This window comes from Pristiophorus japonicus, chromosome 6, assembly GCF_044704955.1.
Source record: "Pristiophorus japonicus isolate sPriJap1 chromosome 6, sPriJap1.hap1, whole genome shotgun sequence".
NCBI classification, from domain to species: Eukaryota; Metazoa; Chordata; class Chondrichthyes; family Pristiophoridae; genus Pristiophorus; species Pristiophorus japonicus.
Window position 1 is genome coordinate 56393794 of NC_091982.1, and position 1153433 is coordinate 57547226.

A 1153433-nucleotide genomic window follows, 5' to 3' on the forward strand; every position below is an offset into this window, starting at 1 on the left:
CAACTCGCCGAACGCCCTACTCACCGACTCGCCAATTCACTGACCTCCCGACTCACCGACTCACCGACTCACCAAACTCCCGACCCACCGAACAGCCAACTCACCGACCACCCGACTCACCGACCTCCCGACTCACCGACCTCCCGACTCACCGACCTCCTGTCCCACTGACCTCCCGACTCACCGACCTCCCGACCCACCGACTCACCAACTCACCAACCCACTGACCTCCTGACTCACCGACTCACCGACTCACCGACTCACCGACCTCCCGACTCACCGACCTCCCGACTCACCAGCCTCCCGACTCACCGACTCACCAACCCACTGACCTCCTGACTCACCGACTCACCGACTCACCGACTCACCGACCCACTGACCTCCCGGCTCACCGACTCACCGACTCACCGACCTCCTGACTCACCGACCTCCCGACTCACCAGCCTCCCGACTCACCGACTCACCGACTCACCGACCTCCCGACTCACTGACATCCCGACTCACCAACTCGCCGAACGCCTGACTCACCGACTCGCCAATTCACTGACCTCCCGACTCACTGACTCACCGACGCACCAAACTCCCGACCCACTGAACAGCCAACTCACCGACCACCTAACTCACCAACCTCCCGACTCACCGACCTCCCGACCCACCAAACTCCCGACCCACCGAACTGCCAACTCACCGACCACCCGACTCACCAACCTCCCGACTCACCAACCTCCCGACTCACCGACCTCCCAACCCACCGACCTCCCGACTCACCGACCTCCCGACCCACCGACCTCCCGACCCACCGACTCACCGACTCACCGACTCACCGACCCACTGACCTCCCGACTCACCGACTCACCGACCTCCCGACTTACAGACCTCCCGACTCACCGACTCACCGACCCACTGACCTCCCGACTCACCGACTCACCGACCTCCCGACTCACTGACCTCCCGACTCACAAGCCTCCCGACTCACCGACTCACCAACCCACTGACCTCCCGACTCACCGACTCACCGACTCACCGACTCACCGACCTTCCGACTCACCGACCTCCCGACTCACCAGCCTCCCGACTCACCTACTCAACAACCCACTGACCTCCTGACTCACCGACTCACCGACTCACCGACCTCCCGACTCACTGACCTCCCGACTCACCAACTCGCCGAACGCCCTACTCACCGACTCGCCAATTCACTGACCTCCCGACTCACCGACTCACCGACTCACCAAACTCCCGACCCACCGAACAGCCAACTCACCGACCACCCGACTCACCAACCTCCCGACTCACCGACCTCCCGACCCACCAGACTCCCGACCCACCGAACTGCCAACTCACCGACCACCCGACTCACCAACCTCCCGAATCACCGAACTCCCGACTCACCGACCTCCCGACCCACCGAACTGCCAACTCACAGAACTGCCAACAAACTGACCTCCCGACTTACCGACCTCCCGACCCACCGATCTCCTGACTCACCAACCTCCCGACTGACCGACCTCCTGACCTCCCGACCCACCGACCTCCCGACTCACCGACTCCCGACTCACCGACTCACCGACCTCCCAACTCACCGACCTCCCGACCCACTGACCTCTCGACTCACCGACCTCCCGACTCACCGACCTCCCAATCTCTCAAGCCACCGACCTCCCGACTCACCGACCCACCTTCCTCCCAACTCACCGACTCACCGACCTACTGACCCACTGACCTCCCGACCCACCGACCTCCCAACCCACCGACTTCCCAACTCACCGACATCCCGACTCACCAACCTGCCGACTCAATGACCTCCCGACTCACCGACCCAACGACCTTCCGACCCACCGACCTCCCGACACACCGACCTCCCGACTCACCGACATCCCGACTCACTGACCTCCCGACCCACCGAACTCCCGACCTCTCAACCTTCCGAATCACTGGCCTCCCGACCCACCGTCCACCCGACTCACCGACCTCCCGACTCACCGACTCACCGACCTCCCAACTCACCGACCTCCCGACCCACTGACCTCTCGACTCACCGACCTCCCGACTCACCGACCTCCCAATCTCTCAAGCCACCGACCTCCCGACTCACCGACCCACCTTCCTCCCAACTCACCGACTCACCGACCTACTGACCCACTGACCTCCCGACCCACCGACCTCCCAACCCACCGACTTCCCAACTCACCGACATCCCGACTCACCAACCTGCCGACTCAATGACCTCCCGACTCACCGACCCAACGACCTTCCGACCCACCGACCTCCCGACACACCGACCTCCCGACTCACCGACATCCCGACTCACTGACCTCCCGACCCACCGAACTCCCGACCTCTCTACCTTCCGAATCACTGGCCTCCCGACCCACCGTCCACCCGACTCACCGACCTCCCGACTCACCGACTCACCGACCTCCCGACTCACCGACCTCCCGACCCACTGACCTCTCGACTCACCGACCTCCCTACTCACCGACCTCCCAACCTCCCAACTCACCGACGTCCCGACCCACCGACCTTCCGACCCACCAACCTCGCAACTCACCGACCTCCCAACCTCCCGACTGACCGACCTCCTGACCTCCCGACACACCGACCTCCCGACTCACCGTCCTCCCGACTCACCGACCTCCCGACTCACCGAACTCCTGACCCACCGACCTCCCGACCCACCGACCTCCCAACTCACCGACCTCCCAACCTCCCGACCCACCGATCTCCTGACTCAACGTCCTCCCGACTGACCGACCTCCTGACCTCCCGACACACCGACCTCCCGACTCACCGACCTCCAGACCTCCCGACTCACTGACCTCCCGACCTCCCGACCCACCGATCTCCTGACTCACCAACCTCCCAACTGACCGACCTCCCGACCTCCCGACCCACCGTCCACCCGACTCACCGACCTCCCGACTCACCGACTCACCGACCTCCCGACTCACCGACCTCCCGACCCACTGACCTCTCGACTCACCGACCTCCCTACTCACCGACCTCCCAACCTCCCAACTCACCGACGTCCCGATCCACCGACCTCCCGACCCACCAACCTCGCAACTCACCGACCTCCCAACCTCCCGACCCACCGATCTCCTGACTCAACGACCTCCCGACTGACCGACCTCCTGACCTCCCGACACACCGACCTCCCGACTCACCGACCTCCCGACTCACCGACCTCCCGACTCACCAACCTCCCGACCCACCGACCTCCCGACTCACCGACCTCCCGACCCACCGACCTCCCGACCCACCGACTCACCGACTCACCGACTCACCGACCCACTGACCTCCCGACTCACCGACTCACCGACTCACCGACCTCCCGACTTACAGACCGCACGACTCACCGACTCACCGACCCACTGACCTCCCGACTCACCGACTCACCGACTCAGCGACCTCCCGACTCACTGACCTCCCGACTCACAAGCCTCCCGAATCACCGACTCACCAACCCACTGACCTCCCGACTCACCGACTCACCGACTCACCGACTCACCGACCTCCCGACTCACCGACCTCCCGACTCACCAGCCTCCCGACTCACCGACTCACCAACCCACTGACCTCCTGACTCACCGACTCACCGACTCACCGACCTCCCGACTCACTGACCTCCCGACTCACCAACTCGCCGAACGCCCGACTCACCGACTCGCCAATTCACTGACCTCCCGACTCACCGACTCACCGACTCACCAAACTCCCGACCCACCGAACAGCCAACTCACCGACCACCCGACTCACCAACCTCCCGACTCACCGACCTCCCGACCCACCAGACACCCGACCCACCGACTTCCCAACTCACCGACATCCCGACTCACCAACCTCCCGACTCAATGACCTCCCGACTCACTGACCCACCGACCTCCTGACCCACTGACCTCCCGACTCACCGACCTCCCGACTCACCGACTCACCGACCTCCCGACTCACCAACCTCCCGACCCACCGACCTCCCGACTCACCGACCTCCCGACCCACCGACCTCCCGACCCACCGACTCACCGACTCACCGACTCACCGACCCACTGACCTCCCGACTCACCGACTCACCGACCTCCCGACTTACAGACCTCCCGACTCACCGACTCACCGACCCACTGACCTCCCGACTCACCGACTCACCGACCTCCCGACTCACTGACCTCCCGACTCACAAGCCTCCCGACTCACCGACTCACCAACCCACTGACCTCCCGACTCACCGACTCACCGACTCACCGACTCACCGACCTCCCGACTAACCGACCTCCCGACTCACCAGCCTCCCGACTCACCGACTCAACAACCCACTGACCTCCTGACTCACCGACTCACCGACTCACCGACCTCCCGACTCACTGACCTCCCGACTCACCAACTCGCCGAACGCCCTACTCATCGACTCGCCAATTCACTGATCTCCCGACTCACCGACTCACCGACTCACCAAACTCCCGACCCACCGAACAGCCAACTCACCGACCACCCGACTCACCAACCTCCCGACTCACCGACCTCCCGACCCACCAGACTCCCAACCCACCGAACTGCCAACTCACCGACCACCCGACTCACCAACCTCCCGAATCACCGAACTCCCGACTCACCGACCTCCCGACCCACCGAACTGCCAACTCACAGAACTGCCAACAAACTGACCTCCCGACTTACCGACCTCCCGACCCACCGATCTCCTGACTCACCAACCTCCCGACTGACCGACCTCCTGACCTCCCGACCCACTGACCTCCCGACTCACCGACTCCCGACTCACCGACTCACCGACCTCCCAACTCACCGACCTCCCGACCCACTGACCTCTCGACTCACCGACCTCCCGACTCACCGACCTCCCAACCTCCCGACCCACCGATCTCCTGACTCAACGTCCTCCCGACTGACCGACCTCCTGACCTCCCGACACACCGACCTCCCGACTCACCGACCTCCAGACCTCCCGACTCACTGACCTCCCGACCTCCCGACCCACCGATCTCCTGACTCACCAACCTCCCAACTGACCGACCTCCCGACCTCCCGACCCACCGTCCACCCGACTCACCGACCTCCCGACTCACCGACTCACCGACCTCCCGACTCACCGACCTCCCGACCCACTGACCTCTCGACTCACCGACCTCCCTACTCACCGACCTCCCAACCTCCCAACTCACCGACGTCCCGACCCACCGACCTCCCGACCCACCAACCTCGCAACTCACCGACCTCCCAACCTCCCGACCCACCGATCTCCTGACTCAACGACCTCCCGACTGACCGACCTCCTGACCTCCCGACACACCGACCTCCCGACTCACCGACCTCCCGACTCACCGACCTCCCGACTCACCAACCTCCCGACCCACCGACCTCCCGACTCACCGACCTCCCGACCCACCGACCTCCCGACCCACCGACTCACCGACTCACCGACTCACCGACCCACTGACCTCCCGACTCACCGACTCACCGACTCACCGACCTCCCGACTTACAGACCGCACGACTCACCGACTCACCGACCCACTGACCTCCCGACTCACCGACTCACCGACTCAGCGACCTCCCGACTCACTGACCTCCCGACTCACAAGCCTCCCGAATCACCGACTCACCAACCCACTGACCTCCCGACTCACCGACTCACCGACTCACCGACTCACCGACCTCCCGACTCACCGACCTCCCGACTCACCAGCCTCCCGACTCACCGACTCACCAACCCACTGACCTCCTGACTCACCGACTCACCGACTCACCGACCTCCCGACTCACTGACCTCCCGACTCACCAACTCGCCGAACGCCCGACTCACCGACTCGCCAATTCACTGACCTCCCGACTCACCGACTCACCGACTCACCAAACTCCCGACCCACCGAACAGCCAACTCACCGACCACCCGACTCACCAACCTCCCGACTCACCGACCTCCCGACCCACCAGACACCCGACCCACCGACTTCCCAACTCACCGACATCCCGACTCACCAACCTCCCGACTCAATGACCTCCCGACTCACTGACCCACCGACCTCCTGACCCACTGACCTCCCGACTCACCGACCTCCCGACTCACCGACTCACCGACCTCCCGACTCACCAACCTCCCGACCCACCGACCTCCCGACTCACCGACCTCCCGACCCACCGACCTCCCGACCCACCGACTCACCGACTCACCGACTCACCGACCCACTGACCTCCCGACTCACCGACTCACCGACCTCCCGACTTACAGACCTCCCGACTCACCGACTCACCGACCCACTGACCTCCCGACTCACCGACTCACCGACCTCCCGACTCACTGACCTCCCGACTCACAAGCCTCCCGACTCACCGACTCACCAACCCACTGACCTCCCGACTCACCGACTCACCGACTCACCGACTCACCGACCTCCCGACTAACCGACCTCCCGACTCACCAGCCTCCCGACTCACCGACTCAACAACCCACTGACCTCCTGACTCACCGACTCACCGACTCACCGACCTCCCGACTCACTGACCTCCCGACTCACCAACTCGCCGAACGCCCTACTCACCGACTCGCCAATTCACTGATCTCCCGACTCACCGACTCACCGACTCACCAAACTCCCGACCCACCGAACAGCCAACTCACCGACCACCCGACTCACCAACCTCCCGACTCACCGACCTCCCGACCCACCAGACTCCCAACCCACCGAACTGCCAACTCACCGACCACCCGACTCACCAACCTCCCGAATCACCGAACTCCCGACTCACCGACCTCCCGACCCACCGAACTGCCAACTCACAGAACTGCCAACAAACTGACCTCCCGACTTACCGACCTCCCGACCCACCGATCTCCTGACTCACCAACCTCCCGACTGACCGACCTCCTGACCTCCCGACCCACTGACCTCCCGACTCACCGACTCCCGACTCACCGACTCACCGACCTCCCAACTCACCGACCTCCCGACCCACTGACCTCTCGACTCACCGACCTCCCGACTCACCGACCTCCCAATCTCTCAAGCCACCGACCTCCCGACTTACCGACCCACCTTCCTCCCAACTCACCGACTCACCGACCTACTGACCCACTGACCTCCCGACCCACCAACCTCCCAACCCACCGACTTCCCAACTCACCGACATCCCGACTCACCAACCTGCCGACTCAATGACCTCCCGACTCACCGACCCAACGACCTTCCGACCCACCGACCTCCCGACACACCGACCTCCCGACTCACCGACATCCCGACTCACTGACCTCCCGACCCACCAAACTCCCGACCTCTCAACCTTCCGAATCACTGGCCTCCCGACCCACCGTCCACCCGACTCACCGACCTCCCGACTCACCGACTCACCGACCTCCCGACTCACCGACCTCCCGACCCACTGACCTCTCGACTCACCGACCTCCCTACTCACCGACCTTCCAACCTCCCAACTCACCGACGTCCCGACCCACCGACCTCCCGACCCACCAACCTCGCAACTCACCGACCTCCCAACCTCCCGACCCACCGATCTCCTGACTAAACGACCTCCCGACTGACCGATCTCCTGACCTCCCGACACACCGACCTCCCGACTCACCGTCCTCCCGACTCACCGACCTCCCGACTCACCGAACTCCTGACCCACCGACCTCCCGACCCACCGACCTCCCAACTCACCGACCTCCCAACCTCCCGACCCACCGATCTCCTGACTCAACGTCCTCCCGACTGACCGACCTCCTGACCTCCCGACACACCGACCTCCCGACTCACCGACCTCCAGACCTCCCGACTCACTGACCTCCCGACCTCCCGACCCACCGATCTCCTGACTCACCAACCTCCCAACTGACCGACCTCCCGACCTCCCGACCCACCGTCCACCCGACTCACCGACCTCCCGACTCACCGACTCACCGACCTCCCGACTCACCGACCTCCCGACCCACTGACCTCTCGACTCACCGACCTCCCTACTCACCGACCTCCCAACCTCCCAACTCACCGACGTCCCGACCCACCGACCTCCCGACCCACCAACCTCGCAACTCACCGACCTCCCAACCTCCCGACCCACCGATCCCCTGACTCAACGACCTCCCGACTAACCGACCTCCTAACCTCCCGACACACCGACCTCCCGACTCACCGACCTCCCGACTCACCGACCTCCCGACTCACCGACCTCCTGTCCCACCGACCTCCCGACTCACCGACCTCCCGACCCACCGACCTCCCGACTCACCGACCTCCCGACCCACCGACCTCCCGACCCACCGACTCACCGACTCACCGACTCACCGACCCACTGACCGCCCGACTCACCGACTCACCGACTCACCGACCTCCCGACTTACAGACCGCACGACTCACCGACTCACCGACCCACTGACCTCCCGACTCACCGACTCACCGACTCAGCGACCTCCCGACTCACTGACCTCCCGACTCACAAGCCTCCCGAATCACCGACTCACCAACCCACTGACCTCCCGACTCACCGACTCACCGACTCACCGACTCACCGACCTCCCGACTCACCGACCTCCCGACTCACCAGCCACCCGACTCACCGACTCACCAACCCACTGACCTCCTGACTCACCGACTCACCGACTCACCGACCTCCCGACTCACTGACCTCCCGACTCACCAACTCGCCGAACGCCCGACTCACCGACTCGGCAATTCACTGACCTCCCGACTCACCGACTCACCGACTCACCAAACTCCCGACCCACCGAACAGCCAACTCACCGACCACCCGACTCACCAACCTCCCGACTCACCGACCTCCCGACCCACCAGACTCCCGACCCACCGACTTCCCAACTCACCGACATCCCGACTCACCAACCTCCCGACTCAATGACCTCCCGACTCACTGACCCACCGACCTCCTGACCCACTGACCTCCCGACTCACCGACCTCCCGACTCACCGACTCACCGACCTCCCGACTCACCAACCTCCCGACCCACCGACCTCCCGACTCACCGACCTCCCGACCCACCGACCTCCCGACCCACCGACTCACCGACTCACCGACTCACCGACCCACTGACCTCCCGACTCACCGACTCACCGACCTCCCGACTTACAGACCTCCCGACTCACCGACTCACCGACCCACTGACCTCCCGACTCACCGACTCACCGACCTCCCGACTCACTGACCTCCCGACTCACAAGCCTCCCGACTCACCGACTCACCAACCCACTGACCTCCCGACTCACCGACTCACCGACTCACCGACTCACCGACCTCCCGACTAACCGTCCTCCCGACTCACCAGCCTCCCGACTCACCGACTCAACAGCCCACTGACCTCCTGACTCACCGACTCACCGACTCACCGACCTCCCGACTCACTGACCTCCCGACTCACCAACTCGCCGAACGCCCTACTCACCGACTCGCCAATTCACTGACCTCCCGACTCACCGACTCACCGACTCACCAAACTCCCGACCCACCGAACAGCCAACTCACCGACCACCCGACTCACCAACCTCCCGACTCACCGACCTCCCGACCCACCAGACTCCCGACCCACCGAACTGCCAACTCACCGACCACCCGACTCACCAACCTCCCGAATCACCGAACTCCCGACTCACCGACCTCCCGACCTACCGAACTGCCAACTCACAGAACTGCCAACAAACTGACCTCCCGACTTACCGACCTCCCAACCCACCGATCTCCTGACTCACCAACCTCCCGACTGACCGACCTCCTGACCTCCCGACCCACCGACCTCCCGACTCACCGACTCCCGACTCACCGACTCACTGACCTCCCAACTCACCGACCTCCCGACCCACTGACCTCTCGACTCACCGACCTCCCGACTCACCGACCTCCCAATCTCTCAAGCCACCGACCTCCCGACTCACCGACCCACCTTCCTCCCAACTCACCGACTCACCGACCTCCTGACCCACTGACCTCCCGACCCACCGACCTCCCAACCCACCGACTTCCCAACTCACCGACATCCCGACTCACCAACCTGCCGACTCAATGACCTCCCGACTCACCGACCCAACGACCTTCCGACCCACTGACCTCCCGACACACCGACCTCCCGACTCACCGACATCCCGACTCACTGACCTCCCGACCCACCGAACTCCCGACCTCTCGACCTTCCGAATCACTGGCCTCCTGACCCACCGTCCACCCGACTCACCGACCTCCCGACTCACCGACAAACCGACTCACCGACCTCCCGACTCACCGACCTCCCGACCCACTGACCTCTCTACTCACCGACCTCCCTACTCACCGACCTCCCAACCTCCCAACTCACCGACGTCCCGACCCACCGACCTTCCGACCCACCAACCTCGCAACTCACCGACCTCCCAACCTCCCGACCCACCGATCTCCTAACTAAACGACCTCCCGACTGACCGACCTCCTGACCTCCCGACACACCGACCTCCCGACTCACCGACCTCCCGACTCACCGACCTCACGACTCACCGACCTCCCGACTCACCGAACTCCTGACCCACCGACCTCCCGACCCACCGACCTCCCAACTCACCGACCTCCCAACCTCCCGACCCACCGATCTCCTGACTCAACGTCCTCCCGACTGACCGACCTCCTGACCTCCCGACACACCGACCTCCCGACTCACCGATCTCCAGACCTCCCGACTCACTGACCTCCCGACCTCCCGACCCACCGATCTCCTGACTCACCAACCTCCCAACTGACCGACCTCCCGACCTCCCGACCCACCGTCCACCCGACTCACCGACCTCCCGACTCACCGACTCACCGACCTCCCGACTCACCGACCTCCCGACCCACTGACCTCTCGACTCACCGACCTCCCTACTCACCGACCTCCCAACCTCCCAACTCACCGACGTCCCGACCCACCGACCTCCCGACCCACCAACCTCGCAACTCACCGACCTCCCAACCTCCCGACCCACCGATCTCCTGACTCAACGACCACCCGACTGACCGACCTCCTGACCTCCGGACACACCGACCTCCCGACTCACCGACCTCCCGACTCACCGACCTCCCGAATCACCGACCTCCCGACTCACCGACCTCCTGTCCCACCGACCTCCCGACTCACCGACCTCCCGACCCACCGACCTCCCGACCCACCGACTCACCGACTCACCGACTCACCGACCCACTGACCTCCCGACTCACCGACTCACCGACTCACCGACCTCCCGACTTACAGACCGCCCGACTCACCGACTCACCGACCCACTGACTTCCCGACTCACCGACTCACCGACTCAGCGACCTCCCGACTCACTGACCTCCCGACTCACAAGCCTCCCGAATCACCGACTCAACAACCCACTGACCTCCCGACTCACCGACTCACCGACTCACCGACCTCCCGACTCACCGACCTCCCGACTCACCAGCCTCCCGACTCACCGACTCACCAACCCACTGACCTCCTGACTCACCGACTCACCGACTCACCGACCTCCCGACTCACTGACCTCCCGACTCACCAACTCGCCGAACGCCCGACTCACCGACTCGCCAATTCACTGACCTCCCGACTCACCGACTCACCGACTCACCAAACTCCCGACCCACCGAACAGCCAACTCACCGACCACCCGACTCACCAACCTCCCGACTCACCGAACTCCCGACTCACAGAACTGCCAACAAACTGACCTCCCGACTTACCGACCTCCCGACCCACCGATCTCCTGACTCACCAACCTCCCGACTGACCGACCTCCTGACCTCCCGACCCACCGACCTCCCGACTCACCGACTCCCGACTCACCGACTCACCGACCTCGCGACTCACCGACCTCCCGACCCACCGAACAGCCAACTCACCGACCACCCGACTCACCAACCTCCCGACTCACCGAACTCCCGACTCACAGAACTGCCAACAAACTGACCTCCCGACTTACCGACCTCCCGACCCACCGATCTCCTGACTCACCAACCTCCCGACTGACCGACCTCCTGACCTCCCGACCCACCGACCTCCCGACTCACCGACTCCCGACTCACCGACTCACCGACCTCGCGACTCACCGACCTCCCGACCCACTGACCTCTCGACTCACCGACCTCCCGACTCACCGACCTCCCAATCTCTCAACCCACCGACCTCCCGACTCACCGACCCACCTTCCTCCTAACTCACCGACTCACCGACCTCCTGACCCACTGACCTCCCGACCCACCGACCTCCCAACTCACCGACTTCCCAACTCACCGACATCCCGACTCACCAACCTGCCGACTCAATGACCTCCCGACTCACCGACCCACCGACCTTCCGACCCACTGACCTCCCGACACACCGACCTCCCGACTCACCGACATCCCGACTCACTGACCTCCCGACCCACCGAACTCCCGACCTCCCGACCTTCCGAATCACTGGCCTCCCGACTCACCGACGTCCCGACTCACCGACCTCCCGACTCACCGACCTCCAGACCTCCCGACTCACTGACCTCCCGACCTCCCGACCCACCGATCTCCTGACTCACCGACCTCCCAACTGACCGACCTCCCGACCTCCCGGCCCACCGTCCACCCGACTCACCGACCTCCCGACTCACCGACCTCCCAACCTCCCAACTCACCGACGTCCCGACCCACCGACCTCCCGACCCACCGACCTCGCAACTCACCGACCTCCCAACCTCCCGACCCACCGATCTCCTGACTCAACGACCTCCCGACTGACCGACCTCCTGACCTCCCGACTCACCGACCTCCCGACTCACCGACCTCCCGACTCACCGACCTCCCGACTCACCGACCTCCTGACCCACCGACCTCCCGACCCACCGACCTCCCAACTCACCGACCTCCCGACTCACCGACCTCCCAACTCACCGATCTCCTGACTCAACGTCCTCCCGACTGACCGACCTCCTGACCTCCCGACTCACCGACCTCCCGACTCACCGACCTCCCGAATCACCGACCTCCCGACTCACCGACCTCCTGTCCCACCGACCTCCCGACCCAACGACCTCCGACCCACCGACCTCCAGACTCACCGACCTCCTGACTCACCGACCTCCTGACTCACCGACCTCCTGACCCACCGACCTCCCGACCCACTGACCTCCCGACCCACCGACCTCCCGACTCACCGAACTCCCGACCTCCCGAACTCCCGACCTCCCGAACTCCCGACCCACCGATCTCCTGACTCACCGACCTCCCAACTGACCGACCTCCCGACCTCCCGACCCACCGGCCTCCCGACTCACCGACCTCCCGACCCACAGACCTCTCGACTCACTGACCTCCCGACTCACCGACCTCCCAACCTCCTGACCCACCTACCTCCCGACTCACCGACCTCCCAACCTCCCAACCCACTGACCTCCCAACTCACCGACCTCCCAATCTACCGACCTCGCGACTCACCGACCTGCCGACCCACCGACCTCCCGACTCACCAACCTCCCGACCCACTGACCTTCCGACTCAGCGACGTCCCGACTCACCGACCTCCTGACTCACCGACCTCCCGACTCACCGACTCACCGACCTCCTGACTCACCGACCTCCCGACTCACCGACTCACCGACCTCCCGACTCACCAACCTCCCGACCCACCGACCTCCCGACCTCCCAACCCACCGACCTCCCGACTCACCGACCTCCCGACTCACAGATCTCCCGACTCACCGACCTCTCGACCTCCCGACCCACCGATCTCTCGACCCACCGACCTCCCGACTCACCGACCTCCCGACTCACCGACCTCCCGACCTCCCGACTCACCGACCTCCCGACTCACAGATCTCCCGAATCACCGACCTCCCGACCTCCCGACTCACCGACCTCCCGACCTCCCGACCTCCCGACCTCCCGACTCACCGACCTCCCGACTCACAGATCTCCTGACTCACCGACCTCCCATATACCGACCTCCCGACTCACCAACCTCCCGCCTCACCGACTCACCGACCTCCCGACTCACCGGCTCACCGACTCACCGACCTCCCGACCTCCCGACTCACCGACCTCCCGACTCACCGACCTCCCGACCTCCCGACTCACCGACCTCCTGACTCACCGACCTTCCGACTCACCGATCTCCCGACCTCCCGACCTCCTGACTCATCCATTCACTGACAGCCCAACCTCCCAACTCACCGACCTCCCACCTCACCGACTCAATGACTTCCCGACTCACCAACTCCCGACTCACCGACCTCCCGACTCCCCGACCTCCAGACTCACCGATCCACTGACCTCCCGACTCACCGACTCGCCAAACTCCCGACTCACCGACCTCCCGACTCACCAACTCACCGACCACCTGACTCACCGAACTCCCGACTCACCAACTCGCCAATACGACAATACTTTGAGCCTCCACCCTCCTTCGCTCTCTATCACATCCCCATCCTACTCGGCACCCCTCACACTCACCCTCATCCTTGTCCAATCATACCAACTAACAACACACAAGGGTAGGCACTTAGCATTCTTGGGCAGATTTGTGTGAACCTTAGTGAGTTGCAGTGAATGTGAGACAAAACGGTGCCCCCCCTGCAATGGGGTTGATCATCGTGGGATTCTGAGGACCAAGTTGAGATAGTTTCAAAGGCACCGATGCTAATGTAATAAATGGCAGGTGAACTTGAGATGATAGAAGCGATCTGTTAATGGTGAGAGTGGGTTCCCAACCGGCTGTCAAACATTTAAAATTTAACAGCTGACCCACCTCCAATCCCGACCTCGGACGCCGGAAAAATTATCGCCCATGTTCTTTCTTTGTAGCTTTTCTTCAAGTCAGTGCATTGACGTCTATCAAGAACAAGCTCCCAAGGCCCTCCCCCTTATTGCGCTGTGATCCACATGGTATCGTGCTCCTCTCGATATCAAGCATTCCCATCTTTTGACTTACTGTGAGCAGGAGAGCGCCTGTGTTACATGAACACACGTTTAAAGTATTAAAGTGTCGAGCATGTCCATCTCATTTCAGCTGTTCGCCTTTGAAGTTATCTTTTATATCTTTGTTCACAGGATGTGGGTGTTGCTGGGAAGACTCTTTGCAATGCCTATTCCTTGTTGTCCTGAGAAGGAAATTGAAAGTGTGTAGTTGGCCTGTTTAAGAAAGAAGAAAGAATGAAAGACTTGCATTTATATAGCACCTTTCTCGACCACCCGACATCCCGAAGCATTCTACAACCAATGAAGTACTTTTAAAAAAAAGTGTAGCCACTGATGTTTTGTAGGAAACGCGGCAACCAATTTGCGCACAGCAAGCTCCCACAAACAGCAACGTGATAATGACCAGATAATCTGTTTTTACTGATGTTGAGAGAGCGATAAATATTGGCCAGGAAACCTCCATTGCTCTTCTTCAAAATAGCACCATGGGATCTTGTGCTTCCACCTAAGAGAGCAGCTAGAGCCTCGGTTTAATGGCTCATCTAAAAGATGGCACCTCCAACAGTGCAGCACTCCCTTGGAGTGTCAGCCTAGACTTTTATACTCAAGTCCCCAGAGGAAGACTAAGGATTTAATTAAGAGGAGGAAAATAGAGTACGAGAGGAAGCTTGCAGGGAACATAAAAACTGACTGCAAAAGCTTCTATAAATATGGAAAGAGAAAAAGATTAGTGAAGACAAATGTAGGTCCCTTGCAGTCGGATTCAGGTGAATTTATAATGGGGAACAAAGAAATAGCAGACCAATTTAACAAATACTTTGGTTCTGTCTTCATGAAGGAAGACACAAATAATCTTCCGATTTTACTAGGGGACAGTAGGTCTAGTGAGAAGGAGGAACTGAAGGATATCCTTATTAGGCAGGAAATTGTGTTAGGGAAATTGATGGGATTGAAAGCCGATAAATCTCCGGGGCCTGATAGTCTGCATCCCAGAGTACTTCAGGAAGTGGCCCTAGAAATAGTGGATGCATTGGTGATCATTTACCAACACTCTATCGATGCTGGATCAGTTCCGATGGACTGGAGGGTAGCTAATGTAACACCATTTTTTAAAAAAGGAGGGAGAGAGAAAATGGGTAATTATAGACCGGTTAGCCTAACATCAGTAGTGGGGAAAGTGTTGGAATCAATCATTAAGGATGAAATAGCAGCACATTTGGAAAGCAGTGAAAGGGTCGGACCAAGTCAGCATGGATTTATGAAAGGGAAATCATGCTTGACAAATCTCTGGATTTTTTTGAGGATGGAACTAGCAGAGTGGACAAGGGAGAACTAGTGGATATGGTGTATTTGGACTTTCAAAAGGCTTTTGACAAGGTCCTGCACAAGAGATTGGTGTGCAAAATCAAAGCACACGGTATTGTTGGTAATGTACTGATGTGGATAGAGAACTGGTTGGCAGACAGGAAGCAGAGAGTCGGGATAAACGGGTCCTTTTCAGAATGGCAGGCAGTGACTAGTGGAGTGCCGCAGGGCTCAGTGCTGGGACCCTAGCTCTTTACAATATACATTAACGATTTTGATGAAGGAATTGAGTGTAATATCTCCAAGTTTGCAGATGACACTAAACTGGGTGGTGGTGTGAGCTGTGAGGTGGTCGTTAAGAGGCTGAAGGGTGACTTGGACAGGTTAGGTGAGTGGGCAAATGCATGGTAGATGCAGTATAATGTGGATAAATGTGAGGTTACCCATTTTGGGAGCAAAAACACAAAGGCAGAATATTATCTGGATGGCGGCAGATTAGGAAAAGGCGAGGTGCAATGAGACCTGGGTGCCATGGTTCATCAGTCATTGAAAGTGGGCATGCAGGTACAGCAGGCGGTGAAGAAGAAAATGGTATGTTGGCCTTCATAGTTAGGGGATTTGAGTATAGGAGCAGGGAGGTCTTACTGCAGTTGTACAGGGCCTTAGTGAGGCCTCACCTGGAATATTGTGTACAGTTTTGGTCTCCTAATCTGAGGGAATGCTATTGAGGGAGTGCAGTGAAGGTTCACCAGACTGATTCCAGGGATGGCTGGACTGACATATGAGGAGAGACTGGATCAACTGGGCCTTTATTCACTGGAGTTTAGAAAGATGAGAGGGGATCTCCTAGAAACGTATAAGATTCTGACGGGACGGAACAGGTTAGATGCGGGAAGAATGTTCCCGATGTTGGGGAAATCCAGAACCAGGGGGCACTGTCTTAGGAAAAGTGGTAGGACATTTAGGACTGAGATGAGGAGAAACTTCTTCACTCAGAGAGTTGTTAACCTATAGAATTCCCTGCCACAGAGATTTGTTGATGCCAATTCATTGGATATATTCAAGAGGGAGTTAGATATGGCCCTTACGGCTAAGGAGATCAAGGGGTATGGAGAGAAAGCAGGAAAGGGGTACTGAGGGAATGATCAGCCATAATCTTATTGAATGGCGGTGCAGGCTCAAAGGGCCGAATGGCCTACTCCTGCACCTATTTTCTATGTTTCTATGAGTGGGACTTGAACCCACAAGTTTCTGACTCAGAAGGAAAGTTTGCTACCCACTGAGCCACAGCTGACACTTTACAGCTGTTGGGCTTTGTGGCCTTAAAGAGACAGGCCACTCATCCTCAGTACAGAAGCAAGATCATACCTTGTGCATTGTATGTTATAACATCCGTGTCCCTAACAAGCAATGCTACATGAGATCCAAAGCACTCATAGTACCTTACAGTTGATAAGCTCCCCACTGGAGTGAAGCTAAACTACAGAACCAGTGGGAAGCTGTTCAACATTCGCCATCTCCAGGCCAGGTCCAAGACCACTCCAACCTCTGTTGTCGAGCTACAATATGCGGATGCCACCTGCTTCTGTGCACACACAGGCTGAACTCCGGGACATAATCAATGTATTTATCGAGGCGTATGAAAGCATGGGCCTTACGCTAAACATTAGTAAGACAAAGGACCTACACCAGCCTGTCCTCGCCGCACAGCACTGCCCCCCAGACATCAAGATCCATGGCGTGGCCCTGGACAACGTGGACCACTTCACCTATCTCGGGAGCCTGCTATCAACAAGAGTAGGCATTGATGATGAGATCCAACACCGCCTCCAGTGCACCCTTTGGCCACCTGAAGAAAAGAGTGTTTGAAGATCAGTCCCTCAAAACTGTCACCAAGCTCATGGGCTACAGGGCTGTAGTAATACCCGCCCTCCTGTATGGCTCAGAGACATGGACCATGTACAGTAGACACCTCAAGTCGCTGGAGAAATACCACCAGCGATGTCTCCGCAAGATCCTGCAAATCCCCTGGGAGGACAGACGCACCAACATTAGCGTCCTGGTCCAGGCCAACATCCCCAGCATTGAAGCACTGACCACACTTAATCAGCTCCGCTGGGCAGGCCACATAGTTCGCATGCCAGACACGAGACTCCCAAAGCAAGCGCTCTACTCGGAACTTGTCCACGGCAAACGAGCCAAAGGCTGGCAGAGGAAACATTAAAAGGACACCCTCAAAGCCTCCCTGATAAAGTGCGACATCCCCACTGACACCTGGGAGTCCTTGGCCATAGACCGCCCTAAGTGGAGGAAGTTCATTCGGGAGGGCGCTGAGCTCCTCGAGTATCGTCGCCGAGAGAATGCAGAAATCAAGCGGAGGCAGCGGAAGGAGCGTGCGGCAAACCAGGCTCCTTGCCCACCCTTTCCCTCAACCACTGTCTGTCCCACCTGTGACAGGGACTGTGGTTCTCGTATTGGACTGTACAGCCACCTAAGAACTCATGCTAAAAGTGGAAGCAAGTCTTCCTCGATCCCGAGCGACTGCCTATGATGATGAGTATGAGCTGTATAAATAATTATGACGCAGTAGATTTATATTTTTCACACTTTATAGCAGTGAAAAATTTCAATCTATACAGTTAGGATGGACAGAGATGTTCTCCCTGGTGTCCGGGTCAAGATTTGTCCCTCAACCCGCATCACTAACAAGAGATTATCTGGTCATTTACTTCTTTGCTGTTTGTGGGAGCTTGCTGTGCGCAAATTGAGTGCCGCGTTTCCCTGCGTTAAATCAGTGACTACACTTCAAGAGTACTTCATTGGCTGTAAAGCACTTTGGGACATCCTGAGGTCGCAAAAGGTGCACGTCTTTTCTTTGCTTCTTTTAACATGCATCAGTCACGAGTCAATAACTAGAGGTCATAGATTTAAAATCAGATCTAGAGGGGAGATGGGCAGAAACTGTTTTCCTCAGAGAGCTGTGGGGATCTGGAACGCTCGACCTGAAAAGGTGGCGGAAGCTGAATCCATAATTAATTTTCAAAGGGAGTTGGACAGGTACCGGAGGTGAGGCCTTTGGCCGCCTGAGGAAAAGAGTATTTGAAAACCAGGTCCTCAAATCTACCACCATGGCTCATGGTCTACAGGGCTTTAGTAATACCTGCCCTGCTGTATGGATCAGAGGCATGGACCATGTATAGAAGGCACCTCAAGTCGCTGGAGATATATCACCAATGATGTCTCCGCAAGATCTTGCAAATCCCCTGGGAAGACAGGTGCACCAACATCAGTGTCCTCGTCCAGGCTAACATCCCCAGTATTGAAGCACTGACCACGCTCGATCAGCTTCTCTGGGCAGGCCACATAGTCTGCATGCCAGATTTGAGACTCCCTAAGCAAATGCTTTATGCGGAGCTCCTTCACGGCAAACGAGCCAAAGGTGGGCAGTGGAAACGTTACAAGGACACCCACAAAGCCTCCCTGGTAAAGTGCGACATCACCACTGACACCTGGGAGACCCTGGCCGAAGACCGCCCGAGGTGGAAAAAGTGCATCCGGGAGGGTGTTGAGCTCTTCGAGTCTCAACGCAAAGAGCGTGAAGAGGTCAAGCGCAGGCAGCGGAAGGAGAGTGCGGCAAACCAGCTCCACTGACCCCTTCCCTCGATGAATGTCTGTCCCTCCTGTAACAGAGTCTGTGGCTCTCGTATTGGACTGTTCAGCCACCAAAGAACTCACTTTGGGAATGGAAGCAAGTCTTCCTCGATTCCGAGGGACTGCCTATGATGATGATGGTGGAGAATGAGGAACTGACAGGGAAACGGACAGAAAGCCAGGATGTGCGACTAAGCGTGACTGCTCTTTCCAAGAGCCACCACAGCCACCGAATGGCCTCCTTTGATGATTCTACAAAGTTTTTTCCCACACATTCACTCACAGTTCACCAAGTGATGATTCTTCTTTCACAAAATTTGGAGGGAATGATCTTCCTATTCAGGTGGATTGCTAATTAGGTTAATTAGCAAATGCATTTTCCAGCACAACTGAAGATACAAAATATAAATCTTTCTCTGCAAAATTTGGAAAGTGTTATTGTTATGTTATTAGGAAAAGCAAATGAATGGTTTATGGCAATTAGGCCTAATTTGCATATACAAATTAGATCAGTTACAGAAAGACTATGGAGCGTGGTACCGAGAGGCAGTACTACTGCTTGACAATGTCACACTGTCACCTTAATGTGCTGCGACGCATTTTACTTTTTAAGTTACCACCTCAGAGGAAGGTTAAGATTAGCTTCGTAGCTGTGGATTTGCCAGCACAGTTTGGGAATTAATATTTCCACACGGAGAGACATTACTTCTACAAAAATATTTCTGCATACACTAATGTATTTGGCACACCTGCTCCCGGCATTGATGCAAAGGAGTCTCGTAAACTCGTGTAGGGGAAATGCAGAGGCAAAGCCAGATATGAACTCCAAAGTAAAGTGGAATGAGGTGCCAGCCGTGGCTCAGTGGGCAGCGCTCTCGACCCGAGTCAAAAGGTTGTGGGCTCAAACCGCATGCCGGAGATTTGAGCGTGGAGTCCAGGCTGACACTTCAGTGTAGCGCTGAGGGAGTGCTGCAATGTCGGAGGTGCCGTCTGTAACATAGTTTCAGCTAGGGGACTACTGCTCCACCTAATGGACTACTGTGGTAATGCAACTAATGTTGTATATTGTAAAGAAGTCAGGTCACCTGACAAGTTCCTGAGTTAACAAGCCATCTTTGGAGTTTGTGTGTGTTGTGAGGTTGTAAGAAAATATAACATTGGCGATGAAAGATGGGATGATCGGATATCCTAGCTGAATTTTTTATTGGTGGATGATTCCAGCCAAATAATAGAGAAACTAGAGAGGTCCTTTGTTTGCAGAACAGCTAAAAATCGAAGGTAAATTACAAGCACGCTTGGCTGAACTGTCAGAGTCCAGATACCCATGCCTATGGGAATAATAGGGCATTTGGGGGAGTTTGAACATGACCGTAAGTCTTTCGGAGCATATGTGGAGAGGCTAGAAATGTTTTTCACCGCAAATAGCATCATCGAAGTCCCCAATGATGAAAACAGTAACCGGGTGGTGTTAGAAAGAAAAATGGGTTATTTTCCTGACTGAATCAGGCCCCGAGGTGTATGAAACCCTGAAAAATGTGCTTGTTCCCATCAAACCAAAGGACACATCACTTATGGAGATTCTAAGCCAGTTAAAACTGCACTACAGTCCTGAGCCCCTGGAAATTGCTGAAAGTTATCATCTCGGAATATGAGGTCAGTTAACTGATGAAAGTATCCGTGAGTACATTAAAGAAGCTATTTATTCTCTGTCATTTTGGAAATTTTCAGGACCGAGTAATGCGTGACTGCTTTGTTTATGGGTTAGAAAATGAAGCGATCAGAAGAATGCTATTGACAACTCCTAACTTGACTTTTGACTTAGCTTGTCAGACAGCTATGTCAATTGATATGGCCGACCAATATTCCAGAGAATTTCGTACCATTTCCAGCTATCAGACAACTGAGGTGAATCGCCTGCAGGTTAAAAGTAATAGGCAGTCGGGCCCCAAGGCTGCAGCAATTGGCCAAAGTAACAGAGCATTGAAGTCATGCTATTGGTGCCTGGGACAACACATTGCTCAAAGTTGTCCCTATAGGAAGGCAGAGTGTTTCTTCTGCAGTAAAACTGGGCATCTTGCGAAGGCATGCCGACTGAAGAGTAAACCAACTTTCAAGGCTATAAGTAGAAATCCCAAGAGACTACATAGCATGGAAGAAATGCAACAGGATGATGAGATACATGTCATCAGGAGCACAAAGATATCTAACAGCTATTCAAAAAGTATCATCATCCATGTAGATGTTGCAGGAACCAAGATACCCATGGAAATTGACACTGGTGCATCCGTGAGAGTAGTTCCGGAACTGCAATATGTCAACGAATTGTATGACTTTCCATTGGAGAAATACAAGATAGAGCTGCGAGGCTACTCAGGAGAGAACATTCCTGTGGTAGGTCATTATCACCGGTGAAATACAAGGATCAATTTCAGAGCTTACCTCTGAGTAATGGCAGGAGACAAGCCTGCCTTACTAGGAAGAAATTGTTTGGGTTCACTCAAGCTGGATTGGAGTGAGATTTTTCATGTTGAAACGAGATTTGCAACAAAGGATGATGTCATCAAGAAGTATCCGAACATGTTTTGCGAAACAGGCAGTCCGATCCAAGGCTTCAAGGCGAGTGTCAGGTACAGAAGGACACTAGATCGGTTTACTGCAAACCACGTCCCATATGCACTCAAGGAGAATGTTGAGCAAGAACTCAAAAGACTAGAGACTGAGAATATTATCTTTAAGCTAGATCTATGCAATTGGTCTACATCCATTGTTGTTGTATCTAAATCAGATGGTAAGGTAAGATTGTGTGGTGATTATAAAATAACCGTAAACCAACTTTTAGAGGGCAATCTCCCCAATACATTGCCAAATGTAGAAGATTTGTTTACAATGCTGACAGGTGGTCAGATCTTCTCAAAATTAGATCTTACAAATGCCTACTTACAACTTGAACTAGATGAGGAGTCCAAGTCATGCTTGACTATAAATACTCATCTAATTTAATAGGCTACAATTTGGAGTGTCTTCCACTCCCGCCATATTCCAAGGGGTGATGAATCAGATTTTGCAAGGCATTGAATTTGGTATTTAGATGACATACTCATTTCAGCACCAAACAGGCAAATCTATAATAACGTGTTGAATGAAGTGCTCAAACGGCTAGAGAAGCACAGAGTACGAGTGACTACCCACAAGTGTGAGTTATTTCAAAACTCCATGGAGTACTTAGGACACAGAGTAGACAAAGATGGTTTACATCCAACCAAGGGAAAGCTGGATGCAATTAGAAATGCACCCAATCCCCAAGAATGTCATTTTTGGGTCTTTTGAACTATTATGGGAAGTTCCTACCAAATTTGGCTACAGTGAATGAGTTGCTGAATGAGCTGTTGAAAAAACAGGGCCAGTGGAAGTGGTCAGAAGAATGCGATGCAGCATTCAAGGAGTGTAAAAGCCAATTGATAGAGAGCACCATATTAGTTCACTATGATGTATCTAAAGAGAATCATGATAGAGGTAGAGTAGGAGAGAGAAGTGTGAAATTAAATCAGAAGGTGAGAGTGAAGAACCATCACCATAATGGTTAAAGTGGTTACCAGGAAGATTGGTGAAGATATGTGGTCTCGCACATATTTGATCAAGGTGTTTGATCATGGACAGGTTTGTTTACATTGATCATATTTTACCTACAGATGTGGAAGGAGTTGATAGTTGGAATGATTCAATTATTTCTAACTCACCAGATAGTCTTATTACAAGAACAGTATCAGTAGCATATTCTGCATCAAATGTACTAGAAACAAATCCAAGAGAAAGTCAGCATTTAAGTCTGAGTCTGAGTCAGGCAGACAAACAGTCTGAAGTTGTAGAGAGCCCAAATGTAAATCAAGGGTATCCCTTGGAGGAAAACTTCCCTCAGGATCAGCCTAGAATGAGTCTAAGTTTGACACCATGTTTGGAAGGTTTTGTTCAAGAACGAAGGTATCCTCTTCGAAACAGAAAACCAGTAGTTAAGTTTGATTTGTAAATATGGCAAAATAAGTCCATATCTTTTGTTATGTATAACCATGCAAGTTATGTATGATGATTGTTTGTTATAATTACTTCTTCATTAAGGAGGGAGAAGTGTAATATAGTTCCAGCTAGCGGACTACTGCTCCACAATGTGGACTACTGTAGTAATGCAACTAATGCTGGATATAATAAAGAAGTCAGGTTACCTGAAAAGTTCCTGAGTTAACAGCCATCTTTGGACTCTGTGTGTGTTGTGAGGTCATAAGAAAATATAACACCGTCCTTTGGTTGAGACGTGAAACCGAGGTCCCATGTGCCCTCTCAGATGGACGTAAATGACCCCATGGCACTATTTCGAAGAAGAGCAGGGGAGTTATCCCCGGTCACCTGGCCAATAGTTATCCCTCAACCAACATCACTAAAACAGGTTATCTGCTCATTATCACATTGCTGTTTGTGGGATCGTGCTGTGCGCAAATTAGCTGCTGTGTTTCCAGCATTACAACAGTGACTGCATTCCAAAAGTGCATCAATGGCTGTAAAGCACGTTGGAACTTTGGGACGTCCAGTGGTCGTGAAATCCTCTATATAAACAGAATTTATTTCTTTCCTTCTGCAGGGAGCCTCGTGGAGGGTGATTTTGCCGACAGGAACCCAGCAGAGAATGCCACAAAATTCAGGCAGTGAGGCTGACCACTGCCTGAGGCAAGAGCGGTGGTGACGGTGAGCGGGGGGTTTGCCTTGTTGGCCAAGTGCCTCAGTGATTTTTCTTCTTTTCTCACCCCCCCCCCCCCACCGTCCCCGATCTAAAACCACTTCCTGGGGTCATCATGGGCAATGTGGCAGTCAGCCCTGGGAAGCAGTAGGAGAGGCTTAGAGCTTCCCCTGTGGCGGGATGAGAGTCCTGCAGCAGCCTTCTCTACCTCTAGTTATCCCTCAAACCCTACTAACGAGACTAACCGATTACTTGAATACACTTCAATTTCTGGGGTACTTGTTATGTATGCACCTGTGAAGTCCACTGTAAAGTTTTATTTGTTAATTTGTGTGTTCTAGTGTCCCTTTAATAAGGGGCCACTTGGCTTTAGGTTCTATAAAATAGTTATAGAGCTGTTGTACCGGAGGGACTGGAGTACATCATCACCCCCGGCAACCAAATTTTAAGTTGATTTATTCGGTTTGCTAGCTGCTGTGCCCCTTTAACAAGGCAGGGGGGGGGGGTGTGGGTGGGTGCGGGGGCACTCGTATGTTTAAAATAGCTGTAGAGCTGTTGAGTTGGGAGTGGCTTAGCCAGTCACGTGATGACACAAGAACGCCAGTTGATTCAGGGGATCCAGGATGAGGTAAGTGGTTGTGAGCCTGATGGATGAACTGGTAATGTGTGTAGTGTGATTGCTAAACCTTTGCTAATAAGCCAACTACTTCTTAATAGCAACGTATTGCTCTGAATTCTTAAGCAAAGAACCCATGAAGCAAATACATGACAGTACTGATAACTTGTAAGCAGTTACAAGAGTATGGACAACCCATATGAACATACGAACATCTGGTCCATCCAGCCTGTCCCACACAATTGTGATACCTTGTGTATCACAACATATACATTCCACCCCACCCAAAACCATGTGATCTCCTAGGAGAGGCAAAAAAAATTTAAAAACCCAGGCCAATTTGGGAAAAAGAAATCTGGGAAATTCCTCTCTGACCCATCCAGGCGATCGAAACTAGTCCAGGAGATCACTCTGCTCCTGAAATTCCCTGCAGTACCTACCTTCTGTAAGAGGTGATCTCTGCCGCAGTCAGAAACAAATCCAGCTCTCGCTCGAAGGAATTCAGTGAGTTTGCATCCACCACATGGAACGGCAGCTTGTTTCAGAGGTCCACTATTCTCTGGGAACAGAACCAGCTCCTGACATCTAACCTCGATCTAGCCCTATACACCTTAAATTTGTGCCCCCTGACCCTGCCGAACCTATTTAATTGAAATAAACTGTCAGCTGGAACACGGTCTATTCCATTCATTATCTTATGAACCTCAATCATATCCCCCCCTAAGTCTATGCTGCGCTAAGGTATAGAATCCCAACTCTTTTAGCCCAACTTGATAACGAAGATGCTTTAGACTTGAATTAGTCTAGTGGCCCTCTCTTGCATCCTTTCCAGAGCCTCAATAACACAGACAGGCATTTTTAAGAAAAAATGGTTTTATTGTAGTTCTTTATTATTCAATGCTCTGGTAATATAATTAAGCCCTCTTTGAGAGAAGCAACCATACCAGTTCATACAATTATTATTTATACCGAGACATTACATTTAAAAAGAACAAAAATACCAATAACAGTTTAATGTTTGTACATTTAGTATGAATGTTTTCAAATGAACATACTAGTAACAAAAATGCATTAACTGTGCAACACAGCTGAAGTACAAAGCGAAACAGGCAGATTATATTTCATATTTAAGCCAAAGAAATCAACCTCCCACAGCTATACAGAGATTAATCAATAGCTTAACTTAATTACAGTTCAGCTCTCTGTACAAAAAATTCATAACTTACCCAAAAAAAATTTTTTTTTTATACAAGGATAGACAACAGCATGCCTGTCAAACAAAGTCAACTCGTGACGTCGGGGCTGAATATGTTAGCACGAGTCTTTCGTTTCCTTAACCTTTACATTGGACGAGTTCTCCTCACCTGCTCCCCGCCCCCCCACCACCCACCCATTCACCTTACCCAGTGGCAGCCCGGCAGAAAACCAATGGTACAGTGGTGCTCCAGTTTTCGGCAGGCCGCATATGCTGAAGTAACTGACAGGCAACGAGCCGGATACGGCGAGACATAAGCTTGAATGATGGCGCAAAGAGAGAGAGAGAGAGAGAGAACCAAGCTCGTTGGGATGTCCTTGAGAAAATCTCTTTGAATCGGCAGTGCATTTGTCAACATTTGGCAGTAACAAATCGGAAGGTCTGGGAATTTATTTTCTCAGAATGGAGTTTTGATTAGGAAAATAAAGAGAGTTATAAAGGGAAGGTGTTATTTACAGTGACTTGAGTGGAGATGCTTGATGCAATGAGACTCCGTCAATGCAGAAAAGGAATAATTTAACAATGGTAAGACTAATAGCCTCAATAATTCATGCACTTGTCAAAAATAATCAAAATCTGACAAAACATGGCTTCGCGTCAGAAATTATCTGCACATCCAACACACCACTTCATTTCTGTAATAAATAAATTTCCAAATTGCTTTATTATATAAAATGTCTTCAGTTTGTTTTAAAAATGTAAGAAACACTCGTGATCCAATGTACCTCGAACATCAAAATGAATGGAAACGTGTTTTTTTTCCCAGTAAGATTTCCTTGTGCCACATCTTGCTATGTTTTGTTATCTACAATATGGTATTATTAAAAAATGACCGTGTCCTTGACTATAACGCAAAGCCCGCACTGGCACAGGATCGCTGAAGAGCTTGCACACTTGGCCGTAGAATCAGAGAAATTTACAGCACGGAAGGAGGCTATTTCAACCCAGCATGTCCGTGCCGGCCAACCAAGTGCTATCCAGCCTAATCCCACTTTCCAGCTCTCGGTCAGTAGCCTTGTAGGTTACGGCACTTTAAGTGCACATCCACATACTTTTTAAATGTGGTGAAGGTTTCTGCCTCTACCACCCTTTCAGGCAGTGAGTTCCAGACCCCCACCACCCTCTGGGTGAAGAAATTTCCCCTCAAATCCCCTCTAAACCTCTCCCCAATTACTTTAAATCCATGCCCCCTGGTTGTTGACCCCTCTGCCATGAACTCCTCCATTCCACGCAACATGATTTTATAAAACCAGCTTTAGAAAGCATTCCTGTCCTTGTTCATGAAGAGGTGACCTGTAATTCTCATAGGTACAATGGCGGGGCAGCGGACATGTGAGGCGTTAGTGTGCGTCTCACAGAGGCACGTTCAGGGATCTCGCTATGCAATCGCCCCCTATCTACTTTATATTACTGCTGCCTCGGTGACAGGCACTTACAGTAGGCCAACCCTTTCAATGGACAAACTCTTTCAAATTGCACTGCAGACAGCGTTGAAGATTGGCTTACGTTTTTTTGAAGAAAAAAAATAGACTATTGCTTTTCTCATTGGAAGCCATTTCACTTTTGGGTTGGTCTTAAGGACTTGTTAAATATCTAATCTATATAATCATTATGCTAAATATAAATACCCTGTGCTATATTCTTTTTTTGTCCTTCTGTAATCTATCAAAAAGAGTGCACCTTTTTATGTTCATGGTTTAATGTGCAATTCTGGCAACAGTGAATGATTGCAATTTGATCGTAACATTAAGCACCTGCTTCTGAATAAATTTCTACCAGTTGAGCTGGGAATTTGAATAATGCCGTTACCCAATACTTTGAAAAATTAAGATGTTACTTTTAGGATATGTAATTCCACTGATTTTAACGTCACGTTCGTATGATTAGTTTTGAACTGTATTTGAGACATTCTCATTTTTGGCTCCATTAGTTCAGCTCTAGAACTCAATAGAATACCAATCGAAAGAACGAGGTGATCGGACAATAGATCGTAAATGATCGACACAAACCCGGGCCATTATAGCCACTTTCACCATCCTGCACACCACCTGCAATAGTTATCTGAGCAGCATGTCTGATCATACCTTCCAGCCACAGCCACATACTGACAGCTGTAACAATATTCCGTATCTTTAAAAATGTCTTTATTTGTTTTTAACCTGCAACAATTGTCTCGAAACCTGGCCAATTAAAGTGGAACTCAGGCTTGCTCTTGCTTTTTGCCCCGGTGGCCAATAAGAGTTCCAAAGAGAAGTCCCGTTCACCCATCACCACTGTGCGTGAATGCCCTACATTGCCTCCCGGTCCGACAACACCTCCATTTTAAAACTTTCGTGCTTTCGTTTAAAATCGCTCCCCCTCCCTATCTCTGTAACCTCCTCCAGTCCTACAACCCACCATGAGTTTTGCGCACTTACAATTCTGGCCTCTTGTACATCCCCGATTTTAATTGCTCCACCATTGGCAGCCGTGCCTTTAGCTGCCTGAGCTCCAAGCTCCAGAATTCCCTCCCTAAACCTCGCCGCCTCTCTCTCCCTTTAAGATGCTCCCTAAAACCTACCTCATTTGGTCACCTGTCCTAATGTCACCTTCTTTGGCTCGCTGTCAAATTTTGTCTGATCACGTTCCTGTGAAGCGCCTTGGGATGATTTACTACAATAAAGGTGCTATATAAATGTAAGTTATTTTATTCTGGTGTGTGCTAACTCCTGACTGGCAATGTTAGATGATGAACAGATGACAATTAGTTCCCTGGAGGCTTTGAAGTTAGAGTTCACTCTGCATAGCAGTAGTGGGGCGTAGAAATTCTGATCCATTTTTAAACCCACATGCAAGATAAATGTGGAAATAAAATCTGTAAAAAAATGGATGTGTACTTTGTAGGAGTGATTACTGTGAAAGTGATTTAATATTGGGTGTTGAATGTCATCAAACAACTTGCATTTATACAGTATTAACATAGCGAAACATCCCAAGAGTATTCAATGCTTTGGACCAGATCCAAACAGTATTTGTGGCACATTAGAGGGGAATGATAAAAACTTTATCACAGCAGTAAGTTTTAAGGAGGCGTTTGAGGGATGAAAAACATGGAAGGGTTTAGGGAAAGGTAACTGAATGCTCTGACATCAGTGGTAGAATGTAGGGAGGGGGGAAGCACACAGTGGAACCAGGATTGGAACAATGGAAGATGGAAGAGGGTGCAGAGGTAAGGCCGTGGAGCCATCCGGGTATGAGGGATGAGGAATCGAAGGCGGGGGGGGTGGGGGGGGACCGGGGCGATAGGCATGCATAACGTTTATGGAAGGAAATCTGCCGTCTATACCCAGTCTAGCCTGTATATGACTCCTGACCCACATCAATGTGGTTAACTCTTAACTGCCCTTTGAAATGGTGCAGCGAGCCACTCAGTTGGATAAGGCGGCTCACCACCACCTTCTCAAAGGCAATTAGGGATGGGCAATAAATACTGGCGATGCCGGTTACACCCACATCCTGTGAACGAATAAATTAAAAAAAATGTGTTAATGATAATCTAATAAGAGGGATGTTGTGGATAAGGGATGACTGCTTGGTTTTGGCTTTCAAGCGTTATGGGGAGTGGGCAAGGAAGTGGAGTTGAGGCCAAATGGCCTACTCCTATTCCTTATGTTCTTTTGATTGGTAGCTTTGGAAATTTGTGGGATAGGATGTGGAATTCTCTGCCCCAGAAAGCTGTGGAGGCTGGGCCATTGAATATATTTAAGGCAGAGATAGACAGCTTTTTGAGTGATAAGGGAGTAAAGGGTTATGGGGGCAGGTGGGCTGGGAAGTGGATTTGAGTCCATGATCAGATCAGCCATGATCTTATTGAATGGCAGAGCAGGCTCGAGGGGCCAAATGGCCTCCTCCTATTTCTTATGTTCTTATGATTGGTAGCTTTGGAAATTTGTGGGGTAGGATGTGGGAAATGTAACTCTGAATGACTTGGGAGTTTATGCAGGAGCCCAATGAGGAGAGCAGTATTCAAGGCGAGTCCGGAGGTGCCATTGGCACAAATGAGAGTTTCAGCAGCTGTAGGGGGTGAGGTAGAGGTGAAGAGGAGCAATATTTTGGAGATGAAAGTAGGCAGTGTTGGCAATGGATTGGATGTGGGGTTTGGGGCTTGGCTCCGGGTCGAACAGGGCACTGAGGTCATTCATTGTCTTGTTGAGCTTCTTCGTACAAGGCGGGGGGAGGGGGTAGAATTGAAGCCTAGGGCACAGTTTCTGGCGGGGGTTGAACAAGGTGATCTTGGCCTTGTCAATGTTGAGCTGCATACAGTTCATTTACACCATGAAATCAGACATGCTGCCAATATGTACAGTAAAGGTCATGAAGCCAAGGATGGTAGTGGAGTGAGTAAAACAGGAGTCATCAGCATACATATGGAAGCTGACCCATGTTCATGGATAAAGTTCGTGAAACTTCTTTACCCACAGAATGGTTAGAATATGGAACTCGCTACCACAGGGAGTGGTTGAGGCGAATAACATAGATAGATGTAAGGGGAAGCTGGATAAACACATGAGGGAGAAAGGAATAGAAGGATATGCTGATAGAGTTAGATGTAGTAGGGTGGGAGGAGGTTCATGTGGAGCATAAATGCCGGCACGGATCAGTTGGGCTGAATGGCCTGTTTCTGTGCTGTAAAATTCTGTGTAATGTTGCCGAGAGATAGCATATAGATGAGAAATAGGACGCGACTCAGGATGGATGGAATAGCAGCCAGAACAAAGGAGCAGTTGGCAGTGTTGGTGACCGCGGGCAATGAGTCAGGAGGGAGAGACGGAAGCGATGGGTGGGTGACAGCATTGGAGTTTCATTCTCTCAGATTCTTTTATCTGTCTATGAGATTATTTACTTTTGATCATTCCCACTCACTTATTATTCTCTTTGTTAACACATAATCAGTCAATGGGATATGTAATATCAGCTTAGAGTGGTTCAAACAGCTCCCTCATGATACTACAAAGTTATCTTCATTACACGATAAAGCTTGTTTAACTGTTTTTGTTTCATTCGAGGTAAATGCAACTTTTAAGTACATTAAAGCTGGTTTTTGTGATGGCTTTAAAAAAAATGTGTATGGTGCACGAAAGGGAAGTAGAGGGATACTGATACTATCTCACTTGTGAGCAGGATCATCCTCAATGGAATATTCTATTTCACCCACGCTGTGTCTCCACTATTTACTACATCGTGTCCTTCTCAGTGGGTCAAGTCTATGCATGGTACAGAGCAAGTAAGAAGCTTCTTCCAAAAGCTATTAACTGCTGGATTTGGTGACCTCCCTTTGCGATGACCATTCTCACAGGTCCCGCAGCAAGATATCCACTGGACAGCTCTCTATCAGAGCTCGGTCAGAATTTGTAGCCAAGCCTCGACTGTTCACTAGTTAAGTGCATGGGGATTTAGTTAAGCGCACCTAGTGACACGTCATGCGGTGACCATGATTTCTGGGAAAGCTCGCTTGATTGCTTGAGGGAATCCGGAGGAATTCACGAGAGTTTTTCCTGAAAGTTGATACGGGAGATAGCGATACTTAGTGCTTGGGCAGGGTACAGCATGAGGTGGCACTGTCTAACAGACAGAGGTGGTGGGCCTTCATGGTCTTTCCTCACCCTTCTTTTTACATGTTGATAATACTAACACTGTAAACAGAGCTATTGTCAGTCCCTTACTTAACAAGATCAAGCAACTCAAGCCCTCAGTTCCTCTTCCCCTATGTAAACCTATGTAACTGTGCCTTATTAAGACACGCAGTAGAATATAAATCTGCAGTCCAACTCTATGCCAGTTGAGATCATTCTGAAGCGGTCCGTAAAACAATTTATTTCATAGAATAATACAGCACAGAAAAAGGCCATTTGGCCCATCGTGCCTGTGACAGCTCTTTGCAAGAGCTATCCAATTAGTCTCATCCTCCCCCTGCTCTTTCCCCGTAGCTCTGCAAATGTTTCCTTTTTAAGTGTATATCCACTTCACTGAACTGGATCTTTAACTCTCTGCCATAGAGGTTAAGACAACAGCTTCTACAGTTAGCATCAGAAGAAATGAGCCAAGCTTTTTCACTGTGCACCATGCAACATACTTCAACAGCTGACCCAGACTGGGGTCATTTCTCATACGTCATTTGGTGCAGTGTTTTTATTTCCCCCACCAACATATTCACATACATAAAGATAAATTAGATTTGCCTTTTTCAGCCAAAGAGGCCCAAATTTGGAAATAAAATCGATTGCACGATGAGTGGAAATGGCGAGGAGCTTTGCAGGTTCAACACTGCGACTTTTTAAAACAGCAATCATATCCGGGGACTGAAAGATACCAATATATTGCGACTCGCGGCTGCTGGTTCCATTGTTTCTTCCCCCGTAAACTAGCCACCTCCTATTAAACTTGGCTGTGCTTTCAAAAGGTAATAAGGCACAGACAGCTTTGTGTAACCTAATCTTTTCTTTGTCTGCATTTGTAAATGTGTGTACTATTAAAACATCTAGCATGAGTTTTCCGTTAAGATTTTGCTGCGTTGCATTTATCTTTTGAAGCTCAACCAATATTGACATGTGATGGACATTACTTTAATGGTAATTGTACCTTTTACCAGAGACAGGCTAAGGAATGCTTCAAGAACTAAATGGCACTTATTTCATAAGAACTGATATTGCATGTCATGTTTCCACCAATAACCACCCATAATCGCCTGCAGCTGGCTGCATAAGAACCTTCAGATGAGATTCTCATTAAGTGAAGAGGATTCCTTGCGCCGTTTATTTCTGTTATTTTAAGTCAGGACTCATTGTGATGTAACTTGACATCGCGGATACTTGTCAGATTGGAGCAGTCAGCCAGCGCTCAGAGAGAATGTCTCGATCCTGAACTTGCGCTGCGAGGTTTCTGCATACCAACACTTGGCGCTTCCTTCTGAAATTCCTCGCTCCGTCATTTAAGGGGAGGCGCCAGCCCATGTATTAGAAACAAATTAACTTCCCACCTCCCACTAGTAGGAAACAGTGAGGAACTTCAGCTGAGCCTGTACGTTAGTATCCACAATGTTGTCAGGCCCTTGTTTTTTTAAAACCCTTTCATCCATCTTGGGCAAAACCTTTGATCTTTGAACCCTCCCCCACTCCGTTCTTTCTGTCCTCCTTAAATTTAAAATTCACAAATGATTGCAGTCAATTTTGTATGTGGTCAGTTTTCTGTTCCAAATGTAGGTGTGCGTTAGTTAATATGTTGCATAAGATAACTCCAAAAAAAAAGATTGTGAGATTATGAAAGAAAAGAACAAAGCTCTTCAGGTACAGAAGTAGAAGACAGATGGATGTATTTGATGATATCGCCATGTAAGTTTGAAGGGTTGAAAACCACCTTTGAAGATAAAATGGCCTCACCTTTTTGAGCCACCCTAATAATTGCCGAGGCTCTGACCATGGAATTCTTCCTTCACACACCACCTAGGTGTTAGGACTTACATCCTAATAAATATTCTCAAAAAAAAGTGCTTGTGATCACAAATCTCTAAGGCATACCAAACAGCACGGAGAATGATGTGTTTTCACTCAACGGCAAGCAAACACACAGCACTTCAATTTAATGCACAAATTTCCATTTCTACCTGTCTACCTTTTCTTTCAGCTTCAAAGAAAAAAAAAGATATAAAATAAAGAGTCAAATGACTCAACCATTTACATGTCAGGCTCTCGGCTTTGACCTTTCACCTCAGTATCGCTCCTTCTGCAGTCTGTCCAGAGGCAGCGCGTTCCACACACGGTCTGGGCTTATCCAAAGTGCGAGGGAGCGCGACAACAAATTCTCTTCGGGAGCAATTCTTTTTTGGGGTTTTCCATCGGTAACTCAACACACTCACTTTCTTGTGAGGCATTTTTATATTTTCTCAGGCACTCTTTTATTCCATCTTGGACGTGGTTCTACTTGTCTTGGCCTTTCAGGCAGCATATAACGTGGTGAAATGCCTCAAGGGACACTGTCAATCCAAAGACTGGAGAAGTCAATGAAAAGTACTATGAAAATAGACGAGCACAAAACGTGTGATGTTGCCGCTTTTCTTGTTGAAGTACAAGGTCCTCTGGTGGGGGGTGTGGGCAGGAGGGGTGGAGTGGGGGTGTGGGGTGTGGTGCAGGGAGAGTCACCCAGCTGCATAACATCGCCGCGAGTCCTGAAGTACAGTGAGAGGAGATGTGTCGTCGGTGACTCGATCCGGAGCCTCGGGTCAGCAGGGATCCCGCCAGTCAGGGTCCTGGCAGAGGTAGAGATGGAAATGCAAAAAAAACAGAGCGCGCAGCACAGTCACTATAATAAATGAGCTTCGACCCTCAGCCAATGCAGTCCTTGTCGCGTGTACCGAACCAAGGTGGTCATGCTGCTGTGCTGCGTCAATGGTCCCATCAGTGTGTCCAGCTCGTGAAAGAATTCTGCAGCGAAGGAAAACATGAAAAAATGGGACTTTTACATCGGATTGCAGAGCATATGCAGCACTGAAACAGGCCATTCGGCCCAACCAGTCCATGCCGGCGTTTATGCTCCACTCGAGCCTCCTCCCGTCTTTCTCATCTGACTCCATCCACATAACCCTCTATTCCCTTCTCCCTCATATGCTTGTCTAGCCTCCCCTTAAATGCATCGATACTATTCACCTCAACTGCTCCCTGTGCTGGAGAGTTCCACATTCTCACCACTCTCTGGGTAAAGAAGTTTCTTCTGAATTCCCTATTTGATTTCTTGGTGACTATCTTGTATTAATGACACAAGTGGAAACATTCTCTCTGTACTTACTCTATCAAAACCTTTCATGATTTTAAAGACCTAAGAACATAAGAAATAGGAGCAGGAGTAGGCCATTTAGCCCTTCGAGCCTGCTCCGCCATTCAATAAGATCATGGCTAATCTGATCATGGACTCAGCTCCACTTCCCTGCCCGCTTCCCATAAACCTTCACTCCCTTATCACTCATAAATCTGTCCATCTCAACTTTAAATATATTCAATGAGCAGCCTCCACAGCTCTCTGGGGCAGAGAATTCCCCAGATTTACGACCCTCTGAGAGAAGAAATTCCTCCTCATCTTAGTTTTAAATGGGTGACCCCATATTCTGAAACTATGCCCCCGAGTTCTAGATTCCCTCACAAGGGGAAACATCCTCTCTGCATCTACCCTGTCGAGCCCCCTCAGTATTTTATATGTTTCAATAAGATCACCTCTCATTCTTCTAAGCTCCAATTAGTATAGGCCTAACCTGCTCAACCTTTCTTCATAAGTCAACCCTTTCATCTCTGCAATCAACCTAGTGAACCTTCTCTGAACTGCCTCCAATACACTATATCCTTCCTTAAATACAGAGACCAAAACTGTACACAGTACTCTAGGTGTGGCCTCACCAATATCCTGTACAGATGTATCAGGACTTCCTTGCTTTTATACTCTATCCCCCTTGCAATAAAGGCCAACATTCCATTTGCCTCCCTGATTACTTGCTGTACCTGCATACCAATTTTTTGTATTTCATGCACAATGACCCCAAGGTTGTCTGTACTGCAGCATTTTGTAATTTCTCTCCATTTAAATAATAAATTGCTTTTTTATTTTACCTGCCAAAGTGGATAACCTCACACTTTCCCACATTATAAACCCTCTCTCAAATGTTTGCCCACTCACTTAGCCTGTTTATATCCCTTTGCAGATTTTTTGTGTCCTCCTCATAATTTGCTTTCCCACCCATTTTTGTGTCCGTTCATCCAAGTCATTAATATAGATTGTAAATAGTTGAGAACCCAGCACTAATCTCTGTGGTACCCCACTAGTTACCATTTGCCAACTGGAAAATGATCCATTTATCCCGGCTCTCTGTTTTCTGTTAATTAGCCAATCCGTTATCCATGCTAATATATTACCCCAACCCCATAAGCTTTTATCTTGTGCAGTATCGAATGCTTTTATCCAATGCTTTCTGGAGATCTAAATATACCATATCCACTGGTTCCCCCTTATCCACCCTACTCGTTACATCCTCAAAGAACTCCAGTAAATTTGTCAAACATGATTTCCCTTTCATAAAACCATGCTGACTCTGCTTGACTGCATTATGTTTTTTCAAATGTCTTGCTATTGCTTCCTTAATAATGGACTCCAGCATTTTCCCAACGACAGATGTTAGGCTAACTGGCTTATCGTTTCCTGCTTTCGGTCTGCTTCCTTTTTAAAATAAAGGCATTACATTTGTGGTTTTCCAATCCGCTGTGACCTCTCCAGAATCCAGGGAATTTTGGTAGATTACAACTAATGCATCCACTATCTTTGCAGCCACTTCTTTTAAGACCCTGGGATGCAAGGCATCAGGTCCAGAGGACTTGTCCATCTTTAGTCCCATTATTTTACAGAGTACTTTTACTTTAGTGATAGTGATTGTTTTAAGTTTCTCCCACCCTATAGCCACTTGATTATCTATTATTGGATGTTTTTAGTGTCCTCTCCTGTGAAGACCGATGAAAAATATTTGTTCAAAGTCTCTGCCATTTCCCTGTTCCCCATTATTAATTCCGCAGTCTCATCCTCTAAGGGACCAATGTTTACTTTAGCTATCCTCTTCCTTTTCATATCCCTGTAGAAGCTCTTACTATCTGTTTTAATATTTCTTGCTCGTTTACTCTCATAATCTATCGTCCCTCTATTATTTTTTTAGTTGTCCTTTGTTGGCTTTTAAAAATGTCCCAATCCTCTGGCCTCCCACTAAACTTTGTAAGCCATTGTTTTCAATTTGATACTCTCCTTTACTTCCTTAGTTAGCCACGGATGGTTTTCCCTTTTCTTAATGTATTTCCTTTTCACTGGAATATATTTTTATTGAGAGTTATAAAATATCTCCTTAAATGTCTGCCACTGCTTATCAACCATCTTACACTTTAATCTATTTTCCCAGTCCACTTTAGCCAACTCTGCTTTCATACCTTTGTAATTGTCTCTATTTAGAATCAGAACACTCGTTTGAGATCCGAATTTCTCACCCTCCAACTAAATTTGAAATTCAACCATGCTATGATCACTCTTTCCTAGAGGATCCTTTATCTCTATTAGGTCATCGCTTGACCTTCTCTTTTCAAAAGAAAGGAGACTCAGCCTGTTGATCGTTTCCTGATACGTATACCCTCGCATTTCTGGTATCATCCTTGTAAATTTTCTCTGCACCCTCTCCAGTACCTTTATATCCTTTTTATAATACGGCGACCAGAATTGTATGCAGTACTCCAAGTGTGATCTAACCAAGGTTCTAAGTCAAGGGACATGACTCTAACATATGTTTAGAACGAATTGCAATGTAAAATATCTTGAAATTGCATATTTGATGCTGTTAAACACCATTAATGTAATATAATTTTACCATTCTTATATTATAGCTTCATTACCTGATAAGCTGCTCTATTTTAAGATCCCTCCCTAAGACATACCATGTTTGCACATCGTGGCTCTCTTTGATGTTCGCCTTTATGGCTAATTTGCAATTATCTGTATCTAATGAAATACATTCGGTCGATATTATCCCTTGTTAATTCTCAAAGCAAAACACATGAAGTAGATATTGTTCCGTCTTAACTACTGTGCAAACAACATTACTCATCTGTTATACGCCTTGATGGAAAACCTCTTAACCGTAAACTTTTAATTAAATATCACGAACAACCGTTGAAGTGCTTTACATGATCGGGCATAATTTGGTTGGAAGTCATTTTTTTTAAAATTGAGATTTAATATCCCATTTCACTTGCTGTGCTAGGACACTGGTGATTCTCAGCAATAGAATTTAGGTGACCTGTTGGAAGCAGAACTGAAAAGGGAGATAGCCAATCAGTTCTAAATAAATAATGAGAGGGGGATTCACATCCTTGTTATCATCAGCTGTGGCTCAGTGGGTAGCACTCTCGCCTCTGAGTCAAAAGGTTGTGACTCCAGGGACTTGAGCACAAAAATCTAGGCTGACACTCCCAGTGCAGTGCTGAGGGAGTGCTGCACTGTCAGAGGTGCCGTCTTTCAGATGAGACGTTAAACCGAGGCCTCTGTCTGCTCGCTCAGGTGGATGTGAAAGATCCCATGGCACTATTTCGAAGAAGAGTTATCCCTGGTGTCCTGGCCAATATTTATCCCTCGCTCAACATTACTGAAACAGATTATCTGGTCATTATCACATTGCTGATGGTGGGAGCTTGCTGTGCACAAATTAGCTGCCACGTTTCCCACATTGCAACAGTGACTACACTCCAAAAAGTACTTCATTGGCTGTAAAGCGCTTTGAGACCTCCGGTGGTCGTGAAAGGTGCTACATAAATCCAAGTCTTTCTTTCTTTCAAATCCCTCCATGGCCTCACCCCTCCCTCTCTCTGCAATCTCCTCCAGCCTCACAACCTTTCGAGATCTCTGCGCTCCTCTAATTCTGGCCTCCTGAGCATCCCCGATTTTAATCATTCTACCATTGGCGGCTGTGCCTTCAGCTGCCTGGGCTCTAATCTCTGAAATTCCTTCCCTAAACCTCTCTACCTCTCTCTCCTCCTTTAAGACACTCCTTAAAACCTATCTCTTTGACCAAGCTTTTGGTCATCTGACTTGATTTCTTCTTATGTGGCTTGGTGTCAAATTTTGTTTAACTATGTTAAAGGTGCTATATAAATACAAGTTGTTGTTATATTTGTGCACACCTATGATATTCCAAGTAACTTATTTTAGAGCAAAACATTTTTCTTTTTAGAAAATACGGATCAGAAGCTCTAATAGAAAAGCAAAATATTGCAGATGTTCTGACGAAGGATCACCGACCTGAAACATTAACTCTATTTCTCTTTGCACAGATGCTGCCTGACCCACTGAGTGTTTCTAGAATTTTTGTTTCTCGATCAGAAGCTCTACTATTTTTATATTTTTTTATTTGGTTTAAGAAGTAGAGACAAGAACAACATTAAAATCAAGGTTAAATCTGATTTGGAGTGCCAGCTAGTCAAAAAGGTACCAGCCTCCTTTGAAGCACCCTGTTTCAAGTGGGCTCGAAGCACCTGCAGAATTTTTCAGCTGCTCCCGCAGAATTGTGGGGAACCCCCTTAATTTGCACGGACTTCTTAATGAGACTTATGTAAGTCGGGCAGTGTTGATGGCCCCATAATATTCAAAGCGACTCTGTAGCAACATAGGGAACATAGGAACAGGAGGAATCCATTCAGCCCCTCGAGCCTGTTATATAGGAATAGGAGGTGGCCATTCAGCCCCTCGAGCCTGTTACATAGGAACAGGAGGAGGCCATTCAGCACCTCAAGCCTGTTACGCAGGAACAGGAGGAGACCATTCAACCCCTCGAGTCTGTTACACAGAAACAGGAGGAGATCATTCAACCCCTTGAGCCTGTTACACAGGAACAGGAGGTGGCCATTCAGCCCCTCGAGCATGTTGCATAGGGACAAGAGGAGGCCAATCAGACCCTCGATCCTACATAGGAACAGGAGGGGGCCATTCATTACCCCGAGCCTGTTACACAGGAACAGGAAGGGGCCTTTCAGCCCCTTGAGTGTTTTACATAGGAACAGGAGGAGGCCATTCATTACCTTGAGCCTGTTACACAGGAATAGGAGGGGGCCACTCAGCCCCTCGAGCCTGTTACACAGCAACAGGAGGGAGCCATTCAGCTCCTCGAGCCTGTTACACAGGAGCAGGAGAGGGCCAATCAGCCCCTTGAGTGTGTTACATGGGAACAGAAGGGGGCCATTCAGCCCCTCGAGTGTGTTACATAGAAACAGGAGGAGGCCATTCATTACCTCGAGCCTGTTATACAGGAACAGGAGGGGGCCAATCAGCCCCTCGTGCCTATTACACAGGAACAGGAGGGGGACATTCAGCCCCTCGAGCCTGTTACACAGGAACAGGAGGAGGCCATTCATTACCTCGGGCCTGTTATACAGGAACAGGAGGGGGCCATTCAGCCCCTCAAGTGTGTTACATAGGAACAGGATGGGCCATTCATTACCTCGAGCCTGTTACGCATTAAGATGATATCCCTTTGTCCTTGACTCTACCGCCAGAGGAAGTACTATCTCTGGATATACTCTATAAAATCCGTTTAACAATTAAAAGACTTTGATCAGATCGCCCCTCAATCTTCTAGACTCAGCGGGATACAAGCCAAATTTATGCAACCGCTCCTCATGATTTAACTTTTTAGCTCCAGTATCATTCTGCTGAATCTGTGCTGCCCCACCAACCCCCCCACTCCGAGACCAATATAATCCTCCTGAGGTGCGGGGCCCAAGACTGAATGCCGCACTCTATGGTATATAACGGGAAGCACGGATATCGCTTCAGCAACAACACACTCCTGAATGGCACTGACCTTTGTTCTCTCGGGCCAACTTGTCGGCAGTGTCCCAGTGTTCGTAACTTCTGAGGATGTTGTTGGTGATGTTGACGTGGCTGGCAGCCATGTGGTGGATCCGTTGAGGAATACTGATGGTTGCTGAGGGCGACGACCCTGTGGTGCTTGTGCTGCTCCCGTGAGACCCGACGGAGCTGACTGGAGATGGACTGGGCGACAAAGGGGAGGCTGTCCCTGTGGTTCTGCACGGATGGAAATGGGAAATATGTCGTAACCTGAGAATGGCAAGCATTAGAACCCAAGAAAGCAAAAAAAAGGCGTAATATTCGGCTGCATAGAGTGACAGCACAAGTCCCGGCCAGAATGGAAATGATTGGGTAATTCCCCCGTCAATCACCCCTGGACACCACACATTGAAGCACTGACCACACTTGATCAGCTCCACTGGGCGGGCCACATTGTTCGCATGCCAAACTCCCAAAGCAAGCGCTGTACTCGGAACTCCTTCACGGCAAGCGAGCCAAAGGTGGGCAGAGGAAATGTCACAGGGATACCCTCAAAGCCTCCCTGATAAAGTGCAACATCCCCTGGGAGTCCCTGGCCAAAGACCTCCCTAAGTGGAGGAAGTGCATCCAGGAGGGTGCTGAGTACCTCGAGTCTCGTCGCCGAGAACATACAGAAACCAAGCGCAGGCAGCGGAAGGAGCGTGTGGCAAACCAGTCCCACCCACCCTTTCCCTCAACGACTATCTGTCCCACCTGTGACAGAGACTGTGGTTCTCGTATTGGACTATTCAGCCACCTAAGGACTCATTTTTAGAGTGGAAGCAAGTCTTCCTCAATTCCAAGGGATTACCTATGATGATGATGATGATGATGTAAGTAACTGGGATTGATTTTATGCACATAATTTGTATTGTGTAACCATCCTCCACTCACTACATTGTGCTGGAGAAATAACCCTGCTATTATCAGGAGAGGTTGCTGCAGTTTTGTTCATGAGTTCAGTTTGCTGTAGTTGGTACAGGGTCTTTTTAAATAGACACTATAGACTGTTTGCTGTAGTGCGCTGTTTAAACAGACTCTGTTTGCTGAGTCAATAGAATTTGTTTGCTGTAAATAAACTGTTTACTGCAAGGCCTGCCATAAGTCTCGCCCTGCCTCCAACTCACTGGCTGACACAATGGTGTTAATAGACATTCTGGTATTATTCTAGCATAAATATTTCGCACAGAATAGTCTTCGATGGGCCAGTAGGGGTGATTCCACTATCGACTGGGCCGAGCGAGAGCACTGCTCACAGTGCTGTGCTGAAGTGTCAGTCTAAATTATCTGCTCAAATCCCAGAGTAGGGCTCGAACGCATAAACTTCTAATTTGAGTTGGGGCGGGGGGGGGGGGGGGGTGAAATAAGAGCGCAATCATTGAGTCAAACTAACACTTAACAGGATGTGTGCCCCGTAGATCGTGAATCAGCCCTCGTGAATCACATAGTTGAACAGGATGGTCTCAGGCTAGATCCCTGGTCTGTGCTGAGGTAGCTGATTAAATGGTGGGCTTGGAACTATCCTTAACAACCCAAGCTGGAGAGGCAAAAATGTCAGGTTCAAGTCCCACTCCAGAGACTTGAGCACATAATCCAGGCTGACAGTCCAGCACAGTGCTGAGGGAGTGCTGCACTGTCGGAGGTGCCGTCTTTCAGATGAGACATTAAACCGAGGCCCTTACTGCCTTCTAGTTGGACGTAAAAGATCCCACAGCACTATTTCTAAGGAGTGCAGGGGAGTTCTCCACGGTGTACTGGTGAATATTTATTCCTCAATCAACATCAATAGAACAGATTATCTGGTCATTATCACATTGCTGTTTGAGGGACCTTGCTGTGTACAAATTGGCTGCTGCGTTTCCTACATTACAACAGTGACTACACTTCAAAATATGTCGTAACCTGAAAACGGCAAGCATTAGAACCCAAGAAAACGAAAAAGGCGTAATATTTGGCTGCATAGCGCTTTGGGAGGTCCTGTGGTCGTGAAAGTCGTGGTAGAAATGTAAGTCTTTCTTACTTATGTGGCTTCATAAAGACAAAAAAAGCGAATGTGATGTTGCTCAATCACGAATAAAATTTTGGTTGGCTGAGCAGTTTTGAGCAGCAGCAGCTGTTGTCACATGGTGACCTGTGTTGGTCAACTGACCTGGGCCTTGTAGGTCACGGGGTCAAAGCTGAGGAGGAAGGACAGAGGCGGGGGACCCATGGAGAAAGAAGCCTACTGACTGGCTTAAGTCCAGCTTGTTTATCTCCTTGAAAACTCTTCATATAATTAGGTGAGAAGCAGCCATATAGGAGGAAGCAGATGTTGCTGAACCTGTAGGCAGTCCCTGTGTTCATTATGACAGAGGGTTGCTTCCGTGATCAATACATTAAGCAGCTTGGGAGCACCAGAGGAACTTGATTAACACTGTGATGCATGATTTTATTTTATGAATCAATCAGAGCTCTGTTATTTCATTCATAATAATTACACTCAGTTCTTTCTTATTGGTTCTGACAGGAGACAGGGATAAATGTTGTATTGAAAAAACATTCAGGCCAGATTAAATCCAGCTAAATTCTCACTCATAATCACAATCAACAAGCATTGTAAATGTGACTGCTATTGGGCGATCAACCGTGACTTTGATTACTTTTAAACCAGATCTTAACATCTATCAATGAAATATTCATCAGTCTTTCAGCAAACGTAAACATTGTAACTCTGAGTCTAAAGGTCGATATTAAATTGAAAGATGGCAGCTCGGGAGTCGAGTAAATCACATTAACTGTTGACAATTCCTCTTTATTGGAGGCAGCCTGTGTATGGCAAGGTTATATAAAGTCCCTGGACAGGACGGGGGGAAAGAAATGAAATGATTGCACGCTAAATATAAAAGTGGCAAGGCGCAAGAATGCTGCCCCCCATTGCACCCCGACTGCTCTGGTGACAGAGGCCGTAACTCCCGTCAATCTGAAGCAGGTAGCTGAGGACGGTTGCTAACCTCATCGGGCTCAGAATTTGCTCAAATAATGGCGCCTGAGTGATGCGTGCCGGTATCGATGCGAAAACCGGCCAGCAACTTGTGTCGGGGAAGAGAAACCCCGTGAATTGTGAATTGCCTCAAGTTGCTGGATGATTTGCACTGCTCAGCTGTTAGCCTCGGGATAATGGCATCTCGCCCTCAACCTCCCCAGGAGTTTCATGAAGTTGCTGCTTTTGCCTGTTAAATCTGCCGCAGAAAGTTAAGTCTGGTAATTAATAGCGTAAGTACCCTTTTAACAACGTGATAATTGTTAATGACAGCCAATCAAACTCGCTTGCCCATAAAGTGAACACTTAAAAGTGTGGAGTCTCATTCCTTTCTGAATAGTTTCAAAAGATTTAAAAAATGGCAAATTATTCATTCAATTTTTTAAAATTATTTTTCCTTCCTGTCCCTTTTTTATTTCTCTCTATTAATCCAATCTGTCTTTCCTTCTCTTTATTTCTCTTTCTGTACCGGATTTCACTCTAATTCACCCTCCTCCTCAGTCCTTCCTCGGTTTAGTTCTCAAATCTTTAATTGGATTGGTTAAGGAGATAGACGGTTGGTCCCGTCGCTCACCGAGGTCCCAGACGTTGCCCTCGCCGCACCGTTATCAGCTCGCACGTCCAGCAACTTTGTGGGCAAATACATTTACACCAGCTAATCATGCACAAGGAACTCAAAGTAACAGGGCACGTTGCTGAGACGTCCCGCTCCAGAAAAACCTGGCTTGTAAGAATGATGAAGGAAGACTTACTTTCCATTCGTTCCCCACGGAGAAGGAGCTTGCGAGGCTTTCGAGGAACTCTGCAACACAGAAAGTCGCACGTGAAAATACGATCGGCCCTTGATGGCTTTCCAAGGACAAGCTAAACACATAGGGGCCGAAACTGTCCCCCTCTTTAAGGTCCATTATCGTCTCTAAGAGGCGGTAATGGCGCGGTAAGGCCTTTCCAACCGGGGACAGGTGGATGGTCTGACCCATCCGCAATTGCCCCCGGGTCGAGGGCGGCAGGAACGGGTTTTCGCCGCACCCTGTGTTCCCGCCCCGTCAGGCACGTGCTGACCCAACCCCTTACCGCCCGGTGGCGACCCACTTCCGCCCCGCGAGGGAAATTGCCCCGCGGGAACAGAGCCACCGCAGATTGGTGCCCTCGACAGCTTTTCCCAGCGGGACGCTGCCAGTGGCTGGGCGGCACGTCCGCCCTTAAAGGGGAGGGCGCTCCACCATGGCCGCCATTTTATTTTAATTATCGGCCGACTCTGAAGTCGGCCCGACAATGGCAGCCACAGGTTCGGCCGGGCCTCCAACAGGCAGCCTGGCACCCCGTCTCAGTGGGCACCAATAAAGTGGCTGCAGAGCTCGCAGTAGCCCTCCCCTTTAACTGCAGGAGGGGGACATTGCTATACGTCAGCGCGATGTGGCACGTCTGCGACGCGCTGACCTCATCACATCGTGCTGACGTGCTCAGCGTGGCGCTGATGGCACCACCCGCCTTCTGCCCCGCTCCCAACGCACTTCCACCCCAAACTCTGCCGCAACGATTAAAAAAGTTAAAGAGGACAATTTTGCTCTATTCTCCGCTCCATGGATTCTGGCGGTGAATATTCATTTCATTCGAATTATCCGCCCCCTTTGGGGTGGAGGGCAATTTCTAGGCCATAGTTTTTTAAAAAAAGGCACCATTCATTTAAAACGGAGATGAGGAGGAATTTCTTCTCTCAGAGGGTCATAAATCTGTGGAATTCTCTGCCCCAGAAAGCTGTGGAGACTGGGTCATTGAATATATTTAAGGTGGAGATAGACAGATTTTTGAGCGATAAGGGAGTCATGGGTTATGGGGAGCGGGCTGGAAAGTGGAGTAGAGGCCAAGATCAGATCAGCCATGATCTTGTTGAATGGCGGAGCAGAGGTGAGGATGTCGTATGGCCGACTCCTGCTCCTATTTCTTATGTTCTTATGTTAACTAGTTTAATTGGAAACATTCTGTTTGGTTCAGGACATCAAACAAACTGCAGTTCATAGAAACATAGAAACACAGAAAATAGGTGCAGGAGTAGGCCATTCGGCCCTTCGAACATGCAACTTCAGTACCCCATTCCTGCTTTTTCTCCATACCCCTTGATCCCTTTAGCTGTAAGGGCCACATCTAACTCCCTTTTGAATATATCTAACGAACTGGCCTCAACAACTTTCTGTGGTAGAGAATTCCACTGGTTCACAATTCTCTGATTGAAGAAGTTTCTCCTCATCTCGGTCCTAAATAGCTTACCCCTTATCCTTAGACTGTGACCCCTGGTTCTGGACTTACCCAACATCGGAAACATTCTTCCTGCAACTAACCTGTCCAATCCCATCAGAATTTTATATGTTTCTATGAGATCCCTTCTCATTCTTCTAAATTCCAGTGAATATGAGCCTAGTCGATCCAGTCTTTTTTCATATGTCAGTCCTTCCATCCCAGGAATCAGTCTGGTGAACCTTCGCTGCATTCCCTCAATAGTAAGAATGTCCTTCCTCAAGTTAGGAGACCAAAACTGTACACAATATTCAAGGTGTGGCCTCACCAAGGCCCTGTATAACTGCAGTAAGACCTCCCTGCTCCTATACTCAAATCCTCTCGCTATGAAGGCCAACATTCCATTTGCCTTCTTCACCACCTGCTGTACCTGCATGCCAACTTTCAATGACTGATGTACCATGACACCCAGGTCTCGTTGCACCTCCCTTTTTCCTAATCTGTCACCATTCAGATAATATTCTGCCTTCCGGTTTTTGCCTCACATTTATGCACATTATACTGCATCTGCCATGCATTTGCCCACTCACCTAACCTGTCCATGTCACCCTGCAGCCTCTTAGCATCCTCCTCACAGCTCAGGTCAGACAATTGGCCAATCCTGGCTACTTAAATATTCATTCTGTAATTCACTCTAAACACAACGAGCAGAAGGTGATTAAACGTCTAAAATGGACAGCTGCGTTTGGGAAAACCGCATCAGATTGAATTTAATGTACTGACCATTAAAAGATAGAGTCAATGAGATCATTTAGTCCACTATATTCAGGTAAGGTACCCTAAACTCTAGAAGTGAATGGGCAGCTGAATTCTCTACTGGGATCAAGTAGATGTTAAACTATAGCAAAGCCATAGAAGTTTATAGCAGAGAAAACGGCCATTCAGCAACAATTTACATTTATATAGTTGCACCTTTAATGTAATAAAACGTTCCAAGGCGCTTCACAGGAGCGTTATCAGACAAAATTTGACACTGAGCCACATATGGAGATATTAGGACAGGTGACCAAAAGCTTGGTCAAAGGGGTAGGTTTTAAGGAGCATCTTAAAGGAGGAGAGAGAAAGATAGAGAGGCGAAGAGGTTTAGGGAGGGAATTCCAGAGCTTAGGGCCCAGGCACTGCCACCAATAGTGGAGCGATTATAATCAGGGATGTTCCAGAGGGCAGAATTAGAGGAGCGCAGACATCTCAAAGGCTTGTAGGGTTAGAGGAGGTTACAGAGATAGGGAGGGGTGAGGCCATGGAAGGAGTTGAATACGAGGATGAGAATTTTAAAACTGAGGCATTGCCGGACTGGGAGCCAAGGTAGGTCAGCGAGCACAGGGGTGATGGTGAGCGGAACTTGGTGCGAGTTAGGACACGGGCAGCAGAGGTTTGGATGATCTCAAGTTTTTGACTGTGCCAACTCTTTGCTAGTGCAATTCAACACTAATGCCACTGCCCCACTCTCTCCTCATTGCCTTGTATATTCTGCTCCAAATGTCCATCTACTTTTCCCTTAAAAAATGCAACTGTCTCTGTCTCAACTTTTCCCTGTGGCAAAGTATTGCACGCTCCAACAAGTCTACGTGTAAACAAGATTCTCCCAGCTCTCTTCTCAGTCTCTCAGTGATAATTTTAAAATGATGACTCCTTGTCACTGATTCCCCCCAACCAGAGGCAATAGTTTTTCGCTGTTAAATCTATCAAAAGTCCTTCAGCTTTTTAAAACCTTTCAATGGAAATAGTCCCAGCACTTTAAATCTATACCGACACTCCTTTAGGTGAGAATCTGGGAGATTCTCTGTCAATTAACTGGTTTCTGGCATTAGGAGCATGGGGCCATTCAGCCCCCCGAGCCTGTTCCGACGTTCAATTAGATCGTGGCTGACCTGTACCTCAACCCCATTTGCCTTGCTTTGCTCCCAATCCCTTGATTCCCTTACCCAACAAAAATCTATCAATCTCAGCCTTGAAAGCTCCAATTATCCCTCAGCATCCACAACCTTTTGGGGAAGATTGTTTGAGATTTCTGTTATGTATGCAACCCTAGGTAACCTGTATCATACCACCACCAGAGGGCCTACCTGTTGGAGTCCCAAGGGATCCCAGCATCCCTTGGGAGCACTGTATATAAGCAGGCCTCCCATGATGTACCAGCACTCCGGAGTTTGAATAAAGGAGCTACGGTCACACTTACTCATGTCTACAGTACTCAGTTACATTACTTTATTATGAACATAACAATTTCCACTACTCTTTGTGTGAAAAACCACTTCCTGATTTCCCCCCTGAATGGCCTGGCTCTAATTTTAAGAGCATAAAAAGAAGCATGACGTGCATTTATATGGCACCTTTCACGACCACCGGATGTCTCAAGGCACTTTGCAGCCAATGAAATTCTTTTGGCGTGTAGTAATGTGGGAAAGGCGGCAGGCAATTTGCACACAGCAAGCTCTCACAAACAGCAATGTGATAATGACCAGATAATCTGTTTTTGTTATGTTGACTGATGAATAAATGTTAGCCAGGACACCAGGGATAACTCCCCCACTCTTCTTCGAAATAGTGGCATGGGATCTTTTACGTCCACCTGCGAGAGCAGACGGGGTTTCAGTTTAACATCTCATCCGAAAGACAGCACCTCTGACAGGGCATCACTCCCTCAGCACTGCACTGGGAGTGTCAGCCTAGATTATGTGCTCAAGTCTCTGGAGTGGGATTTGAACCCACAACTTTCTGACTCAGAGGATTGTGAGCTACCCACTGAGCCACAGTTGACACTTGCCCTTTTGTTCTCGGTATTCCGCACTTCCTTCAGAGAAAATACATTCTTACTTGTACATCCAGCTGCATTATCCCAGTGGCATCCCTGGGAAACCAGGACCTAGCACTGGGAGAAATGAGCTGGTTGTACCAGCGTAATCCGCCTCCTCTCTGCTCACCGTCTGAAATCGGACCCAAGCAAACAGCGGTGTAAAAGCAATTGATATAGACCACCATCGTAATAGCCTGTTTCATAAATACTGCAGCGCCCCACAAAATCAGTAAAATACCTTAAAATATTCCATCAAAGATCGGGAGTACTTCATGGCATGGTCTTTCTTAAGTCTGAACATTCTCAAGTAGAGAAGTGACAAGCATCGGTAACTAGATTTAATTAGAGGAAGACTGGGTTAGGTTCTCTTTCTAATGTTGAGCACTCAATAAAACAGCACAATTTATGTAAATGAGGCTTCTCATATTGGATTCTTGAGGAACACACTGAAGATAGATGTGAGACAAAGTCAAAACTGCACGCTTTATCTGGTGAAGCACAGTATGAGATCAAGGTAATGAATAAATGTCACAAAATAGCACAGCCTGAATCATGGATACACATATAGAAAAACACTATTTGAGGATGTAAGAAGAGATAATACCTTCCCCTATTCATTTATTTTTCTTCATTATCTAATTGCACCAAAGACACACATATAATATTATGACGCAGTTGATTGGAAGTTCGACAACCTGATAATTAACTGGCTGAAACTCACCATAAAACTGCCAATTTTTTTTCAGCTATTGTGGCCATGGAGCCAGTGAAATTCTTTAACCTCATGGCATACCTTGGGAAAGAATCAGGGAACAATCAATAATCCTGACTAGTCAACAATGTGTAAGTGGCTTTTATTAGTTGCTCAGACACGGGAAGGAAATGAGCAAGGTTTTTTTTTTGCATGAGTGACCTGTCACATCCTAAAGCAAGTACAACAGTCGTGATTTTCCAATCGGATTTGAGCCACCTTTTCACGGGTGGGGGTCATTTTGACTCTTGTACGACAATTTGAAATGGGCAATATTGGATCAGTCAGTCAGACATACAGGGTCAGACATCTCTCCCCATTTTCCTTTCCGCTAACTTCACGGGAAATAAAAAGCCGGAGAGATGTATAAATGGTGGCCAATCCAATATCGCCCGTTTCTCACTATTGTCTAAGAGTCGAAATTACCCCGTACTGTGCTCCCTGCATACTTCCAAACCTGCACTTGCACAAACGCAATGCTGGGCTGACCCCGGAAAATTGAGTGCAACTACCACGCTGCCGCTGTTTAGCGCACAGTGCAAAACCCATTCGGTGGAGAAAGCAGCCATGTCGGGAAATCTAAGCTCTCGTCTCCAAGTTCATTTACATGGCATTTGGAGCGATATTTGCACTCCGAGCAATACACGTGCTCAGTGAAGGGACTGCATAATAGCTGAATTGAGTTGTTAGGCTTGATTCTTTAGTATGTAGCTCTTTGAAAAGCAGGATGATATTCTACAGCCTCAGGATGTGGAGTCATCAGACACCCAGCGATTGTAACATCCCAACTTAATATAAAATTATAGCTTGGGGAAGTGAAAGGGAAGAGTCTGCATCAACAAGTCTGATCTCTCAATTCGAGACTTTTCACAGTCACAGCGAATGAAGGATGGGACCATATATATTATCATGTAGCAGATAAATGTATAACATATGTGTTAACATATTCATTAATATATATCTATACACTTTTGGATACACATATAGAAAAACGCTATGCACATTTCAGAATGATTTATTGGCTTCTATCTGTACATTCCCAATTGTCTTTCTATTTTGCTAATAGATTTTTGTTGGGTAAGGTTATTAAGGGATATGGAACCAAGGCGGGTGAATGGAATTAAGATACAGATCAGCTGTAATCTAAAATGAAGAAAGACTTGCATTTCTATAGCGCCTTTCACAACCTCAGGACGTCCCAAAGCACTTTACAGCCAATGAAGTACTTTTGAAGTGTAGTTACTGTTATAATGTAGGAAACACGGCAGCCAATTTGCGCACAGCAAGCTCCCACATACAGCAATGTGATAATGACTGGATAATCTGTTTTAGGTGTTGGCTGCGGGATAACTATTGGCCAGGACACTGGGGTGAACTCCCCTGCTCTTCTTTGAATAGTGTGATGGAATCTTTCGCATCCACCTGAGAGAGCAGACAGGTCCACGATTTAACATCTCTTCCAAAAGACATCACATCTGACAGTCCAGCACTCCCTCAATACTGCACTGGATTATGTCCACAAGTCTCACGAGTGGGACTTAAACCCACAACCTTCGGATTCAGAGGTGAGAGTGCTGCCCACTGAGCCACAGCTGACACTAACTGAATGGTGGGATCGGCTCGAGGAGCTGAATGGCCTACTCCTGTTCCCTTGTTACTCTCTCCTCAATGAAGCCCATCTGAACTTCACCTTATTCTTCAGGTCAGGTTAAGAACATGACCCACTGCGACTCTGCAGGTTTCAGCACGAGTTCTGCTACCAACACTTTGTTACTGTATGAAATAAAGTGATAGACATAAGTTCTGGCTTGGGGTTCAGATTCACTTAAACTTGGATATTTGGCAGAACTGGTTCAGCTCAGGATCCCCGTCGCCCTCTTCAGTGACAACTTGAAACTCACCCACGCTACTCAAATAAAGGAGCCGTAGTTTCACTCCCTGAAATGATAGACGTTTACAGCACAGAAGGCAGGCTACTCTGCTCATCATTTCTGTGCCGGTTCTCCAAAGCTCCAAAGCTCTGCTCTCTCTTCTCCGACAAGCCTGTATCTTCCTCTGCTTCAAATGTTTGACCATATTATACCCTTAAAAGATGCCGTAGTCTCTGCCTCAACGAGGCGGTACAGGTACAACGCCTGAAACCCAGAATCCTCAAAGCTGAGACCATGCCGGTTTTTGGGTTTTACCGGATTTCAGACAAGAAAATCAGTGTTCTGAAATTCGGAATCCTCGGGACCGAATCCGTGCTGGATTTTGCCTGATTTCGAACCTCGCTGTGGACCAAATCTGTGCCGGATTTCAGGTTTGCTGGATTTCGGACATCGCCGCCCTCCGATCCTCTGTTCCTTGCCGAAATGTCTGGTTTTCAGATAATTCCAGTTTTCGGAATTCCGGATTCGGGACGTTTCACCTGTACAGCAAAGCATTCCAGGCTCCAACAACTCTCTGCGTAATTCAATTTACCCAACTTCTCTTCGTAACCATTTCAAATTGGTGGCCCCCTCACCACCAAGTGGTAGGCTTGTTCGAAATTTCTATTGGATTATATAGCAGCTCGCAGCGCAATCCCAGATTGTAATCAAGTCACCATTTGTTGATGGCTGCTCCCATTCTGACTGTTATCGTGGATAGATTCAGGTTTTCATACAATCATACAGCACAGAAAGCCCATTCGGCCCATCGTGTCTGTGCTGACTTTATGAAAGAGCTATCCAATTAATCCGACTCCCCCCTGCTCTTTCCCCATTCCCAGGCAAATTTGTCCCTTCAAGTATTTATCCAATTCCCTTTTGAAAGTTACTATTGAATCTGCTTCCAACACCTTTCAGACAGCGCATTCCGGATCACAACAAGTCGCTGCGTAAAACAATTTATCCTCTTCTCCCCTCTGGTCCTTTTGCCAATTATCTTAAATCTGTGTCCTCTGGTTACTGACCTTTCTGCCAATGGAAACAGCTTCTCCTTACTTCTTCTATATTTATCCTGCATACTTTTAAACACCTCTATTAAATCTTCCCTTAGCCTTCTCTGCTCTAAGGAGAACAACCCCAGCTTCTCCAGTCTACCCACGCAACTGAAGTTCCTCATCCCTGGTACCATTCGAGTAGATCTCCTATACGCCCTCTCAAAAGCCTTGATATCCTCCAGTGAGGCCTAACCAGTAATTAATGGATAACTTCCTTGCTTTTGTACTCTATGCCTCTATTTATAAAGCCCAGGATCCCATATGTTTTTTCAACAGCCTTGTCCTGGCACCTTCAAAGATTTGTGTACCTACACACCCAGGTCTCCCTGTTCCTGCACCCCCTTTAAAATGGTACTATTTAGTTTATATTGCCTCTCCTCATTTAATTTGCCTCTGTAACATTTTCCATCTCCGCCCCTGCCTCAGCTCATCTGCTGCTGAAACCCTCACTCGTGCTTTTGTTACCTCTAGACTTGACTACTCCAACGCACACCTGGCTGGCCTCCCACATTCTACCCTACTAAACTTGAAGTCATCCAAAACTCGGCTGCCCTTGTCCTAACTCGCACCTGGTTCCATTCACCCATCACCCCTGTGCTCACTGACTTACATTGGCTTCCGGTTAAGCAATGCCTCGATTTCAAAATTCTCATCTTTGTTTGCAAATCCCTCCATGGTCTCACCCTTCCCTATCCCTGTAATCTCCTTCAGCCTCACAACCCCTGCCGAGATATCTGCGCTCCTCAAATTCTGCCCTCTTGAGCATCCCTGATTATAATCGCTCAACCATCGGTGGTCGTGCCTTCAGCTGCCTGGCCCCCAAGCTCTGGAACTCCCTCCATAAACCTCTCCGTCTCTCTACCTCTCTTTCCTCCTTCAAGACGCTCCTTAAAACATACCTCTTTGACCAAGCTTTGGTCATCTACCGCAATTTCTTCTTATGTGACTGGGATAAGGCGCCACTGGGATAAGTCTCATAACACTCCTGTGAAATACCTTGGGACGTTTTACTACGTTAAAGGCGCTATATAAATACAAGTTGTTTTTGTGTCTGCCCATTTTAGCAGTCTGTTTATGTCCTCCTGAAGTCCCCCTTAGCTTTTGTGCAAGTTGACTACTTTATTTGCCCAAGTATTTGCTGAGCAGACTCCAAGCATCATAAATTAATAAAATATATAAATGATGAGCAAACAAACACAATGGCATGTGTTACAAGTCATTTTAAGTATTAAGTTCTGAAAGATGACATCTCCATATAGATCTTAATCTTCTATCTTGAATTCCTCACAGCAGGGTATTAATTAGCATCTAAAAATGATTAGTAAAATTATCTTCAAAAAGACATTAACCTGATGAGCTCCACTGTCTCCGAATACATGGTATATGGGGATTTCGCCTCTAATGGATCGCGCTCCATCGCGTTTCCACAGCCAATGAATGATAGTGCTGCATCTGCATAATTAACTGCTTTTCCAAACTTATCAAGCTGAAAATTAAAAAAGAAAAGAACTTTAGTGATGTGAATCTCAACAACAGGCAACATTATTTCACTTCTCACCCACGATACAGCAACAGCCCCCTCTTGTAACTATTAATTTATGTCATTCCAGTGATACACACACACACAAAAAACATTAAGAAGAAGAATGAATATATTACCAGCGCATCAGCTCTGTGTTTCAGCTTCTTGGCCTCTTGCATGTAATAATCAGCATTATGAGACCTGCAAAATAGTATCATCAGTCACAACGTCGCTGTGTCCAAATCCTGGAATTCCCTCCCCAACAACACTGTGGGAGCACCTTCACCACATGGACTGCAGCGGTTCAAGATGGCGGCTCACCACCACTTTCTCAAGGGCAAACAGGGATGGGCAATAAACGCTGGCCTTGCCAGCGACGCCCACATCCCGCGAACGTATGTTTAAAAAACCAAACAACTGGGCATCTGTGGTGTTGGAGGGCGGAACAGTCGCCCTCTGTTGCACCCGGGGAAGGTAATGTATTCTCGATGGTCACCGGAGTGGGCCAGTCACTGGATCGAATGGCACTTGTTATAAAGTCGCCATTTCCTGTTCCGAAATGCAAGGCAGACAGCTGTGCCAACACGCTGTCCTATCTCATTCCAAAACACAATCGCCTAGTTTAAAAAAACCCTCTGTGTGGTATCATCGTGCATGCAGTTGTTTGTTAGTTAGCATCTTTTTGCAATCTACACTGTTACTGCTGCAGGCCTGTCTGAACAGAAGGAAATAAATGTACCAGCTGTGCAGCACGAGGGCTCGACGTGTTGCGATCTGTGCTTGTACTGTAGGGTAAACATTAGCTTACAGTCAGCACCATTACCCACTGCTATTAATTACTATCCATTAATACTAATAATATTTGTGCCATTGTTAATATATGCACTACGATTATTAATATGTATACCACTATTGATAAATATCCCACTATTATTAATATATGCAAAATTATTATATGTCTCACTATTCTTAATATATGTACCACAATTAATATATGCACCACAATTAATATATGCACTATTCTCAATATATGAATCACTATTAATATATGCACCACTATTAATATATGCACCATTCTTAATATATGCAACACTGTATTAATTATATGCACCACTATTAATATATGCACCATTCTTAATATATGCACCACTTTATTAATATATGCACCACTAATAATATATGCACCAAATTCATTTATGTATTATTATTCATACATGCACCACTATTAATACATGCACCACTATTAATATATGCACTATTATTAATATATGCACCATTCTTAATATATGCATCACTATTAATACATGCACCACAATTAATATGTGCACCACTATTAATATATGGACTGATATTATTAATATATGCAGCATAGTTATTAATAAATGCATCACTTTTATTTATATATATATCTGGGATTTCAAAGCAAAGGAAGTTAAAACCCTAGAATCATGTAAGAAATAATTGGATGCCTTACGGGGGAGATTTTAGGGTTTTTCTGAAGGTTGGAAGTAAGATGGGCTGAATGGCCTTCCTTGTTTATCTTGTGGCCTGCGTTTTCTGTACAGCAACACTATCTTCAATGAAAATGTCAAACATTTTTTAGCAGGTGATAAAGAAGACCCTGCAGCTTCGTTTTCATTTCTTTGTGATAATATTACACACAAATTTTGTTTTTTATTCAATGTCAGCATTGCTGGCAAGGCTAGCATTTATTACCCATCCCCAGTTGCTCTTGACTGAATTACGTGTTAGACCAGTTAAGAGTCAACCACATCGGTGTGGGACAGGAGTCACATATAGGTCAGACAGGGTAAGGACAGCATGTTTCATTCCCTAAAGGACATTATAGAACCAGTTGGGATTTTACGACAATCAAACACTTTTTAATTTTTAAACTGAATTCAAATTCTCAAGATGCCATGATGGAATTTGAATCCACATCCTCTACCTTGTAAGCACTTTGGATCACTAGTCCACTTACATAACCACTACACTACCGCACTCACCCAAGGGTGACATGCTTAAAATCACCACCCATCACCCCTGTGCTCGCAAATCTGCATTGTTTCCCGGGTAAGAAACGCCTCGATTTAAAAATTCTCATCCTTATTTTCAAATCCCTCCATGGCCTCACTCTTCCCTATCTCCGTAATCTCCTCCAGCCCCACAACCCTCCCCCCACTAAGATGTCTGCTCTCCTCCAGTTCTGGCCTCTTGAGCATCCCTGATTTCCATCGCTCCATCATTGGCAGCCGTGCCTTCAGCTGCCTGGGCCCTAAGCTCTGGAACACCCTCCCTAAACCTCTTCGCCTCTCTACCTCTCCTCCTATAAAACCTACCTCTCCAACTGGCCTAACAATCTCCTTATGTGTCTCAGTGTCAATTTTTGTTTGATAATGTCCCTGTGGAGCGCCTTGGGACATTTTAGAGGTGCTATATAAATGCAAATTATTGTTGTCACTGTGTTGAATCTGTGGGCAACCAAAATAAGGTTTGCCACTTGCTTCTTTGTGAAGATGGTTTCCCTATTAGAAATAAAAGCGCAAAAGTGAAAAGCAAGTCACCCTGGACTCCTGGAGATGGGAGGCCATGCAGTGTTTATATATTTTTAATTCTATTTTTCAGTCATTGCATTCCTCTCACATTGAGTCATCTAACCTTTAAGGACTGAACATCTCTCCCGAGCTTTCCTCTCCTCCCCTCGCATAACAGCTAGCCCCCTACTGTGGCTGCTAATAGGCAGGCAAAAGGACCAACTCGACCTGAACTGAAGCAAACCTCGCCTCTGTTCCAGCCCCGAGCTCCAAAACATGTTAGTCTTGGCAAAGACAGCACTGATACCACTTCATCAAGATGGAAAAAGCACTCGGTGTTTAGTGTCCCGCTGCTTTCAATAAGCACTGTTCTTGCAGCAGGTTCCCGCTTCTTTATTGAGCATGGTGTAATGCAGTCCAAATTAACTCCAGTTACAGGAGAAATTAATGGCCGTAGGTGAACCCATCCAATGGGAATAATCTGGTATGGTGCTGTTGAACTGAAATTTAAGCGACAGTTCAAAACATTGCCAAATCAGTAGAGTTCAAGAAAAAAGAAGTTATGCTCAAACTGTGCAGAGCACTGGTCAAAACACAGTCTGAGAACTGGGTCCAGTTTTGGTTACCAGGACACGATAGAAATGTTGAAACCTTTTCGGCAGCTTACGAGGAGGGCCTCGAAATGACGGGCACAGCGCAGGCACCCAAGGTTTGCGCCATCTTTGCGAGAGTATTCCATGGCTCTTCTGTTGAAGTTACGACAAACGTACAGGAGAACCCCAACCGGAAATTTCCTCCCCCCCACCTCTCCGGTTGTGCTCGAGTGGGGCTTGAACCCACAACCTTCTGACTTTGAGGTAAGGCTCCGGTCAACCGAGGTAAGCTAACACATACATTAATGTTTCAGCCTTTATGTATTAACAAGAACGACGCTCAAACTAACACTTACATGTCATCAAAAGTTAATTTAGGTCTTCTCGGTTCTGAATGCCCATTGGATATTGATGTCCAGGGATCTGTCTGTGATTGGCCGTTTTCATGGCTGACGCTTGACGAGCTAGGATGTAACTCAATCTCCTGCGGTAAAGAGGTGTTTGTTATTGCAAGAATTATGGGATTTTCTGTGGACAGCAAGCTTAACGCTCGAGTTACTCAATACCTTTACCTGTCAGGACCAACCAGCAACCTTGGGGCAGTGATATTCTGACTGACACTAAACCCCTGCTAATGGTTAATCAGGTGGGACAGACAAATTACAGACTCACTTCTCAATGTTTGACTTTTGAATGCCAATGGAGAAAATATCACCATTAACTGCGTGGAATTAAATAAAGACTAACTGATCTTGGCATTGGAGAGGCTGTAACAAGAGCCCCATTAAATAGTTCAGCTGGACTTACCAGACATTGTTTAGTGCCAATTTCTAGTCTAAATCATTCCAGGATGCCCAGTCACATTTATTGCTCTGCCTCGCCAAGTCAAAGAACATTCTAGACCATTGTAATATATCAAATATTCCAGCCTGCCAATATTTATGTACATTCGAAAAAAACACAAGGGAGTGGGGGGAATCAGCGAGATAAAACTGAATATATTTAAGAGGTAGATAGATTCTAGAAACAAAAGGCATCAAGGGGTATGGGGAAAAAATGGGAATATGGTGTTGAGATAGAAGATTAGCCATGATCATATTGAATGGCGGTGCAGACTCGAAAGGCCGAATGGCCTACTACTGCTCCTAATTTCTATATTTCTATGTTTAACTTGGCTGTGTTACTCAGCAAGCCTGTGAGTGATTGGTGTGAGTAAATGGTCTGACCAGGTTCGACATATGGAGTGTAAAATTCAACTTTGGTGGGGGCGCAAAAGGTTGGCTGGTGGGAGGGTATCGGATCAGACATCTATTGTACACTTTTCTTTTTCACTGACTTCAATTCCAACCCACATTGTTTGACAAACAGAGAGCAGAGGGAGCAGGGTGCTGCATGTAAAACAGCCCTGTGCCTGACCTGGGAGTGCTTGGTATGCTGACACCAGGGCACCTGAGATGGAAATGTTCTCCCATTCCCCAACACTGACATCCCTTACCCTGATGAGCTCTGAAATATATATGTATATATGTAAAGATGAGTGACATAAGGCGAGTGATGACAGCAAGTAATAAGGAAGGCCAATGGAATGTTGGCCTTCATTGTAAGGGGGATGGAGTATAAAAGTAAGGAAGTCCTGCTACAACTGTACAGGGTATTGGTGAGACCACATCTGGAGTACTGCGTACAGTTCTGGTCTCCTTATTTAAGGAGGGATATACTTGCATTGGAGACAGTTCAGAGAAGGTTCACTAGATTGATTCCTGAGATGAATGGGTTCGTCTTATGAGGAAAGGTTAAGCAGGTTGGGCCTATACTCACTGGAGTTTAGAAGACTGAGAGGTAATCTTATTGAAACGTATAAGATTCTGCGGGGGCTTGACAGGGTAGATGCAGAGAGGATGTTTCCCCTCGTGGGGGAATCTAGGACTAGAGGGCATCGTTTCAGAATAAGTGGTCGCCCATTTTAAAATGGAAATAAGGAGGAATTTCTTCTCTCAGTGGGTCGTGAATCTTTGGAATTCTCTACGGCATCGTTTCAGAATAAGTGGTCGCCCATTTTAAAATGGAAATAAGGAGGAATTTCTTCTCTCAGTGGGTCGTGAATCTTTGGAATTCTCTACCCCAGAGAGCTGTAGAGGTTGGGTCACTGAATGTATTTAAGGTGGAGATAGACAGATTTTGAACAATAAGGGAGTCAAGGGTTGTGGGGAGTGGGCAGGAAGTTGCGTTGAGGCCAGGATCAGATCTTCCATGATCTTATTGAATGGCGGAGCAGGCTCAAGGGGCCAAATGGTCTAATCCTGCTCCTATTTCTTATGTTCTTACGTAAGTGTGCACAATAAAAAGATCAGTTCTGCAAGACGTCACAAGAAGTTAGTCCAATAGGCCTACTGTGCCTCGTGATGTAAGAGAGGTCCTTCTGGAGCAGCTAATGTTTGGTAGCTCTGCCTACAGGTGAACCAAAGAATTGTATAAGTGCCTGAAATGATACCGTGGGGTATGAAGTTATGAGCACATTCATTTGAAATTTCTCTCTCTGCCATTCTGTTAGAGGCATTAATCTCTTGATCATAGAATCCTAGAACGATACAGCACAGTAGGAGATTATTCGGCTCATCATGCCTGTGCCGGCTCTTTGAAAGAGCTATCCAATTAGTCCCACTTTCCCCATAGCCTTGCAATTTTCTCCCCTTCAAGTATTTATCCAATTCCTTTTTGAGAGTTACGAATGCATCCACCACACTTTTAAGCAGTGCAATATTGTAAAATAAATTGGTTTAACAGCTTTATCAAAATAGTATGAGATGGGAATTTGAGACAAACATATATATGGACCCGTATCCCATGGGGCATTTTCAGGGTCTAAAAACATATAGTCAATTTCTATTATAGGATATCTTAAGGATTCACAAGTGACAGCTGTCAAACTAACGTATCCTTGCTTAATAAAGGTTACTGTGGTCTTGGTTTAGTTGTGAATAAATTGCTGGATTTTGACAAAATCTCTCGCTAACTTGAATTAATTTCACTCCAAGATTGACGACAGCCCACAATTTCCTAATGTAAGAGAATACCAGGTTTGAGGAATTTTTGTTTTGTGGAGAGTCTGGAGAAGCTGGGGTTGTTCTCCTCAGAGCAGAGAAGGCGAAGAGGAGATTTAATAGAGGTGTTCAAGATCATGAGGGGCTTTGAGAGGAAATAAGGAGAAACTGTTTCCAGTGCCAAGTGGGCCAGTCACAGATTATTGGCAAAAGAACCAGAGGGGAGATGAGAAGAATTTTTTATAACACAGTTTTGATCTGGCTCAAATAATGGAGGAAGCAGCTTCTATATTCCCTTTTGAAAGTTACTTTGATACATAAGAACATAAGAAATAGAAGCAGGAATAAGCCATCTGGACCCTCAAGCCTTCTCTGCCATTTAATAAGATCATGGCTGATCTAATCATGGGCTCAGCTCCACTTCCCTGCCCGCTCCCCATAACCCCTTATCATTCAAAAATCTGTCTATCTCTGCCTTAAATATATTCAATGACCCAGCCTCCACAGCTCTCTGGGGCAGATAAATCCATAGGTTTACAACCCTCTGAGAGAAGAAATTCCTCCTCATCTCAGTTTTAAATAGGCGGCCCCTTATTCTGAGACTATGTCTCCTAGTTTTAGTTTCCCCTATGAGTGGAAATATCCTCTCTGCATCTATCTTGTCTAGCCCCCTCATTATCGTATATGTTTCAATAAGATCACCTCTCATTCTTCTGAACTCCAATAAGTATCGGCCCAACCTACTCAATCTATAAGTCAACCCCCTCATCTCCGGACTCAACCCAGTGAGCCTTTTCTGAACAGTCTGCAATGCAAGTATATCCTTCCTTAAACATGGAGGCAAAACTGCACGTAGTACTCCAGATTTGGCCTCACCAATACCTTGTACAGGTGCAGCAGGACGTCTCTGCTTTTATACCCCCTTGCAATAAAGTCCAACATTCCATTTGCCTTCCTGATTACTTGCAGTACATACTTGAAGAAGAAAAATATGTATAGGGCTGTGGGACGAATTGGATAGCTCTTTCGAAGAGATGCAACAAATGGCCTCCTTCTATGCCATATGATTCTATGATATTTGCTTCTGTATAGCTGTAGACCGTGTCTAGTGTGACCTCCATCGACTTGTCTTATCTCACTCATCCAAAGGTAAGTCATTATTTAAATTATACAAGCGTGAATTCAAAACTATAGTAATTTAAATTTGAAACATATCAGATTCTGAGGGGGATTGACAGGGTAGATGCAGGGAGGTTGTTTCCCCTGGCTGGGGAGTCTAAGACTAAGGGGCATAGTCTCAGGATAAGGGGGCATTTAAGACTGAGATGAGGAGGAATTTCTTCACTCAGAGGGTTGTGAATCTTTGGAATTCTCTGCCCGAGAGACCTGTGGATGCTGATTGGTTGAGTATTTTCAAAGCTGCGGTTGATAGATTTTTGGATTTTAGGGGAATCAAGGGATATGGGGATTGGGCGGGGAAGTGGCGTTGAGTTCGGGGATGAGCCACGATCTTATTGAATGGCGGAGCAGGCCTCGAGGAGCCAAATGGCGCCTGCTCTTAATTCTTATGTTATTAAGTAAAACATGTAAAGGGGTTGGCACAAAATAAACAGAGTTTGTGATTTTAAAGTAATGTCATGAAATAAAAGAGGGGCCTTTCTGCAAACACACACTACCAGCTGGGAGCCACGCTCTAAGGCGGCACGGTTCAGAGAAAGAGATTTAACAATGTAGCACTAATTTCCCAACTAGCATTGTTCTTCTAGTGCAACCTCCTGCAGGGACTCGGTCAATTTAGCCTTAAAAGAAAATGATAAGATGTCCTATCCTTGAAAATCTCTACTTCAACAACTGGTGTAAGCTATGGCTCAGTGGGTAGCACACTTGCCTTGGAATCAGAAAGTTGTGGGTTTAAGTCCCACTCCAGGGTAGGTGCTCTAGTGTGGTACTAAGGGAGTGCTGCACTGTTGGAGGTGCTGTCTTTTGGATGAGACATTAAACCGAGGCCCCGTCTGCTCTCTCAGATGGATATAAAAGATCACATGGCGCTATTTTGAAGAACAGGGGAGTTATCCTCGGTGTCCTGGGGCCAATATTTATTTCTCAATCAACATAACAAAAGCAGATTATCTGGTCATTATCACATCACTGTTTGCAGAAGCTTGCTGTGCGCAAATTGGCTGCCTCATTTCCGACTGCACTCCAAAAGTACTTCATTGGCTGTAAAGAGCTTTGAGACTTCCGGTGGTCGTGAAAGGCGCTATATAAATGCAAGTCTACCTTTCTCTTTTTCCCCTCCAGTTAAGTGAACCCGTTTATTTTAGAGGTCAATGATTCCATTAAAATGGCAGGAGTCTTTGTTTCTGACGTATGGTTGTGAGCTAGAATCCCGCGGCGTCATTATAAGACTCAGGAACAAGCAAACGTTTTTTTTGCCAGAGTTTTCTCTTGTAACTCTGATTTCAACCCCTCACCCGCCCCTCCTATTTTCACCAGAAAATATTGATTTCACACCCCCTGGACCCCATGCAAAATATAAAATTCAGCTGAATTAAATTTTACCTAAAAAAAAATTAAATTCCTGAGAAATTTAGAAAAAAAACCTAAGCAGCCTCGTCTCATCTTGTGAAGAGACACAACAGGCCAGGGTTATTATGGTAATAGAGGAGACTTAACTGAGCTGTTACCATAGCAACAGAATCGATTCAGGTTACGTCCAGGATGATAGCAGGAATTTGGTCCAGTGCAGTCTTCCTAATAGCGCTATGTATGAATAGTTCAAAGGTATAATCTTAATGTGAAAAATTCTGTATGAAGGTGCACACAGTTTATCAAAAAAGCATTGCTGGCTTCTCTCTAATCAAATCAGGTCTGCTTCATGCTAGGCCCTTCCTGTGGGAAACACCATTATCGTCCCTCTTATTTTAAGAGTTTCAGCAAGAATAATTCATAACAAAAAAAAAACATTTATTCCATTTGGTTACGGGTGTGTAACTACAGCTACTGGGAGCAGATTGATCAATAAAAAAATACTGGAAATGCAGAGAATCTGAAATGAAAATAAAAAACAGGGGAAAATTTCCCCGTGCCCCGATTGGGGGCAGTAATCTTCCGGCGCAGAGACTTTTATTGCCTGGCCTGGAAGTCGCCCCCTCCCTCCTGCACCCCGTCGCGGAATTGGGCCTTCCGTCCCTCACAGGAAGCGGAGCGCTGTCTCCCGGGGCGGCAGCGTGGCGCTCTGCTGACCTCTGCTGGGCCACCAGGTACCCAATACGGAGCGCCGGGCTGCACGATGGTGACCCGGTCTACACGAGGGCCGCCGTGGTCCAGCTGACCCGAGGGTCGGCCCACCAATAAAGATGCCGGCTCGATGTGCTGGCGCCCTCCCCTTTAAGCAGCGCCCCGGGAGTGGATGTCCACCAGCCTTACGGCCCGTGGGGCAATTTTCCCCCGCGGGGTGTTAAGGGGTCAGCGCCGGTTGCGCAATTTTGCTCCCAGATTGTTTTAGGTGTGGGTCAGAGATAGCTGCTAAATTTTATGCAATGAACACTTGCATTTATATAGCGCCTTTCACAACATTCCAAAGCAATTTACAGCCATTGAAGTACTTTTGAAGTTTAGTCACTGTTCTAAACTGTGGGAAACGCGGCAGCCAATATTGTGCACAGCAAGCTCCCACAAGCAGCAACGTGATAATGACCAGATAATGTGTATTTTTTTAGTGTTGTTGACTGAGGGTTAAATATTGGCCAGGAAACCAGCGATAACTCCTTGCTCTTCTTCAAAATAGTGCCTTGGGATCTTTTATGTCCACCCGAGAGAGCAGACAGGGCCTCGGTTTTAATATCCCATTCGACAGACGGCACCTCCATCAGTGCAGCGCTCCCTCCGCACAGCACTGGGAGTGACAGCCGGGATTATGTGTTCCAGGTCTCTGGAGTGGGGGCTTCAACCCACCGCCTTCTGACTCAGAGGCGAGAGTGCTGCCCACCGAGCTACGGCTGACCCCCGGAAACGCTTGACCTGTCTTTTCTCTTTTCAGGTGGACTGGCTGTGCATTATCCCCCATTGTTCCTTTCCTGGCAACAGAAGATTAATCGCAAGAACTCACAATGGGGTTTTTTGCATGGGAAGAGGGCTTGATGTCGGATTTGCGGTGCTTGTATTGTGTGGAGCACTGTGAGGCACTGGTTGGTACAGAGTTGCTGTTGCTCTCCTGGCCGAGAGAGACACCCTCGATGTTCCGCCGTTTGGTTTCGGGATCGTCCGGGAGTGGCGACAATGGAGGTGGGAATTTCCTCTCCCTTTTCGTCAACTGTTTTGACAACCTACAGAGAAGAAAGAATGAATGTCCCAGGGTCGGAAGTTAGAGGCTGGGAAAAGCACGGAATGTTTCAGCAGGAAAACAGGGCCATCAAGTAAATCCCAGTGATTTTGTCCGCATGATCCCGCTCTCCTGATTGCCCCCTGTATCCTTTAATATCCCTCCTTTCTGATGGTACGGAGACAGGCCTCTCATCACAACACAGCTTATAAGGAACTAATGTTACTAAGAATTATTGCTGCATTAGAATAATTGCAAAACATCTCAATTCTATAATACTTTCTGAATGCACCAGCTCATTTGTAAATAACTTCCTGATGCTAATAATGATTTTTGGTCATTTTCTGCGCAAAATGTTAATTTTAATATCATTGTCCAATGTAATACAACCATTGGTAGTAAATCTGATTAGAATGTAAAACATCTCTTCGCATATAATTACATCGAAGTTGACAGCAGAGTAACAGACCATTCGGCCCAACAGGTCTATGACGGTGTTTATGCTCCACAAGGGCCTCCTCCCATCCCCTCTTATAGAAACATAGAAAATAGGTGCAGGAGTAGGCCATTTGGCCCTTCGAGTCTGCACCACCATTCAATATGATCATAGCTGATCATGCAACTTCAGTACCCCATTCCTGCTTTCTCCCCATACCCCTTGATCCTTTTAGCTGTAAGGGCCACATCTATCCAATAAATATATCCAACAAACTGGACTCAACAACTTTCTGTGGCAGAGAATTCCACAGGTTCACAATTCTCTGAGTGAAGAAGTTTCTCCTCATCTCGGTCCTAAATGGCTTACCCCTTATCCTTAGACTGTGACCCCTGGTTCTGGACTTCCCCCAATATCAGGAACATTCTTCCTGCATCTAACCTGTCCAGTCCCATCAGAATTTTATATGCTTCTATGAAATCCCCTCTCATTCTTCTAAATTCCAGTGAATATAAGCTTAATCGATCCCGTCTTTCTTCATATGTCAGCCCTGCCATCCTGGGAATCAGTCTATCCTATCAGCATATCTTTCTATTCTTTTCTCCCTCATGTGCTCATCCTGCCTCCCCTGAATGCATCTATGCTAATCGCCTCAACACTCCATGTCTATCTTAAATTTCAGGCCCCTCGTTTATGTCTCCCCCACGAGTGGAAACATGGGGCCGAAATTGCCCCCCGATCAAACAGTAGGCGCACTCACCGACTCAGTAGTGCTTTCTTCGCCCTGATCCATGGGGTGGGGATTCAACCGATATTTAGCTCCTTGGCTTTTATTTCTGGTTGGGGTGGTGTTGAGGAGCGGAAGGTGCCCTTAGAGTGGGGCGACTGTCGCTGCGAGTCATCAACACTGCACTGATGCATCACAACATCCCTCCCCTTCAGTTAAAGGGGAGGGTTGCTGCGAGCTCTGCAGCCACTTTAGTGATGCCCACTGGGCCACCAGGGAGGATATTGGAGTCAGCCGACAGTGTAAGTAACATGGCAACCGCGGCAGTGCGCCCTCCCTTTAAGGGCAGATGTGCCGCCCAGCCACACACAGCTTCCCGCTCGGGGAAAGCTGTTGGGGGCACTGACCGGTGGCACTGGCACTCCCGCGGGGCAATTTCCCACTGGGTTCGGAAATGGGATCGCCACTGGTTAGTGTGGGGTTGGCGCGCGCCCGATGGGTTGGCACGTGGGCGGCGCGGAAACCCGTTCCCGACGCTCCCGGCATGGCGCCAATTTCAGACGGATTGGCCCATCCATCTGCCCCCGGTCGGTGAGGCCTCTCCGTCCATTACTATGGGCCTTAAGGAGGCCCCACCCTCTCTGTGTCTACCTTATCAAACCTTAACATAATTGTAAGTCTTTTACCAATTGGAAGTACTTTGTTGTATAATATATTATTTTCAAACAGGAAGGTAAGTAACATTTCACAGTGTGTAAAATGACTTCTACGATGTTTAGTTGACAAAAAGACAGGAACAGGTTATGAACTTGAAGGGTGCTTACTCTTTGCTACTCAGGATCTTGTGACTGGAGTTGACCGGGCAGCTGACAGGTAACAGCGTGGGGGCAGTGGTCTCCTTCTCCACACGCTGCTTCTTGCTATCACAGAGAGTGTCTGTACTTTCCACCTGCTGGGAAGGAAAATGCTGTTTGCGAAGGACAATAACTGCAAGGTCAGAGGAGAAGATGAGGAAATATCATTCCACAATATGGTGTAAGTCGTGGAATAATAGAATGTTTCTATGGGCCCACCTAAATCTGTCCCAGTGTCTGTCACCACAGGGCCCACCTAGAATCATAGAAATTTACAGCACTGAAGGAGGCTATTTCGGCCCATCGTGTTCGCGCCAGCCAACAAAGAGCTATCCAGCCTAATCCCACTTTCCAGCTCTTGGTCCATAGCCCTGTAGGCTACGGCACTTCAAATGCACATCCAAGTACTTTTTAATTGTGGTGAGGGTTTCTACCTCTACCACCTTTCAGGCAGTGAGTTCCGGACCCCCACCACCCTCTCGGTGAAAACATTTCCTCTCATATCTCCTCTAAACCTTCTCCCAATTACTTTAAATCTATGCCCCCTGGTTGTTGACCTCTCTGCCAAGGGAAATAGGTCCATCCCATCCAGGCCCCTCATAATTTTATACGCCTCAATGAGGTTTCCCCTCAGCCTCCTTTGTTCCAAAGAACACAAACCCAGCCAATCTTTCCTCATAGCTAAAATTCTCCAGTCCATGAAACATCCTCGAAAATCTCCTCTGCACCCTCTCTAGTGCAATCACATCTTTCCTGTAATGTGGTGACCAGAACTGCATGCAGTACTCGAACTGTGGCCTAACTAGTGTTTGATACAGTTCAAGCATAGCCTCCCCACTCTTGTATTCTATGCCTCGGCTAATAAAGGCAAGTATTCTGTATGCCTTCTTAACCACCTTATCTACCTAGCCTGCTACCTTCAGGGATCTGTGACATGCACTCCAAGGTCCCTTTGTTCCTTTACACTTCTCAGTGTCATCTGCAAACTTCTTAATCATACTCCCTAAATTCAAATTTAAATCATTGATATATACCACAAAAAGCAAGGGACCTAGTACTGAGCCCTGCGGAACCCCACGGGAAACAGCCTTCCAGTCACAAAACACCCATCAATCTTTACACTTTGCTTCCTGCCTCTGAGCCAATTTTGGATCCAACTTGCCACTTTGCCCTGGATCCCATGGGCTTTTACTTTCGTTACCAGTCTGCCATGTGGGACCTTATCAAAAGCCTTGCTCTAAAATCCATATACACTACATCAAACGCACTACTCTCATCAACCCTCTTTGTTACCTCCTCAAAAAAAGCAATCAAGTTATTCAGACACAACCTTCCCTTAACAAATCCATGCAGACTGTCCTTGATTAATCCGTGTCTTTCTAAATGAAGATTTATCCTGTCCCTCAGAATTTTCTCCAATAATTTTGGCTGATTGGCCTGTAATTACTTGGTCTATCCCTTTCTTCCTTCTTAAACAAGTCCCCCGGAACCACACCTGTAGCTGGAGAGGATTGGAGCCTCTGCTATTTCCTCTTTTGCTTCTCTTAACAGCCTGGGATACATTTCATCTGGGCCTGGAGATTTATCCACTTTTACATAGAAACATAGAAAATAGGTCCAGGAGCAGGCCATTTGGCCCTTCGAGCCTGCACCACCATTCAATATGACCCCTCAATTCTTCCTCTCTCACTATGTTTATTTCATCTAATATTTCACACTCCTCCTTCCTGATTGCAATGTCTGTATTGCCCCTCTCTTTTGTGAAAACATACGCAAAGTATTCATTAAAACCATAGCCACATCTTCCGCCTCCACACACAGATTACCTTATGGTCTCTAATAGGCCCCACTCTTTCTTTAGTTATCCTTCTGCGCTTAATGTATTTATAGATCATCTTTGGGTTTTCCTTGATTTTACTTGCCAATATTTTTTTCATGCTCTCTCTTTGCTTTCCAAATTTCCCTTTTAATTTCACCCCTGGACTTTCTATACTCCTCTAGGCTTTCTGCAATATTGAGACCTCGGTGTCTGTCATAAGCCTCCCTTTTATTTCATTATCTTACATTGTATGTCCCATGACATCCAGGGGGCTCTAGATTTGTTAGTCCCATCCTTTTTTTTAAGGGTACATACTTGCTCTGAATCCTCAGGATTTCCTCCTTGAATGCCTCCCACTGCTCTGATAGTGATTTATCTTCAAGTAGCTGTTTCCAGTCCACCTTGGCTAAATCACCTCTCAGCTTAGCAAAATTGGCTTTTCCCCAATTGAGAACTTTTATTCCTGGTCTATCTTTGTCTTTTTCCATAACTACCCTAAATCTAACTGAATTATGATTACGAGCACCAAAATGCTCTCCCACTGATACCCCTTACACCTGCCCAGCGTTATTCCCTAAAACTAAGTCCAGAACCGTCCCTTCCCTTATTGGGCTTGCCAAATACTGGCTAAAAAAGTTCTCCTGAATGCATTTTAGGAATTCAGCACCCTAGGCCAAGCTAGCTTAAACCCTCCCCAACAGCACCAGCAAACCCCACCCGTGAGGATATTGGTCCCGCTCTGTTGAGGTGCAACCCATCTGGCTTGTACAGGTCCCACCTCCCCCAGAAACGATCCCAATGCCTCAGAAATCTAAATCCTTCCCTCCTGCACCAGCCTTCCAGCCATGCGTTCATCTGTACTCACTAGCACATGCCACTCACCTGTTCACCCCCATAACCTTTAACTATCCTCCTTTTAAAGTGACTGTCTCAGCTCATTTTTAAAGAATTATGTAGGGTGGGGGTGCTTAAAATTGGCAAGCTGGGGTGATCTAGGCACAGGGAATGGCCCTTGCACCAGAACAGGTAGGCCCGGGACTCAACTGATATAAGAACATAAGAAATAGGAGCAGGAGTAGGCCATACGGCCCCTCGAGCCTGCTCCGCCATTTAATACGATCATGGCTGATCCGATCATGGACTCAGGTCCACTTCCCTCCCGTTCCCCATAACCCCCTATTCCCTTATCAGTTAAGAAACTGTCTATATCTGTCTTAAATTTATTCAATGTCCCAGCTTCCACAGCTCTCCGAGGTGGCGAATTCCACAGATTTACAGCCCTCTGAGAGAAGAAGTTCCTCCTGATCTCAGTTTTAAATGGGCGGCCCCTTATTCTAAGATTATATCCCCGAGTTCTAGTCTCCCCCATCAGTGTAAACATCTCTCTGTATCCATCCTGTCAAGCCCCCTCATAATCTTATACGTTTTGATAAGATCACCTCTCATTCTTCTGAATTCCAATGAGTAGAGGCCCAACCTACTCAATCTTTCCTCATAAGTCAACCCCTTCATCTCCGGAATCAATCAAGTGAACCTTCTCTGAACTGACTCCAATGCAAGTATATCCTTCCTTAAAAACGGAAAGCAAAACTGCACACAGTATTCCAGGTGTGGCCTCACCAATACCCTGTGCAACTGCAGCAAGACTTTCCTGCTTTTATACTCCATCAATAAAGGCCAAGATACCATTGGCCTTCCTGATCACTTGCTGTACTTGCATACTAAGCTTTTGTGTTTCATGCACCAGGAACCCAGGTCTTTTAAAATTATTGATTGGATATGGGTGGGAGTATCATGAACGCTGTTGAGGACTGCCGTGGAACAGGGAGAAACAGAATCCACATTCAGGGAAGGATTTTTTAAGGAAGTTACCTTTTTGGTGGTGGCCTCCAGCTTTAAAGAATAGTCCTGGTTATCCTGAACACAGCAGGCCAGTCCAATTTTGGCAACCGGTGCTACAACAGGCATTAAGCCCCTACATTAACATATGTGAGGGGTCTAACCATGGCATTAAACTGTTTACAGGAACTTCATATGAGCATGATCAGTGTTTGTACAGGAGCAGCATGGACCAGAAAAATAACCCTATGTAAGTGCTGCACTGGCACAACAACAACTTGTATTTATATAGCGCCTTTAACGTAGTGAAATGTCCCAAGGCGCTTCACAGGAATATTATAAGACAAAAAATTTGACATCGAGCTGCATAAGGAGAAATTAGGGCAGGTGACCAAAAGTTTGGTCAAAGAGGAAGATTTTAAGGAGAATCTTAAAAAAGGAAGGAGAGACAGAGAGGCGGAGAGGTTTAGGGAGGGAATTCCAGAGCTTAGGGCCTAGGCAACTGAAGGCACGGCCGCCAATGGTTGAGTGATTATAATTAGGGATGCTGAAGGGGGCAGAATTAGAGGAGCGCAGATATCTCAGGGGGTTGTAGGGCTGGAGGAGATTACAGAGATAGGGAGGGGCGAAAACAGGGAGAGATTTGAAAACGAGAATTTCCTAAATTAGTAGCAGTCAAGCTTCGAGGAGATCAAGGAATGACAGCTTTTTCAGTTTCCATTCTTTGATTGGAAAAATATAATGTCCACGCCTCAGAATGGATTGGCTGAGATTATGCAGGATAATTCAATGACAGTAAATATATTATTGCCACTGGATAGGAACAGGAGGCTATTCAGCCCCTCAAGCCTGTTCCGCCATTTAGTTGGATCAGGGCTGATCTGCAACTCAATTCAATTTTCCCAACTTTGCTCCATATCTCTTGACACCCTTATCTAATAAAATTCCATCAATCTCGGTCTTGAAAGCTCCAATCGACCCCCAGCATCCACAGCCTTTTGGGGGACAGAGGTCCAGATTTCTCCTACCCTTTGTTTGATAAAGTGCTTTGTGATTTTCCTCCTGAATAGCCTCCCTCTCATTTTAAGTTTATGCCCAATTACATAAGAACATAAGAAATAGGAGCAGGAGTAGGCCATACGGCCCCTCGAGCCTGCTCCGCCATTTAATATGATCATGGCTGATCTGATCATGGACTCAGCTCCACTTCCCCGCCCGCTCCCCATAATCCCTTATTCCCTTATCGTTTAAGAAACTGTCTATTTCTGTCATAAATTATTCAATGTCCCAGCTTCCACAGCTCTCTGAGGTAGTGAATTCCACAAATTTACAACCCTCTGAGAGAAGAAATTTCTCCTCATCTCAGTTTTAAATGGGCGGTCCCTTATTCTAAGATTATGCCCCCTAGTTCTAGTCTCCCCCATCAGTGGAAACATCCTCTCTGCATCCACCTTGTCAAGCTCCCACATAATTTTATACATTTCGATAAGATCGCCTCTCATTCTTCTGAATTCCAATGAATAGAGGCCCAACCTGCTCAACCTTTCCTCATGTCAACCCTTTCATCTCTGGAATCAACCGAGTGAACCTTCTCTGAACTGCCTCCAAAGCAAGTATATCCTTTCGTAAATATGGAAACCAAAACTGCATGCAGTATTCCAGGTGTGGCCTCATCAATACCCTGTATAGCTGTAGCAAGACTTCCCTGCTTTTATACTCCATCCCCTTTGCAATAAAGGCCAAGATTACATTGGTCTTCCTGATCACTTGCTGTACCTGCATACTATCCTTTTGTGTTTCCTGTACAAGTACCCCCAGGTCCCGCTGTGCTGTGGCACTTTGCAATCTTTCTCCATTGTTTTGGATTCCACCACCAGAGTAAATAGTTTCTCCAGATCTACCCAACTACTTAACATTTAAAAACACCTCTTTCCTTTAAATATTATTGTTCGAATGATTCTTAATTGTACTACTCCACTTTCAATTTCGGTGTTCCTTGATAATGCCCATTCTGGAAAGGTCACTCACCTTGTGTTTCCGTTTAGTTTTGATGGCGTCTTTGTCTGTCACAGGGGTAGGGGACTGATAATTGTGTTTGCTGTTGGACTGTCTGACCTCTGCCTTGATTGGGACTGTTTCTGCTGCTGCTTGCCCAGGGATCCTGCACAAGAGACTCAGATCTAATTTCACCCAAAGCGATTTAATCTCCTCGTAGTCTCTCAGAGGGGAAAGCAGTTCATTTTGTGGGAGTGGGAGAGGTGAGAATGATTGTTCTTCCAAGTCGAGGGTGGCTTGGTCGACTGAAGTGCTGCTGATACAGGTACTTGCACAGTTGTTGGTGCTCGCGCATTCCTTCGGTTTGAGCGAGTTCGTCGTCACGGCAGAAGTGGCAGCGATTTTCACCGGCACGAGCTCCTCTTGGTCTGTGTGGGAGTCAGACGAATCTGTCTCCACAAACTCTCGCGATTTAGGCACAATCTTACCAGGCACTCTGTGCTTCTTCTTGTCAACAGCAGGCCCGGTGCTAGTCCTGGGCTCTTTCCTAGCCCCTATTTTGCTAATGGTAGCCCTGGCCTTTGCTTTGGGTTGTTCCGTTGAGGCTCCTCGACTGTCTCTTTCTTTGGGAGTGCTGCTGGGGTTATTTGGCTTGGGCCAGCTGGGTTCCTCCGAGCTGGGAGTCCGCTCCACCCGCCTGGGCTGCTTTTTGCCCGTGGTCCTCCTTGGGGGAGCTGCCTCATTTTGCACGGGGGACTTCTGTTTCACACTTTTGCCCTCGGGCGTTTTCTGAGCAGTCCTCGGTTTGGCTTTCTCCCTGATGGGGCTCAGTATGACCCTATCTTTGGAATCGGGCTGAGGCAGCGAAATGGTCTGTTTCCCTTTGAGCTGCCCATCGTTCTCTTGGATGCTTTGAGACTGCAAATCAGTCAGTCCATCACAATCGGTCTGGTGGTTAATAATGGTCTTGTTGTGTGAGGTGACTTTATTCATCCATTTATCCAACTGCCACTTGTTGGTCGACGGTGGTTCAGGCTGGGAACAGCAAGAGAAAGGGTTACTTCAAAGCATTCCAATAACCAACAGCAATCAAACTCAATTGTTACGTCCCGATTCTTAGTTATCTATTAAATAGTAGGGGTGAAATTCAACTTCGGATGGGCGCAAATTGGGAAGTACACGATCGGCCGCCCGTTATACACCCTCCCGATCCCACACTGCCCATTATACACACGCCCAACCCCATAGAGCCCGTTATACACCCTCCCAATACCAAACTGCCTGTTATACACCCACCCAATACGACACTGCCCGTTACACACCCCGCCCGATTACATAGAGCCCGTTATACACCCACCCAATACAAAACTGCCTGTTATAGACCCACCCAATACGACACTGCCCGTTACACACCCCGCCCGATCACATAGAGCCCGTTATACACCCTCCCGATCCCACACTGCCCATTATACACACGCCCAACCCCATAGAGCCCGTTATACACCCACCCAATACCAAACTGCCTGTTATACACCCACCCAATACGACACTGCCCGTTATACACCCACCCAATACCACAGTGCCCATTATACACCCTCCCGATCCCACACTGCCCGTTATACACCCACCCCATCCCACACTACCCATTATACAACCTCCCAATACCACACTGCCCGTTATACACCAGCCCCATCCCACACTGCCCGTTATACACCCACCCCATCCCACACTACCCGTTATACACCCACCCAATACCACACTACCCGTTATACACCCTTCCAATACCACACTGCCCGTTATACACCCTCCCCATCCCACACTGCCTGTTATACACCCACCCAATATCACACTACCCGTTATACAACCTCCCAATACCACACTATCCGTTATACAACCTCCCAATACCACACTGCCCGTTATACATCCTCCCCATCCCACACTGCCCGTTATACACCAGCCCCATCCCACACTGCCCATTATACACCCTCCCCATCCCACACTGCCCATTATACACCAGCCCCATCCCACACTGCCCGTTATACACCCTCCCCATCCCACACTGCCCGTTATACACCCTCCCCATCCCACACTGCCCGTTATACACCAGCCCCATCCCACACTGCCCATTATATACCCTCCCCATCCCACACTGCCCGTTATACACCAGCCCCATCCCACACTGCCCGTTATACACCCTCCCCATCCCACACTGCCCGTTATACACCCTCCCCATCCCACACTGCCCGTTATACACCAGCCCCATCCCACACTGCCCATTATACACCCTCCCCATCCCACACTGCCCGTTATACACCCTGCCCAATACCACACTGCCCATTATACACCAGCCCCATCCCACACTGCCCACAGAGGAAGCTCAGACGTGAAGGAGTGCACATCCGAAAGAAAACCTGCCTGATTTTCATCTGATGTAGGAACAGGAAAATCTGCCCCATTGTATCTAGCCAAGTGCGAAATAACATCCGTGAATTTCCTCCGAGCTGCTCTCGCTCCGATGGCGTAAACTCCGTTGGAAGTGTGGCGGAAACAGGGCAGTTCACTCAGGTCAGCTGATCCAAGCAGCCTCCTCCCATTCGCTGACAACTGAATTCATTGGTCGGGATAAAGCGACTGAGAAGCTGGTCAACCAGCAACCATTCCCACTGGACCAACTGCCCCGTCCGTGTCCCCAACCCATCGTCGAGTCCTTGCATCAATAACCCAGATCCCTGCCGCTACATTGCGGACACATGTCACAGGGGCATCTAGTGGACGCAGACAGGAATCGATCCTTCAGGGCCATAAAATCCACTGGAGAGTTTCCTTACAAAACATATCCACAATTACCTGATAGGAGCAACTGGTGGATGAGGCTTCCCAGTCAGCAAAGCGAACACATAAAATTACCCTCTAAATGAAAGTCTCCCTGTCGAGGGGAATATCTCGCCCAAAGTGTGTCTATTGTCAGTCGGCAGTCAAATTTAACCATTCAGGCTAAGACCATTTGACTCCTAAAACATTTTCACTGACAAACTAATAATTATCACGCGCAAACTAGGTTGCATTGAATATTACAGCACGGAAACAGGCCATTCGATCCAACTGATCTATGTCAGCTTTTATGCTCCACACGAGCCTCCTCCCACCCTACTTCATCTCACTGTATCAGCATAGCCTTCCATTTCTTTCTCCACCGTGTTTGTGGGAGCTTGCTGTGCGCAAGTTGGCTGCCGTTTTTCCTGCATTACACCAATGACTACACTTCAAAAAGTACCTCGTTGGCTGGAAAACGTATTCCATTATGTAGGTCAAGCACTGTGATATCAAAAACATCAACTTGTATTTATATAGCGCCTTTAACATAGTAAAATGTTCCAAGGCACTTCACAGGAGTTTTATAAGACAAAAAATTTGACACCGAGCCACATAAGGAGAAATTGGGGCAGATGACCAAAAACTTGGTCAAAGAGGTAGGTTTTAAGGAGCGTCTTAAAGGAGGAGAGAGATAAAGAGGCGGAGAGGTTTAGGCAAGGAATTCCAGAGCTTGGGGCCCAGGCAACAGAAGGCACGGCCACCAATGGTTGAGCGATTATAATCAGGGATGCTCAAGAGGGCAGAATTAGAGGAGCATAAAGATCTCGGGGGGGGGGGTTGGAGAGTTGAAGGCGATTACAGAGATAGGGAGGGGTGAGGGATTTGAAAACAAGGATGAGAATTTTGAAATCAAGGCATTGCTTAACCGGGCGCCAATATAGGTCAGCAAGCACAGGGGTGATGGGTGAGTGGGACTTGGTGCGAGTTAGGACATGAGCAGCCGAGTTTTGAATGGCCTCAAGTATACATAGGGTAGAACATGGGAAACCAGCCAGGGGTGCATTGGATTCTATTTCTGAAATTGTACCGAACAGTGGATAGCAAAAGATGCCGATAATACCACTGATGAGAGAAAGGAGACTCGTCACACGGTGCTTGCAAGTTGCCAGCAGACCTGTTGAGCACCCTGAAATGTTCATTGGCTACATAAGAACATAAGAACATAAGAATTAGGAGCAGGAGTAGGCCATTCGGCCCCACGAGCCTGCTCTGCCATTCAATAAGATCATGGCTGATCTTCAATCTCAACTCCACTTTCCTGCCCTATCCCCATATACCTTGATTCCCTAATATTCAAAAATCTATTGATCTCTGTCTTGAATATGCTCAAAAACTGAGCCTCCACTGTCCTCTGGGGTAGAGAATTCCAAAGATTCACCACCCTTTGAGTGAAGAAGTTTCTCCTCATCTCTGTCCTAAATGGCCGACCCCTTATTCATTGAATATATTTAAGTTGAAGATAGACAGATTTTTGAAAGATAAGGGAGTCAAGGGTCATGGGGAGTGGGCAGGGCAGGCTTGCATCAGCCATGATCTCACTGAATGGCAGAGCAGGCTCAAGGGGCCAAACAACCCACTCCCGCTCCCACTTCCCACGCTCTTCTGTTTTTATTCTGAGACTGTGACTATTCTGAGTCTGGTTCCAGACTCCCCAACCAGAGAAAACATCCTCCCTGAGAAAACATACAGCACCTGGAGGAGCAGTTAAGCTATACAGTCTGGGACGGTCTTAGTTTTATGCTGAATTAGCTGATCTTAGTTGAGGGATATGATAACTAGCCTCAGCTTTTCCGGACTTGGTGGAAGAATTGGCCAAGGTTTCCACTTCTGATCGTCATCCAGTGCCCCCCCCCCCCCCCCGCCCCCAGAGTAGTGATTACAGTGAGAAGCAATGGGGCTCTTGAATTATGGTCACCCTGCTTAAATGAAGCTGCTGCCATCCATGCTCAGGCTCACTGAGCAAGAATGGCAACTGGGCATTAGCATGAGAGGCCAGTGCTGTCCCCACTGGAACTGTACCCCAGCAGGTAAGGAGTGGTAACAGGAGAAGATACATCCGAGGGGAAAGTGGAGGAAGTGGGGAATAGGTGACGATATTGTCAGCGTTGACCCTTGCTAGTTATCACGAGGCTATTTACCTCGACAGCACACGTCAGACCTGCAACCTCTTACTACCAAGAAGGAGAAATGCGGCAAGATTGTGGGAACACCAAATCAATCCTGACTTGGACATATAGCGCCGTTCCTTCACTGTCGCTGCGTCAAATATCCTGGAACTCTTCAATTGGCCTGGGAGAGCCATCGGTACGAGGTCTGCAGCGGTCCAAGAAGGAGGCCCATCAACACCTTATGAGGACAACAAGGGATGCACATGTTGCCCGAAGAAAAATTCTAAAAAGGTTCAACTGAATAGACTTTAAAAACAAATAATTCTCGGGATGTGGGCGTCGCTGACAAGCTCGGCGTTTTTTGTCCCAACCCTAATTGCCCTTGAGAAGGTGGTGGTGAGCCGCCTTCTTGAACCGCTGCAGTCCGTGTGGTGAATGTACTCGCACAGCGCTGTTAGGGAGAGAGTTGCAGGATTTTGACCCAGCAACAATGAAGGAACGGCTGCTATATGGCCAAGTCTGGATGATGCGTGTGAGAAGGAGGGGGACTTGGAGGGGGAGGTGTTCCCATGCGCCTGCTGCCCTCGTCCTTCTGGATGGTGGAGGCAATCAAATAGGTTGGGATGTATTGAAGAATGAGTCATTGTTACACGTAGCTGCTAATTAGAGAGTAGCTTCCCGTACCTCTGGTGTTGCACTGCGCGAAGCCTCATTGCACCCACTGTCACTGGAGCTGCTCTCGCTGTCCGAGTCAGATTCTGAGCTGCTCCCGGACTCACTGGAGCTGCTGCACCCACCGCTGGAATGGCCAGAGCCAGCGTTGTGGGAATTCTGCAAGGCAATGCTGCTGGGAGAAGAAAGAGGAGAGTTAACCAGGTAATTTACACAAAACAGCAAGGGGTGGACTTGGGATTTGTCCGGATGTTCCGCTGTAACTTCGACGGAGGATCTACGGCGAAACGGCGGGGGGGGTGGGGGGGGCCACGGACCTTTGGTTGAAGTTACGGTGGGGGTGAGGGAAACAGTTGGGAAAGCCCCCCCCCCCCCGCGGAGATTCAACCCCGAAGCACTTTACAGGGTTTTGCACCCTGGAGCTATACATTCTCGTGCCAATTCCACAAATGGTAACATCGTCGATTCTCTTCAAATCTTAGCGCAACTGAACTGATTCCAAGAAATGTGATAAGACTCCTGATTATTGGCCCAATGGGTAGCACACTTGCCTCTGAGTCAGAAGGTTGTGGGTTCAAGTCCCTACTCCAGAGTCTTGAGCACAAAAAATCTAGGCTGACACTCCCAGTGCAGTTCTGAGGGAGTGCTGCACTGTCAGAGGTGCCGTCTTTCTGTTGAGACGTTAAACCAAGACTCCGCCTGCTCTCTCAGATGGACATAAAAGATTCCATGCCACTAGTTCAAAGAAGAACAGGAGAATTATCCCCGGTGTCCTGGCCAATATTTATCCTTCACTCAATATAACAAAAACAGATGATCTGGTCATTATCGCACTACTGTTTGTGGGAGCTTGCTGTGTCAAATTGGCTGCTGCGGTTCCCACATTAGAACAGTGACTACACTCCAAAAGTACTTAATTGGCTGTAAAGTGCTTTGAGACATCTGGTGGTCGTGAAAGGCGCTATAGAAATCCAGGTCTTTTTCTTTTTATGTTTTAAGATACTTTGACAGTAATCATAAACGGAGTAAAATGCTGCCTCATTCTTTCAACTCGGCCTTCTGATTTTATATTGTTGAATGAATTTTTAAGAGTTTTAGGTAACATCAGCAAACAAATGTGAAGCACCATTGGGTTTTGAGCTCAAATTTCATTACGGCTTTAGTTGCTGTCTAGAAATTCAATACTTCAGCTCAAAGTACCGTTTGGTCTCTCCTCAGATCAAATCATTTGACTACTCTATCGACACAGTTCCTTAAGTGCCAGGGATTATTCATTCTCCACTTCAGTAACTGACGCTTTTTTTAACCAAACCATTCTGTAAACTCATCATTTGGTGTTGTGTGGAACCTCCGAAAGAAGCGCCCAGTGGGGTCGAGTTTCCGCTTGTTTCTGTTAATTATATCAGTGGATCTTTGGCCCCGCGTGGCCCAAAAACCATTTACGGTGAACATTGTGGGACACCCTTCTTAGAAATGCTTATTTTTTGGGGCATAAACCCATTTTCAGCTGTATTAATAAAACTGCACCAGGTTACCACTCTTAAAATACATCACAGAATATTTTTAATGTAAAGAAGAATAAAATAAACCATTACGTTCTACTACATATATGCAAAAGCTAAATACTGCGGATGCAGGAATTTGAAATAAAAACAGAAAATGCTGGAAATCTCAGCGGGTCAAGTAGCATCTGTGGAGAGAGAAACAGTGTTAACGTTTCAGGTCGATGACAGGACTGGCGAATGTTAGAAATGTAACAGATTCTTAAGGAGCGCTGCAAGGGGGAGGGGAGGAAAGAATAAAAGGGAAGGTTTGTGTTAGGGTGGAAGACAAGAGCGATTAGAGAGACAAAAGGGATGATTAGCCGACTTGAGATGGTAATGTCAGAAGTTAGAAAAAGATTAGTCTGAATAGGGTGTGAACAGTGGAATAATTACCAGCTGCCATGGGAGACAGAGAGAAAAAAATTACATAGGTTGGGGGGGGTTAAAAAAAAGGAGGAAAGGAAGCCAAATATGGGCAGAGGTTATGGTCTGAAATTGTTGAATTCGATGTTGTGTCCAGAAGGCTACTACGTTCTATTATGCTTCCCGATTGCGCTAGTTAATGGAAGATTTTACGTTTGTGATTATGCGAATTAATTTGAGTGGAAACACGAAGCCTAAGCTCAACCAGCGCAATTTCAAGCGCCATTTTGAGTGCAATTTCCCAATGGCGCACCAAGCAGAAACTCTACCCATTCCTGCCCGTGCTGTGCAGCTCACTGAGGTTGGAAAAACACTTATTGAGTTGTGTAGCTCAGAGATGTTCCATCTGCCTGATTTGTGGATTGGAACCGATAATGTGCAATAGCAGAATATTGCGAGATCAGGCTTCGGTCTGGCAGGACGACTCAGTTCTGGACCCATGTTAAACTCTCTCCCAGATTTATTTTTAGGATTTTATTTCACGTGGTGCCAGTTGCCAGCCAGATGTGCAACGAACCCTGGATGTTACACCCAAATAAATGGTCATTATTCTGCCATTCACACCCTATCTAGACTAACCTTTTTCTAACTTCTGCCATTACCATCTCAAGTCAGCCCATCATACCTTTTGTCTCTCTAATCTGTTTTCCACCCTATCACAGACCAACCCTTTTGTTCTTTCTTCCCCTCCCCCTTTCAGTGCTTATTAAGAATCTAAACAGTCACCATAAAGAGTTGCAATACCATCGGAAATCTAAATGGGTGATCCATAATGTCCATGTTTTCTGTACAACCATTCCAGCACAACTATGCTGTTATTAAATGATCTTCAACACATCATTTACTATAATCTTGTGATAAATTGCCTTGAAGAATAATTTCAGCACTTTCAGAGATCATAATGTGCAATGACTTGCCTTAAAAATCATTAAAGTTCTTAATATATTAAATTATTGCTTTCATGCACTGTAATTGAGTAAAATCAACTGTTATGACTATGCTATAATGTCATGATATTCCTCAGAGGGGCAGATTCGTCAGCTAAATCAAACGCATCGTCAGGAAATTACGACCAATTAAATTTAGTGAAACCAATTAAAGTGGTCGGAATGTATTTGATCGATTACTCTGGTTTAAAACCATTCTAATTCACTTAAGACCTTTCTCCTTTCTTAAACCTGCTGGTAAGATGGATCCAATAATCACCCCACTCTGCAGAAACTAAACCTTGTGACAGAATCTGGAAACAAAACATTTGTCAAAATCATCTCCCGGGCGCTGGGTGAAATCATTCACTGTCGCGCCTCTGAGGGTCTCCGGAATTAGCAAGCGCAATGTTTTGTTACTGTATCCTGTCAGCACGCTAACTTTCAGGCACATTATGGTGTGGCTGCATATTCATGCGTCTAACTAAAAGAGAAGAAAGAAAAAACTCGCATTTACGTATCATCCTTCACGAGCTCAGGGTGTCCCAAAGCGTTTACAGCCAATTAGGTGTTTCTGACGCGAGGACACTGAAGTAATGTAAGAAACATGGCAGCCAATTTTCGCACAGCAAGCTCCCACAAACAGCAATGCATTAAGACTAGATGACCTGTTTCCTTAGTGATGTTGGTTGAGGGATAAATGTCGATCGGATCACCGGGGGAGAATGCCCCTGATCTTCTGTGAAATAGTGGCCGTGGGGCATTTATGTCGACCTGAGAGGGCGGACAGGGCCTCGGTTTAATGTCTCATACAATCCTTAGACAGTTGTAGAATCCAAAATGAATCTCATTGCTGAGTAAGAGAATTAAAGCCTAGAAATTGGCCTCGTTAGCGCCTCCCATTATCACCTATGGTATTGTGATAAACGGGCGTGCGATAACATCGACTCCCGCCATATTCGGTGATGGCAGTTCTTGCCTGCGATCGATCAGCGCGACACTGGAGTGCCGGGTTGATGGGCAGGATTGCGGCTGCCCTCGTGGTCCAGGTAAGTTTCTTTTCCTTTGCCGATCCTGCAGCGATGGCTCTTCTCTTTAAGGGAGGGAAGCGCATTTCAACACGGCAACACCGCTCCATTCACTGCCCCATCTGATGCCCAATGCGCTCCAGCCTGATTTAGCCGCTCCACTTCCGTCCTGGAGCGCAACCGACAATTTTTAAAAAAGTTTGTAAACATTAACGCCTGGAGTTAATTTTTCAAACTGTTAAACGTTAACGCCCCAAACGGGACACTCTCGCACTTCTCCCCCTGTGAATTACGTGTCTTACTTCACAAGATTGGTTGAAATTTTACAAAGGTATGTTGGAATTGTCTGAATGATATTGTCTTTGCTGAACTCGTTGAATGCAATTATAGTTTTAGTGCCCTGGGCATAGAACAGGCTGCCTCCACCGCCTCTGTCTCGTGTAAACAGCTTGATGACAGTTTCTATAAGTTGGCAAATGGGCTGATTTTGACTTTGTGAAGAAGAGGACGTGGTGTAAAACAGGCAGCCAAATCTGCTACTGCCCATTTCTCTGCCACCTCCGAATGTTAAAATGTGTCCTCAATTCTCCTATGGTCTAAAACCGGAATCCTGGGTGCAGCGTAACCCAGGATTCAATGGGTCACCCATTTGAAAGTCCTGCTACAACTGTACAAGATATTGATGAGGCCGCACTATACTGCGTACAGTTTTGGTCTCCGTATTTAAGAAAGGATATACTTGCATTGGAGGCTGTTCAGAGAAGGTTCACTAGGTTGATTCCGGAGATGAGGGGGTTGACTTATGAAGATAGGTTGAGTAGGTTAAGCCTATGTTCATTGGAGTTCAGAAGAATGAGAGGTGATCTTATCGAAACTTATAAGATAATGAGGGGGCTTGACAAGGTAGATGCAGAGAGGATATTTCCACTCATAGGGGAACCTAAAACAAGGGGGCATGGTCTCAGAAAAAGGGGCTGCCCATTTAGAACTGAGATGAGGAGAAATTTATTCTCTCAGAGGGTGGTGAATCTTTGGGATTCTCTGCCCCAGAGAACTGTAGAGGCTGGGTCATTGAATATATTTAAGGTGGAGATAGACAGATTTTTGAATGATAAGGGAGTCAAGGGTTATGGAGAGCAGGTGGGGAAGTGGAGTTGAGGCCAGGATCAGATCAGCCATGATCTTATTGAATGCTGGAACAGGCTCGAGGGGCCAAATGGCCAACTCCTGCTCCTATTTCTGATGTAAAGTGTCAGTCTTGGCTCAGTGCCACTGATGTTGAGACAACCCAGCCCTAGCAGCATGACTGAAAGCTGTCAGTACAGCACAGGGCTCAAACTGGCATGAAGGCCTGAAATGTGAGCCTTAACTGAACCATCAGCACAAGAGGTGTGAAGGGATTGCCTTCAATGCTACCCTTCCAGAATGCCTGCACACAACATATGTATTCAGTCAAGGAACAGCTGTTTCTCAATTCCACCCTTTGGATTGATGTGTGTAACTGCGTCAAGTTGTATCTTTGTGGAAACACGTTCGAAAGGGCGATTGTCGCGAGGAAGGAAGAAAACGTTCCATGCAACACTCAAGCTCTATGAGCGGCCTCTTCACAAACGAGGATAGCGAAGAGACAGGGGGCCCCTCCCCAAGCTGCGTGCTTGAAAAAAATACATAAACACTATTTTCCACCAATTCTATCGGCACAAAGGAAAGAGTGATGGTGCGATGTCCTGGGAGACCGAGAAGCAGAATCCGAGTTTGAGCTGGGTTGATTGACAGGTGCAATGCTTGTAATGAGCAGGGCTGGGAATTGAATTGAAGGGTGAAGGGCAGGGTCGGAACCTCAGACTAAAGACTGTTTTTGCAGAATCTCTCAGACCCCATTTGAATGCAGCATCATTAAGTGAGTTGTATTCCCCGGCTTCGCAAGCCCCATACCGGCGTCTGCCCCTCCTGGATCACTGGAAATATTGTCAGATTTAATCTTCTGCCGCAGGAGCCCGCCATCATCAATTCCTGTCTGGATTCCTGTCTGGAATTTTTTGCTGTTGCAGTACTCACCTTGCCGTGCATCTGTTTGCGGCTCGCAAGGTGGACCAAAACTGGCACTCTGTCCATCTCCAGGCAGGGTTTTCTTTCTGAGGCTACGAGGATTTAGTATCGGAGGACTAATCTGCGGTGTATGGCACTGGGATGGGAGGAAGTGACCCCAGTGAAGATTACGTAATGGTGCACAGCATTTCACTAGCTGTGTCTTGTAAGGCGGAAAATCACCATTGAGGCCACAAGCAGCGAAACAATGGGGGGGGGGGGGCAGTTTAACCCCCCCCCTACCTCAAAAATGGGTGAGTTTGCTTCAGGTGGGAGGTTAAAAAGCAAAGAATCTGAAACAGGAGCCCAAGCCAACTCGAATCCAGACACTTCCGGTTTTAACGGAGGTGGGACGAGGGGCGGGTGACCAATCTGCTCGCAGGGACGAGGGGCGGTTGACCAATCCGCTCACAGGGACGAGGGGCAGATGACCAATTCGCTCGCAGGAATGAGGGCGGGTGAGCAATCCGCTCGCAGGGACGAGGGGCGGGTGACCAATCCACTCACAGGGACGAGGGGCAGGTGACCAATTCGCTCACAGGAATGAGGGCGGGTGACCAATCCACTTGCAGGGACGAGGGGCGGGTGACCAATCCGTTCACAGTGACAAGGGACGAGTGACCAATCCGCTCACGGGGACGAGGGGCGGGTGACCAATCCACTCACAGAGACGAGGGGCAGGTGACCAATCCGCTCGCAGGGACGAGGGGCAGGTGACCAATCCGCTTGCAGTGATGAGGGATGAGTGACCAATCCATTCGCAGGGATGAAGGGCGGGTGACCAATCCGCTCGCAGGAGGCGGGTTGGTCATTTGTTTTAACAATTATTTTATTTTTAACCACAGGCGGGCGGGTTTCCCAGGCCTCGGGAAACCCGGCAGGTGAAAGGGGACGAGAAGAGCTGAATCCATGAAGTTAGTGCCTTTACAGTACTGATGGTGGGCCAGGAGGAGCAGCAGTGTTTCCTCCAGGCCCCACACACTACCCTATAAGCATCCCGCCACCCCGTCCCTGCTCTATGTGTTCATGCAGGAACTTGAGCACAAAAATCTAGGCTGACACTCCAGTGCAGTGCTGAGGGAGTGCTGCACTGTCGGAGGTGCTTTCTTTCAGATGAAACATTAAACCGAGTTCCCGTCTGCTCTCTCAGGTGGACGTAAAAGATCCCACGGCACTATTTCGCAGAAGAGCGGGGGAGTTATCCCTGGTGTCCAGGCCAATATTTATCCCTTAATCAACATCGCTAAAACAGATTATCTGGTTATTATCACGTTGCTGTTGTGGGAATTTAGAGTAAGTTGGCTGCCGTGTATTCTACTTTACATAAGAATATAAGAAATCAGAGCAGGAGTAAGCCACTTGGCCTGTCGAACCAATCAATGGCTGATCTTCTACCTCAACATTTGCCTGCATTATCCTCGTGCCCCTTGATTCCCTTAATATCCAAAATTCTATCGATCTCCGTCTTGAATATGAAAAAAAGAAATATATTCAAAGACTGAACATCCACAGCCCTCTGGGGTAGAGAACTACAAAGATTCACAACCCTCTGGGTGAAGACGTTTCTCCTTATCTCGGTCCTAAATGGCTGACCCCTTTTTTTTAAATAAGCACAGTACAGCAAAATACAACAGTGACTGCATTTCAAAAGTACTTCATTGGCTGCAAAACGCATTGGGATTTCAGGTGATCATGAAAGGCGCTATATAAACGCAAGTCTTTTTTTTATTATCATTTGAACCAAGCAACATAAACAATAGAGGGCAGTGGGAATTTAGTGCACAAAGATTGAATTATCAGATCATTTGAATGAAGAGTCTTTGAATTAGAATTTGGCTGAAAATCTTCAGCACTGAAATCGTCAGAAAATTACCCCAGTGAAAGACATCCGTACAGTAATGGTGAATGCACCTTTATAAGATCTTCATGGCACTGTGAACATCAACCACATTGTCTGTCCACTTGAATCCTCACACCCAGCCCTGGATCCCCAGGTCCCTCACTACTACACACTGATGTTCACCTAGACGTGGTTGAAAGTGACTGAACACAAGTGACAGCACCAATGGTACCAGGGCAACACGAACGCTATATCCTCTATTCACACCACCAATCACCATCATTCTCACTGACTTAATGACTTGAGTTCCAATTAACTCCATGGTCCACAAACATTCCTAATGCACTTGCAATTTGTCACAAATTCCCAGTGGGAGGAGGCCAGTGCAAATAAAACCCGATATGGTGACAAGCTTAATAAATGAAAAAGATGCAATTTATTTTCAACAGACACGGCTATTTTAACACTTTGATTACTGCGTTCATGTATATCTATTAATGTAATGATTGAATTTTACAACTGGAACCATTTTTGGGCTGGTTTGCAGTGAACACTGAGGTCGGTGCCTGTATCTGGTGCAATTCAGTAAATATAATGTTTTAAGACGTAAGCCCGGGCACAGTCATAAGAACATAAGAATTAGGAGCAGGCCCCTCGAGACTGCTCTACCATTCAATAAGATCATAGCTGATCTTCGACCATAACTCCACTTTCCCGCCCGATCCCCATATCCTTTAGTGTCCAAAAAGCGATCGATCTCTGCCGTGGATATACTCATCGACTGAGCCTCCAAAGCTCTCTGGGGCAGAGAATGCCAAAGATTCAGAAATCCAGTCATGGGGCTGGATTTTTGGTTCGTTGCCCCCTCTGTTTTCGCCCCGGAGGGGCAGCAATGGCGGTGGCCAGCTTCCAGTGCCCTGCTGGGGTTTTCGGGGCCGGTTTCGGCGGGGCATGGAGCATTACCGCCCGGGAGAGGTGAGCTGATGTGCAACGCCGCCTGTTTGCGGCACCGCCTCGATTTTTGCCTCCCGCCCGATCCATAGAGCTCGGTAGAGCGCCCCCTGCTGGGACTGCCTGGGAAAGCGGGCATTCCAAGCTATAGCGGCTGCAGTGAGGGAAGTAATGTCGACCTCAGGTAAGTGTGAGTGTTTCTTATTTTATTTTTTTTGCGATTTATGTTGTGGTGGCGCGCACTACGTATTGGGAAAGTTTTTGGTGGGTTTTTTCACGTTTTTCTTTTCTCCCCAGGCCTCTCTTCAAGCAGTCCCAGGCTGGCTGTTTAGCTCGGGATTTTCGCTTGCTCAGCCGGCCCAGCGCCCTAAGAGAGGTGTGCAACGCCTCCGCCCCACACTCAGGGCCCAGCTGCCCAATTTTGCTGACTGAGGCGCAAACTTTTTCCAGGTGGTACCAGGACTGCCCCATCGCCATTAATGGCCTGAAATCCTAAAAGCCAAAATTCCAGCCCTAGCTGTTTAACGGGAAATTACACGCATGCGCAGAATTTTGAATGGGGCCGTGCAGCCCCCAAAAAACTCAGAGGGAACAGTGGTGCCTGCTGCTGGCAGGAAAACAAGTCTGAAACATCTCCAGCTAGACTCTGCCAAATGCCACAACAATAGCAGCTTTAGCAAAATGCTGAGAAGACCGACACTTAGGATCGGGGTCGGCAGTGTAGCAGTTATGTTTACTGAACTAGCTAATCTTAGGGAGTGGAGGGAGGAGAGGTCAGGGTGTTCAGAGTGGAGGGAGGAGAGGTCAGGGTGTTCAGAGTGGAGGGAGGAGAGGTCAGGGTGTTCAGAGTTGAAGGAGGAGAGGTCAGGGTGTTCAGAGTGGAGGGAGGAGAGGTCAGGGTGCTCAGAGTGGAGGGAGGAGAGGTCAGGATGCGAAGAGTGGAGGGAGGAGAGGTCAGGGTGCTCAGAGTGGAGGGAGGAAAGGTCAGGGTGTTCAAAGTGGAGGGAGGAGAGGTCAGGGTGCTCAGAGTGGAGGGAGGAGAGGTCAGGGTGTTCAAAGTGGAGGGAGGAGAGGTCAGGGTGTTCAGAGTGGAGGGAGGAGAGGTCAGGGTATTCAGAGTGGAGGGAGGAGAGGTCAGGGTGTTCAGAGTGGAGGGAGGAGAGGTCAAGGTGCTCAGAGTGGAGGGAGGAGAGGTCAGGATGCGAAGAGTGGAGGGAGGAGAGGTCAGGGTGGTCACAGCCATTGTGTTCACCACGTGCTGGAGGAGAAGAGGCCAGGTCGTCGCTTGAGGAGGAGAGGTCCGAACGCCGCTGACCTCTGACCTTCCCAATGCCTGCCCCCAGCCAAACCTTGGATCACCTACCACCTCACCGAAGGGCGCTATTCAGCACCGAACTTACGGCCCGCATCTTGCCGTAGGCAACTAGACTCATACAGCAGTGCCTGGTCTCCAGTTGTCTTGGACCCACTTGCCACTGGACCAAGACCTTGCTCAGCTAAGCCCGTGTGATAGCCAGTGTGCAACGGCCACCCCACGTTAAAAGAACTCACGCACACAGGCATCTTCCACTCCCCTTAGAGACTGTAATTCCCATATTGGATTGTTCAGTGACCTAAGGACTCACTTTTAGAGTGGAAGCACATCTTCCTCAATTCCGAGGGACTGCCTATGATGATGATAATGAGCTAATCTTAGTAGAACCATGAGTTCAAATCCCGGCCATGGCAGTATATGAATTTGAATTCAGTTTTTATAAATTCTGGAAATAAAAAGCTGCTATCAGTAAAAGTGAGGCTGTTGGATTATTGTCAAAGGGTTCACTGATGTGCTTTGGGAAGGAAACCTGCCGTCCTTACCCGGCCTGGGCCGATACATGACTCCAGTCTCGCACTTACGTGGTCGACTCTGAACCGTCCTCTGAAGTGATCGGGCAAGTCACTCAGTTGTATAAAGGGGCTCCAGGAGGGCAACTAGGGATGGGCAATAAATGCTGGCCTTGCCAGCAATGCCCACATTCAAAGAATTTCTCTCTTCTTTTAGGCCATCCCCAAGTCGAGAATGACTTGCTTCCACATTAAAATGGGTTCTAAGGTAAGTGACGAGACCAAATGAGTGTCCTGATGTTCCAGGTCCCAAACCTCATTTTAAAGGTTGGAAGATGCCTGTGCGTGAATTCTTTTAACGTGGGGTGGCCATTGCACACCAGCCACCACACGGACTTGACAGAGCAAGGTCTTGGTCCAATAGCAAGGGGATCCAAGACGATTGGAGACCAGTCTCCGCTACATGGGCCTAACACACACACACACACACACACACACACACATATTCCTATTGACCTCTCTCCCTGGAAGTTCAGAGATCGTAGTGTAGGTGAGCACATTAATCTGCACTCATAGTGTCACCCTCCAGCCTAAATTTAGATGACAAGCTCTTGATTTTGAGTAGTGACTACTCAAATGTAAGGGCCAAAGAATTTATAATACTCGTGAGTCACCTCGAGATTCCAAAGAGTACCGCTTTCCCCAAACCCTCCATCCAACATTGGGACACAACACACAAGCCCTGCACGAGGTTTGGCTGGTGTGAGTTGTAGCCAATCGAAGGTCCTTACTCAGATGGTTACATCCAGTCAGATAAGCCCCCACTCTCTCTCAGAAAGCTCTCCCATCCACATCAGGTCTTTCTTGAAGAAACCAAACTGATTCCAGTCCGGGCTCAATCGTTTTCAGCAGAGAAAGTCTCCCAAAAGGCATGTGCACCCGTCACACGCAAGCCACATCGAATTTCCTCACACCTCTCCCTGTTTTGGATGCTGTAACTTCACCGGAAGTGCGGCAGAAACCCAGTTAATGCACAAGTTAGCAAGAGCAGGCGATCCAGAGGAAATCGGAAACGATCACGTCGGTGGAACAGATGTGGCATCCATAAAATGTTGCTCACCTTTCCCTCTTACACTTCCAAATGTATCATAAACATTGAAAAGTACAAGAAAATATACTTGAATCTGTCAAAAATTACGAAGTTCAGATTGCACCATTAAACTGCCCAAGCTTCAAAGTTTCACAGCTCAAAACATCATCTGAGCTGTTCGACGTGTGATTGCCTTGTAAGAAAGAAAGACTTGCATTTCTATAGCGCCCTTCACGAACTCAGGGCATCCAAAAACGCTTTACAGCCAATGAAGTACTTTTGCAGTGTAGTCACTGTTTTAATGTAGGGAAACATGGCAGCCAATTTGCGCACAACAAGCTCCCACAAACAGCAACGTAACAATGACCAGATAATCTGTTTTTGTTATAGAAACATAGAAATCTACAGTGCCCCCAGAAGGAGACCATTTCGGCCCATTGTGTATGCACCGGTCGACAAAAAGCCACACAGCCCTCGGTCAGTAGCCCTGAAGTTTACATATAAACATATGAACAATGAACAATGTTATGTAGGTTGTAGAATAAATATTGGCCAGGACACCAGGGATACCTCCCCTGCTCTTCTTCGAAATAATGCCGCGACATCTTTTTCGTCCACTTAAGGGAGTAGGCGGGGCCTCGGTTTAATGATCATCCGAAAGATGGCACCTCTGACAGGGCGGCACTCCCTCAGGACTGCACTGGAGTGTCAACCTGGATTTTTGTGCTCACGTTCCCGCAGTGGGACTTGGAACCCACAACCTTCTGACTCAGAGGCAAAAAAGTGCTACCCACTGAGCCATGGCTAGACCTCCGTTCTTCCATATTTGTACAGCATCTGAATTATCTGAGGATCCAGTGCTTGGGTTTTGGTATCACTTTTAAAAAGAACTCCCAACTCTCTTCTCCAACACTTTGTGTTTTGTGGCTGGTGAAGCAGTGAGCTGGAAAAAACTAGTAACAGATGTTTGCCTGGGATCTCTCCCATTCTGATTCATTGACTCTGGATAACTCTGGCTATTCTATATTAACATTATGAACACAGCTTGCACACATTAGGTACTGTGACATATATAATGACATAATTATTTCTTTTTTTAATCCCATAAAGTTGTCATGGTGTCGTGGTGGCCACTGAAAAATGTTAATGGCCCCAATTAAAAGGAGAGATGTGGTTTGTACGCTCAGAATTTTTTTCATCTATTTGTTGTAGCAACTCGTTTCCTAATTTTCTTTTTGTTGACTTTTCCATCATACCATAAGGGGATAAGGAGTATGGGGAGCAGGCAGGGAAGTGGAGCTGAGTCCATAATCAGATCAGCCATGATCTTATTGAATGGTGGAGCAGGCTCGAGGGGCCGTATGGCCTACTCCTGTTCCTATTTATTTTATGTTCTTATGCTCTTATTCTTCTCAAAATTTACAATCGCTTAGAATTATTCTTTCTCTATTCTTCTACTTTTATTGTCCCTATTTCATCTTCCAACGTAGTTCTTATAAAAATGACCTGGACAATGGGGCAGAAATCCCGGCCTTCCCGGGTCGGTACGGAGTGTGTACGGATCCGGGAAGGCATCGCAAAAGCCGGTTTTCAGCACACAATGCGCATGCGCTGAAAACCGGCTTTTCCGATCTGTCAAGCTGGAATTTTATAGATCATCGCAGATCAGGAGCGAGGACATTTGCACGGGCAAGATTGCAGGATTTACCCATATCTTGGCCAGCAAATGTCCTCAAAACTCTTGCACCTGGTAAAAGCAGGCGCATAGTCCATTTTTGCAGGCGCAAGTGTTTTAAAACATACATAAACACAATAAAATTAAATTAAATAAACACATACGTTGTTAAAAACTCTGCCCACTACGGTAAGTTTATTTAAAACCATAATTAAAAGAATTTTTTTTTAAATCGGATAAATTTTTTAATATAAGATATTAATGACTTTAATTTAAATGAATCTTAAATATGTAGTGTATATTTCCTATTTTTTATTTGTGTTTTGGGTGTTTTGGGGGTTTCTCATTCATAATAATGGGAATTCCAACTTACGGAGTTCCCATTATTATGAATGAGAAAATACTGTATCTTGATTGGATGCCCAGAGCCATGTGACTCCAGCTCCAGCTTACGGACGTCCCAACGTGCACGCGCTGCGACGCGCAGGGAGTGAAGGCCTCAGGACCAGGATCTCGAGCGGGTGCAGCAGGAACAGGTAAGTGCGCATTTTTTTCCCCTTCTTTCAGTCATTTGCCCATGGGAAGACCTCGCCCGGGATTTCTAGGCCAATATATATCGGTTTTAAAATGTTACCTGGGTAGAGCGGTAATGGTACTGTGTGTCAGTCGTGGCTCAGTGGGTAGCACTCTGAGTCAGAGGTTTGTGGGTTCATAAGAACATAAGAAATATGATTAGGAGTTGGCAATTCGGCCCCTCGAACCTGCTCCACCATTCAATAAGATCATGGTTGATCTTCTACTTCAACTCCACTCTCCATATCCCTTGATTCCCTTAACATCCAAAAATCTATCGATCTCAGTCTTGAATATACTCAATGACTGAGCACCCCTCTGAGGTAGAGAATTCCAAAGATTCACAACCCTCTGAGTGAAGCAATTTCTCCTCATCTCAGTCCCCTTATCCTGACATTGTGACCCCTAATTCTAGACTCTCCAGCTAGGGGAAACATCCTCCCAACATCTACCCTGTCAAGACCTTTAAGAAATGTTTATGTTTCAATCTCTCATTCTTCTAAACTCCGGAGAATATAGGCCCATTCTACTCAATCTCTCCTCATAGGACAATCTCCCATCCCAGGAATCAGTCTGATGAACCTTCGTTGCACTCCCTCTAAGGTAAGTATACCCTTCCTTAGGTAAGGAGACCAGAACTCAGAGAACTGTGGAAGCTGCGATATTGAATAAATTTAAGACAGAAATAGACAGTTTCTTAAACGATAAGGGGTTACGGGGAGCGGGCAGGGAATTGGAGCTGAGTCCATGATCAGATAAGCTATGATCTTAATGAATGGCGGAACAGGCTCGAGGGGCCATATGGCCTACTCCTGCTCCTATCTCTTATGTTCTTATGTTCTTAACTATACACAGTACTCCAGGTGTGGTCTCACCAAGACCCTATATAATTGCAGTAAGACTTATTTACTCTTATACTCTATTTCCTTTGTAATAACGGCTAACATAGCATCTGCTTTCCGAATTACCTAAGGGGTACCTGCATTTTAACTTTCCGTGATTAGTGTACAAGGACACCCAGGTCCCTCTGAATCCAACATTTCCCAGTCTCTCCCCTTGTAAAAAATATTCTGCTTTTTTATTTTTCATACCAAATAACTTCGCATTTCTCCACATTATTTCCCATCTGCCATGTTCTTCCCCACTCGCTTAGCCTGTCTATATCCCCTTGCAACCTCTTTGCATCCTCTTCACAGCTGACATTCCCACCTAGCTTTGTATGGTCAGTAAACGTGGATATATTACACTCGCTCTTCTCATCAAAGTTGTTGATATAGATTGTGAATAGCTGAGGCCCAAGCACTGATCCTTGCAGCACCCCACTAGTTACAGCCTGCCAACCGGAAAAATGACCCGTTTATTCCTACTCTCTGTTTTCTGTCCATTAACCTCAATCCATGCTAGTATATTACCCCCAATCCCATGTGCCCTCATTTTGTTTAATAACCTCTTGTGTGGCATCTTATTGAATACTTTTTTGAAATCCAAATATACTACATCCACTGGTTCCTCCATTTCTACCCTGCTAGTTGCATCCTCGAAAAATTCCCAACAGTTTTGCGACAACACGTTTGATTCTCAAGCATATTTGTTTTCGAAAGGAATCCAGTGACTGCCTAGGGAAAATAAGATGGTTAAAATTTAATGAAGCATTTTTAAGTTGCTGAGTTAACAAGTTCATGTTCAAGGGGCTGAACAGATTTGCAAAGCCATAACATAAATCTTTCTCCCTCCAGCAGTGAAAATGGAAATTGAAAATCACATTAAAGATGATGTAATCCATAATTCTCTTGCAACTTTATGTTACGTTTCATGTATCCATTACTACTTTTTCCTAATCGTAGGTTTTGATATACACGTCAATATATCATCAGGGGGTAGTGTGTGAGTCAAAAGCTCCCTGTAGAGACCAGCACTTTCAGGGAGCACATTTTAGGAAATTACATGCATGCATTCAGCCCTTCATTTTCCACCCATTCATTGTAGTGGATGGCTAATCAAAAGCAATTTTCCAAGATACTGCAGTGCCCGATCACCAACTCACTCTTTCTGAGCGTTAAAACTGGAAGTTCATAAGAACGTAAGAATTAGGAGCAGGAGTAGGTCTTATGGCCCCTTAAGCCTGCTGATCTTCGATCTCAACTCAACTTTCCTGTCCAACCTCCATACCCGAGATTTCTTGAGAGTCCAAAACTATACTTATCTCAGCCTCGAATATACTCACCGACTGAGCATTCACAGCCCCTTTGGGGCAGAGAATTCCAAAGATTCACAACCCACTGAGTGAAGAAATTCCTCCTCATCTCAATCTTAATTGGTCGACCCCTTATCCTGAGACTGTGGCCCCTAGTTCTAGACTCGCCAGCCCAGGGAAACAAACACTCAGCATCTACCCTGTCAATCCCCCTCAGAACCTTATGGGGTCAAAATTACTTCCCGACCAGAAAGTAGATGCATTCGCCGATCTGTTCCATTAGGAGGGCAATTTTGGCCCCTATATGTTTCAATCCATGGGGCGGAGATTGGACCGATATTCACCTCTTTATTTTCTGTTTCCAGTCGGGGCAGGGCAGTGTTGAGGGGCGGAAGTGCCGTTGAAGTGGGGTGGCCGACGCGACGAGTCATCAGCGGCGTGCTGATGTCATCACGCTGACGCAACACAAAGGGGAGGGTTGCTGTGAACTCTGCATGGGGTTTAGCTTGGCCCACTGGGCCATCAGGGAGGGTTTCGGCTGGGCCAGTGCCCTGGCACCCAAGAGAGGGTGCCGGGCTGCCTGTTGGCGGCCCGGCCGAACCCCCGTGGCCACCGTTGGTGGCTCGACCTCGGAGTCGGCCGACAATTAAAATAAAATGGAGGCGATGGTTCCCCTTTCAGGGCGGACACGCCGCCCAGCCACAGGCAGCTTCCCACAGGGGAATTGCCGTTGGTCGGAAGGGGCTAGGCGCGCGGGCGGCGTGGAAACCCATTCCCACCACTTCCGGCCAGGGGGCAGTTTAGGACGGGTCGGCCTATCAGTCTGCCCCCGGTCAGTGAGGCCTATCCATTCCATTAGGGGGGTAATTTCAGCCCCTATATGTTTCAATGAGATCACCTCTCATTCTTCTAAACTCCAGAGAGTATAGGCCCAACCTACTCAATCTCTCCTCATAGGACAACCCTCTCCTCCCAGGGATCAATCTAGTGAACTTTTGTTGCACCGCCCAAAGGCAAGTACATCCTTCCTCAGATAAGGAGACCAAAACTGTACACAGTACTCCAGGTGTGGTCTCACCACAGCCCTGTACAATCAAAGCAAGAGTTCCCAACCGTCTTGCAATAAATGTCAGCATGCTATTTGCTTGCTGTACCTACATGCTAACTCTGTGTTTCCTGTAAAAGGACACCCAAATCTCTTTGAACACCATAGTTTCACACCATTTAAAAAATATTTTGTTTTTCTATCAGCCCCACCCCTCCCCGCCGGCATATTAATAAAAATATGGAAAATGGATCCAGTCCATATTACAGACTTGTCCTTACAATCGGGTGAGAATCGGATGATCCAAAATCACCCGTTTTATTTTATGGCCAACATTTAAAATATCCCCAATGGCACTCCTGATTTGGGAGTCCTCGACACTGAATGTTAAGGTGAAAAAAAGTGTGAAAATTTCCCAGCCTATATTTACATTTTGACTAACATAATAAATCTCTTCCCTCCCCCCCGCCCCCCACAAAACAAATGGAAAAAGACAGCAATGGAGAATGGAAGTCCTGCGCTTCGCACGCTGTTTTCTGAACGTGCTGCTGTGTTTTGTCTGTACAAATCAAACTCGGACTAATTTAGAACATAAGAACATAAGAATTAGGAACAGGAGTAGGCCATCTAGCCCCTCGAGCCTGCTCCGCCATTCAATAAGATCATGGCTGATCTGGTCGTGGACTCAGCTCCACTTACCCGCCCTCTCCCCGTAACCCTTAATTCCCTTATTGCTTAAAAATCTATCTATCTGTGACTTGAATACATTCAATGAGCCAGCCTCAACTGCTTCCTTGGGCAGAGAATTCCACAGATTCACAACCCTCTGGGAGAAGAAATTCTTTCTCAACTCGGTTTTAAATTGGCTCCTCCATATTTTGAGGCTGTGCCCCCTAGTTCTAGTCTCCCCCACCAATTGAAACAACCTCTCTGCCTCTATCTTGTCTATCCCTTTCATTATTTTAAATGTTTCTATAAGATCAACCCTCATCCTTCTGAACTCCAAGGAGTAAAGACCCAGTCTACTCAATCTATCATCATAAGGTAACCCCCTCATTTCTCGAATCAGCCTAGTGAATCGTCTCTGTACCCCTTCCAAAGCTAGTATATTCTTCCTTAAGTAAGGTGACCAAAACTGCACGCAGTACTCCAGGTGCGGCCTTACCAATACCTTATACAGTTGCAGCAACACCTCCCTGCTTTTGTACTCCATCCCTTTCGCAATGAAGGCCAACATTCCATTTGCCTTCCTGATTACCTGCTGCACCTGCAAACTAACCTTTTGGGATTCATGCACAAGGACCCCCAGGTCCCTCTGCACCACAGCATGTTGTAATTTCTCCCCATTCAAATAATATTCCCTTTTACTGTTTTTTTTCCCAAGGTGGATGACCTCACACTTTCCGACATTGTATTCCATCTGCCAAACCTTAGCCCATTCGCTTAACCTATCCAAATCTCCTTGCAGCCTCTTTGAGTCCTCTACACAACCCGCTTTCCCACTAATCTTAGTGTCATCTGCAAATTTTGTTGCACTACACTCTGTCCCCTCTTCTAGGTCATCTATGTATATTGTAAACAGTTGTGGTCCCAGTACTGATCCCTGTGGCACACCACTAACCACTGATTTCCAACCGGAAAAGGACCCATTTATCCCGACTCTCTGCTTTCTGTTCGCCAGCCAATTCTCTATCCATGCTAATACATTTCCTCTGACTCCGCGTACCTTTATCTTCTGCAGTAACCTTTTGTGTGGCACCTTATCGAATGCCTTTTGGAAATCTAAATACACCACATCCATCGGTACACCTCTATCCACCATGCTCGTTATATCCTCAAAGAATTCCAATAAGTTAGTTAAACATGATTTCCCCTTCATGAATCCATGCTGCGTCTGCTTGATTGCACTATTCCTTTCCAGATGTCCCGCTATTTCTTCCTTAATGATAGTTTCAAGCATTTTCCCCACTACAGATGTTAAACTAACCGGCCTATAGTTACCTGCCTTTTGCCTGCCCCCTTTTTTAAACAGAGGCATTAAATTAGCTGCTCTCCAATCCGCTGGTACCTCCTCAGAGTCCAGAGAATTTTGGTGGATTATAACAAATGCATCTGTTATAACTTCCGCCATCTCTTTTAATACCCTGGGATGCATTTCATCAGGACCAGGGGACTTGTCTACCTTCAGTCCCATTAGTCTGTCCAGCACTACCTCCCTAGTGATAGTGATCATCTCAAGGTCCTCCCTTCCCACATTCCTGTGACCAGCAATTTTTGGCATGGTTTTTGTGTCTTCCACTGTGAAGACGGAAGCAAAATAATTGTTTCAGGTCTCAGCCATTTCCACCTTTCCAATTATTAAATCCCCCTTTTCATCTTCTAAGGGACCAACATTTACTTTAGTCACTCTTTTCCGTTTTATATATCTGTAAAAGCTTTTACTATCTGTTTTTATGTTTTGCGCAAGTTTACCTTCGTAATCTATCTTCCCTTTCTTTATTGCTTTTATAGTCATTCTTTGCTGTTGCTTAAAATTTTCCCAATCCTCTAGTTTCCCACTAACCTTGGCCACCTTATACGCATTGGTCTTTGATTTGATACTTTCCTTTATTTCCTTGGTTATCCACGGCTGGTTATCTCTTCTCTTGCCGCCCTTCTTTTTCACTGGAATATATTTTTGTTGCGCATTATGAAAGAGCTCCTTAAAAGTCCTCCACTGTTCCTCAATTGTGCCACCAATTAGTCCTTGTTTCCCATCTACTTTAGCCAACTCTGCCCTCATCCCACTGTAGTCCCCTTTGTTTAAGCATCGTTTCTGACACAACTTCCTCATCCTCAATCTGTATTACAAATTCAACCATATTGTGATCACTCATTCCGAGAGGATCTTTTACGAGGAAATCATTTATTTTTCCTGTCTCGTTACACAGGACCAGATCCAAAATGGCTTGCTCCCTTGTAGGCTCTGTTACATACTGTTCTAAGAAACAATCCCGTATGCATTCTATGAATTCCTCCTCCAGGCTACCCCCTGCGATTTGATTTGACCAATCGATATGTAGGTTAAAATCCCCCATAGCTACTGCTGTTTCTTATTCACATGCCTCCATTATTCCCTTGATTATTGCCCGCCCCACCATGAAGTTATTGATTGGCTGGTGATTGATGAGTAGCTTTTCTTTTTCTTTTTATATCAGTAAGTAAACTGTAACATTGTTATTACCAATTTAAGGGTATCTAAGGGTTAAGGCATGGCAGGAGAGCTCGGTCACGTGATATGCTCCTCCTGTGCCATGTGGGAACTCAGGGACGCTTCCGGTGTCCCTGACGACTATGTGTGTAAGAAGTGTATCCGCCTCCATCTCCTGATGGACCGCGTTGCGGAATTGGAGCTGAGGGTGGATTCACTCTGGAGCATCTACGATGCTGAGAATGACATAAGTGGCACGTGTAGTGAGTTGGTCTTACCGCATGAGAAGGATCCACAGCCAGCTAGGGAATGGAAGACCAGCAGGAAGAGTAGTACAAAGAAGGTAGTGCAGGGGTCCCATCTGGTCATCCCCCTGCAAAACAGATACACTGTTTTGAGTGCTGTTGAGGGAGATGACTCATTAGGGGAGAGCAACAGCAGCCAAGTTCATGGCACCATGGCTGGCTCTGTTGTACAGGAGGGCATAAAAAAGAGTGGGAGAGCGATAGTGATAGGGGATTCAATCATAAGGGGAATAGATAGGCGTTTCTGCGGCCGCAATCGAGACTCTTAGGATGGTATGTTGCCTCCCTGGTGCAAGGGTCAAGGATGTCTCCGAGCGAGTGCAGGACATTCTGAAATGGGAGGGAGAACAGCCAGTTGTCGTGGTGCACATTGGTACCAACGACATAGGTAAAAAAAGGGATAAGGTCCTACAAGACGAATTTAAGGAGCTAGGAGTTAAATTAAAAAGTAGGACCTCAAAAGTAGTAATCTCGGGATTGCTACCAGTACCACGTGCTAGTCAGAGTAGGAATCGCAGGATAGCACAGATAAATATGTGGCTTGAGCAGTGGTGCAGCAGGGAGGGATTCAAATTCGTGGGGCATTGGAACAGGTTCTGGGGGAGGTGGGACCAGTACAAACCGGACGGTCTGCACTTGGGCAGGAACGGAACCAACGTCCTAGGGGCAGTGTTTGCTAGTGCTGTTGGTGAGGAGTTAAACTAATATGGCAGGGGGATGGGAACCAATACAGGGAGACAGAGGGAAACAAAAAGGAGACAAAAACAAAAGACAGAAAAGAGATGAGTAAAAGTGGAGGGCAGAGAAACCAAAGGCAAGAAACAGAAAGGGCCACTGAATATAAAAGGGCTGCAGGAGGGGTAAAAACTAAAAATCATGGTTTAAAAACTAGGATGAAAACACTCTACCTAAATGCACGTAGCATTAGAAATAAAGTAAATGAGTTGATGGCACAAATCATTACAAATGGGTATGATTTGGTGGCCATTACAGAAACATGGTTGCAAGTTGGCCAAGACTGGGAATTAAACATACAGGGGTATCTGATGATTCAGAAAGATAGGCAAGAAGGGAAAAGAGGTGGGGCAGCTCTGTTAATAAAGGATGATATCAGGGCAGTTGTGAGGGATGATATTGGCTCCAATGAACAAAATGTTGAATCTGGTTCAGTTGCTTGCACTAAGTCTGATGGTTGTGGATAAAAGTCCTGCTGCAGGGGTTGGGAGCATGATGGACACTTCAGTGCAGGACCGAGGGAGTGCTGCTTTGTCAGTGGTGTTATCATTCAAACAGGATATCAAACGGAGGCCCTCTCTGCTGTGGATGCCAAGAAAAATCCCATCGCACTATTTGAGAAAGAGCGAGAATTTCTTGCCAACAGTTCTACCTCAACCAACACCAACATTTATCTTCATACAAAAGCAAAATACTGCGGATGCTGCATTCTGAAATAAAAATTTATCATTTATCTTATTTGGTACCTTGCTATGTGCAAATTGGCTGCTGTTTTTGCCTGCTTAACAAATGACTGTACCTCAAAAGTAATTAACTGGTTGAGACACGCTTTGGGACGATGTGATATGCAGCATATAAATGCAAGTTCTTTCTTTCTAACTGCGTGTGCAGTAACAATTAAGTTTGAAATGATGGGATACTGCGTTGCCAACCATTTAACAATACCAGGCATCAAGGATTGTCTGGTTAATAGGCAAGTCAAATATAGAATCTGGCCATGTATTTTCTCTTTATAAATTATGTGTGTGTGTGTGTGTGTGTGAGTGTGACCTCCAGAAGGATGGTTTAGGCTTATGACTTTGAAATGATTCCCAATGTAATTGCAATGACTCCACGAAGCCTACTTCACATGACACTTGATTAAAACAAATGCTACAGAGTATGAGCAAAGGACGATGAGAGCGAACTTATCGAACACCATTCCATTTGTGACACAGGCCTTGTCAGCACTGAGTAGAGTACAACGTCACTCATTGAGACAGTTTTCATCAAACAATGCTCCCTTGTTCCACTTACACAAGGCCCTGAAATTACACCAGTATGGAAGCACTTAGCCCATTCATCAGAAACTCCACTCCTCACAATTTTAGCAGAGGTGGTTAACCCCTGTATTTCGAATGAGTTACAGCCTCTGCTAAATTAGCAGCAAGACGAATTTCAGATAAATGTCTTTTTTTCTTAAGCGCCTGTTTAATTTCAGCACCTTTGCAGAGTCAGCAGACACCGGGAATGAATTTCCAGGTATATGGAATACTGAAAATGTACTATCAATGGGCTCAATTTTCCCCAACCCCTTTTTTCGGCACACTTACCCGAGATGTGCCGACTTTGTGCGCTGGAAACAGTGCGGAAAAAATGTGCCCCCATCCTGGCCGCGCTGCCAAGTGTCACGGGTCCTGGTGCAGCGTATATAGTGCAGTGGGGGGCGGAGCTACAGCCCTGCGCCGAAAACAGTGCTGGCAGCTACCCGCATGCACAGTCGTGTCGGGTCCGATGTGCGCGCACGCGCAGTAGCGCCGAAACTTGGCACTTGGGCAGCATCTCTCTCTCTCCCCACCCCCCCATGCCACGTCCAGTCGCTCTACTTCCACACACCCCCTCCCCGCTGTTGATATCGAGGCCAGCATCTCTTGTTCTCTCTCCGCACCCCCCCCACCCCCAACCGATGCTGCGCGCGTTCGGACGCTCTGCTTCCGCACCCCCCCACCCCCCGGTGATATCGAGGCCAGCATCGCTCGCTCTCTCTCCCCGCTTCCCCCACTGATACCGCGTTCGGTCGTTCTGCTTCCACAACCCCACCCACCCCCCCGTTCATTTGCAGCCACCCCTAGCCCTGGCCAACTGTTCTCCCGGTGCGTGTTGTGCTGCCCCTATCCCAGGCCGAATGGCCTCACGCACAGGTCGGCCTGCTGCCTTCCCGGACCGACTTTAAAGATTAAGGTAAGATTTACTTGATTTCTATTAGTATTTTAATTGTTTGAGCTTTTCCTTGTAATGTTTGGTGCTTGGTTGTTTCGTTTCAGGTCCTCTCCGGTTCCCTTCCATCCCCTATCCCAGGCCAAATGACAGCCGATGTACTAATATGCGCTGCTTTCTTGACTGCCGGCAAGGTTTTTCAGAGCTGGCCACATACGCTGACCTAAGTCGATTTTGAGTAAGTTTCAGCTGGCCAAAGTGGCATAAATGGCCAAAACTGGCGTAAGTGGCTGGGAACGCCCCCTTTTGAAAAAAAATGTAGCTAAAAAAAATCGTACCTAACTCTGGAGCAAGTTGATTGGGGAAAGTGCCGTTTTTTAACTTACGCCAGAAAAACCAACTTACTCCAAAAAAATTGGAGCAAGTCATGGCCAAAACTGAGCCCATAGTGAGAAGGTGATAACTGGGGCAACTCAAGTGTACCAGGAATTCTACAGTGGCGTTCCATGTTGTTCCCTTGATAGTCCGTGTAATAGGAATGAAAAGCAAATCCCTAAATCTGCTATTATGATCATGAACACATTGCCTGCAAGGATGGTAGCAGCAGATTCAATGGTAAGTTTCAAAAGGGAATTAGATAAATACTTGAAACGGAATAATTTACAGGGCTGTGGGGAAAGAGCGGGGTGAGTGGGACTAATTGGATAGCTTTTTCAAAGAGCCGGCACAGGCATGATGGGCCGAATGGCCTCCTTCTGTGCTGGAAGATTGTGTGGGCAGAAATTTTCCCCTTTGCACCACCCGTTAGCACCTCCGGGGGGCGCTACCGGCTCTGCGACCAGGCGTGGCAAGAGTGCCAATGCCCACAAACTTGCCATGGAGGTTTGTGGCGACGGTAACTCCTAGCGCCATGATCTCCAGCACCCTGGAGATCGTGACGTCATCCGGCTGTGCAGCGCCCCGGATGTAAACTTCGGTTCCACCCCTTGCAGCAACGCCGGGCGTCAACACTGACAGCTGCAGGAGGCGTTGTGAGGGAGGCTGGCCAGTTGGGTTGGGTGGGGGGGGGGGGCGCTATTTAAAGGTAAGGCCGCTCTAGTAACTTAAAAATTTGTTTGCCGCCCTTAGGTAATTATTTTTTCCATTTTGCTCTGTCGTGACCGATCAGCCCTGTCTCTGTTCCAGTGCTTGGGGCTGATCGTGGCAAATCGCGGTTGTCGTTGGCGACGAGGGACCTAGTTTCCATGCGGAGCCTGCAGCGATGGGCCTTCCCTTTAGAGGAGGGAAGGAGCGTCTGATCCCGGCAGGGCTTCCCTCAACATTGGGTAGCACTGCGACCGCCCCTCCTGCCGGCTTTAGCGCGCCAAGGGAAGTGATAGCGCTTGATGTAGCGCTCCACCTCCTTCCTGCAGCGCTAAACCGGAAATTGCATAGCGCCCGGCGATATTTTTGCGCTCCCGCTAAAGTCATCACCCCGAAACAGGGCGCCGCGCAATCTCTAGGCCCGGAATCTTGTCTCAGCATTACACCAAAATTAATGTTAAAGATGTACACATCTGTTGAACATTTTCCAGTGCCTGCTGTGTTATTTGTCACTTTGGTTTTACTTGCAACAGGCCCCACATCTGGCGCAACATCTGGATAAGATTGATTCGTGTCAGCTGTCTGCGGGGAAGTACATCAGCTTGGAATCGCATTTTCTGATCAGCCTCGTATCCCAGTGCCAGGCGACAAATCCATCTTCACCCACCCAGGATATGACAACAGCCAGTGCTACAATTGGTGGGTGCATTTCATTTTTTTTCCATTTAAACCCGAAACACTGCAGCAACATATGATTTGCAGCCCAGCCAACGACAGCGCGCCTTTCGTCAGTCCCGAGGAGAATTGCTGCGGAGACCGTGTCAGCTTCAGATACAATGGGCAGCATTGTTGGTCCCAGCGGCTCATTACGGACTGCACAGTCTGAGAGCGGTGTGAATATATACTGAGGGAGCAAAGAAAAAGCCTTCTGACAAGTGAGGGCATTCACTTTGCTCCTTCTGATAGTTCAGAAAAAATGTGCGGGATAATTAGACGGTAAAAGCAGAAACACGCTCAGTCTTTAAAAAAAAATTGCATTTAAAAAAGAATAAAATCACAACCCTCCCCCCAGGAATGAGCTGTAAACTGCACACACACAACAGGATCTGGTAGGAATGCTGGACTGGGCATTCTATGTAAATCAGCGGGGAAACAACATCAAACAGCACACAATTAATTAGCGGCAGCAGCGAAGCGATGGCAGGGAGCGGGGCAAAGTGCCATGAGGAATAAACCCGAGGAGAGACCATGTACTGAACTCCCTGCTCCTCTTACAAACTGCACCGCACCGGTGTGCAGTAACCAAAGATGCGCTTGTCCTTTGCATTGGGTGTAGTACGGGTCAAACACACACACACACACCGCCTGTAAATGCTGACTCTCACTACCAAAATTGCTGAGGGGGGGGGCGATTTTAACCCGACTCTCTCAGCAGAAACCTGGTTGGTGGGCAGTTAAAATCCCCCCTGCTCTTACCTGTTCCAAAGCCACCACGATCCCGACATCTGCAATTTTAACCCGCTCTCCCGAGTCGGCAGGGAGGACAGGCGCCTGGAGCCAACAGGATCCTTCTTTACATAGGCATGTTGTGGCCCAGTGACATCATTGAGACCCGACTGTAATTTTATCTCGGGCTTGAGCGGGGTATCCATCTGGAGTTAAAATCGGGCCGGGGAGCAGGTTTATATGAATCGTTGCTCGATCCGCGTTAATGGGATTTGAATGCCCAGCACGGATTGTATTTCCAGAGCTTCCATACCTTTCACAGCATTTCAGGAAATAAATAGTGGAAAGCATTGCAGGGATCTAAATAGTTTAGGCTATGTGTGAAAATTCTATTTCATCTTGGTCCTAATTTGCACTTTAAAAAAGTTGCCCTATGGATATGATGCCCTGCTAAGAAACATCTTAAAATTGTGTGGGGGTGAGGTCCTGACAAAGTGTACATTTTTAATGCTGGAACACCTTCAAGCTAGAGCATGTGAAGAACTGGAGCCTATACCAGATGCACTGCTGTCATGATCCATTTTAGTCTTTTGGGTGTGAAAATATCTTCAAGGATAATACTTGCACAGTAAAGTTCCTCTGTAAATATAAGTGATATTAGATCCATAACTTCAAAGCACATGTACATCAGCAGCCTACAGCATTCCCACTATATTCCTGATATATTCATTGCTTCGCTGGATGATGACTGTGCTGTAACATTTTGAATAAGGTAATTTTGCAGTAGCATCAAATGTCCCCAGTCAGGTGCCGTACACATACTTGACAAACAGGACACTTTCTTTTGAAAGGAGGATAACAACACCTTATATTTATATAGTGTCTCTAATGTCCCACGCTGCTTCGCAGGAGCGATTATCAGACAGAAATTTGACACCGAGTCACATAAAGAGATATTAGGCAGGTGACCAAAAGTGTGGTCAAAGAGGTAGGTTTTAAGGAGCATCTTAAGGGAGGGGACAGAGGTAGGGAGGTGGAAAGGTTTAGGGAGGAGTTCCAGAGCTCAGGGCCTTGGCAGCTGAAGGCACGGCTGTCAATAGTGGAGCGATTAAAATCAGGGATGCCTTAATGTAGTACCTTATCAAACTCTAAACAGTACTCTGCATACAATAATTTACTTTGGAGCACAATGTATGTGAACACGGTGGCCAATCAGCACTCCGTGGAACACGACTGTAATATATGCACCTGTGAGTATGCTCACAGGTTTGTAGAGCTGTTGCCAGTCACGTGATGTTCACAAGACTCAATAAAACCCCAACCAGATGGGTCAAGGTCATCCACAATGAGGTATGCAGTTGTGAGCCTAGTGGATGAACTGGCAATGTGTAGTGTGATTGTTAAACTTTGCTAATAAACCAACTAGTTCTCAATAACAATGTGTTGCTATGAATTCTGAAGCTAAGAATCCACAAAGCAAATACATTACATCGACAAATAGCAACTGGATGAAAGATCAATTAATCTATTTTTCCACAAGATAATTGTGGAAGAGGAAGACCATTCAGCCCAACTTAATTAATCTAGCCAGACATTGAGTCACTACATTTTCTAAATTCTTCCTTAAATAATTCAAGCGTTTTCACTTCCCCTACTCTAATGGGATTCTATGCCATATGTTGATCACTGTCAAAAGAAAATCAAGCGAGGTGTGTCACGGGCCACCGATTCACTGTCACCCGTTTTTTTGCCAAGTGACTAAAGTCAAAGTGACCCCCTTTGTGTGAAGAACACCCTAACAAAATTTTTAACTTTGTCTTATACTTGTTGAACCCGTGTCCCTTTGTCCTACTCTCCCAATTTAATGGGCCAGATTTTGCTGCAGCAGGGCTTCAAATATTTATCCCTCAACCAACATAACAAAAAACAGATAATCTGGTTATTGTCACGTTGCTCTTTGTGGGAGCTTGCTGTGCGCAAATTGACTGCTGCGTTTCCCACAGTACAACAGTGACTACACTCCAAAAGTACTTCATTGGCTGTAAAGCGTTTTGAGACACCCAGTGGTCATGAAAGGCGCTATTTAAATGCAAGTCTTTCTTTCTTCTTTATTTAATCAGTTCAGACTTGCCCATGCACATTCAGGTTTTTGAATGTTTTGTGTGGCAATGTACTAAAGAGATTGAAGGAAAGATTGGATTAGGAGAGAGAGGAAATAAAGAGACAGGACGGAAAATATTTTTCTTAAATGTTAAGTTTGACATTTTCAAAATCTAACAACAGCAATTATTACCTGAGACTCCACATTTAAATAGCTAGTTATCAGTGCCAGAGAGGATGGTTGCAGTAATGAACAGCGATCAGATTGTAAAAAGGCTTCTTGTGCTTGTAATGACAGGACTTAACTTTCTGCGGCGAGTTTAGTTCGTATCTGCCGCGTAAGTACAACAACTTCGCCTCGTTCAATGCATTTCAATAGTGAGGCAGACGTCGAGACGGTGTTTTCGCCAATCTAATGACGGAACGCCGCAACTCGGACAGCAGCTTCTGGGTATTCGTGTTTGGCCGCATATCTGCCCCTCACCTGTAGTTGTTGTGCCATTTATGCTTAAATAACGGCGAGTGCCATTAGCCTCACCGTAGACGGGCCTGCCCGCACTGCGATCTATGGATAGTAGGAGCATGTGTGCGCACTAGGTCCATGCAGCAGAGCTTGGTCTCCAGTCGTCTTGGTTAACCCTTGCCACTGGATCAAGACCTAGCTCTGTCAAGCCCGTGTGGTGGCTGGTGTGTAACAGCCATCCCACGTTAAAAAATCCACGCACAGGCATCTTCCACCCTTTAGTATGCAGTTCGAGACCTAGAATGTCAGGTTCCTCATTGAAACACCTGTGAACTTATCCCTTTTTTGCATGGAAGCGGGTCATGATCGATACGAGGGACTGTAGGTCTTGGTCATTTACAAAGTAAAAATCGTTTGGACCAGATTGAACGAGTAGTTTTCAACTCTCCTACCAAAGGTTTCAGTGCCTTAAAACAGAGAGCCGTAAATGAACGGGGTGAGCATAACACACATACATATTTATTTTTCTATTCATTCCTGGGATATGGGCGTCGCTGGCAAGGCCAGCATTTATTGCCCATCCCTATTTGCCACCTTCTTGAACCGCTGCAGTCCCATGTGGTGAAGGTGCTCCCACAGTGCTGTTAGGGAGGGAGTTCCAAGATTTTGACCCAGCGACAAAGAAGGAACGGCGATATATTTCCAAGTCAGGATGGTGTGTGACTTGGAGGGGAACTTGGAGGTGATGGTGCTCCCATGCGCCTGCTGCCTTTGTCCTTCTAGGCGGTAGAGGTCGTGGGTTAGGGAGGTGCTGCCGAAGAAGCCTTGGCGAGTTGCTGCAGTGCATCTTGTAGATGGTACACACTGCAGCCACGGTGCGCCGGTGGTGGAGGGGGTGAATGATGTATAAAAATAAACCACTGTGGAAACTTATGCCATTTGGAAATAAGATAAAACTATTAGATGCTCTCTGTGGCTTAGAACTGTTAATTAAATCTGCCCCCATTAAATAATTTATTGCAAAAGAAGCTGAACAGGAATGAAAACTGCTTATAATTTCTATTGAGTGATGACCTTCCATGGATTCTGGTAGTTCCAGGAAAACATCAATTGCAAGAATATATTTCAGGTGCATGCAAATACAGCCAATAATATTTAAAGGGGAAATTATTATTTTAGGACACAGCTGTTCAGTTGCTCCAGGTTGTGCATGTTAATAGTGTGCATATATTGCCTTAGAACGGGAGAAATATATTTTGATCTCTGTGTTTCCTAATGATACGAAAACAGCCATTAATTTAAAATATATACTGTGAGCATGTGCTATTTGCAAGGCTGGCAGAGACATATGAATATTAACTCCACTTGTGAGTTCAGGATAACTGACATGGGAATTATTTGCTGACGACATTCAGCTCAGCCTCATTTCTGGAGACACTTATCATAGCTTACTGCCAGCTACTGAAACACAGGCTTCACATCACCTGACCACTTGGCTTGCCTACAACAACAACAACTTGCATTGATATAGCGCCTTTAACGTAGTAAAATGCTCCAATTGCGCTTCACAGGAGTGACTACCAAACTAAATTTGACACCGAGCCACATAAAGAAATACTAGGGCAAGTGTCCAAAAGCTTGGTCAGAGAGGTAGGTTTTAAGGAGCATATTAAAGGAGGAAAGAGAGATAGAGAGAGCGGAGAGTTTTAGGGAACGAATTCCAGAACATAGAGCCCATGCAGCTGAAAGCATGGCCGCCAATGGTGGAGCGATTAAAATCAGGGATCGGCAACAGGCTGGAGGGAAGAGATCTGGGAGAGCTGTAGGAGGTTACAGAGATAGGGGGGGCGAGGCCATGGAGGGGTTTTGAACACAGGGATGAGAAGTCTAGTTTTCTCTCGCATTCCCTGCAACCTTTACTGTGGCTGCTGGGCCTCCATTCATGTTTCTTCAATTCAAAATCTAGGACTGAGCCCGTACAGATAATGTGGCAGGTCCAGCATCGGCTGATAAGGCCCGAAGCTCTGAAATTCGCTCCCTAAATCTTTCTGCCTCTCTCTCCTCCTTTAAAATACTTCTTAAAACCTACCTCCCCTGTCCTAATGTCGTCTTATGTGGCCTGGTGTCAAACTTTGATTTAATAATGCTCCTATGAAGTGCCTTGGGATGTTTTACTATGTTAAAGGCGCTATATAAATGCAAGTTTCTGATACCTGCATTGACGATTTTATCGTATGCATGACGAATAGTAGCCGGCAAATAACATTTGCAGGGATTGCCAGAGGAGGTTTTCCCCTTTGGTGCTACCAAGGCTGATTATAACTGAACCATATCGGTGTTAATAAGGTGTTAATGAGGCGCTGATGGCCTCAAGATGGAGTCGAACTGAAGCACTAAAACATGGCGGAGAAGCATTATTGTCATCTCTCTTCTCTGGAAGGAGGAGAGCATGCCGAGAGATCTCAAAGATGCCGTAATCGTGACCATCTTCAAAAAAGGGGACAAGTCCAACTGCGGTAACTACAGAGGAATCTCCCTGCCAGTTGGGCACAGGGAAAGTCATCGCAAGAATCCTCCTCAATCGCCTTCTCCCTGTGGCTGAAGAGCTCCTCCCAGAGTCACAATGCGGATTCCATCCACTAAGGAGTACAACAGACATGATCTTCACTGCGCGACAACTACAAGAGAAATTCAGGGAACAGCCCAACCCTTGTACATGGCCTTCTTTGATCTCACAAAGGCCTTTGACACTGTCAACCATGAGGGACTATGGAGCGTCCTCCTCCGTTTTGGCTGCCCCCAAAAGTTGGTTACCATCCTCCGCCTGCACCACGACAACATTCAAGCCGTGATCCTGACCAACGGATCCACCACAGACCCAATCCACGTCCAGACCGGGGTCAAGCAGGGCTGCGTTATCGCACCAACGCTCTTCTCGATCTTCCTCGCTGCAATGCTCCAACTCACTATCAACAAGCTCCCCGCTGGAGTGGAACTAAACTATAGAACCAATGGGAACCTGTTCAACCTACGTCGCCTCCAGGCTAGATCCATGGTCGTCCCATTCTCTGTCATCGAATTACAGTATGCAGACGATGCTTGCATCTGCGCACACTCAAGAGGCCAAATTCCAAGCCATTGTCAACACCTTCACCGAGGCATAGGAAAGCATGGGCCTTACGCTAAACATCCGTAAGACAAAGGTCCTCCACCAACCTGACCCCCCACACAGCACTGCCCCCCAGTCATCAAAATCCACGGCTTGGCCTTGGACAACGTGGACCATTTTCCATACCGCGGGAGCCTACTATCAGCAAGGGCAGACATTGATGACGAGGTCCAACACTCACTCCAGTGCATCAGTGCAGCCTTCGGTCACCTGAGGAAGAGTGTGTTTGAAGACCAGGACCAAGCTTACAGTCTTCAGGGCAGTAGTGATACCTGCCCTCCTATATGGCTCAGAGACGTGGACTATAGACAGCAGACACCTCAAAGCGCTGGAGAAATACCACCAACGATGTCTCCTCAAGATCCTGCAAATCCATTGGGAGGATAGAGGCACCAACATCAGTGTCCTCGCTCAGGCCAACATCCCCAGCATCGAAGAACTGACCATATTTGACCTGCTCCGTTGAGCAGGCCACATCGTCCGCATGCCTGACACGAGACTCCCGAAGCAAGTGCTCTATTCGGAACTCCTACACGTCAGGCGAACCCCAGGTCGGCAGAGAAAACGTTTCAAGGACACCCTCAAAGCCTCCTTGATAAAGTGCAACATCCTCACCGACACCTGGGAATTCCTGGCCCAAGACTGCCCAAAGTGGAGGAAGTGCATCTGGGAGGGCGCTGAGCACCTCGAGTCTCGTCGCGGAGAGCATGCAGAAAACAAGTGCAAGCAGCGGAAGGAACGTGCGACAAACCAGACTCCCCACCCACCCTTTCCTTCAATCACCGTCTGTCCCACCTGTGACAGAGACTGTAGGTCCCTCAGTGGACTGTTCAGCCACCTGAGAACTCACTTTTAGAGTGGAAGCCAATCATCTTCGACTCCGAGGGACTGCCTATGATGATGATGATGGAGTTGGTAGACTTAACGCCTCGTTAACGCCCGATCACCGACATTTTTAGAGAGGGCGAATTGCCCGCCCATTTCAGGCAGTGTACTTGTTTTAATATGCAAGGGTACTGAGCTTCGATATCTAGATGTTCATCCTCATTCCTATATTACAACAGCGACTACACTTGAAAAGTACTTCATTGGAAGGATAGTGCTTTGGGACATCCAGAGGTCATGAAAGGCGCTGTACGAATGAATTCCCTTCCTTCCTTCGTAATGTAGGAAATGCGTCAGCCAATCTGCGCACAGCAAGCTCCCATGAACAGCAATATGATAATGGTCAGATTGGTGATGTTTGATTGAGGGATAAATAGTAGCCCACGACACCGGGGATAACTCCCTTGCTCTTCTTCGATATAGCGCCACGGGATCTTTTACGCCCACCCGAGAGAGCAGATGGGGCCTCAGTTTAACGTCTCATCTGAAAGGCGGCACTTCTGACAGGGCAGCGATCCCTCGGCACTGTGCTGGAAGTGTCAGCCTGGTTTGTGTGTGCTCACGTCTCTAAAGAGTGAAACACTGGCCAAAGTGCTTGTCTGAAATTTTTCGCTCCATTACTTCAGCACAGGTTGTACGCTTTTCCAAAGCACACCTCTGATCAAACAGCAGTGGCCTTGCGTCGAAAGCAGTTGTACAACTGTCATCCCACAGCGCGATTTCAAGCCTCATATTGTTTTTTCCCCCGAGACTGTGATGATGTTCAAACAATTTTTTATTGATCCTTGGAGGTAATTGCCTCAGCTTCATGAGTTAGGGGCCTTCAGTCCCTCCAGCCCTGCACAGCAGTGTTGGCTAATGTTTCATCCTTCTGTTGCTTGACAGAACACCTTGAGGCACCACTCAGATTGGTAGCAAGCTCCTGCGATACATACACTAGGAATACCAAAGAAAAGTTTCCAACCATGAAAATAGTGCCAACATGTTAGTAATCTTCACTTGTACGTCTCCAGTCACTTTTCCCAGGTTGCATTTGTTGAAAGTAGTCAAAATATGTCTGGCTGCTAGAATTGCTCGAATACAGCCCCTCTGTGCTGGGTTTTTTGTTTGCAATTTCTTTCAATTCAATTTTTATAATTTTTCCCTTCTTTCCGCCTCACTCTATCATCCTCACTTAGGCGATGGGGTCGTCTTGCTCCAACAGGTCAACACAGCTCCTTGCATCGCTCCTTCACAAAGCACTGAGCTGTGCAGGGAACATTCCTTCATGTTATTTTCCTCTCTCTTGCAGTAAATAGGGAGAACCCTTTCCCATTTTTAGAAGGGTCGGTAAGTGCAAGACACAGAATTAAGGTGATTGGCTAAAAAAGCCAGAGGCGACAGGAGGAGACATTTTTTTTTACACGACAAGTTCCGATAGAAACATAGAAATTTACAGCGCAGAAGGAGGCCATTTCGGCCCATCATGTCCACGCCGGCCGACAAAGAGCTGCACGGCCCTCAGTCAGCAGCCCTGAAGGTTACATATAAACCTATGAACAATGAACAATGGCGGAAAGGCAAAGAGCACCCAGCCCAACCAGTCCGCCCCGCACAACTGCGACACCCCTTATACGATGATCTGGAATTTACAACTTGAAAGGGTGATGGCAGCAGAATCAATAGTAACATCCAAAAAGAGAATTGGATAAATCCTTAACAGGCAAAAAATTACAGGGCTATGGGGAAAGAGCCGGGGGAGTAGGAACAAATAGATAGCTCCAGTAATGAGCCGGCACAGGTGCGATGGGCCAAATAGCCTCTTTCTGTACTGTATCATATTATGATTCTATGATCACTATAAAACTAAACCCTTTCTTGAAAAGGTAGTGGAAGTGGGATACTAAAATTGTCATTTCGTACCTTTCTGTGCATTAAAACATAAGAATTAGGAGCAGGAGTAGGCCACACGGCCCCTCGAGCCTGCTCCACCATTCAACAAGATCATGGCTGATCTTCTACTTCAACTCCAGCTTCCCACACTATCCCCATATCCCTTCATTCCATTAGTTGCGAAAAAAAGTATCGACCTCTGTCTTGAATATACTCAATGACTCAGCATCCACAATCCTCTGGGGTAGAGAATTCCAAAGATTCGCAACCCTTTAAGTGAAGAAATTTCTCCTCATCTCAGTCCTAAATGGCCGACCCCTTAATCTGAGATAGTGACCCATGTTCTAGATTCCCCAGCCAAGGGAAACATTAATCCTGTCAAACCCCTTAAGAATTTTATATGTTTCAGTTAGATCACCACTCATTTTTCTAAACTCTTAATGAATGTAGGCCTAGTCTACTCAATCTCCCCTCATAGGGCAATACCCTCAACCCAAGAACCGGTCGAGTGAACCTTCGTTGCACTTCCTCTAAGCTAGCATGTCTTGCCTTGGGTAAGGAGACCAGAACTATACACAGTACTCCAGGTGTGGCCTCAACAATGCCCTGTATAATTGTAGTAAGGCTTCTTTGCTCTTATACCCTTTGTAACAAAAGCTAACATACAATTTGCTTTTCTAATTGCTTGCTGTATCTGCATGTTAACTTTCTGTGATTCATGCACAAGGACACCCAGGTCCTTCTGAATGTAAACATTTCCCAGTCTCTCAACATTCAAAAAATATTCTGCTTTTTTGTTTTCCCTACAAACATGGATAACTTCACACTTCCCCACATTGTATTCCATTTGCCATGTTCTTGCCCACTCAGTCAACCTGTCTATATCTCTCTGCAGCCTCTTTGCGTCCTCCTCGAAAGTTCCGATCAAGTGAAGCTCATTGCTGGCAGAACTAAATTGTAAAACTTGCCCCGGTTAAATATGATTCGGTAGAAGGGCAGCATAAACAGGAACCAGCTACTTGCACCAAAGTTGTCAGGCAGATTTTCCTGGTTCTGCGCTTTGGGGCCACTGGGTGCAGTTAATCCGCAAAAATCAGGCAGGGAGATTGAGCGAGTTGGTCTAATTTTCCATCAGTTTTATCAGGCGGGCTTCCTCGTAGGCATACGCTCCCCCCCAACAATTTTCCTGTATTAACAGGTATAGTGCATTTGCTTCCTGGGTTCTTTGCTGAAGAATTAATAGCAACACATTGCTATTAAGAACTAGCTGGTTTATTAGCAAAGGTTTAACAATCACACTGCACATTACCAGTTCATCCACCAGGCTCACAACTGCACACCTCATCGTGGATCCCCTGAACCCAGCGGGCTGGGGTTTTATTGAGTCTTGTGAACATCACATGACTGGCTAAGCCACTCCCAACTCAACAGCTCTGCAACTATTTTTAGTTGAAACTATAAATCAAGTGCCCTCTGAATAAAGGGGGTCACTAAAACCGACAAAATAAACCAAATAAACTTTTGACGCTAATGGATCAAATTAAAATTTGGATGCCGGGGGTGATGATGCACTCCAGTCCCTCCGGCGCCCACCTCTTGTGGAAGGCTGCGAGCATACCGGTGGACACGTGTGCTCCATCTCCAGGGGCACCCTGGCAGGGATGTAACCGCGGGAGAGAGGCAGGCAGTCGAGCTGAACAACCCCCTCGACCGCCCACTGCCTGGACCGGCTGATGGCCCCCTTGGCCATGCCCAGGAGCAGTCCTACGAGGCGGCCTTCCGACCTGCCTGCTCCCCTCCGCACAGGGTGCCCAAAGATCAGGAGCATGGGACAGAAGTGCAACCAGAATTTGAGGAGCAGCCCCTTCAAATATTGGAAGAGGGGCTGCAACCTCACACACTCAACATAAATATGGAACACGGACTCCTCCAGACTGCAGAAATTGCAGGCGGCCTGGGTGTCCTTGAACCGATTTTAAAATTTATTGCGCAGGACTACTCCATGCAACACCCTCCAGGCCAAGTCCTCAATAAATCAACAACTTTACAACTATTTTAGTTGTGATTAATTAATCAAGTGTCAACAGCTTTGTAAACCTATGAGCATACTCACAGGTGCACACATTACAACAGGCGACCCAAGTGTAGGAGCAAGGACCGGAAATATCTAGCCCTAGGTTGTTCTATAGAGTTGCCCACCATCCTGGGTTGTCCTGGAGCCTTCCTGGAATTGAGCATTTATCCCCCAGATGCTCCCAGCGAGCAACCCGGGAGGAAAGAAAATCACAAGGACCTTTGTTTTCTTCTCCTCTTGCGCTCCTGCTGGACACTTGACAACTAGCCAGGGCCGCAACACTCCCATGATGCAATGGGGTCCTGGCAGACCTGCGCTCAGGTAAAAGCCCGGCGATGGATAGAGCGGTTTATGGAACGTAGAGGATTGTGGATATTGTCACCACCATTGCTGGGTGACCCATAGTGGGACTGTGGTGGGAGGGCGGTTTGAGGCAGGAATTCATGTGATGGGGAAACAAGAGATATGGGGATCAGGAGGGAAAGTGGAGTTGGGGTCGTAGATCAACCATGATTTTATTGAATGGCGGAGCAGGCTCCTATTTCTTATGTTGTTATGTTCTTATGAAAGCTGCCGGAACAAGGTCCAATCAGAGTTGGCAGACACCAAAGGATATTGATAAGGTCTCTATTCTTCATTATATGACTGCTGGCGATAACGATGAATGCCCGTTTAATGCATTCAGGGGACTTTCCACTGCCTGCTGCTTTAAACAACAAAAACCTGCCTTTATATAGCACCTTTAACACAATAAAGCGTCCCAAGGCGCCTCACAGGAGCGATTATCAAACAAAATTTGACACTGAGCCACAGAAGGAGATATTAGGAAGGTGACCGAAAGCTTGGTCAAAGAAGTAAGACTAGCTGAGTCTTGAGGTAACAAAGGCGTGAACGAGGGTTTCAGCAGCAAGGTGATCTGAGGCAGGGCGGAGACGAGCAATGTTAGGCGATCTCAGTGCTGGCGTGAATATGGCGTCGTAGCTCGTCTCGGGGTCCATTAGCAATCCAAGGGTGCAGCCGCAGACAGCGAGCAGGAAGAAGGATGAAGTCAGTGGCTAAGGTGCGGAGGTTGTGGCGGGAGGTGTTAAGCCATTTAATATAAGCTGGTTGATGCCGGCATAAAACAGCAGAAAGCAGAACGTCAGCTCAACGGGTTGTGCTCCTTTGCTAGTGTTGCCAAGGCTCGTCCAGCCACATTAATGACAAATGAATGCCTCTTACCTTGAAGAATATACGTAACCTTTTTAGCAACCTTTCCAGCTGGTCATATTATATGGACGTATAGGGGGCAAGTTTTACAATTAAGCACCCCCAACACAAAGCTTCGAGCAACAGGAGCTTTCGTTTTAATAAACTGAAGCCGGCTCGTGTGGCCAAATTCTCGATCTGCACTCCCGTCAGACGAAGCCCTGAGCCGGGAATGGTAACTCCAAACATTTACCCCGTGCAACAACAACTTGTGTTGATATAGTGATTTTAACATCCCAAGGCGCTTCTCAGGAGCGATTATCAACCAAAGTCTTGGCACCGAGCCCAAATATGGAGATATTAGGGCAGGTGACCAAAAGCTTGGTTTTTAAGGAGCGTCTTAAAGGAGGAGAGAGGGGTAGAGAGGCGGAGAGGTTTAGACACGACCGCCAATGGTGGGGCGAAGGGAGTGGGGGCAGGGTGGGGGGGTGGCGGTGGGGGACGCACAAGAGGTCAGAATTGGAGCAGAGACCTCAGAGGGTTGCGTGGCGTCTTGCTTCCATCCCACAAATCCTGCCCTCGAGCCAAAAACCATACAGGCAGAGCAGAACTGAAAGAATTGCACTCACTAATAAACCACAGAATATCAGAATGTCCGATCCACAACACAAGACAGGCTGTCTCCACTTTAACTGTCAGCTTCAAGTGACTTGTAAAGAAACATTTGACAGGGATTCAATCCAATTAGATTTTCTTAGTGCGAGTACCACTTGTGTCCCAAATGCAAATGCTTTCTGATTCATTGGCCCCAAGTTTCCACACGATAAAAAACGGGCGCCCCTCCGAGCTGGGCGCCCGTTTTTCGCGCCGCAAAAGGCGCCGGAAAAAAAACGCGCGATTCTGGAGCGCCCTGCAGCTCCATGTCTGCTTGGCGCGGCGCCCGGGGGGGGGCGGATCCTACCACTCACGCAGATTTTGTAAGTGGGAGGGGACGGGTACCATTTAAATTAGTTTTTTTCCTGCTGGCAACCCTGCGCGTGCGCATTGGAACGTTCGCGCACGTGCCGTGTGAAGGAAACATTGGCACTCGGCCATTTTTGTAGTTCTTTGTAGCTGTTTAATTTTTGAACATTTTTTAATAAAAGCACATTGCCCTTCCATGATCAGCACTGAGGCTTCTTGCAGCAGTGAGAAGGCTGCAGGAAGCCTCAAAAGTTGAGGCAGCCGTTTCCCGACGGCCTCACCCCGCTGCCGTCGGGAATGGCTGCTCAACTTGTGAGGCTTCCTGCAGCCTTCTCACCTTCTCCTTCCCCCACCGCCCGCCGTCTGGAACGGCTTCCTCCCCCCCCCCGCCCGTGTTCGGTCGGTCGGGCCCGCACTCCCTCACTCCCTCCCTCCCCCCCTGCCCGCTCGCCCGCCGTCTGGAACGGCTTCCTCCCCCCCACATCCCGCTGCGTTCGGTCGGTCGGTCGGGCCCGCACTCCCTCCCTCCCCCGCCCGCCATCGAACGAACGGCTGCCTCAACTTGTGAGGCTTCCTGCAGCATTCTCCCTGGCTGAAGCACTTTCACACAGGTAGGAAGATGGTTTATTTAATCTTTGCTTTGCTTATAAATTTTTATTCAGGTTGGATTTATTTGTATAATATTTGTATAAGTATAAATAAGGATTTATTATAGAATTTAATGACTTCCCTTCCCCCCCCCCACCTCCCCCCCCACCTCGTTCTGGACGCCTAATTTGTAACCTGCGCCTGATTTTTTAATGTGTAGACAAGGTTTTTTCAGTTCCACAAAAATCTTCACTTGCTCCATTCTAAGTTAGTTTGGAGTACGTTTTCACTGTGGAAACTTTGAAATGAGGCGTCAGTGGCCGGACACGCCCCCTTTTGAAGAAAAAATTCTGTTCCAAAGTGAAACTGTTCTAACTGACTAGAACTGCAGAAAAAAAAATGTGGAGAATTGCGATTTCTAAGATAGTCCGTTCTCCACCAGTTGCTCCTAAAAATCAGGCGCAAATCATGTGGAAACTTGGGCCCTTTATCTTTGACTAAGCACAGTATAGAAACTGCCAAAATACCAATCTTCTTTTTCTCTGTTGTTGTTAACACTGTAATCACACTCGAAATGGTAGTTATTGTACAAGAGATAAAATGGGTCATTTGCAATTCCGAAAAGGTTATCTGTGTTTCTACCAATACTGTAAATCATTGTTCATTAGTTCAGCTAAAAAAAGGTCAGATTTTTACATGCAATTTGTAAAACACGACATTACCTCACTAATTAGAAAATGATAAGCTATGAACATTTGGTAAATGTAATGATACCTTCAACTTCCAATAGTAATAATTTCAGCTGAAATTGCCTCTTAATTCTACCTTTTCCACACTTGTACAACGCAGATCCAGAGAGTCGCTCTTACACTGTGCGGTTTTGTGAGTTCCCCGGATATGTGGGTTTTGCACGGCAGGTGAAAGCACCAAAATAAACGGTCGTCGGAATATAACACCTAAGAGCCCTCACTGTCCCTTACATTCCTCAGTACATCTTAGAGCTGAGACTAGGTCTTACAGTCCTCAATTCAAGTTACAGCCCGACATGGATCTTAGAACCCTCACTGCATCTTACAGCAATCTGCAACTTACAGCAATCTGCATCTTACAGCACACACTACATCTTACAGCAATCTGCATCTTACAGCGCTCATTGCATCTTACAGCAATCTGCATCTTACATTAATCTGCATCTTACAGCGCTCACTACATCTTACAGCAATCTGCATCTTACAGCGCTCATTGCATCTTACAGAAATCTGCATCTTACATTAATCTGCATCTTACATTAATCTGCATCTTACAGCGCTCACTGCATCTTACAGCAATCTGCATCTTACAGCAATCATTACATCTTACAGCAATCTGCATCTTACAGCAATCTGCATCTTACAGCAGTCACTGCATCTTACAGCGCTCACTGCATCTTACAGCAATCTGCATCTTACAGCAATCTGCATCTTACAGCATTCACTGCATCTTACACGCCCCCATGCAGCCTACAGCGCTCCCTGCACCATGTGAATTTAGTCAACCCTCTTCTGATCTGGATTCTTTTCCCAACCACACTTTTGTTTTACATTTTGGCTCCACATTTACATGACAACAGTTCTTTGCAGCAAAACCATTAAATAAACATGGTAAGTCATTAAAAAAATTAATTGACGTGCATTTTAAAAATAATATTTACAATTAGACACAGCGAAGATGTTTCCACTAGGGGAGTCCAAAACTAGAGACCATAAATATAAGATAGTGACTAATAAGTCCCGTTGAGAATTCAGGAGAAACTTCTTTACCTAGAATGTGTCTAGAATACGGAGTTTGCATGAATAGCAGAGATGCATTTAAGGGGAAGCTGGATAGGCACACGAGGGAGAAAGGAATAGAAGGATATGATGATAAGGCAAGATGATGTAGGCGGGAGGAGACTCGTGTGGAGCATAAACACTGGCACAAGTTGGGTTGAGTGGCCTGTTTCTGTGCTGTCGATTCTATGTAATTCTATGCAGTTCCAGGTAAATAACTGCATAAATAATCAGATTTATCACTCCTGTCTTTAGACTGTGAGCAATGTGTCACTCAGCTGTCTTCATGCAGTTATTTATCTCCAATGCACTGTCTGAACCCAATGGTAGAACCAGTATCAGTGCCTGTCTTAATAGACTCTTTGAATTACCAGTGTTCGGCTGTAATGAAAGTTGTGATGGGGATTATGAAAGGTTGAACATTATCCCATTGAGATGAAATTTATGGCAGATGTTTATCAGTCAAAGTGATCTTGTAAAAACAAAGCAAGCGGAGAGAGAGAGAGAGAGAGAGAGAGAGAGAGAGAGAGGGAATAGTGGAATTCAAAAAGAAGCCTTTGAAATGCCGAGAGATCATAGGCGGTCTCTCGAAACGAGGATGACTTGCTTCCACGCCAAAAACGGATGAGTTCACAGGTGTTTCAATGATATTCCGGATCCCAAACTACATCCTCACGGGAAGATGCCTGTGCGTGGATTTTTTTTAATGTGTCGTGGCCGTTGCACATCAGCCACCACACGGGCTTGACAGAGCTCGGTCTTGGTCCAGTGGCAAGGATTAACCAAGACGACTGGAGACCAGCTCTGCTGCATGGACCTAGTGCACACACATATCGCAGTGTGGGCTGGCCCGTGCTGCCCCTGGGCCCTTGCATCTTCTGGGCCCCGAACTCACGCCTCTCCTGGGCCCGGATCACATCCCTCTACGAACTCTTGCCGCTCCTTCATCCCGACCTCGCCACTCCTGCTGTACCTGCCCACACTGTAATAAGCCAGCGCCCTCCTGCAGCAGCACGCGCTGCTCCCTGCAGTGGAATGCCACCGCACGCTGCTCCCTCTAATGGCCCTGGCCTGCTGATGGTCTTGCAGGCTGGGACCGCGTCGCTTTCTGGGCCGGGCTGCCGCACAATGCCGAGAGAGGCCCACTGTTCGAAGGCACTGATTGGGTGTTTGTGCAAAGTCCTCCAATTCGGAGCCTTGCTAGACGGCAGCCCATCTCATGGGATCTGATATGTCCTTACTATACAGTATAAATGCACTCAAGGCCCATACTTGAGAGAAAGTCACTCTGTGACCAGTTACCTTTATTACCAAGACCTCAAGAGGCAGACGGTGGGTGGAGCTTCCCCTTTTATACCAGAAGGTCCAGGTTAGGAGAGTTTCCCACAAGTTCGCCCCCTGTGGTCAGTGTTCTCAAGGTGTACAACTTAGGTCAGCTTATACATGGGTTAGAATGACAGTTGAATACATGACATCACCTCCCCCCAAACGTCTTATTGGGATCACAGGTTAAGTCTCTCTGATGGTTTACGCTCCCTTGTAGAGCGCCTGAGCTGGGACTCTCGTTGTTTGGCACTAGCCTGAGTGTTTGCTGTTTGCGGTGCCTCGGGCCTGTCCGGACTGCCCACAGTGACTGGGCTCTCCTCTGCTTGGTTCCGGTGTTCGGTCACCTGTGGTGGAGTAAACTCTACGTCATGTTCTTCCTCTGCTTCTTCTATGGGGTTGCTGAACTTCCTTTTAGTTTGATCCACGTGTTTGCGGCAGATTTGTCCATTTGTAAGTTTAACTACCCAAAACCCTATTCCCCTCTTTCGCAATCACAGTGCTTGCAAGCCATTTGGGCCCTGCAGCGTTATTAAGGACAAAAACAGGGTCATTGACATCAATACATCGCGCCCTCGCATTCCTGTCATGGTAGTCATATTGTGACTGACGCCTGATCTCGACAATTTCTTTCATAATAGGGTGTAGAAGGGATAACCTGGTTTTGAGTGTCCTTTTCATTAGCAGCTCTGCGGCTGGAAGCCCTGTGAGAGAGTGTGGTCGGGATCTATTGGCCAACAGGAGGCGTGATAAGCGGCTTTGTAGGGAACCCCCTTGGATTCTGAGCATCCCCGTTTGATTATCTGCACTGCTCGTTCCGCCTGGCCGTTTGAGGCCGGCTTGAACAGCGCCGTTCTGACATGGTTGATTCCATTGCCTGCCATGAAGTCTTGGAATTCAGTGCTTGTGAAGCACGGGCCATTGTCGCTGACCAAGACGTCCGGTAGACCATGGGCGGCGAACATTGCCCATAGACTTTCTACCGTGGCAGAGGATGTGCTTGAACTTAAAATGGCACACTCAATCCATTTGAAGTGAGAGTCTACTACAACCAAAATCATTTTTCCCATGAAAGGATCTGCCGAGTCCACATAGATGCGTGACCAAGGTTTGGCGGGCCAGGACTAGGGGCGTTGTCCAGCTGAGCACACGTGTTGTATCTGCGAATACAAAGTTCCAGGTCGACATCTATCCCTGGCCACTAAACGTGTGACCTGGCAATTGCCTTCATCATGACAATGCCGAGTGCTCATTGTGAAATTCTCTGATAAACACCTCTCTGGCCTTCTGGGGCATGACTACTCGGTTTCCCCACAGTAGGCAATCGGCCTGAATCGAGAGTTCATCCTTGCACCTATGAAATGGTTTAAACTCCTCAGGGCATGCCCCGTACGTGGCTGCCCAGACCCATTCCTTAACTAAAGACAGTAGTGGGTCTTTATTTGTCCAGACTTTAATCTGACGGGCTGTCACAGGTGAGCCTTCGCTTTCGAAAGCTTCAACAGCCATAACCATCTCAGTATCATGCTCAGCTGCCCCCTCAGTGGTGGCTAGTGGGAGCCTGCTGAGTGCATCGGCACAGTTTTCAATGCCCGGTCTGTGCAAAATTGTGTAGTCATAGGCGGCTAACGTAAGTGCCCACCTCTGTATGCGGACCGATGCATTCGCATTTATGGCCTTGTTGTCGGCCAAAAGGGACGTTAGGGGTTTGTGATCTGTCTCCAGCTCAAATTTCCTGCCAAACAGGTACTGGTGCATTTTTTTTACTGCATATACACATGCTAGCACTTCTTTTTCTACCATCCCGTAGCCCCTTTCTGCATGGGACAGATTTCTAGAGGCATAAGCTACCGGCTGGAACTGACCATTGGCATTCACATGCTGCAACACACACCCGAACCCATAGCACGTTAAAACTAGTTTCTTACACGGGTCATATAATGGTAACAGTTTGTTGGAGCATAACAAATTGCGTGGTCTATCAAAAGCCCTTTCCTGGCTGTCCCAACCAGACCCAATCGCGACCTTTGCGTAGGAGCACGTGTAGCGGCTCTAACAGTGTGCTCAATTTGGGAAGAAAGTTACCAAAATAATTCAGGAGCCCCAGGAATGAACGCAGCTCCGTCGTGTTACGGGGTCTGGGTGCTCTCTGGATCACTTCCATTTTGGATACAGTCGGTCTGATCCCGTCTGCTGCTACCCTCCTCCCCGGGAATTCTACCTCTGGAGCTAAGAAGACGCACTTCGCCTTTTTCAGTCGCAGCCCTACCCGGTCCAATCTGCGTAGCACCTCCTCCAGGTTGTGGAGGTGTTCTTCAGTATCGCGACCCGTGATGAGGATGTCATCTTGAAAAACCACCGTCCTTGGTATCGACTTGAGGTGGCTTTTCGCTGAAAGATCGCAGCGGTCAAACATGTGTTCTACTCAAACAACCCCTTGTGTGTCGTGATGGTGGTCAGCTTCTTCGACCCACTCGCCAGCTCCTGGGTCATGTAAGCTGAGGTCAGGTCCAATTTTGAAAAAAGTTTGCCACCGGATAGCGTCGCAAAGAGGTCCTCCGCTCTCGGTAGCGGGTACTGGTCTTGGAGTGACATCCGATTGATGGTGGCCTTGTAATCGCCACATATCCTGACCGACCCATCCGCCTTGAGCACCGGCACGATCGGGCTTGCCCAGTCACTGAATTTGACTGGCGAGATGATGCTTCCCTCAGCAGGCAGTCCAATTCGCATTCTATCTTTTCCCGCACCACATAGGGCACCGCTCTGGCCTTGTGGTGTACTGATCTGACGTCCGGGTTTATGTGAATCACTACCTTGGTCCCCGGGTTGAAATAATGAGTCAAATTTGTCAAGGACCTGTGAGCATGATACTCGCTCCCCAGAAGAAATTGCATTGACATCACCCCATTTCAAGTTCATGACAGCAAGCCAACTCCTCCCCAGTAGTGCGGGACTGTCCCCTGGGACAATCCAGAGTGGCAACCTGTTCTCCGAATCTTTGTGGGTCACGACTACCGTGGTGCTGCCTAGCACCAGAATGATCTCCTTTGTATATGTCCGTAGCAATGCGTCAATCGGCAATAATTTTGGCCTCGTGGCCTTGGACACCCACAACCTTTCGAACTGTTTGATACTCATCTGGGACTGGCTGGCCCCCGTGTCCAGCTCCATTAATACTGGGATGCCATTGAGGAGCACTTTCATCATTATCGGTGGCGTCTTGGTGTATGAACTATATATGTGCTCCACATGAACTCGCTGAACTGCAGCTTCCAGCAATTTCCCCCAGTATTCATTTGGCCTCGTATGGCTTACATTGGGCCCGTCCTCCTCGTACATCAACCTGGTTGCAGGCTTCCTGCACATACGCGCCAAGTGATCGCTGACGTTGCAGTTTCTGCAGGTATATTGCTGATACCTGCAAGCTCTGGCTGGATGTTTGCCTCCACACCTCCAGCATGAGCTGGAGGCCCCATTGTTGGAAACAAAAGGTCCATTACCAGTCGATCGTCTCTGACTGTCTCTGCAACTGTCCTTAAGTGCACCATTAACAGGTGTTGATGGCCCCATTACTGGCCGCATTGTCCATTGCGATGGCATGAATCGCCGTTCAGCTAGCCATTGTCTCTGTTGAATTCCCCCTTTGGGTTCGACTGCATGCTGGGGCAGGTCCGATAGCCCTTGTCTGCCTAGAGAACTGTGTGCTGCGTTAACAATGTTGACTCCCTGGTCGTTTGCCGCATTTGAGCCAAGATTTATGCCATAAATCATTCTGGTCTCTTCCTCCCCTGAGATAATTGTCTGGGCTATCAGAGCCACCACTTCCAAGGTCAAGTCTTTGGTCTTAATCAGTTTCCTGAAAACCCCAGCGTGCCCGATGCTCTCAATAAAAAAGTCTCGCAGCATCTCTGCTCTGCATGCATCTGGGAACTTACATAGGCTCGCCAGTCGCCGGAGATCTGCCACAAAGTCTGGAATGTTTTGCCCTTCTCGCCGCCGGTGCGTGTAAAACCGGTGTCTCGCCATGTGCATGCTGCTCGCCGGTTTAAGGTGTTCCCCGATCAACTTACTGAGCTCTTCGAAAGTCTTGTCCGCCGGCTTCTCTGGTGCTAGAAGGTCCTTCATCAGGGAGTATGTTCTGGATCCACAAACTGTCAGGAGATGAGCCCTGTGTTTGTCGGACGAATTCTGTCCCAACCATTCCTTAGTGACAAAACTTTGCTGTAGTCTCTCAATCAAGTTGTCCCAATCATACAAACATAGAAACAAAGAAAATAGGTGTAGGAGTAGGCCATTCGGCCCTTCTAGCCTGCACCACCATTCAATGAGTTCATGGCTGAACATGCAACTTCAGTGCCCCATTCCTGCTTTCTCGCCATACCCCTTGATCACCCTAGTAGTAAGGACTTCATCTAACTCCTTTTTGAATATATTTAGTGTATTGGCCTCAACAACTTTCTGTCGTAGAGAATTCCACAGGTTCACCACTCTCTGGGTGAAGAAATTCCTCCTCATATTGGTCCTAAATGGCTTACCCCTTATCCTTAGACTGTGTCCCCTGGTTCTGGACTTCCCCAACATTGGGAACATTCTTCCTGCATCTAACCTGTCTAAACCCATCAGAATTTTAAACGTTTCTATGAGGTCCCCTCTCATTCTTCTGAACTCCAGTGAATACAAGCCCAGTTGATCCAGTCTTTCTTGATAGGTCAGTCCCGCCATCCCGGGAATCAGTCTGGTGAACCTTCGCTGCACTCCCTCAATAGCAAGAATGTCCTTCCTCAGGTTAGGAGACCAAAACTGTACACAATACTCCAGATGTGGCCTCACCAAGGCCCTGTACAACTGTAGCAACACCTCCCTGCCCCTGTACTCAAATCCCCTCGCTATGAAGGCCAACATGCCATTTGCTTTCTTAACCGCCTGCTGTACCTGCATGCCAACATTCAATGACTAATGTACCATGACACCCAGGTCTCTTTGCACCTCCCCTTTTCCTAATCTGTCACCATTCAGATAATAGTCTGTCTCTCTGTTTTTACCACCAAAGTGGATAACCTCACATTTATCCACATTATACTTCATCTGCCATGCATTTGCCCACTCACCTAACCTATCCAAGTCGATCTGCAGCCTCATAGCATCCTCCTCGCAGCTCACACTGCCACCCAACTTAGTGTCATCCGCAAATTTGGAGATACTACATTTAATCCCCTCATCTAAATCATTAATGTACAGTGTAAACAGCTGGGGCCCCAGCACAGAACCTTGCGGTACCCCACTAATCACTGCCTGCCATTCTGAAAAGTCCCCATTTACTCCTACTCTTTGCTTCCTGTCTGACAACCAGTTCTCAATCCATGTCAGCACACTACCCCCAATCCCATGTGCTTTAATTTTGCACATTAATCTCTTGTGTGGGACCTTGTCGAAAGCCTTCTGAAAGTCCAAATATACCACATCAACTGGTTCTCCCTTGTCCACTCTACTGGAAACATCCTCAAAAAATTCCAGAAGATTTGTCAAGCATGATTTCCCTTTCACAAATCCATGCTGACTTGGACCTATCATGTCACCTCTTTCCAAATGCACTGCTATGACATCCTTAATAATTGATTCCATCATTTTACCCACTACCGATGTCAGGCTGACCGGTCTATAATTCCCTGTTTTCTCTCTCCCTCCTTTTTTAAAAAGTGGGGTTACATTGGCTACCCTCCACTCCATAGGAACTGATCCAGAGTCAATGGAATGTTGGAAAATGACTGTCAACGCATCCACTATTTCCAAGGCCACCTCCTTAAGTACTCTGGGATGCAGTCCATCAGGCCCTGGGGATTTATCGGCCTTCAATCCCATCAATTTCCCCAACACAATTTCCCGACTAATAAGGATTTCCCTCAGTTCCTCCTCCTTACTAGACCCTCTGACCCCTTTTATATCCGGAAGGTTGTTGGTGTCCTCCTTAGTGAATACCGAACCAAAGTACTTGTTCAATTGGTCTGCCATTTCTTTGTTCCCCGTTATGACTTCCCCTGATTCTGACTGCAGGGGACCTACGTTTGTCTTTACTAACCTTTTCTCTTTACATATCTATAGAAACTTTTGCAATCCGTCTTAATGTTCCCTGCAAGCTTCTTCTCGTACTCCATTTTCCCTGCCCTAATCAAACCCTTTGTCCTCCTCTGCTGAGTTCTAAATTTCTCCCAGTCCCCGGGTTCGCTGCTATTTCTGGCCAATTTGTATGCCACTTCCTTGGCTTTAATACTATCCCTGATTTCCCTTGATAGCCATGGTTGAGCCACCTTCCCTTTTTTATTTTTACGCCAGACAGGAATGTACAATTGTTGTAGTTCATCCATGTGGTCTCTAAATGTCTGCCATTGCCCATCCACAGTCAACCCCTTCAGTATCATTCGCCAATCTATCCTAGCCAATTCACGCCTCATACCTTCAAAGTTAGCCTTCTTTAAGTTCTGGACCATGGTCTCTGAATTAACTGTTTCATTCTCCATCCTAATGCAGAATTCCACCATATTATGGTCACTCTTCCCCAAGGGGCCTCGCACAACGAGATTGTTAATTAATCCTCTCTCATTACACAACACCCAGTCTAAGATGGCCTCCCCCCTAGTTGGTTCCTCGACATATTGGTCTAAAAAACCATCCCTTATGCACTCCAGGAAATCCTCCTCCACTGTATTGCTTCCAGTTTGGTTTGCCCAGTCTATGTGCATATTAAAGTCACCCATTATAACTGCTGCACCTTTATTGCACGCACCCCTAATTTCATGTTTGATGCCCTCCCCAACATCACTACTACTGTTTGGAGGTCTGTACACAACTCCCACTAACGTTTTTTGCCCTTTGGTGTTCTGCAGCTCTACCCATATAGATTCCACATCATCCAAGCTAATGTCCTTCCGAACTATTGCCTTAGTTTCCTCCTTAACCAGCAATGCTACCCCACCTCCTTTTCCCTTTATTCTATCTTTCCTGAATGTTGAATACCCCTGGATGTTGAGCTCCCAGCCCTGATCATCCTGGAGCCACGTCTCCGTAATCCCAATCATATCGTATTTGTTAACATCTATTTGCACAGTTAATTCATCCACCTTATTGCGGATACTCCTTGCATTAAGACACAAAGCCTTCAGGCTTGTTTTTTTAACACCCTTTGTCCTTTTAGAATTTTGCTGTACAATGGCCCTTTTTGTTCTTTGCCTTGGGTATCTCTGCCCTTCACTTTTCCTCATCTCCTTTCTGTCTTTTGCTTTTGCCTCCTTTTTGTTTCCCTCTGTCTCCCTGCATTGGTTCCCATCCCCCTGCCATATTCGTTTAACTCCTCCCCAACAGCACTAGCATCCGGTCCTGCCCAGGTGCAGACCGTCCAGTTTGTACTGGTCCCACCTCCCCCAGAACCGGTTCCAATGCACCAGGAATTTGAATCCCTCCCTGCTGCACCACTGCTCAAGCCACGTATTCATCTGCGCTATCCTGCGATTCCTACTCTGACTATCACGTGGCACTGGTAGCAATCCTGAGATTACTACTTTTGAGGTCCTACTTTTTAATTTAACTCCTAGCTCCTTAAATTCGTTTCGTAGGACCTCATCCCTTTTTTTACCTATGTCGTTGGTACCAATGTGCACCACGACAACTGGCTGATCTCCCTCCCTTTTTAGAATGTCCTGCACCCGCTCCGAGACATCCTTGACCCTTGCACCAGGGAGGCAACATACCATCCTGGAGTCTCGGTTGCGGCCGCAGAAACGCCTATCTATTCCCCTTACAATTGAATCCCCTATCACTATCGCTCTCCCACTCTTTTTCCTGCCCTCCTGTGCAACAGAGCCAGCCACGGTGCCATGAACTTGGCTGCTGCTGCCCTCCCCTGATGAGTCATCCCCCTCAACAGTACCCAAAGCAGTGTATCTGTTTTGCAGGGAGATGACCACAGGGGACTCCTGCACTACCTTCCTTGCACTGCTCTTCCTGTTGGTCTTCCATTCCCTATCTGGCTGTGGACCCTTTCCCTGCGGTACGACCAACTCGCTACACGTGATACTCATCACCAACACAGTATTTCTCTTCTGTGCTGCTAGTGGCCATGCTCACGTGGTTTAAATCCCAGTTTCTCGTCGCCAATGATATGTCCTTACTAGACAGTATAAATCCACACGAGGCCCATACTTGAGAGAAAGTCACGCTGTGACCAGTTAGCTTTATTACAAAGACCTCAAGAGGCAGACCGTGGGTGGGGCTTCCCCTTTTATACCGGAAAGTCCAGGTTCGGAGTGTCCCCCACAAGTTCGCCCCCTGTGGTCAGTGTTCTCATGGTGTACAACTTCGGTCAGCTTATACATGGATTACAATGATAGTTGACTACATGACAGGATCGATCTCACAGGCCCTGTCTCTAAACTCCATTCGCGAGGAGTGAAGCCTCTCAGGACAACACCTTTAGAGCAAGGGATCTCTTCTTGAGACAAGCTTTCTTGCCAGTAAATTGCTGTGGCTCAATGAATAGCACACTCGCTTCTGGGTCAGAAGGTTGTGGGTTCAAATCCTACTCCAGAGACGTGAGCACAAAAATATAGGCTGATGCTCCCAATGCAGTGCTGAGGGAGTGCTGCACTGTCGCAGGTGCTGTCTCTCAGTTGCAACTTTAAAATGTGATCCCATCTGCTCTCTCAAGTGGGAATAAAAGGTCCCATAGCACTATTTTGAAAAAGAGCAGGGGGAGTTCTCCCTGATGCCCTAGCCAATATTTATCCCTCAATTAACATAATAAAAATTGATCATCAGGTCATTGTCAACCTGCTGTTTGTGGGAGCTTGCTGTGCACAAATTGGCTGCTGCGTTTCCCACTTCACAACAATGACTCCAAAAGTACTTCATTGGCTGTAAAGCACTTTGAGCCATCCAGTGGTCATGAAAGGCGCTATATAAATGCAAGTCTTTCTTTTTAAATCTCGCAAGCACATAAACTGAGGCACACCCACCCGCCGGCTCTTAAAGCAAATGTATGCCTTCATTTCGACAAGGAGCAGGCAGAGACTGCAGGCAAATCCAAGAGTGGGAAGTGAGCCGATCTGTACCATGCTGGTGCTTGTGTGTCAGCCGTGGCTCAGTGGGTAGCACCCTTACCTCTCAGTCAGAAGGTTGTGGGTTTAAGCCCCACTCCAGAGACACGAGCACAAGCATCTAGGCTGACACCCCAGCGCAGTACCGAGTGCGTGTTGCACTGTTGGAGGCACCATCTTTCGGATAAGACATTAAACCGAGGACTCTCAGGTAGACGTAGAAAGATAGAAACATAGAAATTAGGTGCAGGAGCAGGCCATTCGGCCCTTCGAGCCTGTCGCCATTCAGTAAGATCATGGCTGATCATTCAACCTCAGTACCCCTTTCCTGCTTTCTCTCCATACCTCTTGATCACTTTGGCCGTAAGGGCCGTTTGGACGTTAAAGATCCCATGGCTCTAACCTCGATCAATATTTCCTCAACCAATATCACTAAGAAAAAACAGATTAGCTGGTCATTATCACATTTCTATGTGGTCACATTTTGCTTTATAACACTCCTGTGATGTGCCTTGGGTCATTTTAGTACGTTAAAGGTGCTATATAAATACCAGTTGTTGTTGTTGTATTGCTGTTTGTGGGAGCTTGCTGTGCCCAAATTGGCTGCTGTGTTTGCGACAGAGCAACAGGAACTACACTTCGAAAGTAAAGCTCTTTGGGAACGTCTTGAGATCGTGAAAGGCACTATAGAAATGCAAAGCATCCTTTTCTTTCTAGTGCATTATCAGAAAGGCTTTGTGAATGCTGGTTAACCCTCCCAACAAACAGAGGGAGTGCGTCTGATAAGCATTTTCGTGCTCAAGCACCATTGATAGTCTACACGCAGTTCATCAGTTTTCAGGCGCAATCACAGCAGATCACCATTCAGGTGTAAAATAAGTTGCACAGCCTTAATGGCTTCTTGAATTCAACTGCAAACAAAAGCCTACTGGTTGGGCCTTACTGGGCCCTGTAATTAGTATTTGTTTAGCAACCAACTGCTCAATTAATTACTTATTGATGTGCGTTAATGGCTGACATAGTCTCCGTGCATGTAGGTCGTACCGTTATTATCTTCTGACTTAAGCAGAGCAAGATAAGAGACGGAGGAAAGATGAGGAACTGTAGGATCTGTGATAAGATAGACTAATAAAGCATCAGTGTGATAAAACGATCGCTGCTTCGAGCCATCGCGTGTCGGGGTTTGGTGCTGCTTCGGTGAGAGCAGCCAGAATCAGGTTGCCAATGGTACAGTAGCCTCGTGGTTGGTGGGTGCTGGAATGGCAATCCAGAGGTCATCGAATCATAGAAATTTATGGCACAGAAGGAGGCCATTTAACCCATCGTGGCTGTGCCGGTCGAAAAAGAGCTCTGCGGCCTCGTCTGAGGTTGTGAGTTTAAATCCCACCACAGCAGTGTCCTAGGCCCAACCATCTTCAGCTACTTCATCAATGACCTTCCCTCCATCATAAGGTCAGAAGTGGGAATGTCCGCTGATGACTGCACTGTGTTCAGTTCCATTCGCATCTCCTCAGACAATGAAGTGGTCCATGCCCGCATGCAGCAAGACCTGGACCAACATTCAGGCTTGGGCTGATAAGTGGCAAGTTACATTCACGCCACACAAGTGGTTTGCTAATGCCCTTTGCCCGAAGGAATTCCGCCACCCTCACCCGGTCTGGCCTACACGTGACCCCAGTTCCACACTATGGGGTTGACTCTTACTGCCCCACTGGCGATGGGCAATAAATACTGGCTGGCCAGTGTCACTCACATCCCTAGGACAAATAAATATTAAAAATATTCTAATGATCCACAAACCAGCTACTTGAATGCCAAGGACTTCATTGGCTGGAAAGTGCTTTGGGATGGTAGCCCAGAGGTCACAGATTCAAATTTACAGCACAGAAGGAGGAATAGAGGGAAGATGAGGAAAAAAAAGATTACCCAGAGGGTGGTGGGGGTCTGGAACTCACTGCCTGAAAGGGTGGTAGAGGTAGAAACCCTCACCACATTTAAAAAGTACTTGGATGTGCACTTAAAGAGCCGGGACCTATCGGGCTACAGACCTAATTGTTGAAAGTGGGATTAAGCTTGGTAGCTCTTTTTTGACCGACATGGACACGATGGGCCGAATAGCCTCCTTCGGTGGTCGTAATTTTTCTATGATTTCTATGATATCCTGAGATCATGAAAAGCATGGTATAAATGCAAGTTCTGTCTTTCTTTCTTATACAGGTTGTACAGTCGCTATCGTGAGTCAGTGTTGAGCAATCACTGTGCTGGTTGGTGTGTGGGCATGTTACAAGGTTGGGTTCTGGTGTCTGATACGCCCCAATGGTGAGCAGCCACCAATTCCCAAGGACCATTCCTCACGGGAGGAGCTCGCTCACAATTCATCCCCAGTGAGTATCAAGAATCATTGCAGTTTACGGCAGGGAAGGAGGCCATTTGGCCCATCGTGTTTGTGCCGGCCGACAAAGAGCTATCCGGCCTAGTCCCACTTTCCAGCTCTGGGTCCATAGCCCTGTGGGTTACGACACTTCAGGTGCACATCCAAGTACTTTTTAAATGTGGTGAGGGTTTCTGCCTTGACCACCCTTTCAGGTAGTGAGTTCCAGACCCCCACCACCCTCTGGGTGAAGAAAGTTCTCTCAACTCCCCTCTAAACCTCCTTCCAACTACTTTAAATCTATGCCCCCTGGTTGTTGACCCCTCTGCAATAGAGATTCTCAGAATAGCTGCAATAACACTGATGTGCTGGTGTTGCTGGGAGTCAGAAGCACAGTATCCGCAGTGGAGCTCAGCTCAAGGGTAAGAGTGTCTGTCGGGTTAACGTGCAACCGGATGCTTAGCGATGACCATATTGCAAATAAAGGAGCTTGAAGAAGAGCCGAAAGGCAGCCCAGTAAAGGGTGGAATGTTTCAGTGAGTTACAAATGTATTGAAGCAATTTTAAGACTGTGTCAGCTGTGGCTCAGTGGGTAGCACTCTTGCCTCTGAGTCACCAGATCATGGGTTCATAGTCCCACTCCAGAGACTTAAGCACAAAAATCTAGGCTTACACTTCAGTGGAGTGTAGGGGGAGTGCTGTGCTGTCGGAGGTTGCCGTCTTTCAGATGGGACTTTAAACCAAGGCCCTGTCTGCCCTTGCATTTAGACATAAAAGATCTCATGGTGCTATTTTGAAGAGCAGGGGAGTTATCCCCAGTGTCCTGGGGCCAATATTTATCCCTCAATCAACATAACAAAAAACGAATTATTTGATCTGGTAATTATCAGATTGTTGTTTGTGAGAGCTTGCTGTGTGCAAATTGGCTGCTGCGCTTCCCAAAGTGCTACATTGGCTGTAAAACGCTTTTGGAAATCCAGTGGTTGCGAAAGGTGCTAGATAAATGCAAACCATATCCTTCTACTCCTTTCTCCCTCATGTGTTTATCTAGTTTCCCCTTAAATGCATCCATGCTATTCGCCAGACCTACGCCCTGTGGCAGCGAGTTCCACATGCTCACCACTCTCTGGGTAAAGAAGTTTCTCCTGAAATCCTTGTTTGATTTATCAGTGACTATCTTATATTTATAACCCCTGGCTTTTGACTCCCACCAACAAGTGAAATCTGTTCGTGCATCGCAGCTTTAGCTGTGGCAGACCCTGGAGAAACTAGCCCGTGGGCCCACAGTCGGGGTGACACGATCTTAACGCTGGGGGGGGGCAGGAGGGGTAACGCTGGGGGGGGCATGGGGGGGGGGGGCGAGGCGCGAGTGTAGTGTAATCAAAACTACAACACAACGGCACACAAAGCAGCATGTTGCCAAATTGGCATCCATCCAATTCAAAGCATGCTACATTGACAACAGTTTGGTCTTTAAATAGGAATATGACAGTAATTACTCAATGCTCAGAAGGTCGTTGGAACATAAAAGTAAGACCGCTGAGCCAAGACACGGTATTTTATGTGCAGGTGGAAATAAAAATAATTTTCAGTGTTTTTAAACACATTAATTTATGGTGCCAAAGTTGTGTAAAGGGTGAAATTGATTTCCACTCTGTTAACCATAACAATTGCAGAACAAAATATTTGCATTGGAGGTTGTTTCAGAGAAGGTTCACTGGGTTGATTCTGGAGATGAGGGGGTTGACTTATGAGGATAGGTTGAGTAGGTTGGGCCTCTACAGATTGGAGTTCAGAAGAATGAGAGATGATCTTATTGAAACTTATAAGATAATGAGGAGGCTCAACAAGTTGGATGCAGAGAGGATATTTCCACTCATAGGGGAGACTAGAACTAGGGGGCATAGTCTTAGAATAAGGGGCCGCCCATTTAAAATTGAGGTGAGGAGAAATTTCTTCTCTCAGAGGGTTGTAAATCTGTGGAATTCTCTGCCCCAGAGAGCTGTGAAGGCTGGGTCATTGAATATATTTAAGGCAGAGATAGACAGATTTTTGAATGATAAGAGAATAAAGGATTATGGGGAACGGGCGGGGAAGTGGAGCTGAGTCCATGATCGGATCAGCCATGATCTTATTAAATGGCGGAGCAGGCTCGAGGGGCTAAATGGCCTACTCCTGCTCCTAATTCTTATGTTCTTACGTTCTTAATTAATACTACTGGGAAGGGAGGTCGATACTCTCTGGTGTAATTAGGCAACAGGGAGAAAACATATCTCAATTGCACTGTGGGCTACTGCCTGAGCAAATAGTATTCCTGGTTGTCTTCGTGCCTATGGCATAGAATACTCCAATGTTTATTTGGAAAAGTAAGTAAACATGCTTTGCTCTTATCCATCCTTCTGAGCTTGGGAAGGTCATTGTGTAGATTGGGCCTATACACTCTGGAGTTGAAGAATGAGAGGTGACCTCATTAAAATATAGAAGATTCTGAAGGGAGATTGCCAGGGTAGATGCTAAGAGGATGTTTTCCCTGGCTGGAGAGTCTAGAACCAGGGGGCACAGTCTTAGGATAAGAGGTCAGCCATTTAGGACTGAGATGAGGAAGAATTTCTTCACTCAGAGGGTGGTGAATCTTTGGAATTCTCTAGCCCAGAGGGCTGTGGATGTTGAACCGTTGAGTATATTCAAAGCTGAGATCGATAGATATTGGACTCTAGGGGAATCAAGAGATATGAGGATCAGGAGGGAAAATGTTGAGGTCAAAGATCAGCCATAATCTTATTGAATGGTGGAGCAGGCTTGAGGGGCAATATGGTCGACTCCTGCTCCTAATTCTTATGTTCTTTCTTGTATCTGGGTCTGTTCTACACTAATTGAGAGAGAGATTTGATTGCCACGATTGGTCAACAACTCCATTATTGAGCACTTTCTTCATCTGGAAATTCCTACACTCCTATTTCTCACTCAAGGAAAAAAAACATTTTGGTCTCAGAATTACTTTCTTTCCCTTTGCTGTGGGTCTCCACCCATTCCAGTACACATTGATGCCCAGCCAGGAATACAGGCAAGCTGCCCCACTGCTAGGCTTCTGCTAGGCCCACTCGAGAACTAGGCCTCAGTGTTAGGGTGCCTATTCAGGTCAAAAGAATTATGTGAAGCTTATGCAGGTCATGGATAAAAGAATATTTGTAATGAGAAAAAGGGAAGAGTTTAATTGGCAGAGCACTTGTGGAAGGAACAATATCAGACCAAAAGCAGCTGATGTACATCATTAACTGCATCACCAGAATAATACCAAGGCTTAGCATGTTCAATTATGAGGACAGGTTGATAAAAATGTCTTGTGTTCCCTTGAATATAAGAGATTGAGGGGGTGATCTGATTGAGGGGTTTAAAATGTTAAAGGGCTTCAATATGGTTGATGCAGAGAAACTGCTGAAAATTCCGGCCTTGCCGTGTCCATACGAAGTGCCCGGCGAGGCCTCACAAAAGCCGGTTCTCGGGACGAGATGCGCATGCGCTGAAAACCGGCTTTTCTGATCTGTCAAAATTTATCTTGACAGATCCTCCGCATCGCCGGGAGAAGGACATCCGTGCGGGAGAGATTGGGCTAGTTGCCCAACTCATGCCCAGCGAACCTCCTTCAAACTTTTACGCCTGGTAAAAGCAGGTGTATGAGTTTTAAAACCTATAAAAATGTAATTTACTCGTTCATTTTTATGTTAAAAATCCTGTCCATTAAGGTAAGTTTACTTTTAACCCTATTAAAACATATTAAAAAAATTTCCCCAAAATATATATTTTTTCTAAAACATTTAATTTCAATTAATTTTAAATATGTGAGGTGTTTTAAAAAAAATTATGTTGTGTTTCTTGTTTTAGGAGGGTTTTCTCATTGATCGTAATGGGATCTCGTACAAACGGATTTCCCATTATTATCAGTGAGAATACTGCCAAGTGATTGGGGGTCCAGGCCCACGTGACTCCAGCGTGTCCGTACATACGAGGAAGTCCTGTCCCCTAACGCTGCATGGCGACTGAAGGCCTCCAACCGCAATCGAAGCTGCCTCCGTGACGACCAGGTATTTTCATTAAAAAATTTCGGGTCAGAGGCATTTGTCCGAAGGTAGCCGCCGACCGGACTTTTCCCCCCACTATTTCCTCTGGTAGCCAGGGGAATCCGGAAAAAGGGGGCATACCCTTAAAATTATAGCCAGGCCTAGGCAGCTGAAGGCGTGGCCACCAATAGTGGACCGATTAAAACCCGGGATTCGCAAGAGCCCAGAATTGGAAGAGCGCAGGGTTACCACAATGGGCTCCATGTATTATTGTGCTGCTAAGGAGGAGTTACTTTATAAGCATTACACTATAACACACTCAATGTATTATTCTGCTGCTACAGGTGAGATAGTTCATTAAACTAGACGAGGCTCGCAGTATTATTCTGCTGCTACAGGTGAGATAGTACATTAAACTAGACGAGGCTCGCAGTATTATTCTGCTGCGAACGGGAGCTGTGTCTGATCTGGTCTGTTCCTTTACAGCTGCAAAGTCCGACTGCTGCCAATAATCACATTCTGAGGTCAACTGGATTTCTGGTGCCAGGGAACTTTGTCTGCTGCCAACAGGAAATCACTCCTTTTTATTTTCTCTTGTTTTTAATATAAGTGTCACAGAAGTTTTTCATATGTGGCAAAATGTAACACCTGAAACCTAACAGTTCCATCGCGAAACCCGTACCTACAGATATAAAGGTACCTTTCATAAATCTGCTCGCCCGGCATGGAACTTTGAACCACTGGGACCTCTCCCTATCCCCGTAACCTCCTCCAGCCCTCTGAGATCTCTGCGCTCCTCCAATTCTGGCCTCTTGCACATCCCCACTTCCTTCGCTCCACCATTGGCGGCTGTGCCTTCAGTTGCCGAGGCCCTAAGCTCTGGAATTCCTTCCCTAACCCTCTCCATCTATCTCTCCTCCTTTACGACACTCCTTAAAACCTAGCTCTTTCACCTGTCCTAATATCTCCTTATGTGGCTCGGTGTCAAATTTTTGTCTGATTATGTTCCTGTCAAGCGCCTTGGGTTGTGTTCCCTACGTTAAAGGCGCTATATAAATGCATTTTGTTGTTGTTTTTGTTTCAGGCCCAAGGCTGCTTAGCAGATAACATGAACAGATGGAAACTGGTGCCAGATGCGAGCCCCAAGTTTCCAATGGGTACTTAGGTAGATGGGACTCCAGGACTGGGGTGCCATTTGCAAAATTACTCCTGTAGTTTGTTACATAGCTCTACATTGAATTTACAGCACAGAAAACAGGCCAAACGACCCAACTGGTCTATACCGCCATTTATGCTCCACACGAGCCTCCTCCTACCCTACCTCACCTTAGAATAAGGGGCCGCCCATTTAAAACTGAGATGAGGAGGAATTTCTTCTCTCAGAGGGTTGTAAATCTGTGGAATTCGCTGCCTCAGAGAGCTGTGGAAGCCGGGACATTGAGTAAATTTAAGACAGAAATGATAAGGGAATAAGAGGTTATGGGGAGCGGGCAGGGAAGTGGACCTGAGTCCATGATCGGATCAGCCATGATCGTATTAAATGGCAGAGCAGGCTCGAGGGGCTGTATGGCCTACTCCTGCTCCTATTTCTTATGTTCTTATGTTCTTATTACCTCGTCTAACCCCATCAACATATCCTTCCATTGAGCAGGCATTCTAACCTTTTCTTTTCGTGAAAACAGAGAGCAACTGTGTGGCGCAGCCGAAATCTGCACCTCGCCCAGAATCACTGTTTACCGTCCCCCCACCGAACACCTCACTCATCGAGCTTTTTGAGATACGAACTTCCGTGAGGAAAGGACCATGCAAAACAAGCGCTAATTATGAGACAAATGGGGAAAGACTTGTAGTATGAGTGTTGTACTCCAGGGTAATCATAGTGGATTATCATTTTTTATGTGGCTTTACTTTTAAGTCCATGTTGAATAAGTGCTTCATATATAACTGCCATTCTTTACATATGCTCTGTTGCCAAGCCCTAAAATACCAACACCCACAAGTGCGACAGCTGTGCTCGAGAACCCCTGCCAAATTCCGGGCCGCATTTCCTTCGCCTGCCAAATCCCTGTCTGTCTGTCAGATTAATGGGCATCAGTAAAGTAACATATGACTCTTTCCTTTAAAAAAATAAATCTTTACTGCCCTTTACCTTTCGCTCCGTTGCAACGTCCCCCACCTCAAAAACCAATGCTTCCTTTGCTTGAATATGCTGCATTTGGAAGAATTTGGGTTCCTTTTCATTCTTCACATTGTATCATAACTCAGTAAATTCCACTCTACAATATCACAGCGATAAATGGTTCGTGCTTCAGATGTAGGACAGAGAGCAGGAGAAACCTTCTCACACAGAAGGCTGTGAGGCCTTTGCTACCTCTACACTTGACTACTCCAACGCACTCCTGGCTGGCCTCCCACATTCTACCCTAAGTAAACTAGAGCTCATCCAAAACTCGGCTGCCCGTGTCCTAACTCACACAAAGTCCCGCTCACCCATCACCCCTGTGCTCGCTGACCTACATTGGCTTCCGGTTAAGCACTCCTCAATTTTAAAATTCTCATCCATGTTTTCAAATCCCTCCATGGCTTCGCCCACCTCCCTATCTCTGTAATCTCCTGCAGCCCCACAACCCCTGAGAAATCTGCGCTCCTCGAATTCTGTCCTCTTGAGCATCCCTGATTATAATCACTCAACCCTTGGCGGCCTTGCCTTCTGTTGCCTAGGCCCCAAGCTCTGGAACTCCCTGCCTAGACCTCTCTGCCTCTCTAACTCTCTTTCCTACTTTAAGACGCTCCTTAAAACCTACCTCTTTGACCAAGCTTTTGGTCACCTGTGCTAATTTCTACTTATGCGGCTTGGGGTCAAATGTTTTGTCTCATAATACTGCTGTGAAGCACCTTGGGATATTTCACTACATTAAAGGTGCTGTATAAGTTGTTGTTGTGTGTTGTTGAATGCATCGCCTGAGTTACAGATTAAAGCAGAGACGGTTAACATTTAATGTTAGGGTAAATATATAAAATTCTTACAGAAACATACAAAATTCTTATAGGGCTTGACAGGGTAGATGCAGGGAGGATGTTTCCCCTGGCTTGGGAGTCTAGAACCAGGGGTCACAGTCTCAGAATAAGGGGTTGGCCATTTAGGACTGAGATGAGGAGAAATTTCTTCACTCAGAGGGTGGTGAATCTTTGAAATTCTCTGTCCCAGAGGGCTGTGGAGGCTCAGTCTTTGAGCATATTCAAGACAGAAATTGACAGATTTTTGGATATTAAGGGATTTGGGGGTAGTGCAGGAAAGTGGAGCTAAAGTAAATGATCAGCTGTGATCTCATTGAATGGCGGAGCAGGCTCGGGGGGCCGAGTGGCTGACTCCTGCTCCTGATTCTCATGAAAATGCTGTGCATGTTCATTTGCGATGTTCAACGGAACCAGATCAGAACATCGTGGGGTCAGTGTGTCCAATTCGCTCCACTCCCACTTTTCCGGCGGGTAAAAGGTATCACTGGAGAAGCATCAGTTCTGTGAATCGCGCTGACCTCCACAGCTGATTGTGCAGTGGTCAGGATACCTCCCTGCACGGTGAAGATGCCTCACTGCAACTAAGATGCTGAGGGGCTGAGCAACATGATTCCCGAATGACCAAAGACTTATGTCGAGATCAGTTTTACTGCAGTGTTCAGGTGCTTTACATTTTGCATCAAATTCAATTTAGCCGTGTAGTAAGAGGGGAGCTTTCAGCACCTGTTAACATTATGTCATCATGGGCACATACAGAGGCTGAACTCCAGGACATAGTCGACGTATTTACTGAGGCATACGAAAGCATGGGCCTATCATTAGGTATTGTGGTTTTATCGGACTCAGTATGGTGAAGAAGTACATTTTAATTCATCAAGTCACCTTCACTGAGGGACAAGGAGCTTGTGATCAATGTTCCTACTAATCTTTTTATGGGGGTGCACCGTGCCTTTAATGGGCTGCGCAGCCTATCGTATGCACAAAATGCCCCATTGAAAAGCCAGGAATCAGCCTGTTCAGGACCTCCAGACAGCTGCCTGGCCGCACCTTAGAGCAAACATTGCTTGTGACGCTTCTGGATTGAATCTTTCCATCCTCCTACCTAAAATCCTGACCGTGGGAATGTCCGGCGACATTGATGTAAGGAACCAGCTTCTTGAGTTTGTGAGTCAAAGTGCAGATGGATGTCCAATCTGAGTTTCACAATGAGAAGGCCCAAATCTAAGATTGGGGATTCTTATTTATTCATTCATTGGATGCGGCTGGCATTTATTGTCCATCCCTAATTGCCCGCGAGAAGGTGGCGGTGAGCTGCCTTATACAACTGAGTGACTTGCTGGGCCATTTAAGACCCAACCACATTGCTGTGGGGTCTGGAGTCACATAGGCCAGACGAAGACAGCAGATTTCCTTCATCATTAGTGAACCAGATGAGTTTTTAATGACAATCCAGTAGTTTCATGGTCACCATAGTAGCTTTTTCATGTCATATTATATATATATATATTTAAAAAAAAAATTTTATTAACTGAATTTAAATTCCCCAGCTGCCGTGATGGGGTTTGAACTCATACTCCTCACCTCATTAGTGCAAGATTACTAGTCTAGTAACATAACCACTATGCCACTGTGCCCTACAGTCAGCACACCTGTCGAGTTGGCCTGTAATCTAGGAGCAGACCCTCACTAAATTTTCCCCGACACCTCCCTATTCGTTGACAGTCTCCGAATTAATTTATTGTTTGCCTCTCCTAGCTTTGGGACTTCTCAGGAAGGCCGTGCTTTTGAAAGCATCACAAATGTTAAAGTTCCTGTAGTGGACTGGCTCAGGCTTATCACATTGGAGCAGTAACACAGTTCCAGAGCCATGTTAGAGCAACAAAAGCAAAGGTGCTGTAATTATTGGAGAAACACTTGGATGACGCAATGAGTGGTTGGGGTCCTTCAGAATGGAGCAACTAAGATTGAGCTAAATGACATTCTGCATCTGTATTAATCTTGTGGTGATTGCATGTGTTACCCTAAAGGGGCAGAGGGCAATTCTTACTACACCCAATACTGTACAACAACAACAACAACAACAACTTGCATTAATATAGCGCCTTTAATGTCACAGGAGTGTTATGAGACACAAAATTTGACAAAAAAAGTCAGTAAATAAAACTAATCATAAAATAGCCACCGAAAATGTTGCCGCTTATTTTTTGAACCTCACACTTGACATGCTCACTTCCTCTGTAGCAGACCATCTTGTTGTATTTAATCGCGTATAAGCAGCTATTCCCATGCACTCATTCGATGCCTGTGGTCAAACTGGTCTCAAAATCAGCCGATGAAAGATGGTATTAGTTATAATCAAGTGCGGTTGAGATAAACAAAACCTCCCCCTCGATAATGATTAAGATTCGCATGTGGTTCTCGGTAAAGAAGACACGAGTTACACTGGCTAATCTGTCCCTTGGCCACAACAAAGGTCCTTTTGAGCATCTGTTGTGGCCTCCCGGCTGGCGGCGATCCAACCTGACCAATCCTGTCCCCACAGATGGTTGAAGTACAGGTTGTACCTCACCAATCCGGTACCCTTGGGACCTGACCGATGCCGGACAAGAGAATTTTCCGGACCACGGGAGGTCCCACCGACCCACGACCTACCGGGTCCTGATGACAGCTCTCAGGTTCCTGAACACCTCTGCCACGCTCGGGCCTCGCTCCCTCTTATGCCGACCTGACTGAGGAGGCAACTCCGGAGGCAGCGGGGAGAAGAGGAGCAGCCTTACAACACGCTGAAATCTCAGGCCTCCCTCTCTCGCGGTGCTGGTTTGGCACTCTATTTCTGGAGGCAACTGCTAACAATGTTGCTGACAACGCTGCTGACAACGACCCGGCCTTGTTCTGCGCATGCGCTGCCCAGAAGCCTACTGCGCAGCATTTCATCGCTGAGAATCTCCGTTTTTTTTTTCAATCCTCACGTCTCAGTCAGCCACTAGCCCTTCCCTTCCCTTTCCTTGCCCAGCCCGCTTACCTCCATGAACAGCGCGCGAACCTCCATGAACAGTGCGGCATGCCATCCCCGCCAGGAATGAAGCCGGACCAGGGATGTTTCTGGACTAAAGAGTCCGGTACTAAAGAGGTACAACCGGTACTGTAACTGCCTCTCACCATCCCCAGCTTCCCAACAGCCCCTCGCCCTCAGGAGATTTAGCCAATTACGGGTGCGGTAGCATCATGGTTATGTTACTGGACTAGTAATCCAGAAGCCTGGACTAATGATCTCGAGATGTGAGTTCGAATCCCACCATGGCAGCTGGGGAATTTAAATTCAGTTAAATAAATAAATCTGGAATAAAAATTGAGTGTCAGTAATGGTGACCATGAAACGAACGGATTGTCGGAAAAATCCATCTGGTTCACTAATGTACTTCGGGAAGGAAATCTGCTGCCCTTAACTGGTCTGGGCTTACATGTGACTTCAGACCCACAGTAATGTGGTTGTCTCTTAAATGTCTCCGAAATGGCCCAGCGAGACACTCAGTTGTACCAAACTGCTACAAAGAACCCCACATGGAGTTCAGCGGCTCACCACCATCTTCTCAAAAGCAATTTGGGATGGGCAGTAAATGCCAGCCTTGTCTGCGATGTCCCAAATCCTGGAAGTCTGACACAGAAGATTGCAAAACCTCCTGACCCAACAATGACTATCTTGCTTCCTACACCTTGCTGCAAAATCTAGGCTTTGTGGATTTCTTCTGCTTTGTGTAGCTGGGGAGCGTGAGAAAGATAAACTGTTAGGGAGGTGAGGTGCTGCTGCTCAAACACATTGGGGTTGAAATTCGGTTTTTAACAACGGTGTTAGGTGTTAACTGGGAGTTAGGCGGTTGGGAGTGGCGCTGGGTGCTGTTCATGCCTGACGCGAAATTCGGTGGTCATTTATTAAGCGCATTAAAACATTACGTCCCGCTGGCTGTCGCCTTGGAAATCATGATGTCAGTACGCGTGCAACGCCTCCTTGGCGCCTCTATCGCGATACTTGCTTTGTACGGCTGCAGTACAGCCTGAAAAACAATGGTGGTTAAACAGCGGAACTCGGGCAGAATTGGCCAGAGAGCAAGGTCGGTTGTTTTTCTTTATTCATTTCTTCATTAGCTGTAACAGTGAGGAAGTTTGTGTGTGTGGGTCGGAGAAGGTTGAGGGTTTTATTCCTTTCTTCCTTTTTCTTCTGGTTTTCTAGCGAGCATGGCAGAATCCTCCCGATGGGAAATTCAGTCGACCTCCTGAGCTCCTGCCCTAAGCCTAACACTAACCCTAAAAACTGAATTTGGCAGTTGGAGCCTGCATCTAAAGCCCGGCGGTAAAATCAGCACGCGGGGGGTGACTCCGCCTCAGAAACAGCGGTACCCAATTTGGACCCCATTGAATAGAGATCTTTCACTAACTCCGTGGAACACTGCGTAAGCCGCCCCTGCGTGTCATTCTTTTACCTTTAACTTGCTGCCTGGCGAGGGGAACAAAAGAGGCAGGTGAGCCGTGAACGCCAAGATAAAGGGAGGAAAAGAAAAGAGAAACACTAAATAGCGACGAAAGGGAACAAGGGAGAGAGAGAGAGAAAGAGATGAGAAACACCAGAGAGCTACGGAAAAAACACAAAGATACTGAATGTGTATCAATCATGATAGTGTGTCGAACTGACATAAGAACACAAGGAATAGGAGCAGGAGTCGGTCACTCAGCCCCTCGAGCCTGCTTCGCCAGTTAATAAGATCATGGCTGATCTTCTACCTCAACTCCACTTTCCCGCAATATCCCGCCCTGACCAATTGCCTCCCCAGGGTCACCTGACTGTTATTTGCCATTCACAGGCCCCCATTAATGAAATGGTCCCCAGTCAATGTTATATGATTGAGTCTGTTTATGACATTGCAGGATAGATCTTCTTATCAGTGAATAAACACGCGCACACTCTAGATCTAGTTGCACTATGGGTACGGTAGCATAGTAATTATGTTTGTGGACTGAAAATCCAGAGACCTTGGACTAATAATCCAGAGACATGAGTTCAAATCCCACCACGGCAGCTGGGGAATTTAAATTCAGTTAATTAAATAAGTCTGAAATAAAGCTAGTATCAGTAATGGTGGCCAAGAAACTGCTGGATTGTCATAAAAAAAACATTTGTCTCACGAATTCTTTAGGGAAGGAAATCTGACGCCCTTACCCGGTCTGGCCTATATATGACTCCAGACCCACAGCAATGTGATTGATTCTTAACTGCCCTCTATGGGTAAAGAAGGCAGCTCACCACTACCTTCTCGCAGGGCAATTAGGAACGGGCAATAAATGCTGGCAAGGCCAGCGACGCCCACATCCAATGAACGAATAAAAAGACTATCCTTACACAGAGGTTAACCCGCACATAGAAACAATGCCCGCGGGAATGGAGCAGCATGCGTGCGTGAATCTTGTCGTTCATAATTTCTATCCTCAGAAAGCCAATTGTTCTGTTTTCAAGAGGGAGCACTGATTAAAGCAGCCTGGCTCACTGAGAGAGCCTAGTGGGAATTTCCGCGACACCATTTTATAACCCGCGTGTGTCTGCGTTTGCAGCTTTGGCAGGCGAGGGGACATAATGGCAGGGTCAAGTTTGGAAAAGCTTCCTTAAACCTGAACAAGTTTTTTTTTTAAAGGGCCCACATTTAATTGAGGCATGGATCCCTTGGCCTATAAACAATTCTGCTGCATCCTTCCCGTCTAAATGATGCATCGCTATATTTTTTCTGTCACTTTTAAGATAATTGGCAAAAGAACCAGGGGTGGGGGTGAGGGTAGGGGGAGAGATGAGGGGTATTGCTTTTTAACACAGCGAGTTGCTATGATCTGGAACCCGCTGCCTGAAAGGGCTGCGGCAACAGATTTAATAGCAAATTTCAAAGGGGAAGTAGATATAAAGTTGAAAAGGAAAAATGTTCTGGGCTACGGAGAAAGAGTGGAGAAGTGGGACTAATTGGATAGTCCTTTCAGAGAGCCAACACAGGCACGATGGACCAAATGGCCTCCTTCTGTGCAGTAACATTCTATGATTTGTTTTGCTCCATTGTTCATTGCTAATTGTTTGGGGAATTTTAAAGTTCTCCTTTCTCCTCTTTGTCTCCCTGCTATCGAACTTGTCTCTCCTGAACTTTATTCATTATTTAACTTTTATGCTTACTGATTGTAAAGGCCTCCAAATACGATCTAGTTGACTAGCACAGATGTACAATACAGGGGAGTTAACTGTGTATCGTGTCTCGCTTCAAGGTCTGAGATTAGCATCGTTACACAAACCAAAACACGAAGGAAAATATTATCTTGCACTTTAGCTCAAAGTCAATGAATCTGTTTATTAAACATTATATCAAGAGTTGTAGTACGTTATTATGGATGTGACCAATGTTGGAATCTCACACGTACATATGTGAATGTGAATGCAAAAAGTCTGGCAATTATATGCTTGGAAGGAAATCTCCCTAAGACCCACTTCAGTAGGTGTATAAATAATTGATCTTGCATTGTCTGTGATGCACAGATGCTTTGGAACATCATATCTATACCGCAATTCACCCCGTGTAAGGCCAAGTCGCTGAAATGCTCATTTACTTGAAAGTGATGATCTTGGGGCACGGATATCTTGCGATATGGAAATGTGTGTGACTAAGCTATCAAATGATAATTTGGCGTGCAATCTTCACTGTCACTGCTAATCACATTCTTACAGCCCGTGTTACGAGGTACAATTTGATTCCTGACCTGCCATTTCACAACTCTGCAAACAATTTGAAGTAAATTTCCTTAATACAGTACATCCAGTTTTTTGCAGGGCGCTGCTAAGTTGCGGAACAAGTGTTTGACTGGGCAGCCAGAATGCAATCGATAACTCTTGCACTGCCACAAAGAGCACGTTTTTAAAAAATAATATTCATTCTCAGGATGTGGGTATCGCTGGCAAGGCCAGCATTGATTAGCCATCCCTTGTTCCCCTGGACTGTTTGAGAGTTAACCCCACTGGTGTGGAACAGGTGGGCAGAGGAAACGTTACAAGGACACCCTCAAAGCCTCCTTGATAAAATGAAACATCCACACCGGCACCTGGGAGTCCCTGGCCAAAGACCGCCCTAAGTGGAGGAAGTGCACCCGGGAGGGCGCTGAGCACCTCGAGTCTCGTCGCCGAGAGCATGCAGAAACCAAGCGCAGGCAGCGGAAAGAGCATGCGGCAAACCAGACTCCCCACCCACCTTTTCCTTCAGCCACTGTCTGTCCCACCTGCGACAGAGACTGCAATTCTCGTATTGGATTGTTCAGTCACCTGAGAACTCATTTTTAGAGTGGAAGCAAGTCTTCCTCGATTTCAAGGGACTGCCTATGATGATGATGTGGGACTACATGGAATGATACAGAAGGTACAGCAAAAAGAGGCCATTCGGCCCAACTGGTCCGTGCTGGTGTTTATGCTCCACACGAGCCTCCTCCCACCCCTCTTCATCTCATCCCATCAGCATAACCTATTTTTTTCTCCCTCATGTCTTTATCTAACTTCCCCTGAAATGCATCCATTCCATTCGCCACGAGTTCCACAGTCCCACCACTTTCTGAGTAAAGAGGTTTCTCCTGAATTCCCGACTGGATTTATTAGTCACTATCTTATAGTGATGGCCCCTCATTTTGGTCTCCCCGACAAGTGGGAACATTTTGCTCGACATCTACCCTATCGAACCCATTCGTAATCTTAAAGGCCTCTATCAGGTCATTCCTCAAGCCGCTTCTTTCCAGAAAGAAGAGCCCCATCCTGGTCAGTCTTTCTCAATAGGTGTTATCTCTCAGTTCTGGACAGGTGCCATATATAGGCCAAACTGGGTGAGGACGGTCGGGTTCCTTCCCTGAGGGACAATAATGTGCCAGTTCAGTTTTTATGGCAATCCAACAGCTTCATGGCCACTTTTACCAGCGAGATTAACATTCAGACAACTCTCTGGGAAGCAGCTACATGAGGGAGCAAGGAATAGAAGGGTATGTCGAGATGAAGTAAATGGAGTGGGAGGAGGCTCGTGTGGAGTATAAACATTGGCATAGACCTGTTGTTCCGAATGGCCTGTTCGTCAGCTGTGGCTCAGTGGGTAGCACTCTCGCCTCTGAGTCAGAAGGTTGTTGGTTCAAGCCCCACTCCAGGAACTTGAGCACAAACATCTAGGCCGTCACTCCCAGTGCAGTGCAAAGGGAGTGCTACACTGTTGGATGAGATGTTAAACCGAGGCCCCGTCTGCTCTCAGGTGGACGTAAAAGATCCCATGCACTATTTTGAAGAAGAGCAGGGGAGTTGTCCCCGGTGTCCTGGCCAATATTTATCCCTCAATCAACGTAACAAAAAAACTGATTATCTGGTCATTATCACATTGCTGTCTGTGGAAGATGCCTGTGCGTGGAATATTTTAACGTGTGGTGACCGTTGTACATCAGCCACCACACGGGCTTGACAGAGCTAGGCCTTCATCCAGTGGCAAAGGTTAACCAGGACAACTGGAGACCTGCTCTGCTGCACGGACCAAGTTCATTGAAACATCTGTGAACCCATGTGGAAGCAAGTCATCCTTGTTCGAGCGACCGCCTATGATAATTGTGATGCTGTTTGTGGGAGCTTGCTGTGTGCAAATTGGCTGCCACGTTTCCCAAACAGTGGCTACACTCCAGAAGTACTTTATTGACTGTAAAGCACTTTGGAACATCCGGTAATCGTGAAAGGCGCTATATAAATGCAAGTATTTTTTTTGTGTGTTGTAAATTCTATGCAATTCTATGTAATCAGCTCATGATTTTCGTTTGAATGGATGGAGTGCGGTCAGTATGTACGACTGAGGCAAGATAGCTAAGGTTGTCAACCCTCCAGGATTAGCCTGGAATTAGTCCCCAGGAATTGACGATTAATCTGCAGGACATTGCTACCAGCAAACCCAGGAGAAAAATCATAGGGTTATTAAAAACATGTTTTTTTTTCCATTGTGAACACTTTATTAGTTATAAAAAATATTGAAGATGGAGAAAAAGGCTGTTTGACTTGACAGTCAAGGGTGATCTGATCAGGTAACGAAGAGTCTGATTCGTTGCCAATTAGCGTGGGAAGACAGGGCGCCACGGGGTTGTACGTGTCGGGCAACCCTTGGCAGGAGTGTGGGGGCGGGGCTGTTTAGACAGTAGGTCATGTGATGAAACCTCCAGGAATACGTCTAACCAGAGCTGGCGACCCTTGAGCTAGCTGAGCCAAAGCTGACTGCTTGTACCTGTCTGCCTCAGTAATGGCACGTTCTAATCATCGAACCTGCACGTATTCGGATTACGAGTCAAGAGGCTGCTATTTGTTCTGAGGTTAACGGATCCAGAAACAAGGCATTTTTCACAATACATTTCCAGCCATAAATTCTCCTTCACATCGTCGCTTATCAAAATATATTACAAAACATAGAACAAACCAGAGTAAAAGTGGGAATTAATTTAATCTGTAGGAGGATATTTGAGAGCTCCTTTTGTTAATAAATTGACTACATCCAAGTTCAGTTGTCAGAACAACAGTAATTGACACCACAATATCAAGGGCCTTTAATAGCGCGCATACATCTAAATCAAGAAATCTGCCCGAGGAAATTGCAGAATTAATTATTTTATGCTCTCTGCAGAATGAGTGAAGCTTCTGCTCCAACCACAGTGACATCATCTTTGGTGGGTATCAAGCACCTGGCTGCAGGTGTGAGATTGAATGGGTGACCCCCAGCATTACCCTTTCCAATCAAATACAGGATTATTTTCAATGGTTCCTAACTATTGTACCTCATCAGATTAGGGTTGTAGCAGATACATGTCCCTGTACTCTTCAGGAAGCGTGACGCAATCCTGTGCTGCTCATTTAACATGGGGGAAATGAGCGGGGTTGGTGGGGTGGTGGAATGAGTTAAAGCTGATTTGCAAAGTTATGCCTTCAGCTGAAACAACATAGAGTTGAAGGTAAGAGTGTCGCCGACTGGATGATCCACTTGTATTAATAGGCTGAATACAAATGGATACAGTTAACCCTTAAGGTAACTGCCACGTCACCGTGGGCAGGTAGAGACCAGGCAGTGGAGGTCGAGGTAAATCCAATGGCAGAGACATCAAAAGATTCCTTCTGTGCATCTCTTAGTGGTGTTGGTGGTTTTCTCCAGCGACTTGAGGTGTCTACTGTACATGGTCCATGTCTCTGAGCCATACAGGAGGGCGGGTATTCCTACAGCCCTGTAGACCATGACCTTGGTGGCAGTTTTGAGGGCCTGGTCTTCAAACACTCTTTTCCTCAGGTGGCCGAAGGCTGCACTGGTGCACTGGAGGTGGTGTTGAATCTCGTTGTCAATGTCTGCTCTTGTTGATAAGAGGCTCCCGAGCTATGGGAAATGGTCCAGTGCCACACCATGGATCTTGATGACTGGGGGGCAGTGCTGTGCAGCAGGGGCAGGTTGGTCGAGGACCTTTGTTTTATGGGTGTTTAGTGTAAGGCCCATGCTTTTGTATGCCTCAGTGAATGCGTTGACTATGACTTGGAGTTCAGCCTCTGTATGTGCGCAGACGTAGGCGTCGTCCACGTACTGTAGCTCGATGTCTCCGCAAGATCCTGCAAATCCCCTGGGAGGACAGACGCATCAACATTAACGTCCTCGACCAGGCCAACATCCCTAGCATTGAAGCACTGACCACACTCGACCAGCTCCACTGGGTAGGCCACATTGTTCGTATGCCAGACATGAGACTCCCAAAGCAAGCGCTCTACTCGGAACTCCTTCACGGCAAATGAGCCAAAGGTGGGCAGAGGAAATGTTACCGGAACACCCTCAAAGCCTCACTGATAAAATGCAACAACCCACTGACATCTGGAAGTCCCTGGCCAAAGACCGTCCTAAGTGGAGGAAGTGCATCTGGGAGGGCGCTGAGCACCTTGAGTCTCATCGCTGAGAGCATGCAGAAATCAAGCACAGACAGCGGAAAGAGCGTGCGGCAAATCAGTCCCATCCACCCCTTCCCTCAACGACTATCTGTCCCGCCAGGGACTGTGGTTCTCGTATTGGACTGTTCAGTCACCTAAGGACTCACTTTTAGAGTGGAAGTAAGTCTTCCTCGAGTCCAAGGGTCTGCCTATGATGATGATGAAGAGTGGCGTTGGCAAAGGCCTGGATGCTGCTGCTTGCCTGCACAAAGTCCCAGTCCTTCCATGGCCTCTCCCCCACCCACCACCGCCCCTCCCAACCCCCTCGTCCCTCTCTTCCTTCTGCAATCTCCTCAAGCTCAGTGTCCCAGTCTGTTGTTCTCCACTCTTCTGATTCTGGCTTCCTTAGCATCCTCCCTCTCCTCTCTGCTTTAATGTCAGCAGCAGAGCCTCCACTCCAGGGCCTTCTACGGCTCAGGATACCAGGGCGTAGGCAATGAATACAGCTGTGCCGACATTGGCCACTACCCAGGAATGAATCAAAAAGAAACTGAGGCTGGACCAAGTTCATAGAATTATAGACGTTTATGGCACAGAAGAAGGCCATTCAACCATTGTGCCGGCCGAAAAGGAGCTATCCAAGCTAATCCCACTTTTCAGGTCTTGGTCCGTAGCTTTGTAGGTTATTGGACTTCAGGTGCATATCCAAGTACTTTGTAAATGTGATGAGAGTTTCTGCCTCTACCACCTTTCAGGCAGTGAGTTACAAACCCCCACCATCCTCTGGGTGAAAATAGTTCTCTTCAACTCCCCTTTAATCCTTCTACCAATTACTTTAAATCTATATCCCCGGTTATTGTCCTCTCTACGAGGGAAATAGATCCTTCCTATCCAGGCCCCTCATCATTTTAAAAAGCTCAATCAAGTCTCCTCTCAGCCTCCTCTGTTCCAAAGAAAACAACCAAAGCCTATCCAATCTTTCCTCATAGCTAAAATTCTCCAGTTCTGGCAGCGTCCTGGTAAATCGCTCATGTACCCTCTCTAGCCCATATGATAGTCTCCTCTCAGCAATTTTATCGAAGGGGGTTAGCCTGGTTTAAATGAACATGTCAGTATCTCTGTTAAACTGTCAGACAGAGGAATATAGCACGACCATATTAAATGTTTATTCGCTAATATCACCATCTGTAATTTCTAGCCGTCCTCCTCTGCTTTATAGAGGCACACATAAATATCTTCTGTACCCTCTCTAATACAATCACATCTTTCCTGTAATGTGGTGACCAGAACTGCACACAGTACTCCAGCTGTGGCCTAACTAGTGTTTTATATAGTTCAAATATAACCTCCCTGCTCTTACTGAAAGATTGATTGAGGTAAGAACGCTGGACTGATTGAAGAAACTACTCGATGCTGTAATGGGAAGATGGTGTGGTCGGTTATTCTGGAAGTGTGAGATCAAACAGGTTGAAGGGCCTTTATTACCCAAGCTCCCAGAGGCAGCAGGAGATTTCCACAATGGTAGGTAAATTTTAATTTTCAGCACAAAGCAAGACTTTGATCAATGGATACATCAATTTAACAGGACATTCGCCCAGTCACTGATTCATTCCATCTGCCTCCTAATGGAAGGACTGATAGTTTGCAGGATCAGTTTCCCTTGGTCTTGCTGCTTTATGGGCAGTGATTGCTCACCAGTGGAGCCGGCCATTCATCATATGGACCTACAGATACGAGTCCTTTGAGGAGCAGCAACAGTCAAGAGTTTATTTGCATGCGGTTAACCGGGTGACCCTTTTGCGAGCAGGGACAATTAGTTTTTCACAAATAGATGAGGTATGGCTGTTATGATTGTTTGAAGGATTGACATCATTTCTGTGATTGCCATACAATTGACATGATCCCAATGGGTCGGCTGGGCTATTTGAATCCCCATTTATCAAGTAATGAAAACCTGCTGTTAGAGAAAGGTTGTGACTTCAGTTTTTAAAATTTACAGCTCCGATCACGACTAGCCACACTGAGTACATGAACTTTTAATGCCATTTACTTAACAGATATAATTGCATAATAGCCACATTTTTCTTGCCAGTTCTGTCCGACTGCCAGTTGTGAAGAGGAATGCAAAGCTAACGAACTGAAATTTAATCGTCAAAAGTATATTTCTATTGCTTAGGAGTTTAGAATTTCCCTTAAAATAAACATTCGTGGTAAAGAGTGTTCTGACAGTGGGACAGATCTCACACGTCTTTGTGTGGCAGGCTGTATAGGTTTCGCTAATGTGAGCACTTCTGTCTTTCAACAGCCATGACTTCATTGTTGGCGATGCGCAGCGAAAAGCAAACCAAAGCCTTGAAACAGCAAGCCAAACGTCATCACTGGTGTAAACACAAGTGGTAACATGGGAGGAACAGACCATAGTGCACTTCCGCGTCAAAGGATCTTCCGGCATTTTCCAGAAATCAGTGGAAGAATGAGCTTGTGTCGCACGCTGAGAAACACTGCCCATCGTTGGACGTCAGCCATGGCTCAGTGGGTATATATGCCCCTGTGAGTACGCTCACAGGTTTGTAGAGCTGTTACAAACGGCACTGGGCCCTGACTCCGTTAGGCATATCGAGGATGCTCAAGCACGAGGGGCGATCCCGTCCGAACTGATCCCCGTCCAGAAGGAATTCCTCATCGGCGCCAAGCCCCGAAACCTCCCTTAGGAGCCGGCGCATCACAACTTGAGCCTCCACCCAGGATAATCCCCTCCGTGCCTTTCAGTTCTGCGTGGAGGGGATTCCTGTAAGGGCTGCCCTTGCACACTCTCCACCTTGCCATCCTCGTCTGCCGTTCAGACATGCCATGGCGCACCATCTTGCCGTCCGGAGGAGGCGGGGGTCCCCAATGGAGTGCTCTCTACATGGGAGTCCTCCCTTTATTTATTGGGGACTTGGCCTGAAGGTTGTTGCATGGAGCATTCCCGTGCAATCGGTTTTTAAGTCGGTTCACGGACTCCCAGGCCGCCTGCAACTTCTGCGGTCTGGAGGAGTCTGTGTTCCACATCTATGTTGTATGTGTGAGGTTGCAGCCCCTCTTCCAATATTTGAAGGGCTGCTCCTCAAATTCTAGTTGCACTTGAGTCCCACACTCCTGATCTTTGGGCACCCTGTGCAGAGGGGAGCAGGCAGGTCGGAAGGCCTCCTCATGCTCCTGGGCACGGCCAAGGTGGCCACCAACCGGTCCAGGCAGTGGGCGGTCGAGGGGGTCATTCAGCCGGACTGCCTGCCTCTCTTCCGCGGTTACATCCGAGCCAGGGTGTCCCTGGAGATGGAGCACGCGGTATCTACCGGTACGCTCGCGGCCTTCCACGAGAGGTGGGCGCCGGAGGGACTGGAGTGCATCATCATCCCCGACAACCAAATTTAAATTTGACCATTTAAAGTTTAAAGTTTAATTTGTTTAAATTGTCGGTTTTAGTGCCCCTTTACTAAGGAGGCATTTGATTTACATTTGTTTTACAGATGCAACTAAAATAGTTGTCGAGCTATTGCATTGTGAGTGGCTTAGCCGGTCATGTGATGTTCACAAGACTGAATAAAACCCCAGTCAGTTGGGTCTAGGTCACCCACGATGAGGTATGCAATTGTGAGCCTAGTGGATGAACTAGTAATGTGCAGTGTGATTGTTAAACCTTTGTTAATAAACCAACTAGTTCTTAATAGCTCTTAATAACTCTTCTCACAAAGGGTTATCGACCTGAAACGATAACTGTGTTTCTCTCCACAGATGCTGCCTGATCTGCTGAGATTTCCAGCATTTTCTGTTTTTATTTCCGATTACAGCATCCGCAGTATTTTGCTTTTGTATTAGTTCTTAGTCGCAATGTGTTGCTATGAACTCTTAAGCAAAGGACCCAGGAAGCAAAAAAGATTTCACTCGCTTCTACGTCAGAAGCTTGTGGGTTCAAACCCCAGTCCAGAGACTTGAGCCCATAATCAAAGCTGACACTCCAGTGCGGTACTGAGGGAGTGCTACACTGTCAGTAGTGTTGTCTTTCAGATGAGACATTAAACCCAAGGCCCCGTCTGCCCTCTCAGGTGGATGTAAACGATCCCATGGCCACTATTTCCGAGAAGAGCAAGGGAGTTATCGCCGGTGTCCTGGCCAATATTTATCCCTCAAACAGCACCTAAAACAGATGATTTATTTAATTGTTGCTTGTGGGAGCTTGCTGTGCTCAAATTGGCTGCCACGTTTCCTACATTACAACAGCGGCTACACTTCAAAAGTACCTCATTGGCTGTAGAGCGCTCTGGGATGTCCTGAGGGCATGAAAGGCGCTATATAAATGTAAGTCTTTCTTGTTGCTATCCAACGGTGTGAAAACTGAGACCTCATTTCTCAGCAACAGAAGTGACTATTTACTTGGTTCTCGCAAATGTCAAAAGTGCAGTAGTTTTCAATGAATTTTTATTAGCACATATGGCTGATGGCAAATTACATTTATAAAAATTTAATATCACATATGGCATAATAACAATTTTTCTTCATTAATATGTGTGTGATATTACACATATGGTTAGTACTGAAAAACCTGAAGCATCAGTTTTAATACATCTCCGGCGGCAAGTCTATCAAGTGTTTTCACTACAGCGTTTACTGCTAATGATATTTTTCCACGATTCCTTTCAGATTAACCTTCAATATTCATAGTTCACTCAGATATCAGAACATAAACTGAAGACAGCACCGGATGACATGATGGATAATGTACAAGTACAGCGCGTCTTCTTCAGTTAGTTCGGAGATCATACACAGGGCTCTGCCAAAGCTCTCCTGGCCAACTTCCCATCCTCTCCACGTGCCTGAACTCCATCTTACCCCATCCTGCACCAAGTCTCACTCGCCCGTCACCCTTGCTGACCTACGCTGGCTCCCAATTCCCCGCAACACCTCCAATTTAAAATTCTCTTCCTCACGTTTCAAATCCCTCCGTGGTCTCTCACCGCCCCCCCCCCAGCCCGCCGCTCCACCCTCCCCCCCCCCCCATCCCCATCTCGGTAACCTTCTTCAGCCCTCAAACTCCTTAAGAGCTGCCAATCTAGATCTTTGGGCCTCCGCCCCCGCCCTTTCACTCTTTCACTGATGGTCGTACATTCAGCCATTGAGGCCCCAAGCCTAGAATTCCCTCCCTAAACCCCTCCACCTCCCTCTCTTTCTTTAAGACACTCCTTCAAAACCACCTCTCTGACCAAGCATGTGGACACCTTTCATTATTGACTCAGTGTTCATTTTTTGCCGATCATGTCTCTGTGAAGCATCTTGGGGGGGGGTGGGGGCGGGGGGGGGCGAGGGGGTGCGGTAACACTGTTCCACACTAAAGGTGCTACATAAATGCAAGTTGGTACTGTTGGTGTTATTTCAAAAAATGAAATGATTGGCTGATTCGGAAGATGTGCTGGCGTGAGATTTGTAACTGGAGTATTTATGGATGTAAAGATTTTGGGGGCAATGAGGGAAAAGGAGCAGAGATACAAGGACACGATGCTGGGGGAGTGCCGTGGCGTATCGAAGGGTCATCGACCCGAAACATTAACTCTGTTTCTCTCTCCACAGATGCTGCCTGACCCGCTGAGATTTCCAGCATTTTCTGTTTTGATTCCAGATTCCAGCATGCGTAGTATTTTGCTTTTGTCTTAATGTGTTTGTCTGGACTTCCTCTCTTCACCATTTTAGTGGAGGGGTTAACCCATGCAAAAGGGTTTTAAATAAAGTCCAAGGCTGGAATTTTCTCAAGGTAGGCGTGTTCGGGCCTGGATGCTTTTGAGGCGGACGGTAAACCTGGGAGGCTGGGTTTCCTGCAGGCCCTGCCGACCATAACAGCAGGGCCGAATTTGAATGCGAGACCTTGGATTCCCGCCCGCCGCCAGCCAGATTGAGAGGCTGGCTGGCTGCGGGCGGGTAGGCCTCAGATATGAGGGGTCGGTCCGGGGGGAGGGATCACGGGCTCCGGCATGGTCGGGGATCGCACGGGGGAGAGTTGGAGGGCAACAGGGGTAGGGAGTGAGGGCATCTGTGGTCGGCGGGCGTTGGTGGGTCGGCTGGGGATCGGCATGGGGAGTTGGGGTTCGGCGTGGGCTAGATCGGGGATTGGAAGGGGGGGGAGGGGATCAGCCCAAGCATTGGCGGGGGTGGGGGTGGGGAGGAGGGGGGGAGTGGGGAGGATCGGGGCTGGCCTTGGCATCATTGGTGGGGTGGGGCTGGGTTCAAGGCCTCATGGTGGGGATTGGAGGCTCAGGGAGGAGATCGGAGGCCTTGTTGGGGGGGTCTCTGATCATGGAGGGTGGGTTAGTTAAGGACCCTGGATCCAGGGGCTAGGTATAAAGCCACTTACCTCCTGGATACAGCAGTCCCCGCCTCAGTTTAACCGGCAGGTTTCACAAATTGTGCAAAACCCATCCACAGGCAGTTCAATTCAAAATTGAGGTTAAATAAGAGGCCTCCAGCCTCATTACAATATTTGAATTAAGCTAACAACCCCTGGGAGTGGGTTGTTCGCCCCCCATTTTAAAACCGGAAGTGGGCGGGTTGGAGGCAGGATACGTTCGGGAATCCCATTTTCTTTACAATTTAACTGGCCCCCACGCTCCAACCCCACCCATTTTTCAGGGGAGAATTCCAACCCCTAATATTAAGTCCCATGGCAGCATTTCAAGATTGATAAGTTGTGTCTCAAAATGTGGAGGGGAGCACCAAATAATAGACAGCTCCAATGATGGTCACAATGCTCATTCTTATTTGCTATTATTTTTGTAGCCTGGCGTTTACCAAAGATTGGTCTCTGCTAAATGCTTTTGTACCAGACACACTTACATAATGAAATCCCAGTCCTTGATTTGGTTGCTGCTTTGCTGAGCAAGCATTTGACTTATTTCCACTGGCTAGTGAAGTATATCAGTATAATAAGAACATAAGAAATCGGAGCAGGAGTAGGCCATTCGGCCCCTCGAGCCTGCTCCTCCATTCAATAAGATCATGGCTGATCTTTGACCTCAACTCGACTTTCCTGCACTATCCCCATATCCCTTGATTCCCTTAGAGTTCAAAAATCTATCGATCTCAGCCTTGAATATACTCGATGATTCAGCATCCACAGCTGTTTGGGGGAAGAGAATTCCAAAGATTCACCACCCTCTGAGGGAAGAAATTCCTGCTTATCTCAGTCCTAAAAGGCCAGCCCCTTATCCTGAGACTGTGCCCCCTAGTTCTAGACTCTTCAGCCAGGGGACATAGTCTTAGAATAAGGGACCGCCCATTTAAAACTGAGATGAGGAGGAATATCTTCTCTCAGAGGGTTATAAATCTGTGGAATTCTCTGCCCCAGAGAGCTATGGAGGCTGAGTCATTGAATATATTTAAGGCGGAGATAGACAGATTTTTGAGCGAAAAGGGAATAAAGGGTTATGGGGAGCGGGCAGGGAAGTGGAGCTGAGTCCATGATCAGATCAGCCATGATCTTATTGAATGGTGGAGCAGGCTCGAGGGGCCAAATGGCCTACTCCTGCTCCTATTTCTTATGTTCTTATGGTAAACAATCTCTCAGCCTCTACCCTGTCAATCCCTCTCAGAATCTTAAATGTTTCAATGAGATCACCTCATTCTACTAAACTCCAGAACGTATAGGCCTAATATGCAAAGCAGGCTCAAGAGGCTGAATGGCCTACTCCTGCTCCTAATTCTTATAAAATCTACTCAATCTCTCCTCTAGGAGAACCCTCTCATTCCGGGGATCAATCTAGCAATGGCTGTGCTTTCACAGTTGCCATTTTCTGGCTAGCTTGCATAGCATGACTGCAGGGAGGGTTGATCCCTGGAACAATATAATCTGACAATCAAAGATTGTGTGATTCAGCTTCACACCTTATTAACATAACCATTAACGGAATATTTAATCATATTTATGTAGCAATAAACTTAAGTGTTCGTATTTCTTGAAGTGTGCAAGGTGTTTGACAGTGTGAAATTAGTATTGTTAATTTTAATGCCTTTAATACTGAATTACCATGTTCTTTATGTGATTATTATCCTCAATGTTTTGATATATTCTCAACCTTCCTCCAGCCACCAGAAATCATTCCTCAACCAAGAGAGTGAACTCTGACCTCACCCCAGATGACATCCTCTCTTTCCTCGATTCCGAGCAAGTGCGAAAGAGGATGGGAGTGGGGGGCTACCATTGAGTTTCCCTCTGACTTTCCCTTCCTTTCTCTCTTTGTGGAAATAACCTCCCTCCACTCAGTCATGCCGAAGACTGTGGTTTGAATCTATGTCTCGGCACTTCACAGTGCTGTGCATGTTTGGTGCAACATAATGATCAATAATTCCATGTTTTTTTTCCATCTTATTATTGCAAATGCTTTTAGAATCTCTCTCTTCCCTCCGCAGCCCACTCTCTTGGCTGAGGAATAGTTTCTGGTGGCTGGAGGAAGGTTGAAAATATATCAAAATGCGCTAGATAAAATGGCAGGCAGGTGATTTTTGTCTGACACAGTTGACCACTCTATCTTTCTCCAACGCCTCTCCACTGTCGTCCAGCTGGGTGGGACTGCACTCGCCTGGTTCCATTCTTATCTGTCTAATCATAGCCAGAGAATCACCTGCAACGACTTCTCTTCTTGTCCCCGCATCGTTACCTCTGGTGTCCCCCAAGGATCTATCCTTGGCCCCCTCCTATTTCTCATCCACATGTTGCCCCTTGGCGACATCATCCGAAAACACAGCGTCAGTTTCCACATGTATGCTGATGACACCCAGCTCGACCTCACCACCATTTCTCACAACCCCTCCATGGTCTCTAAATTGTCAGACTGCTTGTCTGACATTCAGTTCTGGATAAGCAGAAATTTTCTCCAATTGAACATTGGGAAGACCGAAGCCATTGTTTTCGGTCCCCGCCACGAACTACATTCCTTAGCCACTGACTCCATCCCTCTCTCCAACTTCTATCTGAGGCTGAAGAACACTGTTCGCAACCTTGGTGTCATAGTTGACCCTGAAATGAGCTTTCGAGTCTGACCGAATAACTAAGACCGCCTATTTCCACCTCCGTAAACTTTGCTCGTCTCCACTCCGGCCTCAGCTCATCCGCTGCTGAAACCGTCATCCATGCCTTCGATACCTCTAGACTTGAGTATTCCAACGCACTCCTGGCTGGCCTCCCACATTCTACCCTACGTAAACTAGAGGTGATCTAAACTCGGCTGCCTGTGTCCCGTTCACCCATGACATCTGTGCTCCCTGACCTACATTGGCTCCCGGTTAAGCAACGCTTCGATTTCAAAATTCTCATCCTTGATTTCAAATCCCTCCATGGCCTCGCCCCTCCCTATCTCTGTAATCTCCTTCAGCCACACAACCCCCCCCCCCCCCCAAGATATCTGCACTCCTCTAATTCTACCCTCTTGAGCATCCCTGATAATAATCACTCACCCATTGTTGGCCATGTCTTCTCTTGCCTAGACCCTAAGCTCTTGAACTCCCTGCCTAAACCTCTCCGCCTCTCTTTCCTCCTTCAAGACACTCCTTAAAACCTACCTCTCACCTGCCCTAATTTCTCCTTTTGCGGCTTGGTGTCAAATTTTTAAAAAAATGATCTCATAATATTCTTGTGAAGCGCCTTGGGATGTTTTACTACATTAAAGACGCAATATAAATACAAGTTGTTGTTAGGATATCCCAAGGTGCTCCACACACAATGAATAATCGCGCTATTTTGAAGAAGAGCAGGGGAGCAAGGGACAATATTTATTCCTTAACCAACATTAATAAAACAGATTATCTGGTCATTATCACATTGCTGATTGTGGGAGCTTGCTGTGCACAAAATGGCCGCAGCATTTCCTACATCACTCCAGTGACTATACTTTAAAAGCATTTCTTTGCCTGCAAAGCACTTTAGGACCTCCTGAGATCGTGGAAGTTGGTGATATAAATGCAAGTTATTTTATTCTTCCTTTTTAGATCAGGGACTCACAAGTTGTGAATCCTCAACCTATAGCAGAAAAAGCATTGCAGAATTCCTAACCTGATCTCATTAAAATCTTCAATAAGTATATTGGGCAGGGGCAGTGAAAGCTTTAAGAGATGTTTTCTCATATACTCTCATAAGAACATAAGAATATAAGAAATAGGAACAGGAGTAGGCCATATAGCCCCTCGAGCCTGCTCTGCCGTTCAATAAGATCATGGCTGATCTGATCATGGACTCAGCTCCACTTCCCCGCCCGCTTCCCATAACCTCTTATTCCCTTATCATTTCTGTCTTAAATTTACTCAATGTCCCAGCATCCACAGCTCTCTGAGGCAGCGAATTCCACAGATTTACAACCCTCTGGGAGAAGAAATTTCTCCTCATCTCTGTTTTAAATGGGCGGCCCCTTATGCTAAGATCGTGCCCTCTAGTTCTAGTCTCTCCCATCAGTGGAAACATCCTCTCTGCATCCACCTTGTCAAGCCCCCTCATAATCTTATACGTTTCAATAAGATCATCTTTCATTCTTCTGAATTCCAATGAGTAAAAGCCCAACCTACTCAACCTTTTCTCATAAGTCAACCCCCTCATCCCGGAATCAACCGAGTGAACCTTTTCTGAACTGTCTCCAAAGCAAGTATATCCTTTCGTAAATATGGAAACCAAAACTGCACGCAGTATTCCAGGTGTGGCCTCACCAATATCTTATATAGCTGCAGCAAGGCTTCCCTGTTTTTATATTCCATCCCCTTTGCAATAAAGGCCAAGATACCATTGGACTTCCTGATTACTTGCTGTACCTGCATACTATCCTTTTGTGATTCATGCACAAGTACCCCCAGGTCCCACTGTACTGCAGCACTTTGCAATCTTTCTCCATTTAAATAATAACTTGCTCTTTGATTTTTTTCTGCCGAAGTGCATGACCTCACACTTTCTGACATTATACTTCATCTGCCAAATTTTTGCCCACTCATTTTGCAGATTTTTTGTGTCCTCCTCACACATTGCTTTTCCTCCCATCTTTGTATCGTCAGCAAACTTGGCTAGGTTACACTCAGTGCCTTTTTCTAAGTCATTAATATAAATTATAAATAGTTGGGGTCCCAGCACTGATCCCTGCGGCACCCTACTAGTTACTGGTTGCCAACCAGAGCATGAACCATTTATCCTGACTCTCTATTCTCTGTCAGTTAGCCAATCCTCTATCCATGCTAATATATTACCCCCAACCCCGTGAACTTTTATCTTGTGCCGTAACTTTTTATGTGGCACCTTGTCAAATGCCTTCTGGAAGTCCAAATACACCACATCCACTGGTTCTCCTTTATCCACCCTGTTCGTTACATCCTCAAAGAATTCCAGCAAATTTGTCAAACATGACTTTCCCTTCATAGATCCATGCTGACTCTGCCTGACCGAATTTTGCTTTTCCAAATGTCCTGCTACTGCTTCTTTAATAATGGACTCCAAACATTTTCCAACCACAGATGTTAGGCTAACTGGTCTATAGTTTCCTGCTTTTTGTCTGTCTCCTTTTTTAAATCGGGGCGTTACATTTGCAGTTTTCCAATCTGCTGGGATCTCCCCAGAACCCAGGGAATTTTGGTAAATTACAACCACTGCATCCACAATCCCTGCCGCGACTTCTCTTAAGTATTGTTTGAAGTTGTGAACTGGAATTATTTCATTGGCTCGTCATTATGTCAGTTGCGACCAATCAGGAATAGCTAGGTCTTTTGCATGAGATGTTAAACCGACGCCCCGACTGCTCTCACAGGTGAATGTAAAGGATCTCACAGCACTATTTTGAAGAAGAGCAGGGGAGTTATCCCCGGTGTCCTGGGCCAATATTTATTCCTCAATTGACATAACAAAAAAATAGATTAACTGGTCATTATCACATTGCTGTTTGTGGGAGCTTGCTGTGCACAAATTGGCTGCCACGTTTTCTACAATATAACAGTCACTACACTCCACAAGTACTTCATTGGTTGTAAAGCGCTTGGAGATGTCTGGTGATCATGAAAGGCGCTATATAAATGCAAGTCTTTTTCTTTCTCAAATAACTGAAACTCTGTGAAATCAATATTCTGCAAATGTAGAATGTGTCTATTCTGTAAGCTGGCAACCACGCACATGTCATTATATCTTCAAAACTGAGCTCAGGTTTAAAGTTTAATTAACCCAGGAATAGCCCCTGGACATTGGGAATCAGCCAAACTTTATTGGGAAACTTTATTAACTATTTATGTAGTTAATAAATCAGCAATGCTGGAATTATAACCTCGTTAGAGGAAGTTCCATTTCATGCTAACAGTTCAGTCCCTCAGCTCTGTTGATCTTATGCTGCTTGGCTAATCCCTTTATGGACTGGATTCTCTCTAACAATCTCATCCTGTATAATAGAGTAATGAAAGGTTACAGTGTAGAATCAGGCCATTCAGCCCATCGTGTCTTTGCTAAAGCAATGTAAAACTATTCCCATTGCCCCACTCACTCACCATAGCCCTGTGCTTCAAATATTTATCCATTTTTTCCTTAAAAGGTGCCATAGTTACTCACTGTGCCACAGTATTCCTCTGACTTTCCTCTGCCTAAAGAAATTTCTCCTGAACAATGCCTTCACACTACTAGTGACAACTTTAAATTGACGACCCCCTCCTCACTGACTCCCCAACCGGAGAAATTAGTCTTTCCCTACTCACGCTATCAAAACACTTCATAATTTTAAAAACCTTTGGTAAACCTCGGGGCCAAAATTGCCCCCCTCTTTAAGGCCCACTACTGCCTCTAGGAGGCAGTAATGGGGGGGGTAAGGCCTTTCCGATCGGGAGCAGGCAGATGGGCTGACATGTCTGAAATTGCCCCTGGGCCAGGGGCGGCAGAATCGTGTTTCTTTCACGCTCCATGTTCCCGCCCTGTCGGCACGCGCTGACCCCTTAGCGCCCGGCGCCGACCCCTTTGTCTTTTGCACTCAGGATTTCACACTCCTGATGGAATAAAACACCGATCAATCTCGACTGAACAACCTTAGCAAAAAATGTAGACAAAAGGAGGAGGGAACCCGGTCAGTCCTGGTTGTTTTTTCCGACCTTGAGATATCCTGGGAAGGAGCCAAGTGGCTGCCAATCTAAAGAAACCTCCAACAACAACAATAATCGGCCTTTAATTGACCTTGAGACCTATTTCCACTATTTCCCTCAGGGAGTAACCAGACCCAGTAAAAGGATGGGCCAGCTTAACACTTTGACATTCCCACAGTACTAACTACTGACGAATCTCCAGCAATGGCACGAGAGACCAGCTAATCCATATTAATATCTAATATATGAAATCGCCCGAGAACAATGGACCCTTTCATTTTTAGGGGGGCCGGCATGGCCCCTTTAACGGGCTGCGCGGACCATTCAAATTTCCTTGCATGCACGTTTTTTTCTATATATAAGCCAGTTCACCGGCTGCGCAGGACCCCAAGAGTACTGGCGGCTGTGGAGCTTAAAGTGAATGTTGCCTGTGAAGCCCCTCCCAGCAGCTCTCGAATACCAAGCACCAACTTGGATCTGTTTAAATATATTTGGAGTGTGGGCGTCGCTGGCAAGGCCAGCATTTATTGCCCATCCCTAATTGCCCCTTAAGAAGGGGATGGTGAGCCGCCTTCTTGAACCGCTGCAGTCCGTGTGGTGAAGGTGCTCCCACAGTGCTGTTAGGGAGGGAGTTCCAGGATTCTGACCCAGTGACGATGAAGGAACGGCCGATATATTTCCAAGTCAGGATGGTGTGTGACTTGGAGGGGAACTGAGAGGTGATGGTGGTGTCCCCATGCGCCTGCTGCCCTTGTCCTTCTCGGTGGTAGAGGTGCTGTTGAAGAAGCCTTGGCGAGTTGCTGCAGTGCATCTTGTAGATGGTACACACTGCAGCCACGGTGCGCCAGTGATGGAGGGAGTGAATGTTGAAGGTGATGGACGGGTTGCCAATCAAACAGTGCAATTCATGTGTATAGTGTGGAGACTAACTTCAGTACTAGGGCGGTGAGTTTCTGGTTCATTAATCACACATCACCATCACTTATTAGAAACATAGAAATTTACAGCGCAGAAGGAGGCCATTTCGGCCCATCGTGTCCATGCCGTCCGACAAAGAGCCGCACGGCCCTCAGTCAGCAGCCCTAAAGGTTAGATATAAATCTATGAACAATGAACAATGGCGGAAAGGTAACGAGCATCTGGCTCAACCAGTCCGCCTCACACAACTGCGACATCCCTTACCCTGAACATAAGAACATAAGAACATAAGAATTAGGAACAGGAGTAGGCCATCTAGCCCCTCAAGCCTGCTCCGCCATTCAACAAGATCATGGCTGATCTGGCCGTGGACTCAGCTCCACTTACCCGCCCGCTCCCCATAACACTTAATTCCCTTATTGGTTAAAAATCTATCTATCTGTGATTTGAATACATTCAATGAGCTAGCCTCAACTGCTTCCTTGGGCAGAGAATTCCACAGATTCACAACCCTCTGGGAGAAGAAATTCCTTCTCAACTCAGTTTTAAATTGGCTCTCCCGTATTTTGAGGATGTGCCCCCTAGTTCTAGTCTCCCCGACCAGTGGAAACAACCTCTCTGCCTCTATCTTGTCTATCCCTTTCATTATTTTAAATGTTTCTATAAGATCACCCCTCATCTCCGGAATCAGCCAAGTGAATCGTCTCTGTACCCCCTCCAAAGCTAGTATATCCTTCCTTAAGAAAGGTGACCAAAACTGCACGCAGTACTCCAGGTGCGGCCTCACCAATACCCTATAAAGTTGCAGCAGGACCTCCCTGCTTTTGTACTCCATCCCTCTCGCAATGAAGGCCAACATTCCATTCGCCCTCCTGATTACCTGCTGCACCTGCAAACTAACTTTTTGGGATTCATGCACAAGGGCCCCCAGGTCCCTCTGCACCACAGCATGTTGTAATTTCTCCCCATTAAAATAATATTCCATTTTACTGGTTTTTTTTCCAAGGTGGATGACATCACATTTTCCGACATTGTATTCCATCTGCCAAACCTTAGCCCATTCGCTTAACCTATCTAAATCTCTTTGCAGCCTCTCTGTGACCTCGACACAACCCACTTTCCCACTAACATTCTACACTCCACCCCAACCGGAGCCATGTGATCTCCTGGGAGAGGCAAAAGCCAGATAAAAACCCAGGCCAATTTAGGGAAAAACAATCTGTGAAAATTATTAAAGTTATTAACAAAGAGGTGTAAGTGAAGGAGGTCCATTGGTCATTTTATCTCATCCTTTTATGGTGCCAAACCTGCCCCCTTCTCTCTGTGGCATCCAGTATCTCACATGAGCGTGGGCAAGTGCTGGGGTATCAACAGTTTGAATTTCTACTAAGATTATCGCAATTTACTGGCTATTTAAAGTCTTGTCACATTAACACTGAGCCACTGACACATACATGTGCTTACTCATAGGGGCTCTGAAGATGATTATTTTTGTACTCGTTACAGCTTGTTTAAAGAGAACAACACAATCGCTTTCAGATTTGCTGCGGTCGGTGAATAAATTTGCTGAAACAGTATTACTTGGAACAAAGCACAAATTGTATTGAATCGAATTGGGTAATTTACGACTAGCACAAAACATTTGCCCTCCAGGTATTAATGGGTGGATTGCAATGTCATGCTTGTGTAATCACTTACCGGAATAGCTTAAGGAACATAAATATTCCCCGCCCTCAACAACATAACAAATATTTCAGTGCTCGTTTATTGATCACAAATGGAAAATACAGCGACGTTAATAAGAAGTTTGCAACAGAAAAAAAACTTACTTTACAGCAATGGGTCGAATCTTGGTTTTCTCTGCCTGCAAGTACAAATAGAAACATGAGCTGGAGAAAAATAGATACAAATCAGCATTTGTTGAGACTGCTTTAGTAATTTAGTGCTTCAATATTTAGCAGCTCCCAAGCACAGGATAAGTAGAAGAAGTGTGACATTTAGGCCCCGAAATTGCCCCCCCACTGGAAAAGGGGCACATGCACCCGGTTTCTGTTGTTTTCATCGTCTCGGTGGATGAGAACATACATAACAAATAGGAGCAGGAGTAGGCCATTTGGCCCCTCAAGCCTGCTCCACCATTCTATAAGATCATGGCCTCAGCTCCACTTCCCCGCCCACTCCCCATAACCATTCACTCCCTTATCGCTCAAAAATCTGTCTATCTCCGCCTTAAATATATTCAATGGCCCATCCTCCACAGCTCTCTGGGGCAGAGAATTCCATAGATTTACAATCCCCTGAGAGAAGAAATTTCTCCTCATCTCAGTTTTAAATGGGTGGCCCTTTATTCTGAGACTATGTCCTCTAGTGGGGTGGCCTCTTGAGTGAAATTCCGCTCTTTCGCTTTTTTTTGGCGGACCAGAAGTCGCTCATAATGAGGGCGGTAGTGCAGCGGTGAGCACACTTGAGGGGCGGAAAATGAGGCGAGGGTGTAGTGTCCGGAGGCAGCGGGTCACCGCCGGGATACCGCAGGAGTGAAATTTTGATAATGGCGGCCATTACACAATCGGCGGCCATTGCACTCTGCAGCATGGCCACCGATTTCCAGTGTTAACAGGCCTTAAGGGAAAGGGCAATTTCGGCCCCTGAACCTCTTGCAAAGCCAACTTAGGTGTCAGCTGTGGCTCAGTGCGTACCATACTCGCCTCTGAGTCAGAAGGTTGTGGGATCCCCCACCCCAGAGATTGAGCACAAAAATCTAGGCTGACAATCCAGTGCAGTTCTGAGGGAGTGCTGCACTGTCGGAGGTGCCGTCTTTTGAGTGAGACGTTAAACTGAGACCCAGTCTGCCCTCTCAGGTGGAAGTAAAAGATCCCCTGGCATTATTTCGAAGAAGACCAGAGTCGTTATCCCCAGTGTACTGGCCAATATTTATCCCTCAATCAACGTAACAAAAAAACAGATTATCTGGTCATTATCACATTGCTGTTTGTGGGAGCTTGCTGTGCGCAAATTGGCTGCCGCGTTTCCTACATTACAACAATGACTACACTCGAAGAAGTACTTAATTGGCTGTAAAGCGCTTTGGGATGTCCGGTGGTTGTGAAAGGCACTATATAAATGCAAGTCTTTCTTTTAACTGAACATCGCAGTCGGTGATGCGGTTTTCTCATTGCAAGAGGCGGACTTACTGGAAATGTGGGGGCGAACTGGCTTTCGTTCTACCATGTAACGAGTTCCAATCAGAGTAATGGACTCAAAATTCGGATCTGCAATCTGATATAACTGCAATAGCTGAAGCGTAAATTAGGTCAGCACTACAGCAGGAGAGAAGTGCTACTTATCCGGGAGGAGGGAGGGTAGCGGGAACCATTGTCGGAATTCACAGAAACAATAATCCTTACTGTATTGATACGGAGTTACCAGGCACGAGTTTACGGGTGGGGTGCATCTCAAAGGCTCAATTCATTAGGAAGCTCACTCGCTGCTTAATGTTCACTGCACAGCTCACGACAATATCTAATCATTGTACAGTAATTAGCCAGTGATGAAGCTGACCGTTTGGAACTGCTCTGCTATTATCTCTCGCATCACCACAGTCACTTCACAAGTGGGACAAGAATGGCCAAAAAGGAATTAAAACGTCTCAGACTGAAGAGCAGAAATTACCCAATTATAGTTGCAGTAATAGCCTCGGACTCTGCGTTCTGTGTGTCGCATTCTGGTGATCTTATTCATGGAAGATCGGCACAGCAGTTGGCAGTCTCTTAATCAAAGATGCCTCTGCCCTCACACTGTTTGGACTGTGCATAGGTTCTGCTTGAGAGCACACCTGCCAGGCTTAGCCACCCCTTCCCCCTCCCAACTGATATCTCACTGCTGTAGCAGGGGCTAGCTGGAATTGTGGGTTAGGTAAATAGGGACGGGTGTGGGCCATTCGGCCCCTCAAGCCGGTTCCATCGTTCATTCAAATCTGCTGGTTAGGCTGCTTTTAGATTTGGCTTTCCTAAAGGCAGCAGGCACAGCAGGGGCTGTGTTCATGGCAGCCCAATTTCGGAAAGTGGTCCTGAAGCAGCCATTAGGCCCTCTTTCTTGTTCGCCTGTTTCAGGCACAGGCCGTGGACGCCTATATTTTTAGCCTTTACCAACATGGTGGGCGACGGTGTGGAATGCGCGTGCGTGCGGGCACACCACCCGCCGTATTGCATAATTAGGTGCCCACTTCACGTGCTTGTAAAGCAGGCGAGGAGTCAACGAATGTCTAGGCCCGTAGAGTCTTTACGTCAGATGCCGCCAGCAGTGTTGCCATGGGCTCCCGGAGTGAGGGTCCAGGACAGGTGGCAACATGCCAACTGTAAGGCCGCTAAGTCTTGGTGAACCCTGGCATCCAGCCTGAGCAAGAGGACTCGTTCGTCAGTGGGACAGTGCAAAAGTGCTTCAAAAGGATCTGATACAGCGCTTTGCTTGTACGGGTGCCTAACAACACAAACAGATGAATACTGTTGGCTAGCAATTATTTCAGCTATAATATTGCCAATTGTAATTTCCAAACTCATATTTAGGTGTCAGCTGTGGCTCAGTGGGCAGCACCCACGCCTCTGAGTCAGATAGGTGGTGGGTTCAAGTCCCATTCCAGGGACATCAGCATTTAAATCTAGGCTCACACTTCAATGCAGTACTGAGAGAGTGCTGCACTGTCGGAGGTGCTGTCTTTTGGATGAGACAACAACAACTTGTATTTTTATAGCATCGTTAACGTAGTGAAACGTCCCACGGCACTTCACAGGAGAATTATGAGATAAAACTTTTGACACTGAGCCGCATAAGTAGAAATTAGCGCAGCTTGGTCAGAGAGGTAGGTTTTAAGGAGTGTCTTGAAGGAGGAAAGAAAGGTAGAGAGGCGGAGAGGTTTAGGCAGGGAGTTCCACAGCTTGGGGTCTAGTCAACAGAAGGCACGGCCACCAAAGGTTGAGCGATTATAATCAGGTATGTTCAAGAGGGTAGAATTAGAGGCGCACAGAACATCTTGGGGCTGGGGGAGATTAGAGAGATAAAGAGAGAAGTTAAACCGAGGCCCCGTCTGCTCTCTCAGGTGGAATTAAAAGATCCTACGGCACTATTTTGAAGAAGAGCAGGGCAGTCCTGGCAAATATTTATCTCTCAAGCAAAATATCTTTAAAAAAAAAACAGATTATCTGATCATTATCACATTGCTGTTTGTGGGAGCTTGCTGTGCACAAATTGGCTGACGCATTTCCCACATTACAACAGTGACTACACTTTGCAAGAAAGTACTTTGTTGGCTGAAAGGCGCTTTGGGAAGTATGAGGTCGTGACAGGCACTATATAAATGCAAGTTCTTTATTTCATTTTAAGAACATAAGAATTAGGAGCAGGAGTCGGCCATTCAGCCCCTCGCACCTGCTTCGCCATTCCAGATGATCACGGCTGGTCTTCTGCCTCCACTCCACCTGCCCGCACTATCCCCATATCCCTTAATATCCAAACATCTATCGATCTCTGGTTTGAAGATAACATTTTATGTCGAACTTTGTGGGACCTTGTTTTCAAAACAACTGCGGAAACATAAATTATAGTTGGTGCTTTCCTTCTGCAGCTGGACTTTGGAGCAGTGGGTTACTTCCAGATGCTTCATTAATAATGACGCACGCGATATATCACAGCTCCAAACTGCCAGTGAAGAAGAGGCATTCTGGCACGAAAATAACTCATTAATGTATTTCAAGGGGGAGCGGTGGAAATGAGTATTGCTGCAAATAAACCTCTTCCACTGTTTTTGTCACACCTGCTGAAAGCAGCTGCAAATATGCAGTCATTAACAATCATATCATTCAAATTAAATCTGTCAGAAAATAAATGCAGACACCAACCTCTCTCAGTTTTGCTCTTGTGCAACAAAATCTAGACTAACAGTCCAGTGCAGTACTGAGGGAGCGCTGCACTGTCGGAGGGGCAGTACTGAGGGAGTGCTGCACTGTCGGAGGGGCAGTACTGAGGGAGTGCTGCATTGTTGGAGGGGCAGTACTGAGGGAGCGCTGCATTGTCAGAGAGGCAGTACTGAGGGAGCGCTGCACTGTCAGAGGGGCAATACTGAGGGAGTGCTGCACTGTCGGAGGGGCAGTACTGAGGGAGTGCTGCACTGTCGGAGGTGCCATCTTTCGTATGAGACATTAAACCAAGGCCTCGTTTGCTCTCTCAGGTGGACGTAAAAGATCCCATGGCACTATTTCGAAGAAGAGCAGGGGAGTTATTGCCTGGGCCAATATTTATCCCTCAATCAACATAACAAAAAAACAGATTATCTGGTCATTATCACATTGCTGTTTGTGGGAGCTTGCTGTGTGCAAATTGGCTGCCACGTTTCCCACATTACAACAGTGACTACACTCCAAACGTGCTTCATTGGCTGTAAAGCGCTTTGAGATGTCCGGTAGTCGTGAAAGGCGCTATATAAATGCTAGACTTTCTTATTAAGTGTTTAATTCACTGGCGCTTCTCCTCCTGGAATGCCCACCTTGAAGAAATTCTGCTCTTCTCTCCGATGAGATTTCCGTTTGACTCTTTTACCTTCATTACATCTCTAACTTTTGCCAGTTCTGACGAAAGAGTCATCCGCCTGAAACGTTAACTCTCCACTCCCTCTCCATGGATGCTGCCTGACCTGCCGACTATTTCCAGCATTTGCTGTTCTCTTCCAGAAGCTATTGCCCTGGCCTCAGTTTTGACTATGTATTGATTGATTTTCGAGTGTTGATTTAACACTAACCCCTTTGGTACGATGTACAGCAAGCAGAAAACGAGCCTGACCAAGTATTTGCAATTCACAATGTTCATGTTCTAAACCCTTGTAAATTTAAAGTTAACGTTTCCACAAATACAAATGAAGAAAGAACCTCCATTGATAGCTGTGCCTTTCGCCACTTCAGGGCGCCCCAAAGCCACTGCCAATCAGCTACTTTTTGAAGTGGCGTCACATTGATATGCAAACAAATTCATGCATCAGGAGCTCAGCATAGTGTCCAGACCAAGCGCCTGTCTGAATGACTGATAGCAAAGTGGTGCTCAGACGGCAGAATATTTAAATTACAGTAATTAAGCCTGGTTGCTACTGGCACATATTATTAGTCAGTTTTGAAGTCAGCAAGGTAAATATTTTCATAAAATTACACTGAATTTACAGCACAGAATCAGGCCATTCGGTCCAACAGGTCCGTGCCGGTGTTTATGCTCCACACGAGCCTCCTCCCCCCCCCCCTCTTCATCTTACCCAGTCAGCAAATCCTTCTATTCCTTTCTCCCTTGTGTGTTTATCTAGTCTCCCCTTAAATTCATCTATACTATTTGCCTCAACTTGTGATAGTGAGTTTCACATTCTATCCACTCCCTGTGATAGCGAGTTCCACATTCTATCCACTCCCTGTGATAGTGAGTTACACATTCTATCCACTCCCTGTGATAGTGAGTTACACATTCTATCCACTCCCTGTGATAGTGAGTTACACATTCTATCCACTCCCTGTGATAGTGAGTTACACATTCTATCCACTCCCTGTGATAGTGAGTTCCACATTCTATCCACTCCCTGTGATAGTGAGTTACACATTCTATCCACTCCCTGTGATAGTGAGTTACATATTCTATCCACTCCCTGTGATAGTGAGTTCCACATTCTATCCACTCCCTGTGATAGTGAGTTACACATTCTATCCACTCTCTGTGATAGTGAGTTCCAAATTCTATCCACTTTCTGTGATAGTGAGTTACACATTCTATCCACTCCCTGTGATAGTGAGTTACACAATTCTATTCACTATCTGGAGAAATAAGTTTCTCCTGAATTCCTTATTTGATTTATTAGTGACTATCTTATAGTATGTCCAATTATGCAAGGAGTTAAATGAAAAACATACATCAATTAAAAATATTGAATTTTGATTTTTTTTGTGTGGGGTAATTACAGGCATAAACCATGAAAGAATGACTTTGCATCCCAATCGAAGATCACTCCCAGTGAATCAGTAACCCCACGCTCTGTTTGGGTGCGTGTGTCACAGGTTGCACGGGAAGCTCTCTCGGATTTAACTTGGTGCCTTGATCCTTCGAGTTCCCATACGGGACAAGAGGATGCCTTTTCTCCCACACACACAGACATGAGAGGGATTATCTCGAGGGTCCAGAAGCTGGTGGGAGTATAACTCAGTGTTCACCCGCTCGCCGAAGTTATTTGGTTAAAACGCCGCAGTTTGAGGCGAGAATGGGTTACGGCGCGGAGTCCGATTCTCCAGGAATTGACGGATGATTTACGCCGCTCCACCGTGAGCCTCGACAAAACCCCCAAAAACAGCAACTTCACCATGAGCCTCACCATTGCGAGTCAAGAATTTTGACAGATTTATACCATTAATCCAAATTAATCTTATATTTATGATCCCTCATAGTGACCATTGGTGACTTTAATGTATTTGCTTTGTGGGTTCTTTGCTGAAGATTCCACAGCTACACGTTAGCTGTAAGAACTAGCTGGTTTATTAGCACAGGTTTAACAAATCAAACTGAACACAACCAGTTCATCCACCAGGCTCGTAACAGCCCGCCTCATCGTGGGGAGCCTGAGCTGAACTGACTGGGGTTTTATTGAGTCTTGTGAACATCACATGACTGGCTAAGCCACTCACAGTGCAACAGCTCCACAAACCTAAGATTATGAGGAGACTTGACAAGGTGGATGCAGAGAGGATGTTTCCACTGTTAGGGGAGACTAGAACTAGAGGGCATAATCTTAGAATAAGGGGCCGCCCATTTAAAACTGAGATGAGGAGAAATTTCTTCTCTCAGAGGGTTGTAAATATGTGGAATTCGCTGCCTCAGCGAGCTGTGGAAGCTGGGACATTGAATAAATTTAAGACAGAGATAGACAGTTTCTTAACCGATAAGGGAATAAGGGGTTATGGGGAGCGGGCAGGGAAGTGGACCTGAGTCCATGATCAGATCAGCCATGATCTTATTAAATGGCGGAGCAGGCTCAAGGGGCCGTATGGCCTACTTGCTCCTATTTCTTATGTTATTATTGTGTTCTAGCATGCTCACAGTTGCATACATTGCAGTGACCAATTATGCAAATGTAAAATGAAAAAAATCTAGCAATTAAAAATATTAAATTCTGAATTTTTTTGGGGGGGGCAAAAACCCATTTCGAGCTGGTAATTCATGTCGCGAGCACCCTGTTAATGACGTGATTTGTGGTCCTGACATGACACTCAACCTTGGAGGAAAGTCATGGAGTCCCACTTCCACAGGTTGTGAATTGTTCCTTGAGGTATTTAGAAATGTAAAATGTAATTTTTTTCTGACTTTTTCTTTTCTGTCTATTTTCTCTCTCTTAATCCACTCTTTCCTTCCCGCTCTTTATTTCTCTAATTTGACTTGCTCGGTTTCTCTCTCTATCCTTTTGTTTCATTGGTTGAGGAGATGGACCAATGGGCAACGATGTTCACCAAGGTCCCAGATGCCCCCTGACCGTGCTGCTATCCGCTCGCACCACCAGCAATTCGCGCCACAAATATCGGGTATGGTGACATAGTGGTTATGTTACTGGACCAATAATCCAGACGCCTGGCAATAATAATCCAAAGACCTGAGTTCAAATCCCACCATGGCAGCTGGGGAATTTAAATTCAGTTAATGAAATAAATTTGTAGTAAAATGCTAGTGTGAAGTAATTGTGACCATAAAACTACTGGATTGTCAAAAAACCCCATCTAATGCCCTTTGTGGAATGAAATCTTCAGTGCTTACCTGGTCTGTCCTTTATATGACTCGAGACCCACAGTGGCATTATTTGGACTTCTTTCCTCGCACTATATATGTTTATTTATTTATTCATTCGTGGGATGTGGGAATGTGGCTGACGATTAACCACCCTCAGAAATGGCCCAGCAAGCCACTCAGTTGTACCACCACCACCTTCTCGAGGGCTGTTAGGGATGGGCAATAAATGCTGGCCTTGCCAGCGACGCCCACATCCCATGAACGAATGAATTAAAATAAAATATACATAGTGCAGTCTGAAGGTGAGGTAAGAAGTCCAAATAATGCCCCACTCCAGCACTTTCTGGGACGAAGAATGCCAGACACCTGATATTGCTCCAGTTGCTTTTATCACCGCAATATAATTTTTTTAAAAACTAAAACAAGATGATTCTCGGTGAGTCTGAATTCCAGGCTTTTGGATTTGTTTTAGGAAAGCCAAAAAAAAAACACAATTTCTAGTGCCATATTGTTGATGTGAGCTTGCTTTGAAGGCACACCACACGTTTGCTGCGATATTTTCACCAAGAGGCTCGTGGCCGTTTCGAAATGAAAGGTTGAATTCTATCAACTTGTGAAAAAGTGACTGAGCGGTTAGATCTGCTTTTCAGTAGATCGCTATTAAAAAAGGAAACAGTCAGGAGACAGCCAAACGTTAGCAGTGATTTCTTCTCACACTGCGTTACGATGAAACAAACACAGATTATCTCAACAACTAATTCTGCTCGTGCCTTTCCTGCATTACAACAGGGACCACACTTCAAAAAATACTTCACTGGCTGCATAGCGCATTGGAACGTCCGGTGGTCGTGATAGGCGCTATATAAATGCTAGTCCTTCTTTCTTTTTTAACTATGCAACCTGTGCAGCCTCAGATATGGACCGTGGTTCCAGTTTATTGCAGAGCCCATTGATCTGTGTATAGTCCATTTATCATTCATGAAAGAACTCAGTGATCTTCACAGTATATTATATGAAACAACTCATATCATCTGTCAACTGCAGTCTTATTTCTGTTTTCAACTCCGTAGGGATTTTGTCTTTTTGATCCTTCTTGAATTAAAATGTTGCTAAGCAACGCTGCCGGGAGGCATGCTGGCTCAATGCCTCCAAAAATGTAGTCTATCAAATCATTTTAACAGCCTGAAATCCTTACTGCAATTTAGAAAGCACTGTTTATTTCATGAAACTGCCAGACTGGGAGATAGATTTTAGACAGTAGTTTAACTAAGTACAATTAACCTGTCACATTTTAGATTTTTTTGGAGGACGAATATCAAGGGACATCCTTCTGCTAAATCAGAATCAAGGTTGCTTAACTATCTCCTTTATTCAATCTTCACTTAGTTTGTACTGTAATGATTATCCTTTGATCACTAAATCTAACCCATCAGATATAAAGGGCCCTCCCCAGTCGTCTTCACCGTTATCCTGCAGCCCAAAGTCAAATCTCAAATCAAGGCGCACATGCAGCGAAGATCTCCTTTATGGCATGCCAAAAACTCTTGTGCCTTTTTTAGTCTTTTTTTTTAACATGAGCCATGATTTCTCACCGCTGAGTCCTTGCAGGCCTAAAGTCACACTGTTGGAATTCGCTCTGGCGGGGGGGGGGGGGGGGGGGAAGGGGGACGGGGGGGTTTACGGACCCCCGAGGATGAGCATGTCGTGGAAACCAAGGAAGGAGTGAATCCGAGTCTCCTCGCTCCCAGCATTATTCTGAGCCACGGGAGAACTGCAGAGCTTTGATCCGTTGACCTTTCTTTTCCCATTTATATTCATGCGATTGTTGAAGAGCAGCTCGTGTATCTTTACAAGGATAACAAAAAAAAAATAGAGGAAAGTGGAAATGGAGGAGAAGCAGTAGGGAGTTAATACCTTGATATATTGAAGGATATTGAGCGAGAGGGGCGCAGGGGGGGCCTACAAGTGAAAAGCAGCAACAAATTACTGCACAAGGAAAATATTCTACCATGCAATCACCTCAGCATGCCTGAAATGTAGGCCTAGTAGATGATTCCAAAACTTATTAGTAAAGCTAAAATAGAGATAAATTGTTAATTGCTGGCAAACGTTTCCGATTGATAATCGTCACTGCCAATCTGGGGTTGTGCCATGATTTGAGTTTGATCTTTTCTTTCAATCGCTAAGATTGAGAAATGTTATTGCTACATGGGTCAGAGTCGAGCAAACGGAAGATAAAGTTAGCCTGTGTTCTACAGCAGTTTAATTTCTCACAAACTGCACCGGACTGGCTTGATTTGAAAGGTTCTCATTGCCTATGTTTCATCTACACACTGCCCCTCGGCATCGTCATCTGAAAACACGACGTCAGATTCCATATGCATGTTGGCGACACCCAGCTCTACCTCACCACCACCTCTCTCCACCCCTCCACTGCCTCGAATTGGCCACACTGCTTGTCCAACACCCGGTATTGGATTGGCAGACATTTCCTTCAATTAAGTCATCATTATCATAGGCAGTCCCTCAGAATCGAGGAGGACTTGCTTCCACTCCAAAAGTGAGTTCTCAGGTGACTGAACAATCCAATACGGGAACCACAGTCCCCGTCACAGGTGGGATAGATAGTCGTTGAGGGAAAAGGAGGGTGGGACTGGTTTGCCGCACGTTCCTTCTGCTGCCTGCGCTTGGTTTCTGCATGCTCTCGGCGACGAGACTTGAAGTGCTCAGTGCCCTTCCAGATGAACTTCCTCCACTTAGGGTGGTCTTTGGCCAGGGACTCTCAGAAGTCGGTGGGGATGTTGCACTTTATCAGGGAGACTTTGAGGGTGCCCTTGAAATGTTTCCTCTGCCCACCTTTGGTTCGTTTGCCGTGAAGGAGTTCCGAGTAGAGCACTTGCTTTGGCAGCCTCGTGTCTGGCATGCGGACAATGTGGCCTGCCCAGCGGAGCTGATCAAGTGTGGTCAGCGCTTCAATGCTGGGGATGTTGGCCTGATCGAGGATGCTAACGTTGGTGCATCTGTCCTCCCAGGGGATTTGCAGGATCTTGCGTTGACATTGTTGGTGGTACTTCTCCAGCGATTTGAGGTGTCTGCTGTATATGGGCCACGTCTGAGCCATACATAAATATTGGGAAGATCGGAGCCATTGTCTTCAGCCCCTGCCACAGACTCCGTTCCCTAGCCAATGACTCCATCCCCCTCCCTGGCCACTGTCTGAGGCTGAACTGGTCTGTTCGCAACCTTGCCATACTATTTGACCCAGAGCTGAGCTTTGATCCCATATCCTCTCCATCACATGGACCGTCTACTTCCTATGGCCTGTCTCCGCCCCTGCCTCAGCTCATCAGCAGCTGAAACACTCATCCATACCTTTGTTACCTCCAGACTCTATTCCAAAGCTCTCCTGGCTGGCCTCCCATCCTCTGTAAATTAAGCTCATCCAAAATTCTGCTGCCCGTATCCTAACCCACTCACCCCTGTGCTTGCTGACCTACATAAGCTCCCGGTCCGGCAATGGCTCGATTTTAAAATTATCATCTTTGTGATCAAATCCCTCCATAGCCTCGCCCCTCCCTAACTCTGTAAACTCCTCCAGCCACCCTGAGATCTCTGCGCTCTTCCAATTCAGGCCTCCTGCACATCCTCTCCACTTCTCTCACTCCACCATTGGCAGCCGTGCCTTCCGCTTCCCTCCCTGAAGCTCTCCGCCTCTCTACTTTTATCTCCTCGTTTAAGACGCTACTTAAAACCTACCACTTTGAGCAAGCTTTTACGACACCTGTCCTACTATCTCCTTATGTGCTTCAGTGACATATTTTGTTTGATAATCGCTCCTGTGAAGCACCTTGGGATGTTAAGGTGCTGTATAAATGCAAGTGTTCTTGACTAGCTCCCCTGGCCATTTCAGACTTTTGCAACAATTTGATTAAAGTCATTAATGCTCTCGTTTCCTTCGTTATTTTTGTGTCGAGATGAGAATCAACTTCCTGCAATCACTTGCTTGTCTGAAGTGTCGATAAAATAGGAAATAGGAGCAGGAGTAGGCCATTCGGCCCCTCGAGCCTGCTCTGCCATTCAATACGATCATGGCTGATCCGATCTTGGCCTCAACTCCACTTCCCTGCCCGCTCCCCATAACCCTTGGCTCCCTTATCGCTCAAAAATCTGCCAATCTCCACCTTAAATATATTCACCATAATCATAGGCAGTCCCTAGAAATCGAGGAAGACTTGTTTCCACTCTAAAAGTGAGTTCTCAGGTGGCTGAACAGTCCAATACGGGAATTACGGTCTCTGTCACAGGTGGAGCAGTGGTTGAAGGAAGGGGTGGGTGGCGTGTTTCAGAAAGTCTGGACTGCACTATGTCTTCAGTCACAAACTTATTGGAATTTTGAAACATCGTAACAAAAAAAGTATCATCATGTTTTTGCCACATGCTCCGGGGCATCTTGCAATTTTGTCCCTTCCTACTAAATGCTAATTCAGAATTGATTTCATCAGTCTTGTATAAAAGTGGCAATAAATAGAGCTGGAGCGCCGGGCCCTGGAACATCATGGGCCGCCCCGACCTGTGTGAGAACACCCCGCAGGTCGGGGCTATCAATAGAGCTGGAACGCCGGACCCGGGAACATCGTGGCGGAGGTGCGGCGAATGAGGGTACGGGGCTCAGAAGAGCCGAGGGCCCAGGGGCAGCACGGGCCTGCCCACACTGCGATATGTGTGTGCACTAGGTCCGTGCAGCAGAGCTGGTCTCCAGACATCCTGGTTAACCCTTGTCACTGGATAAAGGCCTAGCTCTGTCAAGCCCATGTGGTGGCTGATGTGTGACGGTCACCACACGTTAAAAAACATCCATGCACAGGCATCTTCCACCCTCTCAATTGGAGTTCAGGGCTGGAACATCGGGTCCTTCATTGAAACATCTGTGAACTCTCGTGGAAGCAAGTCATCCTCGTTCGAGGGACCGCATATGATGATGGGTGGGGTATCTAATTTGCCGCACGGTCTTCCCTGTGTCTGCGCTTGATTTCTGCATGTTCTCAACGACGAGACTCGAAGTGCTCCACGCCCTCCAAGATGCACTTCCTCCACTAAGGGCAGTCTTGGGCCAGGGATTCCCAGGTGCTAGTGGGGATGCTGCGCTTTATCAAGGAGACTTTGAGGGTGTTCTTGAAGCATTTCCTCTGCCCATCTGGGGCTCACTTGCCGTGTAGGAGTTCCGAGTAGAGCGCTTGCTTTGGGAGTCTCGTGTCGGGCATGCGAATGATGTGGCTGGTCGAGTGTGGTCAGTGCTTCGATGCCGGAGATGTTGGCCTGAGCGAGAATACTGACGTTGATGCATCTATCCTCCTAGTGGATTTGCAGGATCTTGCGGAGGCAGCGTTGATGGTATTTCTCCAGTGCTTTGAGGTGTAATTGTATATGATCCATGTCTCTGAGCCATACAGGAGAGCGGGTATGACTACTTGCCTGTAGACCATAAGCTTGGTGCCAGATTTGAGGTCCTGCTCTTCAAACACTCTCTTCCTCAGGTGACCAAAGACTCCACTAGCACACTGGAGGCGGTATTGGACCTCGTCATCAATGTCTGTCCTCGCTGATAGTAGGCTCCCGAGGTATGGAAAGTGGTCCACGTTGTCCAAGGCGCCTTGGACAATATATTCAATGGCCCAGCACTCTGGGGTAGAAAATTTAAAGGTTCCCGACCCTCTAAGAGAAGCAATTCCTCCTCATTTCTGTTTTAAATGGGCAACCCCTTATTCTGAGGATATGCCCCCTCGTTCTACATTCCCCCACGAGGGGAAACATCCTCTCTGCATCTACCCTGTCAAGCCCCATCAGAATCTTACATGTTTCAATAAGATCACCTCTCATTCTTCTAAACTCTAGTGATAAAAACTGTTCCTTGTCTTGTGTAGAACTGAGGTGGAGCCTCGACTAGAACTCACTCTGTGAAAGCAACCTGACCCCAAAACCGAGCACTTAAGAGTGGGGCACTTTCTTTCTTAGGCATTCTATTGATTAACACTCACCCTCAATTAACTCTGAGGATGTAAATTGCGACAATGACACTGCACCCAATCAATATTTCATTAATCAAATACATTTGTCTCTTCATTTGTTTGCTGTGATGAACAATTTCCTGGTACAGGTACAACGTCTCAAATCCTAGCTGTCCGAAAACCGGAATTGTCCAAAAACCACACATTTTTGAGGCAGCCAAGATGGCTGAGGTAACCTGTAAAAATCGCAGCGCCGGGGGGGCCGTGAGAATCGGCGGGTGGCAAGGAGCAGAGGAGCGGTGGGCGGTGAGGATCGGCGGGCGGTGAGGAGCGGAGGATCAGCGGGCAGCGAGAAGCGCTAACAGCGAGGTTCGAAATTCAGAAAAATCCAAAAACTGGCACGGTCTCGGTCCCGAGGTTGCCTAATTTCAGACGTTGTACCTGTAGCAGTTGATTTATTTTCCACCTGGATCATCACTTTGACCACTTATTATTGGTCAGTTACTCTGGCCGGTTGTACAGCATCACACTGCATCCCTCTGTGAAGTCAGACACAGCAGAGTGCCACAAATGTTCCAACATATTGATGGGGTGTGAAGTGCGTTGGTCCATTCTCAGCTTTCATCAAACCTTTGCAACCTGTGGCGTAACCTGCCTCTATTCTGCATCTCAGGGAAGACTCCTTTTGGAGTCAACAACTTACATCAACATTGCAGAACATGACAATAAATTGATTCTCAGGATGTGGGCGTCGCTGGTATAAGCGGAATTTATTGCCCATCCCTACAAATTGAGTAACTTGCTAGTCAATCCAGTTAAATATTGGGACGACCGAAGCCATTGTCTTCAGCCCCCGCCACAAACTTCGTTCCCTAGCCATCGACTCAGTCACTTTCAGCTTTTTTATTTCCAGTTTCCTTTTTAAACTGAATAGAAATTCTCAAACTGTCACGGTGGGATATGAACTCAAGTTCTACTGGATCATTCAGACAGACCTCTGGATAACCAGTCCAGTGACATAAACGCTGCATCACCTGTAATATAGCTCCACATCGTGGACTACTGTGGTAATGCAACTGCTGCTGTAAATGCAATAAAAGTCACAGGATGTATTGGAGCCATCTTGTAGACTGTGTGTGCTAGTGATGTTGTAAAGAATATATCCCACCACCGTACTCAAAGGGCTTCATAGAGGGCGGATTGGACACTGAGCCACAGATGGTTGGGAGAGGCGTACAAAGGTTCAGAAGAGGCTTGTGAAGATGGGGAGAGATGTTGCAAGGTGGAGGGCTTTGGCTGAACCAGAGAACAGGTCTAATGATGATAACGGAGGGATGAGATTGGTCCAGACTCAAGAGAGCAGAGGGTGCAAGCTGAGATGTAGAGGTGGGGGCAGTTGCTATGGAGGGATTTGTAAAACTGGGTGAATTATAGGGCTGATTCCCTTACTGGGCGTTTCTATCAAGGCCCGAGCAAGGAGTGCTAGCCAGAGAACGATGGGCCTGCAGTGCTTGATTTCCTGTCTGCTAACTTCAATGAATGAGGCGATGGCTGGGAATGATGACAAATTGGAACATTTATATCATCAGCTGTGCCTCAGTGGGTCGCACTCTTACCTCTGGGTTAGAAGGTTGTGGGTTCAAGGCCCACTCCAGTGACTTGAGCACAAAAATCTAGGCCGCGTTTCCCTCATTACAAAAGTGACTCCATGCCAAAAGTCATCATCATCATCATAGATGGTCCCTCGGAGTCGAGAATGACTTGATTCCACTCTAAAAGTGAGTTCTCAGGTGACTGAAGAGTCCAATGCGGGAATTACAGTCCCTGTCACAGGTGGGACAGACAGTGGTTGAAGGAAAGGGTAGGTGGGGAGTCCGGTTTGCCGCACGCTCCTTCCACTGCCTGCGCTTGTTTTCTGCATGCTCTCGGCGACTAGACTCGAGGTGCTCAGCGCCCTCCACTTAGGGCGGTCTTGCTCCAAACTTCAATGGCTGTAAAGCACTTTGAGACATCCGGATGTCGTGAAAGGTGCTATATAAATCCAAGTCTTTCTTTCTTTTTTCTTAAAACTGCTTTGCATCATCTGCATAAATTTGATATATCACAATTTGATCATAATATGTGAGTATGACCAAGTACTTATGATAGCTTAAGTGTTGAGGATGGCAATAAAGCCCTCCACCACTGCGGGATTTCCTCGCCTCAGGTCTGGCTCTGTTGTACACTAATTGATAGAGATTGATCGTTATGATTAATTAACAACTCCGTTATCGTTGTATCATGTGACTACCAGGATGGGGAAGGCGAACTACCATGGACCTTGATGTTTATTCCTATGTTCTTACATTGAGGAAGCCACTCGCTTTTCACACTAAATTGACCATAAAATAAACCGACAATGCGTAAACACAAACACACACCCACGCACCCACCCGTGCACCCACGCACCCACCCACCCACGCACCCACCCGTGCACCCACGCACCCACGCACCCACCCACCCATGCACCCACACACCCACCCACCCAGTCACACACGCACCCACCCACCCACGCACCCACCCACCCACGCACACACGCACCCACCCACGCACCCACCCACACACACAGCCACCCACCCACGCACGGTCTCACCCGCAGGAACATAGGAAGAGGAAAAGGCCATTCAGCCTCTCACGTTTCTTCCGCCATGGCTGATCTGTATCTTAACTCCATTTACCTGCCTCAGTTCCCTGGACCTTAATACCCTTACCTAACAAAAATCTATCAATCTCAGTTTTGAAATTTTCAATTGACCCCCCAGCCTCAACAGCTTATTTGGGGAGAGAGTACCAGATTCCCACTGCCGTTTGTGTGAAGAAATGCTTCCTGACATCGCCTGGCTCTAATTTTAAGGTTATGCCCCCTTGTTCTGGACTTCCCGCTGCCCCCCAAGCAGAGGAAATAGTTTCCCTCTATCTACCCCATCAACTCCTTTAATCATCTTAGAAACACCTCGACTAATCTTCTATACTCGAGGGAATACACGCCTAGTCTGTGCAACCTGTCCTCACAATTTAACCCGGTATCGCCCTGGTGAATCAGTGCTGCTCCCCCTCTATCTCTCGCGTAGCGGTGGTGCCCTGCAATGTTCCCCGTTAGCTGTGCAGTTGTGCGGCTGAGCAGCACCAATTGGGCCCCGCGCAGCCGGCGTTTCAATATGAAAAAAAAAACGTATATTTTGACTGGGCCGCGCAGCCTCTTAAAGGGGTCACGTGACCCGAAAATAAATCACAGGGGAAACTGGTGCCCAGAACTGAACGCGGTATGGGTTAATCACGGGGCCAGTGTGTGCCGAAGTGTCACCATGTTGATGGCCTTGCGGCAAGATGAATGCGTCTTTTGTGCTGCAATTTCACTTTCAGATGATCTTGTCCCATAGGGTCCTATAACCGATAAGGGAATAAGGGGTTATGGGGAGTGGGCAGGGAAGTGGACCTGATTGGATCAGCCATGATCGTATTAAATGGCGGAACAGGCTCGAGGGGCTGTATGGCCTACTCCTGCTCCTATTTCTTATGTTCTTGTCATGTAAATGAGATGACCTGACATTGTCAAACACATCAACACATAACCAGCATGGATATCTACAAGGAGGTGCCTCATAACGTTACAGTGGACTCACCTCTAATGGGGGGTCAATAATGACATGTACAAACACTGGAGTTAAAATCTCAGGGACAAAATGAACGTGCAGTAACCACGGTCAACATGGAGTAGAGATCAGCTCCTGGCATCTTGTTGAGGCGTGACCCATTATTGCCAGAGGCCTAACCAGAGCCCTCCTTTCCACAACTTGAGTCAGAACGCAAACTGTGAAATCCCGTCGGAGAACCCAAAAGGTTATCGGCAGCTGTGGCATTAGATCAAATCGATCAACGATAACTTAGGGTGTCAGAGTAGCAGAGGTCAGGTTCCACACTGGTGATCCAAAACCTAGCTGCCCCGTTTCCTAACTCGCACCAAGTCCCACTCACCCATTCCCCCTGTGCTCGCTGGCCTATACTGGCTTCCGGTTAAGCAGTGCCTTGATTTCAACTCATCCTTATTTACAAATCCCTCCATGGCCTCGCCCCTCCCTATCTCTGTAATCTCCTCCAGATCCACAAGCAGCCCCGAGATGTTTGCACTCCTCTAATTCTGCCCTCTTGAACATCCCTGATTATAATCGCTCAACCATTGGTGTTGCCTAGGCCCCAAGCTCTGTAGCTCATTGCCTAAAACTCTCCGCCTCTTTACCTCTCTTTCTTCCTTCAAGATGCTCCTTAAAACCTACCTCTTTGACCAAGCTTTTGGTCACCTGTCCTAATTTCTACTTATGCGGCTCGGTGTCAAATTTGTAATCTCATAATACTCCTGTGAAGCGCCCTGGGACATTACAGGCGCTATATAAATACAAGTTACATAAGAACATGTAACAAATAGGAGCAGGAGTAGGCCATACGGCCCCTCGAGCCTGCTCCGCCATTTTATCATAGGCAGTCCTCGGAATCAATGAAGACTTGCTTCCACTCCTGAAGTGAGTTCTTTGGTGGCTGAACAGTCCAATACGAGAGCCACGGGCTCTGTCACAGGTGGAACAGATAGTCATTGAGGGAAAGGGTGGGTGGGACTGATTTGCTGCACGCTCTTTCCGCTGTCTGCGCTTGATTTCTGCATGCTCTCGGCGATGAGACTTGAGGTGCTCAGCGCCCTCCTGGATGCACTTCCTCCACTTAGGGCGGTCTTGGGCCAGGGACTCCCAGGTATCAGTGGGGTTGTTGCACTTTATCAGGGACTTAATACGATCATGGCTCATTCGATCATGGATCAGTTCCACTTCCCTGCCCGCTCCCCGTAACCCCTTATTCCCTTATCGGTTAAGAAACTGTCTATCTCTGTCTTAAATGTATTCAATGTCCTGGCTTCCACAGCTCTCTGAGGCAGCGAATTCCACAGATTTACAACCCTCTGAGATGTTGTTGTTTTTGTTTGGATATTAATTTCCTATTTCTTTTAACTCAAATTTCATATAAACGGGGGAAAATAAACATGTCACAATGCTCATTAAATGGTGAATAAAACCTCCATGTGTATGGATCTTATGTTGATGTCAAGTCCAATCATTTTCCAGTGAGGAGATTAGCTGAGGACGCTTTTTCCGTGCGCGTCCACCCACACACACTCGTGCTTCTGCGCACAGCTTTTTTCTGTTAGGTTAACGACACGGCACATATACATTGAGAAAGGAAGCGCTTGACGTTTTCCTTCAGTTTCCACAATCATTAAAGAGAGATGGAGCCACAAGAGCGACGAGGATTACAGTAAATTGTAAGAGCAGATGCTGACTGTAATTAAACTGATTTATAGCCCTCCACAGATCTTCAAAGCTGTCAGTTATCGACAATTTACCTTGGGAATGGTATCTCTTTTCAAACCCGGAAGTATCCGAGGTCCTCCAAGTGAGATATATGTGACCCTCAAATATGTATCCGATTGATATTTATTGGACATTCTCTCGAGATGATGCATTGCGGGCCAGTGGTGTGGGGCACAGTCATGCGTCTCTGTGTTCATTTGTATTAAGGTCACTGGACAAAGCTTTTCACCCAGACAACAGTTACAAAGCAGCAAGCATCAATAACAGCTTCCAAGTAATAAATGAAAATTGATTCCAGACCTACGCTTTGATTTCCTATCATTTGGGGCTCTACACTAACTCGCAAATAAATAAAAGAGGAATGTGCATTTAATAGGGTTCCTGAAGCCGTTGTAAATGTCATGTGCAATAAAACCTCACGTTGCAGCATGTGCATAGATAACAAGGCATACCTTCGCTGCTTTGCTCCTCTTAATCAGATGTAGTTAAGCCACTGGATGACATTTCCCCTCTTTTTATGACGAGAAAGGTTAAGTGCCTTTATTTTTGTAGAATTTAACGACCGCCAATTAAAATGGAAGATTCTGTAAAACCAGGAATCATCACCAGGAATCATTGAAAAGCCGGGAAATACCTGGAACACTGCCTGCTCTCACACTTCTCAAGCAGCTACAACTCCAACTGAGGAGGTGAGGGAGGGCGCCGGGGGTTACAATCTTACGTTGTCCGAGGCCAGATCTAGGTTCGATGTCAGGAGGTGGTCCTTTTTCCCACATCTCCTTACGTGGCACGGTGTCCAATTTCTGTCTGATAATCGTCGCCGTGAAGCACCTTGAGACATTTTTTATCCACGTTATAGGCGCGGTATCAATGAGAGTTGTTGCAGTGTTTACCTGTTCGCTGTCATCCTCATCACTGCTGAGCTTCAGGTCGTCCTCCAGCATCCTGCAAGACAGAAATGATCGATGGTGGTTAAAATTGCTGCTCAGACTACAGCTCAGGAGGAGGCCATTCGGCCCATCGTGCCTTTGCCCAATTAGTCCCCTCTCCCTTGCTCTTTCCTCACAGCGCTGCCATCGTTTTCCCTTCCAGTATTTATCAAATTCCCTATTGAAAGTTACTATTAAATTCACACTTTCAGACAGCGCAATCCAGATCATAACAACTCGCTGCGTTAAAAAAAATCTTCCCTCTGGCTCTTTTGCCAATTACCTTAAATCTTAAAACCAAGTCACTGGGCCCCAAACGCACAGAGGTTGACAAGTCATTTATTCCTGATCCGTTGTCTACGGTTAATTGTTTTCATTCCTGGGATATGGGTGGCACTGGCAAGACCAGTATTTATTGCCCATGAGAAGGTGGCAGTGAGCCACATTCTTGAACTGCTGCAACAGCTTGTTTTTGTTGCAACAGAGTGACTTGCTAGTGGCCATTTCAGAGGGCAGTTAAGAGTCAACCCCACATTGCTGTGGGCCTGGAGTCACATATAGACCAGACCAGGTAAGAATGGCAGATTTCCTGCTAAAGGACAGAAGTGAACCAGAGAGGTTTTTAACAACAACCCTGTAATAGTCACCATTATTGATACTAACTTTTATTCCAGATATTTAATTAACTGAATTTTAATTCCAAGTTGCCATGGTGGGATTTGAACTCATGTTTCTGGATCATTAGTCCAGGCCTCTGGATTATTAGCCCAGTTACATAACCACTGTGCTACCAGTCTCACATACACAGTCAATGAATTTAATTCAGTGAAATCTGTAACAGTCGGAGCCTGGTTCAATCAGCTCAAAGTATATCGGGCCCATCGTGACCTTCTGCACCAAAACTCAGAATCCCAGGTTGCAGTAACCCCATTGTTCGTAACGACAGTGCAAGGGGAGAATCCTTGAGTGAAAAAGATTTAGGGTGATCTAATTGAGGTATTTAAGATGATTAAAGAAGTTGATAAGGTAGATAGAGACAACATAAGAACATAAAAATAAGAGCAGGAGTAGGCCATTTTGCCCCTTGAGCCAGCTCTGCCATTCAATAAGATCATGGCTGATCTGATCTTGGCCTCACCTCCACTTCCCCGCCCACTCCCCATAACCCTGGACTCCCTTATCATTAAAAAATCTGTCTATCTCCAGCTTAAATATATTCAATGACCCAGCCTCCACATCTCTCTGGGGCAGAGAATTGCAAAGATTCACAACCCTCTGAGAGAAGAAATTCCTCCTCATTTCCGTTTTAAATGAGCGACCCCTTAATCTGAAACTATGCCCCCTAGTCCTAGATTCTCCATGGAGAAACATCCTCTCTGCAACTACTCTGTCAGAATCTTATACATTTCAATAAGGTTACCTCTCATTCTTCTAAACCCCAACCCACTCAAACTTTCTTCACAAGACAACCCCTTCATCTCAGGAATCAACTTTGTGAACTTTCTCTGAACTGCCTCCAATGCAAGTATATCCCTCCTTAAATAAGACCAAAACTGTACGCAGTACTCTAGATGTGGCCTCATCAATACCCTCTACAGTTGTAGCAGGACTTCTCTGCTTTTATACTCCATCCCCCCTTACAATAAATGCCAACATTCCATTTGCCTTCCGATTACTTGCTGTACCTGCATGCTAACATTTTGCAGTAAATAAAAATAATGTAGAGAATAAAATGTAGGGAATAAAATATTAATGTGTTCCTCAGCTATTTACTGACCATTTGCAGTCATTAAATATATAGTTGTATGAGGAGTCTGGCCAAACAGGTACTGCAAACAGGTCCCAGTACAGTACAACAGCCAAGGCCATCACTAGAACCTTTATAATGTGCTGACACAGATCAGGTCATGGCAATTATAGTAAGAACATAAGAAATAGGAGCAGGAGTAGGCTATACGGCCCCTCAAGCCTGCTCCACCATTCAATGTGATCATGGCTGATCTTTGACTTCAACTCCACTTTCCTGCCAATCTCTATATCCCTTGATTCCCCTAGAGTCCAAACATTTATCAATCTCAGCCTTGAATATACTCAACTACTCAGCATCCACAGCCCTTTGGGGAAGAGAATTCCAAAGATTTACAATCCTCTGAGTGAAGATATTCCTCCTCATCTCAGGCTTAAATTGCTGGCCCCTTAACCTGAGACACTCCAGCCAGGGGAAACAACCTCTCAGCAGCTACCCTGTCAACCCCCCTCAGAATCTTACATGTTTTAATAAGATCACCTCTCATTCTTCTAAACTCCAGAGAGTGTAGGCCCAATCTACTCAATCTCTCATCATAGGACAGCCCTCTCATCCCAGGAATCAATCTAGTGAACCTTCGCTGCACCGATTCTAATGCAAATATATCCTTCCTCAGATAAGGAGACTGAAACTGTGCACAGTACTGCAGGTGTGGTCTCACCAAAGCTCTGTACAATTGTAGCAAGACTTCCTTACTCTTGAACTCCAACTCTCTTGCAATATAGGACAACGTGCCATTTCCCTTTCCAATTACTTGCTAACCCTTTGAGTTTTTTGTACTAGGACACCCAAATCGTCTCTGATCACAATAATTGTATAGTATTAACTCCGCACCAAACATTCGCCGAACCTTGGCAAATTCAACGAATGTTTGGTGCGGAATTGCGGCGGGAGATCATGGCGGAGGTGCGGCGAGTGTTTGTGGCGGAGGAGCGGCAAGAGATCGTGGCAGAGGTGCGGTGAATGAGGGTATGGGGCCCAGAAGAGCTGAGAGCCCAGGGGCAGCACGGGCCAGCCCACACTGCGATATGTGTGCGCACTAGGTCCGTGCAGCAGAGCAGGTCTCCAGTCGTCCTGGTTAACCCTTGCCACTGGATAAAGGCCTAGCTCTGTCAAGCCCGTGTGGTGGCTGGTGTGCAACGGTCACCACATGATAAAAAAATCCACGCACAGGCATCTTCCACCCCCTCAATTGGAGTTCAGGACTGGAACATCAGCTCTTTCATTGAAACATCTGTGAACTCATGTGGAAGCAAGTCATCCTCGTTGTGTGTGTGCTGCAAGTGACTTGTTTTAATGTGCCAGCTGTGGTTCAGTGAGTATCACTCCCATCTGTGAGTCAGAAGGTTGTGGGTTCAAGTCTCACTATAGAGACTTGAGCACAAAAAAATCCAGGCTGACACTGCAGGGCAGTGCTGAGGGAGTGCTGCACTATCGGAAGTGCCGTCTTTTGGATGAGACATTAAACCGAGGCCCCGTCTGCTCCCTCAGGTGGATGTAAAAGATCCCACGGCATTATTTCAAAGAAGAACGGGGGAGTTATCCCCGATGTCCTGGCTAATATTTATCCCTCAATCAACACCACTAAAAACAGATTATCTGGTCATTATCAGATTGCTGTTTGTGGGAGCTTGCTGTGCGCAAATTGGCTGCCGTGTTTCCCACAATACAACAGTGACTACACTTCAAAAAGTACTCCATTGGCTGTAAAATGCTTTGGGATGCCCGTGGCCGTGAAAGGCGCCACATAAATGCAAATCTTTCTTTCTTTCATCAACTGGGTATGAGCAAATCTGGCAAATGTACAACAAGATTGCAGCTGGGTGAGTGAGACCCACACGCCAGACACGAGGGGTGCCAGTCTGTCCTTAAGGCTAATGTCAATGGAGCTTCATCATCGCTGGGTCAAAATCCTGGAACTCCCTCCCTAACAGCACTGTGGGAGCACCTTCACCCTATGGACTACAGCGGTTCAAGAAGGCGGTTCATCACCACCTTCTCAAGGGCAACTAGGGATGGGCAATAAATACTGGCCTTGCCAGTGACGCTCACATCCCGAGAATGAGTTCTGTAAAATCCCACTGCTGCAAATATTGATGCACTGTTCCGTTGAAAGTTGCAATGGTCTGTGCCTCAAATACCCATGTCACAGTACTCCACACTCCAATAACTCTTTCTGTGAGGAATCTCCGATCGATTTACCTGCAGTTCACAGGTCATTCACCTTATCAATCACCGTGATTGGAGGAGCTGTTTTTGCTTATTTCTCGGTTTCACCCTTTTGTCCCCGATTCTAATAAATAAAATCCAATCAGATTTCCGTTTTATAACCCCACCTGATTTGATTCTCCATTGACAGTAAAACAGGGGCTGACCCCATGCCCCCAGCTTCCAGCTGGGATAGTTCAGTTAAAATTCCCTCCCCAATCCTGTGGCTCAGTGGGTAGCACCCTTACCACTAAGTCTGAAAGTTGTGGGTTCAAGTCCCACTCCAAAGACTCGAGCACTCCAGTGCAGTGGTGAGGGAGACCTGCACTACCAGAGAGGCAGCACTGAGGGAGTGCTGCACTGTCAGAGGTGCCGTTGTTTGGATGAGACGTTAAACCGAAGCTCCGTTAACTCTCTCGGGTGGATGTAAAAGATCCTGTGGCACTATTTTCAAAGAAGAACAGGGGAGTTACCTGTTGTGTATCTGTAAAGCATGCACTCCCATGTTCCGCTACCAGGGAGCGCATCCCCTGAAGTCCCAAGGGATCCCAGCAATCCTTGGGAGCACTGTATATAAGCCGGCCCCTCAGGCCTGTTATTCACTATGGAGTGTCTTAATAAAGACTGAGGTCACTGGTACTTTAACCTCCCTGTGTGCAGTCTCATCTGTCTTCGGAACACAATAACTGGCCACGAATCCAACGCAAAGATGCAGCAAGCTGTGGGCATCCTGGAGAAGTTCTCGGAGGGTGAGGACTGGGAAGCCTATATCGAACGGTTAGACCAGTACTTTGTAGCCAACGAGCTGGACGGAGAAGGAAGCGCTGCAAAAAGGAGAGCGGTCCTCCTCATGGTCTGTGGGGCACTGACCAACAGCCTCATGAAGAATCTTCTGGCTCTGGTGAAACCCACAAATAAGTCGTATGAGGAGCTGTATACACTGGTTTGGGAGCATCTTAACCCGAGGGAGAGTGTGCTGATGGCGAGGTATCGGTTCTATACGTACCAGCGATCTGAAGGTCAGGAAGTGACGAGCTACGTCACCGAGCTAAGGCGACTTGCAGGACAATGTGAGTTTGGTCGCTACCAGGAGCAAATGCTCAGACTTATTTGTATTGGGCATTGGCCACGAGACCATCCTACGAAAACTTTTGACTGTAGAGTCACCGACCCTCAGTAAGGCCATTGCGATAGCACAGGCGTTTATGTCCACCAGTGATAACACCAAACAAATCTCTCAGCACACAAGTACTAGCAATGTTCATAAATAAACTGGAACTGTGTTTGCGAGCAGAAATGTACAGGGCAGAAACCGCGAGTCTGCAACTGCCAGCAGGCCTCAGGTGACCCAGATGACTCAGAGTCCGCAACAAAATATGAATGCAAGGCAATTCACACCTTGTTGGCGTTGTGGATGAGCTGCAAGCTCTGCAAAACCTGCTAACCACCACGTGGCAGAGGAAGATCGGTCCATGGTAGACCAAAGCAATTTCGAGCCTCAGAGTGAGGAGGCAGATACTGAAGTACACGGGGTGCACACATTTTTGACGAAATGTCCACCTATTATGCTAAATGTAAAATTGAATGGCTTACCCGTAGCCATAGAACTGGACACTGGCGCGAGCCAATCCATCATGAGTAAAAAGATGTTTGAGAGACTGTGGTGCAACAAGGCACTCAGACCAGCCCTGAGCCCTATCCATACGAAACTGAGAATGTACACCAAAGAGCTCATCACTGTCCTGGACAGCGCCATGGTCAAGGTCACCTACGAGGGCACGGTGCACGAACTGCCACTCTGGATTGTCCCGGCTATGGCCCCACACTGCTTGGAAGAAGCTGGCTGGGCAAAATCCGCTGGAACCGGGATGGCATCCGAGCGCTATCACATGTCAATGAGGCCTCATGAACCTAGGTCTCAACAAATTTCCTTCCCTTTTTGAGCCAGGCATTGGGAACTTTTCCGGGGCGAAGGTGCGGATCCACTTGGTCTCAGAGGCATGACCCATTCACCACAAGGCGCGAGCGGTCCCTCACATGATGAGGGAGAGAGTGGAAATCGAGCTGGACAGGCTGCAATGCGAGGGCATCATCTCCCCAGTGGAATTCAGCGAGTGGGCAAGCCCAATTATTCCAGTACTCAAAAGTGATGGCACGGTCAGGATTTGCGGCAATTATAAAGTAACTATTAATCGTTTCTCGCTACAGGACCAATACCCGCTACCTAAGGCAGACGACATATTTGCGACGCTGGCAGGAGGCAAGACATTCACCAAGATCGACCTGGCTTCGGCCTACATGACGCAGGAGCTGGAGGAGTCTTCGAAGGGCCTCACTTGCATCAACACGCACAAGGGACTGTTCATCTACAACAGATGCCCGTTTCGAATTCGGTCGGCTGCAGCGATCTTCCAGAGAAACATGGAGAGCCGACTCAAGTTAGTACCATGCATGGTGGTTTTTCAGGACGACATATTGGTCACGGGTCGGGACACCGTCGAGCACCTACAAAACCTGGAGGAGGTCCTCCAGTGACTGGATTGCATAGGGCTGCGGCTGAAGAGGTCAAAATGCATCTTCATGGCAACAGAAGTGGAGTTTTTGGGGACAAAGTTTGCGGTGGACGGCATTCGGCCCACAGATGCCAAGACAGAGGCTTACCATTCGCCACAGGCCAGGCACCGAGAACTGTGCGGATGCTCTCAGTCGGCTACCATTGCCCACCACGGGGGTGGAAATCAGGAACGTGCCCAGGCTACAGAACGTCACGGAGCTATGGTCGTTCCTGGGACTCCTCAACTATTTTAGTAATTCCTACCGGGGTAAAGCACCCTCTTAGAGCCCCTACATGTGTTATTGAATAAAGGTGAGAACTGGGTATGGGAAAAAAAAACAAGTAATTGCTTTTGAGAAAGCCAGAAACATTTTATGCTCCAACAAGCTGCTTGTATTGTATAACCCGCGTAAAAGACTTGTGCTAGCATGTGATGCCGTCGTACAGAATCGGGTGTGTATTACAACAAGCTAATGTTGCGGGAAAGATGCAACCTGTTGCCTATGCTTCCAGGAGCTTGTCTAAGGCCGAGAGGGCCGACAGCATGATTGAGAAAAAGGCATTAGCATGCGTGTTCCGTGCAAAGAAAATGCATCAGTACCTGTTTGGCCTCAAATTTGAGCTGGAAACCGATCACAAGCCCCTCAAATCCCTGTTCGCTGAAAACAAGGGGATAAATACTAATGCCTCAGCCCGCATACAAAGGTGGGCACTCGCGCTATCAGTGTATAACTATACCATCCGCCACAGGGCAGGCACCGAGAACTGTGTGGATGCTCTCAGTTGGCTAACATTGCCTACCACAGGGGTGGAAATGGCGCAGCCTGCAAAATGGTTGATGGTGGCGCAGCCCGCAGACATGTTGATGGTCATGGAAGTGTTTGAAAATTATAAATCACCTGTCACGGCCCGCCAGATTAGGACTTGGACGAGCCAAGATCCTCTGCTGTCCCTAGTAAAAAACTGTGTGCTGCATGGGAGATGGGCCAGCATCCCCATTGAAATGCAAGAGCTAATCAAGCCGTTCCAGCGGCGAAAGGACAAGCTGTCCATTCTGGCAGACTGTCTGTTGTTGGGTAACCGCGTAGTGCTACCCAAAAAGGGCAGGGAGACGTTCATCTTGGATCTCCGCAGCGCACACCCGGGTATAGTAATGATGAAAGCGATAGCCAGATCCCACGTGTGGTGGCCCGGTATCGACATCTGACTTAGAGTCCTGTGTAAGGCAATGCAGCGTGTGTGCTCAGTTGAGCAACACGCCCAGAGAGGCACCACTAAGTTTGTGGTCCTGGCCCTCCAGACCATGGTCGAGGATCCATGTCGTCTATGTGGGCTCGTTTCTCAGTAAAATGTTCCTGGTGGTGGTGGATGCTTTTTCAAAATGGATTGAATGTGAAATAATGTCGGGAAGCACCACCACCGCCACCATTGAAAGCCTGAGGGCCATGTTTGCCACCCACGGCCTGCCTGACATACTGGTCAGTGCCAACGGGCCATGTTTCAGCAGTGCCGAATTTAAAGAATTCATGACCCGCAATGGGATCAAACATGTCAACTCGGCCCCGTTTAAACCAGCCTCCAATGGGCAGGCAGAGCGGGCAGTACAAACAATCAAACAGAGCCTCAAACGAGTCACAGAAGGCTCACTCCAAACCCGCCTGTCCCGAGTACTGCTCAGCTACCGCACAAGACCCCACTCGCTCACAGGGGTGCCCCCGGCTGAGCTACTCATGAAAAGGACACGTAAAACCAGACTCTCGCTGGTTCACCCCAACCTGCATGATCAGGTAGAGAGCAGGCGGCAGCAACAAAATGTAAATGATGGTCGCGCCACTGTGTCACGGGAAATTGATCTGAATGACCCTGAGTATGTGCTAAACTATGGACGTGGTCCCAAGTGGATCGCGGGCACGGTGATAGCTAAAGAAGGGAGGAGGGTGTTTGTAGTCAAACTAGACAATGGGCAAATTTGCAGAAAGTACCTGGACCAAATGAGGCTGCGGTTCACAGACTGCCCTGAACAACCCACAGCAGATACCACCTTTTTCGAGCCCACAACACACACCCAAAGGATCAACAACACCATGCCGGACCAGGAAATCGAACCCATCACACCCAACAGCCCAGCAAGGCCAGGCGCACCCAGCAGCACTGCAGGGCCAACAACACGCCAGCCCAGCGAGGGCACAGCCAACACACCAGAACAGACATTTATACTGAGGCGGTCCACCAGGGAAAGAAAGGCTCCCGACCACCTCATGCTGTTAATAGTTTCCACTTTGACTTTGGGGGGGGGGAGTGATGTTGTGTATCTGTAAAAGCATGCACTCCCATGTTCCGCCATCAGGGAGCGCATCCCCTGAAGTCCCAAGGGATCCCAGCATCCCTTGGGAGCACTATACATAAGCCAGCCCCTAAGGCCTGTTACTCACTCTGGAGTGTCTTAATAAAGACTGAGGTCACTGTTACTTTAACCTCCCTGTGTGCAGTCACATCTGTGTTAGGAACACAACATTATCTCTGGTGCACTGGCCAATATTTATCCCTCAACCAACATCATTATATGAGCAGATTATCTGGTCATTATTGTTATATATGTATACTTGTATTTACTCTGTACTGCCACCAGAGGGCTCATCCCCTGGAGTCCAAAGGGATCCCATAATCCATTGGGAGCACAGGTATTTAAGGAGGCTTCACAGGTTGGAGAGGCACTCTGGAGACCTGTAATAAAAGACTAAGGTAACACTTTACTTTGAGCTCACAGTGTTCAGTCTGACTCTTTCTCCATACACAACAATTGGCGATGAAATACAGATAGTGAACCCAAAGATGCAGAGAACAGTGGGCATCCTGGAAAAATTCTCGGAGGGAGATGATTGGGAAACTTCTGTGAAGCGACTCGACCAATACTTCAAGGCCAACGATCTAGATGGGCAAGAGAGTGCTGCCAAACGAAGGGTGATCCTCCTCACTGTTTGTGGGGCACCAGCGTATGGCCTCATGAAGAATCTGCTCACTCCAGCGCAACCCACGGAGAAACCATACGACGATTTGTGCACACTGGTCCGAACCCGAAGGAAAGAGTCCTGATGCCGAGGTACCGGTTCTACACCTAAAAAAGGTCTGAAGGCCAGGAAGTGGCGAGTTATGTCGCCAAGCTAAGATGCCTTGCAGAACATTAGAAATTGGTGGACATTTGGATCATATGTTCAGAGACTTTTTCGTACTTGGCATTGGCCACGAAACCATATTTCGCAAACTTTTGACTGTAGAGACCCCAACCTTGAGTAAGGCCACAGCGATAGCCCAGGCGTTCATTGCCGCCAGTGACAATACGAAGCAAATCTCTCAGCACACAAGTGCTGCTACAAGTACTGTGAACAAAGTGATGCTTTTGAATCGTAACGTATAGGGCAGGGGTCACACATACCTGCAGCTACACGTCCGCAGATGTCTCAGAGTCCACCATCAAAGGTGATGAATGCAAGGCCATTAACACCTTGTCGGCGCTGCGGGGGTGATCATCGTTTCCATTCATGCCGATTCAAAGAGTACGTTTGCAACGGTTGTGGAACAATGGGACACCTGCAACAAGTATGTAGGCGAGCTGCAAAACCTGTTAAACCTGCAAGCCACCATGTTGCAGAGGAGGACAGATCCACGGAGGATCACGATGAACCAGAACCTCAGATAGAGGGGGCAGAGGTACATGGGGTGCACACATACACCACGAATTGTCCCCCCGATAATGCTGAATGTTGAACTAAATGGACTCCCAGTGTCAATAGAGCTGGACACGGGCACGAGCCAGTGCATCATGGGCAAAAAGACTTTCGATAGGTTGTGATGCAACAAGGCCTCAAGGCCAGTCTTATCTCCAGTTCGCACAAAACTAAGAACTTACACGAAAGAACTGATTCCTATAATCGACAGTGCTACCGTAAAGGTCTCCTACGATGGAGCGGTGCACAAGCTACCACTCTGGGTGGTACCGGGCAATGGTCCCACGCTGCTCAGCAGGAGCTTTCTGGTAAAGATACGCTGGAACTGGGATGATGTCCGAAAGCTATCGCCTGCTGACGACACTTCGTGTGCCCAGGTCTTAAACAAATTTCCTTCGCTGTTCGAACCAGGCATCGGGAAATTCCAAGGAGCAAAAGTGCAGATCCACCTAATTCCGGGGGCGCAACCCATCCATTACAAGGCGAGAGCAGTACCGTACATGATGAGAGAAAGGGTAGAGATCGAGTTCGACCAGCTGCAAAGAGAGGGCATCATTTCCTCGATTGAGTTCAACGAGTGGGCCAGTCCTATCGTCCCAGTCCTCAAGGGAGACGCCACCATCAGAATCTGTGGCGATTACAAAGTAACTATCAATCGTTTCTCCCTGCAGGACCAATATCCACTACCAAAGGCCGACGACCTCTTTGCAACGCTGGCGGAGGAAAGACGTTCATGAAGCTAGATCTGACTTCAGCCTACATGAGGCAGGAACTGCAGGAATCATCGAAAGCCCTCATCTGCATCAACACGCACAAAGGTATTTTTGTTTATAACAGATGCCCATTTGGAATCCGATCGGTGGTGAGAAACATGGAAAGCTTACTGAAGTTGGTCCCGCACACTGTGATCTTCCAGGACGACATTTTGGTCACAGGTCGGAACACAGTCGAGCATCTGTAGAACCTGGGGGAGGTTCTTAGTCGACTCAACCGCGTGGGGTCTGGTTAAAATGCTCGAAGTGCGTTTTCCTGGCGCCTGAAGTGGAGTTCCTGGGAAGGAGGATTGCGGCAGATGGCATCAGGCCCACCAACACGAAGATGGAGGCAATGATGAACGCACCGAGGCCATAGAACGTGACGGAGCTGTGGTCATTTCTGGGACTTCTGAATTACTTTGGTAACTTCTTACCGGGTCTCAGTATACTGTTAAAATCACTGCGTGTCTTACTACGAAAAGGGGACGAATGGGTTTGGGGCAAAAGCCAAGAAAATGCCTTTGTAAAAGCGAGAAAATTGTTATGCTCAAACAAATTGCTTGTGTTGTATGATCCATGTACGCGTTTGGTACTAACATGTGATGCGCCGTCATATGGCATCGGGCGTGTATCGCAACAAGCTAATAATTTCGGGAAACTGCAACCGGTTGCTTATGCATCCAGGAGTCTGTCTAAGGCTGAGAGAGCCGACAGCATGATTGAGAAAGAAGCATTAGCGTGTGTCTATGGGGTAAAGAAAATGCATCAATACCTGTTTGGGCTAAAATTCGAATTGGAAACTGACCATAAGCCACTTATATACCTGTTCTTCAAGAGTAAAGGGATAAATACCAACACATCGGCCCGCATCCAGAGATGAGTGCTCGCGCTATCCACATACAACTATGCCATCCGCCACAGGCCAGGCACAGAAAACTGCGCCGATGCTCTCAGTAGGCTGCCATTGCCCACCATGGGAGTGGAAATGGCGCAGCCCGCAGATCTAGCCTTGGTTATGGAAGCAGTTGAGAGTGAGCAATCACCCGTCACTGCCCGGCAGATCAAAACTTGGACAAGCCAGGATCCCTTATTATCTCTAGTCAAAAGCTGTGTGCTTCACGGGAGCTGGTCCAGTGTCCCATTGGAAATGCAGGAAGAGATAAAGCCGTTCCAGCAGCGCAAAGATGAAATGTCCAGACAGGCAGACTGCCTTCTGTGGGGCAATTGAGTAGTGGTCCCCAAGAAGGGCAGAGACACCTTAATCAATGACCTTCACAATACCCACCCAGGCATCGTAATGATGAAAGCGATAGCCAGATCCCACGTGTGGTGGCCCGGTATCAATGCGGACTTAAGAGTCCTGCGTTCACAGATGTAATACATGCTCACAGTTAAGCAATGTACCCAGGGAGGCGCCGCTAAGTTTATCGTCTTGGCCCTCCAAACCGTGGTCTAGGCTATATGTCGACTATGCAGGCCGTACTTGGGTAAAATATTCCTTGTGGTTGTAGACGCGTACTCCAAGTGGATTGAATGTGAGATCATTTCGGTTAGCACATACGCAGCCACGACTGAAAGCCTGCGGGCCATGTTCGCCACAACAGCCTACCCGATGTCCTGGTGAGTGACAACGGGCCATGTTTTACCAGTGCTGAGTTCAAAGAATTCATGACCCATAATGGGATCAAACATGTCACATCTGCCCCATTTAAACCAGCATCCAATGGTCAGGCAGAGAAAGTAGTGCAAACCATCACGCAAGGCTTGACGAGGGTAACTGAAGGCTCACTGCAGACTCACTTATCCCGAGTCCTGCTTAGCTACTGCACGAGACCCCACTCACTCACTGGGATCCCACCTGCTGAACTATTCATGAAAAGAGCACTTAAGACAAGGCTCTCGTTAGTTCACCCTGATCGTCATGAACAGGTAGAGAGCAGGCGGCTTCAACCAAGTGCATACCATGAAAGCGCAAATGTGTCACGTGAGATCAAAACCAATGATCCTGTATTTGTATTAAGTTATGGACAAGGTCCCAAGTAGTTTCCCGGCACTGTCATGGCCAAAGACTGGAGCAGGGTGTTTCGAGTCAAACTTTCACATGGACTCATTCACCGGAAACACTTGGACCAAATCAAACTCAGATTCACGGACTATCCTGAGCAACCCACCTTGCATCCTACCTTTTTTGATCCCCCAACATAAACACCAATATGCCGGCACTACGGTTGACCACGAAGCAGAACCCATCATCTACAGCAGCCAACAGGGCCCAACACACCAGACAGCCCAGCAAGGCCAGCAGCACAGCAGCCCAGCGAGGGCCCAACAAATGATTCAATAACACCAGCTTTCACACCGGGACAATCAACCAGGGCAAGAAGGGTCCCAGATCGACTCACATTGTAAATAGTTACACTATTGACTTTCGGGGGGTGGGGGGGGCGTTGTTATATATGTATACTTGTATTTACTCTGCACAGCCACGAGAGGGCTCATCCCCTGGATTCTCAAGGAATCCCATAATCCCTTGGGAGCACAGGTATTTAAGGAGGCTTCACAGGTTTGAGAGGCACTCTGGAGACCTGCAATAAAAGACTAGGGTCACATTTTACTTTGAGCTCACAGTGTTCAGTCTGAATCTTTCTCCAGACGCAACAATTATCACATTTTTGGTTGTGGGAGCTTGCTGTGCGCACATTGTCTGCTGTGTTTCCTAGATAGGTGGTACCTCAAATGAGGATGACTTGCTTCCACATGAGTTCACAGATGTTTCGATGAAGGACCCGATGTTCCAGTCCTGAACTCCAATTGAGTGGGGTGGAAGATGCCTGTGCATGGATTTTTTTAACGTGTGGTGACCGTTGGCACACCAGCCACCACACGGGCTTGACAGAGCTAGGCCTTTATCCAATGGCAAGGGTTAACCAAGATGACTGGAGACCTGCTCTGCTGCATGGACCGAGTGCGCACACATATCGCAGTGTGGGCTGGCCCGTGCGGCCCCTGGGCCCTCGGCTCTTCTGGGCCCCATACCCTCATTCACCACACCTCCGCCATGATCTCTTGCCGCTCCTCCGCCACAAACACTCGCCACACCTCCGCTTCGATCTCTCGCTGCTCCTCCGCCACAAACATTTCCGACAGTACAACAGTGACTGCACTCCAAAAAATACTTCATTGGCTGGAAAGCGCTTTGGGACGTCCTGAGGTTGTGAAAGACAAGTCTTTCTGCCTTTCTTTCTAGTGTTAAGCGCTGTTACAAATCTAACCCTCCGTAATAAAGCCCGGCCATTTTATCTGGCCTTGTTTCTGATTTCAAGCACACAGACTGCTTGCTATTTACATAAAGAAAAACACACACACAATTTCACAATGAATCTGCCAGCAAATAAAGCGAGCGGCGGAGAAGCACGAATTGTTTCAAGGCTAGTCAAATGTTAGCACAGGCTTTACACAGCAGGGTAAAGGATTGGATTAAAGGGGGCGGGGAGGTGGGGTGGGAATTCTAATTCAATTACACAAGGTAGGATTTGAGGCTGAAGTGCCACTCGTTACGAAACAATTAACAGGAGATTAAGGTTACAACAATCAGCTGAACTGCAGTCACTTCCGATCACAGGCTGGCTGCACGCTTTCATCCTGCAGGCCGCTAATTGCTGCCTTCGCTGGGACTGAAGAGGCGCCGGAACGAGGACTTGGAACGGTCTCTCTCTGCGCTTCCTGTGTCACCGCAAACTCTCGCCAAGAATCCCAGCAGCTCTACCTCTGCCGCTGGAATAACTTGCCTGCTGTTGCGCCAAAGCAATTAGTGTAATTATAGCTAAAACAGCTAAGGTGGCGATTTATCCACGACTCCCGATCAGCAAGAACATAATGTGGAGAGATGTGAAGTTTGGTAGGAAAAATAGAAAAGCAGAGTATTTTTTAAATGATGAGAGATTGTGAAATGTTGGTGTTCAGAGGGACCTGGGTGTCTTTGTACACGAATCACAGAAAGTTAACATGCAGGTACAGCAAGCAATTAAGAAAGGAAATGGTATGTTGGCCTTTAATACAAGAGGATTTGAGTACAAGAGTAAAGACATCTTACTGCAATCATACAGGGCCCTGGTGAGACTGCACCTGGAGTACTGTGTACAGTTTTGGTCTCCTTACCTAAGGAAGGATAGACTTGCCATAGAGGGAGTTCAACAAAGGTTCACCAGACTGATTCCTGGGATGGGGGGATTGTCCGATGAGGAGAGATTGAGTAGACTCGACCCATATTCTCTAGAGTTTAGAAGAATAAGAGGCGGTCTCATTTAAACATACTACATTCTTACAGGGCTTGACAGAGTAGATGCAGGGAGAATGTTTCCCCTGGCTGGGGAGTCCAGAACCAGGGGTCATAGTCTCAGAATAAGGGGTAGGCCATTTAGGACTGAGATGAGGAGAAATTTATTCACTCAGAGGATGGTGAATCTTTGGAATTCCCTACCCCAGAGGGCTGTGGAGGCTCAATCTTTGAGTATATTCAAGACAGAGATCGATATATTTTTGGATATTAAGGGAATCAAGGGATATGGGGATCGGGCAGGAAAGTGGAGTTGAGGTGGAAGATCAGCCATGATGTTATTGAATAGCGGAGCAGGCTCGAGGGGCCGAATGGCTTACTCCTGCTCCTAATTCTTATGTCTTATGTCTGAAAACACAATGAGATGCCTCTTTCTTACTAGTCGCTAATTTATTTTCTCCGCTCAGGATGATAGGCCAAAAATAATTAAACATTGTCCTTTAACGCGCAGCGAATGAAAAGAAATGATCCTCAGAAGCACCTTTGCCGAAATCTATATTTTATCTTGATTATCTTTTCTAAATCACAAGGCAGAGAACAGATGGGACAAAGTCTGCTCGTATCCATCTGTCTGCTTCTGTCCATACCGCCGACCTACGACAACTTGCATTTATATAGTGCCTTTAGATTAGTGAACTGTCCCAAGGCGCTTCACAGCTCAAATTAAATTTGACACCGAGCCACATAAGGAGATAATGGGACAGATGACCAAAAGCTTGGTCAAAGAGGTAGGCTTTAAGGAGCGTTTTAAAGGAGGAGAGAGAGGTAGAAAAGTGGAGAGGTTTAGGGAGGGAATTCCAGAGCTTAGAGCCTAGGCAACAAAAGGCACGATTAAAATCGGGTGATGTGCACGAGACCAGAACTGGAGGAAGAGATCTCGGAAGGTTGTAGAGCTGGAGGAGGTTGAAGAGCTGGGATGGGGTGAGGCCACGGAGGGATGTGACAACAAGGAATACAGAGGGGGAAATTCGGTCGCGCCTCCATTGTGCCGTTAATTCAGGCACATTGGTACTTTTAGCGCTTGGAAAAAGTTTGTGCCTCCTGCCCAGAAATTTATCGGAATCGGTCGAAGAGCTGACAGAGGCGATAAATCAGCCATTGCACACCAGCACTGGGGTGGGGCAGGGGAGATAACGAAAGTTTAGTCGGCACATTTTTGCGTGCACATTGCAAATTCACAGAACTCCGAATCGGATCCCGGGAAATGCTGAGTCTCAAAGGCACAGCATAGTACTGCACCCATTAAAGTTTTCAAAATCACTTGTTTCCAACCTGTGCTGTTATGTGTGTCTGCCCCAGCAAACTGGGAGGCTCACGCACCGCGCTGTGTGTAAACGTTGCACTGACTGTGACCTCCGAGGGAAGCGCTTCCTCATCCCTTTCAGTCGCCACCAGTTAACGACTCTGCAAGCTGCACCCACTGCTTTCCCAGACGTTGTTCTTGGCGGGCGCTCAATGAGGCGCACGCATCGAATTTACCGACCGGGACACAGGAATATCCCAGGATCGCACTGATCGTCAGCAGCCAGGCGCTAATGGTTTGCACCCTCTGTGAGCCTCGAATGAATTTTCTGTCGGGGCGCTAAAAGCTGCGTGCACGGTTGCTAAGCTCTAACGCTCATATTAACGCCTCCCGCAGCCGCTAACTGAGGCGTTAGACAACCGAAAATCTAGCCCAGTTTCTCGAATTCGGAGGAGCTGACAATTGACGGGGAATTTTAACGCGTTACAGCAATGCGTGTGTTGTATTCGGGGCCTCCCTGAATATTCCAACTGTCCTGCTCTCTACCCTTTCGGCGTTTATGCCTGATTATCGTTCCAATTCATGGGGCAGCCTCTCACCGCCCCCTCCCCCCCACCTCCACCTCGTGTAATAGGCCAGCCTGCTGCGAGAGATAAAGGAAGAGGGGTGGGCGGAGGAAATTAGCGATAGCTGGAAAGGCAGAAAGAAGGGGGCTTTCCCTCTATACACCCTGCCAATGTTAACATTGTGTAGTAGAACACAACCGCTCGGGACCTCCCAGGGGCACCTGCCCTCATTGTACTTACAAGGAGAAATTATTCTATTCTTTCTGCTTGTAGAGGTCATACTCAAAGAAGCCCTGTCAATCTTTTTTTTAAAAGGGGAGGGGCCCCAGGTTCTTTCCGTTCAATTGCGGATGGCAGAACTGTCACCCCCTTTATTTCTTGTTCTTTTCTTGTGCGTTTAAAATCGACCACCCATCAGAGCCAAATTGCCTTTTAACTGTCCTCCACTGGCTCTTTGTGTGCCTGGAGATGAGTGGCGAGTGTTAACATGAGCTATCACTTCAGCCCATTTAACTCGCCTCGGCTTGACAGCTTCACAATGGCCCCTCTCCCACTTCACTCAGCCCCTGTGATTTACCAGTGGGGAATGTGCGAAGAGATCAGCTCGGCCCATGTGGGCTAGCCGCTCCGGCCATGGCTGCTCCAGTTTAAAAGTGGGCTCGAAGTAACAGACCAGGGAGGGATGGAAAAAAAATAAAACCCCCAACGGCCCACTTAGAAAAAAATAAGTATCTGCAGAATGTTTCCATTGCCAAAAAAATGAGATGTGAAATTAACCCAAAGTCCGAGAGTTGATTGCTTCTTGTTAAAGCAACGCTTAGCTCACATGGGACTGCTAAACTTGACTGTCAGTCAGAAGGATTCAATAAACAGTGTTGCACACCTGTTTTCTGTACAACTCCTGCTTTGTATTAATTCCCACACAAGGGCTGTGGGAGAACAATATACAAAAAGTCCAGATACTGTTACAGCAATTTACTTCTCAGACGTCATAAACTATATTATTTTTCTTCTGTTCAAATAAGCAGGCGACATTTTTCTTTTCTTCAAACAAGAAGAAATAAAACTGGGCACAATGCGTGGGAAGGCGAGGGTTTGTTTGGGAGAATCCTGGAAATTATGAGGGGACTTTCGACTCACAGCCATCGGGGATGGGGGGGGGGATGGGGGGAGTGCGGGGGAGGGAGGGGGAGGCCGACAATTTAAAATGGCTGTCACTTTGGCCCTCCTCCATTGACCTGACGCAATTTTCATAGAAGCATAGAAACATAGAAAATAGGTGCAGGAGTAGGCCATTCAGCCCTTCTAGCCTGCACCGCCATTCAATGAGTTCATGGGTGAACATGCACTTCAGTACCCCCTTCCTGCTTTCTCGCCATACCCCTTGATCCCCCGAGTAGTAAGGACTTCATCTAACTCCCTTTTGAATATATTTAGTGATTTGGCCTCAACTACTTTCTGTGGTAGAGAATTCCACAGGTTCACCACTCTCTGGGTGAAGAAGTTTCTCCTCATCTCGGTCCTAAATGGCTTACCCCTTATCCTTAGACTGTGACCCCTGGTTCTGGACTTCCCCAACATTGGGAACACTCTTCCTGCATCTAACCTGTCTAAACCCGTCAGAATTTTAAACGTTTCTATGAGGTCCCCTCTCATTCTTCTGAACTCCAGTGAATACAAGCCCAGTTGATCCAGTCTTTCTTGATAGGTCAGTCCCACCATCCCGGGAATCAGTCTGGTGAATCTTCGCTGCACTCCCTCAATAGCAAGAATGTCCTTCCTCAAGTTAGGAGACCAAAACTGTACACAATACTCCAGGTGTGGCCTCACCAAGGCCCTGCACAACTGTAGCAACACCTCCCTGCTCCTGTACTCAAATCCCCTCACTATGAAGGCCAACATGCCATTTGCTTTCTTAACCGCCTGCTGTACCTGCATGCCAACCTTCAATTACTGATGTACCATGACACCCAGGTCTCGTTGCACCTCCTCTTTTCCTAATCTGTCACCATTCAGATAATAGTCTGTCTCTCTGTTTTTACCACCAAAGTGGATAACCTCACATTTATCCACATTATACTTCATCTGCCATGCATTTGCCCACTCACCTAACCTATCCAAGTCACTCTGCAGCCTCATAGCATCCTCCTCGCAGCTCACACTGCCACCCAACTTAGTGTCATCCGCAAATTTGGAGATACTACATTTAATCCCCTCGTCTAAATCATTAATGTACAATGTAAACAGCTGGGGCCCCAGCACAGAACCCTGCGGTACCCCACTAGTCACTGCCTGCCACTCTGAAAAGTACCCATTTACGCCTACTCTTTGCTTCCTGTCTGACAACCAGTTCTCAATCCACGTCAGCACACGACCCCCAATCCCATGTGCTTTAACTTTGCACATTAATCTCTTGTATGGGACCTTGTCGAAAGCCTTCTGAAAGTCCAAATACACCACATCAACTGGTTCTCCCTTGTCCACTTTACTGTAAACATCCTCAAAAAATTCCAGAAGGTTTGTCAAGCATGATTTCCCTTTCACAAATCCATGCTGACTTGGACCTATCATGTCACCATTTTCAGGCAGGCCTGTGAAAGGGTGAGCAGCCTGCCGGCCTAAAACTGGCTGCCTGAATAATCGGGGACCCCCCCGCCACAGACCACCCACACCCCACCCCTGCCAACGCAGTTGTCAGTTACCAATAGTTGGAGCTACGTCTAGTGGTAACAGGCATTAAGCGGCCTAGCCAGTAGCCTTTCAAAGGGAGCGCTCAAAGGAGGGCCCTCCAATAAGGGCCCAGGAATTCAGTTTTTCTTTTTGCGGGCCCAGGACTGTGGCCTTTTGCTGGCCCTTGCAGTGCCGTCGCTCTCCTGCCTCGGATCACCACCCTTCCTCTTCCCCTCCCCCGCGCCCCAGGTCTGACTGCCAACCGCCTAAGCCTGGCTCGATTTCCCGCCCCATCCAGAACCAGTGAGGATCCTGCAGCTCACCAGCAGCATTTAAACGAGGTCTGGCATTGGGCTGGGGGGAACGGGAGGTGGGCGGGGAATAGACCTGCTCCCCGGACTATGACCCGTTGCAGACTCTCTCCACCGATGGCACCGACACAGGCCACTCAGCCCACTGCAGCTTGCTTGTCTGTAACTGGCACGATCTGTAAAGTCCTGACCCTGCAGTACAGACTTACACGAGGCACATGCTGAAGTCAAGGTCACTCTGGATCTGCACCTTTATTTCACAGCTCTCGAGTGCCATACTTGCCTGAGACCTGCCTTTATATACCTGTGTGGAACAGGTATGCAGTGTCTCCTGCAAGTGCACCCCTGGTGATAAAGTATGCTTGTGGTTACAGGTCATATCTAGTCATGTATAGCATGGCAAGATACAGTTATATACAGTAGTGTGAGATACATGACATCACCCTCCCCCAAGGTCTTATTGTCTTTATAGATTCAGTCTCTCAGGTGGTCTACACTCTCGTGTGGAGCGTCTTAGTTGTGGTTCAGTTGTTGCCTTGGTGCCTGTTTTTCTTTCGGTGTGATTGCTGGTATCTCGCCTGGGCTGTCTGTTTCATTCAGTATGATTGCTGGTATCTCACCTGGGCTGTCTGTTGAGACTGCCCTTTCCTCAGGTTGTTCCCTCTGTTTGTCCACCAGGTGTGGTGTGAGTTCCACATTGTAGTCTGCCTCTCGTTCTGCAGTGTTGTTGGTGAATCTACTTTTTACTTCGTCTACATGCCTCCGGCAGGTTTGGCCATTGTCCATTTGTACAACCAGTAGCCTGTTTCCTTCCTTGCCTGTTACTGTCCCTGCAAGCCATTTGGGATCCCTGCCATAGTTTAGCACAAACACTTTGTCCCCTATCTCATTCCACCTCCCCCTCGAATTTCGTTCATGATACTCAGTTAGCTTCCGGCGCTTTGCCTCAACAATTTCATGCATGTCTGGGAGCATTAACGAGAGCCTAGTCTTTAAGGTCCGTTTCATCAATAGTTGCGCGGGGGGAACCCCAGTCAACGAATGCGGACGAGATCTGTATGCCAGCAGCAGTCGCGACAGGCGGCTCTGCAGCGTGGGACCTTGGATTTTTAGCATGCCTTGTTTAACGATTTGCACTGCTCGCTCCGCCTGGCCATTGGAGGCCGGCTTGAACAATGCCGTCTTAACGTGATTTATGCCGTGGTCAACGATAAAATCTTGAAATTCTGCGCTGGTGAAGCACGGACCATTATCACTGACCAATATGTCAGGAATTCCGTGCGTTGCAAACATGGTTCTAAGGCTCTCCACAGTGGTGGAGATGGTGCTCGAGTTTAAAATGGTGCGTTCGATCCACTTTGAAAATGCATCGACGACTACGAGGAACATATTGCCCATGAATGGGCCCACATAGTCTACATGCACCCACGACCAGGGTTTGGTGGGCCAGGGCCAGGGGCTTAGGGGGGCCTCCCTGGGGGCATTATTGAGTTGGGCACAAATGGTGCACCACCGGACGCAGAGCTCCAAGTCCGCGTCAATGCCAGGCCACCAGACGTGGGATCTGGCTATGGCCTTCATAAGGACGATCCCCAGGTGCTCGCGGTGGAGCTCCCAGACAAACGCCTCTCTGCCTCACAAGGGCATAACTACTCAGCTGCCCCACATCAGGCAGTCTGCCTGTAGTGATAGTTCATGCATGCGCCTATGGAAAGGTTTGATCTCCTCGGGGCAGGCATCGCGAGCCTCTGCCCAGTCACCAGTTAAAATACATCTTTTGACTAAGGATAACGTGGGGTCGCTGGTTGTCCAGACTCTGATTTGGTGAGCCGTCATGGGCGAACCTGTGGATTCAAAGGCATTGATTGCCATGACCATCTCACAGTCCTGTTCGTCAGACCCTTCCGTGGTCGCCAGGGGTAGCCTGCTAAGCGCGTTGGCACAGTTGTCTGTGCCTGGTCTGTGCCTTATCGTAAGATGCCAGCATGAGTGCTCACCACTGAATGCGTGCCGAGGCGTTGCGGTTTATTGCCTTGCACTCGGATAGCAGGGATGTGAGGGGTTTGTGGTCGGTTTCTAACGTGAACTTGTGCATCTTTTTGACACCATACATGCACGCGAGCGCCTCCTTCTCAACCATACCGTACCTGCGCTCCGCCCGCGAAAGTGACCTGGAGGCATAAGCAATAGGTTGTAATTTACCCGCATCATTGACATACTGTAAAACGCACCCGACCCCGTACGCTGACGCATCACATGTAAGAACTAGCTTTTTACCTGAGTCAAAAAAGGCTAAAACACTGTTGGAACATAGAAGGTTGCGTGCCTTATTGAAGGAGCGTTCTTGGGCGTCCCCCCAAAACCAATCGCACCCCTTTCTGAGTAGCACGTGGAGAGGCTCCAGCAGCGTGCTCAAGTTCTGCATAAAGTTCCCAAAGTAATTGAGTAGCCCGAGAAATGCGCACAGTTCCGAGACATTCCGGGGCCTGGGTGCCAGACGAATTGCTTCGGTTTTGGATTCTGCTGGGCGGATTCCATCAGCGGCAATCCTTCTGCCCAAAAATTCAACCTCAGACGCGAGAAACAGACACTTGGATTTCTTAACTCTGAGGCCTACCCGATCCAATCGACTTAGTACTTCCTCCAAATTGCAGAGATGAGAGTCGGTGTCCCTGCACGTGATGAGTATGTCATCTTGAAACACAACCGTCCCTGGTATGTACTTGAGCAGACTGTCCATGTTGCGCTGGAATATAGCAGCTGCCGACCTGATGCCAAATGGGCATCGATTGTACATAAAAAGGCCTCGATGTGTGTTGATGGTGGTGAGTAGCTTAGATTCTTCGGTCAGTTCTTGCGTCATATACGCAGATGTGAGATCTAGTTTCGAGAAAAGTTTTCCTCCAGCCAATGTGGCAAATAGGTCCTCCGCTCTGGGCAGCGGGTATTGGTCCTGTAGGGAGACTCTGTTTATGGTGGACTTGTAATCCCCACAGATTCGTACGGATCCATCAGGCTTCATGACGGGGAGGATGGGACTTGCCCAGTCGCTAAATTCCACGGGTGAGATAATGCCTTGCCGCAGAAGCCGGTCCAGTTCGTGTTCAATCTTTTCCCTCATCACATAAGGCACAGCTCTAGCCTTGCGATGGACCGGTCTGGCATCCTGTGTGATGTAGATTTTAACTTTAGCCCCTTTGAAGGTGCCCACACCTGGCTGAAAGAGATGTTCAAAATGACTTAGAACCATTGAGCAGGAGGTCCGTTCCTCTGACGACATGGCATGAACACCATCCCATTTCCAATTTAGTTTTGCCAGCCAGCTTCTCCCCAACAGTGCTGGAGATTTCCGGGGACAATCCACAATGGGAAGTCGGTTCACCGTCCCTTTGTGTGTGACTGAGAGCATGGCGCTGTCAAGGACTGGGACGATTTCTTTGGTATAGGTCCTTAGTTTGGTGTCGATCCTTGTGAGTTTTGGTCTGTTGCTTTTGTGCGGCCACAGCTGTTCAAATTGTTGGATGCTCATGAGGGATTGACTCGCTCCCGTGTCCAGTTCCATGTTGACGGGTATCCCGTTGAGTAGGACCCTCATCATTATTGGAGGCAACTTGTTGTAAGAATAGTGGACATTGATCGTGTTGGCCCGCTGTACCTCGATGTCCCAGACACTGTCCCCACCATCTTCTGGTTCGCTTTCCGACCCTTCCGATTCGTATACCAGCCGAGTTTTTCTGCACATGCGAGCCAGATGCCCTGTATAGTTGCAATTTCTGCAAACAGCATGCTGAAATCGACACCCCCTTGTTGAGTGCCTTCCCCCACATCTCCAGCTAGACCGCTTCTATTGTTTCCGAAGGATGAACTGCGTCTGGCTGATCTCTCTTGAGCTTCTCTCAATCTGTAGTTGATTGCTTGCATTGTGGGTTGATGAGGTGTGAATGGCCGTTCATGTGGCCCTTGATGGCTTCTGGCGCCACTGCCTGCTGTTGAAGGCCTGCTCTCCTGCCTTTGTCTGTGTGTGGGAGTAGCGGCTCGTTTCACGCTGTAAACCCCTTGTTCCGCTGTCGTTAGTTGTCGTACCCGCAGTATAGATCAACCTCGTTTCTTCTTCTCCTGCCAAGAATGTCTGTGCGACCAGTGCTGCTGCCTCTCGGGTCAAGTTCTTGGTCTCTATAAGCTTTCGGAATATGCCTGCGTGGCCTATTCCTTCAATAAAAAAGTCTCTCAGTACTTCTCTCCTTAGTTCATCGGAGAACTCATATAAACTAGCCAGCCTCCGAAGTTCCGCCACAAAGTCGGGTATGCTCTGGCCCACACAGCGTCTGTAGTTGTAGAACCTGTGTCTGGCCATGTGTAGGCTGCTCGCTGGCTTCAGGTGGTCTCTCATCAGTGTGCTCAACTCCTCAAATGACTTGCTTGCTGTTTCTCGGGTGCCAGCAGGTCCTTCATTAAGGCGTATGTTTTCGAGCCACAGCTGGTCAAGAGATGGGCTCTTCTCTTGTCTGCCTTATCGTCGCCCAACCAGTCTTTGGTTACAAAGCTTTGCTGGAGCCTTTCTAAAGTCCTCCCAATTGTCTCCAGCATTGTATTTCTCATCTGAGCCGTTGGTAGCCATTCTGTGAATTCTGTGATCCTGTAACTCGTCGCCACTGTAAAGTCCTGACCCTGCAGTACAGACTTACACGGGGCACATGCTGAAGTCAAGGTCACTCTGGACCTGCACCTTTATCTCACAGCTCTCGAGTGCCACACTTGCCTGAGACCTGCCTTTATATACCTGTGTGGAACAGGTATGCAGTGTCTCCTGCAAGTGCACCCCTGGTGGTAAAGTATGCTGGTGGTTACAGGTCATATCTAGTTACAGTCATGTATAGCATGGTAAGATACAGTTATATACAGTAGTGTGAGATACATGACACTATCAACTTCCTAAATCCTGTTTCCCTGTGGCTCAGTGGAGCACTCTTGCCTCCTAGTCAGGAAAGATGTGGATTCAAGTCCCACTCCAAAGACATGAGCACATAAATCTTGGCAGACACTCCGAGTGCTGCGTTGTTGGAGGTGCTGTCTTTTGGATGAGACGTTAAACCGAGGCCCCGTCTGCCCTCTCAGGTGGGTGTAAAAGATCCCATGGCACTATTTCAAAGAACAGCAGGGGAGTTATCCCCGGAGTCCTGGCCAATATTTATCCCTCAATCAGCATAACAAAAACAAATCGTCTGATTGCTGTTTGTGGAAACTTGCTGTGCCCAAATTAGCTGCCGCGTTTCCCACATTGGAACTGTGGCTACACTTCAAAAAGTACAGTGAAGCACTTTGCGATATCCTTTCATCTTCTCCCTCTTCAAATACCTATCCAATTCCCTTTTTAAATGATGTTGTCAATAGATATTGAGACATTTGTAAGTGTTTACCCTGTTGAGGCACTTTCAGAGAGATGGTATTATGTTGTCTGGCCTTCATGCAAGTACTTATAAATCCTTGACAAATAATACTAAAAGTAGGCCTTGGCAGCCGTGCGGGGAGAGTGTGCCAACATCCTGTGGCACAATGCAGTGCCGGCCATTACTGCTCCCTTTCCCATAAGATAGCTTCCCATTGCTAGCTGAGGCTGTGAGGATTGCCACTATTTGAGAGGACACGTACCTCCCCGCTTGTCGGCAGTCAAACCGAGCCAGCCTTTCAGTATCCCACTCACTTGGCTGACAGAGAATTGGACAATGGCACTGAGGAAGGAGCAGAGCAGGGTGCGGAAGTTCAAAATCACTAAAAGCGGGGACAGTAAACTCAGCCAAGATGCTTAAATAACAATAACAAAAACCAAGATTACAGTTGCATGCAGTGTTTTTTTTTCTCTCTCGAATACACGCTGGTATCTATCTTATTAGTCCTTGGCCTTAGTCATGAAAATACCAGGCAACTGGGAACGCTTTCAAAACTGTCCTCATGAAATGTGTGTTTTTTTGCATATTTGGGAGGAAATCAGTTCGCGAAGTGACTGGCCAAAGGTCCACAGCAAAGCAGATGGGTTAAAAAAAAACAAGTGGGGTAACTTTTTTCCAAAACTCCTCTCTCAGCCCAGAACCTCGGTGGGCAGGAGTACCGATCGGAGAATTGGAACTGCACTGCTCCCGATTTTCAAGCAGAAACGCCACAGATCACAAGCACCGACCTCGCCCTACCTTACGATCCGCAGCCTTCCTCTCAAGCAAGCCCCCAACTCAAAAAACAACTTGCATTTATATAGCGCCTTTAACATAGTGAAACGTCCCAAGGCGCTTCACAGGAGTATAATGAGATGTTTTTTAAATTGACACCGAGCCACATAAGGAGAAATTAGCACAGGTGACCAAAAGCTTGGTCGAAGAGGTAGGTTTTAAGGAGCGTCTTGAAACATAGAAACATAGAAAATAGGTGCAGGAGTAGGCCATTCAACCCTTCGAGCCTGCACCACCATTCAATAAGATCATGGCTGATCATTCACCTCAGTACCCCTTTCCTGCTTTCTCTCCATACCCCTTAATCCCCTTAACCGTAAGGGCCACATCTAACTCCCTCTTGAATATATGCAATGAACTGGCATCAACAACTCGCTGCAGTAGGGAATTCCACAGGTTAACAACTCTCTGAGTGAAGAAGTTTCTCCTCATCTCAGTCCTAAATGGCTTACCCCTTATCCTTAGACTGTGTCTCCTGGTTCTGGACTTCCCCAACATCGGGGACATTCTTCCTGTATCGAACCTGTCCAGTCCCGTCAGAATTTTATATGTTTCTATGAGATCCCCTCTTATCCTTCTAAACTCCAGTGAATACAGGCCCAATCGATCCAGTCTCTCCTCATATGTCAGTCCTGCCATCCCGGGAATCAGTCTGGTGAAAATTTGCTGTACTCCCTCAATAGCAAGAACGTCCTTCCTCAGATTAGGAGACCAAAACTGAACACAATATTTCAGGTGAGACCTCACCAGGGCCCTGTACAACTGCAGTAAGACCTCCTTGCTCCGATACTCAAATCCCCTAGCTATGAAGACCAATATACCATTTGCCTTCTTCACCGTCTGCTAACTGTTTGCCAACTTTCAATGACTGATGTACCATGACACCCAGGTCTCGTTGCACCTCCACTTTTCCACTTTGCCCACTCACCAAACCTGTCCAGGTCACCCTGTACCCCATTAGCATCCTCCTCACAGCTCACACCACCACCCAGTTTAGTGTCATCTGCAAACTTGGAGATATTACACTCTATTCCTTCATCTAAATCATTAATGCATATTGTAAAGAGCTGAGGTCCCAGCACAGAGCCCTGCTAGTCACTGCCTGTCATTATGAAAAGGACCCGTTTATCCCGACTCTCTGCTTCCTGTCTGCCAACCAGTTCTCTATCCACGTCAGTACATTACCCCCAATACCATGTGCTTTAATTTTGCACACTAATCTCTTGTGTGGGATCTTGTCAAAAGCCTTTTGAAACTCCAAATACACCACATACACTGGTTCTCCCTTGTCCACACTACTAGTTACATCCTCAAAAAATTCCAGAAGATTTGTCAAGCATGATTTCCCTTTCATAAATCCATTATAACTTGGACCGATCTGTCACTGCTTTCCAAATGCGCTGCTATTTTATCTTTAACAATTGATTCCAACATTTTCCCGACTACTGATGTCAGGCTAACCAGTCTATAATTACCCGTTTTCTTTCTCTCTCCTTTTTTAAAAAGTGGTGTTACATTAGCTGCCCTCCACTCCAAAGGAACTGATCTGGAGTTGATAGATGTTGGAAAATGATCACCAATGCATCCACTATTTCTGGGGCCACTTCCTTAAGTACTCTGGGATGCAGACTATCAGGCCCTGGGGATTTATCGGCCTTCAATCCCATCAATTTCCCTAACACAATTTCCCGCCTAATAAGGATTTCCTTCAGTTCCTCGTTCTCACTAGACTCTCGGTCCCCTAGTATCCGGAAGGTTATTTGTGCCTTCCTTCGTGAAGACAGAACCAAAGTATTTGTTCAACTGGTCTGCCATTTCTTTGTTCCCATTATAAATTCACCTGAATCTGACTGCAAGGGACCTACGTTTGTCTTCACTAATTTTTTTCTCTTCACATATCTATAAAAGCTTTTGCAGTCAGTTTTTATGTTCCGGGCAAGCTTCCTCTCATACTCTATTTTTCCCCTCCTAATTAAACTCTTTGTCCTCCTCTGCTGAATTCTAAATTTCTCCCAGTCCTCAGGTTTGCTGCTTTTTCTGGCCACTTCATATGCCTCTTCCTTGGATTTAACACAATCCTTAATTTCCCTTGTTTGCCAGGTTGAGTCACCTTCCCATTTTATTTTTACTCCAGACAGAGATGTACAATTGTTGAAGTTCATCCATGTGATCTTTAAATGTTTGCCATTGCCTATCTACCGTTAACCCTTTAATATCATTTGCCAGTCTATTCTAGCCAATTCATGTTTCATACCATCGAAGTTACCTTTCCTTAAGTTTAGGACTCTAGTTTCTGAATTAACTGTGTCACTCTCCATCTTAATAAAGAATTCTACCATATTATGGTCACTCTTCCCCAAGGGGCCTCGCACAACAAGATTGCTAATTAGTCCTTTCTCATTACACATCACCCAGTCTAGGATGGCCAGCCCTCTAATTGGTTCCTCGACATATTGGTCTAGAAAACCATCCCGAATACACTCCAGGAAATCCTCCTCCACCGTATTGCTACCAGTTTGGTTAGCCCAATCTATATGTAGATTAAAGTCGCCCATGATAACTGCTGTACCTTTACTGCACGCATCCCTAATTTCTTGTTTGATGCTGTTCCCAACCTCACTACTACTGTTTGGTGGTCCTTACACAACTCTCACTAGCGTTTTCTGCCCTTTGGTATTCCACAGCTCCACCCATACAGATTCCACATCATCCAAGCTAATCTCCTTCCTTGCTATTGCGTTAATTTCCTCTTTAACCAGCACCGCTACCCCTGGATGTTGAGTTCCCAGCCTTGGTCACCCTGGAGCCATGTCTCCGTGATGCCAATTATATCATATTCATTAATTGCTGCCTGTGCAGTTAATTCATCCACCTTATTCCGAATACTTCTCACATTGAGGCACAGAGCCTTCAGGCTTGTCTTTTTAACACACTTTGCCCCTTTAGAATTTTGCTGTAATGTGGCCCTTTTTGATTTTTGCCTTGGGTTTCTCTGTCCTCCACTTTTACTTTTCTTCTGTCTATCTTTTGCTTCTGCCCCCATTCTACTTCCCTCTGTTTCCCTGCATAGGTTCCCATCCCCCTGCCATATTAGTTTAACCCCTCCCCAACAGCACTAGCAAACATTCCTCCGAGGACATTAGTTCCGGTCCTGCCCAGGTGCAGGCCGTCCGGTTTGTACTGGTCTCACCTCCCCCAGAACAGGTTCCAATGTCCCAGGAATTTGAATCCCTCCCTTCTGCACCACTCTTCAATCCATGTATCTGAGATATCCTGCGATTCCTACTCTGACTAGCACGTGGCACTGGTAGCAATCCTGAAATTACTACCTTTGAGGTCCTTCTTTTTAATTTAACTCCTAGCTCCCTAAATTCAGCTTATAGGACCTCATCCCGTTTTTATCCATATCATTGATACCTAAAAGCATCACGACAACTGGCTGTTCACCCTCCCCCTCCAAAATGTCCTGCAGCCGCTCTGAGACATCCTTGACCCTTGCACTAGGGAGGCAACATATCATCCTGGAGTCTCGATTGTGGCCGCAGAAACGTCTATCTATTCCCCTTACAATTGAATCCCCTACCACTATAGCTCTCCCACACTTTATCCCGCCCTCCTGTGCAGCAGAGCCACCCACGGTGCCATGGACTTGGCTGCTGCTGCCCTCCCCTGATGAGTCATCCCCTCCAACAGTACCCAAAACGGTGTATCTGTTTTGGAGGGGGATGACCGCAGGGGACCTCTGCACTACCGTCCTTCCACTGCTCTTCCTGTTGGTCACCCATTCCCTATCTGTCTGTGTAACCCTTACCTGCGGCATGACCAACTCACTAAACATGCTATCACGGCATCCTCAGCATCGCGGATGCTCCAGAGTGAATCCACCCGCAGGTCCTGTGCCGCAATGTGGTCTGTCAGGAGCTGCAGCAGGATACACTTGCAGCACATGTAGTCATCTGGGACACTGGAAGCGTCCCTGAGTTCCCACACAGCACAGGAGGAGCTTGACAAGTGTCCGAGCTCTCCTGCCATGACTTAACTCCTAGATGAACTTAATTTGGCAACAATAATGATAAAGGTTACCCACTGATAAAGGAAATGAAAAAGAAAAATTACTCACCAATCACCAGCCAATCACTTACCCTCTTGGCTGTGACGTCACCCTTCGATTTCTTTCTTCTTCTTTTTTGCCTTCTCTCCCTGCAGCTGCACCGGTTGGCCCCCTCCTCTGGCCTCCCGCTCCTTCTCGACGCTGCCACACCGCTCCGACTGCTAGGTCTTTTAAAAGCCTCCCTCCGACCTCCCGCTCCTCCTTGACGAACTCCTGCCGCTCCGACTGCTAGGTCTTTTATAAGCCTCCCTCCGACCTCCCGCTCCTCCGTGACGAACTCCCGCCGCTCCGACTGCTGGGCCTTTTATAGGCCTCCCTCCGACCTCCCGCTCCTCCTCGACGACGAAGGAATGTGAGATAGAGAGGTTTAGGCAGGGAGTTCCAGAGCTTAGGGCTGAGGCAACAGAAGGCATGGCCACTGATGGTTGAGCGGTTATAATCAGGGTTGTTCAAAAGGGCAGAATTTGAGGAGCGCAGACATATTGGGGGGGTTGTTGGACTGGAGGAGGTTACAGAGCTAGGGATGGGTGAGGCCATGGAAGGATTTGAAAACAAGGATGAGAATTTTGAAATCGAGGCGTTGCTTAACCGGAAGCCAATGTAGGTCACGAGCACAGGGGATGATGGGTGAGTGGGATTTGGTGCGAGTTAGGACACAGGCAGCCAAATTTTGGATCATCTCTAGTTTATGTAGTGTAGAATGTGGGAGAGAAGTCTCACACAGTTACCCGTGGATTTAGCACTCTCACCTCTGAATCTCACTCCAGAGACTTGAGCACATAATCCAGGCTGACACTCCCAGTGCAGTGCTGAGAGGGCCCCGCACTGCCGGAGGTGCCGTCTTTTGGATGAGATGCTAAACTGAGGCCCTATCTGCTCTCTCAGGTGGACGTAAAAGATCCCATGACACTATTCAGAGAAGAACAGGTGCGTTCTCACTCAACCAGCAGATTATGTGGCCAGGATCTCATTGCTGTTTGCGAGACCTTGCTGTGCGTAAATTGGCTGCTAAGTTGAATACATATAAAAAGTACTTAATTGATTGTGAAGCTCTTTGGGACGTCCTGGAGTGGTGAAAGGGGCTATATAAATGCAACACCTTTCCTTTTTCATTTTTAGAAGCATAGCATGAAATTAGTAGCAATTAGTAGAGATGGTATTATCTGGGCATTCTCATTGGTGCAAGACAAATGATGTCACAGTGATGTGGTCGGGGGCAGTCATCTAAGATTAGGCTTGAGGCGTACGGCTGGCAGTGCCCATTCTGCACCTTACTTGTACTAAGTGGTGAACTACCGGAGACCTTGCACAGCTACAACACTGGCATCTACCCGACAATGTGGAAAACTGCCCGGATATATCCTATCCAAAAAAAGCAGGACAAATCCAATCCGGCCAATTACCGCCCCATCAGTCTACTCTCAATCATCAGCAAAGTGATGGAAGGTGACGTCGAAAGTGCTATCAAACGGCACTTACTCACCAATAACCTGCTCACTGATGCCCCCAGTTTGGGTTCTGCCAGGATCAATCGGCTCCAGACCTCATTACAGCCTTGGTCCAAACATGGACAGAAGAGCTGAATTCCAGAGGTGAGGTGAGAGTGACTGCCCTTGACATCAAGGCAGCAGTTGACTGAGTGTGGCATCAAGGAGCCCGAGTAAAACTGAAGTCAATGGAAATCAGGGTGAAAACTCTTCCACTGGCTGGAGTCACACCTAGCACAAAGGAAGATGGTTGTGGTGGTTGAAGGTCAATCTTCACAACCCCAGGACATTGCTGCAGGAGTTCCTGAGGGCAGTGTCCTCGGCCCAACCATCTTCAGCTGATTCATCAATGACCTTCCCTCCATCATAAGGTCAGAAGTGGAGATGTTCGCTGATGACTGCACACTCGCAACTCCTCAGATAATGGAGCAGCCCATGTTCACATGCAGCAAGACATGGACAACATTCAGGCTCGGGCTGATAAGTGACAAGTAACATTCACGCCACACAAGTGACAGGCAATGACTATCTCTAACAAGCGAGAGTCTAAACACTGCCCCTTGACATTCAACAGCATTACCATTGCCGAATCCTCCGCCATCAACAACCATTGACCAGAAACCTAACTGGACTAGCCACATAAATACTGTGGCTACAAGAGCAGGTCAGAGGCTGGGTATTCTGCAGCAAGTGTCTCACCTCCTGACTCCCCAAAGCTTTTCCACCATCTACAAGGCACAAGTCAGGAGTGTGATGGTATACTCACCACTGAAGAAGCTCAACACCATCCAGGACAAAGCAGCCCACTTGATTGGTACCCCATTCACCACCTTAAACATTCACTCCCTCTATCACCAATGTACCATGGCTGCAGTGTGTAACATTGACAAGATGCACTGCAGCAACTCACCAAGGCTTCTTTGACAGCACCTCTCAAACATAGAAACATAGAAAATAGAAGCAGTAGTAGGCCATTCGGCTCTTCGAGCCTGCACCGCCATTCATTATGATCATGGCTGATCCTCTATCTCAACACCATATTCCCACTTTTTCCCCATACGCCTTGATGCCTTTTGTGTCTAGACCCCACGACCTCTACCACTTAGAAGGACAAGGGCAGCAGGTGCATGGGAGCACCACCACCTCCACCTTCCCCTCCAAGTCACACACCATCCTGACTTGGAAATATATCGCCGTTCCTTCATCGTTGATGGGTCAAAATCCTAGAACTCCCTCCCTAACAGCACTGTGGGAGTACCTTCACCACACGGACTGCAGCTGTTTAAGAAGGCGGCCCACCACCACCTTCTCAAGGACAATTAGGGATGGGCAATAAATGCCTTGCCAGTGATGCCCAAATCCCATGAATGAATAAAAAAAAACAATTTTGAATAAGAAGCCACGACTGCTGAGAGAAAGCAGACTTCGATTTCCCAACCACTCTCGTTCATCACCATGAAGACCACCCAACCCAGAAGAGCAGAGACGTCAAACAAGAATACCAAAGACACACGATAATGAAAGGAAAGTAAAAACTAGCAAAAAGAACTGGAATTCAGGCAAAGGCAGATTTACTATCTGGCCTCGTACCACAATGAGCCTGCATCTGAGTCAAAACACAAGCACATAGAGGAATTTAAGAGGTGATTGTCTGAGCCCGAGGAGAAGTCTTGCTCGCAGGAAGTGTGGACCGAAGCTATGATATTGCAGCCTTGATTCTGCAATCCGCAATCCCCGTGTTGAGAGTTGAGGATTAGGGATTTATCCATACACGAACGTTCGAACAAGGCAATGCCGGTCAGAAAGTCTCCTCCATAAACTCTGTCAGGGTGTCCATCTTTCCACCCTGCACCCATTCATCATTATCCCAAAGCTATAAAAGGTACCCACAAACCTTGATACCCATTATAGAATCAGAGAAGTTTACAGCACGGAAGGAGGCCATTTCGGCCCATCGTGTCCATTCCGGCCAACAAGAGGCTATCCAGCCTAATCCCACTTTCCAGCTCTAGATCCGTAACCCTGCAAGTTACAGCACTTTAAGTGCACATCCAAGTACTTTTTAAATGTGGTGAGGGTTTCTGCCTCTACCACCCTTTCATGCAGTGAGTTCCAGACCCCCACAACCCTCTGCGTGAAGAAATTTCCCCTCAAATCCCCTCGAAGCCTTCTACCAATATGTTAAATTTATGCCCCCTGATTGTTGACTCCTCTGCTAAGTGAAATAAACCCTTTCTATCCACTATCTCTAGACCCCTCATAATTTTATACATCTCAATGAGGTCTCCCTTCAGCCTCCTCTGTTCCAAGGAAAACCAACCTAGCCTATCCAATCTGTCCTCATAGCTAAGATTCTCCACTCCCAGCAACATTGTCGTAAATCTGCTCTGTACCCTCTCGAGTGCAATCTCGCCCTTCCTGTAATGTGGTGACCAGAACTGCACACAGTACTCTAGCTGTGGCCTAACTAGTGTTTTATACAGTTCAAGCATAATTCCCCGTTCTTGTATTCTATGCCTCGGCTAATAAAGGCAACCATTCCTTATGCCTTCTTAATCACCTTATCTACCTGGATAGCCTCTGCTATTTCCTTTTTTACTTCGCTCAATAGCCTGAGATATATTTCATCCTGGCCTGGGGATTTATCCACTTTTAAAGTTGCTAAACCCCTTAAGAACTCCTCTCACACTATGTTTAGTTCATCTAATATTTCACACTCCTCCTTCTCGATAGCAGTGTCTGCATCGCCCCTTTCTTTTGTGAAAACAGACGCAAAGTATTCATTAAGAACCATACCCATGTCTTCCACCTCCACACATAGATTACTCTCATGGTCTCTAATAGGCCCTACCCTTTCTTTAGTTATCCTCTTGCATTTAATATATTTATAAAACATCTTTGGGTTTTCCTTGACTTTACTTGCCTTTAATTTTTCATGCTCTCTCTTTGCTTTCCTGCAGCAAGACAGGAAATTCTGGGATACAGAGGCACTGGGGAGGGCGCAGAGAAGATTTACAAGGATGATACCAGAAATGCAAGGGTATACATATCAGGAAAGGATGAACGGGCCGGGTCTCTTTTCTCTTTAAAAAAGGCTCAGTTGTGACCGAATAGAGATGCTTAAAATTATGAAAGGTTTTGATAGAGTGGATACAGAGAGAGAACTTTTCCACTTGTGGGATCGAGGTCATAGATATAAGATAATCACCAAGAAATCAAACGGAATTCAGAAGAAACTTCTTTATCCAAAGAGTGGTGAGAATGTGGAACTCTCCACCACAGGGAGTGGTTGAAGCGAATAGTATAGATGCATTTAAGGGGAGGCTGGATAAGCATACGAGGGAGAAGGGAATTTAGGGTTATGCTGATAGATTTAGATGAGGAAAGACAGGAGGAGGCTCGGATGGAGCATAAACGCCAGCATGGACTGGTTGGGCCGAATGGCCTGTTTCTGTGCCATATATCCTGTGTAATCCGATGTAAAAATAATTACTGGCATGAACAGAAAAATTATATAACATTGTTTGAAATGTGGAAATGTCCAGATGACTATTTTCCAGTCTTATAATAACAATTGTAGAGCTTCAAAAATTCATTAAAAAAATCTCCTGTTTAAAAAATACTAAAGCATTGCATCCCCCATAATTACCTATCGTACCTGACTGAAAAGCACTCAACTGTACCTCTGGTCCTTCCAGCCACTCTTCCCTATATTTAATACCTAAATATTATCCTTCAAAGTTGTTGAATACAACGTCTAATTAGCTGTGAATTTTTACCAGCTGGGACTTGAGTCAATTTATTACTTGAGGTGACTGCCTACGTCTATCTTGTTCCTTCCGATGACGCCTCACTTATTTACCTCTAGCCGAACACACGCAATCCTTTCCCAGGAGTCTTGTGCTGATGCTCTGGTCATGTTCTGCCAACCCCTGACATATCTCTGCTTCAGTCAGGCGGCAGTGCAGACATGGCTGCCTCAGAGATCGGCTTGCCGATCTGAATAGGCTTGAAATCATTACGCCTACTACCCTCTGAGTGAAAAAGTGCTTCCTGATTTTGTTCCTGGCTCTAACTTTAACATTGTGTCGCGTTATTAACACATCAGGGTCGCATTTACCCTCCGGCGGTGGTGGGAGACGGGTGTCCAGCGGATCGAACGACCGCTGTAACGCTCCGCCCAATTGCCAAGAAAATGGAGAGGTTAAATTGCGCAGAGTGTGCCACAATGATCCGATCCTCCACTGCCCATTCCCTGCCACCACTGAAGGTTAAAATCAGCTCTGTCGCATCTGCTGCTCACCAGCAAAATACACGTAGTACAATGATCGTACTTTGGGCCGCTGACGGTGCTCTTTCAGTGTCACCAGTCACAAGTCTCGGCTAGAATGGAGATGAATGGGCTCCTCAAATTCTACTCACTTGAGCATCCCTGATTATAATCGCTCAACCATTGGTGGTCGTGCCTTCTGTTGCCTGGGCCCTAAGCTTTGGAACTCCCTGCCTAAGCCTCTCCGCCTCTCTTTCCTCCTTTAAGACATTCCTTAAAACCTACCTCTTTGACCAAGCTTTTGGTCATCTGCCGTAATTTCTTCTTATGTGGCTCAGTGTCAAATGTATTTGTTTTGTCTTTTTACACTCCTGTGAAGCGCCTTGGATCATTTTACTATGTTAACAAATGACCTTGTGACATGATTCTTTTATAGCAGTAGATGCATTACCACAGTAGGCCACTATCTGCAGCAGTAGTCTACTAGGCGGAGCTATATTACAGGAACAAAGTTGGATCCGTATGTTGATAAGACTATGGAAATGTCATTGGTGAAATGCAGCAGAGTCGGGTTGAATATTACAAGTGGTAATATTAGACTCATGTCCTGAATTTTCACTTCATTACCTCAAGGGTCAGCAAAATTTTTTTTGCTCAGCTCTTACCTTCATGGAAACTTGATTTGTAGCTACTCATCTCCCTCCGGAGATTAAATACACTGAGTTTGATCCACAACAGTGCAATTGTGCCTTGTTTAGAGAAGAGAAGGTTGAGGGTTTTTTCGGATTATTTCTCTTTTATTCGTTCACGGGATGTGGGCAGCGCTGGCAAGGACAGCATTTATTGCCCATCCATAATTGCCCTTGAGAAGGTGGTGGTGAGCCACCATTTTAGAGGGCAGTTAAGAGTCAACTAAATTGCTGTGGGTCTGGAGTCACATATAGGCCCAGACGGGATAAGGACGGTAGTTTTCCTTCCCTAAAGGACATCAGTGAACCAAAATGGGTTTTTACGACAATCCGGTAGTTTTATGGTCGCCATTACTGATACTAGCTTTTTATTCCAGATTTATTTAATTAACTGAATTTAAATTCTCCATTTATGGGGAGTGGGCAGGGAAGTGGAGTTGAAGCCAAGATCAGATCAGCCATGATCTTATTGAATGGCGGGGCAGGCTCGAGGGGCCAGATGTCCTACTCCTGTTTCTTATGTTCTTATGTTCTCAGCTGTGGTGAGATTTAAAGTCATGTCACCAGATCATTAGCCCAGGCGTTTGGATTACTAGTCCAATAACATAACCACTATGCTACTGCACCACATATGAAAGTATTCGATAGGGTCGACATGGAGAAAATGGTTCCACTTGCGAGGGAGTCTAAAACTAGGGACCTTCAATACAAGATAATCATGAATAAATCCAACAGGGAATTCAGGAGAAACTTCTTTACCCAGAGCTTAATTAGAATATGGAACTCGCTACCACAGGAAGTAGTTGAGGCGAATAGTATAGATGTATTTAAGGTGAAGCTAGATAAGACCATGAGGGAGAAAGGAATAGAAGGTACTGTTGATAGGGTTAGATGAAGAAAGATGGGAGGAGGCTAATGTGAAGTATTAGTATTAGGCAGTCCCTCGTATCGAGGATGACCCGTTTCCACACCAAAAAGGGATGAGTTCACAGGTGTTTCAATGAGGGACCTGACATTCTAGGTCCCAAACTACATATTGAAGGGTGGAAGATGCCTGTGCATGGATTCTTTTAATGTGTGGTGACCATTGCACACCAGCCACCACATGGGCTTGACAGAGCTAGGTCTTGATCCAGTGGCAAGGGTTAACCAAGATGACTGGTGACCAAGCTCTGTTGCACAGACCTAGTGCGCACGCATGCTCCTACTATCCATAGATCGCAGTGTGGGCTGGCCCGTGCTGCCCCTGGGTCCTCGCCTCTCCTGGGCCCCGAACACTCGCTCCTAGGGCCCGATCTCTCACTGCTCCTCCACCCCGATCAAAAATGGAGCAGTCAGAAACAGGATATCAATTAATCTCCTCTTATCTTGGAGACATTAAATATCGACAAAATAATGTGAAGTACACACCTTCTGAGGGGCCTTTCTCTATTACAAAGTATTTACAGCACTTAAACAGTCCACTCATTAAATGTATTCATGTGGTGTCACTGGCAAACATTTATTGCCCATGAGAAGGTGGTGGTGAGCCATTTACACAACTGAGTGTCTTGCTCAGTCATTTCAGAGGGCCATTAAGTGTCAACCATATTGTGTGGGTCTGGATATAGGCCAGAGCAGGTAAGGGTGGCAGATAAAGGACATTAGTGAATCTGATGGGTTTTTAACCACAATCCAGTAGCTTTATAGTCACCATTACTGATACTAGCTTTCTATTCCAGATTTATTTAATTAACTGAATTTAAATTCAACCAGCTGCTGTGGTGGGATTTGAACTCAGGCCTCTGAATTACTGGTCCAGCAACATAACCACTATGCCACCGTATCCACCCCAGTGATTATGCTCTACACAAACCTCCTCTCACCCTGCTTCAATGCCTGTCACGACCTCAGGACGACCCAAAGTAATGTCGGACACGCGGCCGCCAATTTGCACACAGCAAGCTCCCAAAAAAACAGTAAAGTGATAATGACCAGAACATCTGTTTTAAGGTGTTGTTTGAGAATTAAATATTGCCCAGGATATTCTAGGTTATTATTGGCACATTGTGGCCTAACTACATGTTGCTGTTGGTTTCATTTCAACACTCTTCTAAAACCAGAGTCTGCAACTCCTTAGGATTAATGTGTAACATGTTTTTAGTTGAGTGGGTAACTGGCATCTTATTTAAGTTGATCAGAGTGCTTTTTGTGCACTCAACCTGGCTTTAAGCTACATGTACCGATCTTGGATTGAAGATGTTTTGATAAGCAACTCACTGAAAACCCTAAAATTGGGTAGGTGGTAGGAAATGCGTTAAATCTACAAGCAGATTATTGCTAAAAGCCAACGAGACATCCAATTGAGTTAAGCAAGTTTTCTTCACTGTATTTGGAGAATAAGCCTGGCTAATTACATTCACTTGCCCTCAATGAACTTTACTGGCACAAGTGCAAGGCAGCTCTGGGAGATGAGGTGAAGGTTAGACATAAGTACAGATTGAAATCATCAAGTATTCCATGAAACACAAGAGGTTATTAGGCTAGAAATTGCCCTTCGCCCTGATTGGGAACAGTAACCTTCCAGGGTCGGGACCTCCTGCGCCCTCCGGAAGTCCCGCCCCCGACGTGGAATTGGCCCGTGCCCCGCTCAAAGGGAGGGAAGCGCTATCTCCGGCGCTCCACATCCTTGGAGAGGCGTTCCCGGGGCGGCAGTGCAGTGCTGAGCCCAGCGCCGAGCAGAGCAGGCCGGCGCTATACGGGTGCCCCGCGTATATTGCTGACGCGCTACAACGTCCCTCCCCTTCCATTAAAGGGGAGGGGCCACTGCGCACTCCACAGGGTCACTAGACCAACCAGGGACGTGATCGACCGGGTCAGCAGCTCGGCGCCCAAAAACGGAGCGCCGGGCCGCACGAGGACGGCCGGGTCGACACGAGAGCCGTCATTGTCGGGCCGACCCAAGAGTCGGTCGACAAGTAAAGATGACAGGCCTGGGGCACTGCAGGCTTCCCCTTTAATGGACGCCCCGACAGCGGATTTCCACCAGCCTCATGACCCGCATTGTCATCTGTCCGCACCAGTCTCGCGGCTCGGGGGGCGATGAGGGCCGGCGCGGGGCAGTGAGGGTTTGGTGCGGGGCGCTGAGGGCCGTCGCGGGGCGGTGAGGGTTTGGCGCGGGGCGGTGAGGGTTTGGTGTGGAACGGTGAGGGTTTTGCGCGGAGCGGTGAGGGTTTGGCATGGGGCGGTGAGGGCCGTCGCGGGGTGGTGAGGGTTTGGCGCGGGGCGGTGGGGGCCGTCGCGGGGTGGTGAGGGTTTGGCACGGGGCGGTGAGGGCCGGCGCGGAGCGGTGAGGGGCGGTGAGGGTTTGGCGCGGGGCGGTGAGGATTTGGCGCGGGGCGGTGAGGGCCGGCGCGGGGCGGTGAGGGGCGGTGAGGGTTTGGCGCGGGGCGGTGAGGGGCAGGCGCGGAGCAATGAGGGTTTGGCGCGGGACTGTGAGGGCCGTTGCGGGGCGGTAAGGGCCGGCGCAGGACACCTCCCCCCCCCACCAAACCTCAGGGGCAATTTCCCAGGTGTTGGTAGCGCCCCCCCTCTCCCCGGGCGGAAACGCCATTGCGCCTTGTTAGCGCCCCCTGGAGGCGCTAATGGGGCTATAGACAGGGACAATTTCACCCCCATTGTTTTGCTGGGCAGGGGTGGAAATTCATCAGAGTTGACTAGTGGAGATGTGAATAAGGAGATACTTTGGAGTTTTTGTTGGTTATACAACTTTCGCTCAGATGATTAAATAGGTAGGATGGAGTGCCGGCTAAAGCAGATTCTACATGGTACAGGGGCTGAATGACAACGCTGTCATTTTCACTCTGAGATGTAACATAGACTTATGTCCCTGGTCTGCTTCTTCTGAACTTTGGTAAATTAACATCTTAAAGACACGGAAGTGACGGCACTTCGGGAGGCCACTCGATCTATTGGGTCCACATAGGTGAGCGTTTCCCTCAGCTATTTTCTCTTGTAAAACCATGACCAGGAAAGCATTGGACTGATGGTGCCGTCAATGAGGTGCTTTAGAAGACTTTCCTCCTTGGACACCTAATGGGGCCCAATAGGCACAACACTCCTTCCCCACACTAACTGCATGACTCCAGGCGGACTCCAGGCACGGGCCTTGCCCCTCAGTGTTACAGTGAGTAGGGGAGCAGAGCTCCAGGTCGCTGCACCCTGACTGTCATTATCGGGACCTTCCGGCTGCCACTGGGGAAACAGCGGCCAGGGGGCCCAGACAACACAGTTCATCCTGGGGGAGAGCTCCGTTTACTATTCCGGGGAGCCTGGGCCACCCTGTATACCGAGTGCCATGGGCTGCAGAGACACAGGTTTAGCGTGCTCCATTTCCATTCCGAACCGGGTTTGTGGCACGCTCCCTCATCCACACTTTTGTTACCCAGTGTCAGCTGTGGCTCAGTGGGTAGCACTCTCGGCTCTAAGTCAGAGGTTGTGGGTTCAACGCCTTGACCAGGCCAACATCCCCAGCATTGAAGCACTGACCACACTTTATCAGCTCCGCTGGGCAACATCTCCACTGACACCTGGGAATCCCTGGTCAAAGACCGCCCTAAGTGGAGGAAGTGCATCCGGGAGGGCGTCGAGCACCTCGAGTCTCATCGCTGAGAGAGTGCAGAAATCAAGCGCAGGCAGCGGAATGAGCGTGCGGCAAACCTGTCCCACCCACCCTTTTCCACCACGACGATCTGTCCCACTGTGGCAGGGACTGTGGCTCTCGTATTGGACTGTTCAGCCACCTAAGTACTCATTTTTAGAGTGGAGGCAAGTCTTCCTCGATTTTGAGGGTTCAAGTTCCACTCCAGGGACTTGAGCACGAAAAATCTAGGCTGACGCTCCAGTGCAGTAGTGAGGGAGCACTGCATTGTCGGAGGTGTTGTCTTTCGGATGAGACGTTAAACCGAGGCCCCGTCTGCTCTCTCAGGGGAATTCAGGCGCGAGGCTCCCCTAAGATTTTCCGTCCAATAAAATTAATGGGCATAAACTCACGGAGAGCATGGGCCGACATCCAGCCCTGCACCGGACAAGCAACGTCGTTAGTTATTCCCCATGATTCCAGCATTTATGGGTACCTAAAGGTAAAAGGTCGCGTGTTTATTCTTAATATCTGGCGTAACTGTGCACTGAGGGCCACTTTAAGAAAGGTTGCAGTGGCTGTTTTAAGTCACCGTGGCTAATACCCATCGTAATTCACGAGCGTAATTCAATTCATTTCGCAGGAGATCGCATCTGAAGTTATAAAAATGAAGAGTGCGAGTTTGTAAGTCCGTTCAAACGCAAAGCAGAGACTACAATCTGGGCTACACGCAGAACTCCATTTCAAACTCGTCAACTCCCAGCATAGGTTACAAGATATTCCACCCTGGCCGCTTATGAAAGACATGTGTTAGTTTAGCATTGCTCAGCGAGAGGCTCCTGATCGGGTTAAGCAAAGAATTGCTGCAACAACCCGGTAGTTCTGGTAGTTCTTTAAAAAAAAATCCCTTTGTGCAGGCTCCGACGGGGTTTGTAATGAGTAGTCTGTGATTTAAAGCTAGCCACCATTCGGACCCTGGTACCAATGTGATTGTACGTTTAGCCGGGAGGCATCAGTCTTCGGAGTTTCGTCTCCAAATGCTTGGCTTGGCATGTTGCCCCCTCATATCTCAGTCAGCACATCAGTGCTTCAGATTGCATGCCTAAGCTGATTTAAAATTCATGGCATAAAATGTGCGTTAGTTCTAATCAAGGGCGATCGGTTACTGTTTCTTAAAAAAAACATCGCAGCGAGAAAGAAAAAAGGTCTCTCTCAGGCAAAGAACCAGATTATTTCAATTAGGCAGATGTCATTGCCAATTGAAAAGAACCCCTCTTGCAGAGTTCATTGCTGCGCGTAGAGTTTTAGGTTTCCTCCTGCCTCTCTTCAAAGATCACATTTTCTAGATACTGTTACCATGGAAACAACTGGGAATTTTAATCCAGTACTAAAGGTCAACCTGGGCCATCGGCTTCAGTTGTTCCTCAGTCCCTCTGACATTGCCAGGCACAGAAGGGAGGCGCAAATTAGTCCAAGTGCAAAATAGCCACCCATATTGCTCCAAGAAAGACTAAGGAAGGAGATCAATTTTCAAGTTGGTTTGCGACGATTGAATGAGGTGCTGAACCAACATACTTTCTGGTCTTGCAGAGTCCAGGGACGTGTCTGGAGTGACGAGACTACTACAGGCTACAATTTGGTTTGGCGTACTGCCACCTCATATCTCAGTCTCTGCATCACTGACGGAGAAGAACGTACTTGCATCTATAGAAGCGCCTTTCATGACCTCAGAACATCCCAAAGTGCAGCAAAGGTTCACCAGACTGATTCCTGGGATGGCAGGACTATCATATGAGGAGAGATTGGGTCGACTAGGCCTGCATTCACTGGAGTTTAGAAGAATGAGAGGGGATCTAATTGAAACGTATAAAATTCTGACGGGGTTGGATAGACTGGATGCGAGGAGGATGTTTCCTCTGGCTGGGAAGTCTAGAACAAGGGGTCACAGTCTCAGGATACGGGGTAGGAAATTTAGGACCGGGATAAGGAGAAATGTTTTCACTCAGAGGGTGGTGAACCTGTGGAATTCTCTACCACAGAAGGCTGTGGAGGCCAAGTCGCTGAATATATTTAAGAGGGAGATAGATAGATTTCTAGAAACAAAAGGCATCAAGGGATATGGGGAAAAAGTGGAAATATGGTGTTGAGATAGAGGATCAGCCATGATCATATTGAACGGCGGTGCAGACTCGAAGGGCCGAATGGCCTACTACTGCTCCTATTTTCTATGTTTCTATCTATGTTTACAGCCAAAGAACTACTTTTGAAGTAGTGTTACACTATACTGTTGTACTATAGGAAATGCGTCAGCCAATTTGTGCACAGCAGGCTCCCACAAACAACAATGTGAGAATGTCCAGATAATCTGTTTTAGAGATACTGGTTAAGAGAGAAACAGTGGCCCAGAACACCAAGGAAAACTGCTTTGCTCTTCTTCTCATCTGAAGCTCGGCACAGCTCCGACAATGCAGCACTTCCTCAGTGCTGCACTGGGAGTGTCAGCCTAGATTTTTGTGCTCAGGTCTCTGGAGTGGGACTTGAACCCGTAACCTTCTGACTCCAGAGGCGAGGGTGCTGCAGCTGACAACACCTAGTGCTCCCCTAGCTGACCCTGGACAATAGTCTGGCCATTTCAATGATTGTGGCAAGCTCCTTGGCCTCTGTTGATGGGTTCGGCAGGAGAATGGGCAGAGGTTGGCTGCAGTAGGACTCAGAAGCCTGTCGTAGCGCAGAGTGGCCGACAGCCTATGAACTTCCGATCCAGGTTTTTTTAACACAAATAATTTTTGTTTTCAAAATCGGCACCAAGACTATGCAATTGATGACTTTGGGATCAGGTATACACCAACTTTGGTCCTTAAAGTTGAAATATCCCCCAACCATCATTACAATTCCAAACACCAGTGACGATCAGATACATCCAAAGTTGCGCAAGTGACAGAAAATATGTCAGCTGATATAAGACATTTTGTTTTTATTCGCTCCTGGGATGTGGGCGTCGCCGGTAAGGCCGGCATTTATTGCCCATCCCTAATTACCCCTTGAGAAGGTGGTGGTGAGCTGCCTTCTTGAAGCGCTGCAGTCCGTGTGGTGAAGGTGCTCCCACAGTGCTGTTAGGGAGTGAGTTCCAGGATTTTGACCCAGCGACGATGAAGGAACGGCCGATATATCTCCCAGTCAGGGTGGTGTGTGACTTAGAGGGAAAAGCAAGTAGTTACCATGAGAATGAAGTGGGGTATGAGCATTTAACTTAAACTCCGTGTGTACCGAAAATTACTTTAAGTAGATGAATACATAAAAGACAATAAAAGTGTTCAAGGCATAGGACATCATTTCTAGAGTGAGTGGGCCGTAGGAATATCTCGATGGAAATTTTGAGTTTTTACGGTTTATTTAGTATATTGTTCCAGTATCTTGGAATCTACAATGGACATGCCCACTGCATTTTATTACATCTTAACAAGGAAAGCACTTTTGCTCAATGTTACTGAAAACTATCCCGATTTACCATCTTTGGGAATGAATTCCTGGGATCAGAAAACACATCATTCATTCCTAGGATCAAATAGTGTGCTTGATCAGTAAATACATTGATGATTCCTGGATCAGAAACTGTGCTGTTGATTCCTGGGATCTGCAAATGACTGTTTAATAATATAGGGCTGATCCTATGACTGACTCTCCTATTGAGTGAAGCCTCACACTAGCAGTGCATTATTACTGAATTCACCCTCCTATGTTACAACAGTGCCTACACTTCAAAAGGACTTTATTGGCTGTAAAGCGCTTTGGGATGTCCCAAGGCCAAAAAAGGCGCTATATGAATGCAGGATCTTTCTATTCACATGCGGTGAATCCCAATGGACGCCTCGTGGACCCATTTCCATAGCGTCATGGCACTAGTACTTTTCATGTCTGAAATAGTAAGGGAGCCATAAGTGGATGGATGCACCTAGATTTCTCTCCAGAAACCCATGCTGCAATGGAAAAGCAGCTCAATATAGCGTCATAGAATCACAGAATAGTAGAGAACAGACGGCCATTCGGCCCATCGAGTCTGCGCTGGATCTTTCGAAGAGCAATCCAGTTAGTCCTACTCCCCCGCTCTTTCCCCAAATCACTTCAATTTTTTCGCCTTCAAGTATTTATCCGATTCCCTGTCGAAGGCTACAATTGAAACTATATCCACCACCTGATCAGGTAGTGCATTCCAAATCCTAACCACTCGTTGCGTAAAAAAGCTTTCCCTCATGTCGCCTCTGGTTCTTTTGCCAATCACCTTAAATCTGTGCCCTTTGGTTATCAATCCTTCTGCCATCGGAAACTGTTTCTCTTTATTTACTCAATCTAAACCCTTCGGGATTTTAAACACCTCTATCAAATCTCCTCTTAGCCTTCTCTGCTCTAAGGAACAACAACACCATGCTTCTCCAGTCTATCCACGTAGTTGTAATCCCTCATCCCTGGAACCATTCTAGTAAAAATCGTTTCCGTACCCGCTCCAAAGCCTTGATGTCCTTCCTAAAGTGTGGTGCCCAGAACTGGACACAGTAATCCAGCTGGTGTGAGTAAGATATTGCAGAGTGTCTATTGACATCACTGTTTTTTCAATGAGTTGCAGGTGGGCGGGACTTATGGAAGGACTCACAGCAAACAGAATCTATTTACAGAGTCTATTTAAACAGTGCACTACAGCAGATCCTCCAAATCCCCTGGGAGAACAGACGCACCAACATTAGTGTCCTCGACCAGGCCAACATCCCCAGCATTGAAGCACTGACCACACTTGATCAGCTTCGCTGGGCGGGCCACATTGTCCACATGCCAGACATGAGACTCCTAAAGCAAGCGCTCTACTCGGAACTCCTTCAAGGCCAACGAGCCAAAGGTGGGCAGCAGAAACGTTACAAGGACACCCTCAAAGCCTCCTTGATAAAGTGCAACATCCCCACCGACACCTGGGAGTCCCTGGCCAAAGACCGCCCTAAGTGGAGGAAGTGCATCCGGGAGGGCGCTGAGCACCTCAAGTCTCATCGCCGAGAGCATGCAGAAATCAAGCGCATGCAGTGGAAAGAGCGTGCCGCAAACCAGTCCCACCCACCCCTTCCCTCAACGACTATCTGTCCCACCTGTGACAGGGACTGTGGTTCCCATATTGGACTGTTCAGCCACCTAAGGACTCATGTTAAGAACGGAAGCAAGTCTTCCTCGATTCCGAGGGATGCCTATGATGATGGCAGTCTACTTACAGAGTCTATTTAAACAGAGTCTCTACAAACTACAGCAAACAGAACACCTGATGGAAATTGCAGCAAAGTCTCTCGATAAAAGCAGGGTAATTTGTCCCGCACAATGCAGTGAGTGTAGGATAGTTACACAACACAAATTATCGGCATAAAATCAATCCCAGTCACTTACAGTGGTGTGGTCTCCAGGCGCGATTGACGGTGGTGGGGGAATTACCCAATCATCTCCATTCCAGTGGCATAACACGATACGCTGCCAAAATATTGCTGTTAACAATCCCGGCACTGTCAGGTCCCAGTGTAATTAGAATAACACTGGTGGTGGCAGATGGAATAAGTCTGCCAGGAATTTTTAGAAGCTTTGTTCTGAATGGTCTCAATAGCCAATACAGATCTTCATTTAAAAAAAATTCTCATTATCAAAGCCATTCAAATCAAAGTTTATTGTTACAGTCTCTCGCGCTCTATTCACTGTCGTCAGAGCTATTCTGGGCTCAGATTAGTTTATAAAAAGACAAGTAATCATGTGTGTAGTGATTCTGTTTGAAAAAAGAAATTACTGATTACACTCTGGTTTTCATGCTAATGTTGTACTTAATGTTCTATTTAATGTTTGATTCCATCACAACTACAAAGTGAAAACTGCATTGGCATCTCAGAGCTGACAAGTCATGCTCTAACCTGCAACAGCAACTGGCATCTGCATAGCGCCTTTCTCCCAGAACAAAATCCCAAGGCATAATCAGACAAAAATGGATGCTGAGCCAAAGGAGGCGATATTGGGAGGACTTGGTCACAGAGGTGGGTTTTAAGCAGGCACTTAAAATAGGAGAGGGAGGCGGAGAGGGTTCAGGGAGGGAATTTCAGAGCTTGGGTCTAGATGGCTGAAGGCACGGCCCCGCCAATGTTGGGGCGTATGGGCAGGGGGTGTTTGCGGGTGGGGGGGTACACAAGAGGCCAGTGCCTGAGAAACAGTGCCTTCAGGGGGAGATGCAGGTCTAGGGGAGGTTACAGAGATAAAGGAGGGTGCGAGGTCACAAAGAGATTTTTAAGGATGAGAATTTTAAATCGGAGGCACAGTGGGACCCGGGAGCCAATGTAGGACAGCGGGGAAAGGGGTAAGGGGTGAGCGGGACCTGGTGCGAGACTGGAGATGACAGAGGCATGGACAAGGGACTCAGTGGCAGAAGTTCTGGAGCAGATATGCTGGAACGTTGGACGGAGCCAATAATCGAGCGATTTCGACAACGGGCGGCTGATCTGCAATGCCAGTTTGAAGCCCGGGCCGCAAGTTGAAAATCCACCCCATATAATCTCTGTTAAAGAAAGACTTTCAAGTTTCTACATTATAACAGGGATTACACTCCAAAAGTACTTCATTGGCTGTAAAGCAATTTGAGACATCTGGTGGTTGTGAAAGGTGCTATATAAATGCAAGTCTTTCTTTATGTGGGAAATACAGCAGCCAATTTGTGCATAGCCAACTCTCACAAACAGCAATGTGATCATGACCAATTAATCTGTTTTTTTGTTATGTTAATTGAGGGTTAAATATTGGGCATGTCATTAGTGATAACTCTCCTGCTCTTCTTCAAAATGATGCCATGGGATCTTTTACAGCTACCTGAGGATGGCTTAACCTCTCACCTGAACGACGGCACCTCCAACAGTGCAGCACTCCCTCCGCACTGCATTGGGAGTGTCAGCCTATATTTTTGTGCTCAAGTCTCTGGAGTGGAACTTGAACTCATAACCTTCTGACTTTTTGAGGTAAGAGTGCTACGCACTGAGCCACTGGGGTTTGGCACATCAGTTGTTTTAATGAGTGCATGACACTGATTACACTGCTGACTTTGTATTATTAACAATGCACAATTATTTTCCAAGACTCCAGTGTGACGTCTCCTGATTAAACTATATTGATGCAAAACATCAGCACTCTGGAGCCTGGTTGTACATCAGCTTTGTACTCGATACATCTATAAAATAACGACATGTACTGAAACATCATGGAAATGGATTTAGTGTACCTCTTTCCACTTCCTGTCGCTCAGGTTTAATTTGCTGGAGCTTGTTCTAATTCCAGCGGATCAACATCAGTTGTTGATATAAATTGGGTTAAGTTAAGAACACAATAACATCAGAAATAGGAGCAGGAGTCGGCCATACAGCCCCTTGAGCCTGCTCCACCATTCAATACGATCATGGCTGATCTTCTACCTCAACTCCACTTTCCTGCCCGATCCCCTTATCCCTTGATTCTCCTAGTGTCCAAAAATCTACCTATCTCATTATTGAATATACTCAACACCTCAGCATCCACAGCCCTGTGGGGCAGGGAATTCCAAAGATTCACAGCCCTTTGAGTGAAGAAATTCCTCCTCATCTCAGTCTTAAATGGCCAACCCCTTATGCCCAGACTGTGACTCTGTGTTCTAGACTTCCAACCAGGGGAAACAATCTCTCACCATCTACCCTGTCAAGCCACTTAAGAATTTTATATATATTTATAAATTGGTTGGATTAGTTGGTGTTTATTGGGGTGTCAGCTCTTTCACCTCTGAGTCAGAAGGTTGTGGGTTCAAGACCCATTCCAGAGAATTAAGCACAAAATCTAGGCTGACGCTCCAATCAGCACTGATGGAGTGCTGCATGGTTGAAGGTGCCGTCGTTCATCCTGTCTGCTCTCTTTGGTGGACAAAGAAGAGCAGGGGAGCTCTTCTTGGTGACCTGGCCATTATTTATCCCTCAACCAACATCAGTGAAGAAAAAAAAAGATTATCTGGTCATTATCACATTGTTTTTTTGTGGGAGCTTGCTGTGCGCACATTGGCTATCACATTACAACAGCGACTACACTTCAAAAGTACATTATTAGCTGAAAAGCGCTCGGAGGTTGTGAAAGGCGCTATAGAAATGCAAGTCTTTCTTTCTCAATAATTAGCCGATCTTTTGTACAATGTAAATCTTTTGTTCTTTTCTTTTTCATGAACATAATGTAACATTGAAAATGGTGGCTGCAGCAAATAGATGTACAAGTAATAAAAATATAGTGAGCATTACTGTGTATTAAATTTACTCAATATACCACTGATACTCCGACGACCAGTGTACCAGAGCAGCTTCACAAAGGCTTTTGCCGATGTGCCAACATAAGTTCCAGATATTTTTTCCACGTTTGGCAAAAATTCCCCACATAGCAATTTGAGGAAAAGATGTAGAAAGTTATTGGGAAAAAAAAGGCCACATTTTTTCCAAATCTGCTATTCCTGTGTGAAAAAAAAAAGAAAAGAACAAAAAGGAAAGGACTTGCATTTATCTGGCACCTTTATCAACCTGCGGACGATAATTTTCCGGCCGTTGAATCGACAGATGGAAAGTCAGGCCCTGCGATTTCTGGCCTGGTGCCCCCGGTGGGTGAGGCTCCTCGTCAGGAACACTCCCCACCGGGAATCGGCCCTACAGCGGGATGGTCAGGAAGAGTGGCCTTGACGTGAAATGGTGGGACACGAAGACGTTCATCTGAAATTATATAGAAACTATTCCTGCATCACAACGGTGCGGCAGCCCCAGCCTGCAAGGACCATCAGCAGGTCAGGGCCTTCAAAGGAGCAGACCACTTCTGTACCGCTTCAAAGGAGCATACGGCTGTGAAGTGGGCGACTGGATTGGGCGTCACCAAGGTCCAGGTCGGTGATTGGAGCGTGGGCAGGTACAGCAGGAGCGGTGAGGTCGGGGCGCAGGAGCGGTGAGTGATCATGGAGGGACGTGATCGGGGCCCAGGAGAGGCTTGAGTTCGGGGACCAGAAGAGGCGAGGGTCCAGGGGCAGCACGGGCCTGCCCACACTGCGATATGTGTGCGCACTAGGTCCGTGCAGCAGAGCTGGTCTCCAGTCGTCCTGGTTAATCCTTGCCACTGGACCAAGACCGAGCTCTGTCAAGCCCGTGTGGTGGCTGGTGTGCAACAGCCACCACACGTTAAAAAAATCCACGCACAGGCATCTTCCACCCTTCAATATGTAGTTCGGGACCTGAAATATTAGGTCCTTCATTGAAACACCTGTGAACCCATCCCTTTCTGGTGTGGAAGCAAGTCATCCTAGATACAAGGGACTGCCTATGATGATGACACTTCAAAAGTACTTCATTTGCTGGAAAGCGCTTTGAGGCGCCTTGAGGTCATGAAAGGCGCTATAGAAATGCAAGTTCTTTCTTTTATTTTTTCTGGTGGAGGGTGGTGGCAGGGGGGAGTGAGTCCAGAACAAGAGGGCATAACCTTAAAATTAGAGCCAGGCTGTTCAGGGGGTGATGTCAGGAAGCACTTCTTCACACAAAGGGTGGTGGGAATCTGCAACTCTCTCCCAAAAAGCTGTTGAGGCTGGGGGTCAATTGAAAATTTCAAAACTGAGATTGCTAGATTTTTGTTATGTAAGGGTAATTAAGGAATAGGGAACCAAGGCAGATGGATGGAGTTAAGATACAGATCAGCCATGGTCTCACTAAATGGTGGAATAGGCTTGAGGGGCTGAATGGCCTCCTCCTGTTCCTATGTTCTACTTATTCCAAAAGTACTTCATTGGCTGTAAAGCACTTAGAGACTTCCAGTGGTCATGAAAGGCGCTATAGAAATGCTCGTCTTGCTTTCTATTCTGGGTTGTGTTTAGGACACTAATTTGGACCTGTTTAAACTAGGTGACAATAGGCAGGGTGCAAGAGATTCTGGATGAATTTCTGCATTCAAAGGATAGAATAGCAGGATGGTAAACAATTGGGGGTGACCTTCAGATTGCCAACCAGCAGATTGGAATGCTTTGCTCACTTGCAAAGAAAGGTTCATGGTGCCAACTTCTATTTGTCTATCTGAGGTGATTTTGATAATGACAAGTAACTGTTTAGTTTGAAGTTAAAGCACCTTAGCATTGATATGTAAACTTCGCACTTGTGTGAAAGACTTCGTTGTTTAATCCAATTAATGCAATAGCTCATGAATAATTCGAACCTTCATGTTCATCCCATGATCGCACCTCACTTCATTTTCATGTCTATTTATCTCATTACTATGCATCCCGCTTCCTTTTTAAGCAACTTTAATTGCTTCCTTTTCAATATCATTTTCATTTTCAGCTTGCACTATTTGTGTGTGTGTGTGTTTGAAGCTGCTTAACACCGTAACTCAAAAGGAGCTCAAAAGAGGACTTTAAGATTATGAAAGGGTTTGATAGGGTAGACGTAGAGAAGGTGTTTCCACTTGTGGGGGCGGGGGGGGTGAGGCGGGAACCAGAATTAGGGGCCATAAATATAAGATAGTCACTTATAAATCCAATAGGGATTTCCAGAGAAGCTTCTTTACCCAGAGAGCGATTCGAATGCACGCGGAAGCCAAGCACAAACAGCGGAAGAAGTGTGCGACAATTCAAGCACCCCACCCACCCGGCCCTCCAACCACCTGTGACAGAGACTGTAGGTCCCACATTGGTCTCATCAGTCACCTTAGTACTTATTTTAGTGTGGAAGCAAGTCATCCTCGACTTCGGGGGTCTGCCTAAGAAGAAGAGAAGAGAATGTGGAACTCGTTACCACAGGGAGTAGTTGAGGCGAATAGCATGGACACATTTAAGGGGAAACTGGATAAACACATGCGGGAGAAAAGAATAGAGTGCTATGTTGATGGGGTGAGATGAAGAGGGGTGGGAGGAGGCTTGTGTGGAGCATAAACACCGGCACTGTGCTGTAAAAACGTTGTAATACTTTGATTTGTGGCTTGTAGCTTGGGCATCCGGACAGCAGGATTGAGAACATAATAACATAAGTAATAGGAGCAGGAATAAGCCATACGGCCCCTCGAGCCTGCTCCACCATTTAATACGATCATGGCTGATCCGATCATGGGGTCAGGTCCGCTTCCCCGCCCGCTCCCCAAAACCCCTTATTCCCTGCGATGGTCTTACCAAATTGAGAACAATAAACTGATTTCTTCAACAGGACCATAAGCCCTAGTCAATCTTTGATACCTCTCTGATGTACTGACGAGACCAGCTTCATTTCCCAGCATAGAGAGAGAGTGTGAGTTTTTGTTAAAGTTCAAACCAATGGTACTCACGATTTCTGTGGTGCTGACTTGGTTGGAGGTTTTCCTTGAACATCACAACGCTCTGAAAAGAAGCATGCATTTGGAGTGTCAAGTCTTTGTATTTTTTCCTCACCCAGAACCTATCTACAGCTGTTGCCGCTCCCATTGAAATTCTACTATTAACGTGCCACAACGCATAATACTTGATCATCGGGAAATGATTCTTCCATCTTCTATCTGTCGGCACCATGTAATTAACATTCCAATATTAACTTTAATTACAGACAGCGCACTAAATTGCCTTTAAAGACAAGAGTAGAAGGTAACCTACTTTGCCCATTGTACCCGGAGGTGAGATGCTGCGAGTCCTACAAAAAGAGAACATGAGACACATCAGAGCACGTTTGCTAACCGCACAATGCAAGCCAAGAGAGGTATGAATTTATTCATTAAGCTGCAACACGTAGCCATTGCAGAAATTAATGGTTGATAATACAAGAGTAATTAAGCCCCACACAATAGCACTGTTTCGCCGTGTTTGTGTCAGCTAATTACCTGGTCGAGTTAGAACTAAACCCAATTCTAACAGGATGAATATCAGATCAGGATGACAGTACTGCTGATGAAAGAATATCACATTTTGTGTCATCCTAACAATATCTCTTTGAAATGTTCAGTGCATTGCCTCTTTCTATAAAGGGCAGGCATCATATGCATTATGCAGGGAATTTCCAAGTTCCTTTTTATTGCGAGAAATGGAGGTCTCATTTATCCTGAAACTGGCTGCAAAAAATAGCCAAATTATGCTTAGCAACACAGCATTGGCTTAAATCATTGGCTGAGTCCATGGGCGGATTCCATGCCAGTAACAATTCGGGCACATGCCAGCATGATATGACAAAGGGCCCTGTACTTAAGACAATTCTCGGCCTGCAATCTGCTGTACGCTGTGAACACTGCTCCTACTACCGCTTGAACACATGTAGATCTCTGTGTGCTGCTGTTAAAAGAATAAAAGATTATGTTCCTGGAACTGCCCAACCGGGGGGGGGGGAGGATGACGATATTGTTGGCCTGAGCCACTGATTGGCTGAGCCCAAATCCACGGCCATCAGGTTTCAGTACCAGCAAGACAAAACCTGATGGCCCGGAAATGGCGATCAGCGTCGAAGCAAAGCTATTTTGCCGCTGGCCCCCGGAGTAAGCCCCGCACAAAGATCTCGAGCTCTCGGTGTTGAGAAGTTCGGCTTTTCCCGACGTGTCATTCAAATCAACGGAGTATAGTGGGGATCCCCCAGTGCGAGCCGCTGCATCGTCAACACGCTGCCTGAGCTGCCAATCAAAGGGCAGAATTCTCACACTGAGTAAGCTCTTAAAATTTTCACGTTTTAAAAATGTTTGAGAGAACAAAACAAAGACTGGGGCTCTCACATGGGGCAAACCTGAAATAACGATGAACAAACTTTAAAAAATAAATATATATATTTTACATTTCTTTTAAAAATTTATTTTTTTATTAAAATGAGTAAGTTTCACACTGCACAAAATTAAATTCGCTTCACAGGCCCTTAACCTTTGTTGAGCAGTCAATACGGTGTTAAAACCCCAGTTATACCTAATCCTTTTGGGTCTAACTTTTAGTGGGGAATTTAACAACGTAATTACAGCAGAAGAGCCAAAGTTTTCGACAGTTTCCCTATCTTGGAGGATTTCACTGAACGCCGGCTCTGTGGGGAGGAGGGAGGGTGAGGTTCGGGGTTGGGGGGGTGGGGGGGAGAGGCACACAGCGCAACCTGTGGAGGAGCAATGAATGACAGACCGCAACTTCTGGATTTCCGCACAGATGCCGAAGTTACGGTCAGTTTCAAAGACGGAATGGTAGTGAACGATGCTAGTTCACCGTCATCCCGACCACAAATTCCGGTACTGGAGTACACAGTGACTTAAGAGGTGGAATTTTGAAATATAGAAATAAAGATATGTTTATATTGCACCTTATGACATCTCAGAAACATCTCGGCCGTGAGGTATCAGCTTTAGCTCAGTGGGTAGCACTACCACCTCACAGTAAATGCAGGACTTAAGAACAAAATCTAGGCTGACACTCCAGTGCAGTGCTGGCTTTAGGATGAGACCTTAAAACAAGGACCCGCCTGCTCTCTCAGGTGGATGTAAAAGATCCCATGGCACTATTTCAAAGAGCTGGTGCGTTTTCCCTGGTGTCCTGGCCAATATTTATCCCTCAACCAACATCACTAAAAAGATTATCTGGTCATTATCTCATTGCAGTTTGTGGGAGCTTGCTGTGCGCTAATTGGCTATCGTATTGCCCACATTACAACAGTGACTACATTTCAAAAGTACTGTACTTAATTAGCTGTAAAGTGCTTTGGGACATCCTGAAGTCATGAAAGATGCTATATAAATGCAAATCTTCCTTTTTTTTAGTCGCACAGCATTCCTTATACAATGATTTTTTTAAAAATTCATTTTCGGGATGTGGACGTAACTGGCAAGGCCGGCATTTATTGCCCATCCCTAACTGCACACGGGAACGTGATCGTGAGTCGCCTTCTTGAACCCGCTGCGGCCTGTGTGGTATCTGGCGGTACAGTGACTGTTGTTATTTAGGTATCACCAGCCAAGATATCACAAACTGCGATGAGATAGGAATATAGGAACAGGAGTGGGCCATTCAGCCCCTCATTCAATTCGATCATGGCTGATCGGCGCGAACACTTAATTTTCCCGCCTCTGCTCCATATCCCTTGATACCCTTACCTAACAAAAAATTGATCGATCTCAGGCTTGATAGCTCCAATTAACGCCCAGCATCCACAGCTTTTTGGTGGAGGGAGTTCCAAATTTCTACCACGCTTTGTGTGAAAAAAGTGACTTCTGATTTTGATCATGAATAGTCCACCTCTTGTTCTTGATTCGCCCACCAGAGGAAAGAAATAATTTCTCCATATCTGCTCTATCAAATCCATTTAACATTTTTAACAACTCAATCAGATCACCCCTCAATCTCCTACGCTTAAGGGAATACAAGACAACTTTATGCAATCTGTACTCATAATTTAACCCTCCAAGCCCCGGTATCATTCCGCGATTAAGAGTTAATCTGCTTTGAAAGGAGTTGACCGAGGTATGTTGACGAGGACTCAAGGAGAACTCCCTACTCTGCTTTGGAGAATCCTTGACATCAACGTGAACAGGCAGACAGGCCCTCTGACAATGCAGCACTCAGCACTGCAGTCACGGTTAATGGTAATGTCAATCAGTCCTACTTCAGATAAGACATGATTCAGTTGCTTGTTGAAAAGATTCTATCTGTACACAGTTTCAACTTCAGAAGAATTCTTCAAACTAGTCAGTGGGACAATTTAGTTTCTCCTTGGTTTCTCAACTCAACTTTACCAAATTCATGCCAGTTAGTGGGGGCATAGTTTCAGAATAAGGGGTCGCCCATTTAGAACTAAGATGAGGAGAAATTTCTTCTCTCAGGGGGTCGTAAATCTGGGGAATTCTCTACCCCAGAGAGCTGTGGAGGCTGGGTCACTGAATATATTTAAGGCAGAGATAGACAGATTTTTGAGTGATAAGGGAGTGAAGGGTTATGGGGAGCGGGCAGGGAAGTGGAGCTGAGCCCAAGAACAGATCAGCCATGATCTTATTGAATGGCGGAGCAGGCTCGAGGGGGCCAGGTGGCCTACTCCTGCTCCTATTTCTTATGTTCTTATGTAGTGGAGTGATACACATTGACTAAGACTGTCCGCCTAGATCACGTGCTCATCTTCTGGAACAAAAAAAACTTATATTTATATAGCGCCATTAAGGTGCTTCACAGGAGCGTTATCAGACAACATTTGACACAGAGTCTAAAGCTTCGCCAAAGAGGTAGATTTTAAGGAGTTTCTTAAAGCAGGTGAGAGAAGTATTATAAAAAGGATATCGAGGCACTGGAGAGGGAGCAGAGAAGATTTACAAGGACAATACCAGAAATGCGAGGGTATACGTATCAGGAAAGGATGAACGGACTGGGTCTCCTTTCTCTAGAAAAAAGGAGGCTGAGGAGTGACCAAATAGAGGTCTTTAAAATTATGAAAGGTTTTGAGGGAGTGGATACAGAGAGAGTGTTTCCACTTATGGGGAAGAGCATAACTAGAGGCCATCAATATAAGATAGTCATCAAGAAATCCAATAGGGAATTCAGAAGAAACTTCTTTACCCAAAGAGTGGTGAGAATGTGGAACTCGCTACCACAGGGAGTGGTTGAAGCGAATAGTATCGATGCATTTAAGGAGCGGCTGGACAAGCATATGAGGGAGAAGGGAATAGAGGGTTATGTTGATAGATATAGATGAGAAAAGACAGGAGGAGGCTCAAGTGGAGTATAAACTGGAGCATAAAGTGGAGCATGGACTGGTTGGGCCAAATGGCCTGTTCCGTATATCTATGTAATTCTATGATTATTTTATTCATTCACAGGATATGGGTATTGATAGCTTTTATTGCCCATCTCTAATTGCCCTTGGGAAGGTGGTGGTGAGCTATCTTATACAACTGAGTGGCTTGTTCAGCCATTTCTAATAGTTACATGGTCACCATTATTGATACTAACTTTATATTCCAGATTAATTTAATGAACTGAATTTAAATTCACCAGCTGCCATGGTGGGATGGGAACTCACATCTCTGCATCATTAGTCCAGGCCTTTGGATTACTAGTCTAGTAACATAGCCATCATCATCATAGACAGTCCCTCGAATCGAGGATGACTTGCTTCATAACCACTATGCTACTGTACCTCCTGAGGATGAGGAGGAGGAGAAATTTCGGGAGGGAATTCCAGAGCTTCGGATCCTTATAGCTGAAGGCACCGACACCAATGGTGAGGTGATGCAAGAGGCCAGAATTGGAGGAGTGCAGAGATCTTGAGGAGTTGTAGGGCTGGAGGCGGGTACCGAGATAGAGTGGGGTGAGGCCATGGAGGGACTTGAACATGAGGATGTAAATTTAAAAATCGAGATCTTGAAACCATAACCATGTGAGCCAACCTGACATGCTAAAGACTAAAATATAACTTTGAGAAAGGTGGGGTGGGATGAAGGTCTATCTCACAACTCTTGAGGGTCTTACTAGTAAAGTGAACTGCGACAGTCTCAGTCAATCTGTCATCCTCATAGGCAGTCCCTCGTTTTGAGGGTAACTTGCTGCCATGCCAAGAAGGGATGAGTTCACAGGTGTTTCAATGAAGGACCTAATATTCCAGTTCCCGAACTACATGTTGAAGGGTGGAAGATGCCTGTGCGTGGATTTTTTTAACGTGGGGTGGCCGTTGCACAACAGCCACCACACGGGCTTGACAGAGCTAGGTCTTGGTCCAGTGGCAAGGATTAACCAAGACGACTGGAGACCAGCTCTGCTGCATGGACCTAGTACGCACACATATCGCAGTGTGGGCTGGCCCGTGCTGACCCTGGGCCCTCGCCTCTTCTGGGCCCCGAACTCACGCCTCTCCTGGGCCCCGATCACGTCGCTCTGCAATCTCTCGCCGCTCCTTCACCCCGACCTCGCCGCTCCTGCTGTAGTTGCCCACGCTCCAATCACCGACCTGGGTTATGGTGACGCCCAATCCAGTCGCCCTCTTCACAGCCGTCGCCTGAGCCGACTGTAGCTCTGCACGAACTGGCAATAATGTGACAACACTGCATTGTATTCACATCATTTTGAGATGTTAGGATAAATCTTCAGAGAGTCTTACTCAACAGGAGCATTGGAGAACTCACCGAGGTAGTTAGTGCGCCTGATTTGTGGCGCTCATAATTATATTTCTGGTCGTTAAAAAGAGTGGCCAGAAAATGGGAAGCACAGAGAATGGGCCAAATTCTCAGATCTATACTCTTGTCCAGCAAAGCTCTGCACTAGGATCGGAATCTCGAAAAACTTAACCTAATGTGCCAAATATAACCACACAGCCTATTTCATGCAGAAATACCCCCAATGTTTTATCTGCATCGCTCGTGCCTATGTCCTATCTCTGTTGCTAATGTAACCCCACTTTTTAAAAAAAGGAGGGAGAGAGAAAACGGGGAATTATAGACCAGTTAGCCTGACATCAGTAGCAGCGCATGTGGAAAGCAGTGACAGGATTGGTCCAAGTCAGCATAGATTTATGAAAGGGAAATCATGCTTGTCAAATCTTCTAGAATTTTTTGAGGATGTAACCAGTAGAGTGGACAAGGGAGAACCAGTGGATGTGGTGTATTTGGACTTTCAAAAGGCTTTTGACAGGGTCCCACACAAGAGATTGGTATGCAAAATTAAAGCACATGGTATTGAGGGTAATATATTGACGTGGATAGAGAACTGGTTGGCAGACAGGAAGCAGAGAGTCGGGATAAACGGGTCCTTTTCAGAATGGCAGGCAGTAACTAGTGGGGTGCGCAGGGCTCAGTGCTGGGACCCCAGCTATTTACAATATATATCAATGATTTAGATGAAGGAATTGAGAGTAATATCTCCAAGTTTGCAGATGACACTAAGCTGGGTGGCAGTGTGAGCTGTGAGGAGGATGCTAAGAGGCTGCAGGGTGACTTGGACAGGTTAGGTGAGTGGGCAAATGCATGGCAGATGCAGTATAATGTGGATAAATGTGAGGTTATCCACTTTGGTGGCAAAAACATGAAGGCAGAATATTATCTGAATGGCGGCAGATTAGGAAAAGGGGAGGTGCAACGAGATCTGGGAGTCATGGTACATCATTCATTGAAAGTTGGCATGCAGGTGCAGCAGGCGATGAAGAAGGCAAATGGCATGTTGGCCTTCATAGCTAGGGGATTTGAGTATAGGAGCAGGGAGGTCTTACTGCAGTTGTACAGGGCCTTGGTGAGGCCTCACCTGGAATATTATGTTCAGTTTTGGTCTCCTAATCTGAGGAAGGACATTCTTGTTATTGAGGGAGTGCAGCGAAGGTTCACCAGACTGAATCCCGGGATGGCAGGACTAACATATGAGGAGAGACTGGAGCGACTGGGTCTGTATTCACTGGAGTTTAGAAGAATGAGAGGGGATCTCACAGAAACATATAAAATTCTGACGGGACTGGACAGGTTAGATGCAGGAAGAATGTTCCAGATGTTGAGGGAGTCCAGAACCAGGGGTCACAGTCTAAGGATAAGGGGTAAGCCATTTAGGACTGAGATGAGGAGAAATTTCTTCACTCAGAGTTGTGAACCTGTGGAATTCTCTTCTGCAGAGAGTTGTTGATGCCAGTTCGGTAGATATATTCAAGGGGAGTTGGATATGGCCCTTATGGCTAAAAGGTTCAAAGGGTATGGAGAGAAAACAGGAAAGGGGTATTGAGGTGAATGATCAGCCATGATCATATTGAATGGTGGTGCAGGCTCGAAGGGCCGAATGGCCTACTCCTGCACCTATTTTCTATGTCTCTATGTCTCTATGTATCCTCCTGTTAGAGGGATGCGCAGACAGGATGCGATGAAGAGGGGTGGGAGGAGACTCGTGTGGAGCATAAAGACCGGCACGGACCCGTTTGGCCGAATGGCTTGTTTCTGTGCTGTACATTTTGTGTAAGTCTATGTAACTCTACGAATTCCTTTGGTACACATTGCATTAGTCATTACGAGATACTAAAAAGGGTTGAAAACAAGGATCCTCAGTGACTTCCACCAGTTATTATAAAAAACCCGCCATCTTTTGACTCGCTGTGAAGCTCGACCTAATTATTTTTTTTTGTTCAATTTCAAAATTATGAAACGTTTTGATAGAGCGGATAGAGAGAGAATGTTTCCACTTGTGGGGAAGAGCATAACTAGAGGCCATCAATCTAAGATAGTCACCAAGAAATCCAATAACGAATTCAGAAGAAACCTTTTTACCCAGAGAGTGGTGAGAATGTGGAACTTGGTACCACATGGAGTGGCTGAAGTGAATAGTATCGATGCATTTAAGGGGAGACTAGATAAGAACATAAGAACATAAGAACATAAGAATTAGGAACAGGAGTAGGCCATCGAGCCCCTCGAGCCTGCTCCGCCATTCAACAAGATCATGGCTGATCTGGCCGCGGACTCAGCTCCACTTACCCGCCCGCTCCCCATAACCCTTAATTCCCTCATTGGTTAAAAATCTATCTATGATTTGAATACATTCAATGAGCTAGCCTCAACTGCTTCCTTGGGCAGAGAATTCAACAGATTCACAACCCTCTGGGAGAAGAAATTCCTTCTCAACTTGGTTTTAAATTGTCTCCCCCGTATTTTGAGGCTGTGCCCTCTAGTTCGAGTCTCCCCGACCAGTGGAAACAACCTCGCTGCCTCTATCTTGTCTATCCCTTTCATTACTTTAAATGTTTCTATAAGATCACACCTCATCCTTCTGAACTCCAACGAGTAAAGACCCAGTCTACTCAATCTATCATCATAAGGTAAGCCCCTCATCTCCGGAATCAGCCTAGTGAATTGTCTCTGTACCCCCTCCAAGTCTAGTATATCCTTCCTTAAGTAAGGTGACCAAAACTGCACGCAGTACTCCAGGTGCGGCCTCACCAATACCCTGTACAGTTGCAGCAGGACCTCCCTGCTTTTGTACCCCATCCCTTTTGCAATGAAGGCCAACATTCCATTTGCCTTCCTGATTACCTGCTGCACCTGCAAACTAACTTTTTGGGATTCATGCACAAGGACCCCCAGGTCCCTCTGCACCGCAGCATGTTGTAATTTCTCCCCATTCAAATAGTATTCTCTTTTACTGGTTTTTTTCCAAGGTGGATGACCTCACATTTTCCGACATTGTATTCTATCTGCCAAACCTTAGCCCATTCGCTTAACCTATCTAAATCTCTTTGCAGCTTCTCTGTATCCTCTACACAACCCGCTTTCCCACTAATCTTTGTGTCATCTACACTCTGTCCCCTCTTCCAGTTCATCTATGTATATTGTAAACAGTTGTGGTCCCAGCACCGATCCCTGTGAAACACCACTAACCACCGATTTCCAACCGGAAAAGGACCCATTTATCCCGACTCTCTGCTTTCTGTTAGCCAGCCAATTCTCGATCCATGCTAATACATTTCCTCTGACTCTGCGTACCTTTATCTTCTGCAGTAACCTTTTGTGTGGCACCTTATCGAATGCCTTTTGGAAATCCAAATACACCACATCCATCGGTACACCTCTATCCACCATGCTCGTTATATCCTCAAAGAGTTCCAGTAAATTAGTTAAACATGATTTCCCCTTCATGAATCCATGTTGCGTCTGCTTGATTGCACTATTCCTATCTAGATGTCCCGCTATTTCTTCCTTAATGATAGCTTCAAGCATTTTCCCCACTACATATGTTAAACTAACTGGCCTATCGTTACCTGCCTTTTGTCTGTCCCCTTTTTTCAACAGAGGCGTTACATTAGCTGCTTTCCAATCCACTGGTACCTCCCCAGAGTCCAGAGAATTTTGGTAGATTATAACGAATGCATCTGCTATAACTTCCGCCATCTCTTTTAATACCCTGGGATGCATTTCATCAGGACCAGGGAACTTGTCTACCTTGAGTCCCATTAACCTGTCCAGCACTACCTCCCTAGTGATAGTGATTGTCTCAAGGTCCTCCCTTCTCACAGTCCCGTGACCAGCAATTTTTGGCATGGTATTTGGGTCTTCCACTGTGAAGACCGAAGTAAAATAATTATTTAAGGTCTCAGCCATTTCCACATTTCCCATTACTAAATCCCCCTTCTTATCTTCTAAAGGACCAACATTTACTTTCGTCACTCTTTTCCATTTTATATATCGGTAAAAGCTTTTACTATCTGTTTTTATGTTTTGCGCAAGTTTACTTTCGTAATCTATCTTTCCTTTCTTTATCGCTTTCTTAGTCATTCTTTGCTGTCGTTTAAAATTTTCCCAATCTTCTAGTTTCCCACTAACCTTGGCCACCTTATACGCATTGGTTTTTAATTTGATACTCTCCTTTATTTCCTTGGTTATCCATGGCTGGTTATCCCTTCTCTTACCGCCCTTCTTTTTCACTGGAATATATTTTTGTTGAGCACTATGAAAGAGCTCCTTAAAGGTCCTCCTCTGCTCCTCAATTGTGCCACCATTTAGTCTGTGTTCCCAGTCTACTTTAGCTAACTCTGCCCTCATCCCACTGTAGTCCCCTTTGTTTAAGCATAGTATGCTCGTTTGAGACACTACTTCCTCACCCTCATTCTGTATTACAAATTCAACCATACTGCGATCACTCATTCCGAGAGGATCTTTTACTCGGAGATTGTTTATTATTCCTGTCTCATTACACAGGACCAGATCTAAGATAGCTTGCTCCCTTGTAGGTTCTGTAACATACTGTTCTAAGAAACAATCCCGTATGCATTCGATGAATTCCTCCTCCAGGCTACCCCGTGCGATTTGATTTTACCAATCGATATGTAGGTTAAAATCACCCATGATTACTGCCATTCCTTTTTCACATGCCTCTATTATTCCCTTGATTATTGTCCGCCCCACCGTGAAGTTATTATTTGGGGGCCTATAAACTACGCCCACCAGTAACTTTTTCCCCTTACTATCTCTAATCTCCACCCACAACGATTCAACATTTTTCTCATTTGAGCCAATATCATCTCTCACAACTGCCCTGATATCATCCTTTATTAACAGAGCTACCCCACCTCCTTTCCCTTCTTGTCTATCCTTTCGAATTGTCAGATACCCCTGTAAATTTAATTCCCAGTCTTGGCCACCCTGCAACCACGTTTCTGTAATGGCCACCAAATCATACCCATTTGTAATGATTTGTGCCGTCAACTCATTTACTTTATTTCGAATGCTGCGTGCGTTTAGGTAAAGTGTTTTAATACTAGCTTTTAAACCATGATTTTTAGTTTTGAACCCTCCTGCAGCCCCTTTATATTCATACATATTGTCCCTTCCTATCACCTTGTGGTTTACACTTACCCCAGTGCTACTCTGCTCTGTTGCCTCCTGCCTTTTGCATTCTTTCTTGGGGTCCTGTTCATCTGCGCTCTCACCCACTCTAACTAGCTCAGAGCCCTCTCCTGGGTTCCGAATACTCCTCGCATTGAGGCACCGAGCTTTCAGGCTTGCCTTTTTATTACACTTTGACCCTTTAGAATTTTGCTGTACAGTGGCCCTTTTTGTTTTTTGCCTTGGGTTTCTCTGCCCTCCACTTTTACTCATCTCCTTTCTGTCTTTTGCTTCTGTCTTCATTTTGTTTCCCTCTGTCTCCCTGCATTGGTTCCCATCCCCCTGCCATATTAGTTTAACTCCTCCCCAACAGCACTTGCAAACACTCTCCCTAGGACATATGAGGGAGAAGGGAATAGAAACATAGAAACATAGAAAATAGGTGCCGGAGTAGGCCATTCAGCCCTTCTAGCCTGCACCGCCATTCAATGAGTTCATGGCTGAACATGAAACTTCAGTACCCCCTTCCTGCTTTCTCGCCATAACCCTTGATCCCCCGAGTAGTAAGGACTTCATCTAACTCCCTTTTGAATATATTTAGTGAATTGGCCTCAACTACTTTCTGTGGTAGAGAATTCCACAGGTTCACCACTCTCTGGGTGAAGAAGTTTCTCCTCATCTCGGTCCTAAATGGCTTCCCCCTTATCCTCAGACTGTGACCCCTGGTTCTGGACTTCCCCAACATTGGGAACATTCTTCCTGCATCTAACCTGTCTAAACCCGTCAGAATTTTAAACGTTTCTATGAGGTCCCCTCTCATTCTTCTGAACTCCAGTGAATACAAGCCCAGTTGATCCAGTCTTTCTTGATAGGTCAGTCCCGCCATCCCGGGAATCAGTCTGGTGAATCTTCGCTGCACTCCCTCAATAGCAAGAATGTCCTTCCTCAAGTTAGGAGACCAAAACTGTACACAATACTCCAGATGTGGCCTCACCAAGGCCCTGTGCAACTGTAGCAACACCTCCCTGCCCCTGTATTCAAATCCCCTCGCTATGAAGGCCAACATGCCATTTGCTTTCTTAACCGCCTGCTGTACCTGCATGCTAACCTTCAATGACTGATGTACCATGACACCCAGGTCTCGTTGCACTTTCCCTTTTCCTAATCTGTCACCATTCAGATAATAGTCTGTCTCTCTGTTTTTACCACCAAAGTGGATAACCTCACATTTATCCATATTATACTTCATCTGCCATGCATTTGCCCACTCACCTAACCTATCCAAGTCACTCTGCAGCCTAATAGCATCCTCCTCGCAGCTCACACTGCCACCCAACTTAGTGTCATCCGCAAATTTGGAGATACTGCATTTAATCCCCTCGTCTAAATCATTAATGTACAGTGTAAACAGCTGGGGCCCCAGCACAGAACCTTGCGGTACCCCACTAGTCACTGCCTGCCATTCTGATAAGTACCCGTTTACTCCTACTCTTTGCTTCCTGTCTGACAACCAGTTCTCTATCCACGTCAGCACACTACCCCCAATCCCATGTGCTTTAACTTTGCACATTAATCTCTTGTGTGGGACCTTGTCGAAAGCCTTCTGAAAGTCCAAATATACCACATCAACTGGTTCTCCTTTGTCCACTTTACTGGAAACATCCTCAAAAAATTCCAGAAGATTTGTCAAGCATGATTTCCCTTTCACAAATCCATGCTGACTTGGACCTATCATGTCACCATTTTCCAGATGCACTGCTATGACATCCTTAATAATTGATTCCATCATTTTACCCACTACTGAGGTCAGGCTGACCGGTCTATAATTCCCTGTTTTCTCTCTCCCTCCTTTTTTAAAAATGGGGTTACATTGGCTACCCTCCACTCCATAGGAACTGATCCAGAGTCAATGGAATGTTGGAAAATGACTGTCAATGCATCCGCTATTTCCAAGGCCACCTCCTTAAGTACTCTGGGATGCAGTCCATCAGGCCCTGGGGATTTATCGGCCTTCAATCCCATCAATTTCCCCAACACAATTTCCCGACTAATAAAGATTTCCTTCAGTTCCCCCTCCTTACTAGACCCTCTGACCCCTTTTATATCCGGAAGGTTGTTTGTATCCTCCTTAGTGAATACCGAACCAAAGTACTTGTTCAATTGGTCTGCCATTTCTTTGTTCCCCGTTATGACTTCCCCTGATTCTGACGGCAGGGGACCTACGTTTGTCTTTACTAACCTTTTTGTCTTTACATACCTATAGAAACTTTTGCAATCCACCTTAATGTTCCCTGCAAGCTTCTTCTCGTACTCCATTTTCCCTGCCCTAATCAAACCCTTTGTCCTCCTTTGCTGAGTTCTAAATTTCTCCCAGTCCCCAGGTTCGCTGCTATTTCTGGCCAATTTGTATGCCACTTCCTTGGCTTTAATACTATCCCTGATTTCCCTAGATAGCCACGGTTGAGCCACCTTCCCTTTTTTATTTTTACGCCAGACAGGAATGTACAATTGTTGTAATTCATCCATGCAGTCTCTAAATGTCTGCCATTGCCCATCCACAGTCAACCCCCTAAGTATCATTCGCCAATCTATCCTAGCCAATTCACGCCTCATACCTTCAAAGTTACCCTTCTTTAAGTTCTGGACCATGGTCTCTGAATTTACTGTTTAATTCTCCATCCTAATGCAGAATTCCACCATATTATGGTCACTCTTCCCCAAGGGGCCTCGCACAATGAGATTGCTAATTAATCCTCTCTCATTACACAACACCCAGTCTAAGATGGCCTCCCCCCTAGTTGGTTCCTCAACATATTGGTCTAGAAAACCATCCCTTATGCACTCCAGGAAATCCTCCTCCACCGTATTGCTTCCAGTTTGGCTAGCCCAATCTATGTGCATATTAAAGTCACCCATTATAACTGCTACACCTTTATTGCATGCACCCCTAATTTCCTGTTTGATGCCCTCCCCAACATCCCTATTACTGTTTGGAGGTCTGTACACAACTCCTACTAACGTTTTTTGCCCTTTGGTGTTCTGCAGCTCTCCCCATATAGATTCCACATCATCCAAGCTAATGTCTTTCCTAACTATTGCATTAATCTCCTCTTTAACCAACAATGCTACCCCACCTCCTTTTCCTTTTATTCTATCCTTCCTGAATGTTGAATACCCCTGAATGTTGAGTTCCCAGCCCTGATCATCCTGGAGCCACGTCTCCGTAATCCCAATCACATCATATTTATTAACATCTATTTGCACAATTAATTCATCCACCTTATTGCGGATACTCCTTGCATTAAGACACAAAGCCTTCAGGCTTGTTTTTTTTAACACCCGTTGTCCTTTTAGAATTTTGCTGTACAGTGGCCCTTTTTGTTCTTTGCCTTGGGTTTCTCCGCCCTCCACTTTTCCTCATCTCCTTTCTGTCTTTTGCTTTTGCCTCCTTTTTGTTTCCCTCTGTCTCCCTGCATTGGTTCCCATCCCCCTGCCATATTAGTTTAAATCCTTCCCAACAGCACTAGCAAACACTCCCCCTAGGACATTGGTTACGGTCCTGCCCAGGTGCAGACCGTCCGGTTTGTACTGGTCCCACCTCCCCCAGAACCGGTCCCAATGCCCCAGGAATTTGAATCCCTCCCTGCTGCACCACTGCTCAAGCCACCTGCGATTCCTACTCTGACTATCACGTGGCACTGGTAGCAATCCCGAGATTACTACTTTTGAGGTCCTACTTTTTAATTTAGCTCCTAGCTCCTTAAATTCGTTTCGTAGGACCTCATCCCTTTTTTTACTTATGTCGTTGGTACCAATGTGCACCACGACAACTGACTGTTCTCCCTCCCATTTCAGAATGTCCTGCACCCGCTCCGAGACATCCTTGACCCTTGCACCAGGGAGGCAACATACCATCCTGGAGAGGGTTATGCTGATAGATTTAGATCAGGAAAGACGGGAGGAGGTTCAAGTGGAGCATAAATGCCAGCATGGACGGGTTGGGCCGAATGGCCTGTTTCTGTGCCGTATATCCTGTGCAAAACCTAGGTGCTGCCAAAAGATGTTTCCTTTCAAACGCTTCCCACGTCTGGTAAAATCCAGTTGATTAGGTCTAGTTTCAATAGCAGGTCCCTACCTTGTTGGGGATCGGGAACTTGGTTGGTTCGGCCTTGCCAGGCGTGTGTATCGCTGTTAGTGGAGGCGGCCACGAATGTGTCATCTCCTGCAGCAAAATAAAAAAAACAATTTCACAAATCGATTTGTGACCCATTTCTCAGCGTGTCAACCGCGCATTGCTGTAACCATTCTAGCAGTCTCCAGTAAACATGCTCAAAGCAACCCTTCACAACATTACACAACAGTGCAAGGACATAAAATGAAATGGAAAGCCAGAACTTACCGTTACATTTTTGCAATTTGCACTTTGTTCATTTTTGCATGTGCGGGGCGCGAGCGATGAGTTATTCCTCGTTACAGTGCTAACTCCTGTACTTTAAAAGTACAGCATGATCACAACAGCAATTAAAAAAAAGATTTAACTAAGAGCTATATCCCATTTCTTATAAATGTGCTGATGATATGGGACACTAAGCTGTCACAGGCATTTTGCATAAATGAGATACTCTATACTCAATGCTCCATTAGATGTGTGGGCGAGAAACACACAGTCCGCTGCTGTGTGAAGCTGCAGGCTAATGATATACGGTCTCAGAAATCCAAAATCGCTTTGTTCTTAGAAGACAGTTTTTCCTGAGCTCAGTCAGAGCCTTTGTTTGGTGTTATTAAACATGTTTCTGACTATTTGATCACCTCACCTAACACCGAATGAAGCCTGGCTTAAAGGCACTGCATTTCTGTGCTAAGCTGCGTATTGGTAAGATTTGGCAGGTACCCCGCGAAAACCATAACAGTGATTGCTGCCGTAATGGCTTCAGTCTAAAATCAGATTCAGCCGTGTGAAGATAAACAGAGAGCTGGAAATGAATTTAGACTAGCTGCATTACTCTCAGCGCTTTCTGACTTTTTCCACTTGCAGTTTTGAAAGCACCGTTCACAAGTTCAATTACTTGACATATTGTAATGACGCACTCCTGTCAGCATAACAAAACTGATGATCTGGTCATTATCACATTGCTGTTTGTGGGAGCTTGCTGTGTGCAAATTGGCTGCCGCATTTACAACAGTGATGGCACTTCAAAAAGTACTTCATTGGCTGTAAAGCGATTTGGGATGTCCGGTGGTTGTGAAAGGCGCTATATAAATGCAAGTCTTTCTTTACTTCAGTGGGGTGCCAAAGCATTCTGTAGACCTGTGGTGTAACATGCCACAGAGCAACTCAACATTCAGTGCAGGCAGCACCCGGGAGGACAGACCAACGTTAGCATCCTCGACCAGGCAAACATCCCCAGCATTGAAGCACTGACCACACTTGACCAGCTCCGCTGGGCAGGCCACATTGTTCACATGCTAGACACGAGACTCCCAAAGCAAGCGCTCTATTCGGAACTCCTTCATGGCAAATGAGCCAAAGGACACCCTCAAAGCCTCCCTAATAAAGTGCAACATACCCACCGACACCTGGGAGACCCTGGCCAAAGACCACCCTAAGTGGAAGAAGTGCATCCGGGAGGGCGCTGACCACCTCTAGGCTCATCGCCGAGATAATGCAGAAAACAAGCGCAGGCTGCGGAATGAGCATGCCACAAACCAGTCCCATCCTTCCTTACCCTCAACGACTACCTGTCCCACCTGTGACAGGGACTGTGGTTCTCGTATTGGACTGTTCAGCCACCTCAGGACACAGGTGTGGAAACAGGTCTTCCTCGATTCCGAGGGATTGCCTATGATGACAGTGATAAATATTGGAAGGTCCTGCTACTTAGATGTAGTGTGTGGTCGTCTGTTTGGTCTTTTGCCAAGATTGGTCTTCTTGATCCCAGCCTGGCTGTGCAACCAGGTGAAGAGCAGAGGCGCGACACGGCAGCGATACTCAAGAGGCAATTTGGCTCAGTTGCCCCTGAGTAAGTTTTGTGAGTTCAAGGCCCACTCCAGGACCCGAGCATACAATCCAGGCTGACTCTTCTGTGCAGTGCTGAGGAAGGGCTGCTTTGTTGGAGGTGGCTTCTTTCAGATGAGACATGAAACATCTGCCTGTTCAGGTGGCTGTCAAAGATCCCATGGAATAATGTGAAGTAAAGAAAGACTTGGATTTATCTAGCGCCTTTCACGGCTCAACACACTTTACAGCCAATGAAGTACTTTTGGAGTGTAGTCACTGTTGTAATGTGGGAAACGTGGCAGCCAATCTGTTTTTGTTATGTTGATTGAGGGATAAATATTGGCCAGGACACCAGGGATAACTCCCTTGCTCTTCTTCGAAATAGTGCCATTGAATCTTTTACATCCACTTGAGGGCAGACGGGGCCTCAGTTTAACATCTCATCTGAAAGATGGCACCACCGACAGTGCAGCCCTCCCTCAGCACTGCAGTGTCAGCTTAAATTTGTTGTGCTCAAGTCTCTAGAGTGGGACTTGAGCCCACAACCTTCTGACTCAGAGGCAAGTGTGCTACCCACTGAGCCACAGTTGACACTAGAGTAGAGCAAGCGAGTGATCTGACCAACATTCATCTCTTAACCCAGGCCCCCAAAATGGATTCAGCGATTATTTAATCTCATTTTCTGTTGGTGAGACCTTGCTTGACACCAATGGGTTGCTATGTATCTCCACAAAACAAGAGTGACCACACTTCACCCAAGTAATTTATTGGCTGCGAAGCTTTTTGGGAGACATCCTGTGGATATGAAGCATGCTACACAAATCAACGTCCTGTCCTTTCCTTGAGTCAGTGGAAGACCAGATCGGCCGTGATCTTATTGAATGCCGGAGCAGGCTCAAGGGGCCAAATGACCAACTCCTGCTCCTATTTCTTATGTTCTTATGTAAGACTGACTCAATTCAGTGTTGTCAATGGTCCTCCTCACCACCCAGTTCAGAGGGAGAAAGACCCGATATCAATTTACCTGGTTACTCTCTCACATCTGGTGACTGCTTAATGCCACTAAGCTTCACGTTAAAAGCCAATGGAGTCACTTTGTTCAGTCCTGGAAACTCACTGACCAGAGCCGGTGAAGTCGCGGAGAATTACAGTGAGTCGCCAAATCATAAAATCCAATTTTAAAATGAACAAGGTTGTACACACCAACAAACTAATGGGCAACAGCCCACTCGAAGATGTGCCTTTGCCTAGCTTGGGGTTCTGCTTCTTTTCTTCATGCCAAAATGTTCCCTCGTGGGCTAACATCTACAATAAACACAGACCCTCCTATCCATTATTGTCGCAGTCAAAGATAACTAAACTCGGCTGAACTCAAATCTGTCCTGAAAGTGTCGACATAAATCACGGTGGGTCTGTGAAGGGGTTAAACAAAGAGCCTTTGCGATTGAAGAAAAACAGGCTCTGTTAAGAACCCAGCTCTGAGAAAACAAAGACAGTGGCCACACTGGGCGACTGTAATCCATCTCGCACTGCTACAGACAGATCTCTGAGAAAACAGTCACCATACTGTATATCACTGAAGGTCAGGCTGGCCCATTGGAACATCCATTTCAATGTCCTGGCCCTACTTTGTAATATTAATTAGCCACAACACAGTGAATAAACTTGAGGCCATACAATTAGCGTAACAAATCTGACATATTATTTTATAGTGGCAAACGGAGGTTAACTTTTGTTCTGAAATCACCCCACAGCTGACCTCCATTTACTGGTATCAATCACCTGAATTGGGTAGCTTGAATCATTACCATTGTAAAGCACATCTCATGCCTATGTTGATTTGGATGGCTGCCAACGTCAAATGGCGTGACGCATTTGATCTGAATCTCCCCTCACCACCAAATGTGATCTAAAGCATACCACACTTCTTGCTCACCTTATCTCTCCACTGCATCACGCACTCGCCACCCTCCTTTTATATATATAATCTAAAAGTCTTCGCACAACCAAGAATTCAGTTTGAACATGATCGGGCATTGTTGTTTGTGCATGCCCAAGGAACACACTCTGTGCCTGCCCAAGGAACACACTCTGTGATGCCCAAGGAACATACCTTGTGTCTGCCCAAGGAACACACTCTGTGCCTGCCCAAGGAACACACTCTGTGCCTGCCCAAGGAACACACTCTGTGCCTGCCCAAGGAACACACTCTGTGCATGCCAAAAGGAACACTCTCTGTGCCTGCCCAAGGAACACACCCTGTGTATGCCAAAGGAACATACCTTGTGTCTGCCCAAGGAACACACCCTGTGTATGCCCAAGGAACACACTCTGTGCCTGCCCAAGGAACACACTCTGTGTATGCCCAAGGAACACACTCTGTGCATGCCCAAGGGACATACTCTTTGCATGCCCAAGGAACACACCCTGTGATGCCCAAGGGACAAACTCTTTGCATGCCCAAGGAACACACCCTGTGTATGCCAAAGGAACACACCTTGTGTCTGCCCAAGGAACACACCCTGTGCCTGCCAAAGGAACACACTCTGTGCATGCCCAATGAACACACTCTGTGCATGCCCAATGAACACACTCTGTGCATGCCCAAGGAACATACTGTGTGATGCCCAAGGGACACCCAAGGAACACACTCTGTGCCTGCCCAAGGATCACACTCTGTGCATGCCCAAGGAACACACTCTGTGCATGCCCAAGGAACACACTGTGTGATGCCCAAGGGACACCCAAGGATCACACTCTGTGTATGCCCAAGGGGCACACCCTGTGTATGCCCAAGGAACACACTCTGTGCATGCCCAAGGAACACACTCTGTGCATGCCCAAGGAACACCCTGGGGTAGATTGACTTTGTGCCATGGTGTATAACAATAATGATAGTGAGTTGGCAGCCGATATTACAGCTTTCCCGTGTGAAGTTAATGGAAATCAAAATCGGGAGAGAGGCAAAAGGGGCTGCCTTGCTATCGCCTGTTTCACACCATTGCACAAAGTCACGATCTGCCCCACTGTGTGTGTGCTCAGAAACACAGCTTGTATATGCCTGGGAACAAAGTTGATGCCTACCCAAGAATGCACTTCGCAATGTGCATCAGCACGTCATGCGTGTGTGCCCGCAGCACGCAGAAACGCTAACCGCCAAAGTAAATTGAAAATGAAAGGAATTGAACAGTGGTACAACAAGTCTCCCCTCAATCCAACGCCACACGTTCGACTGAGCCTGGGTCAGGGCGGACTTCAACACAGAATCATTTTTAAGGAGAAAATAAGGAAAACTATTTCCCTCTGCATGACCATTTCGCATGCAGCACCTCGGATATTAAACAATTTCGAAAGTAGCAGATGATGAAATGACTTGTCCTTTCTCCTCTCGGGGCAGCAAGGAATAACAAGCCATTTATTTACAGTAGTTTATCAAGGGTCAGACACAAGGGAGAAGTTTTCCAAGGACCACCCAGTGGGACCAGGATTACGTGCTTGCTGTTCACTGGCCTCAATCAGCCTTCAGTCTCATTTCTTTTACACTCGAGTTGCCAAACAGAGATGCTTACTGGTTTGGACATAAATCAGCGTTTGAATACTGCTGCACGAACAGAAGGCTCACCACCGAGTTGGGCATCTTAATTAGTTCTACAATACAGTCGCTGCTTCATCGCATAATAGCCCATCATAATACTGGTGCACTTTTATGCATTTGTCCTGATCAACAACAAAAACTTGCATTTATATAGCGCCTTTAACATAGTAAAACATCCAAAGGCACTTCACAGGAGCGTTATCAAACAAAATTTGACACCAAGCCGCATAAGTAGATATTAGGACAGGTGACCAAAAGCTTGGTCAAAAAGGTAGGTTTTTAGGAGTGCCTTAAAGGAGGAAGGGAGAGAGCTGGACGGGCGGAGAGGTTGAGGGAGGGAAAATTTCAGAGCTTAGGGCCAAGTCAGCCGAAGGAACGGCCGCGAATGGTGGAGCGATTAAAATCGGGGATGCACAAGAGCCCAGAATTGGAGGAGGAGTGCAGAGATCGCGAAGGGTTGTGGGGCTGGAGGGGATTATAGAGAAAGGGAGGGGCGAGGCTGCGGAGGGATTTGAAAGCAAGGATGAGAATTTTAAAATCGAGGCATTGTCGGACCGGGAGGCAATGTAGGTCAGCGAGCGCAGTGGGTGATATTAGGATACCTCCCAAACATGGACCCTCACTACCCCTGCCTCAGCTCATCTGCATGAAACCCTCATCCATGCCTTTGTTACCTCCTTGACTATTTCAATGCTCTCCTGACCGGCCTTCCACCTTCCATGTGCGCACTGCCTCTTTGTTACATCTATTACATTTAAATGGTTCTCCAGCCCTGCACCGCTCCAGATTTTGCCTCCGTTCTTGTTGGTGCTGCTTTTACTCTGCTGACAAATACCATTCTTCCAAATGGAATCCAGACATTACAGGCCCCACTACAGGCCTTCTATTTAAATGTGTACAAATGCAGCCTCAAATTAAATTTAACTCTGCTCCAGTGTTTCCTGGTCGCAGATAACCTCCAGACCCAGCACCTCCAGATCACTCGTGCAGCACACCATCCTGAATCAGGCATCTATATATTAGTTCCTTCATTGCTGCCGCGTCAAAATCCTGGACCTCCCTCCCTAATCATCATCATAGGCAGTCCCTCGTATTGGGGATATAAACATAGAAACATAGAAACACAGAAACATAGAAAGTTGGTGCAGGAGTAGGCCATTCAGCCCTTCGAGCCTGCACCACCATTCAATATGATCATGACTGATCATGCAACTTCAGTACCCCACTTCTGCTTTCTCTCTATACCCCTTGATCCCTTTAGCTGTAAGGGCCACATCTAACTCCCTTTTGAATATGTCTAACAAACTGGCCTCAACAACTTTCTGTGGTAGAGAATTCCACAAGTTCACAATTCTCTGCGTGAAGAAGTTTCTCCTCATCTCAGTCCTAAATGGCTTACCCCTTATCCTTAGTCCCTGTTGGGATTTCCCCAACATCGGAACCACTCTTCCTGCATCTACTTGTCCAATCCCGTCAGAATTTTATATGTTTCTGTGAGATCCCCTCTCATTCTTCTAAATTCCAGTGAATATAAGCCTAGTCGATCCAATCTTTCTTCATATGTCAGTCTTGCCATCCCGGAATCAGTCTGGTGAACCTTCGCTGCACTCGCTCAATAGCAAGAATGTCCTTCTTCAGATTAGGAGAACAAAACTTCACACAATACTCAAGGTGTGGTCTCACCAAGGCCCTGTACAATCACAGTAAGACCTCCCTGCTCCTATACTCAATTCCTCTCACTATGAAGGCCAGCATGCCATTTGCTTTCTTTACTTGCATCCACTTCAAAAAGGGATGAGTTCACAGGTGTTTCAATGAAGAACCTAATATTCCAGGTCCCGAACTACATGTTGAAGGGTGGAAGATGCTTGTGGGTGGATTTTTTCAATGTGTGGTGGCCGTTGTACACCAGCCACCACACGGGCTTGACAGAGCTAGGTCTTGGTCCAGTGGCAAGGATTACCCAAGATGACTGGAGACCAGCACTGCTGCACGGACCTAGTGTGCACACATATCGCAGTGTGGGCTGGCCCGTGCTGCCCCTGGGCCCTCGCCTCTTCTGGGCCCCGAACGGTGGCCCGGCCCGGAAATCAGTGCAGTCCCAGCCTGCAAGACCATCAGCGGCCAGGGCCATTAGAGGGAGCAACTTGTGACAGCCTGACCTCCCTAATAGCACTGTGGAAGTACCACACGGACTGCAATGGTTCAAGAAGGTGGCTCACCACCACCTTCTCATGGGTATCTAGGAACGGTCAATGAATTATGGCCTTGCCAGCGATGCCCACATTTTATGACTGAATATTTTCAAAAAATAAATACCCCACTTCCTTTAGACCCTCTGTGCCTGCTCTTCTATTAGTTCCCTTCCACACCCCCATTCCCCCCGCAGTATTCAGCTCCACTCCCCTCCACAGCTCTATATCTATCATGCACCCATTATATTTCTTAGCACGTCTTTCCCCAGTCCCGCTTGCCTACCTCTTTCTTTCTTAGAAGAATGTGAGGTGATCTCAGTGAAACATACAAAATTCTTACAGGGCTTGACATGGAGGATGTTTCCTCTGGCTGGGGAGTCTAGAACCAGTGGTCACAGTCTCAGAATAAGGGGTCGGCCATTTAGGACTGAAATGAGGAGAAATGTCTTCACTCAGAGGGTGGTGAATCTTTGGAATTCTCTGCCCCAGAGGGCTGTGGAAGCTCAGTCGTTGAAGGCTGAGATCGATAGATTTTGGGATATTAAGGGATATGGAGATCGGATGGGAAAGTGGAGTTGAGGTAGAAGGTCAGCCATGATCTTATTGAATGGCAGAGCAGGCTCGAGGGGCCGAATGGCCGACTCCTGCTCCTATTTCTTATGTTCTCACAACCCCTCCGTGACCCTCTCTGTTCGTCGGGCCACGCGACACAGCTTCAGCTTGGTGGCAGAACAATCCACTTGGCGTCACACCATCCCGATAAAACAGCTCATACCGTGCTACTCTCCGTAAACCGGACATCTTTGAGAAAATCGCATTTCAGATCAGTGCGACCGATCTGAAATCCGGAAAAATCCGTAAACCGAAGTTGCCGGATTTGAGACTATGTACCTTCATATATTTATTTAAACATTAGTGGGGCTGCTTCAGGGTGGCCAGAAGTAGATTTATTACGAGCAATTGCAGGAAAAGAAGTAGATCCAGCTGAAAGCTGCAGCTCTGGCCCCTTGAGTCAAATATCTGCTGACGGCACTTAACTCACTGTGCCAGCTAGTAGTGTGTGAGGGGTAACCCTTCCCCCGAGTGCGAAGCAATGTTCCCTGTGGGCTGCACTTTGTTCTGCGTGGCCTGTTTCTTTTAAATGCCTGCGCGGTGCGTACAATGGAAAAGCCAGTGAGCGGTGTGTGTGGGACCTTTCCCATCACTGCGCGGTTTAGAGGGAATGTTGGTGTCAAGCACTTGTTCTTCTTTTCGGGCCTTCCCAAAATTAGACTTCAGCGCAGTGCTGAGAGAGCGCTGCACTGTCGGAGGTGCCATCTTTCGGATGAGACGTTGAACCGAGACCCCAACCTCTCTCTCAGGTAGACTAAAATATCCCATTGCATTATTTCTTAGTAGAACAGGGAGGTTCTCCCTGGTGCCCTCAACAATGTTTATTTACTGATTTATTCCTCAACCAATGGCCTTAAAACAGATTATCAGATCATTATCTACATTTCCTACATTGCAACAGTGACTACATTTCAAAAGTACTGCATTTGCTGTAAAAACACCTTGGGACGTCCTGAGGTCATGAAAGGCGCTATATAAATGCAAGTCTTTCTTCTTTCTATTTTACTGAGGTACTGGGGATAATTTATCAATTGTGTTATGCAAATCACACCATAACATATGGAAATTATATCAATTAGAAAATATACTTTTCCTATAACTCAAAAATTGTAAATCATGTCTTTGCACATCCAAAACTACACTGTGATTAGGAATAACAAACGAGTTATGCTAATTTCTCCTAATTTAAAATGCAAATTGAATTTATTGCAAAATAGATTTATGCTCTTTCAATATCCATATGGCTTGATTTAATTAATACAAAAGTTGGTAAGTTTAAAGTGAAAGCCATTTGACCTAACCCTGGAGGAAAGTCACTGTACGTTATTTAAAAGACTAGCTGAGGTCCCGTGATGTTGATCACGAGTAGTCTGGGAGCTGCAGCACAGTTGTGTGACCCACCCTTTAAGGGCACAGCTGAGGCAGCCTTGGAGGCAAGGAGAGGAGGTGGTCTAAATAAACACATCCTCCAGCTAATTGAAATCTAATTGCTGTGGGATGTTTCTTAAACTGATCTGCAGTACCGTAACCATCTTGAATTTCTGCAGTTTCAGGAATCAGTTTGCAATCTCATTAAGCAGAATCAACTCGTCATTCTGGAGTCTACAAAAGGCCTGGAGTAGAAACATGCTCTATCCTGATCAGGGTGTACATAAGGACATAAGAATTAGGAGCAGTAGGCTGTACGGCCCCTTGAGCCTGTTCCGCCATTCAATGAGATCACGGTTGATCTTCAACCTCAACTCCACTTTCCCGCCCAATCTCCATAGCTCTTGATTCTCTTAGTGTCCAAAAATCTATCGATCTCAGCCTTGAATATACTCAATGAATGAACATCCACAGCCCTCTGGGGTAGAGAATTCCTGAGATTCACAACCCTCTGACTGATGAAATTCCTCCTCATCTCTGTCTGAAATGTCCGACCCCTTATCCTGAGACTATGCCCCCTAGTTCTAGACTCTCCAGCCAGGGGAAACAACCTCTCAGTATCTACCATGTCAATTTCCTTCAGAATCTTATATGTTTCAATGAGATAGGTGAACTCTTTCTATCACATCTAATTCTAGTAATTTTTCATTCGTAACTGACATTGTTACAACCAGGGTAGGATTCCATTATTTGTGGTGTGTAGGAAACTCCCTCTGGCAAACCATTATATGCTCTAACAACTACAGAACCAAACACCTTTACAAGAGGCTATTCGGGCCATCACATCTATGCATGCTATTTGTAGAGCTAACTAACCCCACTGCCCCGTGCTCTTCCTATTGTCTTTAATCTTCCTCTGTTTCAAACTGTTATCTACTGCCTCAACCACTCTTGGTGTCAAAGGGACCTTGATGCACAAATTGGCTGCCGTATTTCTGTCTGCTTAACTACAGTCACTACACTTCAAAAGTACGAGAACATACGAACATACGAAAAATGACAGACAGGTAAAGACCCTCTGGTCTATCAAGCCTGTCCCACACAATTGCGATACCTTGTGTATCAAAACATATACACTGCGCCCCACCCTACCCGAAACCAGGTTATCTCCTGGGAGAGGCAAAAAAGCATAAACAACCCAGACAAATTTGGGGGGAAAAAATCTGGGAAATTCCTCTCTGACCCATCTAGGTGATTATTCATTGTGCGTGGAGCACTTTGGGATGTCCTCGCAACAACAATTTATATTTATATAGCGCCTTTAATGTAGTGAAATGTCCCAAGGTGCCTCACAAGACTATTATGAGATAATTTCTTTTTAAATTTGACACCGAGCCGCAAAAGGAGAAATTAGGGCAGTTGAGAGGTAGGATTTAAGGAGCATCTTAAGGAGGAAAGAGAGGGAGAGAGGCAGAAAGGTTTATGCAGGGAATTCCAGAGCTTAGGGCCTAAGCAACAGAAGGCATGGCCACCAATGGTTGAGCGATTCAATCAGGGCAGATTTAGAGGAGTGCAGACATCTCGGGGGGTTGTGGGGCTGGAGGAGATTACAGAGATAGGGAGGGGCGAGGCCATGGAGGGATTTAAAAACAAGGATGAGAATTTTGAAATCAAGGCGTCGCTTAACTGGGAGCCAATGTAGGTCAGCGAGCACAGGGGGATGGGTGATCGTGACTTGATACGAGTTAGGACACGGGCTGTCGAGTTTTGGATCACCTCTAATTTACGCAGGGTAGAATGTGGGAGGCCAGCCAGGAGTGCGTTGGAATAGTCAAGTCTAGAGGTAACAAAAGCATGGATGGGGGTTTCAGCAGCGGATGAGCTGAGGCAAGGGCGGAGACGGGAAATGTTGTGGAATGGAAATAGACGGTCTTAGTTATGCTGTGGATATGTGGCCAAGAGCTTATTTTAGGGTCAAATATGACACTAAGGTTGCGAACAGTGTGGTTCAGCCTCAGTCAGAAGTTGGGGAGATGGATGGAGTCAGTGGCTAGAGAACGCAGTTTGTGGCGGGGACTGAAAACAATGGCTTTGGTCTTCCCAATATTCAATTGGAGAAAATTTCTGCTCATCCAGAACTGAATGTCGGATAAGCAGTCTGACAATTTGGAGACCGTGGACGGGTCGAGAGTAGTAGTGGTGAGATAGAGCTGGATGTCATCAGTGTACATGTGGAAACTGGCGCTGTGTTTTCAGATGATGTCACCAAGGAGCAACATGTAGATGAGAAATAGGAGGGGGCAAAGGCTAGATCCTTGGGGGACACCAGAGGTAATGATGCGGGGGCAGGAATAGAAGCCGTTGCAGGTGATTCTCTGGCTACAATTTGACAGATAAGAATGGAACCAGGCGAGTGCAGTCCCACCCAGCTGGACGATGGTGGAGAGGTGTTGGAGAAGGTTAGAGTGGTCAACCGTGTCAAAGGAAGTGGTAAAGAGCTTGGGTCTTGGGTGTTGCTTGCAAAGCTGGCCTTTCATTGTCCGTCCCTTGGACAAAGGCCAACTTTGTATTCTGGTATTTTCCTGGCTTCAATAAGCTGAATGAGGAAGCCTGGCATGGCTGGAGACCAGAATATATCAACACTCTAAGGTTTACTTAATTAAAGCTTCTTGTGCAGAAAGAACAAAGGCTTTTCCAGTTTTACCGTGGCGTCATTCTACACGAAGAGAAACAGACACAACATTGATCTGGGGGAAACATAAACTGGTGTGTCATGTGACTTTGCATGGCAAGAGAGTGGGAGACCATTTTGTTGCGCTATTTATCTGCATCAACATGTGAATGAACACCATGTGCTTCCAAAACCAATCAAGCTCGGCGGATGCTTCAAGAAAGAACTTGCATTTATGTAGCGCCTATCATAATGTCCCAAAGCACTTCACATTCATTGTTGTAATGTAGCAGAAACTCAACAGTAAGCTCCCATAAAAAGCAGTGTTATAATGGCCAGATAATCTGTTTCAGTGATGTTACTTGAGGGATGAATATTGGCCCGGACATCGGGGATAACTTCATAACTTCCCGCCGCATCCCCCCCCGACCGCCTGCCCGTCCACTCTTCTTCAAAATAGTGCCGTGGGATTTTTTACTTCCAGCTGAGAGAGCAGGTTTAACATCTCATCCGAAAGAAGGCACCTCCCTCAGTGCTCACATTGGAGTGTCGGCCTGGATTATGTGCTGACGTCTCTGGAGAGGGACTGTGAACCCACGACCTTCTGACTCAGAGGCGAGCGTGCTACCAACTAAGCCACAGCAGACACCTTGTAAAACAGCAAGAACCTGCCTTGACTGCTTGTTTCATCCGCAGTTTGGTCTAGCATAGCATTTCTGTTTATCTAAGAATGTTACCTCCAATGCAACAGGCCACTGACATCCAGACAGATGGTTGGAATATACAGGATTAAAAAAAGCAATTTCAAAGTCAATTGACTTATTTACCATTTTTATATCTCAAACCTAAATGGTTTTAAATGTAGTATTTTTTTCCTCCCCAGAGCAATTCTGTACATGGTAGGGGTCATGTAGCTTTGAACTTTGCAGACACACATTCAGCAGACACAAGATAACGCCTCCCTCCTTCTGTCCCATCTCTCACTGGGTAAATGCAGTGCGGTCACATGAAAAGAAAGAAAGAAAGAGAGAGAGCAAGAAACAGAGTGAAAGAAATAAAGAGAGAAAGAAAGAAAAAGGGAAAGAAAGGAGAGAAAGAAAGATTGAAAGAGAGAACAAATGAAAGAGGAAAAGAAAGAACGAAAGAAAAGAGAGAAAGCGAGAATAAAAGAGGGAAAGAAAGAGAGAATGAAAGAGAGAGAGAAAGAGAGAAAGAAAAGAAGTGAGAGAACGGGAGAGAAAGAAAGAGGGAGAGAAAGAAAGAGGGAAAGAAAGAAAGAGAGAAAGAAAGAGGGAAAGAGAGTGAAAGAGAGAAAGGAAGAGAGAAAGAAAGGGAGACAGAGAGAAAGAGAAAGAGAAAAAGAGAAATAAAGGGAGAGAGGGAAAGAAAGAGAGAAAGAGAAAGAAATAGTGAGAAAGAGAGAAAAAAGAAAGGAAGAAAGAGGGAAAGAAAAAAAGCAGAGAGGAAGAGAGAAAGAAAATGGGAAATAGAGAGAAAGAGGGAAGAGAGAAAGAACAAAAACGAACCTGCATTTATATAGCGCCTTTCACATCCTCAAAACATCCCACAGTTCTTTACAGCCAATGAGATACTTTTGAAGTGTAGTCACTGTTGTAATGTGGGAAACACAGCAGCCAAGTTGTGCACAGCAAGCTCCCACAAGTAACAATGAGATAATGACCAGATCATCTGTTTTTAGATGTTGGTTGAGGATAAATAACCTGCAATTCTGGCCTCCTTTCCCCGCCCGCGATTCTCTTCACCCCACCACCTCAATGGGTGGAGCGGTCAGAGGTCAAACCTCCAGGAATACGTCCAACCACAGTTGGGGTAACCCTCCCCGCCCCCCAATACTCCCTGACCCAGCGCAGAGCCCAGAGGTACTCCCATTGCCACAGGTCACTGCCCCACCACAAACTTGGCATCACTCACCTGGTCAGTTCAGGTGACTGTGACTATCGGCCGCGGAAGGTTGAAGCCGGCAAGCCATGAGACTCGGGGGCTGGTAACCCTCCCACACCATTTCTGAACTGTTTTGTTAAAAATCTGGCAGCAAGTTTCAGTCTGCATTTCTTTCAATTTGGCTGACTTCCAGTTGGGCTGTAAGAACCCCACGCTACATTAAGCAGCGTCGGGCTGGGGGAGGGTTAGATAGAAATCAGGCAAACCTGAATATGTATCTGATAGAATTCACTGCAGCTTCTTTCTCTTTTGCAAAAGGTATGAGAGATGTGACTGCGCTCCAAGTGCTGACAGACTTCAAAAGCTAACAGCTGGAGTGGTTAACGTATCTGCAGTGTTGTGCTTTCAAAGTGCTGCTTTTTTTATTATCGGTCTTTAGCTCACGAGTTGTCACGGCAAGAACATGCTGTTCATTGCTCGAAACTACAATCTGCTTTTCTCAGCGATGTCCTTGTGTTTTCTCCAGCTGGCTCCTGCTAGTCTGCTCCGACACAAGACTGGCTCTCAGAGCCGGAAGCATTGTAGCGAGTATGAAATTCCATGAAAGCAACCCGATTCCAGTCAGGAATTTCCGAGGTACCCAGCAGCATGTGTTATCTGGCTTACACAAAATAAAAATCAACAAGGCAGGACCGAAGGCTAATTAATACAACTGTGACATGTTCTTAAAGCCTCAAGCATCTCTCTCCCCATGTACTGTAACTGCTGCAATGGGACAAAAAAAATACAGGCGTCTATTCATAAAATAATATAAATACTAGATATAGATATATATATATCTATATCTATATATAGGACTCATTCATTTAGGCAGCTATTCAAGATGCACTTAGTCATTTCTGATGACTAAATGCTATGTTGCTGGGATACAGTTATTTTACATCACATCTTCCTACAGCTGTCTGCACGATTGACAGGCCTGCATGATGGACTGTGCCAGTGAACACGTTACTCGCTTTCCGATGACGTCTGTATAATCATTTGAAATGCACAACATGTACTCCCACGCTGCTAATGCAAGCCCTGCTTTATGGCTGCACCAGAAAGCAATCGCCAATACAGCACCTGAGCTATTTTCAACCTGATTTTAATGGAACGCTTAGTCTGAGTTGAGTCATGAAGAGCGGATTGATAAGGGGCCTGCTTTTCCATTTTGAAATACCAAAGGGTTTTTTTTTAAGCTATTATTTAAGGCCCTGGAAATAGCATTATTTTGCCACAGATTTCCACAGGCCTAAATATTGCATATAAGAGTCATCAGTACTTATCAACATGTTTTGTATAATTCGTCCTATTATATTCAAAGTGCACCACTGTGGTTGGTGTCTCTATATTCAGTATGAAATGTCCTACACCCCTCACTGTATCACAAACAGGACCAGGGTTAGTGCGCGGAGGTGACATTCATCAGAGGAAAATAAGTACTGTACTACAAGGAGCCATCTTTCCTTCGTCAATTTCGGTCTTTTGCATATACCATGGGCCACCAATTACAGATGTCCTAAAGGAGGTCAGAGCTTCTGTTCCCTATTCCTAACCCCCCCATCCCCGAACTCAAAGGGCCTGCATTAGGCTTCAACTAGAGGACCAATTATCCAATTACCTGTGAGTTGAGTAACTACAGTGTGCAATATTTTGTGATAAATATGACTGCACACGACTGTCTCGCAATTACATTCTCTCCAAGACGTTGAAGGTCCCTTGGCAGAATGACATCACAACCGCACCTAAAGGGGATCTGCCAAGCTCATTGTAACCCTTTGAAGTGTTTCATTGCCCATTTTTGAACAGTTGTCATCTAAGATGGTGACCCAAACTATGTTCCCCATCAGGCACAAACTGTTGGTCCACAGAATCACATCAATATCTGCTTAATTACACAGTGCATTAGCCTGGACATCACTCTTGGTGAGATTAGCGACAAATGTTTAACATGCTTGCCCATTGAAATAGCAGATAGAGGAAAGCATTCACTCACTAGCATCAGCAACAGTAACTTCGATAGACTGGAAGAACTCCCGTGCCACTGCTCATGATGGGGTTTAAGTTCGTCTGTGTGTGGGCAATAGCGAATTTATACCCTAGTGAGTCTGAGGACAGGCTAAAGTGTGACAAATAAAGCGGCTTTTCAAACGAGAATTGGCTACGAGGAAAGGGCGGGGGAGTGGGACTGGCTGAAGTGCTCTTGCAGAGAGGCAGCACAGGCTTGATAGGCCGAATGGCTTCCTTCTGTGCTGTAACCATTCTATGATTCCATGATTCTAAGAAATATGATGCATATTGGAGGCTCTACCCAAGGCTTTTAATGGATTAGTATTCACCATCATAGGCGGTCCCTCGAAACGAGGATGACTTGCTTCCACGCCAAAAAAAGGATGAGTTCACAGGTGTTTCAATGAAGGCCACGAACTACATCCTGAAGGGTGTAAGATGCCTGTGTGTGCATTTTTTTAATGTGGGGTGGCCGTTGCACACCAGCCACCCCACGGGCTTGACAGAGTCCAGTGGCATATTGGCCCCAAGTTTCCACATGATTTGCTCCTGATTTTTAGGAGCAACTGGTGTAGAACGGAGTATCTTAGAAATCGGAATTCTCCACATTTAGTTTGCTCCAGTTCTAGTCAGTTAGAACAGTTTCACTTTGGAACAAAATGTTTTTTTCAAAAGGGGGTGTGTCCGGCCACTTACGCCTGATTCCAAAGTTTCATGAGTGAAAACTTACTCCAAACTAACTTAGAATGGAGTAAGTGAAGATTTTTGTATGCTCGAAAAAACCTTGTCTACACTTTAGAAAATCAGGCGTAGGTTACAAATTAGGCGTAGGGAACAAGGTGGGGGGGGAGGGGGGGGAAGGGATGTCATTAAATTCTACAATCAATCCTTAGTTATACTTATACAAATATTATACAAATAAATCCAACCTGAATAAAAATTTATAAGCAAAGAAAAGATTAAATAAACCATGTTCCTACCTGTGTGAAAGTGCTTCAGGCAGGCCTTTCATGTTGGAGACAGGCAGCGGTGTGGCGTCAGTGTCTCGACGGCAGCGGCAGCAAGCTTCGAGCTGAGCTGCAGTGCTTGAGGCAGGCCTTCATTTTCTTCGTGGCTGGCCGCGAAGAAGCAACACCGTACGGACCCGAGGCCATTCGGCCATGAGATATCAGCGGCGTCAGTGGCTGGCCGGCAGCCGAAGAATCAGCGGACCGATGTGAGGCCATTCGGCCATGAGATAGCAGCGGCGTCAGTGGCTGGCCGGCAGCCGAAGAATCAACACAGGACACACGCAGCTCATTAAGGTTCTTGAGGCCATTCGGCCACGCTTTAGGGGCGGCATCAGTGGCTGGCCAGCAGCCGAAGAATCAACACAGGACACACGCAGCTCATTAAGGTTCTTGAGGCCATTCGGCCACGCTTTAGGGGCGGCGTCAGTGGCTGGCCGGCAGCCAAAGAATCAGCAGCGGACGGACGTGAGGCCATTCGGCCATAGGATATCAGCGACGTCAGTGGCTGGCCGGCAGCCGAAGATACAGCAGCAGCCTTCGAGCTGTGAGGGGGACTGAGGTCATTTGGACAGGGAGAGGCAGCCACATCGACAGTTTTATATTTAAATTTGCAGAATGGGTGCTGCATTGTCAACACCACGTATTATTGCAAAGTTGAATTGGCACTCTTATTTCTCCAAACACACAGTCCTTAATTTGCATGCACCAATGCAGCACCGGTTCTGCAAGTTTAGCAGTGAAAAGCTGAACTCACTGATTTCAGCAGGTGATTTATTCAGCAGTACTGCTAAAAGCACTCCCTCACACACAGAAATATCAAAAAAAATTAAATTACAAGCCTTTGCAGGGGTCCAAGAAACAAATCTTCACTTTTTCTGCATTATTTTTAAAAATGGCCGAGTGCCAATGTTTGTGTGAGACTCCGCGTGCGCGCACGCTCCAACGCGCACGCGCAGGGTTGCCGGCACCGCGAAGGCTAATTTAAATTGTACCCGCCCCCTGCTGCTTAGAAAATCGGCGCGAGTGTTAGGCTCCGCCCCTGCTGCGAAGAGCGCGCTGCGCCAAGCAGACATCGAGAGAATATCGGACTTTTTTTTAGGCGCAGTTTTCGGCGCGGAAAACAGGCGCCCAGCTCGGAGGTGCGCCGTTTTCGCCGCGGCACGAAACTTGGGGCCATTATCCCTCAACCAACATCACTAAACAGATTATCTGGTCATTATCATATTGTTGTTTGTGGGAGCTAGCCATGCACAAATTGGCTGCTGCGTTTCCTTCATTACAACGCTGACTACATTTCTAAAAATAAATATTCCTTAATTGGCTGTAAAGTGTTTTGGGACATCCTGGGGTTGTGAAAGGCGCTATATAAATCTTTCTGTTTTGTTTAACTCAATGAGAGGGAAATAGGGCCCTTTACATCTGAGTAATAAACTCCTAGTGTTGCAAGTGGTGAGAGGGCAGATTGACACCACTGCTCCACCAATTGCGTGGTGCCAGGAAGTCTCAGGCCTAACAACCCAATTGGTTATATTGCCCTGTCACTACCTGTGTGGGCTGCACCTGTCACAGGGAGGCAAATCAAAAGCTACGGTTATTTTTTAATGTAATCCAAACAACATACATTCTTAAGAACAATAACTAGCTGTCAGTGACTCTAAATTCAATCTCAGGCCTGCACAGAGATTCACAAACTGCCTGGGCTCTGCTTTTCAATGCTACAAGGCTCAAATAAACGACTGAACTCGGCTCTGATGCAGATTGAAAGCATCAGTGGCAACCATTTAATTGTCTATCAACGTTTGGGCTTTCAATGTCGGGCTGATCCTCAGAAAGGGCAACGGCCGTCTCCTCACCAGCCCCACCTCACCCCCATCGCCACCTCCCCCGCCCCCCAGCCCCCAGCAATCTCCGCCCCCACCACTGCCACTTCCCCCCCTCCCATAGCCACAACCCTCCCCAGCACCCCCGCAATCTCCCCCCCCACCACCACCTACCCCCCCATCGCCACCTCCCCCCCCCATCGTCACCTCTCCCCAAGCCCCCCACAATCTCACCCCCACCATCGCCACCTCCCCCCCCATCGCCACCTCCCCCCCCCCCCATCGTCACCTCCCCCCAAGCCCCCCACAATCTCCCCCCCACCACCGCCACCTCCCCCCCCATTGCCACCTCCCCCCCAAGCTCCCCATCCCCCTTGCCACCACACCCCTCCCCCATCATCACCTCTCCCCCCAGCCCCCCTGCAATCCCCCCCCCCACCGCCACCTCCTCCCCCATCGCCACCCACACCCGCACCCCTCAGCCAACCCACAATTTCCACCCCACCCCTCTCCCGCGGAAAGATGTGCGCTCACAATGGAGATGCAGACCCTGAGATTCCATCCATTGCAACTGGCGGATGCCCACGACTTCTCAACCAGCGTTCTCCACGCGCGCCGATGAAGCAGCTCTTGTACAGATTGTCCGAGCCTCTGTGCTTTTTTATCCCAAGAGAAATCTAATGCACAGAATTATATAGAACTTTACAGTACCAAAACAGGCCATTCGGTCCAACTGGTAAGTGCCGGTGTTTATGCTCCACATGAGTCTCCTCCCACTCCTACTTCATCTCACGCCATCAACATATCCTTCTATTCTCTTCTCCCTCATGTGTTTATCCAACTTCCCCTTAAATACATCGATACTATTCGCCTCAACCACTCACTGTGGTAGTGAGTTCCACATTCTCACCATGCTCTGGGTAAAGATGTTTCTCCTTAAAATTCTTTCTTGGATTTATTATTGACTATCATATATTTATGGCCCCCAGTTTTGGACTCCTTCATCAGCAGATGTGTTTTATCTACGTCCATCCTATTGAACAACAACAACTTGCATTTATATAGTGCTTATAACCTAGTAAAGCACCCCAAGGCACTTCACAGGAGTGTTGTAAGGTAAAAATTTGACACCGAGGGCAGATGACCAAGAGCTTGGTCAAAGAGGTAAGTTTTAAGGAGCGTCTTAAAGGAGGAAAGAGCGATAGAGAGGCGGGGAGGTTTAGGGAGGGAGTTCCAGTGCTTGGGGCCCAGGCAGCTGAAGGCACGGCCACCGATGGTTGCGCGATTATAACCAGGGATGCTCAAGAGGTCAGAACTAAAGGAGCTCAGAGATCTTCATAACCCCTTCATAATTTTAAAGCACCCTATGGATCACCCCTCAGCCTTCTCTTTTCCAGAGAAAAGAGACCCAGCCTGTTCGGTCTTTCTCGATAGTCTTTCCAAATAATAATAAACAGCCAGGTTTAAGACCATCTGAGTCAAGGTGACTAGTCCTCCTCTGAGATTGCTACATTCCCATTTTTCATTCCTTGCACCATCGCTCACCAGTCTCTATAATTTCTCTCTGTAGAGGCAGAGTGTTATAGTCCAGCTGTTCACACAGTCCCCTGTCAGTCCTCAACAACACAGTCCTAAAAATATTCATTGGTAAAGTACTTTGCTGAGCCTAATGGTTCATTCTGTTGCAGCCTCACCATAACCAAATTGCGTTTTGCTTGGGATTCAGCTGCCCATTAAAATAGAGCTACTTAGAGATTCTTAAGGGACAGCAAGAGCGGTTCGAAATCAGAACCTGCAATACTAGAATGACACGAGGCGAGCTTTTCTGCTTTTTTTTATTAAATCGCCTTGATCAACAAACAATAATTGTAGCTTTGCTCCAAATGATCCAGTGAGGTTGACCGTCCGGCAAGGTGTCATCACGTTAAACATAAATAGCATTTGGTAGAAAATAACTTGCGTTCCAGTGACATTTGCTACAAAGGAAATGCGAACAATAGTTGGAGAGAGTGGAAGGCTGACACTAAGTAAAGACACAGGGATTGCACCGTGGGACACTGGCAAACAGATGCTTGACATGTTTGCCTCACATTCCTGTCCCAGCCATTTTAGTCAGGACATTAACCCAAAATGAGATTAACACCTCCGTTAAGTTAGCGGAGAGAGGAATTTCATACAGTCGCGTTAAAGCGTTCGTAGGTTAGGAAATCCGCAGCGACATTTTGCTGCCTTAGAAATCAAAATGTGTATGGGGGTGGGGGCGACAAATCTTAATTTTCAAAGCCAGAGCTGACGGTGATGAAGAGTGACTGCCGCTGTTATCTGGTAAACCCTACAGAATGTCTGATACCATCTGCCAATGTGCAAGGTCTGAAGGCCGAATTGTTGGGAGGCATCAAAAATGCAGCAGGATTTTTCTTACTGAAGATTTTCCACCGCCTCCGAATTCCCTCTCGCAATGTCCTTCTTTCTTTTCACCCTTTCGTTCTTTCTGACTGGAATGTTATTTTGAACTGAGGCAGCTTCACTGACAAGCCTACCTATCAATGTCTGCTGCAAGAAATGTCTTGTCAGGAAAGCGTAAAGGATCACAAAATTGATGAGCGGTGTGAGAAGCACTGGAAAGGAATGGCTTTGAAAGAAATCAGTTGGCAGTGTTTAGCAGGGTGGTTTACATGGGCTGCGATAGGGTTGCTCAGTAAAGTGCCTGTGTTTCTGATACTTCTCTTCAACAGCAGCTTCTCCCAGCCTCCACTCAATTTCCTGTTGATTTTAATTTGCACTATTGCTTCGTGACATGAGAGATTCAGAACTCAGGCAAAAGATTGCAAATCAGTCATGAACCGTGCACAAACTGCGTCTTCATAAGCTGTGAGCGTGACTCAAATTCAGAGGCTCATTACTCTGTGATTGGCTGCTCACTTCAAGATAATAATCTCTGATTTTTCTGTGTGATGTGCAGCCAAAGACAAATACTTAATTCTGAATTTTCCAAAGAAAAGCAGATACAAGTGAAATCTATATTCTCAGATTATTAAGATAATTACAGATGAGGAGGGCCTTTCATTCCATCTAAACTCATCCATCCAGAGAGACCCTAAAATTCCCACCTTGTAACATCCAATTGTTTCTTAAAGATATTCCAGTTCCAATATCTGGAAGTCTATCCCATACTTTGATCAGTCTTTGTGTGGGAAGGAAAGCCTTGATATCAGTCCTAAATTTACCTTGAAACAATTTGTCCTCTTGTCCGACTCTGCTAATTTGATTTAAAGAAAGACTTGCATTTATATAGTGCCTTTCACAACCACCTGATGCCTCAAAGCGCTTTACAGCCAATGAAGTACTTTTACAGTGTAGTCACTGCTGTAATGTGGGAAACGCGGCAGCCAAATTGCACAGAGCAAGCTCCCACAAACAGCAATGTGACAATGACCAGACAATCTGTTTTAGTGATGTTGATTGAGGGATAAATATTGGCCAAGTCAACAGGGATAACTCCCCCTGCTCATATTGAAAATAGTACTAAGGGATCTTTTACATCCACCTGAGAGAAAGCAGATGGGGCCTTGGTTTAATGTCTCAACCAAAGATGAGACATTCAACCAAGGCACCTCTGACAGTGTAGCACTCCCTCAGCACTGCACTGGGAGTGTCAGCCTGGACTTTTTTATGTGCTCAAGTTCTTGGAGTAGGACTCGAACCCACAACCTTGTGGCTCAGAGGTAAGTGTGCTACTCAGTGAGTCACACCTGACACTTGAGTACTATTCTGGATCGAGCTTTTCTAGTCACTTAGCTATCTTACATTTCTCTCCAAAGTCATATCTCATGACGCCTTCTTTCCAGGCACAAAAGCCCAATCTCCCCAGTCTTTCCTCATAACACACATCTTTCTCACTTGGGTAAGCCCTGTAGCTCTTAGAATAATAGAATCATAGAAATTTACAGCATGGAAGGAGGCCATTTCGGCCCATTGTGTCCGCGCCGGCCAACCAAGAGCTATCGAGCCTAATCCCACTTTCCAGCTCTTGGTCCGTAGCCCTGTAAGTTACGGCATTTTAAGTGCACATCCAAGTATTTTTTTAAAATGTGATGAGGGTCTCTGCCTCGACCATACTTTCATGGAGTGTTGTTGTCTCACATATCTCTTTCTTCCGACGTGCATAAGTTAGTTTACTGATAGAAAGCTTCCCTGGATTTTGGTTTGTTCAGCAACAATCACAAAAGTACATTGAGACACAGTTTAGGTGTGCAACGATAAAATAACATATACATTTCCTGACAAGATCTGCATGTCCATTTTGCAAATCTATTGAAATTGCCGATTTTGTGATTTAATTTTTCACCCTCTGGGAGAAGAAATTTCCCCTCATATCTCCTCTAAACCTCATACCAATTACTTTAAATTCTCTGCACTGTCTCTGGTAGTTTGATTAAGACTCCCAGTGCCTTATATTCTGCTTCTTTTAGCAATGTAGTTAGAATCAGGTCATCATCATCACAGGCGGTCCCTCGAAACGAGGATGACTTGCTTCCACGCCAAAAAAGGACGAGTTCACAGGTGTTTCGAATGAAGGACCCGAACTACATCCTCAAGGGTGGAAGATGCCTGTACGTGGATTTTTTTAACGTGTGGTGGCCGTTGCACACCAGCCACCACACGGGCTTGACAGAGCTAGGTCTTGGTCCAATGGCAAGGATTACCCAAGACGACTGGAGACCAGCTCTGCTGCACGGACCTAGTGCGCATATATAATCGCAGTGTGGGCTGGCCTGTGCTGCCCCTGGGCCCCTGGCCCCGAACTCACACCTCCCCTGGGCCCCGATCACATCCCTCCACAGTCTCTCGCCGCTCTATCACCCAGACCTCGCCGCTTCTGCTGCATCTGCCCACGCTCCAATCACTGACCTGGACCTTGATGATGTCACGCTTCGTTTTCAGCCCCCCACCATCTTGATTTAATGAGTAGCAAAGCGCAAGCGCGGCCATCTTGGTGATGTCAGTGTATGTGTAGAAGAGAAAGGATCATGTAGCACACAGGAGGCCATTCGGCCCATCGTTACTGTGCCGGCTCGTTGAAAGTACTCTCCGATTAGTCCCACTCATTGCTGTTTCTCCCAATCCTTGCAATTGTTTCCTTTTTTTTAGTATGCATCCGATTTCTTTTGAAAGTTATTATTGAATCTGCTTCCACTGCCCTTTCAGAGTGTAATGTCTGTAAGCTTGTAATGTTTGTAGCTCCACATTGTGGATGTGGACGTATTGTGTACTGCAAGTGCAGGGTTAATAATAAACACAACCAGGCAGATTTCCGGAGATTTCCGAGAGAGCTGCCTACCATGTTAGGAGCTGTGTGTGCTGTGCTCTGTGAATATATTACATTTGGCGATGAGGATGGGATTTTTCGGATGATTTAAAGCTTAAATTTTGTTGGTGAAGGATTCAGCCAGCCGACAGAGAGACTTTGGAAGTTTCTGTCTTTGGAAAAAAGCTACAAAATCCGAGGTAAAATACAGCACAAGGTGTGAACAGCTAGAGATTAAAATGGCAGCACCCGCAAGTGCATTGGGATATTTGGGTGAATATAGACATGACCAGGAACGTTTTAAAGCCTATGTGGATCGGCTAGAAATGTATTTCACTGCAAATAACATAATCGAAATTCCAGACAATGCAGTCCAGAACCGGGCTGTGTTGGAACGTAAGAAAGCAATCTTCTTATCGGAGGCAGGTCCGGAATTATATCAAACCCTTGTAAATCTGCTTGTGCCTGATGAGCCAAAGGACACAATGCTTAAAGAGATTTTAATGAAGCTGGAGCAGCACTATAACCCCAGACCGTTAGAAATTGCTGAAAGCTATCGTTTCGGGATACGGAATCAAAATATCAGTGATTACACGTAGCATTAAAAAAGCTATCGATGCACTGCAATTTTGGAAACTTTCAAAACCGTGCATTACGGGATCGTTTTGTTTGTGGGGTGAAAAATGATGCAATCAGAAGGAAGTTATTGACGACGGATGACTTGACTTTTGAGATTGCTTGTCAGACAGCGAGGTCGATGGGCATGGCCAAACAATATTCCCGAGAATTAAATAATGATTACGGTCGTCAGTCAACCGAGGTAAATCACCTGCAGGTTCAAAGTAAAAGATGGTGGGGGCCCAAAGTCTCAGAAACTGGAAATTCTAACAGAGCGTCGAAGTCGTGCTATAGGTGCCTGGGACAACACATTGCTCAAAGTTGTCCATACGTGAAGGCAGAGTGTTTCTTCTGCAGAAAGACTGGGCATTTTGCGAAGGCATGCCGACTGAAGGGTAAAACAGTTTTTAAAGCTATGAGTCCAGCGTTCAAAGCTATGAGTCGAAATCCCAAGAAACTACATAGCATGGAAGAACAACAACAGGACGAGGAGATGTTAGAGTTACATGTCATCAGGAGCACGAGGTTAACGGACAGCGATTCAGAAAGCATCAAAATCCACATAGATGTTGCAGGATTCAAGATACCAATGGAAATTGACACAGGTGCATCCATGAGTGTAGTACCGGAGTCATTATATCGCGACAAATTGCGTGATTTCCAACTAGAGAAATCCAAGATAGAGCTGCGAGGATACTCGAGAGAGAAAATTCCTGTGGTAGGTCGTATCACCGTACCAGTGAAATATAAAGATCAATCTCAGAACTTGCCTCTAATAGTAGTGAAAGGAGACAAGTCTGCCTTACTAGGAATAAATTGGTTTAGCTCACTGAAGCTGACTTGGAGTAAGATTTTCTGAGTGGAAGCGAGATTTTCATCAACGGATGAGGTTATCAAGAAGTATCCGAAGGTGTTCTGTGAATCGGGCAGTCCGATTCAAGGCTTCAAGGCGAGTGTCAGGTTACAGAAGAACGCTAGATCAGTTTACTACAAGCCACGTTCCGTACCATATGCACTCAAGGAGAAAGCTGAGCAAGAACTCAAAAGACTAGAGACTTAGAACATTATTTGTAAGATAGATCGATGTAATTGGGCTACACCCATTGTTGTTGTATCTAAATCCGATGGTAAGGTAAGATTGTGTGGTGACTATAACGTAACCGTAAACCAGGTTCTAGAGGGTAATGTCCCAAATACATTGTCGAATATAGAAGATTTGTTCACAACACCGACAGGTGGTCAGGTCTTCTCAAAACTAGATCTTACGAATGCCTACTTACAGCTTGAACTAGATGAGGAGTCCAAGTCATGTTTGACTATAAATACTCATCTAGGCCTATATCAATTTAATAGGCTACCGTTTGGAGTGTCTTCCACCCCTGCCATATTCCAAGGGGTGTTGAACCAGATTTTGCAAGGTATTGAAGGGATAGTATGTTATTTGGATGACATACTAATTTCAGCACCAAATAGGCAAATTCATAACAACATTTTGAATGAAGTCCTCAAACGGCTAGAGAAGCACAGAGTACGAGTGTCTGCTCGTAAGTGTGAGTTATTTAAAAACTCAGTGGAGTACTTAGGGTACAGAGTAGACAAAGATGGTTTACATCCAACCATGGAAAAATTGGATGCAATTAGAAATGCACCCACTCCCAGGAATGTCACTGAACTTCGTTCATTCTTGGGTCTTTTGAACTACTTTGGGAAGTTCCTACCAAATTTGGCTACAGTATTACATCCACTGAATTAACTTTTGAAAAAACAGGTCCATTGGAAGTGGTCAAAAGAATGCGATACAGCATTCAAGGAGTGTAAAAGCAAATTGGTAGAGAGCACCATGTTAGTTCACTATGACATATCAAAGGAGATTAAGCTAGCATGTGATGCCTCTCCGTATGGAGTTGAGGCAGTGATCTCTCATGTATTAAGTAGTGGGGAGGAGAGACCAATTGCTTTTGCTTCACGCACTCTCAGTGCCAGTGAGAGTAATTATGCACAAATTGAAAGGGAAGCTTTGGCATTAATTTTTGGGGTCAAGAAGTTTCACAAATACTTGTATGGTCGTAAGTTAACCATCGTTATGGACCATATGCCCCTAACAGCAATCCTCCATCCAAAGTCCCCAGTTCCAACATTAGCTGCAGCCCGAATGCAGAGATGGGCTTTGATTTTGTCAGCATATACATATGATATTGAATACAGATCACAGTAACGCTGATGCAATGTCTAGATTGCCTTCCCCATCACAAGTTACACCCGATAGGGAAAAAGTGTTTTATTTTTCATACATTGATGAACTGCCAGTCGCAGCTGAAGAGATTGGTAGAGCAACCAAACGTGACCCAGTGATGTCAAAGGTGTATGAGTATATTGCAAATGGATGGCCAAACCAGGTACCAGACAAAGATACACATTCATTCTTCATTCGTAGGAATGAATTATCAGTCGATAAAGATTGTATCATGTGGGGCGCAAGAGTGGTTATACCAAATAAATTCAGATCCAAATTATTAGGAGACCTCCATGACCAGCACCTGGTAATGTGCTTGACAAGAGTTTTGCACGCAGTTACTTATGGTGGCCAGGTCTTGATAAAGATATAGAGTACATCATCAGTCAGTGTACGACATGTCAATCGGTAAGCAAGAAACCACCATTACAGCCATGGAAATGGCCTCCCAGCGTGTGGCAAAGGCTACATATCGATTTTGCTGAGCTAGAAGGACAACAATTATTCATTGTGATTGGTAGCCATTTGAAGTGGGTCAAGGTGTTTCCAATGGAGAAATTAGCAACAAGTAAAATATTAGACATTTTACAAGATTATTTTCTTCATTTGGCCTCCCAGGAGAAATTGTTTCTGATCATAGACCACAATCTCATTCAGAAGAATTTGCACAGTTCATGAGCAAAAATTGTGTGAAACATACCAAGGTTCCACCATACCACCCTGCTTTGAATGGTGCAGCAGAGCGCACTGTACAAATTGTAAAACGTGCCCTCATAAAACAAATGTTCGATCCAAATCCAAGGAAACGACAGTTGTCATTGGATCACAAATTGGCTAATTTTTTGATTACATATCGAAATACTCCTCATACTATTACTGGTAGAACACCAGCAGAGTTGTTTCTCAAACGACAGCCACGAACCAGATTCTCGTTGTTAAAGCCAAATTTGGCACAGTCCATAGAAGAGACACAATTAAGACAGAAAGAGAACCATGATAGAGGTAAAGTAAAAGAGAGAAGTGTGAAATTAAACCAGAAGGTGAGAATGAAGAACCATCACCATAAATGGTTTCAGAAGGCTTTCGACAAGGTCCCACACAAGAGATTAATGTGCAAAGTTAAAGCACATGGGATTAGAGGTAGTGTGCTGACGTGGATTGAGAACTGGTTGGCAGACAGGAAGCAAAGAGTAGGAGTAAATGGGTACTTTTCAGAATGGCAGGCAGTGACTAGTCGGGCACCGCAAGGTTCTGTGCTGGGGCCCCAGCTGTTTACATTGTACATGAATGATTTAGACAAGGGGATTAAATGTAGTATCTCCAAGTTTGCAGATGACACTAAGTTGGGTGGCAGTGTGAGCTGCGAGGAGGATGCTATGAGGCTGCAGAGTGACTTGGATAGGTTAGGTGAGTGGGCAAATGCATGGCAGATGAAGTATAATGTGGATAAATGTGACGTTATCCACTTTGGTTGCAAAAACAGAGAGACAGACTTTTATCTGAATGGTGGCAGATTAGGAAAAGGGGAGGTGCAACGAGACCTGGGTGTCATGGTACATCAGTCATTGAAGGTTGGCATGCAGGTACAGCAGGTGGTGAAGAAAGCAAATGGCATGTTGGCCTTCATAGCGAGGAGATTTGAATACAGGGGCAGGGAGGTGTTACTACAGTTGTACAGGGCCTTGGTGAGGCCACACCTGGAGTATTGTGTACAGTTTTGGTCTCCTAACTTGAGGAAGGACATTCTTGCTATTGAGGGAGTGCAGCGAAGGTTCACCAGACTGATTCCTGGGATGGCAGGACTGACATATCAAGAAAGACTGGATCAACTGGGCTTGTATTCACTGGAGTTCAGAAGAATGAGAGGGGATCTCATCGAAACGTTTAAAATTCTGATGGGTTTAGACAGGTTAGATGCAGGAAGAATGTTCCCAATGTTGGGGAAGTCCAGAACCAGGGGTCACAGTCTAAGGATAAGGGGTAAGCCATTTAGGACCGAGATGAAGAGAAACTTCTTCACCCAGAGAGTGGTGAACCTGTGGAATTCTCTACCATAGAAAGTTGTTGAGGCTAATTCACTAAATATATTCAAAAATGAGTTAGATGTAGTTCTTACTACTAGGGGAATCAAGGGGTATGGCGAGAAAGCAGGAATGGGGTACTGAAGTTGCAGGTTCAGCCAAGAACTCATTAAATGACAGTGCAGGCTCGAAGGGCCGAATGGCCTACTCCTGCACCTATTTTCTATGTTTCTATGGTTAAAGTGGTTACCAGGAAGAGTGGTGAAGATATGTGGTCCTCGCACATATTTGGTAAAGATATTTGATAATGAACAGGTTAGGTTTGTTCATATTGATCATATTTTACCTACAGACATGGAAGGAGTTGAAGGTGGGAATGATTCAATTATTTCTGACTCATCCGATAGTTTTGATACACCAGTAGCAAATCCTAAATCCAATGTACTGGAAACAAATCCAGGAGAGAATAAGAATGAAAGTCTGAGTCTGAGTCAGGAAAACAAAGAGCCTGAAGTTAGAGTGAGTTCAAATGATAATCAAGGAAATCTCGTGGAGGAAAACATTCCTCAGGATGAGCCTCGAATGAGTTTAGATTCGACACCATGTTTGGAAGCTTCTGTTCAAGAGTGAAGGTATCCTCTTCGAAACAGAAAACAAGTGGTAAAGTTAAATTTGTAAATATGGAAAAAAATAAGTTTATATCCTGTGTTATGTATGATGTTTGTTATGATGGCTTCTTCATTAAGGAGGGAGAAGTGTAATGTCTGTAAGCTTGTAATGTTTGTAGCTCCACACTGTGGATGTGGACGTATTGTGTACTGCAAGTGCAGGGTTAATAATAAACAGAACCAGGCAGATTTCTGGAGACTTCCGAGAGAGCTGCCTGCCATGTTAGGAGCTCTGTGTACTGTGTTCTGTGAATATATCACACAGGCAGTGGATTCCAGGTCATAAGAATTCTCTGCATAAAAAAATGACTCCTCATCTCTCCTCTGCCACGGGTTCATTTGCTATTATCTTTAAAACAATCTACTGGCTTTGTGAATTGCTGTTCTATGCTGATTGGACACGTTAAACGTCAAGGTTAAAAAAACTCCTTAAATTTCATCCTTGGCTATTACAGCACCATTCATAGAGTGTTGTTGTCTTACATATCTCTTTCTTCCTACGTGCATAAGTTCGTTTACTGATAGAAAGCTTCCCTGGATTATGGTTCGTTCAGCAACAATCACAAAAATACATTGAGACACAGTTTAGGTGTATGACGATACAATAACAGATACATTTCCCAACAAGATCTGCATGTCCATTTTACAAATCTATTGAAATTGCCGATTTTGTTGTTTAATTTTACATCTATAGAATTTCTTTGTGTTTGTTAATACAACATATATCCCATCACACTTATGATCGTTGACTTACATTGGCTCCTGGTTTGGCAACTCCTAGAGTTTAAAATTCTCATCCTTGTTTACAAATCCCTCCATGGCCTCGCCCCCTCCCCATCTCTGTAGCCTCCACCAGCCCTACAACCCTCCGAGATCTCTGCGCTCCTTCAATTCTGGCCTTTTACATTTCCGTGATTTCCTTCACTCCACCATTGGCGGCCGTGCCTTCAATTGCAAGGGCCCGAAGCTCTGGAATTCCTTCCGCCTCTCTCTCCTCCTTTAAGTCGCTCCTTAAAACCTACCTCTTTGAGCAAGCTTTTGGTCACTTGTCCAAAAATCTCTTTATGTTGCTCGGTGACAAACTTGGTCTGTTAACGCTCCTGTGAAGTGCCTTGGGAGGTTTTACTACATTAAAGGCCCTGTATAAATGTGAGCAGTTCTGGGCACCACACCTCAAGAAGGATACATTGGCCTTGGAGGGAGTGTAGTATAGATTAACTAGAATTATACCTGGACTCCAAGGGTTAAACTACGAGGAGAGATTACACAAACTAGGCTTGTATTTGCTGGAATATAGAAGATTAAGAGGTGATTTGATCAAAGTTTTCAAGATATTAAAGGAAACAGATAGGGTAGATCGAGAGAAACCATTTCCGCTGGTTGGGGAGTCTAGGACTACAGGGCATAGTCTAAAAATTAAAGCCAGACCTTTCAGGAATGAAGTTAGTAAACACTTCTACATACAAAGGGCGGTAGAAGTTTGGAACTCAAATGGCTGTTGATGCTAGATCAACTGTTAATTTTGAATCTGAGATTGATAGATTTTTGTTAACCAAAGATATGAAGGGATGTGAGGCAAAGGCGGGTATGTCGAGTTAGGTTGCAGATCAGCCATGGTCTCATTGAATGGCGGAGCAGGCTCGAGGAGCTCAATGGCCTCCTCCCGTTCCTATGTTTCTATAAACTGAATGCACCAATATGTTATATATCACTAACACCGTGTTAATAGTATTATTCTTTAATGCTGAGAATCTGAACTTTCACATGTGATTTATATCTTCACTGTTGTGATGTTGAGAGCGATTGGGATTGGGGCTAATTTCCGATTAATCTGTCAATCCTCACAACCACCATCGGCACTGCAGCCTCTCTCACCAGTGACATAGTGAGTGATGCTATGATTTAAAAATTCTCATCCTTGTTTACAAATCCCCCCATGGCCTCGGCTCTCCCTATCTCTGTAACCTCCTCCAGCCACACAACCCCCAAGATGACTGCGCTCCTCTAATTCTGGCCTCTTGAGCATCCCTGATTTCAATTAGCGGCTGTGACTTCAGCTAAGTTCTGGAGTTCCCTCCCTAAACCTCACCGCCTCTCCACCTCTCTCTCCTCCTTTAAGGCGCTCCTAAAAACCTACCTCTTTGACCAAGCTGTCCTGGAATCTCCTTATGTGGTTCGGTGTCAAATTGTGTTTGATAATCGCTCCTGTGAAGCACCATTGGGACATTTGACTACGTTAATGGTGCTATATAAATGCAAGTTATTATTGTTGTCAGTGGATGACCAACCTGTCTCCTCAACCCTTCCCTATAACAAAAGCCACTGTACAACCCTGCTGCTTTGATTTTGTGTTTGATTTTGTTTCGAACGTTCCTCTACTTATTCCCACAATTCCCTATGGTAGAGTTAGGATATAAAACATAAACACCAACCCGGAGTATCTCTTCCACACAGCTGGTCTCACTGGACAGGCTGACCTGTGTAGGAGAAGAAGAAAAAGACTGTTACTCAAACATCTGACTGGCTCGAGCAGTAAATCACCAATTTTTATTTCGCAGAAAGTAATTCAAATGCAAATAGCGCCAACCAAAAATAAGCTGGGCCCACTGTTTAATACCACCCATCACATTACTGATTTCACACTTGTCCAATGTTAGCAGGTAGCGTTTAGGAGGAGCTTTGTGCTTTAGTTAATGGCACCTAAAGCCCCTCTTTCAATGGGTGTAGCATTTGGTTTGTGCAGGTTTAACATGACGTCATTACATTCATAAGGCCTTGATGATGCTGTGACTTCTTTCCTTGAAAAATATGGACTGCCAATCCTTGTGGAATCAGGAAGGAGACATCGCGTGTCTTTCACCCTCTGATGGTTGGCTCTTTCAAAAGAAAAATGTTTTCCTCCTCTTCTGAGGGTGCTACCTCACACCAAAGGGATGCTTCCCATGGTGGGTGGCAACCCTACCTTGCCTCAGTCGCCCTTATTTATGTGGTTCTAAATTACTATTCATTCTCGGGTTGTGCGCACCATTGGCAACGTCGGTATTTATTGCCCATAATTGCCCTGAGAAGGTGCTGATACAACCGAGTGGCTTAGTAGGCCACTTTAGAGGACAACTAAGTGTCAACCACATTGCTGTGGGACTGGATTCACATACAGGCCAGACTGCGTAAAGACAGCAAGTTTCCTTCCTTAAAACACATTCATGAAACAGATGGGGGGTTTTTTGCGGCAAACCAACAGCTTCATGGTCACATTTACTGATACTAGCTTCTTATATACAGATTTCAAATTCTCACAGTGGGATCTGAACTCATGCTCTCCTAGATTACGAGTTCAGTAACATAACCACTATGCTACCAAGCCTCACCACTAAATGTTGACAGCCTGTTCAAATGTGAGAGGGCATCATAGCCAACAGCAATCCTGTTCTCACCGACACACACACACACACACTTTTCATCGGGAGTTCATTGGAGAGCAACCAGGGAGAACCCTGAATAATGTTTTCCCTTTCCCAAAACCAGGGATGTTAAGCCAATAGTAGTAACCTCTACCACCATCTCCACCAAGATCAATGAAATTAGCATAGACAGGAGGCTAAACATGGGACCTCCTGGTTCGTGTGGCTCAGTTGAAACAGAGAGGGGAGGAAATTGTGTGTTGGTGTTTGTCAAAGATATTATTGACATGAGGAATAAGGCAAATGCAGTGGATATTATATACTTGATTTGCAAAAAAGGCTTGGGCAAGATTCCACATTCGTGATTAATGATGATGGCAAGAGGGTAAAACAAGGCCCTTGATTGAAAATGTACTTTAAAATTGAAACAGGATAACTATGAATGGAAATTTTTCACGCTGGGAAAAGGTTACATGCAGAGAACTCAGGGGTCAGTCTTGGGATGTTTACTGGTTTACAGATATGCAAGCGACCGGGGAAAGCATAAAATAAACATAACCTTCAAGCTCTCTGTAGATACAAAAGTATCAGGGAGTGAAACTAATGGGAACAATGCAGCCAGATTCGGAAAGATTTCGATCTTTTAGGTAACTGGGCCAGTAGGCGGCTGATGCAGTTCAATCGGGATAAGTGTAAAATAATTGGTACGGGGGTGAAACAACCAAAAGAAGGAGCAAGTGCTAATTAATTAATAGATTGCAAAACATCCTGACCACAAGTTGGACTTAATATCCCCAAGTGCCATACATTCCTGTCATGTAAAGCCAGGCACTAGGAGTGCAAACCCAGAAAACTATGCCAAAAGAGAATAGAAAGTCCTGCATTTCTATAGCGCCTTTCATGACCTCAGGATGTCCTAAAGCACTTTACAGCCAATGAAGTACTTTTGAAGTGTAGTCACTGTTGTAATGTAGGAAACGCGGCAGCCAATTTGCACACAGCAAGCTCCAACAAACAGCAATGAGATAATGCCCCTATAGTCTGTTTACAGTGATGTTGGTTGGGGGATAAATATTGAACCAGGACACCGGGGAGAACTCCCCTGCTTTCCTTTGAAATAATGCTGTTGGATCTTTTACATCCACCTGGGAAGGCAGATAGGGGTCTCAGTTTAACGTCTCATCTAATCGACAGCAGCACATCATGGAAGTCAAGCATTTCATCTTTCCAGCAGGGAAAGTCATCAGGAAAATCAAAGATACTTCTTAGCAAATCATTCAAATGATATTGGTATGAAGTCACCACACAGCAACTAATTCTCAAACTTTCTAGTTCGTCTGTCACCAAGTTTCTAATGACTAGAAATTAGCTGCCAAACTTTTGTAACATGACAATGAAACAAGCAAGGGCCATTGCCTCAAGATTATCCCCGAGGAACAAAGGGACGGGTTTGTGAAAATGTTTACACACAGAGGGTGATTAGAACATGGCGTCTTTTACTACAAATGGCTACTGAGGCACAAGCTACAATGGGTTTTTAAAAGTGAACTGGATAGGCATTTGTAAAGTCGACAAAGAAGTGTCAGGGAAATTGGATGAGAGCAGACAGCTTCAGTTTTGAAGGCTTGTCACCAGCATAGACCACAAAATGATCAGACGAACATAAGAACAGGAGTGGGCCATTCAGCCCCTCAAGCCTACTCTGCTATTCAGTGAGACCATGGCTGATCTGCGACCTAACTCCATATACCCGCCTTTGGCCCATATCCCTTAATACCTTTGGTTAACATGCTGTCTTATTTACAATAACAATAACAACAGCTTGTATTTATATGGCTCCTTTAACGTAGTGAAGGCGCTTCACAGGAGTATTATGAGATTTTAAAAAATTGACACCGAGCCGCATAAGTAGAAATTACCGCAGGTGAACAAAAGCTTGGTCAAAGAGGTAGGTTTTAAGAAGCGTCTTGAAGGAGGAAAGAGAGGTAGAGAGGCGGCGAGGTTTAGAAAGGGAGTTCCACAGCTTGGGGCCGAGGCAACAGAAGGCACGGCCACCAATGGTTGAGCGATTATAATCAGGGATGCTCAAGAGGGCAGAATTAGAGGAGCGCAGACATCTCGGGGGGGGGGGGGGCCGAGGGGGGTTGTGGGGTTGGAGGAGATTACAGAGATAGGGAGGGGGGCGAGGCAATGGAGGGATTTGAAAATGAGGAGTATTTGAAATGAGGGCGTTGCTGAATGGGGAGCCAATGTATGTCAGCGAGCACAAGGGTGCTGGGCGAGTTAGTTTATTTACTATAAACTCTATGATAATTTGTTAACTAGTTGCAACAGTACCGAAATTAGGCAACACCTTTCCAAAATTATCCGCTGAATTTCTTCTTATGTGGCTCGGTGCCAAATATATCTGTTTTTTCTTCTAACACTGCTGTGAGGCGCCTTGAGACGTTTTACTACGTTATAGGTGCTATATAAATAAAAGGGTTGCTGTTGAAATAGGTGACAGAATTAAATTCTTCACAAGTTGATGTTCCCACATACTGGGAATGAATGCACCTTCCAGTGATGCCCACGTCCTGTGAATAAATTGAACAAAGTACATGGAGTTGTCTAATGGTGAAGTACATTTATTATGGAAAGTACACTGCAGTCAATGCTCATTCATTTGACTTCAAACAAAGCTACTTCTGTTGTGTTCTTTTGAGCTCCTTGACATCTGTACAAAGCAAGTTATGAGTAATCCGTCTGTCCTTTATGAGAGTTACGCGTGTGCCGTAAATAACAAAGATTAACGGATGCGTTAGGTGGAAAGTTTAATATATGTGGGAAGTTGTCTGATAATGTCAATCGTGGCCTTAGGGATCAATGATGTGGCTGTCTCCTAGTTTGAGGCTCAGTTAAGTGAAGGAATTGTGGTTTCATACGGGCATTGGAGTTTGAAGAATTACCAGAGAGACAGATCAGTTCCCATCCTCTGACAAAGAAAGATGGCTGTTAAGAATTAGTCAATATGCTGGGTGACACGTGTAACCATAACAGACCAGTGAATAATTCACTTCAGTTGATTAGGTTCATGCTAGTCAATAAATTAAGCAACGCGAATGTTTTCATATACATAAAGCTACCTACTGCAGCCAAAAAGGTCAGAGCAGATACCCTTGCTTCCCCAGCTAAGGAGAACCACTGAGTCAGCAAGGCGAGTAAGGGAAGAATAGCGAGAGAAAACGTTCTTAAAAATAATACAAATAATAATATTTATTACATCACCATCCAGGGGTAATGTCAGGAAGCATTTCTTCACACAAAGGGTAGTTGTTGTTTTGTATAAGGGGAAAAGCTTATTATGGGATGTCTAGTTTGGCTCTCCATTCGGTGGCTCTTTGAGATGCCGAGTGGAGAAATGAGGTGACTCCCACAGCAGATCTCAGTGGGCATGTCGATGTGACGTGTTCCAGGGTCTGGGACTCAAGGCCACAGTCGCACTTCGGGTCGTCCTTCACCTTCCACATGTGGAGCAGGTGGTCACAGCGTCCGTGCCCTGTGCGGATTGGGTCGGGCACTGCCCACTGTCCTCGAGGGAGGTGGAAGGCAGGGACCTCTGCTGTTGGGTCCGTGATGATCTACACGCGGCCTCCCTTGTGTGCTCGTTCACCGAGAACTTGCAAGCTAATGTCATCAACAAGATGAGCGAATGCTCGAAAGCGGCCTCCCGGTCCGAAAATTACAAAAGGTAGCAGAAATCTGAAACCTTTCCCCCCAAAAAGCTGTTTAGGCTGTGGGACGGGGTTGGGACGGGGTGTGGGACACGGTGTGGGACAGGGTGTGGGGGGGGCGGTCAAATGAAAATTTTAAAACTAAGATTGATAGAATTTTTGGCAAGGGTGTTAAGGGTTAGGGAACCAATGCGGGAGATTGGAGAGGAGATGCAGATCAGCCATGATCTAATTGAATGGCGGAGGAGGCTCGAGGGGCCGAATGGCCTCCTCCTGTTCCTATATCATTACAAACCTAAAAAACAATGTCAAATGCCATTATGTTCCATCAAACTTTTGAGCTGACTATAATCGGGGCTGGTTGCACAATCGGCTGCTCCAGCACAGGGTGGTACTCACAGTGAGGCCTGGGCAGGACTGTCGCTCCTGATCTACTGCAGGTATTCATTTAAATAGATGGAGTATTGGGACCGGTGAACGGGTGATTTCCTGACGAGCGCTGCTCGCTTGGAGAGGCTGATTGGAGGGGGAAATCAGCCCTAGTATTCCGTCTTTTACAAGAATTGCTTTCCATTCACTCCATGCAAACTGGAAGTAATTGTCAGGCGAAACAAATTAAATCCCAACCTCCTAAAAGGTGTCAATTTTCACGCGTGCTGTCACACTGATGCAGCATGGCGACCAATCAGCAACTGATTACAATGAATATCCCAGATAATGTACACAACAATAAAGACTGACACGTAAGAAAGAAAAAACTTGCATTTATATAGCGCCTTTTGTGTCCTTCGGTCGTCCCCAAAGCTGTTTGCAACCAACAAAGAACCTTTAAAGTGTAGTCACTGTTGTAACATGAGGAAATGAGCCTCAAAATTGACAATAAATGGTTTCAAACCCGGATCTCAGGATAGATATTGGCCTGGTTTTCCTCCCCTACCCTGCTTTGCTTTCGAGTGGATCTTTTACATCCACTCGAGAAGGCAGGCGGGGCCTCGGTTTAATGTCTCAAAGGTAAGATGGGACCTCCGACAGTGCGGCACTCCTTCGGCACTGCACTGGGCAGTGTCGGCCTAGATTACAGGGCTCAAGTCTCTGGAATGGGACTTGAACTCACGACCTTCGAACTCAATGGCGTGAGTGCTACCCACTGAGACAAGTATAATGTGGATAAATGTGAGGTTATCCACTTTGGTGGCAAAAAACAGGAAGGCAGAATATTATCTAAATGGCGGCAGATTAGGAAAAGGGGAGATACAACGAGACCTGGATATCATAGTCTATCAGTCATTGAAAGTTGGCATGCAAGTACAGCAGGCGGTGAAGAAGGCAAATAGCATGTTGGCCTTCATAGCGAGAAGATTTGAGTATAGGAGCAGGGAGGTCTTACTGCAGTTGTACAGGGCCTTGGTGAGGCCTCACCTGGAATATTGTGTTCAGTTTTGGTCTCCTAATCTGAGGAAGGACGTTTTTGCTATTGAGGGAGTGCAGCAAAGGTTCACCAAACTGATTCCCGGGATGGCAGGATTGACATATGAGGAGAGACTGGATTGACTGGGCCTGTATTCACTGGAGTTTAGAAGAATGAGAGGGGATCTCATAGAAACATATAAAATTCTGGACGGACTGGACAGGTTAGATTCAGGAAGCATGTTCCCGATGTTGGGGAAGTCCAGAACCAGGGGTCACAGTCTAAGGATAAGGGGTAAGGGACCGAGATGAAGAGAAACTTCTTCACTCAGAGAGTTGTGAACCTGTGGAATTCTCTACCGCAGAGAGTTGTTGATGCCAGTTCGTTAGATATATTCAAGAGGGAGTTAGAAATTACCCTTACGGCTAAAGGGATCAAGGGGTATGGAAAGAAAGCAGGAAAGGGGTATTGAGGTGAATGATCAGCCATGATCATATTGAATGGTGGTGCAGGCTCGAAGGGCCGAATGGCCTACTCCTGCACCTTTTTTCTATGTTTCGATGTTTTTATGACACAGCCACCTGGGTGGAACATCCCCCAGTTTGATAGCATTTCATGTATTATGCTACTTTATGATGTTATGGGAAAGTTCTGATCAACCTCTCTATTGATTCATGATAAATGCTGATCAGAAAATTTATTTCAGATTAAATTCCTCTTATGGATACTCCCGAGATAACCGTTTTGAGGTTAATGCATTTTGTTACCAGACAACCTGACTGTGGTCTCCAAATCAAAGTCGATCCCTGCCGATACCAGATTATGATCAGCATTTAAGATTGCAGAGCTCAATATAGCTTCCTGAAAAGTTTTAACTGGAGCATCAAAAATCACCACATGTGGCTATAGGGTCATGACAGTGGCATTGCAAACCGCTGAACAAAAGCACTCATAAGAGCCCCCCCAACAAATGACGCAAATGTTGCACCCAAAAAGAAATAAATTAAATAACTTGTACTTCTTTGGCGCCTTTCACTTCCTCAGGACATCCCAAAGCACTTCACAACCGATCAAGTAATTTTGAAGTGTTATCACTATTGTAATGTAGGATATGCAGCAGCCGATTTGCGCACAGCAAGCTCCCACAAACAGCAAGGTGATAATGACCAGATAATCTGTTTTTAATGACGTTGATTGACGGATAAGTATTGGCCAGAACTACGGGGAGAACGCCACTGATCTTGTACATCTAGCCGAGAGGGCAGACTGGGCCCTTTGATTGTATACGACATCCGAAAGACGGCAGCACTCCCTCGGTACTGCTCCGGGAGTGTCAGCCTAGATTATTTACTCAAAGGGGCTGAAGTGGAATTGGAAACCCACAACCTTCTGGCTGAGAGGTGAGAGTGCGACCCACTGAGCCACAGAACCCACACCTCTCAGATAGCCTAGAAGACCAAGTGCCAGCTATGGCTCAGTTGGTAGCATGCTTGCCTCTGCATCAGAAGGTTGTGGGTCCAGATCCCACTACACAGAGTTGAACACTTCAATGCAGTGCTGAGAAAGCCCTGCACTGTCAGAGGTGCAGTCTTTTGGGTGAGTTATTAAACTGAGGTCTTGTCTGCCCTCTCAGGTAGGTGTAAACGATCCCATGATGCTAGTTCAAAGAAGAGCAGCGGAGTGTGCCCTGGCTGATATTTTCCTCTTAATCGTCAAAACAGATAATCTGACCATTATCTCATTGCTGTTTCCCACATTACACCAGTGACAACACTTCGAAAGTATTTGATCGGTTGTGAAGTGCTTTGGGATGTCCTGAGGTGGTGAAAGGCATGATATAAATGCAAGTTCTTTCCTTCTTAATAGAACACAGGATATTATCAATTCTACAGTTTTACAACCCTCTGAGAGAAGAAATTCCACCTCATCTCAGTTCTAAATGGGCGGCCCCTTATTCTAATTTAAGAATAAGGGATCACCCATTTAGAACGGAAATGAGGAGGAATTTCTTCTTCCAGAGGGTGGTAAATCTGTGGAATTCTCTGCCCCAGAGAGCTGTGGAGGCTGGGTCATTGAATATATTTAAGGCGGAGATAGACAGATTTTTGAACGATAAGGGAATAAAGGGTTATGGGGAGTGGGCAGGAAAGTGGAGTTAAGGCCAGGATCAGATCAGCCATGATCTTATTGAACGGTGGAGCAGGCTCGAGGGGCCAAATGGCCTACTTCTGCTCCTATTTCTTATGTTCTTATGTAAGCGGGTTGCTATCGCAGTCGCCCAAAGAGATCTTCACAAATCCCGTCCTTCATGCTATTATCTGTTAGCTTCAAAGTCTTACAGAGCATTTGCTCACAGCAATCAAAGGCAGAGGTTCAAGTCGCTCCAAGGAACAGCCTTCGCCCAGTACTCTGTCAGAGTTCTCTCAGCGGCTGACGAGAAGCACCCGAGTTAGACTGATGGCCTTGGCTTCGTAGCCCCATGGACTCCATTCACATATTGCCCAACGCGAAGATGTGAAGCACTTGTAGTGCTTTATCTGTGAGCTGCACAGTGTCAGTTAGTGGCTCAGTGGGTAGCAGTGAGTCAGAAGGTTGTGGGTTCATGTTAAACTTCAGAGTACTTGGCACAAAAAATCTAGGCTGAAACTTCAGTGCCAGTATTGCACTGCACTGTTGGAAGTGCCATCTTTAGAATGAGAAGTCAATCTGAGGCCCTGTCTGCCGTCAGGTGGATGTAAAAGATCCCCTGGCATTATTTTGAAGAAGAGCAGGGGAGTCCTGGGGCCAATATTTATCCCTCAATCAACATAACAAAAACAGATTATCTGATCATTATCACATTGCTGATTATGGGAGCTTGCTGTGCACAAATTGGCTGCAGCGTTTCCCACATTGCAACAGTGACTACACTCCAAAAGTTCTTCATTGGCTGTAAAGAGCTTTGAGACGTCCGGTGCTGTATAAATGCAAGTCTTTCTTGCACTGTCAGCGCAAGTGGCTTGTGCCAGACCTATAAAACCTTCACCAGTGGGATACGCAGTGAATGACTGGATAACTGAAATTATCCCACCATCCCACAATGGTTGTCACAAGGGCTTAAGCCAGAGAGAATCATTATGGAGAAAACACATTTACTGAACTAATATTTTTGTACTGATCTTTTGATTTTTGACTCTCCAGCCTAGGGCAGACATAAGTGAAGATCCATACCTTTTGGTAGTGTACATCACTTAAAATGAACTGGAGCCTGACTTGGCTCATTGTTTTGAAGGCTGCAGACAGATCAAGCTGAGCTGAATAGTCAATCATGAAAGGCGATATTGGCCTCTGTATACTTAACACATTTATATCATAGAATCATAGAAATTTACGGCACAGAAAGAGCTATCCTGTCGAATCCCATTTTCCAGCTCTCGCTCCGTTACGGCACTTCAGGTGCACATCCAAGTACTTTTTAAATGTGATGAGCGTTTCTGCCTCTACCACCCTTTCAGGCAGTGAGTTTCAGACCCCCACAACCCACTGGGTGAAAAAGTTCCCCTCAACTCCCCTCTAATCCTTCCACCAATTACTTTAAATCTCTGCCCTCTAGTTATTGACCTCTCTGCCAAGGGAAATAGGTCCTTCCTATCTACGCTATCTATGCCCCTCATAATATTATACACCTCAATTAGGTCTCTGCTCAGCCCCTTCTGTTCCAAAGAAATCAAACCCAGCCTATCCAATCTTTCCTTATAGCTAAAATTCTCAAGTCTTAGCAATATCCTCGTAAATCACTTCTGTACCGTCTCTAGTCTATATGATGGTCTTCAGTCAACAATTTTATTGGAGGGGATAAGCCTGGTTTAAATAAACATGTCAGTATCTCTGTTAAATTGTCAGACAGAGGAATACAGCATGAACATATTAAATGTTTATTCGCTAATATCACGACCTGTAATTTCTAGCCTACCATCCTCCTCTGCTTTATACAGGCTCACAAATAAACGTACTAAAATGCACTCCTATAGTGGAGCACAGTGCGCTCCATAAATGTTTCAGCCGTGGCTCAGTGGGTAGCACCCCTATCTCTGAGCCATAAAGGTTCAAGTCCCACTCCAGAAACTGGAGCACAAAAATCCAGACTGACACTCCAGTGCAGTGCTGAGGAGGTGTTACATGGTCAGAGGGTATGTCTTTCAGATGAGACGATAAACCGTGACCCTCACAGTTGGACATAAAGGATTCCGTGGCATTATTTTGAAAAAGAGCAGGTGAGTTGGGACCAATATGTCTCCCTCAATCAACATCACTAAAAAAAAGACGATCTGATTCATTATCACATTGTTGTTTGTGGGAGCTTGCTGTGCGCAAATTGGCTGCCGTGTTTCCTGCATTATAACAGTGATTACATTTCAAAAAGTACTGAATTGGCTGTAAAGTGCTTTGGGACGTCCGGAGTTCAGAAAAGCTTTATATAAATGCACGTCTTTGAATCACTGGGTACGTTACTCACAATATCCTGTTACGTGCTTCCTGAGACCGAGGCGTGACCCCTACAGATTTAGCTATATCTGATTCATATTTACAGCTCGTAATATAGAACAAAAGCTCAATTTATTTCTTACATAGCCTCTTCCACCACTGTGACAGGGTTGTTATTGGAATTGTGCTGATGCAAGAAAAGATAGACTATAATTAGCTCCAACTTGTATCATCATCATCATAGGCAGTCCTTCGAAATGGAGGAAGACTTGCTTCCACTCTAAAAATGAGTTCTTAGGTGGCTGAACAGTCCAATATGGGAATTACAGTCTCTGTCACAGGTGGGACAGACAATGGTTGAAGGAAAGGGTGGGTGGGGAGTCTGGTTTGCCGCATGCTCCTTCCGCTGTCTGCGCTTTCTTTCTGCATTCTTTCGGCAACAAGACTCGGCTCAGCGCTCTCCCAGATGCTCTTCCTCTACTTAGGGTGGTCTTTGGCCAGGGACTCCCAGGTGTCGGTGGGAATGTTGCATTTTATCAAGGAGGCTTTGAGGGTGTCCTTGGGATGTTTCCTCTGCCCACCTGAGGCTCGCTTGCCGTGTAGGAGTTCCGAGTAGAGCGCTTGCTTTGGGAGTCTTGTGTCGGGCATGCGAACAATGTGGCCTGCCCAGCGGAGCTGGTCATGTATGGTCAGTTCTTCATGGGACGTTGGCCTGATCGCGGACACCAACATTGGTGCATCTGTCCTCCCAACGGATTTGTACCATATACCGAATGTGGTAGCGTATAAATGCAACATGCTTCTCTCATACTACAAATCCCAGAGTTTCCTGCCTCTAGTGTGCCAAGATCACACTGCACAATCATTCATAAATACAAGTCTTAGTCTAAAAATATTAGCCATGGCAAAATGCTGATCAATCCACGTTTTCAAATCCCTCCATGGTCTCGTCCCTCCCCTATCTCTGTAACCTCTTCCGGCCCTACAACCCTTCGAGAACTCTGCGCTCCTCCAATTTTGGCATCCTGTGCATCCCTGATGTTAATCACTCCACCATCGATGGCCATGCCTTCAGCTGCCTGGGCCCTAAGCTCTGAATTCACTTCCTAAACCTCTCCGTCTCTCTTTCCTCCTTTAAGATGCTCCTGAAAACCTATCTCTTTGAACAAGCCTTTGGTCACCTGTCCTAATATCTCCTTATGAGGCTCGGTGTCAAAGTTCACTTGATACTCCTATGAGGTGCCTTTTGACATTTTACTATGTTAAAGGTACTATATAAATGGGATATAGGGATAGGGCGGGATAGTGAAGTTGAGGTAGAAGATCAGCCATGATCTTATTGAATGGGGAAGCAGGCTTGAGGGGCCAAATGGCCTACTCCTGCTCCTAATTTGTATGTTCTTAAATGCAAGTTGTTGTTGTTGTTGTACTTGCCTTGAATTTGAATTGATTCCTGTTCATTTTATGTGACGTTCTGTAATCAAAATGATCACACAAATGGTAAGAAACAATAAAAGGTGTAAAATGCCAGATACCAATATGCGCTGTGCAATGGGACAGTCCCAATATACTCCACCCCACTATCTGATGTTTTTGCTGCCCTCCTCATCATACTGGTTGGGCTCCACATACACCCAGGAGTCCCCCACTGCCCCGTGCAAATGGTCATTCTTCACCTGTGAGCCTAGACGGCATTGGCAGGCTGTTCCACTGCAGTGAGCATCATGTGAAGAGATGGTCCGGTTCTCAGCCAATGTACAGGCATATTTTCCAGCAGGAAAGAGTGGACAGTGATCGGGAGTGGGGATCCAGGCTCGCTATTCCAACCCTCTGGAAGTTGAGCCAATCGTAAGGCTTCTACCGCTCAGACGAGACAACCCAGCATGTACCATCCTTGTTTGTACATGTGGCTCAGGGTCTGGATATACCTCATTGCATTATTAAACATCTTGTGTAAGGTAAGCAGCTGTCCACAAACCTGTTGTCACAATGTTTGGCCATGGTTTTCTGTCAACCTTTTTCATCGCAAGTTTTTACGTCAAAAATTCTGACAGGATTTTACAGGTTAGAGGCAGGAAAAATATTCCTGATACTGGGGAAGTCCAAAACCAGGGGCTCACAGTCTAAGGATAAGGGGTAAGCCATTTAGGACTGAGATGAAGAGAAACTTCTTCACTCAGAGAGTTGTTAACCTGTGGAATTCGCTGCCGCAGAGAGTTGTTGAGGCCAGTTCGTTGGATATATTCAAGAGGGAGTTGGATATGGCCCTTACGGCTAAAGGGATCAAGGGTATGGAGAGAAAGCAGGAAAGGGGTACTGAGATGAAAGATCAGCCATGATCTTATTGAATGGTGGTGCAGGCTTGAAGGGCCAAATGGCCTACTTCTGCACCTATTTTCTATGTTTCTGTTAACATTTCCCATTCAATTTTGCTATGTCAACTGTCACGGTGTAGTTGCAGCCTCTGACCACTCGGTGGTGCTGACAAGTGAGTTTCTGAAGTTTCTCTCCCAACTCAGTCACCATCTTATATATATATAAATATATATATGTAAAGCTCATATTCACCAACTGACGGTGGGCAAGTCAATTTACTAGTGTATCGTTGTGTACTCCATGAGACAGTGTAGGTTACAGTGGCAATCAGAATGCGAGGGGTGTAGAAAGGGTTTGACACAATTGTGGGGTCACACAGTCTGGATTTGAACATGACTAAACTCTCACCCTGAAGAAGTTCACTTATCCCTGGCTGTAACCTCCCAATGGGAGGCGATGCGTACGTAGTCACACAGAGATACACATCAGTACCATATTCAGCTGAGATGTCGGGACTGTTGCTGTTTGCAGATTACGCAGCTTTGCTTCCGCTTATGGAGGTGAAATTCTAAACAAGGTCGCTCCGAGTCTAGAGGCAGGGCACCACTTGGAACAGAACGAGCTAGTCTGTTTGCATCCCGTCGAAACTGCAAGGCACTTTTGATCGTGGTGCAGTTCAGTTAAAAAAAGAAACCTTAATTCCCGTGAAATTGAAATGAAGGGACCCGTGAGTAAATATGGTCTTAGGCAAGATTCCCGCCTACCCATGACCAGAACTGTGTTAGTCAGCAAGGTTATCAGTCGTTAGCTGCCTAGGGAAAGAGATAATTACTTCCAGCTTTAGACAGACTGACAACACAGAGACTTTATAAACATTCATCACTGACAAGGCTTTGAAATCCTGTAAACTTCCTGTTTGCTTGAGGGTGGCAGCTTAATGCCTTGTCTCCATGGGAACAGGCTGTGCGGTTTTTGAAGAAGGGAGAAGGCCATGTTAATGGTAAAGATGAGAAAGCCATTTCCAGCCAACTGTGCTCCTTTCTACCTGTCTGTGATACTGTACAATAATGAACACAAGGCAGCAAAGGCCATCGGGGGGTCTGGAGCTGACATTATAAAACACATGAGAGAACTTGGAGTGGCTCATTGATGTAATCAAAGCCCGCAGATTGCGTTACAGCTTAAAATTTCCATCTTTTGTATCTTTAGTTTGGTATAACAAACACCATCGGTGTATCTCTTGTTGAATTGTAAATGTCCTAAATTAAGCGTCATCTGTTTACCTCAGCCTGAACAGAGCTTATAGCTGCCTGGTAAGTGCTTCGTGCTGAGGGGCCTCACTGAAGAGGTCTTGGCCCAGAAATATCGGTCGGCTGCTTCCCGCGGGCGATCGGCTAAAAAAGATTAAAAAAAGGATGCGCACCTGCCCATTCCTGCTGCGCCCGCGCGAGTTCCCGGTCCTGAGGCCTCCACTGACTGCGCGTCGCAGCGCGTGCACGTCAGGACATGCGCAGGGCTGGAGCTGCAGTCACATGGCTCTGAGCAGCCAATCAGGTAAAGTATGTCTCATTCATAAGTTGGCGTTCCCATTATTATGAATGAGAAACTCCCCCTCAAACACACAAAACATTAAGAAAAAATAGAAAAAATACACTCCACATTTAACATTAATTTAAATTAAAATTATTTATGTATTATTAACAAAAAATGTTCTCCGATTTTTAAAAAAGTTTTTTAAATTATGCTTTAAAATAACTTAAATGTAGTGGGCAGGGTTTTTAAAAATAAAATGCATTTTAACATTTTTATTTTTTATGTTTTAATTCTGTCTTAAAACTCTTATGCTAGCAAAAATAGGCTATGCGCCTGCTTTTATCAGGCACAAGAGTTTTCAGGATATTTGCTGGGCAAGATATGGGCAAATCCCACAATCTTGCTCAAGCAAATGTCATCGCTCCTGAGGAGCGTTGGAGTATAACCTCCCTGCTCTTTTATTCTATGCCTCAGCCAATAAAGGCAAGCATTCCGCATGCTTTCTTAACCACCTTATCCACCTGGCCTGCTACTTTCAGGGATCTGTGGACAAACATTCCAAGGTCCCTTTGTTCATCTACACTATTAATGTGTATACCCTTTACTAATTAGCCCTCCCAAAGTGCATCACCTCACACTTCTCTGAATTAAATTTCATTTGCCATTGCTCTGCCCACCTGACCAGTAGATTGATATCCTCCTGCAGCCCATGACTTTCCTCTTCATTATGAATCACACAGCCAATTTTAGTGTTGTCTGCAATCTTCTTAATCATACTCCCTATATTCAAATCTAAATCGTTGATATATATCACAAAAAGCAAGGGACCCAGTACTGAGCCCTGCGGAACCCCACTGGAAACATCCTTCTAGTCATAAAAACATCCATCAACCATTACACTTTGCTTCCTACCTCCAAGCCAATTTTGGATCCAACTTGCCACTTTGCCCTGGATCCCATGGGCTTTAACCTTCATGACCAATCTACCATTTGTGACCTTATCAAAAGCTTTGCTAAAATCCATATAGATTACATCGTACGCACTACCCTCATCGACCCTCTTGGTTACCTCCTCAAAAAAACGAAAGATGTTAAAGGATATGGGTCAAAGGCGGGTATATGGAGTTAGGTCGCTGATCTGCCATGATCTCATTGAATGGCAGAACAGGCTCGAGATACTGAATGGCCTGCTCCTGTTTCTATGTTCCAGTTGAGCAGTACTGAGAATGTTGTAAAATGCATGAAGCACTTGCATCAATGAAACTATGGGCTGGATATACTGCTTCTGTCCACCTCTGTTTTCACCCCGTGAGCTATTCCGGTTGGGCGACCAGATTCCAGTGCCCCGCCAGGGTTTTTGGTGCCAGTTTCAGCGGGGCACGGAAAATTACCGCCCGCAAGAGGCAAGCTGGTGTGCAACGCCCCTGGTTGCGACACCGGTTTGATTTTTTGTGTCCCGTAGCGCTGCATAGCGCTCCCTAGTGGGACTGTCTGGGAAAGCGGCCGGTCTGAGCTGTAGCGGCCACAGTGAGGTAAGTAACGTCCACCTCAGGTAAGTGTGATTGGATTTTATTTTATCTTTTTTGCGATTTATGTTGTGGTGGCGTGGGCTATGTATTGGGTTTGTTTTTGGTGGGTTTTTCTCAGCTTTAGTTTTTTCTCCGCAAGCCTCTCTCGGAGCGCTCCCTGTCTGGGTCTTTAGCTCGGGATTTGCGCATGCTCAGCCGGCCTAGTGCCCTAAGAGGGATGTGCAACGACTCCCTTAGCGCTCCGCCCCACACTCAGGCCCAGCTGCCCAATTTTGCTGACTGAGGCGCAAACTGTTTCCAGGTGGTATCAGGACTGCCCCACCGTTATTATTGCCCCCAAATCCTATAAATCCAGCCCTATGTGTTTGGATAATCACTTTAAACTCACTGCCCAGATTTATTTTTTCTTTTCTTTTCTTTTTTCTTTGGATTTAGTTTGTAGTTTCGCGTTTTCATAGCATTACGTGGCTAAGATTTATTTGGTGTTATTCTTTTATAGATTTCTACTGTCTTTTCTCTTTAAGTGTCTACCTTGGCTCAGTGGTTCCAGTCCTATGCCAGAGATTGAGCCCATAATCTAGGTTGACACTTATTGCCGTGCGGAGGGATCCTATTGGCCAACTGCAGCTAAAAGGATCTTTGCCATTCGCAACATGCTATCCCCAGCTCAACAACTGCTATGAACGTAAATTCAGAAAGATTACTAAAACTCTGTAAAGAAGTATTTCAAAACCTCCGATCTGCTTTCACCCTTGGCTCAGTGGGTGACGCTTTTGCCCCTGAGTCAGAAGTTCAAGTCCCACTCCAGACTTGAGTATATCATCTAAGCTGACATTCAAGTGCAGTGCTGAGGGAGTGCTGCACTGTTGGAGGTGCCGTTTTTCAGATGAGACATTAAACCGAGGCCCCGTCTGCTCTCTCGGGTGGATGTAATAGTTTAATAGAGTTCTCCCCAGTGTCCTGATCAATATTTATCCCTCAACCAACATCACTAAGACAGGTTATCTGGTCATGGACCTCATTGCTGTTAGTGGGAACTTGCTGTGCGCAAATTGGCTGCCACGTTTGTCACAATACAACAGTGACTACACTTCAAAAGTACTTCATTGGCTGTAAAGCTCTTTGGGACGTCCTGAGGTTGTGAAAAGTGCTATATAAATGCAACTCTTTATTTCCTAAGCTACATCTGTTTTTTCTGGGGCTGATTCTTTGAAGAGCTCTGTGGCTCGCTCTCGGGCTCCTCAATTCGAGATCTGTATCCTGCTGTCTGATAAACCTTTTACAGCCTGCTCTACGATAAACTTTTTACAGCCTGCTCTTTAGCTCCCCAGTGTTTAATACTTAGGCCAGGCGTTTCCATCGGGTGTCCACCCAGATAGCAGCACAGTCTGGGTTCAAACGAACGCAAGAACCCAAAAGATTGCGGAATTTAACTGGTAACCAAGTTACGCCCACAACCTTCAACGCTTGAGATTCCACAGCCTTTTACGCTGGTTCAAAAACCAGTTCACCCGAAGCAGACCCTGCCCACCAAACTGGCCACGCCCCCTAGTCGGCATAGCGACTGTCTGCTGATTTGCACCAGTTCGGGGGAGGGGGGCACACCACATTGCGCCCAGATATTTGGTCGCACAGACCCCCGTGATCTCACAAATCCATTGTCAATGAACTGCCGATGCAGTGACGAGTGGTCAACTGAAGCCTCACTCAGGTTCATTTCTCGTACTAATGCCACAATTACTTTAAGTGACTTCGAAGTCAGTTTAGTTGAGTTCAAATTCAATCAAATGATATGCCCTTGGTGCATGAGCCCTGTGCGTCGCAGACAATTGAAACCATCAATTGGCCTATTCCTTCAACTGTGACAATTACTTGAATTCTTCAAATCGAAATTGACCCGGGTTCGATTCCCAGCCATCACATCTCTGACGATTCACAATAATGGTTTCAGGGATGAGGGACTCCAGTTTGATGGATAGACTGGAGAAGCTGGGGTTGTTCTCCTTTGAGCAGAGAAGGTTGAAAGAAGAGTCAATCGAGGTGTTCAAAATCACAAGGGGTTTGGACAGAGTAGATAGAGAGAAACTGTTCCCATTGGCGGAAGGGTCGAGAAGCAGAGGACACAGATTTATGGTGATTGGCAGATGAACCAAAGGCAACATGAGGAAAAACTTTTTTACACAGCGAGTGGTTAGGATCTGGAATGCACTGCCTGAGAGGGTGGTGGAGGCAGATTTGATTGTGGAAAAGGGAATTGGATAAGTACCTGAAGGAAAGTAAATGTATAGGGCTACAGGAAAAGGGTGGGGGGGTGGGACTTGCTGAAGTGCTTTTGCAGAGAGCCGGCATGGGCTCGACGGGCCGAATGGCCTCTTTCTGTGCTGTAACCATTCTATGATTCTGTGATTCTAACACATTTTTAGTATAAATTAGTTAAATTCAGGAATCAGGAGCCCCCATTGACCCTGTCCCAATCAATAATCAATTATGCTGCTGATTCACGGGAGGTTTTACGTTCGGGCTTATGAAAATAAGTTTGAGCGGAAACTTGGGCGTAACTGCACCTCAGCAAAACCACGGCAATTTCCAGAGCATTTTGAGCGCATTTTCCCCATTGCTGCACTGGTGGATTCTCCAGGCACTGATATTTAAAATTTGCAAATTAATCAATCGGGGACTCGTTCATGTTGAAGGGAATCACTGAATCAAGGGACTCAAATCATCCAGAACCAACATGAATTTTCTTAAATGGACTTCAATGCTCTGTAGTGTCAGTCGTGGCTCAGTGGGGAGCACCCTTGCCTCTGAGTCAGAAGGTCGTGGGTTCACAGTCCCACTCCAAAGACTTGAGGAGGCTGTAAGCTGATGTGATTTCAAGGGCCATTGTTGAACTGCTCCAAAACACTTGGAGTTTCTGGAGTAATGAGTGGTGCTCAGCTATTCCACAACATGGGTCGTCACCTCTGACCTTGCACCTGTCCTCACCCAATGCATGCTCTGGAAGGGTCATTGGGTAGTAATCAGGAGCAGCCTGATTTTATTCTTCTTGCTAGCCCAGAGGTGCTGAGGCCAACTGTGACACTACCTATTCCATCCCAGCCAAGATCATAGAAGCATAGGAGTAGGCGATTTAGACCCTCGAGGTTATAATCGCTCCACCATTGGTGACCGTGCCTTCTGCTGCCTTAAGCACTGGAACTCCCTGCCTAAATATCTCCGCTTCTCTACCTCTCTTTCCTTCTTTAAGATGCTCCTTAATACCTACCTCTTTGACCAAGCTTTTGGTCACCTGCCCTAATTTCTCCTTATGGGGCTTGGTGTCAAATATTTTGTCTCATCGTACACCTGTGAAGCACCTTGGGATGTTTTACTACGTTAAAGGTGCTATATAAATATAAGTTGTTGTTGTTAAAGGCGCTATATAAATACAAGTTGTTATTGTTGATGAACTCATTGTCGCCCGTTTTACACTATCGCACAATATCAAAATTGCCCCATCTTGTTTGATAAGTAGATATGATAGTTAGATAGACAGACAAATGGATAAATAGATAGATATCAGCTCAGAATGAGTTTCTATTTGCATGATTTAGTTCCAAAGGCATGTAAAACATCATTAGGCCTCACTGTTCAATCATGACACGCCACACGATCTAACAAATGTTTAGTAGAGTCTTGAATGAATGATTTTCCAAACAGTCCATTTCGGCGGGGCCCTTGCCACTTCAAGTCACTGATATGGAGATCCGTAAATAACAGTGCTGAGTTTCTGTTGGTGTGAGCGCGAATGGTGAGGTGGGAATAGCTGCGAAAACAATCATTTTATTGCCTTCCAAACAACTGCTTATCGCAATGACATTCCCAAGGCCTTGCCAAATCTGCTTACTTCAATCCATGCTACAATCCATGTGACCCCCCCCCCACTCCCAACCCCGCTCCCCCACCCCCCCACCCCGCCCAATCCTCCGCACTGCAGGTAATGCATCTCTATCTCAGGACGCGACCCATCACTGGTCCCCATTAGACACAGACCAGAAGAGACACTGATATAGTAAGAGAGTGGAGATGCTCCAGGGGAAATTACACACAGCAACATTGGCAGCCTGCCTTCCCTCCATGTATTCTGGACACGTGCTTAAGAAAACAGGGTTCATAAGCGGAAAAAAAAGTCCAAGATAAATAAAGCAAAACGATATGTATTCAACAGCCAAGGGGCATCTTGCATGATGCTCAGATCAATTAAACTAATTTTAAGGGCCTTCTTGAAAGAAAAGACGATAAACTGAGTGTCAAAGTGGGAGGCCTGAGTTACTGAATAGTTTTAACAAATAGGCATTATTCAGAGTTGACAACAGCTAGTGTGCTTTTCATTAAAGTTCAATAATGCATGTTATTTTCCCCATTATAAAGTCTTGTCATCGTCAGCCCTTCTGAGATCTTGTTTTAGGCTTTTATTTCATTTCAAAACCTCAATCGCTTTTTTTTTCTCCCCACAAATATTATTTTACACCATTCGGTCCATCATGTCCGTGCCGGCTCTATGAAAGAGCAATCCAATTAGTTCCACCACCCCGCCCTCGGCTCTTCCCCTATAGCCATGCAAATTTTCTCCCCTTCGAGTATTTATCCAATTCCATTTTGAAAGTTACGATCGATTCCACCAACCTTTCAGGCAGTGCATTCCAAACCATAACCACTCGTAGCGTAAAAAACATTTTCCTATTCCTGCCTTTGGTTCTTGTACCAATTAACTTAAATCTCTATCCTCTGGTTACTGACCCTCCTGCCAGTGGAAACAGTTTCTGCTTATTTATTCTATCAAAACACTACATGATTTTTTGTTGTTGATAATTCCAGAGGAATGTTTTCCCTTAGCCGATTCCGTAATAGAAACAATGTCAGCACACAGCAAAGAAAGCCTTGCATTTATATAGCGCCTTTCACAACCGCAGGACATCCCAAAGCGCTTTGCAGCCAATTGAGTAGTTTTTGGAGTGTAGTCGCTGTTGTAATGTAGGAAACGTGGCAGTTAATTTGCGCACAGCAAGCTCCCACAAACAGCAACGTGATAATGACCAGATAATCTGTTTTAGCGATGTTGGTTGAGGGGTAAATATTGGCCCAGGACACCGGGAATAACTCTCTTCTTCGAAATAGGGATCTTTTACATCCACCTGAGAGGGCAGGCAGAGCCGGTTAAAAGGGGCTAAAAATAAACAAACCTTATTGTACAGGTCTTTTACGGTATAAATGATGGATACCTGCATGTTTTCCAGGACCGCGGCCTATGATAGAAAAACCAGGACAATCTCAATAACATGCCTTCAATTCAGGGACTATCATCGACAGAAAAAACATGCATTGCTCTGGTAGTTACAGGACACACGTAGAGACCCATCATAGCCACCTTGAGTCCCCAGAAAAATGGAACTCAGAATTGTACATAATGTGTGTTGGATACAATGAGCAATTGGCTGTAGTAATGCTTGACATTTTCCTACGACTTCACCAACTGTTACCAATACATTCTACTGCTCGCTGTGAACACCTGTCAAGGAGTTGGGTAAAGGGTACGATGATAAAATGCTGTGATACATGTGCCTAATGTGTACCAATAGAATCTTCACCCATTTACGTAAGAACATAAGAAATAGGAGCAGGAGTAGGCCATACGGCCCCTCGAGCCTGCTCCACCATTTACTACGATCATGGCTGATCCGATCATGGACTCAGCTTCACTTCCCTGCCCGCTCCCTATAACCGCTTAATCCCTTATAGGTTAAGAAACTGTCTATCTCTGTCTTAAATTTATTCAATGTCCCAGCTTCCACAGCTTTCTGAGGCAGCGAATTCCACAGATTTACAACCCTCTGAGAGAAGAAATTCCTCCTCATCTCAGTTTTAAATGGGCGGCCCCTTTTTTTAAGATTATGCCCCCTAGTTCTAGTCTTCCCTATCAGTGGAAACATCTTCTTTGTATCCATCTTGACAAGCCCCCTCATAATTATACGTTTCGATAAGATTACCTCTCATTCTTTGGAATTCCAATGAGTAGAGGCCCAACCTATTCAACCTTTCCTCATAAGTCAACCTCCTCATCTCTGGAATCAACCTAGTGAACTTTTTCTGAACTGCCTCCAAAGCAAATATATCCTTTCGTAAATATGGAAAGCAAAACTGTACGCAGTATTCCAGGTATGGCCTTCTCTTCACCAGTGGTTACACGCAAGTGTTCATGCACTCTGCACGTTTCTCTTATTCAAGCAAGGACCAACAGACTGAGCTGAAAGAGAGATGGAAGGCTTGGCAGCAATTGGCCGATGTAGACGACCAGGGCACAGAGTGCTTTCAACAGTCACCCATGGAGAGCTGTCCCGTATGTGCAGGAACACGCAAGACTAAACAATCATCACCGACCCAAACAACTGCCGACTTCCAACACGTAACACGAACGAAACGACATGGCCCAACATTACATAAGATGGAAGGCGCTGAGCGAATTCACTGCCTTTGCTTGGGGCAAACATCACGCTTTGACCGATCCAGTCAACACTTTGAAGTCCCGCGGCCCACAAACTTCCATGTGTGGCGATTAAAAGCCGGTTGGTTTCCGCTGCATTCTTCTCTCGGCATTGAGCCTTTTTCAGTACACCTGCCAAGTTCCACAGGTGTTGGATGTGCCTTTGACCTTCCCTGCAATCTCTCTGCGGGGCTGCGTCTTGGCAATTGTGTCGGAGGATTTTTGCCACCTCATCCAAAACTAAAAATAAGCGATTCTCCAGATTATAAACCCTGTGATTTCCAAGTCAGAAAAAGCACTTTTCTGAGAGAATGTTTTGTGACAATACTACAAAGTCTCCATTCAATAGGTCTGAATTGGTTGAGGATTCATTTTCTCGATGGATCATGAGGCTTTTTTCCTTCTTGTTCAGGTGCTAAACAGTCACAATCTGGTCTGATGGGTTGAATAAACTTCACAACTTTAATACACAAGGACCAGCTGGGGGGAAATTACAGCATTCCCATGTGTTTTATACATTCTTTGCTTTACTGTGCTTAATTACTCGATTCAAAACACGAATGACCTGCACCTGGAAACCTGATCTCTGAGTGTCATCACCTGGGTAGTTTTTGAAATGCGTCTTTTCATATTTTTTATACATAAGTTATTACTGATGGAAACCATTTTTGATTTTCACTGGACATCTCCTTCTTATCAGCTTGAACATTTATGGCACAAGGAGTCCCCCGTTGTTCACGCACACTCCTGCCCTAAATCTGGCCGAGTGTGAGGGAGAACTTGGGAAATAGGCAAGAAACTGGATGCACTGTGAGCTTCCATGGGGCGCCTCTGTCCAACCTTCACGATGTTAGTGACGCTGAGGGGATGCGGCTTAAAGGGCTATAGACATCTCAGTTTTGGAGGCCTTTCTCAGAGATGTGATGGATCTTCAGAGACTGGAGCGGCGGGAAGGAGGATCTCTTCAATGGCGGCCCACCTTGTACGCTCATGAGCTGGACTCATGATGAATGAGGAAGATTACAAGATAACGTTTGCCTCGTTGATGACACCTTCCTTCTTTCAGGGCGGGGAGGAGGGGCGAGTGCGGGAAGGGTACCGCGAAGGCCTGCCCCAATCTCCACCTGTTCACTGACTCATTGGATTGGCGGCTGACCACAATGTATCCGTATGTCTACATGAAATTAAATGAGCTCCACATAACCTTGCAAACTTTGGTGGAGTGAATGGCAAAGGTCACCGGTAGGCTTGACCTCAGCATAAGGACTGGGATCGTTGTCCCTCGGGATTTATAGGTCATCATGTGGTAGAGTTAGACGTACTTTTAGTATTCAAACAAGATCGAAATAAGGGATGTTCACAGCAAACAACAAAGGAGTAAAGTTGATCAATTCTCCAGAGTATTTTCCCTTATTGGACCTGGGTTTTTATTTGTTTTTTTCTTTGCTTTTCCCAGGAGATTGCACGGCTGCGGGCAGGGGGCGGGGGGGCGGGGGGAGGTGTGAGGAGAGGGGCAATATTTAGTTATGATGCTCCGGCCATCATGGTGTGGCGAAGACTTGATGGGCGAGCTGTTGTCGTACTGCCCATCAGCTTCGTATGTCCGTAACTTACGTAGTTGGTCCTTATCTTTGTTTTGATACTGGTATGTCCAGTAACGTGCTTGGATGGTTAGCATTGCTGAGAAGGCAAGTCAATTGTTCACATCCCTGACTACAAGAAATTCTCTGGAAACTATGAGTTTCCTTTCATTGCCATAACCTGCTGACTGAACACTGAGGGAGGAAATTGGTCAAGACCTCCTGATGAGTATCACTAGAGATGCGATGGGAGATCTTAGCGGAGATGCGGCGAATGTTTGTGGCAGAGGAGCGACGAGAGATCGTGGCGGAGGTGCAGCAAATGAGGCTACGGGGCCCAGAAGAGCCAAGGGCCCAGGAGCAGCACAGGTAAGCCACACTGCGTGCGTGCTAGGTCCGTACAGCAGAGCAGGTTTCCAGTCGTCCTGGTTCAACCCTTGCCACTGGATAAAGGCCTAGCTCTGTCAAGCCCGTGTGGTGGCTGATATGCAACGGTCACCACACGTTAAAAAAATCCACGCACAGTCTTCTTCCATCACTTCATTTGGAGTTCAGGACTGGCACATCGGGTCCTTCATTGAAACACCTGTGAACTCGTGTAGAAGCAAGTCATCCTCGTTCGAGGGACTGCCGATGATGATGAAAGCTTCTCTACGTGTTTCTATTCCCCATTAACAGGCCAGCATCAACCAAGGATGCATAGCGACTACCCTCGTGAGCTTGCTCTCGATTATACGGAATTACTAATAACTGCACTAAAGATGATTGTCTCTTCAGAATTGAATTCGGAGCATACATTAAATGGACTTGCCAAAACAGAGCAGTTTAATTGAAATATGAGCCCTCCCATTTCCCCACCACTATCTCTCCTCTTTCCATTGTCTCTCTCAATATCAAACAAAAGCAAGGTGCAACTGGGAGAAATATGGGACCATGTAATTAGCTTTAACAAGAGGCAAATTTATACGAATATTAAATTTAAACCTAATTTAAATGACATTAATGAACATTTTATTTTACGTCTTTATGACACTTGTTTGAGCTACCAAAGCAGCTCCGAAATGGAATTTGGCTCACAGTCGCAAAGCAAAGAAGCTTGCCTGTCTGTTGTCCTGTGCCTAGAATCACACAGAATTTATAGAGCACAAACAGACCATTCGGCCCGACTAGTCAACGCTACCATTTCATCATCATGATAGGCAGTTCCTCGGAATCAAGGAAGACTTGCTTCCACTCTAAAAATGATTCCTTAGGTGGCTGAACAGTCCAATACGAGAGCCACAGTCCCTGTCACAGGTGGGACAGATAGTCGTTGAGGGTAAGTGGAGGGTGGGACAGGTTTGCCGCACGCTCCTTCCGCTGCCTGCGCTTGGTTTCTGCACGCTCTCAGCGATGAGACTCGAGGTGCTCAGCGCCTTCCCGGATGCACTTCCTCCACTTCGGGCAGTCTTTGGCCAGGGACTCTCAGGTGTCTGTGGGGATGTTGCACAATATCAGGGAGACTTTGAGGGTGTCCCTTTAACGTTTCCTCTGCCCACCTTAGGCTCGTTTGCCGTGAAGGAGTTCCGAGTAGAACGCTTGCCTTGGGAGTCTCGTGTCTGCATGCAAACGATGTGGCCCGCCCAGCGGAGCTGATCAAGTGTGGTCAGTGCTTCAATGCTGGGGATGTTGGCCTGGTTGAGGACGCTAACGTTGGTGCGTCTGTCCTCCCAGGGGATTTGCAGGATCTTGCGGAGACATCGTTGGTGGTATTTCTCCAGCGGCTTGCGGTGTCTACTGTACATGGTCCATGTCTCTGAGCATTTATGCTCCACATGAGCCTCCGCCTACCTAACATCATCAAACCGATCACCATATTCTATTCCTTTCTCCCTCATGTACTTGTCTGGCTTCACCTGCTTCCTGGGGTGTCCTACAACATAAGAAGGAGGAGCAGGAGTAGGCCATTCAGTGCCTCAAGCCTGCTCCGCTGTTTGTTGGGCTGCAATCTGTGGGCCCTACGGGTCCGTACGAGGAGCGCTCTCGCCCGGCAGGACCATGCAAGTTCCGGCTTTTCCGTGTGTGAAGCGCATGAGCGAAAACCCGGAACTTGCAATCTGTCAAGCATCCTCCGCATCCCCAGGAAAAGCGTATCCGCGGTCGGAGAGTTGGGCTAGTTGCCCACCGAATGCCTGTGAAATTCTCCCGCCTGGTAAAAGGAGGCATAAGGCCTGCTTTTACCAGCATAAGAATATTATCAAACATAAAATTAAAATATTATCAATCATTTATCCATTAAAAACCCTGTGCTATAAGGTAAGTTTATTTTTTACCCCTTTAAAACATGTAAATTTATTTTCAAAAAATTTAATTTTTGTTTAAAATATTTCATTAAATACCTTTTTAATTAATTTTAAATATGTAATGTTTTTTATTGATTTATTTGAAATGTAGAAGTATTTTTTGGGTATTCCCATTCATGCTTATGGGGTTTCTGTACATACAGGATCCCCATGAGCATGAATGGGGATTCCTTTCTGCCTGCACCCCTGAGATACGTGGGTCTTGGACCACGAGTCCCGTACCTCCAGGTCCACCAGGTACGCTGGCATTTTATTTGCGGATCGGAGGCATTTTCCCATGGGAAGCCTCCGACCACAAATTCAGGGCTAATAAGGTCATCGCTGTTCTACTAGCTCAACTCCAGCATCCTGCACTATCCCCATATACTTTAATTCCCTTAATGTCCAAAAAGCTATCGATCTCTTTCTTCAATATACTCAACGACCGAACATCCACAGCCCTCTGGGGGTAGGGAATTACAATGATTCACAACCCTCGGAGTGAAGAAATATCTCCTCATCTCAGTCCTAAATGGCCGACCGCTGGCCAATATACATCCCTCAACCAACATCACTGCCGATTGTATTAAACTAAGAAACTTCTGCCTCTACGTGAATTGTGAATCTATGCAAATTCACCCCAAGATGCTTTGACAGATGTTATATTTGCACTCTTAAAAAGACCAAGGAAATTTGCATTTGCAAATTCCATCTTCCTCCGTGAGCACTGTCTCTGAACCACAGTCCCTGTCACAGGTGGGACAGATAGTTGTTGAGGGAAAGGGAGGGTGGGACAGGTTTGCCGCACGCTCTTTCTGCTGCCTGCGCTTGATTTCTGCATGCTCTCGGCGATGAGACTCGAGGTGCTCAGCACCATCCCGGAGATGCACTTCCTCCACTTAGGGCGGTCTTTGGCCAGGTGTCGGTGGGCATGTTGCACTTTTATCAGGGAGGCTTTTAGGATGTTCTTGTAACGCTTCCTCTGCCCACCTGGGGCTCACTTGTTATGAAGGAGTTCCGAGTAGAGCGCTTGCTTTGGGAGTCTTGTGTCATGCATGCGAACAATGTGGCCTGCCTAGCGGAGCTGATCATGTGTGGTCAATGCTTCAATGCTGGGGATGTTGGCCTGGTCGAGGACGTTAATGTTGGTGCGTCTGTCCTCCCAGGGGATTTGTAGGATCTTGCGGAGACATCGTTGGTGGTATTTCCACTGTACATGGTCCATGTCTCTGAGCCATATGGGAGGGCGGTTATTATCCTGGCCAATATTTATCCCTCAATCAACATTAAAATAAAAGCAGATTATCTGGTCATTATCAAATTGCTGGTTGTGGGACCTTCCTTGTTCGCAAATTGGCCGTTTTCTACATTACAACAGTGACTACACTCCAAAAGTAATCCATTGGCTGTAAAGCGCTTTGAGACGTCTGGTGGTTGTGAAAGCCACTATATAAATGCAAGTCTTCCTTTCTTCTGCGTCACCCTCTCCCCTCACCCCGCCATTGGCGGCCGTGCCTTTAGCAGTCTAGGCCCCACACTAAGCCTTCTCTAAGCCTCTCCTCCTCTCTACCTTCCTCTCCTCCTAACGTGCCTTAGGACATTTTACTACATTAATGGCGCTTTATCAATGCAAGTTGTTACAGAATCATAGACCAGTTCAGCACAGGAGGCCATTCGGCCCATCGTGCCTGTGCCGGCTCTTTCAAAGAGCAATCCAGTCAGTCCCACTCCCCATCTCTCTTTCGCCACAGCCCTTCAATTTTTTTTTCTTCAAGTATTTATCCAATTCCCCGTTGATGGCTGCTATTGAATCTGTATCCACCGCCCGTGTGCATTCCAAATCCTAACCACTCGCTGCGTAAGAAAGTTTTTCCTCATGTCGCCTCTTTCCAATCACCTTAAATCTGTGCCCTCTAGTTATCGACGCTTCAGCCATTGGAAACAGTTCCTCTTTATTTACTCAATCTAAATCCTTCATGGTTTTCTCTTGGGTGCAAGGCAGGATGATACTCTGACCCCGGTGAAATATCATGCTCTGGACAGACAGCAGTGGGAGAGCTGGGTTTCCTCACGTGCAACTAGGCGCAGGAGCTTCTAACTAACAGCTAACTAACTAACTAACTAACTAACTAACACCCTCCATTCCCTGAGCTCACACTTGTGCCGGCTCTTTGAAAGAGCTACCGAATTAATCCGCCTCTCCTACTCTTTCCCCGTAGCCCCACAAATTTTTCCTTTACAAGTATTTATTCAATTCTCTTTTGAAAGTTACAATTGAATCTGCTCCCACCACCCTTTCAGGCAGTGTGTTCTAGATCACAACAACTCGCTGCGTTAAAAATAAATCTTTGCAACCCCTCACTGGCTTTTTTGCCAACTATCTTAAATCTGGTAACCAACCCTCCTGCCACTGGAAACAGTTTCTCCTGATTCACGCTATCAAAACCCTTCATAATCTTGAACAGCTTTATAAAATCTCCTCTTAAACTTCTCTGCTCCAAGGAGAACAGCCCCAGCTTCTCCAGTCTCTCCACTTAACTGTAATCCCTCATTCCTGGAACCACTTTAGCAAATCACTTCTGTACCCTTTCCCAAGCCTTCACATCCTTCCTAAAATGTGGTGCCCAGAATTGGACACCATACTCCAGCTGGGGCTGAACGAGCTTTTTTGTTGTTATCGTTTAGGACCCTCCTTCAAACCCAGCTCTTGGACCAAGTTTTTAGCCACCTCGCCTAGTATTCTGTTTTGTTGGCTCGGCATCAATTTTGTTTAATGAAATTTCTGTGACACCAGATAAATTCAAGTTGCTGTTGCAGCCTCTGGTCACTAATTTACATGTGCTTATTTATTTCTTCTATGTCGGCTATGGTTCAGTGGGTATCACTTTTGCATCTAATTCAGAAAGTCGTGGGTTCAAGTCCCACTCGAGAACACAAAAACTAAGGCAGTACAGAGGGAGTGCTGCACTTTCGGAGGTGTCGTCTTTCAGATGAGACGTTGAACCGCGGCTCCGTCTGTCCTCACAGATGGACATGAAAGATCCCACGGCACTATTTTGAAGAAGAGTACGGGAGTTAACCCAGTGTCCTGTCCCAATATTTCATCATCATCATAGGCAGTCCCTCGAAATCGAGGAAGACTTGCTTCCACTCTAAAAGTGAGTTCTTAGGTGGGTGAACAGTCCAATACGGGAATTACAGCCTCTGTCTCAGGTGGGACAGACAGTCGTTAAAGGAAAGGGTGGGTGGGGAGTCTGGTTTGCCGCACGCTCCTTCCGCTGCCTGCGCTTGGTTTTTGCATGCTCTCGGCGACGAGACTCGAGGTGCTCAGTGCCCTCCCTGATGCTCTTCCTCCACTTAGAGCGGTCTTGCGCTAGGGACTCCCAGGTGCCGGTGGAGATGTTACATTTTATCAAGGAGGCTTTGAGGGCGTCCTTGAAGCATTTCCTCTGCCCATCTGGGAATCGCTTGCTGTGCAGGAGTTCCGAGTAGAGTGCTTGCTTCGGGAGTCTCGTGTTGGGCATGCGGACGATGTGGCCCGCCCAACGGAGCTGGTCGAGTGTGGTCAGTGCTTCAATGCTGGGTATGTTGGCCTGGGCCAATATTTACCCCTCAATCAATATCATTAAAACAGATTATCTGGTAATTTCTCATTGCTATTTGTAGGAGCTTGCTGTGTAAAAACTAGCTGCCGCGTTTCCTACATTAGAACAATGGCTACACTTCAAAAGTACTTTTTTGGCTGTGAAGTGCTTTGGGATGTCTTGAGGTGGCAAAATGTGCTATATGAATGCAAGTCTTTCTTGCTTTTCACATAAAATTGAGAACAGACCAAACAAATTGTGGGACACTTTGGCACCATTGCTCAATTGACCCTGGATACCCTGTATTCCATCCCCTTCACATGCTGCATGGTGTCAGTTATTACGCAGCTACCAGCTGATCAATAAATTGCTGAGTACATCGAAGGTGCTAAGTGGGTAAGCTGGAGTCCCACTGTGAGAGTTCAAGGTAGAATTGTATTCCAGGTTTTACTTGCAGCTCACTTGCCCTCAGTGCCGGGAATTCTAGAGTCTATATTCCCTCGAGTTTAGAAGAATGAGAGGTGATCTAATTGAAACAGATAAAATTCTTAAGGGGCTAGGAAAATGTTTCCCCTAGCTGGGTAATCTAGAACATGGGGTCACAGTCTCAGAATAAGGGGTCGGCCATTTAGGACTGAGATGAGGAGAAATTACTTCATTCAAAGGGTTGTGAATCTTTGGAATTCGCTACCTCAGAGGGCTCAGTTGTTGAGTATATTCAAGACAGAGGTCGATGAATTTTGGGGAACTAAGGGAATTTAGGGATATGGGAATAGTGCGGGAAGGTGGAGTTAAGGTAGAAGATCAGCCATGATCTCATTGAATGGCAGAGCTGCTCGAGGGGGAAACAACCTCTCAGTATCTACCCTGTCAAGCCCTCTAAGAATTTTACATATTTCAATGAGATAACCTCTCATTCTTCTAAATTCCACAAAATATAAACCCATTCTACTCAATCTCTCCTCATAGGACAGCCCTCTCATCCCAGGAATCAATCTAGTAAGCCTTCCAATGAACTCTGTAAAGAAGAATTTATGAACTCTGAATTGGTGTCAGACGTGGCTCATTGGGTAGCTTTCTTGTCTAATGAGTCAGAAGGTTGTGGGTTCAAGATCCACTCCAGAGACTTGAGCCCATAATCTAAGCTGACACTCCCAGTGCAGCACCAAGAGAGTGCTGAATTGTCGCAGGTGTCATCATTCAGATGAGATGGTAAACCGAGTTTTTGTCTGTCCCCTCAGGTGGAAGTGAATGGCAATGTTTCGAAGATCAGCCGGGGAGTTCCTCCCGGTGTCCTTAGGCCAATATTTATCTCTCAACCAACATCACTAAAAAACACAGATGCCCTGGTTATTATCACACTGTTGTGTGTGGGAGCCTGCTGTGCGCAAAATGGCTGTTGCGTTACATTACAACAGCGACTACACTTCGAAGAGTACCTCATTGGCTGTAAACTGATTTGCGATGTCCTGAGGTCATGAAAGGTGAAACATAAATGCAAGGTCGTTCTCCTTTACATTCATTGTTTTATTTTGTTCAGAGAAACCAACCACAAATGGTTTATAATGCATCTCCATCCTTTCGTGGCACTTTAAAACCTGTAGCAGAATGACAATAGCTGGGCATTCTACTGTGCAAGAATTGGGAAGGTCATTTTGCTGAATTGAGCCAGCATGGATCTGTGAAAAGCTGCAACATGATTTTTTTTACTGATTATCCTCTTTTTCTTTTAAGACCCATGAAGTAGTTCATGACTTAATTTGTAGTGCAACATTGAATGAATCTGAATGTAGATAACTGGTCTCGTGGCTGTATAATTAACGCTGTAAATTAGCCTTGAGTAATTATTGAGATTATGGTGCCGGGTTTTTAAACACCCCCCAAGCCCGCACCCATCGCACAGTGGGAATGGTGCATGTGGGGTGGGGGGGGGGGAGGTCAGGCCAAGTGCTCTAACTGGACTGAGATCGCCCCGTACCCGCCCGCCGCCATCTTGTCTCCATCGACTTTGAAATTCGGCTGAGGCTCCCGCTGCAGGTGAGCCAGTTAGGGGTTGATCAGCTCCGCTGGGCAGGCCACATCATTCGCAGGCCCGACACAAGACTCCCAAAGCAAGCGCTCTACTCAGAACTCCTTCATGGCAAACGAGCCAAAGGTGGGCAGCGGGAAACGTTACAAGGACACCCTCAAAGTCTCCCTGATAAAGTGCAATATCCCCACCGACACCTGGGAGTCCCTGGCTAAAGACCGCCCTAAGTGGATGAAGTGCATCCGGGAGGGTGCTGAGCACCTCGAGTCTCATTGCCGAGAACATGCAGAAATCAAGCGCAGGCAGCGGAAAGAGCATGCGGCAAAACAGTCCCACCCACCCCTTCCCTCAACGACTATCTGTCCCACCTGTGACAGGCACTGTGGCTCTCGTATTGGACTGTTCAGCCACCTAAGCACTCATGTTTGAGAGTGGAAGCAAGTCTTCCTCGATTCCGAGGGACAGCCTATGATGATGATGATGATAATTTAAACGTAACATGGCCCGTTTAAACGACAACTCAGGGAGAGGGACTGTCCGGTGTCAAACCTGCCAGAATAACCACAGCGTAAGTCAGCCAGAAGGTGCCGAGCTAAGTGACAATTTTGATCTTTGGATGAGCAGGATGAAAACCTCCTGCCTCTCTCGCCCTGGCCCCCCCCCTACCCCCCACCCCCCACGGCGACCCGTCGAGAGGGATAGATAGATTTTTGGACTCTAGGGGAATCAAGGGGTGGGGAGATCAGGCGGGAAAGTGGAGTTGAGGTCGAAGATCAGCCATGATTTTATTGAATGGTGGAGCAGGCTTGAGGGGCCGTGTGGCCTAATCCTGCTCCTATTTCTTATGTTCTTTTAGGTTCTTATGCTCCCAATCTCCCCACACCGGCATCTGTTTGGTAACTTCATCCCCCCCCCCACCCCCCCCACCCCGGCACTTACTGTCTGCCGTTCCCTTAGGTCCCCTACTGTGGGAAGCTGGCTCCCATCTAACGTTCCCGCCCGCTAGCCCACCCCGCATGCCCACCCTCCCTCCCCCTCCCCCCCAGCTTCAAGCGGTGACTCAGTTGGCAGCACTCTCGCCTCTGCTTCAGGTCCCACTTCATCAGACTTGAGCACAAATTCTAGGCTGACACTCCCAGTGCAGTGCTGACGGAGCAGCGCACTGTCGGAGGTCCCGTCTTTCGACTGAGACGTTAAACCAAGGGCTCCGTATGTCCTCTCAGATGGACAAAAAAGATCCCATGGAATTAAGAACAGATTGTCTGGTCTCATTCATCACATCGCTGTTTGTGGGAGCATGCTGTGCGCAAATTGGCTGCCGTGCTTCTTACATTACAATAGTGACTGTACTCCAAAAGTGTTTCACTGGCTGGAAAGCACCTTGGGATGTCCTGAGGTTGTGAAGGGCACTATATAAATGCAAGTTCTTTCTTTCAAGCAGGGCCGATCTCAATTATTCAAAAGTGGCGCTTAAGTTTAAAACGACCGACCTTGCTTCCTCCAGAACTGCCGGGAGAGCTGTCTGCTTTGCGCCCCCTCCCACCACCTTGAAATCAGGCCCCACGCTTCCTTTGTTGCTAAAAATGATCATTTTACTAATAGAATCGCAGTGAGAGAGCGACTGCAGGTGGCAAGGCACGTCCCGATGGTGCCTCACCAAGCAGATGCGTGCCATGAATTACTCAAGGACAGTTAGGCATTTACTGTACCTTTATGCATTCTAAAGGACACTGTTACCAAAGCATGAACATCAAAATTAATTTAGTTTTCATTGATAAACTGGATAAGAAATAATTTATGGAGCTTTTGAGTTAATTGTGTAGAAAATAATTAACGTGAATTTCATGGAGGGAAAAAAGCCACAATTCTTTCAGGAATTTATGGAGAATGCATAAAAATATATTTCCTTAATTTACGCTGCACCTTTTTACATAATTAAGGTCAGCTTCCCAGTCACCATGAAGGTTTGGGCTTTCAGCTCTTGACTATATTACACTGTCCCTTAATTTTGGTAAGCGACTTATCAGCGCAATCCTAAGGCTGCTCTCATCCATTACTATCTCGCTTAAGTGTCAAGACTCAAACCTCGCAAGAAGGGAAATGTAATACCACAATCACAAATGTTCCCACACCCATGGACAGGAGCCAAACAAATGCTCACCTTCCCTTTACCAACCCCAATTATCTGTGTGTAAATCAGGACAGGTCTTATAATAAGACTGAAACATGACAATAGGTCATGAGCAGGTCAGCAACGATAAGGCTCTATCATTGGTTAAACAGGTTGCCCTGTCGCAAGACTGATCTTACATTACTAATTCCTTCAAACTTTCACACATGCTGTGCATATAAGCTCCATGGCCTCGCCCCTCCATAACCTTATCCAGCCCCACAACCAGCCCCCTTCCCCCGCCCACCCCTGAGATGTCTGCGCTCCTCCAATTCTGGCTTCTTGGCATCTCTCATTTTAATCGCTCCGTCATTGGTGGCTGTGCCTTCTGGTGCCAAGGCCCGAAGCTCTGGAATTGGCTCACTAAACCTCTCCATCTCACTACCTTTCACTCCTCCTTGTCAGCTGTGGCTCAGTGACACTCACCTCCGAATCAGAAGGTTGTGGGTTCAAGTCCCACTCCACAGACTTGAGCTCAACATTTAGGCTGACACTTTCCAGTGCACTGCTGAGGGAGTGCTGCACTGTCGGAGGTGCTGTCTTTCGAATGAGATGCTAAACCGAGGCCCCGTCTGCCCCGTCAGGTAGATGTAAAAGATCCCATAGTGCTATTTAGAAGAAGAGCAGGGGAGTTATCCCCGGTGTCCTGGCCAATATTTATCCCTCAATCAACATCATTAAAACAGATTATCTGGTCATTATCACAACACTGTTTGTAGGAGCTTGCTGTGCGCAAATTGGCTGCCGGGTTTCCTACATTATAACAGCGACTACACTCCAAAAGTACTTCATTGGCTGTGAAGTGCTTTGGGATGTCCTGAGGTTGTGAAAGGTGCTATATAAATGCAAGTCTTTCTTTTTCTTTAAGATGCTCCTTGAAACCTATCTCTTTGATCAAGCTTTTGGTCATCTGCCCTAATTTCTTCTGATGTTGCTCGGTGTCAAACTTTGCCTGATAATGCTCCTCTTAAGTGCCTTGGGATGGTTTACTACGTTAAAGATGCTGTATAAATACTAGGTGTTGTTGTTGTAAAACCTGATAAAGCCATGACTTAGTGCCTAGAAAGTTCAGAATTTCGACTGGGAACGTTTCTAAATAGTAGCCTACGGATAAATGTTATCGGTCAACCGTATCTCTACCTTAACTTAGTCACGCTGCAATTTTAGATGGTTGTGAAGTAGTTTGGAAACATATTGATGATGTGATGAGGTGTTATATAAATGCAAGTTCTTTCCTTGGAATTGGATATAGAACATTCCAGTTTTACATCGCTGGCCTCAGTTTATTAGAACTCCTTCCCCACCCGCCACTTTCAGTGGGGTTCACGGCAAAAGGCAAGCTAGCTGGCTGGTGCATTGAAGCACAGACCACACTTGATCAGCTCCACTGGGCGGGCCACATTGTTCGCATGCCAGACACGAGACTCCCATGCAAGCGCTCTACTTGGAACTCCTTCGCGGCAAGCGAGCCAAAGGTGGGCAGAGGAAACGTTACAAGGACATCCTCAAAGCTTCCGTGATAAAGTGCAACATCCCCACCAACACCTGGGAGTCCCTGACCAAAGACTGCCCTAAGTGGAGGAAGTGCATCCGGGAGGGCGCTGAGCACCTCGAGTCTCATCGGCGAGAGCATGCAGAAATCAAGCGCAGGCAGCGGAAAAAGCGTGCAAACCTGTCCCACCCACCCTTTCTCTCAACGACTATCTGTTCCACCTGTGTCAGGGACTGTGGTTCTCGTATTGGACTGTTCAGCCACCTAAGGACTCATTTTTAGAGTGGAAGCAAGTCTTCCTCAATTCCGAGGGACTGCCTATGATGATGATGATGCTCTCTCCATCTTCCAGGCCCTTCCTCCAGGCTACCCAGCAACACAGACAGACATGAGCTCTTGGGAGAGGCTCGAGTGTAAATGTCTGTGGAGATTCAGGCCTCCGAGACGACTGGGGCTATAGTGTCACAGCTGCAAGACTGACTAATTTTCCAAATCTGTGGGAACACTCACGCTTGGTCAAAAATTGGGAAGCCTTCAAAAGAAAATATTGAGGGCCATATATATTTCCTTGTGGAGGATGTTTTGACCGATTCATCATTAATTACTACTAATGATCTGTCACATTTGATTAGCACTGTTCAGTTACACATGTTCTATACTTTATACTGTCTAGGGCTATAACTCTAATATAATTATCTTCTGGTGTTAGCAGCTAGTAAGAAATATAGAGACTTTATTTGGGGTACGCCAGTGAGGAGTACAGTTCTGTACAGCTTGACATTTTAGTAACATTCAGTTCACTGAATTCAAATGAATTTACTGATCTCAGTTCACTGGTCAGATAAATCAACCTCAGTTCTCAAATAACACAAATTCATCAAGGGCAAAGGTGTATTTTGTTTTACTCACTTGCTCATCTCATTGGTACAAGCTTCTCCCATCAGTACCACGGTGCAATGTTTTCTCATTCCCGATAAAGGGAGAATACAGAAACGGATTTACTCCGTCATGTAAAGAGAGACTTGCATGTACATAGCGCCTTTCACGACCACCGAACATCCCAAAACACTTTACAGCCAACAAAGTACTTTTTGGAGTGTAGTCACTGTTGTAATGTGGGAAACGCGGCAGCCAATTTGTGCACAGCAAGCTCCCACAAACAGCATTATGATCATGACCAGACAATCTGTTTTAGATGTTGATTAAGAGAGGCATAAAGGCCAGGACACCGGGGATAACTCCCCTGCTCTTCTTCAAAATAGTGCTATGGGATCTTTTCCATCCACCTGAGAGAGCAGACGGGGCCTCGGTTTAACCTCTCTTCCCAAAGACGGCACCTCTGACAGTGCAGCACTCCCTCAGCACTAACACTGGAGCATCAACCTGGAGTTTTGTGCGAATGCCTCTGGAGTAGGACTTGAACCTGTTATGTCTTTAGATGCTCTGATAATGACTCCACAAGGCAAAGTATTGCACTTGAACTGTCGTGACCTTAGTCCATTTAATATAACTCCAGAGTGAGGATCACACATGGTGGCCAGCCTTTTATACTAGGCCTAGCACTCCTGTTCAGGTAACCTATAAGTCTCCCACTGCAGTGCCCTCTGGTGGCACACCTTAGTGACCATACAGCTGGTGTACAAGTTTGCCATAGTAGTGCCCTCTGGTGGCACATCATGTGTAATAGTAGAAGCAGTAAACATGTCTGGATACAAGACAGAACCCACAAACCTTCTGACTCCGCAGCATGAGCGCTACCCACTGAGCCACAGCTGACAATGTACATAAGTTTCAAAGTAGGTATATGGATGAAGAAAGAATTTACATTCATATGGTGCTTTTCACATTCTCAAGATACCCAAAGCACTTCACAATAATGACTCTTGACATGCAGTCACTGCAGTTATTTAGGCAATTTGCGGGAGCCAATATTTGCTCACAGCAAGCTCCCACAAACAGCAATGGGATAACCGGCAGTTCAGTTGTGTTGTTATGCTGCGGTTGAGGGAGGGACGTTGGTCAGAACACGAGGAGGGGTTTCACCTTCTCTCAATAGTGCAATGGCAACCTGTACATTGGCTTGAACCACAACAACAGGCAGAGGGAGCCTCAGATTAATGTTTCATTCTAATGTCAGCACCTCCGGCAATGCGGCACTCCCTCGTTGCTGCGTGAAGCATTAACCCAGGCTGCTTGCTGAGGCTCTGGAGTGGGGCTTAAACTCACAACCTTCAGGGCCCGAACTTGCTGGCCTTGCCACCCACTGCCGCCGGGTTTTCTGGGCGGTCTCCCCTCAGTGCCATTTTTGTGGCGGCCTCCCGCCGGCGGGGAAGGGAGCACTGCTGGGAACCGCCCGCTGACGTCTGCAAGGTGCACAAGTGTCCTCCTGCCTGCCGAGCTGCCAGTTTAGTCCGGGCGGGAGTTGGCGGCAGCAGGGGGAAGGATCGCGGCATGGAGGCAGGTCTAACCCCAACAGCAAGTAAGAAAATCTGCAAAAAAAAGTTAGTAAACTTCTGTTATTTTTTTTACAATGATTCAGGAGAATGGGGTCGCCTGAAGGTCTTCCAGTGGGTTTTTTTTGGTGTAAATTTTTATTACTATGTGTTTCCCACTCCCTGGGCGTAACTCAATCCTCGGCGGTACTTTGGCGAGGATCGCATTTGTCGCCAAGATTGGGAGCTCCCGCCCGCTGCCGCCCAGATTCACGGCGTAAGTCGTTTTTTTGCCGGCGGGGGTCTTTCAAGGACTTTTTCATGAAACTCTCGCCCAAAGCATTGTCAGGTATCTCGCCGGTCCTTTGGAGGCACTTGGCTTCCACCATTCGGGCCCTCTGACTCAGATGCTGAGAGTGGTACTTTCCCTACTGCATGCATCACACAAACATTAAGGACCATTAAGTGAGAGTTAATTAGAACATAAGAATTAGGAGCAGGAGTAGGCCATTTGTCCCCTCGAGCCTGCTCTGCCATTCAATAAGATCATGGCTGATCTTCTACCTCAACACTTTCCTGCACTATCCCCATATCCCTTGATTCCCCTAGTATCCAAAAATCTATCTCTCTCTGTCTTGAATATGCTCAACGACTGAGCCTCCACAGCCCTCTGGGGTAGAGAAGTCCAAAGATTCCCACCCTCTGAGTGAAGACATTTCTTCTCATCTCAGTCCTAAATGGCTGACCCCTTATCCTGAGTCTGTGACCCCTGGTTCTAGACTCCCCAGCCAGAGGAAACATCCTCCCTCATCTCATCTCATCAGCAAGGCCAGCTACTTTACACAAGATCAATTGATGAACCTCAGCAGACGACAGGCAAACATAGAAACATAGAAACATAGAAAATAGGTGCAGGAGTAGGCCATTCGGCCCTTCTAGCCTGCACCGCCATTCAATGAGTTCATGGCTGAACATTCAACTTCAGTACCCCATTCCTGCTTTCTCGCCATACCCCTTGATCCCCCTAGCAGTAAGGACCTCATCTAACTCCTTTTTGAATATATTTAGTGAATTGGCCTCAACAACTTTCTGTGGTAGAGAATTCCACAGGTTCACCACTCTCTGGGTGAAGAAGTTCCTCCGCATCTCGGTCCTAAATGGCTTACCCCTTATCCTTAGACTGTGACCCCTGGTTCTGGACTTCCCCAACATTGGGAACATTCTTACTGCATCTAACCTGTCTAACCCCGTCAGAATTTTATATGTTTCTATGAGGTCCCCTCTCATTCTTCTGAACTCCAGTGAATACAAGCCCAGTTGATCCAGTCTTTCTTGATAGGTCAGTCCCGCCATCCCGGGAATCAGTCTGGTGAACCTTCGCTGCACTCCCTCAATAGCAAGAATGTCCTTCCTCAGGTTAGGAGACCAAAACTGTACACAATACTCCAGGTGTGGCCTCACCAATGCCCTGTACAACTGTAGCAACACCTCCCTGCCCCTGTACTCAAATCCCCTTGCTATGAAGGCCAACATGCCATTTGCTTTCTTAACCGCCTGCTGCACCTGCATGCCAACCTTCAATGACTGATGTACCATGACACCCAGGTCTCTTTGCACCTCCCCTTTTCCTAATCTGTCACCATTCAGATAATAGTCTGTCTCTCTGTTTTTACCACCAAAGTGGATAACCTCACATTTATCCACATTATACTTCATCTGCCATGCATTTGCCCACTCACCTAACCTATCCAAGTCGCTCTGCAGCCTCACAGCATCCTCCTCGCAGCTCACACTGCCACCCAACTTAGTGTCATCCGCAAATTTGGAGATACTACATTTAATCCCCTCATCTAAATCATTAATGTACAGTGTAAACAGCTGGGGCCCCAGCACAGAACCTTGCGGTACCCCACTAGTCACTGCCTGCCATTCTGAAAAGTACCCATTTACTCCTACTCTTTGCTTCCTGTCTGACAACCAGTTCTCAATCCATGTCAGTACACTACCCCCAATCCCATGTGCTCTAACTTTGCACATCAATCTCTTGTGTGGGACCTTGTCGAACGCCTTCTGAAAGTCCAAATATACCACATCAACTGGTTCTCCCTTATCCACTCTACTGGAAACATCCTCAAAAAATTCCAGAAGATTTGTCAAGCATGATTTCCCTTTCACAAATCCATGCTGACTTGGACCTATCATGTCACCTCTTTCCAAATGCACTGCTATGACATCCTTAATAATTGATTCCATCATTTTACCCACTACCGATGTCAGGCTGACCGGTCTATAATTCCCTGTTTTCTCTCTCCCTCCTTTTTTAAAAAGTGGGGTTACATTGGCTACCCTCCACTCCATAGGAACTGATCCAGAGTCAATGGAATGTTGGAAAATGACTGTCAACGCATCCACTATTTCCAAGGCCACCTCCTTAAGTACTCTGGGATGCAGTCCATCAGGCCCTGGGGATTTATCGGCCTTCAATCCCATCAATTTCCCCAACACAATTTCCCGGCTAATAAGGATTTCCCTCAGTTCCTCCTCCTTACTAGACCCCCCGACCCCTTTTATAACCGGAAGGTTGTTCGTGTCCTCCTTCGTGAATACCGAACCAAAGTACTTGTTCAATTGGTCCGCCATTTCTTTGTTCCCCGTTATGACTTCCCCTGATTCTGACTGCAGGGGACCTACGTTTGTCTTTACTAACCTTTTTCTCTTTACATACCTATAAAAACTTTTGCAATCCGTCTTAATGTTCCCTGCAAGCTTCTTCTCATACTCCATTTTCCCTGCCCTAATCAAACCCTTTGTCCTCCTCTGCTGAGTTCTAAATTTCTCCCAGTCCCCAGGTTCGCTGCTATTTCTGGCCAATTTGTATGCCACTTCCTTGGCTTTAATACTATCCCTGATTTCCCTTGATAGCCACGGTTGAGCCACCTTCCCTTTTTTATTTCTATGCCAGACAGGAATGTACAATTGTTGTAGTTCATCCATGCGGTCTCTAAATGTCTGCCATTGCCCATCCACAGTCAACCCCTTAAGTATCATTCGCCAATCCATCTCAGCCAATTCACGCCTCATACCTTCAAAGTTAGCCTTCTTTAAGTTCTGGACCATGGTCTCTGAATTAACTGTTTCATTCTCCATCCTAATGCAGAATTCCACCATATTATGGTCACTCTTCCCCAAGGGGCCTCGCACAACGAGATTGCTAATTAATCCTTTCTCATTACATAACACCCAGTCTAAGATGGCCTCCCCCCTAGTTGGTTCCTCGACATATTGGTCTAAAAAACCATCCCTTATGCACTCCAGAAAATCCTCCTCCACCGTATTGCTTCCAGTTTGGTTAGCCCAATCTATGTGCATATTAAAGTCACCCATTATAACTGCTGCACCTTTATTGCACGCACCCCTAATTTCCTGTTTGATGCCCTCCCCAACATCACTACTACTGTTTGGAGGTCTGTACACAACTCCCACTAACGTTTTTTGCCCTTTGGTGTTCTGCAGCTCTACCCATATAGATTCCACATCATCCAAGCTAATGTCCTTCCTAACTATTGCCTTAATCTCCTCCTTAACCAGCAATGCTACCCCATCTCCTTTTCCTTTTATTCTATCCTTCCTGAATGTTGAATACCCCTGGATGTTGAGTTCCCAGCCCTGCTCATCCTGGAGCCACGTCTCCGTAATCCCAATCACATCATATTTGTTAACATCTATTTGCACAGTTAATTCATCCACCTTATTGCGGATACTCCTTGCATTAAGACACAAAGCCTTTAGGCTTGTTTTTTTAACACCCTCTGTCCTTTTAGAATTTTGCTGTACAATGGCCCTTTTTGTTCTTTGCCTTGGGTTTCTCTGCCCTCCACTTTTCCTCATCTCCTTTCTGTCTTTTGTTTTTGCCTCCTTTTTGTTTCCCTCTATCTCCCTGCATTGGTTCCCATCCCCCTGCCATATTAGTTTAACTCCTCCCCAACAGCACTAGCAAACACTCCCCCAAGGACATTGGTTCCGATTCTGCCCAGGTGCAGACCGTCCGGATTGTACTGGTCCCACCTCCCCCAGAACCGGTTCCAAGTGCATACTGTTATCACAAAAACACCCCCCTTTCTTTATGTCATTGCCCCAAAGAGTGATGCAAATAATTCAAACACAGCAAAGACTCCCAAAAGCTTGCTTTTGTTTCAGTAGCATGTTTTTGCTGCTGAAAGGTCTGTTGTATAAAGTTGCTGCTTTTTCTTTAAGGTTCTTACCTGGACTGCCAGTTGTTATCATCGCTATAGGCCAACAAATGAGTAAGTAGGCATAGGGTTCTGTAGTTCAGCCAATTAGTCACATGAAAAGCAGAGTCATGGAAACTAAGCTTCCTGTGTGAGCAAGCAAAGGCAACGAATGTTGTGAAATGTGCACGTCGTATCTGTGTGCAGACTGGGGTTATTTTGAGATTATACCACCTGCGTAGACTGGCTTATTTGTGGTGGGTTATTTCTGTAACCTCCCTCTTGGCTTGGCTACTGAGATCACAAGTTGCACCTATGTACATACTCAACAATGGCAGCCTTTTGAATTGGCATCAACCTCGGCTCTGTGGTGGCACTGAGTCAGAAGGTCATGGGTTCAAGTCCCACTCCAGAGTTTGGAAACAATGGGCCCAAGTTTCGAGCCGCGCCTAGAACGACGCAGTCCTGACCTGGGCGCCCGTTTTTCGCGCCACAAAGTGCGCCTAAAAAAACCCTCCAGATTCTCCACCTCCCTGTAGGTCCTCTGGCCCTCGGCGCAGCGCAGCAGGAGATGTAGGAGGCGGAGCACTAGCTCCAGGCGCCCGAAACTGTGTGGGAGGGGCCCGAAGCACGCAGCCCTTAGCCCTGGCCGAATGGCCTCACTGGGGCTGTGTGAATAAGGCTCCTCCCACGCCCAGCTCCTGCTTCCTCCCGACCCGACTCGACTCCCGTTTCCCGCCCCCCGCCTCCAGACCGGACCCGACACCGACCCGACTTCCGCTCCCCCCCCGCCCCCACTCCCTCCTCCGGACCCAACCCGACTCCTGCTACCGCCCCCCACCGCCTCCGGACCTGACCTGACTCCCGCTTCCCCCCGGACCGGACCCGACTCCCGCTTCCCCCCCCCCCCCCGCCTCCGGACCCGACCCGACTCCTGCTCCCCCTCCCCCCCGCCTCCAGACCCGACCCAACTCCCGCTTCCCCCCCCCCCCGCCCCCGGACCCAACCAGACTCCCGCTTCCCCCCCCCGCCCCTGGACTCGACCCGACTCCTGCTCCCCCCGCCCCCCCCGGACTGGATCCGACCTGATCTCCCTCCGCCCGACCTGACCTCCCTCTCCCTCCCTCCCTCCGACCCGAACCGAAGTCTCGGGCCCGGCCCGTTCAGCCTCCCTCCCCCTTCTCCTTCCCCCCCCCCATCTCCTTCCCCCCCCCATCTCCTTCCCCCCATCTCCTTTCCCCCCCATATCCTTTCTCCCCTTCCCCCCATCTCCTTTCCCCCCATCTCCTTTCTCCCCTTCTCCCCTTTATCCCCTTCTCCCCACCCCCTTCTCCCCCCTCCTTCTCCCCCCTCCTTCTCCCCCTAGTCCCTTCTCCCCATCCCTCCCCCTTCTCCCCCTTCCCTCCCTCTGCTCCCTCCCTCTCTCCCTCTACCCCCCTCCTCCCCCTCCCCTCGCTGTCAGAAACACAGACACTGACAGACAGAGAGTGAGAGACACACAGACAGACAGACAGAGAGAGAGATAGAGACACTGACAGAGACACACTCGGGGGGGGGGCATCCCAGCACGCTGTTGGAGGGCTCCCGGTGCTGCAGTCGGTAAGTAGAAAATGTTTTATTTATTGATTTTTAAAAAAAAATTATTTCTTATTAATTTTTTTGGATTGATTTATTGGTTGATTTATTGATGTATTTATCATTTATTATTGATGATGGCTCTTTATTTGTAAAACTGAAGTGTTTAATGTTTATAAACTTCCATTTAAACCCCCCCCCCCTCCCCCCATCATTCCCTATGCCTGATTTTCTAAAGTGTAGACAAGGTTTTTTCGAGCGTACAAAAATCTTCACTTATTCCATTCCAAGTTAGTTTGGAGTAAGTTTTCACTGACAAAACTTTGAAAACAGGCGTAAGTGGCTGGACACGCCCCCTTTTGAAAAAAAAATTCTGTTCCAAAGTGAAACTGTTCTAACTGACTAGAACTGGTGCAAACTAAATGACGAGAATTCCGATTTCTAAGATACTCCGTTCTACACCAGTTGCTCCTAAAAATCAGGAGCAAATCATGTGGAAACTTGGGGCCATAATCTGGGCTGACACTCCCAGTGAAGTGCTGAGGGAGTGTTGCACTGTCGGAGGTGCCGTCTTTCGGATGAGATGTTAAACCGAGGCCCCTTCTTCCTTCCTTCCTTTCTCTCGTTCTCTTTTTTTCCTTCCTTTTTTCTTTTTCTTTCTTTCTTTCTTTCTTTCTCTCTCTCTCTCTTTCATTCTTTCTTTCTCTCTCTTTCTTTCCTTCTCTCTCTCTCTTTCTTTCCTTCTTTTTTCTCTTTCTTTTCTTCTTTTCCTTTCTATCTTTCATTCTCTCTCTTTCATTCTTTCTTTCTCTCTCTCTTTCTTTCCTTCTCTCTCTCTCTTTCTTTCCTTCTTTTTCTTTCTATCTTTCATTCTCTCTCTTTCATTCTTTCTTTCTCTCTCTCTTTCTTTCTCACTCTTTCTTTCTGTCTTTTCTTCCCTTCTTTCCTTCCATATCATGAAAATGATTGTTACAATCAAAAGCAAATATGTTGACACTGTTCTCTCCTGCTGTCTGCAGCAGCTAGCCTGAGTCCATGCAACTGAACTATTGCACAGCAACCCTGCATCGTGCAGGACTGAGTCGCTTCCCACCACACTAACAACTCTCACAATCAATGGTCATGTCATCTCATAATAGGACTGAAGGAGGCCATTTGGCCCATCATGCTAGTACCGGCTCTTTGAAAGAGCGATCCGATCAGTCCCATTAATCGCGCTCTTTCCCCACAGCCTTGCATGCTTTTCCTTTTCCAGTATATATCCAATTCCCTTTTGAAAGTTACTATAGAATCTGCCTCCTTGTTATATATGTAAACCTGTAAATACCTTGTTTAACCACCAGAGGGCTCATCCCCTGGAGTTTTAAGGGATCCCACAATCCCTTGGGAGCACAGATACCTAAGGAGGCCTCACAGGCTGGAGAGGCACTCTGGCAACCTGCAATAAAAGACTAAGGTCACACTTTACTTTGAGCTCACAGTATCTGGTCATACTCTTTGTTCATACACAACAACCCTTTCAGGCAGCGCGGTCCAGATCACAACTCGCTGTGTAAAAAAAAACATTTTCTCCTCTGGTTCTTTTGGCAATTATCTTAAAATCTGTGTCCTCTGGTTACGGACCCTCCCACCAGTGTAAATAGTTACTCCCTATTTACTCAAAATCCCTTCGTGATTTTTTTCAATCTTTATATTAAATTAAAAAACCGTAATAAAACTTGCAAGATCAATCAATGGGCACATAAACAAGATAGATATTGGGGCTCGGCGACTTTAACAGAAATATAAAGTTAGAGCTTTATGAGAGATTAGTTTTTTGCCCGCTGGTTGATTTCCCAGTAAAACACCTTCTATATACACAGTAGTAATGGAGATCAATATTTGTGTCAATGAGTTTGAAATGCAAAGAGAGAGATGCTTCTCTGGTTATTTAGCCTTATCTTTATATGGATGCTGCAGGCAATGGAGTGTCACGGATTTTTAAATGCTGCTTTCAACGCTAAGTGCGTCCCTTCAAAGTAAGAGAGGCAAACGCAGTGGTAATGATTAGATATTGTCTGATCCAGGCTGCAGATAGCTAGGCTCGCACTGCCTCTTTCTGATGTGTGGCCTATGCGTTTATCACTGCACGTCACAGAGTGCTGTAGCATGACGGCAATCGTCTCCAGCTTCGAAGTTTACGGTTACATGGAGAGACTGGAGAAGCTGGGGTTGTTCTCCTCAGAGCAGAGAAGGCTGAAAGGAGATTTGATAAAGGTGTTCAAAATCATGAGGGGTTTAGACAGAGTAAATAACGAGAAATTGTTTCCAATGGCGGAAGGGTCAATAACCAGAGGGCGCAGGTTTAAGGTGATTGGCAAAAGAACCAGAGGAGACAGGAGAAAAACTTGTTCACACAACGAGTGGTTAGGATTTGGAATGCACTGCCTGGGTGGTGAATACAGATTCAATAGTAGCCTTCAATAGGAAATTGGATAAATACTTGAAGGAGAAGAAATTGCAGGGATTTGGGAAATGAGCGGGGGGGAGTGGGACTGACTGCATTGCTCTTCGAATGAGCCGGCGCGGACTCGATGGGCCGAATGGCCTCCTTCTGTGCTGTACTATGCTATGATTCAATACCTGCGATTGGTATATAGGCCCGGTAGAGTCGAACCATTACAGTAATCAGAGACAACCTGACCTTGAGTCCAATCCTAGACTCACTGGATTTGTGCGATCGTGACTTGGTGCGACAGTGTTAAAGCAAGCGACAGCGAGTCAGTGGTCAGCTTTATATCACTCCGCCCAATTTTTAATCTCCGTTGGCTTCAATGGGCAGAAAAATGAAATGGGCTGCTGACTTCGCGCTACTGCCTGTTTTGCACCGTCGCACAATCTTCATGATCTACCCCACTGAAAACGTGAGAATTCCCACTGTTAGAGAGTGTTCGAAGATCAGCCCCTCAAATCTGGCACCAAGCTTATGGTCTACAGGGCTATAGTGATACCCGCCCTCCTGTATGGCTCAGAGACGTGGACCATATACAGTAGACACCTCAAATCGCTCCGGAGGATCCTGCAAATCCCTTGGGAGGACAGATGTACCAACGTCAGTGTTCTCAATCAGGCCAACATCCACAGCATTGGGCGGGCCACATTGTTCGCATGCCGGACACAAGATTCCCAAAGCAAACGTTCTACTCAGAATTCCTACACAGCAAGCGAGCCCCAGGTGGGCAGAGGAAATGTTTCAAGGACACCCTCAAAGCCTCCTTAATAAAGTGCAACTTCCCCACCAACACCTGGGAATCCCTGGCCAAAAACCACCCTAAGTGGAGGAAGAGAAGCCAGGAGGGCGCTGAGCACCTCGAGTCTCGTCGCCAAGAGCATGCAGAATCCAAGCGCAGGCAGGGAAGGAGCGTGCGGCAAACCAGACTCCCTACCCACCCTTTCCTTCAACCACTGTCTGTCCCACCTGCGACAGAGACGGTTATTCCCGTATTGGATTGTTCAACCACCTGAGAACTCACTTTTAGAGTGGAAGCAAGTCTTCCTTGATTTCGAGGGACTGCCTATGATGATAATGCTGAGGGATGAAGGTCCCAATGATCAATTGTGGCCCATGGTGCTGTGCCTCACCTGGGGGGCACTTTGTACCGCCATGCAGCGGAAAGTGTCGCATTCCCCAACGGCAACGACCCACACGCTGCGATGACAAGAAATTCGCCCACCAAAAGGTTTTTAAAAAGTAAAACACTGAAAGGCTTTGGTAATGGGGTTGGTACCTGAGCGATGGTCCACATCCACGCCCAAGGTTAATATGGAGAGTTAAAAGCTATCATGCGCCCCCTTTTCCCCACCATTGCGCTATGTAAAACCCACGGATGTGACGGTCAGCCAGGCCGCCCGTGGTTCCAGCAGGATCGCTCCTCCAGGGGTCGCCCGAGCTTCCTCTGATGTAGTGCCCTTTCCTATGGCCCTTGCTCTGGGCTACCCCAAACAGCAATGCGACGGAGACTGTGAGGTGTCACAGGTCAGGGCAGTCCATTCAACCTCACATGGTCTGGCTCGCGATCGCCTCTTCAACACTGTCATACCAAGTCACCATTGAACAGATCCAGTCAGTCCAGGATTGGGCTCAAGCTCAGGTTGTCTCCGATTGCTGTGTCAGCTGTGGCTCAGTGAGTAGCACATTCTCGCCTCGGAGTCAGAAAGTTGTGCGTTCAAATCCCCCTCCAGGAACTTGAGCACAAAAATCTAGGCTGAGGGAGCGCTGCACTGTCAGAGGTGCCGTCTTTGGGATGGCGTCAAACTGAGGTCCTGCCTGATCTCTCAGGTGGACGTAAAAGATCCCAAGGAACTATTTCGAAGAAGAGCAGGGGAGTTCACCTCGGTGTTCTAAGACAATATTTATCTCTCAATCAACATAACAGAAACAGATTATCTGGCCACTATCACATTGCTGTTTATGGGAGCTTACTGTGTGCAAGTTGGCTGCCGCATTTCGCACATTACAACAGTGACGACACTTCAAAAGTACTTTATTGGCTGTAAAGTGCCTTGGAACGTCCGGTGGTCGTGAAAGGCGCTACATAAATGCAAGTCTTCCTTTCTTTATAATGTTCTACCCGGACTGTATAGCAATCACAGGTAACTGTCAAAGTTTGAAAGCTGGAGATGGGCCCTGGGATGCTGCTGGTTGCGATACAGTACTCTGTGACATGTAGTGTTAAAACGGACAAGGCATGCATCAGAAAGAAGCTTTCTGCAGCCTGGATCAGACAACATCTAATCACTCTTCTTCTGAGGCAGTCCCTCGGAGTCGAGGATGACTTGCTTCCACACTAACAATGAGTTCTCAGGTGACTGATGAGTCCAATGCAGGATCTACAGTTTCTGTCACAGGTAGGGGCAGATGGTGGTTGGAGGGACGGGTGGGTGGGGTGCTTGGTTTGTCGTGCACTCCTTCCGCTGTTTGCGTTTGGCTTCTGCTTGTTCCCAGCGAAGAAACTCGAGGTGTTTGGCGCCTTTCCAGATGCTCCTCCTCCACTTTGAGCGGTCGTGCGCCAGGAATTCCCAGGTGTCGGTGGGGATGTTGCACTTTATCAAGGAGGCTTAGAGGGTGTCGTTGAAATGTTTCCTCTGCCCACCTGGGACTCGCTTGCCGTGTCGGAGCTCTGAGTAGAGAGCTTGTTTTGGGAGTCTTGTATCAGGCATTACCACAGTGTCCACCTCTCTTACTTGAAGGGACGCACTTAACGTTGAAAAATCCGTGACATTGCCTTAGCATTCATACAAAGATAAGGCTAAATAACCAGAGAAGCATCTCCCTCTCTTTGCATTCCAAACTCATTGACACAAGCATTGATACCCAGTAAATTAAATTGAATCCATCGGATAAAGTTACAATACAGGCTTCAATTCATAGAAACATAGAACATAGAAACATAGAAATTTACAGGGCAGAAGGAGGCCATTTCGGCCCATCGTGTCCACACCGGCCGACAAAGAGCCTCACGGCCCTCGGTCAGCAGCCCTGAAGCTTACATATAAATCTATGAATAATGAACAATGACAGAAAGGCAAAGAGTACACAGCCCAAGCAGTCCGCCCCACACAACTGCGACACCCCTTACACTGAAACATTCTACACTCCATGCAATCTCCTGGGAGAGGCAAAAACCAGATAAAAACCCCGGGCAATTTAGGGGAAAAAAATCTGGGAAAATTCCTCTCCGACCCATCCAGGCGATCAAAACTAGTCCAGGAGATCACCCTGGCTGTATTCTATTCCCTGAAGTACTTACCTTCGTATCTACGCCAGGCAGCAAGAGGTTATCCAGTCTAATCCCACTTACCAGCTCTAGGTCTGTAACCCTGCAAGTTACGGCACTTTAAGTGCCCATCCAACCATCTCTTAAAAGTGGTGAGGGTTGCCAATGCTGCTTGGACATACTGCTGGAGGTTTCACGCAGGGCTTCCTCCCCCCGCCGCCTGTTTTCTCATCTTTTTAGAATTGATAGACAAAAGTGTTGAAAGAAAATGAAAGAACACACACACACAAACACACACACACACACACACACACACAGAATATCTTATTGTATTGCCCCTTTGCTTTCTCCCCCGGGTTTGCTCGTAGGCCTTAGAGAGGGTGCAGAAAAGATTTACGAGAATGATTCCAGGGACGAGGAATTTCAGTCACATGGATAGACTGAAGAAATCTGGGGTTGTTCTCCTTGGAGCAGAGAAGATTGAGAGGAGATTAGATAGAGGTGTTCAAAATCATGAGGGGTCTGGACAGATTAGACCGAGAGAAATTGTTCCCATTGGCGGAAGGGTCGAGAACCAGAGGGCACAGATTTAAGGTGATTGGCAAAAGAACCAAAGGCGACTTGGGGAAAAACTTTTTTACGCAGCGAGTGGTTAGGATCTGGAATGCGCTGCCTGAAAGGGTGGTGGAGGCAGACTCAATCATGGCTTTCAAAAGGGAGTTGGATAAATACCTGAAGGAAAAAAAAAATTGCAGGGTTACAGGGAAAGGAGGGGGGGAGTGGGACTGGCTGAAGTGCTCTTGCAGAGAGCCGGCACAGGCTCGACGGGCCGAATGGCCTCCTTCAGTGCTGTAACCATTTTATGATTCTATGATTCCAGGAGTGACCCAGAGATTCCCCTTCAATTCCTGGAGACTCCAGGCCAATGCTGGAAAGCTGACAACCCAAACTTCAATGCAACGAGAGCGCATGCTAAAGAGGAGCACCATGGCTTGAACTTTCCCGACCTACCAAGTATCAGGGCTAGGACCACAGGAACAGGAGGAGGCCACTCAGACCCTTGAGCCTGTTCCGCCATGATATTAGATCACTGCTGGTCTGGACCTCCATTCCATTTTCCCGGCCCTTGATACTCTTCCCTTGCAAAATCTATCGATCTTGAAAATGTGAATTGATCCCCTCAGCATCTTTTGGGGGGGGGGGGGGCAGAGAGTTCCAGATTACCACTACCCTTTGTGTGAGTAAATGATTCCTCATTTCACTCCTAAATGGCCCAGCACGAATTTTAAGTTAGCGCCCCTCCAATTCCCTCAAAAGCAAATAATCTCTCCGTATCTAACCTATCAAATCCCAAGAGAAAAGCATTAGAGCTCGGAGGAGTGGGCAAAGCTGGTCATTATGAGGTGGGTAGTCACTAGCGCAGTCACAGACTACAAGGCCCAGAAATTCGGTGCATTTGGGCCTCCTGGTAGCACCTCCGGGGACGGGGGGGAAGCTAACGGGATGCGAATGCTTTAGGTCCCGGGCGCGGCGTTGACCATGCCTCCCGCCATATTGGGCAGGAGTATAGCGGCGGCGTTACGGCTTTGTGCCCTGATCTCCGGCGCCCGGAAATCGTGACGCCATCGCTCACCGGCAGCTGCAGGAGGCGCGGTTCGGGCGGCCGGCCACTACCGGGATGGCAATTAAAGGCGAGGTGACCGAGGTAAAAAAAACTTACCTTTGTTTTTGCCGTGCTCCTCTGTTGTCTTTGCAGGTTCCTGCCCCACGATCGCTCAGCCCATCACTCTGCTTCAGTGCCGGGCTGATCAGGCGGGACCCCCCGCTCCCTTGGTGGTCCAGGTTGGTGATTCTTTAACTTGCCGAGCCTGCAGCGATGGCCCGTCCCTCTAAGAGAAGGAAGGCCCCTCTGTACGTGGCAGCCGTGCACGGCCCAGTGTGCAGCACTGCTGAAGGGTGCGCCTTGTTTGCGGGGCGGCAATGAATTTCTCCCCCCGCCCCCCCAATTCTCTTCGTGCTACAGAAAGCTGCTCAGAGTTTAAAGCTGCAGACAGATAACGGACTATTCAACCCCTCTAACTGAGCAGATTTCCAGCATCCCGCAGTATTTTGCTTTTGTTCCAGGTTGAACGAAAACTGATCTCACCTCCGCCCAGAGGAAATTGTTATTCCAAAAAAAAAATCTCTTCTGCAGTAATTGGATGCCTGTACACAAGGAGACAGGAGGCCAGACATGGCCTGAAGCAGTGAATTTTCCAGTTTACCAATTCCCCCCAAAAATAATTGAAAAAATATACTGGTAATTCAATAGTGTTGTGTTAAGGAAGTCTATAAATATTTGTAAATTGCATTTTACGTAAATATAGAATCACTACCAAATGAAAAGCTTTGACAAATTCACCAGTGACTGACTGGTTGCAGAGGGTAACAGAGTCGGCCAAGGTTCGGGAGAGTCTCTTACCCTTTACTGAGTCTCGCTCAAACCAACTCGGATATTCTGATAGCGGTGAGAATGTGCAACTCGTGACCACTTGGAGTATTTGAGGCGAATAGCCCAAATGCACTTAAGGGGAAGCTGGATAAATACATGATGGAACATAAGAAATATGAGCAGGAGTCGGCCATTTGGCCTCTCGAGCCTGCTCCACCATTCAATAAGATCATGGCTGATATGATCCTGGCCTCAAGCCCACTTCCCCGCCCGCTCCCCATAACCCTTGACTCCCCTATCGTTCAAAAATCTGTCTATGTCCACCCTGAATATATTCAATGACCCAGCCTCCACAGCTCTCTGGGGCAGAGAATTCCAAAGATTCACAACCCTCTGAGAAAATAAATTCCTTCTCATTTCTGTTTTAAATGGGCGACCCCTTACTCTGAAACTATGCCCTCTAGTTCTAGATTCCCCCAGAAGGGGAAACATCCACTCTGCATCTACTCTGTCAAGCCCCCTTAGAATCTTATATGTTTCAATAAGAACACCTCTCATTCTTCTAAACTCTAAGTAGTATAGGCCCAACCTGCTCAACCTTTCTTCACATGACAAGCCTTTCATCTCAGGAATCAACCTTGTGAACCTTCTCTGAACTGCCTCCAATGCAAGTATATCCCTCCTTAAATAAGGAGACCAAAACCATACGCAGTACTCCAGATGTGGTCTTACCAATGCCCTGTACAGTTGGAGCAGGATTCCCTACTTTTATACTCCATCCCCTTTGCAATAAAGGCCAACATTTGCCTTCCTGGAGAAAGGAACAGAAGAATACTTGGAGTGCATGTCCACAGATTCCTCAAGGTAGCAGGCCAGGTAGATAAGGTGGTTAAGAAGGCATACGGAATGCCGAGGCATAGAATACAAGAGCGGGGAGGTTATGCTTGATCTGTATTAAACACTAGTTAGACCACAGCTATAGCACTGCATTCAGTTCTGGTCACCACATTACAGGAAAGATGTGATTGCACTAGAGAGGGTACAGAGGAGATTTACGAGGATGTTACCTGGACTGGAGAATTTTAGCCAAGAGGAAAGATTGGATAGGCTGGATTTATTTTCTTTGGAACAGATGAGGCTGAGGGAAGACCTTATTGAGGTGTATAAAATTATGAGCGGCCTAGATAGAGTGGATAGGAAGGACCTGTTTCCCTTGGCAGAGGCATCAATAACCAGGGGGGGGGGATAGATTTAAAGTAATTGGGGGGAGGTTTAGAGGGGATTTGAGGGAAAATCTTTTCACCCAGAGGGTGTTGGGGGTCTGGAACTCACTGCCTGAAAAGGTGGTAGAGGCAGGAACCCTCACCACATTTAAAAAGTACTTGGATGTGCACTTACAGTGCTGTAACCTAAAGGGCTATGGACCAAGAGCTGGAAAGTGGGATTAGGCTGGATAGCTCTTTGTCGGCCAGCACAGACACGATGGCCCGAAATGGCCTCCTTCTGCGCTGTAAATTTCTATGATTCTATGATACGCTGACAGGATGGAATGAAGTAAGGTGGGTGGAGATGCGTGTGGAACATAAACATCGGCATAGACCAGGTGGGCCGAATGGCCTGTTTCTGTGTTGTGCATTCTATGTCATATAAACCAGTCAGGATAGAATCGGCACAGAAACCTGACTGCTACTAACAGCTTTTAAAGGAAGGATTATACTATTCCGATGGTATCGCAGTTTAGTGATAAACGCAATTACTGCAGATTAATCGGACATGGTCAGATCAAACAGCACTGTTGCAGTCTTTGCAACCTCTACCCAAGTAACATGCTCACACGAATCAATGCGACTTTCAGTGATGGGAATACTGATTATAAGCTGTGCGATTGTACATTGAATCATAGAACGGTTACAGCACAGAAAGAGGCCATTCAGCCCGTTGAGCCCGTGCCGACTCTCTGCAAGAGCACTTCAGCTAGTCCCACTCCCACGCCCTGTCCCTGTAACCCTGCAAAAAAAATGTTCTTTCAGGTACTTATCCAACTCCCTTTTGAAAGCCGTGATTGAGTCTGCCTCCACCACCCTTTCAGGCCGTGCATTCCAGATCCTAACCAGTCACTGCATAAAAAAAAATTATCTTATGTCGCCTTTGTTTCTTTTGCCAATCGCCTTAAATCTGGTGTTTGTTAAGGGAGTTGCACATTGTGCAACGTAGCCACTCTATTACTGTGACGAATGCATGAAAGAAAAAGACTTGCATTTTTACAGCGCCTTTCATGACCTCAGGTCATCCCCAAAGCACTTTACAGCCAATAAAGTACATTTTGAAGTGTAGCCACTGATATAATGTTGGAAACACAGCAGCCAATTTGCAGAAGGCGAGGTTCCACAAACAGCAATGAGTCAATGACAAGTTAATCTGTTTTTGATGATGTTGGTTTGAGGGATAAATGTTGGCAAGGACATTGGAGATAATTCCCCTGCTCTTCTTTGAAATCGTGCCATGGGATCTTTTACATCTACCTGAAAGAGAAGACGGGGCCTCGGTTTAACATCTCATCCAAAAGTCGGCACCTCCGACAGTGCAGCGCTCCCTCAGCATTGCACTAGGAGTGTCAGCCTAGATTTTTGTGTTCGCACCCACAACCTTCTAACACAGCGGCAAGAGTGCTACCCACTGAGCCACATTTGTTAAAATGTATCACACTGTACATCATATCAGGTAGTGCAGTGGTTATGTTACCAGACTAGTTATCCAGAGACCTGGACTAATAATCCTGAAAGTATGAGTTCTAATCCCATCGTGGCAGTTTGAGAATGAGAATTCAGCTTAAAAATTAAAAGCTGGTGTCACTTGGTAAAAGTGACCATGAAGCTGCTGGATTGTCATTAAAAAAAAACTTTCACTAATGTCTTTTAGGGAAGGAAACCTGGTGTACTTACCCGGTCTGGGCCCATATTTGACTCCAGTCTCATACCAAGGTGGTTGACTCTGAAGTGGGAGCACTCATTTGTCCCATCGCCAACATCAAGGCAACTAGGGATGGACGGTAAATGCCAGCCTTGCCAATCACGTTCACATCCCGCGAAAAAACGTGTCAAAGGTCATTGAGCCGTTTAACCCGCAACCAGTAAAATGATCAGCGGATGGCACTGAGGAGCAGGAGCCGATGCAAATCCCCGTACAGAGCCAAAAGCTTGAAGCAGTTAACTATGTCCTGGTTGCTGATTGAAAGAAGATGCAGATTCACTGATATCCCGGGCAATATGTGAGCTCCATGTACTTTCTGGATAACAATATTTACACTGAAATGTTTCCAGGAGTTGAAACAAGGCAATGCTTTGGCAATGACATCACCTTCTGCCAACTGCGTGACTGAATGCAGAGTGAGTTCAATGGAAAATAAAGGACTTGCAAGTCGCAAGCGATGCTGAGAGCCGTTGTAAATCAGCCGCAGAGCTATAATTCGTTGGAACTGCGCAACAAGAATTCAGCAAACTAATTTTCTGTGAGTCACATCAATTCAAACAAACTGCAATACACGCGTAGCATGCTGTGACTTGGATGGTTATCTGCGAAAGGCAACTGAGAGCCACAGCAGTTCAAACGTGCAGGAGCTGTTCCCAAACTGTTAGCACTAAATTAACATAAATGGAACAGCTGTTGGCACGACACACTGGTGTGCCCAGACATGGCACAAAGTGACGCCAGGCTGCAAGTGATAGTTCAACTCCGTGCTTCTTTGCACGGCCTCTCCTAGAGGTCCTGACCAAAAAACACTTGCATTTCTGTAGCGCCTTTCATGACCAATGGATGTCCCCAAAGCGCTTTACAGCCAATGAAGTACTTTTTGAAGTGTAATCACTGTTGGAATGTAGGAAATGCGGCAGCCAATTTGTGCACAGCAAGCTCCCACAAACAGCAATGTGATCATGACCAGATGATCTGTTTTAAGTGATGTTGATGGAGGGGTGAATATTGGCCAGGACACCTGGAAGAACTGCCCTGCTTTTCTTCAAAATAACTTCATGGGATCTTATATGTCCACGTGAGAGGGCAGACAGGGCCTTGGTTTAACGTCTCATCCAAAAGAAGGCACCTGTAACACTCCCTCAGCACTGCACTGGGAGTGTCAGCCTAGTTTTGTGCTCAAGTCTCTGGAGTGTGACTTGAACCCACAACCCCCTTACTCAGAGGCAAGGGTGCTAACCACTGAGCCACAACTGACACTGCCCAAGAGCATCAAGTGGAGGGGTGGCTATTTCACATCATCATCATCATAGTTAGTCCCTCAGAATCAAGGAAGACTTGCTTCCACTCTTAGCATGAGTTCTTAGGTCTCTGTACAGTCCAATATGATAACCACAGTCTCTGTCACAGGTGGGACAGATAATAGGTGAGGGTTAGGGTGGGTGGAACTAGTTTGTCGCACGCTCCTTCCGCTGCCTGTGCTTGTTTTCTGCATGTTCTCGGCGACGAGACTCGATGCACTTCCTCCACTTAGGGCGGTCTTTGGCCAGGGACTCCCAGGTGTCAGTGAGGATGTTACTCTTTATCAGGGAGGCTTTGAGGGTGTCCTTGTAACGTTTCCGCTGCCCACCTTTGGCTGGTTTGCCGTGGACGTGTTTCGAGTAGAGTATTTCCCATACAGTCGTGGACGATCCCAGGCGCTAACTGGCGGCAGCTCTCCTCGCACACCTCTGAGGAGATGGATACTGGTGGAAAATAATTACCTCTCGGGCTCAGAGCAGAGCATTCCACGGTATCCAGCACAATGCTCATTTTCATTTTACTCTGAATACTCCTTCTTAAATTCATATTTTTCATGAGGTCTTCAGAAATTGATCATTGTGATAGTCATCAGCATACCTGTTTGTGGGACCTTGCTGTGCAGGGGAGTTGCCCTGGTTAATATTTATCCCTCACCTAGGATCACTAAGAAAACAGAATATTTGGTAATGCAGTTCATTGCTGTTTGTGAGAGCTTGCTGTGTGCAAATTGGCTGCCCCGTATCCTTATATTACAACAGTGGCTAAACTACAAAAGTACTCCCTTGGCTGTAAAGCGTTTTAGGACATCCTGAGGTTGTGAAAGGCACGATATAAATGCAAGTCTTTCTTGTTTTCTCTTTCATTACCTGCTATATGGGGAGTAAGCACAATGCACATAATGGCCTGGATTTCACGGTCAATGGCGAAGGAATGGCGCTGGCCATTCATTGCACTTACAGCTGCCCACAGACTTTTCCGTGGGCTTTGGCATGGCAATTTACAGTAACTAGAGAGCCATTTCAGCGTGGCGCCCTCTACAGGGGATCTGGGACCTGTGTGAACAGGGCAGGCAACTGCGTATCTCCTTAACCAATCAGATTGAAGAATCTTCACTGAGCTATGCAGAGTCCAAACCAGGAAGTATAAATTAGAATATATTATTCAATGTAAAATCATGAATAGAAAGCAACATAAAGAGATGGAAGGAAAGGTGGGATTAAGAAAGAGAGATAAAAGAGACAATAAGAACAAGTAAAAAATATGTTTTTATTTTAATTTTAATTTTTTTTTAAATCTCCAACAATAATTAAAATCTGAAGGAATGAGACTCCATTAAAAGTAATTTTTCAGAGCCAGGGAGGTTGTTTGGTAGTAATTAAGACTTATCACTCTGTTAAAAATTCACTTACACTTGGATAGACCAGTCCTAACTTTTCTGGTGTGTTTTGTGGGTCGAGTGGGTAAACACTACAATTTCACGCTCTTCATGTGCTTTAATGCCGAGTCTCTCAGTGAGGTACCGATGTAGCGAGGGCTGTGAAGGAGCAGGACACCTCGGGCAGCAACGTCCGGAATATTGCATTTAACTGCACATGTGCGGTCTCAGGAAGTTGCCGCCCGATTTACTCCGTAACAACAATGAGCGCTGAGAGCCTCACAGTTATGCTTACCACAAAATCTGGGCCAATAAACTGTTATTATAAATTTTTCCCCACTCAAATCGCTCAGAGATTCAACACCCACCTTGGATTCATTTCATTGAAGTAAATTATAGAGTTTTAATAACCTATTAGCTCCTTCATAACGGGCTTTCCAGTTCTCTTTAATTTAACACTCAGATCCATCCTGTCAGGGCTGGCCACCACATGTTCTCATAGGCCCTGAAGGCAGTTTGGTATCCTGTAATATGGCCACCCAAAATTCGGTTGTATTGAAGAGTGGACCAATCCATTGCTGTGGATTTGGGGACTGCACAGATTCTCAAACTATTCACATCGCCCACAGAAAAGCAAGATCCCAGTCTACAAGTCCCACCTCCATTGTCACCACTGATTCATTCAATGGATCTCAACAGTTGTCTATCGTAACTACTTTTTCAATGTTTTTCCTTATTTAAAAAAAGGCTTGCATTTCTATAGCGCCTTTCACAACCTCAGGATGTCCCAAAGCGCTTTGTGGCCAATGAAGTACTTTTTGAAGTGTAGTACTGTTGTAATGTGGGAAACTCAGGAGCCAATTTGTGCACAGCAAGCTCCCACAAACAACAATGAGATAAATGACCTGATAACTTGTTTTAGTGATGTGGGTTGAGGGATAATTGGTGGCCCCAGGACACAAGGAAGAGCTCGCCTACTGTTCTTCGAAATAGTGCCTTGGGATCATTTATGACCAATTGAGAGGGCAAACATCTCATCTGCAAGACGGTACCTTCAACAGTGCAGCACTCCTTCAGTACTGCACTGAGAGTGTCAGCCTAGCTTATGCGTTCACGTCAAATGAATGATACCAGTGAAAATAAGGGACCTCAAATCTATAGGAACTGGAGACAGATGAAACTGCATCAAAACTGTAAAAAAAAATTCATATAGGATCCTAAGTTTTATAGATAGCAATCATTACAAATTGTTTGCCAATATTCTCTTGGATTCGGTGTCACTAGTCACACCTGCAAGTGGATCTCACATGCCCTATGATGCGGAATGCACCATTCTCTACTCAATTTCTATTTCCGCAATAGCTTTACCCAGCGATCATCATATAGAACCACATATCAAATCACCCCGTAATCTCCTCTATTCTAACCAAACATTTCTACTCCAACTCGTTTTCTGTCATAAACTACTCACCTTCCTAAATCAAAAGTGACTTAAGTGAAGCTTGAATTACCTTTGATGTCTTGAGTGTCTTCAAAATTTCAATGAATTTAATTTTCTGAAAAGTTACCATGTGGTATAAAAATAAAATGGCTCAAAATGGAGGGTTTCTGAAAAATCAACGCTGTGACATGGGAATTGCAAAACTCCCTTCACTTGATCATGTAGTTACCTCATCATGTGGTGTTTGTTTTAGTCCTATTCCTTTTTAAATAATATTTTTCCCTTTAATTTGGCTCTTCCCGATGCTACACAACATTCCCTCGCCCAGGGAATGAACAGATATGATGGTCCAATTCGCCCTCTTGATCTAACTGCAGAAAATGGACAATGGCAACCTTGGTGGCTCGCCCTGTTACTTTCTCCCCCCCTCTGACCCCGCCAACCTGATCTTCACTCGACTCCTCCTCCCCTTAAATAGCTGGAAGTGGAACTGGGCAAGGGGTTTGCCCTTGATGCAAGACAAGTCGCATCACTCCTTGGAGCATTGTGCTGCTGAGCTACCATGTAGTTTCGAGGTGACCCAATTTTCACCACATCCACCCATCTCCTCTTCACTCTCACCCCCTCCACCACCAACATTTGCCCTTATCCTGCCAAATTTCTCCCTTGTCTTTTTTCACAGTTCCGACCATATTAGTACAGCAATGGTCTTGATAAATTTACCCCATCCACCACCTTCAACATTTACTCCCTCCACCACCGGTGCACCGTGGCTGCAGCAACTCACCAAGACTTCTTCGGCAGCACCTCCCAAACCTGTGACCTCCACCATCTAGAAGGACAAGGGCAGCAGGCACATGGGAACACCATCACCTGCAAGTTCGACTTCAAGTCACACACCATCCTGACTTGGAAATATATCGCGTTCCTTTATCGTCGCTGGGTCAAAATCCTGGAACTCCCTCCCTAACAGCACTGTGGGAGCACCTTCACCACACGGACTGCAGCGGTTCAGGAAGACGGCTCACCAGCACCTTCTCAAGGGAATTAGGGATGGGCAATAAATGCCGGCCTTACCAGAAACGCCCACATCCCAGCAACAAATGTTAAAAAAGTATAGCAAGTTGCTTGAATGAAAATGAATAACATTTAGGTTATAAAATTTGAGGAATGATTACGATTATTTTGAAACATCTCTACTGCAAATTCCGAAGATTGAATCGGATCGCTCCAAATTCTGACACTTTGACCCTGCTTGACCTTGCACACGTTAGCTAAGACAAAAATTTCAGCTGGGACTGTAAAGCAATATATTATGGGCCATTTAACTTTTTCTATCAAGCTTGACAGTAAAAATAAAGCATTATGTTTTGACAATGCATTGTGTTTACATGTGCGGAGAAAGAAATCATGTGGGAATTAGGGATATCAGTTTAATCTGAGTTATAGCTTTGCAGTACACTAATACATTACCTGCTGGTGCTGATATAAAATAGTGTGTGAACACATATCACAGCAATTTATCAATCAGATCAGAGAGAACGTAATTACACTGATTTAATGTTGTTATCAATGGTTTTGATGCACGTTGCTTGGTAATGTTTTACACAAGTTGAATTCAAGCAATTTATTTCATCAGAACCTCTGGCTACTACTGGGCTTTGGAAATGAAAACAGATTGTTAAGTTTTCATGGTCCGCCCCCAGCCCTCCCGCCCCCTTGGCGGGCAAGATGTGCGCTGTTTACATCGGAGGAGGCCCAGAAGACAATAGAATCTGCAAAGCTGCGGCATGGATCAATACTTTCCTGTAGCTCCCGGTGCGCTTTATCGATCGATGTCTGTCTCGGTGTCGCGATTAGAAAGTGAGCGGCGGCCCCATCGACCCCGTCCCTCCCTGCCCGTTTCCTCGGATCAATGGCGCAGAATGTTCGAAGCACACTGGAGCCGCAAACCGACTTATTGTCTGCCCAGCTGCTCCTGAAACCACTGGGCGTGATGTAAATCATAGAAGTCATTTCGAAGAAACACAAGAGAAAGCAACAACACCGATGATTATCGGTACTGGAGAGAAAAACAAAAGGCGATTAGCTGAAACCACAAATCATTAACAGGAATCTGGGGAGGCAGCAGCCAACTCTCCTTTTGGGAATTGTTTATCCCAATATAAAGTGCTGTTTGGGTCAGCGGGTGAATTGGTTCTCTGGTCCATGAATTAGCTTGTCTATTAAAGACTGCGAGCTGAACAAAGATCCAGCTGTGTCAGCGAGCAGCGCTGGGTCAATACGTCAGGTACTTGGGGGAAATCATAGAGTATTACAGCACAGGAGGCCATTCGGCACATCGTGCCTGTGCCAGCTCTTTGATAGAGCTATCCAATTTGTCCCACTCACCCCGCTCTTTCCCCATAGCACTGCAAAGTTTTTCCCTTTGAGTATTTATTCAATTTCCTTTTGAAAGTTACTATTGAATCTGCTTCCACTGCCCTTTCAGGCAGCGTGCTCCAGATCACAACAACTCGCTGCGTGACAGTTGATGACTATAAGCTTTGTTTTTTTATTTATAGAAAGATGGCGAAGAGATTGGGAGAGAGATTTCAGAAAATCGCTCTCCAGAGCCACCTATTGTCAACATCCTACAACTACATTATGACAGTGGACATGACAAATTGGCACAGGATTATATAGAATGTACAGCACGGAAACAGGCCATTCGGCTCAATGGGTCCATGCCGGTGTTTATGCTCCACACCAGCCTCCTCCCACCCCTCTTCATCAAACTCTATCAGCATAACCTTCTATTCCTTTCTCCATCGGTTTATCTCGCTTCCCCTTAAAGGCATCTATGCTAGTCACCTCAAGCACTCCATGTGGTTGCAAGTTCCTCATTCTCACCACTCCCTGGGTAAAGAAGTTTCTCCTGAATTCCCAATTGCATTTATTAGTGGCCCTCTTTTGGTCTCCCCCACGAGTGCAAACATATTCTCTACATCGAGACTATCAGACCCTTTCAGGTCACCCTTCAACCTACTCTTTTCTGGAGAAAAGAGCTCCAATCTCTTCAAACTTTCCTAATAATGTTAATATAAGATATCATTTGCATATATAGCACCTATCACATCTTCAGGAGTTCCCAGAGTGCTTACAGCCACTGAAGTGCTCTTGAGATGCAGTCACTGTTGTAATGTAGGAAATGCAGCAGCCAATTAGCAGAAGGCAGGGTCGACCAAAAACAATGCATCAATGACGAGTTAATCTGTTTTCGATGGTGTTGGTTTGAGGGATAAATATTGTCCAGGACACTGGGGAGAACTCCCCTGCTCTTCTTCAAATAGTGCCACGGGATCTTTTACATCCACCTGAGAGGGCAGACGGGGGCCTCAGATCAATGTCTCATCCGAAAGATAGCACCCTTAAGCCAAGGCATAGTGACGAAACTGTAGTATCGACAACTAAACATACAGAGGTTGAAATTGGCCTCCGGCCCAAAGGGGCCGGATAATTCGAATTAAATGAAGATTCTCCGCCCGAATTCTTGGGGTGGAGAATAGAGGGTTTTTGGCCTCTTAAACTTTTTTAAATTGTCGGGGCGGTGTTTCGGGCAGTTGTGGAGTGGCTATGTGTTGGGAGAGTGGCGGACGTGCCGCATTGCGCTGAGATATAGCAACGTCCCTCCCATTCAGTTAAAGGGGTGGGCCGCTGCGAGCTCTGCAGCCACTTTATTGGTGCCCGCGGGGCCACCGGGGAGGGCTTCGGCCGGGCCCAAGAGTGGGTGCCGGGCTGCCTGTTGGTGCGACGTCAGAGTCGGCTGACAATTAAAATAAAATGGCGGCCGCGGCAGTGCGCCTTCCCCTTTAAGGGCGGACGCGCTGCCCAGCCACTGGCAGCTTCCCACCGGGAAAAACTGTCGGGGGCATTGAGCGACAGCGGCTCCGCTCCCGCGGAGCAATTTCCCTCACCGGGCGGAAAGGGGTCACTGCCTGGTGGTAACGGGTCGCCGACAGGGTGGGCATGCAGGCGGGATGGAAACCCGTTTCCGTCGCCCCCGGCTCGGGGCCAATTTCAGACGGGTCAGCCCATCCGCCTGACCCTGGTTGGAAAGGCCTTACCGCCCCATTACCGCCTGTTAGAGGCGGTAATGGACCTTAAAGAGGGGAGAAATTTCGGCCCCCCAGTGTGGTGAAAATGGGCAGCTTTGTCAAGCTGCTGTTCATGAAGAAAGGAGATGATGTTGTTGACCCTGCCAACCAGTGCATCAGTCATCTCCATAAAATGTTACATTGAATTTACAAGACAGAAACTGGCTACTCGGCCCAACAAGTCTATGTGGGTGTTTATGCTCCACACGAGCCTCCTCCCACATACATGGAAGTTGCAATATGGAAACAGCCCATTCGTCCCAATGAGACCATGTCACAATTTACTCTCCACATGAGGAAACAGATATAATTACATTCAGCCACCTTGTTCCCATATCCCTTCAACCTCCATTTCTTCATCCACCTATCCGATCTAATCTTGAACATTGATATAGTTCCTGCCTCAACCACTAACCGTGGAAGCGAATTCCACAGCCTCTCCGTGTGAAGAGATTTCTCCTGCCTTCTGATTTAAGTCTCGTAAATTTAATTTACCGTGTTTGTCCACTAATATTGCAAACAAAAATGTATAGGTTAACCTTTTTCTACTGTTATTTGTATTGAACTTGTCTAACCGCAGATATTGCAGTTTCATATGTGTAAGACCAACAATTGGGGATTCTGCATTAGCCATTGGAGGTGGGTGCCCCCTGTTTTATGTCTGATAACGGAGGCGCCATCTGCACATTTCACTTTTGCACTACTTTCTGAATGATAGTCACAGCCACGAGGGGAAAAAGTGCCATCTCTGAATCCGGAAGTTAAATTCAAAGTCTGGGAAACCACTTTGAAAGACTCCTGTGCCTCGAGCGTCTTAAGGATTTACGCTAATGTACCTGGAGTCAGACAATTCACGCCAAGCAACGCCGAGGCTAAATCAGCTGCCAGGATGGATGCACTACCTCAGGAGATAGCAGCTGGTCTTTATTGAACTCTCAGTTACTGAATCAGAAATGTTGGCTTAAAGGAGTCACTGTCAGCACCTGAGAGGCTGAGGAGGTTAGAAATTTAGCTAGAAATTGGCCCATTGCTATATGAACTATGATTATAGTTACGTACACAAAGTAAACAGAACGGTTTTCACACAGAAGTATCTGGATGAAGATTGCACTGAATACCTCAGAAATAGCACCATATGAGATCACTGCTCCTTCATCATTGCCAACCTCTCAGCCCAGTAATCAATGGCATGACAACTGCAACTTAACACTTACGTATCACTCAAACCTCTCAACGCACAGCTGCAGACAAAGGGTTTTCACACTGCCATCGAATCGTGGCAGACACCAGACAGATCATGAAAAGCCAGAGGACCTGCACTTCAAAACATTGTCTCTATCGATGAAAAGAAAGAACAAAGACAGACTTGCATTTCTCTTGTGCGTTTCATGACCGCAGGACCTCCCAAAACACTTTACAGCCAATGAAGCATTTTTGAAGTGCAGTCGCTGTTGTAAGGTAGGAAACGCTGCGGCCATTTTGCGCACAGCAAGCTTCCACAGACAGCAATGTGATAATGACCAGATAATCTGTTTTAGTGATGTTGCTCCACAGGTCAGCCGTTGCCTGCAATTGCCTCCATGGATTCCAACAACAGAAGGTTAGAATTTCAATTTTAGCCCTTGAATGTAAAACTTGCCACTCAGTCACAGAATGGACAATGCTAGCCATTAATCTTTTATTGATGTAAAAGGGCCCTTTTCCATATATTGGGCACATTTTAATAATACTTCATTTTAGTGCGTAGATACCTGGCGGTAAAAGTAAATGATCTAGGGCCAGGTGCTTTGTAGATCAAGGCAATGTTATCCCAGGACTGTACTGCCTGTGGGTACTGCTGGTCTGGGACAATTCTGGTGTACACAGTTTGAAGCAGTAAATTCCCCTGCAAAGAGCAAATTTCCACCAGATGCTCCCCTTCAAAGACCGATAAACACATTTAGCTTGAATTACTTGTATCAGCTCAACTATTTGATTATTCATGTCTATTCATAATGGTTTCCAACTTACTTATTTTGAAAATGACCTAGTTCGAGAGGGATTCAAAACTGTGCATTTTCCACCAGTTTACAGACAGTCCTGAAATGCGCTCAACTATTTCTGGCTCCAAATCTTCAGCTTCTGATCAGAAATGAATTTGGCAGATTATTACACAGTATATCACCAGCACCCTTACACAGCTGGGATGGGTACAAGCCAGTGTAAAGAAGCTGGCCAACGCTATCCAGGACAAAGCAGTCCACTTGATCGATACCCCCATCCTGCGGCTTACGCATCCATCCCCTCCATCATCGGCGCACCAGGGCTGCAGTGTGCCCCAACTACAGGATCGATTTGCAGCAAATCGCCAAGGCTGCTTCAGGTAGCACCCTCCAAATGCGCAACCTCCACCACCAAGAAGCACAAGGGCAGCAGGCGTATGGGAACACCATCGCCTCCAAGTTCCCCTCCAAGTCACACACCTGGGTCAAAAACCTGGCACTCCCTACCAAGCACCACACGGACTGCAGCAGTTCAAGAAGGCGGCCCATCACCACCATCTCAAGGGCAAGAAGAGGTCGGCCATTTAGAACTGAGATGAGGAGGAATTTCTTCACTCAGAGGGTTGCGAATCTTAGCAATTCCCTACCCCAAAGGGCTGTGGATTCTTATGTTTTCAAATGAATAAAAAAATGCGTAGAGTAACCTCTTTCTACTTATAATCGAATTCCCTTGGGATGTATCCGAGTATTTGATTTGCTTTGTTAGCCATTCATTAAGATCATGGCCGAACTTCAACCTCAACTCCACTTTCCAGCCCGATCCCCATATCCCTTGATTCCCCGAGTGCCCACAACTCTATCAATCTCAGTCTTGAATATACTCAACGACTCAGCATCCACAGCCCTCTGGGGTAGAGAATTCCAAAGCATCACAACCATCTGTATGAAGTAGTTTCTCTTCATCTCAGTCCTAAAAGGCCAACCTCTTATCCTGAGACTGTGACCCTCTGGTTCTAGACTCTCCAGGCAGGGGAAACATCCTCCCTGCATCTGAGAGCTTCATATTACCTGGAAACTTATAGTAATCACAGCGCCTCACCTGAGGTACAGTCCTACAGGGACCAGTAGCACTCCTGAATCCCTCGGCCAAACAGCTATTCTTCACGTGCATGCCAAGGTAGCGAGCGTCGGCATGCTATTCGACCATGAACAGCATCGCAGCCGAGCTTTATCCTGCCCCCCCCGCTGCACGAGCCCGTGCACTTTGCAGTGGGGAATACACAACTGGAGTCAGTAGGGGAAACCCAGGATGAGCTTTTTCTCATCCCTAACCTGGAGTCACTGAGCCCAGCTGTGCTGCTCTCTCTCTCTCTCGCTGCACATCTGGCTGCGATTAACTAACTCAGCACAGAGCTGGAATTGGATCTGGGGGTTCCTCTGATCTGTGTAACACAGTACCACACAAAGCGCTGCATTTACCTAAACAGCCCACTCCTGCTTTATTGAAAAAAAATGTTTTGGCTTTGGTACGGAGAAAGAAGAACGTGCATTTGTATAGCGCCTTTCATAGAAATTTACAGCACGGAAGGAGGCCATTTCGGCCCATCGTGTCTGTGCCGGCCAACAAAGAGCTATCCACCCTAATCACACTTTCCAGCTCTTGGTCCGTAGCCCTGTACATTCCGGCACATCAAGTGCATATCCAAATACTTTTTAAATGTGGTGAGGGTTTCTGCCTCTACCGCCCTTTCACAACCTCAGAATGTTCTGAAACACTTTACAATCAATGAAGTGCTTTCGAACAATGTTTCCCTCGAAGCTGCGCAGCCCAGCGACTGGCTTTTTCCAACGTTAAGTGCCACGCAAGTGTGAAACTATGAATGGGCCGCGTACCCCCCCAAAAAATTGAGGAAACATTGCTTTTGAAGTGTCATCGTTGTTGTAATCTGGTAAATGCGGAAGCCAATTTGCACACAGCAAGCTCCCACAGACAGCAATGTGATAATGAGCAGATCAAAGATGGTGGTTGAGGGATAAATATTGGCCCCAGGACACCGGGGATAACTTCCCTGCTCTTCTTCGAAATAGTGCCGTTGGATATTTTACTTCCACCTGGGAGGGCCGACGAGGCCACGGTTTAACGTCTCATCCCAAAGATGCAGAAATGCAACAAAGAGTTAATTAAGATATGAGGACTTGAGTTGACAGCCAAGTGTTTTTATAAGCCTTAACGGCCTCTATTCCAAAGTAATGTCTGCAAATTCTTACACTTGAGCCAACAGATAGTTTGGCATCCAAGTCCCTTGAAGAACACATGGTACCACTTTCCAAATGAAAATTAAATTCTCGGAATGCGGGACTCTGGTGGGAAACAGTACCTTCCTGCCAGCCACAGATCAGGTTGAAAAATATTTACAAGCTGAACATTTTTATATTGTACAATTATAACCCTTTGCTCTTTCATCGAAGACATGGAAAACTTGGATTGATTTCTCGGACTGAGAGCAAAATTAGAGGCCATCAATATAAAATAGTCACCAAAAAATCCAATAGGGAATTCAAGAGAAACTTATTTACCCAGAGAGTGGTGAGAATGTGGAACTCGCTGCCTCAGGGAGTGGTTGAGGCGAACAAGAACATAAGAACTAGGAGCAGGAGTCGGCCATTTGGCCCTTCGAACCATTTAATAAGATCATGGCTGATCTGATCCTGGCCTCAACTCTACTTCCCTGCCCGCTCCCCATAACCCTTAATTCTCTTATTCAAAAATCTGTCTATCTCCACCTTAAATATATTTAATGACCCTGCCTCCACAGTTCTTTGGGGCAGAGAATTTCAAAGATTCACGACCCTCTGAGAGAAGAAATTCCTCCTCATCTCTGGCAGACATTTAGAGACCACATGGATGAACTACAACAATTGTACATCCCTGTCTGGCGTAAAAATAAAAAAGGGAAGGTGGCTCAACCATGGCTAGCAAGGGAAATCAGGGACAGTATTAAAGCCAAGGAAGTGGCATACAAATTGGCCAGAAATAGCAGCGAACCCGGGGACTGGGAGAAATTTAGAACTCAGCAGAGGAGGACAAAGGGTTTGATTAGGGCAGGGAAAATAGAGTATGAGAGGAAGCTTGCAGGGAACATTAAGACGGACTGCAAAAGCTTCTATAGATATGTAAAGAGAAAAAGGTTACTAAAGACAAACGTAGGTCCCCTGCAGTCAGAATCAGGGGAAGTCATAACGGGGAAACAAAGAAATAGCAGACCAATTGAACAAGTACTTTGCTTCGGTATTCACTAAGGAGGACACAAACAACCTTCCGGATATAAAAGGGCTCAGAGGATCTCGTAAGAAGGAGGAACTGAGGAAAATCCTTATTAGTCAGGAAATTGTGTTGGGGAAATTGATGGGATTGAAGGCCGATAAATCCCCAGGGCCTGATGGACTGCATCCCAGAGTACTTAAGGAGGTGGCCTTGGAAATAGCGGATGCATTGACAGTCATTTTCCAACATTCCATAGACTCTGGATCAGTTCCTATGGAGTGGAGGGTAGCCAATGTAACCCCACTTTTTAAAAAAGGAGGGAGAGAGAAAACAGGGAATTATAGACCAGTCAGCCTGACATCGGTAGTGGGTAAAATGATGGAATCAATTATGAAGGATGTCATAGCAGCGCATTTGGAAAGAGGTGACATGATAGGTCCAAGTCAGCATGGATTTGTGAAAGGGAAATCATGCTTGACAAATCTTCTGGAATTTTTTGAGGATTTTCCAGTAGAGTGGACAAGGGAGAACCAGTTGATGTGGTGTATTTGGACTTTCAGAAGGCCTTCGACAAATTCCCACGCAAGAGATTAATGTGCAAAGTTAAAGCACATGGGATTGGGGGTAGTGTGTTGACATGGATTGAGAACTGGTTGGCAGACAAGAAGCAAAGAGTAGGAATAAATGGGTTCTTTTCAGAATGGCAGGCATTGACTAGTGGGGTACCGCAGGGTTCTGTGCTGGGGCCCCAGCTGTTTACATTGTACATTAATGATTTAGACGAGGGGATTAAATGTAGTATCTCCAAATTTGCGGATGACACTAAGTTGGGTGGCAGTGTGAGCTGCGAGGAGGATGCTATGAGGCAGCAGAGTGACTTGGATAGGTTAGGTGAGTGGGCAAATGCATGGCAGATGAAGTATAATGTGAATAAATGTGAGGTTATCCACTTTGGTGGTAAAAACAGAGAGACAGACTATTATCTGAATGGTGACAGATTAGGAAAAAGGGAGGTGCAACGAGACCTGGGTGTCATGGTATATCAGTCATTGAAGGTTGGCATGCAGGTACAGCAGGCGGTTAAGAAAGCAAATGGCATGTTGGCCTTCATAGCGAGGGGATTTGAGTACAGGGGCAGGGAGGTGTTACTACAGTTGTACAGGGCCTTGGTGAGGCCACACCTGGAGTATTGTGTACAGTTTTGGTCTCCTAACTTGAGAAAGGACATTCTTGCTATTGAGGGAGTGCAGCGAAGGTTCACCAGATTGATTTCCGGGATAGCGGGACTGACATCTCATGAAAGATTGGATCAACTGGGCTTGTATTCACTGGAGTTCAGAAGAATGAGAGGGGATCTCATAGAAACGTTTAAAATTCTGACGGGTTTAGACAGGTTAGATGCAGGAAGAATGTTCCCAATGTTGGGGAAGTCCAGAACCAGGGGTCACAGTCTAAGGATAAGGGGTAAGCCATGTAGGAATTCTCTACCACAGGAAGTTGTTGAGACCAATTCACTAAATATATTCAAAAAGGAGTTAGATGATGTCCTTACTACTAGGGGGATCAAGGGGTATGGCGAGAAAGCAGGAATGGGGTACTGAAGTTGCATGTTCAGCCATGAACTCATTGAATGGCGGTGCAGGCTCGAAGGGCCGAATGGCCTACTCCTGCACCTATTTTCTATGTTTCTATGTTTCTATGTAAATGGGCGACCCCTTATTCTGAAACTATGCCCCTCGTTCTAGAATAGTGTAGATGCATTTAAGGGGAGGCTGTACAAGCATATGAAGGAGAAGGGAATTGATAAATTTATGCTGATAAAGTTAGATGAGGATCGAAAGAGAAAGCTTGAGTGGAGCATAAATGCCGGCATGGACTGGTGGGACTGAATGGCCTGTTTCTGCTTCTATCTAATTAAGAATAGTCCAAGATCTTTATTATAATTTCTTTTATTGTACAGGAGCGGGCAGGGAAGTGGTGCTGAGTCCATGGTCAGATCAGCCATGATATTATTGAATGGTGGAGAAGGCTCGAGGGGCCAAATGGCCTACTCCTGTTCTTATTTCTTATGTTTGTGTGTCCAATATGTATAGAAAAGCAGTCCACTCAGTAGCAATATGTGCAAAGTCTGACAATCCCAGCGCTTGATAGCTACAGTTTGAAAACCTTCCCTTCCTTGATCTTGCTCTTCATTTCTTTGCTGAAATATTCAATAACAGAGAAATATTTGCACATCGACTATGGTGTCTGTGGAGTCTATGAGTTGCCAACTGTCCAGGACTGTCCTGGAGTCTCCAGGAATGAAAGATTAATCTTCAAGACAGTGCTGCGAGCAAAACACATTGGAGTGTTGAAAAAAATGTGTGTTTTTTGACAATTTTCTTTGAATCCTTCTGTTTATTAGCCAGAAAAGTATTGGAGATTGTGGGGAGAAAGGCCGTTTGACCGAGCAGGGTGGTTGGAGGGGGGGAAGTCATGTGCGGAAACCTCCAGGAATACGGCCAACCAGGGTTGACAACCCTAGTGGAGAACGACAGAGTGGATTTTTGAAAGAGAATTGCAATTGGTGGAAGGGTGGGGGAACCAGAGGACACAGGTTTAAGCTGATTGGCACAACAACTAAAGGCGACATGAGGGAAAACCTTTTTTTAACCCAGCGATTAGTTAGGATCTGGAATGCGCTACGTTTGAGGATGGTGGAGGGAGACTCAATCACGGCTTTCAAAAGGGAGTTGGATAAGTAGCTGAAGGAAAAAAATTGGCAGGGCTACGGGGAACGGGTGGGTGAGTAGAACTTGCTGAGGTGCTCTTGCAGAGAGCTGGCACGGGCTAGACGGGCCAAATGGCCTCCTTCTGTGCTGTAACCGTTCTATGGTTCTATTCTATAATTCACTCAAACACACCATCTGGACTCATATTTTTCCCTCGTCCAAAATCGATCACCTCAGATCAGGCCCCCTCTCTGAAACATAAACTGATAGAGCTCAGACCTCTCCTGCCCCCCGCAACAATACCTCCAGGGATTAGAGCTTCCTTGCTGGGCTACTGAGTGTAACCACAAAGGGTTGGCCTTGGAGTGAAATTAGGGATAGCCTTGGAGTGAAATTAGGAAACATTTCTACACACACAAAGGCCGCGATTTTGCTGATGATGCGCCATCAACCGGTTTACTTATAGGGACCATGCCCACATTAGTTTTGACAGTTGTGCTGTCAGTGTTCTACAGCACTGAGCTGCTGCAAACACTGACACTCACTGCACAGAGCTGCACAGCTGCACCCAGGCTCTCCCATGACTCCCTCCATATGCATATGGAGGGAATCACAGCACGCATGGAGGTTCTCCTTCCTTCCAATGGGTGGATGTGACCTCCCCAGGGACCAATGCAGCTAGATTGCACATTGCCCAGGAGGGCACAAGCAGGGATGTGGTCAGGAGGACCAGGCTGCAATGGCCCAAACCTTTCAATGATCCCAGTAGATCACGAAACGTTACTGCAAAGCCACTCAACCTCATCCTGCTATGTCACTCATCACATCCCCATCACTCTGCCTTCCCGACCCTACTCCTGCACATCCTTACTCACACCAACTTACCTTGCACCTCCACTCATCCCTCGCTCTCTCTATCTACATTATCTCATCCCAATCTCACTAGCCATCCCTCACACTCACCCTCATCCTTGTCCAAGCATAGCAACTAACAACATACAAGGGTAGACACTTGGGTCTTTTAGCCAATGTTCATGTATAGTTAATGTTGATGTGTTGTCAAACATTTAAATCTTTATTTTAAACACTTTGCGTTCTTGGACAGATTTGTGGGGACTTTTGGAAGTGGCTTAGTGAGTTGCAGTGATTGGTGAGACATAAGGGTACCCCGCACAATGGTGATGAGTGTGAAAGGAATGGGTTGGACATTGTAGGGATGCTTTATGGAGCCGGTGTGGGGTGGTGCCAACCTGGTGCATGATGTGACAATCAGGGTGTACAGCATCAAGTGAAGTAAATGTAGCCATGATGAGGCCATCGCTGGCATCCCGGGCAGCAGTGTGGTCGGGTGCTGATGCCCTGTGTCCTGCGCAGCATCAGGTGATTGCGGAGAAGGTTGGTGTTGGTGCTGGTGATGCTGGTGTGTTTAGTGATGTTGGTGTTGGGGCTGATCGTGGTGGAATTCTGAGGACCAAGGTGAGATTTTTTTCGCAGGCACCGATGCTGCTGGAATAGATGGCAGCTGAAGTTGAGATGACAGACGCGATCTGTCAATGGTGAGAGAAGTTGCTCCAAGGAAGTGACAGTGAATAGAGAGTTCACTGCAAACACTTTTAACCTGCATGCAACTTAAAAGTCCCTTCCAAATCCTGAAGGCTTCAGCTTATGACATTTGAAACTGAACAGTTGCGAAATGGTAGCTTTTATACCACTTCTGCAGCTGTCAACTAGTCAAAGCAATGGAGAGTCATTGAGAACCCCACACACTTACCTGGCGTGTTCCCCGAGGGATGGCAAACTTGTCAAGTAGGTAAAATGGCAAGTGCCTGGTTAAAATCCTTTTTAACACCTTTAAAGTACCAGCTGATTGACTGGCCTGCCGCTTGCTGTCGGCTCTGCGATCCACACACAAACCTGGCACTTGAGAAACCGACACGGAGGCGGGTTCAGAGCGGGCTTCTGACCCGCTGTCAATCACGGCCATTTTGGCCTCCAAACCCGCACTCGCAGGGCTGGGAAGATTCTGGCCAAAGGGTGGTAGAAGTTTGGAACTCTCTTCCACAAACCGGCAATTGATGCTGGATCAATTGTTAATTTTAATTTGGAGATTGATAGCTTCTAGTTAACCAAAGGTATCAATGGATATGGGCCAAAGGCGGGATATGGAGCAATGGATATGGAGTGAGGTCGCAGATCAGCCATGATCTCATTGAAATGGCGGAGCAGACTCGAGGGGTTGAATGGCCTGCTCCTGTTACTACGTTCTTTACAGTTGCCAACCCTCCAGGTGGTCCTGCAGTCTCCAAGAATTAAAGGCGCATCTCCACCCCGCCTTTGTCTCATTCCGCCATTCACACCCTATCTAGTCGCATCTTTCTTAGCTTGTGCCATTACCATCTCATTGTTTCCCATCATCCCTTTTGCTCTTAAATCTCTTCTGCCTTCCACCCTATACAGACCTCCCCTTTTGTTCTTTCCTCCCCTCCCCCCTTTCCCTGCCCCGACACTTGCTTCAGAATCTGTTACATCTTGAACTTTTCCAATCCTGACGAAGGGCCACAGACTCGAAACGTTAACTCTGTTTCTCTCTCCACAGATGCTGCCTGACCCGCTGAAATTTCCAGCATTTTCTGTTTTTATTTCAAACGAGGCTGACCCTCCCTCCAAATATCAAAGTTTAGATTCCCTCTCCTGCCCTATCCTGGATAAACCACCAGGGATCAGGCACCCCTAACTCAGGCAAATGTTATAAAGCAGATTTTATTACACTCCCCTCCAGCCTCATTCCTCCCGAGGAAGTTGTCATTTGACAGTGCACTATATTACACCAGCCGTCGACAAGGAGAGGCCCGATTGCCGCTGGAGGGATGTAGGCCCGCCGCAGGATGGTGGGGGGTTGATGTCCCAGTTACCTGGTCGGAGGCTCACCTGCTCGCCGGGCATTGTCATGAGTAACCCGGTTTCAAATGACTGAAAATGATGCTGATAAATACCAAACTATTTTCTAGTTAGATTGGGGTACAGTATTCAATTCCTTAGTAAAAAAATTTAAAAGAAAATAATTTTTGAAAGTTCCTCCACTTTGTTTAAAAGTTTCTCCAGAAGTTTTTAAAGTTTTCCAAAGTTATGTAAAAGTTTCTCCAGAGGTTTTAGAAAGTTTCTCCAAGTTGTTTAAAAGTTTCTCCCGAAGTTTTAAAGTTTTCCCAAGTTGATTAAAAATTTAAAATGAAAGTTAATAGTAAGTTACTTCCTTTAGTATTATTCCATGGATGCTGCCAGCCCTCTACAGCTGCACAAAGCCCTGGTTAGACCACACCTGGAGTACTGTGGGGAAGTAGAGGCCCAATCGTCTCTGAAGGAAGGGGAAAGGCCAGCCACCGTCATGGAAGAGGAGGAGGCCCATACGCCGTGGTGGAGGAGAGGCACAGTTGTCGACGGCTGGACTTCTCCTTCCCCACTGGTGACCTGGCCTCTTCTATTGGTGAGCATCACTGATATGACTCTTCCACCCTCCCACTCCTTGCTGACCTCCCACTCCAGCAGACAACTGACCTTCCTAATGCCTGCCCCCAACCAAGCCTCAGGCCACCTATCATCAAGGGCGCTACTCGGCGCCGAGCTTGCTGCCAACATCTCGCCATAGGCAATTAGGCTCATGCAGCAGTGCCTGGTCTCCAGTCATCCTGGACCCCCTTGCCACTGCACCAAGACATAGAAACATAGAAAATAGGTGCAGGAGTAGGCTATTCGGCCCTTCTAGCCTGCACCACCATTCAATGAGTTCATGGCTAAACATGCAACTTCAGTACCCCATTCCTGCTTTCTCGCCATACCCCTTGATCCCCCTAGTAGTAAGGACTACATCTAATTCCTTTTTGAATATATTTAGTGAATTGGCCTCAACAACTTTCTGTGGTAGAGAATTCCACAGGTTCACCACTCTCTGGGTGAAGCAGTTTCTCCTCATCTCGGTCCTAAATGGCTTACCCTTTATCCTTAGACTGTGACCCCTGGTTCTGGACTTCCCCAACATTGGGAACATTCTTCCTGCATCTAACCTGTCTAAACCCATCAGAATTTTAAACGTTTCTATGAGATCCCCTCTCATTCTTTGAACTCCAGTGAATACAAGCCCAGTTGATCCAGTCTTTCTTGATATGTCAGTCCCGCCATCCCAGGAATCAGTCTGGTGAACCTTCGCTGCACTCCCTCAATAGCAAGAATGTCCTTCCTCAAGTTAGGAGACCAAAACTGTACACAATACTCCAGGTGTGGCCTCACCAAGGCCCTGTACAACTGTAGTAACACCTCCCTGCCCCTGTACTCAAATCCCCTCGCTATGAAGGCCAACATGCCATTTGCTTCCTTAACCGCCTTGCTCAGCTAAGCCCGTGTGGTGGCCGGTGTGCAACGGCCATCCCATGTTAAAAGAACTCACGCACAGGCATCTTCCACTCCGTTAACATGAAATTCGGGACCTGGAAAGTCAAGACCCTCATGGACAACGCCAACAGTGACAGGCCGGAATTCCGCACCGCGATAGTTGCCTGGGAACTCAGACGCTTTGACATCGACATCGCCGCCCTAAGAGAGACCCAGCAGGCAGGGGAAGGCCAGCTCAAGGAACAAGGTGGAAAGGGAAACCAGAGGAAGAATGCCGCTGTCACGGAGTTGGCTTCGCCTTCAAAAATGAGCTGGTCGACCGCCTCAAAGACTCCCCCTGTGGGCTAACCTCATAGCTCTTCCACTCACCTATCCCGGAACCAATGCGCCATAGTCATCAGTGCATACGCCCCTACACTCGATGCAATGGATGAGACCAGAGAGGGTTTTTATTCCAACCTCAAAACTTTCTTTCCCACTTCCCCACCTGCGACAAACTGATCCTCCTCGGTGACTTCAACGCCAGGGTCGGCAAAGACACATCCATCTGGGGAGATGTGATTGGCAGAGATGGGGTAGGGAAAGCCAACTCCAGCGGTACCCTACTCCTGACAAAATGTCTAGAACATGAACTTCTCATCATCAACACCCTGTTCCGCCAGAGGGACAAATACAAGGCATCGTGGCAACACCTTCGCTCCAAACACTGGCACCTGCTTGACTATTTCATCATCCGAGCCAGGGATCGCAAGGATGTGCGCATCACCCGAGCCATGACAGGAGCTGACAACTGCTGGACGGACCACCGCCTAATCCACTCCATCATCGACATCAACATGGCCCTAAAGTGGAGGGGGCAGCAGAAGCAGTGCCGCAAAAAAGTCAATGCTGGAGCACTTAAAGACCCAGCTAAGAGAGCACTATACAGCCAGCACCTCACAGCTAAAGTGGCATGCCTTGATGACCCTGCGACGCAGAATGCCCACAGCACTTGGTCTACCCTCCAAGCCTCCATAACTAGTGCCTGCGAATAGACACTTGGTCACTCAACCAGAAAACACCAGGACTGGTGTGATGAGAATGATCAGGAGATCCAAGAACTAATAGATCACAAGCTCAGAGCATTTCTGAACCTCAAGCAAAAACCCAACTTGGGAGCAGCAAAGCAACATTACAGGCGGTTCAACAAAAAACCCGGGACCTAAAGAACAGGTGGTGGATGGAGAAAGCACAGGAGATACAACAACTGGCTGACAGCCATGATGTGCGAGGATTCTTCATCGCAGTCAAGGCCACCTATGGTCCAAACACCCAAGGCCCCACCCCACTCCTGGCCAAGAACGGCGCAACACTCATCAAGGACAATGAGGCAGTCAGGGCCTGCTCGAAGGAGCACTTCGAAGATCTCCTCAATTGAGACTCTGCCTTTGACTCGAGTGTTCTCGACTCCATCCCGCAGCATGTGACACGCCACCACCTCAGTGAAACCCCAATGTTGCACAAGGTAGGAAAAGCCATAAGACAGCTCAAGAACAACAAGGCTATGGGAGTGGATGGAATCTCTGCTGAGGTGCAAAAGTATGGCGGAGAGGTGCTGTTGGCACGGATACATGACCTCATTTCTCATCTGGAGGGAGGAGAGCATGCCGGGAGATCTCAGAGATGCAGTGATCGTCACCATCTTTAAAAAAGGGGACAAGTCCGACTGCGGCAACTACAAAGGAATCTCCCTGCTATCAGCCACTGGGAAAGTTGTCTCTAGAGTCTTCCTCAACCATCTTCTCCCTGTGGCCGAGGAGCTCCTCCTGGAGTCACAGTGCGGATTTCGTCCCCTACGGGGTACAACGGACATGATCTTTGCAGCGCGACAGCTGCCGGAAAATGCAGGGAGCAGCACCAGTCCTTATACATGGCCTTCATCGACCTTACAAAGGCCTTTGACACTGTCAACCGCAAGGGTCTATGGAGCGTCCTCGTCCATTTCGGATGCCTCCAAAAGTTTGTCAACATCCTTCGCCTGCTCCACGACAACATGCAGGCTGTGATCCTTACCAACGGATCCATTTCAGACCCAATCCACGTCCGGACTGGAGACAAACAGGGCTGCATCATCGCTCCAACCCTCTTCTCAATCTTCCTCGCTGACATGCTCCACCTCACAGTCAGCAAGCTCCCTGCTGGCGTGGAACTAAATTACAGAACCAGTGGGAAGCTGTTTAACCTTCGCGGCTTCAGGCCAGTTCCAAGACCACCCCAACCTCTGTCATCGAGCTACAGTACGCGGATGACGCCTACATCTGTGCATGTACAGAGGCTGAACTCCAAGATATAGTACTTAAGGAGGTGGCCCTAGAAATAGTGGATGCATTGGTAATCATTTTCCAATAGTCGATCGACTCTGGATCAGTTCCTATGGACTGGAGGGTAGCTAATGTAACACCACTTTTTAAAAAAGGAGGGAGAGAGACATCAGTAGTGGGGAAAATATTGGAATCAATTATTACAGATGAAATAGCAGTGCATTTGGAAAGCGGTGACAGGATCGGTCCAAGTCAGCATGGATTTATGAAAGGGAAATCATGCTTGACCAATCTTCTGGAATTGTTTTGAGGATGTAACTAGCAGAGTGGACAAGGGAGAACCAATGGATGTGGTGTATTTGGACTTTCAAAAGGCCTTTGACAAGGTACCACAGAAGAGATTGGTGTACAATATCAAGGCACATGGTATTGGGGGTAATGTACTGGCGTGGATAGAGAATTGGTTGGCAGGCAGGAAGCAGAGAATCGGGATAAACAGGTCCTTTTCGGAATGGGAGGCAGTAACTAGTGGAGTACCGCAGGACTCAGTGCTGGGACCCCAGCTCTTCACAATATACTTTAATGATTTGGATGAAGGAATTGAGGGTAATAGGTCCAAGTTTTCAGATGACACTAAACTGGGTGACGGTGTGAACTGTGAGGAGGATGCTAAGAGGCTGCAGGGTGATTTGGACAGGTTAGGAGAGTGGGCAAATGCATGGCAGATGTATTATAATATGGATAAATGTGAGGTTATCCACTTTGGTGGCAAAAACATGAAGGCAGAATATTATCTGAATGGCGGCAGATTAGGAAAAGGGGAGGTGCAACGAGACCTGGGTGTCATGGTTCATCAGTCATTGAAAGTTGGCATGCAGGTACAACAGGCGGTGAAGAAGGCAAATGGCATGTTGGCCTTCATAGCTGGGGGATTTGAGTATAGGATTAGGGCAGTCTTACTGCAATTGTACAGGGCCTTGGTGAGGCCTCACCTGGAATATTGTGTTCAGTTTTGGTCTCCTAATCAGAGGAAGGATGTTCGTGCTATTGAGGGAGTGCAGCAAAGGTTCACCAGACTAACTCCAGAGATGGCTGGACTGACATATGAGGAGAGACGGGATCAACTGTGCCTTTATACACTGGAGTTTAGAAGGATGAGAGGGGATCTCATAGAAACGTATAAGATTCTGACGGGACGGGACAGCTTAGGTGCGGGAAGAATGTTCCCGATTTTGGGGAAGTCCAGAACCAGGGGACACAGTCTTAGGATAAGGGGTAGGCCATTTAGGACTGAGATGAGGAGAAACTTCTTCACTCAGAGAGTTGTTAACTGTAGAATTCCCTGCCGCAGAGAGATGTTGATGCCAGTTCATTGGATATATTCAAGAGGGAGTTAGATGTGGCCCTTACAGCTAAAGGGATCAAGGTGTATAGAGAGAAAGCGGGAAAGGGGTACTGAGGTGAATGATCAGCCATGATCATATTGAATGGTAGTGCAGGCTCGAAGGGCCGAATGGACTACTCCTGCACCTCTTTTCTATGTTTCCATGTTTCTATTTACTGAGGCTTACAAAAGCATGGGCCTTACGCTAAACATCCATAAGGCAAAGGTCCTCCACCAGCCTGTCCTCGCCGCACAGACTGCCCCCCAGTCATCAAGATCCAGGACACGGCCCTGGACAATGTGGACCATTTCCCATATCTCGGAAGCCTCTTATCAACAAAAGCAGACATTGGTGCGGAGATTCAAAACTGCCTTCAGTGCGCCAGTGCAGCCTTCGGCCGCCTGAGGAAAAGAGTGTTCGAAGACCAGGCCCTCAAATCTAGCATCAAGCTCATGGTCTGCAGGGCTGTATTAATACCTGCCCTCCTGTATGGCTCAGAGGCATAGACCATGTGCAGTAGACACCTCAAGTCGCTGGAGAAATACCACCAATGATATCTCCGCAAGATCCTACAAATCCCCTGGAAGAACAGATGCACCAACGTTAGCGTCCTCACCCAGGCCAACATCCGCAGCATTGAAGCACTGACCACACTTGATCAACTCCGCTGGGCAGGCCACGTTGTTCGCATGCCAGACACGAGACTCCCAAAGCAAACACTCTACTTGGAACTCCTTCATGGCAAACGAGCCAAAGAAGGGCAGTGGAAACACTACAAGGACACCCTCAAAGCCTCCCTGACAAAGTGCAGCATCCCCACCGACACCTGGGAGTCCCTGGCCAAAGACGGTCCTGTGTGGAGGAAGTGCATCCAGGAGGACGCTGAGCACCTTGAGTCTCATCGCCGACTGCTAGACTCAAACCTGTCGCACCCTCCCTTACCCTCAATGATGGTCTGTCCCACCTGTGGCAGGGACTGTGGCTCTCGTATTGGACTGTTCAGCCACCTAAGGAATCATTCTAAGAGTGGAAGCAAGTCTTCCGCGATTGCGAGGGACTGCCTATGATGATGATATTACACCACTACTCAACCGCCGGCTGTCTAATTCACCATGAGCCTTCCCCACCATAGAATAAACAGAATTGGGGGAGGTCCTGACTTTGTGCGACAGTGTAAAATGGGCCGTAATGAGTTGGCAGCCCGGTTAACTTCCCCCCCCCCATTAATATTTCCATGGATTTCAATGAGGAGAGGCATGAAACGAGCTGTCGACTCCCTATCGCCCGGTTTAAACTGCCGCGCAAGTTCAAGCTCGAACTCCAATATCACACCGCTGGCAGCAAAGTTCCTCAGAGTTCTTCACAGGCAGTCGGAAAAGATTAATGCCCCAGATAAAATGAGCTGTGGTTCTTTCTGTCCCATCCTCTGTAACTCGCTGTTACCGCCTGATGTATTCTTTCTAATTGTCTGCATTAAATATTTACTTGTGAATTGTTTAAAAGAATACACATTGACACACTGACTTAAAGCAATAAAGTGAATTAGGTCAGCCTCCATAGAGACATAACTAGCGTAAGTAATAAAAGTGTCCAGTTTCTGAAACACTATATCGTAACTTTTCAATAAAGTTTTCAATATTTATATCTAATTTTGTTACGCACCAGTGAATCTATAATAAGGGATGTGACTCCGCAATAGCACACTGGATAAAAAAAAGGATTTACAAATCCGCATTCCAAGCATATGGTACATAAACATTTTCACAAGGCCAAGTTAGATCCCCTCATTAACCAGATATTATACTGACTGGGACGAGGAGCAATTTTTACTGTTTATACTAATCTTCAATTTTTTTTCCTTATAGAATACATTTTAGCCTTAACTACGATGCTGCAAGGTACTGGGGATATTTATACACAGTTCAAGCTCTCTGTCCACAGAGTTCCTCATATGGTAGAGAAGAGGGAGAAATTCCGCTCGGGATATGGGGAGAATCTGCGGAAGGGTCGTACTTGATCCGCTCTTGCACATCTCATTGTAACAACAACCTGTGAATTTCCATAGCGCCTTTAATGTTGCGATACATACCAAAGTGCTTCACAGGAATGTTACCAGACAAACTTTAACAGCGATCCACCTAAGGAGACATTAGGACAGGTGACCAAAAGCTTGTTCGAAGTGGAAGGTTTGAAGGACTTTCTTAAAGGAGGAGAGGGAGGTGGAGAGGTTTAGGGAGGGAATTCCAGAGTTCAGGGCCTAGGCAGCTGAAGACACAGACACCAATTGGGAGCAATTAAAACCGGGGATGCAGAAGAGGCTGGAATTGGAGGAGTGCGGGGATCTCATCAAGTTATAAGGCTGGAGGAGGTAACAGAGATAGGGAGGGGCGAAGCCATGAAGGCATTTGACAGTGCAGAGTACCAGAGAACTGAAAGCACATCACCTCCTCGAGCATTATTGTTGTGTGGCCTGGGATATTAGGGGGTGGAGGGGGACAGTTGGGAATAAATCGATATTTTCTCTGAAATAAGAAAATCTAGATCAATAAAAAAAGATATTTTGTCCTTCTGTCTCATTCCTTTTTAGAGGTCAATTAGTCCATGGTTATCATGTGACCACTAAGTCTGATCTAATTAGTCAAGGATCCCCTCTTCTGATTGGTTGCTGCTAAGCATGTGCTCAGCAGGGGCCAAAAGCCACATTCCACGACAAAAAACAGAGGGTCCATGACAGTTCCATACTAACATTTAACTAAGTTGAAACAACCAATAATTTAAGAATTGTAACAATTCTCACTGATTATAATCGCTCCACTATTAGTGGCCGTACCTTCAGCTGCCAAGACTCTAAAGCTCTGGAACTCCCTCCCTAAACCTCTCCGCGTCTCTATCTCTCGTTCCTCCTTTAAAACGCTCCTTAAAATCTACCTCTTTGACCAAGCTCTTGGTCACCCGCCCTATATATCACCTGATGTGGCTCGGTATCAAATTTTGTTTGACAATCGCTGCTGTGAAGTGCTTTTGGGGTGCTTTACTACGTTAAAGGCACTGTCTAAATTCAAGTAGTTGTTGCTTAACTAATTAAGTTAGAATAGCTGTAAACAATTTTTACAAATCTAACTGAAATTTTAAGCAAGTTGAAGGGCCAGCTCCATGCCATACCCAGGCCCCACCAAGGGGGCTAACCGGTCCAGGCAGCGGGCAGTCAAGGGGGTCGTTCAGCCCGACTGCCTGCCTCTCTTCCACGGTTATATTCGAGCCAGGGTGTCCATGGAGATGAAGCACGCAGTGTCCACCAGTACGCTCGCGGCCTTCTGCGAGAGGTGGGCGCTGTAGGGACTGGAGTGCATCATCACCCCCTGCAAACAAATTTTAATTTTAATAAGGAGGCACTTGATTTATAGTTTTGCACTAAAAAAAAAATACCCAGGCCCCATGGACTTAATTTGTGAGCAGTCTAGTCAGAGGTGTCCACTGGTGAGGATAACAAAATTCCAATCATCTTTTTATAAAGCTCCACGCCTCACGCCAAAGGAGATCAAGCAGTGAGTAGATAAAGGTTTTCAGTGCTGAAGTTGCAATGCACGCACTGTAAATGGCCACAATGTTCTTGGGACATGACTGCCCTTTGTTTTTATATGCTCTACATGAAGCTTTGGCCTTGCCTCGAATGAGTCACATCAGCCCAATGACTCATCTGATTAAATTATTCCCCAGTTTATACGTCCTTACACCAGATTAAAACATTAGGAGGGGGGGGGGGGAAATGTACTTATCAATCAGGTTTACAAGACACAAGCCACGCTGTAAATTTTCATCTGATGGAGTGTGCGCCTATGGAATCTTTCAATAATTAAACAATTCACATCAACACAGATTTAACATTACATTTAAAACCGGTAACGCACATCAGATAGGAAATAATTTTTAATCATATTCATTTGTTCAGAACATTCATTCACTGTGACTTGGTACATCCCACTATTCTAATTGGCTGCAGTAGTAACTATTCCCATGAATTCTAATTACACCATGTATTGGCAGAATAAGCATCTCCGCTTATCCTAATTATCTGTATTCCAATTTAAATTCTGGCTATGAGTTTGCAGCCAGCTATGTAAATATAAACCTACATGTCACTAAAGAGGTAATTTGATTTCAGCCTAGGCTGGACTAAATGAATGTGTCACATTCCTCTGTCACTGTGTTCTTTAGTACTCTTCAACTCATAGAGGTCTTTACAATTGGGGTGGGGTTCAATAGAGTAGATGTAAGGAAGGTGTTTCTACTTGTGGGGAAGTCTGAAACTCGGGGCTATGAACATAAGGTAGTCACTAATAAATCCAAAATTTATCCCTCCATCAACATCACTAAAAACAGAAGTCTGCTCATTATCATATTGCTGTTTGTGGGAGCATGCTGTGCGCAAATTGGCTGCCACGTTTCCTACATTACAATAATAACTACACTTAAAAAGTACTTCATTGGCTGTAAAAGTGCCCGGACACCGTGAAAACAGCATATAAATGGAAGTCTTTCTTTGTTTTATGGTGCTCCTTAAAACCTACCTCTTCGACCAAGTCTTTGCCCTAACAGATCCTTATATGGCTCGGTGTCAAATTTGTTTTTTTTGATAACACTCCCATAAAGCGCCTTTGGAACAGTTTATCATGTTAAAGGCGCTATATAAATATAAGTTGTTGTTGTTGTAAAGGTCCCCTAAAAAACAGTGCGCCTGCGTACCTTGGCAGCTGTCCCTGAACTGGGTAACTCGATAGCGTAATGATCTGAGGGCACTGACAAGATCTTGAAGCTGCTTGTATTTTGCAAACAGAAGTCACCATGAAAAAGTGTAGGTGCTGACCGAAAATCAGAATCAGGATTTTTCCATTTTCTGCCCCGGCGCCCCTCCCCACCCCCCTCCCACACCCCCAGTGTTTTGCAAAGGATTTAATTTCATCGCTGCCGTCGATGCCGTAAAGCTGTGTGACCGCCCCCCACCGACCCGGCCCACCACGGTCGCAGGGCTGGTTTCTCTATTTTGCATTGCTGAAGTCAATTGCACTCACTCGAATAAATAGGTAACCGATTTGCTCCCCGAGATATTTTAAAGTGGAGATAGTTGCTCAACTGGATTTAAAGTGAGCACTTTTCATTTTGGAGTTGTTTTGCAATTGAGCCTCTCGCAATCGGAGCACTGTTGCAGGACTAAATGACAGCTTCAATTCAGCTTAAAAGTGCAGTAAAGCGGGGCCTCTGATGGTGCTTTGAAATGAGATTGTGCCATCTCTGGAACATTTTCCTATCAATTTTGGTTGGTCAGCTTTTCGATGTTTAGCAATCATTTTGAGAAAGCATCTATGGGTTGTGCAGAAGTTATCAACAGAGGTTGGTCTGTTTTGATTAGTGGGGCTCAAAGTAAACGGTGCAAATCGGGCGCAAAAGGGGCGTAATGATGAGGAATTTAGCGGCGAGATACCCTGTGCCCGACTGACGCTAAATTTGTCATGGCCTTTAACGCTGGCCACTCCAGGGAGCAGCGCGTGCTGGAGCAGGAGAGCAATGGCAGTGAAGAGGGTCATCACCAAGATCTAGGTCGGTGATTGGAGCGTGGGCAGGTACAGCAGGAGCGGCGAGGTCGGGGCGAAGGAACGGCGAGAGATTGTAGAGGCACGTGATCGGGGCCCAGGAGAAGCATGAGTTTGGAGCCCAGGAGAGGCGAGTGCCCAGGGGCAGCACGGGCCAGCCCACACTGCGATATGTGCGCGCACTAGGTCCGTGCAGCAGAGCTGGTCTCCAGTCATCTTGGTTAATCCTTGACACTGGACCAAGACCTAACTCTGTCAAGCCCGTGTGGTGGCTGGTGTGCAACGGCCACCACACGTTAAAAAAATCCACGCACAGGCATCTTCCACCCTTCAGGATGTAGTTCGGGATCTGGAATATTAGGTCCTTCATTGAAACACCTGTGAACTTTTTGATGTGGAAGCAAGTCATCCTCGATTGGAGGGACTGCCTAAGAAGGAGAGGGAGCTACATAAGACTAACTTTTTAGTTCTTATTCACATTTTACTTCAATTACTGCAGTTAAAAAATTACCGGTCTCTTTCTATTTTGACCTTAATGTCCCGTGCTAAGATTGTAGCAATCTCTCCTCCCATCCCTTCATCCGCATTGGCAGCCATACTTCCAGGCACATAGGCCCCACACTCTGGAATTCTCTCTCTGAACCTCTCCACCTCCCTCTCCTCCTTTAATACCCTTCTTAAAACGCACCTTTTTGACCAAGCTTTCGCCTCTCCGCCCTCCCCCCCCCCCCTCCCCCCCCCACCCCCACCCCCATACTTAATCTTTCCTTCTTTGCTTCAGCTCCCGTTTTTCCTTGTGCCTCTGCAAAGCGCCTGGGGATGCTTTTTCATCCCGAGTTTCAAGGCGCTATTTAAATTCAAGTAATTGGTGCTGAATGACCTTCTGATCAGCAGTGGGACTACTTTGAGTATGAAGTCCCACTCCAGGGACTTTGAGCACATAAATCTAGGCTGACACTCCCAGTGCAGTGCTGAGGGAGCGCTACACTATCGGAGGTGTCGTCTTTCGGACGAGACGTTAAACCGAGGCCCCGTCTGCCCTCTCAAGTGAATGTAAAAGATCCCATGTCACTAATTCCAAGAAGAGCAGGGGAGATCTCTCTGGTGTCCTGGCCAATATTTGTCCCTCAATCAACATAACAAAAAAACAGATTATCTGGTCATTATCACATTGCTGTCTGTGGGAGCTTGTTGTGCGCAAATTGGCTGCTGCGTTTCCTACATTACAACAGAGACTACAGTCCAAAAGTACTTCATTGGCTGTAAAGCGATTTGAGATGTCCGGTGGTCGTGAAAGGTGCTATAGAAATGCAAGTCTTTCTTTTAAATGAAGCCCAGTTCTGGATTGGCTTTTCAAATGGAATTAGTGAGAATTTACTAAAGTGTTATTTTAATAAGACTCTGTTTGGGTTACAAGTCAGCACTTCCTCAATTAATGGCTCCACTGCAATAGCCCCCAGTTCACCTACCCTCCTTATCTTTCACTGCTAGTTTTTCCCCCCCATTGTCAGTACAGGGGTTGCACCATTTAAAACAGTGTCCTTGCTGCACCGCTACAAATGTTAACAATAATGGAGGTCCGTGTTCGCTGTCTAACAGCTTTCAGGTTGTGCAAGTTATTTATCCAGCTGTTCCTTTTGTTCTATCTTAAAATGACTAAAACCTTGTATCTGGTCCCTCGAGTTCCTCCACGGTCTCTCTATTGGATCAATTTAAACGTGATGCCCTAAATTGGCTGTCATACTGAGTCTGCAGCAGTTCAGCATTTAGTAACCCAATCTAAATTGGTTCAACAGCCAAACATATCTACACGCAGCCACGCCATCTCACACGCGTGTTCATACAAGTGCAGGCGTGTTGCCTTTATAACACAGGCTGTGGATCTCCACAAAGAACAAATGCCGAAATTCTCACCAAGCACTTAACCTTAAAAGCAGACCTGAGATTTCCCATTAAAATTTCCTACCCTGACAACATTAATCTTAATCCAGTGAGGGAAGCGGATTGAAAGCAGATGTGCCCAGAGGTTTTAACTTTGTCGGGTTTTTTCAAAAGTTTCCATAACAAACTGAGGACATTGAGATCTCGCTGTGTGATATAAACACATACCTACGTCAATTCACCTCCAACGCCACAGCAGATTAAACAGATTGATTTGATCGGTTCCCATGAGTAGAAAAGTTTCAGTGCTGAGAAGGGACAGGATCCTAAATTGCTTATATTGAAAACTGGTTCAACTGGCATTTAAACCGTGCCTTTAACACAGTAAAATGTCCCAAGGCGCTTCATAGGAGCAACTATGACACCAAAATTTGACACCGAGCCACATAAGGAGATATTAGGACAGGTGAGGAAAAGCTTGCTCAAAGAGATACGTTTTAAGGAGCGTCTTCAAAAGAGGAGAGAGAGATAGAGAGGTGGAGAGGTTTAGAGAGGGAATTCCAGGCAGTTGAAGGCACAGCCGCCAATGGTGGAACGATGAAAATCGGGAATGTGTAAGAGACCAGAATTGGAAGAGCGCAGACATCTCGAAGGGTTGTAAGGCTGGATGAGGTAGGGAGGGGTGAGGCCACGGAGGGATTTGAAATCAAGGATGAGAATTTTAAAATCCAGGCATTGCCGGACCGGGAGCTAAGGTTGGTTAGCGAGCGCAGGGGCTGAAGGGTGAGCGGGACCTGGGTGCGAGTTAAGATACGGGCAGCACAAAAAGGAAGAATTCATATTTTCTTCTTCTAGCTGGAGGTGTGGGAGGGTCAGTGACGAGAGGGTACTGAGTCCATGCTCCAAATAAAACACGCCTCAAACAGTCACTGTAGCAGCAAGTAATCTGAGTAATTAAAGAAGTTATTTTTTTCCCACTTTATTTATAGGTTACAAGATTGACATCTGCTTTGATTTAGCATCAGCGTTCCCAGAAATGATGGCCATTTTTTTTTTCTGCTAGTCACGACAGAAACACAGCGCAGGGTGACTAATCATCAGCATTTCATATAAAGCACTTCGCTGAGTCTGCCGTTGCTAGAATCCATTCGCCCGATTGCTGAGCAATTTGCCGTACATGTCAAGTACTCCCATTAATAGTCAGACCTTCTCAATATGCTTGCTACAAGAAAACGCAGGACATCAAACTGACATCAAGGAACAGTTAAACACAGCAGTGTGATGGACGGAGGACATTAGTCACCGGCACCATCCCATTATTTTTCCGCCCAAGAATCTAAACACCCGCAATGGGATCATTCGTTTTCGTTTTAATCTTGGTGTCGGTGCTCCTTTCATGTTTCCATTCCAAGACGAATTTTCCATTTCTGGAGAGAACACGGGAAAATTGCCAAACTGAACGAACGGCCTGAAATGTGAGATGCAAAACTTATTAATCCAAGGCGGCCCAGACAAATCTTATTTTCCTTGTCAAAGCTAACCAACTAATGCTCCAATTTGTACCAGGGCCACCTTAAAGATTTCATTCACTTGGATTCACCTTGCCTTGAACCTTGCTGGATTTAAACGGAAAGCTGCCCGCATCCTTTAGCTGTTAGTCCTGTCGCAGGGCATAGAACTCTAACCTCTGGATCAGAAGTTCGTGGGTTCAATTGCAACTCCAAGAAACTTGAGCACAAAAATCTCGGTTGGCACTCTCGGTGTAGTACTGAGGCACCATCTTTCGGATGAGATGTTAAACCCAGGCCCTGATAGGTGGACGTAAATTATATTGGAGCTTAAGTTGCGACCCCTCCGGATGCGTATGAGGTGTGCACGCGCCCATAAGGAGCCCCGCAAGTTCCGGGTTTAGGCATGTGAAGCGTATGAGCTGAGACCCAGAAGCTGTGATCTGTCTAAGGCGATTTCCACAGCCATAACATCGCTCGTCTCCGCCATTGCCTCAGCTCATCCGCTGCTGAAGTCCTCATCCATGCCTTTGTTATCTCTAGACTTGCACCCCTGGCTGGCCTCCCACATTCTACCCTACGTAAGCTCAAGGTGAACCAAAACTCGGCTACCCATGTCCTAACTCACACCAAGTCCCGCTCACCCATCACCCCTGTGCTCGTTGACCTACATCGGCTCCCGGTTAAGCAACGCCTCGAATTCAAAATTCTCATCCTTATTTTCAAATCCCTCCATGGCCTCGTCCCTCCCTATCTCTGTAATCGCCTCCAACCCCACAACACTCCGAGATGTCTGCGCTCCTCTAATTCCGCCCACTTGAGCATCCCTGAATATAATCGCTCATCCATTGGTGGCCATGCATTCTGTTGCCTGGGCCCTAAGCTCTGGAACTCCCTCCCTAAACCTCTCCGCCTCTCTACCTCTCTCTCCTCCTTCAGGACGCTTCTTAAAACCTACTTCCACCTGCACTAATTTCTTCTTGCATGGCTCGGTGTCAAATATTTTGTCTCATAACACTCCTGTGAAGCGCCTTGGGACGTTTCACATTAATGGTGTTATATAAATACAAGTTGTTGTTGTTGTTGTCAAGAATTCTCTTGACAGATCGTACGGATCCAAAAGGAAAGTGCATGCGCGGGCGGAGAGTTGTGCTATTTGTGCAACGTCTGCCCAGTGAATGCCCGTGAAATTCTTACTTGGTAAAAGGCTTGCTTTTACCAGCGTAAGAGTTTTTAAAAAATAGAAAAATAAAATGTTATCACTCATTTAATTATTAAAAACCCTGTCCAATAAGGTAAGTTTATTTTTAGCCCCGTTAAAATATATTTTTTAAAAATTCAAAATATTAAATTTTTGTTCAAAATATTTAATTAAATTGCTTTTTAGTTAATTTTAAATATGTAATTTTTTATACATTTTGTTCATGTGTTTGTGATTTTTTTTAAGTGATCGCCATTAATATTTATAGGGTTTCCGTACACGTCGGTATGAATGGCGATTCCCTTCTTTGATTGGTTGGACAAGCCCACGTGAGCCCAGAGGTGCCTGTGAACTTCCTGCATCCCTGGGATATGCGGGACTCTACACGCGGCTATCCAGAGAGGCCCAGGAGCGCGGATCTATGAACACCAGGTCGTAGATTCGTACACTTTTTGCATCGGCCCCGCGGGAAGCCTCCAACCGCAATTTCTAACCCGCCATTTTGAAGAAGAGCAGGAGGGTTATCCCCAGTGCCCTGGCCAATACCTATCCCTCAACCAGCATCAATAAAACAGTTTATCTGGTCATTGTCACATTGTTGTATGTGGGAGCTTGCTGTGCGCAGATTGGCTGCTGTGTTTCCTACATTACAACAGTGACTGCACTTCAATAGTACTTCTTTGGCTGTCAAGCACTTTGGGATCTCCAATGATCATAAAAGATGTTTTTTCTTTCTATACCTATGTTTTAAACAGAGAGTGTAGGATGGGTGGCTGTAATGGAGGTACATTGCGATTGGAGGCTGCCTGGGGATCATTTACCTTTGTTAAGATATAACATAAACTTGACAAACTGACAAAATTTTAGTGAGGGGTGGTCTTGTGTCTGAGTGGGATCTGGGTAGTCCCACTGTATAGTTTTGCAGCAGTTAGCACTGTAGCCTGTCCAAGTTGCTGCGCCACCTGTATGGGTTAAATAGGGTAAGTAGGCATGGATTGGCTGATTTGCTCCAATGTTGTTCCGACTATCCAATGGGCAGGCACATGGCAGCTGAAGTTGAATGCAGTGAAGTGTGGAGTGATACGTTTTGGTAGGAAAATTAAGGAGAGGTAATATAAACTAAATAGTACAATCCTAAAGCGCAGGCAGCGCAAAGAGCGTGCAGCAAACCAGTCCCACCCGCCCTTTCCCTCAACGACTGTCTGTCCCACCTGTGACAGGGACTGTAGTTCTCGTATTGGACTGTTCAGCCACCTAAGGACTCATTTTTAGAATGGAAGTAAGTCTTCCTTGATTCCAAGGGACTGCCTATGATGATGAAAGGGCGTCTAGGAACAGAGAGACCTGGAGAATGTACGTACACAAATCTTTGAAGGTGGCAGGACAAGTTGAGGAGGCTGTTAAAAAAGGCATACACAATCCTGGGCTTTATAAACAGAGGCATAATAGTACAAAAGCAAGGATGTTGTGCTAAACCTTTATAAATCACTAGTTCGGCAAAAGCTGTAGTACTGTGTCCAATTCTGGGCACCACACTTTAGGAAGTATGTCAAGGTCTTCCTAAGAGTGGTTGGGGGGTGGGAGGTGGTACGGGGAGTGGGACTGATTGGATCGCTCTTTCAGAGAGCAGGCACAGGCACGCTGGGCCGAATGGCCTCCTTCTGTGCTGTACGATTCTTTGTATGGTCTTGAGGGAGAGGAAAATATATCACCATTGATTTCATTGTTTAAATGATATCGCCACTGTGGACACAGTGAAAGGCATGGAGGTATGCATCTGGATTGCAGTCAGGGGCGGAGGAGAGGGAAGCCAATGTAAACAGGGTGTTGTATTGCTCCAGATACTGCACCTTTGAGTCCAGCTGTGCAGACACTCCAGAGAGTCAGCCATGCCCAAACGGTTGACGTTATAGTGAGCTGTATATTGCACGCTCTCTGCGTGTGAACGATGTGCACATACACCCGAAGAGTTCCGCGATAAGATGGGTGAAATCTACACTGCAGAAGGAGGCTATTTCGGCCCATCGTGTCCGCGCCGGCCGACAAAGAGATGCACGACCCTCAGTCAGCAGCCCTGAAGGTTACATATAAACCTATGAACAATGAACAATAGCGGAAAGGTAAAGAGCACCCAGCCCAACCAGTTCGCCCCCCACACAAAGGCGACACCCACTGCACCGCAACATTCTACACTCCACCCCAACCAGAGCCATGTGATCTCCTGGGACAGGCAAAAACCAGATAAAAACCCAGGCCAATTGAGGAAAAGAAAATCTAGGAAAATTCTTCTCCGACCCATCAGGCGATCAAAACTAGTCCAGGAAATCACCTTAGCCGCATTAGATTCCCTGAAGTGCTTACCATCGTATCTCTGCCTGTCAATCTAATCCCACTTACCAATTCTAGGTCCGTAACCCTGCAGGTCAGGGCAATTTAAGTGCCCATCCAAGCACCTTTTAAATGTGGTGAGGGTTTCTGCCTTGACCACCCTTCCAGGCAGTGAGTTCCGGACCCCCACAACCCTCTGAGTGAAGAGGTTTCCCCTCAAATCCCCTCTGAATCTTCCACCAACCACCTTAAAACTATGCCACCTCGTAATTGACCCCTCCACCAAGAGAAATAGGCCCTCGCTATCCACTATATCTAGGCCCCTCAAAATGTTATACACCTCAATGAGGTCTCCTCTCAACATCCTCTGTTCCAAAGAGAACAAACCCAGCCTATCCAATCTGTCCTCATAACTATGATCCTCCATTCCAGGCAGCATCCTCGTAAATCTCCTCTGCACCCTCTCCAGTGTAATCACGCCCTTCCTATAATACGGCGACCAGAACTGCACACAGCATTCCAGCTGTGGTCTAACCAGACTATTATACAATTTAAGCATAACCTCCCTGCTCTTGTATTCTATGCCTCGGCCAATAAAGGCAAGCATTCCGTATGCCTTCTTAACCACTTTATCCACTTGGCCTGCTACTTTCAGGGATCTGTGGACAAGCACTCCAAGGTCCCTTTGTTCATCTACACTATTAATGTGCCTGCCTTTTAATGTGTATACCCTTTCCTTATTAGCCCTCCCAAAGTGCATCACCTCACACTTCTCCGAATTAAATTCCATTTGACACTGTTCTGCCCACCTGACCAGTAGATTGATATCCTCCTGCAGTCCATGACGTTCCTCTTCATTATTAACCACACAGCCAATTTTAGTGTCGGCTGCAAACTTCTTAATGATATCCCCTATATTCAAATCTAGATCATTGATATATATCACAAAAAGCAAGGGACCCAGCACCAAGCCCTGCGGAACCTCACTGGAAACATCCTTCCAGTCACTAAAACATTCAACCATTATCCTTTGCTTCCTATCTTTAAGTCAATTTTGGATCCAACTTGCCCCTTTGCCCTGGATCCCATGGGATTTTACCTTTGTGACCAGTCTGCCATGTGGAACCTTATCAAAAGCTTTGCTAAAGTCCATATACACTACATCGTACGCACAATGCTCATCGACCCTCCTCGTTACCTCCTGAAATAATTCCCAATCAAGTTAGTCAAACACGATCTTCCCTTAACAAATCCATGCTGACAGTTCCTGATTAATCCTTGCCTTTCTAAATGTAGATTTATTCTGTCCTTCAGGATTTTTCCAATAGTTTCCCACCACTGAGGTTAGGCTGACAGGCCTATAATTACTCGGCCTATCCCTTTCTCCCTTCTTAAACAAGGGTACCACATTAGCAGTCCTCCAGTCCTCTGGCACCATGTCCAAATCAAAAGAGGACTGGAAAATGATGGTCAAGGCCTCTGCTATTTCCTCTTTTACTTTGCTCAACAGCATGGGATGCTGTTTGGGGGTCTATAATATATACCCAGCAGTGTGATCGCCCCTTTTTTATTTTTCAGTTCGACCCGTATGGCCTCATTTGATGATCCCTCTAACATATCATTCCTCCTCACAGCTGTAATATTTTAATCAATACCGTGACGCCCGCCTTTTTTACCCCCCTCTCTGTCTTGTCTAAAAATCCTGTAACCAGGAATATTGAGCTGTCAAATCTACCCCTCTTTCAGCCATGTCTCCGTAATGGCTATACTCCCAATGGTCATACTCCCAAGTATCTACCTGTGCTCTCAGCTCATCCAACTTCTATGCTATACTTTTATCAGCGTAAGAGTTCTAAAAGATAGAAAAATTAAATTTAATATCAGTAATTTTTATATTAAAAACCCTATCCATCAATGTAAGTTTATTTTTAACCCTATTAATACATTTTTAAAACATTTTCAAACAACTATTTTTTTTCCTAAAACATTATCTTTAGTTCAATTTCAATTAATTTTAAATATGTGAGGTGTTTTTTAAATTAATTGTGTTGTGTTTGAGGGGTATTCTCATTGATAGGAATGGGAGCTCGTACAAACGGAACTCACACAAACGGAACTCACCATTATTATCACTGAGAAGACTCCATGTTCATTGGGCCCAGGTGATCCCAGGATGTACTTATGTTCCTGGGATGCGCGGGCCTCTGCACTGGGCTCGTTATCTGGGCCTTGGACCGAAAGTGTTTGTTCTTCTGGGATCACCAGGCACTTTCGGAAAAAAATGTTGGTTGGAGGCACCCGCCCGCGGGAAGCCTCCGACTGCAATTTTTGGCTCAATGAAAGCGAAACAAAGACGAGCCTTTGACGGGACATCAGCGTTCCTCCAATTTCAACAGCCCGGAGGGACGAGGGGGGGAATGATTTATGTTACATGGTTTCTGCCCCAGAACAATGACGTAAGTCGGGACAGTGAGCAACTGAACAAGAAGACTCGGTATGAGGTGCAAAGAAAGTCAGTGCTCTGTATCTGCAGCAACCAAGCGGATGAACAATAAATGTTGCCGGCCGCCTGTTGCCGATGGTGATATTTAGCTTCCTAATCAGCATTCAGATACATACTGTTCGTGTGTAGGCCGGAATTCAGCAAAGCGCGAGAACATTGGAAATCACTTCAATGTTCTATTTTGGTACCAACAAAATGTCACCAGAATACTAATATAAAAGGGATTGACAGCCGAGCTAAAAGCTCCTGCTTTGGAGAATTTCAGAAAAGCAACATCGCTATCGGGTTTTTAAACACAATGAGGGTCATTACAGCTTTGGCCGAGAGTGTAAGATGGGTGCTATTGGATGGGCCAATCGTTGCACACCTCTCCCTATTTGCATTTCCACTGGCTTTCTAACGGAAATGAAAATGGGCAGAGATATGCAGCAAGCGGCTGATCCACAATCACCCGCTTTACACGCTCGTCCAAAGATAAAATAAAGATAGGATCAGAGGCGATCGGGCTGTGGGCTGGTGAAGAGGGACCACAATGTCGCAGTCCTCTCTCGCACCCATTGGGAACACTGGATTGTTCAAGTGCCCCTTGTAGTCACGCCATTTTTCAAAAGCAAAATGAGTGTGTAGGATGGCCAAGTGTGTTCAAGACTTGCATTTCTATAGCGCCTTTCATGACCTCAGGATGTCCCAAAGCGCTTTACAGCCAATTATGTACTTTTTGAAGTGTAGTCACTGTTGTAATTTGCGCACAGCAAGCTTCCACAAACAGCAATGTGATAATAACCAGATCGTCTGTTTTTTTTGGTGCTCTTGATTGGCCAGGACACCGGGGAGAACTCCCCTGATCTTCTTCAAAATAGCACCATGGGATCTTTTACATCCACCTGGGAGGGTGGATGGGGCCTTGGTTTAACATCTCATCTGAAAGGTGGCTCCTCTGACAGTGCAGGACTCCCTCAGCACTACATGGAGTGTCAGGCTAGAGTTTTGTACTCAAGTGCCTGGAGTGGGACTTGAACCCACAATCTCCTGATTCAGAAGTGAAAGCTCCACCCACTGAGCCACAGCTGACACCTATAAATTGAATACTGTGTTAACACTCACAATTCTGACTGCAGTCTGTGCTGTCAAGGGAAGCAGGGACGTTATAAGAGTCCCGATGTTTTTTCCAGCAGGAAAGGAGGCAAGCCTGGGAAGACAAGTCACCCTGGGTTTTCAATTATCGAACTGGTTTGACTTGCTTGAGGGCTTCATCAATAGCGTCCCGCTTGTAGGGATGTCTAGCACAAAGAAAACCTCAAAGAGGTGAGGTTAAAAAAAAATTGTTCAACGTAATTAGGTTATTTTGCCTTTGAGATGTTATTTAGCAAAAATGGACAGTAGGGTTTAATAATTATTACAGATCCACAATATGCCACAAATATATAACTACCGTTTCCATTTTATTGTGCAAATGTATCACGCAAGTCACAGGTTATAAACTGACTCGTGTCTTCTCATGCACACTGAGGACTTTATAATTGACCCACATTTTGAACTCATTTACCTGACCACAGCTGTACATTAAAAGCCCAGATGGCCATTCACGATGCACTTACAATCTGTTCCAGAAGGAATCTTTGAAAATCATTTTTCATTTTCTCGGGAGTTTAACGTTGATGTAATTTACATTAATGCCCAATTTGTTTTCCTTTTTGCTACATAGAAAATGAGTCATGATTAGCAAATTGAACTGACATGAACAGAGAGTGTAATTTGCATTACATGAATGGAAGGCAGCAGTACAGCACCCAGCACATTATGGGATGGCTACTTCAGCACAGAGCTGCAACAATACCGTGACACTGCGGTTCCAGCCATCACTTAATGAACAGCGAAGAGGGATGTGAGTAAAATAAGTATATCGATGGAGAAAATTAAAATATTAATGATCAATAATTCTCAACCGTGCAGAGGGAGTATCTCAAAGGCAGAGGAAAGTAAATGAGGAAAAATAAACATTACAATACAGGATGAGTGACATTATGGAGTTGGTTTAATATCTATCTACCCATCTATTTACACACACACGCCACACATGTGCACACATGTACGCATACATACACACGCACATGACACACCACACATGCACTGACCACACAAACATATGCCAAACATGCACACGCATATATGCCACACATGTACACATACACGTACATACACATAACACATACATATTTGCACACATGCACATATACACACACGCCACACATGCACATACATGTACATGTACACACTCTCATGCTCGCAATGCATGCACTCATGCTCACACACATGGCACACACGCGCTGCGCACACACACATGCTCACACATGCACTACAATGAATACATACACTAGCTGATCATCCACAGCATTATTATGGTGCGTCAGAGTTTATAGGGTGTAAAATTACGCCACGCTAATATCCTGAAACGGGCTAAGACCCTCAATGGAAAAGAAAATAGGGCGGCGGTGTTAAACAGGCTGCCGTCTCGCTATAAGCCCACTTTGCAACACTGGCGTCGACCAATTTCACCCCAATAATGTTTTATAACAATAGGCTATGACCAGCAAAATGTGATGGGGAAAGTGTTACTGGACACAAGTGTGCCATTGTAGGAAGTGCCCGCTATCCATAAGACTTCCAGTGCATCTTAAAAAGCTAACTCTTGCTCCTCTGTCATATTTCAGACTCTGCATTAAACACCAAAAGACATAACTGAGCAACCTAAATAGATAAGGGAAAGAAAGCCAGTCATTTCCTGCCAGATTTTCTGATCCAATAACCTGGCCTCTCTGTGACGAAAGGAGCCAAACAGCTGCCAATCCAAAGGAACAACCAACAGAAACTGCTATTAGCCTCTAATTGACCTCATGAGGTGCCAATTTACACCACTTCCTTATGGTGATTATCTGAGCCGTGACTTTGAACTGTCAGTCGTAGTTCTGTTGGTAGCAGCCTTGCCTCTGAGGCAAAAGGTTTTGGGTTTAAGTCCCATGCCAGCCAGAGATTTGAGCCTAAAAATCAGGGCTCACACTCCCAGGGGCTGGAGTGCTACACTGTTGGAGGTGCTATCTTTCAGATTAGAAATTAAACTGAAGCCCCAGCTGGATGTAAAAGATGCCATGGCCATTATTTTGAAAAAGAGCAGGGGAGTTCTGCCCCGATGTCCTGGTCAATTTCTATCCCTCAACCAATATCACGAAAAACAGATTATCTGGTCTGTTTGTGAGAACTTGCTGCGTGCAAATTGGCTTCCGCGTTTCCAACACTACAGCAGTGACTGCACTTTAAAAAGTACTTCACTGGCCGTAAAGCGCTTTGCGACGTTCTGATGTCGTGAAAGGTGCTATATAAACACAAATTATTTTGTTTCTTTCTCTCCAGTTCCACTGAGCACTCCCTGTGGTTGGCCCAAGGAGATTCCATGAACATTGCAAACTGATTTAAGAACCATTGTGTGTAGCTGAGCCCGTAATGCAGTAATTGGACTGAGTGGCAGACAGCGAAAAGCAGATCAGATCAATATTTCACGTAGGAACATAGTCGGAATCATAGAATCATACCAATAGCACAGAAGGAGACCATTCGGCCCATCGTGCCTGTGCCGGCTCTTTGAAAGAGCGATCCAATAAGTCCCACACATCCCACCCCGTCCCACTCTTTCTCCTTAGCCCTGTAAATTTCTCCCCTTCAAGTAATGATCCGATTCGCTATTGAAAGGTACTATTGAATCTGCTTCCACCGCCATTTCAGGCAGCGCGTTCCAGATCATGACAATAATCAGAACATGATTTGCAAACAAACAGAAGACTGCTTCTCAAACATTTATTTTGCACAACAATAGTGTCCCTTTAAGAACCACTATCCCACCGGGAACTAATCGGCATTTCCAGTCCTGTGGCGTATTGCTGGAACAATATAACCCTATCACTCAGGTTTTAAGGGCACCATTTAAATGAAACCCTTGGGATCACATTACATCGGATATGCAGTACAGAAACAGGCCATTCGGCCCAACCAGTCCATGCTGGCGTTTATGCTCCACTCGAGCCTCCTTCCGTCTTTCCTCATCTAACTCTATCAGCGTAACCCTCTATTCCCTTCTCCCTCATATGCTTGTCTAGCCTCCCCTTAAATGGATCGATACTATTCACTTCAACCACTCCCTGTGGTAGCGAATTCCACATTCTCACCACTCTCTGGGTAAAGAATTTTCTTCAGAATTCTCTACTGGATTTCTTGGTGACTATCTTATATTGATGGGCTCTAGCTTCCTACATTACAACAGTAACTACACTTCAAAAAGTACTTAATTGGGCTTTGAGATTTCAAGTGGTTGAGAAAGGCGCTATATAATTGCAAGTATTTATTTTATGCACTTCCCCACAAGTGGAAAATCTCTCTGCATCGACTCTATCAAGTCCTTTCGTAATTGTAAGGACCTCTATTAGGTCACCCCTCAGCCTTCTTTTTTAAGGAGGAAAGAGACTCGGCAAACAATGCAACAGCAAAATGGTTTGACTGAATATCCTAATACTTCACTCTACCATGAGTTTGTCAAAATCGTGCAATTAATCACAGATCAGTAGAGTTTCCTCAAGTGCTGTATTAATCTAGTTGACGCAACCATCAAATGCTTGTCCCAACACAGATCTGTTCTCATTAACACATTGAAAGCATTAGAGTGATAGGTATTCTGATTGTACACTACACAGGGGATAGGCCCCTGTCTTCCTCCACAGTAATGGCAGTAAGTGATTTTGTTCAAAATCTATTGTCTAGACACTGGCATGCCACAGAGAAAACGGCCTCGAAATGATTGTTGGAGATATCAGCGGATAAGAGCTCCACAAGCTCACCTAATATACCACTTTAAGGGTCAGCTGTGGCTCAGTGGATAGCACACTCTCCTCTGAGTCAGAAAGTTGTGGGTTCAAGTCCCACTCCAGAGACTTGAGTCCATAAATCTAACCTGACACTCCAGTGCAGTGCTGTGGGAGTTGCTGATTTTAGGATGAGAGGTTAAACCGCTGCCCCATCTAGTTTTTCAAGTGGACCTAAAAGATCCCATGGCACTATTTTGAAGAGCAGGGGATTTATCCCCGGTGTTCTGTGCCAATTGTTATCCCTCAATCAACATAACAAAAACAGATTATCTGGACATTATCACATTGCTGTTAGTGGCAACTTGCTGTGCGCAAATTGGCTGCCACGTTTCCTACATTACAACAGTGTGGTGGCTGGGGTGCAACAGCCACCACACATTAAAAAAAATCCACGCACAGGTGCCTTTCACCCGTCAGGACGTAGTTCGGGATCCGGAATATCATTGAAACATCTGTGAACTCATCCATTCTCAACGTGGAAGCGTCATCCTCGTTTCGAGGGACTGCCTATGATTACAACAGTGACTACACTCCAAAAAGTACTTCATTGCCAATAAAGCGCTTTGAGACATCCGGTGGTCATGAAAGGCGCTATATAAATGCAAGACTTTTTCTTCCTTTCTTTTCTCTATTTCATAAAAGGGTTAAGGGCTGTGCTAAATTACCGGACAGAGGAATGTCACTCGAACGCATTTAAAGATTCCCAGTTGGTACTTCCTATAATTTTTCATCACTTGCTAAGTAACACAAGTTGCCGCTAGATAGTAAATCGCGAAGAGGTGCAACGGTGATTTCTGCGATAAGATGCCTGCAGGTGTTCGCTAGTTAAGGCTCCACTGGCATCGCAAGTTCTCTGAAACTTTCGCCCTAAGCGTTTGTCTGCTAATGTCACCAACAGTAATCTCGAGGCCTTTGCGTCCTTTAACTCGCAAAACTATTGGAGCTGAAACTCAGCACAGAATGATAGGATGATAGGAACATGTTACATCAAATTTTACAGCACAGAAACAAACGGGTCCGTGCCGGTGTTTATGCTCCACATGAGCCTCCTCCCACCCCTCTTCATCCCCCCTGCTATCAACATATCCTCTAATCCTTCCTCCCTCACGTAGGTATCTAGCTTCCCTTGAAATATCTCTATGATGGGAACAGGAGGAGGCCATTCAGCCCCTCAAGCCATTCAAGTAGATCATGGCTGATCTGTACCTCGACTCCATTTTCCCACCTTTGCTCTGGTATCTCTTGATAACCTTACCCAATGAAAATCTCAGTCTGGAAATCTCCAATTGACCACCATCATCTGCAGCTTTTTGCGGGGGTGGGAATGGGGTGGGGGGCACGGAGAGAGTTCCAGATTTCTACCACTCCCTCTATAAAACTCTTAGAAATATTACAAGTACAGTTCGGTCCAAATGATTTTGCAGCTAAATCTCAGCTTTTTTTCCCCACACATAACACATGGTCTGCTGTAAAAAGAAAAGTCAGAAAAAAAAGCATTGGAAAATTAAATCAAAAATAAGCATAAAAGAGAAGAAAAATGACAATGCGAACGTTTAGATAGAATTGCCCATCCTTCTCAAACAAGACATGAATTTTTACTGCAACAACTTTATTTACACTTTCAACAAATAATTCATCTCCAGCTGTTTTTATATTGTTGTTTGGTTGCACGAGGCTGGCACCAGGTTACCGAGAATAGATTTAACAGCATAAATACCAGGAGCTGGATCATAGAATCATAGCACAGTAACAACAACTTGTATTTATATAGCGCCGTTAACATAGTAAAACTTCCCAAGGTGTTTCACAGCAGTGTTTTGTAAGACAAAACTAGATAAATTTGACACCGAGCCACATAAGAAGAAATTACGGCAGATGACCAAAAGCTTGGTCAAAGAGGTAGGTTTTAAGGAGCGTCTTAAAGAAGGAAAGTGAGGTGGAGAGAAGGAGAGGTTTAGGCAAGGAGTTCCAGAGCTTAGGGAAACAATTTGTAAACAAGGATGAGAATTTTGAAATCGAGGCGTTGCTGGACCGGAAGCCAATATTGGTCAGTGAGCACAGGGGGTGATGAATGAGCGGGACTTGGTGCAAGTTAGGACACAGGCTGTCGAGTTTAGGATGACCTCAAGTTTACGTAGGGTAGAATTTGGGAGGCCAACCAGTGGTCAAGTCTAGAGGCAATTCAGCCCATCATGCCTGTGTTAGGTTTTGTTGAAAGGGCTACACAACAAGTCCCACTCTCCTGCTCTTTCCTCATAGTCCTCATGCCTTGGAGTGCCAGCTCTCCAACCGTTGCGTTAGTCCTAGCAGAATCTTGCGGAGACATGTACAATAGACACTTCAAGTCGCTGGAGAAATACCATCAACGATGTCTCCGCAAGATCCGACAAATCCCCTGGGAGGACAGATGCACCAACGTTAGCGTCCTCGACCAGACCAACATCCAGCATTGAAGCACTGACCACACTTGATCAACTCCACTGTGCGGGGCACATTGTTCGCATGCCAGATACGAGGCTCCCAAAACCAAGCGCTCTACACGGAACTCCTTCACGGCAAACGAGCCAAAGGTGGGCAGAGGAAACGTTACAAGGACACCCTCAAAGCCTCCCTGATGAAGTGCAACATCCCCACCGACACCTGGAAGTCCCTGGCCAAAGACCGCCCTAAGTGGAGGAAGTGCATCCGGGAGGGCGCTGAGCACTTCGAGGTTCATCGCCGAGAGCATGCAGAAAACAAGCGCAGACAGTGGAAGGAGCGTGCGACAAACCAGTCCCACCCACCCTTTCCTTCAACGACTATCTGTCCCACGTGTGACAGGGACTGTGGTTCTCATATTGGACTGTTCAGCCACCTAAGGACTCATTTCTAAGGAATCCTCGATTCCGAGGGACTGCCTATGATGATGATGATAATCCTAGCTCTGTGGACACCTTAATTAAGCCTGTTGTAGAGTGTGCTGTAATTCCGCTGACGCGAGCATATTTAATATTTCCGCAGCTGACCACAGCAGTAGGTCTGTCATGTGCCCGTAGCTTGTTATTCAGTATATCGGTTACAGTGCAAGTAACTCTAATTGTATTTTATATAATGTGATATCTGCAGGAAGGCAGATAAGCATTTGATTTAACATCCAATTAAAATCTGTCGTTGAAAAATTACTTGAAGTAGGCTCTTTATTTTTTTCTCATCACTTTTTGATTCAAACCCTTCTCTAACCTACTGAACCAAACTCGGAGGCTCATGAATTTTGATTAAAAAAAATCAGACCATTTTCAAGTGCAGCAGACTTTTTTTTTCTTTATTTGATAGAAATTTAATAAATCTATGAAACGTTGCCAGCATCATCTATCTTCTTTTTTTTCCTTTCCACAAGACTGGCCTATTATGCCGAGGCTGTAAATTATAAAGCCACCGCCATCTCAAAACGTTTCAGTCGGAGATGAAGGCAGAGATGTAATCACTTTCAGTGGACCATATAATTACACTGGAATATGAATCACTGAAACATTAGGCCCGCTGCTAATCTGTGACGTCCACACTTTGGAGCGACTGCTGAAATCGTGCCTTGATGTATGAAGGGACCGGCTTACTATCTGTTAGCAGCTATCTATCCTCAAGCAGCGTGAACATGGGGGATAGCACTCAATGCTCGCTGGACCAGGCAATCATTTTAATCGCAGAGCTAATGTCTGAATGAAACACACCGGGAGGTGGGGAAGGCATATCTCGACTTTGAGCGGCAGTGTAAAATGAGTCATAAGAACATAAGACATAGGAGCAGGAGTAGGCCATTCGGACCCTTGAGCCTGCTCCGCCATTCGGTAAGATCATGGCTGAAAGCCTCCCTGAAAAAGTGCAACATCCCGACTGACACCTGGGAGTTCCTGGCCAAAGACCGCCATAAGTAGAGGAAGTGCATCGGGGAGGGCGCTGAGCACCTCGAGTCTCGTCGCTGAGAGCATGCAGAAATCAAGCACAGGCAGCGGAAAGAGTGTGCGGCAAACCTGTCCCACTCTCCCTTACCCTTAATGACTGTCTGTCCCACCTGTGACAGGGACTGTGGTTCTGGTATTGGACTGTTCAGCCACCAATTTAAGAGTGGAAGCAAGTCTTCCTCGATTCCGAGCGACTGCCTATGATGATGATGATGGCTGATCTTCTACCTCAACACCTTCCTGCCCGATCACCATATCCCTTGATTCCCCGAGTATCCAAAAATCTATCAATCGCAGTCTTGAATATACTCAGACTGAGCCTCCACAGCCCTCTGGGGTAGAGAATTCCAAAGAGTCACCACCCTCTGATTAAAGAAATTCCTCCTCATCTCTGTCCTAAATGGCTGACTCCTTATTCTGAGACTGTGACCCCCTAGTTCTAGACACCCCAGCCAGGTGAAACATCCTCACAGCATCTACCCTGTCAAGCCCTGTAAGAATTGTTTAATGTTTCAACGAGATCATCTCTCATTCTTCTAAACTCTGGAGTTTATAGGCCTAGTCTGCTCAATCTCTCCTCACAGGACAATCCTCCCATCCCAGGGATCAGTCTGGTGAATCTTCACTCCCTCGATGGCAAAAATATCCTTCCTTAGGTAAGGAGACAAAGACAGTCTGCTTTACGTCTCTCCCCATCGAAGTCAACGGAAATAAAAACCTGGGGGGATGTAAATATGGAAGCGATGTCACCCAGTGTTCCCTCGAAGGTGCGTGGCTGCGCGTGAATCAGGAGGTCCCACCCAGGTCACTCACGGGGTGTTGCCGCTGGATTATATCACGCATGCGCGGCCATTGCAGCCCTTTACACGGGCCCCGCACGAGAAAACAATTAGAGGGAACACTGATGCTAGCCACCCCCCCCAACCGTTCCCCCACCAACCCCCTCCCCCCCGTTCCCCCACTGCCCCCCTCCCTGCCCCACCAACCCTCTCCCCCCCGTTCCCACACTGCCCCCCTCCCTGCCCCCCAAAACGTTTCCCCACCAACCCCCTCCCACTCCCCCCCCCACCACTTATTCAATCACCACCACCTCCTCACCCGTTCCCCCCACCCGTCCCCCTACCACCTCCTCCCCCACACCCGTTCCCCCATCCATTCCCCACCACCCCCTCCCCCTCACCTGTTTCCCCACCACCTCCTCCCCTCCCCCCACCCATTCCCCCACCACCCATTCCCCCACCAACCCCCTCCCCCCCCACCTATTCCCCCACCAACCCCCTCCCCCCCACCTGTTTCCCCACCAACCCCCTCCCCCCCACCTGTTTTCTCACCACCTCCTCCCCTCCCCCACCCATTCCCCCACCGCCCCCTCCCCCCACCCATTTCCCCACCCCCCCACCCCACACCTGTTCCCCCATCAATACCTCCCGCCCCACCTGTAACCCCCACCCTCCTCCCCCTCAGCTGTTCCCCCACCACCCCCCCACCCCTCACCTGTCCCCCCCCCCCCCACCATGCCCCACACGTAACTGATGATGTCCGCCTAGCATAAAAATCATCCCCTGGGCCTCTGGAGAGGAGCGCGTAAAAGGGAGCCAGAGTACCCGCTTCAGATTGTTATCCAGTGCTCCTTGGTCACCACATTTAAAAGGTACTTAGATTTGCACTTAAAGTGCCGTAACCTACGGGGCCACGGACCAAGAGCTGGAAAGTGGAAGTAGGCTGGATAGCTCTTGGTCGGCCGATGCGGACACGATGGGCCGAAATGGCCTCCTTGCGTGCTGTAAATTTCTATGATTCTACGATTCTAACACACGGGTGTGTGCGTGTGCCGAGCGAGGACAGAATAAGGCCAGGCCCACAATGCCCCTGTAGTTGAATAGCTCATTGAAGCTCATAGCCCTACCTCATCCCCACCAGGCTGACATATGAAGAGGAGCCACTCGGCAGAAGTATTGGAGAGATGCTTCTCGCTTCGGAGCCTGTAACTCAGCACGAGTCACTGGGTCACCGACACAGGAAGAGAGAACTTTTAGAACAGGAGGAATCAAATAATAAAAAGCCCAATGATATTTCGCATTGCAGGTTCTGAATTTCTAACAGAACGATAGAAAAAAAAAGACTTACATTTATAATAGCGCCTTTCACAACCACCAGACCTCCCGAAGCTCTTTACAGCCGATGAAATACTTTTGGAGTGTAGTCACTGTTGTAATGTAGGAAACGCGGCAGCCAATTTGTGCACAGCAAGCTCCTACAAGCAACAATAATGACCAGATAATCTGTTTTAGTGATGTTGAGTGAGGGATAAATATTGGCCAGGACATTGGGGAGAACTCCCCTGCTCTTCTTCGAAATAATGCCGTAGGATCTTTTATGCCCATCTGAGAGAGCAGACGGGGCCTCGGTTTAACATCTCATCCGAAAGACGGCACCTCCGACAGTGCGGCACTCCCTCAGCACTGCATTGGGAGTGTCAGCCTAGATTATGTGCTCAGGTCTCTAGAGTGGGACTCGAATCCACAATCTTCTGACTCGGTGGCGAGGGAGATATAACAAAATGAAGCCTTACTGTGGATGTTTCCTGATAGGTTTGAGATTGCTGCCCATATCGAGAATGTATTTTATTTGAAAGAAATCACACCTTGCCTGACTTGCAGCTGTTGTCAGCTCTTTAATCATCACCAAATAATCCGCAAAACTACCCGCTCTCTAAACCAAATAAAACCCAAGGTAAAACTCCGTGGACATTTTCATTAACTTATTATAGCAGAATACCACCTTGCTCAAGGCCCTATGGTGACGATTATACGTTGAAGGATACTTTTATTCAAGTTTTGACTAGTCGGTTAGTGTATTAAATTCGGCACCATTTCTTTTTCATTTGCCAATGAACAATAACTAATGCTCAATAAAAAGACATGACGCTGGCTCTTATGTTTTAACAGCTCAGTAAAAATGGTTCAACGTAACACCAGGGGTTAGAAATTAGCCAGCCTAACGCACATTTTTACGCAATTTTTTCATGTTAAAACTGCTTTTTTGTTCTTAAAATAAAATAAAGCGCACAAAGTTCCCCAAAGTTTAAGAATGGTGTTTTCAAAATATCGCCACTTTCCGGATTGCCATACATTAAAAATCACACCGGCTAAATTTGGCCGTTCGGCGAACCCGTACTCAGGTCAAAAAACAACGCATGGGAAAAGCAGGTGTTGCAGCCTGAAAAAAACGACGGTAAATAAGAAGACCGACAAAAAAGGTAAGTTAAAGTTTAAATAAATATATTTTTTCAGCGATTCATTTCATAAGGTTTTTTTGAATGTTTTCTCTTTTTTATTTTTGCAAATTTTTGGGAGTGTTTTCTCCCCCTGTATTTTTGGTGACATCGGCCTCGCTGTAAAGTTAGAGAGGACGGCGGTATCAAACACGATTCCTCCAGCAATGTTGTTTTTTTAACGACAGGGGTATTTTTGGGCCAAACTTACACCCTTAAAAAAATGGCGAAATTTTTCTTCTTATTTCTTCACAAAAATGACGTAATTTATCAAATAACAACAGGCTGGGGAATTGCTAGCCCCAGCTGTTTTAGGATATTCAGTGAGAAATGTGCATACTGGGGTGGGGGTGGTCTTTAGCTGGCACATCTGGAGCAGACTGGAGTTATACCATTACTCTTCTGTACTTTCCATTAACACTGACCTTGAAATTCTGCCCATGGGATAGAGAAAGAAAGAAATTGCATTTATATAGTGTCTTTCACAACCTCAGGACACCACAAAGCGCCTTACAACCAACGACATACTTTTGAAGTCTAATCACTGTTGTGATGTAGGAACTGCTTCAGCCAATTTGCGCAGAAGCAAGCTCCCACAAAATAAAATAATGGCCAGATCATTTTTTTTCTAGTGATGTTGGTTGGTTGAGGAATAAATATTGGCCAGGATACCAGGTAGAAATCTCCTGCTCATCTTGGAAATAATGCCATGGGACCTTTTAGTACCAGCTGCGGCTCAGTGGGCAGCACTGTCGCCTCGGGGTCCGAAGGTTGTGGGTTCAAGTCCAACTCCAGCGACATGAGCACAAAAATCTAAGCTGAGCAAAATTCCAGTGCAATGGTGAGGGAGTGCTGCACTGTCGGAGGTGCCGTCTTTTGGATGAGACGTTAAACCGAGGCCCTGTCTACTCTCAGGTGGACGTAAAAGATCCCATGGTATTATTTCGAAGAAGAGCAGGGGAGTTATCCCTCAGAATTTTAGTGGAACACTTAACCCATTAACTTGCCGAATGCCTCTGCTAAAGGAGCAAGAGGAATATCAGGCAAATGTTCCAACACTAATACCTCGCAGCATAACATTCAGGCTCAGTTTCCATTCCAATATAACTGTTGCTTCTTGCCCAGTTCAGCATTAAAGATAGACTGCAGGATGTAAACAGTATCATTTTATATCAGGATTAGTTCCAGTGACTGTTTAGGTTTGTGTACAGAGTAAGAACATAAGAACTAGGAACAGGAGTAGGCCATTCGGCCCCTCGAGCCTTCTCTGCCATTCAATAAGATCATGGCTGATCTTCTACTTCAACTCCATTTTCCCGCCCAATCTCCATATCCCTTGATTCCCCTCGAGTCCAAAAATCTATCAATCTCGTTCATGGATATATTCAACGACTCAGCATGCACAGCCCTTTGGGGTAGAGAATTCCAAAGATTCACAACCCTCTGAGTGAAGAAATTCCTGCTCCTCTCAGTCCTAAATGGCCGACCCCTTACCTGAGACTATCCACCCTAATTCTAGAATCTCCAATCATGGGAAACAACAGCCCGAGACTGCCCAATATGGAGGAAAAGCATCCGGGAAGGTGCTGAATACCTCGAGTCTCTTCGCCGAGAACAAGCTGAAGCCAAGCGTAGACAGCGGAAGGAGCGCATGGCAACCTAGGCTCCCCACCCACCCTTTGCTTCAACCATCGTCTGCCCCAGCTGTGACAGAGACTGTAAGTCCTGCATTGAACTCATCAGTCACCTGAGAACTCATTTCTAGAGTGGAAGCAAGCCATCCTCGACTCCGAGGGACTGCCTATGATGAATATACCAGCAGTAAAGAGGTACAAAAATCCCATAATTATTTGATTGAATGGGCTGGATTTATGTATGTGTGTGTGTGTGTGTGCGCAAGTCTCTGAATCTGTACTTAGTGCAGGAGGATAAGTCATGAGAAGCCCCAGAACAATGTAATCTTCAATTAGTAATCCTCCAAAGGCTTTGATCATCTTGTGAGCTGGGAGAAAATCAGGCTGGTGCAATGCTTTATGAGAACTTTGTAAGTACAAAACTGTACTCTGTTCCCCCGGGCAAAGCAGGCCTGTCTTTAAGGTCTGTGTATTACCTGAATAAAGCACTATAATATAATTAATATAACATTATAATATAATAGTGTAATTCATGCAATATAATAATATAATTAATATATATAATGATATAATAAATACATAATAATTAATGTATTTAATGTAATATAATGTAATATAAAATATTATATAACATAAAAGTGAGCTTTATTCAGGTGACATAGATATCTGGTCATTATCACATTGCTGTTTGTGGGAGCTTGCTGTGCGCAAATTGGCTGTCGCGTTTCCTACAGTACAACAGTGACTACACTCCAAAAATACTTCATTGGCTGTGAAGCATTTTGAGGTGTCTTGAGGTTGCAAAAGGCGCTATATAAATGCAAGTCCTTTCTTTTTTCTTTATCCATTGCAGACTATAGTGGTCTTTACTGGTCTATAATCACAAATGCTGTTAAGTACAAAACAAATAACATGTATAAGTGATGTAAGAAAGCAGTTAAGTTGGGTAGAGTTACTACGTTGATGTAATCGAGGGGTTCATGTGATCTCTGTAAACTGTTCCGGCTTTACTCTGACACTTCACAATCCCCATTACAGGCTGTAACTCACTCCTGCTCATTTTTCTCATGTAAAGTGGGCTGGGGATTTTTTACCCTTATGAGTGTACGTCAATTGTGGTTGTGCAATTCACCATTTAATAAAAAAATATGACTGATTTTTACAAACCAGTATTTTTAAAGTAGACCTGAGAAGGTCAGTGGAGGAAAATAAGGCACTTTGAGTTAACAGAAACAACTTATAGCACCTTTAACCTAATCAAACGTTCCAAGGCACTTCACAGGAGCGTTATCAAATAAAATGTGACACCAAGCCGCATAAGGCAATATTAGGGCAGGTGACCAAAAGCTTGGCCAAAGAGGTAGGTTTTAAGGAGCACCTTAAAGGAAGAGAGAAATGGAGAGGTTTAGGGAGAGAATTCCAGAACTTAGGGCCTTGGCAAGAGAAGGCACAGCCGCCAATGGTGAAGCGCTTGCAATTGGGGATGCTGAAGAAGCCAGAATTAGAGGAGCGCAGATATCTCAGAGGGTTGTGGGGCTGCAGAAGATTAAAGAGGTAGGGATAGAGTTAGATTTTAACAGGATTGAAAAGTTCGACAGGTATTATGTTCTAATCCTACCCTGGCTTCTATGACATACCATTCTTGGCAGAGGACACCTTCAGAAGGTAAAAATATCTTAAGTTTAAAACCCTTTCTTGTAATATCATTTACATTCCATTAAATGTTGGACCCTGCATTAAACACACACCAAATAAAATGTCTCTTGTCAGCTTTCAAGTTTCTGCCAAGCACAATGTGGAAAAAATGTCTCCCATTCGGTGTTGTGAGCAGAGTCTGCCAAGATCTCGCTGAGCCTTACATCAAACATGGACTTTCACAGAGCAGGTGTTGGTCTCGGTGTGAAGCTCGCCAAAACTCTCTTCTCTTTTTTTTGTTTTCTTTTGTTGACACGCTGCGATCTTAGAATCTCCACAGACTCACGGAAGGATAGGCTCTTCTGGTAGTAATTGGCACCATCTGTAGCTGTCAGCGCACAGGCTCGCATTCCAGAATTACATCTTTCCTGCAAAAGCATTTATCACGACTACAAAACTCACCCGTCTGACACTGAAAGATTAACTGGCATTGATTTGCTTGAGAAAACCTACTTGAGACTCAGTCCAGAACAGAGTGTTCCTGTTTTAATGGTCGCCATTAGATATCTGCCAGTTGACTGTCTACTTTCTCCCTTTCTCATTTTCTGACAGAATGCCCATGGCAGGGTGCCTTCTGGGAGCACATTGTGGAAATTCGGGCACGTTTTTCCCACCACGAAGAGAAGTGCCCTGATTTTGGATTACCATTATCTGCTCCCTGTAGCTGAAGCTCTCCACTGGGAGATTAAAGTCAAAACATTACCCCCCTTCTTCATGTACTGTTGGTATCAACTATAGCTCAGTGGGCTCAAAGTCTGCTCCAGAGACTTGAGCAGGTAATCCAGGCTGCCAGTCCCAGTACTGCCCTGGGAGGGAGTGCTGCACTGTCAGAGGCGCCGTCTTTCGGATGAGACGTTAAACTGAGGCCCTGTCTGCTCTCTCAGATAGATATAAAAGATCCCACAGCACTATTTCAAAGAGCAAGGGAGTTCCCTCTGATGTCCTGGCCAATATTCATTCCTCAATCAACATCACTAAAACAGATTATCTGCTCATTATCACATTGCTGTTTGTAGGAGCTTGCTGTGTGAAAATTAGCTGCCATGTTTCCTACATTACAACAGTGGCTGCACTTCAAAAAGTGCTTTGTTGGTTGTGAAGTGCTTTGGGAAGTCCTGAGGTCTTGAAAGGTGTTATGTAAACACAAGTCTTTCTTTTTACTAAATTAAAGGGTTGCTTAAATTAAAGGGATGCTTTTATTTGTTCAAGTCATCCCATATTAAGACAATCAGTCACAGATTTACCAATGCACTTCATTATTTTTCTATAAAGTTAGAAGATGATATAACTGTGGCCGAATCAGCAACCACCAACCAGGGAATGAGGTAGTGGGCTGTTCTGTCCCTTGCCTGCAGGCTCATGCCTTCAGATTCAGTTTCTTTCCCGATCAATGTTCATTTGTCACTCAGCCTTCTCCCCACTAGCCCCGGCTGCTCTTTCTGAGCCTATCCCTAATTGTCTCCCTGTAATGTATTTGCTTCATGGGTTCTTTGCTTAAGTATTCATAGCAACGCATTACTATTCAAAACTAGTTGGTTTATTAGCAAAGATTTAACAATCACACTACACATTACCAGTTCATCCACTAGCACACAACCACCTGCATCATCGTGGATCCCCCAAACCCAACGGGCTGGGGTTTTATTGAGTCTCATTAACATCACGTGACTGGCTAAGCTACTCCCAACTCAACAGCTCAACAACTATTTTTAGTTGCATCTGTAAATCAAATATAAATCAAGTGCCCCTGATTAAAGTGGGGGGGGGGGGGTGCGTGGGACACATCAAAACCGACACATTAAACAAATTAAACTTTTGACAGTAGCTTAATTCAAATTAAAATTTGGTTGCCGGGGGTGATGATGCACTCCAGTCCCTCCAGCGCCCACCTCTCGCGGAAGGCCGCGACGTACCGGTGGACACCGTGTACTCCATCTCCAGGGAACCATGGCTCGTATGTAACCACGGAAGAAAGGCAGGCAATCAGGCTGAACGACTCACAAACCTGTGAGCATACTCACAGGTTGCATACATTACACCCATCCTTTTAAATTTCACTGATGTACAATGGTCCCCCTCCACCACTAGTCTGCTCCCTGCAGAGAAAGAAAAAGGAAGCCAGTCACTTAATGACCAGGTACCAGAATCTCCCAATTCGTTCCCTCGCCCGACGACAGTTGAATTCGGATTGAGCAGAGGCTCCACTGGATGTGCGTTCAATGGCGAACCACCCGGGTTGCCAACTCTGTTTGGAGGTTCTCCTGGAGGTTTTATCAAATGTTCCCCGACCCCCAACTCCCGTCCTGCCCCCACGCTCCCGCTATTGGTCGCCCAACACATCCTTCCGCATGGTGCCCGGCCTTCCCACGGCCAATCGGAAAGCCAACAGAGTCTTAGTTACCTGAGTGGATGATCCTTGCCTGTCAATCAAACTGCCTTTTTCCTCCCATCTCAAATATTTTTATAGCCAGTAAACGAACATGTGCGAAGAAAATAAAAAAATAGCTCAGCATTTCATAGAATCATTGAAAATTATGAAACAGTAGGAGGCCATTCGGCCCATCGCCTCTGTGTCAGATGAAAAAGAGCTACCCAGCCTAATCCCACCTTCCAGCACTAGGTTCATAGCCCTGTAGGTTACGGCTCTTTAAGTGCACATCAAAGTACTTTTTAAATGTGATGAGGGTTTTCTGCCTCTAACACCCTTTCAGGCAGTAAGTTCCAGACCCCTACCACCCTCTGGGTGAAATTATTTTCCTCATCTCCCCTCTAATCCTTCTACCAATTACTTTAAATCTATGCCCCCTGGTTATTGACCACTCTTCTAAGGGAATCAGGTCCTTCCTAACCACTCTATCAGGGCACCTCTTAATTTTATACACCTCAATTAAATCTCCCCTCAGCCTTCTCTGTTCCAAAAAAAACAGCCCCTTTGTTAAGGTCCTTATGACCATTCTTCTGGGTTGCTTGCAGCAGTTTCCAGGAGTCTACAAGATCAATCCAAGAGGGTTGGCAAGTGGCAACACTACATAGTAATGCAAGCCACAGACCAAGTAGCATGCTGTGCTGGTTTAGCATGCTGTGGTCTTGGCTAGATAAGGGTCACACTCAGTTGTTAATCTGCATGTTTGGAACTCATCTCGAGCAATTGTGGAGCCATTCTCTACAGCCAGGACATCAACTGATTACAAGTATATCGTCATTATGCATATGGGGCTAGACTTTCCATTATGATCGCTATCGCCCAAAGATGGGCGATAATTCCGGCGTTAGTGTTTTTTTAAATTTTTCACGATCGCCGGAATATCGCCCATTTTAAAAACCGCTAGTTCCGGCTTTTTAATTTGGGCGATAGCCTCAGCGATATGAAATGTGCGATAGCAATGTATTCAGTCGTGCAATGGCCATTCTGCGCATGCGTGTTTTTTTTTCAGGTAAAGAACTTTTCCCGCGATTCGGGAGGTCATGGGTCATCTGCACATGCTCAGAAGGCAAAGGGAGGGAGAGAGAAAAAAAGAAATTTTGAAGGAAGGTTTGTGGAGGCTTGTGAGTTTGAAGGAATTGAGAAAAAATGTAATCGGATAACATGGAGATGGAATGCGAGGAATCAGGAGAGAGTGTTGGGGAGGTTGGAGGGAGAAGGAGGGCGAAACCATTCTCCGAAGAGGCGAACAAGGCTTTAGTCCACGAGCTGGAGACTCGGTGGGTCCAATTAACCCGGGGTGAGTGTAGGATACCCCCCCCCACCCCATGAGTATACCAGCGACGATGGGCAGATATTGCCGCGATAGTCTTATCGGCAGCCCTCGATAGAAGAGAGCCAGACCAGTGCTGCAAGCGCTGGAACAGTCTTGTTTCATCCCCAAGAGCAAGTATTAAATTAGTACATTTTAAATTGTAATGATGCACTGACTCATTAATTCGAATGTAAATCTACTGGATTGTAATTAAGCTGGGTAATCTTGGGTAGCTTCCCTGTTAAGATTTGGACTGGGGTCAGAACCTGCGCCCTTTAACACTAATCTTGCTGAGATGCCTTGAATGTAATTGACAGTATTAATTATTATTTAAAGGCTTTGATCGAAAATTGTGGCCAAAGAAATGACTGGAAACAGACAGACCGCAAACACTCGGCATTTCTACCACTTTAGTTTAGAAGGAGAATTATTCAATTATATCGTTGCTTGTGTGCTGTGAGCAATTCTTTAACTTGGGCACCGTCTCCTTTTTGGTTAGGTTGGTGGATAGGGCACAACTGAGCACTGAGGGGGGCCGCTCAGCTTTACCCAGACTGTGTGAGTCTCTCCGGCTGCTGTCAGTCACACTGTGACCCAGCCTGGACTGGGGGAGAGCTGCCCTGGCTCACTGTCTGCCCTGGGACCCTTTGGGACATTAGCTCCATCCACACGGAGGTCTCCGAGCGCAGCTCAGGGACACGGTGCTCCCTCCCATTACAATCCTGTCATTGCCGAGCTGAACAGCGATCCTGATTCCCCCCTCGGGAACCTCCATCGATTGCAATAACCCGGTTCCCTCCCCTCAGGCGCCGAATGGCACGGCCCATGGATGGAGCTTTTCCTGGGGATTGTACGCGAGGGGTTTGGTTCCTAACCACGATCTTATTAAATATTTTCTCTGAATGTAGATGTTATAACCATGCATCCATTGGATATAAACCATATTAGCATATAATGTTAACGTTAACGATGAATAGAATGTGGGGTGACTACTTGTGGATTGTAGTATCTGTTGTGTTTCCGTAATAGTACATAGTCAATTAGCTAATGCCATGTTCTTGTCATGTTTGCAGAGGAAGATATTTAAGAATCAGGCGGAGCGGAGGCGGACCAGGGAAGGGCTTGCTGACCTTCATGCATTTACCAATCTTGAAGAGCGTGCCGCGCATAATCGTTCTGCCACCCGTGGTGGTGCAGATCCCGTTCTTGCGCCACGTCAGTAATGTGTAAACCAGTGGTAATTTAAAGTAATTTAATGCCATTTGATTATAATATATGAATGATGTAATGTGATGCATGAGCTTCTGCTCTTCTGTACTCTCATTCTAATTATATGTATCGTCTCTCGTTCACGTTTATTGAAGTAGTGTTGCTCCTCATACATATGCCTGCACAGCGCAAGCATTGTCATGTCTCCACTTCTCTTCTACTAACTCAATTATGTTTTCCAGTTCCCCAGGCACAACGGGGGGCCCCTGGAGCACCACCCCAATCACTGCAGGTCGTGCTGACCACAGGGGAAGAACAAGTTACGACTGAGGAGGATGATGATGAGCCTGAAGGGTCATTTGTAGTACCTGCGGCTACGTCATCCTCAACGGATGAAGTAACGGAGCCAGACAGCTTGCAGCAGGGTACTCCGTGTTGTCCAGTGCCCCTGCCGACCCCACGGAGGTTGGGTCAGCGAGTTAGGCACGCGCATCGATGTGCAGATGTGAATGAGGCCATGGTGTCTCTGTCGAGGGCGAGCGTCGACATTGTTCGAGAGCCCTTCCAAGCAATTGGTGGGTTGACCGGCAACATTACCACACTGTCTGCTAGAATTTTGGAGGACATGGGGCAGATCGTTGTGGCAAACGGCCGACTCCATCGATGCCTTGTGGCAGGCGATGGTTTTGGGATACGGCACTGCACCCCAAGGTGCCGTACCACCAACAACGTCAACAGATGCAAGTCAGGAGTAACCAGTTGCTTCTGACTCGGAAGAAGTTTCTTTGGAAACATCTTCTCCTCGGCCCCCTGAAGTCAATCTGCCAAAGTCAACTCCCCCCCCCACCCCCCCACCACAACATCAGCCCTCAAGGTGCTCTACTGCAAGACAACTTGGCCCCGTTATTGAGGCAAAAGGGGGAAAGGGGGGGTTTTGATGAGGGGGTGGGGGTAAAGGTAAAGGAGGGAAGCGTGGCCGCAGGTAGGGAGGGAGGGCCTAATCTATTTTAATTAAAACTGTTGAATGTTCTTATTGTAATTAAAATTTGTTGAAAGTTGGGGGGGGGTGGGAGACTGTTTACATAGTGTTATCGTTATTTTAAATTCATTTTTGGGCGAACAATGTTGTTGACTGTTGGGGGTGGGGGGGGGTGGGGGGAGATGGGTGTTAGAGTTTGTTTTAAAAATTTTACATCAATTGTTACATTATTAACATTTTCTATTGAACTTTACAATTGTTGTGAAGTGTCTTCTAATAATGTACGGTTAAACATTGATACAGTGGTTGCAAACAATGGCCAGGCCAGGCAAGGATGAAACGTAACGCAACTGTAACTGTCAGCAATGTAACTTCACACAAAGTGTTCATTTATGAGCTGCTGACGCAACAGCCTTGCAGCTGCGTAACTACTACAGGGCTTTTCCAGTGGTGTGGGGGGGCGTGGGGGCATGGGTTCATCGCCAGGCTGATTGTCCTCCCTGAGGTCCTCGTCCTCCTCCTCATCCTCCTCTTCCGCCTCCCCTCTCTCCTGAGGTGAACCGGCGTCCTATCTAGCAATTTTTTCCCTCTCCTGATAGCTAGGTTATGCAACATGCAGCACACCACAATGAACTCAGCAACCTGCTCAGGGTGGCATTGTAGGTTGCCTCCTGAGTGGTCCAGGCACTTCAGAACTCCAATTGCCTTTTCGACGATATTGTGTGTAGCTATATGGCTTTCATTGTAGAGCTTCTCGGCTTCTGTCTGGGGCTTACGCAGGGGGGTCATGAGCCAGCTGGCAAGGCCTTATCCTTTATCCTCCAGCATCCAACCGTGACCTTGTGGCTGACTCTTAAACAGGTCAAAGACAGTGCTCCCATGCTAGATGTGCGCATCATGGATGCTCCCTGGAAAATTTGCATTCACTGCCATGATTATTTGCTTGTGGTCGACAACGTGCTGCACATTCAGGCAGTGGAATCCTTTTTGGTTCTGAAACACCCCTGCATCCTGTAAAGGTGCTGTTAGGGCGATGTGCATACAGTCTATTGCTTCCTGCACCTTGGGGAAGTTTGCTATACTCGCGAACCCCAAAGCCCTCTCACTCTGTGCCTCCCTGGTCATAGAAAAGTTTATAAAGTCCATCCTGCAAGCGTAAAGGGCTTCAGTCACCTGTCAAATGCAGCAAAATGTGGCGTGCTGAGAGATGCAGCAAATTCGCCAGCTGAGGCCTGAAAGGAGCCCGATGCATAGAAGGAAAGTGCTGCAGTAACCTTAACCTCAATAGGCAGTGCAATCCTAATGGTGTTGGTAGGCTGCAGATCTCCCTTAAATAGCCGGCATATCTCACTGATGACCCCCTTTTGGAAGCGCAGCCTTCTAACGCATGTGTTATCGGACAAGTCCAGGTATGATCGCTTATCCCTGTAAATGCATTGGGTGTAACGTTGCCTCCTCCTCAGCAGTCTGCCACCTCTTTGATTGGGCACATAATGCTCTTCAATAAACCTTCTCCCATCTCTATTCTGCAGCATGTGAGTAGTCATCAATACTGGCTGCAGGCCACATCACTATAAATCACTATAAATGCCCTAATCTGTCTTCAAAATTCTTAAATTGTCCTCAACAAATACAATATAAGCTCGAAATTAACCACAATGTGATTAGAAGATTGGCAAGATTCTAAAACACCCTCGAAAATACTCACAAATTACTTCAATGCTCCCAACCACTTCAAGCAGCCTTTTATTAAACATCCTCCGATTTACAAAATGGCATCCATGCTGCCGGGTTAAGGTCGGGTGAGCGCAGTTTTTCTTGAGCGTCTTTTTGGGCGAGCGATCATTTGAGTGTAATATGGGCGAAATGCCGAAAGTAGCGCTCGGTGATAATCTGGGCGATATTTGGGTACTAGTTTCCATTATAAACAGTATTCTGGGTCTTGCACGAGTGATGACGTCAGATTTTACTTAAAAAAATAGGCCGGGCGAGTCAGCTCATTCCTGTATGCCGAAAGTTGCGCCGGTGATAAATGAACGATAGTCGGGCGCTATTTTCCACTTATCATCAAATATGGATGGTAAACAGCATCTCGGTGCTTATATCAGTGCTAAATGGGCGGTTATGTGCTGAAACTAAGTCATTTCAATGATAACATTAACAACACACAGATGCTGGCAGAGGCTCCTGTGTAATCTACACAGGGGCTAAAGTCTTAATAACACAAAGTGTCGATGAGAGTTAATTTACTAGTTCTCGCAAGTTTGTGGTTCTACAAACCCAGCTCCCAGGAAAAGCCCAGATCAGAAACAGGGCTGCTTCCAATTTTAACCGCTGGCCCGCCGCATACCGGCCTGTCAGGGTTTGTGGGGTGGGGCGGGGTGCAGACGGGTTAAAATCGGGCCATCTGCCTCTCAGAATCACATTGTTGGCGTCGAAATTAAACAGTTCTAAAAATAAGGTTAAGGGACACGTTTCATTCCATCCAATAAAAGCCCAGCTCTCTCCAGTAAAGCTGGGTTGGTAAACGCGAGTGGGATCAAACCCACAGAGGTGTCTGCTCGCTCGCATGACACCGTTCCACCCGGCAATTCCAACTTTCGAATGATTTCATACCAATAAAAAGCACCAAGATGTTGTAAAGTCCTCCCGAATCTTTGTCTTGTGTTTTATAGGCACCTAACAATTTTGCAGCTCAGGGAGGGACTTGCAATGCAGTCGGCCCCACAGCCCCTGAAAATGAAGCACGTAAAATTAAATATAAATACGCATTAAAATGTTGATTCAGCATTAAGATCTGGCAGGAATTATAGATGTGTAAATTAGACACAGCTGGCCAAACTAAGCCCTGCTACAGTTCTCATCTTCCTTCTATTTTATGAGTTTCATACTCATAGCAGATTAAATTTATACTTTGCCTCACCGCCTTGACATGTACAACATCTTTGTCAGCTGCCCAAGCCACAAGAAATTACTGTTTGTGTGGCCTCACTGCTGCTGTAGGTGAACCATCCCAGAAGAGTAATTATGCTAACAGCCTCCAAACCCTCTCTGAGAGACACCTGGCTTCTTGACGGGAGATGTGAGGAGACACGATACAAAAACAAACAGCAGCCAACCTACAAGGTGCGCCTCCGATCATTGGGAGCTTGTTAGCCAGGTGGGCCCATGGACAATACTGGAGCAGGACTGGAGTAAAGGTTGAGTAATATTATCGTGTATCATGGCCACTTCTGGGCACCACGCTTTCATCATCATCACAGGCAGTCCCTCGAAATCGAGGAAGACTTGCTTTCACTCTAAAAGTGAGTTCTCAGGTGACTGTACAGTCCAATATGGAAGTTACAGTCTCTGTCACAGGTGGGGCAGACAGTGGTTGAAGGAAAGGGAGGGTGGGGAGCCTGGTTTGCCGCACGCTCCTTCCGCTGCCTGCGCTTTTTTTCTGCATGCTCTCCGCGACAAGACTCGAGTTGTTCAGCGCCCTCCCGGATGCTCTTCCTCCACTTTGGGTGGTCCTTGGCCAGGGATTCGCAGGTGTTGGTGGGGATGTTGCAATTTATCAAGGAGGCTTTGAGGGTGTCCTTGAAACATTTCCTCTGCGTGTCTGGGGATCGCCTGCCGTGTAGGAGTTCCGAGTAGAGCGCGTGCTGTGGGAGTCTCGTGTTGGGCATGCGGACAATGTGGCCCGCCCGACGGAGCTGGTTGAGTGTGGTCAGTGCTTCGATGCTGGGGATGTTGGCTTGATCGGAAACAGTGATGTTGATGCGTCTATCCTCCCAGGGGATTTGCAGGATCTTGTCACACTTTAGTAATGGCATGAAGGCTTTGCAGAGGGAACAGTAGAGATTTACTAGAATGGTTCCAGGGATAAGGGATTACAGCTACGTTGATAGACTGGAGAAGCTGGGCTTGCTCTCCTTAGAGCAGAGAAAGCTAAGAGGAGATTTTATTGAGGGGTTCAAAATCATGATGGGATAAAAAGAGTAAAAAAGAAAAGACTTGCATTTATATAGCCCCTTTCACGACCATGGGTCGTCTGAAAGCACTTTACAGCCAATGAAGTACTTTGTGGAGTGTAGCTACTGTTGTGATGTAGGAAACGCGCCAGCCAATTTACGCACAGCAAGCTCCCACAAACAGCAATGTGATAATGACCAGATAATCTGTTTTTTTGTTATATTGTTTGAGGGATAAATATTGGCCAAGACACACATAAAGAGAAACTTTTTCCATGGATGAAGGGTCGATAACCAGAGGGCACAGATTTAAGGCGATTGGCAAAAGAACCAGAGGCGACACAAGGAAAAACGTTTTTTACACGAGTGGTTAGGATTTGGAATGCACTGCCTGATGGGGTGGTGGAGGCAGACTCAATCGTGGCTTTCAAAGGGGAATTGGATAAATGCTTGAAGGAGGAAAAATTGCAGGAATATGGGGAGAGGAGGGCGGACTGACTGGATCGCTCTTCGAAAGAGCCGACACAGGTTTGATGGGCTGAATGGCCTCCTTCTGTGCTGTACTGTTCTATGATTCTATGATATTATGAACTGTTGACCTTGCGTGAACTGTGTGACCTTCCCCCATCTCCTTTCAGACAATATTGGAGAGATTCAAGGACAAGTCACATCTGCAAACTGCAGGCACATCCTAATCATGACTACAGAGGCATAAGATATCAAAGTATTATCAATCAGAAGACTATCTTCTCAATAAATCTGTGTAAAACTGCTCTTACAGTTTGGCATAACATAGGTAGTCTGTTGAAAAAATCTCTTGTATGTCTTTTTCTGGACTTTACCATTCCCTGCACTAGATTCTAATACACTGGAGCATTCCATTGACAGAATTTACATTTAGACATGTGGTAATCAGCAGAGCGGGAATCCCAATTATTGGCCTTAGGTTTCCTTTATTGGGTGTCCTCGTACAGGAAATACAAAAAGTTAGCATGCAAGTACGGCAAGCAATTAGGAAGGCAAATGGCATGTTGGCTTTTATTGCAAGGGGGTTGGAGTACAAGAGTAAGGAAGTCTCACTACAATTGTACAGGGCTTTGGTGAGACCACACCTGGAGTACTGTGCACAGTTTTAGTCTCCTTAGCTGAGAAAGGCCATATATGACTTAGAGGCAGTGTAACGAAGGTTCACTAGATTGATCCCTGGGATGGGAGGGCTGTCATATGAGGAGAGATTGAGTAGATTGGGCCTATATTCTCTGGAGTTTAGAAGAATGAGAGGTGATCTTGTTGAAACATGTAAGACTCTGAGTGGGATTGACAGGGTGGATGCTGAGAGGATAGATGTCTAGAACTGGGCATAGCCTCAGGATAAGGAGTCGGCCATTTAAGACTGAGGTGAGGAGGAATTTCATCACTCAGTAGGTTGTGAATCTTTGGAATTCTCTGCGCCAAAGGGTTGTGGATGCTGAGTCATTGAGTATATTCAAGGCTGAGATGGATATATTTTTGGACTCTAGGGGAATCAAAGGATATGGGGATCAGGCGGGAAAATGGAACTGAGGTCAAAGTTCAGCCATGTTCTTATTAAATGGCGGAGCAGGCTCGAAGGGCCAGCTCCTTCATCTTATGTTCTTATGTTTACCCTTCGTGTGAAGTTGGGCGGTGTCATTGCCGCCATCTTGGAATACGTGCACACCTGCTGGCCACGTTTAATATGCAGATTAATTTGCGATTTTGAGGTACAAATGGGTGGACAGAGCATTGTGCGGTCTCCGGCCATTTTTACGAGCATTGGGTGGCCTGAATAGTCATCATTAGAGGAACCGCTGGAGGCCGCTCATAAAATGGCCCCAGAAACCAATATTCATCTTCCATTTTTTACATTCCTGCTCCTTCTAGCCCCACAGAAATACTGAGCCCCCCCCCCCACCTTTGAAACTATCTCTCCCCTGCCACCCGCTCCTCCAGCATGGACTGGCAGCCTGCTCCTCCCAGCAACCATGTACTTTGTGACTAATTTTAAAATTGGCCTCAGTATATTCTTCCCTTATTAAATTGCAGGTGTTTGTAATGTATCAAGGTCAACAGACTTAAATGTTATGGTCCCAGGTCAGTTAGAGCCTAATTGCTCTCTGGCAGAACCTTGGATCACTTAGAGAGTAAGTGTTCCATTTACTTCCTGTCACACTTTCAACGTCACACTTTGTTCCCATAAAGCGGTATTCAGCCTGACTTACTATGAGCAATATCAATGAAGTTCTTTTACTATAGGCATCAAGACATGTCTGCCATACTTCTGATGCTACTCCTGCATTTCTGTGTCACAATTTTTTTTTAAATATTGAAAAGAAATGTTGTTTTATAACAATAACAACAAAGTGTGACAGACAAATTAATTTCAGAAGTTCTTTCACACTGTTAGAGTTATGTTGCTGACAGCCAACTGAAATATATATATAGAGAGAGTTCAGTGAATCATTTGATGTCGTTTTTGTTGAAGTTTGGCTATGAGCTGAATGGCACATGATCCCCATAAGCCTTTTGGTTCTGACAAGACTGATCGAGGTGTTGAAATGTTAAAAGGATTTGATGGGGTAGATACAACAACCAGTTGCATTTATATAGCGCCTTTAACGTAGCAAAACATCCCCAGGCGCTTTACAGGAGTATGATAAGACAAAATAAAAAGATACAGAGAAACTATTTCCTGAACTTAAAATTAGAGCTAGGCCATTTAGGGGCGAAATCAGGAAGCACTTTTACCACACGAAGATTAGTAGAAATTGGTAACTCATTCCCCAAAAAGGCTGTGGATGCTGGGGGCCAATTGGTGCTTTCAAGACCATGATCCATATACTTTTGTTCGGTAAAGGGATAAGGAACAAAGCCGGGTTGAGGTACAGATCAGCCATGATCTAATTAAATGCTGGAACTGGCTCGAGGGGCTGAGTGGCCCACTCCGCATTCTATGTTCCTAAGACTACCAAAAAACTTCATAAAAATCTCAAGCATACATACATAAACTCAATTAGAAATCTTGTGCCTACAAACCTTACTTCCTGTTGTCACAATTTCCGATCACACGTTTGTGCCAGCATTTCCCATTATAAATCGCTATGTAAACATTTTCTCTTTCCATTTTTCTATGTAGTTGCAAGCTCCAGCCGCTAGGAAGTACCTGAGATCCATACAGAAGATGCGTGCTATGCACAAGACTTTAAACTGTTCTAGCTACTCAAAACACTCTCTACAACTTACAGAACTTCCCCTCATGATATTAGAATGTATCATCACAGAAATGTTTTATAGGACAATTTATTAAAAGAATACATTAAAGGTCTTAAAAATGAGCACAATAAAAACAGCCACATATTCACTTCACATATACAGTCCACTGTAACCTGTTATATTGATAAATGCAAGTATGGTAATGGGGAACTAAAGTGCTGTATCGTTTTTTTTTTAAATAATACATTTAGCAGCGTGAGTTACTTTTATAAATCCACAAAGAAATATAGTGACAGCAACATTTAGAGTAAAATGAATGTAATCTTCGGCCTGAGATGTGAATGCCTGGTGACTCTGGAAGCCCCTGCCACTGCCAGTTACCTCACCCACCGTGAGCGCACATCAGAAAATGGGAGGCTCACGCCGTGAATTCCCGCCACTTGCTCGTGACACGCATGGCCGAGCACCTGGGAAAAACTACCCTCGCTGTTTTTTTAAATAAAAATACTGGGACATTCTCATTGACGTGCCCTTCCATCAATCGATGAATACAAGAGCTTTTACACTTGTACACAAGATGGCAACTGAGTTGGGCAATGGACTTGTCAGAGCTACCTAGTGACCGAGGTCTGCAACTACACCACAAAATTGAACAGGGCATGTTGACATAGAGATTTATTATGGTAAATGTTGGCACAAAAGTCAGACCAAGAATTGTGACCACAGGAAATAAGGTTTATAGAAAGGAAGTACCCACCCTACACAAGATTTTTAATTGCTTTTATGAAAGAAAGATTTGCATTTCCATAGCGCCGTACACGACCATCGGACATCGCAAAGCACTTTACAGCTGATGAAGTACTTTTGGAGTGTAGCCACTGTTGTAAAGTGGGAAACGCGGCAGCCAATTTGTGCATAGCAAGATCACACAAACAGCGATGTGATAATGACCAGATAATCTGTTTTTAGTGATTTTGGTTGAGGGATAAATATTGGCCCAGGACATCTCCCCTGCTCTTCTTCCAAAGAGTGCCATGGGGTCTTTTATCTCCACCTGAGAGAGCAGACAGGGCCTTGATTTAACATCTCAGCCAAAAGACAGCACCTCCAACAGTGCAGCATTGCCTCAGCACTACACTGCAAGTGTCAGACTAGATTTATGTGCTCAAAGTTTGTCAAGTGGGATTTGAACCCACAACCTTCTGACTAAGAAGCAAGTGTGCTGCCCACTGAGCCACAGCTATAGAGGCTTGAGATATTTATTGTTGCTATGTCAGTCTGTTCAGAACCAAACAGCTTATGGGCATTGTTCGCCATTCAGTCAAACATCCACTACTCAAGGGTACATCAAACTATTCAGTGAGCTCTCTTTAGGCCTATATTCCCGAGAGTTTAGAATGAGAGATGATCTCAATGAAACATGTAAGATTCTGAGGGGGATTGACAGGGTAGATGCTGAGAGGCTATTTTCCCTGGTTGGAGAGACTAGAACAAGGAGGCATTGTCTCAGGATAAGGGGTTGATCATTTAGGACTGAGATGAGGATAAACTTCTTTTCTCAGAGGGTGGTGATGCTTTGGAATTCTCTACCCCAGAGGGCTGTAGAGGCTCAGTTGTTGATTATAGTCAAGACAGAGATCGATAGATTTTTGGACTCTAGGGGAATCAAAGGATTATGGGGATAGTGAGGTAGAAGAGCAGCCATGATTTTATTGAATGGCGGAGCAGGCTTGAGGGTCCTTATGGCCTACTCCTGCTCCTAATTCTTATGTTCTTATAATTAACTTCAACAGCATGAAAATATTTGTAAAATTAATTAATTGAAGATGTCGTGGCTAACCCAGCTAATGACGGGCGAAAAGAATTCAAAGCTTATCTTCAGCACTACGCAAAGGAATCGCTGAAATTTACACAACGGGGGAACTGTGTATCAACAGGGAAAATAATTCAGTGGGAAGATTTTTTCTAGAGGATTACAGCTTTGTTAAATCTCCTTTCCTTGCCCTTTCCCCGTAGTATTCGCTTAATGGATCTTGTAGCATCTGGAAGTTGTTGGCAAGTGACCCATGGGCTTTATCACAATTTCCAAAACCTATAACACACTGAGGCCTAGCTGCACATCAACATCACACTGTCAGTTTTTCCCTGACGTGCAAGCCTTTCATGTACTTGTCCAAATCCAAACCACAGAATAACATTGTCATTTCATGGCTAACTATGAATATCCATTTCTTTCCTTAAATGAGTGCACGACTGTTTAGTAAGGAACGGAATGATTTTTCTGTGTAGCCTCAGTGACAATTTCAAGCATTCTCAAAGCAGATGAGATGCAATGTGGAGACTAACATAGAATGTTTAAAAGATATTTACTTCACGGGAACAGGCCAACTGCTCCATGCCAGTGTTTATGTTCCACACGAGCTTCCTCCCGCCCCTACTCCATGTCACCTTATCAACATAACCTGATGTTTACCCTCTAATATCTTTGTGGCTGACACATTCACTCGGAAGAAGCATCACTGTGAGTGCACGCTTTTCACTGGGCCCCCAATGCCTGTTTTATTAGATGCTCACTATGATCACGTTCATCAGTAATTGCTCACACGTAAAGACATCACACTTTGTCCCTCCCAAGTGGCACACATTCCACGCTCAACCTTTGTGACAGGAACTGCACCCACAACTAAAATGTCCCAGCCTTCTTAAATGTTAATTTTTCCCACTGCACAAAAACAACACAGAGAAAGAGGGAGAGAAAGATAGGAGAGAAAGAGAGGAAGGAATGAAAGAAAGAGAGGAAAGAATGAAAGAAAGAGAGGAAGGAATGAAAGAAAGGAAAGAAAGAAAGAACATCCCAAAGCGCTTTACAGCCAAAAAAATACTTTCTTAAAGTGTAGCCACTATTGCAAGGTAGGAAATGCGGCAACCAATTTGTGCACAGCAAGGTCCCACAAACAATGATCTGTGATAATGACCAGATCATCTGCTTTTAGGTATTGGTTGAAGGATAAATATTGGCCAAGGCACTATGGAGAACTCCCCTGCTCTTCTTCGAATAGTACCCTGGGATCTTTTACATCCACCTGAGAGGGCCGACGAGGCCTCAGTTTAACGTCTCACCTGAAAGGTGGCACCTCCAACAGTGCGGCGCTCCCTCAGCACTGTACTGGGAGTGTCAGCCGAGATTTTGTGCCTCTAAAACTTCTATTAACATTAAGGAGAGCAAAAGAAGGCAAATGCAGACCGTTATAGGAGCAGGGAGGTCATACTGCAGTTGTACAGGGCCTTAGTGAGGCCTCATCTGGAATATTGTGTACACTTTTGGTCTCCTAATCTGAGGAAGGACATTCTTGCTAATGAGCGAGTGCAGCGAAGGTTCACCAGACTGATTCCCAGGATGGCAGGACTGATATATGAAGAAAGACTGGATCGACTAGGCTTATATTCACTGGAATTTAGAAGAATGAGAGGGGATCTCATCGAAACATATAAAATTCTGATGGGATTGGACAGGTTAGATGCAGGAAGAATTTTCCTGATGTTGGGGAAGTCCAGAACCAGGGGTCGCAGTCTAAGGATAAGGGATAAGCCATTTAGGACTGAGATGAGGAGAAACTTCTTCACTCAGAGAATTGTGAACCTGTAGAATTCTCTCCCACAGAAAGTTGTTGAGGCCAGTTCATTAGATATATTCAAAATGGAGTTAGATGTGGCCCTTACGGCTAAAGGGATCAAGGTGTATAGAGAAAAAGCAGGAATGGGGTACTGAAGTTGCATGATCAGCCATAATTATATTGAATGGTGGTGCAGGCTCGAAGGGCCGAATGGCCTGCTCCTGCACCTATTTTCTATGTTTCTATGTATCTACGTTACTTAGAAAGAGAGCTTGATGAGGTGAGACTTTGACTGTTAAATGCAGAGGAAATGGAGAATATTCTTCAGCACAATGAAATGAAAACACAAGAAACCACTTTTTAACACATTTAAACTGTAATGGGAATACAATATGCACTGACTGCACTGTTATCCAGTAACCAACTCATGATTGTCACTCAATACATTTGCAGTGATTACATTACAAATTAGTTCTTCTGTTGTGATGATTACTGTTGGAAAAAAAACTGGCCTCGGAATAGAATACCACCAGTCCCATAACCTCCGTGGTAACTTTCCCCATTCTGCAAAGCTTCAAAATCACTATTGGTTGTGAAGTGCTTTGGGACATAGAAACATAGACATAGAAACATAGAAACATAGAAACATAGAAAATAGGTGCAGGAGTAGGCCATTCGGCCCTTCTAGCCTGCACCGCCATTCAATGAGTTCATGGCTGAACATGCAACTTCAGTACCCCATTCCTGCTTTCTCACCATACTCCTTGATTCCCCTAGTAGTAAGGACTTCATCTAACTCCTTTTTGAATATATTTAGTGAATTGGCCTCAACAACTTTCTGTGGTAGAGAATTCCACAGGCTCACCACTCTCTGGGTGAAGAAATTCCTCCTCATCTCAGTCCTAAATGGCTTCCCCCTTATCCTTAGACTGTGTCCCCTGGTTCTGGACTTCCCCAACATTGGGAACATTCTTCCTGCATCTAACCTGTCTAACCCCGTCAGAATTTTAAACGTTTCTATGAGGTCCCCTCTCATTCTTCTGAACTCCAGTGAATACAAGCCCAGTTGATCCAGTCTTTCTTGATAGGTCAGTCCCGCCATCCCGGGAATCAGTCTGGTGAACCTTCGCTGCACTCCCTCAATAGCAAGAATGTCCTTCCTCAGGTTAGGAGACCAAAACTGTACACAATACTCCAGGTGTGGCCTCACCAAGGCCCTGTACAATTGTAGCAACACCTCCCTGCCCCTGTACTCAAATCCCTTCGCTATGAAGGCCAACATGCCATTTGCTTTCTTAACCGCCTGCTGTACCTGCATGCCAACCTTCAATGACTGATGTACCATGACACCCAGGTCTCGTTGCACCTCTCCTTTTCCTAATCTGTCACCATTCAGATAATAGTCTGTCTCTCTGTTTTTACCACCAAAGTGGATAACCGAGAAAGGAACTGTTGAAATGCAAGTTCTTTCAGTAATTAGGAAGGCAAATGGAATGTTGGCCTTTATTGCAAGGGGGATAGAGTGTAAAAGCAGAAAAATCCTGCTACAACTGTACAGGGTATTGGTGATGCCACACCCGGAATACTGCGTTCAGTTTTGGTCTCTATATTTAAGGAGGGATATACTTGCATTGGAGGCAGTTCAAAGAAGGTTCACTAGGTTGATCCCTGGGATGAAGGGGTTGTCTTATGAAGAAAGGTTGAGCAGGTTGGGCCTGCACTCATTGGAGCTTAGCAGAATGAGAGGTGATCTTATTGAAATGTATAAGATTCTGAGGGGGTTCGACAGGGTAGATGCAGTGAGGATGTTTCCCCTCGTGAGGGAATCTAGAACTAGCGGGTATTCTTTCAGAATAAGGGGTCGCCCATTTAAGACGGAGATGAGGAGGAATGTTTTCTCTCAGAGGGTCGTGAATCTTTGGAATTCTCTGCCCCAGGGAGCTGTCGAGGCTGATCATTGAATATATTTAAGGCGGAGATAGACAGATTTTCGAACTGTAGGGGAATCAAGGATTATGAGGAACAGGCAAGAAAGTAGAGTTGAGGCCAAGATCACATCAGCCATGATCTTATTGAATGGCGGAGCAGGCTCGAGGGGCCAGGTGGCCTACTCCTGCTTCTATTTCTTATGTCTTTCAAGCTTGGATTTTCATTGTAGGTTTCAGTTCGAAATTCTAAACCCCGTGAATCTTGCTCGTTTGGTTTAACATGCTATTGGGTAGAAACAGCGAATGGTGCTGGTCTCATATGAATAAACGGATACAATTTTTGCTCTCTGCGTCATTTTAGTACAGGTGTTAGCCCATTTAAAATATATGGGTTAGTACCACTGTTAAATGAATGGACAAGTGATTTAAAAGACCATATGAGAACAACACCCACTGGAGCATCCAGCCTCATCAGAACTGCTCGATGAGATTGTTGCCTTGAAATCACTGCAGTGTATCCACTGCTCTACGTGTCATTTTATATGCATACGTCTGTGGGCAGTGTTGGGGTGGGGGTGAGTTTTGAGGGAAGTGATCAAGGTCAGGAAGGATGAGAATTTGCTCTTCAGCTGTGCCTAGGTGGCACGGGCAGGTGAGAGAGGAAAGTCAGGTTGGAGAGCCATTCTGCGAACACAACGCCAACCAACGCCACTCCACCACCGGAAGTTACGATGGAGTTAGGCATAACGTGGGAGGGCGCGATGGTGATTATATGCAAATGACAAATGCATAGCCCAAACAATTGAACTTTAGCAACACTGGGCGCGAGGTACTTCATGCAGTCCCGCACCCAACGTTGCTAGGGGTCACGGTTGGGTTTTAAAAATTGAAGGGCCACCAATGTCTACTGTGGAACAATTGGGTGGATTTGGCATTGAGGGAGATTCAAGTAACTTTTAGAACTGGAGCTCGTGACAAACAACAGCAGAAGGCCGCCACGTTTATTAAAATGATCCTGACCCTGAGGAATTGGCAAAGGTGGGTACTCTCATCCCAAACCATTCATTGTCCCACCTCACTGCCAACAGTTGGGGCAGATTTGCCCATCACTTTTTACATGTAGCCAATGGAAACTATTAAAAAGCAAGATTTTCATTTATATAGCACCTTTCATGACCACCAGACGTCTCAAAGTGCTTTACAACCAATGAAGTACTTTTTTTGTGGAGTGTAGTCATTGTTGTAATGTGGGAAAAACAGCAGCCAATTTGCACACAGCAAGCTCCCACAAACAACAAATATCATCTGTCTTTTTCTTATATTGATTGACAGATAAATATTGGCCAGGACACAGGGATAATTCCCCTGCTCTTCTTCATACATCCACCTGAGAGAGCAGACGGGACCTCAGTTTAATGTCTCATCCAAAAGACAGGACAGTGCTCCCTCAGCATTGTACTGGAGTGTCAGCCTAGATTTGTGTGTTCAAGTTTCTGGAGTGTGACTTGAACTCACAATGCTCCGACCCAGAGGTGAGCATGTTACACACTGAGCCATAGCTGACTCTACTGGAAGTCTTTTCACCTTTACAACAGCACAAGAGACTTCCATCCTATCAGCTCATGACAGCTTAAAACCCAAACCCTGAAGGTGGAAGCACAATGTGGTGGATCCACCAGCCGGTGTAACAAACATTCGTTGTCTAGACCAGCTTTAGGAAGACGGAAAGGAGATGCGTTCATATATTGCTTTTCAAGACTACAGGACATCACAAATCACTGAGCGAACATTGGATTGTTTTTGGGCCTCAATTTTCATCTTTAAAGATCGCCTGAAACAGGTGGGCGCTTTGGACACTCTGCGGCAGGACCTCTTTCAAAATGGAGCTGACGGCAGCACTGGTGTTAACAGGGCGTGAGGCCCCCGACCCCATTGTGAAGCTGTTAACACAGGCGCGCGCCCTCAAATCCCAGCCCAATCTCTGCCTGAGGTTCCTCCGCTGTTAAAGCAACTTCCATTAAAATAGCGGGATGGAGGAATGTCGTGTTGGTGCTAAAGAGTGAATGTTGGAAACACTGCCACAAGGATTCATCCGCTCAGAGTACGTAACGGGAATTTGAGTGTGCACCCTTCAGCACATACCCCCCCCAGCCCCACCTCCTCAGCCCCACTCCCCAGCTCCACCCCTCCTCAGCCCCACACCCTCAGCTCCACCCCCCCCACGCCCCGGCCTCACCCCCCAGCCCTACCCTTCCTCAGCTCCAACCCCGTCCCCTCCCAGCCGAACCCCTCCTCAGCCCCAACCCCAACCCCCAGCCCCAACCCCCCACCCCTCCTCAGACCCACCCACCCTACCCTAGCCCCCCAGCACCACCACCCCCAAACCCTCCCCAGCCCAACCACTCAGCCCCACCCCTCCCCCCTTGACTTTCTATCCATTGAAATTATCGTGCAAAATTTCCAGGCACGATGAGGCCCCGCCCCAGAAATGGGTATTTGTAAAATGCACCCTTGGCTTTAGGGGCTCCTCTTCATTTCCAGAAGGCGCGAGACGCGATGGGGTTTTGTGATCTTTGCTAAAAAAAAAAGCTAGAATGAACGGAAATCTTGTATTTATGGTCTAGCCCTTTGACAATATGGACTTTGGACTCAGCCCTTTCAAAATCAAATTGCTGTAAAATGCAACGCCATTTGTACAGCAGGTCCTCTCCCTTTGGTAGACTGCAAGCAATCGGTTGTGTTTATTTATTGAGTGACACTCTTTGTTTTCCATTATTTCTTACTTGCATCATTGACCCTGCGCCTCCAGCTAATGGGATTGTTGCAGTGAGCTCATTCATGGAGCACTCTTATTTCAATAAACTCTGAAGCTGTTGAAAAATTCAGCGCTTTACAATAATATATGAAGTACCGAACAGGCTGGGGCTCCTTTCTCTGGAAAACAGATGACTGAGGGGGTGACCTGATAGAGGCCTTTAAGATTATGAAAAGGTTCTATAGTGTAGACGTTGAGAAGATGTTTTCACTTGTGGGGGCGTGCAGAACTAGGGGCCATCAATATAAGATAGTCACTAATAAATCCCATTGGGAATTCAGGAGAAACTTCTTTCCCCAGACATTGGTAAGAATGTGGAACTTGCTACCACAGGGAATGGTTGTGGCGAATAGTGTAGACGCATGTAATGGGAAGCTAGATAAACACATCAGAGAGAAAGGAATAGAAGGATATGTTGATGAAGTGAGATGTAGAGGGGTGGGAGGAGGCTCGTGTGGAGCATAAACACCAGCATGGATCTGTTGAGCAATGGCCTGTTTCAGTACAGTAAATTCTATGTAATTCTTTGATATAACATAAAGTATGGCTGCTGTACAACAAGCATTTTTTGAGCATATCACAAAAAACAGCTATTTTATTTACCTGAAGCACCTGCCATTTAACTTTAACAGTGAATGGAAAATAATTCACCTGAGCACCTTGAGTATGGGGGCTTCTCTAAGAGCTTGCAGAAACCACTAACTCTGGAGCAATATGTTGATGCAGGAGCGACTGAACATGAAATTGAGCGGTGCTGGGTGAGTTATGCTTGGTCAGGTGGTTAGGTGTCAGCTGTGGCTCAGTGGGTAGCTCGCTTGTTTCTGAGTCAGAAAGTTGTCAGTTCAAATCCCCCTCCAGAGACTTGAGGCTGACTCCGCCAGTACAGTACTGAGGGAGACCTTATGTTGCTAAGATTATGAAAGGGTTTGATAGGGTAGACGTAAAGAAGATGTTTTAATCCATTAAATAATCCTGTGAAATTTCCTGGTGCGATGAAGCCTCACCCCAGATAAGAACTTGATTCCTTATTGTTCCTGATCCCCCCACCTGAGGAAATAATTTCTCCGTATCTATCCTATCAATATTTCTTAAATCATTTCCATCACTTGAGCAGATCACCTCTCAATCTCCTATACTCAAGGGAAGATTGAGGCAAAGCCTAACCTCATTTTCCTCAGGAACCTTATAACCAAGAGAGAGAAAAGAAAGACTTGCATTTATATAGCGCCTTTCAAGACCACCAGACATCTCAAAGCATCCAATGAAGTACTTTTGAAGTGTAGTCACTGTTGTAATGTGGGAAACACGGCAGTCAATTTGCACACAGGAAGCTCCCACAAATAGCAATGTAATAATGACCGGATAATCTGTTTTCGTCATGTTGATTGAGGGGTAAATATTGGCCAAGACTCCCTTGCTTTTCTTCAAAATAGTGCCATAGCATCTTTTAAGTCCACCTGAGAGAGCAGATGGGGCCTCGTTTTAACATCTCATCCAAAAGACAGCACCTCTAACAGTGCAGCGCTCCCTCAGCACTGCACTGGAGTATCAGCCTAGATTTTTGTGCTCAAGTCCCTGGAGTGGGACTTGAACGCACAACTTTCTGACTCAGAGATGAGGGTGCTGCCCACTGAGCCACAGCCACAGAGAGAAGAAGCTCGACTCAGCGGTAAGGAATGGATTTGCAGTTCAATCCCAGAGGTGAAAGGATGGTGTTCTAACTTACTGTAGTGCCCTGGTTTTGCCCTGGTATCGGTTCTAAGGCATTTACCAATTCAATAAAGGGGAAATGCAATGGTTGCTGCTCTTGGGTGTGCCGGCTCTGTGAGTTCTGACAGGGCAGCGTGGAGGCAGGCTGCTTGTGTGAGCTCAGTTTGCTGTTTTTAAATAGATGTGCTACCCTTACTCCCGTTACATTCCACTGCCCTGAGGTTAAATATCGACGTGAGCATATTCATAAACACAGAGCATGCCACTTGTCTGAGGGAAATCACGGCAATGTAAACACACTGAATGATTCCCCTTGATGCCTCCCGTTTGCATCAGGGTTTGCTTACCTGGGGGATGACGAGCTACTTTCGATGAGCTGACTTTCAGTCATTAATTAGCCCCTGCTAATCCGTGGTCACAAAATTCCCAAGAGCTGCGGCCTTCCTAGCCGCAGTTGTCTCTCTATGATTGGGATTCACTTTGACAATCCGAGCCAGTATTCCTTATTCCTCTGTGGCTTCAGTCAGCTTTATAATCTTACGGTATGAAAAATGCTATTGTACATCTTGTGCGGGTTGGGGGGGTAAACTTGAGCCAACGAAAAACGCACCCAGGAGACCCTTGGCCTGTTGTGGTCAAGTCCAAGCAAGTTTCGGTGGATCGGTTTCAAAGGGGTTCAATTTTCCCCAAAGCATTTTTTTGGCGCACTTGAAAAGTTACGCCCGATTTTTTGTGGCCTAAGTACGCCCTAAAAAAATATTCTAAGTTTCCCTGTTGGATTTCTTTATTTTGGCCTGGCCTAACCCGACCTTTAGTTTTGGGGGTGGAGCCTTGATCTGCACCAAAAAGTTAGGGCTGCCATGGTAACCAGGGACACAATGCGAGCTGAGGTTGCAAAGTGAAGCATACAGCCAGCTCCCAACACATTAAAAGAATTGAAAAACACCAACTTATCTCCACCCCCACCTGAAGACTGCCGGTCCGGTCCCATTCTCAGTCCCCATTCTCCCGGTCCGGTCCCATTCTCGGTCCCCATTCTCCTGGTCCAGTCTCAGTCTCTGTCCCCATTCTCCCGGTCCAGTCTCAGTCTCTGTCCCCATTCTCCCGGACCAGTCCCAATCAAGGTCCCTGGACACTGTCTCCCTCTCTCTCTCTCTCTCTCTCTGCGCCGATTTCCTTAACTCTCCGGAAGGTTTTTCCGCAGAGGCCACATACGCTGGGCTAAGCACAACTGGAGTAACTCTCAGCTGGCCAAACTTCCCTAAATGGCCAGAATTGGCGTGGGTGGCTGGTTATGCCCCCTTTGGCTGAAAAAAAGACTGACCTAAAGAAATCGTAACTGAGTTACACTGGTGCAAATTGATTGGGGAAACTGTGGTTTTTCAACTTAGACCAAAAAGAGCAGCCTGCTCCAAAAAAAACGGGGCAAATCACCGGGGAAAATTGAACCCAAAGATCTGAAGTTGGATTCTCCGAGGGAGAAAATTAGCATCGATTACATTCCAGCTATAAATCCAGGCAAGGACTCCCCATAAGCATCACGGAGCAGCAAACGTACACTACCGGTCTGGGGCTTAGATTTCTACCAATCGGCTGCAAACGGAAGACGCAGCAAGGACTGGATGAGGAGGCTGTGCTTCAGGCCTTGCTTGACCTGTGCTTTGCGCTAGGGACCAGCTTTCCCCAGCACCAGCAGACAAGCTCAGTCACGATAAAAATTGACTAAGAATACACGTTAAAAAAAATCACCGGGCAGCCCTGGCGCCAAAGCTGCTCGCCCCCCACTCACCCAGCTGCCGGGGGGACTCACGCACAGACAGTTTTGTTGCCTGCAACTGTTTCTGCCCTTTGTACACAGTAAACTCAAATTCAACATTAGCTGCCACTTGCTGAGCTCGCATCGCTGGAGCGTGACGATGGGCACAGGGAAACACGGGACCTTCTTTAAAACATTCCTTCTCGGGATGTGACCATCAAAGAGGTTATCTACTTTGTCAGAAAAAATAGACAAGCAAATTATAATTTAAATGGAAAAAAATTGCAAAGTGCTGCAGTACAGAGGGACCTGGGGGGTCCTTGTGCATGAAACAAAGTGAGTATGCAGGTACAGCAAGTAATCCGGAAGGCAAATGGAATATTGGCCTTTATTGCAAGGGGGATAGAGTATAAAAGCAGAGCAGTCCTGCTACAACTGTACAGGGTATTGGTGAAACCACACCTGGAGTACTGCATGTAGTTTTGGTCTCTGTATTTAAGGAAGGATCATCATCATTATCATCATAGGCAGTCCCTTGAAGTGAGGATGACTTGCTTCCACGCCAAAAAAGGATGAGTTCACAGGTGTTTCAACGAAGGACCTAATATTCCAGATCCCAAACTACATAGTGTAGGGTGGAAGACGCCTCTGTGTGGATTTTTTTAATGTGCGGTGACCGTTGACCAACTACCACATGGGCTTGACAGAGCTAGGTCTTGGTCCAGTGGCAAGGGTTACCCAAGATGACTGGTGACTAGCTCTGCTGCATGGATCTAGTGCGTCCACATATCGCAGTGTGGGCTGGCCCGTACTGCCCCTGGGCCCCTGGCCCCGAACTCACCAGGCTGATTCCCGGGATGGCGGGATTGACATATCAAGAAAGACTGGATCAACTGGACTTGTATTCACTGGAGTTCAGAAGAATGAGAGGGGATCTCATAAAAACGATTAAAATTCTGATGGGTTTAGACAGGTTAGATGCAGGAAGAATGTTCCCAATGTTGGGGAAGTCCAGAACCAGGCGTCACAGTCTAAGGATAAGAGGTAACCCATTTAGGACCGAGATGAGGAGAAACTTCTTCACTTAGGGAGTGGTGAACCTGTGGAATTCTCTACCACAGAAAGTTGTTGAGGCCAATTCACTAAATATATTCAAAAAGGAGTTAGATGTAGTCCTTACTACTAGGGGGATCAAGGTGTATGGCGAGAAAGCAGGAATGGGGTGCTGAAGTTGCATGTTCAGCCATGAACTCATTGAATGGCGGTGCAGGCTCAAAGGGCCAAGTGGCCTACTCCTGCACCTATTTTCTATGTTTCTATGTTTCTCCCCTGGGCACCAATCACAGTCTCTCACCGCTCCTGCTGTATCTGCCCACGCTCCGAGGAGAAAGGATATACTTGAATTGGAGGCTGTTCAGAGAAGGTTCACTAGGTTGATTCCACAGATGAGGGGGTTGATTTATGAAGATAGGTTGGGGCTATACTCATTGGAGTTCAGAAGAATGAGAGGTGATCTTATTGAAACAGATAAGATAATGAGGGGCCTCGACAAGGTGGATGCAGAGAGGATGTTTCCACTGATGGGGAGACTAAAACTAGGGGACATAGTCTCAGAATAAGGGGCTGCCCATTTAAAACTGAGATAGGAGGAACTTCTTCTCTCAGAGGGTTGTAAATCTATGGAATTCTCTGCCCCAGAGGGCTGTGGAGGCTGGGTCATCGAATATATTTAAGGTGGAAATAGACAGATTTTTGAGCAATAAGGGAGTGAGGGTATATGGGGAGCGGGCAGGGAAGTCGACATGAGTCCATGATCGGGTCAGCCATGATCTTATTGAATGGCGGAGCAGGCTCAAGGGGCCAGGTGGCCTACTCCTGCTCCTATTTCTTACGTTCTTATATTGTCTATCCCTAGTTGCTCAGGTTTGATAAAACTGAGTGGCTCACTAGGCCACTTCAGAGGGCAGTTAAGAGTCAACCACGTTTCTGTGGGTCTGGAGCCACATATAGGCCCAGACCAGGTAAGGACGGCAGATTTCCTTCCCTACAACAAAAACAACTTGTATTTATATAGCGCCTTTAAAGTAGTGAAACGTCCCAAGGCGCTTCACAGGAGCATTATGAGCTAACAAGTTTGTTACTGAGCCACATAAGTAGAAATTAGCGCAGGTGACCAAAAACTTGGTCAAAGAGGTAGGTTTTAAGGAGCATCTTGAAGGAGGAAAGAGTGGTAGAGAGGCGGAGAGGTTTAGGTAGGGAGTTCCAGAGCTTGGATCCCAGGCAACAGAAGGCACGGCCACCAATGGCCTCGTCCCTCCCTATATCTGTAACCTCCTCCAGCCCCACAATCCCCCGAGATGTCTGCGCTCCTCTAATTCTGCCCTCTTGAGCATCCCTGATTATAATCGCTCAACCATTGGTGGCCGTTCCTTCTGTTGCCTAGGCTGCAAGCTCTGGAACTCGCTCTCTAAACATCTCTGCCTCTCTACCTCCCTCAAGACAGAAGAACATAACAAATAGGAGGAGCAGTAGACCATTTGGCCGCTCGAGCCCGCTCCGCCATTCAATAAGATTCACTTCTCAATTGATATCTCTTTGACCAAGCTTTTGGTCACCTGCCTAATTTCCCCTTACGCAGCTTGGTGTCGAATTTTCTGACTCATAATACTCCCGTGAAGTGCCTTGGGATGTTTCACTACTTTAAAGGCGCGATATAAATACATTGTTGTTGTTGATTTTTGAAAGGCCCTTTTCGTTGTTTAATAGGCTGTTTAAAACACGATCAACCTGCAATATCGTGGTCCAGCATAATTAATGAACAAAAAGTGTTTACAGTATTGCAGCATGTTTAAGTTGTACACAGTATTAATCACCCAGGTTAAGCTCTTTTTGCATGATGCGACCATAATCACAAGAAGTCATTTTTAGCGCTGCCTGCGGAATTTGTTCATTTTAAAATCCGCGGCAATTAAATTTCTGCAGGCGCTGATGATTCTTCTGGAGGGGTGTCCTCTGTGTGTGTGTGTGTGTGTGTGTGCCTGTGTGTGTGTGTGTGTGTGTGTGTGTGTGTGTGTGTGTGTGTGTTACAAGGACACCCTCAAAAGCCTCCCTGATAAAGTGTAACATCCCCACCGACACCTGGGAGTCCCTGGCCAAAGACCGCCCTAAGTGGAGGAAGTGCATCCGGGAGATCACTGAGCACCTCGAGTCTCATCGCCGATAACATGCAGAAATCAAGCGCAGGCAGCGGAAAGAGTGTGCGGCAAACCTGTCCCAACCAACCTTACCCTCAACGACTGTCTGTCCCACCTGTGACAGGGACTGTGGTTCTCGTATTGGACTGTTCAGCCACCTGAGGACTCATTGTGTGTGTGTGTGTGTGTGTGTATGTGTGTGTGAAGGCTGAAAAAGGTTTTTAATTTGGGTCCGAGCCTTATGAGTATGATCCATTCTGCTCCTTGCGAAGCAGAGCTGAAGTGAAGCTTTGTGAACGTGGCTTTTTGGCATTTCAGTGTCATATTTACAAACTGGGTCAAGCTCCCTTTTGACATACATGTGGCATTGCACAGTGGGTATGTTATTGCAAACCACCAAAGATATCCCACAACTGCGTGTGGCATTAAATATAAATTAAAACGACTTAAAGTCCCAATAGCATGCCACTCTGCGTATTACTTTGCAGCACTCTAAGCTACTAAGCCTTCTCAGTCAATAGACTGAAGCTCAACTCTGCTGCACTGACTTCCCATCACTAAACATTTCAGTGATGACTACAGATTATCTTCACACGAGCAGCTCCTAACAATCCAGGTCTTTTTGAAGATTTATGCAAGCTGAATTTGCAAATTATTGTAAAAGCTCTGTCACATCCGAACCTCATCTCTGCAACACCCTCTCGCCCCGACAACCCTCCGAGAGCTATGCGTTCGTCCGACTCTGACCTCTTAACCATCCCCCAACTTCCAACGCTCCTCCAATGGCAGCCGTGACTTCAGCCGTCTGGACCCAAAGCTCTGGAATTCACCCCCTGAACATCTCCGCCTCTCTCGCCCCTCCTCCTTTGAGACCCTCTTTCCTTGACTAAGCCCTGTCCTAATATCGCCTTGGCTCGCTGTCAATGTCGGTCTGATTTAGGCTCCCGTGAAGCGACTTGGGATGTTTCACTACATTGAAGGCGCTATATAAATGCAGGCTGTTGTTGTGTGCTGTGATTCCCATTGGGATAAACGCGTGGATAAATGGGGCCACTGACGCTGCTCAGCCATTGTCACTGGGAGATCAAAGATTAGGAAGCAACCGGTGAGGGCGGCAGAATGCGAGAAGGATTTAGGCTGGAAGTTGCTGACGCCAATATTGGCAGATGATGACGTAACGCATTGGCGCTCCTCTGTCAGCCTACATGGGAGCAGGCGTTAACCCATTGGCTTTAAGGATAATATAGAGAGGGCGTATAATGAGCTGCTAATTCAATGTCGCCCATTGTACACCATCGCCCGAAGTTAATATAACCCCCTTCCAACCATCGCAAACAGATCTAATCTGTCCCAACTCTTCAGAATTTTAAACTCCTCTCTCAAATCATCCCTTAATCTCCACTGTTCTCATGGCAATATTTCCTATATCAACCGACGTAAAACATGTTAACTAACGCACAGAGGAAACGTTTTCCAACATTCCATTGACTCTGGATCGGTTCCTATGGAGTGGAGGGTAGCCAATGTAACCCCACTTTTTAAAAAAGGAGGGAGAGAGATAACAGGGAATTATAGACCGGTCAGCCTGACATCGGTAGTGGGTAAAATGATGGAATCAATTATTAAGGATGTCATAGCAGTGCATTTGGAAAGAGGTGACATGATAGGTCCAAGTCAGCATGGATTTGTGAAAGGGAAATCATGCTTGACAAATCTTCTGGAATTTTTTGAGGATGTTTCCAGTAGAGTGGACAAGGGAGAACCAGTTGATGTGGTATATTTGGACTTTCAGAAGGCTTTCGACAAGGTCCCACACAAGAGAATAATGTGCAAAGTTAAAGCACATGGGATTGGGGGTAGTGTGCTGACATGGACTGAGAACTGGTTGGCAGACAGGAAGCAAAGAGTAGGAGTAAATGGGGACTTTTCAGAATGGCAGGCAGTGACTAGTGGGGTACCGCAAGGTTCTGTGCTGGGGCCCCAGCTGTTTACACTGTACATTAATGATTTAGACGAGGGGATTAAATGTAGTATCTCCAAATTTGCGGATGACACTAAGTTGGGTGGCAGTGTGAGCTGCGAGGAGGATGCTATGAGGCTGCAGAGCGACTTGGATAGGTTAGGTGAGTGGGCAAATGCATGGCAGATGAAGTATAATGTGGATAAATGTGAGGTTATCCACTTTGGTGGTAAAAACAGAGAGACAGACTATTATCTGAATGGTGACAGATTAGGAAAAGGGGAGGTGCAAAGAGACCTGGGTGTCTTGGTACATCAGTCATTGATGGTTGGCATGCAGATACAGCAGGCGGTTAAGAAAGCAAATGGCATGTTGGCCTTCATAGCGAGGGGATTTGAGTACAGGGGCAGGGAGGTGTTGCTACAGTTGTACAGGGCCTTGGTGAGGCCACATCTGGAGTATTGTGTACAGTTTTGGTCTCCTAACCTGAGGAAGGACATTCTTGCTATTGAGGGAGTGCAGCGAAGGTTCACCAGACTGATTCCCGGGATGGCGGGACTGACCTATCAAGAAAGACTGGATCAACTGGGCTTGTATTCACTGGAGTTCAGAAGAATGAGAGGGGACCTCATAGAAACGTTTAAAATTCTGACGGGGTTAGACAGGTTAGATGCAGGAAGAATGTTCCCAATGTTGGGGAAGTCCAGAACCAGAGGACACAGTCTAAGGATAAGAGGTAAGCCATTTAGGACCGAGATGAGGAGAAACTTCTTCACCCAGACAGTGGTGAACCTGTGGAATTCTCTACCACAGAAAGTTGTTGAAGCCAATTCACTAAATATATTCAAAAATGAGTTAGATGAAGTCCTTACTACTAGGGGGATCAAGGGGTATGGCGAGAAAGCAGGAATGGGGTACGGAAGTTGCATGTTCAGCCATGAACTCATTGAATGGCGGTGCAGGCTAGAAGGGCCGCCCTAAGTGGAGGAAGTGCATCTGGGAGGGCGCTGAGCTCCTCGAGTCTCATAGCCGAGAGAATGCAGAAACCAAGCGCAGGCAGCGGAAAGAGCATGCGGAAAACCTGTCCCACCCACCCTTTCCCTCAATGACTATCTGTCCCACCTGTGACAGGGACTGTGGTTCTCGTATTGGACTGTTCAGTCACCTAAGAACTCATTTTTAGAGTGGAAGCAAGTCTTCCTCGATTCTGAGGGACTGCCTATGATGATGATAACTAACGCAAAATACTGCGGATGCTGGAATCTGAAATAAAAACAGTAAATGCTGGCAATCTCAGCGGGTCAGGCAGCATCTGTGGAGAGAGAAACAGAGTTAACGTTTCAGGTCGACGACCCTTCGTCGGACATTCGTCATCGACCTGAAACGTTATCTCTATTTCTCTCTCCACAGATGCTGCCTGACCTGCTGAGATTTCCAGCATTTTCTGTTTTTAGGTTAACTCTGTTATAACAGCGTGACCAGGAATTTGGTGTGTTAAATGCTTGCACCCAATCGGAAAATGCTCCTGGTTGTCGGGCCAACTAACTAGTTAGCCTGACAAAAAAAAAAGATGGCGGGCGCCATCCCACCACCTCCCCTTTAAGAGCAGCCAGGGTGCCCCATCCACCACAGCTTCTCACCCCAAGATCTGTCGGTTGCATCGCCCCACGCTGACTCGCGTCCAGCGGGGCAATTTTCCCCCGAGGGGAGCAAAGGGGTTGGCGCACACGGTAATGACATCATCGGCGTGCGAGGCACGATGCAAACCACTTTTCGCCAGCGGAGCCCCAGGGCCAATTCCAGGCGGTGGGGCACTCTGCCCGCTTCGCCCAAGCGGAAACTCTTTAGCGCCCCGTCACTGCCTCTGGGGGGCACTAACGGGCCTTTCTGAGAGGGGCACTTTCGGCCCCATTGCCTCCTGCTCATTCTCTTTTGAAGACTGTGGCTCAGTTGTTGTAACTATATTGTGAGATGGGGAACACAATGCTGCTTGACCGGGGGAAGGGCCAGTTTAGGCAGGAGGGTCACGTGATGAAACCTCCAGGAATACATCTAACCAGAGTTGCCAAACCTTGCCCCGAGACCCAGGCTGATTTTTTATCTGACCTTTTGCAGCTCATCCAAGCCGACCTGTTGCTGATCTGCACCAAATCCAGCCTGGCCCAGTCCAATAATAAATACATCTATTCCTGACGTGGCAACCAACTGGTGAAGATCATTATTGACGCAAGTGAAATATCTTATCGCTCCGCGTTTCGAAGGTTTGGATATTCAACATTGCAATCTGTGCCAGAATGAATAAGTTGCAATCAGTTAAATGACAATTCACATCCTCACTGTTTTGGCTGGGGTTCAATACTCTCGCATAAAGTATCAGCCATGGAGATTTTGGCAGCTACATGGGCTCTGTGTCCGGCAACGCCTCGATTTCAAAACTCTCATCCTTTTTGCAAGTCATTCCGTGGACTCACCCCTCCCTATCTCTGTAATCTCCTGCAGCACAAGATCCGCTCCACCAATTCTGGCCTCTTGCTCAACCCAATTTCAATTGCTCCACCATTGGTGGCCGTGCCTTCAGCTGCCTGGGCCTTAAACTCTGGAATTCCCTGCCTAAACCTCTCCAGCTATTTTGCTCTCTCTCCTACTTGAAGATGAATCTTAACACCTATCTCGTCATCTGTTATGATATCTCCTTATGTGGCTCGGTGTCAAATTTTGACTGATTAAGCTCCTATGAAGCGTCTTGGGACATTTCACTACTTTAAAGGCGCTGTATCAATTCAAGTTGTTGTTGTTGAGGTCCTCACTCGTATTGAAAGGCAAATTGAATAGGGGCAGCTACTTTTATATCACCTCAATAGCTAAGGTTTTGCTTTTGTATCATGTATCTAATTTGTGGAAACTTTTCAACCTGGAATAGATTTGTTAAAAATTGGTTTCTATGCTCTCACCTGTAAATAACAACAACTTATATTTATATCGTGACGTTAACGTAGTAAAACGTCCCAAGGCATGCCATAAAACAAAATTTGACACCGAGCCACATAAAGAGAAATTTGGGCAAATGCCCAAAAGCTTGGTCAAACAGGTAGGTTTTAAGGAGGATCTTAAAGGAGGAAAGAGAGGTAGAGAGGTTTAGGGAGGGAGTTCCAGAGCTTAGGGCCCAGGCAGCTGAAGAACTGCCGCCAATGGTGGAGCGATTATAATCAGGGAATTAGAGGAGCGCAGACATCTCAGGGAGTTGTGGGGCTGGAGGAGGTTACAGAAATAGGGAGGTGGGCAGGGCCATTGAGGGATTTGAAAACAAGGATGAGAATTTTGAAATTGAGGCGTCACTTAACCTGGAGCCAATGTAGGTCAGCGAGCACAGGGGTGATGGGTGAGCGGGACTTGGTGCGAGTTAGGGCATGGGCAGCCGGGTTTTGGCTCACCTCCAGTTTACGTAGGATAGAATGTGGGAGGCTAGCCAGGAATGCGTTGGAATAGTCAAGTCTAGAGGTAACAATTAAAGTCAAACGGTTGTGGTTTCAAGCCCCAGAACAAGACGGAGCCCATAACCTATGCAGACTACTGTGGTAAAGCATTGGTGGAGAACTTGCTGTGCACAAAATGGCTGTTGTGTTTGCCAACAGGCAGTCACTCCCCTGCAGAGTCTTTGGTTGTAGGTGAAGTGATTTGAGACATTTCTTCCTTTTAAAATGCTTTAATCCGATTACAAAAGCAATTTAAACTTCTCAACAGTGTTTCCCCACTGATTTATTACTGGGATAACATTCTGAATGTGCGTTTTAAAAATGTGCCATTAAGTACCATCGGCATGGCAACGCACTCCTTGTGTTGATTGACAACACCGAATAATCGTTAGCACTGCAACCTACACTCAGAATGCCCACCATGAAGAAGTTCTGATCTTCCCTCAGACGGGATTTCCATTTGTTTCTCTTATCGTGTGTTTCCTAACTTGTCCCATTAGAATCACATTTTTGCTCATCCTCCCTTTTGTCTCTTAATCGCTCCTGCCCTATCACAGACCTTCCCTCTTGTCCTGTCCTCCCTTCCCCCCTTTCCTTGCCCCCTTGCACTTCCTTCAGATCATCATCATAGGCAGTCCCTCAGAATCAAGGAAGACTTGCTTCCACTCCTGAAGTGAGTTCTTTGGTGGCTGAACAGTCCAATACGAGAGCCACAGACTCTGTCATAGATGGGACAGACAGTCGTTGAGGAAAGGGTGGGTGGGACTGGTTTGCCGCACGCTCTTTCCGTTGCCTGCGCTTGATTTCTACATGCTCTCGGCGTTGAGACTCGAGGTGCTCAGCACCCTCCCGGATGCACTTCCTCCACTTAGGGCGGTCTTGGGCCAGGGACTCCCAGGTGTCAGTGGGGATGTTGCACTTTATCAGGGAGGCTTTGAGGGTGTCCTTGTAGCGTTTCCGCTGCCCACCTTCGGCTCGTTTGCCGTGAAGGAGCTCCGAGTAGAGTGCTTGTTTTGTTAAGAACCTGTTACATCTTGAACTTTTCCAGTTCTGACGAAGGGGCAATGACCTGAAACGTTAACTCTGTTTCTCTCTCCACAGATGCTGCCTGACCCGCTGAGTATTGCCAGCATTTACTGTTTTTATTTACTGCAACCTACATGCCATGCAATTTGGTCCCTCAGACAGCCTGTGGCGTAACTAAAGCATCTCGCACCAGACAGAAATTTATGGCAGCTCAGATAACCATCTGCACCAAAACCGGCCTGCCCTGTGACCCCGCGCGGAGCGACGTAACACTCTCTAAGCGGAGACGGTATCCGCGGCACTAAACGCTGGGGCACACAGTAGGAATTTGATCATCACTTGCTGGCAAAAGAGCAAGCAGTCGATTGGATCCCCCGCCAAGACTGAAACACAAACCCGAAGCATTCTGGAGCAACTTCAAAGGCAGAAAATGAAAGGATTCACTGGCAAAGGCTGGGGCCGCCAACGGACCGTTTAGGACCACCTGCAGTTTTATGTTTCTGAAATAAGGATATTGTCACCAACATCTGACCGGAGTTTGACAGGGTTTGAAAACCATAAAGGGCTTCTTGCTGTAAATGTTCTTTGCATATTGTGATATGATACAATAACTCAATACATATTTGCTCTTTGGCATGTTGCTGATGCTCACACTTGTGCACTCTGCTTTTTGATGCACCAGTGTACAGAGGCTGCAAGTTGAATTCTTGTGGGCATCACTGGCAATGCCGGCATTTATTGCCCATCCCTAATTGCCCTTGAGAAGGTGGTGGTGAGCCACCTTCTTGAACCGCTGCAGTCCATGTGGTGAAGATGCTCCCACATTACAGTTAGGGAGGGAGTTCCAGGATTTTGACTCAGCGACGATGAAGGAACAGCGATATGCTTCTAAGTCAGGATGCTATGTGACGTGGAGGTGATGGTGTTCCCATGGGCCTGCTGCCCTTGTCCTTCTAGGTGGTAGAAGTATTTTGCGGGTTTGGGAGGTGCTGCCAAATGTCAATGGTGACCCCCAGGATGTTGATGGTGGGGGGATTCGGTGATGGTAATGCCATTGAATGTTAAGGGGCGATGGTTAGACTCTCGCTTGTCGGAGATGGTCATTGCCTGGCACTTGTGTGGCACAAATGCTACTTGCCACTGACCTGAAATGCCATTTCAGCACAAATGGTGGGGTAATGAGATTCCAGGTGGCCTGTTCCGTCAGTGCGCAAGAATCGCGCTTTGGAGGCCGGTAAGAAGTGACCTCACATGGCAGCTATCGCCTTTTTGTAATAAAGCAAATAGTACTAAAGCTTAGCGTGTCAGCAATTCTTTGTTTCAAATAAACACAAATATTGTGAAAAAAGATGAAAGTCGATCAATGTTCTCGCTGATTTTTTTTGGGTGGACGGCCCCTTTAGCGGGCTGCGAAGCCCATTCAAATTATCCCACATGCGCAGTCTTTTCCATTTAAAAGTCGGTGAGCAGCCTGCATGGGACCTCCAGACTGCTGTGCAGTCACCCAGCTTAACGGGGCACTGACCACACTCGACCAACTCCGTTGGGCAGGCCACATTGTTCGCATGCCTGACACAAGACTCCCAAAGCAAGCGCTCTACACGGAACTCCTACACGGCAAGCGAGCCCAAAATGGGCAGAGGAAACATTACAAGGACACACTCAAAGCCTCCTTGATAAGGTGCAACATCCCCACCGAAACCTGGGAGTCCCTGGCAAAAGACTGCCCGAAGTGGAGGAAGAGCATACGGGAGGGCGCTGAGCACCTCGAGTCTCGTCGTCGAGAGCATGCAAAAACCAAGCGCAGGCAGCGGAAAGAGCGGGCGGCAAACCAGTCCCACCCACCTTTTCCTCCAACGACTGTCTGTCCCACCTGTAACAGGGACTGTAATTCCCGTATTGAACTGCACAGTCACCTGAGAACTCACTTTTAGAGTGGAAGCAAGTCTTCCTCGATTTCGAGGGACTGCCTATGATGATGTTGATTAATGGGAACATTGGTGTCAATGTGTTCTATTTAAACTTTCATAGAATATGGTTGCATTGCTTCAAATTGCACAGTAGTACCAGCTTCAAGCAGTACCATAAACTATTTACTATTCATTCTTGGGATGTAGGCGTTGTTGGCAAGGCCGGCATTTATTGCCTATCTATCAATGCCCAAGAGGTGGCTGTGGTAAACCTTCTGCGCAAATAGGCTGTCACATTCCCTACATCATAATAGTGACTACACAGTGTCAATTGTGGCTCAGTGGGTAGCACACTTGCCTCTGAGTCAGAAAGTTTTAGGTTCAAGTCCCACTCCAGAAACTTGAGTGCACAAACCAATCTGACACTCCCAGTGCTGTCCTGTTGGAGGTGCTGTCTTTTGGATGAGATGTTAAACTGAGGCCCTGTCTGCCATCTCAGAACATGTGAAAGATTCCATGGCACCATTGCAAAGAAGAGCAGGGGAGTTATCCCACGTGCCCTGGCCAATATTTATCACTGAAAACAGATTATCTGGTCATTGTCACATTGCTGTTTGTGGGAGCTTGCTGTGCGCATATTGTCTGCTGTGTTTCCTACATTACAACAGTGACTACCTTCTAGAAGTTGGCTGTAAAGCACTTTGGAACATTCCAAGGTGGTGAAAGACACTATATAAATGCAAGACTTTATTTATCTTTTCTTACCAATCTAGCCAAGTTGATGCTGAAAGATGCAGAGGAAGGCGCTCGCAGATACAGCCACTTGGACACAAAAGGTTTCTTTTCATTCCTAAGAGTACAGTATTTCAATTCCCATCAGGTCTATGCATTGCATCAATCATTGGCGTTAACACTGACGGAAGAAAACTGGGAAGTTATTGAGACAGATTATTTGCCTAACTCAGACTAACTTTAGTGCTTACAACAATGCCTGATCACCCTCCTCATCACAGTCTAATATGTTTCTCTTTAGAATTTCCATTTTGAAAAGGCATTGAAAAAAAAATGTACAACTCTTCTTAAATTTTCTTGTGGTGAAATGTAGAAATAATTTGCCACACAACAGCAAGTGAAGAACGGTGAAGAATAATGAAAGGCAAGAGGCAGCAAGGACAAGCAATAATATCACTTGAAGAAGGTCATGCTTAACAGTGCAGAACAAATGCCAATGAAATGAACAGGGACCGGAGGAAAAAGACACAATATTCAACGTGGCACAATTTCTCAGAAGAAGTCAATACTGAAGGAAAAGGGGTCTGCAGGGTCGAATTGATGTACCCAAGACTACCCGAGGGATCGGTGGCAAATGGTTTTCACAAGGACATTTACTGGACTTTGTCAGAATGGAGTGAAAGTTGGGTGGCGATGGCATTGACCCACCTGATTATCTCCTTCTGGTGCTTGCCTGCTGGTGTGTGATTGGGGCCAGACTCAAGATCAGCATCCTCCTGCCCACAGCATGAAGCACACCTCCGTGTTGGTGCAACGAGCCTTTCAAGAGGCTTTACGGGCCCTGCTTTCCGAAGTCTCCAAATGGGGATCAGAAGGCTCATTCGTGGCTTGCTTATTGTGACGATTGTCACTGAGCTCTGACTGATTGGCTCAAACCACTGAACATTGGGTGTGGACAGGAAGCTGCCACATTCCCATGTGGTCAGAATCTAGAGCAGATCGTACAAACAATTCCCACAATTCGGGACAGTGATGGATAAAACCCAATGTGGGAGAAATTTAGTTGCGCCTGTGTTGCGGTGTTAATCCAGACGGAGCGGTACTTCTAGCTCCTTGAAAAAGTTTGCGCCTCCCGCCCAGAAATTCGTCCGAAGCAGTCGAAGAGCTGACAGGGGCGATAAATCAGCCATTGCACACTAGAGCTGGGGGGCAATAACGAAAGTTTGGTCGGTGCTTTTTGCAGACCCCATTGTGCATGCGCGGAACTCCAAATCAGATCCTGGGAAAAGCGGAGTCTTAAAGGCACGGCATAGTAATGCACCCATTAAAGTTTTCAAAATCACTTGTTTCCAACCTGTACTTTTATGTCTGTCTGCCCCAGCAAACTCGGAGGCTCACGCACCGTGCTGTGTGTAAACGTTGCACTGACTGTGACCTCTGAGGGAAGCGCTTCCTCATCCCTTTAAGTAGCCGCCAGTTAATGACTCTGCAAGCTGTACCCACTGATTTTCCAGACATTGTTATTGGCGGGTGCTCAATGAGGTGCACGCACCGAATTTACCGACGGGGGCGCAAGCGTGCGCGTTGCACCAGGAATACATCATTATCGGAGTGATCGTCAGCTGCCAGGCGCTACTAGTTTGTGCCCCTGGTGAGCCTCTAATGAATTTTCCGTCGGGTCGCTAAACACTGCGCCCCCGGTCGCTAAACTCCAACGCTCGCATTAACGCCCCGTCTGGCCGCTAACTGAGATGTTAGACAACCGACAATCCAGCCCATGCGTTACGCAGGCCTGCCTCTTCCGTACAATACCAAGGAACCGCACCTGTTATTTAAACAGGGGTACAGCGGCCAAAGGTCCCGGTGGGATTTAAACTCATGAATACGCCATCCAGAGTTCACGAGTTCAAATCTAACCGCTGCTGGTTGTGAAAGTAAATCTGCTTGTTTTGTGGGATGGAGCCAGATGACATAAGATTGAAAGCTGCTGTATTGTCCTAAACCCTGCCCCCCACCCCCGCCCCCGACGTGGTTCACTGAGATCCTGCCAATCTGACCCAGCGACAGCAGTCCCACAATGTGGCCTCGATTCTAAATGCCCTTTGAAGTACCTCAGTGAGCCACTCGGTTGTAAAACCGAGCGGGATAGAAGGAGGCCCACCACCCACTGCTCAGTGTAACTCGGGAATTGGCAATAAATGCGGATTACCAGAGCCAGCCGCATCTCCAGAACACACTTAAAAAGAAAAAGCACCGAGTGTTCTTTCTGAAGAGCTGCTTTGGCCAGATTTGGCCTTTAACCCAACAAGGGAGCTTGACGTTGCGACCTGTGATTTTAGACTACGAACACTGAGCAGATTCCTCCCTTCATTTATCGTAACTTCAGCGGAAGAACCATCAGAAGGCTGTTTGTGCCATCTTTCCGGGGTTTTCCCAGCGGTCACAGCGGATGTGCGGGAAAATTCCCACGGAAATTCATCCCCTTGATGTCTCAAATTCCTCGCTCTGTTAATTTAGCGGAGGCGCGAACATTATATGCAAATGGTTGTCATCATCATCATAGGTAGTCCCTCGAACTCGAGGAAGACTTGTTTCCACTCTAAAAGTGAGTTCTTAGGTGGCTGAACAGTCCAATATGGGAATTACAGTCTCTGTCACAGATGGGACAAACAGTGGTTGGAGGAAAGGGTGGGTGGGACTGGTTTTCCGCACGCTCCTTCCACTGCCTGCGCATGATTTCTGCATGCTTTTGGCGGCGGAGACTCGAGGTGCTCAGCGCCCTCCCGGATGCACTTCCTCCACTTTGGGTGGTCTTTGGCCAGGGACTCCCAGATGCCGGTGGGGATGTTGCACTTTATCAAGGAGGCTTTGAGGGTGTCCTTGTAACGTTTCCTCTGCCCACCCGGGTAAATGGTTGACCACGGTCACGACTGTGTTGGATCGGAATCCGAGACAAACATTTTGAGCATTCAGACCCCCTGTGGCATCATCTCAAGGCCTGATAATTTTTGCTTGTGGTTTAGCACAGAGTTGGGGCTCGTATTCTCATGCAGAAATACAACGAGTTGCTACGTGTGAGGAGACCGCAGAATGAGAGATGTGAAATGGTGACACCTTCAAGCCCTTCTGGAAACAAGCGAGTCCTATGGTCTTTCGGGTCTTTGTTTTTGACCAAGTTGCATCATTTCTTGAGCCTTTTGTTTTTCTTTTGTTATGAAGTTGATCTTTGCGAATAATGTTTGCCTGCTATTTAGTGTCACCCGATGAGGTGACTTGCAATGAGCGATCTTATTCCGGGACTATATTTATATCCTGTGGTACTGTGGCACCAGGCGAGATGTCAGTACACTGTGTATGGCAATGTTTCTCACACTTCACTGCAATGTGATACCATCGAGCTGTTGCACTCAAAACAGGTTCATATAAAATTGTTCAGTCTAAACAAACGGCTGTCTGTGGCAGTGGAGTACAGTACAGATGATCTAGGTTGAGCAATTGTACTAAACTGGCAGGTTGACTCACGTATACAATGACCACAACTTGCGCCTTTAATGTAGTAAAACCTAACCAAGACACTTCACAGGAGCGTAATCAAATAAAAATTGATGCCAAACCATGGAAGGAGATATTAGGGCAGAAAAGAGTTAGGTTTTAGGGAGCATTTTGAAGGAGCAGAGACAGGTAGAGAGGCAGAGAAGATTAGGCAGGGAATTCCAGAGCTTAGGGCCCAGGCAACTGAACGCACGGCTGCCAATGGTGGAGCGATTAAAATCGGGGATGTTCAAGAGACAAGAATTAGAGGAGCGCAGATATCTCAGGGATGCTTTACTACGTTACAGGCGCTATATAAATTAATGTTGTTGTTGCTTTGTTGTTCGTATTGAAAGGCAAATTGAATAGGGGCAACTACTTTTGTATCATCCCCAGGAGCTAAGGTTTTTCTTTTGTATAATGTATTTAATTTGTGGAACCTTTTTATCCTAGAATAGTTCTGTTAAAAATTGGTTTCTATTCTCTCACCTGTAAATGACAACAACAACTTGTATTTATATAATGCCTTTAACATAGTAAAAGGTCCCAAGGTGGGCCATTAAACAAAACTTGGCACCGAGCCACATAAAGAGAAATTAGGGCAGATGCCCAAAAGCTTGGACAATGAGGTAGGTTTCAAGGAGCGTCTTAAAGGAAGAAAGAGAGGTAGAGAGGTTTAGGGAGGGAATTACATAGCTTAGGCATCAGCAGTAGAAGGCACGGCATCCAAAGGTGGAATGAAGGAATCCAGGGTCCCACAAGAGGCCAGAATTTGCTGAACATAGAGTTCTCGGGGGGTTGTGGGGCTGGTGGAGTTTACAGAGATAGGGAGGGGGTGAGGCCATGGAGGCATTTGAAAACAAGGATGAGAATTTTAAATTTGAGGTGTGGCCGAACTGGGAGCCAATGGACATCAGCGAGCACAGGGGTGATGGGTGAGTGGGACTTGGTGCGAGTTAGGACATGGGCAGCAGAGTGTTAGATTAGCTCCCAAGTTTATGATGGGTGGGAGATGGATCTCCTCTACTAAATGAGCCTCGTTCAATGATACGGCTTTGGTGGTACATCTGTGTCCTCGATCAGGCCAACATCCCCAGCATCGAAGCACTGACCACACTCGCTCAGCTCCGCTGGGTGGGCCACATTTTTTGCATGTCTGACACAAGACTCCCAAAGCAAGCGCGCTACTCGAATCTCCTACACGGTAAGCAATCCCCAGGTGGGCAGAGGAAACCTTTCAAGGTCACCCTCAAAGCCTTCTTGATAAAGTGCAATATCCCCACCAACACCTGTGAGTCTCTGGCCAAAGACATCCCAAAGTGGAGGAAGTGCATCCGGGAGGGCATTGAGCATCTTAAGTCTCGTCGCCGAGACATGCAGAAACCAAGCGCAGGCAGTGGAAGGAGCGTGCAAACCAGACTCCCCACCTACCTTTTCCTTCAACTATTGACTGTCCCACCTGTGACAGAGACTGTAATTCCCATATTAGACTGTACAGCCACCTGAGAACTCACTTTTAGAGTGGAAGCAAGTCTTCCTCGATTTTGAGGGATTGCCAAGATGATGATGGTGCATCTGGCCAATCAGAATTGGCTGGTGAAGAAGGCACAGATAGAAAGGACTTGCATTTATATAACAGCTTATCAAATCCTGACGGTGCGCATAGTGCTTCACAACCAATGAGTTGCTTTTGAAGTGTAGTTACTGTCATGGTGGCAAACACAGCACCCAATTGGCCCAAATGCAATCCATGACCAGTTTTCAGTGTGAAACGCTGCTTAAAACTTGCCTCTTTGACCAAGTTTTTGGTCACCTGTCCTAATATCTCCTTATGTAGCTCGGTGTCAAACTATGTTTGATAATCGCACCTGTGAAGCACCTTAAGATGTTTTGCAGCATTAAAGGTGCTCTATATAAATAAGTTGTTGGTGTTCTGTTAGTTGGGATAGGAATGTAGGAATGTTAGCCAGGCCACCAGGAAAACCTGCTTTTCTTTCGGTGCCACTGGGTGGCTCAGTGGGTAGTTCTCTCCCTTGCCTTTGAGTCAGAAGGTTGTGGGTTCAAATCCCAATGCAGAGACATAAGCACATAATCCAGGCTGACACTTCAGTGCAGTAGTGAGGGAGTGCGGCACTGTCGGAGGTGCCATCTTTCGGATGGTATGTTAAACCGAGCTCCCGTCTGCCCTTTCAGGTGGATGTAAAAGATCCCATGGCACTATTAGGAAGAAGACCAGGGGAGTTATCCTTGGTGTCCTGGCCAATATTTATTTGTTCATGGGACCTGACTGTGCACAAATTGGTTGAAACAGTGACTGCACTTCAAAAAATTACTTCATTGGCTGCAAAGCACCTCAGGACGTTATGAGGTCGTGTAAGGTGCAATATAAAGACACTTCTTTCGATCTTCAAACAGGATCTTTTACATCTGCCTGAACAGGCAGAAAGGTCATTAGTTTAATGTCTCATCTGAAAAATGGCCCTCTTGATGCATCATTCCAGAGTGTTCCACTGAAGTGTCAGCCTGGGTTAGGTGCTCAGGTCCTGGACTAGGCATTGATCCTATGACCTTCTGACTCAGAGGCGAGACTGGGCTGCAGCAATGTGAGCAGGCGAAGGGAACAATTATAGAATTATTTTAAGCTGATTATTTGAAGACTCCAAGCCATAAAAATCAAACCCTGGGAATTAACATAAGAACACAAGAACATAAGAAATAGGAGCAGGAGTTGGCCACTTGGCCTCTCGTGCCTGCTCCGCCATTCAATAAGATCATGGCTGATCTTCGACCTCTACTCCACTTTCCTGCACTATCCCCTTATCAATCGATTCATTAATATTCAAAAATCTATCGATCTTGGCCTTTAATATACTCAATGACTGAGCTTCCACAGCTCTTTCGGGTAGCGAATTCCAAAGATTCTCACCCTTTGAGTGAAGAAATTTCTCCTCATCTCAGTCCTAAATGGCCGACCCCTTAATCTGAGACTGTGACCCCTAGTTCTAGACTCCCCAGCCAGGGGAAACATCCTCCCTGCATCTACCCTATCAAGCCCTGTAAGAATTTTATATGTTTCAATGAGATTACCTCTCGTTCTTCTTAACTCTAGAGAATATAGGCCTAGTTTACTCAATCTCTCCTCATAGGACAATTCCTCATCACAGGAATCAGTCTGGAGAACCTTCGTTGCACTCCCTCTGGTGAGACTGACAGATCAACACAATCATTTGGTAGCATCGACCCATTGCTTTACTGTCGCTATTAACTGGTTTATTTTAAATGGGTTAACACCTCTGATAGAATTGCAGACAATGGCGGGCATCTGGGCAATAGTGTCAAATGGACAATATTGGATCAGCCGACCGTTATACATCTCTCCCGATCTTCACTCCCGCAGCAGTGAACGGAAATGAAAATCAGGAGCGATCAAAGCAGGGTTCTGATTCACGCTCGCTCAAAGTCAAAATTAGAATCACAGAATCACTCAGCACAGAAAGGCCATTGGGCCCATCGTGTCTGTGCCGGCTCTTTGAAAGAGCGATCCAATTAGTCCCACTCCCCCATAGCCTTGTAAATGGTTCCTTTTCAAGTATATAATCCAACTCCCTTTTGAAAGTTACTATTGAATCTGCTTCTATCGCGTTCAAAGACTGTCACACATGCCCAATAAGCAACTACCCAAAATATCACCAAGGAATCTCGAGGAGTTGATGCAAGTGCCGAAGGTTTAATGCAGCAACCAAGGATAAAAATGCTTGTGTGCTCTTCATTGCCAGATCAATACTATTATGATGCTATCAATTTCTTATAGTCAATGAAATAGATGTGTAGCCGACAGTTATGTACCAAAATGATGCAGGAATGTCTATTTAATCAATACTCACTGTGATTACAGAGTGATAGTATATGCATTTAACACAAGTCACATTGAGCAAACTCTCCAATTTTCACTGGTGTGAAGAGTACAACTACAGGTTTGGAGGCAGTGCAGCGAAGCTTCACTAGATTAATTTTTGGGATGGAGGGTTGTCCTATGAGGAGAGATTGAGTAGATTAGGCCTATACTCTCTGGAGTTCAGAAGAATGAGAGGTGATCTCATTGAAACATATAAGATTCTGAGGGGGATTGACAGGGTAGATGCTGAGAGGTTGCTTCCCCCTGGTTGGGGAGTCTAAGACTAGGGGGCACAGTCTCATGATAAGGGGTTGGCCATTTAATACTAAGATGAGGAGGAATTTCTTCACTCAGAGGATTGTGAATCTTTGGAATTCTCTACCCCAAAGGGCTATGGATGCTGAGTTATTGAATATATTCAAGGCTGAGATAGATGGATTTTTGGACTCTAGGGGAATCAAGGGATATGGAAATCGGGCAGGAAAGTGGAATTGAAGTCAAAGATTAGCCATGATCTTATAGAATGTCGGAGCAGGCTCGAGGGGCCAAATGGCTTAATCCTGCTCCTATACCTTCTCATTTTGAACGTATTTATCTCTCAGCTTACTATCATTCACATATGAGTGCATTCACACCTGGGAACATGGTGCGATTGCTATTTTGTTATGTCTTACAAGAGACTGGTCACAAAATATGGACATAACTGTTGTATCCAGATCTCACGCAGTGTCTACTTAGCGACAATGTTGCTCATAACCAGAGTAAGCAAAACTGGGATTTGTAAAAATGTAAGCTGGCTACCAATGGGAAACCTAAATCGCCAGAGGCCGACATTCTCTGGAACACACCACCATCCATGTTGGGGAGTTCAGTGCTCCAAACAATAATTGTACTGTTGAGAGCACGGCTGGAGTTACGGTGTGCTCGGCAAACTCAAACACCTCCCCCGACAGGGTCTGCTGGTGCTTTAAGTGCTTGTTATTCTCATGAGTTATACTCGTGCTGTTGCATTGATGCGCAGCCAGAACCATTTTGTGTCAGTGCAAAAGCAGCAGTATAACTGCAGCTTCTATTCCCAGGTTTTACTCCTCTTCATAGAATAATACAGCACAATAGGATCCCATTCGGCCCATCGCACAATTACCGGCTCCTTGAAAGAGCTTTCAAATTAGTCGCACTTCCTTCCACCCCCATAATAAATCATAGCCCTGCAAAGTCTTTCCTTTTCAAGTATTTATCAATTCCACTTTGAAAGTTGCTATTGGATCTGCTTCCACTGCCCATTCAAGACATTGCATATCATAACTCGCTGCCTAAACAAAATTCTCCTCATCTCCTCTCTGGTTTCTTTTGCCAATTATTGCAAATGGGAGCCAGACAAGCTCCCGAGAGGGGAGAGGGGCTTTCAAGTTCCAAAGATGAAGTTGTGGGGTAGCTAGAAATAGTGATACCATGAGTTAATGCAGTCCCCTGGAGTTTTGCTTGATCATCTTTGGTTGTGTCAGCTGTGGCTCAGTGGGTAGCACACTCACCTCTGACTCAGAAGATTGTGGGTTCAAATTCCACTCCAGGGACTTGAATACATAAATCTAAGCTGGCATGCTAGTGAAGTACTGAGGGAGTGCTGCACTGTCAGAGGTGCTGTCTTTTGGAAGAGATGTTAAACCAATAAACAAAGAGATGTCTGCCCTCTCAGGTGGGTGTAAAAGTTCCTATTGGCAGCATTTTAAAAGAGTAGCAGAGCTATCCCTGATGTCCTGGCCAATATTTATCCCTCACTCAACATCACTAAAAACAGATGACCTGGTCATTATCACATTGCTGTTTGTGAGAGCTAGCTGTGTGCAAATTGGTTGCCGTCTTTTCTCTGAACAGATGTGTTCAATGTTTTATTTTGAATTATTTGAGTGTCTGAAGTGTTTATAAGGGAAGGGAATAACTGAGATTGCCTCCAAAGAGCAACATGCTTCAGGTTTTGGTCATGCCAGACAGCATGGAGAGTGGAGATGGCCACCAGTGCAGCAGAGGATGTTCTCACATTATGTAACAAATTGGGCACGATTGGATCATCCCACAGGGCATTCCACAGAGGACCAGATTTCCTCCCAGTGACACCGGCCAAAAGAAAACAGCACGAGACAATTTAATTATTACATCCTGGCGGCAACATAGTCGGGCGTCTGGCGAAGATACCGGTTAACTGCATGTGGCTCAGCAATCCTGCCGCTGCATTGATTGTGGTGATAGGTCCAAATGCGTAGATACCAAGGTTACTATCAACCAATCGCAGCTATTCATTTCGAAGCACTGGGTTAGTTACACATAACTGTTTGTCTTACCCCCCCATTAGGAAAGAAGGAATATAAGAAAGAACGTTCATTTTTATAGCAGCTATGCCAAGCTCTCAATACACCCCCAAGCTTTTCACATCCAATAAATGACATTGTAAGTGCAGTCCCTGTTATATCAGCCATCTTACGCACACAGCAAGATCCCACTAATGGCAGTGAGGGGAATGACCAGTCCATTTCTTTAATTGAGGGACAAAAGTTGATCAGGATATTGGGAGAATTCCAGTTAAGGTGCAGATCAGCCTTGAAAGAATTGAATGGCAGAGCGGAACCGAAGGCCTACTCCTATGACATGCAAAACTGAGACCTCTCTGCCTAGTTGAATGGGCATGAAAGATTCCACAGCAATAAATCAAATCAGGATGTCTCCTGAGGGCAGATTTTCCTGGGTGGGCGCTGAGTGGCCTCAGTAAATGCCGCACACCAGAGGTGTGCTGTGCTCGAGGAGCAGTGGGATATGGAAACTCCTTGTATCCTAACTCGTACCAAGTCCCGTTCAACCATCACCCCTGTGCTCGCTGACCTACATTGGCTCCCAGTCTGGCAACACCTCAAATTTAAAATGTTCATCCTTGTTTTCAAATCCCTCCATGGCCTCACTCCCTCCTTATCTCTGCAATCTCCTCCAGCCCCACAACTCCCCCGAGATCTCTGCTTTCCTCCAATTCTGACCTCTTGAGCAGCCCTGATTTTCTTCGCTGCACCATTGGTGGCCGTGCCGTCAGCTGCTCTGGAATTCCCTCCCTAAACCTCTCTACCTCTCTCCTTTAAGACGCTCGTTAAAACCTACCTCTTTGATCAAGCTTTTGATCGCCTATCTTAATATATCTCCTTATGTGGCTCGGCATCAAATTTTTTGATTGGCAACGCTCCTGTGAAGCGCCTTGTGACATTTTACTATGTTAAAGGCGCTATATAAATGCACGTTCTTGTTGTTCCTGATAATATTGAAAAGGGCGGAACTCTGAGCTAGTGGAGAAGTTCTATTTAGTGCAGGACAGTGAAATGGTTGGATGGAGTGTCACGCACCTCAGCGGGAGGAGGGCTTGACAAACACTGTGTAGCTCCCTCCAGTAGACCTCCTTCCAGCTGGCTGGCAGGATTCTCGAGGAATCTGTCACTGCCTATTCTTCGAGCTCAAAGGAGAATTCATGCTCGGTATGAAATGACCAGCTTGGGGAGGGGGCGGAGGTGGGGGCGGGGGGGTAGGGTGGAAGAAAACTAGCAGATAAATTAACACTTCAAAAATAATCAAAAGCTTTGTAAAGTTAGCATTTTTTAAAAAATCTGCTTGAAATATAATTGGGCCACAAATTCCGTAGTTCAGGCGCTAACTTTTGAAATCTCCGAAAAGTATCGGCAGGTGATGATAATTTTCTGCTCCTGGGAAATTCAGCTTTAACGCTCCAGGAGGGAAGTGGAAAGATAAATCAAGCGCTAACCACTTCTCTTAGGGCGCTAAAGTGTATGAGAGGGGCGGTATCGGCAGAGCGCTGAACAATGTGGAGCGCAATGACACCAACATCAGAGGCTGCTTCCTTCGCAGAAAGGGAAGGGTCAATGATGGTCAGCAACATTCCTCTCCTTAGTTCTGTGTTGCCAGGCGACCTGCGCTCCAAACACTCTCCGAGGACAGGGCTTGGACATCGCGCAGCAATGAAGCATCCAAAACTTTCAGCAGGCATCAGACTGGTGCAAAGAATAAAGTTTGACCTACCTGACCACCACTGTCTTTACTTAGCACTCCCCAAGCAGCCGACGGGGTGATAACGCCTCCTGCAGCTGCCGTTGTTGACGCCCAGCGCTTCCGCAGGGGGGGCGGGGGCCGAATTTCACATCCGGGGCGGTAACGGGCGCTGCGCTATTTATGACACCACGATCTGCGGGCCGCTAGAGACCGAGGCGGTAAGTGTTAGCGCCAGCGCGAAACCGGCAGGGAAGTTCGCGGGTGTCACTGCATTCGCCGCGCCCGGTCGTGAACCCCTAGTGGCCCGTTACCGCCTCCCCACTCCAGGCGCTAATGGGAGACGCAAAGCAGCCGAATTTCTCCTCCAATGACTTACTGTTCAATGACACGCTTTGATTTAACAAGTCAAGAAGGCAGTTGGACTTTTGAAATCTTTCTGAGAGGAGTATAGATCACCAATTAAGTCCACATGGTTTAACATAACAGTTCCACTGTTCTGCGCACTGGTACCATGTTATAGCAAGTAATACATAGTCAATTCCAGTTCCATAGTTCCAGCTAGCCGGGTACTTCAGCCTGCCTTGTAAATGGAGACACACATCACATCACAGAGCCTCATCAATGCAAATCAGCGTGACATTTTAATGTAAACAGGGCATATCTGATTTCACCGAGTCCTTGTGTGCCCTCACTGCTTTAGTCACTACTCGCACAGTATCTGTACAGCACAGTCTGTACCTGCACAGTTTATTATTTGGCAATCACATTAGTAGTTTGTAAGCCCGCCAGTCTGACTCCGTTCCCAGTAAAAATGTTCCTGTCAATGTCTCAACACCACTGACAGAGAAGCCCTTCGCTGAGCATGTGTTCTGATTTGTTTGCACTTCTCGTTGTCACTGAAAGTGAGACATCGATCGCATGCCAAACTTAACAATACCTGAAGGTGCAGCACTGTTTGAATATTTATTTAACACACAGTGGGACAAGGGGGGTGGTGGGGGGCACCAATCCATAATCTTTCTCCTTTTCTTTTTGTAATCTTCACTCTATTTTAGTTTTCATTTTCAATTAATTTCGTTGCGGCAGGCCAGCTGAATGCATTGGTCAAGAAACATTCCAAGGGTCAGCCAAGGTCACGCATAGGAAGCCTGCAGCACGCTTGGGAGGAACAGGTGACTGTGGACCAATGGGCCCGATATTTTGCAGCCCCTACGGGTGCGTACGAGAGGCACGCGCCCAAACCCGGAACTTGCGATCTGTCAAGAATCCTCTACATCCCCGGGAAAAGAGCATCCATGGACGGAGAGCTGGGCTATTTGCCCAGTAAATGCCCGTGAAATTCTTCAGGCCTGCTTTTGCCAGGGTAAGAGTCTAAATGAACTTAAATATATTTTTTTGTCAATCATTTATACATTAAAAAACTTGGACAATAAGTTATGCTTGTTTTTTTAGCCCCTTTAAAACCTTTAAAAAAAATTTCAAAAAATGTAATCATTGTTTTAAATATTAATTTAAATGCCATTTTAATTAATTTTAAATATGCAATGTTTTGTTTTTATTTATTTGATGTGTAGATGTATTTCTTGGGGTATTCCCATTCATGCTTATGGGGTTTCCATACGTATGAATGGGGATTCCCTTCTTTCATTGCTTGGGCCGACCGACATGGTCCCGGGGGCGTTCGCGAACCGCCTGCACCCCTGGGATACGTGGGCCTCTTCGCATGTCTACACCTAGAAGCCCAGGAGCGCAATGCTCCATGGATCCAGGACCCGCAGGTAGGCTCATCGATTTTTTGGCTGGTCGGAGGCATCTGCCCCGCGGGAAGCCTTCGACCACAAATTCAGGCCACTGGTTCCCAAAGCTCTCCACCGTTGCGGGTTTTCCTCGCCTCATGTCTGGGTCTGTTGTCAACTCAGTGATAGAGATGTTCCTATGAACCGTTAACAACTCCATTATCGTTGTAACGTGCGATTAACGGAAAGCGAACTGGATGGACCTTGGTCTTTTCTTGTCTATGAAATTCATCTATTTAATTAGTCAGTGTATCACCCATCAGGAAAAGGGGAAGGCAAGTCCACGTGGATTCAAATCAGCAGAACTGGATCTCTTTCATAAATAAAGGGTATGTTTACAAATATCAGCCAGTTTTAGGCAGCTGGATGTTCCATATATGCAGAAACCCAAGACCATGTTTAGGAATCCCCAAGCTAAGCTACTGAGAAATGTACACAGGAAGCGTTTCTGTTTGCCTGATATGGAGTGCGTCCCCTTGGTCCATTGTCACATATCTCACTGGACCAAGTCCAGCGATATTGAGCACAGCAGGCCAAGTGCCAAGGCCTGGGGATCTCCAGGGTACGCAGGGTTACCCCTGGAATTTAATCAGGTAAAATTGCTTATCCAACCAACACAATCAGCCTTGGTCACCGCTCTGCTGTTATCCGGCCAGGACAATCTCCCTGGTGAGGCACTGGTCTGCAGGTTTATCAGAGCCAAGTGGATAGAATGGCAAACTCAGCCACAGGTCTGGTCCTCCTCAGATTGTACTGATGGGCATGACTGGCTGTGTAACAGTAGCCTGGATTACTGCCAGAATATAACCATAAATATATAAAAGAAGAAAGAACTTGCATTTATATAGCACCTTTGACAAACTCAGGGCATTCCCAAAGAGCTTTATAGTCAATGAAGTACTTTTGAAGTGTAGTCACTGTTGTAATGTTGGGAAACAGCAATGCGATAATGACCAGATAATCTGTTTATTTTTTAAACCGTAATTGAATTGTTGACATTATTTAATAACAAATTATCATATGTATACTAATTTGTTATTAAATGATGTGAACAGACAAAACGTTAATATTCTTGATTTGCAGTCATTCTAAATCCAATGTGTATTGTGCCCTGAAAACCTCTAACATGTATAATTATCAGATTATATTTTGTTCTGTTCACTCTGGAGCTCCCATCATTGATTTTTACCAGGATCACAGAGTTTCCAGATGCTCTCCCCTACTGCGAGACCAAGTTGAAGAGTGGGCCTCCATTCTTTCTTTAAGTGAGTGCACGTTTAGCTCCAACTAGGAACCCTTGCGACCACCCTTGTATCTCACTTACTTAAAAGAAATCCATACATTAAAATCTGCTGGTTTTGCGCAGTAAAAAAAAACAAGAATCCCAAACTGACCAAAATATTCTTCCTCGCTTCCTCTGTCAATATGCAATCGAGCTTTCATTCGCTCTGGTGTTTATTTGTAAGTCAAGAATTAATATTGACAAAATGTACCAAGGCGTGAAAAATGTTCGGCAGCATATTTTGTCCCGAAGTTAAAATAAACAGTAACATCTGCAGTGCAAACTGGCAAACGCTGTATATAATAATAAACCTTTTTTTTCTTCTAACTAAACACCATCTGTAATCATGTGCGAGTCTTCGGCGGATATAAATAGTCCTTTGTACCATTTCCTCAGAAGCCGTGCTCAGAACACACCAGCCTCTCTGCAAGTGGCCCTTTGCCTTGCGTTATGGGCCAAGCTTTACAATCATTTGCATATTTTACACCCTATTAACACAATCGCTCAGCAAGTGAATCCTCGGGGACTAATAACTACACATTGTTTCCTCTCGCTTCCTAAACTGTTATGTATTTTTAAAAGCATTATATACAGATTGTAGATATTAATCTACCAATAAACTACACTCTTGTTTCATAGGCTAGTCTGTGTGTTGCTTTTAGCAACAGCAGGAAACTAGTTGACACATTATCCCCTTTCTGAAGCTGTCTGTCAGAACCTGCACTGTTTTCTGAAGTACTGATTGCAATATTGAGAACGTGTTCCCCTCCCCTTACCCGTGAACATCAATAAAGGTTGAACAACTAATAAGAAAGACATTTCTACAGCGCCTTTCATGACGTCCCAAAGCGCTTTACAGCCAATTAAGTACTTTTGCACAGCAAGTTCCCACAAACAGCACTGCGATAATGATCAGCTAATCTGTTTTTCGTGATGTTGGTTGAGGGATAAATATTGGCCAAGGTACGAGGCAGAACTCTCCTGTGCTTGTTTGAAATAGTGCCGTGGGGGTCTTTTACATCCAACTGAGAGGGCAGACAGGGCCTCAGTTTAAACGTCAGGGCATCTCCGACAGTGCAGCGCTCCCTCAGCACTGTACTGGAGTGTCAGCCTGGATTTTTGTGCTCTGAGTCCCTGGAGTGGAACTTGAACCTACAACCTTCTGACTCAGGTGCGAGTGTGCTGCCCACTGAGCAGGGCTGAAACCTCGAGCAACATTCGGGCCTCCCCCTTATTAATCTGTCCTCAAACCAAAGAATTTTAAACTGTTTCTTTAATACTTTTTTTCCCCTCAACGGGCTGCTGAGTTTCCAGCACCTGAAAATAATGATCCCAGTTGATGGATTACTTGCCAGGTCCCAAATCAACAGGTTAGATTATTTACTATTCTGGGCCTGCAGTAATACGGGATTTTGACAAGTTTTTGCTTTTAACCTGACAAAGAAATAAAACGAATGTGCAAAAAAAAACAGCCAAACACAATTTTTTCACTTTAACCTAATTTTGAAATGCCACAGTATTTTTTTTTTAAACTGACACCCAGGGGGACATTTCATTGTCAAGATGGCATGGTGCAAGGAAAGGGGAGGGATGGAGAAGTGGTAAATATTGAACGTTTACTCACCAGCACGATCTGCTGCCAGCTGTTTGTGACCGTGTGCTGCTGTGGTATGTGTGGGAAGCTGCCCGGTCTGGGAACAAGTAACTGCTCTCACAACTAGGGGGCGCTCTATTGCTTCCCCGCTTTCCTGCAGTTCTGGGCAAGGTCACTAGGTGACCAGCTTACTGTTTCGAAGAGGCAGAAATGCGCCCTTCAGCTGGAGGACCTCCTCATGGGACTGCTCCTGGGCTTGGCCCCAAGGTGGCCACCAACAGCTCCAGGCAGCGGGAGGTCGAAGGGGGTCGTTCGTCCGACTGCCTGCCTCCCATCCTCAGTTACGTTCATGCTTGACTGTCCCTGGAGATGGAGCACGCGGTGTCCACCGGCACAGAGAGGTCTTCCATGAGAGGTGGCCACCGGGGAAGATGGCGGGGGGACGGGGACGGGGACGGGGGGGGGGGGACTAGAGTGCATCATCACCCCTCCCCCCACCCCCGGAAAACAGAATGATGATTTAATTTGATAAGTTTCCTTTAAATTTACAATTTTAAGTTACAGTTTTATTGGTTGTGACCCCTTTAACAAGGGGGCACTTGCTACATTTTAATCGGTGCTGGCACCAGCCATCAATTAAGTTTCAACCAATAGGAACTGAGATGAGGAGGAATTTCTTCTCTCAGAAGGTTGTAAATCTATGGAATTCGCTGTCTCAGAGAGCTGTGGAAGTTGGGACATTGAATAAATTTAAGACACAGATAGACAGTTTCTTAACAGATAAGGGGATAAGGGGTTATGGGGAACAGGCAGGGAGGTGGACCTGAGTCCATGATCGGATCAGCCATGCTCATATTAAATGGTGGAGCAAGCTCAAGGGGCTGTATGGCCTACTCCTGCTCCTATATCTTATGTTCTTATCTTCGGCGGTAGGGTAAAGCAGAGCGTATCGAATTGGCTGCCTATATATGGGCGAATATGGGGCGGGACTAATTCGATACCACCCGCTTTGCACTACCACACCGAGATGAATTTCTAGCCCGAATTGCGCTATAAAACACCAGAGTGTATATTAACACCATGGTGTCAGCCAATGAGATGGAAGCTGGGGGCGGGGGTTGGGGGGATCTTATGGCAGAATTCAGTGCAAACAGTATACCTCACAGCAAACAGAATCTATTTAATCAGAAAACAGAGTCTATTTAATCAGCGACCACAACAAACAGTCTACAGAGTATATTTAACAAGAGTCTCTGCGCACTTTTGGTTTTAGCCTGACAAAGAAATAAAACAAATGTGCATAAGGAAAAACACGGCCGAACACGATTTCTTCATGTTAACCTCATTTTGACAGAACTCCTGACTGAAACTACAGCAATGTCTCCCGATAAAAGCAGGCTGATTTCTGCAGTAAATGTAGTGAGTAGAGTATAGTCACTCAATACAAAATTACTGTCAGGCGTGATTGACGCCGGGGGGTGCGGGGGGGGGAGGGCAGCGAAATTACCCAGTCATCGCCATCGTGTCCAGGAATAGTGCTCTCACTATAGGCCGTCGTCAAACCTTCCACAGAATCCTGGCTCATAAGTGAAAGGGCCAATGTTTTAAACTGGGAATCGTGGCCGAACATCGTCAAATAGCAGTAACGTGGGAACATTAGGAACAGGAGCAGGCCATTAAGCCTCTCAGGCCTGCTCTGCCATTCAATTGGACCATGACTGATTCGTACCTCAACTCTAATTTTCCCACCTTTTCTCCAAAACCCTTGATACCCTTACCCAACAAAAATCTCTCAATCTCAGTCTTGAAAGCTCCAACTGTCGCCCAGCATCCACAGCCTATTGGAGGGAGAGAGTTCCACATTTCTACTACCCATCACACAGCCCTAACTTTAAAGCCTCGCCCACTCAGAGTAAACATGGCTCCTAACCGTTCCTTACTCTCCGTACTGCGACAGTTCTGGTCACCATATTGTAAAAAGGATATAGAGGCACTGGAGAGGGTGCAAAGAAGATTTACAAGGATGATACTAGAAATGCGAGGGTATACATATCAGAAAAGGATGAACAGGCTGGGTCTCTTTTCTCTTGAGAAAAGGCTGAGAGATGACCTCATAGACATCTTTAAAATTATGAAAGGTTTTTGGGGAAGAACATAACTAGAGGCCATCAATATAAGATGGCCACCAAGAAATCCAATAAGGAATTCAGAAGAAACTTCTTTACTCAAAGAATGTGGAACTCGCTACCACAAGGAGTGGTTGAGACGAATAGTATTGATGCATTTAAGGGGAGGCTAGACAAGCATATGAGGGAGAAGGGAATAGAAGGCTGATAGAGTCAGATGAGGAAAGATGGGAGGAGGCTCGAGTGGAGCATGAATGCCGGCACAACTGGTTGGGCTGATTCTGTGCCGTATTTCCTGTGTAATGCTATGTAGTAACGACTTGTGAACATTCACCAACAGTTCTGGTGATACCTGGCCATTTTGTTTGTAATGGGTGGAGCCCCGTTGCTATGGGAACTGATTTTTCTGAGTTTGAGAGCTGCTGAGGCATTCTGCCTCGAGAATAACGCATAGCGGAAACATTCGAGCCTCTGAGATGATGAGCAAGAAAAGATTATTTGGGCCATTGAGTCTGCCCCACATAGATGTGATGCCTGAAGCATCATGATTGGACACCGTTATATGGGAACGGTAGTTGAGTGGTTATGTTACTGGACTAGTAATCCGAAAACCTGGACTAATGATCCAGAGACGTGAGTTCAAATCCCACCACGGCAGTTGGGGAATTTAAATTCAGTTAATTAAATAAATCTGGAATAAAAAACTGGTATCAGTAATGGTGATCATGTAACTACCAGATTGACGTAAAAACCCATTTGGTTCACAAATGTCCTGTAGGGAAGGAAATCTGCCGTCCTTACCTGGTCTGGCCTATATGTGACATCATAGCCTGTGTGGTTGACTCTTAACTGTCCCTACGAAATGACCTAGCGAGCCACTCCGCCAAAGAGCAATTAGAGAGGGGCAATAACTGCTGGCCTTTCCAGCGACAGTCACATCCCACGAATGAAGATTAAAGGAAAACCCTACCCAGCAGTAGTCATGTAATCTCCTGGTTGAGGAAAAAAAAACAGTTGAAAATCCAAGGGTTTTTAAGGAAAATAATTTTATGAATGGAATATGAGGGCAGCATGGCTGTGAGTTCTTGACATGTACACTGGCAGGTAAAACTTCGCATCAGTTTAAATTGCTTACTCTTTCTATATATCATCCAGTTCAAGTGACGCTTAGCTTAAAAGTGTTAGCCTTGGATCAGAGGGTAGCACTCGCAGTTCAGGTGACGAGTTCAAATCTTACTTCAGAGACTTGACCACAAATTTTTGGCTGACACTCCCAGTGCAGTGCTGAGAAAGTGCCGCGCTGTCAGAGATGCCACCTTTCGGGTGACATGTTAAAACGAGGCCCCGTCTGCCCTCTCAGGTGGAGGTAAAAGATCCCGCAGCACTATTTTGAAGAAGAGTACAGGAGTTCCTCCCAGTGTTTATTTATCCCTCAACCAACATCACCAAAAATAGATTATTTGCTCATTTATCACTTTGCCGTTTGTAGGAGCTTGTTGTGCACACGTTGGCTGCCACGTTTCCTGACATTAAATCAGTTACTACACTTCAAAGGCACTCCTTTGACTGTGAAGCACTTTGTGATGTCCTGACGTCGTAAAAGGAGCTGTATAAATGCAAGTCCTTTCTTTCTAACATGGAGTACAAGTGGTAATGCATGAGTGGTTGGCAACCAGTAACTAGTGGGGTGCCGCGGGGATCAGTGCTGGGACCCCAACTATTTACAACCTATATTAACGACTTGGAAGAAGGGACGGAGTGTAACGGAGCCAAGCTTGCTGACGATGCAAAGATGGGAGTAAAAGCAATGTGTGAGGACACAAAAAATCTGCAAAAGGGCATAGACAGGCTAAGTGAGTGGGCAAAAATTTGGCAGATGGAGTATAATGTTGGAAAGTGTGAGGTCATGCACTTTGGCAGTAAAAATCAAAGAGGAAGTTATTATTTAAATGGAGAAAAATTGCAAAGCTCCGCAGTACAGTGGGACCTGGAGCTACTTGTGCATGAAACACAAAAGGAGAGTATGCAGGTAGAGCAAGTAATCAGGAAGGCCAATGGTATTGCAAAGGGGATGGAGTATAAAAGCAGGGAAGTCTTACTGCAGCTATATAAGTATTGGTGAGGCCACACCAATACAGCGTGCAGTTTTGGTTTCCATATTTACGAAAGGATATACTTGCTTTGGAGGCAGTTCAAAGAAGGTTCACTAGGTTGAATCCGGGGATGAGGGGGTTGACCTATGAGGAAAGGTTGAGTAGGGGGTTGGACCTCTACTCATTGGAATTCAGAAGAATGAGATGTGATCTTATCAAAACGTATAAGATTATGAGGAGGCTTGACAAGGTGGTTGCAGAGAGGATGTTTCCACTGATGGGGGAGACTAGAACTAGAGGGCACGATCTTAGAATAAGGGGCTGCCCATTTAAAACTGAGATGAGGAGAAATTTCTTCTCTCAGAGGGTTGTGGATCTGTGGAATTCGCTGCCTCAGAGAGCTGTGGAAGCTGGGACACTGAATACATTTAAGACAGAAATAGACAGTTTCTTAAACGAGAAGGGGATAAGGGATTATTGGGAGCGGGCGGGGAAGTGGAGCTGAGTCCATGATCAGATCAGCCATGATTGTATTAAATGGTGGAGCAGGCTCGAGGGACCGTATGGCCTACTCCTATTTCTTATGTTCTTATGACCAGCAGCCGAATGTTCATCACTGTAGGCAATTTTGTATATAAAAAAAATGTGAATTTATATTGCTAAATTATTGTTGGTTCGTTTTGAACCAATTAATACCTGTCAGCGTAGGAGCAAACATTCCTGTAATCCCTGCCTAAACAATGATAAATCACTTAATCCACAATGGTACTGCCCTGCCCAGAATGAATAACAGGAAACGGAAGGAGTTTGGCCTCCCTGACTGTGTTATGAAGGAGGATCACTCCAATAAGCAGGGGTCTGCACTTTGCTGCCACACATGTTTCTGTTTACGATGGAGCCGTTGATGTTTACAATGCTCGAGAAAGTTACGACCCATTTCAAAGCGGTGGATTGGAACCAACGGAATTAGAGTGCCTGACACACCACGTTATGAAAAGTCCGGCACTAACCGTGAAGTGACTGCACAAGTGGTCGGTGCAACCGCTCGTCCATCACGGGTGTCCAAGCCCTTTTTTCTTTGGCCGGAACAAAATTGAGAAGGCTGACAAGCTGCGACAGACAGAGAAGCATTGTTTGCGCTTCGCTTACACAGAGAGATCATACCAGGCAATATGCAAACCACAACACGCAGAGCATGAGCAAGGGCTCATAACAGTGGAATTAGTGAGTGGTCCAGATCGCTGAAACATTTCAAGGAAGAGCGCCTCTGCTCTGTAACATGTTTCACGCTGTCATCTATTAATATGAAGAGGTCATTTTATGATCTCTTGTCTCATTCCACATAATTTTACCCAAGTGGCGTTTTCAGTTTGCAAAGCTGTTAAAGAAGCATTAAGATTCTTCAAAAGGTTTTTTTTTTGAACTGGGATTTTCTGTATGCAATTGGCTTTGAAGGATTGGGGCATTATAACAAAGTGTAACAGCTGACAATTTAGCAGGAGGAGCTGGTTAGTCTCCATCACTCTCAGTGTTGTGTGCCAGTGGGAGCCTGATTCAGGAATGCCTGTAACCGCTAACTGCAATCATCTGGAAGCCTCTCTCTTGTCAAAGAGAGCAAAGGGAAAAGACTTGCATTTGTACAGCGCCTTTCACATCCCAAAGTGCTCCACAGCCAACGAAGTGTTTTTTGAAGAGTAGTCACTGTTGTGCAGCACGTGTTCTAAAAAATGCATGTGATCAAATAAAACCATCAACTTGCTCAATATTGTTGTCTGCACCAACATTGCTGCTATTTGACTTTGAGAGGTTAGAAAAATACTAAGAGAAGAAAGAACTTGCATTTATAAAATGCCTTTCACATCCTCAGGACTCCCTAAAGCACTTCACGGCCAATGGTTTATTTTACGTGTTCTCATTGTTATTATGTTTAATGTTTGTTGGTAAGGGTATCAAGGGGTATGGAGCAAAGGCAGAACAGTGGAGTTCAAAAAAAGAAAGACTTAGATTTATATAGTGCCTTTCATGACCACCGGAAGTTTCAAAACACTTTACAACTAATGAAGTACTTTTTGAAGTGTTATCACTGTTGTAATGTAGAAAGCGCAGCAGCCAATTTGCGCACAGCAAGCTCCCACAAACAGCAATGTGATAATGATCAGATAAGCTGTTTTTTAGTGATGGATAGACAGAAAGGAAAAGGAGGCGGAGTGGTATTGCTGGTTAAAGAGGAAATTAATGCAATAGTAAGAAAGGACATTAGCTTGGATGATGTGGAATCGGCATAGGTGGAGCTACGGAATACCAAGGGGCAGAAAATGCTAGTGGGAGTTGTGTACAGAACATGAAACAGTAGTAGTAAGGCTGGGGACAGCATCAGACAAGAAATGCATGCAATAAAGGTACAGCAGTTATCATGGGTGACTTTAATCTACACATTGAATGGGCTAACCAAACTGCAATGCGGTGGAAGAGGATTTCCTGGAGTGTATTAGGGATGGTTTTCTGGACCAATATGTCAAGGAACCAACTAGGGAGCTGGCCATCCTAGACAAGGTGATGTGTAATAAGAAAGGACTAATTAGCAATCTTGTTGTGCGAGACCCCTTGGGGAAGAGTGACCATAATGTGGTAGAATTCTTAAGATGGGGAATGACACAGTTAATTCAGAAACTAGGGTCCTGGACTTAAGGAAAGGTAACTTCGATGGTTTGAGGCGTGAATTGGCTAGAATAGACTGGCAAATTATACTTAAAGGGTTGACGGTGGATAGGCAATGGCAAACATTTAAAGATCACATGGATGAACTTCAGCAATTGTACATCCCTGTCTGGAGTAAAAATAAAACTGGGAAGGTGGCTTAACCGTGGCTAACAAGGGAAATTAAAGATAGTGTTAAATCCAAGGAAGAGGCATATAAATTGGCCAGAAAAAGCAGCAAACCTGAGGACTGGGAGAAATTTAGAATTCAGCAGAGGAGGACAAAGGGTTTAATTAAGAGGGGGAAAATAGAGTACGAGAAGAAGCTTGCCGGGAACATAAAAACTGACTGCAAAAGCTTCTATAGATATGTAAAGAGAAAAAGATTAGTGAAGATAAACGTAGGTCCCTTGCAGTCGGATTCAGGTGAATTTATAATGGGGAACAAAGAAATGGCAGACCAATTGAACAAATACTTTGGTTCTGTCTTCACGAAGGAAGACACAAATAACCTTCCGGAAGTACTAGGGGACCGAGAGTCTAGGAGAAGGAGAAACTGAAGGATATCCTTATTAGGCGGGAAATTGTGTTAGGGAAATTGATGGGATTGAAGGCCGATAATCCCCGGGGCCTGATAGTCTGCATCCTAGAGTACTTAAGGAAGTGGCTCTAGAAATAGTGGATGCATTGGTGATCATTTTCCAACAGTTTATCGACTCTGGATCAGTTCCTCTGGACTGGAGAGTAGCTAATGTAACACCACTTTTTAAAAAGGGAGAAAGAGAGAAAATGGGTAATTATAGACCGGTTAGCCTGACATCAGTAATGGGGAAAATGTTGTAATCAATTATTAAGGATGAAATAGCAACGCATTTGGAAAGCAGTGACAGGATCGGTCCAAGTCAGCATGGATTTATGAAGGGGAAATCATGCTTGACAAATCTTCTGGAATTTTTTGAGGGTGTAACTAGTAGAGTGGACAAGGGAGAACCAGTGGATGTGGTATATTTGGACTTTCAAAAGACTTTTGACAAGGTCCCACACAAGAGATTGGTGTGCAAAATCATAGCACATGGTATTGGGGGTAATATACTGACATGGATAGAGAACTGGTTGGCAGACAGGAAGCAGAGAGAGTCGGAATAAACGGGTCCTTTTCAGAATGGCAGGCAGTGACTAGTGGAGTGCCGCAGGGATCAGTGCAGGGATCCCAGCTCTTTACAATATACATCAATGATTTAGATGAAGGAATTGAGTGTAATATCTCCAAGTTTGCAGATGACACTAAACTGGGTGTCGGTATGAGCTGTGAGGGGGATGCTAAGAGGCTGCAGAGTGACTTGGACAGTTTAGGTGAGTGGGCAAATGCATGGCAGATGCAGTATAATGTGGATAAATGTGAGGTTATCCACTTTGGGGGCAAAAACGCGAAGACAGAATATTATCTGAATGGCATTAGATTAGGAAAAGGGGAGGTGCAATGAGACCTGGATGTCATGGTTCATCAGTCATTGAAAGTTGGCATACAGGTACAGCAGGCGGTGAAGAAGTCAAATGGTATGTTGGCCTTCATAGCTAGGGGATTTGAGTATAGAAGCAGGGACGTCTTACTGCAGTTGTACAGGGCCTTGGTGAGACCTCACCTGGAATATTGTGTGCAGTTTTGGTCTTCTAATCTGAGGAAGGACGTTCTTGCTATTGAGGGAATGCAGCGAAGGTTCACCAGACTGATTCCCGGGATGGCTGGACTGACATATGAGGATAGACTGGATCAACTGGGCCTTTATACATTGGAGTTTAGAAGGATGAGAGGGGAGCTCATAGAAACATACAAGATTCTGATGGGACGGGACAGGTTAGATGCAGGTAGAATGTTGCCGATATTTGGGAAGTCCAGAACCAGGGGACACAGTCTTAGGATAAGGAATAGGCCATTTAGGATTGAGATGAGGAGAAACTTCTTCACTCAGAGAGTTGTTAACCTGTGGAATTCCCTGCCGCAGAGAGTTGTTGATGTCAGTTCATTGGATATATTCAAGAGGGAGTTAGATATGGCCCTTACGGCTAAGGGGATCAAGGGATATGGAGTGAAAACAGGAAAGGTGTACTGAGGGAATGATCTTATTGAATGGTGGTGCAGGCTCGATGGGCCGAATGGCCCATTTTCTATGTTTCTATGTTGATTGAGCGCTAAATATTGGCCAGGCTATCTCCCCTGCTCTTCTTTGAACTAGTGCCCTGGGATCTTTCATGTCCACCTGTGAGGGCAGACGAGGCTTCGGTTTAACGTCTCATCCAAAAGACAGCACCTCCGACAGGGCAGCACTGGGAGTGTCAGCCTAGAGTTTTGCACTGGGGTCTCAGGAGTGGGACTCGAACCTACAACCGTCTGACTCAGAGACAAGGGCATACCAACTGAGCCACAGCAGGTGGAGATCAGCTCTGATCTAATAGAATGTTGGAGTAGGCCTGAGGGGCTGAATGGCCTCCTCCTGTTCCGATGTTATGTAGGCAACAGCTCAAGCATACAAGTTTCATAGCCTTTAGTACAAATGATTTTTCAACAGTTCCAAACCGAGTTATTATTAGTCTCTGAGCTTTCAAGTAAACTCGAATGATACAAATCTATTTTGGGTCCATTAAGTACAATACCACATTCAGCTGTAACCATTTCGGATATAACATGATTGACTTCTGACATCAAATATATTTCCATGCATTGATACACAGCATATAACACAGGCCTCACTGTATCACAGTGTAATTTGCCACTCTAAAATAAACCATAATGTGGGGCTCGAGGAACAGCACCTCATCTTTCGCTTAGGCACCTTACAGCCTTCTGGACTCAACGTCGAGTTCAACAATTTTAGACCATAACCTCTGCCCCTATTTTTTCACTCGGCAGCTGTTGATGAATCTGCCATTCCCATTTTCACCTCTTCTAGACTCATCTTCTGTTTCTTTAATTGCCCCATTACCATCGCGTTTTGGTTTGCACCATCATCCCTTTTGTCATTTAATCTTTCCCGCCTCCCGCCCTATCACAGACCTTCCCCTTTTGTTCTTTCCTCCCCTCCCCCATTCCCTGCCCCTACGCTTGCTTAAAATCCGTCACATCTCTAACTTTTTCCAGTTCTGATGAGAGGTCATCGACCTGAAACATTAACTCTGTTTCTCTCTGCACAGATGCTGCCTGACCCGCTGAGTGTTTCCAGCTTGCATTACATAATGTGGGGCTAATGTCCTGCTTTCGCTTATTTTCTTAGATTTGAACAAGTCGAGGCTTCCACTTACCTCACCCGGTTGAGGGATCGTCAGCTTTGGTAACTTGCACTTAGCACTTGCTGTGCTCGGCTTTCCATCCAGGAGGCTTCCGAAAGACTGGCTCCTGAAAGCATCCTCGATCTCCATTAGTGGCTTCAGCTCGGGCGACTCAATCGGAGCTTGGTCCTGCCCATCCATGGGTCTCACGTAAGCCGTGGGCTTCTGCTGGACCATGCTCGACTTGGAATGAAGTGCGGGAGGGAAGTTCTGAGCAGAGAGCGCACTGCTGCCGGGTATCAGGGACGTTGAAGGGGCCGGGGATCCACAGGCGTGAGAAGCAAGGTCGCTGTCCACGGGAGACTGCACGTGGCAGCTGTCTTTGTAGGAATGGTCCCCACCGGCGGACTTGGAGTGGCCATGCCTTTTGGAACGTGAAGCGGCGTTGGGACTGGACGACAGCGATTTAAGGCACTCATCCACCCCAGCCAGGTGATCGCCTTTGTGCAGCTCAGCCTGGCCGCTGTACAGGTCATTGTACCGGTCCTGGCCTTGTTCATGGGCGGCGGGATGCTTTCCTCTGCTTTGCTGGCTGCCCGGCTGGCTATTAGATTGCAGGCCGTGTCCACTCCCAGAGCCGTGACCACTGCGGGACCAGTCCATCCGCGATTTCTTACTGCCCTGGTGTCCATGTAACAACGTCGAGCTCAGCGACAAAGAGGAGGAAGGAGGAGGCATGCAAGACGAGGAATGGCTACTGTTTTGGTGGGACGGTGCCATTTTGGTTCTCGGCTCGGCGAAGAAACTCTGCTCCATTTTCTCGACAGGGGTCTGTGGAATCAAGGACTTGGGGATCCCCACGAGATGACTCTGGTTCGAGCGGTTCGTTAACAGGTCCTTCATTTCGTCATAGTTCCCTAGCGTACTCTGCACACGGTTGGATAGCGCATCGCCCTTGCTGGTCTGAAAGAAATTAGATGGCATACAAAACTAAACAGTAATTATTTTTAAAGCACAACAAAAAATCCTTGCATTACATTGGATCCTGGTACAGCTATCCTGACCAGGAAATCATTGCCTCATCACAAGACTCCGCGCGAGTTTTGCTCGTTTTCATACATTGTGCAACGGTCACGGGGAATCGGACTAATAATGCAAAAAAGAAATCAATAAATCTGATCGTTTATGGCGATCGTAAAAACCCAATGTGATTGCCAATGCCCATCAGGGAAGGGGCAAGGATGCCACCCCAACCCATACTGGCGCACACACACGTGACTTCAGTCTCCGCACTTCATGGTGCCGTTGACCCTCATGACTTGTGAGGTGATCAAACAAGCCAATCGGTCATTAAAACAAACTGTCGTGCTGGAGAGGGGCCCCTTTACTGCGGGTGGGTGGTAAATAAAGCGTGGGGGGGGTGGGGGGGGGTCATCGCCCGCAGCCTGAGACCAAATTTAAAAAGTGAATTTGCGATTTGGCCAGCTGTCTGTGAGAAACAGACTATCCAGAGCATCCCACTTCCACCATGTTACTGATAACGCCAGAGGATGTCAGCCCAATCCTTAGACAGTTTTAGCTTTTAGCCCTCTGGATAGTTGCCAAAAGTGCGATTCCCTTTGAAGGTTGCTTACTAAAAGGCAGCAGAATAAACGCCCAGTGAACCAGCCTTTGATTTTGTTTGCTCTACCTCTTTTAAGTGTGGGAATAATACCGCTAAGGCTTGGGAAGTCGGGGTTAAACATTAAACACTTGGGCTACATAAATTGTACATAAATTGTTGGAAAGAAACAACTTAAAATACATTTGTAAATGTGCACATTTATCGGCTCCGAGACGTATGTGGGTATCACTGTATATTGCAATCAATAAAGTGCCATTTTTACTACTTTCCTTCTATTGATCAAAAGCTCCAGACAACACAGCCGCATTGTAAAAATAGTTTAGTAGTACCTACTTATCCACTTTACAAGGAATACAGCATCTCAGATCTGGACAACAGGACTAGATAGCATTGAAGTCAGAAAAGATTGGTTTGGGCTTTCAGATGATGGGCATGTAACTACAGTCCACCTTCAGCAGTTAAAGGCATGCCAGCAGGAAGATTGGACACCTTGTTACATGCACACTAAAGCTATTAGTTGGCCACTTTGGTCGATGACTGGTCGGAGTAGGTAAATAACCACCCTACGCAAGCCAAACAAGTTGCTCTAAATACAAAAGATTATCTTTTGGGGGGTGTTTATTTCCCGTCGCACTTTCAGGCCTGCACTTCCTGCGGGAGTAAGAATGTCACTGCCGCCAGTGCAAAAGGGGCTCTTTTCTTTGTAGCCCCCAATATAAGGGCCAATAGATTCGTTCCTTGCAGAAGCTTCACTCCTCCCTTCCCCCACCCCTTCCCCCACCCTCCTGCGGAATATTCATCCCCCCCCTTCCCCCACCCTCCTGCGGAATATTCATCCCCCCCCTTCCCCCACCCTCCTGCGGAATATTCACACCCCTTCCCCTTCCACCTCCCTCTCCCTCCTGCGGAATATTCACGCCCCCTTCCCTCTCCCTCCTGCGGAATATTCACCCCCCCTTCCCTCTCCCTCCTGCGGAATATTCACCCCCCCTTCCCTCTCCCTCCTGCGGAATATTCACCCCCCCTTCCCCCACCCTCCTGCGGAATATTCACCCCCCCTTCCCCCACCCTCCTGCGGAATATTCACCCCCCCACCTCCTTTCCCCACCCTCCTGCGGAATATTCACCCTCCCTCCTGTCCTCCTGCAGAATCTTCACTCCCCCCACCCCTTCCCCCGGAATATTCAGCTCCGCTTCCCCTGCACACCTGTGGCATATTCCCCCCCCTTCCGCCGCCCTCCTGCGGAATATTCACCCCTCCCTTCCCCCGCTCTCCTATCAGTTTTGAGACGCGAGCTTCTGACCACAAAGAGTGATAGACAGATGTTGGGGCAGATCCACACTCTGGCTGTCCCTGGTATTTGTTCAACCCACCTCCCCGCCCTTTGCTTTGCTAGCACTCTCCGCGCCCCCCACCACCCCCCCGCCCCCACCCTCAAAAATAGACCTCGCTCATAAGATCTACCTCTCGAATGTCGGTTCAGCTCCGCAAATTTAACGTCAAAGGTATCACTTGCAGCTTCAGACACGGATCAACGTTGGCAGCCACACTGTCGTTTTCTTTAAGTGTTGATCTGGGGAGCGGGGGCGGGGGAGGGGGGTAGAGGGGGGAGGGCCAGGCCACTTCCTTTATACACCCGCTCCACAGTTTATCCCCCTCGTCTACAAGTGAAGCCGTTAATTAATCGCCGCCTTCTTTAATTGCAATTGTTTTCCCTCCGTGCGGCAGCTGGGAAGAAAATATCGCTTGCACTCAAAGGGGCCAGCCATCTTTGAACAGTCCGCCCTGAATGTCTGCTCATTCATCTAGCTCAGAGCTGCAACCATGAAGGTCCTTGGCTCTCTGTTTCTTGCTTTTCACTCCAATTGAACAATGTTGCACATTTGGTCATTAAAAATGAATTTTATTCAAAGCTGATGTTGTAAAACATAAATTAGCTAAATTTGGGAACTCTACATGTGGGAGCTATGGATGACATTGCCCGAATTTAACGGTAATTACTGCAAATTGATTGATTAAAGGCATGATTCAAAGAAAATCAAAAGTGTTAAATTTCCATGACGATAATTTGTCTGTTCTTAATGTGCGAACGTGCTAACAGTAAGGAACAGCCAACCGCCTCTCCATATAACACCAAAGTTAAGCTGAATTAATTTTTTAACGCATTTGGACCAGGCTACCTTGTAGGGTTCACTGAATAGATTAAAACTTGAAGCAAACAGATCCTCATCTTGATGGACTTCCTGGTTCCGTCTTTCCCATTCCTTCCTCCGCAGCGCATTCCGGTCCTGTTCGTAGTGACTGCAACAGACATTGGGGAGAGGACATTTAGAGAGACGAATGCTGAGTGTCAGTTCGCCGAGAGCTCTGCGGGGAAGACAGACTAGCGCGACAGATGATGGATCAAATTTTTATGTCTGTTGAGCAAAGCGCCAAAGCATCAGGTCCCTCGTTGCGTTGAGCAAATCGATTCACGGAAGGGGTGGAGGGGGCAGGGGGTGGGGGTGGCGGTTTGCAGGGCGAGGCCATTAAAACCTTGCAGGAAATTTTTTTTTGTAAAAACAAAGGAGGGATGCAGGCTCCAACTTGCAATGGCAACCGTCAGGGGACAGGCAGCAAGGGACACTTCTGTGCATTCAGCCTGTATTGATTTGTTGTGAGCTGTTGGCGGCATTTGGCATCAGTTAATTAGTGAACAAATTCAAGATGACAATTTAAATAGTAGATTGCATACACTGATGCTATCTGTCGCAAGGAGAAAAAAGGCCCAAACATCTGCTGCCTTCTGCAACGGCACAAATAGCTAATATTAATATCTGACGCATTTAGTCTCTGCTGAGGTCAGCTGAAGTTGGAAGATCACCAAAGAATTCCGACCAATTTTCCAGAATTGTAAATAGGCCCACTGAAGGTTTCACATGGTGAGGTGTAATGGGGAATGAACCTTATTGCTCTGAGGATTAAATACTACAGCAATCCCTCTTTCAACGTTAAAACGTCAATTATTAATTTGAAACAGCGGCTAATTAAACTTGTGGTTGATCATTTAGCCCCTTTGTTCTGTTAGCTGCTGCAGTGTTTACCCTGATGTAAGCGTGTTAACTGTAATCAGCCTTTTAGAGCAATCAAAGGGAGTGTGGTTCAGCTGTCCTCCGATGCATCTGTTTGTCCCTCGCAGTGCGATCCGTAGCAATAGGCCAGATCTTACTAACGACACACGCTGTCAGGAGACAAAGAGATACGTCGTGAGTTGTGAATCTCCAGAACTTGCTGGTCGCTTTACGCCGCTCCACCGATTGCTTCGCGCAAACGACCTCTTGCCCTCAGCCTCCCGCTGTTTTTAAGAACTCGCTGCATTTGCACCTCAATTGCCCATGAAACTCGTCACAGAAAGTTAAGTCTGTTAATTAAGAGCGTAAGGACCCCTTTAACGACGTGATCATTGTTAATGCAATGCCAATCAACTCTCTGGCCCAAAAAAAGAACAGTTTAAACTCATTCCTGCACGTAGTAAATTGTTGTTAGAGATTTTAAAAAATATATCAGTGCTTTACTTTTTTTCTTACTTTTCCTTTCTGTCACTCTTTTTCTGTCTCTTAATCCAATCTTTCTTTCCCTCTCTTTATTTCTCTTTCTGCAGCTGATCTGATTCTAACTTGCCCCATTTCCTTCTTCGTCGTTCCTCTAACTTTCTTTCTCAATCCTTAAATTTCGCTGGTTAAGGAGATAGACTGTTGGTCCCATCGCTCACTGAGGTCCTCAGTTGCTCCGCTACCCTTGCCGCACCGCTGTCGGTCACGACGCAAAACAATTGCGAGCTGAGGGGTGCGGGAAAAGTCTAACTAATGGCGCACGCCGCGCGCTGCCCCGCTCCAGCAAGATCGGGCTGTAAACTTTTCAAAAGAGCGGTGCAAGAAAATGAAGGGATCTTAAACGCATAATAGTAGACAAGCAATAATAGCAATGGGCTCGAACATATTCTTTGTTATAAGCTGCAATGCAATGCTTAACACATTCCTGTGATGTTCCTCTGTCCGCTGTCGTAATGCTGTCGTTTATTCCAAATGGGTTTACGCCCCCCGCTAAAAACGGCAAAGGGAATGTCTTATGAGTAAATAGAAACATCGAAAGTAGGTGCAGGAGTAGGCCATTCGGCCCTTCGAGCCAGCACTACCATTCAATATGATCATGGCTGATCATTCAACTTCAATATCCCTTTCCTGCTTTCTCTCCATACCCCTTGATCCCTTAGCCGTAAGGGCCACCCCCCCCCCCCCCTCTAACTCCCTTTTGAATATATCTAACGAACTGGCCTCAACAACTTTCTGTGGTAGAGAATTCCATAGGTTCACAATTCTCTGAGTGAAGAAGTTTCTCCTCATCTCAGTCCTAAATGGCTTACCCCTTATCCTTAGACTGTGACCCCTGGTTCTGGACTTCCCCAACATCGGGAACATTCTTCCTGCATCTAACCTGTCCAATCCCGTCAGAATTTTATATGTTTCTATGAGGTCCCCTCTCATTCTTCTAAATTCCAGTGAATATAAGCCTAGTCGATCCAGTCTTTCTTCATATGTCATTCCTGCCATCCCGGGAATCAGTCTGGTGAACCTTCGCTACATTCCCTCAACAGCAAGAATATCCTTCCTCAGATTAGGAGACCAAAACTGCACACAATACTCAAGGTGTGGTCTCACCAAGGCCCTGTACAACTGCAGTAAGACCTCCCTGCATTGAGCATAGATTTGTCGACGGTAATTTCTACGATCATTGGACCTATTAAGAAAAGCAGCCTGCCCTTCTGAGGAATTTTTGAAATAAGTGAAACCACATTTAAGAGATAATGAACATGTAGTGCAATAATTAGTGAGTAATATAGCCGAGGATTAGATCGGACATGTTACAAAGTCAAGTACCTAAAATACTTTCAGGAGCACACACAGCACTTCATTGATAGATGTTGCTGCCTTCATCGTTTACCCAGTTAGAACTCTTTGATGTATGTATATGTTTGAAAGAGGTTTGGCTTTTGACCAATGTTTGTGTCCTTTCTAATAACCGAGTACATCATCGTATGTTTGATTTTTTTTTAATTGATTGTGTAATGGCAGCTGGTGCTGCGACGGTAGAATTAAAACAATACGGCGTTTAACCCCAATCTTCACTGCTGTCCAATCCCAGTCTCCACGGTGTCAAACATCGCTCCTGTGAAGCATCGTGGGATGTTTTGCTACATTAAAGGCGCAATATAAATGTAAGTTGTTGTTGGCGGTGATGCTTTCCACAGACGTCGTTTCACCAAGCAGAGCTGTGAGACAGAGACTGAAGTAAGAAAGACCTGCAATTATATAGCGCCTTTCACGACATCAGGGCATCGCAAAGCACTTTACATCCATGGAATTACTTCGGGAGCATAGTCACTGTTGTAATGTAGGAAATGCGGCAACAAATTTGAGCACAGCAAGCTCCCACAAACAGCAATAACACACATGCCCAGATAATCTGGGGTTTTTTTAAGTCAGTTGAGGGGTAAATATTGGCCATGACACTGGGGAGAACGCCCATGCTCCTCTTCAAAATAGTGGCCGTGGGATCTTTTACCTCCTCCTGAGAGGGCAGACGGGGGCCTCGGTTTAACGTCTCATCTGAAAGACGGCACCTCCGACAGTGCAGCACTGCACTGGGTGGCTCAGACTAGACTTTGTGCTCAAGTCTTCAGAGTGGATCTGTGAACCCACAGCCTCCTGGCTCAGGCGAGATTGCGACCCACTGAGCCAAGGCTGACAAATTGAAATCCTCCTGACGTGACTCAGTCACGCTTCCTGCAGGTCAGTTGGGCAGTGGTGTTGATGGTGTGTCGCCTGTGGGGACATGCACAGATTGGACCATCCCCAACGCTGCCAACTGAGAAAATGGCTTCACTGTAAGTGGATGATTTAAGAGGGAAAAAATATGGAGCTACAGGAGGGGAGAAAAGAAAAGAAATCAAACAATGAGAAACGGGTACAATGGGTTCCAAGCATTGCTCTGCCTTTATAACGATACTGAGTTCAACTTTTCAGGACTTTTCGCAGCAAGATACGAAGTGAAAAATATCTCCTGATAACAACAAGGTAAATAAAAAATAAAATTTGAAATATAAGCGGAAAATGTTGGCAAACACTCAGCCGGTCAGGCAGTGTCTATAGTGCGAGAAAGCGAGTTAACGTTTCAAGTCGATGGCCTTTCGTCAGAGCTCCATTGAGTGTTTGCAGCATTTTCTCTAAAGGGGAATCAATTGAGCGGACCAGATTGAAGCACCATAGCCTAGAGAGTACCGTTAGTAACATTAGAAGGCCAATGCTTCACACATTCACGCAATGTTTCTCTGCCTCCGTACCACCATTAAGATGAAGGAGAGCAGAATGTCACACAAACGCAGTCAGGGCTTGTCATCATCAGCATCATCATCATAGGCAGTCCCTCGAAACGAGGATGACTTGCTTCCACGCCTAAAAAGGATGAGTTCACAGGTGTTTCAATGAAGGTCCTGAACTACATCCTGAAAGGTGGAAGATGCCTGTGCATGGATTTTTTTAACGTGTGGGGGCCGTTGCACACCAGCCACCACACGGGCTTGACAGAGCTAGGTCTTGGTCCAGTGGCAAGGGTTAACCAAGACGAACGGAGACCTGCTCTGCGCACGGACCCAGTGCACACACATATTGCAGTGTGGGCTGGCCCGTGCTGCCCCGGGCACCTGGCACCGAACTCACGCCTCTCCTGGGCCCCGATTACATCCCTCCACAGGAGGGATGTATCCTGCTGTATCTGCCCACGTTCCAATCACCGACAGGTACAGCACGGGTTAGATATAGAGTAAAGCTCCCTCTACACTGTCCCATCAAATACTTCCTGGGCAGGTACAGCACGGAGTTAGATACAGAGTACAACTCCCTCTACACTGTTCCATCAAACACTCACAGGGCAGGTTCAGCACGGGTTAGATACAGAATACAGCTCCCTCTACACGGTTCCATCAAACACTCCCAGGGCAGGTACAGCACGGATTAGATATAGAGTAAAGCTCCCTCTACACTGTTCCATCAAACATTCCCAGGGCAGGTACAGCACGGGGTTAGATACAGAGTACAGCTCTCTCTACACTGTTCCATCAAACACTCCCAGGGTAGGTACAGCACAATATTAGATAACATTGTATGATAATATTGGAAACGGTCATTCCGAATATCCTGCAACGTTTGAGCCGGAATGAAGCAGAGGTGTCAACTCTCCACAAGGCTGCGGTAATATTATCTGGAGGGTGTGTCAATAAATCAAATTACTTTACCCTGAACCAGATCCAATCTTCGCCTTCCATGGAGACTAACCAACTTTTTATGAATAGAATTAAATAACTTACTCGTGTATAAAATTATGAGGGGCCTAGTTAGAGTGGATAGGACGGACCTATTTCCCTTCATCATAGGCAGTCCCTCGAAATTGAGGAAGACTTGCTTCCACTCTAAAAGTGAGTTCTTCAGTGACTGGACCTATTTCCCTTAGCAGAGGGGTCAATAACCAGGGGACACGGATTTAAAGTAATTGGTAGGAGGTTTAGAGGGGAGTTGAGGAGAACCTTTTTCAGCCAGAGAGTGGTGGGGGTCTGAAACTCACTGCCTGAAAGGTTGGCCAAGGCAGAAAGCCTCACCACATTTAAAAAGTACTTGGATGTGCACTTGAAGTGCCGTAACCGACAGGGCTACGGACAAGAGCTAGAAAGTGGGATTAGGCTGGATAGCTCTTTTTCGGCCGGCGCGGAAATGATGGGCTGAAATGACCTCCTTCCATGCTGTAAATTTCTATGATTTGATGAACTCAATTCCACAAGACTGGAGAAAAATCAAATCAAATTATAATCACATGGAATGAAACAAGTCAGAAAAAATATACCTATATAATATATACATGCTTTAAAAAATATTTATATATTTTATAAATATATTAACAAATATATAGAAAAGTATATGTAAAGTATATATAAACAATAGTCCAGATTTTGCGGTCACTTTGATAGTGAAAGTGTCAGCTTTCGCCATCATTGCTGCTCTGAAAGTCACAGCAACTTCTAGAGTCAGTGCTGCACAGATAAACGTGGAACTCCCGATCCAGTGTGCAGGTGTTACGTTTTAGCTGTCACTCTCCAGACCGATGCTCGCTGTAATTTGTTTATTGGGCCGTGTGGTCCTTTTAACGGTCTGCACGGCCCATTCAAAATTACGCAGTTTTCTTTTACATTTACAAGCGGGCACACCGCTTGCACAGGACCCCTGGAGTGCTGCATGGCCGTGCAGCTTAAAGGGAACATTGTTCCAGGCGTAACACTCCAAAGTATCGCACTTTGTTACAGATACAAACCAATTATGAAAAAGGAAGAGAGAGAACAAAATAAGTCATTTCAAACCGGGCCCTTCTAACTATAAGGAATTGCAATTGCCCTCTGAATGACCTCACAAGTTTACAAGTCGATACAATTACCTGGCGATTCGGGGAGTACCTGAGCAGTGGCCTTAAAGGGATAGGTCTGTTTTGCACCATAAACATCACAACCATGGCTCCAGACTCCAAAGTGCCCCGTGACCAACCCTTTAGCAAATCTGTTAATATTCACAATATGGCTAAAATAGACTGGCAAAGGATACTTAAAGGGTTGACGGTGGATAGGCAATGGCAAACATGTATAGATCACATGGATGAACATCAACAAATGTACGTCCCTGTCTGGAGTAAAAACAAAACAGGGAAGGTGGCTCAATCGTGGCTAACAAGGGAAATTAAGGATAGTGTTAGATCCAAGCAAGAGGCATATAAATTGGCCAGAAAAAGCAGCAAACCTGAGGACTGGGAGAAATTTAGAATTCAGCAGAGAAGGACAAAGGGTTTAATTAGGAGGGGGAAATAGAGTACGAGCGGAAGCTTGCCAGGAACATAAAAACCGACTGCAAAAACTTCTATAGATATGTGAAGAGAAAAAGATTAGTGAAGACAAACATAGGCCCCTTGCATTCAGACTCAGGTGAAATTATAATGGGGAACAAAGAAATGACAGACCAATTGAACAAATACTTTGGTTCTGTCTTCACGAAGGAAGACACAAATAACCTTCTGGAGGTACTAGGGGACCGAGGGTCTAGTGAGAAGGAGGAACTGATGAGAAATTGATGGGATTGAAGGCTGATAAATCCCCGGGGCCTGATTGTCTGCATCCCAGAGTACTTAGGGAAGTGGCCCTAGAAATACTGGATGCATTGGTGATCATTTTCTAACAGTCGATCGACTCTGGAGCAGTTCCTATGGACTGGAGGGTAGCTAATGTAACACCACTTTTTAAAAAAGGAGGGAGAGAGAAAACAGGTAATTATAGACCGGTTAGTCTGACATCAGTAGTGGGGAAAATGTTGGAACCAATTATTAAGGATGAAATAGCAGTGCATTTGCAGAGCAGTGACAGGATTGGTCCAAGTCAGCATAGATTTATGAAAGGGAAATCATGCTTGACAAATCTTCTGGAATTTTTTGAGGATGTAACTAGTAGAGTGGACAAGGGAGAACCAGTGGATGTGGTGTATTTGGACTTTCAAAGGGCCTTTGACAAGGTCCCACATTAGAGATTGGTGTGCAAAATCAAAGCACATGGTGTTGGGGGTAATGTACTGGCGTGGATAGAGAATTGGTTGGCAGACAGGAAGCAGAGAGTCGGGATAAACGGGTCCTTTTTGGAATGGGAGGCAGTGACTAGTGGAGTGCCGCAGGGATCAGTGCTGGGACCCCAGCTCTTTACAATATATATTAATGATTTGGATGAAGGAATTGAGTGTAATATCTCCAAGTTTGCAGATGATACTAAACTGGATGGCGGTGTTAGCTGTGAGGAGGATGCTAAGAGGCTGCAGGGTGATTTGGACAGGTTACGTGAGTGGGCAAATGCATGGCAGATGCAGTATAATGTGGATAAATGTGAGGTTATCCACTTTGGTGGCAAAAACACGAAGGCAGAATATTATCTGAATGGTGGCAGATTAGGAAAAGGGGAGGTGCAACAAGACCTGGGTGTCATGGTTCATCAGTCATTGAAAGTTGGCATGCAGGTGCAGCAGGCGGTGAAGAAGACAAATGGCATGTTGGCCTTCATAGCTAGGGGATTTGAGTATAGAAGCAGGGACGTCTTACTGCAGTTGTACAGGGCCTTGGTGAGGTCTCACCTGGAATATTGTGTTCAGTTTTGGTCTCCTAATCTGAGGAAGAATGTTCTTGCTATAGAGGAAGTGCAGCGAAGGTTCACCAGACTGATTCCAGGGATGGCTGGACTGACATATGAGGAGAGACTGGATCAACTGGGCCTTTATACACTGGAGTTTAGAAGGATAAGAGGGGATCTCATAGAAACGTATAAGATTCTGACGGGACTGGACAGGTTAGATGCAGGAAGAATGTTTCCGATGTTGGGGAAGTCCAGAACCAAGGGACACGTCTTCGGATAAGGGGTAGGCCATTTAGGACTGCGATGAGGAGAAACTTCTTCACGCAGAGAGTTAACCTGTGGAATTCCCTGCGTTAGAGAGTTGTTGATGCCAGTTCTTTGGATATATTCAAGAGGGAGTTAGATATGGTCCTTACGGCTAAAGGGATCAAGGGGTATGGAGAGAAAGCATGAAAGGGGTACTGAGGTGAATGATCAGCCATGATCTTATTGAATGGCGGTGCAGGCTCGAAGGGCCAAATGGCCTACTCCTGCACCTATTTTCTAGGTTTCTATGTTTCTACAACTGTAAAAGGCAAGTAAGGAGATATTGTCATGGACATAATTTGTCACAGAGCCAATTGCACTTGAAGGGGAAAACATACTTTGTTTCTGATAGTCGAAACCTAACCACATCACATAGGGTATTGTCATAAAGCTTTGGGCGCTGGACCTTTGGCTTGTTGTCCGGAGGGCGGCGGAAAGCAGTTGTGCCCAGGCGGCCAGCCCCTAGCGCCCTGCCGGGACATTCGGTGCGGGCTTTGCGGGGCGCAGAGCAGTACCACCCGGGAGGGGTGAGCCGCTGTGCAATGCCCCTGGTTGAAAAATTTGAAACTCGCCCGATCTGTAGCGCCCCGTAGCGCCCCCTAGTGGGACTGCCTGAGAAAGTGGGCGGTCCGAGCTGTAGCGGCCGCAGTGAGGGAACGAATGTCGACCTGAGGTAAGTATGATTGTTTTCCATTTTCTTTATTTTTGCGATTCATGTGGATGTGGCGTCAATGAAGAATTGGTGTTTCATTTCTCCAGGTTTTTTTTCCCACAGAAGACTCTTCGGCCGCTCCGAGGCCGGCTGTTTTTCTTGGGATTTTCAGTTGCTCAGCCGACCTAGCACCCTAAAAGAGGTGTGGAACGCCTCCCTTAGCGCTCCGCTCCACACTCAGGGCCCAGTTGGTGAATTTTGCAACTAGAGACGCAAACTATTCCCCTGCACAAAATTTACTGCCCCACCCAGGTTAACGCCGCAACAGACGTGCGACCGTATTTCCACCCCTAAAGTCACAATTCATACTCAATGATTTAGGGCACAAGCACACAGGGTTTGGTTTTAAATCAAGATTTCATTACGTCCTTACAATGTGACCACGTCCATTATTTTCTATGTTGCACCATGTTTCAAAGTATCCGAGGACCCAATTTTCCCCAGCCATGGGTTAGCAATTCTACATTTTGAGATGGTGCCTATAAACGCTCATTGAATTCCCATTAGTGCGTTGACTCGTGGTGGCCTATGACAATTCAAATGGCTTGGCTCCAACATATTTTAGCTAGCCGCTCAAATTATATTTTCTATGGACCAAAACATTGTCAAGGCAAAATGATTAACTTAGAGGGCTGAAACAGCCAAACGTTATTCAGCAAAGCGTGCCTTCTGATAAGGAGAAATATGTCATTTACTAATTTGGAATGCTTCTACTCGATTGTTTGGCTGCACAAAATGCCATTATCTAGTGGGAGAACAAATACAATAAGCCCTCTGTATCTTTGTCAAACATGTAACTGTTGTGTTCTAGAGTGGGACATGTTCCAGACAGCGCTTCTCTCTTTGGAAGGAGATTGTATAAGGATATTTATTGTTTCGCAGGTCAGAGTGTACGAGTGTTATACGAGAACCTCTGTCACCACGAAAAAGCAGTTGACACTCAATGCTGATTGTGTTATTTTTCTAAAATAGGGAATGATAAAAACGCAGGCTGTGACATGTCTCAGTGTGGTACTAGCCGAGGTGGACATTTAGTTAAAGAAAGTCACGAGGACGGTGTCAGGGGCATTCAAGTGCACCCCAACTGAGCGGCTCCCAGTGCTGTCCCACATCGCCCCTTCGGCTATTGGCCGCAACAGCACCCTGCTCCGTGAGATGGAAAAAAATCAGGAGCAACGGCAACCTTCCTATTCACGAAGACTTGAATAAACCTACCATGAAAGTGTTTAAAATGGCACTGGTCATTCTGGGAAAGAGCAGCCAATATTCACGCAGCCAGTATTGACCCGCTAGCCAGATGGATGGAATCATATGAACATAAGAACATAAGAAATAGGAGCAGGAGTAGGCCATACGGCCCCTCGAGCCTGCTCTACCATTTAATACGATCATGGCTGATCTGATCATGGACTCAGGTCCACTTCCCTGCCCGCTCCCCGTAACCCCTTATTCCCTGATCAGTTAAAAAACTGTCTATCTCTGTCCTAAATTTATTCAATGTCCCAGCTTCCACATTTCTCTGAGGCAGCGAATTCCACAGATTCACAACCCTCTGAGAGAATCGTGGGACAAATGCAACATAATGAACCAACACTCATCACTGACCCAGCAGCAGAGGTCCCTGCCTTCCACCTCCCTCGCAGTGCCCGACCCAATCCGCACAGGGCACAGACGATGCGACCACCTGCTCCACATGTGGAAAGTGAGGGACGACCCGAAGTGCGACTGTGGCCATGAGTCCCAGACCATGTAACACGTCACATCAACCTGTCCACTGAGATCTGTTGCAGGAGGTACCTCATTTCTCCACTCAATATCTCAGGAGGCCATTGAATGGAGAGCCAAACTAGACATCCCATAATAAGCTTTTCCCGCACACGAAACAACAAGAAGCAAGGGCCCACACAATGAGTTTGGTGAAATTCCTCTCTTCCCTATTTGAGCAGAGGCATTAATCCACTTAAAGGGCTTAGGCCTTTGTTAAAATGGAGTGGAGGAATTCTAGAAGAATAGGAGTTTAGAAGAATGAGAGGTGATCTCATTGAAACATACCAGATTCTGAGGGGGATTGAGAGTGTAGATGCTGAGAGGATGTTTCTCCTGGCTGGAGTGTCTAGAACCAGGGGGCACAGTCTCATGATAAGGGGTCGGCCATTTAAGACAGAGATGAGGAGGAACTTCTTCATGCAGAGGGTGGTGAATCTTTAGAATTCTCTGCCCCAGAGGGCTGTGGATGCTGAGTCACTGAGTATATTCAAGGCTGAATAGATAGATTTTTGGACTCTAGGGGAACCAAGGGACATGGGATCGGCGGGGAAGTGGAGTTGAGGTCAAAGATCAGCCATGATCTTATTGAATGGCGGAGCAGGCACGAGGGGCCGAATGGCCTACTTCTGCTTCCTATTTCTTATGTTCATTTGAACACATTGACCATTCCTACCCTACTATCCCATGGTGTCATTTCAGGGACCAAGTAAAATGAAACAATAACAAGCAATCACAACGTGCATTTATATAGCACCTTTAATATAGAAATGTAGCCCAACTTCTCCCTCACTTACAAATCACCAGACCAAATAAAAGTTATGAGAAGCTGGACTACACACTGATAAAATACGTTTTCCTCAGGGAAACATCAGAATAATAAAATAAATTCCACAGATTAAAGAAAGTGCTGATTTTATTTTGGGAACATTGCAGTTCTGCTGCCAACCAGGGGAGAGGTGTGAGATGAGACATCAGGCCAGTAAAGGAGAGGCTGGAAAAGTTGGGACAGCTTTCCTTTAGAACAGAGAAGGTTAAGAGGTGACCAAATAGAGGTTGTCAAAATGCTGAAAGGTTTTGGTAAGAGTAAATCGGGAAAGACTATTCCTGCTGCGGAGTGGGCAAAACTAGCGGTCATAGACTAGGCCTGTATTCACTGGAGTTTAGAAGGATGAGAGGGGATCTCATTGAAATGTATAAAATTCTGACGGGGTTGGATAGACTAGATGTGAGGAGGATGTTTCCCCTGGCTGGGAAGTCTAGAACAAGGGGTCACAGTCTCAGGATACGGGGTAGGAAATTTAGGACCGAGATGAGGAGAATTTCTTTCACTCAGAGGGTGGTGATCCTGTGGAATTCTCGACCACAGAAGGCTGTGTCACTGAATATATTTAAGAGGGAGATAGATAAACTTCTAAAAAAAAAGACATCAAGGGGTGTGGGGAGAAAACGGAAATATGGTGTTGAGATAGAGGATCAGCCATGATCATATTGAATGGCGGTGCAGACTCGAAGGGCAGAATGGCCTACTACTGCTCCTATTTTCTACGTTTCTATGTTTCTATGTTAAGATCTGGAGGGAAGATGAGGAGAAATGTTTTCACTCAGAGAGTTGTCGGGATCTGGAATGTTTTACGTGAGAAGAAGGGTGATAGCTGGGAGATGGACAGCTATTTGAGGATGAGGAACTTAACAGAGTTACGGACAAAAAGACGGAATGTTGGACTAAGCACGACTGCTCGTTCAAAGAGCCGGCACGGGCACGATGGGCCGAATGGCCGCCTTCTGTAAGTTTCAATGATTCTATGGTTCTGGAAGACAAAGAGAAACACAACAAACACCACTTGATAAGAAAACATTGCTCAAGAAACTGGGAATAAAATGGAGACAGCCACAGATCTGTTTCAGTTCTGGTTTGTGTGATCTCCAGACTCCTGCTTTTCATTCGGAAACATTATTTGGTCTCAAAGCTCTGCAGGCCTCTTGAAAACAATCAATAAAAGGCAAACTGATAGTTGAAACAAAAACTCTCCCATCTTTGTACGATCCTTTGGTGTGTCACTAAAACCTGAGGCAGCAAACAGAACAACAATAAATTGTACTTGTTCGGGCTTACAGGTACTGCAAATTAAGTGGGAAAGATGGGTCGGAATTAGTCATAAAAGATGTCATCCATCAGGGCAAAAATGAAGTGGGTCGGAACTGAAATGATCTGGGAGTCCAGACAGAATGAGCAACGGGTAGAACGTGACAATGAAATAAATGACAGTAAGTGCGCTTCACGTGAGATAATGGAGAACGTGCCGATATGGAGGAGGTGAAAAATTAGGGTGTGAAAAAATCCTAAGGTGGCGAAATTCGGGCGCGCCCTGTTAGGGGGCGGAACCTTTGTGAAGTGGGACTTCCTGCGCCCGGCACAGGAAGTCCCACCTCATGACCTACATTGGGGCCACCGTCCCCGACAGGAAGTAGAGCACAATGTCGGGCGCTACACTTCCTGTGGGGGCCAGCTCTGGGTCGCTACTCGGGTGAGAGTCGGAGCGCCGCACAGCCTCTCCGCGTAGCGCTGATGCGTTCCAAGGGCCCTCCCCTTTTCGTTAAAGGGAGGGCCCGCTGCGAGCTCTACAAGAGTTTGCAGGGGCCAACGCTCGTCCACCGTGGATGCGGGGGTGCAGTGGCCGCAGACTGGCACCGAGATGGAGTGCCGGGCCGCATGAGCATGGGCACTGACCCCGCGAGAATTGACACATAGGCCGGACCGGTAGGCCGGAGGCCAGTGCAAAATGGCGGCGCACAACTCCCCATTAAATTGCGGCCCTGGTCCACGACCCATGTGGCGCTGCCCAATGTTTGCTGCAGGGCAGAAACGGGTGCGCGCGAGCATGGCGGTAACATCATCGGCGGTGGTGCAGCGGGGTGGGGTGCTACCTGTGGGTGTGAGTCGCTACTGGATTAGCGCCTCCGCTAGCTCCAGTGCAATTCCGCGGGAGCCAGTAGCCCCCCACCCTCCCAGGGCACAAACACTTTAGCGCCACATATGTTCCCCCCCCGCCCCCCCGAGGCGCCAACAGGAGGCGCACGCAGCAGGGGAATTTCGCCTCCTAAATGTTTTCTTTGTCCACTTGCTTATCATTTGTTTATGATCAGCCATGATCTTATTGAATGGTGGTGCAGGCTCGAAGGGCCGAATGGCCTAATCTGCACCTATTTTCTATTTTTCTATGTTTCTATAAACAGCAGAGGAATTCTCTCCCAATGGTGTTTGTGCTTAACACTTAAAAATGGCATCTCAGAAAGAAAGATCTTGCATTCATCTAGCAGCTTTCACGTCCTCAATACATCATAAATTATTTTACAACCAACAAATTATTTTTTTGGTGGGCCATCACTGTCGTTACAGAGGGAACGTTGCAGATAATCTTCGCACAGCACCAACAGCAAATAATAAAAATGACCAGACGATCGTTAATGTTGGTCAAAGGAGGAGCATTGACCAGGACATGAGGAGAACCTTTTGCTCTTCTTCGAATAGTAACATGGATCTTTGACAGGCAGGTTTAACATCTCATCCAAAAGCTGGCACCTGCCACAATACAATGCGCCTTCAGTGTTGCACGGAAGAGTCAGCCTAGATTATCTGTTCAAGTGAAATCGCACATGTTATCGGTGAATAAGCTCAAGATGGTCAGAAGCACAGTGGCGTCAGTGCTACTAAGAAACTATGTACTTTTTCTTTACTCATTCTCTGGATGTGGGCGTTGCTGGCAAGGCTGGCCTTTACTGCCCATCCCTAGCTTCCCTGGAGAAGGTGGTGGTGGGCCTTCTTCTTGAACTGTTGCAGTCTGTGTGGTGAAGGTACTTCAGTGGGTAGCACACTCGCCTCTGGGTCAGAAGGTTGTGGGTTCAAATCCCACTCAAGAAACTTGAGCACATAAATCTAGGCTGACACTCCCAGTGCTGAGGGAGTCCTCCACTGTTGGAGGTGACATTAAACCGAGGCCCGTCTGCTCTCTCAGGTGGATGTAAACAATCCAATGGCACTACATTGAAGAAGAACAGGGGAGTTATCCCCAGTGTCCTGGCCAATATTTATCCCTCAATCAACATCACTAAAACGGATGATCTGGTCATTATCACATTGCTGTTTTAGGGAGCTTGCTGTGTGCAAATTGGCTGCTGCGTTTCCTACATTAGAACAGTGACTGCACTTCAAGAGTACTTTATTGGCAGTAAAGCGCTTTGAGACGTCCAATGGTCATGAAAGGCACTACATAACTGTAAGTCTTTCATTCCCACAGTGCTGATAGGGAGGGAGTCCCAGGATTTTGACCCAGCGACGATGAAGGAAGGGCGATATATTTCCAAGCCAGGATGGTGTGTAATTTGGAGGAGAACTGAGGTGGTGGTGTTCCCATGCGCCTGTAGGTGGTACAGCTTGCGAGTTCAGGAGGTGCTGCCGAAGATGCCTTAGCAAGTTACTGCAGTGCATCTTAAATATGGTGCACACTGCAGCCACGATGAAGGGAGTGAATGTTTAATGTGGTGCAAATCAAGCGGGCGTCGAGCTTCTTGAGTGTTGTTGGAGCTGCACTCATCCAGGCAAGTGGAGAGTGTTCCGTCACACTCCTGACTTGTGCCTTGTAGATGGTGGAAAGGCTTTGTGGAGCTAAGACTTTTACTTTTTCCAATTACAATTACAACTGCAAAATTAAAATCAACATGAGAGAGATTGACGTTAAAAGACTTGCATTTCTATAGCACCTTTCACGACCACTGGACGTTTCAAAGCGTTTTACAGCCAATGGAGTACTTTTGGAGTGTAGTCACTGTTGTAATGTGGGAAACAGGGCAGCCAATTTGCACACAGCAAGCTCCCACAGACAGCAATGTGATAATGGCCAGATAATCTGTTTTTTAGTGATGTTGATTGAGGGATAAACATTGAGCAGGACACCGGGGATAACTCCCCTGCTCTTTTTCGAAGTAATGCCATGGGATCTTTTACATCCACTCGAGAGGGCAGAGGGGTGCTCGGTTTAACACCTCGTCTGAAATATGGCACCTCCGGCAGTGCAGCACTCCCTCAGCACTGCACTGGGAGTGTCGGTTGCTTTTACATTGTACGAGATTCTCCTAGTGAGCGGGTTATTTCTGGGTGGCTCACTTAGGAGGTAGCGGCATCAGCACAGGTCATCACCCAGCTGCCAATCAGTTTTGTTATTTAAAAAAATAAAACACCTCCTGTGCAATCAACAGGTGATTGCACAAGAAAGAGACTCAAATGATCAAAGTTTCCATTGGGAAGCCCAGTTAACAGGGAGGAATCTCACACCATACAGAAGAACACAATAGCGGGCAGACATTGTACTTTTCACCTTGTTCCGAACAGTACAATAAGTGCCAGGGAAGAGCATCGTACCTCATTTGACAGTTCATTAAACAGCATGCCAACACGACAGAGAATTGTGCACTTGATTCACTGGGGGATTTCTGGCTTTTGATGCTGAGAGGTCATGTGAGAAAGAATAGACGATGTGCATGAAAATTATCGAATCATACAGCACAGGAGGCCATTCGGCCCATCGTAACTATGTTGGCTCCTTGAAAGAGCTCTCCAATTTAGTCCCACTCCTCTGCTCTACCGCCATAACCCCGCAAATATTTTCCTATTCATCATCATCATCATCATCATCATCATCATAGACAGTCCCTCGGAATCGAGGAAGGCTTGCTTCCACACCCAAAGTGAGTTCCCTGGTGGCTGAACAGTCCAATATGAGAGCCACAGACTCTGTCACAGGTGGGATAGACATTCGTCGAGGGAAGGGGTGGGTGGGGCTGGTTTGCCGCGCGCTCTTTCCGCTGTCTGCGCCTGACCTCTTCACGCTCTTTGCGTTGAAACTCGGAGAGCTCAACGTTCTCCCGGATGCACTTTCTCCACTTCGGGTGGTCCTCGTCCAGGGTCTCCCAGGCGTCAGTGGTGATGTCGCACTTTACCAGGGAGGCTTTGAGGGTGTCCTTGCAATGCTTCTGCTGCCCACCTTTGGCTCGTTTACCATGAAGGAGCTCTGCATAAAGCATTTGCTGAGGGAGTCTCGTATCTGGCATCAAGAATACATCCAAATTCCCTTTTGAAAGTTGCTGTTGAATCCACTTCGCGTTTCATAAAATCCAATTGAAGTGCAATCACGGTTGTTATGAATTCAGATAGGAAAATCAACAGTCTGAAATCCAGAATCCCCAACCGAATCCGTTCTGGGTTTTGAGTGGCTAGGTCCGAAATCCAGCAAAACACAAAATCCGGCATGGATTCAGTCATGGATTCCGGATTTCAGACTTGATTTTCTTGTCTGAAATCCGGAATCCTCGATCTAATCCCTGCCGGATTTTGGGTTTTGCCTCAAAAATGTCTGGTTTTCGGACAATATTTCCGGATTCCGATGACTCCATCAGCTATGTGCAAAATCTCCGTTGTTTTGGACAAATCCGGTTTTCGGAATTCCAGATTCGGGATGTTGCACCTTTATCAAGAATTCTTACACAGACCGACCATTATACTACCAGGATGGAATTCCTAGCATCACCACTAAATCTTTAGCGAACTCACCCAGAACCTGCCAGATATCAAATCCGCAAACCCCCGCAACTGAACTGTCCAGAGGGCTGACATGTATCTACCAAGGATCAGATTTAGAATCTCCACTTGGTCAACAGGAATCCAAAAAGTCCCCGATACTGTACAACCAGGGTCTAAGCACATACACCCCCACAAGAATGGAAATATTCTTTCTCCCCACACACCAATGAAAGAAAGTAGGACTTGCATTTCTATAGTGCCTTTCATGACCTCAGGATGTCCCGAAGTGCCTTACAGCCAATCAAGTACTTTTTGAAGTGAGGTCACTGCTGCAATGTAGGAAACGTGGCAGCAGATTTGAGCACAGCAAGCTCCCACAAACAAGCACTATCAGAGGTGCCAACGTTCGGATGAGACGTTAAACTCAGGGTCTCTCAGGCAGACGTAAAAGAACCCACGGCACTGTTTCAAAGAAGAGCAAGGGAGTTCTTCCCGGCGTCCTGGCCAATATTTATCCCTCAACCAACACCACTGATAAAAGATGATCTGATCATTATCACATTGCATCCTCACTAACACCTGTGAGTCCCTGGCCAAAGACCGCCCTAAGTGGAGGAAGTGCATCCGGGAGGGCGCTGAGCATCTCGAGTCTCATCGCCGTGAGCAAGCAGAAATCAAGCGCAGGCCGCGGAAGGAGTATGCGGCAAACCAGTCCCACCCTCCCTTTCCCTCAACAACTATCTGTCCCACCTGTGACAGGGACTGTGGTTCTCGTATTGGACTGTTCAGTCACCTAAGGACTCATTTTAAGAGTGGAAGCAAGTCTTCCTCGATTCCGAGGGACTGCCTATGATGATGATGTTGTCTGTGGGAGCTTGCTGTGCGCAAATTGGCAGCTGCGTTTCCTACATTACAACAGTGACTACACTTCAAAAATACTCATTGGCTGTAAAGCGCTTTGGGACGTCCGGTTGTGAAAGGCACTATATTCTTTTTTTAAAAGGGGCATCAGAATCAGTTCCGTTCAAACAAATTCAGGTTTGAAGTTTACGCCAAAACTGACTTGATACAAACGAGAGCAAAATGACTGTTTGTCTTTTTCAAACCACATTTTATACCGGGCATGTAGTTGGTTCCAGCTGCAGTATGCAGCAGCTACTTCAGAGTTCGCCGTCGCTTTATGAATTGAAAGAAAAAAGGGAGGAGGAGGGAGAGAGTGTTCGGGTGGCTTGGATCTGTCGAGTGTTTGTTCATGGCTCCAAACAAGCACATCTGTGCATCTGTAGGCGTGCTCCAGGTTATGGTGCGTGCACAACAGCACTTTCGACACAATTCGAGACGGTTTTTCATGTTGGTTGCTTTGCATGGTGCAACTATGCGTGTGAGCAAGAGGCCCTGCACATCGGCGGCTGCACCTGCATTGAAGCGGAGCTCGGTCAGACAGTGGGGGAGACGAGTCTGCCCAAGTGAAAGGACCAAGCCTGGGCCGACGCACGCGTGGGTCAACGTTTTCAACTGTGCTGCAGACACCACAGACCAACACTCTCTTCAAAGCCTGCAAAAGCCTCCAGTAGTTAAAAATAGTCACCGGGGCCACGCTCAACACGCCGCTGTGGTCAAAACCAGGCAACGCATCTCACTTCGGGCCTGCGGCGACACAAACACTGCACTGCAGCTCTGACGGAAGGTCACCGACCTGAAAACGTTAAAACTCTCGTTCTCACTCTCCACACATGCTGCCTAACCTGCTGAGTGCTTCCGGCACTTTTCTGTTTACATTCCAGCTATCCATCACCCGCAGTCTTTTGCCTTTGTCGCAAATACAACACTGCCGGTTTCCTAGCGCGGGTTAGGGGGAGACGCAGGCAGCCAGACCAGAGTTATACTGCTGGCTGCGACTCATGCGCATCATTTTTTTCATGCCAAGGGAAGGCGGGCAGCAGTATTTAGAATGATAGCTTCTTATAGCATGGAGGGAGGCCATTCAGCCCATCGTGCCTGTGCCGGCTATTTGGTAGAGCTATCCAACTATTCCCTCGCTCTGCTTTTTTTCCGCAGACCTGTAAATTTTTCCTTTTCAAGTCCCTTTTGAAAGTTACAGATGAATCTGCTTCCACCGCCCTTTCAAGCTGTGAATGGTTGAGGCAGATAACCTGTCAGGCAAGAACATTAGATTTAACAGGTGGATGAAGGAAAAGCCAGTGAAAGGATACGGAAACAAATGGGAGCTGCTTTGAACTCAGCGTGAAGTTTAAAAAGGACTCACCAGCACTTCTTAACGCTTGTTTATACTCCACTTGGTCTGAAGATTGCATAGAATGGGCCTATACTCTCTGGAGTTCAGAAGAATGAGAGGTGATTTCATTGAAACTGTTGTGTTCCAAACACAGATGAGACGGCACACAGGGAGGTTAAAGTAACAGTGACCTCAGTCTTTATTAAGACACTCCAGAGTGAGTAACAGGCCTTAGGGGCTGGCTTATATACAGTGCTCCGAAGGGATGCTGGGATCCCTTGGGACTTCAGTGGATGCGCTCCCTGGTGGAGGAACATGGGAGTGCATGCTTTACAGATGCACAACATCACTCCCCCCGCAAAGTCAAAGTGAAAACTATTTACAAGGTGAGGCGGTCGGGAGCCTTTCTTTCCCTGATGGACTGCCTTGGTACAAATGTCTGTTCTGGTGTGTTGGCTGTGCCCTCGCTGGGCTGGTGTGTTGTTGGCCCTGCAGGGCTGCTGGGTGAGCCTGGCCTTCCTGGGCTGTTGGGCGTGATGGGTTCGATTTCCTGGTCCGGGGTGGTGTCGTTGATCCTTTGGGTGTATATTGTGGGCTCGAAAAGGTGGTGTCTGCTGTGGATTGTTCAGGGCAGTCTGTGAACCGCAGCCTCGTTTGGTCCAGGTGCTTTCTGCAAATTTGTCCATTGTCTAGTTTGACTACAAACACCCTACTCCCTTCTTTAGCTATCATCGTGCCCACGATCCACTTGGGACCATGTCCATAGTGTCATGTATCTTACATCATTATATATAACTGTATCCTAACATGCTATACATGACTGTAATAAGGTATGACCTGTAACCACCAGCATACCTTACCACCAGGGGTGCACTTGCAAGAGACAGGTATATAAGCACAGGTCTCAGGCAAGTGCAGCATTCCAGAGCTGTGAAATAAAGGTGCAGGTCCAGAGTGACCTTGACTTCACTACATGCCTCTTGTGAATCTGTACTGAGGGGACTTTATAGAAAGGCTCCAGCAAAGCTTTGTAACCAAAGACTGGTTAGGCGACGATAAGGCAGACAAGAGAAGAGCCCATCTCTTGACCAGCTGTGGCTCGAAAACATACGCTTTAATGAAGGATCTGTTGGCACCCAAGAAACCAGCAAGCAAGTCATTTGAAGAATTGAGCACACTGGTAAGAGACCACCTGAAGCCAGCGAGCAGTCTACACATGGCCAGACACAGGTTCTACAACTACAGATGCTGTGTGGGCCAGAGCATACCGGACTTCGTGGCGGAACTTTGGAGACTGGCTAGTTTATGTGAGTTCTCCGATGAACTGAGGAGAGAAATGCTGAGACATTTTCATTGAAGGAATAGGCCACGCAGGCATATTCCGAAAGCTCATAGAGACCAAGAACCTGACCTTAGAGGCAGCAGCATTGGTTGCACAGACATTCTTGGTAGTGGAAGAAGAAACGAGGTTGATTTACAATGCAGGTACGACAAATAACGAAATATCGGAACAAGAAGTTCACAGCAAGAAACAAGCTGCTACCCCCACACACAGACAAAACCGGGAGAACAGGCTCTCGACAGTGAAGCACATACACAGGGTCATTCAGATCAATATGCCGTGACACAGTGGCGCGACCATCGTTTACATTTTGTTGCTGCCGCCTGCTCTCTACCTGATCATGCAGGTTGGGGTGAACCAGCGAGAGTTTGATTTTAAGTGTCCTTTTCATGAGTAGCTCAGCCGTGGGCACCTCTGTGAGCAAGTGGGGTCTCGTGCGGTCGCTGAGCAGTAATCGGAACAGGCGGGTTTGGAGTGAGCCTTCTGTGACTCGTTTGAGGCTCTGTTTGATTGTTTCTACTGCCCGCTCTGCCTGTCCATTGGAGGCTGGTTTAAATGGGGCCGAGGTGACATGTTTGATCCCATTGCGGGTCATGAATTCTTTAAATTCAGCACTGGTGAAACATGGTCCGTTGTCACTGACCAGTATGTCAGGCAGGCCGTGGGTGGCAAACATGGCCCTCAGGCTTTCAATGGTGGAGGTGGCGATGCTTCCCGACATTATTTCACGTTCAATCCATTTTGAAAAAGCATCCACCACCACCATTTTGCCGAGAAACGGGCCCGCATAGTCGATATGGATCCTCGACCATGGTCTGGAGGGCCAGGACCAGAAACTTTGTGGTGCCTCTCTGGGCCCGTTGCTCAATTGAGCACACACGCTGCATTGCCGTACACAGGACTCTAAGTCAGAGTCGATACTGGGCCACCACACGTGGGATCTGGCAATCGCTTTCATCATTACTATACCCGGGTGTGTGCTGTGGAGATCCAAGATGAACATCTCCCTGTCCTTTTTGGGTAGCACTACGCAGTTACCCCACAACTGGCAGTCTGCCTGAATGGACAGCTCGTCCTTTCGCCACTGGAACGGCTTGATTAGCTCTTGCATTTCAACGGGGATGCTGGCCCAGCTCCCATGCAGTACACAGTTTTTTACTCGAGATAGCAGAGGATCTTGGCTGGTCCAAGTCCTAATCTGGCAGGCCATGACAGGTGATTAATCATTTTCAAACGCTTCCATGACCATCAACAAGTCTGCGGGCTGCGCCACCATCAACAAGTTTGCAGGCTGCGCCATTTCCACCCCCGTGGTGGACAATGGTAGCCGACTGAGAGCATCCGCACAGTTCTCGGTGCCTGGCCTGTGGTGGATGGTATAGTTATACGCTGATAGCGCGAATGCCCACCTTTGTATGCGGGCTGAGGCATTAGTATTTTTCCCGTTGTTTTCACGAACAGGGATGTGAGGGGCTTGTGATCGGTTTCAAGCTCAAATTTTAGGCCAAACAGGTACTGATGCATTTTCTTTACCCCGAACACACACGCTAATGCCTCTTTCTCAATCGTGCTGTAGGCCCTCTCAGCCTTAGACAAGCTCCTGGGGGCATAGGCGACAGGTTGCAACTTCGCCGCAACGTTAGCTTGTTGTATTACACAACCGACTCCGTACGACGATGCATCACATGCTAGCAGGAGTCTTTTAAACGGGTTATACAATACAAGCAGCTTGTTGTGCATAAAATGTTTCTGGCTTTCTCAAAAGCAATTACTTGTTTTTTTTCCCCATACCCAGTTCTCACCTTTATGCAATAACACATGTAGGGGCTCTAAGAGGGTGCTTAACCCCTGTAGGAAATTACCAAAATAGTTGAGGAGTCCCAGGAATGATCGCAGCTCCGTGACGTTCTGTGGCCTGGGTGCGTTCCTGATAGCCGCTGTCTTGGCATCTGTGGGCCGAATCCGTCCGCCGCGATCTATCATGAAGACGTATTTCGACCTCTTCAGCCGCAACCCTACGCGATCCAGTCGCTGGAGGACCTCCTCCAGGTTTTGTAGGTGCTCGACGGTATCCCGACCTGTGACCAATATGTCGTCCTGAAAAACCACCGTGCGTGGTACCAACTTGAGTAGGCTCCATGTTTCTCTGGAAAATCGATGCAGCCGACCGAATTCCAAACGGGCATCTGTTGTAGATGAACAGTCCCTTGTGCGTGTTGATGCACGTGAGGTCCTTCGAAGACTCCTCCAGCTCCTGCGTCATGTCGGCCGAAGTCAGGTCGAGCTTGGTGAATGTCTTGCTTCCTGCCAGCGTCGCAAATAGGTCGTCTGCCTTAGGTAGCGGGTATTGGTCCCGTAGCGAGAAACGATTAATAGTTACTTTATAATTGCCGCAAATCCTGATCGTGCCATCACTTTTGAGTACTGGAACAATCGGGCTGGCCCACTCGCTGAATTCCACTGGGGAGATGATGCCCTCGCGTTGCAGCCTGTCCAACTCAATTTCCACTCTTCCTTCATCATGTGAGGTACCGTTCGCGCTTTGTGGTGAATAGGTCGTGCCTCTGGGACCTTCGCCCCTGAAAAATTTCCAATGCCTGGCTCAAAAAGGGAAGGAAATTTATTATGAACCTGGGTACATGAGGCCTCATCGACATGTGATAGCACTCGGATGTCATCCCAGTTCCAGCGGATTTTGCCCAGCCAGCTCCTTCCATTGTGGGGCCATCACCGGGGACAATCCAGAGTGGCAGTTCGTGCACCGTGCCCTCGTAGGTGACCTTGACCATGGCGCTGCCCAGGACAGTGATAAGCTCTTTGGTGTACATTCTCAGTTTCGTGTGGATGGGACTCAGGGCTGGTCTGAATGCCTGTTGCACCACAGTCTCTCAAACATCTTTTTAGTCATGATGGATTGGCTAGCGCCAGTGTCCATGGCTACGGGTAAGCAATTCAATTTTACATTTAGCATTATAGGTGGACATTTCGTCAAAAATGTGTGCACCCATGTACTTCAGCATCTACCTCCTCTCTCTGAAGCTCGAAATTGCTTGGATCCACCATGGACCGATCTTCCTCTGCCACGCGGTGGTTAGCAGATTTTGCAGAGCTTGCAGCTCGTCTGCAAGCTCGTTGGAGGTGCCCCATTTTTCCACAGCTCTTGCAAACATACCCTTTGAAGCGGCATGAATAGGCTGAATGGAAGCCTCCACAACGCCAACAAGGTGTGAATTGCCTTGCATTCATATTTTGTTGTGGACTCTGAGTCAGCTGGGTCACCTGAGGCCTGCTGGCAGTTGCAGGCTCGTGGTTTCTGCCCTGTACATTTCTGCTCGCAAACACAGTTCCAGTTCATTTATGAACATTGCTAGCACTTGTGTGCTGAGAGATTTGTTTGGTGTTATCACTGGTGAACTTAAATGCCTGTGCTATCTCAATGTCCTTGCCGAGGGTCGGTGTATCTCCAGTCAAAAGTTTTTGTGGGATGTTCTTGTGGCCAATGCCCAGTACAAAAAAATCTCTGAGCATTTGCTCCAGGTAGCCATCAAACTCACAGTGACCTGCAAGTCGCCTTAGCTCGGCGACATAGCTCGCCACTTCCTGACCTTCAGATCGCTGGTACGTATAGAACTGATACCTCGCCATCAGCATGCTCTCCCTCGGGTTAAGATGTTTCCGAACCAGTGTACACAGCTCCTCATACGACTTATCTGTGGATTTCACCGGAGCCAGAAGATTCTTCATATGGCTTTCGGTCAGTGCCCCGCAGACCGTGAGGAGGACCGCTCTCCTTTTTGCAGCGCTTCCTTCTCCATCCAGCTCGTTGGCTATAAGTACTGGTCTAACCGTTCAACATAGGTTTCCAAGTCCTCACCCTCCGAGAACGTCTCCAGGTTGCCCACAGTTTGCTGCATCTTTGCGTTGGATTCGTGTACTCGTTGCCAGTTGTTGTGTTCCTAACACAGATGAGACTGCACACAGGGAGGTTAAAGTAACAGTGACCTCAGTCTTTATTAAGACACTCCAGAGTGAGGAACAGGCCTTCAGGGCTGGCTTATATACAGTGCTCCCAAGGGATACTGGGATCCCTTGGGACTTCAGGGGATGCGCTCCCTGGTGGCGGAACATGGGAGTGCATGCTTTACAGATACACAACAGAAACATGCAAGATTCTAAGGGGGATTGACAGGTTAGATGCAGGGAGGATGTTTCCCCGGGCTGGAAAGTCTAGAACCAGGGGTCACAGTCTCAGAATCGGGGGTCGGCCTTTTAGGACTGAGATGAGGAGAAATTTCTTCACTCAGTGCGTTGTGATTCTTTGGAATTCTCTGCCCCAGAGGGCTGTGGATGCTCAGTTGCTGAATATATTCAAGGCTGAGAGCAATAGTATTTTGGACTCTTTGGGAAATCAAGGGATATGGGGATCAGGCGGGAAAGTGGAGTTGAGGTCAAATATCAGCCATGATCTTCTTGAATGGCGGAGCAGGCTTGAGGGGCCATGTAAGAACATAAGAAATAGGAGCAGGAGTAGGCCATTTGGCCTCTCAAGCCTGGTCCGCCATTCAATAAGATCATGGCTGATCTGATTATGTACTCAGCTCCACTTCCCCGCCGCTCCCCATAACCCTTTATTCCCTTATCACTCAAAAATCTGTCTATCTCCGCCTTAAATATATTAAATGACCCAGCCTCCACAACTCTCTGAGGCAGCAAATTCCACAGATTTACAACCCTCTGAGAGAAGAAATACCTCCTCATCTCAGTTTTAAATGGGCGCCCCCTTATTTTGAGACTATGCCCCCTAGTTTTAGTTTCCCCTATGAATGGAAATATCCTCTCTGCATCCACCTTGTCAAGCCCCCTCATTATCTCATATGTTTCGATAAGATCACCTCTCATTCTTCTGAACTCCAATGAGTATAGGCCCAACTTACTCAAGCTTTCTTCATAGGTCAACCCCCTCATCTCCGGAATCAACCTAGTGAACTTTCTCTGAACAGCTTCCAATGCAATATATCCTTCCTTAAATACGGAGACCAAAACTGTACGCAGTACTCTCGGTGTGGCCTCACCAATACTCTGTACAGTTGTAGCAGGAACTCTGCTTTTATACTCCATTCCCCCTTGCAATAAAGGCCAACATTCCATTTGCCTTCCTGATTACTTGCTGTAGCTGCATACTAACTTTTTGTGTTTCATGTACAAGGACCTCCAGGTCCCTCTGGACTGCAGCACTTTGCAATTTTTCTCCATTTAAATTATAATTAGTTTTTCTATTTTTTCTGCCAAAGTGGATAACCTCACAGTTTCCCACATTATACTCCATCTGCCAAATTGTTGCCCTATGGCCTACTCCTGCTCCTAATTTCTTATGTTTTTATGTTCTTAAGTCCAAGTATTGTTAGTCAGCTCTTGGAAGGGCTGCTGCCTTTGAGCCATTTGAGCAGATTTATAATGGGTTAATGCCATGCCAGTGGCATCAGCGTCTGACATGCTGGTCTCACACACAAGGCATTGACAACTGAAACTTGCTGGGTTTGTTAATGCTGGCAGGTCACGAAGGACTGTTTTGTTTTTAATGGTCCTCCCAGCCACCTGCTTTATCAAAAGCAGCGTGTTTGTTTTGATGTAACTGCCAGCTGCCTAAGGTCCAGCCATCGGGAGATTGTTGGCACCGGCTTGGTACCAAACCAAGCGAAAGCAGTTCGGATTCAGGTCGTGATCTCTCTGCAGAGTCACATGACTACGATGTCAGCCACGGCTCAGTGGGTAAGCGCTCTCACCTCGGAGTCAGAAGGTCATGGGTTCAAGTCCCACTCCAGAGACGTGAGCACATAATCCAGGCAGACATTCCCAGTGCCAGTACTTAGGGAGTCATCATCATAGGCAGTCCCTCGAAGCGAGGATGACTTGTTTCCACGCCAAAAAGGAATGAGTTCACAGGTGTTTTAATGAAGGACCTAAAATTCCAGGTCCCGAACTACATGTTGAAGGGTGGAAGATGCCTGTGGGTGGATTTTTTTAATGTGTGGTGACCATTGCACACCAGCCACCACACGGGCTTGACAGAGCTAGGTCTTGGTCCACTGGCAAGGATTAACCAAGACGACTGGAGATCAACTCTGCTGCACAGACCTAGTGCGCACACATATCGCAGTGTGGGCTGGCCCGTGCTGCCCCTGGGCTCACGCCTCTCCTGGGCCCCGGTCACTTCCCTCTAAAAACTTTTGCTGCTCCGTCGCCCTTCCTGCTGTGTCTGCCCGCACTGCAATCAGCGACCTGGCTTCGCAGCCATCACCCTCCTGCAGCAGCACACGCTGCTCCCTGCAGTGGCATGCCGCCGCATGTTGCTCCCTCAAATGGCCCCGGCCTGCAAGACCATCAGCAGGCCAGGGCCATTGGACGGACAAGGTACGGCAGCCCGGCCCAGAATCTGAGGGTGTGCTGCACTGTCAGAAGTACTATCTTTTGGATGAGACATTTAACTGAAGCCGTGTCTGCTCTCTCAGTTGGACGCTGAAAGATCCCATGGCGCTATTTCAAAAAAGAGCAGGAGAGTTATCCCCGGTGTCCTGGGGCCAATATTTATCCCTCAGTCAACTTTTATCCCTTATGTTCTTATGTTAAACCAACATCACTAAAACAGATTATCTGGTCATTATCTCATTGCTGCTTGTGGGAGCTTGCTGTGCGCAAATTGGCTGCCACGTTTTCTACTTGCAACAGTGACTGCACTTCAAAAATACTTTATTGGCTGTAAAGTGTGTTGGCATGTCCTGTGGCTGTGAAAGGCGCTATATAAATGCAAGTTCTTTCTTTTACTTTTGCATCGATGTGTCTCTATCACCGCATAAATGGCAGTATAACTGCAGCCCTAGACAGGTCACTAATGGATCTTCAAAATTCTGTGTAATTCTAACAAAATTAATAATGCATAAGTAACATCAAAGTTGGCTTGAAAAAGCAGAAATTCTCAGTAACCCAATCACCTACCTGCAAATAAAATGTATTGTTCAAAATGCACACATTAACCATTTGCACAGTGCCGATCACTAGGACAGGCTGTATTTCAAACCTCTGCACGGGTTAGTTATTCTTTATGAACTTCCATCTCTTTCCTAACCTCCTGACCAATTTCTGCTGCAGCCTGCTTCCATTTCACTTGCCTGGACAGTTCCTCAGTATCTCTCAAAAGCAGACTTCCACCACTGCAACTTGCAATCAATCGTCACAGAAAGTCAAGAAATCTCAAGCAAGTTCACTTTCAACAATAACAACAAAAAGTTGTATTTATATGGCGCCTATAATTGTAGTGAAACGTCTCAAGGCGCTTCACAGGAGTGTTATGAGACAACAAAAAAATTTGACGCTGAGCCGCACAAGTAGAAATTAGTGCAGGCGACCTAAAGCTTGGTCAAAGAGGTCGGTTTTAAGGAATGTCTTGAAGGAGGAAAGAGAGGTAGAGAGGTGGAGAGGTTTAAGGAGGGAGTTCCAGAGCTTAGGGCCCAGGCAGCTGAAGACACGCCACCGATGGTTGAGCGATTATAATCAGGGATGCTCAAGAGGCCAGAATTAGAGGAGTGCAGACATCTCGGGGGGAGGGTTTCTAAGCAAACAGTCCACACCAACAATGGGCCGGGACTTGCTGGAATAATAACACTATGTTAACGACGCTCGCCATTGTTACTGCACCAATCTACCAGCAAGTTCAGGGGATTAAGAGGTACGGCGTGAGTTGCAAATCTCCAGAACTTGCTGTTTGATTTAGGCTGCTCCACCATTTACTTTGCACAAAAAGCATCTCACCTTCAGCCTCCTCATTATTTTTACGAACTTGCTGGATTTTGCATATTAATTGTCCATTAAACTCTCTGCAGAAAGTTATTGCTGGTAATTAAGAGCGTAAGAACCCTTTTAACGACGTGATCACTGTTAATGCAATGCCAATCAGCCTCCCTGGCCCAGAAAGGGAACAATTTAAACTGTTGAGTCTCATTCCTTCAGCTGGTGAATTGTTCTTAGAGATTATAGTGTCCTGGCCACCAAAAAGAGTTATAGTGTCCTGGCCAATATGTACCCCTCAATCATCATCACGAAAACAGATTATCTGGTCGTTATCACATTGCTGTTTGTGGGAGCTTGCTGTGCGCAAATTGGCTACTGTGTTTCCCGCATTACAACAGTGACTATACTCCAAAAGTACTTAATTGGCTGTAAAGCGCTTTGAGATGTCTGAAGGTCGTGAAAGGCGCTATATAAATGCAAGTCTTTCTTTCCTTATTGGGGCTAAAATTCCGGCCTCGCCAGGTCCATACAAAGTGTGGATGGACACGGCAAGGCTTGGCAAAAGCCCCATCGCGCCCCGAAAACAGACTTTTCCGATCTGTCAAGGTTTTAGGGGGTTATTCTCATTGACAATAATGGGAAAGCGGAGAAACGGCGTTCCCATTATTATCAATGAGAATATTGCAGAGTGATTGGTGGTCCAGGCCCACGTGACTCCAGCATGACCGTACATACGAGGGAGTCCTGTCCCCGTGCGCTGCGCGTCGAATGAAGGCCTTTGACCGCAATCGAAGGCGCCTCCCGGACCATCAGGTAATTTCATTAAAAATTCGGGTCGGAGGTGTTCGCCCGAAGGAAACCTCCAACCCGAATTTTAGCCCCATTATAAAAATGTAAAATTTTAAATGTTGAAATGTTTTTCTTGATTTTCCTCTCTGTCTCTTTTTCTCTCTCGCTCTTAATCCAATCTTCCTTTCCCTCTCTTTATTTCTCTCTCTGTACCTGACTTGACTCTAATTCACCCTACCTCCTTCTCAGTTGGTCCTCTGCGTCTTTTTAATCCTCAGATCTCATTGGTTAAGGAGACAGACTGTTGGTCCTGCCGTTGACAGAGGTCCCAGATGCTCCGCTGCCCTCGCCGCGCCATTATCAGCTGAGAGACGGCTGTTTGAGAATCCAATAACATATACACTGGTGACAAGCTGTAGCGCTCAAATCTGGAACTCTCAGATGCACCGACAGTGCCGAACAGGCTTGTTTTCAAAAGGGATTAAAACGATGATGAAAAGAAATCATTTGTCAAGGCAGGCGAAAATCCAAAAAATTACTGTCTTTTCCAAAGCATTGAGATGATATTTATTATCTGTTACAGATGTTCCACTAGGACCAATGAACGGTTCCAGACATGCCCAGGAATTTCAATGGACGAGTGTGCATCAGATGGAAGATGGGCGGAGCGATCGCAATGATGTCACTGGCAGGAGGCCCCCATTGTTACATTCGTGATCGGACATAGGTACATAGGAACAGGAGGCCCTTCAGCCCCTCGAGCCTGTTCCGCCATTCAATCAGATTATGGCTGCACTGGGCAGGCCACATTGTTCGCATGCCAGACACGAGACTCCCAAAGCAAGCGCTCTACTTGGAACTCCTTCACGGCAAACAAGTAAAGGTGGGCAGAGGAAACGTTACGAGGACACCCTCAAAGCCTCCCTGATAAAGTGCAACATCCCCACCGACACCTGGGAGTCCCTGGCCAAAGACTGCCCTAAGTGGAAGAAGTGCATCCGGGAGGGTGCTGAGCACCTCGAGTCTCGTCACCGAGAGCATGCAGAAACCAAGCGCAAGCAGCGGAAAGAGCGTGCGGCAAACCAGTCCCACCCTCCCTTACCCTCAACGACTATCTGTCCCTCCTGTGACAGGGACTGTGGTTCTCGTATTGGATTGTTCCGACATCTAAGGATTCATTTTAAGAGTGGAAGCAAGTCTTCCTCGATTCCGAGGGACTGCCTATGATGATGATGATGATGGCTGCTCTGTAGCTATATTAAGGGTGCCGTTATACTTAATACCCTTGCCTAACAGAAATCTATCGATTTCAGTTTTGAAAGTTTCAATTGACCCCTAGCCTCAGCAGCTTTTTATAGAAAGAAAGAAAGACATGGTTTTCTATACTGCAGAGCCTTTCACGACCATCGGACGTCTCAAAGCGCTTTACGGCCAATGAAGTACTTTTTACAGTGTAGTCACTATTGTAATGTGGGAAAGAGAGTTCCAGATTTCCGCAAACCTTTGTGTGAAGAAGCTGGCTGACATCGTCCCACTGAACGGCCCAGCATTAATTTTAAGATTATGCCCCATTTCAATAGAACTAGCAAGTGACCAGCCCTATATGTGCACCGACAAAAGCCTATGCCGTGGAGCGGAGACGGCAGGGTGACCTTAAAGGGGCAGGTGCGGCTGGAGAGCGGCCTACGAAAGTCCCGGCAGCAGGTAAGGTGGCTGTCCAAGCGACCCGTGGCAGTCTCTTCAAGGTCTGCCAGATCAGTCGTGCCGGGCGCGGTGCTTGCGCGGCATGTACTCCTTGTTGCGAAAGCACAGTGTAATATCGGCGTCCTTAATACGTCACAGGATCCTGATTTAAATGTGCCATCGAGGCTCTCGCCTTTTAACCGGCGAAAGTGCTGGCCGCCTAAATCGAGGTGCCCTCGTAAAGTGGCAACGGACTGATGAGCAGAAACCTGCCGGTAAATGCTGTGTTGTCAATTTCTGACTCGCCAACACTACCGTTCACCTTTAGGGTCAACATAAGAACATAAGAAATAGGAGCAGGAGAAGGCCTTCCCTGCCTGCTCCCCTTATGGTATAAGAAACTGTCTATCTCTGTCTTAAATATATTCAATGACCCAGCTTCCACAGCTCTCTGAGGCAGCGAATTCACAGATTTACAGCCCTCTGAGAGAAGAAATTTCTCCTCATCTCAGTTTTAAATGGGCGGCCCCTTATTCTAGTTCTAGTCTCCCCCATCAGTGGAAACATTCTCTCTGCATCCACCTTGTCAAGCCCTCTCATAATCTTAGACGTTTCGATAAGATCACCTCTCGTTCTTCTGAATTCCAATGAGTAGAGAGAGGCCCAACCTAATCAACCTTTCTTCATAAGTCAACCCCCTCATCTCCAGAGTTGATAATCACCCCCTAAGTATCTGCAATAAGAACCATCGGGCTGGAGTTTCCGGGCCTTTGCGCTCGGGGTTTCACCCTGGGATGGCAAAGGCGACGGTGAGATCTCCGGCACCTTGTTGCGGTCCTCCAGTCGGGTTTAGCGACGGCACTGAGCAGGACCGCCGGGAAGAGCTATGCTGGGAGTGCAACGCCCCTGCTTCCGACACTGGTTTGAGTTTGAGCTCCTGCCCGACCCGTCCGCCCGGAAGTGCGCCCGCCATGATCGCCTGGGAAATCAGAGCGGCCCCGCCATGCCAATGACGCAGAGGAAGGTAAAGTACTACAAAAGTAAGTGCGAGTGTATTTTGTTTTAATTTATTGTGCGATTTGTGTTGTGGTGGCGTGGACAATGTTTTAGGAAAGTTTGTGTGTTTTTTTTAAGTAACCCCCTCCCTCAGGCCTCTCTCGGAGCGCTCCCGGGTCGGATCTTTCGCGCCAAGAGAGGTGTACAATGCCTCCCTTAGCGCTGCATCGTGTAACGCAGGGCCCAGACGCCCAAAGCTAAATATTATTCCCGCCCGCTAACTTTCCCGCGCCACCACCATTATCGCCCCGACAATAGAAAAGCCAAAAATCCAGCCAATTAACTTTCATTATCCCTCCACGGCCTCGCCCCCTCCTGATCTCTGTAACCTCCTCCAGCAACCCTACAACCCTCCGAGATCTCTGCGCTCATCCAATTCTGGCCTCTAGCGCATCCCTGATTTTCATCGCTCCATCATTGGCAGCCGTGCTTTCATCCGCCTGGGCCCCAAGCTCTCAAATTCCCTCCCTAAATCTCTCCGCCCACTACCTTTCTCAACTCCTGTAAGGCGGCCCTCAAACCCTCCCTCTTTTACCTGTCCATTTGTCTGCTAATCGCTCCTGTAAAACACCTTGGGATGTTTTACTGCGTTAAAGACGCTATAGTTGTTGCGGAAGTTGTTGCGGTTATTGTCGAATCAGTGATTTACTTCAGGACGCAGTGATACCACACCATTGCTAAACCGTGACGTATGAATCGAGAGGGGAAGACTGACCTGGTCCCAGAATGAAGTGATCTGAAGTTGAACTGGACTGTGGCCCAGAGTTAGGTTCGGCCCTGACTCCACACTTGCACTTTAGCTGCAGTCTGACCTTACACAGAGGCTGTCACTGTGGTGTAAATACACCTTCTCCTTTCACACACACACTGAGACAGTATCGGTTTAGCTTTACAACAAAAAAAATGTACATTTCCTTCAAATTTCTTTAAAAAAGTTCAAATTGAAGAACTTAACTGAGATTTTTAAAAACCATTGATATCAATCAGTGTGTTGGTGTACTAGTCCGCATGCCAGACACGAGACTCCCAAAGCAAGCGCTCTACTCGGAACTCCTTCGTGGCAAACGAGCCAAAGGTGCGTAGAGGAAACATTACAAGGACACCCTCAAAGCCTTCCTGATAAGGTGCAACATCCCCACCGACACCTGGGAGTCCCTGGCCAAAGACCACCCTAAATGGAGGAAGTGCATCCGAGAGGGCGCTGAGCACCTCGAGTCTCATCACCGAGAGCATGCAGAAAAGAAGCGCAGGCAGCAGAGAGAGCGTGCGGCAAACCAGTCCCACCCACCCCTTACGCTCAACGACTATCTGTCTCACCTGTGACAGGGACTGTGGTTCTCATATTGGACTGTTCAGCCACCTAAGAACTCACTTCAGGAGTGGAAGCAAGTTTTCCTCGATTCCGAGGGACTGACTACGATAATGATGAGGTGTACTACAGGGTACTCCGTTTGCTCCAATTGTATTTCAGAAAAAAAAAGAAAGAACTGCATTTATATAGCGCCTTTCACGACTCAGGACATCCCAAAGCGCTTCACAGCCAATGAAGTACTTTTGATGTGTAGTCACTGTTGTAATGTGGGAAACGCAGCAGCCAATTTGCGCACAGCAAGCTCCCACAAACCGTAACGTGATAATGACCAGATAATCTGTTTTCGGTGTTGGTTGAGGGATAAATACTGGCCAGACACAAGATTTGCCTCCTGTCAGGATTACAACACTGGCCTATTTTGTTTTTCTGCCTATACATTAGCTCTACTTCTTCATATTGTTCAGTTTCTTGGCATGCATTCATTATATCTTGTTCAGCTCCCATGCTCTTAAATTTCTCTATTCATTTTATTTCCGCTCTGTCTTCCCACCGTCAGCAGAATTCCGATGTTTCTGTAAGTTTAACAGCACGCAACAATTCAAAAGCTCCTCAGTTTAACTGCAGCCCTTGCTGCTGATCAGACGGGCTGTGATCAATTCTCTTCACTAATGAGTACAAATGTGGGCCTGGGTGGGGAGAAAGCCTTGTGCAGAACAGGGCCTGAGAGTCCCGGTGCTGTGCTGAGGAGCTGGGAATGCATTCCTGCTGCCCATGTTCGCCAAGAAATTTACTCAACCACCTTGGGAGCACAAAGCAAGGTCCAGCCAGCTCCTCGTTGCCATTCAGCTTCAATGCTGGGGATGTTGGCCTGGTCGAGGACGCTAATGTTGGTGCATCTGTCCTCCCAGTGGATTTGTAGGATCTTGCGGAGACATTGTTGGTGGTATTTCTCCAGCGACGTGAGGTGGCTATTGTACATGGTCCATGTCTCTGAGCCATACAGGAGGGCGGGTATTACTACAGCCCTGTAGACCATGAGCTTGGTGTCAGATTTGAGGGCCTGGTCTTCAAACACTCTTTTCCTCAGGTGGCCGAAGGCTGCACTGGTGCACTGAAGCACTGACCAGCTTGATCAGCTCCGCTGGGCGGGCCACATTGTCTGCATGCCAGACACGAGACTCCCAAAGCAAGCGCTCTACTCGGAACGTCTTCACGGCGAACAAGCCAAAGGTGGGCAGAGGAAACGTGACAAGGACACCCTCAAAGCCTCCCTGAAAAAGATCAACACCCCCACTGACACCTGGGAATCCCTGGACCAAGACCACCCTAAGTGGAGGAAGTGCATCTGGGAGGGTGCTGAGCACCTTGAGTCTCATTGCCGAGAGCATGCAGAAATCTAGCGCAGGCAGCGGAAAGAGCGTTCGGTAAACCAGACTCCCCACCCACCCATTCCTTCAACGACTATCTGTCCCACCTGTGACAGGAACTGTGGTTCTCGTATCAGACTGTTCAGCCGCCTAAGGACTCATTTTAAGAGTGGAAACAAGTCTTCCTCGATTCCGAGGGACTGCCTATGATAATGACCATTCAGCAAAGTGTTTAAGTGCTTGAATTTTCTCTCTGCGAAATAATGCAGCTATTTTCGGGCTGCAGTGATTAGCGCCCACAATTACTCAGTTGCTGCCGAATAGAAAGTTAGCAGAGCATCCATTTTAACACGCTACTAATCTGTCCTCCTGCGCGTCCCCGGTTATAATCACACCACCACTGGTGGTCATGCCTTCAGCTGCCTGGGCCCCAAGCTCTGGAACTCCCTCCCTAAACCTCTCCGCCTCTCTACCTCTCTCTTCCTTTAGGATGCTCCTTAAAATCTATCTCTTTGACCAAACTTTTGGTCACCTGTCCTACCACCTCCTTATGAGGCTCAGTGTCAGATATTGTCTCCCGTGAAGCGCCATGGGGACGTTCCAACAGGTTAAAGGTGCTATACAGATGTAAGTTGTTGTTGTTGTTGCTTCTTCATTTGCATGACTTCATCAGAGGGTTTCCCATCGACACAGGTGATTGTCGCAGAGAAGGTGGTACACTGACTCGATCAATGCTATCTTTAATTATAGGTGCATCGAGAACTCTTAGATGAGCAATTTAAAATGTACTGTGCAAGTTAGATTTTCCACAATCTCGTTTAGAGCCAAGAATTTTGTATGCTGTAAGCAACCCTGAGAAAAATGCAGGTCCATGGTAAACGTATTGGTCCAGATTTTGCGTTACATGTAACAATGAGACGAACAGTGCTCACTGTTTTAAGGAATAAATCAGACCGCAACTTCTGGTGACGGCACACGCGCAGTTAAACGCGGAAATCCGGACGTTGCTGCCCGAGTTACCCTGCTCTTCCACAACGCTCGCTACACCGGAACCTCGCTGATTAGACTCGGCTTTCAAACACATGCAGGACGTGACGTTGCCGTACTTACCCGCCAATGTTCCCTGTAATTTTCCTTGGCACTGGGCCACCGGGGTAACGCGCGACCGAGCCGGCAGCCCGGCAACCAATACGGAGTGCCAGGCTGAGCGATGGCGGCCGGGATCACGCTCGGGCCACCAGGGTCGAGCTGACTGGCGAGTTGGCTGACAAAAAGAGATGGCGGCCCGGGACGCTGGCGCCTTTCCATTTAATCACCATCCGGAAAGCGGCTGTCGGCCAGCTCCGCGACCCATGGAGCAATTTCCCCCATGGGGCGTTGAGGGGTCGGCGCGGGTTGGTGAGGGGGGGGTCACTGCGCACAGCGACGACGTCATCGCCAATTGCATGATGGCTCGGGAGGGGGGTAAACCGCAAACGCTCATGGCAGCGCCTCCTCAAATTCCAGAACAATTTCCCGGGAGGCGGTAGCATCCCCTTCCCCCCCTCTCCTGGGTGAAAACGGTGGCCTCATTAGCCCGGAGACGCTAATGGGGCCATAAAAATGGGACATTTTGCCCCCACTGTACCTTGCCCTGTTTATACAGGTCCCACATCCCCTGTAGAGGGCTTCGCGCTGGATAAGATCTCAAAGAAATGTAAGTTGCCACTCAAAAGCCCGCGAAAAATCTGTGGGCAACTGTAAGTGTAATGAATGGCGTGCGCCGTTCCTTCGCCGCTGACCGATAAATCCGGCCGTTCTTGCCATTGGCAAAGACTTGGAAAATCTATTCTTATAAGTAGAAAAATATTGATCATAGATTCATGCAGCACAGAAGGCAATTCGGCCCATCGTACCTGTGAAGGAGCTCTTTGGTTGAGCTATCCAATTAGTCCCACTCCCCCGTCCTGCTCTTTCCCCATAGCCCTGTCAATTGTCCCAGTTCAAGTATATGTCCAATTGCCGAGCGAATCTACTTGCACCACCCTTTCAGGCAGTGTATTCCAGATGTACACCAACATCTGTGTTTTTGCAGTTGTTCTTCTGTGGCTCGGTGTCAAGCGATGTTTGATTTATGTTTCCGTGAAGCGTCTTGGAATGTTTCACTGTGTTACAGGCGCTATATAAATGCAAGTTCTTGTTGTACGAAGCCTGAACATGTACTGAAATTGTTTCTAAAAATGCACTTTGTAAGCATATGGCCACTGATTATTATAATTTTTCAAGGATGCACATCTTGGGAGATATCCTTTACCTTCCAATTAAGATTCTGTTTGAGTTCAGGTGCTACGTACAGCTACAACAGATCGCCCTTGTTTGCAGTGCACATTAAGTGCTGCATAGTATCTTGCTTCGAAAGGCTTGTTCCTTGGACAGGCGATATGTCTACAGCGCTACACAATAAGGCTTTTATACACAGCCATGGCTCACTGATGTCAGCTAGGGGAGCATGAAAATCTAGATCAGAGTGGGTAATTGCTGCACAATTCATTGTTCAATCATACCCTATTAGAACAGTCCCACTGGACAATACACTGATTGTGCTGTGCAATTCTCAAGGGCGCCCCTCTAATAAAACAAGAGACATGAGTCAAGATAATGCTTATTTATAAATGATTATTGCTATGGTGTATGGGGCACATTTGTGTTCCTTATGGCAAAAATTGAGTAGAATTTACAACAATAACTTAATAAAGAAAGAAAAACTTGCATTTATATAGCGCCTTTCATGAACACCGGATGTCCCAACGTGCTTTACAACCAAAGAAATACTCTTTTGAAGTGTTGTAATGTAAGAAACGCGGCAGCCAATTTGTGCACAGCAAGCTCCCATATATAGTAATGTGATGATGACCAGATAATCTTTTTCTTTAGTGATGTTGTTTGAGGGATAAATATTGGCCCAATACACTGGGGATAACTCCCCTGCTCTTCTTTGAAATAGTGCCATGGGATCTTTTACTTCCACCTGAGAGGGCAGACGGGACCTCGGTTTAGCGTCTCATTCTAAAGACGGCACCTCTAACAGTGCAGTGCTCCCTCAGCACTGCACTGGAGTGTCAGCCTAGATTTTTGTGCCTATGTTTCTGGAGTGGGACTTGAACCCACAACTTTCTGACTCAGCGGCGAGGCTGCTACTAAGTGAACCATGGCTGACACTCATTTCTAATGAGTGTCGTATAAACATCCCAAGTTGCTTCAAAGGAGCATTATCAGACAAAATTCGACACCGAGCCACATAAGGAGATAATAGGATGTGAAAGCAGCTGGGTCTAAGGAGAGCCTTAAAGGAGGAGAGAACGGTAGAGAGGCAGAGAGGTTTCGGGAGGGAATTACAGAGTGTAGGGCCTAGGCAGCTGAAGGCACAGCCGCCAAGAGTGGAGCGATTATAATCGGGGATGCGCAAAAGGAGGAGCGCAGAGATCTCGGTGGGTTGTCGGGCTGGGGGTTACAGAGATAGACTACATTATTGGTTGTGTGTTCTACGATAATTGTTGTATTTCTAGTGTGTGTAGGTAGAAACACAGCCACTCAAATCAGCTACTTTCCAACAGCCATTGCATGTATGTGAACACTGAAGGCCATCTTACCTGGTACTGTGCCACAAAGTTGGCTTTCAGTGGTCAGCCTTTGAGTCAGAAAGTCGTGAGTTCAAGCCCCACTCCAGAAACTTGGTGCACATAATCCAGGCTCAGCGCAGTACTGAGGAAGATGTGTCTGTCACACAAGTTTAAACTTGTTGAAAGGACCCTCTAATTAACCTCCACATGCCCCTAATCAACCGATAACTACAGCAATATGATGTTGTGGCCACAAAAGGCAGCTTACACTCAGCTCCTGCCTAGCCACAGAATAATACATGATGCACTGCACAGTGCCATGCTCCTGTCTTTATAAAACATCATTATCATAGGCAGTTCAGAGAAGGTTCACTAAGTTGATTCCGGAGATGAGGGGGTTGACTTATGAGGAAAGGTTGAGTAGGTTGGGCCTCTACTGATTGGAATTCAGAAGAATGAGAGGTGATCTTATCGAAATGTATAAGATTATGAGAGGGCTTGACAAGGTGGATGCAGAGAGGATGTGTCCGCTGATGGGGGAGACTAGAACTAGAGGGCCGTCCATTTAATACTGAGACGAGGAGAAATTTCTTCTCTCAGAGGGTTGTAAATCTGTGGAATTCGCTTCCTCAGAGAGCTGTGGAAGCTGGGCATTATATAAATTTAAGACAGAGATAGACAGTTTCTTAACCAATAAGGAAATAAGGGGTTATGGGGAGCAGGCAGGGTACTGGACCTGAGTCCATGATCGGATCAGCTATGATCGTATTGAATGGTTGAGCAGGCTCGAGGAGCTGTATGGCCTACTCCTGCTCGTATTTCTTATGTTCTTATGTTCTTATCATCATCGGCAGTCCCTCGAAATTGAGGAAGACATGGTTCCACTCTAAAAGTGAGTTCTCAGGTGACTGTACAGTCCAATACGGGAATTGCAGTCTCTGTCACAGGTGGGACAGACAGTCGTTGAAGGAAATGGTGGGTGGGGAGTCTGGTTTGCCGCACGCTCCTTCTGCTGCCTGCGCTTGTTATCTGCATGCTCTCGGCGACGAGACTCGAAATGCTCAGCGCCCTCCCGAATGCATTTCCTCCACTTCGGGCGGACATGGGCCAGGGACTCCCAGGTGTCAGTGGGAATGTTGCACTTTATCAGGGAGGCTTTGAGGGTGTCCTTTAAACGTTTCCACTGCCCACCTGGGGCTCGCTTGCCATGTAGGAGTTCCGAGTAGAGCACTTGCTTAATATAAAACAGCATATCCTCTCACTAACTAGATTCGGCCTATGCTGGGGCAATTTTGTGTGTGAGAGGTGATCTAATTGAAATGTATAAATTTCTTAGAGGGCTTGACAGGTCGATGCTGAGAGGCAATTTTCCCTGGCTGGAGAGTCTAGAGCTATGGGTCATAGTCTGTTTTTAGTGATATTGGTTTAATATTGGCCACCGGAGAGAACTCCCATGTTCTTCTTCGAAATAGTGCCTCCTGAGATGCCTGTTGGGGCCTCGGTCTAACGTCTGATCCAAAAGTAATCAATAAGATCCTTTTAGCTTGGCGAACTTAAAATTGTCATGAGGAGGTCCCACTTCATAATCGATAAAAACAACTTATAGAGCTAGTCAGTTATATTTTTTCATGCAATAACTAAATGCAGCAAATAATATTGTCGATTTGCACAGATGAGATTATCTCGACCAATTCCGACCAGAAATGGCCCTCAGGGTCATATTTACGTCACGTGGACACCCGACGGTAGGACCCCTTTCAAAATGGCGCCGGCCACATCATTGGTGTCAATGGGACAGTGAGGCCCCCTACCCTACTGTGAGGTCGTTACTGTCCCACTCTAACCTCAGGCAAAATTTATCCCAAAGACTAATGCAAATCTGCAACTCCCCCACAAGGCTGTGGATGCTGGGTCAAATTAAATTTCCAAGACTGAGATCAACAGACTTTAGTTAGGTGAGGGTGTCTAAGGCTATGGAGCAAAGGCGGATAATTGGAGTTGAGGTACAGATCAACCGTGATCTAACTGAATGGCAGAACAGGCTCGAGGAGCTGAATGGCCTCCTCCTGTTCCTCAACAGACTGTGGGCTCTCTACATGACTAATGCAGCACTTAACTCAGGTTTCCTAAAAAGATAAAGCACCTCAACATTCCATTAAGATCCAAAAGGTCTGCATTCAATACCAGCCACCCATCGCTTCAACACATGGAACTCTTAGCAGACATCTCAACTTCAATCCCTTGTCTTAGGTATCCAAATGTTCTTTTTTATTATTCGGTTACAGGATGTGGGCGTTGTTGGCAAGGCCAGCATTTATTGGCCATCCCTAATCGCCCTCAAGAAGGTGATGGTGAGCCATCTTTTTGAACTGCTGCAGTCCATGTGCTGAAGGTGCTCCCACAGTGTTGTTCTACTTCTTTATAGTGGTTTGGTACAACTGTGTGTCTTTTTTAAAGATGGTCACGATTACGTCATCTCTGAGATCTCCAGGCATGCACTCCTCCTTCTCGATGAGGGAGATGAGGTCATGCATTCGAGCCAATAGTACCTCTCCGCCATATTTTAGTGCCTCGACTGTTCCTGATGCCTTGTTGTTCTTGAGCTGATGGATGGCATGTTCTACCTCATGCAGGGCTGGGGTTTTGCTGAGGTGGTGGCGGGTAGCATGCTGCGGGATGGATTCGAGGACACTCGTGTCAAAGGTAGAGTCTCGATTAAGGAGATCTTCAACGTGCTCCTTCCAGCGGGCCCCGACTGCCTCGGTGCCCTTGATGAGTGTCTCCCCATTCTTGGCCAGCAGTGGGGTGGGGCCTTACACTTTATCAAGGAGACTTTGAAGGCCATGACGTGCGAGGATTCTTCATCGCAGTCAAGTCCACCTACGCTTAAGTCGTAGGTGGACTTGACTGTGATGAAGAATCCTCGCACGTCATGGCCTTCAGAGCCTCCTTGACAAAGTGCAACATCCCCACCGGCATCTAGGAATCCCTGGCCCAAGACCGCACTAAGTGGAGGAAGAGCACCTGGGAGGGTGCTGAGCACCTCGAGTCTCGTCACCAAGAGCATGCAGAAAACAAGTGCAGGCAGTGGAAGGAGCGTGTGGCAAACCAGACTCCCCACCCACCCTTTCCTTCAACCACTGTCTGTCCCACCTGTGATAGAGACTGTAATTCCCGTATTGGACTGTTCAGTCACCTGAGAACTCACTTTTAGAGTAGAAGCAAGTCTTCCTCGATTTCGAGGGACTGCCTATGATTATGATGATGATGATGACAACTGAGTGTCTCGCTGAGCCATTTCAGAGGGCAGTTAAGAGTCAACTACATTGCTGTGAGTCTGGAGTCACACATTGCCCAGACCAGGTAAGGACGGCAGATTTCCTTCCCTGAAGCTCATTAGTGAACTAGATGGGTTTTTACGATAATCCGTTCATTTCATGGTCACCATTATTGTCATTACCTGGCAAATGCAAAGATAATCATCGTTTGCCCAGCTAGGGTTGTTGGAGCACACTCTCAACTGTTGGAGATCTGTGATGTGTTCAGTGCCATTCAATACAATGCCACTGGGGTCAAGTTCATGGAAGATCTGTGCTCCATATTGTGGTGTTATCTCATCTGATCAGGTTGTCAACCCTTCAGGAATTGAAGATTAATCTTTAGCACACTGCTTCCAGCAAAACCAGGGAGAAAAATCATCAGGGCATTAAAAAATATGTTTGTTTTTTTATTTTCTTTGACCATTTTCATTTAATGTTGTAAAAATATTGGAGATGGAGAAAAAAAAGGCTGTTTGTCGGACTTCAAGATTCATCCATTCGGGCAACAAAGAGTCGTTCCGCTTTCCAATTGGCTGCAGGAAGGCAGTGCACCCGAAGGATGGATCAATGGCAGGAGTGAGGGGGCGGGGTGGTTCAGGTGATGAAACCTCTCGGAATACGCCCAGCTAGAGTTGGCAACCCTCTATCTATGTAAATATATCAATGTGTCATGATTTAGAGCATTACACTGCAACATAACATGAGATTTTGATCTCGATCAAAAGTCCCGTTGCTTGATTGCTTTGCAAAATCAGAAGTTTGCATGCTCCCAGTGCAGTTTACACTGTTACATATTAAAGTAAAACTAGTGGAGCTGAAAGGCATTCATTAAAAAGATAGTAATCAACCTCTATTATATAGTCCAAAAATGTCACAACTTAATCTGTTACAATAGGTATTCATAATGAATAAAGAGGTGTGAAGTTCCGCTGAGAGCGGCTGGTGATAATAGGTAAATGTTATCAAAAGAAAGAAAGACTTGCATTTATATAGCGGCTTTTACAAAAGTGCTTTAGAGCCATATGAAGTATTTTTTTAGTGTGGTCACTGTTGTAATGTAGAAAATGCAGCAGCCAATTTTCACACAGCAAGCTCCCACAAACAGCAATGTGATAATGACCAGATAATCTGTTTTTGTTATATTGATTGAGGGATAAATATTGGTCAGGACACGAGGGATAACTCCCCTGCTCTTCTCCGAAATAGTGCCATGGGATCTTTCACATCCACCTGAGAGAGCAGACGGGGCCTCAGTTTAACGTCTCATCTGAAAGATAGCATCTCCAACAGTGCAGCGCTCCATCAGCACCACACTGGAGAGTCAGCCTAGAGGGACTTAAACCCACAACCTTCTGACGCGGAGGCGAGTGTGCTCCCCACTGAGCCACGGCTGACATTAATTGTATTTGTCATCATCCTCATAATTTAAAAAAAATAGCACCAATTCAGTGGTTTAATTCATGCAAACGTGTTGTTCATTGCCACTTACATGTTGTCAATGAGAAGAGCTGTTTAAAGTTCAGTGGAGATGGCAAACACCAAATTGCATTAATGAACTAATCAAGCATTGCTTACATTTTAATAAGACCGCTGCTAATCTGAAGTATTATTCCCTCAAATTACCTCCTCGAACCTTAGTCTATAATCTGTTAAACACGAGGTGTTTTTATAGCTGGAGATGTTACAACTAAGTTGCCATAGTCGTCTTAAATTGCATTCATTCTGCCCCCATGTTGAGTAGGTTTGGCCTTCAGTATTATATACACGTCGTGCCTTTGGCTACAGGAGCCTTTACTGGTCTAGCTGTCTATGAAGGTCATGGCTGATTAAGTCTATTCTTACATGAACACAGCTAATGATCAGATAGCAGCACTGTTACCAATGCAAGTCTCCATAAATTGGAGCACCTTTTGAGCCCATTTATTCCCTGCACAAAATGATATTGATAAGAGTGCAAATGCTTGCGAGATATTCTGGCCCAGTGTGGTACTACTTTTCTTCGAAAATTGTTGCTAAAAGCTCGAGTACATTGTGGTAATAACTCCAAAGCAGGAAATAACTGGCAAATAAAGCCCAATGGCCGAATGCACAACACCTTTGGTTGAATGACGGTTTGGCGTGAAGGCAAACTATCATTGTTTATAGTCCAGTGATTACTATTGGAGATATATTAGCACATGGATGCTTAAACCATTTACATTAGCTTAACCGTGACATTAACCCAATTTAAGTAAATGGTTAATGCAATGTATTTGCTTCATGGGTTCTTTGCTTAAGAATTCATAGCAACACATTGCTATCAAGAACTAGTTGGTTTATTAAGAAAGGCTTTACAATCATGCTACACATCACCAGTTCATCCACTAGGCTCGCAACTGCATCCCTCATCGTGGATAACCTAGACCAAACTGGCTGGGGTTTTATTGAGTCTTGTGAACATCACGTGACTGGCCAAGCTACTCCCAGCTCAACAGCTCTACAACTATTTGAGTAGAAACTTTAAATCAAGTGCCTGGAACAGTTCCACAACCATTTTTGTGAACCTATAAATCAAGTGCCCCTTTGTTAAACGGGCACTAAAACCGGCAAATTAAACAAATAACTTTAAGTTTTAACGATCAAATAAAATTTGGTTGCCGGGGGTGAAGATGCACTCCAGTCCCTCCGATGCCCACCTCTCGCGGAAGGCCACAAGCGTACCGGTGGAAAAGCCATGAGATGCTATTGTAAGAACTATTTATAATCAGAATCATCAGAGAAACATTTCATCCTCAAGTAGAAAGTAAGAGATGTGATGGCTGGGAATTGAACCAGGTCAACAGCTTGGAAGGCAACCATGCTTACCACTGCACCACCGTCACTCAACTTCAACAGCTCTACAACACTGGGAGCATCCTCACAGATGCGTACATTACAGTTAACACTCACATTAACATAACGGATAGAGGAATGCCATGTGAACACATTATGCAATCATCCACCAGCAGCACCACTTACACGTCTCATCATCAATACAATAATCCTCAATAACAACTTGCCAGAAATATTTGTTCAAATCCAGTATATTTTAACTGGAGTAATGGAAGCAATTGCAGCAACCAATCTGCGGACACCAAAATGCCACAAAGAGCAATGAGATAAATGGCTAGTGACTGACTAGTTAATTTGTTTATGGTGATATTGGTTGAGGGAGGAATGTTGGCCAAGGGTCCAGGAGAACTCGCCTGCTCTTCTTCAAGTAGTGGCATGGGATCTTTTACATCCTCCCGAGAAGGCAGTCGGGGCCTCGGTTTAACGTCTCATCCGAAAGACGGCACCTTCGACAGTGCGGCACTCCCTCAGCACTGCACTGGGAGTGTCAGCCTAGATTAGGCAATCAGGTTGTTGGAGTGGGACTTCAACCCGCAACCTTCTGGCTCAGAATAGAGATTGCTATGACGGAACCAAGACTGACACTCTGGGGCAATTAGTAACCTAGACCGCTCGCATCTCGATCGCATTAGCCGCCCATTTTCCACAATGGGAAGCAAAATCGGGTGGCACGCTAGAGTCTAGTCAAAGTAGATGGAGAGAAACTGTTCCCATTGCCAGAATGGTCGAGTACCAGAGGACTCGGATTGAAGGTGATTGGCAGAAGAACCAAAGGCAACATGAGGAAAAACTTATTTACGCAGTGAGTGGTTAGGATCTGGAATGCACTACCTGAAAGGGTGGTGGAGGCAGACTCAATCATGACTTTCAAAAGGGAGTTGGATAAGTACCTGAAGGAAAAGAAATTGAAGGACTACGGGGAAAGGGCGGGGAGTGGGACTAGCTAAAATGCTCTTGTAGAGAGCCGGCACGGGCTCGACGGGCCGAATTTGCCTTCTTCTGTGCTGTAACCATTGTATGATTCTATGAGCAGCCGATATGATTGGGTCGGTTTCTAACTGGGTGGGTTGGGTTAACAATTAACCCCAATATCCTGAATGATTGAAGTCAAATTGAAAGTAGGCTAGCTGGTGTCCGAATGGTGCTCTTTCCAAATACACTGTCATAAACCGGAACAGAATATGCTACGGTGTGGTCTAACAAAGCAGGTACTGGTTTCCCTTGGCACGAACCATGACTTGAAATCATTGCTTTTTGCTAGCATTCAGACTGCCTGACTTTTATCTTTTGTCTATTTGGTAAATCAGCCCATTGGGTGGAGCACAGCACAGTCATGGAGTGTCTTTCTAACCATCAAGAGCAAACAAGCCATTCCAGTCAGCCTCTCAAATCTATACCTTCACTAGACCGAGGAGAGCCATATAAGGGGATGTTCTGGCATCTATAAAACTCAGCAACCTTTTAAAGGCAAGAAACAGAAACACTAAGTAACTCCAGTTTTCCCTTAGTGGATGCCTAGCGATAGCATTCTCCTCATCTCCCCAGCAGACACGAGCCTAATAATGCTTACTCCATAGCTCTCAGGTAGCTCAATAACTGTCCGTCCGCTTTGTATTGGAAGCTGTACTTGAAACTCATTTCCTGCTTGGTTCTGCTCCTTATACTTGTAATGATTTGTTTGACCTGCGCCAAATAAGGTTTTCAGTTCCCCAACGAGGGGGTGTGAAACACAGAACGGAGCATGCGGGGATTGGGGGGGGGAGTGTATTTGAAACCGGCTTGATGCTCTATGCCTAAGTGACCCTGTGCCGGTTGATGTATCGGTGAATGGAGCACAGGGAACTGTTTAAACGTCCTGAGGTGGTGGGCGGTCTGCATCCATAGTAGGTAGTAGAGACATTGTTCCGTCACAGCCTCCTCCCAATATGGGGGTACATTAAACACAATAACTCCCGCTGGACAGAAATCCCGCCAACACATTTTGCGGCTCCATTATTGAGTCAACTCCAGTTCAGCGGGCAACTTAATTCCCGCTTTGGTTGTTTCAATTTCCCTCAGCGGGGAAAAAAAACCTGCCCCATCGTTCTCCCGAGCTCATTACCAAAGGCCTTCACAAAGTAGATGTCGTTACCAATTTCACTCGCTCATATTCTGCAGGGGGTGGGTGAAAAACAGGGAATAGCACAGTCGGGAACAAGCTGGCCATTTTTCCTGATTTTCCGCCACTTTCTGCTGCCGTTGACATTAAATAGCAACAGAAAACATTGCACCTTTAATGCCAGCCGAGAGGATGCCTGCAGGTATAATAATCCAATGAGAGGCGTTCGACTTAAATATACAGCGCAAAAAATATATAACAAAAGCAAATTAACTTAACATTTGTTTGATCGATCTAATTCTCATAGCTGTAAGCTGTCTATAATATATTAAGTCTTGCTTAGCACGGACTTCCTGTAAGCGTTACACTTACTTCCTGTCACACTTTAGCTGTCACACTTCAGACGTCACACTTTAGCGCCTCCTCTGACTCACCATAAGCAATGCCACGGGAGATCTTCTAGTATATAAAAAGAACATAAAACAATTTTCAAAATTAGCAATGATGACAATAAAATCACTTACCTTTCGTTACTTTATAGGGGAACATATGTGTATCCCTTTTGTGTAAGCGCGACACGTTAGCTTAGGTGCTATTGGCGAGCAGGGACCAAGCCATTTAAAATAAAATGGTTCAACCCTACCTGCAAGAAATCTTGGCGCGAGCACATTATGCGATCGCGGATTGGAAATATCAAACCTCGTACGTAATTTTTCATTTATGCCTGTGACATCAGACTCACTCGATAATTGGGCGAGCTGCTTTATTTCGTGGCGTCTCGCGTGGCAGAGAAATTACATCGGAGGAGACAAGTGGGCTGGAGTAAGGAGCACGCTGGCTTTAGGTGGGGCCCGTGACACTCAGAGAAACCTGTCGCCGAGAGGAACACTCGACGTGAGCACTTGCCACATCCTTAGCAAAGGCAAATCGTCAACAAACATTTCCTGTGCCCTTTTACGCTGGGTATGACTTCAGCTATAAAGACAGCTACTGCTGACTTGACTCAAATACCTCAGTCCGACTGAGAGGACAATTACAGAAGTCAGGTTTTATCCCGGTTGCTGAACCTAATCAGAGAATAATACGGCACAGAAGGAGGCCATTCGGCCCATCGTGTCTGTGCCAGCTCTTGGAAAGAGTGATCCAATTATCCCCGTGTAATGTATTTGCTTCATGGGTTCTTTGCTTAGAATTCATAGCAACACATTGCTACTAAGAACTAGTTGGTACATTGACAAAGGTTTATCAATCACACTACACATTACCAGTTCAACTACTGGGCTCACAACTGCATACCTCATCGTGGATGCTCTAGACCCAACTGACTGGGGTTTTATTGAGTCTTGTAAACATCACGTGACTGGCTAAGCCACTCACAGTGCAACAGCTCTACAACTATTTTGGTAGAAACTTTCATTTAAGTGCCCCCTTGTTTTTTTGAGGGCACCAAAAACCACAAATTAACAATTGAACATAAAGGAAGCTTTTGTCAAATCAAATCAAATTAAATCAAATTAAAATTCTGTTCCCGGTTGAAATGATGCACTCTTGTTCCTCCGGCGCCCACCTCTCGCGGATGGCCGCAAGCGTACTGGTGGACACCGCGTGCTCCATCTCCAGGGACACCCTGGCTCGGATGTAACCGCGGAAGAGAGGCAGGCAGTCGGTTTGAATGGCTCCCTCAACCACCCGCTGCCTGGACTGGTTGATGACCCATGTGGCCATGCCCAGGAGCAGTCCTACGAGGAGACCCTCTGACCTGCCCGCTCCCCTCCGCACAGGGTGCCCAAAGATCAGGGGCGCGGGACTGAAGTGCAACCAGAATTTGAGGAGCAGACCTTTCAAATATTGGAATAGGGGCTGCAACTTATATGTACAACATAGACGTGGAACACGGATTCCTCCAGACCGCAGAAATTGCAGGCGGCCTAGGAATCAAATACAGGTCTACAACTATTTTAGTTGAAGACAATTAAATCGCTACATCAAGTGCCCCCTGATTAAAAGGGGCAGGGGGGGGGGAACACTCCAAACACTTTCAAACAAGAGCCTCCTTGTTTTTTGTTTTTTGGGGTGTTTTTTGAGGGCACTAAAACCCAAATTATACAAGTGCCCCCTGGCTAAAAGCGGGTGGGGGGTGGGCACCAAAACCGACAATTTAAACAAATTAAACTTTAAACATTTAAATCAAATTAAAATTTGGTTGCCGAGGGTAATGATGCACTCCAGTCCGTCTGGCGCCCACCTCTCGCGGATGGCTGTGAGTGTACCGGTGGACACCGCATGCTCCATTTCCAGGGACACCCTGGCCCGAATGTAACCGCGGCAGAGAGACAGGCAGTCGGGCTGAACGACCCCCTCGACCACCCGCTGCCTGGACCGGCTGATGGCCCCCTTGACCATGCCCAGGAACAGTCCTACGAGGAGGCCCTCGGACCTACCCGCTCCCCTCCGCACAGGGTGCTCAAAGATCGGGAGTGTGGGACTGAAATGCAACCAGAATTTGAGGAGCAGCCCCTTCAAATAATGGAACAGGGGCTGCAAACTCACACATTCAACATACACATGGAACACGGACTCCTCCAGACCACAGAAATTGCAGGTGGCCTGGGAGTTAGCAACAGCTCTACAAACCTGTGAGCATACATTACACACTGCTCCCCCCTGCTCTTTCCCCGTAGCCTTGCAAATCTTCTCCTTTACAAGTATTTCTCCAATTCCCTTTTGATAGTTACTATTGAATCTGCTCCCACCGCCCTTTCAGCCCGTGTGTTCCAGATCACAACAACTCACTGCGTAATCATCAATAGCATTAGATTCGTGGCTTTAGCTGGGCAGAGGAGAAGTCCCAAGCTGATCCCTTTTTACAGCAGGTCTTTACCATCTGTCGTGCTGAGTTGTTCTATTGGCATGCACGAATGAATCGCTGTTAACCATATTTAAAATTGATACCCTGTAGGGTTATCTATAAAGACCTGTTGTGTTGCTAAATTTCATACACAAAGCATTTTGCAAAGTACAATAATAGACACAATTTTTTACAATTCAGTCATGGGATGTGGGCGTCCCCGATTGCCCCTGAGAAGATGGTGGTGAGCTGCCATTCTCTGGTACAGTGTGTCTGTGTGGGACGGACAGGGGAGTATAGGAAAGACACTGGCACCGTCAAATGGGAAATGACAAAAGACGCGTAAGGATGCCGACAGATGCAAACATTCAAAATAAAACAGCTCTACAGACAACAAAGGGGCCGAAATTCGTTAACGCCCCGTTTGGGAGCGGTAACCGAGGTGAGGCAGGACTTCCTGCACCCGTTGCGGAAGTCCCACCCCGGCCACGAAATTGGGGTTACCGCGCCCCGAGAGGAAGTGGAGCGCAATGTCGGGCACTCCACTTCCTCCCGGGGGCGGGACCGGGGTGGTAAGTCCAGGAATTTTTCAGCGCTACGCGCCGCGTAACACTGACGGGAGAACAGCGCCCCCCCCTTCCGTTAAAGGGGAGGGCACGCTGTAAACTCTGCACTGAGACGCGGGGCCTCCACCTCACCATTGGGGATGTGGGGTGCTGGGCTGCAACATGGCGGCACGGACACCGCCAAATCATCCGGTAAGTCGACCATCGAAACAAAATGGCGCCCGGCACCTCCCCTATAATTTTCGCCCCGCGAGCGGAGCGCGACCCGTGGGGCTGGTGCTGACATTGCCGGCGGCGGCCTCACGGGGGCGCTGCCCCATTTCATGTCCGGGGCGAAATCGGATCGCTGCGCACGCAATGACGTCATCATCGCCAGCGCAGTGGCCTGAAGTGCTGCCGATTTGCTAACTCCCGCGGAATTTCACATTGTTGTGATCTGGAACGCACTGCATGAAAGGGTGGTGGAAGCAGATTCAATCATAACTTTCAAAAGGGAATTGGATAAATACTTGAAAAGGAAAGATTGTCAGGGCTAAGGAGTGGGACTAATTGGAAAGAGCTGAATGACCTCCTTCTGTGCTGTATGATTCTGTGAAGAGGGGTAAAAGCTGGGAACAAAGTTATACTGCTGCTTTTGCACTGGCGCAAATGGGTTTAGCTCCGCGCCCTGGACGAGAAGTCATTTGCGCCCCCAGGGACATTAATGGGAGGCACAAATGATGCGAATTTCTCCCCTAAAGTGTCCTTAGTAAAACGTGAGAACTCTCAGCTACTGACGGCAAACCTAAATCCCCAAAGGCCTACATTCTCTGGAATATGTTGGGGAGTTCAGCGCTCCAAATAATAATTGTACTATTGAACACGGCTGGAGTTACGGTGTGCTCGGCAAACTCAAACACAGTCCACCACCCCGGACAGAGTCTGCTGGTGCTTTAAACGCTTGTTATTCTCATGAGTTATACTCGCGTAACCAGAACCATTCTGCCTCAGTGCAAAAGCAGCAGTATAACTACAGCTTCTACTCCCAGGTTTTACATCACTTCGTAGAATCGCACAGCACAGGAGGAGGCCATTCGGCCCATCGTGCCTGCGCCGGCTCTTTGAAAGAGCGATCCAATTAGTCCCACTCCCCCTGCTCTTTCCCCCCTAGCCCTGCACATTTTTCCTTTACAAGTATTTATCCAACTCCCTTTTGAAAGTTACTATTGAATCTGCTCCCACCGCCCTTTCAGGCAGCGCATTCCAGATCACAACAACTCGCTGCATTAAAAAAAGTTCTTCTCATCTCTCTTCTGGTTCTTTTGCCAAATACCTTAAATCTGTGTCCTTTGGTTACTGACCCTTCAACCACTGGAAACAGTTTCTCCCTATCTACTCGAGCAAAACCCCTGGCATTTTGAACACCTCTATTAAATTGTATCATAACCTTCTTGGCTCTGAGGGAAACAATCCCAGCTTCTCCAGTCTCTCCACATAACTGAAGACCCGCATCCCTGGTATAATTGGGATAAATCTCTTCGGCACCCTCTCCCCAAGGCCTTGACATCCTTCTGAAAGTGTGAAGCCCAGAGTTGGACACAATACTCCAGCTGAGGACTAACCGGCGATTTATGAATCACTGTCTTTTCTGCCATTATTTTCTGTTTGTCGGTATCAAACTTTGTACACAAACCATGTGTCCAACCTCATGACTTCTTGTATCGCTCTGTGGTCACATTTGCATGTGGCAGTGGGTTAAAGGTCATCCAAAGAGCCTCAGACTCCAGTACCTTTATCCTTATCTTTAATAAATGCACTCTTTACTGTTACTGATGCTGCGATATCTTTCCACGATCTATGCGCATCGCTCAGAATAGTTATTTTTATTTATAGACTGAATGTCATTAAAAATGAACAAAATGTCATTATCCAGCAGCCTTTGTTAATAAAAATAAGACCTCTGGAAATTTTTAAACTTAAGACAAGAGTGAATAATCCTACTTTAAACCAAAACACAAAAGATTAGTCGAATGTTAGGGGCTGTCTGAATAAATCGTTTGAAACTGGTCAAACTGAATTGTCAGGCTTATCCAAAGGACATTACAATTATCAGCCTTTAATGTTTCTGTTGTTATTCCACGAAATCAAACTTTTTTTTTTCTGTCTCAATAAACTGTTGGTCTCTGAATTTCTGCGTTCCTGCCACTTAATATGCAACAGAAGCGTGAGGAGAGCAACTAATGTGTCTTTCGGTAAAGCATCACCACCCGCCCCCAACTCTCCCTCCCCGCAACCGCCATCCCCCCCCCCCCCTGCCCCGAGTAACACAATGTTTGATCTTACAGATAACTACCACTTAAAAGATCAAACAAATCTCTTGCGCCTTTTACAAGGCGCTGCTAAATCCTAACCCCTGGCTACGAAAAGTGGTTCCACATGGCAGTATAAAACTGAGCCAAGCTGAGCTTAAGCAAGAGCAAAATCTTCTTCTTAGGCCGTCCCCTGGAGTCGGGATGACTTGCTTCCACACTGAAATGAGTTCTAAGGTGACTGATGAGACCAATGCAGGCCAGGTCCAGAACTTCATTTTAAAGGGTGGAAGATGCCTGTGCGGGAATTCTTTTTGGAAGAAGACTATTCGGCCCATCGAGCCCCTGCCGACTCTCAGCTATTCCCATTACATAAGAGCCTGCTCCGCCTTTTAATACGATCATGGCTGATCCGATCATGGATTCAGCTCCACTTCCCTGCCCGCTCCCCATAACCCCTTATTCCATTATCACTCAAAAATCTGTCTATCTCTGTCTTAAATTTATTCAATGTCCCAGCTTCCACAGTTCTCTGAAACAGGGAGTTCCACAGATTTACAACCCTCTGAGAGAAGAAATTTCTCCTCATTTCCTGCCCTATCCGCGTCGCCCTGCAAATATTTTTGCTTCAGGCACTTATCCAATTCCTTTTTGAAAGCCACGATCGAAGCTGACTCCATTACCTTCTCAGGCAGTGCCTTTCAGATCCCAACCACTCGCTGTGTAAGAACGTTTTTTCTTACATCGCCTTTGGTTCTTTTGCCAATCATCTTAAATCTGCGACCGCTGGTTCTCAACCCTTCCGCCAATGGGAACACTTTAACTCTATCTACTCTGTCCAGACCCCTCATGATTTTGAACACCTCGAACAAATCTCCTCTCAACCTTCTCTGCGCAAGGAGAACAACCCCAGCTTCTCCAGTCTGACAACGTAACTGAAATCCCTTATCCCTGGAATCATTCTCGTAAATCTTTTCTGCACCTTCTCTAAGGCCTTCACCTCCTTCCTAAAATGCGGTGCCCAGAATTGGACACAATATTCCAGTTAGGTCCAAACCCGTGTTTTATACAGGTTCATCATAATTTCCACACTTACTATGAAGCACAGGAATTCGTAAGCTTTTTTAACCGCTTTCTCAATCTGCCCTGCCACCTTCAATGATTTGTGCATCTATACCCCAAGGTCTCTCTGTTCATACATTCCCTTTAGGATTGTACCCTTTAGTTTATATTTCCTCTCCTCATTCTTTCTACCAAAATGTATCAATTCACACTTTGCTGCATTAATTCGCTGATTCTAGATACTTCCGCCTGCTTTCTCTTGACATTAAAAATGATTGTCAGTTTACATGGCTGGATCAGAACTATTAGAAGCTCCCAGCACTGCATTCAATTTGCCTTTTATGAAACCTGTCTGTTTTACTGCCGCTATGATATTTAGCTTGCACTACTTTCAGGGAAAGATGTTCGGGGCTTGTCTCCCAAGAATATCTATGCAGAACCATAGATACACAGCACTTGTACACATTTGATGTACATCAAATATTTCTTGGCAACACTAAATATACAGCTGAGGGTTTCTCCAATGAGGTTTCTTTATAGTCAGGCTTTCTAAAGTTTATTTTACGTAGATTTATTCAAGGGTTAGAATCATAGAAGACATTTTACAGGATGGAAAGAGGCCATTCGGCCCATCTTGTTAACGCCGGCCTACCAAGAGCTATCCAGCCTAATCCCACTTTCCAACTCTTGGTCCGTAGCCCTGTAGGTTATAGCACTTCAAATGCATATCCAAGTACTTTTTAAATGCTATGAGGGTTCCTGCCTCAACCACCCTTTCAGGCATTGATTGCCAAACCCCCACCGCCCTCTGAAGAAATGTTTCCTCATCTACCTTCTAATCCTAACAACTACTTTAAATCTATGCCCCCTGGTTATTGACCTCTCTGCTAAGGGAAATAGGTCCTTCCTATCCACTCTATCTAGGTCCCTCATCATTTTAAAGATCTCAATTAGGTCTCCCCTCAGCCTCCTCTTTTCCAAAGAAAACAATCCAAGCCTATCTAATCTTTTCTCATAGCTAAAATTCTCCAGTCCAAGCAACATCCTTGTAAATCTCCTCCAGTACAATCACATCTTTCCTGTAATGTGGTGACCAGAACTGCATGCAGTACTCAACCTCTGGCCTAACCAGTGTTTTATACAGTTCACGCATAACCTCCCTGCTCTTGTATTCTATGCCTCAGCTAATAAAGGCAAGCATTCCGTATGCCTTCTTAACTACCTTATCTACCTGGCCTGCTACCTTCAGGGATCTGTGGACATGCACTCCCAGGTTTCTGTTCCTCTTCACTTCTCAGTGTCCTACCATTTATTGTGTATTCCCTTGCCGTGTTAGACCTCCCCAAATGCATTACCTCACACTTCTCCGGATTGAATTCCATTTGCCACTGTTCTGCCCACCTGACCAGTTCACTGATATCTTCCTGCAGTCTACAGCTTTCTTCTTCATTGTCAACAACATGGCCAATTTTTGTATCATCTGCAAACTTCTTAATCATACCCCCTATATTCAAGTCCAAATCATTGATATATACCACAAAAAGCAAGGGACATAAGAACATGCATAAGAACATAAGAACATAAGAATTAGGAACAGGAGTAGGCCATCTAGCCCCTCGAGCCAGCTCCGCCATTCAACAAGATCATGGCGGATCTGGCCGTGGACTCAGCTCCACTTACCCGCCTGCTCCCCATAACCCTTAATTCCATTATTGGTTAAAAATCTATCTATCTGTGACTTGAATACATTCAATGAGCTGGCCTCAACTGCTTCCTTGGGCAGAGAATTCCACAGATTCACAACCCTCTGGGAGAAGAAATTCCTTCTCAACTCGGTTTTAAATTGGCTCCCCCGTATTTTGAGGCTGTGCCCCCTAGTTCTTGTCTCCGCGACCAGTGGAAACAACCTCTCTGCCTCTATCTTGTCTATCCCTTTCATTATTTTAAATGTTTCTATAAGATCACCCCTCATTCTTCTGAACTCCAACGAGTAAAGACCCAGTCTACTCAATCTATCATCATAAGGTAACCCCCTCATCTCCGGAATCAGCCTAGTGAATCGTCTCTGTACCCCCTCCAAAGCTAGTATATCCTTCCTTAAGTAAGGTGACCAAAACTGCACGCAGTACTCCAGGTGCGGCCTCACCAATACCCTATACAGTTGCAGAAGGACCTCCCTGCTTTTATACTCCATCCCTCTCGCAATGAAGGCCAACATTCCATTCGCCTTCCTGATTACCTGTTGCACCTGCAAACTAACTTTTTGGGATTCATGCACAAGGAAGGGGGTCGTTCAACCTGACTGCCTGCCTCTCTTCCGCTCTTACATCCGGTCCAGGGTGTCCTTGGAGATGGAGCACGCGGTGTCCACCGGTACGCTCGCGGCCTTCCGCGAGAGGTGGGCACCGGAGGGACTGGAGTGCATCATCACGCCCGGCAACCAAATTTTAATTTGATTTTACGTTTTAAAGTTTAATTTGTTTTCATTGCCGGTGCTTTTAGTGTCCCCCTCCCCTTTTATAGGGGGCACTGGAAAAATTTGATTTTAGCGCCCCAAAAAAAACCAAAAAAAAAGAAAAAAAAAAAGGGGCCTTGAAAATGTCTGCTGTGTCACCCAGGCGGGTGGCATGGTTTTAATGTTTATGTTTATTTTCAGGTAAACTCAAAAGAGTTTCATGCACAAGGACCCCCAGGTCCCTCTGCACCGCAGCATGTTGTAATTTCTCCCCATTCAAATAATATTCCCTTTTACTGTTTTTTTTCCCAAGATGGATGACCTCACACTTTCCGATATTGTATTCCATCTGCCAAACCTTAGCCCATTCGCTTAACCTATCTAAATCTCTTTGCAGCCTCTCTGTGCCCTCTACACAACCCGCTTTCCCACTAATCTTTGTGTCATCTGAAAATTTTGTTACACTACACTCTGTCCGCTCTTCCAGGTCATCTATGTATATTGTAAACAGTTGTGGTCCCAGCACCGATCCCTGTGGCACACCACTAACCACCGATTTCCAACCCGAAAAGGACCCATTTATCCCGACTCTCTGCTTTCTGTTAGCCAGCCAATTCTCTATCTATGCTAATACATTTCTCATTGACTCCACATAACTTTATCTTCTGCAGTAACCTTTTGTGTGGCACCTTATCGAATGCCTTTTAAAAATCTAAATACACCACATCCATCGGTACACCTCGATCCACCATGCTCGTTATATCCTCAAAGAATTCCAGTAAATTAGTTAAACATGATTTCCCCTTCATGAATCCATGCTGCGTCTGCTTGATTGCACTATTCCTATCTAGATGTCCTGCTATTTCTTCCTTAATGATAGTTTCAAGCATTTTCCCCACTCCAGATGTTAAACTAACCGGCCTATAGTTACCTGCCTTTTGTCTGCCCCCTTTTTAAAACAGAGGCGTTACATTAGCTGCTTTCCAATCCGCTGGTACCTCCCCAGAGTCCAGAGAATTTTGGCAGATTCTAACGAATGCATCTACTATAACTTCCGCCATCTCTTTTAATACCCTAGGATGTATTTCATCAGGACCAGGGGACTTGTCTACCTTGAGTCCCATTAGCCTGTCCAGCACTACCCCCTTTGTGATAGTGATTATCTCAAGGTCCTCCCTTCCCACATTCCTGTGACCAGCAATTTCTGGCATGGTTTGTGTGTCCTCCACTGCGAAGACCGAAGCAAAATAATTGTTTAAGGTCTCAGCCATTTCCACATTTCCCATTATTAAATCCCCCTTCTCATCTTCAAAGGGACCAACATTTACTTTAGTCACTCTTTTCCGTTTTATATATCTGTAAAAGCTTTTCCTATCCGTTTTTATGTTTTGCGCAAGTTTACCTTCGTAATCTATCTTTCCTTTCTTTATTGCTTTCTTAGTCATTCTTTGCTGTCGTTTAAAATTTTCCCAATCTTCTATTTTCCCACTCGTATTGAGCCCTGTAGAACCCCACTGGAAACAGCCTTCCAATCACTAAAACACCCATCAACCATTACCCTTTGCTTTCTGCCTCTGAGCCCATTTTGGATCCAACTTGCCACTTTGCCTTGGATCCCATGGGCTTTTACTTTCATGGCCAGTCTGCCATGTGGGACCTGATCAAAAGTCTTGCTAAAATCCATATACACTCCATCAAATGCACTACCCTCATCGACCCTGCTTGTTACTTCCTCAAAAAATGTAATCAAGTTAGTCAGACATGATTGTCCCTTAACAAATCCATGCTGACAGTCCTTGATTAATTCATGTCTTTCGAAATGAAGAATCCTGTCTCTCAAAATTTCTTACAATCATTTTCCCACCACTGAGGTTAGGATGACTGGCCTGTAATTACTCGGTCTGTCCCTTTCTCCCTTTTTAAACAAAGGTACAACATTAGCAATCCTCCAGCACCACACCTGTAACCAGAGAGGATTTGAAAATGATATGAGCCTCTGCTATTTCCTCTCTTGCTTCTCTTAACAGCCTGGGATACATTTGATCCAGGCCTGGGGATTTATCCACTTTCAATGCTGCTAAAGCCCTTAATATTTCCTCTTTCTCGATGTTTATTTCATCTAATATTTCACACTCCTCCTCCCTGATTGCAATGTATGCATCGCCCCTCTCTTTTGTGAAAACAGATGCAAAGTATTCATTAAGAACCATACCCATGTCTTCCGCTTCCACACACAGATTACCTTTATGGTCCTTAATAGGCCCTACTCTTTCTTTAGTTATCCTCTTGCTCTTAATATATTTATAAAACATCTTTGGGTTTTCCTTGATTTTACTTGCCAACAATTTTTCATGTTCTCTCTTTGCTTTCCTAATTTCCTTTTTAATTTCACCCCTGCACTTTCTTTACTCCTCTCGGCTTTCAGCAGTATTGAGCCTTCGGTATCAGTCATAAGCTTCCCTTTTTTTTGTTAACCCGCCCTGTATGCCCCTTGACATCCAGGGGGCTCTCGATTTGTTGGTCCCACCTTTTTTCTTTGACCAGGTGATGCAGAGCTGTCTCTCGCCATGTTACCACACTCCAACATGCTGAGGACATGATCATAGACAGACTCCCAGGGAGGAATCGCACAATAATAAGGTACAGCTCCTCGGGTAAGTGAGGGAGCAATCACCAATACTGGTCTTCTGCACCTCCAAGCAGTGAGCTAGAGAATAGGCAGCGGCTTGCAGTCAGAATAGGTCTCCTGCCCACCATCTCAGCAGGGAAATGGTGTCATGTCAGAGGGTTGTGGGTTCAAGTCCCACTCCTGAGACTTGAGCTCAAAATCTAGACACTCCCAATGCAGATACTGAGGGAGTCGGAGGTGCCGTTAATGAAACGTTAATGAGTTCAGGGTCCAGAAGAGGTGAGGGCCCAGCGGCAGCACGGGCCAGCCCACACTGCGATATGTGTGCGCACTAGGTCCGTGCAGCAGAGCTGGTCTCCAGTCGCCTTGGTTAATCCTTACTACTGGGCCAAGACCTAGCTCAGTCAAGTCCATGTGGTGGCTGGTGTGCAACGGCCACCACACGTTAAAAAAATCCACGCACAGGCATCTTCCACCCTTCAACATGTAGTTTGGGACCTGGAATGTTAGGTCCTTCATTGAAACACCTGTGAACTTTTTGGCGTGGAAGCAAGTCATCCTCGATTCGAGGGACTGCCTATGATGATGATGATGATGACAGGGCATCATTGGCTGTAAAGCCTCTTGGGATGTCCTGAGGTCATGAAAGATACAATAGGAATGCAAATCTTTCCTTCATATGTTAACGCACTACAGTAAACTCTGATACATAAGCTTTTTTGCTTTTGTATTTAAGACAGAGCCTACTGAACCATGCATTAAATCTAATTCAACATTTCCATTAATTTGCATATATTTAAGCTGCAGGTTCCAAGAGAACCTGTTGCTCTGAATTTTTGCATTTATCCATTAATGAGGCAACAGGACTAAGGAGAGGCCCATCGAAACCTCTGGGGCCACGGAGGTCAAACTGGGCAAATCAATGAGTGAGGAAAGTCAGCACAGATAGACCTTCATCACCCGGACTTCATGGGTGGGAATGTCAGGGTCCGAGCGGTTCAAATGTCCATAACAACATAAGAAATCGGAGCAGGAGTAGGCCATATGGCCCCTCCTGCCGACCATGACTGATCGGCGACTTCAACTCCACTTTCCTGCCCAATCTCCATATCCCTTGATTCCCCAAGAGTCCAAAAATCTATCGATCTCTATCTTGAATATATTCAGAAACTCAGCATCCACAGCCCTCTGGGGCAGAGAATTCCAAAGATTCACAACCCTCTGAGTGAAGAAATTCCTCCTCATCTCAGTCCTAACTGGCCGACCCCTTATCCGAGACTATTTCCCCTAGTTCTAGAATCTCCAGCCAGGGGAAACAACCTCTCAGCATCTACCCTATCAATCAATCCCCCTCAGAACCTTGTATGTTTCAATGAGATCACTTCTCATTCTTCTAAACTCCAGAGAGTATCGGCCCATTCTACACAATCTCTCAGCATAGGACAACCCTCTCATCCCAGGAATCAATCCAGTGAACCTTTGATGCACCACCTCCAAGACAAGTATACCTTTCCCGAGAAAAGGAGACCAAAACTGTGCACAGTATTCCAGGTATGGTCTCACCAAGGCCCTGTACAATTGTAGCAAAACTTCCTTACTCTTATACTCCAAACCCCTTGCAATAAAGGACAACATGCCATTTGCCTTCTTTATTGCTGCTGCACCTGCATGCTAGCTTTCTGTGTTTCCTGCAAAAGGGACACCCAAATCTCTCTGAACACCAACGTTTAACAGTCCAGTAAGTTATTTTTATCTCTGACAAAATCAACCCCTTCACGATGGCTTTGTGACCCAGGAATGTGATATGTGCGCCAGTGTAAGTGATTGTATGCTTCTAGAAAACCAATCATGAGGTACGCTGGTGTAATATTTACAGTAGGCCCTGTTAACGCCTCTTTTTTAAAACCATGAGCAACTTGAATGTTATCAGTAGAACACGGTTGGTCTGTAACCTCCTCCAACCCCCCTGCCCCGCGATCTCTGCGCTCCTCTAATACTGGCCTCTTGTGCATGTGACCATGCCTTCAACTGCTGAGGCCCGAAGCTCTGGAATTCCCTCCCAAATCATTTCTGCCTCTCTCCTCCTCGAAGATGCTTCTTAAAACCTAACTCCTTGACAACTGTGCTAATATGTCCTTATGTTGCTCGGTGTCAAAACTGTGTCTGATAACGCTCCTGTGAAGCCTCTTTAAATGTTTTATTACATTAAAGGTGCTATACAAATGCAAGCTGTTGTTATTGTATCTGAACAAGGAGATTCGAACTTGAATCCCAGTTTTGATGTATGGTCACCACCAAGCAATCCACTCATTCTGGCCTCTTACGCATCCCCACTTTTAATTGCTCCACCATTGGTGGCTGTGCCTTCAGCTGTTGAGACCGCAATCTCTAGAATTCCTACCCTAAACCTCTCCACCTCTCTTTCCTCCATTAAGACGCTCCTTAAGACCTACCTCTTTGACCAAACTTTTGGTCACCTGCCCTAATGTGCCTCAGTGTCAAATTATGTGAAGTGCTTTGGATATTTTATAATAATAAAGACACACTATATAAGGGCAAGTTGTTGTTGTTGAGGAGAATGAGCTTTGACTGCCTCAGCCATTAGTGTGGGGATTTAAGAGACAGCTGCAGGTGGCAGCTGTGGCTCAGTGGGTAGTACTCTCACCTCCCAGTCAGAAGGTTGTGGGTTCAATTACCACTCCAGGGACTAGAGCATAAAAATCTAAGTTGACACTCTAGTGCAGTGCTGAGGGCACACTGCATTGTCAGAGGTTCTACTTTCAGAATCATAAGGAAATAGGAATAGACCACCTAGCCTCTTGAGCCTGCTCTGTTATTCAATAAGACCATGGCTTATCTGACCATGAACTCAGCTTCCCAGAACCCTTTATTCTCTTATCGCTCAAAAATATGTCTCTCTCTACCTTAAATATATTCAATGACCCAGCCGCCGCAGCTCTCTGGGGCAGAGAATTCCATAGATTTACATCCCTCTGAGAGGTGAAATTCTTCCTCATCTCAGTTTTAACTGGGCGGCCCCTTATTCAGAGACTATGGGCTAGAACTTTTGTGGTTATCGCCTAAAAATGGATGATATTTCTGGTGTGGGTGGTAAAAAGGGGTTTTTAGATCACTGGCTTCTCACCCATTCTCAAAGCACCTAGTCTCCACTTTTGAAAATGGGAGTTACCGCGAGCGATATAAAATGGGTGGTAGTGTTAAATTTTTTTGACCTTCTGCCATAAAGTGTGGCCATCCTTAGCAACGGCATGGCAACGCTCGATTCCCGTGATTCTGGAGGTCAAGGGTCATCATGATATGTGCAGAAGAGGAGACAGAGAGAGAGGGAGCTCATAGGGACTGAAGGCGTGTGTGGGTGTGGTGTGGCTGCTTTGGGAGAAAGGAGGGAGTCTTTAGAGCTTCACAGCAAATAGGCAAACAAAAATTAGCTGTTATCAGCCACATATTTGCCCGAATTTGGCCTATAATGGAGAGAGAGGAGGAGGCATCACAGTACGCTGTGGAGACTGATGCTGGAGAGAGCAGTGAGGTGGGAGAGGAGCACATTGGAGGCCGCAAAAGAGCCAGGCGGTTTTCAGACGAGACAAATGCCTCTCTCCTGCAGGAGGTCGAGTCATGCTTGGGTGATTTGACACAGGGAGGGCGTGGGAAGCGCACCCCAAAGGCCTACCAGAGGATATGGACCGAGATAGCAGAGATGGTCTCGTCGACGACCAACGAGGTGCGTGAGGGCAACCAATGTCTCAAACAATGGAACGACCTTGTGGGATCCGCAAGAGTATTACATTTATTTACATTTACTTATGTAATTTGATTTGTAACAGTCATGAGTGACTATCAGCAAATATGAGGTCTTTCACTTTTATCGGGAATGTTTTACTCAAAGGCTGCAGTCACGGTGTACATCGTTAGGTAAAGAACAATAATTTTCATAATAATCATCATTACATCTGTCAGTTACGTGTTGTATCAGTGTCTGTGACAGTATCTAGCAATGATATCACACAATGACTCATGCCATGTCGTGCTGTCACCTTTTACAGAAGATGCTATCGACGATGTGGTCCATGCAGAAGCGAAGGGTGGGGGGCCACCAATCCCCAGCCACATCACTGACATGGAGGAGCATGTGCTCGCACTCGTGGGGAAGCACTCCCGGATAGCCACGGATGCATCTGCAGACCCTGAAGTGATGCCATGTGAGTAAAGCTTACACCATTGCGTGATGTAAAGTCAATAGATGCCACACCCACTCATATGCGAACACTCATATATGATAGATGATTTCTGAAATTATCATCAAAATAATGATGGCCTAATGAAAATCATTGCAATGCAAATGTGTTGATGGTCATGAAATGTGATGTCTGCGATGATTTTGAGAGTGGTGGTGCTTTTGTCGTGCATGTGCTGTGTGTAGCGCTGGACTCACCTTGTCACCCTAGCACCCCCTTCTCCTCTAATTACCTCATTTGTGTTTTGCTGCTCAGCCAGCAGCACGTCCCAAGGCAAAACCACAGAGGCCAGAAGGTGGGGCCGCGGGGCCCAACTCTCCGGCCGATCCTACATCTGAGGAGCTCCAATTCTCGCCTGTCAATCCGCTGGGTTTTTTTCTACGCGGACTTCAAGGAACCTGCATCGCCACGCTCCAGAACCCATTCCACCCAAGGTCATCTAGTGGTCCTCCGGTCATTCCCGCCTCCACTCTCAAGGTACCGGCCCCAAACAACTCGCCACAGGGCACCCCATTTGTCCCCAGGAGGGCGTCAACCACGCGGAGGTCCCATGGACGTGGCAGGTCTGTTCCACGAGCGCCACATGACAGCGGAGAGATGGTACAGTTGTCCAGGAGGACTGTAGACATTGGTGACCAGCTCATCGAAGCATTGGGGGCATATCCCGACAGTTGGCCACCATCTTTGGCACCATGACTGAATACATTCCACGGAAGGCGGAGGCCCTGGATGTGATAGTGAGGAACACTGCTGGCACAGGCCTCCCAGTGGTCCCCGAGTGCAGCACTCCAACCCTAGGTTCCGCACCACAGATGACAGCAAGGACCAAGTTCCTGCTTCTGCATCAGAGAATGTTGCCCCCTCGGCACCCACCGCTCTCGTACCCGTGCAACGACCGCATCTGCCTTCACCTGCGCCCCCCCCCCAATGAGGCACCGCCTGAGGAGCTCCTCGGCCAGGCACCGTGGAGCGAGGAGGGCAAGGGATAGAGGTGGGGAGAAGAAGGAGAGGGGGGAAGGAAAGTGAGGTGCATGTGCGCAGGTGATGGTTGTGTTATATCTCCATCTGGGTGTATGTAATTTGTTATAATGTATGGTGGCTGGGGACCACGCTCCTGCTTTGCCTTGGTATTCTGTTTTGCTGGACATGTTGAACATGTGATTTATGTCAATGGTGGAAAAAGTGGGGTGTGGGTGTTATTGGGTTATTGGGTGTTATTGCCTGTGATACTTATGATTTCAGACCAATGTTGGTATAAAATGTTTGTTATTGAACATGACCTTGTTGCGCATTGTCTCAGATAGCTGCACCGTTACACACTAGTGATTCCTTAACATAAAAAGGTTAAATACAACTGAACATCAATCAACAAACTTTAACTGGCACCAAGGTGATGGGCACCATTGATGTCTGAGCTGCAGACACACAGCAGTGTGTAAGCATTGTCACTCACATCAACGCTCTTTCAGGCAAATCTTTCCGATATCAGCTCCTCACATAAGAGTGGGATTTTAAAAATGTCAGCCACACCGCTGGCATTCGTTCAGAACAGTTCCACTTTTTGTGGGCGATTTTTTGGGCGAACGATATTGTGGGCGACATGTGTGCGAGGTGGTGAAATTGACGCTGAGCGATCTGCTGGGCGTTAGGTTCGGTAAATATGCTCTTCACGACAAAAAAAAAGGGGCAGGCGGTATTATTGAATCTCAGTGTTAAATCAGTGTGGAAAGTAACGCTGCACGATATTATGGGCGTTGATTTCGCCCATTCTGATGATTCCACCCAAAGACGGTGGGCGGGCGGTAATATTTTTTCCTGACGTTAAGCACCTGGGGAAAGTAATGCTTGGCGATAAGTTTCCTAAAAATGGGCGTCAGTTTCCATTTTGTGGCTAAATGGGCAATATCTGGGTGTTATACGTCATTTCAGCAGTAAAATTGGCGTTAAGTGTTAATTAAGCATGCAAAAAAGTGGAGGTTCTAGCCATAGTCCCCTAGTTTTAGTTTCCTCTATGAGTGGAAATATCCTATCTGCATCCACTGTGTCGAGCCCCCTCATTATCTTATATGTTTCAATGAGATCACCTCTCATTCTTCTGAACTCCAATGTGTATAGGGCCATCCTACTCAACCTATCTTCATAAGTCAATGCCTTCATCTCCAGAATCAACCTAGTGAACCTTCTCTGAATAGCCTCCAATGCAAGTATATTCTTCCTTAAATACGGAGACCAAAACTATACACAGTACTCTAGATGTGGCCTCATCAATACCATGTACAGTTGTAGCAGGACTTCTCTGCTTTTATACTCTATCCCCCTTGCAATAAAGGCCAACATTCCATTTGCCTTCCTGATTACTTGCTGTACCTGCATACTAATGTTTTGTGTTTCATGCACAAAGTCCCCCAGGTCCCTCTGCACTTTGCAATTTTTCTCCAATTAAATTATTATTATCTTTTCTATTTTTTCTGCCAAAGTGGATAACCTCACATTTTCCCACATTATACTTCATCTGCCAAATTTTTGCCCACTCACTTAGCCTGTCTATATCCCTTTGCAGATTTTTTGTGTCCTCCTCATAATATGCTTTCCCACCCATCTTTGTATCATCAGCAAACTTGGTTACATTACACTCGGTCCCTTCATCCAAGTCATTAATATAAATTGTAAATAGTTGAGGACCCAGCACCGATCCCTGCAGCACCCCACTAGTCACTGTTTGCCAACTGGAAAATGACTCATTTATCCCGACTCTATGGTTTCTGTTAGTTAACCAATCCTCTATCCATGCTAATATATTACCCCCAACCCTGTGAGCTTTTATCTTATGCAGTAACCTTTAATATGGCACCTTATCGAATGCCTTCTGGAAATCTAAATACACCACATCCACTGGTTTCCCCTTATCCACCCTGCTCATTACATCCTCAAAGAACTCCAGCAAATTTGTCAAACATGATTTCCCTTTCATAAAACTATGCTCACTCTGCTCGACTGAATTATGCTTTTCCAAATTACCCGCCACTGCTTCCTTAATAATAGACTCCAGCATTTTCCCAACGACAGATGTTAGGCTAACTGGTCTATACTTTCTTGCTTTTTGTCTGCCTCCTTTTTTAAATTGGGGCATTACATTTGCAGTTTTCCAATCCATTGAGACCGCCCCAGAATCCAGGAAATTTTTGTAGATTACAAAAAATGCATCCACTATTTCTGCAGTCACTTCTTTTAAGACCCTAGGATGTAAGCCATCAGGTCCAGGGCCTTTAGTCCCATTATTTTACCGAGTACTACTTCATTAGTGATAGTGATTGTATTAAATTCCTCCCTTCCTATAGCCCCTTGATTATCCATTATTGGGATGTTTTTAATGTCTTCTACCGTGAAGACCAATACAAAATATTTGTTCAACATCTCTGCCAGTTCTCTGTTCACCATTAGTAATTCCCCAATCTCATCCGCCAAGGGACCAACATTTACTTTAGCCAATCTTTTCCTTTTTATGTACCTGTAGAAACTCTTACTCTCTGTTTTTATATTTCTTGCTAGTTTACTCTCATAATCTATCTTCCCTTCGTTGTTCTTTGCTGACTTTTAAAAGTTTCCCAATCCTTTGGCCTCTGACTAGTCTTGGTCACATTGTATGCCCTTGTTTTCAATTTGATACCTTACCATTATTTATTCGTTCACGGGATGTGGGCATTGCTGGCAAGGCTAGCATTTATTGCCCTTTCCTAATTGCCCTAGAGAAGGAGGTGGTGAGCTGCAATTTCAGAGGGCAGTTAAGAATCAACCACATTGCTGTGGGTCTGGAGTCACATATAGGCCCAGACCAGGTAAGGATGGAAGATTTCCTTCCCGAAAGGGCATTAGTGAACCAGATGGGTTTATACGACATTTTATGGTCACCATACTAGCTTTTTAATTACAGAATTATTTAATTGAATTTAAATTCCCCAGCTGCCATGGTGGGATATGAATGCATATCTCCGGATCATTAGTCCAGACCTCTGGATTACTAATCCAGTGACATAACCACTATGCTACCGTACCCGTAGAATGAGAGGTTAAACCCCTCTGGTGAGCGTAAAGATCCCATGGCACTATTTTGAAGAAGAGCAGGAGAGTTATCCCTGGTGGCCTGGCCAATATTTATCCCTCAATCAACATAACAAAAACAAATGATACAGTTATTATCACATTGCTGGTTGTGGGAGCTTGCTGTGTGCAATTTGGCTGCTGCGTTTCCCACATTACAACTGTGACTACACTTCAAAAAGTACCTTAATTGGTTGTAAAACGCTTTGGGAGATCTGATGATCATGAAAGACTCGACATATAGAGCTCTATAAATGCAAGCCTTTCTTTCTAATGCCCAAGCAAGTTCCCAAGCAGACCAATCAATGACTCGCACTGACAGAATCCACAGATATATTGCTGAGTGGACCATCTAACCATCTTGACCAAAGATGGTAGCTAACTCAGGAGGTTGGAGTTAGGGAGTTAGGGGTAAGTGGGCAATTACAGCCACCATCTGTGCTTACGAGAAGCAGCATACGCTTTGAAAGGTTGTATTTTAGCGTGAAGGTATTTGTGCGGAGGCATCCATCATTACAATTATTTTGGGTTAACGCATTTCAAAAAGCTTGAGACTTTTTGAGGGCTAAAGAAGTGCAGAGAGATTTTCTTGGTTCAAATTCAATTTAAAATGTTTCAAAATCTCTAAGAACAATTCACTACCTGAAGGAATGAGACTCCACAGTTTCAATCACTCCCTTTCTGGCCAGAGAGCTTGATTGGCATCGCATTAACAATCATCGCAGCATTGTTAAAAGGATTGTTACGCTATTAATTACAAGACTTAACTTTCTGAGGCGAATTTAATGGGTAAGCAATGTGAAAATCCAGCAAGTTCTTATAAATAACTGGGAGGCTAAAGGCAAGATTCTGTATGTACGGAAACCCCATAAGCATGAATAGGAATATGCCAAAAAATACCTGCATACAACAAATAAATAAAAAAAATTACATATTTAAAATTTATTTAAATGCTATTTAATTAAATATTTAAAGCAAAAGTTTAATTTTTTGAAAAATAAAGGTAAATATTTTAAATGGGCTAAAAATGACCTTATTGTACAGGTTTTTTAATGTTAAAATGAGTGAAATTTTTATGAAATTTAAAAAATATATTTTTTAACTCTTACGTTGGTAAAAGCAGGCCTTGCGTTTGCTTTTACCAGGCATAAGAATTTCACGGAGATTGGCTGGGCAGAAGTTGGGCAAATAGTCCAGCTCTCCACCTGCAGAGGTCCTTCTCCCGGGGATGAGTTGGATCCGTCAAGTTTCTTGACAGATTGCAAGTTTTTGAGTTTTCGCACATGCGCTTCGTGCGCGTAAATATTGAACTTGCGCAGCCTTTATGGGCGCGTGCACACTCACAGGGGCTGCATATTATGGGCCCGTATCTCCTCATCCCCTCAACTTTCTCATTAATATCATCATCATCATAGGCAGACCCTCGTATCGAGGATGACTTGCTTCCACAACAAAAAAGAATGAGTTCACAGGTGTTTCAATGATATTCCAGGTCCCGACCTACATCCTGAGGGGTGGAAGATGCCTTTGCGTGGATTTTTTTAACGTGTGGTCGCACACAAGGCACCACACGGGCTTGACAGAGCTAGATTCTGGTCCAGTGGCAAGGGTTAACCAGGACGACTGGAGACCAGCTCTGCTGCACGGACCTAGTGCGCACACATATCGCAGTGTGGGCTGGCCGAAGTCACGCCTCTCCTGGGCCCCGATCACGTCCCGCTACAATCTCTCGCTGCTCCTTAATAACGGCGTGCGTCGTTAACACCCTGTTATTGTTCCAACAAGCGTCGGCCCATAGCCTACGTTATACTGCAAATAACCTCAAATAGTGGGAACAAATAGTTCGCCTATCTATAGAATGGCATCAGGAGGAATTACGTTAACTCTTTCGAGGGGCGGGGTTGGGGGGGGGGGGTAGTTGAGTTAATTAATAAAACATTAGAGAATGTCCAAGTATTTGTTTCTGCATCTGCTTACAAACGTTCAGCACAAATGCACACATTCTAAAGGAAAGACATTCATATTCATTTAATCTAAAAGCTTCTGACTTCACTTATCGCTGGCGTGCAGTAAATGGTACGAAGACTGGGGAATCTAATTATAATTTTTTTTTCTCTCCCTCCCTGTGCTGGTAACAGTGCTTGGGCTATCAGGAGGTAGTTTATCAGCGGCCAACATCCGACGCTGAAAGTGGAGGGTCATCCGTTGCAGTTAATGTGCAGCTTATGGCAAGTGTGTAAGCGCCACTGTGACAACGCGGTAATCTGCTGGATCGCGAGTGCGTGGCCGGGCCCCTGGATTGATGGCATTGAACAATAAGCGAATCGAGACGCCTGTGCTGCCCTCAGACTTGACATAATGAGAGAAACATCACTCAAGTTTGTTAAAACCTCCTTCAGCTACGACCTGTTTTTTTTTCCTTCTCTCTCTTTGTGTCACGTCTTAAAGTGAAGTCTTACTTCTTTATGTTAATGAGGAATTCTGAGAGAGTGACAAAATAAAGGGCAAGGCGTTAACCAATTCGAGCTGGTTTGAGGTGCAGTTCAGTGGCCCGCTCAAGATTGTCACATCAGTATCTGTCGGGTATGTCTTAATATTTGAAAGCAGGGAACTTGAGAGCATACAAATTATTTTAAAAATCTGCCCACAAAAATGTCACAAGCTGGGTTATTTCCGGACTGACTGCCTGTTCATCATGTTCCTAGAGCAATAAAGCTGAAGCAGTCAATCTCCTTGCGACTCCTATCTCTCGTGCTTCCTGCAGGGGCCTGGCAGTTTATGATTCATATTCAGAAAGCTGCCTGCTTGCAGCCCTTGGGGGAATCCGAATTAATGAACAAACGCTCTTACAGCACAACTCAGGCTTTACTGGAGTGAGAAAGGAACAGTCTGTTCATCGAAGCTCCTTAATTTCTTGTAATTAACCCTGGTAGAATTAACAGTGGCAGCAGCAAATTAAGAAGATCGCACCACCGTAACTAAATGCCCGACCCGAGCACCATTTTTGTATTGCCCGACAAATATCGACCAATTATTTGGACAGGGGCGGCAGGCGGGTGGGAATGTCATCACCTGCAAGTTCCCCTCCAAGTCACACACCAGCCTGACTTGGAAATATATCGCAGTGACTTCATCGTTGCTGAGTCAAAATCCGGGAACTCCCTCCCTAACAGCACGGTGGGAGCACCTTCACCACGCAGGACTGCAGTGGTTCAAGATGGCAGCTCACCACCACCTCCTCGAGCTGATCGTGTTGGTCACCTCCTTTCCAAAATCAGTTGAGCATCTCTGCTGCTGCCAAGTAAACGTGGATCAAAAAAAGCTTACATTTCATTAACTTTTGATAGGAAGCTGGGCAGGGAGATTTGCATGTGTAATTTGAATTGGAAACTTTCGACCTGTAATATTCTAAGGAGTGGAGCTGTGCGATGCAAATTGCATGCCCACTCAAATTAAGCCATTTGAGGCTTCTTCGTGGCTGCTTTGGAACATTTTCCATTTGGATGCCTCGATCTTTTGAAATGCAATCCCACTTATGTCGAAACAAAACTTTTGGCATAATAATAATGTCTGATTTGTAGTCATGCTACATGTGCAAAGGTAACAAATGATTCTCCGTGAATTTGAGGAAATATTTTTTTGTTATTGTGCATCCCAAAGGAAACTTTTCCCTTCATTGTTTCCATTGCGGAGCCAATGCCAGCACACAGCAAAGAAAGACTTGCATTTATATAGCGCCTTTCACAAACATCACCATCTTTAGTCAATATATCTGTGGATTCCGTCAGTGCGACTCATTGACTGATCTGCTTGAGAACTTGCTTGGGCATTAGAAACATAGAAACATAGAAAATAGGTGCAGGAGTCGGCCATTCGGCCCTTCGAGCCTGCACCGTCATTCAAGTTCATGGCTGAACATGCAACTTCAGTACCCCATTCCTGCTTTCTCGCCATACCCCTTGATCCCCCTTGTAGTAAGGACTACATCTAATTCCTTTTTGAATATATTTAGTGAATTGGCCTCAACAACTTTCTGTGGCAGAGAATTCCACAGGTTCACCACTCTCTGGGTGAAGAGGTTTCTCCTCATCTCAGTCCTAAATGACTTACCCCTTATCCTTAGACTGTGACCCCTGGTTCTGGACTTCCCCAACATTGGGAACATTCTTCCTGCATCTAACCTCTCTAAACCCGTCAGAATTTTAAACGTTTCTATGAGATCCCCTCTCATTCTTCTGAACTCCGGTGAATACAAGCCCAGTTGATCCAATCTTTCTTGATATGTCAGTCCCGCCATCCCGGGAATCAGTCTGGTGAACCTTTGCTGCACTCCATCAATAGCAAGAATGTCCTTTCTCAAGTTAGGAGACCAAAACTGTACACAATACTCCAGGTGTGGCCTCATCAAGGCCCTGTACAACTGTAGTAACACCTCCCTGCCCCTGTACTCAAATCCCCTCGCTATGAAGGCCAACATGCCATTTGCTTTCTTAACCGCTTGCTGTACCTGCATGCCAACCTTCAATGACTGATGTACCATGACACCCAGGTCTCGTTGCACCTCCCCTTTTCCTAATCTGTCACCATTCAGATAATAGTCTGTCTCTCTGTTTTTACCACCAAAGTGGATAACCTCACATTTATCCACATTATACTTCATCTGCCATGCATTTGCCCACTCACCTAACCTATCCAAGTCACTCTGCAGCCTCATAGCATCCTCCTCGCAGCTCACACTGCCACCCAATTTAGTGTCATCCGCAAATTTGGAGATACTACATTTAATCCCCTCGTCTAAATCATGAATGTACAATGTAAACAGCTGGGGCCCCAGCACAGAACCTTGCGGTACCCCACTTGTCACTGCCTGCCATTCTGAAAAGTACCCATTTACTCCTACTCTTTGCTTCCTGTCTGACAACCAGTTCTCAATCCACGTCAGCACACTACCCCCAATCCTATGTGCTTTAACTTTGCACATTAATCTTTTGTGTGGGACTTTCTCAAAAGCCTTCTGAAAGTCCAAATACACCACATCAATTGGTTCTCCCTTGTTCACTCTACTGGAAACATCCTCAAAAAATTCCAGAAGATTTGTCAAACATGATTTCCCTTTCACAAATCCATGCTGACTTGGACCTATCATGTCACCTCTTTCCAAATGCGCTGCAATGACATCCTTAATAATTAATTCCATCATTTTACCCACTACCAATGTTAGGCTGACCGGTCTATAATTCCCTGCTTTCTCTCTTCCTCCTTTTTTAAAAAGTGGGGTTGCATTGGATACCCTCCACTCCATAGGAACTGATCCAGAGTCTATGGAATGTTGGAAAATGACTGTCAATGCATCCGCTATTTCCAAGGCCACCTCCTTAAGTACTCTGGGATGCTGTCCATCAGGCCCTGGGAATTTATCGGCCTTCAATCCCATCAATTTCCCCAACACAATTTCCCGACTAATAAGGATTTCCCTCAGTTCCTCCTTCTTACTAGACCCTCTGACCCCTTTTATATGTGGAAGGTTGTTTGTGTCCTCCTTTGTGAATACCGAACCAAAGTACTTGTTCAATTGGTCTGCCATTTCTTTGTTACCCGTTATGACTTCCCCTGATTCTGACTGCAGGGGACCTACATTTGTCTTTACTAACCTTTTTCTCTTTACATAGACTTACATTTATCGAGAGCCTTTCATGACCATCGGACATCCCAAAGTGCTTTACAGCCAATTAATTACTTTTTGAAGTGTAGTCACTATTGTAATGTAGGAAGCATGGCAGCCAATTTGCGCACAGCAAGGTCCCACAAACAGCAATGTGATAATGATCAGGTAATCTGCTTAGTAATGTTGATTGAGGGATAAATATTTGCCTTCAGGATTTGGAAAACAGTTTTGAGCTGTATGCAGTTTAAAAGTGCAGTGAACTCTCTATCCACTGTCGCCTCCTTGGAGCAACCTCTCTCACCATTGTCAGATCGCTTCTGTCATCTCAATTTCAGCTGCCATCTATTCCAGCAGCATCGGAGCTCTTGAGAGTGATGGGGTTGTGATGAGTGGTACAGCAAGGATGAGGTTGAGTGGCTTTGCAGTAACATTTTGTGATCCACTGAGATCATTGAAAGGTTTGCGCCTCTGCAGCCATCTCCTCCTGACCACATCCCTGTTTGTGTCCACCTGTGCAATGTGTCCTGGGAAGGTCTCTTCCGCCCATTAGAATGAAAGAGGACCTCATTGCGTGCTGTGACCCTTCTATAAGCATCTGGAGAGAGTCATAGGAGAGCCTGGGTACAGCCATGCACCTTTGTGCAGTGCTTGTCAGTGTTTGCAGCTCCTCAATACTTCAGACCACTGACAGCACAACTGTCAAAAGCACTGTGGCCATGGTCCCTTTAAGAAAACCGGCTGATGACGCGTCATCAAATGACGTCATCAGACCCACTTCCTCCAGGGACTTGCGCACAACAACTCTAGGCTGACACTCCAGTGCAGTGCTGACGGAGCACTGCACTGTCAGAAGTGCCGTCTTTCAGATCAGACGTTAAACTGAGGCCCCATCTGCTCTCTCAGGTGGACGTAAATGATCCCACTGCACTGTTTTGAAGAAGAGCAGGGGAGTTCTCCCCGGTGTCCTGCGCCAATATTTATCCCTCAATCGACAAAACAAACAAACAGATTTTCTGGTCATTATCACATTGCTTTTTGTGGGAGCTTGCTGTGTGCAAATTGGCTGTCGCATTTCCCCACATTACAACAGTGACTACACTTCAAAAAGTACTTCATTGACTGTAAAGCACTTTGAGACGTCCGGTCTTCGCGAAAGGCGCTACATAAATGCAAGTCTTTCTTTTTTAATTGGCCGGGAACTTCAGAGGGCGGGCTTAACAAGCCCCATCGACGGAAGATTCTTCTCACAGAGCAAAATGAAGCAAGGAGCAGCTTCGCCTCCCGCCCCATACCTCGGCTGGCGAGATTGCAGCCTTAATGTCAGATAATCTGCCCCCGCGCTGTTGGTTCTGGAAGGCTGATATTTGGTGATTCAATTTAAAAAAAGGAATGATATTCGTTCGTTGACTGGAGGTGGTTGTTCCACGGAGAGGGGATGCTATTGGATGGTTCCACAGAGCTGCAATGATGTTTCACGTTCTGATAGCAAGAGGATTATATTTGGGACCCAGTAGATATTTGGTGATCTAATAAATGTGACAATATTTCAAGGTTATTTAGAGAATATTGGATGTCCAGTAGAGCAGATGATATTTAGTGGTCCAAAGATTGATAGTTGATGGTCTAGTAGAGAGAGATGATATTTGGTGTGCAGATAGAGTGGGGTGATAGTTGGTGGTCCACTCAAGGGGGAAGATATTTTGAGATCCAATAGAGGGGCGTGATATTGGGTAGTTCAATAGAGGAGTATGATATTTGGTGGTCCAGTGGAAGTGAAGGACGAGATCCAGCACAGATTTATATTCAGTAGTTCTAGTAGTCCATGAGCATGAAGGGAGTAAGATGATAGCTAACTGACTAATATTTGGCAAGCTGTTGGGGTGAGTTGTATTTTTCATCAATGTCAGGGGAGAACTGTATATCTCGCTACATTGGGATTTCAGATGGTCCAATCACGGGCCAATGCATCCTCACCTCCCCAAAACACCCTGAATGGTCACCTCAGCAGCACATCATAAAAGTACCATAATGAGAATTTGCTTTTCTCCCTTCAGATAGCATGTGTCAGTATGTAATGTAGAAGAGGCTTTCAATTCCCTTTCATATAGAAGATTAAGGGGCAATCTACTTGAAGATGATTAAAGGAGTTGATGGGGTAACATAGAAACATAGAAATTTACAGCACAGAAGGAGGCCATTTCAGCCCATCGTGTCCACGCCGGCCGACAAAGCGCTGCATGGCCTTCGATCAGCAGCCCTGAAGGTTACAAATAAACCTATGAACAATGAACAATGGCGGAAAGATAAAGAGCACCCAGCCCAACCAGTCCGCCTCACACAACTGCGACATCCCTTGCACTGCAACAATCTACACTCCACCCCAACCAGAGCCATGTGATCTGGGAGAGGCAAAAATCAGATTAAAAACACCGGCCAATTTGGGGGAAAAAAATCTGGGAAAATTCCTCTCTGAAGCCTTCCAGGCGATCAAAACTAGACCAGGCGATCACCCTGGCCGTACTTGATTCCCTGCAGTACTTACCATTATATCTGCACCGGCCAGAGGTTATCCAGTCTATTCCCAATTACCAGCTCTAGGTCCGTAACCCTTCAGGTTACTACACCTTAAGTGCCCATCCAATCATCTTTTAAATGTAGTGAGGGTTTCTGCATCCACCACTCTTCCAGGCAGTGAGTTCCAGATCCCCACAACCCTCTGCGTAAAGAAGCCCCCCCCCCCCAATCCCCTCTAAACCTTCCACCAACCACCTTAAAACTATGACCCCTCATAATAGACCCCTCCACCAATGGAAATAGGCCCTTACTATCCACTATGTCCAGGCTCCTCAATATTTTGTACATCAAATGAGGTCTCCTCTCAACCTGCTCTGTTCCAACGAGAAAAAACTCGACCTATCCAATCTGTCCTCATAACTAAGATTCTCCATTCCAGGCAGCATGCTAGTAAATCTCCTCTGCACCCTCTCTAGTGCAATCGCATCCTTCCTATAGAGAGAAACTCTTCCCTCTGCTGGGGAGTCCAGAACCAGGGGTCATAATCTTAAAATTAGAGTTAGGTCATTCAGAGCTGATGTCAGGAAACACTTTTTCACACAAATGGTAGTGGAAATCTGGAATTCTCTTCTCCCAAAAAGCTGTTGAGGCTGGGGCTCAATTGGAAATGTCAAACTGAGATTGATAGATTTTTGTTGGACAAGTGTATTACGGATTTGGATCCACAGGATAATTTGCTAATATGGTTATAAAGAAAGACTTGTATTTCTACAGCGCCTTTCATGACCACCGGACGTCTCAAAGCGCTTTACAGCCAATTAAGTATGTTTTGAAGTGTAGTCACTATTGTAATGTAGGAAACTCAGCAGCCAATTTGTGCACAGCAAGCTCCCACAAACAGCAAGGTGATAATAACCTGATAGTCTGTTTTTTTAGTGATGTTGGTTGAAGGATAAATAATGCCCAGGACACCAGGGATAACTCCCCTGCTCTTCTTCGAAATAGTGCAATGGGATCTTTTACATCCACCTGAGAGGGCAGACAGGGTCATCCAAAAGGCAAGTTAGATGAATAGAGATGGGAGGAGGTTAGTGTGGAACAGAAACACTGACATAGGCCAGTTCGACCGATTGGCCTGTTTCTGTGCTGTAAATTCTATGTAATCCTATCCAAGGCTGGTAGATGGAGTCAAGGCACAGATCAGCCTAGATCTAATTGAAAGGGCCAGAGGGGCAGAAGGGTGTACCCCTCGTCCTCACGTTCCTAAAATCCCAGCTCTGCAGTTATTTTCTCAACGAGCCCTCGTCACAAGGAGCTCCAGCCGTTTCCACGAATGTCAGCAAACGGCTTTTGGGAGATTTCACGGTCAGAGCTGGGACATTTCCCGGGCCTATCCATTAAACGAACTACAGCCTTTTCCTGCTTTGTGACACCAACTATTATAAAGGTCATCTTCGCACCACACTCTCCTCTATTCGGAATGATTTACACCTAATAAGTACGGCGTGCCGCCTGATCATGGGCCGCGACAGGAAACAGGGCAGGTAATGTACTTAGCATTTTATTGCAGCACGCAAATAAAAGACAATCATGTTTTATTGTCGAAAAATGGTTGCACCAGTGTCGTACGACAAAGCAATTATATTTGCCATTTTGATTATTTGTCTTATTTTATTGCCTTTACTCCGAAGCCATTGCGAAAGAGAATTCATGTCGCTGATAAATTATTCAATTGTTAAAGCCCAGCAATTACCACTCGCACGCAAGGCCGTTCGAATGTCCACAGTCTTAATTGACGTTTAAAAGCCAGTGAGCACATCCGTTACAATGGCGGATGGAGTGGCCATCAATGTTCCATTAAGCTGCTGGCTGCTCTGCAGTTCCCGTGCAGCCGGCTCACCAGCTTTCAAAAGGGGAAAAATCGGGCATGCGCGATGTTTTGAATGGGGCGCACAGCTCTAAAGGGGCCGCGCACCCCAAGGAAAATAAAAGGGAACATTCGTGCGCGTGGCAATTTCTAGATATTAATTTTCAACACGTTTGTTTCCTCTCTCATTTTCCCTTGAGCGCACAAATGTAGGCTGACACTCCAGTGCAGCGCTGAGGGAGAGCTGCACTGTCGGAGATAGTCTTTCGGCTAAGACATTAAACCGAGGTACCCCTCTGCCCTCTCAAGTGGACGTAAAAGATCCCACGGCACTATTTCGAAGAACAGCAGGGAAGTTATTCCCGGTGTCCTGCTCAATATTTATCCCTCAATCAACATCACAAAAAACAGATTATCTGGTCATTGCTGTTTGTAGGAGCTTGCTGTGCGCAAGTTCGCTGCCGCAAGTTACAACAGTGACTACACTCCAAAAGTACTTCATTGGCTGTAAAGCTTTGGGACGTCCGGTGGTCGTGAAAGGCGCGATATAAATTCAAATCTTTCTTTTTAATTATGTTTTGTGTACTGACAGTCCCTTTCTTTTATCTCTCCTCTCAATTACCTTCCTGTGTTCCCAACAATCATAAAGCAATTTGCACAGAGAGAGAGAGATTATCAGTTACATAACCCAGTTATGCTATATTAATTTTGTTCCTCTCAGATACAAAACTGTAAACAAATAGGTCCAACATGCATGTCGCTCAAGACGAGATGGAGAAAGTGGATAAGACGAGTAGAAGCCAAGCCTGAGTAGAGCAGTTATCTCCCCATTTACAGGTTGGAATTGCCTGAGTTGGCAGTTTGACACCAAAGATTCTGCAACGTCTCCAGTGGGCTTATATGCTTTCTTGCCATTCAGGTAACGTTTTCTCCTCCGTTAGTGCTGCTGCCCCCTGCACAACCCCATCCATCCCTCTGCAACGGATCACTGCATGCTCAAGGCTCGTCCACAATGCTGCTTCCTCTAATTGAGGCGTTTACTGTTATATATGTATACTTATATTTACTCTGTACAGCCACCAGAGGGCTCATCCCCTGGAGTCCCAAGGGATCCCATAATCCCTTGGGAGCACAGGTATTTAAGGAGGCCTCACAGGTTGGAGAGGCATTCTGGAGACCTGCAATAAAAGACTAGGGTCTCACTTTACTTTGAGCTCACAGTGTTCAGTCAGACTCTTTCTTCATACATAACATTTACCATGATTAAAGGATTTTGGTTGTGGAGCTGAGTCCATGATCGGATCAGCCATGATCATAGTAAATAGTGTAGCAGGCGCGAGGGGCCGTATGGTCTACTCCTGCTCCTATTTCTTATGTTCTTAATAGGGTAGGTGGAGGGAAACTATTTCCTCTGGTGCGGGTGGGGGGGAGGTTCAGAACAAAGGGGCCATAATGTTAAAATTAGAGCCAGGCTGTTCAGGGATGTCAGGAAACACTTATTCACACAAAAGGACTGGAAGGAGATAACCAGTGGCGTTGCCCAATGTTCAGTACGTAGGACCACTGCTGTTTTTGATGTGCTTTAATGATTTGGACTTGGATGTTAAGGGCACAATTTCAAAACTTGCAGATCACATGAAACTTGAAAGTGTAGTAAAGAATGAGCAAGATAGTAGTAGACTTCAGCAGGACATAGACGGGCTAGTGAAATGGGCGGACACAATCTAAGGATAAGGGGTAATCCATATAGGACCGAGATGAGGAGAAACTTTTTCACCCAGAGAGTTTTGAACCTGTGGAATTCTCTACCACAGAAAGTTATTGAGTCCAGTTCGTTGGATATATTCAAGAGGGAGTTAGATGTGGCCCTTACGGCTAAAGGGATCAAGGGGTAGGGAGAGAAGGTGGGAGTGGGGTACTGAAGTTGCATGATCAGCCATGATCATACTGAATGGTGGTACAGGCTCGAAGGGTCGAATGGCCTACTCATGCACCTATTTTCTATGTTTCTATGTTTCTACGGCAGATGAAATTCAACCCAAAATAAATAGTGTGAGTCGCTGGAGATCTATCACCAACGATGTCTCCGCAAGATCCTGCAAATCCCCTGGGAGGACAGGCAGACCAACATCAGTGTCCTCGACCAGGCTAACATCCCCAGTATTGAAGAACTGACCACACTTGAACAGCTTCGCTGGGAAGGCCACATAGTTCGCATGCCAGATACGAGACTCCCTAAACAAATGCTTTATGCAGAGCTCATTCGTGATAAACGAGCCAAAGGAGGACAGCGGAAACATTATAAGGACACCCTCAAAGCCTCCCTGGTAAAGTGTGACATCACCACTGACACCTTGGGAGACCCTGGCTGAAGACCGCCCGAGGTGGAGAAAGTGCATCTGGGAGGGCGTTGAGCTCTTCGAGTCTCAACGCAAAGAGCGTGAAGAGGCCAAGCGCAGGCAGCGGAAGGAGCGCGCGGCAAACCAGCCCCACCGATTTTTCCCTCGACGAATGTCTGTCCCACCTGTAACAGGGTCTGTGGCTCTCATGTCGGACTGTTCAGCCATCAAAGAACTCACTTAGGGAGTGGAAGCAAGTCTTCCTCGATTCCGAGGGACTGCCTATGATGAAGTGATACATTTTGGTAGGGAGAATGAGGAGAGACAATACAAACTAAATGGTACAATTTTAAAGGGGATGTAAGAACAGAGAGACAAGGGGATGCTTGTGAACAAACCTTTGAAGGTGGCAGGACAGGTTAACAAAGCAGTTAATAAAGCACATGGGATTCTGGGTGTTATAAATAGAGGCATAGAGTACAAAAGCCAGGAACTTATGCTAAACATATATAAAACATGAGTTCAGCCCCAGCTGGAGTGTTGTGTCCAATTCTGGGCACTGCAGTTTAGGAAGAACATGAAGGCTTTGGAGCGAGTACAGAAGAGAATTACTAGAATGGTTCTCGGGATGAGATTAGAGTTATGTGGAGAGACTGGAGAAGCTGGGGATGGTCCCCTTAGAGCAGAGAAGGCTAAGAGGAGAATAGATGGAGGTGTTTTTAATTATGATCAGTTTAGAGTAAATACAGAGAAACTGCTTCGAATGGCTGAAGGTTCGATAACCAGAGGGCAGAGATTTAAGGTGATTGCCAAAAGAACCAGAGGTGACATGAGGATAAATGCAATGAGTGGTTAGGATTTGGAATGCACGGCCTGATAGTGTGGGGGGAACAGATTCAATAGTAACCTTCGACAGGGAATTAGATAAAAACTTGAAGGAGAAAAAAAACTGCAGGGCTGTGGGGAAAAAGCGGGGGGAGTGGGACTAACTGGATTGCTCTTCAAAGAGCCGGCATGGACTCGATGGGCTGAATGGCCTCCTTCTGTGCTGTACTGTTCTTTGATTCTCTCCCCCCAAAAAGCTGTTGAGGCTGGGGAAGCAATTGAAAATTTCAAAACTGAGATTGATAAATTATTGTTTGGCAAGGGTGTGAAGAGTTACGGAACCAAAGAGGGCAGATGGAGTTCAGATACAGATCTGATTGAATGGCAGAACAGGCTCCAGGGGCTGAATAGCCCACTTCTGTTGCTAAGTGGCCTCCTGGAGGTATGACCCTCAGCATGATGAGTCAGGCTTTCGTTTCTGTCTCAAACTCCTCCTCGTGGTCAAACTGAGAAGTGAAGCAATTCAACCATCTCAGAGCAATCAACATACAAACAAACAAGTTAATGACATCCATTTGCATGTTGATTAGTTATGTCAACAGCTGCTCGGAGCTAATGTGCTTTATTCTGTGGGCAGTTTTTATTTGATTCATTCTTGGGACATGGATGTCGCTGGCAAGGCTGGCATTTATCTTGCCCATCCCTACTTACCCAAAGAACATAAGAATTAGGAGCAGGAGTAGGCCATAAGACCCCTCGAGTCTGCTCCGCCATTCAATAAGATCTTGGTTGATCTTCGACCTCAACTCCACTTTTGCGCCCAATCCCCATATCACTTGATTCCTCCAGAGTCCAAATATCGATCTCAGCCTTGAATATACTGGACGATTCAGCATCCACAGACCTTTGGGCAGAGAACTCCATAGACTCACAACCCTCTGAGTGAAGAAATTCCTCCTCATCTCAGTCTTAAATGGCTGACCCCTTATCCTGAGACTATGAACCCTAGTTCTAGAAACACCAGCCAGGGGAAACAAACTCTCAGCATCTACCCTGTCAATTCCTCTCAGAATCTTACGTTTCAATGAGGTCACCTCTCATTCTTCTAAGCTCCAGAGAGTATAGGCCCATTATATCCTCACAGGACAACCCTCTCAACTCAGGGATCAGTCTAGTGAGCCATCAATCTAGAGAAGGTCGTGATACAACTGCAGAGGGCAGTTAAGAGACAATGAGTTCGATCATGACTCTCTGCGGTGGTCGAAAATGAGTGATAGTGAGTCGGGAAGCCCATTTTACTCTCGACATTTTTATTTCCATTGACATCACACAATCGCACAAAGTCAAGATCTAACCCACGTTAGGCAGACCAGGTAAGAACAGCAGGTTTCCTTCTGCTAAAGGGAGAACTCCCCTGCTCTTCTTCAAAATAGTGCCGTGAGATCTTTTAGCTCCACCTGAGAGAGCAGACAGGACCTCAGTTTAACGTCTCATCTGAAAGACAGCTCCTCCGACAGTGCAGCGCTCCCTCAGCAGTGCACTGGAGTGTCAGCCTAGATTTATGTGCTCAAGTCCCTGGAGTGAGACTGGACCCCACAACCCTCTGACCGGGCCACAGCTGACATTAGGGTTTAGTTTGAAGATGCAACACTTGTCCAGATAAAAACCTCAGCAGAATAATGAAATGTTCTCCACTTGCCTGGATGAGTAGAGCTCCAACAACACTCAAGATGCTTGACACCATTCACCACTTTAAACACTCCCTCCACCACTGGCACACCATGGCTGCAGTGTGTACCATCTACAAGATACACTGCAGCAACTCGCCAAGGCTTCTTCGGCAGCACCTCCCAAACCCGCAACCTCTACCACCTCGAAGGTCAAGGGCAGCAGTTGCATGGGAACACCTGCAAGTTCCGTTCTAAGATACACACCATCCTGACTTGCAAATATATCGGCGTTCCTTCATTCGTTGCTGAGTCAAGGCCCTGGAACTCCCTCCCGAACAGCACTGTGGGAGCACCTTCACCACACTGACTGCAGCGGTTCAAAAAGTAGACAACTCACCACCACCTTCTCGAGGGCAATTAGGGGTGGGTTTCCTACATTACAACAGTGACTACACTCCAAAAGTATTTCATTGGCTGTAAAGCGCTTTGTGACGTCCGGTGGTCGTGAAAGGCGCTATATAAATCCAAGTCTTTCTTTTATGGGTAATAAATGCTGGCCTTGCCAGCGACGCCCAAGAATGAATTTTTAAAAAATTCCATGCCTTCATATTGTTTAATAGGAAAAGTAAAGTCGTGCAACACAGGGATAGGCAATGGGCCACACAGGGGAGCCTCTGCTGGCCTATTAGTAAGAGGAATTAAGCAGAGACTGACGCGATTCCCCCGCCACCAGGTAGCGACAGCCAGACAGCGTCAACCCGAGCCATTCCCATAGCAACAGCATAGGCCGAAGCTTGGGCCTGTCATCCATCTGCAGCCTCGGTGAGAGTAAAATATGGAGCGAATAACTAGGGAGGGGGAAAAAAAGTAGATGGAAAATGTATTTTACTTTGCCATTTAAATAACGGAGAATCAATGCGATCTTGTTTTGCCAGGCTGGTCACCTTGAATCCGCCTCAGATATTCAGTGGGTGGATATTTCCACAGCCCGTTGACACACACCCCGACTTTCCCTTATGTTGATTGACAACCACGACAGGTTCACATAGCACATTCACCAACTAGGCCCTGGCCTTGGTAAGGCTGCGCTCCTCGTGAAGATCTCTTTTTAAAAAAATTGGGAATAACAATCAAAAACAAAAAATTAAATCTTAAGCAAACACGCTAATCAAGAAAACAAACTGTGCAGTAAGAGGTCCCCTTAAGGACATTGATACAATATAAACAGTGTAAATGCTGTACCGTACCTCATACTTTCAGAGGGAGAGGAGCCATGTTTGCAAAGTATTTTAAAGATCTGTAGTTGGAGGTTGGCAAGGGTTCTCACTGTTTACACGGCTATCCCAACTGTAGCCTTTATTTGTAGGGTAAATATTTCCGCACTTGCTGTAAGTTATCAATCAAAGCAAAATGTATGTGGGCCATCTTTACACAATAGTGCAGCCACAAAGTCAAGACTCAATTTTGAAACAGTGTCTTATTTGGTTACAGAAGAACTCTTAGTCACACAGGAGCTGCTGAGGTTTGTCAATACTGCATTGCGTACTGGAGATTGTGAAAGCGTAAAATCCCGCTGGGTCACGCTGGGCTCTTCGGAAATAAAGGTGTTGAACTTTGTGACTTGAAAGTATCTTTCAGAGGGAGATGCGCCAACGGAGCGAGGGGCTCCTTCTGACAGACTTGTTGACAAATGTTGCAACATTACTGTGGGTGTGACGAGAAACCGAGCCCCGGCGCAGCGAATGATGAGACAATAGGAATGAAAAGAAATTAAAACTGAGGGCAGGCCTTTGGGTGACGGAAAGCCAAGATAAATTTTTGCAAGTGAGTGGGGATCTGTCCAATACAAATAAGCAGCACAGTTAGTCAGATTCTGTCATGGGTAGAAAGTTCAGCACCTGAAAATTTGTGTGTAAAAAAAAGAGAAAATCTGACAAAGACATAGGGGCCAAAACTGTCCCCCCCGATAAGGCCTCTGGCCGCCGCGGAATGGCCGCCGACTCTCTGTGGCGGGGCCACCATTTTAGAAATTGCCCTTCCTCAGGAGCGGAGCGGTGCATGCACCGACCCCTTACCGTCTGGCAGGGACCCCCCTCACGAAATTGCCCCTTTCCCGCCAGAGGCCCTGCCGCTGGCGGTGTCCACAACAGCTTTTTGTGTGAAATGGCGGCACGGTCGCCCTTAAAGGGGAGGGCGCCCTGCCGCCACAGCCATGTTATTTATTTCTGTTGGCCGACTGCCAGGTGCCTCTCGGGTGGCAGGCCGCTGGCCCGGCTGAAACCCTCCCTGGTGGCCCAGTGGACCGAACTAAAATGATTGCAGAGTTCACAGTGGCTCTCCCCTTTAACCAAAGGGAAGAGATGTGGTGACGCGCCAGCGCAATGATGTCATCAGCGCAGCACTAGTGACTGACAGCAGTGGACACTCCGTCCCACCCCCACTTCCACCTCGCTAGTGACGGCCACTGCACTCTGCCCCCACTTCCGCCCCTCTGAAAAAAAACCCCAAGGAACTGAATTTCGCCAGATAGGTTACCGCATCCATTGCAGCGGCCAGAACACTTCATAAGCGGAGGGCAACTTTTATCCATTTTCTGGCGGAGGGCAACTTCTATCCCATGGGGGTCAATAATAATAATTTTACAGTACTGGGTATTTATATCACGCTACAATGTGCACCTTGAAAGCATGTGTTCATGGTTATTCTCTGCTCCATTTTATCTCTGTAGTCTCCTCCAGCCCTACAACCCTCCAAGAACTCTACGCCCCTTCAACCCTGGCCTCTTGCGCATTCCTCCTCCTTTCACCCTACCATTTGCGGTCGTGCCTTCAGCCGCCTGGATCCTAAGTTCTGGCATTCCCTACCTAAACCTGTTCGCCTCTCCAGTTCACTCTCCTCTTCTAAGACTGGGCTTAAAATCTACCTCTCTGACTAAGCAATTGGTCACTGTTCCTAACGTCCCGTTCTTTTGGCTTGATGTCATATTTTTGTCTGTTGTGAAACGCCTTGGGACGTTTCACTACGTTAAAGGTGCTATATAAATGCAAGCTATCGTGGTTGTTGAAAGGTTGAGAATTATAACCCAGCTGCAATCTCATGTTAACCACCAAAGCAAACACTGGACGATTGCAACTGTACCGGAGCAAATCTCTGTGCAAAATATTGATGCTAATAAAAGATGTCTTTGCATTCGGAACATGAGATCACTTCCTTTGCTACTAACCTCTGGGGCATTTATTCTTATACATCTTCCAGGTGCACTGATGCAAACTTTTGATTACCCAAAGAGTGAAACACTAAATGCTACCTTTTATCTGCTTATTTACATGCCCGTTGCATCTGCCTATTATTTGCAGTTGTAGGTTTGTAAGCCAAGCCCTTGACTAGACAATGATAAAAAAGACTTCATCAATCATTGAGTAACTTATCATAGAATCATTGAATCTTAGTGCAACGGCCACCACACGTTAAAAAAATCCACGCACAGACATCTTCCACCCTTCAGGGTGTAGTTTGGAATCCGGAATGTCATTGAAACACCTCTGAAACATCTGACGGGATTGGACAGGTTAGATGCAGGAAGAATGTTCCCGATGTTGGGGAAGTCCAGAACTAGGGGACACAGTCTAAAGATAAGAGGTAAGCCATTGAGGACTGAGATGAGGAGAAACTTCTTCACTCAGAGAGTTGTTAACCTGTGGAATTCTCTACCGCAGAGTGTTGTTGATGCCAGATCATTAGATATATTCAAAATGGAGTTAGATGTGGCCCTTACGGCTAAAGGGATCAAGGGGTATGGAGAGAAATCAGGAAAGGGGTACTGAGGTGAATGATGAGCCATGATCTTATTGAATGGTGGTGCAGGCTCGAAGGGCCGAATGGCCTACTGCTGCACCTATTTTCTATGTTTCTATGTGAACTCATCCGCTTTCGGCATGGAAGCAAGTCATCTTCATTTCGAGGGACTGCCTATGATGATGTGCCTGTGCGGGCTCTTTGAAAGAGCAGTCGTGTTTAGTTCCCCGCACCCTCCTCGCTTTTTGTCTGTAACCCTGTCAGTTCCTCATCCTCCAGTACTTGTCCAACTCCCTTTCAAAATGAATTACTAAATCAGCTTCCACCACCTTTTCAGTCAGAGCATTCCAGATCCCGGCAACTCTAAGTGATATTTGTGACTAATGAGAATTGTTGGTGACACAGAGAAAAAGACTACCATCAATGTGTGAGTTACAATTCAAGGATAATGTTTAAAAGTATAAATAAAGAAAAAAACGTGCATTTATATAGCGCCTTTCACTCAGGATGTCCCAAAGCACTTCACACTTTTGGAGTGCAGTCACTGTTGTAATGTAGGCAGTGTGGCAGCCAATTTGCGCACAGCAAGCTCCCACAAACAGTAATAAGATAATAAGCAGATCATCTGTTTCTTAGTGATGTTGTTTGAAGGATAAATATTGGCCAGGGCACTAGGGATAACTCCCCTACTCTTCTTCGAAATAGTGCCATGGAATCTTTCACGCCCACCTGAGAGGGCAGACATGTCATGAGAACGACAGTGCCTCCGACAGTGCAGCATTCCCTCAGCATTGCACTGGGAGTACCAGCTTGCATTAGGTGCCCAAGTCTCTGGAGTGGAGTCTGAACCCACGACCATCTGACTCAGAAGGCAAGGGAACTACCCACTGAGCCACGGATGACACCTTAAGTAAATGGATTGAGAAAAGGTCATTTGGCCCATCGAGACAGTTCCTTGCAGAGAAGATGTAAAATGAGCCCTTTCATGGAATTCACCCAATTTAACTAATCTGACGTGGGAAGTGCATAATCATACATAAAACTCTGAAATCTCTCCCGGGCACTCTAAATGCTGAAATTATTTTATTCGCTAATTCGAGTGAAATAGCAGAAGTAAAACCAGGTGATGGACTGTTTACTGCTTTTACTTTTTTTTTATGTTGCCAAAATTAGTAACTGTTTCTGTTAGTAGGAGGGTGATATCTGAAGGACACAGATTTAAGATAATTGGCAAAAGAACAAGGCAGAAAACAAGGAGAATTTTTTTTTACTGTTATGATCTGAAAGGGCGCAGTTTCAATAGTCACTTTCAAAGGAAATTGGATGAATACTTAAAGAGCAAACATTGGCAGGGCTATGGGGAAAGAGCGGGTGAAGTGGGATTAATAGGACAAATCTTTCAAAGAGCTGGCCCGGGCACGATGGGCCGAATAGCCTCCTTCTGTGCTGTACGATTCTATATAATTCTAGTAAAGACAGGAATCTTAGAAGCTGATGCCACACTCCTGTACATCCAGCAGGGAGCATCACTCCCAGCTAAGATATGGTGGGAAATGGCGGGTTATTCCACACTGGAGGAGTGCGGGATTGTCTTATAAGGTGGAGAGAGACAGATTTTTGAACGATAAGGGAGTCAATATTTATGGGGAGTGGGCGGGGAAGTGGAGTTGAGGCCAAGATCAGATCAGCTCTTATTGAATGGCGGAGCAGGCTTGAGGGGCCAAATGGCCTACTCCTGCTCCTATTTCTTATGTTCTTATGTTCCTTTAGCTTTCCATTTAGTGAGACATCGGAATATCAGTCTCACATCACAGTCTAGGTTATTCAGCCCTAATGAGTTTCATTCCACAGAGGCTATTGCCATGGTTTCTGTAGCTCAGCCTGAACTTTCCGATGCGTAATATTTCAATGCTGGTGGGATTACTGACTTTTAAAATAAAGCCGATTGGAAAATCTAACCTATTGCGGCTCATACAGTACCTCTTAACTCTTAATCTTGTTCCTATCAAACTACATAGAGTTACCTAGAGTTACACAGAGTATACAGCACAGAAACAGGATATTCGACCCAACCACTCCATGATAGCATTTATGCTCCAATGGAACTTCCTCCCATCCTATCTCATCTAACGGGGATTAACAGGCATCTGAAGGGGATTGCCAGGATAGATGCCGAGAGGATGTTTCCCCTGACTTTGGTGTCTAGAACAAGGGGCAAAGTCTCAGGATAAGGGGTCAGCCATTTAAGACAGAGATGAGGAGGAATTTCTTCACTCAGAGGGTGGTGAATCTTTGGAATTCTCTGCCCCAGAGGGCTGTGGATGCTGAGTCTCTGAATATATTCAAGGCTGAGATAGATAGATTTTGGGAATCTAGGGGGATCAAGGGATATGGGGATCGGGCAGGAAAGTGGAGTTGAGGTCGATGATCAGCCATGATCTTATTGAATAGTGGAGCAGGTTCAAGGGGCCGTATGTTCTTATATTCTAACTCTATCAGCACAACCCTCTATTCCCTTCTAATGAGAACATAAGAAATAGGAGCAGGAGTAGGCAACCTGGCCCCTCGAGGCTGCTCCGCCATTCAATAAGATCATGGCTGATCTGATTCATAAGCCCATCTGGCTTCCCCTTAAAATGCATCTATACAATTTGCCTCAGCCACTTCCTGTGGTAGCAAGTTCCACATTCTCACCACTCTCTGTGTAAAGAAGTTGCTTATGAATTCCCTATTGGATTTCTTGGTGACTATCTTATATTGATGATGTCTAGTTTTGCTCGTCCCCATATGTAGAGAGAGAATCAAAGTAACTGATAAAGTAGATAGAGAGAATCTATTCCCTCTGGTGGGGGAAACATCCAGAAATATGGGGCATCATCTTAAAAATTAGAGCTAGGCCGTTCAGGAGCGATGTCAAGAAGCACTTCTTCACACACAGGGTAATGCAAATCTGGAACTCTCTCCCCCCCCCCAAATACGTTGAGGCTGGGGGCCAAACGAAAATTTCAAATCTGTGATGGATAGATTATTGTTATGCAAGGGTATTCGCTGATGTGGAATCACGGAGAGTAGATGGAGTTAAGATACAGATCAGCCATGATCTAATCAAATGGCGGAACAGGCCCGAGGGGCTGAGCGACCTGTTCCTCTGTTCCTAAATATCCAGCAATTTTCAAACCATTTCTGCTTCAGTCTATTCCCTACTTTTTGGAGGGGGCAAAAAAAAATATCTACTGGTTTCTGGTTGCATTTGAGGCAACGTCATTTTGTTTTTGTGATTTTTATGTCCTAATTTTCGCAAGTTCATAAAAAGGCGAATAAAGAGTCTTTTTTTTTTAGGAACTTTTAACAGATCTGCAAACAGAGCGGCACCGTACGTGGCTTTGTTGAGCACAACTGCGGAGAGATAGTGGCCTGACATGCCGCGTAATACATCAATGACACAGCTAACGACGCCCTGCACGCTCCGAGGAGCTGAAAGGACCTCTGGAAGAAGATGCACGATTCGAAGGAACGGATATTGATGCAGAGTAGAGCCATGGGATGCAGAGGTGCATGGGAGGGCAATTGCGGTTGGAAAAGATTTATGCAAAATTACGAAAATCATGTCGACGGAGAGAAATATTGACAAGGAAATTAGCAGGAAAGGTTAGCAGTAAAAGTCAAAATAGCATAATTTCTGCAAATTAAGTTGGACATGGCTGGTTGAGAAAGAGGATTTACTGTAAGGTGGTACCTATCAGGAAAGCCTGAACAGGCCAGGGCCCTTCTCTCCAGAAAAGAGAAGACCGAGGGATGACCTGATAGAGGATTTTAAAATTCTGAAAGAGTTTGAGAGGATAAACGTAGAGATGTTTCCAATCATGGGGGAGAGCAAATCTCAGGTCCATAAATAAATATAAAATAGAACATATAATTTCCAGCAAACAAACAGGCCATTCGGCCCAACCAGTCCATGGCGGCATTTATGCTCCATTCGAGCCTCCTCCCGTCTTTCCTCATCTAACTCCATCAGCATATCCTTCTATTCCTTTCTCCCTCATGTGCTTATCCAGCTTTCCCTTAAATGCATCTATGATATTCGCTTCAACTGCTCCCTGTGGTAGCGAGTTCCACATTCTCACCATCCTCTGGGGAAAGAAGTGTCTTCTGCATACCCGATTGGATTTATTAGTGACCCTCTTGTAGTGACGGCCTCTAGTTTTGGAGTCCCACACCAGTGGGAACATCTTCTCTATGTCTATCCTGTCGAACCCCTTCATAATTTTAAAGACCTCTAGTAGGTGACCCTTCTTTTTCCTAGAGAAAAGAGCCCCAGCCTTTCAATCTTTGCTGACATTTATAACCTCTCTGCTCCTTGTAAATATAACAACATTGTTTACTTTAAAAAGCATTTGTTTTTGTTCTTGGGCTACAAGTAATACCACCCCACACAGTTCCAGGTTTTTTCCATTGGACTTCACCACTTGCCACAGCAGGTTTTGTATTCACAAGTGGTAAGTACTGCAGGGAATAGAATACGGCCAGGGTGATCTCCTGGACTAGTTTCGATCGCCTGGATGGGTCGGAGAGGAATTTTCCCAGATTTTTTCTTCCTAAATTGGCCGGGGTTTTTATCTGGTTTTTGCCTCTCCCAGGATATCACATGGCTCCGGTTGGGGTGGAGTGTACAATGTTTCAGTGTAAGGGGTGTTGCAGTTGTGTGAGGCGGACTGGTTGGGCTGGGTGCTCTTTGCCTTTCCGTCATTGTTCATAGGTTTATATGTAACCTTTAGGGCTGCTGACCAAGGGCCGTGCAGCTCTTTGTCGGCCGGTGTGGACACGATAGGCCAAAATGGCCTTCTTCTGCACTGTAATTTTCGATGTTTCTATGTTTCTAAGCTCTAGGTTGCTGATCCAGCACTAGAGATACCATCGTACCATCTACCACCCATCTGCCTCTTCACCTTTTCTGAAGAACCCAATGGATTACATTTTCGACAGCTCAATAGTCTCTTAGCATTTCAAACAGAACAAGCAGTCAGGGTTTTAGGATGTGAAGAATGTTAGTAGGGCCGAGATTCTAATTATACTTTGAAGGTCAGATTGTATCAGCTTAAATCTAGGCTCCGAAATATATTCCAGGTGATTTAGGAATTATAATCGGGAGCCAGTGCAAGCCCATGGACAACTTTCTGGCTCAGAGGCGAGGGTGCTACCAACTGGGCCACACCCGACACTGATGTATAGTGTGCGGCAATGTCAAAGAAAATACCATTCACAACCTCACGACATCCTAAAGCGTTTTTTTACCAATGAGGTACTTTTGAAGTGTAGGAAGTAGGGCAGCCAAATTGTGTTATCATATCAATTATACATGGTGAGAAAAATTACACACCATCTATTCTCTCTTCCTATAAATCTAAATGGTTTTCTATTTTTTAGTTTAGTGTCTCTTTAAATGGCATCCAAAATCAAGCGAATTGGCTGGCTGTGGGTCACAGATTAACAAGGTGCTCCACTATCAAGTCACCAAGCCTCAAGGGTATCTACAAACTTCCCTGGTGGGAAAATAACAGCACCAGTGTTTTACTGGGTGCTCTGTGAAATCCTTCCTCTTCATCTCCTCCCCCACCAGGCCCTAATGAACGGTTACAAATGGGATAACATCACATGGTTTTCGTTCACCGGTAGAACAGCCATCCATTTTTTCTGGCACTGACGTCCCAAGAGAGCAGGACGATTTTGGGGGAAGAAATTGCTGGTTTTTGTGTAATGTGGTGAAGGATATCGAGGTCTGCGCAGAGGTTAAAACCTCAAACCCTGAGAGAGAACGTTGCTGGGGAGGATTGTTGGCTGCTAACTGTGGAGTTAGTCGTGCACAGACAGGCTGAGATATCTCCTCTTGGCTGTTGCCATTTACACCTCCTCGAGACCCATCTCTTGTTTCTTAACTTGTCCCATTACCATCTCCTTTTGCCTCGCACCATTATCTCTTTTGTCATGTAATCTCGCCCGCCTACCTCCCTATCACAGACCTTCCCTTTTGTTCTTTCCTCCCCCTCCTCCTTTCCCGGCCTCTGTACCTGCTTAAAAACCTGTTGAATCTCTAACTTTATCCAGTTCTGACGAAGGGTAATCGACCTGAAATGTTAACCCTGTTTCTCTCTGCACAGATGCTGCCTGACCCGCTGAGTATTTCCAGCATTTTCCATTTTTATTTCCAGCATCCGCAGTATTTTGCTTTTTAATCTTCTCTTGATGTGCGAGTTCTCAAAAGAACAAGCAAAATCAGGAGAGAAGTTGCTCTTGAACTCCAGGGATCTGTTTGCATAAATTTGTTTGTGGCACTGGGGCAATGAAGAGGGAGGAGAGGCAGTTTATTGCACTGGGACAATGTACAGTGTAGGAGATTGAAAAGGCACAGTTCAACTCTTGCTCCATTGCAAGCCACTCCATTTCAGCACTTGTCTTCTGCAAACGCATTCTGTTTAAGACATACTGCATCCTAAATCCAAGCTTAGGCGTCCCGTTTTCTCACTTGTGTCATCTCTAAACTGCTAGTCAGAGAGAAACAAGTTGGTTCACGCCCACACCCTCAGTAATACAACCAAAGCTTCAGAATGTATTCACAGGCGATTGAAAACACAGTGAGATGAACATGATGTGTCACCTCACATCAGTAACACAAACAAACTTCCCTTATACACACTTCGAACAGCAACCCAACAACCGAAAGGTAAAATAAATGATTCCAATGAATGCACAAATGACACGACTTAGAAGGAGGCAAATTAAAGAAACCTTATCACATACCGTGTCGTACACCACTTCGGTCGGTAGCAGAGGAAAGTTGTGTTTCTGCTGAAAGCAACTGTAGTTCAAAGGAAGTGACTACATTTCCTCTTACTTTCCATTCTGGGGTCCTCCCCTCACCTGATCAAGGCACGGCACTGACGGCTGCCACCAGTAGTGAGCAATTATTATCGCATTGCTCGGGCAATTGACACTTCCTCAGATTCTCCAGCACCCGGATGCCGTGCCATTGGCTGAAGTAGCATGCAAGTGTGTCTCATCTCCCACCCTCCATGAACCACAGCTCATCCCAAACTCTGCTGCCTGTATCCGCCCACCAAGTCCCATTCACCCATCAACCCCTGCACTCGCTGACCTGCATAGGCTCCCAGTCCAGCAATCCCTCGATCCACTCAAAAGCGTACAATCCGAATTACTGACAAGTATCCCGGTTCGGCAATGCCTCGAATTTAAAATTCCCATCCTTGTGTTCAAATCCCTCCATAGCCTTGCCCCCTTCCCTATCTTTGTAACCTCCTCCAGCCCTACAACCCTCCGAGATCTCTAATCACTCCACCATTGGTGGCTGTGCCTTCACCTGCCAAGCCCCTAAACTCTGGAATTCTTTCCCTGCACCTCGCTACCTCTCTCTCCTCCTTTAAGATGCTCCTTAAAAGTTATCTCAGTGAACACCGATCCCAATATCTCCCTATGTGGCTCGGTGTCAAATTTTTTTTGTTGATAATCCGTCCTGTGAAACGTCTTGGGACGTTTTACTACGTTAAAGGCGCTGTATAAATGCAAGTTGTTGTTGCAATATGCACGTTCCCAAATGAGTTTTCCATCTCACTTCACAGCACAGCGCAGCAGACGGCTTCTCCTGGTCGGTGGGATGTGAATCAACTCGACCCAATACTTGCGTTGTTTTTTATTCTTCTCCTAGCTTTTCAAAGCGTGGCACTGTGTGGGTAGCAGAGGTGTTGAACCCACCCAGCGGCCTTTCAAGCTGGCTTGCTGGCAGATTTAACTGGATTCAGACTCATGACCGGTCACTCACAAACTGCCGGTAGCTGAGGTCAAAGCCATGAGGTCAAGCAATTTGTACTGTTGACTGGCTGGGTTCCTCACCCCCAGCCAACCTCGAGAGAATAACCCCATGGCTCTTTCGCTTCATCGGGTCTCCGCAAGATCCTGCAAATCCCCTGGGAGGTCATACGCACCAATGTTAGTGTTCTCGCTCAGGCCAACGTCCCCAGCATCGAAGCACTGACCACAGTCGACCAGCTCCGTTGGGCGGGCCACATTGTCCGCATGCCCGACACAAGATTCCCAAAAGCAAGCGCTCTACTCGGAACTCCTACATGGCAGGCAAGCCCCAGGTGGGCAGAGGGAATGTTACAAGGACACCCTCAAAGCCTCCTTGATAAAGTGCAACATCCCCACTGACACCGGAGTCCCTGGCCAAAGACCGCCCTAAGTGGAGGAAGAGCATCCGGGAGGACGCTGAGCACCTCGAGTCTTGTCGTCGAGAGCATGCAGAAACCAAGCGCAGGCAGCGGAAGGAGCGTGCGGCAAACCAGGCTCCCCACCCACCCTTTCCTTCAACCACTGTCTGTCCCACCTGTGACAGAGACTGTAATTCCCGTATTGGACTGTTCAGTCACCTGAGAACTCACTTTTAGAGTGGAAGCAAGTCTTCCTTGATTTCGAGGGACTGCCTATGATGATGATGACAGAATCAAAAGCAAAGTAATCCCAAACAATGAACTTAACCTTTATTCATGGACTGGCTGGGCCGAATGGCCTGCTCCTGTACCGTATATTCTATGTAATCCTAACCTTTATTGCCTTTATCACCACTAGACTTGACTATTCCAACACACTCCTGGCTGGCCTGCCACATCCTACCCTCCGTAAACTTAAGGTCATCCAAAACTCTAAACATCTCCATGAGCTAATTCACACCATGTCTCATTCACCCATCACCCACTGTGCTCGCTGACCTACATGGGTCCCTGGTTAAGCAACACCTCCGTTTTAAAATGCTCATCCTTGTTTTCAAATCATTCCATGTCCTCGCCCCTCCCTATCTCTGTAATCTCCTCCAGCACTCTAATCCCCCTAGACCTCTTCACTCTGACTAATCCAGCCTTTTTAACATCCCTGATTTTAATCGCTCCACCATTGGTGGCCGTGCCTTCAGCTGCCGAGGCCCTAGCTTGGGAATTCCCTCCCTAAACTCCTCCACCTCGCTACCTCTCTCTCCTCCTTTAAGACGCTCCTTAAAACTTACCTCTCTGACCAAGCTTTAGGTCATCCGCCCGAACATCTCCTTATATGGTGCCAAATGTTTTCTTTTGACAAAACTCCTGTGAAGCGCATTTGAATGTTTGAATACATTAAAGGCGCTACATAAATGTACGTTGTTGTTGTTGTTATTGGTTTTAACAAAGAAAGAACTTGCATTTATGTAGCGCCTTTCTCATCGTCAGAACATCCCAAAGCGCTTCATTGTCAATGAGCTACCATTGAAGTGCAGTCACTGTTATTATGTAAGCAAAATTCCACAAACAGCAGTGAATGACCACAATGACGGACTATTGGCTCAGGCTAAAACGATTCATATTTATTAAGAAGTAAAATTATTCAGATGCATGAGGAAAACAGGATTGAGTAAGTCGCAGCGCTTTACTTAATTTTACTGTGTCAGATCCAGAACAGTAAACATTACAAAATCCATAACTTAGATTGTATCTGTGACGAAACGTAATAGGTGACAGTGAGCGAATTAGGAAGAAATGCGCGTAAGACTGGTTTGGTTAGGAAGTAGCCCTGGTGGCAGCGGCTGGAGGTAACAGTGATGACGGATGCAGCCTGTTGGGCCATTTTGGTTGAAGCACTTTTGGTTTCAGGACAACTGTTGCAAAGATTCACCTTTACTACACAACCTGGCCCAGCCTGTATTGCTGCGTTGTGTGTGTGCACGTGAGTGCAGAGGTGCGTGTGTGCCGGGAAGTGGAGTCGGTGGCGGGGGAACGGGACGCGGGGGTCGTAGGAAAGGGGGAGAATCAGATCTGTCATGGCAGGTACTGTTGGTTGCTTTAGTTCCCTGCTCCGCTGCTCATTTTGAAATCAAATTACGACCGCATTGATCAAACTTGTGAATGGTAAGAGAACGCTGGTGAGCTTGACTGACTGACTAGGCCATTTCTCTTGTGGGCTTGTCAGTTTACTTTGTGTGCTGAGCACACTGCAACATGGTAATAAATTGTGAAGTAAAAAATATATAAGCTGATGTGAGCGGTGATAGAATATTCAATATCCCATGAGAAATTCAAGAGTCCTATCATTCCAACACATTTTAAAATGAATTATTTTGACTAGAAATGTGCACAGGCTCAGTGTTAAGCAAGTCTACAATAAAACTGTCTGCTAATTTTGAAGTTAAAATGTGAGGTATCGCACCACAGAGTGATAGAACAGGACACACCATGCAGAAAGAAAGAATGAAAGACTTGTATTTATATAGCGGTTTTCACAACCTCAGGACCTCCCAAGGCACTTTACAGCCAATGAATTACTTTTTGGAGTGTAGTCACTGTTATAATTTTTGGAACGGCAGCAGCCAATTTGTGCACAGCAAGCTGTCACAAGCAGCAACGTGATAATGACCCAGATCATCTGAATTTGTTGATGTTGGTTGAGGGATAAATATTGGCCAGGACACCGGGGATATCTCCCCTGCTCTTCTTCAAAATAGTGCCACAGAATCTTTTACGTCCACCTGAGAGAGCAGGCGGGGGTCTCAGTTTAACGCCACATCCGAAAGACGGCACCTCCGACAGTGCAGCGCTCCCTCAGTACTGCACTGGGGTGTCAGCTTGGATTTTGTGTTCAAGTTGTGGAGTGAGACTTGAACACACGACCATAGACCGAGGCGTCCCACATACTTCTGGTGGGTTCTATGCAGTCCCTGAGTCCGGGTTCATATTTCTTGGTTTTTAGGGTCTGCCTTGATTGGATTTGGTGGGCTCGGAGAGTTGTAGAAGGACCTTTGCATAATTGGTAGATAAATCCTAAAACTGTTAGCATTAGCAAGTCAGAGGCTGGGTATTCTGTGACGAGTGTCTCACCTCCTGACTCCCCAAAGCCTTTCCACCATCTACAAGGCACAAGTCAAGATTGTGATAGAATACTCTTCACTTGCCTGGATGAGTGCAGCTTCAACAACACTCAGGAAGCTCGACACCATCCAGGACAAAGCAGCCTGCTTGATTGGCACCCCATCCACCACTTTAAACATTCACTCCCTCCACCACCGGCGCACCGTGGCTGCAGTGTGCAGCAATTCACTAAGGCTTCTTCAGCAGCACCTCCCAAACCCACAACCTCTACCACCTAGAAGGACAAGGGCAGCAGGCGCATGGGAACACCACCAGCTGCAAGTCACACACCACCCTGAGTTGGAAATATATCGGCCGTTCCTTCATCCGTCGCTGGGTCAAAATCCTGAAACTCCCTCCCTAAAAGCACTGTGGGAGCACCTTCACCACACGGGACTGCAGCGGTTCAAAAAGGCGGCTCACCACCACCTTCTCAAGGGTGATTAGGGATGGCCAATAAATGCTGGCCTTCAATGTTCCCTGTCATTATTTTAAGCGACTCCGCGCGCCTTTCAAAATAACCGCACATGCGCGTTTTTTGCACTGGATCCCTGGTCGGTCACGCAGCTTAAAGGGAACATTGCTGGCCTTGCCAGCGATGCCCAGATCCCGCGAATGAATAAAAAAAAGATACATGCAAATGAATGGCGATGTGGATTTAAACTATATGTATGCACCCACTGCCCCACACCCCCCGCCACCCCCCCGTCCCGACCGTCCCCCCACACCCGCTACCCCACAAGACTCCATGATAAACCAGTGTGGGTTTGGGGGACACAAGCATGCACTGGGCAACACAAGGCAGTTTCCCACTGGGTGAGTTTAGTTAAAATCGCCCCCACACACCCAGGTGATTTTTGCCGAAGGTGATGCTTCTCTAAATAAACTCAAAGTTGTGCACTCTCCAAACGTGCAAAGATAGAACTTGAATTTCCATAGTGCCTCAGGTCACGCCAAATTGCTTTACAGCCAATGACGTACTTTTTGAAGTATAGTCACGGTTGAAACATGACAGCCAATTTGCGCACAGCAAGCTCCCACAAACAGCAATTTGATAATGACCAGATAGTCTGTTTTAGTGATGCTGGTTGAGGGATTAATGTTGACTAGGACACTGGAGAGAATTCCCCTGCTCTTCGTTCAAACCTTACAAAGTAGTTACAGCTCAGAAACTGGTCGTTTGGCTCAACAGGTCCGTGCCGGTGGTTATGCACCACACGAGCCTCCTCCCACTCCTCTTCATCTCAACATAACCTTCCATTCCTTTAGTCCTGTGGGATCTGTTCCGTCCACCTGAGAGGGCAGACAGGGTATTATTGCTAGATAAGTAGGAAGGAACACGCCTGGACTTAACATTGTGTGTACTATGTCATTGATCCACAAAGCCGTGATATACACGTGTACACAAGCTGTATACAAAAGTAGGGCAATTACTGCACTCTGAACATGTGCAGTTGTGTATTTGAACAAAACACATTTCACTCAATCTACTGACAATCAGCTGCCTTTGAAGGAGAAAGATGCATTAAAATTCTGTCTGCCTTCTTCTTGTCTCTCTGATTGATTTCACACCACTTGCGACTAAAACTATTTTAATTTGAGAGATTTGCGAGAGCAGAGAGTGTTGCCCTGTCTGCACTGTTGCATCCTACAGTCAATCAGACTGACTCATTATCAGCCCCGTGAGCTTATTGTATACTGTCTCACACGCAGTCAGTAATAGTGTAGGCTGTTGATGACATGAGTCAACAACTCATCCATTTGAATTCTCATGATATACGGCAGGAACTTTTGTCCATTTATCACAGATGACTTGGCGTTGCAGATGAATCGTTTGCCCTCCAGGCAAATGTTCCCCTTCCCACTGATCTGCTCCCTACAATATGTGTAACTCCAAAAGTGTCAGAAACATGGTACCTGAACAGTCATATCTCGCTCTGTGTGATCTACACGAAAGACCAGTCACCGAGGCACCTTTTCATTTGGATTCTCAGCGGGGTGTCAGGCAGATTATGTTTTTTTTGTAATAAATCAGAAATCTGCCGATTAAAGGCTAGTTCCAAAATAATCGGCGGATTGTGGGTACGGGCGACACCGCATTCGCATTGACAGTGCTTACCGGTGGTTTTCAATACAGGTACAACCTCGCGAATCCGGCTGTCCCAAAACCGCACATTTTTGAGGCGGCCAAGATGGTGACATTGGATGGTGAGGGACGAGGAAACCGGTAAAAAAACGCAGCGCCAGGGCACGCGGGTGGCGACGATCAGAGTGAATCGGCGGGCAGGGAGGAGTGGAGGAATGGCGGGCGGCGAGGAGCGGTGGATCAGCGGGTGGCGAGGAGCGGAGAATCGGCGGGTGGCGATGAGTGGAGGATTGGTGAGAAGCAGCGAAGATCGGAGGATCGGCAGGCGGTGAGGAGCGGAGGGAATCGGCGGGCAGCGAGGAGCGGTGGATCGGCGAGGAGCAGAGGATCGACAGGGGGCGAGGATTGGAGGGAATCGGTGGGTGGCGAGGATCGGAGGGAATCAGCGGACGGGGAGGAGTGGATGATTGACGAGGAGTGGAGGGAATTGGCGGGTGACAAGGAGTGGAGGATCGGCGGGTGACAAGGAGTGGAGGATCGGCGGGTGGCGAGAAACTGTGAATCAGCAGGCGGCGAGGAGTGGAAGATTGGCGAGGAGCAGCGAGGAGCGGAGGGAATCGGCAGGTGGCGAACAGCGAAAAATTGGCGGTCCGAAATCCGGCAAAATCCAAAAACCGGCACGGTCTCGGTCCCGAGGTTGCCGGATTTGAGATGTCCTACCTGTATAGATATGATGTACATATGCACACAGTAATCTTACAAAACCGTGATACCGGCAGGGAACTTCACTCCCGGGAATATATGTCAGGAATTTTGGAATCCGTCATTCCTTTTACTATGCCACTTTGCAGCATATTACACCCATGAGATATACAATCAAGTATGACCCAATATCACTGGCGTTCCAAGGTAACAATCATCTCAGATCACAGAATTTGAGTATCTGCGCACACTGAAAACTGATGTTGATAATATCATCAAAACACAAAACACTAGCCCCCTTAATAGTAACTATCTATATATTACTAAAGATCTCTCACCTGTGCACACTTCCTCTCCAGCCTACTGTTATCAAGATTGCTTGCCAACATTTGACATTGAAAATGCCTTATGTAAATATTTAGAATGGAAATCATGTATGTAAACAGGCACTGTGTTGATGTTGTTGCAGTGTCTGGCCTGTGGGTTGCGTTGCGGAGCAACTTTTGAAGTCTCTCTCTCCCAAGTCCATTGGCATGCTTTTCTCCTGGGCCTCTTGTGTCAGCTATGGCTCAGTGGCGCACTCGCCTCTGAGTCAGAAGGTTGTGGGTTCAAGTCCCACTTGAGGGACTTAAGACACTCTAGTGTAGTGCTGAGGGAATGCTGTACTGTCGGAGCTGCTGTCTTTAAAATGAGATGTTAAACCGAGACCCTGTCTGCTCTCTCAGGTGGACGTAAAAGATCCCATGGCACTATTTTGAAGAAGAGCAAGGGGAGTTATCTCTGGTGTCCTGGCCAATATTTATCCCTCAATCAACATCACTAAAAACACTTTATCTGGTCATTTTCACATTGCTGTTTGCGGGAGCTTGCTGTGTTAAATTTGGCTGCCATGTTTCCCACATTACAACAGTGACTACACTCCAAAAGTACTGCATTGGTTGTAAAGAGCTTTGAGACATTCGGTGGTCGTGAAAGGCGCTATATAAATGCAAGTCTTTTTTGGGGGCAACACTGGCTCCGCAGTGTTTTATGCCCGTTCCTTGCTTCCACGGGGCTGTTAACGGCCGAACACCTAATGTGGGATCGAGTGGAGTAACGTGAAGCTCAAACTGGGTCGGAAGGGCAGGTTCACGGAGATTGATAGCTTGCTTGTTGTAAACCAAAGGTATTGAGGGATATGGGCCAAATGCGACTATATGGAGCTTGATTGCAGACCAGCCATGATCTCATTGAATGGCGGATCAGGCTCGAGGGGCTGAATGGCCTCCTCCTGTTCCTATGTTCGTAAGCTCCCTTCCTCATGCTACATTAATGACCTTGGTGAGGCTACAGCTGGAGTACTGTGTGCAGTTTTGTTCTACTTACCTAATGAAGCATATGCTTGCCTTAGAGAGAGTGCAACGAAGGTTCACCAGACTGATTCCTGGGATGGGGGGATTGTCCTATGAGGAGAGATGGAGGCCTATGTTCTCTAGGTTTTAGCAGATATTAAGGGATATGGGGATAGTGCAGGAAAGATGGAGTTGAGGTCGAAGTTCAGCCATGATCTTGTTGAATGGCGGAGCAGGTTTGAGGGGCCGAATGGCCTACTCCTGCTCTTATGTTGGGCTTTTATGACAATCTAGAAACATTATTTAATTGTAATTTTCTGTTGCCAACCCACGAATTACCAAACTTATTGAATTCAAATCCATAACTTGCCAGGGAGGGATATGAACCCAGGACCATAAGCGACCAGACCTTGCTTGTTAAAAAATATTATATTCATCGACTGACTGTGAGCAATACCACAGACAATTTATGATGAAAAAAACAGGTTGGATTGTGTGGTAAAGCAGTAATGTACCTCAGAGTTTGTCGTCATATTCGTTTTACCCTGCTGTAGTATACCGGTTAAATTGCAGATCTAAGAACATAAGAAATAGGAGCAGGAGTAGGCCCTTAGGCCTCTCGAGCCTGCTCCGCCATTCAATAAGGTCACAGCCGATCTTCGACCTCAACTGCACTTTCCCGTCCAATCCCCATATCTCTTGATTCCCTGAGACTCCAAAAATCTATCGATCTCTGTCTTGAATATATTCAGAGACTCAGCATCCACAGCCCTCTGGAGCCGAGAATTCCAAAGATTCACAACCCTCTGAGTGAAGAAATTCCTCCTTATCTCAGTCTTAAGTGGCTGACCCCTTATCCTGAGACTATGCTCCCTAGTTCTAGACTCTCCAACCAGGGGAAACGGCCTCTCAGCATCTACCCTGTCAATCTCCCTCAGAATCTAATACGTTTCAATGAGATCACCTGTCATTCTTCTAAACTCCCGAGAGGATAGACCTAACCTACTCAATCTCTCCTCATACTACAACTCCCTTATCCCAAAAATCAATTTAGTGAATCTTTGTTGCACCACCTCTAAGGCAAGTATAGTCTTCCTCAGATAAGGGGACTGAAACTGTGCACAGTACTCCAGGTGTGGTCTCACCAAAGCCCTTTACATTTGTAACAAGACTTCCTTACTCTTGTCATCATCATAGGCAGTCCCTTGGAATCGAGGAAGACTTGCTTTCACTCTTAAAATGAGTTCTTAGGTGGCTGAACAATCCAAATCAAGAGCCACAGTCCCTTTCCCAGGTGGACAGAGAGTCGAGGTTAAGGGAGGGTGGGACAGATTTGTCGCACGCTCTTTCCGCTGCCTGCGCTTGATTTCTGCATGCTCGCGGCGATGAGACTCGAGGTGCTCAGCGCCCTCCCGGATGCACTTCCTCCACTTAGGGCGGTCTTTGGCCAGGGACTCCCAGGTGTCAGTGGGCCTGTTGCACTTTATCAGGGAGGATTTGAAGGTACCCCAACCCACCTTACAATAAAGGCCAATATGTCATTTGTCTTCCTAATTGCTTGCCATACCTGCATGCCAACTAGAATATGCACCATAATCATCATCATAGGCAGTCCCTCGAAGTGAGGATGACTTGCTTCCAGACCAAAAAGGGATGAGTTCACAGGTGTTTCAATGAAGGACCTAATATTCCAGATCCCGAACTACATGTTGAAGGGTGGAAGATGCCTGTGCTTGGATATTTTTTAACGTGTGGTGGCCGTTGCACACCAGCCACCACACGGGCTTGACAGAGCTAGCTCTTGGTCCAGTGGCAAGGATTACCCAAGACTAACTGGAGACCAGCTCTGCTGCACAGACTGAGCGCGCGCACATATTGTAGTGTGGGCTGGCCCGTGCTGCCTCTGAGCCCTCGCCTCTTCTGGGCCCCAGATTCACGCCTCTCCTGGGCCCCGGTCACTTCCCTCTACAAACTCTTGTCGCTCCTTCGCCCCTCCTGCTGTGCCTGCCCGCACTGCAATCAACGACCTGGCTTCGTAGCCGGCGCCCTCCTGCAACAGCACGCGCTGCTCCCTGCAGTGGTATACCGCCGCACGCTGCTCCCTCCAATGGCCCCGGCCTGCTGATGGTCTCGCAGCTATGTTGGCATAGTACGTTGGCAGGTCAGGTGTCACATTTTGTTACAGATGCAAAAACAATTTTATTTAAAAAACGTGAATCACTGAGCCATAGCCTGAAATTTACGGGCAGTTACAACTTCCCTCTGACCAATCTCGGCAGTTTCTAAGTAGCTACAGTTAACCGGATTTGCCTGTTTGGGACATCAGCCCCAAAGAAATAGTTCAAGGTTAGCATCAACCTATTTTTAGGGAGACCCCCCAAGTCTAACCGTGAGCAATGTCTCTGGGAGGTCTGCTAGTTTCAAGTAAAGATCTTGTCGCTGATTGATAATCAGAACATGAATGATGTGCCTTTTTTTGCACAGAAACGAAGGCGACACACAAACCCAAGTTAAGATCAAAGGTAATGATGAAGGGTCGGTACCGGTCTTTTCTCCTTTGGTGAGATTTGCAGATGACCTCTTTACAGAATTGTGCGACAGTTCTTTCTCTGGGAATTGAATTCAGGTCTTAACCCAGATATCAGAAACAGGTTTTAAAATTCCCATCCTTGTTTCCAAATCCCTCGATGGCCTCGCCCTCCCCCACCCCGCCTATCTCTGTAATCTCCTCCAACCCCACAATCCTCCGACATCTCTGCGCTTTTCCAATTCTGGCCTCTTGCACATCCCCAATTTCCTTCGCCCCACCATTGGTGGCCGTGCCTTCAGCTGCCTGGACCCTAAGCTCTGGAACTCCCTCCCTAAACCTCTCCGCCTCTCTACCTCTCGCTCCTCTTTTAAGACACTCCTTAAAACCTACCTCTTTCCTGGTCCTAATGGTGCAGATATCCCGGCCTCCCTGGGTCCGTACGGAGTGTGTACGGACCCGGGAAGGCATCGCAAAGGCCGGTTTTCAGCGCACAATGCGCATGCGCTGAAAATCAGTTTTTCCGATCTGTCAGCTAGAGATTGACAGATCTAACGCATATCGGGAGCGAAGACATTTGCAAGGGCAAGATTGCGAGATTTACCCATATCTTGCCCAGCAAGTGTCCTCAAAACTCTTGTGCCTGATAAAAGCAGGCACATAGTTTACTTTTACAGACCTAAGAGTTTAAAAACATACAAAAATAGAATAACATTAAATTAAAAAACACATATTTTTAAAAACCCTGCCCACTACATTACATTTATTTTTAACCATAATTATAAAAACATTTTAAAAACTCGTAAGACATTTTTTTCTCTAAGATATTTATTAACTTTAATTTTAATTATGTGAGGTCTGTTTTTTATTTTTTATTATGGTGTTTAATGTGTTTGGTTTGTTTTTCTCATTAATAGCAATGGGAACTCATAGATACGGAGCTCCCATTGCTATTAGTGAGAAAGCTGTGGAATACTGTACCTGATTGGCTGAGCAGTCACACGTGACTGCACCTTCTGCGTGGAAACCTGGAGGTCGGGAGCGCGCTTCGCAGCACAGGAAGAGAAGGCCTCCCCACCGGAATCACAGGCTCCTCCCGGACCACCAGGTAAATTCGTAGAAATGTTTCAGGTCGGAGGCAATTGCCCGCGGGAAGCCTCCGATCGCAATTTCAGCCCCAATGTCTCCTTTTGTGGCTCGGTGTCAAATTTTGTCTGATAATCGCTTCAGTGCAGCACCTTGGGACGTTTCACTACCTTAAAGGTGCTATATAAATGCAAGTAGTTAATGTTAGTGCCTCTGTTAAAATGGTGGACCGAGGAATGTCATACCGTTAAGGGATTATCCACTAATATCGCCCGCAGTAATCCTTGGGCTGGAGAACAGAGAGATGGTGTTAATTTTCCATGACATGCAAGTAAAAATACTAATGATTCCACTCAGCAAAGATGCAGTCGGGAGAGGATAAAGCTGATGAAATTGCGATAGAGAGGAGCGGGGAAGACCCATCAGCTGATTGGCTCACTAAAGCCAAGAGGCTGACTGTGACTAAAATGGGACTCAGACTAATGGTAATTTCGCCATTCGCTCCACTCGCCTCGGTTGAGGTAATGACCTCATTAGCAGTTTCATTCTCTGGTGAGTAATAGAGGACAATGTCCTATCCATCTTTGTCACATCAGAATGAAAACTGGTTAAAGAGAGCTTGGCTGCCTGTACTCTGTCTGCCATTAAATAAAATAATAATGGCACTTAGTCATAATTTTCTGCATTACTTTCTGTAAACATCCTTCAGAAGCGGGACTGTTTGAGTCTCTTTTAATAAAGATCTTTGTTTTGATGGCTGCAAACTCAGTAGGAGATTACTGCGCTTTTAAATTTCACTTTTCTGGGCGGCCTAACCTTTGGGAAAATAATTGCTTTATATATTCAGGGCTGAGATATATCGCACTTAGTTGTCACTTGAATTGTAAACGATTTATTGCCACTCCAACTGCGCAGTTTTCTGTGTCCTGCATCACAAAAAATTATCTGCCATCCATTAGTGTTTATCATTGAGCTAATAAAGATATCTGACCACTGCCGACGCAGCAGTGCCAAAGCACCTAGGATAAATCAGTTCACCCGGCCATTTTCTTCCCCATTCATTCCAATATTTTGTGTGCACAAGTTGTTGATGGATTACGCATTTAAAATAGAGAAAAGCTCTGCTTAAAAACGGCAAGTGGAAAAAAGATCAAACAAAAGAAAAACCCGCCACATGCACGATATCGCAATCGCCGAGTCGGTGTAAAAACAGCTGTTGCTTCAGGTGAGATTTAAAGCTGCAATGTTTCAACGAAAGATGGCTATCTCCAGTGAGGCTCCCAAGTTCAAATTCACCTTCTTTCAGCGGGTGGGTTTGAGAACAAAAATAAATAGGAGCAGGAGTAGGCCACACAGCACCCTCGAGCCCGCTCCGCCATTCAATAAGATCATGGCTGACCTTCGACCTCAACTCCACTTTCCCGCCAAATCCCCATATCTCTTGATTCCCCCGAGAGTCCAAAAATCTATCAATCTCAGCCTTGAATATACTCAAACGATTCAGCATCCACAGCCCTCTGGGCTAGAGGATTCCAAAGATTCACAACCCTCTGAGTGAAGAAATTCCTCTTCTTCTCAGTCTTAAGTGGCAAAATGGTCAGTTTTTCTTCTCCCCCTCCAGTCAGCTGCTGCTATGAGATCCAACTGTTGGCCCAATTTTAAGTTAACCCGCCCAGGGGGAGGAAAGGACTAGGTTCAGGGGAGACCACCCATGTTACACCCTGCCCGATTCTACTCTCCATTAAAATCAACGCGGAGTAAAAATCGATCGGCTGACCTGATCAAGTCAGCTACCCTCTGGGGCGAGATAGGTTCAAAAGCCCCCCAGACTTGTGCGGCAATGGACTGCTCCATTCGGCGGGAGCAGCAGGGGTCAGGGCCAGAAGGAGGCAACGCGGAAGGCATTTCTGACTTTCCAAATTGAACCTGTGAGGATTGAAAATCGGACGGGGATCCAACACAAGGACAAAGAACAGCAAATCTGTACAAGAGGGGTCAGATTTACATGCATCAGTCCCCCCCCACCCCCCGCCCCGCCCAGAGGCCTACCTCTTGCTGGCTGATCGTGGACGAGACACGAAGAAGATGGAAATATCGGAACAGGAGGAGGCCATTCAGCCCATTGAGCCTGCTCTGCCATTCATCATCAACATCATCGTAGGCGGTCCCTCAAAACGAGGATGACTTGCTTCCACACCAAAAAGGGATGAGTTCACAGGTGTTTCAATGACGGAGCTAATATTCTTGGCCCCGAGCTACATATTGATGGGTGGAAGATGCCTGTGCGTGGATTTTTTTTAACGTGTGGTGGCCGTTGTACACCACCAGGGCTTGACAGAACTAGGTCTTGGTCCAGTGGCAAGGGTTAACCAAGATGACTGGAGACTTGCCGCCATTCAATTAAATCATGGCTGATCTGTATCTCAACTCCTTGCCTCCATAACCCTGAATACCCTGAATCTAACAACAATCTACCAATCCCCAGATTGGAAATTTTCAATTGACCCTCCCCCCACTGCCCCCCCCACCATCACTCCCCCCCAACCCCCCCACCACCCCCCCATCCCCACTCCACCCCCCCAATCCTCCACCGCCCCCCCATCCCCACTCCACCCCCCCACCCCCACCACCCGCCCCACTCCCATTCCCCCCACCCCCATCGCCCCCCCATCCCCATCCCCAGACCACCCCTCCCCACCCCCACACCGTCCCCCCCACCGCAACCCCCCCCACCGCCCCCCACCACCACCACAACCCCCTCCCCCCCACCCCCACAACACCGACCCACCCCCCCCACCCCTCCCAGCCTCAATAGCTTTTTGGGGGAGATTTTCACGGCCCTTTGTGTGAAGAAGTGCTTCCTGGCATCACCCCTGAACGGCCTGTCTCTAACTTTACAGCCATGCCCCCTTATTTTCGACACTCAATCGTAATATATATGAAAGAAGAGGACATGTGGAAGTGGGAGGCTATTGTTGGGCATCTGCTAAGGGGATAAGGACATAACCCTGATTTGAGGTTGTTCATCATCATCATAGGCAGTCCGTTGGAATCGAGGAAGACTTGCTTCCACTCTAAAAATAAGTCCTGAGGTGGCTGAACAGTCTAATACGAGAACCACAGTCCCTATCACAGGTGGGACAGATAGTCGTTGAGGGAATTGGTGGGTGGGACAGGTTGCCGCACACTCTTTCCGCTGCCTTCGCTTGATTTCTGCATGCTCTCGGCAATGAGACTCGAGGTGCTTAGCGCCCTCTCGGATGCACTTCCTTCACTTAGGGCAGTCTTTGGCCAGGTACTCCCAGGTGTCAGTGAGGAATTTGCACCTTATCAGGGAGGCTTTGAGGGTGTCCTTGTAACGTTTCCTCTGCACACCTTTGGCTCGTTTGCCGTGAAGGAGTTCCGAGTAGAGCGCTTGCTTTGGGAGTCTCGTGTCTGGCATGCGGACAATGTGGCGTGTTTGCATGCACAGCATCCAGGAAAAGGAGCTGAAATTGGCGGCCGCGTTTCCCACATTACAATAGTGACCGCACTTCAGAACTACTTCATTGGCTGCAAAGCGCTTTGGGACGTCCTGAGATTGTGAGAGGCACTATATAAATGCAAGTTCTTTCTTGATTGGTGTGGGGGAGAATGGAGGACCCCAGGCCCTCAACAAGACTCACAATCATGAGAAAGGCAAATCCAAAATCGCAAAAGAAAGCATGATCTAATTAAATTCAACCCACAATTAAAAAAAACATCTTCTTGGGAACTACATGACATGATCAAATAAGACAGATTAAAAACTGCAATTAATCCAAAACAGCCATATTTAATATATTTCCTTGGAATTATTCTGCTTAAACCGCGAAAGGATGTTGCACAAATATACTATTAAACACGGCGCAAAAATAAATATCCTGGTGAGTCAGCCAGTTTTTTTCTCTTACATCAACACAGAATATTTAATTCCTCGGCAATTTGCATAATTATATTACTCCACGCTTGATAATTTCCAATCCATGGCATTTGAGTCGAATGTAATATTGTCACCTGAAAGGACAGCGGACTGCTGACTGAGTCAGTGTTCATGTGGTATGAAGCAAATAGATTTTCATGGGTTTTTAAGATGTCAAAACTGTGATGATTCCAATGTATTAATTTCAATCCGCCATGCATATTTGAGAGAAAAGGCGGGATATTGCTATTAGCAGCTCTGCAAGAACAAGAAGAGAGTACACGGAGCCCAAGGTTTACAGTAAATACCAAACCTGCAGGAAATCAGGTTGAAACATAGGGCCACTGATACAATACGGCTCTATCAGGCGAACACAGGTGCAAATCTTATATAATAAGACGTCAGCAGTGGTTCAGGGGGCATCAATTTCTCGCCTGTCAGAAAGAAAAACTTGCATTTATATAGCGCCTTTCACAACCACTGGAAGTCTCAAAGTGCTTTATAGCCAATGATGTACTTTTTGAAGCGTAGTCACTGTGGTAATGTGGGAAATGCAGCAGCCAATTGCGCACAGCAAGCTCCCACAAACAGCAACGTAATAATGACCAGATAATCTGTTGTTGTGATGTTGATTGAGGGATAAATATTGACCCCAGAACGCCGGGGATAACTCTCTTGCAAAATAGTGCCATGGGATCCTTTAAGTCCACCTGAGAGGGCAGACGGGGCCTCGGTTTAACGTCTCATCCAAAAGACAGCAACTCCGACAGTGCAGTGCTCCCTCTAATACTACACTGGAAGCGTCAGTCTAGATTTATGGGCTTAAGTCCCTGGAGTGGGACTTTAACCCACAACCTTCTGATTCAGAAGTGAGAGTGCTACCCACTGAGCCACCGCCGACATTCACAGGTTAAAATCCCTCGACCGACACGTAAAACAGATGATCTGGTCATTTATTTAATTGCTGTTTGTGGCTGTGCATAAATTGCCTGCCACATTTCCTACATTTGGGAAGTGGAAGGAGCAGTGTGGCAGCCTAGCCCAGCAGTCTGTGCGGCCCCCGACCTGCGAGCACCATCGGAGCAGGCCGGGGAGTGGAAGGAGCAGCGTGGCGGCGTACCACTCCAGGGAGCAGCACGTGCTGGAGCAGGAGAGCAACGGCAGTGAAAAGGGACATCACCAAGGTCCAGGTCGGTGATTGGAGCGTGGGCAGGTACAGCAGGAGCGGCGAGGTCAGGGCAATGAGCGGCGAGAGATTGTAGAGCGACGTGATCGGGGCCCAGGAGAGGCACGAGTTTGGGGCCCAGAAGAGGCAAGGGTCCAGGGGCAGCACGAGCCAGCCCACACTGCGATATGTGTACGCACTAGCTCCATGCAATAGAGCAGGTCTCCAGTCGTCTTGGTTAATCCTTGCCATGGACCAAGACCTAGCTCTGTCAAGCCTGTGTGGTGACTGGTGTGCAACGGCCACCACACGTTAAAAAAATCCACGCACAGGCATCTTCCACCCTTCAGGATGTAGTTCGGGATCTGGAATATTAGGTCCTTCATTGAAACATCTGTGACCTTTTTGACATGGAAGCAAGTCATCCTCGATTGGAGGGACTGCCTATGATGATGATGATTACAACACTTCAAATGCACTTAATTAGCTGCAAAGTGCTTTGAGATATCTGGAGGTCGTGAGAAGCGCTATTTAAATGCAAGTTCTCTCTCACGGTCTCAAAAGACCACAATAACAAAATTGAATGAAAAGAATACCAGACTCAAGAATAAGTGGTGATCCAGAGACGTGAGTTCAAATCCCACCAGAGCAGCTGGGAGAATTTAAATTCAGTTAATTAAGTAAATCTGGGAATTTAAAAAAAAGCTAGTAGCATGTATGGTGACCATGAAAACTAGCGAATTGTCATAAAAACCCATCTGGTTCACCAATGTCCTTCAGGGAAGGAAACCTGCCGTCCTCACTCGGTCTGGCTGAAATGTGACTCCAGACCCACAGCATTGTGGTTGACTCTTAACTGCCCTCGGAAATGGCCTAGTGAGACACTCAGTTGTACCAAACCCATCATCATCATAGGCAGTCCCTCGGAGTTAAGGAAAACTTGCTTCCACTCTAAAAATGAGTCCTTAGGTGACTGAACAGTCCAATACGAGAGCCACAGTCCCTGTCACAGGTGGGACAGACAGTGGTTGAAGGAAAGGGTTGGTGAGACAGGTTTGCCGCACGCTCTTTCCGCTGCCTGCGCTTGGTTTCTGCATGCTCTCGGCGATGAGACTCGAGGTGCTTAGCACCCTCCTGGATGCACTTCCTCCACTGAGGGCGGTCTCAGGTGTCAGTGGGGATGTTGCACTTTATCAGGGAGGCTTTGATGGTGTCCTTGTAACGTTTCCTCTGCCCACCTTTGGCTCGTTTGCCATGAAGGAGTTTCGAGTAGAGCGCATGCTTTGGGAGTTTCATGTCTGGCATGCGTACAATGTGGCCTGCCCAGCGGAGCTGATCAAGTGTGGTCAGGCACTCCAGACCCACAGCAATGTGGTTGACTCTTAACTGTCCTCTGAAATGGCCGAACGAGAAACTCAGTTGTACCAAAGTCAGCACTGTGGGGGCACCTTCACCACACGGACTGCAGCGGTTCAAGGCGGCAGCTCACCACCACCTTTTTGAGAGCAATTAGGGACGGGCAATAAATGCTGGCCTTGCCAACGATGCCCACATCCCGTGAACGGATAAATAGGGAATCGTGTCAGGAAAGCACAAGCCGGACACGGGACTGGGGAGAACAAGGGGGCGCTGCAATGGTGGAAGAGCAAGACACACCACGGAGGCCCTTGCTGGTGCGGTTCAGGCAGGAATCAGAGACAGATGTGCCGATGGCTGGGGCGCGCACTCAGAGCAAGCGAGCACCTCTTTCCGCCAGGAATTAAATCCGGCAAGTGACACTTTGCATGCGAATGACGGATGACTGGAACAACACGCGGTATTAGATAGATGCAGCCAACCTGGATAAAATGTTCAGCGTTGACAAAAGACATTAAGGCCTTTCATCTGAAAAGTAGGTAAATTTGTGGATAAAAAATGGACCGGCGTTTGATCAAATTTGCAATGCTAATGAAGTAAGATTTTATTGAAAGTGCCTCCCAGGAGACATTCTGGCAGGTTTGACAAGGAAGAATTGCCCGGCATAAAGACTCAGCAGATCACATTGTGATTTTGGGATGCATGAATACTTCGAGTGATTACAAACACCATTAATTAACGAGGGGAAGAAATCCTTATTGCTTTCAGCATGTAAACATGAAGGAACTCTGTGAAGTGAAGCACTCACAAAGAAATATAGCGGCAGAAGACAAGTTCTGTCTTCAGGCATACTCATCCCTCAGTTATATTTTCAAACATCTCATTTTCCCTAATAATATAGCACTCCATCTTACGTCTGTTCAACTCACAACCCTTCAGATACTAAATACCATGAAAACCGTAGTGACAAGAGTCTTTATTAAGCTCATTCAAAACTCAGCTGCCCGTGTCCTAACTCGCCCCAAGTCCCGCTCACCCATCACCCCTGTGCTCGCTGACTGACATTGGCTCCCGGTTAAGCAACGCCTCGATTTCAAAATTCTCGTCCTTGTTCTCAAATCCCTCCAGGGCTTCGCCCCCTCCCTATCTTTGTAACCTCCTCCAGCCCCAGTCAGGAACCAGTCCAGTTCCATCTTGAAGGCGTACAGAGAGTCAGTATCCACCACACCATACAATACAGGTCGGACACAGAGATCTTTGTACATTAACACCAAGCTTAGAACCCCCCCACTGTAGGGGATGTGAGATTTTCCATTTCCTGCACCAACCGCACTGATATTCTCTGAAGCAGTGTTAAGCGAGTGCAATTTGTGCAAAATTGTGCTCAGTCATGTGTCATGGAAGCTTCTTGCGAATGTGGCATTAAAATGTGGCTCTGACTGCTTGCTCAGGTGGAACTAAAAGGTCTCATGGCTCCATTCAAGGAAGAGCATTGTGTTCCTCCCATGTCCTGAACAATTCTCCTCCCACAACCACACCAACAAAAACAGATTATCTAGTCATTAATTTTCTTGCTGTTTATGGGAGCTTGCTGTGCACAAATTGGCAGCTGCATATGCATACATAAAGGAAAGGGAAGCACTTGTATTTATACAGTATCGTTTATGACCTCAGGACGACCCAAACCACTTTGCAGCCACTGAAGTATTTTTGAAGTGTAGTCACTGTTATAATGTCAGAAACATGGCAGCCAATTTGTGCATAGCAAGCTCCCACAAATAGCTAACCAGATAATCTGTTTTAGTGATACTGGTTGAGGGATAAATATTGGCCAGGACACCGGGGAGAACTTACCTGCTCTTCTTTGAATAGTGCCACGGGGCATTTTTTATATCCACCTGAGAGGTGACAGAAGGTTTCATTTCTCGGCTGGAAGACAATGCATCCGACAGTGCTACGCTCCAGCCTGGATTACATGCTCAAAGTCTCTGGAGTGAGACTTGAACCCACCACCTATTGACTCAGAGGCGAGAGAGTGCTACCCACTGAGCCACGGCTGACACCTACGTAGCACCAGTGACTGCACTTGAAAATGTTGCAAAGATCTTTGGGAAGTCCTGAGGATATGAAAGGCACTAAAGAAGGGTGAGTTTTTTTCTTTCTTTATGAGACCCACTAAGAAATGGAGTGAAGCGACCTCTGCTCATTTTACATAGGGCCTTTATCACCAGCCAAGAGAGGAGATTTTATCCCATCCCCTGGGGCAAGATTTGAACCAAAGTCCCAGAGGTGAAAGAATATTGTGTTAACCTGCTTCTTCCCTTGGACTTCCATTTAATTATGACTATATTACTGAAGTATAAAAATCAACTCAGTTCACAGGTCAAGGTTTCGATTCCACATTGGAAACATCCCTACATTTCTACGCATGTTAACTACCACTGTGCTGCCCATCTCCGTACCTTGGCCTTACATTGGGAGAAGCGCCTGGACTAGTCAAACCAAGATGAGCCTTAAGATTATTGTTTGGGGCATTTGCACACGAGACATTTAGGGGGTGAAATTCCATTGCGCCCCATTGGGGGCAGTAACATCCGGGAGGCAGGACATTTTGTGCCAGGCGGGGAAGTCCCACCCCACTCGAAAAATTCGGGTTATCGCCCCCGAGAGGAACTGGAGCGGAAACTAACAAGCTCCACTTCCAGTCAGGGCAGGTAGCGGGGCGAACGGGTCGGGAACGGGGCTCACGCTACACACTTAGTCGCATAGCGCTACCGTGTAGGAGCGGCTCTTCCCTTCATTAAAGGGAAGGGCCCCCAAGCTGCAAACTCTGCAGCGAGGAAACGGGCCTCCCTGGACCATTGGGCAGTGGGGCTGCGTGCCAACAGCACCCCCTGCTCCCCACTGACCGATCGCGACACGAACTCTGCGATCGAAGCGCCAATGGGAGATTTTTTTTTTCCAACGGCCGCCACCTCCCTTTTAAGTATCACCCCGCGAGCAGCCGGCCGCATGGGTCACGTCCACTGGCCGCTGTCATCGGCCCGCGCAGCGTCAGGGGGTGCGCCCCAATTTAGGATCCGGGGCGATAACAGGCCGCTGCGCACGGTGATGACATCATCATCGCCGGTGTAGCAGAGTGGATACCATGGGTTACCGCCGCCGCTAATCTCCCGTAGAAGTTAACGGGAGTCGTTAGCGGCATTGCACCCAGGCGAAAAGTCGTTTGCGCCCCGGGGGCACTAGCAGGAGGCGCGAATGACCCGAATTTCTAGGCCTTAATGCACTCTTCCACATCGGGAATACTGCTGGAATATTGCGTGCAGTTTTCGTTTTCATATTTACGAAACGATATATTCGCTTTGGAGGCAGTTCAGAGAAGGTTCACGAGATTGATTCCGGGGATGAGGGGGTTGACTTATGAGGAAAGGTTGAGTATGTTGGACCTCTACCCATTGGAGTTCAGAAGAATGAGAGGTGACCTTATCGATACATGTAAGAGTATGAGGGGGCTTGACAAGGTGGATGCAGAGAGGATGTTTCCACTGATGGGGGAGACTAGAACTAGAGGGCGTGATCTTGGAATAAGATTTAAAACTGAGATGAGGAGGCAATTCACTGCCTCAGAGAGCTGTGGAAGCTGGGACATTGAATAAATTTAAGACAGAAATAGACAGTTTCTTAAACGATAAGAGGATAAGGGGTTATGGGGAGCGGGCAGGGAAGTGTAGCTGAGTCCATGATCAGATCAGCCATGATCGTATTAAATGGTGGAGCAGGTTCGAGGGGCCGTATGGCCTACTCCTGCTTCTATTTCTTATGTTCTTATGTTCTTATTGTGATGCTCCACCTCTGGCATCTGAACAGAGGAATTTGTTGAAACGCTATTTTAAAATAGCTGGGTTAACACCACCACTGAAACAGCGGATGGACGACAGAACTGTTTGAACAAATGCACTGCGAGTTTGCATTCTAAAATCCCACAAAATAAATCCTAGCCCATAACATCAAGGTCCTTATCTTAAGTAACTACTGGCTGTTCCTGCTCAGCTTCTCTTAACTCACTGCCTTCTAAAGCCTGAATCGATAGACTGTGAATCTTATAACAATTCAATACCTGATATATGATAATCAAAACACCACAGGCAAGATAAATGTTTAGCACTGTACAACCCATATCTTAAGACAGGTTATTCTGCCCTTCGTCCAGCGAAACTTTTGGTAGGAAATTAATTTCTTTGCGCCCTTTTCCCCAAAGCCATGCAATTCTCTCCTCCACGCTTTTATCGACAGTAATAGGTTGGAAGCATCTGTTCAAACATGGCATTCTCACACCTATACATCACACACTAGACTTGTTATCTTGGTCAGAGTCAAGAGCTTACCCCATTCATATCGTGCAATGTCTTTCAGTCCTTCCGAATCATTGACTGAAGAAACCTAAAGGAATTTTAGTTTCCAACAATCAACACGCCCATATCCACCTTGGAGATTGTAAACGATATTTAACACACGCAGCCTCTCCCCACCTCCGCGTCACTCATACCTGCCACAAAGGGACACAAACACATATCGCCCCTTACAAAGCCTTAGATGTGCAACAGTAGCGTGAAACTCCCATCAAAACAAATAAAACAGGATAAAAAACAAAAGACTTGCATTTCTATAGCGCCTTTCATAACCGCCGGACGTCTCAAAGTGCTTTTTAGCCAATGAAGTACTTTTGAAGTGTAGTCAATGTTGTAACGTGGGAAATGCAGCAGCCAATTTGCGCACAGCAAGCTCCCACAAACAGCAATGTGATAATGACCAGATAATCTATCTTTGTTATGTTGATTGAGGGATAAATATTGGCCCCAGGACACCGGGGATAACTCCCCCGCTCTTCTTCGAAATAGTGCCATGGGATCTTTTACATACACCTGAGAGAGAAAACAGGGCCTCTCATCCAAAAGACAGCACCTCCGACAGTGCAGCGCTCCCTCAGTACTGCACTGGAGCATCAGCCTAGATTTATGGGTTACAAATTTCTGGAGTAGGACTATGAACCCAAACCTGCTGCCTCAGAGGTGGGAGTGCTGCCCACTGAGCCACGGCTCACACTAAAAAACCTAACCAGGTAATAGGATGGGAATGACAATAACTGAAGGAAGACACTCTATATGGAAACACAGCTCTCCTGAGGAAGACAATGTGTTTATAGAATCTTACAGCACAGACATTCGGCACATCAAGCCTGTGCCAACTCTTGAAACAGCTATCCAATTAATCCCACTCCCTCACTCTTTCCCCATAGCCCTGTAAATTATCCCTTTTCGAGTTCACATTCTCTTTTGCAAGTTACTATTAAATTTTCTCCACGGGCATTTAGTGCCAGTTTCAGCCAATTACTATTCGCCCAGGGATTCGTATATGGAGGCGGGGGGTGGGGAAGTGAGAAATGAGGGAAAGGGGGAAAAGGAGGGAAGGGATCCAAGGGATGAGGGGAAAAGAGGGAATGGGGAAAGGGGAGAATGGGGAATGGGAGGAATGTGGAAATGGGGAATGCGGAAAGGAGGGAATGGGGAAAGGGTGAATGGGGAAAGGGGAGAATGGTGAAAGGAGACAATGGGGAAAGGGGGAAAGGAGAGAATGGAGAAAGAGGGGAATGAGGAAAGGGAAAAAGGGGGAATGGGGAAAGGGGGAATTGGGAAAGGGGGGAATGGGGAAAGGAGGAATGGAGAATGGGGGAATGGGGAAAGGGGAAAGGATGGGAAGGGGAAAGGAGGGAATGAGGAAAGGGGAAGGGGGAAAGGGAAAGGAGGAAATGGGGAAATGGGGAAAGGAGGGAATGGGGAAAGGGGAAGGGGGAAAGGGAATGGAGGAAATGGGGAAATGGGGAAAGGAGGGAATGTGGAGAGGGGAATGGGGAAAAGGGGAATGGGGAATGGGGAAAGGGGAAAGGAGGGGAAGGGGAAAGGAGGGAATGAGGAAAGGGGAAGGGGGAAAGGGAAAGGAGGAAATGGGGCAATGGGGAAAGGAGGGAATGGGGAAAGGGGAAGGGGGAAAGGGAATGGAGGAAATGGGGAAATGGGGAAAGGAGGGAATGTGGAGAGGGGAATGGGGAAAGGGGGAATGGGGAAGGGAAAATGGGGAAAGGGGAAAGGAGGGAATGGGGAAAGTGGGAATAGAGAAAGAGGAAAGGAGGGAATAGAGAAAGGGAAAATGGGGAAAGAGGGAAAGGAGGGAATGGGGAAAGGGAGAAAGGAGGGAATGGGGAAAGGGCAAATGGGGAAAGAGGGGATGGAGGGAATGGGGAAAGGGGGAAAGGAGGGAATGGGGAAAGAGGGAAAGGGGGAATGGGGAAAGGGGGAAATGAGGGAATGGGGAAAGGGAGAAAGGAGGGAATGGGGAAAGGAGGGAATGGGAAAAGGGGAAATGGGGAAAGAGGGAAAGGGGGAATGAGGAAAGGGGGAATGGGGAAAGGGTAAAGGAGGGAAAGGGAGAATGGGGGAAAGGAGATGAATGGGGAATGTGGGAATGGGGAAAGGGGGGAATGGGAAAGGGGGAAAGGAGAATGGGGGAATGGGGAAAGGGGAAAGGAGGGGAAGGGGAAAGGAGGGAATGAGGAAAGGGGAAGGGGGAAAGGGAAAGGAGGAAATGGGGAAATGGGGAAAGGAGGGAATGGGGAAAGGGGAAGGGGGAAAGGGAATGGAGGAAATGGGGAAATGGGGAAAGGAGGGAATGTGGAGAGGGGAATGGGGAAAGGGGGAATGGGGAAGGGAAAATGGGGAAAGGGGAAAGGAGGGAATGGGGAAAGTTGGAATAGAGAAAGAGGAAAGGAGGGAATAGAGAAAGGGAAAATGGGGAAAGAGGGAAAGGAGGGAATGGGGAAAGGGAGAAAGGAGGGAATGGGGAAAGGGCAAATGGGGAAAGAGGGAAAGGAGGGAATGGGGAAAGGGGGAAAGGAGGGAATGGGGATAGCGGGAATAGAGAAAGAGGAAAGGGGGGAATAGGGAAAGGGAAAATGGGGAAAGAGGGAAAGGAGGGAATGGGGAAAGGGAGAAAGGAGGGAATGGGGAAAGGGCAAATGGGGAAAGAGGGGATGGAGGGAATGGGGAAAGGGGGAAAGGAGGGAATGGGGAAAGAGGGAAAGGGGGAATGGGGAAAGGGGGAAATGAAGGAATGGGGAAAGGGAGAAAGGAGGGAATGGGGAAAGGAGGGAATGGGGAAAGGGGGAATGGGGAAAGAGGGAAAGGGGGAATGAGGAAAGGGAGAAAGGGGGAATGGGGAAAGGGTAAAGGAGGGAAAGGGAGAATGGGGGAAAGGAGATGAATGGGGAATGTGGGAATGGGGAAAGGGGGGAATGGGAAAGGGGGAAAGGAGGGGTACAGGTGGAAAGCAGAGGAGGAATCGATGTGCAAGTTTACTTGTGGTTACATGAATTTAAAACTCTCAAGGATTTATATTTCAGGAATAGTCGAAGGTTGGAAATGATTGTTGACAACATTAGCAGGCAAACACTTAATATGTTTGTGTGACAATTAAGAGGAATCTGCCTGATTTTCCTCCCATTGACTGTAACGGAGCAGAAATGGTGCGGCTTTGATAGTGGCCAGGCCACCCACTCCGCGAGATGACAGCCCGGGTGCTGAAGGTGAAAATTACCCCCAGCATTTTATTCGTAATAGAAATGATTTATTGAATATAGCTTAGATATGAAGAAAGGTATTGTGCCATTTAAAGCCACCATATGTTCCATTAGAAACATAGACATAGAAACATAGAAAATAGGTGCAGGAGTAAGCCATTCAGCCCTTCGAGCCTGCACCGCCATTCAATGAGTTCATGGCTGAACTTCCTGCTTTCTCGCCATAACCCTTGATCCCCCGAGTAGTAAGGACTTCATCTAACTTCCTTTTGAATATATTTAGTGAATTGGCCTCAACCACTTACTGTGGTAGAGAATTCCACAGGTTCACCACTCTCTGGGTGAAGAAGTTTCTCCTCATCTCGGTCCTAAATGGCTTACCCCTTATCCTTAGACTGTGACCCCTGGTTCTGGACATCCCCAACATTGGGAACATTCTTCCTGCATCTAACCTGTCTAAACCCGTCAGAATTTTAAACGTTTCTATGAGATCCCCTCTCATTCTTCTGAACTCCAGTGAATACAAGCCCAGTTGATCCAGTCTTTCTTGATAGTTCAGTCCCACCATCCCGGGAATCAGTCTGGTGAATCTTCGCTGCACTCCCTCAATAGCAAGAATGTCCTTCCTCAAGTTAGGAGACCAAAACTATACACAATACTCCAGGTGTGGCCTCACCAAGGCCCTGTACAACTGTAGCAACACCTCCCTGCCCCTGTACTCAAATCCCCTCGCTATGAAGGCCAACATGCCATTTGCTTTCTTAACTGCCTGCTGTACCTGCATGCCAACCTTCAATGACTGCTGTACCATGACACCCAGGTCTCGTTACACCTCCTCTTTTCCTAATCTGTCACCATTCAGATAATAGTCTGTCTCTCTGTTTTTACCACCAAAGTGGATAACCTCACATTTATCCACATTATACTTCATCTGCCATGCATTTGCCCACTCACCTAACCTATCCAAGTCACTCTGCAGCCTCATAGCATCCTCCTCGCAGCTCACACTGCCACCCAACTTAGTGTCATCTGCAAATTTGGAGATACTACATTTAATCCCCTCGTCTAAATCATTAATGTACAATGTAAACAGCTGGGGCCCCAGCACAGAACCTTGCGGTACCCCACTAGTCACTGCCTGCCATTCTGAAAAGTACCCATTTACTCCTACTCTTTGCTTCCTGTCTGACAACCAGTTCTCAATCCACGTCAGCACACTACCCCCAATCCCATGTTCTTTAACTTTGCACATTAATCTCTTGTGTGGGACCTTGTCGAAAGCCTTCTGAAAGTCCAAATATACCACATCAACTGGTTCTCCCTTGTCTACTTTACTGGAAACATCCTCAAAAAATTCCAGAAGATTTGTCAAGCATGATTTCCCTTTCACAAATCCATGCTGACTTGGACCTATCATGTCACCTCTTTCCAAATGCGCTGCTATGACATCCTTAATAATTGATTCCATCATTTTACCCACTACTGAGGTCAGGCTGACCGGTCTATAATTCCCTGTTTTCTCTCTCCCTCCTTTTTTAAAAAGTGGGGTTACATTGGCTACCCTCCACTCGATAGGAACTGATCCAGAGTGGAGGGTAACCAATGTTGGAAAATGACTGTCAATGCATCCGCTATTTCCAAGGCCACCTCCTTAAGTACTCTGGGATGCAGTCCATCAGGCCCTGGGGATTTATCGGCCTTCAATCCCATCAATTTCCCCAACACAATTTCCCGACTAATAAAGATTTCCCTCAGTTCCTCCTCCTTACTCTGACCCCTTTTATATCCGGAAGGTTGTTTGTGTCCTCCTGAGTGAATACCGAACCAAAGTACTTGTTCAATTGGTCTGCCATTTCTTTGTTCCCCGTTATGACTTCCCCTGATTCTGACTGCAGGGGACCTACATTTTTCTTTACTAACCTTTTTCTCTTTACATATCTATGGAAACTTTTGCAATCTGCCTTAATGTTCCCTGCAAGCTTCTTCTCGTACTCCATTTTCCCTGCCCTAATCAAACCCTTTGTCCTCCTCTGCTGAGTTCTAAATTTCTCCCAGTCCCCGGGTTCACTGCTATTTCTGGCCAATTTGTATGCCACTTCCTTGGCTTTAATACTATCCCTGATTTCCCTTGATAGCCACGGTTGAGCCACCTTCCCTTTTTTATTTTTACACCAGACAGGAATGTACAATTGTTATAATTCATCCATGCGGTCTCTAAATGTCTGCCATTGCCCATCCACAGTCAACCCCTTAAATATCATTCGCCAATCTATCCTAGCCAATTCACGCCTCATACCTTCAAAGTTACCCTTCTTTAAGTTCTGGACCATGGTCTCTGAATTAACTGTTTCATTCTCCATCCTAATGCAGAATTCCACCATATTATGGTCACTCTTCCCCAAGGGGCCTCGCACAATGAGATTGCTAATTAATCCTCTCTCATTACACAACACCCAGTCTAAGATGGCCTCCCCCCTAATTGATTCCTCGACATATTGGTCTAGAAAACTATCCCTTATGCACTCCAGGAAATCCTCCTCCACCGTTTATTTCTATATTTTGTTTCAAAAATAACTGGGGCAGTGAGGCTTAATAGCATAAGATTAGCAAAGTAAATCTCCCTAAACTCAAGTAATCCAGGACACACAGAGCAATTACACAACACTAAACAACACTAATTCGATGCAAATGTTCTCCAAACAACTGAACATGCAATTTTTAAGTGCACTGAAGCCTCCTCTCAGAATAAAACAATGAATGATAACGCAACAAAGCGGCGAGGGATTTTTACATTTCATTACATTGAATTTTAATCACAGAAATGGGCCATTCAGCCCAAGTGGTCCGTGCCGGTGTTCATGCTCCACACGAGCCTCCTCCACCCTACTTCATCTAACCCCATCGACATGTTCTTCTGCTCCTTTCTTCCTCGTGAGTCTATCGAGCCTCCCCTTGAATCTATCTCTGCTACTTGCCTCAACTACTCCCTGTGGTAGCGAGTTCCACATTCAAACCATTCTCTGGGTCGTTTCCCCTGAACTCCTTAGTGCATTTATTAGTGGCCTTCTTATATTTATGGCTCCTGGTTTAGGTCTTTCCACAGATGGAAACATCTTCTCTATGTCCACCCTGTCAAACTCCCCCCCCCTCAACCTCCCCGCCAAATGGAAACCAGCCACGTTGAGCTTGTTCTGTTGCCCAAGTGCTTGAACACCAGATTCTCAAACAGAGAGGTCGGGGGCTCAAACCCAAGCCTCGGTTTTTCCCTTTTGCAAACCTTATAGGGTAATGTTGGCAAGTTCTGGGTCAAACTAGTTGGCAGAGAAGTGGGCAAAGCATCGCGCACAAGAAGAGCCCATGGCTGGACCTTCACTACACCAAAGAAGACCAACTCAGAAGGGCAAGGGCAGCAGGCGCATGGGAAGACCATCACTTCCAGGTTCTCCTTCCAATCACACAACATCCCGACTTGGGCATATATCGGCCGTTCCTTCGTCATCGCTGGGGCAGAATCCTGGAACTTCCTTCCTCACAGCCCTGTGGGAGCTCCTTCACCACACGGACTGCAGCGGTTCAAGGCGGTGGCTCACCACCACCTTCTCATGTGCAATAAATGCTGGCCTTGCAAGTGACGCCCACATCCCGTGAATGGATGAAAGAAACTGAGGGCGAACTATGGAGAAAGCCAGTTGACCCAAGGCCAACATGCCCTGTCAGCTGAAACAGCAGACGTTGTGATAGGAAGCAGGCCTTGGAGAAAATCTGAAAACTCCCCATTTACCCAAAGCTCACATCACAATTGCACGCGTAAATGGTGCGGTTACACTTTAGTATGGAGTTTAAAAACAAAACGTCCAGCCTTTTGAGGTTGAATTCAAAACAGATGTAAGACCGAGGGAGTCGCATTAAGGCCGGTGTAAAGTTACCCTGGAGGAACTCCTGTCACTTTATGCCCCAAAGGGAGATGGAAAATCGCTGTGTCTGCATGAGGCTGGGAATTTAATACTGGCCAGTGCAGAAATATTCAACTAAGTTCACCCAGGTGATGGTAATGGGAGTCGAATGCAAGTGAGGTATGTGAGTTATCAACTGGGTCACAGAAAATGCTAACCTGGTTAGCGTCAGCTAACTCAGGTCATAACTCAAGCTAAATTCAGATGATAATTACCAGACCTAGAGCAATACTCTGTAGATAAGAGTTTACAGAGTTTCAACTTTTAGCTGCTCTGACAATGACAGGGTTCCAATAAAAATGACTTTTATTTATATGGCACCTTTCTGGACCACTGGACATCCCAAAGCACTTTACAACCAATGAAATACTTTTGGAGAGTAGTCACTGTTGTAATGTGGGAAACACAGCAGCCAATTGTGCACAGCAAGCTCCCACAAACAGCAAGGTGATAATGATCAGATAATCTGTTTTTATTATGTTGATTGAGGGATAAATTTTGGGCAGGACACCAGGAATAACTTGCCCGCTCTTCTTTGAAATAGTGCCGTGGGATCTCTTACGTCCACCTGAGAGAGCAGACAGAACCTCAGTTTAACGTCTCCTCTGAAAGACGGCACCTCTGGCAGTGCAGCGCTCCCTCAGCACTGCACTGGGAGTGTCAGCCTAGATTTTTATGCTCAAGTCTCTGGAGTAGGGCTTGAACCCACAACCTTCTGACCCAGAGGCGATAGTTTTGCCCACTGAGCCACAGCTGCCACTCACAATAAGCTGAGTTTTCACTGGCGATCGACTCAGCACATGTTCTCATTGGAAGGGCTCGCATAGTTAAGAAAAGGATTTATCTAAATAAATAAAATGTCAAGAAGCAATGCTGGCAATGGTTAACATAGCAGCACCTCATCTCAACATCTCCGTGCATGGCAGATCCCGATAAGCCTCCATAGCACTTCAATCAAAGGTGCTGCAATCTATGAAATGTCCCATGTAACTGCGCACCTCTGATCAGCTCTGTGACAGTAAACGGGGCCGACGTCAATCACAGCCCTGTTAGAAAGAAAGGACTTGTATTTATCTATGTGTATCTGTGCACAGCGCGTAGCCAGACTTTATGGCGGGGGTGGGGGGGGGGAGAAATCCGGCTGCTTTGCGCCTCCCCTTAGCGCCTGCGGAGGGCGTTAACGGGGTGCTAATGGGTCACCGACCGGGTGCGGCAAATTCACCCTCGCCCGGGAACCTCCCTGGCGGTTTTTACGCTGCGCTAACATTTACTGCCTCGCTCTCTTGCTCCCCGTGGATCGTGACGACATCCGCTGGGCAGTGCCCCGTTCGCGCCCCGGATGTGATATTTGTTCCCGCCCCCTGCAGCAGCGCCGGGTGTCAACAACGGCAGCTGCAGGACGCGTTGTCACCTCGGCTGGCCGCTTTGGGAGCGATATTTAAAGGCAGTGGTGGTTAGGTACGGAAAATTGAATTCCTGGCAGCAATGCACTGCGGATGCTATAATCTGAAACACAAAGAGAAAATGTTGGAAATTTCCACAGATGCTGCCCGACTCGCTGAGATTCCCAGCATTTTCTGTTTTTACTGCACAGAACATTGCTCAGCATGCTGCTGCTCCCGTCCTTCTCACTCCCTTTAGCGCTCTAAGGGAAGAGGTGGTGCTTGATTTAGCGTTCCACTTCCCACTTGGAGCGCTAAAGTTCACGGGAGCAGGAAATAATTTTCGCCCGGCGATACTTTTGCGATAATTCAAAAGTTATTGCCCCCAACAGGGTGCTACGCAATTTCTAGCCCTGCGTGTCTGAACACAGTGCATGGCTAGATGATGTGTGTCTGAACACGGTGCACGGCTAGACGATGTGTGTCTGAACACGGTGCGCGGCTACACGATGTACATCTGAACAGAGTGCCACAATTAGACGGTGCGTGTCTGTACACGGTGCATGGCTAGACAGTGTGCGTCTGTACACAGTGCATGACTTGACGATGAGCGTCTGAACACGGTGCATGGCTAGACGGTGCGTGTCTGAACACAGTGCCGTGAGCTCACACGCCTGCACTTTCTTTCCCAATTTATCAGCCATGTTTCCCTCCACATCCTGTCATGGTGATCGAGGAGGCATCATCCTGGTAAATCCAGGAAATTGTACTTTACGATGGCACTGGGAAACTGCTAAGAATTCAGGGAATTAAGACGGGCTTGTCCGAGGTTTTTGTTATCATGGGCTGTTTAAGTGCCTACTTCGGAGACTTGTTGGCCACATGGAAAGCTTCAATCAATGTTTAAATCGATAGAAGTGTCAGCCGTGGCTCAGTGGGTAGGACTCTTGTCTCTGAGTCGGGAGGTTGTGGATTCAATGTCCCACTCCAGAGACTTGAGCACAAAAATCTGGGCTGTCACTCCCAGTGCAGTGCTGAGGGAGCGCTGCACTGTCGGAGGTACCGTCTTTCGGATGAGACGTTAAAGCGAGGCCTCGTCTGCCCTCTCAGGTGGGCGTAAAAGATCCCAAGACACTACATTGAAGAACAGCGGGGGAGTTATCCCAATGTCCAAGCCAACATTTATCCCTGAACCAACGGAAGCTGTTTGTGGGATCTTGCTGCACACAAATCGGCTGCCGCGTCTCACATTACAACTGCATTTCAAAGGTACCGTGAAGCCCTTTGCCTTGTCCTGAGGACACGACAAGCGCGATATAAAATGTAAATTCATTCGTCTCATTAATATGTATATATTTCAAACTGGGTCTCGTAAGTGATCTGGATCTTCAGCTTTAGAGCTTAGTCTCTAATCAGAAAAGAAGGCTAAAAAGAGTCTTTTCCAAATCTCCATTGCCACAGAATTCAAATAGCATAGCATGATATAGCACAGAAGGGGACATTCAGCCCCTCATGCCTATGCTGGCTTTTGAAAAAGCTATCCTGTTAGTCCCAGTCCCCCCCACCCCCTTTCCCTGTAGCACTATTTAAGGATTGTTTGCTATAGAATCATAGAAATTTACAGCATGGAAGGAAGCTGTTTGGCCCATCGTGTCCATGCTGGCCAACAACGAGCTATCCAGCCTCATCCCACTTTCCAATTGTCATGTATGTATGCTTGGATTTACTAGCCACCAGGTGGCGCCACTGTCGGAGGTCATTGGGCTGTGCGCATGTGTTTGTGCAGCCCAGGTATAAAAGGCCAGCCATCTTGTAATGTAATCACTTTGGGTCCTAATAAAGTAGAGTCAGGCTTGTACCTGTTCAGAGTTTACAGTATTCAGTCTGTCGAGTTATTGCATACACAACACCAACTCTTGTAGCATTATAGGTTACGGCACTTCTAGTGCATATCCAAATACTTTTTAAATGTGGTGAGGGTTTCTGCCTCTGCCACCCTTGGACATCCCAGAATTGAGAGGATTCCACGTACAGTACCTGAATACCCACCCTGCAATTCAAATCCATTGTCACCAGTTTCCATCGTGGCAGAAACGCTGAATACTGAGACAATGCCCAGCACTTCCGACATTCCCCAACTCACCCACTTTAGGAAAGATGCCCAGGCTTTGGAGTGGAGATTTACTCGAATGGTAACAGGGATGTGGAAATTTAGTTATGTGGAGGGTCTAGAGAAGGTGGGGCTGCTCTACTTATAGTTTAATGGGGGATTTGATAGAAGTGTTCAAAATCATGAACGGTGTCGACAGAGTAAATAACAGAAGCTGTGCCCAGTGGCAGAAGGAGCGGTAATCGGAGGACACAGATTTAGGGTGATTGGCAAAAGAATCAGAGGCGACCTGAGGAAAATACATTTTACGCAGCGAGTGGTTATGATCTGGAATGCACGGCCTGAAAGGGCGGTGGAAGCAGAATCAATAATAACTTTGAAAAGGGAATCAGATAAAGACTTGAAAAGAAAAACATTTTCAGGGCTGTGGGGAAAGAGCAGGGGAGTGGGACTAATTGGATCGCTCTTTCAAAGAGCCAGCACAGGCACGACGGGCCGAATGGGCGCCTTCTGTGCTGTATCATTCTATGATTTTCTTGGGAAAATAATTCACCTTGCAAGCAGTCAAAATTTTAACTGGTTGTCATCTTTGAGTGAGAAGACAGCAAGGACCAGAGACTCTGTATAATGACCTCCTGCTTACTTACAAATGCCAGTGTGCACTGATGCAAGCCTAGTTTCATAGGTCTGTAATTTACTCTCAAAAGAGGCCCTGGAGAAGGTGAAAAACAGATTGACAAGGATGATACCAGAACTGAGAGGTTATACCCATCAGGAAAGATTATGCAGGCTGAGTCTCTTTTCTCTAGAAAAGAGAGGGCTGAGGGGTGACCTGATAGAGGTCTTTAAGATTATGAAAGGATTTGAGAGGGCAGACGAAGAGAAGATGTTTCCACTTGTGGGGAAGACCAGAACTGGGGGTCGTAAATATAAGATAGTCACTAATAAATCCAATCGGGAATTCAGGAGAAACTTCTTTACCCAGAGAGTGGTGAGAATGTGGAACTTGCTACCACAAGGAGTAGTTGAGGCGATTAGCATAGGTGCACTTAAACCAAAGGTGGGCAGAGGAAACGTTACAAAGACACCCTCAAAGCCTCCCTGATAAAGTGCAACATCCCCACCGACACCTGGGAGTCCCTGGCCCAAGACTGCCCTAAGTGGAGGAAGTGCATCCGGGAGGACGCTGAGCACCTCGAGTCTCATCGCTGAGAGCTTGCAGAAATCAAGCGCAGGCAGCGGAAAGAGCGTGCAGCAAACCTGTCCCACCCACCCCTTCCCTCAACAACTACCTGTCCCACCTGTGACAGGGACTGTGGTTCTCATTTGACTGTTGAGCCACCTAAGGACTCATTTTAAGAGTGGAAGCAAGTCTTCCTCAATTCCGAGGGACAGCCTGTGATGATGATGATGACTTAAATGAAGGCTAGTTAGACTCACGAGAGAGAAAGGATTTGAAGGAAATGTTGATAGAGTTAGATTAAGGGGGTGAGAGGAGGCTCGTGTGGAGAATAAACACCAGCACAGACTAGTTGGGCCGGATGGCCTGTTTGTGTGCTCTGTTATTCCATGTTCAATGAACACTAAGGCAGTTGCTTGTATGTTCTGGGGTGTTAGGTGTGCTATAATGGTACTACTGTGCGCTCATCATTTTTCATGGCATTGAAATGCAAGCCAATGTGCTTTGCAGATAACTATCTCCGTAACCCTTCTCATTCATTACAACTGCATAAACCTCCTGTGCGTGGAGCTCCATTCGTGCTGCTGGCTGAAGCAGATTTTTCCTTGCCTGCATTCCTGCCAGCCATTTAAGATGAGGCTCAAGTCTGGCCTTTCACCCCAGGGTGAACGTCGCTCTTGCACCGTTTTCATTTAAGTAGGCCAGTTGAGTTTGCCGGTTCTGCACTGAGAGGATTGCGTGCGCTCTACGGGAACGTGATGGCCCTGCCAACACCTGTCACCCAAAACCGTACAGCTTAACGTCAGCTGCAGTATTAATAACAAACATGCCAGGCTTATAAATAGACAGTAGGCCAGATCCGAAGTTAGACAGGGAGCCACCGATTTAGCACAGCCAGGGTATTGCAATAACAGAATCGATGATGTAATGATCCGTAGAAGGATTGAAACATGGTCCTTGCATCCAGAAAGCTCCAAATATAGCAGTCAGGGTTCATTTAAAAGATGAATTGTCGCAACATTTCTACAGATCACTGTTAATTGCAGAATCAGTTTTGTTTTTGCAATATGTTGGCTAATTTGTCAAAATTTGCATATATCAGACGACCTACCCCACACGAGTTCCAATTCTGCTATCTGTGTCCTTGGCTGCATTCAAAAAAAAGTAATTGTACATAACACTGCCCACCACCATCCCCCAATCCCCCCTCTCCCCCCTCCCCCTCAACCCCCCCCCTCCCCAAACCCCCATCCTCCCCCCCAACTCCGCCTTCCCCCCTCCAAAGTCCCCTCTCACCCCCCCCAACCCTCGCCCCGCCACCACCCTCCCCTCCCCCCCAACCCCACAACCCCCCCTCCCCCCGATGTCACAATGAATCCCCTCTCAACTGTCCAAATTAAAAATAAAAAATCCTGTGTGAAATCAACTGATAAAAAGTGCGTCTGATTGACAGTAGGATGAGAAAGCCACAGTTTGCCCGAAGGCTGTATCACATTCATTGTGCGTGCCACAGGACGATGATTAGATTCAGAAAAACGACTCCTTCTCACGCACCACAGAAAGGCTGTGGTGCACATCGCGGAGGGTAATGGGGCTGACTTTACGTTCACTATTGCTGTCGGCACGCCAACGCTCGAAGGAAGCCATGCTGCGATTCAGTGCAGCGTGCAAATCATGCAGCTTCTCACTAACTGGTGCAGTCCCCACGGAGCTGGAGGGCAATAACAGGACAGCCTTGCATTTACACAGAGTCTTTTACCACCTCAGGACCACCCAGAGCCCTTTACAACCAATTACATTTTTGGAGGTACAGTCACTGTTGTAATGTAGGGATCGCAGGCAGCCTATTTCACGCACAGCAAGGTCCCGCATGGGTCTTCATGGCCAGATTCATCTTTTTTTTAGTGGTTGAGGGATAAATGTTGGTCCAGAGTCCCCTACTCTTTCTCGCATAGCAGCCGTGGGAGTTTTTACATCCCCTCCCCCGAGAGAGGGCAGACAAGGTTTAAGGTCCCATCTGAAAGACAGCACCTCTCACTGTGCGGCATTCACTCAGCCTGGATTATGCGGCTAAAGTTTCTGGAGTGGGACTTGAACCTGCAACCTTCTGACTCAGAGGCGAGAGTGCCCACTGAGCCACGAAGGACATTGACATGCGGGTAGAAACTACCCTCGCCACTTTTCTTGGCCGAGCATTTATATCTATGTACTAAAATCATTCCAAGGCTACTTTTCCACAGGCAATAAAACAGCCTAGCGGTGATAAGCATTCAAAAATGGGAACATTTCCAATTGTAATTTCCAGTGAGTTAGAAGTGTGCGTGTGTGTGTGTGTGTGTGTGAGTGGTGCATCAATATTATTTTGATGCCAAAATGTGTTCGGCCCTTGGAAACACTCTGGAATATTTGGGATTTTCTAACATTAGGGCTCCTTGTTTTATCAATCGGACCTCCTGTGGCATTGCTCACAATGAATCACGATGCCTTCAGCTGCCGAGACCCTAAGTTCTGGAATTCCCACCTAGCCATCTCCGCCTCTCTCGCCTCCTTTAAGACGCTCCTTAAAACCTACCTCTTTGACCAAGCTTTTGGTCATCTGCCCGGATATCTCCTTATGTGGCCCAGGGGTCAAATTTTGACTGATAATCACTCCGGTGAAATACGCCTTGGCTGTTAAAGGCGCTATATAAATGCCAATTGCTGTTGTTTTGCTATGTCACCAGTATCCACGTTGATCTGTGTGGACAGGGGTGGGCAAGAATCAACATGGTCAATGCCTGGAGGGTGGTGAATTGTCGGTTTTTTTACAGGCAGCCATATTCTCCCACAACACTTCTCGCTCAATGACTTACATATGTACTTCACTGGCGAAAATATCATGTGCACTAAATCTGCCATTCTCTATTTCAGGAACAGAAACAAAAATGGCTGCTCAGATATGTCTTTTTTTTGTCAGCTTAAAATACCAAATACCTTAAAGCTTTGATATCTTCATCAAAAAGCGATTGTTGATTTTATTTTGAAGACAGAGATGCAGGGCCCTAATTTTGCCCTTTTTTCAGCATCCAGCGATTTTTCTGCCGCTGAAGCTCAGTTTAAAGATCCCCCAAATATTGGGGTGCTGGCGTCGACTACCAGCGCCAGAATATTTGGCGGCATACATTCTGCCGCTGGTGTACGTTGAAAAGTAACATACGTGCCATTTCGGGCCATAAGGCCAAACTTCCCTCGCTCCTCATTAACGATATTTTTTAAATCGGCGCACAGACTCTTGAAACACCGTAGGAAGAAACCTCACCTGCAGTTAAAGAAATCTGCGTGGCCTGCTCCTATCCCCAGCCAAAGGGACTCCCTGGCTATTTTACATAAACTTTATGGAACTTTAAAAATAAAACATCAATTTTATCAAACTTTAAAAAAAGAACAGATAAAAAGAAACTTACCATTAATGCTATTCCTTTCGATGATAGAACTGTTAAGCATCCAAATAAAACATAAATCTTCACCACCTTTTCCATCGATGTCCTATGTGGCTCAAAATTTTCAGATATTGCTGAAGTCCAGGGAAGCCTTCTAAATCCACACGGCAGGCAAAATCACCAGATGAATAGGAGTCTTCAACCCAAAAACATCAAGGACAGCCTTCTCCCAATCCCCCATGCTGCCGACTCAACCACTGCTCTCCCCGGCATGTGCAGATTTTATTTTTTTAATTTTGTTTTGCGCATGCACTTTTTCATTTTATTTTTCTTCTGTGTATGCGCGTTGCCCTTGTGCAATGAGTTGATCGTTTTTTTTAGCACTTGTGATGCACTGTGTGTTTTAGGCGCACACTCCAAGCACCGCCGTTCCCCCATCCCCAAATATTGACTCAGGTAGTGTCGGCGCGATGGGATGCGTACGTTTTCCAGAAACTTGGGATTTTTTTTTCCAGCGCAGATGGTCCACAACGAAACGTGCATACAGGTCAGTGTATGCCTTTATTTCTGCTTGGGCTAAATTGGGGCCCCAGATAGGTCACTCCAATGATCCCCCGCTCCCGGCTTGGAGCCCCACTCAAAGGCAGCCGAGCCCAACAGAAACAGCATAGCAGAGTCGATGGGTCGAGTGGTCTGCTCCCATTCCCATCCATCATTTTTTGTCATTGTGTCATGATGGAAAGCTTCATTTTAACACAGAATCATAGAATAAGCACAGAAGACAATTCGGCCCATCGTGCCTGTGTCAGCTCTTTGACAGAGCGATCCAATTAGTCCCACTGCCTGCCCCCCCTGCCCCCTCACCCCCCTGCTTTTTCTCCATAGCCCTGCAAATCGTTCCTTCCCAAGGATATATCCAGTTCCCATTTGAAAGTTACTACTGGATCTGCTTCCAACACCCTTTCAGGCAGCGAGTTCCAGATCATCACTACAATCAGAACATGATTTGCAAACAAACAGAAGAATGCTTCCAAAACATTTTGATTGCATAGAAATTGTACTCCTTTAAGGACCATTGTCCCATCGGGGAATAATAAGCATTTCCGGCCCTGTGTCTTTGAAATCATTTTGAAGAGGCAGTCGGTGGCGTATTGCTGGAACAATATAACCCCATCACTTGGGTTTTAAGTGCACCACTTGGATGAAACCCTTGGGATCACATAAAACAGAAATGCCACAGGAACACAATATAATACTACACTGAGTAAAAATCTCACTATCCCAACCCCTAAAAGGCAGCACACTGCAAATATAATTTGGAAATGACCTGTGTATTTACACTGCATCAGATAACCCTGGCATGATTATAACTCCACGATGGATGTCAAATCCAACAAATAAACCAGGGCTGATTCATTACTGCTTGGTTAACCATGAAATAATTGTAATTGTTCCTGTGTGTGTATGTGTATGTGTGCATATATGTGTGTGTACATATATGTGTGTGTATTTGTGTATGTAGATGTGTATGTATGTGTGGTATATATATGTGTACATATACGTGTGTATATGTATATGTGTGTACATATGTATATGTGTGTATATGTATATATATGTGTGTGTGTGTGTATATGTGTGTGGATACATGTGTCTATTTATATATGTATATGTATGTGTGTGCATGTATGTGTATGTGGATATATATATGTATGCACATAAGTGTACGCACACGCATGCACACACACATATATATATATATATACACACACACACATATATACACATATATACATATATATGCATGCACACATATATATATACACACATATATGCATGCACATATATACATATATATATACAAATTGCCTATTTTTCACAGAAATTTTAGGCAACAGTATATCTTATTCTACAAGAAACTGGCACCTGTTTATACGATCATTGCTGCGCTAGAGATTTGAGATACATGTCAGATGTCATTGAAACAGAATCAATTGAGTCAAAATACTACGGATAAACAGACAGAAGACAGAAGCAGCAGCAGTGAGAAGTAACAAGTGCGCAGAAATGAACCCAATGATTAATAATTGATCCCGTAAGCAATCTGCGTAGTTGAACATTAACACAATCCCTCTGTTGGAAGTTGTAAAATCGGCTGTTGCTGTTGGGTTATTTTTGTTGTCGCTGTATTCCAGTGGTAGGCAAACCTCATTGACAGCACCAACACCCATGTGTAGAAATGTCAAAGACTCCACCACATTTTATAAATAGAAATTTCAAAGGCCTATATTTGCAGAAGCCAAGGAGTGTGAGCAGGCCCTCTCGGAGACAGGCTCCATTTTCCATTGAAATAAAAACCCAGGCTGTACTTTTTTTTGAGACTTAAATGCATGCCACAGCATCAGATCAAATGAGTTTTCAACACAATTTGGCATTCTGGAGGGGATCATATATTCTAAACAAAGGTGAACTGTTCCAGGTCAGGCCCTGCCTTCATGTGCAACAGCTGTACCAGATACAATCTTATTAAAGTTGCCTACCAGCTCTGTAAATCTCTCCTCTTAACACTGATTTGCCAAAAAGGGCTTTAAATTAAATCTGAGACACAAGCCGCCCTACACTGTTACAAACACTCTCACAAGACACACAGAGGGCCATGATTTCCTAGAGAACGGCGACTGTGCAACATTCCACCAAATATTATTTTGTTTTAAGAATAAGGTAACGATTAACTAATCATGTGTGTGCTGGGCCAAAGGTTATTAATTTTTAAACACTGGTCCCCTGTGAAACATCGGGCTGCATAAAGTCTCGGAACAGAATGTTGACTCAACCTTATAATGTCTCCTTAGTGCAAAGCTTTTGCATATGATGTTGGATGAAATTAAGTCCACGAGCGCGCATGTTTGTCTGTAAATCATCTTTGCCTTCAAGATAGCTCATCTCTGTTGCACTATTCACTGGGTGTGAGTTTATGGGGAAAAAAGGCAGACTGAAGAGAACCTGAAATGCAGACTTTATGAATCTGAAATCAAAATGGAATTAAAAAGCATGGAGATCCATTGCCACACTAACCATGTAATATGGACACCAATCCCACCCCGCCACCCCCAACCAGCAATTCCATTGCATACTGTCACCAGATGGTATGGGGGGGACAGACATAGAAGCATAGAAAATAGGTGTAGGAGTAGGCCATTCGGCCCTTCGAGCCTGCACTACCATTCAATAAGATCATGGCTGATCAAATGAAGCGAACACAAATATACAGAAATTGCAGAAACCCGGGATTGAACCAGGAACATTTAGATCTTCAGTCTAACACTCTCCCAACTGAGCTACTCCAGCCCGATGCACCCATAACTCACCACCCCACTGTCCCACATCATCAAGGACCAAGTTCGCACTCGCCATTAGATCAACAACAACTTGCATTTATATAGCGCCTTTAATGCGGTGAAACATCCCAAAGCGCTTCACAGGAGTATTATGAGACAAAAAATTTGACACCGCGCCACACAAGGAGAAGTTAGAGCAGGTTGGTCAAGGAGGTCGGTTTTAAGGAGCGCCTTAAAGGAGGAAAGAGAGGTAGAGAGGTGACGATGTTTAGGCAGGGAATTCCAGAGCTTGGGACCGAGGCTACAGAAGACACACCCACCAATGGCTGAGCGATTATAATCAGGGATGCTCAAGAGGGCAGAATTAGAGGAGCACAGACATCTCGGAGGGGTGTGGAGCTAGAGGAGGTTACAGAGATAGGGAAGGGTGAGGCCATGGAGGGATTTGAAAACAAGGATGAGAATTTTGAAATCGAGGCGTTGCAATGTAGGTCAGGGAGCACAGGGGTGATGGGTGAACGGGACTTGGTGCGAGTTAGGACATGGGCAGCTGAGTTTTGGATCACCTCTAGTTTACATAGAGTAGAATGTGGTAGGCCAGGCAGGAGTGCATTGGAATAGTCAAGTCATGGGCTAGACACCTAATGCCACTAGCACAATAGGGATTGGATGTCTAATGCGATTAGACCATGAGGGATTGCATTTACACTACACTAGGCCAATGTGAATTGAGCACATTGAGACGAGACCAAAAAGTACAGGACAAACATCACAATGAAGCAAACACAGAGATTAGCCTGACAGGGCCACTAGTCCATCAGAAAGCACATTTACCACCAACAAACTGACAGGAATCAGTCACAAAGTCAATAGACCACAAGAGATCGACGCATGGCATCACTGAGCCAAAATAGATCCAACAGACTTTTTCTAGTAGGCCTCTCAGGCATAAGCACTCAATGACACCAGGTCAACAGAGATTGGGCACACATTGCTACTAGGCTACCAAAGATCAGACATATGTTCATTATTTACCTGCAAGAGACTGAATGACCTCCACTTGACTGCTATGACACAGGCAAACACTCTTTACGAGCCCACCAGTGATAATGGACACATTCCTATAAAACCGCTCCAAACAAAAACAAGAGCCAATCTACCAACAAAACAAAGCCAGTGAGTAACAATGGAAAAGTGTTAAAAGAACAATTACTTTTGGGACATTCTCAGGCAACACCTACAAAAAAAGGTGACACTTTGGCACAACCTACAAGATTTATTTTATTATTTTAAGCAGGGTTTTACAGCTCAGAAACTAGCCGCTTGGCCCATCGGGTCCATGCCGGCGTTTATGCTCCACCGCGAGTCATGCCAGCACAGAGCATGCTCAGAAGGAGACAAGTCAACGGAGCGTGGCTCCGCGCCCATGTGCCGCCATTCTTTTTAAAGGGACAGTCCAGACATACATAAACCTGGTCAAATCGAGATTTTTTTTCCACAATAGATTCAGACCCTGTCCACTTCAGAGCAGTTGGCTTCCCGGGCCGATTCCAAGCAAATTCTACCAGTAACCCCTCTGCGGATGGTCGCGATCATCGGTTGAGCCCCATCCCCTCCAATAATAAGGCATTATCTTCAATTCATGGCAAATCCTTCAAATGAACATGTTCTACAGACTCAGGCATTAATTGTATTGCATATTAACACTGGAAATATTACATGAAAATGATGTAGATATGACACATGAATGTATTTCCCACCACACAGAGGCATTAATATCACTTTCACAAAATTACAAGCTCGCGTTTATCTGTGAAAAATGAACAAATTCTCTGTGTGTGTGCTGAAAGTTTTCAAGCGTCCTCAACTATTAGTATTCAAGCATTTATTATCCAGCTAGTTACAAATTTATAATTTGCACTCCAAGGGTATAGCTTTAAGCCATCGAAGATTTGCCTTTTTAAATAAAACATATATATGTCGTATGATGACCTGAACAACCCAGCAAGGTACCCTCAGTTAATTGGAAACATTCATTCATTTTCCACTCAGGGACATCTAGCAGCAAACTTAAGTCTGTCAGTGCTGAGGGGCACCGGTGTCTCTGGTGCGTTATATATATACACACACATACAGATCTCGCAGAAAATCAAATACAACCACAAAGGAAATCTTCCAGCAAAATCAGTGTGGCAACATTGTAGACTCGCACTGACGCCAAACGAAAAAACGCTGCAGTACACTAGTCTTTCACAATACTCGCATCCGAGGCAGGCACCAGTGGGAGTGAAGCCTGTGCAAAAAGGCTTGTGCTAAAGCATGAAGGAACCTTATTCAAAACAAAGGTTTTTTTTAAAAAGAGAAAGACACACACACACAAGAGAGAGCGAGAGAGACCTACCACGATTGCTCCAATTCCCAGTCTCTGAAGAAGTCAAACTCGAAAAGGTCCATGTCAGCTTGCAGGGCAGATCCCTGGAACTAGTGTCCCTGACAGCAGTGGGTTTGACTGGACATACGGCGACTGTTGTGTGAGAACTGTAAGCGTACTGTACGTGCCGACTGGCTGGCTCTCGCAGTGAGAGAATGCTGGCTGGCTGTCTTAGCTGTGTGCGAGGCAGTCTCAATATCACACACACACACACACACAGAGGGGGAGGTGGAGCTACAGACAGCAAGAAGCCATGAAATGGAGCCAGCCAACTATCCGCAAAAGGATCTGGTATATCTGGTATATACAATAACAACAACAAAAAACACACACCATTGCACAGTTTAAACTCCACCCCCGTCAGAAACAGCTGTTTGCAGGAGATGCCTATCTTTAACCTTCCTGCATTTTTATCACTCAGGCTCTTCCGCATTCAATGTCTTTGCTCCTCGTTCCTTTTGCATGCCTGTGGTTCATATCCCACTCCATGTCCCTCCCCACTGAGCAGGGCAGGGGATGAGTGCAGAAGTGAGACTCACAAGGCAACTGTGCACAAGTTGCAGGCATGGTTAAACATTTCCCCCTTCCCCTGCACTGGGATGGGAGGGAGTGGGGGCTGAAACACCTTGGAACTGGCTCCCAGATGTGGCACCCCGGGGTCCATGCTCACCAGGGGACCTGAACGTCACCTAGGTGTACCCCCCCCTCCCCAACTCCCCCAGGGGCATCAGGGAATCAGATGCTCCTGCCAAGACAACAGGGAAATCAGACGGGTGGGCACCCAGCAACTAATCCATCAGGGATACCAGCTGGATTGACAGTATCGCATCAATTATGTGAGAGTCGTGGGGGTGGGGGGGACACGCACACAGGCAGAATCATTTAACTCCACAATTTCTTTGCGTGTGGCAGCACAAAGTGTGACATTGCCTGGACTTGGTGCACATCCCACTGCAGAGATAGGAGTACAAAATCTGGGCTGACACTCCAGTGCAGTGCTGAGGGCATGCCGCACTGTCGGAGGTGCTGTCCTTCAGATGAGACGTTAAACCGAGGCCTTGTCTGCTCTCTCAGGTGGACGTAAAAGATCCCACGGCGCTATTTCGAAGAAGAGCAGGGGAGTTCTCCCTGGTTTCCTGGCCAATATTTATCTCTCAATCAACACAACAAAAACAGATTATCTGATCATTATTGCATTGCTGTTTGTGGGAGTTTGCTGTGCACAAATTGGCTGCCGCTTTTCCTACATTACAACAGCGACTACACTTCAAAAAGTACATCATTAGCTGTAAAGCACTTTGGGACGCCCTGAGGTCATGAAAGGCACTATATAAATGCAAGTTCTCTTTTTACTAACTAACTAGTACTGCACTGGATAACTGACCACCTGTGTGTCGCTGCCTGTCTGTCATTGTTTTCTTAAAGGGGTCTCCTTGTCTGAAAATAAAGGGGCCGACACCAGGACAAATTCAGGTATTCGCAAATGAACCGCAGCCATTCCAATCCAGGCCACTTCCGGCAGCGTCTGTGAGGCAGGCTGCTAATCTTACGGATGTGGAATGTGGAATACATTTGGCATGCGAGAGGTAACATCTGGACCAACAGCCAGCCACCATTGGCTATGCAAAAACATCGAAACAATTCCAAACTATGGTCGCTCTCCTTATCGGTGAGGGCTGTCTGTAACCATAGCAACCACCCTTTGCGATGTCTATCCCCGACACAGCGCCATGGGAACTGCCCCGTGGCCTTGTGGGGGATTTTGGCGCAGCATACTCGACACACAACAAAACATAGCAGTGGGCCACCCCTGAACTGACTTTCGGTTTTGATATCTAAATGTGACAGTACATGCATTGTATAAATAGAACGCTGCACCTAAAGGCATCGAGACTGACAGTCATCGCACTTGTGAAAGAGGCACGTGACACCTCCGGATATTTAGGGGCACATTCAGAGTGTCAGCTGTGGCCCAGTGGGTAGCGCTCTCGCCTCTGAGTCAGAAAGTTGTAGGTTCAAGTCCCCACTCTAGGAACTTGAGCACAAAAATCTAGGCTGACACTCCAGTGCAGTACTGAGAGAATGCTGCACTGCCAGAGGTGCTGTCTTTCGAATGAGACGTTAAACAAGTCCCTGTCTGCCCTCTCAGGTACACATAAAAGATCCCATGGCACTATTTCGAAGAAGAGCAGGGGGGTTATCCCTGGTGTCCTGTGCCAATATTTATCCCTGAATCAACATCACAAAAACAGATTATCTGGCCATTATCACATTGCTATTTGTGGGAGCTTGCTGTGCGCAAATTGGCTGCTGCATTTTCTACATTACAACAGTGACTACACTCCAAAAGTATTTCATTGGCTTTGAGACCTCCGGTGGTCATGAACAGCGCTACATAAATATAAGTCTATCTTTCTTTCTTTACGTTCGGTAATTTAGTACTCCCAATGCACAACTTTGTGTGATGGGAGCCTCATACTGGGAACAGTGTCAGCCGTACCTCAGTGGGGAACACTCTTGCCTCTGAGTCAGAAGGTCGTGTGCTCAAGTCCCACTCCAGAGACTTGAACACAAAATCTATCCTGACACTCCAGCGCAGTGCTGAAGGAGTGCTGCACTGTCGGAGTTGCTGTCTTTCGGATGAGACATTAAACCGAGGCCCTGTCTGCCCTCTCAGGCGGACGTAAAAGATCCCACGACACTATTTTGAAGAAGAGCAGGGGAGTTATCCCCGGTGCCCTGGGACCAATATGTATCCCTCAACCAACATTGCTAAAACAGTTTATCTGGTCATTATCACATTGCTCTTTGTGGGAGCTTGCTGTGCGCAAATTGGCTGCCGCGTTTCCCATATTACATCAGTGACTACACTTCAAAAATGTACTTCATTGGCTGTGAAGTACTTTGGGACGTCCTGGGATTGTGAAAGGTGCTAAATTAGTCCAAGTTCATTCTCCTTTTATTTCTTGGAAGTCGAGATTGGCATGTCACATGCAATATGCCAGCCAATAAATGCCATGTCATGCAGAGTGTGCTGACTGTACTTGAATTTCCCAAATGAGCTCCCTCTACGTAGAACGCCCGCACTGGGAGAAATAATCGCAACACGTTGCCCACTACTGTATTCACATTGTTACTGTAATTGGAATGTTTTATTAAAATGATAGAACTACCGCAACAAGTGATTGCAATCTGTAATATGATCATGCAAAAACCATGCAGGCCTTCAGCAATAAAAAGAGAATTTGCTCAATAGTGGGGGATGAGTAAAAATTATTCCGTTGCCAGGTGCCAATACAACCAGTGTTGCTGGAAAGTGACTTGGAAACATGCCATTGCTTGTCAATTACCAGAAGTGGCCACATGTCAGGGAACAAGGCAATACCAATTTTCATTCGTATAGCGCCTTCAGCAATCGCAACGTGCATTTATGTAGTGCCTTAACATCCCAAGGCGCTGCACAGGAACATTTTCAGACAGAATTCGACACTGAGCCACACAAGGAGATATTAGCGACAGGTGACCAAAAGCTTGGTCAAAGAGGTAGGTTTTAAGGGGTATCTTAAAGGAGGAGAGAGGGAGGCGGAGAGGTTTAGGGAGGGACTTCCAGATTATTTTGGAGGAGGCTTTTAAAGGCGGAGGCTGAAGTGAGCAAAGCAGCAAGGTTTCAAGAGAGAGTTCCACAGAGGCAGCTGATGTCTTCATGTCACTTACAAGTGACTCAGGCTGTAACTGCATTGTAACAATCATGTAATAGCACTGTGAGTTATAAAGGATCTACATATGTTTAATATTTATGATGTCATGTGCGATAGGTTGAATGTATTTTTGTATATTATTAATATTTAATCTGTCTTTTTATTTTGGCAGTCCCTGTATGACTGTGCTGCGATCATGGAATTATATTTTAGACGTCGCTAGGGCTTGTGGGAGGTCCTGTCGTAAGCAGACGAGTGTTTGAATTGCAGTCCCGTGGTGACGCAGCGAGGGTTAGAGAGGGATGTGGAGCCTCCTTGAGGCTCAATGGATTCCTGCTCCAGACAATGAACATCAAGAAACAACATCCTTAAGGGGAAACACAATGAATATCTTATGAGAAGATTGTCTATTTTCTGTACAATACTGGAACAATGGTTCACCCCGCCCCCCAACACCCCCAGCTTATCACCAGAGCCCTCTCAGCGATTCCACCTCCAGCAGAGAGCAGCATCATTTGGAGTCTCTCGTTGTCAAAGGCACATTAGCATATTATTTACACCCTGGATTGCTCTTCATTGCTGCAGGGAAGACACAGCATTAACCCTTGACTCCCAAGGACTGAATGTGCTATCCTTGCATCTTAGCAATGTGTACGGTAGCATGGCAGAGAGGTTGCTGGACGAATAATCCGGGGAGCGTGAGTGCAAATCCCAGCACCGGAGTTTTGAGAATTTAGAATTCAGTTTCCAAGCAGTAAAAGTCACCATGAATCTGTCGGATTATCGTGAAAATCCCATCTGGTTCATGAATGTTCCTTTGAGGAAGGAAACCTGCTGTCCTTACCCGGTCTGGGCCTACATGTGGACTCCAGTCCCACACCAGTATGGTCTACTTGAAGTGTAGTCACTGTTGAATGTCCATTTTCCAGAGATGAGGTGGATCTGTCAAACTGGAACTTGACAGATCACAAGTTCTGCGCATGTGCATCGCACATGGAATCATGGAACTCACGGGGCACTTCTGCGGTCATTTGCCCCAGAAAATCCGGGCCCCTGTTTTTTTTTCAGACTTCTGAACATCCTCGTGCGGCCATACGCACGTCCAAACATTGTCCACCTGCTCAGCCCATTGCCTGTGCTGCCCTCCACCTATTGATGCCCCCTTGTCTGACCCCACAAGATGCCCCCCAAAGCTGGCACAGCATGCACCACCAACTGAGTCACGGCCGGGCCTCAAACTGGCTTCACTTGCGCAACGGGTGAGCCAAAGTCGTGCTGCGTCGCTCGTGCCCCGCTGTGTGGAGACTTGCCCAAGGAAAGGTACAACGTGTTTGCTAAATGTGGTGCTAACTGTAGCTCAATGGGTAGCCTCCTCACCTGTGCACCATGAAGGTTGTGGGTTCAAATCCCACTCCAGAAACTTGAGTGCAAAATCTAGGCTGACACTCCAGTGCAGTGTTGAGAGAGTGCTGCACTGTCGGAGGTGCCGTCTTTTGTATTAGACGTTAAACCGTGGCCCCGTCTGCTCTCTTAGGTGGATGTAAAAGATCCAATTGCACTATAGCAAAGATTCCAGTTGGCTGACTAACATTTATCCCTCATTTAAAATCACTAAAACAATTTAAATGGTTAATTATTCCATTGCTGTTTGTGGGATCTTGCTGTGTGTAAATTGGCTGCTGTGTTTCAAATCTCAATGCTGAGAGGGTGACGAGGCCAAGCGCAGGCATCAGAAGGAGCACGCGGCAAACCAGTCCCACACACCCCTTCCCTCGACGAATGTATGTCCCACCTGTGACAGAGTCTGTGGTTCTTGTATTGGACTGTTCAGCCACCAAAGAACTCACTTCAGGAGTGGAAGCAAGTCTTCCTCGATTCCGAGGGACTGCCTATGATGGAATTACTACAGTACATCAGTGACTACACTTCCAAAGATCTTTATTAGTTGTAAAGCACTTTGAGAGATACTGAGGTCATGAAAGGTGCTATAAAAATGCAATTTCTTCTTCTTAAACATGAATTTATATTTGTGTTACATGAATTAACAAAGACATAAGATACACTATAGCAAAACCTCAGTTTCACTATTTTATCTATGTCCATAATAATTGATCTCATAGAAATTAGAGGAAATTTCAAGGCTAGCTAGCATCCTTAATATTTTGCAATAATATAGGATTGTTGACTGATTTATTTTTTTTAATTTTATGTTTTATTCGTTGCCAATCTTTCCAATTCTTTGTCAGATCAACTTGTCAGATCATAAACGCCAAAGGTCACCTTGGGCCCATTCAAGGATCACTCTGCGCCAATGTTTTTGCTCTTAACCAAAAGGCCTAGAGCCACTGCACCGTTCCTGGAAGTACTGCAATACCAAGTTCGTGCCATGGAGGTGGACGGGTCAAGCCCCCCACCCACCTCCTATTTCCAAAAAGCATAGGAGAACCACCTTCCTGATCCAGGGAGAACCACTTTCTGGTCATGGTTACTCCCCTGTCAGGTCAGGTACGCATGATCTTAGCCAAAAGGCCGAGAAGCGATTGTTGACTGATTTTTAAAAAAAAATTCGTTGCCAATCTTTCCAATTCTTTGTCAAATCACAAACGCCAAAGGTCACCTTGCACACATCAAGGATCACTCTGCGCCAATGCTCTTAGCCAAAAGGCCTAGAGTCACTGCACCGTTCCTGGAAGTACTGCAATACCAGGTTCGTGCCATGGAGGTGGATGGGTCAGGCCCCCCACACACCTCCGTGGAGGTGGATGGGTCAAACCACCCCACCCACCTCCTATTTCCAAAAAGCATAGGAGAATCACCTTCCTGTTCCAGGGAGAACCACGTTGGGGTCATGGTTACTCCCCTGTCAGGTCAGTTACGCATGATCTTAGCCAAAAGGCCGAGAAGCGATGACTGATTTTTTTTTTTTAATTTTTCGTTGCCAATCTTTCCAATTCTTTGTCAAATCACAAACGCCAGAGGTCACCTTGCACACATCAAGGATCACTCTGCGCCAATGCTCTTAGCCAAAAGGCCTAGAGCCATTGCACCGTTCCTGGAAGTACTGCAATACCAGGTTCGTGCCATGGAGGTGGATGGGTCAGGCCCCCCACACACCTCCGTGGAGGTGGATGGGTCAATCCACCCCACCCACCTCCTATTTCCAAAAAGCATAGGAGAACCACCTTCCTGATCCAGGGAGAACCACTTTGGGGTCATGGTTACTCCCCTGTCAGGTCAGTTACGCATGATCTTAGCCAGTTTGAGGCCCGGCCGTGACTCAGTTGGTGGTGCATGCTGTGCCAGCTTTGGGGGGCATCTTGTGGGGTCAGACAAGGGGGCATCAATAGGTGGAGGGCAGCACAGGCAATGGGCTGAGCAGGTGGACAATGTTTGGACGTGCGTATGGCCGCACGAGGATGTTCAGAAGTCTGAAAAAAAAACAGGGGCCCGGATTTTCTGGGGCAAATGACCGCGGAAGTGCCCCGCGAGTTCCATGATTCCGTGTGCGATGCACATGCGCAGAACTTGTGATCTGTCAAGTTCCAGTTTGACAGATCCACCTCATCTCTGGAAAATGGACATTCAACAACAACAACAACAACAACAACAACCAATGCAGTCCACAATAGATTGTCACAGAAAGTCAAGAAATATCAACCAAGTTTGCTTTCAACAACAACAACAACAACTTGTATTTATATAGTGCCTTTAATGTCCCAAGGCACTTCACAGGAGTGTTATGAGACAAAAACATTTGACACCGAGCCACATAAGGAGAAATTAGTGCAGGTGTCCAAAAGCTGGGTCAAAGTGGTAGGTTTTAAGGAGCGTCTCTGTCATGTATGCAGACCATGTATACTAACTGTATAGTCACATAAGGTGTGCCACCAGAGGGCACTGCGGTGGAAGACCTGAGGGTCACCTGTATAGGTGTGCAGGGCTCAGTATAAAAGGCTGCCCACCATGCTTGTGCCTCACTCTGAAGTTACAATAAATGGGACTAAGGTCACAACAGCTCAAGTATAATACTAGACCTAATGGAGTCATTCATAAGAGTATTAAAGACGTAACAGTCTCGAAGGAGGAAAGAGAGGTAGAGAGGTGGAGAGGTTTAGGCAGGGAATTCCAGAGCTTAGGGCCTAAGCGACAGAAGGCACGGCCAACAATGATTGAGCGATTATAATCAGAGATGCTCAGGAGGGCAGAATTAGAGGAGCTGGCGCTGGGTTGGGCTACAGCCCAGTGAATGCCCATGGAACACGTCTGGTAAAAGCGGGTTAAGACCTTGTTTTAGCAGCATAAGAGATTAAATAAATATGAATTTGTTTTTAAAATTATTTGAACATTAAAAAAAGCCTTTAAAACCAGTTTAGTTTATTTTTAGCCCCTTTAAAATGTTTCAATTTATTTTTCAACAAAAAAAATTGTTTTAAATGTTCAATTTAATTGGATTTTAATTAATTTTGTACATGTATTGATTTATGTTTTCTGTAACTGCGGTGTAGTAGTGCTTTTTAGGGGATTCCTATTCATGCTTATGGGGGTTGCGTACGTAAATGGACAGGGGTCAATCCAACCCTTTCTGATTGGTTGGGCTGACCCATGTGATCCCAGGAGCGCTTGCGAACCGCGTGACTACCTGGGATACGTGGGCCTTTGCGCTTGCGTACGCGGAGAGGCCCAGGAACTCGAGTGTTCGAAGCTTCGGACTTTTCTTGCTGTTCAGAGGCATCCAACTGCAAATTAATGGCCCAGGGAATATTGGGCTGATTGGGACAGAGGGGATTGACTGGGAAGAGGAGAGGTTTGAGGCCCAACACAAGGTAAATCAAACCAAACTGTGCTCTGTGAGAGCTGCAATAAACTTCAATTTTAAACAGTGATTTTTTTTTTACAGAGCTTAACTTTGAAGTGCCTAAACTTACCAGCAAGATGAACTGACCGAGGAAATAAAGCTTAGAGGAACAGCAGCTTCACCTAGTGTTTGGAAGTCTGAAAGGTAAGTCGAATGGTAAGTATACATAGTTAAAAGAAGAAAAAAGACTTGCATATATATTGCGCCTTTCACGACCACCGGACGTCCCAGTGCGCTTTACATCCAATGAAGTACATTTTGAGTGTAGTCACTGTTGTAATGTGAAAAAAGCAGCAGCCAACTTGCACACAGCAAGCTCCCACAGGCAGCAATGTGATAATCATCAGATAATCTGTTTTTGTGATGTTACATCACCTCAGAGAGCAGACAGGGCCTTGGTGATACATCTCATCTAAAAAATGGCACCTCCAACAGTGCAGCTCTCCCTCACTACTGCACTGGAGTGACAGCTTAGATTTTTGTGCTCAACTTTCTGGAGTGGGATGTAAACCCACAACCTTTTGACCCCAGAGGTGAGAGTACCATCCACCCTTAGCCCAAGCATGACCGGCTGAACAAAATTGTTGCATAGAAATTAAGTGTGACAAACAGGAAGTGTATAAGAATGTAAGAAATAGGAACAGGAGTAGGCCATACATCCCCTTTAGCCTGCTCCGCCATTCAATAAGATCATGGCTGATCTGATCATGGACTCAGCTCCACTTCTTGCCCGCTCCCCATAACCCCTTATCCCCTTATCGTTTAAGAAACTGTCTATTTCTGTCTTAAATTTATTCAATGTCCCAGCTTCCATAGCTCTCTGAGGTAGCGAATTCCACAGATTTACAACCCTCTGAGAGAAGAAATCTCTCCTCATCTCAGTTTTAAATAGGTGGCCCCTTATTCTAAGATCATGCCCTCTAGTTCTAGTCTCCCCCATCAGTGGAAATACCCTCTCTGCATCCACCCTGTCAAGCCCCCTCATAATCTTATACGTTTCGATAAGATCACCTCTCAATCTTTGGAATTCCAATGAGTAGAGGCCCAAACTACTCAACCTTTCCTCATAAGTCCACCCTCTCATCTCTGGAATCAACCTAGTGAACCTTCTCTGAACTGCCTCCAAAGCAAGTATATCCTTTCGTAAACATGGAAACCAAAACTGCACGCAGTATTCCAGGTGTAGCCTCACCAACTTATATAGTTGTAGCAAGACTTCCCTGCTTTTATACTCCATCCCCTTTGCAATAAAGGCGAAGATACCATTGGCCTTCCTGATCACTTGCTGTACCTGCATACTATCCTTTTGTGTTTCATGCACAAGTACCCCCCGGTCCCGCTGTACTGCGGCACTTTGCAATCTTTCTCCATTTAAATAATAACTTGCTCTTTGCTGGATCCAAGGCATTTGATACTTTACAGACAAGCATTTAAACTGTCAGCTGTGGCTCAGTTGGTAGCACTCTCGCCTCAGAGTCAGAAGGTTGTGGGTTCATAAAACCTCTCCAGAGAGACATGATCACAAAATCCAGCCTGACACTCCTAGTGCAGCACCGAGAGAATGCGGTACTGTCGGAGGTGCCGTCTTCCAGATAAGATATTAAATCTGCCCTCTCAGGTGGACGCAAAAGATCCTACAGCACTACTTTGAAGACGTGCAGGGGAGTTATTCCCCATTGTCCTGACCAATATTGATCCACCAATCATAAGAACATAAGAACATAAGAATTAGGAACAGGAGTAGGCCATCTAGCCCCTCGAGCCTGCTCCGCCATTCAACAAGATCATGGCTGATCTGGTCGTGGACTCAGCTCCACTTACCCGCCCTCTCCCCTCAACTGCTTCCTTGGGCAGAGAATTCCACAGATTCACAACCCTCTGGGAGAAGAAATTCTTTCTCAACTCGGTTTTAAATTGGCTCCTCCGTATTTTGAGGCTGTGCCCCCTAGTTCTAGTCACCCCCACCAATGGAAACAACCTCTCTGCCTCTATCTTGTCTATCCCTTTCATGATTTTAAATGTTTCTATAAGATCACCCCTCATCCTTCTGAACTCCAACGAGTAAAGACCCAGTCTACTCAATCTATCATCATAAGTTAACCCCCTCATTTCTCGAATCAGCCTAGTGAATCGTCTCTGTACCCCTTCCAAAGCTAGTATATATCCTTCCTTAAGTAAGGTGACCAAAACTGCACGCAGTACTCCAGGTGCGGCCTTACCAATACCTTATACAGTTGCAGCAACACCTCCCTGCTTTTGTACTCCATCCCTTTCGCAATGAAGGCCAACATTCCATTTGCCTTCCTGATTACCTGCTGCACCTGCAAACTAACCTTTGTTTCATGCACAAGGACCCCCAGGTCCCTCTGCACCACAGCATGTTATAATTTCTCCCCATTCAAATAATATTCCCTTTTACTGTTTTTTTTCCCAAGGTGGATGACCTCACACTTTCCGACATTGTATTCCATCTGCCAAACCTTAGCCCATTCGCTTAACCTATCCAAATCTCCTTGTAGCCTCTCTGAGTCCTCTACACAACCCGCTTTCCCACTAATCTTAGTGTCATCTGCAAATTTTGTTGCACTGCACTCTGTCCCCGCCTCTAGGTCATCTATGTATATTGTAAACAGTTGTGGTCCCAGCACTGATCCCTGTGGTACACCACTAACCACTGATTTCCAACCCGAAAAGGACCCATTTATCCCGACTCTCTGCTTTCTGTTCGCCAGCCAATTCTCTATCCATGCTAATACATTTCCTCTGACTCCACGTACCTTTATCTTCTGCAGTAACCTTTTGTGTGGCACCTTATCGGATGCCTTTTGGAAATCTAAATACACCACATCCATTGGTACACCTCTATCCACCATGCTCGTTATATCCTCAAAGAATTCCAGTAAGTTAGTTAAACATGATTTCCCTTTCATGAATCCATGCTGCGTCTGCTTGATTGCACTATTCCTATCCAGATGTCCCGCTATTTCTTCCTTAATGATAGTTTCAAGCATTTTCCCCACTACAGATGTTAAACTAACCGGCCTATAGTTACCTGCCTTTTGCCTGCCCCCTTTTTTAAACAGAGGCGTTAAATTAGCTGCTCTCCAATCCACTGGTACCTCCCCAGAGTCCAGAGAATTTTGGTCGATTATAACAAATGCATCTGCTATAACTTCCGCCATCTCTTTTAATATCCTGGGATGCATTTCATCAGGGCCAGGGACTTGTCTACCTTCAATCCCATTAGTCTGTCCAGCACTACCTCCCTAGTGATAGTGATCATCTCAAGGTCCTCCCTTCCCACATTCCTATGACCAGCAATTTTTGGCATGGTTTTTGTGTCTTCCACTGTGAAGACGGAAGCAAAATAATTGTTTGAGGTCTCAGCCATTTCCACATTTCCCATTATTAAATCCCCCTTTTCATCTTCTAAGGGACCAACATTTACTTTAGTCACTCTTTTCCGTTTTATATATCTGTAAAAGCTTTTACTATCTGTTTTTATGTTTTGTGCAAGTTTACCTTCGTAATCTATCTTCCCTTTCTTTATTGCTTTTTTAGTCATTCTTTGCTGTTGCTTAAAATCTTCCCAATTCTCTAGTTTCCCACTAACCTTGGCCACCTTATACGCATTGGTCTTTGATTTGATACTTTCCTTTATTTCCTTGGTTATCCACGGCTGGTTATCTCTTCTCTTGCCGCCCTTTTTTTTCACTGGGATATATTTTTGTTGCGCATTATGAAAGAGCTCCTTAAAAGTCCTCCACTGTTCCTCAATCAACACCACTTAAAAAAAAAGAGATCATCTGGACATAATCACGTCGCTGATTGTGGGAGCTTGCTGTGCGCAAATTGGCTGCCGCGTTGCCTACATTACAACGGTGACAACACTTCAAAGAGTACTTCATTGGGCTGTAAAGCACGTTGGGGCACCCCGAGGTCTTGGAAGGCACCGCAGAAATGCAAGTTCTTTAACTGTTCCCTCCTCCCCCGTCCCAGTTATTTTCTCCTCTGCCTTAGATCATCCTGAGATGATGCGCGAATTATATCTTTCTTTGCCAATTCAGCTTTGCAGATGGTCGTTGCATCTTTTTTTTTTGCGTGGCAACATCCTGAGCTAATTCTGCCTCTGATATTTTTTGTGGTGTTAGTTCCTGGAGACTATTTAGTCTTAGTTGCGTTGGTGAGCTGCAGCTGTGAGTCTAGAGCTTCCGCCCGGTGGCACCGTGCCCAGGAGCTCACGGAGTTCGTTGTTTATTTTGGAGATGTATGTCCTTCCTGTTCTTGGAATAAGTTACGATTTGGCGGGTTTTATTTATCACCCAGATCGTGTTTAGTGCCTATCGATTTATTAATATCGGAATGATTTCCCCTTGGGGCTCAGAGCATGAAATTATGAGGAATGCTTTCATAAACTGCTCTTGCATTCCCTTGAGTATTAGAAGATTGAGGGGGTGATGTGATCCAGGTGTTTAACATGTTAAAAGGATTTGATAGGTTAGATAAAGAGAAACCATTTCCTTTGGTGAGGGAATCAAGAATGATGGAGACGTAATCTTAAAATTAGAGCCAGGCCGTTCACAAGTGAAATCAGGAAGCAATTTTTCAATCAAAGTGTTGTAGAAATCTGGAACTCTCTCCCGCCCTAAAAGGCTGTGATGGTGGGGGTCAATTGGAGCTTTCAAGAATGAGATCGATAGATTTTTTTTGTTGGGCAAGGGCATCAAGTGATATGAAACATAGGCGGGAAGATGGAGTTGAGGTGCAGATCAGCCGTGATCTAATTGAATGGCTGAGTAAGCCCGAGAAGCTAAATGGGCCACTCCTAATCTTCCTAGCATCCTAATATTTACTATATTTAGTGTCAGCTGTGGCTCAGTGGGCAGCACTCTCGGCTTTGAGTCGGAAGGTTGTGGGTTCAAGTCCCGCTCCACGAACTTGCAGCACAGAAATTCTAGGCTGATGTTCTTAGTGCAGTGCTGAGGGAGCATGGCACTGTCGGAGGTGCCATCTTTCAGATGAGATGTTAAACTGAGGCCCCGTCTGCTCTCCCAGGTGGTCGTAAAAGATCCCCTGGCACTATTTCGAAGAAGAGCAGGGGACCAATATTAATCACTCAATCAACATAACAAAAACAGATTATCTGATCATTATCACATTGCTGCTTGTGGGAACTTGCGGTGTGCAAATTGGCTGCCGCATTTCCCATATTACAACAGCGACTGCACTCCAAAAGTACTTCATTGGTTGTAAAGTGTTTTGAGACGTCCGATGGTTGTGAAAGGCGCTATATAAATGCAGGTCTTCCTTTTCTAGGAACATAGGAAATAGGAAGAGCAGTAGGCCATTCGGCCCCTCGAGCCTGCTCCGCGATACTATAAGATCATGGCAGATCAAATCTGGGGCTCAGCTCTACTTCCCTGCCCGCTCCCCATAATCCTTCACTCCTTATCTTTCGAAATCTGTCTACCTCAACCTTAAATATATTCAATGACCAAGCCTCTACAACTCTCTGGGGCAGAGAATTCCACAGATTTACAACCCTCTGAGGGAAGAAATTCCTTCTGATCTCAGTTCTAAATGGACGACCCTTTATTCTTAAACTATGCCCCATAAGTCTAGATTCCCCCATGAGGGGAAACATCCTCTCTGCATCTAACTTGCCGAGCCCCCTACGTGTCTTATATGTTTCAATTAGACCCTCTCTCTGTTATGTATTCAACCAGCGTTGTAACCCAAGTTGTACACTGTGAGAACAATGACTACTAGGTGGGAGACACTCCTAACCTGGGCCTTCAGGTACAAAAGGGGAAGCTCCACCCACCTTCATCACTTGGAGTGCTAAGGAATAAAGGACAGATCACAGACTGACCTTCTCTCAAGCATGGGCCTCGTGTGCATTTAGACTGTATAGTAAGGACCTATCAATGGCGACGAGAAACTGGGATTTAAACCACGCGAACATGGCCATTAGCAGAACAGACGAGAGGTACTGTGTTAAGGAAAGGTTGGGACAGAGATTCAACATTGTTAAAGCAGCACACAGTTCTCCAGGCAGTAAAGGGCAGTCGGGCATGCCCCAACATGTAGTCGAACCCAGAGGGGGAGTTCGACAGAGACAATGGCAAGCTGAACGGCGATTCACGCCATTGCAAGGGACAATGCGGCCAGTAATGGGGCCATCAACACCTGTTAATGGTGCACTCAAGGACAATAACAGGGGCAGTCAGGGACAATCAACTGGTAATGGACCTTTTGTTTCTAACAGCAGCTCATGTTGGAGGCGTGGAGGCACACACTCAGCCGGAGTTTGCAGAGATGAGCAAAATACCTGCAGAAATTGCAGAAATGAACGCTGGGGGAAATCGCTGGAAGCTGAAGTTCAGCGAGTTCATGTGGAGCACGTATACAGTTCATACACCAGGACGCCACCGATAATGATGAAAGTGCTCCTCAATGGCATCCCAGTATCAATGGAGCTAGATACGGGGGCCAGCCAATCTCTGATGGGTATCAAACAGTTCAAAAAGTTGTGGGCGTCCAAGGCCAGGAGGCCAAAATTATCGCCGATTGACGCACAGCTACGGACTTACACAAAGCAGATCATTCCGGTGCTAGGCAGCGCCACGGTAGTCGTGACCCACAAAGATTCGGAGAACAGGTTGCCACTCTGGATTGTCCCAGGGGACGGTCCCGCACTACTGGGGAGGAGTTGGCTTGCTGTCATGAACTGGAAATGGGACGATGTCAATGCAATTTCCTCTATGGAGCGAGTATCATGCTCACAGATCCTGGACAAATTTAACTCACTATTTCAACCCGGCATTGGCACTTTCATGGGGGCCAAGGTAGTGATTCACATAAACCCGGATGCCAGACCAGTGCACCACAAGGCCAGAGCGGTGCCATACATGATGCGGGAAAAGATAGAAGGTGAATTGGACCGCCTGCTGAGGGAAGGCATCATCTCGCCAGTCGAATTCAGTGACTGAGCGAGCCCTATTGTGCCGGTGCTCAAGGCGGATGGGTCGGTCAGGATATGTGGCGATTACAAGGCCACCATCAATCGGGTGTCACTGCAAGACCAGTACCCGCTACCGAGAGCGGAGGACCTCTTTGCGATGCTATCCGGTGGCAAACTTTTTTCAAAATTGGGCCTGACCTCAGCTTACATGACCCAGGAGCTGGCGAGTGAGTCGAAGAAGCTGACCACTATCACGACACACAAGGAGTTGTTTGAGTACAACAGATGTCCATTCGGGATTCGCTCGGCCGCCGCGATCTTCCAACGAAATATAGAAAGCCTCCTCAAGTCGATTCCAGGGACGGTGGTTTTTCAGGACGACATCCTCATCACGGGTTATGATACTGAAGAACACCTCCACAACCTGGAGGAGGTGCTACGCAGACTGGACCGGGTAGGGCTGCGACTGAAAAAGGTGAAGTGCGTCTTCCTAGCTCCAGAGGTAGAATTCCTGGGGATGAGGGTAGCAGCAGACGGGATCAGCCCTACTGCGTCCAAGACGGAAGCGATCCAGAGAGCACCCAGACCCCGTAGCACGATGGAGCTGCATTCGTTCCTGGGGCTCCTAAACTATTTTGGTTACTTTCTTCCCAAATTGAGCACGCTGTTAGAGCTGCTACACATGCTCCTATGCAAAGGTCGCGAATGGGTCTGGGGGGACAGCTAGGAAAGGGCTTTTAATAAAGCACGCAATTTGTTATGTTCCAACACTATACGACCCATGTAAGAAACTTGTGTTAACGTGCGATGCGTCGTCCTATGGTGTCGGGTGTGTGTTGCAGCAGGTCAATGTCAAGGGTCAGTTACAGCCAGTAGCTTATGCCTCCAGGAGTCTGTCCCAGGCAGAAAGGGGTTACGGGATGGTAGAAAAGGAGGCGCTCCCATGTGTATATGCTGTAAAAAAAATGCACCAGTACCTGTTTGGCAGGAAATTTGAGCTGGAGACAGATCACAAACCCCTTTTGGCCGACAACAAGGCCATAAATGCAAATGCATCGGCCCGCATACAGAGGTGGGCACTCACGTTAGCCGCCTATGACTATACAATTCGACACAGACCGGGCACCGAAAACTGCGCCGATGCACTCAGCAGGCTCCCACTAGCCACCACTGAAGGGGCTACCGAGCATGCTGCTGAGATCGTCATGGCTGTTGAAGCTTTCGGAAGCGAAGGCTCACCCGTGACAGCCTGTCAGATTAAAGTCTGGACAAATAGAGACCCGCTATTGTCTCTAGTCAAGAAATGTGTCCTGAATGGGGACTGGGCAGCCACGTACAGGGCTTGCCCTGAGGAATTTAAACCATTTCACAGGTGCAGGGATGAACTCTCGATTCAGGCCGATTGCCGACTGTGGGGAAACCGCGTAGTCATGCCCCAGATGGGCAGAGAGGTGTTCATCAGAGAACTCCACAATGAGCACCTGGGCATTGTCATGATGAAGGCAATTGCCAGGTCACACGTTTGGTGGCCAAGGATAGACGCAGATCTGGAACTTTGTGTTCGCAGGTGCAACACGTGTGCCCAGCTGGGCAATACGCCCAGGGAAGCCTCCCTTAGCCCCTGGCCATGGCCCGCCAAGCCTTGGTCACGCATCCATGTGGACTACGCAGGTCCTTTCATGGGAAAAATGTTTTTGGTTGTAGTAGACGCCTACTCCAAATGGATCGAGTGTGACATTTTAAATTCAAGCACATCCTCTGCTACGGTAGAAAGTCTACGGGCAATGTTCGCCGCCCACGGTCTACCAGACGTCTTGGTCAGCGACAATGACCCGTGCTTCACAAGCACTGAATTCCAGGACTTCATGGCAGGCAATGGAATTAACCATGTCAGAACGGCACCGTTCAAGCCGGCCTCAAACAGCCAGGCAGAACGAGCAGTGCAGATAATCAAACAGGGCATGCTCAGAATCCAAGGGGGTTCCCCAGAAAGACACTTATCACGCCTCCTGTTGGCCTATAGATCCCGACCACACTCGCTCACAGGGGTTCCACCCGCAGAGCTGCTAATGAAAAGGACGCTCAAAACCCGGTTATCCCCTATACACCCCACCATGAAAGAAATTGTCGAGAGCAGGCGCCAGCCACAATATGACTATCATGATAGGAATGCGAGGGCGCGATGTTTTGATGTAAATGATCCTGTTTTTGTCCTCAACTACGCTGCAGGGCCCAAATGGCTCGCAGGTACTGTGATTGCCAAAGAGGGAAATAGGATTCTGGTAGTTAAACTTACCAATGGACAAATCTGCCGCAAACACATGGATCAAATAAAAAGGAGGTTCAGCAACCCCATAGAAGAAGCAGAGGAAGAACACAATATAGAGTTCACTCCACCACAGGCGACCGAACACCGGAACCAAGTGGAGGAGAGCCCAATCACTGTGGGCAGTCTGGATAGGCCTGAGGCACCGCAAACAGCAGACACTCAGGCCAGCGCCCAACAACCAGAGCCCCAACTCAGGCGCTCTACAAGGGAGCGTAAACCACCAGAAAGACTTAACCTGTGATTCCAATAAGACTTTGGTGGGGAGGTGATGTCATGTATTCAACCAGCATTGTAACTCATGTGTAATCTGACCGAAGTTGTACACTGTGAGAACAATGACCACTAGGTGGGAGATACTCCTAACCTGGGCCTTCAGGTACAAAAGGGGAAGCTCCACCCACCTTCATCACTTGGAGTGCTAAGTAATAAAGGACAGGTCACAGACTGACCTTCTCTCAAGCATGGGCCTCGTGTGCATTTATACTGTATAGTAAGGACCTATCACTCTCATTCTTCTAAACTCCAATGAGTATAGGCCCAACCTACTCAACCTGTCTTCATAAGTAAACCCCTTCATCTCAGGAATTAACCTAGTGAACCTTCTCTGAACTGCCTCCAATGCAAGCATATCCTTCCTTAAATAAGGAGACCAAAACTGTATGCAGTTCTCCAGGTGTGGCCTTACCAATATCCCCCTTGCAATAAAGGCCAACGTTCCATTTGCCATCCTGATTACTTGTTGTACCTGCATACTAACTTTTTGTGTTTCGTGCACAAGGACCCCCAGGTCCCTCTGTACTGCAGAATTTTGTAATCTCTCTCCATTTAAATAATAATTTGCTTTTTTATTTTTCCTGCCAAAGTGGATAAACTCACACTTTCCCACAGTATACTCCATCTGCGAAATGTTTGCTCACTCATTTAGTCTGTCTCTTTGCAGATTCTTTGTGTCCTCCTCACAACTTGCATTCCGACCCATCTTTACATTATCAGCAAACTTGGCTACATTGCACTCTGTCCCTTCATCCAAGTCATTAATATAGATTGTAAATATTTGAGGCCCCAGCACTGATCCCTGTGGCACCCCACTAGTTATTGTTTGCCAACCTTAAATAACACATTTATCCTGACTCTCTGTTTTCTGTCAGTTAGCGAGTCCGCTATCCCTGCTAATATATTACCCCCAACCCCGTGAGCTTTTATCTTGTGCAGTAACCTTTTATGTGGTACCTTATCGAATGCCTTCTGGAAATCTAAATACACCACATCCACTGGTTCCCTTTATCCACCCAGCTCGTTACATCCTCAAAGAACTCCAGCAAATGTGTCAAACATGACTTCCCTTTCATAAAACCATCTGCTTGACTGTATTATGCTTTTCCAAATGTCCTGCTACTGCTTCTTTAATAATGGACTCCAGCATTTTCCCAATGACAGATGTTAGGTTAACTGGCTATAGTTTCTTGTTTTCTGTCTGCCTCCGTTTTTAAATAGGGGTGCTATATTTGCAGTTTTCCATTCCGCTAGGACCTCTCCAGAATGCAGGGAACTTTGGTAGATTACAACCAATGCATTCACTATCTCTGCAGCCACTTCTTTTAATACCCTGGGATGCAAGCCATCAGGTCCAGGGGCTTTGTACACCTTTAGCCCCACTATTTTGGCGAGTACTTTTTCTTTAGTGACAGTGATTGTTTTAAGTTCCTCCCTCCCTATAGCCCCGAGATTATCAATTATTGGGATGTTTTTAGTGAATTCTACCATGAAGACCGATACAAAATATTTGTTCAAAGTCTCTGCCATTTCCCTGTTCCCCATTATTAATTCCCCAGTCTCATTGTCTAAGGGACCAACGTTTACTTTAGCCACTCTTTTCCTTACTTACTATCTGGTTTTATATTTCTTGCTCGTTTACTCTCATAATCTATCGTCCCTCTCTATTATTTTTTTAGTCGTCCTTTGCTGGTTTTTAAAAATGTCCCAATCCTCTGGCCTCCCACTAATCTTGGCCACTTTGTATGCCATTGTTTTCAATTTGATACCATCCTTTACTTTCTTAGTTCACCACAGATGGTATTCCCTTCTCTTAAAGTCTTTCCTTCTCACTGGAATATATTTTTATTGTAAGTTATGAAATATCTCCTTAAATATCTGCCACTGTTATCAACTGTCTTACACTTTAATCTATTTTCCCAGTCCACTTTTGCCAACTCTGCTTTCATACATTTGTAATCACCTTTATTTAAGATCAGGACACTGGTTTGAGATCCAACTTTCTCACCCTCCAACTGAATTTGAAATTCAACCATGCTATGATGACTCTTTCCTAGAGGATCCTTTACTTTGAGATCATTTCCTAGAGGATCCTTTACTTTGAAACATGTCTCATTACACAGTACCCGTTCCAGGATAGCCTGCTCCCTGGTAGGTTCCGCAACATAGAAACATAGAAACATAGAAAATAGGTGCAGGAGTAGGCCAGTCGGTCCTTCGAGCCTGCACCATCATTCAATAAGATCATGACTGATCATTCACCTCAGTACCCCTTTGCTGATTTCTCTCCATACCCCTTGATCCCTTCAGCCATAAGGGCCATATCTAACTCCCTCTTGAATATATTCAACGAACTGGCATCAACAACTCTCTATGGTAAAGAATTCCACAGGTTAACAGCTCTCTGAGTGAAGAAGTTTCTCTTCATCTCAGTCCGAAATGGCTTATCCCTTATCCTTAGACTGTGTCCCCTGGTTCTGGACTGCCCCAACATCGGGAACATTCTTCCTGCATCTAACCTGTCCAGCCCCGTCAGAATTTTATATGTTTCTATGAGATAGAAACATAGAAACATAGAGACATAGAAAATAGGTGCAGGAGTAGGCCATTCGGCCCTTCGAGCCTGCACCACCATTCAATAAGATCATGGCTGATCATTTCCTCAGTACCCCATTCCTGCTTTCTCTCTATACCCCTCTCATCCTTCTAAACTCCAGTGAATATAAGCCCAGTCGATCCAGTCTCTCCTCATATGTCAGTCCTGCTATCCCGGGAAACAGTCTGGTGAACCTTCGCTGCACTCCCTCAATAGCAAGAACGTCCTTCCTCAAATTAGGAAACCAAAACTGAACACAATATTCCAGGTGAGGCCTCACTAAGGCCCTGTACAACTGCAGTAAGATCTCCCTGCTCCTATACTCAAATCCTCTAGCTATGAAGGCCAACATACCATTTGCCTTCTTCACCGCCTGCTGTACCTGCATGCCAACTTTCAATGACTGATGTACCATAACACCCAGATCTCGTTGCACCTCCCCTTTTCCTAATCTGCCGCCATTCAGATAATATTCTGCCTTTTTGTTTTTGCCACCAAAGTGGATAACCTCACATTTATCCACATTATACTGCATCTGCCATGCATTTGACCACTCACCTAACCTGTGGTCCCCCTGCAGCCTCTTAGCATCCTCCTCACAGCTCACACCGCCACCCAGCTTAGTGTCATCTGCAAACTTGGAGATATTACACTCAATTCCTTCATCTAAATCATTGATGTATATTGTAAATAGCTGGGGTCTCAGCACTGAACACTGAACACTCAGCACTGTGGCACCCCACTAGTCACTGCCTGCCATTCTGAAAAGGACCCAATTATCCCAACTCTCTGCTTCCTGTCTGCCAACCAGTTTTCTATCCACGTCAGTACATTACCCCCAATGCTATGTGCTTTAATTTTGCACACCAATGTCTTGTGTGGGACCTTGTCAAAAGCCTTTTGAAAGTCCAAATACACCACATCCACTGGTTCTCCCTTGTCCACTCTACTAGTTACATCCTCAAAAAATTCTAAAAGATTTGTCAAGCATAATTTCCCTTTCATAAATCCATGCTGACTTGGACCGATCCCGTCACTGCTTTCCAAATGCGCTGCATTTAATAATGGATTCCAACATTTTCCCCACGACTGATGTCAGGCTAACCGGTCTATAATATCCCACTTTCTCTCTCCCTCTTTTTTTAAAAAGTGGTGTTACATTAGCTACCCTCCAGTCCATAGGAACTGATCCAGAGTCGATAGACTGTTGGAAAATGATCACCAATGCATCCACTATTTCTAGGGCCACTTCTTTAAGTACTCTGGGATGCAGACTATCAGGCCTTGATGATTTATCAGCCTTCAATTCCATCAATTTTCGAACACAATTTCCCGAGTAATAAGGATTTGCCTCAGTTCCTCCTTCTCACTAGTCCCTTGGTCCCCGAGTATTTCCAGAAGGTTATTTGTATCTTCCTTCGTGAAGACAGAATCAAAGTATTTGTTCAACTGGTCTGCTATTTCTTTGTTCCCCATTATAAACTCACCTGATTCTGACTGCAGGGTATCTATGTTTGTCTTCACTAATCTTTTTTTTCAAGGAAACAATCCCGGATACACTCTATGAACTCTTCCTCAAGACTACCTTGGCCAATTTGAGTTGTCCAATCAATATGAAAATTAAAATTGCCCATAATTATTGCCGTTCCTTTCTTACAAGCCCTCTATTATCTCTTGAGTTATATTCTGTCCAGCAGTGTACTGTTAGGGGGCCTATGGACTACACTCACCAGTGACTTTTTCCCCTTATTATTTCTTATTTCCACCCAAACTGATTCTACATTTTGATCTTCTGAGCCAATATCATTTCTCACTGCTGCACTGATCTCATCCTTTATTAACAGAGCTACCCTAGCTCCTTTTCCCTTCTTTCTTTTAGCATACCTCCCTTGGCATTGCTTGTGGGTCGTCTGGGATCTTGGTGTTTGTAACATTTAACTGCTAACCTCACCTGTCCGTTCGAGGGCACTGCTCAGTTACGTCCTTTGGGGAAGTGGGCTAAGGTCTTGCAATCAACTGGAGGCTAATTATTAATGGCCATTCGCACAAGATTGGCAACGGGATTGGGGGGGGGGCCCCGTGGGGGTCTCATGTTTGGCAAAGTGTCGGAGGGGTGGAGGTGCTGAGACTGGACATGGGGAGGCTTACATTTTCCTTGTAGGGCTCAGAGGAGAACTCCTGCTGCTCTTGGTCCCCACAAAAGAAAGAACAACATTTAGCTTTCTCGGCCCCTTGTGGGGCTGATCCTCTTCCTGATGACGTCGCTGGGACCTGAGATATACATGTAAAGAACGATTCTGAGAGCAGGATAAAATTGTGGATGGATGGATCCTGGCAGCTTTCTGGTGAGTAAGTAACCTGGGAGATTTTAACTGCCCAGCCACCCTCTGGACACCAGACCGGGTGGGTTAAAATCCATCACCCCCTCCTCAACAGGGGAGGGAGGGAGGGAGAAAGAAAGGTAGGTGGAAAGCAAAAAGGAAGGAACAAAAGAAGGAAAGAAAGGGAAGGAAGGATGGAAGGAAGGATGGAAGGAAGAATGGAGGGAAGGAAGGATAGAAGAAAGGAAAGAAGAAAAGAAAAAAGACGTGACTTGCACTTATACGCCTTTCATAACCTCAGGATGTCGCAAAGCTCTTTACAGCCAATGAAGTACATTTGAAGTGGGGTCACTGTTGTAATGCAGGAAGGCAACTTACGTTTATTAAAGCATAGAATCATAAAATCATGCCGGCTCTCTGCAAGAGCATTTCAGCTAGTCCCACTCAGCTGCACTTTCCCCATAGCCCTGCAAATTGATTTCCTTCAGGTACTTATCCAATTCTCTTTTGAAAGCCACGATTGAGTCTGCCTCCACCTCCCTCTCAGGCATTGCATTCCAGATCCTAACCACTCGCTGCGTAAAAAAGTTTTTCCTCATGTTGCCTTTGGTTCTTTAGCCAATCACCTTAAATCTGAGTACTCTGGTTCTCGACCCTTCTGCCAATGGGAACAGTTTCTCTCTATCTACTCTGTCTAGACCCTTCATAATTTTGAACACCTCTATCAAATCTCCTCTCAACTTTCACTGCTCTAAGGAGAACAGCCCTAGCTTCTCCAGTCTATCCACGTAACTGAAGTCCTTCATCCCTGGAATCATTCTTGTGAATCTTTTCTGCACCCTCTCTCAGGCCTTCACATCCTTCCTAAATAATTTAACACAAAACTCCAGTTGAGGCCAAACCAATGTTTTATAAAGGTTCATCATAGTTTCCATGCAGTTGTGCTCTATACCTCTATTCATGAAGCCCAGGGTCCCATAAATTTTTTTAACTGTTTTCTCAACCTGCCATGCCACCTTCAACAATTTGTGCACATATACCACCAGGTCTCTCTGTTCATGCACCCCCTTTAGGATTGTACCCTTTAGTTTATATTTCCTCTCCTCATTCGTTCTACCAAAATATATCAATTCGCATTCTTCTGCATTAAATTTCAGCTGCCACGTGTCTGCCCATTGAAGTCTATCATTATCCTCCTCACTGTTCACTAAACTTCCAACTTTTGTGTCTTCCGCAAATTTTTTAATTGTGCCCGGTACACTCCAGTTCAACTCATTAATATATATCAAGAAAAGCAATGGTCCTAGTACTGGCTGCTGAGGAACATCGCTTTATACCTTCCTTCAGTCCGAGAAACAACCATTCACCACTACTCTCTGTTTCCTGTCACTTAGCCAATTTCGTATCCATGCTGCCACTGTCCCTTTTATTCCATGGTCTTCAAGTTTGATGGCAAGCCTATTATGTGGCGCTTTGTCAAATGCCTTTTGGAAATCCATGTACACCACATCAACCGCATTGCCCTCATCAACCCTCTCTGTTACCTTATCAAAAAACTCGATCAAGTTGGTTAAACACGATTTGCCTTTAATAAATCCGTGCTGGCTTTCCTTAATTAATTCACACTTGTCCAAGTTACTGTTAATTTTGTCACTGATTATCATTTCTAAAAGCTTCCCCACTGCAGAGGTTTTATTAACCGGTTTATCCTTACACCCATTTTTGAACAAGGGTTTAACGTTTGCAATTCTCCAGTCCTCTGGCACCATCCCCGTTTCTAAGGAAGATTGGAAGATTTTTTTTTAATATTCGTTTTGGGATGTGGGCGTCGCTGGCAAGGCCAGCATTTATTGCCCATCCCTAATTGCCCTTTGAGAAGGTGGCCTTCTTGAACTGCTGCAGTCTGTGTGGTGAAGGTGCTCCCACAGTGATATTAGGGAGGGAGTTCCAGGATTTTGATCCAGCGATGATGAAGGAACGGTGATATATTTCCAAGTCAGGATGATGTATAACTTGGAGGGGAACGTGAAGGTGATGGTGTTCCCATGCGCCTGCTGCCCTTGTCCTTCTAAGTGGTAGAGGTTGTGGGTTTGGGAGGTGCTGCTGAAGAAGCCTTGGCGAGTTGCTGCAGTGCATCTTGTAGATGGTACACACTAGAGCCACGGTGCGCCGGTGGTGGAGGGATGAATATTGAAAGTGGTGGATGGGGTGCTAATCAAGTGGGCTGCTTTGTCCTGGATGGTGTCGAGTTTCTTGAATGTTGTAGAAGCTGTACTCATCCAGCCAAGTGGCGAGTATTCCATCACACTCCTGACTTCTGCATTGTAGATGGTAGAAAGGTTTTGGGGAGTCAGGAGGTGAGATACTTGCCGCAGAATACCCAGCCTCTGACCTGCTGTTGTTGCCACAGTATTTATGTGGCTGGTCCAGTTAAGTTTCTGGTCAATGGTGACCCACAGAATGTTGTTGGTGGGTGATTCGGCGATGGAAATGCCGTTGAATATCAAGGGGAGGGGCATGGTTAGACTTTTGCTTGTTGGAGATGGTCATTGTCTGCCACTTGTGTGGCACAAATGTTACTTGCCACTTATCAGCCCAAGCCTGAATGTCGTCCAGGTCTTGCTGCATGCGGGCATGGGTTGCTTCATTTTCTGAGGAGTTGCAAATGGAACTGAACACTGTGCAGTCATCAGCGAACATCCCCACGTCTGACCTTATGATGGAGGGAAGTTCATTAATGAAGCAGCTGAAGATGGTTGGGCCTAGGGCACTGCCCTGAGGAAACCCTGCAGCGATATCCTGGGGTTGGGATGATTGACCTTGAACAACAACAGCCACCTTCTTTTGTGCTGGGTGTGACTTCAGCCAGTGGAGAGTTTGCCCCCTGATTCCCATTGACTTCAGTTTTACTAGGGCTCCTTGATGCCACACTCGGTCAACTGCTGCCTTGATGTCGAGGACAGTCACCCTCACCCCACCTCTGGAATTCAGCTCTGTTGTCCATGTTTGCACCAAGGCTGTAATAAGGTCTGGAGCCAAGTGGTCCTGGTGGAAACCAAACTGAGCATCGATGAGCAGGTTATTGATGAGTAAGTGCCACTTGATAGCACTGTTGACGACATCTTCCATCACTTTGCTGATGATTGAGAGTAGACTGATCAGGCGGTAATTGGCCGGATTGGATTTGTCCTGCTTTTTGTGGACAGGACATACCTGAGCAGTTTGTCACATTGTCGGGTAGATGCCAGTGTTGTAGCTGTACTGGAACAGCTTGGCTAGAGGTGGAGCTAGCTCTGGAGGACAAGTTTTCAGCACGACAGCTGGGATGTTGTTGGGCCCATGGCCTTTGCTGTATCCAGTGAGCTCAAATGTTTCTTGATATCACGTGGAGTCAATCAAATTGGCTGAAGACTGGCTTCTGTGATGGTGGGGATCTCAGGAGGAGGTCAATATGGATCATCCACTCGGCATTGCTGGCTGAAGATGGTTGAAAATGCTTCAGCCTTGTCTTTTGCACTTACGTGCTGGGCTCCACCATCATTGAGGATGGGGATATTCATGGAGCCTCCTCCTCCCGATAGTTGTTTAATTGTCCACCACCATTCACGACTGGATGTGGCAGGACTGCAGAGCTTTGGTCTGGTCCATTGATTGTGGGATCACTTAGCTCTATTTATAACATGCTGATTCTGCTGTTTAGCGTGCATGTAGTCCTGTGTTGCAGCTTTCCCAGTTTAGCACCTCATTTTTAGGTACGCCTGGTGCTGCTCCTGGCATGTTCCTCTGCACTCCTCACTGGACCAGGGGTGGTCCCCTGGTTTGATGGTCATGGTAGAGCGAGGGATATGCTGGGCCGTGAGGTTACAGATTGTGGCGGAGTACAATTCTGCTGCTGCTGATGGTCCACAGCACCTCGTAGATGCTCAGTTTTGAGCTGTTTGATCTGTTCTGAATCTATCCCATTTAGCACGGTGGTAGTGCCACACAACACGAAGGAGGATGGCTTCAGTGTGAAGTTGGAACTTCATCTCTACAACTACTGTGATCACTGCTTGCAATGCTGTCAAGGACAGGTGCATCTGCGACAGGTAGATTGGTGAGGACGAGGTCAAGTAGGTTTATCCCTCGTATTGGTTCTCTCACCACCTGCCGCAGGCCCAGTCTGGCAGATATATCCTTCAGGACTCGGCCAGCTTCATCAACAATGGTGCTACCGAGCCATTCTTGGTGGTGGACATTGAAGTTCCCCCACACAGAGGACATTCTGTGCCGTTGCTACTCTCAGTGCTTCTTCCAAGTGGCGTTCAACCTGGAGGAGTACTGATTCATCAACTGAGGGAGTGTGGTATGTGGTAAACAGCAGAAGGTTTTCTTGCCCATGCTTGACCTGAAGCCATGAGACTTCATGGTGTCCAGTGTCAATGTTGAGGACTCCCAGGGACACTCCCTCCCACTGCATACCACAGTGCCGCTATCACCTCGGATGGGTCTGTCCTGCCGGTGGGACAGAACATATCCAGGGATGGTGATGGTGAAGTCTGGGGCATTGGTGGAAAGGTATGATTCTGTGAGTATGACTATGTTAGACTGTTGCTTGTTGAGGCTGAGGGACAGCTCTCCAAATTTTGGCACAAGTTCCCAGATGTTAATGAGGAGAACTTTGCAGGGTCAACTGGGATGGGTGTGCCATTGCCGTGTCTGAAGCTGGTACGTGGTTGATGCCAGGTGGTCCGTCCGGTTTTATACTTATTATTGTTTCCTTGTAGCAGTTTGCAACAACTGAGTGGCTTGCTAGGCCATTTCAGAGGGCAGTTAAGAGTCAACCACATTGTTTTGGGTCTGGAGTCTGGAGTGATATATAGGCCAGACCGGATATCATCAATCCAATAGTTTCATGCTCACCATATACTTGCTTTGCAGGCAGTTCAGAGAAAGTTCATTAGGTTGATTCTCGGGATGAGGGGGTTGACTTATGAGGAAAGGTTGAGTAGGTTGGGCCTCTACTCATTGGAATTCAGAAGAATGAGAGGTGATCTTATCGAAACATATATTATGAGGTGGCTTGACAGGGTGGATGCAAAGAGGATGTTTCCACTGATGGGGGAGACCAGAACTAGGGGGCACGATCTTAGAATAAGTGGCGGCTCATTTAAAACAGAGATGAGGAGAAATTTCTTCTCTCAGAGGGTTGTAAATCTGTGGAATTCAGTGCCTCAGAGAGCTGTGGAAGCTGGGACATTGAATAAATTGAAGACAGAAATAGACAGTTTCTTAAATGCTAAGGGGTTATGGGGAGCAGGCGGGGAAGTGGAGCTGAGTCCATGATCGGATCAGCCATGATTGTATTGAATGGCGGAGCAGGCTCGAGGGGCTGTATGGCCTACTCCTGTTCCTATTTCTTATGTTCTTATTACTAACACTAGCTTTTTATTCCAGAACTTAATTTTTAATTTAACTGAATTTAAATTCCATAACTACCAAGGTGGGGCTTGAACTCACATCTCCGGATTATTAGTCAAGGCCTTTGGATTATTGGTCTCGTAAGTTAACCACTAAGCTACCTTTCCCAGCCAATACCTCTGCAATCTCCTCTTGCACTTCCCTCGGCGTCAAAGGATGCATCCCATATGGTCCTGGTGACATATCTAGTATATAAAATTATGAGGGGCCTGGATAGAGTGGATAGGAAGGACCTGTTTCCCTTGGCAGAAGGGTCAACAACCAGGGGGCATAGATTTAAAGTAATTGGGGGGAGGTTTAGAGGAGATATGAGGGGAAATTTCTTCACCCAGAAGATGGTGTCGGTCTGGAACTCACTGGCTGAAAGGATGGTAGAGGCAGAAAGTCTCACCACATTTAAAAAATACTTGGATGTGCACTTAAAATGTTGCAACCTACAGGGTTACGGATCGAGAGCTGGAAAGTGGGGTTAGGCTGGATAGCTCTTGGTTGGCCAGTGCAGACACGATGGGCCGAAATGGCCTCCTTCCGCACTGTAAATTTCTATAGGCTAGACTTTCCATAAAGCCCCCCACCGCCAGATTGCCGCACAAAAAGACCGCTAAGGTTCTTCAAATAACGCTCGTTAAAAATTCCATAAAAAAGGGAAAAAATACCGCCCGGCGAGAAACTGGATTTTACACGTAGATTCTCGGCAGTTAAATGCGATCCTTGGCAAAATGGACTGTTCTTACCAGAATGGATAGTAAGTACTCAAAATGTAGATGGAGCCTGCAGTTGGGCCTAGGGAGGGGGGATAACTCAAAAAAATATTTTTTCAATGAAACAAAAAATAAAAATTTAGAAAACATTCTCAAGACCCTTTTTAACTTAATCGTCGTGAAAGAATTTTAAAATAATTATAAAAAAAACCTTTAACTTACCTTTCTTTGCAGGGTGCTCACCAACCGCCCTGTTTTGGCAGCTTTTCGTGGGCGGTTTTGCGTATGGATCCCCTTTGAGGCAAAACTTGGACGGTGGTAGTTTTCTCTGCGGTGAATGCGGGCGATCTGCTCCCCAGCGGTATTTTGAAAATATCGGCGGAACTTTTACAAAAAATGAAAAGGAAACTTTCGCCGGGCGGTTTTCTGCTGAAAAAGAGCTGTGCCGCCGAGAAAAGTGCCAAAAATGAAAAGGAAAGTCTTGGATATATTCAAAAGGGAGTTAGACGTGGCCCTTATGGCTAAAAGGATCAAGGAGTATGGAGAGAAAGCAGGAATGGGGTACTGAAGTTGCATGATCAGCCATGATCATATTGAGTGGTGGTGCAGGCTCGAAGGGCCGAATGGCCTACTCATGCACCTATTTTCTACGATTCTACGAAACCTACTTTAAGTACAGGCAGCTTTTCTCGTACCTCCTCTTTATCAATTTTTATCCCATCCAGTATTTCTTCGACCTCCTCCTTCACTATGTCTATGACAGCATCTTCTGCCCTGGTGAAGACAGATACAAAGTGCTCATTTAGCACTTCAGCCACACCCACTGCAGCATAAGATTATTCCTCCCACTTCAACAATTAATGTACTCAAGATAAAGGGATAGTGCAGCCTGGAAATCTACAGTGCCGTATTCCAGTGAGAAAGAAAGACTCTACAAGAAGGATGAACCATCTGTGGGGAAGTAAGGAAGTTAAGGATGGTATCAAATTGAAAGAAAAAGCACATAATGTTGCCAAGATGCGTGGTAAGCTAGAAGATTGGGAACATTTTAGAAACCAACAAAGGATGACTAAAAAAGTAATAAAGAGGGAGAAAATAGATCATGAAAGTAAACGAGCAAGAAATATAAAACAGGCAGGAAGAGCTTCTACAAGTATATAAAAAGGAAGAGAGCAGCTAAATGTTGGTCCCTTAGAGGATGAGGCTGGGGAATTAATAATGGGAAACAATAAAAAGGCAGAGACTTTGAACAAATATTGTATATCTGTCTTCACAGTTCTCATCCAGGCTAACATCCCCAGCATTGAAGCACTGACCACACTCGATCAGCCTCGCTGGGCAGGCCACATTGGACGCATACCAGATACAAGACTCCCTAAGCAATTGCTCTATGCGGAGCTCCTTCACGGCAAACGAGCCAAAGGTTGGCAGTGAAAACATTACAAGGACACCCTCAAAGCCTCCCTGATAAAGTGTGACATCACTACTGACACCTGGGAGTCTCTGGCCGAAGACCGCCCTAAGTGGAGGAAGTGCATCCGGGAGGGTGTTGAGTTCTTCGAATCTCAACGCCGAGAGCGTGAAGAGGTCAAGCGCAGGCAGGGGAAGGAGCATGCGGTAAACCAGTCCCACACACCCTTTCCCTCAATGACTATCTGTCCCACCTGTGACAGAGTCTATGGCTCTCGTCTTGGACTGTTCAGCCACCAAAGAACTCACTTCAGGAGTGGAAGCAAGTCTCCCTCAATTCCGAGGGACTGCCTATGATGATGATGAGAAGACACTAAAAACGTTCCAATAATAGTAGAAAATCAAGGGAGGGAGGCAATTAAAACAATCGTTATCACTGGAGAAAAAGTACTAGGCAAACTAATGGGACTAAAGGCAGAAAAGTTCCCTGGACCTGATGGGCATTAAAAGAAGTGGCTACAGAGATAGTATATGCATTGGTTGTAATCTTCTAAAGTTCTCTGAATTCCAGCGGATTGGAAAACTGCAAATGTAACACCCCTATTCAAGAAAGGAGGGAGACAGAAAGCAGGAAAGTATAGGCCAGTTAGCCTAACATCTGTCATTGGGAAAATGCTGGAATCCATTATTAAGAAAGTAGTAGCAGGACATTTAGAAAATCATAACAGAATCAAGCAGAGTCAGCATGGTGTTATGAAAGGGAAATCGTGTTTGACAAATTTATTAGAGTTCTTTGAGGATTTAATGAGCAGGGAGAATAAAGGGGAACCAGTTGATGCAGTGTATTTGATTTCAAAAAGGCGTTCGATAAGGTGCCACATAAAAGGTTATTACACAAGATAAGAGCTTGTGGTGTTGGGGGTAATATATTAGCATGGATAGAGTATTGATTAACTAACAAAAAACAGAGCTGGGATAAATGGGTCATTTTCAGGTTGACAAATTGGAACAAGTGAGGTGCCACAGGGATCAGTGCTGGAGCCTCAACTATTTCCAATCTATATTTAATGACTTGGATGAAGGGACCAAGTGTATTGTAGCCAAATTTGCTGACGATACAAAGATAAGCGGGAAAGCAAGTTGTGAGGAGGACACAAAGAGTCTGTAAAGGAATATAGATTGGTTAAGCGAGTGGGCAAAAATTTGGCAGATGGAGTATAATGTGGGAAAATGTGAGGTTATCCATTTTGGTAGGAAGAATAGAAAAGCAAAATATTATTTAAATGGAGAGAGACTACAGAATGCTGCGGTACAGAGGGATCTGGGTGTCCTCGTACATGAAACACAAAAATTTAGCATGCGGGTACAGCAAGTAATTAGGAAGGCAAATGAAATGTTGGCCTTTATTGCAAGGGGGATGAAGTATAAAAGTAGGGAAGTCTTGCTAAAATTGTACAGGGCATTGGTAAGACCACACTATAATATAGAGCTCCACCCAGTGGACTACTGTGGTAATGCAACTGCTCATGTAAATGCAATAAAAGCATTAGATGACAAGGTCTCCTGACCAGTAATGGAGCCATCTTGTAAATGAGTGTTTGTAATGTCGTAAAGAATATATTACACACACCTAGAGTACTGCGTACAGTTTTGGTTTCCTTATTTAAGGTGGGATATACTTGCATTGGAGACAGTTCAGAGAAGGTTCACTGGGTTTGATTCCTGAGATGAAGGAATTGTCATATGAGGAAATGTTGAGCAGGTTGGGCCTGCACTCATTGGAGTTTAGAAGAATGAGAAGTGATCTTATTGAAACATATAAGATTCTGAGGGGGCAGAAGCAAAGAGGATGTTTCCCTCTGGAACTAGGGGACATCATTTCAGAATAAGGGGTCGCCCATTTAAGATGGAGATGAGGAGAAATTTATTCTCTCAGAGGGTCGTGAATCTTTGGAATTCTCTGCCCCAGAGAGCTGTGGAGGCTGAGTCATTGAATATATTCAAGGCTGAGATAGACAGATTCTTGAACTATGGTGGAGTCAAGGGTTATGGGGAACAGTCAGGAAAGTGGAGTTGAGGCCAAGATATGATCAGCCATGATCTTATTGAATGGCAGAGCAGGCTTGAGGAGCACATGGCCTATTATATCTCATTGAATCTGCTCACGTCCATTTGCTGCTTAATAAATCTGTGGATACGCTAATGTAATAAATGACAGGCAGGCAAAGATAAACTGGCCCATCAAGCCTGCCCCACACTCACAATACCTGGAGTAGTAAGACTAGACACTTCCTAGGTCCAACCCCCGCTTTCACCACAACCAAAAAAACAGATAAAGAAATCCAGGTCTAATAGGGAGTGGGGAGGGAAATCTGTAAAACACCTCTCCGACCCCCTCAGGTGATTGAAACCAGTCCAGGAGATCACAAGGACCATGACATCATCGACCTTTTGTAAAATGCAATCTACGCTCCATGTACGTGTGCATACTATCTGGTGTGTGAGTTTAATGGATGGCTATATAATGTACAGTGAATCAGAATGAGCACCAAGCAACGATTAACGTGATGGCTAATTTCTGCACCCTATAATTTTTCTGTTATGTTCAGAATAAATCCACAGGATTATATCGCAAGCTCAAGCTGTTGTGACCTTGGTCTCTTTATTCAGACTCCAGAGTGGGGAAGCAGCATGGTAAATCACCTTTTACACTTTGCCCCAGGGTGCACAGGTGACCCTTAGGTCTCCCACAGGTGTGCCCCCTAGTGGCAAGTCTTACACTTTGGTAAGGTTTACATGCATACATAACATCACTCCCCCACCAAAGTCTTATGTGCAAGTTATTTGTAAGTTGAGGTGATCGCTGAGGCGTGAGTCCGGGGTCGACGAGAGGCCTATAAAGGCCGCGAGTTCAGCAGTCGGGAGGTGCATCGCTAAGGCGTGAGTCCAGGGTCGGCGAGAGGCCTATAAAGGCCGCGAGTTCAGCAGTCGGGAGGTGCATCGCTGAGGCGTGAGTCCGGGGTCGGCGAGAGGCCTATAAAGGCCGCGAGTTCAGCAGTCGGGAGGTGCATCGCTGAGGCGTGAGTCCAGGGTCGGTGAGAGGCCTATAAAGGCGTGGCTTGTGCAGCTACAGGGAGAAGGCAAAAAAGAAGTAGGAAGAAATAGAAAGGTGACGTCACAGCCAAGGGGATAAGTGATTGGCTGGTGATTGGTAAGTAGTTTTTCTTTTTTCTCTTCTATATCAGTGAGTAACTTTTACACTGTTGTTGCCAATTTAAGTTAATCTAAGGGTTAAGTCATGGCAGGAGAGCTCGGACACGTGTTATGCTCCTCCTGTACTATGTGGGAAATTAGGGACGCCTCTGGTGTCCTTGACGACTACGTGTGTGGGAAATGTATCCACCTCCAGCTCCTGACGGACCACGTTGTGGAATTGGAGCTGAAGGTGGATTCACTCTGGAGCATCCAAGATGCTGAGAATGATGTGAATAGCACGTTTAGTGAGTTGGTCTTGCCGCAGGTAAAGGGTCCACAGCCAGATAGGGAATGGAAGACCAACAGGAAGAGCAGTGCAAGGAAGGTAGTGCAGGGAATCCCTGCTGTCATCCCTCTGCAAAACAGATACACCGCTTTGAGTACTGTTGAGGGAGATGACTCATCAGGGGGGAGCAGCAGCAGCCAAGTTCATGGCACCATGGCTGGCTCTGCTGCACAGGAGGGCAGGACAAAGAGTGGGAGAGCGATAGTGATAGGGGATTCAATTGTAAGGGAAATAGATAGGCGTTTCTGCGGCCGCAACCGAGACTCCAGGATGGAATGTTGCTTCCCTGGTGCAAAGGTCAAGGGTGTCTCGGAGCGGGTGCAGGACATTCTAAAAAGGGAGGGTGAATAGCCAGTTGTCGTGGTGCATATAGGTACCAATGACATAGGTAAAAAACGGGATGAGGCCCTACGAGGCGAATTTAGGGAGCTAGGAGCTAAATTCAAAAGTAGGACCTCAAAAGTAGTAATCTCAGGATTGCTACCAGTGCCACGTGCTAGTCAGAGCAGGAATCGCAGGATAGCTCAGATGAATACGTGTCTTGAGGAGTGGTGCAGAAGGGAGCGATTCAAATTCCTGGGACATTGGAACCGGTTCTGGGGGAGGTGGGACCAGTACAAACCGGATGGTCTCCACCTGGGCAGGACTGGAACCAATATCCAAGAAGGAGTGTTTGCTAGTGCTGTTAGGGAGGAGTTAAACTAATATGGCAGGGGGATGGGAACCTATGCAGGGAGACAGAGGGAAACAAAAAGGAGGCAGAAGCAAAATATAGAAAGGAGAATAGTAAAAGTGGAGGACAGAGAAACCCAAGGCAAAAAACAAAAAGGGCCACATTACAGCAAAATTCTAAAGGGGCAAAATGTGTTAAAAAAAACAAGCCTGAAGGCTCTGTGCCTCAATGCGAGGAGTATTCGGAATAAGGTGGATGAATTAACTGTGCAGATAGCAGTTAACGATACGATGTGATTGGCATCACGGAGACATGGCTCCAGGGGGACCAAGGCTGGGAACTCAACATCCAAGGGTATTCAGCATTTAGGAAGGATAGACAGAAAGGAAAAGGAGGCGGGGTGGCGTTGCTGGTTAAAGATTAAATCAATGCAATAGTAAGGAAGGACATTAGCCTGGATGATGTGGAATCGGTATGGGTGGAGCTGTGGAATACCAAAGGGCTGAAAACACTAGTGGGAGTTGTGTATAGACCACCAAATAGTAGTAGTGAGGTTGGGGACAGCATCAAGCAAGAAATAAGGGATGTGTGCAATAAAGGTACAGCAGTAATCATGGGCAACTTTAATCTACACATTGATTGGGCTAACCTAACTGGTAGCAATGTGGTGGAGGAGGATTTCCTGGAGAGTATTAGGGATGGTTTTCTAGACCGATATGTCGAGGAACCAACCAGGGAGCTGCCCATCCTAGACTGGGTATTGTGTAATGAGAAGCGACTAATTAGCAATCTTGTTGTGCGAGGCCCCTTGGGGAAAAGTGACCATAATATGGTAGAATACTTTATTAAGATGGAAAGTGACAAAGTTAATTCGGAAACTAGGGTCCTGAACTTAAGGAAAGGTAACTTCGACGGTATGATGCGTGAATTGCCTAGAATAGACTGGCAAACGATACTAAAAGGGTTGACGGTGGATAAGCAATGGCAAACATTTAAAGATCACATGGATGAACTTCAGCAAATGTACATCCCTGTCTGGAATAAAAATAAAACTGGGACGGTGGCTCAACCATGGCTAACAAAGGAAATTAAGGATAGTGTTAAAGCCAAGGAAGAAGCATATAAATTGGCTAGAAAATGCAACAAACCTGAGGACAGGAAGAAATTTAGAATTCAACAGAGGAGGACTAAGGGTTTAATTAAGACGGGGAAAATAGAGTACGAGCTGAAGCTTGCAGGTAATATAAAACCTGACTGCAAAGGCTTCTATAAATATGTGAAAAGAAAAAGATTAGTAAAGACAAACACAGGTCCTTTGCAGTCGGATTCAGGTGAAATTATAGTGGGAAACAAAGAAATGGCAGACCAATTGATCCAATACTTCACTTCTGTCTTCACGAAGGAAGATACAAATAACCTTCCGAATGTACTAAGGGACAGTGGGTCTCGTGAGAAGGAGGAACTGAAGGAGATCCTTATTAGGCAAGAAATTGTGTTAGGGAAATTGATGGGATTGAAGGCCGATAAATCCCCGGGGCCTGATAGTCTGCATCCCAGAGTGCTCAAGGAAATGGCCCTAGAAATAGTGGATGATTGGTGATCATTTTTCAACAGTCTATCAACTCTGGATCAGTTCCCATGGACTATAGGGTAGCTAATGTAACACCACTTTTTAAAAAAGGAGGGAGAGAGAAAACGGGTAATTATAGACCAGTTAGCTTGACATCGGTGGTGTGGAAGGTGTTGGAATCAATCATGAAGGACGAAATAGCAGTGCATTTGGAAAGCGGTGACAGGATCGGATCAGGTCAGCATGGATTTATGAAAGGGAAATCATGCTTGACGAATCTTCTGGAATTTTTTGAGGATGTAACCAGCAGAGTGGACAAGGGAGAACCAGTGGATGTGAGGTATTTGGACTTTCAGAAGGCTTTTGACAAGGTACCGCACAAGAGATGTGGAATCGGTATGGGTGGAGCTGCGGAATACCAAAGGGCTGAAAACACTAGTGGGAGTTGTGTATAGACCACCAAATAGTAGTAGTGAGGTTGGGGACAGTATCAAGCAAGAAATAAGGGATGTGTGCAATAAAGGTACAGCAGTAATCATGGGCAACTTTAATCTACACATTGATTGGGCTAACCTAACTGGTAGCAATGTGGTGGAGGAGGATTTCCTGGAGAGTATTAGGGATGGTTTTCTAGACCGATATGTCGAGGAACCAACCAGGGAGCTGCCCATCCTAGACTGGGAACTGGTTGGCAGACAGGAAGCAGAGAGTTGGGATAAACGGGTCCTTTTCAGAATGGCAGGCAGTGACTAGTGGAGTGCCGCAGGGATCAGTGCTGGGACCCCAGCTCTTTACAATATATATTAACGATTTGGATGAAGGAATAGAGTATAATATCTCCAAGTTTGCAGATGACACTAAACTGGGTGGCGGTGTGAGCTGTGAGGAGGACGCAAAGAGGCTGCAGGGTGACTTGGACAACTTAGGTGAGTGGCAGATGCAGTATAATATGGATAAATGTGAGGTTATCCATTTTGGGGGAAAACTAGGAAAAGGGGAGGTGCAACGAGACCTGGGTGTCATGATTCATCAGTCACTGAAAGTGGGCACGCAGGTACAGCAGGCAGTGAAGAAGGCAAATGGTATGTTGGCCTTCATAGCTAGGGGATTTGAATATAGAAGCAGGCAGGTCTTACTGCAGTTGTACAAGGCCTTAGTGAGGCCTCACCTGGAATATTGTGTTCAGTTTTGGTCTTCTAGTCTGAGGAAGGACGCTCTTGCTATTGAGGAAGTGCAGCAAAGGTTCACCAGACTGATTCCAGGGATGGCTGGGTTGTCATGTGAGGAAAGACTGGATCAACTGGGCCTTTATTCACTGGAGTTTAGAAGGATGAGAGGGGATCTCATAGAAACATATAAGATTCTGACGGGACTGGACAGGTTAGATGCGGGAAGAATTTTCCCGATGTTGGGGAAGTCCAGAACCAGGGGACATAGTCTTAGGATAAGGGGTAGGCCATTTAGGGCTGAGATGAGGAGAAACTTCTTCACTCAGAGAGTTGTTAACCTGTGGAATTCCCTGCTGCAGAGAGTTGTTGATGCCAGTTCACTGGATATATTCAAGTGGGAGTTAGGTATGGCTCTTACGGTGAAGGGGATCAAGGGGTATGGAGAGAAAGCAGGAAAGGGATACTGAAGGAATGATCAACCATGATCTTATTGAATGGCGGTGCAGGCTCGAAGGGCCGAATGGCCTACTCCTGCACCTATTTTTCTATGTCTCTTTGTTTCTATCTGGCACCCTCCGTCCCCGGGTCGATCACCTGCATTGCAGTCCTGACATGGTTGGTTCAGCCTTGTGGTCGACGGCGAGATTGATCGTGTTCGTGGGTCGGTGGGGGCCAGGTCCTTTCACGGTGGTTCCTGGTTATCTGTAGTTCGCAGTTTGGTCTGGTCCAAATGCTTTACTCATTAGCCCAGTACATGATTTCACAATCAAACACTCCGTTTTCATCACATACACTCCATTCCCCCCCTTGGCTAATGCGGTGCTAGCGGCCCAACTGGGGCCCTGAACATGGTCTACATCACTTATTCTGATGTCACTTGGAGGGGCCATGTGATCATGGTGCTTTCTCTGCTGATGGCATACGGAAGGCTCAGTTTTGAGTGATTCTGTCTGGTGACTGCATGGCACCCAGGATAGCCGAGACTGTAGGGAGTCTACCGTGACACTAATGGTGCTAGGTTTAGTGATTTGGGCTGCCTACTCCAAGCTATTGTCGCTGACCCTGAGGTCTAGCAAGCCCAGGATGACAGCAATGGCCTTGAGACTTTTGGTGGTGGCGGGAGGCCTAGTGGTCCCCGTGGACCCTGCGCCGTAGTATGGGGCCCCAGACCACTGACTGTATGTAGCTGCCCTGCCTTACTTTGCAACATAGGGATGGGTCTTTCGTCTCGGCGACGGATAGGTTGCCACATCCCGTCTAGCAGTTCCTCTTTGGCAGGCGGTAACATGGGATCCTGGCTGGTCCAGGTCCTAAGCTGGGGTCCGTTACCGTTGACCCTTCGCATTCTAGCACTTCCACGACCGTGAGTGAGTCTGCAGGCTGGACATTTTCCACCCCGGTGGTGGGCAACAGTAGCCAAATGAGGGAATTAGTGCCGGCACTGCCCGTGGCGGATCATGTTGCAGTGCAGAGACAGTTAGACCTTCTCGAAACAACGCATCGATAATGGTGGGATAAGCAGCTTGTCTGACTTGAGCATACATTGGGACACTCTTTGGTATGTCTCTTTAGTCCCATGAACACAGGCTGCTGCTTTGTTTTACTTATTTGATACATGTTCAATCGTTTGGGGCTCGCCCGCTACTTTTGCTTGCTGCACAACAGCCCTTGCACACATAGGGCGTGAATCGATATTGATAAGTTCTATGGCTGCCTCCGCAGCGCCAACATGGTGTTAACTGATACGCATTCACGCCCCACAGCGGACTCTGAGTCACTCTGGGTCTAGGTCCGGCCTCTGCAACTGTGTGGGCCCTGCCCGCTGCCTGCTGAAAACATTATTTTGTGCACGGTGCTTGCCGGTGAGCTTCGATTCTGTGAAGATATCTGCTTCGTGTTATTGCTCGTGGATATGAAGGCTTGGGCTATCGTGATGGCCTCGTGGCCAATTCCAAGCATGAAGAAGTCCTGCAACATTTCCCCCAAGAATCCTGCAAATTCACACTGCCCGCGAGGCGTCTTAGGTCGGCGACAAAACTCGCCAGATTCTGGCCCTCAGAGTGCCGGTGCATGTAAAAGCGGTACCTGGCCATCAGGATGCTCTCCTTTGGCTTGAGGTGTTCACCAGCCAGTGTACACAGCTCTGTGTAAGATTTGTCCGTTAGTTTGACCGGTGCCAGCAAATCTTTAAGGAGGCCTTGTACCGATGACCCACATACGGTGAGGAGAATCACCCTGCGCTTGGTTGCCGTCTCAACCTTGTCCAATTCATTGGCCACAAATACTGGTGGTGATGCTCAACAAAGGCTTCCCAATCATCACCCTCAACAAATCTCTCAAAAATACCAATGGCAGCCATTACTGCGTGAAAGTTCGTGATCCGTTACTCATCGCCAATTTTTTATGTTCAGAACAAATCCACAGGACTATATCGCAAGCTCAAACTGTTGTGACCTTGGTCTCTTTACCCAGACTCCAGAGTGGGGAAGCAGCATGGTGAATCACCTTTTATACTTGCTTGCCCCAGGGTGCACAGGTGACCCTTAGGTCTCCCACAGGTGTGCCCCTGGTGGCAAGTCTTACATATTACATCCATACATAACATTTTCCACATAAGAGAAGTTATTTAACAGAGACCACACATCCCAATCATCACCCTCAACAAATCTCTCAAGAATCATCACACTGTGATGCCAGCTTTTGTGCCCAAAACTGTCTCAGGACCATTAATTATTAATGACTCTGAGTCCTGGCATTAAAAATTGAAATAGCACAAATCGCACCAAACACGCAATTTCTATTCAACAGCGATTCACTTGTACTTCTTGCAATTCAGTACACTGTATTCGCTGCTCACGATGTGGTCTCTTGTACATTGGGGAGACCAAGCGCACATTGGTGATCGCTTTGCGGAGCACCTCCGTTCAGTCCGTGAGCGTGACCCCGAGCTTCCGGTCGCCTGTCACTTTAATTCTACGCTCCACTCCCACTCTAAGATCTTCATTCTCGGCCTCCTACACTATTCCAACGGTCAACGTAAGCTGGGGCAACAGCACCTCATCTTTCGTTTAGGGCACTTTACAGCCTTCTAGACTCAACATCGAGTTCAGCAGTTTCAGAACAATGTCTCCGCCCCATTTTCTTTTCTCTTTTGTCTTGTTTTTTTCTCTCTTTCCCACGGCAACTGTTGATGATTCTGCCATCTCCATCTTTTGTTTCTTAAATTGCCCCATTACCATCTCCTTTTGCCTCATACCATCATCCCTTTTGTCATTTAATCTCTCCTGCCTTCCACCCTATCACAGCCCTTCCGTTTTGTTCTGTCCTCCCCTCTCCTCTTTCCCTGCCTCTACACTTGCTTAAAAATCTCTAAATTTTTCCAGTTGTGACGAAGGGTCATTGACCTGAAACGTTAACTCGGTTTCTCTCTCCGCAGGTGATGCCTGACCCGCTGAGTTTTTTTTATTTTAGTGCAATTTCTGCTGCCGACTCTCAGCGAGGAATGCTATCTCTCTCTTTGCGTTGTTACTGTCCTGATTTTAACTAAAGTTAACCGGACTTGAGTCAGATTAGAAACACAGTTTTCAGCCATAACAGCACTGCCCTGCATTGGGGCCAGAGTCCTCTCCTTGGAAGTGGTTTTGAGTGACAGAAGGAGATTATCCTCGCTGAGGTGGATAGACATTATTTCAGCTCCCTGGGTCGTTCAGAATGACAGATCCGTTAAAGATAAGCAAAGCATTATGATCATTTGGCAGCTATCTAGTTTAAAACGAGCATATATTGCTGGTCACATTGAATTTGACTGCTTAAACACACGGCCTAATTGTAGGTTTATTTCAGACGTTTGTAGGGGATGTTACAGGAATCGCCATAACAGCTGATTTTAGGTCATCATTATATCCGTCTCCCTATAAACAATAACAGGAAATATGATGTGAGTTTATTTTCATTAAGGCATTGTAGGAGTTTTCTTGCTTTCAAGCTCCATTGATTATTCACATATAAAATTACAACAATCTCCACGTGCTCTGAGATAAGGAGGGATTTCATTCTCTAAATCATTTTGATGTAAACATCATCATGTATGTTCTTTAGTTCTGCCTGGGCAATGTCACGATTCATTGAATTAGAGCTATTGAGTCAGAGGAAATGTCACAGGGTTGGTCAGAAAGCAAGTGGTCTGTCATCTTTTGGCTTCGAGCTGGGCAATGTATTTCTCATGTGTGTATGCTTCAGTCATTACTGTTCCTCCAGCTCCACTATGATCACATCGGCCTGGGTTTGGTCTTCAGCGGCAAAATTACAGTTGCTCTTGCCCACACGCTTTTGCACTGGAACTTGCTGCGATTATAAAGCCAAACTGCTCAGCGCCCCCTACAGGGGATCAGTGACCTGTGTGAACTATGCAACTATGCACAATGGTGAGCTGTCTTCTTGAATACAAATGAGTGGCTCGCTGGGCCATGTCAGAGGGCAGTTAAGAGATTAAGGTCCAGAAATGCCCCCCCACCCGAAACGGGGCACAAGCACCCCTGTTTCTATGGTTTTTACCGTGCGGTGGCTGAGGTGGCCTCTTAAGCGAAATTCCGCTCTTTAACTTTATTGTTCACTGGGATCCAGAAGTCGCTCTTTAATGGGGGCGGAGGTTAGGGGCGGTGTGGAGTGACTGCTGCGATGATGTCATCACAGCGCCGCGTAACCACGCCTCTCCCCTTCACTTAAAGGGAAGAGCCTCCGCGATCTTTAAACTTCGGTCCACTGGGCCATCAAGGAGGGTTTCGGCCGGGCCAGCGGCCTGGCACCCAAGAGGATGTGCCAGGCTGCCTGTTAGCAGCCTGGCTGAACCCGGGGGCATAATTGTCCGGCTGACATCGTAGTCGGCCGACTAGAAAAACATGGCGGCTGCAGCAGTGCGCCCTCCCCTTCAAGGGAAGCCGCACTTCCATTGATAGAGAATTGGCTGGCTAACAGAAAGCAGAGAGCGGGATAAATGGGTCCTTTTCGGGTTGGAAATCGGTGGTTAGTGGTGTGCCACAGGGATCGGTGCTGGGACCACAACTGTTTACAATATACATAGATGACCTGGAAGAGAGGACAGAGTGTAGTGTAACAAAATTTTCAGATGACACAAAGATTAGTGGGAAAGCGGGTTGTGTAGAGGACACAGAGAAGCTGCAAAGAGATTTAGATAGGTTAAGCGAATGGGCTAAGGTTTGGCAGATGGAATACAATGTCGGAAAGTGTGAGGTCATCCACCTTGGGAAAAAAAACAAAAAAAGGGAATACTATTTGAATGGGGAGAAATTACAACATGCTGCGGTGCAGAGGGACCTGGGGGTCCTTGTTCATGAATCCCAAAAAGTTAGTTTGCAGGTGCAGCAGGTAATCAGGAAGGCACATGGAATGTTGGCCTTCATTGCAAGAGGGATGGAGTACAAAAGCAGGGAGGTAATGCTGCAACTGTATAGGGTATTGGTGAGGCCGCACCTGGAGTACTGCATGCAGTTTTGGTCGCCTTACTTAAGGAAGGATATACTGGCTTTGGAGGGGGTACAGAGACGATTCACGAGGCTGATTCCGGAGATGAGGGGGTTACCTTATGATGATAGATTGAGTAGACTGGGTCTTTACTCTTTGGACTTCAGAAGGATGAGGGGTGATCTTATAGAAACATTTAAAATAATGAAAGGGATAGACAAGATAGAGGCAGAGAGGTTGTTTCCACTGGTCGGGGAGACTAGAACTGGGGGGCACAGCCTCAAAATACGGGGGAGCCAATTTAAAACTGAGTTGAGAAGGAATTTCTTCTCTCAGAGGGTTGTGAATCTGTGGAATTCTCTGCCCAAGGAAGCAGTTGAGGCTAGCTCATTGAATGTATTCAAGTCACAGATAGATAGATTTTTAACCAATAAGGGAATTAAGGGTTATGGGGAGCGGACAGGTAAGTGGAGCTGAGACCACGGCCTGATCAGCCATGATCTTATTGAATGGCGAAGCAGGCTTGAGGGGCTAGATGGCCTACTCCTGTTCCTAATTCTTATGTTCTTATGTTCTTATTGCAGAAGGCCTCAGCCTCACTGGACCACCGGGAAAAAACAGGTATTGGCACCGCTGGGCGGGCCGAAGATTTTCATGGCAGAATTTTGCCGTAGGGAGGGTAAATCGGCAGTGCACACTGTGATGATACATTTAGTATGGATAGGCAGCAGCGGAGGGGCGGGGGCGTGGGAAGAGGGGGGAGTGGGTCACCGTTAGGATACCACAGGAGTGGAATTTTGATAATGTCAGCCATGGCACTCCGCAGCTTTTGCGCCGCTTTCCGGTGTTAAGAGGCCTTAAGGAAAAGGGCAATTTTGGATGCTAAGAGTCAACTACATTGCTATGGGTCTGGAGTCACATATAGGCCATACTGGGTAGGACGGCAGATTTCCTTCCATAAAGGACATCAGTGAACCAGATGGGTTTTTCCGACAATCCGGTAGTTTCATGTTCACCATTACTGATACTAGCTTTTTAATCCAGATTTATTTAATTAACTGAATTTAAATTGCCTAGTTACTCGTGGTGGGATTTGAACTCACGTCTCTGGATCATTAGTCCAGGCTTCTGGATTACTAGTTCAGTAGCATAACCACTGATCTCGTGTCAGCCCACTTGTTTTTCTGTTTGGTGATCTGGGCTTTGTTGAAGAGAAAAGACTCAGGAGAAGATACACCTGGACGGGTTACTTTAAGCGGGTTTGGCTCACTATGGTCCCTCTCCTTTAAGACGCTCCTTAAAACCTACCTCTTTGACCAAGCTTTGGGTCGCCTGTCCTAATAGCTTCTTATGCAGCTCGGTGTCAACAATATTTATTGATAACGCTCCTGTGAAGTGCCTTGGGATGTTTTACTGCATTAAAGATGCTATATAAATGCAAGTTATTGTTTGTTGCTGAGTGAGCAAGGCCTCCTCCTTGCCCTACATTCAACCTCAAAAAATGCAACCACTTCCCAACTTTCTACTCCAACAGCAATTATCCTTATGAGTTTGAGTCGGCTGGCTATTTGAATTTGCTATCTATTAATTCATGCTGAATGGGAGAGATATTTCTGCTGTGGATGCTTGCTAGGAAGTGGGTGGAGACCGCCCAGCATTATTACGCTTGGAATCATAACTGTAATCAGGGTGCGAGGGACTTCCATCCCAGTACACTTGGGCGAGATTTAAACTGAGTCTGCGGAGGTCGAAGGTCAGATTGCTGAACTCCGAATGTAACGTAGCCAAGTTTGCTGATGATACAAATATGGATGGGAAAGTTGGTTGTGAGGAGGACACAAAGAATCTGCAAAGGGATGTAGACAGGCTAAGTGAGTGGGCAAAATTTTGGCAGATGGAGTATAATGTGGGAAAGTGTGAGGTTATCCATTTTGGCAGAAAAAATTAAAAAAGCAAATTATTATTTAAAAGGAGAGATATTACAAAATGCTGTAGTACAGAGGGACGTAGGGCTCCTTGTACATGAAACACAAAAAGTTAGTATGCAGGTACAGCAAGTAATCGGGAAGGCAAATTGAATATTGGCCTTTATTGCAAGGGGAATAGAGTATAAAAACAGAGAAGACGTGCTACAACTGTACAGGGTATTGGTGAGACCACACCTGGAGTACTGCGTACAGGTTTGGTCTCCTTATTTAAGGAGGGATATACTTCATTGGAGACTGTTCAGGGAAGGTTCACTAGGTTGATTCCTGAGATGAAGGGGTTGACTTATGAAGAAAGATTGAGCAGGTTGGCCTATACTCATTAGAGTTTCGAAGAATGAGAGGTGATCTTATTGAAATATATATAATTCTGAGGGGGCTCAACAGGTTAGATGCAGAGAGGATGTTTCCACTGATGGGGGAATCTAGAACTAGGAGGCATAGTTTCAGAATAAGGAGTCGTCCATTTAGAACTGAGATGAGGAGGAATTTCTTCCCTCAGAGGGTTGTAAATCTGTGGAATTCTCTGCCCCTGTGACCTGTGGAGGCTGGCTCATTGAATATCTTTAAGATTCAAGGGTTATGTGGAGCGGGCAGGGAAGTGGAGCTGAGTCCATGATCAGATCAGCCATGATCTTATTGAATGGCGGAGCAGGCTCGAGGGGCCAGATGGCCTACTCCTGCTCCTATTTCTTATGTTCTTATGCTCAGTCCCCACAGAATCGGAGGGAAGGTAAATTAAAATAAATGAGGCAATAAAGAGAAACTAAACATCCTTCTCAAACGGAAATTAAACAACATGGAGACGTTACGAAAGAAAATGAGAAGAATCAGCGTCCAAAGGGATTGCGCTAGGCTCTGTTGTTCCCAGAGCAGCTGGCTGTGATTGATGATCCACTATATTTCTTACAACCCTTGCCATTCTCTGTATTAATTCTTTCTTCATACAAAGAGATGTATGTCCTGGGGTCATGTCAGTGATTCTGACAGCAAATCTCCCTGTTTTGGTTCCATGTTCCCTTACAATTATTTTACACTGCTTTTATATTCAACTGCACTTCGCACAGCTCGCTTCTGAGTTAGAAGGTTGTGGGTTTGAGTCCCAGTCCAGAGACGATCCCCTGATCCAGGCTGACACTCCAGTGCAGTACTGTTGGAGTGCTACATTGTCGGAGGTGTTGTCTTTCGGATGAGATATTGAGGCCATGTTTGCCCTCTCAAGTGAACATAAAAGATTATATGCCACTATTTTGAAGAAGAGCAGGGGAGTTCTCCAAAGTGTCCTGGCCAATATTTATCCCTCGACTATCATCACTGAAAAAAAACAGATTAACTAGTCATTATCACAATGCTGTTTGTGGGATTTTGCTGTATGCAAATTGGCTGTGCACTTTCCTACATCATCATCATAGGTGGTCCCTGGAACAAGGATGACTTGCTTCCACATGAGTTCACAGATGTTTCAATGAAGGACCTGATGTTCCGGTCCTGAACTCCAATTGAAAGGGTGGAAAATGCCTGTGCGTGAATTTTTTTTACGTGTGGTGACCATTGCACACCAGCCACCACATGGGCTTGACAGAGCTAGGCCTTTATCCAGCGGCAAGGGTTAACCAGGACGACTGGAGACCTGCTCTACTGCATGGACCTAGTGCGCACACATATCGCAGTGTGGGCTGGCCCGTGCTGCCCCTGGGCCCTGGACTCTTCTGGGCCCCTACCCTCATTCGCCACACCTCCGCCATGATCTCTTGCCGCTCCTCTGCCACAAACATTCGCTGCACCTCCGCCACAATCTCTCAGTGCTCCTCCAGCACAAAATCCCCAGGGCCTGATAAGTCCGCATCCCAGAGTTCTTAAGGAAGTGGCCCGAGAAATAGTAGATGCATTGGCGTTCATTTTCCAACATTCCATGGACTCTGGTTGAGTTCCTATGGACTGAAGGGTAGCTAATGTAACCCTACTTTTTCAAAAAGGAGCGAAAGAGAAAACAGGGAATTATAGATCGGTTAGCCTGACATCAGTGGTGGAGAAAATGCTGGAATCAATTATTAAAGATGTAATAGCAGCGCATTTGGAAAGCAATGACAGGATCGGTCCATGTCAGCATGGATTTATGAAAGGGAAATCATGCTTGACAAATCTTCGAGAGGTTTTTGAGAATGTAACTAGTAGAGTGGACAAGGGAGAACCAGTGGATGTGGTGTATTTGGACTTTCAAAAGGCTTTTGACAAGATCCCACACAAGAGATTAGTGTGCAAAATTAAGGCACATGGTATTGGGGGTAATGTATTTATTTGGATAGAGAACTGGTTGGCAGACAGGAAGCAAAGAGTGGGAATAAATGGGTCCTTTTCAGAATGGCAGGCAGTGACTAGTGGGCTGCCGCAGGATACAGTGCTGGGACCCCAGCTTTTTACAATGTACATTAATGATTTAGACGAAGGAATTGAATGTAATATCTCCAAGTTTACAGATGACATTAAGCTGGGTGACGGTGCGAGCTGCGAGGAGGATGCTAAGAGGCTGCAGGGGGACTTGGACAGGCTAGGTGAATGGGCAAATTCATGGCAGATGCAATATAATGTGGATAAATGTGAGGTTATCCACTTTGGTGGCAAAAACAGGAAGGCAGATTATTATCTGAATGGTGACAGATTAGTAAAAGGGAAGGTGCAACGAGCCCTGGGTGTTATGGTACATCAGTCATTGAAAGTAGGCATGCAGGTACAGCAGGCAGTAAAGAAAGCAAATGGCATGCTGGCCTTCATAGTGAGGGGATTTGAGTATAGGAGCAGGGAAATCTTACTGCAGTTGTACAGGGCCTTGGTGAGACCACACCTTGTGTGCGGTTTTGGTCTCCTAATCTGAGGAAGGACATGCTTGCTATTGAGGGAGAGCAGCGAAGGTTCACCAGACTGATTCCTGGGATGGCAGGACTGACATATGAGGAAAGATTGGATTGGCTAGGCATATACTCACTGGAATTTAGGAGAATGAGAAGGGATCTCATAGAAACTTTTGAAATTCTGATAGGACTGGACAGGTTAGATGCAGGAAGAATGTTCCCACTGTTGGGGAAGTCCAGAACCAGGGGTCACAGTCTAAAGATAAGGGGTAAGCCATATAGGACCGAGATGAGGAGAAACTTTTTCACCCAGAGAGTTGTGAACCTGTGGAAGTCTCTGCCACAGAATGTTATTGAGTCTAGTTCGTTGGACATATTCAAAAGGGAGTTAGATGTGGCCCTGACGGCTAAAGGGATCAGGGGGTATGGAGAAAAGGCAGGGGTGAGGTACTGAAGTTGCATGACCAACCATGTTCATATTGAATGGCGGTGCAGGCTTGAAGTGCCGAATGGCCTGCTCCTGCACCTATTTTCTATGTTCCTATGTTTAAAACACTCGCCGCACATCCAGCATGATCTCTCACCATACCTCCGCACCAAACATTCGCCAAACCTCCGCCACATTCACCCACCGAATCTCAGCAAAATTCCCTCAACGCTCCGATCACTCATTGCAAGTCCACCACGATGTTCCAGCTCCTCTGCTGTAACAGGGCCCCGCCGATGTTCCTGCCCATGCGCCAAACGGCGACCTGGGTCCTGATGACGTCACTCAATGGCCCACCTTGAAACCGTCGCATACCTGGACTAGCTCGCGCTGGAAGTTGTAGTGGCATGCCGCTCCAGCTCTTATACTTCCCGACTTGTGGAGGTGTTCCGACACTACAACAGTGACTACACTTTTTTCAGGACTTTGTGTATGGAAGGTGTCAGTATCTCAAAATACCGAATCACAGACAAAGTTCCAGTTACCTTGTATGTTCCAAATAACAGGACCTTGTAACACAAAGGGGCAGGGATGGCGTCGGTGGTAGCAATTGGGCACTTTACTGGGCTGCCGGCATTTACAGCTAATAGGTTGAAGCTGATGATCCATTTGAAATGGACATTTGCACCATGTGAGGAAAGTAATATTCTGCAGTTCATCACTCAGCAGCAATGCAAAAAGTTCATCGTGGGTTGGCATTGGTGCAAAAGAGGGTATTCAGTGTAATTCCTCCCCTCAAAAACAGGACACTGTTAAAACCGCCAAGCAGTGAACAAGCACAGCATCAGCTGCGGAGCCCAATGGAGAAACCAGGTTGCTAGATAGCGTGGTTAGGCCTGTCAAAGGGACTACAGGAATCCTGGACGTCCAAAAGGGCCAGGTGGCAGAATGTGGAAACACCGCAACTGGAGTGTGTGAATGAGTAGTTTTGCTTTTGAGTTGTCATCTTCGACTGGCTGTGTCACGAGAGGCTGAAGTCGAAGAGAATTTTAAACCTGTGGTAGTTGTCAAGAACCCTGTTTTTCCCGTTTGAACCCTGATTTGTTTTCTAATCCTAAAAATCAATTTATTTGGTCAGCCGTTTTATTGTAAATTCATTGAGAGAGAAAGAACTAATTTTCATTGGTGCAGCATCTCAGGACATTCCAAAACACCTCCAGCCATTGAATTCATCTGTGAAAAATGTAATCGCTGTTGTTATTTGCACAGATGCAGTCATCAATTTGTGTGCAAGATTATAATGCTCAACATGGTTTATTCTTTATTACAAATTATTAATTTATTTTGATAGTATTCTAAAAGCGACTAACAGATGAAATATTTAACACCATGGTACAATACTGATCTTATTAATATTCTTTGAAGTTCTTTTATTTCATAGAATCTTACAGCACAGAAAGAGGCCATTCGACTCATCGTGCCTGTGCCAGATCTCTGAAAGAGCTCTCCAATTAATTCCGTTTTCCTGCTCTTTCTCCATCGGCCTGTAACCTTTTCCTTATTAAGTATATATCCTTTTGTAAGTTACGATTGAATCTGCTTCCACCGCCCTTTCAGGCCGTGCATTCCCGATCACAACTTGCTGCGTTAAATTATTTTTCCTCATCTCCTACACCACCACCACTCAGCTTTTTAGCCAATTATATTAAATCTGTGCCCTATTTGCCACAGATTTGTCCAATAATTCATCCCATTATTAATAGTTCGGCTTTAATTAACATGTTTGCTGTGTTTACCTTTGAAAATAAAACACTTACGGGGAAAGGGTGGGAGAGTGGGACCGGCTGAGGTACTCTTACAGAGAGCCAGCACGGACTCGACGGACCGAATGGCCTCCTTCTGTGCTGTAAACGTTCTGATTCCCAGAGTTCAGATCAACTGTTTTATATTTGAGATACAAATTCCAGCAACATCCTCTTGTAGTGCTGAGTTTGATTGCACTCTCTACCACAAGCACCATTACTGGAGTACCAATGGATTTTTCCTCCCTGGCAGCCAGTGGGAGGAGGTCCTGGGTCATAATTTATCCCTCAACCAGCATCACTAAAGCAGATTATCTGGTCATTATCACATTCCTATTAGCGGGAGCTTGCTGTGCGCAAATTGGCTGCTGCGTTTCCTGCATTACGACAGTGACTACACTCCAATAAAGTACTTGGTTGGCTGTAAAGCGCTTTGGGACAAACTGATCATCATATCATCAAGGAATCGAGGAAGACTTGCTTCCACTCTAAATATGAGTCCTTAGGTAGCTGTACAGTCCAATACGAGAACCACAGTCCCTGTCACAGGTGGGACAGATAGTCGTTGAGGGAAAGGGAGAGTGGGACTGGTTTGCCGCATGCTCTTTCCGCTGCCTGCGCTTGATTTCTGCATGCTCTCGGCGACGAGATTCGAGGAGCTCAGCGCCCTCCTGGATGCACTTCCTCCACTTAGAGCGGTCTTTTGCCAGGGACTCCCAGGTGTCGGTGGGGATGTTGCCTCTCTTCCTCAGCGGAAACTGATAGGTGCTATATAAGTGCAAGTTAATTATTTTTACATCTGTGAGATCACAGGTAGTTTACTGGGTTGAGAGAGGGGCGGGGGGCAGTGGGGGACAGTCTGTCTCATTGTGGCAACGTATAAATCAACAGAATTGGTGAAAGTGATCCCTTAAAAGTTACCCTCACATTGATTGAGAAACAAAACCTATTTTGACATACGTCTCTCTACAGAAAAAATATATAGCTTGATATGTTTTAATGGATTTGCAATCTGTGTCAGGGCTGATGATCATAAATGTCATTCCTAACACGTCGCCAGAACATTGACAGCCCTGCTGGCTAATTTACAGCAAATTCATCAAAATGGTGGCAGTTATTACCTGAATTGCCGAGCAATAGTGAGCCTACTGTGTAATCTAATGGAACTTATTAGCTATCTCTGCTAAAGAGCATAAGATTCACCGCCGTCTGAATTGCATGCTATAATTTCAACCTTTAGAGCTTTCGGTTTTAGAGATTCGGAAGTTGGAATATTTGGAAGGCAAATCCGCACACAAAATCTGACCGAACCTGGTATCACATGTGGGGTCCCATGATTTCCAGTGGTTAGTTATGGAATTGGATGCTTTTTGAGCCTTCCCCATGACCTTCAGAGCAGCTGTGGTTCAGTGGGTAGCACTCGCGCATCTAGAGTCAGAAGGTCATGGGTTCAAATCCTACTCCAGAGACTGGAGCAGAAAAGTGAGGCTGTGTTCCAATGCCAGAGGTGCTCTTTTTCAGATCAGATCAGATGATAAATCAAAGCCTTCTTTCCTGCTTCAGGTGGATGGAAAAGATCCAACAACGCTATTTCAAAGAAGATCAAGCACATTCCAGATCATAACAACTCAATTATTGTTCCTCATCTCCCCGTCCCACCCCCATACTAGTTTTTTTTTTAACCAATTATATTAAATCCCCAGTTCTCCCCAGTCTCCTGGCCAATACTTATCCTGCAACCAGCATCACTACAAACAAAGATTATCTGATCATTATTTCATTGCTGTTTGTGGGAGCTTGCTGTGCGCAAATCGGTTGCCGTGATGCCTACATTCCAACAGTGACTACGTTTCAAAAATAATTCATTGGTTGTGATGCACTTTGGGATATGCTGAGGTTGTGAAAGGTTCTATATAAATGCAATCTTTTTCTTTCCTTCTCCAACCCCATCCCATAACCTTTAGGACTGTCTACTCCCACTGTCTTCTCCATTGGCCGATATTTGCTGCTTTGATGATGTCATGAGTTTTCAGACCCAATTTATTGTGCTGGCCAGACGATCATTTTCTCTCCCCTTGTGGCCATTCGCTATTTGGGTGCTGAGAGAGGTTGGGGAATTGACGGGGCTGACGGAGTCATGGGGGGAAGGGATGAAATGAGGACCTCATCTCATAGGCAGTCCATCAGAATCGAAGAAGACTTGCTTCCACTCCTAAAGTGAGTCCTTTGGTGGCTGAACAGTCCAATACGAGAGCCACAGACCCTGTCACAGGTGGGACTTTCGTCAGGGGAAGTGGGGTGAGTGGAACTGATTTGCCGCACGCTCCTTCCGCTGCCTGCACCTGACCTCTTCATGCTCGCAAAGTTGAGATTCGAAGAGCTCAACACCCTCCCGGATGCACTTTCTCCACCTAGGGCGTTCTTCGGCCAGGGTCTCCCAGGTGTCAGTGGTGATGTTGCACTTTACCAGGGAGGCTTTGAGGGGGTCCTTGTAATGTTTCCGCTCTCCTCCTTTAGCTCGTTTGCCGTGAAGGAGCTCCGCGTAGAGCAATTGTTTAGGGAGTCTTGTGTCATGTGAACTATGTGGCCTGCCCAGCGAAGCTGATCGAGTGTGATCAGTGCTTCAATGCTGGGGATGTTAGCCTGGGCGAGGACACTGATGTTGGTCGTCTGTCCTCCCAGGGGATTTGCAGGATCTTGCGGAGACATCGTTGGTGATATATCTCCAGCGACTTGATGTGTCTCCTGTACATCGTCCATGCCTCTGATCCATACAGGAGGGCGGGTATTACTACAGCCCTGTAGACCATGAGCTTGATGGTATGAGGACCTAACTCACATGCAAGAGGACAAATCTGACCCACTTAAATCCTTCGATTCCTGCACATGTCACAACCTGATGTGGCAGCACAATTAAACAGCAGTGGAATTCATCACACATGGTCAGGGACTTAATTTAATACTGCACTTTAATAAACACTTCAGTTAAATGGTTAAACATGACAACACCCTTATTGTGCAATAGATTGTGCAACTAATGCAGGGAAACAGCTCCGAAATCAAAACTGATTGCATCGTTGGGAACAGGACAGTTAGTTCATTATAACATACAATAACAAATCAGAACCCTGTTGCACATTAACTGTGGTAAATAAAAAATCAGAGGGGACGTGAGGAGAATTTTTTGTATGCAGCGAGATGTTATGAGGGGTTTTGATAAAGTAGATAGGGAGAAATGGTTCCACTGACAGGAGGGTCGGTAACCAGAGGGCACAGGTTTAAGATACTTGGCAAAAGAATCAATGGGGAAGATGAGGACATTTTATCAATGCAGCGACTTATTACGATCTGGAGCGCGTTGCCGGACAGGGCGGCAGACGCAGATTCAATAGTAACTTTTATAAGGGAAATGGATAAATACTTGCAAAGGAAAACTTTGCAGGGCTGCAGGGAAAGACCAGGGGAAGTGTGACTAATTGGATACAGGCACGACAGGCCTCGTTCTGTGCTCTATCATTCTAGTGCTATGCATGGTAGCGAAATGGAAAGCCCTCAGGACTGGAATCATCAGTCATTCTGCAGTGGGAAGTGTTTGTCTGTGGGAGGCCCTTGGTGGTGGGGGTCCTCGGCAATGGGGGTCCTCAATAGTGGGAGTCCTTGGTAGTGGGGGTCCTCGGTAATTGTGGTCCTCGGTAATGGGGGTCCTCGGTAATTGTGGTCCTCGGTAGTGGGGGTCCTCGGTAATGGGGGTCCTTGGTAATGGGGGTCCTCGATAATTGTGGTCCTCGGCAATAGGGGTCCTTGATAATGGGGGTCCTTGGTAATTGTGGTCCTTGGTAATGGGGGTCCTCGGTAATGGGGTCCTCGGTAATTGTGGTCCTCGATAATGGGGGTCCTCGTTAATTGTGGTCCTCGGTAATGGGGGTCCTCGGTAATTGTGGTCCTCGGTAGTGGGGGTCCTCAGTAATGGGGGGCATCGGTAATGGGTGTCCTCGGTAATTGTGGTCCTCGGTAATAGGGGTCCTCGGTAATTGTGATCCTCGGTAATGGGGGTCCTCGGTAATTGGGGGCCTCAGTAGTGGGGGTCCTCGGTAATTGTGGTCCTCGGTAATTGTGGTCTTCGGTAGTGGGGGTCCTTGGTAATTGTGGTCCTCGGTAGTGGGGGTCCTCGGTAATGGGGGTCCTCGGTAATGGGGGTCCTCGATAATTGTGGTCCTCAGTAATGGGGGTCCTCGGTAGTGGGGGTCCTCGGTAATGGGGGTCCTCGATAATTGTGGTCCTCGGTAATGGGGGTCCTCGGTAATGGGGGTAGTTGGAGCACTGGTGGGCAGAGATTCACACCGCAGTATGAAGCACACGGCAGTGGGAGGTGTAGGTACAGACCATAAAGAATAAGCTGCAGTCCTATACATTCACCAATAAGGTAAGACCAGGGCATTCCGGCGCACTTTACTCACCTAACACCTCACAACGTTGACTTACAACTACCTCCAAAGCGAAATGGATTATCTTCGTGATCATCTCCTGCCCCTTGGTGAGTGCAAGTTCAATCCAGATGCCATCCAACCTGTGCTCTCATTCAGGGAGATGGGAGAGCCTAAAGACCAGGGAAGGAACATTCAATTGAGATCAACAGGAACCTTTTTGCATGCTATCATCGTTACTTTATTTCTAGTTTTAAAAACATGTTGAGCCCTGGAATTGTCCCGCGTGGTGATTCACTGCAGCCCCCACACCACAGCAGCATCATTGACCAATTAATAAAAGGAACTGTCAGAAAGGGACGGTCTGCAGAATTGCCCTGGGAATTCAATGCTACCTGCCGATCTCCCTGGGTGTCGCTCCTCCTCACCCCTCCCCACTGTTTGCGCACAATCTTTACTGCATTATTAAGCATACATCTGGGCCTTTCATATGTTATGATGTAATCATCTACGCTTGTATAAATAACTAACTATTAAGAATTGCCATCAATTAGCAGTGCTGTTGTCAGCTAATGTGCTTGTATTGGGCTTTTGCATTAAGCTCCTATTATATATTGGGGAAAAATTTCAATCCTTTGTACGAATGCATCCGACCAAAAAAGAGCTACAAAACTACTGCTGGCTCCGGAGAAATGAAGAACATTATCGAGGACCCCCATTACCGAGGCCCCCACTACCGAGGACCCCCATTACCGTCGGACGCCTTCATTCGCTGCGCAGCGCGCGGGGACCTGTCTTCCACGTACGGACATCTATGTTGCAATCTCATGGGCCTGGACCACCAATCACTATCTAGTATTCTCATTGATAATAATGGGAACTCCGTTTGTACAGGCTCCTATTACTATCACTGAGAATAACCCCCTAAAACACAAAAACACAGCATAATGAATCAAATTGAAATGAAATGTAATGAAATGTTTTAGAAAAAAATACATTTTGGGGAATTTTTAAATGTTTTAATAGGGTTAAAAATAAACTTACCTTAATGGACAAGCTTTTAACATAAAAATTAATGATTACATTTAATTTAAAGTGTCACACTGGTAAAAGTAAGCGTTTACCAGGTGTAAGCATTTGAAGGACATTCACTGAGTGTGAGTTGGCAAATAGCACAATCACTCCCGCATGGATCTCCTTCTCCTGGGGATGCGGCGGATCTGTACGGCGAAATCTCGACAGATCGGAAAAGCCATTTTTTGGCGCATGCGGATCGCGGATCAAGAACCGGCTTTTGCGAGGCCTCGCCGTGTCCGTGCGCACTTCGTACACACCCGGAGAGGCCGGAATTTTCAGCCCATTATACTCCAGTGCCAGTACTGAGGGAGTGCTGCATTGTCGGAGGTGCCGTTTTTCGGATGAGATGGTAAACTGAGGCCCTGTCTGCTCTCTCAGGTGGATGTAAACGGTCCCATGGCAGTATTTCGAAAAAGAGCAGGGGAGTTACCCCAGTGTCCTGGTCAATATTTATCCCTCAATCAACACCACTAAAGACAGATTATCTGGGTCATCATCAATTTGCTGTTTGTGGGAGCTTGCTGTGCGCAAATTGACTGCCGCTTTTCCTGCATTGCAACTGTGACTACACTTCAAAATTGTACTTTATTGGCTGTAAAGCATTTTGGGACATCCTGAGATCGTGAAAGGTGCTATATGAATCTAACTTCTTGTTGCAAGGCTCAAGGCAAAAGTGCGTCGAGGTGCATTTTTACTGCATGTCTGTCGTGGGTGTGAAGTTGTTTGCACTCCACAGCAACGTTGAACTCGCTGTCTAAACTCACTGTGCCAGGGTCTGACCCAACTCAGGAGGAATGCAGAGCAAGCTTCTCTGAAGGACGGCGTCTCACACCACTTTGCTCTGACACCGCAGAGAATGTGAAGCCGATAAGATGTCAAAGCTGGTTTACAAAGGGTTCCAGTAGCATGAATCGAAATGTGTAGAATGAGGAGCCTTGCTCTCCCTGGGTCCGAGGGACTGCCGAAGAGAAGAGCCCTCCTCGGGTCTCCCTGAGCATTTAAATGGTCAACCGTTGGAAACTTTTCCAGGCACACGCGGAGCAGGACAGTTACATTTCCAGTCAGGCCGGAGCCAAGCTTCAATGCTTGGCTGGAAGCTGAACTGCTGCTATTGAGAGCCGACAGTGTAAACTCGCGCTGAAAGAAAGGCTTGTTTTATCCCCACACAAATAGATGGAAATGCTAAAAGAGAATTAGCGACTTGTTGGTCAGTTCCTTTTGAAAGGAGCTCGAATGTCGGCTGCTTATGAAAAGATTGAAGGCTACTGAAGTCATACAGTTGAGGATACAGAGAACGCATGAAGGGACTCTGCAGTTTACTGGCAATTAAACCGCTGCAAAAAAAATAAAGCTAAGTGTTTTTCATAAACAGCTGTGGCTCAGTGGGTAGCACCCTCACCTCTGAGTTATAAGGTTGTGGGTTCAAGTCCCACTCCAGGGACCTAAGCATAAACTTTAAGCTGACAATCTCTAGTATCATGTTGAGAGAGTGCTGCACTGTCAGAGAGGTGCTGTTTTTTGGATGAGACATTAAACCGAGGCCCCGTCTGCTCTCTCAGGTGGACGTAAAAGATCCCATGGCGCTATTTTGAAGAAGAGCAGCGGAGTTATCCCCGGTGTCCTGGACAATATTTATCCTTCAATCAACATAACAATAAAACAGATTATCTGGTCATTATCACATTTCTGTGTGTGGGAGCTTGCTGTGCGCAAATTGGCTGCCGTGTTTCCCACATTACAACACATCAAAAAGTACTTCACAGACTATAAAGCACTTTAGGATGCCTGGTGGTCATGAAGGGTGCTATAGAAATGGAACTGGTTCTTTCTTTAAATCAGTGGTTTATATTTTCCAGAAACCAAGCTCCATTCTATAGCTCACTTATACCACAGGTTCTCTGGCTGAAGCGATTGTTTTAAAGACTGCATGACAGTAACAGCCTGTAGTGACGGACCATTGTGGTACAATGCTGCATGCTGGATGATACAATCGTCTGGATTGTGCAATTATTTTAAATCGTTTAAAATAAACAGTGTCTTTATTTTAAATGAGTTAAACCCACTGGCTTTAAAATAAAACAAAACATTTATAAAGCACCTTTCACAACCTCAGAACCTCACAAGGCACTTTTCAGCCAATGAAGCACTTTAAAAAAATGTAATCGCTGTTGGAATGTAGGAAATGCGGCAGCCAATTTGCGCACAGCAAGCTCCCACAAACAGCACTGTGATAATGACCAGATAATCTGTTTTAGTGATGCTGGTTGAGGGATAAATATTGGCCCAGGACACCGGGGATAACTCCCCTGCTCTTCTTCGAAATAGTGCCACGGGATCTTTTACGTCCACCTGAGAGAGCAGACGGGGCCTCGGTTTAACGTCTTATCCAAAAGACAGCGCCTCCGACAGCACAGCGCTCTCTCAGTACTGCACTGGAGTGTCAGCCTAGATTATGGGCTCAGGTCTCTGGAGTGGGACTTGAACCCATAACCTTCTGACTCAGAGGTGAGAGTGCTACCCACTCAGCCATAGCTGACAGCTGTAACAATAAATGAGTAATTTGAGACGTGGCGGGATAAACATTTGGTTGTGCTGTTTTTTGGGTGCGTGGGATGGGGGATAAGTGGGAGAGGCACAGAATGCATTCCCTGTGCCTGAATGGTAAGGCCCAAAACACAAATGAAACAATGGCATAGTGGTTTATTACTGGCCTAGTAATCCAAAGGCCTGGACTAATAATCCAGAGACATGAGTTCAAATCCCACCATGGCAGCTGGGGAATTTAAATTCAGTTCATTAAATAAATTTGGAATAAAAAGCTAGTCTCAGTAATGGTGACCATGATTGTTGTATGAACCCATTTGCTTTGCTAATGTTATTTGGGGAAGGAAATCTGCCAGCCTTACCTGGTCTGGCCTGTATGTGACTCTAGACCCACAGCAATGTGGTTGACTCTGAGCTGTGATCTGAATAGACCCAGCGAGCTGCTCATTTGTCAAAAAGGTGGTTCACCACCACCACCTGCTCAGGGGGTAATTAGGGAATGGTCAATAAATGCTGGTTGGCCAGAGATGCCCCACATCCTGTGCATGAATAAAATCCCTGATATTGGGCTCAGGCCTTGTTACAATAGAGCCGGCAGTGTGTGAGTGGCCAATTCATGAAGAATAAACCTATTGAGGACCTCCCATATTGTTATAAAGAGCAGGAGTAGGCCATTTGGCCCCTCGAGCCTACTCGCCCTTCAATAAGATCATGGCTGATCTTCGACCTGAGCTATACTGTCCCCATATCCCTTGATTCCCTTAATATCTATCAATCTCTGCCTAGAATATACTCAACAACTGAGCCTCTGGAGTAGAGAATTCCAAAGATTCACCTCTGAGTGAAAAAAATGTCTTCTCATCTCAGTCCTAAATGGCTGATCCTTTATTCTGAGACTGTGACCCCTGGTTCTAGACTTACCAGCCAGAGGAAACATTCTCCCTCATCTCATCTCATCAGCAAGGCCAGCTACTTTACGCAAGATCAATTGATGGATCTCAGCAGATGACAGGAAGGTGCATACTGTTTCTCACAAAACATCCCCCTCTCTTTATATCTTTGCCCCATAGCAACAAAGCTTCTCAAATTTAAATGCTACAGCAGTCGTCGTTGAAGCAAATTAAAACAAATTAGAGCTAAAAACAAATATAAATTAGAAAACTTGGGTCTCCAGCAAGAGGTAGAAGATGCTAGGGAGGCATTAAGGAAAGTAATTAAGAAGGCACATAGGGAGGCAGATCACTCCCAGTGTCAATTAGAAATAGCGAGGCTAAAGAGTAAGTTAGGGGAGCAGCAGGCCCTGGTATCCACAGTAACACGGGGAGCCATAACAGAGACAGCAGAAGGGGACAAGGGGGAGACAGATTGGGAAGAGGAAGGCAGTCTGTATAGTCCCCAGGAGGGTGATGTAGTATGGGATACCTTGGAGGCACAAGAGACAATCGTAGCTGTAGTAACCACTTCTTCACTACGTAATGCACACGGCTACATCACCAGTAACCATACCAACTCATGGCCCATATCTGGTGCTGATGCCACGGCGGGTAGTCATGAGTTGGGGCCCATTAACGATGGGGATAACCCACTGGGAGTTAACAGGAGGTGGGAAAATTTCAGGAGGAGTCACCCCGAGTTAGAAGAGAGAGAGACTTAACACAAGTCCTCCCCTTGGCCTATTCCACTTCCCTAAAAGATAATCTGCCAGACGCAATCCTCCAGCCTGGCACAGTGGCCAATGCACTCATGACTGAGATCCTAAACCATTTAGGGATCCACAACTTAAACTTAGTGGCTCTGCTCAATCAGACCAAGCAGTGCCCAGAAGAGACCCCTAGAGCCTTCAGTAATCGCCTGTACGATATCTATGAACTTATCCAGAACCAGGCACCTGCAAATGCTACAGTAGGAAAGAATAAGGAACAATTTAAATCGATGTTCCTTACTCAACTCCACCCTTTAGTTAAAACCACCTTGGGCATAGCCAATCAGTGGACAGATATAGAGACCAGCGCTCAAATAGCCTGGGAGATGGTAAAAGACCAGTTAAAGGTGAAGTCACCACCCACCACAAATAAACCAGTGTCAACGGTGGAGGGATCTCAGTACTTTAAGGGACAGTGCTTTAATTGTAAGAAGGTAGGCCACCTAGCAAAAGACTGCAGCAGACCCAGACAGGCACGGGACCATGGTGCAAAGCACAGATACTTCCTGAGGGACGAATCCAAACCCTCTGGGATGGATCAACAATTGGCTCAGTTAGTAATCCTTCTAAAGAATAACAAATCCCAGTCCTCTGAGATGGATCAACGCAGTTAATAATCCTTATACAAACCCAAATTGCCACGGGGAGGATGCAAAATCATTTACTGATGCACACAATCGCCGATGCACACTCATTAGAGAGACCCCTTCAAGGATCGACCCTATGACTGGGTTCGGCCCCCCAAAGATTGGTCGGCAGTGGGGTTCCGATGTGATGGTAGCGGGGGACCAGTAGTCCATGTTGTCTTACAAGGGGGCCAGCAGCAGATTATGCTTATCGATACTGGCTCAGCTGTTACCATCATCCACACCCCATACCCTGAACGCCATGCAGCGGCGGGCAAGGATTGTATGACCCTTAAAGGGTATAACGGTGATACAACCACCGTGTATACAGGGAAGGCCACTGAACTTCAGTTGGCAGTCCTCACCTGTAAGGTCCCAGCGCCAATGCTGATGACCACCCCCGACGGAAGGGGAATTGTAGGGACTGATGTGTTGGATTAATATGGCGCTGTGATAGATTATAATCAGGACTGTGTTTGGATGGGATTGAGAGATAAGGCAGGAGTGATATAAATTTCAGATGCTCACTCGGTTTTTGCTATTAAAAAGCCATCTGAGTATGACTCTCTGGGGAGCGAAAATGAAGCTGTGACAAAACTAATTCGGGAACACCTAGCGGTGTTTGCCACATGTAAGCACGATTGTGGAAAAATGGCAGGCGAGGAATCTATTGACGGAGCCTCCCACTCATTCACAAAACAGTACCCCATCCCAAGGAAGAGTCACCCTTAGATCCAAGACACCATAAAATCCCGAGTCGAGCAGGGTGTGCTTAGGACAGGCACTTTCACGACCAATTCTCCCACATGGCCGGTTAAAAAGCCTGATAGCAGCTGGTGACTGACTATTGATTACAGAAAGTTAAATTCTGTAACACCAGCCTGTTCACCGATAGTAAGAGAAACTCCCACCATATTATCTCAAATTCCTGCTGGTTCCAAGTACTTCTCGACCCTCGACATCCCTGTTAAGAGGGAAGACCAGTACAAATTTGCGTTCACATTTGAGGACCAGAGCTACACCTGGACATGCCTGCCTCAGAGGTTCACAATGCCCCCACGATATTGCACAAAAAAGAATGGCTGAAATTTTAAAAGACTTTTCCCGCCGTACTTGCTTGCTGCAGTATGTAGATGACCTACTGCTGGCAACCGACAGCATTGAGGAGTATCTGTCCCTTTTGCACGAACTTTTGACATTATTGGCTCAGGTGGGACTAAAGGTGAATCCCCATAAGGCTCAATTAGTAAAAGAATGTGTCACCTTTCTAGGCGTGTCCATTTCTCCAGAGGGATCGTCCCCCGACTCTCACAAGGTGGAGATTATATAGTGAATGCCATTACCCACTTCCAAAACAGCACTACGATCATTCCTGGGTTTGATGGGGGACCAAAGGAACTTTATCCCAGGATTTGCAGAGTGTGCAAAGCCCCTGTATGATTTGATTGATGCCCACACCCAGTCCATGGCTAAATTAAAAACTGCAGTGATACAGGCCGCATGTCTGATACCTCCTGATCCCACGCAGCCCTTCCATTTGGTGGTCGGGGCCACAGAGCAAAGCCTCACTGCAGTTCAGGGATAGTATTAAAGCCAAGGAAGTGGCATACAAATTGGCCAGAAATAGCAGCGAACCTGGGGACTGGGAGAAATTTAGAACTCAGCAGAGGAGGACAAAGGGTTTGATTAGGGCAGGGAAAATGGAGTATGAGAAGAGGCTTGCAGGGAACATTAAGGCGGATTGCAAAAGTTTCTATCGGTATGTAAAGAGAAAAGGGTTAGTAAAGACAAACGTAGGTCCCCTGCAGTCAGAATCAGGGGAAGTCATAACGGGGAACAAAGAAATGGCAGACCAATTGAACAAGTACTTTGGTTCAGTATTCACTAAGGAGGACACAAACAACCTTCCGGATATGAAAGGGGTCAGAGGGTCTAGTAAGGAGGAGGAACTGAGGGAAATCTTTATTAGTCGGGAAATTGTGTTGGGGAAATTGATGGGATTGAAGGCCGATAAATTCCCAGGGCCTGATGGACTGCATCCCAGAGTACTTAAGGAGGTGGTATTGGAAATAGCGGATGCATTGACAGTCATTTTCCAACATTCCATTGACTCTGGATCAGTTCCTATCGAATGGAGGGTAGCCAATGTGACCCCACTTTTAAAAAAAGGAGGGAGAGAGAAAGCAGGGAATTATAGACCGGTCAGCCTGACCTCAGTAGTGGGTAAAATGATGGAATCAATTATTAAGGATGTCATAGCAGCGCATTTGGAAAATGGTGACATGATAGGTCCAAGTCAGCATGGATTTGTGAAAGGGAGATCATGCTTGACAAATCTTCTGGAATTTTTTGAGGATGTTTCCAGTAAAGTGGACAAAGGAGAACCAGTTGATGTGGTATATTTGGACTTTCAGAAGGCTTTCGACAAGGTCCCACACAGGAGATTAATGTGCAAAGTTAAAGCACATGGGATTGGGGGTAGTGTGCTGACGTGGATTGAGAACTGGTTGTCAGACAGGAAGCAAAGAGTAGAAGTAAATGGGTACTTTTCAGAATGGCAGGCAGTGACTAGTGGGGTACCGCAAGGTTCTGTGCTGGGGCCCCAGCTGTTTACATTATACATTAATGATTTAGACGAGGGGATTAAATGTAGTATCTCCAAATTTGCGGATGACACTAAGTTGGGTGGCAGTGTGAGCTGCAAGGAGGATGCTATGAGGCTGCAGAGTGACTTGGATAGGTTAGGTGAGTGGGCAAATGCGTGGCAGATGAAGTATAATGTGGATAAATGTGAGGTTATCCACTTTGGTGGTAAAAACAGAGAGACAGACTATTATCTGAATGGTGACAGATTAGGAAAAGGGAAGGTGCAACGAGACCTGGGTGTCATGGTACATCAGTCATTGAAGGTTGGCATGCAGGTACAGCAGGCGGTTAAGAAAGCAAATGGCATGTTGGCCTTCATAGCGAGGGGATTTGAGTACAGGGGCAGGGAGGTGTTGCTACAGTTGTACAGGGCATTGGTGAGGCCACACCTGGAGTATTGTGTACAGTTTTGGTCTCCTAACTTGAGGAAGGACATTCTTGGTATTGAGGGAGTGCAGCGAAGATTCACCAGACTGATTCCCGGGATGGTGGGACTGACCTATCAAGAAAGACTGGATCAACTGCGATTGTATTCACTGGAGTTCAGAAGAGTGAGAGGGGACCTCATAGAAACGTTTAAAATTCTGACGGGTTTGGACAGGTTGGATGCAGGAAGAATGTTCCCAATGTTGGGGAAGTCCAGAACCAGGGGTCACAGTCTAAGGAAAAGGGGTAAGCCATTTAGGACCGAGATGAGGAGAAACTTCTTCACCCAGAGAGTGGTGAACCTGTGGAATTCTCTACCACAGAAAGTAGTTGAGGCCAATTCACTAAATATATTCAAAAGGGAGTTAGATGAAGTCCTTACTACTCGGGGGATCAAGGGGTATGGCGTGAAAGCAGGAAGGGGGTACTAAAGTTTCATGTTCAGCCATGAACTCATTGAATGGTGGTGCAGGCTAGAAGGGCTGAATAGCCTGCTCCTGCACCTATTTTCTATGTTTCTATGTTTCTAAATGTGAGCTGATCGATTACAGCCCATTGCATATGCGTCTCAAATCCTGCAGGAGGCAGAAAAGACATATACCGTATGCGAGCGCCACCTACTGGTCGTTTTCTGGTCGGTACATCACTTTACCTTTATTACTGGGTTACAGGCTACAATCCTGCACAGCGGACACACACCTCTGAACCTACTGATGAAACCTGGAGATTCGCTAACTTCCTCGCAGCACCTCAGCAAATGGACATTGGAATTTATGGAAAGAGATAATGATACCATTTCCAAACCCAACACATTGCTACCACAATTTCTGATCTATGAGGGGGACCCGCATGAATGTCCGTTAACCCTGATTAACTTTGAGACCCATCCTGTGCAGAAAGAGCCCATACAGAGTGCCCCACATGTCGACATCGATGGGTCCTCATATCACATTGAGGGATCCCCCAACACCGGGTATGCTGTGGTATTGCCAGAAAGAACTATCCAGCGAAGATGCAACAGACAGTTTTCACAATATCCCGCACTTCTAACTGCTGTGAAGGAAACCTCAGATAGACCCGTGAATATTTGGTCAGATAGTGCCTATGCTATAAACACCAAGCTCTCCTTGTCCCTAAACCATAAAAATGACTATTGTGCGATAGACAGTAAGGTCCTGGTCCATGGGCCCTGGTTACGCCTGCTCTGGTCATACCTTAAACAGCGATCCCAGCCCTGTTTCATAGGAAAGGTAGCAGCCCATAGAAAAGGGGTCCACATAGTGAGGTAAATTCCAGAGCAGACAGAGCAGCCAAGGATGCTGCAATTGATGGGGACATAGAGGATATAGTTGTTGAGCCCTGCAATGCTGTTAGCAAGGCCTCCCCAACAGATCGCCTAGATTTAAAATCCCTGCAGCAGCAATACTGGCCATATGCTGTTGTAAGCGCCTGGCAACAGCCTCAACCGACAGCCTGGGCTCCCAACACCATACTAGCCACTGCCCCTGACTCAGATGAGCAGTTGCTGATGTTCAAAAGAAAGCCAAACGCCTGCCCGGTGGTGTGTGTTCCACCAGAGCTGGGTCAGGAACTGCTTTCCCTCTTTCACTCCCACCCCACTGCAGGGCACTATTTGGCCCTGGTAACCTTCTATAAGTATCCACAGCTTGGTGCCCTTCCATGAGGGAAACAATCAACCAATACGTGGCGCGTTGCCTACCGTGCCTGCAACACAATCCTCCCGCATGCACTAACTGAGCCTTGCTTCAAAGGGCACCCCCTCAAGGGCCATGGACTCACCTCCAGATCGACTTCATTGGGCCACTTCCACAGGCACAAGGCAATTTTCAGCATGCCCTAGTGGTGGTGGATCAATTCACTAAATGGATCGAAGCATTTCCCTGCCGCTCCAACACCACAATCACAGCAGCCAAAACACTATTAAATCATGTGTTCTGTAGGTGGGGAGTACCAGTGCAAGTGGACAGCGATCAAGGTTCACTTTACCGGCGACATTTTTACCCATCTGCAGGAAATGATGGGGAAAAAAACACAAATTACATATTGCTCACCACCCCCAGTCGTCTGGAGGGGTCGAAAGGGGGAACAAGACTCTCAAGTTATGTTCAAAAAAATTGTGTGCGGACCACCCCACTCAATGGGCTAACATGCTGACAATGTGCTTAAAGGCAATGAGGTCCACACCTCATAGAATAACAGGGGTCTCCCCATATCGAGCCATGATGGAGAGGCTCATGAGAACACCAGGCCAGCTAACAGTAACAGGGATGAGTCCCCTGACAATGAAAACATGTAGTTCTAAGTGGCTGGAACAAGTGGTAGATCACACCGATCAGATGAATCAATTTGTGGCCACCAAATTGGGGAAGTCAAAAAGACAAATTAAAAGGTACTTTGACAAAAAAGTACGTCCCTTTGAATATCAAGTGAGAGACTCAGTAATGATGCCGAAATATGGGAAAAAGAAGCATGCCTTTGAGCCCAGGGGGTGGGGACCGCATAAGATTATAGACCGATTGAACCCCGCGGTTTATTTGATTCAGTTACTGGGGAAAAAGGGCATTAAGTACAAGAAATGGTTTCACATTAATCAGTTAAAAACTGCCAAAGTGTAAATACTACACTGATCTTGTTTCCCACAGACCATGATATGGATCCTTATGATTGTCAGGACAACACTGGCAATGACTGAAGCCGAGGGAAGATGGAGAAACGGGAGCTGCAGCATGATTCACGGATTTCATCAATCATCAATGTGCTTCGAGAAGCGACGGTGCACCAAAGATACGGGAAGGGGAGCGTCTCCGCTGGAGATGTTATTGTACTATTGTAAATCCCCTACGTGTGGCATACACCTTACCAGGTGGAGACCGAGACAGGCCATCCACTTTTCTCTCTCTCTCTCTCTAAGTTTAAAACCCATTATACAGCGGCCATCCACCTCACAGAAAATCAGAACCCTCTTAATGTTTATGATATGTGAGCTCTGAGGAGATAAACCATATGAGGGGTCAATAAGGATATTTCCCCCTCAAGGTGGGGAGTCTGTAAGAATAAAAGTGTTTAGTAATAAAATTGATTCTGTGTATATAAAACTGAGATTATACAGAAAGACAAGTTTGAAGAGACAAAATGGATAAGTTCCCCAAGTTCATGTCTCCTGGCTGGGCAGAGCCCAAGGAACAAAAGAAGCATGGCTTTGAAACTCACCAAACTAGAAAAGATGTTCATTGGAAAGCCATTAACCTAATCAAGGAATGGCACCAGCCCTCCAGACAGACACATTTATGAGGAGAAGTCAATAGGGAACTGCCCTGGAACCAAGACCCAATCCTGGGCTGCCTGAGAAACAATGGACTGAAGGGTTATAAAAACTCAAGCAAAAAGTTTACTCGCTCTCTTGTTTTTTCTTAAGCACACGGCAAAGCAGGAAACCTTCCTCTACACAAGACCAGACCAAGAAGCAGGCCCTGTGCTTTGCCAGAGGGAAGTAAAGTATGCCTTTTTTATAAATCATTATTGTTGTAACTCAGTAGATTTTCGATTGCTGCTTGCCTGATAGGCGTGCATGTGTGTGCGTTTAATAAACTTATTCCAAATTGTTTTAAAAGAATCGGTCTTGCTGTCAATTTAATGCCAGAGATTTAGCAATCTTACAAAGTGTTTGGTTCTTTAGGTTGCATGCATCCCATGATTCTGTCCATCTGGATAGTGGATTGATTCTAGCTGCGTGAATATTGCCTACTGTTTCCCAGAATGTCCTCCCACTACCGAGGAACCATATATCTCCCTCCCCCCCAAGCACTATAATCGTAGAATGACACAGCACAGAAGGAGGCCATTCGACCAATCGTGCCTGTGCCGGCTCTTTGAACGAACTCTCCGATTAGTCCCACTCACTGCCCCTCCCTGCTCACCCCACCCCCAACACACCCACCCCCTTCCCTCCCTCCCCCTTCATTGGCTGTAAAGGGCTTTGGGACATCCGGTGGTCATAAAAGGCGCGATAGAAATGCAAGTTTTTCTTTCTTTTAACCTGGTCTAGGTTACTATACATGCAATTTTATTAATTTTAAGGGGCCCATCAACCTCGATTTTAAAATTCTCATCTTTGTTTTCAAATCCCACCATGGCCTCGCCCTTTCCCTATCTCTGTAACTTCCTCCAGCCCCACAACCCTCCGAGATCTCTGCGTTCCTCCAATTCTGACCCCTTGCACATCCACGATTTTCTTCACTCTATCATCAACTGCCTCGGTCACTCCTTAAGTGGCTCGGTGTCAAAGTTTGTTTAATAATCACTCGTGAAGCACGCTGGGATGTTTTACTACGTTAAAGGCACGATATAAATGCATGTTTTTGTTGTTACCTCCGATGCTATCTCACCCACACCCCGAGCTCTCTTAAAGTTGGTCATTGCAGCTTTTAAAGCTTGTACACATGGTTTTTTAAATCAAATAATATTTTCCATTATTAGTCTGCGTAAATTTTTTACGCTGACACAGTATTTTAAAAATTGTTAAAAGAGAGAATATTTCTTAATTTAAAAAGAAAGAACTTGCATTTCTGACGCGCCTTTCACAACTGCAGGATGACCCGATGCTCTTTATAGCAAATGAAGTACTTTTTGAAATGTAGTCACTGTGGTAATGTACAAAACGTGGCAGCCAATTTGTACACAGCAAGCTCCCACAAACAGCGATATGATAATGACCAGATCGTCTTTTTTCGTAGTTTCGCATCGTTGTCTGCAAATCCCTCCATGGCCTTGCCCCTTCCTATCTCTGTAACCTCCTCCAGCCCCACAAGCCCCCGAGATGTCTGTGCTCCTCTTATTCTGCCCTCTTGAGCAGCCCTGATTATATTCGCCCAAGCATTGGCGGCTGTGCCTTCAGCTGCCTGGGCCCGAAACTCTGGAATTCTCTCCCTAAACCTCCCCACCTCTCTAATTCTCTCTCATCCTTTAAGACCCTCCTTAAAACCTATCTCTTTCACCACGCGTTTGGTCATCTGCTCTAATTTCTCCTCATGTGACTCAGCGTCAAATTTTTTTGTCTTATAACACTCTTGTGATGCGCCTTGGGACGTTTTACTATGTTAAAGGTGCTATATAAATACAAGTTGTTGTTTTGGCTGAGGGATAAGTGCTGACAAGGAGCTTAGAGAATAAACAAAGTCAATTGCAAGCTTCATGTTATATTTTATAAATTGCTACATAAATTCCATGATTGCAAGTTAAGGATAATTTCCTGATGGCCTGCTCCCAATGATGAGACTTGAATGCTGGGAGCCCATATTGGAAAATCTTTGAGAAGTGTGCCTGGGATTTCCTGATGTGATCTCCCGGGGTGGGGGTGGGGCGGTGGATGAAGCTCCACATTAGGAGTGCGTGCTCGGAGAATTAGTCCCACTGCATTTTTGTATTCAAGGTGAGGGATGTTAGTGTTGGTCAATGGAACTGTTTTTTTGTTCCATTTCAGACACCTCTCTCCAACCCTCCTTCCCCTGTCCTCACACCCGCTCCTTGTGTCAGCATGAAGACTGCCAGATCAATTGTAGCACAGGTGGATGCAAAGTAAAACTGCCTCCGCTCTGCCCCTAAAAATGTGCCTCAGTACCAATCTCGGAAGAACACCGCGCGCCACGCAACGTGATATCTCTGCTATTGCCCACTCCCGTACCATCCTTTCTGAGGTCTGTTGGAATCCCATTGCCAAATTTGTGACGAATTAAAGGTAGTTTTCTGCTCACTAGGAACTGGGTGGAGTATAAAAGCAGAGAAGTCCTGCTACAACTGTAGAGTGTATTGTTGAGGCCACACCTGGAATACTGCATTCCCGATGTTGGGGAAGTCCAGAACCAGAGGACACAATCTAAGGATAAGCAGTAAGCCATTTAGGACTGAGATGAGGAGAAACTTCTTCACTCAGAGAGATGTTAACCTGTGGAATTCCTTACCGCAGAGAGTTGTTGATGCCAGTTCGTTGGATATGTTCAAGAGGGAGTTAGATTTGGCCCTTACGGCTAAAGGGATCAAGGGGTATGGGGAAAAAGCAGGAAAGAGGTACTGAGGTGAATGATCAGCCATGATCTTATTGAATGGCAGTGCAGGCTCGAAGGGCCGAATGGCCTACTCCTGCACCTATTTTCTATGTTTCTATGTGCAGTGGAGAGAAAGCAGGAATGGGGTACTGAAGTGCATGATCAGCCATGATCATATTGAATGGTGGTGCAGGCTTGAAGGGCTGAATGGCCTACTCCTGCACCTATTTTCTATGTTTCTATGTTTTGGTCTCTATATTTAAGGAGGGATATATTTGCATTGGAGGCAGTTCAGTGAAGATTCACTAGGTTGATTCCAGAGATATACGGGTTGACTTATGAAGAAAGGTTGAGCAGGTTGGGCCTTTACTCATTGGAGTTTAGAAGAATGAGAGATGATCTTATCGAAACATATAAGATACTGAGAGGGCTTGACAGGGTAGATGCAGAGAGGATGTTACCCCTCGTGGGGGAATCTAGAACTAGGGGGCATGGTTTAAGATTAAGGGGTTGCCCATTTAGAACTGAGATGAGGAGGAATTTCTTCTCTCAGAGGGTTGTAGATCTGTGGAATTCTCTGCCCCAGAGAACTGTGGAGGCTGGAGGTGGAGATAGACAGATTTTTGAACGATAAGAGAGTGAAGGATTATGGGGAGTGGGCAGGGAAGTGGGCAGGGAAGTGTGATTGAGCCCAAAATCAGATCAGCCATGATTTTATTGAATGGCAGAGCAGGCTCGAGGGGCCAAATGCTGCTCCTATTTCTTAAGTTCTTATAAACTGGATTGAGACAGTCCAACTCATTTCACCTGGCGTCCTTGCCACCAGCCTACAGAGGAGAATTTTTTCCTCATCCATCTGAGCTGAAATTGAACCCAGGTCCCTGAAGTCGAAGGTCAAGGGCTAACCTCTTGCCCCACTCAGCATTGAAAAGCTAGAAAAGTATTCTCATGTTAATGCATATGAATGGCCAATTAACCAAATTACTCAAAACGTATTCAACAGTGGCCGATGGATGCTAGTTTAAGACTTTTGCTTGACTGATTAACCTAATAATTGCCTTTTTACCACTGGCATCGCAGCATTAAAGGAACAGATGATATGCTGATAGGGTGAGATGAAGAAGGGCAGGAGAAGGCGCGTGTGGAGCATAAACCGAACATGGACCTGTTGGGCTGAATTTCTGTGCTGTAAATACAATGTGTTATGTAATAAATGCCTTCCTTCATTCAAGAGGCAGTTTGTCTCTACAAAAGTGTGTATACAGTACCTGTGACAATTGCATATAAGTGAAATTTTAACGGGAGGCATGTAATTTGAAGGGAATTGCAGAATCAGGAGACATTAATTCGCTTGGAAAAACTCATAAGGCATCTCAACCATGAGCAGTCCTGGGAGACAGGGCGGAGAGGTGAGAGGGAAGGGTGAAGGGACAGAAAAACCAATCACGGTTATCAATGCGCAGGGAAATAGCAGCACCTGACTGGAGCGGTAACAGAGTGGTTATGTTACTCGACTAGTAATCCGAAGGCTCAGACTAGTGATCCAGAGATATAAGTTGGAATAAAAAATCTGTGTCAGTAATGGTGACTGTGAAACTAGTGAATTGTTGTAAAAACATATCTTGTTCACTAATGTCCTTCAGGGAAGGAAAATCTGCTGTCTTTATTTGGTCTGGCCTGTATGTGACTCCAGACCTTTGCAATGGCCTAACAAGCCACTCAGTTGTATCAAACCTACAAAGAACAGTATTTAAGAAGGCAGCTCACCACCGCCTTCTCAAGAGCAATTAGGGATGGGCAATAAATGCTGGCCTTGCTGGCGACGCCCACATTCCGTGAAGAAATAAATTTTAAAAAAACCTGATGGCTACTGAAATGGAGGAGTTGTTGTATATGGAGATGATTGTGAGGTAGGTTCCCAATTTTGCCAGTTCATTGCATCAACCCTATGAGTCAAATATTGCAGCGTGCCTGTGAGGAGCTGGAGGTAGGTAGCTGGGTGACGTGGTTCTGTTCCTTAGACGAGTAATCCAGAGGCCTGGGCTAATCATCCAGTTATGGATCATGTGTTCAAACCCCACCATGGTAGTTTGAGCATTTTAATTCAGTTATAAAAAAAATCTGGGAATAGAAAGCTGGTATCAGTAAAAGCGACCATGAAAGAAAGACTTGATTTATATAGCGCCTTTCTCATCTACTGGACGTCTCAAAGCGCTGTACAGCCAATAGAGTACTTTTGGAGTGTAATCACTGTTGTAATGTAGGAAACGCGCAGTCAATTTGTGCACAGCAAGCTCCCACAAATAGCAATATGATAATGACCAGATAATCTGTTTTAGTGATGTTGATTGAGGGATAAATATCAGCCAGGACACCAGGGAGAACTCTCCTGCTCTTCTTCAAAATAGTGCCACGGGATCTTTTACGCCCACCTGAGAGGGCAGACGGGGCCTCGGTTTAACGTCTCATCCGAAAGACGGCACCTCCGACAGTGCAGCACTCCCTCAGTACTGCAGTGGAGTGTCAGCCGAGATTTTATTTAGTGCTCAAGCCTCTGGAGTGGGACTTGATCCCACAACCTATCGTATTGTTGTAAAAACCCAACTGGCACACTAATGTCCTTTAGAGAAGGACATTTGCTGTCCTTATCTGGACTAGCATACATGTGACTCCAGCCCCACAATACCGTGGTTGACTCTGAAATTCTCTCTGACGTTAAGTGTCTTTTACACTAGGGATGGGCAATAAATGCTTAAACCTAATGGTGCATCATAGCAGCAAATGGGACAGGTCTGTAACTATTGATCTGCTGTCTCGGATGACAGGAAAAGAGTTCCCCATGGTTGGTGTCAGGATGTTTGCAAATATGTCTATTGGCGTCTTGGTGGATGTGGCTAATCAGGGGAGGCTGGTGGTGAGCACTGTGGTATGCTTTCTTTCAACAACAACAACAACTTGTATTTCATCATCATCATAGGCAGTCCCTCGGAATCGAGGAAGACTTGCTTCCACTCCCTAAGTGAGTTCTTTGATGGCTGAACAGTCTGATATGGGAGCCACAGACCCTGTTACAGGTGGGACAGACATTCGTCGGGGGAAGGGATCGGTGGGACTGGTTTGCCGCGCGCTCCTTCCACTGCCTGCGCTTGACCTCTTCATGCTCCTTGCGTTGAGACTCGAAGAGCTCAACACCCTCCCGGATGCACTTTTTCCACCTCGGGCGGTCTGCGGCCAGGGTCTCCCAGGTGTCAGTGGTGATGTCGCACTTTACCAGGGAGGCTTTGAGGGTGTCCTTATAATGTTTCCGCTGTCCTCCTTTGGCTCGTTTACCATGAAGGAGCTCTGCATAAAGCATTTGTTTAGGGAGTCTCGTATCTGAAGTGCGAACTATGTGGCCTGCCCAGCGAAGCTGATTGAGTCTGGTCAGTGCTTCAATACTAGGGATGTTAGCCTGGTCGAGGACACTGATGTTGGTGAGCCTGTCCTCCCAGAGGATTTGCAGGATCTCGCGGAGACATCGTTGGTGATATATCTCCAGCGACTTGAGGTGCCTTCTGTACATCATCCATGCCTCAGACCCATACAGGAGGGCGGGTATTAATGCAGCCCTGTAAACTCCAGTCTCCTACAGGGCACAACAGACATGATCTTTGCAGAGTGCCAGTTGCAGGAAAAATGCAGGGAGCAGCGCCAGCCCTTATACATGGCATTTTTCGATCTTACAAAGGCCTTTGACACTGTCAACCGTGAGGGTCTATGGAGCGTCCTCCTCCGTTTCGGATGCCCCCAAAAGTTTGTCAACATCCTTCGCCTGTTTCACGATGACATGCAGGCCATGATCCTTACCAACGGATCCATTACAGACCCAATTCACATCTGGACCGGGGTTAAACAGGGCTGTGTTATCGCTCCAACCCTCTTCTCAATCTTCCTCGCTGCCATGCTCCACCTCACAATCAACTTGTATTTATATAGCGCCTTTAACGTAGTGAAACTTCCCAAGGTGCTTCACAGGAGTATTATGCGCTAAAAATTTGATGCCAAGCCGCATAAGAAGAAATTAGTGCAGGTGACCAAAAGCTTGGCTAAAGAGATATGTTTTAATGGGCGTCTTGAAGGAGGAAAGAGAGGTAGAGAGTAGGAGAGGTTTAGGCAGGGAATTCCAGAGCTTGGGGCCTAGGCAACATAAGGCACGGCCACCAATGGGTGAGCGATTATAATCACAGATGCTCAGGAGGGCAGAATTAGAGGAGTACAGGCATCTCGGGATGGAGGGGAGGGTGTTGTGGGGCTGGCGGAGATTACGGAGGTAGGGAGGGGCGAGGCCAAGGAGGGGTTTGAAAACAAGGATGAGAATATCACTTCGTACAGTGCCAGTGAAAGAATGTCACTGTGATTGGCCTATTTCTGAGGGACCATTCAAAATCACGGCTAGTCCAGCATTCACGTATCATAATCGTGTCTTTGGGTCTGATGTTCCAGCTTTCTTTGGGAATAAGGGGGACTTTGCTTACTGAAACAAGGATGTTCACCTCCGGCCGCACATGTGGGTGTGCAGGTATTGAGTATCATGGGCAGCAGGTCCCCGAATTTCTGATGTGTGCTCCCAATCAGCAAGGCTCCCAGCTTGCAGTGCAAAGTCAAAAAATCGCCACCAATAATCACTTCAAAAAAGTACAGCAGAACTAAACTTTGTAATTTAAAATGCGGATGCTAATTATGTATATTTTTTAAAAATACATATAAAGAAAGACTTGCATTTATATAGCGCCTTTAACGACCATCGGACATCTCAAAGCGCTTTTACAGCCAATGAAGCACATTTCGAGTGTATTCACTGTTGCAATGCAGGAAACGTGGCAACCAATTTGCGCACGGCAAGCTCCCACAAACTACGATACGATAACAACCAGATAATCTGTTTTTGTCATGTTGATTGAGGGATAAATATTGGCTCCAGGACACAGCCATTCTTCGAAATAGTGCCGTGGGATCTTTTACATCCACCTGAGAGAGCAGACGGGGTCTCGGTTTAACGTCTCATCTGAAAGACAGACATACAATTGTTTTGCGTGCTGCTAAAGTCAGATCAAGAAGAGTAAGGGGTTAAAATCTTGTGAGAGCATTTGAACGCAACATCAGGGGGAAAGGTTCCCTTCTCCCCAGCTTCCGGCAAAATCTTGAACAATAACGGTGCCAATTCGTCCCAGAACTTCTCAGTGAAACTGGCAGAGCCTCCATGTGTAAAGTGACAAAACGTTTTACCCAACTGCCAGAGATGGAGGGTGGTGACGAGCTGTCTTGTTTTCAACAGCTGTGGTATATGCAAGCACTCTAATAATGACTCCACGAAGTAAGGGTATAGTACTTGAAATATCGTGACCCTTAGATCTCCAGCAGTAGCACCCTTTGGTGGTAGAGGTATGGTGTATACAGGGTGAAGCTACATTCTGTGGCCTAGTGTTACAGTACATACATTAACATGCATACATATCAGCAGCAGTGTATGGAGGACCTGTTAAACCAGGAGAGAGCCAACGGCCACTTTAGTGGGTTAATATTGTGGCTGATCGGGCCTTCTGTCAATGTCCTTGAAGGCAATATTTATTTCCTGCCGCTCAGTTACTTCCTTCCCCAGTCAAGATGAAAATAGAGGTCTTTTAATTTTATGGCCTGTGGCCAATTTCTCGAAATCACTGGTTGAATTAGGAACCAGTCATACTTTAAAAGGTTTCTCTCTTTAACATATCCCAAGAAAAGCCCCCAAAGGCTTCTTAGAGATCACACCGTATCTACAGTAAAACTTTTTCGTTGTTATTAAAGTGCCCTGTTTTTATGAAGCCAGTCAGCCACAAAGCTCGTGTCCCACTCCACAACTTGAGCACATAATCCAGGCTGACACTCCCAGTGCAGTGCTTCGAGGTCGCTTACACTGTCGGAGGTGCCTTCTTTCAGATGATACGATAAACCGAGGTGGACGTAAAAGATCCCACGGCACTATTCCGAAGCAGCACAAGGGGAGTTCTCCCCGGTGTCCTGGCCAACATATATCCCTCAACCAACATCAATAAAGCAGATTAACTGGCCATTCATCTCAATGCTGTTTGTGGGGCTATGACTGTTGCCTAAATAACAGAGTGATCACACTTAAAACGTAATGTATTGGCTGTGAAGTGCTTTGGAATGTCCTAAGGATTAGGAAGGCACTATATCAATGCAAGTTCTTTCATTAAAAATGTACTCGACTTGAGACGCCCATGGAAACAGGATATAATCCATTTTCTTATGAACGTAGATAACCTCAATTGACGTCATCAAAGATGATGAAGAGCTTTCCCCTGCATGAATCCTTCTTGCTAATGTCAACATTAACTGCTTTCTTTGACCACAGGCTGTCAAGCCTCGACATGCAACCCATTAACTCTTTAGAATTTGGTTAACTTTGTACCATGCAGTTGCCACACTCCATTCCCCACATAAGAATTGGGAGAAGCGAAGCAACTTAGGAAGAGCTTCTCTGTTGTTATACCTGCACAATCTAGCAGCAAGGCTTGAGCACAAAAATCTAGGCTAACACTCCAAAGGCAGTACTGAGGGAGCGCTACATTATCGGAGGTGCCGTCTTTCAGATGAGACTTTAAACCAAGGCCCCGTCTGCTCTCTCAGGTGGACGTAAAAGATCCCACGGCACTGTTGCGAAGAAGAGCAGGAGAGTTATCGCTGGTGTCCTGTGCCAATATTTATCCCTCAACCAACATCACTAAAACAGATTATCTGGTCATTATCACAGTGCTGTTTGTGGGAGCTTGCTGTGCACAGGTTGGCGCCGCATTTCTCACATTACAACAGTGACTGCACTTCAAAAAGTACTTCATTGGCTGTAAAGCGCTTTGCCAGATCCACAGTCAAGGCCACCTACGGCCCAAGCACCCAAGGTCCTCCCCCACTGTGGGCCAAGAACGGAGAGGTGCTCATCAAGGACAGAGAGACAGTGAGTGCCCGCTGGAAGGAGCAATTCGAAGATCGCCTTAACCGAAACTCTGTCTTCGTCGTGAGTGTCCTCAACTCCATCCCACAGCATGCTACCCGCCACCGCCTCAGCACAACCCCAGCCTGGCATAAGGTAGAAAACTGAAGAATAACAAGGCCTCAGGATGGAATCTCCGCCGAAGTACTAAAACAGGCGAAGAAGCACCATTGGCGCGAATCCATGAACTCATTTCTCTTATTTGGAAGGAGGAGAGCATGCCAGGGGATCTCAGAGATGCCGTAATCGTGACTATCTTCAAGAAAGGTGACATGTCCGATTGCAGTAACTACAGAGGAGTTTCCCTGATGTCTGCCACAGGGAAAGTCATCGCAAGAATCCTCCTCAATTGCCTTCTCCCTGTGGCTGAAGAGCTCCTCCCAGAGTCGCAATGTGGATTCCGCCCACTAAGGGGTACAATGGACATGATCTTCACCGCGCGTCGAATTCAAGAGAAATGCAGGGAACAGCACCAACCTCTGTACATGACCTTCTTTGACCTCACAAAGGTCTTCGATGCTGTCAATCATGAGGGATTACGGAACGTCCTCCTCAAATTCGGCTGCTCTCAAAAGTTTGTCACCATCCTCCATGATGACATGCAAGCTGTTTTTCTAATGAACGGATCCACCACAGACTTAAAATACGTGCAGACCGGGGTCAAGCAAGGCTGTATCATCGCACCAACGCTCTTCTCAATCTTCCTTGCTGCAATGCTCCATCTCACCCTCAGTAAGCTCCCCACTGGAGTGAAGCTAATCTACAGAACAACTGGGAAACTGTTCAACCTCCGCCACCTCCAGTCCAGATCCAAGGATCATCCCATCCTCTGTCATCGAATCACAGTATGCAGACGACACTTGCATTTGCGCACATTCGGAGGTCGAACTCCAAACCATTGTCAACACCTTCACCGAAGCGTATGAGAGCATGGGCCTCACACTAAACATCCGTAAGCCAAAGGTCCTCTACCAACCTGACCCCACACACAGCACTGCCCCCCGATTATCAAAATCCACAACGAGGCTTTGGACAATGTGGAGCATTTTCCATACTTCGGGAGCCTACTGTCAACAAGGGCAGACGTTGATGACAAATCCAACACCGCCTTCAGTGTGTCAGTGCAGCCTTCGGTCGCCGAGGAAGAGGGTGTTTGAAGACCAGGACCTCAAACCCAGCACCAAGCTCATGGTCTACAGAGCAGTAGTGATACCCGTCCACCCATATGCTTCAGAGTCATGCACTATGTACAGCAGGCACCTCAAAGCACTGGAGAAGTACCACCAGTGCTGCCTCCGCATAATCCTGAAAATACATTGGCAGGATAGGCGCACCAACGTCAGTGGTCTCGCTCAGGCCAACATCCCCAGCATCGAAACATTGACCACACTCGATCAGCTCCGATGGACGGGCCACAATGTTTACATGCCTGACACGAGACTCCCAAAACAAGTGCTCCACTCGGAGCTCCGACATGGCAAGTAAGCCCCTGGTGGGCAGAGGAAACACTTCAAGGACAACCTCAAAGCTTCCTTCAAAACATCCCCACCGACACCTGGGAATCCCTGGCCTATGACCACTTAAAGTGGAGGAGAAGCATCCGGGAAGGCGCCGAATACCTCGAGTCTCTTCGCCGGGAGCAAGTGGAGGCCAAGTACAGACAGCGGAAGGAGCGCACGACAACCCAAGCATGCCACCCACCCGTCCCTCCAACCACCGTCTGTCAACCTGTGATAGTGACTGTAGGTCCCGCATTGGACTCATCAGTCACTTGAGAACTAATTTTTCGTGTGGAAACAAGTCATCCTCGACTCTGAGGGACTGTCTAAGAGAGAGTGAGGGATTTCTAGGATTTTGACCCAGCGGCGATGAAGGAACGCCGATATATTTCCAAGTCAGGATGGTGTGTGACTTGGAGAGGAACTTGGAGGTGATGGTGTTCCCATGCGCCTGCTGTCCTTGTCCTTCTAGGTGGTAGAGGTCGCAGGTTTGGGAGGTGCTGCTGAAGAAGCCTTGGCGAGTTGCTGCAGTGCATTTTGTAGATGGTACGCACTGCAGCCACGGTGCGCCGGTGGTGGAGGGAGTGAATGTTGAAGGTGGTGGATGGGGTATCAATCAAGTGGGCTGCTTTGTCCTGGATGGTGTTAAGCTCTTGAGTGTTGTTGGAGCTGCACTCATCCAGGCAAGTGGAGAGTGTTCCATCACATTCCTGACTTGTGCCTTGCAGATGGTGGAAAGGCTTTGGGGTTCAGGAGATGAGACACTAGCTGCTGAATACCCAGCCTTGGACCCGCTCTTGTAGTCACAGTATTTATGTGGCTAGTCCATTTAAGTTTCTGAGCGCAGGCCCGGTAGGCTAAATGGCTTCTTTCTGTGCTGTAGGTTTCTATGATTCTACTCTAAAAGGGGAGATCCAGGTTTTACTAATATAATATGGTCTCCTTTTGATTAAAAGGACATAGAGGCACTGGCGAAGGCGCAAAAAAGATTTACAAAGATGAGACCAGAACTGAGAGGTTATACTGATGAGGAAAGGGAAGGCTGAGGGTTGACCTGATAGAGATCTTTAAGATTATGAAAGGGTTTGATCGGGTAGCCGTAGGGAAAAGGTTTCCACTTGTGGGGGAGACCAAAACCAAAGGCCCTAAATGCAAAATAGTCAGCAATAAATCCAATCAGTAATGCAGGAGAAACGTCTTTACCCAGAGAGTGGTGAGAATGTGGAACTCGCTCCCACAGGGAGTGGTTGAGATGAATAGCATAGATGTATTTAAGGAGAAGCTATATATATATATGGGGGAGAAAGGAAATAGAAGGATAGGCTGAGGGGGTGAGATGAAGAGGGGTGGGAGGAGGCTCCCTTGCAGCATAAACGTCGGCACGGACCAGTTGGACCGAATGACCTGTTTCTGTGCTGTAATATAGCCAGTAAAAGCATTATAGTTTACTGAAACCAGTTTCATCCAACACTTGGAAGAGGTTTTATGCTGTTTTAACATTTCTGGCATAAAAATTCTAAAAGTAGTCTAGCCAGTACAGCCATGGCAAACAGCACAATAAGGTGGACAACTGCTCCAGCCCGAGAAATAAAACAGAACACGAAAAGCTCTGTTGATATTCACTAGACGTGTGGACATCTCCCAACTAATCGTGAGAACAAAGACCTTTACATCTGTAGAGGCATGCTTTCCCCTCTGGGCAATATTAATGACAGTTTTTCTTTTTGTGTTGGAGATTTGATCGAAAATAAAACTCCCATTATAGTAAAACTTCACAATTATACTCCAAACATGGGCAATACTGCAACGTCACCAGTAGCTCTTCTGATTCTTCTACTGCACATTAACTGGATATACTGACACACCGTAATGCTAAAGGTCATCACCATCATAGGCAGTACCTCGGAATCAAGGAAGACTTGCTTCCACTCTAAGAGTGAGTTCTCAGATGACTGAACAGTCCAATATGAGAACCACAGTCTCTGTCACAGGTGGGACAGATAGTCGTTGAGGGAAGGGGTGGGTGGGACAGGTTTGCCGCACGCTCTTTCCGCTGCCTGTGCTTGGTTTCTGCATGCTCCCGGTGATAAGACTCGAGGTGCTCAGTGCCCTCCCGGATGCACTTCCTCCACTTAGGGCGGTCTTTGATCAGGGACTCCCAGGTGTTGGTGGGGATGTTGCATTTTACCAGGGAGGCTTTGAGGGTGTCCTTGTAACGTTTCCTCTACCCACCTTGGACTCGTTTGCCATGAAGGAGTTCCGAGTAGAGTGCTTGCTTTGGGAGTCTTGTGTCAGGCATGTGAACAATGTGGCCTGCCGAACGGAGCTGGTCGAGTGTGGTCAGTGCTTCAATGCTGGGGATGTTGGCCTGGTCGAGGAGGCTAACATTGGTGCATCTGTCCTCCCAGGGGATTTGCAAGACCTTGGTAAAGGTAAAGGATTCTAAAGGTAAATCAGAGGCTACTCTCCCCGCTGGAAGTGCTGGTTTGTGGGATCGTGCCTATTAATGACACAGCACTCCCTGACGTAGCTCAGCTACCTGTTTCTAAATAACATGATTCTTCTCAATGTATACAAGGGCAGTGGTGTCCAAACTGTGACTCAGGCGTGGCACTCAAATCAGGCCACCCGGGCTTTTGAAGTTCAGATAGCTGTCATCTATATTCTCTGGAGAAAGTGCAAAACCTTTTTACAAGGATGGCACCAGAGCTGATAGATGACAGCTATCGGGAGAAATCGTACAGGTTAGGGCTTTCATAGGATTACATAAGGTATACGACACAGAAACAGGCCAATCGGCCCAGCCAGTCCACTCCGGCATTTATGCTCTGCTCGAGCCTCCTCCCGTCTTTCTTCATCTAAATCTTTCAGCATAGCCCTCTGTTCCCTTCTCCCTCATATGCTTGTTTAGTATATCAGCGACACACACCTTTCTTTAGAAAAGAGACAACTTAGAGGTGACCTGGTAGGGATCTTTAAAATGATGAATGGATTGGGCAGGGTTGATGTGGAGAGAATCCAAAACTAGGGTCTGTAATTGCAAGATAGTCACTAATACATCCAATAGGGAAATCAGGAGAAATTTCTTTACTCGGAGTGTGGTTAGAATGTTGAAATGTTTTTGCTTCATGGGTTCTTTGCTTAAGAATTCATAGCAACACATTGCTATTGAGAACTAGTTGGTTTATTAGCAAAGGTTTAATAATCACGCTACACATTACCAGTTCATCCACCAGGCTCACAACTACATACCTCATTGTGGATGCCCTGAACCCAACTGGTTGGGGTATTATTGAGTCTAAGCCACTCCAACTCAACAGCTCTACATTTATTTCACCTCAGTTTAATAACCCAGTAAAGTACAAAGAATACAAAAAATGCAAATAGCATCATGTAGCATATCACTTTTGCTTGGCTCCCACGAGATAAGTGTTTGAGTCTACCCATGGTTGCTCCCAGCAGTCCACCTGTAGATTCAAATCCTGTATCCATTTCATCCAGCATTTATTATGGTATTTAACTTCAGTTCCAATATCAATGGAAAGTGATTTTAATGCAGTCACTTTTTCTTGAAGGCCCTCTGTTAATTTATTATTTTCTTCTTCGTACACACTGTAACCACTTTCAGTGTAGGCAGGAGATCCTTCCCCCAAACCCACGCGTTTCATTTTGCCGGCAGTCTGATTTAGTTTAGCCCTCCTGTGACGATGTCACTCTAGGTTTGAATCGGTACACAAGAGCCTTCCTGTTTGCTGAACTCTGTCACTGAGTTCCTCACAACGCCACAACATCACTGAGCCTCTCAACAGCTCTACAAACCTATGAGCATACTCACAGGTGCATATGTTATGTTCAGAATAAATCCACAGAACTATATCGCAAGCTCAAACTGTTGTGACCTTGGTCTCTTTATTCAGACTCCAGAGTGCCGAAGCAGCATGGTGAATCACCTTTTATACCTGCTTGCCCCAGAGTGCACAGGTGACCCTTAGGTCTCCCACAGGTGTGCCCCCTACTGGCAAGTCTTATATTTTGGTAAGGTTTACATATATACATAACAGAATACACTACAAATGTGGAACTCGCTACCACAGGAAGTGGTTGAGGCAAACAGCTTTGATGCTTTCAACGGGAAACTAGATGAATACATGAGAGAAAAAGGGAATAGAAAGATATGCTGATAGGCTGAGGTGAGGCAGATGGAAAGGGAGGAGGTGCGTGAGGAGTTTAAACGGCAAAGACTAGTTGGGCCCAATGGCCTCTTTCTGTGCTGTATATTCTATGTAATTCTATGTTTGTCCTCTTTGGATTTTGGGTTCATGCAAGGTTCAGAACGGACTGTCCTTAGCATCCTTGCCTCATCAATGAATAAGCACTAATCAGAACACTGAGGCCTCAGCGTTAGTAGCTTGAGATATAAGTAACCTAGCAGGAACATGGATTTAAACTTTCTCTGTGACCTCCATGGCTCCATGGGACACAACTATGTGACACATGAAGGGGAAAACGCTTTGACAACTCTGCCTTATGATATCCCACTCTGATGTTGGGGTCAACTGAGCTGATATTAACTGCTTTTTACTATTGGAATTCCTTCAGCTTTCACCTTCTGGGGTCTCGGTTCACCATGTGCAGGGTCATCCGTTTTCATCTGCAGGTTATTTGTTTTTATCGCCAAGTCAGCATGCAGCTCATCTGTTTCTGTTCAACGGGACATCTGCTTTCATCTGTAGCTCATCCGTTTTCATTTGCATCCCAGCGACACACACTTTTGACGGCTTTAATACACCCATGACATTGACCTATTGTGGTGCTCACCTCAGTTGTGCCTCAGCAGTGTTCAGCTTTCCGATTTCCATTTGTTTCAGTTTTATCTGATGCCGAGCCCTGCCACTTTCCAAAGTACTTTCCCGATGTTCAGGAACATGTATAAGATTGGCTTCCAGCTGTGCACTCTGTTCCTTTCCCTGTCACTCATTGCAGTCTGCCAAAGATTCCTTTCCATTTCCTTCCTACAACTATCAAATTCTGAAACACTGAATTCAAACTGTAAATGTCATGCAACAAGTCCTCAGAAGGGAAATGAAGGACTCTAAGAAGAGTGTGACTTCATGTATTGACACCGATGAGCCTTTAGGCTGCACAATCAGAGCACATTATTCAAATTGGTGCAGCTTACGATCACAGACATAAGAACATAAGAAGTAGGAGCAGGAGTAGGCCATTTGGCCCCTCAAGCCTGCTACGCCATTCAATAAGATCATGGCTGATCTGATCATGCACTCAGTTCCACTTCCCTGCCAACTCCCCATAACCCTTCACTCCTTTATCGCACAAGACAGACAGTTTATTCCTAACAAGCTTCGCGCAGATGGAGTAAGTACAATTTGGAGAGGGTGCGGAGGAGATTTACTAGAATGGTACCAGGGATGAGGGACTTCGATTCCATGGAGAGACTAAAGGAGCTGGGGTTGTTCTCCTCAGAGCAGAGAAGGTTAAGGGGAGATTTAATAGAGATGTTCAAAATCAGGAGGGGCTTTGTTCGAGTAAATAAGGAGAAACTGTTTCCACTGGCAGAAGGGGCAGTCACCTGAGGACACAGATGTAAGATAATTGGCAAAAGAACCAGAGGTGAGTTGAGTAAAGCAGAATTTTACGCAGTGAGTTGTTGTGATCTGGAACGCGCTGCCTGAAAGGGCGGTGGAAGCAGATTCAATAGTAACTTTCAAAAGGGAATTGGATAAATACTTGAAGGGGAGAAAATTGCAGGGCTCCGGAGAAAGACTAATTGGTAACTCTAGCAAAGATCCAGCACAGACAAGATGGGCTGAATTGTACTGTAAGCTTCTATACTGTTTGGGGGTGAAATTGCACACCGCTGCAATACCATTGGGGGCAGTAACAGCCGTGAGGCGGGAGTTCCTGCGTCAGGTGAGGAAGTCCCGCTCCGCGACCTATATTTGGGTTACCATCCCCGAGAGCACGTGGAGCACAAAATATCACAGTCCACTTGCTCTGTGGGATGCGAGCGGGGAGCAAGCGGGGCGGAAGGAATCCGCGAGGGGCGTAGGTAGCACTTTGCGGTGGGACACATAGCATTGCTGCGTAGACAAGGTCCTCCCGGTCATTAAAGGGGAGGGCCAAGCTGTCAACTCTGCGGCTGAGAAACAGGGCCATCTCTGGACCATCATCATCATCATCAGCATAGGCAGTCCCTCAAAATCGAGAAAGACTTGCTTCCACTCTAAAAGTGAGTTCTCAGGTGGCTATACAGTCCAATGCGGGAATTATATTCTCTGTGGTAGGTGGGGCAGATAGTGGTTGAAGGAAAGGGTGGGTGGGACAGATTTGCCGCACGCTCCTTCCGCTACCTGCGCTTGCTTTCTGCATGCTCTCGGCGACGAGACTCGAGGTGCTCAGCGCCCTCCCGGATGCTCTTCCTCCACTTAGGGCGGTCTTTGGCCAGAGACTCCCAGGTGTCGGTGGGATGTTGCACTTTCTCAGGGAGGCTTTGAGCGTGTCCTTGAAATGTTTCCTCTGCCCACCTGGGGCTCGCTTGCCGTGTAGGAGTTCCGAGAAGAGCGCTTGCTTTGGGAGTCTTGTATCGGGCATGCGGACAATGTGGCCGCCCAACGGAGCTGGTCGAATGTGGTCAGTGCTTCGATGCTGGGGATGTTGGCCTGGTCAAGGACGCTAATATTGGTGCGTCTGTCCTCCCAGGGGATTTGCAGGATCTTGCGGAGGCAGCGCTGGTGGTATTTCTCCAACGCTTTGAGGTGTCTGCTGAACATAGTCCATGGGATGGTCTCTGGACCACCGGGGTGGCAGCAGCCCAGCACACAAGTGCAGTGCCAGGCTGCAAGATCGCAGCATGGACCCCGCGGTCGAGCAGGAAGAAGCTCAATCTTTTTCCTCAGTTCCCTATGCCCCCTTTAATTTTCGCCCCGCAAGCGGCCAACGGCATCGCTCAGTGCTGCTTCAGCGGACGCTGCTGAATTTTCGCTCCTGCCAGAGCGAAAACGGGTTGCTGCGCATGCTGATGTCGTTGTCATCGCCAGCGCAGCGGAGCGGGGTCACTACCGGTTACCGCCGCCGCTAAACGCGGGTGTCATTAGCGCCGCTGCATCCGGGCGAAAAGTCGCTTGCTCCCCGTGAGCACCGGGGGCGCTAACAGGTGGCGCAAACAGCCCGAATATTTCCCCCCTATGATTCTATAAAGTTAATGTTGAGAAAAGTACAGATACTGTGAACCTCAGGTTATAGGGTGAAACCACCTGCAAGTATTGAAATCAGGAGCTTGGTCCATTGTTAAGCCGAGGGAAAGAGCATCATCTTCACAGCACAGAAGGAAGCCATTTGGCCTACCATGCCAGTACTGGCTCTTTGAAAGAGCCAAGTATTGAATAAGTTCCCCAGTCACTCACCTTAAAGCTCCCAGTTACTGTATATTATTTTGAAATAGTTTTTTCTTGAAAGTAGGGTTTATATAGTCTGGGGCTGGTATTTTTCCATTGTGTAGTCACTTGACCACATCTATATCACTTCAAAGAATATTGGAGTCAACATACTATGGATAAACATGGATAATAGAGGTCAGACCTTGGGGTTAGGGGTGAAATTCGACTTTGGCAGCAGCGGAAAGGGGTGATGGTGAATCGGGAGTCGGGAGTAAACGATAATCAAGTGCGATGTAAAGCGAGCTGCCGAATTGCTACTGCCTGCTTTGCACTAACGGCAGAGCTGAATTTCACCCCCCTCCCACACAATCTATCAAGATTCCAGGAATCTAGCTGCCTGGAAATTTTCACCATCATTTCCATTTCCTGACAGAAACTTCTACAACATTGTACTGTGCTCCATAGCTGGTGAGAAATAACAAAATCGTTTTTTTTTCAAAACCAAGTAGCTATTAATAGTTTACATAACCACAGTAAATAATACACTCTACCACACACACTGTGAATAAAACATAGTACTATTGTGAACAAATAATTAAATCGCACTTTGTATCCCCATTATCTTGCCAAGTGCACAAAAAGTGCCACTATTATTTACAATATCTGCTAATTATCACTGGCGGCTATGATTATATATAGTACCATTGCAATGTTAGTATTGCTACAGAGATGTAGATAAGTGTGACAGAGCCCCCAAATAATTTAGGTATGCTTGGAATAGCGTTCTACTTTTATTTTTCAATTAATTCACCCCAATTCAGCATTCTCCTCAGCTTCACAACAAAATTTTTTTTTTTTTTAAAAACGCACTCCTTGAAATCAGACAGTACTCCCTGTGTAGGCATTACACACCTGGAGACATTGGAGACTGATGGGATATGGCGGGAATGTTAAGGCCTAAGAAATAAAGGCATAAAGTCACAGAACTATCGTGTAAACACAAAAGATTTAGCAGAAAATGCTTTCAAAATGAAAATGTGGGGCAATTCCAAAACTAGAGGCCATAATTACAAGATAATCACTAATAAATCCATCAGGGAATTCAAGAGAAACTTCTTTACCCACAGAGCGTGAGAATGCGGAACTCGTTGCCACAGGGAGGGGTTGAGGCGAATCGTGTAGATACATTTAAGGAGAAGCTGGATAAACATATGAAAGAGAAAGGAATAGAAGAATATGGTGGTAGAATTTGATGAAGAGAAAGAAAAGAAAGACTTGCATTTCTATAGCGCCTTTCACGACCACTGGACGTCTCAAAGCACTTTACAGCCAATGAAATACTTTTTGAAGTGACGTCACTGTTGTAATGTAGGAAACGCAGCAACCAATCTGCACACAGCAAGCTCCCACAAACATAAGAACATAAGAACATAAGAAATAGGAGCAGGAGTAGGCCATATGGCCCTCGAGCCTGCTCCGTCATTTAATACGATCATGGCTGATCCGATCATGGACTCAGCTCCACTTCCCCGCCTGCTCCCCATAACCCCTTAATCCCTTATCGGTTAAGAAACTGTCTATCACTGTCTTAAATTTATTCAATATCCTGGCTTCCACAGCTCTCTGAGGCAGCGAATTCCACAGATTTACAACCCTCTGAGAGAAGGAATTTCTCCTCATCTCAGTTTTAAATGGGTGGCCCCTTATTCTAAGATCATGCCCTCTAGTTCTAGCCTCCCCATCAGTGGAAACATCCTCTCTGCATCCACCTTGTCAAGCCCCCTCATAATCTTATACATTTCGATAAGATCACCTCTCATTCTTCTGAATTCCAATGAGTAGAGGCCCAACCTACTCAACCTTTCCTCATAAGTCAACCCCCTCATCCCTGGAATTAACCTAGTGAACCTTCTCTGAACTGCCTCCTAAGCAAGTATATCCTTTCGTAAATGTGGAAACCAAAACTGCACGCAGTATTCCAGGTGTGGCCTCACCAATACCCTGTATAACTGGAGCAAGACTTCCCTGCTTTTATACTCCATCCCCTTTGCAATAAAGGCCAAGGTTCCCTTGGCCTTCCTGATCACTTGCTGTACCTGCATTCTATCGTTTTGTGTTTCATGCACAAGTACCTCCAGGTCCCGCTGTACTGCATCACTTTGCGATCTTTCTCCATTTAAAGAATAACTTGCTCTTTGATTTTTTTTTCTGCCAATGTGCATGACCTCACACTTTCCAACATTATTTTTTTCATAGTGATGTTGGTTGAGGAATAAATACTGGCCAGGGCAAGGAGGCATGGAAGGAGGTCTGTGTGGAGCATAAACATCGGCATAGACCAGTTGGGCCAAATGGCCTGTTTCAGTGCTGTATATTCTATGTATAATTCCATGAAAAGAACAGCACAAAAAATGCAACACATCTCTAAATACCTCGAGAGGGGCATGTATCGTCGCTTTGTTGATGAAGTGCATTGAAGTTCAATGGTCAAAGTCAATTCTTTTAGACTTTTTCCCATCAAAGTACGCAGATTCAAAAATTCTATACATTGAGAGCGAATAACTCTGCAACAAGTCTTAACTGGGCCTCACTAAGAATTAAAAGCTTGTTGTCAATGAGATTTATATCACTGACTATTCAATCCAGCAGAACATCAATGGCTCAAATTTAAACAAAGAAGCTCTGAGCAAACAAGGGGAATGTTTCAAATTCCTCCAGATTAATGGGTCAGCAGCTGCACAAATTTAACCCTTTGAATGCTGAATGCAACACAGTTGGTGCCAACAATATTTCCTGCAAATATCCAGTGCTTTGTAATAGAGTGAAGAGTCTGCACGGTATTTATACATCCATTTGGTGCAGTGTCAGCCGTGCCTGAGTGGGCAGCATCTCGCCTCTGAGTCAGAAGGTTATGGCTTCAAGTCCCACAATACCTCCAGGGTATTGTGCACAAAAGTGTAAGTTGTCACTCCCAGCGCAATGCTGAGGGAGCACTGCTCTGTCGGAGGTGCCGTCTTTCGATGCAACATTAAACCGAGGCCCCGTCTGCTCTCTCAGGTGGATGTAAAAGATCCCACAGCACCATTTCGAAGAAGAGCAGGGCAGTTATCCCCGGTGTCCTGGCCAATATTTATCCCTCAATCAACATAACAAAAAAACAGATTATCTGGTCATTATCACATTGCTGTATTTGGGGGCTTGCTGTGCACAAATTGGCTGCCGCATTTCCTGCATTATAACACTTAATGCACTCCAAAAGTACTTCATTGGCTGTAAAGTGCTTTGAGACGTCCGGTGGTCATGAGGCTCGAGGCTCAAGCGGAAGGAGCAGCGTGGCGGCCTAGCCCAGCAGTCTGTGCAGCCCCCAGCCTGCGAGCATCATCAGAGCAGGCCAGGGAGTGGAAGGAACAGCGTGGAAGCATACCACACCAGGGAGCAGCACGTGCTGGAACAGGAGAGCCCAGTGAAGAGGGACGTCACCAAGATCCAGGTCGGTGATTGGAGCGTGACAGGTACAGCAGGAGCGGCGAGGTCGGGACGAAGGAGCGGCGAGAGATTGTAGAGGCACGTGATCGGGGCCCAGGAGAGGCGTGAGTTCGGGGCCAAGAAGAGGCGAGGGCCCAGGAGCAGCACGGACCAGCCCACACTGCGATATGTTTGCGCACTAGGTCCGTGCAGCAGAGCAGGTCTCCAGTCGTCCTGGTCAACCCCTGCCACTGGACCAAGGCCTAGCTCTGTCAAGCCCGTGTGGTGGCTGGTGTGCAACGGCCACCCCACGTTAAAAAAATCCACGCACAGGCAATTTCCACCCTTCAACATGTAGTTCGGGATCTGGAACATTAGGTCCTTCATTGAAACGCCTGTGAACTTTTTGACATGGAAGCAAGTCATCCTTGATTCGAGGGACTGCCTATGATGATGATGATGATGATGATCGTGAAAGGCGTTATATAAATGCAAGTCTTTCCTTAAATGACTGATGAAATTAAATAACTGACATTGTAAGATGAGGGGAGGTTATGCAGCACGGTGGATTAGAAGACTGTCCTCTTACAACTGGGACCAGTGATCAAATCCAGCCCAGACTGATAGAGTAAAGCTCATCTTCCTCTGATGAGCGTGGCCTGGATTTTCCGATCTGCATTCTTTTAAACGCTGGCTTCAAAATAACATCAGTCGGAAAATCTAGGCTTAAGGGGCCTAAGTGAATTCAGCTTGCGGTCTGAATACAAAGTGTAAAACTACGCATATTTTGGTCACGATACCAGAATGGCTGACATGAAAAAAAAAGAAGGACTTGCATTTATATAGCTCCTTTCATGACCACCGGACATCTTAAAGCACTTTACAGCCAATGAAGTACTTTTTTGGAATGTGGTTACTGTTGTAATGTTTCTTCACCATGTGACAACGAAAAGAGAAATGCAGGGAACAGCACCAACCCTTGTACATGGCCTTCTTTGACCTCATAAAGGCCTTTGGGACTGTCAACCATGAGGGAATATGGAGCATCCTACTCTATTTCGGCTGCCCTCAAAAGTTTGTCACCATCCTCCATCTACTCTACGATGACATATAAGCTGTGATCCTGACCAATGGATCCACCACAGACCCAATCCACATTCGGACTGGGGTCAAGCAAGGCTGCTTCATCGCACCAACACACTTTTCGATCTTCCTTGCTGCAATGCTTCATCTCACCCTTAGCACGTTCCCTGTTGGAGTGGAGCTAAATTATAGAACAAATGGGAATCTGTTCAACCTCCTCCGCCTCCAGGCCAGACCCAAGGACGTCCTATCCACTGTCATTGAACTACAGTACGCAGACAATGCATGTGTCTGCGCACACTTGGAGGCCGAACTCCAAGCCATCATCAACACCTTCACCGAGGCATACAAGATCATGGGCCTTACGCTAAACATCCAAAAGACAAAGGTCCTCTACCAACCTGACCGCCACACAATACTGCCCCCCAATTATCAAAATCCACGACGAGACCTTGGACAACGTGGTCCAACATCGCGTCGTCAATGTCTGCCAGCGCAGCCTTCAGTCGCCTGAGGAAGAGAGTGTTTGAAGACCATGACCTCAAATCCGGCACCAAGCTTATGGTCTACAGGGCTGTAGTGATACCCGTCCCCCTGTATGACTCAGAGATGCGGACTATATACAGCAGACACCTCAAAACGCTGGAGAAGTACCACCAGCGCTGCCTCTGCAAGATCCTGCAAATCCACTGGGAGGATAGACTCACCAATGTCAGTGTTCTCGCTCAGGCCAATATCCCCAGCATCAAAGCATTGACCACACTCGATCAGCTCCGCTGGGTGGGCCACATTGTCCGCATGCCCGACATGAGACTCCCAAAGCAGCGCTTCGACACGGCAAGTGAGCCCCAGATGGGCAGAGGAAACATTTCAAGGACACCCTCAAAGCCTTCTTGACAAAGTGCAACATTCCCACTGACACCTGGGGATCCCCGCCCAAAATAGAGAAAGTGCATCCGGGAGGGCGCTGAACATCGCGAGTCCCATCGCCGAGAACAAGCAGAAACCAAGCGTAGACAGCGGAAGGAGTGTGTGGCAAACTCGGCTCCCCACCCACGCTTTCCTTCAACCACTGTCTGCCCCATCTGTGACAGAGACTGTAATTCCTGCTTTGGACTCTTCAGTCACCTGGGAACTAACTTTTAGAGTGAAAGCAAGTCATCCTCGACTCCGAGGGACTGCTTATGATGATGTAGGAAAAGTGGCAGTCAATTTGCGTATAGCAAGCTCCCACAAATAGCAATGTGATAATAACCAGATAATCTGTTTTTGTGATGTTGATTGAAGGATAAATACTGGCCAGGGCGCCGGGGATAACTCCCCTGCTCTTCTTCGAAATAATGCCGTGGGATCTTTTACGTCCATCTGAGAGAGAGCAGACGGGGCCTCAGTTTAACGTCTCATCCGAAAGACGGCAGCTCCGACAGTGCAGCGCTCCCTCAGCACTGCACTGGAGAGTCAACCTGGGTTTATATGTTCAAGGCTCTGACATGAGCCCACAATCTTCTCCCTCAGAGGCGCGGGTGCTACCCACTGAGTCACAGCTGACACTTTGCAAACAGACTTTAAATGCTGTTGGTAAGGACACTGAGTGCCGATTAAAAGTAAACGCTCATCGGCCTCAAGTCTTCAGAATAACCGAACTAACACCATTCGGGCGCATTCTCCTCTTTTACTCCAGATGATAGTAACTCTAATTTTGGTCGTATTCATCCGCCACCAATCAGAATTGGCAGCTGCTCTTAAATTTACTTCGACCAAGTCCGCTCTGAAATACAAGTTACAGAAAAACGGACCAGCACAAGACATCTGCAAATGATATTCATTTCTCAAACGGTTAACTTGGAACGATATCCGGATAAATATTGATTTTGTTCATCTGCCCAGGAAATATTGCAAAGCTCAGACAAAATGGACCAATGAAAATTTGGTGAAGCCCATTTTATAGACTGGAACACAAGATACTGCTGGACAGTTCGATGTAGAGATGCCGTTCGATAGCTTGGCCCAGGGATCATGTCCGACCAAAATGTGCGGTGCTCTGATCCAAAGCCTACTTGCAGCCTCAACCCAACACAGCTCATAATGCCATCTGTGGCGTGCCCTGACTGACCCCTGCAGGCAGACTTCCTCCTAGCCAAACCAGGCTGGTAATCCTGACCCACATTTAACCCCAGCTGGTCGTGCCCCAACCCGTGTGATGACAATATCTTGATCCTGGCAGTCATGACATAACCTGATTCCTGCTGGCGGCATCTTCCAGCTTAGGTCTCGCTGGCACCCCAGGCCCAGTGTGGACCCCATTGGCAGGCCCGAAACAGATCAACTTGAAACAAAGACTTGCATTTCTATAGCGCCTTTCACAAACACCGGTCGTCCCAAAGCATCTTACAATTAATGAAGTTCTTTTTGAAGTGTAATCAATGTTGGAATGTAGGAAACACAGCAGCCAATTTGTGCACAGCAAGCTCCCACAAACAACAATGTGATCATAGAATCATAGATAGAATCATAGAATCATTACAAGACAGAAGGAGGCCATTTGGCACATCATGTCCGTGCCAGTCGAAAAAGAATCACCCAGCCTAATCCCACCTTCCAGCTTTAGGTCTGTAGCCCTGTAGGTTACAGATCTTTCAGTGCACATCCAAGTACGTTTTAAATGTGGTGAGGGTTTCTGCCTCTACCATCCTTTCAGGCAGTGAGTTCCAGACCCCCACCACCCTCTGGTTGAAGAAATTCTTCCGCATCTCCCCTCTAATCTTTCTACCAATTACTTTAAATCTATGCCTCCTGGTTATTGACCTCTCTGCCAAGGGAAATAGGTCCTTCCTATCCACTCTATCTAGGCCCCTCATAATTTCATACACCTCAATTAAATCTCCCCTCAGCCTCCTTTGTTCCAAAGAAAACAACCCCAGCCTATCCAATCCTTCCTCATAGCTAAAGTTTTCCAGTCCTGGCAACATCCTCATAAATCTCCTCTACACCCTTTCTAATGCAATCACATCCTTCCTGTTATGTGGTGACGCAGTACTCAAACTGTGGCCTAACTAGTGTTTTATATAATTCTAGCATAACTTCCCTGCTCTTGTATTTTATGCCTCAGCTAATAAAGGAAAGCATTCAGTATGCCTTTTTAACTACCTCATTGACCTGTCCTACCTTTAAGGATCTGTGGACATATACCCCAAGCTCCCTCTGTTCCTCCACATCTCTCAGTATACTTCCATTTATTGTGTATTCCCTTGCCTTGTTGCTCCTCCCCAATTTCATTACCTCACACTTTTTTGGATTGAATTCCATTTGCAACTTTTCTGCCCAACTGACCAGTTCACCGATATTTTCCTGCAGTCTACAGCTTTCCTCCTCACTGTCAACCACACGGCCATTTTTTGTATTATCTGCAAACTTCATTACCATACCCCTTATATTTAAGTCTAAATTATTAATATATACTACAAAATGTAAGAGACTGAGTACTGAGCCTTCCAGTCACAAAAACACCCCTCAACCATTACCCTTCACTTCCTGCCACTGAGACAATTTTGTGATAATGACCTGATAATCCGTATTTAGTGATGTTGATTGAGGGATAAATGCTGGCCAGGACACCGGGGAGAACTCCCCTGATCCTCTGTGAAATAGTGCTTTGGGATCTTTTACGCCCCCTTGAAAGGGCGGACAGGGTTAACATTTAACGTTTCATCTGAAAGATGGCACCTCCGACAGTGCGGCACACCCTCAGCACTGCACTGGGAGTGTCAGCCTAGATTTAGGTGTCCAAGTCTCTCTGGAGTGGGACTTGAACCCATGACCTTCTGTTACAAAGAGAGGGAGGTACTCACTGAGCCACAGCCATCACATAACCAAGGCTGACACCTCACACACTCAAGCACTGCTGCTCCTCCTGGCCCACAAGGAGATCTAAAAAATAATTTAAAGCTGGCCTGACTGGGTCCCTTCGGGCCCACGATCCTCCCACACCGACCCTACCCCGCCCCCTTCCGACAGGTTTGGCCTGATGTGGGAGGCTGTCACTGCTTCCCCTCCCCTCCCCACCGCCAACCACCCGTCCCCTACCCCCCCACCCCCTCCCCACACACACATATGAATCTGCTCAGGCCTCAGACTAAAATAGCCAATTGGCCTATTTTAAGAGGATCTTGCCAGCTTGGGCCGGGCATCACACCTACTCAAAAGAGGCGGTTGACATCGGGATAAGATGGGAAGGCAGTGTGATCGTGGGAGGATAAGTCGTTGCCCTCATTTTAACTGCGCGGACCCCCCCCACCGCCCCAAGCATGATTTCCATCAGGTAGGCGGGTGGGGGGGTTGAGTTAAAATCAGGGCCTAACTGTCAAAGGTCCATTGACAGGTCGGTGTATAAATTAGTACCAGTCTAACACCTACCAGAGAGGACGGTCCTGATTTGCGCCAAGGCTGATTTCATACTCGTCGTCCAACGGTGTTCAATGGCCAGATTTCAAAATAAATCCAGACTCTTTTTTCCACTTGAAATGAAGTCTGCAGTTCTGCAGCTAACCAAATAAGTTGTTTATTCAAATGTCTTCTGCGGTGTTCAGCGCTGTTGCTATTTCAGTACCGTTGGAGGCACGCATGATTTAAAGCTCAGTGGGGTTTATTTGTGAGTTTTTAAATGTTTCACTGAGAAGGGATATCACATGCCCATGGGTCACAAGCACCAGCACAACTTTATTTATTTATCTTCCAAAGCGGTTATAAACAGGGTTATTTACTCCTCATCGTGGCTGTGGATGGCTCTAGAAGGAGCCAAGACCATTTTCTGATGTAATTTCCGGAAAAGGTGCTGCTTAGCTACCCTCGGATGACACCAGAGTTGGGAAGGTTCGAGTCTAGAACAGCAGGTTGACACACACATAAGGCTGTAAAGTGCGGCCTCTCCGGGTGTGTACGATGTGTGCACGCACCTGAAGAGGTCCTGCATGTTCCGGGTTCAGGCCTAAATCCAGCACTTGCGATCTGTCAAAATTTATTTTGATGGATCGTACGAGTGCGAAAGTAAAGGGCCACTGTGGGCGGAGATTTGGGCTATTTGCCTAACTCCTGCCCAGCGAACATCCTTCAAACTGTTACGCTTGGCAAAAGCAAGCATAAGGCCTGCTCTTACTTAAAGAGTTTTAAAAGATAGAAAAGATAAATTTTATGACGAATTTTTATGTTAAAAACCCTGCCCATTATGGTATTTTATTTTTAACACTATTAAAAAAAATGTCAAAAATTTTTTTTTTCATAAAACATTCAATTTCCATTCATTTTAATTAAGTGAGGTGTATTGGGCTCTATTTTCACCACCATTGGGAGACGGTTTTTTGGCGTCCGCTGATTTGTTTGGAGCAATCATGATTTTGCAATTTTGCTCAGAGTTTGTACGCCGACGGCAACTATCAGCGCTGGTTTTTTACGCAAGAATTTTTGCCGCGGGTCTGGTGGAAAAACTGATTTCCGCGCCTTTTTGGCCCTTTAACCAATTTTCCCCAACACCGATTTTTTTCTGGGTGGCGCACGGCGGCCTTAAGTATGGATAAGAAAAACCCTACGTTAACTTACGGAAATCGGCGCTGAGTATATTTCTGAGTTTTTGGAGCGAGGGAAGAAGACAATTAAAAACACAAATTCATGATGATTTTTGCAGATGGAACTCGGAAAATAACTCGTAAAGTTCATTTTTCCCAATCTGCTTATCCCACCCTTACAGGCAGGGCGTTCCAGATCACAACAACTCGCTGCGTAAAAAAATGTTTCCTCATGTCGCCTCTGGTTCTTTTGCCGATTATCTTAAATCCGTTTCCTCTGGTTTCCGACCCTTTGGCCACTGGAAACACTTTTCTTCATTTGCTCTATCAAAACCCTTCATGATATTGAACAACTCTGTAAAATCCCCTATTAACCCTCTCTGCTCGAAGGAAAACAACCCCAGCTTCTCCAGTCTATCCACATAACTGAAGTCCCACATGCCTGGAACCATCCTAGTAAATCTCCTCTGCACCCTTTGAAATGTATTTGCTTCATTGCTTCTGTTACATTTAGAATAACTCCACAAGACTTTATCTCTTAAGTGTGGTGAGTCGGGAGGTCGGAGGAGAGACCGATAAAGGCCCAGCATCGTCCCTGAGGCCAGCGGGGAGCAGCATGGTAACTCGGGAGGTCGGAGCTGCCTATAAAGGCCCAGCGTCCTTCCTGAGGCCAGCTGGGAGCAGCATGGTAACTCGGGAGGTCGGAGTGGCCTATAAAGGCCCAGCGTCCTTCCTGAGGCCAGCGGGGAGCAGCGTGGTGAGTCGGGAGGTCGGAGCGGCCTATAAAGGCCCAGCGTCCTTCCTGAGGCCAGCGGGGAGCAGCGTGGTGAGTCGGGAGGTCGGAGCGGCCTATAAAGGCCCAGCGTCCTTCCTGAGGCCAGCGGGGAGCAGCGTGGTGAGTCGGGAGGTCGGAGCGGCCTATAAAGGCCCAGCCGGTGCAGCTGCAGCAGGGTGAGAAGGCAAAAAAGAAGTAGAAAGAAATCAAAAGGTGACGTCACAACCAAGGGGGTAAGTGATTGGCTGGTGATTGGTAAGTAGTTTTTCTTTTTGTTTTCTTTATCAGTAAGTAACCTTTTAGCCTTGTTGTTGCCAAATTAAGTTGATCTAGAGGTTAAGTCATGACAGGAGAGCTTGGACACGTGATATGCTCCTCCTGTACTATGTGGGAAGTCAGGGATGCTTCCGGTGTCCCTGACAACTACGTGTGCAGGAAGTGTATCCGGCTGCAGCTCCTGACGGACCACATTGAGGCACTGGAGCTGTGGGTGGATTCACTCTGGAGCATGCATGATGCTGAGAATGACGTGAATAGCACGTTTAGTGAGTTGGTCTTATCGCATGTAAAGGTAACACAGCCAATAGGGAATGGGTGACCAACAGGAAGAGCAATGCAAGGAAGGTAGTGCAGGGGTCCCCTGCGGTCATCCCCTGCAAAGCAGATACACCGCTTTGGGTACTGTTGGGGGGGATGACTCACCAGGGGAGGGCAGCAGCAGCCATGTTCAAGGCACCGTGGCTGGCTCTGCTGCACGGAGGGCAGGATAAATGTGGGAGAGTTATAGTGATAGGGGACTCAATTGTAAGGGGAATAGATAGACATTTCTGCGGCCGCAACCGAGACTCCAGAATAGTATGTTGCCTCCCTGGTGCAAGGGTCAAGGATGTCTTGGAGCGGGTGCAGGGCATTTTGAAAAGGGAGGGTGAGCAGACAGTTATCGTGGTGCATATAGGTACAAATGATATAGGTAAAAAACGGGATAAGGTCCTACGAGAAGAATTTAAGGAGCTAGGAGCTAAATTCAAAAGTAGGACCTCAAAAGTAGTCATCTCAGGATTGCTACCAGTGCCATGTGTTAGTCAGAGTAGGAATCGCAGGAGAGCTCAGATGAATACGTGGCTTGAGGAGTGGTGCAGTAGGGAGGGATTCAAATTCCTGGGACATTGGAACCGGCTTCTGGGGGAGGTGGGACCAGTTCAAACCGGACAGTCTGCACCTGGGCAGGAACTGAACTAATATCCGAGGGGGAGTGTTTGCTAGTGTTGTTGGGAGGAGTTAAACTAATATGACAGGTGGTTGGGAACCTATGCAGGGAGACAGTGGGAAGTAGAATGGAGGCAGTAGCAAAAGATAGAAAGAAGAAAAGTAAAAGTGGAGGGCAGAGAAACCTAAGACAAAAAGGAAAAAGGGCCACATTACAGCAAAATTCTAAAGGGGCAAAGTGTGTTAGAAAGACAAGAAAGGCTCTGTGCCTCAATGTATTCGGAATAAGGTGGACGAATTAACTGCGCAGATAGCAGTTAACGGGTATGATGTAATTGGCATCACGGAGACATGGCTCCAGGGTGACCAAGGCTAGGAACTCAACATCCAGGGGTATTCAACATTTAGGAAGGATTGACAGAAAGGAAAAGGAGGCGGGGTGGCATTGTTGGTTAAAGAGGAAATTAATGCAATAGTAAGAAAGGACATTAGCTTGAATGATGTGGAATCGGTATGGGTGGAGCTGCAGAATACCAAGGGGCAGAAAAAGTTAGTGGGAGTTGTGTACAGACCACCAAACAGTAGTAGTAAGGTGGGGAACAGCATCAAACAAGAAATTAGGGATGCATGCAATAAAGGTACAGCAGTTATCATGGGTGACTTTAATCTACATATTGATTGGGCTAACCAAACTGGTAGCAATGCGATGGAGGAGGATTTGCTGGACTGTATTAGGGATGGTTTTCGAGACCAATATGTCGAGGAACCAACCAGGGAGCTGACCATCCTAGACTGGGTGATGTGTAATGAGAAAGGACTAATTAACAATCTTGTTGTGCGAGACCCCTTGGGCAAGATTGACCATAACATGGTAGAATTCTTTATTAGCATGGAGAGTGACACAGTTAATTCAGAAACTTGGGTCCTGAACTTAAGGAAAGGTAACTTCAATGGTTTGAGGCGTGAATTGGCTAGAATAGACTGGCAAATGATACGTAAAGGGTTGACGCTGGATAGGCAATGGCAAACATTTGAAGATCACATGGATGAACTTCAGCAATTGTACATCCCTGTATAGAGTAAAAATAAAACGGGGAAGGTGGCTCAACCGTGGCTAACAAGGGAAATTAAAGATAGTGTTAAATCTAAGGAAGAGGCATATAAATTGGCCAGAAAAAGCAGCAAATCTGAGGACCGAGAGAAATTTAGAATTCAGCAGAGGAGGACAAAGGGTTTAATTAAGAGGGGGAAAATAGAGTATGAGAAGAAGCTTGCCGGGAACATAAAAACTGACTGCAAAAGCTTCTATAGATATGTGAAGAGAAAAAGATTAGTGAAGGCAAACGTAGTTCCGTTGCAGTCGGATTCAGATGAATTTATAATGGGGAAGAAAGAAATGGCAGTCCAATCGAACAAATACTTTGGATCCGTCTTCACAAAGGAAGACACAGATAACCTTCCGGAAGTACAAGGGGACCGAGGGTCTAGTGAGGAGGAACTGAAGGATATCCTTATTAGGTGGGAAATTGAGTTAAGGAAACTGATGGGATTGAAGGCCGATAAATCCCCCGGGCCTGATAGTCTGCATCCCAGAGTACTTAAGGAAGTGGCCCTAGAAATAGTGGATGCATTGGTGATCATTTTCCAACAGTCTTTCGACTCTGGATCAGTTCCTATGGACTGGAGGGTAGGTAATGTACCACCAGTTTTTAAAAAGGGAGGGAGAGAGAAAGCGGGTAATTATAGACCGGTTAGCCTGACATCAGTGGTGGGGAAAATGTTGGAATCAATTATTAAGAATGAAATAGCAGCGCATTTGGAAAGCAGTGACAGGATCTGTCCAAGTCAGCATGGATTTATGAAGGAGAAATCATACTTGAACAATCTTCTGGAATTTTTTGAGGATGTAACTAGTAGAGTGGACAAGGGAGAACCAGATGATGTGGTGTAGTTGGACTTTCAAAAGGCTTTTGACAAGATCCCACACAAGAGATTGGTGTACAAAATCAAAGCACATCGTATTGGGGGTAATATACTGTCGTGAATAGAGAACTGGTTGGCAGACAGGAAGCAGAGAGTTGGGATAAACGGGTCCTTTTCGGAATGGCAGGCAGTGATTAATGGAGTGCCGCAGGGCTCAGTGCTGGGACCCCAGCTCTTTACAATATACATCAATGATTTGGATGAAGGAATTGAGTGTAATATCTCCAAGTTTGCAGATGACACTAAACTGGATGATGGTGTGAGCTGCGAGGGGGAAGCTAAGAGGCTGCAGGGTGACTTGGACAGGTTAGGTGAGTGGGCAAATGCATGGCAGATGCAGTATAATGTGGATAAATGTGAGGTTATCACTTTGGTGGAAAAAACATGAAGGCAGAATATTATCTGAATGGTGTCAGATTAGGAAAAGGGGAGGTGCAACGAAACCTGGGTGTCATGGTTCATCAGTCATTGAAAGTTGGCAAACAGGTACAGCAGGCGGTGAAGAAGACAAATGGTATGGTGGCCTTCATAGCAAGGGGATTTGAGTATAGGATCAGCGAGGTCTTACTGCAGTTGTACAGGGCCTTGGTGAGGCCTCACCTGGAATATTGTGTTCAGTTTTGGTCTTGCTTGCTATTGAGTTAGTGCAGCTAAGGTTCACCAGACTGATTCCCTGGATGGCTGGACTGACATATGAGGAGAGACTGGATCAACCGGGCCTTTATAGATTGGAGTTTAGAAGGATGAGAGGGGATCTCATAAAAACATACAGGATTCTAACGGGATGGGGCAAGTTAAATGCAGGTAGATTGTTCCCGATGTTGAGGAAGTCCAGAACCAGGGGACACAGACTTAGGATAAGGGGTAGGCCATTTAGGACTGAGATGAGGAGAAACTTCTTCACTCAGAGAGTTGTTTACCTGTGGAATTCCCTGCCGCAGAGAGTTGTTGATGCCAGTTCATTGGATATATTCAAGAGGGAGTTAGATATGGCCCTTACGGCTAAGGGGATCAAGGGGTATGGAGAGAAAGCAAGAAAGTGGTATTGAGGTGAATGATCAGCCATGATCTTATCGAATGGTGGTGCAGGCCCGAAGGGCCGAATGGCCTACTCCTGCACCTATTTTCTATGTTTCCATGTTTCTATGACCTTGGTATCTTTAATTTAACTCCGAGTGAGGAAGCAGGAAGGTAGTCTGCCTTTTATACCTGCTTGCCCAGGGTGTGCAAGTGACCCTTGGGTCTCCCACAGGTGTGCCCCCTGGTGGCAAGTCTTACACATTGGTAGTGTTTACATACATAACAGGTTCTTTGCTTAAGAATTCATAGCAACATATTGCTATTGAGAAATAGTTGGTTTATTTGCAAAGATTTAACAATCACACTACACATTGCCAGTTCACCCATCAGGCTCACAGCTGCAACTGGCTGGGGTTTTATTGAGTCCTGTGAACATCACGTGACTGGCTAAACCACTCCCAACTCAACAGCTCTACAACTATTTTAGTTGTATCAGTAATCAAGTGCCCCCTGATTAAAGGGGGAGGCACACTCCAAAAACTTTTCAAGTGCCCCCTTGTTTTTTTTTGAGGGCACTAAAACACAAATTATACAAGAGCCCCCTGGCTAAAAGATGTGTGGGGGCGGGGCGGGGGGCACTACAACCGACAACTTAAACAAATTAAACGTTAGCCATTAAGATCAAATTAAAATTTGGTTGTCGGGGGTGATGATGCACTCCAGTCCCTCCGGCGCCCACCTCTCGTGGAAGGCCGCAAGCGTATTGGTGGACACCGAGTGCTCCATCTCCAGGGACATCCTGGCTCGGATGTAACCACCAGAAGAGAGGCAGGCAGTTGGGCTGAATGACCCCCTTGACCGCTTGCTGCCTGGACTGGTTAATGGCCACCTTGGCCATGCCCAAGAGCAGTCCTACGAGGAAGCCTTCCGACCTGCCCGCTCCACTGCGCACAGGGTGCCCAAAGATCAGGAGTGTGGGACTGAAGTGCAACCAGAATTTGAGGAGCAGCCCCTTCAGATATTGGAAGAGGGGCTACAACCTCACACACTCAATAAAAACGTGGAAAACGGACTCTTCCAGACCGCAGAAATTACTGGCGGTCTGGGAGCCCGTGAAAACTTATTGCACAGGACTGCTCCATGCAACATCCTCCAGGCCAAGTCCCCAATAAATAAGGGGAGGACTCCCGCATAGAGAGCACTCCATTGGGGAACCCACCTCCTCCGGACGGCAAGATGGTGCGCCATGGTGTGTTCGGACGGCAGCCACGGATGGCAACATGGAGAGTGTGTAAGAGCAGCCCGTACAGGAATCCCCTCCACGCAGAACTGAAAGGCATGGAGGGGATTTCCCCGAGGAGGCTCAAGTTGCGATGCGCCGGCTCCCGAGGGAGGTTTACAACAGCTCTACAACTCTTTCATTGTCAACAGCTCTACAACTCTTTTTGGCTGTAAAACAATAAATCAATTAAATCAAGTGCCCCCTGATCTGGGGGATACTCCAAACACTTTTCAAGTTCCGTTTTTTGTGGTTTTTTTGGGGGGTTTTTTTGGTGATTTTTTGTGGGGTTTTTTTGAGAGTTTTTTTGGGCACTAAATCCATAAATTTTACACAAGCCCCCTATAAAAGGGGAGGGGGACACTAAAGCCCAGCAATAAAAAAAATTAAACTTTAAAACATATAAAATAAAATTAAAATTTGGTTACCGGGGGTGATGATGCACTCCAGTTCCTCCGGCGCCCACCTCTCGTGGAAGGCCGCGAGCGTACCAGTGGACACCGCGTGCTCCATCTCCAGGGACACCCTGGCTCGGATGTAAGTGTGGAAGAGAGGCAGGCAGTCGGGCTGAATGACTCCCTCGACCGCCCGCTGCCTGGACCGGCTGATGGCACCCTTGGCCGTGCCCAGGAGCAGTCCTACGAGGAGGCCTTCGGACCTACCCACTCCCCTCCACACAGGGTGCCCAAAGATCAGGAGCGTGGGACTGAATTGCAACCAGAGTTTGAGGAGCAGCCCCTTTAAATAGCGGAATAGGGGCTGCAACCTCACACATTCCATAAAAACATGGAACACGGACTCCTCCAGATCGCAGAAATTGCAGGCGGCCTGCGAGCTCGTGAACCAGCTTAAAAATTTATTGCACGGTACTGCTCCATGCACCACCCTCCAGGCCAAGTCCCGATAAATAGTGGGAGGACTCCCGCGTAGAGTGCGTTCCATCGAGGAACCCCGCCTCTCCGGACGGCAAGATGGTGCGCCATGGCGTGTCTGGATGGCAGACGAGGATGGCAAGGTTGAGAGTGTGCAGGAGCAGCCCGTACAGGAATCCCCTCCGCGCAGAATTGAAAGGCACGGAGGGGATTTCCCTGAGGAGGCTCAAGTTGTGAGGCACCGGCTCCCGAGGAAGGTTTTCAACAGCTCTACAACTCTTTCATTGTCAACAGCTCTACAACTCTTTTGTTGCAAATAAATAGACAGTTAATCCAAGTGCCCCCTCATTAAAGCGGGGGGGACACTCCAAAAACTTTTCAGGTGCCCTTTTTTTTTGTGTGTGTTTTTTTAGTGCACCGAAATGCAAATTATACTAGTGCCCTCTGACTTGGGGGACACTAAAACCGGCAATAAAAACAAATTGAACTTTAAAACATATAAAATCAAATTAAAATTTGGTTGCCGGGGGTAATGATGCACTCCAGTTCCTCCGGTGCCTATCTCTCAGGGAAGGCCGCGAGCGTACCGGTGGACACCGCGTGCTCCATCTCTAGGGACACCCTGGCTTGGATGTACGCACGGAAGAGAGGCAGGCAGTCAGGCTGAACGACCCCCTCGACCGCCCGCTGCCTGGACCGGCTGATGGCACCCTTGGCCGTGCCCAGGAGCAGTCCTACGAGGAGGCCTTTGGACCTACCCACTCCCCTCCACACAGGGTGCCCAAAGATCAGGAGTATGGGACTGAAGTGCAGCCAGAATTTCAGAAGCAGCCCATTTAAATAATGGAACAGGGGCTGCAACCTCGTACATTCAATAAAAACATGGAACACGGACTCCTCCAGACCGCAGAAATTGCAAGCGGTCTGGGAGCCCGTGAACCAGCTTAAAAATTTGTTGCACAGAACTGCTCCATGCACCACCCTCCAGGCCAAGTCCCTGATAAATAGTGGGAGGACTCCCGCGTAGAGTGCACTCCATCGGGGACCCCCACCTCCTCCGGACGGCAAGATGGCGTGCCATGGCATGTCTGGACGGCAGACGAGGATGGCAAGGTTGAGAGTGTGCAGGAGCAGCCCGTACAGGAAACCCCTCTGCGCAGAACTGAAAGGCACGGAGGGGATTTCCCCGAGGAGGCTCAAGTTGTGATGCGCCGGCTCCCGAGGCAGGTTTTCAACAGCTCTACAACTCTTTCATTGTCAACAGCTCTACAAACCTGCGAGTGTACTCACAGGTGCATACATTACACCCTTCAAATGGTGAAAGATTATTTCTTCTGGTCATTGGGAGAGAGGAAACAGTCAGGATAGCCTGCCCAGAAGCGAGGACCTCAAACAGCTGGCCAGAGCGTGCCTATTAAATTAGCTTGTGATGTCAGGCCAGCAAAGATCAGACCTAGTGAACTAGTGCGCCACCTAATGGACGATTGTGGAACTACAACTGCTGATGTATAATAATAACAGGGTGATGTGACCAGGTCACTGGACAAGTTTTCTGTAGAGCCATCTTGTTGTCTGTGTGTTTATTATGTCATAAAGATATCACAGTAGTGATTTATTTTCACATCCGCCCCTGACGCCCTGCTCTTGTCGGATGAGAGGAAGGTGTGGGGGGGGGGGGGGGTGGCGGGGGAGGCGGGGGAGGGGGGATAAAATCAGGTCTTTAATTTCATGACTGAAATGGACTTTGTGTGTTTCACTCCAACAACAACAATTTGTGTTTATATAGCGCCTTTAATGTAGTAAAATGTCCCAAGCCGCTTCACAGGAGTGTTATAAAACACAAAGTGGCACACCGCCACATAAGGAGAAATTAGGGCAGGTGACCAAAAGCATGGTCAAAGAAGTAGATTTTAAGGAGTAGCTTAAATGAGGAAAGAGAGGTGGAGAGGTGGAAAGGTTTAGGCAGGGAGTTCCAGAGCTTAGGGCCTAGGCAGCTGAAGGCACAGCCGGCAATAGTGGAGCGATTAAAATCAGGGTTGCTCAAGAGGGCAGAATTACAGGAGCGCAGATATCTCGGGGGGGGGGGCAGCGATTGTGGGGCTGCAGGAGATTATAGAGATAGGGAGGGACGAGGCCATGGAGGGATTTGAAAACAAAGATGAGAATGTTAAAATCGAGGAGTTGCTTAACAAGGAGACTTCAGTTGCTGATCTCTTTAGGATTTTTTTTTATAGGTTATCCATAATGTTTCAGTATCTTGTTTCATGTCTGGAGGTAGGTGATAATTACATGGATCCTGGTCGCAAGCAGAAGGTAAAAACTGCCATGAGATTAGAGAGCCAGTACTGGGAAAATCTTCAGGCTACATGGAGAAGATGTCAAATTCATTTCACAATTTACTAAATAATTAATATTTTTTATCATCCTTCAGTGATTAACATCCTAGTCACAGAACAGCAGATATAAGAAATTCATATTCCTTTCTTTGCATTACAAAATACCTATCGTTAAGATGTAACGTAGAAAAACCAACATAAAACTTTTAGTACGAATATCTTAAGAAAAATAGATGCAGAATTCATGTTGTGGTGAATCCAGAAAATGAATAAAGGATTTTGTTTCACGGCTCAGGAAGAATCAACTCAGTGATTGCACAGAACTCGGAAATATTCTATAATTTAGTCTGTTATAGCATTGAGTATGAAGGATGTACCTGCATGTAATTGTTTGCCTAAAGCACCTCATTAAACACAGAGCGAACTTAATAAAAAACTTTAAGTTGGAAATCTTTAAGAAAGCGATTTTTGTCGAGTGTGGAAATCACAGTCAGTTTATATTACTATAAGGTGAGTGGGTAGCAAAAACAAGAAAAAGTGCTGCAGTAACTATTATACAATCAGAAATGTATCATCAAATGATTTATTATAAATAGAGGCATATAGAGTAAGGAAGCTTTATAAAACACTGGCTAGGCCTCAGCTGGAATGTTGTGTCCAATTGTGGGTGCCACACTTTAGAAAGGATGTCAAAGCCTTGGAGAGAGTGCAGAGGAGATTGACTAGAATAGTACCAGGGGTGAGGGAGTTCAGTTATGTGGAGAGGCTGGAGAAGCAGGAATTGTTCTCCTTCGAGAAGGGAAGGTTAAGGGGAGATTTAACAGAGGTGTTCAAAATTATGTCGGGTTTTGAAAGTGCAAATAAAGATATTCCCACTGGCAGGAGGGTTGGTAAGCAGAGCACATAGATTTAAGATAATTGGCATTTGAACCACAGGAGAGATGAGCAACCCCGCACAACCCGCTTCTACCACTATCCCAAGATCCACAAACAGGACTGCCCCGGTAGACCCATCGTTTCAGCTTGTTCTTTCCACACAGAACTTATTTCTTCCTATCTCAACCCTATTTTGTTCTCCCCTTGTCCACTCTCTTCCCACCTACATCCGTGACTCCTCCGACGCCCTCCGTCACTTTAACAGTTTCCAGTTTCCTGGCCCCAACCGTCTCCTTTTCACCATCGACATCCAATCCCTCTACACTGCCATCCCCCACCAGGATGGCCTGAGGGTGCTCTTTCCAACCACTCCAGTTTTGACGAAGGGTCATCGACCTGAAACGTTAACTCTTTTTCACTCTCCACAGATGCTACCTGACCCGCTGCGGTTTCCACCATTTTCTGTTTTTATTCCAGATTCTAGCATCCGCAGTATTTTGCTTTGTATTTGTGTTGTTGTGTGAGAGATGAGTGACGCTCCCTATAAGGTACACATTCTCTCTGCTGGTCCTGCGCATTCGGGGACTGGCTTTTTCAAATGCAAAATTTCGCGCCATCGCGAAACAGCAAATGGGTCACACAGCCCCTTAGAGGGGCTGGACACTCAATAAAAAATAAGAGGGAACTTTGGACTTGAGGAGAATTTTTTTTTCGCAGCGAATTGTTGTGATCTGGAATGCACGGCCTGAAAGGGCAGTGGAAGCAGATTCAATCGTAACTTTCAAAAGGGAATTGGATATACAGTCCAGGGCAACGTCCCGAATCCGGAACTCCGAAAACCAGACATTTTGGCGGGTGTCGTGGAGTGGAGGATTGGCGGGCGGCGAGGTCCGAAATCCAGCAAAACCTAAAATCCGGCACGGATTCCGTCCCGAGGATTCCGGATTTCAGACGTTGTACCTGTATATACAGGAGAAGGCCATTCAGCTCCTCGGGCCTATTCTGCCATTCAGTTAGGTCATGACTGATCTGTACCTTAACTCCATTTACCCGCCTAAGTTCCAAATCCCTTCATAACCTTACCCCCAAAAAATCTAGTCATAGGAACACAGAAAAGATCTAATAATTCAATGTTTCTAGATTGTTGCTATCTTCTGACCATTATCCGATAATTCAAATATCAAACCTGTACCAGACTGAATGGACCTCAGCATGCCCATGAAGCACCTCTTAACGGCATACAGTTCCAGCGTCATTTTAACGTTCCTTTGGATCCACTCAAAGGCGTACAATCAGAATTACTGACAAGTATCCCGGTCTGGCAACGCCTCGAATTTAAAATTCTCATCCTTGTGTTCAAATCCCTCCATGGCCTTGCTCCTCCCTAAATCTGTAACCTCCTCCAGCCCTACAATCCTCCAAGATCTCTGCGCTCCTCCAATTCTGGCCTCTTGTGGATTTCCCTCGCCCCACCATTGGCGGCCATGTCTTCAACTGTCTCGGCCCTTAAGCTCCAGAATTCCTTCCCTACACCTCTCCGACTCTCTTCCTTTCAGATGCTCTGTACAACCTACCTCTGTGACCAAACTATTGGTCACCTGTCCTAACATCTCCTTATACGGCCCGGCATCAAATTTTGTTTGATAATCGCTTCTGTGAAGAGGCACTCTACAAATGTAAGTTGTTGTTGTTGGATTGAGCTATGTAACAACCATGAGGAAGTAATAAGTATGTGTACATACAGCACTTGTTAGAAATGGATTATGAACGAGGTATTATGGGGGAAAGGCCGGAAACTCACTTAGTCGTACTGCTCTATGCATCATATTTTAATAGCGCTTTATGTGGATCTATTTAAAGTATCACATTATAATTTGTTCTGTGCAGCTAGAAGGACAGGAGAGGATTATCAATACGACGGCTGCTTCAAATCTGGAAACTGGGTCAGCAGCAAAATGATGAATTGTGTCACGAGCAGCTCAGATGAAGAGTGTGTCAGTCTTTGAAACAGTACATTCTTGTCACCGAGCATGAATGCCATCTCACAGACAGTAACATAGAGCAGTCTTGCTCCGTCTTTGTGTCCTGCCTCCTGATGAGGTTTATTTGTGCCAGTTTAGATCACTGCATTGAGCCTTTGAGGCGACAGGTTTAAAAGCCTACCATTTAACCTTTGTCCAAGGCAACGCTAAGTTTAGAAATGATTAGTTAACCGAGTAAAGCTCTTTTAAGCATTCTAAGACGGAGGGCGAGGGAATGCGAGGGACAGGCAGAGAGGGTAAGGGAAAGAGGTGGAGGGAGGAAGAGGGAGGGATGAGACAGAGAGAGGTAGGAGGAGTGAGGGAGAAGAAGTGGGGAGGGAGAGCGGGAGGGAGAAGGAAGGAGAGGAAGGTGGGTGGGGAGGAATGGAGGAGAGAACGGGAGGGAGGAGGGAGGGAGGAGAAGTGAGGAGGGAGAGCAGGAGGGAGAGGGAAGGAGAGGAAAGTGGCTGGAGAGGGAGAAGGAGGGAAAAGGAGTAAGGGAGGGGTATTGGGTAAGGAGGGAAAGAGGGAGAAGTGGAAGGAGAGAGAGAGAGGGAGCAGTGAAGGAGAGAGTGGGAGGGACAAGGAGTGTGGTTGGGGAAGTGGGGATGGATGGAGAGAAGGAGGAGGAAAAGAGGGAGTGAGATGAAATGAGACCACTTATTGCACAGACGACCACCAAAGTTAATGCAGCACATGCATGGGAAAATTTTAGGGCTTGGGAACGCCAAACCAGGAAGACAGAAAAAGATGGCGGATCTCAAGAAATCCACAAAGATAAGTCAAAAAGAAAAGAAAGATTTGCATTTATATAGCACCTTTCGCGATCACCGGACAACCCAAAGCGCTTTACAGCCAATGAAGTACTTTTTGAAGTGCAGAAACTGTTATAATGTAGGAAACATTGCAGCCAATTTGCACACAGCAAGCTCCCACAAACAGCAATGTGATAATGACCAGATAATCTGTTTTATTGTTATGTTGATTGAGGGATAAATATTGGCCAGGACACCGGGAATAACTCCCCTGCTCTTCTTCGAAATAGTGCCGTGGGATCTTTTACGTCCACCTGAGAGAGCAGACGGGGCCTCGGTTTAAAATCTCATTTGAAAGACGGCACCTCCGACAGTGCAGCACTCCCTCAGCACTGCACTGGAGAGTCAACCTAGATTTATGTGCAGAGACTTGAATCCACAACCTTCTGACTGAGTGGCGAGCTTTGCACCAACTGAGCCACAGCGGACACTCAATATTATTAATAATATTATTATATATGACTCATTACTGCTGCAAGTGGACATGTAAGAAGCCAGCCAGGCCAAACGTCCCGTCCTTTCTTGCTACTTCACGGAAGCCAGTACAGGTATTGGGATTTTAACAAGTGCTACACTACCATGAGATAAGCAGGGCAATAGATGATTGACACAAATGGATGTGAGTTGTGGCAAGGAATGCTTGGAAACGCACCTAGCACAGTGATGCTTATTCAATGGGAAACATCCAGTATGCCTCTGAAACTGTGCAGCTGTGTCTTATTGTCAGTGGTCTATGTACCTGCAATTCATCAATAGATGTCTTCTGCTTGAAGGGCAGAGAATCATTCAACCTGTGTGAGCAGCGCCGCACCTGTAATGGAATCCTTACCCTCTGTGAAATAGTTGACAGGGCAGCGTAGAGGGAGTAGAGGGAAGGTCGGAGAAACTACAGGCTTTGAGCTCACAGCAAGAACTATAATGTTCATGCCAATTACTGTTGGCCCACTGAACAACGATCATCTTGACAATTCGGAAGGATAGACAGAAAAGAAAAGAATGTGGGTTAGCTCTGTTATTAAAGGATGAGATCAGTGCGGTAGTGAGAAATTATATTGGCTCAGTAGATCAAGATGTAGAATCAGTTTGGGTGGAGATAAGGAATAATAAAGGGAAGAAGTTACGTGGGCGTGGACTATAGGCCCCCTAATAGTAGCTACACTATTGGACAGTATAAATCAAGAGTGTGCGCGCATGTGCAGTAGCTCCTCGCAGCCCGAATCTCTGCAGGCTGTGTGGGAGGGGCCCAAAGCACCCACCAACCCCAGCCCCACCCCGCCCCCCCGCACCCCCCAGCCTGCCGCATTGAGCCTTCTCCCTCCCTCTGTTCAGATGCCATTAGCCTAGCCTCCCTCCCTCCTGGCCGAAGGTCCGAAGGGACGCCCGATTCCCTCACCCCCCCCCCCCACGTTATGATGCCGCATTCACCATCCAGCACCCCAAGCCCCCTACAAGCCTGCCGTGTAGAACCTTCTCCCTCGCCCCCCCCCGCCCCCCCGGCGTCCTCATTAAGATGCCGCGGCGTTCTCCCTCCCTTATCCCAGGCCGAAGGGACTCCCGCACGGCCAGCCGCTGCCGAGTTTAGTTGAAGGTAGGATTTACTTCAGTTCTTTATTTGTTAATTTAATTATTTGCTTCAATTCTTTACTTGTTATTGCATGCTTACTACTTTTTGTGCTTTGTTTGGTGGTGCTTTAAATGTAGTTACTTGCGCCGATTCCTTAACTCTAGGTAAGGTTTTTCTGTGCGGACAGAAGTGGCAACATACGCTGGCCTAAGTTAGTTTGGAGCAACTATATGCTGGCCAAACTCGCTTAAATGGCCAAAACAGGTGTAAGTGGCTGGGAACGTCCCCTTTTGACAAAAAAAACTAAAATTAAAAAAAAACTAACTAAAAAAACTGGCGCAAATTAAATGGCCAGAATTGCAACTAAAAACATACTCCAGAAAAATCAAGTTGCTCCAAAAATAACAGAGCAACTCCTGGGGAAATTTGGGCCCATTATGTCTCAGAATAAGGGGCCGCCCATTAAAAACTGAGATGAGGAGGAATTTCTTCTCTCAGAGGGTTGTAAATCCATGAAATTCTCTGCCCCAGAGAGCTGTGGAGGCTGGGTCATTGAATATATTTAAGGCGGAGGTAGACAGATTTTTGAGCGATAAGGGAATAAAGGGTTATGGCGAACGGGCGGGGAAGTGGACCTGAGTCTATGATCGGATCAGTCATGATCATATTAAATGACGGAGCAGGCTCGAGGGGTCGTATGGCCTACTCCTGCTCCTATTTTCGACTCCCACCTCCCCCCTCCACTGCTTTTTCATAGAATCATAGAAGTTTACACCATGGAAGGAGCCCATTTTGGCCCATTGTGTCCGCGCCGGCCAACCAAGAGCTATCCAGCCTAATCCCACTTTTCTGCTCTTGGCCCATATCCCCGTAGGTTACGGCACTGTAAGTGCACATCCAAGTATTTTTTAAATGTGGTGAGGGTTTCTGTCTCTACCACCCTTTCAGGCAGTGAGTTTCAGACTCCCACCACCCTCTGGGTGAATAAATTGCTCCTCATATCTCCTCTAAACCTCCCCCAATTACTTTAAATCTATGCCCCCTGGTTGTTGACCCCTCTGCCAAGGAAAACAGGTCCTGCCTATCCACTCTATCCAGACCCTCATAATTGTATGCACCTCAATCAGGTCTCCCGTCAGTCTCCTCTGTTCCAACGAAAACAGACCCAGCATCTCCAATCTTTCCTCATAGCCAAAATTCTCCAGTCCGGGCAACATTCTTGCAAATCTCCTCTGCACCCATTCCAGTGCAATCACATCTTTCCTGTAATGTAGTGACCAGAACTGCAAACAGTACTCCAGCTGTGGCCTAACCAGTATTTTATACAGTTCAAGCATAACCTCCTTGCTCTTGTATTCCATGCCTCGACTAATAAAGGCAAGTATTCCATATGCCTTCCTAACCACCTTATCTACCTGGCCTGCTACCTTTAGGGATCTGTGGACTTGCACTCCAAGGTTCCTTTGTTCCTCTGCACTTCTCAGTGTCGTGCCATTTAATGTGTTTTCCCTTGCCGTGTTAGACCACCCAAATGAATTACCTCACATTTATCCGGATTGAATTCCATTTGCCACTGTTCTGCCCACCTGACCAGTTCATTGATATCTTCCTGCAGTCCGCAGTTTTCTTCTTCATTGTCAAGCATAAAACTATTTTAGCTTAGACACATAGAAACATAGAAAATAGGTGCAGGAGTAGGCCGTTTGGCTCATCGAGCCTGCACCGCCATTCAATGAGTTCATGGATGAACATACAACTTCAGTACCCCATTCCTGCTTTCTCGCCATACCCCTTGATCCCCCTAGTAGTAAATACTAGATCTAAATCCTTTTTGAATATATTGAGTGAATTGGCCTCAACAACTTTCTGTGGTATAGAATTCCACAGGTTCACCACTCTCTGGGTGAAGAAGATTCTCCTCATCTCGGTCCTAAATGGCTTACCCCTTATCCTTAGACTGTGACCCCTAGTTCTGGACTTCCCCAACATTGGGAACATTCTTCCTGCATCTAACCTGTCTAAACCCATCAGAATTTTAAACGTTTCTATGAGATCCCCTCTCATTCTTCTGAACTCCAGTGAATACAAGCACAGTTGATCCAGTCTTTCTTGATATGTCAGTCCTGCCATCCCGGGAATCAGTCTGGTGAACCTTCGCTGCACTCCCTCAATAGCAAGAACATCCTTCCTCAGGTTAGGAGACCAAAACTGTACACAATACTCCAGGTGTGGCCTCACCAAGGCCCTGTACAACTGTAGTAACACCTCCCTGCCCCTGTACTCAAATCCCCTCGCGATGAAGGCCAACATGCCATTTGCCTTCTTAACCGCCTGCTGTACCTGCATGCCAACCTTCAATGACTGACGTACCATGACACACCCGTTGCACCTCCCCTTTTTCTAATCTGTCACCATTCAGATAATAGTCTATCTCTCTGTTTTTACAACCAAAGTGGATAACCTCACATTTATCCACATTATACTTCATCTGCCATGCATTTGCCCACTCACCTAACCTATCCAAGTCACTCTGCAGCCTCATAGCATCCTCCTTGCAGCTCACACTGCCACCCAACTTAGTGTCATCCGCAAATTTGGAGATACTACATTTAATCCCCTCGTCTAAATCATTAATGTACAGTGTAAACAGCTGGGGCCCCAGCACAGAACCTTGCGGTATCCTACTAGTCACTGCCTGCCATTCCGAAAAGTACCCATTTACTCCTACTCTTTGCTTCCTGTCTGACAACCAGTTCTCAATCCACATCAGCACACTGCCCCCAATCCCATGTGCTTTAACTTTGCACATTAATCTCTTGTGTGGGACCTTGTCGAAAGCCTTCTGAAAGTCCAAATACACCACATCAACTGGTTCTCCCTTGTCCACTCTACTGGAAACATCCTCAAAAAATTCCAGAAGATTTGTCAAGCATGATTTCCCTTTCACAAATCCATGCTGACTTGGACCTATCATGTCACCTCTTTCCAAATGCGCTGCTATGACATCCTTAATAATTGATTCCATCATTTTACCCACTACCGATGACAGGCTGACCGGTCTATAATTCCCTGTTTACTCTCTCCCTCCTTTTTTAAAAAGTGGGGTTACATTGGCTACCCTCCACTCCATAGGAACTGATCCAGAGTCTATGGAATGTTGGAAAATGACTGTCAATGCATCTGCTATTTCCAAGGCCACCTTCTTAAGTACTCTGGGATGCAGACCATCAGGCCCTGGGGATTTATCGGCCTTCAATCCCATCAATTTCTCCAACATAATTTCCCGACTAATAAGGATTTCCCTCAGTTCCTCCTTCTTACTAGACCCTCTGACCCCTTTTATATCCAGAAGGTTGTTTGTGTCCTCCTTAGTGAATACCGAACCATAGTACTTGTTCAATTGGTCTGCCATTTCTTTGTTCCCAGTAATGACTTCCCCTGATTCTGACTGCAGGGGACCTACGTTTGTCTTTACTAACATTTTTCTCTTTACATATCTATAGCAGTCCATTTAAATGCTCCCTGCAAGCTTCCTCTCGTACTCTATTTTCCCTGCCCTAATCAAACGCTTTGTCCTCCTCTGTTGAGTTCTAAATTTCTCCCAGTCCCGTGGTTCGCTGCTATTTCTGGACAATTTGTATGCCACTTCCTTGGCTTTTATATTATCCCTGATTTCCCTTGATAGCCACGGTTGAGCCACCTTCCCTTCTTTATTTTTATGCCAGACAGGGATGTACAATTGTTGTAGTTCATCCATGCGGTCTCTAAATGTCTGCCATTGCCCATCCACTGTCAACCCCTTAAGTATCATTCGCCAATCTATCCTAGCCAATTCACGCCTCATATCTCCAAAGTTACCCTTCTTTAAGTTCTGAATTAACTGTTTCCTTCTCCATCCTAATGTGGAATTCTTCCCCAAGGGGCCTCGCACATGAAGATTACTAATAAATCCTCTCTCATTACACAACACCCAGACTAAGATGGCCTCCCCCCTAGTTGGTTCCTCGACATATTGGTCTAGAAAACCATCCCTTATGCACTCCAGGAAATCCTCCTCCACCGTATTGTTTCCAGTTTGGTTAGCCCAATCTATATGCATATTAAAGTCACCCATGATAACTGCTGCACCTTTATTGTATGCACCCCTAATTTCCTGTTTGATGCCCTCCCCAACATCACTACTACTGTTTGGAGCTATGTACACAACTCCCACTAGCGTTTTCTGCCCTTTGCTATTCCGTAGCTCCACCCATACCAATTCCACATCATCCAAGCTAATGTCCTTCCTTACAATTGCATTAATTTCCTCTTTAACCAGCAACGCCACCCCGCCTCCTTTTCCTTTCTGTCTATCTTTCCTAAATGTTGAATACCCTTGGACGTTGCGTTCCCAGCCTTGGTCACCCTGGAGCCATGTCTCCGTGATGCCAACCACATCGTATCCGTTAACTGCTATCTGCAGTTAATTTGTCCACCTTATTCCGAATACTGCTCGCATTGAGGCACAGAGCCTTCAGGCTTGCCTTTTTAATACACTTTGACCCTTTAGAATTTTGCTGTAAAGTGGCCCCTTTTGTTTTTTGCCTTGGGTTTCTCTGCCCCCCACTTATACTCATCGCCTTTCTGTCTTTTGCTTCTGTCTCCATTTTGTTTTCCTCTGTCTCCCTGCATTGGTTCCCATCCCCCTGCCATATTAGTTTAACTCCTCCCCAACAGCACTAGCAAACACTCCCCCTAGGACATTGGTTCCAGTCCTGCCCAGGTGCAGACCGTCCGGTTTGTACTGGTCCCACCTCCCCCAGAACCGGTTCCAACGCCCCAGGAATTTGAATCCCTCCCTGCTGCACCACTGCTCAAGCCACGTATTCATCTGAGCTATCCTGCGATTCCTACTCTGACTAGCACGTGGCACTGGTAGCAATCCCGAGATTACTACTTTTGAGGTCCTACTTTTTAATTTAGCTCCTAGCTCCTTAAATTCTTCTCGTAGGACCTCATCCCGTTTTTTACCTATATCGTTGGTAAAATGTGCACCACAACAACTGGCTGTTCACCCTCCCTTTTCAGAATGTCTTGCACCCGCTCCGAGACATCCTTGACCCTTGCAACAGGGCGGCAACATACCATCCTGAGTCTCGATTGCGGCCGCAGAAACGCCTATCTATTCCCGTTACAATCAAATCCCTTATCACTATCACTCTCCCACTCTTTTTCCTGCCCTCCTGTGCAGCAGAGCCAGCCACAGTGCCTTGAACTTGGCTGCTGCTGCCCCCCTGGTGAGTCATACCCCTCAACAGTACTCAAAGCGGTGTATCTGTTTTGCAGGGGGATGACCGCAGGGGACCCCTGCACTACCTTCCTTGAACTGCTCTTCCTGTTGGTCTTCCATTCCCTATCTGGCTGTAGATCCTTCACCTGTGGTAAGACTAACTCGCCAGATGTGCTAATCACGTCATTCTCAGCATCTGCAAACTTCTTAATCATAACCCCTACATTCAAGTCCAAGTCATTGATATATAACACAAAAAGCAAGTGACCCAGCCCTGCTGAACCCCACTGGATGCAGCCTCCCAGTCACAAAAACACCCATCAATCATTAACCTTTGCCTCCTGCCTCTGAGCCAATTTTAGATCCAACTTGCCACTTTGCCTTGGATCCCATGGGCTTTTACTTTTGTGCCCAGTCTGTCATGTGGGACCTTATCAAAAGCTTTGCTAAAATCCATATACACTACATCATAAGCAGTGCCCTTATCGGCCTCCTGGTTATCTCCTCGAAAAATTCAATCAAGTTAATCAGATATGATCTTTCCTTAACAAATCCATGCTGACTGTCCTTGATTAATTCATGTCTTTCCAAATGAAGATTTATCCTGTACCTCAGGAGTGTTTCCAATCATTTTCCCACCACCAAGGTTAGGCTGACTGGGCTATAATTACTCAGTCTATTCCTTTCTCCCTTTTTAAACAAAGGTACAATATTAGCAGTCCTCCAGTCCTCTGGCACCACACCTGTAGCCAGAGAGGATTGGAAAATGATGGTCAGAGCCTCTGCTATTTCCTCTTTTGCTTCTCTTAACAGTCTGGGGTACATTTCATCTGGGCCTGGGGATTTATCCACTTTCAAAGCTGCTAAGACCCCTAATCCTTCCTCTCTCACTCTGTTTATCTCATCTAATATTTCACACTCCTCCTCCCTCATTGAAAAGTATGCATCACCCCGCTCTTTTTTTTTGTGAAAACAGATGCAAAGTATTTATTAAGATTCATACCCACATCTTCTGCCTCCACACACAGATTTACTTTGTGGTCTCTAATAGGCCCCACTCTTTCTCTAGTTATCCTCTTGCTCTTAATGTATTTATAAAACATCTTTGCATTTTCCCTGATTTTACTTGCCAACATTCTTTCATGTTCTCTCTTTGCTTTCCTGATATCTTTTTAATTGCACCCCGGCACTTCTTATACTCCTCTCGAGTGTCTGCAGTATCGAGTTCTCGGTATCTGTCATAAGCTTCTCTTTTTTTCTTTATCTTACCCTGTATGTCTCTTGACATCAAGGGGTCTCTAGATTTGTTAGCCCCACCCTTTTTTTTTAAGAAAACATACTTGCTCTATACCCTCAGGGTTTCCTCCTTGAATGCTTCCCACTGCTCTGACACTGATTTACCATCAAGTAGCCATTTCCAGTCCACTTTGGCCAAATCCCATCTCAGCTCAGCAAAATTGAGAACTTTTTTTCAGGTCCAACTTTGTCCTTTTCCATAACTACCCTAAATCTTACTGAATTATGATCACTAACACCAAAATGCTCTCCCACTGATACTCCTTCTACCTGCCTCTCTTCATTCCCCCAAACCAAGCCCAGAACCGCCCCCTCCCTTGTTGGGCTCGTTATGTACTGGCTAAAGAAGTTCACCTGAATGCATTTTAGGAATTCTGCACCCTCTGTACCATTCACACTGCTTTTATCCCAGTTAATATTAGGATAGTTGAAATCCTCCACTAGGCAGCAATTTGCCGACATATTTGTTCTTCTATCTCCCTCTGACTGTTTGGGGGTCTATAGTACACTCCCAGTCGTGTGATCGCCCCTTTTTTCTTCTTCAATTCAACCCATATGGCCTCGTTTGATGATCCCTTTAACATATCAACCCTTCCCACAGCTGTAATTGTTTCTTTAATCAATACTGAGCCCCCCACCCCCCTCCTTTTATACCCCCTCTCTATCCCGTCTGAAAATCCTGTAACCAGGAATGTTGAGCTACCATATCTGCCCTTCTTTCAGCCATATCTCAGTAATGGCTATAATGTCGTACTCCCAAGTGTCTACCTGTGCTCTCGGCTCATCTGCCTTATTCCCTATACTCCTTGCATTGCAGTATATACTATTTAGTATAGCCAAATTCTCTTGTTGTCTATTTTCCAGCCCTTGGTTCCTCTGTCTTCCAAATTCACTTTCTACTTTTCTGCTGCCGAATTCCAGAATTTGCTTCTCTTCCCACTGAATCTATTCTCAGGTTCCCATCCCCCTGCAAAGCTTCTTTAAACCCTCCCCAACAGCACTAGCAAACCCTCCCACAAGGATACTGGTCCCGGTTCTGTTGAGGAGCAGCCCGTCCGGCTTGTACAGGTCCCAGCTACCCCAGAAATGTTCCCAATGCCTCAGAAATCTAAAGCCCTCCCGCCTGCACCATCTCTCCAGCCATGCATTCATCTTCTCTATCCTCCTATTTCTGTGCTCACTAGCACGTGGCACCGGCAGTAATCTGGAGATTACTATCTTTGAGGTCCTGCCTTTTAATATCTCTCCCAGCTCCCTAAACTCTGCCTACAGGACTTCATCCCTCTTCCTGCCTATGTCATTGGTACCGATATGGACCACAACCTCTGGCTGTTCTACCTCTCCCCCAGAATGTCTTGCAGCTGCTCGGTGACATCCTTGAACCTGGCACCAGCGAGGCAACATACCATCCTGGAGTCACGTCTGCGGCCGCAGAAACGCCTGTCTGCTCCCCTGACTATCGAATCCACTACCACTATAGCTCTTCCATTCTTCTTCCTCCCCCCACCCTGTACAGCTGAGCCACCCGTGATGCCGTGGTCTTGGTTCTGGCTGCACTCCCCAGAGGCACCATTGCCCTCACCAGCACTCTGAATAGAATACTGTTTGGAGAGCGAGATGCACTCAGGGGACTCCTGAACTATCTGCTTAGTCCTCCTCTTCTGTCTGGTGGTCACCCACTCCCTCACTGCCTGCACACTCTTTAGCTGCGGGTTGACCACCTCTAGAAACACGCTATTCACAAAGCTCTCAGCTGTAAGTTGCTCATCCTCAAGTAAGTATCTACAAGATGCACTACAGCAACTCACCAAGGCTTCTTTGGCAGCACCTCCTAAACCCACGACCTCTACCACCTAGAAGGACAAGGGCAGCAGGCGCATGGGAACACCATCATCTCCACATTCCCTTCCAAGTCACACACCATCCTGACTTGGAAATATATCGGTCGTTCCTTCATCGTCACTGGGTCAAAATTCTGGAACTCCCCCCCCACTAACATCATTGTGGGAGCATTTTTCCCACATGGACTGCAGCGGTTCAAGAAGGCGGCTCATCACCATCGTCTCATGGGCAATTAGGGATGAGCAATAAATGCAGGCTTTGCCAGAAATGCCCACATCCCAGGAATGAATTTTTTGAAAGTGTCTAACTCCCTTTAAAAATGATTTATGATATCAGCTTCCACCATCTTTTCAGGTACAGCGTTCCAGACACCAACAGCTCTCTGAAGTGTTGATGGAGTAGACACAGAGAGAGTGTTTCCACTTGTGAGAAAGAGAAAAATTAGAGGCCATTAATATAAGATCGTCACCAAGAAATCCAATAGGGAATTTAGAGGAAACTTCTTTACCCAGAGATTGGTGAGAATGTGGAACTCGCTGCCACAGGGAGTGGTTGAGGCGAATAGTATCGATGCATTTAAGGGGAGGCTAAACAAACATATGAGGAAGAAGGGAATAGAGGGTTATGCTGATAGATTTAGAAAAATAAAGACGGGAGGAGGCTCGAGTGGAGCATAAATGCCGGCATGGACGGGTTGGGTCGAATGGCCTGTTTCTGTGCCGTATATCCTGTGTAATCCTATGTAAATTGGCCATTTTCGCATCAGTTGTTTTAGGCAACCACCTGGGATACCTAAAAAGGTCCTTTTCCCAACATGGCGGTGCCCATACAGCAGGCTCAGAGAACCAGTTTTACCCCGACGACCTACAGAAGGTCTTTGAAAATTATGAAATGAAATGGGAAGCTACAATTGCAAGTGGTTTAAATTCATAATATTGCCTCTTTCTTCCCATTAGTTTTGCGTGGGTGAACTGCAACTCATTTGGAAGTACTGACAACAAAGCTCAAACAATTTTAAAAATCATAAATAACTTAGTATTATGGTTAATTTAGTGACAAGACGCAAGCATTTTCAGAGTGCTCTGAAATCTATTACTTTAAACGGAGCGTGCACCCATTCTGCTGAGAGCCCATAATAGCCACAGATAGTTGGGGCCGAAATTGGGCCTTTTCGCGACGGTCGTTTGTGCCTCCAGAAGGAGCAAAATAGATTTTGCCCGGGTGCAGCGAGAACATTGCCCAGCACGAAATCGGGCAGTGGTTTTGCGGAGGCGCTACGACGTAGGCTTGGCGGCGCACAGCGATGATGACGTCATCGCCTTGCGCATCGCCCTCTTACAGCCCCGGAAGTGAAATTGCCCAGCGCCAGCAATCTTAGCGCTTGCCGATGACAACGACAGCTTGCGCTGTCGAGTGGCAGTCGGGAACCGGATGCGCCAGCGCTATTTAAAGACACCATCTTGCAACGGTTTTTTTTGCTGGCCATTGCCTATTTCTGGTTTGCAACAGTTAGTGAATGTGGCTGCTAAATCAATCTCAGTGATTATTTGCTCAACCATTGTTCTGCCACCAACCTTTCACCCCTGTATCACTTTCGACGCTGTACCATTTCTGTCACTTCATGGGGTCTGTGCTGGCAGTTGACCACATTACAACAGCGACTACCCTCCAAAAAGTATTTCATTGGCTGTAAAACGCTTTGAGGCAGCCAGTTGTCGTGAAAGACGCTATATAAATGCAAGACTTTTTCTTTTTTTCTTTTCTCTATTTCATAAAAGGGTTGAGGGCTGTGCTAAATTACCGCACAGACGAATGTCACTCGATATTGGCTCTACGCACTCATTAGAGGATAGTTTAGGGGTCTGCACTGGGTGATGCACCGGGATCTAGCTGCAGCAGGGCCAAGGGGAAAGTGAAGCTCGGGGGCCATCTCCCTGGAGGGCGAGTTCGCACGCGTGTTCTGCTCCACAGGACTCAGATGAGGACCTCGATGGGGAGGCGTTCACTCAAAGGGTGATAACATGACAGGTGCAATGGCAAGGGTGCCCGAGAGCCTGTCGCAAGTGGTAAGGAGCGTGGAGGAGTCCGGCTGTCACATTGTATACAGCTCTGTGCACACCATGGAGCCCATCATTGCCAGTGTGCAGACAATGGTGGACTCCCAGCCAGACCGTGAGGGTCCAGACCTCATGACGCGTGTCATGGGCGATGTGGCAGCTTCCATTGGGGCACAGGCAGAAGCAACACAACGTTTTGCTGCAGTAATAGAGTCAACGGTTGCTCACATGGATGCTCAGACTGCTCTCATGCAGTGTCAGATTGATGCCACACAAAGTCTTGGTGATGCTGTGCAAGCTCTGACTGCTGCAATCGCCGCTGGATCCACCAGTCGACCGGGGATCTCACAGAGCCACAGCAGCCCAGCAATCTGTGCTCCAGCAGATTGGTGGGGATGCTGAGATGCTGCCCCAAGGGAGTGGCACTGGGTCAGTGGAGCAGGAACCTGCTGTCCTCTCTCAGGACGACAGCATTCCTGATCCCACCACTGCCACTCCACCATTGGGAAACGCGGCAGCCAATTTGCGTACAGCAAGCTCCCACAAACAGCAATGTGATGATGACCAGATAATCTCGTGACTTATGTTCAATGAAATGGGGAGGGGGCTATTAGGTTTGTTAATCTATTATTGAGAAGAGAATCGGAGGGGTATAGGGATATATAGGGGTTAAGGTGGTATGTGCATAGGCAGGAGACAGGGATTTAGGGGTTGGTAGGGATCGTTGCATTAGAAATAGTGATAAAGTTATTGGTTCTACCATAATCTCTGTAGATATTTAATGTGAGATGTGTTTTAAGAAGGCAATATGTTAACACTTGAACTCGTTAACTCCCTTAGAGCAGAGAAGGGAAATTTAATAGAGGATTTCACAACTATGAGTAAACAGGGAGAAACTGTTCCACTGACGAGAGGGTCGGTAACCAGGGGACACAGATTTAAGATAATTGGCAGAAAACCCAGGGGGGAAGTGAGGGGAATTGTTTTTTATGCAGTGAGTTGTTGTGATCTCATCATCATCATCATCATTATAGGCAGCCCCTCGAATCGAGGATGAATTGCTTCCACGCCAAAAAGGGATATGTTCACAGATGTTTCAATGAAGGCCTAATATTCCAGGTCCTGAACTACATGTTGAAGGGTGGAAGATGCCTGTGCGTGGACTTTTTTAACATGTGGTGGCTTGACAGAGCTAGGTCTTGGTCCAGTGGCAAGGATTAACCAAGACAACTAGAGACCAAGCTCTGCTGCACGGACCTAGTGCGCACGAATATCGCAGTGTGGGCTGGCCCATTCTGCCCCTGGGCCCTCGCCTCTTCTGGGCACGAATTAACACCCACACACACACACTGCAAACACACACATACAACCACTGCCCACATACACACTGCCCACACGCACACACACACACACACACACACTGCACACACACATACACTGCAAACACAACCACTGCCCACACACACACACTGCACACACACACACTGCACACACACACACACACACACACACTGCACACACTCACACACTGCACACACAACCACTGCCCACACACACACACTGCACACACACACACTGCACACGCACACACACACGCACATGCACTGCACACACAACCACTGCCCACACACACACACTGCACACACACACACACGCACACACACTGCACACACAACCACTGCCCACACACACACACACTGTACACACACACTGCACACACACACACACGCACATGCACTGCACACACAACCACTGCCCACACACACACACTGCACACACACACACACTGCACACGCACACGCACACACACGCACTGCACACACACACTGCCCACACACACACACTGCACACACACACTGCTCACACACACACTGCTCACACACACACATTGCACACACACACTGCCCACATGCACACACACACTCTGCCCCCTCCCCACACACACACACTACACACGCACACGCACATTGCACACACACACATTGCGCACACACACACAACCACTACACACACACACACACACTGACCCCGCCCCCGCAACACACTGCCCACACACACTGTGATCTAGAATGTGCTGCATAAGGGTGGTGGAAGCAGATTCAATAGTTACTTTCAAAAGGGAACTGGATAAATACTTGAAAAGGAAATATTTTCAGGGCTGTGGGAAAGAGCATGGGGAGTGCGACTAATCAGACAGCTCTTTCAAAGAGCCGGCACAGGCACGATGGGCCGAATGGCATCCTGCTGTGCTGAATCGTTTGATGACACACCTCATGCTGGATGCTAGGAACCGAGACAAGCTTCTGAGGTGGACTCACTTCTCCGATACCTGGATCAGGTGGGTCCGCAGTACATCGAGGGCACTGTTACTGATTAACTGGGCAGTCTGACTCACTCAAGCCCCAGTACTGGCCATGACAAGCCGTGAGAAGCAGCTGTGGAAAGTTGGGTAAGTTGAGCTGTTTAAACTCCACCGTGGCTCTGTGGAGTGTAACCAGAAGTTCAGTACCCCCCTTGTTAGAACAGACCACCAAAGTCAGCTGTGGCTCAGTGGGCAGCACACTCAAATCTGAATCAAAAGGTTGTGGGTTCAAATCCACACTCCAGGGACTTGAGTACAAAATCCAGGCTGACACTCCAGTACAGTGCTATACTATCGGAGGTGCTGTCTTTCAGATGAGACATTAAACCATCTGTCTCTCAGGTGGATGTAAAAGATCCTGTGGTACTATTTTGAAGAAGAGCAAGGGAGTTATCCCCAGTGATCTGGGGCCAGTATTTATCCCTCAATCAACATAACAGAAACAGATTATCTGGTCATTATCACATTGCTGTGTGTGGGAGCTTGCTGTGCACAAATTGGCTGCCACGTTTCCCACATTACAACAATGACTACACTTCAAAAGTACTTCATCAGCTGTAAAGTGCTTTGAGACATCCGGTGGTCATGAGAGGCGCTATAGATATCCTAGTCTTTCTTTAAGTGTGAGCCAAAAAAACATTCTAATCAGATGCGCACTATAAACAAGGGTTCGTTTACCCATTCCCATCATCTCAACAGTGGCCTTATTAATTTTCATGTTCACTTGCAGCGCTGTTAGCTTGTCACTGTACTACTGAAGATGCAGTTGAAATGTTGCAGAGGAAGCAATCATGATTTTTGTTTCTCCTGTCGGATGTTACATTATAGATTTGTTGGCAGCTTTAGAATTGTGATGTGAGAAAAATCCATCGGAGCGCATGAGTAATTCCTGATTATAAAGATATAGTGGTAAACAATTGTCCCAAGAATCGACGGGGCTGAACTTGGTGGATTCACTGCCCGCTGCCGGCAAGTTTTCTTGCCGCTCTCCCCTCCGAGCGAGTTTGGTGGAGGCCTCCCGCCGGCGGGGAGGGAAGACCGCTGGGAACCACCCACTGACGTCCGCTGGCGCGCAACGGGCGTAAGTGTCCTCCCGACCGCCGAGCTGCCAGTTTGGTCCGGGCGGGAGTCCGCTGCAACAGGGGGAAGGCCCGTCGCATGGAGGCAGGTCTAACCTCAACGGTAAGTAAGAAAATCTGCAAAAAAAGGTTAGTAAACTTCTTTTATTCATTTTTTTTCCAGCGCTTCAGGTGGATGAGGTCCCCTGAAGGTTTTCCAATGTTTTTTTTAATATTTTTTGAAAATTTTAAATGTTTTATGTTCCCCCCTCCCTGGGCCCAACCTCGGTATTTTGCCGAGGATTGCATTTGGCGCCAATATTGGGAGGTCTCGCCTGCTGCCGCCCAGATTCACGGCGTAAGTCGATTATTTGCCGCCGGGCGATCTTTCCCGGACTTTTCCATGAAACTCCCACCCAAAGTACCGTCAGGTATCTCAGCGGTCCTTTGGGTGGCACTTGGGTGGAACTTAGCTTCCACCAAGCGCAGGGACGCATAATCGCAGGGTGAGTGATAGCATTCAATGTGTTCACGAACATTCTCCACAAAAGCCCTTTACAGTCGAGTTCTAGAACGGGTGAAAATGATGCTACAAACTCAACGAGAGCTGCTGAATTGTGTCCTTTCATCAGCAATAAATGAAATCTTTGAAAAGGCTCTCTTATGTGTCAGGGGGCCGATTGAAAAATCGATGGCAAAAATCGGCTCAGGGCAATAATGATGGGGTAATAATCATCATTTTATTTTCATTTCTTTTATATGTTGCCTCAGCCACAACGTCAATTGAATCCATCAGGATGAAAAGAAGATATTTTAATCACTGGTTTGAAACACCTTCACTTGGACAGAAGATGGGGCCTTGTATTCCATAAACCCATGGTTGCTGTATCTTCATACCAGGGTGCATAATTGCTGTCTTTATCCAAAATAAAAAGATGGTGCAGATGAGGAGCTGGACTTACAATTTTAGAACCATAGTGTATTCATAAGAAATAGGATCAGGTATAGGCCATTCGGCCCCTCAAGCCTCAGTGGTGGGAAAATTATTGGAAAAAATCTTGAAAGACAGGATAAATCTACATTTGGAAAGGCAAGGATTAATTAAGACAGTCAGCACGGATTTGTTAAGGGAAGATCGTGTTTGACTAACCTGATTGAATTTTTTGAGGAGGTAACCAAGAGGGTCGATGAGGGAAATACTTTTGATGTAGTGTCTATGGACTTTAGCAAAGTTTTTGATAAGGTCCCACATGATAGACTGATCACGAAGGTTAAAGCCAATGTGATCGAGGTCTAAGTGGCAATTTGGATCTAAAATTGGCTTGGAGGTAGGAAGCAAGGGTAATGGTTGATGGATGTTTTTGTGACTGGAAGGACGTTTCCAGTGGGGTTCTGCAGGGCTCAGTACTGGGTCCCTTGCTTTTTGTGGTATATATCAACAATTTAGATTTGAATATAGGGAGTATGATTAAGAAGATTGCAGACGACACTAAATTGGCTGTGTGGTTGATAATGAAGAGGAAAGTCATGGGCTGCAGGAGGATATCAATCTACTGGTCAGGTGGGCAGAGCAGTGGCAAATGGAATTTAATTCAGAGAAGTGTGAGGTAATGCACTTTGGGAGGGCTAATAAGGAAAGGGTATACACATTAAGCGGTAGACCACTTAATAGTGTAGATGAAAAAAAGAACCTTGGAGTGATTGTCCACAGATCCCTGAAAGTAGCAGGCCAGGTGGATAAGGTAGTTAAGAAAGCATACGGAATGCTTGCCTTTATTGGTGGAGGCATAAAATACAAGAGTAGGGAGGTTATGCTTAAATTGTATAATATTTTGGTTAGGCCACAGCTGGGGTACTGCGTGCAGTTTTGGTCGCCGTATTATTGGAAGGATGTGATTACACTAGAGAGGGTGCAGAGGAGATTTACTAGGATGCTGCCTGGAATGGAGAATCTTAGTTATGAGGACAGATTGGATAGGCTAGGTTTGTTTTCATTGGAACAGAGGAGGTTGAGCGGAGGCCTCATTGAGGTGTACAAAATATTGAGGGGCCTGGACATAGTGGATAGTATGGGCCTATTTCCATTGGTGGAGGGGTCTATTATGAGGGGACATAGTTTTAAGGTGGTTGGTGGAAGGTTTAGAGGGGATTTGAAGGGAAGTTTCTTCACGCAGAGGGTTGCGGGGGTCTGGAACTCATTGCCTGGGAGAGTAGTGGATGCAGAAACCCTCAGCACTTTTAAGAGATGGTTGGATGGGCAGTTAAAGTGCCTTAACCTGCAGCTGGTAATTGGATTTGACTGGATAACCTCTTGTTGGCCAGCGCAGATATAATGATATGTACAGGGTACTGCAGGGAATCAAATATGACCAGGGTGATCTCCTGGACTAATTTCGATTGCCTGGATGGGTCGGAGAGGAATTTTCCCAGAATTTTTCTCCCTAAATTGGCCTGGGTTTTTATCTGGTTTTTGACTCTCCCAGGAGATCACATGGCTCCAGTTGGGGTGGAGTGTAAAATGTTTCCGTATAAGGGGTGTCGCAGTTGTGTGAGGCGGACTGGTTGGGCTGGGTGCTCTTTGCCTTTCCGTAATTGTTCATAGATTTATATGTAACCTTTAGGGCTGCTGACCGAGGGCCGTGTGGCTCTTTGTCGGCCGGAGCAGACACAATGAGCCGAAATGGCCTCCTTCTGTGCTATAAATTTCTATGTCTCTATGTTATCAGTCCCTTGGTTCGCCCCTATTGTTGGTATACTTTTTGTGTCTTCTACTGTGAAGACAGATACAAAATATTTGTTTAATATCTCCGCCATTTCTTTGTTCCCCATTATAATTTCACCTGTCTCAGCCTCTCAGGGACCAACACTTACTTTTGCAACTCTCTTCCCTTTTGCATTCTTGTAGAAGCTCTAACAATCTGTTTTTATATTTCTTCCAAGTTTACTCTCATATTTTATCCCGGGTTGAATGTTTGCCAAGATTGGGTTGCAGAAAGGCAATGGTTGAGCTGAAATGCTGCCTGCCCAATTGGTGAAAACATATTCGGTGGGATACGCTGTGTATCCACGATGGAAAAACACTCATGCACTTTACGGTGCAGCTCGCCATTCTCCTCATGAAGAGCTCCTAGTAAATGCTATCCTCTTACTGAGGGCTCAAACCCATGCTGCTAGACAGATGGGTGGTTGTCCTCCCAAGGGCCGGGGGGGGGGGCGGGGTTGGGGGGAGGGGGTTGGGGGGGGAGGTAAGTGTGGGTCTCCTTGAGGTCAAGCTGTCTCTAAAACGACATGTTTGGCGATGGAAATTTGGAACCGAGTCAACTCTCTGTAGCAGACGTGTAATCCGATACTTGAGCTAGGCAAGTCTGCAATACTTCAGAGCACTGTTGATGATTGAGCTGACAGGCCTGCCTCATTAATGGGATATGGAGAGTAGAGCTGTCACAGGAGGTGGGAAGGACTTTCCCCACTTAGTTCCAGACAACCCTGATAGCCAGTACCTTAATGAGTAGGGTGGTCCTCGCTAAACAAGGAACGTGAAGTTTACCAGTGCTCTGTGGTGGTAAACTGTAAGGTTTTTTCTGGTTACATTCCAGCAGTACCCTGTGTACAGCTGGCGTCTGTCCCTACAAGAAGAAAGACTTTCATTTATACAGCATTTTTCACGACCTCAGAATATTCCAAACCGATTCACAGCCAATAAAGTGTATTTTTTGGAGTGTAGTCACTGTTGTAATATAGGAAACGCGGCAGCCAATTTGCGCACAGCAAACTCCCATAAACAGCAATGTGATAATGACCAGATCATCTGTTTTTTAGTGATGTTGGTTGAGGGCTAAATATCGGCCTGGACGCCGGGGAGTACACCCCCAGCTCTTTTTTGAATAGTGTCGTGGGATGTTTTACATCCAATCGAGAGGGCAAACATTGAACGGTTTAATGTCTCATCTGAAAGACGGATTTGGGAAAGAATCTTCATTCAGTTTCAGACAAACAGAAAGTCTACTGGGGTAGATCTTGACTTTGCATGATAGTGTTTCTTTCTCTTAGCCAGTCCCTCGGAGTCGAGGATGACTTGCTTCCACACTAACAATGAGTTCTCAGGTGACTGATGAGTCCGATGCGGGGCCTACAGTCTCTGTCACAGGTGAGGCAGACGGTGGTTGAAAGGACGTTGGTTGAAGGGACGGGTGGGTGGGGTGCTTGGGTTGTCGTGCGCTCCTTCCGCTGTTTGCGCTTGGCTTCCGTGTGCTCCCGGCGAAGAGACCCGTGGTGTTCGGCGCCTTCCCAGATGCTTCTCCACTTTGTGCAGTCTTGGGCCAGAGACTCCCAGGTGTCGGTGGGGATGTTGCACTTTTTCAAGGAGGCTTTGAGCGTGTCCTTGAAGCGTTTCCTCTGCCCACCTGGGGCTCGCTTGCCGTGTCGGAGCTCCGAGTAGTGTAAAATGCGATAGTGTAAAACAGGCGAGTTGGCAGCCGCAACCCTGCAAATCTTTTCTTTGCAAGTATCCTGTATGTATCGAATTCCTTTTTCTTGCGACAGTTGAATCTGCTTCCACCACCTTTTCATTCCCAGTGCATTCCACATCATAATAACTCGCTGCATAAAAGACATTTGCCTTCATCACACCTCTGGTTTGTTTATCAATTATTTTAAATCTGTGTCCTCTGGTTACCCACTCTCCTGTCAGTGGCAACAGTCTCTCCTTATTTACTCTATCAAAATCCTTCATGATTTTGAACACCTCGATCAAATCTCCCCTTAACTTTCTCCGCTCGAAGGAGAACCATCCTAAGCTTCTTTAGACTCTTCACATAACCCGAAATCCCTCATCCCTGGCATCATTCTGGAATTGTAACTGTGAGGTCCATGGTAGAAAATCTATTGTTGAACAGGAGAGAAATTTGTATCTGGCCTCCCAATCTGCAATACATCCTGTACTTCAAGGGCAAGGTGAAAAGTAAATTAACATAGGAATTAATAGTAATTACTTTTTTAAAACTTTTATTTGAACACTTCAAAATAAGGAATAAATTTACAGTACTATTTATCTTTTTGGAATTCTCTACCCCAGAGGGCTGCAGATGCTCAGTCCTTGAGTATATTCAAGACTGAGATCAATATAGTTTTGGACACTAAGGAAATCAAGGGATATGGGGATCGGGCGGGAAAGTGGTGTTGAGGCAGAAGATCAGCCAGGATCCTATTGAATGGCGGAGCAGGCTCGAGGGGCCGTATGGCCTACTCCTGCTCTTAATTCTTCTGCTCTGATATTTGCTGATATAAAATTAGGATAGATTGCAGCAAAAGAAATGAAGTAGTTTTGCAATTCCGACAGACACACGTTCCATTTAACAATCAGATCAAGTGTAGAAATGAGTGCTGGTAATGGTATGACATAGAATCAGAGAATCATAAGCACAGAAGGAGGCCATTTGGTCCATCATGCCTGTGCCAACTCTTAACGAACGCTTAATGAGCTTGAGTTAAATTCCTTTCTACGCAGTGCGCAAATGCTTCATTAAGCTAGCCGAGAGAAGAATTAAATCCAAGAGCTAGAGGTGTTCCTATGGTGAAATCTCTGGTCGTTACTTCTACCCAGGAGCTCTTCCACTGACCCCTTCAAAGTTTATGGAATATGGAGGGATGGGGGGGGGGAGAGGAGGTCCATCAATTTATATTCCAGTGTAAGTTGCTTGCACTAAAAGGGGGAATATTTTGGGCTCCCGCCCATCAAAGAGGCTGCAAATTACAGCAGGTTAATGGTGTTTCCCCCCTCCCCAAGAAAGATTAGCGTTCCTCAGTAGATTGCGGCTCCCCTCCCAACAATATCTGGAGAACAAAAGCAAAATACAGCGGATGCTGGAATCTGAAATCAAAACAGAATATGCTGGAAATCTCAGTTGGTCAGGCAGCATCTGTGGAGAATGAAACAAGAGTTAATGTTTCAGGTTGATGAGTTGTGATGAAGGGTCATCGACCTGAAACGTTAACTCTGCTTCTCTCCACAGATGTTGCCTGACCCGCGGAGATTTCCAGCATTTTCTGTTTTTGATATCGCGAGGACCTTTGACGTTTCGGCTGGGGCCTGGTGGTTCTGCCGAAGCATTGGTGCAATGGTTACAGAGTGTGTGCGCCGGGAGTGTTGTGGATTTTAGGCCCCATTGTTATAGTGAGGCATGAGGTATTGGTCACACGCACTCCCAAGTTAGGCACATTGTATGCGGTTCTGGTCACCTAATCACGTGAAGGACTTGAAGAAGCAACGAAGATGACGCCAAGTATTTGGAAACATAGAAACATAAAAACATCAAAAATAGGTGCAGGAGCAGGCCATTCGGCCCTTCGAGCCTGCACCACAATTCATTCAACCTCAGTACCCCACCCCGGCCTTCTCTCCATACCCCGCTGATCCCTTTAGCTGTAAGGGCCACATCTAACTCCCTTTTGAACATGTCCAATGAACAGGACTTAACAATATTCTGTGGCAGAGAATTCCACAGATTCACAACTCTCTGGGTGAAAAAGTTTCTCCTCATCTCGGTCCTATACGGCTTACCCTTTATCCTTAGGCTGTATCCCCTGGTTCTGGACTTCCCCAACATCGGGAACATTCTTCCTGCATCTAACCTGCCCAGTCACATCAGAATTTTATATATTTCTATGAGATCCCCTCTCATCCTTCTAAACTCCAGTGAATACAGGTCCAGTCGATCCAATCTCTCCTCATATGTCAGTCCTGCCATCCCGGGAATCAGTCTGGTGACCTTCGCTGCACTATCTCAATAGTAAGCATGTCCTTCCTCAGATTAGGAGACCAAACCTGCACACAATATTCCAGGTGTGGTCTCATGAAGGCCCTGTACAACTGCAGCAAGGAGGAAACTTTGACCAAGTTAAACTTTCCAAAGTCCCGAATTAATTGACCAAAACTGGTCCCAACAAATTACTCACATTGGTCAGGGTTCAAGCAGCTTGGCATAAGTTAGGGGGCAGGGGAAGGAGTTAAGCAGGGCATTTTCACTTTGGAATTGCCGGATAAATTAACAAGAAAGGACAGGTAAGCAGACGGTACATAAATGGGTTTAAGAGAGATGAAGCTCTCGACAGAGAATAGATTGAAGGTCATGCTGAGAGGACATGTCGATAGGTTGACCCCTGGGAAAGGGACACGCTTATTGGGTCGATTAGTCTCAGCCCTGTCCCCACATATTCTTGTGTGCTAACTATGACCCAAAATCATGAATGGTTCTGGGAATCAGTCGAATTTAATGTCCAGCAGGTTTTAATGTCGTTCTTAACCAGTCATTTCTCTTTGAGGGATACTTCTGATCAAAAGGTTTTGTTAATTAGTAAGTCTTGGAAACATTTTATTAGTTACAAGGAAAGAATAGAGAACATTAGGTTCCCTTCATTAGAACTGTTATGTATGTAACTATGTAATACTTGCCACCAGAGGGCGCGACTGTTGGAGTCCTAATGGTCACCTGCACACACATGCATGGCCAGTATAAAAGGTTGACTGCCATGTTGCTTAGCCACTCTGAAGTTGTAATAAAGAAGACTAAGGTCACACTAAGTTTAGCTCACAGTACTCAGCCTCGTGGAGTTCTTGTATACCTAAAAATTGGCGACGAGTAACAGAATACGAACTTTCACGCAACCATGGCTGCCGTTGGAATAGTAGAGAGATTCGTAGAAAGTGATAATTGGGAAGCCTTTGTCGAGCATTTCGACCAGTACTTCGTGGCCAACAAGCTGGAAGGAGACACCAATGCGGCCAAGCGCAGGGCGGTTCTCCTCACCGTCTGTGGGCCTAAAATATATGGCCTCATCAAGAATCTGCTCACAAAAACAAAACCAATGGAGAAGGAATATACAGAGTTGTGCATGCTGGTTCGGGACCACCTCAAGCCGAAGGAAAGTATCCTCATGGCCAGGTACCGTTTTTACACGCACTATTGCTCCGGGGGCCAGGACGTGGCGGATTATTTTGCCGACCTGAGGTGCATTGCTGTATCTTGCGATTTTGGAGCTGCGTTGGGGCAAATGCTGCGGGACTTTTTCATGCTGGGCTTCAGCCACGAGGTCATTCTTCGAAAGCTGCTAGCTGCCAAAACCCTAGACCTGAGCAGGGCCATCATGATCGCCCAGGCATGCATGGCCACAGATGATAACACCAAACAGATACCTTCTCAACATCAAAGCTCACTGGCAAGTACTGTGCATAAAATGATGTCACTAGCAGGCCAAACTGCATATGGCAGGGCCTATACGTCTGCAGCTGCAAGAGCTGTGATGACTCAGAGTCCGCCATCGGAAGTGAATTTGAATCCATTAGCACCATGTTGGCGCTGCAGGGGTAATCATCGGGCCCATCAATGTCGATTCAAGCACTACATGTGCAAAGGCTGCGCAACAATGGGGCACCTCCAGCGAATGTGCAAACGTGCTGCGACACACCACGTGGCAGAGGATGATCGATCCGGCCCGGATCACGCAACACAGGCAACTCAACCCGAGGAAGAAGTGTATGGGGTACATACCTTCACCATCAAGAGCCCTCCTATAATGCTGAAAGTGTAATTAAATGGAGTTCCAGTATCCATGGAGTTGGACACGGGTGCGAGGCAGTCAATAATGAGCCAGAGGCTTTCAAAAAACTGTGGGGCAATAAGGCACAAAGGCCAAAACTGAGCCCGATTATTGCAAAGCTGCGTACCTACACCAAAGAGCTCATACCAGTCATTCGAAGTGCGGCAGTGAAGGTATCGTATGATGGAGCTGAGCATGATCTATCATTGTGGATTGTTCCAGGCAATGGCCCAACGCTGTTCGGCAGAAGCTGGCTAGAAAAGATTAGATGGAATTGGAATGACAACAAACCATTATCTTCAGTGGAAGATGCCTCGTGTGCTCAAGTGCTGAGCAAGTTTCCCTTGCTATTCGAACCAGATATTGGCAACTTCACAGGCACCAAGGTACAGATCCATCTAGGCCCCGATGCATGGCCCGTCCATCACAAGGCTCGGGCGGTTCCGTCCATGATGAGATTGAACTGGACAGACTCCAATCCGAAGGAATCGTATCGCCAGTCGAGTTCAACGAGTGGGCCAGTCCAATTGTTCCGATATTGAAAAGCGATGGCACGGTCAGAATCTGCGGAGACTACAAGGTAACGATTAACCGAGTCTCACTACAAGACCAGTATCCGCTGCCCAAACCGGATGACCTGTTCGCAACATTAGCGGGGGGGATGTCGTTCACCAAGTTGGACCTAACCTCCTCCTACATGACACAGGAGCTGGCTGAATCTTCGAAAAGACTGACGTGCATCAACACACACAAAGGGCTGTTTATATACCACAGGTGCCCTTTGGGATTCGCTCGGCTGCAGCCATTTTCCAGAGAAACATGGAGAGTTTGCTGAAATCTGTTCCACGTTGTGTTTCAAGACGACATCCTGATCACCGGTCGTGACACCATCGAACACCGACACAACCTGGAAGAGGTTCTAAGTCACCTAAACAGAGTGGGACCCAAGATGAAACGCTCCACGTGTGTTTTCCTGGCGCCAGAAGTCGAATTTTTGGGGAGAAAGATTGCAGCAGACGGCCTCAGGCCCACGGACTCAAAGACAGTTGCCATCAAGAATGCACCCAGACCACAGAATGTGATGGAACTGCGTTCGTTCCTGGGACTCCTCAACTATTTTGGTAACTTTCTACCCAGGTTGAGCACGTTGTTAGAACCTTTGCACATGTTGCTACGTAAGGATGATGACTGGGTTTGGGCTAAATCTCAAGACACAGCCTATAAGAAGGCCAGGAACCTGCTATGTTCAAATAAGTTACTTGTACACTATGACCCATGTAAACGTTTAGTGCTAGCTTGTGACGCCTCATCGTATGGGGTCGCTGTGTGTTACAGCAAGCCAATGTATCGGGCAACCTCCAACCGGTTGCATACGTGTTTAGAAGTCTGTCTAAGGCTGAGAGAGCCTATAGTATGGTCGAGAAAGAGGCATGAACATGTGTATATGGGGTTAAGAAAATGCACCAATATCTATTCGGACTTCGGTTTAAGCTTGAAACTGACCACAAACCGCTCATTTCACCGTTTTCAGAGAGCAAAGGTATAAACACCAATACTTCGTCCCGCATCCAAAGATGGACACTAACATTATCCGCCTATGACTATGTTATCCGCCACAGACCAGGCACTGAAAACTGTGCCGATGCTCTCAGCCGGCTACCATTACCCACCACTGGGGTTGAAATGGCGCAGTCCGCAGACTTGCTACTGGTCATGGATGCTTTTGAGAGTGAGGGGGTCACTCGTCACGGCTCGCCAGATCAGGACCTGGACCAACCAGGACCCTGTGCTATCATTAGTAAAGAGTTGCGTCTTAAATGAGAACTGGTCGGCAGTTCCCAGGGAAATGCAAGATGAAATTAAGCCGTTTCACCGACGTAAAGTTGAAATGTCCATCCAGTCGGATTGTCTCTTATGGGGTAATCACCTGGTTTTGCCAAAAAAAAGGCAGGGAAACGTTTATACGTGACCTACACAATACCCACCCAGGCATTGCATGATGAAGGCAATTGCCAGGTCGCATGTTTGGTAGCCCGGCATTGACTCGGTCTTGAAGTCATGCGTGCATCAGTGCAATACTTGCTCGCAACTGAGCAATGCACCAAGGGAGGCTCCACTGACTCTGTGGTCATGGCCCTGCAAACCGTAGTCCAGGATCCACGTAGATTTTGCCGGCCCCTTTCTAGGAAATATGTTTTTAGTAGTAGTGGACGTTTACTCCAAATGGATTGAATGCATAATCATGTCATCCAGAACGTCCACAGCCACCATTGAAAGCCTCCGAGCCATGATCGCCACCAATGGCTTGCCTGACATCCTTGTCAGTGACAATGGACTGTCTTTCACCAGCTCGGAATTCAACGAGTTTATGACCCACAATGGCATCAAGCATGTCAGATCTGCTCCGTTTAAGCCTGCGTCTAATGGTCAAACGGAGCGGGCAGTCCAAACAAGCAAGCAGAGCATGAAACGCGTGACGGACGGCTCCCTGCAGACCCGCTTGTCTCGCATTCTGTTCAGTTACCGGACGCGACCCCACTCGCTTACCGGGGTTTCCCCGGCAGAATTGTTAATGAAGAGAGCCCTCAAAACCAGACTATCCCGAGTCCACCCGGATCTTAATGATCACGTGGAAACCTGGCAACACCGGCAGAACATGTACCACGATCGCGCGGCTGTTTCACGTGACATTAATGTTAACGACCCTGTATTTGCCCTGAATTACGGTCATGGTCCCAAGTGGGTTGCTGGCACTGTTTTGGCCAAGGAAGGGAATCGGGTGTTTAGAATCAAACTATTAAATGGCTAAACGTGCAGAAAGCATTTAGATCAGACCAAATTGCGATTTACTGATAACCAGGAACGGCTTGAAGAAGACATCACCAGCAATGATCCACCAACACACACCCAACCAGCAATCGACCTCGCTGTCAATCACGAGGATGAACCCACCGTTCCTGACAGTCTGGTCAGACCAGCCATGGTGCAGTTTAGCAATGGTCCGACCAACTCACACACGCCAGGGTTTGAATTTAGACGAACAACCAGGGAGCGAGGGGCTCCGGATCGCCTCAACTTGTAAATAACTTATACCGAAGACTTTGGGGGGGGGGGGGGGGAGTGATGTTATGTATGTAACTATGTAATACTTGCCACCAGAGGGCGCGATTGTTGGAGTCCTAATGGTCACCTGCACACACGTGCAGGGCCAGTATAAAAGGTTGGCTGCCATGTTGTTTAGGCACTCTGGAGTTGTAATAAAGAAGACTAAGGTCACACTAAGTTTAGCTGACAGTACTCAGCCTCGTGGAGTTCTTGTATACCTATTACGAACAAAACATTCTTTGAGGTGCACATTGTTACGAGGGGTTTCGAGAAGGTAAATTGGAAATAGAAATGGTCAGTGGACTGGTAACTAGCAGACATCAATTTAGGATGTTCAGTAAAAGAACAAAGGGAAGGTTGGGAGCTTATTTTACACACAGAGGATTGTTAGGGCACAGAATGCTCGACCAGAAACAGTGGTGGAGCCAGAATCCATAACAGTTTTTAAGGAGAAGTGGATGGATATATGAAAAAGAAGTTAACACTGTGTTTATGGGCTGTACTGGGCTGGTGGTCGACTGAATCATGCTTTGACTTAACATCACTGGCCCATACTACAGTATTTTACTGCACTCTACTGGTGATGTGTTGTACAGTGCAGTCTTACACATACACAGCATAGAGGTCATATATTGGGCCAAAAATTCCCACGGGCGGATGCCTCCGAGCAAAGTTTTTTTCACGAAAATACCTGGTGGTCCCGGAGGAACGTAGACTTGTGCTCTGAGGAATAGCATATGTGTATCCTGGGATCACATGGGCCTGGACCACCAAGCACGATATAGTATTCTCATTCATAGTAATGGGAGATCCGAGCTTTTACCAGGAGTAAGAGTTTGAAGGACGTTTGCTGGGCAGGAGCTGGGCAAATAGCGCAAATCTCCACCCGCGAAGGCTCTTCTACTGGGGATGCATTGGAACTGACATTTTGACAGATCGGAAATGCTGGTTTTAGGCCTAAAACTGGCACTTGCGGGGCCTCTGGGAGCACATTGTACGCACCCGAAGAGACTGTGATTTTTGGCCCACTGTGAGCCAGCTGTTTTATATGGAGCCTCACTAGATAGCAGTGAGGACGGGAGATATAGCTGTAACATTATAGGGCCAATACTATGACTCACACTCCCATTTAGTGGGGTCTCCATGGCCTTGTCCCTCCCTATCTCTATAAGCTCCTCCAGCCCTACAACCCTCTGAGATCTCTGCGTGTTACTGATTCGGGCCTCTTGAGCATCCCCGACTTCCATCGCTGCACCATTGATGACCGTGCCTTTTGCTGCTGGGACCCTAAGTTCTGGAATTCCCTCCCTAAAACTCTCCATCTCTCTCTCTCCTCCTTTAAGCCACTCCATAAAACCTACTGATACACTCATAATAAAGGATGAAACTGAGTACTGTGAACAATGAGCATGTGTGACCTTAGCTCTTTTAATGAGACTCCAGAGTGCAGGTACCTCGTGGGTGGCCTGCTTATACACAGTGCTCCCAAGGGATGTTGGGATCCCTTAGGACTCCAACAGGTAGGCTCTCTCATGGTAGTGTGATACAGGTTGCAAGGGGTTAAACACATAACACCTACCACTTTGACCAAGCATTTGGTCCCCTGCCCTAATATCTATCTCCTTATATGGCTCAGTGTCAAATTTGTTTGATAATCGCTCGTGTGAAGCACCTTGGGGAGTTGTACTAAAGGAGCTGCAAATGTTGCTGCTGAGGTCCCATGCTGACAGGATTAACTCGTAAAAATAGCCTTATGTCCGAAACACAAAAACATTAAGGAATGAAATAACGACATTTCGGGAATGGGGAAGCTGATGCTGAGATAAACAGAACTTCTAAATTTGCCAGTTTGCTTCACTTGATTGCACACTCAGCTCTGAGTGTCAAGTTGTGTGTTAAAACCCCACTTCGAGTTCTCAGCACATGAGCTTGGCTGACCAATTAACGCAGAGGGTGCTGTATCATCAGTGGGGCCGTATCTCAGATATTAAATGGCAGGTGGCGAGGTCAGCTTGGGGAGGGGTCCTCTTTCGATATGCGGGTCGGCCTTCAATGGTGTCATCGGGGCCCAACCTGCCATGTTAACCCCAGGACTGAGCTAGGAGGAGCAATGGCAGACTCCCCACCCAGCCAAACCTGCCGTGAGCCGGATCGAGGGGCCAGGCCAGGCCTGGTAACGCGAGCCTTAAAGTTCTTGTTAAGTTTCCTTGTGGGCCAGGAGTGCTTCCCACAAAAGGAAACACTGGATCTACCTTGGCCTGAGCGATGACCTCTAGATTCCTCCTTCCCCCCCCACCACTGTCACCACCACCACCTCCCCCCCTCCAACATCACCACCACCACTTCCCGCGGGTATACTGGTGAGGGGCTCCTTTCGCCCGAACTCCCGCTACTGCTCGCTGGCCCGACCGTGATCCCTGCCAGGTTTCGGGTGGGAGTCGGAGTCTGAATATGGAATTGAGGCCAAGGGGGGAGGAGAGGAGGGGAGGGGGTTTATCACTCACCCAGGCCCTCTCGCGTGCACCGATTGATCCACCATACAGCAGAAATCGAGCCCGAGCTAGTGTTTTCACTCGGCTTTTTGTCCGCTGTCAGGAGAAGTAGCGAGAACGCTTCCACCCCCTGGAGAACAGCCCCGCCGGACTGAAGGATCCGCAATCAACTGCACCGCAAACTCCCGTGCTCAGTGCCCAGGGGCAGCTGTCAGGGCAGGTGGCCCCCGGCAAGATCCCCAGACAATTAAGGAGGTTGTTACACAATCACGTCCATATACGGATGGGGCAATATTAACTTAATGTTAACTGAACCTGCACAGCGGGGTGATGTTATTATATGTTAGTGGAGAGTTAAATTGGGGGGCGGAGGCTATAAAACCACCACCCAATTCAATTATATCTGTTTTCCCATTGAGCAGGTTAAGTTAAAATGGGTCGCACCATCGTCTCTGAGTCAGAAGGTTGTAGGTGCTGCAATATAGGTTCCACCTAGTGGACTATTGCTCCACCTCATGGACTACTGCGGCAATGCAGCCTCTGCTGTTTACAATGAGGATAAAAGGAATGGAGCCACCTTGTATTCCTGTGTGTGCTGTGAGGTCCTAAGGAATATCAAACATTGGCGACGAGGATAGCATTTCTAGATACGCTAGCTTAAATTTTTGTTGGTGGATGGTTCCAGCCAAACAACAGAGAGACTAGAGAGGTCCTTTGTTTGCAGAACAGCTAAAAATCCAAGGTAAATTACAAGCACACTTGGCTGAACTGCCAGAGTCTAGATGGCCATGCCTATGGGAATAATTGGGAGCTTGAGGGAGTTTCAACATCACCGTGAAACTTTCAGAGCGTATGTGGAGCGACTAGAAATGTTTTTCACTGCGAATAATATCATCGAAGTCCCCGATGATGAAAACTGTAACCAGGTGGCGTTGGAAATAAAACGTGTTATTTTCCTGACTGAAGCAGGCCCCAAGGTGTATGAAACCCTGAAATATGTGCTTGTTCCCATCAAGCCAAAGGATACATCACTTACAGAGATTCTAACTAAGTTAGAATAGCACTACAGTCCTGAGCCCCTGGAAATTACTGAAAATTATCATCTCGGAATACAAAATTAATTTCCTGACAAGAGTATCAGTGAGTACATTGTAGCATCAAAAAAGCTATCCATTCACTGTCATTTCGGAAACTTTCAGGACCGAGCATTGCGTGACCGCTTTGTTTGTGGGATGAAAAATGAAGCGATCAGAAGAAACATAGAAACATAGAAAATAGGTGCAGGAGTAGACCATTCGGCCCTTCGAGCCTGCAGCACTATTCGATAAGATCATGGCTGATCATTCCCTCGGTACCCCTTTCCTGCTTTCTCTCCATACCTCTTGATCCCTTTAGCCGTAAGGGCCATATCTAACTCACTCTTGAATATATCCAATGAACTGGCATCAACAACTCTCTGCGGCAGGGAATTCCACAGGTTAACAACTCTCTGAGTGAAGAACTTTCTCCTCATCTCAGTCCTAAATGGCCTACGCCTTATCCTAAGACTGTGTCCCCTGGTTCTGGACTTACCCAACATCGGGAACAATCTACCCGCATCGAACCTGTCCCGTCCCTTCAGAATCTTGTATGTTTCTATGAGATCCCCTCTCATCCTTCTAAACTCCAATGTATAAAGGCCCAGTTGATCCAGTCTCTCCTCATATGTCAGTCTGGCCATCCCGGGAATCAGTCTGGTGAACCTTTGGTGCACTCCCTCAACAGCAAGAACGTCCTTCCTCAGATTAACAGACCAAAATTGAACACAATATTCCAGGTGAGGCCTCACCAAGGCCCTGTACAACTGCAGTAAGACCTCCTTGATTCTATACTCAAATCCTCTCGCTATAAAGGCCAACATGCCATTTGCCTTCTTCACCGCCTGCTGCACTTGTATGCCAACTTTCAATGACTAATGAACCATGACACCCAGGTCTCATTGCACCTCCCCTTTTCCTAATCTGCCACCATTCAGATAATATTCTGTCTTTGCGTTTTTGCCCCCAAAGTGGATAACCTCACATTTATCCACATTATACTGCATGCATTTGCCCACTTATCTAACGTGTCTAAGTCACCCTGCAGCCTCTTAGCATCTCCCTCACAGCTCATACCGCCACCCAGTTTAGTGTCATCTGCAAGCGTAGAGATATTACACTCAATTCCTTCATCCAAATCATTGATGTATATTGTAAAGAGCTGGGGTCCCAGCACTGAACCCTGCGGCACTCCACTAGTCACTGCCTGCCATTCTGAAAAGGACCCATTTATCCTGGTTCTCTGCTTCCTGTCTGCCAACCATTTTTCTATCCACGTCAGTATATTACCCCCAATACAATGTGCTTTGATTTTGCACACCAATCTCTTGTGTGGGACCTTGTCAAAAGCTTTTTGAAAGTCCAATTAGACCACATCCACAGGTTCTCCCTTGTCCACTCTACTAGTTACATCCTCAAAAAATTCCAGAAGATTTGTCAAGCATGATTTCCCCTTCATAAATCCATGCTGACTTGTCACTGTTTTCCAAATCCGCTACAATTTCATCCTTAATAATTGATTCCAACATTTTCCCCACCACTGATGATCAATGGTGGGCATCACCTTGGTGACAGTTAAAGTTTAAGTTGATTGAAGTAAAGTGTAATTATACCCTTTGATGTTAAGGAATCACCAGCGTGTAACGGTGCAGCTATTTGAGCCAATGTGCAACAAGGTTTTGTTAAATAAAAAACGTTTAAATTGAACAGTTGTCTAAAATCATCAGTATCTCTGTAAAAACCAACCCTTACCCGTCCCCCCCCTCCAGCTTCTCCTCCCCACCTTTACCTTTTCCCCTTCCCCTCCTGACTCCAAGCCACCTGGCCAAGGAGCTTCATTGGCGGGCGGGGGGTGGGGGGGGTGATGGCCGAAGCACTGCTTGGATGGATACGGGAGAGGACGGTCCCGAGGTGGGAAAGTGCTCCAAGTCAGAAGCAAGATATTGCTCCTGGCTCTCATGTGTGATTGGCCATTGGAGTGCGTCACCTTGGGGTGCAGTGCCACGCTCCGGGACCATTGGGAGCCCTCTGCCACAAGTGTTCCTGGCTACCAGCTCCAGGGCCTCCTCCATCTCTTCCATGTTATATCTTATTTGTTGTACAAAAACTCGGTGCCAACTATGTTCTTGGTGCTTAGTAGGCTTTTTGCTGCTGGTGAATCACCCTTGTGCCTCCCACAGCAGCCAAACAAGCACACACCACAGCCACACACGCTTTTAGTCCCTCTCAGCTCCCTCTCTCTCTGTCTCCTCATTTGCGCATGATGACCCTTGATCTCCTGAATCACGGGAATCGAGCGTTGCCATGCCGTTGCTCAGGACGGTGACACTTTACGGCAGAAGGTCAGCGAGATTTTATGCCACCGCCCATTTCATATCACTCGTGGTAACGCCAAATTTCAAAAATGGAGACTAGGTGCTTTGAGAATGGGCGAGAAGCCAGTGATCTGAAAACCCATTTTTACCGTCCACGCCGGAAATAACGCCCATTTTTGGCGATATGCATAAAAGTGTAAAATCTAGCCCCAAGTCATGCTTGACTATAAATACTCATCTAGGGGTATATCAATTTAATAGGCTGCCATTTGGAGTGTCTTCTGCTCCTGCCATATTCCAAGGGGGATGAACCAGATTTTGCAAGGTATTGAAGGGGTAGTATGTTATTTGGATGACATACTAATTTCAGCACCAAATAGGCAAATTCATAATAACATATTGAATGAAGTCCTCAAATGGCTAGAGAAGCACAGAGTACGAGTGTCTGCTCGTAAGTGTGGGTTATTTAAAAACTCAGTGGAGTACTTAGGGTACAGAGTAGACAAAGATGGTTAACATCCAACCATGGAAAAATTGGATGCAATTAGAAATGCACCCACTCCCAGGAATGTCACTGAACATCGATCATTTTTGGGCCTTTTGAACTATTATGGGAAGTTCTTACCAAATGTGGCTACAGTGTTACATCCACTGAATGAACTATTGAAAAAAACAGGTCCATTGGAAGTAGTCAGAAGAATGCGATACAGCATTCAAGGAGTGTAAAAGCCAATTGATAGAGAGTACCATGTTAGTTCACTATGACATATCTAAGGAGATCAAGCTAGCATGCAACACCTCTCCGTATGGAGTTGGGGCAGTGCTCTCTCATGTATTACATAGTGGGAGGAGCGACCAATTGCTTTTGCTTCACGCACACTCAGTGCCAGTGAGCATAATTATGTGCAAATCGAAAGGGAAGCTTTGCCATTAATTTTTGGGGTCAAGAAGTTCCACAAATACTTGTATGGTCATAGGTTTATCATTATTACGGACCATAAGCCCCTGACAACAATCCTCCAGTTCCAATCTTAGCTGCAGCCTGAATGCAGAGATGGGCTTTGATTTCTGAGCTGCACACATACAGTAGTGTGTCAGCGTTGTCACTCACATCAACGCTCTTTCAGGCAAATCGTTCAGATATCAGCTCCTCATGTAAGAATCTTGCAGCTATGTAGCCACCACGGGTCCTTTCCTGCAGTCTGGAGGACATGGTTGCATAGCCAGCCTGATTGTCTGGCCCTAGGTCAGCGTCCAGCCCCTCGTCATCCTCTTCCTCTCCCTCCTGAGGTGGAGCATCAGTGCCTTCTTGGCCCCTCCTGATAGCCAGGTTGTGCAGCATTGAGCACACGACCACGAATTTACCTACTTGCTCAGGGTTGTATTATAGCTCCCCTCCTGAGTGATCAAGACATCTGAAGCGCTGCTTAAGCACAGTTATTGTATGCTGGCTCCATTGCATTGAAAGTATAATAGCGATTGATCAGAAGCAATGATTTCCTCACTAAAATACACCTGGAGTAAACCCCCAATAGTCCAGAGTCATAAAATATGTCTGTTGAGATATTCACTTCACCTGAGAAGAACTCCAGAGTCAATGTAAACTCCCCATAAATTGAAGCAGTCTTTTGAATGAAGCGACCTGCAATTTTAAAAATGGCAGCCACACCGCTGGCGTTCGTTCAGAACAGTTCCACTATTTCTGAGTGTGTTTATTGGGCGAGCGATATTGTGGGAGATATGTGTGCGAGGTGGTGAAAGTGACGATGGGCAATCTCCTGGGCGTTACTTTCGCCAAATGTGTTCTTTACGACAAAAAAAAGTGGGCGGGCGGTATTATTGAATCTCAGCGTTAATTCCGTGCGGAAAGTAACACTGGGTGATATTATGGGCATTGATTTCGCCCATTCTGATGATTCTGCCCAAAAAAAGTGGGCAAGCGACAATATTTTTTCCCGGGATTAAGCATGTGGTGAAAGTAACGCTCGCCGATTAGTTTCCTAAAAATGCCCGTCAATTTCCATTTTGTGCCAAAATGGGCACTATATGGGCGTTAGACGTCATTTCAGTGGTAAAATGGGCGTTAAGTGGGCGTTAAGCATGCAAAAAAAGTGGAGCTTCTAGCCCATAGAGTACATCGTTAGTCAGTGTACAACATGTCAATCGGTAAGCAAGAAACCACCATCAGTATCATTACAGCCATGGAAATAGCCTCCCAGGGTGTGGCAAAGGTTACATATCGATTTTGTTGAGTTAGAAGCACAGCAACTGTTCATTGTGATTGAAAGCCATTTGAAGTGGGTCGAGGTGTTTTCAATGTGGAAAATGACAACAATAAAACACTAGACAACTTGTGAAGATTATTTTTTCCTAAGACCTCCCAGAAGAAATTGTGTCTGATAATGGGCCACAATTTTGTTCAGAAAAATTTGCACAGTTTATGAGCAAAAATGGTGTGAAACATACCAAGTTTCCACCGTACCACCTGGCTTCAAATGGTGCAGCAGAGCGCACAGTACAAATTATAAAATGTGCCCTCATCAAACAAATGTTGGATCCAAATCCAAAGAAATGGCAGTTGTCGTTGGACCTCAGGTTGGCTAAATTCCTAATTATATATCGTAATACTCCTCATCCAACCACTGGTAGAACACCAGCAGAGTTGTTTCTCTAACAACAGCCACAAACCCGATTTCCGTTGTTGAAACCAAACTTGGCACAGCCCGTAGAAGAGAAACAATTAAGACAGAAAGAGAATCATGATAGAGGTAGAGTAAGAGAGAGAAGTGTGAACTTAAATCAGAAAGTGAGAGCAAAGAACTATCACCATAAATGGTTAAAGTGGTTACCAGGAAGTGTGGTGAAGATATGTGGTCCTCGCACATATTTAGTCAAGATGTTTGATCATGGACAGGTCAGGTTTGTTCACATTGATCATATTTTACCTACAGATGTGGAAGGAGTTGAAAGTTGGAATGATTCAATTATTTCTGATGAGTCAGATAATTTTATTACAAGTAGAGTACCTGTAGCATATCCTACATCAAATGTACTAGAAACAAGTCCAAGAGAAAGTCAGAATTTAAATCTGAGTCCGAGTCAGGCAGCCAAACAGTCTGAAGTTGTAGAGAATTCAAATGTCGATCAAGGGCATCCCTTGGAGGAAAACTTTCCTCAGGATCAGCCTCGAATGAGTCTAAGTTTGACATCATGTTTGGAAAGTTCTGTTCAAGAACGAAGATACCCTCTTCGAAACAGAAAACTAGTGGTTAAATTTGATTTGTAAATATGGTAAAATAAGTCCATATCTTTTGTTGTATAACCATGCAATTTATATATGATGATTATTTTGTTGTAATTACTTCATTAAGGAGGGAGAAGTAGAATATAGGCTCCACCTCGTGGACTACTGTTGCAATGCTGCCTCTGCTGTTTACTACAAGAATAAAAGGAATGGAGCCATCTTGTATTCCTTTGTGTGTTGTTAAGGAATATACCACAGGTTCAATTCCCACTCCAGAGACTTGAGCGCAAAAGTCGAGGCTGACTCTCCAGTGCAGTATTGAGCAGGTGCCATCTTTCAGATAAGATGTTAAATTGAGGCTCCGTCTGCGCTCTCAAGTAGACATAAAAGATCCCATGGCACTATTTGCAAGAAGAGCAGGGGAGTTATCCCCGGTGTCCTGGCCAATATTTATCCCTCAATCAACATCACTAAAATATACAGATTATCTGGTCATTATCACATTGCTGTTTGTGGAAGCTTGTTGTGATCAAATTGGCCGCCACGTTTTTTACATTACAACAGTGACTACACTCCAAAAGTACTTCATTGGCTGTAAAGCGCTTTGGGATATCCCGGGATTGTGATGTCGCTATATAAATGCAAGCTCATTATTTATTTCCTCTATTATTCCCAACTGTTTGAGACGCTTCACCCACCCCGTCTCCCCATAGCCCTCCCCAACCAGGTAGGCCACAGGAAATGTGCGTCAAGCACAAACGGTTGCCGATTATTATCCTCAGCCCAGAGCCCAGGAGCAGAATATTGACATGACTCTGGCAGTTCTTCACCTTGTTACAATACAAGGGTCAATTGTCTAACTGCACGCTCCTGGCACCAAGCCGAGCCTGGTGGGACGGCAGAGCGGAAATTCAGGCGTGCTGCACAAATCTTTTCGATCTTCAAATTCTGGAATTTCTAATTTGTGGTCCTCGTGGACGAGGAAAATTACTGGAGGGAGTGCTGTTCAATATACCTATGCTGTGAAAGTTAAACCCTGCTTCCTCTACCTTCTCTTCCCCGTGATTTGAAAGCCAGTTAATGTCCACTTTGACAAGTGCATGCCAACATTATCTGCTTCGATGCATTTGACTCCACATAGCACTTGTTCCCAAGCACCTTGTTGTCTTAAGCGCGAACACATGATTATAGCCACTTGGTAATTCACGATTTGAAACCAGTGCATAAGCTGCCCATTGTGTTCAAAAACTACATCTAATTTGTACTGCGAATCACTGGTATTAATGTCGATGCAATATTTTTCTTAAACCTGCTTTACGGACTGTTTATAATTAAACCTTGTGAAACTGTCAAGAGATTGAGCTCGTGACTGTCACATTCTGGGATAGATTGACCAATTTTCCACAACCTAGATATACGAGTTATTTTTAAAACCTGCTTCCAAATTAAAACTTGCTACTTTTGCAGGATAATCCCACGTCATAGAATCATTGATTTTCAGACTACTGTCGCCGCTCTTAGCACCCCGGAGGGGCGGCAATGGCGGCGGAAAGCACTTGCACCCCGCCAGCACATTTGGTGCTGGGTTTGCGGGGGCACGGAGCAGTACTGCCCAGGGGGGAATGTGCCGTTGTGCAATGCCGCTGGTTGCGACACCGGCTCGATATTTGGATCGCGCCCCCTAGTGGGATCGCCAGTGAAAACGGGCGGTCCTCATTGTACCGGCTGCAGTGATTGACGAAATGTCTCCCTCGGGTAAGTATGATTGGTTTTATGTTTGCGATTTATGTTGGGGTCCTGTTAGTAATGAATTTGGAATATTTTTGGTGGGTTTTTTTCAGGGTCTTCTTTTCTCCAGTGAAGCCTCTCTTAGGGCGCTCCGAGGCCAGCTGTTTAGCTCGGGATTTTTATTTGCTCAGCCGGCCTAGCGCCCGCAACGCTTCCCCTAGTGCTCCGCTCCACACTCAGGGCCCAGCTGGTGAATTTTGCAGCTGGAGACGTAAAACCTTTCCTGGTGCAAAATTTACCGTCCCGCCCGGATTAACTTCCTAAAAGAGATGCAGCCGAATTTCCACCAGGTAGAATCATAGAATGATTACAGCACGGAAGACCATTCAGCCTGACGAGCCCGTGCCGACTCTCAGCTAGTCCCACTCCCCCGCCCTTTCCTCGTAGCCCTGACATTTTTTTCCTTCAGATACTTATCAAACTCCCCTTTGAAAGATAAAATTGAGTCTGCCTCCACCACCCTTTCAGGCAGTGAATTACAGATCTTAACCACTCGCAGCGTAAAAAAGAGTTTTCATACGTCGCCTTTGGTTCTTTTGCCAATCACCTTTAATCTGTGTCCTCTGGTTCGCGACACTTCTGCCAATGGGAACAGTTTCTATCAATCTACTCTGTCTAGACACCTCATGATTTTGCATCGGGGTGTGAATCAGAAGCCAAGAATCTGGACTAGCTGGCCTCAGACAATGAGGCACTTGTTCAAGAACTTCCCAGCAAACAGTCACACCTCGGGAATTCGGATACCTGCTCCTTTTTGCGTTTTGCATTGGAGCCAATTTCAGGAATGGCCCAAGACTAGGCAGGCCTGATTGGCAGCTCCTGGACCCTGAGAGGAGTCAGGAGCAAAATGACTCAACTACCTCTCCCAGGGAGACTTTCTGAATCGGCTAGCCAGCAAGGGCATTCAGTCTCCTCTCAGGGCAAAAGCTGTGAGAGTCTTTGCGGAGACAAAAAGGGTAGAAATGCTGGAGGATAGCTAGAAGATCTCCTGTTTAAGTCAAACAAGATGACCTGCTGAAGTGAGGCAGCATATCATATCCTCACCTGTGTCTTTGTTACCGCCAGACTTGATTACTCCATTACTGTCCTTGGCTGGCCTCCCATCGTCCACCAAACGTAAACTTGTGCTCACCCAAAACTCTGCTGCACGTATCTTAAATCACTCCAAATCTCGCTCACCCATCACCCCTGTGCTTGCTGACCCACATTGGCTCTCGGTCTGACAACGACTCAATTTTAAAATCCTCATCTTTATTTTCAAATCCCTCCCAGGCCTCACCTTTCTCTATACCTGCAGAGTGTCAGCTGTGGCTCAGTGGATAGCACTCTCGCCTCTGTGTCAGAAGGTTGTGTGTTTAAGTCCCATTCCAGGGACTTGAGCAAATAAATCTAGCCTAACACTCCCAATGCTGTACTAAGGGAGTGCTGCACTGTCGGAGGTGCTGTCTTTTGGATGAGACGTTAAACCAAGGCCCCGTCTGGTCTCCCAGGTGGATGTAAAAGATTCCACGTTGCCTTGTTAGACCTCCCCAAATGCATTACTCAAAACTTATCCGAATTGAATTCCATTTGCCAATGTTCTACCAACCTGACCAGTCATTGATATCTTCCTGCAGTCCATGGCACTATTTCAAAGAAGAGCAGGGAAGTTTTCCCCAGTGTCCTCGGCCGATTCTATCTCTCAATCAACATCACATGATCACTATTAGTGATACTAGCTTTTTATTCCAGATTTATTTAATTCACTGAATTTAAATTCAGGGATTTGAACTTTTGTCTCCGGATCATTAGTCCAGACCTCTGGATTACTGGTCCAGTAACATAACCACGATTCCACTGTTCTTGTGTATTAACAAGGCTTGTGCCTGCTTCCAGCAGGGACCTCCATCACTTATTTCAAGGCCCCTTCAAAAGTTGCAGCAGGTGCCAAGGTGCGAGTAAGTTTTTTTTCTTGGTGCGATTTTCGAGTTTCTACCACCCCATTTCCACCAAATAAAATGGATTAGTCATGAGAAAAAATCTCCCCCCCCCCCCCACCCCCCAAGGAGCAAGGAGCAAGATTAACGTGGGTCCAATGGCCATGATCTATTTTTCACTTAGTCAGCAGAAGGTGATAAATGTCACAAAGCAGCTGGATGGAAGTAATGAGCTTGAGAAAAATATTGGTGTATTGTATGACTGTGGACTGGATATAGATTGGTAGGTACTAAATTGAGAAGTAAATGGTTGAGAGACAACCATAATTCACCACTACAGAGGGTGACAATTCAACCTCAGCACAGTTTGCATCAATAAACTAGCTTCAAAAAGAAGCTGAGGCCGAGAAATCAGCCTTACTAAGGCCTCAGTGTGGCACACAGGACGTGTGTGCACATTCCCGGCAGAATGTGCGACCCCTGCCGTATTGGGTAAGGACAAAAAAAAAATAGGCGTCCTATACCCATGCCTGAATCCAGCATTGCCCTTTTGCAGAGGCCACCCTCTCCAAGATCAGTTTGCTCTGAGATGGCCTGTATCAATGCCGGCTGCACTCAAGGAAACCGGGATTAATGGTGGCCTGCTGGGCCCAAACAAGACAGTGAGTAACTTACCTGAATGTGGAGCAGCGGTGCTCCTCCCTGACTCCCATATTAAAAGGAACCGTTCGTCCCCATCCCCCCCTCCGACCTCCCACCACTCTCGGCAACCCCCATCCCAATCTTTGCGCCCCCTACCCCAAGAATGGGAGCACCCAAATTCTGAGGCCTACAGCAACTTATCAAGGCAAATATTCCACCAAATATTCGAACAAAGGAGACACACGGCATCCACAAAAGTTCCATTTATTTTACTCAGCTCCTCTGCTAAATTTATTTCTATGAAGTTTCATGTTAACAGACATTAAAAATTTAGCATCCCGCATGGATATTCAGTAAGCGGCTCGGATCTTCTTAACTCTTCCCGGCGCGGTGAGTGAAGATGCTGCAAAGTTGCAGAGACCATGTCTCTTCCAGGAGCGGTAAGAAATCAAACCACACTCTGGATACATTATTTGCCTCCTTCAGGGCAGAAGAATTAGTACTAATTAAAATTGCATTAGCCTGAGAAAAATTTTTACTTTGCAATTGATCCGCATAAAAGTACCCGAGTGTGGTTAAAAACAAATACACAGGCTACTTAAAATAGATCTATTAGATTTTGTGCAGGTCGATTAAAATATCAAATGGAATTTCATGCCTCTGGTCGATGCAACCAAAGCAGCCTACTGGCCGTATCATCCTGGACAGTTTTACTTCCGATCGAGTCAATTTTCCAACGCTTCTTTACAGACCGAGGCTGGGGGTGGGTGGGAAATTAGGCCCAAGGGCCTGATGTGCCGCACGCTCTTTTCCCGAAGGACATTTTCTAGTGGAGACAACGGGGCCATGGTACCAGCATGCCTGGGCCTCGGTAACACGGAACAATTATTCAACTTGAATCGCTCACCCTACCTCTGGACCGGAGGAGAGGGACTGTTCACCGCGTGATATTTGGCCAATGAAATGGGTGCATCCATGACCGTGGAATAGAAAGAAGTCATGGTCAGAAAATGTTTTTTTTAACTGTTTTGCTCTTTGCCAGATGCAGAAGTTTGTTTCCTCTGTTCTCTAAAAGGCTGTGGATGCTGGTGTCCATTGGAGCTTTCAAGACTGAGATCGATCGATTTTTTTGGGGTAAGGCCATCAAGGGAGTTGGAACTAAGGCGGGTAAATGGAGTTGATGTGCTGATCAGCCATGATCTAATTGAATGGCGGAACAAGCTCGAGGGGCTGAATGGCCTGCTCCTGTTCCTAAGAACTCTTCCATATTTGCATTTTTAGGTTTTTTTCCACTTCAAAATTCATAGTTGTCAGAGCCAGGCACCAAGCAGAGCAGCACACGCGGGCAGTCTTTGTCAGTTTCTGAGCGCACTGGGAGCTTCAGATGAAGAGGAGAAGTTCATGTAAGGACCACAAAACTGACAAAATTCACCAGTCACACTGCCCTGCCTGATGTTTACATAAGAACATAAGAAATAGGAGCAGGAGTAGGCCACCTGGCCCCTCGAGCCTGCTCCACCATTTATTAAGATCATGGCTGATCTGATCATGGACTCAGCTCCACTTCCCTGCCCGCACCCCATAACCCTTGACACACTTATCTCTCAAAAATCTGTCTATCTCCAGCTTAAATATATTCAATGAGCCAGCCTCCACAGCTCTCTGGGCAGACAATTCTAAAGATTTACAACCCTCTGAGAGAACAAAGTCCTCCTTATTTCCGTTTTAAATGGGTGACCCCTTATTCTGAAACAATGCCCCCTCGTTCTAGATTCCCCATTACAGGGCTGTATACAGTGACTCCATTATTCCCAGCCATAATGGAGATGACTGGGTATATCCCCCATCAATCACACACTGCTGTAAGTGACTGGTATTGACATTACGTATATAATTTGTATGATCTCCTCCGATCATGGCATTTTGTTGGAGAAATCTCCCTGCTTTTATCGGGAGAACTTGCTGTAGTTTTGGTCACGGATTCTCTTGCTATAGTTCACAGAGACTTTTCTTAAATAGACACTGTAGACTGTTTGCTGTAAGTCATACCGCAAGTCCCACCCACCTCCAACTGATTGGCTGACATGGTGGAGTCAGTGGACACTCTGTTTACAGAAATGGTATATAGTTCCATGCAAGGAGTAAAGGGAATAAGGCAAATGAGCCGAGAGCATTGATTGACACTTGGGAGTACGATATTATAGTTATTACTGAGATATGGTTGAAAGAAGGCTGGTATGGCAGCTCAACATTCCCGGTTTCAGGATTTTTAGACGGGATAGAGAGGGGGTAAAAAAGGAGGGGGGTCGCAGTATTAATTAAAGAAACAATTACAGCTGTGAGGGGGAATATGTTAGAGGGGTCATCAAACGAGGCCATATGAGTTGAATTGGAGAACAAAAAAAGCGCCGATCACACTACTGGGAGTGTACTATAGACCATCAAGCAGTTAGAGGGAGATAGACGAACAAATATATGAGCAAATTGCTGCGACGTGCAAAAACTATAGAGCTGTAATAGTGGGGGATTTCAAGTACCCGAATATTAACTGGGAAAAAAGTAGTGTGAATGGTACAGAGGGTGTGGAATTCCTAAAATGCATTCAGGAGAACTTCTTTAGCCAGTATGTAACAAGTCCAACAAGGGAGGGTGTGGTTCTGGACTTGGTTTTGGGGAATGAAGAGGAGCAGATGGATGGGGTATCAGTGGGAGAGCATTTTGGTGCTCGTGATTATAATTCAGTAAGATTCAGGGTAGTTTTGGAAGAGGACAAAGGGGTCCAGGATTAAAAGTTCTCAATTGGGGTAAAGCCAATTTTGCTGAGTCGAGATGCGATTTGGCCAAAGTGGACTGGAAACGACTACTTGATGGTAAATCAATGTCAGAGCAGTGGGAGGCATTCAAGGAAGAGATCCTGAGGGTACAGAGCAAGTATGTTCTCTTAAAAAAAAAGGGTGATGCTACCAAATCCAGAGCCCTCTGGCTGTCAAGGGACATACAGGGTAAGATAAAGAAAAAAAGGGAAGCTTATGACAGATTCCGAGAACTCAATACTTCAAAAACTATAGAGGATTATAAGAAGTGCAGGGGTGCAATTAAAAAAGATATTAGGAAAGCACAGAGAGAGCATGAAAGAATGTTGGCAAGTAAAATCAGGGATAACCCAAAGATGTTTTATTAATACATTAGGAGCAAGATGATAACTAGAGAAACAGTGGGGCCTATTAGAGACCATAAAAGAAATGTGTATGTGGAGACGGAAGATGTGAGTAGGATTCTTAATGAATACTTTGCATCCGTTTTCACAAGAGAGGGGTGATGCATACTTTGCAATGAGGGAGGAGGAGTGTGAAATATGAGATGAGAAAAATATAGTGAGAAGGGGCTTAGCAGCTTTGAAAGTGGATAAATCCCTAGGCCCGAATGAAATGTATCCCAGACTGTTAAGAGAAGCAAAGCAGGAAATAGCAGCAGCTCTGACCATCATTTTCCAGTCCTCTCTGGCTACAGGTGTGGTGCCAAAGGACTGGAGGACTCCTAATGTGTACATTTGTTTAAGAAGGGAGAAAGGGACAGACCGAGTAATTACAGGCCAGTCAGCCTAACCACAGTGGTGGGAAAATTATTGGAAAAAATCCTGGGACAGGATAAATCTTCATTTGGAAAGACATAGATTACTCAAGGACAGTTAACATGGATTTGTTAAGGGAAGGTCGTGTCTGACTAACTTGATTGAATTTTTCAAGGAGGTAACCAGGAGGATTGATGAGGGCAGTGTTTATGATGTAGTGTATATGGATTTTAGAAAATCTTTTGATAAGGTCCCACATGCAGACTGGTCATGAAAGTTTTCCCATGGGATCCAGGGCAAAGTGGCATGTTGGATCCAAAATTGGCTCAGAGGCAAGAAGCAAAAGGTAATGGTGATGAGGTTCTTTGTGACTGGAAGGCTGTATCCAGTGGGGTTACATAAGAAATAGGAACAGGTGTAGGCCATATGGCCCTCGAGCCTGCTCCACCATTCAATAAGATCATGGCTGATCTGATTATGGACTCAGCTCCACTTCCCCGCCTGCTCTCCATAACCCCTTATCCTCTTATCGTTTAAGAAACTGGCTATTTCTGCCTTAAATTTATTCAATGTCCCAGCTTCCACAAATATCTGAGGCAGTGAATTTCACAGATTTACAACTCTCAGAGAAGAAATTTCTCCTCATCTCTGTTTTAAATGGGGGGCCCCTTATTCTAAGATCATGTCCTCTAGTTCTAGTCTCCCCCATCAGTGGAAACATCCTCTCTGCATCCACCTTGTCAAGCCCCCTCATAGTCTTATACATTTCAACAAGATCACCTCTCATTCTTCTAAATTCCAATGAGTAGAGGCCCAACCTACTCAACTTTTCCTCATAAGTCAACACCCTCATCCCCGGAATCAACCTAGTGAACCTTCTCTGAATTGCCTCCAAAGCAAGTATATCCTTTCGTAAATATGGAAATCAAAACTGCACGCAATATTCCAGATGTGGCCTCACCAATACCTTATATAGCTGTAGCAAGACTTCCCTGCTTTTGTACTCCTTCCCCTTTGCAATAAAGGCCAAAATACCATTGCCTTTCCTGATCACTTGCTGTACCTGTATACTATCCTTTTGTGTTTCATGCACAAGTACCCCCAGGTCCCGCTGTACTGCGGCACTTTGCAATCTTTCTCCATTTCAATAATAACTTGCTCTTTGATTTTTTTCTGCCAAAGTGCATGACCTCACACTTTCCAACATTATACTCCATCTGCCAAATTTTTGCCCACTCACTTAGCCTGTCTATGTCCTTTTGCAGGTTTTTTGTGTCCTCCTCACACATTGCTTTTCCTACCATCTTTGTAGCGTCAGCAAACTTGGTTACATTACACTCAGTCCCTTCTTCCAAGTCGTTAATATAGATTGTAAATAGTTGGGGTCCCAGCACTGATCCCTGCGGCACCCCACTAGATACTGGTTGTCAACCAGAGAATGAACCATTTATCCCGACTCTCTGCTCTCTGTTAGTTATCCAATCCTCTATCCATGCTAATAGATTACCCCCAACCCCGTGAACTTTAATCTTGTGCAGTAACCTTTTGTGTGGCACCTTGTCAAATGCCTTCTGGAAGTCCAAATACACCACATCCAATGGTTTCCCTTTATCCACCCTGTTCCTTACATCCTCAAAGAACTCCAGCAAATTTATCAAATATGACTTCCCCTTCATAAATCCATGCTGACTCTACCTGACCGTCGTTTGCTTTTCCAAATGTCCTGCTACTGCTTCTTTAATAATGGACTCCAACATTTTCTCAACCACAGATGTTAGGCTAACTGGTCTATAGTTTCCTGCTTTTTGTCTGCCTTATTTTTTAAATAGGCGCGTTTCATTTGCAATTTTCCAATCTGTTGGGACCTCCCCAGAATCCAGGGAATGCTCGTAAATTACAATCAATGCAGCCACAATCTCTGCTGCTACATCTCTTAAGACCCTGAGATGCAAGCCATCGGGTCCAGGGGATTTATCTGTCTTTAGTCCCATTATCTTACTGAATACCACCTCCTTAGTGATTGTGATTGTGTTAATTTCCCCCCCCCGCCCCTCTCCCTTTAGCCCCTAGACTATCCACTGATGGAATATTGTTAGTGTCCTCTACCGTAAAGACTGATACAAAATATTTGTTCAGAGTTTCTGCCATCTCCGTGGTCCCCATTGCGCAGGGTTCCGCAGGGCACAGTGCTGGGTCCCTTGCTTTGTGTGGTATATATCAATGACGTGGACTTGAATGTTGCGGGTATGGTTAAGAAGTTTGCAGATGACACTAAAATAGACTGTGTGGTTGATAATGAAGAAGAAATCTGCGGACTGCAGGAAGCTATCAGTGTACTGGTCAGGTGGGCAGAACAGTGCCAAATGGAATTCAATCCAGATAAGTGTGAGGTAATGCATTTGGGGAGGGCTAATAAGGCAAGGGAATACACATTAAATGGTATGACACTGAAAAGTTGGACCTTGCAATGCAGGTCCATAGATCCCTAAAGGTAGCAGGACAGGTAGATAAGGTGGTTAAGAAGGCATATGGAATAATTGCCTTTATTAGTTGAGGCATGGAATACAAGAGCAAGGACGTTATGCTTGAACTGTATAAAATACTGGTTAGGCCATACTGCGTGCAGTTCTGGGCACCACATTACAGGAAATATGTGATTGCACTGGAAAGGGTGCAGAGGAGATTTACATAAATGTTGCCTGAAGTGGAAAATTTTGGCTATGAGGAAAGATTGGAGATGCTGGGTCTGTTTTCTTTGGAACAGAGGAGACTGAGGGGAGACATGATTGAGGTGTACAACATTATGAGGGGCCTGGATAGAGTGGATAGGAAGGACCTGTTTCCCTTGGCAGAGGGGTCAACAACCAGACGGCATAGATTTCAAGTAATTGGGGGGAGGTTTAGAGGAGATATGAGGGGAAATTTCTTCACCATCGGGTGGTGGGGGTCTGGAACTTGCTGTCTGAAAGGGTGGCAGAGGCAGAAAGCCTCAAATCATTTAAAAAATACTTGGATGTGCACTTAAGGTGCCGTGACCTACAGGGCTATGGACCAAGAGCTAGAAAGTGGGATTAGGCTGGATAGCTCTTGGTTGGCCAGCACGGACACAATGGGCCGAAATGACCTCCTTCCGTGCTGTAAATTTCTATGGGGCCGATTTTCATCAAGGCCTCTGCCCGCCCAAGTGCCGCCGATGGCTGCCGAGGTACTGGACGGTACTTTGGACGGGATATTCATGGCCGAGGTCCCTTGAAAGTCGGCGGGTGACAAATGGGCAATGTATGCCGCCAATTGAATGGCAGCGGGCAGAAGGTCACATTCTCGGCGGCAAAGGCGCTTGACACCCAAGTGCCGCCGAGGATGGAGTCGGGCCCAGGAAGGATCGAAGACCTGGAAAAAAAAAATCAACAATAAAAAATTTAAAAACTTTTGGAAGACGTTCAGGGTACCCCATCTAGATAAGTCGCTGTGGAAATTTAAAAAAAAAATGTTCACTTACCTTTTTTTCAGGTTTTTCAAACTTACTGTTGGGGACAGACCAACCTCCAGCCAGCGGTCCCCCCTCCGTTCTACCGCCGAGTCCTGGCCACAGGAATCTGGGAGCTCAGCAGGTGGGAGGTTAGTTGTGAAACTCGGCATTTCCCGGTGGCTCTCTTCTCCCACCCGCTCCAGCCCGCTCCAGGCCACCTCCAAAGTGCCACTGGGCAGGAGTAATGTCGGCGGCAGCGGGCGGTGAGGTGATGAATTTCGGCCCCAATTCTATGATTCCAACCATTCCAGATGTACTTCGACCTGTCGAAGGAGCCTTGTCTTCACTGCACCCCACCTCACAGCATTGACTGAATCGTTTGTACTATCTGCATTGGGATAGCCTATAGACAACATCTGGAACAAGGACAAGGCCTATCTGTAGAACTGAAGGCTACAACACATTGAGTGAATTTAGTTATGTGGAGAGACTAGAGAAACTTTGATTGTTATGGGGAGATTTAACAGAGGTGTTCAAAATTACGAGGGGGTTTGACCATTTCCACTGGCAATGGGGGGGGTCTGTAACCAGAGGATGCAGATTTAAGGTGATTGGCAAAGAAGGCCGGGGGTGGGGTAGATGAGAATAATCTTTTCTTTGCACAGCGAGTTGTTATGATCTGGAATTCATTGTCTGAAAGGACGGTAGAAGCAGATTCAATAATAACTTTCAAAGAGAATTGGATACTTAACTGGGAAAGATTTACAGGGTCATGGGGAATGAGCAGTGGAGTGAGACTAATTGGAATAATTCAGAGAGCTGGCACAGAAATGATGGGTCGAATGGCCTCTTTCTCTGCTGTATGGTTCTATACTGGATCCTTCCAAGTCATCCCAGGATAAGTTCCATATTAGGCATTCGCAATGCAAATAAACAATGTACAATCCTAAAGGGGATGTATGACCAGAGAGACCTGGGGTATGTGCACAAACTGCTGAAGGTGGCAGGGCAGGTTGAGAAAGTGATTAAAAAAATTTACGGGATTCTGGGCTTCATAAATAGAGGCATAGAGTACAAAAGCGTGGATATCATGATGAACCTTCATAAACCACAGGTTCAGCCTCAACTGGAGTATTGTGTCCAATTCTGGGCAGCACGCTTTAGGAAAGATGTGAAGGCCTTAGGGAGGGTGCAGAAAAGATTTACGAGAATAGTTCCAGGGATGAGGGATTTCAGTTATGTGGATAGACTGGAGAAGCTGGGGTTGTTCTCCTTAGAGCAGAGAAGATTGAGAGGAGATTTGATCGAGGTGTTCAAAATCATGAGGGGTCCGGACAGAGTAGATAGAGAGAAACTGCTAACATTGGCGGAAGGGTTGAGAACCAGAGGACACAGATTTCAGGTGATTGGCAAAAGAACCAAAGGCGACATGAGGAAAAACTTTTTTACGCATCGAGTGGTTAGGATCTGGAATGCACTGTCGGAGAGGGTGGTGGAGGCAGACTCAATCGTGGCTTTCAAATGGGAACTGAAGGAAAAAAAATTGCAGGGTTACGGGGAAAAGGCGGGGGAGTGGGACTAGCTGAGGTGTTCTTGCAGAGAGCCGGCACAGGCTCGATGGGCCGAATGGCCTTCTGTGCTGTAACCATTCTATGATTTTATGATTAATTTCTCTAGTGCCTTAACTTACAAGTAAATATTTGAGAGCGAGCCCGGCAAAACAGCCTCGAGGGGCCGAATGGCCTACTCTTGAGACATATTCACGAGAGAAATTGAATAATTCAAAGATTCAAACTGGTTTATTTTTTCCCTTTCCAGAGAGAAGTGTCTACTTCCTGTAATGTACTTCCAATAAAATAACGGTAATCTATCTAGTTAAATATGTATTGCCAACTAGCCAATGGTATTCTGCAATTTACGAAAAGAAGTCTCCGTGCGAAATATCTGCTTCGGGATCTGCAGTCTCGGTGGATTGTTTTTTCTCTAGGAATAAGAAAAGAGATCCAACTTTAGCTTCAAATAGTACCTTTTATATGTTTAATATACGATTCAGATTTCAATGGATTGCACTGATGCTTGAACCCCTTCTGATATATTTGAAAATAAACAACAGCTAAAAAATAGAGACATTCTAGGGTTACATACATCGCTATGTGTCCTTTCATAATGTTCAAAACCATGAGGGGTCTGGACAGAGTAGACAGAGAGAAACTGTTCCCATTGGTGGAAGGGTTGAGAACCAGAGGGCATGGATTTAAGGTGATTGGCAAAAGAACCAAAGGCGATGTAAGAAAAAACTTTTTTACGCAGTAAGTGGTTAGGATCTGGAATGCATGGCCTGAGAGGGTGGTGGAGGCAGACTCAATCACGGCTTTCAAAAGGGAGTTGGATGAGTTGAAGGAAAAGAATGTGCAGGGCTACGGGGAAAGGGCGGGGGGGTGGGACTGGCAGAGAGTTGGCACAAGCGCGATGGGCCGAATGGCCTCCTCCTGTGGTGTCGCCATTCTATGATTCTATTCTATGGTTCTAATGTTGAACTGAACGTGTGCAGTCTTGGCAGTTGTTTGTAGGATAGGGAGACCAAACATTGGAAACTGAATCCAGGGACACACAGGGTGGGAGCACAGCAAAGTAGCCAGGACAGAAAATGTAGGTTGTACAGCAAGACGAGACAAAATTCTTTAGCAGTCTATATTTTAACATTTGCACAGATAAGCTACAATTGCAAAACAAATGTGCATATAATTACCGTGGCTATGACGTCACACTATCGAAGAGCATTCAGACACAGTTTATAAATAATACAACACTGTCCAGTCCACTGACCTGAATCTGTGATTCTGTCCAGCGGTAGGATATGCTTATATTCCAATGACTATGGCTCTAGTCTATTCGGGGACGAGTTTCGTGAACTGTGTTCTCTTCTGGCAACATTGTTTGCCCGGGAGCACAGTACAAAAGACTTGCATTTATATAGTGCCTTTCACAACTGCTGGACATCTCAAAGTGCTTTACAGCCAATGAAGAACTTTTGGAGTGTAGTCACTATTGGAATGTGGGAAATGCAGCAGCCAATTTGTGCACAAGCAAGCTTCCACAAACAGCAATGTGATAATGGCCGGATAATCTATTTTGTTATGCTGATTGAGGGATAAACATTGGCCAGGACACCAGGGAGAACTCCCCTGCTCTTCTTCGAAATAGTGCCATGGGATTTTTTACGTTCATCTGAGAGGGCAGATGGGACCTCGGTTTAATGTCTCATCTGAAAGACGGGCACCTCTGACAGTGCACCGCTCCCTCAGCACTGCACTGGAGTGTCAGCCTGGATTTATGTACCTCATTCAGGGACTGTCCCCAGGAAACAGAGATGTATGGTTATCCTATTATAGCATGGAAAGAAGCCGGTGTTTGAAGAAATGTAAAGGACATTTGGACGCAGCGAGTGGGAATGTAATCACCCGGTAAAGGTAGAAATTGTGATGGGTATTGTTCTCGCACAACCATTTAACATTCTCGGGCTAAATTCCTCCCTATGCTATTTTAGCACAGCTTATTTCCGAGGAAAGGAAATGACTTGCTATATTAAACTTGTAAGGAACCCGGGTTAGACCACACTTGGGAGCACTGTGCACAGTTCTGGTCGCCATATTATAACACGGATATAGAGGCACTGGAGAAGGTGCAATAAAAGGGTTACTAGAATCATACCAGAACTGAGAGATTATACTGATCATGAAAGACTGAAGAAAGCTGTTGTTTATGCTCCACGCAAGCCTTCTCACACCCTACTTCACCAAACTCCATCAACATAGCCTTCTATTCCTTTCACCCTCATGTTCTTATCGAGCTTTCCCTTAATGCATCTCTGCTATTCACCTCAACCACTCCCTGTGGCAGCGAGTTCCACATTCTCAGCACTCTCAGAACTTTCTACTGAATTTCCTATTGGATTAATTAGTGACTATCTTATATTTATGACCTGTGTTTCTGGTCACCCACTCCAAGTCTTCCCGAGCAACCCTTTCATTGGCCGTGATTTTACTGACCTCGGCGGGTCCAGGGCGGGCAACATTGGTGGCGGGTCGCGACCCCACTGCTGGCTCCATCCCGCTCTGTGAAATGAATTTCCATTGATGGGGCTTGTTAAGCCCGCCTAGTCTGTCTCCCGACCCAGTTAGAGGAAGCGGGTCTGATGACATAATTTGATGACGTGTTATCAGCCGGTTTCCTTAAAGGGACCATGGCCAACTTTATTTTGACATTTGTGCTGTCAGTGTTCTATAGCATTGAGTTGCTGCAAACACTGACAATCATTGCACAAAGGTGCAGGGCTGCACCCAGGCTCTCTCATGACTCCCTCCATATGCTTATGGAGGGAGTCAGAGCACACAGGGAGGTCCTCTTCCCTTCCCATGGGCGGAAGAGACCTCCCCAGGAGATCAACGCAGCCTGGTGACACATTGCATAGGAAGGCACAAGCAGGGATGTGGTCAGGAGGACCATGCTGCAGTGGCGCAAACCTTTCAATGATCTCAGTAGATCACATGTATATATATATGTTAGTACAAAGCCACACTCACACTCATCCTGCTGTGCCTCTCATCCCATCCCCATCACTCTACCTTCCCTACCCTACTCCGGCACATCCTTACTCACACCAATTTACCTTGCACCTTCACGCATCCCTGTCTCTCTCTATCTACATTATCACATCCCCATATCACTAGCCATCCCTCACATTCAACCTCATCCTTGTCCAATCATACCAACTAACAACACACTAAGGTAGCCACTTGGGAGTTTTAACCAATGTGCATGTAAAGTTTCTGTTAATGCCCTGTCAAACATTGAAATCTTTGTTTTCTACACTTTTGCATTCTTGGACAGATTTGTGTGCACCTTTAAAAGTGGCTTAGTGAGTTGCAGTGAATGGTGAGACATAACAGTACCCCCCGCAATGGTGATGAGTGTGAAAGGAATGGCTTGGGCATTGTAGCGATGCTTTATGGTGCTGGTGTGGAATGGCACATCATGTGGCAGTCAGGGTGTACAGCGTCAAGTGAAGTAAATGTGGCCATGGTGAGGCATCTATGGCCTCCCGGCAGCAATGTGATCATGTGCTGATACCCTGTGTCCTGTATAGCATCAGGTGATTGCGGAGAAGGTTGGTGCTGCTGCTTTGTCTGGTGCTGCTGCTTTGTCTGGTGCTGCTAGTGTTGGGGCTGATTGTGGTGAGATTCTAAGGACCAAGGTGAGAGAGTATAAAGGGCACCCATGCTGATGGAATAGATGTCAGGTAAAGTACAGATAATAGAAGCGATCTGTCAGATAAGAGTCTCGACCCGCCACCAATTGCGCCCGCTGAACTCCCGCAAAATTCCGAGCTCAACCTTAAAGGCCGTATGGCCTACTCCTGCTTCTAACTCCTATGTTCTATCAGGTCTTCTCTTTTCTTTTCTTTTCTCGAGAAAAGAGCCCGAGGCTGTTCAATCTTTCCTGATAGGTATAACCTCTCTGTTCTGGTATCATACGAATAAATATTTTTTGCACTTTTTCCACTGCCTCTATTTCCTTTCTATAAATATGGAGAACAGAACTGGTTCACAGTAATAAATCTTTCTGCTATAATACTGTTACCACATAAAATGGTGCTGCTTAGAAATCTGTATTGTTCAAAGTATCAACAATATTACCATTATGAAGTTTGAACTTGCAAGTGTCAGATATGCCGCAGTGGGTAGCACTCTCACCTCTGAGTCAGAAGCTTATGGGTTCAAGTCCCACTCCAGGGACTTAAGCAGAAAAATCTAGGCTGGCACTTTTGGTATAGTGCTGAGGGTTCGTTGCACTGTCAGAGGTGCCGCCTTTCACATGAAACTTAAAACTAAGGACCCGTCTGCTCTCTTAGGCAGATGTAAAAGATCCCGAGGCACTATTTCGAAGAAGAGCAGAGGAGTTATCCCCGGTGTCCTGGCCAATCAACATCACTAAAACAGATTAACTGGTCATTATCACATTGTTGTTTGTGGGAGCTTGCTATGTGCAAATTGACTGTCGCGTTTTCTAAATTACAACAGTGACTACACTCCAAAAATTACTTCATTGGCTGTAAAGCGCTTTGGGACATTTGGTAGTCATGAAAAGCGCTATATAAATGCAAGTCTTTCATTCTTCTTATACGCGGTTTTGAAATATTAGACATTAATGCTATTCATGCAAAGTCCTTTTTGGAGACCGAGCTTCACTCTGTTAAAGTGTAATTATAAAGCACTATATTTGAATCAAGTGCTGTGAGAGAGGATTAAAAGCTGTGTCTTCTCTCCAATTAAATGTAAGGTCCCTAAAACATTTACTTTGATGAATTAATTGAGGCAAAACGAAAATGGAATACAACTTCTTAGCTCATTAGCAGGAATAGTGTGAATTAAGAATGTCGTATAGTGACAAAAATGTATCTAGTTTCCTTTTATAAATAGGATTGCAGATTTGCAAATAATCACTTTGATGGGATAAGATGTATTTGAAAACCCCAAAAGAGCCACATTTAATAATTAAATAGGTTAACCGGGTGCAATAAAAGTAAGTAATCTTCCCCCCCATCCCCCCCAAAAATAAATTTAAGAACAACTTGTATTTATATAGCGCATTTAACATAGTAAAACATCCTAATGCACTTCACAGGAGCATTATCAAACAAAATTTGACACCAAGCCAAATAAGGAGATGTTAGGGCAGGTGACCAAAAGCTTGGTTAAAGAGGTAGGTTTTAAGGAGCGTTTTAAAGGAAGAGAGGGAGGTAGGGAGGTGGAGAGGTTTAGAGAGGGTTTTCCAGAGCTTGGGGCCCAGGCAGCTGAAGGCACGTCTGCCAGTGGTGGGGCGATTAAAATCAGGGATGCGCAAGAGGCCAGAATTAGAGGAGCGCAGAATTCTCGGGGGGCTGTGGGGCTGGAGGAGGATAGAGAGATAGGGAGGGCGAGACCACTAAGGGATTAGAAAACATGCTTGAGAAATTCAACAGTGACTACACTTCAAATGTACTTCATTGGCTGTAAAGCTCTTTGGGACATCCTGAGGAAAAGAAAAGAAAGACTTGGATTTATATAGCGCCTTTCATGACCACCAGACATCTCAAAGCGCTTTACAGCCAATGAAGTACTTTTGGAGTGTAGCCACTGTCATAATGTAGGAAACGCAGCAGCCAATTTGCATTCAGCAAGATGGAGTATAATGTGGGAAAATGTGAAGTTATCCAATTTGGCAGAAAAAATACAAAAGCAAATTATAATTTAAATGGAGAATAATTGCAAAGTGCTGCAGTACAGAGGACCTGGGGGGTCCTTGTGCATGAAACACCAAAATTTAGTATGCAAGTACAACAAGTAATCAGGAAGGCAAATGAACCTTTATTGCAAGGGGGATAGAATATAATAGCAGAGAAGTCCTGCTACAAGTGTACAGGGCATTGGTAAGCCCACACCTAGATTACTGCGTGCAGTTTTGGTCTCCATATTTAAGGAAGGATATACTTGCATTGGAAGCTGTCAGAGAAGGTTCACTAGGTTCATTCCAGAGATGAGGGGGTTTGACTTATGAAGATAGGTTGAGTAGGTTGGGCCTATACTCACTGGAGTTCAGAAAAATGAGAGGTGATCTTATCGAAACATATAAGATGATGAGGGGGCTCGACAAGGTGGATGTAGAGAGGATATTTCCATTCATAGGGGAAACTAAAACTAGGGGACATAGTCTCAGAATAAGGGTCTGCCCATTTAAAACTGAGATGAGGAGGAATTTTTTCTCTCAGAGGGTTGTAAATCTGTGGAATTCTCTGCCCCAGAGAGCTGTGGAGGCTGGGTCATTGAATATATTTAAGGCGGAAATAGACAGATTTTTGAACGAAAAGGGAATAAAGGATTATGATGAGCGGGCAGGGAAGTGAAGCTGAGTCCATGATCAGATCAGCCATGATCTTATTGAATGGTGGAGCAGGCTCGAGGGGCCAAATAGCCTACTCCTGCTCCTATTTCTTGTGTTCTTATAAGTGCGATAATGACCAGATAATCTGTTTTTGTGATGTTGATTGAGGGACAAATATTGGCCAGGACACCGGGGATAACTCCCCTGCTCTTCTTCGAAATAGTGTCATGGGATCTTTTACGTCCACCTCAGAGACCAGACGGGGCCTCGGTTTAACGTGTCATCCAAAAGATGGCACCTCCAACAGTGCAGCACTCCCTCAGCACTGCATTGGAGTGTCAGCCTAGATTTATGCGCTCAAGTTCCTGGAGTTGGACCTTCAGACTCAAAGGCGAGTGTGCTACCAACTTAAAAAAATATATATCATTTATTCAACATTAAAAAACATTTACAACATCATGATTATTCCATTGTATCATAGAAATCCTTTGCACCACTCTGCACAGCCATTCCTCCAACACATATTAACATCAAAAGCTGAAGTTTACTTTGTCTCCCGTAACATATACTTATCTATTGTACTTTAAAAATTGATCATAACCAAACCTTCTGAACTCTTTCTAGGATATCCTCATCCCAAAAATGTTTTTGCAGACACAACAGGTCAGTGCCTTTAAAACACTGCAACAACGGCTGCAATTTCTTCTCCCGCCTCAGTCCGTTCACACTAATCGAGACCAATGTAATCGTTGCTTCTAATAAAAGAAGTGTGCCTGATAATCCCCCCATCATCATTAAATCTCTGGCCTTTCCCTCCTCTCATGCTCCTTCCCAACCTTTTGGGCAGCTGTTGCTTTCTCCTGCAGTCTCCGGCTCTTTTTCACTTCCTGTTTGAACTTTCCCTGCAGTTTCAGCCTCTTCCTTACTGAGGAACTTCCCCTTCTCCCTCCTTCTGCCCCTCACTAACCTTTCCCTTTCCATATGATGCACCCCGCCCCCCCACCCCCCAATTCCATATCTCCATCCTCCTCTGACTCCTCACTCTCGAGCTCTTCTGTAATCTTCAGTCCCTTAGAGAGTCCTCCTGCTAACATGGTTTCTCCAACAGTGCCACTCCCTTCAGCCTCACCTCCACCGCTGACCTTTGCTCCCCGTTTCTTCTCTCTCTGGGACAATGGCGCGTCTTCACCCATCTTGCTCCCTTTTGGGTTCTGTGTCTCCCTGCTCCTGTCCTGCTGCCCCTTTAAGGCTCCTGTCTCTTGCCCCATTTCCTTGTCTTGCCCCCCCCCCCCCGCTCCCTGAGATGTACAACTCCCCGTCTTTCTTTGGAGCAGTTACACTTACCCCGCACCCTGCTCCCATCTCCGCTTCTCCCCAAGGACTCACAATTCTCTAGGGAGAGGCGAGCCGTATTATGGCTCGATTCTGCCCTTGACCCATGCTGTCCTCCGCTGTCCTTCTCCTTTTCCACCATACTTGGTGTGTTTTCCACCATCTCCATCATGTTCTCTGCTCTTCAATTTTCTGCCTCTTCATGCGTTCTTTCCTCATTCCATTCAGCGGCTGTGTCCTCCGCCTGCTCTCCTCTTCTGGCCACTTCACTCAGACCTCCTGCTCCTTCTCCTCGTCGCTCAAGGGGCTTCCTTCTGCCTCTCACTCACAGCGGGTGGGGCCTTTTTGACAAACCGTACAGCTCTCTGCCTTGCAGTTCCGAGCGATGTGTCCAGACTCGCTGCAGTTATAACAGTACAGATCTGGACAGCTTCTTACTAGATGCTCGTGTCCAAGACAATAATAGCAAACCTTCATCCCTGGTTATCATGCAGTACCCAGAAGTACTGCACTCCTTCCATTGTCTCAAGTTTCATGCTGTAGGGTAATGACTTCGCCCCCTCTGGAAACTGCACTTTTACATAACAGTTTCCATCGGCTACCCGCTTTCCAGGATAGGATCTCCTCCTTATTACTTAGCAAAGTTTAATATCCCACGGCTCCAATTTTTTTATCAGGACATCGTCCTCAACATATACCGGCAGGTTTAAGAATGAAACTACCACCTCTCGGAATACAGCAGAGATACAGAAAAACTTCTCACCAACCTTCAGGCTCAGGAAAAGTCTTTCCACCTCCTCTCAGCCTCTGACCTTCACCTCGAATCCAACATTCGGCTTTGGTCGGCAAGCAAAGCAACTTCCCTCACCGCAGTCCTCGTGTACTGCCTGGATAATATCCCAAGCACGCATCTCCATGCATCACCTTATCCTGGCAGTGAACCACCACCGTGTTTTCTTTTCCAAACCTCTTGGGGTCCTGGCCCAAATCTTTGGGCCTTTTATTCTCCCTTCTCAAGGCATTCTCTTCCCTGGTTAAATTCACACTGGGAGCATGTCTTCTGAGGGGCCTGGAGTGCCAAGCCCCTCAGCAGCCATGTGGCTGATGTTTATGGGCCAAAAAGGCCCTAAAATTTGAAAAAAAAAAACCACCACCATATTTTATACAACCTCACTCCAACTCCCGCAGTAATCAGCAGCACCTGCTCACTCCTAACCCTTCCCCCCTAGATAGCGCTACCCATTGGGCCACGGCTGATGCTGCAGTGAGGACATGAAAGGTGCTATATAAATGTAAGTTCTTTCCTTAAGGAATAAAGCAATGATCAGTTAATTCAAAGGGCATGGTTTGGAACTTAGCTTTGATCTGACTCACGTTTGTTACCCCACTCCCTCTCCAACCAAGCTAATATCTACCTGCTTCATCTTTGGCCCTGGACAATGTAGACCATTTCCCATACCTCGGGAACCTCTTATCAACAAGAGCAGACTTTGACAACGAGATTCAACTCCGGCTCCAGTGCGCCAGTGCAGCCTTCAGCCGCCTGAGGAAAAGAGTTTTTGAAGACCAGACCCTCAAATCTGCCACCAAGCTCATGGTCTACAGGGCTGTAGTAATACCCATTCTCCTGTATGGCTCAGAGACATGGACCATGTACAGTAGACACCTCAAGTCGCTGGAGAAATACCATCAACGATGTCTCAGCAAGATCCTACAAATCCCCTGGGAGGACAGATGCAACAACATTAGCGTCCTCGACCAGGCCAACATCCCCAGAATTGAAACACTGACCATACTCGACTAGCTCCGCTGGGCAAGTTACATTGTCCGCATGCCAGACACGAGACTCCCAAAGCAAGTGCTCTACTCGGAACTCCTTCTACTCGGAACGTGCCAAAGGTGGGCAGAGGAAATGTTACAAGGACACCCTCAAAGCCTCCCTGATAAAGTGCAACATCCCTTCTGACAGCTGGGAGTCCCTGGTCAAAGACCTCCCTAAGTGGAGGAAGTGCATCCGGGAGGGCGCTGAGCACCTCGAGTCTCATCACCGAGAGCGTGCAAAAATCAAGTGCAGGCAGCAGAAAGAGCGTGCGGCAAACCTGTCCCACCCTCCCTTACCCCCAACGTCTACCTGTCCCACCTGTGACAGGGACTGTGGTTCTTGTATTGGACTGTCCAGCCACCTAAGGATTCATTTTTAGAGTGGAAGCAAGTCTTCCTCGATTCCGAGGGACTGCCTATGATGATGATATAATTGCTTCATCTTTGATGCTTTTGTGCTCTCTATCTCCGTGAGGGGCGCTACAGGTGGTGTTAGAGGGTTAGTGCCAGCGAGCGGCGACAGTACCGATGCTCGCCAAATTTAGTTGTCCGGTACTGGCGGCGATAAGGGGTATCGCCTGGGAGTGTTGCGCCAGTGTGCATCGTCCTGGCAGTGGCCTGGAAGCGACCCAGAAGCAAACTTCAGTTTGCTCGCCAGCGTTAGCACCCGCAGTAACCACGATGGGTGAACCCTGGTGGTCACGGCTGTCCCGGGGCACTAGGGGAAGGAATGACCCCAGAAGGTACATTCCAGTGATTTTTGTGGCACTTTTTGGCTGCGAGTTTATGTTATTTGTGCTGTGTAATGCATGGCGAATGTTTTTTCGCAAGTTTGGGCCTGACTTTTTTTTTAATCACGTCGGCCTCTCTTCGGGTGCCATGAAGCCGGCTCTTTACCGTCGGATCTTCGGTGGCGCTCCTGGCCTAGTGCCCTAAGTGTGGTGTGCACCGCTTCCTTTTAGCGCCCCTCTTCACTCTCAGGGCGCAAAAACGGAATTTTGCTGGGCCCGGTGCTAAACATCTTCCGGCGCTAAATGTAGCCCCCGGACGACATTACCGCTTTAAGAGGCGTCCAATCAAAGTTTCAGCCCGTACCTGTTTCCGGTGAGAGATTTGGAACTATTTCATTCTAGTCAATGAACCTGCTGACCTTTAACCATCTTTCTCTATACTGCAAATTTTTAGAATGTCGCGGCCGCAGAGTATTTTTTCCCAAATGCCCATTGCTTGGATTCATGGATTTGATTTTAACCCCGCCACCCTCACCCAGTGAGAATGGTCAGTGGGGGAGTGGGTTAAGATCAGGCCGAGTCCCATTAGCGGCCTGATGTTGCCCTACTCCTGCCCGGTGACATCTTACCTTCACCGAGTTTGATGTTGTCATCGATGATGCGATGGTGACCTTCGTAACGAATCAAAGAAGGCATGTCCCGACATCAAATATGCCGGAGAAACCACGGCACGAGGGGCTGACTGGCCAGGAGAGGACAACAACAATAACTTGTATTTATATAACACCTTTAACGTAGTACAAGGTCCCAAAGCCATTCACAGGAGTGTTAGAAGACAAAAATTTTGACACCAAGCCACTTAAGAATTACGGCAGGTGACCAAAAGCTTCGGCAAAGAGGAAGGTTTTAGGAGTGTCTTGAAGGAGGAGAGAGAGGTAGAGAGGGGGAGAGTTTAGGCAGGGAGTTCCAGCACTTAGGGCCCAGGCAACAGAAGGCACAGCCGTCAATGGTTGAGCGATTATAATCAGAGATGCTCAGGAGGGCAGAATTAGAGGAGCGCAGACATCTCGGGGGGTCGTGGGGCTGGAGGAGGTTACAGAGATAGGGAGGGGGCGAGGTAAGTTTTAAAAATAAGCTCTGGTGTGGAATCCTTGTGGGCCGGGACGAGCAGGGAGTACTTATCTCAGGTTCCCCAGCCTCTGGTCTTGCCTCTCCCTCCCGGCACTCGCGTAGGCGGCCAACGCCCTGGCCCAGAGCCGTGATCACGCCGAGGACTGTTCTTTCGCATCACCGGCATCCTAAGGGCCCCCGACCACATTTCCCCCTCTCCCGCCAGTTCGGGCGGCAGGCCGTCTCGGATTATTTAAATGAGTACCGGGAGGTAAAATAGCCCGGGCCTCACGCTGAAATCCACCGTGGATGGTTCCCTAACCCCGCCCCCATACCTCCGCCAATCCCGAACGTACCCTCCCGCCTCCCCACCCAGTTAAAATCGAGGCCGTGGTTTTTAGGGCCTTCACTCCCCAGAATTAATGGACTTTGAATTTTAGCCGAGTACCTCGTTTCAATGTTTTGCGTTTCTTATCATATTCTTGAAGCACAGACAACACGTAAGCTCCCACATTCATATCCTTCCTTTTGGCATCTTCAACTGCCTTGTTTTTGCGTAGAAGAGGATTAAGCTTTCTGTTAAAAGAATAAAGAAAGTTTAACTTTTCAGTTTTAAACAGTAGGGATGAGGGTGGAAGCAGTTAGTATTGATTCATTCAAAATAAAATGGGATAGATGTTCTTCAGAAAATAACAATTTGGGACACGGTAGGTGAGTAATGTGAGACATGACATCTCAGTGCAGGGGAGTGTAGCGAGCTTGAGAGGAAGAGGTGACCTTGGACCTGTGGTTCCCAAAGCCCTCCCCCGTTGAGGGTTTCCTCACCTCGTGTCTGGGTCTGTCGTAAGCTCAGTGATCGAGATTGATCGCTGTGATTGGTCAACACCTCCATTATCATTGGATCATGCGGCGACCAGGATGGTAGAAGGTGAACGAGATGGGCCTTGGTCTTTCTTTCATCTAGCAATTCCTATGTTGGGTAAGGTCAGGGGCATGATTTTCCAACCCAAGCCCACCATCTGCCAAGCCCAATGTCACCAGCAAGACCTTGAAAAGTCAGGATTCTGGATTGAACAAGGGCTAGTAGGGAGAGGGAAGCATGCAACCTTCAGAACCCGTTATTCCTAAGCTGCCGACCCATCTTCTTACTCTACTTCAAGTCCTGGGAACCAGGCCTTTCCTCAATCTATGAGATGCCACGGGCATCAACTCTTGGTATCAGACACAGAGGAAGGGTTTGGGTGGGATTTCGAAGTCTACAGTCTAAATAAGTCAGGCAATGTCGCCACTTGCTGGTCTCCAGCATTGACAAAGTCCAGTATAATGCAATTTAGTATATTTTCAGAAATAATAGTCAATCTACTTACGTCCTCTGTGTTAGCAGGCAACACAGTAATGGGCAAACTGCTAAAAGAATAAGTGAAAATATCCCGATTCCAAGAATAGTCATTATTTGCTTCAGTTCTATCAATAGAAAAATGTAATTTGTTAGAAATAACAGTAAAAGTGCCCTTTAATGACAACATTTATTGATCATAGAAATGTATTTTTATTGAATTTGATTGTATTTTGCATTTCATCCAGCAACACCCACAGCCCATGAACGAATAAAAAAAAATCATATAGGTAATTCAGAAGAAAGTTCTTTACTCAGAGAGTGGTGAGAATAGAAACATAGAAAATAGATACAGGAGTAGGCCATTTGGCCCTTCGAGCCTGCACCGCCATTCAATAAGATCATGGCTGATCGTTCACCTCAGTACCCCTTTCCTACTTTCTCTCCATATCCTTTGATCCCTTTAGCCGTAAGGGCCATATCTAACTCCCTCTTGAATATATCTAACGAACTGGCATCAACAGCTCTCTGCGGCAGGGAATTCCACAGATTAACAACTCTCTGAGTGAAGAAGTTTCTTCTCATCTCAGTCCTAAATAGCTTATCCCTTATCCTTAGACGGTGTCCTCTGGTTCTGGACTTCCCCAACGTCGGGAACATTCTTCCTGCATCTAACCTGTCCAGTCCCATCAGAATTTTATATGTTTCTATGAGATCCTCTCTCATGCTTCTAAACTCCAGTGAATACAGGCTCAGTCGATCCAGTCTCTCCTCATATGTCAGTCCTGTCATCCCGGGAATCAGTCTGGTGAACTTTCGCTGCAATCCCTCAATAGCAAGAACGTCCTTCCTCAGATTAGGAGACCAAAACTGAACACAATATTCCAGGTAAGGCCTCATCAAGGCTCTGTACAACTGCAGTAAGACCTCCTTGCTCTTATACTCAAATCCCCTAGCTATGAAGGCCAACATACCATTTGCCTTCTTCACTGCCTGCTGTACCTGCATGCCAACTTTCAATGACTGATGTACTATGACACCTAGATCTCGTTGCAGCTCCCCTTTTCCTAATCTGCCATCATTCAGATAATATTCTGCCTTCTTGTTTTTGCCCCCAAAGTGGATAACCTCACATTTATCCACATTATACTGCATCTGCCATGTGTTTGCCCACTCACCTAACCTGTTCAAGTCACCCTGCAGCCTCTTTGCGTCCTCCTCACAGCTCACGCCGCCACCCAACTTAGTGTCATCTGCAAACTTGGAGATATTACACTCAATTCCTTCATCTAAATCATTGATGTATATTGTAAATAGCTGGGGTCCCAGCACTGAGCCCTGCGGCACTCCACTAGTCACTGCCTGCCATTCTGAAAAGGACCCGTTTATCCCGACTCTCTGCTTCCTGTCTGCCAACCAGTTCTCTATCCACATCAGTACATTACCCCCAATACCATGTGCTTTAATTTTGCACACCAATCTCTTGTGTGGGACCTTGTGAAAAGCCTTTTGAAAGTCCAAATACATCACATCCACTGGTTCTCCCTTGTCCATTCTACTCGTTACATCGTCAAAAAATTCTCGAAGATTTATCAAGCATGATTTCCCTTTCATAAATCCATGCTGACTTGGACCGATCCTGTCACTGCTTTCCAAATGCGCTGCTATCTCATCTTTAACAATTAATTCCAACATTTTCCCCACTACTGATGTCAGGTTAACCGGTCTATAATTATACGCTTTCTTTCTCCCTCCTTTTTTAAAAAGTGGTGTTACATTAGCTACTCTGCAGTACATAGGAACTGATCCAGAGTTGATAGAATGTTGGAAAATTATCACCAATGCATCCACTATTTCTAGGGCCACTTCCTTAAGTACTCTGGGATGCAGACTATTAGGCCCCGGGGATTTATCGGCCTTCAATCCCATCAATTTCCCTAACACAATTTCCCACCTAATAAGGATATCCTTCTGTTCTTCCTTCTCACGAGACACTCGGTCCCCTCGTACTTCCTGAAGGTTATTTGTGTCTTCCTTCGTGAAGACAGAACCAAAGTATTTGTTCAACTGATCTGTTTTTTTTTTGTTCCCCATTATAAATTCACCTGAATCTGACTGCAAAGGACCTATGTTTGTCTTCACTAATCTTTTTCTCTTCACATATCTATAGAAGCTTTTGCAGTCAGTTTTTATGTTCCCTGCAAGCTTCCTCTCATACTTTATTTTTCCCCTCTTAATTAAACCCTTTGTCCTCCTCTGTTGAATTCTAAATTTCTCCCAGATTTGCTGCTTTTTCTGTCCAATTTATATGCCTCTTCCTTGGATTTAACACTATCCTTAATTTCCCTTGTTAACTCTTGTGGAACTCGCTACCACAGGGAATGGTTGAAGCGAATACCGGTTGAGCGTCCGAAATCTGGAAACCGCAGGACTGAGGCCTTCGCGGATTCCGGGTATTTCCGGATTTTGGAACATCTTTGTTTGGGCCAAGGTAGATGGAGTTGGCCTGCCGAGGTAAGGGGGAGAGGTCGGCCCACCGAGGTAAGGGGGAGAGGGGGGGGAGACGGGGCTGGGGTAAAATTGGATCGCGCGAAGTCGCGGCGAAGTTGGGCTGGAGGTCGGGCCGCCGTGGGTCGGGGCGAGGTAAAGGCGCTCGTAAAATAACCGACTTTTTGCAAATTTACTTACTATCGATTGTCAGTTGGTAACATGGCTTCTCACGTCTGTCCTTAAAACAACATCCTTTACGCAGACATGCTGTCTTATTGGTTTCATCTGTTATAGCACAAACTTCAAGATTTTTTGCATGAGGATTACACGCTAAATGAAAATAAAATGTAATGTGTACGTAATAAATTGTTAGTGATAAGCTCTCTGATGGTTCAGTGGTTTTAATAATCACTCACTACCCAATGAGATACTGATCCTATAGACCAGGCAGCTGCCCACAACAATCACTATCGACTAATCCTTGGTAGAGAGAGAGAGAAAAAGGGAAAGGGGTAGAGAGATAGAGGGGAAGGAAGAAAGAGCGAGAGGGGAAGGGAGAGAGAGAGAGGGGAAGGGATAGAGAGTGAGAAGGGAAGGAATAGAGAGAGAGAGTGGAGAAGGGAGAGAGAGTGAGAGGGGAAGGGAGGATGGAAAGAGAAAAAGAGAGAGAGAGGGAAAAGGGAGAGAGAGTGAGAAGGGAAGGAATAGAGAGAGAGAGTGGAGAAGGGAGAGAGAGTGAGAGGGGAAGGGAGGATGGAAAGAGAAAAAGAGAGAGGGGGAAAAGGGAGAGAGAGTGAGGGAGGGGAGAGAAAAAGGGAGAGAAAAAAAGAGAAAAGGGAGCGAAAGAGAGAGAGAGAAAAAAAGAGAGTAAAAGAGAGATGAGGCTGCCGTTGACATCGCTTGCGACAGCCTTGCGGCACGCTGAACAATTTCTGCTGCGGGGCGGAAAGGGGTCACCGTGTGGCGCGAAGGGGTCACCGTGCATGGTCATGACATCATCACCGGTTGCGAGGCGGCCGGGGCACTACTGGCGGGGAGCAGCGCAAACGTGTCAGCGCCTCCTGTAAGTCCCGCACAATTTCGAGGGAGCCCGTAGCGAACGCCTCCACTCCTGGCGAAACGTTTTGCGCACCACCCCGCCTCCCCCCCGGTGCTAACAGGAGGTGCAAAACAGAGCAATTTCAGCCCCTTACTGTTAACGCTGCCATGTCAAGAACGATCATTGGGTGAGGTACCAGAAGGTGAGCGGTATCTGTGCAACTCTACCCCAGATGAATTAATGCCTTGAGAGAGGAGGAAACAATAGGGGGGTGGGCAGGGGCGTGAGGAGCAAGGTTAAAATAATGAATAATAATTGCAGCTCGATGACACACAACCAAGAAACACAAATGTTACATGAAATAAAATACCAGTACAAACCGGTACAAATACGTGTTTGCGAGACTCAGCAGCAAACCATAATGTACATCTGTACAGCACCTTGAACGTAGATTGCTTCACAGAAACATGATCAAACAAAAAGAGAGAGATGAAGAAGAAGCATTTAAAGAGGGTTTTAAAAGGAGGAGTTTGAGATAATGTCATGTATGTATGCTTGGGGTTCTAGCCACCAGGGGGCGCTACTGTCGAAGGTCACTGGGCTGTGCACACGTGTGTGCGGGCCAGGTATATAAAGCAAGCCACCATGTAATGTGGCAATTTGGGCCCAAATAAAGTTGAGCCAGGTTTGCACCTAAGTGAGTTTACAGTATTCAGTCTATCGAGTTATTACATACATAACAGATAGCAAGGGAATTCCAAAGCATGGGGCCCAGGTTGCTGAAGGCATGGGTGGAGCTAAGGGAGTTGCGGTGGGGGATGCACAAGAGGCAGAGAAGAAGAGTATTCAGGGAAGGTGAAGTGTTGGACTAGAGGAGGGTACAGAGACAGAGAGGAGTGAGGCCATGAAGGGATTTGAGCAGCAGGGAAAGAGTTTTCAATTTGAAGAACAAGGTATTAATTTTTTTTAAACAGACAAAATATTTTTAGAAAATAGCGGCCCTGGAATACCACAGGGGTTCCTCCCATCTCTGCCAGTCCCCTGAGGGTTTCTGCAATTACACGGAGAATCCCCGTGCAACTTCAGGGACAGTATTGATGAGGTTTGATTATGAGGAATTAATGAATTCAACCTTAGATTGCGTCACAAACTGCAGGCAGTGTTCACCATCCTGCTGGGGGAAACATGCCATTCCTTTATCATTTGCAGCTACTCTGTGAGCTCACAGTTCTTAAAAGGCACTTGCTAATCTCCTGTGGCATTGCTCATCGGTAGTCTAGGATCGAGAGTGAAGTTCTAGATGTCATGATGGAACTGCACACAATCTGATTTGTCGCTGTTAAGTCACTAATCGGGTATTCTCTGTGAGGAGAGGTGGTCTAAATAGGTACTTCCTGATGTCACTTAGAACCCAACTGTTAAAGGGAGTGTCTGTAGATTGTCAGAGTCTTGGAAAGACTTGCATTAGCTGAGAAGCCAGTTCAGCAAGGTCAGAAAAACAAGAGGAAACTATAAATTCCCTTTCCCTTTGGTTTATAATGTAGGATTGTTGAATTGAACTGCAGTGCCTGAAGTACAAATGTGCAGACATTTTACAATAGCATAACTGTAATAGAGCTCCAACTGGTGGACTACAGATATAATGCCCCTACTGATGTATGAACAAGAAAAGGTCATGAAAGTAGGCATGCAGGTACAGCAGGCAGTAAAGAAAGCAAATGGCATGTTGGCCTTCATAGCGAGAGGATTTGAGAATAGGAGCAGGGAGGTCTTGCTGCAGTTGTACAGGGCCTTGGTGAGACCACACCTTGAGTATTGTGTAAGTTTTGGTCTCCTAATCTGAGGAAGGACATTCTTGCTATTGAGGGAATGCAGCGAAGGTTCACCAGACTGATTCCCGGGATGGCAGGACTGACATATGAAGAAAGACTGGACCGACTAGGCTTATATTCAGCGGAATTTAGAAGAATGAGAAGGGATCTCATAGAAGCATATAAAATTCTGACGGGATTAGACAGGTTAGATGCAGGAAGAAAGTTTGCAATGTTGGGGAAGTCCAGAACCAGGGGTTACAGTCTAAGGATAACGGATAAGCCATTTAGGACCGAGATGAGGAGAAACTTCTTCACCCAGAGAATTGTGAACCTGTGGAATTCTCTACCACAGAAAGTTGTTGAGTCCAGTTCGTTGGGTATATTCAAAAGGGAGTTAGATGTGGCCCTTACGGCTAAAGGCATCAGGGGGTATGGAGAGCAGGCAGGAGTGGGGTACTGAAGATGCATGATCAGCCATGATCATATTGAATGGTGGTGCAGGCTCAAAGGGCCGAATGGCCTGCTCCTGCACCTATTTTCTATGTTTCTATGTGTCAAAGTTACGTGATGACAGTTTCTGTTAAGGAGCCATTTTGTAGGGTGTGTGCATGAGTAGCTGTGTACACGTATTACAGATTGACCATGAGGATAAGATATTTGAATTCCCTAGCTGATATTTTTGTTGGTAGATAATCCTGCCAATCGATGGAGAGACTTTGAGAGGTTCTTTGTTTTGCAGAACAGCTAAATAATACTGGTGGCCCAGTGGACCTCGCCTAAAGAATCGCAGAGGCTCTCCCTTTCAAGTGAAAGGGAGCGACATGGTGGCACGGCACCCTGATGACATCATCAGCGCTACGCTGATGAGTGACAGCGGCGGACACTACGCCCGACCCAACTTCCGCTTCTCTAGTGTGCGAACTTCCATTCATCGCAGCACATCCGCCCCCATTATTAACGGCTTCCGGTCCGTTGGAAAAAAGAAGCCAAAGAGCAGAATTTCGCTCAAGAGGCCACCGCACCGGTAAAAACAACTGAAACAGGGTAGATGCACCATGTTTCCGGTAGTGGGCAATTTCAGCCCCATAGAGTCAGTCAGTGTACAACATGTCAATCGGTAAGCAAGAAACCACCATCAGTACCAGTACAGCCATGGAAATGGCATCCCGGGGTGTGGCACTGGTTACATGTAGATTTTGCTGAGCTAGAAGGACAGCAATTGTTCATTGTGATTGATAGTCATTTGAAATGGATAGAGGAGTTTTGGATGCAGAAAATAACAAGTAGAATAATAGACATTTTGCAAAGATTGTTTTCTTCATATGCTCTCCCAGAAGAAATTGTGTGTGATAATGGGCCACAATTTTGTTCAGAAGAATTTGCAGTTCGTGAGCAGAAATGGTGTGAAACGTACCAAAGTTTCACCATAGCACCCTGCTTCAAATGGTGCAGTAGAACACACAGTACAAAGTGTAATACATGCTCTCATCAAACAAATGTTGGATCCAAATCCAAGGAAATGGCAGTTGTCATTCAACTACAAACTAGCAAATTTTCTAATTACTATTTGAAATATTCTTCATACAATACTGGTAGAACACCAGCAGAGATGTTTCTTAAACGACAGTCATGAACCAGGTTCTCGTTGTTAAAGCCAAACTTGGCACAGTCTGTAGAAAAGAAACAATCAAGACAGAAAGAGAGTCATGGTAGAGGTAGAGTTAGAGAGAGAAGTGTGAAATTAAATCAGAAGGTTAGAATGAAGAACCATCACCATCAATGGTTAAAGTGGTTACTAGGCAGAGTAGTGAAGATTTGTGGCTCTCGCACATATTTGGTCAAGATGTTTGATCATGGAAAGATTAGGTTTGTTCACATTGATCATATTTTACCTACAGTTGTGGAACGAGTTGTAAGTTGCAATGACTCGATTACTTCTGATGAGTCAGATAGTCTTGTTACAAGTACAGTACCAGTAGCATATCCTGCATCAGGTGTACTAGAAACAAGTCCAAGAGAAAATCAGAATTTAAGTCTGAGTCTGAGTCAGGCAAACAAACAGTCTGAAGTTGTAAAAGAACAAATGTAGATCAAGGGTTGCCTTTGGAGAAAAACTCTCCTCAGGCTCAGCCTAGAATGAGTCTAAGTCCTAAAATTGGAAAGTTCTATTCAAGAACGAAGGTATCCTCTTTGAAACAGAAAACCAGTGGTTAAATTTGATTTAATATTGAAAAATAAGTTCATATCTTTTGTTGTGTATACCATGCAAATTATGGATGATGATTGTTTTGTTATGACTACTTCTTCAATAAGGAGGGAGACGTGTAATAGAGGTCCATCTAGTGGATTACTGATGTACTGCAACTACTGATGTATTAACAATAAAAGGTCATGTGGCAAAGCCACATGATGACAGTTTCTGTTAAGGAACCATCTTGTAAATTGTGCTTGTTAGTGGTCTCTGTAAAGATATCACAATGACTTAGCATAATATACATAAATCTATGGTCCGAAATATGCACAGCATACATCAGCCATGGCTCAGTGGGTAGCACCCTCGCCTCTGCATCAGAAGGTTCTGGATTCAAGTCCCACTCCAGAGGCTTGAGCACAAAGGCTGACACTCCAGTAGTACTGAGGGAGTGCGACACTGGCAGAGTTGCCGTCTTTCAGATCAGATGTTAAACCGAGGTCTCCTCTGCCCCCTCAGGTGGAGGTAAAAGATCCCACGGCACTATTTGGAAGAAGAGTAGGGAAGTTTTCCCTGGTGACCTGGCCAAATATATCCCTCAACCAACTTCACTAAAAAACTGATTATCTGGTCATTGTCACATTGCTGTTTGTGGGAGCTTGCTATGCACATATTGGCTGCCACGTTTCCTACATTACAAGAGTGACAACACTTTAAAAAAAGACTTCATTGGCTGTAAAGCACTTTGGGACATCCTGAACTTGTGAAAGGCGCTATAGAAATGCAAGTCTTTATTTCTAATTTACCATAAAATACCGAAGGCAAAAAATACTCGCAGAGGCTTCATTTTTTAATTTTAAAACAAAGTTATGTAATTTCACCTCATTCTTCACATGATTACACAACCGTACTTACTGAGTGGATGAAATATATTGTTGAAGACATTTCTATTCAATGCTGCTCTGGCAAACCTACTGTAGCTCCACGCACTCTCTTCTGGAAGTTGTTTTTCCTGGTTAGACCGCCATAATTTCTTTGCTGCAACGGAACCTGAATAATCTGTTTTAGAATAAGAAACCAGGAACATCTGATTATGTTTTCATGCGTCTTTAGATCTAAGAAGAGGTCAGATGTGAGGAGATGTTCCTCCATGGCATTCCAGAATGGATGGAGAATTCACAGCCGGCTCACGTGATATTCCGATGCAGGCACGTCCCCACTTTGCCAATCTTTAAAAATTCATTCTCAGGATGTGGGCATTGCTGGCAAGGCCAGCATTTATTGCCCATCCCCCAATTGCTCTGAAATAGTGGCTGAATCCAACTGTGGTGGTGAAGTGCTTATGTTACTGGACTAGTGATCCAGAGAACGCGAGTTCAAATCCCACCATGGCAGGTTATGTGCCTTGCTAGGCCACCTCAGAGGGCAGCTAAGAGTCAATCACATTGGTGTGGGGCTGGAGTCACAGATAGGCCGGACTATAGTAGGTTCCCTTTCCAATAAAGGACTCAGTTGGATATTAACAACGTAAGAACATAAGAAATCGGAGCAGGAGTAGGCCAACGTATTGGTGAGGCCACACCTGGAACACTACGTGCAGTTTTGGTTTCCATATTTACGAAAGGATATACTTGCTTTGGAGGCAGTTCAGAGAAGGTTCACTAGGTTGATTCTGGGGATGAGGGGGTTGACTTATGAGGAAAGGTTGAGTAGGTTGGGCCTCTACTCATTTGAATTCAGAAGAATGAGAGGTGATCTTATCGAAATATATAAGATTATGAGGGCCTTGACAAGGTGGATGCAGAGAGCATGATTCCACTGATGGGGAAGACTAGAACTAGAGGGCATGATCTTAGAATAAGGGGCTGCCCATTTAAAACAGAGACGAGGAGGAATTTCTTCTCTCAGAGAGCTGTGGAAGCTGGGACATTGAATAAATTTGAGACAGAAATAAGTAGTTTCTTGAACAATAAGGGGATAAGGGCTTATGGGGAGCCCTGGCAGGGAAGTGGACCTGAGTCCATGATCAGATCAGCCATGATCTTATTGAATGGCGGAGCAGGTTCGAGGGGCCATATGACCTACTCCTGTTCCTATTTCTTACGTTCTTATGTTCGTCTTTGGCCCCTCGAGCCTGCTCCACCATTCAATAAGATCTTGGCCTAAACTCCACTTCCCCGCACGCTCCCAACTCTTGACTCCCTTACCATCCACAAATCTGTCTATCTCCACCTTAAATACATTCAATAACCCAGTCTCCACAGCTCTCTGGGGCAGAGAATTCCACAGATTAACCACCCTCTGAGAGAAGAAATTCCTCCTCATTTCCATTTTGAATGGGTGACCCCTTATTCTGAAACTGTGCCCCCTTCATGAACTATACCACCAGCTTTGTGATTACTTCCACGCTCTTTACCCAAAGAGTGGTGAGAATGTGGAACTTGTTGCCACAGGGAGTGGGTGAGGGGAGTAGCAGAGATGCATTTAAGGGGAAGCTGGATAAACACATGAGGGAGAAAGGAATAGAAGGATATGTTGATAGGGTGTGGGAGGAGGCTCATGTGGAGCATAAACCAGCATAGACAAGTTGGGCCAAATGGTCTGTTTCTATGCTGTAGTCTCAATATAACCGATACCAGCTTTTTATTTCCAGATTTATCTTTAATAAATTCAAATTTGATTAATTCAATTCCGCAATCTGCCATGGTGGGATTTGAACCCACATTATCTGGATTTCTCATCCAGTGACATAACCATCATATTATCACACCCTGTAATTTCACTACTTCAAAAACAATTTGTATTTATATAGCGCTTTTAACATAGTGAAACATCTCAAAGCACTTCACAGGAGTACTATGAGATAAATGTTTGACACCAAGCCGCAAAAGGAGAAATTAGGGCAGGTGAGAAGTAGGTTTTAAGGAGCTTCTTGAAGGAGAAAAGAGAGTTAGAGAGGCAGAGAAGTTTAGGCAGGGAGTTCTAGAGCTTGGGGTCTCGGCAACAGAAGGCACGGCGACCAAGGGTTGTGGGATTATAATCAGGGATGTTCAAGAGGGCAGAATTGGAGGAGCGCAGACATCTTGAGGGGGGGGGCGGGGTTATGCGGCTGGAGGAGATTACAGAGATAGGGAGGGACGAGTCCATGGAGTGATTTGAAAATAAGGATGAGAGTTTTGAAATTGAGGCGTTGCTTAACCGGAAGCCAATATAGGTCAGCGAGCACAGGAGTGATGGGTGAGAGGGACTTGTTGCGAGTTAGGACACGGGCAGCCGAGTTTTAGATCACCTCTAGTTTACATAGGGTAGACTGATCACCCAATATTGATGTTAGGCTATTGGGGAGTAATTACGCACAAGCTTTTTCACCTTGTTAAATAGGACACAATGAACCATGTTCCAAGTCACCTGTAACCAGTGTACCACACCTTTTCTCATCATCCTCTCTGACATTGCTCACCTGGTCGTAGAGCTAGCCGTCATCAGCAAGTCTTACATTGCCAGAAGTAATTGCCTCCACATTGCTTATGAATAGTATAAGCAACTGGGGACCCACAGCAGTCGTATAAATAATGTCACTGCCACTTTCCCCCGGCTGCCAAGCAATTCAGTGCCTTAGAGAATCATAGGAACATAGGAAATAGGAGCAGGAGTAGGCCATATGGCCCCTCGAGCCTGCTCCACCATTTAATACAACCGTGGCTGATCCGATCATGGACTCAGGGCCACTTCCCTGCCTGCTCCCCATACCCCTTATTTCCATACAATCTTACAACACAGAAGGAAGTCATTCGGCCCATCGTGCCTGTGCCGGCTCTTTGAAAGAGCTCTCCAAATAGTCCCATTCCCCTGCTCTTTCCCCATAGCCCTGCAATTTTCTCCCCTGTCACTAATTCATTAAGCTTCTTTTTTCAGACTCATCTGTAGAACCTTATCAAATTACATCGGAAAATCCAAGTACATATTGGCTACTGGATAGCCTTTGTGTATTAACTTATCTCGCAAAAGAATCCCAATGGATGTAAGCGACATTCTGCCCTCCGTGCTCTTTTAGACTGGCGCCAATATTATCCTGTAAAATACTCAAACCATTTCCCATTGCAAATGTTGGGTCAACCTGGATTCAATTCACCTTTCAATTCCTTTTTTGATTTGCTTTGAATTTAAGAATGAGTAACAAAGCCAAAGCCGAATTGAAATTAAAATGCGCATCATCACTGGAAAAGGAAAGAGCATTTTTAACAAAAGCAAACTAATTCACCATTGGGAAAGATATGCATTTTTAAAGGTTTATTTATTTACGTTGACCAAATATTAAGGATAAATGGCAAGTTCATGGAGTTGAAATTCGTTCGGTCCGTTTTTGGGCCTGAAATAGGTGGATCAGAAGCCTGAAATTGTGCCTCATGGGCCTGTTTCCGGCGAGCTGCGGACGCCAATTGGGCTTCCGGGGGAAGCTCGCCGGTTCCATGAGGACGATTTGGGCTGGCTGGCTCCCCCGCGGGCAGTCCTCAGGTGGGCCCTGGTAGGGATGAGAGGGAGCGAGGGAAGCGATCGGGAGTGGACCCGAGCGGGGGATGGGGTGGGGGGGGCACAAACGGCCTTTGGGACTGCTGTGATTCGCGAGCTAGGCTCCTACTCCTCTTGGCTCCACATTCAGGTAAGCCAGCTGCATGTAAACCTAGTTATTCCGATTTTGGGAAGGGAGCCTCGGACAGGCCTGAATCTCCCCTATTTGCACATGAATAGGGGCCAAAGGCTTGGAATGGCTATACGTGCCCGTGTTCCGGGGACAGTCGCCAGATGAGGTACTGTGTCCCCGGACATCATCAAAGGTAGTCCCCTGGAATCGAGGAAGACTTGCTTCCACTCTAAAAGTGAGTTCTCAGGTGACTGTACAGTCCAATACGGGAATTACAGTCTCTGTCACAGGTGGGACAGACAGTGGTTGAAGGAAAAGGTGGGTGGGGAGTCTGGTTTGCCGCACACTCCTTCCATTGCCTGCGCTTGGTTTCTGCATGCTCTCAGCGACAAGACTCGAGGTGCTCAGCGCCCTCCCAGATGCTCTTCCTCCACTTAGGGCGTTCTTGGGCCAGGGAGTCTCAGGTGTCGGTGGGGATCTTGCACTTTATCAGGGAGGCTTTGAGGGTGTCCTTGTAACGTTTCCTCTGTCCACCTGGGGCTCGTTGCCGTGAAGGAGTTCCGAGTAGAGCGCTTGCTTTGGGCGTCTTGTGTCGGGCATGCGGATGACGTGGCCCGCCCAACGGAGCTGATCAAGTGTGGTCAGTGCTTCGATGCTGGGGACAATGTCCCCAGTTCACGAAACCCATCCCCAAATGCCACGTGACCCCCGAGCTGACCCTTGCGGTCGGTCAATGAAGTGGGCGGGGCTGTGCGACAGGACGGGTTCTGATTGGTAGGAGCCATGTCACTCACCTGTTTTCAACCAGTAGAAAGGGTGAACTCACTGAGGGGCTGTAATTTATGCAGAGAGAACGCTCTGTGGCTGCGGCACGCAAGCTCCACCGACCACCCCTCATACCCCCACCCCCAACTCCGCCCACCAACACTAAAACCCCAGATAGTGCCCGGATCATGGGCAGCTTTCCTGTGAAAGTCGCTTGATGAGAAAACATCCCTGGGGCCAAAATATCCGAGGACCGGGGGACGGGGGGGTGGGGGGGGGGCGGCGGCGGGTAACCAGCTTAAGGAGCGGTGGTTGGAAGGTATGGGTGGGTGTCGGGTTGTGAGGAGGGGGACAAGGCCAAGGGTGCCATCACCCGGTCCAGGCAGTGGGCAATCGAGGGGGTCGTTCAGCCCGACTGCCTGCCTCTCTTCCGCGGGTACATTCGAGCCAGGGTGTCCCTGGAGATGGAGCACGTGGTGTCCACCGGTATGCTCATGGCCTTCCACGAGAGGTGGGCACCGGAGGGACTAGAGTGCATCGTCACCCCCGGCAACCAAATTTTAATTTGACGGTTTAACGTTCAAAATTTAATTTGTTTAAATTGGCGGTTTTAGTACCCCTTTAAGGGGGCATTTGATTTATATTTGATTTACAGATGCAACTAAAATAGTTGTGAGGAGGGGGAGGAGCCGGAGATCACAGCCAGCAGCTGCTGTGAACGGCGGCCGCAATATTCAGGCGGCAAATTCTGCCGCTGCTTTTTACATCAAAGCAACAAAAATAAGCAACATTTTTGATCGTGTCCACGACCCTGCCTCCTATCGCCATTGTCTTAGCTAATGTTGGTGGGGGTCTGGAACTCATGGCCTGAAAGGGTGGTAGAGGCAGAAACCTTCATTGCATTTAAAAAATACTTGAATATGCATTTAAAGAGCCGTGACCTACAGGGCTACGGACCAAGAGCTGGAAAGAGGGATTAGGCTGGATAGCTCTTTGTCGGCTGGCACGGACACAATGGGCTGAAATGGCCTCCTTCCATGCTGTAAACTTCTATGATTCTATGTGTCAACTGACTTGATAAAGGAGATTTGCATAACAAGTCCCGAAAAGGTAATACGTTCACCCAGCAACTCCACAACCGGTGCCAGATCTGCTTGACGGCTTTGAAGTAAATTATGCAATGCTCTAGTTAGAGCCAGTGTGCTCAATACTTGAATAATTTACAGGATGTTTCCATCCACAAAAGTGAAGGCAAGGTTTTTAATTTTGGCGACCCAGTGATGTTGCATGCTATCGCCATCAAACGGTTTCAACAGCAGAATTAGAATTATAGAATGATACCGTGCAGAAGGAGGCCATTCGGCTCATCGTGCCTGTACCGGCTTTCCAATTAGGGTTATCCAATTAGTCCCACTTCTCAGGGTTGAAGCATGTGGCAAACTGATTCTCAGACACCTTCAGTGAAGATGACATGTATTAATGCTTTGACCAATTGACTTCACATCAGGGAACAAAGATATGCGTTAAATAAATGCATTGCATAGAATCTTACAGCATTGAAGGAGGCCACTCGCCCATCGTACCTGTTCTGGTTCTTTAGAAACATGGAAATTTACAGCACAGAAGGAGGCCATTTCGGCCCATCTTGTCCATGCCGGCCGACAAAGAGCCACACGGCTCTTGGTCAGCAGCCCTGAAGGTTACATATAAACCTATGAACAATGTCGGAAAGGTAAAGAGCACCCAGCCCAACCAGTCCACCTCACACAATTGCGACACCTCTTATACTGAAAAATCTACACTTCACGCCAACCGGAGCCATGTGACCTCCTGGGAGAGGCAAAAAAACAGATAAAAACCCAGGCCAATTGGGGAAAAAAATCTGGGAAAATTCCTGTCTGACCCATCCAGGCAATCAAAATTAGTCCAGGAGATCACCCTGGCCATATTAGATTCCTTGAAATACTTACCATCGTAACTCCGCCAGCCAACAAGAAGTTATCCAGTCTAATCCCACTTACCAGCTCTAGGGTTATGGCCTCAAGTGCCCATCCAAGCACCTTTTAAATGTGGTGAGGATTTCTGCCTCTACCACCTTTACAAGCAGTGAGTTCCAGATCCCCACAACCCTCTGCGTGAAGAAGCTTCCCCTCAAATCCCCTCTAAACTTTCCACCAACCATCTTAAACCTATGCCCCCTCGTAATTGACCCTTCCACCAAGGGAAATAGGCCCTTGTGATCCACAATATCCAGGCCCCTCAAAATGTTATACATCTCAATGAGGTCTCCCCTCAGGCTCCTCTGTTCCAAGGAGAAGAAACCCAGCCTATCTAATCTGTCCTCATAACTAAGATTCTCCATTCCAAGCAGCATCCTAGTAAATCTCTGCACCCTCTCTAGTGCAAACATGTTCTTCCTATAATACGGTGACCAGAACTGCACGCAGTACTCCAGCTGTGGCCTAACCAGGGTATTATACAATTTAAGTATAACCTCCCTGCTCTTGTATTCTATGCCTCAGTCAATAAAGGCAAGCATGCCATATGTCTTCTTAACCACCTTATCCACCTGGCCTGCTACTTTCAGGGATCTATGGGCAAGCACTCCTAGGTCCCTTTGTTCATCTGCACTTCTAAGTGGCCTACCGTTTAATGTGTATACCCTTTCCTTATTAGCCCATCCCAAGTTCATTAACTCACACTTCTCCAAATTAAATTCCATTTGCCACTGTTCTGCCCACCCGACCAGTAGATTGATATACTCCTGCAGTCCATGACTTTCCTCTTCAGTATCAACCACACAACCGATTTTAGTGTCATCTGCAAACTTCTTAATCTAGATCATTGAAACGGCTTGCCATTTTTCCTAATCTTTCGGGAGATGTTAAATCAAGGCCTCGTCTGCTCTCTCAGGTGGATGTAAAAGATTCCATGGCAATATTTTGAAGAAAAGCAGGGGAGTTCTCTCTGGTGTTCTGCAACAATATTTATCCCTCAATCAACATTGCTAAAACAGATTATCTGATCATTATCACGTTGCTGTTTGTGGGAGCTTGCTGTTTGCAAATTGGCTGCTGGATTTCATAGACTACACTTCAAAAAGTACTTCATTGGCTGTAAAGCGCTTTGGGATGTCCAGTGGTCATGAAAGGCACTATATAAATGCAAGTCTTTCTTTTCTTTCTTTCTAAAGTGTGGTGCGCAGAATTGAACATGACACTCCAGCAGGGGCTGTATTGTACTGGTTGTTTTTTTCTCTTTAAAAATCTAACAATGAAACAACAACAATAACTTTCATTTATACAGCGCCTTTAATGTTGTAAAGCATCCCAAGCCATTTCACAGGAATGTTATTAAAGAAAATTTGACACCGATCCACAGAGAGATATTAGGATGAGTGACCAAAAGCTGGGTCAAAGAGGTAGGTTTTAAAGGAAGAGAGAGAGAGGCCAAGAATCGGAGAGGTTTAGGTGGGATTTGCAGACCTTGGGGCTTCAGCAGCTGAAGACATGGCCGGCAATAATGGGGCAAAGGAAATGGGGGATGTGCAAGAGGCCAGAGTTGGAGTAATGCAGGTTGTGGGGCTTGAGGCGGTTGCAAAGAGGGAGGGGGCGAGGCCATGGAGGGATTTGAACACGAGCACGAGAATTTTAAAATAGAGGCGTTGGTGGACCAGGAGCCAATATAGGTCGGCGAGCAAAACACATCAATGTTATTGTCATAGGGAGATAATTTTGAATTGGCTCCACTGAATTTCTATTCTATTCAGAAGCCCAGTAACACTCTTTTGAAGGGAGTTTGATTTCCAGCTGATAGTCCCCCGTGTATCCTGTGTTCCTGTGATGGGGTACTGAAGTTGAATGTTCAGCCATGAACTCATTGAATGGCGGTGCAGGCTAGAAGGGCCGAATGGCCTACTCCTGCACCTATTTTCTATGTTTCTATGTTTCTATGCCACCGCGTGTTAGTCACATGGTTACCAGTCACCAATGAGCAGTGGTTACCGTAGAGGGATACCAGAGGCAATTATTTTTCACATTGGAATGGTTACTGCTGAATCAGTCACATGCTTTATCAGGAACACATATGCCATTATTGCATATAGAGTCCCATAAAATTCATTCTCGCCCTGCCCCCACCAACCACCCCAAAAAAAATCTTGACTGCAGTTATCAACATAGATCTAGAACCCAGTCAAACAGTATTTGCCTTAAACATCTACACCATTGAAGTGGCTGGATCATCACAAATTGTTGTGCATAGATCCTTCCACAACTCTGAGACAGGTGTTGATTGTATCGTGACGAAGAAGCTCGGAGGCTTGGCATTGCAGCTCCAGGAAGGCAAGGCTGAATGGGCTGGGGCTTTTTTTTCCAGAAAAGACAAGGCTGAGGGGCGACCTGACAGATGTCAGTAGGATTATGAGAGGTTTTCGATAGGGTAGACATAGAGACGATAGTTCCACTGTGGGCCATCAATACAAGATAGTCACTAATAAATCCAATCGGGAATTCATAAGAACATAAGAATTAGGAACAGGAGTAGGCCATCTAGCCCCTCGAGCCTGCTCCGCCATTCAACAAGATCATGGCTGATCTGGCCGTGGACTCAGCTCCACTTACCCGCCCGTTCCCCGTAACCCTTAATTCCCTTAATTCCCTTATTGGTTAAAAATCTATCTATCTGTGACTTGAATACATTCAATGAGCTAGCCTCAACTGCTTCCTTGGGCTGAGAATTCCACAGATTCACAACCCTCTGGGAGAAGAAATTCCTTCTCAACTCGGTTTTAAATTGGCTCCCCCGTATTTTGAGGCTGTGCCCCCTAGTTCTAGTCTCCCCTACCAGTGGAAACAACCTCTCTGCCTCTATCTTGTCTATCCCTTTCATGATTTTAAATGTTTCTATAAGATCACCCCTCATCCTTCTGTACTCCAACGAGTAAAGACCCAATCTATCATCATAAGGTAACCCCCTCATCTCCGGAATCAGCCTAGTGAATCGTCTCTGTACCCCCTCCAAAGCCAGTATATCCTTCCTTAAGTAAGGTGACCAAAACTGCACGCAGTACTCCAGGTGCGGCCTCACCAATACCAAAACCAACACCAATTCAGGAGAAACTTCTTTACCCATAGAGTGGTGAGAATGTGGAACTCGCTGCCACAGGGAGTGGTTGAGGCGAATAGCATAGATGCATTTAAGAGGATGTTAGTTAAACAGATGAGGAAGAAGGGAATAGAAGTGTATGCTGATAGGGTGGGATGAAGCGGGGTGGGAGGAGGCTCGTGTGGAGAATAAACACCGGCATGGAGCAGTTGTGCTGAACGGCTTGTTTCTGTGCTGTGAATTCTATATAATTCCATGTGTTAGCTGGTGGTTGGGTATGAGACCCATGCTCATAGAGCAAGGGTTCAGCAACTTCTGAATTGAGTTAGAGAGATGTAAAGAACTGCTGCATAAGCTCCATACCCCCAACCACCACTGGTGGAACCATTGCCCAAAGCATTGCAGCATGTGGCCATGCTGCACTTAGGAGGATGGCAGCAACGCATTCGTACATTTTATAGTACGCCATGCTCCTTGTGCATAGTTCTTGATGGCATAGAATCATAGGAATTTACAGCACAGAAGGAGGCCATTCGGCCCATCGTGTTCGTGCGGCCGACAAAGAGCTATCCAGCGTAATCCCACTTTCGAGCCAACATCCGCTCGCAGGGCAGCAGTTAAAGGGGAGGTCGTGAGCATCCCATGCCACCATCTTGGCAGTCGGCCCAACTCTCACCGCCTTTGCGTGGTCTGGGCCGCCATCATGCAACCCGGCGCTCCGTCTTGGGTGCCGGGCTGCAGCCTCGATCCCACGCTGCCCTGGCGGCCCATTGGAGGCCATTAGAGTGTGCAACGGCCCTCCCCTCAAAGCATAGCATCGCTGATCGCGCCCCATTAGTGCCGCTGGACCCACCCCTAGAGGAAGTGGAGCGCACGAGATTGCGCTTCACTTCCTCTGAGGGGCGGTAAGGCCAATTCCGCGCTGGACGCAGGAAGTACCACCCCGAGCTGGTTACCGCCCCCCAATCGGGGCGCAGAGCAACTTCTCCGGTGTCTGCCACCTTTACCCCCCCCAATCACAGCTGTACAATATTGTTTAATTCTATGTAAAGCACTATCGGAGAGCTTTGATAAAAGCTTTATATAATTGCAAGTTCCTTCTTCGTCGTCTATTGAGCAACAGTAGGAAAATAGGACATGCATTTATATAGCTTCCCACTGATTCACGGCAGAAAAAATGGGTTCAACCTTTTTCCAGTTCTGACGGAAGGTTCGGCGACCTGAATTGCAATAAGAATACATTTTTAAATAGGAATGTGTTTGGAATACTTTGAAATGTTAATTCCGTTTCTCTCTCCACAGATGCTGCCTGACTTGCTGAGTATTTTCAGCATTTTTTGTTTTTTTATTTCAGATTTCCAACAGTCACTTTTGTTCCCATTTTAAAGTGGGATGGGAAAGAGGGCTAGGAATGGAACAGGAAATCGAGTGGAATCTTAAATTTAACCTGCAGACAAATTACCCTCCTAGGATAAACCCAACTAAACCATCCCTCCTTCTAACAGCTGGAAGCTTTAAAAATATAGATTAATGCTATCTCGAGTGCAGATGTTTTCAAATCCAGCCTGTGTGCTGTTTGAGCAAATTCTACACATGGAGGCAAGCATAGATTGAGCTGTGCTTTACACTGATTAGGTACCTGGTCATTAGTTGGGGCTCTATCCTCAAGGTAACCATAAATCATTAGCGGAACAAAACACAGTTCAATAATCACTGCACCATTGGCGGCCATGCCTTCAGCTGCCTGGGCCCTAAGCTCGGGAACTCCCTCCTTGAACCTCTCCACCTCTCTACCTCTCTTTCTTCCTTTAAGATGCTCCTTAAAGCCTCCCTCTGTCGGCCCTAATATCCTCTTGTGTGGCTCAGTTTCAATTGTTTTTTGATAACACTACTGTGAAGCACCTCAGGCCGTTTTACTATGTTGAAGGCGTTTTAATCGCTGGAGAGATATCACCAACGATGTCTCCGCAAGATCCTGCAAATCCTCTGGGAGGACAGGCGCATCAACATCAGTGTCCTCGCCCAGGCTAACATCCCCAGCATTGAAACACTGACCACACTCGATCAGCTCCGCTGGGCAGGCAACATAGTTTGCATGGCAGACACGAGACACCCCAAGCAAATACTGTACTCGGAGCTCCTTCACGGCAAACGAGCCAAAGGTGGGCAGCGGAAACGTTACAAGGACACCCTCAAAGCCGCCTTGATAAAGTGCGACATCACCACTGACACCTGGGAGACCCTGGTCAAAGACCGTCCTAGGTGAAGAAAGGGCATCCGGGAGTGAGTTAAGCTCTTCGAATCTCAATGCCGAAGAGGTCAAGGTCAGGCAGCGGAAGGAGCGTGTGGCAAACCAGTCCCACTCACCCCTTCCCTCAATGACTATCTGTCCCACCTGTGACAGTGTCTGTGGTTCCCATATTGGACTGTTCAGCCACCAAAGAACTCACTTCAGAAGTGGAAGCAAGTCTTCCTCGATTCCGAGGGACTGCCTATGATGATGATATGCAAGTTGTTGTTTACACAATGGACTGATTTCCTTTTACATTAGGAGTATTAAATGACAGGAAGATGGCAGGACATATTGAGGGAAGAGTTAGCAAAGAATATGGGATTTTGGGCTTCATGGTATTGAATACAAAAGCAGGGAAGTTATGCTGAACCTTTATAAAGCTCTGGTTAGGCCACAACTGGAGTATTGCATCCAGTTCTGGTCACCACACTTCTGGAAGGATGTGAAGGTCCTTGAGAGGGTGCAGAGGAGATGTACCAGAATGGTTCCAGGGATGAGAGGCTTTAGTTACAAGGTTAGGTTGGAGAAGCTGGGTTTGTTCTCCTGGGAGCAAAGGAGGTTGAGGGGGGATTTGATAGAGGTGTACAAGATTATGAGGGGTTTGAATAAGGTAGACAGAGCTGATGGTACAAGGACTAGGGTACACAGATTTAAGATTTTGGGCAAGAGATACAGAAGGGACGTGAGGAGGAACTTTTTTACGCATCGAGCGGTGGTGACCTGGAACTTGCTGCTTATGAGGATGGTGGAAGCGGAGACGATCAATGATTTCAAAAGGAAATTGGATGGGCACTTGAGGGAAATAAACTTGCAGGGCGACGGAGATAGAGCGGGGGGAATAGGACTGACAGGATTGTTCTACAGAGAGCCAGCATGGACTCAATGGGCCGAATGGCCTCCTTCTGTGCCGTAATGACTCTATGGGGCCGAAATTGCCCCTTTCTATAAAGCCCGTGGCCGCAGCTTTCAGTCGGTGCGGACTGGCTGTTGAGTCACCATGGAGGGGCCGCCATTTTGGATATTGCCCTTCCCCTGTTTTGGAGCGGTGTAGGGGACCGCTCCGCCCATTATCCCGCCATAGTGTCCACGCACCGACCCTTTACCGACTGCTGGCGACCCCATCCCGAAATTGCGCCTTGGAAAATTGCCTCTTTCACAAATTGCTGTCGGTACCCTCTCTGTGGCTGGGCGACGCAGCTGCCCTTAAAGGGGAAGTGGCGATGCCAGCGACTCCATGTTTTTTTGTGGCGGCCGACTGCCAGTTCGGGCCAATAATTATGGCCGCAGGTTCGGCTGGGCCACCAACAGGCAGCCTTGCACCCCCTCTTGGGTGCCAGGCTGATGGCCCGGCAGAAACCCTCCCTGGTGGCCCAGTGTTTGCCACTAATGTAGCTGCAGAGTTCGCAGCGGCCTTCCCTTTTAACTGATGGGGAGGGATGTTGTGACGCGCCAGCGCGATTACATCATCAGCACGGCGCTGATGACTTGCAGTGTCGACCACTCTGCCCCGCCCCCATTTCTGCCCCGCTTCAAAAAAAACCATGATGTGCTGAATTTCTCTGGTTTGGCTGCCCCATGCGTTCGGGCAGCCAGGACACTTCAATAGCAACTCGTTTCGGGCAGTGGACATTTTCGGCCCCCATGACTCTATAACAAGAAAGGGTGTGCGTCCTTGTTGTATGTAAACTCGAATGTTGAATTACAATGTATTGCCAGAGTGCATTTCAAGTCACTTTCATAGACACCAAGGGGGCGAAATTGCCCCCATCCAAAACGGGGCACACGCACCTCGTTTCAATGGTTTTTACTGCAGCTGTGATTGAGGTCGCCGCTTGAGTGAAATTTTGCTTTGTTGGTCTTTTTTACTTCGATCCGGAAGTAGCTCTTAATGGCGGGGGGGGTGACAACACTCGAGGGGCGGATAAGCGGCGGTGGCAACACCTGAGGGGCGGAGGTTGGGGGCGGTGCGGAGTGACCATCGCGATGATGTCATTACGGCGGCGCGTCACCACAACTCTCCCTTTCACTTAAAGGGGAGAGCCTCCGCGATGTTAAAACTTCGGTCCGCTGGGCCATCAGGGAGGGTTTCGGCCAAGAGAGGGTGCCAGGATGCCTGTTGGTGGCCCAGCCAAAGACGGGGGGACAATTGTTGGGCCGACAAAAAAAAAACATGGCGGCGGCGGCAGTGCGCCGGTGCAGAAGGCCACAGCCTCACTGGACCACCGGGAAAAATAGGTTTTGGCACCGCTGGGCGGGCCAAAGATTTTCAGAGGGGAATGTCGCCGTCGGGGGCAGGGGTGGGGAGGTGGGTAGATCGGCAATGTGGAAGGTGATGACGTGCTTACCATGGATCAGCAGCAGTGGAGTGGTAAGGGGGCGGGGGGGGGATCGAGGCACTGCTGGGAAACCTCGGGAGGGCAATTGGACTATCAGCGGCCATTCCATGAAAAGTCGGCGGCCGCTCCACTCCGCAGCCTGGCCGCCGATTTGCGGTGGTAACAGGCCATTAGAAGAGGGGCAATTTCGGCCCCCAAAATTTCAAATCATTAAATGGTAAAATTCTCAAGGTGGCTAACATACTTACAGGTCGTGATGTACGTAGAACTAATCAACAGTGAAACCAACCAAGTCTTCACAGTGAGCCCCATCAAATATCCATTCCTAACAAGGAATAAAAATGCCAATGTCTTCAAAAACAGAAATGCATCACAGACAAAGCAAAATCCGTCAACCATCATCTATCTCAAGGACATTTTAGTAAGTCAGTAAAGCATCATCGACTGACGTAGAACATAAATAGACCACTGAAGAAAATGCAAAGGATAAACGTACAATCCAGTGATTAGAGGTTAGTGATGCCAAACCACTTCCTACGTTACAACAGTGACTGCACTTCAAAAGCACTTCTTTGGCTATAAAGCATTTTGAGATGTCCGTTGGTCGTGAAAGGCGCTATAGAAATGCAAGTCTTTCAAATCTTTCTTTTTCTAACTCAATAAAAAAAGACTTGCATTTATATAGCACCCTACACGACCACCAGACATCTCAAAGCACTTTACAGCCAATGAAGTACTTTTTGAAGTGCAGTCACTGTTGTAATGTAGGAAACAAGTCAGCCAATTTGTGCACAGCAAGCTCCTACAAACAGCAATGTGATAATGAGCAGATAATCAGTTTTTAGTGATGCTGATTGAGGGTTAAATATTGGCCAGGATACCGGGTATAACTCCCCTGCTCTTCTTCGAAATAGTGCCGTGGGATCTTTTAAGTCCACCTGAGAGGGCAAACGGGACCTCGGTTTAACGTCTCATCCAAAAAATGGCACCTCCGACAGTGCGGCAATCCCTCAGCACTACACTGGGAGTGTCAGCCTGGATTTATGTGCTTAAGTCCCTGGAGTGGGGCTTAAACCCACGACCTTCTGACTCAGAAGCAAGTGCACTACCAACTGACCCACAGCTGACAATGAGTGAGATTGAATTGTGGTGAGCAAAGTATTTATTCAGGATTATCAATAGAATGAAGGGTGATGACATTCAGTAATATAACCCATATTCCCAGGGAAAATGGGGCAATCAAAACCTAAAACGTTGACTCTGTTTCTCTTGCCACAGACACTGAGTGTTTCCAGCATTTTATGCTTTTATTTCAGATTTGCAGTATCCACATACCACCAACGATGTCTCCGCAAGATCCTTCAAATCCCCTGGGAGGACAGACACACCAACATTAGTGTCCTCGACCAAGCCAACATCCCCAACATTGAAGCACTGACCACACTCGACCAGCTCCGTTGTGCGGGCCACATTGTTCGCAATGCCTGACACAAGATTCCCAAAGCCAAGCGCTCTACTCGGAACTCCTTCATGGCAAACAAGCCAAAGGTGGGCAGAGGAAACATTACAAGGACACCCTCAAAGCCTCCTTGATAAAGTGCAATATCTCCACTGACACCTGGGAGTCCCTGGCCAAAGACTGCCCTAAGTGGAGGAAGAGCATCCGGGAGGGCGCTGAGCACTTCGAGTCTCATTGCCGAGAGCATGCAGAAACCAAGTGCAGGCAGCAGAAAGAGCGTGCAGCAAACCAGTCCCACCCACCCCTTCCCTCAACAACTGTCTGTCCCACCTGTGATAGGGACTGTGGTTCTCGTATTAGTCTGTTCAGCCACCTAAGAACTCATTTTTAGAGTGGAAGCAAGTCTTCCTCGATGCTGAGGGACTGCCTATCTGATGATGATGCAGCATCCACAGTACTTTGCTTCTTATTTCAGTGAAATCAGAATCCTACTCACACGATAGGAATGCTAACTGCTCACAACATTTCAAGTCAGCTGTTTTGCAGAAAGCAAAGCCTTTAAAGGTACTTTATTCTAATCTGTGAAGAGAGTATTCCCTAAATCATGATTTAAGCTTCAGTATTTTATGATCGGTGAAAGTATTTTGGGAACATTTAAGTCTCAGTTCCAGCTCCACTCTAGAGCCCTGAGCACATAATCCAGGCTGACACCTAAATGCAGTCGAGGGAGTACTGCACTGTTGGAGTACTGCCTTCACATGAGAATTTAAACCGAGGACCTATCTGCCCACTCAAGAACCCTTGTTAAACAGCTACAGCTGTCAGAGATTGGCAAGAATGCTTTACTCTTAACTCAGAGTTAGGACATGATTTCATTGATCAATCTTAGTTAAAAAGTAATAAATTTTGCCGCGTCTTCTGGGTTAGTGATGCCAGGATATGGAAATAGTAACCCGGAGAGTACTGGAATTCATCCCAGCTCAAGTAGAAGAAGGGAGGCCATTCCATGTGGCGAGCTCATGCTTTGAACACACAGTACAGCCAATCGGAATGGTCACTAACATGGGAGAACGCCTGCTAGCCTTCAGCAATATTTAACTCCAGGAACAAAGAGAAAAGATGATCACATCCTCAGGACATTCCAAAGCACTTCAAATAAGGGCTTGCATCTCTATAATGACTTCCACGAACTCAAGCTGTCCCAAAGTGCTTTTCAGCTGATTAAGTACTTTTGGAGTCTAGTCACTGTTGTAATGCAGGAAACACAGCAGCCAATTTGTGCACAGCAAGCTCCCACAAACAGCAATGCGATTAATGACCAGTCTATTTTATTTTAGTCATGGTGGTTGAGCGATAAATGTCGGCCAGGACAGCGGGGCGAACTACCCTGCTCATCTTCCAATAGTGCCGTGGGATCTTTTATATTCATCGGTTTAACATCTGATCTGAAAGACAGCACCTCTGGCAGTACAGCACTCCTTCAGTACTGCACTGGGAGCGTCAGCCTAGAGTTACTTTTGAAGTACAATTCTGGTTGTTATTATTGGCAAACACACTATATAGACATATAGGGCCCAAGTTTCCACACGCGCCTAGAACGGCGCAGTCCCAACCTGGACACCCATTTTTCACGCCACAAAGTGCGCCTAAAAAAATCCTCCGTATTCTCCACCTCCCTGCAGGTCCTCTGACCCTTGGCGCAGCGCAGCACGAGCTGTGGGGGGGGCGGAGCCAGGTCCCTGCGCTGAAAACAGTGCCGGGACCTCTGCACATGCGCGCTACAGTGGGCACGCAAGTGCAGTAGCTCCAGGCGCCCGAAGCACGCAGCCCCTAGCCCTGGCCGAATGGCCTCACTGGGGCTGCGTGAATAAGGCTCCTCCCACGGCCAGCTCCTGCTTCCCCCCCGCCCCCCCCAGACCCGACACCCGCTCCCCCCCGCCCCCCCGACTGGACCCGACCCGACCCCCCTGTCACTGGACCCGACCCGACCCGACTCCCGCTCCCGACCCGACCCGCGCTCCTGCTCCCGCTCCCCCCCCACCCCATGACTGGACCCGACCCGATCCGACTCCCGCTCCGACCCCCCCCTTCCCGACTGGACCCGACCCGACCCGCGCTCCTGCTCCCGCTCCCCCCCCCCCGACTGGACCCGACCCAACCCGCGCTCCCGCCCCCCGACCCGACCCCACTGGACTCGACCCGACCCGACTCCCACTCCCGCTCCGCCCCCCAACTGGACCCGACCCGACCTCCTGCTCCCGCTCCTCCCCCCCCCCCACCTGACTGGACCTGACCCGACCCAACTCCCGCTCCGCCCCTGGACTGGATCCGACCTGACCTCTCCCTCCCCGACCTGACCTCCCCCTCCCCGACCTGACCTCCCCCCTCTCTCTCCCTCCCCCCTCCCCCCTTTCTCTCCCTCCTCCCTCTCCCCTCCCCCCTCCCCCTCTCTCTCCCCCCCTCCCCCCTCTCTCTCCCCCCCCCTCTCTCTCCCTCCCTCTCCCCGACCCGAACCGAACCGAACCTCCCCGACCGGACCCAATGCCACCTACCTGTAAATCTGGTGCTGGGGACGGGCCCTGCCCGAAGTCTCGGGCCGGCCCGTTCAGCCTTTGGTCCCGAAAGGCCTGCCTGAAGCACTTTCACACAGGTAGGAAGATGGTTTATTTAATCTTTTCTTTGCTTATAAATGTTTATTCAGGTTGGATTTATTTGTATAATATTTGTATAAGTATAAATAAGAATTTATTATAGAATTTAATGACTTCCCTTCCCCCCCTCCCCCCAACCCCCACCTCGTTCTGGACGTCTAATTTGTAACCTGCGCCTGATTTTTTAATGTGTAGAACAGGTTTTTTCAGTTCTACAAAAATCTTCACTTGCTCCATTCTAAGTTAGTTTGGAGTACGTTTTCACTGTGGAAACTTTGAAATCAGGTGTCAGTGGCCGGACACGCCCACTTTTGAAGAAAAAATTCTGTTCCAAAGTGGAACTGTTCTACCTGACTAGAACTGCAGAAAAAAAAATGTGGAGAATTGCGATTTCTAAGATAGTCCGTTCTCCACCAGTTGCTCCTAAAAATCAGGAGCAAATCATGTGGAAACTTGGGTCCATAGACTTACATTGATATAGCGCCTTTCATGACCACTGGACGTCTCAAAGTGCTTTACAGCCAATTAAGTACTTTTGGAGTGTAGTTCCTGTTGTAATGTGGGAAGCGCGGCAGCCAATTTGCGCACAGCAAGCTCCCACAAACAGCAATGTGATAATGACCAGAAAATCTGTTTTTGTTATGTTGACTGAGGGATAAATATTGGCCAAGACACCGGGGATAACTCCCCTGCTCTTCTTCGAAACAGTGCCATGGGATCTTTTACATTCACCTAAGAGGGCAGACGGGGGGCCTTGGTTTAACATCTCATCTAACAGACAGCACCTCCGACAGTATAGCGCTCCCTCAGCACTGCACTGGAATGTCAGCCTAGATTTTTGTGCTCAAATCACTACCCATTATGTTCGCAGCAAAATCCCACAAAAGTAGAGTTGCTTATTTGCATATTAACTTTTCAAAGCCACCATAAAAAGGTTTTTTTTTAAAGTACATTTATTGATTTGTATCATTCATTCTAGTGGCTGGATTAATATCTGTACAAATCTAATATTTAACTTTTTGACATGCACATTAATTAAGATACTTAACATTGCCCAGCACAGTGACCCATAAGTTAACAATGACAAATCTAAAAATGATGTACATTGAATGTGACAGGAAATAGAAACTGCAACCCATTTTTTTTTAAACGTACTTGGCATAGACAGTGCTGGTACTTAAACATATGATAATACTCACCCAAACTTCACTTACTGTAGGGTCTAAATGCTCTCAATCGGACATCCAGACCGTGTTTATCCGTAATGACACAGACCTGAAATATTGACTCCTTCACAACTTTCCAGGAATCAGCGACCCCTTCATTTGAATGATCTCGGGTCTCCAGAAATCAGAATCGTGCAAGCAATTCTCTGAATTGCCTTCTGCCTGAATCAAATGAAGTGAGGATAGCCCGTTTAATTGCTGCAAACGTCAGCTCCAGTTTGGGTCCGGCTCTGCCTTGAGCCCCCAGGTCACCGAGTGAGCTCACAATGGGAACATTCCCTCCCAGTGTAACACTGAACGCCAAACCCGGCCACCCAGCCCCTGAGTTGCTGCAGTGCTCAATCTAGGAATAGGCACTGACCCACAGTACAAAACGTGCCTGTGGTGACTAGTGTTATTGATTATATCAATCACTAAAACCATTCTGTTCCCCATTCGTACGCATACATGTCTAGACCTGGTCGCAATTTATGCTCAATCGTAACCGTTTGTTCAACTTCAAAATCCCAGAACACACGCGGGTCTGTAATCACACTGGTTCTTACCATTTCCTCCCATCTATTTCCATCGAAATGAACTTCAAGAACTTAAGCACATTATATAATTCCGTCCATCTCTTCACATCCCATCCCCCATAACAATAATTTGCTTGGATTGTCACTTGGACAAGTTTGGTGTCCTGTGGGAGGACATTAGTTGTGATCTCAGGTAACAAGGAGGACCACGAGAAGGCTGTCATCATCCGTCCCCATCATACGACTGTGGAGTTCCTGATCAGATCCTGGAGCATATCATTGAGCACTACCCTCAGAGGGAATTCACAGGCAGCCTTGAGGATATCTACACTGTTACACCGGAAGCTTTGAATCATCATCATAGGCAGTCCCTCGAAATCGAGGAAGACTTGCTTCCACTCTAAAAGTGAGTTCTCAGGTGACTGTACAGTCCAATACAGGAATTACAGTCTCTGTCACAGGTGGGACAGATAATCGTTGAGAGAAGGGGTGGGTGGGGAGTCTGGTTTGCTGCACGCTCCTTCCGCTGCCTGCGCTTGATTTCTGCATGCTCTCAGTGACGAGACTCGAGATGCTCAGCGCCCTCCCGAATGTTCTTCCTCCACTTAGAATGGTCTTTGGCCAGGGACTCCCAGGTGTCGGTGGGAATGTTACACTTTATCAAGGAGGCTTTGAGGGTGTGCTTGAAACGTTTCCTCTGTCCATCTAGGCAAGCTTATAGTCTACAGGACTGTAGTGATACCCGCCCTCCTGTATGGCTCAGAGATGTGGCCCATATACAGTAGACTCCTCAAATCACTGGAGAAACACCACAACAATGTCTCCGCAAGATCCTCAAATCCCATGGGAGGATAGACGCACCAACATCAGTGTTCTCGATCAGGCCAACATCCCCAGCATTGAAGCACTGACCACACTCGACCAGCTCCGTTGGGTGGGTCACATTGTCCGCATGCCAGACACGAGACTCCCAAAGCAAGCGCTCTATTTGGAACTCCTACACGACAGGTGATCCCAGGTGGGCAGAGGAAACGTTTGAATCATAAAATGGTTACAGCACGGAAGGCCATTCAGCCCATCGAGCCCGTGCCAGTTCTCAGCCAGTCCCACTCCCCTGCCCTTTCCCCATAACCCTGCAAAACATTTTTCCTTCAGGTACTTATCCAACTCCCGTTTGAAAGATAACATTGAGTCTGCCTCCACCACCCTCTCAGGCCGTGCTTTCCAGATCCTAACCACTCGCTGCGTAAGAATGTTTTTTCTTACTTCATCTTTGGTTCTTTTGACAATCATCCTAAATCTGTGCCCTCTGGCTCTCGACCGTTCTGCCAATGGGAATAACCTCTCCATCTATTCTGACCCCTCATGATTTTGAAATCTCCTCTCAACTCTGACTTAGATGTTGACATTTGATTTGATTTGCTACTCGCATATGAAAAAAGAATGAATAATTGAGTGCCAGAAACCTCAATCTGCCCTTCCACCACTGGGAAAGTTAGAATCCCAAAGACTGGAACAGATTGCAATGCCGTTTAAACTAATTGAGTTATGTTTAACATCAAATGCATCAAAATTGGTAAATTTTTTTCAAGCAAAGGAGACTTGGCACATAATTTTGGAGATAGGGTTGACTGCAATCAATAAATGAAATTGAGGTGATTTACTGGTGTCAGCCTTGGCTCAGTGGGTGCCACTTACCTTTAAGTTAGAAGATTGTAGGTTCAAGTCCCCAGCTGAGATTTGAGCATATAGTCCCATCTGATGCTGCAGTGCAGTACTGAGGGAACGCAACACTAGAGGTGTGCCGTTTTTCAGATGAGATCTTAAACCAGTCTGCTCTTTCAGATGGATGTCAAAGATTCCATGACACTATTTTGAAGAAGAGGGGAGTTCTCCCAGGTGCCCTGGCCAATATTGATCCCTCAACCAACATCATTAAAAACATTTGTCTGGTCATTTATATCATTGCTGTATGTGGGAGATTGTTCTCTGCTAATTGCCTGCTGCATTTCCTACATTACAACAGTGACTATGCTTTATTGTTTGTGAACAGTAGCATAGTGGTTGTTACTGGACTAATGATCCAGAGACCTGAACTAATGATCCAGAGACATTAGTTCAAATCCCACCATTGGCAGCTGGGGAATTTAAATTCAGTTAATTAAATAAAGTTGGAATAAAAAGCTTGTGACAGTAATGGTGACCGTGACCATGAAACTGCTGGATTGTCGTAAAAACCCATCTGGTTCAATAATGTCCTTCAGGAAGGAAATCTGCCATCCTTACCCGGTCTGGTCTACAGGTGACTCCAGACCCACAACAATGACAGGTGACTCTTAACTGCCCTCTGAAATGGTCTAGCAAGCCAGTCAGTTGCACCAAACTGCTACAAAGTAGTATCACCACAAGGACTGCAGCAGTTCAAGAGGGCGGCTCACCACCACCTTCTCAAGGGCAAGAAGCTGTTATGTATAGAAGAACTCCACAAGGCTGAGTACTGTGAGCTAAACCTAGTGTGACCGTAGTCTTCTTTATTACAATTCCAGAGTGCCTAAACAACATGGCAGCTAAGCTTTCATACTGGCCCTGCATGTGTGTGCAGGTGACCGTTAGGACTCCAACAGTCACACACTCTGGTGGCAAGTAATACATAGTTACATACATAACAGAAGCGATGGGCAATAAATGTGAAGCTAGGGACGCCCCATGAATGAATAAACAATAAGCGCTTTGCGCTGTCCCGTGGTTGTGAAAGGTGATATATAAAGGTAAAAGTGGTGTGGTTTTCATGAAACAACAAGGAAAGTCAAGATTTGAGGGGCTGCTGCAAGAGCTGATCAGCGACCCCTCCCGTATGCTGGACTGTAGTAGTGCACTATTATTCCAGGGGACCGGGGGATGTAACCCCAATGAAAATGATGCAATCCATCTGGCGCATTTTCTTATTCTATTTGATTGATTGTAGTTCCAGAACACACAAGGGAATGGTTCCAAATATATTCAGAGAAGTCAAGTGACCTCATCCATCGATTCCAATGAGATTCAGATGGGACATTACCACAATCCTGGTTTTTATGGGGTCGACAAAACTTCTTTTGTTATCTGTGCTTTCCTCTTGCAATTTCTCCTTTGGTTGCTGTCTCTGTGGCTCACATTTGTTTTGCTTTTAGCCAAAATATAAAGAGGACAAGGCAGAGAGAAAGTTTTCTTCCACAGACAGGAAATTTCAGCCTCCCCTCCTGTGTCCCTGGTCGATCTCTCTGTTGGCCGCATTTGTCACCTGTTGACTATGGGTGAAAACCTTGCCCTGTTAATTTCTCACTATTGTTTTATTTTTCTCTCTCAATCCTTTGTTCCTGTTACTTCTGATGCTTCCTCAATTACTCCAAGCGTTTTGTGTTATTTTCCTCGAATGCTCTCCCAATTGCTGCCTTTTCATCCAATAATCTCTCCCAACTTCATGGCCCCCTCCGCCCCAATTCTGCCGGACGTCAGCACGAGCTCCGCTTCACCACCCTGGCCGAGGAAATTGAGGCACTTCAGGTAAAATTACTGTTCATTTGGTATCCTGAGCGATCAAGAGGTCCGTTGAATGAATGAGTGAGCAAACTTGGAAACCGTGAAGCCCTCGTCTTCAGCCTACATCGTTCAAACTCCTCAGTCATCCTCAGGCCCCCCAAAATAGCAGAAGGGCAGCCTGTGTCATACTTGGGTGGTGGGGGGGGGAAGAAGAGAAGTAACTTCATTTATTTGGAATTATCATCTTTGAAGAGATTTGAAAACATTGACTCGCTCCTCCCAATCTCTAACCTCCTTCAGCTTTACAACCCTCCAGATCTCTGCACTCCTCCAATTCTGGCCCCTTGTGCATCTCCTATTTTAATCACTCCACCATTGGTGGTCACGCTGTCGGCTGCCTAGGTCCTAAACTTCTCGGTGTGTCTACCACTTTCCTCCTTTAAGATTCTCCTCAAAACTTACCTCTTTGACCAAACTGTTGGTCACCTGTCCTAATATCCCCTTATGTGGCTCGGTGACGGATCCTGTCTGATAATCGCTCGTGAAGCACCTTGGGACATTTTGCTGCGTTAGAAATTGCTAAATAAAAGCAAGTAGTTTGTTGTTGCATAGACACAGTAATCTTGCACATAACCTTTCACACATCTCTCCTATCTTCCAAACACTGCAGTGAAGTAAAGCTAATTGCAAACTAACAAGTTGTTTTAATGTGATATACAAACAAAACAGAATATAGTTTTTTTTAGTGAAATTCAGTCTAATTTCTTCTGCTCATCCTTGCTTTAGAAACAGTAAATACGGCACTCTAGCCATTAATAAGTTAAATTCCACCATAAATGAGCACCTTGTGCTCCCTGATGCTCCTGGTGGCGAATTTACGGCACAATTCACTAGCAAAATAAATTGAACATGCCGCAGCGAGCATAGAGACGGATCGTAAGTGGTGCAGTCAATAGTTAATAAATAATTTCAATTGTTAGGCTGGAATTTCAAATTAGATTGTAAAATGAATCGGTTTTTGGGAGTGTAATGTCTATTATATAAAAAAAAAATAATCTAATCCAAGCATATTGTTCATTTTCAGACCAGTTGGGGGAAAGTTGCATTTTATCATTGCTGACTGGAATCGGGAACCATTTGTTGTTAAATCATTAAGGAATTCATCAAATCACAGCAGTGCCGATATATATTGCTGCCTATAATCAAGATTTATTTAGTTAAAATTTGGTAGCAAATTACTAAAAGATATAAACAGGGACAAATATCGAATAAATATTGGCACAGGAACAAACTCTTCTGTAACTGTTGCACTGTATTCAGAGGCTATGGCTGGGAGCTGGGGATTTCAGTGTGTTGTATTTCACCTGTAATTGAGATCAAAAAGAAATTTTAGCAGTGATACAGAAGTATAAGAGAATGTAAGAAATGGGAACAGGAGTAGGCCACACAGCCCCTCGAGCTCCATTCAGTAAGATAATGGCTGATCATCTACCTCAATTCCATTTCCCCGCCCTATCCCCATATCCCTTCATATCCAAAAATGTATCACTCTCATTCTTGAATATACTCAATTACTGAGCATCCACAGCCCACAAGGGTAGAGAATTCTTAAGATTCACAACCCTTGAAGTGAAGAAATATCTCATCTCAGTCCTAAATGGCTGACCCCTTATCCTGAGACTGTGACCTCCAATTCTGGACTCTTCAGCCAAGGGGAAATAGCCTCTCAGCATCTACTCTGTCAATCCCTCTAGGAATTTTATACATTTCCATAAGATCACCTCTCATTCTTCTAAACTCCAGAGAATGTAGGCCCATTCTACTCAATCTCTCGTCATATGACAGCCCTCTCATCCCAGGGATCAATCTAGTGAACCTTTGCTGCACTGCCTCCAAGGCAAGTATCCTTCTTTAGATAAGGAGACCAAATCTATACACAGTACTCCAGGTGTGGCCTCACAAAAGTCCTTATATAATTGCAGCAAGACTTCCTTCTCTTATACTCCAACCCCATACAATAAAGACTATGTTTGTCTTCAGAATTGTTTGCTGGACCTAGAATCATAGAATGGTTACAGCACAGAAGGTCGTCATTCGGCCCGTGCCAGGTCTCTGCAAGAGCACTTCAGCTAGTCGCACTCCCCCGCCTTTTCCCCATAGCCCTGCACATATTTTTCCTTCAGGTACTTATCCAATTCATTTAACTTTCATTTGGTTTCAATTATGTTGGCATGATGTGCCTTTTGTAGTATTTTACCTTGCATCAGTTTGAATTGTGCGCAAAGACTTAACTGGTCAATTTTGCTGGAGCAGTGCATCTCACGCCATACCCCATTACTTAGACTTGTTCGCGCACATTTAGTTTTGAAAAAGTTCTGCCCACAAAGTTGCTGGAAGAGCAAGCTGACGACAGAGTGACGAGGGCAACAGGGGATCTGGGACCCTGGTGAATGACGGGTCCAACAGTTTATCTCCTTAACCCACAGATTAAAGGATTGAGAAACAAACAGGAAGGACAAAGAGGGTGAATTCAATGTCAAATCAGTTACAGAAAGAATAGAGAGGGAAAGAAAGATTGGATTAAGAGAGAGGGGAAAAAAGAAAAATGACATTTTAAAGTCTCCTAACAACATTTCACAACCTGTAGGAGACTTCACACTTTGAATTGTTTACTTTCTGGGCCAGGGGAATTGATTGGCAGTCATTAACAATCATCACATCGTTAAAAGGGTGCTTACGCTAATAACTACTCGACTTCACTTTCTGTGGTACGTTTAATGGGCAATTAACAATCAAATGCAGCAACTTCATGAAAACAGGGAGGTTAAGTGCCATTTTCACAAAGATACTTATGGCGATTCGCCATTCATGGGGTATCTCTTCCTAGCTACAAGTGGCTGGCCGATTTGTGCATTAATAATGGCTCGCGTCCTTCAGACACTGTTATTTTTGTCCAGCAAAATCTGGCTGAATATCTCACTACATTTACTGACACAAGCTTTCAATTGCATACACCAGCTCTTTCCTTCAGTTCTCCTCCCACCCATTCCCAACAATGTAGTTCCTCTCTGTTATATACGTAAACCTGTAAATACCGTGTTCAACCACCAGAGGGCTCATCCCCTGAAGTTCCAAGGGATCCCACAATCCCTTGGGAGCACCTGTACATAAGGAGGCCTCACAGGCTAGAGAAGGACTCTGGAGACCTGAATAAAAGACTACGGTCACATGTTACTTTGAGCTCACAGTATCTGGTCAGATTCTTTATGCAAGACATAACACTCTCAATATGCTGATTTACATGCAACAAAAGACACACACACTGGACTGGGGGAGGGGGGGGGGGGAGGGGGGAGGGGGAGAAATGAAATAGAAAACATTACAGATCTTGTATTTTGTACACTGCGACATCGTATCCTGTTGTCATTTTTATTACCACGAAAATGTCAGCATTTTCTGAAGTAAATCCAACAAGTCAGTTACTAACTAGCTAAGAAATCTTTGTTGGGTTAACTTAGCTATTTGAAAAATAATTAAAACTGACCTCCAACATTTAAATTGCGACTTTGCAGTAAATTAGCAGAAAGTAACTTTGGTCCTACAGTCAGCAGAGGAAGATCAAACTTTATTAATTGAAACTGCTTGCATACAAAATATATTGCACTTCAACCGAACAATATCAACATAAAACCAAATTATTCGTTTTCACTACTATGTACAGAGAAAAATATTGCCCCTGTTGCAGATTCATATACTGTAAGGTCAATCTACCTTTGTTAATCGTCTATACTAAGTTAACACAATAGCCCATAGTGGACAGGTACATAAACAAAGCTTTTTTCTCCTCCCCAAATACTGTACAGTCCCAAAAATAAATAACTACAAATCATCAGTTTGGCAACAATCTTCAGGCATTTTATGCCTTTCAAAACAATACACCATTTAATTCTTTACGTTTTCCCTCATACATCAAATGCAGAGGTGTAAAGAAAAAAGTGCCCTCCCACACTGACCAATCAATGCCATACAAACTTCAGTGCAAGGATTTCTGATCCTTTACTGCTCAGCTAGATGCATATACAAGGAAAATCATGAAAAGCATGCATTCTTCTGTAAAGGTTCCCCAAAATTTAACCACACTTTTTATCTACATACATGTACAATACAATGTTACTGTCTTCTGCTCGTTTAGCTTCCCTGATTTCTGCAACTATAGTAAGGTTACCCCCTTCTGGCAAGTTATATTGAAGGCACAGATCAAACAATATACTTTTTTTAAATTTTTTTTTTCAAAAAGGAGTTTTTGCTAAGTGAAATGAAAATGGTTACATCACAAATGTTCCACCTGCCCACCAAAAGACAACGTGGACCGTGTGCATCAGTTGTGCACAAATGAGTTTTTAAATGTCTTTGGCCTAATAGGTTTCTCTAAATGACATGTAAGCATCTGGTTTGTATGGTTAATGAAAGGAAATTAAGAGAGAACATCACACTACAGGTATGCGCTTTAAGATACTCCGTTCACCAGCACTTGCTGGCTGTCTGTAGGACTGTCTGGCTTCTCCTTCTTTTGAGCGCGCTCCTTGCCCACACGCTGTCGGGTGCTCTCGCCAAAGACATTTGGGCTGTGTGAAGCTTTCGTCATGACACTCCTTTCATTATTGCTGTCAATTCTGATCTGAAACAAATCAGAAGGTGTTCAGAAACTAAATGCTGAAACCACAACATTAACTGCATGGAAGTGACACGTCACAGTATTGAAACTTAGGAGGACTTTGCAAACAAAAAAGTACAACAGTTGATAAAATAAGAACTGTATTAATAAACTGGTCACATTCATTTAAAGAGGGCAGCACAGCCAATAGAACGCTACTTGAATCGATAAGATTTTCCACACATATTCTTGTTAGACTCTCACAGCTCGTGGCCTGACAGATGAGCAGATCAAACCACAGGTAATGAGAAAAAGCCAGTGATGTGGACAGTCACATACCCATTCTTGCTTTCTATTGGAGGTATCTAAAACTTTGCCATAGTTTGTCGCATTGGTCAAACATATTTCATCAGGATAGTGCCTTCAACTTCTCCACTGCCTGTCGTTGTTGGCCTCCTATACAAACACTGCCACACCAAGTCCCGTTCATTCACCACCCTTGTCCTTGATGATCTCCTCTGGCTCTCACCTTGACCTTTTTATAAAGTCCCCCACCCTCATGCACTCCTGCAAGTCTACCTTTCCAATCACTGCCAGCCGAACATCCCAGCCCGTGCCCAATGGTCCCTGCATTCGAGCCGTTTGTACATGCCCCTCACTCCCGCCCCCCATCATCAGTGGGCTAGCCTTTAGCTGAGCTTCCTTTACCTTATTACTTCTTTCCTCATATTTAAAAGCCCCCTCCAATCCATGCTTTCAGTCACCCCTCCCAACTCCTTTGTACCAGACATTTTGTTTGTGAAACACCTTGGATTTATATCAAAAGGTGTTGACATGCTGCACCATGATGAGGTAGGACGCCAGTTCATTCATACCTGTGATTCCCCATATAGTGGCTTCCCAGTCTTCGTAGTGCCAGCACAAACAAAAAAGAGGGGAGAAAAAGTATGTTTTAAAACATGCCGGGAAAAATGTTCAAACAACTGTCAGGTGTACTTTCCATGAAATCTCCTAAGCACTAGGAGGAGGTAGAAATTTGAGCAACATATGTATTGCCTCGCCACTAATGCCACATTTTACAAACCCAAATTTCCATGAGAAAAATAAACATAAGAACCTATTTGAAGGCAAATCAAATGTTAGTGATTCAAAAAGATTACATCATACACAAGTGAATATTTTTGTAAAAATGTGCACAATAGGTAACGATAAATGCTTCAGTTACTGGGTATAAAGGATTCTCACCTTGGGTTAAAATGTCTAACAGAACCTTTAAAAAAAACTTTTTATAAGGCATCATAATTTAGAGTATTTAAAAAAATGATAAGATGGTTTATTATACAGGCTATTGAAAGTTTTGGCCTATTTTTAATGTCTGTAAATTCAGAGATCCAGTTGGTCTCTTGTAGATCTGCAGATTTCAAACCCATGTACAGGAGCTAGAAATTTCATTCTGGCCCATGACTTTTCAAAGGTCAAAATATCACTAGAATACTGTATTGTTTACATGCAGCATATTTTCACCACAGGATCTAGTTTTCAGGAACTTTGTAAATTATGAATAATCCGTAAAGTCCCACTTATATGAATACGGAGAATGCCGAGCTCTTTGGAGACATGTTCCAACAATTTTGATCGCAATAACGCTAGGGAGAGGCCAATTAAGTTTTTTTTTAAAAAGGGAGAAGAATGCAAGTTTAAAAAGAAACACCAGATTGTTCAAACGTTTTGGCAATTCTGATTGTGGCATCATAATACCTTAACACAGACCAATATAGACTTAAGGTTGGTGAGCTTTTTGGGAAATTAATTTGTCCACGATGATTAGTAGCGGGTCTTTTGTTGTTGCAAAAAAACTACTGATTTAGGCGAGATTTGACCAAATTGAGTTCAGGCACAATGGCAGAGTTTGGGGATTATTTAGTATTCTACAAGGACACAGGATTCAGTTAATAGCCATCCAAACAAACTTTCTTTTGCATACTAATTGCAGCATTGCATGCATTAACCACAGCAACAACGTCACGGCAACAGGAATGTAGCCTTAAGCTCCACAGAGAGTGAGCGAGAGCGAGAAGGGAGCCAGGGCTCTTGTCTGAAACACTATTTGGCAGCAACCTCTAAAAATCCCATTCGTGGAGCTGCACATGTAGATACTGGTTGATGACCCAGATCACATTCGATGCATTGATCCCAGTGGTCAAACAGTTTGCCAGAGCTCAATGTTCAGGCTCAAACATGAAGACTACTGCTTGGGCGAGTTCCAGAGAGGCTCCAGATAATGGGCCTGGACCCCAGCATCAGTTGCCAACTTCAATAGAAGCCATAAATTCCATCAACCAGGTCTGATCGCTCTCTCTCTAACTGCCGTAGAATTCAGGAATTAGACCAACTGTTGACACCATCTGTCTTTAATCACCAACAACCCCCCCATTCACAAATTGATAAATATTCCCACAGCTACGAACAGTGCATTAGGAAGGACAGAAAATATATCACTATTAGATGTTCATGTGGAAGTTAGAAGGAAGCCAGATACAGTTTATTAAAAAAAACTAGGAGCAAACAAAGGAATACATTCTAAGAATGAGGAAGAGTGCCGGCAAATAATGTAATATGCTGAATTTAAACCCACCTCAACCTAACAATGGTTCAGCAAAACACCAGGCTCCAGCTCGAAAGTCTGACCAATATTTGGATGTCAAGTTTTTTATTTTTTATTTATTTATTCGTTGCCAATCTTTCCAATTCTTTGTCAGATCATCTTGTCAGATTACAAACGCCAGAGGTCACCTTGGGCCCATTCAAGGATCACTCTGCGCCAATGCTCTTAGCCAAAAGGCCTAGAGCCACTGCACCGTTCCTGGAAGTACTGCAATACCAGGTCCGTGCCATGGAGGTGGATGTGTGCCCCCCACCCACCTCCTATTTCCAAAAAGCATAGGAGAACCACCTTCCTGATCCAGGGAGAACCACTTTCTGGTCATGGTTACTCCCCTGTCAGGTCAGTTACGCATGATCTTAGCCAAAAGGCCGAGAAGCGATGTCAAGTTTTATGCCAGGCAAAGCACCAGCTGTGTTAAATTCCTACAGGCAGTCAGAACCCATGACGGAGTCAAGAGCAGTAGCTATGGCCATCGGGAAGGTAGGTTCGGCTGCTAAACCCGATAGAAATGCCAATCCTCGACCTGCACATGCAGATAGACTGGGAGAGGAATGGCAACGACCCACCCCTCCAGATGGTACTTGCGATATTTACGGAAGGAATGAGAAGATTCTGGTTGAGAATCAATGATTTATCATTCTAACATTTCCTTAATTTATTCATCACATAGAATCATAGAATGGTTACAGCACAGAAGTAGTCCATTCGGCCCGTCGAGCCTGTGCTAGGTCTCTGCAAGGGCACTTCAGCTAGTCCCACTCCCCCGCCCTTTCCCCGTCGCCCTGTAATTTCTTTTCCTTCAGGTCTCCACCACCCTTTCAGGGAGTGTATTCATGATCCTAACCATTTGCTGCATAAAAAAGCTTTTCCTCATGTCGCTTTTGGTTCTTTTGCCAATCACCTTAAATCTGTGTCCTCTGGTTCTCGACCCTTCTGCCAATGGGAACAGTTTTTTTCTATCTACTCTGTCCAGACCCCTCATGATTTTGAGCATGTCCATCAGCTCTCCTCTCAACCTCCAGGGAGAATAACCCCAACTTCTCCAGTCTATCCGCGTAACTGAAGTTCCTCATCCCTGGAACCATTCTCGTAAATCTTTTCTGCACCCTCTCGAAGGCCTTCACATCCTTCCTAAAATACGGTGCCCAGAATTGGACACAATACTCCAGTTGAGACCGAACCAGTGTTTTATAAAGCATCATTACCTCCTTAAGAAGCAGTAAAGGGAAACAAAAAAACTTTTAAAAAAAATCTGACACTTTTTGATGTAAACTTTTGTATAAGTCAGTATGGAAATTGACTATGTAAATGTGGGGCTGGGTCAAAGTGGTGGATATCGGTGCTGTACAGTATGTATATGGAGGGCCACTGGAAGATTGATCATCACTCTAAGCTTACTACACTTATTCAATACTAAAATATTCTGGGTTTTGTCCTTATGCTCTTTTTCCTCAAATTCTTTTAAATTGAAAAGACCGCGCACGCACGGAATTTTGAATAGTCTGCGCAGCCCAATATAAATTACAAGGAACATTAAATCCAACCGTCTACCTTCAGCGACACACAACTTTCCTGCCTCTTTCACAAGATGCCCTTATTTGTACTCCAGGTCTTACACTTTGTGGAAATAAATCTATATTTTCTGCAATGACAGGCGTGTTGCCTTAGGGTCACTGACAGTGTATTTGAAGCTAGGGTGGGGGGAGAGGGAAGACAGGCAGGAGTGTGATGTTTGAAAACTTTTAATATTTAAAATACGGAGAATCCTAATTTATGATCTGTTTTAGTTAATATATTTTATTTAATATTTGCATATTGAAAATAAACCATAACCAGTTTGATTGCATGGTGCAGATTCTTTTTATCAAAAAGACCAATCTTCACGTGCAATTTGAGAGACTTAGCTACAGATCCCTTAAATAGGGTCCTCCGAGAATGAGGAACTGAAAGAAGTTAATATTAATTAAAAAAAATGATACTGGGGAAATTAATGGGACTGAAAGCCGATAAATCCCCTGGACCTGATGGCCTACATCCTAGGGTTTTGAAAAAGATGGATATAGAAATAGTGGATGCATTGGTTGTCATCTTCCAAAATTCCATAGATTCTAGAACGTTTCCCGCGGATTAGAAGGTAGTAAATGTAACCCTACTATTTAAGAAAGGAGGGAGATAGAAAACAGAACTATCGACCAGTTAACTTGACACCAGTAGTGGGGAAAATGCTAGAATCTATTATTAAGGACATGGTAACAGTGCACTTAAAAAAGAATAATAAGATTTGGCAGAGTCAACACGGATGCATGAAAGAGAAATCATGTTTGACGAGTTTTTTGAGGTTGTAACTAGCAGAATAGATAAGGGGGAACCAGTGGATGTGGTGTATTTGGATTTTCAGAAGGCATTCGATAAGGTGTCACACAAGAGGTTATTAAACAAAATTAGGGCTCATTCATGGGATTGGGGGTAATATATAGCATGGATTGATTAAAGGACAGAAAACATAGTAGGAATAAACAGGTCATTTTTGGGTTGGCAGGCTGTAACTAGTGGGGTGCCACAAGGATCGTTGCTTGGGCCTCTGCTATTCACAATCTATATCAATGATTTGGATGAGGGGACCAAATGTAATATATCTAAGTTTGCTGATGATACAAAGCTAGGTGGGAATGTAAGTTGAGGAGGAGGATGCAAAGAGGCTTCAAGGGAATATAGACAGGCTAAGTGAGTGGGCAAGAACATGGCAAATGGAATACAATGTGGAGGAATGTGAAGTTATCCACTTTGGTGGGAAAAATAGAAAAGCAGAGTATTTTTTTAAATGGTGAGAGATTGGGAAATGTTGGCATTCAGGCAGACCTGGGCGTCCTTGTACAGGTACAGCAAGCAATTAAGAAAGCAAATGGAACGTTGGCCTTTATTACAAGAGGATTTGAGTATAAGAGTAAAGATGTCTCACTGCAATTATAAAGGGCCCTGGTGAGACTACACCTGAAGTATTGTGTGCAGTTTTGATCTCCTTACCTAAGGAAGGATATATTTGCCATAGAGGGAGTGCAACAAAGGTTCATCAGACTGATTCCTGGGATGGGGCTGGGGCTGGGGGGGGAGATTGTCCTATGAGGAGAGATTGCGTAGACTAGGCCTATATAGAATAATGAGATGTGACCTCATTGAAGCATACAAAGTTCTTACAGGGCTTGACAGGGTAGATGCAGAGAGAATGCTGGGGCATCTAGAACCAGGGGTCACAGTCTCAAAATAAGGGGTCAGCCATTTATGACTGAGATGAGGGAAATGTCTTTAGTCAGAGGGCTGTGAATCTTGGAATTCTCTATCCCAGAGGGCTGTGGAAGCTCAGTTGTTGAGTTATTCAAGACAGAGAGCGATTGCTTTTTGAATATTAAAGGAATCAATGGATATGGGGACAGTGCAGGAAAGTGGAATTGAGATGGAAGATCAGCCATGATCTTATTGAATGGCGGAGCAGGCTCGAGGGGCTCAAATGACCTACTCCTGCTCCTATTTCTCACATTCTTATACCAGAATATACTCTTCACAAGCTGTACGTCAGAGTAGACCAATGTAAACTGTGGAACCCAAAACCACAATCGAAAGGCTACCTGCAATGAGCCGTCTGTCGTCCTGGATTTTGAGTCTCTTGATGAATTGCGTTTGCGGATGTCTGCCCTCAAAAATTCATCTAAAATGCCAAAAAAAGTTGAAGTCATCTTAGACTGAGAATCAGGATTGCAGAGTACGATTAAATTATTCCGGCAATCTGTCCAGTTGTCATCCAGTGATAGGAACCCACACACACACACACACACACACAGCGACACACACACACAAAAATCCAGCGAGACACAAACACACACACATCCGGCGACACACACACACACTCTGCCGGCGACACACACATACATCCAGCGACACACACACACACATACCCAGCGACACACACACACACACATACCCAGCGACACACACACACACACATACATACCCAGCGACACACACACACACCCATCCAGCGACACACACACACACCCATCCAGCGACACACAAACACACCCATCCAGCGACACACACACACACCCATCCAGCGACACACACACACACCCATCCAGCGACACACACACACACCCATCCAGCGACACACACACACCCATCCAGCGACACACACACGCACCCATCCAGCGACACACACGCACCCATCCAGCGACACACACGCACGCATCCAGCGACACACACGCACGCATCCAGCGACACACACGCACGCATCCAGCGACACACACACGCATCCAGCGACACACACACGCATCCAGCGACACACACACGCATCCAGCGACACACACACGCATCCAGCGACACACACACACACGTATCCAGCGACACACACACACGTATCCAGCGACACACACACACGTATCCAGCGACACACACACACACGTATCCAGCGACACACACACACACGTATCCAGCGACACACACACACATATCCAGCGACACACACACACACGTATCCAGCGACACACACACACGTATCCAGCGACACACACACACACGTATCCAGCGACACACACACACACGTATCCAGCGACACACACACACACGTATCCAGCGACACACACACACACACGTATCCAGCGACACACACACACACGTATCCAGCGACACACACACACACGTATCCAGCGAGACACACACACACACGTATCCAGCGACACACACACACGTATCCAGCGAGACACACACACACACGTATCCAGCGAGACACACACACACACGTATCCAGCGAGACACACACACACGTATCCAGCGACACACACACACACGTATCCAGCGACACACACACACACGTATCCAGCGACACACACACACACGTATCCAGCGACACACACACACACGTATCCAGCGACACACACACACATCCAGCGACACACACACACATCCAGCGACACACACACACATCCAGCGACACACACACACATCCAGCGACACACACACACATCCAGCGACACACACACACATCCAGCGACACACACACATCCAGCGACACACACACATCCAGCGACACACACACACATCCAGCGACACACACACACATCCAGCGACACACACACACATCCAGCGACACACACACACATCCAGCGACACACACACACATCCAGCGACACACACACACATCCAGCGACACACACACACACACATCCAGCGACACACACACACATATCCAGCGACACACACACACCCCCATATCCAGCAACACACACACACACACATCCCTGACGACACACACACACCCGACGACACACACACATCCTGCGACACACACCCGGCGGCGCGCGCACACACACACCCAGCGACGCGCGCACACACACACACCCAGCGACGCGCGCACACACACCCAGCGACGCGCGCACACACACACACCCAGCGACGCGCGCACACACACACCCAGCGACGCGCGCACACACACACCCAGCGACGCGCGCACACACACACCCAGCGACGCGCGCACACACACACACAGCGACGCGCGCACACACACACAGCGACGCGCGCACACACACTCCCAGCGACGCACATACCCTCACGCACAAAATTAACTTCAATCTGTCCAATTATCCAGCTATATAAACATACACACAATATTGTAATTGGTCCAGTTCGCAGAATGTGACAGTATTATCCAGCCACACACACACACACAGAATATCGTCATCTATTCAGTTGTCAAAATATAGCACTGTTATCCAGACACACACACATAACATGAATGATACTTATTCAGAATCCACTTTAAAAATGTATGTCATTTGCATTGTAATGTGAATGGTGGATTAAATTACACAAAACTACAAACTGACAAAGCAGCTATATGCACAATTATATAATATTCTTGACACTCCACTTCATTTGGATGTTTCCTTTGACGAAAAGCACCTGGCAAAAAAAATTGTAAATCTCTCTTTAAAAGTTGAAATGCCTGCAGACAGCGATAGTAATGGAACTGGCACTCAGGCCATTTACCTGAAGTTGCCGATGGATTTTTGTTACTCCCGCGGCCACGCCCCCCACCGCGGCCACGCCCAGCACTGCCGCGCCTGCGACTGTCACCCCGGCGCGAATATGGTTCCCTTTCTTCGTCTGTTGGCGCCAGCGACCAATCGCTTAGCTCATCTCTGTGCTCGGATTCAGTCTCAGAGGCATTGGATGCTTCAGAGTTATTACCTTGGGAGCCAGAAGGGGGGAAAAAAAGTCACAGAATTGCAAAACATCGCTCAGCAAAAGCTATGTTATCGTTCTTTACATGAGCAACTGTGTAAAAAGCACAATGTCCTACCTTTCTGAAATAATTTTTATTTAGATTATAACTCAACTTTTAAATGCAGCTCTGCATACTTGTAAAAAAACCCGGATATTATGTCCCAGAGGGGATCGGAGAGGGGCAGGAGGAGAGGAGAGGGGATCGCGGGGGTAAGGAGAAGGAGAAGAGAAGAAAGGGGATCAGAAGGGGGGGGGGATGTGGAGGAGAGAGGGCATTGGCGGGGGGGGGGGGGGAGGGGAATCTGAGGGGGGGAAAGAGAGGGGATCGGGAGGTGGGGAACAGGAGCTCGGGGGGGTGGGGGGGGGAAAGAGAGAATGTCAGGAGCTGGGGCGGTCAGGAGCTTGGGGAGAGAATGTCAGGGACCCCCCCCACCCACCCCTTTTTTTAATGGCACCACGCTCGCCTTCTCCTCACCCGCTCTCTACAGGTCGTAGCAGTTCAAGAAGGCAGCTCACTGCCATCCTGTCAAGGGCAACATGGGATGAGCAATACATAAATGCATTTTAAAAAATGAGAACGTGTTCTGTGTTGGTCCTACAATGTGTGTAACATTACACATGTGTGTTATTTGCCATACTCGACTATTCCAATGTTCTCCTGGCCAGCGTCCCATCTTCTACCTTCAATCAATTTGAGCTCTGCTGCATGCAGCAAGTCCCATTAACCATTACCCCTCTGCCCGCTAAGCTGTGCAGCCCATTAAAGCAACGGCAGACCCTCAAAAGAAATGAGGGGGAACATTTTACAAAAACACAAAGTGCAGGAAATATTTAGCAGGTCAGGCAGATCTGTGGAGAGAGAAGCAGAGTTAATGGTTCAGGTCGATGACCTTTCGTCAGAACAGTTCTGACAAAGGTTCATCAACCTGAAACATTACGTCTGTTTCTTTCTCCACAGATGCTGCCTGACCTGCTGAGTATTTCCAGCACTTGCTATTTTTTATTTTAGATTTCCAGCATCCACGATATTTTGGTTTTCTATTAGGGGGAACATTATCCACCAACATATTGATTTTAAAATCCCTCCATGGACTCATCCCTTCCTATACGAACTTGACAGTGTGAGCACTCCTAACTGCTCTGTTGAACTTTGGACCTGGCTGTCACAATGAATGGGTCATACTGCACATTGGAAAATACTTGATTGCTCAGGCAGGCAGGATCTAGGCCCCAAGTTTCCACATGATTTGCTCCTGATTTTTAGGAGCAACTGGTGGAGAATGGACTATCTTAGAAATCGCAATTCTCCACATTTTTCTTTCTGCAGTTCTAGTCAGTTCGAACAGTTTCACTTTGGAACAGAATTTTTTCTTCAAAAGGGGGCGTGTCCGGCCACTGATGCCCGATTTCAAAGTTTCCACAGTGAAAACGTACTCCAAACTAACTTAGAATGGAGCAAGTGAAGATTTTTGTAGAACTGAAAAAACCTTGTCTACACATTAAAAAAATCAGGCACTGGTTACAAATTAGGCGTCCGAAACGAGGTGGGGGGGGGGGGGAAGGGAAGTCATTAAATTCTACAATAAATCCTTATTTATACTTATACAAATATTATACAAATAAATCCAACCTGAATAAACATTTATAAGCAAAGAAAAGATGAAATAAACCATCTTCCTACCTGTGTGAAAGTGCTTCAGGCAGGTTCAGTCAGCTCGGCGGTGTGGCGTCGTTCCCGCGAACGGGAGGGCCCGACCGACCGCAGCGGGGGGGGAGGGGGGAGGCATGGAGGAGGAGGCAGCCGTTCCCGACGGCGGGGGGGGGGGGGGAGGAGGAGGCAGTGAGAAGGCTGCAGGACGCCTCAGAAGTTGAGGCAGCCATTCCCGACGGCAGGGGAGGGTGAGGCCGTGGGGAAACGGCTGCCTCAACTTCTGAGGCTTCCTGCAGCCTTCTCACTGCTGCAAGAAGCCTCAGTGTTGATCATGGAAGGGCAATGTGTTTTTATTAAAAAATGTTCAAAAATTAAACAGCTACAAAAAAAACCTAATTTAAATGGTACCTGCCCCCTCCCACTTACAAAATCGGCGCGAGTGGTAGGCTCCGTCCCCTGGGCGCCGCGCCAAGCTGCCATGGAGCTGCAGGGCGCTCCAGAATCGCGCGTTTTTTTTCAGGCGCCCTTTTCGGCGTGAAAAACTGGCGCCCAGCTCGGAGGGGCGCCCATTTTGTAGCGTGTGGAAACTTGGGGCCCATATTACACATTCCAGACAAACTGGTTCCCGTGGAGGACAAGGCACACTCAGCAGTCAGAAATCTGGTCTTGCCCTCCAAGGGGACCAAACAGAACTTGGGTGTCGCAAATAGTTACAGCCCCGAGATTCTCATTTCCGCTACCACAATCTCTCCAGCCAGAAACATGGGATGTCCAGGCGGCAACCGTAGGCAGACTGTCCCATCTACCGTACAAACACAGCAGTCGCCATCCGAGTAATAAGGTGGGGAACTTGCACAATGGTGGGGCTTTCTGGAAGGACGAATGAAAATATGTCAAATGGTCTGACTCATCCGTAATTATCTTGTGATAATAGGGGCCGGTAGGATGGATCACCATTGAGGCTGGGATTCACAATTTACACACAATACTCTGGTTGAGAATCCAAATTCTTTTGCCACTTACAAATTTTTAAATTGGGCAACTTATAGGGTTAAGCTAAAAAAAAAGTTGCAGATTTAATTTTAGAATTTGAAAACTAAAAATAGTAACAGGAGTTGGCCATTCAGCCCTCGAACCTATTCCGCCATTCAATGAGATCATGGCTGATCTAACTCCATATACCCACCTTTGGCCCATATCCATTAATACCGTTGGTTAACAAGAAACTATCAATTTCCGATTTAAAATTGATACAGGAACAAATGTTTTTGAAAACTGACAGCAATAAATGCTTATCAGTTGCAAATCCTGTAACACAAACTTTGTTGTTTAAAAGTGTTTTCTCTCCCAAACCGTTGTATATAAATTAAGAATATTAAACCTGATGCATAGCCTGGGCCTCGCCTACCACGCCCTCGACTACTGTAGGGTCTGCCTCCACGCAAGTAACTTGTAGTCTCATCGGTTGAGTAGCCCCTTTCTTTGTCGGGGCGGTTTGCAGGGGTCCGCAAACCTGCACCCATCTGCCGAAGTTGCTCGTCTATTTGCAAACGTTCCATGCGCAGCTGATCAACTTCCTGCAGAGAAAGCACAAGGACCTTTAGGATGGCTAAATTCACCAGAATTGTAATTATAAATCAGGACCTGCAGAACCTACAAATATGGACTTGACCAGCGTTTGCAGGATTATTTAGTCTCGAAAATTAACGCGACTAATAATAATTACCGCTATCTTAATTTTTTGGGGGGGGGGGGGGGGTGAAAGAGACTAAGAGAAGAGAAAGAGAAATGCATTCACTTGTCGGCCGAACGACGGATTTCGGCTCAGTTCTCTGCAACCAGATCTACAAGGCCCAACCCATTGCACATGGTGTGGTTATGAAAAGGTTAGATGCTGTTAGCACCTGGACTTCACAATAACATTCAGGAGAGACTGAGGGCTGGAAAGTGGCCATCAAACCTCCATTACCAAAAGGGTCAAGAGACGATCAGTAATTTTAACATGGGTTGTTGAGAAAACTTTTGAAATAGTTCTATTGGATCTAGTGGATGAAGACTACTTCACTGATTAACATGAATCAAGGAAGCAGAAGCTATGCTGAAGTAATCCAACACGTTTTTTTTTAAAGTGGACAAGGAAATGCAACTGTTTGCACTTGGATTTCAGAAGCTTTCAACGGGTCCTATATTGCTGCCTAAGCTAAGGAGTTATAGAACAAGAGGTAAAGTATAAATCGCTGGATAGAGGACTGGCTTAAAAACAGGAAATAAGCTATAGCCATCAATAGGAACTTCTGAAGCTTGAAAAGAGTTACAAATGAAGTAACCCGGAGAGGGGGGAAATAGGTCTTGGGTCTCTGCTGTTCAAGGCAGGCATTGTAAACAAAACCTCCAAGTGGGCAGATGATACCAAAACTGGAAGCAGATCAAACAAGGAGGAACAATGCAGCCAGTTCAGAAGAATTTGGATCTTTCAGTTGTGTAAAATGCAGCTCAGTGTGGATAAATGGGACAAGGAACCAAAAGACGGGATGTGTATTAAACAGAAGTCATACAATACTGTGATCAGCAAGTAAATCTAGGGGTTATGGTGGATGAATCTATTAAGCAGTCAGTCCAGTGTTCATCTGTGATTTAAAAAAACATCAATTACTAGCCTGAGGGAAGCAGCACAGATCAAGAGCTGGTATGTTTGCTGTATAAGACCTCATATACAAGTACTGTGGCAACTCTCGTCAACTAATTATAGAAAATATATTATTGCCCTGGAGACACAATTCCAGGTCCCATAAATTGATCAAAGTTATGAGGAAGGTTTAAGGAAGTTATGCATGTCTCCTTCAGGAACAAAACAACAGAAGCAGGCCTCTTCCGCCATTCAATTAGATCACAGATGACCTTTACCTCAAAGCCATTTACCCGCCTTTGTTCCATATCTCAGGATACCCTTACCCAACAAAATCTAGTAGAAGGGGACAACACTACAGGGTGAATACCGTGCCTGATCCTTTAGCATCAGCACATTTCACATCGAACTATAACTGGTCCATGTGATGAGCCATTTCTGCAGCTAATAGTGGGGTGGAATTTCCATCAGCCTTACTATTTGCCGTTTATTGTGCCGCACACACGATACAAATGGAAGGGGCATTAGGTCACTTCAGGTGCCTCACTGAGGGTATCTGAAGCTGAAGGATTTTGCTTGCACATTAATGGGGGGGGAACCTTCCTTTCAGAGAATGAGGAGGCTCCCCAATGATTCAGCTAGTTAATACAGTAAGTATCTGAGCCACACAAACTAGGAAATTCCCAGGCTCAACAATCAGCTAGTGTCAGTCAGACCAATGGAAAGGTCATTTTAAATTTGTTGCTGGAATGTAGGCGACTGACATTGCAGTCAATAATCACCCATCAATACTATTTCAACAGGTTTCAGCAACCCCAAGTTCAAGGGGCAGGGTGTGGGTATGGCAAGGTAAGAAAATAAATAAAATTGGTTAAGTGTTCCCTGTGCTGATCATGACCCTGCCTAGAGAGAGAGATAGACAGAGCGAGATATAGAGAGTGTGTGGAGAGAGTGAGGGAGTGTGTGTATGGACGTCAGAGGAAGAACAGGTTCGGGCTTGGATTGATGACCCCTGTAGAAGCATAGCCCGCCGATGCTCGCTGTTTTCACACAAAAGAACAGCGAGTTGAGAGAGATACAGGAAAGGAGGGGAGAAAATTACAAGAAGGAAAGGGGGGCGGTGAGGGAGATGTGGAATGAGGATTTTTTTCTTGGTCTATGTCACCCTTGCTGGAGTCTGCTCTATAAGAGAGAACAAGGTCATGGGATAAGTAATGAAATTGTGGTCCACGTTGTGAACAGGACACCTTTACATCTTCTCTTGCTCATCAGAAGAATTCGAACAGCGGCAGAAACCCTTGTAAACTCGCTTCAATTTAGATGTTTGGTTAACAAAATATATGCTAAAGAACAACCCTAACAGATCTGGGAAAAATGCAAAGTAGCAAAGGAGAGCCTCAGCCACTGCCCCCACACGATTACCAGAGGCTAGCAGTGTTGAGCATCCAGGTTTTTAATGTTTGAGGATTTGGGGAGGGGCGAGGGATATTTTTCTTTTTGGATCCTACAGATCTCAGCTTGTAAGCAGGGAAGCAGAAAGCCCAGAAGTCTAGATAGAAGAAAGAACATTAAAATCATACAGTTTTACTTTTGCATAAAGAAGTGCTGTGGTCCTCAAGTGGTTTATTCATTAACATTTGTTATTTAATGCAAATTTGCACATCAGGGACCTGCATGCAAATGACAGCCTTTAAACACACAGAAAATAATAGGCAGATATTTGACATTCAGGGAAGGTACAATGTTTCCTCAGAAATTTGTAAAAATACACATTTACATCTGTGAATGGATGTGAAATTGTCAAACCAAGTAAATACTGGCAGCACCAGTCAACGTCAGAAGAAATTGCAAGAAAAATGTGGAAAGGGTGTGAAAGAGGGATGGAGGAGGAGGGAGTGAGAGGAGAGGATTAGGGGTTGGACGTGAAAAGGTCAAGAGGAAGAATGGGGATGGAAGTGGAGGGAGAAGAGGAGAGCGAAGGGAGAGGAGTGTGGGAAGGGTTGATAGAGATGGTAACATATAGGAAGAGGGAGAGGGTGAAAGAGGAGGCCAGATATTCTGTATTCTGCAGTGTCTCACCTCCTGACTCCCCAAAGCATTTTCACCATCTACAAGACACAAGTCAGGAGTGTGATGGAACACTCTCCACTTGCCTGGATGAGTGCAGCTCCAACAACACTCAAAAAGTTCGACACCATCCAGGACAAAGCAGTCGACTTGATTGGCACCCCATCCACCTCTTTCAACATTCGCTCCCTACATGGCTGCAGTGTTTACCAGCCACAAGATGCACTGCAGCAACTCGCCAAGGCTTCTTTGACAGCACCTCCCATACCTGTGATCTCTACCATCTAGAAGGACAAGGGCAGCAGGTGCATGGGAACACCACCAGTTGAAAGTTCCACTCCAAGTCACACAACGCTGTTCTTTCATTGTCACTGGGTCAAAATCATGGAACTCCCTCCCTAACAGCACTGCGGGAGCACCTTCACCACACGGACTGCAGCGGTTCAAGGTGGCGGCTCACCACCACCTTCTCGAGGGGCAATTAGGGATAGGCAATAAATGCTGGCCTTGCCAACGACATCCACATCCCATGAATGGATAAAGAAAAAGAGAGGGGTTGGACGATTGGAGCAGGAAGCGAAGAGGACACTGCTGAAGGAGATGGGGTCTTGGAAAAGGAGGTGGGGAGAGAAGTGGGAGCAGCAAAGGATAGGGCAACTACCTCAGCATGGAGCAGGCAGTAAACTCTTACAGCAGAGCGTGGTAGGGCCTGGTTACATTCTCCCAATGAAGTGATGGGGTTTAGGTCAACATTTAAAATCCCTTCCGGATGGGTAATGGGCTGCAAATTCAAAAACTCTCCCGGGAAATGGCAACAGCCGTAAGTTTAAGCTAAAATTGGGTCCACATACCCATAAGCTCATCCAGTGGGGGTGGAACTCGGATCAGTCCACAGGACTGAAAACACACTCAAACGGGGGTAGAACCATTGCATTTGCAGGCCAAGACTAGGGCATGCAAGAGAATGCGCAGCAGATTGGGGGTGCTGCAATGGCCAGTGGAACATTATTGGCCAACCGAAAACAGAGTCGGGATAAATGGGTCATTTTCCGGTTGGCAAATGGTAACTAGTGTAGGGATCTGTGCTGGGGCCTCAACTATTTACAATCTATATTAATGACTTGGATGAAGGGATAGAGTGTAATGTAGCCAAGTTTGCTGATCTTACAAAGATGGGTGGGAGAGCAAATTGTGAGGACACAAGAAATCTGTAAAGGGATATAGACAGGCTAAGTGAGTGGCCAAAAATTTGGCAGATGGAGTATAATGTGGGAAAATATGAGGTTATCCACTTTGGCAGAAAAAAAATAGAAAAGCAAATTATAATTTAAATGGAGATAAATGTACAAAGTGCTGCAGTACAGAGGGACCTGGGGGTCCTTGTACATGAAACACAAAAAGTTACTATGCAGGTACAGCAAGTAATCAGGAAGGCAAATGGAATAGAGTATAAAAGCAGAGAAGTCCTGCTACAACTGTACAGGGTATTGGTGAGGCCACACCTATAAAACCTACAGTTTTGGTCTCCGTATTTAAGGAAGGATATACTTGCATTGGAGGCTGTTCAAAGAAGGTTCACTAGGTTGATTCCGGAGATGAAGGGGTTGACTTATGAAGATAGATTGAGCCTATACTCATTGGAGTTCAGAAGAATGAGAGGTGATCTTATCGAAACATATAAGATAATGAGGGGGCTCGACAAGGTGGATGCAGATAGGATATTTCCACTCATAGGGGAAACTAAAACTAGGGGGCACAGTCTCAGAATAAGGGGCCATCCATTTAAAACTGAGAGGAGAAGGAATTTCTTCTCTCAGAGGGTTGTAAATCTGTGGAATTCTCTGCCCCAGAGAGTTGTGGAGGCTGGGTCACTGAATATATGGCGGAGATAGACAAATTTTTGAGCGATAAGGGAAGTGGAGCTGAGTCCATGATCAAATCAGCCATGATATTAAATGGCGGAGCAGGCTTGAGGGGTCAAATGGCTGACTCCTACTCCTATTTCTTATGCTCTTATTACAGCACGGCTTGAAGACACAATCAGCAGGTGGTAAAGTGCAGTGAGAAAAATATGTCTTTTAAAAAACAAAGTGATCTAGTTTATACTTGGCTTTTAGTTACTGCATTTCCTAGTCTTTCAGGAACCAGAAGTGGTGCTCCTCTGGAGCCACCTAGGGGACTGTATTGAAATCATTGGAGACTACTTTTGACATTTCACTTAATTATCTTAAAAAAAGTCAAGGCAACGCTGCATTTTAAGCTTACAATGCCTTATTAGAGCGGCACCTACCGATGTACAAAGTGTTACATGATGTACAAGGTGTGACTCACCATGCCTTTAACATGCAACAGATTTTGACTTTTCATATTTCAGTTAAGGTTAGGAAACAGAAGTCAAGTAAGCATAACAATGGGCAATTTACTGAGGTTAGGCTTCAATGCAAGTACGACGCATGACCCAAATACCAGATAAAGAATGGAAAGATAGACAACAAATGTTATACCCTTTAGCAAAAGAAAATACTGCATCTGTTGGAAACCTGAAATAACAGAAAATGCTGGAAACACTCAGCAGATCAGGCAGAGTCCATGTTTCAGGTTGATGACCTTTCATTAGCATTGGTAGAAGTTGTAAGAAAATACTGAGACAGGGAGGAAAGAACAAAGGGGAAGGTCTGTGATCGGCAGGAGTGATTAAATGACAAAAGTGATGACGGTGCAAAACAAAAGCGGGTGGTACCAAGACAAGAAACAAAAGATGGGTGCAGAGGAGGGCTAAATAGTTATAGCAGAGAATCATGGAAAATCAGGCAAGAGGAGAAGGCTCCCTTGGCCCGGGAATGTGGCGGAGAAAAGTGGGTCGAACCCAGCAGTGCGAACCACCTTGCCGGCAGTGTACCAATAAGAGATTCCCAACCTCAAGTACCAGCCCACACCTCCTCTGCTCCTAGTGGCTCTGGTGCAGCCACCCTCCATTAGCAGTACGTGCTGTCCCACAGACAATGGGAGCAGTGCTTAAGGTCTAAAGTATGTTAAACTCTGTGTTGAGGTCAGAAGGCTGTAAAGTGCCCAGTAGAAAGTCGAGATGCTGTTTCTTGAGCTTGCGTTGAGCTTCACTGGATGCCAAAAACAGAGAAGTCAGAGTGGGATGGAGAATTCTTCAGCAATGTTTATCCACACTAGTAGAACATTGAAATTGGGAGCAGTAAAAAGTGAAATGAAATTTGGTTTGAATGGATTAATCCTGACCTACTTTATTTACTTTTGACAATATAGGTAGCAAGATCAGTAAAATGTTCTTCCCTCCGATACATATGAAAAATAGAAGTGTCATTTGTGGCAGTTCTTTTGGACCCAAAGAAGTTATATCGAATTCAAAAGATAACCATCAGCACAGTCTTATTAAGAGAAATTTCAGCTCTTACCTTTAAGTAGTTCAGATGGTAGTCCAATAGAACGCGTGCATTGCTTATGCTTTCCTTTGTTCCAACGAACACAAAAGGAACCATGCCCTGCAAGTGATTTTTGGATTAAAATGTCATATTTAAGCCTCCGTCTAAGTTATTTTGGGGTAAAATTTCTAACATAAATCATTCTACATTTAAATACTAATGGTCAAATTGTACGGTATACTGCAAGCTAATCTTAATCCTATTTTTAACATCGAAGTCAGTAGCCGTGGTTATTTTTGTGAACTAGTCCTCAAACGCTTTCATTCTATTCCCATCAAATAAAAACAGATGGAACAGTCTGATATTTCAGAAGATTTTTTTTTACATGTGTACGTGCAAGTCCTGTTTCATTATTAATTATGAAGAACAAAGGATAAGGATACACATACACCACACTGTTCAGGGCCACAGGTTATATGGTGACTGAGCAAGTTAATTAATTTTTTTATGATGTGAAATTCCTGGATGTTTAGCTGGTGTTTTGCAGATCAGATTTATGATTCGTTCATTCCACAACCCCCGCCCCTCCTCAAACCCCCATGAAGTCAGTAGCCGTGGTTATTTTTGTCCTCGAGCACTTTGTCTATTTCCACCAAATAAAAACAGATGGAACAGATTGATATTTCAGAAGATTTTTTTTACCATTGATTTATGGGGCTGACATCTATTGCTAATGCTAAAACATTTTTAGCTTTTTCGGTCAATAAAAGGAAAACAGTAAATTCGGCACAAGGGAGCCTTCGAAGCGGATAAAGCCATGTCTGCAAAGTCTTGGCTTGTAAATTTTCATCCAGCACAGAAGGTCAAGCAAAAGGGCAGCAAAGTTTTTGTCTAACATTTACACGCCGTTAATCAGAAATGTTTGTGACCCCACCCCTGCCAATTTCTTCCCATTATCTTGAACAGTGACTCATGCAAGGGTTTACTTTCATGATCAGCAGCAGCCTTCAAATAGCATAAGCAATTCTTGTGTAAAGAAAAAACTTCTTATTTATGTCATCTTATCAACTCCCAATGTACAATGAACTATTTTCAAAGTGTAATCACTCTGGCTATGTAGGTAAATGTGGCAGCCAATTTGCACACTGCAAGGTGCCACAAGCAAATGAAATAAATTATGTTAATCTGTTTTTGGTCATATTGATTGAGGAAGGAAATTTGACCAAGGCACCAGAACTCCCTGATCTGCTTTGAATAGCATCACGGGATATTTTACATCTGTCTGAACAAGCAGATACTACCGCAGTTTATTATCTCCTCTGACAACACAGCACCTCATCATCAGTACTGAACTTAAGTGTCGGCCCAGATGATGCATTCAAACCTTCAGTGGAACTTCAACTTTCAAACTTCCAACTCAGAGGCAAAGAATGAAAGATCTGTTCATGTTTCAGGCAGACTCTTAATTAGATTGGTCAGAGGGAAGAGCTTAGGAACCAAATTATGGCATCTTGGTGAATGGCTCACCTGGCTGTCAAAAATCCTGGTGTCTTGTGCACTGCCAACTTCAAAATGTGGTGGCGATCGTTTGACTCAGAAGATAGGCAGCCCTGAACAGCTTTCTAGGAATTGCAATGCACAGACTGTTTGCACAGATTTACAGCACATTCTTGGAGTTTAGTTTGATAAATAGTCCAGCTCTTTCATTTAGCTGTCAAAGTGATACTTCTGGAATGCTTCATGAACTCAAACCGCAGGGTGATTAGAGGAGCAGCCCTTCAATGGAAAACATTAATCCAAGTCACGAAACGCAACTGCAAAGCTAAGTTTAATCAATTCCTTGTGAATTTTGTCACTTTAAGTTTAGAAACCTTACTTTTAGAACAGAGTGCTCAACATAGCGAGAATCAAGATGACAGCGGAAAATATTTTTTTTAACACGAATAAACTTAATAATTTGATTGGTTTTGCATTTCATTTAAAACTCTTGATAGGTTTATTGTTGTTTTGTGTGAGGGGGAAAAGCTTAAAATGGGATGTCTAATTTGATTATCCATTCGATGGCCTCCTGAGATGCCGAGTGGAGAAATGAGGTACCTCCCGCAACAGATCTCAGTGGGCAGGTTGATGTGACGTGTTCCATGGTCTGGGACTCATGGTCACAGTCGCACTTCGGGTCGTCCCTCATCTTCCACTTGTGGAGCCGGTGGTCGCATCGTCCGTGCCCTGCGCGGATTGAGTCGGGCACTGCCCACTGCCCGCGAGGGACCTCTGCTGTTGGGTCCGTGATGAGGTGTTGGCTCTTTATGTTGCATATGTCCCACGATTCCGTCTATCTGGATAGTGGGTCGTTACCCAGTTTATAATCAGCAGTTTTCATCCCCATTTGTTACTTGCATATTGCTGGGTTCGTGATATGCTTAGCTGTGATTTGTAACTTTATGAATATAACATCTGAGTCAAAACAAGGGCAAGTGTGACAGACACAGTAGATGCTGTATAATTGTTTAAGGTTAATTAGAGCCAAATGACTATGCTTCCCGAGCATTTTGTATAGAATCATAGAAAAATTACAACACTGAATGAGGCCATTCGGCCAATTGTGTCCGTGCCGGTCTAAAAAGAGCCACCCAGCCTAATCCCATTTTTCAGCACTCGGTCCATAGCCCTGTAGATTACGGCTCTTTAAGTGCACATCCAAGTAGTTTTTAAATGTGATGAGTGTTTCTGCCTCTACCACCCTTTCAGGCAGCGAGTTCCAGACTCCCACCACGTCTGGGTGAAGAAATTCTTCCTCATCTCCCCTCTAATCCTTCTACCAATTACTTTAAATCTATGCCCCCTGGTTGTTGATCCCTCTGTTAAGGGAAATAGGTCCTTCCTATCCACTCTATCCAGGCCCCTCATAATTTTATACACCTCAATACCGTCTCTCCTCAGCCTCCTCTGCTCCAAGAAAAACAACCCCAGCCTATCCACTCTTTCCTCATAGCTAAAGTTTTCCAGTCCAGGTAACATCCTGGTAAATCCCCTCTGTACCCTCTCTAGTGCAATTTTTGTTTCTCCAGGAGCTTCTCTGCAGATTGCAAATGATTGGCCTCATGCTACCTGAATATGCACTTGCAGTGCGGAAACCACAGGGTTACGGACCAAGAGCTGGAAAGTGGGATTAGGCTGGGTAGCTCTTTTTCAGCTGGCACATACAAGCTGGGCCAAACGGCCTCTTCTGTTTTGTAAACTTCTATGATTCTGTATTTTTTTTCCAATAAAACGGTGACACAAAATTTACACAGAAAATGTGACACCAGGTGTGGTGCAAACCACATGCATCATTTTTAAAATCTGCCTATATCTTATAAATCTTGCAAAGATTTCCTGCCTAAAAAGACTTGCTTCCTGTTGGCACTTCTCATCACACGTGTCAAATTTTCCCCAGATCAACATTTATGATGGTAACCCATTCAGATTTAGTGTAATTGAAGGATCTGGCCTGTATTTTTCTATATTTTCCTCACAAATTTAACATTCAAAAGCACCCCCCAGTAACAGAAAAGTCCAAAATAAGGGTTTAATTATTGGGGTAGAAATTCCGACCTCCCGGGCCCGTACGAAGTGCCTATGGACCCGGGGAGACATCGGAAAAGCCGGTTTTCAGCGCGCAATGTGCATGGTGCTGAAAACCGGCTTTTCCGCGAAGGCTCTTCTCCCGGAGATGCGTTGGATCGGTTAAGAGAATTCTTGACAGGTGGCAAGTTCCGGGTTTTAGTGCATGTCTAAACCTGGAACTTGCGTGGCCCCTCCGGGCGCACATGCACCTCGTAAGCACCTATTTTATTTAGCTACTAACGGTTTTTGCTCAGTTGTTTTTCAAAATTATTTGACGAAAAACTGGAGGAAAAATTTCAACATCTTAAGGCAAAATTCATAGTGAATAATTTGTAAACATGCATATCTGTGAGGAAAAACTACTAATTAATTACACATCTCTTGCAGCTTGTGTTCTATAAATTTCATAAAGTATATTGACCAGTGAGAGAGAGAGAAAAGACTTCCTTATGCTAATTTTAGTTCAATTCTTTTTTAAAAGTTGAGTTTTGAAGACACTCGTGTTTTGTTGAGCTAGAAAAGGCTAACTGGTCACACCTACAGACAGAGGGTCTAATTTCTAATACCCATGAGACAATAAGAGAGAAACAAATAAACTGTTTATTCCTCATTTTAATTTGATTTCTTAAAAAAAAACAAATTGTCTGGAAGGATAAATTCTGGGATCTGGGTTGGGTTTACATTAATTTTGTGGCTAGGACTCAAAAAGCCATACAACCAGTTTCAACAATTTGTTACTGCCCAGAATATCCCACAAAACCCCCCTTTTAGGTCCCACATTATTTTGGGGGTGGGGGGAAATTGCGGTCAGAGGCTTCCTTCGGGCGAACACCTCCGACCCAATTTCTTTTACGAAAATACCTGGTGGTCCAGGAGGAACGTAGGATTGCGGTCGGAGGCCTAGTTTCACAGTCCAGCGTACGGGAGCATGTCTTCGAGGTACGTATTTGTGTCCTGAGATTACGTGAGCCTGGGCCACCAATGAACATCTAGTATTCTCATTGATAATAATGGGAACTCCATTTGTACGAGCTCCCATTACTATCAATAAGAATACCCCCCAAAAACAAAAAAACATTTTAAAAACACCTCACAAATTTTTTTGAATTTTTTTTTTTTTAACGTGTTTTAATAGGGTTGAAAATAAACTTATCTTAATGGACAGGGTTTCTAATATAAAAATTAGTGATTACATTTAATTTCTCTATGTTTTAAAACTCTTACGCTGCGTTTACCAGGCGTAAGGTTTGAAGGACATTCGCTGGGCAAGAGTTGGGCAAATAGCCCAATCTCTTCCGCGCGGATGTCCTTCCTGCGGGGATGTGTAGAATTTGTCTGAAGAAATTTTGACAGATCGCAAAAGCGGTTTTCGGTGCATGCGCATTGCGCGCCGAGAACCGGCATTTGTGAGGCCTCTTCGGGTGCATGCGCACGGGAGAGGCCGCAATTTTCGGCCCAAGATTGATTGTTACTTGTTCTTTGCTAGTTCAGGAATGAAAGCCTTAGGAAAAAATAAAGAGGGTTTTTGTATGGGTTTTCTGTTGGTTACTTTTCAGTCATTGGGACTTTTTGCTTTGTTTATTTAGTTAATTAGATATTTAATTGGTAAGTTGATAGAAAAGTGGTTAGTTGAGTCAGTTATAATTATTTTGCTCTATGGATAAGCGATGCTTTGGAAGGGTAACCTCTGAAGCATGACAGTTGAGATGTGATGCCTCTGGGTCACATTTTTAGGCACAATACCTTTCCAAGGTGTGATGTAATGAATGCGTGCCAACTCAAGCCTTTTAATTTCATGCTGGCAAATCTCCTGTAGCACTGCTCACAGCAAGTGAGAGATAATGCTGCTTTGTAAGGACAGGAACATTGTGCCATGTAAAATACAATGCATTCATTGTGTGCTCAAAATGTAGGTGTATGCGTCTAAGGATACAAAATCTAATTGCTGTTAAGTAAACACTGCGTGAGTTCATACAAGTCAATTAAGAGACTTCAGACATTCGAACTCTGATATTTGGTGTCCATACTTTGTTTCTTCATGGTTTAAGTTTCAGCTAGAAGTTTCAATTTACCAAAGATGCATTGCAGAGAGGAAACTGCACTGGAGATTTGTTTTAAAAAATATCACCAAGGTATTTCCTGTGGTATTGCTGCAGTAATTAGGTAGGCTCTTATAGAAAGATAGGGATGTGATGCCATGAATTATCAGGGACAATGATGACCATAACTCCTTCCATTTTTCTGCATACAAGTAGCCACGATTATGATGTTCATTTACCTGTGTATTTAATCTTTATCTCACTTAAATAAACCCAGATACTCAGAAGATGGTAGGCAACAAGTAGCAGATTGGAGACAAGGATGTTGAGTTTAGCAATACCTCTGCCAGGTTGAGTAGCAGATACAAGGGGATGGACTCTGATAGCATTGGGGAGTGGTGCTGGATTCGTCTCAAATCCAGCAACCTTGGACCAAGACTGTGCTGATTTTCCCAGATTTCAGACAAGAAAATCAAGAACGTACGCATGCTACCGACACAGACAAAGTACTAATGGTGGTGTGGGTCAGGTCAGGTCGGGTCGAGGGTCATTTGACAAGGCTCGGACCGATCGCATGCCATTTAAAACATAGCGGCGAAGCCGATAACTAGTCTGGCCTGACTGTTTTTGGACAATAATTCCGGATTTTATTTTGCTGGTTATCAAATGGGGTTTTCTCAAAAATGTCCGGTTTTCAGACAGCTGGATTTGAGACGTCGTACCTGTATTATGATGAGGAAACCTAGGACTTAGTAATAACTAGGGGGTGGAAGATAGGGTTTTATTTACTGGAAAATGTGGAGCTCAGTTTACTAGATGATTCTTGGGTTTTAGAAACATAGAAAATAGATGCAGAAGGCGGCCATTTGGCCCTTCGAGCCTGCACCACCATTCAATATGATCATGGCTGATCATGCAACTTCAGTACCCCACTCCTGCCTTCTCTCTATACCCCCTGATCCCTTTAGCCGACAGCAATGTGGCGGCGGGGATGGGGTGGGGGAGGGAGGAGTAGGCACAGGATGGGCAACATGGGCGAAGGTGCTAGGTTCCAAAGCACAAAGAGGGATGGTCCTCAAGTCTATGAGATGCTGGACTGGGGGAGGAGATACATTTTGGGGGTCCGGCAGCTGGAGGACAGGCATGGTACATCATTTGAATTCATCAGCAGAATTCTGTAGGACTTGGACTAGTGCATACTTGGATCAGATACATTTTCCTCAATAGCAAGCTGTAGTATACCATGCATCGAACTATCACAACAAAAGCACAACACACCTCTTCCCGTGGAATCTTTTTATCACCATCTCCTTCAATTCTCACTCGGACAACTCCAGATTTGTCTACAATTTCTTGTATGAGCTTCCCGTTTTTGCCTATTACTTTTCCTGGGGAAGAAATGGATTACACAGATATTCAGTTACATTTTGTAAATTCAACAATAAATAATATTTTCTCAAGTGCATTTCTTATGTGATGGACTTACCTACTAGATTCCTCGGTACTTGTACAGAGTCTTCTGTAAACTCGAGATAATTCCTGGCCTGCTTGACTGCCTCCTGGTCCTATAAATCAGATTGATATTAAAGGAAGAATGTCGCCTAGAGAAAACATTAATTTCAACTAAATTAATGATATTAATGTTACCATTTCTGTATAAAGTTATACTGCAATGCTACTTGTACTGGGTTTTTTAATGCCAATTTTCTCCCTTTTCTACTAAAAGCATTGATTCCTTGTTGTGCAAGATGCTCGGGGTCACCTCCCAATACCTTGCTTAAGGAGAGACATTGTAGGTAGACATGCAAACTATTTGAAAATGGGAAATACTCATGCAGATACCGACGGCAAGTTACCTACCTTGAAGGGGCCTCTTCAGTTTCCAAATGAAACCTTCTTCCACATGATAAAGGAGAAAGCCTCAATGGAAGGGCAACATGAATAAAGTACCTTTAAGACAGTTTTGACGTCAACACTCTCCCTTCTTGCGCAGTTTAAAGGTGCATCAGCTCTTTCCCAGAGGAGGATGAAGAAAAATATATTAAACGTAACTATGTACCGATATAACTATAGGAGGGGGATTAAGGGCAGCGTGGCACCTCTACATGAGGAGTGCTTTCATTCAGAGAACAGGGGAGACCTTATACGGTCAGCAAAACTTCCTTTCTTCATCCACATAGCATGCGATTCTAAACTAGCCACACTAGGGGGAGTGAAAAAGCAGACTTTCTGATCTGGTCAAAACTCCCATAAACAAAGCACAATCACTAAATTGCAAATCATCCTTAGGTGAAATGTCCATAATGCAGAATTAGGTGCAAGAAAGTACCGAACCTCCACATATTGTTCACAAACTCATTATATTTACAAAGTCAAGACTTAATGGAATAATACTTGTTATCCAAAGGTTTCACACCTACTAGAGTTTAGCCAAACAAAATATATTAATTCAACTGTTTGTCCAGTACCTTCTGAGTAGACTAAAGCCCTTGTGCACACATCCCAAAAAGGCTACATTTATAAACTGAAAATGTAAAAGGATAAAGACCTTTCAGTATCTACATAATGGTATATATACTCCATTGCCAATTCATGCGGAGATGGGTAAACAGTAACTTTCTGTTGGAGACTAGCTTAGGTGAGAACTTGAAGTGAAGTGTTTTCATAGCCGAATGCAAATAAAGCAGAGCTCACCAGCCACAACTGCCTGTAGTTTATCAATACTCTTAAGATCAAGGCAACTAGAATCAATGTTTCCTCTAAACTGCATGTGTGCGTGGCCCCTCAATAATCTGCAAGGTACCATGCAGGCCACTCACAAGCTTTTCCATTTGAAATTTAAAGGGACTGTGAATTAAAATAAACAGGCTGCGCACAACAAAGACAATTCAGAGGGAACATTAACTAGGATCATAGTTCTCCACACAAGCAACTTCAATTTACAAGAGCACAATGGTTTGAATGGAGGAATACACAACATCACAAACCAAGTTTAATCCAACAGGGAATCAGGTAGAATTGAGTTTCAATATTCTTCTCAGAAAAGATCCAGGGACTATTCCTCAGGGGAAGCAACATGAAATGGTGCATTAAAAAACAAACTGTAACGGTTGCATTACGCTCCCTGACAAAAACGAGTTCCGAAAAACTGGCTCAGCAATGTTCAACAGCAAGATACTGAAGTCACCAATGCAATCAGAAAATCAACCACTGGGAAAGATCACTTATTCGTGTGTTTGTGTGCAGTTTTAAAAATTGCTACTTTCCCCCCATATTTTTCTTTTCCCTCCCCCCCTTAATTTATATGTTGCATGACAAATAACTGGGAAAATCAACTGGCCTTAATTTACACATCCCAGGCAATTTACTTGCATCATTAAAGCAAAAGTGTATTGGTACACAGGAAAAACAATGGACAAAAAGGACCAATAAAAGACTTACATTTATATAGTGCCTCATCTTATCTCTCTGAAACATGTCAAGGTAGTGGGAGTGTTGTAGGCAGCACTGTCGCCATTTTGGATTCCACAATAGCAATGGGATAAATGATCAGTTTTTTGGCAGTGCTGACTGAATGTTAGCTAACTCACCAGAACCCACTGCCCGCTTTTAAAATAATACCACAGAATCTTCAACATCTACCTGAACAGGCAAGACCAGATCTTGGTTTCATGCTTCATTTGATGGACAGTGCCTCTGAGAATGCAGCGCTCACACAGTCCTGCACTGATGTGAAAACCTTGATTACGTGCTCAAGTCCTGGAGTGGGGCTTAAGCCCACAACCTTCTGGCTCAGGGGCAAGAGTGCTAGCAACTTAGCCAATGATACTTGTACATCAGCAGCAGGAGATTGAAGGGCAATTTTTCTCACTGTGTGCCAATGATTGAAGAATTTAAAGCTTTGTCTGGCGCCTGTCCACATTCACACAGTTGTGACCAGGGAAGAAATGCAATCAGTAAACCTTGTGCTTAGCTGGAGAAACAATTAGTCCGAACCTATGCTCCCTTTAAGCTGCGCAGCGCTCTCGACCACTAACGCAACTGGCTCTCCAATAGGAAAAAACGCACATGCGCAGTATTTTGAATGGGCTGTGCACCCAAAAAAGAATTAATGGGAAGATTGGTTGTTAACGGAACCAGACTGGAATATCGACTGTGACACAACCTTTTTTCTAGTCGTGCCCAGTGCTTTTGCATTTGTTCCTTGGGCCACACTTCCTCATAAAAATAAGACGGTATTTACTTGCTATGCTGATTATTTCAGAAACGTCTACACGTCGAATTGCAAGCCATGAAATGTATTCCGACACCAACGTTAACTTCACAATCTGTTCCCTTATAGAGCTCCAATCTTTTGGTTTCATGTCAGTTGGTAACTGAAAGATGCTTACAAAAGGGTCTACGACCTAAATACAGGTTCAATCTCCCAAATCTGGAAAGCTTGGGACCGAGGTCGATCCGGATTTGGGGTATTTCCGGATTTCGGAACTCTTCGGCCGGCCGACTTTCGTGTACACTGTACAGGACCTGTATTTTCCAATTTATCGCTATAAACATAAGAACATAAGAATTAGGAACAGGAGTAGGCCATCTAGCCCCTCGAGCCTGCTCCGCCATTCAACAAGATCATGGCTGATCTGGCCGTGGACTCAGCTCCACTTACCCGCCTGCTCCCCGTAACACTTAATTCCCTTTTTGGTTAAAAATCTATCAATCTGTGATTTGAATACATTCAATGAGCTAGCCTCAACTGCTTACTTGGGCAGAGAATTCCACAGATTCACAACCTTCTGGGAGAAGAAATTCCTTCTCAACTCGGTTTTAAATTGGGTCCTCCGTATTTTGAGGCTGTGCCCCCTAGTTCGAGTCTCCCCGACCAGTGGAAACAACCTCTCTGCCTCTATCTTTTCTATCCCTTTCATTATTTCAAATGTTTCTATAAGATCACCCCACATCCTTCTGAACGCCAATGAGTAAAGACCCAGTCTACTCAATCTATCATCATAAGGTAACCCCCTCATCTCCGGAATCAGCCCAGTGAATCGTCTCTGTACCCCCTCCAAAGCTAGTATATCCTTCCTTAAGAAAATTGACCAAAACTGCAAGCAGTACTCCAAGTACGGCCTCACCAATACCCTATACAGTTGCAGCAGGACCTCCCTGCTTTTGTACTCCATCCCTCTCGCAATGAAGACCAACATCCCACTCGCCCTCCTGATTACCAGCAGCACCTGCAAACTAACTTTTACGGATTCATGCACAAGGACCCCCAGGTCCCACTGCACCGCAGCAGCATGTTGCAATTTCTCCCCATTCAAATAATATTCCCTTTTACTGTTTTTTTTCCCCCAAGGTGGATGACCTCACATTTTCCGACATTGTATTCCATCTGCCAAACCTTAGCCCATTCGCTTAACCTATCTAAATCTTTTTGCAGCCTCTCTGTGTCCTCTACGCAACCCGCTTTCCCACTAATCTTTGTGTCATCTGCAAATTTTGTTACACTACACTCTGTCCCCCTCTTCCAGGTCATCGATGTATATTGTAAACAGTTGTGGTCCCAGCACCGATCACTGTGGCACACCATTAACCACCGATTTCCAACCCGAAAAGGATTTATCCCGACTCTCTGCTTTCTGTTCGCCAGCCAATTCTCGATCCATGCTAATACATTTCCTCTGACTCCGCGTACCTTTATCTTCTGCAGTAACCTTTTGTCTGGCACCTTATCGAATGCCTTTTGAAAATCTAAATACACCACATCCTCTATCCACCATGCTCGTTATATCCTCATTGAATTCCAGTAAATTAGATAAACATGATTTCCCCTTCATGAATCAATGTTGCATCTGCTTGATTGCACTATTCCTATCTAGATGTCCCGCTATTTCTTCCTTAATGATAGCTTCAAGCATTTTCCCCACTGCAGATGTTAAACTAACCGGCCTATAGTTACCTGCCTTTTGTCTGCCCCCTTTTTTCAACAGAGGCGTTACATTAGCTGCTTTCCAATCCGCTGGTACCTCCCCAGAGTCCAGCGAATTTTGGTAGATTATAACAAATGCATCTGCTATAACTTCCGCCATCTCTTTTAATAACCTAGGATGCATTTCATCAGGACCAGGGGACTTGTCCACCTTGAGTCCCATTAGCCTGTCCAGCACTACCCCCCTAGTTTTAGTGATTATCTCAAGGTCCTCCCTTCCCACATTCCCGTGACCAGCAATTTCTGGCATGGTTTTTGTGTCTTCCACTGTAAAGACCGAACCAAATTAATGTTTGAGGTCTCAGCCATTTCCACATTTCCCATTATTAAATCCCCCTTCTCATCTTCTAAGGGACCAACATTTACTTTAGTCACTCTTTTCCGTTTTATATATCGGTAAAAGCTTTTACTATCTGTATTTATGTTTTGCGCAAATTTACTTTCGTAATCTATCTTTCCTTTCTTTATTGCTTTCTTAGTCATTCTTTGCTGTCGTTTAAAATTTTCCCAATCTTCTAGTTTCCCACTAACCTTGGCCACCTTATACGCATTGGTTTTTAATTTGATACTCTCCTTTATTTCCTTGGTTATCCACGGCTGGTTATCCCTTCTCTTGCCGCCCTTCTTTTTCACTGGAATATATTTTTGTCGAGCACTATGAAAGAGCTCCTTAAAAGTTCTCCACTGTTCCTCAATTGTGCCACCGTTTAGTCTGTGTTTCCAGTCTACTTTAGCCAACTCTGCCCTCATCTCACTGTAGTCCCCTTTGTTTAAGCATAGTACGCTCGTTTGAGACACTACTTCCTCACCCTCAATCTGTATTACAAATTCAACCATACTGTGATCACTCATTCCGAGAGGATCTTTTACCAGGAGATCGTTTATTATTCCTGTCTCATTACACAGGACCAGATTAAGATAGCTTGCTCCCTTGTAGGTTCTGTAACATACTGTTCTAAGAAACAATCCCGTATGCATTCTATGAATTCCTCCTTAAGGCTACCCCGTGCAATTTGATTTGACCAATCAATATGTAGGTTAAAATCCCCCATGATTACTGCCGTTCCTTTTTCACATGCCTCCATATTCCCTTGATTATTGCCCGCCCCACCGTGAAGTTATTATTTGGGGGCCTATAAACTATGCCCAACAGTGACTTTTTTCCCTTACTATCTCTAATCTCCACCCACAATGATTCAACATTTTGTTCATTCGAGCCAATATCGTCTCTCACAACTGCCCTGATATCATCCTTTATTAACAGAGCTACCCCATCTCCTTTCCCTTCTTGTCTATCTTTCCGAATTGTAAGATACCCCTGTATGTTTAATTCCCAGTCTTGGCCACCCTGCAACCACGTTTCTGTAATTTGTGATGATTTGTGCCGTCAACTCATTTACTTTATTTCAAATGCTGCGTGCGTTTAGGTAGAGTGTTTTAATACTAGTTTTTAAACCATGATTTTTAGTTTTGACGCCTCCTGCAACCCCTTTATATTCATACATATTGTCCCTTCCTATCACCTTGTGGTTTACACTTACCCCAGTGCTACTCTGCTCTGTTGCCTCCTGCCTTTTGCATTCTTTCTTGGGGTCCTGTTCATCTGAGCTCTCACCCACTCTAACTAGCTCAGAGCCCTCTCCTGGGTTCCGAATACTCCTCGCATTAAGGCACCGAGCTTTCATGCTTGCCTTTTTATTACACTTTGACCCTTTAGAATTTTGCTGTACAGTGGCCCTTTGTGTTTTTTGCCTTGGGTTTCTCTGCCCTCCACTTTTACTCATCTCCTTTCTGTCTTTTGCTTTTGTCTCCATTTTGTTTCCCTCTGTCTCCTTGCTTTGGTTCCCATCCCCCTGCCATATTAGTTTAACTCCTCTCCAACAACACTAGCAAACACTCCCCCTAGGACATTGGTTCCGGTTCTGCCCAGGTGCAGACCGTCCGGTTTGTACTGGTCCCACCTCCCCCAGAACCGCTTTCAATGCCCCAGGAATTTGAATCCCTCCCTGCTGTACCACTGCTCAAGCCGCGTATTCATCGGAGCTATCCTGCGCTTCCTACTCTGACTAGCACGTGGCACTGGTAGCAATCCCGAGATTACTACTTTTGATGTCCTGACACCTTAATGGAGATGCTTCTGAGAAGACTACACATACAAATGGATGTCTTAAACCCTGTAATACCACTGGATGCCCTTGTAATTAAAGAGATACCCTGTACAGGTAATACAATTTCACTTTGACTTATTTTCGATCTCTTGCAGTAGTCCGGTTTAATGACTATAGCTGTTCTGCATTGGTTGAATATGCTGAGCACTGAGTCCAAGATTCCTGGATGTCTTTTGGTTTTATCCTTCACTATTTTTAAACCATACATGGAATACAGGTGTCACTTACTTTTACTTATTGTGTTCAGCACCTTAGATTTGTCATTACTGTATTAAATTTTCGCTTTCAATGATCTGCCTAGATGCAAATTTTATCCAACACAGTCTGTAATTTCTGAGCTGCCTCTTCTATACCACTGTCCCTCCTAGTTTGCTAGCATATTCAAATGTGAGATGGTTCGGGGTCATGGGGCATTGCGATCGCAGCTTCGTATTTACACGGTTTGAAAACAAAGGCCTGTTTTGGGAACCAATTCCAGACGACTACGGTGTACCTGTATTTTCTAATGCGCCATTTAATGGCGAGTGTTGAGCAGCTATGATCACTGGGAAAAAAAATGTCCGGTTTTCGGACGACTATTTTGTATTGCGCCGTTTAAAAAATACAGTATGCGCGCCGTTTAAAAAAATGTCAGTATTTCGGAACATTATCTGGATTTCGGACGACCCCTCCATGGATCAGCGCGATTTCGGAACATTCCAAATTTTGGAACTCCGGATTTAGGAAGTCGAAACTGTATTCGCTTAGTTTTGTTTCGAGGTTTTGACTGATCTGTGTATTTCAACGTTAAGTTTTGATTTATGAAGTATTCTACTTGTGCTTTTTCAACCACTGTACTGTTCAAAAATTACATCAAGCAACAGAGGAGTAAGTGCTTTGAAAAGTAATAACAAATCCAAATTGCTTCCTGCCACCATGCTTCGTTCTTCAGTCAAAAGGACGAAGGGCTGTAGACTTCTGCATAGCTGTAATGCCACCTGACGATCTCCGAAGGCTTCATGTTGTTGGACTAGAGAAGTCTCATCAGTCTTACCACTGCCCCCACACCCCATTTCACTGACATGGTGCCCCACACCGCTACATCAAGTTTACTTCAACAGCCCCTCCCTTCCCTGCGACCTTTACTACCAAGAAGCACAAGAGCAGCAATATCATTGGGACTGCAATAACATCCAAAGTCCCTGCAAATCAAACACCACCCTGACTTCGGCACACATCTTCATCCGTTTTGACCATCACTAGGTCAAAATCATGCAATTCCCCAACATCGTGGGAACGCCATCACCTCAAGGACCTCAGCGGTTGAAGGTGGCCCACCAGCACCTTCTTGGAGAAATTAAGCACAGGCAAGAAAGGTAGCCTTGCCAGCATCACACACATTCCATGAGTAAACAATTAAAATTAATTAACAATGCAAGATCTGAGAATTTGACCAATGAAGGCAGGCAAGTTCAAACATAAAACACAGACACATTGATATTTTCTATTCAGAGTACTCCCCTCAACCTCGCTCCATCTGTTCAATAAGCCATAGTAACACAAAACAGCAAGGCCAGTTAAAACAGTTACTTGAAGAGAAGACCAAACAAAATTGATGGCCTCCATATAAAAAAATTCTAGAACTGGGTTAGGGTACAAGTATTCTGAAGTAAACCCTCTTTTAAGGCCAATTTAATCCTGCATAACTTGAATCCTATTAGATGCGACACACCCCAAGACTTTCCTAATTGCTCCTATCGATCAGTGATATCAAAACTGCAAACTGTGGATGACAGTCAGGCCAAGACCTGCAATCAGCTTGAAAAGCCCAGGCAACTCAGTCCTATTTACACTTATTTAATTTGTCTGGTTTTGAATGTTTTGGCCTGGAGATTGGATTGGGCTGCTCCCAACACTGGTGAATAGACCCCGAATTCCAAACACGAAAATCTGTTCAGTTCCTTGACATTTATATAATTGAATGGAAATATGGATTTAAAGGAGCAGACCATAATTGAGCCTGCTCCACCATTCAATAAGATCATGGGTGATCTTCTACCTCAACTCCACTTTCCCGCCCAATCCCCATATCCCTTGATCCCCTTAAGAGTCCAAAAATCTATTGATTTCAGTCTTGAATGTACTCAACGACTGAACCTCCACAGCCCTCGAGGGAAGAGGTTCCAACCCCCCAAGGGAAGAAATTCCTCCTCATCTCAGTCCTAAATGACCGATCCCTTATTCTGAGACTGTGACCCCTAGTTCTAGACTCTCCAGCCAGAGGGAAACAACCTCTCAGCATTGACCTTGTCAGGCCCACCAAGAATTTTTATATACTTCAATGAGATTCTCTCTCAATCTTCTAAACTCCAGAAAATATACTCAATCTCCCCTCATCCCATTTAAAGGTTATTATATGGCTGCTGAAGATCTACGGCATGCACCAATGAGGCCCACAAAGACAAAGAGCTCAGAAAACGGCTTTATCCTTTCAACATATTCTTCAATTGAAACTGGTGTGCTAAATTTATTAAAATAAATTAAACTCAGCAGTTAACGCCGGTGTAAATATTAAACACACACACTTCCATTCATAACAGTATTCTAAAGGAACCCACCTCACCGTAGATGTGGAAAGTGCAAGTCTCCTCATCCAGTTCGATTGCAGTGACGCCCGGCACTTTCCTAGCTTGCTGGATGTTGGCTCCGTGGGTACCGATGGCAAGGCCCATGAGGTCTTCCCGTACAACGAACTGCTCCTGGAAGCGCGACGCAAGCTGCCGAGAACTCTAAACAAATGTAAACAAGCACAGCAGATATAGTATCACTAGAGGCACTGCAGCATCATCCAACAACATTCATCTTGGCAAATTGTTATGACAAAACAAATAAAGGAACCTGCCCTTTATTCCCAACTTTTCAGTTGAAGTAAGCTGCCAACAGTAGCAACAAAGATTTGGGTTTTGAATCCACTCTCCAGCTACAAGTTGCAACAAAAAAAACTTTTAACTAGAATCTAACTTTACATAGTGCATTACTCACTTTTCTCTCCATTAAATAGTAATCTTTTCTCAGCGACATCTTATTCTGCTGGTCAGGAAACGTATAGTCCTGCTAAGAATTATGAGTAAAGGTAAACAGACAGTTTTTTTGTCTTTATCCAAAAGAGGGATGTTAGTACTGGGAAATGAGAGCTTCCTCCCTCCCTCCCACCCCCACCCAATTGTTGATTCAGCATCAATCCCAGAACTAGGTTGTTCCATTAACAGTTTTTAAAAAAAATGGCAGTAGTTGAGGAGAGGGAAGGAAAAGGAGTGCAGGTTAGCAGAGAAGTAAAGATTACCAGCAGGGATTTTAGAGATAGGCGTCTGAAAAGGTAAAAGAAAACAGAACCTTGTAATGAATAGGTTGCAAGACATTTACAGTATAACAAAAATGCAGTTCGAAAGGACATATTGTCAGTACATCAGAAATAAAGCACATTAGATTCATTTGAAGGAAAAGCAGCAAGAGAAATTGGGAATTTGGGGAAAGAGGCCAGAGACATGAAATAACTGGAAACAGAGTTAAAGAATCAGTAGATTATTTTGTTATTAGATTACCACATAAATGTGATTCACCATTATGTCGGCTTCAAACTGCTTGAAAATGCACCAAATGAAGTGACAAAAGAATAATCAGAATTTTCTGAGATAGGTCCCAGAACTTCTTTGACTCCAGTTATTACATATTTACAGCACAGAAACAGGCCATTTGGCCAACTGGTTTATGCCAGTGTTTATGCTCCACATGAAACTCCTATCAGCTTCTATTTCTTTCTCCCTCATGTACTTATCAAGCTTCCCCTTAAATGCATCTACGTTATTTGCCTCAACTACAAGTTCCACATTCTAACTGCTCCCTGGGTAATGAAGTTTTACTGTTGTAATGTCCAAATGCCCACCCTGACATCAAGTCCTGGATGAATCAAAACATGTTGCAGCTCAACAATCGGCAAAACGGAGAGTAATTTTAACTTCGGCGATGATAAAGAAAATGGGAGATATCCGATGAGCTGCCCATTATACACCCAGCCTGATTTTCCATAGAAAAGAAAATGGGGTGGGTGCATAATGGGCGGCAAATTTCCCTCAAGGGGCCAGATTTGAGAGAGGTTTGTGACCGGGTTTTTGCCGCGATTTGATCCTCCGCGGCGAAAACCCGGTCGGGATTCTCGGGTACTGTTTGTGGCGGCGGCGCTTCCAAATATCGCTGGAGAGCAGTGCGCCGACGTGCAACAACTCAGATTGCATTTGCGATCCAGAACAGCGACAGGTCTAACCTGTCAGTGAAGCCCTGCCAGCAGCGGTAAGTATGAAAACGTGCAAAAAAGGTAAGTTAAAGTTTTTATTTTAATTTTTTTTTGCAGCAATTACTTAGTTAAGGGTCTTGTAAATGTTTTTGGAATTTTATTTTTCCCCTCCCAAGGCCTCTCTCGCAGCGCAAACAAACCCGGACTAAAGTTGCCGAAACTCGCGTTTTGCATCTTGAATGCTTGTGCACGCCTCCCTTACCGGCCTGGCACAGACATAAAGGCCGAAGGTAGTGCAGCGAAAACGGTAATTTTCGCGTATCGCTACCGTTTGCCGAAAACCCCCCAAAAGCTGAAAATCCGGCCCAAGGTATCTCATTTGCTTCTCACCAGGACCTACGCATACACCTCTGGTGCTGACTCCATCACATGTCCCTGTGGTTCACTTGGGCTGAAATACATGGCGTGCAATTTCAGCATTCCCTTTGACCCTGTGCTGAGGATGCTACCCCACCTCCAGTCAGTCTGAAAGACTTGCACATCTGACACATCTGCCCACTACACCCCAACCCCACTCCCAAATCTGCCGAGACTCTCGGCCACACCACCATCCTGAGGACTGACAACCAATGCCTTCACCCTTTTAAAAAACAAATTCAGCTCATTCTGAACTGCTCAGACACCCATCACTTCCACTGCCACCCAGCTTCAATGAATCCTTTTCAAGTTCTTTATGCTCATTGTTAAAATCCCTTTGGATACTTTTTCTCTATGGCATTTTACACTAAAACAATCCAAGATTGTAAGTGATACCTTCCACATTGTTCATTGTATCAAAGTGCTTGAACAAGAGAAGGCATAAAATACCAATTTTTGAAATTGTATTTGTTTGGACAAATGATTACAAAGAAGTAAAATTCTGCTGCTCAGAGATATTGGTCCTGAATATTCGCACATCAATAGTCAAATGCAACAAAATAAGTGAAAAGTGGAAGTGTAAATGGTTCTTCAGCGGTGATCTTATTCACCAAGATTTGAAGCACAATAAAGCAGTAATTATCACAGTTTAGCAATGATCAGCTGTTTACTGCCACGAGTAGGAAATCAGCCCCTTTGCTCCAGCAAGAAACAAGTTAAACGTGCTGAATGGACAATTTAGAGCTGGTGCTCGAAAAAAGTCCACAAAAACAAAATCATGTATTTTAATCGCAGAAGTGAATTTGATTGTAGCGAGGAGGGCAGCATAATTTGGCTCTGGTGCACGTGTGTAAATCCACAAGCTTGGGAAAAGATTATATGTCAAACCAGCAGCAAGACAAAAACAAAAGTCTAGCTTTTAAATCAACAAGCGAGCAAGATTATGCGTGGTACTGGAAAGTTAAATGTGGACTTGAAGCAGTCATGGAATCCAGACTCTTGTTTGTCCTGAAGTGTGTGGCTAGGGTGATAGAAGATGGGTCTATAAATCAATAACTTGGATCGGTAACTAAGAGACGTAGAAACAATAGCTTCTTTATAAATATTATCTGCCATTCAGTAGGTACACACAAGTAACATTTTTGACTTTCATACTCTACAGCAACCAACTATTTAACCTTGTGTTCCCTCCTAAGAACCGGCAGGGCCATCTAGATTCCAGGGCACAGTCACAAATAGCCACCACTACTATACCAGGCACCAACACAGAGGCAGAGCCACCTGGACCTTCACAACTTAATGAGTCACCAATACAGAAGCACGTGGAGAATGGAGGAGGCAGAATCTCCACAAGTTAAAGGTGGTTTGAAGAGGCCAGTGAAGGCATCCTCAAGCAGAGGCTCACAATAGGAGGCACAGTTATCAGTGGGTTCACCTTCAGTGAAAGTAGTGGAACACCAGCACCAGGCACACTATGGTGAGAGAGAGAGGCACTGGGCAGGATAGATACTATCTCAAGAAACCTCTGCCTTTACCTTACATAATGGTATCTCAAGAGATGACACTTCCATTTGATAGTATCCTGGCCCAACAGCTGGCTGAAGTGGAAATCTTGCTGAGTCAAGGACTCGATAAAATCGGTCATTATTCTACAATACTCTCAGTGCTGCGGCGTATGATGCGAAGACTACTGTTCAAAAAAGCATGTGGTTAGGGCTAGATAATTGTGGAAAAAGAATATAGTGAGTTTTGCTCACCTTAGAGACACAATTATTTTGTCCTAGCTTAAAATCAGTACAGCCACGAGGAGATAGCTAGCAACAATCGCCAAAGTAGGACACCTCAGAGGAAAGACAACAGAACCAATAACGTCAAGTAATCCTGGCCACCTTTCTTCTGGTGCTCCACTCAACAATAGCCCTCAACAAACACTGTTCAAGATATTGCTTGCCTGGATACTGCAAGGACCACTGCTGACCCTTCCACTATTCGCTGTGAGTAATCTGTAGGTCCACAGTTGGATGAACAAGTTTGTACCAATGGCACTGCTACTGGAAGCAGTACTGGAAGGGCACCATCACACACATACATAGTGAGAAGTACATGGTTAGCCAGAAGCGGCCACAAATTCCACTCATGCAAAGACGGAAATAAATGCGTTCATATCAGCACACTTGTTTGTTCCCTTAATAATAGATGACGGATCAGGCTTAGGGCAACAGTGAGTTTATGTATTGGATATGGCTGCTTATGTGACAAGCAGCTCAGCTGTGGTGGATGATTTATTGGATCCTGTAATTGTAATGTACTGTGTAATGTTTCCGATGGGTGCTATGCTGTTTTGATGGATATGCTTGTGTAACAGTACAGCCGGATCAGTATTTGACTATTTGCCTCAGCAGAGATGATTCCTTTCTATACAGCTCTTCATCTGAAAGAATGAGGTCAGTCTCCAGAGCACAAACGTCAACGTCAATATTGTTTGGTTTGGTAAAAATTTCCAACTTCTCAGCAGTGGCTCCGAGGGGAGGGGCCCAATTGGCAACAAGTCCACAGATCCTCTTAAATATATGCAGACTGGAAGGCGGCCTCTTAAATGGGTTTAAAACCCTCAGTTGATTACTCAACACCTTCATTCACTCACTCCCAATGTTGGAAAGTGGCTTTGTAATTTTTATCCCCCTTGGATGAACATACAATTCCAGTTTCCTTGCCATTTGGTCAGAAAAGTTTCCCACGTGGGACATTTCGTCCCCGAGGTTATTGGTGTGCAAGGCTTCTCAAGTACGTCAAGTACAGCAAGCAACATTAAAAGTAAAATGTAAATATTATCTTATAATGCTTTAATAAAAAAAAACTTGCATTTATATAGCGCCTTTCACGACCACCGGATGTCCCAAAGCGCTTTACAGCCACTGAGGTACTTTTTTGATGTGTAGTCACTGTTGTAATGTGGGAAACACAGCAGCCAATTTGTACACAGCAAGCTCCCACAATCAGCAATGTGATAATGACCAGATAAATCTGTTTCAGTGATGACGATTGAGGGATAAACATTGGGCAGGACACTGGGGAAAACTCCACTGCTCTTCTTCAAGAAAGTGTCGTGGGATCTTTTATATCGACCCGAGAGCAGACAGGGCCTCGGTTTAATGTCTCATCTGAAAGATGGCACCTCTCACACAGAGTGCAGCATTCCCGCAGTACTGCACTGGGGTGTCAGCCTAGATCTTAACAATTGTTTTAACAATAAAGCAGGGTTTCAAAAGCAGAAGTTATCCTGTCACAGCTTCCACCAAGTAGCCTTTCGCTCAGATTGGAAATTAAAATGGCTTATCAAAATTCCTGAACGCACTTGTATAAATCAAGTACTTTAAATATTAAATAAAACTAATGAATGACTCAGCTACACGCTACATTTTTTTCTTCTTCAATAATTATCTGTCCACAATATACTGGGATAACTGGCTAGTTTGCTGCAATTGTATCACAGTGGACATCTTCATTAAGTGGTCTCTTCTGTCGTAACCAACTACTAAACGTGAAGGCAACTTCCACCTAAATATTTCATAAGCCTAATTCGAGTAGATCTCTAAGGCTTTGCTCAAGGCAGATATATAATTTCATAACATTGGGGATGTCATCAATAAAGTATGACAGGAAGTAGGTATGACACTTAAAGGAAGTTGTGCTTAAAGTAATCCCCGAGAAGCCATGTACCTCTTATTTTTCTTCAAAGAGTGCAGCAAACAGCCAATAGCGCATGTTTGTTCCATAACACTTAGCATCAGTGATATCAATTTAAAGACTGAATCAGAGCTCCGATGCAGGCTTTTGTTGTGGTCAGTTGCTCAGCATGAAACTGAAGATCCTAGGGTATGATTCCTGCTCCGTACTATGCGGATCTCAGCTGGGCTGGCAGTGGGATCCCGCTTCCGAAGGTTCTCCAAAGATTCCTGTCGGAAACTGGAGGAGTGCACGATCAGGCTCAGCTGTGAGGCTCCCATCATGTGATGCTCAAACAGAACTGATGATCGTTGTCAAAGTTCACGTGAAAAGTAATGCCGTGTGGGCGAGGTGCCGCAGGGCTACCAGGGCCCTCGGTACTATACCTCGGAATGTGTCAGTATCTTCAGAAGAGAAGATTGGGGAGATAAAAAGGAAAGCTGGAAAAATGCAAGGTACTGTATGAGAGCTTATGATCAGATTCGGCACTATTACATAACGAGCAGAGAATATTACATGTCCAAGAAGTAGTTTAATGTACTTTTTAAAAAACAGCACCAATATCTCATGCCAACATAGGCATTTTGAGTACTCGCACATGAAAAGTGACAAAGAAATATTCAAGCAGTTTTTTTTTACAAATTGTTGATGAATTCTGGTACTTGGTATATATAATTGCATAGAATATATGCCCTTAACAGATGTTTCACGAACGTTAGAACAGTACTAAACTCCTGCCTTTACCATTACAAGCACTACATGAGTTGAAATGTGCCCATTTCCTTTCATTACCAAAAGAAAAAGGTCATCTTATGGCACCAATGCAGGATTTCAATGAACTGTCAGCGACATGATTTATAATACAATTAAAAGCTAGTCGATAGTATTCTTACCTCAACTCTAGTTGTATTTATCACCCACACACTCCCAATATTTAAAAAGGTGCAATGCGTTAACCTTGTGCAGTTCAGATGTGCGAGCCTGACCACTGCCATCAATAATCTGCTATTTGCTGATGGCCAGTCTGTAATTTCTCTCATGATAATTTGGCAGGCTTTATAGAACCTTGTGGGGGGGTCAAAACATGGCTAACCATGAAAAGGAAGAAAATAATTTTTCATTCCACAACAATGTGTCTCCTGCGTACTAGTCTTTCACAATAAGCTTTCACTTTGCACTTTTCCCCAAATTAAATCGCCAGAGAAAGGAACATTTAAAAATAAAAGCTGAACCATCCGACGTACCTCCAGCTGCTTACTGGCCTCTTCATTCCTCAACATCAGAGTCAACTTTGTCCGAATGCTTCTGAAATGCATGTCGCTCAGCATGCTTGCTCGCTTTGCTGTCATTTCGTTGGTGGACTGGAGTTTTGCAAAGAAGTGCGGCATTAGAGTCAAGTTGGTACAATAAAACTCAAAAATTAAAACATGATAAAAGCACCAAGAAAGAAAATCCCACACATACCAAAACAACTAGTTGATTACTTTCTGAATCAAAGTACACACAATAAGCGCCAATAGCCTTTTTAAAATCCTTATGTGCAGATTCGTTGGCACATCTAGAAATAATTGAAATACACAATTGGAAACACTGAGTGTGAGTTATTAAGACTACAAAATACTTAAACACCGCAACAGAGTCTAGATTTAATGTAGTAGTCATTAAATTCTTGCATTTAGTTAGAAACAAATTAAAATGTTACTTACGCACGTCTCAGGTCATCTGGGACGTCGAGTTTTATTTTGTGAAATGTGCTTTTTGTTGCAGGCTTATTAGGGTTGATAGGTCGCAGCCGTTCTACTGTGACTATTTCATTGAAAGTGGCATCACAGACAGCGTATTCTATAACATAAAACTGAATAATTTTTTTCTTTTTAAAAAAAACATTCATTTAAATTTGTGCTTTACTTCCACCTAATGCACCAAAATCAGAATTAGTGATCACAATTGAAGATTCCCCAGTATGTGGGACTGGGAAACACCTTACTGTTCAATACAGACCATAACTTATAGGTTACGTTTGGAATGCATTGTTGGGACAATGTACGCCATCTAACCTGCACCTCATCAGGCCCTAAAAGGCTTGATAGAAGCTCATCAAGAGCAACACGAGTTACTTTATTTCTCCAACACAATCACTTTCCACTGTTGCTCCCGTTTACTTCGAGAAAAGTCATTCTATGCAAATTTTAGACAAACATTTTGCAAATTAACTAATGCAAACGCCAAATTAAAAATGAGAATGATTTTATTAATAGAGTGTAAACTTCACCTTCAAGCGACCAATTTATAATATGGGGGACAGACAGTATGCCATAAACTCAATTCGCACGAAATGGCCACTGCTACCCGTCATCAGTAACTAGCATGCCCACCCACACAGCAGTTTCCACTACCTACCTATCCACTGCATGGGATGATCTGTGAAAACGTGGACAAAATAAAAGCAAATTAAGAAATTAGTCCCCCACGTGAAGGTGCCACCTTTATCAATTTCCTCGTAGCCTGCAGGCTTGCAGCATCAATAGGATTTAATTCCACAAGTTCACAGAAAATGGCATGCAGGATGAAAACCAATTTACAAAATGGAGAGGAACAGCAATTAAAGACATTTAAAACATGCATTTTTGCCAAAACTTATTGTGTAGTATTCGCAGGAACAACAAAGGAATTATATGAATCAAATATTTCAATCTTTTGATTAAAAAAAACTGGAATATAAGCAGCAATATTAATGTGTAATCAATTAAATTAATCATATTAAACTGAAACCTGGATAGATAAGCATAACAAATTTCTTACTTCACCCTTCATCATTCTAACTTTTGCCAACCACCAGCCACAAGGTTCTTTTTCATTTGCTCGAGAATACACCTGAGAAAAGAATTACAATCACTACTTTAGACAGGAAATCACAAAGAAGTTTTGCAAACGACAAAAACTGGATGCACTTTCCAAGTTGCTAAAAGTTTAAATTATTTATATTTTTGAAACACTTAACTTAATGCAGAACACAAAAACAAGGGGAGAGGGTGAAGTCCTACACCTTTTTAATATATAAATATATGCAGTGAAAGTATTGTGGTAATATGGCTGAAGATAGTTTGTTCATTCATTGTTAAATCACATGGCTCATTTGTCTATCAGACAGTTAAAAAAAACTAGTTGATCTCCCATGACATTACTCAGACAAAACTTTAAAAAAATCTTCCGACAATTAGCATTTGTTCTCCAAATATTTGTCAGTCTTTGATTTTCACTCTCTCCCTACATGTTTCCCAATCATTTCATATTGTAGTTACCTAGGAGTCTCTGAATATTCTCATGCTTTTAGCTTTTGTGCAGATATTTTCTTTCTTTTCTGTGCAAGTCTCTCAATTGCACTGGCTCTGGCACACAATTTATTGCCGTTCTCCAATTTTAATCTTGGCTTTTATAATGCACACAGTAACCAACAAAATGGTAGGCAGCATCAGGAGTGGGTACCAGGCAGGCAAGGCTTTGCAGGAACAGGCAGGTGAGAAAGTGGGGTGTCAAGACTGTTGGCGTAATCAGGGATGGGACCTGGGTTTGACACTTGGATGACAGTGGACAGAGGAAGTATTTGTAGGATATAGGGTCTGAGAAATCAGGAGGTTTCGTATTCTAGAAGGATGAGCAGTCAACTTGAAGTAGGGCCTGGTAATTAGGTTTGGAAACATAGACCGTGGTTAAAGAGGGGAGAAGGAAATGGACAAAGCTGCATGAGTTGGGGCAAAGATTGAGGCAGTGGTTCTGATACCACCTGCAACAATTGATTGAATTCCTCGGAAGAGGAAGGATAGTCACAGTTTCCCCATCCCTTTGTCCCTGCCACCTGACTGTGCTTTGCGAGTCTCCTTCACCTCAACCTTGGGCTTGGAATGGCTGATGGGGTTCTGGTCACAGCCACCAGGATGCCCCAGTCGACTCCTCAGTGAGCCAGTGCAATTGAGATCATAAAGAAAATTCAACATCTGAGAGGTATAGTCTATATTAGGTCCATTTCTGGGACATGCCACAGGAGAAAGTTTACGAGACTAGTTCCTTTTATTTATTGGTTGCTTTTTAGTACATAGAATTGAGCACCTTTCTTTAAGTAGACAGTGATTTGTAATTGGTTCAAATGTCCCATTCGCCCATTCAAATCAGCATGCTTCACACCGTACAGATTTTCGTACACCACAGAGACTTTTCTGCCCTTACTGACAAGCACCAGATGCAAAACTTTTTGACAGATGGATTTCGTTTAAAAGATTTCAAACGCTTAAAAAAAAATCCATGCTGGGTGCCGAAAGGTCACCAATGCAGTGCAGAAATGCCAATTTTCACAGTTACTAGTTTATGGCATCAAGTACAATTCCACTTTTATTCTATGAGAATCTTGGAATTTTTAAATGTACGTTTGGAGGAAATCATATTCCAGGATTGTGTCCATTTATCACAAGTGACTTTCCCTATGGAATAAGAACAGAAAATGCTGGAAATCTCAGCGGGTCAGGTAGCATCTGTGGAGAGAAAGCAGAGTTAATGTTTCGGGTCGATGACCCTTTGTCAGAACTGGAGAGTGTTCAGAAAGAACAGATTCTTAACAAGCACTGGAAGGGGGAGGAGAAGAAAGAACAAAAGGGGAAGGTCTGTGATAGGGTGGAAGACAGGAGAGGTTAGAGAGACAAAAGGGATGATGGGCCAAATTGAAATGGTAATGCCAGGAGTTAGAAAAACATTTGTCAAGATAGGGTGTGAATGGCGGGATAATGACCAGCTGCCATTAGAGACAAGGAGAAAAAATGAAACACGCGGGGAGGGGGGGGGAGAAGAGAGCCAGAGATTGGCAGCGGTTACGCTCTGAAATTGTTGAACTCGATATCGCGTCCAGAATGCTGTAAAGTGCCTAAACGTAATATGAGGTACTGTTCCTCGAGCTTGTTTTGAGCTTCTTTGGAACAGTGTAGGAGACCGAGGACAGAGAGGCAAGAGTGGAAATGCAGTGGAGAATTAAAGTGACCGGAAGCTCAGGGTCACACTTGCGGACTGAATGGAGGTGCTCCGCAAAGCGGTCACCCACTCTACGATTGGTCTTCCCAGTGTAGAGGAGACCGCATCGTGAGCAGTGAATACAGTATACTAAAGTGAAAGAAGTACAAGTAAATTGCTGTTTCACCTGGAAGGAGTATTTGGGGCCCTGGACAGTGGGAAGGGAGGAGGTAAAAGGGCAGGTGTTGCATCTCCTGCGCTTGCACTGTGCCCTATGGGTTAACATAGGAACATAGAAAATAGGTGCAGGAGTAGGCCATTCGGCCCTTCGAGCCTGCACCATCATTCAATAAGATCATGGCTGATCATTCCCTCAGTACCCCTTTCCTGCTTTCTTTCCATACCTCTTGATCCCCTTAGCCGTAAGAGCCATATCTAACTCCCTCTTGAATATATCCAATGAACTGGCATCAATAACTCTCTGCGACAGGGAATTCCACAGGTTAACAACTCTCTGAGTGAAGAAGTTTCTCCTCAAGTCAGTCCTAAATGGCCTCCCCCTTATCCTAAGACTGTGTCCCCTAGTTCTGGACTTCCCTAACATCGGGAAACATTCTACCCGCATCTAACCTGTCCCGTCCCATCAGAATCTTATGTATTTCTATGAGATCCCCTCTCATCCTTCTAAACTCCAATGTATAAAGGCCCAGTTGATCCAGTCTCTCCTCATGTCAGTCCTGCTATCCTGGGAATCAGTCTGGTGAACCTTCGCTGCACTCCCTGAATAGCAAGAGCGTCCTTCCTCAGATTAGGAGACCAAAATTGAACACAATATTCCAAGTGAGGCCTCACCAAGGCCCTGTACAACTGCAGTAAGACTTCCCTGCTCCTATACTCAAATCCCCTAGCTATGATGGCCAACATACCATTTGCCTTCTTCACGGCCTGTTGTACCTGCATGCTAACTTTCAATGACTGATGAACAATGACACCCAGGTCTCGTTGCACCTCCCCATTTCCTAATCTGCCGCCATTCAGGTAATATTCTGTCTTTGCGTTTTTGCCCCCAAAGTAGATAACCTCACATTTATCCACATTAGACTGCATCTGCCATGCATTTGCCCACTCATCTAACCTGTCCAAGTCACCCTGCAGCCTCCTAGCGTTCCCCTCACAGCTCACACCGCCACCCAGTTTAGTGTCAGCTGCAAACTTGGAGATATCACACTCAATTCCTTCATCCAAATCATTGATGTATATTGTAAAGAGCTGGGGTCCCAGCACTGAGCCCTGCGGCACTTCACTAGTCACTGCCTGCCATTCTGAAAAGGATCCGTTTATCCCGACTCTCTGTTTCCTGTCTGCCAACCAGTTTTCTATCCATGTCAGTATATTATCCCCAATACCATGTGCTTTGATTTTGCACACCAATAAGGTAGTGTGGCAAATGGGCATGGTAGCGTGTAGTTACGCTACTGAGCTAGCAACTCAAGAGATTGTGATTTCAAATTCGTAGGAATACATAGGATATACAGCACAGAAACAGGCCATTCAGCTCAACCAGTCCATGCCGGCGTTTATGCTCCACTTGAGTCTCCTCCCATCTTTCCTCATCTAACTATCAGTATAGCCCTCTATTCCCTTCTCCCTCGTTTGCTTGTCTAGCCTTCCCTTAAATGCATCTATACTATTCGCTTCAGCCACTCCCCGTGGTAGCGAGTTCCACATTCTCACCACTCTCTGGGTAAAGAGGTTTCTTCTGAAATTCCTATTGGATTTCTTGGTGACTATCTTATCTTGATGAGATAGTCACAAGTGAAAACATTCTCTCTGTATCTACTCGATCAAAACCTTACATAATTTTAAAGACTTCTATTAGGTCACGCTCTAGCCTTCTCTTTTCAAAAGAAGAGAAGCAGCCTGTTCATCCTTTCCTGATAATTCCACCACAAGGTGTACAAGTGAACTGAATAAATCTGGTTGTAAGCCATATACTTAAAAAGGAACATTTTGTAAGGCTATGGGAAAAGAGCAGGCGGAGTGGGATTAATTGGATGGCTCTTTCAAAGACCTGGCAAAGGCACAATGTGCTGCGTCATTCTATGATAATTTGTGGGCCAGCACCAGAGAAATGCTCAAACAAGCCGCCATATTGTTTTAAACACCCAACAGACTCACCAATGCCCATCAATGAGAATTTAGCATCAGGATCTGCTCTGGACTCGTTTTCCCTGAGCATGCCACTCAATTACGAAAAAAATCAAATTATGCAAGATGGTGGCAGACCTCCACCGTTTCAGGTTAATAAATGCAGCCTGGTCCATACCCAGAGAAGAGGAAAAAAATGCAAAGGAGCTACAATTCCCCTATAATCAGGGTCACTTACTTGTGCTCACTAAATAAATCAACAGGGATTGCACGATTGTGTGTGAAAACCTACGGCTTTGCCCATATTTCAAAATGAATTGGCAGTCTCAAAGGCACAGGCACGGCTGATGTGCAAAATGTAAACGTTCAATGGTGCAGTAGCAGTGCTGCTCTGATTAAAGCATTGTGTTGCCACAGAGAGAGATGTATAAGGCAACTGACTCACGTTACATGCGAACTGGGAAGTGCTAGGTGCAAACAGTGACAAACAAATACAAAAGGTCTCCTTCCCCCCCCAGTGTTCATTAGTACGAAGAAAACATACACAAATTTCTCCGGCATTTCTGTAGACAACATTGAGAACCCAGTGGAAATTCTACCCCGGATTTTCTTCTTCAGCAGATACACTGTTCATTACACTCGGTCATGCAAAATGCATTATTCTGCTCTTCAGATCCAAAGAAATAGGAGCAGGAGTAGGCCATCCGGCCCCTCTAGCGTGCTCCGCCATAAGAACATAAGAATTAGGAACAGGAGTAGGCCATCTAGCCCCTCGAGCCTGCTTCGCCATTCAACAAGATCATGGCTGATCTGGCCGTGGACTCAGCTCCACTTACCCGCCCTCTCCCCATAACCCTTAATTCCCTTATTGGTTAAAAATCTATCTATCTGTGATTTGAATACATTCAATGAGCTAGCCTCAACTGCTTCCTTGGGCAGAGAATTCCACAGATTCACAACCCTCTGGGAGAAGAAATTCCTTCTCAACTCGGTTTTAAATTGGCTCCCCCGTATTTTGAGGCTGTGCCCCCTAGTTCTAGTCTCCCCGACCAGTGGAAACAACCTCTCTGCCTCTATCTTGTCTATCCCTTTCATTATTTTAAATGTTTCTCTAAGATCACCCCTCATCCTTCTGAACTCCAACGAGTAAAGACCCAGTCTACTCAATCTATCATCATAAGGTAACCCCCTCATCTCCGGAATCAGCCTAGTGAATCGTCTCTGTACCTCCTCCAAAGCTAGTATATCCTTCCTTAAGTAAGGTGACCAAAACTGACGCAGTACTCCAGGTGCGGTCTCACCAATACCCTATACAGTTGCAGCAGGACCTCCCTGCTTTTGCACTCCATCCCTCTCACAATGAAGGCCAACATTACATTCACCTTCCTGATTACCTGCTGCACCTGCAAACTAACTTTTTGGGATTCATGCACAAGAACCCCCAGGTCCCTCTGCACCTCAGCATGTTGTAATTTCTCCCCATTCAAATAATATTCCCTTTTACTGTTTTTTTTTCCAAGGTAGATGATCTCACATTTTCCGACATTGTATTCCATCTGCCAAACCTTAGCCCGTTCACTTAACCTATCTAAATCTCTTTGCAGCCTCTCTGTGTCCTCCACACAACCCGCTTTCCCACTAACCTTTGTGTCATCTGAAAATTTTGTTACACTACACTCTGTCCCCTCTTCCAGGTCATCGATGTATATTGTGAACAGTTGTGGTCCCAGCACCGATCCCTGTGGCACACCACTAACCACCGATTTCCAACCCGAAAAGGACCCATTTATCCCGACTCTCTGCTTTCTGTTCGCCAGCTAATTCTCGATCCATGTTAATACATTTCCTCTGACTCCACGTACCTTTATCTTCTGCAGTAACCTTTTGTGAGGCACCTTATCGAATGCCTTTTGGAAATCTAAATACACCACATCCATCGGTACGCCTCGATCCACCATGCTCATTATATCCTCAAAGAATTCCAGTAAATTAGTTAAACATGATTTCCCCTTCATGAGTCCATGTTGCGTCTGTTTGATTACACTATTCCTATCTAGATGCCCCGCTATTTCTTCCTTAATGATAGATTCAAGCATTTTCCCCACGACAGATGTTAAACTTACCAGCCTATAAGTTACATGCCTTTTGTCTGCCCCCTTTTTTAAACAGAGGAATTATATTAGCTGCTTTCCAATCCGCTGGTACCTCTCCAGAGTCCAGAGAATTTTGATAGATTATAACGAATGCATCTGCTATAACTTCCGCCATCTCTTTTAATACCCTGGGATGCATTTCATCAGGACCAGGGGACTTGTCTACCTTGAGTCCCATTAGCCTGTCCAGCACTACCCCACTAGTTATAGTGATTATCTCAAGGTCCTCCCGTGACCAGCAATTTTTGGCATGGTTTTTGTGTCTTCCACTGTGAAGACCGAAGCAAAATAATTGTTTAAGGTCTCAGCCATTTCCACATTTCCCATTATTAAATCCCCCTTCTCATCTTCTAAGGGACCAACATTTACTTTAGTCACTCTTTTCCGTTTTATATATCGGTAAAAGCTTTTACTATCTGTTTTTATGTTTTGCGCACGTTTACTTTCGTAATCTATCTTTCCTTTCTTTATTGCTTTCTTAGTCATTCTTTGCTGTCTAAAACTTTCCCAATCTTCTAGTTTCTCACGAACCTTGGCCACCTTATACGCATTGGTTTTTAATTTGATACTCTCCTTTATTTCCTTGGTTATCCACGGTTGGTTATCCCTTCTCTTACTGCCCTTCTTTTTCACTGGAATATATTTTTGTTGAGCACAATGAAAGAGCTCCTTAAAAGTCCTCCACTGTTCCTCAATTGTGCCACCGTTTAGTCTGTGTTTCCAGTCTACTTTAGCCAACTCTGCCCTCATCCCACTGTAGTCCCCTTTGTTTAAGCATAGTACGCTCGTTTGAGACACTACTTCCTCACCCTCAATCTGTTTTACAAATTCAACCATACTCTGATCACTCATTCCGAGAGGATCTTTTACCAGGAGATCGTTTATTATTCCTGTCTCATTACACAGGACCAGATTAAGATAGCTTGCTCCCTTGTAGGTTCTGTAACATACTGTTCTAAGAAACAATCCCGTATGCATTCTATGAATTCCTCCTCCAGGCTAACTCGTGTGATTTGAGTTGACCAATCGATATGTAGGTTAAAATCCTCCATGATTACTGCCGTTCCTTTTTCACATGCCTCCATTATTCCCTTGATTATTGCCCGCCCCACCGTAAAGTTATTATTTGGGGGCCTATAAACTACGCCCACCATTGACTTTTTCCCCTTACTATCTCTAATCTCCACCAACAATGATTCAACATTTTGTTCATTAGAGCCAATATCATCTCTCACAACTGTCCTGATATCATCCTTTATTAACAGAGCTACCCCACCTCCTTTCCCTTGTTGTCTACCTTTCCGAATTGTAAGATACCCCTGTATGTTTCATTCCCAGTCTTGGCCATCCTGCAACCACGTTTCTGTAATGGCCACCAAATCATACCCATTTGTGATGATTTGTGCCATCAACTCATTTACTTTATTTCGAATGCTGCGTGCGCTTAGGTGGAGTGTTTTAATACTAGTTTTTAAAACCATGATTTTTAGTTTTGACCCCTCCCGCAGTCCCTTTATATTCATAGATATTGTCCCTTCCAATCACCTTGTGGTTTTCACTTACCCCAGTGCTACTCTGCTCTGTTGCCTCCTGCCTTTTGCATTCTTTCTTGGGGTCCAGTTCATCTGAGCTCTCACCCACTCTAACTAGCTCAGAGCCCTCTCCTGGGTTCCGAATACTCCTCGCATTGAGGCACCGAGCTTTCAGGCTTGCCTTTTTATTACACTTTGACCCTTTAGAATTTTGCTGTACAGTGGCCCTTTTTGTTTTTTGCCTTGGGTTTCACTGCCCTCCACTTTTACTCATCTCCTTTCTGTCTTTTGCTTCTGTCTCCATTTTGTTTCCCTCTGTCTCCCTGCACTGGTTCCCATTCCCCTGCCATATTAGTTTAACTCCTCCCCAACAGCACGAGCAAACACTCCCCTCGGGCATTGGTTCCGGTCCTGCCTAGGTGCAGACCATCCGGTTTCTACCTCCCCCAGAACCGGTTCCAATGCCCCAGGAATTTGAATCCCTTCCTGCTGCACCACTGCTCAAGCCACGTATTCATCTGAACTATCCTGCGATTCCTACTCTGACTAATACGTGGCACTGGTAGCTATCCCGAGATTACTACTTTTGAGGTCCTACTTTTTAATTTAACTCCTAGCTCCTTAAATTCTTCTCGTAGGACCTCATCCCTTTTTTTTAAACCTATATCGTTGGTACCAATTTGCACCACGACAACTGGTTGTTCACCCTCCCTTTTCAGAATGTCCTGCACCCGCTCAGAGACATCCTTGACCCTTGCACCAGGGAGGCAACATACCATCCTGGAGTCTCGGTTGCGGCCGCAGAAACGCCTATCTATTCCCCTTACAATTGAATCCCCTATCACTATCGCTCTCCCACTCTTTTTCCTGCCCTCCTGTGCAGCAGTGCCAGCCACGGTACCATGAACTTGGCTGCTGCTGTCCTCCCCTGATGAGTCATCCCCGTCAACAGTACTCAAAGCGGTGTATCTGTTTTACAGGGGGATGACCGCAGGCGACCCCTGCACTACCTTCCTTGCACTGCTCTTCCTGCTGGCCTTCCATTCCCTATCTGGCTGTGGTCCCTTCACCTGCGGTAAGACCAACTCGCTACACGTGCTACTCACGTCATTCTCAGCATCGTGGATGCTCCAGAGTGAATCCACCCTCTGCAATCCAATTCCGCAACGCGGACAGTCAGGAGCTGGAGGCGGATACACGTAGTCGTCAGGGACACCGGAAGTGTCCGAGTTCCTTCATAGTACAGGAGGAGCATATCACGTGACCGAGCTCTCCTGCCATGACTTAACCCTTAGATACACTTAAATTGGCAATAACAATGCTGAAGCTTACGCACTGTTATCGAAGAGAAAATAGAAAAACTACTCACCAATCACCAGCCAATCACTTATCCCCTTGGCTGTGACATCACCTTTCTATTTCTTTCTACTTCTTTTTTGTCTTCTCCCAGTAGCTGCACAAGCTCGCCTCTCCACGCACCTCCTGGCCTTTTATAGGCCTCACCAACGGACTCATGCTACTCCCGACTCAGCGACGCCTCTCCACGCACCTCCCGACCTTTTATAGGCCTCACCAACGGACTCACGCTGCTCCCGACTCAGCGACGCCGCTCCACGCGCCTCCCGACCTTTTATAGGCATTCAATACGACCATGGCTGATCCGATCATGGACTCAGGTCCACTTCCCTGCCCGCTCCCCATCACCCCTTATCGTTTAAGAAACTGTCTATTTCTGTCAATGTCCCAGCTTCCACAGCTCTCTGAGGTAGCAAATTCCACAGATTTACAACACTCAGAAGAAATTTCTCCTCATCCCAGTTTTAAATGGGCTTTTCCTTATTCGAAGATTATGCCCCCTACTTCTAGTCTCCCCTATCAGTGGAAACATCCTTTCTGCATCCACCTTGTCAAGCCTCTTCATAATCTTATACGTTTCGATAAGATCACCTCTCATTCTTCTGAATTTCAATGAGTAGAGGCCCAACCTACTCAACCTTTCCTCATAAGTCAACCCTTTACAATATACATTAACGATTTGGATGAAGGAATAGAATGTAATATCTCCAAGTTTGCGGATGATACTAAACTGGGTGGCGGTGTGAGCTGTGAGGAGGACGCTAAGAGGCTGCAGGGTGACTTGGACAGATTAGGTGAGTGGGCAAATACATGGCAGATGCAGTATAATGTGGATAAATGTGAGGTTATCCATTTTGGGGGATAAAACACAAAGGCAGAATATTATCTGAATGGTGGCAGACTAGAAAAAGGGGAGGTGCAAAGAGACCTGGGTGTCATGGTTCATCAGTCACTGAAAGTGGGCGCGCAGGTACAGCAGGCGGTAAAGAAGGCAAATGGTATGTTGGCCTTTATAGCTAGGGGGATTTGAATATAGGAGCAGGGAGGTCTTACTGCAGTTGTACAGGGCCTTAGTGAGGCCTCACCTGGAATATTGTGTTCAATTTTGGTCTCCTAGCCTGAGGAAGGATGTTCTTGCTATTGAGGGAGTGCAGCGAAGGTTCACCAGACTGATTCCGGGGATGGCTGGGCTGTCATATGAGGAGAGACTGGATCAACTGGGCTTTTATTCACTGGCGTTTAGAAAAATGAGAGGGGATCTCATCGAAACATATAAAATCCTGACGGGACTGGACAGGTTAGATGCGGGAAGGATGTTCTCGATGTTGGGGAAGTCCAGAACCAGGGGACATAGTCTTAGGATAAGGGGTAGGCCATTTAGGACTGAGATGAGGAGAAACTTCTTCACTCAGAGAGTTGTTGACCTGTGGAATTCCCTGCCGCAGAAAGTTGTTGATACCAGTTCATTGGATATATTCAAGAGGGAGTTAGAAATGGCCCTTACGGTTAAGGGGATCAAGGGGTATAGAGAGAAAGCAGGAAAGGGGTACTGAAGGAATGATCAGCCATGATCTTATTTGAATGGCGTTGCAGGCTCGAAGGGCCGAATGGCCTACTCCTGCACCTATTTTCTATGTTTCTAACCCTCTCATCTCCAAAATCAACCTAGTGAACCTTCTCTGAACTGCCTCAAAAGCAAGTATATCCTTTTGTAAATATGGAAACCAAAACTGCATGCAGTATTCCAGGTGTGGCCTCACCAATACCCTGTATAACTGCAGCAAGACTTCCATGCTTTTATACGCCATCCCCTTTGCAATAAAGGCCAAGACACCATTGGCCTTCCTGATCACTTGCTGTACCTGCATACTATCCTTTTGTGTTTCATGCACAAGTATCCCAGGTGCCGCTGTACTGCAGCACTTTGCAATCTTTCTCCATTTAAATAATAACTTGCTCTTTGATTTTTTTTCTGCCAAAGTGCATGACCTCACAATTTCCAACATTAAACTCCATCTGCCAAATTTTTGTCCGCTTACTTAGCCTGATTTCTTGTGTCCTCCTCACACGTTGCTTTTCCTCCTACCTTTGTATCGCCAGAAAACTTGGCTGCTTTACACTCGGTCCCTTCTTCCAAGTCGTTAATATAGATTGTAAATAATTGGGGTCCTAGCACTGATCTCTGCGGCACCCCACTAGTTACTGATTGCCAACCACAGAATGAACCATTGATCCAGACTCTCTGTTTTCCAATCCAGCCAATCCTCTATCCATGCTAATATATTACCCCCAACCCCGTGAACTTTTATCTTGTGCAGTAACTTTTTATGTGGCACCTTGTCAGCAGATCAAGCAGAGTGTAAACCATACAGCTCTTCAAGGACTCATAGGGGTAAGTGTTCTGTAGGCATACCATGAGATCAATTCAGGCTAACTGTTCCAGGGTCTCCCTATTGCTGGAAAGTTTAGCAGATGCTTGCAAATCTCCGGAACAAAGCAGGAGGAAGCAACTTTGTATAAAAGAAAATCAGTAACCCAGAAATAGGCATGCATGACAAAAAATAAAATGCCTGATGACAGACAGATATATGGAATTCTAACTTTTATTGTACTTTTACAGACTTAAAACCTGTTCCACACCTTCAGACTCAGCTCCCTGCCCAGATCTGAAGTACTAGCTGTTACAGCAAGTCAACTTTTGATACATTAGGAGGGAAAACCTGTGAAAATTATGAACGTCATAAAATATTCAGCATGGTTGAATTGATCGATTACATTTTCCATATTTAATAAAATTGGTACTGGTTGTATTAAATGTTCAGGTGCTCACAGTCATTATAACCACATGTTACTTTCAGTGCAGAAATAAATTCAAGCTGCAATAATTTGAACCAAAACAATACTGCAGTAGTGAAGGTGTTAGATTCTGTTCCTGACTAGAGGCTCGCTCCCAATTTTCTGGCCATTAAAATTAGTAGTCAGAAAATTAAAAGCAGCTCAAATCAGACCAATCTCCACTTGAAATCTATACCGGGAACAGACTCTCACTTTGTTCATAGAATCATAGAAATTTACAGCACAGAAGGAGGCCATTTCGGCCCATCGTATCTACGCCGGCCAACAAAGAGCTATCCAGCCTAATCCCACTTTCCAGCTCTTGGTCCATAGCCCTGCATGTTACGGCACTTCAAGTGCACATCCAAGTACTTTTCAAATGTGGTGAGAGTTTCTGCCTCTACCACCCTTTCAGGCAGTGAGTTCCAGACCCTCACCACCCTCTGGGTGGAAAAATGGCCCCTCAAATCCCCACTAAACCTTTTACCAATCACTTTAAATTTATGCCCCCTGGTTGTCAACCTCTCTGCTAAGTGAAATAGGTCCTTCCTATTCACCCTATCTAGGCCCCTCATAATTTTACATATCTCAATAAGGCATCCCCTCAGCCTCATCTGTTCCAAAGAAAACAAACTCAGCCTATCCAATCTTTCCTCATAGCTAAAATTCTCCAGTCCAAACAACATCGTCATAAATCTCCTCTGTATCCTCTCTAGTGCACATCTCTCCTGTAACATGCACACAGTGCTCTAGCTGTTGCCTAACTAGTGGCCTAACTTATGTTTCTTTGATTATAGTCAGTACTTCCCAATATATAGCCCTTCTCTAATTTAGGAACCTCCTCCAGCTCTGCAACCCTCTGATCGCTATGCTCCTCCAATTCTGGCTTCTTGCAGACCCGATATTCAACCTAGGCCCCAAGCTCTGGATCTCCCTCCCCTAAACCTCTCCTTCTCATTTAAGAAGCTCCTCAAAACCTAACTCTTTGACTAAACTTTTGGTGAGCTGCCCCAATATCCCCTTAAATAGCTCTGTGTTAAATTTTGTTTGATAATATTCCTGTGAAGCACCCAGAGATGTTAAAGGCGCAATATAAATGCAATCTGTGGTTGTTCTAAACGAAAAAACAAGCTTCAGAAATACATGAACATACATTACTGATTGAGTTTGCCCAGTTACAATGACTGGTCCATGTAAAGAACTAATTTGACCCTCAGTTTGCCCAAGAAACCAATTATTTTAAAAACTGTGGCGACATCTTAATTTTATCTTAGAAAAGTTGAGAACCTTCGCTGTAAAAGTTAAAAACTCGTGGAATCCCAGTTTCACTGTTCATGCAGAAGCTGGAAGCACCAGGGAAAATCTTAAGAGTTTATCCAGGAAATGTATTCCAGCACCAAGACGCAAGCAAAGGCAGATGGGAGACTCAATGAACCTGGCTTTCTCAGGAATGAATTGTTTCAAACTTGGAAAATGGAAAGCAGTTTCAATGGTTAGAACACACTACACTAGCTGGAAATAAAAAATAAAAAGTTAAAAAAGGAAATAAACAGTAGAGAAACGAAAAGTAGCATTTCTCTTAAACATTTATTTTAATTATCTTCGGTTAACTCTGAGTGCTAGCAGGTGCAGAGGAAACAGTTTTTTAATTAAAGATTTTAGCTCACGCACCATGACATGGAAACAAACACAAAGCTATTAAAATGCCAAGAATAGCTTTATCAACCAGAATTCCTAAAAACATTGAAACACTTCTTTTCTGCCCGGCTGTTTTTTTTTCTCCTTCACCCCAATTCTCCTCTCAACTTATATTCCCACATTTTAATAATCTCTTTTAGTCAACCACCTCCCCCTCCCCGCCCCCTGACTTGCAGTCCATTTTGGGAATAGGAGTAACATCCGAAAAAAGAATTATTCTTGGAGTGGCTGAAACTGGTCCAAGGCCAGGGAAGGCTGCCACTGAATGATAAAACTTTTGGTGGTCCCACCCAGTGCACAAATGGCAGGCAACAGGCAACATTTGGGAGTATATTCAATGCAGTTCTGGGCACCCCATCCTTAGAATCATACCAAGAATGAGAGGTTATGGATTACAAAGAAAAGATTGAAAATTTAGAGCTCATTCTACTAGAATGCAGGTTAGAGAGTCCCAACAATTTTTCCAAGATTATGAACGGTTTTGAGGGGGTAAATAGTGAAACACTGACTGGTTGGCAAGTCGCCAGTGGGATTTGGACTCCGGATTAAGCACAAGAAAATGCAAGACATTTTTTCTGACCCGTTATGCCTGAAGTGGCTCTTGAAGTGGAGACTAATATTAAAAGAAAACTGGACAAATATTTAAAAACTGAACTAAAAAGTTCAAAGAGGGCAGGGAAGTAGGATTACAGTAAATATTTCTAGTTGAAGAACCAGTAACAACACAGGCACGACGGAATGCCCCCATTCTGTGCTGAAGTTTCTATGATCCCACATTATTTGGTGTAATCTTCAGCACAAGGTAGATCGAGTACATAGAGTGTGGGTAATCTCATTTAAGTAATGAGAAATTGAAAAATTATTTTAGCAGCAGGAAAGTTCAATTTAGTTCTAAAATGCTTATGAAGTGTGAGCTTAAAATGGGACATTCTCTTACTAATTATATATTTTTTGGCTACAATTGTGCAGATCAGATTACTGAAAATTAAGGGTGTGCCAAATAATCCTAACAAATTGTTTATTAAAAAAGATTTACACTGGTGATAGCCAGAACATAATTTAAAGTGTCAAGTAGGTGATGGAGTAGAGTTCATAGCCATTAAATTAACTTAATGGTTGCACCCTTCAATAGCTTGTAGAAGCTTCAAGACAACACAACACATTACCTTAGTGGGTATTCACATACCTCAACATCATCACCTTCGTTAATGTCTTTGTGATAGTCTGTTGGCGGTGGAAATCGAACATCATGGAAAGCAATCTGCCGTTCCGGTTGCCAGCTGAAACCAGAAGTTAAAATGAGCTGATTCAGAGAATTAAATAATGTAAGAAATAGGAACAGGAGTAGGCCATTTGGTCCACCATTCAATAAGATCATGGCTGATCTGATCTTGGCCTCAACTCCACTTTCTTGCCTGTTCCCCATAACCCTCAACACCCCTATCATTCAAGAATCTGTCTATTTCCATCTTAAATATATTCAATGACCCAGCCTCCACAGCTCTCTGGGGCAGAGAATTCCACAGATTTATGACCTCTGAGAAGAAATTCCTCATCTCCGTTTTAAACGGGCAACCCCTTATTCTGAAACTATGCCCCCAGTTCTAGACTCCTTCGCGAGGGGAAACATCCTCTCTGCATCTACCCTGTTCAGCCCCCTCAGAATCTTATAATTTCAATAAGATCACCTCTCATTCTTTTAAACTCCAATGATTATAGACGCAACCTGCTCAACCTTTCCTCATAAGACAACCCCTTCATCTCAGGAATCAACCAAGTGAACATTTTCTGAACTGCCTCCAGTGCAAATATAACCTTCCTTAAATAAGGAGACTAAAACTGTATGCAGTAAACCAGGTGTGGTCTCACCAATGCCCTGTACAGTTGTAGCAAAACTTCCCTACATTTATACTCCATCCGCTTTAATAAAGGCCAACATTCCATTTGACTTCCTGATTACTTGCTGTACCTGCATACTAACTTTTTGTGTTTCATGTACAAGGACCCCCAGAGCCTTTGTACCGCAGCATGTTTTAGTCTCTCTCCATTTAAATAATAATTTGCGTTCTTATTCTTCCTATCAAAATGGATAACCTCACATTTTCCCACATTATACTCCTATCTGCCAAATGTTTGCACATCTCCTATACACAGGCCCACTTAAACTTATATATATCCCTTTGCAGATTCTTTGCGTCCTCTTCACAACTTCCTTTCCCACCTATCTTTGTATCAGCAGCAAATTTGGTTATATTACACTCAGTCCCTTCATCCAAGTCATTAATATAGATTGTAAATAGTCGAGGCCCCAGCACTGATCCCTGTGGCATCCCACTAGTTACAGTTTGCCAACCTAAAAATGACCCATTTATCCCGACTCTGCTTTCTGTTAGTTAGCCAATCCTTTATCCACTTTAATACATTACCCCCAACCCCATGAGCTCTTATCTTGTGCAGTAACCTTTTATGTGGCACCTTACCGAATGCCTTCTGGAAATCTAAATACACTACATCTACTGGTTCCCATTTATCCACCCTGCTCGTTACATCCTCAAAGAACTCTAGCAAATTTGTCAAACATTGATTTCAAAAATGTTGGGAACAAGCGAAAAACCAAGTCAATTTACTGTTTGGGTTTGCGTGTCTGTTAACAGAATCAAATTTTTAGCCCTGGCAGTTGTCTGAAAATAAATGTTCCAAAGGCACATGACTCGTCAGCTTAGTGTCGCTCCTGTAAAATATCTAGTCTTTACAATTTCTCTGAATGCTACATTCAATCAAAACTGACCGATGACAGGAACTGATGCAATGGAGAAGAGATGTTCACATTTCCCACTGTCAAGTGGGTGTTATTGCACCAGTTTCTCTCTTCTTGGTGGATTCCTGAGTCACCATCACACCGCCCTCCTCTGCCAACTCCTACAGCCATCTGCCTGTTGTCACTTCTCCTATACACAGGCCTATCATATGACCCAGCACACTGCCTAAATAATAAAAGAATCCTTGGGGCACCCAATTTGGCACTTTGCCTTCCCGGACATAATCCGTACCGCAGGTAGACCGCAAATTAGAAACGGCAGGGGTACCAGCGTCAACGAAGGATGCAATGGCCCAATGAAAATGGACGAGTAACCCAGAGGCTGAGCGTGCATTACCCTATCAAGGCAAGTTGAAAAATAGAATTAGCAAGTCTGCTAATTTATGGCCTAGTATGAAAGTCACCAGGCCATCATAATGTCCTTCAGGGAGGGACCCACCACCTTACCTACTCTAGCCTCGGTGATTCCAGCCCAACACCATGTAGTTGACTTGCAACTAGGGATGAGCAATAAATCTTGCATGGTCAGTATCGCCCACATCTCCAAGATCAAATAAAAACATTCATGATGCACCCCAATTAGTTCACCATGAGATAACTAACGTACGGCATATAGGTCATTCCTTGTAAAAGACTTGTATTTATATAGCGCCTTTCACGACTATAGAAACATAGAAAATAGGTGCAGGAGTAAGCCATTCGGCCCTTCGAGCCTGCATCACCATTCAATAAGATCATGGCTGATCATTCCCTCATCACTATCGGATGGCCCGAAGTGCTTTACAGCCAATTAAGTACTTTTTGAAGTGTAGTCACTGTTGTAATGAGGTAGCCAATTTGTACACAGCAAGGTCCCACAAGCAAGTCCCCAACGTTATGACCAGATAATTTGTTTTAGTGATGTTAGTTAAGAGAACTCCCCTGTTTTTCTTCGAAATAGTGACATGGGATCTTTTACGTCCACCTGAGAGAGCAGATGGGGCCTCCGACAGTGCAGCACTCCCTCAGTACTGCACTGGAGTGTCAGCCTAGATTTTGTGCTCAAGTCCCTGGAGTGTTGGTAGTACCGTTGCCTCTGAGTCAGAAGGTTGTGGTTTCAAGTCCCACTCGAGGGACTTGAGCACAAAATCGAGGTTGGTCACCCTATCTTCTCATCTGATCAGAGTACTAAGAAGCAATTTTATTAGTAACTTTAAAGGGGAGTACTTGGCTAAATTTTTCACCTAATAACAATGTGCTATAAGAAAAAATACCTCATTTCACAATGATAACAGTGAAGCCAGTGACTTACATTGGAAACATAATTTTTCATGGGATAAACTTGCAGGGCTAAAAATAATTGTCCTCGCAGCAAAGTTATCAATATCAGAAAGTCAAAACTCAACAGCTCAGAAGGTCTAAGTGGCTAGAAGTCAGTCAGATGCTACCACCCAGGGAGCCTACTGGCAGATAACAGAACTCAAGTTTATATAAAAGCATATTCACCCATAAAATCTTTCCACAAGGCTCCCCCGGGAACCCAACAGGTTTACCTAACTGGGAAATGGAACAATTCCACATTGTATCCCCGAGTTAGCGGATTTGAAGCAGGGTAGCATTAAAATTGTTGTAACTGGCCTCAGCACCCATAAATCAGGGCAGAGAAAAACTGGCAAAGCTCGTTAATGCTATCTGGTGACCATCGCTGGAAGCGCAATTATATGTGGATGTCGGATAAGAACATAATAGGAGCAAGAGTCAGCCATTTAGTCTTTTGAGTCTGCTTCGTCATTCATTAAGATCATGGCTGATCTTCTACCTCAACGCCACCTTCCCATACTATCCCCATATTGCTTGATTCCTTTAGTATCCAAAATCTATTGATCTCAGACTTGAATGTACTTAACGACTGAGCATTCACAGCCCTCGAGGATAGAGAAATCCAAAGATTAATAACAGCTTGAGTTCGGAGGAGCAGGCATTGCGAGACCTGACTGGGTGCGGGGCTTGAAAAGGCGGCGGCAGATCGGGAGGAGCTATCTGCAGCAGCGACAACAGTAAGAGACAAAAAGGAAAAAGAATCTAAATCGAAGTGTGACGTCACAGCCAAGCAAGTAAGCAATTGGCTGATTGATTGATAAGTACTTTACTTTCTTTTTTAAAAAAAAAACCTTGGGCATTGGTGGAAATTAGAGCTACAATTAAATAAAGTGATATTTATTATCTTAAAAAAAAATTAAATCAGCTGTTTGCTGAGTAGCAGCTGGGTGTGTTTTGCTAAGGTTTAGAGTTTATTTCTGTTTGATAGTTCAGAGTCTAACTAGAGGGATGGCAGGGAAGCTCAGTTCCGTGGATTGCACACACTGCAGCATGTGGGAAGTCCTGGACGCTTTGCGCAGCCTGGACGACCACGTGTCTAGGAGGTATCTCCAGCTACAACAACTCGAGCTCCGTGGTTTGGAGCTTGAGCGGCGGCTGGAGTCACAGCGGTGCAACCGCGAGACAGAGCTACGTGGATAGCATGTTTCTCGAGGTGGTCACCCCACAGCTTAAGAGTGTGTAGGTAGAGAGGGAGTGGGTGACCGCCAGACAGAAGAGGAGGACTAGGCAGGTAGTGTAGGAGTCTCCCGAGTCCATCTCGCTCTCTAACTGGTATTCTCTTCTGAGTACCGGTTGGAACGATGGTGCCTCTGGGGAGTGTAGCCAGAGCCAAGTCCACAGCATCATGGGTGGCTCAGCTGCACGGGGCGGGGAGGAAGAATAATGGAAGAGCTATAGTGGTAGGGGATTCAATAGTCAGGGGAGCAGCTCGACAGGCATTTCTGTGGCCACAGACGTGACTCCAGCATGGTATGTTGCCTCCCTGGTGCCAGGGTCGAGGATATCACCGAGCGGCTGCAGGGCATTCTGGGGGGAAGGTGGTGAACAGCCAGAGGTCGTGGTCCATATCGGGACCAATGACATAGGTAGAAAGACGGATGAGGTTCTACAGGCAGAGTTTAGGGAACTAGGAGAGAGATTAAAAAGCAGGCCCTCAAAAGGTTGTAATCTTCAGATTACTCCCAGTGCCACGAGCTAGTGAGTACAGAAATAGGAGGATAGAGCAGATGAATGCATGGCTTGAGAGATGGTGCAAGAGGGAGGGCTTTAGATTCCTGAGGCATTGGGACCACTTCTGGGGGAGGTGGGACCTGTACAAGCCAGACAAGTTGCACTTCAACAGAGCTGGGACCAATGCCCTTGCAGGGGGCGGGGGTTTGCTCGTGCTATTGGGGAGGGTTTAAACTAGCTTGGCAGGGAGATGGGAACCTGAAAATAGATTCAGTTGAGGGGAGTAAAGGTGAAATTGAAAAGCAATAATGTACAAAGTGACTGTGAAAGACCGAAGAAACAAGGGCTAGAAAAGTAGGCAACAAGGAGGTCTGGCTATACTAAATGGTATATATTTTAATACAAGGAGCATGGCGAATAAGGCAGATGAGCTGAGAGCACAGGTAGACACTTGGGAGTATGATATTATAGCTATTAAAGACATGGCTAAAAGAGAGGCAGGTATGGCAGCTCAACATTCCTGGTCACAGGATTTTCAGACGAGGTAGAGAGGGGGGGTAAAAAGGGATGGGGTGGGGCCGAGATATTGATTAAAGATACTATTACAGCTGTGAGGAGGGATGATAAGTTAGAGGGATCAAACGAGGCCATATGGGTCGAACTGAAAAACAAAAAAGAGACGATCACACTGCTGGGCATGTACTATAGACCCCCAAACAGTGAGAGGGAGATAGAAAAGCAAATATGTAGGCAAATTTCTGAGAAGTGCAAGAACTATAGGACAGTAATAGTAAGGGATTTCAACTATCCTAATATTAACTGGGACAAAATTAGTGTGAAGGGTAAAGAGGGTGTGGAATTCCTAAAATGCATTCAAGAGAACTTTTTTAGCCAGCATGTAGCAAGCCCAACACGGGAAGGGGTTGTTCTGGATTTAGTTTTCGGGAATGAAGCTGGGGGAGTGACCATAATTCAGTTAGCTTTAAGGTAGTTATGGAAAAGGACAAGGTCAGACCAGGAATAAAAGTTCGAAATTGGGGAAAAGCCAACTTTGCTAAGCTGAGAGGTGATTTAGCCAAAGTGGACTGGAAACAGTTACTTGAAGGTAAATCAGTGTCTGAGCAGTGGGAGACATTCAAGGAGGAGATCTGCAGGGTTCAGGCCAAATATGTACCCCTAAAGAAAAAGGGTTGGACTAACAAATCTAGAGCCCCCTGGATGTCTAGGGACATACAGGGTAGGATAAAGAAAAAGAGGGAAGCTTATGATAGATACCGAGGGTTAAATACTGCAGAATCTCTAGAGTAGTATAGAAAGTCCAGGGGTGAGATCAAAAGAGATATTAGGAAAGCAAAGAGAGAGCGTGAAAAATTCTTGGCAAGTAAAATTTAAAAAAAGGTGTTTTATAAATATATTAAGAGCAAGAGGATAACTAAAGAAAGGATAGGGCCGATTAGAGACCAAGAGGGTAATCTGTGTGTGGAGGCAGAAGATGTGGGTATGGTTCTTAATGAGTAAATTGCGTCTGTTTTCACAAAAGAGAGGAGCGATGCAGATACTGCTATCAAGGAGGAGGAGTGTGAAATATTAGATGAACTAAACATAGTGAGAGAGGAGGTATTAAGCAGCTTTGAAAGTAGGCAAGTCCCCAGGCCCGGATGAAATGTATCCCAGGCTGTTAAGCAAAGCAAAAGACGAAATAGCAGAGGCTTTCACCATCATTTTCCAATCCTCTCTGGCTTCAGGTGTGGTGCCAGAAGACTGGAGGACTGCTAATGTGCTACCTTTGTTTAAGTGAGAAAGGGATAGACCGAGTAATTATAGGCCAGTCAGCCTAACATCAGTTGTGGGAAAATTATTGGAAAAAATCCTGAAGGGCAGGATAAATCTACATTTAGAAAGACACGGATTAATCAGGGATAGTCAGCATGGATTTGTTAAGGGAAGGCTGTGTCTGACTAATTTGATTGCATTTTTCGAGAACATAACCAGGAGGATCGATGAGGGCAGTGCGTATGATGTAGTGTATATGGATTTTAGCAAAGCTTTTGATAAGGTCCCACATGGCAGACTGGTCACAAAAATAAAAGCCCATGGGATCCAGGGCAAAGTGGCAAGTTATCCAAAATTGGCTCAGAGGCAGGAAGCAAAAGGTAATGGTTGATGGGTGTTTTTGTGACTGGAAGGATGTTTCCAGTGGGGTTCCGCAGGGCTCAGTACTAGGTGCCTTGCTTTTTTTGGTATACATCAATGATCTAGACTTGAATATAGGGGGTATGATTAAGAGGTTTGCAAATGATACAAAAATAGGCGGACTGCAGGAAGATATCAATCAACTGGTCAGGTGGGCAGAACAGTGGCAAATGGAATTTAATTCAGAGAAGTGTGAGGTAATGCATTTGGGGAGGACTAACAAGGAAAATGAATACACATTAAATGGTAAGACATTGAGAAGTGTAGAGGAACAAAGGGACCTGGGAGTGTATGTCCACAGATCCCTGAATGTAGCAGGCCAGGTGGATAAGGTGGTTAAGGCGGCATACGGAATGCTTGCCTTTATTAGCCAAGGCATAGAATATAAGAGCAGGTGGGTTATGCTTGAACTGTATAAAACACTGGTTAGGCCACAGCTGGAGTACTGCATGCAGTTCTGGTCACCGCATTACAGAAAGGACGTGATTGCACTGGAGAGGGTACAGAGGATGTTGCCGGGAGTGGAGAATCTTAGCTATGAAGATAGATTGGATTGGCTGGGTTTGTTTTTCTTGGAGCAGAGGAGGCTGAGGGGAGACCTCAGGTATATAAAATTATGAGGGGCCTAGATAAAGTGGATAGAAAGGGCCTATTTCCCTTAGCAATGGGGTCAACAACCAGGGGGCATAAATTTCAAGTAATTGGTAGAAGGTTTAGAAGGGATTTGAGGGGAAATTTCTTCACGCAGAGAGTTGTGGGGGTCTGGAACTCACTGCCTGAAAGGGTGGTAGAGGGCAAAACCCTCAGCACATTTAAAAAGTACTTGGATGTGCGCTTGAAGTGCCGTGACTGCAAGGTTACGGACCTCGAGCTGGAAAGTGGGATTAGGCTGGATAGCTTCCTGTTGGCTGGCACGGACACGATGGGCCGAAATGGCCTCCTTCCGTGCTGTAAACTTCTATGATTCTATAAGAAACTTCTCTTCATCTCAGTCCTAAATGGATGACCTCTTATTCTGAGATTGTGACCCCTGATTCTAAACTCCCCTGCCAAGGGAAGCAACCTCCCACCATCTCCCTGTCAAGCCCCTTAAGAATACTATACTTTTCAATGAGATCACCTCTCATTCTTCCAAACTCGAAGGCCTAGTCTACTCAATCTCTCCTCATAGGACAATCCTCCCATCCCAGGAATCAGTCTTGGTTGCACTTCGTCCAAGGAAAGTATATCCTTCCTTAGGTAAGGATTGGGATTGGCTGTGATTCAAATACTATTAATAAGCATTGTGAAAGCTCAGGTATAAATTAATATTTGGGCAAGATACTCAAGGATAGTCCTGCTTCAAAAAGGAGAGCGAAAGAAAAAGATGTGTAGGAAACAGACCAAATTCATTAATTATGTTTACAAGTATTCTGAACAAAGAATAAAAATAAAGAAATCATGCGGCTTTCATTTCTACTCTCAATTGAAACTTTATCATTCCCTTCAAAAACTAGCACGAAGCAGTCCTGTTACAAAGAAATACTGTGCAAGACAAGGACTTACTTGTTCTCAAAAGCGACAGTCAAAGCCTCATCATGCACATCCTTCACAAATGCCTGTAAGAAATAAAAAAAATAAGCAATTAAAAAAGTACATGATAAGGCAAATGCAGTTTGTGGAAAATGCACATTTTGGTAGAGATCCCCATGATTGATATACATGTTTCAAACCACGTTAGGTGAAGCACCAACTCAGCATTGTATTCCGATCTCAGTTTATTGCAAATTAATGCAATGTTGATCATATTAAGGATAGTCAGGATAAAGATTTGTACAATAGCACAAAAACTACTGATACTTAACCTGAACTCTACCAAAGCATGAAAACAAACTTATAGCAGAGGGAAAAAAACATTTTTTGTTTCTTGTTTAAAAGGAAGCAAATATCTACAAAGTGATCTATGAAAGGAGTAATTGCCGACAGTTCTCTTTTGCTTCCTCCTCTTTTGTGGTCCTTCCACTGTAGCCAACTTGCTCCCAGTTCTCATTCTTAGCGGGCCACCACAAGTGCACAAGAGCGACCCAGCATTAAAGTAACTCCGTAACATGGCAAATAGTTGTTAGTGGGCATTAATGTGGTTTGGGGGGTTCTACAAATATCACCACAACTTGGAGGCCATCTACTGGAATGTCACTGAACATTGCCATCAGCTTCTGCACAATGATTCATACACCCAAACCCTTTGCATAAGCTCAGCGGCCTGGTGCCTTCTCCCCTGCACTATCAATCCTCTTCACCACATGTGCAACTTTTGTTCCTTTTACTGCCTCAGGAATCTCCCATCCATGCTCCCATTAATCGCCCAACATTCCATGCCCACCACAAACCTCTCGCAACTTTTGAGCCGAAGATATGGCACATATAGGCAGCTTTCTTTCATGCATCATCTCTAACCATGTGCACGATCACCACCTATTCTGACCATAGCATCACCTCCTGTCTAAGTTTGGCACTACTTATCTGAACTAGAAAACTACTCAATTTACACAAGATTGTCTGGCCTTCACATACAGTATAATTGAGAATAGGAATGCAATAGAGTTTTGGCGGGATGGGGAGGGGGGGGCGGGGAGTGAACGACGAGGAGGGGTACTCGGGAACCATTTTGCTTCCATCCACTTTAGTACATTCCAAGTAAAATGCAGAGCCTTGATAATATGTCTCCAATAGTTTCCAAAAATTTACATACAAACAACATTATTACACACTACAAGTACCATTTCATTTGAAGCAAAAATTCAGACAGATGGGCACACCTACGCAATCTTAGAGGATTTTAAAATACAGTTTATCAGTAGTTCAGATTTGGGAAAAAAAATACATCGACAGGAAAAAAAAAGCATACGGCATGGTTTACAAAGAAGCAACTAAGAAAATTACCACTATAAAGTTAAATTAGAAGCTGCAACTACCAACACAGGGGCTGAATGGCCACCTTCTATGCTGTGTTGTTCTATGATTCTAAGCAAAGTTTTGATACTCCCCAAAACTTGACTTTTCCCTAGAGCTGATTTCGCCAAACTGAGAAAAATGGGACAGAAGAACAGCGTAAAAATTAATACTTGGCTAAAAAAAGATACTTAAAATAATGATGTACTGCTCAAACTCAATCAAGCACACAATTCCAACTGTGGACCAGGATAGAAACATAGAAACATAGAAAATAGGTGCAGGAGCAAGCCATTCAGCCCTTCTAGCCTGCACCGCCATTCAATTAGTTCATGGCTGAACATGAAACTTCAGTACCCCCTTCCTGCTTTCACGCCATACCCCTTGATCCCCCGAGTAGTAAGGACTTCATCTAACTCCCTTTTGAATATATTTAGTGAATTGGCCTCAACTACTTTCTGTGGTAGAGAATTCCACAGGTTCACCACTCTCTGGGTGAAGAAGTTTCTCCTCATCTCGGTCCTAAATGGCTTACCCCTTATCCTTAGACTGTGACCCCTGGTTCTACCGACTTCCCAACATTGGGAACATTCTTCCTGCATCCAACCTGTCCAAACCCATCAGAATTTTAAACGTTTCTATGAGGTCCCCTCTCACTCTTCTGAACTCCAGTGAATACAAGCCCAGTTGATCCAGTCTTTCTTGATAGGTCAGTCCCACCATCCCGGGAATCAGTCTGGTGAATCTTCGCTGCACTCCCTCAATAGCAAGAATGTCTTTCCTCAAGTTAGGAGACCAAAACTGTACACAATACTCCAGGTGTGGCCTCACCAAGGCCCTGTACAACTGTAGCAACACCTCCCTGCCCCTGTACTCAAATCCCCTCGCTATGAAGGCCAACATGCCATTTGCTTTCTTAACCGCCTGCTGTAACTGCATGCCAACCTTCAATGACTGATGTACCATGACACCCAGGTCTCGTTGCACCTTCCCTTTTCCTAATCTGTCACCATTCAGATAATAGTCTGTCTCTCTGTTTTTACCACCAAAGTGGATAACCTCACATTTATCCACATTATACTTCATCTGCCACGCATTTTCCCACTCACCTAACCTATCCAAGTCACTCTGCAGCCTCATAGCATCCTCCTCGCAGCTCACACTGCCACCCAACTTAGTGTCATCCGCAAATTTGGAGATACTGCATTTAATCCCCTCGTCTAAATCATTAATGTACAATGTAAACAGCTGGGGCCCCAACACAGAACCTTGCGGTACCCCACTCGTCACTGCCTGCCATTCTGAAAAGTACCCATTTACTCCTACTCTTTGCTTCCTGTCTGACAACCAGTTCTCAATCCACGTCAGCACACTACCCCCAATCCCATGTGCTTTAACTTTGCACATTAATCTCCTGTGTGGGACCTTGTCGAAAGCCTTCTGAAAGTCCAAATATACCACATCAACTGGTTCTCCTTTGTCCACTTTACTGGAAACATCCTCAAAAAATTCCAGAAGATTTGTCAAGCATGATCTCCCTTTCACAAATCCATGCTGACTTGGACCTATCATGTCACCATTTTCCAAATGCGCTGCTATGACATCCTTAATAATTGATTCCATCATTTTACCCACTACTGAGGTCAGGCTGACCGGTCTATAATTCCCTGCTTTCTCTCTCCCTCCTTTTTTAAAAAGTGGGGTTACATTGGCTACCCTCCACTCGATAGGAACTGATCCAGAGTCAATGGAATGTTGGAAAATGACTGTCAATGCATCCGCTATTTCCAAGGCCACCTCCTTAAGTACTCTGGGATGCAGTCCATCAGGCCCTGGGGATTTATCGGCCTTCAATCCCATCAATTTCCCCAACACAATTTCCCGACTAATAAAGATTTCCCTCAGTTCCTCCTCCTTACTAGACCCTCTGACCCCTTTTATATCCGGAAGGTTGTTTGTGTCCTCCTTAGTGAATACTGAACCAAAGTACTTGTTCAATTGGTCTGCCATTTCTTTGTTCCCCGTTATGACTTCCCCTGATTCTGACTGCAGGGGACCTACATTTGTCTTTACTAACCTTTTTCTCTTTACATACCTATAGAAACTTTTGCAATCCGCCCTTAATGTTCCCTGCAAGCTTCTTCTCGTACTCCATTTTCCCTGCCCTAATCAAACCCTTTGTCCTCCTCTGCTGAGTTCTAAATTTCTCCCAGTCCCCAGGTTCGCTGCTATTTCTGGCCAATTTGTATGCCACTTCCTTGGCTTTAATACTATCCCTGATTTCCCTAGATAGCCACGGTTGAGCCACCTTCCCTTTTTTATTTTTACGCCAGACAGGATTGTACAATTGTTGTAATCCATCCATGCGGTCTCTAAATGTCTGCCATTGCCCATCCACAGTCAACCCCTTAAGTATCATTCGCCAATCTATCTTAGCCAATTCACGCCTCATACCTTCAAAGTTACCCTTCTTTAAGTTCTGGACCATGGTCTCTGAATTAACTGTTTCATTCTCCATCCTAATGCAGAATTCCACCATATTATGGTCACTCTTCCCCAAGGGGCCTCGCACAATGAGATTGCTAATTAATCCTCTCTCATTACACAACACCCAGTCTAAGATGGCCTCCCCCCTAGTTGGTTCCTCGACATATTGGTCTAGAAAACCATCCCTTATGCACTCCAGGAAATCCTCCTCCACCGTATTGCTTCCAGTTTGGCTAGCCCAATCTATGTGCATATTAAAGTCACCCATTATAACTGCTGCACTTTTATTGCATGCACTCCTAATTTCCTGTTTGATGCCCTCCCCAACATCACTACTACTGTTTGGAGGTCTGTACACAACTCCCACTAACGTTTTTTGCCCTTTAGTGTTCTGCAGCTCTACCCATATAGATTCCACATCATCCAAGCTAATGTCTTTCCGAACTATTGCATTAATTTCCTCTTTAACCAGCAATGCTACCCCACCTCCTTTTCCTTTTATTCTATCCTTCCTGAATGTTGAATACCCCTGGATGTTGAGTTCCCAGCCCTGATCATCCTGGAGCCACGTCTCCGTAATCCCAATCATATCATATTTGTTAACATCTATTTGCACAGTTAATTCATCCACCTTATTGCGGATACTCCTTGCATTAAGACACAAAGCCTTCAGGCTTGTTTTTTTAACACCCTTTGTCCTTTTAGAATTTTGCTGTGCAGTGGCCCTTTTTGTTCTTTGCCTTGGGTTTCTCTGCCCTTCACTTTTCCTCATCTCCTTTCTGTCTTTTGCTTTTGCCTCCTTTTTGTCTCCCTCTGTCTCCCTGCATTGGTTCCCATCCCCCTGCCATATTAGTTTAACTCCTCCCCAACAGCACTAGCAAACACTCCCCCTAGGACATTGGTTCCGGTCCTGCCCAGGTGCAGACCGTCCGGTTTGTCCTGGTCCCACCTCCCCCAGAACCGGTTCCAATGCCCCAGGAATTTGAATCCCTCCCTGCTGCACCACTGCTCAAGCCACGTATTCATCTGCGCGATCCTGCGATTCCTACTCTGACTAGCACATGGCACTGGTAGCAATCCCGAGATTACTACTTTTGAGGTCCTACTTTTTAATTTAGCTCCTAGCTCCTTAAATTATTTTCGTAGGACATCAGATTTTTTTTTTTTTATTCGTAGCCAATCTTTCCAATTCTTTGTCAAATCACAAACGCCAGAGGTCACCTTGCACACATCAAGGATCACTCTGCGCCAATGCTCTTAGCCAAAAGGCTGAGAGCCACTGCACCGTTCCTGGAAGTACTGCAATACCAGGTTCGTGCCATGGAAGTGGATGGGTCAGGCCCCCCACACACCTCCGTGGAGGTGGATGGGTCAATCCACCCCACCCACCTCCTATTCCCTTTTTTTACCTATGTCGGATGCATCACTCAGTGGAGCCAACCAAGATTGCACTGAACAAACTAATTATGTTGATTGCCAAGTTGCAAAGTAAACATACATTCCATTGATTGCAATAAAACAAAGATGGCAGGAAGGTTATGCAAAACAGGGCCGAAGTTACAGGATCAAATGTGCAAACTGTACTGGCTGACTCAACAATAAGATTATAGTGACCAGTTGTTAAACTTCCACACTACCCTAGATTATAAAAGATCAGCACTGTAGCAATTACATCAAATCTCATTTTAACAGCATTTAACTTAACCACCTGTTAATCTGGTCATATGAAAAAATCTGGCACTGTACACACAATATTGCAGGACCATATCATTTATACCATAAAGAGGGGGATAGAATGTACAGTGTGTTATCACTATGTTCCAGTACAGTGCAATGCAATGGGTTCAACATTTTCATACTGGGTTTATGTGGACTAAAAAACTCCCAACTTGGATTGAGTCTGGAGAGAACATTGGCGTTAGTGGTTGAAGCATTTTGAGGTGATGCAGCCACCTGGTCCACAAGTGGAAGATGAGGGATGACCCGAAGTGCGACTGTGGCCATGAGTCCCAGACCATGTAACACGCCACATCAACCTGCCCACTGAGATCTGTTGCGGGAGGCACCTCATTTCTCCACTCGGCATCTCAGGACGCCATCGAATGAACAGCTAAACTAGACATCCCATTATAAGCTTTTCCCGTCAGACGAAGGTAGTACCTGTAGTAATTCAAGCAGAGATATTTCTTCTAATAATGTATTGGTATCAATATGCTCAGTATATCTATGATTGTTGGAAGTAAATTATAAAATATACCTTTCAATAAGTGGGTGTTATAGAATTATTAACAGTATGCATTCACTAATGCATCAGGCCCAGTCGCACGCCCACTGTCATTAGCAAATGTTTGTCATTAGTATATCTTTCCTTCCACACCAGTGGCAATTTCATCTGGAGATTTCAGCACAAACCAAACAATAGAGATTTAAATAAACAGTAGAGAGAATGGTTAAGTTACAAGTTCGCAAGAGAATTTCGGGTGAGAAGACATTTGGTCCACCTTAATTCATCCATCCATCCAAAGAACAAAACAAGTTCCCCTATTGCAAAGCTAATTGTTTTTTTTAATGATTCCAGCAGGGTTTTCATCTCCACTACTCCACCCAGAAGAAGCCCTTTCCATGTTTATCACTGTGCGAAGAATTTACTTTAATTTTTTGTAGTTGATTTTTACGAGCTTGATGCAGTGGCCTCTTGTCCCACTCTCGCAGGTAGTTTATCTCTTCCATATCCTTAACCACCTGGCATACCTCTGCAAAAATCACTCAGATGCTGCCTCTCCAGGCTCAAGTTTCTCCATTCTTTCCTCAATTCATATCTCTAGCACTGGGGACCAGCCTTGTGGTGCTTCTCTGCACTGCCTCCTGCACGATCTCAGTCGAACTGGACACTGTGTCACAACTTTCTTTTGACTTATTGTTTTAGCTCTGTAATTCAACATTTCATTGGCTTCCCTGTTTGGGTCAGACATTTTAGTCAAGCCTATTGAAACCCCTAGGTTTCCTTCAGCTTCATCAACACTAAAATCAGGCCAAATACTGCAGCCAAGAAGTTAAAAATCCATACAAAACATTTCTCGTTTCATCATCATCATAGGCAGTCCCTCGAAGCGAGGATGACTTGCTTCCACGCCAAAAAGGGATGAGTTCACAGGTGTTCCATGAAGGAACTAATATTCCAGATCCCGAATTACATTGTGAAGGGTGGAAGATGCCTGTGCGTGGACTTTTTTTAAATGTGTGGTGGCGTTGCACAGCAGCCACTACAGGGGTTTGACAGAGCTAGGTCTTGGTCCAGTGGAAAGGATTACCCAAGACTAAGTGGAGACCAGCTCTGCTGCACAGACCGTGCGCGCGCACATATCACAGTATGGGCTGGTCCGTGCTGCCCCTGGGCCCCCACCTCTCCTGGACCCCGGTCACTTCCCTCTTGCCGCTCCTTCACCGGTCCTGCTGTGCCTGCCCGCACTGCAATCAGCGACCTGGCTTCGTAGCCGTCGCCCTCCTGCAGCAGCACGCACTGCTCCCTGCAGCGGTCTGCCGCCACAAGCTGCTCCCTCCAAGGCCCCGGCCTGCTGAAGAGACCTCATGAAGTTGGCCTGGTGGTGCTAAACCTTCACTATTGGCCTTACTGCAACTTCCCAAAATCTCACCTGGGCTGCAACAAGGAAATTCAACTTGGACATCAAATCAACCTAAAGCTGGAAATGAGCCTAGGCTGCTCTTTCACACGTACAAAGAAAACAGAGATGGCATGAGGAAACATTTCTTTTTATTAGTACAGCGAGCTGTTATGATCTGGAAAAGGGATGTCTGAAAGGGTGATGGAATGTTAAGAATAACTTTCAAAAGGGAATTAGATAAACAGGAAAATTTTGCAAGGCTATGGGGAAAGAGCAGGGGAGTGGGACTAATTGGATAGCTCTTTCAAAGAGCCGGCACAGGAACGATGGGCCAAATGGCCTCCTTCTCTATTGTATCATTCTACGGTTCACTGGGTTGATTCTGGAGATGAGGGTGTTGACTTATGAAGATAGGTTGACCCTATACACATTGGGGTTCAAAAGAATGAGAGATGATCTTATTGACATTTTTAAGATAATGAGGGGGCCCGACACGGTGGATGATGCAGAGAGGATATTTCCACTCAGGGGAAACTAAAACTAGGGGATATAGTCTAAGAATAAGGGGTCGCCCATTTAAAACTGAGATGAGATGGAATTTCTTCTCAGAGGGTTGTAAATCTGTGGAATTCTCCGCCCTAGAGAGCTGTGGAGCCTGGTCATTGAATATATTTAAGGCAGAGATCGATAAGATTTTTGAGCGATAAGCGAATAAATGGTAATGGGGAGCGGACAGGGAAGTGGAGCTGAGTCCATGATCAGATCAGCCATGATCTTATTGAATGCCAGAGCAGGCTCGAGGGGCCAGGTGGCCTAATCCTGCTCCTATTTCTTATGATTCTATGAGTTACTGAGCAGTGCTGTCAGAAACTGGGAGTAAATCAGTTTCCCACAACAAGATCGTATAGTGATTTAATTTTTTTTTAAACAACAGTCTTGGTCCTAAAAATTTTCTGCACGACCAAGAACCACAAACAGAAAGCAAAGATAAGTACTGAAGAGGAGGACCATTTAAGTCAAGTCTTCAATACACTATCTGGACTCTGCCCTGTTCCCTTTCATTCTTTAAAGCAGATTTTCCTTTATCAAAGTCCCAACTCTTATCTGAGTATTCTGATATTCTGTTAACTCATAGCTGCTTTCTATTCAACCCTGTACTACCGTCCCTCTCCATTCAGGTACTGAATAGATCACTCACAGCTCCAACAGTATTGCCTGTCCACTATTAATGGCATATACAATAGGCCGAATTTGTTTTTTGTATCAACAATGTTGGTTTTATGTTTATACCAATTTATAAAGAGAACAAGCAAGCACTTCCACACACAACAGTTTTAAAGAAGCTGAAAAGGAACTTACATTTACATAGAACCTTTCACATTCTCAGATCTCATAGCACTTCACAGCCAATGAATTACTTCTGAAAAAGATTAGTCATGACTACTTTGCAGCCAAGCACGGCTGCCAATTTACACAGCAAGGTCCCACAAACAATTGAGAAAAGTGACAAGTTAACCTGCTTTGCTCAATGTTGCTCGAGAACGATATATTGATCAAGGTACCGGGAGAATTCCCAGCTCTTCAACAAAATGCAATGGGAACTTTTACGTCAACCTGAACAGGCAGACAGGCCTTGGTTTAGCAACTCATTCAAAAAAATGCACCTCCAACAATGTAGCACTCGTCAGTACGACACTGAAGGGGTAGCCTAAACTCATGGAGTGGGGTTTGGACTCAAGAACAAATGTTAAAGCAAAGCTTCTTTCTGATCCACTGAACATCTGATTAGTTTACTTTACATCTGCAATTTTCTACAACGCTAAGTAACTTGCCAGGGAATATGATGCCTAAAGCAGAACACCTATATTTTAAGTCATCAACCTGAAAAATTAACTCTGTTTCTCTCTCCACAGATACGGCCTGACCTGCATGTTTCCAGCATTCTCTATTTTATACCGATATAATAGGAATGGAGCACTCAATAACAAACATGATTTAGGAATCAAAACGTGTTCCTCCCCCACTCCACGCCCCCCATCCACACACACATAGTGTAAAGTTAAAAAAAAGGCTTTACTATTTTCAGATAGTCCTAATCTCTTAGGATTTGGGCAATTATAGAGTTTTTTAAAAAACGTATTTGTTAAGTAGTTAATGGACTGTCCCATGCCAGACAAGGCCGGGAAGAGATTCCAACACCTTTTTCTACATCAATACAAAAGCAAAATACTGCGATGCTCGAAAACTGAAATAAAAACAGAAAATGCTGGAAACACTCAGCAGGTCAGGCAGCAGCTGTGGAGCGAGAAAAAAAGTGTTAACGTTTCAGATTGATGCCCTTACGTCAGAACTGGAACAGGATAGAGATGTCTATCTGTTTTAGTGATGTTGATTGAGGGAAAATGGCAGATGTAGGGAAGTAAACTAATCAAATCTTCAATGGATCAGAAATAAGCTTTGCTTCAGCATTTGTTCCCAAGTCCAAACACCACTCTTGGCCTTTATTGCAAAGGGGATGGAGTATAAAAGCACGGAAGTCTTGCTACAGTTATACAGGGTATTGTTGAGGCCACACCTGGAATACTGCGTGTAGTTTTGGTTCCATATTTATGAAAGGATATACTTGCTTTGGAGGCAGTTCAGAGGAGGTTCACTAGGTTGATTCCAGGGATGAGAGGGTTGACTTATGAGGAAAGGTTGAGTAGGTTGGGCCTCTATTCATTGGAATTCAGAAGAATGAGAGGTGATCTTATCGAAACGTATAAGATTATGAGGGGGCTTGACAAGGTGGATGCAGAGAGGATGTTTCCACTGATGAGGAGACTAGAACTAGAGGGCATGATCTTAGAATAAGGGGTCACCCATTTAAAACTGAGATGAGGAGAAATTTCTTCTCTCAGAGGGTTGTAAATCTATGGAATTCACTGCCTCAGAGAGCTGTGGAAGCTGGGACATTGAATAAATTTAAGACAGAAATAGACAGTTTCTTGAACGATAAGGGGATAAGGGGTTATGGGAAGCGGGCAGGGAAGTGGAGCTGAGTCCATGATCGGATCAGCCATGATCTTATTGAATGGCGGAGCAGGCTCGAGGGGCCGTATGGCCTACTCCTATTTCTTGTGTTCGAAACTTTTCCAGTTGATGGAAGGTCGATGCCCTGAAACAGTAACTGTTTCTCTCCCCAGACGCTGCCCGAGCTGCTGATTGTTGCTCAGCGAGGATATCTTTCTCTCCCTCATGCACCAACAGTAACTATATGCAACAGTTTCTCCAATGTTGCCATACTTGCATTTATATAGCACCATTTAACATAGTAAAAACATCCCAAGGTGCTTCACAGAAGCGTTATCCGACAAAATTTGACACCAAGCCTCTTCAAATGCTGCTAACACGATCTGACTTTTGACAGCATTTGGTTGTTCATGACGCCACTGACATTTTATCAGGTGCTTGATCAATTTAGAGCTACCAAACATTGTCCTTCTTACTCCAATAACACAGGCAGGCTAGGTCACAGGGTTAAGCCTCCCAACTGACTCAAAGAACAGCGGCCAGAATGGTTTTTCAACGCATCAGATTCTTTTTATATTACAAGAGTCCTAGATCGGTATTTAAAGGGATAGTGGTAAATGTGTAGCAGTGCTTTTTAAGCTTAAAATATTAATAAAAACAATGTCTTTAGGTAACAAAACATGCAACAAGGCTTGCATTTCTAATGCACCTTTTACAACCTCAGGACATCCCAAAACACTTTACAGCCAATGAAGTACTTTTGAAATGTTGTTACTATTGCAGTGTACGAAACGCAGCAGCCAATAAATGCACAGCAAGCTCCCACAAACAGCAATGTGATAATGACCAGACAATCTGTTTTAGTGATTTGATTGAGGGATAAATATTGGCCAGGATACCGGGGAGAAATTCCCTCAACTTCAAAATAGCGCATGGGATCTTTTACATCCACCCGAGACCCCCTTTACTACATATTCACATGAACAGAAGATTACTCCACATTACTAACTGGTGTAAGAATACAAGAACATGAGAATTAGGAGCAGCAATAGGCTATATGGCCCCTCGAGCCTGCTCCGCCATTCAGAGAGATCATGGCTGATCTTTGACCTCAACTCCACTTTCCCGCCCAATCCAAAATATCCCTTGATTCCCTCAAGAGTTCAAAAATTAATTAAAAGACAAAAATATTTTCCACTGACATCATTTAGACAGTATTACTAAATCTAAAATTACAATACATCATAACATGATGATTAAAGGAGGAAAAGCATCATTTAATTTGAACGGCAATCTTTATTAGGAGAGCGGGCAAGATTTTTTATTGAACTGTGTATTGATCACTAAACTGTAACTTAAATCAACTGTGCAAAACATAGCTCATAAAACAGGCAGTGTGGATAAATGCCCACTCACTTTTAATATAAAAAGCACACTATTAACGTGCAACCCCACACGCTCATGTGCAACCCCCAACGCTCACTATTAACATGCAGCCCCCCCACGCTCACTATCAGCGTGCAGCCCCCCACGCTCACTATTAGCGTGCAGCCCCCCCCACGCTCACTATTAGCGTGCAGCCCCCCCCACGCTCACTATTAGCGTGCAGCCCCCCCCACGCTCACTATTAGCGTGCAGCCCCCCCCACGCTCACTATTAGCGTGCAGCCCCCCCCACGCTCACTATTAGCGTGCAGCCCCCCCCACGCTCACTATTAACGTGCAGCCCCCCCACGCTCACTATTAACGTGCAGCCCCCCCCACGCTCACTATTAGCGTGCAGCCCCCCCCACGCTCACTATTAACGTGCAGCCCCCCCCACGCTCACTATTAACGTGCAGCCCCCCCCCCGCGCTCACTATTAACGTGCAGCCCCCCCCACGCTCACTATTAACGTGCAACCCCCCACGCTCACTATTAACGTGCAACCCCCCACGCTCACTAAGATAAAACTACTCACTATTAATATAAAAACACTTACTTTTAATAAATATAAAAACTCACAACATAAAAAAACACTCACATCAACATAAAAAAACACTTAAAAAATGCTATTAATATAAAAAGCACTCACAGTATTAATGTAAAAAGTACCCACTGAGAGCCCTAACAAGAGCAACAGTTGGGTTGTTTCCACCTATTTGCAGGTGAGCCCCCCCACACACAGTGAGGCGGCTGAAACCAAAGTGTAAACACAAAGGGAAAGGGCCTTTGCCTCCAAGCCTGAAAAAGCAGCAGACTCACAAACAAACCCCAGCAGACAGACACACAGGGCTGGAACTATGGATGGATTTAAAAGGCCCTTCCCCCACCACACCACCGCCTTTTGTTTTTACCCATTGTAATCCCACAACAACAAGCAGCAGGAGAGGCAGCTCAGGCCCGCCCACCCCGAACCCAGCAAAAGCCCGGGCACTCCTGAGGTAAAAAATATATATACAAATGTACCGAGAGAGAGAGAGACAGATTTAATCCGTATATATCGGGAATCAGCAGGCCCGAGTATCAGGGGCCGAGTGCATGAGTGTGTGAGCTGTGGGGCTGGGGGACGAGGAGCCGCTCCGAGTTACCTTGTAAAAGGCTCCATTCGAACCGCGCACCTCCACCATTAAATCCTCCATCTTGCGGCTGCAGCGCTGCACTCTGGGCCGCCCGCGCGCTCCCCGCCCGGCGTGCGCGCCCCTCACACCGTGCTCGCTCCCCGGTCCCGCCGCTCGCCAGGCCCCGCCCCCTCTCCGCCCGCCAGACCCCAACCCCACGCTAGGCCCCGCCCCCTCCTCTTCGTCTCTCGCAAGTCCCCGCCCCCTCCTATTCGCCTCACGCAAGGCCCCGCCCCCTCCTATGCGTCTCTCACCAGGCCCCGCCCCTCCTCCTGGACAGGCCCCGCCCCCTCCTCCTCACCGCTCAACAGGCCTCGCCCCGCCCCCTCTGCGCGGCCGCGCGCCCTCCGACAGTTACTCAAGAGTCTCTTTCTCGCGCGCGCCGCTCGCTCTCTTTGCTCCTTTAATTGTTGTCAGGCATTTTTCTTTCCAATTTCTTGACCTGCTCCTCATGAAATAATATATATATATTTTTTCTAACGGTTAATATATTATATCTGTGCTTTTATTTTTAAAAATACACATATATATATATATAAAATCTCCCTTCCATCCCCACACACCAACCGCCCGCCGCCGCAAACAGCCAACTTGAAGGCGGGGGCGGGACGCCCTCCAAGGGAGATTGACGTGAGGCTGAGCCAATCGCTCTCCCGCAGCTCGTCTGTCAACTATCTCGCTCGGCCCAATCGGTGTGCAGCCAGAGGGCGGGGCTCTCCCCCTACTTTTTTTTGAAGTAGCGCCGCCAATTGGTTGAGGGTGGTTGCTATGGTTTTGGGGTACCGTCTCCTCCCCTTGTCCCCACCTGTCAATTAGCTCGTCCGGCCAATCGTTGCGCAGCCAGAGGGCGGGGCTTCCTTTTGGCGGTTACCATGGTGTCGGGCTGGGCCTGGTCTTCTCAGAGGCCTGACGCAGCGCCCATAGTGGCGCAGACAACAAGCCGACTGGTCAGAGGCAGGCTGGCACTTGATCATCATTAGCCGAGAGAGGGGATGGTAGGAGCCGAAAGCAGAGTTCACATCTCGCAGGAATTTACCTGGAGTTTTCAATTCACCCTCACCACTGGATGCCTTCCACTGTCACTGCAGAGCCACCTGCCCAGGAGCAACAAGGCTGCAGCAAAGGCAAACACAAACTAATATTGAGCGGCATCCTGAAATTGGGTTGCATTTATCATAGAATCACCACAACATTTTCACCCAGAGGGTGTTGGCGGTCTGGAACTCATTGCCTGAAAGGGTGATATATAGGCAGAAACCCACATCAGATTTTTAAAAAGTACCTGGATATCACGGTGTGCCGGCGATGGAGAAAGTGATTGGCATCTCATCCATCACCTTCAACAATCAAGTGGGTTGCTTTGTCCTGGATGCTCCCATCTAACATTTAAGGAACGAATGCGAGAATTGCAACAGTTATACATTCCTTTCTGGTATACAAAGACAAAAGGAACATTGGCCCAACCATGGCTAACAAAACAAACTAAGGATAGTATTGGATCCAAAAAGGAGTCATACAAAGTTGCCAGAAAAAGTAGCAAGCCTAAGGATTGGGAGCAGTTTAGAATTCAGCAAAAAAGGACCAAGAGATTGATTGAGGGGAAAAATAGAGTATGAGAGTAAACTTGGAAGGAACATAAAAACCGACTGCAAAAGTTTCTACAAGTACGTAAAAAGAAAAAGATTAGTAAATACAAATGTAGGTTCTTTTACAGACAAACGGGAGATATAATGGAGAACAAGGAAATGGCAGAACAATTAAATAAATACTTTGGTTCTGTCTTCATGGAAGAAGACACAAATAATGTCCCAGAAATGCTAGGAATCAAGGGTCTAGTGAGCAAGAGGAATTAGAAGAAATAACTATTAGTAAGACAATAGTGCTGGAGAAACTAATAGGACTGAAGGCCGATAAATCTCTAGGGGCTGATGATCTGCATCCCAAAGTACTAAAAGAGGTAGCCATGGAAATACTGGATGCATTGGTTGTCATCTTCCAAAATTCTATAGAATATGAAACAGTTCCTGCAGATTGGAGGGTGGCAAATGTAACCGTTTAAAAAGTAGGAAAAATGCTAGAGTCTATTATAAATGATGTGATAACGGCACACTGAGATAATATCAACGGGATTAAACAAAGTCAACATGGATTTATGAAAGGAAAATCATGTTTGTCAAACCTACTGGAGGTTTTTGAGGATGTAACTGATAGAATAGATAAGGGAGAATCAGTGGATGTCATGTATTTGGATTTTCAGAAGGCCTTTGATAAAGTCCCACATAAGAGATTAGTGTGCAAAATTAAAGCACATAGGATTGGGGGTATTGTACTGGCATGGATTGAAAATTGGTTAACTGACAGGAAACAGAGAGTAGGAATAAATGGGTCTTTTTCGGGGTGTTGGGCAGTGACTAGTGGGGTACCACAGGGATCAGTGCTTGGGCCCCAGTTATTCACAATATATATCAATGATTTGGATGAAGGAACCAAATGTAATATTTCCAAGTTTGCTGAAGGCACAAAATTAGGTGGGATTGTGAGGAGGATGCAAAGATGCTGCAAGGTGATTTAGATACGTTGAGTGAGTGGGCAAACACATGGCAGATGCAGAATAATGTGGATAAATGTGAAGTTAATCCACTTTGGAAAAACATAAAGACGAAAGTATTATTTAAATGGTGATAGCTTGGGAAATGTTGATGAACAAAGAGACCTGGGTGTCCTTGTACACCAGTCATTGAAAGCAAACATGCAGGTGCAGCAAGCAGTTAGGAAGGCAAATGGTACGTTGGCTTTCATTGCAAGAGAATTTGAGTACAGGGGCAAGGATGTCTTACTATAGTTATACAGGACCTTGGTGAGACCACACCTGGAGTATTGTGTGCAGTTTTGGTCTCCTTACCTAAGAAAGGATATATTTGCCATAGAGGGAGTGCAGTGAAGGTTCACCAGACTGATTCCTGGGATGGTAGGACTGTCATATGAGGAGAGATTGGGTCGACTAGGCCTGTATTCACTAGAGTTTAGAAGAATGAGAGGGGATCTCATTGAAACGTATAAAATTCTGACGGGGCTGGACAGACTGGATGTGGGGAGGATGTTTCCCCTGGCTGAGCAGTCGAGAACAAGGGGTCACAGTCTCAGGAAACGGGGTAGGAAATTTAGCACTGAGATGAGGAGAAATGTTTTCACTCAGAGGGTGGTGAACCTGTGGAATTCTCTACCATAGAAGGCTGTGGAGGCCAAGCCAGTGAATATATTGAAAAAGGAGATAGATTTCTAGAAACAAAAGGCATCAAGGGGTACAGGGAAAAGGCGGGATTATGGTGTTGAGATAGAAGATCAGCCATGATCATATTGAAACATAGAAAATAGGTGCAGGAGTAGGCCATCTGGCCCTTCGAGCCTGCACCACCATTCAACAAGATCACGGCTGATCATTCCTTCAGTATCTCGTTCCTGCTTTCTCTCCATACCCCTTGATCCCTTTAGCCGCAAAGGCCATATCTAACTCCCTCTTGAATATATCCAATAAACTGGCATCAACAACTCTCTGTGGTAGGGAATTCCGTGGGTTAACAACTCTCTGAGTGAAGAAGTTCCTCCTCATCTCAGTCCTAAATGGCTTGCCCCTTATCCTAAGACTATGTCCCCTGGTTCTGGACTTCCCCAATATCGGGAACATTCTTCCTGCATCTAACCTGTCCAGTTCCGTCAGAATTTTATCTGTTTCTATGAGATCCCCCCTCATCCTTCTAAACTCCAGTGAATACAGGCCCAGTCTCTCCTCATATGTCAGTCCTGCTATCCCAGGAATCAATCTGGTGAACCTTCGCTGCACTCCCTCAATAGCAAGAACGTCCTTCCTCAGATTAGGAGACCAAAGCTGAACACAATATTCTAAGTGGGGCCTCACCAAGGCCCTGTACAACTGCAGTAAGACTTCTCTGTTCCTATACTCAAATCTCCTTGCTATGAAGGTTAACATACCATTTGCGTTCTTCACCGCCTGCTGTACCTGCATGCGAACCTTCAATGACTGATGAATCATGACACCCAGGTCTAGCTGCACCTCCCATTTTCCTAATCTGCCGCCATTCAGATAACATTCTGTCTTCGTGTTTTTGCCCCCAAAGTGGATAACCTCACATTTATCCACATTATACTGCATCTGCCATGTATTTGCCCACTCGCCTAACCTGTCCAAATCACCCTGCAGCCTCTTAGCGTCCTCCTCACAGCTCACACCGCCACCCAGTTTAGTGTCATCTGCAAACTTGGAGATATTACACTCAATTCCATCATCCAAATCATTAATATATATTGTAAAGAACTGGGGTCCCAGCACTGAGCCCTGCAGTACTTCACTGGTCACTGCTTGTCATTCTGAAAAGGACCCGTTAAGCCCGACTCTCTGCTTCCTGTCTGCCAACCAGTTCTCTATCCACGTCAGTACATTACCCCCAATGCCATGTGCTTTGATTTTGCCAATCTCTAGTGCGGGACCTTGTCAAAAGCCTTTTGAAAGTCCAAATACACCACATCCACTGGTTCTCCCTTATCCACTCTACTAGTTACATCCTCAAAAAATTCCAGAAGATTTGTCAAGCATGATTTCCCCTTCATAAATCCATGCTGACTTGGACCAATCCTATCACTGCTTTCCAAATATGCTGCTATTTCATCCTTAATGATTGATTCGAACATTTTCCCCATTACTGATGTCAGGCTAACTGGTCTAGAATTACCCGTTTTCTCTCTCCCTCCTTTTTTAAAAAGTGGTGTTACACTATCAACCCTCCAGTCCATAGGAACTGATCCAGAGTCGATAGACTGTTGGAAAATTATCACCAATGCATCCACTATTTCTAGGGCCACTTCCTTAAGTACTCTGGGATGTAGACTATCAGGCCCTGGGGATTTATCGGCCTTCAATCCCATCAATTTCCTTAACACAATTTCCCGCCTAATAAGGATATCCTTCAGTTCCTCCTTCTCACTAGACCTTCGGACCCCTAGTACATTGGGAAGGTTATTTGTGTCTTCCTTTGTGAAGACAGAACCAAAGTACTTGTTCAATTGATCTGCCATTTCTTTGTTCACCATTATAAATTCACCCAAATCCGACTGCAAGGGACCAACGTTTGTCTTCACTCATCTTTTTTCTTTTTCTCTTCACATATCTATAGAAGCTTTTGCTGTAATTTTTTATGTTTCCGGCAAGCTTCCTCTCGTACTCTATTTTCCCCTCTTAATTAAACCCTTTGTCCTCCTCTGCTATATTCTAAATTTCTCCCAGTCCTCCGGCTTGCTACTTTTCTGGCTAATTTGTATGCCTCTTCCTTGGATTTAACACTATCCTTAATTTCCCTTGTTAGCCACGGTTGAGCCACCTTCCCTGTTCTATTTTTACACCAGACTGGGATGTACAATAGTGGTAATTCATCCATGTGCTCTTTAAATGTCTGCCATTGCCTATCCACCGTCAACCCTTTAAGTATCATTTGCCAGTCTAATCTAGCCAATTCGCCCCTCATACCATCAAAGTTGCCTTTTCTTAACTTCAGGACCCTAGTTTCTGAATTAACTTTGTCACTCTCCATCTTAATAAAGAATTCTACCATATTATGGTCACTCTTCCCCAACAAGATTGCTAATTAGTCCCTTCTCATTACACATCACCCAGTCTAGGATGGCCAGCTCTCTGGTTGGTTCCTCGACATATTGGTCTAGAAAACCATCCCTAATACACTCCAGGAAATCCTCCTCCACCGCATTGCTACCAGTTAGGTTAGCCCAATCAATATGTAGATTAAAGTTGGCCATGATTACTGCTGTACCTTTATTGCACACATCCCTTATTTCTTGTTTGATGCTGTCCCCAACCTCACTACTACTATTTGGTGGCCTGTACACAACTCCCACTAGTGTTTTCTGCCCTTTGGTATTCCGTAGCTCCACCCATACCGATTCCACATCATCTAAGCTAATGTCCTTCCTTACAATTGCAATAATTTCTTCTTTAACCAGCAACGCCACCCCGCCTCCTTTTCCTTTCTGTCTATCCTTCCTAAATGCTGAATACCCCTGGATGTTGAGTTCCCAGCCTTGGTCACCCTGGTGCCATGTCTCCGTGATGCCAATCACATCATACCCGTTAACTGCTATCTGCGCAGTTAATTCGTCCATCTTATTCCGAATACTCCTTGCATTGAGGCACAGAGCCTTCAGGCTTGTTTTTTTAACACACTTTGACCCTTTAGAATTCTGCTGTAAAGTGGCCCTTTTTGTTTTTTGCCTTGGGTTTCTCTGCCCTCCACTTTTACTATTCTCCTTTCTATCTTTTGCTTCTGTCTCCATTTTATTTCCCTCTGTCTCCCTGCATAGGTTCCCATCCCCCTGCCATATTAGTTTAACTCCTCCCCAAACAGCACTAGCAAATACTCCCCCTAGGACTTTGGTTCCGGTCCTGCCCAGGTCCAGACCGTCCGGTTTGTACTGATCCCACCTCCCCCAGAACCGGTTCCAATGTCCCAGGAATTTGAATCCTTCCCTTCTGCATTACTGCTCAGCCACATATTCATCTGAACTATCCTGCGATTCCTACTCTGACAAGCACGTGGCACTGATAGCAATCCTGAGATTACTACTTTTGAGGTCCTACTTTTTAATTTAACTCCTAGCTCCCTAAATTCGTCTCGTAAGACCTCATCCCATTTTTTTACCTATATCATTGGTACCTATATGCACCACGACAACTGGCTGTTCACCCTCCCTTTTCACCCTCCCTTTGAATGGCAGTGCAGGCTTGAAGGGGCGAATGGCCTACTACTGCTCCTATTTTCTATGTTTCTATCTACATTACAAACTGAGCCACAAAACTTGTTGTCATCAGCAAACCTGCATATAACGTTTCAAGGACACCCTCAAAGCCTCCATGATAAAATGCAACATACCCACTGATACCTGGGAGTCCCTGGCCAAAGACCGCCCTAAGTGGAGGAAAAGCATCCGGGAGGGCACTGAGCATCTCGAGTATCGTTGCCGAGAGCATGCAGAAAACAAGCGCAGGCAGCAGAAGGAGCATGCAGCAAACCAGACTCCCCACCCAACATTTCCTTCAATTGCTGACTGTCCCACTTGTGACAGAGACTGTAGTTCCCGTATTGAACTGTTCTGTCACCTGAGAACTCACTTTTAGAGTAGAAGCAGGTCTTCCTCGAGTTCGAGGGACTGCCTATGATGATGATGATATACAGCTCTCTATTCCTTCTAAGTTTTTGATAAATGATTTTGTAAAACACGTGTTCACTTGTTTGGATTTTAGTGTCACTATTGCATTGAATGGGACTACAAACAGACCTTTTTAAATTCTTTAAAAGTTCAATGTAGAGCGTAGTATCTCCAAGTTTGCAGACAACACTAAGCTGGGTGACGGTGTGAGCTGTGAGTAGGATGCTAAGAGGCTGCAGGGTGACTTGGGACAGGTTAGGTGAGTGAGCAAATGCATGGCAGATGCAGTATAATGTGGATAAATGTGAGGTTATCCACTTTGGTGGCAAAAACAGGAAGGCAGATTATTATCAGCGAAGGTTCACCAGACTGATTCCCGGAATGGCAGGACTGACATATGAGGAGAGACTGGATCGACTGGGCCTGTATTCACTGGAGTTTTGAAGAATGAGAGGGGATCTCATGGAAACATATAAAATTCTGACGGGACTGGACAGGTTAGATACAGGAAGAATGTTCCCGATGTTGGGGGAAGTCCTGTGAACCAGGGGTCACAGTCTAAGCTATTTAGGACCGAGATGAGGAGGAACTTCTTCACTCAGAGTGTTGTGAACCTGTGGAGCTCTGTACCGCAGAGAGTTGTTGATTCTAGTTCATTAGATATATTCAAGAGGGAGTTAGATAATCATAGACAGTCCCTCGGGATCGAGGAAGACTTGCTTCCACTCTAAGCATGAGTTCTTAGGTGGCTGTACAGTCCAATACGAGAACCACAGTTTCTGTCACAGGTGGGACAAAGGGAAAGGTTGGGCAAGGAGCCTGGTTTGCCGCACGCTCCTTCCGCTGCCTGTGTTTGATTTCTGTATGCTCTCGGCGACGATACTCGAGGAGCTCAGCGCCCTCCCGAATGCACTTCCTCCACTTAGGGCGGTCTATGACCAAGGACTCCCAGGTGTCAGTGGGGATGTCGCACTTTATCAGGGAGGCTTTGTGGGTGTCCTTGTAACGTTTCCTCTGCCCTCCTTTGGCTCGTTTGCCATGGACGAGTTCCGAGTAGAGCGCTTGCTTTGGGAGTCTCGTGTCTGGCATGCGAAATGTGGCTTGCCCAGCGGAGCTGATCAAGTGTGGTCAGTGCTTCAATGCTGGAGATGTTGGCCTGGACGAGGACGCTAATGTTTGTGTGTCTGTCTTCCCAGGGGATTTGCAGGATCTTGCGGAGATATCGCTGGTGGTATTTCTCCAGCGACTTGCGGTGTCTACTGTACGTGGTCCACGTCTCTGAGCCATACAGGAGAGCGGGTATTATTACGGCCCTGTAGACCATGAGCTTGGTGACAGTTTTGAGGGACTGATCTTCGGATATGGCCCTAACGGCTAAAGGGATCAGGGGTATGGAGAGAAAGCAGGAAAGGGGTACTGAGGTGAATGATTAGCCATGAACTTATTGACTGGTGGTGCAGGCTTGAAGGACCGAATGGCATACTCCTGCACCTATTTTCTATGTTTCTATGTAGTATATTACATGACATCTCCAAAATGTATAACATATGCGTTGTGATGCACATTATTAAATTAATATATTGTGTGAATTGAAGTTTCCAATGCAGCTACTTTTGAATCCCCTCGTTGCTTGCTCCAGGTGGTTTTGGTGGGTTGTTTTTTTCTTAAGTTTCCACACTCTAATGTTGAAAAATCCCATGACACAATGGTAATAATCCTACTCCAGTGCCAGCAGTTCCATAACTGTGTAATTACATTGTAAAGAGTATTTAGAGCCATTTTAAATTTAAAAGATTTTAGAAACTGCTGCCTTCAAATTTTTGAACGTGTTTTCCCTTATTTACTATTTTTCTTTCTTCTAGCAGAGGCTTTGACGATAATTTTCCAGTCCTCTCTGGCTTCAGGTGTGGTGCCAGAGGACTGCTAATGTGGTACCTTTGTTTAAGAAGGGAGAAAGGGATAGACCAAGTAATTACAGGCTAGTTAGCCAAACCTCAGTGGTGGGAAAATTATTGCAAAAAATCCTGAAGGACAGGATAAATCTTCACTTAGAAAGACACAGATTAATGAAGTACAGTCTGCACGGATTTGTTAAGGGAAGGTCGTGTCTGACTAACTTGATTGAATTTTTCCAGGAGGTAACCAGGAGGGTCGATGAGGGCAGTGCGTATGATGTAGTGTATATGGATTTTAGCAAAGCTTTTGATAAGGTTCCCCATGGCAGACTGGTCACGAAAGTAAAAGCCCCTGGGATCCAGGGCAAAGTGGCAAGTTGGATCCAAAATTGGCTTGGAGGCAGGAAGCAAAGGTTAATGGTTGATAGGTGTTTTTGCGATTGGAAGGATGTTTCCAGTGGGGTTCCGCAGGACTCAGTACTAGGTCCTTTGCTTTTTGTGGTATACATCAATGATCGAGACTTGAATGTTGAGGGTATGATTAAGTTTGCAGATGATACTAAAATCGGCTGTGTGTTTGATAATGAAGAAGAAAGCTGCAGACTGCAGAAATATATCAATCAACTGGTCAGGTAGGCAGAACAGTGGCAAATGGAATTTAATCCAGAGAAATGTGAGGTAATGCTTTTGGGGAGGGCTAACAAGGAAAGGGAATACACATTAAATGATAGGATACTGAGAAATGTAGAGAAACAAAGGGACCTTGGAGTGCATGTTCACAGATCCCGGAAGATAACAAGCCAGGTAGATAAGGTGGTTAAGGAGGCATACTGAAAGCTTGCCTTTATTAGCTGAGGCATAGAATACAAGAGCAGAGGGGGGATTATGCTTTAACTGTATAAAACACTGGTGAGGCCACAGCTGGAGTACTGCGTGCATTTCTGGTCATCGCATTATAGGAAGGATGTGATTGCACTGGAGAGGGTACAGAGGAGATTTACGAGTATGTTGCCGGGAGTGGATAATCTAAGCTATGAGGACAGATTGGATAGGCTGGATTTGTTTTCATTGGAAGAGAGGAGGCTGAGGGGAGACCTCATTGAGGTGTATAAAATTATGAGGGGCCTAGATATAGTGGATAGACAGGGCCTCTTTCTCTTAGCAGAGGGGTCAACAACCAGGAGGTATAAATTTAAAGTAATTGGTAGAAGGTTTAGAGGGGATTTGAGGGGAAAATTTTTCACTCAGAGGGTTGTGGGAGTCTGGAACTCACTGCCTAAAAGGGTGGTAGAGGCAGAAACCCTCACCACATTTAAAAAGTACTTGGATGTGCACCTGAAGTGCCGTTACTTGCAGGGTTACGGACCTCGAGCTGGAAAGTGGGATTAGGCTGGATAGCCTCTTGTTGGCCGGCACGGACACGCTGGGCCGAAATGGCCTCCTTCCATGCTGTAAACTTCTATGATTCTATGTGTACTGCTTTATAAGGTGTTAGCCGTGGCTCAGTAATAGAACTGTTGCCTCTGAGTCAGAAGGCTGTGCTTTCAAGTCCCACTGCTCTCTCAGGTGGCTGTAAAAGATCCCATGATACTATTTTGCCATGAAGATAAAGAAGGGAGTTATCCCCCAGTGTCCTGGCTAATATTTATCTCTCACTCAACATAACAAAAACAGATTATCTGGTCATTGTTCACATTGCTGTTTGTGGGAGCTTGCTGTGCATTTATTGGCTGCCGTGTTTCCTACTTTTCAACAGCGACTACACTCCAAAAGTACTTCATTAGCTGTAAAGTGTTTTGGGATGTCCTGAGGTTGTGAAAGGTGCTATAGAAATTCAAGTCTTTTTGCATGTTTTGTTACCTAAATACATTGTTTTGACTTAAAAAAATACTTATTTTAAGCTTAAAAAGCACTGCTACACATTTACCAATATCCCATTAAACACCGATCTTGGACTCTTGTAATATAAAAGGAATCAGTGATGGGTTGAAAAACAGTTCTGGCCGCTGTTTTTTGAGTCAGTTGGGAGGCTTAACGCTGTGACCTAGCCTGCCTGCGTTATTGGAGTAAGAAGGACAATGTTTGGTCGCTCTAAATTGATCAAGCACCTGATAAAATGTCAGTGGCGACATGAACAACCAAATGCTGTCAAAAGTCAGATTGCGTTAGCAGCATTTGAAGAGGCTTGGTGTCAAATTTTGTCGGATAACACTTCTGTGAAGCATCTTGGGATGTTTTTACTATGTTAAACGGTGCTATATAAATGCAAGTATGGCAACATTGGAGAAACTGTTGCATACAGTACCTGTAAATGAATACAAACAGCAACTAAAGTCCAAAATAAGTTAACAAAATCAATTTCAGCCCCACTGAAAATTCAGCAGCAGGTGGAGAAAACCTGTCTGTCCAGTGGCAGACAGAACTCTGCCTTCATTGCTCTTCCTTTACCTTTTTAATTCCCCGAATCCCAGCATCCGACTTTCTTTTAAAAAGCGGTCAGTTTCATTTCACTTAATCAGGCTTATTTTCGGCTTCAGCTGATCCTCAGCTCCATTCCATTAAAGATTAGGGTAAAAAACACAGTTGAGACTAGAAGTTCGCACTTGGCAGTCTGTCTTCCTGCAGGCTTTATTTAAACAAAGCATCATCTGATGAACTGAGTGCTGTTCGCATGTCGTGTCGATGTAAAGCCACACACATTCCATTTTCACTGTAAATCTTCATATTTCCAGTCGCATTGCAGAAAAATATTTTATTTCAATCTAATAGATCTCCCAAGGTGTTGCTCAGAGTGAGTTTGCGGTTGTATAAGACAAGGGAAGCAGTATTACCAGGAACATTGATTTATCAGCACTGGAAGGAGTCTTCCGGGCTTCCAGGAATACTGGAGAGAGAGGTTCCAACAACACACGGAGCAGGCCCTGGTACCTAGGGTTACCAGGAGAGTGTTCTTGTGACCTAGAAGCATTGGGGAGGGAATTAAGGCCTCGGAGCTGTAGTGAACGCTACAGAAAAATACCCCAGTGGAGGAAAAAAAGTTCAGATGCTGGTTGACAATTCTGCTCCAAAATGTTACGTAATCATCATCAGAGGACGTCTTTGGGAATCGAAAAAGACTTGCTTCCACTCCCAAAGTGAGTTCTTTGATGGCTGAACAGTCCGATACGAGAGCCACAGACCCTGTTACAGGTGGGACAGACATTCGTCGAGGGAAGGGGTGAGTGGGACTGGTTTGCCGTGCCCTTCTTCCGCTGCCTGCGCTTGGCCTCTTTATACTCTTTGCGTTGAGACTCGAAGAGCTCAATGCCCTCCCGGATGGACTTTCTCCACCTCGGGTGGTCTTCGGCCAGGGTCTCCCAGGTGTCAGTGGTGATGTCGCACTTTACCAGGGAGGCTTTGAGGGTGTTCTTACAACGTTCCGCTGTCCTCCTTTGGCTCGTTTACCATGAAGGAGCTCTGCAAAAAGCATTTGCTTCGGGAGTCTCGTATCTGGCATGCACTATGTGGCCTGCCCAGCGAAGCTGATCGAGTGTGGTCAGTGATTCAATACTGGGGATGTTAGTCTGGTCAAGGACACTGATGTTGGTCCGCCTGTCCTCCCAGGGGATTTGCAGGATCTTGCGGAGACATCGTTGGTGATATATCTCCAGCGACTTGAGGTGCCTTCTATACATCGTCCATGCCTCAGATCCATACAGGAGGGCGGATATTACTACAGCCCTGCAGACCATGAGCTTGGTGGTTGATTTGAGGGCCTGGTCTTAAAACACTCTTTTCGTCAGGCGGCTGAAGGCTGCACTGGCACACTGGAGGCAGTGTTGAATCTCCGCATCAATGTCTGCCTTTGTTGATAAGAGGCTCCCGGGATATGGGAAATGGTCCACGTTGTCGAGGACCGCGCTGTGAACCTTGATGATTGGAGGGTAGTGCTATAGCATGGAGATACAGAATCACAAGCTGTTGCATTAAAAGGAAAAAAACAGGGCAGGCATCTCCAGATAACATTGATGGGGGGCCTTTGAATGGAAAGCAGACGGCATATCGATATGGATGATTTCAACCAACATGCAATGGATTTATTAAATCTAGATTCACTGGTCTCTGTCTCAACCGTATTCTCTGGAAAGCATTCTAAATAAACCACTCCTCCTTCTCGAAATGACAGTTTCTAATTGGTGAGATCTCGTCATTATTTATTTAAATGTAGATTTAAAGTAATTGGTAGAAGAAATAGAGGAGAGTTGAGGAGAACTTATTTCACCCAGAGAGGCTGGTGGGGTCTGGAACTCGCTGCTTGAAAGGATGGTAGAGACAGAATACCTCATCGCAATAAAAAAGTACTTGGATATGCACTTGAAGTGCCATAACCTGCAGGGCTACAACTATTTTGTGTAAAACCATAAATTAAGAGCCTCCTTATTATTGGGGTGCATTAAAACCGACAATTAAAACAATTAACTTTTAACCAGAAACATAAATCAAATTAAAATTTGGGGGGGATGATGCACTCCAGTCCCTCCACCGCCCACCACGCGCTCCATCTCCAGGGACACCCTGGCTCGGATGTAACTGCGGAAGAGAAGTAGGCAATCTGGCTGAACGACCCCCTCAACCACCCGCTGCCCAGACCGGTTGATGGCCACCTTGGCCATGCCCAGGAACAGTCCTACGAGGATGCCTTCCGACCTGCCCGCTCCCCTCTGTACAGGATGCCCAAAGATCAGGAGTGTGGGACTGAAGTGCAACCAGAATTTGAGGAGCAGCCCCTTCAAATATTGGAATAGGGGCTGCAACCTGACACATTGAACATAGACATGGACCACGGACTCCCATACAGGGCTACAGATCACGAGACGTACCTGCTCCTCCACTACACCCTTCTGCTGTCAGCTTTCTGGGAACTTCAAATTATATCCTGCAGGTAAAAACCCGTACTGCCGGGTTTCCAGTCACTTCAAGCAAAATGGCCACAGATGGCAAAGATAAATAGCTCCAGTCACTCTTCTTCTCCATCTCTATGGTAGCATAGTGGTTATGTTACTGGACTAATAATCCCGAGACTGGGATTAATGATCAAGGGTTCAAATCCCACCATAATTAAATAAATCTGGAATAAAATGCTAGTATCAGTAATGGTGACCATGAAATGACTGGATTGTTATAAAAAACAGCTGGTTTACTAATGTCTTTTAGGGAAGAAAATTTGGCATCCCTACCCAGCCTGGCTTGTATGTGACTCTAGACTTACAGCAATGTGGTTGAATCTTAACTGCCCTATGAAAGCAAGCCACTCAGTTGAATCAGGCATCATGCGGCCCAGGATGCAGCGTGGAGGCATACCACTACCGGGTACAGCGTGAGCTGGTGCAGGGGGCGACGGCAGCGAAGAGTGATGTCAGCAAGGTCCAAGTCAGTGATTGGAGCGTGGGTAGATGCAGCAGGAGTGGCGAGAGACTGTGGAGGGATGTGATCGGGGCCCAGGAGAGGCATGAGTTCAGGGCCAGGGACCCAGGGGCAGCACGGGCCAGCCCGCACTACGATATGTGTGTGCAGCAGAGTAGGTCTCCAGTTGTCTTGGGTAATCCTTGCCACTGGACCAAGGCCTAGCTCTGTCAAGCCTGTGTGATGGCTGGTGTGCAACGGCCACCACACGTTAAAAAAAATCCACGCACAGGCATCTTCCACCCTTGAGGATGTAGTTCGGATTCTTCATTTGAAACACCTGTGAACTCATCCTTTTTTTTGGCGTGGAAGCAAGTCATCCTCGTTTCGAGGGACTGCCTATGATGATGATGATGTATCAGGTGGCTCACTACCTCATATTGGCCTTGCCTCCAATGAATAATTTTTTAAAAGGCCAGCAATTTTAACATTGTACGGTGTAAGATTTCTAAATCTCTGGCATTAAATTGACAGTGAGACTGATAATTTTAAAACAATTCGGAACAGTTTATTAAACACACACACATGCACATTTATCAGCAGTCGTCAGTTACCCTACCGATCTACTTAGTTACAACAGTTACAATGTTACAATAATGATTTATAAAAAGGTATACATCACTTTCCTCTGGCTGGCTGGCTGAGCACACGGCCTGCTGTTTCAGCTGGTCTTCAGCAGGAGGTCTGCGTGTGCTCAGGAGAGAAGAAGAGAGAGAAAAATCTTTGGCTTGAGTTCTTATACCTCACAAAGCCATTGTTCCTCAGAAAGACCCAGGTTCCAGGGAAGTTCCTTGTTGGCTCTCCTCACCCATGTAACTGTCTGGAGGCATTCCTTGATTAGGTTAATGGCTTTCCAATTAACACAATACACAACCGCCATACTGGAGGTCTGTGAGCTTCCATTTTGAATCTTTCAAAACTGTCTTTTCGTATAGTCTACACTTTCAACATTTATACATACACAGAATCAATTTTATTACTGAACACTTTTATTCTTACAATGGACCTTTCCCCGGCACTAGGGAAAGTCACAAAAATAACTTTGTGGCCAACTGTGCCTGCCTATAATTTTTTGCATGCATCCAGCCATTCAACCATTGCTAAATCTATCCCATAGTATAGCAGGAGCAAATTTGACACAACTGGAACTGAATAACATTGCTGAACCTCTTCAATTGGAAGCAGTTCCACAATATCAATGTGGTATTACAAAGAAGAATGCCAGCATCCGAGAGCGGATTCTACATCAAGCATCCCTTCTGTCAAGTAGTTTCAATGTGCATATATCTCCCATTTATCTCTCAAAAGTAGTAATCTCAGGATTGCTACCAGTGCCATGTGCTAGTCAGAGTAGGAATCGCAGGATAGCTCAGATGAATACGTGGCTTGAGCAGTGGTGCAGCACGGAGTGATTCAAATTCCTGGGGCATTGGAACCGGTTCTGGGGGAGCTGGGACCTGCACAAACCGGACGGTCTGCACCTAGGCAGGACCAGAACTAATGTCCTAGGGGGAGTGTTTGCTAGTGCTGTTGGGGAGGAGTTAAACTAATGTGGCAGGGGAATGGGAACCAATGCAGGGAGACAGAGGTAAACAAAAAGGAGACAAAAGCAAAAGACAGAAAGGAGATGAGTAAAAGTGGAGGGCAGAGAAACCCAAGGCAAAAAACAAAAAGGGCCACTGAATGTAAAGGGGCTGCAGGAGGAGTCAAAACTAAAAATCATGGATTAAAAACTAGTATTAAAACACTCTACCTAAACGCACGCAGTATTCGAAATAAAGTAAATGAATTGACGGCACAAATCATTACAAATGGGTATGATTTGGTGGCCATTACAGAAACGTGGTTGCAGGGTGGCCAAGACTGGGAATTAAACATACAGGGGTATCTGACGATTCGGAAAGATAGACAAGAAGGGAAAGGAGGTGGGGTAGCTTTGTTAATAAAGGATGATATCAGGGCAGTTGTGAGAGACGATATTGGCTCCAATGAACAAAATGTTGAATCATTGTGGGTGGAGATTAGAGATAGTAAGGGGAAAAAGTCACTTGTGGGCGTAGTTTATAGGCCCCCAGATAATAACTTCACGGTGGGGCGGGCAATAATCAAGGAAATAATGGAGGCATGTGAAAAAGGAACGGCAGTAATCATGGGGGATTTTAACCTACATATCGATTGGTCAACTCAAATCGCACGGGGTAGCCTGGAGAAGGAATTCATAGAATGCATACGGGATTGTTTCTTAGAACAATATGTTACAGAACCTACAAGGAGCAAACTATCTTAGATCTGGTCCTGTGTAATGAGACAGGAATAATAAACGATCTCCTGGTAAAAGATCCTCTTGGAATGAGTGATCACAGTATGGTTGAATTTGTAATACAGATTGAGGGTGAGGAAGTAGTGTCTCAAACGAGCATACTATGCTTAAACAAAGGGAACTACAGTGGGATGAGGGCAGAGTTGGCTAAAGTAGACTGGAAACACAGACTAAATGGTGGCACAATTGAGGAACAGTGGAGGACTTTTAAGGAGTTCTTTCATCGTGCTCAACAAAAATATTTTCCAATGAAAAAGAAGGGCGGTAAGAGAAGGGATAACCAGCCGTGGATAACCAGGGAAATTAAGGAGAGTATCAAATTAAAAACCAATGCGTATAAGGTGGCCAAGGTTAGTGGGAAAATAGAAGATTGGGAAAATTTTAAACGACAGCAAAGAATGACTAAGAAAGCAATAAAGAAAGGAAAGATAGATTACGAAGGTAAACTTGCGCAAAACATAAAAACGGATAGTAAAAGCTTTTACAGATATATAAAATGGAAAAGAGTGACTAAAGTAAATGTTGATCCCTTAGAAGATGAGAAGGGGGATTTAATAATGGGAAATGTGGAAATGGCTGAGACCTTAAACAATTATTTTGCTTCGGTCTTCACAGTGGAAGACACAGAAACCATGCCAGAAATTGCTGGTCACAGGAATGTGGGAAGGGAGGACCTGGAGACAATCACTATCACTAGGGCGGTAGTGCTGGACAGGCTAATGGGACTCAAGGTAGACAAGTCCCCTGGTCCTGATGAAATGCATCCCAGGGTATTAAAGGAGATGGCGGAAGTTATAGCAGATGCATTCGTTATAATCTACCAAAATTCTCTGGACTCTGGGGAGGTATCAGCAATTAGAAAGCAGCTAATGTAACACCTCTGTTTAAAAAAGGGGGTAGACAAAAGGCAGGTAACTAGAGGCCGGTTAGTTTAACATCTGTAGTGGGGAAAATGCTTGAAACTATCATTAAGGAAGAAATAGCGGGACATCTAGATAGGAATAGTGCAATCAAGCAGACGCAACATTGATTCATGAAGGGGAAATCATGTTTAACTAATTTACTGGAATTCTTTGAGGATATAACGAGCATGGTGGATAGAGGTGTACCGATGGATGTGGTGTATTTAGATTTCCAAAAGGCATTCGATAAGGTGCCACACAAAAGGTTACTGCAGAAGATAAAGGTACGTGGGGTCAGTGGAAATGTATTAGCATGGATAGAGAATTGGCTGGCTAACAGAAAGCAGAGAGTCGGGATAAATGGGTCCTTTTTGGGTTGGAAATCGGTGGTTAGTGGTGTGCTACAGGGATCGGTGCTGGGACCACAACTGTTTACAATATACATAGATGACCTAGAAGAGGGGACAGAGTGTAGTGTAACAAAATTTGCAGATGACACAAAGATTAGTGGGAAAGCGGGTTGTGTAGAGGACACAGAGAGGCTGCAAAGAGATTTGGATAGGTTAAGCAAATGGGCTAAGTTTTGGCAGATGGAATACAATGTCGGAAAGTGTGAGGTCATCCACCTTGGGAAAAAAAAACAAAAAAAGGGAACAATATTTGAATGGGGAGAAATTACAACATGCTGCGGTGCAGAGGGACCTGGGGGTCCTTGTGCATGAATCCCAAAAATTTAGTTTGCAGGTGCAGCAGGTAATCAGGAAGGCGAATGGAATGTTGGCCTTCATTGCGAGAGAGATGGAGTACAAAAGCAGGGAGTTCCTTCTGCAACTGCATAGGGTATTGGTGAGGCCACACCTGGAGTACTGCGTGCAGTTTTGGTCACCTTACTTAAGAAGGATATACTGGCTTTGTAGGGGGTACAGAGACGATTCACTCGGTTGATTCCGGAGATGAGGGGGTTACCTTATGATGATAGATTGAGTAGACTTGGTCTTTACTCGTTGGAGTTCAGAAGGATGAGGGGTGATCTTATAGAAACATGGAAAATAATGAAAGGGATAGACAAGATAGAGACAGAGAGGTTGTTTCCACTGGTCGGGGAGCTAGAACTAGGGGGCACAGCCTCAAAATATGGGGGAGCCAATTTAAAACCGAGTTGAGAAGGAATTTCTTCTCCCAGAGGGTTGTGAATCTGTGGAATTCTCTGCCCAAGGAAGCAGTTGAGGCTAGCTCATTGAATGTATTCAAGTCACAGATAGATAGATTTTTAACTAATAAGGGAATTAAGGGTTATGGGGAGCGGGCGGGTAAGTGGAGCTGAGTCCACGGCCAGATCAGCCATGATCTTGTTGAATGGCGGAGTAGGCTCGAGGGGCTAGATGGTCTACTCCTGTTCCTAATTCTTATGTTCTTATGTTCTTATATTGCTGCCGATGACAGTCCTAGATCTCATAGAAACATGCAGCAGAGAAAGAGGTCATTCAGTCCATTGTTCCTGAGCTGGTCCCGTTTTGATGTCAGCCCTATAAGGTATTTGTGGTGGCTCCTTTTCCTGTACCAGTTTGTAATGTATGCACCTGTGAGTATGCTCACAGGTATTGTAGAGCTGTTGGACCATGTTCCATGTTTTTATTGAATGTACGAGGTTACAGCCCCTGTTCCATTATTTAAAGGGACTGCTCCTCAATTTCTGGTTGCACTTCAGTCCCACACTCCTGACCTTCGGGCACCCTGTGTGGAGGGGAGCGGGTAGGTCCGAGGGCCTCCTCATAGGACTGCTCCTGGGCACGGCCAAGGGTGCCATCAGCCGGTCCAGGCAGCGGGCGGTCGAGGGGGTCGTTCAGCCTGACTGCCTGCCTCTCTTCCGCGCCTACATCCGGGCCAGGGTGTCCTTAGAGATGGTGCACGCTGTGTCCACCGGTACGCTCGCGGCCTTTCGCGAGAGGTGGGCGCCGGAGGGACTGGAGTGCATCATCACCCCCGGCAACTAAATTTTAATTTGGTTTTATATGTTTCAAAGTTTAATTTGTTTAATTGTGGATTTTTTAGTGGCCCCTCCCCTTTTATAGGGGGCACTTGTTAAATATAATGTTTTAATGCCCCAATAAAACAAAGCACAAAAAAAAAAATTTATGGAAAAAAAGGGGCAGTTAAGTTTCTGTAGTGTCCCCCAGATCGGGGGGCACTTGATCTAATGTTTATTTTGTTCCCCCCCCCCCCCCCCCAAAAGAGTTGTAGAGCTGTTGGAGGCATGGCCTAATCATTTGGAGCCTGGAGCAGTGAGGGAAGGAGCTCCTGCTTTAGCTCCTGCCTGAGGCCTGTGTGAACCCTGAGAAACACCCCAGGAAGAGGAGGAAGGGGCTTACAACATTTTAATTCATCCAGAGGAAGAGGAGGAGAGGAGAAAATTTATCAACTTTATTACTGCTGCAGAGAGTTGGAGAGAGGGGGAAAAGAACAACCTGTGGAAGAACACCAAGTGTGAAAGGAGGGAGAGCCATTACCATTTAACAGGTGGGTGTACTTGTGCATTCCCCTTAAGACTTTGTTTTATCGGTGGGGGGAGGAAAGAAGATTTGCTTGAGGGCCGGATCATCGCGGCGGGTGTGTGTGTGTGGAAGTGTGTGTGGGGGTCTTGCTTACAACTAGGCCCCACACACCACTGAAGCACCCCTCCCCCATTGCCTAGCCTGGGCTAGCTGGAGCTACCTGGCTGAAGACTTGTTAATCACCCTAATTAACATCATTGGGATTGCTGTGCCTGGGTGGCTCCAGCTGCCCCAGGTGAAGACATCTTCTCCCTCCACCCGAAGATCATCCATAAGACTTTGGTTTTTTTTCACCATCCGGGGAGTGTACCCCAGCAACACCCACACAGCACTGTGAGGGGTGACCTGCCCTCACAGCTTTCCTCTTTGCCACCCCCCTCTCTCTCTCTCTCTCCCCCTCTCACTCTCTGAGAGCCCCTTTCCTCCTAATTAAAAAAATCAACTACCTATTAAGACAACTGAGCAGAGGGAGCAAGGCCCCTCCCCAATCGTCAACTAGGGGAGAGGTGTGCCTCATTAAGAGCTCCCTCTGCTCATATATTAAACGAGGTCACTTTAAGACCATTAAGGCCTGTGACTTTGGGGTGGGTGTAGCCCTTAAAGGGACCCCGTGATGGTGACTCCATCTACGCCAGTGGCAGGGCCAGCTAGGACTTACGCGCAGGCAGAGTCTGCATCCACGGCGCCTCCTTCGCCTCCTTCTGCCCTGGCACCATTCCAATTAATAACAAAGAAGCATGGGGTCAAGAGCTACACTCACCCCACTATGAGCATTGAGGAGTGCATGCGGGCGATGGCTGGGGTAGTCGGCACCTCGGTCATTGTCGCAGCCTCCAAAATGTCCGGGAAGGCTGTGTTCTTCCTGGGGTCGGAGCGAGCGATGTCCCTGGCCCTTGAAAAGGGGCTCACAGTGGGCGGGACGTTCCTGCCGGTGGACCCTCTCGAGGCCACCGCGCAGAGGGTGATTCTTTCGAACGTCCCGCCCTTTGTTCCCGCTGAGCTCCTGCTCCCCCACCTACATCAACTGTGGGAGGTAAGGTCAGGGATTAACCCGATACCGCTCGGCCTCAGGGAGACCAGCCTGCGTCACGTGTTCTCCTTCCGCTGCCAGCTTTTTGTCCGGCTGACGCGGGAGGAGACGACGGAGGGCACCTTCAACGTGGTGCACGAGGGGACTGCCCACCGCGTCTTCTGGACGTCAGACGGCGTGCGGTGCCATGCCTGTAGGGAGGTGGGGCACGTTCGTAAGAACTGCCCCGCCTCCAAAGCCACCAAACCACCAAAGGCGGCCAAGGCTGGCGCCGCCGCCACCCCTCCCCCGAGTAGCGTCCGCGTACCGGGAGCTATGGGTGTGCGGGCATCGTCGGAGGCATTTGTCTTCACGGCCTCCGGCGGCGGGGGAGGGAGAGCGTCCGGGCGGAAGAAAGGCGCGGAGGAAGAATAAAAACCTTGTGGCAAGTCCCCTCAGTGCGCCGGACAGTCCCATCACCGCGCTCAGCCCAACCCTGGCACCGGCGAGCGCGGGGTGCCTTGAGCCCGTGCCCGAGCCCTTGACTTATACCGCAGAGGGGCTCGGGCGCAGGCAAGAAAAGCAAAATGGGGGAGCAGAGCAGGAGGCCTCGGCAGACATGGAGGTCTCCCTACCACCGTGCCCCCCCAGGAAAAAAAAGGAGGCGCCGTTCCAATGAGGTGGAGGGGGAACAACATCCCTCCGCGGAGGAGTCGGTGCCCGCTGCATGTCCTGCGTCCCCCACCAGCGTCCCCAAACTGTGCCGTAGGCGGGGGGGAATCTGTCCCCGGGGAGGGTGAGATAGTCGAGGCTGCCCAGCCTCTGCCTCCCGGGGATGGCGAGGAAGATCTGCCTGTCGTGGGGGGTGTGGGGCCGGTGGAGGAATGCGTTGCCGCCGGGTCGAGCGTCCTGGGGATTGAGGCGGGTGGGGCCGAAAAGGCTGAACCTGAGTCCGCCCACCAAACAATCAACATCCCCGGGGACTTGCTCGATCCGGCAGAAAAAGAAAATTTAAAATTTTTTAATGAATATCCACACGCTGGGCCGAGGGGGTAGCAGCGGGGAGGGGGAAGAACTCCAAACCTTGCCCCCAACTTTGGAGCTGGGGGACTTGGAGGACCTGTAGCGGTTTTTCGACCAGGTTTCTCCATGTTCCCCGGTGCCTGGGACGAGGGGAACTCCTTCCGCTGCCGCTTCCTGACCCGGCACCACAAGTGAAAGAGCCCAGTGGGGACTCCTCTGCCGACGATCCTGGGGGTGGGATCGGGGCAGAGCCAGGGCCGGAAGGAGCGGCCGGGCCATTTGCCGTACCTCGTGCGGTCGACGGACCGGCTGCTGGCGGCGACCTCCCGGAGGGGGACAGGGACTCGGTGGAGGGCGCGGGAGAGGATCTCGTGTCCATTGCCAGTGAGGCGGTGGATCTCCTCGTGCCCGCCGCTGAGTCCCTCCTCATTCCTGTAAAGGAATTCCGGGACTTTATCGTCCAGAGCCAGGGTCGCCGCAACCGAGCCCATCTGGCCCTGGAAAAATGGTCCAAGCCGACGCTCCTCATCAGGTCCGTCCGCGCCGCAGCTAAAACCATGGCCGCGGGCGGGCCCTTATCAAAGGCGCAAAGCCTTGAGGTGCGCCAGCTCAAAACGTTCCTCGCTGGGTTCCTGAGGGAGTGGAGGTCAACAAACGACTCCACTCCCCCCCCACAATAAGTTAAGGTAGAGGTTGCACTATGCTTTTGTCATGAAGATAACCATAGCCAGCCTCAACATCAACGGCGGCAGAGAGGCACGCCATAGATTTAACAATTTTTCGCTCCTGCGGGAGGGGAAATATGCGGTGTGCTTCCTGCAAGAAACCCACACCGTTCCGGGAGACGAAGCCACGTGGCTCCTGGAATGGCAAGGAGAGGTCCGCATGAGCCACCTCACCTCCACTTATTTTGGGGTGGCCATCTTGCTGGCCCCGCATTTTCAGCCGGAGATCTTGGGGGTCGAGGAGCCAGGCTGCTTGCTGCACATCACGGTTCGCCTGGGGGACATGCCGCTCCATCTCGTGAACGTGTACGTCCCTCAGCCTGGCCCGTAGCAAATGCGCTTCTTCGAAGAAGTGTCTGCTCTTCTTGGCTCCGTTGACGTCGACGACTGCATTGTCCTCGGGGAGGGATTTTAAGTGCCCCCTCGAGGCGAGGGACCGCTCCGGTGCCCCGCAGAGCATGACGGCGATCGAGAAGTTGAGGGACCTGGTCCTTCGACTTGGTGGATGTCTGGCGAAATCTCCATCCCGACTCCAGCGTCTTTACTTGGGTGAGGCCTGGAAGAGGACGGTCCAGAATCGACCGCCTTTACGTCTCCTGCATTCCGGCGGCCTCCTTCCGGCCGGCGCTGTGCTCGGACCACCACCTGGTGTGGGCGGAGCTCGCTTCGCTCCGCGCGAGGACGGGGTCAGCGTACTGGCATTTTAACAACCAGTTGCTGGAGGACGAGCGGTTCCAGGACTCGTTCCGTCGTTTCTGGGCCGACTGGAGAAGGAAGCAGGGGGGCTTCCCCTCCTTGAGGCTATGGTGGGACGTGGGCAAGGCTGGCGTCCGCGTCTTCTGTCAAGAGTATGCGAGGGGGTCGACCAAGAGGCGGGCGGCCAGGGTCGGGCGCCTAGAAAAAGAGGTGCTCGACCTGGAATCCCGTCTCGGTCAAGTCGTCGAGGACCCGGCCCTGCGGACAATGTACGAAGCGAAGAAGGCCACGCTGAAGGACTTGCAGTTCGTCGGGTCCCGAGGCGCGTTCGTGAGGACGCGGATCCGGTTCATGCGGGATCTGGACCGTGGCTCCCCCTTCTTCTACTCGCTGGAAAAAAGACAAGGTGTCCGTGAGCAGCTCTTGACGCTGCTGGCCGACAATGGCTCTCTTGTCTCGGATCCGGAGGGTGTCAGCAACAGGGCCCGAGAATATTACGGGGCCCTGTTCTCTTCGGAGCCGTCCAGCGAGGAAGCGCGTAGAGTTTTGTGGCAGGACCTGCCGAAGGTCAGCCCGGAGGGCGCCGAAAATCTGGAAGTTCCGCTAAGCCTGGCGGAGCTGACCGGCGCCCTCGACCGGCTCTTGAGGGGAAAAGCCCCGGGGCTGGACGGGCTGACTGTGGAGTTCCACAGGGCGTTCTGGGACGTCCTGGGGGGCGACTACGCGCGGGTCCTGGGGGAAAGTCTGGCGACTGGGGAGATGCCCCTCTCTTGGCGCAGGGCAGTCATCGTCTGCTGCCTAAGCAGGGCGATCTCCCCCTACTTAAGAACTGGTGCCCGGTCTCCCTCCTCAGCACGGACTATAAAATCTTTGCCAGGTTTATGTCTGCTCACCTTGGCGCCGTGCTGGACCACATGATCCACCCCGACCAGTCCTACACGGTCCCAGGCCGGACAATCCACGATAACATCCATCTGGTCCGGGACCTCATCCATTACTCCCAGGAGGCTGGTCTGTCAGTCGCCTTCCTATCCCTCAACCAAGAGAAGGCGTTCGACAGGATGGATCACGATTATCTGTTCGGAACTATGCTTGCTTTCGGGTTCGGGACGCATTTCGTCGCCCGGATCTGACTTTTGTACGCCGCCACGGAGTGTCTGATTAAGGTTAACAGGTCCTTGACGGCGCTCCTTCGCTTTAGGAGAGGGGTGCGCCAGGGATGCCCCATGTCCAGCCAGTTATATGCCATCTGCGTGGAATCTTTCCTGCGCCTCCTGCGGACGAGGTTGACGGGACTGGCTCTGCAAGGGCCGGGCGTGGGGGTCGTCCTCTCGGCTAACGCCGATGATGTGCTCCTGACAGTAGAGGATCCCATTGACTTGCGGAGGATGCGTGAGTGCCAGGAGATTTACTCGGCCGCATCCTCCACCAGGATCAACTGGGAGAAATGTTCCGGTCTCCTGGTGGGTCACTGGTGGGTGGACTCCATGCCGGAGGAGCTCAGGCCTTTTGCCTCGAGCACGAGCCATCTCCTCTATCTGGGAGTCTACCTTAGTCCCAACGAGGAAGCCTGGCCGGCGAACTGGCAAGAGCTGGAGGTCAAGGTCGCCGCTCGCCTAGGGCGCTGGACAGGAGTGCTCCGAGTGCTGTCCTACAGGGGTCAAGCACTAATCATAACACAGCTTGTGGCCGCTATGCTGTGGTACCGGCTGGTCACTTTGACCCCTCTTCCTGCGTTTGTCGCCAAGATACAGAAGTAGTTGGTAGACTTCTTCTGGAACAACAGGAAGCACTGGGTTTCTGCCGCGCTCTTGAGTCTCCCGCTTAGGGATGGCGGTCAGTCGTTGGTGTGCGTCAGCACCCAGCTAGCGTCTTTCCGTCTTCAGACCCTGCAGAGATATCTTTACGTTGAGCCCCCTCCTAGGTGGCGTGCGCTGGCGACGTATTTCTTCCGCCAGCAGTACAGCCTCAATTACGCCATGCAGCTCCTGTTTGTGAGCTTGGGGGGAGTCAGGACCACCGTCCAGGAGCTGCCTGTCTTTTACAAGGAACTCATCAGGATCTGGAACAATGTCTCCACCGAGCGCAGCTCTCCACCGGCAGGAGCCGCTGCTCGGGAATCCGTACCTCCATAACCGAGGTTTTAGGTGGCAGTCGGACGAGAGGGCTGTGGCTGGCGAGGTGACCAGGGTCAGGGACCTGCTCGATGGCGGAGGAGCGGGCTGGATGGCGGCAGACATGCTGGCACGGCGCCAAAATTTGGCCGACGTCCGCCGCACGGCCGATGCCATCGAGTCGCAAAAAACAGCTCTGGGTCCTGACTCCGTTAGGTGTGTCGAGGAGGCTCAAGCACGTGGGGAGATCCCGTCCAAACTGACCACAGTTCGGATAGAATTCCTCATCGGCGCCAAACCCCGGAACCTCCCTCGGGAGCCGGCGCCTCACAACTTGAGCCGCCTCGGGGAAATCCCCTCCGTGTCTTTCAGTTCTGCGCGGAGGGGTTTCCGGTACGGGCTGCTCCTGCACACTCTCAACCTTGCCATCCTCGTCTGCCGTCCGGATACACCACGACGTACCATCTTGCCGTCCAGAGGAGGTGGGGGTCCCCGATGGAGTGCACTCTACGCGGGAGTCTTCCCACTATTTATCGGGGACTTGGCCTGGAGGGTGGTGCACGGAGCAGTCCCGTGCAATAAATTTTAAGTCGGTTCACGGACTCCCAGGCCGCCTGCATTTTCTGCGGTCTGGAAGAGTCCGTGTTCCACGTTTTTAATGAATGTACGAGGTTGCAGCCACTGTTCCATTATTTAAAGGGGCTGCTCCTCAATTTCTGGTTGCACTTCAGTTCCACACTCCTGATCTTTGGGCACCCTGTGCGGAGGGGAGCGGGTAGGTCGGAAGGCCTCCTTATAGGACTGCTCCTGGGCACGGCCAAGGGTGCCATCAGCCGGTCCAGGCAGTGGGCGGTCGAGGGGGTCGTTCAGCCTGACTGCCTGCCTCTCTTCCGTGCGTACATCCATGCCAGGGTGTCCTTGGAGATGGAGCACGCATTGTCCACCGGTATGCTCGCCGCCTTCTGCGAGAGGTGGGCGCTGGAGGGACTGGAGTGCATCATCACCCCTGGCAACCAAATTTTCATTTGATTTTATGTTTTAAAGTTTAATTTCTTTTTATTGCCGATTTCAGTGACCCCACCTTTTAGCCAGGGGGCACTTGTAAAAATTATGGTTTTAGTGCCCAAAAAAAACACAATAAAACCCACAAAAAACAAAAAACAACAAAAAAACCCAAAAAGGGCCTTGAAAAATGTTTGAAGTGGCCCCCCCTTTATTCAGGGGGCACTTGAACTAATTGTTTATTTTGTTTTTGCAATGAAAAGAGTTGTCGAGCTATTGCTTCCTGGAGATGGAACACGCGGTGTCCACCGGTACGCTCGCAGCCTTCCGCGAGAGGTGGGCGCCGGAGGGACTGGAGTGCATCATCACCCCTGGCAACCAAAGTTTAATTTGATATTTTTTGTCGTAAGTTTAATTTGTTTATTGTACCGGTTTTAGTGCCCCACTTTTGGCCAGGGGGCACTTGTAGAATTTGTGTTTCAGTGCCATCAAAAAAAACAATAAAAAAAAACAAAAAACAAGGGGGTACTTGTTTGAAAGTGTTTGGAGTGTTCCCCCCCCCCTTTAATCAGGGGGCACTTGATTATTTGTTTTCTACAAAAATAGTTGTAGAGCCGTTGCTCCCTGGAGATGGAGCATGCGGTATCCACTGGTACGCTCGTGGCCTTCCGCGAGAGGTGGGCGCCAGAGGGACTGGAGTGCATCATCACCCCCGGCAACCAAATTTTGATTTGATTTAATGTTCAAAATTTAATTTGTTTATTGCATTGGTTTTAGTCCCCCCTGCCTTTTAGTCAGGCGGCACTTGTATAATTTGTGTGTTGGTGCCCTCAAAAAACCCTCCAAAAAACAAGGGGGCACTTGTTTGAAAGTTTCTGTTTGAGTTCCCGCCCCCCCCTTTAATCAGGGGGCATTTGAGTTAACGATTTATGTTTTAACAGATTACATCTGTTACAGTGGTTACATCTGAGCCAGGGTGTCCCTCGAGATGGAGCACGCGAGAGTTGGGCGCCAGAGGGACTGGAGTGCGTCGTTTCAACCAGGAACAGAATTTTAATTTGATTTGATTTGACAAAGATTCCTTTTTTTAGTTCAATGTTAATTTGTGTTTTTGGTGCCTTCAAAAAAACAAGGGGGCACTTGAATGAAAGTTTCTACCAAAATAGTTGTCGAGCTGTTGCATTGTGAGTGGCTTAGCCAGTCACATGACATTCACAAGATTCAATAAAACCCCAGTCAGTTGAGTCTAGGTCATCCACGATGAGGTATGCAGTTGTGAGCTTAGTGGATGAGCTGGTAATGTGTAGTGTGATTGTTAAACCTTTGTTAATATACCAACTAGTTCTTAATAGCAATGTGTTGCTATGAATTCTGAAGCAAAGAACCCATGAAGCAACTACAGTACACCTCTGCAGTCAGCAGCATTGAGGCAGCATTATCAACATTGCTTCAGTGCAATTGCCAAGTACCTGACTGCCCACACTGTAAACTAGGGAGATTCCACATACCAGGAGGCTAATGATGTGTAAAACCCTATCTGTTGAAGTAGTTGTGCAATAGAAAAGGAGGAAATTACATGTTTGTAATGATAAATTCAACAATTGAATAACAGAAGTTATAATCAATCACCAAAAGGCAATGGCAGTTATCAATGCAATAAAAGAGATGTTTGCAGCATTCAGCTCGAGAATGATTATCACTCTAATGGTGTGTCATAATTTCACAAGTACAGCAAGGAAATCTCATTTATCCATCAATTTTGCAAAAACTCATTTTTCAGGCAAATCATTGCTCATTGCTTCGGGGGACTGTTTTATTAGCAGTAGCTTCGAATCAACATGATCTTCAGTGGGTACAGGAAATACAACAGTGCATATTGGCAATCTTGCTATCATCGTGTTCATCCCAGGAGACAGTGGGGGAATTGCTATACTTGCTCAAGATGACAGAAGCAGCATATAGTTCAATAATATCGTCAGATTGTATTGCCTACAAATGAGAGAAATCACAATCTGGGAACACATTGCAAAATCCTTGTTCCAATTTTTTGAATTCAACAATGTCGAACTCTTTGTTTTTTAATTTCTGCAATTTCTAGCTTTAAATTTCTGTAGCTTTATAAATATGTTGTTGCACAACTTGGAAAATAAGCATTATTGTGACTGAAAGTATATGACAACTGCGAATACAATGCATTGAAGGCCACTGAGGAATGGCAAACTATGATCACAGTCACACAGGATGTAATTGGTGACCTGCTGTGCTTTCTTAGAGCCGCATGCCAGTCAGAAAATGATTGCAGAACGGCAAGTGGCTCGGTGAAAGAAAAAAAAGAAAGAAAGACTTGCATTTATATAGCGTCTTTCTTGACCACCGGACGTCCCAAGGCGCTTTACAGCCAATGAAGTACTTTTCGAAGTGTAGTCACTGTTGTAATGTAGAAAACGCGGTAGCCAATTTGCGCACCGCAAGCTCCCACAAACAGCAATGTGATATTGATCAGATAATCTGTTTTAGTTATGTTGATTGAGGGATAAATATTGGCCAGGATACCAGGGATAACTCCCCTGCTCTTCTTCGAAATAGTGCCACGATGATCTTTTAGCTCTCCCTGAGGGAACAAACTTAATAACGTCTCAGCCAAAAGACGGCGCTCCCGCAGCACTGTACTGGAGTGTCAGCCTAGATTTTTGAGCTCAAGACTTTGGAGTGGGACTTGAACCCACAATGTTTTGACCCAGTGGCAAAGGTGCTACACACCGAGCCACAGCTAACACGCAAGTTGGTGGGTGAAGTTAACACATAGTTAAGTGCCGATAAAGCATCTAAGGACCTTGGAGATGAAGGACAGATAGAATGGCAGTTTGCAGAAACAGAGGCAGGCAATGTTTGGGATTTTTAATGCGAGGTGGAAACTGAGCCTGGGGAAAGGGGAGAGCTTGACCATGTCAATGGGTTGTGGCAAAGAAAGGGAGATTAGGTTGGGAGAGGACAAAGACAGCAGGTGGTCCATTTTATTACCATTCAGACTTGCTCCCAACACTCATTACTTGTGCTCACAGCGAAATGTAGCTTCCATAACCAAACCTGTACTTTTTGTAAACTGAAACTTAACATGATGAATGCAATATAGTATGCCTCGTGGTTACAGTCTATGCTTTTTCCATCTACATTATACTGTAATTTACCATTTACTGATCGAGGTTAAGGTGAACAACTATTGAAAGATTTTTATAAAAACATAAGAAATATTAGCAGGAGTAGGCCATTTGGCCCCTCGAGCCTGCACCGCCATTTAATAAGATCATGGCTGATCTGATCATGGGCTCAGCTCCACTTCCCTGCCCGCTCCCCATAACCCTTTACTCCCTTATCGCTCAAAAATCTGTCTATCTCCACCTTAAATATATTCAATGAACCAACCTTCCCAGCTCCCTCGGGTAGTGAATTCCACAGATTTAGAAAGCCTCTGACAGAAGAAATTTCTCTTCATCTCAGTTCTAAATGTGCAACCCCTTAGTCTTAAACTATACCGCTTAGCTCTAGTTTCCCCCACATGTTTAAACATCCTCTTTGCATCTACCTTGTTTAATCCCTCAGTATCTTACACGTTTCAATAAGATCACCTCTCATTCTTCTAAACTCAAATGAATGTAGGTCCAACCTGCTCATTCTTTCTTCATAATCAACCCCTTCAGGAATCAACCTCATGAACCTTCACTGAACTGCCTCCAATGCAAGTATATCCCTCCTTAAATAAGGAGACCAAAACTATATGCAATTTATGCCGAAAGAAGTCTTTCATGTCACAAGCGCGAATGTTGATACAGTACCACTTTCCCAGGCAGGGTCCCTCTTGATGGGATAGCCGTCACTGATGACAATCCCTTCATGTAAACCGATTCGAAGAGGCAACCAATATGGTAGCAATCAGCAATTTTAATGATCAAATACAACTAGTTACACACAGTAACAAGACAGTAAATACAAAAGGTGGCTTTAATCCAATCCTTTGGTATGTTCAAACTGTCTGAGCCTTTGGTTCGACATCTCCTGCTCTGCCCTCCTACTGATCCCTCCTCCTTAAGGCAGTTCTTTATTTACTCCCAGCTCCATCAAGTATCCATACGACCATGACATAATCCATCCTCAGCCAATCGATGGCACTGTAGCCAATTTTACCAATATATGGACAAGCTTCCATTTTGTTTTTCCCTGATTCTTCAACTGTTTCAGCCATTATAAGAACATAAGAACACAATGTAATGTCTGTAGCTCCACACTGTGGACGCCTGCGTTACTGCAGTTAGTGTTGTTTAATAAAGAGCAGGTCACCTGACCATCAGGTCAGAAGATTTCGGAACCTGTACCTATCTTACAGGTTGTGTGTTGTGTGCTCTCCGAAGATATGACATTTGGCGATGAGAATGGGATGTAATCGGATAATACAAAGCTGAAATTTTTGTTGGTGAAGGATTCAGCCTGACGACAGAGAGACTTTGAGAGCTCCTCTGTTTTTGGAAACAGCCACAAATCCGAGGTAAATTACATGCACACTTGGTTAAACTGCCAGAGTCAAAATGGCTGCCCCAATGGAAGTTATAGGGCAGTTGGGGGCATTTCAACGCGACCGTGAAAGTTTCAGAGCATATGTGGATCGGCTAGACATGTTTTTCACTGCAATTAATATCGAAATCTCTGGTAATGAAGACAATAACCGGGCGGTGTTGGAACGAAATAGAGCTATATTCTTAACTGAGGCCGGGCCCAAGTTATATGAAACACTAATAAATTTGCTTGTGCCTGACAAGCCAAAGGATACAACGCTGAAACAGATTCTAACATTACAGCCCCGTTCCGTTAGAAATTGCTGAAAGTTATCGTTTCAGAATACGAAATCAGAAGGCCGAAGAAAATATCAGTGAGTACATTGTAGCATTAAAAAAGCTATCTATTCACTGTAATTTCGGAGACTTTCAGAACCGAATATTGCCAGGACCACATATCTTCACCAGTCTTCTTGGTAATTAGTTTACCCATTTATGGTGATGGTTCTTCACTCTCACCTTCTGATTTAATTTCACACTTCTCTGTTTTACTCTACCTCTATCATGATTCTCTTTTTGGCTTAATTGTGTCTCTTCTACAGACTGTGCCAAGTTTAGTTTTAACAACAAGAATCTTGTTCGTGGCTGTCATTTGAGAAACAACTCTGCTAGTGTTCTACCAGTAGTTGTGTGAGGAATTGATATAAGCCCAGATGGGTATTTATAGTCAAGCATGATTTGGACTCCTCATCTAGCTCAAGCTGTAAGTAGGCATTCGTAAGATCCAACTTTGAGAAAATCTGACCCCCTGTCAGTATTGTGAACAAATCTTCTATATTTGGCAATGTATTGGGTGGGGGGGCGGGGGTAGTATGTTATTTAGATGACATGCTAATTTTAGCACCAAATAGGCAAATTCATAATAACATATTGAATGAAGTCCTCAAACGGCGAGAGAAGCAGAGAGTACGAGTGTCTGCTCGCAAGTGTGAGTTATTTCAAAACTCAGTGGAGTACTTAGGGTGCAGAGTAGACAAAGATGGTTTACATCCAACCAAGGAGAAACTGGATACAATCAGAAATGCACCCACTCCCAAGAATGTCACTGAACTTCGATCATTTTTGGGTCTTTTTAACTATTATGGGATGTTTCTACCAAATTTGGCTACAGTATTACACCCATTGAATGAACTATTGAAAAAACAGGTCCATTGGATGTGGTCAAAAGAATGCAATATAGCATTCAAGGACTGTAAAAGCAACTTGGTAGAGAGCACCATGTTAGTTCACTATGACGTATCTCAGGAGATCAAGGTAGCATGTGATGCTTCTCCGTATGGAGTTGGGGCAGTAATCTCTCATGTATTACATAGTGGGGAGGAGAGACCAATTGCTTTTGCTTCTCGCAGTCTCAGTGCCAGTGAGTGTAATTATGCGCAAATCGAAAGGGAAGCTTTAGCATTAATTTTTGGGGTCAAGAAGTTCCACAACTAGTATGGTCGTAAGTTTACTCTCGTTATGGACCATAAGCCCCTGACAACAATCCTCCATCCAAAGTCTCCAGTTCCAACATTAACTGCAGCCCGAATGCAGAGATGGGCTTTGATTTTCTCAGTATATACATATGATATTGAATACAGACAATCAGCTGATCACAGTAATGCTGATGCTAAGTCTAGATTGCCTTCCCCATCACAAGTTACGCCCGATAGGGAAGAGGTGTTCTATTTTTCGTACATTGATGAACTGCCAGTCACAGCTGAAGAGATTGGTAGAGCAACCAAACGTGACCCAGTTATGTCAAAGGTGTATGATTATATTGCAAACAATGGCCAAACCAAGTAACAGACAAAGATATTCATCCATTCTTCATTCGTAGGAATGAATTATCAGTCGATAAAGATTGTATAATGTGGGGTGCAAGAGTGGTTATACCAAATAAATTCAGGTCCAAATTATTAGGAAACCTCCATGACCAGCATCTGGGAATGTGCTTGACCAAGAGTTTTGCATGTAGTTACTTATGGTGGCCAGGTCTTGATAAAGATATAGAGTACATCGTAAGTCAATGTATGAAATGTAAATCGGTAAGCAAGCAACCACCATCAGTACCATTACAGCCATGGAAATGGCCTCCCAGGGTGTGGCAAAGGCTATATATTGATTTTGCTGAGCTAGAAGGACAACAATTGTTCATTGTGATTGACAGCCATTCGAAGTGGGTCGAGGTGTTTCCAATGTGAAAATAACAACAAGTAAAACATTAGACATTTTGCAAAGATTATTTTCTTCATTTGGCCTCCCAGAAAAAAATGTTTTGGATAATGGGCCACAATTTCGTTCAGAAGAATTTGCACAGTTCACGAGCAAAAATGGTGTGAAACATACCAAGGTTCCACCGTACCACTCTGCTTCGAATGCTGAAGCAGAGTGCACAGTACAAATTGTAAAACGTGCCCTCATCAAACAAATGTTGGATCCAAATCCAAAGAAACGACAGTTGTCATCGGACCACAAATTGGCTAATTTTCTGATAATGTATCGTAATACTCCTCACACAACTACTGGTAGAACACCAGCAGAGTTGTTTCTCAAACGACAGCCACGAACCAGATTCTCTTCTTGGCACAGTCCGTAGAAGAGACACAATTAAGACAGAAAGAGAATCATGATAGAGGTAGAGTAAAAGAAAGAAGTGTGAAATTTATCTAGAAGGTGAGAGTGAAGAACCATCACCATAAATGGGTAAAGTGGTTACCAGGAAGAGGGGTGAAGATATGTGGTCCTCACACATATTTGGTCAAGATGTTTGATAATGGACAGGTTAGGTTTGTTTACATTGATCATATTTTACCCACAGACATGGAAGTAGTTGAGTGTGGGAGTGGTTCAATTATTTCTGACTCATCAGATAGTTTTGATACACCAGTAGCATATCCTACATCCAATGTACTGGAAGCAAATCCAAGAGAAAGTTAGAATTTAAGTCTGAGTCTGAGTCAGGAAAACAAACAGTCTGAAGTTAGAGTTCAAATGGAAATTAAGGGCATCCCTTGGAGGAAAACTTCCCTCGGGATCAGCCTCGAATGAGTTTAAATTTGACACCATGTTTGGAAGGTTCTGTTCGAGAGCGAAGGTATCCTCTTCGAAACAGAAAACCCGTGGTTAAGCTTGATTTGTAAATATGGCAAAATAAGTCCATATTTTTTGTTATGTATAACCATGCAAGTTATGTATGATAATTATTTGTTATAATAACTTCTTCATTAAGGAGGGAGAAGTGTAATGTATATAGCTCCACACTGTGGACGCTTGTGTTACTGCAACTAGTGCTGTTTCATAAAGAGCAGTCACCTGACCAGCAGGTCAGAAGATTCCGGAACCTGCAGCCATCTTACAGGTTGTGTGTTGTATGCTCTCCAAAGATATGACACATAAGAATTAGGAGCAGGAGTAGGCCATATGGCCCCTCGAGCCTACTCCACCATTCAATAAGATAGGGCTGATCTTCGACCTCGACTCCACTTTCCCGCCTGATCTCTATATCTATTGATTCCCCCAGATTCCAAAAATATATTAATCTCAGCCTTGAATATACTCAGAGACTCAGCATCCACAGCCCTTTTGGGTAAAGAATTACAAATATTCACAACCCTCTGAGTGGAGAAATTCCTCCTCATCTCAGTCTTAAATGTCCGACGCCTTATCCTGAGATTATGCCCCCTGGTTCTCGACTCTCCAGCCAGGGGAAACATCCTCTCCGCACCTACCCTGTCAATTCCCCTCAGAATCTTTTATGTTTCAATGCGATCACCTCTCATACTTCTAAACTCCAGAGAGTATAGGCCCAATCTACTCAATCCCTCCTCATAGGACAACCACCGCTTCAAAGGCAAGTATATCCTTCCTCAGATAAGGACACCAAAACTGTGCAGTGTGGTCCCACTAAAGCCCTGCACAATTGTAGCAAGATTTCCTTACTCTTGTACTACAACCTTCTTGCAATAAAGACAAAAACACGTGCCATTTGCCTTCTTAATTGCTTGCTGTACCTTCTTGCTAACTCTCTGTGTTTCCTGTACGATGACGCCTAAATCTCTCTCAACATCAACATTTCATAGCTTCTCACCATTTAAAAAATATTCTGTTTGTCCATTCTTCCTACCAAAGTGAATAACCTCACATTTCCTCACATTATACTCCACGTTATGGTGCTTTATAAGCTATGATGAAACAATTTAAGACTATACATGTGCCTAAAAAATTATTTATAAAATCCTTGTTTTCAAGGTGTATAAAGTTATGAGGGGCCTGGACAGAGTGAATAGGAAGGACCTGTTTCCCCTGGCAAAGGAGTCAACAACCAGGAGGCATAGATTTAATATAGTTGGAGGAGGTTTAGAGTAGATATGAAGGCACATTTCTTTACCCAGGGGGTGGTGGGGATCTCAAACTCACTGCCTGAAAGGATGGTAGAGGCAGAAACCCTCACCGCAATTAAAAAGTACTTGGATATGCACTTTGTAAAGTCCTGACCCTGCAGTACAGACTTACACGAAGTCAAGGTCACTCTGAACCTGCACCTTTATTTCACAGCTCTCGAGTCCCACACTTGCCTGAGATCTGCCTTTATATACCTGTGTGGAACAGATATGCCTGGTCTCCTGGTGGTAAAGTATGCTTGTGGTTACAGGTCAGATCTAGTTACAGTCATGTATAGCATGGAAAAATACAGTTATATACAGTAGTGTGAGATACATGAGATCGCCCTCCCCCAAGGTCTTATTGTCTTTATAGATTCAGTCTCTCAGGTGGTCTACGCTCTCGCGTGGAGCATTTTAGTTGTGGTTCAGTTGTTTGCCTTGGTGCCTGTTTTTCTTTCAGTTTGGTTGCTGGTATCTCGCCTGGGCTGTCTGTTTCATTCAGTATGATTGCTGATATCTCGCCTGGGCTGTCTGTTGAGACTGCCCTTTCCTCAGGTTGTTCCATCTGTCTGTCCACCAGATGTGGTGTGAGTTCCACATTGTAGTCTGCCTCTGGTTCTGCAGTGTTGTTGGTGAATCTACTTTTTGCTTGGTCTACATGCCTCCGGCAGGTTTGGCCATTGTCCATTTGTACAACCAGTAGCCTGTTTCCTTCCTTGCCTGTTACTGTCCCTGCAAGCCATTTGGGACCCCTGCCATAGTTTGGCACAAACACTTTGTCCCCTATCTCATTCCACCTCCCCCTCGAATTTCGGTCATGGTACTCCGTTAGCTTCCGGCGCTTTGCCTCAACAATTTCATGCCTGTCTGGGAGGATTAATGAGAGCCTCATCTTTAAGGTCTGTTTCATCAATAGTTGCGCGGGGGGAACCCCAGTCAATGAATGTGGACGAGATCTGTAGGCCAGCAGCAGTCACGACAGGCGGCTCTGCATCATGGGACCTTGAATTTTTAGTATGCTTTGTTTAACGATTTGCACTGCTCGCTCCACCTGGCCACTGGAGGCCGGCTTGAACGGTGCTGTCTTAACGTGATTTATGCCGTGGTCAACTATAAAATCTTGAAATTCTGCACTGGTGAAGCACGGACCATTATCACTGACCAATATGTCAGGAATTCAGTGCGTTGCAAACATGATTCTAAGGTTCTCCACAGTGGTGGAGGTGGTGCTCGAGTTTAAAATGGTGCACTCAATCCACTTTGAAAATGCATCGACGACTACGAGGAACATTTTGCCCATGAATGGGCCCGCATAGTCTACATGCACCCGCGACCACGATTTGGTGGGCCAGGGCCAGGGGCTTAGGGGGGCCTCCCTGGGGGCATTACTGAGTTGGGCACAAATGGTGCACCACCGGACGCAGAGCTCCAAGTCCACGTCAATGCCAGGCCACCAGACGTGGGATCTGGCTATGGCCTTCATAAGGACGATCCCCAGGTACTCGCGGTGGAGCTCCCGGACAAATGCCTCTCTGCCTCGCAAGGACATAACTATTCGGCTGCCCCACATCAGGCAGTCTGCCTGCAGTGATAGCTCATGCATGCGCCTATGGAAAGGTTTGATCTCCTCGGGGCAGGCATCGCGGGCCTCTGCCCTGTCACCAGTTAAAACACAACTTTTGACTAAGGATAACGTGGGGTTGCTGGTTGTCCAGGCTCTGATTTAGCGAGCCGCCATGGGCGAACCTGTGGATTCAAAGGAATTGATTGCCATGACCATCTCACAGTCCTATTCGTCGGACACTTCCCTGGTCGCCAGGGGTAGCCTGCTAAGCGCGTTGGCACAGTTGTCTGTGCCTGGTCTGTGCCTTATTGTGTAGTTGTAAGCCGCCAGCATGAGTGCCCACCACTGAATGTGCGCCGAGGCATTGGCGTTTATTGCCTTGCACTCGGATAGCGGGGACGTGAGGGGTTTGTGGTCGGTTGCTAACGCGAATTTGGCCCCGAAAAGGTATTGGTGCATCTTTTTGACACCGTACATGCACGCGAGCGCCTCCTTCTCAACCATACCGTACCCGCGCTCCGCCCGCGAAAGTGACCTAAAGGCATAAGCAATGGGTTGTAATTTATCTGCATCATTGACATGCTGTAAAACGCACCCGACCCCGTACGCTGATGCATCACATGTAAGAACTAGCTTTTTACCTGTGTCAAAAAAGGCTAAAACAACATAGAAGGTTGCGTGCCTTATTGAAGGCGCGTTCTTGGGCATCCCCCCAAAACCAATCGCATCCCTTTCTGAGTAGCATGTGGAGAGGCACCAGCAGCGTGCTCAAGTTCTGCATAAAGTTCCCAAAGTAATTGAGTAGCCCGAGAAAGGCGCGCAGTTCCGAGACATTCCGGGGCCTGGGTGCCAGGTGAATTGCTTCGGTTTTGGATTCTGTTGAGCGGATTCCATCAGCGGCAATCCTTCTGCCCAAATATTCAACCTCGGGCACGAGAAACAGACACTTGGATTTCTTAACTCTTAGGCCTACCCAATCCAATCGACTTAGTACTTCCTCCAAATTGCTGAGATGGGAGTCGGTGTCCCTCCCCGTGATGAGTATGTCATCTTGAAACACAACCGTCCCCGGGATGGACTTGAGCAGACTCTCCATGTTGTGCTGGAATATAGCAGCTGCCGACCTGATGCCGAATGGGTATCGATTGTACATAAAAAGGTTGATGGTGGTGGTGAGTAGCTTAGACTCTTCGGTCAGTTCTTGCGTCATATACGCAGATGTGAGATCTAATTTCGAGAAAAGTTTTTCTCCAACCAACGTGGCAAATAGGTCCTCCGCTCTGGGCAGCGGGTATTGGTCCTGTATGGAGACTCTGTTTATGGTAGACTTGTAATCCCCACAGATTCGTACGGATCCATCAGGCTTCATGATGGGGACGATGGGACTTGCCCAGTCGCTAAATTCCATGGGTGAGATAATGCCTTCCCGCAGAAGTCGGTCCAGTTCGTGATCAATCTTTTCCCTCATCACATAAGGCACAGCTCTAGCCTTGTGATGGACCGGTCTGGCATCCTGTGTGATGTAGATTTTAACTTTAGCCCCTTTGAAGGTGCCCACACCTGGCTGAAAGAGATGTTCAAAACGACTTAGAACTGTTGAGCAGGAGGTCCGTTCTTCTGACGACATGGCGTGAACATCATCCCATTTCCAATTTAGTTTTGCCAGCCAGCTTCTCCCCAACAGTGCTGGGAGATCTCGGGGACAATCCACAGGGGAAGTCAGTTCACCATCCCTTTGTGTGTGACTGAGAGCATGGTGCTGCCAAGGACTGGGATGATTTCTTTGGTATAGGTCCTTAGTTTGGTGTCGACCCTTGTGAGTTTTGATCTGTTGCTTTTGTGCGGCCACAGCATTTCAAATTGTTGGAAGCTCATGAGAGATTGACTAGCTCCCGTGTCCAGTTCCATGTTGACGGGTATCCCGTTGAGTAGGACCCTTATCATTATTGGAGGCGTCTTGTTGTAAGAACAGTGGACATTGATCGTGTTGACCCGCTGTACCCCGGTGTCCCAGGCACTGTCCCCACCGTCTTCTGGTCCGCTTTCCGACCCTTCCGATTCATATACCAGCCGAGCTGCTGTTTTTCTGCACATGCGAGCCAGATGTCTTGTATAGTTGCAGTTTCTGCAAACAGCATGCTGAAATCGACACCCCCTTGTTGAGTGCCTTCCCCCACATCTCCAGCACAGACTGCTTCCATTGTTTCCGAAGGATGAGCTGCATCTGGCTGATCTCTCTTGAGCTTCTCTCAGTCTGTAGTTGATTGCTCGCATTGTGGGTTGATGAGGTGTGAACGGCCGTTCATGTGGCCCTTGATTGCTTCTGGCGCCACTCCCTGCTGTTGAAGGCCTGCTCTCCTGCCTTGGTCTGTGTGTGGGGGTAGCGGCTTGTTTCACGCTGTGAACCCCTTGTTCCTATGTTTCGTTAATTGTCGTACCCGCAGTTTCGATCAACCTCGTTTCTTCTTCTCCTGCCAAGAATGTCTGTGCGACCAATGCTGCTACTTCTAGGGTCAAGTTCTTGGTCTCTATAAGCTTTCAGAATATGCCTGCGTGGCCTATTCCTTCAATAAAAAAGTCTCTCAGTACTTCTCTCCTTAGTTCATCGGAGAACTCACATAAACTAGCCAGCCTCCGAAGTTCCGCCACAATGTCGGGTATGCTCTGGCCCACACAGCGTCTGTAGTTGTAAAACCTGTGTCTGGCCATGTGTAGGCTGCTCGCTGGCTTCAGGTAGTCTCTCATCAGTGTGCTCAACTCCTCAAACGACTTGATTGCTGGTTTCTCGGGTCCCAGCAGGTCCTTCATTAAGGCGTTTGTTTTTGAGCCACAGCTGGTCAAGAGATGGGCTCTTCTCTTGTCTGCCTTATCATCGCCCAACCAGTCTTTGGTTACAAAGCTTTGCTGAAGCTTTTCTATAAAGTCCTCCCAATTGTCTCCAGCATTGTATTTCTCATCTGAGCCGTTGGTAGCCATTCTGTGGATTCTGTGATCCCATAACTCGTCGCCACTGTAAAGTCCTGACCCTGCAGTACAGACTTACATGAGGCACATGCTGAAGTCAAGGTCACTCTGGACCTGCACCTTTATTTCACAGCTCTCGAGTCCCACACTTGCCTGAGACATGCCTTTATAAACTTGTGTGGAACAGGTATGCGGTGTCTCCTGCAAGTGCACCCCTGGTGGTAAAGTATGCTCGTGGTTACAGGTCATGTAGAGCATGGTAAAATACAGTTATATACAGTAGTGTGAGATACATGACACACTTAAAGTGCCGCAACCTGCAGGGCTACAACTATTTTGTGTAAAACCATAAATCAAGTGCCTCCTTATTAATGGGGGGCATTAAAACCGAAAATTAAACCAATTAACTTTTAACCAGAAAGCCTCACCACATTTTTAAAAACTTGGATGTGCACTTAAAATGTCATAACCTACAGGGCTACGGACCAAGAGCTGGAAAGTGGGATTAGGCTGGATAGTTCTTGGTCGGCCAGCTCAGACACGATGGGTCGAAATGGCCTCCTTGCGTGCTGTAAATTTCGATGATTCTAAGTTCATGATCTTGCTCTACCTTGCCTCCGCAAACTCCTTCAGCCAACTGGGGGGTGTTGGTGTGCAGAAGTTACACCATGTCAGGATGAGACAAACTCGGTGGAGCAGGTTTGCCTCTTCTTTTTGTCAGGTTTTTAAATTCTTAAATCCACATTTATAAAGGAAACGTCTTATGTAAAACTTGTCACACTGTAATCACACCCTCCCACCAGTAATGGCACTGCAGCCAACTGCATGCACCATTTGCCATTCTAACTTTGTCTTACTCAGTCCCTGCTCTCTCTGCTCTTAAATTGACAGCTGCTGCTTCAGCATTACCCAGTTCAGTCGGACTGTCCTTGCTTCATTCTACTCTGACCTATCAAATGATCGCCAATGAAGTACTTTTAAAGTACAGTCACTGTTACAATATAACAGAGATTGGATTTCACCATAATCCAGGTCACTGATTGGAGCGTGGGCAGGTACAGCAGAAGCGGCGAAGTCGGGGCGAGGGAGCGTTGAGAGATTGCAGAGTGACGTGATTGGGGCCCTGGAGCGGCGTGAATTCGAGGCCCAGCAGAGTCGAGGGCCCAGGGGCAGCACGGGCCAGCCCACACTGCGATATGTGTGCTCACTAGGTCTGTGCAGCAGAGCTGGTCTCCAGTCGTCTTGGTTAACTCTTGCCACTGGACCAAGACCTAGCTCTGTCAAGTCCGTGTGGTGGCTGGTGTGCAACGGTCACCACACGTTAAAAAAATTCATGCACAGGCACCTTCCACCCTTCAACATGTAGCTCGGGACCTAGAATGTCAGGTCCCTTATTGAAACACCTGTGAACTCATTGAGCTCATCCCTTTTTGGCGTGGAAGCAAGTCATCCTTGATTCGAGAGACTGCCTAAGAAGTTAATAGAGAATCTCCGTCAATGGTTTCTTATCTCACTCCCACACCATTACCGCTGGAGTATCCCAAGGATTTATCATTGGCCCCCCCTCCCCCGCTCTACCTCTTGCTCGTTTACATGTTGTCCCTTAGCGGCATCATCCAAAGACATGGGGGGAGGGGGAATTTTGACCCCAGAAAACAGGTGAGTTAAGGTCGGGTGGGAAGTTAAAGTATTAAAAAACGGAATTTTGACCCCAACCCACCTCCAACCCGTCCACTTCCAGTTTTAACGGAGGCGGGATGGGGCCTGGACAGACACCTCACTCCCAGGAAGCGGGTCGTCTATTTAAATATCATAACGAGGCTGGAAGCCTCTTCTTTAACCTACATTTTGTCTTTACCTTTGCGTCTCGTGAAACTCGCCAGCTAATGCAAGGCGAGGACTGCTACATCCAGGAGTTAAGTGCCTTTACACTTACCTCCTGGATCCAGGGTCCCTGCTTAACCCATTCCCCGTGATCGGAGGCCTCCTATCACCCCCCCCATTACTCTGATTCCCCCCCCAGGTCCTCTAGCCTCAGGCTCCCCCCTGCCCCCCCTCCCCAACCAGGCCTCTGAACCCTCCCACAAGGCCTCCCCTCCACTTCTTCGCCCCCCCCGCCCCCCCACTTCCCGTGCTGCTCCCGAAACCCAATCCTCACCCTCCCATTCTCCCTGGTTTCCCGACCACCTCGAAGCCCCCCACCACCCGACCTTACCTTCCCCATTAAAATCCAGCCCATGGGATCAACTTCCACAGGTACGTTAATGACATCCAGTTCTACCTCTTCTTCTTCTTAGACGGTCCCTCGTATCGAGGATGATTTGCTTCCATGCCAAAAAGGAATGAGTTCACAGGTGTTTCAATGAAGGACCTAACATTCCAGGTCCCGAACTACATGTTGAAGGGTGGAAGATGCCTGTGCGTGGATTTTTTTAACGTGTGGTGACCGTTGCACACCGGCCACCACACGGGCTTGACAGAGCCAGGTCTTGGTCCAGTGGCAAGGGTTAACCAAGATGACTGGAGAACCAGCTCTGCTGCACAGACCTAGTGCGCACACATATCGCAGTGTGGGCTGGTCCATGCTGCCTCTGGGCCCTCGCCTCTTCTGGGCCCCCGAACTCACGCCTCTCCTGGGCCCCGATCACGTTGCTCCACGATCTCTTGCCGCTCCTTCGCCCCGACTTCGTCGGCCCTGCTGTACCTGCCCGCACTGCAAACAACAACCTGGATTTTGGTGATGTCCAATCCAGTCACCCTTTTCACAGCCATCACCCTACCAGAACGGCTCAGCGGCAGTATAATAATGATGCTGTGAGGCATTGACACGTACCATCATTTCCTTCAGAGATTCTGGCATCTCCGGGATGACATAACTGAATTTTGTGACATACTCAAAGGCAATGAGGTGTTAATTCCGTGATCCCCTCTACCTCTCCACCACCTCTCTCAAATCCTCCACTTCCTATGTGCTGTTAGACTGATATCCAGTCTTTGATGAGCAGCAACTTCCTCCAGTTAATTATTTGGAAAATCAAAGCCGTTGCCTTCGGCTCCTGTCACAAACTCCATACCCTTGGCACTGATTCTGTCCACTTCCATGCCTACTAACTCAGGTTGAGCCATTTGTTCACAACTTTGGTGTCTTATTCAACCCTGCGCTGAGCTTCCGACCCCTTATCCTCCATCACAAAGACTATCTACATCCACCTCCTTAAATTGTTTGCCTTCATTCATCTGCTGCTGAAACTCAGATCAATGCATTTGTCACCTCCAGACTGGACTGTTCCAACGCTCTCCGGACTGGCCTTCCATCATCCTAGCTCTGTAAACTTGAGCTCATCCAAAACTCTTCTGCCTGTATCCTATCCTACAACAAGCTCCCACCGCAACCCCCCCCCCCAGCCATCAATCCTTGTTGACTTACATTGGGTCCCAGTCGCCCAAGTTTCATAATCTCACTTCTCTCTCTTTCTGTAATTTCCTCTAGCTCTACAACCCCTCAGAACTCTCCTTGTCACCAACTCTGGCCTACCTTATCCAGCCACCTCCCTTCGCCGGCCGTGCCTTCAGCTGTATAGTACACACACTCTGGAATCCCCTCACTAAACCCCTCTCCTTTTTAAAGACATTTATTAAAACCCATCTCTCTTTAATCACCCAGTCTCTCCTTTGGCTCGGTGTCCATTTTTGTCTGATTACACCTCTGTGAAGTGCCTTCGGAATTTCTACGTTAAAGGTGCTATATAAATGCAAGTTGGCTGTTGATGCTTGAACCCACAACCTTCTGACTCAGAGGTGAGATTGCTATCAGTGAGCTGAGGTATCAGCCTTGACTCAGTGGTAGCACTCTTGCCTCTGAGTCACAACATCTACAGAGACTGTTCACCCAAGCACTGACACGTGACAGTAATTGGAATTTTGCATATATATATATATATCTATCTTTAAAATCTGATGTATCAAACTTAAGCCGTGGTATGTTCTGTATCCTTTTAATTACCAGGTAGCTGAGGATTCCACACTGTTTGCCTGTACGTCAGTCATTTGGCATTTGTTCAGTTGTTAAATAAGTCTGTTTTCTTAATGCATCTAATTAAAATAATTTGGAACAGTGTCTGTGTCACCGTGTGGGACCTTTTCAAGAACATAAGAAGTAGGAGCAGGATTAGGCCATTCAGCCCCTCAAGCCTGCTCCGCCATTCAATAAGATCATGGCTGATCTTCTACCTCAACTCCACTTTCCTGATTCCCTTAATATCCAAAAATCTATCGACCTCTGTCTTGAATATATTCAACGACTGAGTTTCCACAGCTCTCTGTGGTAGAGAATTCCAAAGATTCACCACTCTCTGAGTGAAGAAATTTCTTCTCATCTCAGTCCTAAATGGCCGACCCCCGATCCTGAGACTGTGACCCCTGGTTCTCGACTCCCCAGCCAGGGGAAACATCCTCCCTGCATCTACCCTGTCAAGCCCTGTAAGAATTTTGTATGCGCAAAATAGTGTTCAGGTGGTTTTAATTGTATTTGTCATGTATGTAGACCATTTATACTAACTGTATAGTCACAGAGGGCACTGCGGTGGGAGACCTGAGGGTCACCTACATAGGTGTGCAGGGCCCAGTATAAAAGGCTGCCCACCATGCTTGTGCTCACTCGGCAGTTACAATAAATTGGATTAAGGTCACTACAGCTCAAGTACAATACTAGACCTCATGGAGTCATTCATAAGAGTATTAAAGACATAACAGTATTTTTAAATATTCATACAGTTCTAGATTTTATATGATTCTATTTAAGAAAGTGTCTTATCACATCAGGTACCTGGAGCACTGCATTATCTCTGGACACCGCACCTTAGGAAGTATATATTGGCCTTGGAGTGGGTGCAGTGCTGATTGAGCCGAATTATATCGGGGCTAAAAGGGTTAAGTTATGAAGATGGATTGCACAGATGAAGCTTGTATTCTATTGAGTACAGAAGATTAAGGGGTGATCTAATTGCAGTGTTTAAGATAATTAAAGGATTTGATCGGGTCGATGGGGAGAAACGATTTCCTCTGGTATGGGCAGTCCAGAACAAGGGGGCATAACCTTAAAATTAGAGCCAGGCTGTTCAGGGGTGCTGTCATGAAGCATTTTTTTCACACAAAGGGTAGCAGAAATCTGGAACACTTTCCCCTAAAAAGCTGTTGAGGCTGGAGTTTAATTGAACATTTCAAAATTGAGATTGATAGATTTTTGTTAGGCAAGGGTGTTAAGGGTTACGGAACCAAGGCAGGTAAATGGAGTTAAGGCACAGATCAGCCATGATCACATTGAATGGCGTAACCGGCTCGAGGGGCTGAATGACCTCCCCATGTTGGTATGGTCCAATGTTCCTATCCCATATGGACCCCGGGAATGCAGAGGCCACAATCCCAGCAGTTACACCAGGATCCCACTTGCCAGTGGCTCCGAGCACTCTTCCCATCAGAGCAGGTGGGGTCAGTGGGAGAGCACCTCATTAGCATAGGAGCGGCAGCCATGGGCAGCGTGGAGGCCACTACAGGGTACAGCGCGAGCTGGTGCAGGAGGGCGACAACTGTGAAGAGTGACGTCATCAAGATCCATGTCAGTGATTAGAGCGTGGGCAAATACAGCGAGGTCGGGGCGAAGGAGCGGCAATAGACTGTAGAGGGATATGATCGGGGCCCAGGCGAGGCACGAGTTCGGGGCCAGAGGCAGCACGGACCAGCCCACACTGCGATATGTGTGCGCACTAGGTCTGTGCAGCTGAGCTGGTCTCCAGTTGTTTTGGGTAATCTTTGCCACTGGACCAAGACCTAGCTCTGTCAAGCCCGTGTAGTGGCTGGTGTGCAACAGCCACCACACGTTAAAAAAATTCATGCACAGGCGTCTTCCACCCTTCAACATGTAGTTCGGGTCCTTCATTGAAACACCTGTGAACTCATCCTTTTTTGACACGGAAGCAAATCATCCTCGTTTTGAGGGACCGCTTATGATGATGATGATGAGCATGGACTCACTGGGAGCCTGACAGCCCACAGAGGCCACAAACTCCAGTGCTTGTTGCCATCCAGTGGTGGGAGGTTGCTTTTATTTGGAGCTATCATAATTTTGCCAGTTTTGCTAAAGGTATAACGCTGTCCTTAACAGGTAACGGCTGTTTTTTTTAAGTACCATTTTTATGACATCACTTGGGGTCAAACCCACCCGTAATGCCATTTTTGCGAGTTTCGCCAATAAGGATTTTTTTTTAAACGGCGCTGTCCCAAGTCGTAGTCCCATAGAAATCGGTGTTACCGACGCCATCTTTGGAAACGGAGCTGAGTTATAGCTTTTGGAGGGAGAGAACAAAACTTATATTATATATAAACTACTTAAAATGTGCGGAGGGAAATGGCAAACCTTATTCCAGTTGAAAAGTGAAATTGCGAGAGCTGTGCTTAAGTTCTGCCACCACCAATACCCAACTGTTGGCGTCCCATCTCCTCTGTTCACCGGGCTTGAGGTACACAGTGTCGGTGCACCGGCCGGCAGGATCGCTCCCTCGGCCAGATAGGAGCTCAGCGCTCGGCTTCCAAAGAAGCCTGGGGGCGGGGGAGGTGGAAGCCAAGTGCCAAGCTCCTGTGTCCGGCCGAGGGGGCGATCCTGCCGGCCGCGCGCCGACCCTGTGTGCCTCAAGCCCGGTGAGCAGTGGGGGAAACGGTGCGTCAACAGTTTGGTGCAAACATTTATTTGTACATTTTGCCCCCCCGCCCCAGTGTTGATTTTCTATGATGTATTTCTGGCCGAAATCTCAGCTGACTCGCAATTATGCGTCGCGTTACCCTGGAAACCAAGCTTCGAGTCGAGTGTTGCGCATGCGCAGAGTGGGTCCGATCGACGAGTGCATCAACCTTTGGGAGTGAGCACTGAATTAGTTGTAAAGGAAACTTAAGCAATGGGGCAATTCTAACAATGCTAAATCTGCTGCATGCATATTGTATGCTTGCTTTTCGAAGGAGAAGGCGAATTTGGCAGCAATACCTGAGGCATCAGAGAGCTCACGGATTGATGGGGAGGAGGCCTTACCCAGATCGTGTGTACAGGGAGAGGCACTCATACCTGCACCTGAGTGAGGCAGAGTGTGTCAGAAGGTTGCGCTTTCGAAACGAGGTGGTCATAGAGATATGCCAGCTTATAAAGGCGGACATACAGCTGAGGTGAAGGTGACTGCAGCACTTTCCTTCTATGCCTCCAGCTCCTTTTACACATCAACTGGGAAGGTATGCTGCATCTCGCAGCATGCTACACATAGCTGCATTAGCCAGGTGACTACTGCACTGTATGCACGGAGTGTGTAAAAGGGCTATAGACTTCGCAAGAATTGCTGACTTCCTCAAGGTACAGGCCGCCATTGACTACGCATATCGACCTTTAGACGATTCAGAGGTTTACCGGAACTGAAAAGGATTCCACTCCCTAAATGTGCAGATTGTGTGTGACCATATGCAGCGTATCTTGTCAGTGGATGCCAAATATCCAGGGAGCATCCATGATGCTTTCATCTTACGCGAGAGTGCTGTATCTTTTATGTTTGAACAGCAGCCACAAGGGCAGTGCTGGATGCTGGGTGTTAAAGGTTATGGGCTCGCTACCTGGCTCATAACCCCTTGTAAGATTTCTAAATCTCTGGCATTAAACTGACAGCGATACTGATTCTTTTAAAACAATTCGGAATAGTTTATTAAACACACACAGGCATATTTATCAGCAGTTCCAGCCACTTGGAATACATGTTTTCATTGTCAGGGGACTCATCCCTGTTAGTGTTAGCTGGCCTGGTGTTCTCATGAGCCTCTCCTTCATGCCTGATGTTGTTCCATGAGGTGTGGACCTCATTGCTGTTAAGCACATTGGCAGCATGTTAATCCATTGAGCGGGGGTGGTCCGCGCACAATATTTTTAACATTAACTTGAGGGTCTGTTCCCCCTTTTGACTCCTCCAGACAACTGGGGGTGGTGAGCAATATGTAATTTGTGTTTTATCCCCAACATTTCCTGTAGGTGGGCAAAAATTTTACCGGTAAAGTGTGAACCTTGATCGCTGTCCACTTGTACTGGTACTCCCCACCTACAAAACACATGATTCAATAGTGTTTTGGCTGCTGTGATTGTGGTGTTGGAGCGGCAGGGGAATGCTTTGATCCATTTAGTGAATTGATCCACCACCACTAGGGCATGCTGAAAATTGCCTTGTACCTGTGGAAATGGCCCAATGAAGTCTATCTGGAGGTGAGTCCATGGTCCTTGAGGGGGTGTGCTTTGGAGCAAGGCTCAGTTAGTGCATGCGGGAGGATTGTGTTGCCAGCACGGTATGCATCGTGCCATGTATTGATTGATTGTTTCCCTCATGGAAGGCCACCAAGCTGTGGATACTACCTTATAGAAGGTTATCAAGGCCGAATAGTGCCCTGCATTGGGATGGGAGTGAAAGAGGTAGAGCAGTTCCTGACCCACCTCTGGTGGAACACACACCACCGGCCAGGCGTTTGGCTTTCTTTTTGAACATCAGCAACTTCTCATCTGAGTCAGGGGCAGTGGCTAGTATGGTGTTGGGAGCCCAGGCTGTCGGTTGAGGAAGGGGTCTGCCTTCCTCGTGCCAGGCGCTTACAACAGCATATGGCCAGTATTACTGCAGGGATTTTAAATCTAGGTGATCTTTTGGGGATGCCTTGCTAACAGCATTGCAGGGTTCAACAACTATATCCTCTACCTCACCATCAATTGCAGCATCCTTGGCTGCTCTGTCTGCTCTGGAATTTCCCTCACTATGTGAACCCCCTTTTCTATGGGCTGTTACCTTTCCTATGAAGCACGGCTGAGAGCACTGTTTAAGATATGACCAGAGCAGGCGTAACCAGGGCCCATGGACCAGGGCCTTACCATCTATCGTACAATAGTCATTTTTGTGGTATAGGGGCATGGATAGCATGGTGTTTATAGAATAGGCACTATCCGACCAAATATTCACAGGTCTATCTGAGGTTTCCTTCACAGCAGTTAGAAGTGCAGCGATTTCTGCATATTGTGAAAACTGTCTGTTGCATCTTCGCTGGATGGTTCTTTCTGGCAATAGAACAGCATACCTAGTGTGAGGGGATCCCTCAATGTGATATGAGGACCCATCGATGTAGACATCTGGGGCACCCTGTTTGGGCTCTTTCTGTGCAGGATGGGTCTCAAAGTTAATCAGGATTAACGGACATTCATATGGGTCCCCCTCACGATCAGAAATTGTGGCAGCAATGTGGTGGGTTTGGAAATGATATCAATGTCTCTTTCCATAAATTCCAATGTCCATTTGCTGAGGCGCTGCGAGGAAACTAGCGAGTCTCCAGGTTTCATCAGTAGGTTCAGAGGTGTGTGTCCACTGTGCAGGATTGTAGCCTGTAACCCAGTAATAAAGGTAAAGTGATGTACCAACCAGAAGACGACCAGTAGGTGGCGCTCGCATGTGGTACACATCTTTTCTGCCCCCTGCAGGATTCGAGATGCATATGCAATGGGCTGTATTCGATCAGCTCGCATTTGGCACAGAACTGCAGTGAGGCTATGCTCTGTGGCCCCGACCTCCCAATGGAAGGGCTGTATGGGATCAGGAGGGATCAGCCATGGGGCCTGTATCACTGCAGTTTTTAATTCAGCCACGGACTGGGTGTGGGCATCAGTCCATGCCTGGCGTATGTCATCACCCAGCAGTTTTATTCAATCATAAAGGACTTTGCACACTCTGCAAAGCCTGGGATAAAGTTCCTTTGGTACCCCACCAAACCCAAGAATGATTGTAGGGCTGTTTTTGAAGTGGGTAATGGCAGTCGCTGTATTATCTCCACCTTGTGAGAGTCAGGGGCTGATCCCTCTGGAGAAATGGACACTCCTAGAAAGGTGACCCGTTCTTTTACTAATTGAGCCGTATGGGGATTCACCTTTAGTGTCGCCTGAGCCAATAATGTCAACAGTTTGTGCAAAAAGGACAGATGCTCCTCCATGCTGTCGGTTGCCAGCAGTAGGTCATCTATATACTGTAGCAAGCAGGTAGGGCGGGAAAAGTCTTTTAAAATTGCAGCCATTCTTTTATGGAATATCGTGGGGGCATTATGGAACCCCTGAGGCAGGCATGTCCAGGTGTAGCTCTGGTCCTCAGATATGAACGCAAATTTGTACTGGTCTTCCCTCTTAACAGGGATACTCCAGAATCCATTGGCGATGTCGAGGGTCGAGAAGTACTTGGAACCAGCAGGAATTTGAGATAATATGGTGGGAGTTTCTCTTACTATCGGTGAGCAGGCTGGTGTTGCAGAATTTAACTTTCTGCAATCAATAGTTTTGCCACAGTTTCATTTTCGCACCCCAGAGGGTCATACTCAGATGGCTTTTTAATAGCAAAAACCGAGTGAGCATCTGAAATTTCTATCACTCCTGCCTTATCTCTCAATCACAGTCCTGATTATAATCTATCACTGTGCCATACTGATCCAACACATCAGTCCCTAAAACTCCCCTTCCGTCGGGGGTGGTCATCAGCATTGGCGCTGGGACCTTACAGGTGATGCCTCCCAACTGAAGTTCAGTGGCCTTCCCTGTATATACAGTGGTTGTATCACCGTTAAACCCTTTAAGGATCATACAACCCTTGTCCGCTGCTGCATGGCATTCAGGATATGCGGTGTGGATGATGGTAATGGCTGAGTCAGTATCGATAAGCATAATCTGCTGCCTACCCCCTTTTAAGACAACAAGGACTACTGGTCTCCCGCTACCATAATGCCGGAACCCCATTTCTGACCAACCTTTAGGGACCGGACCCTGTCATAAGGTTGATCCTAGAAGGGATCTCTCTAAATAGTGTATAGGCGATTGCGCGCACCGGTAAATGATTTTGCATCCTCCCCATGGTAATTTTGGTTTGTATAAGTGTCATCAATTGATCCAATTGTTGATCTGTCCCAGATGGCTTGGATTCAACCCTTGGGAGGTATCTATTCTGTTGTACATGCTGACTATGTATGTACTCTATGTGTAGTCACTGTGAGATTGTATAAGATGGAGACTTGTTTTCCTGATGGACTATCAATAAAGTTCACACCGTGTACATACATGCTGGCACCACTAGAGGGTGCAACTTGCTACGTCCTTACTATACAGTATAAATGCACACGAGGCCCATGCTTGAGAGAAGGTCAGTCTGTGACCTATCCTTTATTCCATAGCACTCAAGTGATGGAAGTGGGTGGAGCTTCCCCTTTTATATCTGAAGGTCCAGGTTAGGAGTGTCTCCCACAAGTTCACCACCTACTGGTCATTGTTCTCACAGTGTACAACTTAGGTCAGATTATACATGGGTTACAATGCTGGTTGAATACGTGACATCACCTCCCCCCCCAAAGTCTTATTGGGATCACAAGTTGAGTCTCTCTGGTGGTTTACGCTCTCTTGTAGAGCGCCTGAGTTGGGGCTCCGGTTGTTGGGCGCTGGCCTGAGTGTCTGCTGTTTGCGGTGCCTCAGGCCTGTCCGGACTGCCCACAGTGACTGGACTCTCCTCCCTTTGGTTCCGGTGTTCAGTCACCTGTGGTGGAGTGAACTCGACAAGGTGTTCTTCCTCTGCTTCTTCTATGGGGTTGCTGAACCTCCTTTTTGTTTGATCCACATGTTTGTGGCAGATTTGTCCATTGATATGTATAACTACCAGAATCCAATTTCCCTCTTTGGCGACCACAGTGCCTGCGAGCCATTTGGGCCCTGCAGCGTAGTTGAGGACAAAAACAGGGTCATTTACATCAAAACATCGCGCCCTTGCATTCCTGTCATGGTAGTCATATTGTGACTGGCGCCTGCTCTCGACAATTTCTTTCATGGTGGGGTGTATAAGGGATAACCGGGTTTTGAGCATCCTTTTCATTAGCAGCTCTGCGGGTGGAATCCCTGTGAGCGAGTGTGGTCGGGATCTGTAGGCTAACAGGAGGCGTGATAAGCGGCATTGTAGGGAACCCCTTTGGATTCTGAGCATCCCCTGTTTGATTATCTGCACTGCTCGTTCTGCCTGGCCGTTTGAGGCCGGCTTAAACGGTGCCGTTCTGACATGGTTAATTCCATTGCCTGCCATGAAGTCCTGGAATTCAGTGCTTGTGAAGCACGGGCCATTGTCGCTGACCAAGATGTCCGGTAGACCGTGGGCAGCGAACATTGCCCGTAGACTTTCTACCGTGGCAGAGGATGTGCTTGAATTTAAAATGTCACACTCGATCCATTTGGAGTAGGCGTCTACTACAACCAAAAACATTTTTCCCATGAAAGAACCTGCTTGGTCCACATGGATGCGTGACCAAGGCTTGGCGGGCCATGGCCAGGGGCTAAAGGGGGCTTCCCTGGGTGCATTGCCCAGCTGGGTACACGTGTTGCACCTGCGAACACAAAGTTCCAGATCTGCGTCTATCCCTGGCTGCCAAATGTGTGACCTGGCAATTGCCTTCATCGTGACAATGCCCGGGTGCTCCTTGTGGAGTTCTCTGATGAACACCTCTCTGCCCATCTGGGGCATGACTACGCAGTTTCCCCACAGTAGGCAATCAGCCTGAATCGAGAGTTCATCCCTGCGCCTGTGAAATGGTTTAAATTCCTCAGGGCATGCCTTGTACGTGGCTGCTCAGTCCCCATTCAGGACACATTTCTTGACTAGAGACAATAGCGGGTCTCTATTTGTCCAGACTTTAATCTGACGGGCTGTCACGGGTGAGCCTTCGCTTCCGAAAGCTTCAACAGCCATGACCATCTCAGCAGCATGCTCGGTAGCCCCCTCAGTGGTGGCTAGTGGGAGTCTGCTGAGTGCATCGGCGCAGTTTTCGGTGCCCGGTCTGTGCCGAATAGTGTAGTCATAGGCGGCTAACGTGAGTGCCCACCTCTGTATGCGGGCCAATGCCTTTGCATTTATGGCCTTGTTGTCGGCCAAAAGGGACGTTAGGGGTTTGTGATCTGTCTCCAGCTCAAATTTCCTGCCAAACAGGTACTGGTGCATTTTCTTTACCGCATATACACATGCGAGCGCCTCCTTTTCTACCATCCCGTACCCCCTTTCTGCCTGGGACAGACATCTAGAGGCATAAGCTACCGGCTGTAACTGACCCTTGGCATTGACATGCTGCAACACACACCCGACACCATAGGACGACACCTCGCACGTTAAAACAAGTTTCTTACATGGGTCATATAGTGTTAACAGATTGTTGGAACATAATAAATTGCATGCTCTATTAAAAGCCCTTTCCTGGCTGTCCCCCCCAGACCCATTCGCGACCTTTGCATAGGAGCACATGTAGCAGCTCTAGCAGCGTGCTCAATTTGGGAAGAAAGTTACCAAAATAGTTCAGGAGCCCCAGGAATGAACACAGCTCCGTCATATTACGGGGTCTGGGTGCTCTCTGGATCGCTTCCGTCTTGGATGCAGTAGGGCTGATCCCGTCTGCTGCTACCCTCATTCCCAGGAATTCTACCTCTGGAGCTAGGAAGACGCACTTCGCCTTTTTCAGTCGCAGCCCTACCCAGTCCAGTCTGCGTAGCACCTCCTCCAGGTTGTGGAGGTGTTCTTCAGTATCGTAACCCGTGATGAGGATGTCGTCCTGAAAAACAACCGTTCCTGGAATCGACTTGAGGAGGCTTTCCATATTTCGTTGGAAGATCGCGGTGGCCGAGTGAATCCCGAACGGACATCTGTTGTACTCAAACAACCCCTTGTGTGTCGTGATGGTGGTCAGCTTCTTCGATTCACTCGCCAGCTCCTGGCTCATGTAAGCTGAGGTCAGGTCCAATTTTGAAAAAAGTTTGCCACCGGATAGTGTTGCAAAGAGCTCCTCCGCTCTCGGTAGCGGGTACTGGTCTTGGAGTGACACCCGATTGATGGTGGCCTTGTAATCACCACATATCCTGACCGACCCATCCGCCTTGAGCACCGGCACAATTGGGCTCGCCCAGTCACTGAATTCGACTGGCGAGATGATGCCTTCCCTCAGCAGGCTGTCCAATTAACCTTCTATCTTTTCCCACATCACGTACGGCACTGCTCTGGCCTTGTGGTGTACTGGCCTGGCGTCCGGGTTTATGTGAATCACTACCTTGGCCTCCATGAAAGTGCCAATGCCGGGTTGAAATAGTGAGTCAAATTTGTCCAGGATCTGTGAGCATGATACTCGCTCCACAGAGGAAATTGCATTGACATCGCCTCATTTCTTGCATATGACAGCAAGCCAACTCCTCCCCAGTAGTGCGGGACCATCCCCCGGGGCAACCCAGAGTGGCAACCTGTTCTCCAAATCTTTGTGGATCCTGACTACCGTGGTGCTGCCTAGCACCGGAATGATCTGCTTTGTGTATGTCCGTAGCTGTGTGTCAATTGGCGATAATTTTGGCCTCCTGGCCTTGGACGCCCACAACTTTTTGAACTGTTTGATACTCATCAGGGACTGGCTGGCCCCTGTGTCTAGCTCCATTGATACTGGGATGCCATTGAGGAGCACTTTCATCATTATCGGTGGCGTCCTGGTGTATGAACTGTATACGTGCTCCACATGAACTCGCTGAACTTCAGCTTCCAGCAATTTCCCCCAGCGTTCATTTCTGCAATTTCTGCAGGTATTTTGCTCATCTCTGCAAACTCCGGCTGAGTGTGTGCCTCCACGCCTCCAACATGAGCTGCTGTTGAAACAAAAGGTCCCTTGCCAGTCGATCGTGCCTGACTGCCCCTGTTATTGTCTTTGAGTGCGCCATTAACAAGTGTTGATGGCCCCATTACTGGCCGCATTGTCCCTTGCAATGGCATGAATCGCCATTCAGCTTGCCATTGTCTCTGTCGAACTCCCCCTCTAGGTTCGACGACATGTTGGGGCATTCCCGACTGCCCTTGTCTGCCTGGAGAACTGTGTGCTGCTTTAACAATGTTGAATCTCTGTCCCAACCATTCCTTAACATAGTACCTCTCATCTGTTCTGCTCGTGGCCATGCTCGCATGGTTTAAATCCCAGTTTCTCGTCACCTTTGATACGTCCTTACTATACAGTATAAATGCACACGAGGCCCATGCTTGAGAGAAGGTCAGTCTGTGACCTATCCTTTATTCCATAGCACTCAAGTGATGGAAATGGGTGGAGCTTCCCCTTTTATATCTGAAGATCCAGGTTAGGAGTGTCTCCCACAAGTTCACCACCTAGTGGTCATTGTTCTCACAGTGTACAACTTAGGTCAGATTATACATGGGTTGCAATGCTGGTTGATACATGACACAACTGGTGCAGACCGGGGGTTTCCTGCCCTGGGTGGCAGGGTCCTGTATAAAAGGCTGCACACCATGCTTGCAGAGCACTCTGGAGTTTGGAATAAAGGACCAATGTCACTACAGTTCAAATACAACACATTGCCTTGTAGAGTCATTCATAAGTACACTATAGACATAACAACTGGCGATGAGAATAAGGATTTTCTCGCGATCATGGCTACCTTTGGCACACTAAAAGACTTTGCAGAGGGTGATGATTGAGATGCCTTCACGGAAAGGCTCGAGCAATATTTCATGGCAAACGACCTGGCTGGGGAGACGGATACATTGGCAGAGAAGCGCAAGGCTATACTGCTGACCAGTTGTGGGCCCAAGGTCTACCGTCTCGTCGGGGACTTGCTGACACCCACGAAGGCCAAGGATAAGACATACGATGAGCTGACTGAACTAATTCACGACCAACTTAAACCAAAGGAGAGCATCCTCAAGGCCAGGCACAGATTCTATTCGCACCACAGACCTGAGGGCCAGGAGATTGCAAAATATGCTGCCGACCTCAGGAGACTTGCAGGACCGTGTGGTTTCGGCACGCACCTCAACGAAGCATTGCGAGACATCTTCATTATAGGAATTGGCCACGAGGGCCTCCTTCACAAGCTACTATCTGCCGACACCACAGTCAACCTGCAGAATGCCATCAACATCAGTCAGGCATTCATGACCTCAACCTGCAGCACCAAGAAAGTCATTCAGCCTGTAGACTCAAACCCGGCAAGTACTGTGCACAGAATGGTGCCTTTCACAGGCAAGACTGTAGAATGTGGCTCTGCCCAGGGCAGAGAGCACAGACCTCAGGGTTCCAGAACTCAGAGTCTGCCGAGGGGTGCTAGTTGAGTAGCACTATGCTGGCATTGCGGAGGAAACCATAGGACTCACCAGTGTCAGTTTGCTGCGTACGTATGCAAAGCCTGTAACACGAAGGGCCACCTCCAGCGCATGTGTAAAAAAATACAACTCACCATCTAGCAGAGGAGTCAGTAGATAACTTTGAATCAAGCGGCGAGTATGATGATTTGGCCAGAGAGGCAGCTCTGCCCCAAGAAGAAGTGTATGGAATGTATACCTGCACCACCAATTGTCCTCCAGTGAAGATGGAAGTCGAGATAAACGGCATTCCAGTCTTCATGGAAATGGACACGGGAGCGAGCCAGGATGCCTTCGAGAGGCTGTGGAATGAAAAACGACCCAAGCTGGTTCCAGTACAGGAAAAGTTGCGCACCTACACCAAGGAGCCGATCGCAGTCCTTGGTAGCGCGGATGTAAGTGTAATCCATAATGGCGTGGTGCACAAGTTACCTCTGTGGATTGTTGCAGGTGATGGTCCAATGCTACTCGGAAGAAGGTGGATGGGGAAGATCCAGTGGAAACGGGAAGACCTCTTCACTCCAGCAATCAATGTCCCCGGTGCTCAGAGGCAGAGCAAAACCTCACCTTCGCTTGGGCCAGGCACCAGAGAACAGACCAGCGCAGCACCTGAGGCACAGACCGTACATCATGACTGCGTGGCAATGATCTGACCGGAACGATCTAAAAATACCTTCCCGGCTCCAGTGGCAGGACTCCTGGGAAGGAAGATCGAAATCACAAGTACCCTTCCAGCGTTTATGGCAGAATCACGGGAGAGAAGGATCAAGGCAGTCGACCTCGAGGACTGAGGCAAGATGGCGTTCCTGCTGCAGCGAGGAGCATCGTGGCTGAAAAGAAAGATAGCCATGAGGTGCATCGTGGAGGGACTAACACACGGGGTCCAACAAAGAATCGGATTGGGGTAAAGCTAGCAGCGTTCTCTTAAAGGAGAACTGCAACCAACTGAACTTAAAGAGACATTGTATGCATGGCAATCAATGCAACGAACCGATTAAGATTGTGAACAGAATGTCATTGCGAGATATCGGCACTGTAAAGAACAGAATGTTGTTTCGAGATCTTGGTACCAGTCCTAATATAAAGAACATAATGTTGTTGTGAGATGTCGGTTCCAGTTCTAATGCAAAGAACCAAATATTGTTGCGAGATGTCGCGAATAAAGTGTCCCCTAGAGCAGCAAGCAAGCAAATTCGGGAGGGTAAAGGCGCGGAGCCTGATACCCTGCCCCAGGTCTATCTCACGCTGCAGGCACCCGATGGCACATTCGCCACGGACCTGGAAATGAAAACGGCGCCAATACGCGCAGTCGGCCGCTGTTGCCCATCACCCGGGTGGAGACGGTGCAGCCCCCAGACCCAGTCGCTACCTCAGCCATGTACGGGAGCGAAAAGTCAGAACCAACGAGTTCCCCAACGGGACCTGGAACAGCCAGGTTCCCAACACCATGAGAGAGCTGGCAGAAGATTCTGCAATCCCTCAAAGGATGACAGGGAGGCCACACACATCTGTGGCTCTTCCCACCACTAAGCAATGGCAAAGGCCCTGAGTCCTGGCTCGGTGAGCGAACCAAGCCCACCCCATTAGCAGGGGACGCAGCACCGCCGTCAAACGAGTCAGACCCCATCCGGTTGCTACCTCAATACTGACCATGACTAAATCATGAATGCAATCTACCCAATCCGCGCACGACCGTAAAACGTAACAAATGTAATTCACGGAACCTAGGTGCCAAGATACAAACTGAAAAAAATGTTTTTTTCTTCCTTTCTTTGTACGTTAATGTAACGGGCCAGCTGCACGATCTCGCTATGCGGGGAGAGGGGAGAAATAGATGTATGTAGCCATGGACACACGCATGGATCACACCCAGAACCCATTGGAACCTCCACCTCATCATCGAACCATCCACTCTGATACCCACTACCCAACATTGTGGTAAAAAGACTTGGGGGTTAACAGGGAGAGGGCCAAGCCAAAGCACAGCCAAGGTGCAAGGGCAGCGGGAGTTCGTGAGTCGGCGAGAGGCAGCATAGGGAGGCCTATAAAAAGGCCCAGCATTGGTGAGTTGGCAAGAGGCCAGCGGGAGTCAGCGAGAGGCAGCATAGGGAGGCCTATAAAAAGGCCCAGCGTTGGTAGGTCGGCGAGAGGCAGCAGGAGTTCGTGAGTCGGCGAGAGGCCCAGCCGGTGCAGCTGCAGCAGGGTGAGAAGGCAAAAAAGAAGTGGAAAGAAATTGAAAGGTGACGTCACAGCCAAGGGGGTAAGTGATTGGCTGGTGATTGGTAAGTAGTCTTTCTTTTTTCTTTTCTCTCTCAGTAAGTAATATTTAGCATTGTTGTTGCCAAATTAAGTTAATCTAGGGGTTAAGTCATGGCAGGAGAGCTCGGACACGTGTTATGCTCCTCCTGTACTATGTGGGAAGTCAGGGACGCCTCCTGACGGACCGCATTGCGGCACTGGAGCTGAGGTTGGATTCACTCTGGAGCATCCACGATGCTGAGAATGACGTGGATAGCACGTTTAGTGAGTTGGTCTTACCGCAGGTAAAGGGTACACAGCCAGATAGTAAATGGGTGACCAGCAGGAAGAGCAGTGCAAGGAAGGTAGTGCAGGGGTCCCCTGCAGTCATCCCCCTGCAAAACAGATACACCGCTTTGGGTACTGTTGAGGGGGTGACTCATCAGGGGAGAGCAGCAGCAGCCAAGTTCATTGCACCGTGGGTGGCTCTGCTGCACAGGAGGGTAGGAAAAAGAATGGGAGAGCTTTAGTGATAGGGAATTCAATTGTAAGGGAAATAGATAGGCGTTTCTGCGGCCACAACCGACACTCCAGGATGGTATGTTGCCTCCCTGGTGCAAGGGTCAAGGATGTCACGGAGCGGGTGCAGGACATTCTGAAACGGGAAGGTGAACAGACAGTTGTCATGGTGCATATAGGTACCAACGATATAGGTAAAAAACGGGATGAGGTCCTACGAGACGAATTGAGGGAGCTCGGAGCTAAATTAAAAAGTAGGACCTCAAAGGTAGTAATCTCAGGATTGCTACCAGTGCCACGTGCTAGTCAGAGTAGGAATCGCAGGATAGCTCAGATGAATACGTGGCTTGAGGAGTGGTGCAACAGGGAGGGGTTCAAATTCCTGGGACACTAGAATCGGTTCTGGGGGAGGTGGGACCAGTACAAACCAGACGTTCTGCACCTGGGCAGGACTGGAACCAATGTCTTAGGGGAAGTGTTTGCTAGGGCTGTTGGGGAGGAGATAAACTAACATGGCAGGGGGATGGGAACCTATGCAGGGAGACAGAGGGAAATAAAATGGAGGCAGAAGCAAAAGATAGAAAGGAGAATAGTAAAAGTGGAGGGCAGAGAAACCCAAAGCAAAAAACAATAAGGGCCCAGCATTGGTGAGTCGGCGAGAGGCAGCAGGAGTTCATGAGTCAGCAAGAGGCAGCGTGGGGAGGATTACAAAAAAATTCTAAAGGGACAAAGTGTGTTAAAAAGACAAGCCTGAAGGCTCTGTGTCTCAATGCGAGGAGTATTCGGAATAAAGTGGATGAATTAACTGCGCATTTAGGATGGATAGGCAGAGAGGAGAAGGAGGCGGGGAGGCATTGCTGGTTAAAGAGGAAATTAATGCAATAGTAAGGAGGGACATTAGCCTGGATGATGTGGAATCGGTATGGGTGGAGCTGCAGAATTCGAAAGGGCAGAAAACGTTAGTGAGAGTTGTGTACAGACCACCAAACAGTAGTAGTGAGGTTGGGGACAGCATCAAACAAGAAATAAGGGATGTGTGCAATAAAGGTACAGCAGTTATCATGGGTGACTTTAATCTACATATTGATTGAGCTAACCAAACTGGTAGCAATGTGGTGGAGGAGGATTTCCGAGAGTGTATGAGGGATGGTTTTCTCGACCAATATGTCGAGGAACCAACTAGAGAGCTGGCCATCCTAGACTGGGTGATGTGTAATGAGAAGGGACTAATTAGCAATCTTGTTGTGCGAGGCCACTTGGGGAAGAGTGACCATAATATGGTAGAATTCTTTATTAAGATGGAGAGTGACACAGTTAATTCGGAAACTAGGATCCTGAACTTAAGGAAAGGGAACTTCGACAGTATGAGGTGTGAATTAGCTAGAATAGACTGGCAAAGGATACTTAAAGGGTTGATGGTGGATAAGCAATGGCAAACATTTAAAGATCACATGGATGAACTTTAGCAATTGTACATCCCTGTCTGGAGTAAAAATAAAACGGGGAAGGTGGCTCAATCATGGCTAACAAGGGAAATTAAGAATAATGTTAAAGCCAAGGAAGAGGCATATAAATTGGCTAGAAAAAGCAACAAACCTGAGGACTGGGAGAAATTTAGAATTCAACAGAGGAGGACTAAGGGTTTAATTAAGAGGGGGGAAAATAGAGGATGAGAGGAAGCTTGCAGGGAACATAAAAAATGACTGCAAAAGCTTCTATAAATATGTGAAGAGAAAAAGATTAGTAAAGACAAATGTAGGTCCCTTGCAGTCGGATTCAGGTGAATTTATAATGGGAAAAAAATGGTAGACCAATTGAACAAATACTTTGGTTCTGTCTTCACAAAGGAAGACACAAATAACCTTCCGAATGTACTAGGGGACAGTGGGTCTAGTGAGAAGGAGGAACTGAAGGATATCTTTATTAGGCGGGAAATTGTGTTAGGGAAATTGATGGGATTGAAGGCCGATAAATCCCCAGGGCCTGATAGTCTGCATCCCAGAGTACTTAAGGAAGTAGCCCTAGAAATAGTGGATGCATTGGTAATCATTTTCCAACAGTCTATCGACTCTGGAGCAGTTCCTATGGACTGGAGGGTAGCTAATGTAACACCACTTTTTAAAAAAGGAGGGAGAGAGAAAATGGGTAATTATAGACCAGATAGCCTGACATCAGTAGTGGGGAAAATGTTGGAATCAATCATTAAGGATGAAATAGCAGCACATTTAGAAAGCAGTGACAGGATTGGACCAAGTCAGCATGGATTTATGAAAGGGAATTCATGCTTGACGAATCTCCTGGAATTTTTTGAGGATGTAACGAGCAGAGTGGACAAGGGAGAACCAGTGGATGTGGTGTATTTGGACTTTCAAAAGGCTTTTGACAAGGTCCCGCACAAGAGATTGGTGTGCAAAATCAAAGCGCATGGTATTGGGGGTAATGTACTGACGTGGATAGAGAACTGGTTGGCAGACAGGAAGCAGAGAGTCGGGATAAACGGGTCCTTTTCAGAATGGCAGGCAGTGACTCGTGGAGTGCCGCAGGGCTCAGTGCTGAGACCCCAAATCTTTACAATAGATAGATAGGAATAGCGTCGGCGGTAGTCGGGATCAGCGTCGAGGAGGTTCGTGGAGAGGCCTATAAAAGGCACAGCATGGAGTCCGGGGCCCAGCGTCGGCGGCAGTCGGGAGCACCGTCGAGGAGGTCCGTGGTGAGGCCTATAAAAGGCACAGCAGGGAGTCCGGGGCCCAGCGTCGGCGGCAGTCGGGAGCAGCGTCGAGGAGGTCCGTTGGTGAGGCTGAGACTTGTGCAGCTGCAGGGAGAAGGCAAAAAAGAAGTAGAAAGGTGACGTCACAGTCAAGGGGGTAAGTGATTGGCTGGATTGGTGAGTAGTTTTTATTTTCTTGCTCCTATATCGGTGAGTAGACTTTAGCATTGTTGTTGCCAATTTAAGTGTATCTAAGGGTTAAGTCATGGCAGGAGAGCTCGGTCACGTGATATGCTCCTCCTGTACCATATGGGAACTCAGAGACACTTCCGGTGTCCCTGACGACTAAGTGTGCGGGAAGTGTATCCGCCTCCAGCTCCTGACGGTCCGCGTTGCGGAATTGGAGCTGAGTGTGGATTCACTCTGGAGCATCCACGATGCTGAGAATGACGTGAGTAGCACGTGTAGCGAGTTGAATAGATAGGAATATAAGGAATAGATAGGCGTTTCTGCGGCAACAACCGAGACTCCAGGATGATATGTTGCCTCCCTGGTGCAAGGGTCAAGGATGTCTCGGAGCGGGTGCAGGACATTCTAAAAAGGGAGGGAGATCAGCCAGTTGTCATGGTGCACATTGGTACCAACGACATAGGTAAAAAAAGGGATGAGGTCCTACGAGACGAATTTAAGGAGCTAGGAGCTAAATTAAAAAGTAGGACCTCAAAAGTTGTAATCTCGGGATTGCTACCAGTGCCACGTGCTAGTCAGAGTAGGAATTGCAGGATAGCGCAGATGAATACGTGGCTTGAGCAGTGGTGCAGCAGGGAGGGATTCAAATTCCTGGGGCATTGGAACAGGTTCTGGGGGAGGTGGGACCAGTACAAACCGGACGGTCTGCACCTGGGCAGGACCGGAACCAATGTCCGAGGGGGAGTGTTTGCTAGTGCTGTTGGGGAGGAGTTAACCTAATATGACAGGGGGATGGGAACCAATGCAGGGAGACAGAGGGAAACAAAAAGGAGACAAAAGCAAAAGACAAAAAGGAGATGAGTAAAAGTGGAGGGCAGAGAAACCCAAGGCAAAAACCAAAAAGGGCCACTGAATGTAAAGGGGCTGCCGGAGGGGTCAAAACTAACAATCATGGTTTAAAAACTAGGATTAAAACACTCTACCTAAATGCACGCAGCATTCGAAATAAAGTAAGTGAGTTGATGGCACAAATCATTCCAAATAGGTATGATTTGGTGGCCATTACAGAAACATGGTTGCAGGGTGGCCAAGACTGGGAATTAAACATACAGGGGTATCTGACGATTCGGAAAGATAGACAAGAAGGGAAAGGAGGTGGAGTAGCTCTGTTAATAAAGGATGATATCAGGGCAGTTGTGAGAGACGATATTGGCTCTAATGAACAAAATGTTGAATCATTGTGGGTGGAGATTAGAGATAGTAAGGGGAAAAAGTCACTGGTGGGCATAGTTTATAGGCCCCCAAATAATAACTTCACGGTGGGGCGGGCAATAATCAAGGGAATAATGGAGGCATGTGAAAAAGGAACGGCAGTAGTCATGGGGGATTTTAACCTACATATCGATTGGTCAACTCAAATCGCACGGGGTAGCCTGGAGGAGGAATTCATAGAATGCATGCGGGATTGTTTCTTAGAACAGTATGTTACAGAACCTACAAGGGAGCAAGCGATCTTAGATCTGGTCCTGTGTAATGAGAGGAAAAATAAACGATCTCCTAGTAAAAGATCCTCTCGGAATGAGTGATCACAGTATGGTTGAATTTGTAATACAGATTGAGGGTGAGGAAGTTGTGTCAGAAACAAGCATACTATGCTTAAACAAGGGGGACTACGGTGGGATGAGGGCAGAGTTGGCTAAAGTAGACTGGAAACACAGACTAAACGGTGGCACAATTGAACAGTGGAGGACCTTTAAGGAGCTCTTTCATAGTGCGCAACAAAAATATATTCCAGTGAAAAAGAAGGGTGTTAAGAGAAGGGATAACCAGCCGTGGATAACCAAGCAAATAAAGGAGAGTATCAAATCAAAGACCAATGCGTATAAGGTGGCCAAGGTTAGTGGGAAACTAGAATATTGGGAAAATTTTAAACAACAGCAAAGAATGACTAAGAAAGCAATAAAGAAAGAAAAGATAGATTACGAAGGTAAACTTGCACAAAACATAAAAACAGATAGTAAAAGCTTTTACAGATGTATAAAACGGAAAAGAGTGACTAAAGTAAATGTTGGTCCCTTAGAAGATGAGAAGGGGGATTTAATAATGGGAAATGTGGAAATGGCTGAGATCTTTAACAATTATTTTGCTTCGGTCTTCACAGTGGAAGACACAAAAACCATGCCAAAAATTGCTGGTCACAGGAATGTGGGAAGGGAGGACCTTGAGACAATCACTATTACTACGGGGGTAGTGCTGAACAGACTAATGGGACTCAAGGTAGACAAGTCCACCTGGTCCCGATGAAATGCATCCCAGGGTATTAAAAGAGATGGCGGAAGTTATCGCAGATGCATTCGTTATAATCTACCAAAATTCTCTTTACTCTGGGGAGGTACCAGCGGATTGGAAAGCAGCTAATGTAACGCCTATGTTTAAAAAAGGGGGCAGATAAAAGGCAGGTAACTATAGGCCGGTTAGTTTAACATCTGAAGTCGGGAAAATGCTTGAAACTATCATTAAGGTAGAAATAGCGGGACATCTAGATAGGAATAGTGCAATCAAGCAGACGCAGCATGGATTCATGAAGGGGAAATCATGTTTAACTAATTTACTGGAATTCTTTGAGGATATAACGAGCATGGTGGATAGAGGTGTACCGATGGATGTGGTGTATTTAGATTTCCAAAAGGCATTCGATAAGGTGCCACACAAAAGGTTACTGCAGAAGATAGAGGTACGCGGAGTCAGAGGAAATGTATTAGCATGGATAGAGAATTGGCTGGCGAACAGAAAGCAGAGAGTCGGGATAAATGGGTCCTTTTCGGGTTGGAAATCGGTGGTTAGTGGTGTGCCATAGGGATCGGTGCTGGGACCACAACTGTTTACAATATACATAGCTGACCTGGAAGAGGGGACAGAGTGTGGTGTAACAAAATTTGCAGATGACACAAAGATTAGTGGGAAAGCGGGTTGTGTAGAGGACATAGAGAGGCTGCAAAGAGATTTAGATAGGTTAAGCGAATGGGCTAAAGTTTGGCAGATGGAATACAATGTCGAAAAGTGTGATGTCATCCACCTTGGGAAAAAAAACAGTAAAAGGGAATATTATTTGAATGGGGAGAAATTACAACATGCTGAGGTGCAGAGGGACCTGGGGGTCCTTGTGCATGAAACTCTTTTGGACTATCATCCTTGTGCATGAATCCCAAAAAGTTAGTTTGCAGGTGCAGCAGGTAATCAGGAAGGCGAATGGAATGTTGGCCTTCATTGTGAGAGGGATGGAGTACAAAAGCAGGGAGGTCCTGCTGCAACTGTATAGGGTATTGGTAAGGCCGCACCTGGAGTACTGCGTGTAGTTTTGGTCACCTTACTTAAGGAAGGATATACTGGCTTTGGAGCAGGTACAGAGACGATTCACTCGGCTGATTCCGGAGATGAGGGGTTTACCTTATGATGATAGATTGAGTAGACTGGATCTTTACTCGTTGGAGTTCAGAAGGATGAGGGGTGATCTTATAGAAACATTTAAAATAATGAAAGGGATAGACAAGATAGAGGCAGAGAGGTTGTTTTCACTGGTCGGGGAGACTCGAACTAGGGGGCATAGCCTCAAAATATGGGGGAGCCAATTTAAAACCGAGTTGAGAAGGAATTTCTTCTCCCAGAGGGTTGTGAATCTGTGGAATTCTCTGCCCAAGGAAGCAGTTGTGGCTATCTCATTGAATGTATTCAAGTCACAGATAGATAGATTTTTAACCAATAAGGGAATTAAGGGTTACGGGGAGCGGGCGGGTAAGTGGAGCTGAGTCCACGGCCAGATCAGCCATGATCTTATTGAATGGCGGAGCAGGCTCGCGGGGCTAGATGGCCGACTCCTGTTCCTAATTCTTATATAATATACATTAACGATTTAGATGAAGGAATTGAGTGTAATATCTCCAAATTTGCGGATGACACTAAACTGGATGGTGGTGTGAGCTCTGAGAAGGAAGCGAATAGGCTGCAGGGTGGCTTGGACAGGTTATGTGAGTGGGCAAATGCATAGCAGATGCAGTATAATGTGGATAAATGTGAGGTTATACATTTTGGGGGCAAAAGCACGAAGGCAGAATATTATCTGAATGGTGTCAGATTAGGAAAAGAGGAGGTGCAACGAGACCTGTGTGTCATGGTTCATCAGTCACTGAAAGTGGACATGCAGTTACAGCAGGCGTTGAAGAAGGCAAATGGTATGTTGGCATTCATAGTTAGGGGATTTGAGTATAGGAGCTTGGAGTTCTTACTGCAGTTGTATAGGGCCTTAGTGAGGCCTCACCTGGAATATTGTGTTCAGTTTTGGTCTCCAAATTGAGGAAGGACATTCTTGCTATTGAGGGAGTGCAGCGAAGGTTCACCAGACTGATTCCAGGGATGGCTGGACTGTCATATGAGGAGAGACTGGATCAACTGGGCCTTCATTCACTGGAGTTTAGAAGGGTGAGAGGGGATCTCATAGAAACATATAAGATTCTGATAGGACTGGACAGGTTAGATGCGGGAAGAATGTTCCCGATGTTGGGGAAGTCCAGAAGCAGGGGATATAGTCTTAGGATAAGGGGTAGACCATTTAGGACTGAGATTAGGAGAAACTTCTTCACTCAGAGAGTTGTTAACCTGTGGAATTCCCTGCCGCAGAGAGTTGTTGATGCCAGTTCATTGGATATTTTCAAGAGGGAGTTAGATATGGCCCTTACTGCTAAAGGGATCAAGGGGTATGGAGAGAAAGCAGGAAAGGGGTACTGAGGGAATGATCAGCCATGATCTTATTGAATGGTGGTGCAGACTCAACGGGACGAATGGCCTACTCCTGCACCTATTTTCTATGTTTCTATGTTTCTATGTTAAGTCTGGGGAGAGCTAAGGCAGAGAACACAGTGCAAAGGTAATTGGCACAAAGAACTTGGGGGAGTGTGATGTTGTATATGCTGACTATGGATGTCCTCTATGTGTAATCATTGTAAAATTGTATAAGATAGAGACTTGTTTACCTGATTTACTATCAATAATGTTCACACTGTATACATACATGCTGACACCATTAGAGGGTGCAAGTGGGCTAACCAAACTGGTGGCAATGTGGTGGAGGAAGATTTCCTGGAGTGTGTTAGGGATGGTTTTCTCGACCAATATGTCGAGTAACCAACTGGAGAGTTGGCCATCCTAGACTGCGTGATGTGTAATGAGAAAGGACTTGTTGTGCGAGGCCCTTGGGGAAGAGTGACCAATATGGTAGAATTCTTTATTAAGATGGAGAGTGACACAGTTAATTCAGAGACTAGGGTCCTCAACTTAAGGAAAGGTAACTTTGATGGTATGAGACGTGAATTGGCTAGAATGGACCGGCGAGTGATACTTAAAGGGTTGACAGTGGATAGGCAATGGCAAACATTTAAAGATCATATGGATGAACTTCAACAATTGTATAGCCCTGTTTGGAATAAAAAGAAAATGGGGAAGGTGGCTCAACCGTGGCTAACAAGGGAAATTAAGGATAGTGTTAAATCCAAGGAAGAGGCATATAAATTGGCCAGGAAAAGCACCAAACCTGTGGACCAAGGGTTTAATTAGGAAGGGGAAAATAGAGTATGTGAGGAAGTTTGCTGGCAACATAAAACTGACTTCAAAAGCTTCTATAGATATGCGAAGAGAAAAAGATTAGTGAAAACAAACGTAGGTCCTTTGCAATCAGATTCAGGTGAATTTATAATGGGGAACAAAGAAATGGCGGGACAGTTAAACAAACACTTTGGTTCTGTCTTCAAGGAGAAATAACCTTCCATAAATACTAGGGGACCGAGGGTCCAGTGAGAAGGCGGAACTGAAGGAAATCCTTATTAGGTAGGAAATTGTGTTAGGGAAAATGATGGGATTGAAGGCCGATAAATCCCCGGGGCCTGATAGTCTGCATCCCAGAGTACTTAAGGACGTAGCCCTAAAAGTAGTGGATGCATTGGTGATCATTTTCCAACAGTCTATCAACTCTGGATCAGTTCCTATGGACTGGAGGGTAGCTAATGTAACACCACTTTTTAAGAAAGGAGGGAGCGAGAAAATGAGTAATTATAGACCGGTTAGCCTGACATCAGTAGTGGAGAAAATGTTGGAATCAATTATTAAAGATGAAATAGCAGCACATTTGGAAGCAGTGACAGGATCAGTCCAAGTCAGCATGGATTTATGAAAGAGAAATCCTGCTTGACAAATCTTCTAGAATTTTTTGAGGCTGTAACTAGTAGAGTGGACAAGGGACAACCAGTGGATGTGGTGTATTTGGACTTTCAAAAGTCTTTTGACAAGGTCCCACACAAGAGATTGATGTGTAAAACTAAAGCACATGGTATTGGGGGTAATGTGCTGATGTGGTTAGAGAATTGGGGTTGGCAGACAGGAAGCAGAGAGTCAGGATAAACAAATCCTTTTCAGAATGGCAGGCAGTAACTAGTGGGGTGCCGCAGGGCACAGTGCTGGGACCCCAGCTATTTACAATATACATTAATGATTTGGATGAGGGAATTAATGTAATATCTCCAAGTTTGCAGATGACATTAAACTGGGTGGCAGTGTGAGCTGTGAGGAGGACGCTAAAAGGCTGCAGGGTGAATTGGACAGGTTTTGTGAGTGGGCAAACGCGTGGCAGATGCAGTATAATGTGGATAAAGTGAGGTTATCCACTTTGGTGGCAAAAACACAAATGGCAGAATATTATCTGAATGGTGGCAGATTAGAGAAAGTGGAGGTGCAACGAGACCTGGGTGTCATGGTACATCAGTCATTGAAAGTTGGCATGCAGGTACAGCAGGCGGTGAAGAAGGCAAATGGTATGTTGACCTTCATAGTTCGGGGATTTGAGTATAGGAGCAGGGAGGTCTTACTGCAGTTGTACAGGACCTTAGTGAGGCCTCACCTGGAAGATTATGTTCAGTTTTGGTCTCCTAATCTGAGGAAGGACGTTCTTGCTAGGATGAGAGGGGATCTCATAAAAACATAAAAAATTCTGACGGGACTGGACAGGTTAGATGCAGGATGAATGTTCCCAATGTTGGGGAAGTCCAGAACCAAGGGTCACAGTCTAAGGATGAGGGGTAAGCCATTTAGGACTGAGATGAGGAGAAACTTCTTCACTCACAGAGTTGTTAATCTGTGGAATTCCCTACCGCAGAGAGTTATTGATGCCAGTTCATTGGATATATTCAAGAGGGAGTTAGATATGGCCCTTATGGCTAATGGAATCAAAGGGTATGGAGAGAAAGCAGGAAAGGGGTACTAAAGTTGCATGGTCAGCCATGATCTTATTGCATGGCGGTGCAGGCTCGAAGGGCTGAATGGCCTACTCCTGCACCTATTGTCTATGTTTCTATGTTTCTATGTTTCCTGCCCTGGTGGCAGGGCCCTATATAAAAAGCTACACACCATGCTGCAGAGCACTCAAGAGTTTGGAATAAAGGACCATGTTCACTACAGTTCAAGTATAACACATTGCCTTGTGGAATCATTCATAAGTACATTATAGACATAACATATGCTTTGCATCATGGTTCGGTGCTGGTCTGGGTCTGCTGCAGTCTTTTGCTAGGTGGCCTACCTTCTTACACTTAAAGCACTCTCCCTTAAAGGGGTAGTTTCGAGATCCCTCCACCATTGACACTGGTTTATTTGCAGTGGGTGGTGATTTCACCTTTAACTAGTCTTTTACCATCTCCCAGGCTATTTGAGCGATGGTCTTTATATCTGTCCACTGATTGGTGGGCCTCATGGCTATGCTTCGGGTGGTTTTAACTAAGGGGTGAAGTTGGGTCAGGAACATTGACTTAAATTGTTCCTGATTCTTTCCTAATGTAGCATTTGTGCGTGCCTGGTTCTGCGTACGTTGATAGATATCATACAGGCGATTACTGAAGGCTCTAGGGTCTTTTCTGGGCGCTGCTTGGCCTGATTAAGCAGAGCCACTAAGTTCAATTTTGTATCCCTAAATGGTTTTGGATCTTGGTCATGACTGCATCGACCGCTGCGCCAGGCTGGAGGACTGCTTCTGGCAGGTTATCTTTTCGGGAAGTGGAACAGGCCAAGAGAAGGACTCGTGTTAAGTCTCTCTCTTCCAATTCGGGGTGACCCCTCCTGAAATTTGCTTACCTCCTCTTAACTTCCAGTGGGTTGTTCCCATCATTAATGGGCCCCAATTCATGGCTACACACAGTGGCTTCAGCACCAGATATGGGCCATGAGTCGGTATGGTTACTGGTGATGTGACCGTGCGCATTACGTCATGAATAAGTGGTTACTACGGCTACGATTGGCTCTTGTGTCCCCATCCTACACCACCCTCCTGGGGACTATATAGATTGTCTTCCTCTTCCAATCTGCCTCCCCCTTGTCCCCTTCTGCTGTCTCTGTTACGGGCCGCCGTGTTACTCGGGTATCAGGGCCTGCTGCTCCCCTAACTTACTTTTTAGCCTCACTATTTCTAGTTGGCACTGGGAGTGATCTGCCTCCCAATGTGGCTTCTTAATTGCTTCCCTTAATTCTCCCTTAGTGGCTTCTAGTGACACAGTTAATTCAGAGACTAGGGTCCTGAACTTAAAGAAAAGTAACTTCGATGGTATGAGACGTGGATTGGCTAGGATAGACTGGCAAATGATAGTTAAAGGGTTGAAGGTGGATAGGCAATGGCAGACATTTAAAGATCACATGGATGAACTTCAACAATTGTACATCCCTGTCTGGCGTAAAAATAAAATGGGGAAGGTGGCTCAACCATGGCTAACAAGGGAAATTAGGGATAGTGTTAAATCCAAGGAAGAGTCATATAAATTGGCCAGAAAAAGCAGCAAACCTGAGGACTGGGAGAAATTTAGAATTCAAGCAGAGGAGGACAAAGGGTTTAATTAGGAGGGGGAAAATAGAGTATGAGAGGAAGCTTGCAGGGAACATAAAAACTGACTGCAAAAGCTTCTATAGATATGTGAAGAGAAAAAGATTAGCGGAGACAAATGTAGGTCCCTTGCAGTCAGAATCAGGTGAATTTATAATGGGGAACATGCTGACCAGCTGATGGGATATGCCCCCATGGTCTGTAGGATCTGTTGACCTATGTCAACACTCCTCCTGGATAAGTCTACCATGTCCCCACTCAGATCTGCTTTTGGAGCAGACCTGCCGCATCTAACCAACTTCTACTTGGTCGGTACCGTCCTGGAGACACCTCGGGTGCCCTGTGGTGAGGTGTTTGGGCCCGGTACCTCCACTTTGGAGGTGGGAATGGCCGCAGGAGCACTAGATGGCCTTAGGGTGGAATGGGCTATGGAGCCTGGCGATGCAGGCTCCTCAAAGTCTGCACTGTCATCCGTGGAGAACGAACCCAGCAGATGCAAGGGCGAGAATTGGTGCTCTTCAGCACTAGATGACTGATCGTCCGGTGAGTCCGGCCACAGGCCCCCAGCTCCTGGCCTCGGTGGTGTTGCCTGAGGCAGCACTGTTGGCTGAGCTGCAAAACACAAATGAGATTATTAGAGGAGAAGGGGGTGCTAGTGTCACAAGGTGATTCCAACACTACACACAGCATGTGCACGACAAAAGCACCACCGCTATCAAGATCATCGCCGACGTCACATTTCATGACCATCACCAAATTCTGCATTGCAATGATTCTCATGAGGCCATCATTATTTAGAAAACACTTTTATCAATCATCTATCATATATTATTAGTCGGATATGAGTGGGTGTGGCATCTATTGACATTGCATCACGCAATGGTGCATACTTTACTCAAGTGGCATCACATCAGGTCCTGCTGCTGCATGCGTAGTCGACCGGGGGTGGCTCCCCACTCATGCCAGCACCCGCTTCTCAATGTCTGTCAGCTTGCTGATGACTGGTGGCCCGCCTCCCATTTGCCTCTGCTCGGCCCTATTCTTGGAAAGCTTCTTCTGTAAAAGGTAACAACAGCAAGACATGGCATGCGATCATTGCATGATATCATTGCTAGGTACTGTCACAGAAAGTGATACAACACATAGCCGACAGATGTAATCATGATTATTATGAAACTTATCATTCTTTACCTAAAGACGTACACCGTGAACGCAGGCTTTGAGTACAAGATTCCCGGTATAAGTGCAAGACATCACATCCGATTTGAATCACTCATTACACTTACAAATCAAATTATATAATATATACATACATGTAAATAAATGTAATACTTACTCTGGCGGATCCAACAAAGTCATTCCAGCACTTGTGGCATTGGTTGCCCTCACGCACCTCGTTGGTCGCCGATGAGACCACCTCGGCTATCTCGGCCCATATCTTCTGGGTCAGTTGACCTCAGTGTGACTCGACCTCCTGCATGAGGGAGGCATTTGCCTCATTGGAGAATCTCCAAGCTCATTTTCGTCCTTCCAATTGTTCCTCTCCCAGCTCACTGCTTTCGCCAGCTTTGGTTTCCACAGCGTGCTGTGTCGCCTCTTCCATCCCTTCCATTGTAACAACCAAATTTCCGCAAATATATCGGTGGGAACAACTTAATTTTTGCTCAGGATTCTTTTTGCTGGTAGAAAATCTCCCTCCTACCTCCCAAAACAGCCAAACAAGCAAACACCACACCCACACACGCTTTCAGTTTCTCTCTGCTCCCTCTCTCTCTGTCTCCTCTTGTGTGTAATGATGACCCCTGACCTCTGGAAACGCGGGAAACGAGCATTGTCATGCCATTGCTATGGATGCCGACACTTTATGGCAGAAGGTCAAAACAATTTAACATTAATGCCTATTTCAGATCGCTCGTGGTAACGGCCATTCTAAAAAATGGAAAGTTAGGGTTTTGAAAATGGGTGATAATCCGGTGATGGAAATAATGCCCATTTGTGGGTGATCTGTGCAAAAGTGGAAAGTCTAGCCCATAGGGTACATTGTTAGTCATTATACAACATGTGAATCAGTAAGTAAGAAACCACCATTAGTCCCATAACAGCCATGGAAATGGCCTCCCAGGGTATGGCAAAGGTTACATATCGATTTTGCTGAACTAGAAGGACAGCAATTGTTCATTGTGATTGATAGCCATTCGAAGTGGGTAGAGGTGTTTCTGATCTGGAAAATAAAAACAAATAAAACATTAGACAATTTGCAAAGATTATTTTCTTCATATGGCCTCCCAGAAGAAATTGTGTGTGATAATCGGCCGCAATTTTGTTCAGAAGAATTTGCACAGTTCATGAGCAGAAATGGTGTGAAACATACCAAGGTTCCACCGTACCACCCTGCTTCAAATAGTGCAGCAGAGCGCACAGTACAAATTGTAAATCGTGCCCTCATCAAGCAAATGTTGGATCCCAATCCAAAGAAACAGCAGTTGTCGTTGGGTCACAAACTGGCAAATTTTCTATTACTTTTCATAATACTCATACAATTAATAGTAGAACACCAGCAGAGTTGTTTCTCAAACGACAGCCATGAACTAGGTTCTCGTTGTTAAAGCCAAACTTGGCACAGTCAGTGGAAGAGAAACAATTAAGACAGAAAGAGAATCATGTTAGATGTAGAGTAAGAGAGAGAAGTGTGAAATTGGATCAGAAGGTGAGAGTGAAGAACCATCACCATAAATGGTTAAAGTGGTTACCAGGAAGAGTGGTGAAGACATGTAGGCGTCGTACATATTTGGTCAAGATGTTTGATCATGGACCGTTTAGGTTTGTTCACATTGATCATATTTTACCTACAGATGTGGAAGGAGTTGAAAGTTGGAATAATTTAATTATTTATGACTCATCAGATAATCTTATTACAAGAACAGTACCAGTAGCATATCCTACATCAAATGTACATCCTACATCAAGTCCAAGAGAAAGTCAGAATTAAGTCCGAGTCCAAGTCAGGCAGACAAACAGTCTGAAGTTGTAGAGAGGCCAAATGTATATCAAAGGTTACCCTTGGAGGAGAACTCTGCTCTGGCTCAGCCTAGATTGAGTCTAAGTTCGACACCAAGTTTGGGAAGTTCTGTTCGAGAGTGAAGGTATCCTCTTCGAAACAGAAAACCAGTGGTTAAGTTTGATTTATAAATGTGGCAAAATAAGTCCATGGGCTAGAACTTCACCTTTTTTAGCATGCTTAAAGCCCACTTAATGCCCATTTTACCGCTGAAATGACGTATAACGCCCAGATATGCACTTAACGCCGGGAAAATATATTACCTCCCGCCCACATTTTTTGGGGTGGAATCATCAGAATGGGCAAAATCAACGCCAATAATATTGCCCGGCGTTAATTTCTGCACTGATTTAACGCCGAGATTCAATAATACCGCCCGCCCACTTTTTTTTTGTCGTAATGATCATATTTACCGAAACTAGCATCCACGAGATCGCTCTGCATCAATTTCACCACCTCGCACACATATCTTCCACAATATTGCTCACCCAAAAAACCGCCCATAAAAGTGGAACTGTTCTGAATGAATGCCAGCATGTGGCTGGCATTTTTAAAATCTTACGTGAGGAGCTGATATCTGAACGATTTGCCAGAAAGAGCATTGATGTGAGTGACAATGCTTACACACTGCTGTGTGTCTGCAGCTCAGACATCAATGATGCCCATCACCATTGGTGCCAGTTAAAGTTTACGTTGATTGATGTTCAGTTGTATTCAACCCTTTCATGTTAAGGAATCACCTGTGTGTAACGGTGCAGCTATCTGAAACAATGCGCAACAAGCTTATGTTCAATTTTACACCAAGATTGGTCTGAAATCATAAGTATCACAGGCAATAACACCCAACCCTCGCCCACACCCCACTTTTTCCACCATTGACATCAATCATATGTTCAACATGTTCACCAACACAGAATACAAAGGCAAAGCAGGAGCGTAGTCCCCAGCCCCCATACATTGCAACAAATTGCATACACCCAGATGGAGATATAACACCGCCATCACCTGTGCACATGCACCTCACTTTCCTTCCCCCCTCCCATCTTCTCCACACCTCTACCCCTTCCCCGCCTCGCTCCACGGTGCCTGGCCGAGGAGCTCCTCAGGCGGTGCCTCATTGCGGGGGATGAAGGCAGATGCGGTCATTGCACGGGTACGGGAGCGGGGGGGGTTGCCGAGGGGGCAACATTCTCTGATGCAGAAGCAGGATCTTGGTCCTTGCTCTCATCTGTCATTTGCAGTGGTGGTGCGGAACCTAGGGGTGGAGTGCCGCACTCAGGGACCACTGGGAGGCCTGTGCCAGCAGTATTCCTGGCTATCGCATCCAGGGCCTCCGCCATCCGCGGAATGTACTCGGTCATGGTGGCCAGCTGCCAGGATATACCCCCCAATGCTTCAATGAGCTGGTCACCAATGTTTACTGTCCTCCGGGACAACTGCACCATCTCTCCGCTTTCACGTGGCGCTCGTGGAACAGACCTGCTGTGTCCACGGGACTTCCAGATGGTCAACGCCGTCCTGGGGACAAATGGGGTGCCCTGTGGCGAGGTGCTTGGGCTCGATACTTCCAGAGTGGAGCCAGGAATGACCTGCGGACCACTAGATGGCCTTGGGGTGGAATGGCTTCTGGAGTGTGGCAATGCAGGTTCCTCGAAGTCCACACTCTCATCCGTGAAGAACAGACTAAGCGGATTGACGGGCGAGAATCGGAGCTCCTCAGCACCAGATCTAGGATCGTCCGCTGACTCCTGCCCTGCGCCCTCACCTTCTGGCCTCTGTGGCCTTGCCTTGGGATGCGCTGCTGGCTGAGCTGCAAAACACAAATGAGGTTATTAGAGGAGCAGGGGGTGCTAGGTTGACAAGGTGAGTCCAGCGCTACACACAGCATATGCACGCCAAAAGCACCACCACTCTGAAAATCATCGCAGACATCACATTTCATGACCATCAACACATTTGCATTCCAATGATTTTCATTAGGCCATCATTATTTCTATGACAATTTTAGAAATCATCGATCATATATGATTGGTCGCATATGAGTGGGTGTGGTATCTATTGACTTTACATCATGCAATGGTGTAATCTTTACTCACGTGGTATCACTTCAGGGTCTGCACATGCGTCCGTGGCTGTCCGGGGTGCTTCCCCTCGAGTGCGAGCACAAGCTCCGCCATGTCAGTGATGTCATTGGGGACTGGTGGCCCCCCCACCCATTCGCCTCTCCACGGACCTCATCGTCGATAGCTTCTTCTGTAAAAGGTGACAGGACGACGTGGCATGGGATCATTGCATGATATCATTGCTAGGTACTGTTACAGTCACTGATACAAAACATAACCAACAGATGTAATCATGATTATTATGAAAATTATCATTCTTTACCTAAAGACGTATACTGTAACCGCAAAACATTCCCGGTAAAAGTGAAAGACCTCAGATCTGATGATAGTCACTCATGACTGTTACAAATCAAATTATATAAATACATAAGTACATGTAAATCCATGTAATACTTACTCTTGCGGATCTCACAAGATCGTTCCATCGTTTGTGGCATTGTTTGCCCTCACGCTCCTCGTTGGTCACCGACGAGACCACCTCTGCTATCTCGGTCCATATCTTCTGGTAGGTCTTTGGGGTGGGCTTCCCATGCCTGCCCTGTGTCTAATCACCCCAACGTGACTTGACCTCCTACAGGAGGGAGGCATTTGCCTCGTCCAAAAACCTCCTGGCTCTTTTGCGCCCTCCAATGTACTCCTCTCCCACCTCACTGCTCGCTCCAGCATCAGTCTCTACAGTGTGCTGTGATGCCTCCTCTTCTCTCTCCATTATAAGCCAAATTCGGGCAAATATGTTGCTGGTAACAGCTACTTTTTGTTTGCCTACTTGATGTGAAGCTCTAAAGTCTCCCTCCTTCCTCCCAAAGCAGCCACACCACACCCAGACATGCCTTCAGTCCCTCTGAGCTCCCTCTCTCTCTCTTTTGCACATGTCATGATGACCCTTGACCTCCTGAATCACGGGAATTGAACTTTGCCATGCCGTAGTTAAAGACGGCCACATTTTACGGCAGAAGGTCAAAGAAATTTAACGCTACCGCCCATTTTATATCGCTCGCGGTAACGCACATTTTCAAAAGTGGAGACGAGGTGCTTTGGGAATGGGCGAGAAGCCGGCAATCTGAAAACCCTTTTTTAATGCCAACGCCGGAAATAGCGCCCATTTTTGGGTGATAACCACAAAAGTGGATGTTCTAGCCCCATATCTTTTGTTGTGTATAGCCATACAAGTTATGATGATTATTTTGATATGATTACTTCTTCATTAAGGAGGGAGAAGTGTAATACAAAACTCCATCGAGTGGACTACTGCTCCACCTAATGGACTGCAGTGGTAATACAGCCACTGCTGTTTATACAATAAAAAGATTGAAGTCATCTTGAGTGTGTGTGCTTCAGTGATGTCATCAAAATATCTCACACTATGCATGCCTTTGTCATGTCTGTAGCTGGTGCTGAGGTTGATGGCATGCCCGTCCATCCGGTTTTATTCCTCTTGTTGTTTTTGTGGGTTGCTAGGCCATTTCAGAGGGCAGAGGGCAGTTAAGAATCAACCACATTGCTGTGGGTCTAGAGTCACATATTGGCCAGAACAGGTAAGGAAGGCAAATTTCCCTCCCTAAAGGACATTATTGAAGCAGATGGGTTTTTAGTTTCATGGTCACCATTACTTTTTAATTCCAAATTTATTTAATTAACTGAATTTAAATTCCCCAGTTGCCTCAGTGGGATTTGAACTCATGTCTCCGGATCATTAGTCGAGTAAAATAATCACTATGGTGCTGTTCCCATGATACCCGGTTAAACAAGCTTTTAATTGTACTCCAGATTCTGCACAAGAGTGTGAGAAATGTTTGAGAAGCCCTTTCAAATATGAGTACGGCATTGAAGTAAGTCTTGACCAGACTTGGACTCTATGCAAAATTATAAATTGTTGAGAGGAAAACAAGTGCTTGTCATGGAAGAGGAAACTAGGCTTCTTAGAGGAGATGTGAGTTAAAAGAACCACTTATATATATATATATATATATACTTTTTTTTTTGCATTGGTGCAATTTTGACACCAGCGTTGCCAAGGTTCGTCTAGTATTTTAATAATGTAATTGTTTCATTATTAGCTCTTCAATCCTGAGTGGTACAAGTGCTATATGCAAATTAAATGTAAATGTACCTTTCAGCGGCGATCAACAACAACGCCAGCATTTTGAGTAGTTTTCAAGGGATGTGAACCCAGGGAGATTGTTTTCCCAATACATGATCATGGGAATAATTGTACTCTTAGCTGCTCACGGACAGATTCACTTTATAAAAAGAAAACTGATTTTTTAAACAAAGTGGTATAGCTTGGGGTTGACATTAACTTACTGAGTTATATAGTCAGGAGAAAAACACACACATGCCACACACATACACACACATGGCATGCAGGCACATGCACAAACACACACACACACACATGCCACACACACACAAACATGGCACACACGTATGTACACACATATGCATACACACATGGCATACAGGCACACACATAAACACACACACACATATGCCACACACATGCCACACATGCGCGCACACACACACACATACACAAACACACATGGCATACCGGCACACACACAAACACACACACACATGCCGCACACATGCTATACATGCGCACACACACACACACACACACACACACACACACACACACACACACACACATGGCATACAGGCACACACACACAGACACACACACACATGCCACAGATGCACATACTGCACACACATACACAGATACACATGCCACATACACACACACCACATACGGGATTGTGGATGCATTGGTTGTAATTTACCAAAATTCCCTGGATTCTGGGGAGGTCCCATCAGATTGGAAAACTGCTAATGTACACCCCTTTTTAAAAAATGAGGCAGACAAAAAGCAGGAAACTATAGACCAGTTAGCTTAACATCTGTGGTTGGGAAAATTTGGAGTCCATTATTAAAGAAGCAGTAGCAGGACATTTGGAAAAGCAAAAGTTGGTCAGGCAGAGTCAGCATGGATTTATGAAGGGGATGTCATGTTTGACAAATTTGCTGGAGTTCTTTGAGGGTGTAACGAACAGTGTGGATGAAGGGGAACCAGTGGATGTGGTGTATTTGGACTTCCAGAAGGCATTCGATAAGGTGTCACATAAAAGGTTACTGCACAAGATAAGAGTTCACGGGGTTGGGGGTAATATATTAGCATGGATAGAGGATTGGCTAACGAACAGAGAACAGAGAGTCGAGATAAATGGTTCATTCTCTGGTTGGCAACCAGTAACTAGTGGGGTGCCGCAGGGATCAGTGCAGGGACCCCAACTATTTACAATCTATATTAACGACTTGGAAGAAGGGACTGAGTGTAACGTAGCCAAGTTTGCTGACGATACAAAGATGGGAGGAAAAGCAATGTGTGAGGAAGACACAAAACATCTGCGAAAGGACATAGATAGGCTAAGTGACTGGGCAAAAATTTGGCAGATGGAGTATAATGTTGGAAAGTGTGAGGTCATGTACTTTGGCAGAAAAAAAGCAAAGAGCAAGTTATTATTTAAATGGAGAAAAATTGCAATGTGCCACAGTATAGCGGGGCCTGGGGGTACTTGTGCATGAAACAGAAAAGGATAGTATGCAGGTGCAGCAAGTGATCAGGAAGGCCAATGGTATCTTGGCATTTATTGCAAAGGGGATGGAGTATAAAAACAGGGAAGTCTTGCTACAGCTATATAAGGTTTTGGTGAGGCCACACCTGGAATACTGCGTGCAGTTTTGGTTTCCATATTTACGAAAGGATATACTTGCTTTGGAGGCAGTTCAGAGAAGGTTCACAAGGTTGATCCCAGGGATGAGAGGGTTGACTTATGAGGAAAGGTTGAGGAGGTTGGGCCTCTACTCATTGGAATTCAGAAGAATGAGAGGTGATCTTATCGAAACATATAAGATTATGAGGGGGCTTGACAAGGTGGATGCAGAGAGGATGTTTCCACTGGTGGGGGAGACTAGAACTAGAGGGCATGATCTTAGAATAAGGGGCCGCCCATTTAAAACAGAGATGAGAGAAATTTCTTCTCTCAGAGGGTTGTAAATCTGTGGAATTCGCTGCCTCTGAGAGCTGTGGAAGCTGGGACATTGAATAAATTTAAGACAGAAATAGACAGTTTCTTAAACGATAAGGGGATAAGGGGTTATGGGGAGCGGGCGGGGAAGTGGAGCTGAGTCCATGATCAGATCAGCCATGATCTTATTGAATGGTGGAGCAGACTCGAGGGGCCGTATGGCCTGCTCCTGCTCCTATTTCTTATGTTCTTATGTTCTTATACACACACACATGCCACATACGCGTACACCCACGTCACACATGACATACCGCACACACATACACATATATACACGTACTACACACATACACACACATGCCACACAAGGACACCACACACGCACACACACACACAACACACATGTACACCCACACGGACACACACACGTGCACATACTGCACACACACACACACACACACACACACACACATGCCACACACACACATACACACCACACATGTACACACACATGAGCACACACAGGCACATGCCGCACATACACACACACACACATGCCACACCCATCCACACACATGCCACACACGCCACACACACACACACACAATAATTTTGTGAATATTATCTCACTATTTTTGCAACCACGCCTCACTGCACCCTCTCCTGCTCAAAACATTCCAATTACAATGTGAAACGCAGGAAACCGGTTTGAAATGCTTGATATCACCATTAAAATCTCATTTCTGCTTGTACCTGGAAAAGTTTGATGTTGGAGCATGATTAAATCTATAAAACCAAGTCCTCGGAAATTTTTACTGTAGTCATTTGTCACTGACCTGTGCAATGATGAGCATTTTCTGTTTTTATTATTAAACTATAAGCTAACTGCGATATGTGTGCGCACTAGGTCCGTGCAGCAGAGCAGATTTCCAGTCGTCCTGGTTAACTCTTGCCACTGGATAAATGCCTAGCTTTGTCAAGTGTGATAATGCAACCTGGAACTCCCTTCAATGACAAACAATGAAGCAATTACATTATAACCTGGTAATAATTTCATTATATACATGAAAAAAACAGCAGTACATACATCACCAGCAACAACCTAAACATTTGTACTGCTCTGAAAAACTGCTGCAGCATTGCACCACAGCTGTAACTTCAGATTTCACTGCGTTACTTTGAAGTGACAACACTAATAATTTATGAGGATAGAAATTACCCGTGGCAAAATTAGCAGACGAATGCTAATATCACCATTAACATAGCAAACAAGAATTTCGTACGAACCTGTTGATCATTTATCTGTCAACATAGCCAATAGTAATTTCCAGGCTTCAGTGTTAATTGACCGAAACTCATGTTATATTTTGTGGAATCTTCCCATCAGTTCATTCATAGTAACTGCTGTTTACATGGAGCGAAGGACCTCAAATCTGCTTAGCTTGCCCAACTTCACCGTCTGTGAAATATTGTGATGTCCGCAGCGACCCTTCACATTTCAAATACCAGTGAGACTCAAAATAAGAGCATGCAGGAACATGGGATAAGGTGGCAGAATCATTATGTCACTGGACTGGTAATCCCGAGGCCTGGACTAATGAATCCATGAAACCTGAGTTCAAATCCCACCAATTTGCATTCAGTTAATTGAATAAATCTGGAATTTAAAAAAATAGCTAGTGTCAGTAATGGTCACCATGGGTTTGAAATTGCTGGACTTACTGTCCACTGCCGTCGAGTTTTCTGGGCGGTCTCCCCTCCGAGCGAGTTTGGTGGAGGCCTCCCGCCGGCGGGGAGGCAAGACCGCTGGGGACCGCCTGCCGGTGTACAACGCCCACAAGTGTCCTCCCGCCCGCCGAGCTGTCAGTTTGGTCCGGGTGGGATTCCGCTGCAGCAGGGGGAGGATCGCCGCCTGGAGGCAGGTCTAACCTCAACGGTAAGTAAGAAGACCTGCAAAAAAAGGTTCGTAAACTTCTTTTCTTTATCTTTATTGCAGGGATTCAGGTGGATGGGGTCCCCTGAAGGATTTCTATTGTTTTTTTAATGTCTCAAAAATTTTTTCTTTTATCAGTTGCCCCCCTCCCTGGGCCCGACTCAATCCTCGCCGGTATTTTGCCGAGGATTGCATTTGCTGCCGAGAATGGGAGCTACCGCCTGCTGTCACCCAGAGTCGGCACGTAAATCCCATTTATGCCACCGGGTGGTCTTTCCCAGATTTTTCCATGAAACTTCCACCCAATGTACCGTCAGGATCTCAGCGGTCCTTTGGATGGTACTTGGGCGGAACTTAGCTTTCACCAAACTCGGGCCCCATGAAACTACTGGATTGTCGCAAAAACCCATTTGGTTCACTAATGTCCTTTAGGGAAGGAAATCTGCTGTCCTTACCCGGTCTGGCCTATATGTGACTCCAGACTCACAGCAATATGGTTGACTCTTAACTGCCCTCTGAAATGGCCGAGCAAAACACTCCGTTGTACCAGCATTGTGGGAGTACCTTCACCACACGGACTGCAGCCATTCAAGAAGGTGGCGCACCACCACCTTCTCAAAGGCAATTAGGGATGGGCAATAAATGCTGGCCTTGCCCACATCCCGTGAATGAATAAAACAATATCACCAAAAGTTTGATTCTAACTTTAGGTGGCAAAGGAAAACGGGTTGTGGCACTTCAGCCACCCCTGGATTGTCCTGAAGTCTCCAGGAATTGAAGATCGATGTCCAGGGCATGCAGGAGGGGGTTCCAGAGCTTGGGGCCTAGGCAACAGAAGACACGGCCGCCAATGGTTGAGTGATTATAATCAGGAATGTTCAAGAGGGCAGAAATAGAGGAGCACAGACATCGTGGGGGGGGGGCGGGGGAGGGGTTGTGAGGCTGGAGAAGATTACAGAGATAGGGAGGGGTGAGGCCATGGAGGGATTTGAAAATAAGGATGAGAATTTTGAAATTGAGGCTTTGCTTAATTTTTTAATTATAAAGCTTAACTTGTGCATCAGATTCACAAGCCAATGTTGGAAGCTGGCAAGCCTCATTCACAGTGGCCGTCTGATTCATTGTATATAACACTGTCGTTAGAAAGAAAGACTTGCATTTCTATAGCGCCTTTCACGATGGCAGGACATCCCAAAGCGCTTTACAGCCAATGAACTACTTTTTGAAATGTAGTCACTATTGTAATGTAGAAAGCACAGCAGCCAAATTGCGCACAGCAAGCTCCCACAAACAGCAATGTGATAATGACAGGATCATCTGTTACTTTAGTGACAGTGATGGAGGGATAAATGTTGGCTCAGGACACTGGGGATAACTCCCCCCTGCTCTTCTTCAAAATAGTGCCATGGGATCTTTTACATCCCCCTGAGAGAGCAGACGGGGCCTCGGCTTAACGTCTCACCCGAAAGACAGAAACATAAGCCACAAACAAAAAAAAATGTCACTGCCTCCTCACCAGTCTTCTGACTTTAAACTTCCCTTATAACACTTCTAACCAATTTCATGTGCAATAAATTTCTGTGCTCCCTTGGTGTCTTCCATTTGTACAGGCCAATGCCATGCTGGACAGTTGTGATTTGGAAGGGGTACCGCTTATCCTGTGCAGTGCAGTAGTTGTCAGTTTTATTGTGTATCTTGAAATCTGTCTCTCTTGTCACAGCAACAATATCTTTATTCTAGCAGACCTCCCGTGGTGCTGCTCACAGTGACTTAGCATAGAATCAGCATAGAAGGAGGCCATTCGGCCCATTGTGCCCTTTGCTGGCTCTTTGAAAGAGTTATCCAACCAGTCCCACTCTCTTGCTCATTCTCCATAGCCCTGCAAATCTTTCCCATATATTTATATATGCACACAATTCCCTTTTAAAAGATACTATTGAATCTGCTTCCACCACCCTTTCAGGCAGTGCGTTGTGGATCATAACATCTCGCTGAGTAAAAAAATTGTCTTCATCTCCCCTCTGGTTCTTTTGCCATTTACCTTCAATCTGTGTCCTCTGGTTACCGACCCTTCCACCAGTGGAAAGTTACTCCTTACTGACTCGATCAAAACTGCTCTTGATTTTTAAAACCTCTATTAAATCTGCCATTAGCCTTCTCTCCTCTAAGAAACATAGAAACATAGAAATTTACAGCGCAGAAGGAGGCCATTTCTGCTCATCGTGTCCATGCCGGCTGACAAAGAGCCAAACGGCCCTTGGTCAGCAGCCCTGAAGGTTACATATAAACCTGTGAACAATGAACAATGGCGGAAAGGTAAAGAGCACCCAGCCCAACCAGTCTGCCCCACAACTACGACACCCCTTACACTGAAACTGTTATATATGTAAACCTGTATATACCTTGTACAGTCACCAGAGGGCTCATCCCCTGGAGTCCCAAGGGATCCCACAATCTGAGGAGACCTCAGAGATTGGAGAGGCACTCTGGAGACCTGCAATAAAAGACTAAGGTCACACTTTACTTTGAGCTCACAGTATCCAGTCAGACACTTTATTCATACATAACAGAAACATTCTACACTCTACCCCAACCGGAGCCATGTGATCTCCTGGGAGAAGCAAAATACAGATAAAAACCCAGGCCAACTTATGGAAAAAAAATCTGGGAAAATTCCTCTCCAACACATCCAGGCGATCGAAACTAGTCCAGGAGATCACCCTGGCCGTGATCGACTCCCTACAATACTTAGCATCATATCGGTGCCGGCCAACAAGAGGTTATCCAGTCTAATCCCAATCACCAGCTCTAAGATCAGTCCCAGCTTCTCGAGTCTCTCCACCTAACTGAAGTCATTGTTACCATTGGAGAGTATATTGTTTGATAACAACATTATCTAACATACAATGTGATGTATCAAGGTCACTGCTTTACCGTGACTGAACAACTCAAATTCTGTTCTGCCAAGCAACAGTTTGACAAGAAAGTATTAGACGAAATGAACATAACACATACAAGAAATGTGCATTTTCTGCAAGTCTTTGAATCTGTTAGATATATACATAATTACTGACAGCACCGCAGCCAAATCCAAGCATATGTCATCACAGACACCCACAGGGTGTATTTGTCAATCACCAACGATCTCATCAAATGTTTCATGTACTCTTATGACATTTTTCTGTGTGTTATATTTAGGTAGACATTAACCCATTATAAATAAATGGAGTAATGTCTGTCTGAAAATTATTTACTAAGAGCAAGTTACTATTCATACTTGAAGTTTGCCAGTCGGAACATCAAATCTCATTCATTTTTAGTTAAAACATTAGTGTATTTTCATAGAATCATAGAAGGGTTACAACACAGAAGGAGACCATCTGACCCGTCGAGCCCGTGCTGGCTCTCTGCAAGATCACTTCAGCTAGTTCCACTCCTCCGTCTTTTCCCCGTAACTCTGCAATTCTTTTTCCTTCAGGTACTTATTCAATTCCCTTTTGAAATCCACGATTGAATCGGCCTCTACCATCCTCTCCGACAGTGCATTCCAGATCCTAACCACTCGCTGCGCAAAAAAGTATTTTCTTATGTTGCCTTTGGTTCTTTTGACAATCACCTTAAATCTGTGTCCTCTGGTTCTTGATCCTTCCGCCAATGGGAACAGTTACTCTCTATCTACTCTGTCCAGACCTCTCATGATTTTGAACACTTCTATCAAATCTCTCAACCTTCTCTGCTCTATGGAGAACAACCTCAACCTCCCATTTATCCATGTAATTCAAGTCCCTCATACCTTCACAGTGGAAGACACAAAAACCATGCCAAAAATTGCTGGTCACGGGAATGTGGGAAGGGAGGACCTTGAGACAATCGCTATCACTAGAGAGGTAGTGCTGGACAGGCTAATGGGACTCAAGGTAGACAAGTCCCCTGGTCCTGATGAAATGCATCCCAGGGTATTAAAAGAGATGGCGGAAGTTATAGCAGATGCATTGGTTATAATCTACCAAAATTCTCTGGACTCTGGGGAGGTGCCATCGGATTGGAAAGCAGCTAATGTAACGCCTCTGTTTAAAAAAGGGGGCAGATAAAAGGCAGGTAACTATAGGCCGGTTAGTTTAACATCTGTAGTGGGGAAAATGCTTGAAGCTATCATTAAGGAAGAAATAGCGGGACATCTAGATAGTGCAATCAAGCAGACGCAACATGGATTCATGAAGGGGAAATCACGTTTAACTAATGTACTGGAATTCTTTGAGGATATAATCAGCATGGTGGATAGAGGTGTACCGATGGATGTGGTGTATTTAGATTTCCAAAAGGCATTCGATAAGGTGCCACACAAAAGGTTACTGCAGAAGATAAAGGTACGCGGAGTCAGAGGAAATGTATTGAGAATTGGCTATCTAACAGAAAGCAGAGAGTCAGGATAAATGGGTCCTTTCAGGTTGGAAATTGGTGGTTAGTGGTGTGCCACAGGGATCGGTGCTGGGACCACAACTGTTTACAATATACATAGATGACTTGGAAGAGGGGACAGAGTGTAGTGTAACAAAATTTGCAGATGACACAAAGATTAGTGGGAAAGCGGATTGTGTAGAGGACACAGAGAGGCTGCAAAGAGATTTAGATAGGTTAAGCGAATGGGCTAAGGTCTGGCAGATGGAATATAATGTTGGAAAATGTGAGGTCATCCACCTTGGAAAAAAACAGTAAAAGGGAATATTATTTGAATGGGGAGAAATAACAACATGCTGCGGTGCAGAGGGACCTGAGGGTCCTTGTGCATGAAACTCTTTTGAGTGAAACTCTTTTGAGGGTCCTTGTGCATGAATCCCAAAAAGTAAGTTTGCAGGTGCAGCAGGTAATCAGAAAGGCGAATGGAATGTTGGCCTTCATTGCGAGAGGGATGGAGTACAAAAGCAGGGAGGTCCTGCTGCAACTGTACAAGATATTGGTGAGGCCGCACCTGGAGTACTGAGTGCAGTTTTGGTCACCTTACTTAAGGAAGGATATACTAGCTTTGGAGGGGGTAAAGAGACGATTCACTCGGCTGATTCCGGAGATGAGGGATTGAGTAGACTGGGTCTTTACTCGTTGGAGTTCAGAAGGATGAGGGGTGATCTAATAGAAACATTTAAAATAATGAAAGGGATAGACAAGATAGAGGCAGAGAGGATGTTTCCACTGGTCGGGGAGACTTGAACTAGGGGGCACAGCCTCAAAATACTGGGGGAGCCAATTTAAAACCGAGTTGAGAAGGAATTTCTTCTCCCAGAGGGCTGTGAATCTGTGGAATTCTCTGCCAAGGAAGCAGTTGAGGCTAGCTCATTGAATGTATTCAAATCACAGATCGATAGATTTTTAACCAATAAGAGAATTAAGGGTTATGGGGAGCAGGCGGGGTAAGTGGAGCTGAGTCCACGGCCAGATCAGCCATGATCTTATTGAATGGCGGAGCAGGCTCGAGGGGCTAGATGGCCTACTCCTGTTCCTAATTCTTATGTTCTTATGTTCTTATAGAATCATTTTCGTAAATCTTTTCTGCACCCTCTCTTAGGCCTTCACATCCTTGGAATGTGAGATTTAAAAGTATCTGACTCCTGACAACAAACACAACTGCACATGTTTGAACGGATCTGTGAATTGTATCACTCAATTTGATCATAAATCTCATGCCTCAAACTGCTTTTTGTATTTGTGCTCAGGATGTGGGAGATTGCTGGTGTTTCTTTAAGCAATTCCAGGTTTCCACCTGCAGAGGGCAGCACTAATTTATGCTGGCACTTTAAACTGGTCGACCGTGCTTGCTTTCGAGCACCGGCACTTGACTTCCCTGTGTCAGACCAAGTTCGTTCTGGCACCATTAGATGGCATTTATTGCACATTCCCAGTTCTCCTGAGAAGGTGGTAAGGAAAGAAAAAAAAGAATTTGCATTTCTACATCGCCTTTCACAACCTCAGGGGGTCCAACAGTGCTTTACAGCCAATGACGTACTTATGAAGTGTAGTCACTGTTGTAATGTGGGAAGCGCAGTCGCCAATTTTGCACACAACAAGCTCCCACAAACAGTAAGGTGATAAATGACCAGTGACTATTTTGAACCAACATCACTAAACACAATGATCTGTTGTGTTTAGTGACGTTGGTTCAAAATAGTGTCGTTGGATCTATTACTTCCACCTGAGAGGGCAGATGGGGCATCAGTTTAATGTCTCATCCAAAACACTGCCCTTCTGACAGTGCAGCGCAACATCAGTACTATACTGGACTACCAAACTAGATTTTGCATCCTATTCCCTCGAGTAGGACTTGAACCCACAACCTACTGCCTCAGAGGTGAAAGTGCTGCTAACTGAGCCATCACTTTCCCATTGCTGTACTGCAGCACTTTGTGGTGATGGTGTTCCCATTATGGTGTCAGGTAGGGAGTTCCAAGATATTGACTCAGCCATGATGATAAATGTGATGCACATGCAAGTCAGGATTGTATGTGACCTGGAAGAAAACTTGAAGGTGACCGTGTTGCTGCTTATGTCCTTCTCGGTGTTAATGGCCATGGGGTTGGGAAGAGCTTCCTTAAAGATCTGGAAACCAAGGATCCATGTTATCCATTTGCCAATATATTTTCTCCAAATCTAATTTCATGATCTTAATGATTCATATCAGTGCAGCTTTTAAATTACTCGCTATGTGTGATTTGATTTCACATTGACCAATTTACCAAAACTTAACTCTCATTGACATCATTCTCACTGTTATCAGAATGGAACTAAGTTCATTAGATATTGCAAAGGGGATGGAGTATAAAAGCTGGGAAGACCACACCTGGAATACTGAGAGCAGTTTTGGTTTCCATGTTTACGAAAGGATATACTTGCTTTGGAGGCAGTTCATTGAAGGCTCACAAGGTTGATTCCGGAGATGAGGGGGTTGACTTATGAGGAAAGGTTGAGTAGGTGGGCCTATACTCATCGGAATTCAGAAGATTGAGAGGTGAACTTATCGAAACGGGGTTATGGGGAGCGGGCAGAGAAGTGGACCTGAGTACGTGATCGGATCAGCCATGATTGTATCGAATGGCGGAGCAGGCTCGAGGGGCCGTATGGCCTACTCCTGCTGCTATTTCTTATGTTCTTATGTAAGATAATTGGGGTGAGGAATAATAATGCATATTTCTTGAAAATTTGTGAAACGTTGTGGCAGTAGGATTACTGAGGGTGGGAATAATGCAATGTGAGTGTACAGGTTGAAAACACTTTCAGATTTATTCAGTGCTCTGCTAAACACAACAGATTCATTGCCTAGAAATTGGTTTCAATATTAGGAATATTCTATCTTCTGAGTGAGTCTGAGTTACTTTACCCAGCACCTAAGCATTAAGAAATTAATTTTTAAGCAGGTATATTTAGCAGAATCATTAGAAATTGGAAATGTTAAGGAAAGAAAGAACTTGCATTTCTATAGCGCCTTTCTTACTCAATTTCACAACCTCAGAATGTCCCAAAGTGCTTTACAGCCAATGAAGTATTTTTAAAATGTAGTCACTGTCATAATGTAGGAAAAGTGGCAGCCGATTGGTGCACAGCAAGCTCCCACAAACAGTAAAGTGATAAATGACCAGTTAATCTGCTTCAGGTATTGGTTGAGGGCTAAATGTCAGCCAGAACATGGAGGAGAACTCTCCTGCTCTTCTTTGAAATAATGTCATGGGGCCATTTAAGAAAAAAAGACTTGCATTTATATAGCACCTTTCGTGAACACTGGACATCGCAAAGCACTTTACAGCCAATTAAATACTTTTTGAAGTGTAGTCACTGTGGGAACACGACAGCCCATTTGCGCACACAAGCTCCCACAAACAGCAATGTGATAATGACCAGATAATCAGTTTTAGTGGATTGAGGGATAAATATTGGCCAGGTCACCGGGGATAACTCTCCTGCTCTTCTTCAAAATAGTGCCATGGGATCATTTCCGTCCTGAAAGAGCAGACGGGGCCTCGGTTTAATGTCTCATCTGAAAGACGGCACCTCTGACAGTGCAGTGCTCCCTCGGTCTCCTGCACTGGCTCGCGAGCAACTTATTTCTGCCGATTTGAACCCCTGAAAGGAGTTGATCCCCAGTTCCTGAGGAACATGTGGTTTGCCAAGAAGCACAATAAGAAAGGAACGGGGAAGATTGCAGGCAACAAATAAAAAGGACCAACCGCCTTGTTGAGCTAACATCGACTGTCCTTGAGAATGGCAGCCTTGTGATATATTGTATTCCAAATTGTTTATTTTCAATAAAAACCAAGTTGTTGGAACGTTAAAAAGAAACTTGTTTCTGGCATAAAGGTAGGATTTCTATTTTTTATTTGTTATTGATTGATTGCTTATTACTTTTTGTGCTTTGTTTAGTGCTTTATAAGTCTTGGTGCAGGTCCTCTCAGCTTCCTTGTGTAAAGTCCTGTCCCCTCAGTACAGATTCACACGAGGCATGTAGTGAAGTCAAGGTCACTCTGGACCTGCACCTTTATTTCACAACTCTGGAATGCTGCACTTGCCTGAGACCTGCCCTTATATACCTGTCTCTTGCAAGTGCACCCCTGGTGGTAAGGTATGCTGGTGGTTACAGGTCATATCTTATTACAGTCATGTATAGCATGTTAGGATACAGTTATATATAATAATGTAAGATACATGACATCACCCTCCCCCTTATTGTCTTTATAGGTTCAGTCTCTCAGGTGGTCTACGCTCTCGCGTGGAGCGTCTGAGTTGTGGTTCAGTTGTTTGCCTTGGTGTATGTTTTTCTTTGGGTGTGGTTGCTGGTATCTCACCTGGGCTGTCTGTTTCGATTGGTGTGATTGTTGTTAACTCGCCTGGGCTGTCTGTTGGGATTGCCCTTTCCTCAGGTTGTTCCCTCTGTCTGTCCACCAGGTGTGGTGCAAGTTCCACATTGTAGTCTGCCTCTGGTTCCGCAGTGTTGTTGGTAAATCTGCTTTTGACTTGGTCTACATGCCTACGGCAGGTTTTGCCATATTCCATTTGTACTACCGGTAGCCTGTTCCCTTCCTTGCCCGTTACTGTCCCAGCAAGCCATTTGGGACCCTTGCCATAGTTTAGTACAAACACTTTGTCCCCTATCTCATTCCATCTCCCCCTCGAATTTCTGTCATGGTACTCAGTCAGCTTACGGCGCTTTGCCTCAACGATTTTGTGCCTGTCTGGGAGGATTAATGAGAGCCTTGTTTTTAAAGTCCTTTTCATCAACAGTTGTGCGGGGGGAGTCCCGGTCAATGAGTGCGGACGAGATCTGTATGCCAGTATCAGGCGACCCTGCAGCATGGGACCTTGGATTTTAAGCATGCCTTGTTTAATGATTTGCATTGCTATCTCCACCTGGCCGTTGGAGGCCGGCTTGAACGGTGCCGTTTTGACGTGATTTATGCCATGGTCAATTATAAAGTCTTGGAATTCTGCGCTGGTGAAGCACGGACCATTGTCACTGACCAATATGTCAGGAATTCCGTGCGTTGCAAACATGGTTGTGAAGCTCTCCACAGTGGTGGAGGTTGTGCTCGAGTTTAAAATGGTGCATTCGATCCACTTTGATAATGCATCGACAACTACGAGGAACATTTTGCCCATGAATGGACCCGCATAGTCTACGTGCACCCGCGACCACGGTTTGGTAGGCCAGGGCCAGGGGCTCAGGGGAGCCTCCCTAGGGGCATTGCTGAGTTGGGCACAAATGGTGCACCATCGGACGCAGAGCTCCAAGTCCGCGTCAATACCAGGCCACCAGACGTGGGATCTGGCTATGGCCTTCATGAGAACGATCCCCGGGTGCTCACGGTGGAGCTCCCAGACAAATGCTTCTCTGCCTCGCAGAGACATGACTACTCGGCTGCCCCACATCAGGCTCATCAGGTGATAGCTCATGCATGCGCCTGGGAAAGGGTTAGAATTCCTTGGGGCAGGCATCTGCCCAGTCACCAGTTAGGACACATCTTTTTATTAAGGATAACGTGGGGTCGCTGGCCGTCCAGGCTCTGACTTGGTGAGCCGTTATGGGCGAACCTGTGGACTCAAAGGCATTGATTGCAATGATTATCTCACAGTCCTGTTCATCAGATCCTTCCGTGGTCGCCAGGGGTAGCCTGCTGAGCGCGTCGGCACAGTTGTCTGTGCCTGGTCTGTGCCTTATGGTATAGTCGTAGGACGCCAGCATGAGTGCCCACCGTTGAATTCGCGCCGAGGCGTTGCCGTTTATTGCCTTGCTCTCGGATAGGAGGGATGTGAGGGGCTTGTGGTGGGTTTCTAACGCGAACTTGGCCCCGAAAAGGTTATGGTGCATCTTTTTGACACCGTACACGCACGCAAGCGCCTCCTTCTCTACCATTCCGTACCTGCACTCCGCCCGCGAAAGTGACCTAGAGGCATAAGCTATGGGTTGTAATTTGCCCGCACTATTGACATGTTGTAAAACGCACCCAACCCCATACGTTGATGCATCACATGTGAGAACTAGCTTTTTACCTGGATCAAAGAAAGTCAAAACACTGTTGGAACACAGAATGTTGTGTGCCTTATTGAAGGCACGTTCCTGTGCGTCCCCCCAAAAACAATCGCACCCTGTTGGAGCAAATTTTTGACAATATACTTGACTAGTATACGGGACCAAACATTAGTTTTATTTTACCCTTTAATGAATTTTGTAAGGGACAATACTGATGCATTATGCTTTATATAAAAAAAAACAGTTAGACTTCAAGGTATGCTGGCCTTGAGTTATGGAGATAGGAAAGTGAGATAATGAACACTGAAGAGTTAAGAGCTGGGTATGTTTGTTTATACCGATGCCAAAAGCCTGCACTTGTTTATACTGCCCTGTCACAATGCAGGATGATTTATATCAAAAGCTTAGCCTTCGATAGTAAAAGTTTTGTAGTGCTAAAGCATGTGATGTAAAGTGATGTAATTTGTAAGATAAAAGAACCTCACTGGAGATACCAATTTGAAAAGTGGTTCAGAGACAGGGGTCTCTAATACTTCTCCCAAAGCTTTGTCTCCGATTTAATAAACCTCTCTTTATATATTATACAGTCTTGGAAATATTTTTCCACAACACACCCCTTCCTGAGTAGCACATGGAGAGGCTCCAGCAGTGTGCTTAAATTCTGCATAAAGTTCCCAAAGTAATTGAGTAGCCCGAGAAAGACGCGCAGTTCTGAGACATTCTGGGGCCTGGGTGCCAGGCGAATTGCTTCTGTTTTGGACTCTGTTCGGCAGATTCCATCAGCGGCAATCCTTCTGCCCAAAAATTCAACCTCGGGTGCGAGAAACAGGCACTTGGATTTCTTAACTCAGAGGCCTACCTGCTCCAACCGCTTTAGTACTTCCTCCAAATTACGGAGATGGGAGTCGGTGTCCCTGCCCATGATAAATATGTCGTCTTGAAATACAACTGTCCCAGGGATGGACTTGAGCAGACTCTCCATGTTGCGCTGGAATATGGCAGCTGCCGACCTGATGCCGAATGGGTATCGATTGTACATGGAAAGGCTTCGATGTGTGTTGATGGTGGTGAGTAGCTTGGATTCCTCGGTCAATTCTTGCGTCATATACGCAGATGTGAGGTCTAGTTTTGAGAAAAGTTTACCTCCAGCCAATGTGGCAAATAAGTCCTCTGCTCTGGGCAGCGGGTACTGGTCCTGTAGGGAGACTCTGTTTATGGTAGATTTGTAGTCCCCACAGATTCGTACGGATCCATCAGGCTTCATGACTGGGACGATGGGACTTGCCCAGTTGCTAAATTCCACAGGTGATATAATGGCTTCCCGCAGAAGCCTGTCTAGTTTGTGTTCAATCTTTTCCCTCATCACATAGGATACAGCTCTGGCCTTGTGATGGACCGGTCTAGCATGCTGTGTGATGTAGATTTTGACTTTGGCCCCTTTGAAAGTGCCCACACCTGGCTGAAAGAGATGTTCAAATCGCTTTATAACTGTTGAGCAGGAGGTCCGTTCCTCTGACGACATGGCATGAACATCATCCCATTTCCAGTTTAGTTTTGCCAGCCAGCTTCTCCCCAGCAGTGCTGGGGGGTCTCCAGGGAAAAATCCACAGGGGAAGTCGGTTCACTGTCCCTTTGTGTGTGATGGAGAGCATGGCGCTGCCGAGGACTGGTACGATTTCTTTGGTATAGGTCCTTAGTTTGTTGTCGACCCTTGTGAGTTTTGGTCTGTCTCTTTTATGCGGCCACAGTTGTTCAAATTGTTGAGCGCCCATGAGAGATTGACTTGCTCCCGTATTCAGCTCCATTTTGACAGGTATCCCGTTGAGTAGCACCCTCATCATTATAGGAGGCGTCATGTTGTTGGAGCAACGGCCATTGATCGTGTTGACCCGCTGTACATCGGTGTCCCGGGTACTGTCCCCACCGTCTTCTGGTCCACTTTCTGACCCATCCAATTCGTATACCAGCCGAGCTGCCGTTTTTTTGCACATGCGGGCCAGATGCCCTGTATATTGACAGTTCCTGCAAACAGCCTGCTGAAATCGACATCCCCTTGATGAGTGCCCAGCCCCACACCTCCAGCACAGACCGCTTCCATTGTTTCCAAAGAATGAGCTGCATCTGGCTGATTTCTCTTGAGCTTCTCTCAGTTTGTAGTTGATTGCTCGCATTGTGGGCTGATGAGGTGTGAACGGCCATTCCTGTGGCTCTTGATGGCTTCTGGAGCCACTGCCTGCTGTTGAGGGCCTGCTCTCCCGCTTTTGTCTGTGTGTGGGGGTAGCAGCTTGTTTCACACTGTGAACTCCTTGTTCCGATATTTCTTTAGTTGTCGTACCTGCATTGTAAATCTACCTCGTTTCTTCTTCCCCTGCCAAGAATGTCTGTGCAACCAGTGCTGCTGCCTCTAAGGTCAGGTTCTTGGTCTCTATGAGCTTTCGGAATATGCCTGCGTGGCCTATTCCTTCAATGAAAAAGTCTCTCAGCATTTCTCTCCTCAGTTCATCGGAGAACTTACATAACCTCCAACCTCCGAAGTTCCGCCACGAAGGTGGGTATGCTCTGGCCCACACAGCGTCAGTAGTTGTAGAACCTGTGTCTGGCCATGTGTAGGCTGCTCGCTGGCTTCAGGTGGTCTCTTACCAGTGTGCTCAATTCTTCAAACGACTTGCTTGCTGGTTTCTCAAGTGCCAGCAGATCCTTCATTAAAGCATATGTTTTCGAGCCACAGCTGGTCAAGAGATGGGCTCTTCTCTTGTCTGCCGTATCGTCGCCTAACCAGGCTTTGGTTACAAAACTTTGCTGGAGCCTTTCTATAAAGTGCTCCCAATTGTCTCCTGCATTGTACTTTTCATCTGATCCGTTGTTTGCCATTCTGTGGATTCTGTAATCCCGTAACTCGGCGCCACTGTAAAGTCCTGTCCCCTCAGTACAGATTCACACGAAGCATGTAGTGAAGTCAAGGTCACTCTGGACCTGCACCTTTATTTCACAGCTCTGGAATGCTGCACTTGCCTGAGACTTGTCCTTATATACCTGTCTCTTGCAAGTGCACCCCTGGTGGTAAGGTATGCTGGTGGTTACAGGTCATATCTTATTACAGTCATGTATAGCATGTTAGGATACAGTTATATATAATAAGGTAAGATACATGACACCTTGTATTTTTTATTTGTTATTGAATGCTTATTTTTGTGCTTTGTTTAATGCTTTGTAAGTCTTGGTGCTTTAACTGCGCCGAATTCTTAACGGCCCGCATGGCTTTTCAGAGCTGGCCATATTGGCTGACCTAATTCGATTTGGAGTAATTTTTTGCTGGCCAAAGTGACATAAATGGCGAAAACTGGCAGAAGTGGCTGGGAACGCCCTCTTTTGAAAAAAAATCTCAACAAAAAAAAATCATACCTAACTGAATTACTCTGGAGCAAGTTTATTGGGGAAAGTGGCGTTTTTTTAAGTTACGCCAGAAAAAACAAATTACTCCAAAAAAGTTGGGGCAAGTCATGACCAAAATTGAGCCCTGAGTGTCAGAGCTGCAAAGTGTTTGGCTGTATAATATGGAAATATGCACCCCTTGAAGGCACTGACTTGCGATTCTTGGTGTGTGAGTCTATCACCAGCAGCCACTTGGGCACTACTACCTTGACCAAGCAGCTTCTCTTAATGTGCTTAGCTGGTGAGTGTTTGCAAACTGTTTGATCATCACTTCATTAAAGAACTTCACTGGCTGTCAAGTGTTTTGGGAAGTCCTGAGGTCGTGAACGGCATTAAAAAATGCAAGTCCTTCTTCATTCATTTCACTTTATCGCATTCGAGACCAATCCTGCTGTCACCTGTGGATACGAATTGCTTTTATTTTTTTTGAATGGTTAATTGTCCGTTTGTTGTGCGGATTACACAGGATTACATCGGGATATACGGCACAGAAACAGGCCATTCGGCCCAACCAGTCTATGCCGGCGTTTATGCTCCACTCAAGCCTCCTCCCATCTTTCCTCATCTAAATCTATCAGCATAACCCTCTATTCCCTTCTCCCTCATATGCTTGTCTAGCCTCCCCTTAAATACATCGATACTATTCGCTTCAACCACTCCCTGTGGTAGCGAGTTCCACTATTTGGGTGAAGGATTTTCTTCTGAATTCTCTATAGAATTTTTGGTGACTATCTTATATCAATGGTCTCTAGTTTTGCTCTTCCCCGCAAGTGGAAACATTCTCTCTGTATCCACTCTTTCAAAGCCTTTCATAATTTTAAAGATGTCGATTAGGTCACTACTCAGCATTCTTTTTTCAAGAGAAAAGAGATCCAGCCTGTTTATCCTTCCCTGAAATTTATATCCCCGCATTTCTGGTACCATCTTTGTAAACCTTCTCCGCACCATCTCCAGTGGCTCTATATCCTTTTTATAATGTGGTGACCAGAACAGTGCGCAGTGCTCCAAGTGTGGTCTAACCAAGGTTCGACACAGGTTTAGCATAACTTCCCTACTTTTCAATTCTAACCCTCTAGAAATAAACCCAACTGCTTGGTTTGCTAAATTTATGGCCTTGCTAACCTGTGTCACAACTTTTAGCGATTAGTGTATTTGTACTCCGAGATCCCTTAGTTCCTCTACCCCACCGAGACTCGCACCCTCCAAGTAATAAGTGATCTCCCTATTCTTCCTATCTAAAGGTAATACCTCACATTTATCTGTGTTGAACTTCATTTGTAAATTATATGCCTATTCTGCAAGATAAACAGTAACGATGATACAAAGATGGGTGGGAAAGCAAATTGTGAGGAGGACGCAAAAAGTCTGCAAAGGGATATAGGCAGGCTGAGTGAGTGGGCAAACATTTGGCAGATGGATTATATTGTGGGAAAATGTAAAGTTATCTACTTTTGCAGAAAAAATAGAAAAGCAAATTATAATTTAAATGGAGAAAAATTGCAAATTGCTGCAGTACAGAGGGACCTGGGGGTCCTTGTGCATGAAACACAAAAAGTTAGTAAACAGGTACAGAAAGTGATCAGGAAAGCAAATGGAATGCTGGCCTTTATTGCAAGGGGGATAGAGTATAAAAGCAGGGAAGTCCTGCTACATCTGTACAGGGTATTGGTAAGGCCATACCTAGGGCCTGAAATTGGTCAATGCATAAGGACCGCCCATTTCTCGGCGGTATGCCGGCAGTGCATCGTTTCAATCCGCCGGCACACCACCAAGACCGAAGACAAAATTGGTCGATTTTTTTCCGGCGTTATGTCGGCGGTATTTCAACGGTCTGCAGCGGGCGGTATGTAACCTAGTAGTCGATCCAGATTGACTTTCTCTTCGATGGACGGTGCAGCACTGAACTGCACATGCACGATTTTTCCCCCCCTTTTTTTTACAGAAGCGTTTTACCCACGATTTCAGGGGTCAGGGGTCACCTGCGCATGCGCAGTGAGTTGAAGAGCAGGGAGAGAGAGATTGAGAAGGAGCAGTAAGCTAGTCGTCAGGCAGTTACTTTAAAAACACATTGCAGAGTTAAAACATTTTCATAACAACTAATAATTCTACAGTTCGAAGAATAATAAGACATATTTTACAAAGCAAAAATCATAACAACAGAAATATTATGGAAATATTTGTTTTAAATCCAAGTGCAGGAATATTGAGAAGGATGGGAGGTTGAGGGCGCCCGCCTTCGACGAGTCAGAGCTACCTGCCCTTCTGGAGAATATCACGGAGAGATACTCCAAGCTAACGAAGGGTGGTCATGGAAAGCCCCCATCCCCCCACTCCCAACGGAGTACAACAGAATATTGGAGGAGATCGGGGAGGCTGTGTCCTCCACAAGTACAATGGTACGCACCGGGTAAATGTGCCGTAAGAGGTGGAATGACCTGGTGAGGGTCGCAAGAGTAAGTAATGATTTTATTTATGCACCCCCCATGTGCCATGTAGGTTCAGTGTAAGTTCAGTGCCATACGGATGATTTTATTTATCTTGAGGTTACGGCAATGTATTCATGCTTTCAGGCAATGATAAGAGGATCAACGCAGTGCTTTTTAATGTGTGTGTGTGCATGTGTGTATGTGTGAGTGTGTCTATGTGTGTGTGTGAGTGTGTCTATGTGTGTGTTTGTATGTGTGAGACCCTGTGTGTCTGCGATGTTATATGGATTGAAGATTTTTACTTTTACTTTCTACAGAAGAAGATACCTGCAATAGCAGCTGATCAGCAGCGATGGGGCGAGGACCCGCAACCCAAGAGCCTCTGGCTGACATCGAGATCCGTGGGGTATGTGATGATTTGGAAAGATAGACAAGAAGGGAAAGGAGGCGGGGTAGCTCTTTTAATAAAGGATGATATCAGGGCAGTTGTGAGAGACGATATTGGCTCGAATGAACAAAATGTTGAATCATTGTGGGTGGAGATTAGAGATAGTAAGGGGAAAAAGTCACTGGTGGGTGTATTTTATAGGCCCCCAAATAATAACTTCACGGTGGGGCGGGCAATAATCAAGGGAATAATGGAGGCATGTGAAAAAGGAAGGGCAGTAGTCATGGGGGATTTTAACCTACATATCGATTGGTCCAATCAAATCTCACAGGGTAGCCTGGAGGAGGAATTCATAGAATGCATACGGGATTGTTTCTTAGAACAGTATGTTACAGAACCTACAAGGAAGCAAGCTATCTTAGATCTGGTCCTGTGTAATGAGACAGGAAAAATAAACAATCTCCTAGTAAAAGATCCTCTCGGAATGAGTGATCACAGTTTGGTTGATTTATAATACAGATTGAGGGTGAGGAAGTTGTGTCAGAAACGAGCGTACTATGCTTAAACAAAGGGGACTACAGTGGGATGAGTTGGCTAAAGTAGACTGGAAACACAGACTAAACGGTGGCACATTTGAGGAACAGTGGAGGACTTTTAAGGAGCTCTTTCATAGTGCTCAACAAAAATATATTCCAGTGAAAAAGAAGGGCGGTAAGAGAAGGGATAACCAGCCGTGGATAACCAAGGAAATAAAGAAGAGTATCAAATTAAAGACCAATGCGTATAAGGTGGCCAAGGTTAGTGGGAAACTAGAAGATTGGGAAAATTTTAAACAACAGCAAAGAATGACTAAGAAAGCAATAAAGAAAGGAAAGATAGATCATGAAGGTAAACTTGCGCAAAACATAAAAACAGATAGTAAAAGCTTTTACCGATATATAAAATGGAAAAGAGTGACTAAAGTAAATGTTGGTCCCTTAGAAGATGAGAAGGGGGATTTAATAATGGGAAATGTGGAAATGGCTGAGACTTTAAACAATTATTTTGCTTCGGTCTTCACAGTGGTAGACACAAAAACCATGCCAAAAATTGCTGGTCACAGGAATGTGGGAAGGAAGGACCTTGAGACAATCACTATCACTAGGGGGGTAGTGCTGGACAGGCTAATGGGACTCATGATAGACAAGTCCCCTGGTCCTGATGAAATGCATCCCAGGGTATTAAAAGAGATGGCGGAAGTTATCGCAGATGCATTCGTTATAATCTACCAAAATTCTCTGGACTCTGGGGAGATACCAGCAGATTGGAAAGCAGCTAATGTAACGCCTCTGTTTAAAAAAGGGGGCAGACAAAAGGCAGGTAACTATAGGCCGGTTAGGTTAACATCTGTAGTGGGGAAAATGCTTGAAACTATCATTAAGGAAGAAATAGCGGGACATCTAGATAGGAATAGTGCAATCAAGCAGACGCAGCATGGATTCATGAAGGGGAAATCATGTTTAACTAATTTACTGGAATTCTTTGAGGATATAACGAGCATGGTGGATAGAGGTGTACCGATGGATGTGGTGTATTTAGATTTCCAAAAGGCATTCGATAAGGTGCCACACAAAAGGTTACTGCAGAAGATAGAGGTACGCGGAGTCAGAGGAAATGTATTAGCATGGATAGAGAATTGGCTGGCGAACAGAAAGCAGAGAGTCGGGATAAATGGGTCCTTTTTGGGTTGGAAATCGGTGGTTAATGGTGTGCCACAGGGATCGGTGCTGGGACCACAACTGTTTACAATATATATAGATGACCTGGAAGAGGGGACAGAGTGTAGTGTAACAAAATTCGCGGATGACACAAAGATTAGTGGGAAAGCGGGTTGTGTAGAGGACACAGAGAGGCTGCAAAGAGATTTAGATAGGTTAAGCAAATGGGCTAACGTTTGGCAGATAGAATACAATGTTGGAAAGTGTGAGGTCATCCACCTTGGGAAAAAAAACAGTAAAAGGGAATATTATTTGAATGGGGAGAAATTACAACATGCTGAGGTGCAGAGGGACCTGGGGGTCCTTGTGCATGAATCCCAAAAAGTTAGTTTTCAGGTGCAGCAGGTAATCAGGAAGGCGAATGGAATGTTGGCCTTCATTGCGAGAGGGATGGAGTACAAAAGCAGGGAGGTCCTGCTGCAACTGTATAGGGTATCGGTGAGGCCACACTTGGAGTACCGCGTGCAGTTTTGGTCACCTTACTTAAGAAGGATATACTGGCTCTGGAAGGGGTACAGAGACGATTCACTAGGCTGATTCCGGAGATGAGGGGGTTGCCTTATGATGATAGATTGAGTAGACTGGGTCTTTACTCGTTGGAGTTCAGAAGGATGAGGGGTGATCTTATAGAAACATTTAAAATAATGAAAGGGATAGACAAGATAGAGGCAGAGAGGTTGTTTCCATTGGCAGGGGAGACTAGAACTAGGGGGCACAGCCTCAAAATACGAGGGAGCCAATTTAAAACCGAGTTGAGAAGGAATTTCTTCTCCCAGAGGGTTGTGAATCTGTGGAATTCTCTGCCCAAGGAAGCAATTGAGGCTAGCTCATTGAATGTATTCAAGTCACAGATAGACAGATTTTTAACCAATAAGGGAATTAAGGGTTACGAGGAGCGGGCGGGTAAGTGGAGCTGAGTCCGCGGCCAGATCAGCCATGATCTTGTTGAATGGCGGAGCAGGCTCGAGGGGCTAGATGGCCTACTCTTGTTCCTAATTCTTATGTTCTTATGTGCCCTGTCCCTGGTTGGGGATAGCAACCGTGCCACCACCGGCATTGGAGCTGACCCACTTACACAGGGTGATCAGTTCAATACAATCCAGTCTGTGTTGCAGTCCTGTCATGTCATGTAATGTAACTGTAACTGTAATGTTGGCCTGGTATAATGAAATGTAAGTTTATCGCACTGTAATGTTGGCCTCATGTGATATACTACAATGTCGGGGGCATGTAACGCAATGCATATGTATATTGTCTGTCTGCGATATGAAGTAATGCAGCAGCATTGACATTTAAGTAAGACTGCGATAAGTCACTGTACTATGTTCTCATGTAACCCTGACCCCTCCCTTGGTGCCAAGCTTTTTAAAATGTTGCTTTGTACTTCAAGACTCAGACGTTTCAGACCACACTAACATAGAAAGACCCACTGTCTCCACCTCTGGCGTCACCCAGCCCTCTCCCGACTTCACCACTGGCAGAGATGAGGAAGACAAAGAGGAAGAGCAACTGATCCTGGAGCCAGTGGAGGTGGAGGTGGTGGTAGAGATGGAGGAGGATACACAGCTCCATGTGGACCATCTGGAACATCCTCCACCACGGAGTCTGTATTCAGGGGATTCCCCCATGGCTCCTCTGATTCTGCGGGACCAAGTGGTGCGCAGCAAGGCACCCCCAGCGTTGCAGGCCTTTGCCGCAGCGACGGGGTTTGGTGCTGAAAGGTTGGTTGCTGTAGGCCTGTACCAGGACATGGTGTGTCTGTCACAGGCTAGCATCGACACAGGTCGAGACCTGCTCCAGACCATGACTACGATAGCCGCAAACATTGCGACTCTATCAGAACGGCAGTCGGAGGATATGTCGCGTATGATCACCGCGATGGAGTGGACCGCCGATGCCATCGAAGCCTTGCGGCAATCGACGGGATCGGGATATGGCGCAAAACCCCCCCCCGTGCCATAGTAGTCATGGCGACAGCACCTGAGGGTGGGGAGCTGACATCATCTTCCAGCTCTGAAGCCGTGCCTTCCACATTACATGCTTCTCCTGAGGCCCAATTTATTGTGCCTGCAATGTCTGACCCCCAACGACAGCAACAGCGCTCGGGGTGCGGTGCTGCATGCCGGCTTGGTATCACCACGGGGAGGTCCGGGCTCAGGGGCAGCGGGAAAGGGAAGGGTGGAAGTCAGAAAGGGGGGAATAGTCCCAAGGGTGGTGTCGCATGCAGTCGAGGTCGGGGCCGAGGTCGTGGTCAAGGACAGTAAAGGGTCTTTTGTTGTACTTGTTCATTGAATAATTAAAGTTTGATTTGTAAAAGTTTATTGAAGTTGTAAAAGTTTTGTTAAAGTTGTTATTAAAGATGTTAATGTTGTTACAGTTGTTTTATAGTTATAAATTTTAGAAAGTTTTAAAATTATCGTATATTTTTGACATTTTTACATAAATGTTTGAATTGAATTAAAGCACTCTCGTACAGTGTCAAGCGTTTGGGATAACAGTCATCAGGTCCCAAAACGCAGCTCTCCACATTCAAGCAAAGCGTTCATTTATAAACCTTCTCACATCTGGTTTCACCATTAGACAGGTCATCAGCAATACAGGCTGAGATAGTACAGGCCCCATTCTTTTTAAATCTCCACAATATTTTTCAATGAAAAAAATATAACTAAAATGCCTTCTATCTTAATAAGTTACTCAGTACCAATAAAAATACCTTTTCCACTCTTTTTCATTGAAAAATATTGTGGAGATTTAAAAAGAATGGGGCCTGTACTATCTCAGCCTGTATTGCTGATGACCTGTCTAATGGAGGAACTAGATGTGAGAAGGTTTATAAATGAATGCCTTGCTTGAATGTGGAGAGCTGCATTTTGGGACCTGATGACTGTTACCCCAAAAGTAAAGTCACTGTTCACCTCTGAAATCCAGAGTTGCTGCTTTAGCTGAGAGTTCCCGATTTCCAAAATCACGGCTCCGTGCACTCCGCCCATTCCCACCCACTTAACATTGTGCAAAACCACCTTTTCCAGGACAGTATGCAGCTCCGGTGGTATGTTGGTGGTATTCAATAAAAATCGGACTTTTTGGGCGGTATCTGGGCGGTTCTACATGGTGGACGGTGTGCATACTGCTTGGTGGTACGTCAATGATGAATATTCCACCGAGCGGTATGACAGTGGTATGTAGGTGTTTTTTGACAAAAATCGCATTTTTGGGCGGTACGCGAGCGGTATTTCAACCAATTTTGGGCCCCCAGAGTACAGCGTTCAGTTTTGGACTCCGTATTTAAGGAAGGATGTACTTGCATTAGAGGCATTTCGGAGAAGGTTCACTAGGTTGATTCTGGAGATGAGGGGGTTTGACTTATGAGGAAAGGTTGAGTAGGTTGGGCCTCTACTCATTGGACTTCAGAAGGATAAGAGGTGATCTTATCAAAACACACAAGATGATGAGGGGTCTCGACAAGGTGGATGTAGAGAGGATGTTTCCACTCACAGGCAAAACTAAAACTAGGGGACATTGTCTCAGAATAAAGGACCACCCATATAAAACTAAGATGAGGAGGAATTTCTTCTCTCAGAGGGTTTATAAATCTGTGGAATTCTCTGCCCCAGAGAGCTGTGGAGGCTGGGTCATTGAATATATTTAAGGCGGAGATAGACAGATTTTTGAGCGATAAGGGAGTAAAGGGTTATGGGGAGCGGGCAGGGATGTGGAGCTGAGTCCATGATCAGATCAACCATGATCTTATTGAATGGCAGAGCAGGCTCGAGGAGCCAAATGGCCGACTCCTGCTACTATTTCTTATGTTCTTATCATCATCATCATGAAAATTAAGGGAATGAAGGATACGGGGATAGTGCAAAAAGTGGAGTTGAGGTGGAAGATCAGCCATGATCTTATTGAATGACAGAGCAGGCTCGAGGGATCAAATGGCCTACTCCTGCTCCAAATACTGATGTTCTTAACATCATTGTCATCACCAACATCATCATCATCAGCATCATCATCAATCTGTCCTCATAAATTAAGTCTTTTAACCCTGGTATCATTCTGCTCAATCTGCGCTGCAAGGCCAGAGTATATTTGTGAGATGCGGTACCCAGAACTGAATGCAGTACTCTCGATGGGGTCTAACTGGAGCTTTCGATAACTGTCTCAAAATTTGCACCACATTGTTATTCCAAGACCACTTGAGATAAAGGCCAACATTCCATTAGCCTTTTAAATGATTGTTTGCAGCTGTCCAGTAGTTTTAGTGATTGCTGTACTTGGACTCTAAATCTCTCCGCCCCTCCACGGCATGTACTTGTATATCAATTATGTGTAACGTTTTCAAAAGCTCAGCACTTCTGTTAATCCCTGTGAAAGCCTGCTTCTGTTAAGTGCACGATAATAAGGGTGTACCGAGCTCGAGTTCATGCTCAGCATTGTAATTATGTATCTGTTAATGGTTCATCGATCTACTATTTTTATACTGCACTATACTTGAAACGGTAAGCATATGAATTGGCATTGGAAATCAGTTATGCACTTAGCAAGGTACCTGTGATGATAACTGTTATGTATGTAGTAACTTGATAGACTGAATACTGTAAACTAACACAGGTACAAACCTGGCTCTGCTTTATTGGGGCCCAAAGCGATTACATTGCATGATGGCTTGCCTTTTATACCTGGGCCGCACACACGTGCGTACAGCCCACTGACCTCCAACAGTGGCTCCACCTGGTGGCTAGTAACTCCAAGCATACATACATGACAATAGTAATGATAGTAATGATGATCATTCTGACTTTGGGAAAGGTAACAACTTCAATTTCCACTGTCAAAGATTGAGATGCTAGAGCTTGTTTATTATGTTTACTTCTCAGCTAGTATGCTACGAAACAGATCATTCCTGGGAACAGTTACGTCACTGTTAAAAAGGTAAATGCACAGTGGCATTCGTTGTATACATCATTATTTTCAAACCCCCCCCATGGACTCACCCCTCCCGATCTCTGTAATCTCCTCTAGCCCTACATCGCTCTGATTTTTCTGCGCTCCTCCAATTCTGGCCTCCTATGCATTCCCAATTTTTATTGCTCCACCATCGGTGGCCGTGCCTTCAGCTCTGGAATTCCCTCCCAAAACTGCCCTGCCTCTCTACCTCTCTATGCCCCTTTAAGACCTACATACCTTGACCAAGCTTTTGGTCATGTGCCCTAATATCTCCTTATGTGGCTCGGTGTCAAATTTGGTTTGTTGACGTTCCTGCGAAGCATCTTGGGGCATTTCACAAAGTCAAAGGGCTGTATAAATTGTAAGCTGTTGTTGTTGGGCGCTGTGACATTGTGGGAGTCTACTCCGTAGTCTTTCACCTTCTCTGCCAAGGCCTGTAGGAGGTGCTGCCTTCTGGGTGAGCCTTCAAGCCGAGGCCCCGTCTGTCTGCGTAGATGGACGTAAAAGATCCTACGGCATTATTAAAAAAGAGCAGGGAGTTCTCCTGGTGTTATAGCTCCCATTCCTCCCTCAATGAACAGCACCAGTAATTGATTATCTGGCTATAAAATCGTTTACTGCTTGTGGCACTTGCTGTGCTCAAATTGCCTGCCATGTTTAGCTACATAACAACAGTGACCCCCAACTTCAAAATAATCCATTAGTTGCAAAGCAATTTGGGACATCCTGAGGATATGAAAGGCACTATATAAATGCAGGCTCTTTCTTTCTATTCATTTCCTTGTTGATATCTTACAATCATATTTTTATAGATCAAATAGTTGCACAGCATCTTTATAGCAACATCTGAGATGGTCATCGGCCTGTATTTTACTTTGATTTACATGCTTATTGCAATCGACTGGCACAAATGTAATTTGTACAATAGAGCAATCTGAGGTTGAACTCCTGCACGCTCTCCAATCTGTCATTAACTGATACCAAACATGCTACGCTATATTTACTCTGGAAGATGTGCTAAATCACGGCCCCAAGTAGTGATGCAGGTTAATGAAGCCATTAAAAAGGCAAACAAAGGACTGGAGTTTATTTTTATGTAACACAATGTAATACCTTGAAGTTTAATACATCGCTAAAAAAGCATTGATGTATTTAGAGGACTCTCCAGCTGACACATCTCTACAGTGAGTTGGAATACCTAACATTACAAAATATTACACAGTATTTACAGCACAGAAACAGGCCATTCGGCCCAACAGGTCCGTGCCGGTGTTTATGCTCCACACAAGACTCCTCCCACACCTCTTCATCTCAGCCTATCAGCCTATCATTCTATTCCTTTCTCCCTCATGTGTTTATCTAACTTCCCCTTAAATGCATCTATGCTATTCACTTCAACCACTCCCTGTGGTAGCGAGTTCCACATTCTCACCACTCTCTGGGTAAAGATGTTTCTCCTGATTTCGCTCTTGGATTTATTAGTGACTATCTTATGGCCCATAGTTCTGCCCCCTCCCCCACCCCTCAAGTGGAAACAACTTCTCTACGTCTACCCTATCAAACCCTTTGATAATTTTAAAGACTTCTACCAAGTCGACCCTCAGTTCTGGTAAATCTTTATTGCACCTTCTCCAGTGCTTCTATATCCTTTTTTATAATATGGAGACCTGAACTGTTCACAGTACTCCAAGTGTGGTCTGACCAAGGTTCGATACAAGTTTAACATAACTTCTCTGCTTGTCAATTCTATCCCTCTCGAAATGAAGTCTCATCTTCAGCATAGGCGGTCCCTCGAACGAGGATATTTCAATGAAGGACCCGATGTTCCAGTCCTGAACTCCAGTTGAGGGGGTGGAAGATGTCTATGCGTGGATTGTTTTAATGTGGGCTGACCGTTACACACCAGCTTAGTGTTTTGCTTGCTTTATTTTAATGGCCTCATTAACCTGCGTCGCTACCTTTAGTGATTTGTGTATCTCTACCCCCAGATCCCTCTGCTCCTCTACCCCATTTAGACACTTATTTTCCATCTAGTATGTGGCCTCCTTAATCTTCCTACCAAAATGTGCAACATCGGATTACTTTGTATGCATTATGATATTCCTTTTGGTAGGAGCTAAGGAGCCTGATGGCTCTAAACAGGCCTCAATAATAAATAAAATATAGCAACAAAGAAGAAAGTTACAGCGAGAAATTAAAATTGAATATTCATCGCTATTGCATGAAACGAAAAATTGGTAACCAACGAATCTTACTTCTATCTCAGTAATTTTTTAGCAGGGCAAACATCAAACTAGAAATAAAATCAACTGGCCACCGCTTGCCCGTCTGATTAGCAAATGTGAATTCTGATGAACACTGTGCCCCCACCGAATTACAAATATTGGAAATCTGAAACAAAACCGGAAAATGTTGGAAATACACAGTAAGCATTTGTACCCAGAAAAGACAGGTTAACTTCACAGGTTCACAACCTTTCTCCAGATTGAACTGGTTCTAAGGTAGGGTCTAAGGTCTTGCAGCCAAAACATTGGCCCGAAATTTCCGGTCAGCAGTGAAGCAAATGCGTCCGCTGTTGGCCCCGAAGTCAGCTTCGCACAAAGATCTCACGATCTCTGTGTCGAGAGGTTCGGCTTTTCCGACATGCAGTTGAAATCAGCGGAAGTTAGTGGGGATTGCCAGCGGAGAGCAGCCAATCAAAACGCAGAATTCTCGCAGACAGCGAACCAGGAAGTGGGCAAGCTCCCAAAGTTCTAACTTTTAAAAAATGGAAGAGGGAGCAAAACAAAGTTTGGGGCTCTCACGTGGGGAAAGGGCAAATCTGAAACAAAGATGAACAAATTAAAAAATAAAATTAACTTTTTTAAAACAAAGTTTCTTAAAATGTTTTATTTTTATTAAAATGAATAAATTTGACACTGGACAAAATAAAAATAAGCTTTTCAGGGCCGCAACCTTTGTGTATCAGTAATAACACTGTTAAAACCCCAGTTACACCCAATCCCTTTAATTCTAACTTTTAATGGGGCAGTTAACAGCATAAGAGACCAAGTTTTCGTCAGTTTTCCTGATTTGAGAGATTTCACTGATTGCCGTCTCTGAGGCATTGACCATGCTGGGTCAGCTCTGTTGGACGGGCCACATTGTCCGCATGCCCGACATGAGATTCCCAAAGCAAGCGCTCTACTTCGACACGGCTAGCGAGCCTCAGGTGGGCAGAGAAAATGTTTCAAGGACACCCTCAAAGCCTCCCTGATAAAGTGCAACATCCCCACCGACACCTGGGAGTCCCTGGCCCAAAACTGCTCTAAGTGGGGAAGAGCATCTGGGAGGGCGCTGAGCACCTTGAGTCCCATCGCCGAGAACAAACAGAAACCAAGCGCAAGCAGCGAAAAGAGCATGCGGCAAACCAGGCTCCCCAGTCACCCTTTCCTTCAGTGATTGTCGGTCCCACCTGTGACAGAGACTGTAATTCCCGTATTGGACTGTACAGTCACCTGAAAACTCACTTTTAGAGTGGAAGCAAGTCTTCCTCGACTCCGAGGGATTGCCTGTGAGAATGATGGGGGTGCTGTGGGACGGGGACGGTGGGGGGGAGGGGGAGGAGGGGGTGGTGAGGGGAGCACAGCACAGCCTGTGGCGGAGCAGTGAATGACAGACCGCAACTTCAGGATTTCTGCTTGTGACAAATCCCGAAGTTGCGGTCAGGGTCAAAAACGGAATGACGGTGAACGTTGTTAGCTCGCCATCATCCAGACCGGGCCATTAACCTGGTCTAATACTGATGTTGACTGACCAGTTGCCTATTTCCATCATTGCCTGTTTTTTTTTTGTCCTGAAATTTTGCACATACACACTGTGGTTCCAGCATACAAATGCATTTCTCTCTCTTACTTTAGCAGTAAGTAACAGTCTAACGAACAGGGCACACCACGCGATGCCCCACTCCAGCAAATTTGGGACCAATAAACTGCAGGACAGTAAGAGTGCTTGTTGATGGGTGCAGTAGGTTTGACATCAGCCTTCTCGGTGAAGTAAGGCTCGGAAATGTCAGCCTAGATCGTGTGCAAAATCCAGGAGTGAGGCTTAGAACCAACAGCGTGCCCCATCAGTTAAACCTTTCCCCCCACCCTGCAGCTCAAAAACCTGCCACACCGTAAATTGATGTAAGTGTGAGTTGATAATGGCGAGGGCAAAATGGGCATTTTGGACCTTGGAGAAATGCTTGGTGAAATTTGCAGGGTGTAAGGTTACAAAATTCAGGGAAACCCCCCCCCCCCCCCACCAGTGTTTGGACTTATTGAAAAGGAAATTTGATTTGAGACTATCTACCAGAAAGTTTGGGATCCTAAAATGCATATGGAAGAAACTACGAGTTTTAACCAAGTTTGGGATTGGGTCCGTGAGGAAAAGTGTCATGTATCTCACATTACTGTATATAACTGTGTCTTACCATGCTATACATGACTGTAACTGGATATGACCTGTGACAATAAGCATACCTTACCACCAGGGGTGCACTTGCAGGAGACACTGCATACCTGTCCCACTGAGGTATATAAAGGGAGGTCTCAGGCAAGTGCGGCACTGAAGAGCTGGAATTAAAGGTGCAGGTCCTGAGTGACCTTGACTTCAGCATGTGTCTCGTGTAAGTCAGTACATTAGAGTCAGGACTTAACAGTGGCGATGAGTTACGGGATCACAGAATCCACAGAATGGCTACCAACAGCTCAGATGAGAAATACAATGCTGGAGACAATTGGGATGACTTTATAGAAAGGCTCCAGCAAAGCTTTGTGACCAAAGACTGGCTGGGCAACGATAAGGCAGACAAGAGAAGAGCCCATCTCTTGACCAGCTGTGGCTCGAAAACATACGCTTTAATGAAAGACCTGCTGACACCCGAGAAACCAGCAAGCAAGTCGTTTGAGGAGTTGAGCACACTGGTGAGAGACCACCTGAAGCCAGTGAGCAGTCTACACATGGCCAGACACAGGTTCTACAACTACAGATGCTGTGTGGGCCAAAGCATACCCGACTTCGTGGCAGAACTTTGGAGACTGGCTAGTTCATGTGAGTTCCATATTGTAGTCTGCCTCTGGTTCTTCAGTGTTATCAGTGAATCTACTTTTTACTTGGTCTACATGCCTCCGGCAGGTTTGACCATTGTCCATTTGTACAAACAGTAGCTTGTTTCCCTCTTTGTCTGTTACTGTCCCTGCAAGCCATTTGGGACCCCGGCCATAGTTTAGCACAAACACTTTGTCCCCTAAGGAGAGAAGTACTGAGAGACTTTGTTATTGAAGGAATAGACCACGCAGGCATATTCCGAAAGCTTATAGAGACTAAGAACTTGACTCTAGAGGCAGCAGCACTGGTCGCACAGATGTTCTTCGCATGCGAAGAAGAAACGAGGCTGATCTATACTTCAGGTACGACAACCAACGAGGCATCGGAACAAGGGGTTCACATTGTGAAACAAACCACTACCCCCACACACAGACAAAGGCAGGAGAGCAGGCCTTCAACAGCAGACAGTGGCGCCAGAAGCCATCAAAATCAAGGGCCACATGAACGGCCGATCACACCTCAATCACCCACAATGCGAGCAATCAACAACAGATTGAGATAAGCTTAAGGGAGATCAGCCAGACGCAGCTCATCCTTCGGAAACAATGGAAACGGTCTGTGTTGGAGATGTGGGGGAAGGCATTCAACCAGGGTGTGTCGATTTCAGCATGCCGTTTGCAGAAACTGCAACTACACAGGGCATCTGGCTCGCATGTGCAGAAAAACAGCAGTTCAGCTGGTATACGAATCGGAAGGGTCGGAAAGCGGACCAGAAGACGGTTGGAACAGTGCATGGGACACCGAGGTACAGCGGGTTAACGCGATCAATGTCCAGTGTTCTTACACCAAGACGCCTCCAATTATGATGAGGGTTCTACTCAATGGGATACTCGTCAATATGGAACTGGACACAGTGTCCAGTCAATCTCTCATGAGCGTTCAACAATTTGAACAGCTGTGGCCGCACAAAAGCAACAGACTAAAACTCACAAAGATCGACACCAAACTAAGGATCTATACTAAAGAAATCGTCCCAGTCCTTGGCAGTGCCATGCTCTCAGTCACACACAAAGGGATGGTGCACCGATTTTCCCTGTGGATTGTCCCTGGGAATCTCCCAGTCCTGTTGGGGAGAAGCTGGCTAGCAGAACTTAATTGGAAATGGGATGATGTTCACGCCATGTCATCAGAGGAACGGACCTCCTGCTCAACAGTTCTAAGCCGTTTTGAACATCTCTTTCAGCCAGGTGTGGGCACCTTCAAAAGGGCTAAAGTTAGAATCTACATCACACAGAATTCCAGACCGGTCCATCATAGGGCTAGAGCTGTGCCTTATGTGACGAGGGAAAAGATTGAAAACGAACTGACCACAGCCAACATAACATCGAAAGCACCGCGATCGACCAATTCCAAAACCAAAACTCAAGAAGAAACCGAAGATTCAAAAGATTCCACTCTACAATCTAGTCCTAGCTTCAGACACTTCAGTGTCTGCGGGAAGGCATAATTTCTCCCGTGGAATTCAGCGACTGGGCAAGCCCCATCGTCCCCATTATGAAGCCTGATGGATCCGTGCAAATCTGTGGGGATTACAAGTCTACCATAAACAGAGTCTCCCTACAGGACCAATACCCGCTGCCCAGAGTGGAGGACATATTTGCCACATTGGCTGGAGGAACACTTTTCTTGAAACTTGACCTCACATCTGCGTATATGACGCAAGAACTCAAGAACTGACCGAAGAGTCTAAGCTACTCACCACCATCAACACACATCGAGGCCTTTTTGTGTACAATCGATGCCCATTCGGCATCAGGTCGGCTGCTGCTATATTCCAGCGCAACATGGAGAGTCTGCTCAAGTCCATCCCGCGGATGGTTGTGTTTCAAGATGACATACTCATCATGGGCACGGATACCGACTCTCAATTTTGAGGAAGTACTAATTTGATTGGATCGGGTAGACCTAAGAGTTAAGAAATCCAAGTGTCTGTTTCTTGCGCCTGAGGTTGAATTTTTGGGCAAAAGGATTGCCACTGATGGAATCCGCCCAACTGAATCCAAAACCGAAGCAATTCACCTGGTACCCAGGCCCCGGAATGTCTCAGAACTGCGTGCCTTTCTCGGGTTACTCAATTACTTTGGGAACTTTATGCAGAACTTGAGCACGCTGCTGGAGCCTCTCCACGTGCTACTCAGAAAGGGGTGCGATTGGTTTTGGGGGGACGCCCAAGAACGCGCCTTCAATAAGGCACGCAACTTTCTACGTGTGATGTGTCAGCGTACGGGGTTGGGTGCATTTTACAGCACGTCAATGATGCGGGTAAATTGCAGCCCGTTGCTTATGCCTCCAGGTCACTTTCGCGGGCGGAGCACAGGTATGGTATGTTTGAGAAGGAGGCGCTCGCGTGCGTGTACGGTGTCAAAAAGATGCACCAATACCTTTTCGTGGCCAAGTTTGCATTAGAAACCGACCACAAACCCCTCACGTTCCTACTATCCGAGTACAAGGCAATCAACACCAACGCCTCGGCGCGCATTCAGCGGTGGGCACTCATGCTGGCGGCTTACGACTGCACGATACGGCACAGACCAGGCACAGACAACTGTGCCGACGCGCTTAGCAGGCTACTCCTGGCGACCACAGAAGGGTCCGACGAACAGGACTGTGAGATGGTCATGGCAATCAATGCCTTTGAATCCACAGGTTTGCCCATGATGGTTCGCCAAATCAGAGCCTGGACGACCAGCGACCCCACGTTATCTCTAGTTAAAAGATGCATTTTAACTGGTGACTGGGCAGAGGCTCGCGATGCCTGCCCCGAGGAGATCAAACCCTTCCATAGGTGCATGCAAGAACTCTCACTACAGACAGACTGCCTGATGTGGGGCAGCCCAGTAGTTATGCATTTATGAGGCAGGGAGGCATTTGTCCGGGAGCTCCATCACGAGCACCCGGGGATCGTCCTTATGAAGGCCATAGCTAGATCCCACGTCTGGTGGCCTGGCATTGACGCGGACTTGGAGCTCTGCCTCCGTCGGTGCACCATTTGTGCCCAACTCAGTAATGCCCCCAGGGAGGCCCTCCTAAGCCCCTGGCTCTGACCCACCAAACCGTGGTCGCGGGTGCATGTAGACTATGCGGGACCATTCATGGGCAAAATGTTCCTCGTAGTCGTTGATGCATTTTCAAAATGGATCGAGTGCACCATTTTAAACTCGAGCACCACCTCCACCACTGTGGAGAGCCTTAGAACCATGTTTGCAATGCACGGCATTCGTGACGCATTGGTCAGTGATAATGGTCCGTGCTTCACCAGCGCAGAAATTCACGATTTTATTGTTGACCACGGTATAAATCACGTTAAGATGGCACCTTTCAAGCCGGCCTCCAATGGCCAGGTGGAGCGAGCAGTGCAGATCATTAAACAAGGCATACTCAGAACCCAAGGTCCCACGCTGCAGAGCTGCCTGTCGCGACTGCTGCTGGCATACAGATCTCGTCCGCATTCGTTGACTGGGGTTCCCCCCGCGCAACTATTGATGAAACGAACTTTAAAGACCAGACTCTCGTTAATCCTCCCAGACATGCATGAAATTGTTGAGGCAAAGCGCCGGAAGCTAACTGAGTACCATGACCGAAATTCGAAGGGGAGGTGGAATGAGATAGGGGACAAAGTGTTTGTGCTAAACTATGGCCGGGGTCACAAATGGCTTGCAGGGCCAGTAACAGACAAAGTGGGAAATAGGCTACTGGTTGTACAAATGGACAATGGCCAAACCTGCCGGAGGCATGTAGACCAAGCAAAAAGTAGATTCACTGATAACACTGAAGAACCAGAGGCAGACTTCAATGTGGAACTCCCACCACACCTGGTGGACAGACAGGTGGAACAACCTGAGGAAAGGGCAGACTCAACAGACAGCTCAGGCGAGATACCAGCAATCACACCGAACGAAACAGACAGCCCAGGCGAGATACCAGCAATCACACCGAATGAAAAACAGGCACCAAGGCAAACAACTGAACCACTACTAAGACGCTCCACACAAGAGCGCAGACCACCTGAAAGACTGAATCTATAAAGGCAATAAGACCTTGGGGGAGGGTGATGTCATGTATCTCACATTACTGTATATAACTGTATTTTACCATGCTATACATGACTGTAACTAGATATGACCTATAACCACAAGCATACTTTACCACCAGGGGTGCACTTGCAGGAGACACTGCATATCTGTTCCACACAGGTATATAAAGGCAGGTCTCAGGCAAGTGTGGGACTCGAGAACTGTGAAATAAAGGTGCAGGTCCAGAGTGACCTTGACTTCAGCATATGCCTCGTGTAAGTCTGTACTGCAGGGTCAGGACTTTACAAAGTGCATATCCAAGTACTTTTTAATTGCGGTGAGGGTTTCTGCCTCTACCACCCTTTCAGGCAGTGAGTTCCAGACCCCCACCACCCCCTACGAGTTTTAACCAAGTTTGGTATTGGGTCCGTGAGGAAAAGTGTCATGTATCTCACATTACTGTATATAACTGTGTCTTACCATGCTATACATGATTGTAACTGGATATGGCCTGTAACAATAAACATACATTACCACCAGGGGTGCACTTGCAGGAGACACTGCATACCTGTCCCACTGAGGTATATAAAGGGAGGTCTCAGGCAAGTGCGGCACTGGAGAGCTGGAATTAAAGGTGCAGGTCCTGAGTGACCTTGACTTCAGCATGTGTCTCGTGTAAATCAATACATTAGAGTCAGGACTTAACAAAAAGGGCTGCAAAAAAACAGGGGACAACTAGCCTCTAAAGAAGCCAGTCTTTGGGTATTGAAGCTGTCTGGGGTATTGAAGCTAAACAAATTGTCTGGAAAATTGTGTAGACTCAAAAACCCTTCTCGTCAGGAGACATTAACATAGCAACAATCGACCCAGAGATAGCCAGCCATAGCTCTAAGCATGAAACCCATCCAGTGCATGCATAATGTTAATCGCCCATCCAGCCCGCATGGAAAACCCAGGCCTAGGCAGACAACGTAAATACCAAAACTAATTTTTCCCAATCGAAAAACAAATTCAACAGATTGACACATCCTAAACGAGTTATCATTAACGAGCCCGCCAAAATATGACAAAGAATTCCTAAGCCCTCCAAAATTAAGACAAAGATTTGGCGCGCAGATTAAAACGGCTCCTAAAGTATAACTGAGGCCCTGTTTTACAGGTTAAGACAGCCTTCCAGCCTGCTACACAGCCTTCTACGCAGCCCTCTGAGCATCAACATCTTCAGCCTCGACGACATTCCTGGGCCACACTGCTCTGCTACTGAAGAAGGAGGAAGAACATCATCAAGGCAGAGAAAAGCAGTTCCAGTAACTTCGGACCTCATCATCGCGACAGTAACTGACCACAGCCAATGTGGTAACATTGAACCACCGCGATCGACAAATTCTAAGAACAAAACTCCTCAAGAAGAAACCGAAGATTCGAAAGTTTCCACTCTACAATCTGCACCTAGCTACCAATAGATGAAACATTACCTAAAGGAACTTTAAAACCTACTGCTGACGGAAGAAAGTGGTTACTTACCCCATAAAATCCAATACACACCCTACTGCATCAGCGGACACCACCCAACTGAAGATTACGCAGTAAGAAGTCTTCCACGACGTTCGGAGTACGGCAAGCAGAACCTACAGAATCCAACGAACCCTGAAACCGCGAACCACCGCTAACCGACTATAAGAGGATTGGTGAGCATAATCCCTGTTTGCCCTGGAGTTCAACCTAGTCAGAGTTAGGCATTGGGAGTTGGGAGGTGTATTATTTTCTGTAACCCCTTTTGAACGTGCGATGGAGTGTTCCTTATTCCAGTGATCGCAAGTTTTAACATTGTACTTTCTTTTCTTTAATAAAATCGAAGTTTCTTGCACCAAAACCAGTTGTCTCCTGCACTTTGTCACATCCCCAAATAAATCCAAGTCTAGAACCCAGGGAGTGGGAGAGATTCGAACCGCTCAGAAGGTCAGAAGTGAATCTGATCCCGAGATCACCCTCTACAAGGGCTGTGGGGAAAGAGCGGGTGGGGTGAGTAGGACGTATTGGATAGTTCTTTCAAAGAGCCAGCACAGGCACGATGGGCCTCCTTCTGTGCTGTGAGATTGTAAGATTCTGCAACTCCGTGGGTGAGAAGATCCCACAAACTTCTACCTCCGAGGCAAGAGTGCTACCCGGCAGAGCCACACCGACGTTTAACTGACTAGCTCATTGCCTGTGGTGTTGCTCACCGACAAAAAGAGTAAAAACAAATCATTATCCGCTCTCCCGTGGCTTTACGCGAATGGCACAAAAAGATAACACGCCCCGGGATAATTTAAATTAAAACAACTGATAAAATTATCAATGTTATAATTGAAAAATTATCCACTCATAAATTGCCCTTGGATCTGTAAGGGCTGTCTAAAAAAAATGGAAAATGATAATAAGTTAAAGTCCTTCCACTTAAACGTGTTAGTGAAAAAAATTCTTTGCCTCAACATATTTATAGAATTTCAAAATTACCAACACAACATTTGAAGTTTGTTTAACACTGCGACGGTGATAGTAATGGTAATATCTGCTATTCTTCCTTCTGCCATAGGGTGGTGCTGTTGTATAGGATCAGGAGCAGGCCATTCCGCTACTCGACAATGAAGCAAATGGGGTAGAAATTAGTCCTTGTTCTGACAGTGACTGTCACCTGAAAAGGTAGGCATATTGTTTTAAAAAACTTTGAATGCAGTGCCATCAGGAGCAGCGACTCAACTGAGGGCCACTGGCGGCCCGAAATTGAAGCCTTCCCTCTTTGGGCGAGCTGCTTGTGGAGTCTACGACAGGCCTCATAGAAATTTACAGCACAGAAGGAGGCCATTCAGCCCATCATGTCCGTGCCGGCTGACAAAGAGCTACCCAGCCTAATCCCACTTTCCAGCTCTTGGTCTGTAGCCCTGTAGGTTACGGCACTTCAAGTGCACATCCAAGTACGTTCCAGACCCCCACCGCCCTCTGGGTGAAAACATTTCCCCTCAAACCCCCTCAAATCCTTCTACCAATTACTTTAAATCTATGGCCCCTCTGCTAAAGGAAACAGGTCCTTCCTATCCACTCTAGCTAGGCCCTTCATAATTTTATGCACCTCAATAAGGTCTCCCCTCAGCCTGCTCTGTTCCAGAGAAAACAAACCCCAGCCTATCCAATCTCTCCACGTTGCTAAAATTCTCCAGTCCAGACTACAGCCTCGTAAATCTCCTCTGTACCCTCTCGAGTGCAATCACATCTTTCCTGTAATGTGGTGACCAGAACTGCCTTGATTCATGTTCCCGGTTATGCCAACGTTTAGCGATCCTTGGGCATTCCTCTTTTGGGCGCGGGCAAACGGCTGCCGTCGAAAATTGTGCTCAATATTGTGGGAATTCACATCGAGTCTACAGCCCAGAAACAGGCCATTCGGCCCAACAGGTTGAAGCTGGCTTTTTTCTAAACCTCTTCATCTCACCCTATCAGCATATCCTTCTATTCCTTTCTCCCTCATGTGTTTATCAAGCCTCCCCTTAAATGCATCTACACTATTCACCTCAACCACTCCCTGTGGCAGCGAGTTCCACATTCTCACCTCTCTCTGGGTGAAGAAGTTTCTTCTGAATTCAGAAGAATGAGAGCTGATCTTATTGAATCTGTTATGTATGCAATGCCTTGTAACCAGCATTCGACCGCCACCAGAGGGCGCATCTGTTGGAGTCGCAAGGGATCCCAACATCCCTTGGGAGCACTGCATATAAGCAGGTCTCCCATGCTGTGCCAGCACTCTGGAGTCAGAATAAAGAGACTAAGGTCACACTTACTCAAGTCTAATGTACTCAGTCACATTGCTTTATGTGAGACATAACGGAAATGTATAAGGTTATGAGGGGGCTTGACAAGGTGGATGTAGAGAGGATGTTTCCACTGATGGGGGAGACTTAGACTAAGGGGCGGCTCATTTAAAATTGAGATGAGGAGGAATTTCTTCTTTCAGAGGGTTGTAAATCTGTGGAATTCGCTGCCTCAGAGAGCTGTGGAAGCTGGGACATTGAATAAATTTAAGACAGAAATAGACAATTTCTTAACCGATAAGGGATTAAGGGGTTATGGGGAGCGGGCGGGGAAGTGGAGCTGAGTCCATGATCGGATCAGCCATGATCGTATTAAATGGCGGAGCAGTCTCGAGGGGCCGTATGGCCTACTCCTGCTCCTATTTCTTATGCTCTTGTTGGATCTATTAGTGACTATCTTATATTGATGACTCCCAGTTTTGTTCTCTCCCACAAGTGGAAACTGTTATGTTCAGAATAACTCCGAGACTGTATATCTGAAGCTCAAAGTGTTGTGACCTTGGTCTCTTTAATGTAACTCCAGAGTGAGGAAGCAGCATGGTAGACTGTCTTTTATACCTGTTGCCCAGGGTGTGCAGGTGACCCTTGGGACTCCCACAGGTGCGTCCCCTGGTGGAAAGTTTTACACATTGGTAAAGTTTACATATATAACAGAAACATCTTCTCTATGTCTACTCTATCAAACCCCTTCATAATTGTAAAGACCTCTATCAGGTCACCCCTCAGTCTTTGATTTCCTGGAAAGAAGAGCCTCAGCCTGTTCAGTGTTTCCCGATCATTTATAACCTCTCCGTTCTGGTACCTTCCTTGTAAATCTGTTCTTGCACCCTCTCCAATGCTTCTCTATCCTTGGTATAACATGGAGACCAGAAATGTGCACAGTACTCCAAAGTGTGGCATAAACAAGGTTCTATCGAAGTTGTAACATAACACGGCTGGAATTTCTGCACGAGTTCCCCCAATTGCCCACCGTAGTTTGGGTCATTTCTCCGGTGTTTCTGCCAACCTTCTACCGAAGATCCCGCGGGAGAACAGGAGGACACCAGGGGATATTTTACTCCGCACCGCTTCCTCTGACTCAATGCGAGCAGCACTGTGGGAGATTGAATAGTCTTCTTTTAAGAAAAGGGCAGCTGGTGAATAATAAAAGATAATTGCTCAACTCGACTCCTGAAATATTCCATATTACAGCATTCGGCCCCACTTGTGCGTGCTGGTGTTTATACGCCATTCGAGTTTCCTCCCATGTAAATCATTTATATAGTGCCTTTCACATCCTCAGCTTTACGGCCAATGAAGTACTTTTGGAGGGTAGTCACTGTTGTAATGTAGGAAACGTGGCAGCCAATTTGCGCTCAGCAAGCTCCCACAAACATTGTGATAATGACTAGTGAATCTGTTTTAGTGATGTTGATTGAGGGATAAATATTGGCCCCAGCGTACCGGGAATAACTTCCTTGCTCTTCGAAATAATGTCGTAGAATCTTTTACCTGAGAGGGCAGACGGGGCCTCGGTTTAACGTCTCCTCTAAAAGACGGCACCTCTGACAGTGCAGCGCTCCCTCAGCACTGCACTGAGAGTGTCAGTAAAATCTTTCTCATGCCTGATTGGGCTTGTCAAAGTCCAAGTGTGAAATATAAAATCACAGAATGTTACAGCACGGAAATGGACCATTCGGCCCATCAAATCTATGCTGCTGTCTTTGTCCACACGAACCACTCAGTCTAGCCCCACTATACTGCTTACTATATCTTTTATTATTCATCTCTCAGGCAACTATCTAATTCCCTTAAAAAAGTGAAATAATCTGAATTAAAACTTGGATAAATTAAAATAAGTAATTCAAACCCACTGACTAAAAAAAAATGAATGATAAATTAAAAATCCCACCTTGCAGCCCTGAAGCCACAGGCACTCTGGCCATGCTTCTGAATATAATTTGGATAAATTAAAACTCAGTGAAATTAATAAAGTCAGACTTGTTAGCTACAAAAATAACTGAACAATGAAATTCCTACCTCATCAGGTATGTCTGGCTGGACTGCTGCTCTGTGATGCTCAGCACTCAACTGCGTGGTAATGTTCTGCAGGATTGCCGGAGACGTCTGTGAAAAGAGCGGACAGGATAGTGTTACTATCTGTGCCTGACCAACTTTTGTGCACAGCCGGAGTGTACAGAAATTACGCAGCGCAGAATGTGCCTTACAGCACACTGGCCTCTGTGTCTGTGAACTCCCACATTCTGTGTGCGGTTCAAACCCTTTCCTAAGATCTTAAGAGTTAGAGGCAGGAGTAGGCCCCTAAGCACCACCCCCACCGCCACCCCCCCCAGCCTGCTCCACCATTCAATGAAATGTTGGCCTTTATTGCTAGGAGGGTGGAGTATAAAGGTAGGGAAGTCCTGCTACAACTGTACAGGATGTTGGTCAGACCACACCTGGAGTACTGTCTATGTGTGTGTGTGTCTCTCTCTCTGTTACGTATGTAATTCTGTAATTACCATGTCTAACCACCAGAGGGCTTATGCCCTGGATTCCCAAGGGATCCCACAATCCCTTGGGAGCACTTGTATATAAGGAGGCCTCACAGGCTGGAGAGGCACTCTGAGATCTGCAATAAAGGACTACAGTCACACGTACTTTGAGCTTGCAGTACCTAGACTGGCTCTTTATTCAAGACATAATAACTGATGACGAGATACAGATAACGAACCCCAACGCAACAATGCAGAGAACTGTGAGCATCCTGGAGAAATTTTCAGAGGGAGATGATTAGGAAACCTTTGTGGAGTGACTTGACCAATACTTCAGGGCCAACGAGCTGGAAGGAGAAGCGAATGCTGCCAAACGAAGGGCGATCCTCCTCACCATTTGAGGAGCATCAACGTATGGCCTCATGAAAAACCTGCTTGCTACAGCAAAATCCACAGACAAGTCATACAATGAGTTGTGCACACTGGTCCAGGAGAATCTAAACCTGAAAGAAAGTGTTCTGATGGCGAGGTATCGGTTCTACACGTACAAGAGGTCTGAAGGCCAGGAAGTGGCTAGCTACGTCGCCGAGCTAAGGCGCCTTGCAGGACATTGCAAATTTGAAGAACACTTGGAGCATATGCTCAGGGACTTCTTTGTACTTGGCATTGGCCATGAAGTAATATTTCATAAACTTTTGACTGTAGAGACCCCAACCTTGAGTAAAGCCATAGTAATAGCCCAGGCGCTCATCTCCACCAGTGACAATACCAAACAAATTTCCCAGCACACCAGTGCTGCTGCAAGTACTGTGAACAAAGTAACATTGTTTTCGAATCGAAATGTACATGGCAGGACTTACACGCCTGTAGCTGCACGTCCGCAGATGACTCAGAGTCCGCCATCAAGGGTGGTGAATACAAAGCCATTAACACCTTGTTGGCGTTGACTGAGGGGGTGATCATCGATTCCATTTATGCCTCTTGAAAGGATACGTTTGCAAGGGCTGTGGAACAATGGGATACCTCCAACGTATGTGCAGGCGAGCTGCAAACTCTGCTAATCCTGCAAACCACCATGTAACAGAGGAGGACAGATCCATGGTGGATCATGACGAATTAGAAGCCTCAGACCGAGGAGGCAGAGGTACATGGGGTGCACACATTTACCAGAAAGTGTCCCCCGATAATGCTGAAGTTTGAATTAAATGGGCTCCCGGTTTCCATGGAGCTGGACACGGGCGCAAGCCAGTCCATAATGAGCAAAAAGACTTTTGATAAGTTGTGGTACAACAAGGCTTCAAGACCAGCCCTGACTCCCATTCGTACCAAACTCAGAACGTACACAAAGGAACTGATTCCCGTAATTGGCAGTGCTACTGTAAAGGTCTCCTACGATGGAGCGGTGCACGATTTACCACTCTGGGTGGTACCGGGCAATAGCCCCATGCTTTTCGGCAGGAGCTGGCTGGGAAAGATACGCTGGAACTGGGACGACGTCCGAGCACTTTCATCCGTCGACGTCATGTGCCCAGGTCATAAGCAAGTTCCCCATGCTGTTCGAACCAGGCATCGGGAAGATCCAAGGAGCCAAAGTGCAGATCCATTTGATTCTGGAGGCGCGACCCATCCATCACAAGGCGAGAGCGATATCTTACATTATGAGAGAGAGGGTGGAGGTCGAGCTGGAGAGGCTGCAACGAGAGGGCATCATTTCGCTGATCGAATTCAATGAGTGGGCCAGTCTGATCGTTCCAGTCCTCAAGGAAGACGGTACTGTCAGAATATGTGGTGATTACAAAGTAACTATCAATCGTTTCTTGCTGCAGGATCAATACCCACTACCAAAGGCAGATGACCTATTTGCGACGCTGGCGGGAGGGAAAATGCTCACGATGCTGGACTTCACCTCGACCTGCATGACGCAGGAGCTGGAGGAACCTACAAAGGCCTCACCTTCAACGACACGCACAAAGGTCTTTTCATTTACAACAGATGCCCGTTTGTGATTCGATCGGCCGCGGCGATATTCGAGAGGAACATGGAAAGCTTGCTGAAGTCAGTCCCGCGCACTGTGGTCGACCAGGACGACATCTTGGTTACAGGTCGGGACACCATCGAGCACCTGCAGAACCTGGAGGAGGTTCTTAGTCGGCTCAATCGTGTGGGGCTCAGGCTAAAATGCTCGAAGTGTGTTTGCCTGGCGCCTGAAGTGGAGTTCCTGAGGAGAAGAATTGCGACGGAAGGCATCAGGCCCACCGATTCGAAGACAAAGGCAATCAAGAATGCACCAAGACCACAGAACGTGATGAGCTGCAGTCATTTCTAGGACTCCTGAACTATTTTGGTAACTTCTTACTGGGTCTTTGCACATTGTTAGAACCCCTGCACTCTCTACTGCGTAAGGGAGATGAATAGGTATGGGGTAAAAGCCAAGAAAATGCCTTTGAGAAAGCTAGGAAGCTGTTATGTTCAAACAAATTGCTTGTATTGTACGATCCATGTAAACGCTTTGTACAAGCATGTGATGGGGTCGGGTGTGTATTGCAACAAGCTAATGAATTTGGGAAATTGCAACCGGTTGCTTATGCATCCAGAAATCTGTCTAAGGCCGAGAGGGCCGACAGTATGATCGAAAAAGAAGCGTTAGCTTGTGTTTACAGGGCAAAGAAAATGCATCAATATCTGTTCGGGCTCAAATTTGAATTGGAAACCTACCATAAGCTACTTATATCCCTCTTTTCTGAAAATAAGGGGACAAATACGCGAATACATCAGCTCGCATCCAGAGATGGGCACTCACATTGTCCGCATACAACTACGCCATCCGCCACAGGCCAGGCACAGTAAACTGTGCCGATGCTCTCAGTAGGCTACTGTTGCCCACCACTGGGGTGGAGATGGCACAGCCTGCAGATTTAGTTATGGTAATGGAAGCATTCGAGAGTGAGCAATCACCTGTTACTGCCCGACAGATTAGAACCTGGACGAGCTAGGACCCCGTACTGTCCCTAGTAAAAAACTGTGTGCTCCACAGGAGTTGGTCGAGTGACCCGTTAGAGATGCAGGAAGAAATAAAGCCGTACCAGCGGCACAAAGATGAAATGTCTTTCATTTGTGATCTCCACAGTACCCATCCAGGCATTGTAATGATGAAAGCGATAGCCAGATCTTGGTATCGATGCAGGCTTAGAGTTGTGTGTGCACAAATGTAATACATGTTCCCAGGTAAGTAATCCACCCAGGGAGGCGCCACTAAGTTTATGGTCTTGGCCCTCCAAACCGTGGTCTAGGGTTCATGTCGACAATGCCAGCTCATTCTTGGGAAAAATGTTTTTGTGGTTGTTGATGCGTACTCTAAATGGATTGAATGTGTGATAATGTCGGCAAGCATGTCCGCTGCCACCATTGAAAGCCTACGGGCCAGATTTGCCACGCACGGCCTGCCTGATGTCCTTGTAAGTGACAATGGGCCGTGCTTTACCAGTGCGGAATTCAAGGAATTCATGACCCGCAGTGAGGTCAAACATGTCACGTCTGCCCTGTATGAGCCAGCGTCCAACGGTCAGGCAGAACGAGCAGTTCAAGCAATCAAGCAGAGCTTGAAAAGGGTAATTTATCCCGAGTCCTGCTTAGTTACTGCACAAGACCCCACTTGCTCACCGGGGTCTCTCCCGCTGAACTGCTCATTAAAAGGGCACTTAAGAAAAGGCTCTCGTTAGTCCACTCTGATCTATATCAACAGGTAGAGAGCAGGCGGCTTCAACAGAATACATATGTACAACCGAATGTATTAGGGAACAGAGTGTCTAGTGAGAAGGAGGAACTGAAGGATATCCTTATAAAGCGGAAAATTGTGTTAGGGAAATTGATGGGATTGAAGGCCGATAAATCCCGGGGGCCTGATAGTCTGCATCCCAGAGTACTTAAGGAAGTGGCCCTAGAAATAGTGGATGCATTGGTGATCATTTTCCAACAGTCTATCGACTCTGGATCAGTTCCCATGGACTGGAGGGTAGCTAATGTAACACCACTTTTTAAAAAAGGAGGGAGAGAGAAAACAGGTAATTATAGATCGATAAGCCTGACATCAGTAGTGGGGAAAATGTTGGAATCAATCATTAAGGATAAAATAGCAGCGCATTTGGAAAGCAGTGGCAGGATCGGTTCAAGTCAGCATAGATTTATGAAAGGGAAATCATGCTTGACGAATCTTCTGGAATTTTTTGAGGATGTAACGAGCAGAGTGGACAAGGGAGAACCAGTAGATGTGGTGTATTTGGACTTTCAAAAGGCCTTTGACAAGGTCCCGCACAAGAGATTGATGTGCAAAATCAAAGCACATGGTATTGGGGGTAATGTACTGACGTGGATAGAGAACTGGTTGGCAGACTGGAAGCATAGAGTTGGAATAAATGGGTCCTTTTCAGAATGGCAGGCAGTGACTACTGGAGTGCCGCAGGGATCAGTGCTGGGACCCCAGCTCTTTACAATATACATTAACGATTTAGATGAAGGAATTGCGTGTAATATCTCCAAGTTTGCAGATGACACTAAACTGGGTGGCGGTGTGAGCTGTGAGGAAGACACAAAGAGGCTGCAAGGTGACTTGGACAGGTTAGGTGAGTGGGCAAATGCATGGCAGAGGCAGTATAATGTGGATAAATGTGAGATCATCCATTTTGGGGGCAAAAAGACGAAGGCAGAATATTATCTGAATGGTGGCAGATTAGGAAAAGGGGAGGTGCAACGAGGCCTGGGTGTCATGGTTCATCAGTCATTGAAAGTTGGCATGCAGGTACAGCAGGCGGTGAAGAAGGCAAATGGTATGTTGGCCTTCATAGCGAGGGGATTTGAGTATAGGAGCAGGGAGGTCTTACTGCAGTTGTACAGGACCTTGGTGAGGCCTCACCTGGAATATTGTGTTCAGTTTTGGTCTCCTAATCTGAGGAAGGATGTTCTTTCTATTGAGGAAGTGCAGCGAAGATTCACCAGACTGATTCCAGGGATGGCTGGACTGACATATGAGGAGAGACTGGATCAACTGGGCCTGTATTCACTGGAGTTTAGAAGGATGAGAGGGGATTTCATAGAAACGTATAAGATTCTTACTGGACTGGACAGGTTAGATGCTGGAAGAATGTTTCCGATGTTGGGGAAGTCCAGAACCAGGGGACATAGTCTTAGGATAAGGGGTAGGCCATTTAGGACTGAGATGTGGAGAAACTTCTTCACTCAGAGAGTTGTTAACCTGTGGAATTCCCTGCCGCAGAGAGTTGTTGATGCCAGTTCATTGGACATATTCAAGAAGGTGTTAGATATGGCCCTTACGGCTAAAGAGATCAAGGAGTATGGAGAGAAAGCAGGAAAGGGGTACTGAGGGAATGATCAGCCATGATCTGATTGAATGGTGGTGCAGGCTCGAAGGGCCGAATGGCCTATTCCCGCACCTATTTTCTATGTTTCTATGTTTCCATATCATGATCGCACAAATGTGTCACGCAAAATTGAAGTAAATGATTCTGTATTTGTGTTGAACTATGAACAAGGTCCCAAGTGGATTGCTGGCACTGTTTTGGCCAAAGAGGGGAGTAGGGTGTTTGTGGTAAAATTTGCAAATGGACACACCTGCAGAAAACACTTGGACCAAATCAAACTCAGATTTCCGGACTATCCAGAACAACCCACAATAGACTCTACCTTTTTCGACCCCCCAACACACACACAAGTGGCAACTAACCCAGCGGTTGACCACCAAGCAGAACCCATCACCTGCAGCAGCCCAGCAAGGCTCACCACCCCCAGCAGTCCAGCAAGGCAAGCTGCGCAGCAGCCCAGCGAAGGCCCAACAAATGACTCACCAACACTAGCATTTGCACTGAGACGATCAACCAGGGAAAGGAAGGCCCCAGGTCGACTCACATTGTAAATAATTAGACTATTGACTTTGGCGGCGGAGGGGGGGGGGGGAGTGTTGTTATGTATGTAAACCTGTAATTACCATGTCTAACCACCAGAGGGCTTATCCCCTGGAGTCCCAAGTGATCCCACAATCCCTTGGGAGCACCTGTATATAAGGAGGCCTCACAGGCTGGAGAGGCACTCTGAGATCTGCAATAAAGGACTACGGTCACACTTATTTTGAGCTTGCAGTACCTAGCCTGACTCTTTATTCAAGACATAACACTCTCTATGTCTCTCTCTCTCTCTCTCTGTCTCTCTTTCTCTGTCTCTCTCTGTTTGTGGAATGAATTCTGGGTCAGCCCACACTGCGATATGTGTGTGCACTAGACCCGTGCAGCAGAGCTAGTCACCAGTCGTCTTGGTTAACCCTTGCCAGTGGACCAAGACGTAGCTCTGTCAAGCCCGTGTGGTGGCGGGTGTACAACGGCCACCACAGAATAAAAAAATCCACACACAGGCATCGTCCATCCTTCAAAATATAGTTCGGGACCTGGAATATTAGGTCCTTCATTGAAACACCTGTGAACTCATCACTTTTTGGCGTGGAAGCAAGTCATCCTCAATTCGAGTGACCGCCTAAGAAGAAGAAGAGTACTGCGTATTTTTGGTCTCCATTTTTAAGGAGGGATATACTTGCATAGGAGGCAGTTCAGAGAAGGTTCATTAGGTTGATTCTGGAGATAAAGGGATTGTCTTATGAAGATAGGTTGAGTAGGTTGGGCCTATACTCATTGGAGTTCAGAAGAAAGAGAGGTGATCTTATTGAAACTTAAAAGATTCTGAGGGGGCTCAACAAGGTAGATGCAGAGAGAATGTTTCCCCCAGTGGGGAAATCCAGAACTAGGGGGCATAGTTTCAGAATAAGAGGTCGACCATTCAGAACTGAGATGAGGAGGAATTTCTTCTCAGAGGTCGTAAATCTGTGGAATTCTCTGCCCCAGAGAGCTGTGGAGGCTGAGTCATTGAATATATTTAAGGTGGCGACAGACAGATTTTTGAATGATAAGGGAGTGAAGGGTTATGGGGAGTGGGTGGGGAAGTGGAATTGAGCCCAAGATCTGATCAGCCATGATCTTATTAAATGACGGAGCAGGCTAGAGGAGCCAAATGGCCAACTCCTGCTCCTATTTCTTACATTTTTATGTTCTAATAAGATCATGGCTCATCTTTGACCTCAACTCCACTTTCCTGCCCGATCCCCATATCTCTTGATTCCCCTATAGTCAAAAATCTATTGATCTCAGCCTTGAATATACTCAACGACTCAACATCCATAGCCCTCTGGGGTCGAGAATTCCAAAGATTTACAATTCCTCCTCATCTCAGTCTTAAATGGCTGACCCCTTATCCTGAAACTATGACCCCTCGACTTCCCAGCCAGGGGAAACAACCTCTCAGCATCTACCTTGTCAATTCCCCTCGGAATCCTACATGTTTCAATGAGATCACCTCTCATTCTTCTAAACTCCAGAGAGTATAGGCCCAATCTACTCAATCTCTTGTCACAGGACAACCCTCTCACCCCATGCCAAGACTCAGCCACTGTTGCTCCTCTCGCCCTGTTGTTCCAGTTAAATTTATCCTGAAAGATATAAGCAACGTGAAATAATAAGACAGGAGGCTGATTCACCACAAGTTTGAGATTGTAACATGTTTCTCGGCGGGTGGGGGGAGGACTTGTGGTGGTGGGTGTGGGAGGGGGCGGGGATGTGGGGGCATGGAAAAGGGGTCACCCAGATGTTTTCTGAGCAGTTAGGTTCCGACACTTAGACCAGACCAGGCCCTCTCTGCCTCGTTCCTATGGTGAGCACCTGAGAGGTGTCACTATTAGTGAGACCGACCCTGGGGCTTATGTAAATTAGGCGACCTCCCCCCACTCCCTAACTAACCCCGCATGTTTTGGCGGGGTCCAGGTACCACTGGTGGGTGCATTGCTAAATATACATCGGGGTCAATGGCCGGTGGATTTTCCTGCCCAGCCCACCTGTGATTTACACTGTTAGTGAAGAACCCCCAGGTCCTGTTCACTGAACCTCACCTGAGGTGTCTCCCCTCGGCCATTGCATGTCAGATTTTCACACTCGCCATTTATTGAAATCATGTCCCTCCACAGTCTCTCGCCGGTTCTTCGCCCCGACCTCGCTGTTCCTGCTGTGTCTGCCCACGCTCAATCACCGACCTAGATCTTGATGATGTCACACAGGCGTGAGTTCAGGGCCAGGGCCCCAGGGGCAGCACGGGCCAGCCCAGACTGCGATATGTGTGCACACTAGGTCCATGCAGCAGAGCTGGTCTCCAGTTGTCTTGGGTAATCCTTGCCACTGGACCAAGTCCTAGCTCTGTCAAGCCTGTGTGGTGGCTGGTGTGCAACTGCCACCCCACATTAAAAAAATCCACGCATAGGCATCTTCCACCCTTCAGGATGTAGTTCGGATCCTTCATTGAAACACCTGTGAACTCGTCCTTTTTTGGGCGTGGAAGCAAGTCATCCTCGTTTCGAGGGACTGCCTATGATTGATTGATTATTGAAATTAAAGAGCAATTGGCATACTTAATTACTGTGAGCATGTGCTGGTCGCTGGTGGGCCCCCTGATTAGATGTGTTGTTTCCTCTCACTCGCAAATTGGCCAATAGCTACCACTTTAAAATCCCTCTATAACATATGGGGCTAGATTTTCGGTTGCCTAACGCCTCAGTTAGCGGCAGAGGGGGGCGTTAATGTGAGCGTAAGAGATTACCGACCAGGAGCACCCCAACTGAATATTCATTAGAGGCTCACCGGGGCACAAACTGTTGTGTCTCTGCACCTTGTTACAAACTCACACGCGGCATGGATATATCAGACACGGTCACTCTGTGACCTTCACTTTATTCCCAGGACTGAAGAGTGTTGATCCTGGGTGTGACCTCCCCTTTTATACCTGGAAGCCCAGGTGAGGAGCTCACTCCCTGTGGCCGGGGTGTGCATTACAAGGGTACAGGTACAGTATGCATGAGTTACAGTTACATACTTATAGTCATTTCAAGATGGTGAAAACATGACATCACCTCCCCCCTTAGGTCTTTTAGTTTCAGAGGTTAAGTCTATCGGGTGGTCGGCGCTCTCTCGTGGAGCGCCGCAGTTGTGGCTCTGGTGGCTGAGCCTCAGTACGCGTCTCTGTCACTTGAAGTGATTCCGGCATATCCGGGCTGGCCGCAGGGACTGTGCATGCTGAGGGCTGTCTTTATTGCTCGTGCGCTGGCAGTGGTGTGGGTGCTATCTCATCATGCTCTTCTTCCGGTTCCTCCGTGTCTGCACTGAACCTTTTCTTTACTTGATCCAAGTGTTTGCGGCATATCTGCCCATTGTTTAGTCTGACCACCATGATCCTGTTTCCTTCTTTGCCAATTACGGTGCCCTCAAGTCATTTGGGTCCCAAAGCATGGTTAAGAACAAATACCGGGTCATCTATTTCTATACACCTCCCCCTTGAGCCTCGATCATGGAGCTCGGTTTGGGACTGGCGCTTGCCCTCAACAATGTCTGCCAGGGCTGGGTGAAAAAGGGACAGCCGCGTCTTGAGCGTGCGTTTCATGAGGAGTTCCGCTGGCGGGACTCCCATCAGCGAGTGCGGCTGGGACCTGTAGGCCAACAGGAGGCGCGATAGGCGGTACTGAAGGGAGGGTCCTTGGATGCGTAGCATGCCCTGCTTTATGACTTGGACCACCTATTCCGCCTGGCCATTGGAGTCCGGCTTGAACGGCGCTGTCCGGACGTGCTTGATCCCATTGCCCGACATAAACTCCTGGAATTCATGGCTGGTAAAACATGGGCCATTGTCGCTGACCAGGATGTCCGGCAAGCCGTGGGTCGCGAAAACCGTACGCAGATTCTCCATGGTGATGGATGTCGTGCACGAGTTCAGTATGATGCACTCGATCCACTTCAAGTATGCATCGACAACGATCAGGAAAATTTTTCCCATGAACGGGCCCGCATAGTCCACGTGAATACGTGACCATGTTCTGGTGGGCCAGGGCCACGGGCTGAGTGGGGCCTCCCTGGGGGCATTGCCCAGCTGGGCACACATCGTGCACCTGCGAAACCAGTGTTCCAGGTCTGAGTCAATCCCCGGCCACCACACGTGTGACCGGGCAATGGCCTTCATTAACACGATGCCAGGGTGCTCACTGTGGAGTTCCCTGATGAACGCTTCCCTTCCTTTCTGGGGCATGATTACCTGGCTGCCCCATAACAGACAGTCGGCTTGGACGGAGAGTTCATCCATCCATCTCTGAAACGGCCTGACTTCCTTGGGGCACGCCCTGTGTGCGGGCGCCCAGTCCCCAGTCAGGACACATTTCTTTATCATGGATAGGAGGGGGGTCCCTGTTGGTCCAGAGTTTGATCTGGCGGGCTGTGATGGGGGTGCCCGCAGTGTCAAAAGCCTCAACGGCCATGGCCATCTCGGTGCTCTGCTCCGACGCCCCCTCAGTGGTGTCCAGTGGGAGCCTGCTGAGCGCATCAGCACAATTTTAGGTGCCTGGCCGGTGCTGTATGGTGTAGTCATACGCAGCCAGCGTGAAGGCCCATCGCTGTATGCGAGCTGACGCGTTAGCGTTGACAGCCTTGCTGTCGGACAACAGGGATGTTAACAGCTTGTGGTCCATCTCTAACTCAAACCGTCTGCCGAAAAGGTACTGGTGCATCTTTTTCACACCATACACACACGCGAGTGCCTCCTTCTCGACCATGCTGTATCCACGCTCTGCCTGGGAGAGCGACCTGGAGGCATCAGCCACCGGTTGGAGTCGGCCGTCATTGTTACCCTGCTGCAATACAGACCAAACCCCATAGGATGACGCATCACATGTTAAAACCAGTTTTTTACAGGGGTCATACAAAGTCAACAGTTTGTAGGAAGACAACAAGTTCCTCGCCTTATTGAAAGCCCGTTCGTGACAATCCCCCCAAGACCATTCACAACCTTTATGGAGGAGCATGTGTAATGGCTCCAACAATGTGCTAAAGTTCGGCAGGAAGTTCCCAAAATAGTTCAAGAGTCCCAGGAATGATCGCAACTCCGACGTGTTGCCGGGCCTGGGCGCCTGGCGAATCGCCTCAGTTTTTGATTCAGTGGGCCGGATCCCGTCTGCGGCAACCCTCCTGCCCAGGAACTCGACCTCTGGGGCCAAAAACACGCACTTGGCCTTTTTCAGCCGCAGGCCTATCCGTTCCAATCGGCGTAGCACCTCCTCCAGGTTGCGGAAGTGTTCCTCAGTATCTCGACCCATTATAAGGATGTCGTCTTGGAACACGATCGTTCCAGGGATGGACTTGAGCAAGCTTTCCATGTTTCACTGAAAGATAGCCGCTGCCGAACGAATGCCAAACGGGCACCTATTGTAAACAAATAATCATATGTGTGTCGTGATGGTGGTCAGAAACTTGGATTCTTCAGCCAGTTCCTGAGTCATGTAGGCCGAAGTGAGGTCCAGCTTCGTGAACAAGTTACCACCTGACAGCGTGGCAAAAAGGTCCTCCGTTCTCGGGAGCGGGTATTGGTCTTGCAGCGACACTCGGTTGATGGTGGCTTTGTAGTCGCCACAAATCCTGACTGAGCCATCTGCTTTGAGGACGGTAACAATGGGACTTGCCCAGTCGCTGGATTAAACGGGCGAAATTATGCCCTCTCTGAGCAGCCTGTCCAGTTCACTTTCAATTTTTTCACGCATCATTTACGGCACCGCTCTGGCTTTGTGGTGCACTAGTCTGGCGTCCGGAGTGATGTGTATCACTACTTTGGTGCCCTTGAACGTTCCGACACCGGGTTGAAAGAGTGACTTGAATTTTTGCAATACCTGCGAGTATGAACTTTGCTCCACGGATGAAATGGTGTGCACATCCCCCAATTTCCAATTCATCTCAGCTAGCCAACTCCTTCCCAAGAGCAAGGGGCCATTTCCCGGAACAATCCAGAGTGGCAGCCGTTTCTGTGATCCATTATGCGCTACCACCAAGTTTGCACTGCCCAGCACTGGGATGATCTCTTTGGTGTACGTACGTAGCTGTGTCTCAATGTGTTCCAATTTGGGCCTGCTAGCTCTGTGTGGCCATAATCTCTCAAATTGTTGGGTGCTCATGAGTGACTGGCTAGCTCCGGTATCCAGCTCCATGTGCACCGGGATGCCATTCAGTAAGACTTTCATCAGCATGGGTGGCGTTTTGGTGTATGAGCTGTGGACGTCAGCCACATGAACTCTCTGAACTTCAGTATCCATGGTTGTTCCCCAGGCCTCATCCTGCATTTCAGACCCCTCGTCTGGTTCCTCTGTCTCGCAGATTAGCCTCGCTACTGCCTTTTTGCACATCCTGGCCAGGTGTCCCTTGACATTACAAATCCTACAGGTATAAAGTTGGAACCTGCAGATTTTTGCAGTGTGTCTGCTCCCACATCTCCAACATGAGCTGAGATTGCTGTTAACAAAAGGACTATTCCCAGGCATTCCTCTCTGATGGCCCTTTTGGCTGTTTCTAAGCACTCTGATGGGGGATGTTGATTGTCTCATCACAGGATATATTGTTCCTCGTGATGGCGTCAATTGGTGATCCCCTTTCCATTGTCCCTGTTGCCAGGAGCTTGTTGCTACCTGGGTGGTGTCAAATTGCCCTTGCCTACCTGCCTAGATGGAGTTGAATTGCCCTTGCCTGCCTGTGAGGTTCTATGTAATTTTTATAACATTGATTTCCTGGTTCAATGCAACTTTAAAACCAGGGCTGTATGCGTAGATTAGCTTGGTCTCCTCTTCCCCTTCCATAAAGGTCTGAGCTATCAACGCCGCCCCTTCTAACGTCAAATCCTTAGTCTTTATGAGCTTCCTGAAAATGCTGCCATGATTAATGCCCTCGATGGAAAAGTCCCTTAACATCTCCCCCCTGCAGGCATCGGAGAACTTACAGAGATTGGCCAAACGCCGCAGTTCCGCCACGAAGTCCGAGATGTTTTGACCCTCCCGACGCTGGTGAGAGTAGAACCCGGTGCTAGGCCATGTGTACGCTACTCGCCGGCTTGAGATGCTCACTGATCAGCTGGCTGAGCTCTTCGAAGGACTTGTCCGCTGGCTTTTGGGGTTCGAGCAGGCCTTTCATTAGCGCATACGTCTGTGGACCACAACTGGTCAGTAGATGCGCCCTCCGCTTGTCAGCCACTGCCACTTCCAGCTAGTCCTTTGTGACAAAGCTCTGCTGGAGTCTTTCCACAAAGTCGTCCCAGTCCTCACCCACACAGTAGCGTTCCTCTGTGCTGCCGGTGGCCATCCTCGTGGTTCGGTGATTCCCGTTTCTCATCGCCAGATGTGTCTCTGCACCTTGTTACAAACTCACACGAGGCATGGATATCTCAGACACGGGCACTCTGTGACCTTCACTTTATTCCCAGGATTAAAGAATGTTGATCCTGGGTGGGACCTCCCCTTTTATACCTGGAAGCCCAGGTGAGGAGCTCACTTCCTGTGGTCAGGGTGTGCATTACAAGGGTACAGGTACAGTATGCATGAGTTACAGTTACATACTTATAGTCATTGCAAGATGGTGAAATACATGACACAAACCATTAGCAGCATGCTGCTGACGATCAGTGCGATCCTGTCGTATTCCTGGTGCAACGCCCACGCTTGCGCCCCAGTCGGTAAAATCGGTGCGTGCACCTCATTGAGTGCCCGCCAATAACAATGTCTGGAGAAACAGTGGGTGCAGGCTTGCAGAGTCGTTAACTGGCGGCTACTTAAAGGGATGAGGAAGCGCTTCCCTCGGAGGTCACAGTCAGTGCAATGTTTACACACAGCGCAGTGCGTGAGCCTCCCAGTTTTCAGCGGCAGACACACATACCTGTTGAGCATGCGAGAAACTTATTTCTGAAACTTTAATGGGGGCATTACTAGTTCGCCAGCGTTGCATTCTGCATGCTCTAGCAAGGCGTTGTGAAGAGAGAAAGGCTGTTGACCATGTTGATGGCCGAAGGAGGAGAGCCCCCAGACATCAGGGCTGGAGGCCTTATCCCCATGGCTTTACCCGTGGCAATGCTCATACCAGGACCTGTCTGAGGAGCAATGTGTCAGAAGGCTGCGTTTCTGAAAGGAGGTCGTTACAGAGATATGCCATCTCCTGCAGGAAGACCTGCAGCCTCACATCAGCACCAGGACTGTGCTGCCTGACACAGTGAAGGCCACGGTGGCACTCACCTTCTATGTCTCCGGCTCCTTCCAGGCTGCATCGGGGGACATATGCAGTGTCTCACAATTCACAGCACATCTCTGCATCCTCAGTGTCACACATGCTGTGTACAGGCATCGAATGGACTTCATTACCTTCCCGATGACCCGGGAGAAATAGGATGAGCGCGCATGTGGGTTTGCCAGGATAGCGGGCTTCCCGAGGGTGCAAGGAGCAATTGACTGCACGCATGTGGCCTTGCGAGCACCATTCCAGAATGCAGAGGTCTTCAGAAACAGAAAGGGACACCACTCCCTAAATGTGCAACTGGTGTGCGAGCACACGCAGTCCATCCTCGCAGCCAATGCTCGCTATCCTGGAAGCGCACATGATGCATTTATCCTGCAGGAGAGCACTGTGCTCGACTGTTTCAGCCAACACGGCAAGGCCGAGGCTGGCTGCCCGGGGACAAAGGATACAGCCTGGTTGCCTGGCTGATGACCCCCTCTGCAACCCCGCCACAGAGCCGCAGGAACGTTACAATGGGAGCCATGCCGCCAGATGCAACATCATAGAGCAGATTATAGGGCGGCTGAAGCAGCGATTCTGATGCCTGGACCACTATGGAGGCAGCCTTCAATACTCCCCTCAACAGCGCTCACTATTCATTGTGGTGCGCTGCATGCTGCACAACTTGGCCATCCTGAGGGCCCAGGCCTTGAAGTGGGGATCGCAGGCCCACCTCAGGAGGGGGAGGGGGAGGAGGAGGAGGAGGAGCCTGCCGATGCCCTGAATGTCCAACGACATGGCACAACCAGCAGTAGCCATGGAGGAGACAATGTTGTTGGCGGCAAGGCAATTCGGTGGCGACTCATAAGGGAACGCGTTGCTTGAATGGAGGGAGCTGAGGGTTGCAGCTAATAATGAATGTGCATTGTGGCCCGATAACGTCACCTCTCCATTACAAGTCAACAGGCATACACCAGAGGCTGAAGGAAACGTTTAACCTTACATTTTATTGGAAACACATCCCTCAAACAACTCCAAAAACCCTATCCCCTCAAAGGGTGCACCCGCCCCTTCAAATAATCCAACAGATGAATAACATTTACACTTTTTCTACATAGGCCCCATGGCCACATCTTTGATCAGTGGAACCTGCGTAGACATTCCCACCCCTCTGCCTTACCCCCACCACCCCCTCCCTCACCTACTGCTTCTCTTCACTGGGTCCTCAGTGCCTCAGCAAGGTCGCTTGAGGGCTGCTGTGTGTCTGAGGGTAACAGGGCAGATGGCTTAGCATGACGTCCTGGACCAGCTCTGGTCCTGGAAGGCCCAGCTGCTGACAGCCCCGCCTGAGAACAGGCGACAGCAGTGTGGGACGGCTGGTGTGCAGACCGCGGCAGGTGCAAAGGCGGAATGGCAGTGTGGGGAGACCAAATTATGTCCTCCTGAGACACATTCCATCTCGACCGACGGCCTGCCACTCCCTCAGGGCAGAGCCTCAGCATCTGGAGAAATCTGGGGAGCACAGATTGCTGGCCTACTTCGGCACCGTTACCTCACCGATGGACTGATGGGGCCCTAGACCCCATGGCAGCAGTCAGTGCATCAATTTGACCCTGCATCAGAGCAGGCAGCGCATTGATGCCAGTACACACTGGCAACCTGGCAGAATGCAGGTGTTGTGTGGTCTCGGCCTGCCACTCAATGGCTGCTGCCATGTCAGCCATGGCCCGCGCCGTCATGTCTGGGACCCCATGGTCACTTGTGGGGTCGAGCATCCGTTGCCATCGACCAAGGATGGGCTTGACCCAACTCCCGAACCGCAAATGCCAACATTGATGCAGCCTCCGCCACACTCAACGCAAGTGTATGGACGCTCGGCCGGATCCTCGCCAATGCACCCAAGAGCTCGTGGTGCATCTGCACTGACTCCCTGGACATAGCCTCCAAGTCCAGGTCCTCATCTGCCTCATGGGCCAAAATTACCCTCCGGAGAGCTGGCCCCTGAGCTTCCCCTCGCACTGGCATATTGTGCGCGAATTTGACCTGCACTGACAAAGACAAAAAGTTGGCAGTGGCTGTGTACGTGCTGGTGTGCCACATATGTCAGCAGTAGGGTACTCGCGAGTAAGATGGCGAAGTGTGCACATTGGCATTTCATGCTGCGTGGCATTGTACAGTGGATGTGTGAATGGTGGGTCTGGGGCACAAGCAAGTACCAATAAATATGAGGCATATGAAGAGCTGAAAGATGCTGGTAGGTGGGCTCAGGCTGAGTAAGGAGACAGAAGGTGAGAGACGCTTGGATGGGCAGGGCATGTCTGGTGAGGCGATGGAGAGGTCTCAGGCTGGCTTCAGCAAGGAGGAGCATGGCCTGGTAGAGATAGAGAATGCATAGTGTGGGAGAATGAGATTCACATGAAGGCATTGGAAGGTGAATGGAAAGGGTTCCCACCCTGACAACCGTGATACGGCCGTTGAATGTATTGCGGCATTGGGTCGCTGTTGTGGGCATCGTACTCCGGGCTGTAACATGCTCAGCCACTTCCTTCCAGAGCCTTCTGCAATCCCGAGGTTCTGGCATTGGTCCCCCTCCAGGCTGGAGGGCACTCCAGCGACTCTCCACTGTCTCCAGCAAGGCACCAAGGGCGGTGGGCGAGAAGCGGGGAGATAGCTGGCTTCCTCCTTGCTCCTCCATTTTCACGCTCTGAAGACCCTGTGGATCCTGAGCTGCGCATGCACGAACTTACCTTGCCGCGCCTTCAAGACTCGGCTGTTGCCGAGGTCTGACTCGGAGTTCCACGCATGCGCAATGGGTCCGCCGAATTTACCGACCAAACTGTCGTTATCGCCCCCCTGCCCCAGCTGTAGTATGCAATGGCTGAGTTAGCGCCCCTGTCAGCTCTTCGGCCGATTTCGACGAATTTCTGGGCGGGAGGCGCTAAAAGTACCGCTCCATCTGGGTTGCCACCACAACAGAGGCGCGAGCAAATTTCCCCCCCCCCCCCCCCCCTGTGGACTATTAAGCTGCACGCCACTAAAAGAGCAATCTATAGCCCTTGGAGAGTGACTGACATTTCTGTATCAGTTTTATTACACCGGTGTATCACTTCGTGAAAGAATTTCACAGAGCGCAGCTGTTCGATGACAATCCTCACGGGGGTGCTGTGCAACCTACAGTAAGCCCTGTGTCAACATGAAATGGATCACAGGATTGTGCATGGAACTTATTTTCTGTTTCACCGGGCTTTCAATGCCGAGCGAAGTTTCGAGTGCAGGGCGGAACGTAGTTGATTCATGGGAGATTGGCTGGGGCCGTCGGCAATTTAAAGAGGTTTTCATTCCCTTGTACAGTTGTGCTGTTCTAAAATTTCGATTTGCCTAATTAAACAAACGCATTGATCAGCCGGCACGCTATTAGAACGGCCTCGCCAAGCAATTAAACTGCTGATGCCGACGCTAACCCACGGCTGAGGTTCAGCTTTGTTTGCAGCTCTATCAGAAAGGCACTTGACGTTGACAGGCTGTGATTAATGAATGTGGGAGAGAGAGCTCACAGCTACGGTATGCGTGCAAATCTGATGTGGTACTTTAAAAATGATATGCATGAGGAAGACACTAGGGGGACGAAATTGCCCCCACCCCCGCGGAAAACGGGGTGCACCTCGCGTGTTTCGACTGTTTTTACCGCAGCGGTTTGATGTCGTCGCCTTTTGCGTAAAATTCCGCTCATTGGCGTTTTTTTATTCGAGCGGCCCGGAAGTCGGCCATAATGGGGGCGGAGGTGCGGCGGAAGTTCGGTAAGTAGAGGGGTGTAAGTGGGGAGGGGTGGTGGGGGTGCGAGTGGGCAGACTGTCTGCCGCTGTCACTCATCAGCGTAGCGCTAATGATGTCGTCACGCTGGTTGCATCACCACGGCTCTTCCCCTCACTTAAAGGGGAGGGCTGCTGCCAGCTCTGCGATTCTTTCAGTTTGGCCCACTGGGCCATCAGGGAGGGTTTCGGCCAGGCCAGCGGCCTGGTACCCAAGAGCGGGTGCTAGGCTGCCTGTTGACGGTCCGGCCGAACCCGGGGGCCATAACTATCGGCCCGACCTGGCAGTCTGCTGACAAAAAAAAAGATGGCGGACGCGGCAGTGCGCCCTCCCCTTTAATGGAGTCCGCACCGCACCGACATTTTACAAGTACTCCAAGCGCAGTGCGCCGGCAGGAAAAGCTGCCGGTGGCACCGAGCGGCGGCAGCAGCATGATTTTCTCGGCGGTGGGGCTGGGGTGGGCACATCGGCAGTGCGCGCTCTAATGACGCTCTTAGGACGGATCAGCAGCAGCGGAGCGGGTCACCACCGGAATACCGCAGAAGTGGAGTTTTCAAAACGGCGGCCATTCGATGAACAATCGGTGACCATTCCACTCTGCTGGGGATTGGAAAGTGAATGAACCAGGACTCAAACACTGTGCCCGTTCCCATTCCGTAGCATAACCGAACAGCACCTTTATTTTATTTATGCAGGCTGATTTCCGGTTGGTAACAGGCCTTAAGGGAAGGGGCAATCTCAGCCCCGAGGATGACTTTTTAAAAATTTTCTAGGCATTTTTCTTGGTGTTAACTTTGCCCCGTGATTTTTCTCAGGATTTTTATCCCTTGCTTTAAGGCCCTGGACATCTCCAGCCATAAGGGCAGGTACGCAGCCTGTGCCTGACTACGGTCAAGATTCTTTGTAGCTGGATGACAGGAAGTGCTGCAGACCGTCTAGGTCCTGGCTCTCGCCCCCCCTCTCCCATCCCCCCAACCCTACCTTTACAACTTCCCCTCCTCACCTGCAGCGAGACATTGCAACCTCTGCTTGATGATACACCCCTTGTGTGTCGGCCGTGGCTCACTGGGCAGCACTGTCGTCCCTGAGTCAGGAGGTTGTGGGTTCATAGTCGCACTCCAGAGACTTGAGAACAAAATCTAGGCTGACACTCCCAGTGCAGTGCTGAGGGAGCGCTGCACTGTCGGAGGTGCCATCTTTCAGATGAGACGTTAAACCAGGGCCCCGTCCGCTCTCTCAGGTGGACGTAAAAGATCCCATGGCACTATTTCAAAGAAGAGCAGGGGCGTTATCCCCAGTGTCCTGGCCAATATTTGTCCCTCAATCAACATAACAAAAACAGATTATCTGGTCATTATCACATTGCTTTTTGTGGGAGCTTGCTGTGCGCAAATTTGGCTGCCGCGTTTCTTACAGTTTCTGCACGTCAAAAAAGCACTCCATTAGCTCTAAAGCAATTTGGGACATCATGGGGATGTGAAAGGCGCTATATAAATGCAAGTTCTTTCTTTGGTGAAACTCATATTGGGAACTGAATGAACCAGGACTCAAACTTGCTCGCGTTCCCATTCTGTAGCTGAACAAACAGCAGTGTTATTTTAGTTACACAGGCTGAACCACTGTTGATGGTTATATTATCTACAGCTTTAGCACTGATCTGTACCCTTACTTAATACTCAATTGAAACCTTACTGTTTTCATTGAAGGTGCATTACTCTTATCATTCTCTATATCGCTTCCCTGGGCTGCATATCACAAACAAGTGAGGGAGAAGGGAATAGAGGGTTACGCTGATAGATTTAGATGAGCAAAGACGAGAGGAGGTTCGAGTGGAGCATAAACGCAGGCATGGTCTGGTTGGGCCGAATGGCCTGTTTCTGATTCATATAACTTATATAAGTGACAACATTTCATCTTAATGATCTTAAATAACTATTAAGACAAGCAAAACATGACACGTCCCACAACAAGAATAACAACTTGCATTTATATAGCATCTTCTAACGTAGTAAACCTTCCAAAGGCGCTTCACATAAACGTTTTCAATCAAAATTTAACACTGAGTCGCATAAAGAGATAATAAGACAGATGACCAAAAGCTTGGTCAAAGAGGTAGGTTTTAAGGAGAGTCTTAAAGGAGCAGAGACAGGTAGCGAGGCAGAGAGGTTTAGGGCAGGTGTTCCAGAGCTTAGAGCCCAAGCAGATGAAGGCACTGATGCCAATGGTGGAGCGATTAAAATCGGGGATGCTCAAGAGGGCAGAATTAGAGGAGTGTAGATATCTCAGGGGGATGTGGGGCTGGAGAAGGTGACAGAGATCTCGGAGGGTTGTGGGGCTGGAGGAGATTACAGAGATCTCGGAGGGTTGTGGGGCTGGAGGAGATTACATAGATCTCGGAGGGTTGTGGGGCTGGAGGAGATTACAGAGATCTTGGAGGGTTGTGGGGCTGGAGGAGATTACAGATCTCAGAGGGTTGTGGGGCTGGAGGAGATTACAGAGATCACGGAGGGTTGTGGGGCTGGAGGAGATTACATAGATCTCGGAGGGTTGTGGGGCTGGAGGAGATTACAGAGATCTTGGAGGGTTGTGGGGCTGGAGGAGATTTCAGAGATCTCAGAGGGTTGTGGGGCTGGAGGAGGTTACAGAGATAGGGCCAAAAGCCTGAAGTAGTATTTAAAAAGAATGTTAACCCAATCACAATATGATATTTAGATTTTGTTTAAACATTTCGCAGTTAGGCACACTTATTGGGTAGTGCGGTGCATTTAAACAAAGACCCTTTATCTCTGGGAAGCAACATGGTGAAAATATCTTCATCGACAACTTGATATTTTAGTCCAGAGCAGCGAGCTGAATTTGGACAATGCAGTCTGAGCACGTGCAATGTACCTAGATTCCCAGGTTACATTAAGGAATATTTTTTTCATTAGTAATTAGCAGTTTCTGCTCCAAAGTTTTTCCAAATAATCAGAAGCTACACAGGGGTAAAATTCATATTGAGTGTTTCTTTTAAAAACAGGAGCTGTGTAGGTGTATGCGGCACAGAGAGAGATGGGTGAGGTGGATCAAGAGTGTTTATTTCCTGTAATGTTAGCTCAGTTTCCAAAAATAAAGCACCCATTCAACTTTGGTGCCAGCTAATTACGTGTCCTGGGCTTTGCTGATCATCAGAAACGCTGAATGCTAATCACTTACACCTGTGAAACAGAAAGAGAGAGAGATGCATAGCGAATGGTAGACAAACAGTTTATTTCCTCATTCTAATTTGATTGTTTTGATTGTCAGCTGTGGCTCAGTGGGTAGCACACTCACCTCGCGAGTCAGAAGGCTGTGGGTTCAAAGTCCCACTCCAGGGGTTTGAGCACAAAAATCTAGGCGGACGCTCCCAGTGCAGCGCTGAGGGAGTGCCGCACTGTCGGAGGTGCCACCTTTCGGATGAGACGTTAAACTGAGGCCCCGTCTGCCCTCTCAAGTGGATGTGAAAGATCCCATGGCAATATTTTGAAGAAGAGCAGGGGAATTCTCCCCAGTGTCCTGGCCAATATTTATCCCTCAATCAACATAACAAAAAACGTTCGTTGGGTCATTATCACATTGCTGTTTGTGGGGGCTTGCTGTGCGCAAATTGGCTGCTGCGCTTCCCACATTACAACAGCGACTGTACTCCAAAAGTACTTAATTGATTGTAAAGCGCTTTGGGATGTCCGGTGGACATGAAAGGCGCCATATAAATGCAAGTCTTTCTTTGTTATTTACAAAAAACTAATTACATTTCAAAAGCAAACAAAGCCCCTTTGAGGTAAACAGGTGGGAAGGTTGGGTAGGAGGAGGAGAACTGATTGAGGGTAAGGAATCTCTGGCTTCTCGTCACCCACCCTTGGGAGTAGTGAGTGGGAGTGGGGCACATGGATGAAAGGTTTAGGGTGAAAGGTGAGTGACTAAAAGTAACTGCTACAAGAGGATTCCGGGACTGAGTGGGTAGTTCGATTGTGTAGCAGGGCGATTGAGGGCAGGTATGTCTGCGGGTCCTGATCTCCCAGGTTATCTGGTTATTTATCATGTTGTAGTTTGTGGGACCTTGCTGTGCACAAATTGGCTGCTGCATTTTCTCCAGCACAAAGCACTTTGGGACATCCTGAGGTCGGGAATGGCGCTATATAAATGCAAGCTCTTTCTTTTTCTCTTGCCTCACCACCTGGCATATTTACCCCCCTCCAGGGCCAAAGGCGAAGTCCTGCACAACATTTTCTACTCTTGACTAGCCAAGGTTCCTGTGGCTTACCTATTACCGACAACAATGGCATCCAGCAGAGAAAGATATATTCCAGTCGGCACACGTTTGTCTTCTTAAGAGGCTTTCAAATCATCAATTCTTTTGAGAAACAGCCCTGTTCAGGAGGAGCGGAGATGGGGTATGGCGGTGAGAATATTCTTTGGCCGCTAAGTACAGGGATCTTGAAAATGCATTTAAATAAATGTGCTTAATTATCTCCCTGTGCAAATAAGAACATAAACATAAGAATTAGGAGCAGGAGTAGGCCACTCGGCCCCTTGAATCTGCTATATCATTCAGTAAGATCATGGCTGAACTTCTACCTCAACTCCACTTTCCTGCACTTTCCCCATATCCCTTGATTGCCTTAATATTTAAAAAACTATCAATCTCTGTCTTGCATATACTGAGCCTCCACAGCCCTCTGGGGTAGAGAATTCCAAATATTCACCACCTTCTGAGTGAAGAAATTTCTCCTCATCACAGTCCTAAATGGCCGATCCCTTATTCTGAGAACGTGACCCCTGGTTCTCGACTCCCCAGCCAGAGGAAACATCCTCCCTGCATCTACCCTGTCAAGCCCTGTAAGAATTTTGTATGTTTCAATGAGATCACCTCTCATCCCTCTAAACTCGAGAGAATATAGGCCGAGTCTACTCAATCTCTCCTCATAGGACAATCCCTCCATCCCACGAATCAGTCTGGTGAACCTTCGTTGCACTCCGTCAAGTATATCCTTCTTTAGGTAAGGAAACCAAAACTATACACAATACTCCAGGTGCGGTCTCACCAGGGACCTATATAATTGCAGTAAATGTCTTCACTCTTATACTCAAATCCTCTTGAAATAAAGGCCAACATACCATTTGCTTTCTTAATTGCTTGCTGTACCTGCATGTTAACTTGCAGTGATTCGTGAACAAGGACACCCAGGTCCCTCTGAACACCAACATTTCCCAATCTCTCTGCTTTTCTATTTTTCCTACCAAAGTGGATAACTTCACATTTCTCCACATTATATTCCATTTGCCATGTTCTTGCCCACTCACTTAGCCTGTCTATATCCCTTGAAGCCTCTTTGCATCCTCCTCACAACTTACATTCCCACCTAGCTTTGTATCATCAACAAACTTGGATATATTACATTTGGTCCCCTCATCCAAATCATTGATATAAATTGTGAATATCTGAGGCCCAAGCACCAGTCCTTGCGGCACCCCACTAGTTACTGCCTGCCAACCCGAAAATGACCCGTTTATTCCTGCTCTCTGTTTACTGTCTGTTAACCAATCCTCAATCCATGCTAGTATATTACCCCCAATTCCTCTTGTGTGGCACCTTATCAAATGTCTTCTGAAAATCCAAATACACCACATCCACTGGTTCCCCTCTTATCTATTCAACTAGTTACAACCTCAAAAAACTGTAACAGATTTATCAAACATGATTTCCCTTTCATAAATTCATGTTGACTCTGTCCAATCCTATTATTATTTTTGACATGCCCTGTTACCACATCCTTAATAATAGATTCTAACACGACCAGAGCAATTCTTCTCATTCGAGGACAACATAGTACTGAGATTATAGAGCAGACTTTCCAACTGATGCTGTTATTGTACAGACACTGAATGCAGTTGGACTTAATGCCTCTCCACACTATTTTTACCTTAAAGATGTGGCTGGCAGGACTTGTTCGAGAACAGTGTGTGGGTGGAATAAAGACAGCCACCTTCACATAGCACTGCTACATCCCCTTGCTCAGTAGACTAATACTTCACTAATATATTTACAAAGCATAAGTGGGGATGAATTAGTCGATATCTTTTTTTTTTATATCTGGTCCAAGCTTTTGGCCTTGAAGGGGTTTGTTTCTTTGGGACATGGAAATATAGGAACAGGAGGAGGCCATTCAGCCCCTCGAGCCTGTTCCGCCATTCAATGAGACCATGGATGATTTGTGACTGAACTCCATAGACCTGCCTTTGGCCCATGTCCCTTAATACCCTTGGTTAACCAAAAGCTATCAATCTCCGATTTAAAATTAATAATTGATCGAGCATCAATTGCCGTTCGCAGAAGAGAGTTCCAAACTTTGACAACACTTTGTGTGTAGAAGTGTTTCCTAATTTCAGTCCTGAAAGACCTGGCTCTAATTTTTAGACTATGCTCCAAGTCCTTGACTCCCCAACCAACATAAATAGTTTCTCTCCAACTACCCTATCTGTTCCCCTTAATATCCTGAAAACTTCGATCAGATCGTCTCTTAAGCTTCTTTTGGTGTAAAAGGAACGACAGATTGCTGCTGGAAGGAGAATGAAATATTCACTTGCAGGTCATGTTGGTGGCAATGGGGAAGGCCCAGGGTTGTAAAGGTCATTTACCACGGTCAACAAACATTCATTGCTGCCCATTAGGAAATCAAGCTCAGCTGCGTCAAGCTGTTGCTCACATACCGAACTGCGTCTGTTCGAATTCTGGCAAGGTAAGCACACGTTCACAGGAGAATGACAGACCGCACAACATTTCAATTCGTTTCCCGGTTAAATTGTGCGAATGATCTTACACCAGTTCAATATGTTTCATTACTTTACATGGCAAAGGGTTCCTTCGAATTGCCAGTGTAATTTGGGGTGTCCTCGCTTTGAAATGTTGTCTACATCCAACTCTACAATAAATCCGTAAAAAATAGGAGCAGGAGTAGGCCATTCACAGGGGCACGGGAGCAGCGGGATGTCGAGGAGGCCAGCGGCCTATAAAGGCCCACACTCGGAGTCCGGGGAGTGAGAGTTTACAGGAGCAGTGGGACGTCGAGGAGCCCAGCAGCCTATAAAGGCCCACACTCGGAGTCCGGGGAGTGAGAGTTCACAGGAGCAGTGGGATGTCGAGGAGGCCCAGCCGGTGCAGCTGCAGCAGGGAGAGAAGGCAAAAAAGAGGTAGAAAGAAATCGAAAGGTGACGTCACAGCCAAGGGGGTAAGTGATTGGCTGGTGATTGGTGAGTAGTTTTTTCTTTTTCTTTTCTTTATCAGTAAGTAACATTTAGCATTGTTGTTGCCAAATTAAGTTAATCTAGGGATTAAGTCATGGCAGGAGAGCTCGGACACGTGTTATGCTCCTCCTGTACTATGTGGGAAGTCAGGGGCGCTTCCAGTGTCCCTGACGACTACGTGTGCGGGAAGTGCATCCGCCTGCAACACCTGACAGACCGCATTGCGGCACTGGAGCTGCGGGTGGTTTCACTCTGGAGCATGCGCGAAGTTGAGGATGTCGTGAATAGCACATTTAGTGAGTTGGTCTTATCGCAGGTAAAGGCTACACAGCCAGATAGGGAATGGGTGATCAACAGAACATCAGAACAAAAGAACATAAGAATTAGGAACAGGAGTAGGCCATCTAGCTCCTCGAGCCTGCTCCGCCACTCAACAAGATCATGGCTGATCTGGCCTTGGACTCAGCTCCACTTACCCGCCCGCTCCCCATAACCCTTAATTCCCTTATTGGTTAAAAATCTATCTATCTGTGACTTGAATACATTCAATGAGCTAGCCTCAACTGCTTCCTTGGGCAGAGAATTCCACAGATTCACAACACTCTGGGAGAAGAAATTCCTTCTCAACTCGGTTTCAAATTGGCTCCCCCGTATTTTGAGGCTGTGCCCCCTAGTTCTAGTCTCCCCGACCAGCGGAAACAACCTCTCTGCCTCTATCTTGTCTATCCCTTTCATTATTTTAAATGTTTTGATAAGATCACCCCTCATCCTTCTGAACTCCAACGAGTAAAAACCCAGTCTACTCAATCTATCAAGAGCAGGAAGAGCAGTGGTAGGAAGATAGTGCAGGGGTTCCCTGCGGTCATCCCCCTGCAAAACAGATATACCGCTTTGGGTACTGTTGAGGGGGATGACTTATCAGGGGAGGGCAGCAGCAACCAAGTTCAAGGCACCATGGGTGGCTCTGCTGCACAGGAGGACAGGAAAAAGAATGGGAGAGAGATAGTGATAGGGGATTCAATTGTAAGGGGAATAGATAGGCGTTTCTGCAGCCACAACCGAGACTCCAGGATGGTATGTTGCCTCCCTGGTGCAAGGGCCAAGGATGTCTTGGAGCGGGTGCAGGACATTCTGAAAAGGGAGGGTGAAATGCCAGTTGTTGTGGTGCGTATAGGTACCAATGATATAGGTAAAAAACGGGATGAGGTTCTACGAGATGAATTTACGGAGCTAGGAGCTAAATTAAAAAGTAGGACCACAAAAGTAGTAATCTCAGGATTGCTACCAGTGCCACATGCTAGTCAGAGTAGGAATCGCAGGATAGCTCAGATGGATACGTGGCTTGAGGAGTGGTGCAGTAGGGAGGGATTCAAATTCCTGGGACATTGGAACCGGTTCTGGGAGAGGTGGGACCAGTACAAACCGGATGGCCTGCACCTGGGCAGGGCCGGAACCAATGTCCTAGGGGGTGTGTTTGCTATTGCTGTTGGGGAGGAGTTAAACTAATATGGCAGGGGAATGGGAACCTATGCAGGGAGTCAGAGGAAAATAAAATGGAGGCAAAAGCAAAAGATAGAAAGGAGAAAAGTAAACGTGGAGGGCAGAGAAACCCAAGGCAAAAATCAAAAAGGGCCACATTACAGCAAAATTCTAAAGGGGAAAAGTGTGTTAAAAAGACAAGCCTGAAGGCTCTGTGCCTCAATGCAAGGAGTATTCGGAATAAGGTGGACGAATTAACTGCGCAGATAGCAGTCAACGGATATGATGTAATTGGCATCATGGAGACATGGCTCCAGGGTGACCAAGGCTGGGAACTCAACATCCAGGGGTATTCAACATTTATGAAGGATAGACAGACAGGAAGAGGAGGCGTGGTGGCGTTAAAGAGGAAATTAATGCAATATTAAGGAGGGACATTAGCTTGGATGACGTGGAATTGATATGGGTAGAGCTGTGGAATACCAAACAACAGAAAATATGAGTGGGAGTTGTGTACAGACCGCCAAACAGTAGTAGTGAGGTTGGGGACAGCATCAAACAAGAAATAAGGAAAGTGTGCAATAAAGGTACAGCAGTTATCATGGTCGAATTTAATCTACATATTGATTGGGCTAACCAAACTGATAGCAATGTGGTGGAGGAGGATTTCCTGGATTGTATTCGGGATGGTTTTCTAAACCAATATGTCGAGGAACCAACTAGAGCGCTGGTCATCCTAGACTGGGTAATGTGTAATGAGAAGGGACTAATTAGTAATCTTGTTGTGCGAGGCACCTTGGGAAAGAGTGACAATAATATGGTAGAATTCTTTATTAAGATGGAGAGTGACACAGTTAATTCAGAAACTTGGGTCCTGAACATAAGGAAAGATAACTTCGACGGTATGAGGTGTGAATTGGCTAGAATAGACTGGCAAAGGATAGGCAATGGCAAACATTTAAGGATCACATGGATGAACTTCAACAATTGTACATCCCTGTCTGGATTAAAAGTTAAACGGGGACGGTGGCTCAACCGCGGCTAACAAGGGAAATTAAGGATGGTGTTAAATCCAAGGAAGAGGCATATAAATTGGCCAGAAAAAGCAGCAAACCTGAGGACTGGGAGAAATTTAGAATTCAGCAGAAGAGGACTAAGGGTTTAGTTAAGAGGGGGAAAATAGAGTCTGAGAGGAAGCTTGCCGGGAACATAAAAACTGACTGAGAAAGCTTCTATAGATATGTGAAGAGAAAAAGATTAGTGAAGACAAATGTAGGTCCCTTGCAGTCGGATTCAGGTGAATTTATAACGGGGAACAAAGAAATGGCAGACCAATTGAACAAATACTTTGGTTCTGTCTTCACGAAGGAAGACACAAATAACCTTCCGGATGTACCAGGGGACAGAGGGTCCAGTGAGAAGGAGGAACTGAAGGATAGCCTTATTAGGCGGGTAAATTGTGTTTGGGAAATTGATAGGATTGAAGGCCGATAAATCCCCAGGGCCTGATAGTCTACATCCCAGAATACTTGAGGATGTGGTCCTAGAAATAGTGGATGCATTGGTGATAATTTTCCAACAGTCGATCGACTCTGGATCAGTTCCTATGGACTGGAGGGTTGCTAATGTAACACCACTTTTAAAAAAAGGAGGGAGAGAGAAAAGAGGCAATTATAGACCGGTTAGCCTGACATCAGTGGTGGGGAAAATGTTGGAATCAATCATTTTGGAAAACAGTGACAGGATCGGTCCAAGTCAGCATGGATTTATGAAGGGGAAATCATGCTTGACGAATCTTTTGGAATTTGTTAAGGATGTAACAAGCAGAGTGGACAAGAGAGGACCAGTGGATGTGGTGTATTTGGACTTTCAAAAGGCTTTTGACAAGGTCTCACACAAGAGTTTGGTGTGCAAATTCAAAGCACATGGTATTGGGGGTAATATACTGACGTGGATAGAGAACTCGTTGGCAGACAGGAAGCAGAGAGTCGGGATAAACTGGTCCTTTTCAGAATGGCAGGCAGTGACTAGTGGGGTGCCGCAGGGCTCAGTGCTGGGACCCCAGCTCTTACAATATACATTAATGATTTAGATGAAGGAATTGAATGTAATATCTCCAAGTTTGCAGATGACACTAAACTGGGTGGCGGTGTGAGCTGTGAGGAGGACGCTAAGAGGCTACAGGATGACTTGGACAGGTTAGGTGAGTGGGCAAATGCATGGCAGATGCAGTATAATGTGGATAAATGTGAGGATATCCACTTTGGGGCCAAAAACACTGAGGCAGAATATTATCTGAATGGCGGCAGATTAGGAAAAGGGGAGGTGTAACGAGACCTGGGTGTCATGGTTCATCGGTCATTGAAAGTTGGCATGCAGGTACAGCAGGCGGTGAAGAAGGCAAATGGTATGTTGGCCTTCAAAGCTAGGTGATTTGAGTATAGGAGCAGGGAGGTCTTACTGCAGTTATACAGGGCCTTGGTGAGACCTCACCTGGAATATTGTGTTCAGTTTTGGTCTCCTAATCTGAGGAAGGACGTACTTGCTATTGAGGGAGAGCAACGAAGGTTCACCAGACTGATTCCCGGGATGGCTGGACTGACATATGAGGAGAGACTGGATCAACTGGGCCTTTATACACTGGAGTTTAGAAGGATGAGAGGGGATCTCATAGAAACGTATAAGACTCTGACGGGACTGGACAGGTTAGATGCGGGAAGAATGTTCCCGATGTTGGGGAAGTCCAGAACCAGGGTACACAGTCTTTGGATAAGCGATAGGCCATTTAGGACTGAGATGAGGAGAAACTTCTTCACTCAGCGAGTTATTAACCTGTGGAATTCCCTGCCGCAGAGAGTTGTTGATGCCAGTTCATTGGATATATTCAAAAGAGAGTTAGATATGGCCCTTACAGCTAAAGGGATCAAGGGGTATGGAGAGAAAGCAGGAAAGGGGTACTGAGGGAATGGTCAGCCATGAACTTATTGAATGGTGGTGCAGGCTTGAAGGGCCAAATGGCCTACTCCTGTACCTATTTTCTATGTTTCTATGTTTCTACGTTTCTTTTTGGCCCCTCGAGCCTGCTCCGCCAATCAATAAGATTATGGCTGATCTGATCTTGGCCTCAACTCCACTTCCCTGTCTGCTCCTCATAATCCTTGGCACCCTTATCATTGAAAAATGTGTTCTCTCCACCTTAAATATATTCAATGGCCCAGCTTCCACAGCTCTCTGAGGGAAGAGAATTCCAAAGATTCACGATAATATCGTACGTCTCCACCCCACGTCCACCTGTTGTTGAAACCCTCATTCATGCTTTTGTTACCGTCAGACTTGATTATTCCAATGTTCTCCAGACCGGCCTCCCAACTTCCAATCTCCATAAACTTCAGCTCATCAAACTTTGCCGTCGGTATGTTAATTCGCACCATATCCCGTTCGCCTATCTCCCCTCTGCTCACTGACTAACATTGGCTCCTGGTCTGACAAAGTCATGATTTTAAAATTCTAATCGTCTTCTTCAAATCCCTCCGTGGCCTCGACCCGACCGATCTCTGTAACCTCCACCAGCCTTATAACCCTCCGAGATTTCTGCATTCCTCCAATTCTGGCCTCTCAAGCATCCCCCACCTCCTGCGTTCCACTATTGGCGGCTGTGCATTCATCTGCCTGGGCCCCTCGCTCTGGAATTCCCTCCCTAAATTCTCTGTCTCTCTACCCACTCTCTCCTCCTTTAAGGTGCTCCTTTAAACCTACCTCTTTGACCAAGACTCTTGTTCTGTTTGGAGAAGCTCAATTTGGAAGATGGATCCCAAAAGAGACATTGGGTCCTTCATTATCATATGTAAGTGGCTGAAGGCCTGTTTTCGGTGGCTGCCCCAATACCTGAAAAATGACACAACCCAACTTTGGGTTGGACGTTTTTTGGGCATCGTTGGGGTGTGGGATATTGGACCCAATATTGTGCCTTGTGCCAATTTTATGGGTACAAAGATGTCCAATTTCTACCCTTTAATGCATTCTGAATTGACCTAAAAGCCAATCAGTTGCTAAAAAAATGTACTCAAGGAAAACAGCACCTTCTCAAGGCAATTAGTAACAGGCAATAAATGCTACCTTGTTGGCACTGCCCAGATCCTGAGAACAAATAACATTAAAAATTAAGTTTTCCATTTGCTGTTTATGGGATGTTGCTGTGCAGAAATTGACTGCTGCATTTGTCTGCATAACAACAATGGCTGCCCTTCAAAAGTTGTTCATTTAGGATGTGACAAGGCACTATACAAGTGCAAGTTTTTTCTTATATACGGGAATGTACTGTTGGAGAGCAGATTTTATGTGGATTGTAGGATGGACAGCGGGGCGAATGGGAACAAGTGACATTGCATCATCTCGGTCCAGGGCAGGAAATAAAGTTGCTGAGTTACCCATGGTTTGGAAATACTTTGGTTGTCACAAATGTATACTTTATTGGACCATCCATTTTAAACAGGAAAACTAAAAGAGAGAAAGAAAGAAAGATTTCTATAGCACCTTTCACGACCACCGGACATTTCAAAATGCTTTACAGCCAATGAAGAACTTTTGAAGTGGAGTCACTGTTGTAATGTAGGAAACACGGCAGCCAATTTGCGCACAGCAAGCTCCCACAAACAGCACTGTGATAATGACCAGATAATCTGTTTTAGTGATGTTGGTTGAGGGATAAATATTGGTCTGGACACCGGCAAGAACTCCCCTGCTCTTCTTCGAAATAGTGCCGTGGGACATTTTACGTCCACTTGAGAGGGCGGACGGGGCCTCGGTTTAACGTCTCAGCCGAAAGACGGCACCTCCGACAGTGAAATCTCTACTAAGCATTCAAAAAGATTTTCGCTCCAACTTTACGGTATTGACAAGATTGAAAGGGTAGAATTTTGATCTGGAACTCACTACCTGAAAGAGTAGTGGAATCAGATTACATAAGCACTTTTAAAAGGCAATAGGACATGTACTTGAAGAAGACTAATTTGCAGGGGAAAAAGCTGGGGTGTGGGACTAAATTGGACAGTTCTTTCAAAGAGCCAGCACAGACACGACGGGCCGAATGGCCTACTTCTGTGCTGTAAGGTTCTATGGGCCAGACTTTCCCTAAAGGCCCTCAACGCCCGATTGCCCACTGAGAAGCACCGCTAACGTTCGCCGAAAAAAACTGGCGAGAATTTCCATTTTCATGTTTAAAGTAAGTAAAGCAAATCGCTCGGCGAGGAAATGGGCATTGCACACTCATTGTCGGCAGTTTTCTTGGCGGGTAAGTGCAAAGTTAGCAAAATGGGCAGTCATTACCGGAATGGATGGGAAGTTGTAAAATTTAGTCCGAGGCTGCGGTTGGGCCTAGGGAGGGGAGGAAAATTTAAAAAAAATGTTTATTAAAAAAAATATTAAAACATACAAAGCATTCCCAAGAGAGTTTTAACCCTAATCGCCATGTTAAAATTTAAAAAAATAATAATTCAAGAACCTTTAACTCACCTTTCTTTGCAGGGTTGTTGCTGCCAGTTCATTGGATATATTCAAGAGGGAGTTAGATATGGCCCTTACGGCTCAGGGGATCAAGGGGTATGGAGAGAAAGCAGGAAAGGGGTACTGAGGTGAATGATCAGCATAATCTTATTGAATGGCGGTGCAGGCTCAAAGGGCCAAATGGTCTACTCCTGCACCTATTTTCTATGTTTCTATGTTTCTATGTTTACCGCCCTGTTTAAGCAGCTTTTACATAAGAACATAAAACATAAGAAATAGGAGCAGGAGTAGGCCATTTGGCCCCTTGAGCCTGCTCCACCATTTAATAAGATCATGGACTCAGCTCCACTTCCCTGCCCATTCCCCATAACCCCTTATCCCCTTATCGTTTAAGAAACTGTCTATCTATGCCTTAAATTTATTTAATGTCCCAGCTTCCACAGTTCTCTGAGGCAGTGAATTCCACAGATTCACAACCCTCTGAGAGAAGAAATTTCTCCTCATCTCAGTTCCAAATGGGCAGCCCCTTATTCCAAGATCATGCCCTCTAGTTCTAGTCTCCTCCACCAGTGGAAACATCCTCTCTGCATCCACCTTGTCAAGCCCCCTCATATTTTTATACGTTTCGATAAGATCACCTCTCATTCTTCTGAATTCCAATCGAGGTTGGTCTCTCGGTGATCTGGGCATCGGCGGTTGAGGCCAAACTTACGCCCTGGCGGTTGTTTACGGCGTTGCACGTGGGCGGTTTGGTCCCGGCGGACGACTTCAGATGTGGGCGATAAAGTTGAAAAACTTAGTGGAAACTCAGGTCGGGCGGAAAACCAGCTTCAACGATGATAAAATCGCCGGCAATGAAGCTGAAAGTCTGGCCCTATGATTCTAATTTACGGATGGATTTGGCGTTTATTATCTTACTATGTAGAATTAGGGAATGGGGGAACTGCAGCAGGATTGTCCTTTTTAAATCAAAGGGGAATGCAGCACTGACAAGAATAGTTATCAACTGTACGTCATTGAGTTCAGTGAATGGGTCTCATCACCTTTTTCACAATCTCAATAAGATGAGACCCAAATGATTATCATAATTACTGAATTCAAAGTAAGCTTTCCAAATATAAATTTTACCCCTTACAAAATGAAAAGCCAAGTGAATCCTTTATGTAATTGTATTCCTAGCTTCATTAGCACCGCTGAATCAGATCAATCAGGTCGGGACACGATAATCAGTGGCTGATTTGCACGGAAACAATTTTATTATTATGGATATCCATGCTCCCAATTCTGATTCATTTTGAATTCACTGCAGACCTATTTTTGCCCCAGCCACACAATTCTGTCACTTCACATTGACAGGAGTGGGAGAACGTTTAACTGTTGCCGCTGATTCCAGCAGACAGATTTATGTGGAGATGTATCTGGCCATGGGAGAAAGATTTAGCCTTCTCATCTCTTCAAACTGCAATTATTTGCTTCATTTTATTCACTTACCAGATTGCTCCTCGGTCATGATCAATGTCTGGGCCCCTGAATTACTCCCATTCTCAACCATCCCAGGCACATTCCTTTCAGATGAATTAATGTTGTCTGTGTGCCAAAATGACACTACTGTCTGACCAAAAAAAAATGACAAAACCAGGTCAAGCTAGTGTACATCTGGTCTCCTCTACACTGGGGAGACCAAATGCTGGTTGGGTGACGGCTTTGCGGAACACCTCCGTTCAGTCCACAAGGGTGACCCCGAGCTTCCGGTCATTTGTCACTTTAATTCTCCGCTCCACTCCCATCCTGACCTCCCGGTCTTCAGCCTCCTATCATCCCATCATCATAGGCAGTCCCTCGAAATTGAAGAAGACTTCCATTCTAAAAGTGAGTTCTCAGGTGACTGAACGGTCTCTGTCACAGGTGGGGCAGATGGTGGTTGAAGGGAAGGGTGGATGGGGAGTCTGGTTTATCGCACTCTCCTTCCGCTGCCTGCGCTTGATTTCTGCATGCTCTCGGTGACGATACTCAAGGTGCTCAGTGTAAAGTCCTGTCCCCTCAGTACAGATTCACACGAGGCATGTAGTGAAGTCAAGATCACTCTGGACCTGCACCTTTATTTCACAGCTCTGGAATGCTGCACTTGCCTGAGACCTGTGCTTATATACCTGTCTCTTGCAAGTGCACCCCTGGTGGTAAGGTATGCTGGTGGTTACAGGTCATATCTTATTACAGTCATGTATAGCATGTTAGGATACAGTTATATATAATAATGTAAAATACATGACATCACCCTCCCCCAAGGTCTTATTGTCTTTATAGGTTCAGTCTCTCAGGTGGTCTACGCTCTCGCGTGGAGCGTCTGAGTTGTAGTTCCGTTGTTTGCCTTGGTGTCTGTTTTTCTTTGGGTGTGGTTGCTGGTATCTTGCCTGGGCTGTCTGTTTCGATTGGTGTGATTGTTGTTGACTCGCCTGGGCTGTCTGTTGGGATTACCCTTTCCTCAGGTTGTTCCCTCTGTCTGTCCACCAGGTGTGGTGTGAGTTCCACATTGTAGTCTGCCTCTGGTTCCGCAGTGTTGTTGGTAAATCTGCTTTTGACTTGGTCTACATGCCTCTGGCAGGTTTTGCCATTGTCCATTTGTACTACCAGTAGCCTGTTTCCTTCCTTGCCCATTACTGTCCCTGCAAGCCATTTGGGACCCCTGCCATAGTTTAGTACAAACACTTTGTCCCCTATGTCATTCCATCTCCCCCTTGAATTTCTGTCATGGTACTCAGTCAGCTTACAACGCTTTGCCTCAACGATTTCGTGCATGTCTGGGAGGATTAATGAGAGCCTTGTTTTTAAAGTCCTTTTCATCAACAGTTGCGCGGGGGGGATCCCAGTCAATGAGTGCGGACGAGATCTGTATGCCAGTAGCAGTCACGACAGGCGACCCTGCAGCGTGGGACCTTGGATTTTAAGCATGCCTTGTTTAATGATTTGCACTGCTCTCTCCGCCTGGCCGTTGGAGGCCGGCTTGAACGGTGCCGTCTTGACGTGATTTCTGCTGTGGTCAATTATAAAGTCTTGGAATTCTGCGCTAGTGAAGCACGGATCATTGTCATTGACCAATATGTCAGGGATTCCGTGCGTTGCAAACATGGTTGCGAGGCTCTCCACAGTGCTCAGGTTTAAAATGGTGCATTCGATCCACTTTGAAAATGCATCTACAACTACGAGGAACATTTTGCCCATGAATGGGCCCGCATAGTCTACGTGCACCCGCGACCATGGTTTGGTAGGCCAGGGCCAGGGGCTCAGGAGAGCCTCCCTGGGGGCATTGCTGATTTGGGCACAAATGGTGCACCTTCGGACGCAGAGCTTCAAGTCCACGTCAATACCAGGCCACCAGACGTGGGATCTGGCTATGGCCTTCATGAGAACGATCCCCGGGTGCTCGCGGTAGAGCTCCCAGACAAATGCCTCTCTGCCTCGCAGAGGCATGACTACTCGGCTGCCCCACATCAGGCAGTCTGCTTGAAGTGATAGCTCATGCATGCGCCTGTAAAAGGGTTTTAATTCCTCGGGGCAGGCATTGCGAGCCTCTGCCCAGTCACCGGTTAGGACATATCTTTTTACTAAGGATAACGTGGGGTCGCTGGCCGTCCAGGCTCTGATTTGGCGAGCCGTCATGGGTGAACCTGTGGACTTAAAGGCATTGATTGCCATGACTATCTCACAGTCCTGTTCGTCAGACCCTTCCGTGGTCGCCAGGGGTAGCCTGCTGAGTGCGTCGGCACAGTTGTCTGTGCCTGGTCTGTGCCTTATGGTATAGTCTTGGACGCCAGCATGAGTGCCCACCATTGAATTTGCGCTGAGGCGTTGGCGTTTATTGCCTTGCTCTTGGATAGGAGGGATATGAGGGGCTTGTGGTCAGTTTCTAACGCGAACTTGGCCCCGAAAAGGTATTGGTGCATCTTTTTGACACCATACACGCACGCGAGCGTCTCCTTCTCTACCATTCCGTACCCACGCTCTGCCCGCGAAAGTGACCTGGAGGCACAAGCTATGGGTTGTAATTTGCCCGCACTATTGACATGTTGCAAAGCGCACCAGACCCCATACGCTGACGCATCACATGTGAGAACTAGCTTTTTACCTGGATCAAAGAAAGTCAAAACACTGTTGGAACGCAGAAGGTTGCGTGCCTTATTGAAGGCGCGTTCCTGGGCGTCCCCCCAAAACCAATCGCACCCCTTCCTGAGTAGCACGTGGAGAGGCTCCAGCAGCGAGCTTAAGTTCCGCATAAAGTTCCCAAAGTAATTGAGTAGCCCGAGAAAGGCGCGCAGTTCTGAGACATTCCGGGGCCTGGGTGCCAGGCGAATTGCTTCTGTTTTGGACTCTGTTGGGCGGATTCCATCAGTGGCAATCCTTCTGCCCAAAAATTCAACCTCGGGTGCGAGATTTCTTGACTCGTAAGCCTATCTGATCCAACCGCTTTAGTACTTCCTCCAAATTACGGAGATGGGAGTCAGTGTCCCTGCCCGTGATAAGTATGTCGTCTTGAAATACAACCGTCTCCGGGATGGACTTGAGCAGACTCTCCATGTTGCGCTGGAATATGGCAGCTTCCGACCTGATGCCGAATGGGCATCCATTGTACATGAAAAGGCCTCGATGTGTGTTGATGGTGGTGAGTAGCTTGGATTCCTCGGTCAATTCTTGCGTCATATACGCAGATGTGAGGTCTACTTTTGAGAAACGTTTACCTCCAGCCAATGTGGCAAATAAGTCCTCCGCTCTGGGCAGCGGGTACTGGTCGTGTAGGGAGACTCTGTTTATGGTAGATTTGTAGTCCCCACAGATTCGTACGGATCCATCAGGCTTCATGACTGGGACAATGGGACTTGCCCAGTCGCTAAATTCCACAGGTGATATAATGCCTTCCCGCAGAAGCTTGTCTAGTTCGTGTTCAATCTTTTCCCTCATCACATAGGGTACAGCTCTGGCCTTGTGATGGACCGGTCTAGCATCCTGTGTGATGTAGATTTTGACTTTGGCCCCTTTGAAAGTGCCCACACCTGGCTGAAAGAGATGTTCAAATCGCTTTATAACTGTTGAGCAGGAGGACCGTTCCTCTAATGACATGGCATGGACATCATCCCATTTCCAATTTAGTTTTGCCAGCCAGCTTCTCCCCAGTAGTGCTGGGGGGACAATCCACAGGGGAAGTTGGTTCACTTTCCCTTTGTGTGTGACAGAGAGCATGGCGCTGCCGAGGACTGGTACGATTTCTTTGGTATCGGTTCTTAGTTTGGTATCGACCCTTGTGAGTTTTGGTCTGTCTCTTTTATGCGGCCACAGTTGTTCAAATTATTGAGCGCCCTTGAGAGATTGACTCGCTCCCGTATCGAGCTCCATGTTGACAGATATCCCATTGAGTAGGACCCTCATCATTATAGGAGGCGTCCTGTTGTATGAGCAGCGGCCATTGATCGTGTTGACCCGCTGTACATCGGAGTCCCGGGTACTGTCCCCACCATCTTCTGGTCCGCTTTCCCACCCATCCGATTCGTATACCAGCCAAGCTGCCGTTTTTTTGCACGTGCGGGCCAAATGCCCTGTATATTCACAATTTCTGCAAACAGCCTGCTGAAATTGACATCCCCTTGACGAGTGCCCACCCCCACGCCTCCAGCACAGACCTGTTCCATTGTTCAAAGTGTTCCCAAAGAATGAGCTGCGTCTGGCTGATCTCTCTTGAGCTTCTCTCAGTTTGTAGTTGATTGCTCGCATTGTGGGTTAATGAGGTGTGAACGGCCATTCCTGTGGCCCTTGATGGTTTCTGCCTGCTGTCGAGAGCCTGTTCTCCTGATTTTTTCTGTGTGTGGGGGTAGCAGCTTGTTTAGTGCTGTGAACTTCTTGTTCCGATATTTTGTTAGTTGTCGTACCTGTTTTGTAAATCAACCTCGTTTCTTCTTCCCCGACCAAGAATGTCTGTGCAACCAGTGCTGCTGCCTCTAAGGTCACGTTCTTGGTCTCTATGAGCTTTTGGAATATGCCTGCGGGGCCTATTCCTTCAATGAAAAAGTCTCTCAGCATTTCTCTCCTCAGTTCATCGGAGAACTCACATAAACTAGCCAACCTCCGAAGTTCCGCCACGAAGTCGGGTATGCTCTGGCCCACACAGCGTCTTTATAGGGCGGAAGGCAAGAGAGATTAAAAGAAAAAAAGGATGATGGTGTGAGGCAAAAGGAGAAGGTGATGGGACAAGTAAAGAAACAAAAGATGGGTCTAGAGGAGGTGTAAATGGGAATGGCAGAATCATCAATAGCTGCCATCAGACAAAATGGTGGGCAGAGGATATGGTCTGAAATTGGTGAACTCGATGTTGAGACCGAAAGTTTGTAAAGTGTCTAATCGAAAGATGAGGTGCTGTAGTTGTAGAACCTGTGTCTGGCCATGTGTAGGCTGCTCGCTGACTTCAGGTGGTCTCTTACCAGTGTGCTCAATTCTTCAAACGACTTGCTTGCTGGTTTCTCAGGTGCCAGCGGATCCTTCATTAAAGCGTATGTTTCAAGCCACAGCTGTTCAAGAGATGGGCTCTTCTCTTGTCTGCCTTATCATCGCCTAACCAGTCTTTGGTTACAAAGCTTTGCTGGAGTCTTTCTATAAAGTCCTCCCAATTGTCTCCCGCATTGTACTTTTCATCTGATCTGTTGTTCGGCATTCAGTGGATTCTGTAATCCCGTAATTCGTCGCCACTGTAAAGTCCTGTCCCCTCAGTACAGATTCACACGAGGCATGTAGTGAAGTCAAGGTCACTCTGGACCTGCACCTTTATTTCACAGCTCTGGAATGCTGCACTTGCCTGAGACCTGTGCTTATATACCTGTCTCTTGCAAGTGCACCCCTGGTGGTAAGGTATGCTGGTGGTTACAGGTCATATCTTATTACAGTCATGTATAGCATGTTAGGATACAGTTACATATAATAATGTAAGATACATGACACTCAGCGCCCTCCCGGATGCTCTTTCTCCACTTTGGGTGGTCTTTGGCCAGGGACTCCCAGGTGTCGGTGGAGATGTTGTACTTGATGAAGGAGTCTTTGAGAGTGTCGTTGAAACATTTCCTCTGCCCACCCGGGGATCGCCTGCTGTGTCAGAGTTCCGAGTAGAGCGCTTGCTTTGGGAGTCTTGTGTCGGGCATGCGGACAACTGTTCCAATGAAGCTCAACGTAAGCTCCAGGAACAGCACCTCATCTTTCGATTAGACACTTTACAAACTTTCGGTCTCAACATCGAGTTCACCAATTTCAGATCATATCCTCTGCCCACCATTTTGTCTGATGGCAGCTATTGATGATTCTGCCATTCCCATTTACACCTCCTCTAGACCCATCTTTTGTTCCTTTACTTGTCCCATCGCCTTCTCCTTTTGCCTCACACCATCATCCTTTTTTTCTTTTAATCTCTCTTGCCTTCCACCCTATCACAGACCTTCCTTTTTTTTTCTTTCCTCGCTTCCTCCATTCTCTGCCTCTGCACGTGATTAAAACCTGTTACATCTCTAACTTTTTCCAGTTCTGACAAAGGGTCATCGACCTGAAACGTTAACTCTGTTTCTCTCTGCACAAATGCTGCCTGACTTGCAGAGCATTTCCAACATGTACATCTGTTCGACCAGGATAGCTCAGCCTCTCTATTAACTAGAATTTAATGTTAGCAGCCAATCTCCTTCCTCCTTTGGTTCACAACAACATGCTTCGAGTAAGCACGGAACACTTTGTAATGTAGTATACGGAACAGATATCATTGATACACAGATTAGTAAAAGTGCAGGTGCAACGAGACCTGGGTGTCATGATACATCAGTCATTGAAGGTTGGCATGCAGGTACAGCAGGCAGTGAAGAAGGCAAAAGGCATGCTGGCCTTCATAGCGAGGGGATTTGAGTATAGGAGAGGGAGGTCTTACTGCAGTTGTACAGGGCCTTGGTGAGGCCACACCTTGAGTATTGTGTTCAGTTTTGGTCTCCTAATCTGAGGAAGGACATTCTTGCTATTGAGGGAGTGCAGCGAAGGTTCACCAGACTGATTACCGAGATAGCAGGACTGACATATGAAGAAAGACTGGATCGACTAGGCTTATATTCACTGGAATTTAGAAGAATGTGAGGGTATCTCATAGAAACATATAAAATTCTGACGGGATTGGACAGGTTAGATGCACGAAGAATGTTCCCGATGTTGGGGAAGTCCAGAACCGGGGTCACAGTCTAAGGATAAGGGGTAGGCCATCTAGGACCGAGATGAGGAGAAACTTCTTCACTCAGAGAATTGTGAACCTGTGGAATTCTCGACCACAGAAAGTTGTTGAGGCCAGTTTGTTAGATATATTCTAAATGGAGTTAGATGTGGCCCTTACGGCTAAAGGGATCAAGGGGTATGGAGAGAAGGTGGGAATGGGGTACTGAAGTTGCATGATCAGCCACGATCATATTGAATGGTGGCGCAGGCTCAAAGGGCCGAATGGCCTACTCCTGCACTTTACATGTCAGAAGTCAAGCTATGCCTTCCTTTCACCACACTTCAGAATTATCCTGTTTATAATGGAAAGCCTGTTAATCCAAGATACAAAGAACTTCGACTGTTAACCCTCAACTTCCCAACATACATCTCTCCAGGATGTCCTAGGCCCCACTATAGTTGAGTTGTTGGAGGCAGCAGGTCCATGAGCCATACAGAGCAGAAAGTCTGTGGTTTGAGAGCAATGAGCTAGCTGATTCCAGCCACGTTGGCAGGGGGTGAACACGAGAATTGGCCTGAGTGCCTTTGGGTTAGGCAGGGGAAAATAAATTGGTGCTTTTGCTCCTGATTGTCATTCAGTGCTGGAACTTGCTTCTCTGTGGACATTGGGTGAGAAGAAATTGGGCTGCCTCTATTGAAGAAGAAAAAGGAAAAGACGACGTTTAACGGCAAGATATCTCACAGAGTTGTAAGAAAAAAAGCTGCGAGGGTATATCTATCAGGGAAGGATGAACAAGTGAGGGATGATCGAATAGAGGTCTTCAAAATTATGAAAGGTCTTGATAGAGTAAGCACAGAGAGTGTTTCCACTTGTGGGGAAGAGCAAAACTAGATACAAGATAGTTACCAAGAAATCAAATCAGCCATTCAGAAGAAACTTCTTTACTCAGAGGGTGGTGAGAATGTGGAACTCGCTACCACAGGGAATGGTTGAGGTGAATAATATCGATGCATTTAAGGGGAGGCTGCGAGGTAACATCAGCGGCAGGTCGGGGCCATAAAAGGAGCAGCAAGCGGCGGCCATGGGCAGTGTGGAGGCATACCGCTTCAGGATACAGCGCAAGCTGGTACAGGAGGGCGACGGCTATGAAGAGTGATGTCATCAAGATCAAGGTCGGTGATTGGAGCATAGGCAGGTACAGCAGGACCGGCGAGGTCAGGGTGAAGGAAGGTCGAGAGATTGTGGAGGGGTGTGATCGAGGCCCAGGGGAGGCGCGAGTTCGGGGCCAGGGGCCATGGGGCAGTACGGGCCAGCCCACACTGCGATACGTGTGCGCAGCAGAGCTAGTCTCCCGTTGTCTTGGGTAATCCTTGCCACTGGACCAAGACCTAGCTCTGTCAAGCCTGTGTGGTGACTGATGTGCAACGGCCACCCCATGTTAAAAAAATAGAAGCACTGGCATCTTCCACCCTTCAGGATGTAGTTTGGGTCCTTCATTGAAACACCTATAAACTCGTCCTTTTTTTGGCGTGGAAGCAAGTCATCCTTGTTTCGAGGGACCACCTATGATGATGATGGAGAAAAGCATATGAGAGAGAAGGGAATCGAGAGTTATGCTGATAGATTTAGATGAGGAAAGGCAGGAGGAGGCTCGAGTGGAGCATAAACGCTGGCATGGACTGGTTGGTTTGAATGGCCTGTTTCCGTGCCATATATCCAACATAAAACTGGATGCCAAACCAAATAAGGAGATATTAGGAGGGGTAACAAATATCTTGGTTAAAGTGGTAGGTGCTAAAACGGGTTCTATAGAGGGTGAAGGAGCTGGAGTGGTGGAGGGGTTTGGGGGGGGAATTCCAGAGCATTGGGTTTAAACAGCTAGAAGCATAGCCTCCAAGTGTGGGTGCAAAGAGTGGGGTGGGATCCAATAGAGGTCAAAGTCTGAGGAATGGAGAGGTTTGCGGGAGGGGGGCGAGGAAGAATTTAGAGATGGGGAGGGACAAGGCTTGAATGGGATTTAACCACAAGGATGAGATTTTTAAAGTTTAAGATGTTGGGGAACCAGTAAGTAGGTCAGCGAAGGCACAGGTGCTGGGCGAGCAGGACTTGGTGTGAGATAGGATATGAGCAGCAGAGTTTCGGAAGAGATGAAGGGTGGGAGCCCAGGAAAGAGAACAGGGAAAAAGTTTAATCTGGAGATGAAGGTGAATCTCATGGATGTAATGAGCCCAAAGTAGGCAGGGTGGGGAGGGGGTTATGGGAGAGACACTTATTGACACTTACACACTCTCAACTAATAGAAATACTATGGGGCCGAATTTGCCCACTGCCCGAAGCGAGTGGCACCTACCGCTCTTGAGTGTTCTGCCTGCCTCAATGCATGGGACAGATAATGCGGAGAAATTCAGCGCTTTGTGGGTTTTTTTGCAGTGGGGCGGAGGTGGCCTCATCATTGGGGCAAAGTGAGGGTGGGTCAGAGTAGCCGTCACTAGTGGAGCGGAAGTGGAAGCGAGTCGGAGTGACCGACGCACCAAGGCATCAGCGCCATGCTGGTGACGTCATCACGCTGGCGTGTCACAACATCCCTCCCCTTCAGTTAAAGGGGAGGGCCGCTGCGAACTCTGCAGCCACTTCAGTGGCAAACACTGGGCCACCAGGGAGGGTTTCGGCTGGCTCAGCTGAACCTGACAGTCGGCCAACAAAAAAAAATTGAGTCGCCGACAGCGCCACCTCCACTTTAAGGGTGGCTGTGCCACCCAGCCACAGAGAGGGTACCGACAGCAAAAGCTGTCAGTGGCACAGACCATCGGCGTCGCTCCCGTGGGACAATTCTCAAAAGGAGCAATTTCCCGCGGGGCAATTTCGGGAAGGGTTCGGCACCGGTCGCTAAGGGCTTGGCATGTGGACGACATGGCGGGAAAATGGACGGAGCAGTCTCCAAAATTGAACAAGGGCAATTAACATGGAACAGAGACATAGAAATTTACAGCGCAGAAGGAGGCCATCATGTCTCCACCGACCGACAAAGAGCCGCACGGCCCTTGGTCAGCAGCCCTAAACAATGAACCCACGAACAATGATGGAAAGGCAAAGAGCATCCAGCCCAACCAGTCCACCCCACACCACTGCAACACCCCTTATATACACTCCACCCCAACCGGAACCATGTGATCTCCTGAGGGAGGCAAAAACCAGATTAAAAACCCAGGCCAATTTAGGAAGAAAAAAATCTGGGAAAATTCCTCTCTGACCCATCCAAGTGTTCAAAACGAGTCCAGGAGACCACCCTGGCCGTACTCAATTCCCTGGAGTATTTACCATTATATCTGCGCCATCCAACAAAAGGTCATCTAGTCTAATCCCAATTACCAGCTCTAGGTCCGTAACCCTGCAGGTTACTGCACTTTAAGTGCCCATCCAACCATCTTTTAAAAGTGGTGAGGGTTTCTGCATCCACTACACTTCCAGGCAACGAGTTCCAGATCCCCACAACCCTCTGTGTAAAGAAGCCCCCCCTCAAATCCACTCTAAACCTTCTGTCAACCACCTTAAAACTATGCCCCCTCGTTATAGACCTTTCCACCAATGGAAATAGACCCTTACTATCCACTATGTCCAGGCCCCTCAATATTTTGTACACCTCGATGAGGTCTCCTCTCAGCCTTCTCTGTTCCAACGAGAACAAATCCAGCCTATCCAATCTGTCCTCATAGCTAAGATTCTCCATACCAGGCAGCATCCTAGTAAATCTCCTCTGCACCCTCTCTAGTGCAATCATGTCCTTCCTATAATACGGCGACCAGAACTGCATGCTGTACTCCAGCTGTGGTCTAACCAAAGTATTATACAATTTAAGCATAATCTCCCTGCTCTTATATTCTATGCATCGGCCAATAAAGGGAAGCATTACTAAAATGGTGACCCCTCCGCAGAGACTCTGAGGCCAGTCCGCACCGACCCGTGGCCGCCACTTTCGGGCACCCGTGGGCCTGATAGAAAGGGACAATTTCAGCCTCGACATCGCCTTGCTCTGAGTGTTCATGTGTTGCGATTCATTTGGTTGTGGAAGTGCAGGCATCTATGTTGGTGACCGGTGTAAGTTTAAACACTTTCTGGTGTCCTATGTGGTACAATAGCCCCCTGTATTCCATATTGTCCAATTTTTTCTGTGAAGATAAAATCGATACAAGTTATATATGGCCTCAGAAATTTGATTTCGCAATTAAAAACATTCCTCATAAATATATGTTGAACACTCATGGAAAATGGTGTGTTATCTAACTATTACTTCATGCAAATTGTCTTGGTTGGATGTATTCCTGGAGGTTTCATTCCATCCTCGCCACCCTCCCCCCACCTCAAACGGTCCACCATTGGTCCATCTCCACAGCCAATTGGAAAAGGAACAGCCTCTTTATGATAAAATGAGTTTAAACTTGAATGTCAGTGAAACAGCCTTTTTCCCCCCATCTGCAATATTGTCATCACTGATAAATGAAAGTGTATGAAGAAGATGAAAAACCCCACAATCCCATTGGCGGAAGAGTCAAGAACCAGAGGACGCAGATTTAAGGTGATTGGCAAAAGAACTGAAGGCAATGTAAGAACAAACTTTTTTGCACGCCGTGTGGTTAGGATCTGGAGTGCACTGCCTGAAAGGGTGGTGGAGGCAGACTCAATCACTGCTTTCAAAAGCGAGTTGGATAAGTATCTGAAGGAAAATAAATAGCAGGGCTACGGGGACAGGGTGTGGGAGTGGGACTAGCTGAGGTGCCCTTGCAGAGAGTCGGCATGGGCTCGACGGGCTGAATGGCCTCCTTCTGCGCTGTCACCATTCTATGATTCTATGATTTGTTTGACTTCCCGATGATTTTTCTCTTATTATTTCTTGAAACAGTGAACCGGAGATTAATCTTCAATTTGTGGAGTCTCCAGGTCAATCCTCGAGGCATGGAAACCCTGTGCCAAGTCCTTTGGTGGGTTGAAGATAACCTTAAAGCCCCTTGTTACTTCCTCCCAGTTCTGCCTCCCAATTCGCCAGTTCTTATCGTCAGTATTTTCACGGTGACAGGGACCAGTCCTGAATCAATAAAATGCAGCCATCATCTTTCCCTTCGCTCTTAAGTTGTAAATTTTTCTCCCCATCAGCACGTCCAAAATTGCCAGCCCCATTGTGTCTTGGAACAGTCAAGAGGCCTATTTTCTGCTGATTAATATGCTAATCTGTGATTATAGCTCCCGAGCTTTGGTTTGGGGGCGCCGTCTTACTGCTGATTAGAAACCAGCAGGTTTCGACGTGGGTGGCAGCTAAATGGCTTGCACAGAAAATAACTTTGTCAGGGAACTTAACAACTCACACCCGGCAAATCACTCCCTCGGTTACTTAGTTTGGAGATGAAAAGAATATGTTTAAAATCTGCAGCCATTCGACTGAAGAATGGAAATGTAAAGGAATGAAATTAGATTCCTATCTGGCTAAAGTTAAGTCTTTTCAATTTTTCAAATAAGTTTAGTTGACTGAGACCATTTACATGATGCCCCCTCGGCCAACTCTGAAAGCATACATGGGCGGAATCGCACGGTAAATACAGCGGTCTCTATTTTAACCACCAGCCCGTCCCTTTCCAATCAGTGGCCAGGGTTACAAGTGAGCCTTACATCACACCCAACTTATATCATAGGCGGTCCCTCGAACGAGGATGAATTGCTTCCACACGAGTTCACAGATGTTTCAATAAGGAACCCGATGTTTCAATAAGGAATCCGCTTGATTGACACCCCATCCACCACCTTCAACATTCACTCCCTCCACCACCGGCGCACCGGGGCTGCAGTGTGTACCATCTACAAGATGCACTGCAGCAACTCGCCAAGGCTTCTTCGGCAGCACCTCCCAAACCAGCGACCTCTGTCACCTAGAAGGACAAGGGCAGCAGGTGCATGGGAAGACCACCACCTCCACGTTCCCCTCCAAGTCACAAACCATCCTGACTTGGAAATATATCGCCATTGCTTCATCGTCGCTGGTTCAAAATCCTGGCCCTTACAGCACTATGGGAGTACCTTCACCAAACGGACTGCAGAGTTTCAGGAAGGCGGCTCACCACCACCTTCTCAAGGGCAATTAGGGATGGGCAATAAATGCTGTCCTTGCCAGCGATGCCCACATCCCAGGAACGAATAATAAAAAATAATCTGTGCGCCATTTGGATTGCCAGGAAAATTTCCATCTTCCAAATCGGTTCTTTCTCACTTTTATTCTGTTGCTTTATTAAAAGCTCTCACTGCTGATCAAGGCTGTTAGTTTGATTTGCGTTGAGGAAGATTAAGAAGCAGCAATGCTCGCAACCAGCAACAGCAGCAGCAGGTGAGGGGGCTGCCCGTAGGAGTATACCCAACGCAGCAGACGTGCAGGCCAAGAGTCATTTTCTTGGATCTGCCAGAAGAGCGGTGCATCAGAAAGCTGCGCTTCTCCAGGCTGGCTGTTGCAAACGCCTGTCCGTGGAGGTGGGGGTGGTGTCGGGGCATGCTTTTGCCAGTGGCAGTCAGAGTTGCCGCAGCCCATGAATGTCTTTGTCACTGGCTCCTTGCTACAGAGGGACAGCTTCCCTCTCCCGATCACTGCCCCCTCCCTCCCATGATCACTGCCCCCTCACTCTGTGACCAGTAACCTTTATTAGCCAGCACTGAAGTGGAGAAGATGGGTGGAGCTTCCCCTTTTATATCTGAAAGTCCAGGTCAGGAGTGTCTCCCACAAGTTCATCGCCTCGTGGTTAGTGTTCTCATGGTGTACAATTTAGGTCAGTTTATACATGGATTGCAATGACAGTTGAATACATGACATCATCTCCCCCGCAAAGTCTTATTGGGATCACAGGTTAAGTTTCTCTGGTGGTTTACACTCCCTTGTAGAGCGCCTGAGTTGGGGCTCCGGTTGTTGGGCGTGGCCTGAGTGTCTGCTGTTTGCGGTGCCTCAGGCCTGTCCGGACTGCTCACAGTGATTGGGCTCTCCTCTGCTTGGTTCCAGTGTTCGGTCACCTGTGGTGGAGTGAACTCTACAAGGTGTTCTTCCTCTTCTATGGGGTTGCTGAATCTCCTTTTTGTTTGATCCACGTGTTTGTGGCAGATTTGTACATTGGTAAGTTTAACTATCAGAATCCTATTCCCCCTTTAGCAATCAGAATGCCTGCGAGCCATTCGGGCCCTGCAGTGTAGTTGAGGACAAAGACAGGGTCACTGACATCAAGACATCACGCCCTCGCATTCCTGTCATGGTAGTTACATTGTGACCGGCACCTGCTCTCAACAATTTCTTTCATTGTGGGGTGTATAAGGGATAACATGGTTTTGAGCGCGCTTTTCATTAGCAGCTCTGCAGGTGGAACCCCTGTGAGCGAGTGTGGTCGGGATCTATTGGCCAACAGGAGGCGTGATAAGCAGCTTTATAGGGAACCCCCTTGGATTCTGAGCATCACCTGTTCGATTATCTGCACTGCTCGTTCCGCCTGGCCGTTTGAGGCCGGCTTGAACAGTGCCATTCTGACATCGTTGATACCATTTCCTGCCATGAAGTCCTGGAGTTCAATGTTTGGAAAGTACGGGCCATTGTTGCTGACCAAGACATCCGGTAGACCATGGGTGGCGAACATTGCCCATCGACTATCTTCCGTGGCAGAGGATGTGCTTGAATTGAGAATGTCACACTCGATCCATTTGGAGTAGGTGTCTACTACAACCAAAAACATTTTTCCCATGAAAGCACCTGCGTAGTCCACATGGATGCGTGACCATGGCTTGGCGGGCCAGAACCAGGGGCTAAGGGGGGCTTCCCTGGGCGTATTGCCCAGCTGGGCACATGTGTTGCACCTGCGAACACAAAGTTCCAGGTCTGCATCTATTCCTGACCACCAAACGTGTGACCTGGCAATTGCCTTCATCATGACAATGCCCGGGTGCTCATTGTGGAGTTCTCGGATGAACGCCTTTCTGCCCATCTGGGGCATGACTACTCGGTTTCCCCATAGTAGGCAATCGGCCTGAATCGAGAGTTCATCCTTGCGCCTGTGAAATGGTTTAAATTCCTCAGGGCATGCCCCATACGTGGCTGCCCAGTCTCCATTCAGGACACATTTCTTGACTAAAGATAGTAGCGGGTCTCTATTTGTCCAGACTTTGATCTGACGGGCTGTCACGGGTGAGCCTTCACTTTCGAAAGCTTCAACAGCCATGACTATCTCAGCAGCATGCTCGGTTGCCCCCTCGATGGTGGCTAGTGGGAGCCTGCTGAGTGCATCGGCGCAGTTTTCAGTGCCCGGTCTGTGCCGAATTGTATAGTTATAGGCGGTTAACGTGAGTGTCCACCTCTGTATGCGGGTCGACGCATTTGCATTTATGGCTCTGTTGTCGGCCAAAAGGGATGTTCGGGGTTTGTGATCTATCTCTAGCTCAAATTTCCTGCCAAACAGGTACTAGTGCATTTTTTTTACTGCATATACACATGCAAGCGCTTCCTTTTCTACAATCCCGTAGCCCCTTTCTGCCTGGGACAGACTTCTGGAGGCCTAAGCTACCGGCTGTAACTGACCCTTGGCATTAACATGCTGCAACACACACCTGACCCCATAGGACGACGCATCGCACGTTAAAACGTGTTTCTTACATGGGTCATATAGCATTAACAGATTGTTGGAGCATAACAAATTGCGTGCTCTATCAAAAGCCCTTTCCTGGCTGTCCCCCCAGACCCATTCGCGACCTTTGCGTAGGAGCATGTGTAGCGGCTCTAACAGCATGCTCAGTTTGGGAAGAAAATTTCCAAAATAGTTCAGGAACCCCAGGAACGAATGCAGCTCCGTCATGTTACGGGATCTGGGTGCTCTCTGGATCGCTTCCGTTTTGGATGCAGTTGGTCTGATCTCGTCTGCTGCTACCCTCATCCACAGGAATTCTACCTCTGGAGCTAGGAAGACGCACTTCACCTTTTTCAGTCGCAGACCTACCCGTCCCGTCTGCGTAGCACCTCCTCCAGGTTGTGGAGGTGTTCTTTAGTATCACAACCCGTGATGAGGATGTCGTCTTGAAAAACCACCATCCTTGGTATCGACTTGAGGAGGCTTTCCATATTTTGTTGAAAGACCGTGGTGGCCGAGCGAATCCCGAACGGACATCTGTTGTACTCAAACAACCCCTTGTGTGACGTGATGGTGGTCAGTTTCTTCGACTCACTCGCCAGCTCCTGGGTCATGTAAGGTGTCTAAACCCGTCAGAGTTTTAAACGTTTCTATGAGATCCCCTATCATTCTTCTGAACTCCATGTGAATACAAGCCCAGTTGATCCAATCTTTCTTGATATGTCAGTCCCGCCATCCCAGGAATCAGTCTGGTGAACCTTCGCTGCACTCCCTCAATAGCAAGAATGTCCTTCCTCAAGTTAGGAGACCAAAACTGTACACAATACTCCAGGTGTGGCCTCACCAAGGCTCTGTACAACTGTAGTAACATCTCCATGCCCCTGTACTCAAATCCCCTCGCTATGAAGGCCAACATGCCATTTGCTTTCTTAACCACCTGCTGTACCTGCATGCCAACCTTCAATGACTGATGTACCATGACACCCAGGTCTCGTTGCACCTCCCCTTTTCCTAATCTGTCACCATTCAGATAATAGTCTGTCTCTCTGTTTTTACCACCAAAGTGGATAACCTCACATTTATCCACATTATACTTCATCTGCCATGCATTTGCCCACTCACCTAGCCTATCCAAGTCACTCTGCAGCCTCATAGCATTCTCCTCGCAGCTCACACTGCCACCCAACTTAGTGTCATCCGCAAATTTGGAGATACTACATTTAATCCCCTCGTCTAAATCATTAATGTACAATGTAAACAGCTGGGGCCCCAGCACAGAACCTTGCAGTACCCCACTAGTCACTGCCTGCCATTCTGAAAAGTACCCATGTTAACTGGGTTTTACCTGCCACCAGAGGGCGCAACTGTCGAAGTCCGAATCGTCACTGGCAAACACGTGCAAGCCGTGTATATAATGTTGGCAGCCATGTTGAATCCTCACTTTGAGAATAAATAAACTGGAGTAAGGTCATGCCTGAACTAGTTCACCGTACTTAGCGTCGCGGAGTTATTCGATACTTAATATAAACCAGGTTTGTATTCCCTGGAATATAGAAAGTTAAGGGGTGATTTGATTGAGGGTTTTAGGATTTTGAAAGGAATGGATAAGGTAGATAGAGAGAAACTTTTTCCACTGGTGGGGGAATCTGGGACAGGAGGACAAAACTTTATGATTATAGCCAAGCCATTCAGTACAGAAGTTAGGAAACACTTCTCCACGCAAAGGGTGGTATTAGTTTGCAAGCCTCTCCCACAAGAAGCAGTAGCTGTTATCTCAACTAATAATTTTAAATCTGGGATTGATGGATTTTTGTTAGACAAGGATATGAAAGGTTAGGGAGCCAAGGCCGGTGGATGGAGTTAAGGTACAGATCAAGATCAGCCATGGTCTCATTGAATGGCGGAACAGGCTCTAGGGGCTGAGCGGTCTCCTCCTGTTCCTATAGTCGCACAAACCTGGGCCTATCAGAGGGCTGGTGCATCTGTGGTGGGCTGGTACACCAAAAAGCTTTACGATCCTCTTCCATGGCATTTATGGGGCCCACTTTGGTGGGTCCAGACCCTGGTGTAGGTGGATTAACATTTTTTATTTTGTGCAATGCAGCCATTTTACAAAGGGCATTCTCGGGGGCAAACCGAACTGTTTCATAGGAACCTAGGGACAGGAGTAGATCACTTAGTCCCTTGTGCCAGATAAGAACATAAGAAATAGGAGCAGGAGTAGGCCATACAGCACCTCGAGCCTGCTACGCCATTCAATAAGATCATGGCTGCTCTTTTACCTTATCTCTGCTTTCCCACCCAATCCCTATGGGCTAGAACCTCCACTTTTGTGCTTATCACTCAAAAATGGGCATTATTTCCGGTGTGGGCGTTAAAAAAGGGTTTTCAAATCACCGGCTTCTCGCCCATTCTCAAAACACCTAGTTCCCATTTTTGAAAATGGGCGTTATCGCAAGCGATATCAAATGGGCGGTAGCGTTAAATTTTTTCGGCCTTCTGCCGTAAAGTGTGGCCGTCCTTAGCAACGGCATGGCAATGCTTGATTCCCGCGATGCGGAAGGTCAACGGTCATCATGACATGCGCAGAAGAGGAGACAGAGAGAAAGGGAGTTCAAAGGGACTGAAACCGTGTGTGGCTGTGGTATGTGCTTGTCTGGCTGTTGTGGGAGGAACGACAGAGATTCACCAGCAGCAAAAAGCCCACTAAGCACCGGGTTTTTGACCAACAAATAAGATATAACATGGAAGGGATGGAAGAGGCCCTGGAGCTGGTAGCCAGGAACACTGGTGGCAGAGGGCTCCCAGTGGTCGTGGAGCGTGGCACTGCACCCCAAGGTGCCGTACCCCCATTGCCAACAACATGACAGCCAGCAGCAACATCTTGCTTCTGGCTCGGAGCACGTTCCCACCTCCGGACCATCCTCTCCCGTATCCATCCAAGCAGCACTTTGGCCATCGCCTGCCCCCCCTCCCCCCCAATGAAGCATCGCCTGAGGACCTTCTCGGCCAGGTGGCTTGGAGTCAGGAGGGGAAGGGGAAGGGGTAGAGGTGGGGAGGAGAAGCAGGGGCGGGGGGGTGGGGTGGGAAAGGGTTGGTTTGTACAGAAATACTGATGATTTCAGACTAATGTTTGGTTTAATTATTTTTTATTTAACAAAACCTTGTAGCACATTGGCTCAGATAGCTGCACCATTATACGCTGGTGATTCCTTTACATCAAAGGGTATAATCACACTTAACTTCGATCAACTTAAACTTTAACTGTCACCAAGGTGATGCCCACCATTGATGTATCACCTGCACACCCAGCAGTGTGTCAACCTTGTAAATAACACCAACGTTCTTTCAGGCAAAGTGCTCATTGATGAGCCCCTGACGTAAGGCTCTTGCAGCTACCATGCCACCATGGGTCCTTTCATGCGGTCGACAGGGGGGTGGGGGCATGCCTTCAGTGTCAGCCTGATTGTCTGGGTCGATGTCAGCATCCGCCTCCCCCTCTTCCTCTCTCTGGTGAGGTGGGCTGTCAGACTCATCAGGCAATTCTTGTCCCTCTTGATAGCCAAGTTGTGCAGCATGGAGCTCATCACCACGAATTGAGCTACCTGCTCAGGGTGGCATTGGAGCTCGCCTCCTGAGTGGTCCAGGCATCTAAAACGTTGCTTCACACTCCAATAGTTTTCTCCACGATACTGCGAGTTGCTCTGTGGCTCTCGTTGTATTGCCTCTCGGCTTTGGTGTGGGTGTCACGCAGCGGGGCGGGGTGGAGGGGGCGGTCAGCAGCCAGGTGGCGAGGCCATATCCTTTGTCCCCAAGCATCCAGCATTGACCTTGTGGCTCATTGTAAAACAAGTCAGATACAGTGCTCTCATGCAGGATGTGAACATCATGGATGCTGCCCGGAAATTGAGCATTCACTGCCAGTTGGACATTCAGGGAGTGGAATCCCTTGCGGTTCCTGAAAACCTCAGCATCCTGAAAAGGTGCCCGCATCATGATGTGCATACAGTCTATTGCTCCCTGCACCTTGGGGAAGTTTGAAATTCTGGAGAACCCGAAAGCCCTCTCACTCTGTGCCTCCCTCCTGCGTGTGTACAGGTCTTCAGTGACCTGTCTAATGCAGCGATATGTGGCATGCTGAGAAAGTCCGCAAATGTCTCCAGCTGTGGCCTGAAAAGAACCTGAGATGTAGAACGTCAGTGCCGCGGTGACTTTGACCTCGACGGACAGTGCAGTAGTGATGGTGCTGGCAGACTGCAGATCTGCTTTTATCAGCTGGCATAGCTTAGTGCTAACCTCTTTGTGGACACGCAGTCTTCGAAGGCAGGTGTTGTCGAGGTAAGAATGCTTCTCCTTGTACTTGCGGGGGGGTGTAACATCTGGTCCTCCTCATCTGTCTGTCACATCTTACATTGGGCACATAATGCAGTGGAGCATTCCTTCGGCGATGTCGAGTCTGCTGCATGTATTTGGTCACCAAGAGAGGGTGAGAAAGGACAGGCCCCATTGCAGTAGCTCTCTGATGTCGAGGAACCTACTAGGGGGGAGGCCATCTTAGACTGGGTGTTGTGTAATGAGAGAGGATTAATTAGCAATCTCATTGTGCGAGGCCCCTTGGGGAAGAGTGACCATAATATGGTGGAATTCTGCATTAGGATGGAGAATGAAACAGTTAATTCAGAGACCATGGTCCAGAACTTAAAGAAGGGTAACTTTGAAGGTAGGAGGCGTGAATTGGCTAGGATAGATTGGCGAATGATACTTAAGGGGTTGACTGTGGATGGGCAATGGCAGACATTTAGAGACCGCATGGATGAACTACAACAATTGTACATTCCTGTCTGGCGTAAAAATAAAAAAGGGAAGGTGGCTCAACCGTGGCTATCAAGGGAAATCAGGGATAGTATTAAAGCCAAGGAAGTGGCATACAAATTGGCCAGAAATAGCAGTGAACCCGGGGACTGGGAGAAATTTAGAACTCAGCAGAGGAGGACAAAGGGTTTGATTAGGGCAGGGAAAATGGAGTACGAGAAGAAGCTTGCAGGGAACATTAAGGCGGATTGCAAAAGTTTCTATAGGTATGTAAAGAGAAAAAGGTTAGTAAAGACAAATGTAGGTCCCCTGCAGTCAGAATCAGGGGAAGTCATAACTGGGAACAAAGAAATGGCAGACCAATTGAACAAGTACTTTGGTTTGGTATTCACTAAGGAGGACACCAACAACCTTCCGGACATAAAAGGGGTCAGAGGGTCTAGTAAGGAGGAGGAACTGAGGGAAATCTTTATTAGTCGGGAAATTGTGTTGGGGAAATTGATGGGATTGAAGGCCGATAAATCCCCAGGGCCTGATGGACTGCATCTCAGAGTACTTAAGGAGGTGGCCTTGAAAATAGTGGATGCATTGACAGTCATTTTCCAACATTCCATTGACTCTGGATCAGTTCCTATGGAGTGGAGGGTAGCCAATGTAACCCCACTTTTTAAAAAAGGAGGGAGAGAGAAAACAGGGAATTATAGACCGGTCAGCCTGACCTCAGTAGTGGGTAAAATGATGGAATCAATTATTAAGGATGTCATAGCAGTGCATTTGGAAAATGGTGACATGATAGGTCCAAGTCAGCATGGATTTGTGAAAGGGAAATCATGCTTGACAAACCTTCTGGAATTTTTTGAGGATGTTTCCAGTAAAGTGGACAAGGGAGAACCAGTTGATGTGGTATATTTGGACTTTCAGAAGGCTTTCGACAAGGTCCCACACAAGAGATTAATGTGCAAAGTTAAAGCACTTGGGATTGGGGTAGTGTGCTGACGTGGATTGAGAACTGGTTGTCAGACAGGAAGCAAAGAGTAGGAGTAAATGGGTACTTTTCAGAATGGCAGGCAGTGACTAGTGGGGTACCGCAAGGTTCTGTGCTGGGGCCCCAGCTGTTTACATTGTACATTAATGATTTAGACGAGGGGATTAAATGTATTATCTCCAAATTTGCGGATGACACTAAGTTGGGTGGCAGTGAGCTGCGAGGAGGATGCTATGAGGCTGCAGAGTGACTTGGATAGGTTAGGTGAGTGGGCAAATGCATGGCAGATGAAGTATAATGTGGATAAATGTGAGGTTATCCACTTTGGTGGTAAAAACAGAGAGACAGACTATTATCTGAATGGTGACAGATTAGGAAAAGAGTAGGTGCAACGAGACCTGGATGTCATGGTACATCAGTAATTGAAGGTTGGCATGCAGGTACAGCAGGCGGTTAAGAAAGCAAATGGCTTGTTGGCCTTCATAGCGAGGGGATTTGAGTACAGGGGCAGGGAGGTGTTGCTACAGTTGTACAGGGCCTTGGTGAGGCCACACCTGGAGTATTGTGTACGGTTTTGGCCTCCTAACCTGAGGAAGGACATTCTTGCTATTGAGGGAGTGCAGCGAAGATTCACCAGAGTGATTCCCGGGATGGTGGGACTGACCTATCAAGAAAGACTGGATCAACTGGGCTTGTATTCACTGGAGTTCAGAAGAATGAGAGGGGACCTCATAGAAACGTTTAAAATTCTGACGGGTTTAGACAGGTTAGATGCAGGAAGAATGTTCCCAATGTTGGGGAAGTCCAGAACCAGGGGTCACAGACTAACGATAAGGGGTAAGCCATTTAGGACCGAGATGCGGAGAAACTTCTTCACCCAGAGAGTGGTGAACCTGTGGAATTCTCTACCACAGAAAGTAGTTGAGGCCAATTCACTAAATATATTCAAAAGGGAGTTAGATGAAGTCCTTACTACTCGGGGGATCAAGGGGTATGGCGAGAAAGCAGGAATGGGAATACTGAAGTGCATGTTCAGCCATGAACTCATTGAATGGTGGTGCAGGCTGGAGGGGCTGAATGGCCTACTCCTGCACCTATTTTCTATGTCTATGTTTCCACCGATTGCACACAAAAAAGGAATGTCCCGATGAAGGCACCTCTTCAATTCCAATTGGTCACAGTGTGGTCAAGATGTTTTCAGAGATGTTCACATCGACTCCAATGACCTGAAGAGTACATTCGAACTCCACCGAGGTTGAAGTACAGCAGCCTTTTAAAGGATGCGACATGTGATCGAGAACATGGCGTCCTTAACACTGTGATTAGTTCCGGTTAGTTCCACTTTTTCTGGGCGTTTTTTTGGGCGAGCGATATTGTGGGCGATATGTATGCGAGGTGGTGAAATTGACGCTGGGCGATCTCATGGCCACTAATTTCGGTAAATATGCTCTTTACAACAAAAAACAGTGGGCGTGTGTTAATAATGAATCTCGGCGTTAAATCCACGCGGAAAGTAACGCCGGGCGATATTATGGGCGTTGAATTCTCCCATTCTGCTGATTCCACCCAAAAAACTGGGTGGGCGGTATTATTTTTTTCCACCGTTAAGCACATGGAGAAAGCAACACTCGGCGATATGTTTCTGATAAATGCCCGTCAGTTTACATTTTGTGCCAAACTGGGCGTTATATGGGTATTATACATCATTTCAGCGGTAAAATGGGCGTTAAGTGGGCATTAAGCAGGCAACAAAAGTGGAGGTTCTAGCCCCCAATCCCTTGATTCCCTTCGTGTCCAAAACTCTATCTACCTCATTCTTGGAATATAGTCAATGGCTGAGCATCCTCAGCCCTCTGGGGTAGAAAATTCCAAAGAAACATAACCCTTTGAGTGAAGAAATTTATCTTCATCGCAGTCCTAAATGGCTGATCCCTTAACCTGAGACTGTGACCCCTAGTTCTAGACTCTCCAGCCAGAGGAAACAGCCTCTCAGCATTTAATTCTGCCATTCAACTAGATCATGGCTAATCTGTATCTTTAGTTTATTTACCCACCTTGGTTCCATAATCCTTAATACCCTTGTGGAACAAAAATCTACCAATCTCAGTTTTCAATGAACCAGTTGTGCCCTCACCTCCTCCCTGCCCCAGCAAATGCCCAACCCCCCCCCTCCCCCGCCACCACCCCTTTCCACTTCTGGGCACTTTGTGACATCTGGAACCAATGGGTGCTTGAGATCCATCTGTTAGCGGCAATGAGCGGGGCCTGCTTCCTGGGTGTAGATGAGATGTCCTCCCACTGACTGCGCATACTGCACGAAAGGGCCAAGGACGGGATCAGCGGTGGAGGACACCAGCCAGCACAGTCCCCGCCTAATGGGCGCGGAACCTTTAGCTGTTTCTCTCTTGCTGTTTATCCACTCTCTAGTCTGAATGTACAGATGGATTAATGAACTTTCAAACCTTTAAACTGACTAAGTGTCTTTTTAATAGCTTGAAAAGTGTTCAAGGACCATTATTGCAGTAGTTTAATTGATTTTATTGTATTATTGCAGTGGTTTACTTTAATTGCGGCGGAGAGCATTGATGCATTTAAAGGGATGCTGGATAAGTATGTGAGGGAGAAAGGAATAGAAGGATATGTTGGGACATAAACACCAGCATAGACCAGTTGGGCTGAATGGCCTGTTTCTCTGCTGTAAATACAATACAACATTTAAAAAATTTGTTCCTGGGATGTGGGCGTCACTGACAAAGACAGCATTTATTGCACATCCCTAATTGCCCTTGAGAAAGACGTAAGACAACTGAATGGCTTGCTAGGCCATTTCAAAGGGGCAGTTAAGAGTCCACCATATCAGAGTCCTGGGGGACTGGGGAGAAAGGTCAGAGAGAGTCCCATTGACTCAGATACATGCTGGTACTGGGGGACTGGGGAGAAAGGTCAGAGAGAGTCCCATTGACTCAGATACACATTAGTCCTGGGGGACTGGGGAGTAAGGTCAGAGAGAGTCCCATTGACTCAGATACACGCTGTACTGGGGGACTGGGGGGAAAGGTCAGAGAGAGTCCCATTGACTCAGATACACATTGGTCCTGGGGGACTGGGGAGAAAGGTCAGAGAGAGTCCCATTGACTCAGATACACGCTGTACTGGGGGACTGGGGGGAAAGGTCAGAGAGAGTCCCATTGACTCAGATACAGACTGGTACTGGGGGACTGGGGGGAAAGATCAGAGAGAGTCCCATTGACTCAGATACACATTGGTCCTGGGGGACTGGGGAGTAAGGTCAGAGAGTCCCATTGACTCAGATACACATTGGTCCTGGGGGACTGGGGAGAAAGGTCAGAGAGAGTCCCATTGACTCAGATACAGACTGGTCCTGGTGGACTGGGGAGAAAGGTCAGAGAGAGTCCCATTGACTCAGATACACATTGGTCCTGGGGGACTGGGGAGTAAGGTCAGAGAGTCCCATTGACTCAGATACACATTGGTCCTGGGGGACTGGGGAGAAAGGTCAGAGAGAGTCCCATTGACTCAGATACAGACTGGTCCTGGGGGACTGGGGAGAAAGGTCAGAGAGAGTCCCATTGACTCAGATACACATTGGTCCTGAAGATCGACTGGGAAGAAAGGTCGGCAGCGGCGTGGAGCGGAGGTCATAATCGGCGAGGAGCGGTGGCCAAGAGCGGAGAGGAACGGAGGTCCGAAGCAGCGTGGAGCGGAGGTCGGAATCGGGAGGAGCGGAGGTCGGAAGCGGCGAGGGCCAGAGATCGGGACCAGCGAAGTTCGGAGATCGGACGCGGAGATGAGAGAACGGCTGAGGTACAGAGGAGCAGATAGGTCGGAACCCAGAGGTGGAGCAGCATGGATAAGACCAAGGGAAGGTGCAGCACAGGCCAATAGCAAGGCTGTGAGGTGGTGAGGCTCACATTGCGTACTGTGAATTCCACGCAGAGAACGGTCCTGTGGGAAGGAGGAAGGACAGTGGGAGTATGTTTGAGTTTGTGTGTGTGTGTTGGCACTTGCAGCGGGGCCTGGTCTCCAGTCATCTTGGATCCCCTTGCCACTGGACCAAGACCTTGCTCCGTCAAGCCCATGTGGTGGCTGGTGTGCAACAGCCACCCCACGTTAAAATAATTCACGCACAGGCATCTTCCACCGTTTAAAATTAGTTCATCAGTCACCTGAGTGCTCATTTTTAGTGTGGAAGCAAGTCATCCTCAACCCCGAGGGACTGCCTATGATGATGATGCTGTGGAGGCATATATGGACCAGATTGGGTAAGGACGACAGATTTGCAACCCCTAAAGGACATTAGTGATGCATTTTTACGACAATCCAGTAGTTTCATAGTCAACATCACTGACACTAGCTTTTTGTTCCAGATTTATTTAATTAACTGATTTTAAATTCCTCAGCTGCCGTGGTGGGATTTGAACTCATGCCTCCCAACATTAACCCCCGTCTCTGGATTACTAGTCCAGTACCATGACCACTCTGTTACCATTCCCTTAACTTTCAGTTATACAGCGACTTTAATGTAGTAAAACACCTCAAGGTGCTACACAAGAGTGCTATCAAGCAGAATTTGATAGTGAGCCACAGAAGAGTTATTATGGCAGATGCATTTTTAAAAAAGGTAGGTTTAAGAAGCATCTTAAAGAAGGAGAGAGAGAGTTAGAGAGGCGGAGAGGTTTAGGGAGGGAATTCCAGAGTTTAGAGCCCAGGCAACTGAAGGCATGGCTGCCAATGGTGGAGCGATTAAAAACCATGTAATACTGTGTCATATCTGTAGCACTGGTACAATTGGCTACTGCTGTACCTTCAACGATTGTATGCTGCCAAAACGTGCATTCCCTTGATTGCTAATCTTGATCCAAAGAAACCACAGACACTTCTTTCCTATTGTTCGAGGTGGACCGCTATGAACTGTTTTCTCATGAACGTAAGATGAGAACAGGATCCTGGCATCTTTGAGAAGGTCTGGGGCCAGTGTCATGGCTTCTTAAATGCGTGGGTTAATTTTAAGCTGAGCGGTTCCAAAATGAAGTGTCTGCTGCAGGAACCAAGTGGGTGGCAAGCGTGGGAGTCCGATAGTCACAGTATCTGTGCACATGTTAGCCTGGGTCCATCCCTTGACTGCTACTGTTAATAGTGATTAGGGTTGAGGAGTATTTTTTGGCATTTGTTTCCTAGAGGCTGTGAAATGTGAGCTGTGAAGCTGCAGCCAGAGCTGGTGTGATCTTTATTAGTGCGGGCTGACATTTGCACCTGCCGCACATGGGCAGAGAATACTGATGTGCTTTCCGTCGCATTCTCCAGGCCAACAGCAACCTCTGCCCAAGCAGCAGGCAATTCGATACAAACGAGTGAGGAGACAGACATTGGAAGGGTTTGAAAAAAACATAACATTCATAATCGAACACAGAGAAGTCGTATGTTGAATACTTTTATGAAGACGACTTAAGCTTCACTCTCTCGAATACTTCACTTACGGGTTTGAAATTTTGTTATGCAATTCAAATAATTCTTACCATTTAATTCTTGCTCCGAAAAATAATTTATCTGCTTCTTCTGAAGTTTGTTAAAATCGAGAGAAAATAAGTCTTGTCGCAGCCACCAACACAGGAGCATAGGAACAGGAGTAGTCCATTCAGCCCTTCGAACCTGTTCCGCTCTTCAATTAGGAGAAGGCTGATCCATATCTGTATCTGCATCTTCACATTGAATTTTCCCAGTGTACATTCTCACTTCAAATGGTTATTGGAGGCCGAACATACCAGCCCCAGGATGTCGCTGCAGGAGTTCCTCAGGGCAGTGTCCTGGGCCCAACCATCTTCAGCTGCTTCTGTGAGGGGCGGTAGCTGTAGGGTGCTGAACAATGTTCGGTGCAGCGCTGCTGTCTGTACAGGCTCCTTCCCTCCCTTAAAGGGAAGGACTAATGCTGGGGTGAGTGAGTTTTCCTGCTTTCTGTGTTGGATCATGGACCCTGTGTTATATCTGTCTTCACGAAGGAAGACTCAAATAACCTTCCGGATGTACTAGGGGACCGAGGATCTAGTGAGAAGGAGGAACTGAAAGATATCCTTATTAGGCGGGAAATTGTGCTGGGAAATTGATGGGATTGAAGGCCGATAAATCCCCGGGGCCTGATAGTCTACATCCCAGAGTACTTAAGGAAGTGGCCCTAGAAATAGTGGATGCATTGGTGATCATTTTCCAACAGTCTATCGACTCTGGATCAGTTCCTATGGACTGGAGGGTAGCTAATGTAACACCACTTTTTAAAAAAGGAGGGAGAGAGAAAACAGGTAATTATAGACTGGTTAGCCTGATGTCAGTAGTGGGCAAAATGTTGGAATCAATCATTAAGGATGAAATAGCAGCGCATTTGAAAAGCAGCGACAGAATTGGTCCAAGTCAGCATGGATTTATGAAAAGGAAATCATGTTTGACAAATCTTCTGGAATTTTTTGAGGATGTAACTAGTAGAGTGGACAAGGGAGAACCAGTGGATGTGGTATATTTGGACTTTCAAAAGGCTTTTGACAAGGTCCCACACAAGAGATTGATGTGCAAAATCAAAGCACATGGTATTTGAGGTAATGTACTGACGTGGATAGAGAACTGTTTGGCAGACAGGAAGCAGAGAGTCGGGATAAACGGGTCCTTTTCAGAATGGCAGGCAGTGACTAGTGGAGTGCCGCAGGGCTCAATGCTGGGACCCCAGCTCTTTACAATGTACATTAATGATTTGGATGATGGAATTGAGTGTAATATCTCCAAGTTTGCAGATGACACTAGACTGGGTAGCGGTGTGAGCGGTGAGGAGGACGCTAAGAGGCTGCAGGCTGACTTGGACCGGTTAGGAAAGTGGGCAAATACATGGCAGATGCAGTATAATGTGAATAAATGTGAGTTTATCCACTTTGGGGGCAACAACACGAAGGCAGAATATTATCTGAATGGCAGATTAGGAAAAGGGGAGGTGCAGCGAGACCTGGGTGTCATGGCTCATCAGTCATTGAAAGTTAGCATGCAGGTACAGCAGGCGGGGAAGAAGGCAAATTGTATGTTGGCCTTCATAGTTAGGGGATTTGAGTATAGAAGCAGGGAAGTCTTACTGCAGTTGTACAGGGCCTTGGTGAGGCCTCACCTGGAATATTGTGTTCAGTTTGGTCTCCTAATCTGAGGAAGGATGTTCTTGCTTTTGAGGGAGTGCAGCGAAGGTTCACCAGACTGATTCCAGGTGATATGTCCTTATTATACAGTATAAATGCACACGAGGCCCATGCTGGAGAGAAGGTCACTCTGTGACCAGTAACCTTTATTTCAGCACTGAAGTGGAGAAGATGGGTGGAGCTTCCCCTTTTATACCTGAAAGTCCAGGTTAGGATTGTCTCCCACAAGTTCACCACCTAGTGGTCAGTGTTCTCACGGTGTACAACTTAGGTCAGTTTATACATGGATTACAATGACAGTTGAATACATGACATAAATAAGATCAAAGAGTTAAACACGTGGCTCAAAGACTGGTGTGGGAGAGATGGGTTTTGGTTCGTGGGACACTGGCACCAGTACTGGGGTAAGAGGGAGTTGTTCCGTTGGGACGGGCTCCACTTAGACTGCGCTGGGACTAGGGTCCTGGCGAATCAAATAACTAGGGCTGTAGAGAGGGTTCTAAACTAAATAGTGGGGGGGGGGGCGACGGGGGGAGTGGGGTTGGGGGGTGGCGCTGGGGGGAGGATTCAGCTGAGCAAAAATTTAAAAAGTCAAAGAATAAGGAGAAGGCAACAGAGCAGGGTATCACTGGGCGAAATGTAAACCAGAGCGTGCCAGGAAGGGACAGTGTATAAACATAAAGGTGAATCAGAAAGCGAGGTCAAAGCAGGAAAAAAGGGTAAAAAAACAAATTCAAAAGCTCTTTATCTGAATGCATGCAGCAGTCGTAATAAAATAGATGAGTTGACGGCACGAATAGATACAATTACAGAGATGTTGTTGCAAGGTGACCAAGGCTGGGAACTAAATATTCAGGTGTATTTGATAATTCGGAAGGACAGACAGAAAGGAAAAGGAGGTGGGGTAGCTCTGTTAATAAAGGATGAGATCAGTGCGATAGTGAGAAACGATATTGGCTCAGAAAATCAAGATGCTGAATCAGTTTGGGTGGAGATAAGTAATAATAAAGGGAAAAAAACTCACTGATGGGCATAATCTATAGGCCCACTAACAGCAGCTAAACTGATGGACGGAGTATAAATCAAGATATAATGGAGGCTTGTAAAAAAGAGACGGCAATAATAATATTGATTGGACAAAGAAAATTGGCCAGGGTAGCCTTGAGGAAGAGGTCATAGAGTGTATCCGGGATAATTTACTTGAACAGTACGTTGCGGAACCAACCAGGGAGCAGGTTATCTTAGATCTGGTACTGTGTAATGAGACAGGATTAATAAACGATCTCCAAGTAAAAGATCCCCAAGGAATGAGTGAGCATAAATGGTCGAAATTCAAATTCAGTTGGAGGGTGCAAAAGTTGGATCTCTAACCAGTGTCCTAAGCTTAAATAAAGGAGACTATAAAGGTATGAAGGCAGAGTTGGCTAAAGTGGACTGGGAAAATAGATTAAAGTATGGGACGGTTGATCAGCAGTGGCAGACACTTAAGGAGATATTTCATAACTCGCAACAAAAATATATCTCAATGAGAAGGAAAGGTTGCAAGAGAAGGGATAACCATCCGTGGCTAACGAAGGAAATAAGGGATGGTATCAAATTGAAAACAAGGGCATACAATGTGGCCAAGACTAGCAGGAGGCCAGAGGATTTGGAAACTTTTAAAAGCCAGCAAAGAATGACAAAAACATTAATAAAGAGAGGGAAGATAGATTGTGAAAGTAAACTAGCACGAAATAAAAAATCAGAAAGTAAGAGCTTCTATAGGTAAATAAAAAGGAAAAAAAGGCTAAAGTAAATGTTGGTCCTCTAGAGGATGAGACTGGGGAATTAAAAAGCAAAAAGGGCCACGTTACACCAAAATTCTAAAGGGGCAAAGTGTGTTAGAAAGACGAGCCTGAAGGCTCTGTGCCTCAATGCGAGGAGTATTCGAAATAAGGTGGACAAATTAACTGCGCAGATTGCAGTTAACGGGAATGATGTAATTGGCATCACGGACACATGGCTCCAGGGTGACCAAGGCTGGGAACTCAACATCCAGAGGTATTCAACATTTAGGAAGGATAAACAGAAAGGAAAAGGAGGCGGGGTGGCATTGCTGGTTAAAGAGGAAATTAATGCAAGAGTAAGAAAGGACATTAGCTTGGATGATGTGAAATCGGTATGGGTGGAACTACGGAATACCAATGGGCAGAAAACGCTAGTAGGAGTTGTGTACAGACCACCAAACAGTAGTAGTAAGGTTGGGGACAGCATCAAACAAGAAATTAGGGATGCATGAAATAAAGGTACAGCAGTTATCATGTGTGACTTTAATCTACATATTGATTGGGCTAACCAAACTGGTAGCAATGCGGTGGAGGAGGATTTCCTGGAGTGTATTAGGGATGGTTTTCTAGACCAATATGTCAAGGAACGAACTAGGGATCCTAGACTGGGTGATGTGTGATGAGAAAGGACTAATTTGCAATCTTGTTGTGTGAGGCCCCTTGGGGAAGAGTGACCATAATATGGTAGAATTCTTTATTAAGGTGGAGAGTGACAAAGTTAATACAGAAACTAGGGTCCTGAACTTAAGGAAAGGTAACTTCGATGGTTTGAGGCGTGAATTGGCCAGAATAGACTGGCAAATGATAATTAAAGGGTTGATAGTGGATAGGCAATGGCAAACATTTAAAGATCACATGGATGAACTTCAGCAATTGTACATCCCTGTCTGGAGTAAAGATAAAACGGGGAAGGTGGCTCAACTGTGGCTAAGAAGGGAAATTAAGGATAGTGTTAAATCCAAGGAAGAGGCATATAAATTGGCCAGAAAAAGCAACAAACCTGAGGACTGGGAGAAATTTAGAATTCAGCAGAGGAGGACAAAGGGTTTATTTAAGAGGGGGAAAATAGAGTACGAGAAGAAGCTTGCCGGGAACATAAAAACTGACTGCAAAACCTTCTATAGATATGTGAAGAGAAAAAGATTAGTGAAGACAAACGTAGGTCCATTGCAGTCGGAGTCAGGTGAATTTATAATGGGGAACAAAGACATGGCAGACCAATTGAACAAATACTTTGGTTCCATCTTCACGAAGGAAGTACGAGGGAATGGAGAGTCTAGTGAGAAGGAGGAACTGAGGATATCCTTATTAGTCGGGAAATTGTGTTAGGGAAATTGATGTGATTGAAGGCCGATAAATCCCCAGGGCCTGATAGTCTGCATCCCAGAGTAGTTAAGGAAGTGGCCCTAGAAATAGTGGATGCATTGGTGATCATTTTCCAACAGTCTATCGACTCTGGATCAGTTCCTATGGACTGGAGGGTAGCTAATGTAACACCACTTTTTAAAAAGGGAGGGAGAGAGAAAGCGGATAATTATAGACCGGTTAGCCTGATATCAGTAGTGGGGAAAATGTTGGAATCAATTATTAAAGATGAAATAGCAGCGCATTTGGAAAGCAGTGACAGGATTGGTCCAAGTCAGCATGGATTTATGAAGGGGAAATCATACTTGACAAATCTTCTGGAATTTTTTGAGGATGTAACTAGTAGAGTGGACAAGGGAGAACCAGTTGATGTGGTATATTTGGACTTTCAGAAGGCTTTCGACAAGGTCCCACACAAGAGATTAATGTGCAAAGTTAAAGCACATGGGATTGGGGGTAGTGTGCTGACATGGATTGAGAACTGGTTGTCAGACAGGAAGCAAAGAGTAGGAGTAAATGGGGACTTTTCAGAATGGCAGGCAGTGACTAGTGGGGTACCGCAAGGTTCTGTGCTGGGGCCCCAGCTGTTTACACTGTACATTAATGATTTAGACGAGGGGATTAAATGTAGTATCTCCAAATTTGCGGATGACACTAAGTTGGGTGGCAGTGTGAGCTGCGAGGAGGATGCTATGAGGCTGCAGAGCGACTTGGATAGGTTAGGTGAGTGGGCAAATGCATGGCAGAAGAAGTATAATGTGGATAAATGTGAGGTTATCCACTTTGGTGGTAAAAACAGAGAGACAGACTATTATCTGAATGGTGACAGATTAGGAAAAGGGGAGGTGCAAAGAGACCTGGGTGTCATGGTACATCAGTCATTGAAGGTTGGCATGCAGGTACAGCAGGCGGTTAAGAAAGCAAATGGCATGTTGGCCTTCATAGCGAGGGGATTTGAGTACAGGGGCAGGGAGGTGTTGCTACAATTGTCCAGGGCCTTGGTGAGGCCACACCTGGAGTATTGTGTACAGTTTTGGTCTCCTAACCTGAGGAAGGACATTCTTGCTATTGAGGGAATGCAGCGAAGGTTCACCAGACTGATTCCCGGGATGGCGGGACTGACCTATCAAGAAAGACTGGATCAACTGGGCTTGTATTCACTGGAGTTCAGAAGAATGAGAGGGGACCTCATAGAAACGTTTAAAATTCTGACGGGGTTAGACAGGTTAGATGCAGGAAGAATGTTCCCAATGTTGGGGAAGTCCAGAACCAGGGGACACAGTCTAAGCATAAGGGGGAAGCCATTTAGGACTGAGATGAGGAGGAATTTCTTCACCCAGAGAGTGGTGAACCTGTGGAATTCTCTACCACAGAAAGTTGTTGAGGCCAATTCACTAAATATATTCAAAAAGGAGTTAGATGAAGTCCTTACTACTAGGGGAATCAAGGGGTATGGTGAGAAAGCAGGAATGGGGTACTGAAGTTGCATGTTCAGCCATGAACTCATTGAATGGCGGTGCAGGCTAGAAGGGCCGAATGGCCTACTCCTGCACCTATTTTCTATGTTTCTATGTTTCTAATATACATCAATGATTTGGATGAAGGAATTGAGTGTAATATCTTCAAGTTTGCAGATGACACTAAACTAGGTGGCGGTGTGAGCTGTGAGGGGGAACGCTAAGAGGCTGCAGGGTGACTTGGACATGTTAGGTGAGTGGGCAAATGCATGGCAGATGCAGTATAATTTGGATAAATGTGAGGTTATCAACTTTAGGAGCAAAAACGCAAAGACAGAATATTATCTGAATGGCGGCAGATTAGGAAAAGGGGAGGTGCAACGAGACCTGGGTGTCATGATTCATCTGTCTTTGAAAGTTGGCATACAGTTGCAGCAGGCGGTGAAGAAGGCAAATGGTATGTTGGCTTTCATAGCTAGGGGATTTGAGTATAGGAGCAGGGAGATTTTAGAGCAGTTGTACAGGGCCTTGGTGAAGCCTCACCTGGAATATTGTGTTCAGTTTTGGTTTCCTAATCTGAGGAAGGACATTCTTGCTATTGAGGGAGTGCAGCGAAGGTTCACCAGACTGATTCCTGGGATGGCAGGACTGACATTTGAGGAGAGATTGGATCAACTGGGCCTTTATACATTGGAGTTTAGAAGGATGAGAGGGGATCTCATAGAAACATATAAGATTCTGACAGGACGGGACAGGTTAGATGCGGGTAGATTGTTCCTGATGTTGGCGAAGTCCAGAACCGGGGACACAGTCTTAGGATAAGGGGTAGGCCATTTTGGACTGAGATGAGGAGAAACTTCTTCACTCAGAGAGATGTTAACCTGTGGAATTCCCTGCTGCAGGGAGTTGTTCATGCCAGTTCATTGGATATATTCAAAAGGGAGTTAGATATGGCCCTTATGGCTAAGGGAACCAAATGGTATGGAGAGAAAGCAGTAAAGGGGTATTGAGGGAATGATCAGACATGATCTTATTGAATGGTGGTGCAGGCTTAAAGGGCCGAGTGGCCTACTCCTGCACCTATTTTCTATGTTTCTATGTTTCTATGTTTAATAATGGGGACAGGGAAATGGCAGAGACTTTGAACAAATATTTTGTGTCGATCTTCACAGTAGAAGACACTAAAAACATCCTAATAGGGGATAATCAAGGGGTTATAGGGAGGAAAGAACTTAATACAATCACTATGAGTAAAGAAGTAGTACTCGGTAAAATAATGGGACTAAAAGTGGACAAGTCCCCTGGACCTGACGGCTTGCACCTTCGGGTCCGAAAAGAATTGACTGCAGAGATAGTGGATGCATTGGTTGTAATCTACCAAAATTCCTTGGATTCTGGGGCAGTCCCAGCGGATTGGAAAACCGCAAATATAATGCCCCTGTTTAAAAAAGGAGGCAGACAGAAAGCAGGAAACTAAAGACTGGTTTGCCGACCATCTATCGTTGGGAAAATGCTGGAGTCCATTCATCATCATCATAGGCAGTCCATTCAACTCAAAGAGCACTTACTTCCACGATAAAAGTGAGTTCTCAGGTGACTGAACAGTCCAATATGGGAATTACAGTCTCTGTCACAGGTGGGACAGACAGTGGTTGAAGGAAAGGGTGGGTGGGGAGTCTGGTTTGCCGCATGCTCCTTCAGCTGCCTGCGTTTGTTTTCTGCATGCTCTCGGCGACGAGACTCGAGGTGCTCAGCGCCCTCCCAGATGCTCAACCTCCATTTTGGGCGGTCTATGGCCAGGGACTCCCAGGTGTCGGTGGGGATGTTGCACTTTATCAAGGAGCCTTTGACGGTGTCCTTGAAATGTTTCCTCTGCCCACCTGGGGCTCGCTTGCCGTCTAGGAGTTCCGAGTAGAGCGCTTGCTTTGGGAGTCTTGTGTCAGGCATGCGAACAATGTGGCCCACCCAACGGAGCTGGTCGCGTGTGGTCAGTGCTTCGATGCTGGGGATGTTGGCCTGATTGAGAACAGATGCGTCTGTCCTCCCAGGGGATTTGCAGGATCCTGCGGAGGCAGCGTTGGTGGTATTTCTCCAGCGCTTTGAGGTGTTTACTGTATAAGGTCCACATCTCTGAGCCATACAGGAGGGCGGGTATCACTCCAGCCCTGTAGATCATAAGCTTGGTGCCAGATTTGAGGGCCTGATCTTCGAACACTCTCTTCCTCAGGTGACCGAAGGCTGCAGATGCACACTGGAGGCGGTGTTGAACCTCGTCGTCGAAGTCTGTCCTTGCTGATAGTAGGCTCCCGAGGTATGGAAAATGGTCCACATTGTCCAAGGCCGCACCGTCGATTTTGATGACCGGGGGGCAGTGCTGTGTGGTGGGGTCAGGTTGGTGGAGGACATTTGTCTTACAGATGTAAGGCCCATGCTTTCGTATGCCTCGGTGAAGATGTTGAAGATGGCTTGGTGTTGAGTCTGCGAATATGCGCAGACGCAAGCTTCGTCCACATACTGTAGCTTGACGACAGAGGTTGGGACAGTCTTGGCTCTAGCCTGGAGGCAACGAAAGTTGAACAGGTTCCCACTGGTTCTATAGTTTAGCTCCACTCCAGCGGGGGGCTTGTTGAGTGTGAGATGGAGCATTGCAGCGAGGAAGATCGAGAAGAGGGTTGGCGCGATGACGCAGCCCTGCTTGACCCTGGTCCGGATGTGGATTGGGTCTGTAGTGGATCCGTTGGTCAGGATCATGGCTTGCATGTCTTCATGGAGCAGGTGGAGGATGGCGATAAACTTTTGGTGGCAGCTGAAACGGAGGAGGATGCTCCATAGTCCTTCACGGTTGACAGTGTCAAAGGCCTTTGTGAGGTCAAAGAAGGCTATGTATAAGGGTTGGTGCTGTTCTCTGCATTTCTCTTGCAGTTGTCGTGCCATGAAGGTCATGTCCGTTGTACCCCGCACTGTGAATCCGGGAGTAGCTCCTCAGCCATAGAGAGAAAACGATTGAGAAGGATTCTAGCGATGACTTTCCCATCTCTGAGTTTTCCGGGCATACTCTTCTCTTTCCAGATGAGAGAGATGAGGTCATGCATTTGAGCCAATAGTGCCTCTCCGCCATACTTTAGTGCTTTCTCCACCCACCATCTATTCTTTAGGTCGCGGGTTTTTTGTTGGACCTCGGCCTTCAGCCGTCTGTAGAGCTGCTTTGCTGCTCCCGAGTTGGGTTGTTGCTTTAAGTTCAGAAATGCTCTGCGTTGCGGTATATTAGCTCTTGGAGCTCCTGGACCTTCTCATCGAACCAGTCCTGGTTGAGTAACTGAGTGCCTCTTCGCAGGCGCTGGTTATGGTGGCCTTGAGGGCAGGCCAAGCGCTGTGGGCACTCTGCATCTCGGGGTCATTGAGAGTCGCCAGGTTGGCGCTGGCTGTATAGGGCTCCCTTAGCTGGGTCTTTGAGTGCTCCGGTGTCGATACAACCACCTTCAACTATATAGACATCAAACCCTATCTCTGATGTGTCCTTTTGAAGTTAAAAGACGAATAATCTACAAGGTGGCGTTCCCTGCCACCTTCACATCAAAGGGACAGTCAAATTGCTAGTCAGATCAGTTCCAATTGAAAAGTTACTGGATACGGTTCAATTTATACAAAGAGAAAGATAAATCAGTAACAGTCCCATTTGATTAACCATTTGCTAACCATTAGGGCTTCTATCGGGCTTTGGTGAGACCACACCTGGAGTACTATCTACAGATTTGGTGTCCTTACAAATGCAACAAAGGTTCAGCTGGTTTGATTCCTGGAGTTAGGGTTGTCCTATGAGGAGAAATTGAGTAGGTTGGGCCTATTTAGAAGAATGAGAGGTGATCTCATTGAAACTTATAAAATTCTTAGTGGGCTTAACAGGATAGCTGCTGAGAGGCTGTTTCCCCTGGCTGGAGAGTCTCGAACCAGGGGCCTTGGGGCTCAATTTTCCCCAAAGCATTTTTTTGGTCTATTTGAAAAGTTACGCCCGATTTTTTGGTGCCTAAGTATGCCAAAAAAAAATATTCTAAGGTTTCCCCGTTGGATTTCTTCATTTTGGCATGGTGTAACCCGACCTTTAGTTTTTGGGGTGGAGCCTTGATCTGCGCCAAAAAGATCGGGCTGCTATGGTAACCAGGGACACAATGTGAGCTGAGGCTGCAAAGTGAAGCATACAGCCAGCTCCCAACACATTAAAATAATTGAAAAACTCATAGCAGCAACTTTCCTCCAATCCCGCCTGGAGACTGCCGGTCCGGTCCCATTCTCGGTCCACGGATTTTCATTCATTCATTCACTCTCTCTCTCTCTCTTTCTCTGTGTGTGTGAGTGTGAACCGGGGTCCGAGAATGGGACTGGACAGCCTTCGGGCGGGGTTGGAGGTAAGTTGCTGCTATGTGTTTTTCAATTCTTTTAGTGTGTCCGGGCATCTGCTGCGTCAATTTCCATAACTCTCTGGAAGGTTTTTCTGCAGAGGCCACATACGCTGGTTTAAGCACAATTGGATTAACTCTCGGCTGGCCAAACTTCTCTAAATGGCCAGAATTGGTGTAGGTGGCTGGTTACTCCCCCGTCTGGCTGAAAAAAAAACGGACCTAAAAAAATTATAACTAACTGAGTTACGCTGGTGCAAATTGATTGGGGAAACTGTGGTTTTCAACTTAGGCCAAAAAGAGCAGCCTGCTCCAAAAAAACGGCGCAAATCACTGAGGAAAATTGAGCTCAGGATAATGGGTCGGCCATTTAGGTCTGAGCGGAATATAAATTTCTTCACTCAGAGAATTCTCCATCTCAGTGGGCTGTGGAGTCTCAGTCGTTGATTATATTCAAGACAGAGATCAATCGATTATAGGACAACCCTCACTCCAGGAATCAAATCAGTGAACCTTTGTTGCAAAATCTCTAGATAGTACTCCAGGTGTGGTCTCACCAAAGCCCGATAGAAGCCCTAATGGTTAGCAAAGGGTTAATCAAATGGGACTGTTACTGATTTATCTTTCTCTTTGTATAAAGGGGATCAAGGGATTTGGGGAGAGTGCAGGAAAGTGGAGTTGAGGCAAAAGATCAGCCATGATCTTATTGAAGGCGGTATGGCCTACTTCTGCTCCTATTTTTTACGTTCATATGTTCTAGCAGTTGACACCCTGTGTAGCTTCCGATCTGGAATATGGCTAGCCTGCCTCTACCTTTAAGACAGCTATAGATAATTGTAGCTACATAAACTGCTGAGGCCAATCAGAGGGCCATTGCAAATGTTTGTAAATTTCAGTCTTCAGGTCAACGACCGGCTTTCTTTCTCTTGGGTGGATGGGTATCTGGTGTATGTGATGGAAGCACGCTAGGTGCAAGACACACCTACTGCAATTATATAGGGCCCTGGTGAGACCACACCTGGATTATTGTGTAAAGGTTTGGTCTCCTTACCGAAGGAAAGATATACTTGTCATAGATGGAGTGCAACGAAGGTTCACCAGACTAATTCCTGGGATGGGGGGATTGTCCTATGAGGAGAGGTTGAGTAGACTAGGCCTATATTCCCTCGAGTTTAGAAGAATGAGAGGTGATCATATTGAAACATACACATTTTTTACAAGGCTTGACAGGGTACATGCAGTGAAAATGTTTCCCCTGGCTGGGGAGTCAAGAACCAAGGGTCACAGTCTCAGAATAAGCGGTTGGCCATTTAAGACTGAGACGAGGAGAAATTTCTTCACTCAGAGTGGGGGGGGGGGGGTCAATTTTTGGAATTCTCTACCCTAGAGGATGCTCAGTCGTTGAGTGTATTCAAGACGGAGATCGATAGATTTTTGGATATTAAGGGAATCAAGGGATATGGGGATAGTGCAGGAAAGTGGAGTTGAGGTCAAAGATCAGCCATGACCTTAATAAATGGCGGAGCAGGCTCAAGGGTCCAAATGGCCCACTCCTGCTCCTAATTTTTATGATTTTAAGAGTATTTTTATATACCAGCACATCTTCGCCGGAATCTTACCAGCCCTGCGAGAGCGGGTTTGGAGGCGGGTCCGCTGTCGAAATAAAAAATATTGACAGCGGGTCGGTATCCCACTGTAAACCCGTCTCCTTGTCAGTTTCTCAAGTGTGGGGTCTGTCATTCCTGAACAGACCCGACACCAAGCGACAGGCCAGTCAATTTAGATAGTTAAAAACTTAAGAGGTAGTTAAGCAGGATTTTACCATGTACTTATCATTTTACCAGGTTTTTATTGAGTTTCCTGGAGCGCGGTTATCACATCAGGTAAATAGGTCGGGTGTTGTGTCAGCATCAAATGATTCACTAACCTGACAGCTGTAAATGGTCTATAAAGGCTCCCATTTCATAGGTCCTCACTTTCCAAGGTTAGAAGCAATTGCTTACTGCATGTGGAAGAAAGATTAAGCTTTATGCAGGTTGGAAGTGTTTGGTGCAAACTCTCTATCCAGTGTCACCTCATTGGAACAACCTCTCTCACCATTGACAGATCGCTTCTGTCATCTCATTCTCACCTGCCATCTATTTCATCAGCATCAGTGTACTTGACAAAATCTCACCTTGGTCCTCAGATTCCCAACACGATCATCCCCAACACCAGCATTACTGGGCACACCAGCAGCACCAACACCAACACCAACCTTTTCCGCAATCACCTGATGCTGCACAGGACACAGGGCATCAGCACCCATGCACATTGCTGCCTGGGACACCAGTGATGGCTTCACCATGTCCAAATTTGCTTCAACTTAACACTGTACACCTTAGCTGCCATGATGATAGATCAGGTTGGCACCACCCCACACCAGCACCATAAAGCATCCCTACAATGTCCAAGCCATTCCTTTCACACTCACCACCATTGGGGAGGGTACCGCGATGACTCACCATTCACTGGAACTCACTATGACACTTTCAATGCTATGCACAAATCTGTCTGAGAAGGCAAAGTGCTGGAAATAAAGATTTTAATGTTTGACAACACATTAACAGAAACTTGACATGAACATTGGCTAAAGCACCAAAGTGTCTACCCTTGTGTATTGTTAGTTTGAATGATTGGCAAGGATGAGGGGTGACCAGTGAGATGGGGATGTGATAGCATAGATAGAAAGGGATGGATGGAGGTGTAAGGTAAGTTGGTGAGAGTAAGGATGTGCAGGAGAAGGGTAAGGATGGCAGAGTGATGGGGATATGATGAGTGGCACAGCAGGATGAGGTTGAGTGTGGCTTTGCAGTAACATTTCGTGATCTACTGAGATCATTGAAAGTTTTGCGCCACTGCAGCCAGATCCTCCTGACCACATCCCTGTTTGTGCCCTCCTGTGCAATGAGCACCCTCCCTGCATGCTGTGACTCCCTCCATAGGCATATGGAGGGTGTCATGGGAGAGCCTGGGTGCAGCCGTGCACCTCTGTGCCGTGATTGTCAGTGTTTGCAGCAGCTCAATGCTGTAGAACACTGACAGCACAACTTTCAAAATAAAGTTGGCCATGGTCCCTTTAAGGAAACCGTCTGATGACACGTCATCAAATTACATTATCAGACTCGCTTCCTTTTAATTGGCCGGGAACCTTGCAGGGCAGGCTGAACACGACCAATCAGGGCAAAATCACTTGGGTGGAGGTGGGATGAAGACGGGAACGGGGTTTGAGGCCGCTGTCTACTCCGGCCGCACTGGATTCGACACCGATGGCGGAATCACGGTCCTTGTGTGGTATTGGTCAAAGTAAGTCAGGTGATGCACTGGTTTATAAAGACAGGAGCTTCACATCGTGTAGTATATGCTGTATTATTCTGCTAAGGTGGAGCTCTGTTCCTTAAGGCAACAAAGTCTAAATATTGTCAACTAACACCAACTAAGGTCACCCCAGTTTAGTTGTTGCTTGCTTTGGGAACTTTGCAAACTGTAAGGTACCTGTCAGTTTCAGCTCCAAGTCTGAGGCACCTAGCATTAACGAATTGCCTTTCTTCTCTGTTAAGCTTGCTTTGTACCTATAACAAAGCATAGCGACCAGACCGTGACACCTCTAATATACTGACACACTGTTTGCAGTATACCATATCTTGATAGGTTTTGTATAAAAGAAAGACTTGCATTTATATATCGCCTTTCACAACCTCATGACATCCTAATGCGGTTCACAGCTGATGATGCAATTTTGACGTGTAGTCCCTGTTGTAATGCAGCTACCATAATTGCACACAACAAGCTCCCACAAACAGCAATGTGATTGAGGTCTAAATATTGGCCCAGGACACAGTGGATAATTCCCTGCTCTTCTTCGAAATAGGGATCTTTGACGCCCACCCTAGAGGGCAGACAGGGCCTCGGGGCCTCAGTTTAACGTCTCACCTAAAAGACCGCAACTCTGACAGTGCAGCACTCTCTCAGTACTGCACTGGAGTGCTAGCCTAGATTTATGTGCTCAAGTTCCTGGAGTGGGACTTGAACCCACAACCTTCTGACTCAGAGACGAGGGTGCTACCCACTGCGGCTGACACTTAAGCCATGTAACAAGCATATGTATGTCTTTTACAGTACCTGACCATTAGTTGTGGCTTTGCTCATGAAACCATTGGTATCTGAGGGAAATCCTTATTAGTCGGGAAATTGTGTTGGGGAAATTGATGGGATTGAAGGCCGATAAATCCCCAGGGCCTGATGGACTGCATCCCAGAGTACTTAAGGAGGTGGCCTTGGAAATAGCGGATGCATTGACAGTCATTTTCCAACATTCCATAGACTCTAGATCAGTTCCTATGGAGTGGAGAATAGCCAATGTAACCCCACTTTTTAAAAAAAGAGGGAGAGAGAAAACAGGGAATTATAGATTCCTGACATCGGTAGTGGGTAAAATGATGGAATCAATTATTAAGGATGTCATAGTAGTGCATTTGGAAAGAGGTAATATGATAGGTCCAAGTCAGCATGGATTTATGAAAGGGAAATCATGCTTGACAAATCTTCTGGAATTTTTTGAGGATGTTTCCAGTAGAGTGGACAAGGGAGAACCAGTTGATGTGGTGTATTTGGACTTTCAGAAGGCTTTCGACAAGGTCCCACACAAGAGATTAATGTGCAAAGTTAAAGCACATGGGATTGGGGGTAGTGTGCTGACATGGATTGAGAACTGGTTGGCAGACAGGAAGCAAAGAGTAGGAGTAAATGGGGACTTTTCAGAATGGTAGGCAGTGACTAGTGGGGTACCGCAAGGTTCTGTGCTGGGGCCCCAGCTGTTTACATTGTACATCAATGATTTAGACGAGGGGATTAAATGTAGTATCTCCAAATTTGCGGATGACACTAAGTTGGGTGGCAGTGTGAGCTGCGAGGAGGATGCTATGAGGCTGCAGAGTGACTTGGATAAGTTAGGTGAGTGGACAAATGCATGGCAGATGAAGTATAATGTGGATAAATGTGAGGTTATCCACTTTGGTGGTAAAAACAGAGAGACAGACTATTATCTGAATAGTGACAGATTAGGAAAAGGGGAGGTGCAACGAGACCTGGGTATCATGGTACATCAGTCATTGAAGGTTGGCATGTAGGTGCAGCAGGCGGTTAAGAAAGCAAATGGCATGTTGGCCTTCATATTGAGGGGATTTGGGGCAGGGAGGTGTTACGACAGTTGTAGGGCCTTGGTGAGGCCACACCTGGAGTATTGTGTACAGTTTTGGTCTCCTAACTTGAGGAAGGACATTCTTGCTATTGAGGGAGTGCAGCGAAGGTTCACCAGACTGATTCCTGGGATGGCGGGACTGACATATCAAGAAAGACTGGATCAACTGGGCTTGTATTCATTGGTGTTCAGAAGAATGAGAGGGGATCTCATCGAAATGTTTAAAATTCTGACGGGTTTAGACAGGTTAGATGCAGGAAGAATGTTCCCAATGTTGGGGAAGTCCAGAACCAGGGGTCACAGTCTAAGGATAAGGGGTAAGCCATTTAGGACCGAGATGTGGAGAAACTTCTTCACCCAGAGAGTGATGAAGCTGATGAATTCTCTACCACAGAAATTTGTTGAGGCCAATTCACTAAATATATTCAAAAAGGAGTTAGATGTAGTCTTTACTACTAGGGGGATCAAGGGGTATGGCGAGAAAGCAGGAATGGTGTACTGAAGTTGCATGTTCTGCCATGAACTCATTGAATGGCGGTGCAGGCTTGAAGGGCCGAATGGCCTACTCCTGCACCTATTTTCTATGTTTCTATCCTTTCCCTCCCCCAATCCCTACTTAGCTTCACAACTTTCCCAGCTCACTGGAGAATATAAGGGGTGAGTTTTCAACCTGCCACTCGCAGTATGAAGTGATTCTCACAGGCAGTGCTTCTTGGGAACTTATGAGCATTGGGGCATGAATTTCTAACTACTGAAATAACAATTGAGAAAATCATGGGCTGCGCACCCCCAATTTAGAGCAGAGAAGGTTAAGGGAACATTTGTAGTTATTAAATATCATGACGGGTTTTGATAGAGTACATTGGAAGAAACTGTTTCCACTGGCCCGAGTAATGATAACCAAAGGATTTAAAATAATTGGCAAAAGAACCAGATCAGGAGAAATTTATTTACACAGCAATTTGTTATGATCAAGAATGTACTGTCTGAAAGGGTGGAGGACGAAAATTCAATATTAACTGGCAAAAGGAAATGGGATAAATAATTGAAAAGGAAAAAAAATGCAGGGCTATGGGAGTGTTACAATTTGGATCGCTCTTTCAAAGAGCCGGCACAGGTATGATTGGCTGAATGGCATCCTTCTGTGCTGTATGATTCGATGTTATTGCCTACAATTGTGTCCAACAAATGGATTCCAACTTCAATTCGTAATATAAATTGAGCATCTTAATTGTTCCCATATTAACGCGGGACCTTGAAGTACTTAATACATTTCTAACATAAAAATATTGATTTAAGAAAACTGTATAGTTGATGCAGGCCTACAATGTCTGTGACTCGCCTTTCCCCAACAGTGCTATCTCTTCCAAATTGCCGGCACAGACACGATGGGCCAAATGGCCACCTTCTGAGCTGAAATTGCCCTTTTTTTGTGCCCCGTTAGCACTGCGGGTTGACGCTAGCAGGGCGCAATTGCCTTTTCACCCGTGGGAGAGTGGCAGTGACTCCTGCTGTGAAATTGCCCCCAAGATTTTGGGGGCAACTTTCAGTTTGCGCTGTGCCCCGCGATTTGCGCCCCAGGCCGGCGCACACTCACCAATGGCATCATTGCCGTGTGTGCTGACCCCTCACTGACCCACACCGACCCCTTTGCGTCCTGCGCTGACATCCGCCCGGGGGCGTACTTTAAAGGGCAGGCCGTGTACGTCCCGGGCCGCCATTTTTTTTTGTCGGCCCGACAATGGCGGCCCTCGTGTCGACCAGGCCGCCATCATGCAGCCTGGCACTCCTCTTTGCTTGCCGGGCCGCTGGCCCGGTCCCTAGTGACTCAGTGGTGGCCATCAAAACCATGCAGAGTCCACATCTGCCCCCCTTTTAAATGAATGGGAGGGGCAATGTGGCCTGTCAGCACTACGTGGAGCAGCTGCGTAGCGCTGACCTCAGTGCCGCGCTGATGCCTCGGGAGCGCCCCTCCAATAAGGTGGAGCACCTGAGATAGCGCCCTGCCTCACTTGAATGGTGCTAAAGGGCAATTCCACATGGGACTTCTGCTCTGGGCGTTAACTGATCCAGGCAAAGAGGGTTAGCGATCCAGATGGGCTGTGGGGCTATTTCGGCCCCCATGACTCTATGGGCTAGACTTTCCACTTTTGTGCAGATTGGCCAAAAATGGGCATTATTTCCAGCGTTGGTGGTAAATATGGATTTTGAGATCACTGGTTTATCACCCATTTTCAAAACCCCAACTTTCCATTTTATAAAATGGCCATTACCGAGAGTGATCTGAATTGGGCGTCAGTGTTAACATATTTGGACCTTCTGCCATAAAGTGTCAGCGTCCATAGCAACGGCATGGTAATGGTGGCTTCCAGCGCTTCATGAGGTCAGGGGTCATCATTACATCTGCAGAAGAGGAGAGCGAGGGAGAGGGAGCAGAGATGAACTGAAAGCATGTGTGGGTGTGGTGTGTGCTTGTTTGGCTGTTTTGGGAGGTAGAGAGAGATTTTTCAGCAGAAAAAAGAATTCAGAGCACAAATAATGTTGTTCCCACCGAGTTTTTTGAAGAAATTTTTCTTTTACAATGGAAGGGATGGAGGAGGCGACACAGCACGCTGTGGAGACTGATGCTGGCGAGAGCAAAGAGGTGGGAGAGGAACAATTGGGAGGATGAAAAAGAGAGAGCAGATTCTCGGACGAGGCAAATGCCTTCCTCCTGCAGGAGGTCGAATCATGCTGGAATCAACTGACCCAGGGTGGGTGTGGGAAGCCCACCCCAAAGGTCTACCAGAGGACATGGGCCGACATAGCTGAGGTCGTCTCGTTGGCGACCAACGAGATGAGTGAGGGAAACCAGTGCCGCAAGCGCTGGAATGACCTTGTCGGATCTGTTAGAGGAAGTTTTACATTTATTTACATTTACTTACATATTTATATAATTTGAATTGTAAGTGTAATGAGTGATTAAAATCAGATGTGATGTCTTGCACTTCTACCGGGAATGTTTTACTCAAAGCCTGGTTTACGTCTTTAGGTAAAGAATGATAATTTTCATAATAATCATGATTACATCTGTCGGTTATGTGTTGTATCAGTCTCTGTGACAGTACTTAGCAATGATCTCACGCAATGATCTCATGCCATGTCGTGCTGGTGTTACCTTTTACAGAAGAAGTTTTCGAGGAATAGGGCTGAGCAGAGGCGAACGGGTGGCGGGTCACCAATCTTCGTCAGCGACCTCACCGACATTGAGGAGCGGGCGCAGGCACTCATGGGGAGCCACCCCCAGTCGGTCACGCATCCAGCAGCAGAACCTAATGTGATGCCACGTGAGTGAAGTATACACCATTGCATGATGTAAAGTCAATAGATGCTACACCCACTCATATCCGACCAATAATATATGATAGATGAATGATAAAAGTGTTCTCTAAATAATGATGGCCTCATGAGAATTATTGTAATGCAGAATTTGGTGATGGTCATGAAATGTGATGTCTGTGATGATTTTGATAGCGGTGGGGCTTTTGTCATGCATATGCTGTGTGTAGCGCTGGAATCACCTTGTGACCCTAGCACCCCCTTCTCTAATAACCTCATTTGTGTTTTGCAGCTCAGCCAGCAGCGCGGCCCCATGCAGGACCACCAAGCCCAGAAAGTGGGGGCGTGGGGATGGACTCGCCAGGCGATCCTCCATATGGTGCTGAGGAGCCCCGATTCTCGCCCGTGGATCAGCTGGGTCCCTACTCCATGGGTGACAGTGCTGACTTTGAGGAGCCTGCATCGCCAAGTTCCATAATGTAGTCCACACCAAAGACATCTAGTGCTCCTGCAGCTATTGCCTCCTCCACTGTGGAGGTACCGGGTCCAAGCACCTTGCCACAGGGCATCCGAGGTGTTTCCAGGATGGCGGCAACTAAGCGGAGGTTGGTTCGATGCAGCAGGTCTGCTCCACGAGCGGCAGATCTGAGTACGGACATGGTAGACTTGTCCAGGAGGAGTGTTGACATAGGTCAGCAGATCCTCCAGACAATGGGGGGCATATCCCTGCAGCTGGCCAGCATGTCCTCCACCATGACGGAATACGTTCCATGGATGGTGGAGGCCTTGGAGCTGGTAGCCAGGAACACTGGTGGCAGAGGGCTCCCAGTGGTCCCGGAGCGCGACACTGCACTCCAAGTGTCCGCATCCCCATTGCCAACGACACATGACAACCAGGAGGAAGATCTTGCTTCTGGCTCAGAGCACGTTCCCACCTTGGGACCGTCCTCTTCCGTATCTGTCCAACCAGCGGTTCTACCGTCATTCCCCCCAATGAAGCAATGCCTGAGGAGCTCCTCGGCCATGCGGCTTGGAGTCAGGAGGGGAAGGGGAAGGGGTAGAGGTTGGGAGGAAAAGCGGGGGTGAGCGGGGGGCGAAGGAAAGTGAGGTGCATGGCTGCAGGTGTTGTCTTGGGCATATTTTTATGTTGTTGGTGCTATTTTCTTAGGAGGTTTGGGGGAAGTGGGGGAGGGGGCTACCTTGTTTTTTTTTGCATTTGTGTTCTGTGTTGTTGGAAATGTTGACCATTTGATTGATCTAAATGTTATAAATTTTTTGTGGGGTGAGGTGCTTTTTACCGTTATAATTATGATTTCATACAGATGTTCTCATTAAATGTTTTTTATTTAACATAACCTTGTTGCGCATTGTCTCAGATAGCTGCACCGTTACACGCTGGTGATTCCTTAACATGAAAGGGGATAATTAAACTTAACATGATCACCTTAAACTTTAACTGTCTCCAAGGTGATGCACACCATTGATGTATGAGCTGCAGACACAGCAGTGTTGCAGCTTTGTAAATGTCAGCAACGCTATTTCAAGCAAAGCGCTCATTTATGAGTTGCTGACGTAAGAGTCTTGCAGCTATGTAGCCATCACGGGCCATTTCTTGCTGTCTAGAGGGGGGCGGGGGCATGGTTTCATCATCAGCCTGATTGTCGGACCCGAAGTCAGCGTCCACCTCCTCACCTCTTCCTCTCTCTCCTGAGGTGGACTGGCAGTTCCTTCTGGCAATTCTTGTCCCCTCCTCATAGCCAAGTTGTGCAGCTTGGAGCACACCACCACAATTTGAGCTACCTGCTCAGGGTGGTATTGTAGCTTGCCTCCTGAGTGGGCCAGGCATCTCATCATCATCATCATCATAGGCAGTCCCTCAGAATCGAGGAAGACTTGCTTCCACTCTTAACATGAGTTCTTAGGTGGCTGTACAGTCCAATACAAGAACCACAGTCTCTGGCACAGGTGCGGCAGGTAGTCGTTGAGGGAAGAGGTGGTGGGACTAGTTTGCCGCACGCTCTTTCCGCTTCCTGCACTTGTTTTCTTCTCACTCGGCGACGAGACTCGAGGTGCTCAGCGCCCTCATGGATGCGCTTCCTCCACTTAGGGTGGTCTTTAGGTGTCTCCCAGGGTCTCCCAGGTGTCAGTGGGGATGTTGCACTTTATCAAGGAGGCGCTGAGGGTGTTTTTGTAACGTTTCCACTACCCACATTTGGCTTGTTTGCCGTGAAGGAGTTGTGAGGAGAGCGCTTGTTTTGGGGGTCTCGTGCTTGGCATGCGAACTATCTGGCCTGCCCAGCGGAGCTGATCAAGTGTGGTCAGTGCTCCGATGCTGGGGATGTTGGTCTGGTCGAGGACGCTAATGTTGGTGCGTCTGTCCTCCCAGGGGATTTGTAGGATCTTGCGGAGACATCATTGGTGGTATTTCTCCAGCGACTTGAGGTGTCTACTGGACATGGGCCATGTTTCTGAGCCATTCAGGAGAGCCGATATTACTACAGCCCTGTAGATCATGCTTGGTGGCAGTTTGGATGGCCTGGTCTTCAAACACTCTTTTCCTCAGGCAGCCGAAGGCTGCACTGGCACACTGGAGGCAGTGTTGGATCTCATCGTCAATACCTGCTCTTGTTGATAGGAGGCTCCCGAGATATGGGAAGTCGTCCACGTTGTCCAGGGCCGCACCGTGGATCTTGATGACTGCGGGACAGTGCTGTGCGGTAAGGACAGGCTGGTGGAGGACCTATGCCTTGCTGATGTTTAGCGTAAGGCCCATGCTTTTGTACGCCTCAGTTAATACGTTGACTATGTCCTGGAGTTCAACCTCTGCATGTGCGCAGACGCAGGCGTTGTCTGCATACTGTAGCTCGATGACAGAGGTAAAGCGCTGCTTAAGCACTCCAATGGTTTTCTCGACGATATTGCGTGTAGCTCTGTGGCTCTTGTTGTATCGGTTCTCGGCTTCCATCTGGGTGTTACGCAGGGGGGGGTCATCAGCCAGTTGGCGAGGTCATATCCTTTGTCACCAAGCATCCAGCATTGAACTTGTGGTTGACTGGTAAACATGTCAGATAGAGCGCTCTCACGCAGGATGTGAGCATCATGGATGCTGCCCGGAAATTTTGCATTCACTGCCACAATAATTTGCTGGTGGTCGACAACGAGTTGCACATTCAGGGAGTAGAATCCCTTTCAGTTCCGAAAAACCTTTGCATCCTGAAAAGGTGCTCACATGGTGATGTGCGTACCATGGGAGTCTATTGCTCCCTGCACCTTGGAGAATTTAACAATTCGGTAGAATTCTAGAGCCCTCTCAGTCTATGCCTCCCTGGGCATAGGGAAGCTGACAAAGTTCATCCTGCATACGTAAAGGGCTTCAGTGACTTGTTGAATGCAGCAATGTGCGGTATGCTGAGATATACCGCAAGTGTCGCCAGCTGAGGCCTGAAAGGAACCCGATGTGTAGAACGAAAGAGCCGCGGTGACCTTGACCTCGACGGACAGTGCAGTCCTGATGGTGCTGGCAGGCTGCACATCTCCGCTGATGAGCTGGCATATCTGATAACCTCTTTGTGGAAGCGCAGTCTCCTAAGGCACGTGTTATCAGACAATGGGCGGGCGGTATTATTATTTCTCAGCGTTAATTATATGCCGAAAGTTACGCTGGGCGATAAGTGATCGATACATGGGCGTTAGTTTCCATTTTGTGCCTAAATGGCCGATATCTGGGCATTATACCTCATCTCAGCATTAAAATGGACGTTGAGTGGACGATATCGATGCAAAAAAAGTCTAGCCCTATGAATTTTCTGAGATGCACTCATTGTGAGTGTCATTGCTTGCTTGAAGCACTGGGTGATGGAACCACCCTATGCTATCATATGGAAACTGACCTCTGGTGATAGCTACGAAAGGATAACTGTGCAAATATCAATCCAGACACCATAGCTATTGCCTTGAAACTAGTTGCTTCAATCAGCCAAGATAATATCTTGGAATATTCCTTTTGTTATATGTAATTTAATGACTTAATCTTGCCTCGATTGCAATGTGGCGCTTATGTGTTTGTGCGATTGTTCAGTGTGTTCCCAAGTTTATATTCAGCACATGGCTAAGCTGGAAATAAATTCATTTCGATAAAAACTTAATTAAAAAAAAAATTAGACACATACTTCACTCTGCCATTCACAACCCCAACTAGTCTGCCTCAATTCACTTGTTGTGTCTCCACTACATTTGTAGGTCATTTAAAAGAAATTAATTGTTTTTAATATATTAGTTGCTGCACCTACAGATGGTGATCACTCATCAAACCATTGGCACGGCGATGAGTAGATAACACACATCAAAATAACTGTCCATGTAAGGAATGACTGTGGAATCATAGAATGACACAGCACAGAAGGAGGCCATTCAGCCCATCGTGCCTGCGTTGGCTCTTTGTAAGAGCTGGCCAATTAGTTCCACTCCCCGCACTCTTTGCCCATAGCCTCTGGAAATTTTTCCACTTGAAGTATTTATCCAATTCTCTTTTGAAAGTTACTATTGAATCAGCTTCCACCGCACTTTCAGGCCGCGCATTCCAGATCACAGCAACTGCGTAAAAATTTTTTTTCTCAGGTCCCCTGTTTCTTTGGCCAATGACCTTAAACCTGTGCACTCTAGTTACCAAACCTTCTGCCACTGGAAACAGTTTTTTCTTATTTAGTCTATCAATACTCTTCATGACTCTATTAAACCTGTCCTTAACCTGCTCTGCTCTCAGGAGAATAATCTCCCAGTCTCTCCACATAACTGAAGTCCCTCATCCCCGGTACCGTCCGACTAAATCTCCTCTGGACCCTCTCTAAGGCCTTGACATCGTTCCTAAAGTGCTTTGCCCAGAATTGGCCACAATACTCCAGCTGAGGCCTAACCAGTATTTGATAAAGGCTTACCATAATGTCCTTGCATTTGTACTCTATATAGGGCTTGCTTGCGCCTCTATTAGCTCTCCAGATGTTTCTAGGCGTTACGGTGGGCGGCCAGCTTTTACAGCCCGGCGGTGCAAAAACCTAACGCCCCGCCCTCTAGTTTCAATGAGATCATGACATCAATTGTCGTGCAATGCTCCGCTACTGCCCTGGATGCAAAATTCGGCCCTAATGCCTCATTTAACGCCCGCCCCAGTAAATGTCTGAAAACCAGGCGGTATTAGCAGTGTGTTTAAATGGGGGGATGAGGCTCCTACATCGCAGGTCATATTGACTGCAATGGTTGTACACAGCACGCTGCGTGAAGCTCCGAATTTCAAACGACACTGTAATCTGCCTTTACAGTGCCCTTACAAGGTGAGTGAGAGAATTTACTGGGGGCATTACTAGTTTGCCAGCGTATCATGCTCCATGCCTTTGCAAGGCAGCGTCAAAATTGAAGAAGGGCTCTTGGCCATGTTGGCCCATGAATGAGGAGAGGCCGAAGACGTCTGGGGAGGAGGGCATATCACCCACATGTTTACAGGCACCAACACTCATACCTTCAGCTCTCTGAGGAACAGTGTGTGAGAAGTCTGCACTTCCGAAAGAAAGTGCTGACAAAGATATGCCATTTCCTACAGGCAGACCAATGCCTGGACCGTTCTGGAGGCAGCCTTTAATACTCCCCGCAACAGGTTTCTGAATTCATTGTGGTGTGCTACATGTTGCACAGCTTAGCCATCATGAGCGGCCAGGCATTGTCAGTGGGGATTGCAGGCCCACCTCAGGAGGAGGTGGATGATGAAGGGGAGCCTGGTGAGGCCCCCCATTGGATACCCAACTCATCCATGGGGGAGGCAGCGAGTAGATGCTGCTGGACCAAGAGTTTAAATGGAGAAAGATTGAAAGTGCGCAGTACAGCAGGATCTGGGGGTACTTGTGCATGAAACACAAAAGGATAGTATGCAGGTACAGCAGCTGATCAGGAAGGCCAATGGTATCTTGGCCTTTATTGCAAAGGGGATGGAGTACAAAAGCAGGGAAGTCTTGCTACAGCTATATAAGGCATTGGTGAGGCACACCTGGAATACTGCGTGCAGTTTTGGTTTCCATATTTACGAAAGGATATACTTGCTTTGGAGGCAGTTCAGAGAAGGTTCACGAGGTTGATTCTGGGGATGAGGGGGTTGACTTCTGAGGAAAGGTTGAGTGGGTTGGGCCTCTATTCATTGGAATTCAGAAGAATGAGAGGTGATCTTATCGAAACGTATAAGATTATGAGGGGGCGTGACAAGGTGGATGCAGAGAGGATGTTTCCACTGATGGGGGAGGCTAGAACTAGAGGGCATGATCTTAGAATAAGGGGCCGCTCATTTAAAACTGAGATAAGGAGAAATTTCTTCTCTCAGAGGGTTGTGAATCTGTGGAATTCGCTGCCTCAGAGAGCTGTGGAAGCTGGGTCATTGAATAAATTTAAGACAGAAATAGACAGTTTCTTGAATGAAAAGGGGATAATGAGTTATGGGGAGCGGGCAGGGAAGTGGAGCTGAGTCCATGATCAGATCAGCCATGATCTTATTGAATGGCGGTGCAGGCTCGAGGGGCCGTATGGCCTACTCCTGCTCCTATTTCTTATGTTCTTATATAAGAGTCGCACGTTGCAAGCTCGTAATGCACCGGCTCTCCTAAACGGAGGAAACTGAGGGATGGAGCTAATACTGGACACGCTATGTGCCCCCATAAAGGCACATCTCCGGTGAACGTTGGAATGATACACAAGACACCAATGGCAAAGGATGAGTCATACATTTTACTGCAACAAAGTCACTAAAAGTCCTCCCACCAAAATAAAACCATATAATATACAATGTTATGTTGCAGGGCACTGAGCAGCAATGAAATTCCTTAACTCTACAAAACTATTTCACCGCCACGATTTTCGGCTGGGGTGCAAAAACTTCCTTGTATAATGTCTGATTTTGCGCCCCCGATCATGGAACCTCATTTTTTGCCGAATTTTTGCAGCCGAGGGCGCAAACTTTATCCAGGTGATATCAGGACTGCCCCGCCGCCATTACTGTCTCGAAATCTCAAAAGACGCAAATCCAGCCCATTGTCTCTGTTTATAAACCTATGACATAAGCCAAGAACCTTCATATGTTGCTTTTTTACAGCTATGCGACTCAATCATTTATTAAGACCCACAGAACATATTCTGAACTTAAGGAAGGTGGGAGAGGAATTGGCTCCTGGTCCTCCCTCACCGACTATGAGGAGTTTTTGCGTGAACAGCCAGCTGTGGCTCAGTGGGTCGCTCTCGCCTCTGAGTCAGAAGGTTGTGGGTTCAAGTCCCACTCCAAGGACTTGAGCACATAAATCTAGGCTGACTCTCCCAGTGCAGTGCTGAGGGAGTGCTGTTGGAGGTGCTATCTTTTGGATGAGGCATTAAACCAAGGCCTCATCTGCTCTCTTAGGTGGACGTAAACGATCCCTTGGTACTATTTTGAAGAAGAGCAGCGGAGTTATCCCCGGTGTCCTGGCCAATATTTATCCCTCAATCAACATCACTAAAACAGATTAGCTGGTCTTTATCACATTGCTGTTTGTGGGAGCTTGCTGTGCGCAAATTGGCTGCTGCGTTTCCCACATTACAACAGTGACTACACTCCAAAAGTAGTTCTTTGGCTGTAAAGCGCTTTGAGACGTCTGGTGGTCATGAAAGGAGCTATATAAATGCAAATCTTTCTTTTCTTTTTTTTCCTCTAACCCTGCAGGGAAAACAGCAGAGATCTTGCTTCATGCTCCCCGATGACCTGGAATGCACTGCCTCAGAGAGTAGTGGAATCAGATTCAATAGTAACTTCCAAAGGGAATTGGATAAATACTCAAAGGAGGGAACATTTTCAGGGCTGTGGGAAAAAGCAGGGGGAGTGGGACTAATTGGAAAGCTCTTTCAAAGAGCCAGCATAGGCACAATGGGCCGAATGGCTTCCTTCTGTGCTGCATCACTTTCTGATTCTAACAATATTGACTGAGATAAGAAGCTCACCATAGGAGATATCGTGCGTTTAAATTACCATCCTGTGGGGCAGTAAATTTGAGCTCTGATAAACTCAGACTCTGCACCAGCCAATACGAACTTACTTTTAAATATTGTTAGGCTATAGATGCGAAATCGTTGCAATGACATGAGCTGTTAAGTGATTGAAGCTTTCTTATAATAATATGTAAATAGAACAAGCGATATTACTCTGTTTGAAATGTGTTTGTTTTATGTTCATTATCAATTATTTAAGATGCATCTTTATTCCTGTTGCTTTGAAAGTTAATTTTAATTTACTGTAAACCAAAGTACCAATTATTATTTTACTGACAGACTGTGTTGTGAGAGAAAATTTTGTCACACTACTGTGGCACCTTCTGCTCTTGTACCGGATGATTTTCATTGCAGTGACTACTTCACGCTGTGCTCCGTATCCAAATGACGGGTCTTAATAATGAAAATAAGACTGCAAAAACAATCTGTCTGAAAATACTGCCGATATTTCAACATTAGCTCTCACGTGATTGCTGGCGTAGAGCGTTGGCAATGTGCGCAGTGCCACTGGGAGATGGGGCGTACAGGTGAGCACCCCTCTACGGCGGGGAAAGAACATCACCTACAGACACATCCTGGCACTCCGCAAGCACTGCTCCGCAGCCAATTAAACGGGAACATTAACAGACTGCACTTCAACATGTACTTCTTTTTCATTATTCGCTCATGGGATGTGGGTGTCACCGGCAAGGCCAGCCTTTATTGCCCGTCCCCAATTACCCTTGAGAAGGTGGTGGTGAGCCGCCATCTTGAACCGCTGCAGTCCGTCTGGTGAAGGTACTTCCACAGTGCTGTTAGGGAGGGAGTTCCAGGATTTTGACCCACTGACAATGAAGGACCAGACGATATATTTCCAAGTCAGGATGGTGTGTGACCCAGAGGAGAACTTGGAGGTGGTGGTGTTCCCGTGCACCTGCTGTCCTTCTAGGTGGTAGAGGTCGCGGGTTTGGGAGGTGCTGTCAAAGAAGCCTTGGCGAGTTGCTGCAGGGCATCCTGTAGATGGTACACACTGCAGCCACAGTGCGCCGGTGATAGAGGGAGTGAATGTTGAAGGTGGTGGATGGGGTGCCAATCAAGCGGACTGCTTTGTCCTGGATGATGTCGAGCTTCTTGAGTGTTGTTGGAGCTGCACTCATCCAGGTAAGTGTGGAGTATTCCATCACACTCCTGACTTCTGCCTTGTAGATGGTGGAAAGGCTTTGGGGAGTCAGGAGGTGAGTCACTCGCCACAGAATACCCAGCCTCTGACCTGCTCTTGTAGCCACAGTATTTATGTGGCTGATCCTGTTAAGTTTCTGGTCAATGGTGACCTCCAAGATATTGATGGGTGGGGGTTCGGTGATGGCAATGTCGAGAGGCGGTGGTTAGACTTTCGCTTGTGGGAGATGGTCATTGCCTGGCACTTGTGTGGCGTGAATGTTCCTTGCCACTTATCAGCCCCAGCCTGAATGTCGTCCAGGTCTTGCTGCATGCGGGCATGGACTGCTCCATTATCTGATGGGTTGCAAATGGAGCTGAACACTGTGTAGTCATCAGCGAACATCCCTACTTCTGATCTTTTGATGGAGGGAAGCCTATATTCTTTATTGGCTATAAAGTGCTTTGGGGCATCCTTAGGTTGTGAAAGGCGCTATATATATGCAAGTTCATTCTTCTTCTTTTCCCCATGTTCAGTGCAGATTTTTCTTTCCATGTACAAGCACACAAAATTGTGGAGCAGAGAAAGACCAGCTGGTTCATCAAGCCTGCCCCACACATTGAACCTAGACATTTCCTCACCCTCCCTTCACCACCCACTTCTCCCAGCACCCTCCAACTCCCACCTCCCCCACCCCCCCCCGCCACCCATTTCTCCCACTGCCCCACCACCGCAGTCATATAATCTCTGGGAGAGGCAAAATTACAGAGAAAAAACCCGGGGCCAATAAGGGAAAAAATATTCTGGAAATCCCTCTCCGACCCCCTCAGGCGATGAAGCCGGTTCGGGAGATCACATGGACCCAGTGTTCTCTATAAAGACACTGACCTTCTCTATGATCTGATCTCTTACCCCAGTCCGGAATGGGTCCCGCTCCCTCTCGGAGGCAGAGTCGGTTCCCACTGCACCAGCCTGCAACACATGCCCGAGGCTCACTGCTCTCCGGGGAAAGATGAACTGCCCAACATCCAGTCTCGTCCTACCCTTACAGAGTTTAAGCACATGTCCCCTGCTGCTCCCCTGTCAGTTAAGCAGGAATAACCCCTCAATAGGCACACTATATCCAGCCCTTTCATTACTTTATCGGTCTCTATCAGTTTACCTGTAAGTCTTCACTGCACTAAGGTAAGTAGCCGTTGCCCTCCTGCCCCAGTTCCCGCTGTACCTTGTAGTGGCATGTCTCCATGCTGCTCATGGCCGCCACTTGCCGCTCCTTTTATGGCCCCGACCTGCCGCTGATGTTCCCTCGCAGGTCGGAGCCTCCACGCTGCCCATGGCTGGAGCTAGGGGCCCAGGGGCAGCAGGGCCAGCCCACACTGCGATACGTGTGCGCACTAGGTCTGTGCAGCATAGCTCGTTTCCAGTCGTCTTGGTTAATCCTTGCCACTGGACCAAGACCTAGCTCTGTCAAGCCCGTGTGGTGGCTGGTGTGCAACGGCCACCCCACATTAAAAAATTTCATGCACAGGCATCTTTCACCCTTCAAGATGTAGTTCGGGTCCTTCATTGAAACACTTGTGATCTCATCCTTTTTTTGGCGTGGAAGCAAGTCATCCTCGTTTCGAGGGACCGCCTATGATGACATGATGAAGGTAAGTAGATCAAGGTCCTTGTACCTATCTGAACTGCTGAAGTTCTTTAAGCTCGGAATCATTCTTATGGTTCTCTTCTGGACCTTTTCTAAGGCCACTTTATAACCCACCATTAAGGAGTCCAAAACTGTTTACAGTGACCAGAGACCTGTATAGTGTTAAAATGGCGTACTTTGATTTATTCTGAATGGTTCTGTTATTGCAACCCAATAACCAATGGGCTGTATTTTCAGTTGGAGGCTTTTTTGGGCAATAATGGTGGCGGGGCGGTAAACTTTGAACCTGGAGATGGTTTGCGTTTCCAGCCACAAAATTCATCAGCTGGGCCCCGATTGTGGAGCGGAGCACTAAGGGAGGTGTTCCACATCGCTCTTAGGGCGCTAGGCCAGCTGAGCAACTGAAAATCCCAAGCTAAAGAGGCAGCCTTGGAGCGCCCTGAGAGAGGCTTCCCTGTGAAAAAAAATCACCCAAAAAACCCCCCAAAAACATTCCCAGTACCTTGCTCACTCCCCATAAAGATAAATCGCAAAAATAAAACCAAAAAAACATTCATACTTGCCTCATGTAGTCATTCCTTTCTTCACCACCGCCGGAACAGCTCGGACCGCCCACTTTCCCAGGCAGTCCCACTAGGGTGCGCTATGGGATGCTACTGGGTCAGCATGAAACAAAAATCACAGCGCTGTTGAAACCGTTGCACACCGGCTCGACGCTCCCAGGCAGTACTGCTCCACGCCCCCCCCAAACCCGGCACCAAATCTTCTGGCGGGGCTCTGGAAGTTCGCCGCCCATTTGCAGATCCATTACCGCCCCTCCGTGGCGTCAATAGAGGCGCAAGCCCAACGAAAATCCTGCCCGTTAATGTGTTTGGATAAATTCCAGTTCCAGAGGTTGAACAAGTCAGACTCGTGTGCAAGACACATTCGACCTTCTCCAACTTTTACAGGATATTGATTTGGTCATCTCACAGTATATTTACAATGAATCTATACGTGACAGTTTAAGATGTATTGAGGAAATTGGAAATACTTTTTAGACATGCTGAGACATTGTGACACAGTTCAGCTCCCCTGGCAGAACATTAAATTCTTCTGCTGCATGGCAAGGGTGCAGTTTGCTCAGTAGCACACCCCATGCTTTATCGCTAAGTGACACATTAATAGAGGAAGCTCCTCATATAAGCTGTAGGTGATCTGAACAGGATGGCTGGATGCAGGATCTCAACTGAATGTAGTAAATTCTAACTGAATGACAGAATTCGTTATATAAACCATTTATTTGAAAAAAAACTTTTTTGCAGCTCACCTCCGAAGTTAACTTCCTTACTGAGTGATTCGATAATCCCTTTCCTTTCTTTAAGTTATTTTAAAAATGTGTTAAATATGGTACACATGCGATGAGTTAGTAATACGATTAAACTTGTGTTGGACTGTTGTTAGCTGCAGTATCCTTTGCTCTGATGGTGTCAGACAGGCTGATAAGACTGTTACAAAAAGCATACAGGATTCTTGCCTTTATGAATGGAGGCATAATAGAGTACAAAAGCAAGGAAGCTATGTTAAACCTTTACAAATCACTGGTTGGGCCTCAGTTGGAGTAGTGTGTCCTATTCTGGGCAGTACTCTTTCCGAAGAATGTCAAGGCCTTGGAGAGGGTGCAGAGGGCATTTACCAGCATGAGCTCCTCAAGTTTCGTCGTCGAGAACATGCAGAAAACAAGCACAGCCAGCGGAAGGAGCGTGCGGCAAACCAGACTCCCCACCCACCCTTTTCTTCAACCACTGTCTGTCCCACCTGTGACAGAGACTGTAATTCTCGTATTCTAGCATGTGACGCCTCTCCATATGGAGTTGGGGCAGTGATCTCTCATGTACTACATAGTGGGGAGGAGAGACCAATTGATTTTGCTTCATACACTCTCAGTGCCACTGAGCGTAATTATGCGCAGATCGAAAGGGAAGATTTGGCATTCATTTTTGGGGTCATGAAGTTCCACAAATACTTGTATGGTCATAGGTTTACCATCGTTACGGACCATCAGCCCCTGACAGCAATCCTCCATTCAAAGTCCCCAGTTCGAACCTTAGCTGCAGCCCAAATGCAGAGATGGGCTTTGATATTGTCAGCATATACATATGACATTGAGTACAGATGATCAGCTGATCATATTAATGCTGATGCTATGTCCAGGTTGCCATCCCCATCACAAGTTACACCCAATAGGGAAGAATTGTCTATTTTTCATACATTGATGAACTGCCAGTCACAGCTGAAGAGATTGGTAGATCAACCAAATGTGACCCAGTTATGTCAAAGATGTATGATTACATTGCAAATGGCTGGCGAAACCGGGTATCAGAGAAAGATATTCATCCATACTTCGTTTATAGGAATGAATTATCAGTGATTAAAGATTGTATCATGTGGGGTGCACGAGTAGTTATCACAAATAAAATCAGGCCCGAATTATTAGGAGATCTTCTTGGAATGTGCTTGACCAAGAGTTTTGCATGCAATTACTTATGGTGGCCAGATCTAGATGAAGATATAGGGGCCGAAATTGGTGAAGGCCAAGGGCCACCCAAGTGCCACCCAAAGGACCGCCGATGGCTGCCGAGATACCTGATGGTACTTTGGGCGGGAGTTCCGACAAAAAGGTCCTTGAAAGGGCACCTGGCGGCAAAAGAGGGCTGTACGCTGTCAATCTGGCAGCGGGCGGGAGCTCTCATTCTCGACGGCAAAGGTGCTTGCCGCCCAAGTGCTGCCGAGGATGGAGTCGGGCCCACGGATGGTCGAAGAGCTGAAAAGAAAAATCAATGCAAAAAAAAAACCCGGAACACCTTCAGGGGACCCCATGCAGGTAAGTCGCTGTAAGAAAATTTTAAAAAAAATGTTCACTAACCTTTTTTGTAGGTATTCATACCTACCATTGGGGATAGACCAGCCTCCATGCAACAGTCCTTAACCCTTCTGGTGCTGACTCCTGCCCGCACCAATCTGGCATCTCGGCAGGCGGGAGGTCACTTGCGCCACTCGGCCATCCGCTGACGTCAGCGGGCGGTTCCCAGCGGTTCTCCCCTCCCACCCGCTTCAGTCCAAGTGCAAACTGGCACAGGGCAGAACCCGAAGAGGAATGTCGGTGGATCTTAGCGGCAGTTGGTGGTAAGGCCATCAATTTCGGCCCCTTATAGTACATTGTGAGTCAGTGTGCAACATGTCAATCGGTAAGCAAGAAATCAGCATCGTACCATTACAGCCATGGAAATGGCCTCCCAGGGTGTGGCAAAGGTTACCTGTAGATTTTGCTGCGCTAGAAGGACAATAATTGTTTATTGTGATTGATAGCCATTCGAAGTGAACAGAGGTGTTTCCTATGTGGAAAATAACAAGTAAAACACGAGACAATTTACGAAGATTGTTTTCTTCATATGGCCTCCCAGAAGACATTATGTCTGATAATGGGCCACAATTTTGTTCAGAAGAATTTGTACAGTTCATGAGCAAAAATGGTGTGAAACATACCAAGGTTCCACTGTACCACCCTAGTTCAAACGGTATTTTACCTACAGTTGTGGAACGAGTTGTAAGTTGCAATGACTCGATTATTTCTGATGAGTCAGATAGTCTTGTTACAAGTAGAGTACCAGTAGCAAATCCTACATCAGATGTACTAGAAACAAGTCCAGGAGAAAGTCAGAATTTAAGTCTGAATCTGAGTCAGGCAAACAAACAGTCTGAAGTTGTAGAGAATCAAAATGTAGATCAAGGGTTGCCCTCCTCAGGCTCAGCCTAGAATGAGTCTAAGTTCGATACCAAGTTTGGGAAGTTCTGTTCGAGACCTAAGGTCTCCTCTTTGAGACAGAAAACCAGTGGTTAAGTTTGATTTGTAAACATAGCAAAATAAGTCCATGGGCCTGAAATCCCAGTGCTGGGATTCCAACGGGCACTCGGCAGAAAATAGTAAAAATGATCTGCACCTACCTTTTGCTGCAGCGCTCTCCAGCGATTTTGCTCGGAGGCCTCCTCTCCCAGCGCATCGGAGTGCGTTCACGTCATGCAGATGCGCAGGGAAAAGCTGGAGTCACGTAACACTGGACAGCCAATCAAGGAACCGTATTCTCATTCATAATAATGGCAACTCTGTTAGTAAGAGTGCACGTTGTTATTGTTGTTGGGGCAGTGGAGCAGGAAAATCCCTGAGAATATTCACCCCTGTACACTCAATAAAGGGATATGTGCAGAAGCAAAATGGAAACTCTACAAGTTGGATTAAGAGATGAACACGCTGTAAGAGAATTTATTCCTGCAACACTCAGGAATCATTTAGCAAGAGCCATTGGCGCGGCTAATACATGGAAAGCTACAGAAGGACTTCAGCAACCACTTGGAGCACGAGTGACCAAGCCTTTTACCTTCCTACGGCATGGAAGTGTGCCCTAAGGAGGCACAGCTGACACTGTGGCTCAGTGGGTAGCAGTCTTGTCTCTGAATTGTGGAAGGTGTGTGGGTTCAAAATCCCACTGCAGAGACTTGAGCACAAAATGTAGGCAGACACCCCACCACATTACTGAGTGCTGCACTCTCAGAGGTGCTGTCTTTTGGATGAGGTATTAAACTAAATTCCCGTCGATCCCTCTCACGTGGATGTAAATGAACCCACAGCACTATTTTGATGAAGAACAGGGGCGTTCTCCCCGGTCTCCCATTGCTGTTTGTGGGGCCCTGCTGTGCACACATTGGCTACCACATTGCCTACATTAGAACAGTGACAACTGTTCTAATAAGTTCTATATTGGCTGTAAAACGCTTTGGGACGTCGTGAATGGTGCTGCATAAATTTGAGTCTTTCTTTCTTGGGGTCCACATAGAAAGTTTGAATCCATGTTCTTATTAATGTGCATATATCTCACGTTGATCTCTCTGCTTCTCTGTATATAGATAGAAAATATCTATACTGGCATCAGATTGGAATTTGTCTATTTCTAATAATGTTTTTCCCGTTCCCAATGATTTCTTGGGAAATCTCTCATTGCATGTTTCCTATGCTATGTGGGCACGCAGGCATTATTGCATTCTGGAAATTACATTATTAATCAAGATTTAGTTCTCTGGGGTTCTTGCGTGAAGTTGACACTTCTTCCACTTCGGTTTATTTTGGCCAGTATTGCGTTGAATGTCAAAAAGGACTTGTAAGAAAAGAATTATCAAATGCACACAGTGCCTTATCAGTTTAAAATATCACTGACCTGAGGACTGATTAAAAAAATAACACACAGAAATGATTCTTGGTGTCAGCTATTACATTAATTATTCAAATCCCACAGTAACATCCAACTAACTGTACTTTAATTCTGAATTATTTCACTGAAAGAATTTTGGTCCTTGGGAACCTTACAGACCATCCCAATACTGTCGCTTTCTGCTGCATGAGTTGAATGTGACCTGGATGTCTGGTGTCAGTGCAGGATTCTTTTATATCACTTCTGACATTTGATGTCATTTCACAGCCTGAAATTCCTCTTTACAACAGCAACATCTGGTTTTCTTGCCATTATTGATGCATTAACCGAATGATGGACACAACGTCATTTCTGAAACATACGATTTTGTAGAAAGCAATTTTGTGGATCAGTTGTAAATTATGGAGAGAGAAATCTCCTCCACCCCACCCCTGTCCCCCCGCCACCCCCCCCCACCCCCCGGTATTCTCCTATTTCTTTTTTAGAAGGAAAATTTGAGTCCTCACGGCTGCAAAACCTGAAATTGAGCTGGTTTGCAATTGACCGGTACTTGGGGTAGGGATCCCCTTTCGGTACACGATGGGGCGGTTTGCACCCCTGGTGTAAGGGGTGGTTTGCAGGGGGTCAGCTTTCCCTTATGACCTTATATGAGCGGTTCCGAATCGATTCCACACCCTTGGTTCTAGACACTGGAATTATGAAGGGATTGTGACAGACTTGGACAGACAATCGGTTTCAAGGTAGGAAGCAGGTATGGCTTTATTGTGTTTAAAAAAGAAGTAAAAGGCATACCTTTAATAACACACATAGACCAATACACACTGAGGGGTAGGGGTACAACACATTGAATACATTGTCAAATTACAGCCTGTGGGGAAAAGAATACAGCTTAAACTCTAAATGGGGTAAAGAGGAGAATGCAGATACATTTACACAAGTTATCCCAGCCTCCCCCCTCCCAATTCCCCTAACTAACTAAGTTATAGCTCTGAGGGTTCAGGGGCTATGCTCACCAATCCCTTTAGACAGTTGCTGGTGAATCACGGTTTCGGGGTTCGCTGCTCTTGGCCTTCGAGGCGAGCCATACCCTGAATGGAGGAGAGGACTTCGGACTGCGTGGTCTTCGGTTGGGGTGCGTCCGTTGATGCGCTAAGTTGCGTTTTGGATGTATGGGATAAGTACCCACTTTCTTTGGTTTTAGTTAGTCCTTTTAGGTAACTTCTCACCTGTTGGCTGTTCAGAAGTAGGTTGTAGAGTGGAAATAAATGTCGATTCTTCGGGTTTTGCTGAGTTGGTTTTGGTTGGTCGTTTCGCTGGTTGTGGTAGCCCGGGTTTGTCAGTTTGGTTGCTGACAACCTTCCATTGCGTGGGCCTCGTGCTCAGTCGGTCCTTGATGATTTCTTATAGGTTCCTTCACGACTCCATTTCTTCACTCCGGCTGCTTGTGTCTGTCTGTTCCTTTCGAGTCTGTGTTCTGCTAGTTCTTCCTTGTAAAACTGGGGGATAGATCTATCCAAAAAAAAGGCTCTGTTATCTCCCATCAAATCTCTTGGGCTCTGTTTAAGCTGTTCTGTCCATTGATTTTCAAATGTCTCCTTTGTCAGCAGTAACTCGATTAGGGTGTGAGAATGTCCTATCACTGGTTTTGCATTGTTTTAGGATTGTCCAGTTTTTCTGACCATGATTTCCATTGTGCTTGATTGGGTAATTCGATTATCTCTTAGGGGGTGAATAGTTCCCCCAGACAGCCTGGGATCCTTAATACACGAATTTGCTTCAGACGTTGGCTCCACCTCCTGTATTTGGTAACTCTTTTTCGCAGCCAAAATGTTGTAGAATCTTAAAATTGATATGCTCCTTCCCATAGATGTTTAGGGGATCTCCAGCTTCTGTAATTTAGGTCCATTTTTAATTTCCTTTCCTATGAGTCCAAACACTGGGAGGGGGGGGGGGTCTCCATGAATGCATCCCCTTTTATCCCCCGCAGGCTTCGCCTGCCCCTTTAAACTCATTTTAAAAGCCCAGAAAGGGATTCTTCTCCTCTGTAGGGGAAAGGTAACTGGAATCTTTGCGAGATATTGGTAAATTCTACATTCCCCCCTGTGATACCATATCACTTATGGTATCATTCTTCGAGGTGAGCAAAGTTCCTGACTCCCAAGAGATAACCTTCCCCATAAATTAGCTAAACTAGTACCCAAAATGCATTACACTTATGCAACATCACCATAGATGCACACTTTTCCCTTTACAGGTACAAACTTATTACATTTAAACCCTCCCAGCTTGGAGGGGGTTCAATTACTACAATTGCATTTCAGCACAATTACATTTCATTTCAGTTACATTATATTCACCAGCATATAGGCAACGTACAACCACATTACAGAAGGAAAAAAACATAGATTAAAATTAAACAACATCAATTGGTCTCCTGAGGTTTGTCCATCACCCGGTAATGTCTGGATCCTGCCCTTGAGAACAGCTCTCAGGCTGGCTGACACACAAGACAAACTCAAAACAATCACTTAAACATTACTGCAACATTACCCTTAATTCTAAACTAAACCTTAAAATATAAAATGGTGCAGTCAGCTGCCTTAAACTAAAATTAGAGCTATGTACAACTGCCACCCATCTCCGGGTGGCCTGGTTAGTCCCTGTCAGGCCCATGTCTTGTGCGGCCTGATAGCCGCCTGGATGCTAGGGTTTCCCTGCAGCCGGTAAGCTGGAGACCCTTGTCTCTGGGACAGCTCGTTGCTACTGCTCCTGTGAGACCCTCACCGCTGGAGGCGGCTGGCTGGGGGTCCCTACTCTGAACGGCCTCTGTACTTCGGCCTTTCCTGTCGGGCTTCCCTTCTCCTAGGGTAGAATCGCTGAGGCTCAGATGCCGGTGACCACGGTATCTTTGGCCGTGGTGTATGAAGGGTCCTTCTCAGGGCTTGGGTTACTGGGGGTGCGTCCGAATCCCAAACGATGGGTGGGATAGCCCCTCCAGTACTGCAATTCACCGCCCCTATAGGCACGGTTTCTGAGCCTGCCACATTCCCTGTGGCCCTCCACTGTCGGGGGCTGCCAACGGAGGGTCCCTGTTCTGAGGACGGTTCACGCCTCCGGCTGCCCTCTGTGCTTGGCTGTCCCTGGGTTGTACAGCTTGCACTGGTTGATGTGGAACCACTTAGTACGGCGGGGCAGCTTTATGGCTTAGACCATCGGGCTTCCCTTGTCCACAATGCTGAATGGCCCCATATATAATGCTTCAAAAACCCTGACCCGAGCATAGTTCCTCACCATGACCTGGTCCCCTATCTCCCATTCATGGTGTTTGCTGGGTTCTAGCAGCAATCGGTTACTCCGATGCTGTCTTCCCATGTTACTAGCAGCCTGCCAGTGAATCTGTTTGAGGTGTTCAAACAGGTTCCTGACAAACCGGTCCCGGTTCACCTCTCTGAGCTAACCTTCTGTGAGCACCGGGGCTAGGACATGGGTGGGGGTCCGCATGATCCGGCCAGTCATGAGCTCGTATGGGGAATACCCGGTGCTCTTTGACTGGCTGGCTCGGATCCCCATTAGGACCAACGGTAAGACCTCCACCCACTTTTGGGGTGAGTCTCCCGTTTCCTTCCGCAGCCTTTCTTTAATGGTGCGGTTTAAACGCTCCACAATACCCGATGACTGTGGATTGTGGGCAACGTGCCATTTCCCCTCAATGCCGAGCACCTTAAGGATTGCCTGCATTACCTGCCCGGTGAATTGGCTCCCCTGGTCCGACTCCACATACTGTGGGAGCCCTCACCGGGAGAACACTTCCCTCACTAGAATCTTAGCTGTCCCTAGTGCGGTGGCTGTTCAGCAGGGGAAGGCTTCAACCCATTTTGAGAACACGTCCACCAGGACTAGACAGTATTTGTAGCCTCCCTGGGCGGTGGATAGGAGCCTGATGTAGTCAATTTGGATTGACTGCCATGGTCCCTCTACCCTCCTGACGTGCCCTAGGGACACCTTCCTTTTCTGGGGGTCAGGGTTGTTCGCAGCACACATCAGGCAGTTCGCACAGAACTCGCGGACGTCTTCCCTGAGTCCCGGCCACCATCTTGTCTGTTCCACCCGTTGCCAGGTGGTCTCAGGCCCGGGGTGTCCTGCTCCTGGACCCTCATGGGCCAGTTTTAGGAATTCCCTCTGGTGCTGCTGTGGCACGACCCATTGTCCCTCTTTAAACAGCATGCCTTCCTTAACAGTAATGGCTGCTGAGCCGTACGGACCTTCTACTCTCTCTCCTTTAGCTAGCGCGTTCAGAACAGCTTTCAGGACCGGGTCCTGTGCCTGAACTGTTTTTAAGTCCGGGGCCAAAGCTATCCCTGTACTCTCTGCTGCCCTGTTCTTATTCTTGACTGCTGCTATGCGGCCGGTGTCATAGGGGTCCCAGAACTTTCCCGTGCGGGCACCTTCTTTGGCCAGTTTGTCAGCCTGTTGGTTTCCCTCTGCACGGGGTTCGGTTTTTGAATGGGCCTTCACCTTATGTATGTAGACCTTTCCCTCTTCCCCCAGCGCTGTCATGATTTTCTCCAGCAGGGGCTTGATTCCCAGGGGTCTCCCGTCAGCGGACGTGTATCCGCGACGGGACCAGATAGCCAGGTACTCCGTACATGAATTGCAGGTGAACATACTGTCCGAGCAAATCGTGTACGGGGTAGGGAATTCCTCGGGGTGGGTCACCACGTACATTACGGCGGACAGTTCAGCATGCTGGGTGCTCATGGTGCTGGGGAGCTTGATTGCCAGGGCAATACCTGCCCTTGGGTCATAGACTCCGCACCCAGTGAGTCATTCGCCAGCAGATACCGTGCTGGACCTGTCCACGTAGATGTCCTGGCCTGTAGGGTGTAACCCAGCCCGAGGGCCAACGTTTACCTCCCATACCCCTTCTATGGAGCACCTGTGGGCTTTCCCTGGATAGATTAGGTTGGCTGCGAGCCTTGGCCTTCTACTCTGAGGTCCATCTGGGAGAGGAGCAGGGTCCAGCGAGCAATGCGGGCACTGCTCACCGTCCCGTCCTTAATCCTTCCATCTAGGAGCATCTGAGTCAGTGTGTGGTGGGTTAGGAGTGTTAGAGGAGACCCTCCCGTGAAGATCAAGGATCTTTTCACTGCCCAATGTGTGGCTAGGAGGTGTCTCTCACAGTTGGAGTACCCCTTCTCCACATCTGTGAGGATCCTGGAGGAGTAAACCACCGGCCTCAGCTGGCCATGCTGCTCTTGAAGCAGCACTGAGCTCAAACTGTCCCCGCTGGCTGCCACCTCCAGGAAAAACTTCTTTCCTACATCTATCGCTCCTAAGGCTGGCGCGGTCTGCAAGTCCTTCTTGAGCTGATTAAATGCTGCCTTGCAACCCTCATCCTAGTCCCACTCTACACTCTTGTGTAGGAGCCTGAGCAGAGGGGTCGCGGTGGCTGCATAATCCTCAATGAAGTCTCTGCAGTACCCGGTGAGCCCTAGAAAGGATCTTACCCCTGTCACTGTGTTGGGGGCTGGTAACTCCTGTACTGCCTCCCTTCTAGCCTTGTCTATGGCCCTTTCCCCAGCGCGCACAGTCAGCCCCAGGAATTTGACTTCCTTCTGGCCGATCTATGCCTTCTTGGGATTTACTTTAAATCCTTCTACTTTTAGCAGCTCCAGCAGCTCGGCCAGCAGAGGGCCCTGCTCCTCCCCCTGATCGGTGAACAGGAGCAGGTCATCCACAAACTGCACCAACTGCTGGGGTCTGCTAAAGCCCTTTAAACAGTTCGCCATACATTGGTGAAAAATGCTGGGACTATTGTGGAAGCCTTGGGGAAGACAGTTCCACGTGTATTGTTGGCCCTTAAAAATAAAGGCGAACTTGTACTGGTCCTCCCGTTTTAAAGGAATGGACCAGAACCCATTTGAAATGTCCAGCGGTCGCAGATGCTGGAATACTCCCTGTGAGATCTGCTACGGCTGCTACAGTGGGTGCACAGGCAGGGATATTATTATTTAGTACTCGATAGTCCACGGTGGCTCTCCATGAGTTGTCCGGTTTCTTAACCGGCCACAGTGGAGAGTTCACATGGGTAGCTATCGATCTTAACACCCCTTGCTCTACCAGTGATCCCAGCGCTGTTGTCAGGTCTGCCTCTGCCTCCCTGGGGAAGTTATATTGCTTTTGTAGTCGGGTCATGGGGTCCCCTACTATACTAACTTCCACCCCCGTTACCCTACCACAGTCATGTTTGTGGGTGGCGAATGCTGCAAGGTGTGCCCGTACATATGCCTGGTACTCCACTGGGGTGTTACTGACCAGTAATTCCAAGTCGTAACCCTCCTTTGGCTTCACGGTACAAAATGTTCCCTTGGCCCCTTTTTCTGGGATCACCGCCACCTCACCTTCCCTGTCAGTCACTATGGCTCCCCATAGATAGTTGTTCCTGCGATCCACTAGGATCTGGTGGCCAATGATAAAATCAGCCCCCAGGATCCCTTTTCCCTTCTGCTCCCATTTCATCAGGACACACTTCCATTTGGTTTTGAGTATCCCTAACTGAATGGTGAGCGGGATGGAAAACAAACCAGTTTGCTCATTGCTTGTGCACCCCACTGGCCTGTACATGACCCCGGTCGATAGAGGTGAGGTAGCTGGGTTATCTGCATATACAAGGGTGCTGGAAGCACCAGTATCTAGCAGGTAGGTCCCTTTCACTTTCTCCACCTCCATCATAACGCACGGTCTCTTCCAGGCATCGTACTCTAGGGAACACAGGTACACAGGCTGCGCTGGCTCTAGTCATGCATCTGGGTGGGTTGGAGCAGAGGGTTTTACCGTACCAGCTACTGCACCAGTTGCGATAGCTACTGCTCCCTGTCCGTTTATGAGTGTCTGTAGGGCGGCTATGAGTGTCTCATATGAGTCGGGTGCTCCTGCCCCGGCCTTACGGGCTGGGGCTGAAGTGGCCTTTCCCTTAGTCTCTTTCCATGGGTTCCTACAGTCCTTCCTCCAGTGCCCACTTTTCCCACACCCAAAACATTCGCCCCCTTTGTGGGGAGGGTTCCCACCTTCCTGATGCCACTCTCTCTTGCCTTGGCTGGGTTTAATCTCATGGACCCTCTCTTTAGAGGAGGGCTCCTCTGTCCCTCTACCATTCCGGTAAGCCAGTGTCAACTGTCTGACCACTGTCTCCTCGGTGGTTCTGGGATCTCTTGGATCGAACCAGACCTCGACTTTTGCCTTTACTCCATGTAAGCTGTTTGCCATCAGGCTGCAGAGCCAGTGAGCCAGCTCGTTAGGGTTCAGGTGGGCCCGGTCAAGAACCCAACTACAGGCCCTTTTGTAGACCGGCCACAACCTGTCAGCGAAAGCCTGTGGATCTCCCCATAGAGCTGCACTGTTTTATCCACTCGGGAGAAAGGACTCCCGTCATTCATACCCATGGCCTCTAGAACCTCCTCCTTAACTGTAGCGTACGTGTTTCGCCCCTTTCTGCTGTCTGCAGAGAGGGAATGGCACAGCTTGGTGTCTAGCGAGAAGAGCAACAGCTTAGCCTGCTCTGAATCGTCGCACCCGTTAATATCCCCTGTGTGTTCCACTTCCAGGAAGTATACCGAGGGATTCCCCTGTTGGGTGAGCTTACTTAGGTGGCCTATCATAGCCCTCAGTTTTTGGGTGTCGTGGGGGACTACGAAGTTGCTTTCTTGGGGTCCTGCTGCCCCATTGGCATCGGGCGGGCCAAACTTCTGCTGCCGGACCGGGTGCATTGGCCCTGGTTCTGGCCCTTCTTATATTGGCTCGCCCTCTTCCCCCTGCTGCCAAGCCAAGTTAAAACTTGGGGCTGCCGGTGTTGGTAGTTCGCAATCCTTGCCTGCCCCACACTCTGGCTGACACCCCTGCTGTCCCGGGCCATTCCTGGGAGCTGCAGACGGTGACTGAGGGGTTTCTCCTTGCCCAACCAGGTATTCCTGGGCTAAATCCGGGTTTATCAGGCACACCATGCCTTTAGCCCGGGATAGAGCAAGGTTCAAGCTTTGGATCTGCTGCTGGTAGGGGCCGTGGTCTCCTGCCTCAAATTCCCTGGTACTGGCTACCATCCTTATAGGCTACCTGAATGTCTCTCACCCTCTCCCTGTACTCTTTAACTTGCTTGGCAAGGCAGGAATTCTCTTCCCGCAATGCCCGTTCGCTATTCTTGGCTTCAATAATCTGACACTGTAAAAGGTCCAATTGGGTTTTGTGCCTTTCTTTCGTGAGCTCACTACTTTCCTTTAACTGTCCCACCTCTGTCCACAGCCTTTCCCCGACAGTGGCCCTTGCGCTGGACCTCTCTTCTGCCTGCCTCAATACTCCCTTTAATTTCTCATTCTCCTCATCTAGAATCCGGATCTGTTGCTGAAGGCAAATTAGCCAAATGGTCTTCTCTATCGATTTTTTATGGTCCTTGCTCTCGGTCCATTGAGCTGCAGCATCTTCTGGACGCTCAGCATACAATAGATCGAGTACCCACTCCTTAGCCACATTTACCCTCTTAAACACATACGAGGAAATCCCCTCTTCCATTTTGCTTCGTTTCCTGAACCCAGTCTCTCTCTTATCACGTCCCTTGTACCAGTGTCTCATCTGGGTCGCCATTATGTAAGGGGTGGTTTGCAGGGGGTCAGCTTTCCTTTCTGACCTTATATGAGCGGTTCCGAATCGCTCCCACACCCTTGGTTCTAGACACTGGAATTATGAAGGGACTGTGACAGACTTGGACAGACAATCGGTTTCAAGGTAGGAAGCAGGTATGGCTTTATTGTGTTTAAAAAAGAAGTAAAAGGCACACCTTTAATAACACACATAGACCAATACACATTGAGGGGTACAACACATTGAATACATTGTCAAATTACAGCCTGTGGGGAAAAGAATACAGCTTAAACTCTAAATGGGGTAAAGAGGAGAATGCAGATACATTTACACAAGTTTCCCAGCCTCCCCCCTCCCAATTCCCCTAACTAACTAAGTTATAGCTCTGAGGGTTCAGGGGCTATGCTCACCAATCCCTTTAGACAGTTGCTGGTGAATCACGGTTTCGGGGTTCGCTGCTCTTGGCCTTCGATGCGAGCCGTACCCTGGACGGAGGAGAGGACTTCGGACTGCGTGGTCTTCGGTTGGGGTGCGTCCGTTGATGCGCTAAGTTGCGTTTTGGATGTATGGGATAAGTACCCACTTTCTTTGGTTTTAGTTAGTCCTTTTAGGTAACTTCTCACCCGTTGGCTGTTCAGAAGTAGATTGTAGAGTGGAAATAAATGTCGATTCTTCGGGTTTTGCTGAGTTGGTTTTGGTTGGTCGTTTCGCTGGTTGTGGTAGCCCGGGTTTGTCAGTTTGGTTGCTGACAACCTTCCATTGCGTGGGCCTCGTGCTCAGTCGGTCCTTGACGATTTCTTATAGGTTCCTTCACGACTCTATTTCTTCACTCCGGCTGCTTGTGTCTGTCTGTGTTCCTTTCGAGTCTGTGTTCTGCTAGTTCTTCCTTGTAAAACTGGGGGATAGATCTATCCAAAAAAAAGGCTCTGTTATCTCCCATCAAATCTCTTGGGCTCTGTTTAAACTGTTCTGTCCATTGATTTTCAAATGTCTCCTTTGTCAGCAGTAACTCGATTAGGGTGTGAGAATGTCCTATCACTGGTTTTGCATTGTTTTAGGATTGTCCAGTTTTTCTGACCATGATTTCCATTGTGCTTGATTGGGTAATTCGATTATCTCTTAGGGGGTGAATAGATCCCCCAGACAGCCTGGGATCCTTAATACACGAATTTGCTTCAGACGTTGGCTCCACCTCCTGTATTTGGTAACTCTTTTTCTCAGCCAAAATGTTGTAGAATCTTAAAATTGATATGCTCTTTCCCATAGATGTTTAGGGGATCTCCAGCTTCTGTAATTTAGGTCCATTTTTAATTTCCTTTCCTATGAGTCCAAACACTGGGAGGGGGGGGGGGTCTCCATGAATGCATCCCCTTTTATCCCCCGCAGGCTACGTCTGCCCCTTTAAACTCATTTTAAAAGCCCAGAAAGGGATTCTTCTCCTCTGTAGGGAAAAGGTACTTGGAATCTTTGCGAGACATTGGTAATCTACATTTCACAGCCTGAAATTCCTCTTTACAACAGCAACATCTGGTTTTCTTGCCATTATTGATGAATTAACCGAATGATGGACACAACGTAATTTCTGAAACATACGATTTTATAGAAAGCAATTTTGTGGGTCAGTTGTTAATTATGGAGAGAGAAATCTCCTCCACCCCACCCCTGTCCCCCCCCCCCGGTATTCTCCTATTTCTTTTTTAGAAGGAATACTTGAGTCCTCACGGCTGCGAAACCTGAAATTGAGCAGGTTTGCAATTGACCGGTACTTGGGGTAGGGATCCCTTTTCAGTACACGATGGGGCGGTTTGCACCCCTGGGGTCTATCTGCCCTTTCTTCCATTATATTCCTGGCCCACAGGAGCCTTTCTGCCCTTTGCTAGATGTACCTCCCCCTCTGCTATTATGCTACAACCATTCATAGCTCCTCTGGACCCAACCTTTGTTTCTTTACTTATTCTATTACTGCCCTCTTTCTGGCTCGCACCATCAAACCTTTTTGTAATTTAATCACTCCTGCTCTTCTCTCTATCAGAAACCTTCCCTTTTGTTTCCTTCTTGACACTCCTGTGCTTACTTAGAAACTGTTAAGTCTCCAACATCTTCCGGTTCTGACGACGGGTCATCGACCTGAAACGTTAACTCTGTTTCTCTCTCCACAGATGCTGCCTGACCTGCTGAATATTTCCAGCCCCCGCAGTATTTTGCTGTTGGTTTCTAACTGGCTAATATACTTCAGCACTTCCATAAAGGCAAGAAGGGGTCAGTTGTTTTGTTCTGCAGTGTATAATTCACCATTTCAGAAAGATCAGGGAGGTTATGCTTGAACTGTATAAAAAGCTAGTTAGGCCACGGCTGGAGTGCTGCATGCAGTTCTGGTCACCGCATTACAGAAAAAATGTGATTGCACAAGAGAGGGTACAGAGGAGATTTACCAGGATGTTGCCTGGTCTGAGAATTTTGGCTATGAGGACAGATTGGATAGGCTGGGTTTGTTTTCTTTGGAACAGAGGAGGCTGAGGAGAGACCTTATTGAGTTGTATAAAAGTATCAGGGGCCTGGATAGAGAGGATAGAAAGGATCTATTTGCCTTAGGGGTCAACAATCAAGGGCCATAGATTTAAAGTAATTGGATGGAGGTTTAGAGGGAATTTGAGGGGAAATGTTTTCACCCAGAGGGCGGTGGGGGTCTGGAACTCACTGCCTGACAGGGTGGTAAAAGCAGGAACCCTCACCAATTTAAAAAAGTACTTGGATATGCACTTGAAGTGTCTTAACCTACAGGGTTATGGACCAAGAGCTGGAAAGTGGGATTAGGCTGGGTAGCTCTTTGTCGGACGGGGCGGACACGATGGGCTGAAATTTCTGTGATTCTATGGGGCTGAAATTGGTGGACTCACCGCCCGCTGCTGCTGAGTTTTCGGAGCGCACTCCCCTCCGAGCGAGTTTGGTGGAGACCTCCCGCCGGCGGGGAGGGAAGACCGCTGGGAACCGCTCGCTGACGTCCGCTGGCGTGCAATGCGCATAAGTGTCCTCCCGTCTGCCAAGCTGCCAGTTTGGTCTGGGCGGGAGTCCGCTGCAGCAGGGGGAAGGACCGTCGCGTGGAGGCAGATCTAACCTCAACGGTAAGTCAGAAGACCTGCAAAAAAAGGTTAGTAAACTTCTTTTCTTTATTGTTTTTTGCAGTGATTTAGGTGGATGGGGCCCCCTGAAGGATTTCTATTGGTTTTTTTTATTTTTTGGAAATTTTTAATTTTATCTGTTCCCCCTCCCTGGGCCCGACTCAATCCTCGGTGGTACTTTGCCGAGGATTGCATTTGCCGCCGAGAATGGGAGCTCCCGCCCGCTGCCGCCCAGGTTCATGGCGTAAGTCCCTTTTTTGCCTCTTTCCAGGACTTTTCCAGGAAATTTCCGCCCAATGTACCGTCAGGATCTCAGCGGTCCTTTGGTTGGCACTTTGGCGGAACTTAGCTTCCACCAAGCGCAGGGCCTTTGATTCCAACATCTTCCAGTTCTGACGAAGGGTCATCGAACTGAAACGTTAACCCTGTTTCTCGCTCCATAGATGTCGCCTGACCTGCTGAGTGTTTCCAGCAATTTTCCTGTTTTTGTTTCAGATGTTGAGACCCCACAATATTTTGCTGTTGGTTTCCAACTGACTAACATACACCGGCACTCCTATAAAGGCGCAGTCCCAGCCTGCAAGGCCATCAGCAGGCCGGGGCCATTAGAGGGAGCAGCGTGCGGTGGCATGTCACTGCAGGGAGCAGCACGTGCTGCTGCAGGAGGGCGATAGCTGATTGCAGTGTGGGCAGGTACAGCAGGAGGAGGCGAGGTCGGGGCGAAGGAGCGGCAAGAGTTCGTAGAGGGATGTGATCCGGGCCCAGGAGAGGCGTGAGTTCGGGGCCCAGAAGAGGCAAGGGCCCAGGTGCAGCACGGGCCAGCCCACACTGCGATATGTGTGCGCATTGGGTCCGTGCAGCAGAGCTGGTCTCCAGTCGTCTTGGTCAACCCTTGCCACTGGACCAAGATATAGCTCTGTCAAGCCCGTGTGGTGGCTGGTGTGCAACGGCCACCACATGTTAAAAAAATCCACGCACAGGCATCTTCCACCCTTCAGAATGTAGTTCAGGATCTGGAATATTAGGTCCATCATTGAAACACCTGTGAACATCCCTTTTTGGCGTGGAAGCAGGTCATCCTCGTTTCGAGGGACTGCCTATGATGCTGAAAGGCAGGAAGGGGCCAGTTGCATTGTTCTGCAGTGTATAATTCACCATTTCAGAAAGAAAAGACATGTCACCTTATCATGTCCCTCACACACATCCCAAAACATTACAAAGGCAATTAAATACTTTGAAGCACACATTGACTATTATAGGCAAACATGGCTTGAAAGGAACCCCGGAACATCTCTTCAGTCAAAGAATTCCATGCTTCCTTGTCATCGATTCACAAAGCACAGTTGGAGGCCATTTGGCCCAGCGTGCCTGTGCCGGCTCTTTGAAAGAGCTGATAGATTTGACGAGCCCTCATTATTGAATTGATCATTAGTCACTGGGAAAACCTTATGTGGCTTGGAAATAAATGTTTAATACACTGTGAAAATCAATACAGGCTTTTGAAGTCCCACAAAGTGCTTCAGTGTTATGATAGCATTTGTAGCAAGCAATTAGGTTTTTTTTTTATAAACACTGCCGCAATGCTGGAATATGTGAAAATGGATCGTGTTTTATACAGCACACTCAAACCGCATTTAAAAACTTACCCCAAGGAATAGTACAACTTTAAATTGGTGGCAGTAATTCACTTAGAATCAAGTTAGATGTGCTTGTGCATGAAATTGCCACTGGTATTCTTTTATAGCTAGACTTTCACTTGCTGAAATAAGGTTTGAATTACTGCTGGGTAATATTATGAGAGGTGTCAGACTAGTAACATTAATTCTCCCGGGAGGACAGTAACAACTGCTGCTTTGCAACGGGAATTTAGCATTTGATAACAAATACATTGTTAAGATATGTCCCAGTGATTTTTTTCAATTTCTAGTCAGCGTGAATATGTTTAGAATATCTGACTTTCCAGGTGTTGTCGAACTCTCTTTGAGAGGTTTACAAAATATTAGTGTGCATTCAGTATTCACCGAGTTAAGCGAAATATTTAGAGTCAAAATATTACTGCGCAGTTTCTGCTAGTTTATACATTTTTCACATCCGCAGGAATTAATTTTCCTATAAGCAGTGGATCTTGTTTTTGTTACCATATGGAGAGACTCTGCATGTAATCAGGCTACAATGTGTCCAGTATTTTGACAGGCAAAATATGATCAAACAATTTTCCAGTGGCAAAAGCTCCTCATTATTGCTGATAAATTTCAATCAAATCTTTTTTTTGAGCAGTACAAGCAGAAATGCAGCAAAAAGCTTCTATTCCTTTGAGCTTAGTAAATTTAATGATGGACATGAGATTTCACTGTGACTTCAAGAATTTAGTTGACATTTCCCGAATATATGACTGACATTTGTGTCAGGACACATCCTTTTTATAACCAATATTTACAGCTGGAAATATCTTTTCCTTATTTAAAGAAGAGAATGAAGGAATATTGCATTGTATTGCTCAGTATGTGATTTATTTTTTTAATGATGTGATGTCATATAACATCTTGCAATTCATCAGGATTTTAATATTCATAAAACAGTCAAAAGCTATCTTTGCTAGTCTTCTGCAAACACATTCCCAAGGTTTTGTTTATAATTACAAGTTTTGGGGCTTTATATTGACATCGATAAGAATAGCTTGCTTCAGGAAAGAAAATTGTCCGAAGAGAGAGAGACTGCTCAGTGGAAAATGTCCAATTAGTTCCAGTTGTTGCTTGATGGATTAATCAAACAGTGAACACAAACTATTTCATGTTTACCATTAATCTCTGCACGCACTTTGCTTTCCAATCTCATATCTTAGGTAAGTAAAGTTAGGAAAGACCATCTAATAAAGAAAGAAAGACTTGCATTTATATAGCGCCTTTCACGACCACCGGACGTCGCAAAGCGCTTTACAGCCAATGAAGTACTTTTGGAGTGTAATCACTGTTGTAATGTGGGAAACGCGACAGCCAATTTGCACACAGCAAGCTCCCACAGTCAGCAATGTGATAATGACCAGATAATTTGTTTTTGTTATGTTGATTGAGGAACAAATATTGGCCAGGACACCGAGGATAATGCCCCTGCTCTTCTGGATCCCACAACCTTCTGACTCAGAGGCAAGGGTGCTGCCCACTGAGCCACAGCTGACACCTAATCTGCCTTTGCCGGATTGTACAGCTAAACCAGCTACTCCCTCCACACCGGCGCACCGTGGCTGCAGTGTGCACCATCTACAAGATGCGCTGCAGCAACTTGCCAAGGCTTCTTCGGCAGCACCTCCCAAATCCCACGAACTCTATCACCTAGAAGGCAGCAGATGGATGGGTGCATCTTCATCTCTAAGTGTTGCCCGTGCAGAGTGTTACTGAGCTCAAGAGCTAGCTGACTCCACAACATACACCGGCAGAAAAGGTGGTCACTCCTGCAGATCGAGGAGAACAGTAAAGCAGCGGAAGGGAAATTGGTGACCACCAACAGGATGGAGAGAAGGAGATTAGAGGAACCAGGACAAGAAAATGCTGTGCATGTCTAGGTGTACAGTTCTTGTCATCCACGATGAGGAAAAGGACAGACGAATGAGGGGATCAATACCAGGGCACTATGGAGCAAGTAATTACCCATGTGGTAAAGAGGTGGCAAAAACAGGAAGGCGGAATATTATCTGAATGGTGACAGATTAGTAAAAGGGGAGGTGCAACGAGACCTGGGTGTCATGGTACATCAGTCATTGAAAGTTGGCATGCAGGTACAGCAGTCGGTGAAGAAGGCAAATGGCATGTTGGCCTTTATAGCGAGAGGATTTGAGTATAGGAGCAGGGAAGTCTTACTGCAGTTGTACAGGGCCTTGGTGAGACCACACCTTGAATATTGTGTACAGTTTTTGTCTCCTAATTTGAGGAAGGACATTCTTGCTATTAAGGGAGTGCAGCGAAGGTTCATCAGACTGATTTCCGGGATGGCAGGACTGACATATGAAGAAAGACTGGATCGACTAGGCTTATATTCCCTGGAATTTAGTAGAATGAGAGGGGACCTCATAGAAACATGTAAAATTCTGATGGGACTGGACAGGTTAGATGCAGGAAAAATGTTCCCAATGTTGGGGAAGTCCACAACCAGGGGACACAGTCTAAGGATAAGGGGTAAGCCATTTAGGACCGAGATGAGGTGAAACTTCTTCACTCAGAGAATTGTGAACCTGTGGAATTCTCTATCACAGAAAGTTGTTGAGGCCAGTTCGTTGGATATCTTCAAAAGGGAGTTAGATGTGCCCTTACGGCTAAAGGGATCAAGGGGTATGGGGAGAAAGCAGGAATGGGGTCCTGAAGTTGCATGATCAGCCATGATCTTATTGAATGGCCTAATGGCCTACTCCTGCACCTATTTTCTATGTTTCTATGTTTCTAAACATTAACTATGAGAATAGAAGAGTGGTAATGCTGAGAAGGACATGCAGTGAGCTGCAGTAAGGCCAACTGAGTTGGATGGCGTGTTTAGGGTGGTAGGCAGCCTGTTTTGCAGCTACAATGTGAGGTCCTGAATAGTGTGTTGCTTCTCAGGTGCCAGGGTAATGGACATAATGGATCAGGCAGAAAAACTTCTGGAAAGGTAAGGAAACTGGAAGTTGTGATTCACATTAGGAACCAATTACACTGGGAAGAGTAAAGCCAATCGTTGCTGAGTGATTTTGAGGAAAGAAGTCCTAAATTAAACTACTAGACCTCAAGTTTAGTAATCTCAGGACTTCTCCAGGCACCCTGTGCTGAACAAGTTTAAAGAAAGGCAGATTAGACGAGTCAATGCGTGGCTAAAACGGCGGTATAGAAGGTTCATAGGTTTTAGGTTTTAGGTTCCTGAAACACTGGGTCACGTTCTATCACTTTGTATTGGAACTGGGTTACAACTGAATTGTATCTGGACCAATGTCCTTACAGGCAGAGTAAATAAGGCAGCAAGGGATGATTTAAATTACTGAGCAGGAGGAGAGGCAACCCAGCAGATCTAGAAAGAAGGAAAGTAAAATGTGATGGAGGTATAAGAGATACAGAAGCTGGATGTTATGGAACAGAGCAAAGGCTGGTCGATAATGGTTCAAGCCCAATATCAATCCAGCGGGTAAGTGTGTGGAGTATCAAGACATGACTACAGAGCTATCGTGTTAAAGTGAACACTCTAGTCTAGGGAGTGGGAGAAGTAGATGCCTGAGGGTTCTACCTATGAATGCTAGGAGTCTTCGGCATAAAACATGAGACTTTGTGGTTCTTGTTGGAGAGGGAGGCTGTGATATCAGAATACTTTGTAGAGAGAGAGAAAATATCAACTGGGAGGAAGTATAGCTTCTGATGCGAAAGGAAAATTGAGTGTAACTGAGATGACATTGTCTGTTTGGCTGTGGATAAGAGGGAATTTATGTGGATAATGATTAATAGAAGCACAGGCCATTCGACCCAACTAGTCTGAGCCGATGTTTATACACCTCACGAGTCTGAAAGACATGAGTAGAAAGAAATTAACTATAGTTGTCTTCCACAGATGACGAGGCATTAGACAAGTGGCTATGTTATGTATTGATGTGTGTATCATCCTGGTACCTTAAATGTAATATAAGCACAATGGTACACCACAGAGGGCGCTGTGGTGGGAAACCTGGAAGTACCCGCAACAGGCAATATAAAAGGCTGACCACCACACCTGAGAGGCACTCTGAGGCTGTTCAATAAAGGATGAAGGTCACAGCAGTTAGATTAACACCAGACCGTGTGGAGTCAGTGATTGTGTGCTACATACACTACATTGGCGACAAGGAAGCGGAAGAACTCCATGCAACCATGGCTACTCTGGGCTCGCTAAAGGATTTTACCATGGGCAATGATTGGGAGGCCTTTAAGGAAAGGCTCAAGTACTACTTCACAGCAAACGACCAGTTGGAGGACACGGACGCAATGAGAGATAAGCGTAAGGCGATATTGCTTTCCAGTTGTGGAGATGAGGTTTACTGGCAGGGATTTGCTGGCACCCGAGAGCACCAGGGACAAGTCATATGAGGAGCTGATCACACTCATTCATGACCAGTTGAAACCGAATCAGAGCATCCTCACGGCCAGATACAAATTTTACCATCACTGCAGACCTGAGGGCCAGGATGTCACCAATTACGCTGCGGACCTCAGGAGACTCGCGGCGCCGTCTGATTTTGGCGCACACCTTGAAGAGGCGTTGTGGAATGTTTTCGTTATGGGGATTGGCCACGAGGGCTTCCTTCACAAGTTGCTAGCCACGGAACCCACAGTCACCCTGACAAAAGCCATCACCATCAGCCGGGCATATATGACCTCGACTTGCAGCACCAAGCAAATAATCCACACAGTCTCGAACCCGGCAGGCACTGTCCACAGGATAGCGCCCACCACGGACAGAACTGCAGAACGTGGCTCTGCCCAGGCCAGAGAGCATGGACCTTGGGGTCCTGGAACTCAGAGTCCGCTGAGGGGGGCCAATCAAGCAGCACCATGCTGGCGCTGTGGAGGAAGCCATGGGGCTCACCAGTGCAGGTTTGCAGAGTACACGTGCAATACCTGCCACGTTAAAGGCCACCTTCAGCATATGTGTAAAAGAAATCAGACTCACCATGTGGCTGAGGAGATGGGGGATGATCCACTGTTCAGCGAGGAGCAGGCAGAAGAAGATGAGGTGTTGGGACAGTATACGTGCACCGACGATTCGCCTCCAGTGATAATGGAAGTAAAAATCAACGGAGTCCCTGTGAGTATGGAAGTGGACATGGGCTCAGGTCCGTCGTTGATGAGTCGGAGAACTTTTGATAAACTGTGGATTAACCCAGCTGCATGACCCAAGCTGGTCCCGGTCATGGCGAAGCTGTGTACCTACACCAGGGAACTAATACCTGTTCTTGGCAGAGCGGAGGTGCATGTATCCCACGGGGACGAGACACACGGTTTACCTTTGTGGGTCGTTGCAGGCGATGGGCCGATGCTCCTCGGCCGGAGGTGGATGGGGACGGTCCGTGGGAGCAGGGAAGACTTCACCACTCCACAGGCTGCTGCTCCCCGGATTTATAATGAGAATTAATATTTAATGCTGAAGGGTCACTGTGTTTGTGTAAAATAATGGATATGAAGTACAATTAATGATAAGAGCTAATAAGGAAATCAGGGATCCGTTACCAGTTAATAACTATTTAAAGTAACTACTCACTGTACCCGCAACCCATTGACGCAACATCTGTACCAGATAACATGTATCATACTAACGTACTGTCTATGCCTACCTGCCTTCCGTTGGACAAACAAGGTCAAGATCCCCGGCAACAGCTTTGGGACTGGGGGGGGGGGGGAAGTGAGATGTTATGTATCGATGGTGTATCGTCCTGCGTCCTGGGGGGGAAGTGAGATGTTATGTATTGATGTGTGTATCGTCCTGGTACCTTAAATTATAATAAGCACAATGGTACACCACAGAGGGCGCTGTGGTGGGAGACCTGAAAGAACCTGCAAGAGGCAGTATAAAAGGTTGACCACCACACCTGAGAGGCACTCTGAGGCTGTTCAATAAAGGACAAAGGTCACAGCAATTAGATTAACACCAGACCGTGTGGAGTCAGTGATTTGTGTGCTACATACACCACAGGCTAGAATTTTGGTTGTCGGCAAAAACGGTAGTTTTATGCTAAAATTACCGTTTTTTACTGCGCTACCATTTTTAGGCCTAAATTTCAGCCTTTACTTTGGTAAACTCGGCATTGCATGAGGATTCGCGGCGCAAACTGCGAGTTTGGGCAACTCTAGTCTGATGTCAATAGTGCTGCGAGAGAGGCCTTGCGAGGGGGAAAAAATACATTCACAAAATCGCTGAAAAATAATTCAAAAATAAAAACATTAACTTGCCTTTTTTGCAGGTCTTCATACTTATCGCTGCTGGCAGGTCATAACACCGAGAGGCTTGACCCATCGGTATTCTGGCCGTGGCGGAGAATGCCAAAATTACGACGGTAACATAATCCGCAGCGTTGCATGTCGTTTCATGTCGGCGATCTCTCCCCGGTGGAAGTGCGGCCTTAAAAAGGTGCCTGAAGATCTCGCCGAGCAGGTTTTCGCCGTGGAGGGTCAAATTCCGGCGAAAACTCGGTCACAAAGTTGCCGAAATTCTAGCCCTAAAACTTTACAGTCAAATCTGGGGAATTGAGCACAGGAACAGTTGAAAGGTGGGTGACATCAACTTGCCAAAGATACAGCAGGAAATCACTAACGGAAATGCAAAGATCATTCCGAACACAATACATTGTGCATTAATGATTGAGACGAGGGGATTAAATGTATCTCCAAATTTGCAGATGACACTAAGTTGGGTGGCAGTGTGAGCTGCGAGGAGGATGCTATGAGGCTGCAGAGTGACTTGGACAGGTTAGGTGAGTGGACAAATGCATGGCAGATAAAGTATAATATGGATACATATGAGGTTATCCACTTTGGTGGTAAAAACAGAGAGACAGACTATTATCTGAATGGTGACAGATTAGGAAAAGGGGAGGTGCAACGAGACCTGGGTGTCATGGTACATCAGTCATTGAATGTTGGTATGCAGGTACAGCAGGCGGTTAAGAAAGCAAATGGCATGTTGGCCTTCATAGCGAGGGGATTTGAGTACAGGGGCAGGGAGGTGTTACTGCTGTTGTACAGAGCCTTGGTGAGGCCATACCTGGAGTATTGTGTACAGTTTTGGTCTCCTAACTTGAGGAAGGACATTCTTGCTATTGAGGGAGTGCAGCGAAGGTTCACCAGACTGATTCCCGGGATGGCGGGACTGACATATGAAGAAAGACTGGATCAACTGGGCTTGTATTCACTGGAGTTCAGAAGAATGAGAGGGGATCTCATAGAAACGTATAAAATTCTGACGGGTTTAGACAGGTTAGATGCAGGAAGAATGTTCCCAATGTTGGGGAAATCCAGAACCAGGGGTCACAGTCTAAGGAAAAGGGGTAAGCCATTTAGGACCGAGATGAGGAGAAACTTCTTCACCCAGAGAGTTGTGAACCTGTGGAATTCTCTACCACAGGAAGTTGTTGAGGCCAATTCACTAAATATATTCAAAAAGGAGTTAGATGTAGTCCTTTCTACTAGGGGGATCAAGGGGTATGGTGAGAAAGCGGGAATGGGGTACTGAAGTTGCATGTTCAGCCATGAACTCATTGAATGGCGGTGCAGGCTCGAAGGGCCAAATGGCCTACTCCTGCACCTATTTTCTATGTTAAATGGTTACAACAGCAACAACAACAACTTGCATTTAAACAGCACCTTTTACATGGTAAAAAGTCCCAAGGCCCTTCACAGGAGCATTATAAAACAAGATTAGCCACATAAGGAGATATGAGGACAGATGGTCAAAGAGGTAGGCTTTAAGGAATGTCTTAAGGACTGGCTTGCTATTGAGGGAGTGCAGCAGAGGTTCACCAGACTGATTTCCGGGTTGGCAGGACTGACATATGAAGAAAGACTGGATTGGCTAGGCTTATATTCACTGGCATTTAGAAGAATGAAAGGGGATCTCATAGAAGCATAAAAATTCTGATGGGATTGGACAGGTTAGATGCAGGAAGAATATTCCCGATGTTGGGGAAGTCCAGAACCAGGGGTCACAGTCAATGGATAAGGGGTAAGCCATATCAGACCGAGATGAGGAGAAACTTTTTCACCCAGAGAATTGTGAACCTCTGGAATTCTCTACCACAGAAAGTTGTTGAGTCCAGTTTGTTGGATACATTCAAAAGGGAGTTAGATGTGGCCCTTACGGCTAAAAGATCAGGGGGTATGGAGAGAAGGCAGGAGTGAGGTACTGAAGTTGCCTGATCAGCCATGATCATATTGAATGGAGGTGCAGGCTCGAAGGGCCGAACGGCCTGCTGCTGCACCTATTTTCTATGTTTCTATGTTTCTATGTTAAAGGAGGAAAGAGAGGTAGAGAGGCAAAGAGGTTTCATGAGGGAACTCCAGGGCCTCGGGCCGAGGCAACAGGAAGGCACGGCCACCAATGGTTGAGTGATTATAATCAGGGATGCTCAAGAGGGCAGGATTGGAGGAGCGCAGACATCTTAGGGGGTTGTGGGGCTGGAGGAGATTACAGGGATAGGGAGGGGTGAGGTCATGAAGGGATTTGAAAGCAAGGATGAGAATTTTAAAATCGAGACGTTGCTTAACCGGAAGCCAATGTAGGTAAGTGAGCACAGGGGTGATGGATGAGCAGGACTTGGTGCGAGTTAGCACATGGGCAGCTGAGTTTTGGATGACCTCATGTTTATAAGAACATAAGAACATAAGAATTAGGAACAGGAGTAGGCCATCTAGCCCCTCGAGCCTGCTCTGCCATTCAACAAGATCATGGCTGATCTGGCCGTGGACTCAGTTCCACTTACCCGCCCGCTCCCTGTAACCCTTAATTCCCTTATTGGTTAAAAATCGATCTATCTGTGACTTGAATACATTCAATGAGCTAGCCTCAACTGCTTCCTTGGGCAGAGAATTCCACAGATTCACAACCCTCTGGGAGAAGAAATTCCTTCTCAACTCGGTTTTAAATTGGCTCTCCCGTATTTTGAGGTTGTGCACCCTAGTCTCCCTGACCAGTGGAAACAACCTCTCTGCCTCTATCTTGTCTATCCCTTTCATGATTTTAAATGTTTCTATAAGATCACCCCTCATCCTTCTGAACTCCAACGAGTAAAGACCCAGTCTACTCAATCTATCATCATAAGGTAACCCCCTCATCTCCGGAATCAGCCTCGTGAATCATCTCTGTACCCCCTCCAAAGCTAGTATATCATTCCTTAAGTAAGGTGACCAAAACTGCACGCAGTACTCCAGGTGCGGCCTCACCAATACCCTATACAGTTGCAGAAGGACCTCCCTGCATTGTACTCCATCCCTCTCGCAATGAAGGCCAACATACCATTTGCCTTCCTGATTACCTGCTGCACCTGCAAACTAACTTTTTGCGATTCATGCACAAGGACCCCCAGGTCCTTCTGCACCGCAGCATGTTGTAATTTCTCCCCATTCAAATAATATTCCCTTTTACTGGTTTTTTTTCCCAAGGTGGATGACCTCACACTTTCCGACATTGTATTCCATCTGCCAAACCTTAGCCCATTCGCTTATGGAGAGTAGAATTTGAGAGGCTAGCCAGGTGTGTATTGGAATAGTCAATTGTCGAGCTAACAAAGGCATGGATGAGGGTTTCAACAGCAGATGAGCTGAGGCAAGGGTGCAGTCGAGCGATGTTCCGTTGGTGGAAATATGTGGTCTTAGTGATGGCCTGGATATGTGGTCAAAATCTCATCCTGGGGACCAATGTGACACCAAGTAACAATGAAAAATGAATCAAGACATGTATGAAAGCAAAGGATGTCTTTATAATAACAGAAATTGTATGAATGTGAGCTATTTCAATTTCAGCAAAGTATTTGATACCTTGTCACACTAGCTATTAGTCTATAAGGCAGGAAGGCACGGAACAGAAAGCAAATTATCTGCGGTGGATTGAAACCGAGCTGCAGCAGAGATAGTCTGGTGACGAATGGAGTTAGGACGTAACAAGAATGTCCAGGCTAGTAGTGGGGTGGCACAAGAGCATTGTGAGGATACATGATTTTGGAACTGGGGATAGAAGCAACGCAGTTTGCACTTGCAGGTGGCAACAGATTGATAATAGGCAAACTAAATGACTAATGATCTATAGGTAGGTCGGGAAGGAATACGAAGAGTGGCATTTAATATGGACAAATGTAAGCTCATGACAATTGGAAAGGGATATAAGCAGTGGGAACACATACTAAATGGCTGAAAACTACAGAACAGACAGGCCAGGTACATGGGGATTGTAATATATGCCCTGGGTACATAAGGGTTGTAATATTTGCACCTGTGAGTATCCTCACAGGTTTGTAGAGTTGTTGTACGTCCGGCGCGCGGTCAATGCCATCGAGTCGCTAAAAACAGCTCTGGGCCCTGACTCCGTTAAGTGTGTCGAGGAGGCTCAAGCACGTGGGGAGATCCCGTTCGAACTGACCCCTGTCCGGACGGAATTCCTCATCGGCGCCAAACCCCGGAACCTCCCTCGGGAGCCGGCGCCTCACAACTTGAGCCGCCTCGGGGAAATCCCCTCCGTGCCTTTCAGTTCTGCGCGGAGGGGTTTCCTGTACGGGCTGCTCCTGCACACTCTCAACCTTGCCATCCTCGCCTGCCGTCCGGACACGCCATGGCGTACCATCTTGCTGTCCGGAGGAGGGGGGGGTCCCCGATGGAGTGCATTCTACACGGGAGTCCTCCCACTATTCATCGGGGACTTGGCCTGGAGGGTGGTGCACGGAGCAGTCCCGTGCAATAAATTTTTAAGTTGGTTCACGGGCTCCCAGGCCGCCTGCAATTTCTGCGGTCTGGAAGAGTCCGTGTTCCACGTTTTTATTGAAGGTACGAGGTTGCAGCCCCTGTTCCAATATTTAAAGGGGCTGCTCCTGAAATTCTGGCTGCACTTCAGTCCCACACTCCTGATCTTTGGGCACCCTGTGCGGAGGGGAGCGGGTAGGTCCGAGGGCCTCCTTGTAGGACTGCTCCTGGGCACGGCCAAGGGTGCCATCAGCCGGTCCAGGCAGCGGGCGGTCGAGGGGGTCATTCAGCCTGACTGCCTGCCTCTCTTCCGCGCGTACATTCGTGCCAGGGTGTCCTTGGAGATGGAGCACGCGGTGTCCACCGGTACGCTCGCGGCCTTCCGCGAGAGGTGGGCGCCAGAGGGACTGGAGCGCATCGTTACCCCCGGCAACCAAATTTTAATTTGATTTTATTTATTTTACAGTTTGATTTGTTTTAATTGCCGGTTTTAGTGTCCCCCTCCCCTTTTATAGGGAGCACTTGTAAATTATGTTTTTTGAGCCCAAAAAAAACAAAAAGAAATCCGGCAAAAATAAAAAAAAAACAAAAAAAAAGGGCCTTGCGAAATGTTTGGAGTGTCCCCCAGATCGGGGGGCATGTGATTTAATGTTTAGGTTTTCCCCCAAAAGAGTTGTAGAGTTGTTGTACGTCTGGCGCGTGGCCAATGCCATCGAGTCGCTAAAAACAGCTCTGGGCCCTGACTCCGTTAGGTGTGTCTAGGAGGCTCAGTTATGTGGGGACACCCGTCCGAACTGACCCCTGTCCGGACGGAATTCCTCATCGGCGCCAAACCCCGGAACCTCCCTCGGGAGCCGGCGCCTCACAACTTGAGCCGCCTCGGGGAAATCCCCTCCGTGCCTTTCAGTTCTGCGCGGAGGGGTTTCCTGTATGGGCTGCTCCTGCACACTCTCAACCTTGCCATCCTCGTCTGCCGTCCGGACACACCATGGCGCACCATCTTGCCGTCTGGAGGAGGAGAAGGGGGTCCCCGATGGAGTGCACTCTATGCGGGAATCCTCCCATTATTTATCGGGGACTTGGCCTGGAGGGTGGTGCACGGAGCAGTCCCGTGCAATAAATTTATAAGCCGGTTCACGGACTCCCAGGCCGCCTGCAATTTCTGCGGTCTGGAAGAGTCCGTGTTCCATGTTTTTATTGAATGCACGAGGTTGCAGCCCCTGTTCCATTATTTAAAGGGGCTGCTCCTCAATTTCTGGTTGCACTTCAGTCCCACACTCCTGATCTTTGGGCACCCTGTGTGGAGGGGAGCGGGTAGGTCCGAGGGCCTCCTTGTAGGACTGCTCCTGGGCACGGCCAAGGGTGCCATCAGCCGGTCCAGGCAGCGGGCGGTCGAGGGTGCCGTTCAGCCCGACCGCCTGCATCTGTTCCGCGGTTACATTCGAGCGAGAGTGTCCCTTGAGATGGAGCACGCGGTGTCCACCGGTACGCTCGCAGCCTTCCGCGAGAGGTGGGCACCGGAGGGACTGGAGTGCATCGTCACCCCCGGCAATTAAATTTTAATTTGATTTTGTATGTTTTAAAGTTTAATTTGTTTTATTGCCGGGTTTTAGTGTCCCCTTCCTCTTTTAACCGGGGACACTTGTATAATTTGTGGTTTTAGTGCCCAAAAAACCCCCACAAAAAAACAAACAAAAAAAAGGGGCAATTGAAAACAGTTTGGAGTGTCACCCCCTTTAATAAGGGGGCACTTGATTTAATGTTTATTTTTGTTTTGCAACAAAACAGTTGTCGAGTTGTTGTTGACTGATGATGGGGCACGCAGTGTCCACCGGTACGCTCGCGGCCTTCTGCGAGAGGTGGGCGTGGAGGGACTGGAGTGCATCATCACCCCCGGCAACCAAATTTTAATTTGAACCACTTAATGTCTAAAATTTAATTTGTTTATTTGCCGGTTTTGTGCCCCTTTAATAAGGGGGCACTTGTATTAATGTTCAACTAAAATAGTTGTAGAGTTGGGAGTGGCTTAGCCAGTCACTGATGTTCACAAGCCTCAATAAAACCCCAGCTAGTTAGGTTCGGGAGATCCACGATGAGTTATGCAGTTGTGGGCCTGGTGGATGAACTGGTAATGTGTAGTGTGGTTGTTAAACCTTTGCTAGTTAACCAACTCGTTCTTAATAGCAATGTGCTGCTATGTATTTTTCAGCAAAGAACCCATGAAGCAAATACATTACAAGGGTATTTGTGGGTGGCTCAGGAAAAGCAAAAGCGTGGTGTAAGATGATTAAAGGAGTTGATAGGGAGAAACTATTTCTTCTGGTGGGGGAGTCCTGAACAAGGGAGCATAACATTAATATTAGAGCCAGGCTGTTTAGGACTGAGGTCAGCAAGCAGTGAAAATCTGGAGCTCTCTCCCCCAAAAAGCTTCTGGTGCTGTGGATCAATTGACAATTTCAAAACTGAGATCGACCGATTTTAGTTATGCAAGGATGTTAAGGGGTAAGGAACCAAGGCGGGTTGAAGAAGCTAAGATACAGATCAAGTACGATCTAATTGAATGCCGGAACAGGCTCAAAGGGCTGAATGGCCTCCTCCTGTACCTGTGTTCCTTTCTACGTGTGCAGCATCAGTAAGGAAAGCTAAGCAGATCTTGTTGATGTATAGCTCAGTGATGCTGTATTAGTCAGCACAAACAGTCGGCTGGATTTTAGGCTTTGATGATTTTGGGGCGATAATGGCGGTGGGTCAGTAAAGTTACCAGCTGGGAATAGTTTGCGCCTCAGTGGGTAAGTTTGGGCAGCTGGGCCCTGCGTCAGGGGGTGCAGTGCTAAGGGAAGCGTTGTACACCTCTCGGGGCGCTGGCATGGGAAACTCCCGAGCTAAGGAGCCAGACCGGGAACGCTCCGCGAGGCGGTGGCGGGGGGAGGGTGCGAATAAAAAAAATACAAAAATATTCCCAAAACATTGCCCATGCCACCACAGAAATCGCAAAAAAATTAAAAGAACAATCAATCACCAGGAGTCCATTACTCACCTGTCCACCGACGGGATGCTTGGACCGCCCGATTTCCCAGGCGGTCAGTGCGGGGCGCGCTGTGGGACGTACGGGTCAGGCCGGAGCTCAAACTCGCGCCCGTGTCGCGACCAGGGGCATTGCACACCGGGCGCAGCTCTGCCGGGTGGTGCTGCTGTGCGCGGCCGCATAACCGGACCCAAGGATCACCGCGGGGCGCTGGAGGCTAACCGCCCGCCCAGAACTCCTCACCCCCACCATTGTCACCGCTCCAGGGTGAAAAACGTAACGCAGATGACTGGAAAACCCAGCCCGAAAGATCAAATTCCAAGACCCTTCTGGTTGGCATGGCGTGCCGTCACTTCATGCAGTGCGTGAATCCACGCTTCTTCCAGGCACATACTGACCAGTTACTTTTCCAATACTGGAAGAAATTCTGATGCTCAAGGCAGTTTACAATAGGTACATTCCACACAAGTGTACTGACGGCCAAGTCAGGAGAGATCTTTCCGTGATTATTGTAGAACTCCTCAACTGACAGCAGAATTTAATAATTCACAAGGTCGGGAAACTAGAATCCTTCAGGCAGAGCTAAAATTGGTATATACTTAGCTTTTTCAATTTGTTCCCATCAGTAGGAAAGTCCCAGTGCCTGATCATGCTCTCGCAGTGTTCTCCAGAAATGTGTGGAGGACTATAAAATGTTGCAGATAAACTCCAGTGTCAGCTCATTAAATTTATAGAAGCTTTTCTCCTTTCGTAAACTACACAATTAGCGAGGAAGACCAGGGTTCCACGCTCCTGAACTCTATGGGGTATACATCGACTTCAATGCCAATAAAACTGGAAGAGATGTATAATGGGTTTCTGACTCACTATCACGAGTGTTATGCTCTCATTCAAAGTCACCCAGTGGAGGTCGAATTCTGCAACTGTGAAGCTTAGTAATGATTAGCAGCCTCTGCAATTTTGACATAAATAATGAATTCCACCCAAATAAAATCTTTTATTATTTTTATTTTTTAACCATTTTTGATGTGTTCTACTTTTAGACCTAATGGGCTCAAAATTGGCCAGGAGTTGCTCCGTTTTTTTTGGAGCAACTTGATTTTTCTGGAGTATCTTAAAAATCCCCATTTTGCACATTCAATTTGTGCCAGTGTAAGTGAATTAGTTAGTATTCTTTTAGTTTCATTTTATTTTTTTCAAAAGGGGGTGTTACCAGCCACCTACGCCCATTTTGGCCATTTAGGCCACTTTGGACAGCTAATAGTTACTCCAAACTAACTTAGGCCAGCGTATGTGGCCACTTGTGGCCGTTTGTGAAAACCCTTGGAGAGAATTAAGAAATCAGTGCAGGTAGGTACATCGGAGACCAGCAGACCTTAATGACTTGACTAAAGAATGTGAATACGGTCAAACAGATATACAGGACATCATATGACAAACGTCGCAAAGTTAATTTACTATACAACAGAAGCATTCGTGGAAGCTTAAACTATAAAAATAAAAGAAGTAAAAGATAGTTGAATTAAATTGCCCTATCTCACAACTAATTTAAACAACTATTTGTTTGCAATGATTATACTGGGCCAAAATTGAGCCCATATTATCTAAATATTGTCTACTTCAATAAATAAGATATTCTCTCAGTGTTCCTCCGTCACTTATGTTCTTCTTTCACAATAGCACCAGGTAAATAGTCTTGGCAAATGGTCACCACTATTACAAGAGACAAAACATATTTACATAATATTTTCAAAATATCCAAATAAAAAATAGAAGTAAGTAAGTCCTACCCTACCTTCATCTTCAGCCCAGGGAGGCAGCGGGCCGGCCTGTGCGGTTGGCCACTCGGCCTCGGCCTGGACGCACCAGCAGCCGGTATGATGAGGATGATGATGATCGGGTCCCACACTGCAGCATGCACACTGAGAGGCTGGGGGCAGGAGCTACTGCGCATACACACACACACACACACACACACACACACACACACACACACACACACACACACACACACACACACACACACACACACACACACACACACACACACACACACACACACACACACACACACACTCTCCAACACACTCCAACACACTCCAACGCACATGTGCAGACTTCCCAGCACAGTTTTCAGTGCAGGATGCTGGCTCTGCCCCTGACCCGATTGGCCATGCTGTGCGAAGGCCCGGGAGAGGCCGGACAACGTCCAAAGCGAGGACCGATTTTTTTCGGAGCACTTCTCCATGCAGAAAAGTGGCGCATCTCTGGTGAGTGCGCCGAAAAAAGGGGTGGGCCAATTTTGAGCCCATAGTCTCTCGAGTTTAGAAGAACGAGAGATGATCTCATTGAAACATATAAAATTCTTACAGGGCGAGACAGGGTAGATTCAGGGAGGATGTTTCCCCTGGCTGGGGAGTCTAGAACCAGGGGTCACAGTCTCAGAGTAAGGGGTCAGCCATTTAGGACTGAGATGAAGAGAAACTTCTTCACTCAGAGGGTGGTGAATCTTTGAAATTCTCTGCCCCAGAGGGCTGTGAAGGCTCAGTCGTTGAGTATATTCAAGACAGAGTTTGATAGATTTTTGAATATTAAGGCAATCAAAGGATTATGGGGACAGCATGTGCAAGTGGAGTTGAGGTAGAAGATCAGCCATGATCTCATTGAATAGTGGAACAGGCTCGAGGGGCCACACGGCCTACTCCTGCTCCTATATCTTATGCAGCAGTTAACTTTCTATTTTCCAGGATTGGTATCTGTGCTGTCAGCTCTATGGTAATCGGAAGCAATGTTTTCACATAAAGTGTAGTAGATATTTGGAACTCTCTGTGGAAGCTGGGAGCCAGCTCGAGCTTTTGAGACTGCAATTGGTAGATTTTTGTTAGGCTTAACTATTAAGAGATATGGAACAAAGGCGGGTAAATGGAGTTGAGGTACAGCTCGGCCATGATCTGGTGGGCAAGGCTCGAGGGGCTAAATGGCCGACACCTGTTCTTATGTTCCTATGTATGGTTGGGGAATGAATATGTTTGACTCCCCGTAAGCTAGTTGCTCAGTTTACTTAGCCAATTGTCTTACCATCACATACTCGCTCATCCTCCACCGGTAGTGCTTTCCTTTGTTGAAAATCCCTGCCGATTGTTCACTGTGTATGTCCTTTTGCTTCGTTCACTTGCTCACTGAGGTATGCATGCTGCAGGCGGAGAGATTTCCCCATGTTCATATATGAAGACATAGAAACATAGAAAATAGGTGCAGGAGTAGACCATTCGGCCATTCGGGCCTGCACCATCATTCAATAAGATCATGGCTGATCATTCCCTCAGTACCCCTTTCCTGCTTTCTCTCCATACCCTTTGATCCCTTTAGCCATAAGGGCCATATCTAACTCCCTCTTGAATATATCCAATGAACTGACATCAACGACTCTCTGCGGCAGGGAATTCCACAGGTTAACAACTCTCTGAGTGAAGAAGTTTCTCCTCATCTCAGTCCTAAATGGCCTACTCCTTATCCTAAGACTGTGTCCCCTGGTCTGGACTTCCCCAACATCGGGAACATTCTACCCGCATCTAACCTGTCCAGTCCTGTCAGAATCGTATACGTTTCTATGAGATCCACACTCATCCTTCTAAACTCCAATGTATAAAGGCCCAGTTGATCCAGTCTCTCCTCATATGTCAATCCAGCCATCCCGGGAATCAGTCTGATGAACCTTTGCTGCACTAACTCAATAACAAGAACGTCCTTCCTCAGATTAGGAGACCAAAACTGAACACAATATTCCAGGTGAGGCCTCACCAAGGCCCTGTACAACTGCAGTAAGACCTCCCTGCTCTTATACTCAAATCCCCTAGCAATGAAGGCCAACATACCATTTGCCTTCTTCACCGCCTCCTGCACCTGTATGCCAACTTTCAATGACTGATGAACCATAACACACAGGTCTCGTTGCACCTCCCCTTTTTCGAAGCTGCCGCCATTCAGATAATATTCTGTCTTCGCGTTTTTGCCCCCAAAGTGGATAACCTCACATTTATTCACATTATACTGCATCTGCCATGCATTTGCCCACTCACCTAACCTGTCCAAGTCAACCTGCAGCCTCTTAGCGTCCCCCTCACAGTTCACACCGCCACCCAGTTTAGTGTCATCTGCAAACTTGGAGATATTACACTCAATTCCTTCATCTAAATCATTGATGTATATTGTAAAGAGCTGGGGTCCCAGCACTGAGCCCTGCAGCACTCCACTAGTCACTGCCTGCCATTCTGAAAAGGACGTTTATCCTGACTCTCTGCTTCCTGTCTGCCAACCAATTGTCTATCCACGTCAGTATATTACCCCCAATATCATGTGCTTTGATTTTGCACACCAATCTCTTGTGTGGGACCTTGTCAAAAGCCTTTTGAAAGTCCAAATACACCACAGCCATTGATTCTCCCTTATCCACTCTACTAGTTACATCCTCAAAAAATTCCAGAAGTTTTGTCAAGCATGATTTCCCCTTCATAAATCCATGCTGACTTGGACCGATCCTGTCACTGCTTTCCAAATGCGCTGCTATTTCATCCTTAATAATTGATTCCAACATTTTCTCCACTACTGATGTCAGGCTAACCGGTCTATAATTACCTGCTTTCTCTCTCCCTCCCTTTTTAAAAATTAGTGTTACATTAGCTACCCTCCAGTCCATAGGAACTGATCCAGAGTCGATAGACTGTTGGAAAATGATCACCAATGCATCCACTATTTCTAGGGCCACTTCCTTAAGTACTTTGGGATGCAGACTATCAGGCCCCGGGGATTTATCGGCCTTCAATCCCATCAATTTCCCTAACACAATTTCCCGCCTTTTAAGGATTTCCTTCAGTTCCTCCGTCTCACTAGACCCTCGGTCCTGTAGTATTTCCGGAAGGTTATTTGTGTCTTCCTTCGTGAAGACAGAACCAAAGTATTTGTTCAAATGGTCTGCCATTTCTTTTTTCTCCATTATAAATTCACCTGAATCCGACTGCAAGGGACCTACATTTGTCTTCACTAATCTTTTTCTCTTCACATATCTGTAGAAGTTTTTGCAGTCAGTTTTTATGTTCCCGGCAACCTTCTTCTCATATTCTATTTTCCTCCTCTTAATTAAACCCTTTGTCCTCCTCTGCTGAATTCTAAATTTATCCCAGTCTTCAGGTTTGCTGCTTTTTCTGGCCAATTTATATACCTCTTACTTGGATTTAACACTATCCTTAATTTCCTTGTTAGCCACGGTTGAGCCACCTTCCCCGTTTTATTTTTACTCTAGACAGGGATATATAATTGCTGAAGTTCATCCATGTGAATTTAAATGTTTGCCATTGCCTATCCACCGTCAACCCTTTAAGTATCATTTGCCAATCTATTCAAGCCAATTCATGCCTCAAACCATCGAAGTTACCTTTCCTTAAGTTCAGGACCCTAGTTTCTGGATTAACTGTGTCACTCTCCGTCTTAATAAAGAATTCAACCATGATATGGTCACTCTTCCCCAAGGGGCCTCGCACAACAAGATTGCTAATTAGTCCTTTCTCATCACACATCACCCAGTCTAGGATGGCCAACTCCCTAGTTGGTTCCTTGACATATTGGTCTAGAAAACCATCCCTAATACACTCCAGGAAATCCTCCTCCACCGCATTGCTACCAGTTTGGTTAGCCCAATCAATATGTAGATTAAAATCACACATGATAACTGCTGTACCTTTATTGCATGCATCCCTAATTTCTTGTTTGATGCTGTCCCCAACCTCGCTACTACTGTTTGGTGGTCTGTACACAACTCCCACTAGTGTTTTCTGCCCTTTTGCTAGTCCGTAGCTTCATCCATACCGCTTCCACATCATCCAAGCTAATGTCCTTTCTTACGATTGCATTCATTTCCTCTTTAACCAGCAATGACACCCCGCCTCCTTTTCCTTTCTGTCTATTCTTCATAAATGTTGAATACCCCTGGATGTTGAGTTCCCAGCCTTGGTCACCCTGGAGCCATGTCTCTATGATGCCAATTACATCATAACCATTAACTGCTATCTGCGCAGTTAATTGATTCACCTTACTCCGAATACTCCTCGCATTGAGGCACAGAGCCTCCAGGCTTGTCTTTCTAACACACTTTGTCCCTTTAGAATTTTGCTGTAATGTGGCCCTTTTTGCTTTTTGCCTTAGGTGTCTCTATCCTCCACTTTTACTTTTCTTTTTTCTATCTTTTGCTTCTGCCCCCATTCTACTTCCCTCTGTTTCCCTGCATAGGTTCCCATCCCCCTGCCATATTTGTTTAACTCCTCCCCAACAGCACTAGCAAACACTCCCCCTAGGACATTGGTTCCGGTCCTGCCCAGGTGCAGACTGTCCGATTTGTACTGGTCCCACCTCCCCCAGAACCGGTTCCAATGTCCCAGGAATTTGAAATCCTCCCTTCTGCACCACTCCTCAAGCCATGTATTCATCTGAGCTATCCTGTGATTCCTACTCTGACTAGCACGTGGCACTGGTAGCAATCCTGAGATTACTAATTTTGAGGTCCTACTTTTTAATTTAGCTCCGAGCTCCCTAATTCGTCTCGTAGGACCTCATCCCATTTTTTACCTATATCATTGGTACCTATATGTACCACAACAACTGGCTGTTCACCCTCCCCTTTCAGAATGGCCTGAACCCGCTCCAAGGCATTCTTGACCCTTGCACCAGGGAGGGAATATACCATCTTGGAGTCTCGGTTGCGGCCACAGAAAAGTCTGTCTATTCCCCTTACAATTAAATCCCCTATCACTATCGCTCTCCCACTCTTTTTCCTGCCCTCCTATGCAGCAGAGCCACCCATGGTGCCATGAACTTGGCTGCTGCTGCTCTCCCCTGATGAGTCATCCACCTCAACAGTATCCAAAGCGGTGTATCTGTTTTGCAGGGGGATGACCGCAGGGGACCCCTGCATTGCCTTACTTGCACTGCTCTTCATGTTGATCACCCATTCCCTATCTGGCTGTGTACCCTTTACCTGCGGTAAGACCAACTCGCTAAACGTGCTATTCATGTCATTCTCAGCATCGTGGATGCTCCAGAGTAAATCCACCCGCAGCCCCAGTGCCGCAATACGGTCTGTCAGGAGCTGCAGGAGGATGTACTTCCCGCACACGTAGTCGTCAGGGAGAGTGGAAGCTCTCCTGCCATGACTTAACCCCTAGATTAACTTAATTTGGCAACAATAATATTAGATGTTTACTTACTGATAAAGAAAAGAAAAAGATAAAAGATAAACTGCTTACCAATCACCAGCCAACCACTTACCCCCTTGGCTGTGACATCACCTTTCGATTTCTTTCTCCTTTTTTGCCTCCCTGCTGCAGCTGCACCAGCTGGTCTCCTCGATGCTGTTGCCGTGGGCCTTTTATAGCCCTCACCAACGCTGCTCCCCAACTGCCTCCTCAACGCTGCTGCCACTGACAACTCATTCCCTACAATTATTATACTTTCTAATTTTCACTTTGTTTCTTGAGGATTCTTCTTCTTTTTCCTTTCTTCTTCTTCTCCTCTTCCTTCTTCCCTATGGTGGACGCAAAGTAAAATCAAATGTCAATATCTAAGTCAGATATCCAGGCCAAAGCTCCCGGTGTAACAGCGTGGATATCTTGTAGGCTGCCTGTGAATTCCCTCTGAGGGCAGTGCTCAATGATGTGCTCCAGGGTCTGATTGGGAGCTCCACAGTCACATGATGGGGAAGCTTTAATCTTCCACCTATGGAGAAGGTGGCAGCATCGACCATGACCGGTTCTGAGGCAGTTGATGGTTGTCCACTGTTTGCGAGGAAGGTTTGATCCTTTCAGGTTGTACTGTGTGGTCGTCTATAATTCCATATGTCACAGGTCTTCCAAGCATTTCGCCATCGGTCATCAATGCTGAGGGGAGATCACTGAAGGGCTTCGGGGACGGTCTAAAATGGTCTTCTGGATTTGAGACAGGTTGGTGGTAGATTGTTCAAGTCAGCCTGGATTGGCAGGTCTTTGCTGGTGTAGAGGTTGTATTCGATGGAGACTGCATATTTGTGCCATAGGTGTGGCGGTGCGATGTTTGCAAGCATGTGCAGCCAAGGGGTGTTGGTGCCGATAAAAGTGATAATTCTTATAGTAGACTTCAGCTGGATATCAACAAATTTGACATGTGGACTTGATAGCCATGCCGGAGAGCAGTACTCCGCTGTAGAATACACCAGGGCGAGTGCTGCTGTATGGAGCGTTTGAGCGTCTGCTCCCCATGTGGATCTGGCGAGCTTCTAGATTAAGTTGACCCGACTCTTTACTTTCTTCCCAAGGGTCTGGAGATGTTGTCTTTCTGACAGGGTACGATCAAGCATGACTCCTAAATAGGAAGGTTTTTAGGCATGGTTTACCTCTGCGCCACAAAAGAACACTGTCAAAGCTTGGTTTGCTTGATGGGTGTTGAAATGGAATATCGAGGTGACGGTCTTTTGCGGGTTTGGCTGAAATCGGCATCGGCAGAAGTAGGCCTCCATCCTCTGTAAATCACTGGTCAGGATTTCCTCCATGACGGACAGATTCGTGTTTTGCGTGGCCAAGGCAATGTCATCAGCGTATACAAACTTGCGGAACTTTGTTTTGGGCAGGTCACTGTTGTAAACGTTGAATAATATGGGAGCCAGGACAGAGCCCTGTGGGCGGTTGTATCCATTGTTCAACGTCCTATATCTGCTCTTCATTTCCCACATTACAACAGTGACTACACTCCAAAAGTACTTCATTGGCTGTAAAGCGCTTTGAGACGTCTGGTGGTCATGAAAGGTGCTATTGAAATGTAAGTCTTTCTTTCTTTCTTTCTTCTTGATGCCAGTGTACATACGGAAGCGTCGGTTGCTAAGCATGGAGTTGAGAAGATGGATCGTTGTTCTGCAGGGTAAAATGGTGGAGAGCAATCCATGCTTCCATACTGTGTCATACGCCGCTGACAGGTCCACGAGTGCTACGGCGGACTTGAGCTGGCGCTGGAAGCCTGCTTTGATGTGCATTGTTAAAGCTACCACTTGGTCACAGCAGTTACGGCCGCTCCGGAAGCCTGCTTGCTCCTTAGGAATGGTTGGCTCGATGATGGGGACTAGTCTGTGTAGTTGCCTCTCCAGCACTTTATAACAAGTGCAAAGTAAAGAGTCTGGGTGGTGGCTGGAGGCTTCACAAGCGTTCCTCCCCTGCTTCAGGAGGGCAATTATTTTAGTCTCCCTCCAAACAGGTGGAATTTTACCGGTTGCCAGTACCTCGGAGAAGGAGGAGGTCAACCATCGCTTCGCTCTGGGTCACAGTGCTTTTAAAAATTCTGGGTAAACATCATCTGGGCCAGCAGCTTTTCCAGATTTGGTTGTCGACAGGGCTGCGTTTAGTTTGTCCGGGTGAATGGATCAGACATGTTTGTCAAATGCTGCCCCTTCACCTGCCATTGAAAGTCTTTGTCCACCGGAGCCTTTGATGTTTGCATTAAGTGGGATGCAATGGAGTCCGCTCTGATGCTCGTCCTGTGTTTATAGGCAGGGTTTGCCCTGCCCAGTTGACAGAGCAGGGCCCATGCATTCCTATTGGAGTGAGTGAACTTAGTCTTCCCCACAGGGCTCCTCCACCTTTCACGTCTCACGAAGTTCAAGGGCTCCAGCATTATGGTGGCTGTGGTTGGGCTCTTGTTCAGTGAATATTCCAGGTAGAGAGCCTCACTTTCTTCCACCCAACAAGGATATATGCCTTTCTAAACCACCGAGGTTTTGCGGCAGCATTAATAATCCCTATAAATCTGTTGAAGGCATTGGTGCTTGTCGGATCCCACTTGATGTTGTTTACTGAGGGTACTGCCCTTCTAATCTCCATTTCCCTCATCCCCTTTATCCGTGCAATATATGTGGCTGAAGTGATCGCCTCCTATGTCTTTACCAATGTTGATGATATCCAACTCATTTCATCCCATGAGGTATATAGGAGCAAATGGAGGATATTCAACCCTCCGGGCCTATTCATTGGATCATGGCTTCTAGTGTTTGCAGGCACTTTAGTAATGACTCCACGAGGTAAGGTATTGCACTTGAACTGTTGTGACCTTAGTCCATTTATTGCAGCTCCTGAATGAGGTTACAGTAAGGTGAGCTCCCTTTTATACTTGGTTACCTGCAGTGTGCAGGTGACCTCTAGGTCTCCACCAGTTGCACCTTCTGGTGGTACAGGCATATTGTATACAATGTAAAGATACATTCATTGGTCTTATGTAACTGTACATTGAGTGTACAGGGTATATACATACACAACATGGCTGATCTGCATCTCAACTCCTTTACCCGCCTTGGTTCCCTAGCCCTTAATACCCTCGCCGAACAAAACTCTATCAATCTCAGTTTTGAAATTTTCACTTGACCCCCAGCCTCAACAGCTTTTTGGGGAGAGAGTTCCAAATTTCCACTACCCTCTGTGTGAAGAAGTGCTTCCTGACATCTCCCCCTGAACGGCCTGGCTCTAATTTTAAGATTATGCCCTCTTGTTCTAGATTCCCTCCACCAGAGGAAATAGTTCCTCTCTATCTACCCTATCAACTCCTTTGATCAACTTAAATACCTCAATTAGCTCACCCCTTAATCTTCTATACTCGAGGGAATACAAGCCTTGTCTACGCAACCTGTCTTCGAGTCTCAACGCAAAGACCGTGAAGAGGTCAAGCGCAGGCAGCGGAAGGAGCGCGCGGCAAACCAGCCCCACCCACCCCTTCCCTCGATGAATGTCTGTCCCACCTGTGACAGGGTCTGTGGCTCTCATATCGGACTGTTCAGCCATCAAAGAACTCACTTTGGGAGTGGAAGCAAGTCTTTCTCGATTCCGAGGGACTGCCTATGATGATAATACTCGAGGGAATACAAGCCTTGCCTACGCAACCTGTCCTCATAATTCAACCCCTTTAACATTGTAACACTTTAAACTATCTTTACCTGCCCCAAAAGTGAATGAAAGGTAATGTCAGAATCTGGACGTGGCTGCACCCTCTTAAGAATACGTTGGTTCTGTAATGCACTGTTGCACCACATTATAATTCTTCTCCATTCACCTTCCTTCTTTCCTGCCTGAGTAAACTTGTTGATGGTAGTAATAAGGCAAATAATCAATAATAATTGAGGCCAATGATTGCTCTTACACTGGGCATGGTGAACCGAGGACTAATTCATCCTGTTTCGTTGTGGAACTTGAGACAAGATTTACAGGGACCCTTCCCAGTCAATTCTCACATCCTTCCTCTGCAGTGTAATCAACAAATCAACAAATTATATCATAGCTTCGAAATGTTACAAGGCTGTGATTGAAAGCAAATGCGTGCTTTGAATTTGAACTGTTCCAGACTGCGTTCACACTGCATTCGCAGTTCCAGTTCCCTTTCAAATTCCATGTTCGGTGGTGGACCAGATCAAGCTCTGCGTCCATCATAGAAGACAATTCGCTATGATGCTAAAGTTGGGGGAAATGCCCCCTTAAAGAGACTGAATCATTTTGATTATGTTGAGGGATATAAAATAATTTTCTGCTTCAGTAACATGGAGAGAGTTATGTACTGGTCAAGTAAAGTGCGTTTTGCCCGAGATTAATTCACGCAGTATCTATATAGAAATTTTGAAAACTATGCAAAATGACAGAGAAAATTACCTTCTCCTATTCATAAGAACATAAGAACATAAGAAATAGGAGCAGGAGTAGCCGTACGGCCCCTCGAGCCTGCTCCGCCATTTAATACGACCATGGCTGATCCGGTCATGGACTCAGGTCCACTTCCCCGCCCGCTCCCCATAACCCTTATTCCCCTTATCGTTTAAGAAATTATCTATTTCTATCTTAAATTTATTCAATGTCCCAGCTTCCACAGCTCTCTGAGGCAGCGAATTCCACAGATTTACAACCCTCTGAGAGAAGCAATTTCTCCTCCTAAAGGTGATGAGTTATACTCAGGTATGATTCCAGATGGGTGACAGCTCTCAGGTACTTGCTGTAAGTAACTAATCTCCATAAGAACAAACATAAGAACCTAAGAAATAGTAGCAGGAGTCGGCCATATGGCCACTCGAACCTGCTCCACATTCAATAAAATCATGGCTGATCTTCGATCTCAACTCACTTTCCTGCCCGATCTCCATATCCCTTGATTCCCCTAGAGTCTGGAAATCTATCTATCTCAGCCCCCAGTGAGTGTTGGAAGCTAGCTCAGCCGCAAGGGACCTCAGGGGAGCACACTACTGCCTCAAAACACACACAATCTCGTTATATATGTGGACTTGTATTTACTCTGTACAGCCACCAGAGGGCTCATTCCTCGGAGTCCCAAGGAATCCCATAATCCCTTCGTAGCACAGGTATTTAAGAAGGCTTCACAGGTTGGAGAGGCACTCTGGAGAACTGCAATAAAAGACTAAGGTCACACTTTACTTTGAGCTCACAGTGTTCAATCTGACTCTTTCTCCATACACAACAATCTCCATCTGTGAGCCAAGACAGTGGGGGTAACTGTACCTCTGGGCAATGGTGTAAAACGGGCAATATCCAATTGGACACCTGTTATAAGCCCCGCATGATATTCCCGGCAATTGAAGTCAATGGAGGGAAAAATAATGGGGCGCATAATAGGCAGCTAATTCGATATCAGCCATTTTACACCATCGCCCAGAGTTAAGATTAGCCCCAGTGAGTTTTGGAGGCTTGCTCAGACACAAGGGGCCCAACACGGCCCCAAAACACACACAATTCCAGCAGAAAATGTGCATGGTGACCAGAGACAGGAATTCGGGCCAATTTATTCTTACTGAGGCAAATTGTCTCATCTGCACTGTTCCCTTGGCTGTCTTCATCCCTGCCTCAATTCATCTGCAGCTGAAGCCCTCATCCATATCTTTGTCACCTCTAGACTTGACTATTCCAACGTACCCCTGGCTGGCCTCCCACATTCTACACTACGTAAACTAGAGGTGACCAAAGCTTGGCTGCCCGTGTCCTAACTCGCACCAAGTCCCGTTCACCCATCACCCCTGTGCTCACTGACCTACATTGGCTTCTGAGATTAAGCAATGCCTCGATTTTAAAATTCTCATCCTTGTTTTCAAATTCCTCCATGGCCTCGTCATTCCCTATCTCTGTAATCTCCTCCAGCCCCACAACTCCTGGAGATATCTGCACTCCTCTAATTCTGCTCTCTTGAACATCCCTGATGATAATCGCTGAACCATTGGTGGCCGTGCTTTCTGTTGCCTGGGCGCCTTCAAGAGGCTCCTTAAAACCGACCCCTTTGACCAAGCTTCACCTGCCCTAATTACTCCTTATGCAGTTTGGTGTCAATTTTTCAAATCTCATAACACTCCTGTGAAGCGCCTTGGGATGTTCCACTACATTAAAGGCGCTATATAAATACAATTTGTTGTTGTAATGAACGAAGCCAATGTAGAAAAAAGATCAAACCTGATCCACACAGTTCAGCCCCAAACCACACAATACGTTTCCCCACAAACCCATGAAAATGGGCATCTGGAAACAGATTTCCTAGTAACGCTAAGTGGAACCTTAACTCCAAGGGCCTGTGGGGCGGGGGGCTGCTGGTGAAGGGTTTTTGATTTACATGGCATTTAATGCTGGTCCTATGCCAAGGAGTGGCAGTTCCACGATCCCACACACCCTCGTTCAGAGGGAGCACGGGTGTTACAATTCAGCAGCACTATCTCCAACACATGCTTCCTTCAAGCCTAGTTTCCCTGCTGGGAGCCTGGGATCGTGGGCTTGTCAAGAAACAAAAGCGCAGAGCAAATTCTGATGGTAAAACCCGGAGAAGAAGCTGGTTTTCCTAACAACTCACTCCCCCTGCTGCTGCCATTCTGTTAAATGGTGAGTTATTCCCACAGTTGCATTCAGTGCTCCATCTCCTGACTCTTTCCTGCGGTAATTTATTATGAGTCATGTTTTCACTGAGGCACTTTACTTTCAACTGTAGCAGGCAGTAAATATTCCATTAAGTAAATGTATTTTTGTAATGTGTTCTATAGAAGTGCAGACAAGTGTCTCCAATACCCGAGCATTATTTGCTCATTAAGTTAAAGGGCACTATCTTCATGAAAGAGTCTTTAGTCCTGCTACAGGGTATTGGTGAGACCACACCTGGAGTACTGCATACAATTTTGGTCTCCTTATTTAAGGAGGGATATACTTGCATTGTCAACATCTTCACCAAGTCATATGAAAGCATGGGCCTTATACTAAACATCCATAAGACAAAGGTCCTCTACCAACTTGCCCCCGCCACACAGCACTGAAAAATCCACGGCGTGGCCTTGGACAACGTGGACCATTTTCCATATCTCAGGAGCTTACTATCAGCAAGGGCAGACATCAAAGACGAGGTCGAACCCTGCCTCCAGTGTGCCAGCGCAGCCTTCGGTTGCCTGAGGAAGAGAGTGTTTGAAGACCAGAAGCTCAAATCTGACACCAAGCTTATGGTCTACAAGATAGTGGTGATACCCGCCCTCCTGTATGGCTCAGAAACGTGGACCATATACAGTAGACACCTCAAATCGCTGGAGAAATACCACCAACGATGTCTCTGCAAGATCTTGCAAATCTACTGGGAGGATAGACACACCAACGTCAGTGTTCTCAATCAGGCCAACATTCCCAGCATCGAAGCACTGACCACACTCGATCAGCTCCGTTGGGCGGGCCACATTGTCTGTATGCCTGACACGAGAATCTCAAACCAAGCGCTCTACTCGGAACTCCTACATGATAAGCGAACCCCAGGTGGGCAGAGAATGTGTTTCAAGGACACCGTCAAAGCCTCCTTGATAAAGTGCAACATCCCCACCGACACCTGGGAATCCCCGGCTAAAGACCGTCCTAAGTGGAGGAAGAGCATCCAGGAGGGCGCTGAGCACCTCGAGTCTCGTCGCCAAGAGCATGCAGAAACCAAACACAGGCAGCGGAAGAAGCGTGTGGCAAACCAGATGCCCCACCCACCCTTTCCTTCATCATCATCATCATCATCATCATAGGCTGTCCATCGGAAACGAGGAAGACTTACACTCTAAAAATGTGTCCTTAGATGGCTGTACAATCCAATACGAGAACCGCAGTTCCTGTCACAGGTGGGACAGATAGTCATTGAGGGAAGGGATGGGTGGGACTGGTTTGCCGCATGCTCTTTCCGCTGCCTGCACTTGATTTCTGCAAGCTCTTAGTGATGAGAGTTGAGGTGCTCAGCGCCCTCCCGGATGCACTTCCTCCACTTAGGGCGGTCTTTAGCCGGGGATTCCCAGGTGTCGGTGGGGATGTTGCACTTTATCAGTGAGGCTTTCAGGGTGTCCTTGTAACGTTTCCTCTGCCCACCTTTGGCCCGTTTGCAATGAAGGAGTTCCGAGTAGAGGAGTCTCATGTCTGGCATGCAAACAATGCGGTCTGCCCAGCGGAGTTGATCAAGTGTCATCAGTGCTTCGATGCTGGCGATGTTGGCCTGGTCGACCTGTGACAGAGAATGTAATTTGCATATTGGACTGTTCAGTCACCTGAGAACTCACTTTTAGAGTGGAAGCAAGTCTTCCTTGATTTCGAGGGACTGCCTATGATGATGATGATGATGATACTTGCATTGGAGGCAGTTCAGAGAAAGTTCACAAGGTTGATTCCTGAGATGAAGGATTTGACTTATGAAGAAAGGTTGTGCAGGTTGGGCCTGTACTCGTTGGAGTTTAGAAGAATGAGAGGTGATTTTATTGAGACATAAGATAATGAGGAGGCTCGACAATGTAGATGCAGAGCGGATGTTTCCACTCGTGGGGGAATCTAGAACTAGGGGGCATAATCTCAGAATAAGGGGCCACCCATTTAAAACAGATGAGGAGGAATTTCTTCTCTGAGGGTTGTAAATCTGTGGAATTCTCTGCCCCAGAGAGCTGTGGTGGCTGGGTCATTGAATATATTTAAGGAGATTTGTGAGTGATAAGGGAGTAAGTAAAGGGTTATGGGGAGCAGGCAGGAAAGTGGAGCTGAGCCCAAGATCAGATCAGCCATGATCTTATTAAATGGCGGAGCAGGCTCGAGGGGCCAAATGGCCGACTCTTGCTCCTATTTCTTAAGTCTTGCCTTTATTTACAAACACAGTGGCACAATGCCATCGAGGTACATTATCTCGGTACTTAAACACAATGCCATCCTAATTCAGTCCCTCCTGGTTTGCTAAGCACTGCTTCAGAAGAGGACACCTTTCTCACTGTCAGCCGTGACTCAGTGGGTGGCACTCTTGTCTCTGAGTCATAAGGTTGTCAGTTCAAGTCCCACTCTACAGACTTGAGTAGAAAAATATAGGCTGATACTCCAGTGCAGTACTAAGAAGAGTGGTACAACTGTCCAAGGAGCCGTCTTTCAGATGTGACATGGTCCCCTACTGCTCTCTCAAGTGGATGCAAATGATCCCATTGTGCTATTTTGACCTCAGGACGTCCCAAAGCATTTTACAAGCAATGAAAAATTTTTCTTTGAAGTGCTTCACTGTTGTAATGTAGAAAACATGGAAGCCAAATTGCGCAGAGCAAGCTCTCACAAACAATGTGATAATGACCAGATAATCTGTTTTAGTGATGTTGATTGAGGGATAAATATTGGCCAGGATATTAAGGATAACTCCCCCGCTCTTCTTCAAAGTAGTGGGATCTTTTACGTCCACGTGAGAGGGCAGACGGGGCCTGGGTTTAACGTCTCATCCCAATGACGTTCTTGTGGCCTAAAAATTGGATATCATCCGTTTGGGGACGGTAACACTCGGCAGGTGTGAGACATTGTGCCAGGCACAGAAATCGCACCCATTGTGATAAATTCGAGTTACCTCCAGGTTATAGAAACATAGAAACACAGAAATTTACAGCGCAGTTTATCATGTGTAGTTTTCTATTGTTCAGTATAGGCATGGACACAAACATTGCCAAGAGAAAGCTATCAATCATCTATTCTTAATGACAACTTCTTGCCTTTCACTAGAATGTTAATCAATAACAGGTGGATATCTTCCAGTGAATTATGCCCAGGTGATTTTTATTACTCAGAAGGCCCTCACACATCTTTCCCTATTCCCTTTGGGTTAATTACAATTCACCCATTATCAGCAAAGAAAATGAGTTTAGAACATTCCCATTTGGTGTAATTTTTCTGTTTCTATCTTATATCTTCAATCACTTCCTCTCATCCAATTTTACCCATCCCAGTAATTACCATTTCATCTCATTCAAGATCCCTGGAGGAACTTTACTATTCAATACACTATTCTCATAATATCTTTAATACACGGACTAAACGTTCCTGCTTGGTCCAAGTCATGAACACATTTTCTTTGTTTATTTTACTTAACTTCTTCTTGGAGTGTTTATTTTCCAGTATAACCCGCTATATTGTGCTTACAGGCCTTGTCAATATTCAATTCTATTTCCTCAAAAAACTGACTTCCTTGACATACAGGAACCACTTAGACTGCACTTCAAAAATAAATAAATATTTGATAACCCCCTTAAACTTCAGGTTCCCTTTTCGAGTGCTTAAACAGCAACTCATATCAATTTATCTTATCAATTTCCATTTCAGAAAAAAACGATGCCCAGGCTTGGTGGTATTTCAGTAGAGCTTGAAGTGCTTGTAATTACTTTTGGAGGTATCTTTCCCCTCCCGCCCCCTCGAGATCTCTGTCTGGGAAAATAACAACTGAACCTGAATGTTTTAGTCCAAATCATCACCACGCTGTGACTTTTTATATCTGCTGATGTCTACAAATTAGGTCTTAAATTCTTAGCACCATTTTATCTCTTCCTGCGCTAACACTGTTCCAGCAAAGGTTGCTTCGTAACTCTGTGAAGTAATTTTTATGTCAAAGAACTACTCTTGCTAATCCTGCACCATCAACTCTCATGCGATTCAAAACTATGGACCGCTGTTTCAGAGGCTAGAAAAACAGGGAATCCACTGTAGCTCTTCCTGAGAGCGCAAGGGGTTAATTTGCCAACTGATGATATCCTTCTGTCACCGAGAGGAACTATTCCCTCAAAATAAGAAATTAAGGCCTGAATTTTAGGCTTTTCTGTTTTCTGGGCGAAAATGGGGGCGGGGGCAGGGAAGTTACCGGCTGGGAATAATTTGCGCTCTATTAAGGAAGTTTCACCATCTGGGCCCTGCATCAGAGGGTGCAGCACGAAGGGAGGCCTTGTACATTTTCCGTGGCGGAAAATGGGTAACTCATGAACTAAAGTGCCAGGCTGTGTGCGCGCCGAGAGAGGCCTGGGGGAGGTGGGGGGGGGGAGGGAGGGGGGTTGGGGCCCTTAAAAAACCTCCACAAAAACATCCCCAAAACATTGCCCACGCCACCACAACACAAATCTAAAAAAAAAACTGAAAAGAACAAAAACTCGCTCTTACCTTCGGAGTGCTTTAACTCCCTCGCCGGCGCCGGCTATGCTGGACCGCACCGATCTCACAAGTCCAAAGTACTGCCGGTGTCGCAACGAGAGGCGTTGCCGACCCGGTGGTGCTGCTGAGCGCCACCGCAAAAACAGACCGGAGGATCGCGGCGGGGCACAGGAGACCTGAACGCCGCCTTTCACACCACCCCAAGGTGAAACCCGGAGCGCAAAGGACCGGAAAATCCAGCCCTTAAAATTTAATAATGCACAATATATGTTTACATTCAGCAATGCAAAAGTTGTGGCCTGGTGAATCAAAAACAGTTGTCAGCGGACAAGGTTAACTTCTTCGCTTGTTTGTAAGATGGTGGACTAAGATATTGTCAGAATCACACATTCGCATCAATTCACGTAAGAACCAAACTCCATTTTACACTTTACTATATGTCTTTGTGCCTTTAAATAACACAAAGATCCTGATATAATTACATTCTGGATTACTTTTAAACACAGTTTTATCAGGGAAGACAGCATTTTTCAGATTAAACATCAATTGTTGTTATAGAATTTAACATATATTATCGAGGTATCCAACATTTTATTGACAAATCATTATTTTTTTTCTTTCGGTCACTTTTACCTGATCACTGTCAATCACAAGATCAATCGTAGGAAACCTTTTTCCTTCTTTATTCCATCATAGACTAAAAAAACAAGTGGCCATTTGTGGGTTGAGTTCCCTCTGTGTTAGTGTAAACAGGTTAGCACCTGCATTAAAATGTTGCAGCGAGACCATTCGGTCCATCTGTAGAATTTCCCAATATTTCGCAAAGATTCCTGGTACCTTTCCCCTGCAGAGGAGAAGAATCCCTTTCTGGACTTTTACAAACGAAGGAAAAACTTTGGGACACAAATGAGTTTTAAAAGGGGAGACGAGGCCTGCAGGGGATAAAAGGGGATGCATTCATGGAGCCGCCCCCCCCCCCCCAGTGTTTGGACTCATAAGAAAGGGAATTTAATTTGGAACTATCGACCACAAAGTTTGAAATCCTAAAGTGCACATGGAAGAAACTACGAACTTTAATCGAATTTGGGATTTTTAAAAGGTAAATGTTGGGTCTGCAAGAAAAGGGGTGGGGTCAATCTCTAAAGGGCCAGTTTGGACATTGGAGCTAATCAAATTGTCTGGGAACTGTTTACCTTCGAAACCTGCCCCTAGAAAACATTAGCATTCAAACAATCGATCATGGAAGAAACATTATCGACCCAAATGTCACATACATATTCCAACACCTTTTCAACAGGCATAGAAATATCTGGCTCAGGCCAGACTAGCACAATGGACGAGAGCTCATCAACTTCGAAAAGCCCATTAACACCAGATTAAAACCATTTAATCAAGTTTCAGTTAGCTGGGCTGCAAAATCGAAACAAAGAGCTGGGCCAGATTTGGTGGGAGATAAGGAAGCCTTTTTGGGGTATATCTATTCCCAGTTTTATCAGGAAAAGTCACAGACTCGAACACAGACACAGACTCAGCAGCCGGAGCTGGGGAGTGAAGAAATGGAGTAGTGAAGGAAAGTACTAGAACTCATCAAGAACTGACCGAGCACGAGGCCCACGAAACGGAAGGTTGTCAGCAACCAAATTGACAATCACTCTACAATCTACTTCTGAACGACCCAACGGGTGAGAACTTACCAAAAAGGACTAACTAAAACTATTCACAACCAAAGAAAGTGGGTACTTACCCCATACATCCAAAACGCAGCTTACCGCATCAACGGACGCACCCCAACCGAAGGCTACACAGTCCGAAGTCCTCTCCTCGGTCCGGGGTACGGCTCGCCTAGAAGGCCAAGTGCAGCGAATCGTGATTCACCGGCAACTGTCAAAAGGGATTGGTGAGCATAGCCCCTGAACCCCCAGAGCTATAACTTAGTTAGTTAGGGGAATTGGGAGGGGGGAGGCTGGGATAACTTGTGTAAATGTATCTGCATTCTCCTCTTTACCCCATTTAGAGTTTGAGCTGTATTCTTTTCCCCACAGGCTGTAATTTGACATTTTATTTAATGTGTTGTTCCCCTCAGTGTGTATTGGTATTACTATTCTGTGTGTGTTATTAAAGGTGTGCCTTTTACTTATTTTTAGACACAATAAAGCCATACCTGCTTCCTACTTTGAAACCGATTGTTTGTCCAAGTCTGTCACAGTCCCGTCATAATTCCAGTGTCCAGAACCAAGGGTGTGGGAGTGATTTGGACCCGCTCATATAAGGTCAGAAGGGAAAGCTGACCCCCTTCTGTGTAAATCTGTGGAATTTTCTGCCTCAGAGAGCTGTGGAAGCTGGAACATTGAATAAATTTAAGACAGAGATAGACAGTTCCTTAACTGATAAGGGGATAAGGGGTTATGGGGGGCAGGCGGGGAAGTGGAGCTGAGTCCATGATCGTATTGAATGGCGGAGCAGGCTGGAGGGGCCATATGGCCTACTCCTGCTCCTATTTCTTACACATCTATACCTGGATGGGCTCTCGAAAAGAGCTGTCAATTTAATTCGAACTCCTTGCCCTTTCCTCATACTCTTTTAAATTTGGTTAGATTCGGAGCGAAATGTGTAGACGTGTCCAGTGACTTCAGCAGGAACCGTGAGGAAGAGAGTGGATGCAGAGCGGATGTTTCCACTGATGGGGGAGACTAGAACCAGCGGGCCTAATCTTAGAATAAGGGGCCGCCCATTTAAAACTGAGATGAGGAGGAATTTCTTATCTCAGAGGGTTGTAAATCTGTGGAATTTGCTGCCTCAGAGAGCTGTGGAAGCTGGAACATTGAATAAATTTAAGACAGAGATAGACAGTTTCTTAACTGATAAGGGGATAAGGGGTTATGGGGGGCAGGCAGGGAAGTGGAGCTGAGTCCATGATCGTATTGAATGGCGGAGCAGGCTGGAGGGGGGCCATATGGCCTACTCCTGCTCCTATTTCTTATGTTCTTATGACACGTAG

At 46.5% G+C, this 1153433-nt stretch overlaps 2 protein-coding genes, 2 non-coding genes and 2 pseudogenes across 10 annotated transcripts; all 6 read right to left on the reverse strand.

Moving 5' to 3' along the window:
• Positions 1-30944: 30944 nt before the first annotated feature.
• aff2 (AF4/FMR2 family, member 2) lies at positions 30945-600213 on the reverse strand. Its single transcript, XM_070882879.1, has 21 exons — positions 600021-600213; positions 463727-463847; positions 459955-460884; positions 286615-286659; positions 254247-254333; positions 239487-239523; positions 239186-239237; positions 186233-186284; positions 165979-166013; positions 78046-78208; positions 72413-73414; positions 66697-66824; positions 64497-64713; positions 57701-57828; positions 54355-54418; positions 54045-54181; positions 49701-49772; positions 49218-49311; positions 44640-44689; positions 40843-41066; positions 30945-34897 (listed from the first exon to the last, which is right to left on the reverse strand). Exons 1-21 carry the CDS (start codon positions 600071-600073, stop codon positions 34776-34778), a joined length of 3813 nt encoding a protein of 1270 aa, XP_070738980.1. The 5' UTR covers positions 600074-600213; the 3' UTR covers positions 30945-34775.
• On the reverse strand, positions 597557-597629 carry trnaf-gaa (transfer RNA phenylalanine (anticodon GAA)). The gene has a single exon. It is a non-coding gene; the product is annotated as a tRNA-Phe (tRNA).
• A 5875-nt stretch (positions 600214-606088) lies between the features above and the next one.
• On the reverse strand, positions 606089-606289 carry LOC139266342 (U2 spliceosomal RNA; annotated as a pseudogene).
• A 129-nt stretch (positions 606290-606418) lies between these two features.
• On the reverse strand, positions 606419-606656 carry LOC139266362 (U2 spliceosomal RNA; annotated as a pseudogene).
• Positions 606657-806316: 199660 nt separating this feature from the next.
• On the reverse strand, positions 806317-887859 carry fmr1 (fragile X messenger ribonucleoprotein 1). Of its 7 annotated transcripts, none has more exons than XM_070882881.1 (17): positions 887751-887859; positions 874674-874726; positions 866274-866367; positions 851173-851244; positions 850077-850225; positions 849835-849928; positions 849615-849731; positions 842979-843047; positions 842555-842725; positions 833290-833368; positions 833082-833191; positions 826192-826278; positions 819455-819650; positions 816186-816386; positions 813773-813852; positions 808360-808389; positions 806317-807508 (listed from the first exon to the last, which is right to left on the reverse strand). In XM_070882881.1, exons 1-17 carry the CDS (start codon positions 887799-887801, stop codon positions 807338-807340), a joined length of 1824 nt encoding a protein of 607 aa, XP_070738982.1. In that variant the 5' UTR covers positions 887802-887859; the 3' UTR covers positions 806317-807337. The 7 variants fall into 7 exon arrangements, with proteins under 7 accessions (XP_070738982.1, XP_070738981.1, XP_070738983.1 ...); XM_070882880.1 differs by having other exon boundaries at positions 842979-843050; XM_070882885.1 differs by having other exon boundaries at positions 807483-807503; positions 842979-843050.
• On the reverse strand, positions 810332-810529 carry LOC139266349 (U2 spliceosomal RNA). Its single transcript, XR_011593698.1, has one exon. It is a non-coding gene; the product is annotated as a U2 spliceosomal RNA (small nuclear RNA).
• Positions 887860-1153433: the final 265574 nt, after the last annotated feature.

Coding starts and splice junctions, on each gene's coding strand:
- aff2 (XM_070882879.1), bottom strand. CDS start 600,073: ATGGACCTTTTCGAGTTTGACTTCTTCAGAGACTGGGAATTGGAGCAA. Junction 166,014..186,232: donor ATGAGGATGACAGCGAACAG/GTAAACACTGCA, acceptor TTGTACTTGCAG/GCAGAGAAAACCAAGATTCG. Junction 57,829..64,496: donor CCCATGCAAAAAACCCCATT/GTGAGTTCTTGC, acceptor TCTTTACCGCAG/GAGATTGAGTTACATCCTAG.
- fmr1 (XM_070882880.1), bottom strand. CDS start 887,801: ATGGAGGATTTAATGGTGGAGGTGCGCGGTTCGAATGGAGCCTTTTAC. Junction 851,245..866,273: donor ACGAAGGTGATGATGTTGAG/GTATGTGAATAC, acceptor TTCTTTTCTCAG/GTGTATTCTCGAGCAAATGA. Junction 833,192..833,289: donor AGTACCGAGGAATCTAGTAG/GTAAGTCCATCA, acceptor TTTCTTCCCCAG/GAAAAGTAATAGGCAAAAAC.